The 1153433-nt window shown below is 48.6% G+C and overlaps 10 protein-coding genes and 4 long non-coding RNA genes across 45 annotated transcripts; 6 read left to right on the forward strand and 8 right to left on the reverse strand.

The window, feature by feature from the left end:
* Positions 1-104735: 104735 nt before the first annotated feature.
* Positions 104736-148637, reverse strand: C5h1orf94 (similar to human chromosome 1 open reading frame 94). Its single transcript, NM_001134732.1, has 7 exons — positions 148177-148637; positions 127720-128408; positions 123145-123405; positions 121744-121916; positions 116618-116695; positions 112350-112546; positions 104736-105166 (listed from the first exon to the last, which is right to left on the reverse strand). Exons 1-7 carry the CDS (start codon positions 148488-148490, stop codon positions 105091-105093), a joined length of 1788 nt encoding a protein of 595 aa, NP_001128204.1. The 5' UTR covers positions 148491-148637; the 3' UTR covers positions 104736-105090.
* Positions 148638-165157: 16520 nt separating this feature from the next.
* Positions 165158-734407, forward strand: Csmd2 (CUB and Sushi multiple domains 2). Of its 3 annotated transcripts, none has more exons than XM_087548710.1 (71): positions 165158-165541; positions 237724-237940; positions 294191-294303; positions 377639-377833; positions 389669-389876; positions 454916-455028; positions 470818-470895; positions 475781-475868; positions 476574-476698; positions 485560-485681; positions 500544-500647; positions 501320-501432; positions 517584-517766; positions 543334-543660; positions 546836-547030; positions 554806-554944; positions 555886-556073; positions 556697-556885; positions 557073-557189; positions 565866-566081; positions 567158-567346; positions 572635-572804; positions 584157-584313; positions 585634-585825; positions 591091-591217; positions 608543-608745; positions 615125-615316; positions 619828-619966; positions 623810-623997; positions 630039-630233; positions 631058-631174; positions 633547-633660; positions 639096-639191; positions 640253-640456; positions 641127-641251; positions 642071-642167; positions 643408-643512; positions 646438-646556; positions 647009-647078; positions 649220-649336; positions 652717-652926; positions 658820-659008; positions 662103-662280; positions 663342-663487; positions 673260-673340; positions 673764-673877; positions 675760-675948; positions 678105-678251; positions 682532-682720; positions 685979-686164; positions 687077-687271; positions 688444-688617; positions 689965-690138; positions 694988-695161; positions 697683-697871; positions 700910-701083; positions 705662-705844; positions 711213-711389; positions 712473-712652; positions 713043-713216; positions 715074-715247; positions 715565-715638; positions 718234-718345; positions 718834-719013; positions 721010-721075; positions 723554-723715; positions 725710-725822; positions 727851-727938; positions 729802-729940; positions 730219-730434; positions 731759-734407. In XM_087548710.1, exons 1-70 carry the CDS (start codon positions 165340-165342, stop codon positions 730376-730378), a joined length of 10839 nt encoding a protein of 3612 aa, XP_087404836.1. In that variant the 5' UTR covers positions 165158-165339; the 3' UTR covers positions 730379-730434; positions 731759-734407.
* On the reverse strand, positions 438332-439014 carry Hmgb4 (high-mobility group box 4). Its single transcript, NM_001109463.1, has one exon. It carries the CDS (start codon positions 438890-438892, stop codon positions 438347-438349), a length of 546 nt encoding a protein of 181 aa, NP_001102933.1. The 5' UTR covers positions 438893-439014; the 3' UTR covers positions 438332-438346.
* A 17187-nt stretch (positions 734408-751594) lies between the features above and the next one.
* Zscan20 (zinc finger and SCAN domain containing 20) lies at positions 751595-778172 on the reverse strand. 15 transcript variants are annotated; one of them, NM_001431231.1, is made up of 8 exons: positions 778112-778152; positions 772038-772530; positions 760069-760240; positions 759551-759627; positions 759228-759312; positions 757400-758089; positions 755944-756363; positions 751595-754909 (listed from the first exon to the last, which is right to left on the reverse strand). In NM_001431231.1, the coding sequence occupies exons 2-8, from the start codon at positions 772434-772436 to the stop codon at positions 753660-753662; spliced, it is 3093 nt and encodes a 1030-aa protein (NP_001418160.1). In that variant the 5' UTR covers positions 772437-772530; positions 778112-778152; the 3' UTR covers positions 751595-753659. The 15 variants fall into 15 exon arrangements, with proteins under 15 accessions (NP_001418160.1, NP_001418159.1, XP_087406751.1 ...); NM_001431230.1 differs by having other exon boundaries at positions 755944-756366; XM_087550625.1 differs by having other exon boundaries at positions 751600-754909; positions 778128-778172.
* Positions 778173-781973: 3801 nt separating this feature from the next.
* On the reverse strand, positions 781974-786358 carry Tlr12 (toll-like receptor 12). Its single transcript, NM_001108682.2, is given in 1 exon segment — positions 781974-786358. A coding segment is annotated over 1 exon segment (2715 nt). The 5' UTR covers positions 786159-786358; the 3' UTR covers positions 781974-783443.
* A 36246-nt stretch (positions 786359-822604) lies between these two features.
* Positions 822605-921381, forward strand: Phc2 (polyhomeotic homolog 2). Of its 10 annotated transcripts, none has more exons than XR_015619660.1 (15): positions 822605-822683; positions 873031-873258; positions 876358-876516; positions 877394-877471; positions 878392-878556; positions 880115-880201; positions 881130-881445; positions 892592-892980; positions 893119-893284; positions 912214-912321; positions 913901-914030; positions 914507-914621; positions 915768-915909; positions 916710-916986; positions 920063-921380. XR_015619660.1 is itself a non-coding variant. In XM_087548703.1 (15 exons), exons 2-15 carry the CDS (start codon positions 873085-873087, stop codon positions 920215-920217), a joined length of 2556 nt encoding a protein of 851 aa, XP_087404829.1. In that variant the 5' UTR covers positions 822605-822683; positions 873031-873084; the 3' UTR covers positions 920218-921380.
* LOC148006056 (uncharacterized) lies at positions 906198-928777 on the reverse strand. Its single transcript, XR_015621138.1, has 3 exons — positions 928463-928777; positions 910771-910955; positions 906198-908425 (listed from the first exon to the last, which is right to left on the reverse strand). It is a non-coding gene; the product is annotated as an uncharacterized LOC148006056 (long non-coding RNA).
* A3galt2 (alpha 1,3-galactosyltransferase 2) lies at positions 923530-935933 on the forward strand. Its single transcript, NM_138524.2, is given in 5 exon segments — positions 923530-923626; positions 930319-930402; positions 930561-930650; positions 930938-931075; positions 934432-935933. Coding segments are annotated over 5 exon segments (1020 nt in total). The 5' UTR covers positions 923530-923606; the 3' UTR covers positions 935120-935933.
* Positions 935934-941246: 5313 nt separating this feature from the next.
* Positions 941247-975969, reverse strand: Zfp362 (zinc finger protein 362). Of its 4 annotated transcripts, none has more exon segments than NM_001191612.2 (9): positions 941247-942824; positions 945305-945463; positions 945592-945670; positions 954744-954968; positions 955699-956026; positions 959179-959425; positions 959567-959630; positions 964175-964300; positions 975656-975969. In NM_001191612.2, coding segments are annotated over 8 exon segments (1257 nt in total). In that variant the 5' UTR covers positions 964213-964300; positions 975656-975969; the 3' UTR covers positions 941247-942707.
* Positions 975970-981013: 5044 nt separating this feature from the next.
* On the reverse strand, positions 981014-982100 carry LOC102551009 (uncharacterized). The gene is made up of 2 exons (XR_015621139.1): positions 981787-982100; positions 981014-981262 (listed from the first exon to the last, which is right to left on the reverse strand). It is a non-coding gene; the product is annotated as an uncharacterized LOC102551009 (long non-coding RNA).
* A 69-nt stretch (positions 982101-982169) lies between these two features.
* LOC120102984 (uncharacterized) lies at positions 982170-989503 on the forward strand. Of its 3 annotated transcripts, none has more exons than XR_015621140.1 (4): positions 982170-982214; positions 984758-984930; positions 987257-987481; positions 988910-989503. It is a non-coding gene; the product is annotated as an uncharacterized LOC120102984 (long non-coding RNA). The 3 variants fall into 3 exon arrangements; XR_015621142.1 differs by lacking the exon at positions 982170-982214 and adding an exon at positions 984623-984724 and having other exon boundaries at positions 984819-984930; XR_015621141.1 differs by lacking the exon at positions 984758-984930 and having other exon boundaries at positions 982170-984724.
* Positions 989504-1016612: 27109 nt separating this feature from the next.
* LOC148006057 (uncharacterized) lies at positions 1016613-1025858 on the forward strand. Its single transcript, XR_015620494.1, has 3 exons — positions 1016613-1016939; positions 1021044-1022238; positions 1024092-1025858. It is a non-coding gene; the product is annotated as an uncharacterized LOC148006057 (long non-coding RNA).
* A 30144-nt stretch (positions 1025859-1056002) lies between these two features.
* Trim62 (tripartite motif-containing 62) lies at positions 1056003-1084690 on the forward strand. The gene is given in 5 exon segments (NM_001427672.1): positions 1056003-1057023; positions 1070642-1070737; positions 1073887-1074143; positions 1075900-1076015; positions 1082425-1084690. Coding segments are annotated over 5 exon segments (1428 nt in total). The 5' UTR covers positions 1056003-1056615; the 3' UTR covers positions 1082976-1084690.
* A 23245-nt stretch (positions 1084691-1107935) lies between these two features.
* Azin2 (antizyme inhibitor 2) lies at positions 1107936-1134657 on the reverse strand. Of its 2 annotated transcripts, none has more exons than XM_087550223.1 (11): positions 1134512-1134657; positions 1134298-1134415; positions 1133576-1133772; positions 1132026-1132199; positions 1124308-1124480; positions 1122457-1122591; positions 1121657-1121822; positions 1120812-1120971; positions 1119285-1119397; positions 1110996-1111210; positions 1107936-1108281 (listed from the first exon to the last, which is right to left on the reverse strand). In XM_087550223.1, the coding sequence occupies exons 3-11, from the start codon at positions 1133678-1133680 to the stop codon at positions 1108143-1108145; spliced, it is 1380 nt and encodes a 459-aa protein (XP_087406349.1). In that variant the 5' UTR covers positions 1133681-1133772; positions 1134298-1134415; positions 1134512-1134657; the 3' UTR covers positions 1107936-1108142.
* Positions 1134658-1153433: the final 18776 nt, after the last annotated feature.

Here is a 1153433-nt window from a genome sequence, read left to right on the forward strand (position 1 = left end):
GAGATTCTTTTAGGAAAGGGGAGGAGAATTAAGATGCTTTCAGACTTTAATGGCCTCCTTTATATTCATATAATTCATTTTATGTTCATGATATAATTATAAATGAACACCTAGTCAGGAGATCAGTGAGGAAACAGAGAATTTAAACAATACTTTCAATGAACTAGCGCTAGTAAGCACACACACACACACCCCACACACACACACACACACACACACACACCACACACACACAACACATTTACATGCGTACCCCACACGCCAAACATTCCATAAAACACATTCGTTTCCAGTGTACACTGAGCAATTTCCAGGGCAGATCACACACGAGACCACCAAACCAGACTCTCTCAGTAAGCTTGAAAATTTTAAAGTCGTATGAAGTGGGTTCTTGGACTGCAATGGAATGACGCTTCTACTTCCATCAGTAATGGTAAGAAGAGGACAGACTCCATTAACACATAAAATAAGACAACACACTCTTAAACAGTGGAAACGGGGCATGTGTGGTTAATGTGAACGAAAACACATATCTGATTAAGACTTTGGACAACAAGGAGGAAGGGAGGAGGGAGGAGGGAGGAGGGGAGAAGGGAGGAAGGGAGGGAGGAGGGAGGAAGGGAGGGAGGAGGGAGGAAGGGAGGGAGGAGGGAGGAAGGGAGGGAGGAGGGAGGAAGGGAGGGAGGAGGGAGGAAGGGAGGGAAGAGGGAGGAAGGGAGAGAGAGGGAGTGCATAGAATGGAGAAAAGGCTGTGCTCTGGAGAAACAGCTATAGATGTCTACATTTGAAAAGGAAGGGCGTTGCTGGAGAGACAGTGATTAAAAGAGCTCAGTGATTAAAAGCACTTGCTCTTCTTTCAAAGAATCCAACTTGGATTCCCAGGACCCAAGTCAGGTAGCCCGTAGCCACCTGTAACTCTAATTGCAGGGAATCTGGTGCCCTCTTCTGGCTCCCATGCTTTTCACCTGCATGTACATGCACATAAAACATACAGACAACATTAAGTCTTCAAAGTAAAGAGGACAGACCTCTACCAGGCTTTACCCCTGGAGGGTTTTGTTTTTTACCTAGAACAGGACACTAAGAGGAAAGAAGACAGTAAAAAGCCGAGAGGAGTGGAACAGAGAATGGAATTGAAGGAGTCCCGGAAAACAGGCTGGGGTTTGCTGTTATTGTATTGGGTGATTTTTTTTATGGGGGGTGGGGTGGGGGATGGTTAATAAGATTGTCTAAGAAGAAGAAGAGAACTCAGCCAATCATGGGCCATGTCCAACCTTTTGACAGTGAAGCGTGAAGCCACTGTCATTTACGGGGTTCACATCCAAGAACACTGCAACCAAATTAGAAAAAAAACTCAATAAAAGATCATAATGTTTTAAAAGTAAGCTTGTGGGTTTTTGTGAATATTGGGCACACTCATAACTGTCCCCAAGAAGGCTGCAGGACATACCTGTAACAGGAGAAGAATTGCAAATGGGGCTATTGATTCTAATATTACAGAGCATACATGTAGAGAATCCAGATAAATGTCCTCATTCCTTGAAGAATTGTTTGCAGTAGCCAAAAAGCAGAGTGTGGGACATATATGTATGTGTGTGTATGCATGCATGTATGCATGTATGTATGTGTATGTATGCATGTATGTGTGTATGTATTTATGAGATATATGTATGTATGTGTATGTATCTCTGTATGTATGTATGTATGTATGTGTATTTGTATGTATGTGTTTATGGGATATATATGTATGTGTGTGTGCATGTATGTATGTGTGGGTTTATGGGATTATATGTATATATTTATGAGACTATATATACATATATATGGGAAATTAGTCATAAAAAATAGAGTTCTGTTTCATACTGCAACATGGGTGAACCTGATGGGTGACATTCCATTAAGTGAAATAAGCCAAACACCCACATGAAATATTCGTCATAGTCATTTTCAGAGAGCAATGCAACAGAATACAGGTTACTGGTATTTGAGAAGAGAGATGGGGGATGAAGAACTATGGCTTTGAAAACCAAGAGCAATGGTGGTTGGGTACTGTAGATAAGTGTACTCTGTAATTGTATAATGAAAACCACCTAAAGTGGCACACACACACACACACACACACACACACACACACACACACACAACCACCACTGATATGGTAACATATAATACATATATATTAACTGTTGCAGGAAAAGTGAGAATTTCCTTCAGTGATATATCCTGGAGCACCTGGAGGACAATATGGCAGAAAGGAAGTTCAAATCCTATCTTACGTTGTATATAAAAATCAATTCAGGATGTATAGACAGCCTTAAGTATAACTTGAGACTATAATGGTTTAGGGGGAAAGGACCATTGAATCCTATTGTGACCTTGGGTTGTCTTTGGGGGCTGGCATGCAAAGCCTGAGTATAAAATAAGAAATTGATAAATTAGACTTCATCAAAATTTAAATGTTCTTCTCATGAAAGACGCCATTAGGAAAATGAATAGCCAATCTGCAGCCCAGGAGCAAATGTTCGCTGAACATATATCTTACAATGGACATGTATCCAGAAAATGTAAAGAATCACAAGCCTGGAATAAAGCAGGCAAACGGCTCAATAAATATACAGATAAAGGACTTGAGGCACAATTGAAGTGTCTGAGAGGGAGACAGAGGAATGGCTAGGAGTGGTCAAAAAGCAAGCGAGAAGGCTCTCCATCTCGGTTGTTGTCAGGAGAATGCAAATTAAAACCACAGTTAGCTGCATTAGAATAGCAAAAAACTCATTAGAATAGCAAAAAAAAAAAAAAAAGACAATGGAGAGAATGGAAACAAAGTATCACTCAGTCTAGAGCAGCCTGAACTCTTATCTGCTGTTAGTGGAAAGCTCCAGCAATTGTGTTATAAAGTCGAGCCAAGAATCTTCTGTGAGCCAGCTATACTGGTTCCAGGCACTTGCCCAGGAGGAATGAAAACAAATGTCCATGGGAGAAGTTGTTTGTAGCAGATTTAATCCTAATGACAAGGGGGAAAAATGGAATAATTCAAATGTATATGAAAAGAAGAATGGGTTTTAAAATCATATCTTGTACAATGGGATACTCTATAATTAAAAAAAAAGATACGTCTCAATAGAAATCGGCATCATGGATATGACAGTAACAAAGGAAGCCAGGCGCCAAAGATCTTACATTGTATAAACATGTGTGCAAAAGTTCTAAACAAGGAAGAGAACATGTCAGAGCAGTGGCTCACCTCTGGTGAGGGCTGGATTAACTGGGAGGAAGTGTTTTCCAAGGAGATGTGAGTTACATGGGCGTCTATCAACTTGTCAAAATTATACAGCTTATATGTGTGTTTCTATGTAAACATACATTTTTTTGTTTCAAAATTCAGAACTGTTTTGGAATACAAATATAACATCTGAAGCAATCAGCCATACACAGGGAGCTGAGACTATCAAAGGCACATAGCACGGAGTCTATTAAGCTCGATTACAGCGGAGAGCTTGCTCTGTCTGATAAGGCTGAAGATCAGTGGGGCTGGAGTCCAGCTGACAAAAAGGGATGGAAAAAGAAGCCATTCTGTGGATTTGCTGCAGAGGCACAAGTCAGGGAAGCAGGTAAATGGCATCCCTTTTAAAAGCACAACGGAAAGACGTTAAAGAGTTTTAAGCTGGGAAACACCATGCCCAATTTGCCTTATTTTAAAAGATTAACAACGGCTGTGTGAGAACCAACCAAGAAAATCCAGCAGCAAATCAGAGGAGCTGGAAGCCAGTGCTGATAAATGATATGTAGCAGAAGTAGAGAGAGGCAGCCCATTACTCCATCATCCCTAGAAAGAGATAAGAGAGAATTGATACTGTCCTGGTGAGGGGTCTGGACATAAGAAACTGGTGTGGTAGCCAGATGAAAGACTTCAGAGACAGAGGTGAGCATGGTACCATTTTTTTGAAAATATGACATATTCAGAGACGTCTGAGTGTGGGAGATGAGCCTGAGGACATTTGGACGTCAGGAGTCTGGGAATCAAATGTGGGGTGTCTGGATGTTAATGTATAGAAATCACAGGGAGGGTGGAGACATCAGCCTCTGGTGGTATTTGAAGCTCTGGATATAAAGAGATAAAAGAGGGCAAAGGTCGAGGGTGAGTCCTGGGCATGATGCTGCAGAAAGAACATAAAGGTTAAGTGCAGAAGCCAAAGTCTACAGGAAAATAGAGACACAGAGCTTGCAGAAACAGAGGAAAGTGATATTCCAGAAATGTTCAAGGAGGAGGTAGTCAGCCATGCTAAATAAAATTTAAAAATTGAGTAAGAATCAAAAGGCTAAAGTATCTGCAGGGTTTAGTAACAGGACGGTGGCTGGCAACCTGACAGCTATCTCCATCAAAGCGTGGTAGCTGAATTTACACCATGTGAAGTGAAAAAATAATTAGTGGCAGTATGGAGCCCGTGCTGCACTCCCTTTTTAGATACTTTGCTATGAAAAGAATGGAGAAAAGTGGACCTTCACAGACATAGAAGGGGGAAAGCATGACGTCGGTTTTTAGGGCATGAAAATTGAGGTGTCTGAACAACTGGGGATGCTGGTTTCCGGCGAGAGTCCTCCCAAGGGCAGCTCTGTTCTCAAGGAAGACCAGGATGGCATTTTGAAAGAGAAGTTTCTACAGAGAAAGGGGTTCCAAAAGGGGCAAAAAAACCTCAGCTGTGTGGGAGACTTAATCTGCCTGGATGCAGGCCTAGAGAAAATATGTGGTTGGCTGTAGCCAGGATTTATTAACATGGCTAGCAACTTGATAAAATAGACAAACTTGACTGTGGTGGTTTGAAAAAGCTTGGCCCAAGGGACATGGCATTATTAGGAGGAATGGCCTTGTTGGAGGAAGCAGTCACTGCGGGGGTGGGCTTTTAAGGTCATATGCTCAGTGCAGAAGAGGCCCTCCTCCTGGCTGCCTGTAGAAGACAAGTCTTCTCCTGGCTGCCTGTGGATCAAGATGTAGAATGCTTAGTTCCTCTAGCCCCATGTCTGCCTACATATTGCCATGCTTCCCATCATGATGATAATGTACTGAACCTCTGCAACTGTAACCCAGCCCCAATTAAATGTTTTCCTCTATAATAGTCGTGTTAGTCATGATGTCTCTTCATAGCAATAAAATTCTAACCCATTGACCAAACCAAACAAAAAAATCTTCTAGAAAAATATAGTAAATGAAGAGTCACATTAAAGAGTTGAGGTTCTTTGAAAGGAAGTAATTATAGTCATAGACCCTTAAGTCTCCATGGCAACTGAAGTGGAGGAAGATGGAAAACTACGTGTGTCTGAGGTGGGAGTGGGACTCAGACACTGAATTCAGACTGATCCAGTGTGCACATGAGAAAGTGTGCAACACAGACCTCCATCAGAGAGCAGGTGCTGGGATTGTAATTTGAGAGGCTGTAGTAACATTGGTGGATACTTTAGGGTCTCCTAGGGAGACTTGGACATCAGCAGTGGAGTAAATGTCTCTGGAGGATGACTATACAAACCTCAGGCTGTAGTCATATGCTAAGGGTATTGTGAGCTGTGACTGAAGCAGTAAAAACTCATTTTCTCCTCATTTTGGAAGCCAGAAACAAAGATCAAGGTGTCAAAAGACTAGGCCCCTTGTGAGGGCTGCGGTTCGTGGCTTGAGGATGACTGTCTTTGTCTTCCTGTGTTCACAATACTGTCCCTCTGCGGCTGTGTTCCTGTGTTCTATTCTCTCTCCTTATAAGAACACAGGATTGGATGAGGGTCCATCCATTTGACCTCACGTGATTTCAATTTCCCTTTCACCTTGTCCCCAAATGTCCCCATTCTGAGATCAACAGTTAGGCCAGCGGCTTCTAAAAGTGGGAGAGCAGGCACAGCTCAGCTCATCACAATATGTCTTAGAGAAGCTGTTTCCCAATACACAAGTCTCTGAGAGAGCCGTGGTCTAGTAACGGAGGTGAGAACACCAGTCCCCATCCTTTAGAAGTACAATCTTGACTTTTGTAAATGGGTTTCCTATTCTGCAACTTACTGTGTTCCTTCGTTATTTCTAAGAGGTTTCTGGCCATCAGCAAGTAACAATAATTTTCCTTCTCCCTGTCCTTCTTGGATGCCTTTGATTTCCTTCTCTTCCCTGATTGCTCTGGGAAAGGCTCCCAATACTATGGTGAATAGTAGTAGCAAGGGTGAGCAGGCTTTTGCCTCTGTGTGTGTGTGTGTGTGTGTGTGTGTGTGTGTGTGCACATGTGTATATGTGCGTGTGTGTGTGCACATGTGTATATGTGTGTGTGCACATGTGTATATGTGCGTGCGTGTATGTATATGTGTGCATGTTTATGTTGTATACACGTGTATATATGCATGTGTGTATGTGTGCATGTGTGTGCATGAACATGTGTGTCAGAGTGTGTCTAGGAAGGTTGGAGGACCAACTCATATGTCAATCTTCACCTTCTACCTTGTTTAAGAGGATTCTCCTGTTCTTCCCTATGTGTGCCAGGTTAGGTGACCAGGAGCTTCCAGGGATTCTTCTGCCTCTGCTTGCCCCAACCCCATCTAACTGTGACAGTGTTGAGATCACAGAAACACACCACGGCATCTGGCTTAATGTGGGTTGTGGAGATCTGAACTTAAGTCCTCAAGCTTGCAGAGCAACCATTGAGCCATCTCCCCAGCTCATCTTGTTTTCAATCTCGGAACCATGTTCTCTGTGGCTTATCTTCAAGGCCTTTGCTGTGCTCAGGCTTCCTCCTTCCACACCTAATTTGTTGAATATTAGCAAGTGTGGTGGTGCACATCTGTAATCTCATTACATGGGAGACAGGAGGATTGCCATGAGTGGGAGTCCTACCAGGGTCATATAGGGAGACTGTCACAAATGAGAGTATTGAATTTCACATCTATGGTCATCGAAGATATTGGCCTGTCATCTTTATTGCTCATGATGGCCTTTGTGACTTTGGTACCAGGGGCTGCCAACCTCATAGAGAACGTAGACGTAGCCCCTCTTCTTCAGCTGTTTGGAGAAGTTCACGAAGCATCGCTTTAGATGTTGAACAGAATCCATCAGTGCAGCGGAAGGTCTCAGGCTGTTCTTTGACAAAAGGTCTGTTATGCTGGTTCTGCCTCCTTACCCATTATTGGTTCATTCACACTTTCAATTTATTTGTGATTCTGCCCAAATTCCTTGATTCAGTCTAGAAATTTGTCCATTTTCCCTGAATTATCTAGATCTTGCTGTGCATTTGTTCATAATAGTCTCTTATGGCCTTTTTTTATTTCAGTGGTTTCAGTTGTAATATCTCTTCCTCCGTTTCTGATTTTATTTATTTGAGTCTCTTTTTTTTCTTCCCTTGGTCTAGTTCAAGGTTTGTATATTTTGATTATCCTTTCTAAAAGCTCAGCTCAGTATGATATTTTATATTGTGTTGCCAGCCTCTATTGAATTCGTTTCTGCTCTGTTATGCATTATTTCTTCCCTTCTGCCACTATCAGGTTCAGTTTGCTCCTTGCCTGATTTCTTGAAGCACAGCGTTACAATATCTGAGTTCTTTCCTCTTCCCTGATATAGGCACTTGATGTGCTCTTAGGTTTGCTTTTAGTGTATCCCACAGATTTGGTATGTGGTATTTCCATTTCCAGCCATCTCAAGATTTTTTTTAAAAATCTCCACCATTCTACAAAAGAAACTGAAAGACCAGTCCATGTATCAGATGAGCTACAAAACGTTGAAATATTTAGGAGTAAACAATCTTACCAAGGAGTTGAAAGACCTAATATTGGAAACTATAAAAGGTAAAGGAGTGGGAAGGTATTGTTCGTCTATGAATGAGAAGGATTAATATTGCTAACATTCTCATGCTACCTAGAGTGATCTATTCAACCTGATCCCCAACTCAATCCAATGCTGTTTCACATAGAAATAAACAAAGGATTCATAAAACGCATGAGAACAACAAAATAAAGACTTAAGTAGCCAAGACAGTTGTGAGCAAAATCAACCAAGCTGATAGAATCATATTACCCAATATCAGACTATACCACAAAGCAGTTGTAATCAAAACAGTATGGTACTCATAAAGATCCAGGTTCTACAACCAATAAGACAGAATAGAGGTCCAAGAATGGAGCCTCATCATGTACACTCAGCCAACTGCCATTCTACAAAGTTTCCAAGCAGTCACATTGAAAAAAGGACAATTTCTTTGATAAATGGTGTTTGGAAAACCTGACAGTTTATCCTTCACTGTATACAAAATTGAACTTAAGATGGATTAAAGATTTAAACATAAGCAGGAAAATAGTAAAATGACTACAAGTAAGTCTAAGAAGAATAACCAGGCACTGATCAAGGCCATGATTTCTTAAATTGGATCTCAAGCAACAAAAGCAAAACTAATCAAGCTAGAAATATCTTCACAAGAAAGGAAACAAGAAATAGCAAAGAAGCAACTGATCGATGGAAAGACAAATATTTTAAAGCCATCTGTCTGGTAAATGGTTGATAACTAAAACATAAACAACTTAAATAGCTCTATTGAAGGAAAACAAATAAAACAATTTGAAAGTGGGCAAGGAATGTGAGGACATTTTCAAAAAGTATATGTGAATGGTCAGAAGGTAAGCGAAAGATGTCAGTACTAATCCCTGGAGGAAGGAAAGTTCAAACTACAATGATATAACCCTTCATACCTAGAAGGATGGCTATCACCAGAAAAATAAAATATAATTACTGAAGAAGATGTGGGGAAAGAGGTGCCCTTAAACTGTTGATGGGGACTGCAAAGGTTTGAATGAGAATCTCCCCATAGACTCATATGTCTGAGTACCTGGCTTACAGTTAGTGGAATTGTTTGGGAAGAATTAAGAGGTGTTGTCTTGTTGGAAGAAGTGTATTAACGATTAACACCATTCCCAGAATCAGTCCTTTCTCTGTGTCTCTCTGTGTCTCCCTGTGTCTCTGTTTCTGTTTCTCTATCTCTTTGCCTCCAACTTGCAAATCAAGACATGAGCTCTCAGTTGTTTCTACCACCATACCTTTATTCCGCCATCTTGGACTCTAACACTCTGAAAGTATAAGCCCCAAATAAAATTCTCTTTTATAAGTTGCCTCGGTCATGGTGTTTCATCACAGCAATAGAAAAGTAACTAGGATAGAAATATAAATGATTACAGCCTTTGTGAAGAACTGTGTGGAAGTTACCTCAAAAATGGAATCAACATGAGGTCCAGCTACTCGGCTGCTGGGTAGAAATCCAAAGGAATTGGTACCATCACATGGAAAAGACTGCTGTGTCCTGGAGCATAGTTGACAACTGTCACATTCTGAAACCAACCAAGCAGTTATCAGCCAGAGTAAAGAAAATGTGGTACAGTGTGCAACAGAATACTATTCTGTCTTTAAAAAGACAAAGATTGTTGTTCATAATGACACGGATGAAATAAGAAAAGTGAAACACCCAAACACAGAAGTGCAAGTCGAAGTTATCTTTTAAGTGCAGAATCTGAAACAATTGACTCTAAAGTAACAAGGTAGAGTCAGTACAGAGGAGGAGGGCTAGAGCAATGGAGAATCAACTGGCAAAGATACAAACTATCAATAAGACAGGAGTCCTGTGTTTTCTTTTGAGATACATCATGCAGTTTTGTATAATATATTGTACACTTCAAAATCACAAAGAGGCCCACTCCTGAGTGTTCTGGACACAGAAAATAAAAAGCATTTGAGGTGGTAGATATGCTAATCAATTTGATTTAATTATTTTGTGTTCCGCATGATAAATCATGACATTAGTTTTGTGCTTGGTAAGGATATACAATTAATATCCATAACTTAAAATTTTCAAGTATGCAAAAATATACACCTGAAAGCAGAGCGGTGGCATCCTTACACAGCAGCTGTCCATCAAAAGCAGCAGGGATCTGGGGAGATGTCTCAGTGGTGGATAGAAATTGGTGCCCTTGCAGAGGCCCTGGGTTCAGTTCCCAGGACCGACATGGTGGTCTGCAACCACCATGGTGATCCTGCAAACTCCAGGAGGTTTGGCCTTTGTGGACATCAGAAACACATGTGGTACACATATATGCATGCAGACAAGGACTCAGGCACATGGAAACAAAATAGATAAATCTTTCTAAAACTTTGATTTTTTTTCTTAAAAGGAAGATAAAAAGCTAAAGGGGATATAGTGAAGACACTATGATATGAAGCTACCAAATCAAAGCAGGAATCTGCACTGACTGCATGGGCCTCAGCCTTTCAGTGTGTGTGTGTGTGTGTGTGTGTGTGTGTGTGTGTGTGTGTGGCGTGTTCCCCTACCATTTATCCCAACTCCAAAGCAATATTGTTCATTGCCTCCTGTTTATATGAGGCACTAGCACCCCTTTAAATTGGTGTATTCACCCAGTGACACGATGGGGCAAAATGGTACCAGATACTGTAATCAAACTTTCCCATCCGTTTGTCATTTTGTTCCTGGCAAATGCTGTCCCCTGGGCTCAGTCAGCTTGCTTTCCATTATCCCAAGGACAACCTGAAGTTTAAGAGTTGCATCCAGGGACTTGGTGCCTCCCATGAAAAGGATCCAATTAAAGTGCCAAGGGCTGAGAAGTGTCTTTATTTCATTCACGTAAGGTCAGGTGATTCCCACTTCAGATTTTCGAGTTAATGTTCAAAATGTTTAAAAAGCCAGCTGTGTGCAGTGGCTTAAGCTAATCCTGCAAGACACATTTAGCCAAAATAAGCATGTGCAAATGCAGAAATTGGAGTTTGGAGCTGGAACGTCTGAAGGACAGGATGTGCCTGCACATTGAGTACATTTTCCTCTGTGGAGCGAGCCAAGCACTTTACAGAGATGATGCACTGTTAAAGACTGTCTAGAAACAGAAAACTGAACCTGAGTCAGGGCAGACTCGCCCAGCTCACAGAAACCAGCACTTTTCAGAAATGGGTTGACTTACTGTGTGCTCCATCACCAGGAGGAAAAGAAAACCATGACTTTGTTTTAAAACTGCATGTCTGACTGACTGCATATCTCCAGTTAAATAACGGGCAAATAATCACGTAGCTAGTTTCATTCTGCCAGAATGTTTTAAACCTTGTTTTGTTTCATGTCCTGCACTGAATGCTAGGGATATTTGGGAGGGCAGGGGGGATGAACAAAACAGGACTCCTGTGCCTACTGATCTCCTTGTCTAGAGAAAGACAGACAGCGACAGATAAGATCAATTTCTGTTGGAAAATGGTTGTGCCTGGGTCCCGATTCCCAATCTGTAGACACAGGAACAGGAAGCAGAGGGCATCCAGATGGACAAATCTTTACTTTGCAAGGCATTTTCCAGGAGGAAAAAAAATATGATTTCACACGTAAATGTGCTATTTTAAAGGAGGGTGGAAGAAGTTGTGCTTAACACAAAGAAGACTCATTTAAAGGCTTCCTGAACTCACGGCGCTTTGAGCATCGTGCATTTTCTCAGTCGATGGATATCAAGTGCACAGCTTTGTCAGCAGGTCCAGGACAGATCTTTATGTTGAAAGGAGCTTCAGAATAGGCAGGGCTGGTGACCACAGTAAGAAGCCAGTCTCCCAGAGTAATGTCCTTTGTTCCTCTGATCCAAGGACAGCTTACCACCTGTGTTCTGGATTCCACATCTTTTTCCTCCTTGCTCCTTGGATATGTTATTCTCCTGATTACTTCTGCTTTTAAAAATGAATGTTCTATGTCTGTCTCTGTATGCCTGGTTTATCTGTCTCTCTCTTTGTCTGTCTGTATCTCTCTCTCATACTGTGTGTATGTATGTGTTGGGGTGGGGAGGGAGGGAGAGAAAGGCAGGCGGGCAGACAGACATACAGACAGACAGACATTGGGTATTCCAATCTAACACTCTCCACCATATTCCCTTGAGAGAGTGTCTCTCATAGAGCAAACTCTAACAATCCTCCTGTCTCTACTGGGGTCCCATGCAGTCTAGGGCTGCAAGTGCCCATGCAGCCATGCCTAGTTTTCGATATGGGGATTCAAACCAGGTCCTCGCACTTTTTACCCAATGGATCTTCTCTCCAGTCCCTACCTTTTTCGTGTTTTCAGACTCTCTGCCAGCTGCCCCCGACCTGGTCATGCTCCAGTTGCTCCCATTTAAACAGATAATGCTGTCATGGTGGGGCCACGGTAGTCATTAGGGCTTCTGTAAAAGCCTCCTGTGGAAAGTCAGGGAAAGAGCTCAAGAAGAAGAGATACATCTGAGAATAAGGAGCAGGTCTCAGCCAGCGCACGGGAGGAAGGGAGGCAGGAGGAGGGGACATGCTCTAAGCCTTCCACTGTGTCTTCAGAAATCTCTCTCAAAGCCATTCGCCGGTTCCTGTACCAACTAGTTACACTCACCCTTTCCTGAATTAGTCCACTCTCTTCATGAGTAGTCTAATAAAAGCCAGTTTTCTCCCTTGCTTCCTCCTTTGCTTGCTTTCTTTTTTCCTTCCTTTCTGCTTGACTTCCCCTCCCTCACTACCTCCTTCCTTCCCTCCCTTCCTTCTTTCTTCCCTTGTTTCTTTCTGTTGTTGCTGCTGCTGTTGAAGCAGGATCTCATGTTAAGAGGACCCCAAACTTCTTATCCTCCTGGGCTCTACCTCTTGGGAGCTAACAGAATCACACTTACCTCCCGTCTGTTTGTCTAGTCTCCATATTGCAGCCAGAATGGTCTTCTCAAAGTATGATGCTTCCCCAACTCCTTACCAAGGCTTCTTTCAGGCCCAGGGTAGGTTCAGGCCCTACCTCTGCCTCACTGAACACCCCTCAGCCACCAGACATCATATCTAATGCAGACTTTGAATTTACTTAGTGCCTTCTGGCCAGAGAACACTACTACACTGATACCCAGCCAGAACTCAGTGATGATGACTTCCAGTTTCTTTTAAGAACAGTGGAGATACCAAAAGGGTTTGAGTTGGAGGGGTGTTGACATGCATGTGGTTTTATGTCCCAGAAGGGACACCTGACTATTGGGTTAAGACTGAACTTGAGAAGACAAGATTAAGCAATGAGACACGCAGGGGAGCCTGTGTCTGAGGGTCTAGGTGGAGGCTTGGATGAGGATGATTGTAACATAGAGAGAGGAGGACAGGTTTGGAAACTGAGATGGTCTGGATCTGATGATGGACTGCATAAAGGAGAGCAAGAGACATGGCAGAACCGAATTGGACCCTCTGAGCTCTGGTGTGGGCTACTGAGATGTTGTGGGCTCATTTCCTGAACTCTTTGGAAGGCACAGATGGGCCCTCGCTGGCCTCCTCCACTGAAAGCCTCCCGCCATGTTCTTAATGGGCTCTGGATTGTAGGGTCAAGGAGGGCAGGGAATGCTCCACAGGAAGTAAACTGTGAAAAAAATATACCAGGGAAGAGAAGGCTGAGGAGGCTGGCCTGGATAAAGCATGGAGGAAGGGCACTCCTTGGAGAGGAGCTTGAGAGACTCTCTTGGCTGTCCATGACACCACGGTCATCCCTCTGCAGATCGGCCCATTCTGTGCATCAGCTCATTCACATTCATCCCTGTCTAGCCCAGACACCGTTTCTTATCATTTCAATTTCTCTCCCCCATCACTACTCCCAGCTCAATGCTCCCCTAACCCAACTTCTGGCAAGACACCAAGTTTGGATGAATTCAATTATCGCTGTCTCTGGTTGCTAAGCAGTGTTGGAGATCTACAGGGATTGGTGCCACTGCAAATCACTGTGCTGCTCGACACTTCCGGTCTTAGACTTCAGGTGACTTCAGGTGCTGCTGGCTGTTCTCTTCTAGGTCCCATGTTAGTTCTGTCACACTCGTGGAGGTTCCTGAAGGTTTGCTTTAACCCTTTCCTAAATCCCACTTTCTTCAGAGGCTGATGAACTAACTCACTGAACTCCCAGAAAATGGGCTTACCATTAGAAGGGAACTACCTAGCCTTCTCCAGCCTCTTGTGAATTTACTTAAGTCCCTAACTACATGCTTTTATTCCTCCCTTGTCTCATCCTTCTATTTACTGCTTCAGCCTGGGTCTCAACCTTCCCATTTGCTTGGAAACTTCTATTCATCCTCTCTCTGGTTGGTCCCCAGCTCCTCTTCTACCTGCTTCTATATTGAAACTTGCTTGCTTCTCCCCATTTTTGAACAGAACAATGACAAAGGACCTGTTTAAGGACTTCAACATGAGTCCCGAAACTCTAAAACTGCTAGAGAAAAAATAAATTAAGGAATTATTTTTTAAACAAATAGTAGTGAACTAGGGGCTCTCGGAGCAGAACTCCAGTGACGTCAGAAACAAAGCCAACTGACAAGTGGGACCTCATGGAAACCAAACATTCTAGACAGCAAAGAGAACTTCAATCAGGTGAAAAACACAGCCCAAGAACTGGAGAGAGCCCTGGCTAGCTATGCATCTGAGAGAAGCATTGTGTCCAAACTATACAAAGAACTCAAACAGCTAAACACACAAACAAACAAAAACAACAACAAAAACAATGCCCAATTAAAAACTGGGCTGTGGCCCTGGACAGAGAGTTTTCAAAAGGAGAAATACACATGCTCAGTAAACACTCTAAGAAGGGCTCAACTGATCTGTCTTTAGCTGTCGAGAAAGAGACGCGGGTGAAGACTACTTTGAGATTCCATCTCATCCCAATCAGATCAGCTATGGTCAAGAAAACAAATAACAGCAAGTGTTACCATGGATTTGAGGAAGGGGAAAACCTTATGTACTATTGGGGGTTTTAAACTGGATATCCATCTGGAGGTTTCACAAAAAAAGGCTAAAACAGAACTACCATGCAACTCAGTTGTAGCACACTTAAGCATGGGGCCAAAGGACCCCATATTCTACTACAGAGACCCTTGTTCACCCACATTCATGGCTGCCTTATTCACAGTGGCCAGGAAATGGAGGTAGCCTAGATGTCTACCAAGGGATGAGCAGTTAATCAAAATCTGTTCATGTACACAGTGGAGTTGTATTTGTATGTAAAGGCAAATGAAATTTGCATGAAAACATATGAAGCCAGGAAATATACTGAGTAAGGAAACACGGGCCCAGGAAGTTGAATGCCACATGTTCTCATTCTTATGTGGATCAAAGCTTTGATTTGTGTGTTTAAATTGTCCACTTAGACCTAAAAACTAGAGAGGGGCATGGTGAGGGGAGAGAGCTTATGGGAAGTAAGGAGACTGAAACACATATGATATGAAAGCCCAGTGGAAACGCTGACCGTGGCAGGGTTCAAACAAGGATGGGGTGGAAGCAGGGAGAGAAAGGGCTAGAGAGAAGGGTATGCTGAAGCATATGAAAACCTACTACTTTAATAAACTAATTAAAAATATAATCAAAAGAAAAAAGAATGTGAATAGAGAACACTTGCTTGAGTGCCTAACCCTGATCCTATAAGAAAGACATGGTGTATTAAAATGAAATCCCAGTGCCAGCTATGAGATATATCCCTATGAGCTGCTGATCAGGAAGATCTCAGAAGACCCCCAAACAATACAAGTTAACACCATGCTTTTGTTTGCCTACCAGGACTAGGTGGTAAGATCCTATTGCTAAAGACACCACACATTTTGAACACAGGACATGGAGAAGCCATGCTGCAACTGAGCTGGATGTCTCCTCCCTGTTGGCTAGCTTTCATGGTCCCAGAAAGTGCTTGCAGACTACTAGGGAAGAAAAGCCACCGATGATCTTACCCAGCTGGGGACCTTGCAAGCTACAATGCGAGCCTGGTAGACTAAATGTGCCTACTGGTGCAATTTTGGCCCGACTGTTATGGAGGTAACCACCTGTATTCTGAATGGATCTGAGGCCAGGAGATAGTTCGAGCCTGTTACTCTGGATATGTTCAAAAGACAATAGCTTAGAAAAGTTCTAGGTCCTAGTGACAAAACTTCTGCCTCTGTTTTGCTAAGTAGACATGCTGCTATATGTTTATAGCTGTAGAGTAGAACTGCCCTTGGTCTTAAACAGATCCTGCCCAGGTAGCCATAGCTGCTGTGAATTCCAGAGATTTGTAGCTGGTCCAGGGGCTGAGCATAGGTGACTCTCACCACTCCACAGATCATCTATATCAGCCCTTCCAAGGTTTCACAGAGCATCGCAGAAGAGGGGTTGGGAATAACGTAAGAGCCATACCATAGGGAGAGGGGTTGTAAAACACTGTCTCCTAGCATGGCATGGCTATGGCACCCATGAACTCATAGCAACTATGGCTACCTCCACAGGACCAGCATGAGTCTGACCTCATCAACAGGCTTCCCTTGGAGATCTGTTGGCAATGGCGGAGGGAGCCTATTGCCTTTGGTGGTGTGGCACTGGTGAACTACCTATTCTCTAGGGCATAGCACCACACCTATGCCCATGAAGGCAGCCCTGGTTAGCTCAGTGAGTCATAGAGCAAAAAATGAAACCAAGAGACATGATAGTACAATAGGGACTCGTTGAGAGGATTCAGTGGGAAGGATGGGAGAGGATAGGGTGGTGAGTGTGACCACAGGGATTACTTACAGGCATGAAATGTCTCTCCTTTTTAAATTACAGGAGGATAAAGAACTTATTCCTCTCTTGTCTAACTAGATCTCTCACCTGTCTTCTCATTCAAACTTTCTGAGAACACTTATCAATGCTTTTGCTTCTGTATTAGGAACTGTCTGTCTGTCTGTCTGTCTGTCTTTCATCTATTAATTTTGAGTCAGTCTCCTGTAATCCAGAGTATCCTCTAACTCCTTATCTAACAGAGGGGAACCTTGAGCTACTGATCGTCCAACCAACCCATTCTGAGTGCTAGGATTACAACTGTGTGATAGCGTGTTTGGTTTGTTCTATGCTGATGATGGAACCCAGGACTTTGTCTCTCCTAACCAGAGCTCTGCTACCCACTCAGCCATCCCTCAGCCCCCTACTTCTGTTTTTGCAGTATAACTTTGCAACTTTCCATATCAGAACGTAGAGTACATTCAGCTGCTTCTTGTACCTGGACTAGTCTTCACTGACTTTGGATGGTGGAACATATCAAAGCAATTTAGTGCATGTCTCTCCACTCCCCCATGCCTCTCCATCATTTGAATAAACCTGAAACAGCCTCCTGGAAGCAATGAGCATTGTGATCTAACCAGTCCAGCTCATATCGAGGCAAACAGTTGATGATTGAGACCACCTAGCCTCAGGCAACCACCAGATGACAATAGACACAAGAGCAAGCTCATATGTGTTCAGCCAAGCTCACCCAAGGTCATGGAACCTGATGTCTGATGAACAATGGTGCAGGGTTTCAAGAAGCTAAGGTTTGGGTGATCTCTTATATGATTAATACTTTCTGTTATGGTTTTATTTCCTCTTATACCCACAGTGATTGTCTTTACCTTGCTGAATTCCTTGACAATGTCCCTGGTATAGATCTGCCTTCCTTATAACACTCACTGTAGCATTTATTCATCTTGGTACATGCTCCACTTGCAATGCCATACGGGTATGTCTTCATCTCTTAGCCACCCAGTGTTGTGGGGTTTTCATCATTGCACCTGTCCTAGTTGCTTCTGTTGCTATGATAAATCACCCTGGCTAAAATCAATTTAGGAGAGAACAAGTTTATTTTAGCTCACAATTCCAGGTTATGGCCCATCACTGCAGGGAAGTCTTTGTGACAAGTGCTTGAGAGAGCTGGTCACATCATATCCACAGCCAAGATGAGGGGGTGGGATACGGAGAGAAGGGGAGAGGTAAATGTATATACATGCTTCGTGTTCAGCTCAACCTGATTTCTCTACTTTTACACAGTGCTCAACTCAGCTTTATTTCTCTACTCTTACACAGTTTAGAACCTCCTGCCTAGGTAATGATGCCACCCACAGTGGGCTGGATCTTCCTACATCAGTTAACCTAATTAAGGCAATTCCCACAAGTAAGCCCACAGGCCAAGCTGGTGTAGGCAATACCTCATTTAGACTCTTTCCAAAGGTGGTTCAAGGCTGCATTCGTCACACTGTCTTATAGAAAAAAAAACCACCCAGGTCAAGAAGAGGCTATTGGCTTGATCATAATCACACTGAAGAAACTGATAGATCCTAACTTCAAACCCAGGTCTTTTGAATTCTAAATCTTACTCTGGAGCTATTTAGTTACTGTACCCCACTACCTGTAGTCTCGGGGGTATGCTATGTTCTCACCTCTCTCTACACTTATTCATATATATATGTATATATATGTGTGTGTGTATGTATATATATGTGTGTGTGTATGTGTATGTATGTATATATATGTGTATGTATGTATGTATGTATGTATGTATGTATTCTGCTTTCCTTTCTTCCTTGCTCACCATTGAGAACTCTGCTTGGATAAGTATCTCCTTAAGAAGTTTCTCTTGCTTGCTTCCCTTCCCTAAGAATGAACCAGAGAACCCTCTCCTCCTCTCCTATAACCATAGCATCTCCTTTGCAAACATACCTGCTCCCACAGCCTTGTGTTGAAACTGGCTCTCCCTCCCTGGTCTGTGAACCTCTTGAGGTCAGCAGATTCAGCCCCAAGAAAGAAGCCATGGATTGTTGTGTCTGTTTGGCTCAGCCAAAGACCATGATCTAAAATATTCCAAAGGCAGAGCTGCTGAAATGTCAGGCTGGCAGAGGCAGGGTCAGATGAGTGGAGGCTGAGTACCCAAAACTGCTCAAATCACCAGCTGCTCGTGGAGAAATGGGAACTCAGCCCATTTGGCCAGTCTTAAAATGAACTTCTTTCTCCACACCCAAATATGTTGGCTTAAGAGAAACTGCGAGAGATCATGAGGGCTCTGCTCTTTCGTCTTCATTTCACCGATAGACATTTTCTCCTGAAAACAGACTCTAAAAATGTGTTAGAAATGAGAGATTTATGGAATGAAACCGGTCGCCTTGTCCATAACTCAGGGAATGAAGGACTGAAATAGCCCCAAAGCGTGCCTGCCTTTGACAATGAAAACCAAGCCAGGATGGGAGAAAGTTGCCTAGAGCCCACAACCTCAGAAGTTACCCTTATTCAACCAGGAAGTAAAGACTCCATATAGTACAGGGCCATCAATTCCACTTTAGCTATCTTTGATGTGATGAGGCAGTGAAGAAAGAAGCTGCCTCGTGGAGGGGAAAACTCTTTAGGAACAGAATTCTTGGTTCTAGAAAATGTCCTAGGCAATTTTTTAAAAAAACGCATTTAGTGTGCTCAGAGCAAACTTTGATATCTCTGGAACATGTCCAGAATACATGTCAAGAAGTTTCTTGGGGAAGCACTAGGAACCTTTAACTAATAATCATTTAATAATTTTCTCTAAGACTTCAGCTCTGAAATCAAAAGCAGAGTGAAGGGCTGTAGAGCCTGTGAGCTGGTTTGTCCTTCCTGTGTTGTTTGAATGGCAGCAAGGCTGGGTATTCATTTGGATCGAAGGCTCCACTTTGGGCATAAATGTGACAAAGACTAGGGGAATTCATGTTGTCCTCTTCTTGGGCATACAGCCAAACTACATTTCCCAGTATCCCTTGCAGTTAGGTGTGTCCATGAGACCAAGTTCTAGCCATTGCAGTACCAGAAGAAGAGATGTGTACATCCAGGGCTTGGCCTTTAGAAAGTATCACAGATCAGTCTTACAAGATAAAAAGCCTGGAGACGGATGGTAATGGTGACCACGCAGCCATGTGGATGTGCTTAAGGCCCCTGAATTGTAAACTCGAAAACGTTAAAATGATAAATTCTATGTGATGTACAATTTACCTCTTTTAAACATTTTTTTACATAAAATAAATTTATATGAAATTATTTGAACTCCCAAAACATGCTCCTTTTCTCTTCTGAAGGCTGGAATTTTGGAAATTTTGAAAGCAGGCAATTTTAGGCTAATCTAGGAAGACCCTAGAAATAATGAAAATGATAGTCTCTATAAAAACATGGCATTAAGGATGGTAAATAAACCTCTACGGTATTTGACTACGGTACTTGTTGAGGTTAAAATTAATTATCTATTGCTGTGTGACATTGTCCCAAATCTTAGTGGCTTAAGATAGCATTTACTCCATACAGTTTCTGTGAGTAAAAACTTTAGGCAGGGCATTATTGAACTAGGTCCTCATGGGCAGCAATTCAGGTGACACTCGGAGCTGCAATCACCTGGAGCTTGACTGACTAGGAAAGGCGATGTCTGCTTGCAGGCTCACTCGTGTGATGCTTGGCGTGATGTAGCTGCTCTCAGGCTGTCTGCCAGAGCATCCCTTGACTGGGGACTGTGTGAACCTCTCCACAGAGGAGCTTGCGACATGGATGTAGGCTTCATCACCGCAGACAAGCAACAGCCAGAGGGCATGAAGGAGTAAAATGGAAACTCAAGAGTTTGTAATCTCATCTCATCTGGGAAATCTCTGCCTTCTGCCACATTCGATTCACTAGGAACAAGTCACTCTGTCTGGCCCATGCTCAAAGGATAATCCACATGAGTAATAAAGGGGAAATCATAGGATATGAAAGCCAGGATCTTTGGAAACTACATGACCTATTTGTTATAGCATCTATCTTGCCTGTTAAAATAAGCCTAATGGGGCCTTTCTCGGCTTTGGTATGGTTATCTCTGATACTTTGTGATCTTGCCTGTTTCTGGAAGCAGAGGCAAAAGTTCAGGTTATGTATACCTGAAGGGCAAGAGGTGGACGATTGTAGTCATGAGTGAGTTTTTCTAGCCTAATCTACATCAACATTCTGTCCAACTCCAATATCAGATGAGGAACATTTTTGATTTGGGGGCTTTCTGGTTTTGTTTTTCTTACTAACCTTAGTGCCTGGAAACCACGACAGAACACTCCTGCCTTTTTGTTTGCTGAAGATTCTGCCGAGCTTCTGGTACTTCAGAAGTGGAAGAGGACGAACGTCACCCTTGTCTTCCTGAGGCCTGAATTGGGGAGTTGCCGGCCAGACAGCTGTCAGATGCAAAGATCTTTGCTATGTGTGCAGCTCCACTTAATTGCTCATCTGGCTGAGCCCCGTTCCTCTCCAGATGTTGCATCAGAACACTGCTGGAATTGCTGCTTCGAGCCCCCTTCGACACTCTAATTAAGCCAAAATAATAAGGCAACATGTTAGATGCGACGATCAAGTTTTAATTAGACTTTGATAAACCCAATGTGAATTTGGTCTCATCAGGTGCCCCATTTCTGATGAGCAGTGAGGCTGGTGAATCATGAGATGGTCTGGGTATAAATAGAAATGGGTCTCCATTTTAGTTGTGTGCCTAGAAACTGGAGCTTGGGTGTTCTTGTCTGCACGATAACCCTTTATATTGGAAGAACACTTTTCAGTCTGTAGAGTTGTCTGTTTGGGTTTTTTGGTTTTTTTGTTTTGTTTTGTTTTTTGTTGTTGTTTTTTGTTTTTGTTTTTTACCCCAGCCCATTGCTATTTAACTGTATGAACCAAGGCTCATTTGGAACAAAGCACACAAGCCCAGATGGCAAGAGGAGAGAAAAGATAACATTTAATCAGTTCCTACACTGTGCCAAGCATGGTGCTGGGAGCACTGTCTATGGAATAAAAGTCAAATACCCTGTCAAAAGTCTTAGGTCCTAAGTGTTGAGAGAGAACTCCCACCCAGATCTGTTGGCTTCCTCTGTGGCATTCTCTTTGCCACCTCCTGAGAACAGTTTTCCAAAGCCGTCTCAAAAGATGACTGTCCTGGAGTCACAGAGCTCGAGCTGAGGGTGGCCCTAGAAATAGATCCACCCTCCTCACTGGGATGATTGAGGTACTGGAAATGAAGGTGTGACCTGGGTCACATAAAAATTTAGTGGCAGAACAAGACAAAAAAAGAGTATGAAACAGCCACTGTCTGATTCATTAAATTAAATTTTACTTATAAGTCCTTCTTGAGTATTAAGTGTGGGCCATGCACTACTTTGGGAATAGAATCATGAATTAAAGCAAGAAACATTCCTGGATCCAGTGGTTTCTATCTTGCGTTACAGGACTAGGCCAGTTAGTGAACAGAAGGGGAACTACATAAGTTCTAATTTAAATGTATGTTAAGGGAAGTTACATACGGCAGTGTTTTGAGAGAGAAATGACTTCTGCAGGCCCAGGTATTTGAATATTTGATTTCTGGTCATTGGTGCTGTTCGGGAAGGTTACGGAAACCTTAGGAAGTACAGAAGGAAGCCTTTCACTAGAGGCAGGCTTTGAGAGTTCATAGCCTCAACCCACTTCCATTTCCCTCTCCCCTTTGGGTTAGCAGTTAAAGAGATCCCTTAGAGTCCTTCTCTGGCTGCTGCCACCGCCATGACTCCCACACCACCACAGACCCTCCCTTGGACCTTAAGTCAAAATGAACAATTCTATAAGTTGCCTTTGGTTATGATGTTTTACCACAGCAACAGAGAAGAGTGGAAGATCAGGAAACTGTGGGAGAAAGATACAGAGAAACATGGCACCCAAGAGGAAGGCTGCAGGCAGCAGAGTTGGAGTTGAATGTAAAATGGATGATTAAGTGGATCTCTCTGTGATGGACAAAACTTCCCAGATGTGACAATCCCCAGCCTTCTACTCTCAATTCTCGGGGTTTTACAAATATATTTTAAAATTTACATATTATTAAGTTTATATATATTTATATATTTTAAAATGTATATACTTTTATAATGTATAATATATAATACACATTATATAAAAATATAAACATATTTATAGATTTATGTTTATATATTTATATTATAGAGAAACATGTATTTATAAATATATGATTGTTACTCATAATTTATAAATTATAAATTAAATATAATATATTTACATAGAATAATTTACATATTGGTATGGTCCTAGTCTCCCCTACTCTCAGCCTGCAGCAGATGAACAAAATCACTCCCTGCCAAGTGGTTCATGGCCGCTTCCCCCTTTCTCAGGGTACACACTGCTGGGCCTGGGAGGAAAAGATTTCCCTAGTCCCTCTGAGATGTTGCAACTTCTCCACAGGAGTCTTCCTCTCCTGACATACCCTCTCGGTGCATGGCTACAATGTATTCATCCTTGCAAATGTCCCAACTTACCCAGACTTTGTGTCCTGTTTGGAACCCCCAAATCAAAGAAAGCCCTGACTGAAACCCTTGGGAATGATCTGATGTCCCCCCGGATCTCTTCCTATCTGCTAAGTGGATTCTACTGACCCCCGACCCTTGGCTTTCCCCTCCTTTTACTTTGTTGACAATTCTGGAGACAAGAGGGGTTCTGTCAGGGACCTCTATGTTACAGCATGTGGGAACAGCAGTTCTTTGCATCAGGATAGAATTTCACAATGGACAAAGCACTTTCAAGCCTGTCGTACCATTTGAGCCCCACAGGAGGACTAACTCATTCACTTTTTCACCCGTAGGTTAGAAGGCCTCCAGGTATAGGATTGAAGAGTTTGCCCGACATCCCAGAGCCAAAGAAGTACCACTAAACACCTAGCATCCTTTCTAGGATCCCATGCTGCCTGGACCTAGGGACAGACCACGTGGACAAAGAGGAGACGCAGCTTCAGGAAGAGTAGACGTTAACAGATCAGCATGGAAATCATGAGTAAGTTAGAAAGTCCCACCCGGAAACAGGTACATAAAGGACCTGAGAACCTTGCCAAAAATGCAGATTCTGAGTCTATCTGGGGCAGAGCTTGGAGCTCTGGATGCTGTAAGGTCCCCAGGGGTTGCTGATAGGGCTAGCCCCAAGATGCAATTTGGGTAGCAGAGAGTCCTTGCAGGGTCAGCCTCTGAGTCATCAGATGAGTGCTTAGACCCCAACTCAACCCTACAGTAGCCTGTGGCTTCACACAAGCCTCTTGCAGGCCAAATCTCACTGCTGTTTTTTGTCTGTTTTTGATTCTTGCTTGTTTGTTTTGTTTTATAAAATTAGGCAACAGAGAAATAACATGATGGGTTTCTGTCCCTAAAAAGAATGTCACCACTAAGCTGGCCCCCATTGGAGTGTTAAGTCTGCACTCATGGACTCATCCTACACCCATGAACCAACCTATGCCCATGAACCACTCTATACCCATGGACCTTCCTACACCCATGGACCCACCCTATGCACATAGACCCACCTTATACCAGTGACTATTCCACACCTATGAACCACCCTACCCCCATGAAACCACCCGATACCCATGGACCCACCTATACCCTACCACCATGGATCAACCTATACCCATGGATCCATCCTACACCCATAAGCCCACCCTACACTCATAGACCCACCCTTACACCCATAGAATTGCCCTATAAACATGGACCACCCTACACCCATGGAACCACAAGTAGAGGGGAGGTTTCTTGGTCAGGAGACTATGGTAGGCCATGTTGAAGTGTTAGGGCTGTACCCAAGCCATTGATTATTCTCTTGACTGGAAGGGTCTCCGTTTGACAGGCCATCATTGCTACTCTCAGGGTCTGCCTCCCTAAAGAGGGAACCCTAGAATCATTTAGGAACTATACTAGGGACCAGAGATCCCCAAACATTTTGACTTCTGGCAAGATGGAGCTGCCAAGAGTCCTGGGGACATTTCTGGCTTTTAGTCAAAGAGAAAGAAATCAGTCACATTTCCTTGGGATCTTTTAACCCTAAACTGCCTAAACAATTTCCGCCCCCTATTCTTAACCTCTCCCCACTTTCTGAAGAGGTGACAGCCATACTGGAGCCTACCTCAGGCTTATGAGTCAGGGCTTACAGGATCGCCCTCCTCCTCCGTTTCCTCCATCTTTCCCTAATTCAACCAAAGGGGTCAGCAGCTTCTGTTCATCGTTTGGGTGCGCATACCTGCATCTGACTCCTTCAGCTGCTTGTTGGGTCTAGTGTTTTGCTGTCCTGGAACTCTCTCTGTAGACAATGCTGGCCTCGATTTCAGAAATCCACCTGTCTCTGCCTCCTGAGTGCTGGCATTAAAGGTGTACACCACCATCCACCACCCAACCCGAAGAAAGCTTTTGAAAAAGTATTAAATATCAGTCTTTTTCTCAAATAAAACTCGTGTTTAGGGCAAGGAATTCAAATCTTTTTATCTGGATCATCTTGAAAGGTTTTTTTATATGAATTTTTTAATCCTCCCTCATCCTGTAAAAGCTTTGTTTACACGAAGGCCTCCTGCTGTATTCCAGGAATTTGAAAGCCTGGAACAAAGACCCCCTTTCCTCTTCAGTCTTTGTTTCCAGTTGCCTATTCTTTTCAAACTAGCCAATCAAATATGACTTCGAGGTCAAAGGTCAGACCCCAGCCAGTGTGGGGAAAGACAGAGTCACCATGTGAGTCAGAATAAAAAATCATGTCTCTTTGTGTTCACTCTTCGGGGCACATCTTCTTGATCAAGTAAAGTCTGCCTTGTCCAGACACTTAAAAAAAAAAAAAAAAAACGGGCACAAAAGTGTGTAATCCCATCACTGTGGAAGTGGAGTCAGGAGGAACCCTGGTGCTCACTGGCTAGCCAGACTAGATTAATCGAAAGATGTCAAGCTGATGAGACACCCTATCTCAAAAACAAGGTGGATGTCTCTCCTGAGGAACGATTCCAGATTGTCCTTTGGCCTCCACAGACAAGCATGTTCAACCCTCAAATATGTGACACATGCATAAGCACACATGTACCTGGACACACAGGAACATTCAGGCATATAAGAGTAAAATCATAAGAAGATAAGTCTGGAGCCCAGTGTGACAGCCGTGGCTGCCATTCTGCCTGTGCCCAGCACCCACCCTTTTGTCTACATCATGTTATTTTACAAGGCTGGAGTAGAAAATAATTCATTCAACAAAAGAAGTATTTCTGGGGCCCATTCCTTGCACCAAGCATTGTGCTTGACTCAATGCTAGGTCTTGGGGCTGTAACGATGAGCAACAGAGACAGATACCCTATCTTGCTGTGGTTTCTGCTCCCGTCAGCTGAAGACACACCCTAGAGCTGCCTTCTCTTGTCTGAGACCCTAGCAACGATGGAGGAGTTTATGGAATTTGTGAGACATCTTCTCTTTAGATCTTCGAGGTGAGGGAGTAAGCCAGAAAGGGCTAGGGGATCTACAGCTACCGACTAGAAGACTGGAGATGCTTGTGTTGGTCAACACTGCAGGTTAGATGTAGTTCGTCCCCTGAAGTCTCAGAAGCTGGAAACTTGGTCCCTAGAAGGGCCATGCTCAGTTGGTATGAGCTTCCAGGGATGGGGTCTAATGAAAGGTGTTTAGTTCAGGGCAGCATCTCTACCACAGGATTGATGTTGCACCACCTGGTGTGCGATGCTTTCTTGCTCTCCTGGGAAGTTCATTTCCCTCTCTGTCTCTCTGTCCAGTTGTGCTGCATTGGGTAGGCAGGGATATTCACAGGGAGCTGAATGTCTGAGGCAGCCTGATGATTGGGCTTCTGGCCTCAAAAACTCTAAGCAACGGTAACTCTCTCCCTCTCCCTCTCCCTCTCCCTCTCCCTCTCCCTCTCCCTCTCCCTCTCCCTCTCCCTCTCCCTCTCCCTCTCCCTCTCCCTCTCCCTCTCCCTCTCCCTCTCCCTCTCCCTCTCCCTCTCCCTCTCCCTCTCCCTCTCCCTCTCCCTCTCCCTCTCTTTATGAAGTTCCTGGCATCGGGTAATCTGTTGCAGTCACAGAAAATGGATTCTTAGAAAAATTAGAAGCACGAGGTTGATATTGGATCATCGTGAAACGGGGAGAAAAGATGGCCCAGGAGGGAAAAGCTTGTGAAGATGAGTTTCTTAAGAGAGCTTGACTTGACCTTGCCTTGGGATGCTCAAAAATTCTAAAGAGAAAAGGAAGCAGGAGGGAAGTCTTGACCCCACTTGTATTTCACATGTGTATGCATAATCATTCCACCCAAATGATACTTGCCCTGCAGGACCCAGCTTAAGAATTATCTCTGCCTTGGGACCATCCTGTGTTCCTCTTTTTAACAGCTGTGTCATTCTGTACTTAGCCCAGGGCTTCTGGTGCCCTTGACAGAACCCGGCACTCAACAAACCCCTTGCTAAATGGGTGGTGGAAGGAGTTGGGGGTAGAGAGGGAGGCTACAGTACCCGCCTAGGTAGAGTTTCATCTCAGACAAGCTTATTAGTTCTTCGGTGGATGCGTGTGAGGTTGAGGGGAGCCTCAGGAAAGGTCCGAGACTGATTAATTAGTCTCTCTTTCCCCCCCTGTGGCCCCTAGACTGTGGACTTGTACATAATAAAAGTTCAATAAATGTGTGCTGAATGAAAGGAGATAAGCTTTGACCAGAAATATGAATCCAAGGGTTCAGTTTTCCCATGAAACTTTAATGCCAGAAAGGCTTTCTGCATATGAAATTCATCCGCCCCACTCACCTTTACAAAACTCAGGCAGGCTGTGTTTCTTTGGGGACCTCTCTGGACATTAAGTTCTCTCTCAGTAGTCAGAGACTCGAGCAGCTGCGCTTAAGCAATTACCACTGATTTGTCATTATGGGGGGAGGAGAGAGGCACAAGGAAGGGCATGAAGATGAATGTGTGGTGGACCCAGAGGGACCCAGGGATCTGGAGGTACAGGAAACTGAAGCACAGATCAAAGCCGTGAACCCAAAGATATAGGGGCCTCTGTGTTGATGCCTCGTTTGCTCCTTTCTCCTCTCTCTCTCTTTCCAAAACCACCGTGAGAGTTCACACCCCCTCAGCACCATTTTGTCAGAGATCTCAACAAGGGGAGAGGTTGTTTTGGTTTGGTTTGGTTTGGGTTGGGTTTTTTTTTTTTTGGACCACAAAACGGAGGCAAGAAGAAGACCATGAAGATAATTTTTGAAGACAGGAGTCTCCTGGAAGCTGCCAGAGGAAGGAGGGGGACTTAGAGAGGGACTGTGCCTCTCTCACTCTCAGCTCCCATTAGTACAGATGCTGGAGAGGGATCGATTCAGGGTGGAGAAGAGCAGGAATGGAAAGGAATAGCTGGCTAGGACCCTTCTGGAAGAATGACAGTAAGTGACTCCAGGGAGGGACCCAGAACTCTGAAGGAAGAGGCTCCACACAAAAGAGGAGGGGTGGGTTCTCCAAGGGTCTCCATGGATGTAGTTGAGTTAAAGATTTTGAAATTAGCTCATTCAGAACTATCAAGCGGACCCTACACATCTGTATTAAGAGTCAGAAAAGGAGACAGTGCAGGAAGAAGAGGAGGAGTCATGAAGAGACTGAGGCAAAGTTGAAATGAGACAGACACAAACCACAGAATGGCTGGAGCCAACATCAGCTTGAAAATGCAAGGACAAGCTGTCCCCTGTCATCCCCAGCAGGAGCGGGGCCCTGCCCAGTGCTTTTCTCTGTGTTCCTGCTGTTGCATAGGACACTCGGTACTGGGAAAACAGATATTCATCAAGATCTGTCAAGACATCACCAAGGAAAATTGCTTAACTGTTTTCTTAGTCAAGGTTTCAGAACTCAGTGAGTCATTTAACCCTTTTCATTATAGAACCTGAGAACATTCAGTCTGGGGGCCTCTGCAAGAAGTTTGGCTGACAGTTCTATTTTCTAACTTGAGGACTTGTGAGCCTTAAGTTGTCCCACTGGGAAAGAAAGATGCCTGTGGGATGATAGATTCTCTATGACACACACGTAGGACCCATGGCTTAGGAGACGCAAACCAGAAACTAAAAGTCAACATGAAAAGAAGAATGTGACATTAGTCATAAGGCTTCTTAAATTTAAAATAAAAAATGGAAAATCCAGGGATGAGTTAGAGGGGGAATTGGGACATGAGTATGATTGTGTGTGTGTGTGTGTGTGTGTGTGTGTGTGTGTGTGTGTGTGTTATGTGTCAGTCTGTGTGTCTGTCTGTGTGCCAATGTACTTATTAATATACACACATGATTTATTCTTAAAGAATAAATCTTTTTAAACATAAAAAGAAAAGAAAATAGGAAACTATCAAGCTTTGTCAGATATCAAAAGAATTCAGTTGCATTGAAAGAGACAAAATCCAGGCTGGGCAGGTGGCGCATGTCTGTAATCTCAGCACATGGAGGCTATCACTGGGAAGCTTGCCACAAACTGGAGGCTAACCTGGGCTACAGGGGCAGATCTAGTCTCAAAGGAGAAAGGGGAGGGAAAACAGAATCCTGACAGAAGAGAGAGAACGCAGGACTTCCTGTGTAGGACAGACACTTTGTCTGATAGCGTTCTGGCAGCAGGGATCCTTCAGTAGGGTGTGTTTAGACCAACAGCTCATCGTCTGAAAAGGCTAAGCTGTTTGTTGTCCCACTCTAGCCTGGTAACCAGCACGATACGGGTTAGAGTTATCCAAGAAAAGGAGCCTCAACTGATAAAATGCCTCGCTCAGATCACCTGGAGGTGAGTGGGTAGGACATTTAGTTAATGATTGACAAGGGAGGGCCCCACCCACTTTAGGCATCGTCACTGCTGGGCATGTGGTTCTAGGGTGTATGAAAAAGCAGACTGGAGACCCCATATGAAGAACAATGCCAACCAACCAGAGCTTCCAGAGACTAAGCCACTACCCAAAGACTATATACATCGACTGACCCTGGGCTCCAACCTCATAGGTAGCAATGAATATCCTAGTAAGAGCACCGGTGGAAGGGGAAGCCCTTGGTCCTGCTAAGACTGAACTCCCAGTGAACGTGATTGATGCGGGGAGGGGAACACCCATAGAGAAGGGGAGGGGGAGGGGTTAGGGGGGTGTTGGCCCGGAAACCGGGAAGGGGAATAACAATCTAAATGTAAATAAGAAATATTCAAGTTAATAAAGATGAAAAAAAGAAGAAGAAAAAAGAAAAAGAAAAAGCAGACTGAGCCAGGCGGTAAGCAGAGCTCTTCCGTGACCTCTACCTCAAGTCCTGCCTTGAGTTCCCGACTTGACCTCTCTTCGCCACGGACTACAGTTGTAAGTGAAGTGTGCCCTATCCTCCTCAAGTAGCTGTTGGTCATGGTGTTTGTCAAATCAATAGGGACGGTAGCTAAGACACACGGCAAAGCAAATTCCAGATGGAGCAGGGATTTCATCATAAAAAAAAATTAAAGCTCTAGAAGTACTGGAAATAAAACATGGGAGAATTTTTTTTTAAGTGACTGTGGTGTGAAGACAGTTTTTCTAAGCATGACAAAGATACCAAGCCGGAATAGTAATGACTCAATTTATTTGAGGCTTTTTTTTTATTTACAAAATGAAAATTTCTGAACGTCAAAGAGTACTGTAAATAAATGCAAAAGACAACAACCGATCTGAGCAAAAACATCTGCAACCCATGTGGCTGGGGCCAGTGTTGCTTAATATGTCAAGAGCATTTTGCAAATCAATAAGAAAATAACAAATGGATCAATAGAAAAAAAGCATGGGCAGGGCATAAAATTTCACAGACAACTCAAAGAAAGACGTGCAGATGGCTATTACTAATTTTTTTATATTTAAACTATTTTTATAATCAAAGGAAAGGAACAAAACGAAGAGCGGCTTAGCTTTTTCAGAAGATGAACTGCTGGTCCAAACGCACCCTACTGAAGAGTGTTTGCTGCCCAAGGGCTTTCGAATGCTCCATCCATCCTACAATAAGCTCCTGTGCTCTCATTCTGAGAATTCAGAGATTTGATTCGGTCCAAGGGTTGCATAGGGCAGGGATATATCAGCTCTTCTAGGTGGACTCAGGCTTGAAATGGAAATTTCCGGTTCCTTCGAAGTCTCAGTTGCGTCACATGATGTTTCTCTGGGAACTGCCTTATGAACGGATGTTTTGGGAACAGATGCGTGGTGCTTTTCTGGGAAGCTGCCTGGGAAAAGGGCATGGGATGTTTGGTTAGATCAGACGCTTGAGAGAACGTGCGATGTTTGGAAAGAGTATCAATAACCCAACAGACGGCGGGACAAAGCTGTGCGGCACTGGTTCTCCTTGCCACCTTTGCTGGTCCTCATTGAGCTTTGCTGATGCTGGCCTTTGTTGGTGATGCTGTGGCATTGGTTTGCCTTGCCGTGTTCGACGCTCATCACTTGTCCTGACTTCATAGAGAGAGGAACATCAAAGAACTTCTGGGGGTATTCCAGTAGCACCTTGCAACTTCCTCAGACTCTGGCCCATTGACCGAACCCCATGGTTTCTTCTGGACTGAACTGCCAATGTTTGTTCGTGAATGGTGTTTGCGAGTGGATAGAGTTACTGCTGCTGATTCGTGTGAACTGAACGGCTGACATCCTGACAACGCTGGGGTCGTCCCAAAGATCTATTTCTACACATGTCCACATCCCTTTTTCATTACCTCTGGTGAGAGGTGGGATAGAGGGAGGTTAAAGTGCTTAGGAACACTTATAAAAATAGGTTGTGAAGACTCTAAGCCTACACAAACTGGTACAGGTTTTGGGGTGAGGGATTTGGTAACATCTCTCAGAATGGATAGAAGGGGCAGACAGTCAAAGGATGCAATTTATACCTCAATGGTACACTCTTCCTGACAAGTCCTTAAAGATCCCAAGTCTTCCTGTCCTTTTGATCTATGTAGCCAGGACTGGAGAATCCTTTGAAGACCGTGTTAGCCAAGAGCATAGCACCTGCTTATCTAGCACCTGCTCCTTACACTCCTATGGCGATACAGTGAATGTAGATGGATGGTTCTGCCCAGAGCTTTCTGTCCAAACCTCATTAAGAGGAAAGATTAAGAAGCCAATGAAGCTCCAGGACCCATTATGTGGCTTGGCTTCCTCCAGAAAGAGAATCAAGAAAGTAGCCCATAGCAAAATGTGGGTTGGACATGGGCCACAAAGTTTGCACTGCATAAGTAGGAATTGGTTGTTATGGAAATGGGAAAGGTGAGCACTCTTAGGTGCTTTGCACTGATAGGAGTCTGTCACTGTGGAAACTGCACAGAGGGGTTGTTGACACAAATGACCCCTATGTTGTGTTCTCTGAACCCTGATACCTTAGTCCAAAGGAGCGAGTCACCATGGACCCTAATTCTCTCCATCATGGAGCCACAAGACAGTGGTCCAGGGATATAGTGTGGTGGTGGTGGTCAGGGTAGTGAGGGGTCTTCTGACGATGGCTCAATTCTTAAAGATTCCTGGCCAATCCTTAAAGATCCCAGGTCTCTCTGTCCTTAGACACTACCAGAGATTCGTGCACCCAGCTTTAGAGAGTCCCTTCCAGGTCAGCCAGCCCAGAGCATGGCACCTGCTCATCTACCACAGTGGAAGTGACAGTGGGTCTAAGTCCCCTCTGCCTTCCTCAAGATCACAGGAGTGGATCCCCAGGGGCACTGCTTAAGCACCCTTCCATCCTCAGACGCCCACCACATTCTTCATATGTTTCTAACAGACCCTTTCATAAATGATCACACCCTTCCTCCCCAATGCAATATTAAATATATACATTTTAACATAGCAATCTATATTCTGGGAACATAGCTTTCAGATACGGCATGTGTCAAAGACATGCAAGATTACATGATTGGTGGCAATAGTAAAAGACAAGAAATGATTTAAATGTCAATTAATGGGGAACTAGTTAGATAAGTTACAGATTACCATGCAGTAGAAAATTAGGAAGCCATGAAGAAGGATGACAGCTCCTATAGATGCATCCAAGATATATTGTCTTTTTTTTTTAAGTAAGGTACTGAGGACTCCATCATTGATGCAGAACAAAAGTATATATGTGTAGACTATTTCCAGAAACAGCTGTCTAAACAAAAGTTTTATAGTCACGAGGATCCCTCTCCTTCACATACAGACCATCTCCAAGCCAAACTCCAAGGAAGGGAAGATCCACCTTCTGTAAGATAAGGTTCTTCCTGGGCACTCAACCTAGTAGTCCCAAGCATAGAACTAGGCTCTTGCTTCGAGTTGTCATATAAAAATGAGCTTGGTCAACAAGGTTCTCAGCAAAGATAGGGGTAGTGGTGCTCTCTTCTGTCTGGGCAATACAACTGCATGAAATCTTACAGTCAGTTGGCCAGAAATGCAATCCCAAGATGGGCTTCACCCAGGCATTGGCCCCAGAGATCTAACATCTGTATAGAGCCCTTATGCTACCTCCTGGGGCTGGGTTGGGCCTCCTGGGGGTGTAAGTAGAGGGAGCTGGCTTGCTGGCCTATAGCTCTGCTCTCAGAAATTCGGTGCATGCTCTCTGGAGTCCTAAGCTGCACCCCTGGAGTCTTCTGCACTGCTCCGTGGCAGAGCTAGAGTTGTCTGTCTCAAGCACAGAGTGCTGCTTGCCTAGTCAGGGAATGCTTGAGTCCTGGCAGTGCTGCTTGCTGTGGGTCTCTACTGGGCCTGTGAATAGTGGGTACCAAAAGCCAGGGCTGGAGGGTTGAGTACCTCCCTTGGGTCGTAATCCTATTTTTGGCCTACTTGTTGTTGCTGCTGGTGCTGCCAACATCATTTTGCCATGAACTACCTGTTATTGATTTACAAATAATCTTACTTTTTACTTTATGACCTGTTCAGTATCTTCCCCCAGGATTTCTACCCCTACATATATGCAATGTTTGTATTAAGTTCCTTCATAATGCTACACATGAGACAGTCTTGACTTATGCTGTGTGCTTAGTGTGATGGAATCTTGACAACTACTGTGTGGCAGGCACTGTGGTTATCATGACACCTACCCTATGATGGATCTATAACAACTTGGTAGGAGTTGGGGTAATAACAGAAGCAGGGCCTGCTTCCTTGTCATGGGTCTGTCTGGGACAAGTACACAGCAGTCCGCTTGGTTTCTGGGCTTCTCAGAGTGAGTTCAGCAGTCGACGTAGAGAGCTCAGTTGGCAAATCTCCCAGAATGCTAAGGGCTAGAAAGATGGATGGACTTTATTTCAGGAGAGGCCAGGAGATGTGTGATCAGTGAATGCTGATGGATTGGAGATCAAGGCAAGCCCAGATAATTCTGGCAATCTCAGGGAGCTTTTTGTGCACCCTATGGGTCAGAGGACAGACTGTAGAGCCCAGGATGTGCCGTAGCACCCAAGACCTCACTGTGGCCCCTGCCCTGCCCATTCGTTTCCTCCTAGCAACAGTTTGGGCCACTGCAATTTGCAATAGCAGATTCCTTCTGCCAGACATTCCCAGGCAGTAGTGCCAACATCTGTGCCCCTGGCCGCCAGCCTGGGAGTGTGGTCAATGGATATGGTATGGTACATTTAGCAGCCCATCTCTTCTAGGGGTCATTTTCTTTCCCTCTTACCTCCTACATATGCTGAATCTGTATCCCAAATGCTGTCCTAGGCTCTTTGGGAAAAGATGGCTCCAGATGGTCTCGTGCCTTGTTGAGATACATCACAAACTCCAACACAACCTGAGAGCCTCTGCAGCCACTACTGCAGCCTACAGCATGCAACACCCCTGAGGTGACATGTGGTGAGTGCATCAGCCACCAGCTGCCAATCTGAGTCACCTGCAAGTCCCCTTGAAGTTCTCCAGGCTTTAGCTTTTGCAACAGTAAAAGAGGGAAATTTGCGTATGTTTTATAGGGTGGCTGTGAAGATTAAATGAATTAATATATCTAAAAGCACTTAAATCAGTGCCTGGCACACACGCAGTGCTCAATAAATATCAGCTAACATCGCCACTAACAATGACATAGTAAACACCAGGCACCATGCTTCACATGCGTTATGGAATTCTCATGCAGGGCTTAAGTGGCTGTCGTAGCTGTCATTTGCTAATCAACAAACTGAGTCAAATGTAGGAGAAGGAGAGTGGCACTGAGGAAGCAGAAGAGCTGAGATGTGAACCCAGAGGGTCAATCCCAGCAGATGACTCTGACCCCTGTGCCTTGCAACTCAGCAGCAATAGACTCTTTGGATGGATTTGCTGGAAGCATCATTGGACGCCATGACAGTTGCCCTTCTTACTAATGCCAGGGACTGTTTCTTGTGCACAGATGGTAACCTGCATCCACATCCCCATACAGACAGCTCTTGGCTCAGATAAAGTGGTCTAAATGATGGGAGGGAATTTTGGAGGGAGTCAGAAGTGATCATAGCTAACAGTTTCCTACCACCTAGCTAGGTACTTCACCTTAATGTCCAACATCACAGGCTCATCTCATACACATAAACTTAAGGCACAAATAAGTAATTTGCCCATAAGCACACAAATAGGCAGTGGCAGATCTAGGACTTGAAACCTGGTTTGACTCCAGAGGCCATGTGGTAAATATGGATTTAACTGTCTGAGAAGCTGGGAGTTTTGACTCCTTGCCAGAACAAAGCACATGCTTGGGAGGTTAAAGGTTACTCTTCAGGAGATCCTATGCCTCAGCCAAGTAGCAGAGAAGCCCAAGCTGCTAGGATATGTGAAGGAAGGGGAAGATATGCATGGAACTCATCAGGGTATCAGAGGGTACGGGACTCCCGTCGTTCCTGCCTGTCATGCTGAGAGATGAGGAGGAGGTTGTAGAGGACAGCAAGAGGAGCACTTGTCTAGGGGATGAGGAGAGCTGGGAGCTGACTCTAGGTTCATGGTTTGCATCAGCTCTCTCTGGGCACCGGTTTACTGGAGCATATGTTAAGGTAGTCAGTTTCTCTCAGCACTAAAGCTCTCCCCTGTTTTTATTTCCTTTGTTCTATAAAAAGAATTATGGGTCATTGTAGGAAGAGAGACCTGATGATGTATCTAAAGATGGAAATGACACCTCTCCCTCAGCAACTTATCATGAGAGGGTCCTGGCTGGGTGCAACAAACACCACAGACATTGGCAGACATGAAGAAGTGAGGTCTATAACACTAATGTGGGACCTCAAGGGGTCTGTCCTGGTTAGCTTTAACTGCCAATTTCACACAGCCTAGAATCATCTGGAAAGAGAGTCTCATTTGAGAAAATTGCCTAGATCAGGTTGACCTGGGGGTCATATCTACAGGGCACTGTCTTGATTGTTAATTGATGTAAGAGAGCCCAGCCCATTGTGGGCAGCACCATTCCCTAGGCAAGAGGTCCTGAACTATAAAAAGCTAGCTGAGCAGGAATCTGCTTCCAGCCAACGAGTGGCATCCTCTGTGGTTCCCGACACTGTACAGTGAGTTCTTTGGTCTGAGGTCATGCTGTGTGGATGAGCCATCAGGCCTTCCTTGAACTTCCCATTAATAATGGATTATAACCAGGAATTGCAATCCAAAGAAACTGTTTCCTCCCTTATATTGCTTTGGTCAGGACATTTTTATCTTTGCAACAAAAATGAAGCTAGAACAGGGCCCCAAAGGTAGACTGAATTCTGTGCAGCCTCCCGGATCCAAAACCAAAGCAGAGGGGAGAGATGGAAAGGCCACAAATTTACTCTGCACCAGAAACCAACATATGAGTTGTCTTATGAACAAGAAATCTTTCACTGCTGAACATGCCTTCCCCACCAGATAATCCATGCTACCATCCACAGACCATTTATTCAACCAATGATATTTTGCTTTGTTTTGTTTTAGCCTTTGCTTTTGAGACAGGCTTGTTATGTAGTCTGGGTCAGACTCTTATTTGTCATCCTCCTGCCTTAGCCTTCCAAGTGTATACACCACCACACTCGGCTTCACACTGAGTGAGAACCAACCTCATGAAAGGCTCTGGGACAGGCACATTTGACACAGTGATGAAGGACAGCATCCTGCCTTTGACCTCAAAGATGTAGATACAGCTGGGTATTGAGAGGGCCTCTCTGAGGTGGAGAGGCAGCTCAGTCAGTTGTGGGTCATTTGCCTGGTATGAAGCCCAGAGTTCAGTCCTTAGCTCTGTAACAACAGACTCGTGTTTTGAAGACTTACGTGTGCAAGTGTGAACCCTTGTACATGTGCACACATGCATGTAGGTACACTCAGAGGCCAGAAGAGAGCATCAGATTCCCCTGGGACTAAAGTTAAGGTGGTTGTGGGTCACCTAACATGAATGCTGGGAACTGAACTCCATTCCTCTGAAGAAGAAGCAAGTGCTCTTAACCACTGAGCCATCTCTCCAGTCTCCAGCAGAAGACTCTTCACTACCGGGCTGTGACATGTTGGTCGGTCAGAGACCACTTGAGGAGAGTTTTGAGCATGCGCTGACACAATGCAGTGTTTTACAACCAAGGCTGATGTTCACATTGCGTGCACCCAACTGACCAGCCCCAACACCCACACCGCTGAGCAGAGGCTGGCCCTGCTGAGGAGATGACATCGATGACTAGTGGCTGGCTCTGCTGAGATGACACTGTCATGGAGCCACACAGAAGATGAAATCTGCAGAACTGTACCTACAGCAGGCAGCACTGGAATCCAGGGAAGCCAGCCATGGTTAGTGAACTCAAGCTCTAAGGGGGCGTCAGCAAACTGGCTCCATCAACTCAGGGTCCAGGAGGCAGGATGAGCAGAAAAAAGTTCAAGCGAGATGAAAAATGGCCAATAGGAGAGAATCAGAGGCGGGTGGTCTGGCTTGGGGTTGAGGGACTTGAGGACACAGGCAGGAAGCAGAAAGCCCTTGGGAGATTAGATGGAGGAGCTAGTGGCTATGAATATGACACAGAGGAGGAAATGCTCAGAGTTAGGTAGCGACTCCATCAAACTCCAGGCTCTCCAGATTATCTCTGCAAAGAGAGGTTAGCATATTCTAAGCCCACTGGGGTTACCAGGACTGAATTTCTTCTCCTGGGCTCTAGGGGGTTGGGCTATGGCTGGCCAAAGTCCAGGAGCACCCTTAGAGCTAGAATTTGAGCACTTCAGGAACCCTTAGAAATAACTCTAGAAGCTAAGCCTAGGTATCTGAGGAAGCTGGGGTAGGATCAGAAGCTCTAACCGTCCTCCCCAAGTTAAATCTGGGAAGGAAATGGGCTGGGTCCTCCGTGAAGAGGAATTAGAGACATTAGAGACTAAGAGAAGTTGGGATTAGAGGTCCTGCCCCTGCAGCTGGCCATCAAGTCACCCTCCATTCAGAGGACTCTCTCCAAGTCATGGTCATCCCCATAGGGGGTGCTGCTGATGGTAGGATGCTCCCATAGGACAGAAGCAGTTTCCCCAGCTCTTGCTCTAGAGATGCAAAACCACCGAGCCTGGGATCTCTCTCTGTTGTGTGGCTTTTGGGGATATTCATAGAAATGATCACTCAGCCAGAAAAGGACTTAACAGCACCCCCAAAACCAATAGCATCTAAGTCCAGGTTAATGGCCCAACCAGTTTACTGGGGATACTTACAGGTGCAGGGAGGACTCTGGGACAGCTGCATTAGCATGAAGCCCATCCCAGCACACAGCCTGTGAAAACTGCACTCTTGGGGTCACCTACACAACTTGAGAAAAAGCCTCCTCTTGCCTGGAAATTGTTTACTGCTTGAGGAGGAACCTCAGGAGTCTCTTGACTTTCTTGGGAATTTCAGGAGCCTCCCCCTCCTCCCACAAGGGAGTGCTTCCATTTGGAAGTGGCAGCCGTGCAGCACCCTCCCTCTGTGTGGCCACCATGGGTCTTCTGCATCTCAAGGTTTGTAACACTCGGTGGTCTTTATAATGGTGAAGAGGAAAAGACATATGGAGGGTTACTGTCACTGTCCAAGATCACAGTCATGTAGGTCTAGAACTCAAACAGGGCTCTGAGAGCCAGGTCGTTGTGTCAACCCGCCCCCTTGTCATTTGCACTGAATTGGCACCTCTAGTCACACCACAGGGACATCTTGTTTTATGGCCTTTCACATGGCATTTCCGTAACCACAACAACCACTCTTGGCAGGGACATGGACTCCCTCCGCTCTTGTTGGCTCTCTTGCTGGCTAGCTTGCTCCTTCTCTTGCTGGGCAGCATAGCTCCAGGCAGCTGGAACACATTTCCACCCTTGTTCTGGCTCCTTCCACATGGCAACTGGTCCTTCCAAGCCTTGAATTTTTGACACCAGTGCCCCTGCGTCGGTAACACTGTTGTCCCGGGTCTCACTGGAATACCAGCTCGCCCACCACTCTGCCAGCTGACACCCTGAACTCAGACTAGTCCCCACCTGCTCTATGCATGCTGTCTCCCCTTCTATGAGCGCCATCTCCTCTTGCTACAATCTCTCCCTAAATATCTACTGATGATGTCACAGTCTTTAAGCCAGATCCTCATCCACATTTAGTCGAGCTTTCCCCAAGCCCAGAAAATCATCTCTCTCCAAACCTGGTCCTGCCAGCTGAGATTTTTCTATCCTTAAATGGTCTAGCTCTGGAGGTCCAAAAACCTGTCCCCAAGTTAACTGTGATCTGCAGTGTTGCAGCTCAGTCTAGAAAAGGCCTGGAAGTTCAGCAGATTGGCCACCATGATTGACAGGAGAAGTTGGACCTTCTGTTCCATCTGGCACAGCTCTGAACGAGCCCAGGCACTTGGCCCTTGAACAAATGTTACTGTGAGTCGTGACTTGACTGTTCCTTGTCTTATCTCCCGGAGTTGACTATGGTGACTTGAGCTTAGCTTCCTATTCCAGGTCAAAAATAAATAATTCAATCAATGATGAGAGGAGAAGGAGGAGAGAGAAGCAAGCTCATTTACTGAACATCTGCCTTGAAAAGGGGCACGTTGCAGTGGCTGCGGATTGAGGACTCTATCCAACCCCGGCTCATAAATTCATGTCCTAATACCTAAAGTAAAGGTAGTTAAAGATGAAGCCATTGGGGGATAATTGGGGTTGATGAGGTCATAAAGGTTGGACTCTGGGGTTGGGATTAGTGACACTGCTCTCTTTCTCCCTCCAGTCCTTTCTCTGCATACAAAGAGAGAGAGAGAGAGAGAGAGAGAGAGAGAGAGAGAGAGAGAGAGAGAGAGAGAGAGAGAGAGAGAATGTGAGCACACTGTGCTCTGGTAGCTTCTACAGGCCAAGACATCAAGACTCCAATTGAAAGCTACCTTTTTGGCGCCTTAATTGCAGACGTACAGACCTCAGGAATGGTGGGAGATGAATGTAAACAGTGTCAGACGTCAAGTCCCTGTTTGTCAGTCCATCCTGTCCTCATCCCCAGTATCTACTGAGGGAGTGGAGAAGACACCCCTGCTCTATGTCCGTGCCGTCTACGCTTCGTCCTTGAAGAATCCCAGCTCTGCTTCTGTTGCTGGTGTGTCTTGAGTGCTTCGTGGGTCTAGTGTGCCGTTCGGACTCTCATTGTTCACCCTACCATGGTATAAACCTGAACATGACATTAATCCTAGCTACAGCTGAGCCCAGCCAACTGGGCTCCAATCTCAGCTCTGAGCGTGACCCTCCGTAGCCTTAGGCAAGTGTTTAAGCTGTCCGCGGCTTAGAAATTGTACCTATTTCATGGGCTCCTTGAGGGTATTAAGTTAACCCGTGTGAAGTCCTACAGAGAGATAGATGCCTGCAGTGTTGTAAATACTCCATAAACACCGTTGTCTGTGTTATCAGCTCTGGTGGGAGCCATAAATGGGACATCTGATCCTTACATCTATGCAAGCTCAGGCTTCTTGGAAAAGGAGTGCCTAAATGACAATGAAAGCTGCATTATTTCTCCTTCCTTGGGTTTGATTGGCATGTAATTCTACCATTCAGGGTTCGGAACCAGTACTCTAAACGTGTTGGCATGACAAATCAGAATCTTGGACCAGCACAATCCAGAACCTCTGCTTCTAGGAAAGGCGGCCAGCCTTTCCGTGTTCTATGCCCCCATTGAACCAGAGAGGAAACTGAGGCTGGAGGAGGATGAGCAAGCAGTGGGGTAGCTTGCTCAGGATCACACAGCTTTGTAGCAGATGGGGGACTCGAACACACAACCCAAGCCTCTTTCATCGGAACCAACTGAAGGGGTTGGGGGGTTGGAGAGAGGAGTACGTGGCTTGGAGAGGAGGTGAGGGAGGGGTAGGCTTTGCCTGATTCCACTTGGAGCTTCCTGGGGAAGAGGTGTACGAGCAGGTGCCTGCCTGCCTCCAGTGCCTCAGCTGTCAATAAAACCCCCAGCTTGGCTGTGGCAAGCTGCAGATTCATGCAAATGCGGGGCCTATATTTAGCAGTAATTTAGCTGTCATCAGTCAGAGAGAGAAGAAAAAGCCCTCCCCAATGTAATGGGTATTCATATCCACTACCTACTCTTCTGGTGCCTCAGAAATCTGAGGCAATCTGATGGTGGCACAAAGGGGGCTGACTGGCTTGAAATATTCAACACCCCGCCCTGCCCAGGGCAGAGATGATGGGGCAACGGTCTGAGGACAAAGGGAAGGAGGGTTTGTTGTTTCATGGAGAGTGGTAATGAGGAGGCAGAGACGGAGATGAGTCAGTGGTATCCGTGAGTCAGAGGATGTCAGAGCTGGAAAGGTCTCCGACACCAAGCAGCCCCATCTCCCGGGAAACTGAGGCCAGGGAAAGGAATCAGCAGAACAGCAGTCCTGATTCTAATCACCTTTAACTGAGTCTCGTTCTCTGTGCCAGATAGTGTACTTATTCTCCCAGTAGCCGGATCAGAGCAAATGGCCCTAGCTTGCAGGTTGATAAGTGGAGACTCCGAGCCCAGACCGATGCTGGTGACCGTTGTTAATCACTTCACAGCTGACACTTGCCAGGGCTGAGCCAGACTTTGGCTTGGCCAACTTCCTGGTCTTTATTTTCTCCTGTGTCACATGGGTACAAGGACGGTGATTGGTGAGAAAGAAAGAAGAGGCAGGGATAGGGTGTTTGTGACTATGGTGGCTGGGGGATTAGAGGAAGCAAATACATCCACTGTCTGCTTCGAGCCAGGCAGCCAGGGGTTGTCTAGGGTTGTCCCAGAGGCTGGGGAGGAGGGGCTGCTTTAGGAAAGATGCATGGTGGGGGGAAGGGCTTTACCTTTATAAGAGTACAGGGGTTTGGGGAAGCCTGGATGCAGGAGAAGACCTAGAGACCACTCTCTTGCCTAAAGGAAATCAGGCATCACCATGCAAGGGGCCCCAGAGGGAGGAGTGCTAGTTGGTGAGCACACTTGACCTAATTCTGCCTGGGTCAGGAAGGAGCTCTCAGCCCACAGAACCTAACTATAGACTGAGAACAGCCAGGCTCCTTACCCTGAACCATTGCCAGACTTCTTCCTCCCAGGCAGACTCCCAAGCACTGAGAAATGACATGGACCAGTGAAACGGGGGCCACAGAGCAAATCATCCGACCTCACATCTCAGCTTGCTCAACTACTTAGTGGGGATAAGGAAACTCCTTGGTGACTCCATAATGTGGGAAGTGTGGAATTCTGAGCCTGGAGCAGGCTGGCCTGGGTCAGTGCTCTGCGTGAGCTGTTCTTGTGATTACCACTGTCGCCCGCTGCCACCGCCGATACCACCACCGTAATCATCATCACCAATTAAGTCTGTTGTTGATGAATCTGAGAAACTTTTGCCCGACAAAGCAGAAGGTGTGTAGAATGGAGTGTCTTCCCCTCAGTAAATCCAAGTTGATTAAATGACTTTCCTGCTCTGCCACAGGCTGTTGGAGCCAGCCTTTCAGATAATGCACAAACACATATTTCCGCATAGTTCCCCACCACCACACAGCCCATCTCCTCAGAGCTGCCCAGGCATCTGAAGGCCATCTGGCTTCCCACAGGGTGTTTGGACCCAGAGTGATACCCAGTTGCTCCTCTTCCGCATGCACCCCAGGGATGGCTCTACACAGTCACCCAACCAGGCTCTAGTCAGCCAGAGACACAAGGATCCCTCTTCTCTGTCCTGCAAGCTTCTGATATTGAATGCTACAGGCTCAGCATTTTGTAGCTCATACAGCCAGGAAAAAGTGTGGCAAATAACTGCCCTAATGGAGGAAATGGAAGGAGAGGGACTGATGTCTCCAGGCCACAAGGTGAAGGACCAGCTCTTCAGATCCCAACCAAGTGCTTTAGTAGCTGTGGGCTTCTAAAGGAAAAAAATACAAAAATATAACAAAACAAACAACACAAAGACACAAAAAGCAAGAAAACAAAAACAAACAAACAAAAAATCCCAAAACAAAAAACCATGAGAGCTTGCCAGACTTCGTAGCACATGCCTGTAATCCCAGCGTGCAGGATGCTGATGTGAGAGTATTACAGGTTCAAGGCCAGCCAGTGCTACAAAGTGAGATCCTGTCTCAGAAAGCCAAAACAAACAAACCAGCCTCCACAACAGTGACTCTGGAAGGTTGTGAGAGAATGTCTGTTCTGCAGCTTCTCAAAGGGCAGCTTTGACTGCTCTCTTCTGGAGCCCTTCACCAGAACACAAGGGTTACCAGTCCCTGGTGCTCTCCCTATGGGTACCCTGTGCCAGCAGCGAGCAGACATAGCAACAACAGCAGTAAACATTTGAGACTGTCAACTCCCAGGGTCCCCCTACATCTGTTGAACACAGAATCAGCAGCTCTAGGGGAGGGTCCCTACAGTCAATTTTAATAGGCCCTCCAGGGGATTTCGGCAGTACCCGCTGGCTTGAGGACCACCAGTCTAGTCAACGGCGGTCATGTTTTGCTATTAGAATCATCTGGGGAACTTTCAGCACTCCCAATGGTCAGCCCACAGTCCAGACCAATTAAATCATAGTCTCTAGGGGTGGGACTCAGACTTCATTGTTTTTCAAGTCTCCCCACCCGGGTGATTCTTGATATCCGTGGAGGGTAGTGAATCACTGATCTAAATATTTAACAGACAAACCCGCAACCTCCTGCTTTCCAATTCGACTACACTTAACAAAAGCCACGAAGCAGTTTTGCTTCCTCTTCAGAGGAGGAATCTCAAGTTTATACTGTGCCTACTGGAGTCTAATACATCATTGTATCTCTTCACCGAGGAGTGGACATCAGGATGACATTGTTGGGGAGCTCACAGTCAGAAACAGAGCTACCTTTAAGGCAAATTACACAAGCCCTATCCAGTCTCAGGCCAGACCCTAGGTCTAGAGCTAGACCATGGATCACAGGCTGTATACTGTGAACACTGCTTCTCGCCATTTCTATTTCAGCTGAAACAGTTATTTCAATTTTACATCAGCTCTCGGGAATGACAACACCAGGTGATTCAGAATTCAGTAAGTCCGAATCCCCACACGTCAGTCAGACATCAGGAGTGGCTTGTCTACACTGCCAACAGAGGACAAAAAGGGAATGGGAGCCCACGAGGGTATGGCATGCTAAACAACATAACTTAGAAGTCTTTGCCAGCAAAGGTGAGACTTCCAACCTTGGTTCTTCATACATGTAAGGTGTATATGCCAATGTGCACATTCATGTATGCACATATGTGCCCATGTGTGTACATAAGGAGGCTAAAGAATGTCAGGTGTCCTGTGCAGTCATTATCTATCTTAGGGTCTCTCACTGAACCTGGAGCGAGGCTGGCGATCGGCCAGCTCCAGTGCTCCTCCTGTTTCCAGCTGCTAGAGCTAGGGCTATGGGCACAGACTGCCTTTTTACATCAGCTCTGAGGATTGGAAATCAGGTCTTCTCATTCTTGTGCTAAAGCTTCTCTTACCCATTAACCATCTCGCTTGTCCATCGTTCAGTATTTGAATCCCCCTCAGTCAAATTTCCAAGCCTATGCGCTTAATTCTACTCTTGGAAAAATAATCATTAGGAAACAACAGAGGCAAAACTTCATCATTAAGGTATGTGTTGAAGAGCCACCCACAGCAGCAGAGAGAACTGAGAGACCTAAGAAAGAATATAAGTAATGGTGCTATTGACAACGCCCCCCCTTCCCTTGTTCACAGCGCCCTGAGGCAGGCACTGCAGTGAGAACGTTATGCCCAATAATCAAGCTATTTGGGTGACAGTCGCCTCTTAGTTTTCCAGTGAGATTCACATCCGTGAATCCAATCAACCACTATCAAGAACATTCTAGAAATTTTTCATCTGTGATGCTTGTAACATGAGGAAGAATAGTCCTGTATTAGTTAAGCCACTTCGACTCGAGGGTTTGCAACCACAGGGTAACACCTTCACCAGGCTGATTCATTAACAACACTTCGGACTTTCTTATTTCTTATTGACACATCACGGAGTGCTGTGATGTAGCATTTCCATTGTACTGAGCATTATGAGTGATCAGAAGGTCACATGAAGGTCAAAAAGGGCACACATAAGTTATATGCAAGCACTGCAGCGTTTTGCATAAGAAACTTTAACTTCTCTGGGCTTCGCTCAGAGGTCCCCATACCAACCCTTCCAGGAGTCTGAGCCACAGTTGTGTATGTTGTGGAAATGAGAGAAGTGACTCCCTAATGTTGTCCTCAGAACTCTACATAAGCACATTCACCCTTATATGTACACAAATAAATAAATATGTCTTTTTTTTTCTTTTTTCTATTTTTCGGGGCTGGGGATTGAACCCAGGACCTTGCGCTTCCTAGGCAAGCGCTCCACCACTGAGCCAAATCCCCAACCCCTAAATGTATCTTTTTATGTGGCACTTGTAGTAGTCATCCTCAAGAAGATCCTTGTGGATCTAGCTCACCTGGCAAGTTTCAAGCTTATAAGAGACACTGTCTTAAAACCAAGCAAGAAGGAGATAGCACGTGTGGTGGTTTGAATACACTTGACCCAGGGAATGGCAGGATTAGGAGGTGTGGCCTTGTTGGAGTAAGTGTGTTACTATGGGTATGGGCTTTGAGACCTTCCTCCAAGCCGCCTAGAAGTCAGTCTTCTCCTGTTTGCCTTTGGAACAAGATATACATCTCCTGGCTCCTTCTCTAGCACAGTGGCTGCCTGGACACTGTCATGGTTCCTGCTATGATGATTATAGACTGAACCTCTGAACCTGTAAACCAACCTCAATTAAATATTGTCCCTTTTAAGAGTTTCCTTGGTCATGCTGTCTTTTCAGAGCAACGGAAACCCTAACAAGACAGCACCTGAGGAGCAACATTTAAGAGTATTTTCTGGCCCCCATGCCCTCTCTTTCCCCACATACCAGCATCAGCATCCCAAGATGTTAGGGTGAGTATCTTACCAGAGGAACATGGAGCCATGGTGGGGCCATGCTCTTAGACTGCCCAGCCTTCAACTATGTGAGACAAAATGAATACATCTTCGCTATGAATGTCTCCGTCTCAGGAATTTCTTACAGCAGCAGCAAACACACTGACAGTGCCTAGGATGAACATGTAGGAATAAGGCACATATAGAGGTGGCTGTTGTTCTGTAGCGTCTGAGGCTCACCAGGTTTCTCCAGTGTTATTTCACGACTTCTTCATTAATAAAACAAATCAGTCTCTGCTTCCAGATGCCTACATCTGCACAATGTCAAACACGTGGGTGGAATGTAAAAGTCTGTCATCTGTCATCACCGAACATCTCTTGCCCAACATCCGACATCTGGAAAATCTAAATGAACCAAATGACTGCATTTTTCATACTCGGCTGGAGCTTGGGGAGTGAGGAGGGCAAGTCTCTCTCAGCAGCTTGGAATCTTTGGGGAAGGAACCAAGTTAGCTGGCAAGGCTGACAAAAACAACACTAAAAAGTAATCTCAGTAGAGCAGACAGTTTCCACAGCAAAGCAGATGTGAGATAGTATCTCAGTCAGTCACCTCTACCTCAGGTCCTGGTGAGAAACATGGTCACCAGAGAGGGGACAGTTAGCTGATGACAGATGACGGAGTCTGTGAGACAGGTAGGTGTAACCAGGCTGGCCCCATCTCTCAATGTGGGGTGCACTGAGCACTGTTATGGCATCTGTACAAAATATGATGCCCATGTCATATTCATCAAACACAGAGCGTGAACAGTCTTGGAACCCGACAGATGGGGTCTGTCCACAGAGGCTGTTATGCAATACCCGGTAGAGCCCAGTGGATAGATCTCAGAAGAGCACTTGATCCAAGGGGTAGACAAGCCACAGGCTTCCTGGTGGCACAGATTTGGTCTAGCCAGAGGAGAGTTGCCTTAGAGGAACAACCAGGGCTAACGAGACAACACACACTGCCTTTGATGATGACCTGAGTTCAGTCTCCAGAACCCACACTGTGCTGATGACAACCATCTATAACCCCAGCTCCATAGAAGCACTATCTGACTTCCGGACATACCTGCAGTCATGTGCACACACACACACACACACACACACACACACACACACACACACACACAGAGAGAGAGAGAGAGAGAGAGAGAGAGAGAGAGAGAGAGAGAGACAGGCTCGCATGCTTGGATGCACACAAACATAAGCACATAAAATTTTAAAAGTATAATAAATATCTTTAAAAGAACAGAATTCTCTAGTAAGGGAGGGTAAGAATTGAAATATAGTGACATGAGGACAAGAATGTGTCCTCAATACCTTCACGTGAGGTAAAAGTTCCATAATTCTGTAGATGGCTTGGTGATCACTTGATATCTTCCATATCACAAACTATCTTCCAGTCTTTTTTTTTTTTTTTTTTGGTTCTTTTTTTCGGAGCTGGGGACCAAACCCAGGGCCTTGCGCTTCCTAGGCAAGCGCTCTACCACTGAGCTAAATCCCCAACCCCACTATCTTCCAGTCTTAAGGCCACCTGGCTATGGGGCTATTCCTGGGCTACCTTATTCAGTGTTGTTTTCTTGGGGTCGTTCCTTACGACCTACTGTTTCCTGGAATGACAGAAAGATTTTTTTGTCCTAGGATGATGTGTGGGTTTCTCTTTGCTTTAATAAAATGAAAATGTCTGAGAAGAGCACCTTAAGGAAGGAGGGGTGTATTGGGCTCGCAGTTGTTAAAATGTACTTTCGGCTACAGGGATCTCTACAGTAGCAGCGGGCTTTGTGGCGACAAATGAGCAGAGGTGGAACTCCTCACCTCATGTCTTTTTAATTACCAATTAATTAATTGACATCCTAAATATTGCCTTCCCCCAGTCCCCCCTCCCCCAGAGTTCTTTCCCCTACCCCCATCCCTCATTTCCTTTGCTTCTGAGAGGGTTTCCCCTGGACATCTCCCCTCTATCCTGGGGTCTCAAGTCTCTATAGGATTAGGCACATCTCCCATTAAGGCCAGACACTGAGCCCTCTGCTATGTATCCTATGTGCCTGGGGGCCTCTGACCAGCATGGCTCAGTTGCTAGGAGCTCCCAGGGGTCCAGATTAGTTGACAGTGCTGATCTTTCTATGGGGTTGCCATCCCCTTCAGTTCCTTCGATCCTTCCCCCTAACTCTTCCATAGGGGGTTCCTGGCCTCCTTCTAATGCTTGACTGTATCTGCATCTGTCTCAATCAGCTGCTGGTAGAGCCTCAGGACAGCCATGCTAGGCCCCTGTCTGCAAAAACAAAATAACATCAGTTAGATTCCCCAACCCCGTCGCCAACTCTCCCAAAACCCTGACAAAAATGGACACAGCTAAACAGAGAATTCTTAACAGAGGAATCTTGAATTGTGGAGAAACACTTAAAGAGATATTCAATACCCTAGGTCATCAGTGAAATGCAAATCAAAACAACTCTGAGATTCTACCTTACATGAATCAGAATGGCTAAGATCAAAAACTCAATTGACTGCACATGCTGGCAAGAAAGTGGAGAAAGGCGAACACCCCTCCCTTGCTGGGATTGCAAACTTGTACGATCACTCTGAAACCAATCTGGCAGATCCTCTGAAAATTGGAAATAGTTCTACCTGAAGACCCAGCTGTACTGCTCCTCCTGGGCATGTACCCAAAAGGTACTCCACCATATCACTAGGACACATGCTCCACTATGCTCACCTCATGTCTTAATGGAGCAGAACGAAGAGGCTAGACCGGAAGTAGAGCTGGCTGTGGACTTGGGATGTGTTTTCTAGCTTCTGCTTTGACCATTGGGGTGCTCATGTTGACAGTAACGTGCCCACCTGCAGCTTGACAAGGATCTTACTGAGGGCCCTTCTGACACACAAGCCCCAAGTCATGGTAGTGATGGGATTAACCTGGGAGGCAAGGCCACGGATCCCCAGCATGGCACATTCTCCCACTCTGGTGCATGGAAGTCGTGCCAGTCCTCAATGACAGGGTCACGCCAGTAACTGGGGATGTATGAAGATAGTGAAGAGTCTTACCCTCATGGTTTCTCTGCCTTCTTGGGGGGAAAGCAGCTTCCTCGGGTGTGGGGAGATAGTGGTCATTTCAAGGAAAAAAACCCCCGCCATCTGCGAAAACAAGAACTTATTTTTTTTGACTCTGCTTATTCTCTTAAAAAAATTGTTTTCTTGTCCACAGAAAAGCGTGTTTCTTACAATATCCGGCCACTTGGACCCCTGTCATTTCTGCTTGGCATGCTATGCTATAGCCTAAGTTGTTCACCAAGTTCCAGGTAGGGAAAAACAATTATTCCCACTGGGGTGTCTGGTCCCCATGGGCCTAAGATCTATTCTCCTCCCGACGTTTCCGTGACTTCAAAATGTTCAGCTGCTGGGTTTCTCAGGCCTAAGTATGAGGAAGTCTTGTTATCCCTTACCTTGTGTGTGCAAACCGCTGTCAAGCCTGGGAGGTTCTGCCTCCGAAAGTGACCTCAGATATAAACTGCCTTCACCTCCACAGTCATTTCACTTGCACAAGCCTGGCCATCTTCGACATTCCTACCGGCTTCCTGAATCTTCTTTGACTTCTTTTCCCTTCAGTCTGCTCTCAATCCATTAGCTACAATGACCATTTTAAAAACAGAACCGATAAGCCGTGTGTGCTTTATGCTTATAGAGCACAGCTGAGGTGTTTGTGTGCCTCACGAAGTCTGAGGTTTGCTGACCCTGCCTGCTTCTCCAATCCTAGTCTGGAACACTATCCTTGCAAAATCCACCCCTTTCATGCTGGCCTCGTCTCCCGTTACCGACCTTAATGAGTCTCTCTACTGTCTTATCCTTCATGGTTGATGTTCCCTGGGTATGGAATGTTCCCGTCGCTCTATTCTTGCTGCTTTTGGGTTAGTGTCATCCCCAGGTCTCAGTTTGAATACAACCATCTGTCTCCTAGAGGATTCATATCTAAAACCCCAGCCCAGAGGTCCTATAAATCACCCCATCTCTTTCTTTCAGAATCTTGTCTTGGTCCACAGTGGGTTCCTGGATGTGTATTTACTTATTTGATGCTGTCAGGGCACTCTAGTCCCCAGAGTCACAGAAATCACGTCTATCAGATCTGCCATTCCTTCTCCAGTGCCTCCAAGAGTAGCTGGGGCAGAGCCATATTCAGGAAGCGCTTGTTCAATGCATAGAAACCCAACTTGGGAATAAAAGGAGAGGAGCCCAGAGGTTTCGCCACCTTTTTCCAGCCACAGCATCAGACTGCAGTTCCAGCTCAAAAGAGAAAACGAGAAACCGTTCATTTCTGCTATTGCTTTGTGGTTTTGGTTTCCGTGTGTGTGTGTGTGTGTGTGTGTGTGTGTGTGTGTGTGTGTGTGTGTGTGTTGCCTGCATGTCTGCTTGTGCATCACAAGGAAGCCAGAAGTGGGAGTCAGATTCCCTGGACCTGGAGTTGCAATTGGTTGTGAGCTCCCATGTGAGTACTGTGAACTGAAACCGGGTCCTTTAGGAGAGCATCCAGTGTGCTTTTAACTGCTGAGTCATTTCTCCAGCCCATTTAGTGTAACTGTGACTGAAACATGAGATAATGTTTTATCAACCCTTTTAGACACCTTCATGTTCTAGCCCTGTAGCATAGAATTACCCATGAGCCCGACACTATTGACTAGAATTCTAGAGCTGAGCTTTCTATCTGTTCAATGACATGTCCTATCCTCACCGTCCTCCAGCCCCTGGCATCTGCCATTTACCTCCTGCTTCTGTCCTAGAGTCACCTATGCAATATGTGTCCTTTCATACCTGGCTTGTTTCACTTAGCATGGTTTTCTCCAAATTGAACTGTGCCGTGTCATGTGGCAAGATTAAAGAAAAGGCTCTGTCAGAAGAATGCTGGGGCGTCCTCAGAGACTTTGCCTCCTAGCCAAGGTCAGGAGATACTTAGCTGAAAATGGATGAAACTTAAGGGCCCAGGGTGGCAACAAGTCCTAATGTCTCTTTACTATAAGGTACCTTGGCACAGGGCTTCAGTGTCCTTACTTTGCACAGTTATAGTCCAACTCTAACGAGGAAACACATATGAAGGGAACTTGAAGGAGTTGGGGGCAAGGCAGGTCTTCGGCTGTTACCTTGTCAATGAATGCAACATCAAAAGAGACTACCTGAAGACTTTAGAAAAATGGACACCCATGAAACAGATGCTACCTCATCACTGCCTCATACCCAAGGCCGTGAGTGGTGTTGGGTATGCACCCGGTTCTGGGTACCCTGCTGGAACCAAACAGAGATTGAGCCTGGTCCTAGGTCATCTGTTATGACAGGGACAGAAATCAGGCAGTTCATTAGGGTCATTGTGGCTACAATCAGTTGCCTTAGTTATGACTAAACAAACAAATTGAAAGCACAGAAACAGAACAAAACACGGCTGGGCAGAGGGCTGGATTGGAGCATCTTGACTGATTGGGATTTAGCTGTGGGATTCAGCCCTTGGAGCCTTGTTCGGGATGCTTATTTGACCCTTTTCTCATCTCTACTTGGAGCCAATCTATTTCCCAGCAGCACCTCCTGCACATTACTTTTCTCCCATGCTTCACTTACCCGAGACAGACTCTGGGATTAACTCTGGCGATCCATTCGGTTCAGATGAGGGAGCTCTCCATTTGGTCTGATGAACGTGAGGACACAAGTAAATCATTCATTCTGAGGCCGTCATTCTCTGCACACTGGGAGGCAGATGTGGCAGTCGGGACCGTAGTCTCTGCCTCTGCTGACTCTGATGCCTGGGTTAGACGGAAGTGGGATCTCTGCAAACGGGTTCGCCCTCCACCCCCTGGGCTGCCCATTTCTGCTCTGTAGGTTTCCAAAGCAAAGGAATCCCAGAGTGGTCATTGGGGGTGGTCCTAACAGCTCAAGGCACAAACCAGGGGCTGCTATTGGCTAGACATTGAGTCCGTGCTTTCTTTGTGAGGCTGGTGCATAGATGGAGGGAGTAGGGGCCATCTGCTCCAAGCCTCTGTCACTAACAGACCTAGATTTGGATGCCATCTGATCTATTCCCTCTGAAAAAGTGTCCTTCCCCAGGTTCTTTTGTCCTTGGGAATTTAGCAAATGACTTCCTACACTGGACGCTTTAAGGAAATCCTCTTGATTTCCCTGGTTGAGTTATCTACCTGACACCATGCTGTCCTCAATATTGCCCTTAACCCACCTTTCTACAGCCACTACACTGAGGTCTCTCAATGGTAGAAACTTATTCTTCCATGGTTCCCACTTTTTAGCCAGGACCCATTTCACAAAAAGCATTAGTGACTGCCAGGATGGCACCACAGCAGTGGCAAAGTCGAGTGTGTCAGTCAGCTTAGGGCTATGACTCCAAAAACCAAGGTTACGTGCTTAAAATATGTGCTCATGAGACTGGCCTCTCTATTCTAGGTGCCTCCACATCCTTAGAGTAAGGTTGGAAGGACTATGCCCAGCCTGTGATGTGCACACTCTGAGAGATGAGGGGACAAACCAGAAATGGACACAAGCCGTACATTTGAAGCTTCTACTCAGTCAAGTGCATCCATCTTCCACTAGGCAAAGAAAGATGGCAAGGCCTGCAGGTGCGTAGGATGAAGTGCCAGACTCCTAGAGGAGGGGACACTGATGTCTGGAACAGTCCAGAAAAGCAGGACCTTATGAAGGCAGAGTAGTCCATCTGTCCTTGGTACCCGACTTCCAGACTGAAAGTGTCCTCTCTCTAGTCCTGACCTTCAGGAGATGAGAGGGAGATAAAGAGGCCGAAGTAGGAAGGAAGGCTGCTGGGAATGACAATGGGGCTCCCTTTCTGAGAAAGCTGTTTGCTTTGCATCTTGGTGAAGACTCTGTAGCATTTATAGCAGCATGAGGAGAACCAGGACTAGAGTTCACAGCTTCTGGGACTCATTTTATAATTTTTCCAGCAACCATACATAGGTTTTCTTTGTTTTCCAGGAACCATGCTCCCAAAATACGATGCCCACAGCCATCATCATAGGAAACACAGCACACATGAACTCAGTCCCTTCTCTGAGTCTGAACTCTGTCACAACTGATGTAAGAAGGAGATGCTAGAGTGGGTGACAAACAGACCCTCCAGTTCAGATATGCTGTGCCTCCTTTGGAATGTGAGTCTGGATTCCCCTCCTTCCACCATACCCTGCCTGTCTGTGCCAGCATGTACCTGGTTATCACTCTGACTCTACAAGGAGATAGGAAGGTCAAGAAAATCAGAATGGGTCTGAAAAACTACATTCTGAGTAGCGGCAGGCAATATGGAGATGGATCTGTAGATGTCACTCAAAACTCCAGACTTCTGAACCCTAGAGAGATTGGAAGATGATGCTTGGGTAGTTTGATTTCCCATAGGGCAATAGTGGACAGAGGTAGAATAATGGATGTGCCTGGTAACTTGGATGTGGGCCTTGCCTCCCAGGTGACACCCAGTATTTAATTGTGCACATGTATTTAGCATGCTCCATTTACGGTAGCATTTGGCTTCTGTGTACCTACTGTTTTTGACATCCTGGATGGTTTACTATTTCCTAGAAACTATCTATTCTCCTTACACAAGTTCCCTCAAAAACAGTGAGGGAGGATATTCCTCTTTGTCCTTCAAACTTCCTACCTAATGATTTTGGAGCCGTGGCAACAGGTACCCCTAAAGTGCAGAGATCAGCCCTGGATCACGCCTGGAACATTCTCTAATGACTTGTTTATTTAGCGTCCACTGTTCACATCTTGCATGGTGGTAAGACTAGACAAACACCATATTTTGGTTTAATTGACCTGGATGCAAATCTTGGCCCCTAAGTTACGTCCGTCCTCTGAACCTTGGTTTCTTCATTTGTTAGATGAGTCTCTTTGCTCTGTTTTCTCGTGGCCGCTGTGTAGTTGAAATAATGAGGTTATGTGTCTACAAGAAGACTGCACATTGTAAAATATTCAATAAATGTCAGCTCTTTAAAAATCCCATCCACTTACGGTCTCACAAAATGTAAAAACTCGATACATGCAATGATTATATAGCAAGAGAGCTGGCTCCCAGACACAGCATGGAGAGGAGGTGACCACCCTTTCAAAGGGCTAATGTAAAGCAGGCCAGGAGCTCCCTCTGCAACTCGAAAATATATGCCATTGCCCACAAATGCCATCCCCAGTAAGTTGGCTTCCCAATGACAGGCAAGTTTGGCTGGGGGCTGGGAAGTCATTTTCTTATATCTTTGCACTTGTTTCTTACTTTTGCACCTTGCTTTATGAGATGTGCTTTATGAGAGTCAGATGGACCATCTCATAGCCACACATAAGAAGGCTTCTTGCAAGGCCTGAAAGCCCCTCAGGCTGTCATGGGTTGGGCTATCAGGTAAGGTCCACAGACGACGCATAGCAGATCCTCTCAGGGACTGAGTGGGCGAGCTGGAGGTCCAAACCGAGAGTCCCTGTAGCAATTTAAGTCTCTTGTGACCCTTCTCTGATTACCTTGCTTAGAGCGGGCCTGACCCACCAATGTTCGTTTAACTTAGAGGCAACCACGCTTTGCACAGCCCAAGGTTGAGCGTCTGCCTGGGAATCAGAAGTCCTTGCCCCACTATTGAGAAAGAACACAACTGGTGCAAGGTCCTGCTTAGATACTATATTTGTTTCTGCAAGTCATTCCTGTCTCCATTATCCTTCAACATGTATAGCCTGCAGGAGAGGTGGTATCCAAAAGATAATCCATTACTTGTTCTTGCAGTGGTAGACAATATCTGACAAGAAGTGACTTAAGGGAGGGTGGATTTAGCTGAGCTCATTTAGATGGAGATTATATCCCATCAGGATGGGGAAGGGATCAAGGTAGGTGTGCTTGCCCATCAGGATGGGGTAATGTAACTTGAATTATTTCAAAAGCAAATTTTAACGATAATTCTTAAATACTGTTTTGGTAAAAAGTAAAAAGGCACGGCCGGTTCTCACGACCCGTTTTCACCTTGCCATGCTGGTTTGCTTTCACTCACAGTTCCCTTGGCGGGTTATTACCATGCCAGGCACACACATCCCAATTCTGTGGTGGGCGTGGTCCGTCCCGCCACCACACCTTCTCTTGAACTCAATTAAGTCGTCACGTGAAAGAACACACCACACAATGTCCTCTGATCCAATTGGTAAGTTATAATTTGCCCATCTAGACAGCACAAAATCCTGTACATATCCATCCCTTAAAAATATACATAACTACCTGTATCTATATACAGAGAAGAATCTTAACATCTGCCGCCATATTCCCCCAACTCCTCCTTCACCCCCTCCTTTTAAAACCTGTTCCTGTCTCCCTTACTTCTTGTCCAATGACAGACCTCATTTTGTCTTGTCTGCCTTCACTTGCATAATGACATCAACCTACACTTCACCCTTTCTGTCTAATTAAAAAACACTTTTCTCTCAAATATAAGCTGAGTACAACTATTATCATTTTGTAATTTAAAAGTATAAGATATACTTAGCACCCAGCCCAACATTTTATGAGTTAAACAGAACATTTAGTTATCTATTCCACCTTTAAAACGGCTTAAAATCCATGTTATGACCTGGCTAGCTTGTATACTCTCTGATAACTATCCAATTAAGTATGTATGCTCAAAGTTAAATAGCCTGGGTAGGCTATGAGACTATAACTAGATTCAACCCCATCAGAAATATGAGAATGACCAATATATCTGTAAATATAGGAAGTCTAACACGGCTGAGACAGGTTATAGAGACAATTTTATACTTGCACAATCCCCTGTTAGTAACACGTGAGAGCAAGTCTTCAGCCTTCTGGCCTAGGATCACCTGACAGACTTTTGAAGGGCTGATCATCCTGGCTTGGCAGAAATTATCAGTCAACTTATTCTGCAATGTGTCCTTTTTCAGGACAGTATTTTGTCTATAGATGAATTGAGGCAGTTCTCGCCTAGTGGCTGTCTTGCCACAGTACATTGCCTTACCTGGAGGTGGAGTCATTCAACTCCTTCTTTGAATCCACCAAAGGGGAGCTGATAGGAGCAGTTATGTATCAACAAATGATAAATAAAAATGTCACATTGTGTGCATTTCTGATGTTTGTGAAAACCGTCTATCTATATACAGTAATCTGGACTGCTGTCCATTAAATACTCTCAGCTATTTCTGATGAAAATACTTTGAAAACACCTAACAGGAAACCATGAGCCATGAATTTGCTACCTGTCCCTGAATTCCTATGTTTAATCATCTCAGATTAGTTTGTTAATAGCCATAAAGAACTGGGTCTAAGCCTTGTATACTTAAACGTGTTGTATAGAAACAATGCCTCTATATGAGATGAACAATATTAATTTTAAATGATAAAATCATATCAGAGAAAACTTGTATCAAAGAAACTCTGTACCAATGTAAAAGATTATAACTCTAGCTTAGTAACAAATATAAGGATTTCTGCCAAATGAGATTATGACTGTACAATCAATTTGAGCTAACTCCTCGCTGTTAAATTATGACCATTTCTAAATTCTCTAAAAAGACAACCTTAAAATAACCACTTTTAGCCCTCCAACATTTAAGGAATTGGGTGATGACTCTTCAATAACTTCTTCAAGCTGTGTGTGGGTATTGAGATATCCTTGTGGGAGGAAGGAGGAGGTAGGGAAAATGGGGGAGTAGTTGTAACCTGGTGTCTGTCTTGACTGGACCTGGCTGAAAGTCCTTTAGATCAGGAATCCAAGCAGGCCAGTTCAGCTTTCTGATGAGCTTCACCAAGTTCTACATTCTTCAATATGCAACTCTCAAAACAAAATTTTAGTAGCGAGATATCTTTTTGTTTGATTCTCTTGAATTCAGTTTTTCAGGAGATCTACCTTTATCAAATCTAATCAATATATCTCTGGAAGGTGTCCAAAACCTAAGCACCCTTTTTAAAAGCACAAAGACAAAACCTCTCTCCCAAAATACCGTGTTCTTTAGTCTGTAACCAGAAAAGCTTGTATCCTGCACTCTCTCCCAGAGTAATAATATAACCACAAGATTCAAAATCACACCCATTATGAAAATTAAAACAATTTAAAAGAATGAAGTAGGCAAAACAATACTGTATGAGCCTGTTTGGCTTCTCTAATCTATCATGCCAGGAAATTAACCCTAAATCCCCATGGAGCCCATGTTAAGAGAATCTGAGCCTCCTGCTGTGGTAAATATCAAAAATAACCACAGACCCTTGCTTGCCAGCATCAATGAGCCGTATGGCCTTAGCGGGGTAATTCATAAGACAATTTAATCACCTTTCTATTAATACCAATACCAATAAGAAGTAAGCAACTTGTCAAATTAAGATTTTAGCCCAAAATACATCCATCTGTTAAGCTCTCTACCCGGAGCGTCAGACTTCTATTTATTAACTTCTATAATCTACGTCTGTATTCACTCTGCCTGGTGCACAGACTTCTATTTTGTAATAACTTTTATAACTGGCAAATATCACCACTCTCTACTCGGAGTCAGTAACTAATCTTCCCTATTTAAGTTCCGAACTGCGGGTGAAAATTTCCATGTGATTCAGATAAACTCTGTACTCTCTCCTAACTATGAAAACCCGTTTAATCACTTTTCTATCAGGACCTGTCATTAAGAAGCGGGCAGCTTCCAGTCTTTTCGCTCTCTGTGGTTAGGAGCAGCCTGCACTTTTCACGTCAGGGGACCTGAGCCTGCTAGCAGACTGACTCTGTTTCTTTTGTTTAAGATTCCCTCGCCAGCAACATCATGTGACTCAACGTGGCGCTGGCCCCCTCTTACTTAGAAAATAAAACTTTCTCAGGCTGGAAAAATTCAATTTTTAGTGGATTCTTGCCTAACATCTTGGTTCACCACTGTACCATTCTGTGCGTTCTCTCCCAGGCTCCCTCTGACCAGGTTGGTCCGAGAGCCATTCCACCATGTCACTTTTGTCACACTGCTTTGCTTTCACTAAGAGTTCCCTGGGCAAGTTATCACCATGCCAGGCATACACATCCCAATTATGTGGTGGGCTTGGTGTGTCTTGCCTTCACATCTTCTCTTGAACTCAATTAAATTGCCCCATGAAAGAACACACCACACAATAACCTCTGACTCAATTGATAAGATATAATTTACCCATCTAGACAACACAAAATCCTGTACACACCCATCCCTTAAAAATATGCATAACAACCTGTATCTATCCGCAGAGAAGAACCTTAACATCTGCCACCATGTTCTCCCGGCTCCTTCTCCTTCTCAAACCTCTGTTCCTGCCTCCCTTCCTTCTCGTCCAATGACGGGCCTCATTTATCTTGTCTGCCTTCACCTGCGTAGTGACATCAACCTACAAACACTTTAAGCTCCCATGTAACCCACCACCTACCAGAGGTAGTGGAAAAGAAAGGATATCAGGGGTTGAGGAGGAGAAGTGAACTTGTATAGAAAGGTTCTTTGGAGCAACTCCCATCTGTGTTGTCTGGAAATGGGCAGTTCAGCTCACAGGTCAGCAGTGGCAGTTCGGTTTACTTGCAAACAGTTCGTGGGTACAGCAGCAGTCCAGTTAGGTAGAGTAAAAATTGCAAACAGGAATCAGCAGCAGTGGCATGACCTAGCAGAGACAGCCAAGCCTCAGCCTCAACTTGAGTCAGCAGGAGAAACCCTGAAAATACCAGGAGAGGTTCTGGGCTGTGCCTCTCTCAGGGAAGTGAAGATCAGTGAAGACTTGAGACCAACAAGCCTTGCACAGCTGGCTTGATTAGCAAGCCAAGCTCAGTCTCCAACACTGTCCATCAAGTCCTTTTCTACTCTCTCTGAACATCATGTGTCCACCTCGGGTCTTGCCTCAACACTCGTGTCTGTCTCAGCTGACATCACTCTACCAATCAACCTCAGTCTGAGGAAGCAGCAAGAATGCCACCAGATGTTTTGGGGAGAGTTTCTCAGCAAATGCAGTCCCAGCAAATGCAGCTCAACTATGCAATGTAAGGCAGGCCAATACATGTATGTCATTAGCAAAGAATCCTTCGTCCTGTGTCCTTTCACGTGCTTGCTTTAGCAGAGCATCCTCTCTCCTGTGTCTGCTTCAGTGAAACATTCCCTCACGAGTCTGCCTTAGCCTTTCACACCTGTGTTCACTTTAACAGAACATTTTTCTTCACACGTTTGCACCAGCAAAACACCATCCAACACAACTGACTTTTTATAAAACCCTTAAAGTTTCCACTTCATGGTAGGGATTGGGGCAGATGTGCTTGCCTGTCAGGATAGGGAAGAGATCAGGGCAGGCCTGCTTGCTCACATCTCAGCAGATCACAGCCAAACGAGGGCAGAATGAGGAACCAGGCTATGGGCTCCAAAGCCCATCCTCAACACCCATTTCCTCCAGCTAGGCCCTAAGTCCTTAGGGATCCACCACTTCCCAAAATAGTGTCACCATGACCTTGTGGGAGACATTTTACATCTACGCTGATGGAAACTTGGGATTTTTTTCAGAGTTGAAAAATAGACTTATGAACAGATAGATCAATCCAAACGAAGACTGCACAATAATAATGATGGTAAGAACAATGATGAGTAGCTTAGAATATTAAAGAAAAGCATTGGGCAATACTGGTTTTTATCCAGGAAGAAGACCACTCCAGTCTTAAATTCCTTACCTGAATGCCTTATAGATTTTGTTTATTTTGTATGTCAAAAGGACAAATTTTCTAAAGTTCCACATACGTTTGTACTATTTGAGGATAGTGATTAAATTTAGGGGGAAAAACAATCAGTCCAAAAGAAGGTAAGGACAGGGAAGGGAGAGAGGCACAGTGGTTCACACCTTCTGTCTTAGCACTCGGAGGCTGAGACAGGTGAATCTCTCTGAGTTTGAGCTGAGCCTGCACTGCACAAGCTTATAAATACCTAGAGCTGCATAGTGCAGCCCTGCTACAAACAAACCCATAGAACAGAGAAGGCAACATGCAAAGTAACCCCAAGAGGAAGCACAAAATAAAATGACAGGATAGCTCCAACCTCGGCAGTGATCCCGGTAAGTACAAAATGAACAAATGCTGTGCTCAAAATAAAAAGGTTGTCAGAATGCAAACAGGTCCCTTCTAGAATTTTCATTTTGCGTTGTGTGTGTCTATGTCTGTGCATATGTGACTTCGTATTTGTGAATGTGTGTGATTGTGTGTGGGTGTAATTGCGTGTGTGTAATTGTATGTGCGTGACTGTGAGTGTGTGTGTGTGTGTGTGTGTGTGTGTGTGTGTGCACGCACAAGCATGTGCACGCACTCATGCAGATCAGAAGACCACATGGATTCCAAAGATCTTGTTCCAAGGCTTGGCAAGAAGTGCCATTACTGCTTAAGCCAGTTTGCTGACCCACAATGGTTCTTATCTATATTGTATATGACACAGAAAGTAACCAGAACCAAACAGAAGATTGAAACATGCAGAATGATAAAAGATATTCCAACCAGAAACCAAACTGAAGAGGGCTGATTTGGCTCTATTGGTCTTATCCGATTAAATAGACTAAAACAGAAAGCATTACTGGCAATAAAAAGGGTCACCCCATACTGATAAAAGTTTCATTTGCTAAGAAGATTTAACACTCCTAAATTTGCATGCATATACAATATCACTTCAGAACAAATAAAACACAATAGATCAAACTGTAAGAAAACTGTGATAAATCTGACTTTACAATATGGGTTTTAAAGCATGCTTATAATATGGCAATAAATATGCTAAGAAAAAGAAAAGTCAGTAGGAATGTAGATGATATGAAAATGTGTGTGCGTGCATGCGTGTGTGTGTGTGTGTGTGTTTGTGTGTGTGTGTTTGTGTGTTTCCAGAGTTGAATCCAGGCCCTCATACCTTGGATGTAAAATTTAAAAGCTTGATCTAAGTGAACTCCATGGCAACAAATAACTAGTAACATTTTTCCTCGTGTTAATAAGGAAATGTCAAATGAAGTCTTAACAAATTTCAAATAATTTGTACTACAGACTATGTTTAACGACCATAATGCAATTAAGTTAAAACAGTAACAAATCAATAACTACAGAAATATTCACTTGGGAATCGAAACTCAGATCTCTCAATAGCTCATATGCCCCAAAAAGAGAATGTAAATTTTAAAGTGCCTAGAACTAAGCCATACGGAAAACGTCATAAGGCAATAATGGGACGACAACTAGATAACACTGACTGGGAAATGTGTAGATTGAAATGCTTATATTAACAACGAAGACTGCACATCAATGAAATAAATGTATTCTGACATAAATAATAAACACTAGAATAACCCCGTAGTAGTTTTCTGTTGTTGTGACAAAAACACCATGACCAACACAATTCAGAAAATAAAGCATTTAACTGGGCCTATGTTTCACAGCTTTGGGGATTGTGGGGGTGGAGCAAAGGCAAGGCAGCGGGATCTTGATCCACAAGCAGGAGGCAGAGAAAGAGAGCAAACTGGGAATGGCTAGAGACTTTTGGAACCTCAGAACCCACCCCCCAGTGAAACATCCCCAGCAAGGCCACACCTCCTAATCCTTCCTAAATAATTCCACCAACTGGGGACCAAGTAGTCAAGTATTGTCACATACATAGTAAGGTATGAGAGAAATTTAAAGACATTTGGTACATAAATGGGTGACATGGCAGATGTAACAGAGACAGAAGATAATGAGAAACTTCATTTTCAAATTATACTAAACTAAAAAACATATAAAATAAACTTTTAAAGTTGCCGAAGCTAAACAGCAGGTATCAACAGTTCTACCGTGAAGAAGACTAATGTCTTAGGACTGCCCTGTATCAGAAACCTAGGACCCAGAAATAAAAGCATAGGGATTACCTTAAACATTTAACAGACAGGCCGTTCCAAGATTACCCTGCTTGTTCCGGCTCCTTTTATGGGCTTATTAGACCTTAACACCTGAGGCTAGTAAGAGCAACGAAATAAAATAGAATTCGCAGTTCCTCATTCATAAATACTGATATAAAAATTTTAAACAAAATAAATAGCAAATGACTGATGAGGCAGAATATCAATAAATACCATTTACATCATTAGTGATTAAAGAAGAAACAGCATGTGATTATCTCAGGAGACGAGGGAATACGTTAAATACAATTCAGCATTCATTGATCACTTTACTTGAAATAAATTACTGTAAGTGAAGAAAAGAAGGGAAGTTCTTTAACCTGATTTGGTGGCTTCAGTGACTTCACGGTGGAGGATATGTTAATTCCTTTAAATTTGCTTAAATTAAATTTAAAATAAGAACACTTCAAGTGTGTTTTTTTAAATGAGTAAAAACTATATTCTAATCCCAAGCAGTTGAATAACACATGAAAAGTTAGAAAGTATAACATAGTCTAAGAGTAAACAAAACCAACATTATTCTTGGAGGATGTAAAGCAGCTGCCCCTGGTCTTGCTGTCTTAGTTTCCTAGTCCTCTGTGATGTGAGCAGCCTCCCCACCCCGACTCCCACAGCCTTCAACTGAGTTCCTCAACTCTCCTCCTGCCACTATAGACTGAAACTTCCTGACTCCGTGAGCTAAAAACAAACCTTTCCTTCTCTAAGTTGCTTCTGTCAAACACTCTGTCACAGCAACATTGGAGTGACTATAATGCAAAGGGACTTGAAGATTATGTGAAAGAGGATACAGACAGACAGACAGACAGACAGACAGACAGATAGATAATAGATGGATGATATAGATGTTGATAGATAGATAATAGATGGATGATATAGATGTTGATAGATGCTAGATAGATAGATAGATAATAGATGGATGATATAGATGTTGATAGATAGATAGATAGATAGATAGATAGATAGATAGATAGATAGATGATATAGATGTTGATAGATAGCTAGGTAGATGAATGATAGCTGTATAGATGGATGGATGGATAGATAAATGATAAATAGATGGAGGGATCAATACATACCCAGACATATATGCTTACAAATTTACATACATACATGATAAGTAGATGATAGATAGATGGATGGTATAGATGCTGATAGATAGAAAAATAATAACTAGATAGATGAATGATGGCTACATAGATTGATGGATGGATGGGTAGGTAAATACTTAAATACATAGATGATGGGTAGATGGAGAGAGAGAGAGAGAGAGAGAGAGAGAGAGAGAGAGAGAGAGAGCGCCAGAATTTCATAACCAAACACCCAACTCAGATGCAAGGGAAATGTAAAATAAAACTATGCAGGATAAGGGAAATATATTAAACTCAAAAAAGATACAAACAAATGGAGAAATATACTTTTCACAGCCTGGAGAAGAAAAAATAAGTAGCAATTCACTGAGTGATGCATTTTCTCTCAGAATTCAATGGGGTTTCTAATGAAATTTGACAAATAAACTAGAAAACTTACCTGAAAAAACAAAGGACACCCCCCAAGAAAGAATTAATGCAAGGAACTTTTGCATCAAAATGTAAAATGTATTACACAATACTAGCGATTATGAGAGTGCTGTTTTACTGAAGGCACAAATCTATGAAAAATACCCCTGCAACAGATAGAATGTCCAGAAACGAGCCCATAAATATTTGGAAAACTTAATGTATAAATAATAAGAAAAGAAAGAGGCTTTTCTTAAGTGTTCCTCAGAGAGTTGGTGGTGTTAGAGAAGAAAAGTAAATTGTAATATTGTCTGAAATCATAATCAAAAATCAATTCTAAATATATAAAATACTTCACGTAAGAGAAATTATATAACTTTTAGAAAAACATAAGAAACAATATCTTTAAGACCTCCTAGTAGAAAAGAATTTCTGAAATAAGACTTAAAGAGTTTATCACAAGGGAAAATATAAGTTTGATTTCATTGAAATTAAGACTTTTATTCATTTTGAGAGCCCGGAGAGAAGGAGGAATAACAGCCATAAATAAGGAGTGTCTCGGAGGGCTCATATTTGGCAAATATACAGTGCTGCCACAAATCAATAAGAGAAAAAAAAAGAAAAATCTAATAGAAAATCAGACAGCAGGTGTGAAAACTCAGTTACGAGACAGATGTGGAAATAAAAATGGCCCGTGTGAGAAAAGGCTGCCCTGTTTTAAAGGAGTTTTCAATGCTAATTAAAGCAGCAACGGGGTGCACCATTAGGTTATTTATGTCAGATCTCGGTCTTTGGGTTTTTTGTTTGCTTGTTTGTTTAATATAGGTCCTTCATAGCTCTAAACTTTCCTCTTAGAACTCCTTTTTTGTACCATGTGCCACAGATTCTAGTATGTGACTTGCAGACCGATTGAAGTTGAAGGGGAACCCGGAAATAAACACTTCCAGGCCCAGCCAGCAGACTTGCAACCCAGGCACTGAAAGCATGCTTTGGAGAAAACATGGTCATTTAAACAGCGATGCTGGGAAGTCAGGATGAACACACGCAGGACTCAGGAACGAGTTCTCCACCTCTTGTCTGCATGAAAAGTAAACTTGAAATGGATGGAAGTTCTTAAACCTGAGACCAGAAGCTTGGAGACCAATAGAGGGAAGGAAGGAAACACTTCACTCAAGGAGCAGAGATGAGGGCTCTCAGTGATCCAGGAAATGCTAACCCGGAAAGACAAAGGGGACGGGATCAAATTCAAACACCTCTGCACTGCAGAGAAAGGCCACCAGAGCGAGGACACCCTGGAGAACAGAACCTGTAGTTATCAGGGGAAAAGAAATCAAAACGACACAGAGATTCCTTCTCACCTGATAATTATATAATTAATTATATAATGTTATATTATATAATTAAATTATATAATAATTATAATTAATTATTATCACCAAGGGTGTGTGTGGGGGGAAACATGATTGAAGATTAAGAGGGAAAGACATGCTTATATATCTCTGGTGGGAACGTAAATTAATGTAGCCACTATGGAAACCATCATAAAGGTTCTTGAGAAAGTTACAAACAGAATTGTCACATGATCCAACCATACCACTGCCGGGGATGACACACAGAGGTATCTTAAGTCACCGTATCCCAGAGATACCTGCTGTCCAGGTTTGTTGTGGGATGTTTGGCCACCAGTCAGTCAAGTTACAGAAACGGCTTCACAGGTGAATGGCTATAGAGAATGTGGTGTGTGTGTGTGTGTGTGTGTGTGTGTGTGTGTGTGTGTCCTTGTGTGTTCATGTGAGTATACTGCACACACATACAATATATATATATGTGTGTGTATGTATGTATATATGTATATATATAAATTATATATATATACATGTATACATATATGTGAAATATTCTTCAACAGGTAAGAAGTGTGAAATTGGCCTGAGATCATATCTCAGTGGAGGAGCACTTGTCCAGCAGAAGCAAGGCCATGAGTTTGACGTCCAACCCTTAAAATAAAAGCCAGAAAAGCATGAAATTGTGTTGTTTCCAGGAAGACAGACAAAAATCGAGATCATTATTTTGTTAAGCAAAATAAGCCAGACTCAGAAAACGAGCCCTACAGACTTTCTCTTGTGTAAGGAAATCTAAAAAATGAAGCTCAGACCTGAGAGAAGAAGGCTCCTGGGGATGAAAGGGACCAGCGGGAGGCTGAAAGGGGACAACCGAGTATGCTGGGGATGGCGCGATACAGTCACACAAAAATGCCATCCTGAAATTCATTATTCAGTGCAATTATAAATTTAAAAAACCAAAAGTGAGATACATTACGCTGGAAGATTGTCGGCACCGAAGCTAATTCCCTTAAAAGGCAAGCCTATTGAAATAAAAATTAATAGCAATGTATTATGAGTTTTTAAGATATACAAGGAGGAAATGTGCAGCAGTAATTGTGCCATTGATGGGAGAATGGAGAGCCTCGCACGGTTTGCATTGCTTGCTATGGGCTCATATTATTATTTTTTTAACATCAGTTGCCATGGCTGCCTCAGCCTAGTGTCACAGACTGGACAGCTGAGCAGAAATACACTGTCCTTTAGAGGTGAGACAGTCTTAAATCAGGGTCTGATTACACGCATGTATCCCAGGCTGGCTTTGAACCCACCAGCCTCTTGCACCGGGCTCCCAGGTGCTGGAATTATGACATCACCGCCGCATCCAGCTCATGGTTTGGTTAATTCTGAAGGCTGGGAGGGAGAACCTGAGCCCACAGTCCTCTGCGTCCCACCTGGCACTCCTCGACTTGCAAAAATAATAGGAAATCTTTGCCTTCGTCTCCATATTGTGTTTTCCTTGCTGTTGGGTGGGCCATTACCTCTGGTTGGAGTATTCCCTCCTGAGGGAGAAGGGAGGTTCATGAGACTCCACGTAAATGAGACTCAGAGCCTCAGAGGGCCCCTACCTGAGGTTCTAGAAGCAGTGGACAGTTTCAGGGGGAGAGGAGACTCTTCCACAGTGTAGCTGCCTGCAAGTTATTCAGAGGACCCCAGTGACAGAGCTTTCCTGAGTTGTCATACAAGGTGAGGCTTGGCTTTTCAGTGACAAAGCTGCCTGGTCACCTGTGCTCAGTTTGTTACCTCAACAAACTCATAGGTCCACCTAGCTGGCTTTAGGGTTGTCCTTGGTCTGTCATTGCTGTCTCATTTGGGATGAACAGAAATAGTCTCCCTAGGAAAAGCAATGCCACCCATAGCTCACATCTATATCCAGTTTCTCTTCCTTGGAAAGAGAACAGGCTTATCAACTCGGGAGCAAACTGTACTTTGTAAGATTTCATCCTCACCTATTACATCCGCAGGAACCCTGTTTCCCCAAGTTCAGGTGCTGAACTACAAGGTTTTAGGGCTTCAATTAGTAACAGGTGGCAGAAAATCGTGTAAGTCAGCATATGACCAACTTTCCATCCTCTGGCCCCCAAAATCCAAGTCCTGTATCATAAGCGAAATGCATTGCACCCAATCCCGCCATCCCCCAATGTCTTGAGCCATTCCAGCATCAACTCTGAATCTAAAATATCACCTAAATATCATGTGCGTCAGACACGGGAGTGACTAGTGTGTGGTTTTCCTGGGGATCATTTCCTTCCCATCTGTGATCCTGTTATCTTTTCCTAAAGCGCAGCCCTGACGAAGGCACGGTCTAGACATCCATCCCACGGCACACGGGAGCAGCTAGAAGGGGCCACGCATCTCCCGAGCTAGTCCAAACACTCCAGAGGAAATGCCATAAAACTGTAAGGCTCTGTCACAGTTCCTATGGGTTTTCTGGTCATCCCTTTAGGACCATGGACAAGAAATAAAGGGCCTGCTGTCTTGATTCTGAGCAGGTGCTTTGTGACATTGACTGACCCCTGGCCTCTCCTACATGTGGCTCCTCTAGAGACATCCCCTTTCCTTCATCTCAGCCAGTACTTGCTCCTTTCCACTCAAGCCAGAAGTGTGTCTGCTGGTATAAAAAAAATTTTAAAACCTTTCACTAAAGTCACAACAGGACCATGCCATCACAAGAGGTCTTCACACACCTTTCCCGAATAACTGTTTCTCATTCTTGGTCCCTGAACTATGAAGATGGTTGGTTGAGTCTCTGTGCTGCACACTATTGTGGGATGCTATCCTGCAATGAGAACAACCATTACCATCCTAATCAGAGCAGTTGTAGCCTCCCAGGAGTGACCCTAAGATTGGGGCCGGTGAACATCCCTTTATAGAAGAAGGAGGTTGAGGAGAAAGTCATTAGGCATCCACCTGAGATCCTAGTCACTCTCTTTCCTGTGCTCCCTCTCAACTGTCTGTAACTCTGCCCCAGTCACATGTGATCTCAGTAGACAGAAGCCTAAATGAAAGTGAGGGTTTTCAGTGATACAGCTCTTTGGGGCTGTGGGGACAGGAGGGGGAGGGGGAGGACCTAAATAACTCCTCACTTAGGTTCTTGTAAATGTGCCTAATAAACACATTGTTTTGTCATGCCAGACTTGGGAGGAACTGCTGACGTTGGTCAGCCATAGGTGTCCTGGCTGGGGTAAACAGACATCTGTTCCCGTTTCCCCAGGAGAAGTCGCCCAACACATGCTGACCCTCTTTAGCAAGTGGTTGGCCAGCTGCAGCCATGGAGAACTTCCCAGCGCACACACGGTCTACAGAGGCTAACTCTTCCACTGCGCCAAGGGCTGCTCACTTTTTACTTCGCAGTCCTGCTTTAATTTATCTTTCTATTCCCAGCGAGGACTCAGCAGCCCGTGCCTTTAACACCTCGTGTAGAAATCTTGCCCAATAAATACGCACACAGACAGTTTCTTTCCAGCTCACAGGAAACAATGCTCCACTTCCTTCCTCCTTTCTTTCTGTTGAAACTTCACCAGACACGCTACGGTGCTTACAGTAGGAATGGCCCCCAGAGATTCACGTGTTTAAATGCTTGGTCCACAGGAAGTAGCGTTATTAGGAGGTGTGGCCTTGTTGGAGGAAGTGCGTCACTGTGGAGGTGGGCTTATGCTGGTCTCTTAGGCTCAGGTTTTGCCCAGTGTAGCGCACAGTCCCCTTCTGCGTCATGCTGATCAAGACGTGGAACTCTCAGCTCCTTCTCCAGCACCTCGTCTGCCTGCGTGCTGCCATGCTCCCCACCATGATGGTGACAGATAAAACCTCTGAAACCGTAAGCCAGCCTTAATGGAACGTCTTCCCTTATAAGAGTTGCGATGTTCACCGTGTCCCTTCATAGCAATAAAACCCTAAGACACACATCTTTCATAGGCGTGTTTCTAGGAATGTGCTCATCAATGTATACCTGTATCTTCTACGTGAGCAGACAATGCTTTCTGTACATTGCACCTCTTTTCTTCCTGAGCCTTCACCAGGATCCCCTTTAAAAATCGATATTTGTGTTGGGGATTTAGCTCAGCGGTAGAGCGCTTGCCTAGCGAGCGCAAGGCCCTGGGTTCGGTCCCCAGCTCCGAAAAAAAGAAAAAAGAAAAAAAAATCGATATTTGTGTTGGGGGATTTAGCTCAGCTGTAGAGCGCTTGCCTAGCGAGCGCAAGGCCCTGGGTTCGGTCCCCAGCTCCGAAAAAAAGAAAAAAGAAAAAAAAATCGATATTTGTGCTCATAGTTTAAGGTCATTGAGACTCTGATTCAACTCAACGCTGGAATCGAGGGGTCAGACACTATGAATGACTTAAAACTGCCTTAGTAAGTTAGAGGAGCATCATATAAATACCAGAGCACAGACTAAAAATGAGAAGATAGAAAGGTAAGAGTGTGGTTGGTAAAGCAAGGTAGGGGTGAATGGATTATAAAGTATAGAAGGGGGAGGGGAGATGGCAGAGATAGAGGAAGAGGAGGAGAAGTGGAGAAAGAGATGGAGAGGAAGAAGAGGAGGACATGGGAGAGAAGGGGACATGGACGATGAGTGAGACATGGAGAAGAAGAAACAAGGTGGAAGAAGCAGGCTGGTGTCAGTAGAAAACTAATTACCAGGTTGCAAATAGAAACCTCACCATACTGATAATTACTTTATGTGTAAATATTGCCAGCACTCCAATTAAGAGAGGCTGTGGGGCTATATTTACAAAGCAAAGATCAACTGTATACTGTAAAAAAAAACATTATTTAAATATGACACAGGTAGGCTAACACACAAGTCACAGAAAGCCTGGTTTAATTGAACTGACATTAGACTAAGTACCAGCAACAAAGGGGATCATAGCATGGAGATAAAAGTTTTCTTCATCGAAGATGCATAGCTGTCTTAAGTGTGTGGACTCACAATTACAGAATTGGAAGGTACGTAAAGGCTTAGGGGAGCCAGAAGGGAAATAGACAAACTCAGAGTCAGGGTTGGAGGTTGTCACGCCACTCAATACAAAGTCAGTAAGAGGTAAAAGGCAATCTGGGTAGCGAAAACCTGACCTATCAAAACACTGGGAATAAACTAGCCTTTTAGCATACTACTCCAGTACCAGTAGGCATGTGCCAGTCACTAAGACAGACCTGAAGCTGGGTCATTAATCTTCATTAATCTAAAAGGATTGAAATCCTAAAGAGTGACTCTTGAAATACAGGGAAATTAAATTGGAAATCAGTACCAAAAAAAAATCCTATATATTTAGAAACTGAACCAGTTTTTTTCTAGCTTATATCAAAGAAAAAAAAACACAAGACTTAGAAAATACTCAGTTAAATAAAACCAGAAGCAAAGTGCATCCAAACCTGTGCATTGACGTTCATGTTTGTGTGAGGACGGAGGGCTTGGGGAAGGCAGAACTTCTGTCCCCGTAGCTAATAAAGAACTGGCTGATATCAGGTATCTGGGCTTCTGCCTCAAGAACACACAAAGAGGAAGCTATTTAAAGCCAAAGCAAGTAAAAAACCCAATAATTAAAAAACCAAAACTTGTTAAACTTGAAAATGGATCAAAATGAGAAAATGAATAAAATAGAAACCCTCTTATTTTGAACAGAACAAACACAATTTAATTAAGAAACCTGTTATAAGTGGTTTTGATCAACATATAGAGGAACACAACCAGTGTCAAGAAATGTTGACACCATCACTTTGTTAATAAATAGCAAATAAAGAAGAAAAACAAGGAACAGCCCGCTGCAATGAGTTCAGTGCCTTAGGAAACATGGACCTTGACCAACGAAATCCTTTATAGTCTATTTGAAAAGAAACAAGGAATATGAGAAGCCCTAAATATCTATCAATTAAATCTAATTTTTGTGTATATATGCTTGTTTGTATACATACGTGTTGGTCACAGTGTGTGCATAGGCATGCATATGTGTGTGGACATGACCATGTGAACAACGGAGATCGGTTTGGGTGTCATCCCTGAGGAATCAACCATCTTTCTCTATGAAACAAGGGCTCTCATTTTTATTTGGAATGTTTAGATTCAACTAGCCTTACCAGTCTGCCTCATAGACCCAAAGTCCCCACCTCCTTGCTGCCGCAGTTGTCAACACACAGCACCACTCCTAGATTTGTTTGGGATCTGGGAACTGAACTTGAGTCTTGATGCTGGTGTGGCGTGAATAAGCCAAAGTCCCAGCCCAGAACTGGATTCTTAACTCTGGAAAGTTTGTGGTCCAGGAAGCTTTTCTGGTAAATTCTGTAAAATGTTTCCTTCCTTCCTTCCTTCCTTCCTTCCTTCCTTCCTTCCTTCCTTCCTTTAGTTTGCTTTACTTCTTTTAAAATAAACTTTAAGGGGGTTCCAAAGGGGTGACACAGACAAACTAGGAAGGATTGTAGTCAGGATGCATGATGTGAAACTCCCAGAGAATCGATAAAAAATGTTATGTGGAAAAAAAATACGAAAAAATAGGCAAAATCCAAGTTTTGTGCAAAATCTTATGGCTAGCACAAGTGGGAGAATATAAATGACAAATGATTTGTGAGTACAGAATTTCTATGATGCCCAACTAAGGCAAAAATACAAGGGAAAACCATCTATAGTCTACTGTCTACTACCCTCTGTGAACATAGGCACAAAATCCCTAACTACATACTAGCAAATTGAATTCAGCACGATACAAAAAGATAACACATTCTAATTGGGAAGGCAATATTACTTAACCTTCAAAAATCAATCAATGTAACCTAGCAGAATAACAGAATAAAGAGAGAAAAGAGCCTATGATCATTTCAATAAAGGCAGAAAAAGCGTCTGAAACCTATTCATGATATAATCCCTCAGCAGAGTGGGAATAAAAGGGAACTTTTCTCAACCCGATAATGGACATCTAAAAGAGAAACACCAAAGCTAGCATTATACTTAATAGTGAAAGACTAAATGCTTTGCCCCCTAAATTCAGAGCAAGACAAAGAAGCCTGTTCATAACACTTCTATTCAACGGCGTACTTGATGTCCCAGGCAGCACAAAACAACAAGACAAAGATACCAAAGGCAGAAGTTGACACCATCTCCATGGAGAGAATCCTAACCAATGCACAAAGAGGGGTACTAGTGCCAATAAGTGGGCCCGGTGAGGCCAATACACAACATGGACTACAGTAATGCAAACTGCCGGTATTTAATTGGAAGAAGAAAATCATCAGGCTCACAATAGCACTGAAGAACATGAAACACTTTGGAGTAGATTCAATGAAACAAGTTCCAGACCGATTGCAACAAAAACAAAATAGCAGAAGAATGAAGAGATGCACCATAGTTAGGAATATGGATGCAATGTTACCATGTCTGTCAAATGTCTCCACTGGTTTAAAGGCTCTCTGCAGTCAAAAGCCAAGACTTGGCAGCTTCTCTATAGACGTTAGAAAGATGTTCCTAAGATTTAAGGGAAGCACCAAAGGCGTGGCGCAAAAGCCAGGCCTGGGGGTGCACACGTGCCATTCCATCGGGCACTCAGCAAGTGAAGGCAGGAGGATCAGGAGTTCTAGGGTCATCCTTGGCTACACAGTGAGTTCCAGGATAACCTGGTCTGTTTGAGGCAGCATCTCAAACAAACAAACTAACAAAAACTAACGGAAAATGGATATATTATAGAAGAGCAAAGACTATTTGAATATAAAGAAGAAAACGCAGGATAAACACTCTGGTTTAAGGGTTTGACCCATGGCTAAAGCTGAGAGCAACAAGAAAGGCTCGCGTAGGCACAAGGCTAGACTTACAAACTGATGCAACCTGTACAGATGTAGATTTGCTTCCATTAGCCAGACTAGACATCCGTACGAAGGTAATGAACAGGCATGTGGCATTTTATTGTACATCATAAATACTGTAGCTTTTTGAAAAGCTACAGTTTTGTTTCAGCCCTGTATTAGGTAAATCTGCTTGTGATATTTTTTCCCAGTGGCATACATTCATGTATCTGTCAAATTTTGATAGTTTCAACTTGTATTAGTTACTTTTATATTGCTATAATAAGACACCATGACCATGACCCTTTCAGAAGAGTTTACCGGGGGCTTACAGGTCGAGAAGGATAGCAGCTGTGACCATCATAACGGGGAGCACGGCAACAGGGAGCCAGGCATAGCACTGGAGCAGCAGCCGAGGGCTTACATTCTCATCCACAAGTAGGAAGCTGAGAAAGCGCACTGGGGACGGCAAAGCCCATCCTGCAATTAGGCCACACCTCCTAAGCCTTCTCAAACAGTTCCACCAACTGGGAACCAAATATCCAAATATATGAGTCTCTGGGAGCCATTCTCATCTGAACCATATTTCAAACTTCATGTTGGTCTGTGATCATTGATCTTTGCTATCATTATTGGAGGTGATTTAGAGGTACTCGGAGCCGTGTCCATGTGCGATGGCAACTGTGACAACAGAGGAGTGTTCTGATTCTGCTCGCTCTCTCTCTCTCTCTCTCTCTCTCTCTCTCTCTCTCTCTCTCTCTCGCTCTCTCTCTGATATCTACATCTCCTCAAGTTGCCTTGTTCTCTGAAACACAGCCATAAGCAAGTTAAGCAAAATAATAATCATCCAGTGGCACTGAGTAGTCAAGGGGAAAGTTTTATGCAGCTCTCACTTCCAATGGCAGACTGGAAATAATTCATCTGAGCAAGGATGGTGGATTAGAAGACAAGATGAGCTAAAGCCGGACTTTGGGCACCAAAAGTAGCCAAGCTCCCTGGGTTCGGTCCCCAGCTCCGAAAAAAAGAACCAAAAAAAAAAAAAAAGTAGCCAAGCTGAGGGTACAAAGAAAAAGAGTAGAAGGAAAAGGTGTCACTCCAGAGAAGGATTAGAAAGTGAAATAGCCCATTGATGATATAAAGAAAGAACTCAATAGTTCATTTTAGCAATTGCATGCACGTGGGTGTGTGTGTGTGTGTGTGTGTGTGTGTGTGTGTGTGTGTGTGCAAGCACACATGTAGTATGTGTACAGATGAGCATGGAGACACATGACACATGCACCACATACAATATATTTTAATTATTCACCATATGCTGCCTTCTCTTGTCCCTCTCACCAACTAAATCCCTTCTTGTCCACTACTACACCTCTTTGGCCTTCGTGTCTTTTGTCTGTGTTAGATGAGTTTAATTAGTGCTACTTGCATGAGCGTGCTAGGCAATATTGACTGGAGCATGAGCAGTGGCTACACTACTCAAGAAATTGTCTCCCCTCACCCAAGATACTATTAACTGACAGTCTCATGATCATCTCTCTCACCTACAAGAAGCTATGGTCTCCATCTTTTATGTAGGTCTTGTGAAGTGACTGAAATGGCCGTTGCTGTCTGTAGGCAGCATTCCACAGCTCTCCTCCCCATATTCTAGCTCTTAAATTCTTTTTACCCCTTCTTTCCCAGTGTTCCCTGGGCCTTGAAGAGGTTGTTATATAGACATCCCTTTGAGGGTTTTGGTGATCTGGGTAGATGATTAAACTCACTACAAGAGTCCTTAAGCCAAGTCTTATGTAGAGCATGGCAGAAACCGTCTTTAACTCTAGAAATGCTGAGAGGTGAGAAAGCTGCAGAAGATGAACCTGTCTGTCAGAGATCAGGCTGTGCATGTGATGCAAGGAGGGAAGCTATCTATACAGTGAAGAAACAAAAGCTGGCCCGGAAGATGCAGTGAATCTACCTGAGACTTGAGGAAAGTGGATTCACTAAGCACCAGACTGCATGTGGACAAGAAACTACTTTATACTGAAGAAGATGACATCTGGGACTCCCATGGCTAGAGAAAAGTCATTCCCTGGCTTCGAGGTCTCAGAAACAGGCTAATTCTTGCTAAGGACGAGTGATGGCTGGTGATTATAAGTTGAGATTTATTCTCATTTACCTTTAAAATCATACTAAATTTGCTCATGTTATGTCTTATACAGATGGAGCAAAGGCCCAGGGTGGTCACTGAATATTTTGAGCCTACAGTTGAGACCCACTGATCAGAGCAAAAGGGATTCATTTCAAAATACCACTGCTCATCCACAATGCACCTGGTCACCCAAGAGCTCTGATGGGGATGTACAATGAGATTAATGTCGCTTTCATGCCTGCAGGCACAATATCCATTGTGTACCCCATGGATCAAGGAGTAATATTGACTTTCAAGTCTTATTACTTGAGAAATACATTTGGTACGGCTGCCACCCCTGTGGGTGGTGATTTCTCTGATGGATTCCAGCAACACACGCTGCAAATCTTTTGGAAAGAATTTACCATCCTCGATGCCGCTATCAACATGGCATCAGGGGTGGAAGTCAAGTACCAACACTAACGACAGGCGTTTGAAAGAAAGCCGAATCCACTTCCCGTGGATGCGTGGGATGGGCCCAAGAAGTCGGTGGAGGCAGTAAATGCGAGTGAGGAAGAAGCATCAGGAAGAACCAGAAGTGGGGCCTGAAGATGTGACTGAATTTCTACAAGTTCATCACCAAACTCGAACAAATAAGCTTTCTCTTTCTGTTCTTCAAGGATGTTTTATTAAGCTTACTCTGCACGTGAGGGTGTGAACTAGTATAACCGCTGTGGGAATGAGTATGGAAGCTCCTCAGAAATTTAAAACCAGAACTTCCACAGGATCCACCTTAATCACTCTTGGGCATACACTTAAGGAACTCCATGCTCCACCACAAAGGTAGCTGTAACCGTGTTTATCACTGCCCTATCCCCTATCCAATAGCAAGGAACTGGAAGGAGCCCAGATGTCTGTCAATGGGTCAGGAAAATAGGCCACACATACTCAGGGCCTTTCACACCATTTGTGGGGTTTGTGATGAGGCCTGGGTGTATGCATTTCTTTCTTTTGGTTGTATTCTGAGGTCAATAGTGGGTTAGAACACAGGATGTACACCCTGGGTTGGGCCTAGAGGTTGGCACATTCAGCCAAGGAAGGGTCTGACACACTCAGCAAGGTCCATGGAATTTTGTTTAGCTGTTAAGGAAAAAAAATATTATGAGATTCTTCAGAAAAAATGAGTCGAAGTGGTATTTTACTAGGCGAGGGTCCTAGTCTCAGAAAGAACAAAAAACACATGTTCTCTTTCCCATATGCATTCTTAGTTTTAATGCTTGTGTATATGCAAATTAGGGATGTGAGAGTGGGTGTAGACTATGAAACTCCCTGCGAGCAGCTGCTTCTTGGGGATGAGCAAAGAGGATGATGGTTTCTAGAGATGAAGGCTGCACCTGGAGAAGATGCTGTGATCATCACGGGGACGATGACAAATGGTTTAGTGCACTACACACTTCGCTGATGAATCAGTGGCCGAGTCTGAGAGAATGAGTTCTAGTTCACCTGTAAATAAAGCGCTAGAGAAGAGCATTACACACTACATGGAGGTCTTTCATGAAGGGAAGAGTCGATCCATACACTAAACAAACTTCACTGTTGCCTTATTGCAAGAAACCGTAACCACCACCATGGCCCTAACCCATCAGCAGTCATCAACTCGAAGTCCATACCCTTTGTTTGAGAAAAAGGTGTGCCTTACTGGTACTTGGACTGGGAAAAATACCCACGTCACTCAAAGGACTAGGGATGAGAGTCAGTGACAGAGCCCTCGACTACCATGCCCAGGTCCCTGGAGGCAACCCCAAAGACTGAAAAAAAATCATATCACTCCCTTTATTTTGGTAGTCTAAAAAATGTTTCCTGTCATCTACAAGGAATGTCTGCATTAGTCTGCCACTAAAGCCACTGATGGGCTAACAAGTTGCCATCAATTCAGTGACTTGCACAAAACAAATTTGCCAGATAGCAGTCCAATATACGTTGCCAGCCAAGCTAATGTCATGGTGTCAGTGAGGCTGTGTTCTTTTTAAAGATTCCAAGGCTTCATCTGTTCCTTCCCCTTTTCTAACAACTGGAGGTTGGCTACAACTCTTGGAGTGGGGCTTGCGTATCTGGCTGCCTTCAAATTCAACAACAGTGCACAACTAGACTTCATACTACGTCACACTATCTTCTTGTTTCCCGTGTGTTTGTGTTTTTGTGCGTGCGGTGTATGTGTGTATGTGTGTGGTGTGTGTGTACATGTATGGTGTCTGTGTATGTGTGTGGTGTGTGTGTACATGTATGGTGTCTGTGTATATGTGTGGTGTGTTTGTATGTATGTGTGTGCATGCATACACACACACACACACACACACACACAAACTGTATGTAGAGGTCAGAGGTTGATGTTGAACATTTTCCATGTTGTGTAGCAAGCATTTTCCCCACTGAGCCGTCTCCCCAACCATTAGATAATTTCTATCCTGGTTTCTTCTTTCTTTCTTAATGGTTAGTTCAACCCAGACCATCCAGGAGAACCTCCCCGTTTGAAGATTAGGATATTAATGCCCATAAATCGATCTTGCTTTAATTCACCTGTCCCATGTCATCTTCTATACCATATGTGTACTGGTGCCATTTCTGTGGGGGAAACTAAGACCTCCCCACCAACTGCTATGATCCAAATGAATGTCCTTATGGAAAGATGAACCCTGGCCATTTACCCCAGACATAAAACCACTTTGAAAAAAGATCATATATTGAAATATAAAAGATGAAAGCATGAGACTTCTAAAAATCTTTATGACCTAGAAGAAAGGTGAAGACATCTCAGTACACAGAGGGCAAACTCAAAAAAAAAAAAAAAAAAAAAAACATGGTAGACCAGTCTGTGTCTGTGTGAGAATTTTTGCTCTTCGGAAGATGCCTTTCTTTTAAGGAGAAGGCAAACCCAAGACTGGGAGAAAATATTCACATCATGCCTCTGATGTGTGAGAAATAGGAAGGCAGACATACTCATTAAGAAATGGGAAAATCTGGGCTGTGGAGATGACTCAGTGGGTACGAGTGCTTCCCGAGCAAGCAAAGGGATCTGAGTTCAAATCCCCAGCACCTACTTCAAAAGCTGGGCATGGCATGAGTGCTTGCAATCCCCGTGTGGTGGGAAGGGGGAGAGGAAGATTGCTAGGACTTGTTGGTCACCAGCCTAGCTTCAGGGTCAGTGAGAAAGCTGGTTTGGGGGGGGTAACAAAATGGGGGTTTATAGAGCAGGACACCTGACACCTCCTCTGGTCTCATGTGCACATATGGACAGGTAACCATATAAATATGTGTACATATAACAGAGAGAGAGAGAGAGAGAGAGAGAAACACAGAAAGAGAGAAGTGAAAAAGAGGGAGGCAGACAGATAAACAGAGACAGAGAGGCATAAAAAGAGGAAAAGACACAAAGGCAGAGACAAAGACAGAGAGACGACAGAGACAAAGAGACAGACAAAAGAGACAGAAAAGAAAACAGGTAAATTCTGAACAAAGAATTCTCCCAACATGACCCATGAAGCAAAACCAAATACAGGAGAGGATGCTTCAGCAGTCAGTCTCCAGGAAAACCATGGAGATGACCACACCCAGCCAAATAGCTACGGTTAGCAAGACTGACAATCCCAAGCGCTGGCAAGGATATGAAACAACTGGAGCCCCCACTGGTTCCTGGGGAGATAGAGGAGCATCGAGTGCTACAGCTCCCTGGAAGCCAGTTTAGAGATGTCTCACAGCGGTAAGCCATTTTTAGCCAGCAATGGCACTTGCAGGTGTTTCCCGAAGAGACGTGAGCGCGTTTGTCCACACGAAGGCTGGTATTTAAACTTTCACAGCAGCTTCGCGTGCCTTAGCCATCAGCTCAAACCAGCCCAAGAGTCTGCTTTCAAGAACATAGCGGTGCATTTGCATAATTGAATATGATGTAATAGGGAAGGTAAATGAATACAGAGTGCATTAATACAGAGAAATCTCATAAACATGATATTGATTGATAAACTACGTATATCGAATTCATAAGCATCTCCATCATATGTGTCTGTGCAAGCAGAGAAACTCTGAGGGAGAATGGGATGCAGAACCATGGGTTCTCTGGAAGGGTTGGGCAGGAATGTGAATATGGGGCGGGGCATGCTGGAGGAGTCGGAAATGCTGCCAACGCGCTGTTTTCCGCACTGTCTCGTGGGGTTTTGTATTCTGTTCTAGAAATAGCACCCTAAATCCTTTCTGTATCAATCTAGTATTTGTATTTAAAGATTCGAAGTACTGGGGACCCCTTCATTTGACCTCTGAGACCCCAAATCTCTAGACACTAGAACAGAGGAGGAAACACACTTAGCTACTGGTGGCAAATGGAAAGCGAATGCATTTGGGCCCCTGGATGGCTTAGCAGCTGGCTGGAGCATGGCCTTCAGCCTTCCGTCTCCATCCTCCATGGGCACCGTTGACACGGGACTACAGAGCAGATCCTACATGAGTTAAGTACAGCCCTGGCGGAGGAGTTTCTCTCTTCTAGAAGCAGAACTGGATGCAGAGTGCTGGCTTTCAACAAAAGCTCATCGAAACCAGGACAAGCAGGGACCCCAGGGTCAAGTACACAACTGGAGGAGGGGTAAGCCTTGGGGTTCCTTTCCTTAACCACAAGCAGAATAGGAGGGCAGTCTGTCAGGCAGGGAAGGGTCATCAGTTTCCCTAGGGTGATGTCGGCTGTGCCACCAGCGCTCCCGGTGTGCCTCTCCCAGGACTGCATTAAAATGTAGCTTCCGGATGTAGATCGCTCCTGAGAGACAGAGCCAGAATACAGCAAATACAGAGGCGAATACCAGCAGCAAACCACTGAACTGAGAATAGAACCCCCGTTGAAGGAATCAGAGAAAGAACTGGGAGAGCTTGAAGGGGCTCGAGACCCCATATGTACAACAATGCCAAGCAACCAGAGCTTCCAGGGACTAAGCCACTAACTAAAGACTATACATGGACTGACCCTGGACTCTGACCTCATAGGTAGCAATGAATAGCCTAGTAAGAGCACCAGTGGAAGGGGAAGCCCTGGGTCCTGCTAAGACTGAACCCCCAGTGAACTAGACTGGTGGGGGGAGGGCGGCAGTGGGGGGAGGGTTGGGAGGGGAACACCCATAAGGAAGGGGAGGGGGGAGGGGGAGGTTTGCCCGGATACCGGGAAAGGGAATAACACTCGAAATGTATATAAGAAATACTCAAGTTAATAAAAAAAAATAAAAAAATAAAACTCATGACCCAACCAAAAAAAAAATGTAGCTTCCTTCCTTCCTTCACCAAATAGCAGGCTGTCTGGCATTAGCACATCTACACAGAGGAGACCAACTCTCTTCAGAAACCGTTCCTTATTCACTCATTAGCCCCAGCATTTATGAAGTGCTCACTAATTGCAGGTGCTGTTTTGTTGCGTATGACACAGAGGCATAAAACAGTCTAGGGATTTTTGCATAAGAAGCTTTGAAAGGGAGAAAAAAATATATTAACATGTAATTACCACCCATTAACTTCGGTGCTGGCTGAGTTCTGTATGGGGGAGAGAAGAGAGAGCTGCCGGGCTCATCAGGAGGCAGCATCTGAGATGGAGCTAGGAAGAGGCAAGAAGAGCTTGATCCTCTCAGAGGCGTAGGAAGGCACCGAGGTCCTCTGCTGAAGCAGAGAGAGTGCTGTGCGGGAGCTGCTGGTTATAAGTACGGGGGCTATGCGGAGCCAGGTTTGGTGGGGCACACCCGTAATCCCAAAACTTGGGAGGCAGAGGCAGGAGGATCGCTGCGAGGTCTAGATCAGCTTGCTCTAGCTAATGATTGCCCACCTACCCAAGGATGTGAGACTCTGCCTCAAAACAAACAACAATAAAAATGGTTAGAATTTAGGCTCTGGGATGGTCAGGCTTACTCTGAGTCCCTGAAGACAGGAGGTTAGGAAAGGATTCTTTACATTGTTACGTTCACCGAGTGTTGAGTTATAGATGTTGCATTATGCAGCCCATTTTTAAATCTAAATAAATATTGTCATGATTTCTTAAAATTCAGAGTCATTTAAAAGCTGTGCTATTTCGGGGCATCATGCATTTTCTCAACCTGCAGCCAATGTGGATTCAAGTTACGGGGCGTGTCCGGACACATTGAGGTGTTAAAGGAAGCGGTGGTGGGCCTCCCATTGGCTGAGGCCAAGAGGGAAACAAGGCAGGTTAAGGAGGATTAGGTTACAGTCACATTTCTGATCCAGAAGGATTACATCAGCACCATCGGTTCAGTATGGGTTACAAAAGGAAAGTCTCATTGGAGAAAGAGCCACCAGTTGGGAGAGTCTAAGTGACGGGAAGACAGATGACAAGCGGAGCTGACAGGCAGTGGTCCTGATGTCTACACAGAAGCAGATTCAGGAGGCATTGAAAGGGGAGAGCTGAAAAGCTGAGGTAACTGCTCACTTGGTAAGGTGCAAGCCTGAGGTCCTAAGTTTGACCCTTGTTTAAAAAAGACAGTGGCAGTCGGCGTGGTAGCGTGCTTCTATAATCCCAGTGATGGGAAGGCAGAGCCACGGGGATCCCTGGGGCTAATTGAGCCTAATGTGTGCACTGCCTTCCACATGCTCGTGCACAAACAAAGAGACCAGGGGATGGGGGATGGAACTCTGAAGAAGACAGTGGGTCCAGGATGAGTCCAGGTCTTTTGGTAGCACAGTCACTAACACCATTCACCAAGGCCACCTACATCACCTCCTGTCGCCCTCACTGGCAGCCACCCGGGTGCTGTGCCATGGAATTAGCCCATTCCAAATGCAGTGTGGAGCTTCCCACTAGGTCATGGCCAGACTCCATGGAAAAGAGGAGATTCGGGAAGCCTCGTTCAAGTGTATGAGGAAAAGGGAGGTAAAGGGAACAGAGTTGAAAGGTTTAGGCACTGGTGGTCCCTCAGAGGGCAGCGGTGAAAACATAGAGCCTCATCACTGGGGCCATTCTGAGCCTTGGTCCTAAGCTCCTGTACACTTGGTTAATGAGTGATAGTACCATCCCCATTTTAAAGAGGGGAAAGTGGGTCCCACAGAGATGAAAAAAACCTATCCAAGAGAGCACACAGGGTGAATGGGGGAAGCCAGAACCTAAACCAGGCAACCCTCCAACAGAAATCCCACTCTCTTAGCCATGCCTCAACACCCCAGGCCCATCTGTCCAACTGCAGAGCCTACCTAAACCAAGTCACAAACTGAGCCACACTGACTGGACACTAGAGAGAACTCACGCGGAAAGAGTCGGCCCAGGTCAGAGCAATGAGAGGCCCGGGGAAGCAGGTTGCCTACTAGGGTCCCCTTTGCTCAACAAGGAGAAAGACTTGAGTAGGGCTCTGAGTCCTGGGGATCTGGGCTGTGGTGGCTCTGGCCTGCTCATGTAAGAGACTGAAGGACAGCAATTTTCCATGGGGCAAAGGAGCTATGGTGGGAAGGGCTCAGAGGCTGGCGGGAATCTTGCTGGGATTCAAGGGGGGAACGTTACAAGAAAAGTCAGGTTTTTCTGGGTCTTGCGAAATTGATTTTATTTTTGTGTCTTAAGTTTGTGCCAGGATGTTATTTCTCAGTTGAATTCCTTTGGCTGCTTCTATCTTGAAATTACACTCTCCTTTTCTTCCCGTAGCTGCGCGTTCATTCCCACTTGCAAACAGGGGCATAGAGCAGACAAACCTTGTTTCCTGTAGGCTAAACATGCTGTCTGCTGTTGGCCTTGACCCAGAAAAGCATGCTTCTCTGACTCCAGCAACCCACACTAAGCCAGGCCTTTTCCCTAACCAGTCAGGGATAGGTCGCTTTTTTTCTTTTTTCCTCGTCTCCACTTGCCTCATTAGCTCTTCACTCCAACATCCAAACTTTCCATTTTCGTTGTAAACTGCAGAAAGTCAGGAGTGCCAAAGATTGAGAGTTTGAGAACCACGCTCCTTTGTTTCCTGCTCTGCCCGAAGCTCCAGAGGGCATCCTAAAGTCAGAGCTGTTAGCCAAGGCTCCATGCCGCTCAACACTGCTTTCTTTAGGTGCTCCATGGTATAGACAGACTTCAGAGCAAGAACCACAGCAGGGTTCCCCCGTTGTTCTTAGAACAGAGTTGGTAGTTCGTGGAGAAGCTGTGATCCCTGACTACTTCAGTGGCCTGGGACATCAGGCTACTGATCCTTATAATTTAATCCTAATATGTATCCCTCAGATCCCAACCCAAAAGCCACAGCGTCTGAAAGGTAGAAGGCAAAATGGTTTTCTTCATGGCCTTTACGGTTAAATTGGTTTCAGATCCTTACTTACTCTGGATCTGATTTGTCCCATTTGGGCCAGGGGTTTGTGCATCAATAAGTCACCTGTCGGGATGATGGGATGTGTTGCTTTGGTCAGCCAGGCTCCCCCGTGACATCCCCCTTAGAAGTCAGGAAGGAAATCAAATTCTCCTGGAGCTGACGTAGAAGATGTGATTTTTTTTTTAGATTAATTAGGCATCGGGAGATGGTTGGCTGCAACCCCTGTCTGCAGTCCCAGCACTGGGGAGGTGGAGACAAGAGGATACCAGGGGCTTCCTAAACAGCCAGTCTAACCAAATAGGTGAGGTCTGGGTCCAGTGAGAGGCCCAGTTTCAAATATAAGGTGGCTGGTAATTGAAGCCATGCAATATCAGCCTCTGACCTACAGACACCCCAAAGGACACGGATACACACGCAATAGATCAATAGCAAAACAAAGAAATGGAATCCAATCAGACCAAGTAAAGCAACACTGGCCCAAGAAGGGAACGGCCTCACAGTCAGGAAGATGGTTTGTTTCCCAACGCTGCTGTTTTCAGGACTTTGATTACAAACTCCGCCTCTGTCATCTTCGGTTTGCCTGTGTACCAAGTGCACTATTATTTAATTAGCAAGTTTCAAGGCTTCCTCTGTGTACTTAGAACTTCGTTTTTAAATACATTTAGTTCTAACACAGCCACAAATGAAAAGCCAATGTTATTTGCTGCAAATGGGAGAGAGCCTTAATTTTTTTTTTAAACAATAAAAACAAAACCACGTTATTAAATTCATTTTAGAGACAGTGGCCTGCTAAAAACAACCCAAGACTGTGGCCTTGTTCTCTTTGTTAAAAAGAGAGATTATCAAGTGTTAGAGAGGTGTAAAGACACACTAACACCAGCCGGAGCCTCTCTCCCTGATGTAATCAGAAGTCCTCGGGAAGAATTGAAAAGGAAATTACTTTCTCACTGTGTGATTTGAAGTGCTGTGGCGGCACATCCACGCGGGAAGTCACGTGGGTGCCACTCAAGATCTTCCGAGGTGTCATGGTGCTCCCTGCTCAACACTCTCCAGGACCTTGTATTGAGCTCGGTCAGAATTACCAGATGAACAGGCAACAGGGAAGTCCGGGACCCATTGGTTCCTGAGGGGGTGAGGCTTCATCACTAGGAAACCCCCTCTTTGCCTCCTTCACCTCCAAAGTGAATGGAAGTAGATGACAACAGCCGTGTCTCTCCCTCCTCCCCTCCTCCCCTCCTCCCCTCCTCCCCTCCTCCCCTCCTCCCCTCCTCCCCTCCTCCCCTCCTCCCCTCCTCCCCTCATCCCCTCCTCCCCTCCTCCCCTCCTCCCCTCCTCCCCTCCTCCCCTCCTCCCCTCCTCCCCTCCTCCCCTCCTCACAGGACTATCTTTCACCTTAAAAGATGCCATGCTTCTTAGCTAACACCTACAATCTTCCTAAAGGGACCCTTCCTTTTGCCCAGTGAAAAACCTGAGTCTACCCTTGGCACCTCCATTTTATTCTCTAAGAGTCCCTTTCACCAGGACTATTTCCCTGGTGCATTCTTCTTTAAATGAACTCTTTCTCTCTGTCTCTGTCTCTCTGTCTCTCTGTCTCTGTCTCTCTGTCTCTCTGTCTCTCTCTGTCTCTCTCTCTGTCTGTCTCTCTCTCTGTCTCTCTCTCTCTCTCTCTCTCTCTCTCTCTCTCTCTCTCTCTCTCTAATGTTGCTCAATGCCATTCTTCCAAACCAAGCATAAGGCTCCTTGGGAGGAGAGGAAGGGCCTTCCTTGCTCATCGGCATAATCCCAACCATTAGTCCAGAACTAGCTCCTGCTGATGCTCGTTTAAACCACAAACAAATACTTTCCACAAAACAAACCATGCCTTTACCATTGACCAAGGAGAAACTGCTGGCTTAGAAGAGGAGAAACTATAGGTTAAACATGAAATTTATTTGTCGAGAGGTTTGGTTGCAGAACCGTTTAAATTGTGTGGCTTAAATATGTTTAGGGACAACTGGCATTTCATGCTCAGTTGGTAGAAATGAAAATCGTTTTAAGTTGGGAAATTTAAGAAACACACGAGAGCTAGAGAGTTCGTTAAGAAATGGGGGTGCTGAGCACTCCCCTTCTTGTGCCTCTAGAAGGGAGGGGAGCAGTGGGCATGTTTGAGGTTCACAAAGGGTGGCTGTGAAAAGCTCACCAAATCAAACCTCTCCAATTGTCTCGTTCCTCCTGAGAATTAGGCAAGACCTGGGAAAAACCCACCCGGAACCAATGAACCTGTACTTGATCCAATCCAGAGCAGGACCAAGGCTGGGCAGATTGCTCAGTGGGTAAAGCATTTGCCTCCAAAGCATGAGAACCCGAATTTGGACGCCCCTCCCCCGAGCCCACGTAAAAGGCTGGGTCAAGTCGTGTGCTCTTGTAATCACAGAACTCTGAGGTGAAAGGCAGAGAGAGGTAACCGGATCCATGGTGGTTTACCAGGTTCATTTTACCTACGTAGCAAGTTCCAGACCCATGAAGGACCCTGTCTCAAAGAGTCAAAGTAGCCTGAAGACTGCCATCCAGGCACAAGCAAATGAGCACCCACGGGTGAGCGCCCATTTGCACTCTCACGCACACACACATACACACACGCGCGCCAGTCTTTTGTCCTTTTGTCTCTGGCTATGTGACCTAGGCCAGGGTAATACCTCATATGTAGGTTTTAAAAGTGAAGCGTCTTCTTCCCTTCATATCAATTAGGCCAAGAGGGCTGGGATATGGCATGTGAACTGAACGAGCTCTCATGAACGAGCTCTGCATGCCCATGGTCAGAGCGCAAACCCCAGGACTTCCGTGTGAGCTGCCCCTCGGACAGTGGACCTATTAGGGATATCAACTACAGAGTGAGTTTGACCGCCAACCCCAGACTTCAACTGGGTAAACCAGTGCCGTGCTCACAGTAACTCGCAGAAGGGGATTGTTAAATTTTCTGGAATATTTTCAACTGGCTCTCGGGTGTCTTATTATTATTTTAAGTCCAATTCTCTAAATCTATTACTAGGTAAATTGTATTTAAAACACAGATGGTTGGGGCCTATTATCACCTCTAACTACAACCTCAGGAGCTCTAACCCCTCTTCTGGTCTCTGTGGCACCGATACACATTTTGCACACAGGCACGCATGCACACACACACACACACACCACACACACACACACACACACACATATGTGCATGCACACACAGAAGTGAAATAACAGTAATAGGTACTTTTTAATCGCACAGGTAGTAAGTATCCAGAGCTCATCACATCATAATTAGCTTATTGCCGTCTGTGCTCTTGGGATTATTTACAACTCCTGCAAACGCTGGAAATACTGCCCCGTGGCGCTACTCCCCCACCTCTTCTCCACTGCGTTCAGTGACATCATGCTGGTGGTTTGAAATCAGCCGTGGTGGAACTGTTTACACCATGGAAATCAGAAAAAGCTACAAAAATCAGGGCTTCCGTAATTCTTTTGTTGACTGTCTAGACTTAAAAAGAAAACGGACGGGTAAAATGTTAATAACGCGGATTAAATGGAAAGGCCTGCCGGGTCTGTATAAATGTTACATCGAGCGGCACACAAGGAGGGGACCCTTCCTCCGGTGTTTGCAGTGTTATCCAGTTTGGCAAAGCAGCTGCTCTCAGCGTCGATGAATGGAGGGGGTCCTGGCAAAGCCTGCCTTGCTTCACGTGTGTCCTACTCCTTAATACAGAGAAAATACCAGCCACTGGCCAGGCCAGGACTGGGCCTACTCCCCAGATGTGTTGGCTGTGGATACAACGGTTGAGCAAAAATCAGTGAAGGTGTTCTGAGAGGCCCCGCTAGCTACAGGGGATCCAGAGTCAACCATAATGTAGTGTGTGCTTTCAGATCTGTTAGCTGTCTGCTACCTGTCATTTCAACTAGTGACATTTTAACAAACGTACTGATCTGTCTTCGTCACTCTTCAATGTTGCCGTTAGACACTGGCGAATCCACTGCTGGGGACCTCCCTGTGAGATTGCTACAGGAAAATAAGGTCAGTGCAGGGAAGCTGTATTCCAGGAACCCTAAAAAGACCCAGGACAGAGCAATGCCAATGCTTACCCAGCTCTGATCAGAGGAGAGACAGCCTGGACCTTGAAGTAGGAAGAAGCATCAAGGGGTTTTCCTCTGCTGTTGTTGGCGAGAGCAAAGGCTTCAGTGGGTGGCTCCACGTTGTTACCACGGTTTCTTAACATCACTTTCTGGTCTCCGTGGATGTTGTTAGTAAGCTCTCACTGGGAGGCACAGGCTGTTTAGCATCATCTCTGGTGTTCACCGCCCCAGTAGATGTCCCCAGCATTTCTCTATTGTGGCAACCCACAATGGCTGAAGAATTGCCCTAGAAGGACAAATTGACCCTGGTTTTTTTGTTTTGTTTTGTTTTTTAAAAAGCAAGCAAACAAACAAAAAGCCAAAAGTCGTAGGTCCAACTGGCACTTCAATTCCACTCATCCAAAAAAGGTCACTTGTGTGGGAGGTGCTGTTCTGGACACTTAGATACCCAATGAATAAAAAAGACAGAGGCCCATTCGTCCACACGCCTTTGATCACCCTCTGACTTTCTTCCATGAACGCCATCAGCAGGGTCTGAAGTCCATCAGGCGACATGCCTGGCACCAAGGTTCCCAGTAACTGCGCTTTACTGACTGGGTCTGCATCTCACACACAGGCCCAGCCCGCTGTCCCCCTCCGCTGCGGAGTCCGCCCTCCTAACTCGGAGTCCCCTGCACCTAAGACTTGTTGGTGTCTCAGCCCCTTTCACTTTGAGATTCTTTCAGGCTCTGTTCCCCACGCATGCTCATCTTCTTCTGACACATGACAAAGCCACAACCAGCTTAACAGACCAAGGCACCTGTGTACAAAATTGCATGTTGTATTCAGAGTACTTCGCGGGCACCGTGTTGGGAGTCTCTGCTCAGAGCCTCCCAAGTCTGAAGTCAAGGAATCAGCTGACTCCGTTCTCACTGGGGGCTCAGAGTTCATGGCCAAACTCACTCAAGGAGTTGGCAGGATTTAGCTCCCTGCTGTCAATAGGGACCATACCCGGCAACTCCATGTTCAAAGCCAGGTCCCATAGCTAAAGCCCTTCCTGCTTTGAATCTTTCTTTGATCCTCTCTCTGGGAAAAGCCTTTCCAGGATTCCTGCCCTAAGACTTATCACATACTGTATGACACAGCCAAATCATAGGAGTGGTGTCTCATAGCCACACATTCCTCTTCATATGGGAGAGAGGCTGTGTCCTTGGGGGACCGCCTATTACACTTTGACTCTGCTGTCCCCATTCAACTTCACCATCTCCGCACTTCTGTCTTTTCCACTCAGCTCAGATGTCCCAATTTAACAACAATAGTAGCGTCCCTTTATTCTTCCTGACAGCCACCTTCACGCTTTACATATAGTATTATCTATTCTCCATAACAACCATATGGAGTAAATATGACTGTTATTCTTTGCACATAAAGTTTCCTCTGCCTGGTGCTCACCCTCCCCCAACACCCCCGCCATTCTCTTGGTCTGCTCTGATCGGCATTCAAATGTCACCTTCTTAGAGCTCCTCCTGATGACCTATAATGGTTAATCTTGATTGTCAGCTTGACAGAATTTAGGATCCTCTAGGAGACAAACCTCCAGGCACGTCGAAGAGGCATTTGCAGAAAGGTTTTGCCGAGGCAGGAAGATCCACCTTGAAGGTGGGCGGCGCCGTCCTTGAGTTGGGCTCTCAGTGCAGCGTGCGTCTCTGTCTGCTCCCTGATGGCGTCTGATGATTAATCTTGAGTGTGAACTTGGTGGAATTTAGAATCACCATGGAAACATGTCCCTGGGCCTACTTATGAAGGCTTACTTAGATTAGATCACTGAGGTGGGAGTGCCTACCCTTAATGTGGGTGGCACCACTTCGTGGGTTATGGTCAAGGACTAACTCAAAGGAAGAAAGAGAGCTGGTCACACACATTCATTTCTCTGCTTTCTGTCTGAAGACGAGGTGTGGTCAACTGCTTCAGACTTCTGGAGTCATGACTTCTCAGTGATGGTGGATGGCACCCTGGAGCGGTCAAGTCAGAGTAAATTCACCCTCCATCTTGCCTGCCTTCCTCTCTCTCTCTCTCTCTCTCTCTCTCTCTCTCTCTCTCTCTCTCTCTCTCCCTTCCTTCCTTCCTCCCTCCCTTCCTCTCTCTCCCTCCCTCCCTTCCTCCCCTTCCCTTCCTTCCTTCCTTCCTTCCTTCCTCCCTTCCTTCCTTCATTTTATTGTTTTTGTTAGTACTGTGTTTTGTCCCAACAACAAGAAAAGAAAGTGATACATTTGAGGATGTACATGTGACCAGCTGCCCCAAACACCTTCGGTCATGCCTTCCCCACCGTGGTGAACTCTGCCCTCAAAATACGAGTTCAAATAAGCTTTTGCTTCCTTAAGTTGATTGTACTGAGTGCTTTAATCACTGCATGAGAAAAAAGGAGCAACTCGGGCTGCCTGAAACTTTCACCCAGGCATTGTCTTCTCTGCCCTATGCAGCTCTGAGGACAACTTATACAAATGGTGTGAAGTCAGTGTTTCCCCACAGAGACGCCAGAACTTTCCCGCTCCATTATGGAGAGCTGCTCTCATAGCCTGCCCTTGGAAACAGACAGTACCAACGAGAAGCTACAGGGCACCCATCAGAAGAGTTGATTATTGTGTGTGTATGTGTGTGTGTGTGTGTGTGTGTGTGTGTGTGTGTGTGTGTGTGTGTGTGTGGTTGGGGATGAACTATACCCTCAAGCTGTGAGCCAAAATAAGCCCCGCCTTCCTAAGTTGCTTTTGTCAGACGGTCATCACTACTGTGAGAAAAGCAACTGTCACATGACTGTATCCAAAAATAGCTCTTCAGGGAATGCGGACTCGTGAATCCGGAGATGAGGGTAGATAGCCTTAAAGCCATCACGACTGGCCAGCCATTGTGTTGATAGCTGGTTCGGGTGAGGTTCATCTTGCTGGGGACAATTGCTGAATCGAGTCAGGTAAAGCTTGGAAAATCATGGGGCCTCCGAGTGTCTCCGCATGAAATAGCTGTTCACCAGAAAAGAAAAAGAAATCGTGTCTTTGTGCCAGAGAAGGATGGAAAATGCCACTTGAACGGATTCAAGCTAATCTCACCAGCGATGGAACAAAGCCACCAGGTACCTCCTGGTGTGATACACTGAGAGGGACAAGCCGTGGCTTGCAGTGTTCCTGTCACATCAAATGTGCCCAAATGGAGAGGTCGCTCTGTAAAATAACTGCTCTGTATTTCAAAGGATTTCATGGTTAAAGTATTTCACTGGTATAACTTACATTTTAATAAGATTTATGGGGTAGATAATAGTATTGATGTTAATATCCTGATGGAGGATGTCAGATCACTTTATTAGACTCTGTTAATTGTACAAATAACAGGGTTTGTGTGTGTGTATGTGTGTGTGTGTGTGTGTGTGTGTGTGTGTGATTGACACCCACAATGTTGAAAGAATTCAAATATTCAGCATTAAAGGAACAAATAACCCAATCAGTAAATGGACAAGTGAACGGAACATGTTTTACATGAAGAAACACAAATGGCCAATAAATATGGGGGCGGGGGATGTTCAAAGCTTTAGCCATCAGAGAAACGCCAACCAACACTGCATTGAGATTCAATCTCACCCCAGTCAGAAAGGCTATAATCAAAGGAAGAGAACAGCAGCAAATGTTGGCAAAGATGGGGTGGGAAGCGCTCTTACACAGGACTGCTGGGGACTGGAACTGATTGAGCCACTAGGAAAATCAATAGGGCGGTTCCTCGCCATAGTAAAGATAGAGTGACCACATGATCTAGCTGGTGCAGTCGGAATGAGATGGCCCAGTAAGTATCAAGCTTTTGAATACTTGGCCCCCACTTGGTGGCTGTTTGGAGAGAATTAGGAGTTTTAGACTTTCTGGAGGAAGTGTGTCACTAGGGACCGGCTTTGAAGTTTCAAACCATTTCAGATTAGCTCTCTCTGCTTCCTGTTTGTGGATCAAGATGTGAGCTCTCGGCTTCCTGTTCCATCCACCAGACCCGCCTGCTACCATGCTCCCCACTGTGAGGCTAATAGACCCCTACCCCTCTGGGAACTGGAGCCCCAAATAAACCCACAGAAAAATAAGGAACACTGCACTCTTACTTATATCCTTGAAGGGATCGAAGCCAGCAGACAGCAGGAGAGCCTGCCAGCCCTTGTTTACTGCAGCACTCTTCAGAACAGCCATTGTGGAATCAGCTCATCAGTCGGTGAATGGATGCAGGAAATGTAGCACCTATACAGAATGTTGTTTATCCATTAAGGAGAATGCAAGCGCGTCGTTTCCGGGGAAAATGGATAGCACTAGGGGTAATCACGTTGAATGAAATAAGCCAGACTCCCGTAAGACAGGTACTGCATTCCTCATATTAGAAACCCACAGTTTCCCGATTTTTATAATTGTTCTGTCACTCCGCAACAATAAAACAGCCCTTGCTCCTAAGAGATACATACTAATGTATTTCAAACTCAGGGACAGCCTATGAAGAGCTTGCTTTCAAATGGCTGGAGGATGGTGCTACTAAACAAAGGATGATGATGGTGGTGGTCATGATGATGGTAATGATGATGGTAATGATGATGATGATGATGTGAGCACAGGAAGATAAGTTAGAGGACCTGCATGGAAGGTGTGTGGGAACTCTCTCTCTCAACTCTTCTGTATTTTTGAAATTATTTCAAAATAAAGTTTATCAAGAACAAAGGACACATAATAAACACAGCCCTGCGCCACCCCTTGTCCCTTCCTTTGCTGTTCTCGGCAGCCTTTGCTGTCCCTGGGTTCTGCATGTGTCTAACTCCACTGTCAGAACCGCCCTAGAAAGTAGGCACTGTTACCATATCTTGCCCTTACAGCCTCTCCCCCCGGAACTCCCTCTTCCTCTGTGTATCCCTCTCGCCTTTCTGGTGCTCACACACGTTTCCCTTGACTAGGCAGCAAACTCCACAAGGGCAGCCACTTTACTCACTGCTGGATCCTCTGCCTCTTCCACAGTGCCTGGCAAGCAATGCACACTCACCAAACACCTCCGTTACCAGAAAGAGACGTAGAGAAGATCATGGGTGGTAGAACCAGGCGTTGAATAAAGGCAAGAAGGTTCTTTCTAGAATCACAGACAACTCTACCGTGTTGGCTCTGCTTTCCCAGGAAGCTCCACTCTCAACAAAATAGCTGTTAGAGACATTTCTTGACATGGCTCCCAGTGGCCTTCAAATCCTGGTATTTGTGTCTTTGGGGGATCTTCTCCCTTCAAGTGTGGACTGGGTCTTTTAATTTACTCCGAACAAATAGAATATGATAATAAAGACAGATGACCTCTTCCACAGTTGGCCTCTGTATAAAAGACTGTGACTTCCATTTAGCCAGTAAACTCTTTCTGGCATGTTCCCTGCCTTCCTTCAGATTTATCACAAATTCTACACCCTCACCTCAGTTTCCCCTGACCTGTCAAAGCTGGACTTCGGCACAATTTGTAAGATACTCATTGGAGAGGTCCATGGGGCAAGGAATCATGGGAAGCTTCTAACCAGTGGTGTGAGAGGCAAATACATGATTAGCCACTGTAGAAACAAATCATCCCCAGTCAATCCCTCCCACCAGACTGCAGTCCCAGCAGACGCTTAGATTACAGCCCAGGCGAGCTCTCAAAGCAGAGGACCCAGGTAAGACAGATCAAGGTTTCTGGCTCGAAGGAAGGGGATAATAAATGCTGTTCTTTGAGGCCAGTGGGCCTTAGTGTGCATCTGAGAAACAACTCGACATGAAGTGCAGCTATCACCTTAGGGTAAAAGGTTAGAATAGGTATTCTAAGAAAATGGACTCAAGAAGCAATCATCCAGAGCTATTTTAATATCTGACAAAATAGACTTCAAAGCAAAACTAATCAGAAGAGATAGGGAAGGAGACTACATACTCATCAAAGGAAAAAAAATCCACCAAGAGGACATTGCAATTCTAAGCATCTATGCACCAAATGCAAGGGCACCCAAGTTCATAAAAGAAACACTGTTACAGCTAAAATCGCGTCTTGGAGCAATTTGCTGCAGAATGGTGGCTGGCTAATATTCCATCCCCCTGCATCTGCACTTCTCCATAATAACCAAGGGCTCTGGGTATGTATCTGTCTGTGTTTGCACCCCCCCCTTCCTTTCCTATCACCCACACTTCAAACTTCTGGGCACAAAGTGATGTGCTCGCCACTTTCTCATAGCACAGTGTCTGTCTGATCTCCAGAAACCAAGGAACACTTCCACACGGCTGGTGGCTGTGTGTAAAGTGCAGCTGCTATGGAAACCAGTGTGGTTGTGATGCTGAGCGCTGCAAAGTGAACTAACTTGCCATTCAGTTATATCACTCCTGAGTGCGTACCCTTTTATATTAGTGTGTATTTAATCATATTAAACAGATGTTTCTCTTGTATATTTAAGGCTATGATCATCTTCCCCCCCCCTTCTTTCTTCTCTAATGACCCCTTTTACACTTTCATGCCTTTAAAATGTCAATTTTCACTTGACATGATTTCCAAGGCTGTTCCTGGTTGTCGGCTTGACCACATCTGGAATGAACTACAATCCAGAAATGGAGGGCACACCTGTGACCCAGATCTTGAGGCTTCTGACCTGGGATGCTGGGATGACACAACTTTTGATCCAGATCTTGAGGCAAAGTGACCATGAAAAGCTTAGGCCCAGGCAAGGTAGTACACACCTTTAATCCCAGGAGACCGAGGCAAGCAGATCTCTGAGTTCAAGATGAGCCTGGAACAGAGCAAGTTCCAAATCCAGGTATGGTGGTACACGCCTTTAATTTGGGCCACACCTTCTGCTGGAGGCCTACATAAGGTTGATGGAAGAATGAAGGCTCCTTCTTCTTCATTCTTCACCCTTCCTCTCACCCCCACTTCAAACTGTGATTTGCTCCCCACTTTCTCATAGCATGGTACCTGTCTGATCTCCAGAATCCAAAGAACACTTCCACACTGTCGGCGTCTATGTAAAATAAGTGTGTGAATGGTGTGGGAGACAGATATGTGTGTAGTAACTTTAGAAGCAAACTATCCCCAGTCAACCCCTTCCACCAGGCTGCAGCCCCAGCAGACGCTTAGATCTCAGGAGAGATCTCTAAGCAGAGGACCCAGGTAAGGCTGCTTGCACTTACGTGCCAGCACATCTGTTGGAACCTACTTCTTCAGGATTCCGGCTGACACAGAAGGTCAGCTGAAACAGCAAGCTTCGTGGGACTGGGCACCTACTGGATTCTTGGACTGCCCATCGCTGGGTTAGTTGGACTGCAGACCGTAAGTCATTCCAATAAATTCCTTTAATATAGAGAGACATTCCATAAGTTCTGTGACTCTAGAGAACCCTGACTAATACACCAATTTCCCCCCTTTTCCCACAAATGTGACTTCTTTCTTCTTCTTAGTGGGTGATTAATGGCTATTAAATTCTAGACTTTCTTCATCGAGTGGTGTGTTTTCCCTCACTTGTTTATTGTTAACAGTGCCGTGATAAACCTGGGTGTAAAAGCCCCTCTGTTGTCTACTGGTCTGAAACTTTGTATTTTTTATTTGTTTACCTGACTATTGAAGCATTTTTAAGGAAAAAAAAAAGACTTGTTTTGAAATCCCTCATTAGAATTAAATTTGGGGATTCAAACATGGAGTACACTCCTTGACTGTAGCTCTAGGAAGATCATGAATTCAAGGTCAATGTGGGCTGCACAGCAAAATTCTGCCTTTAAATGACCTATCTAAATAAGTGAATTAGGCTCATGCATTAACATATGCTTCTAGACAGTTATTTGAACCTAATAAAATTCTTAATTTTTGCAGATCTCTGAAGCAGAACCGGAATTGTGGGCACTTTGTCATGGCTTGGCTCCCTACGGAATCTCAGCCGGATGGCCATCTGGTCCCCTAGACAATATATTTAAGTGTCTCCCGCATATAATTCTTGTTTGTAAGTTATTTGCGTGTGTAGGCTGGGGGGAGTGTTCACACACCATGGCATGTATGTGGCGATCAGAGGACAACTTTCAGGAGTCAGTTCCCTCCTTCCACCTTTCTGTGGCCTCTGGGCATTGAACTTGGGACATCCGGCTTCCATGGTTGGGTGGTCAAGTACCTTAACCCATTAAGCCCTCTTGCCTGTCCCCTATGCGATTCTTGAAAATAGTATTTGTGACACTAAACTCCATAAGAGGACAGAGTGACCTGCCCATCTACCGGTTCTAATTCATGTACTTTTAAACCTTTCAAGGCAAACCATTTCTCCTCCTTCCTCTTCACCACACAATGAGTTAGCCATACAATTTCGGCTTGGAGTAATCACATCCTGAATCAATGGCTTCTTTTCTTGAGTTAAAAAAAAATCCCCCCCCAACATGTTCATTTTAATTTAAAAAATGCTATTTTAAGTGGTAGGGAGCCTTTTAATTCTCCACTCTGGGTTATAAAAAAAAATAATAGATAGGCAGAAATGTGTTATTAAAGCTATTTTTCTTGGCGTTCTGGTAATATAATAAACTGCTGAAGCTCAGCCTTAAGACTTTATGAAGCAGGAAGAAGAAGACTTGTCTGTTGATTAATAGCTTTTGATGGTCCCTCCCCCAACCTCTGATTCCTGGGACGCATCCTGAAGGACAGCAGGCTGCTACTGAAGAGGTGAAGAAGGCGCTGGGAAACATTGTGTAAATATGTTTGAGTCAAGGGATTTACTCCAGGATCTAAGCTCAGTCTGTCTCTGTCTCTGTCTCTGTCTCTGTCTCTGTGTCTCTGTCTCTCTCTGTCTCTTTCTCTCTCTCTGTCTCTGTGTCTCTGTCTCTGTCTCTGTCTCTCTCTCTCTCTGTCTCTCTCTCTGTCTCTCTCTCTGTCTCTCTCTCTCTCTGCCTCTCTCTCTCTCTCTCTCTCTCTCACAGACTTAGATTGTTAGCATATGAGTTAGGGTCACTCTCAGAAAACGACTCTAGCAGTCCGCAGCTTCTGTGCATTTCACCAACCTCAGGAAGTTTCCACCCCAAAGTCATCGAGGGACCTCCCCTGCTGCTCAGGTCACTGTGACAGAAGGTTGTATGTTGGGTGACTTAAACAACAGCAATTTATTTCTCCCAGATCAAGGTTGTCTTTAAACCTTGATTGCAAGTCCTCTGCCCATGACTTGTAGGTAGACAGTGTGGACTCTCCTGCTCTTTTCTCCTGGGACCTAATGCTTCTTATTAAGACCCTAACCCCATAATGACAGCTTCACTCTCAACATCTCACCCAGCCCTGGTCAGTTCCCCAAAGTTCATCTCCAAAGAGTTTTATCTCATCACAGAGAGACTCGAACTCCCACATCTTCCCTGTGGGAGGGCATAAGCATCCAGCCTGGAACGGAGGACGTGCTGGGTTCCAGATCTGATCTTTGGCTCCAACCCTACTCCCAATGGTCCAGACCGTTTCTACTCTGCCTACGGCTTCCTTCCTAGGCTGTGCCAATATGGGGCACTGGATGGAGACCCAAAGCTGGAGGGGGAAGGACAGTTTCCTACACAGCTTCGGTTCTTGCTCTAGTCAGCATCATCCAACAGTGGCACTCATGCCCCTGCACCCCACCCACCCCTGGCCCCAAGTAGCGGTCGTTACAGCCCGTTTATAAAATTCCAAACACTTGGCAAAAAACAACCCCATTTTGGCTTCTTACAATACCAACAGCAGGAAGCTGGCTCCTCCTCCTCCCCCTCCTTCCCCACCTTCCTCTCATTCCTCCTCCTCCTCCCCCTCCTAGTCCTCTTCCTCTTCCTCCTTCTCCTCCTCTCCCTCTTCCCCCTCCTTCTTGGAAATGAAAAACATCACCCATGAGTGACCTCCTCTCAGCCCTGAGACACCAACTCCAGACACATAGTCCCACCCCTCTCCGGATGCAGGCAGGAATTCCAGCTCTCCACTACTTTTAAGGCTTTTGAATTTCAATGACCCATCCCCTTCTGTTGAGTGGCAGCCACTCCCTGCAGTTCCTGCTTTTTGGGTTACTCACAGAATCTTTTTCACGCCTTTTCAGTTTTTCAACGCAGGGCTAACTAACAAGCATTTCTATTAAATTCTGTCTGTTGAAAGAACTGAAGTCAATTGCATCTTGCCTTGTCCCTGACTCATAACTGGATCCTGGCCTCCTTTGACAGAACGATGCCATCCTGGGATACAGATGGGCCTTTGGATCCCCCGGGACTTCTTCCCTTTTAAAGAAAGGCAAATGGCAAATGTGTTTCACTTACGAGTCTGACCCCACTAAGGAAGTTTTCTGCCTCTCTTGGGCAATGTCTGGGTAGTATGTTGTGGCAAGGAAAACCTCCCCGATTGAAGAGGCTTTCTTCTTTCAGCCAGTTAGCTCTATTAAAGCAAATTTATGATAGTATGGGTAACTAGCATCTAGCCCCATGTCTGACACAAAGTAGGTGTGTCATAAATGACTTGGACAGAACTCCGCGCAAAATGTCTGCTAAGCAAGCAAGACCGATAGATGGATGGTGCCTTAATTTGGGTTTTATTGCTATGAAGACACACCACGACCAAAACAACTCTTAATAAAGGACATTTAATTGGGGCTGGCTTACAGGTTCAGAGGTTCATTCCTTTATCATCAAGGTGAGAGCATGGCAGCACCCAGTCGGGCATGGTGCAGGAGGAGCTGAGAGTTCTACATCTTATTTGGAAGTCAAACAGGAGAAGACTGTCTTCAGGCAGCTAGGAGGTCTCAAAGCCCAACCCCACAATGCCACACCTACTCCAACAAGGCCACACCCACTCCAACAAGGCCACACCCACTCCAACAAGGCCACACCTACTCCAACAAGGTCATGCTTCCTAATAGTGCTATTTCCCTTGGGCCAGCATACTTAAACTATCACAAAAGATAGCTGTTGTATATATGTATGAATGTATGTATGTGCATGTATGTATGTGTGTGTATGTGTGTGTGTGTATGCATGCATGTAGGTATATTATCTGATCTCAAGAACATTTACTAGTAAGAAGAATAAACATCATTACTTCATTTTTTAATCTGACAGAACTGGAAATGGCTATAGGTGGAAGAAATTCAAAATCACATTTGGTTTTAAGTAGAGTTTGCGTTCTTCTCAGATAAGCAAAGCTCATGCACTCCAGAACTGGCGGGGCTGTTCTGAGGCCAAAACGATGCTAAGAGCTCAGCCCCTTCCCTCCTGTGCTGTCAGCCTCCCAGAGCATCCTCCACCTCCAGAGATCATGCTTGCTTCCCATCTGGCCAAAACCAGGTCACCCACACTGGGTAGTGAAGGGCCCATCTGCAAGTGAGGTTCTATACCTAACGGGAAGCTGCAAAGGTGTAATCTGTACGAACAGCAAATAACTGAGAATTGGGGGTGCCCTGGCATCAAGAAAGATGCTAGGAAGAGGACCTGGAGTCCTGGTGGAGGAGCTCAAAAGTTGAGAGTCAGCCTCCCTGCGTTACGCAGCTGCCTTCTTGGCCAACCTTGTCCAGTGTGAGGGTCTACTGCCAATCCCCTCCAAGTGTCCGTCCTCACAGCCCCATGTCTTATGACAGTGTCTTAACACTGGAAAGTCACATAGGAGGCTTAGCAATCCAAAATGTGAATAACAATGGAACGGGTGGTATAAGTTATAACACAGTTCGTCCACTCTGGATTGTGTTACTAAAAGGAAACCAGGTGAAAGTAACGTGTTCCAGTGATTCACCAAGTATCTCTCTAGACTTTACCTCCTGCACATGCAATAAACAAGTATCTCATGGGATTAGTGTGATGTCAGGTGACAAAGGACATGTGTGTAGCACGTGATTGCCCCATTGAAAGGCACTAAGCAGCTGCTATAATTTCATGAAAGAATTTCTGGAACCCATGAAAACATGTTATTCTTCTGCTCTGTTGCTGAACTACACGTGAGCTGCCATTAGTTTTGAGATTTGAAAATAACATTGGCAAAGGGATTGGCAAGGGGTTGGTGGGGCAGGATGGATGAGTTGAAAACTGACTGAATGAAGGTTTGTTCCAGACACCAAGTATTCTAGTTTGGACATGAAGTGTCTTCCCAAAAGGCTCATGGAATGAGAAGTTATCAGAGACTAGGGTTCTGTAAAGCCTTTAAGATCTTGTTTCCCCTTAAGGAATTGTTGGGAGGGAAATGTAGCTAAGGAAGGACCTGGCAGAAATGCCCAACTTCCAAATACCTCACACTCCCTGGTGCAGCTCACCCCTCAGGGGCCCCAGAAATAGCCATGGGAAGAGGCACCCTGGGAGCTTTTCCTGACTCAGAGTTCGGAAGTCAGAGTAGGACTGTGAGCAGAGAGCACTATTTTTGAGATGTTCTGGAAACTTTGAGGTGTGGAAACGAGTTAGAAGAGGCAGTCATTGGGGGCAGCAGGGGCTCTGGGGTTCACTGTTCCTGGTCCCTTCCTGTCATTCACTCAGATTTATGGTCAACTGTGAAGTGAAGAGCTCTCCTTTGTCTAACATTTCCCTCCACAATGGTTTGAGCCAAAGTATACCCTCTCTCCTCTAAGTTGTCTTTGCCAGGAATGTGTGTGTGTGTGTGTGTGTGTGTGTGTGTGTGTGTGTGTGTGTGTGTGCATGTATGTGTATGTGTATGTGTATATACATACGTAATCAGATATTACTTGTGGAACTCCTAAACTAAGTTTGAGCGTCTGTGTCCTCATTGATCCCTTGATGCCCCTATAATAATCTCATCATCTTAGTAAGGGCTATAATCTAATGACTATTTTTAAGAAGTCAGGGCTGGGTGATGGCTGGGTAGGTGTGAGCAAGCATGAGGACCTGAGTTTGGGCCAAAGTCCAAAAGAGTTGGGCTTTACTGTACGTTGTAAGTGTGGCTGGGGAAGGGGTGGGGACAGGAGAGTCACTAGATGTTTGCTGGCCACCTGTATAGCATAAAGAGGGAGCGTTTTAGATTCAGTGAGAGACCCTGTCTCAAAGGAATAGACAGGAGACTAATAAATGTGACTAATGCTCTCCTCTGGTTTCTATGTGCACACAGATGGACATATGGACATAGATACATACACACGTGTGTGCACAGGGTGCAATATGAATGGGAAGGACACTGTGTCCTTCTTGCTTTCAGTGAGTAAGGGGTCATCAGGTCCCCTGGATAGGGGATGGTTACTTTGAATGTTAGTCACTTTGTTTGAACCAGGGGAAGTTCTAAGGACGCCTCTTTCTATGACTGCCCATCTGTTTCTGAGGTCCCTTGGGAGGTGATCGGAGGAGCCACAGAGTGTAATGTTGTAACATTGGAAAGACACTGGGTACTGGTGCCAGGCCCTCCCTCAATTAAGTTTTCTTTCAAGAATATCTTAAGAAAACAGGATCACAATGGCTTCAGAAGATCTGACTCTCAGCCTGTGATGAAGCCTCAGGCATCAGGTACTGGTGGGTCAGGAGGCAACTCAGCATAATTCCAAGGCCATTTTTGACACCAACCTGTACTGGGCACCACTAGAGCATGTTACGCATGCAATTTCTCTGTCTTTCTTTAAACATTTGGTTTTCCTTGAAACATGCACACACACACACACACACACACACACACACACACACACACACACACACATACACACGTTAAAAAAAATCTCACTGTTGAGACAGCAGTCCCCACCCCATCCTCTATAAACCCATCACACTTCCTGCAGGGAGCCCTTGAAACCCCTTGGTCCTTTATCCTGGTGTTTATAGCCAGACTTCTAGATGGTTCTGTGCATTCCAGTGTCCCCAAAATAATCTATTTCGTGTATGACCTCATGCCTTCCCATCATAATAATTGCCTTTTTCACTTCTTATAGCTGTCTTCCTACTATGGTTAGATCAGAATTTTTTTGCTTAATTCCATATTAAGATCACATAATGTCATTCGCTGTTAATTGTTTTGTTGTTGTTGTTGTTGTTTGATGTTCTAGCTAAAATTTCTCACTCCCACCAAAGTCATGAAATAGCTGTCAATACAACTTTCCTGATAATTAATCTACCACCTTCCTATTCCCCAACCTCTTCCATGCCCCTATTGACAAACCTTTGTAGAGGTTATCGACTTCTATCCCAGTCTGAACTTCGGATGTTGGTGGCTCTAGAAGGGGCTCCGCTTTGTGGTTCTTGAGCCAAGCACATTCAGTCTTCTCACCCTGGAAGTGCCCTGAGCATCCTCCTTACCCTGATTCAGTTTCCTTAACACCATCTCTTCTTTCTTGGTTGGTTCCCTTGTCTCAGAGGACCAACCGTCCTTCCCCTTACCTCCGGGCAAATACACAGGAAGATAAACTACTGGGTACTTTGTGCATGTGAAAACATCTTCACTTCACCTTCATCCATTAGTAACTGGGTTTGGAATTCCAGATTGAAGACCATTTCCAGTCAAAGTTAGGACTTTGTTGATGTATACTCTAGGCTCTGGTGTTATAGTCAAGAACTGTGTGTCGATGTATGTTGCATGTTCAAGGTCTTTCTGGAAGTTTTAGAATCTTACCTTTGTCCCTGATATTCCAAAATTTGATAAGGCTGTGCCTGAGTTTGTCTCCTCTGGTCACCTCTTAGAGTTTGGGTCACTCCATTTTGGGGAGTGTCTCAGGATCCACCTCTCTGTTTTCATTCTGCAGCCCAGAGCTCCAGCCACCCAGATATCCAAGGCTCTGGACTTAGCCTCACTTTGTCTTATGTTTTATGTTTTATCACTATTTTCTTTCTTATTCTTCTTTTCTTGAGATCTGATATTAACCTTCTAACTGGATCACAAGAAAAAAAATCTTGAATAACTAGGAATAAAAACAAGACTCTATAAAGATCATTTTCTTCCTTGTTCTAGTCACTTAAAGTATGAATGAATGAATGAATGAACTGATTTCTATTACCTCCTTTAGAAATTTTTGATCTCTCTTTAGTTCATTTTTTTAAACCTTCATCTTGATTCTTATTAGGAAATATCTATTCTGATTAACCATCAGGTCCTAATGTTGATTAGCTGTTTACCAAAGAACATTCATGGGGGCTGATTTCCAAAGACCTCTAAGCAGTTCTTTAGACCCTGTAAAACCCCATTTCTCCATCATAGCCTAGCTGCTGCCCTCAGGGTATGTGTGTGTATTTCTCTCCCAGTTTCCTATCTAGGACCTCAATCCCACAACCTTAACATATGGCCCCCAAGTCTCCCCAGAGACAATGTCTCATGTCTTCCACAGAATTCCTGTGGAGTTTGTGAGGCTAGTACAAGGGCTTCTTACGGTATCAACTCCTGGCTTTCATCAGCCTCGGGCCCCATGTTCCTCAGTGTTCAGCGCGTGGAAACTCAAGCTCCCGTCTTTGGAACTAACTCTGCGAGGAAGTGTGGTCTGCTGCTTGTCATCGCTCCTTTGACATTCCTGGACCATGCATCCTCCCAAGGCACTTACGTACAGAGTAAATGTCCTGGTTAGTTTTAACTGTGGGCTTGAGAATCTTCACAGGAATCATCTGCATCAAGTTGACCTGTAGGGAGGGTTTCGTGGTGTTGAAGTGGGAAGACCCAGCCCATCGTGGACAATGCCATTCTCTACAGAGAGGGCGCTCTGACCAGTAACCGTGAAGAAATATAGAAGCAAGCAGATACCAAGGATGCATTCCTTTCTCTCCGATATCGACTGTGAGGCTTTATGTCCCTGCCTTGACTGCCCTACAATAATGGATTATCACTTGGAATTGAAAACAGAAAAAAATTCTTTCCCTATGTTGCTTTTGGTCATGGTATTTTATCACAGTACCAGAATAAAACTAGGGCAGTAAGGGTTATAACTTCCCCAACTTTTATTAACTACGGAGGTTCTTTTTTTTATTGTTATTTGGAAGAAAGTTTCAGAAGTAGGACAGATATGTCTTTATTGTCCCATCTTAAACCATGGCCTCTGTTGAGTAGATAGTAAGTCTGTCTCAAATCTACGCCATCTTTTAACCCTCACAATTCTTGCCATTACCGTTAATAGAACTCAGATGCAGAGGGGCGTACTCTCTGTCAATGTCAAAGTTGGAAAGTTTCTAAGAAACTGATCAGGATCCCTGGTGAACCCACATTCGTTCTCTCTCTCTCTCTCTCTCTCTCTCTCTCTCTCTCTCTCTCTCTCTCTCTCTTTCTCTCTGCACGCTGAGCTAGAAGTAAGGCACCCTTAGGGACTGTGATAGTCTACATCGTCAAGTGGACATGAACTCAACTTGCCTTGGAAGTAACTCTCCAGGCATCTTGAAAGAATTTTCTAGATTAAGGGCACTGGACAGGGGACCAACATTTCATGGGCTGGGATTACAGAGCGCTTACAAAGGAGAAAGCTGCCTGACTATAGCATCAGTCATTCTCAGCTTCCTGGCAGACACAATGGAACCAGCAGCCCCAAGCTCCTGCAGCCAGGCCTTGCCCATCACGATGAATTTCTCCTTGAACTGTAAATGGAGATAAATGTTCCTTCCTTCCTTGAATTCTTTTGGCTGGATGTTTTGTTTCAGAAACTGGTATGAAAATTAACATAAGGCATCTTGTTAGCCAAACAAATCAAGAAGGAACAATATACCAAGTGAAGGTCCAAGGAGTAACAGGAACCCCAAAATTTAGACTATGGAGAAAAGATGAGGTATTGGTCTTAAGGGAAACTGAGGGGAGAACTTACTTTTCCAGAGTTCAAAGGGAAAGGTCAGTGAGTCTAGTGGCATCCTACTATGAGGTCAAGAAAAATACTTTTGTGACTTAAGCATCTCGAGACACTGATACCTTTCAGACGCTCTGCCTGTCATTGCTTGGGGGGGGGTGCTGCATATAGTGTCCAATGTTCTTCAGACCCGGCTCTCACTGTAGAGTTCAGCTTCCCGGCACCCAGCATGGTCAATAAGAGCATTAGAGAGGCGATTTGAGTGGTGGTCCATCTATGTGCATGGACCAACGAGTGTATCCTGCCATGAACAAGCTCTGCTTAACTTCATCCTGGTAACACGCATTAAAAACACAGCACATGGATTTCACCTCACAGACCAACTCTGCTTGATAATAGCTGCTTGCAGCACCATCGGAAAAATGGTTCTTCAGCTCCGGCCAGCCTCCAGGGAGTAAAATCCTACCATTGATTAGTGATGCCTGCTACCCATGGGTGTAAAACTGGAGAAGCAATTCACACTGTCTCCGGTTTCCATAGTGCATCCTGAGTAAATGTTTCCAGGCATCTCCCTGCTTTGTCATTCAAGTCATTGGTCAGGATTGGACCAGACACAGCCAAGGACAGTGACATTAGATGCAGTGTTGAGACTGACCTCGAGCTTGGCACCAGTGTGCCATCATTGAATAGTTTGTCACATTTTAGATTAATTTTTGTTCCATTTGTGTGTGTGTGTGTGTGTGTGTGTGTGTGTGTGTGTGTGTACATGCATGGCTATCAAGAATCAGTTCTCTCCTTTCACTAACTGGGTCCCAGAGATAGAACTCACGCCATGAAGCTTGAGTAGTTGAGCCATCTTACCAGCCCTTAAGATTCATTTGTAAATTATGTTCTATGCCAGTACTGTGTCCTGGACACTTTTTAGAAAGCTGTAACCTGGGATAGACCACAAGGAGAGTGGTTTTTGTATAATGCCAATAATAGTAATGCGGAATATGGGGTGTTGGGGAATAAGTGAACCATAGGAGAGAAGAGATAAGTGCTTACGCTTTTGACCTCTGAGGTCCCTCATGTAGATAAGATCACTCCCAAGACCCTGGTCTGTGTCTGAAGAAACACCGGGACTCATGGGAGGAAATGAACAGTTGAGATTACATAACGCACAGCAAAATAAATGAACAGGCACACGCATGTTCAAGCAGCTCATAGTTTTACCATAACATACAAACGTTCTAAATTAAGTGTCTTACTTTCTATCTTACCAACAACAACAAAAACAAAAACCAGTCATGTTAGCTAAATACAGGTGCCTGTGTGGTCTTACAAATGGGGGGTGCGTCTGTGGTGTGCACTACATGTGAGGGGGGCGCTATGCAGGTGAGTGTTGGCCAGTAGAGGAATCTGGTCTTGCTGTTTTCTGTCGGCCACCTGGTTGGAACCTTGGCTTTCCAAACTTCACACCAAGCTGTTGCAGAATCCAGAATTCCAGAACCTTTAGCCCTGATCCAAGGGCAAAGAGAGGTGGAGGGGAGAGAGAGAGAGAGAAGTCTAAAAGCGTATACCATTCCCACTGGAGGAAAAATAGGCGCTGTTCATCAGGGGGCCGCTGGGCGCAGAGTTGAACCTGGAAGAGAGGGACGACGGGTACTGTGATGAAGTCTCTGATGGTTCCAGAGAGACTGGAAAAAAGAATCCATTGATTTGTTTTTGTGGAGGTTATTAAAGGTTAGGAAGCAGGACAGGTTTGAAGTCTGAAAGCTTTAGCATCTTACAGAGTCTTTGGCTCTGGGCAAGAGCTGTGTCCCCTACTACATTGGTTCAGGGAGCTTTAGGGAGCATGTAAGGATGTCATTCAGAGTTCCATGCTGTCCTCAGTTAGGGGCCACAAAGAAGGAAGTTACCTGGATCTGAGCACCCACCCATAGGCCTGTGAGCATCTATCTGTGTCAGAGGACGTTAGGGAAGTTCACAGCATCGCAGAAAAGGACCTGTCCTGGCAGCTAGTCTGAGTTCAGCCAATACCTGAGGGTCTCCCCTGCTCAGCTAGATTCCTGACTCGGCCCTGCTAAATCACACCCTTTATTTTAACACTCCTCAGAGAAGTAGCCTTGCGACACCACTGAGTGAGTGCCTGCTGTGTTGCATGACCCCTCAGGGAAGAACGAGCAAAGATGTGCACTTCGAAAAGAAGTCCACACACTTCTCTGACGCCTTCGAAACGGAGTTCAGAGGCCATCTCCTCCTCCGAGAAGCTTCCTCTGACCTCTTCAGACCCAGCAGCTAACACAGACTTCTGGGATCTGACTGCAATTTCTTCACCTATCTCCTATCAGACTCCAGATGGAACCGGAGCTTAATACAAACTGCCGTGGAGCAAACGGCTAGATTTAGTCTAATCCCAGCATTCGCAGCCACTTTTCCGCTGGGCAGATGCATATTATAAAAGAGAGTCACCTTCAAGGTGCTCTCCCATAAAATGAAGAAACAACAAGGGGGGAGGGGAGGGGAGGGACAGAGAGATAAGGTGAGTGTGTCAATGGCCTTAGCTGTTCGTACCATCTGTGGCTCTCTAGTGGCGACAGTCCATAGATCAGCTAAGGTTTGGGTAATATTTCATTCTCTTCTAACTAAAATAAGTTCTAGGACAGCAGAGATAGGACCTGACTGTTTGGCATCCGACCCAGGGCCGGCCAGCAACATCCCTAATAGGAAACATCTCTGTTTCTCCTTTAAAAAACCATGCTGGAAGGGCTGGAGAAGTGGCTCAGCAGTTAAGAGCATCTCTTCTGGGGACCCAGGTTTGATCCCCAACACCAGCAAGATGGCTCACCGCCATCTCAAACTCCAGTCCCAGGGGATCTGATTGCCTCTTCCGACTTCGCTGGGCGTCACACACACGGTATACAGTCATACATGCAGGTGAAACACAGATGCATGAAATTCAAGAAAAAGCGTGCTGAGTTGTAAGTGATTGAAAGTGACGTTGGCATACTACGTGCCTGTTATCCCAGAACGTGGGAGGTGGATCCCTGGAGGTCACAAATTTGAGGCCAGGTCAGTCTCCGTAGACCCTGTCTAGTAAAAGCAAGGTCTGAGGTGTGTGTCTGTGGTAGAGTGGTTGTCTGATACGTGAGGCCCCAGGTTGAATCCCCATCCCTGGCAGAAAAGAGTGATGTTGTTATAAGAAACTCTGGGTGCTTGGTCTGATTTATAAAATAAAAGCTGAGACAGTAACAATGGTTATCAGTAACCAGTTAAGCGCCTTGTCTCTCGTATCTGATCACTTCACCCTGGGTCCCTAGCTTCTCTGGGTTGATCACAGAATCAGGTCAACTGCCAAGGTTATGGTTCAGACCTCATGAACACAGGGCCATGGGGAGAAAGGGTATGTATGGACTAGAACTACCAAGGAATACTTGCTAGAGAAAATGGCAGACGAGGAAGGAGGAGAGGCACACCAGTTCCTCAGCAGTGGTTCTCAACCTTCCTAATGCTGACCCTGTGACACAGCTCCTGATGTTGCAGTGACCCCTGCCCCCAGACATAAAATTATTTTCACTACTACGTTATAAATGCAATTTTGCTACTGTTATGAATCATAATGCAAATGTGTGTTTTCCAATGGTCTTAATCGGCCCCTGGGAAAGGGTCAGAGGAGTCGTGACCCCCAGGTTGAGAACGCTGTCCTAGAGCACAGGGAGCCATGCATCCTGGCTTACCCAAGACAGCTGACATAATACTGTTTCCAGGACAAGTATTACTCATGCCCCAGTAAATGCTCACACTTATTATTTTATTGCTTGGAGGATGAACTGTGTAGCAGTCACCCCTGATAAGGAAGGTAAATCAGCCTGGCAGAGGCACTGAAGGCCTTCCCTCCTCCTCTGAGACCGAGATATGGGGATTGCTTCCTCTCTCACTTCATCCCCTCTCTCCTCTCGCTTCCTCTGCTTCTGAAGACCCTCCTGCCTGTCTTCCAAACCATGCTGTCCACCTAGGTCCATGCATTCACCTTCCCTTGACCAATCCAGCCTCGGTGGGTCTTGTCCAATCCTCGGCTTCGTAAGTTTCTCAACAACCGTATTACCCAGAGTTCCCTGTGTTGGCTCCCAAAGTACCAAGCTCTCGTTTCTCTACTCTGACCCTGGCTCCCATGTGGTCTGCTACAGAATCGTTGCCTGCAAGTGGCTTCCATTCTTTTCCTGACTGTCCCATCATACACGCACACAAAACACACAACATGTTTACACACGGACACCACTAGAAGCTGCTTCCTAGTTCTTTTCCTGGTCCCTTTACCCCTTCCAGGCCCCCCCACCTACTGGAGGCCCCAGGGCTATATCCTTGCATCTGTCTCTTCTACACATGCCCACTCCTTGGTAACTCACCCTGTCCCATGCCTTAATTTATCTATCATCTGTGCTCTAACAACCACCAAATTCATTGCCAGCTCCAACCTTGCCCCTCTCCCAGCTCCAGGATCCTGTATCCCCCTGTCTATCAATAATTCCACCCATCTTACTGTGATGATTTGAATGAGAAATGCCCCCCCATGGTCAGGCATTTGAATAGTAGTCCCCAGTTGGTGCCACTGTTTGGGGAAGTTTAAGAGGTGCTGCCTTCTAAAAGAAGGAATTGTACTATTGAGGGGAGGCTTTGAGAACGTAAGGTTTCTCCTGGTGTCCAGTTTGCTCTCTCTCTCACTCACTGTGGTTCATGATGTAAACACTCAACTTCCTGTTCCTGCCTCCATACCTGCACTCCAAGATGGACTCATACCCCCCCCCCCGAACCATGTGGTGGTTTGAATAAATTTGAATAGCCCCGATAGACTCATGTGTTTGAATGCCTGGTCCATAGGGAGTGGCATTATTAGGAGGTGTGGCCTTACTGAAAGTGCGTCACTGTGGGGGTGGGTTTTGAGGTCTCTCATGCTCGGGCTCCAGCCAGTGTGACACACAGCCCTTCTGCTGACTTCAGATCAAGATGTAGAACCCTCAGCTCCTTCTCCAGCACCCTACGGCCTACACTCTGCCATGCTTCCTGCCATGACGATAATGGACTGAACCTCTGAAACTGTAAGCCAGCCCTAATTAAACGTTGTCCTTTATAAGAGTTGCCTTGGTCATGGTGTCTCTTCACAGCAGTAAAATCTAAACTAAGACTTACAGTTGTAAGCCCAAATAACTTTTTCCTTCTATAAACTACTTCTGGCCATGATGTTTTGCCACAGTGAGAGAGTTACACTGTCCAATGAGTTCAGCACTTGGGACTTAATAAACAGCCTTGTTCTAGTCATGGCTCCCCGGACTTTTTCCACCTTCACTCATCCAGTGCACAGATCAGAAGCCTAAGACGTGTGCCCTGGTCCTCATGCCACATGCAGCCGTGATCAAGCTTGACTGACTCTGCCAAGGAAGTGAACAGCCTACCTCAGTTCACTTGTCTTTTCTCACAGAAACCACCCTCCTCTACACCATCAGCATCTGTTTCATGGGCAGAATTGAAGACCCTGGCCCTGACCCTTGCACCAAGCCCTCGCTGCCATAGCCTATGCTTCCTTGGCCAACGTGATCTGCTCCAGACAGGAAATGAGAGCATGCTAAAGGTCTCCATGACATCCCGCTGCTCCTAAAATTCTGACATGCTGATGAGTCCCAACCTGCTAAGCCCTGGCCGCATCTCTGATTTCTCTTGCCATCCCCTTATACTTCAGCACACTGGGCCCTTTGCATGTGGAGTGCTTGTCTCTCTCACACAGGAATAACCATGGCTCAGAAAGCCTTCTTCCTTGCCAGATGTAGTCGTTCTTGCCTTTACTCCCAGCACACAGAGTGTTGACACAGGAGGATGGCTGGGAATTCAAGGCCAGTTCTAGGAAGCACACTGAGTCCTTGTTTGAAGGGGGAGGAGGATGAGGAGGAGTCTCTTCCTCCTTTAGGTCTTGCCTCTGATGACACACATCTGTGTCTTATGGCAGTGTCCTGTACACTCCAGACTGTGAAGTTTGTGAGAGAAGGAAGCACTTTGTATGTCTGGTTCCCCCCAGTTCACAGTGCCATGGACAGTGCCAGGCACAGGAGTTGCTCAAGTCAGTTCATTTTGTTTGAGACACATCTCACCATGAAATCCAGGCTGGCCTCAAATTCAAGATCTCCCTAATTCATTTCCCAAGGGTTGGGATTGCAGACATATGCCACAAGCCCAGAGGTCAATCAGATTTGTATGTATGCATATGTATGTTATACACACACACACAAACACACACACACACACACACACACACACACACACACACACACGAAAGCTTTGCAAATCTTCAGGAACCATCCACATTGTTTTTTGAGATTCTCTTACTGGGACTGAAGATCACCAATTAGACTAAGCTGGCCGGCCAGGGAGCTCGAGGGACCTGCCTGTCTCTGTGTCCACAGCACTGGGACTACAAGTGTGTGGCACCATGCCTTGTTATCCATGCAAATTCTGGGCATCAGCATCAGGTCCAAGGTTTTACCAATTAAGCGCCCAGCTCCCAGCTTCCTCAATCAGCTTTTTTTAATGAACAAATCTTCCTCTTTTGGGGATATAAGCTGGCACCTGTTTCTGTCCCCATCATGGTTTCCCAGCTTCTGGGGACGTCATTATCCTCTGCTAACTATCCTCCACCTTCCCTTACTCATCTCTCTTCATTTCCACTGTCTCCTGCTCTTCTCGGTCATGTGCTTTCTTCTTGGGCTACCCCTTCCTGTCCCTTCTCCTCTTGATCCCCATGTCCCCAAGGACACACAGAGACCAGGACCCCACCCTTTGTGTGTAAAGTCCCCTTGTTCCCTGGACAGCCAGCATTCCATTCTGTGCCCTGAATAATCATAGGCTGTAACACAGGGGTGGCTGCCAGTTGAGGGATGGTTCTCTGTGTCCCTCAGAAGCCTCACTCATTCTCACCTCTAGGAAGGTAATTCCTTCCAGACTATACCTCGACTCCTATTCTCTCCTATATGTGTGTTCGCTCTGATGTGCGCAGGCCTTTATTACATCCCCTGGCCTACCAGTCAAAATAGCCTTTAATAATCCAATCCCAACCTCCCTTTCCAATCCTATTTTCCACCTTTTCCAGGGATAAATCTAATACTTCAACTATCCTCGGCTCTGTCCCCAGGCCTCCTGTTTTCCTTGCACCTTCCGGGCTGGGGAGGGATAATTCATCAGTAAGTCGTTTGCCTAGCATGAGGGAGGACCTGGGTTCAATTCCAGGCACCTCAAAATCAAGAGCTTAGGGGGTGCATTTGCATGGTCTCCTTGCCCCATCCCACTTAAGGGCCTGACTCCTTCAGTTCAGACTTCCTCCTCTACCCATTCACTGGGAACCCCCACCCTTTCTGGCTCTGGCCTTGCTCATCATGTTACCAAAGCATGTGGCATTCAGTCCTGTCAGCTCCGCCTCCTCTTTTTATGCGTGTGTGTGTGTGTGTGTGTGTGTGTGTGTGTGTGTGAGATAGAGAGAGAGAGAGAGAGAGAGAGAGAGAGAGAGAGAGAGAGAGAGAGAGAGAGAGATGGGGGAGGGAGAGAGAGAAAGAGAGAATGATGATGATGATGGTGGTGGTGGGTGACCCGTGGAGCTCTGTAAAGTGAAGAGGAGGGAGCAGAGAAGGAAGGAAAGACATAAAAAGAAAACATGGGCATCATACTCAAACACCACCATCGACCACTTTCTTGAATATTCTCTGAGCACCCCAGGCAATGAAATGATCTGAGAGTTCCAACCGTTAGGAAATCGGCTTGCTTTTGTTTCTCAAAAGTTGCCCCCCCCCCGAACAGATCTGACTGTCGAAACCTCTTTGAAACATTGATTCCTTTTCACAAGATATCAGGGAGATGGGAGAGTCAACGAGTGAGGGTCTGGGGTCGTGCAGTGGGTCAGGTGGGAAGAGTCTGTCTGCTGGGCACAGTGTGGACCGGGGAGGGCAGGATTCGATATCACCCTTGAGAGTTTGATCCTAACCTAGAACCCGAGTTTCTCCAAGTGGGGCACGCAGGCCCCATGATCTGCCTAAGATTCTGAGGTCCGCAGGAGTAGCATGATGGCTCCTGACTTGGGTCACCAGGATTAGCTGAGGATCTGGCTTGCTGGAGTGAGTGGCGACTTGTTAATTTTGTTAAGCAAACGCAACTTTGTTACTCCACAGCACGTACAGTCCAAGAGGAATCTCCATTTAACTGCCCGGTTTGTGTTAGTGCTCTGCTGACGAGCCCATCAGACAAGCCCGGAAATAGCAGACTTTTCTACTGTTTGGGGTTTGGGATACTTCGGTGGGTAAGCTGTGGAAGACCCTTCACAGGGACCTCTTAGGAAGTCCAGGGGATGCTTGAAAGATTAGCCTGGCGAGGACTTCAGATGCATGCAGGGAGGGGATGGATTGGTTAACCATATTTTTTGCAAATCAACAATTGATAACAAGCCACCGTGAGCCACTTGCAGGAGCCATTTGGTGTGTAGAGTGGCCACTTGCTTCTGATTGGGCAGCTGCAGTTCTACATCCAGCCTGTAGGTGGCAGCCTGCATAGGACCTTCGAAAGGCTCGTCCTAGACCCCAGCCCAGGCTCACCTCCACATCTGCTCCCTCCAAGTCCTCAGAGACTTTGGGCACAGGTACAAAGATATGCCCACCCCACCCCCGACTCCCGCTACAGCTACGGGGTACATATACCAACAAAGCCTCTATGAAGCCCATCCCGTTCACCTGCCCTCTCTGACAGCCATCTAGATGCAGGTCAGCTCCCCACCTCCACCACCGCTGAGAACTCACCCATATCCCTGGGGGAAGAGGTACGGAGGCCCATCTCCTGCCATCGGGGGAGGGTCTCTGGGATTGGCAGGCAGCTTCTGGGGGGTCCTCTGAGGATATGGATAGTTGGGCTGGACGAAGGGGATGTAGCTCATCAGGGGGGTGTAGGAAGAGCGGAAAATCTGCTGTCCCATCTGCTGTGGGTTGTACGGTGTCACCTGCAGGACAGAGAAAGAGAGGGACAAGCTAATGATCCCCCAGTCCTGACCCTAACCCCAGCTGCTACCTTATCAATCCGCGTAGCCTTTACCTGCCTTATGTACCTGAGCCTCAAACTCCTAATCGGTAAAATGGAGAAGTAGTGTCTACTCTGTGTGGGGAGGGTCTGACCGCTCTGTTTCACACCACTGGTGTCTACATTAGGACCTCAACAGCCTGTGAGCACCAGACAACTCCACCCAGCAAAGAACAGGTCTGTGCCATAAAGATCGCTGCATAACCACCAGCTGTAATTATCTAGCGCTTGGAAATCCAGCTAGAGCAGTGGTTCTCAACCTTTCTAATGCTGCAGCCCTTTAATACAGTCCCTCGTGTTGTGGTGACCCCCAACCGTACAATTATTTTCATTGCTACTTTATAACTGTAATTTTGCTACCATTATGAATAGCAGTGTAAACATTTGTGTTTTGGGGTCGTCATGGGCGACGTCTGTGAAAGGCTCTTTGAAGCTCCCCCGCCCCCGCCCCCGCCCCAAAGGGATCGTGACCCACGGGGTTGAGAACCGCAGAGCTAGAATGAACGGGGAGCTAAAGTCTGGATGCTGCGGCTTTGGAATTCCCAGAAAAAAACCCACACGTGGCTAATGGATACAGTATCAGGTAATGGGAGAAAGCGTGAACCTGCAGGGGTGGGCGGAGGGGGGGATGGGAAGTCAGTGGGGTTTCTGCCAATACCTGGGCAAATACCCCCTGGGGATAGTGGCTCTTACTTTCCTGTCCCCAACAAGCAAGGGCACTTTCCATCTCTTCACCACTGTCCTAGTCAGGAAGTGAATACAGTGGGAGGGGCCAGGGAGGGGATGGGAAGACCCGGGAGCTCTAAGCATTTGCTAAGGTGATGGAGAGCCAGCAACAGGTCCCACTCCTGACAGCTCAAACACCAGAAGACCTTTCCTCTTGTGGGTTTTCCTGTGTGCTGAGGGGAGCTTCTCTCAAAGCCGGAAAAGCTTCTGAATTTCCACCCAAACCATAGACGCCTAGAGTCCTCAAGTGCCCCTTGCCCCCCTCATGTCCATGTCTAATACAAACCCACTTGGAACCTGCAGGCTGCGGGGGACTCTTCACCTGGCCTCTGTCACTATACCTACAAACCCTATGACACATGATCACATGACCTTGTCCTGATGGTCAGGCTCATGGGATTTAGAATCACCTAGGGTGTATTTTCAGAGAATTGTAACCAAGGATGGAAGGCCCACCCCAAAAGTGGGCAGCTTCATTCCCGGGGCTTGGGGTTTTAGACTGAATAGAAAGGGGACAAGAGAAACCACTTGAATACCAGCCTTCATCTCTCACTGCTTCCTAACTGTGGGTAAGATGTGACCAGTGGCCTCACTCTAGGTGATGGGCTCTACTCTCAAACTGGGCGAGAAAACAGAAGACAAAGCAAACAACAATGAAACGAAAACTTCAAGTTGCCTCCGTCGGCTCTTTTATCATCATAGTGAGGAAAAATAACTAACACAGGCCATCGTTACTCCCATTTGGGAGACAACAGAATGGAGGCTCAGCTTAGTAAGCATCTCCAGGCCTGAGTTGCAGCCAGAAGCCCAGAGAGAGCCCAGAGCATGGGTTCTGCTCCAGCCTTCCTCTGCTGTGCACTCTCTGAGAGCTGAACTCATCCCCCAATTGTTGGCCTGCTGCTCAAAGAGAGGTTGCAGGGCCCCGTGACACCACACGTGGGACTGGAAACTCCTTACAGGACAGACTCTGTGGTGGCCAATACAGGAAATGTCCCCATTCTCCGCAATGGGAAGTAGTTGGCCCTGGCAGAGACTAGTTAGGGATGAGTCCCAGAACTCACGCCAGCCTTATCCAGGGATATTCCCAAGATTCCATGGGGCCAATCAAAGCCATCATGTGCAGCACTGTCTGCTTCTCTGGAAACCACCTACAGAACAGTGTGCCGAGAATGATGGCCTCGTTCAGGAAATCTTATATAAATAGGTGTCCCTAGAAGGATGTGAGAGAGACCAATAAACAGCAGTAGCCTCGGTCTTTAAAATTCTTATCATGTTTTATACTGCATTATTCAAATATATACACACTCATAATTGCCTAAAAAGACTCTTTGAGCCAGGAGGAGCTGTTAGTGTTTGTAGGTAGAGATAATGGCACTGGGATTCCTGAGACGGGCTCTCTCCTAACAGGATGAGGGAGGCTCTTATTCCTGATGAAGCAGTTCTGACCATGGTAGTTATTGCTAACCTCCAGAAACACACTAGCCTATGCCAGCTCAGAGGCGAGGTTTACAGAGAAAGGGTGTGGACAGTCCGTGGACCTGTGTGAGAGAGGCAAGTCTATTTGCGGATGTGGAATGCTTGCCTTCAGCCCTGTCTCCGTCCCCAGTCTTAAGTGACTTTTCTCATACCCCATCTCTGCTCCGAGACTCAGTACCTCTGAGCCTGTTTCCATATCTGTCGGAGTATGGATGAGCATGCAGGCCAGCTTGGAAGCATGTAACTACATGTAATGTGTGTGTGTGTGTGTGTGTGTGTGTGTGTGTTGTATGAATGTGTATGTGTGTGTTAGTGTGAATGTGTGTGTTAGTGTGAATGTGTGTGTGTGCGTGTGTGTGTTAATGTGAATGTGTGTGTGAATGTGTGTGTTAGTGTGAATGAGTGTGTGTGTTAGTGTGAATGAGTGTGTGTGTTAGTGTGAATGAGTGTGTGTGTTAGTGTGAATGTCTGTGTGTGCGTGTGTGTGTGCGTGTGTGTGTGTGCTGGTATTTACACTACAGTATACATATGGAGGCTTAGGTGTCGGTCCTCACCTTTCACCTTGCTTTAAAGCAGTGTCTCTTGCTGTTCACTGCTGTAGATGCCAGACTAGCTGGTCCGTGGCCTTGTCTCCATCTCTCATCTTGTAATAAGCACATTGGGATTACAGATGCATGCTACTGCATCTGGCTTCACATGGGTTCTAGAAGTCCAAACTCCATTCCTCGTTCTTGGAAAGCAAGCGCTTTAATCCAGTAAGACATCGCTCAGCCCACTCTTTCTCTTTGCTTCTCTCTATGGAGATCTGTTACTATCTCTGCTGCTTTATTCTGATATGGTACTTTTGTGCATTTATCTACGAGAGATGTCCATCCCGGTGGCCAAGAGCACGAGGTCGCCAGGGACAGGCCTTCATTCGCTTCTGAGTTAACATCTCAGAGGCATTTGTAGCTGAAGTACCTGGGTAACTCATACTGTCACATTTGGCAAATCAAACTACAGGACACCAGTTTTATCCAAACTGGAAATAACCAGTGAGTATATTTTTAACATAAATATTTCTTGTGCAATGTTTAAATTTGAGATTCAAATCAAACTGGGTGTCTTCTACGGGAACTAGCCAGCCCACATAACATGCAGATGATTCTTTGGCCCACACATGCTGGGCAGAGCTGTGGGGTTGGTTTTGGCCGACTGAAAGTGTGCAGACCTCAACATGCACAGAGCTGAGGCTCTGGAAGACTGTGTGTGGCCTCTTTATGTGCTTCTGACACCCAGTGAAAGAGGAACAAAGGCTCCTGCACCTTCAGATCAGACCCTAAAAGGGCCAGGAGAACAGACCTGACCCTGATCCACAACCCAGTTCAGCTGACCCAGGGACTCATGAGCAGGAACTAAAGACTCCTTGAAAGTCCCTAGTCAGGGAAGCTACTTGTCACAGCAGACCCAAACGTATATGTTAATGTTATGGTCTAAACTCTTTAGGCCTCAGTTTCCCCATCAATACCATACGTCATAAGGTGGTTGAGAAGGCTGGATTGGTGTAGGAGAAGTCTTTGGGAAAAGGCCTGGTATTATCATGCAGGAAGGACTCTGTTAAGTGACATCTCATATCATCGTGTGGCAACCTTCATCTCTGATACAATGCTCAACATCTGTGCTTGTCCCCTTAAGTCAGTGATGGGCCAGAAAGCAATGGTGGTGACTGCCTGGCAAGGATAAAGTAGCAGAGAGCTTTCTGACCTAAAGACGTTGATGGAGCAGGGCATAGGAGGGGAAGTCACGCACTCACCTGTCTGGAGTAGCACCCCAGTGGTGGGTGTATGGGCTGCTGGTAGGGCATCCTTGTTGACCGCTGTGGGTACAGGCCCTAAGGAGAAAGAGAGTAGTTCCTGATGCTGGGTGAGGGTCCCCAGTCTGAGCACGGAAACTGTATGCCTCCACATCCCATTCACAGGCCTAGATCTACATCCCAGACTGACCTCCCATCCCCCCCATTGACCCAACTCCATGATGTTGCCTAGAGCTGGCTCAGCTCAGGTCACATGGGAAGCCCCTTTTAACAGACTCCAAATCTTCTTTCCCGAGTATGTAGGAAGGAGCGTGAGAGACTGACCACCTTTCAGAGGCTGATGTGCTCCTGAGAAAGTTATTCCACCTCTCTGAAAGTTATCGCTGTTGCTCTCCATACACACGTGTAGATGCAGAGGGGAGCCTCCTGTGTCATTTCTCAGGTGCTGACCCCTTTGTTTTCTTAAGATAAGATCTCTCAGCTGGAGAGATGGCTCAGTGTTAGGAACGGTGGCTTCTCTTCCAGAGGTCCCAAGTTCAATGCCAAGCACCCATATGGTGGCTCACAACCATCTATAATAAGATCTGATGCCCTCCTCTGGTGTGCATGAAAACAGAGTGACCCTAGACATAAAATAGATATATAAGTAAACAAATCTTTAGAAAAAGATAAGGTCTCTCACTGGGTTGAGGCTTACCAAGTGGCTTGAGGCTTACTGTGTTAGCTGGCCAGTAAACTCCAAAGATCCTCCTGTCTCTGCCTCCCCAGAACTACAACTCTGCCTAGCCATGCACAGCTACCAATTCATTTGAATTTTGATTGGTCAGACCCAGGTCCTCAAGGAATGTACTTTATGGACCGAGCTGTCTCCTCTGCCATCACGAGCCTCTCCTACCTTTCCCTAAGCCCATTCTTAGCTAACATGTGAGGGGTTCTACACATTTGTGTACCATGTTGATAAATCTGTATTCAAGTATGCCTGCATGTGTAGGGACGTGGCTCTAGCCAGCTGGGATTCTGTGTACAAATGTGTAACTGCGCTCGTCGTGTGTGTGTGTGTGTGTGTGTGTGTGTGTGTGTGTGTGTGTGTGTGTGCTTGCTCACTTGGGTTTCTGCTGCTCGGGGACCATGTGTATCTGTAGCTCGTGGTGAAGGTAAGCAGGGGGATAAATAAAGGAATGCAAGGAAAGAGCTGAGAAAGCACCTGGACACATAGTGAGGACTCTGTAAATGTTAGGTCTGTCCATCATCCCCCACTGGCCCCTCCTTCCAGAATCTCTGGCAGCTCAGCCCGAGGGAATGGAAATTTTATTCACAGCTCTGATTAAGGGTGGGGCCTGGGAATATCCTTATGTCCATCCAGACACAAGACACACACACGCCTTGCAGAAATGTTACAGAGTGGGCCAACTCATGACCCCTCCAAATGTCCACCCAGTCATGACCTACATACATCACAAGGGTACCCAGCCCTAGTTCTGCAGCCCACATAGGGACTAGGATTGCTATGAATTGCAGGCTAACATAAAATTGTAAGCTTACTGAAAACATTATTGCTAGATTGTTTTACAACTATTTGGTAACCTGATGATAGCATGATCTAGGACACGGACATCATAGATGACAGCGTCTTGTCAGTGAGTAAACAAGTCTGTTCTTGCAGCCCATGGATCATGTGTTGTATACGCGTAGATTTTATGTGTGGGTCTAGACAATTCTTCATCCACTGTAGCCCCGAGGAGCCAAAAACCTGGACACTACACCTAGGATGATGCTCAGAGCTTGAAACCCCTCTCAGCCCAGGGCATCTTTCTTTTTTTTTTTTTTTTTTTTTTCGGAGTTGGGGACCGAACCCAGGGCCTTTCGCTCACTAGGCAAGCGCTCCAGGGCATCTTTCAAGAAGGTTCTTCATCCCAAAATGCTGCCTCCATTCTAGGCTTGGTTTGTGTCAATCACCGAAAGGGTAACAGTGGACACTATGTTCTCGATGATGTCCCTAGCTCCTCATGAAGGGCTCTAGGATCTCTGATGCAGAGTCACCCGAGAAGTCTCCCAGCTTCCCTTCCTGTTCCAGCTTCCAACTCTGAGAATCACACATCCTGACTGAGAGTCCTGACCATTCTCTGTTACTAAGCAGTGACACTGGAGACCTTCCTATCTTGGCCCCTCTCACTCTCAGCAGTCCCTCCACCACCCCTTAAGCCCTATTGCTTAAAGTTCTGTGACCAGGGCAGCCTCACTCACCACCATAATCCAGCCAGGTTCACACCGGAGTGAACCTGCCAAAAGGATGACCTTGCTCATTCCAGGCCCTCAATGAGCTTTGAGATCTCCAGGCAGCTTGCTAAGCTCCCCCTTTCCCTCCCTGTCTACTGCTGCTTCCTTCCAACTACATTAACTTGCTACCTCTTCCAGGGCTGCAAACACCAGGCAGCCCTCCACCAACACCACCTGTTCTGTGGGCCACACTGGGGCTGATGGAGGGCATACAGCTGGCCAGCCCTGCCCCATCACTGTAAGAGATGTTCCTGCATTCATTAGTATGAGAAAGGCAGCCTGAGTCTAGGGATGTTTGCAGTGGTTAGAATTGCAGCTTTGTAAAATCATGAGTGAATAAGTAGTCACTCCTCTTTGCTTGAGGTTATGGCCTTTCCCCATACAGCTTCTCCTTTTTCATCTGGAGATGCTCAAGTTCTGTGTGGAGAATCTTCTCTTCCTATCTCTGAGTCTCTCTACCATGGAGCTCTGAGTAAATTAGATTTGGGACCTCATCTTCATTCCTTAGGCCGTGTGTGGAAGAGACCATGAAAGACTAGTCCCCTGATCTCTTTGCCCCCTCAAGGTCTACTGAACTCCCTGACCCCCTTTTCTTAGAGGGCTATAACTGAATATTAATGAAATGAACATCTGTGTCACACTGGGGATTTTAAGAGTCCTTCCCCGTATGTGGGCTCAATTAATCCTTACAACACAATCAGTTTCTGCTGCTGCTGTAATTATGATAAGCCCACCTCTTCTTCAGACAAACTGGGACAGTTAAGGAACTTGCCCAAGGCCACACAGTGCAGATGCTGCAGAGCCCTTTCACCGTTCTTCCGGTTTCCAGATCTGCCTTCTCTCTACTGTATCAGACCTCCTGGTCAGTTGTCTCTCACAGTGAGCACTGAGAGATTCTGAGACGCCATGAGAAGATAGAAACACTGTCTTTAGCCATCCCCTCGGGGGCAGGGGGGTCAGTCCGCTCCTTCATGGCCAGCTTCAACTAGGCCATTTACTGCCTGAATTCACAGAAGTTAGTAGGTCCTCCTGGGCAGGCCAGGGCACCACTTCTTTGCACAAACTGATGGATGGATGGATGGATGGATGGATGGATGGATGGATGGATGGATGGATGGGTAGGTGGATGGGTAGGTAGGTAGATGGATGCATGGATAGGTGGGTGAATGAGTAGATGGATGGATGAGTAGGTGGATGGGTGGGTAGGTGGATAGAAGGATGAATGGATGGATACATGGATGCATGGGTGCATGGGTGCATGGATGGATGGGTGAATGGATGGATGGGTGGATGGATAGATAAGGATAAATTAGTAGATAAATATGGATGAGTCAGTAGTCAAGTGGACAGAGAGATATATACATACAGCAGAAAGTCCAGGATAAGCAGCACTCAAGAGCATGTTTCAAAATGAGTGTGTGGCTATACCTGTTTGAGGCAATAGGCTGAGCTGAATATCTACTGTGAGTTAAAAAAAAAAAACTACATTTGATCTATAAGAAAGCATTCTCTACCTCTAGAAATTTGGCATCCAGAGGGTCTGACTCAGTTTCCCTCCTTCTGCATTCAGCCCTACGATTTGAAGGGTCTCTGAAGACATAGGACAGTCTTTATGCTCTGAAAACATGGCCATACCTTATTCACTCAAAAAAGCCAAGTCAGCGAAGCACCACAGTGACTTCTAAGCATGGAAACTTGTGCAGTTGTTTCCGGGCCTGGGGTCTTAGTGTACCCCACTGGTCTTACTCCTGAACTCACACTGGATTCCAAGCCTCTTCCTCACCTCTGAGTGGCCTCCCCCCAGCACAGTGCACAGGCTACAGTAAGCACAGAGCAGAGGTCTTTAAAGTTACTTAAGAAAATGAATAAATACATAAAAAATGAGCCGGTCAATGAGGAGGTGAATAAATGAACGGGGATTAGAAAAGCCCCAAATTGCAAGGGTCTGAGAACACCGGTGAAGGAAGCGGTGAATTAATGACCCGGTTGGTCCTCTGGCAACTGTGTGAAGATGTTACTACTAATGTGAAGATGATGCCTTGCCATTTCCTCTAGATGATCTCCACCTCATCGTGAACCACGAGGCATTTTCTACCTGCCAAGGGTACATTCTTTCCGAAACAAAGTTGAAAACACAACAGAGACAGGTCCTTTGAGTGTGACGCTAATTTCTTTTCCACTTTCCCGTTTCCAGACCTGGCTGAGCTGGGCAAGGCCAGCCAAATGACCAATGCACAGGTCTGAGACCCTGAACTTCCTGGAGGAACCATGTGACATTGACGGAGACGAGCGAGGAGGAGGAACACAAGGTTGGGGAAATCTCTGATGTTGAGCGCCTCTCCTGAAAACACAGAGCACTACCTAAGGGAACTGTTAAGTTATTGGATCGGACAAAGGCTTAAACTGGAGTGGACATTTATTTGATTCTTTCTTCCTTCTACCAAGTGGGCCGTGGCTCTTAAGGGATATTAAGTTAAATGGACAAAATGAAGAAACTACATTTTCTCTGCATAAATAAGCTTCGTGAGTAAAATTTCAAACCCTGCTACAAATTCTTCACTATCTCTTTGTGTGGGACTTCTCATTCCATTCCAGCTAGGTTCCCAAGGTCCTGTGTGCATGCACGGTATGCATGTGTGTGAATACATAAGTACACACAGGTGCATGCATGTACATGTGTGAGTGCGTGGGCGCGTACGTGCATGGTGACTCTGTATGATCACAATGAAAATAGTAGTGTCTATTCTCACCCTATATGACCAATGGTTAGGGATGGCGTTCAAGGGGTGTCCTAAGGTTCCTGGTGCATCAGACTCCTGGGTGGGGGGGAGCCAGAGCCACTTGCCTACCTGATACTGCGGGAAGGTAGAGTGGCTGGAAAACACCGGTGGAGGTGGACAGTTCAGATTGAGCCAGAGAGGCTGGTTCAGGGTGGTCGAGGTCAAGGCTGTGGTGAAGCGAGGGGCGAAAACATTCCCGGCATACTTAATGTTCTTTTCAGGCACCGTTGTAGGGGAGTTAACTGCAAATCACAGCAGAGGAAGAGCATCTCAGTGCCGGCAGCAGGGAGAGGCCACACCTTCTATACCGTAACTACCCGGGGATACATGTTCTCAGGGGTCGGGTCCCGGTCGGGTCCCGTAAGCTCCAAGAGGGGTCCTTTCAAGTTAGGGAGACTTCTAACTCTGGGAAACCATCATTAGTGTAGAGTTTGCTTATTTGGAAGGGCTGGCTTCTCTCTCCACCACTAACTGATAAATAAGGCGCGTGGGCAAGGTATTCAGTAAGCCATGTTGCTAAGGCTATATTTCACCTACTTGCAAAACAGAATTCCAGCTTCATACACACAAGGGCAAAGCTGTTGCAAAGGGTCTCCTTCTAATGACTAAATCCACCTGACCAAGAATGGATATTCAGCAAAGGCAGAAACTTTGCGCAGGTTGTTGTCGCTATATGGGGAATGGTTTTCTAAATATTTTAAAGTTAATATTACTTTCCTTTATACGTATGTGCGTGTATGTGCACGCATGTGTCTCATGTATTTGTAAAGAGGGTAGTTTTCAGACCCTTGGAGCTGGTGTTACGGGTGCTTCTGAGACACAAAACAGGGGTGCTGGGGACCAATCTCCAGTCCTCTGGAAGTACATAAGCACCATTGAGCCATCTCTCTAGCTCTTAAAGCTGAGTATTTAAAAACATGAACTAGTTCACTGGGGGTTAACTTAATACTGAGTTTTAAAACATGAGATCAAGCTGAATTGTTATTGTTCATGAACACTGGATTTTCTTCCTCTACGGAGACATCCATGAGCTATGGAATCAGAAATACCCCCCTTGCAGCATCCCTTTTTGTTAATTTCTTTGTGTTTGGAAATGGGTTTTGACTTTATGACTGATCCCGTCATAGGAGGACAAAGGAGAGGAAGCCAGGCCAGGTCACGAATGATCTCAGTGTGGAAGTAATACAAAACATGCTTTTCTCTGTGGCCTGGGCAAACTGAGAGGCTATAATACATCCCTGGTTGTAGCCATGTACCACATCAGTTGTTTGTGCCTGTGGGAATCTCTGAAAACCAATTACATTCCTCTAGCAGTTGGATTCCCTTAGGGGATGCTGGGAGAAAAATAATCTCCTCCATTTTATGGAGTTAAAAATCCTGACGCCCAAGGGAAAACCAGTAACTTGCCCATGGACAAGATGAGATACCCCTATCTGGACCTATCAGGGTTTCCAGGTAAAGTTCACTTACATTTCAGATCCAGTCCGTCCATATCCACTTTGGTTCGAAGCCTCAGCTGCCCAGTGGGATTCTTGGTGGCCCCAAAGAACTCATAGAGCAGGTTTTTCTCTGCTGGCCACACGGGCTTCTTGGTTGGCAGAGTCATGGAGATGGTACCCATTGGGTCACTGTGACCCTCCTCACCGCAGGTGTCCTTCCGGTTCTGGGGCCACTGGTTGAGAAAGAGGCTCTCTCGACTTTTGGTAAACTCTTTTGTGCCAGGACTTCGTTCTGCAGAAGGAGAGAAACTGAGTCAAAGCCTCTGGAAAGCAAGAACTTCTTGTGGGTTTTCTTTCTTGGAGGACACAGCGTATACTGAGGTCCAGGCCACACTAGGGACTGTGTCTCTGTCAAGTGTATCCCCAGGGTCTGATTGCTTCTCATTCTCATATTCCTGTCTTATACACCTGTCTCTCCATGCACCTGTCTACTCATCCATCCATCCACCAATCCATTCACCCTCCTAACCACCCATCCATTTATCCTTAGCCACCCATCTTTCCAGCCACTCATCTGTCCACCCATCTGTTCAGTGGTTTATCCAGCCAGCCACTTATCTATTTATTCACCTAACTATATATTTGTTCATCCATCCATCCATCCATCCATCCATCCATCCATCATTCATCTATCATCTCTCCATTTAATTATCCATCTACTATCCATCCGTTTATCCATATACCCACACCCTTTTCTTTTTCTCTTAGATAGGGCCTCACTGTGTGGCCCTGGTTGGCCTCAAACTTACTGTGTAGACCGGGCTGACATCAAGGTCACAGAGGTATGCTTGTCTCTCCCTCCTGAGAGCTGAGATGTGTGCACCATGCCTGGTTATTTGGTTTTCATTCTTCCCTTCCCCCCTCCTTGCTTTTCTTCCTTCTTCCACTGCCTTTCCCTCCCTCTCTCTTCCTTCCTTCTTTCCATCCATAGTGTCCAAGCTAAGGAGATGAGCGAAGGTTGGATGAAGTTGCACATTGCTTAGTTAAGGAGACACACATCCCTACAGACTACATAGTCCGAGCCATGCTGCTGAGTCCCTCATCATAAATGTCACCTCTGCTGTGATTCTCACAGGCCATTCAGCTCTCTCATCAGTGCCAGGCTTTGCCCTGAGTACTGGAGACACAGCCATGAGTCAGAGCCAGACCGCCCTGCAGGAGCTCACCCAAGGAAGAGGAAGGTGTGCCCAGAAATAGCTCCAGGACAAGGCAGATGGTCACTGTGAGGTGACAAAGAGGCAAAATGGAAGGAGATACTGACTGGGATCTTGTCTGTCTGAGTGGGTCCTTTAACCTAGAAGGAAGGAAGGCTTAGCAAGACTCTCATTGGGGGCTATCAGAAAGATGTCACTGGCCTGGACAATCACAAACAAATGGCAGGAGCATCAAAGGAACAAGGTGATTCATCCTAAGTGACTGGAGTCACCCAACGGAAGGACTCAGTGGGTGCCAGACTCAGGTCTTATTGCAAATACACCTGACATGTCAGCAGAGATATTTCCCTTCAGTGTTGCAGCCTTTCTTCAAAACTGGAGTGTCTCCGTGTGTGGGACAATGGATGCGAAACACTCAAGGCAGAATTGTGCCCTCACTGAACGCATACGGAGTTACTTGTCATTGTTCCCTAACCAATGGTGTAACCACTGTTTACACAGCATTTACATTGGATTAGGCACCAGTGGTGATCCATAGATTATGTACAGAGTGTAGGAGGGAGGGAGGGAGCTGTGTGCTACTGTGTATAAGGCTCTTGAGCATCTTTGAATGGGTATTTGAGGGGTTCCTGGAACCAAGAAATAGAGACAGCTTGATAAATGTGTGTACACATAAATTATATGTTATATACATGTACTCGCAAGTGTTACATAATTACTATTAAGGCATTTATCTGTTAGAAGCAGAAAGTGGACTTTGGCCTCTCTACCCCCTCACTCCTTCCTCAGACTGGCTGTCTCTGAACACCTCGACAGAGCTTGGCTGAGAAGTCTGCCTGCAGGTGGATGGCTATGAGCTGCTCTGGACACAGTGGAAGCACCTGGGAACTCTAGTAACAGTCAGATCGGGAGGGCCTGTGCTTCAGCGTTACCGATGGTAATGGACGTGATTCCACCATATCATGAATTCCTCTATAGCCCAGCCCAACCCAGCAAGCCCTCAGGGCCTCTGCATGGGCCTGGGCCCTACCTTCCCTGCCCCCCCCCCAAAAAAGGGGAAGCACTGCTCCAGCCAGGGACATTTTTAGCAGAGCATGTCCCCAGAGTCTCTTCCAGCAGTTCCTCTGGTTGCTGAGTTTAGCCCCCAGCTAGAGCGCTGAAATAATATAGCCACTAATAATAGTCATTTTCCCCAGAGACCAGCAAATTTGCAGCCACTCACACAGCTACAACATCTGCAAGACCCCTCTGGCATCTGGGAACTCTCTGTCCCTTTCCCTCTCCCTCTGTCTTTCTGTCTACCTCTGCCTCTGCCTCTCTCTCAGCCTCTTGGCCTCTCGGCCTCCCTGTCCCCCCCCTCCCCTTTCTCTCCTCTTTCTCTCCCCCCTCTCTTCTCTCCCCTCTTTCTCTCCCCCCTCTCTCCCCTCTCTCCCCTTTCTCCCCTCTCTCCCCTCTCTCCCCTCTCTCTCCTCTCTCTCTCCCCTTTCTCTCTTTCTCCCCCTCTCTCCCCTCTCTCCCCTCTCTCTCCCCTTTCTCTCTCTCCTTTCTCTCTTTCTCCCCCCTCTCTCCCCTCTCTCCCCTCTATTTCCCCTCTCTCCCCTCTCTCCTCTCTCCCCCCTCTCCCCTCTCTCTCCCCTTTCTCTCTTTCTCCCCCTCTCTCTCCTCCCCCTCTCCCCTCTCTTCCCCCTCTCCCATCCCCACCTCTCTCTCTCCTCATTTGTCTGTCTTCCCTTTGCCTCATAACTATACAGACATACTCAGGACAAGCACACTTACCAACACACACACACACACACACACACACACACACACACACACACACACACACACACAGGCACCCTCAGCTCTACACCCTGTGCTTTCTCTAATGAGTATGCTCACCCTGAACAAAGATTTCTCTGGCACACCTAGCCCGCGGGTTTGTACACAAGGCACTCTCTGAGTGTGGGGAGGGCAAGTGGAGAAGATACCTCTGTTCTGCAGTCCCTTCATCGAGGAACATGAAGGTTCCCCTCTGGAAGGAGAGGGCAAGTGTTTCTCTCCCTCTCGGGGAGGGCTCAAGCCTCCTCCATCCTTTGCCATCATCCCAAAGCCTTGTGACTCCTCCAGGTTTGCTGAGTACTATGTCCAGCTTGTCACCTCAGCTCTGATTTCCCGGGGTCCCTCCACTGCTCCAGAATATAGAATACTTGGGAAGGTGACCTTGTTCCTGTTTCTCAGGGCTGTGAGCCCTCCCTAGACAGGCACTGTCAGTTAAGCATCACACTACAGCCTGGGGGTGACCTTTCTCTTGGTTGGCGCAAGTATAATCTATTCTTCTAGAGACTGGCGACTGTGGGCAGATGGCTCTGCAATCCAGTCTGAACATGCACAATGTGGAGTCCCAGAGATGGGCAGGGAGCACCAGAGGGGGATGAGTTCCTTGGGATGACCAGAGTTCCTATTCAAGAGCTAAAAATATGCTTCTCTAAGGTTCTAGAGCTTCAGAGAACAAATCCCAGGACCAACAGTTTGAACTTATGCCCTACGGAGGGTGGAGCAGTCCTGATGACCAGGATGGGTGTCTCCATAAAAAGGTAAGTGACCCCCATATGCCAATCAATTTTCTCTCCAAGCCTAGACTCAAGGCTGGGCTCTTTCTTGATAAGGTAAATAAATCCTCCAGTATGCTCTGGGTACCTAATGAAATCAGAAATTATGTGTCTTGCAGGGTGTGGAAAGATGGCTGACTTAGTGAAATGCTTCTCACACCAGCCTGAGAACCTGAGTTTGGATTTCCCACATCTGTATACAAAGCTGGGTGCGGAAACACATGTGTGTAATCCTAGTGCTGGGGACAGAGTCAGCATCCCTGGAGTTGCCGAGCCAGCCACTCTGGCTGAATTGGTGGGCTTCATGTTTGGTGAGTATAAGACCCTACCTATCTTAAGAAATAAGACGGAGGGGGGCTGGAGAAATGGCTCAGTGGTTAAGAGCACTGACTGCTCTTCCAGAGGTCCTGAGTTCAATTCCCAGCAACCACATGGTGGCTCACAACTATCTGTAATGGGATTTGACTTCCTCTTCTGATATGTCTGAAGACAGAAATGTGTGTGTGTGTGTGTGTGTGTGTGTGTGTGTGTGTGTGTGTGTGTGTGTGTGTGTGTGAAGAATATGGAGAGGTGCAGAGGAAGTCACCTGACATTACTTCTGGCCTCTAGACATATACGTGTGTGTATCTATCCACACATGAACATCCATATACCACTTAGGCGCACACACATACACACACAACCAGAGAGGCTGCATTGTTTTTGCTTTGCACAAAGACACACCATGGCCTTGATCAGCTTCCTGATCAAGGCTCTCTTCCTTGAAAACCCCCTCACTTTCCTGTTCTCAGCCCCACTCACCAATCCAGTGGTGGCCCTCAAGAGCTGGGTCAGCCTCAGTCTTGGAGCAGATCTTGGCAAACACTGGGAGCTGCCTCTTCGGAGGAGAGAACTCGGGGAGTTTGTCGGGGACTGCGGGAGGAGGTGGGGGTGGCAGCAGCAGGAATGGGCCCAGCCCCATGGACTCCCGGGGTCCGGAGCCATTGAACATGCTATTCTGCAGGAAGTCCTTAATGACCTTGGTCTCTTCCAGCACCATCTTGTTGTCTGGGGCCTTGGACATTTCAGTTGACTTCAGTGGGAACTGAGCCAGGAGCTTGCTGATCTCTGAATTAGAGGCACCCAGGCTATGACTTTTGTCTTTAGTCCCCTTCACACTCTTGACCTTGGCCGCTCGCAGGATGCCGGTGACTGTAGACATGGCAGAATCAGAGTCCTGCCTGCTGCCGATGATGGGCATGGACAGCTTCTGCTCCCGAAGTTTGTCACCAGCCATTATGGAGGATCCTGCATACTCGGTGCTGTCTGCCCCAAGAGGAGGCACAAGAAAGCAGGGAGCCAGCTCCCGGGTCCCCTGGGGAGTAACAATAGGTGTTGCCAGCTCCCCAGAGCCCTCTTGGACCAAGATGAGATGTTCTTTAGTGAGGCTCAAGAACTCTTGCTCCACCAGCAGGGAGATCTCATCCTTGCCACCGCTCAGTTCCAAAGCTCTGCAAAAGGATCAGAGACACAGTAGAATTGGTGTGAACGCCTCTGTCAGCAGTAGGGCTGGGGGCAGGGGAGGTGCTCAGGGGAGGAAGGTGGACTCACAACCTGTTGGGAACAAGTTTCCCAGTGAGAAAACCTGTTGCTTTCTCCAGAAGGAAAATGGGTGGGGGGTGAGGGGTCACAAAGTCAACCCCGAGTAGGGCTCAACATCACCCACTAGGCCACCATTGTGCTGAGAATATCTGTCCCTCCTTCTTCAGGAACAAACACCAGAGAGGTAGTTCACTGGGAGAAATTTTCCCAGCAGCAAAAGGGCTAACTGTGAGTAAGCATTTCCCAGACTGAGATGTGGAGCCTGAAGGAGAAGTCCCCTTCCTCTTGCAGGATGGTGAAGTGTCCAGAAAGTCCCTCATCTGGCTCTATCACGTCTCATGTGGGTGGTCCTAGCAAGTTCTTCAGCATCTCAGCTACGTTACTCTGATATCTGTGTGATTCCCAGCAATGTCACGGAGGGGTGCTTGAACAGTGCAGACATTCTACCACAAGGTTCATGTGCCTGTCAACTATCATATCTGCTCGGTTCAGGTTCACAGTCTGAGCAGACCCTGAATCCTGAGTTCCACAGTGTGACTATCTGGATTCCTATATACACCCTTGCTGGCATGGCCTCTGACAGGGAAATGACATCTGAATTGTTTCTTGTTTTTGTTTCAGTTGTGGATAACAGTACCCCTTGCCCGAACCCTGAACCAGTTCACAAGGCTCTCCCTGTGCTCCTGTCCCTCCTCTCCATCTTAGATCTGGATTCCAACAATCTGATGGCCCTTGATGGGCCAATGAACTCCCAGCTCCTGGTTATTGGTTCTCCTCGGGTGAGGGAGAAGATGGTGAGCCAGACATCTTGGCTACTCACCAGCAACCCTGCTGAGGAACCCCTCCCTTCACTGCATTCCCAGGGCAACCAAAATGCCTCAGCTTAGAAGCATTGGCGATGCATACTTAAAGGGTTCCAAGGAAGGGCGAATACAGTTACCAATGGCTGGAAAATGGAAACATGCTCTGCTGACACTCAGGGACCACAAAGAGGGAAGACGGTTAAGAGGCAGAAGGGACAAAATAAAATAAAAGGAATACCATGGGGGCTCAGTGGCTGCAGCTTCACTGTGGCTAAACCAAGACATGGTCTGTTTGACGATCTCCTAGCAGCTAAGGAGGCAGAAGAAATACCCAGAACCAGTGTGCATAGCGAGCCCCTACTTTCCTCCTGATGTTGTTTGCTTCTGAGGACGCACACACACACATGCATGCATGCACGCAGACACACCCATGCGCTCACATTTCTTGGTGCACACAGATCTGTGAGGAAACAGGCAGACACACAGCTCACTCAGAGAGGAGTAGAGCCTGCCCTTAACAGTCCACAGAGGTAGGCCTGCTTCCTACCCTCAATTTCTCTTTCCCTCATACTCTTCTTTCCCTCTCCCTGGCCCTCTTGAATATTCCCTTGCTTTTGCCTCCTTCCCATGTCTAGACTTAGGGCTATAAATAGGCTCTACTCTCACTGCTGTGCCCCAAGAATAATCAGAGTAAGGAGGACTGATGCCCCAAGTTTCAGATCCTTCTCCTCCCTTCCAAGGATCAGGTGAGTCTCAAGTCCCAGGAACCAGTCACTTGCAGGACCAGATTTTGTTTTTCCCTACCTCCGCCCTCTACCCCCACTCCACCCCCACTCCACTGCCTTGCAAAGTCAGCTGCCTGCCAATCGCTTCTCTGAATTAGCCTCACCCAAGGATACTTATTTTCTAACAAGGTGAGCATGGCATTGTGGTCACACTTAAACAACAAAAGCAGCCTTTATCTCTCAGAGCTACACGTTAAATATGTATAGATCAATTATGTCTGGGGTTTCCTTTAAGACTAATCCAGCTGAGGGAGGAAGAGGGCACAACAGATAAGATCCTGCCTAGGCTGTCAATCACGAGGAAAGCTGGAGGCAGACACCTGGGGCCATCACGTTAGTCAGTCTACCGGCATCTATATTTGGTTTCTGGGTTACACATTCACTCGCAAGAGTCACCACGGAATCTTCAAAAGAACCAAGTGGCAGGGAAGCAGTGTCTCTTTGTGTGCTTGTGTGCATGCGCACGAGTGTGTGCTCCTATGTGTGAACGGGTGCCGGGGGTGGGGATTTACCGTATGCTTATGTACATGTTGAAACCTGAGGTCAACTTCAGGTGTCTTTCTTGGGAGCTCAGAGTCTCTCATTGGCCTAGAGTTCGTTAGTCAGTTCAGATTGGTTGACCAGTAAGCCTCTAGAATCCCCCTGTCTCAACCTCCCTAGGGATGGTCTTAGAAGTACATACCAACACACCATTTTTAATGTGGCTTCTGGAAATTGAATTTAGATCCTTGATCTTGCACGGCTAGTACTTGAATGACTGAGCCATCCACTAAGCCCTCCCCCAAAACCAAAAACCAAAACCAAAAACCAAAAACCAAAACAAAACAAAAAACAAAAAAGCCCCACCTTTTAAAAGACCTTGAGGTCCCTGTTTCAAAACACCCCAGGCTTGGTTTCCACTTGACAGGAAACTGACACTCCCATCACTCACAGCATGGGGGACCAAGCAATAGTGCGCGGCGGGTGCTGGATGAGAATTATTGTGCCCCTCAGTTCCTGTCTAACCCTAGTTTTCTCCATCTGTCAAGCAAGCAAGCTCTTCTCAAGGTTAGACTGTAGAGATGTTTTTGAGATAGGTAAGTTAGGCAAAGACTTAACACAATTCTGGTGTATAGCAAGCCAGAGAACCAGCATTCATATTAATGGTTTTGTCCATAAAAGGCACCCCAACCCCTTCTGCACAGCCTGCCGCCGCCACCACCAGACTGCTGTGGTTGCCTGAAACAATTCAAACCTGACTCATTCCTCTCATTCCCCTCTGGATACTCTGCCAAGGTCAATGGGGTTGTTTGAATGCTAGAGGTAAGCATTGTGTCCAAAATAGAAATGCACGGCCTGGCTGGTGAACTCTCCAGGTACCTCCTACCAAGACCACCAGAGGCCTCATTTCCAATAAATTACCACAAGGCAGGTCTTGACATTGGTGCACACATGTGATACCCCTCCACATCCCTGGACATCTGACAGTGTCATTTGCACTTCACAGACAGGAGCCCTGAAAGACCAAGGACCTCGGCACCATGTAAGGGTGGAGACTTGAGGTGGGGGAACACAGCTGATCCACTTCCTGTACTCATCCAGTCTCAGCCAGCCTCCTTTCTGGAGCGTTCCTCCCTCACAGTGCCCCAGCTGTTGCCTGGGCTTTGTTCCCCAATCTAAACGCAATCAGAGATATTGTCACTTTCATTCCATAATGCCAACCCTTGGAGGGTCATCGAAGTGGATCTTGAGCCTGTCATCCACAGCCCCAGCTCTCCCTGACAGCTACATGACTGCTGCGTGTCTCCTGAGCTTGTCCTCTGAGTCTTCTGCCAACTTCCAGTTAGAAATGTCTAACTAGAGAGGAGTCCAGGGCAGGGCCTTGTGGACACAGACAAAGACCCCACTTGCAGCTCCACAGTAACCCGGTATCGGCTCACGGGGGAAAATGAAGCAACCCCTCATCATCCCATCTCCATGCCTCCATGAGATCCTTTATCAAACACCCGGCTGTGATCAGGATTCGTCACATACCCAGAAGTCCTTAATCCTATGTCTTCCCTGCCTGCTCAGCCCCCTCTATCCCCAGGAAAATAAGATTGGCTTGTTCTTGTTTGTTTTAGAAAACCCGCATGGCCACAGAGCAGGGACATTCTCAGAACCCAGATCAAGCAATTGCCTTGCTTAAAACCATCTTGTGGAATCTCATTACTCATAGGATAAAATCCAAACTCCTTGATGATCCCCGGGACACTACACAAATTGGCCCATCTCCCGCTCCTTCCAGCACGTTGATCTTTTATCTATGACTTAAAATGCCAAGCTCATCCCTGCCACCAAAGGCCCTTGCGTTTCCTGTGGGATGAATGCTCTGTGTACCTGCTGGATCGCCCCTTACCTGGCATCTCTGGAACACTCAGGTTTCTATTCAGATGCCATAGTCCCCAAGTGGCCTTTCCTATCTGATTTTTAAAGAATTGCTCCCTCCTTCGCTTGCTAGGCCCGCTCTGTGGGGATCTCAATCAGTCTCTCTCCTTCATGTTGCCTCTATCATAGTGGGTTTTTATTTAAAAGATGTCACTTCCCCAGTGTATGCACTCCATGGAGGCAGGGGCTCTATCTCGGTCATCCCAGAGCCGGTGGAACCTAAAACAGCACCCGTCACAAAGCTCCAGCTCAGAAAGGATTCGTTGGCTAAATGAATGGAGGAACGATTCCCTCCCCTCTCCTGGCCAAAAACCACACCAGCTTCTCTGACTTGTTGCAATCTGTCTGACATCCCCTCGGGCTGGTCAGAAGCCCAGCCCCTCAACCCTCTTGCTTAGTCTAGATCCCAAGAACTTCCTGTTAGACACAGGTGGGGAGGTCTGTCATCGGACAACCACACTGGGATGTGCAGACCCTCAGAGAGCTTGCGATGACTCTCTGCAATCACCTGGAGCTTCATGGAACATTTCCCAAGCAGCACCTAAGTTTACTAAGTTCAAAGGTGAGCAAGTGTTTCCTGGTATCCAGGAAGAGGCACGTGGTATTCTTTCGGCTATGTAGGCACGTGCACCTCTGTGCTCATCATCGATGCCTGCAGAGGTCTGTGTCAGAGAGTTTCCCTGACACGTTCCACTTTATTTTTTGAGGCAGGGTCTTTCACTGAACCCGGAGCTCGTCAACTGGGTTAGACTGACTGGCCAGTGAGCTTGGAGAAATCTGTCCGTCCCCACCCCATTCCCGAGCACTGCGATTACAGCTGTGCACTGCCAGCATTTATTTGAGTGCCAGGAATTTGAACTTGGGAGGTCCTCATGCTTCCAGAGAGCACTATCCACTGAGCTATCTCACCACCCCCTAAGCCCTTTCCCTGAGCTTTGCTAAACCTGGCATCCCCCCCCCGCCCGCCCCAGTGATGTTTGCTTTTTCCTCTGGGTTGATAAACATCATAAAATCTACTAGACTCTATCTAGTGACTCATTCCAGGAAGGCAACCTAATTCCTGGGCTTCAGATAAAGGAATCAAGTCAGAACCCATGCCAAGGCTCTGGGACCCGAGGTCCATGCTTGCCCCTCTGCTTCGGTGACCCATGAAAATGGCGATTGTGTGCCCGCGACTCAAGATCTGTGTTATCTCTGCATTTGCAATGTACAGAATCGTGTGAAAATAAGGGCTACTGACTGGCTGGCACCCCTTCCCAGCATAATGACTAAGCAAGCATGTTCTTAGCTCCCCCAGCAGCAGCTCTGTGTACATGATAACACAGAGCAAAGATGAAAACTGCTACTCGGCTGAGCCAAAAAACAGAAAAATGCAAGCAGGAAGTTGTAAGCGCCAAAGGAGGACACCGAGACAAATATTTTCTTCCAGCCGTAGCATCTTAGGCCGAAGGCAAACATCACCCAGGCCAGATGCCCTGGCCATATGGCTGACTAGAAAGAGAAGCAAGGTGAAGGCTTTGGCGTCACACACAGACTCAGGCTTGAACTATGGTCCATGGGCAAACTGACCCCTGACCTCAAGGTTCTGGGTCTACATGGTGCGGGACAGCATGGTAGAATTGTTAAGAGGTGAGTTTAGGGAGGGAGGCAGAAACTAGACAAAACTGCCTACTGTTTAGCAGAGGCCAGATCTTTTACAATGGCCTCATATGGAAGCCACAGGTCCTATTTATGAAAACTGACAACGAGTGTTAGCATTTAGTCTGTGACGCGTCTCTCAGCACTGTCCACCACAGCCCCAGTGAGGTAGGGCGACCATCCAGTGAGACATTTCTTCCTCGCCATGCTTTTATTGACTCCTTTGATAGCTGCTTCACTTCGGGATTAGGTGAGAAGCGAAGGCTTAAAATGTGCTTAGGGTTTGGTCTTAGCCTGTTGATTCTCTTGAGACTGGTAACCCCACCACACCCTGCTGCTGCAGACGAGCCCAGACTAACCTGCTACAGGATGACACATCCAATGGAGGAAACCTCCAAGGAGCCTCAGCCCACAGTCAGTTGGGCCCTGATGAAGGCACATGTGCCAGCCATGGAAGTGGCTAAGTTCAGTGAAGTCCAGTCCTTGCCGGAAGAACCAGCTGAGCTCAGCACACATTGTTTAGCCAGGGAAGTGGGGGCTAGGTATATGGTGGTAGTTGCAAACCGCCGAGCTTTGGGTGGTTGGCTGACTTTGATAAGCTAATTGAGATCCAATTACCAAGCCTACCTATCCTGTGTGGTCTGGCCAGGTAATTCCATCTGACCCTATCTATTGGCACCTCCCCCAATCTTTAAACCTATCTTGAGTTGTACATATACATCCAGGTTCAGTCTGGTGAGTCCTGAGTAAACTGATCCCAACCTCCAGGCTTGGTCCTAGATACATATCCTGTGTACCATCCCAGCCTGGTAAGTCTACCCTAATCTACAGACTGAGATGCTCGTGTGGGACCCAGGTCAACTTGGTATGTCCTGGAAACCTTGCTTGCCCATACTAGCGCCAACCCTCAGGTCTAGCCTCAGACTCACAGACACACGACCAATGAAATAAAGAAATCGGCACACTCAGGTCTCATCACAAAGAAAAACAATATGCAAGGCCATGAAGTCCACTCGTCCTATAAAGGTCCAATGAGAAGGACACAGAACTTAAAAGAGCAATCTATAGACCTCATCAAAGGATCCAAGGAGTTTAAAGAAGAGGCAACAAACCAGCTCGATGAGCTTAATGAGGAGAGCAAGCAGTAAACGCTTGAGCAAGATCCAAGAAAACACAAACATATGGCAGAGAGAAATGTCAAAGAGGATTCAAGATGGGGGAACTGAATCCAGTCGAGAGCAAAAATCAAGCTGAAATGAAGAGGAATTGAAAAACTCAATGGCCCGATTTTAAAACCTCAGGGTTTGGCCTGCCGGTAGCCATGGAGAGCATTTGTTGAAGAAATAAAGAAAAAAAGGAATGAATATCAGGTCAATGGAGTCAACAGAAAACCCAAAGCCCCCTGTTCTGAGATGGAGAAATTTTAGTGATGTGGCAGGTGAATTGAGATATAATCCCCTCATATAAGTCAGTAAGTCACCATTCTCGAAGTCCAAATTTAAGGTGAATTAAATGACAAGATTGTGGAGTTCAACTGACTCCAGACAAAATGATTATTTTCTTGCAAAAAAAAAAAAAATCTGCCTACTTCTTGCCTGCCTCCTTAAATGTCATCATTGTTCAACCAAGCCAAAACTCTAGGTTCTGCCTCCATGTCTCTGACTTTCTCAAACTACATAGAGAACCCCACTCCTTCATTCCTTACAAGTAGAACAGAGCCAGAAGTCAAGTAGAAGATGGAATATCAGGCTTGAGGTTAAAGTAGCGTTAGACCACACAAGCAAATGAGGGGGAGGAGGGAGGGGAGGGGGAGGAGGGGGGAGGGGAGGGGGAGGAGGGGGGAGGGGAGGGGGAGGGGGGAGGAGGAGGGGGAGGGGGAGGAGGGGGGAGGAGGAGGGGGAGGAGGGGGGAGGAGGAGGGAGGAGGGGGGGGAGGGGAGAGGAGGAGGGGAGGAGGAGGAGAAAGAGGAGAGGGGGGAGGAGGAGGAGAAAGAGGAGGGTGGAGGAGGAGGAGAAAGAGGAGAGGGGGGAGGAGGAGGAGAAAGAGGAGGGTGGAGGGGGGGAGGAGGAGGGGAGGAGGAGGAGAAAGAGGAGAGGGAGGAGGAGGAGGAGAAAGAGGAGGGGGGAGGAGGGGGAGGGGGAGGGGAGGAGGGGAGGGGGAGGAGGGGAGGGGGAGGAGGGGGAGGGGAGGAGGAGGAGAAAGAGGAGGGGGAGGAGGAAGGGGAGGAGGAGGAGGAAGGGGAAGAGGAGGAGGAGGAGAAAAAGAAGAAAAACAAGAGGAAGAGAAGGGAGAGGAGGGGAGGAAGACAAAGATGAAGAAATTTTAAAAAGTATGCAGGAATTGTGGGACAGCCTAAAAAGACCAAAATCATCTAGATGCTGGTCACTGACCTAGACCTAGAACAGGTCCATAGAGGACAACATTCCCACGTTAAAGAAAGCTACACCCATATAGATACAAGGAATGCACAACACCAGATAAGACCAGAAAAGCAAAAAACTCATGTCATCTCACAGTTAAAACACTAAATATTCACAACAAATTATGGATACTGAAAGACGCAAAAGAAAACACACACACACACACACACACACACACACACACGTCATATAAAGGACAACCCATCAGAATAACATCTGATTTCTTAATGGAAACCTTAAAATCTGGAGGAGCCTGGAGCAATGTACTACAAGTTTTAAAGAGCCAACGTAGACCTCAGTACCCAAGGTCTCCAGACAAGGAGGGTCTTCCCTGGGGAGACAGAGAATCTTTCCCCAGCCTGAATTTTCCCCAAGGGAGACCCATTCTGCCTAGGGTCAAGGATGCTGGTGTTTCTGGTCTGTAACTTACATAGGTTCAGAGCCAACATGCTATTCCAATGACATACATCACACCACTCGGGGTGGCCTGGGACCAGTGTGGAGGGAAGGGGGACAGCTAGCTCATCAAAGCTGCCTGTCTTCCTCTATCTTCCCTCTGCTCAGGTCCAGTACTCACCCGGTCTCCTCTCTTCATACATCCTACAGCCATGTCTGCCCACACATCAGTTACACACATACCCATGTTCATAGATGTATACCTCAGAGACATGTACACACACACAACCATGTATGTATACACACCATAGTGAAAACCATACAATACACCACTGACACATACACACACTACAGCCATGCACCTACACATATGCACACACAACAGCCATGTACACATACATTTAAAGCCACATATACAACATAACTGCACATACACCATTGCCTTCTAGCTTACAAGTGAAGGTTGAGTCCACCTCTCTGGTCACCTAGAGGCCCTGACCACGTCTCACAGTTTAGAGGTGGGGTTCAGGAGTCTTGACAGCCCCCAATGTCCCAAAGGTACCTGGAACCCTGCCAATCTGCCTGCTATTACTTTTCTGGTAGGGAGTAGAGGGTATAAGGAGAGTCTTGGAAAAGCTTTGGCCTCCCTGCCCCCCAGCCCTCCTCTCCTCTCTGGCCTCAGCAGGATTAAGTAAGATGATGAATGTGAAATCGCTCAGTAAATTGTAAGGAGCACTATGCAAATGTTAGCGGTTCTGACTGGGAGGCAACAAGGTGAGCGGGAGAGCCAGACCTGGTGCTGTGGTGTGCTCTGGAGTACCCCAGGGCAGGGCCATACGTAGCCTGAGCCCCACGCCACCAGTGCTGACCAAGGTGTAAAATCATGGAGACCTCCTTTCTTCAGAAGCTAAGTGGGGACAGGACGGTGAAACCATTCCGGGTCAAAGTTAGCAACACTGTCAAATCGTTCTGCTCCCACGACGCTGAGCTTGTTTATCACATTTCTCAGCAAAGGTCTTCACGCACAGTGGAGTCCATTTCTTTAAACGTCCCAACAATTCACGAAGGACCTCCGTAAAGAGCAGTCTCCTTCCTGCCTGACGCGCTTTTCTCTGAAACTCTTCCTTCTCGACATTCAGCCTGGGATTTTTCACCTTTGACCCCTAGAGTAAGCCAGAGTCTAAGAGTCTAAGAGAGATGGAGTACTTGGTTTCTGTTGTGGGTTCCGGAGCACTGGGGTGTGTGGAATTGGTCGTGAGTACGAACACTTCGAGTGGGTCCTCCTTGCCCAGCTCCCCTTCTGGTTTTCTTGTATGCTGTCCTTAGAGACGCCCTGGATGTGTAACTCTCCCTCTGGATTCCATACAGCAGCCTGGGACTATCAGTCATTGGCAAGTGGAGGTGGGGCACGCCCCCTCCACACCACGCCCCTTCCTTGAATCTCCCTGAGGAGAGCCAATGTTGAGCGGGCTGGGGGTGGGGGTGGGCAAGGCCTGGGAGAGCTGGGTGTGAGCGATGAAAGACTCACTGAGCTGGGGAGTGAGGCAGGAAATACTGGGAATAAATACAGCAATAAAGGAGCTTCGGCTGGGAGCTACCGAGTGATTCTTATTGTTCAAATTATCTTTAAAACTTTTCATTTGAATCTGTTTAATAAGGGAAGGCTTACCCCAAGGAAGAGGTATTTTTTTTAATGTGACTTGGGAGCTGAATTGGAAAGAACGTTGCAACAAAGATATTAAAAAGGGGATTAAACCAAACCACTGGTGGCCCATCTCTGCAGGCTCCCACAACCTGCGACACAGCTCCTGAAACCATAAAATTAAATTACAAAGGGGGACACGGGAAGCGGGACGTTAATCATGATCCGTCCTCCTTCCCTACTCATGGCTCCGGGTGCTAAGCAGGCATGGAAGGCTGCCCGGAAGGGCGCCTGCTGTCCGGAGAGCTCAGGCATTAAAGCTCCTCTGGATGGATTTCTATCTTTCCCCAGCTCCCTGCCTGCTGGTCGAGTTGCCTAACCTCTCTGGGCCTCATTGGCCCCATTCACAAAATGAGAGTAATAGTGACCATCTCCATGGGAAGAAAGTTGCTGGGGAAAGGAGATAGGAAATTGATGTACGGAGCCTCACACAGACAAGCGGCTGCAAATGTGCTAGCTCCCTTTCATGCAGCCTTAGACGAAAGGACACAACCCACTGCATCTTGGCTCGCCTGGTCCTCTCTCCCTATATGCCTCAGTGCTCCCTCTGATGGCTGTGACCCTCCGCTTGGATCCTAGCCACCTCTCGGCCTCACTCTCCTCAAGGTGGCCTTTTAATGGCTCATCCATCAATCATTCCCTCCCTCACCCATACATACTGCATCATCACAGAGAGCCAGGAACTTGGCTGGACACTGGAGAGACAAAAGATGAGTAAGACACAATCCCTGTCCTTAAGGAACCCTGCAGTGCAGTGCTGGAGGGGGGCTGCTGCCACAAGCCAGGGTACAATACGCATCAGGTGACTGTCACCTCATCAGAACACCAAGACGCCCACACTAGGGAGGAGCGGATAGGCCTGCCTCTGGCTAACAGGCAATGAGAACACTGGCTTTGGGTGTTTGTTTGTTTGTTTTGCCATGGCTCCCTAGAATCTCTTTTCCTTGCTTGAGTTGGTTTCCTTTACTTGATCCATGAGACGTAAACCCTCCTCTCCACCACTGCATCCTTCTCTGTCCTTTCCTCTCTCATGGTGAAGGTGATGATAGAGATGAAGGGGACGTGGATAGTGACGGCAATGGTGATGACGACGGTTGGTTGCCACAGCAACAGTGATGAGGGTGTGACGATTGTGATCGTCGTGAAGATGTCAACAATAACTGTGATGATGGTGATGATGATGACAGCGTGATTAGTGATGGTGATGGTGATGGTGATAGTGATAATGATGATGATGGTGGTGATGATGATGGTGATGGTGGTGATGATGATGGTGATGATGATGACAGTGTGATTATGATGGTGATGGTGGTGGTGATAGTGATGAGGATGATGATGGTGATGGTGATAGTGATGATGATGATGATGGTGGTGGTGATGGTGGTGGTGATGATGATGGTGATAATGATGACAGTGTGATTAGTGATGGTGATGCTGGTGGTGATAGTGATGATGATGGTGGTGTTGATGATGATGGTGATGGTGGTGATGATGATGGTGATGATGATGGCAGTGTGATTATGATGGTGATGGTGGTGGTGATAGTGATGATGATGATGATGGTGGTGGTGATGATGATGGTGGTGATGATGATGGTGGTGATGATGACGGTGATGATGATGGCGGTGTGATTATGATGGTGATGGTAGTGGTGATAGTGATGATGATGATGATGGTGGTGGTGATAGTGATGATGATGGTGGTGGTGGTGATGATGGTGGTGATGATGATGATGGTGGTGGTGATAGTGATGATGATGGTGGTGGTGGTGATGATGGTGGTGATGATGATGATGATGACAGTGTGATTAGTGATGGTGATGATGGTGGTGATGATGATGATGATGACAGTGTGATTAGTGATGGTGATGCTGGTGGTGATAGTGATGATGAGGATGATGATGGTGATGGTGGTGATGATGATGGTGATGATGATGGTGACAATGATGACAGTGTGATTAGTGATGGTGATGCTGGTGGTGATAGTGATGATGAGGATGATGATGGTGATGGTGGTGATGATGATGGTGATAATGATGGTGATAATGATGACAGTGTGATTAGTGATGGTGATGCTGGTGGTGATAGTGATGATGATGATGATGGTGGTGGTGGTGATGATGGTGGTGATGATGATGGTGGTGATGATGACAGTGTGATTATGATGGTGATGCTGGTGGTGATAGTGATGATGATGGTGGTGGTGGTGATGATGATGGTGATGGTGGTGATGATGATGGTGATGATGGTGGTGATGATGGTGGTGGATGATGATGGTGATGATGATGGCAGTGTGATTATGATGGTGATGCTGGTGGTGATAGTGATGATGAGGATGATGATGGTGGTGAATGGTGAATGATGATGAATGATTGGTGATGAATGATTGGTGATGAGGACGGCAGTGATGGTGATGGTGTTGTGACAATGGTGATGGCAGTAATAGTGACAGCAATGAGGAACAGAGCTCTCATCTTATTCCAGGCAACATGGAGGCATCACATTCATCACTACTCCACCAACGCAACCCTACAGGATGATTGCTCTAACATTTCTCTATTTTTCCGATGAGGATAACAACGGACACATCCTAAGTAACTTGGTTTCAGTTTAGGGCAATGATTCTGACCCTCCTGTCTACTTTCTGTTATGTGGACTTACAGGAAACACTTAAGAAAGAAGTGGAAGACAATGTTTGTTTAAGTTGCTGAAGTAAGGAGAAAACCTCAGGGGAGGAAGCCAGGTCCCCAGTTCAATCCTCACTATCGGAGAGAGAGCGCGGGTGAGGTGGAACAGAAGACAGCATACGTAGGCCCTGCTTTGAAGAGCAGGCATGAATTCAACAGATAAACAGGAGAAAGGCTCTCCTGAGAGTTGAGCCCCTCAGTGGACGCAAGGCCATGTATGCCTGATGCTGCTCACCTTAGATCACAGAAGGCTGGAGGAAAACAGCCAGATGTATGTCTAGAGATGCTGAAGGCATAGCCAAAAGAGCAGTGGCCTGTGGGAGATGTTTGTGCAGAGCTGTTGGCAAGAGAGGATGCCATTGGTGATGGGCAGAGGACCTCCTGCAGGGAGAGGGACCAAATGCACCAGAGCATGAAAGAATGAGGCAGAAACAACACAAACGAGGACCTGATGTCTTAAAGGCCATGATGGGAGGAACCAAAGGAGAAAGGCCAAGAGCTCCTGGGCCTCTGTTTCCTCTGTTCACTTAACCACTCAATATCAAGAATTGCCCTGCTGGAAGAGTCCTTCAAACCAGACAGCACCTTGGTTTCCCACGTCTCTCTGTCATTCCCTGTGTGGAAGATTGGAATAAGTTAAGTATCTAAGGGAACAAGTGAACTCCGTCACAAAGCACTGGGCCTGCCGGGCTCATTCCTGATTTTGTTTTCTTTGAATTATAAATGTCATATACTAGTTCATACTAGCTCATGGGACAAGCGAGGATGGGGTATAACAGCGTCAACAGGACAGATGCTAAGACCCAGACTGGGAAGCTCAGGAGAGAGACACGCATGTTTATGGGTCCCAGCCTGCACCCATAGGGTTTCTACCATCATTTTGTAACTTCTGAGAGATGTGGAAATATGTCTGAGCAGCTGCAGGGTGCGCAACTACCTTCTATGGCCTCTCGAGGAGGTTTTGACTCCCGCAGGTCATAGATCATAGTTCATAGAAAGCATAGACCATCACTTTAGACCACAAAGATACCCAGAACTGGCCCCTGGAATGGAGCATCAGGCTGGCTCTCCATGTGTGGCTCTGGTTACTTCCAATCTCATTGCCAGGCTCCAAGCTTTCAAGATAATAGTAAAAGACAGTGTATGTCTGAAGCGATTTTTCTAGCAAAGTAAATCCACTCAATTGCTTAATAACAATAGTAGAAAGAATTGCCCTGTTGGGAGAGTCGTTCAAACAAGGCAGTGCATTGGCTTTCAGAGTCTCTCCGGCTTGCCCTGTGCTCGAGCGAGGGTCCTACTGGAGCGAGTGAGCATCTGTGCGAAGCCCCAGGCTGATGGGCTCATTCCTGACTTTGCTTTCTGTTTTGTTTGGATTTTGAACATTTAATACACACCTTATCCCATACAGACCTTATTAATACAGGACACCCCTGCAGACTTAATCTTCCTGGTGGATTCTGGCACGACTCGGCCAAAGTCTTTGAACTCTGCAAACCAGTTTCTACCTGATTTGATGAGCTCAGGTGCCTAGGAAGGGCCTGGAAGATGCTTGGGAACCTGAGCATGGCAAGCCAGCCCAGGATGACCTTCCCACCCCCTTCATCTCTCATGGTGCATTCCAACCTTAGGAAGTTTCTATCCTTCCCCAGACTTGCTGGACTCTTTCCACAAGCTCTACCCTCTCCTCCTCAAGACCAGGGAACACATTTAATTTGGAAAACCTTGACAGTGAAGCTACTGTTAATGGTGGCACCATCTCCAGCCAGGGAACAGTGCCCACATCTCCTGCTACACTCATACTGCAAGGGCACCCAATCTATCCTGAAAACCTTCCCCAAGTCTCCGTCAGGTCCCTCTTCATTAGCATGCTTATTGTCATATGTCACTCTTTGTTCTTTGCAAGACACCAAGGTTCAGTGAAAGATGTCAGGCCCTGTCTCCTCTTTCCATCACAAGATAATATTTTTACCAAAACAAATTGATCTTGAAACGCAGTAAGTGCACATGAAGTGTTTCTAAGTGTTGCTGCTGTGGGATGAGTCTGTATTCCATCCTGCTCACTGGACTGGCAGCCATTCGAGGGAAGGAGGTTTGCCCTTCTTAGCCCTGTGCCCCTGAGCACTGCGCAGGTCCTGCGTGAAACCATGGAAAGTATTCATTGGAAGAATCGAAACAAAAACCAACGGATGAGTAGTGTTTGGCAGTCAGAGCAATGGAGTAGGCAGAAAACCCAAAGCCCCCATTCCGAGGCCGAGGGATTTTATTAGTGATACTGAGGAGAATGAATGAAGATGTAGTTCTCAAATATGAGTCAGTAAGTGGCTTGCCACCCTCCTCTAAGCCCACATTTAAGACTAATTAAAAGATAACGGAGCAAGATTCTGAAGTTTAACTGACTCTAGGCACAGCTATTGATTTCTTGCCAAAGCCCATTTCTCCCCACCTCTTCCCCACTCCTTTAAATGGCACCATTGCTCAACCCAAGCTAGAAACCCCGCATTCCACCACTGTGTCTCTGTGTACCCAAGCTGTCAGCAGAGTCCCTGGCTCCCTCAGGCTGCATACGGAGTCCCGGATTCCATTCCTTCCACCCGTAATACAGTCTCTGTGGTTCGGATAGTATCCCATGTGGGCCTCATCTCGCCTACTGTAGCAGAGATGTCTGACTTGTCTCCCACCGTAAGCCATCCCCGTGCAGAAACTAAAGGGATCTCTGAAATGCTCCCAAAGTGAGCTGGCACGCACGCAGTACATCTAGACTCTATCCAGCAACACTTTGAGATCTCGTAAGACCTCACCGGCCTGATTTGGGTGTCCACTGGTGCTATGTCCCCATTTATTGAGGCCCTCTAGCCACACCATCTTTCCCAAAACTCATATCAGACTCTCGGGGTCTTTGCGCTTTGTGACTCCCTGTCCTCCACCTAGATGGGGTTTCTAGGATTGTCAGCTGCTTGCTGGCATTTGAGACTCAGCTCAAAGGACCCTACACTTGAACCTAACAGGTCTCCTGCTGTTACTTCGTTGGACGTTGTTTCTGTCGCCCCACTTGTTGCGATCTGAAATGACCCTACGGCCTGTGCACACCATTGGTCTCCTCCAGTGCAGATGCTCTCACCTTCTGCAGTTACTATAGATTTGTTAAAAAATAAATAAATAAATAAAAATAAAAAAGTTTAACTTCTCTCTGTTATTTTATTTGGTTAAAAAAAAAAGTTATCTCCCATCGCTGAGCACTGAGCCAGGCACAAAGTCACTTCTTGATCAATACTTTTTGATTGGATAAATGAACTCCTTTGTGCCCGTAGAGCCGACTCGGCATGAAAGGGAGCGTGACTGTGGTGTCGAGCATCACTAACAGGAATGTATAATGCAGAGAGGAGCCCGCTCAGCAGGCACCGGTCCCACCCGTATATCTGTACTTGGTTCTGGGGGACCCCACTTCCATGAACGAGCACCAGAAATATAAAGAGGAATCCAGCAAATGAGACAGTTGAAGCATAAAAGAAAAGAGTGCAAGACCAAAAAAAAAAATATCCTGAGAAAGATCTGCTGCTGTCTTTTGCCGTCTAAAGCACCACAGAAAGGGAAACACTAATTCTGGAGCCTCAAGGAAATAATGCAGATCATTGATGATTGGAAAAGACTTCAGCTGTAGGGAAAGCGAGCCCCTTTGAGAGAGTCCACGGCCTCAGATATGCATTTCTTCATCCGGGAGAGGATGGGAATGGCCACTTGGCAAAGAGAACAAGGGAGTGACTGAGGTGATACAGGATGGCCTCCAAGACCTAACATCCAGGTTTCTGTGACATACAGAGACAGGGTCAAGAAAAACTTTTCTGGGGACTGGGGAAGAAGTGGCTAAGAGTACTGGGTGCTCTTTCAGAGGACCTGGCTTCAATTCCCAGTACCCACGGGACAGCTCCTAACTGGATGTAACTCCAGATTGAGAAGATCCTATGCCCCCTTCTGGCCTCTGTGGGCACTAGGCACACATGTGGTGCACAGAGAGACACATAAATGTTCTTAAAATCTTTAAAATTCGTGAGTAACAAGATGCAAGAACTTGCTTAGCTATCCTGAAGACAGAGGTCACTGAACCCTGCTCTACAGAAAAGACAGAAGACGGTAGACAGGTGTCTCATGGCCTGAACACACAGGCCATTGTGGTGTGCCCTCTGGTTTTAAAGTCTCTCTGGGATCAATCAGAACATGGGGTTCCTAGACAAACTACTGCACAGAGATGCCTCACGTTTTAGGGGAAAATGGCCACACTGATCACAGCAAGACAGTCCAGTACTACAGTTCTGAAACTCTACCCTATCTTAAGAATAGAAGCCCAGACCCTAGGCTGTGGAACTTCTTCAAGCCTCAGCCTATTCCTCTCTGATAAAGTATTTTAACATCTGGGAGGCTGGGAGTTTGAGCTCATCCTGGGATGTCTAATGAGTTCCAGGACAGTCTGGGCTGCATTGTGAGACCCTGTCTCAAGAAAACAAACAAACAAACGAGATTGGATTTCATTTAAAGGGGTGGGGGGGGAGAGGAGCAATTTAAACCAGAACAGCACAGTTTGATAATTATGGAAATTTACATCTACACACACTTGGACCTTCACTGCCTCATGCAAAGACTGCAGGGTTTACAGAAATTATAACTGCTGTCCTTAGAACGAGTTTATCAATCCTAATTACCAGCAGGACCATTGAATAGTCCTGATTTGTCACCTCCAGCGACCCCTACCGTCACTCCCCCATGGCAGTGAGGAAACCAAAGCTCAGATCAGCCTCGCAGTCACAGGTTCTACAGAGGCACACACACTGCCGAACCTGGTTATCCAACTCCGGCGCTCGCTGCCTCGCTCATTGTGTTCTGCTGGGCGGACAGCTATACAGTTAGGATGAGGCTTATTCATCTAAGTCAGCAGATTCCCAGGTCTCCTCTCAGCCTCAGAACTCCAGTGAGTAAAGCAGACCAACACCTGAAGAGCTCAGGCTGAAGTGTGTGTGTGTGGTGTGTGTGTAGTGTGTGTATGTGTGTGTAGTGTGTGTGTAGTGTGTATGTGTGTGTAGTGTGTATGTGTGTGTAGTGTGTATGTGTGTGTAGTGTGTGTGGGTAGTGTGTGTGTGGTGTGTGTATGTGTGTAGAGTGTGTGTGTAGGAGCCCACTTGACTCCAGGATGGCTGTCTGAAGGCTCCTTGGATCATGGAGCTGTGAAGCCTCCCCTCCCCCAAACTCGACGAGCTACATATTAAGGCGGCCTTGTTTGTATAATGCATCTTTCATTTTCTTAGTTTCCCATCACATTGGACCCTCGTTATCGACTCTGAGGTGGACAAGGCAGGGCACGTCGTCCTTAATTTGCAGATGAGGAAATCAAGGCCAAATGGAGTGAAGTAATGAGCCAAAGGTAGGCCGGTTCAATTTCCGGCCAACTGCAGACTGGAAGTAGAGTCTGTCTCCACGAATTCAGTGTGACCTGGCAGGGAAGGGGCTATCTACTGGAAATTGCTGCTGACCTTTGATCCCGAAAGTGGACAATCAGCTACTTGGCCACTGAGAGAGCTGAGTGCAGCCCCAAGGTTCCCCGTGCCAAGGTGCTTGTCCTGGAGCAGATGGCAATGGGTGAGGCAAAGGAGCTCAGAGCCACTGAATGGACTCGCCACAGGATTCTGGATGGAGCAAGGCCGTTTGCATCGGAGCCTGGTCCTGCTGAGCACAGGGCAGGGGAGGCAGAAGCAGCCAGCATGCCTCCCGCCTTCATCTCCAGCAAGCAAAGGAGCTTGCATAGGGACTGCAGCACTACATTGCTTTTCACCTCAGCTATGCTTAGAGAGCCCTGAAACCAGAGGCGGCTGATGAATGCCGGGATGCACCCCGCCCCCTACACACACACTCCGGAGCATCTATGAACTGAGTTGGAGCATGTGTTGGGGGCAGACAACATTTAATTATCACTTAGGCTTTAATTAGCACTTAATTATTAACACTTAATCCATCTGTAAAATGGGGACACTAATACCTGTTTCATAGGGATGCCGGGAGGATTAATTAATGCGAGCAGCCCACTTTGGAGATGCAGAACCCTGAAAGAGTACTCTGCAGTGGCATTAATCACCACAGCTGATGCAGTCCTTTTCCTAATGAGATCCCTGTCTTCCTCTCTGCTCCTTCCTCTTCTTTCCAATAGCCAGCCCCAACGCTATCCCCTCAACTTTTCCCTAGCACTGAAACACTTAGCTCTGTGCTTCCCCGACAGGGGATTTCCCATCCGGGAAACCGGCTATTTACAGCCATCTTCCCACACTTTAATTTTCTATTATGTCCTCTGAATATGTCAATGCCTTCCCAGTAAATATTTTGATGTGCGCTCTTGCAGTAGCTCTGTGGATGCTGAATGGGACAGCTGCTCTCTGTATTAGGGGATTCCAGATGTGGTTTCCAACCACCAGAATCATCTGTGCCAATGCCTGGACTTTTCTTGGGATAGGGGAAAAGATCATCTAGTTGCTTCTGGGGACAGTCATGAGTCACCTAACCCTTAGATCTTCAGGGACCCCAGATCTACATCATAGCCACCTATGTCTTTAAAATAAGAAACTTCTCCTTAGTCACTGGAAAAGAAGCTGCCAGAAATGGCTTCTTTCCTTGCATCTGGGACTTCAGGACCTTGGCCAGCTCCTCCAACCGAAAGATTTTTCAGATTACAGAAACGGGGTTGAGGGTTGAGGCTTGGGGGAGAGATGTGTGTAGGACTTAACACTGGCCCAGAGCATTTCGACCTAAAGTCAGACTTCATTCCCCCCGCCTTTGATAATCAACCAAATAGGGGATTACTCACTCGTCTTGGAAGCTGACAGCGGCTGTCACCGGGGCAGAGAGCTTCTCCAGAGAGGTCCTGGGCTGCAGGGACTCAGGCAAGCCCTGAACTCTCTTCCAGATGTCATGGCAAATCTTGTCTAGGCTATCCTGGGGTGTGTCCTGGTGGATCCAGACATATCTGGGGAATGGCCCCAGGGCGGAGGGACGCTTGGCCACCAGGGCTGAGGATGGAGGGAGCCCATTTCCACTGGCCATCCTCTTTCTCTCTTTTCGGAAGCCCCTTTGTCCGCCCAGGGCTGGGAGACAAAGGGACTGTCCTCCACCAGCCCTCATTCACCAGAAAGGGAGCTGAAGACTGGACCTGGGAAGTAGTCAGTTCTGGCTGGCTGTTGCTCCAGCCAAGGGATGGGTTTCAGAGGCCTTCGGTTTGGGTGAGGATGAGGAGTAGAGGGCAACTTTCTTTTGGGGAGGGGGGGCTTATGTTGACTTCTTTTTATTTGCTCTTTCCTGGCTTTTGCCCCCCTCCCCCTCTCCCGTAGAAGAAAATATTTAAAAGTCAACAAAAACCAGTAACTTAGTAACCGTGGAATGCCCCGGAACTCAGGAACCAAGCGCCTGGGCGGGCAGAATGACATCTGGGAACGACTAGAGGGGAGGACTGGCTCTCCCCACAGGACCCGGCACTCCCCCGTTACGACACCCCTGTGAGACTTTTCAGGGTCTGGGACTCAGCCCATTCTCTCCTGCCAAGTCACCAGAAGGGCAGGGTAAAGGCCGAGCACTGTACTAGACTGGGTGGGTGCCGGCCATGGGACTGTCTCCTCCCACCTTCCCAAAGGATCCCGCGTACACAGAGGGCCCCCCACCCGCCTACTGCAGGTCCTGGCTTTAGCTCTCCCGGCCGCCCCCTTCTGCTTCCCCTTCTCTCTCTGCTGCAGCTGCTCTGCCTCCCTAAAAAAGAAATGTCCAATGCGGTATTGTGCCGGTAGTCGGCCTGGCCCAGGTCCTCAGCGGACACTTGTCGCGTCCCCCGCGCAGAGCTGCGACCCGCACCGCAGAGGATCCCAACCCTTAAAAGGCCGCCGATTGGGCAGGGCAGGCCCGGGCGGGGTCAGCGGATTTGCGTGTCAGTAGCTCCCACACCCCTGCCGTCGAGAGCTGGGATTCTTTCAGTGGGTTCAAGCGCAACGGCTGGGTGCGCGGGGGTGGGGCACGGGCCGGGCGTTCGTCCCTGAGACTCGCAGGTGGAATGGGGGCGGGGTGGGACTGGAAAGACCCCAGGGAGCTTCCTCTTAGAAGTAAGTCAAAGTGAAACACTGTTCCCATCCCACCACTACATACAAACTTCAGAGGTTGCCTAGAGGTGGGGGACCTGTCCCCTTTCCCCACTGGCTTTAATCCTAACTGCCATCCCACAGGAGCACCGAATGCCAAGAGCTAACTTTAAACCTGATCCTGTTCACCCTCATTAGTTTGTACTACTTTTTATTCGGCGGACACGATGGAAGGAAGCTGAATCTCTAAGTTGCAAATGGTTGTGTCCTGAGTTCAAGAAGCAAGGCTAGAATTCAAAGCTCGGACTCGACATGATCTAATGCCCTTGGCTCCCAAGCTAACCCCAACACTGAGACAGGGAGGCAGGCGGAGGTGGGAGAAAAAGTCGCACCCTTTGATATCGGTGCGGACTGCGATCGTCGCCCCTAAGCCCCTCCACATAGAAGCTTCACCTTTGAAAAAGCGTGAACTTGACGAGCATTCCCTGGTCCCCGAAAACAGTGGTTACTCCTCCAAGGGTCCACCCAGGGAAGAACCAGTAGGAGGTGGAGGAAGAAACAGTTGAGGCAGATAGCCTTGGCCTGGAGAAGCCAGTCACAGTGATCTGATCATCACTGTATTTCTTTGTTGTGTGACTGGAGCTTCTTTCCATTCCTCCAGAATCCATGGACTCTCCTCCTGTACCAGGTACACTGCTCATACTGATTAGGCAGCTCGAATTTCTGAGCTGGGTGTGGTGGCACTCAGCACTCAGGAGGCTGAGGCAGGAGGATCTCAAGTTCCAGGCTAGCCTGAGCTACATAGTGAGTTCCAGCACAGCACATTCCTGACACACGGTAGGCACCGGTGAAACTCACGTTGGAAAAACGAACGGTACGCTGTATATAAAGCGCCTAGCATGCTGTAGGTGCCCACTATGTAGCTTTGCTCTTTACTGAGGGGCCCAGTTCCTGGAAATGTTGACTCTGAGTTTTGCAAGCCGAGCTTCATTCCTTTTTGGTTTTCATTTATGAAATTGAAGATGTGCTCCTTTGGGGAAAATTCCGAGGACCTAGACTGAATAAAATTATAGTTAAGAATGTAGAAAACCTTTTAAGATAGTGTATTTAAAGGAGAAGTGATCACTTCTGATGAAATATTAATAGTTCTGAAAATGTCACTCAGTGTTTGTGCCGCTTGGCATTTGGTTGGCTAACACCCATGCTTAGAGCAGAGTGCCAAGACCTTGCACTGCCCAGGCCACAGGATTCAGGAAAGCCAGCTGGCTCACCCTCTCCTCTGCTTTCTCTTCCCCTGAACAGGGGACCAGGCAGGCACTAGGGGGACTAAATCAGAAAGGATGGAAAAGAGGGTCGCCAAGCAGGTATAGTGAACAAAGAGAGGTGGCTTTCTCAGAGCACACAGGCTTTGGAAAAGATGCTGAAGACCCTTAAGTGCTGTCTTTAAAACTGCATAAAGCTACAACGGATCTGAACGCCACCAGCCGCACGGGGTTATTGAAATTTTAATTGTATTTTAACATACGTTTAAAAATTCAGTTCTTGGGCTGGAAAGAAGATGGCTCAATAGATAAAGGACTTGCCCTATAAGCAGGAGGTCCTGGGTTTAGATACCCCCAAAAGTGCAAAAGAAGCCAAGCAGCCCCCGCACACCTGCATCCCCAGCACTAGGGGGGGGGTGGAGACAGGAGGATGCCCTGGATAGTTTGCTCTTAGCTCCATATAAGTTAGAGTTGTCTGAGAAGAGGGAATCATAATGGAGAAAGTACCTCCGTATAGGCCCGTGTATAAATCTGTGGGGCATTTTCTTAATTAGTGGTTGGTGTGGAGGGTCCATCCCACTGTAGGTCCTGGGGTATATCAGAAACCAAACTGAGCAAGCCAGCAGGAATGAGCCAGGAAGCAGCACTACCCCACGGCCTCTACATCAGCTCCTGTCTCCAAACTCCTGCCTTGAGTTCCTGCCCTGACTTCCTTTGATAATAGACTGTGATATGGACCGCTAAACTGAAATAAACCTTTCTTGCTTTTAGTTATGGCGTTTTTGTCCCAGCAATAGAAACCTTGAGACACTGGGGGCAGCTGGCCAGCCAGTCTGGAATCAGTAAGCTCCAGGGTCCACAAAAGACCCTGTCTGAAAACTACAGAAGAGTAGAGGAAGGAACCCAACGTGTTGACCTTTGTCCTCCACACATGCATATACACACATAGGAGCATCCATGCACACGTGCATGCACACACCTATTTAAATAAAATAAAATTAGAAAAAATGGTTCTTTACCTGCTCTAGGCACCTCTCCGGTGCTCATGAGCCACCTGTGTCTGGGGTTACCATGTTGGATGACACAGAACATCCTACAAGACACATGGACTCTAGAGTCAAATTACTTGGGTTCACATGAAGGTTCCATTAGGCTTTAGTTGTCCGTCACCAGAAACTCAGCTCAACTGCTATGTCCTTTGGCCTGTTGGTTTGTTAAGGTCCTCACACACTATGCCTATAACATAGAACTTTGCCTCCCGATAGTTCTGCAGGCTAGAAGTTCACTATAGAGGCATCAGTGGCTGTGGGAAGTTTGAGAATCAATGTTAATTACCAACTTGACATAATCTAGAACCACTTGGGAAGGGAGTCTTGTGGGCAAGACTGTGAGGGATAAGATAATCAATGTAGATTGTTAATTGAGGTGGGAAGATCCACCCACTGTGGGCGGGGCCATTCCCTCTATGGGATCCTGAATAGAATAAGAGTGGAGACTGTTAGCTGTGTGAAGGAAGTCACTGCTTCCAACTCTTGACCTTGGATGTAATGCGACTAGCTGCTTCCGGTTGCTGCTTCCTTGGCATCCATAACCCCTAGGTAATGGATTATCACCTGCAGTTGTGAGCAAAATACATTCTATCTCCCTTAAGTGGCTTTTGTCTGTGTGTTTTATCCCAGCAACTGTTAAGAAACTAACACAGGATCTCTCACCCCTAAATTTAGAGGCATCTTCTCCCTTGTCTTGTGCTCTCTGTGCATGACTGTCTCAAACTCCCTCTAAGGGGCTGGGGAGATGGCTCAACTGGTAAAGAGTCATGCACGCACTGGGACTGGCTTTGACCCTCAGCCTCCAAGCGAGAAAGCTGGACACAGGGGTTCTAGCTAGCCTGTAATCTCAGTGTTGGGGAGGCGGAGAGAATCGACTCTTTGAGGCTGGATAGCACGGCAGTGGTCTAGATGCTCTATTGCGAAGTGATTGCCTAACACACAGTCATTGCTAGAACAGCACGCGGCACAGAAGAGTCCTACCAAAGCAACGTACGCTGGTTTGCTTTTTGATTACATTGAAACGTACGATATTGAAGTTTCCGAGCCACAGCTTCTGGGCTAAGTGTAGTGAGGGAGAATTTTAACTGTACTGGGGAAATCATCATATGAACCTCTCCAGGCTGTAATTATTTTTGCACATGCGTGTGTGTGAGTGTGTTTGGGGTGTGTGTGTGTGTGTTTGGTATGTGTGTGTGTTTGGTGTGTGTGTGTGTGTTTGGTATGTGTGTGTGTTTGGTGTGTGTGTGTGTATGTATGCGTGTTGCATATGTATGAACACCTCTGTGTGTGTGTGTGTGTCTGTCTGTCTGTCTGTCTGTGCATGGTGCATATGTATGGATACCTCTGTGTGTGTGTGCATGTTGCATATGTATGGACACCTCCGTGTGTGTGTGTGTGTGTGTGTGTGTGTGTGTGTGTGTGTGTGAGAGAGAGAGAGAGAGAGAGAGAGAGAGAGAGAGAGAGAGTGCTGTATGTGTGTGTTCCTGTGGAGGCCAGAGATTGACTTCAGGTGTCTTCCTTGCGACCTCTCCACCTTGTTTACTGGGGCATGGTCTCTCTCCCAACCAAGAGCATTTCTCGTGGTTTAGTTTAGCTAGCTATCTTGCCTAGGGAAATCTCTCTCTACCTCCCAAATGCTGGGACTATGAGAAGGTTACCGCAGCCACTTGGTTTGTTATGTGAATGCCGGGTAGATGAACTCTTTCTCCTTGCTTGTGCAGCAAGCATTTTATGCACTGTACCACCTCCCCCGCTGGCTGCACTTCCGAACACCAGTCATGAGCCCCCATAGGGCAAGGCCCAAGGATTAGGGAAATCCTATACCCTGGACAGATTTTGGCCTCGGGAAGGAGCAAAGCATTTTATCAGTGCATGGTGACATAGAGCGTGATGGCACAACCTAGGCTAATCCCAGCGTCCAGGGAGTGAGTTATGTGCCTTCAGAACCCAGGGCTGGTGGAAGCATGGAAGACAGTGTGCTGAACAAGACAGGCTTGGCTTCTGATGCTTTTTTTTTTTTAGGACTTGAAACCTGGCATTAATCGTCATAGACACTATTGCATTTATGAATTATTTTAACTTGAAAAGGTTCTTCAGTTCTCTGCTACTTTGACTATGACTCTAGGCAGTTTGATTTCACCCCTCTGTGCTTCGGTTGGCTTCTCTACAAACTGATGTAATAAAAACACCGGCCTAAGAGACGTGTTCGGTGCCAGGTGAGACAACATATAGAGCTCAGAAGTTAGCAGGGTGAACACAGCATTCCCGGGGACTGTTCACAGTCATTGGGGAGGGTTTCTGTTTTCTTCCCCCTTCCCACCCATCTCCTACTTCTAGCAAAACAAAAGCAAAAAACATGGTCCTGTGTAGCCCAAGGACAAGCTTCTGATCCTTTGGGCCCGACTTCCCAAAGATTTTCTGGGTTTACAGGCATGCAGTGCCATACCTGGCTTCCGAGATGCTGGAAACAGAATCCAAGGTTCGGTGATTGGTGGGCAAGCACCCCTGCCAAATGTACCAACTCTCTCCAGCCCCACGTTTTTGATTTGGAATCAGAAAACTCCCAGAGGAAGGCATCATTTCTAACACCCTCCAGTCAAAGCCCCTTCCACGTCGGACACAAGAATGACTAGGTTACAAAACTCAGAAAAGTGGGTGTGGCCTCTTTTAAAACCTTAACGGACCGTGCAGTCGACAGCTCAAAATGCTTACCCTAGCACACATAAAGGGAAAAAAGAAATCCAGAGAGGCAGCTGCCAGGAGGCTGAGGCAGAAGGATCTCTCCAAGTTCGAAGACAACTTAGTTTACAAAGTGAGTTCCAGGCCAGCCAGAGTTACTAGTAACCCTAGCTCAAACAAACAAACAAACGAACGAACAAAATCAATAAAAATAAACAACCAGAAAGCCAAGCCACACCCACCCTTTTCCTCCTCTGGCATGCTACTAAGCCTACCTCCTCCTCACATACTCTTCAAGTATAAAAGAACATTGCAAAGCTCTTTTGCCTCTTTGCTTTTGAAATTTTTTTTTGGCCAGGGGTAATTTATTTAATTTATGGTCAACTGCAGTTTCTCCCCAATCTTGGTGCCTACTCAGGAAATCTTGCGCAGAGAGGAAAAACTCTAACCTATAAATCCTTATCAAATGTAATTAAATCTTTATGCCTACCAAATTCGACAGTTAATGAAGTTGACATAATGTTACACTTTGCATTTAATTAAATATTTACTGATTCCCATGTTGCCATTTTCTCCTTTTTATTGTGAGGCTAATAAAATTTCCAAGCCTCAAATTCTTTTGGCAGTCCTTACAAACCTATGAAGACCACACACCCTGCGCCCCCCCCTCCCCCATTGCTATTTCCTTCGTATCTAAAAGAGTCAAACTGCCCAGAGGTGGGTCTGGGACATCTGAGGACTTCGAATTTCTTGAGGTACAAAGAATGAGAAGAAGGAAGTTGATGCCATGTTGTCTCAGCTACGGGAGGAAGAAGGCCATAGAATAGCCGGCCATTTCCAGGGCTCTGGAAAAGAACACACAGTGTTTGGGAAGCAAGGCTGGATGACTCGGCGTCATCTGTCTCTAGGCAACATCACTGGTAATTCTTTACTACTGGTCCTGTGGTGGGGGATTGTTTCTCCTAACTGCCTCCCTTTTGCCCACAGGTGAGGAGGTAGGTAGGAGCTTGGAAGGTAGCAACTGAAGCCTTTGAGCTAAAATGCCTGCTCTGCTATTTGCTCTGTGCTTTTGGGATTGCAAAGGGACACAAATCTACAAGCAGTTAAGGGGCTTTGGAATAGAGAAATACAGGCTGGGGATATTTTAGCTCAGTGGTAGAGCTCTTGCCTTGCATGAGTGAGGCCCTAGGTTCGATTCTCAGCACTAAAAACAACTAACTGGCCAACTGACAACAACCAACAAACAAAAAAGAACTGGTGCAAGATGCATATGCTATTCCCAGTATGAGATCTGCCTCCTAGTACAAGTAAATCAATCATTATTATCAGCAAATTTTATGAACCATTTTGTAAAAATGGCAGTCTATGAGAACTGCACTTAAAGTTGGGATAAAGAGAGGTCATGGTTGGTGAATGGAACAAATAGATAAAAAGGGAAGGACATGACTTCTCTTGGGTATGGTGGAGGTGAAAGTTTATTATAGGTATGTGGGAGAGCATGGTCAGTTGCAGATATCTGGGAGAGTATAGAGTGCACATGACCCTTGAGTCATGTGAGGACAGGGGCGAAGAGAGGGAGAGGAAGCAGGTTGCAGCAGCCTGGGGACCCAAAGGGAGTAAATGAAAAGATCAGGTAACCAAAATGGTTGGATTTTATAGGGGAGAATGTTGGACAGCTGGGGAAAGTAGCTCAGCCCCTGGACTAGAGAAGTTTAGGGTATGCTTGCCAGGAGGGCTGTTTAACAAGTAGGGGCTGCAGGATATGGGAGAGCCAGGTGGCCAGCATCCCTTTGATATGTTAATAGGCACCTTAGCAGTTTGGCCTGGGTTTGAAACCTAACAGTTGGCAGAAGTGACTGCAAGTGGCTCAATGAGACAACAACAAAGCCAGAATCAAGCTAGCTCTGCACCTCCACTCCCCCAGTTATACTAAGCACCAGGCCAGTTCTAGGGTTACTCTAGACAAGACCCCTGCTGAGTTGGCTGGGTTGTGACTAGTTTGTGAGGGAAGAGGAATCCTCAGTTAAGAAAACTCCCACACCCACCGGATTGGCCCATGAGGCGTATTTTTGATCGATGATTGATGGGGGAGGGCCCAGTTCATTGCGGGTGGTGCTACTCCTTGGCTGCTGGTCCAGGGTGTTAGAAGAAAGCAGTCTGAGCAAGCCCTGGGGAGTGGGCCAGGAAGAAACACTCTTCCAAGATCTCTGCATCAGCTCTTCCTGTGTTAGAATTCCTGTCCTGACTTCCCTTAGTACTGGGGAGTGACCGGAAGTGTTGGATGAAATAAAACCGCTATCTTCACAAGTTGTTTTGGGGTCACGGTGTTTTATCAGCAGTAGAAACGCTACAAAAGACATCAGCTAGGAACTTCGTGCTTTAATTCTCCTTTCTCAACATCTGCACAGGGACATCAGTCACCAATAGGCATTCCTTCCAAACCTCTACCGCTGAGCTGCTCTAAGGCAGCTTTCAGATTTACACTACCAACTTTGGTACTGCAGAGTAAAGCCCAAACTTCCTCCTTTGGAAGAAGGTAGGAAGGCTGCTGCTTTTGAGCCCCTGAACTGTCTGCCTGTGTGGAGGTAATGAGACAAAACTAGGTACCCCTGCTTGTGAGCCCAAGAAGAGAAACAGATTTTTCATTTTATTTATTTATTTATTTCATTTCCCGACAGCAGAAAAGCACACATCTTCATCTGCAGAGACAAAGTCTTTCCTGGAAATAACCCCAAGCATGAATTTATCATGAGTCCTTGTATAAAGGACACTGAGTGACATAGTGGGCAATATATTCAATTCTGCTTTCATAGAGGACAGAAATGCTGTTAAGCTGGTCAGTTTCTCATGTCAGGGTTCTCTGAAGACAGAGTGTAGCATGAAATCATAATTCAGGGAAGGCATTTCTTTAAGAAATCCGGTCAATGAAGTCTAGGAGAGTGCAGTGAGTCAATTTCACAAATACTACCTACCGAGAACCTTCTTAAGAATCTGCCCCTGTTCATTCATGCACCCAGTTAGTGGCCCATCTCCCTATCCAGCCAGGAGTCCATCTATCTACCCTCTGTCAACTGGCCCACACTGAATGCCCACTGTCTAAGTTAGGTTTTTGTTCCTGTGCTAAAATACCCCAGTGACGGCAACTTAAGGAGGAAGGATTATCCAGGCTCAGGAAGAGCCTAAAAAGGAAGTTAGGTCATGCTATAAAACCCCAATGCCTGCCCCAAGTGACACACTTCCTCTGGCAAGGAGCCACTTCCTAATGCTTCCACGGCCTTCTTAGCCCGAGACCAGGAGTTCCAGCATGTGAACCTGTGTGAGATATTTCACTTTCAAGCCCCACCAAGGCCCCTGATAGGCACTGGTGAAGGTTGCTTGTAAGCTCTCAAGTCTGCACTAAGTTTTGAAGGGTGAGTAAGAGAAAGCCAGGTGGGGGCTGGGGAGATGGCTCAGCGGTTAAGAGCACTCACTGCTCTTCCAGAGGTCCTGAGTTCAATTCCCAGCAACCACAGGATGGTTGGCTCACAGCCATCTGTAATGGGAACCAATCCTCTCTTCTAGTGTGTCTGAAGACAGCTCCATTTTTATGGGGGTGCGGGGGGGGAGGAGAGAGAGAAAAAGAAAGAGGGAGGGAGGGAGGGAGGGAGAGAGAGAGAGAGAGAGAGAGAGAGAGAGAGATATGCAGGACATGAGAGGGGCATCCCAGGTAAATGCACACAGCAGGACCCTGAAGGAAGGTTCCCAGTAGGAGTGAGAGGGAGCAGGGTGTTCAAGAACACAGAAACTGGAAACCGGTGTTTGTCTTGCAGGGGGGGCTTAGCAGAAAGTTGGACTTCACCCTGAAGGCTCACAGAACGTGCAGGGAGGGCATTTGAAAAAAAGTAACTGACAGCAGCAAAGTGTAAGATTGGCTAGGGCAAGAGCAGAGGCCGGGCGCCTGTGACTTCATGGTTGGGCATAAACCAAAGGGCAGATAATGGAGTCTTGGTTGGGATCCTCGAGGTGTGAAGGAGGCTGACTTTTGAAGACATGCGCGCCAGCTGAGAGGGTCCACGGTGACCCTCCAGGCTTCTGGTTCTGCAAGGTCTATGGGCGTGTGGACAATGTTTCCTGAAAAGCACGACTGAAGAGAAATTAGAAATGAGTTCCGTCTGAGCAGGCTGGTCGGGAAAGTCTCCTGGGTCATTGGAAGAGGAAAGAATTTCAGGCACAGCACAAGCACTGAGAACTCAGGAGCCAAGATGAAGTTTGTGCCATCCTTGACTTCCAGTCAGCATGAGCGATACAGATGGGAAGCTAACCGTGACAGAGCCTGGAGTCACAGAGTGACTGACTTTTCTCCAGCTACAGCCTAGTGCGGGGTCTTTCTATTGTATTTTGCCTCCCTGCACTAGCCACTCTGGGCTCTTTTTCTAGAAAATGCTACTTCTTGCCCAGGGAACCCAACTTGGCTGAGTGTGGAGCTCTTCTTGTTTCCACAACATCCCATCCCTCTGCTAGCATAATTAACTGTGCTTTATTGTTTAACTCTTCTTAATTAACCATCACCTAAGTAAGGGCAGGAACCGTGGGGGATGTCTCTTTCTTTATGAGTGCTTCCTTGGGCCCTAGCACAGACCCCAGCGCATAAAGGAATACTTGTGACATGAATGGACGAGTGAATGAATGGATGAGTAAATGAATGGACTGCCTAGGAAAACAGAGAAAACAAAGAAAGCTATTCCAGGGCTCCACTAGCTATAACAGCCCCCAGTCACTCAATGGCTTATTGCTGTTAAAGAGTATTTTACACAAGGTGGCCCAAGATGGCTGTTTCTGGTGGGCAGGTGATTTTCCTTCCCGAGGTGACTTAGAGAGTCAGGCTTCGTCTGTCTGTAGTTTAGCCATCCCCCAAATATTCTACACCCAGCCCACTCTTGCTTACATTCCTTTGGCTAGAACCTTGTCTCACATTACACCCAACTGCAAAGGTGGCTGGGAGATGTAGTCCTGCCTGAGCATTCACTTTTCACTGACAACTCAGCCTTAGTGAGTTTGGAAGGAGTCTCTCCAGGCATGGTAGGATAGTTAGCCACAGCCTTGGCCTCTGTCTCCTAGGTGCCAGCAGCACCTGTCAGTGTGATAACAAAAAATTTCTGCACACATGGTCGGATGTCCCCTGGGGGAAGAAGTTACCCCCTGCTAAGAATATTTTGGAAGCTGGATGTGATGGCCCGCCCTCTTTAAACCCAACACTCCTGAGGCAGAGGCAGATGGATCTCTGTGAGTTCAAGGCCAGCCTGGTCTGCATATCAAGTTCCAGTACAGCCGAGGCTGTCATACAAAGAAACCCTGTCTCATAAGAGATTACCTGGGGGAGGTGGCACTTGAGCTGAGCAGTCGTTAGGAGAGGAAATGATGTTGCAGGCAGGGGACGTGGAGTGAAGAAGAGAAACTGCTGTTAAGGGGATCGTGAAGTAGCTATGATAACCTAGGGCAGGTCTCCCGTTTCTATGGATTATGATTTGATACACAAAGGGAAAAGGTGATCTGTCTTGCCCCTGACATGAGCCTCGCTTCTTTCCTTCTTCCAGGATTAGAGATTTTCCCAGAAGAATAGGAAAGTTTGGTGGCCCCAGTACTCAGCAGCACAGAGGGTAGCATGGACTCCAGCTCTGCTCACTCCTCCCTCTGTGTTGGGAAGCTTGGTGTGGCTCTTCCTGGGCTGGTATTCATCCCATGACTCTGTCACCTGTCCTAATGGTACCACAGCACCAGCCTCACCCTTGAGAAACCCTCCCATCTTTTTAATCATACTGAGGATTAGAACCCCATCCTCAGCCAGACCCCAGCCTCCCTTCTATACACAGCCCTGGCTCTAAACTCCCCCTGCAGATTCCCTCCTCATTGCTGGACATCTATATCCACCCTAGCCCTCACAGGGCTGGAGCACCCACTACCTGCCCCCCATCCTCCCAACTTCCCCTTTCTCATTCCCTCTCCCTGAGCTTTAGAGGGCTCTTTGGGTCAGAATGAACATTTCAGAGCACCCAGACTACAGTCCTTACTTGAATCATGCTGAGCTCTCCAAAGCATCAGGCTTTGTTTTCCTTCTAAAACAAACTCCGATCTTATCTAGATATTAGGCTTATCTTGGCAAGTCACTACACCGCATTGGACTCTCTTCTCTCTCTCTCTCTCTCTCTCTCTCTCTCTCTCTCTCTCTCTCTCTCTCTCTCCCTGAAATGTGATATTATGAAGAGACCTCGACCTAGGGCTGCCTATTGCTTTTCTGTGGAATGGAAGAGGTGGGCTGACAGCCACACTATCCCAGGCTTGAGGCAAGAGGGCTTGGAAGGGCTCTGATTCCTACTTCTCAGCCCCTCTGAAAGTTATCACCATTCCCCCATTCCTCCTGTCCTGCCTTTGCCCATATAGTCAGATCTGAGGCTCAGACCATTGCACTGGTCTCCGGAGGGCTCAAACCTTTGCTGTCTTCCTCTCCTTTTCATTTCTCAAAGAGAAGCCAGAGTACATGAAGGGTTGTATCACTTGGTTCCCATAGAAATAAAAGTATACTCTTAAATCGGTACTTCACCCACCTTCTATAGTAGACCCTGCTACAGCCCCCCGTGATGTTCACATACTAGCAAACAAATAAACAAAACCAAAAACAAACAAGCAAAAAGCAACCCCAAAGAACAACAAAACCCCCCTCTCTTTTGCTCCTTCACCCACCTCCATGCTGGGGATCACGCTGCCAACCCACAGTCCACCACCGAGCTCCACCCTTATCCCTACCGAGCTCCACCCTTATCCCTACCAAACACCCTTTGTCATCCATCCATCTGCTCCTCCTGCACCAGAAAAGTCCTTCCCACGTCTTAGGGACTGAGCTGTGCTCCCACTTCACAACAAACATAACTTGATGCCCTGCTCTCCCATTTCTATTATGTGACCTGATTTGGAGTTAGTCTTTAAAGGGGGTAATCGGAGTAAAAAGGAGATGTTAGGGTGGGATACTGACCCCAAATGATAACTCTCCTTCTAAACAAGAGGAAGTCTGGATTCCTGTGTGAGGAGATGGGGGAACAAGGGAAGATGGGAGAAGTCATTTGTACCAACAAGCCAGGGAGACCTCAAGAGGAAGCAAGCCAGAAACCAAGCCCCGGGCATCTTGAGACTCCATAGCTGTGAGGAAATCATTAAACCACACAATGAGCAGCTATCTCAGCCCAAGCAAACAGATATACCTCGTTCCTACTGCATAAGGATAAAGTCCAAATCCTCACCAGCCATGGAGATCTATGTGACCTGCCTCCTGGCTTTTGGGAGAGGGGCGCGGGTATCCTGCATCTCTGTTCATCTCAATTTAGCCTTACCCTCTGTAGTGGTCTGAATATGCTTGGCCCAAAGAGTGGCACTATTAGGAGGTGTGGCCCTTTTGGAGGAGGTGTGGCCCTTTTGGAGGAGGTGAGGCCTTGTTGGAGGAAGCCCACCGTGGGGGTGGGCTTTGAGACCCTGTTCCTAGCTGTATGGAAGTGAGTTTTTCCTGGCCGCAGTCCTGTTAAGCTGCAGAACTCTCAGCTCCTCCTGTGACAATGTCTGCCAGGACTCTGCCATGCTCCCCACCATGATGGTAGAGGACTGAACCTCTGAACCTATAAGCCAGCCCCCATTAAAATGTTGTTCTTTATAAGAGCTGCCTTGGGCACTCCAATGGAAACTGTAACTAAGACACCCTCTGTCACTTGGAGCCTTCCACAAGGAAGGTCTTGCCTGTTCCCTCTCTATAGAAACCCCTTTGCAACTTGATTAATTTTAGGGCCATTTTCAGGGCCACGTCAGAGAGGGCTTCTCAGACACACCCTGTGACACTTACTCCATATTCGCTCATGTTTCCTTCATCAGGAACCTTAGACATGGTTGCTTAAATGGCTCCACTGAGTCAAGAGCCGTGCACCATCCTGTATATTTCTCTCTCTCTTTCTTTTAAAGATTTACTTATTTATTATATATAAGTGCACTATAGCTGTCTTCAGACCCACCAGAAGAGGGCGTCAGATCTCATTACAGATGGTTGTGAGCCACCATGTGGTTGCTGGGATTTGAACCCAAGACCTCTGGAAGAGCAGTCAGTGCTCTTAACCACTGAGCCATCTCTCACGGCACCCAGACACATCGTACTGCTCAATAAATATTTGTAGAGTAAATGGATCTTCATCCTCTTCAAGTCTTTATCCTGCCTCAAGGTCCAGCCCAGATCCTCCTTGAATTAGCCTTCTGATATATCAAGTTCAAAGCCCACTTAGTGTGCTCATGTGACTCTATGAAGTATGCCCCTTCTCCAACCGTGGTGATTATAGCTGTCTGACTGTATCAGTTACCTGTGGGTTTCCACCTCTGTTTCCTCCCTAACCAGGACTACACACTGAGCATCTCCACAGGGCTCACCGTACAGCCTAGTGCAGGGCCCCTGAACACAGGAGGCGCTGTGTAAATTTGTGTAGACCCAAATAGATCAGAGTAAGCCCCAGAGCTGGAAGACGTAAGTGGGTCGTTTTCAGGGATTAAAAGTGTGCCCCTGCCTTCCACAGCCCCTAGGAAGAGTGGTGAGACAAACATTTCTTTTCCCGGAGGAATAAAGGGTGAACCTCAGCTGTCAGTTCCAGTCAGAGCTGGTTTCTTCGGTAGGAGAAAAATCCATTGGCTTTGAGCCCCAGAATTATGGAACGACCCAGCTGTGAGGCCGCAGAGGTCTCGCCACCATCGCGTGCCTTTTCCCTGGAAGAGAACTCTGCCTAGGAGGGAAGGGCCTAGTGTGAATCCTTGGCATGACACAGGCAACCAACAACCTCCCCGAAGGCCACAGCATCATACCCTCCCCCACTCTGCAAGACTGGTAGAAAGGCACAGCCAACCTCAGCTAGCTGAGCTCTTTCGGGGCCTGGGTCTGGACAATGAGAAACGAACAGCCCCCTCCTCGCTGCCCTAGGCTTATAAAGCAAGCCTTTCACTGAGGCTTTCTGGCTGCTTCAGTTGGTTCTTGGCACTCAGAGAGGCTGTGTCGGGATGGGCCAGTGTGATGGGGGTGGGGAATGGGACCCGCGATTCACAGAATTCTCCATACCCACTCCGGGGCCCACTAGGCTGGTTCCCCAGCTGTGGGATGAGCTCATGCAGGGAAACCGGAACCACCAGGGTTGGGGTGGGGGGAAGAGAAAGACTCGTACCAAGCGCTCTGAGAAAGTGTGGTTCTGTGGAGCAAGTTTTGGGTGGGAGTAAGAACTAGCGTCCACTCCTCCTCCGGCATATCCCTCTCCCCTCCAACCCCACACCTAACCCCGAAGCCTTGTCGCATGCCTTTCCTGGAAAGTTCCCAGGCTCGCCCACAGCTTGGGTTGCAGAAACCCCCTAACCCAAGTTGCCAACCCTTAGGTCTTAGCCCTTCCCAGGAAATGTCCCGGTCTCGCCGCCCGCCATCAGTGTTCCCGGGCTTCTGAGTCTCTAGGATGTCAGGACGCCAGCTTGGCCAAATCACTTGATTGCCAGACTGCCTAAACGCAAGATCTGCCTCTCTGGGTGACTCTGGCAGAGGGGGGTGGGATGTATACCGGCAGGTGCTTTTACGCTGCGCTCGCCAGGCGGAGCCTCCTCCTCCTGCCTTGTCGCCCGTGGTCCCCTCCGGCCTCCCTCATCTCCCTAGGCGTCTCTTAGCCCTAGGCAGGAGTTTGGCGTAGACAACGAAGGGGCCCTCGTGACTGGAAGAGCAGCCTAGGGTAGACCAGCCTGAGACCGCTGCTGAGACGGAGTAGGGGGTGGGACCTACGCTGAGTCCTTGTAGGTCTGAAGGCAGCCGCTATCCACTGTGGAAGATAAGGTCTCACTTCCTTAGGAGAAACTCGTCTGGCTTTGGGCCCTGGTTGGATCGGTGTGGGGGACAAGCAGGGCCCAGTCATTTAAATTAGAGGGTAAATTGTGCAAGGAACTCTTACACAGCCTTTCACCAATCCCATACCCCTCCCGCCCCCAATCTCGGTATACATCCCTGCAGTTTTTTCTTAGGCTAGTGGTAGGAATACCCTGGACTGAATGAAGGGGACCATTCACCCCCTGTTTCACTCACCCTTCAATTCTTAACCCTGTCTTCTTCTATGTCCGCGCACCCATCTCTTGGGATGGGCTACTGTGAATTGAGCTCCAGAGTGTCCTCCCCAGACCCAAGACTACAAGTTCAAAGCCAGTACCCAAGATTTTCTCTTAAGAGCCACGACTCGGGGAACTGCAATCTTCTTTGGTTACCTTTCCCCAGACAGTATTCCCATTTCCAAACGTGGAGGAGGCGTGTATGTGCCTGTGTATGCAAGAGAGTGTGTTTCTATGCGTGTGTGTGTGTGTGTGTGTGTGTGTGTGTGTGTGTGTGTGTGTGTGTGTGTACGGGAGGGGGTGTACTAATGGTGATCTTATAAATGAAAGCCGGAGGACTGAACTTAAAAGAAACTGGTCAATTATAAAACAAATAGAAATAAACAACCCTTTAGATGTAATTTGTGTTTTATTAGGAGGTGCAGGTGGCGCTGAAGAACACCCCCCCCACCCTTTTTTTTTCTTCCCTTAACTGCGCCTCCACCCCCAGCATTTGGAGCGGCGGAGAAGCGGCTCCGGAGTGATTAATCCGGGGATAATTCACCCCCCCCGCCCCCCGGCGCGAACCCCGCGAAGCGGGATTGGAGCGAGTCATTTCCGAGAGCGCAGCGCGCCTCTCCCCGGCCGGGCGGACACTTGGTTCATTCCAGCCGCAGAAGCTCAGGGCTCCCGCGTACCGGGATTTTTTTTCCCCCTCCCGGAGCAGGAAGAAAAAAAAAAGCTACAGAGCTCTCCTGACCTCCTTTCTCCTCCGCGGCGAGCGAAGCCTCTCCCTCGGGCTGCCGGCCGCGCTATGCCGCGCTCGCGGGGACCGGAGCAAGGATGTTGCGGCTGCCCGGCAGGGAGGGCTCGCGGCGAAATCGGGATTTGGGCGCTTGTGCCGGGCACCGGTAGTCGCTGGGGCCGCCCGCCTCCACCACCGCCGCCGCCGCCGCCGCCGCCACCACTGCTGCTGCTGCTGGGCTGGGGGCTGCTCAGTGCCTCGGCTGCCGCGGGTGAGTCTGGCCGCGCCGCGCGCCCCACCCGAGCCCACCCAACCTCGACGCGGTCCCAGTCCCTTCCCCCACCCCGGCTTGGCTTCCTCCTTCCGATTACCCACCCTGCTGCTCATCCTCTCTCTGTCTGTCCAGATCTTCGACCACATCCTCACCTCTACCCTCATGGACGTCCCCAACCCCAGTAGCAACTTAGCCGGATCCGGCCGGTATGGGGGGCCTGGGAGACAGACATCCCCCTCGGCGGGTTGCGGGGCACCTGGACTGTGGCTTCAGTTTTTTCCAGTCTCCCAGCCCCCCAAGATGCCAGGCTTTTCCGGGATAAACTTTCCCAGAGCCCTACTCCCCCATCTCTTCCTATTCCGCCTGGCACACCCGTCCTGGGGGTTGGAGAAGCTCGGCGCGCCCCCTCCGCGTCTGCAGGGTCTGTCTTTCCCTGCCCCCGCCCATTTTCTCCGACCAAAGCCTTTGCCCCCGCCCAAACATCCCTGAGACTGCGGTCGCCACCCACCTCCTCACACGCCCTCCGCCCCCTCGGTGCTTGGGCTGGAGGCGGAATGCAGGTGGGCGCGCGCCCAGGTCGGGGGTCCGTGAAATCTTTCTTGAAGGGCTCATGTGGGGAGCTGGAAGGAGGTTGAACCACTGGAGGTGGAGGCTGAGGTCGTGTCGGGTAGGGAGGGAGGAGGGAGAATGTCGCTGCCAGGGTCCGCGCCGACACATCCCCTCTGCTCCGTTCCCACTCCGCGCCAAAGTGCCCTTTCCCGCGCCCTGCTGCAGCCAAACGTCTGGGCTGCGGCATCCGTGGCTCGGGTGGCGGACTCGATCTCGTTAAGCCTGCCCGGACAGACCTGAAGGGTGTGGAGAGTCCCGGGACTTTAGGATGGATGCATGGTTGCAGCTATAGTTCGAGAGGAGAGACATGTGGACATTTTAGTGAGACTAGTCACACTAAAGGTTGCTGGTTTCAACTGGTCTCCTACTCTACCCAAGGCACCTTCGGATGCTTAGCCACAACCTAGAAAGTTCCGTGTGCTCCTGTGGGGACCGGTCCAAACAGGGATGCCTGAAGCTGGGTTTTCACTTCGCTAGATGCTGACACGCGCTGGGGAAGAAAACCCTAAGCACCTGATGCCTGGGCCTGGAGCCCGGACACCCCAGCACAGAGTAGCGGGTTTGTTGCTTGTTTGCTTGGTGTTTTAAAACCACAGGTTGAGCCTCTCAAGCCTTGTCCTGGGCCATCCCCAAACCCTATCGCTTCTTGGAAAGTGCGCCCCTCCCGTGGTTGGCCAGTGTGTGGTAAAAACTCTCAGGCCCTCTCTAGCTTTCAGCATCTTGTGCACTGTTCCCTCGGATCTTGTCATTCACCATATAGCCATTTGGTGTTGGGGTTCCTTGTCAGGGAGGGCTCCCCAAGACAGTCTTGTCTGTTTATCCCTACTTGACCGGACTTTCTCAGGTAATCCTAAGGAGTCATAGCCACTGACACCCAGAGAGGGGCGCCCGCGGTGCGCGTGCCTCTCAGCTTTGGCCTCTCGCACACCCACACCTACCGGGAGGCTCTGCTCACACCAAAGCTTCTGGTCACCGAGACTTCTCACATGAGCTATGGGGTCCGTTCTTACTTGCTGTGGGGCCCATTGGATGTTTGCCCGGGCAAAGGCCCCCTCTGCCTTGGCCAACTGGAACTTGTTTGGGATTGCTAAATTTGTTTTCCTTGCTAGGTTTGTCCCTGCCCCCTGTATAGTATGCCATGCCCCTGGGGAGAGAAAAAGGCCGACTCACCAGGGCCTGCACAGTGTTCTGCAGTGCTGGAAGGCTGCCTCTTTGAGATCCATTTGTCGTTGTCTTTTGGGTAGATACGTAAGCTGGAGTGTGTGTGTGTGTGTGTGTGTGTGTGTGTGTGTGTGTGTGTGTGTGTGTGTGTGTCTACAGGAGGGGCAGTTGCTCTCTGGAGGGCCCAGCTCTGACTTTCAGACCTCGTTTCTTTCCAAAGCGTTCCTGTGCATTTCCGAGTATTATCCGGACTTGTAGGTAGGCAGCAGACATTTGGAAATGGAGTTTAGTGACGGGAGGGCTGCAGGAAGTGGTGTGAGAGGCATGGGAAAAGGCATTCCCTTTTGTGATCCCTTCACACTGTGGACTATGCAAGACACTTTTGGGGGTTTAGTACCTCCCTGGGCTAGATAGAATGACTATGAGGATTTGAGTGTGTGTGTGTGTGTGTGTGTGTGTGTGTGTGTGTGTGTGCCTGTTTCCCATCCTTCCTAGCCTGCCTCCCATCACACTCCTACCTCCACCACTGTAGGACCCCAGCCTCCCTAGAGACCTTTCTTCAATTACCTCCTTCCTACTCTCTTCCCTCAGTCATCCCCTCTCCTTGAAACCTGTTTCCCCTCAGCCTGTAAGCACATGGATCTTTCACATAAAACCCGCCGAGAAGATGTCTTGCTTGGCCTTCCTGACCCCATTCAACCACCTTGCTGTCTGCCCAAACTCTTTTCAAAGGGGCCATTCGTTTACTTTCCCTGCTCCCTGCCGTTCCCTGAAGCTTGGCACTGAAATGTTTTTGGAGAGACCGTTGTGCTCACCCAATCACCTCACCGCTGATCCTACTGCACTCTGCCTGCCTATTCCTGTGGCCTCAGGCCCTCTGGACCACTGCTTTTGAAGTCTCCTTTGCAGTCTGTTGGGATTCTGTGCTCCACCACGTCCTCCTCTCTAAGACAAACACTCAGCTTCCTCCCTGAAGTATGATACCCAGGAGCAATCACCCTGTCCTCACTCTCCTGGTGAGCTCACCTCGCTCAGTCCTCTAAGCTCACGTGCTTCCAGACAGATCTGCCCTGACAAACTCTGTGTCTGACGGCTTCCTAGTTTGTAGATAGCTCAGTCCTTTCAGCCTGCGCACCCACCTGCCCTCAGGGCACCTTCCCAAGGCAGGTACAGTCACAGCTTCCCTCCAGAGCTGCCCAGTTTCCCAGCCTTAGGTGGACCCTCCCCTTCCTCCATGTCATTGGCCATTGAGACCTGAAATTTGACACCCTCAGTTCTTAAGAGGAAAGAAAGGAAAAAGAAAGCTTCGAAGAAAGAAAAATAGAAAAGAAAAAAGGCTGGGACATCCCCTGGTCCTTAAGGAGTGATTCCAAATGGGACTTACATTAAACTCTATATGTCAAGGAGTTCTGACTTTTCTCCCATGTCCTCACCTTGATGGTTTAAAAAACTAAATTTTAAACTAAATGCCGTTTGCACTGCTTGTCACTGAAGGGCTAACTTTTAGTCTGCCTCTTGCACCAGAAGGACCCAGGTTCAGTCATGGTACCCAGTCGATGTGAAAGCGTTCGTCTCAACTACTAAACTGAGCACCAAGAAATGGTGCTTTATTTCCCAGCACCCAGCACCCAGCTCTCAGCCAGGCCGGCTCAGCACTGAGCTGCTGTTTGACTGACGGACAGCTCTTCCCCCCAGCAGATGGTTTTCGAAATTCTCTCTTCCTTGAACAGTTTTCCAGGGACTGTGAGTTTCAGGGACAAAGGAAGCCAGCTGGTTTGCAGAGGTAACATAGTGACAGATCCCGAGTTCCTAGTTGGTTTGCCTTAAAACTAAATGTCACAGGTTGATGAGCCAATGCCTCAGGTTTAAGCATTGCCACAAATCCTCAACACCCCCGACCCCCGACCGGGGAATGAGCAAGGAAAGCCATTTAACTGCTCAAGTCACCAAGGTGTGTTTGGACTTGAAGCCTCATTCACAATTGATTCGTGGGTTTGTTTTTTTTTTTTTCTTTTTCTTGTTTAATAAATAGCCCGACTGTAGTCGAGCAGGCGGTTCTGGTCCTATCTAGGGTTGGTGACTCTCTGACTCTGTTCAAGGAGAAGCTAGAATTAAAGGGCTGAAAAGCCTAGTGGGTAGGGCCTGATACCCGGGTGGGCTCTGTTGGGGCAGGAGAATCCAGCAGGTGGCTTTGGCATCAGCAGCAGCAGCTCCTGTGCCTGGTTCATCCGCTTCATTTTCACCACCACGGGAGCGGGTTTCAGGGGATCCAATTGCTCCACAGAACACAAGTTCCTGTCAGAGACCTGGCTCATCTGAGCTCTCCGAGGTACAGGGCCCCCAGCTCCAAAGAGACAAGTCATTCCCCTGTTAGGGCTCAGACTCCAGAAGAGAAGGGAAGCTGTCCAGGCTTGTACTTACCTTGAGAAGATGCAGCTTAAAGGGGAGGGCAGGTCTGAGCAGCAGCTCGGAGGACAGGGAGCCAGCCCAAGCAGCTGTGTGCTTTTACCATGTGCTCTTCAAGCTCGAGTTCTCACAAAGTTGTCTGGACAGCCAGGGCAGTGACGCCTTTAGCTAAGGTTCTCCGAGAGCTCACTGGAAAAGTCTGAGGTTCTGTCATGGATTAACTCGGTTTCTACAGCACTGGCCCAGGCAGGGTTCAGACCCAGGACTACCAGACTTGGGATCCCTTACACATTCCTTCAAATGCCCTTCATCTCCGGGGAAACAAACAGTAGCAGCCACTTGGAATCCTTCTGCCGTGGATCCTGAACTTTTCAGTCAGCATAAAAGCCATGGTTCCTCCATCTTCAGTGCAAATGTCTGAGATGAGTGCAAAGTTGCTTTGCTGTTAAACCCAGCACCTACGTAGGTGAAACTCTGCTGCTGGTGCTTAGACCTCCCTACATCGTGTGAGAGCAAGAACTTCGGCTTCCTGCCCAAGACCCCTTCAACTTCAGTCAGCTTTTTGCCTGAACTGTGAAGTTTCCGGGGTGACAAAGCCCTCATTTATACTTTCTTTCACATGGCCTAGGCCCGAAAATGGTATGGGGTTTCCCAGTCTAACTGTAATGGATCATGCTTCAGGAGAGTCCTGGGTGGCCAGCCACAGTGAGCTATAATCCGAGAATTGCATCTGGTATAAGCCAGGAGCATCAAGGCCAATACACAGAAAGCTGTCGTGTCAGTTCTTGAGCCTGTCGGCATCGGATATCTGGGTGGAGAAGGAGCTCTTGACTTCTGGCTCCTTGTTGGGGAGAGTTTTCCCACTGAAAACTCCATTTTACCTTCCACCTATCTGTTGCTATATCCTTGGCAAATTTGAAAACTGAACCTGTTCTCTAAGGGGCTGTCAGCTCTCTTCTAGAAATCACCATAAGGGTTTTTTTTTTCCTGATGCTCAAAATAACAGGTAAATTATTGAGCGTGCCAAATAACTCTTAGAACTTTGTTTGAGACTCTCTTTGTGGTCCAGGGCTCACCTTACTGCACAAATCGCCCTTTCCCCAGCCAATGTCTCCTTCAGACCCACTGAAGTGCAATTATAACCCAGGATCTTCAGAACGGGATTCGTGCCCTTCTTCTAGGTTTTTCAAATAGACAGAGTAAGTTCCATTATTAAGTAGCTACATCTATTTATTGACTGAGAGTAAGCAAGTGTGACGGTCGTAACTTTAAAAGGAGAAAGCAGAGAGACACTGAAATTTAGACCATTGGTAGAGTGTCTAATCATTGGGTACACAGGCATGTTCCGAGTGATCGATGGCTCCTTCTGAGGTGATCGAGTGTGGTAGAGTTGACGCAGACCTCTGGAGGTTTGCCTTTCCACTGCTGTCTCTCTCCTTGCCCCACCCCCACCCCCACCTGACTCCCACTGACAGTCATGAAGTACCACATGAGGAGTGGGGGTCAAAGTTCAGAGATTGGCAGGATTGGAGATGAGCGGGTGTGGTCAGATACATTGTATCAATGCGAAGGTACAGATGCATTGGGTCATTTTGCTCATTAAACTGAACCGTGCATAAAACAATAACAGCCTGGCTTCTTAGGACCTGTGTGGTCCTGCCTTCCTTCATGGTTCTTGTCCTGGGTGCAATCCTAGAAGGTTGGCTCATGGCAGAGAAGCCAGGAGAAAGGAAAAGACTTCTGTTTGGCCCAGAAGTCAGCAAACTAGTTTTCCAACATCCATCTGGCTTATAATCTGACTGGCCTTGAAATAATGAGGACCATTTCCTCTCTTTAATTGGGTCTCTATTTCCTTACCTGTAAAATGGGAGCAACAGTCAGGGCCACCCTGCTTATGCCAGGATGGACTTAGAAGCTCCTGATCCCACAAAACAGAAGGAAGCCAGCATTGTTACGCTAGGCCCCAGGGTTCACTGGTGTTAGCTCTGTCCAGTGGTCAGGCTGATGGGTGCGAGTTCAACAGTCTGTCTGTCTGTGCCTGTGCCTTGGGATGCTTAGGGCAGTAGGTGAGGATAGACCTTCTCAGTATCTCATTCCTCATCCACCTTTCCATGCCAAAGCCAGCAACAACTGCTCCCCTTTATAAGTGGGAAAGGAGAAAGAACTTTCTCCCCTTCACAGTTCACCAGACTTCCTGTATGCAGCCTCCACACCCTTGACCCCTAGCAGTGGTACTCTGTGAACCTGGGAGAGACAAAACTTTCACAAACACATCCATTCAGGAGATACCATCTGAACTGAGGTCTCTACCCAGCCTGATACATTTAATATAGGTCTTGAAATATGAATTGTCCTTATAAAATATGGAGGGGTGTTTCTAAATGACGTTGACTTACACATTTCACCTGGCTTCTGGTTTCCAGTTCCCTACTTGATTTACTCCGACACTGTGTTTTGAAGATCCTACTGGGCTCCATCTGTGTGTTTAGCCTGGGACTTGGGTTCTAAACCCATTAGAAGTTTTACATTAGAAGTTCTTTACACATTATATTTTTGCACCCAGTTCTCTGCCTTTGGCTTTTTTGACCTCTGGCCACAAAGTGCTGAAGAACCCCATTGTATCTTCTGTATCTACTACAGGTTTTCTTGGGACCCCACTTGATAATAACTGTCAACAGGAATGGGAGCTTGGGGTCCCCACTCTCAGGCTAATATTGTGTGTTTTGATAATGGTTTATAGCAGGACCTGGTTCTACTTTGAGTACCTAGTCCCATGTCTTCATCAATACTTAATATTACCCACTTTTCTGGTTCTGCCAGTGGTGTGAGTTTAAAGTGACACCCACTGTTTTAATCGCTGTCCGATTCTCGTCTGATGTCTAGTCAATCTGAAAGTCTACTGTGTGCTTGTCAGTCCTTGGGTTTTTCTTTTTGTGACTAACTCATGCAGATGCCTTGCCTATTTTAAAAATTGTACTAGTTTTTGCAGAGTTGGGAACTGAACTCTAATATTCTAGGCAAACAACTTTCCCACTGAGCTGCGCTTGCAAACCCAAAACCCCCATCATGTTTGACTTTGAGACAGGATCTCTCTAAGTTGCCCAGACAGGTCTTGAACTTGTGATCCTCCTGTTTTAGCCTCGAAAGTAGTTGGGATTATAGTCATACCATAAGGCCTAGGCAAATTGTTAAATTTAATTCTCTGTCTGTCTGTCTGTCTGTCTCTGTCTCTAGGGATTTATTTATTTTTACTTCATGTGAGTGGTGTTTTGTCTATATGTAGGTCTGTGCACATGTGGTATGCCTCATACCTGTCGAGGTCAGAAGAGAGTGTTGGCTCCTTTGGAACTGGAGTTCCATAAAGTAATGAGCCACCATGTGGGAGCTGGGAATCAAACCTGTGTGCTCTGGAAAAGCAGCCAATGCTCTTAAACGCTGAGCTATCTCTCCAGCTCCCTAAATTAAATCGTTACTTCAATTTTTTAGGGGTTGATCCGCTCTCTGTATATTCTGAAGGCATTGCCCTTTGTCATTTGAAAGGTTACAAACAACTTCTTTCTTTGCTCTGTCTTGTTTGCTGCCTCTTGTTTTGGAGAGGGCTGTTTCACTCTGACTCAGTCCCACACATCATCTTTTTAAACAATTTTTTTCAGGAAGTGTTTCCTATGTTCCAGACAAGCCTTGAACTTGCTGTGTAGGATGACTTTTGATCTCGCTGCCTTGTCCTCCCACGCTCTGGGATTATATAGCCATATATTGCCGTGTCCAGGTGGAGCTGAGCATAGGGCTTCTTTCCTGCTAAGCGATCTGTGTCCCATCCTCAGCAGTGTTTTAGGGATGGCAGGAGCTGGCTGAGGAGTCTGAGTGCATTGGTGAGCTTGGGGACAAGGTAGGTTCCCAGTCCCACCTGGTCCACTGTCTTGCAGAGTCCCAGATTCTTCTTATCTACCCTGCACTCGCAGATTCTACAAGAGCTTCCCTCTGCCTCCAGGTCTTGTTTCTTGAAGACCCCAGTAAAAGTGCAAATTAATGTATGATGCTTTACTCAGGGAATATGGGGAAATAGAGACCATTTGCAGGCATTTACTGAGTGCTTGCACTCTTCTAGACCCTTAGATGGGCTTCAGTGACCTCACACAGGCTCACAGCATCATTTTTCAGTGAAAGGCGGTAGCAACCTAAGTGTGTGCGGATAGATAAGGAGGGGGCACGTGCTGGTGAGGGTAGCCCAAACAAACGCTCTTAGTGATGTTGAACTGTGCCCCGTGCTAGTCCGTTTTCTATATGATTTGATTAAATACCCTACAAACACAAGATATGGAAGGAAAAAAGTGCTTTGTCTCACAGTTCGGATGCTACAGTCCACCGGCGTGGGAAAGTCACGGTGTTAGGAGTGTGAGGTAGCTGGTCACAATTGCATCTGTCGTCAGGGAGCTGAGAGAGAGGAATGCTGGCGCTCAGTTGTCTTTATCCTCTTCATTCGGTCCAGGACCCCACCCCATGGAATGGTGCTGCCTCATTTAGGGTAGGTCTTCTCACCTCAGTGGACTCAGTCTAGAAATTCTCTCACAGATCTCCCCAGTAGTTTGTTTCCATGGTGAGTCTAAACTGTATCAGTTATGTTGATAGGTCCATGACCTATGTATGTAGCATGTATGTAGTGTGCATGTACTATGTGTGTATTATGTATGTTGCATGTATTGTGTAGCATGTATGCAGTGGACATGTAGTATGTGTGTAATATGAAATGTGTATGTACTATGTATGTATTTATGTATGTACATATGTAGTATGTATATATGTAGTAGGTCAATAGGCCTATGACTTCTCTCTGATATGGACCCCAGGCCAGAACAGGGTCAGATGGATGTGAAGGAAGGGGAGGCTGGTTATCCCCGTGGGATGGATCTCACACAATGGGCAGTGCCCAGTGGCCAGTAGCCAGGTCATCTCACAGAACACAGTGAGGAGGACAGTAGGTAGGGAGAGGCGGCCGGTGCTGGGGCCAGCCTGCGTTCTGAGGTGGTATAAATCAGCATCTGTGCTGGAGGCTGCAGGAAGCCAGGAGGCTCCTGCTAGGTTCCTGGAGAAGCAGAGCTCTGTTCAAGTACCAGGAGGAGCCAAATGGTGGGTGCTGGACTCAGGCCACTCCTGCAGCTCAGAGAAACCGCCTGCCCTTCCACAACCTCTGCTGAAGGGCTGATGGGGAGTCGGGGCAATGGAGGAGGGACAGAGAACAGGCTCAGGTAGGCTGTGAGGGCCCTGTCCTTCTGTGCCTCCTGCTACAAGAAGCCCTCCTGATTTCTCCTCTCTTCACATGCCTATTGGAGCTTTGTGGCCTTGAATAGCACTTCAGATGTACTGAAGCATTAGCTATCAGTCTTCAAAGATTATATATATATATATCTCCACCACAACACTGAAATGAATAGGTATGTCTGTGTGTGTCTACATAAGGGGCTGGGGAAAACTCCCAGAAAACATGGTGCTGGGATGAGTCCTGAGGGAACCCACAGCAGTGAGCAGGTAGAGACAGAGGCAGCCGATGGGCACAGATAGGTTCCTGGTTGAGCGGGCACAGGACAAGTTCAAGTTCAGATAGTTCAGTGGAGGGAAAGTCTGCTAACAAGAGGGAAACTTGGAGTCTGGAGCAGACACTGGTGGTTTGGTGGGTTGCCAACTACAGGTTTCTGAAGGCTTAAGGAAGGATGAGGATGAGGATAGGGTGTGTATGTCTGGGGAACATGGGTGCTGTTGGGGGAGCCAAGAGGATCATACAGACAGGTGAGCTGGGAGGGGCCCAGAGGACCTTGTTCCTCCCCTGTCTCTGGGCTGTGACTCAGCCTCCCGGACCTGAAGGAGCTGTGGAAAGTGCATGAACAACCCCCACCCCTGCTCAGATCCTGGAGCCTATGTCCTCTGCATGAGTGTTATAATCTTTCCGTCACCAGAGAAAAATGACGATAGAGTGCCTGCCTGACTGGAGCTGCTTTGGCAAGGCATTTCATGGCTACCACTTACAGGGAGACATATTCAACATCATCTGAGTGAGCCACGGGTACCATTCTGTTTGGTTTCCACTTTGCTTTTTAATTCCCTTCCTTCCTTTCCTTTCTTGCACTCCCTCTTACCTAGTACTATACTTCCCTGTACATCAAGCCCCTCACTCTGTGTGGCAGTCATCTTCCTTTCTACCCACCCATCTCCATCACTTATAGCCTCTTCCTCAACTTGGCCCCATTGTTTCCACCCAGGACCCCTCTTCTATGGCCTCTCCTCAAGTCGGGCTTCAGCCCAGCAGCTCTGCCAGCTGATGGGGCTTTAAGATCTTTGCATGCTTCATCTGCTAATGACCCAAGGGCTGGCTCGCTAGAACGTTAACTGAGAACCAAGTGCAGTGGCCCTGAGCTGGGGACACAGAGGCAAATGCCATTTCAAACCAAGTTCACTCCTAAAGGGACAGCTGTAAGGTACCAAGGGCCTAGGGAGCTCCAAGCAAAGCAAGGAATTGGGTAGGCTGTGCAGGCTGACTTTGCCTTGCAAATTCTTCTAGCATGAGCAGGTGAATAGTTGGTTGAGTAGCAGGCTGTTTCGCGTGCTATTACATCTGCATCCATCCCTCTGCATTGTAACTACTTCTCTGAAGCTATTCCTTACAAACATCTCACTCAGGGAGGCTACACACTTTTCTCTTATACCTTCCGAACTCCAAAGAGATGGGTCTTTTTGTAGTTGGGTAAACTGAGGTATAAGAAGATTCAGTTTAGAGGACATGGTGTCACATATCTTTAATCCCAGCACTGGGGAGGCAAAGGCAGTTGGATCTTTGTGAGTTTGAGGCCAACCTGGTCTACGGAGCAGACAAGGCTATACAGAGAAACTCTGTCTCTAAACCAAGCCAAACCAAACCAAAACAGAAAAAGACTGAGTTCTTGTCCAAGTCCTTACAGGCAGGAGGGAAAAGAGTCTGGATTTGAGATTTCTTAGTTTAGAAGCTCAACAGCTCAGCCAGTCCATGGCTTCCAGTTAAGGCATCAAGTCCCAGCATGCCTTTCATCTTGTGAATCATTATTTAGGAACAAGTTGGCTCTCTGCATTTTTCATGCATTTGGTCTGCCATCTTTCTGACCTGTCTGCCTGTCTGTCTGTCTGTCCATCCAGAAGCCACTTAGGTATTCAGTTCTCCAGGACTGAAAGTGAAATCAAATTCAACTTTCTTTTTTTTTTTTTTTTTTGGTTCTTTTTTTTCGGAGCTGGGGACCGCCTTGCACTTCCTAGGTAAGCGCTCTACCACTGAGCTAAATCCCCAGCCCCCAAATTCAACTTTCTAATCAGTGGTCACATTCCTATGACCCTGGCCATGAAGGAATCTCAGGTCTTCGTGTAGGACCGCCCTCATTGTAAGGACCGCCCTCATTGTAAGGACAGCCCTCGTTGTAAGGACCGCCCTCGTTGTAAGGACCGCCCTCGTTGTCAGGACCGCCCTCATTGTAAGGACCACCCTCGTTGTCTTTGCAGTTGCCTTTCCACCCACATTCATTCTCCTTCCTCTCCTGTCCCTGAGGCTACTGCATCCCAGAGGTGATTACCAGGGTGATAGCTTGTGTTAGTGAGATGTGCATCCGTCAGAAGAGACCAGGCAAGCTTAGCATTCCTGAACTGTTCAGCAAGCCTCACGTAAGCCTTGGGATGAGGGAGCTCCTCATGTCCTTCTGCCAGCCTGGATTTGTTAGGTGATACCTCAGGACACTCTGGAAGCCTGGTTCTCAGCTTTCTCTGTGTACTAATTCTCACTTTAGTCCTTGTTGAAAAGCAGACAGAAGTATCTACATGTTGTTTTCCTCAGGTCTGCTTGTGGGAGGCAGCCTGGGTAGCTGTAGGAGGAGGCTCTGGAGTGGGATGACCTAGCCCAGTTTTCAAGCCTCCCTTCCATGCTGGAAGGGGGCAGGACCTAGCTCTGTGGGAGAGATTCACCAGAACAGAGGAGCTAGGACAGTACATTTAGAAATATTCCCTGAGAAAAGTCAGAGGCTTAGGGAAACTGAGGTAAATGTCCACAGACACTAGGAGGGATATCACTTGTCCATCTATCTAACCATGTACCTATCCACCCTTCTACCTATCCATTCACCCACCCACCCATTCATCCATCCATGAACCTATTCATCCATTCACCTAACCACACACTTACCCTTCCTTCCATCCATCCATTCATGCACTCACCCACCTACCCACCCACCTACCCATTCATCCATTCATGCACCCATTCATCCATTCACTTAGCCATTTACCCACCCTTTCATCCATTCATCCATCCATGCACTTACCCACCAACCCACTCACCCACCCATTCGTTTATTCAGCCATTCAGGAAGTGATGGAGAGGCTAGTGAGTGCTAGGAGAACAGGCATGAGAGACAGAAGACTAACTGCCAACATGCTCCCAAAGACACTTGAAGGTTTATTAGAAATTCAGCTTCCTAGGTTCCACCTTGCCTACAGAATCAGACTGAATTTTAGCAAAATCTGTAGGTAATTTACACCCACTCAAGAGTCTGAGAGCACCAGGTTTTATATTCTCTAAGTACAAACTCTGGATTAAAAGTCAGCAGTAGATGGAACTTTACTCTGGTTTTTCCTGGGCATCCGTGGCACCGGTAAAATGGGTTTAGATGATGTCTTCGCTGTCCTGCTTGTGAATATCCGTGTTTGCAAAGTGCCTAGTAGATGTTCTTGTCTACAGATTAATGAGTTTTGGACCTTTTGTTTATTTCATTGTCTCCAGGGCCTAGGACATTGTCCCTAGACTGGTAGATTCTTGGCAACTACTTAGTGAATGAATGAATGGCTGGCTGCTCATCAGGCAGTTGTCAAATTAAACTGGACACTCTGGAGGCTGCTTTCCAGAGCAAGTAAGATTTTTCTGTTTTCTGTGTGGCAGATACTCTATGGCGAAGGGTTGTTCAGAGGCGTGGCAAGGGAGCAGGGGATGTTTTAGATAAGGGGCAAGGAGTTAACACTCTGTACCAGGAAGACTTTACTATCCCTGAAGTGTTGGTCTGAAAGTCACTGTTACAATGAAATAATAAGGAAGATGCTAGCCTCGGTAAGAACGAACCAATGGGCTTAAAAAGAGAAAGATCGTATTTTGAACCCAGAAGTTAATTAGAACCAATTCTCTGCCGCCCTCCCTTCTTGCCCCAGGCTTTAACAGTCCCTCCCATTTGTTCCCATCCCTGGTCTGTCTTGCCCCTGGCGCTTCCCCTTCTGGACACAAGGCTCCATCTTGAGACTATTCACATTTGGGGGACATTTCCCCACCACCTCTACCTTTCCTGAAGACCTTTGTCTCTTGTTTCATGGGGCAGGAGATGCTCAAGGACCTGTGTGTGCACTTGCCACTGAATGTGTGCAGCAGGGAGCTCTGTGCTACTCAGGGCCCTGGCTCCCATCCTCACCATGTCCTCCAGTGTGCTCCAGCCCCTCTCTTTCCTTTTAGCCCAGCTGAGTACTTGATTTGAATCTTAAAAATACACTAACACCCCTCCCCTGACTCTGCAGCCGCCTCTGGCTGTCACCCTGTCTCTCTCCTCTCCTTCCTCTCCCAGCCTGCCTTCCTGTGAGAGCGTCTGCCAAGTCCTTTCTCAGTGCCTGTCATCTGGCTTTCACCCTCCTCAGCCCAGGGGAAGTGCTCCAGCCTAGGGCCCCATGTGACTTCCTATTCACCAACTCGAGGCTGCTCTTGACTTTGGGACCATCACTAGTCTGGCTGCAGCCTGCCTCTTGACCTTCTGCCTGCCTTTCAGCTCTCCTCCCTGCTCTAATCTGACTCTATGTTCATCACTCCTCGCCACTTAAACCTTTCCCAGTGTTGCCTACCCCTTGGGTGGCTCTGATTTGGTTCTCCATGTTGTTGGCTCTTCGGGCTTCCTTTGGCTCTGTTTTAGGTCTTTGGAGAAAAATGGCAACTGCCCACTGTTCCTGAGACCCACATAGCACCTGATGGTCTGTGTTCAGAAGCCATGAAGGGAATTCTTCCCATTTGTCATCACCTCTGTGCCTGATCCCCTTCCCCTGAAAAGTTTGACCACCCCATGTTCTGTTCTATGAGTGGCTTTGACAGCCATGAGTCTTCCTGAGCCAGGAACCCGAGAGTCATCTGTGAGTCCATCTCGTATCTAACCCCTTTGCTAATCATGTCTTGGACGGATTTATCCCCCCGACAATTCTCCAGCCTGCACCTGTGTTTCTGTTTCTGCCATAGCTTGGAACTCACACTCTTTTCATCCTGGACTGTGGGGACCCATTGTCTTACCCCTATTCCCACAGTACCCTTGTCTGTCTATTCTCTTTTGACCACTTTTGATTGGTGGGCTGTGAATCAACAAGACAGTACCCAGGCTGACTTTTCTCTCTGAGTTGGAGGTATTGGCTCAAGATCCAAACTGAGGAAAGGCTGATGTCCCCGAGGAAGCAGCAAAGAGTGGGAAGCTGGTGAGATAGAGGTAGTAAGCGTAGCCATGGAAGATGTTTGAGCTGGCAGGCCACTGGGACCCTCTTGCAGCTGCAGCTCCAGATGTTAAGCAACAGGCAAACTGAAGGAATAAGCTGATTCATTTCCTGAGAGACGGATGTACAGGATGCTCTCCAAACACAGACCAGTGGACTCCATAGTAGAGAACAGAGATGCCCCTGAGATAGACAGGTCCTTCCTCCTCCCTCCACTGGGCATCAGAATTAAAACATCTGCTGAACAGGGGTGAAGGTTGAGTCTCCTCAAACTTGCACTTGCTAGGTGGCCCTTAACATGAGCCTGATGCAGAAGAGCCAGGGAAGTTGCTAGAGGGAAAGGGGAAGGCTGCCTTCCTAGCTCTCCCTTGCATGGACCAAAAAGAGCAAAGCCCTCTCCTCATGGTGTCACTGACCCCGTCACCTAGGCAGGGCTCAGATGCCTGGATATTGCTCTTGCCTTTGATAGGACCCAACTCTGTGTCATGGCTACGGATGTTCTGAGTCCCTACAAAGAGAGGCTTTTCCTAACACACACACACACACACACACACACACACACACACACACACACACACACAGAGAGAGAGAGACAGACAGACAGACAGACAGACAGACACAAAGACAGACACACACACACACCAGTCAAACAGATACACAGACATACATACAGAAACACATACACACAGATACACAAAGACACAGAGATACACAGACACACACACACAGATACACACACACACACACACACACACACACACACACATACACACATCCCTTTCACCGGAAGTTCAGTGATCTCCTTTTTCAATTTATCACTAGGCTTGCATTCAGCTTTGTACATGGACACTGGTGCTCCAAACTCAGGTCTTCACGTTTGCACAGCAGACGTTTTCCTCCCTCAGTCATCTCTCCAGCTCAGGCTGCATCTCTTAAGACTATATGGATTCTTTTCCCTCCCTATTTCTACTTCAGGTCTTTTGGCTCATATCAGCTCCATCCCTCAATCCCAACCACCCTGCAGCAGTGCTGAGGTAACTTCTGCCGGGAGCCAGGGACAAGGTTCCACAGTGCTGCAAGGGTCTGAACTCACTGAGGCTGTGCGAGGGCAAAACTGCATCTGGGTGAGGAATGAGGCCTTTCTTATCCCTCCCTTGCCTGCCATGTCTGACACTAAATTATCCCCTCTCTTAACTTGGGTTGTTCTGTTCTCTGGTCCCAAGAAGAGCACTTTTCTCGGGGTCTTATTGTCATCCCTTTTGCTTAAGATCGAAGCCACCTCATTCATTCTCTCCAGTGCACCCCATTTCAATGCCTTCTTTCAGAACTGTGGGCAGTCTTGCCAGAGGGTTGAGAGTTTGTCATGCAGTCAAGCAGAGGGGGCTGGGGGAAATAGCATCCTTTAACCATCAGACCTCTGGGGTCCCCAGAGGGCCACACCTCAGTCCTGCCAATCGGAATAGACAAAGAGCTATGTGACCTCACCGATTGGGAATGGGTCCAGCCTGAAGCAGGCACTTGGCTCTTATTTGGCCTGTGCATTTTGATCAGGGGTAAATGCATTTTCTGTTAGGCGCCTTGAGGTATTGAAAATAGCTTCCAAGCTCTCATTATTGCCTTTGAAGACCTGTAGGGGTCTGGGAACCCTCAGGCAGGAAACACAGACATTGTCTAATTCCCCACTCTTCCCTCCTCCACTATGCCTCTCTTCCCCTCTTCAGTTTTGAACCAAGGGAGTGGAAATCACAAGAGCAGTCAATTGGAGAGATGAAAATGCTAGCTTTTTAGCTGGTCAAGCAGATTGGAGAATGCAGCCTTTGACATGTGGCCAGATTAGCTTCTTAATACACTCCTCTTGAATCAGAAGAGCATAGGTACTCATTGTCCTACAATGGTGATCACCTCAGGCTTCCTCAGAGGACCAGACTGATGGACTAACGGTCAATGGTAGAGGCAGGCTGAATCCTAGCTCAGTGGGCCAAATTCTTTCTCCCAGATACTTCTGTTTCACTCTAGGGGGTAACAGAAGCCAGAGACAGGCCAGAAGAAAACATATACCGTGGGTATACTGCCTACTGAGACACGGAATTGCCCCCCCTCCCCCGACCCTGACAGGACCTAAATCAGCTCTCTCCCCTATCTTGCAGGTGGAGCTGATCCTTAATGGGTCAGTATCACTGCCAGCCAAGCAAAGATGGGGCCGGTAACCCCGTTTCACCTGGTGGGGAAGAACGCAGGGCCCCCACCTAACGTGGGCTCTGCTATAGATGCCACTGGTGTGGAGGCTCCTGGAAGGCCTTCTCCAGACTGAGGAAGCATTGACTAAGACGATGATGACCTGGCTCACTAATCTGTGTGACATGTTTGAGTAAGAAAATAAATTGACCATCTTTCTCTTTCTCTTCATTGTTCCTGAGAAGAGCGCGTGGGGGAAGGGAGATGCATCATCAGCAGGTGAATTGCGAGCGAGCCAGCGTCTGGAACCCCATTTAACACACGGTGGTGCTGGAGTAGAACCTGATTTGCCTTAGTTAACAACTTCCTGCTGCATCAGGGCCCAGGCCCTTCTGTTTGTTTTGTAGGTAAAGGGACAAAATGGCATGCAAAAACAGGTGCAGGACAAGAGGAGCTGGCTGGGGAGAGGGAAGGTCGCTCAAAGCAGGACCCTGGCGTTCCAGGACCCTTTATTTCCTTCAGGCATCCTCCTTCTCTCCCTCCCTCCGTGTCTTCCTTTTTGTATGTTTAGGCACCCAGGGACTCATCTGATCGAGTTGTGCTGCACGCTGGTGGTGGCAGGCACTGTTCTGGGGTATCGCTGAAGGTGTTCATGCTGTCTGCCACCCCACTCCGTCCCTTAAGCTTTCATTCATTCTAACACATTGCCTCTGGGGTGATCAGATAATTAAACAGATAATTTAAACTCGGGGTGATTAGCTTGGTAATGGTGACTAGCGGGGTCTGGGAGGGGATTATGGGAACAGAGGGGAAGGAAGAGGAGGGATCTAGGATAAGAATCAGAAGAGACTCCTTGAGTGCAGCCATGTTTACAGAGGTAGGTAGCCGGGGCAAGGCTGGGAAGAGAGAACGAGGTTATTTTTCTCTGGCCGCTGCTGTTGCTAATGGCACGAGAGGCAGCTGCTGTGGAGTGAACCTTCACAGGGACCCATGGGTCCAGTTCTGGCTCTGATGATGTCTGGTGTACCACTGTGTCCAGGCATGGTGCTAGGAGGTTAATACCCACGATAGGATTCCATGGTTTTTCAGATCCCAGTGAGAGAGGTGATGGAAATGTTTCCATTTTATAGACTTAGAAACTGAGGTTTGGAGGAACGGAACAACTCCCACCAAAGTCTCACAGCTCCAGGTGGAGCTTCTTTATGTCCTTTCTCCTCCAGCTTTCCCCACCGCCCAACCCAGCCAAGGAGCCTGATTCCTAGGGCTCAGAAATACAGGCGCAGGCCATACTGATCCCATCATAATAGGAATACTGCTTCCTCTGTGCACAGAGCTTTTGCGATGAGCCTCCTTACCAGCTAACAGAAGTCTCGAAACAGATCTGTGTGGCGGAGGGCTTTACCGCTTCCCTTTTGCAGATGGGCAAACTGAGGCTCAGAGATGCTCGGTTACAGTTCAAGTTCACAGATGATGGGTCAGAGTCGGGAAGGCGCACGAAACTGCACGACCCCAAATCCTGCTGAACAGAGTGGGTGACAGGTCTGGCGAATATGGGCCGGTGAGGTGCGCGCAGATGAACTTTACAACAGCGGTTTCCCAAGTAGCCATGTCCATCTGAGAGGAGGCTGAAGAGGCAGAGGAACCACTTCTGGGCCTCAGCTCCATGGACACGCCATCCCACTCAGTTGCACAGCCCTTTGTCCCCTGGTTGAGTATGACATTTTCTCATGGCCACCAGATGGAGAAAGACGGAGCTGCTTGGAGATGGAGGGAGAGAGCCCATGGGGACAGGATGACCCATCTCTTTTCTGAAGGCTATAGCAGTAATTGTGTGCACGTAGTGGTGGGAAGGGCTCAGAGAAGTTGCTCCTCGGTGGGTGACTCACCGGCTTGCCCAGCGTCCCCTCTGCAGAGGTTACACAGAGTAGCATCACCTGCCGAGGACACAGTTGAGCATCACTGCACGGGGTGGGGCCCCCTCCACGGGTCTCTCTCTCCCAAACACGAGCATCTTTACCCACCATCAAAACATCCACGCCACAGCGCCCTCCTCCCAGCCCGTCACTCTTCTGGCACCTGAGCTTTGGTTTTTATTTTTATGTTTTGTAAGTCCCCACAGGAGGACATCTTCGGTGGCCCTCCTCTCTGGCCATTTCTCCTCCAGTCTAGTAAACTTCAAACCACGGAGGGGGTGCTCCTTCCTCTCACCAGACCTCAGCCTTACTCTTCTCTGGCCAGGGTCTTTGTGACCCTTGTTCAAGTTCAGCGGGATATTCTCTAATAACGGCGCTCCCTGTCCCCTGGGGCCTCGGTCGGAGAGCATCCCTTTCATCACCCAGTGGACATCATTTCCTTTGTCTGCAGTGGCACTCTTTCATGTCCTCTGTCTGGGTGTTTTCAGAGTGTTTCGAACACGCATCGTATTATGCATGCATTCACACAAGGAGCTTGTCTCTTTCTCTGTGGTGTACTCAAGGTCAGGAAAGATGTCTTACACACAGTAGGGGTCTTACGATATTTATGTGATGGAGAAAGAGAGAGAGAGAGAGAGAGAGAGAGAGAGAGAGAGAGAGAGAGAGAGAGAGAAAATATTCGTGGAAACCCATGCATGCATGGGAGGAAACAGCCTGTGTGGATGTGGAAGCATTGCAGGTCTACTGTTGTTGAGGATGTTAGAAGAGGGGGTTAATGGGAAAGTAGTCCTTAGGGGGAGGGAAGATCTGGGAAAGAGCCTCCAGTAGACTGTCTTTTGCAGAAGTAGAGCCCCTATGCTTGGCATGTACCTCCGAGAGCTGGGACTGGGAGCAGGAACTGAATTTGAAGATGAGCAGGTGGGTAGGTGTTCATGGAAAGGGGACATCTGGACAAAGCCCTGTGAGTCACTCTTGAAAGTGGCTGATAAATCATCACCGAGAGTCTCAGGGGACAGTGTGAGCCGCCAAAGCACAGGAGGTTTGGAGGGACCAGCTCATAGCCAGGCTTCCTCAGGCCTCCATTCTCCACCCCTGATCACTAATCTACCAAGTCTTTGCAGTGAAGCTGGAAAGACAATGCTCACAAAGCACTTAGCTAGGCCTGGCTTGGTCCTAAGTCCTGGTTGCCAAGGTGACAGGGCCTGCCGAATTCATCGACATTAGAAGGAAACTTGTTCCTTAAGCTCTTAGGGTGGTAGCAGGTGGTCTTGGCCCCCATGTGGGAGGGACCCTGTGTTTACTCTGGGAGCCTGTAGTCACCCGCTTCCTCCCTCCAGGCCTTGGAAGTCCATGCTCATTCCTGTGCACCTTAGGGCCTTTGCATATGCTGATCTCTCTGTGGAGGATTCTTGCCTGTTTTTAACTTAACCATGACTGAACTGTCACCTCCTCCTGGTTGTCTACACAGGCTTGAGTCCCTTGTCTTCAGAGGGCTTACTTCAGTTGATTATATCCCCAAATCGCTTATCTCTTACTGTGGTCTTCTTTTGTGGGAATGCAGACTTCAGGAGAGTGAGCTGCAGTTGGCTTTGTGTAGCATCTAGTCTCTGGGGCACAAATAGTCCCCGGGAAATAATAGGTCCTCGGCTAGTATCAATAATGACTCTGGGCTGCATTAGTTGGTAAAGTGCTTGCCTTGCAAGCGTAAGGACCTGATTTTGAGTCCTTAGAATACACATGGAAAACAGGGCATGGCGGTGTGTATTGTAATTCCAGCAGGGTAAGGGCAGGTCCAGGCAAATCGCTGGGGTTCCTTGGTCAGCTGGCCCAACCTACTTGGCAAGCTCCAGATCTTGTCTCAGAACACAAGCTGGATGGTGTCAGGGGAATGGCAGCTGAGTTCTTCCTCTGATCTTCACACACATGTATACACACATGAATCTATGCACTCATGCATGTATGCACACACACACACACACTCACACACCTCAATTAAAATAAAAATACTTCTAAAATATGTCTTACAGAAAGATAACCCCAAACTCCTACTGTATATGTCAACACACACACACACACACACACACGCACACGCACTCACACATGCACTCACACACGTGTGTGTATAATGTCAGCTTATGTTCACGTATGATTTATGAGTAAGAATAAAACCAACGCGAAACAGATTTTTAACCAGGCACCTAGGACCAGGGGATGATGTGGATGGAGGAGATGGGGAGCGGGGAGAAAAAGAGATACAACCAACTGGAAAAAGGGAGAAAGATCAAAGGCAGCGATGTAGTAGAATTCCAGTATTCACGAGAAGATTGCACACATGCATTTAGGCAAGATTATCCCTGAGTGGGTATGGAGAAAGAAAGGGAGAGAATGTGCCAGGACAAAGGGACTCTCCTGGCAAGGGTACAGGGAGACAAGGACTCTTCTAAACCCCCTGTAGGGGTGTAAATTGTTGCAAACTTTCTGGAAAGCAGCCTAGCGATGCATTATCAACAGCCTATAAAATATTCATATATTTGGACTCAGTATTCCATTTCAAAGAGTTACCCTGAAGAAAAAAAACTGTCAGTGCAGGCAGCCATTTATGGATATGATACGTCTTGTTCTTCATGATAGACAAGAGGAACAGAAACCCAGTAGCTCATTAAAGAGGCTGCCACCTCAAAAAGGCAAATGAGGTGTCCCAACTGTCCTGTACACGTGAGCACTTCCACTGTCTCCGTTCTGCAGGTGGGGGAAACTGAGGCTCAGGCATGAACCAACCATTAGGCTTGTGATGAAGGTGAATCAGCCGTTCAACCCAAGTCCGGGTGGAGACCCACTCCACGGGTCACGGTGCATATCCCAGTCCCCTAAAATCTACCACCTGTCCAGCCACGGTGTGTGGAGAGATCTCCTGAAAGGCCAGCCATGTTGCCCCACCCCAGCTTTTTAAAATGGAGTTAAAGCAAGGAAGCCTTTGGCAACAGAGTTCTTTATAAGTACTTTAACTGCGGATTCACATGGTCATGTTTTAGTAGCTAGCGAGTGAGCTGGGAAAACGGGATATTCTAATTTCTCCTCCCTGGGGTAGCTTGGAAATTGTCCTCTTAATGGCAGCTTGTTGGAGTGGAAAGAGCTAAGGTTTTGGAGTCAGATCTGGATTGGAATTCTGGACCATCCTCAGCCCTCGTGTGATTATAAACGAGTTACTTAAGCCCTCTGATTTGCTCTGCCCAAGTCAGACAGTGGCAGATGCAAACCGAAAAGACCCCCGTGTCCTCCCTGCCTGCCTCACGGGGTCATTTGTTGTGTGATAGGCTGCTCGTCTTCCCAGTGGGAACGTACACGTTCTGGTCGAAGTCTTGCTGAATGCCATTGTATTGCTGGTGGCTTCAGGCTGAATAGTAATAGGTCAGACCAGGGTGAAACTGGGCCAGGGACATCCCAGGCTAGGGCGTAAGGGTGGAGTAAAGGAGGGAAAGGGGTACATGGATAGTTACGGGGTTCTGACCCTGGAGGTTACAGGCTAATTTTAAACCTGCTGCATTTTCCCTTGTCCGTACCCACAAGTCTCACCTAATCAGAGAAGAGTGGAAAAGCTTAGACAGGGAATGATGAAGATGATGCGGTGCTCGGATAATGAGTTATTGCTACGAGAATTCTCATGTTATAAAGAACTTAGTGGGGTTTGGGGGAAGCATCAGGGTTTCTATTACTTCTTTTCTTGTAAAGCTGTTAGACGTTGGTGGTTCCAGGGGCATAATCGGGTCCAGGCTTTGGGCCGGAATGGAGAGAAGCAGTTACTGAGTGGATTAACGGCTGTATAGTAAGTGACGGAAGAAAAGGTAGACAGATGTGATACAGAACTAGGTAGGGCTGAGCATGACTGTGATGCAGAGTCAGTGATGAATGCTGGGAGAAGCAGGGCAGGGTGGAGGAAGTGGTTGACGGGTGAGCCTGTAAAACAGAAGGGTGATGGGATAGGAAGGCAGGACGGAATGGCTGAGTAGACCGGGTGAATGGCTGAGAGTGGAGGGGTGAATTGGTAGGTGAAAGGATTGGTAGAGATGATATTTGGTAGCTAAATGGGAGAAAAGTTAATGGAGTGGGCAATGAGTCCATTCCCGGGATCGTAGAAAAACGAACCAAAGAAAGGAGCCCTGGATAGGCTTGTGGAATGATGACTGTATAGTAGATGGATGAAGGCTTTCTTAATTTATTCCTTAAACAAACCGATTTGAGGACTGGCTAGCCCAAAGTGATGAGGTGAGATGAGCTGGATCGTAACATTTACCAGCTTCTTGGAGGCAATGGCTGTGTCTTGGTGTCTGGGCTCTGGCTCTGACTTCTACCAGGTCTCATGTTTTTCATGGGAACTCTTGGTACTGTGCAGGAACGCCAACACAGACCGTGTTTATACAGCTCCATGGAAACGGGCTGTGTCTATTCTAACTCGTATGCACAGTCTTCACTGAGTCTGACACACACACACACACACACACACACACACACACACACACACACAGACACATGCAGGGTTTGTTCATACTCAACACGTTACCAATAATGGGTCCCACCTGTTGGGACTCTGCCTGGAGCCACATGAGACTCTGGCTAACAGTCCTGGGTCAGTGAGCTTCTATTGCTATGACAAAACACCTGGGACAAGCAAGTAGAAAGGAAGAAAGGTTTACCTGGGCTCATGCTTTCAAGGTTTCAGTTCACTGTTTCCAGCCCTATTGGGGTTGGTCTTTGGTTGAGTCAGAGCAACATGGAGTGGAGAATGTGCTTCCTATTTTTTCTCATGTATGTACGTGCATATATGTATATATGTGTGTGGATTGGTGCATAGGTGTGTGTAGATGACTGTGATAGGTGTGTGGAGGTACAAGGTGGGTGTCATGTGTCCTCCTTGATCATTGTCCACCTTATAGTTTGAGCCAGAGTCAACGGAACCTGGAGCTCCCTGTTGGCTAGTCTGGCTTGGCAGCTTGCCCTGGGACGTCTCGGTCTCTGTCTCCCAGGAGCTGGGATTACAGGCAGGACACCATATCTATCTAACATTTAAGCAAAAGCTCTAGGGATACAGATTCTGGTCCTTTTGCTTGTGGGACAAGTGCTTTACAGATTGAGTACATGACAAATCTCATGTAGCCCAGACTGGCCTTGGACTCATTATATCCCTGAGGATGGCCTTGGACTTCTGGTCCTACTGCCTCACCCTTCTCAGTATAAGGATCAGTGAAGGTCCTGGCAAGGAAGGAACTCAGTACTTTATGTGCGCTAGGCAAGCACTCCACCCCTGCGATACGTCTATGGTGAAGCAGAAATAGGTGTTCACATTATGGTGGCAAGGGTGATGGGGAGGGGAGGAGGGGAGAGGAGAGGAGGGGGGAATTCCAACGTTTCTTTCAGTGGCACGCCTTTGGGATCTATTTCCTTCAACTAGGCCCCACCTCCAAAACCTTCCACTAGCTCCTGAATCTATGAATTTATCAATGGGTTAACCCATGGAGGTCAGAGCTCTTAAGATCCAGTCACCTCCCCTCCAAATCCCCCACTCCCCCACAATGCTGCTTCAAGAGAGCCCGACCTTGAATTCCAGAGCTTTGGGGACTTTTAAAGATGCAACCACACATCTACACACACTGACTTGGGCAGGATGACACCTGTCTTAGGGTTTTACTGCTGTGAACAGACACCATGACCAAGGCAGCTCTTATAAGGACAACATTTACTTGGGGCTGGCTTACAGGTTCAGAGGTTCAGTCCGTTATCATCAAGGCAGGAGCATGGCAGGCCTGGTGCAGGCAGAGCTGAGAGTTCTACATCTTCATCTGAAGGCTGCTAGTGGAAGACTGACTTCCGGGCAGCTAGGATGAGGGTCTTAAAGCCCACACCCACAGTGACACACCTACTCCAACAAGTTTACACCTAATAGTGCCCCTCCCTGGGCCGAGTTTATACAAACAATTCACAGCCCTGCTGGAGGTGCAGGACATTTTTCTTTGGGAAACAAATAATTTGATTTTAAAGCAACTGCTGCAGTGAGGCCAAGTTCTTCAAAAGCTTTTTGTCACCAAGTCCATTTGTGTGGCCAAAGCCTGAGTACAGTTCTCCAGGGTTTTCAGGCAGGGACTAAGGAGTCTCATGCCACAGTCACCCACAACAACCTCATTCCTCTCCGCCCCCAGCCATGGAGTCTATCACTGGCTTGCTCTTTCTCCTTCCCATAAGTTTAATCAGCTATAACTACTTCTTAATTACTGTAAAAGGGATCCATGCTCAAGGCAAAAATCCAGACAGCACAGAAGAGCAGATGGTTTAAAAAAAGAGGAAAGAAAATCCCCCCCAGCCCCTAGCTCCAATTATTAAAAGTGTCTCTGAAATATTCAAGAAATTTTTAAATGTATAAGAAAATAGAATCATAAAACAAACTCGAGTCATTGGGGACTATCGAGAAGACCCCTCCGTAAGGTGCAGATTTTCCACTTAGCACTGTTGCTTACACATCTTTCTGGGTAGGCATACACCAACCGATCTCTCCCCTCTCGGTAGCTGCATGATACCCATAAATAGCTCTTAATTAGTCAATCTGTTCTATATTATTTATGCCTCTCCTAATTTCTGGCTACCCCAAACAACACAGCGAAAGAACTGAGTATGTATGTCTGATTTTACCAGGAGAATACCTGGCTGTAGTATGAATATGTTACCCAGCGGGTGTGTGCGTTTATGCTGATAAACAGGCTTGACTGCATGGGTCACAGAGTGGCTGGGCAGTGGTGGTGCATGCCTTTAATCTAAGCACTCGTTAGGTAGAGGTAGGCTGATCTCTGTGAGTTCAAGTCCAGCCTGGTCTACAGAACGAATTCCAGAGCAGCCAAAGCTACACAAAGAAACCCTCTCTTGAAAAACCAACAAACCAAAACGAACAAATGAAAACAAAAATGTCATCAAGTATATCTGAGAATTATTGGTGACTTTCCACTGTGTGTCTGAATCTTCTAGAAGTCTTGTTAAAATGCAGGTTTCAAGGTCTAATAGTTCGTGGCTCAGGAGGCCCAGAGCCAGGTACGTCTGCTGGAAGGCAGGTTGGGTGTGGTCAGGGGATTTGCCTGTTTTACATTTCCAGTGGGTTCTGAGCAGTGTGGTTTTTTCTCCCTGTGTCCTCAGGAGCATTTGGGAAACTTCCCGATCTGACAGGAATCACAGTCTTGTGTTATTGTAATTATAACAGAAATCAAACACCATGCATGCGTGCGTGCGTGCATGCCTGCCTGCCTGCCTGTCTGTCTGTCTGTGTATGTATGTGTGTGTGTATGTGTGTGTGTGTGTGTGTGTCTGTCTGTCTGTGTGTATGTCTGTTTGTCTGTGTATATGTATGTGTGTGTCTGTCTGTGTATATCTGTGTGTGTGTGTGCGTCTGTGTGTATGTGTCTGTCTGTCTGTATATGTATGTTTCTGTCTATCTGTGTATATGTGTGTCTGTCTGTTTATAAGTATGTTTCTTTTTCTTTTTTTTTCTTTTCGGAGCTGGGGACCGAACCCAGGGCCTTGCACTTCCTAGGCAAGCGCTCTACCACTGAGCTAAATCCCCAACCCGTAAGTATGTTTCTGTCTGTGTATCTGTGTGTGTGTCTCTGTCTGTCTGTATATGTGTGTTTCTGTCTATCTATCTGTGTATATGTCTGTGTGTGTGTCTGTGTATAAATGTGTTTCTGTCTGTGTATTTGTGTGTGTGTGTGTGTGTGTGTCTGTGTGTGTGATATCTGTGTGTTTGTGTATACTGAGGTCAGAGGTCAACAGCCTCTGCTGTCTTCCACCATTTCTTCCAATCTTATTTGTCAGACAAGGTGCAACATTGAACCTGGTGTTTGCTGGTCAGTAAGCCCCAGGGATGCTCCGTCTCTGTCTCCCAGCTCTGTGCTTACAGCCGTGTACCATGTCCTGCTTTTTACAGAGGCACTGGGAATCAAACTCAGGTTCTCGTGCTTGTGTGTCAAGCACTTGGCTCACCAAGCCATCTCAGCTCATATCCGGCTCATGAACATCTTTACGTGTATTTATCTTTCATTTATGTGTACTTTTGGTTGGGACCTTGATCATTTTTCTATAGCAAGAGCCATGCTTTCTTATTGATTTGTGAGAACTCTATGCATATGAGTGGCACGGCCTCCTCATTTGTATTAGATTGGCACATGCTTTCCCCCATTCCGCTGCTATCTGTAACCTCTGTGCTACCTGTACCTTTACATACATGGAAGCTCTCCATGGGTTTGTGTCATATCCCCACAAAGGTCTTTCTCGAGATTAATAACGAATGTGTCTTTTTTGGTGTTTTTGCTTGTTTGTTTTCAAGACAGGGTGTCTGTGTATAGCCCTGGCTATCTTGCAACTCACTCTGTAGATCAGGCTGGCCTGAACCCTGAGATCCACCTGCCTCTGCCTCCCAAGTGCTTGTATTAAAGGTGTGCGCCACCCTTTGCCCTGCAATGAATGTGCCCTGATGCTTCTTTTTTATTCCTAAACTGAAACAGAACAGCAATCGTTACTATGGCAATAGAGTAATTGCTTCATAAAAAAATGGAAATGGGGAGTTTTCCCGCTTCTGAATTAACCCGAAGGGCGCTCTGTAGCCTCTTCATCCCTTGGGACTATAGAAGGGAAAGACACCCCATTTGACGCTCCCTTCCTCTTCAGGCTATTGATGGGATGAATTGAGATGAAAAAAAGAAAAAAATTGATGCGTGAGGGCGAATCGTGTCAAAGTGAGGAGGCCGCTTTCAGGCAGGCAGATGTTTCTAGAGAGACGGAGACACAGAGAAACACGACAGGGCCAGCCTGAGGCAGCATGGGCAGCACACACTTTCCCAGCCTATTTCTGTAGGTATGGCTGAAGAACTGCCCAGAGCTGTCCCCTCGGGTTCTGTCACCTGTCCGTGCTCCCTGAGCTTCAAGGATTGTTATCAGAAAGGCGGTCCAGACAGAAAATCGGGAAGCAGCCCTCTGGACAGACTGACTGGAGGAATGGTCCCATCATGGAGGTACAGTGTTTGCTTTCAGTCCCTTAGACCCCTTAGGTGTGGAGTCCTGGGCTCCTGGCAGGGAGGGCTGGCAACCTGTGAACAGCCAGGAAGGAAAAGAAGTAGATTTTTTAAAACGCAAGGGGGATCTTTCTGGAAGGTCCTACCTGCGAAAGGACCAGTACAATGTCCGACTGGTCATTCTGCCCTAAGACTCGACACAGGGCAGAGGTGCTGGGCGTGTGGGAGGCAGGCCCAGTGCTTCACGTCTGAAATCCCAGCCATTCAGAGGAGGCTGAGGAAGAAGATCGGAATTTCTAAGCCAGCTTAGGCTACAGAGGAATCCAACAAGTCGGACTGAGTGGGTTTGAATTTATCTGAGTGGTCCCTGATGAACACACCCAGCTGGACTTATGTAACTGTGGACACGGGAGAGAGGCTTCCATGGAAATTAGTTCATGTGGCTCTGTAGGCTTGGGAGCTCCCCTCCTCCACTCTTTCATCCAGGATCCCAGCCCCTGAGAAGCACTGGTGTAATTCAGCTTGTGGGAATGGGCATGGAGAACTTGGACCATGCCCATAGAGAGCTCTGATGTCCCAAGACGGGAAAACTGCTCCAACTTGAGTAGAGGATGGATCTGCCTTTCTTGTGCCCTTTTGTAGTTGGGTGAGACCTACCCTTGTAGATGGGGCTGGGGTGGGGCAAGTCTCTTGCACTCGGTGTTACACGGGCTTCTTCCAGAAGCATCTTCAGGCTTACCAGCGGCAATACCTTACCTGCTCAGATGTATCTGTTAGCCCAGGCACATTGGCACCGAAGATTAACCCATCATCGGAGCCGAGAGGATGAATCAGGCTGCTGTGCTTTAGAGGTCACTGAGGTGGGGACACTGGAGTCATAAATGGGAAGAAGTGTGACTGAGGGAAGTGAGACCACACACACATGCGCGCACGCAAGCACGCACACACGCACGCACGCACACACGGTCTCTGGGAGTACAGTCTGTTGCTTGTGAAGGCCTGGGGATGAATCCCTGCCTTAGAACCACGGGGGAGAAGGCAAAAGGAAAAACTGAACAGCTAGGCCGGACAGGTCTACATGTTGCTTCATGCTGGACTCAGTGATGGAGCACCTGGGCCATGGACTCTGCTGCCTGCATTCCAGGATCCTTCCTGCTATGGCGTTACCTCTTGTGGGACAAAGCTGTGCCACAGCTTGCTCTCAAATCCTGGGTGGGACTTCTCTAAGCCAGGAGGTATGGACTGTAGTTGGGCACACAGAGATAGGGGAGAGAGAATGTTCTGGAGTGATGGCCTTTGAAGACTTATGTGTGTCCACCATAGGTTCTTGTGTTTGAACGCTTGGTGCCCATCTGGTGATGCTAATTTGGAAAGTTGTAGAACTTTTAGAAGGTGGAACTTTGACAGAGGAAGTGGGACATTGGAGGCAGGCCCCACTTCCTGTCTGTCTTTCTCTGCTTCCTGATCCTGATGTGAGGAGCTGGGGAACCCAGCCATGAGCCCCAGTCATCCTAGAACTGTCTCCACCATGTCTCCCCTCCAAGGTGGACAGTATCCCCTCAAACCGTGAGCTGAAGCAAACCCTTTCCCTTCAAGTCTCTTCTTGACAGACATTTGACATAGCAACAGGAGAGAGAATTAATACCATCACAGAACTCGGGGAGTGGATTCTGTTCACTGGAACCACGAGAGGTTCCTGAGAGGGCATTCTGCAGTGGTGGAAGGTGGAGACAGTGTGTGTGGAGCTGTGTGGGTATGGTAGGAGGGTCTTTTACATTCTTCCCCTGGCTGGTCCTTCTGCCTCCTCAGGTCTCATCTGAAGTTCAGGGAAGTCCTAAAACACGTCCACCTCACTCAGTCACACCCACATCTAAGTATGGCCACCTTGGATTCTATTTCCCTGACCCAATTTATGATCTCATTGCTACCCTCTATATAGTAAGCTCATGCTCACCTCCAGTCATTAGGCCTGGTTTCTACTCTTCCTCCTCCTCCCCCTCCTCCTCCTCTCCCTCCTCTTCTTCTTCTTCCTTTTCCTCCTTCTTTTCCTTCTCCTCCCCCTTCTTTTCCTTCTCCTCCCCTCCCCCCTCTCCTCTTCCTCCTCCCCCTCCCCCTCCTCTTTCTCCTCCTTGTCCTTCTCCTCCTCCCCTTCTTCTCCTTCTCCTCCCCTCTCCTCCCCCTCCCCTCCCCCTCCCTGTCCCCATCCCTGTTGTTGTCCTCATCATCTTCCTCCTCCTCTTCCTCCCCCTTCTTTTCCTCCTCCTCCCCTCCCCTTTCTCCTCTTCCTTCCCTCCTCCTTCCCTCCTGTTCCTTCTCCCCTCTCTTCCTTCTCCCCCTCCTCTTCTTTCTTCCTTCTCCCTTCCCTCCTACCCTCTTCCTCCTTCTTTCCCTCCTCCTCTTCTTCCTCCCCTCCCCTCCTCCTTTTTCCTTCTTCCTTCATTATCCTTCATCCTCCTCCTCCACTCCTCCCTCCTCCCTCCTCCTCCTCCCTCCTCCTCCTTGCTTGTAATGTGCTCCCTCTTGATCTCCCCTTGGCTCACTCTTGCCCAGCTTGCCTGTCTTTGCTTGGATGTGACACCCTAAGAGGTGACCCCCACAGGCGAGGCCAGTACTTGTTACCCTCCTCCTACCCTTCACCTCACTTCTCATGTGACTTGGTCACTTGCTGCCATCTGCCTCCCTCACTAGACAGCAAACTGTGTGGAGAACCCTCATTCTTAGGACAAGGACCCTGAACCGCCACTGCCTACGGCAGTCTTGATGCACAGTTAGTACCGCATAAATATTTATCACTCATATGAATGAGAGGCTTCAGGGTGGGTGGCAGCGAGAGAGAATAAATGGTGATTACTGTTTATTGAGCTCCCTAGGGCCCAAGCTCTCTATCTGCAATCTTATTCAATCATCCCAGTGTAAGGGAAGTTCCAGTCCCTTATAGATGACAGAGCTGAGCCTCAGAGAGGGTGAACTGGTGCCCGAGATCACACAGCCAGCAAATAGCTGAGAGCAGCTAAGAACTCTGATGTGTCTGATTTCCTAGACCAAGTGGGATCCACTGTGCTGCACTTTGTCAGCCTTTGGGGGGCAGTGCTTGGTGTGTGTGTGTGTGTGTGTGTGTGTGTGTACACCTGATCATGTAGATGTCTGCAAAATCACACATATACAGATATGCTTCTGTATAGCACGTAAGTTCACACATGTGCAATTTCACTGGTGAGATAACATAGTCGTGAATAGAGAGATACCCAGAGTTTTTGCAGAGATTCTCCTAGAGAGCAACTGAGGTCCAGGAGAAGAGTACTTGGTATGTGACTGGGTACTAAGGAGCTATTTGTGTAAGGTAGATGCCTCCCCTGCAGCCACCGTGTGTGTGTGTGTGTGTGTGTGTGTGTGTGTGTGTGTGTGTGATAAGTCTGAATGTGAACTCTGCATGTCAGCACTTGGGCATTGAGAACATCTTGCCAATCTAGGGGGCATGGGCCCAGAAACCATCAGGCCATGACTTTGAACACCAACCCATCCCCACCCTCTGTCACCCCAAGTTGTCTCCAGTAAATTGGTATAGCTCAGGGACATTCCCATTCCTTGCCCCAGTTAAGACCACACTCTTGGTTGTTTTTGGGTCCAGGATGATCTGGACTGGGGAACAAAAGCCAGGTCTCTGCTGTCCCCAACAGCTCCCAGCCCAGGGCTGTTGCTTCCTGTCTCTGGGCAGCTTGCTGAAGACTCGGGATATGAGGCTATGTTTGGTAACCACGCCTGGCAACAGGCAGGGATGGTAGAAGCTGGCAGCAGGTGGAGCCTGCAGGGCCCTGCGTTGCTTGGGAAGGCTGGGACCTGGCACACTGAGGTCAGCAAACACATTATCTCCTTGAGCTCCCACTTTCATTGGACCCCAAGGACTTTGCTTTCCTTGGTACAGCCATTGTTGATACCCTGAGGACTTGGAGACCATGCTGCCTGCTGGGTGACTTCTGAGAGAAAGGGGAGGTTGGTCGACCCCTCAAGCTCAACCGAGTGGCCATACAATGGGCGTAGTCACCTGGAAAGTATTCCCCTGAAGTGCCTGTGTAAGTCACCACAGAAGCCAAGCTTCAGGGCTCTGACTTCCCCCCTCAAGATTCTAAGGAGCTTTGGAAGTTTCTGGGCATACGGTGCCAGCTGCTGAGCTCTGTCCAGCCTGGAGGAGTGGAGAAGCCTTCAGACTAGGAATACTGAGCTCAGAGTCTAGAGAGGAGGTGGGAGGTGACACAGTGGCCTACACGGGAGGTGGGAGGGTGGTGGTGGTGGTGTCTCATGGCAGCAGTGCAGCTGACTGCTGAGCAGATGAAAGGACACGCCATTTCCCATGAGGGAGGAACAAACCAAGAACTGCAGCCAATGGCAAACTAAGGTTATCACTGGCCTTAATTTGTGGTCATGGAATCCCAGGGTGGAGAAGGTACCGGAAGAGGATGGGGTGATGAATGGTCAGTACTTTACTGTCCAGGGCTAGGCCAGAGTTATGGGTTAAACTTGTGTCATGGTTTGTATATGCTTGGCCCAGGGAGTGGCACTATTAGAAGTTGTGTCCTTTTGGGGTAGGTGTGTCACTGTGGGTGTGGTCTATAAGACCCTTACCCTAGCTGCCTGGAAGTGAGTATTCTGCTAGCAACCTAAAAAAAGAGAAAGGAAAAGAAGAGAATTTAATCACTTCCTGTCCCTCCTGGGGGCCACCTCACACATACTACCTCTAGGTATGATTTTTTAATAGGGTTCTCAGAACTCAGAGCCCTGGCCCCTCCTCTTTCTCCTTTGTGCTCTCTCTCTCTCTCTCTCTCTCTCTCTCTCTCTCTCTCTCTCTCTCTGCCCCTCTCTCTCTGTCTGTCTCTCCCTCCACAAGGAAGTCAGTGCTCATGAATTTTAGAAACCCCACAGGGTGTCAATGTTGCAACAAAAAGGGAACTCTCTCTCTCTCTGCCCCTCTCTGTCTGTCTCTCTCTGTCCCTCTTCCATTCCCCTTGCCTTTCTCTTCCTCCCTCCCTCCTTCCCTCTCACTCTCCCTGTCTTTCACCTTGACCCATCTCCCTTTATTTTCTTCTCCCCTGCCTCTTTAAATTTCAAGCAAGCTCACAGTAAGAAGGGCCAGGCATGCCTCTTTCCCTTGAACCTTGAACTGTGCGCTGGCTTCTGCCCTGCTTCCACTTAGAGCAAAGCTGCCCGTTGGATATGTCCTCTCCGTATTCTCCCAAGGAACTCCTGCACCAGGCTCTGAACAGCAGGTGACAGTGACAGGGCCTTTGTCACTGGGCCCTCTCCTGTCTGCCTCTGTCACTCCCGTTGCTGTGTGCTGCTCCTGATTTGGTCTCTGCGCATGTCCGCCTCGTCTCTGACACTTCCACCTTTTGGGTTCTTTCCCCTGGCTCCTGCTCTCTCTCTCACTGTCTCCTCTCAGGTCTGCCTTTGTGTCTCTTTGTCTATCAACCCATCCCCTTTAGATCCTGGTCTTTTCCCCCCGAGTCTCTCATTTTCTCTGTCACTGTCTGCCTTTCTCCCTGTGTATCTCTGTGTCCTTGTCTCTGCCAATCCCTCTCCTGTCCATTCCTCCATTCATTCGTGTGCCTTTTCTACAGTCCCGGCCAGGGTCTCCCTTCTTCCCCTTCAGTACCAGGACAACTCAGAATCCTTGCATTTTTCACTTCCTATAGTGTGGCCACTCTCGACCTGTGACCTCGACCCCTCTGAGAAGCACCAAACGGCCCTCTCACAAGGGTGGCCTGTCAGATTTCCTGCATATCAGATAGTTACATTATGATTCATAACAGTAGCAGAATTATAGTTAATAAGTAGCAACAAAATGATTTTACATTTGAGGTCAGGATAACTTGAGGAACTGTATTAAAGGGTTGCAGCATTAGGAAGGCCGAGAATCATTGCTGTGGTGGACCTTGCGATCCCCGTATCCACCCCTCCTCTTTGTCGTCTTATATCCAGCTCCCTCCCTCCACAAGGAAGTCAGTGCTCTTGAGTTTTAGAAACCCCACAGGGTGTCAATGTTGCAACAAAAAGGGAACTCGGCACCCTTTGCATCCTTGGAATGACACTAGGTGATTGGATCCATGCTGGGCACCCCAACACACCCAGTCCTACTGCATCTCAGAAGCTCTGCCAGCCAAGGGTCCTGGTCTCGACCTTGGCCAGCTAAGGAAAGGTGTTTTGCTTTTGGGCTCACTTAACAACAGGAGGAAGGTTGTGAGCTGAGTCAGGAACTAACTGTGGGGCAGAACCTGGATTTATCTTCTAGGCAATGAACTAGAGGTGCTGGGCATGAGAAGGGGTGAAGTATAAGGGATGGGTCCTGGGTCGCTTGGGCAGGCCTCCAACCAGGGATCTAGTGACAGTAGGTTAAGTGGAGGTGGCTGAATACTGGCTGAGGAATGAGGATGGGTAGGTTTCAGGGTAAGGCTTTTGCTAAGCCAGTTAGTATATGGGCTTCCAGAGCTGCTCTGGACCATGGCTCAGATGGGATGGGCTTCTGGCACTCCTGTGTCTGTGGTGATGCCTGTTGCATCGCAGATGCATCTGAGGATGCTGGGGTCCTTGTCCCTTCAGTGTCACTGGGTCGGGGGTTCTTCAGGAAATCCCCAGTGGGCTTTGACAGTCCCCTAAGAGCCTTTTCTGGGGTCTGGTGTAGTTTAAGTCTAGCTGTGTTGGACAAAGCATTGGGGTCCCACCAAGGAAAATGGCCTCCAGCGGTCAAAGAGCTTGAAGGTGGGGGGCACAGTCTGTCTCTGTGGTTCTGTGGAAGTGTTAGAGCATCAGGCCCTGCAGCACCTCGGGTTAGTGTAATTACATCCCTCCTGCTGACAGTTCCCACCATGCTCTCAATTGGATGTGACATTCTTATTAAATAACTTCACCAGTAACTAGTAATAATAACACAGTCTTTACTTCCTGACCTAAATTGCTCGATTCTATTTTGGTGAGCAATGGCAGGGCTGCAGGGCTCTGCAGGAAGGTCTGCCAGATTGCCCTGAGCATGTGCACAGATGCACACACCCACACACACGCACAGGCACACACACACATGCGCGCAGGACATATTCATACAAGCCCATTGCCTTGGCCGCACATGTGCATATGCACCCCTAGTTGCATGCATACATCCACACATGCATGTGTTATGACTGAAGCTGACCATAAGAGTGTTTGCATTGCCTGAGCACAACCTACTGTGTGCACCCTGGAGCACGTGCCCGAGCCTGCCACCGACTTTCCAAATTATGGAGCCCTGGATCCCCAGGTGGTCACCTTGGTCCTCCAGCAAGTTCAGCCACTGAAGCTTGACTCCTGCACCCCTCTTATTCTGGGTCGTTTTCTCTCCCTGTTCCAGTTTCTGTTCATTTATGTCTGCCTTCCCCCTCCTGGTAGTTTCCTTTCCTATTTTTTTCCTATCAGGGAAATTGTATTCATCTTCCAAAGAGTGCAGACATTTCCCGCTGTCAAGAGGCCATCTCTGATTCTACCATAGGCTCATACTCTCGTCTGGATTCAATTCTGCTCTATATTCTTTCTCTTTCTCCCCAAAGTGTGTGTGTGTGTGTGTGTGTGTGTGTGTGTGTGTGTGTGTGTGTATCTCCACCTCCCTCTCTCTCCCGCTCTGTCTCTGTCTCTGTCTCTGTCTCTCTCTCTCTCTCCCCTGTGTGTGTCTCCATCCCCCCTTCCCCCCTCTGTCTCTCTCTGTATGTATTGTATGTTTGAGTGTGTGTGTGTGTATGTGTGTGTGTGTATCTCCACCTTCCTCTCTCTCCCGCTCTGTCTCTGTCTCTGTCTCTCTCTCTCCCCTGCGTGTGTCTCCATCTCCCCCCTTTCTCCCTCTGTCTCTCTCTGTATGTATTGTATGTTTGAGTGTGTGTGTGTGTGTATCTCCATTTCCCTCCTTCCTCTGTGTGTGTGTGTTGTATGTTTGAGTGTCTGTGTGTGTGTGTGTATTGTATGTTTGAGTGTGTGTGTGTATCTCCATTTCCCTCCTTCCTCTGTGTATGTGTGTTGTATGTTTGAGTGTGTGTGTGTGTGTGTGTGTGTGTGTGTGTGTGTGTGCACTCAGAGGCCAAATGAAGATGCATAGAGATGCTCTATCTCTCAGTGCCTTATTCCTTTGGGACAGATTTGCTTCCTGGCCAGGTATTATGTGGGTACCTGAATCAAGTAGCAGTCTTCAATCCCCAGAGACTCTCTTGGGTTCACCCCACCACAGTTCTGGGTTTACCGAGGCACACAAGGCCACCTCCTTTAAAAAAGTTTTTTTTTATTATTTTAAATTTTGCATAGGTGTGTGTGTGTGTGTGTGTGTGTGTGTGTGTGTGTGTATCTGTGTCTGTAGATAGGTGTGTGCACCCGAGTACAGGTACCCACAGGAGCCAAAGATGATGATTCTCTTGTACCTGGAGTCACAGGCAGTTGTGAGCAGCCTGCTGTGGGTGCTGTGAAGCAATCATAGGTCTTCTGGAAGAGCGGTAAGTGTGCCTAACCACTGAGCCACCGCTATAACCCTCACATCCACCTTTTTATATGGGTACTTGGATCCAAACTCAGTCTCTCATATCTTTGCAGCAAGCACTTATACCCACAGGGCTGTTTCTCCTATATTCAGTTTTGTTAGTTGGATATGAAGCAGTCAAGGGCAGAGACTGGAACCTAATAATTAAGAAAATTTTTTTTGAGACAAGGGTTCTCTGTATAGCGTTGGAGGTTGTGGAATTTGCTCTGTAGACCTCACTGGCCTCAAACTCATAGAGATCTGCTTGCCTCTGCCTCTGCCTCTGCCTCTGCCTCTGCCTCTGCCTCTGCCTCTGCCTCTGCCTCTGCCTCTGCCTCTGCCTCTGCCTCTGCCTCTGCCTCTGCCTCTGCCTCTGCCTCTGCCTCTGCCTCTCTGCCTCTCTGCCTCTCTGCCTCTCTGCCTCTCTGCCTCTCTGCCTCTCTGCCTCTCTGCCTCTGCCTCTGCCTCTGCCTCTGCCTCTGCCTCTGCCTCTGCCTCTGCCTCTGCCTCTGCCTCTGCCTCTGCCTCTCTCTCTGCCTCTCTGCCTCTCTGCCTCTCTGCCTCTCTGCCTCTCTGCCTCTCTGCCTCTCTGCCTCTCTGCCTCTCTGCCTCTCTCTCTGCCTCTCCCTGCCTCTCCTCCGCCTCTCTGCCTCTCTGCCTCTCTGCCTCTCTGCCTCTGCCTCTGCCTCTGCCTCTGCCTCTTTTGTCTTTGCATCCTCAGTGTCTGTAAGAATCAATGGAACTCTCTGTGCCTGGAATCCCTGATGGCTACATTAGGAAGCATAGAGGTGTGGAGGAGCCTAGGCCTTCTTTCCTCCCTCTTCAGTCTTCCTCATAAAGAGAGAAAAGAGGAGAGGGAGAAGCACACATAGCAGGAGAAGCACACACAGCAGGAGAAGCACACACAGCAGGAGAAGCACACATAGCAGGAGAAGCACACATAGCAGGAGAAGCACACACAGCAGGAGAAGCACACATAGCAGGAGAAGCACACACAGCAGGAGAAGCACACACAGCAGGAGAAGCACACACAGCAGGAGAAGCACACATAACAGGAGAAACATACATAGAAGACCAGAAGGTGACACCTTCTCACTCAGCTGGTAGAGGCAGCTGGACCACCTTCCAAAAAAGCCCAAGGATCAGGCAGACACGTCTATGACACTGCCCCGGTCCATCATCCTTTCTGGTTTGACAAAAGAAAGAACACTGTCAGGCTGATGTAACTGTTTTCTGTAAGAAGGCTGACATCAACTCCAGCACATCCCTCTTCCTGCATCCCAAGCCAGTGCTTTTCAAATTCTAATGTGTATGATGACCACCAACTATTCAGAAGGTCTGGGTTAGGGCAGAAGGTGCCGAAAGCCTGCAGTGCTGCCATGCATGCTCGCCCATGCTTGAGGTTTTGTGCACTTTTTACAATGCTGGGGATATTAGTATAGGCCCCTGCTTACTTTACACCTCCACCCTATAAACCCTTGCTTACACAGGTTGGCTTGCAGCTATATACCACCCGGGAATTTGTAAAATTAGTGCTCAGGCTCCCTACCCCAGACCAATGACATTAGATACCCACCAGCAGGACCCCAGCTGTGGCGTGGCTAAAGTTGAGAGTCAGTCCTCCAGGAGTCTTCAGAGGGGTGCTTGCTCACTTGTAAGATCAAACATTTGGGCTCTAGAGTCCGTGTCCAAACACTGCGTCCTTTCTTGGCAGAGTCCATATGATGATGTGACATCATGGCGCTAAAAGCCACATGTTAACATAGGTCCGTCTGGATCTCGGATAGGCGAGAGTGTTAATGCTCTGGACAGCTACAAGGAATTTTGCTGCATTTTCCCCTCCCTCCTGAATTCCACTTCTCGCTTCCTTTCCAGCTGGTAGAGCATTACCGTCCTCTTCCAGGCTAGGAGAACAACTGTTCTCAAATGGGGGAGGGGCAGTGCGCGCTGAATTTGCTCCCAGAGAACATTCAGTAGTGTCTAGAGATGCTTATGGCTGTCCCAGTTCTGGAAGAAGAGGGAAGAGATGGTTGTAAATGGTTGGTGGGGACCGATGGGTATCCACAGTGCTTGGGTCAGCACACCACGGTAACATGCCCAACCCAAGACTGAGAAAGGGCAGAATACAAGAGGTTTAAACCGTTGAAGTATGGGTGATGTATTTTCACCTTTTCCAAGCTGACCTCTCCTTCAGAAGGCAATGAAGTTTGGGAGGACACAGACGACATGATGGTCAACGGTGCTTACATTTCTGTCTTCTCTCAACTCTTGAGTCTGGGCTCTTGCTGTCTGGCCTGTTCATGTTCCTGCAGCTCCTTGTCCACACCCAGCATTTTAACTTTCAAATGGCCTTCCCCCAACCCAGTTGATGCCTTCACATAAGTCTTACCTATGCTCTAGATCCAAAGTTCTTCCTTGTGAAATCCTTCAACCCCATAGAAATTAGGGGTGCACCCAGTTACTGGAAAGGTAAGGATTAGCTCACGCAAGAGCGTGCTGTCTGGTTCCTAAATGCCATCACATCTGTATCTCAGCTAAGATATTCTGGTACCTGTGTCCTCTGAGGTCCATGTAACACATATATCCCCATGTATGGATAAGCAAACTCAGACACAGAGCTAGGCACTCAGATAGGAAGCAAAAATATGAGAGTGGACTCAGGAAATTTGGATCCAGGGTCCATAAGTTTAGTCACTGTCCTGAATGGCTTCTTGAACATTTCTTATTAACAATGACTTGAGCAAGCTTGGGTTGTGTTCTTGGTTTTTATACATAGAAACCAGCAGAATAAACCTCCAGAGTCTCACAGCTAACAGAAACCTGAAGGTCAAGTCCAAGATAGATGTGAAAATTCTATGATCAGTTCAAGGGAAAGAAGCCATAAGCTTTAGAAGACAATCCCATCCATTTATTTACCCATCCTGCATTCATGCTTCGTCCATCCAGCCAGATAGCTAGTTCCTGTCCCTCCCTCCCTCCATCCCTCCCTCCCTCCTTCCTTCCTTCCTTCCTCCCTCCCTTCTTCCTTCCTTCCTCCCTCCCTCCCTCCCTCCCTCCCTCCCTCCCTTCCTTCCTTCCATCCACCCACCCGTTCCTCTACTTATCCATCCATTCTCCTACCATCGATGGATTCATTATACAGTCAGTATACACATAAACACTTCTGGTAGGTCAGGCCTGTACTGTAAGTGTCCAGAGAAAAATTAGCCAGGCTCCCTCTGTACAGGAGTTCACATCAGTTACACAGGATGGAAACATGATACTGGCTGAATAGACTGAGGAAGATGAGGAAGGTGGAGGACATAGAAGGATCTGTTTACACCTGTCCTCTGGGTAACTGGCCTGATGTAGAAAAGAAGTCTAGCAGATTCCAAAGAGCCATCTGATGCCCAGGGTGATCAGCTGGGGAAGGCTGGCCCATACTCATTTGCACGCCCATGCTGTCTTATGTTCTTCCAATCTGTTCTCCCTGCTTGCTCAGATCTCCCCAATTCCTGGGCACAGCTTGGGAGAGACCAGAGGAGGCCAATGGATCAATGCAAGAATGGCATCCCAACTTATCATCCTGAGGTCCCAGAGGGAAACCAAATTGTGTCTGTCAGGAACAAGACAGACCTGTCAAAAGCAGACAAAATCAGCCCATAAATCGTGAGACCAGAGTCACAGTTCTATTTGTTCTGAGAGAGTGAGCAGCTTTCTTTTCCCCCCCTTCTTTGTCAAGTTAGAAAACAAGAACACAAGACAAACTAGGAGACTCGCAAGCATCTCATCTCTGTGGGAGGAAAAAGAACCTACCACCAAACACCAAGTCTCAGTGTCAGCCACACCTCCTCACTGTGATCCTGAGTCCACTTCTGCTCAGGAAACAGTCTGGTGGTCTTCCAGTGGGACTGGTAGACTCCTTAGAAATTATTTAGATCAGTGGAGCAGTGGTTGTGCACACCTTTAATCTCAGTATTTGGAAGGCAGAGGCAGAGGCAGAGAGGCAGAGAGGAAGAGAGAGAGGCAGAGAGAGAGAGAGAGAGAGAGAGAGAGAGAGAGAGAGAGACAGAGAGAGACAGAGAGACAGAGAGACAGAGAGACAGAGAGACAGAGAGACAGAGAGACAGAGAGAGAGACAGAGAGACAGAGAGACAGAGAGACAGAGAGACAGAGAGACACACAGAGAGAGGCAGAGGCAGAGGCAGGAGGCAGGAGGCAGGAGGCAGAGAGAGAGACAGAGACAGAGACAGAGAGACAGAGAGAGACAGAGACAGAGACAGAGAGACAGAGAGAGACAGAGAGAGACAGAGAGAGAGGCAGAGAGAGAGGCAGAGGCAGAGGCAGAGGCAGGAGGCAGGAGGCAGAGAGAGAGACAGAGAGACAGAGAGAGAGGCAGAGAGACAGAGAGACAGAGAGACAGAGAGAGGCAGAGGCGAGGCAGGCAGACAGATGAAGAAGGTGAATGAGGAAGAGAGGAAGGAAGGAAATAAATTCCTGTGTTCAGGGAGTCTGGGTATTTGTAAGAACATAGCTAAATAAATAATACTGTGTTGAGTGGTGCGAATGGCTGTGAGGAGGAAGAAGCTGGGGATAGTGGTGGGAAAGATCTCTCAGAACATATGGATGGGGAGTGGCAGACCCCTCCCCCTTAATTGCTAGAGCAATTAAAATAACCAACTGAGATTATCACCCTGTTCAACTCCTCAGATTGCTTTCTTACTAATCTCTCTTGAATTCCCCAGTCTTATGGTGGCTTAAAAAAAGCATAAAATGTACTGTCATAGCTATCAAGGGGAACAATATAGCAGTGTTAACTGTACACACTTGCTTGTGTGACAGATCTCTAGAAGGTGCGTGTGTGTGCATGTGCGTGTTCATGTGCTGATGTGCACATGGCGAGTGTGCGTGCATGGGTGCGTGTGTGTCTGTATGTGTGTGTGTGAGTGTGTGTGCGCGTGTGTGCGTGTGTGTGCGTGTGTGTGCGTGTGAGTGTGTGTGAGTGTGTGCATGTGTGTGCATGTGTGTACGTGTGGGTGTGGAGGTCAGAGTATGACTTTGATACCTTTCCTTGATCATTTCTCTACCTTCTGTTTTATTTATTTTTTTAAATCTCTCTTGGACAGAGTCTTTCCCTGAAGCTGAAGCTAACAGCTCACAAGTTTGAGGGATCCTCCTGTCTCCTCCCGACCCACATCAGCCCTAGCACGGGGGTCACAGGTGCATTCCACTGTGCTCTGCCTTTTACAAGGATTCTGCAGGATCCAAACACAGGGTATCATGCATCTGTAGCTGGCACCTTACCAACTGTACATCTCCCCAGGCCCCAGAAGAATATCCTCACCTTGTAAAAGGGAAATAGCCCCACCCTAGCTTTTGCCAACCCAAGACAAATTAGACAACCTCAGGAAGAGGTGACTTTAACCGAGAAACTGCCTCCATCAGATTGGCATGACTGTGGGGCTTTCCCTGTGAGTGATGCCGTCCCTGGGCAGGTCTGCAGAAATGCCCTGGGAAGCAAGCCAGCAAGCAGCTCTCCGACATGGTCCCTGCCACTAGGTTCCTGCCTTGAGCTCCTGCGCTGATTTCTAATGGTGGGCTAGACTTATTAATCAAGGAAGTCCTCTCCTCCATCAAGTTGAGTTTAGTCTGTGTTTTATGACAGCAACTGAAACCAAACTAGGACAATCTGATCCTGGCACAAGGGCTGTTTCCACCTTCCTCATCTGTGGCAATCGCCACTTTGTTTTCTGTTTCTGAGCCAACTTTGGGTAGCTCATATAAGAAGAATCAGCAGTATTGTCTTTTCCGTGACTGGTTTATTGTACTTATTATAGTCTCTTCAAGATCCCTCTGTGATGGAGTGGATAAAAGAGTTTCTTTCCTTTTTTAAAGAGCAAATAATATGCTGTTAATGTGTTCACCACAGTTTCTTTCTCCACTCCGTCATCAGTGGCCATTCCTGCAGCTTTTATCCATTAACTTCCATAGCAGCACCGTGATGAGTAGTGTCAGGCAGATTTCTCTAAGATCACGCTTTGATTCTTTTACAGGCACAACCAGAAGAAGTAAGAATCCAGAACCAAAGAATAATTTTATTTAAAAAAGTCTTCAGGAACGTCCATACTTTAGAGTAACAGACAAGCAAACAAAAACAGCAATTGCACCGTCCTAATGTCAATCAGTGAATCAATGTTCCATTTCCTCCCCTCCTCCACAGCACTTGTCCTATCCTGCTTTTATGAATAATGGCCACTGTTCTAGTCACTCCTCTGTTGTTGTGACGGAACAGCATGATCAAGGCAACTTGGAGAAGAAAGAGGTTATTTGGGGCCTGCAGTTTTAGAAGGTGAATCCACAGCCAACATGGCGGGAGCATGGCAGTGGCCATGCAGGCACGGTCCTGGAGCAGTAGCTTATGCCCTGATTCACAAGCCTGAGGCGGGAAGAACCAACTGGAGTGGGCTTTTAGAAGCCCCAGCGTCCACCTCCACTTCTTCCTGACACACTTCTTCCAACAAGACCATACCTCTTGATCCAATCCTACCAACTAGACACAAAGTATTTAAACATTCGAGCCTATGGGGGCCATTCTCATTCAAACCACAGCCACTTGAACAGTTGGGAGGTGATGATACTCCTTGTGTGATTTTGATTGACATTTTCCCAGTGATCCAGTGGGAGCATCCTTTTGCACGCACGTTGACTATCTACCAAATATATTTGGAGAAAATATATTTGCTTGCTTTTAGCCAGATTGTTGTATTGTTGTTACATTGTAGCTCTTGAAAAAAGCTACACATTTTTAAATGTGTACATGTGTGCATACGTGTGTGCATACATGTGTGCATGTGTGTGCATTTGTGTGCGTGTGTGTATGTGTATGTGTGTGTGCATATGTGTGTTTGTGAATGTGTGTGTGTGTGTGCCCTATACACCCTATGTGTGAAGGTGTCCTCAGAGGTCAGCAAAGGGCACTGAATCCTCTACAGGTGCTCAAGTGCCCTATGAAATAAGATCCAGAAACTCAACTCAGGGGCTTTGCAAGAGCAGGAAGCTCACTTAACCCCTTAGCCATCTCCAGCATCAGGGACTTGATTATCTATTCTGGGTCTTTACCCCTTGTGATACACGGGTTGTAGGCATTTTCTTCTGCCCATATATTGCCTCTTCACCTTATTGTATCTTTTCTGTGCTGGACAAACATTTCTAAGTTTGATGTACCCCTGTTTGTTTGGCTTTTGTTGCCTATGCTCTGATTTTGTACCTAAGACGTGACTACGAGATATAATGTCATGACATTTTCCTCTCAGTTCCTGTAGGATTTCATAGTTTCAGATTTGCCTGTCTACTTTAAAATCTCATTTCCATCTGTGGTATAGGGAAAGGGTCCATCTAAGGCAGCTGTTCCCAACCTGTGGGTTTGCTGACTGACCCTTTCACAGAGGATGCTGATGAATATTTGTCAGAGATCACAAATATTTAAATTATGACACATAACAATAGCAAAATTACAGGTATAAAGTAGCAACAAAAATGATTTTATGATTGGGGGTCACCACAAAATGAGGTGTATTATGTATTAAAAGGTCTCATGATTAGGAAATTTGTGAACAACTCATCTGAGGTCGTTAATGTCCTTTGTATGTGAATGTCACGCTTTCCCAGCATCATTTGTTGACTCTTTCCCTGTAATGGAATGCTGGCAGCCTTGTCACAGACTATTAAAGCATGCTTGCCAAGGTGCATTTCTGGGATTCTGTACTTTTTCACTAGTCCATAAGCTTTTGATCCAGGATCATATGGGTTTGATCGTTGTGACTCCACCATTAGTCTTTCCCTGGTTGTATTAGTGTATATTAATTGTATGAAGTGGTTCCGTTGTGACATTTCCAGTACATACCCATACCTGTAACTTGCTTTGATCATACTTATCCCCCATGACTAGTGTGTGTGTGTGTGTGTGTGTGTGTGTGTGTGTGTGTGTGTGAGAGAGAGAGAGAGAGAGAGAGAGAGAGAGAGAGAGAGAGAGAGAGAGAGAGTTTGTGAGTGCATGAGCCCACAAAGACCAGAAGAGGGTGTCAGATCCCCTGGAGCAGGAAGTATAGGCAACCATGAGTCATCTGACATGGCGGCCGGGAACTGAATTTGGGTCCTCTGCAAGAGCAGTGCACACTCTGAGCACTCTCTCCTGTGTCTGCATCACTCTCTCTAACTCTTCCTTTATTCCCTCCCCTGTACTCTTCCCTCATCCCGAACAGTCCCTTTTACTTTCCCAGTGTGCTAGTTTTTGTCAACTGGACACAAAGTAGATAGACCTGGGAGGAAGGAACCTCATTTGGTGGAATTGTGTCCGCCAGATTGGCCAGTGGCATGCCTCTCGGGCATTTTCTTGACCGATGATTGATTTGGGAGGGTCCAGCCCACACTGGTCAGGGCCACTCCTGGCATGGTGGTCCTGGGATTTAAAAGAAAGCCATGAGGAGCAAGCCACTAAGACCCACTTCTCCATGGCCTCTGCTTCAGTTCCTGCCTCCAGGTTCCTGCCTAAGTCTCTGCAAGGCTTCTCTTGGTGATCAACCTTAGCCCTAACCTATTAAGGTGCAATGAACCCTTTCCTCACCAAGTTTCTTTTGGTCATGGTGTTTATCACAACAGGCAGAAGCAAAGTAGGACATGCTGTCCTTTGTCCCAGCTGATATTCCAGATAGTGGAGAAAACATAGGACTGTCTTATTTTACTTAACGTGACCATTTCCACAACTACCTGGTTTCTGCAAGTGACATCATTTCCTTTGTTTCTGAATGGCTGAGTAGGGCTGTGCTCTTTACCCTTTTGCTCTTGGTGGGCTGAGAGGCCAGCTTCCTGTTTGAGCTCTTGTGAATAGTGCTGGTGACTTTGAATTTTTTGAGTGTACAACCTAAAAGTGGCATGTCTGATGATATAAACATTTTGTTTAGTTTGTATGAAAAATCTCCACACAGATTTCCAGATTAGCAACACTAACTCATATTCCTCACTGGTAGTGAATAAAAAAGCCTAATGATCTCAGTCATCAGATCTGTATGACTGTCTGTCTCTCCCCCTTCCTCCCTCCCTCTCTCCCTCCTTCCGTTATTCTTAAGAGCTTTTGTTCTTTACTATTACTATTACATTATTATTATTATTATTATTATTATTATTATTATTATTATTATTATTAGTTTTGTTTTGAGACAGGGTTTCTCTGTGTAGCTTTGACTGTCCTGGAACTCACTCTGTAGCCTATGGTAGATGAAAATCTAATGCAGTTTTTCAGTTTTTCCATTTTAAAACTGTTTTTGGCTTGTCAGGGTCCTTGAGATTCTACACTAATGCCAGGAGACCTTTCTTCCCTATTTTTTCTGTGTCTGCAAGATCGTCTGTTGTGGTTATTGTGCAACAAACTCAGGCTGCATCCCCGGGTCTGTTGCTTGCACTGGGGCAATGTGAATGCTTTAACCTCACTTCTTTTGGCCCAGGAGCTTAGGATTAAGAATCTGTCCATTGCTTGTGGTTTTGTTAGTTTTTAAAAATATTTGTCGTTTCCATTATTCATGTCTCTTAGCATCTTGGTTAAGTTCACTCTTTAAGTATGTTCTTCCTTACGATGCCATTGTAAGCAAGACTACCTTCTTAATTCTTTCCTAAAATTGTTCCTTGCTTGCACATAGAAACAAGGTTGACTTTTTGTGTGTCTGTGATTCTATATCCAGCAACCTTGCTGGGTTAGTCTGCATTTCTGACAAGTTTTTATGCATGTGCATACCATGTAGTAACATTATGTAATATTTATGATCATATATATATTTGATTTATTCCCTTATTTTTCTAGTCTCTCTCTATATGCAGTCATTCCAGCAGACAGAAACGATACTATTTGAACCTCTCTGTTTTGGATACCTTTTATCTGTTCTCTTTGTCTTCTGGCCAGGACTTCCAATAATTTATGAACCAGACATGATGAGAAAGGATATACTTGCCATGCTGTGGATTTTTCAGGGCAAACTTTGAGTTTTTCATTATTAAATATGAGGTTGGCTTTTGGTATGTGACCTTTATTGTACTGACTAACAAATTGTACTAAGATTGACTTTCGTATGTTGGGCTATCTTTGCATTCCAGGTATAAATTCTGGTCATGGTGGCTAAGCCTTTTAATGTACAGCTGAATTTGACTTGCTAGTTTTTTGTTGAGAATTTTGCATCAATATTTATCATGGATATTAGCCCCTAGTTTCTCTGTAGTCCATCTGATTTTGCTAACTGGATAATGTTGGCTGCATGAAATTATTTTGGAAGTACTCCATCTACTTCATTTTTTTTCTTTTTGAGGGGGAAGAGTTTGAAAAGGATTAGTGTTAATTCTTCTTTAAATGTTTGGTAGAATTCTCCAGTGAAGCCATCTGGTCCTGGGCTTTTCATTTTGGGGAGGGTTTTGATTACTGATTCAATCTACTTACTGGTTATGTCTGCTCATATTTTAATCTTTTTATGATTCAGTCTTTGTTTTTCTGGAAACTTTTCTATTTATTTTTTTTGGGTTAGCCTTTTTCTTTTGACTTAGAGTTTTCCCAAATAATCCCTATTGTCTTTTTTTGTTGTTGTTTAATTATGTGATATCAATTGTATCATTTTTAAACTTCTGATTTTTGAGTGTTTCTCAGATTGACTAGCTAAAAGTTGGTAAATTTTGTTAGGCCTTTAAAAGCCAGTGTTTAGTTTCATTGATTTATTCTCTTCTTTTTTTCTATTCTCTATTTAGACTTTGCCTTGATCTTTGCTAATTTTTCTTCTGACTTGGGGTTCAGTTTGTTCTTCTAGGTCTCTGAAGTGTGAGGTTTGTTCATAAATGGTTGGTTTGGGAATTTTTGTGAGACACTGCAATGCTGTCAGCCAGCCTTTCATGAAAGTCTGCAAAGTTCGGAGGCTGTTGTCTTTTCGTTTCATTTAAGATGTTGGTAAGGTCATTCATGGTTTCTCCTTGAAGTCATTTATTTTGGTGAGTGGAATGTCAAGTTCTCACATACTTGTAAGTCATCCCATTCGTCTTTTGCTATCAGTTTCTGGCTTCGTTCTGGTGTGGTTGGAAAGGGTAATTGGTATGATTTACCCTTTTAAAACGTGAAATCGATTTATGTTTGTGTGTGCTTGCATATGTGCATGTGTATGTTTGCTCAAGTGTGTGTGCATGCGTGTGTGCATGCGTGTGTGCATGTGTGTGCGCCTGTGTGTGCATGTGTGTGTGAGTGTGTGCATGTGTGTGTGCGTGTGCGTGTGTGTGCATGTGTGTGCATGTGTGTGTGCGTGTGTGTGTGGTGTGTGCGTGTGTGCATGTGTGTGTGCGTGCGTGTGTGCATGTGTGTGTGTGGTGTGTGTGTGCGTGTGTGTGCGTGTGTGTGTGTGTGCGTGTGGAGGGCAGAGTATAACTTGGGGGGTCATTTCTCTCCTTCCACCATGTGGATCCTGAGGACAAGGATGGGAATCACACTGTCAGGCTTCGTCGAGCCACTTCTATCCACTGAGCCATGTTATTGGCCGTTCTTCAGACTTTTGTGTGGCCTAACACGTAATCTAGTCTGGCAAACATTCTATATTTTCTCTGTTGGATATGTTGGATGTGTTCCTGTGTATGTCTAAGGGAGATGCTCTATTGATCTTCTGTGTCCTTGCCTTATCTGCTATTGGAGGTGAAGTGCTGAAACCTCGTCTCGTATTATCGAAGTGTCTGTTGTCTCTTTAATTCTGTCAGTGTTTGCTCTGTTCATTCAGTCGCTCCGCCATTTGAAGCATATATGTTCATAATCACAGATTTCTCCTTGAACAGCCGCTCCTCACCATTAGCTGGCCTTCCTTGTTTCTGAGGACAGCTTTTGATGCTGTGCTTTGTCCACAGTCCGTTGGCCGTGCTGCTCATTTGTTTTCACCTTTTCAAAACAATGTCCTTTTACTACTAGACTGTGCGTGTCTTTGTATCCGACTGAATCCCTTGTAGAGAGCACATAGTTAGAGCGTGTTTGTAAATCCACTTATCTTTTCAGTGTCTCTTGGTTGCTAAGCTAATCCATTGCCTCAGGAAACAATTATCACGAGGGAAACTTTGATTCTCGTTTCACCAATTGTTTTCTGTCCGCCTTAGAGTTCTTTTCTCCCTCTTTTTCCTCCCTTACCGCCCACTGGTTCTGGTTTCCTGTCTGTTGCTGTGATGAAACACCCTGACCAAGAAGCATTTTAGAGGAAGAAAGGGTTTTATTTGTCCTTATACTTCTAGATCACAGTCCGTCACTGAGGGAAATCAGGGTCAGAACTCCAGTGAAACTTGAGGCAGAAACTGTAGATGAATGCTTGCTGACTCGATTACTCACAGACTCATGCTTTGACAGCTTCTCTATAGAGCACAGGGTTCTATCCCAGGTGGTGGTGCTGCTCGCAATAGGCTGGGCCCCTCCTACACCCATTGAGACAATCGAGGTAATCCTCCACAGACTTGCCACCATCCATTCTGCTCCCGACAATCTCTTAATCAAGTCTCTCGTCTCAGGTGACTCTAGACTATGCCAGATCAACAGTAAAACTAACTGGGACCTCTCCTTTGCGTTTTACTGATTTTCTGTTTTGTTATGACAGGATCTGAATTGCTTAATTGGTGTATTTTCTGTAGGTATTTTCTTTATGATTAAAACGGAAACCATATTAAGCTGCTTTAAGCTGTCAACGAGTGGCTGTCAATCACGTATACAAGAACCCTACTCCTTTACAACGCCCCCCTTCCACCTTGTTGGTATTGAAAATTAAGCCTCCTTGCGATTTGCATCAGTTATCATGGTTTTATTGTTACCCTGTTTTTATGCTTTCATTTGAAAGCCCCTGTTTAGGAAGGCAGTGATCTATGCTCTTACACTACAGTTTTCCCCCGACACTCTATTGTCTGTGTATTTATGTTTACCAGGGAGCCGCAAGTTATTTGTACACTTTCATGGTGCTGTCTAGCAGGTCCTTTCATTTCAACTTGAAGGGCTCTCTTCAGTCGTTCTTGGAAGGGAGATCTAGTAGTAACGAATTGCCTCGGCTTCTGTCTGTTGGGGAAGGTCTTTATTTCTCCTTCATTTTTGAAGGATGGTGTCCGCCAGATAATGTGCTCTTGCTTGGCACTTTGTTGCCTTTAGCCCTTTGAACAACTCACCCCCTTCCCTTCGGGCCTGTCATGTTTCTGCTGAGAAATCTGTCGATAATCTTAAGAGACCTCCCCTGTGTGTGATGAAGTCCTTTCCTCTTACTTTCAAGTGTCTCTCCTTGCTTTGACTTCTGATGATTGTGAGTCTTGATGTGGAGCCCCACTTGGACTTAGACTTGGAATCCTTAAAAAGCTTCTCGAATTTGGACATTTCCTTCTTTAGCTTTAGGATATTTCCAGCAACTTTTAAATATTTTTTACAATTTTTTTAAAATTAAGCTCTCTGCTCCTTTTTTTTCCTGCATTCTAAGGTCAGCTTGTTTGATGGTTTCCTTCAAGTCTCATTTTATTTGCTTTTTTTTTTCATTCTTTTGTTCTGCTCTCCTTCCAACTCAATAATTTCATGGATCGTGTCTTTGAGCTCATGTATTTGTTGGGCTTAAGTTGGTCGTCGAAGCTCTTCACTGACATCTAATTTATCTTAGAGAGATTTTTATTTTTGTGTCTCTGTGTGCATGTCCCTCTGTGATGGTGTATGCATGTGTCCAGAGGTGCCCTTCAAGGACAGAGAGGACAACACATCCCCTGGAGCTGGAGTAACAGGCAGTTGTGTGCTGGGGTTCAAACTGAGGTTCTCTTGGAGAGCAGGAAGTGCTCTTAACCACTGAGCCATCTTTCCAGCCCTCCATTGAGAACCTAAACTCACTATAATATTCTTCAGCTCCACGGTCTCTGCTGGTTCATTTTCTTTATTTCATCTTGTCGATATTGCTTCTGTGTTGTTTCATGGTTTTCCCGATTTTACTGGTTTTTCTATTTGTGTGGCCTGGGGCTCAGGGGCCTCTTTAAGATGATCATTTCGAATTCTTCGAAAATTCATAAGCGCATTGTTTTACAATGTTGGTTTCTGCTTCCTTTGCTTGGGCCACATTGTCTTGTGTGTTTGGTAAAACAAAGCATCCGTCTTTCCCAAACCTTTTGCCTTGGCCTTGCACAAAGCCTTCACCAGTCTGCCTGGCTGTAGGATCCAGGCTCCCTTTAACCTTTCCTGGGGTGTATCTCCTGATATTTCCCAGTTAGAGAGATTTGCTGTATTTTTGCCCTGAGTTTGTAGTCTTTTGCTCCTTGTGCTTCCTTGTTGGAAGACAGGGGTTCTCTGGGTTGCAATAAGCCACCGGGCTCTCTTGTATCCTACGGGGTCTCCCCCACCCGCCCCCTGCAAACATCTAAACTATGCTGGTCCCTGTCAACCTTCCAAGTTCAGTGAGCAGTAAACGTTTTGCCCCCTGAAAGACTGGAACATTGGACACTACATTCTTCTTTTCCTTTGCCCCAAGGAGAAGCTGCACAATGGACTTACTGTCGCCCTGAGCTCTGCTGGCTTGGGGCGGGGGCAGTGGGCACAGAACACCTTCTTTTACATATTTCGATATGGTTCTTGACTTTGGTTCTTCCTGTGATATGGTGACTCATTATCTGGGTGTGGTAATGCCTTTCCCTTTTTTATTTCTCACCCTACAGCCCGAGCTGTCTTGACACTTGCAGCAATCCACCTGCCTCAGCCTCCTAAGTGGTGAGATTATGCATATTATAGTTCTCATAAAGAACTCACACACTGCGGTTAAGGCAGTTTTTCTGTGGGAGAACAAGGCCCTGGGCTTCCTGTCCTGCCATTTTGGTAATGTTACTCCTAAAGCTGTCCTCTGCACTGATTCAAGCAGGATCTTGCTCTCTGGCCCATGTTGGCTTTAAACTTGCCATCGACCTGTCTCAGCCTTCCAAGTGCTGGCGTAACCACCATGTTTGGGCATAGCCACCTTTTAAATGTCCTTCCCTCCATGTACCCCTGCCCACTACCCCTCAGCAGGGGCCATTGGTTCAGGGGCTTCTATACACACAGCTCTTGCCAAACTAATGACCTCCTTTCATCTTCACCAGTGGTTGAAAGTGTACTCCCTGTTTGCCTGCCCATGCGCAGTCTGGAGAGCACCTGTGTTGCTGGTCCACATGCACATCGGGCACTCTGCAGATGATTGTGGATGCTGTGTCTCTGGGGCCTCTCCAGGAGCTAGGGAGGATGTGGCTCCCAGCTCTGCCACTCCCATTGGCCCTCACGCTTTTGGCTTAGTTCACTCGCGGCCATATTCGTGCTTCCATTGTGGCTGGCATAAGTAGATGATACCTTCTGATTCTTTAAAAGTCAGGCGTGAGACGTGTATCCAGGAAACTGAGGGGCAGAATCTATTTCCTGGTAAAGTTAAGTAATCACAGCCCTGAAGTAGGTGGTGAGGGACAGAGCTCAAGTCAACGAACAGCAGGGATGAGGCTGGGTCATTCACCAGGTGTCCCCTGCTCAGACTGGTGGTGAGCCTAAGTGAGGGTGCATTCATCTGTACTCCTTAAACCCACGAAATTTTTGCATAAAATGCTCAGCATGGGGACGACGTGGATTCTAGAAACTCCGACTGGACTATGTTCTCTACAAATTCTCCTGTTGGGAGGCAGACGTATTTGTTCCTTTATTTAGTAAATGCTTCTGATTTTTCCAAAGGAGGAAATTTGTGCCCCAGTCTCTGCCTTGATGACATTAGCTCAATACGCCCACAGGAAAGGGGAACCGGCATTGGAGATGTTTATGGAGCTCCTGAAAGGGCTGAGTCCCTTATGTTAGCTAACAGGAGATTCTGCTAGGCTCCTCCCAGGGGCTGACCTTATGTCATTATCTGCCACTGTTACCTGCCACCACTAGGCACAGGTGGCCTGACATACAAAAGGACTGCTCCTCACCTCAGTCCCCCCCACCTTTCTCTGTCCCCTTCCCTCTCTGCCCTCACGGCTCTGCTTGTGTCTATCTGCCTCTACCCCTTCTCTGGGCCTAATTCCTTCCCCCCAAACATCACCTTTTTAACCAGGTCTGTTGAGCCTTGGCATGGGCCCGCCAGGTACCCATCTCTTCGCATTATATTTTATAACACCTTAGCCTTAGAACCTTAGAGCAGGCCATCAGCTGAGACTCCTCTGTGAAGTGTACAGGGATAGTACATTGTGCCAGAATGTAGGGAGGATTCTGGGACATCGGCACATCACCTGGAGCTGGAGCTCATCAGGGTGAATGCGGTCCTGGGCAAACAGACCACCAGGGCCAGAGCTCAGAGAAATAGCCATGGGGATGACGTCTTCTGCTGGAAGACTGGGGTCACTGAAGCGGGTTCTGAGGCAGATACTGTGTATCCCTAGCCACAAGTGTCACTCACCATAGTTAGCTTGTATGTGGGAAAGGGTAGCAATGGCACCATTAGGAATGTCCTCTACAGAGGTGTCCAAGGCACCGTGTTCCCTCACTAGTCTGTGACAGCACTCGTAGGCTATCCAGTTATCTACTTAGAAATAATTTTTCTTCCATTCACTCAAGCTCTGTCTCTGTCTCTCTGTCTGTCTGCTGCTTCTCTTTCTGTTTTTCTCTCTGTGTGTGCATGTATGTGCCAGAGAGAGAGAGAGAGAGAGAGAGAGAGAGAGAGAGAGGAGGGAGGGAGGGAGATACAGACAGAGACACAGAGGCAGGCAGACAGATAGAAACAAAGACAGAGAAAGAGAGTAGAATAAAAGAATACCTTAATAGTAAATTCTCTCCCAGGCTCCCTCCGGGACAAGGAGAAGGGAATAAGACTGTCATGGAGATGTAGCCATATTGTCATATCCTGCTGAGGGAAAACATTCTTAGCTCCAGCCAGTATTTCAGTTCTCCATGATGCATGTGGCATACATCCAGCTCTACTGCCCTCCCCTCTCTCCCTCTGCCCCCTCCTTTGTCCTTCCCTCTGTCACTCCACTACAATATAGAACAAATATCTTAGAATCTTTCTCCAGTCAAATAAAAGCCATGTTTGGCCCCTGGTTACTGTATTATGGGCTCAGCTGGTTTATTTGTCCTCATCCTCATTTGGTAACCAGGGCTGGGATTAAACAACGCATGTTAGAAACCCACATAGTGTTTGACTGTGGGTGGCCGCACTCCCTTTGACCTTCTGCTCACTGACATTTGAATTCCATGCAGGCCATACTCCATGATATCGGGAGCTCAATATGGTGGAGGGATGTCTTGGGAAGCAGTGGGCAGATTGTACCCAGATTCCTCTCTGTCCGACAATGATTGCCCTCAGCGTTGATCTCTGGCTATCCTATCCCCTGATGCTCTCACACAGAGCCATGGCAACTGCTTGCACTTTCTGAGCCTGTAATGAGTTGGGTTCACATGAATTTTATTTTTGTAAATGCACTAGATTGTCGTCTGTTTCTTTGTTCATTCAGCAATTGTGTCCTGAGGGCTTACTATGTGGTAAGCACTACTCTATTTGCTTGGGATGCATCAGTGAATGAAACAAAGAATGTTCTAGCAGGAGAAACCAAACAATAAACACAGTATGAAAGCAATTTGACATAGAGTGCCTTAAAGGGATACATGCTACCAAAGAAAGAGGACATAGCATAGGTCGGGGCATCCAAGGAGCCAGGGTCAGGGGTGCACAGTGAGTTGATCTTTTGTAGAGGATGGTCAGGTAGACCTCATGCAGGAAGGCGCTGCTGAGCAAAGATTTAAAGGGAAGAAAACAAAAGGAGTTTGGCTTTTCTGGAGGAAATGATTCTGTGAGGAGGGCGATGAGGTTCAAAGATGCCAGGAGTAAGCATGGCCCACTTGTTGGAGAAGCAGGGATACAGATGTGTCTGGAGAGGTAGGAGCTAGAGCAGAGAGCTCCAGGAGGGCAGAGTCTGCCTATTCTGTGCCTAGTTTGGGACTGGAGCAAACAGCCTCTGAATGATAAATCCCCATTAGCATCCTGGCTGGTGTGAGCTGAGCCAGCCCAGGACTGACCCTTTGCTAATTAGCCTGGGCTTTCCCTTTTGATGGGAGCAATTTTCAGATCACTGACAGAGCTCATGTACAATTCAAATGTGCAGTCAGGGGCAGGAAAACACAAAGCCCTTTTCCTCTGCATGCAAAAGGAGCAACACATCTGCTGAAGAGTGGAGAAAACAGGGTGAAATGGTCCCCGAGGGCCTTCATCTAAAGGAAAGCCTGGGCTGAGCTAGCCTCATAGTTGTTATAGATGCCTCTACCAGTGGACATTTTTAAAGTGTCTGAAGGAAAAGAGAAGTCTGTGCCTAGCAGCTGGTGAAGACAGGTCTTTGGGGGCGTCAGACCTCTCCTCCTCCTTGTCACTGGATGCAGAGTGCCAGGAACCTCAGGGAAACACCTTGGAGGGGCCATCATTCTCCTACATCCACTTACTCCCAGATTCCTATGATGAATCACTTTATTTATTAATTTTTTAAATCTTTATTCACTTGAGTATTTCTTATTTACAGTTCGATTGTTATTCTCCTTCCTGGTTTCCAGACCAACATCCCCCTAGCCCCTCCCCCTCCCCTTCCATAAGGGCTTCCCCTCCCCATCCTCCCCCCAACAATCACATTCACTGGGGGTTCAGTCTTGGCAGGACCAAGGGCTTCCCCTTCCATTGGTGATCTTACTAGAATATTCATTGCTACCTATGAGGTCAGAGTCCAGGGTCAGTCCATGTATAGTCTTTAGGTAGTGGCTTAGTCCCTGGAAGCTCTGGTTGCTTGGCATTGTTGTTCATAAGGGGTCTCGAGCCCCTTCGAGCTCTTCCAGTTCTTTCTCTGATTCCTTCAATGGGGGTCCCATTCTCAGTTCAGTGGTTTGCTGCTGGCATTCGCCTCTGTATTTGCTGTATTCTGGCTGTGTCTCTCAGGAGAGATCTACATCCGGCTCCTGTCGGCCTGCACTTCTTTGCTTCATCCATCTTGTCTAATTGGGTGGCTGTATATGTATGGGCCACATGTGGGGCAGGCTCTGAATGAGTCACTCCTTCTTTAAAAGGGGAACAAGAATACCCTTGGCAGGGAATAGGGAGGCAAAGTTTAGAACAGAGACTGAAGGAATGAATCACTTTAAATGTGACCTCTGGTTCTACCTGGAAGAGGGGCTGGAGAGCAGTGTTGCTGTGTTTCCAGAGTCAACGTTGCTCTCTCCCCATCTCTTTCCCTTACCCCATCTTTCCGCTCTCTTCCTGTGATCATGTTGCCAACTCATTTTTCTTCTTCCACCCTGTGCACAAATCCTGGGATATGATGCCCAAGTATCTATCCCCAGGGACCCACGGTCAGGAGAAACAGCCACATCCTAGGAGTTCATGCTTCAGCACCACGGACAGGGCACCACCAGTCACCAACTTCTACCTGTGTCACAGTTCTAGGTCCATCTATGGAAAGGTGACTTTGAGAACCTCATGTTATTGATGGAACAGGGTTTTGAGTAACAGAGGGACCCAACCATATCCCTTGTCGGCAAATAGCGGAGTTAAAGACTCAGACTTTTGGATTCTTGCGGTTACACCAAATTAGGAATTTCACCACTTGTTTGATTCAGCAGCTTCTTGCTGTATTTGTTTAGTCTTTGTGTGTTGGCATGCATGCACACATGAGCACATAGGTGCCATCGTGTGTTTTTGTGGGGGCCAGAGGGCAACTTGTGGGACTTAATTCTCTCCTTCTAACATGTAGGTTCCCAGGGGGTTTGATGAGGACTTCAGGTTTGAGGCCAAGTAACCCACTGGCCCAATTCTCATGCAGGCAAAGGACTTACCGGTCTCCTTCCCTTTGGACTCAGGCCATTTCCACTATGAAAATATCAGTCCAAACAGTGTTTATGGATAAAGCTGCAAATGGAGTCGGTGTCTTGCCGTCCAACACATACAAACCAAGCGCGGTGACGTGCCACATTCTGGCTGTGGATTTGGTGGCAAACCCACTGCAGTTTTACACTTTCATCAGTCCATTTCTGTTTGCCAAATCACTGTTCTTATTTTCCTCCTGGGAGGACCTATGTGCACAGCTTTTCTCTGTGTGGTTTGCCCTGGGTTGCTGTATCAGAACTTGCTGTTCACGGTGCATGCTCTAAATGACAGACAGTAGGCAGGAGCCTAGGAGTTCCTGTGATTGACAGCTGAGGAAAGAGTTCCTTAAGCCAAAGGAACACTGAGACTACTCCAGGAAGAGGTTAAGCTTCCTACATTGTGCCAAATAGAGTGTCTACATCTTCCTTCCATGCATGCATCCTTCATGAATGGTAGAGTAGTGGCTAGAGAAGTGGAATTTTGCCTCATGTTGCCTAGGGCTAATTTATGTTTCTATAACCTATTAGCTACTGATCTGAGGAAAATGATTCAATTTTCCTGAATCTCAGTTTAATCTGCAAAATGGGAATTATAATAGTGTCCATCTAATGCAGTTATGAGAGCATATGGGATGGATTGCTAACATATAAAATGCAGAAGACAGAAAAAAAACAATGAACAACCCATGACTAGACCCAAAGGTCCAGGAGAGCTCATGCTCTGATAATCAGGTCCAATACTATTCTTCATATGGGAAAATGGGATGAGTCAAGCCTTCGTGTCTTGGATGTTGGTTTATCTGCTTAGCTTTTTCTTTGCCCTGGGCCAAAACCATAGCTCGGGGATCTTCTCAGATTCAAACAACTCGGTAATAGTTCCCTACTTTCATTCTTAATGGTCTACCAGGCTCAGACTGGCAAATACCTGTCCCTAGACACACCTGGGTACTTTGGTTAGTGTGACAGAGGGGCATGGTATAACCCAATCAGCAAGGGTATGCCACCAGCAGAGAAGAGATATCATTGCAGCCCAGAATCCGGGATTCCCCCAGTAGAGAACAGTCCCTGTCTGGTGGCAGCTGATGGCCAGAAAAACAAGCTACATCTGGACATCCAGGCAGAGAAAATCATATTTGGTCCACAGCGGTGGCTTCCATGTTCAGTGTATCTGAGAGAATCCGAGAGCCTGGAGGTAGAATTAGGAAGCCGATTGGCTTGGGATTATTCCCACAGAGCAATTGGTTGTGGTCCAGGGACAGACTTGCTGCTTTGTCCCTCCAGCTGTGCATTGTCTTCTGCCTTCTTTATTTTTTGCTGCCCATGTTGAGAGGAAGAAGGAGCCCCTGGTCTGTTTCCCTGTCCCTAAAGCAGCATGACTATGCTCAGCTCTTTCTAGTAAATCCTAGGCTCTTACCTGTGGTGCTGGAGGCAGAGAGTAGTCAGGGCTGTGACTTTGGGAGCTTGTCCCCACATGGTGAGTGAAACCCTTGGAGCTAGCCAAGGGGAGGGGCAGTGGGGTGGGATATCCTGAACTTGGCTTTTGCTGCTCTGGGTTTGAATCCCAGTAACACACAGTCACCAGTTTCACCCTGAAGGGGTCCCTTTGCTCCCTTTCCTTGACATACGTTAACAACACATAACAGCGTGTTTCTTGCAACACTATCATGTTGTATGTTGTACACAACAGTGTGTTTCTTGTAACACTATCATGTATATGTTGTACACTTTGGTCATACCTCCATGCCCCACATACACACATACATTGTACTTTCTTGTCCTTTCTTATCTCCCCTCTTGGTCTCCTTCTATGTCTCAAATAATCTTCCTTTCATTTTCTTACTTTAGTGACTTTGCAGAGAGAGAGAGAGAGATTAAGAGAGACAGTGTCTGTGTCTGTGTGTATCTGTGTCTCTGTATGTGTGTGTTGTTATGGATGTCAAGGGGTATGTCTATGGAAGGCAATGAGTCTGCTTATATTTGCACGTGTGGAGGTCAGAGGTTGACATCAGGCCCGTTTCTCTATCACTCAGTCTGCACATTGGTTTTTTGAGACAGGGTCTCTTACTGAACCTGGAACTTGCCGGTTTATCTACATAGAGTTCAAGTAAGTCCCCTCTCTCCCCCAGCACTATGGTTGCAGACAAATACAGAACCATCAGGCATCTACTACTACTACTACTACTACTACTACTACTACTACTACTACCACCACCACCACCACCACTATACTATTACTACTACTACTAACATGAATTCAGAAATATGAATGCAGGTCCCCATGCTCACAACAGCAAATACCTTATCAGCCCTTTGTGTATATTTTTTTAAAAAAATCTAAATTCCACACCTAAATCTTGAAAACATGATATTTGTCGGCCTGAGTCCAGCTGATCTGCTCAATGCAATGGCTTCCCTAACTCCATCCATTTTTCTGCAGATGACATAATTTCATCGTATGCGGTTTTAAACCTTGAAGAACTCAAGGCCTTCACCTTGAAGTGACAAGGCCAGAGGTGTAACAGCCATCGAAAAGGGCCGCTGCACAATCTCTGTCTCCCTCCGTCTCTGCCCCCTCTTCCCCCTCCCTGACTGCCCACTCACTAGCCCTGCCCTAAACCAGAGCTGCCTGGAATTAGGCAGCCTTCCCCGGCCCTGCTGAAAGAAAGATTAAATTTGGCTTGTGCCGCTGAGATTCTCACTGGAACCGGGGAGTTCCTAACTTGGATGGGGGAAATTACATCTTTATTTGAGACTTAGCGTTTCTATCAATCATGAACACAGACTACACAGAGCACCTTAGGATTAGCTGCACCTGTGAATTTGCCCCTGATATGATCACAGGTTATTTCCATAAAATATTACAGTGGCTAAAAGCATCTCCACATAGCGGGCTTCAAATGACAGCCATTATCAGTTCTGCCCGCTTGCTTGTGGTGGCAGTGCCTGGACAAAGGCAAGGGCTTCTATTGCTGCATAACAAAAATCTCAAAATATTTTGGAAACTGTATTCCAGCATAATTGGCTGCCCTTTGCAATTCTTTGTATTTTTTTTCCCCTTACACAAATTGAAGACATTGTTTACAAAGGGATTGCCAGGTTGCCGAAAGGGGACTGTGGTACAAAAAGAGGGAAGAAAATGTCCCAAAGTGAATGCAGAACGTGAGAGGTTAGGTTCCCCTGTGCATTAGGGAATCAGAGCAGTCGTTCTCAACTGGGTGCGATTCCCCAAACTCTCACCAGGGGGCACCTGTCAATTCGGAATCAGTTTTTGCTTGTCCTAGTGGGAGACGGTATTTCGGCTGTCCAATGGCTAGAGGCCATGGACATCACTAAGCTTTCTCCATGCACAGGAAAGGTCCACCGGCAGACTCTCAGAATGTCCGTAGTGCCGAGTTTGAGCGCCACCAGGCTAGTCACTTTGCAGACCTCTGATTCTCTAAAGATTAAATCTACAGTGGAAAAGTAGCATGCGACTTCGTCAGAAACACCCACGCAACACCTACTGCACATCTGCCATGCATCCAGGAATGTGGATTTACCGGGATCGTAGAGGTGGAGTGTGCTCTGTGGCTGCAGGGTGGCTGGACGTGACCTTGTGAATGTCTGTGCAAGGTGCTTGGGGGTGCCAGGCAGTGTGCTGGAAGATATGCTGACACATCTTCCTCTCATCTGACCTTTAGACCTCTGTCTCTGGGCGGGGACTCTAAGCTCTAGCCATGCCCTTATAGGAAGACACTCACGGATGTCTACAACATGTCTTCCATAGGACCTCTTTGTTCTGCAGATATCCTAATGACTGTCAACCTGTGATCTTCTTGAAGGAGACTTGGCACATTGACATCTGTGGTTTCTCTTGTCCGAAATTCATCTTATTGATATATTCCTCGACAGCTCTTCTCTAGGAGCGTTCTGACAAGGAGGAGAACTAGGTCAGATGTACCCGTCAGGTGAGGCGTACAGGGATACTGGCATTGGTGCTCATTACTTATACTACCCTCATTGCCCCAGTGTTTGCTGCTTATAGGACCTAGAGAGAAGAGAACAGCCTCTCTCACTGGGCCAATGAGAAGGAAGGACTGTGGGACACGCACACTCAGTAGGTAAGGGAGCAGTAGTCAGAGAAACGAACCTGTGAGTCAAGGCCTTTATCGGGGTCCAGAATGTTATCTAGGTGGCTTCTCCATCATGTGTTATAATTATAATTGGTAGATTTAGAACAGTCAGGCCCAAGGTTCTGGAGACCATGGGGTGATCTACACGGTCCATATGGGGCTTAGGGACCAGTGGAACAACTTAGGTAGGTCCCATTCCCCTGTTCCTTAGGCCAGTGGTCAAAGCTGAGGTCTGGATGGATCCCAATGAGGAAAGGGAGGGTTAGAGAAGCAGTTGCACCAGGACACTTAAGGATTCCTCTCATGGGAGAAACACCAACCTATGTTCCAAATGGACAGCAAAGCAATGTGAGGTAGTAGGGAGTAGGCTAGATGGGCGAGCACATGGCCCTTACTTCAGGGAAAGACAGACACTAAGCAATGTGTGACGATGCAGTGGAGATGCAGGAATACTGAGGACACACAGCAGGGACTTGTGTGTTTGTGGGGTGCCAGGTAATGTGGAGGTCCGGGAGGTTCTCTTGGAGGCTCTAAACTAAAGGATGAGTGGAATTGGTGAGAGCAAGTTACAAAGAATGTTTTCGTCAGAGAATGGGCAAGTCGCAGAACTCAGAGTGAGTGACAGCAGGGAGAATCAAAGTACCCCAAAGGGCTCTGACTCCTGATGGAGTATCCTTTAAGAGGTGGCAGGATGCAAGGTGTGGGAAAAGAGCAGGGGCAGGCTCATGACGACTCATGGGTTTCTCAGCTGGGCTCAAGGGAGGATACAGCTGAACAGCTTCAGGCAAGAAACAGGGTGTCTTTGTTTCTTGGAAAGGGAAGAGAAACAAGTTTGCACCCCGGACACTAGTGAAATTTCCATGTAAACTGAGTGTGGAACCATGAGTTAGGCTGACCATGTGAAGATATTCCCTCAAACAATTAGGCAAGATCAAGAATAAACCAGGGAACTCCGGCTCTGAACAGGAGGGGCCAAACCAATGAGGGTCAAACTAGTTTCTGTGAAGTGTTCAGGATGAAGGAAGATTGTGCTGGACTGAGAAATGATTGAGGATGAAAAGACGGAGCCGTGTGTGTGTGTGTGTGTGTGTGCGCGTGTGTGTGTGTGTGTGTGTGTCTGTGTGCGTGTGTGTGTGCGTGTCTGTGTCTGTGTGTGTATGTCTGTGTCTGTGTGTGTGTCTGTGTGTGTGGGTGTGTGTCTGTGTGTGTGTGTCTGTGTCTGTGTGTGTGTCTGTGTGTGTGGGTGTGTGTCTGTGTGTGTGTGTCTGTGTCTCTGTGTGTGTCTGTGTGTCTGTGTCTGTGTCTGTCTCTCTGTCTCTGTCTCTGTCTCTCTCTGTGTGTCTGTGTGTGTGTGTGTCTGTGTCTCTGTGTGTGTGTGTCTCTGTGTGTGTCTGTCTCTCTGTCTGCCTCTGTCTTTGTCTCTCTCTCTCTCTCTGTGTGTGTGTGTGTGTGTGTCTGTGTGTGTGTGTCTGTGTGTGTGTCTCTGTCTCTCTCTCTCTCTCTCTGTGTCTGTGTGTGTGTGTGTCTGTGTGTGTCTCTGTGTGTGTCTGTGTGTGTGTCTGTCTCTCTGTCTGTCTCTGTCTCTGTCTCTCTCTCTGTGTCTGTGTGTGTGTGTGTCTGTGTGTGTCTGTGTGTGTGTCTGTGTGTGTGTTTGTGTGTGTGTCTGTGTGTGTGTCTCTGTGTGTGTGTCTGTGCGTGTGTCTGTGTGTGTCTCTGTGTGTGTGTGTCTGTGCGTGTGTCTGTGTGTGTGTCTCTGTGTGTGTGTTTGTGTGTGTGTCTCTGTGTGTGTCTCTGTGTGTGTGTGTATGTAGTTTGATCGTCAAGAAGGTGGGAGAGGGGAGTGTCCTTCATCACCCAGCCACACTAGGAAGGCTCTGAGGAGGTGGCCTATAGACTGAGCATGGAACAATGAGTTAGACAGAGCAGGGAAGGGTAGAGCAGGTAAACAGCTTAGCACTGAGGGCCTGAAGGACCGGACCCGGCAGGTTCACAGTAAGGAATCTGTTTGTGATGTATGAAAACCCCGAAGGCACAGCAAGAGGAGTTAAACTGAGTGTAGCACCATCGTCCCTGAGGATGAGCAGTCCTCTGCTCTTTCCTCAGGGGGTTATGAAGAGCCAGGGATGCTGCTGGGCCAGCCTCTGCCATCTGCATTCAGGCCGCCCTTCCGAGAAGCATCACAGAGATGGGCCAGTGGCCAGTGGTATACTGGAGGTGTTTAGTGATGTCCCCAGGACCGGTGGGACACCTCCGCCATGATGATTTATCCAGCATCTGCCACCGTATCCTGCAATTCCTCTTCAGGCAGGTTCATTAGCTGGAAGGCTTTGGCAGATCGCTAGCATCTGCCCAGACGGCACTCCTAGACTCGCGGCTCCAGTCTAATTGCCTTCTGGCTGTCGCGCGCCTAATGTCCCACTGGTAATCTCCAACAAAATTTGTCCAAAATTGACCTTATCAGTCAATAAATATTTACAGAATTGAATTGAATTTTCCTGCCAAATTTCTCAAAAGAGCTATCTTTTAAAAAAAAATATCATTATTTGTAGACACCACAACTCTGTGCCTAAAACACCTAAGGGAATCAGCCGAGAAGTTTCTAGAATTAAGAACCTGGTTGGATGTGAGAAGAATATGTAAAAATCAATAGGTTTTATGTATATTAGTCATAACAAAAAATAGGGGAAAAAAGTGTTACTTGCTAGGGCAACAAAAAGTATATCAACTTTCTGAGCGTAACCACAAGCAAGATGGGGTAGGATTTACATAAAGAATGGTCTCTGTTCCTTGAATTTATTGTGTGCCAAGTACTCTACTGAGCTATTAGCAATGTTGCCATCGTTACCATGTCTTTCTGTCTGTCTGTCTGTCTGTCTGTCTGTCCATTTGTGGCTATCACAGAAGTGATTTTCTTCTTATTTATTTACTTACGTGTAATTTATTAAGGCTTCTTTGTACATGTGTCATGGTGCACATGGGGATCAGAGGTCAAGTTTTGGGGATCAATTCTCTCCTTCCACCACGGATTCTGGGGATCAAATTCTAGCTGTCAGGTTGTCTCACTAGTGTGGTGGCTCATTTTGCAAGTGTTGGAACTAAGTCTTAAATAGTTTAAATTAGTAGCTCATATGGTGGGGAGTGGTCAACCATGACAGTCAAATCCAAGGCAATGGCTTCCAAATTCTACGGCTGTAACCTATTCACCAAGCCGCCTCCCAGATGACCCAAATATAGGCCAATGGAGTTGGTGGGTGTTTTCAGAATGTTATAATAAGATTCATTCATCTCACTCAGTCTACTCAAAAACTATGTACTGAGTTTCTGCTGCAGCCAATTATTATTGGATTGGGTACTAGAGAAACAATCTGAATACAATCTCCGGGAGCCTCTTGATGAAGACAGCTACATACACACGCCATTATATCACCGTCGGTGGAGGCTGCGCCGTTCAGAATGAGTGATGAATGGGCTGCAGCGTACTTGAGGCTGCCTCGAGAATTCTGAGCGGGCTTCTGGAGGAGGTAATGATGCTCTAAGTGCCTGCAGTTAGCTTGGCGAGGAATAGTCCGTGTGCAGAGCTGGGCGGGCAATTAGTACTCATTCATTCATTCTCTAAGCCTCTGTGAGCATCTGCTAAGGGCCAGGTGCCTGCCTTGGGGGCCAGAGAAACTGCAGAGGATAAAGAGGGATCTGCCATCATGGAGGAGGCTCTTTTGAAGGTCAGGTGGCCCATATAGTACCCAAGTCAGAAGTGGTTCTGCTGGGGTCATTGGTGTAAAAGAGAAAGGCCTGGTCTTCCCTCATGGTGGCCTCTGAAGCTGTGACCCTTAAGAAATGAGAGTGTCAGTCAGACCTGCTGGTGAAGGGAGAGGTTTGTAGAAGCCTCTGGCAGGGTCACAAGGAGGGGATTCGATGAGCTAAGGGAGCATCCAAGATATACAGCAGCAGGTAAGAGGCTGGTGATCAGGAAAGAGGCGAGGAGGAAGCAAGCAGTGGGTGCCTTTAGACTTTGCGGGTCAAGGAAGGACTTTGTCTTATTTTCTGCTGACTGGGATGAACAGCTAGCTAACAGTTGCTCCTGGCGGAGTGGACTTTGTTGATGTAAACAAAAGAAGATTATTACTGGGAGTAAGAGAGATAAATGCAGCCGTTCATAAAAGCAGAATGCTATAATCTGTGTGAGGAATCTAAGCAAATGAAAGGCATACAACTAGGCGGAAACCAACACTGATTACACACACTTGGGAGGACTAAAAGCTTGATTCTATAGGGGGAAGGCAGACTGACAGGAAACAGCAAGTCCTGACGCAAGAATGGAGGGCAGGACATACAGAGCGCTCTCTGGGTCAAATGTAATAAAGATTAGAAGACTCATGGGACGCAGAGAGGATCTACGTACCATATACATGATATATAAATATGCAAGTTGTTAGAAAACGTTATAATGAAAAATGAGCCAAGGATTCTATCAGATAGGTGAACCCCAAGGGGAAGCATTTAAATGATTAAGGAAAAGTGAAGGGTTATATCATGCTGTGTGTCTACCAACTGAGGCAGGGAAATCAAGAGTTCTAAGCCTGCCTGGGCTTCATAGAAAGACTCAGTCTCCAAAAAAAAAAAAAAAGAATGAGAGGAAATGGAAGAGGAGGAGGAGGCAGAAGAGGAAGAGGAAGAGGAGGAGGAAAGGGAGGGAGGAGGAAGAAAGGGACAAAGGGGACAGGCAGAATAAAGAAAAGCAAAGGAGACTTAGTGAGCAAGATTGCTTTGGACAGTAAGTGTGGAGACTCCAGTTTAAATCCACAGCACTCAGTAAGAATCCAGGCACGGCCATGCATGAGTTTGTAACCACAGCACCACAGGATGTGGAGAGAGGAAGAGCACTGGGGCTTGCTGGCCTCCAACCTAGCTACAGGTTCAGAGAGACACCCTGTCTCAGAGGAATGAAGTGGGAGGTAGGAAACAGGATGCTGATGTCTGCTTTCCTCTGCACGTGTTCATGGGCATGTACAATTGCATACAAACACCATATAACATGTGTACGTGAGTGTGAGCACACACACGCACACACACACACACACACGTGCACACACACTCAAAGGGAGACAATGAGATGTAGATTCTGAATCCATCAAGCTGGCAAATCCATCTACGTAAGAAAATCCACCATCAGTGCCGGCGAAGATGCCTTGAGATGGGCATTTGTAGACATGGCGACAAGAATGTAATTGGCACACACATTCTGGAAGATATTTTTGGAAATCTTGAGGCTAAGCTTCAGGGATGTTTATCCTGTTTGATCCAGTAACCCGAATGTTTGAAGGTTTGACATAGAGAAGTCATCTAAAAACAAATAAAGTCTAAAAACCAAAAAAAAAAAAATCCCTTCTTGTTGGGCAGTGGTGGAGCACGCAATCCCAGCACTTGGGAGGCAGAGGCAGGTGGATCTCTGAGTTCAAAGCCATCTGGGTTTACAGACTGAATTTTCCAGGCCAGCCAGGGCTCCACAGGGAAAGACTGTTTCGGAAAAACAAACAAACAAACAAACAAACAAGCAAAACAACAACAACAGACACCTTCTCACCCAGTTCTCTGGGGTTGCTTAGCTTTGTAGGAAATTGTATTAACCAGAGCCCCAGGGCACGGAGGACCATGTGGTTTTTCTAACCCCGCCCCCAGATGAGAAAGGGCGCCTGGTTGAGAGAGCCCTGGCATCATCAGCATTTCTGGCTGCAGCAAGCCGCCCTGGGTTATAAAATTCTCAACTCTCCGACGTCCATTTAATATCTGGGAGACTTCCAAATAAGCCCCACTTTCACCCCTCTCTAGCCACGCCCAACAGTGCCCTCTGCAGAGGTTGGTCAGACAGCCCGTGTTTACAGTACCCCAGCGGACAGCAAAGCTGGGTGCAGTGACTGCATAAACGGGCGTCCATGTTGGGCCTCTGGCCATGGAAACTCATTTTCCACTGCACTGCCTGGCATCCAGTCACCAGACCAGGTCCGGGTTGTGTTTATAAACGGGATTAAGAAAAGAAAAGATCCAGAAGTGATTTAGGTGGCTGACAGTAGCACGGTTGAGTAAACTCTAGGATAACCATACACTGGGACGACGGGCATCCTTTTAAAATGCAGTTTATGAACAGTTTCAGTACCTTGGGGGAAAAAAAAACACCCTCGTGTTGTGTTTACTGAATTGTTACAAAGGAAAACCAAGAAATGACCTAAATGGCCGTACTCAGAAGAGTGACTGAATACACTGAGATACACCCATGCCAGGCAATATTATACATTGATATAAAAAAAATAAGTTAGATCTGTAGCTACTGACCCGAAAGGTGTCCCGAACGTACTGTTATGTTAGCGAGCAAGTTGCAGAGAAATGAGCTAAACTGCAATCTCATTTTAAAAACAAAACCATAAAATGCTCTCCCAGAATGTGTCCATATGCTTGCCCGAGAGAAGAGGAGGTAGGGGCAGCGGGTTGCCAGCCTGGATGCTTACTTGTCTAACTCTGGTCGGTGCTCGAGAGAGGGAATACAGGGTGCCCTTCTAGCGCTAAGGGAGCGAGGCTGTAAATCAACGTATTTACGCCTGTGCATCTATGTGTGTTATAAGTCGACATTGCTTTTTTGTAATCGAAGGTTGAAGAATGATTTACTACAGAACCTTCCAACGGATGTGTATGGTATTTTCTAAACAGTTTTAACTGTGCATGGAAAAAATGAGAAAATGAGACTATTAATAGCTATTGCCTCTGAAGGAATGTGAGGCTCCAATTACTCCATCCTTTTAAACCTGGCCTGTGTTTTTCAAGTGCTCCACAAAGAGCAGGATGTGTGTCACTATTTCACATACGGTGGCCTTGCACCCTCTTGCCAGCCGGTCCTGTGTCTGCCTGGTATGGGCTAGCCTCTGCTCACCTTGCTCAGCCCCTCCTGCTAGCCTTTGCTATAATTGATCTTCTCGGCGGATGCTGATTGGATGTGCTGGAGCCAGGACTGAGCTCTCATGCTACACAGTCTTATTTCCAGCGGGACCATTTAGATATGAAACTTAGAGACCTCCTCCAAGACCCTCGTCGTAGTCTCTCGGTGACATCCTTTACTTCCTGTCACTGTCTTCTCTAAGATCTGCTCTCTGGGTCCCCTCCTTTGTTGTCTCTGCCTCCACCTCTTTCACCCTTATTGTCCCATGACATGGGTAGTGTTTTCAGGGTCCATTTGGGGTCCATGTTCTGGGATGCTCTGCTTCTCTCTTTACAGCACGAAAGATTATTGTCTTAGGGTTTTACTGCTGTGAAAAGACACCATGACCAAGGCAACTCTTAGAAGGGCAATGTTTAATTGGGGCTGGCTTACAGGTTCAGTGGTTCAGTCCATTATCATCAAGGCAGGGGCATGGCAGCATCTAGGCAGGCATGGTGCAGTAGGAGCTGAGAGCTCTTTATTTGAAAACACTGGCTTCCAGGCAGCTAGGATGAAGGTCTTAATATCCATGCCTGCCGAGACATGCGTCCTCCAACAAGGCCACACCTACTTCCCAAAGGTCACACCTCCTAATAGTGCTACTCCCTGGGCCAAGCATATGCCAACCACCGCAATCATTCCCAGATTCCAAGTCAGTGTCTCCAGGTTTGGGCAGCCATCCCCAGTAATAGAGATGGTGGCGCTGTTGGTATCAATGGTTGTACTAGACATGAATGAGGTCAGATATTAAGACTCTGAGGGGCCTATATGTCAGAAACACTCTCTGCACTCCTAAAGGGGTTCAGTTACAATGCTGCTTCCGTGGCTGGGTAGAGGCTCTATCTGGTCCATGACCTAGGCCACTGAGGCTTATCACAGGATGGACGCAGTGGAACAAACCAATCAGTGAGTTGATGTAGTGACATCACTGGGCTTCTGCCAGACTTTTAAGGTCATGAGATGGAGCAATTTTGGTGCCTGTAGTAGAAAGGGGTGCTCAGGGCGTGGTGCCTGGGCCCTTCGGAAAGCTGAGGCATGGAAGCTCTACTTCTTTATTCTTGTGGATGCTATCTGGTTTCTCTTCAGTCGTGAACTTGTTTCTACCTTGTCCAGTGCTCATGTCTAGTGTTCATTCTATTCACCGTTATTGGAAAGCAGGACTCATGCTTTCTGTAATGAAGGTATTACTCTTCAACCTAATGTGTGTATGCCTTTTACATACACACACACACATACATACACACAAACTCACACACATAAACACTGTCACACACACACATACACATACACACACATTCACATAAACATGCTCATACAATTCACCTTCACCAACTCACACACATACATACTTACACACACACACTTATACACGTACACACACTCACATACACACTTGCATAAAACCGTCAATCTTACAATATCTTTAAGAAAACTAGAAAACCACAGATACTCATTTATTTCTATTGTCTCTGATAACGTTATAACATGGATTTTTTTAAAGCACTTTGTTAATCTTTTATTCTATATGGAATTTACTTTGATATATGATCTGAAGATAATTATTTCCTGAAATAGCAATGTTTTTTTGGTTTTGTTGATTAAAAAACCTCCTTTATCTCAGTTTTGTCTCTCTCTCTTTCTTTCTTTCCTTCCTTCCTTCCTTTCTTCCTTCCTTCCTTCCTTCTTTTCTTGTAGTGCTACCTCATGCTGTATCTGATCACTGACACCCTTCCTCCAGTTTCCACATGCCATTCATGATACAATTTATTATTCTTTATTATGAAAATACTAAATTTTCTACCCTTTAAAAGACAACACATTGTCCAAATAACCCATTTTTCAAGTTAAATTTAGGTATCATTTTCCCAGAGTTAAAACATGTCCTTGGGCTTTTGACGAGCATTACATCAGGCGGATAAATTAGCTTTTCAATAACTTTTTGAGAGGTTAATATTATAAATTAACCTTTCAGTAGTTAGGCTTTTCCACTCAAGACTCCATCATTTCTCTCCAATTATCCTGATTTTTTAAAAAAAATCCCTCTGTACAACTTCTTTCCAGAAAGTACTTACATGTTTTTCTCCCTCCCTCTCTCCCATCTTCTCTCCCTCCCTTCCGCCATTTTTCCCTCCCTCCCTCTACTTCTTCCTCCCTCCCTCCCTCTATCCATGCCTCACTTTGACCCTCCCTTCATCTCTCTCTCCCTCCCACCCACCCTCTCTCTCACCTATCCTTCCTCCCTCCCTCCCTCCAACCTTCCCTCCCCTCCCCCTCCCTCCCCCCATCTTTCTCTCTCCCCGTCACTCCCTCCTTTTGTTTCATGACACTGCGGGTGGAACACGAGGGCTTCGCCCGTGTTACGTGAGCCCCACATCACGAGCTACTTCCAAGAACCTGCCTACACACTTGCCCCAAGTTTATTTCTGTGTACACCACATAGCTTGTAGTTGCCGATGAGAGGAACTCTAGCCTGCTTTCATCTGTGAACTGGCGTCGACGAACCTTATTGACTTTTGCATGGTTTGCATTGGGTTACTTTGCTGAAATTCCTTCTTAGTCCTAATAGCTTTATGATCGATTCCTTTGGGCTTCCTGGGCACATTAACATACCGTCTGCCAGCCTTCTCTTTGCATCTCCCTTTCTCATTTCTTTCTCGGGTGTTGCATGCTGAGCTTTTCCAGTCAGGCACGTGGTCCTCGGGAGGATACTGACATCCCTCTCTGTTTTTTGAGTCCTATCAGATGCTTCACCTACAGTACAGGGGCTGATGAATGGAAGGCAGTGTTCTGCTTCCTTCTGAATGCTTATTTTAATCAGAATTACATGCCTAATTTTATTAAATGCCTCTTTAGCATTTATCCAGAAGCCCTTAACTTTCCCACCCTTAATGGAATACTTTGTATTAAGAGATTTCTTAATATTAAAGTCATTTAGAGATTAAGCGTCCTTCGTCAGCTAATCCCTAAAGTGGTTTTAAAAAATTAGCGCTGAGTCAACTTATCAGCGCCATCATAGAGGAAGTGGCTCGACTATCTGAAGTCCCAACACCGAGTCACGGTAGTTGAGGCTCCATTCTTTAATTCCTCTCTGCTCTAATTCAGCCTCTGTAAGGGGAGATATTAACAGTGTCCATCCAATGTCACTATTGTGAATACCATAAGGGCAGAGGTCTTAGAGTTGTCTAAACAACCATTGCCTGAATATAAAATCCTACTAGGTGATGGAGAACTGACTGTGTGCCTGCCTGCCACTGAGAATGCAGGAGGTAAAGATCTCCACTCACATGGTTCCCGTTCTTATATTCATATCTTCAAATGTCCATATGGATGCATGGAAGTATGCCAGCTTCACCTCTGTTTGCCAGTAGTGAGAAAATGTAGATGCACAGGACTGAGGGGACACTTTGGATGGTAAGCAGGAGTACAGGCAGGGAGGGATTCCAAAGCATCAAACCATGTAGAGACCCCCGTAGACATGAGTTTTCTTTCCTTGTTGATGAGCAGGGAGGAGCCACTGGATGTTGGAGGCCGTGGTGATGGGGGTGACTGAGTCCTGGTTCTGTCTTGAAAGGGTGCCTCTGAATGAAAAGGGCCAGAGTATGTGACTGAGAGTCGGGAGTCCAAGGAAGAGCTTGGTATAGGAAGGTGGGAGTGAGATAGATAGAGACACTGGCCACCGGGCTGTGAAGAGAAAAAAGTCACTTCCAGTCTTATTTAGACTTTGTGGTGGGGTCACCATCCCATCCCCAAAGTGAAGGAGTAGCAGGTGTGGGAAGAGTGGGTATTCATTCCAAATTAAGTCTGGAGCCCAGAGATAGCAACTGGCTCGCACTGTGCAGTTGTACACCATCAGTGCACTAATGGGAAGTCCTCTGGGCTAGACAGAGACAAGAGACTCCACCATTGAACCTGGAAAGGAAGCAGAGCCATCAGATGAGAGGAAGAGGGTACAGTGGTATGAGAGGAAACCACAGTGTGGCTGCTTTTAGTAAGGTTCAACTCTAGCAGCAGCATCAACAGCACGGGAGATCCAACTAGAAACACTACCTCGCCAAACCCTCCTACCCTGACTCACTATCCATCTGAAGCTCTCTTTGAGCCAGATACAGCTGGCAAGCACAGGGTGTAGCCTGAGCTGCAGCAGCTAGTAGTGTGAGGGTCTCAAAGAGGTCAGTTAGCAAGAAGATAGGTGGCATACGCCCAGCACATCTGGTCTCTGATCTTGCCGTACCTGTTCTCAGGTAGACATGTAGGGACAGTAAGGCAGAACTGTTGAGCATAGAGAAGGATCAAGAGGCAGGCTGTGCTTCTAGTCGATCTGGCTGTGAAGGAGAGGAGAGAGTTGGGCTTCAGAAGGAGTGGTGTGGGGTTGTTTTTATGAAAGGTAGAGTCTGGAATGTATTTGAACTGAAAAGACCCCAGTGGTGAGGAAACAGCAGGGCATGTACAAGACATATCCTTAAAGGGCCAGGAAGTGTATGACTACAATAATCCCATTTAGGCGGAGGAGGAAGAATGGCAGTGTGAGGCAGATGCATTGGTAGCTTACATTCTCTAGTGAGGGGAGGGGGATGAGGCCATCAGCTGAGACTAGGGAAGCTGTAGGCAACAGAGGAGGTTTGAGATGGTCCCCTGGCTTGGTTGAAAGGTCTATAATGCAGTCTGGTTGCGGTTGTGTCTGACTTTAAGCTATCTGCATTAGCTTTCCTCCTATAGAGCTGTCCTGATGCTCCAATATAACTGAAAACAATGTGCCACACAGGGATAGGCTGGGTGCCAATCCCAGGGCAGCCCATAGGAAGCCCTCAGTAAAATGATGGTTCTTTAACATTGTACTTCCGCCTCCTGGAAACTCCTGGGAGGTTCTAGTGGCCTCACTGAACTTTTCCCTTTCCCTCTTCCAGGCCAGAACTGCACATTTCATCTTCAGGGTCCCAATGGCACAGTGGAGAGCCCCGGGTTCCCTTACGGCTACCCCAATTATGCCAACTGCACATGGACCATCACCGCGGAGGACCAGCACAGGATCCAGCTCGTGTTCCAGTCCTTCGCCCTAGAAGAGGACTTTGATGTCCTATCAGTGTTTGATGGCCCACCGCAGGCAGAGAACCTTCGAACAAGGTACCATTCTCCCCTCTCCTCCCTGTTGCAAGCAGCTGGGCCTGAGCCAAGCTTGGTGAACAGAGGGATTCTGCTTTATTACTTAAGTTTACATCAACCTGTATTAACTACACATAATAATGCATAGAATGTATTTTGATCATAAGCGCTCTTTTGTCCCTCTCCTGCTCTCATTGACTCTTTTATACTGACTCCTTGCAATTTGTCTTCTACATTTATTTCTCACGTCTCTTTATATGTGTATGAACCAAAGAATTAAACTAGGGTTACTTAGTAGAGCCTAGGCAAAGGCCTTCTTTAAAGAAGTATGAGCACCTTAACAGTGCCTGAAGACAATGCATCTTTCTCACCTCCAGCAATTTAACTTCCTGAAATCCTCAGGAAGGGGCAGGGCCTCTTAAACCCCTTCCCTCCCTGAATGTGGATGGATCCAGTCTTATGGGGGCCATTGACTTCCTTTCTATGGGGCCCTCCCTCAACACCTCTGCTTGCTTGCTGTTGCTTTTATAACAAGGTTTTGCTATGCAGCTCAGTAGCTCAAACTTGTAATCCCCCCTGTCCCCACCTCGGTCTCCTGAGCGCTAGGGTTACGGCAGACCTCCCTCACCGTGCCTACCTCCTCGGTTTTCTTTAAGGCTCCCGATTCCTCCCTCCTACATTGTTGCAATATGATTGGCAGGGCTGTGTCAGACACTTGGGAAAACTGGGTAGAAAACAGAAGTTATAGAGAATTCCTAGTCTTTTCATTGACATTGCTTTGCCTGGCTTACGTATATTTTTGTCTGTCTGTCTGCCTGTTGGGTATACCCTCCACAGACAGAGAAAATGCTCATAGTTTCACCTGGCCCCGAGTCATGTGGGGCTGACGATTGTAAGCGATGGGTGGTGCTGTCACTCAGCATGGGTCTGGAACCATGGAGACGTTCTGAAATAGCCCTTGCATTTGGACACCTTGATTGTGGGGATAGATTGAGACTCTGAGCTGGCTCTAATCCTCTCTAAGTTTGTCATGTCCAATGGAAGCTCAAACCAGAGAGAGAGGATGAGATGGCTAAGAGCTATGCCGCTGCGTTGCCTCCCAAGACAAGGAGGTTGCAGAGGAGATTGTTGTAGAACGCCACCCTCAGTGGGAATGGCAGACTTCTGGGCAGTTAGTTCCACCACAAAAGCTCTCTGATTCGGTGACCTGGAGGCCGGCTACGCACCCATCATTAGATATGTTAGCTCAACTTTCTCACTTAAGCCTCCAAGCTTGTCAGAGACCTAACGGGTTCCTGGTTCATCAGCCAAATTCTGGGGTGTTTAGGGCGTCTGTCTCAGGCTTACTCTCTAAGCTAGCTCGCGGGTGTTTCTGCACACCTCATGTGCAGGGTGGCTCCCCCAGCCAGTGAGTCTGGGAAGCCTGCAGCAGAGTTAGGGTAGTGCCTTCCAGGCATGACAGGGCTGATCTGTCTTCCTATGATATTGCATACAGTGAGGCATACAGGTGATACTTAATGAAACCTTGTTAAAAGGACTAAAGTCCTCATTCATTCATTCATTCATTCATTCATCCATTCAATAAATATTCTGGGAATATTTGTTTCACACTAGTTCTGTCCCAAGTGCTGGGGGCAACCCAACAGCCAGCAGATGGAAGTCACTGTCACCATGGAGTTCACATGCTAATGTGAAGACAGGCATGAGCTATCTCAGTGGCCGGCGTACAGGCAAAGCAGTGCCAGGGTAGATGGTGGGACTGGATTTTGGAGGGAGGGCCACTGAAAGGGACACGTGACAGCTTCCTGTGTGGACATCTAGGGAATGTTTCCAGGCCACAGGCATGGGTGGCATTGGGGCTTTAGGGAGGGTGTTCCTTCTAAGTGCAGCCCACCCCGAGGATCGTCATCTGGTTACGTGGTGGCTCCATGGGTAGGTTACCCCTGCTAATGGTGGGCTTCCCACCATGTCACATTCATGCTATTCATTTCAGAAGAAGCCAGAGTCAGGCAGCATCCACTAGGAGGAAGAGCTGGAAGGATGCCTCTGCCGCTGAGCTCCCTTGGCTGCATGGGAGCTCACACATTGGTGCAATCCAGCAGGAAAAATGAGCCCAGAGAACAAGGGAGTGTGCCATCCTGGGAGGGGACGGTTGGTACTTCTGGCGGGGGTTCTTCTGAACCTTCACATTAGAGCTTACTAGTTGCCCCAGGTTTTCTCATTCATGAATCAGTTGTCATGTTTGTGTGTGTAGAGGAAGTCAGCCATTGTCACAGAATGGCCCAAGACTGTGTGCATCTGTCTTCATGGCTCCCGGGCATACCTCTCCTTCTTTGTGTATTCCTATGTTCTTTCCATCCCCTCATTCTTGACAGACATTTTCCTATTTTATTGGTCTTTTAAACCCCCCAGTGCTGGGGCCATCAATTTTATTCTTTCTCCATTATCCAACATATTGATTTCTACTTTTATCTTTCTCCATTCTTTTCTCCCACTTACCTTAGGCTGACGTTGCTCTTTGTGGGGGTTTCACGAATTGAATTAGTCCCATTATTTCTTGTTTGATAATAAAAGCATTAAGAGGCATTTTTCCCCTAAGTGCAACTCTGACCATATCCTGTAAATTTTGACGGGTAGTTGTTATTTCAGAAAGAGTTTCTAATTGCAGTTTTGTTCTTGCTTTGACTCTGGAGGCTTCTCCTCAGAATTTCAAGTATTATCTGTTTATTCTCTTAAAACGTATGATCTGCTTTTATTGCATTATGATTGGATTATGCCTCTCGACGTTAGGCGATTGTTGATTTTCCCTCTTCCCTTTAAGACCATATTTTATAAATGTTCTATGAGTATTGGAAAAAATCAAATATTTTTGCATCGAAGGATGAAAATTCATGTTATTAATCCTCTGGGATTTTTCCAATTTCTTATTTATTGTTTAATTGATATTCATCGAGGTAAGCAGGGGACTGCTCTCAGGCTCGCAGAGCTGTCATTACTGCAATTTATAAGTTTTAAAACACATCCCGTGTTTTGATGTGGGATCCACTGCCTAGACATAATTTTTTTTACATCGTCATGCATGCAGAATGGTGTGTGTGTGTGTGTGTGTGTGTGTGTGTGTGTGTGTGTGTGTGTTAAACACGCATGCATGTGGGTAGCCCTGCGTGCAGAAAGGTCAGAGGAAGACGTCAGACATCTCACTCTGTTGTTCCCTGTCTGTCTCATTTGAGCTGGCGTGTCTCACTGAACCTGGAACTCGATGGCGGGCAGCCAAAACGAGCCCCAGAGACCTCCCTGTCTCCACGCCCCCATAGCACTGAGGTCATAGGCTTGTGCATAGCCATCAAACTCAAACGCGGGTCCTCAGGATCTCACAGAAACTGCTCTTACTTAGCCAGTGAGCTGTCTCGCTAGCCCAAGCCTTTTTAAAATGAGTTATAGTCATTATTTTTAAGTGTGTGTGTTTCTGTGTGTGTGTGTGTGTGTGTGTGTGTGTGTGTGCACGCACTCGTGCCTGCCTGCCTGCTTGCATGCATGTAAGTTGAGTGAAGGTCCTCACAGAGGCCAGGAGAGGGCATTTGATTCCCTGGAGTTGGGGTTACAGGCAGATGTGAGTGGCCTGAAATGGGTCGCCGAAAACTGAACTTGGACCTCTGCAAGCCACTGAACCATTTCCCCAGCTCCCGGTAAATGTTTTTAAACATTGAGTCTTCACTGTGATTTTTTTTAATTTTCCCTGATATAAAAATTACCTTCCTTATCTAATGATTTCTTTCGCCTTTAATTTTACCCAGATACTAATATTGCCATCCCACCCCACCTTTTTTTTTTTAGGATTGCATCTATCTATTTTAATATGTCAATGACATTGTTTAGGGATGACTCTTATCCTTAAAACGTCACCGGGTTTTTAAGCGGTCCTAGCAGGACTGCATTCTTTAACAGCAGAGCTTGGTCCACTCCCCTTCAGGCTGTTTTGCTCACCCCTGATGTTTGATACCTTCTATTTTTAAGCTTTCTTGATGTCGCTTCTTTTCTCCTGTCTTCAAGTACAAGACTTCTTCACTTTACCCCCCATGACTTTCGCCCTGCTTGCGGTTGAAGTGACTTCCTTAAAGCATATTTTAAAGCTGCATCTCTCTGTCAACATCCTGATAACCTTTCCAGCAATGGAGCCTGAGTGGCTGGGCAGGCGTCTTCTGGAGGGAGTCTTGAGTCCCACAGAACTCTTTGTCTTTGTCTCCAAAGTTGACGTATCTCTTTCACACCTCGGGTCACAGGTGGCTTGGCGTCCCACCATAGCCTTGACGCTCCGTCTTGAATGGGACAACTAGCAGGTTTTTACCCTCTTGATGCCATTGTGAATGGGATTGATTTTCCTGATTTCATTTTTGCTAATCCGTAGAAATGCAGTTGACCTCACTGTATTGATCTGTGCTCTGTAACCTTACTGAATTCTCCTCTGCCCACGGTCCTGTGCGCATCTCCGAGTGAGAGCAATTTGACTAACGCCTTTCTAGTTTGGATAGCCCTGCCTTCTGTTCGCACAGAAGTACTGGCCGGAAGCTCCGGTACAAGACTGTACAAAGGTGGGCGTGGCACCGTGTCCAAGTGACGGAGAGGAAGTATGTCGTTTCCCACTGTGAGTTACGATATGAGAGATGCACACAGGAGGATGCCAGGCCAGGTGATAGCCAGGACCAGAGCAATAGAGAGAGGAGATGGGGTGGATTTTTACGTTGTGAGAAATAGTTATCTCAAGGGTCACAAGCATCTTCCTGGGGACTTGGAGGGAATAGAAAGCCACAGAGGATGATTCAGCAGTGTTTAGCTCAGACACAGAAAACGGTTCCTATGAGCCCGTAGTAAACTCCAGTCCACAGGAAGATGGGCAGTGCATACATGCATGTTCCATGCACATGCATATCCTACATCATGAATAGGCATATCATGTGTATTATGTAATGAACCGTGGACATGCATTCGGTGTTTGCAATATGTAGTACACGTACATCTGAGACGTGTGTGATATTGATGTGCAAAGTGTGTGTACAAGGCAATGTGTCCTACTCTCTGGCTAGGACATGGCTGACCAGCATGTTTTTGCACAGATGTTGTTCTTCATGTACTAAACAGGTGAGTAGTCTCTTCAGTATCATCCTGTGAGACATCACAGTAAGAGGTGTGTGTTTGCGTGTGCCTACGCAAACACATATCCACACATACTTGCAGGTGTATATTGCAGGGCTAGGGATTGCTAAGCAAGCATTCCGCCCCACCCTCTGCTTCTCATTTCCAGCCTCTAATCTCTATTTTTATTAATGCCATGATGTCATGCAAGTCTGACTTTGCTGAGCCTTATCTGTGAAGTGGAGGTGACTGTCTCATCTCCCAGGGCTGACATGTGAGCTTTCTGCCACGGGTCCCTGCATGCTCTGGAAATGTTGTCTGCATCCTTCCTGCTCTCCAGTGCCTCAGCCTAAGAGCTCAGGCATTTCTGGAAGGCTTTGGCCCTGTCCTAACGCCTTATCTGTGCCTTCTGGTCAGAACCCTCTCCTCAGGGAACCAAAGGCATTGTATGAATACACAGAGAAAGGACCATGCTCAGGGAGAGGTTGATCATTATGCACACGACGCAGGCGTATAATGTGCGCTAGGCAATGCAACGAGTTTATGCATGCAACATGGATGTAGAACACGTAGCCTGCATACATTTACCACGAGCACATATGTGATATAGCGTTAGGCATGTGCAGTGTATTGCATATCTGCCTAGTGTATATGTGTGCCGTGTGTGTGAAGTGTGTGTGCAAGGTATCATGTGTGTGCTGTGTGTGCATGGAATGGATCAATGTGTTCTGGACGCCATAATTTTCCTCTTTCCCTTCCTCTCCCACCCTGAGGGTGGACTGGAGCCAAGAGGCCTGCAGCAGCCTTCTTTCCACCTGCAGTCCTTGCAGGCCTCTGTATTTATTGCCTACACCTTAGCATCCAGGCACTTGGCAGTGACTGCTCTCAGTGCATTCCTAATGCTCCCCTCTCTCCTCATCCCTCCAGCATCCTGATCATCGTAACCGTTATGCTTGCTCAACAGTCAATGCCCAACCCTCAAACCCCACCTTTCTGCCATTTCTCCCTCCCGGGGTGGGTTATGAGCTTCGATTTAACCCCCACTGGAACCTAAGTGCTTTGGGTAGAGACAAGCCTCTTGCCAGATTTTGCTGTGTCAGAGCCACGCAGAGAACTGGGCTCTTACCATGCACGTGGAAGGCAAGCAAGAGATTCATGTTTGTGAGGCCCTGGCAGGCTGCTTCCACACTGCCCCCAGTATCCCCATCTATAAAATGGGTCTATCATACTGTATCTACCTTAGTTCCTCTGTGGTTGGCTAATGGCGATTATATAGAACCATATATGTATACTGTCTTGAAATGTACAAAGTACGAGTAAAAGCAATGCTTGCACGAAACCTTAGAAAATGCAAGCCTGAATTTCCAAGTCGTAGGAAGGAGCAGAGGCTATTGACGGAACGCAATCTAGAATCTAGATGTTCCCAGGACCTCTGACAATGCTTGGAATCTCTCTCTCTCTCTCTCTCTCTCTCTCTCTCTCTCTCTCTCTCTCTCTCTCTCTGTGTGTGTGTGTGTGTGTGTGTGTGAATGTGGTAGTACTGGGGATTGAACCTGGGGCCCCCGGCATGCTAGGCAAGCACTTTACAACTCTGCTCCAATCCTAGCCATCCTAAGACATTTTTGATTGCATGTCTCAGGATGCCAATGGCCTCTGGCAGGCTGAGGCCAAGGATGCTACTACAAATCTCAGGACGTGCGGGATGCCCGTGCACAGCAAATAACTCTTTGGCTCCAAATGCAGCAGCGTTGAAGCTAAGACACCCCAGGGACACTTGACTCGAACGTTCAAGGACCTCAGCTTCAGACCTGCTTGCACGCAATCCTCTTACTCCGTCAGTGACCTTGGGTAAACAAGTCAGCCCATCTGAGCCTCAGTTTCCCTCTCTCTGTGAAGCAGAGCTTTCTCAGTGACACTGCATTGGCAGCCACACCTGGCGTCACTGACAGAGAGGTGCCAGTAGGCACCGTGCGCCAGGCACAGCTTGCAGTATCTGAAGACGCCATTCATCTCCCTGAGCCTGCCTCTCTCCAGCAGGAGTTCAGAGCATCTCCTTGCAAGATCTCACATCTCATCTAGCGCTATTCACAAGCAGCCACATCCTGGGGTGCCAGAAGGCAGCGTCTGGCTGCTTGAAATTAAATTTACAATAGAATCTGATCAGTTTCTTCTCATAATGGATCAGGGTGGGAGAATGGGGTAGAGAATGGGTCCTGGAGGCTGAGGAGCCTGTAGGAGTTTGGAAATTAGCAAGAAAGGAACAAAGTGCCTTCCAGATAATGCAATGTCAGCCCTGCCTGGATGAATTACTGAAACAATCCCCACGTTTCTGCTTTTGTACAATTAGATGGCCTTTCAGAGCTGGCAAACATCCCATTGAACGGCAGTCTAATGTGGAGTGAAGTTTGCTAATGGAGCACCAGCCGACGTAATCTATGGAGGCTGTGCTAATAAACTGCATCTCTGTAAGTCGGAGGGTTTATAGGGCGCTAGTGATGACTGCCCCAGTTAAGCACAGCTAAGCATCCCTTAATTTAGACATTTGGGCTCCCGTTATGGGAAGTGCTACGACTCGTTCGCTCAGTTACTGGCAATAGACATTCTGTCATCAGCCTAAGGTGGGATGGAGTCGTAGTCATTTGGAGCTGGTTGCAGATCTCACTCAACTGGCGTTAGACACCTGTTTGGAACTCGTAACGATCCACAAACTTGCCAGATTTACTATCTCCTTATGAATATGAATTGCAGCAGATGCCACCATCGGACCTCCTTATTGGGGGTCCATACTGTGCTTTGCACACCAACAGGGCTGGCCTTGGCATGTCCTCTCTCAGGAGTCCTTTGGGGATGGGCCTTTGTGGACAGGAGGTGGTTGAGAGGACCCCTGGGGCTGAGGGAGAAATCTCCTGGGTAAGATGAGACAGAGAGGACACGGGAAAGGACAAGAAGTTACGTGACACAGCAAACCCGTGGTGTGCCAGCCACGATGCTAGACACGTTTGTTGATTCGTTCATTGTCATGGTTTGATGTTTATTGGATGCCTACCAGGAGTGCCAGGTGTTGGAGATATAACAGTTAATGAGACAGCATCTTCCTTCAAGGAACTTTCAGAATCCTGAGGGAGCCAAGTGACTAATCGGGCAGTCAGTCGACAGTGCTGAGAGCAGAGCTAGGAAGCCGTCCTCATCTGAGGTGGGGTCGGGGGTTCTGTGGGTGCTTATCTCAGGGCCTCAGATGCTCTCCTTCCAGGTACTCCTTCTCTTGGTTACTTCTCATTCTCCACATCTCCACTCAGTTGTCATGTCCTCAACCAAGAGATCTGAAGTAGTCACTTGTCCCATCTCGGTGACAGAATTCCTGACATAGACTACCTAAAAGGGGACAATGTTTATTTTGGATCAGGACCTCAGAGGTGTCAATCTGTGGAGAGAGTGTGGTATAGTGGAGCAGGCCACATCATGGAGGCTGAGAGGCAGTAAAAAGGGGACATGGGAAGAAGTTAAGGAAGGATATATGTTAGAGAACAAACACCCAGTGATCTACGTCCTAGATAATGCCAACACACTATGAACTTGTTAATTGGTTCATTTCTTCATCGGGTCCAACCTCTCAAGGTCCAGCCACTTCCCCCAAGTCCATTAGCTTATAGCCATACCCTTAGTCCATGAGACTAGTGGGGGACATTTGATTCCTCAAATGTCCAGTGGTTTTCCCAAAGCTCATAAGCTTGCGGCCAGATTCTGAGTGCATGAGACTATGGGAGGCATTTCTCAGTTAAACCATAATGGATTGTTTTAGGTACACGTTTCCTCTCGATCTGGGGGAGATACCTACTTAGGTGATCCCATCTACCTTTCCAGGTTTTATATGTGTGTGGTGTTTATTCACCTCACAGTTCTACAAGTGATCCCAGAACTCTTTCTTTCCCCTCCACTGTAGCTTCAGAGCCTACTGCAGGGCCTGGTGTATAACAGGTGCTCAACAGATATGTACCCAGTGAATTAATAAATCAATAGATGGATGGATGAATGCATGGATGCATGAACAGGTGGATGGATGGGTGGGTGGATGAATGGATGGGCAGATGTGTGTATGGATGGGCAGACGGGTGGATGGATGGATGGATGGGTGGGTGGGTGGGTGGGTGGATGGATGGATGGATAGGTGGATGGATGGATGGATGGATGGATGGATGGATGGATGGATGGATGGATGGACGGATGGGTGGATGGATAGATGGATGGGTAGATATGTAGATGGTGGGTAGATAGATGGATAGATGGATGCTTTCTAGAAGAGGGGATTGCAAAGTGAGGAATTAGGTTAAGGTAAACCATGATGATATGTTCAGGCAAAGCAGAAAGGCAAGATGCAGAGAGGCTGATTCATCTGTGGCTGGAGCGCTGTGGTGATATAGAGAGGGACCAGATCACTAGGGGTTTTGTATGCTTTATGAGGAGCTTGACACATGTCCTCAGGTAAGCAGGGCCACACAGGACGGTTTTAAAGGTGGGGTTTCTTGGCACCTGATGGTCAACAAAACACAGTGAGAGGATTAAGAGTCCCAGGACTCTACACTGCCAAGAGGCCAGAGGATACGTGAATGAACTGTGGTTCTTGAGAGTCCCAAACCAGCCTTTTCCTACCAGAGATGCTGGGCATTCCACTGGATCCTCTGCACACATTTAAAGTTTTTAAGGTAAGAAACTCCACCCCACTTCTTAAAGCAATAAGTACCCATCGCTTCAGAAAACTCAAGCAGAATACCGAGAGAACAGGGCCCCACCGCCTCTGTCCCCAGCCCTTGTCCCAGCCTGTTCCCTTGAGGTAGCCACTGCTAACAGTTTGGTAGGTATCCAATTTCTTCTTAAGTAAAGATTCATTAACTGCCCATGAGGCTTATTGGGACATCCATCAGCCCTTTAAAAATTGTTCTGATGAATTAAGTGTAAACTAATTAGAAACATGGATTCAATTACCCTCGAAACACACAAGGGTTTAATAATTAATAGGAGGAGGAGGGCTTGAGGCCAAAGACATTATAGATTTTCTCAAACCCCCAATATTAGAAAAGTAGATACGTCTGATTCACCTAAATGGTCAAAAATGTGTATCCCGAGGCAATTGTGTTTCTGGGAGCTTGTCTTTCCTCAGGAGGGTTACCTGTAACAAATGGAGAGTCACTGTGGGGGCCAAGGACTTACACTCTGTAGGGTCTGGCTGGCCAGAGCTTTGGGAGACAGGGTGGTGGTTTGTACTTCAGAGTCACTATAGTCAATTTCCTTGGTGACTTAAGTAGGAAGAATTTGGAGAGAGATGGATGTCTGCTGAGGTCCCTGTGAGCCCAGTTGTGAACCAAAGCATTTAGAGAGCAAGGGCTGGTCAAGAAGACAATTGTGGTGGGGGAGGTATCTCCATGTATCCTTTGACCTGTGATTGTCTGTTTAGATGGACTAGAAGAGACTCAGATATGGGATTGGAGAAAATATTTCCCTCCAGTGCCAAAGGCTTTATGAGCTCTCTCTCCATTAATCTTCCCAGAAGTGAGAATTATTACCTCAGCTACACTGAGGCTGTGTAGCTATGGCCCCCATCTTCCAACTCTCGGAACTGCCCGATATCCAATTTCCCACAGGTTGACTGACAGGAGTTTGAGGGAGGAGCCCACCACAGTTGAACTTCTGCCAGGCAATTGCAGGGATCCAGGGATACCATGTACTCCTGGTAGGTCTTGGCAGACATGGTAGACGGAGGAGATGAGGCACCGTGGAACCCTAGGCCCAGCTCAGATGTTGCTGTCTCTACCCCTTCTCACCACTGGCCCTGCCTGTGGTGCTGCCATGGTCATGAATTCAGCATTCCTTGAGAGTGAAGTTGACTACCCCTAGTCAACTTCCCTGCTTCTCTTTTGCCTGTTGCATTGAGATAGTTCAATGAGCCCTTTACTCTCAAGTCGCACTTTCTGAATAATGAGGTCAACAAAAAGCTGCTGCCCACAGGACCCTGATAACCAGGGGTGGTGTTGCCTTCAGGGTCGAGACAGGTTTGAACCAGCAATTCATTCTAGCTTTCTCTGTCTTCGGTAGCAGAAATGGTACCTACAGATACTCCTGAGGGCTAGGGGTTCTTTGTTCTCTAAGAACTTAAGTAAATGGAAGAGAAATATTACATCTCAAACTAATGTACATTAGGGAATCTGGGCTGTAATGTGTAAGGATGAACTGTGGTAAGTGCCATTAGGAGACATGGGTTCCTGTTGGGGAACCTTGCTATTTAGATGTCCCCCATGACTGGATGGCTTTCTGAGCTTGGTGAAAAATGGGCGACTCCCTTTCTCGGGGGCCTTCCCTGTCTCTGTCTTTGTGTAACTGGCCTTGTCTGAAAAGTGACCTTGTACAGAGCTCTCTGCAAGGCTGTATAGTTCAACACACACACACACACACACACACACACACACACACATATGCACACCACACACACACTCTGACCTCCTGCCCACATGATAATTAGATACTATACTATAACCAATCAGCCATTCTACTCCTGCTCTCTTGATGCCATGGCCAATTAAACACTTCCTCCCCAAGGCTGGCCTTGAACTCTCTGTATAGCTAAAGATGACCTTTAGTGTCTGATCCTCTTGCATCTACCTCCCAAGTGCCGGGATTATAATCAGGTGTCATCATATCTGTTGGTGGTTTTCCATGCGGTGCTTGGAATTGAACCCGGGGCCTTACCCATGCAAGGCAAGCGCTCTAGCGTCTGAGCAACGTCCTAGCCTTACCTCAGTTCCATCTCTTCACCAGGTTAGCTTCATCCTCCAGAATTACCAAATAAAGGCTCATATCTAGGAGAACCCCACAGCTTGGTTCAGCCCCAAAATTTGGGACTGAGTGATAGCCAAGGTGTGTGTGGAAGGGCCAGGAAGCGTCACTGATTTTTCTGGGGTGATTTCTGCCCTTTTCCGGGAATGCACTTAACTCTCTACAACGCCACCATTTGTCTTTGGTGTCAGGGTTTATTTTCCCTTGGCACATTAAGCAGCATGGCAGAGAAGGCTAACTGCCCACCATCCATCTTGCCTCTCCTCAGATGTGCAGACTTGTCGATGGGAAGCAGCTGCCTGCTGAGCTAGGCCGAGTCACGTGACGTCGTAAGCAGTCAGCAGGCATCACGTATTCTCTGTCCAGGTCTGGCTCAGAAAGACTTGCCTATCCTGCTGTCCTATCTCCTTTCCTGAGTCCCGGGAGCTGGGAGAACCGGGATCCCTAGGTGACTCCATGAGGTAGAGCCAATCACACGCATCCCAACAGCTGCTCCTGGTTGACTGGCTTTTATATAAGGTAGAAATCCTCTTGTCCGGGTTCACCTTCTGCCACAGCTGATGCTCCTTAACTACTAGAGCTCAAAGGCAGCATGGATAAGTTATTTAGAGCTCACAGGCTGCCAAGGCCTCGGGACACCTTGAGCCATAAGCTTTGTTGGGGGCGGGGCTGACCTTGGGCCTTGTTTGCTCTGGGAAGATGAAGCTATAACCTGGTCCCTCCTTTAGGCCTGAACCATAAGCTTTTAAACAGTAAGGTGTGACTTTAAGCGGTTCTTTCTTTTTTTTTATTTGTGCCTCTGACTCTCCCTCCCTCCCCATTTGCCTTTCCCCCCTCCTTCCTTCTCTTCCTCTTTCTCTGTCTCCCTTCCTTCCTCTCCTTCCTTCTCTGGTAGTTCTGGGGATTAAACCCAGGGTTTTCTTTACACGTGTGTACAGGTCAAGTACTCTGTCCTCAAGTTCTATCCCCAGACTGCTTATTTAAAGGCAGGACCTCGTGCAGTTGCCCAGGCTGGCTCTGAATTCACTCTGTAGCCCAGGCAAGTCTTTAATGTACAATTCTCCTGTTTTAATCTCATGAATTACAGTTGTGTGCCACCAGGCTCACCCATGGCCGACTCTTGGCATCTCTTACTTGACATCAGGTTGCAGTCCTTGTCGTCCCTACTGCCCTCGCATCCCTGCAGCAGGAAGGGCACAGGATAGGTGGTGAGGGAAGGTTTGGAGCAACTTGCTCCGCCTCTCGCTGCCAGCGTGACTTCAAGAAGGCTTTTTCTCCCTGCTCCTCAGTTTCCATACCCACACGATGGGGCCCTGTGCTGGTCAGTTTTTAACTGTCAATTTGATACAGACTAGAGTCATCTGAGGAGATAACCCACTTAGGAATTGCTTAGATCAGATTGCATCGCGGGCATGTCTGTGGGGGACCATCTTGATTGTTCACTGATCTAGGAGGGCCTAGCCCACTGTGGGCAGTGTCATCCCCAGGCAGGCAGTCCTTAACTGTATAAGAAAGCTAGCTGCATATAAGCTGGCCTGGGAGCCAACAAGTAGCCTCTTCTGTGGTTCCTGTTGTACTTCACTGGCTGCGTGTGGAGTGAGTTCCTCAGCTGGAGGTAATGCTGTGTGGACTAGCAAGCAGGCCTGCCTTCAAGTTTCTGTCTTAAGTTCCTGCCTTGACTGCCCATCAATGAAGGATTGCAATCTGGAATCGTAAGCCTGAGAAACCCCTTTCTCCCTTAATATTGCTTTTGGTCAAGGTATTCTTTTTCTTTAATTACGAAGAACAGGATGAAATTAGGACAGGTTCCTATAGTATTGACCTCGTAGACAAGTTGTGAAGACCCAGCTTCCTGCAAGGTTTAATATTCTTAGAACATTCTGAGCACACTGTAAGCACTCTCCTATTCTCTTACCATCCCATCCAAAGGTCCACCTTTTCTAGCCACTCTCCCTGATTATCCCTGGTTATACTGATGTCACCTCTTGCCTCAGTGCTCCCATGGCCCCCTTCTGGATCTCCTTGCTGTTAGTCAGCCTTTGTCCTCTCAACCCACCCTTAAGGGCAGAGATCGAGGAAGCTTTTTGTTTACTTATGTTTGTATTGAACGGCTGCAGCTGGGGCAATGGCTCAGACCGGAAATGCACTTGCTCCTGAGCCTGAACACCACACCCGAGTTCCGTCCCTAGGACGTACACAGTGAAAGGCGAGAACCGACTTTTGAAAGTTGTCCTCTGATCTCTTCGTGAGCACTGTGGCACGCATGCACCCCTCCACACAGAGGCAAACAAATACATGGAATGAAATTTAAGAGGTAAGCTTTTAGTTAAAAGATTTGTTAGGGTAATGGTATATTTTGTCTTAGTATATAAAACCAATTTTGTACTGATTAAAAGGTAGTTTTTTTTTTTTTAAAAAGATAGGGTAGGGGTAATGTTTGTTTGATTTGCCACTGAAAGTTACTCCTGTTTCCCACACTGGGTGTTACAGTGACTCCTGTCCCCCACACTGGGTGTTACAGTGACTCCTGTCCCCCACACTGAGTGCTACAGTTACTCCTGTTCCCCTCACCCTGTACTAGGGAAGAAGTGCTGTAGGCTATAAATAGCTCACACCTAAGAGATGGGAGGCTGCTTCATTTAACCCAGTGGAGTCGTCTCACATTATGTGGGATTCTCCTGCCTGAGGCATTTATCTCTTCTCTTCCACGTGTTCATTCATGTGTTTTTGTGCCAGTGCACTTTGTGTGTCTAGCTGTGTGCTTACGTGAGGAGGTCAGAAGTCAACTGTAGAGGTCAAAGGTCAACTTCAGAGGTCAGAAGTCAGCCTCAAATGTGAGTCCACAGGGGCCATCCATCTTATTTGGAGACAGGGTCTCTCACTGGGACCTGCTGGTTCGTACTCTCAGAGCACAACTTTGTAGCCTAGAGTTCAAACCTGTGTGTGGCTCCTTCAGTCTTTGCTCGGGACTCTTCAGTGGGTTTTTTAAAATCACAAACACAGGGATTCATCAGCCAGGGAGCCTGCAAGGGACTGAGCTAGGCCCTCCGCACAGATGCTACAGGCGTGAAGCTTGGTCTTCTTGTGGGACTCCTAACAGTGGAGCAGGGCCGTCTCTGACTGTGTTGCCTGCCTTTGGGACCTTTTCTCTTTTTTTTTTTTCTCTCTCTCTCTCTTTTTTTTTTTTTTCCGGGGCTGGGGACCGAACCCAGGGCCTTGCGCTCACTAGGCAAGCGCTCTACCGCTGAGCTAAATCCCCAACCCCTGGGACCTTTTCTCTTACTCGGCTGCCTAGACTATCCTTAATACAGGAGCAGATGCCAGGTCTTACTGCAACTTGATGTGCCAGGGCTGACTGATATCTACGGGAGGCCTGCACTTTTCGGAAGAGAAACAGAGGAGTAGACAGGGGGATAGGGAGAGGGAAGATAGGGAAACAGGAAGGGGAAATAAAGAAATAAGTGAGTTATTAAGTAAATAAGCACAAGGATTAATTTTTGGTGCTCAAAAGTTCCATCGGTTTTGATAAATGCATGCTTCTGGGTATCCAGTATAAAACCATGTACAGGACAGTTTAATCCCTGACTCACATACTGGGCAGGCGATTCCTTTTCCTTTTGCAACTCTTTTTTTTTTTTTTTTCTATTTTTTCGGAGCTGGGGACCGAACCCAGGGCCTTGCGCTTCCTAGGCAAGCGCTCTACCACTGAGCTGCGATTCCTTTTCTTTTGGGGGATTTTGTGGGTGTGGTGTGATGTATGTATGTGAGCTGTGTGTGGTGTGATGTGTGTATGTGTGTGTATGTGTGATGTGATGTGATGTGTGTGTGTGTGTGTGTGGTGTGGTGTGTGTGTGTGGTGTGATGTATGTATGTGAGCTGTGTGTGGTGTAATGTGTGTATGTGTGTGTATGTGTGTGTGTGGTGTGATGTGTGTGGTGTGATGTGTGTGGTGTGATGTGTGTGGTATAATATGTGTGTGTGTGTGTGTGTGTGTGTGTGTGTGTACATTAGAGGATACCCTCTGGTATTATTCTCCAGGCATTGTTCACCTTCCTTGAAGCCAGAATCCCCCACTGGTCTCGAACTCTCCAAGTAGACTAGGGTGGCTGGTCTGCCCCTCTGGATTCTGTTATTCCCAGAATGCACCACCATGTGTTGCTTCTTAAATGTAGGTTCTGGGGATCAAATTCATGTCTTCATGTTTATAAGCACTTTACCAATTTTTCTCTCCACCTCCTCAGATGACTTCTCCCACTTGGCCCTCTCACATATGTATATAATGAATTTTATTTTATTTCCACCCCCATTACCTTTCCCACCACCTCTTCTCTTCAGCTGAAACTTTCTTCCCCCTAAGACTTCTCTTTTAACTTTGGAATCACCTTTGGTCTGTGACTCCCTGAGTTCAGTTAGCATAGCTTGTGTGAGCTGGGTGAGAAGTTACACACTCACAGTTTATTTTGACGCAGTAGCTCAGACCTCCTCACTCTCCTGCTCAGAATTCCACGTTCCCTGTCTCACCGAGAAAGACCCACTCCTGACTGTGCCTGACGTGCCTTCTGTGATTTGTCTCCTTCCTCATCGCTCATCCACTGGCTCACTCTTCCTCAGCTCGCCTTCCATTAACCCTACAGTGTCCGGGAATCCTCCAGTCCTAGGCTCTTTGCTAACTGTCCTCCAGCCCAGGCGAGCACTCCGTCGAAATGCTCACACAGGAAGTTGCAGCACTTCAAGGGTCTCTTTGCTGGTTTCCACATATGTTTGACGTGCTACATGAACGCTCGTGGCTGTACATGGTTCTCCGTAGCCCAGACGAACAATCTGACATTGTAGTTTTTGTGCTTACTGTCAGTCTCCAAGGACTGGAATGTAAGTTTCATGTGACTGGGGCTTTATTAGCTGTAGTATCCCCAGTAACCAGGCCAAGCAGACGGGAGTTGCTCATTAGGTTGTGGAATGAATGACTTGACTGTTTCTCGTGCGTCCCAGCAACATAAATCAGGTACCATTTAGTGCACGGAGTTATAGCATCCAGAGTGAAAGGCTTTCCACCTGCAAGTTGCTCACATAAAGCAGCCATAATAATCCAGTGGTCTCCTACAGGCTGGAAGGGTGCGTGGAGGCTGGAAATAAAGTGCCTCCCATAGGGCAGGGCCTCTCTGTAGTAACTGGCAGTGTGCTCTGCAGGGTCTGGAGCCTGGTCTGCCTAGACTGTCTCCCTGGTGCTCTTCCAACTCCTGGTTGGAATTAGAATTTCCTCTTATTCTTTAGTATTTTCCCATTTCCCTCTGTAGACACCATTATGGTTCTTATGCGGAATTTTATAGATAGTTGGGCACAGTACATATAGAAATATAATTAATATAGCTGTCTCATATTTGGTTCTAGGATCCCGTGATGGTTTGATAGCTATTTTCAAATTGACAAGACCTGGAATCAGCAGGAAGACAAAACTCTGGGTATGGCTGTGGGGAATTATCTAGATCAGGCTGATGGACGAGGGAGGACCCACCCTAAATATGGTTTTCTGGCTTGGACTGATTAAAATGAAGAGAATGAGTTAAACACAATCATTCATTGCTTCCCACTTCTTGACTGGACAAAATGTGACCAGCCTCTGAGAGTCCCTGCCTCTCTGAGTCCTCACCGTGATATACTGTACTTTCAAATGGTGGGCTAAAATAAACCTTTCTTCATTAATTATTTCTTGTCAAGTTTTTTTTTTTTTTGTTCGAAGCAATAAGAAGATTAAATAAATAGAGACCCACAGAGACATCGGAGTCTCTGGAGGCACAAGTCTCATCTAAAATGGCACATCATTTACATACAACGTAAGCATACCCTCCTCGTGTTTTAATTATTCTCTAGATTATGCATATCAAATACAATGTAAACATTATATCAGTAATTGCTATGCTGTGTTGTTTAGGGACTAACATGGTGGTTTAGGACAGAGAGGAGAAGGGAATGGAGGTAAATCTCTCTTACCTCCTAGCACTTCATTTCTCTCTGCCTGGCCTTGCCTGGCCCTGCCCACACCCCCACCACCACCTTTGCACTCAAATCTTTGGCCCTTTCTTATCCCACCATCCCCAGGGTCTCTGTTATAATCATTGAACAAAAATATCATCCCAACCATACTTACCAAGTATCTACTAGGCACAAAGGTTTTACTTGGGGCCAGAGTAAATCAGAGTGGAACAAGGGACTAAAAGGATGGTCCTGGGTTCAATCCCCACCAGGACAAGGAAAGGGAGTAAGGGGAAGAGAAGGAAATTAAATTCGTTCCTATGCAGGGAAAGGTGTTTGTAAAGGCCAAAAGGGAAGAGAATGACTGAGGACACCATTATTAGACAGGTAACTATTGAGTCATAGCCTAGAAGAAAAAAGTTGGGCATCCCCACCCATCTCCCATTGCTCCACCCATCTCCCACACCTGTTGCCTGGTTGTTTGTCCTTGTGTGTTTCCAATCTCAGAATGCCCCAGCAGGTTTGATGCAGAAAATTTAAGAGAGAGGCACCAGACTTCATCCAGCAACTTCTAGTGACATGGCTGACCCCCGGGTGCACAGCATTGCACCCCTGTGCTCTGGAACAGCAGTGACGAGATTGGTCAGGGCCACAAGTTGGGGCAAGGCAGACAATGGAGCTAGGTATGGGTGGCAACCACTAAAGTGACTTCTGACCCCACGATGCCCCTAAGGGTCTATGACTGGCAGGGCAGCGGTACCTTGAACTCCACCCTAAGGAGAAACTGTTTCCTCAGGTGGCACACTGTGTTCCTGTGCACATGACGAGTGCTTCCCTGCAGCCTCTGGCTCAGTTTCCCCATCTGTGTTTTATTCTTTGGCAGACAGTGGGCACGCCTGTGGAACCACAGAAGGAAGGACATCCGCCCATGCGGTGTCTCTGCTTCCTGTTTTATTACTTTATCCCGAAGAGCTAAGCACTATTTTATGATGGATGCCCTGGCTGACTGACAGAGGCTTGTCCTTTCTCCGGATTTCTGCAGCCACATATCAAAGACAGTGCTGATCTTGGACTTACATAAACTCCACAAAGCAGAGGTGACCAGTGACAGATCCCGTCTCTGACAACCTAGCTAAGCTTTGTGATGACAGGATACCATAGCTGTCCTGAGATAAATAACATCTCTCAGAAAGCTAGAAAGCCATCAAGACCTTTGGTAGGAGGGGGAAGGAATTCCTAAAGAGATCTCCCAGGCTATGGCAAGAAATCTCCTCTCTTCAGGTTCAGCTACTGAATATGGCTACTCCCGATCCTGTGTGGTTGCTGAAGCTTCCTAGTCATAGTAACTTATTTTTTCTCTGTTAGCAATCCAAGGCATATTTCGTTTATCCCACTTTGCAGATGAGAAAGCTGATGTTAAGAAGGGCCAATAAACTCAGGGCTAAAAAGAAGTCTGTTCTCAGGGTTTTCTCTCTGCCCTGATTCACAACTCCGTAGTCACAGAGTGACTCATCTTGTGGTGGATAAAATAAAGGTCTAAGACCTAAACAAGTACTTATATGCTCTAAGGAATTTAGGGAGGAATGTAGATGAAAGAAAATCACTTATAGATAGCTATCCTCTCCTGAAACCCCACAGACCCGCCATATTGAAATTGACTTGAACTTAGTTCAAAAGGAATCCAAGGTAGACCAGCTGTCTTTATCTATCACCTCTCCCTTCACTGTAAGCTGGGTGAAGGCCTTGACGTGGCATGGTGAATTATCTGTAGAACCCCAAAGGAGTGGGCTCCTTCTATTTTGGAGTATGTAGAATCATAAAGATTTTCTTTAATTAGATAGTGCCGGATAGATTTAATTAAAGCTTCAAACCTGCAATTTTCTTTGTTTGATTGATCAGTTGGTGCTGATTGCCTGGAGCAATTATGCAGGAGGAGGGGGCTTTCAAATTCTGATGGCGAGAAGAGGCAGATGGAGTCGCCTCTTGGGTACTCAGTTGTCAGAGTGGTCCCAGAAATGTCTGCTTGCTGGGCAAATGTAAAATAGGGTGCCTGAATTATACTTGTGATTAAATCATAGTCTTGGCCAATGTGCCTCAGTAGAAACTTCTCCAATGTTAATTGTGTCTCTTCTGTCCCAAGGCTATGCAGTATCTTGGTTCTCTTTGTTTGTTTGTCTCTCTATCATGAAATAATTGAAACACATTGTTGAGAAGTTTTGCAGTGGCCTTTTAATTTGTCTAAATCAGGAGAGACACATAGCTTCCCACAACTTCTGTGAGCATGAGGTATACCTTTGAATGCAGAAGTCCTGAGTGTGAATCCTGCCTCTTCAGGTTACTTGCTCTCAGATCCTGGGCAAGCACCCTTGAATTCCTCTCCCTAATCTGCAAAGAAGTGTGTTGAGGATGGGTTGAGCTGGTGTGTGCAGGTGAAGCATCCTCATCTTGTGTGTCCTGGGACCTCAATGAACGTCCTACTCTCTGAGGCCTTACTCAGACACTGTCACCGTCAATTCTTTATGAGCTCATGAGGCCATTGCCACCTTGGCCATTATTATGTGTGTAGCTGCTGACACCTCTGTTTGACACATACTAGGCCTCATAAATACTGGTCTAACAAATGAATGGATGCCCAACACATATAGGGACCCAAAGCAAGTGACACCAGTACAGAGTGGAAGAAACAGCTCTGAAGAATTGCCACCCTCATGAAGCTTGAGGTTGTAGACTGTTGTGGCCTGTAGCCATGTTGCCTGAAAACCTGCTCTTTCTCTCCAGACCTAATCACGCTGTCTCAGGGTTAAATTTCCTTCTCAGTTCCACACGGGTGCAGGAGACCAAAGACAACTGTCGTGATGCTATAGCCTAGAAAAATGTTTAAGTTTAAAAACAAAGCAGAGGGGGTTGGGGATTTAGCTCAGTGGTAGAGCGCTTGCCTAGGAAGCGCAAGGCCCTGGGTTCGGTCCCCAGCTCTGAAAAAAAAAAAAAAACCAAAGCAGAGGCCCACGAGATGCCTTGGTGGGTAAGGGAGCTTACCATTAAGTCAGGCCATGACCCGAGTTCAATCCCTGGAACCTTCCGGAAAAGAACTAACTTCTACAAGTTGTCCCCTGACCTCCACACTCTCATGTGTCAAGCTCACAACACCCCAACCCTAAATAAGTAAATGTAATTTAAAAACCACACAGTGGGCCTCAAAGATCTATGCATGGGATTATTGGCTCTATAAGAACATGGACCTGGTCAACAGGCACCGAGGAGGCAGAAGCATGTGGTGGCTGGACATGCATGGGGAGGATTTGTTATCTTTAGGCTTTCTTTAATTAAAAAGGGTTTTGTGACATGGTTGCATTATTTTTATAATAAGAATGCATTTTCAGTCAATTCAAATTTAAATGTGAAAAAAAAAAGAAAAGAAAATGCTTAAATGTATTTTCTCTGCCTACACCCACAGAGGGCAATGATAAACTCAGATAAGCCCAAGGGAGAATGACCAGGACGAAGAGAAGGTCAGTGTGTGTGGGAAGATCAGTGCTTAACTGGAGAAAAGAGATGCTTAGAGGATGTGAGGGCTGTTGTCCCAGCTAGGAAAGGACCTAAGAGCTGCATTCAGTGGTGGCATTCATACTGGGATGTGGACATTCCAGGAGAGCAAACTGCATGCTACCTCTGACCTTAACTTCTATCTGAAATGGGGTTCCCTGGTTCTAGAATTGTCAGAGTGAACAGTTGACACTCCCAGGACTGTCCCTCTGTGGAGCAAAGTGGGTCCCTACCTCTGCACCATTGATCCTCTAGTGCAGCTCACAGCAGAGGCAGCTCTGACTGACTGGAGAATCATGCATTGTGACAACAGGAAAATAGAGGGACACACAGACTGGAAAAGGTCTTTAGAATGACTGTTGATTTGACTTTGGGTAAGTGTATATGTCATGTGGATGTGCATTGCACATGGAGCCCTGGGGTTGATACCCAGTGTCTTCCAGTTGCTTTCCACTTGATGTTTTGAGACAGAATCTCTCACTGAACTTTGAATGTAATCACCGACTCAGCTAGATTAGTCAGGCACCAGGGACCCTCCTGTCTCTGCCTCCTTAGCACTAGTGTTACAGATACACACTGCAGTGCTGGGCTCTTCATATGTTGGTGTTCGGTTTTCTGTATGTGGATACTGGGGATCACAACTCAGGTTTTCCTGATTGTGCTGGAAGTGCTTTGCCCACTGAGCCACTTCCCCACCCTAATTGGCTATTTTAAATGTGCTTTAGTTTGAACTTTAAACAATAGGGAAGTGGTTATTTTATAAGGATTCGGAGGAACTCTGGGCATTTCCATGGCTAACAGCTGTCTTAGTTTAGGGTTTCCATTGCTCTGAAGAGACTCCATGACCAAGGACTCTTATAAAGGACAACAATTGGGACTGGCTTAATGGGGTGGTTTGAATAAGCCTGGCCCATGGGAAATGACACTATGAGGAAATGTGACCTTGTTGGAGGAAGTGTGTCACTGCGTAAGCAGACTTCGAGGTTCCATGCTCAGGTTCTACCCTATGTAGAGGAGACCCTTCTCCAAGCTGCCTGGGAAACGGTCTGCTCCTGGCTTCCTTTCAATGAAAATGTAGAACTCTCAGCAACCAATGCCTTCCATATTCCTACTAAGTTGGTCAATTAAGCCACACTTAATGCATTCCAACTCTTTCAAAATCCAAAGTCCCCAAATCCATATTCTTCCAAGTAAAAACATAGTCAGGCTTATAACAGCAATACCCAACTCCTGGTACCAAGTTCTGTCTTAGTTAAGGTTTCCATTGCTCTGAAGAGACTCCATGACCAAGGACTCTTATAAAGAACAACATTCAATTGTGGCTGACTTACAGGTTCTGAGGTTAAGTCCATTGTCATCAAGGCAGGAAGCATAGCAGTATCCAGACAGGCATGGTGCTAGAGGAGCTGAGAGTTCTACATCTCTCTCAAAAGGAATGCAGGAGCAGACTGTGTTCCAGGCAGCTAGGAGGAAGGTCTTCCCCACACAGGGTGGAGCTTGAGCATAGGACCTCAAAGGCCACCTCCATAGTGAGATATTTCCTCTAACAAGGTCACACCTCCTAATGGGTCCACTTCCAATGGACCAAGTTTATTCAAACCACCCAACAGCCTGATCTAGGTGGGTACCTCTCAATCTTCTGCACACAGGTATTTCCTGGCCATTTGTGGAAATTCTCATCCTCTATAGAATATCTGAGGAACCCCAAGAATCTGGGTTTACAATGAGGCCACTGGAGAGGACGAGGGTGCTGGTTCCACATTCTATGCTCTAAGACCCTTCCTGCCAGTCTGTGAGCCTCTGGTTTCCCCTGAATGATAGAACATTGCTTGCTTTGATCGAGTGTGTGATCCTTACCATTCCAGGATACTGTGGCCTCCTTGACCAACCCAGGTCTGCTGGGCTGTGCTTCATCAGCACCACAGCTGGGCTTCAGGGCTCAGATTTATGTTTCCCTTGCAGGGTCCTGTGTGTGGCCTGACTATGTTGCCTTGATCGGACATTTCTAGCTATTGAAGTGTATGCTTCATTAAGCATGGGGTGGGGTAAATATCCATTTCTCAGCATCTTCCCCTCTGTGTTCTACTGATAGCCATGAGTTGTCATTGGGAGCCCCCAGTGTCAAGATTCATAGGCGGCCCCTTCCTGTTCTGGTAAGGGCAAGCATGCTCACCCTTTGGAATGAGTCTTCCCTGCAGGTGGGGTGGGAAATGGAGCCACTTCTCCATGAATCTTAGAGGGCACAATGGACCCGCTGACCAATACCATTGATTCCCCTCCGGCCCCCAACAGAGTGACTTCATTCTCAATCCTAGGAATGTGAGATGATTTTGATTCTCATTTGTTGAGCACCACTGTCTGCCACTCTCTCCTTCAGACTCAGCTCCATTTACTCAGCCTGACTGTCACAAGGGCCCATCCCTGTCAGAGAGTAGCCAGGGTGTCAGGATCCTGGGCCTGGGATCCACATGTCAAGAACCCCCCAGATGTCTGCTGTACCCAATTCCTACCCTGAGCCCTGGTATCCTAGACCAAAGCCAACAGCTCTCTAAGCACCAACTTAAAGGTATAAATGGAACCCTTTGTTTCTTACACTAGTTCCACAAAGTGGGCACCATCACCCCCATGTCACAGATAGGAATGAGGTTTGGAGAGATCGAGGCACACTTCAAGGCCCAGGCTTTACCCAGAATTGGGCTTTCTACACTGTGCAGTAGCCCCATGAGATGTGGGTGGTATTCTTGATCCTTGGGGAGACCTAGGCTCCAGAGAACCAGTGTTGGGAGACTTTTAAAGATTTTATTCTTATTTTTAATTATGTGTATAGGCTGGCACCCATAGCTTAAAGGTTTGGATCTGAGTCCCGTCTGACTGGACCTGCTGTTTGTCATTGTGGCTCCTGGGAAGATCTAGCAGTTGTCTAGCCTCACTTTGAGGGCAGGAAGAAGGACAGGGGGTGACAAAGACAGAACTGGGCATAGGAAGTAAGAGGAAAGGTTGTTCCAGAAAACACTTGGAACAGAGACTGTCATAGGCTGAGGGAGCCCCATTTTGCAGGTAAGGGCTGAAGTGGGGGTGGGGGTGGGAGTGGGGATAGCCTGCCTTGCTGGCATGCTTCTCTCAGGACTTTGTCATGGGTTTCAGAGAATAGAGCCTTAAAGACCAGAAGGTAGACCAGGGTTTTTGAGTCTGCTAGGTCTAGACAGGCCCTTGGCTGTCCTCCTGGCCTGCTCTCCAGTGCGGTTCTCCTGTTCATCGACAGACCTACCCAGGTGCCTTTTCTCCGTCTTCTTACCCCCTTCCTTGTCTTTGTGTCCCCTAGTCTGATGTGATAAGGGCTTAGATGTGTTCCTGAAACATGACACTGTGGGACTTCCTGATTGAGTATTTAAAGCATACACACTTCAGTGACTGTCAGAATGTCCACGCCCCTCATTTGTTACCAGTGGCCAATAGCTCTGTCGGTACCAATAGCTCACTTGCTAATCAACAGCTAAAGGCTTTGGCGTTTATTTTTAGGCTGCTTCAGAGTATAAGGGCAGAGTCTCAGGAGCCCTGGTTAGTGTTTTACTGGTTTCCCTCTGAACTGTAGCCAGTGTTGTATTCCACTGAGGTCAAGGGCCAGAAGAGTACTGCATGTCATTATTGATTTCAGGCTCTTCAAGGTCAAGAAGTTGAGGGTCAAAAGAGCCACATCTATCTGGCTTGACTTGCCCCTCAGTGGCGAGGCTGGCCACTTTCCACACTGTGGTGTGGTCCTGTTTTAGTTCCCACTCTATGATCCAATCTGGTATGTGGATAGGGGATACTTGAAGCATCCTCTCACCCAGATAAACTCCTTGCTTCCTGTAGGAAAGGTGTACCATAGTTTCAAAGTCTTAGACTACACGTGGATGGCAGGGTACAGGACTCAAAGGGGGACCTGGAACTAAGGCATGGATCTGTGTATCAGTGGAGATGCATTGTGATTAGGGCCGGCTCTGGAGCCCAGTGATGCTGTTTGATCCCTGGGGTAACCAGAGCAACAGTGCCAGATTCTATCCCAGAATGAAGAGTGATGCTCAGGGCTCAACTGCGCGAGTTCAATCCCAGCCCTTCTATTTACAGCTCACTTCATCACCCATGGCCTCAGCTCTGAAATGGAAATTTAGTCCATGGAGTATGAATTAGATATTCCATATTTGGACATCGGTGAGTGATGACAGACCTTAGTTCCAGAAGAAGCTACAAGCCTGAATGTCCAAATGACCCAAGGATGGGCAGTGGCCAGAGCTACTGGCATCTTAAGGGTAGGGAGATGAGACTCATCTTGGCTCAGTAGCTGTCCTCCTCTGTGACATGGCCAAACTCTGAGTCCATGGACAGTCTTTGCTGTAGGAGCTGACCTCTGACCTCTGCGTCCTTGGCCTGCTGGTAGCATCTCACCCTCTTCTGTGGAAACCGAGATGTGTCCAGACGGTGGCTAGTGTCTCCCAGAGGCGTGTAGGACTGTCGTGGGAATTAAGAGGTGGGACACACACCCCCCCCCCAGCCTGGTTCTCTTCTATGCCACAGGCTGTACATGGTCCTTTGTGGTTATCTGTCTTCAGAGAAGGCCCGGCAGGCAGGTGTCCCTCAGCTTCATGACTGAAGCAGGGGTATGGGAGGGCTGGGACCCCAAAGGCAAGGCCAGGCTGAGAGGGAAGCAGACAGGGTTTGTCTCCCAGCCATCGAAAGCCTTTTTATCTTTTCCATTAAAAAGATTCACGGCCCTTCTGTTACTCCATTTCCGCAAAGAATCAATTGAAAAAGATCAAAAACATGGCATCTGGAGAGGTTAAAATTAGATTCTTACAAAATACAAAGTGGGAAAGAGAAGGGGGAAAATAGAAACAGGGGGCCCCACGACCTGCACAAATCTCCCATTTGCTGCCAGGGAGCTGAGCTGTGAGGCTCAGAATAGGAGTTCCCGGATGGCCGGTGGGGAGCAGAGCACAGCCGGCCTCCTCCAGGATGTGGCCCCCGCTTCCTCAGCCTCTGGCTTCCTCCTTCCCTTCCTTTCATACCCATTTGCATTATATAAACATTTTAGCTTTAGGAAACTTGGAAAATGAAGACCAACCCAAGGATTATTTTTGAAAGCTTTGGCCTTGCTCCTGATGTAGAATGACCATGGCCAATTCACCTGACCCCTGATCATGTGCCCAGAGAGAATTATCTAGAACTCCTCCAGAACACTTCGATCCAGGTTTTATTCTATTGGTTCACACAAACCACCCTTTCCCCTTGGAGCTTCCTTCTAGACCCTCCCTCAAGAGTGATTGGATCCTCTTGGCTCCTTCTCTGTCCCCACCTTTTCTGCACCACTCTTCTAAGCTGGGCTTCATCTAACCTCCTTCCTAGAGGCTCAATCCTCTTCAGGTCCTCCATCTTTTCTCTTCTAGATCTCACCTTTGGTGAAAATCCAGGGTGCACTTCAAGCCACAGTTGTGGCATAGACATCCCAAAGAGGGCCTATGATGATATTCTGATGGTCAGGCCTGGTCATGAGACAGAAGTAGGGAGATGGAGCCATACTGGATTCTATTGCTTGGGCTGTTCACTGACCAACAAGAGAGGCAGAGGATCCTGAAACTTGTTGTCACTTGGGAAACCACCTTCATCTGGAAGTCAGTTGGGAAAACAGATTATCTCGGGCTCCTAGTTTGTAAAGATGCCTCATGCCCAGGATGGGTGGAAGGAGAAGGCAATCCAGGGCTGGGGTGCAGAGAGGAGGAGGCAGGCTCCTGCTTTGGGAGTGGAATGAACTTAATTGTGGGATTAAAGTGAAGGGCCAAGTGTATGCTGAGAGCTGGGGCAGGCAGCCTGGTGGACACCTCCAGATCCTGTAGACCCTCCCTGAACAGAATCCGTGCTTCTCCGGGCCCCCTTATATGCTTCCATTTAGCACTATAGCCAGCCCGAAACACCGATGGCGTCCCTATCTTGGCAGTGGATACTTATCTCTCTTCATTAATATTGTAGAAGTATAAAGGATTTTTTTTTGAGACAGGGTCTCATATAATCCATGCTGGCCTTAACTAGCTATGTAGTTGAGGGTGACCTGAAGTTCTAGGTTAGCATTACAGGTTCACACCTCTGGGTCTGGGGTCCAGGGCTGCCTGCGTACTTGACAAGCACTCAACCAACTCTGCTAGCTCCCATCCCTTGGTTTCTTTTACCTCTTCCTTACATTTTTTTCTTCCATTTTGGGGGAAGATAGACTGGGGAATCAAACCCAGGGTCTTACACGTACAGGGCAGTACTGTTAAGTTCCATCACTAGCCCATGAAATTCAATATTATGTCATCGCCATCATAGTTGCCAATGCTAACACCATCATCAGCACCGTCATCACCATCATTACCACCACCATCGTCATCACCATCATCACCATCACTATCAATACCACCATCATCACCATCACCATCACCGTCATCACCATCACCCCCACCATCATCACCACCATCACCTTCATCACCATTACCACCACCATCACTACTGCATCCATTCCTTGTCCTGTGCCCTGCCCTTCTACTAAGCACTTTCCCACATGAATAAGTGAACCAGTACACAGGTTTTTTGAACTAGGCAATGTTGTGGTTCCTGTCATACAGAGGATCAGACAAAGCCCAGAAAAGGCAAGTGACCCGTGTAGGGTTACACAGTGTGAGCGGCTGAGGCAGAGGTCTGTCTGACTGCAGAGTGTGAGCACTTAGCTGCAGCTGGCTCCTCGACAGTGCAGGAGAGGTGTGTGAGTGGCCTTCTGCTCATAGCTCAAAAGCTGTGTTTTGCTAATGTCTGTCTTAGAGTTATTCTCAGCCACCCCTGCTGTCCTTGTCTGCCCCTGACCAGGTGACAGTGATTGGCTTCCCTGTCATATACACCTCATGCCACCCTGGTTCTCTCTCTGCTTTTAGGCCTGGAGATGTCAGGCCTGCCGGGCGTTATGGATCAGAGGCAGGAACTGGATCCACTCTGGCCAATGTCATTGCCTGCCCAGAGCGTGGCTCACCTTCCTGCCCTGCCTCCACCCCAAGCTTGCCTGCTAGCGCTCAGATGTGTGGTGCTATAAAAAGCCCAGATAGTAATATGCAAATCACCCTGATTATTTATGGCCACGTTAGTACATACGCTAGAGCAACAAGGTGGGTTGTTGTTTTTATGATCTCTGCAGTCCTAGCAGGAAAATCTATGGGCAGCGGAGGGTAGGGGAAGCAGTGTGGGATCCCCTGGCCTTATAAACACAGCCTAATTGTCAAGCACCAGGCGGGACAAGGAAGAGGGTGTGGAAAGGAACAAAGAGAACGGGCAGCAGTGGCTAGGAGCAGGGTGCAGGGGGTGGAGGGCAGGAATCGGCAGCTGGATCCAGTCTATGCCCACACCACTGGCCCAGCCTCCAAGCTGCCTGCTGGGAGAGGTAGAGAGCAAACCATAAATCAATTTAATGAGCTGTGGTTGCTCTGGGTCCTGCCAGTGTGCTAGGCATTGCCCCGCCAGGAGGCTGTCCCCAGGAAGGATGCAGACAATGACATCAGAAAGAGGTGAAGGAGGTGCAGGTTTCAAGTTAATAGCATTGGCCTCCGGGAGTTGGGTCTCTCCCTTACTTCCCAGCATCCTTGTATCTTTTGGGGAGCAAAAAGACCTAGCGAGGGGCCCGTGACACTTGAGAGGATCCAGGGGCTTCAGTTGTTAGTAGGGGCACAGGGGACTTGCCCTCAAGTGCCAGGTGTACCTCATCTGTAGCTAAGTGGTTAGAGCTAACATCCTCAGGACCGATAGACAGCCATCAAAGAGAGTTCAAAGGAACTTCCTTTCTCCATGTTCCTTGGACTCAACTCCCAAATAAATTCACTTATATCCAGGTCCCTTGCCAGGTCTCCTTGGAAACCCAAACCAAGTGATTCTAGCTACCGAGAAATTAACACAAACTAGACACCGTTCCCAACAGTTTAATCTGTATTAAGTCACTGGGGCATCTAAGCACCTAGGAGCTAGACGCCATTATTAACCCGTTCTGACCGTCGATAGGCCAGACAGTGAAGTAAGATCACAGCTGAGTCAGCTTCCAGACCAAGCATTCCTGAGGAGAGATGGCTCAGCCAGAGAGTGCTTGCTTCAAAAGTATCAAGGCCTTGAGTTTGGTTGCCCAGCGCAACCATAAAAGCCAAGGGCAGTAGCATACACCCATAATCTCCCACTTGGGAGCCGAGACTGGATGCTCCCTCTGGCTTGCTGGCCAAGCAGACTATCCGAACCAGGGAATTCCAGGCTCGGTGAGAGAGGATACCTCAAAATATAAGGCGGGGAACAACTGAGGAGGACACTCAGCCTTGACCTTAGGCTACAACACTTACGTGCACACACATGATGAGTGCCTGCATGCATGAACCCACAGACAGACAGACAGACAGACAGACAGACACACACACACACACACACACACACACACACACACACACACTAAACAGAACAACAAAAGATCCTGATGGTTTTCTTAACTATGACACTAAACATTCTTCAGTAACCCTCACACAGTCTTCACATTTGGGCCTGGCCCTTAGGACCCAGAAGTGAAAGAGGCAGGACCCCTGATCGTAGAAAGCGCCAGCTTTTGAGGCAGAGCAGGAAGGAAGCACATCAATAGTGAAGACCGGAGAGGCACAGAGCCAGGAGAGGAAGAGTTAGAACTCCTAGAGGGACAGGGATGCCACCGCCCAGCAGGTGTCACTCAAATGAGGCCTCCTGAAGAAACAGAGGGAGGTTTCCCAGGGTGGGTGGATGGCAGGCACAGTCCAGACTTGGGAAATAATGGGAGAAAGTCTAGATTCAGCGGACTCCTGTGACACTCAGGAAACTGAACGACACTGGAGGACAGCAGAGCTGGCAGGCAGGCAGGCAGCTGGAGACAGGCTTTTCCCTTGTTTGTTAATTGACCCTGTGTATTTGAACTAAGAGCTGGTGACTGTGGGGAAGAGGGGGAGGAGGAAGAGGAGGAGGAGGAGGAGGAAGAGGAGGAAGAGGAGGAAGAGGAAGAGGAGGAAGAGGAAGAGGAGGAGGAAGAGGAGGAAGAGGAAGAGGAGGAAGAGGAAGAGGAGGAAGAGGAGGAAGAGGAGGAGGAAGAGGAGGAAGAGGAGGAGGAGGAGGGGGAGGAGGAGGAGGGGGAGGAGGAGGAAGAGAGAGAGAGAGAGAGAGAGAGAGAGAGAGAGAGAGAGAGAGACGATCCCTGAGGGGTCCTGTCACCCTGCCAACAGGAGAGAGAGAGCATGCTACCCAGGCTTTCCCACGGGGCTCTGATGCACATTTTCTTGGCAGACTTCGGCCACACAGGTGCAAATTATGTTACTGCCTCCTCCTTTTTTATGTTTTGTGATTGAGAAACAAAAACATTTAGAAGATAAATGTGAGGAGAGATGGGAAGCCATCCATCTTTCCTTAGGGACATGGGAGTCCTAGAGACGTGTGTGTTCTAAGGTCCCTCTAAGCTTTCTCAGAGCCCCAAGTCTCACAGAGTCAACCCCAGCTCCCAGGCAATGGCACGTTCAGAATGTGCTTCTCTAGTTTGGGTTAAGGACTCAAAGACCACAATGAGCTCTTTCCTGCTTTCCTTCTGGTTTTATGCGAGACGGAAGGGGGACCAGTGTGCCTATTTCAGGTGCCTGGTCCACAGATATGATGTGCGAAATGACCCCTCCTCACGCCTCAAGGTGTCGTACATCAGCTTGAGGAACAGAGAAAAGGTGTGAGGGCTGAGAAGGTGGGTCTGTTGCTAAAGTGTATCTCTTGCAAACTTGAAGACCTGAGTTCAATCCCCAGAACCCATCTTTAAAAGAAAGAAAGAGAGAGAGAGAGAGAGAGAGAGAGAGAGAGAGAGAAGAAGGAAGAGGAGGAAGAGGAGGAGGAGGAGGAGGAGGAAGGAAGGAAGGGCGGGCAAGTGCGTGCTTTTAATTCTAGTTCTGGGAGGCGGAGGAGGACCCCCTAGGACTTGCTAGCCAGCCAATCTAGTTAAATCAGTGAACTACAGCTCAGTGAGAGACGCCATCTCAAAAACAAGTAAAGTTGGGAGGGCTTGAAGAAGGCACTTGACATCAATCCCTGCGCTCCACATAATTCACATCAGTGCTTGTGCGTGTATGGGCACACACATGCTCGCACACACAACCACAAATAAAGAAAGAAATAGAAACATATTTTATTCGAAAGCATTTTATTATATTATTAATGGATTGACTGTGTGTGTGTGTGTGTGTGTGTGTGTGTGTGTGTGTGTGTGTACTTGCAAGCATGGGTGCATGTCTACATGTGCTACATGCTATGGCAGAGGACAACTTGCAGGAGGTTCTCTACCAGAGCTGTCTTTCTCCTGGCCTCTTCAGGAGTCTCTAGAAAAGGCAAAGCTACAGAGAGGGATGAGAGGGAGCCTATGTCCTCTCCTGGATGGCTGAACCCTGTGAAAACAGTGGACTCACGCTGAGCCTCCCTGCGTCCCTACTCTCTAACCTTCCTTTGGAACTTTCTTGTCCCCCCTTGTCTTGGAGGGATCCGAGAAGGTGGACTGATAGGAAGTCAGTGACCCATAGAAGTGTCCCCGTTCCAATTCAGAGATACGCTGACCTTTCCTCCTCCCCCAGACAGGCTACACAGCAAATTGTCTTCCACTTACATCCTTCTAATTGTCCCTGCTGATTAATGAGGTCACTTGCGGTGTCAATTATTATCCCTGCCAAGAGAATGGATATCGGGCACCCATGAACTTGCTTATTCTACTAAAAAAAATAAAGTAATGAGAGATGATTTATGGTGTGTGGCCCGAGAGAAGCCACTGGAAGGGGTGGGAAGAAGAGAGAAGCAAGCCTGAACATGTTCCAATTAGGAGACCAAAACAACTTTTGTGGAAGGATAGCTTCCCGGTGACCTGCCCACTTTCAAGGCTCCTTCAGAGGACGGAGTCTGACCTCAGCGGCTCCACATGCTTCCTCACCCCGTGGTCCCGTTTCAGGTGCCTGATCCACAGACATTGCTCTGGAATAGTCTCTGCCTTCTCCCACTTACTAACTCTGTTAACCTGCTTTGCCCTTTCTGAGCTGCGTGCCCCACCCCCAAGCAGGTGCCTCCATTGACTTCGCTCTTGAGACATTTTAATTTTTATAATTCTTTATCCTTAATTCAGGTTTGCATGTACTCCTTGAGCAACGGTTGTGTGCCAGGCTCTGTGTTAGGTACGGCACTGGATAGCCAGAAGGACATCGTGCTTGTTTGGAACAGAGTTTATAGCCTCAAGCCGAGGAAGCTGGGTAATCTATAAATTAAATAATATGAATGAGCTGTAGTCGTGTTCTGAGAACTGGAAACAGTGGAAAGTTTGGATGGTTATGAAAGCCATCACATCCTTAGATCTTCAGCTAGAAAGGTGGAAAACCAGGAGGTCTGGCAGTATGAAGGTCCAGTCCCCATCTCAGTGTGAAGGCAGGAAGAGAAACCCACGCCCCAGCCGAAGGCAATCCAAAGGCAAATTCCTTCTTTCTCAGCCGTTTGTCCTAGTTAGCCTTTAATAGATTGAGTGAGGCTCACTCACTCTGGGGAAGGCAATGTACTCACTCAGTCTGTTGATTCGGATACTAACCTCATCCAGAGACACCCTCACAGACGTGCCAGAGCAATGGCTCACTAAACTTCTCGGCACCCTGGGCCTCATAAAGTTGGCACATAAGGGCTGGGGAGATGGCTCAGTCAGTAACGCCTTGTTGTAACGAATACATAGACCCACATGTGATTCCCAAAGCCTATGTAAAAAGGTGGGTGCTGCAAGGATCACTTATAACCTCAGAGCAGGGGAAGCAGAGGCAGGAGGGTCCCTTGGCTTTCTGGCAGCCAAGCTAGCTACTTGGTGAACTCTAAATCAGGGAAGGATCTTGTCTCTACAAAGTAGACAGCTCCCGAGGAACACGAATCTGCGTCATTAGCTAACATCCACACACATGTATCTACATGTGCACGTGTATCTACCTACACTCCCTCATCTCCCCCCATCACACACACCATATAAATAATTCATCACGAATCCACTCTTTGTCAATTTGGCACCAAACTCATCTTAAAACATACTAATCCACCCAATAAAGATAGCAGACTTAAACTTCCATTTAACATTTCACAACCATCTAGCACATAACCAAAGACTATACCAATCTCTTCCCAGGAGGAAGTGGTAAAACCTGGAGGGATGTGGACTTTATTTGATAGCCTCTTGGCTGAAATGCAGGGATTTAGAAATAACACGAAGTCACTGTAATGTGAAGTCACCATATCTTCTGTTCTATGATAGGGAGGTAAGGGAGAGATAGACAAATACATATGCTTAATATAGATGTGTGTCAGAATATATATGAATACTTTCATATACAAGTGAGAGGTACATATTATAATAAAATAAGGAGCATTCATACAAGGAAAGTTTTCACTTCTGTCCCAGGTCATATGGTCATAGCTAGTATTTATAACTAATGCTATCCAGTGCCTGTTCAGTTTGCCTTCAACATGGACCTCAGGCTGGTTGTGGTTCCCTGGTGAGACGACCCAGATTTCCACCTTTGAAGAGTCTGGGCTACAAATAGTTTAACCCAGATTGGATTGTCTTCCTTTTACAACGACCGACCGTATTCACAAGTCATGGTGGTGAGAACTTAGCCCAAGGGCTCTTCTCCATTCTAGACGTACGTGTAGGTGTGTTTGGCGTGGTCAGAGTCAATCTCCTGGGCTCAAATGCTCCCTTCTTTGTTCACTAATACAGGGCCTTGCAGAGTAGACACTGACTGGGTGACAGTCATCACTTCCGAGAGTGGGGCCACTGTCATATTCCTGACGGAACCATGTTCCCAGTTGAGATGAAGATGTTTAGGGAAGAAGACCAAAACGTTACAAGAACAGGAAGGTAAAGATACCAAGTGTAATACTGAGGAGCCTTTCTTATCGGGTCTTTGGATTCCTTGAACCTTTGAATCCTGACTATGGGAGCCACGGTGCTACATACTGTTGTCTTAGTCAGCGTTCTGTGTGGGAGTAGACTGTGAGGATGAAAATCTAGTCAGAGGGGATTTATTAGATTATGGACCATATGATAGGTGGTCTCTGTTAGGGAGGCTGAAAACCTCCTAGCTGCTCAATAGCATGCTAGCCCCAATCTGATGCTAAAGGTTTGGGGGGTTCCTGGAATGCCCCCAGTCACCAGCAGAAGGATAAAGAAGCCATGTTCTGATGTCAGCGAAAGATGTCAGCCAGCGGCAATGGCACCAACAAAAGTCAAGGCGCTCACCAGCAAATCAGAGAGGTAGGCAGTCACAGCAGTGCAACTGCTCAAACTCTTTATACCTGGGCTGCCACCTGAAGGTGCTGTTTACTCTCAGATGGTCTTCCTGCAACTGCTCACACCGGCCTTCCCAGCGCTGTCTTAAGAGGAAGGTCTAGTCTTTGTGGACCAAAAGGATCACTCGGAACAAGGTCTGGTAGCCGGCAAGAAGAATCTTGGGGTCCAAGGGCAGATGATAGGGTGGCCCCATTCCATTCTGTCTACACACCCTACCACTTTCTCTCGGCATCTTGAACTCTCCTTTCTGAAGGCCAGAGATTCCACATGTTCCTGTCTCCCAGGTTGGCTTCAGCCACACCCTGACCATTCACTGGTATTTGGACGCCTGATGCTGTTCGTGTCTCCCTGGTCCACGAGGAAGAAAACTTCAGAGCTCTTCTGCTTTGCTTGCTCTTCTTATGATGGGGATTGAACTCAGGACCTCGTGTGTGTGGTCAAGTACTCTGCCACTGAGACACATCCTCGTCCCCCAGAGCTCTCCTGGATAGGCCAATCATAGGCTGGAGCATCCCAGGGCAGCACTGGTGTTCACCTGTCCCTTGGAGCTCCCGGTAAGGAGAATCTCCCTTTCTCCAGAGAGATGCTCCCTGGGTGTGGCTTGGGGGATGCAGATGCAGAGGTAGCAGGCTTCTGGACCATAATGCTTCTTCTTCATGGAAGTTCTCTTCCCCATCCACCAACCTTCCCTCATGGATCTTGGGCTTCAGGTTCTGTCCCAGATGTTGGTCCAGTTTTTTAGGCTCCTGTGGAAGGAAATAATGTCTACATCTGCTAGAAATGCTCCAAAAAAAATTATCCCCTCTCTTGGGGAGGCTGGTAATTAAGCAGTCATGGTAAACAAATGGGGACGAGCAGCTGGTTGTAGCCATTTGTTCTCCTGTCATTGGTTGCGGAACAATTTCATAAATTACATGGGAAGTTGGGCTTTCTTCTCTCCTCCTCACTCGTGCACAATCCCGTCATTTGAAGTGTCCTTCCTCTCTTGCTGTGGCTCCCCATGCCATTTGGATGATAATCTGATACTGTCCTTTTAGAGCCATGCAGGCTGGTGATGTCAGAGCCCTGGGGTACACCTAGCCCTACACTCCTGGGTGGCATGGTAGTGGAGTCTTCAACAGTAAAAACATTAATTAGCATTGGTATGCCTGGCACTGTTTTCAATGCTGGGCTCAAGTCAGTGAAGACATTGATGAATCTCTGTCCTCACAGATTAATGCTCTCCTTGGTAAGGTGGGCAGAAAAGTGAGGAAGTGAGCCAGGGAGATGGCTCAGCAGGTAAAAGTACTCATTACCAATCGGAGTTCAATTCCCAAGCCCTATACACTAGAAGAAGACTATTACGAATTGTCCTATGAATCTCCATAAGATCGTGTACACGCTGCTGCTCCCCCAACACAATAAGTAAGTAAACAAATAAATAAATAAATGTAGTGAAAATTTATGAGTGAGAAACAATCAGAGATCATTTCAGAGCTATGGGGACAGGAGATGTGGCGAACGTGACCCAGACCCTGACCCACTGTGTTTGAGAGGTGTCAGTGGTTCTTTGTGGTTAGAGTGAGAGAGCAAAGGGAGGCTACCTGTGACATGGAGGGAGGGAGGGAGGGATGGAGGGAGGGAGGGAGGGAGGGAGGGAGGGAGGGAGGGAAGGAAGGGGAGAGATCTTTAGGTCATTATGAAGATGTGTTCTTCTATTCCAAATCAAAGGGAAGGCCTTGAGAGTCCTGAACAGAGAAGTGGCCTGCTCTGACTTCAGATGCTGCTGCCGGCTGCTGGGCTGAGCATGGTCCACAGGTCTAGAAGGAGAAATATGGCCTCTGCTTAGGAGGTGATGTCAGTGACAGAGGAGAGAGCAGCTCCTTTGCTGGGCTGGTCCAGGGTGATGGGAGTGAGGTGTTGAGAAGTGACTGGTTTCTGGATACATCTATGTAAATGCCATTATGTGGTGTGTGCATGTGCGCATGTGTATGTGTGTGTGTGTTTGTGTGTGAGTTATAGCTGTATATAGCACAAATACACACACACACACACACACACACACACACCACATGTGTGTACATGTGTATATGAGATGGGGTCTTACTGAACCTGGAGTGTGCTGATTGACTTGGTTGGCTGGCCAACGATTTTAGAGGATCTTTCTGTCTTCACCTTCTCAGTCCTGGGACTATAGGCACACCACCGCCCCTACTCGTCTGCCGGTGCTGGAGATTGAATTCAGGTCCTGGTGCTTGGGTAGCACTATGCTGACTCCCCAGCCCTGTAAATGCTTCCCTTTGAGGATGAGCTCTTTGAGAGACAGTGACGGCCTGTGAATATCTACCCTCAGAAGCAAGCATAGAACATGACATTTAATCAGGCGCACAGTGGATATTTGTCGCATGAATGACTATGGGCAGAAGTTACTAAATGTTACCAGTGGGAATAGTCAGCTTCGGGCCTTTTTCTCAAGTCTATGAGATCATAGAGCAAATCTCAGGCAGCATCTTGCTTAGGCGTCCCATGTCGATGCCAGAAACAAGGCTGTTCATGCCCAGGTCTTCCAGGGTCTGCTGCTGTAACCTAGCTCTCTAACCTTGCAGCAGGACTTCTCAGAACCTTTGCTACAGTGATGGAAGAGCTCCTAAACCTTTATCCAAGGCACCGGGAGTACGTCTACCATTGTCCCATGATGCTCAATGGGTAAAAAAGAGCAGTCTCTCAGCCTCACACATTATATAGTTAGAACCAGACAATACAATAGTGTGTGTGTGTGTGTGTGTGTGTGTGTGTGTGTGTGCGCGCGCGTGCGCCAACAACTTTATAGTAGCTAAAACATAAATATAAGTTGAAAGATGAAAGATTTCAATTGTATATTCTTAATAATTACTGCCAGGGATGGCTCAGTTAGTAACACCCTTGCCTTGCAAGGGTTGAGGACCTGAGTTCTCATCCCAGCACCCATGTAAACCCCAGGGCATGGTTGTGTAAGTCTGTCATCCTAGCAGTGCAGAGACGGATAGGAGGATCCCTGGAGCTTGCTGGCCAAATTAGTGGATTCCAGGTTTAGTGAGAGACCTTGTCACACAGAATAAGGCGGAAGGTTCATAGGATGACTCCATGGACAAGGGCACTTGCTGCCATGCCTGATGACCTGAGTTTCATCCCTGGGATCCACATGGTGGAAAGAGAAATCTGACCCCTGGACGCTGTCCTCTGACCTCTCCGTGTGCACCTATGGCATATACTTGCCTCTCCATGCAAAATAAGTCAGTGTAAATAATTTTTGAATACAGTGGAGAGAAATGGAGGAAGGTATCCAACAGCAATATCTGGCTTCCACGTGCGTGTACACTCACATATACAGTCAGTTGGACTGCACACACGTACACACAGACAAACCTGTATCCATGCCTAACACACACATACACTGGGTGGGGGTTGAGGGGATGGGAGAGAGGGAGGGAAGGTAAGAGGGAGGGAGGGAGGGAGAGAGTCTAACAGTGGAAGGTATGCACTTGCTGCTCAGTTTCCACTCTTAGAATTGAATCAAAGACTGCCAGACCCCTACTCTGTCTGTTCCACCCAATATCCCATCACAGCTGTTTTCAAACTTTTTCTATTGATTCCTTATAAGTTCACATCAGGCACCCCAGTCCCACTAATCTCCCTGTCCCTCCATATCTTCCCTATGCTCTTACAACCTTTCCCCCTTAATAACACACACACACACACACACACACACACACACACACACACACACACACACTTGAAAACCCAAAACAACACCCCCCCCCAAAAAAAGCATAGAAAACATCTCATGGAGGAATAGTAGTATGCCGTATGCCACTGTTTGGAGCAATGAGTCATTGGTTTAGTTCGAGGACTCTAGTTTCTGTAACACCCTCAATATTGGCTCCTCACAGGGACTCTTCCCAGTTAACCTGTTGTTGCCCAGTGTCATGGAGATCCCACAGTTTTACATTGGCAGGACCAGCCCTTTCGTTCACCTCAACAGTTTCCAGATGATGTAGGTTTTGGAGTTGGCCAAGTCAAAGCCCTGGATCTGGGCCTGGGTGGCAGCTGGGCTGGTCAGCCCCCTGGCTCTCTGTCTGCACCATCAGGGAGAGCTCTCCAGCGCTGCTCCAGCTAGGTCACCCAGTGTTGCCATCAGGAGGAGGCGGGGCTATCTCTCCTACTCTCTTGCACTTGGACTTTGGCTCACCCACACCCATGCCTCCAGAGCCAGCTCCACTGTGCTTCCAAGTCAAGGTTCGAGGCCCACTCTCCCAAGTGCTGTAGCCAGCGAGGGACTGGCTCTCACAACTTCAGGGCTGGCCCGCCCACACCTTCACCACCAGGGCCAGCTCTGCTAATGTTGCCCAGGCGAGACACAGGGCCCATTCTGGCCAGCTCTCCTGACTACTAAGATAGGTGGCAAGTGGTGGTGGGGTGGCATCCCCCTGGCTCCCTCCCTGCCTCTTAGCAGAGGAATGGGGAGGTCAGCACTCCTGCGCTCTCATCCACGGGTCTGGTTCACCAGTGCCATCTCCACTAGAACCAGTTCTACTCTGCTGCCCAGTTAAAATGCAAGGCCCACTCTCCTAAATGTTAGAGCCTGCTAGGAGCGGGGCCAGCTCTTTTGCTTTCGTGAGAGCAGGGGTGTTTTCCAGAATACTGCTGCTTCTGGGACTGCCAACTGTGTTACCCATGCCATGGTGTCTAATGCCATTCAAGGGGTGTGAGCAGACTTCCCCGGGGAGTGGCAGTGCCAGCATGCCCATGCTCTCATCCACAGGGCCAGCTTGCCCTGCCACCACCACCAGGACCCACTCTGCTCGCTGTCCAGGTGCAGTGCAGAACCAACTCTCACAAGTGCTGTCACAGGTGAGGGCCAGGGCCAGTTCCGCTCCACCCCTGGCATCCGAGACCAGGGACATGTCCATGATCTCTAGTGGTAATACGAGTCAAGGACATCAAAACCAACCCCTGCCACTGCACAGCCATGAACCCAGACATGGCCCTCAGTAGCCACACAGGTTGGCATTTTACCATGGCCTCCGATGGTGGACTGGTTCCTCACAGCAGGCTATTACTCTTCATCCCTGCCCAGGTCCATCTCTTTTTATAGTGCTCAATCTGTTCCCCCTCTTTTTCTCTCCCATATGTCTGCCACATACTTGTACATCATAGTGGCTCCCACCACATGTGGGCCATGCAGCTGGTGAGCCTCTGAGTGACCTCCTCTGTCCGCACCGTGTGATAGGTGGGTCTGTGGACATCTTACCCCCGCTTCCGCACCGTGTGGCTTGGTGGTAGGTAGGGCTCTGTGTGTCTACAGCCTGCCTGTGCCTCAAGGTGGGGAGGTGGGATGCGGGCAGGTCTGTGACTGTCTTCCTCCACCTGCACTGAGTGGCATCCCATGACACCTATTTGGTGTCGCAGCAATGCCCAGGTCCACAGCCCTGCCAAGATGTTATAATGGGACACAACTCGATGATGAGGTTACACTCCTCACCAGCCTCCAGCCCATTGTTCTAAACTCCCAAGAGAAGCGCTGATTGATAACACCCAATACTGGTTGGACATACACTATCCCAGAGTCATTGTCCCCAGTGTCGCCCTGGGACACCTTGTCATGATGCTTCGGAGCCACGGCTCCATCTCATATGGGACATGATTTGTTCACCTCCCCAGGGAAATCTGCTCACACCCCCTGAATGGCATTCTGCACCATGGCCTTGGTACACAGTTGGCAAAACCAGAAACAGCAGTATTCTGGAAAACATCCTGCTCCGACAGTCCCGAGTCCTGGTGCATTTACATTCTGCCTGGGCACCGAAGAATTTCTATTTTTGTCTTTAGCAGGTGGGCATTTTCTGACTCCAGTTCTTGGCTCTGAAGCCAGTGCACATCCTAGAAGTGTACACAGGCAGGGACTTGGAAATTCCCATCATTCCATCCAAGCATGTCTAGTATTGGTACCCTGGCCTCTCCAAAGAACAGCACCTGTGCGGCTGAACCCAGAGGTGTTTCTAGAAACAGAAGGAATCCTCAGCAGAAACTGGGACCCACTGGAGAAAAAGGCTTTTGGGGGTTAAATTGTCCTTTCAGTAAGCAGTGGCTAAATGCCAGCTCATCCTGAGAAAATGGGGATTTAAGGAGCTCCGTACATCAAACAGCAGTCTTCGGCTCTTGGGGCAGCCCCAACTCCAGTTGCTCTGTTTTCTAATCACTGCAGACTTACCGACTCCAGGATCAACAGTGGCAGTGGTCTCTCGGCTGATGTCGAAACTCCCCAGCTTCTCTGGCCTGCCCTCTCCGGGTCCATCATTTCGGAGAGCGGTTCACTGTTCACCACAATGCACAGGAAACCTGTTTTTTTTCTAAGTTTCCCAGTTTGGGAAGCTCTTGGTGAGATGCGAATAGGACTTTCCAGGGAAAGCATGAACTCTAGGGGGTGGGAGGGGCTGTGTCTTGTGTGTGATTATGACTAATGTCCATCAATTACCTGCAAATTACTAGATTATACCCGTAACGAGAGCTCTGTTTTTAGCTTAATGGTTTATGTATCTATAGTGGCTGCTGTCTGGTGTAGGGCTGCCGGAAAATCAAAAGACTATTTGCCTAGCCTGTCAGTCTGATGAATTTGCTTACGTTTAGTCTTTTATTCCCAAGGTCAATTGACGTGACTTTTTTTGGATATCATTGTTTGATGTGCTAAGAGCCTTAAGTAAGAACCATTCAATAATGGCCCGATTGGCTCTATTACTGTTTACTCCTAGATAACTCTATATTAGTTGGGCTCTTTAAGATCAAGAGTAGCGATATGCATGGATGGGCCTCAGACAAGGGCTTTCATTGCCAGGGTCTCAGATCTCCATACAGCTGGGCGGGATTGGAGACTCCCAAGATTCTAAGCAACAGTCAGTATAGCAGCAGCCTGCGCTCCCTGATCTGCCTTCCCTGGACGCATCGTATACCCAGAGACGGTTCCACAGAACCCTAGTACACAGCAGGCGTAAGTGTGTGTGTGTGTGTGTGTGTGTGTGTGTGTGTGTGTGTGTGTGTGTTCTCATGCACACGCAAGCACACACATACACGCCCGGATGTGTATACATGCATGAGGAGGTCAGAGGTAAATCTCAGGCATCTTTCTAAGTTTCTCTTTACCCTGTTTTTTGAGACATGGGCTTTCACTTTGTGCCTACAGTTCATGGATTTGACTAGGTTAACTGGCTGGTACCGGCCAGGTCTGTCTTTCCCCATCTCTACAGCATTGGGACTGTGAGCCTGTGCCATGCTTGGATTTTTTTTCTAGTCGGTTCTAGGGGATCTAGCTCAGGCCCCCATACATGCAAGGCAAGCACTTTCCTGACTGAGCCATCTCCCCTGGTCCCTACCTTAGTTTATTACAAGCCTCACAAGCCCTGGATTGCCTGTGCTGAACGCATGCAGCAGGCCCCAAGTCTCTGTTTAATCAGTGAACATCCAGACACTTACTTTGGAGAGCAGCTCTGCTAGGTACTGGGTCCTCCTCAGCCTTCCCAGAAAGAACAATAGGCCACCGTTTTAATCATCTTCCAAACCTGTAGCAATCCCATCCTCCAGGGGGCTTCCTGGCTTCCTCTCTACTTTCCAAACACTTTCTTCTGACTTTACTTCATGACATGTTTTACAGAGTCTCACTTTCCCGAATATTTTGGGGGAAGGCTATATCCAAGGCGGTCTGCTTTGTCCTACTCCATTATGTCAAGGGCAGAGGTCAATCTCAGATGTCAGCCTTATTCCATAGAGGTCAGAGGTAAACCTTGGGCATCCTTCTCAGTTGCTCTCCACCTTGTTTTTTGTTTTTTGTTTTTGTTTTTTAAGCAATTCTTTAAAAAAAAGATATATTCATTTATTTATTTTGTATGAGCGTTCTATCTGCATTTACACCTGTGTGGCAGAAGAGGGCATCTGATCCCATTTCAGATGGTTGTGAGACACCATGTGGGTGTTGGGATTTGAACTCAGGACCTCTGGAAGAGCAGCTAATGCTCTTAACCACTGAGCCATCTCTCTAGCCCTTCCACCTTTGCTTTTATTTATTTTTTTCATCTAAAACAAAACATTTAATTGGGCTGGCTTACAGTTCAGAGGTTTAGTCCATTATCATCATGGCAGGAAGCATGATGGCCTGCAGGCAGATGTGGTGCTGGAGAGGTAGCTGAGAGCTCTGTATTCAGATCTGCAGGCAACAGGCAGAGAGAGAGAGAGAGAGAGAGAGAGAGAGAGAGAGAGAGAGAGAGAGAGAGCCCACCTTTGCTTTTAAATACAGGGACTCACATTTTTCTTTAACCTGAAACCTGAGGATTTGGCTAAGCTGGCAAACCCTAGATCCTTCTGCCTCTGCCTCCAGGGACTGGGAGATTTCCAGCAAGTCATTGAGTTCCTCAGCCCACATCTGAGAGTCTCTTCATCCTGCTGGCCCTATCTCTAGAATGGGTACTTTTGAGACTGTGTGGCTGTACTCAGGAATGCCAAATAGTAGACGTATCCATCTATCAACCCATCCACCAACCATTCGTCTACCCAAAAGCCTCCCTGTAGGTTGACCAGAGTGCTCACGGGCCCCTCCATCTGCTCAGCAGGACCTGACCAGCACAGAACAGCTTCAATAAATGTCTGCTGTTGCCTGGGATCCGTGCTTGGAAGAAAACGGGATTTGGGTCAGGAGAGGTCAGGTTATGATGTGATCATCAATCATTTTTTTCCGATGATTTGATGCTTGGTGGGAGGGGCATGGCCTACTGATGCGAGATAGGAAAGCCAGAACCTTGCTCTCTATCCAGGCAGCCTTCCCAAAGTCAGCTGCTGCCTCTTCTGCACTCTCCAGGGAAACTCCTGGACTTGGATCCCATCATGCTGTCATGCCCGTGGAGTGCGTCCTGAACCAACAAAGCTGCTGTCCCACCTTGTCTTATGCTTCCCTGAAAACCGCAATAAAGGACTTGGCCCCACCCTCCCTGAATCCTCTGCCTCCTGCAGACACCAGTGACTCCCCATGTGGCATGCACAGCAGTGACCCCATCCTCTTGGGAACTCTGACCAATTCTATTTTTTGTCTTTTTGGACTTTTGAGATAGTGTCTCTGTAGCCCAGGCTGGCCTTAAGTCACTATGTAGCCCAGGCTGGCCTTAACTCACCATGTAGCACAGGCTGGTCTTAACTTATTATGTAGTACAGGCTGCTCTGAACTTGAGACGGTCTTCTTGTTGTAGCTTTCAGTGTGCTAGCATAACAGACTTGAGCCACTATGTCTAACTTCAGCCTCTGTTCCCAGTGTCTCTTGATCTCTTGATCTGTTGCCCATCCTGAACTGGATAGTATAAAAGCTACACTTGAAAGCAGTGTTCCAACACTGTCTCATCCCAATGGCTCAGTTCACTGAAGCTTACCTCTTTCTAATCGTGTGTGCTCTAAAAGGGCATATTGGTTTTCTGTTTCATGGAATGATCCAGGGATCTTAACTGACCAAGTTACAGGATCATTGCAGTAAGAGACCAGGGCAGGACTTAACAAAAAGAGCTCCCTCCTAGATACAGCATGCTTCCCAGCTCCCTACACGTCCATGAACAGAGCCTAGGTCATGGCCAGGCTGGGCCTCAGGAGGGCTGTTGGCTTTGCTTCCCTGAACCTTGGAGGAAAGCCTAGAAATTCTAGGCTACCTGGTGTCCTTGAGAACTCTGCAGCCTTCTGCAGGGACCTGTGCACGTAGAGTAGACTAGTCAAGTCAAGATGCCTCATCCGGCAGCAATGCTGAGGTACGTGATGATGAGGGTGAGTCCATTAGATGACAGCTGTGAGTTGAGGAGGAGAGAAGAGTGTTCTGAAAAGGAAGCAGAATATGTGAGTATCTTGGGGCTAGGGCGTGGACACGGAGGGAATGGAAGCTGGTGATGTGCAGGAATGGGGACCAGAGAGATGCTGGGAAGAGCCATGGACATCACTTGTTTGTGCACACATGGCGGTAAGTGGAATCTTAGAGTCATTTTCATTCTTGTCTTCAAATTCCCAACTGGAAATGTACCCCTCATTGCCCATACATGGACTGTCTCCAACCCCTGAACTGCTCCCCACTGAAGAACACGAGAGGGACCAGGGCCAGGAAGGAAGTGGAGCAGACAATATGTCAGGGCTGAGGCAGGCGGCAACACTTGTCACTCCTCAGGGATTCTGCTCTTGACTCTAAGAAATGTAAAATGTTGGAGGTGGGTTCTGAGCTAGAGTGGTTAGAGATCTGGGCATTCCCAGTTTCCAGTGTTCTGGGCTACTCTGGACAGGATGGCAAACACACACACACACACACACACACACACACACACACACACACACACACACGAGAGAGAGAAAGAGAGACACAGAGAGAGAGACAGAGAGACAGAGACAGACAGAGACACAGACAGAAAGACAGAGACAGAGAGAGACAGACACACATACAGACAAAGTGAGACAGACAGAGTGAGACAGACACACACACACAGAGACAGAGAGACACACACAGAGACACAGATAGGTATACAGGCAGACAGACAGGTAGACAGACAGATAGACACACACATGAGAGAGACACAGATACAGACACAGACAGAAAGACACAGAGACAGACAGACACACACAGAGACAGACAGACACACACAGAGACAGAGACAGAGACAGACAGTGAGACAGAGAGACAGACGCACACACACACACACACACACACACACAGAGAGAGAGAGAGAGAGAGAGAGAGAGAGAGAGAGAGAGAGAGAGAGAGAGAGAGAGAATATGCACCATAAACAGAAGCAGAGACTTCCTTCACAAGTCTGGCCATGTTCATCTGTGGAACAATGTATATTTAGAGTCTATATGGCTGATCCCAGCAACAACAGAGCTAGGCTTCCCTACCCCCATTTTAACACGTGCCTCTGCTAGCTGTGGCTTCTGCTACTGAAGGACCCTCATGTCTTTATCTTTGGATAAAAGTCTAGAAAGACCTCAAGTCTGACCTGCTCTTTCCAATAGGCCACACGATGGCTCCTCTGGCCTCAGAGTCAGCAGCAAGTTCACAGTTGGCCTCAGAGGGAGTGGGCCAGTAGAGGAGGAAGGAAAAAGGATGCTTTATATATCCAAATAGCTAAGATTTAACTCTCCCCAGCTCCAGTGATATTGCCTTTGAGTGTTTCCTGCTAGAATTATCTACCGACCGAGGAAGCGGCAGAGAGCTGGTAAATGCCCTATTAGAGGAAATGCCTAGGAAGCTGTGGTTCCATATATCGCAAGTGATAAAACTGTAATTGTTTGTTGACAGCATACATTAGCTATTCTCAGCTTGCGTCAGTATAGTACCAAGGAGCTAGGGTCTAGGCATCTGTAAGTGACAGCCCAGAAGCATCGTGGAGCTAACTTGGGGACCAAGATCCAGAGTTTCTACCCAGTAGAGCGATGTCAAAGACATCTGCACGAAATGAGCCCTGGTGATCCGGAAGTTCCTTCCCCATGGTCTTCATTACTTTTATCATTGTGATAGACAAGCACCACTAAACAGAAGAAACTCGGGGGAGGGAGGAGTTCATGGTTTTAAAGGGTGCAGTCCATCATGGTGACAAAGGTGTGCAGGGTCTGTGGCAGCAAGAGAGCATGGCTGAACTCCTCACATTCTTGGTAGATCAGGAAACAGCAAGAAGGGCCAGGCTGAAACCTGCAAGGCTTTGTCCTAGCAGCCTGTGATTCCCCTCTGGGCTTTGTGTCCTAAAATGTTCAATAACCTCCCAAAGGAATGTATCAGTTAGGGACCCAGGTTCATGTGCCCCTGGAGGGTGGAGGACATTTCAGATCAGTTCGTGATAATTGTGATGCTGTGTGTCATTAAGAAGAGTCCCACTGTTTGTCACTGAAGGAGAAGACTCTACCCAGGCTGAGTTTGAGAAATGGACCCAGCAGCAGTATTCTGATAGACATGGACAAAGGGGTCAGTGGTGGCTGCTGTGAACCAGGCTGACTGAATGGGTAACAAGGGTCATAGGGGTGGGGTTGGGAGATCAGGGCCCCTTAGTGCCCGAGCCTCATTGGAGGTGAGAATCCAGCAGAAATCTGTCACTGGCAGATGACACCATTGAGGGTGAGGCAGGAAAATCCACAAGCAACTAATGTCTAAGTGACTGGTGATCGATGGCTTTGGCTGTGCTTAGGTCAGTAAGAACCCAGATGGTGCTGAAGGGGAGAGAGGAGCAGCATGTACCTGACAAAATTCAACTGCAAGTTTAAGGTCTAATCCAGGGATGCTAATTTGAGGTTAGAGCCCAATGGAAGTCTCAATTACATAGAAATACACCATGAACCATTTCCATTTTTTTTTTAGCTTTTAATTTTGAAATAATTACTGTGCTGGTTAGTATTAACTATCAACTGGACACAACCTGTAATCCACTGGGCAATGAGCCTCTGGGCACACATGTGGGGATTATCTATACTGGATTGACTGAGGTGGGAAGACCTGTCCACTGTGGGTGGCACCATTCCTTAGGCTGAGGTCTTGGACTGACTAAAAGAGGAGAGAGTGGGCCGAGCATTCATCTATTGCTCCTGAACCTGATTATGGGTGTGATGTGACAAGTTGCTTCAAGCTCTTGACTCTCTGTCATGAGGAGCTCTGGTTTTGAACTGTGAGCCAGGATAAATCCTTCTCCCTTAAGTTTTTCTTGTCAAGGTGTTTTACATAGGCAACAGGAAAAGACGCTAACACAATGATGGACTCTTAGGAACTTTCGAAAGTCGCACAGAGAGGTCCTGATTACCTTTCACTGAGCCTTCTCCTTTGCTTACATCTTACATGACTGGGGTGCAGTGAAAGCTAGGATGCTTATGTTCCTGCAAAAGGTGTGTATACTTCTGCAACAGGCAAGTGTAGGGATAGCTTAGTGGCTCGGGCTCCTGTTGGCTTAAACTGCACACTCACTCATTTCCAAGACTTAGCAGCCTGGGGCGCCATCTGCATTGAGCCCCACTCACCACACAATCAGGTCATTGCATTATGTAGCTCTTCGTCAGCCTCTAGCTACTGCCCTTTTGTGGCCAAACATAGCTTGAAAGTAAGGGGAGTGGTCCGATCCATCCTAGACTAGTTTGGGGGTACATGAATAGTAAGGGAAACTGTTCTCTGAGTGAATTTTTGGGATGTGTTTATCATCTTATAGCAAGCATGTGATTAAACAGATGTATCCAGGAAAATCAATACACAGTGAGCAGAGACTTAAATAATCCAAGTTTGCCAATCAAAACAGGAAACCACCTATATCTCACTCCTAGCAACAAACCCTTCTCCTCCTAGACTCACAAAATTCTCAAACCGTACCCACGCCCTTGTAATCCTCACTCAAAGCCTGCCACTCTCTTGTAGCCTGTTTGCTCTGTACCTCCACTTCTGAGTGAACCCTCTTCTGACTTTGCTCTCTGTACTTCGTCAGTTCTTTTAGCAACATGCCAAGAACCTGGGAAGGCTGGTCCAGACAGAATCTACCAGTAACACTTCTATGTCATTTTTTTTTTGTGACAATAGATTCTGTAACCCCCACATGCTACCAAGCCACTGCACTAACCCATCACACAAAAACTGCCCACCCCTTTCAGGGTCACTCTACTCCCTTCCCCCCAACTCTAACCCACTCAATGCATTCTTCCACCCCACTGTTTGGCCATTTAAAACAAAGGCTATACCAAGTCCACACTCACATTTTATTTCTGTACTCTTGGCACGTGGAAGGTAGAAGCAGGCAGACCATGAGTTTAAGGCCAGATTTGGCTCAATAGAGAGTTTGAGACCAGCTTGGGTACATGAGACACAGACAGCATGAATTGAGATCATTGGGGGGATGGTAGGCAAGAGCTGTAAGCGTAGGACCTGGGGATCAGAGCCTGTTACAGTTCCCCTCCTACAAATGAATGCTAAAAAATGGAGTCTCACCTTTTATAGTCTTCTGAGGGCCACTTTCTATTCCACTTAGCCTGACACAGTGGGAGATGTGCCCACTGTGATCCGGGTCTCAGATTCTCATTCCCTTCTGTTGTCAGTGAGTATTTGTGGGGTCAGGCTGCAATCTGCTTAACCAGGTCTCCATTACTGTAGGGCGTTAGGGCTGTTCCCAGATTGACCCATTATGAACAAAGCTCCTTCGTGGACATGGCACACACAGGTTTTTGTGTAGATATATGCTCATGTCTCCAAGGGAAATGTCCAGTGGTACCATTGCTGCTGCATTGCATAATTAGTGTTTGGGAGTGTTTTCTTTTTAAGAAACTGCTGAAATCTTCTCGGACTATGTGTTTTTAGACTTCCATCAGTCCTTCCGTCCTTCCATGCCTTCACCAGTAAACCATGGCCTCATCTTAGCTGTGTGAATACATAGCACCCACATCTCATTGTCTTTTTAATTTTTATTTTGAGAATTTTATATGTGAATACTGTATTTACATCATTTCCACCTGTGTCCTCTCCCTCCTCTAAGCCTTCATGTGTTCCCCCTCTCCCTTTCAAAATAACCAGCCTCTTCTTCAATTATATGTATGTGTATGTGCATATGCATATGTATGTATTTATACACACATATGTATAACCTGAGTCCACTTAGTGTTGCTCATATGCCCATGTGTTTAGAGCTGACCACATGGGACTGGATAACCTTTCGGAAGGTTCATCCCTGGAGGAAAATGGATTCTCTTAGCATCTGTCAATTGCCTCCAGCTCTTCATCTAGAAGCGAGACCTTGTGAAATTTCTCTCTTCCACATTGACACAATGTTGTCTTATGCAGGTCCTTTTTAGGCAGTCATATCTCTGAGATTCCATGGGTGCGGCTCTCCAGTCCAGTGTAGAAGACACTGTTTCACAGCAGATATCCTACAGTCTGACTGCCCATTCTTTGGAGAGTTGCTCTAAGTCCCAGGTTTGGGGGGTGGTGTATCCCATAGCACCTGACAGCCATTTGCTATCTGCATTTACCCCAGTTGCAGATCCCTGTAACAGTTACCATCTGCTATGGAACGAATTTTCTTTGACAAGGTGTGAGAGCTACACTTATCTGTGGGTATAAGAAAGCCATGTAGAGTACACTCAGGGATTATACTGGTTTAGGAGAACAGCTTAGTGGGTTCTGTCACCCTGGGTCTTAATTTTGCATTTTCATAAATAAGCTAGGATATTCGTCATTTTTTTATACTTGTTTGCCATTTGTATATCCTTTGTGGTAAATGAATCTTCCTTTATTTTGCCGATTGTCTACTTTGGTTGCTCTGTCTTTGCTTTGACTCTTAGGGAAAAACATTCAGTCTTTCACTATTAAATGACACTAACTGGGTGTGTCACAAATGTTTTTGTACAAAGTTGAAAAAAGTTTCTATTTGTAGCTTCTGAAAGTATGTGTGTATACATAGCTATGTATGTATGTGGTGCATGTATAAATATGTATGAGTGTGTATATATACATATACATGCACATATATATTATAAACATGTCATAAATATGGATGTTGAATTTATTCAAATGCTTTTTCTGCATCAGTTGATGCAAATTTTTGCTTGTAGCCTGTCAATATGGTCGTGCTACTGATTTGTTTTCAAATACTGAAACAGCCTTGCCTTCTTAGAGTGACCCCGCCTCGGTTATGTGCTGTGGAGTTTGCCTAGGATTTGGGGGCTGATGTGCATATGGGATGTTGTTGGTCTTTAGTTTTTGTTATTTATCCTATCTTTGTTGGCATGGTAACAATGGATTATCGTAGGAGTATGAAAGGGTTTTCCCCTTTAGATTGTTAGGAAGAGATTGTCTAGGAGAATTGGGGTTCATTTGTCTTGATACAATTAGAATTCTCTGGTGAATCTAGTACTGGATATTACGTTTAAGAGATTTCCCTTTGAAATAAAAGGCTTATTTTATTCTTATTTAAATGTATGTGTGTATTTGTGTGCCATGTATATGAGAGAGACTACAGAGGTCAGAAGAGAGTGTTGAAGGCTTTGGAGCTAAAATTCCAAGCAGTTGTGAGTCTTCTAAAGTGGATGCTAGGATCTTCAGGAAGGGCAATAGAACTTTTCACCACTGAGCTGTCTCTCCAGCCCTCCCCTTTGTAGTCAGTTTTAAGGTCACCAGTTCAGTTTGCATAATCATTGTGAGGTTAATTGAATTGGCAAAGGTATGGAAATGTATGGTTTTTAGGGAACAGATCGATTGTTTCCTCTTAGTTTGTGGAGAGAGTGTCTTCTGCAGTCAAGGTTCTTTTATAACTGCAAGACTGGATTTCCTCAACCCTTGCCAATTCTATAAAAATGAATTGTGAAGTTTGATTTTCATATTTTTTTGCCGTTTTAAAAATGTATATGTGGGGGGGGGGTCTCTGTGAGTGCAATATTTGAGAGTAGAGTTCCATGTGTATGTGCGAACACATTCATGTGTTCAAGCGAATTTGGGTTGTCATTTCTCGGGTGCTGACCACTATTTATTCATTCACTTTTTAATTCCTTATGTGCTTGTGAGGTATGTGTGCACTGGCTGTACATGTGGGCACATGTGAATGTGCATGCCCATGTGAATGCATGTGGAGGCCAGTGGTTGATACCATGTGTCTTCTTCTATCACTAGCCATGATTCCTTTTTTATTTTTGTTCCGGAGCTGGGGACCGAACCCAGGGTCTTGCACTTGCTAGGCAAGCGCTCTACCACTGAACCAAATCCCCAACTCCATGATTCCTTTTTACATTAAAAAAATACTATTATATTTCATGTGAGGATGTTTTTTCTGCATGTACACCTGGCACAGAAGAGAGTGTCAAATGCTCTGAAATTGGAGTTACAGACACTTGGTTGTGTATGTTGGGAATTGAACCTGAGTTCTCTCCAAGAGCATCCAATGTTCTTACTCAGCCACCTCTCCAGCCCCTGGACCTTATTGGACAGATAAGGTCTCACCGAACCTGGAGCTCACTGGTTGGCTGGACTGGATGGCCAACAAACCCCCTAGATCCTCTTGCCTCTGCCTCCTAACACTAGAATTATAGACAAATCTAGCTGTGCCAGCTTTCACACGGTACTGGGGATCTGCATTCAGACCCTCAAACATGGGCAGCAAGCATTTACCCACTGACCTGTCTCCAGAGCTCTTCCACCCCTACATCTTTTTTGAAACGAGGTCTCTTGCTGGCCCAGGGTTCACCAAGTAGACTAGGCTGCCTTGGCAGTGAGCTCCAGGGATGCACCTGCCTCTGTTTCCCACTGCTGGGATTATAAGCTCATGCCAGCCGTGCCCAGCCCTTCTCCCTTTTCCAGAGTGATTTGAAGATAGAACTCAGTATGCTTGTGCATTCTAGGCCAGCGCTTTACCCCTGTAGCTGTCTCCCCAGCCCTGGTTTTTCGTACTTTGATCATCCTTCAGGGTGTGTGCGTCTGTGTCCTTATCCTTGCCTTCTGATTTGCAAGCACTCCTTTGAGCCACGTGTGGTTTGTGTGATCTCCCTGTTTATGTGTTCTCTTTATCCATTTACCATTACTTTTCACACATACACACACACACACACACACACACGCGCGCGCACACACACACACGCACACACACACACGCACACACACACACGCACACACACACACACACACACACTTTCAATTTCACTGTAGTCCAACCAGTAGATATTTAAGGCCTCTGGGGTATCTGCATTTAATTGGTTTCAAGAGACAGAAGCCTAAGTAAGACTAGCTTGAGACCAAACAAAAAGAAAGAAGAGAAGGGAAGAGACATTGACTTGTCAGTGGGCACTGAGGATCGATGTCTCCAGTGGCTGGAGCACAGGTCTCCCAGCACCATGGTCAGGCCTTTATCTCCTGTCCCCCTGTTCAGCTCTGTTTATCCTTGTGTGGTGATATCAGCTAAGATAAAGGACTCCTGGCACTCCAGAGCTCACACTTCATTGATTTAAGGTCCAAAAATGAGTCTATGGCTCATACCAAATGAAGGACTCAAGGTGGCCATGCTAGGGTGATGTCAGCTCCACCCTCCTCTCCACACCTTGAGGCAGTCATGAAAGCGAGAGATGGTGAACCGCGATAGGTCATTCACCCATCTCTGCAGCTGACAGGAAGCTGTGTACAAATCAGAACCCCATGCTGTGGATGACTCCCTGGAAAAATGAAGGACAAGAAGAAACAAAAGTTCTCTAAGCTAGTCCCTTCATCCTCACAATGGGCTTCTGATATAAGCCCTCATGATGGGTTCGCAATATAGGTGTCAAAAAAGACTCTGTGTATGTGTATGTGTATGTATGTGTGTATGTGTGCATCCATACATAGCTGTGTATGCATGTATGTACATGTGTGTGCATATGTGTGTGAGTAGCATGTGTATGCCCATGTGTACATGTGTGTATGTGTGGGCGTGTGTGCATTTGTGTGTACATGTGTGTGTTCATTTGTGGGTATATGCATGGTAGGAATGTGAATATGAAGTGAAGTATAAATATGTGTACATATATGTGTATTAGGAATGTGAATATGAAGTGAGGTATGCATATGTGTGCATGTGTGTGTGCATGTATACATTTGTATGTGCATGCATGCATTTGTGTATGTACGTGTGTTGGGAATGTCAATATGGAGTAAGGCAGGAATGCTTTGTTGGATGTGTTTATGCTTGAAGCGATCTATTAAAATGTATTTTCTCACCCACAATCCCCTTTTCTTCCCATGATATTAGTTTATTTAGAGTTAGCATTGGTCTTACAAGATTAGGGTGGTGGGAAGGTTAAGGGTTTCATCCAGCATGGGACTTTTCACAGTTGGTGTTTACAGACATATGGGAGCCCAAAGCTCTCCATGGGACACCTTATGTGTCAAGATGGGACATAACCAATGGGAGGTATTGAGTAATGCTGAGTCTCTGCAGATAGCCCAGGCTACCTTAAGAACTCGGATAAAGGTAAACATTGCATTCTCTCCCAGGGCCTTGGTGGGGATGAGGAGGCAGGGTGAGTCTCAGAAAGAGGAATGAAGGGTAAAGATGAACAAGAGATTGAACAACTTCACACCAGCCTGGGGACAGTTAGGGCTCTGGTGGGAGCTGTCACACACATGCCCAGTGGTGGAAAATGTGTCCTGAATATATCCCCTGATGCCCAGTACTCATAGATAAATAGATAGCATATGCATATACACACATATACATACACACTCACTCATATATGTAGCCCCAGGATGGCTCTGAATGTGCGGTGCTTCTGTCTCTGCTCCCGAGTGCCAGGAATTGTAAGGCAAAAATCACAGCGTGCGTCCACTGTAATATTTTAAGCCTTAGAAGACTTTTAAAATGTCTCAATGCTAAGGACATACCATCTGAGGCTCAAGGATACCTTTGTTTTTACTTTAGTATTTTTGCCCATGTAGATTCAAAAGAGCATTCTTTCCCATTAAGAGCCAGCCCAGCACGAGCCCATTCAAGTGTCGCCAGTTCATGGAATTATGGTCTCACCTCTTTGTATGTCAACTGTCAAGAATGATGATTGCTAGACAGTATTCGGCCCTTTATCTTTTCTGCTTTCTTCTTATATTAATAAGCACTTATTTCTATAAAATGGCAGATGTTCCTTTTAAGAATAAACAATCATAAGCGACATCCACACCCTGCTCCTAGGAGTCAGGTGTATTTTTCTCAGTATGTGAACAGTCTTGTGTGAGGGAAGCTGTCAGCTGCAAATCCATCATGGATTCCACTCAGGCCTTCAAAGGGCCTCAGCCAGAAAGGGAGAAACTAGGAGATGAAACCAAAATAGGCAGCAAAAAACCCCAGCAGCCTGTCATTCAGGGGCCAGGCCATGGCTGTGAGGAGTTGCCCCTCCATTTTTTTCTTCTGTCAGAAGATCCTTCTGCTGGGGCTCGTTTTGCCCTTGAAGTTTTCTCCGGTGCTTCCAGTTTGGGCTTCTTTCCTGTTTCTCTCACTGTTAGTCGGCTTCCTGTTCCTGTGACGGCATGTCTGAAACACTCAAAGGGAGCAGCGTTCCTTGCTGTTTGCATTTTTGGCTCACAGTTTTGGACATTTGAGTCCATCGCCAGTTGTTCCAGTTGGTTTGGGGCTGGCGGTGGGCTGCATATTATGGCTAGAACAAGGCTGTTTGTCTTAGGACAGGCAGGAATCAGAGAGAGACAGAGACAGAGACGGGGAGAGAGAGAGAGAGAGACAGACAGACAGACAGACAGACAGACAGAGACAGAGACGGAGAGAGAGAGAGAGAAAAAGAGACAGACAGACAGACAGACAGAGACGGAGAGAGAGAGAGAGACAGACAGACAGACAGACAGACAGACAGAGACGGAGAGAGAGAGAGAGAAAGAGAGACAGACAGACAGACAGAGACAGACAGAGACAGAGACAGCAGAGAGACAGAGAAAGACAGAGACATACAGAGAGAAAGAGAGACAGAGAAAGACAGACATACAGAGAGAAAGAGAGACAGAGACACAGAGACAGAGAGAAAGAAAGACACACAGAGAGAAACAGAGAGAAAGAGAGAGACAGAGAGAAAGACAGAGAGACAGAGACAGGGAAAAAGAGAGCACTGGAGTTATGGATCAATGGTAGAGTGTTTGCCTAACATGTGTGAGGCCATAGGGCGGATGGGGGCAGGAAGAGAGTCCTAACATCCCCTTCAAAAGCACAGCCAGTGGTCTAATTTACTTCTACCTCTGTCTTTTTTTTTTTCTTCCGGAGCTGGGGACCGAACCCAGGGCCTTGCGCTTGCTAGGCAAGCACTCTACCACTGAGCCAAATCCCCAACCCTACCTCTGTCTTCTTTAGGGTTTCTGTTGCTGCTATGAAGCACCATGACCCAAAAGCAAGTTGGGGAGGAAAGGGTGTACTTGGCTTACACCACCACATTGCTGCTCATCACCAAAGGAAGTCAGAGCAGGAACTCAAACAGGGGAAGAAGCCGGAGGCAGGAGCTGATGCAGACGCCAGTGAGGGGTGTTGTTCACTAGTTTGCTCTTGCTCTGTCTGCTTTCTTATAGAACACAGAACTATCGGCCCATGGATAGAACCACACACAATGGGCCGTTCCCTCCCCCATCAATCACTAGTTAAGAAAATACCTTACAGTTGGATCTGACGGAGGCGTTTCCTCAACTGAGGTTCCCTCCTTTCCGATGACACTAAATTGTGTGTCCAGTTAACGTAAGACCAGCCTGTACACCTCCTAAAGTTTCTTCCACCCCCCATAACACCACCCTGAAAACCAAGGCTTCAACACACTGGCCATATTCAAATTCTGACACTGCTTGTGTTTAGACCTGCCCTGCGCACCTAGAAGGTACTGAATGAATCCTTAACAGACATGCGGTTTCCCAATGATGTCATTCTTCTCATTCAAACCTCTTTGTCTTTCAGGCTCACCGGCTTTCAGCTCCCGGCCACCATAGTCAGTGCTGCCAGCACCTTGTCCCTGAGCCTCATCAGCGACTATGCAGTCAGTGCCCAGGGCTTCCGTGCCAGCTATGAAGGTAGGTGCCTCCTACCGTCAACTGCAGGAGGCCTGGGGTGCTGTCATAGCCTGAGGCAGCTCTAGATCCTGTCTGCCCAGGACACCAGCTCTGCAGATCTTAGCCTGTGCCTGCCTAATGAGGACTGGTTAATCACCAGATACTCAGTTACTACAGCAGCCTCTCCCTCCCTTCCTGAGGCTTGCGGATTGCAGAGCCCAACTGGTCTAGTTTATCAAGAGGGCCTCGGGATGTCCTCCCTGACATGTTTAGTTGGTTTTGGTGTGCTTTTTAGGTTTTAAACTTTGTTCTATATCGGAGTTAGTTCTGTGAGGTAGCTCAGATCGAAAATACGAGGGATATAAATGGTGAGTAAGGAAGTGAGTACTAGAGAGCTCAACGTAGCAGTGTCAAAGAGTCTGGATCATGTTAGTAGGGAAAAAGGGTCCATTTTTCTTTTAACGGTGTGGATTAGGGCTTCTTGGATTGATCTGTACAAATGATTTCCACTTCTCTTGGTCTGTTTGAAGACAGTGTCAGAATCCAAATTAACACTAATATCTTCAGATTACACACTATTATTATTATTAACTTTATTATGTTAGTTTAGAAGGTGGTTCTTGTACATCTCTGTCATTTCCTTGGGAAATTTACATCTCATTAATAGGTAATTAGGCTGCTCTTGGCTAAGACCTGCACTGCTATTTTGTGTCTCCATCATTAATAGGCATATTTTAAGACTGTTAATGATAATTAATAACACTGATGACATAACACCTCAATAAAGCGTGCCAATTATTCCGAAGCTTGCCTCGCCTTTAAACACTCAGAGGGGAAGGGATGAGCTCCCGAGTGAAGCTGTAGCAACATGAAATTGATCATACCTGTGTCTGGGGTGCCAGGAGTAACCCCAGCAGAGTGGGTGAGGTCTCACCCAGCTGGAGCAGGGATTGGGGGGGGCAGTTGATGCAGTAACTGGACCCATTGAGGACGTTGTAAAAGATCTTAGGACTACATATTCCTGCAATGGCTACCAACTTATACCTTAACTGCCCTAACTCTATCCACCTTAACTGAGAGCTCATGCCCTGACTCCAGACACCGTAACTGAGGGCTCCTGGTCCGATTGTCCCACCTAAACTAAGTCCCTAACCATCACATTACCCGAGTGCTCTTGACAAATACTCCTGTCTTTCAACTGTGGGCTCCTGAGACGTGTGTCTAAAAACATGGTCAACTGCTACCAGTACCATGTCTGAGAACTTGGCCATCTTGGCTGGGTTTTCACTGGGCTCTGCACCCAAACGGCCTCTGTACTTCAGGCTCCTTCCTGAGAGAAGCCTCTTTGAAAGCCTCTTTTTAGTTCCTTTATTAGTATATGTTCCACATACAAAGGAATATATCTCATAACAATTTCATACTCATGTATCATGCACTTGGCCGAAGTCATCTTCCAGTATCCTCCCTTTTACTGCTTGCCTCTTTCCTCTCAAAGCATGCCTGTGCCTTACTTCCATTATAGCTCACGTGTGTGTGTGTGTGTGTGTGTGTGTGTGTGTGAGTGTGTGTGTGTGTGAGTGTGTAAAATCTAGATTCTATACATGGAATATTCATCCTCTGAGTCTGGGATATTTTAACATTCTAATCTCTAATCCCACCCATGTATATGTGCATGGCATGTATGCATGGGTACGTACAAGTATTTGGTGCACATGCATGTGTGTGCATGCATGTGGAGGTCAAAGGCCAGCCTTGGGAGTTCTTCCTCAGCTGTGCACCCTCTTTTTTGAGTCTACTGGCACATGCGGCTTGCAAAATAGAATATAGGCTGGCCAGCTGGAAAGCCTCAGAGAGCAATCTGCCTTGGCCTCTCCAACTTTGGAATTAGAAGCATGTTCCCCATGCCTGGCTATTTATTAGGGGTGCTGATGTTGGTCTGGGGTTCAGTCAGGACCCCAGGCTTGCATGGCATGTACTTACTAAGCCACCTTTCCAGTCAAACCGTCCTATGCCATCAACTTCATTAGTCTTTATGACCCAATAAACTCTATTGCGGATAGATGCCACCTTTCTTTGCCCGTGCATGTGTTCTTGGGTCCCTAGGCTGGTCGCTAGGATGTTGTGAACAGTGCTGGATTAACACAGATGTGCAAATGTCTCTGCAGTAGGCTGACTTGGCATCCTTTGGGCAAAGACTCATCATGAATGCCATAGCTGGGTCATGTGGTAGCTGTATTTTTAGTTATGGACCTTACATACTGAGCTTCACAGGGTTTGCCTGAGGGCATTGAAGGCAAGCAGTGTACAAGGGCTTATCTTTCCCTGCATCCCCACCAGCCTATTGTCTTAAGGTCCTGGTTATTGCTCCCTCCACAGTAACGTGGCTTTGGAGAGATTGCATTTAGGTCTTGAGTTGGTGACACTAAGGCTGTAGTGTGTAGATCCTGAGAGTAATGGACACAGGGGTCCTAACTCGACCCTATATTCCCTTGCTGTCCCTGTTCATCACTTCTTCTGAATGTCTATCCAAGCCCAGACTCGCAAAAGACTTTAGGGAAACACCTGTGCCACTGACCCTTGGCACACTACTCTATCAAGAGAGCGTCCCACACATGTTCATCAGGGAGGTCCCAGGTCCTTCCACAATCATGCCATGATTCCCAGATTCTAGACGAGCATCCCTTCCAGGCAGGGAGAGCCCCCATCAGGCCTCTCTCACGCTCTCCAGCCTTTTAGCACCCGCTCCATTTCCAAATGGCATCAGGGCGCTGTTCTCAGTGGCTCCTCTTGGCTGGCATCCAAGCTGCCTGCCAGCTATCAAAGCCAGTCTGATCCTCCTGCAACTCCCCCCCCTTGAAGTTCCCTCCCCCCAGGGTGTGGAAAGTGAAGATAAGGAACTGAACTGCTGCTGAGATTTGAGAGGAAGGTGAAGGTAGGTGAAGTGTCAGCCAACACTTCAAGGCAGAGATCAAATGGCACTGCTCCCCAAGCTCTCGGAGGAGAAGGGTGCTCCAAGTGTAATCCCCGGGGACAGGAGCATGGGCAGAGTGTGCACCAGAGGGAAGGGGATCCGTGTGTATTAAGCACGGACCGTATGCCAGGCACTTTACATACATTTTCTCCGCTAATCTCCCACAACAACCCGCAGCCAGGCCTTGCTATCTCCATCTTTCAGATGTAACCAGCTAAGCCGAGACGGGGTGGGGATGGGCGCGGGAGCAGCTTACGGGGTCTTGGTGGCCAAGGGTTTTAATGACACTCTTCTGTCGCAAAAGTCTTACACTTTGAGTCCTGCAAAAACTCTTTTGAGTAAAGGAGAGGCTAAAGTCTGTTTCCCTGCTAAGAGGCTCGGAGCTAAGACAGAGAGACAGAAGGACACAGGAGGACTGCCATGGATTCAGTGTCCCTCCTGGATGACCTGAGACATCCCACACAGTCATCAAAGTTGCTCCAGAGTGCAGTGCAGAGTGCAGAAAAAATAGTTGATGCTGCGCACTGAAACGGTTTTTAATGCTGGCACGTTCCAGGGTCTCGGTGGGGTAGACTTGAACTTGTGTGTTCTCATGTGTGTGGGGGTGTGCACATGTGTGGGTGCATTTGCATGTGGAAGTAGAAGACAACCTTGTGAGCTGTTCCTTCAGGAGCCATCCAACCTGTTTTATGAGACGGTGTCTCTTACTGCCCAGGAGATCACCAACCCAGGTCCTTTCATGATCCTGCCAGGATTCCCAGATTTTAGAGGAACACCCTGTCCAGCTGGTGAGGGGGTTGGGGGGGCTCCACCATCAGGGCTTCTCATGCTCTCCAACCTCTGGCTGGCCGGAGAGCCCCATGGAACCACCAATCCACCATTTCTGCCTTCACATCCTCGGAGTTGAAAACATGTGGCACCACACCTGGCTTTTTGTTTCTGACTAGGATTCTAGGGAGTGATCTCAGGTCTTTATGTTTACAAAACAAGTATTCTCCTACTGAGCCAGACTCCCCACTCCTAGACCAAAAATGTCTTATCTGACCATCTAAAATTAAAATTTTATTTAACGCCCTGCATTTTAATTTGCTTCATGTAGACCTTGCCTTTCCAGCCCCGATCTGAACATGACCCCCAGGAACCCTCCTTCTCTCCTCCCTGTTCCCCCTTCCGGCTCCGTTCCCGCCCTGCTCTGTCCAGGTCCAGCTCCCCTGTGTCATTCCAGTGCCGACATCACTTCCCACGCACACGTACACAGGGGATCGTCTACAGATGTGATTCTGTAATCTGTCTAATGAGGTTAGCCTGTTCATAAAAGGAAGCCCTCCTCCGTGCTTCCTAATGTCCATTAGAAAGGGAGCCGAGAGGTTTGCACACACCACTGTTGTTTAACCAGTCGTCTCCTGCTCACATTTAGATGAAGAACACCCGTGCTTACACAACTTAAGGCCTCATCTAATTATCTTCTTCAGATAAATTCTTGGAAGGCCAATTGCTCAGCCAAAGAGGCTGCAGGCTTTCCACCCTGATGCACAGGTTCAGAGCGCCCTCGGAAAGGTTAGACCCACGCGCATCTCAGCGGCAGGCCTGTCCGACTCAGGCCCCCTTCCCCCTCACCCTGCCTACCCCGAGTGCTAGTGAGGTTTAAATCAGTTTCATTGATTCAAATGGGCGGAAAATGAAATCTCATTTGCGGTGACAATTTGCATCTCTTTGATGACAAGGAAGGTGGAACACCTGTCAGCACTTACTGGCCATTTGTGGATCATTTCTAAATTGCCTGTCCCAGTTTCTGCTTACTTCTCTACTGGGGCTGTTAGTATGTTTCTTATCTCCTCTGCATATTAAGGATATTAATGTGGTGGCTTCCCTTTTGATGTGTAGCAGTTTTAATTTATATGTCACTAATTTAAAATTTTAATTAAAAAACAAACCTTTTTCTTTTTCTTTGTGTGTGTGTGTGTGTGGGGGGGGTTATATCTGTTTTGGGTTTTGTGCTCAGAAAGACCTTTTCCATGCCAAGATCACATAAATAGTCATGGAAAAGTTTGTCTTACTCTTGTATGTGTATGCGCGAGTGTGCACACGCGTGTAGCGTGAGGGTGTGCATGAGTGTGTAGGTGCACATGTATATACCCAAATATTAAAACCTGAGTATTCCTCCTCAGTCTCTTCCCTTCTTGGTTTTTGAGACTGAGTGTCTCACTAGCCTGGGTTAGTTTGGCTAACCAGTGAACCCTTCTGTTTGTGTGTCGCCAGTGCTTGAATTCCAAGCACACACTAAAAATTCAGCTTTCTCCATGGGTTCTGGAGACCAAACTCCGTCTTTGTACTGAGGCCATTCCCCTCTGAAGCCTGGATCTTTCTCAGTGTGACCCAGAGCACCCTCCCCCAGATGCCTCGGGCCTTGCTGCCCCTTAAATACCATTTCGTTCTCCCACCTCAGGGCTCATACTTCCCAGCATCCTCCACAAGGCTCACAAGGACAGCTGAGGTGGTTTATGTCTCTTCCAAGCTGACCACTGTGTATGTAAGCACATCAGACTTGTCAGTGAGGAACCAGGTGGGTGCATGCCTGCAACCCCTGCACCCTGGGAGCGGAGGCAGGAGGATCTCCAAGTTTAAGGCTTGCCTGGACTAGAGTGAATTCCAAGTCAGCCTGGGCATCTTAGCAAATAAAAAAACAAAAACAAAAACAAAACAAACAAAAAACAAATAAAGAGCTCATGGCATAGCAAATGCCTAGAAAGTGAAAAGGGCCCTGGGCTCAATCCCTAGTAGGGAGGAAAGAAAGGAAAGAAGAAAGGCAATAGCCTCAAATCCAGGCTGGCTCACCATGGCTCCTTTGCATAACCCCCCCATAAACACTCTGACTCGTGGTGAAGACAAGTTCCTCTGAGAACTGCAGCTGGGTCAGTTAGACCTAATCAACAATGGAGATCCCCCAAAAGGCATTTCTTTGTTTAGCTCAGCATAACTGGTCTTGGCTGTTCCCCATCCAAGAGCAGGAGGAGTCCTAAGAACCCAGACCTGAGCTACTGTACCTGTTACCTCCACCTGGAAGCTGGGAGGATTAATAACACTTAGTTCTGTAATTTCTCTGGCAACCACATGGGAAAGGTGGCACCATACAAGGTTGGGGAGCTTGGACTTATATTTCTGGATACCTGGAATGCTATACCTCCTGGCCCTTCACTTGGACAACATATTCATTTCTCTGAATGACAGCCATGTAGGACTATTACGAGAGGAGTGTTTATTTAAAAGTGTCTTTGCATGTATGTGTGTATCTATATGTGTGTGTTCATGTGTGTTTGTGTCTGTATATATGTGTATGTTTATGTGTGTGAGTATACGTCCAAGGTCAAGGTCAGAGGACAACCTCGAGGGTTGGGCCTCACCATCCACTTTGCTTGAGACAATGTCATTTTGGCTGCTGCTGGCACCAGGCTGTGCAGCCTCTAGGATCCGTTGTTTTTCCTTCTGTCTTCACCTCCCTTCTGTAGGAAACTGGAATTATAGCTGTACACTATGGCATCCATCTATTATGTGGGATCTGATGGAGGGCCACACTTGTGGGGCAGGCACTTTACCTGCTAAGCCATCTCCCAAGCTTCAAATGGAGCCTGTCCAAGCTGATGATCTGGAAGGCCTCTAAGTGCAAAATCCGTTAGGTACCAAACTGACATTACGCACCAAAATTCCACACCTGGTGTCATGGGATGGGTCAGTGTCAAAGCTCAGACACTCCAAAAACATTGCCTACAGTTAATCACCTTCAGACTCAGTGTATCAGGTTGTACATAAGGGGTCTCCCCGAATGGCATCTTCTAGGTATACAGAAGCATTTCCAAACCTAAAATACAACCAAAATCTGAAAGTAGTTTTTCATGCCAAATGTTTTAGATACAGAACACTTATCTTTGTAGAGATATCGTGATAGTTAAGGAAACAACAGTCACAGAAGACATGTGACACTGGATCTGGCACACTGTCAGGTCTCAGTCACTCTCAGCTCATCGACTAACCCTGAATGACAGTATCCAGGAGACAGAAGAAATACGCCAATACCACAGAACCCAGTCCCACCCTTGCCCTGGTTTCCGACTCCTGAGTTTTCATAAACCCCTTCATCTAGCTGTTTTCATAAAGAAATCCTTAATCCAGCTGTCCTACTCGGAGAGCGTGACTGTGTCTTCTCACGAGAAGAAGCGGAGTGCTATTTGCATCCAGGGCCTTTAGCCCCACCGGAAGCTTGCCCACTGGCCCAGGATGAAGTCCAGTCCCTATTGCCTAGCACCCTGGAGCTGGTAAGGCCAAGGCCAGTACTTAAGTGTCAATGAGACATCTCTTTGCATACTTGATGGTGACTTTTGAACCAAGGGTCTTATGGTAAGTACATCAACCCCTAGAAGTTTGGAGCTGTAGAGAGACAGGCAGGCAGATAGACAGATGGATGGACACACAAAACATGCACACACACACACACACACACACGCTCCATCACAACCTTTTCTCATATAATTAATTCATAAAGGCCACAGATGCTCTGTCTCTCCCATAATACCCCACTTTCCTCGAAAATCTAAGCCCAGGGAGGCTGACAGCACATAGAACTTGTGGTGAGATGCTCTCACATTAACTGAGCAATTACTATTTGCAACCTTTGATATTTCCCCTGGAATCTCATTTTCACAGTCACTGCATGCAGTTCGCCCCTGGCCCCTCCCCCTCCTCCCAAAAGTGGAGTGAGTGAGGGTGGAGTGCTGCTTCACAGCGGATCCCAGTGGGGCGTGTTTCTGCTCCTGGAGACTGGGGGGGGGGGGCACCACTGCCTTTTGAACCAGCGCTGGACGGTTAGAGATGGCGGTCCCCAGAGCAAGCATGGGTCTGTGCGTTTGGGTCTCCTGGAGATGCGGAGGTTGGAGATGACCTGGTGGTGCTACTGAGCTCCTGAGAAAGCTGGGATGCAGAGCTGGGGCCCAGGACATTAGAGCTGAATCCCTCCACTTCACTTCCTTCTTGCAATTAGATAACCGATTTCCTTCCCCAGGGGGCTCCAGTCTCTCAGACAATTTCCTGGTCCTGAAAGAGACTCCAGTTCTGGGGCATTATCCAGATATCTTGAAATTGGGCTAATGGAAGCCATTTGGTACCATATGGATATGCATTCTGAATATGCAATTTTCCTCCATTCAGGTCACTCTGGACCCGAGCAGCAGGACACAGGTTCCTGAGGGGCAGAGGTGTCCACTTCCTCAGTACAAAGAGACCAGTGTGCACTTTTAAAGCACCTGACTCCATTCCCAACGGCTCTGCCTTGAACGCTGAAACACTGCTTTTAATCAGAGCCTCAGATTAGCACATTAATACACAAGAGATATGACCTTTGAGACAAATCGTGCAGGACTTCGCCCCAGGTTGGGGGATGGGATGGTTTTCTTAGCCTGTTCTCCGTGAGCTCGGGGCAGTTCACCGAGTGCCGTGCTGACCCCCACTTGGTGTAGCGCCTGTGATACTGTGGTAACTCTAGTCCTATCCTGACCACATCTATGTCGCTCTGTGAGGGGGTCAGAGTGGCTGGTACTGTGGGAGGGAGCATATGCTGATATTGGCATTGTGTACCATGCTGGACCCCTCCTCTCATCCGTCCACTCAACAAGGCTTCCCTACCCCACCCACAGAGGGCTTTGAGGTACACAGATGCAGAAGCAGCTCCTCTTTTTGTGCAGTGCTGTGGAACTGAGAAAACTGGGGTGGCTAGAGCACAGGGACCCCAGATTTAGCTGAATGGGGTACACAGATTTCCCCCTTGCACACAGGGAGATGGCTGAGTCCCTTGTGCACAGAGTATTTGCAGAGCGGAGGTAATAAAGGCCTTCTCTGTGGGGTGTAATGAGGGTTCGTCGTTGATGCACTAGTACAGTGTTGCCGCTCAGCCAGTGCCACTTGGAGGACCTGCACCCATACCTAACTGGCTTCACGGAGATCCAGGATCCGTTGACTATGACCTGTCTCTGCTGTGTGTCCTCCAGCAGGACCCCGAACCTCTCAGATCCTCCCATGGAAGGATCTTCTGGGAGGAGTGTAGCAAGCCGTGAGAAGCACTTAACCTGATGTTTGACCCACAGGAGTTTCCCCAGTCAAAGGAAACTCCAGCAACAAGTTGCGGTGTGTTTCATGAGTGGGAAAAAAAATACCTTTTCTTTTGTTAAAATCTTTTGGTCAGCCTGGTGGTTCTTCAAAGACAAGGACTGTCGTGTCACCTACTTTCTGCTGTCCCTGCTGTCATCACTCCTTAGCACACAGCTGGGGCCCTGCAGTAGCTAGCGCTTGCTGGCCTGGATCCGTGTGTGTCTGGGCCCCATGAGTAGGAGGCTCAATGACTGGAGTACAAGCTGAGCAGCCAGCCCTTCATCTCCTCTCCAATGTGAGGAAACTGTTACAGTCCTGAGCCTGAGTAACCCCAGCAGCAGCCTTGCTCTGAGCCTTACCTGGCTGTCAGTCAAAGCCTCGAGCCTTGGCCTCCCTTCCTCCCTCCCTTCTTCCTCCAGCCACTGGCAAGCCTTTGGATAGAACAGTCTGTCTCACCACTCATTCTTCAGTCATGCCAAGTCCCCTCTCCTGACTCCCCCCCCCCCCCAGATCTTCTTGTTTCTGCTTCATTCCTATCCAGGAATTCCAATTTCCTCTTTGCCCAAGAACCCCTACCTCCACTCACTTATATGATGTCTGTGTTCTCCAAACCACATTCTTTGTTTTGGGGTCTTGGCTCTTTGCTGTCTCCATTTCCAGGCTACCAAAAGCCAGAATCTTTGTAGAGCACCATGGTTGGAGCTCAGGGACTGGGGAGAAAAGTGACAACCCACTCGCCCCTCCCCCAGCTCCCAGTCACATGACCTTTAACTATTCATCTAGTCTGCCTTGACTTCCTCGTTACAGGCAGACCATGGCAGCAGTAAGTCCACTCCATAGGCTTGTTGGCTGTCTAGTGTTCCTCACAGGGGCCATCATGGACTAAATGCTATAAGAACAATTGTGTGTACCCATCCAGGGGTCTGACGTATAGCACATGGAGGCTTCTCAGGAAACGTGAGTCCTCATGTAGATGAGTCTAGAGTCAGAGCAGCTGAGGAGACAGAGCCAGCAAGTCAAGACGCAGGAAAGCCATAAGGCCCCTTAGTTATCAAAGACATTCAAGTTCTAACAGCCACAGGGCTGGGCATGTGGCTCAGTTGGTAGAATGCTTGCCCAGCCTGTGAGGAGCACCAAGTTTCATCCCAAAATGGAGGGAGCCCCAGGTAACATTGTATCCCTATAAAACTAAATTGCCCCCCCCAAACTTTTGAGAGTTCATGCCATACTGGGACAGCTGCAAAACTGGGGGATGCATTGGCCCTGGTTGCTGGTAGTGATGTAAATGAGTCCTTTGGGACCACGACCTGACAACCGTATATCAAGAGTCACAAAGTGCTCATAGCAGTTGACCCAGTAATCTCCCTCCTGGGATCAAATCCTACAGAAATAATTCAGCAGAAGAAGAAAGTTCTGTGCAGGAGAGTCTTGGTCTCAGCATTATTTATAATGATGAGGAATTGGGAACTGTAAAAACGTCCAACAATTGGGGGACGGCTGAGAAAGTTATAGCATTTCCGCCTAATGGATTTACATGGCCATTTAAAAGTATAATGACATCGCCGAGAAATGCGGGATGATGTTCAGGATGTGCTTCTCGGTGACAAAGTGGAGCACAGTGCTTCACTGTACTCATCACAGCCATGTGAGGAGTCCTCTAGGAATGGGCTGAGTGAAAGGCCATTGTCGGGGAAGGCAGTGAGCCAGGGGCAGGGGATTTGAAAATGGAGTATCCTCTCCGTGTGGACGTTGTGCTTGCCTGTGTGTATAGACATCATGTATGTGCAGTGCCCTAAGAGGCCAGAAGAGGGCATCAGATCCCCTGGGACCGGAGTTACAGATGTTTGTGAGCTGCCAGGTGGGTGCTGGAAATTAAGCCTGGGTCCTCTGGAACCACAGCCAGTGTTTTAACCCTCAAGCCACTTCTATAACATCCTACCCCCATTCTTGGTGGCCGCTTTGATGTTACCTGTGTGGTTAATGGCAACCAGAGATAGCCTACAGTCAGAACAGAAGCCATGGCCAAACACAACAGCTAGGAAGTCCTCACGGGTGAGAAAAGTGCACAGATATTTCCTTGCCAATGCCCATAACAAGAGCCGAAAGTAATGTGGCTCTGCTAATAGCGTTGTAGACTCCAGGTCTTGCAGAGATAAATTACCCAGAAGGAAACTCACACGGTGAAGCCCTGATAAGAATCAAGGTGCCTCAGAGGGTCATGGGCCCTGTCTCCAGCACAGGACCCTAAGTTGAGCAGATATTCAGGAGAAATGAAGGAGAGAAGTAGTAAGGAGAGGGGGGAGGGAGAGAGAGAGAGAGAGAGAGAGAGAGAGAGAGAGAGAGAGAGGAAGGGAGGGGGAGAGAGAGAGAGAGAGAGAGAGAGAGAGAGAGAGAGAGAGAGAGAGAGAGAGAGAGAGATAGCGATCTGGAGGTGGCAAATGATTCTGTCACATAGAAAACAAATGTTTGCTCCAGGCTGATCTAGAGAACAGGGCAGTCTAATGGAAAGGCATGAGAAACTTGGCCTCGTACTGGAAATGCTTATGTAGTTCCAGCTACTTGGGAGGTGGAGGCAGATGCATCTCAAGTTCAAAGCCCGGTTATGCTACAGAGTGTGTTTGGACTAACCTGGGCGTTTTCTTTTAACCCTATCTCCAAAATTACAAGAAGATATGGGGGATGTGGCTCAGTGCTGGGTTGCTCGCCCTAGTGACTGTAAGTTAGAATAACTGACTTGTGAGGTATTGAGTTCCCCATCTCTGGAGGTAATCAAGCAGATATTTGGTTGTTCAAGGTCTACCAGGGAAGCCATTGGCATATGTCTCAAACTGCTGTGTATTCTGGAGTTCATCAAAGCTAACACGATTGGTTTTAAGACGTGCTGTTGTCCTTTGTACCACTAAAAATAATTCTTGACTAGTTAGATGATAGCATAGCCTTGAAGGTAAGACTCACCCTGAATTCATTAATGCAGTTTCGGTACAATGATGTGCGTGGATGCATGGCGTATTGGGAATGTCCCGTCCATGAGTGTATATCCTGTGACCTCACTGACTCTTGCAGCCTCAGTTCCCCATTTGTAAAGAGGAGATGCACTAAAACAGGCCGACCTGGTAGAATTCTCCCAAGGACTAGGAAGCAGTAGGAGACAGCAAGTTAGCCATGCAATTTTCAAGCCATTGTCATCATGGTGTCCCAGCAAGGGAGAGTGCTGAGATTCCCTGAGGAGGACTACAGTGACTGAACCTTAAAAGAAAAATATGAGTCAGGGAAGGGCTGAGGGAATGCATGAGGGAAGATTCCAGAAATGGGCGTGGCCTGAGCCAGGCTCTGCGAGGCAAGGCTGGCAAAGGTTGCAAAAGGCCCCTCCGTAACCTGAATAAGGGCAGGAGCCGGACATAGGTGGGTGAGCCTGTGGGCGTGCAGGACGCTCCCTCTGCTAATGGAGCACTGACACCTGGCTCTTGGAAGGCAAGAAATGACGTCATCTGGCTTATCGTAGGTTTGCCGTGGTGTTGAGCAGGGATGGCTGGTGGGTTTCCGCACGGCTTGCAAACCTCTCAGTGGTCCAGCAAGGTGGTGAGGCCTGAACATGGGTGGGAGATGCTTTCGAGGAATAAAATCCAAAAGATTTAGGATTTCGATCGACAGGAAGGGATCAGAAACCAAAGGTGTGTCCCTGGGAGGTCAGGCAGCTTCAGGGAGGCTACCCCAGAGATCTAGAGAGGGCTGGTAGAAGACTCTGCGGGCACTGTGCCTGGGTACCCGGAAGTGGACACAGAGCAGTAGATAACCCAGCCAACAGAGAAGAATAATGGAGCCCATCTAGTACCTGGGGAATCCCACTTCGGCCAGTTGTTCAAGAGGAGCAGGAGTCACATTGGTGGGCCCCACCCCTACTCTGCACAATGTGGGGTAAGTCTGAAGTGGGGGTGAGCCATGGAGAAGGAGTGGTTGGGCACTCCTGTCACATTGGAGTCCTGTGAGGAGAGGTGGGCCCAGCACACTGGCTGTAATTTTGAGCTGGTAGCTGGATCTGAAGCAAGGAAGAGCGTGCTGCAAATCGGAAGGTAGGGGAGGGGCTGCGAAGTCCTGAGGGAGGGTGGTGCGGGCTGGGGAGGAGGCAGGACCCCTTCTCCCAAGCTGACTGCAGGTTTTTAAGGATGCTAAGAGGTTCAGGTGCGTCCTGTGTGCTTGGGGTTGAGAGGGCTGGCTGAGAAACTAGGGGGTCGCATCAGTCTTGGTCAGTTAAGCCAGAGAGAGAAGAGCAGTGAGGACTTCAGCCTGTCATTCCTTCTTTCTTTCATGCATCCATTCACAGTAAAAGTGCGCCACTGTCACCTACAAGGCGTGCGAGAGGCACCAGAGACACTTGTGAGCAGTGTGGGTCTTGCCCAAGCTTCCAGTCTACTAAAAGAAGAGACGTTAAACAGATAACCACACACTTCAATATAAATAAATACCAACAAGTAAATGAAGATGTGAATATGCAGATATCGTCATCCCCCACCTTTATTCTTATTAAGATTCATCTTTGTTGGAGGCTGCCTGTCTGTGTAGTGAGACAGGAAAGCCATTCGATGCTGACTGTGCTCTGGTGAGATCTTGGAAGATGATGGACGGGGCTGGATCCCGAGGGGTGTGTGTGGGGCGGGGATGACCACCAGGGATTGACCTCACTGCCATAACCCAGACCATTTTCTTAGCATTTTAGCCTAGCGCTTCTTCAGTTTGACTCTGCCCAGCCACAGTGCTTTGGATGACAGGAGGCAATATGGCCCAGCTAAAAGCACCGGTATTTGGAGTCAGTGCAGGGGGAGGGGCGGGGGGATAACTTGGGGTCTGACGCTGATGCCTGCTGAGTCTTCTGCCGTGGCAATGGAAGGCTGAACATGGGCAATGTGGAAGAAGATGCGGGTGAGACACTAAGTGGCGTGTGGGGCAGTGGGCTTTGTCTCCCCTCCCTCCCTCCCTCTCTCCCTACTCCTCTCCTTCCTTCCCTCCCTCCCTCTCTCCTCTTCTTTTCCTCTTCTTCCTCTTCTCCCCCGCTTCTGAATTAAAGCAACTGGTTAAGGAGAACCAGTTGTGAGTTTCAGGATCCTGACCTGTCACATGATTCATAAAGTACCACCCTCATCTTGTTGGTTGAAAGAGCCATTCTAGGCTCTCCAAAAGGTCAGAACATTTGGTCCCAAACTACAGCATGGCAGCCAGTCTTAGGATCTCTCATTTGCTCATCCTTTCTTCTTCTTCTTCTTCTTCTTCTTCTTCTTCTTCTTCTTCTTCTTCTTCTTCTTCTTCTTCTTCTTCTTCTTCTTCTTCTTCTTCTTCTCCTCCTCCTCCTCCTCCTCCTCCTCCTCCTTCTCCTCCTCCTCCTCCTCCTCCTCCTCCTCCTCCTCCTCCTTCTTCTTCTTCTCCTCCTCCTCCTCCTCCTCCTCCTCCCCCTCCTCCTCCTCCTTCTTCTTCCTCTTCCTCTTCCTCTTCCTCTTCCTCCTCCTCTTCTCCCTCCCCTCCCTCCCCCTTCCCCTTCCCCCTCCCCTTCTTCCCTTCTTCCCTCTCTCCCTTTCTCTCCTTCTTTCCTTCTGTCCCCCTTCCCTCCCTCTTTCTTTTGTGTGTGTGTGTGTGTGTGTGTGTGCGCGCGCGCGCGCATGCATGTGTGTGTGTGTACATGGTCTTTCATTGGTCTGGAACTTGCCAGCAAGCCTAGGCAATCTTCTGCCTCTCCCTGCCAGGGCTGGTATTGCAAGCATCCCACACCATATGCGTTCCCTGCCATGCCCAGATTAGTTTTGTGAGTCCAGAGGATTAAACTCAGGTTCTCATGTTTGTACAACAAGCTCTTTTCTCTCTGAGCCATTCTCCAGTGGCACAGCACCCACAGAGCTTGACTCTGGCCCATGAGTAGAGGTAGCAGGGAATGAAGAAGGGACTGTGACACTAAAGAAATGTCGAACATGTGGATACAGGAAAGCTGGGCTCGCGTGGTCTGCACACACTCGGATGGAGTCCCACTGGCTAACCTCAGTGCATCCGTTATATGCTGTACAGGGAGAGCAGGTGAGGTGATATCCTTAGGAGGTGTCTGCGGGTGAGCAGTCTCAGGCTGGAAACATGTGGGAGGAGGAAGCTGCCTCCACTGGTTATCGTAAACAGTCACATGAGGACAGAGGAAACATCTTTGTCGATTCTGAACCTGACCCACAGGGGGAAGGCTCTGACAACTTCACGTGGGTCTGAGGCATCGCTCCTTGACACGGCCACGCTCTCATCAACCAAACACATTCAATCAGGATGTTATCCGCTCTTTATACGGAACATATAAAGGCCTCCCTTGGTTTCCAACACCCCGCTCCCTCGTCTTCCCTTTAACAAATCATGGCACACATTCATGGTGGGCAGTGGTGGTGGTGGGGAATGACAAAGTCACAAGGGCAAAAAACTAAAGCCATCTGTTTTCTGACCCCCCGTATAGCTACAACTAATATATTGTTCTTCCATGCAGCTGTGCATAAAATTAGAAATATGCATGCACATATGTATATATAAAACACTTCCATATATTTATAGTATTTATATTACTGTAATTATTTAAGCAGTCCCCTGTGTTTAAAATTTAGTTTGTCTCCACTTTTTCCCTGATAGATAATGCTGCAATGAAAAATTTCTATACATAAATCACCGGGTTGCATCTGATTATTTCCTTAGAATAAATCCATACAGGCACAAAGATTTCAAAGGCTTCTGGTATGTGGTTTTCGAATTGCTTTCCAGGGAGATGAATGTTCTTACCAGCAACAAGTACACATTCTCTCCCACCTTCCCAGCACTTCATAGTGACATCTTTGAACAATGGCGGACCGATTTGGGGAGGAGATAGGAAGGTCTTCAGTAGCAGAGGTCAGAAGAGGCCTGGTCATACTTGAGGGGGTGGGATTGACTCCCAATCCAAGCCTCTGTGAGAAGTGCAACAGACGTGTCAGGGTACAGTGCCGATATATACCTTATTCACTGAGCATATACAAAGTGCTCCCTGATAACTAGGAGTGTTGCTTCCTGTGGTCCAGGAAGTCCTCCCTGAAGACTGAAAGTGGACTTCTGCAGTGCCAAAAGAGTACTCCTTAAGAACTGAAGGAAGTACTCTCTGGAGACTGAAGCAATGCTTCCTACGACCAAGGAGTGCTCCCTGAGGACTTGCAACTCCTTCTCAAGGTTAGCGTACTCCCCAAGAGCTAAGTGAATGTTCCACAGAGGGCAGGGGAGGTGGAAGGAGGTGTTACTTAAAGATTTTTAAATGAGTGCTTCCTGAGGACCAAGAAGATGCTTCAGGTGGTCTTGCCACAAAGGGTACCTCCACAGCACCCAGGTTCAGCCTGAATCTCAGGGCATCTGTGTCCCAGAGAGAAATGGGGAGCCTCAGGCCGCACAGGGCATCTTCGTCATTAGCATCTTGGATGGGATTCTGGGCTTCGACTCTGGTGTCATCGTTTAGCTTCTGCCACGGCAAAGCTCCAGCTTTACCTGGGTCACAGGGCCTGCCTCTTTGTGAGCCAGATGCAGAGCCTCTGAGAGCAGGAAGCTGACAGTCTGGCCAGCCGCAGTAGAGGCCATCTGGCACCATGACTGAAACTCAGCGTCTGCGCTGATGGCCTGCACTCACCTTTCTCACAGACACCCCCTTACTTCTTGGGAGTACCTGTTCTTCTGACGGAGGGCAACTTGGGTTGCTTCTGTATCCCTCATGTTACCCGCGGATCAAGCGTTTCTAGGTTCTTGGTGTCCTGCTTAAAAGAATTGAAAAGATGAACACAAAGGGATTTTATTTGGATGCAAAGTGAAGACAGAGACTTGATACACTTGCAAGGGGACAATGGGCTCTAAGTGGGATATTTTTCAAGATCCTCTGGTCACCGTCGGGGCTTTTGGGAAAATAGTTCCCAAAACTATTTTCGGTGGTTGCTAGGGGTGGAGTATGAGTGCTTTTCTGTTTTGATGGATAGGCCTTTGTTATGTACGGCTTTGTTCCCTGTGTGTGCCTTTTCCCATGATGCATCTGGTTGTAATCTCCTGCACACCCAGTTACACATAGACATAAGATGATTTTTAAAAAGTGGTTGGAGAGATAGCTCAGTGGTTAAGGGCATTTTTAGCTGTCTCAGAGGACCTGGGTTTGGTTCCCAGCACCCGCCTGGAGATCCAGCGCCCTCTTCTGGCTTCTGTGGGCACTGCATGAATGTGCTGCACATGACCTCAGGAAGGCACCCACACAACACATTTGTGTGTGTGTGTGTGTGTGTGTGTGTGTGTGTGTGTGTGTGTGTGTGTGTGTTTTAAGATGGCAAATAAGGACTGTTTTCTAAAAGTTCGGAGTGCACAGTTCGCCTTACTGTGCGTGCATTCAAAACCAGGGCAGTCTGGATTGGTGCACTGCTCCTGTCTCTGCAGTGTGCTTCCAACTGTGCTTGACCACAAACGTATGGAGGTGCTGGGCTGGAGAGATGGCTCAGTGACGAGGAACACCGACTGTTCTTACATGGAACCTGTGTTCGGTTCCCAGCACACAAGCTGGCACACAGCCATGCATAACTCCAGTTCCCGGGAACTTGACCAGCTCTTCTGGAATCCACAAGCATCAGGTGCAAGTACACAGATAGGCACATAGGCAAAAACAAAACAAAACTTAAAAAAATCATAAAATTAAAAAAAATCCCTTTAAAAATAGAGTGGCTAAAGTTTGTAGGGAGCCGTAGGTGGCAATCAGTCACACCTCGATCCACTAGAATAACTTGGTGATGTCTACCTGAGTCTAAACAAGAGAGCAGAGATCGCTTAGTGATGTCTGCCTGAATCAGAATGAGAAGATTGGTATATGCATGTTACTTCTGCCAGTCTTGATCTCAAATGTCACCAAAGACACCACTGGATTGGTAGAAGGGACAGTGGAGGTCACCAGAGCAGTATGCACGATCTATGCTTGTCTCCAGCAATGGGGTGCTTTAGTGTAAGGTATCAGAGAAGTAGGTATTACCCACAGGGGAAACATTTTGGAGCTCATCAGACCACTGGGGTTCCAGTCTGTGTGGCCAGATTCAGAGAAAATTCTGGTGTCAGGGGAACCGCAGCACCAGTTGAAGAAATGCAGGCACAAAGCTAGGGGCATGCTGGGCTGACTCAGTGAGGCAGAAGGCTGCAGTCCAGAGGACAGGACCTTCCTAGTTCATGGCAAGAAGCCTGTGAGCTCCACCTTCTAAAGAGCCTATGTGACAAGAGCATGGGGGGTTGGGGGGGACTGCATGAGCTACACCTGCTCCCGAAGGAATCACAGATCTGCTGTAAGGAGGCAGGAGGCACCCCACCTGCGAGGCATGTGAGCACGTGGGCAAGCAGTGTGTGTGTGTATGTCCACGCGTGTGCATGTGTCAGCTGTACGTGTGCATGTGTGCACATGTATGTACAAGTGTGTGTATGAGTGTGTGCAACCTGTGTGTGTGTGTTCCATAGCATAACTTCAGTTGCCAGCTCTCACCTGCTGTCAGCTTTTGTTGTCTGTCTGTCTGTCTGTTTGTTTGTTTGTTTTGAGGCAGGGTCTCTCACTGACCTGGAAACCACCAACTAGTCTAGACTAGCTGACCAGCAAGCCACCCTCTCTCCACTTTTCCGATGCTGGGATTACAAGAGCTGGCCACTGTGCCTGGCTATCTTATGCGGGTTCTGGGGATCAAAGCCAGGTCCACTTGCTTACATGGTGAGCACTTTATGGGCTGAGTTATCTACCCAGCCCATTTGGGGTCCTTTTGAAATCACTGCTTCTCTAGCACCAAACCCCCTCCCAAAACCTGGGCACTTCTTATTTCATCTCAGAGAGGTGACCCCGTAAAACACCCAAGCAGAAATGAGCACACTCGCTGCCACCAGCCAGGCAGAACCCTCACCTTCTCTCTGTCTCTTGGCTGAGGCAGGGAAGGTCTCCCAGGCAGACATGCTTTGTCTGGTTCTATTTCTACTTGGGTATTTCTCCATTTCACATCTAATTGGCCTCCCTATTGAGAGATCATTTTCCCTGCTCGGGGACTCAGCTCATGATTCTCAGTATCCATTGATGGCGGAGAGTAGGAGACGGTGCCCCGCTGCAGTCTTTCTGTGGCTACCACTGTCAGAGGTGATCGGCAAATGACCCATGAATGACAGCAAGCCCTGGCCTGCCCCTCCCAACCCAGAAAGGATTGAGGGTGTCCATGGTAATCTCTCTCAGAACATCATGTTCCACGGCAGAGGGGACAGTTGGAGATGATCAATTGGATGGAATTATGATAGCATTTGAAGAGGCCGCAGGAGGACCTGGACCCTCCTTTGCACCATCTGTTCCTACAAGGTTCCCTGAGGGAAGCCCATTCCTCCCCGATCCCAATGTGTGCTTCCTGCCCTCCCAGATCTTTGATGGTTTAAGCCTTGAGATATTGAAACATCTCATAATCAACAACGATAGCCTGGGTTCTACTGCTTTTTTTTTTCCCTTCCAGAAAAGCTCTAATTAAATTGACAGCGCGTGTCATTATTGAAAGTGTGCTCGAATCAAGGAAATATGGTAGCTACTCAAAGAATGAGGCTGGCAAGGAAACCCTTGATTACCAGATAAAGCTGGGGCTCCCAGTGCTCCATCGAGCTGGCGGGGTTCCAGGGAAAATGTCGTTATCCTCCTTCCGTGACAGCTTGTCGTGGTGCATAAGAAAAAAAGCTACTGCAAAGGCATGTGGAGAGAGAGAGGGGGGGGGAAGAGGAGGAGGAGGAGGAAGAGGAGGAGGAAGAGAGAAGAGAAGAGAAGAGGAGAGGAGAGGAGAGGAGAGGAGAGGAGAGGAGAGGAGAGGAGAGGAGAGGAGAGGAGAGGAGGAGGAGGAAGAGGAGGAGGAAGAGAGAAGAGAAGAGAAGAGAAGAGGAGAGGAGAGGAGAGGAGAGGAGAGGAGAGGAGAGGAGAGGAGAGGAGAGAAGAGGAGAGGAGAGGAGAGGAGAGGAGGAGGAGGAAGAGGAGGAGGAAGAGAGAAGAGAAGAGGAGAGGAGAGGAGAGAAGAGGAGAGGAGAGGAGAGGAGAGGAGAGGAGAGGAGAGAAGAGAAGAGGAGAGGAGAGGAGAGGAGAGGAGAGGAGGAGGAGGAAGAGGAGGAGGAAGAGAGAAGAGAAGAGGAGAGGAGAGGAGAGAAGAGAAGAGGAGAGGAGAGGAGAGGAGAGGAGAGGAGAGGAGAGAAGAGAAGAGGAGAGGAGAGGAGAGGAGAGGAGGAGGAGGAAGAGGAGGAGGAAGAGAGAAGAGAAGAGGAGAGGAGAGGAGAGAAGAGGAGAGGAGAGGAGAGGAGAGGAGAGGAGAGGAGAGGAGAGGAGAGGAGAGGAGAGGAGAGGAGACTATTAACTTAGTGTCAATTGTAAATGGTTTCAGGAACAGCTGTATCCAGCATCACTCCCTTGACTACCACATAGCTTTACCTTGTCTCTCTTAGATGCCCACAAGGAGATATTTGGCTTATGTGATCCTAGAAAAAGAGAAAAATTACATTCCTTCCAATATTAGGAATCCAAAGTCATGGCAAACCTGGTATTGGCTATCTTGGGTCTCAGCTCAGAGAAAACCACAGGGGCCTGGGAGGGAACAGGATGATATAATGGTAGGAATGTGGAATGTCTGCTAAAGGCTCACATGTTTGGAACGTGTGCTCTTGAATTGGCAGCCCTGTATGAGGAGGTTGTGCAGTCTCTGGGGACGGAGGTGGGGTCCCAGGGAGTGAGGAGTTCATCAGGTTCAGACCAGCCCTGCCGCTGGTCTGAGCTTCTTGCTTTCTGCTTGGCTTTGGCTTTGGCTCTCACAAGGTCCCACCCTAGCTGCCACACCTCCTCCACCACCGTGGACTGTGTCCCCTGAGCTATGAGTCAGAACAAACCCTCCTACCTTAAGCTGTGTGTCTCAGGTACTAAGCTCTGAGGTGTAGCAATGAGAAAAAAGCTAAGGCAATTGTTCCATTTGATAATGATGCATGTCAAGAAAGGGGAGAGGGGGTATTGTGGTTTGATGGAAAACACATGCAGAACTACATGAGATGGGAGGCCATTCCCCATTGTGAGGCAATGCTGAAGAAGTAAAAGCAAGAGCTGTGTACTTTGGACTGGCCTTCTGGACGGTCTGAGGAACAGCCTCCACCAGAGACTTGAGCACCAGTCCCTCATAGAGCACTGCAGTGTGCAGGTGCATGAGACCCTTCCCATGAGGCACTGGATCTGGGCACAGTCCCACAGAGGGAGCTTAAACCAGGCTTGCCAGGCAGAAGAGGGACCAGATCTTGCCATGAAGAAGAACCCAAGCAGGGATGCTGCAGCCAGGGCCTGGCACGCGGCGCCCAATCAATAAATGGGAGCTATTATTATTGCCCATTAGGGATCATCCCTCAGCGCCGGCCGTCAGGGCATGATGGATGCAGGCTGGGTTTGTGTAATGGGGGTTATTTATTAGTTACCTTGTAAGAAGCAACGACAGTGAGGCACAAAACCACGTTCCTGCAAGAGGAGTCTTAGCTCATAGAAATCAAAAGCCTGTTTTGCCTCTGGGAACCAAGAGCGCTTGTTCTCCGAGATTAATCCAGTGCTGCTGGTGAGACTGCAAGGGGAAGGGGTTGAGATTCCCCACGGATCTTGGCACACCGTCTGGTGGAGCCATGCTCCTCCAGTCGCTGGGTACCCGGGACCTGGGCACTGGGGGAGGGGAGGGAGAAGGGAGCTGTAGAAGGGGAAAGAATGGAAGAGTGAGGGGGCGTCCTCCAGCCCTGACTGACTTCTTTAATTTGCCTGTCTCAGGGCAAAGTCCCAGAGGTGATATCTTCTGGACAGTTCGTTCTCAAAGGCTGGAGGAGCTCCCCACCCTCCCCAGATCCTTTCAACCCTCTTACATGGCCCTCTGCAAAAACCTGGACCCTGAGTACCTACTGCCGACTTATGCTGTATGCTAGGTCATGGTTTCAGGGGCAGTTGGTGCGAGAGCACGTTTGTACGATGGTGCTTGTTCAGGGGCTGAGAATGGCTGCCAAATCCCCATGCCTGCGATCAGGCCCTTTGCTAATTATTTGTTTAATAACACCTCCCCCCCCCCCCCCCCGACAACTGTTGAAGACCTAAAGACAACAATCAGGGAATCAGGGAACTCTTTCCCCAAAGAACAGGGGGGAAATTTCAATTTATGTGTTGCCTAGAAGGCAGCATGCAAATCACTTGTAATTAGCAATGCAGGAGAGAGAGATGGCCACTCTGAGTATTAACATTTGCTAAGTACAGGGGTTGCCTTGGACCACTCCCGATGATGCTTATCTTGCACGCTCCTCACAGCTGCTCTCTGAAGTAGGTGCTGTGAACTTTTATTGTTCCCATTTGACAGATGAAGGAAGTGAGGCAGAAGAGAACACTAGATGGGCATTTTGGTTAATTTTTCCTGTTGATTGTGACCAACCCCTTGTAAAGGATGGATTTATTTGGACTGCTCGTTCAGAAGACACATCTCATCGTGGCGGTAAAAGCATGATGGCTGAAGAGGCTTGATAATCTGGGGTAACAATGACGTGTGGCTGCCATCTCTCTCATGATACCAACAAGGAAGCGGAGAGCCTGGGCCAGAAGCAGAGCTAAGCTGCAGCCCACAGAAAGGCTCCCCAGTGTCTTCTCTCCTCCAGCCATGTCTCTGTCTTAATTACTTTTCTATCACTGTGATAAAATACCCCAACAAAAATGACTCAGGAAGGAAACGTTTATTTTGTCTTACAGTTAGAGGTTACAGGCCATCGCTGCAGGAAAGTCATAGACTTGGTGGGTTAGGGACAGATGGCATCTGCAGTCAACAGAGACATTAATGCAGGCTGCAATTCAACTCCTTTCATCACTCTCTCAGTTCAGGATCCCATCTAGGGAATGGCACTGCCCACAGTGGGCAAGTCTTCCCATTCTCATTAATGCAATCACCATAATCTGCACAGGCATGCCCAGGGCTCTGTCTCTCAGGTGAATCTAGATTCTGTCAAGCTGACAATCAACACCAGCCATTACTGTCTCCCACCACAAAGAATCTCCCTTCCCTTAACAGCCCCACCAGCTGTGTTCAGACACACGCAGGAACCTATGGAGGAACCATTTCATAGTCAAACCCCAACACTAGAGGAGCCCAGAACCCAGAACTCCAGAGCTGGTATTTAATGGGACCATGCATGAGACAGTTCAGTAGGAAGCTACCTCATCAGCATGGAGAGGGGATGATGATTTTAGTCTTTTTAAATAACTCATTTCTGTTACGGACACTAGAGCAATATGGTAAACTATGAAAGTACAAAGCGTTTTGCAATCTAACAGCATTCTGACAGTGGGAGAGTAAAAGCGTCATTAGTGTTCACAAGTGCCAACCTGTTCATCTGTCCACCTTGGGAAGACATCAAGTCTTTGGGATGGCTGCAAGGAAACACTTTCTGATAAAAATGGGATAGCTGCATGGTCTCAATTTTGTTTTGTGCTTTTGGAAATTTTTACTTAATTTCAACAGATGGAGAAAATTAATGAAAAATTGAAGGCGTCATTAAGCTTCTCATAAATAGGACCTAGTTTTAAAAATATAGCTAAGCCAAGAGCCAAGTTTGATGAACTCACTAAGATGTTATAGCCATTATCATCATTGTCATCATCATCATCATCATCATCACCACCACCACCATCATCATCATCACCATCGCCACCCCCCAGCCCCCACCATCATCACCCTTTTGAGACACGGTCGCTCTATGACTTGGTCCCAGCACTGGGATTGCAGGTAGACTTGAACTCAGACCCCGTGCTTTCTTGGAAGCTCTTTACACCAACTCAATCATCTCCTTAGCCCTATTTTCATTATTTTTATGATGATGATTTTTGCAACATTAGCTATTATGTTGAAGGGCGATCTGTTCATTAATTTCTTTACCACTTTTACGTGCATGTCTGTTTTCAGAGAGGCTCCCACCATTTTGGTTGGCCTAGATTTTATTATGGAGCCCAGGCTGACCTCTGGCTCTCACGTGCTAGAATTAAAGCCCACGCTCACCCTTATGTCCTTGGCTCATATGTGTGTACGAGGATGTGGGTATGTGTGTACCACGGCACATCTGTAGGCGTCAGAGGACATTGGCGAATTGGTTTTTCCCGTCTTCTACCGCATGGGACCCAGGGAACAAACGTGGGTCATCAGGCCTGGTAGAAACCGCTTAGCTGCTGTCCTGTGCAGCCGTCCTCACAGTGTGGAACCTTATTCGGTAGGACTGACCACTCACAATCCATCTTTCTTTTTTTTTAAATGTATTTTGCATTCAAGAGTTCTGTATGTTGATTGATCTCTGGTTCTACAGAAGTTCACTGTCAGATAATTTTTACAGGAAGGGCTCATGGGTGTTGTAGTCTCAAAATCCTTACAGGCCTGGGGATGTCTGCCTGTTGTCTAAATACTTCAGTGACAACTTCGGCAGGGTTCTTTGGCTGAAATTCTCTCCGAGCTTGCGAGGATTGATCGGAGCGAGGCCTGCCAGCATTATATCTCTCCTGTTTATCTTGGGTTTTCCGCCTGGATGCCTGGATGATCTATCCTTCCCCCTCGAAGTTCAGGAGCTTCATAGGGGCTTGAAGGTGATGGCTTAATATGAGAATTTTTGAAGTCTCCTGGGCCCCTTTGATCGTAAGACTCAGCATTCTCTATTTCCGGGATGTTTTCATTGATTATATCTTCCCATATTTTTCTCTCTGGCTATGTTGGCTTGCTCTCGTCAATACTCCCTGTACGTGTTCCTCATTATCACTGCATCCATAGATTTGATCTTCTCCATTTACTTATTTAATTTCCTCAAGCATACCGGCAATGCCCAAGTTCTGGCTAGAGTATTTGGGTTTGTCTGATTGATCCCCGCCATCCTCCTCGACCCTCCACCCTCCTTTCCTCTTCTCCTTCCTCCTTGTCCTCCTGCCCCTCCCTTGAGCTTCACCTTGCCGGTTGTCTCCTTCCCCTGCTCTGTCTGTTCACCTGTTGCTCTTCCTTAAAGCTTCTTTGACATCTTGATACTGTTTTTCAATAAACGGTTTTAAAAATAATTGGCTATTTCTTTAGGAGTAGAGAATCGTGGTATTTTTTAAAAGTCACCTTGTTTCTTTTGATCCCTCTCTCTCCTCCCTGCATACCCTCTTCCTCCCCTCTCCCTCCCTCCCTGAATCAGCTGTTTACAAAGGAATGAAATGCCAGCCTTCAGTTCCAGAACAAAGAACCGAGCAGGTCTGCTCTGCAGGCCAGGATGTGCAGGTCAGGATAGGTTTAGGGGGTGCAAGGTTGGTTTATGGGACAGCTACCCTGTCATGATATCCTGTTTCTGCTTCCTTGGTTTCAGAGTTGCTCTGTGGCTTGGGGTGCAGACTCTCTGCCCACTGCCTCACCCTGCAGCTTCCCTGCAGCCTATGGGACAGAGGCTGGCCCATAGCAGTTGATGGGGGGAGGGACATCATGGCCTCTCACTGCCCCTCACCTTTAAACCATTCTATTCAAAATTTATTTATTATTATATGTTTATGGGTGTTTTGCCTTTATGTATGGCTGCACACTATATGCAATGACTGTGGAAGACAGAAGAGGGCATCAGATCCCCTGGATTTGGAGTTGCAGGTGATTGTGGGCAACCATGTGGCTGCTGGGAATTGAACACAAGTCCTCTGGAAGAGCAGCCAACATTCCTAACTGCTGAGCCATCTCTCCAGTACCCTCTTCACATTTTATTGGTGCGAAGTCTCCCTCTGATGTTCCAGTTTATCTGTGGCTGCCATGTTTCTACTTCCTGAGACTCTTACTCCAAGTCCACAGACCTCTGTAGTACAGGAGAGAAACCTGGGTTTGCTGATAATGAACATGTGAGTGGAGACCGTCAGCTTCCCTCCATGCCTGCACCTACACTGTATTTGTTCCTTCTGCTTTGTGGTCCGCCCATGTCCTCCTTCACATGTCCTCCTTCACATGTCCTTCTTCACATGCCCTTGACATGTCCTCCTTCACATGTCCTTCACATATCTTTCTTCACACACCCTCCTTCACATGTTTCCCCTCACATGTCCTCCTTCACACATCCTCCTTCACATGTTCCCCCTCACATGTCCTCCTTCATATGTCTTCCTTCACACACACACACCCCTTACTCCCTGTTTTGTTCTTATTGTTGCTTTCCCCCTTAGGTACCAAGGGAAATGAAAAGTGTAAATGTCTTTATTTGACATTTAAAAAGGAAGTTGTTCCCATATCACTGCTTTCTAATGGTTACATAGAATTCCATCATGCAACAACAAGCTGCAGTTACCAAAGCTAGTCTCTTGCCCCTCCCCCACCTCTACCTCTTCCACAGAGCTCAGCTTTACACATGCTAGGCAGCCATCTACTCAGCCATCTTTCCCACGTGTTACTTTGAGATAGGTGGGGCCTTTCTTAGTTGCCCCAGCTGGCCTAAGCTTGCCCCTGCCTCAACCTCCTGAGTAGCTGGGATTACAGGCATGTTCTGCAAAGACCCAGCTTAAAATCCTCTCTTGAAAACCACTAACTATATCTCTTTTTCTTCTACTTCGTCTTTATCTCCATCTTCTGGTTGGTCGTTTGTTTTCCTAACTGTCAACCAACCAGGCTGTATGAATATCCTTGGATGTCTGTCCAATTGCCTTAAGCAAGTTTTAAAGATCTGGGTGGAAGCCTCAGAGAGGTTAAAAATATTCTCCCAGTGTCTTCAAGGCCCTTGTTACTACAACCCTGAACACAGATAAACCTTGAGATGACAGCATTAAAACCTCCTCAGTCATTGGTGTGCACCTCTGTCCATCCTAGAACAGACCCTTCCCATTGGTGTGCATCTCTGTCCATCACAGGAAAGACTCTTCCCATTGGTGTGCATCTCTGTCCATCACAGGAAAGACTCTTCCCATTGGTGTGCATCTCTGTCCATCACAGGAAAGGCCTTCCCACTGCCAGCCCCTCTAATTTACCTCCTCCTTTGGCTCCTCATTCTTGTAGTCTCAGCCCCTGTTCTCAGAGGGATTATCTGTAAGAGGATTTCTCTGCAGCTTTTCTCCTGGATTCATACAAAAGGACTCACATAAGTCTTGGCTTATGGGGCCTTAATGGGCTGTTAGGGGAAACTGTAACATCTGGGGTCAGCAGTAGCCAGAGGAAGCATCAAAGAGGCTGGGTGCTGGGGAGGACCTTCCAAAGCCCCTTCTTCAATGTGTTCGTTAAGTCAGCTGCATGACACCTGTAGGCTTTAACTTTCTTAAACCGTGGATCAACGCGTTGGAAGTACCCTCACAAAATTGGCTAATAATCGAATGTCTCACATTTACCTGCAGATAGATTCATGGGCATGTGACATGTGCTGTACATCAGAACTCCCCAACGCTAGTTCAGTGGTCTCCTCTGATTCTATTTAAGTTTCTCTCCATGCTTGAACAAGAGGGCTTACATCTTACATCTTCAGTTTATATTGGATAACTATTCTATAGCCCATCTTCCAAGTGCCCGTCAGAGCTCTGAACTCCTTCGCCTGAGCCAGCAGAGGCTACCTGACAGAAGGGCAGAGAGGCAGATCTGAGCTGTACTAGGCTTGGAAGGAGTCTACAGCCCGCAGGCTGGAGTTAGGACAGCCTAGAGAAGGAACAACGGCAAGGCTACTGCAAGCATATAGATGGAGGGCCACCTGGACCAGTTAGCTGACTTCCGGGCATGTGGCCACAACTGGTCACACTGAAAACACATTTTACATGCAGATGAGCTGGGGGCTCCTGAGTGTCATCTCAGGGGCCCATGGTATGTGTCTCCTATCTTCCTAGGTTGTAGCTGAGCTATGGACACTGCTAGAAATGCAAACGTCTTTCAGGTCGTCACTCGATTTTCTTCCCATCACCTGTCACATAGCCAAGGCCAAGGAAGCCTATTCAGGCAAATACGCAGCCACACCTCAGCCTGCCGTCCTAAGCACTATGGCCACCCAGCCTCCCTTTTCCTTCCACCTCTCCATTTTGCTTTTCTTTCTTCTGTTTTATTAACTATGCACAAAAAAGATTTTTATTACTCAAATGAGCTCTCAGCACGTCTGCTAATACACTCCTAATGGGTTTAAGACTTAAAAGCAGCAGCATGGATCACCATTTGCCTGCTCAGCGAGAATTTGCCTGGTAGGAGGCAGGACACGGGAGGGAGGCAGGCAGGGGACAGGAGCCACCTCTGTTGGCCGTCCCCACCATACAAATGAGCTGGGATGCAGTCCCAACATATTAAACGGATCAGAGCAGCTTCTCGTTCACATGTGCAAATTAGATTAATCAGCCTAGACTCAGAGAGGGAATAATAATGCCGTTACTAAGGACATATTGGGGCCCATTGGGGATGTGAAAGAACCTTACCTCAGCTGGGACTCATCTTTGAGTGGCAGGCCATGACCCGGCTTCCCTCAAGGGGTCTAAACCTGCAGGTGGGCAGCTCTTCAAGTCCTTCCCATTAGGTGTGGCCAGCTCTCTGAGATTCCAGAACAGGGATTACAAAAGGAAAGCTAGCCGGGGTCTGCTCATGGGTCCCTGGTACTTAGGATCAAGACCCGCTCCCACACCAGTCTTCGGAGACACACACACAGGTGGACAGAGTCTTCGGAACCTAGACCCTGGCACCATTGCTCAACGACGGCATAACTGTGGGGAAGTGGTTTGAACTTCGGTGTTTGTGCAGATGATCGCTCCTTCAAAGGTGTTCTGTGGAATCAGTGAGGTGGTAACCGCAAGGGACCATGCACAAATGCTACCAGCACCTCCCTCCCAACCACCCCTCCCCCCCTCCTTCCTTCTTCACCTCTCAACTTCCTACCCTTTCCCTCTGTCCCTCCCTGCCCCTTTCTCTCCCCTTCCTTCCCTCCTTTCCTCTCTCCTTCCCTCTTTTCCTCTCTCCTTCCCTATGTTCCCTTTCCTCCCTGGATCACAGAATCAATTTCAGCGTCCCCATCAAGTTCCATTAAATTGCTCCCGCGACATCTCTAGTTTGATGATCCAGAAGACAAACGCAAGCCTGTCTCACATGGAGATGGTCCTTTGGGGGCTCCTGTTCCCTTTCCTGAAGAGGGAGCCCTGTCTGGGTGATACTTTCCTTCTGGTTACTTTAAGCTCTCTGGTTCTCCTCCTGGGACTTGGCTCAGTCTTCATGGCTCCCAGCTCCCAGCAGCCCCCAGGATGACCAGGTTCTGCAGCCAAGACATTCTGTCGGTTCTCAGCATGCTGCACTCTGACAGCTGACAGACAGAGTCCATACACCTGTGCCAGGGCCTGTGGGCAGGGAGGTTTTCATGGGAGAGCCAGGCAAGCTCCACAGAACATGGCTTCTCTTCACCCCTCGGCACGTCCTCATTCCTCTGCGTGTGTCCCAGATTGAGACAGGTTGAAAGGGTGGCAAGGAGAGCCAAGGTTGTGGGGCGGGGGGATGGCAGTTACATATGTGCTGATGGCCACGTTTATTTCGGTTTCCCAGCCTGTGAATTTCTGTTCATGTCCTCTGCTTATCTTCCTGAGTCATTTGGATGCTTTTCCCTTATGCCGTAACATGCAGAGGCGCTCTGACTCCCATTAGGGCATTCATCGCTGGGCATATTTACTTCCTGTTGGATGTTCATTCTTCAGTTGTCAATCATGATTTTCACCACATCACTCCAGCTGACCTCACTGAGGGAGGCACCTGTCCTTGGGTATCTTTGTATATGGGTCATGTGGTTGGGGTCAGTCCTTGGGAACCACCTGCATGGTACACCCTGACAGTGAAATGTAGATATACCTCTGCTATAACTCACAAGTATGAACCGGTGTGGACTTTGCAATTCCTAAAGTATGGCATTTCCTCATTGCAAGAAGTGATTTTCTTTCCCTGGTGAAAAAAACGAGCAAAGATATAATCAGGCCCTGTTGAGATTGGAAACTGACTGTGAATAAAATCGTTAGTGGATGATTCAGGATGGACAGGAGCAACTAGCAAGACAGTTGTATGATTTCTGCTTCCTCAGAGCCAAGCTGGACTTAAGAGCTCTAGAGGCTGCCAAGGCTCCTCACAGACCTTTTCATCGGGAGGCCAGTCAGAGAGCCAGACTCCCCTAGGCAGGGGACCAGGCAGGCAGTGGCTCCAGGTCCTATACTGTTGAGCTGGCAAGAAATAGAGTCCAAAGGTTTGATGGCCCGGAACACAGCCCTGAAGCCACCAGGCCCTGCCTGAAGCAGCCTACTGGCAGTCTCTGTTGGAGACCACACATACTCTTGCCATATAATGGATGGTTCTAATCGGGATAAATCCAGACTCTTGCAGTATAAATGGATGGTTCTAATCGGGATAAATCCAGACTTCACACGCGATTGCACCATGGGGTAGTTATCTTGAAAGAGGTCTGAAGAGCACAGCCCACCATGATCCTCATGGAAAGTTGCTCAGATGATTCTCAGAAAGTTCTTTATCAATGAGATGTGCATTTACCAGATGCCTCTTGGGTGTGGGACTGAGGGAACCTCATGAAAATATTTGTTAGCTCTGTAAAAGCAGCTGGTCTGTGGAGAAAGCCAACGAGATTAGACTTCTAAGTCCGTGAGCATTGGAGAAGTGGAAATGACTTCAGGGAAGGGCTCCAGGGTGGCAGGAATCTAAACTAACAGCTAACTAAATTCTGTCTTGGGTGAATATTTAAGGAATATCTACTGTGAATTACAAACTGGATTGGGATCTGGAAATATAATGAAAGGGAAAATAAAGACCAACAAGAACAGGTGCTGTCCTTCCCTTGCTCTTTCAAGGAGCAAATTTCCTTATAGAACCTTTAAATGCCTGTACATTCAACTGGAGATAGGATCAGGGAGGAGCTACCCAAGGTACTTTGAGTGTAGCACTGGGAGAGCCAGTCTAGTGGAAGGTGGTGAATTCTGAGCCAACCCTGGAGATGGGGGCCCACCAAGGGGACAAAGGAAACTGATGGCTCAGTGAAGTGCAGCCTCCTCTCTCATCCTCCCTACCAGCAGCCCCACCACCATACTGCACAGCACATCTCTGCTCTGTAGGCTCATGGGGTACTATTTAGTGTACCTCCAAATAGGGGTACCCAATCTAGCACCCCTTTACATATTCCGTCACTGTCTCCTCCTTTTCCGGTTACCTCTCCCCTAGTTCTCTAAGGAATGCACCAGCCCCTTACTTCCGTTGTCTCATCTCGCAACTCCCCTTTCTGGACCCAGAGCCCCTTGATTTCTTCAGCAAAGGCATGGGAACCGGGAATGTCCTCAGAGCCGGATGTGTGTTGATGAACCCAGGGAGCAAGAGATGCTTGCACTGATGTGACCACGGCACTTAAAATAAAAGCCTGAGTTGAGGAAATTCCCATTCTAGATACTATTTTTGAGATTTTTTTGAGATCTTCATACACCGTATTTCGATCATATCCCTATTCCTACCCACAACTCCTCTGCCCGCTTATCTACGTGTTTTCCTCTTGTTTCCTTTAAACCCATCAAAAGCTAGTTTATATGCTCTTGAGTGGGAGGAACATAACCGGGGGTGTGGTCAACTAACTAGGAGTCACACCGTTAAATATTGACTGTCCTCCTCCCAGAAGCTATCAGTTGCCAACAGAACCTCAGGGAGGGCTGGGGACTCCTGACCTACTCGAAAGCTCCAAGCTATGATTTTGTCTGGCTTGAGCTCATGTCTTGAGGCCACCATCACAACTGTTCTAAGTCTGTATGCACAGCAGCCTTGCTGTGTGCTGAAAACATTTTATTGTAGTCATCTACAGCCTCTGGCTCTTAGACTCTGCCTCATCTTCTGCAGTGATCCTCGATGACCCTTGGGAGGTGAGGCATAATATAGATGTCTCATTTGGTCATCAGCACTCTGGAGTCTCTTATAATCTGCATACTGACCACTGTTGATCTCTGTTTTAATCGCCGTTGACCACAGGCAGTTTTTCTGACAAGGGCCGAGATACGCATTAAGCCATGGATATAGTATTACTTCCTTGGCTGTTTTCAAATGCTGTATCTATCTAGCAAACTAACACCAGCTGCTTCTCCACTAGACTCTACGACCTACCTAGTTACCAGACGTGGCTTCCATCTCGTAGGGCAGGCCTTAAGTTCAATTAGAAAGTGATTGGTTACTCCAGTAACATTCATGACACTCTTACAGCAGTGGCCTTCCTTTGCCAGTCTTTCTCGTAGCAGTCAGGGTCCAGCTAAGTAAGGTCGATAGTAACTTTTCTCCCTCCACAGTGTAGATAGCGCCTTCCAGCACTATGGAAGCTAGTCAGTAGGTTTGACTCTCCAAGGTTAGCGCCAACTTGATTTCTCCATGTTTTATGACTCAAGTGTGCTGTGCCTTCAGCAGCACCATCTTACCATCAAGTTCTGGAGGGTAACCAAATGCAGTGACAATAACCTGTAACGTTTGGGTGTCTATACAGTCCTACCCACCAACAACTACAAAAAAGTAACCCAGTCCTGGTGCTGGGATTTTATTTGCTAGCCTGAGGTATCCAGTAGAGGCATTATCCCTCAGTTTGACCCACTGTTTCAGAAGGTTTTATTCCATCATGTCAGGAAAGCATGGTGGTGCGTACCAGATGATATTTACAGGAATGTGTGCTAGAGGTTGGTCATCACATGGACCAGGAAGGATAAGCTAAGAAGAGAAGTGGGGAGAGACATTTAAGAACAGGCCCCTAGTGAACAATATCCTCCATCCAGGCCTCACCTCACAAAATTTCCAGAATATCTCAAAATAATACTAGCATCTAGAGACAGAGCATCTGAAATTAAGCCCACAAGGGAGCATTAAATATTCAAAGGGTGACACCAACCCTCCTGGTTATGAGTTAGACATCAAGGGGAACATAGAACTTAATAGCATAAGAGGTTATGTTTCCTGGGAGGAATAGCCTTTAAGCCATGCACAGAATGAAGGGAGTCTAGATGCAAGAAGTGGGTGGAGGAGGATGGCACTGGCCCTAGAAGGAGTAGTAGCCAGTATTGTTCAGGGACTTAGGGAGTTCGGAGCAAGGGAAAGACAAATTTATAGGGCAGCAGAATGGAAACATGCAGAGAAGTGTTTCTTTTATGTAGTTGGAAATATTTAAAAAAAAACTAGATGGCAAGTAGTTTAGAGCCAGAGTAATGGGACTGATGTCTTTAACTGATCATTAATTAAGCAGTGTGTGCATATATGTGTGCAACATGATGCAGGCTACAGCGCATGTGTGTAGGTCATAGGCTAGGCTAGCTTGCCAGAGTCAATAGTCTCCTTTTGCTAAGTGGGTTCTTGGGAATCAAACTCAGGTCACCAGACTTGGTGGTGAGCATTTTTACCCACTGAACCATCTTGCCAGCCCAGGAAGTATTCTTTAAGATGTTCTTGTTAGTAGGAACGAAACGAGATGACACCTAGAAGAAATGGAATTAGTGAAGGGATTAAGTAAAGGGAGGGTGGGTGGGTAGGAGGGCTGGCTCACTGGAAGAGAAGAGCCAAAAAAAGGTGTGTGGACTGAGGAAGCTAAGTTGTCAAGGAGGTAAGAGCTTCAAAGAGAGGAAGCAACCAGAGGTAATGGGTGCTATGGGAGACAAGGAGGGAAGCCCGGAGAGACAGTATTGATGGCCCATCACAAATATAGAAGGCAAGTTTGTAAGTGATAAAGGAAAATGTCAAACTGTCAAATGGTACAACCATCTAATAAGTTAGCTCCCACCACCCCAGCTTTAGCCATTTTTTTTTCCTCCAATGATGTTGCAGGGATTCTCGGGGCTCATGGTTTAGTGTGAAGCCCTCTAGATCTCTTTTTCTCCATCTAAGGAGACAGATGTGGAAATATCAAGATGAGGATATAGATGGAGGAACACGGAAAAATGTTGACATCATTTCTCTCTGATTTGCATAAGTGGGATAATGTGCTGTTCTGAATCTAACTCTGCTGACATCCTATGTCCCTAGAACTCTCGGTCTGTTTGGGCTGCATTTGGAACTCTCTGGGTTACTAAGTCTCTGTGGTGTGAATTCTCAGACTGTTATTTGTGGGCACTGAAGAAGCTTCTAGCTGTCTGAGAAGCCACGATGGTGGACAGGCAAGCTTATGTGAGGATATCTATTAAACTGATAAGGAGGAGAGGAGTTATCTGCAGCAGGGGTTCTCAACCTTCCTAAGGCTGCAACCCTTTAACTCAGTTTCTCATGTTGTGGTGACTCCCAACCATAAAATTATTCTGCTGCTACTTCATAACTGAAATTTACTGCTGTTATGAACCGTAATGTAAATATCTGATATGCAGGGTATATGGTGTGTGGCCCTTGTGAAAGGGTAGTTAGACGCCCCCTAAAGGGGTTGCAACTCACAAGTTGAGAACCGCTAGTCTGGGGGAAGCCATCATTAAAGTTAAAAAGATGGAGTGGTCAGTAAAATGCCTGATTCGACCCTAGTGTCTATGTAAAAGCAAGATGCAATGACGAATGCTATAATCCCAACTTTGGGGAGGCGGAGTCAGGAAGATCACTAGAACTTGCTGGCCAGCTAGGTTTGCAGAGTTAGAGAGAGACCTTGCCTCAAAAATAAGACAAAAAGTGATCAGGGAAGCTAGCCATCATTGACCTTTGGCCTGTACACGCACATGTACACACACGCCTATACAAGCCTACGTATGCCTACACATACAGCCACCGTCTCCAAAGCCATTCTAACTTACACCACCCAGGCTGCTTCCTTCCTCCCTCCTCCATTCCTGGATTTTTATCTGCCTTCATTTTTTTTTTCCCTCTGCCAAACTGATTGTCAAATATTGCTTTCTCATTGTTGTTTCGATTTGCATTTTCCTGATTATTAATGAGGTTCGTCTTTTCATATGCTTATCACTTGGTTTTGTTTTCGTCTTCAAGTGAGTTACCTGTTCATGCCCCCGCTCGTTTATTCTGTTTATTTGTCTTTTTGTTATTGACCGGAGTATCATTGCTTCCCCTGCTCTGGGTATTATGAGGGTTTTTCCCTCTTCTACTCTGTAACTTGTATTTAAATTTTCTTTGAGACATACTTTAGAGAAGGCTGAATGTAAAACGTAAATTTTAAATATTTGCTCTGGGTTCCTCGGGCTAGAAGAGTTCATTGACTCCCAGGATCCATTCAGACAAGTTTATCTTTAGTCTGTAAGGGGTCGAGGCTGTCTTCTCAGGCCTTTCGTTTACACAGCTATGGAACTAGAGACATATGGAGGTACAAGCCCAGTCCCATGTGGCTACAGAGCTGGCTAAGGCAGTAGTGGTGATGGTGGTGGTGGTGATAGTGGTGGTGGTGATGGTGGTGGTGGTGGTGGTGGTGGTAGTGGTGATGGTGGTGGTGATGGTGGTGGTGGTGGTGGTGGTGGTGGTGGTGGTGGTGGTGGTGGTGATGGTGGTGATAGTGGTGGTGGTGATGGTGATGGTGGTGGTGGTGATGATAATGGTGGTGTGATGGTGATGTGGTGGTGGTGGTGGTGGTGATATTGGTGGTGGTGATATTGCAGAGTTAGAGAGAGACCTTGCCTCAAAAATAAGACAAAAAGTGATCAGGGAAGCTAGCCATCATTGACCTTTGGCCTGTACACGCACATGTACACACACGCCTATACAAGCCTACGTATGCCTACACATACAGGTAGTGGTGATGGTGGTGGTGATGGTGGTGGTGGTGATGGTGATGGTGATGATGGTAATGGTGATGTGGTGATGGTGATGGTGGTGATGGTGATGGTGGTAGTGATGGTGGTGATGGTGATAGTGGTGGTGATGGTGGTGGTGATGGTAGTGTGGGTCTGTGATGGTAGCCCTTGCTGGGTTCCAAACCCCATCTTCTTTGTTCTGCTCTTCGCAGTAGATGACATTGAAAGACTTGCCAAGTTCACCAAGAAGTTAATGCTGCAAAGAAGGTGGTTTCTAGTAGTCTCTGGAACCCTGACAATTCAAGGGTAGTGGCTCAGGGGCCATCTGGAATGGGATTGTCACCTTTCCCAAATCGACATGGAAAACACTTAGATGAATTTGAAGTTCAAATACTCTTTAGTTGTAAATGTGTCCCATATGATTCTAGCATAGCTGTGCCCCCTCAACACTTACTGGTGCTAAACAACCCTTCATTGTAGAACTGAAAACCTGTGTTTATTTAGCAACCACAATGGGACAAGACAGAGATACCAGGTGGACTCAGATCAGCTCTGGCTGATTAAAATAGTAACCCCATTAAATGCCCATGTATTTGGATTTTAGGGGGTATGGTGCAGGGAGGTCAAGGGCCTTGGCAGAGCTGGTTGTTGATTGCTGTTGGGGGTTGATTGCAGGCATGGAGGGTGAGTGCTCTGAGAGGGAGGAGATCACCCCACTTCCTGCCCCTCCCCACAATGAGGAAGGCCATGCAGGAATACTGGAAGGGATGCAGAGGCAATCCCACGGGGAGAGTGGTGTGTGGGGCTGGAAGGCAAGAGAGTAATGTGCGTTTCCTTCAAGACTCTCATCACCTTAAATGGAGTGAATCCACATTAATTCAGATTAAATAACTATTTAATTGGCTCTAACTCCATTCCCAGGAGTGAATTCACAGCTCATGTATGGATCCTTGGGCCTCTGATTACTGTGTATCTTATGCTTCTATCCATGCTATCATTTCATTGGATACTTAAATTTTTCATTGCCTTATTGAGAGATATCATCAGTATGTACCATGGAGAGTGTGTGTGTGTGTGTGTGTGTGTGTGTGTGTGTGTGTGTGTTTGCACACACCATCACAAGTGCACATGCACATGTGTCTATGTGCACAGGTGTGTGTGCATGGTACATTTGGAGACTACAGATCAACATCGTTTCCTTATTACTTTCTACTTTTGTTTTTGAGGCGAGGCCTCCCACTGAATCTGGAGCTCACTGAATCGGCAAGATTAGACGACCAGCATGCCCTAGACCTTCCTGTTGCTACCTCTGCCCTGCCAACCCCATCCCTCCGTTCCAGATTCCAGCACTGGTGTTATGGGCATATGCTCCTGTGCTGACCCAGGGGCTGGTGTCTGAACTCGGGTCTTCATGCTTGTGTGACAGACACTTTACCAACTGAGCCATCTCTCCAGCACTGAAAGGCGCTGCCCTTAAGTGTTGCAATTTGAGAATCTGGCAAGCTATCGCATTCACTTAGAAATCACACAGGCAAAATACAGGCACTTCCGGCACTCTCAGGCGTCCCCTCTGCCCTTTTTAAAATCCTTCACCCCTTCCCCTACCTCCAGCCCAAGGCAACTCAGTTCTTATTTGATTTGCCTCTTGTACAATTTCACATAATAGAGCAGCACAATATGATCATGCAGGATCTATTTTCCTGGCCTGGTTTCTTCCTGTGTCAGGATTTTGAGACTCCTCCATGTACTTAATCTGTAGTCCATTCCTTTCTACCAATGAGGGATAGCCACTTAGCCGAAAACGTGAAACTATGCACATTTCCATCAACAGGTGAATAGATTCTCTATGGCCTATTCTATATTTTCATTTAAATTCTTTTACTTTCATTTTACTTCCTGCTCACTGCCCCCCTCTCTGAGTCACCCCCTCCCACAACCCTTTCCCCATCTCCCTCCCCTTCTCCTCTGAGCAGATGGATTCCCCTTTGTATCTGCCCCACCTCCACCTTAGCACTTCAAGTCTCTGGAACCCTGACAATTCAAGCTAGGAGCTTCCTCATCCACTGAGGCCAGACAGGGCAGCCCAGCTAGAAGAACACCATATATATCCCACAGATGGGCAACAGCTTTTGGGATAGCCTCCATTCCAGTTGTTCAGGACCCACATGAAGACCAAGTTGCATATCTGCTATATATGTGCAGGAAGTATGGCCTATTCTAAATTAATACACTATTGAAGGAACATTCAGTGTTGTTGTTGTTGCTGCTGTTGTTGTTCCTAGCATGATTGTTTGGGTAAATATCTAGAAATGAAATTATTAAATAGATTGGGTGGTGATTGTGTGTCGTGTATGTTGAGCCTCATTATTTTAAAAAGCGCCTGCTTAGTATTTTCCAACGTGTTTAGACCATTTTCTGTTCTCGTCGGCAATATGCAATGGATTTATCTTTTCAAATCCTGCTCTGCCCAGGCTTTTGAGTTTTAATCACTCGTACCTGGGAGTGGAATGGTTCACCATGGGTTTAATTTGCATTCCCTGATGGCCAATGGTGGTAGGCTTCTTTTCACAACCATTTGGATGCATCGGTTCAAGTTTCCTGGTGTTTGTTTTCCTAATAGCTGTGTGATTATATACATGTATCTTACTTATATTTAGCTGTGTGCCTGTGTGTTTGGGTGGGAGAGGATAGACAGAATGGGAGATGGGGAGAAGGAGAGAGAAGAGAGATAGGGAGAGAGAGAGATGAGGCAAAGGCGGAGTTGGAGGCGGAGTTGGAGGTGGAGTTGGAGGCGGAGTTGGAGGCCGAGCTTTCTGAAGTCATAAGTAACGTCTTCTATCTCCTCTAAAAGTTGTATATCTTATCTTATACATCCATTTGAGCCCAAGACGCACTTCGAGTTCATATTTTTATAAGAGTCACAGGGTCAAGGGGGATATCCAATTTTTCCAGTCCCACTGATAGAAACTACTGCTGGGTCAAGTTGTGGCTGAGACGCAACATGGCCAACTTCCTGTCAGCTCTTTGGCTCCTCTTCAGTCTTTGTTTGCAGCTAACATAGACTGTTGATTTTCTGCCTCGTCTTAGGCATGGATTCAAATGCTAAGCCTCAGCTAGGACTGGAAAAGGCTTTTCTGCTCTCATGGACACCAAGGTCTAGATTCAGGAGACAATTTACCGAAAGACTTATATGTACAATAGGCTACTATTCAGTCCTTAGAAACAAGCAAACTTTGCAATGTGCTTGTCTATCTGTAGCACACATGGACCTGGAAGGCACTGTGTTGAGTGAAATAAGCCAGGCATAGGAAGACAGACTGTGCGTTCTCGCTAAGGTGTGAGACAGGAAAGACTGAACTTAGACGCTGAGAACGGAGGTCTCTGGAGACTGGAGGCTGCAGCAGATAGGCTGAAGGGGGGTCAAGAGATGAGGAAAACAGAACAACAAAAATGTAACAACAAGAGTAAAGCAGGGGCTAAGGCAAGATAAGACAAGGTTAGGAACAACAGCGGGGCACTCTGGGCTGAGCTGAGGAGAGGCAGAGTGTTGAGAAGACAGCCACTGAGCAGGAACCTGAAGGCTGGGACGTGAGTAGGCCTCAGCTTTCTGTAGATGTGCATTTAAGGCAGACACACTCATCCCAGACTCTCCATGTCTAGCTTGGTCTCTCTGTAGGGTGCACTGTTATGGCCTGAACCCCCCGCCCCCATGTTGAGCCCATGATGGTCTGTCAATAGTCTCATCACAGACCCTTTTGTCACAGTGTCTTTGATGCTCTGGCCACTGCTCACACTGCACCTTGGCTGCAAGTGGTTGGGAATGACTTCAGCATAGCTGACTCCATCATTCATTTCTTCAAGCCAGAGCACACTTAAGTGTGTTTGGCAGAGTGCTGGACCCCGGACAGACTGGGAAGAATGCTTGAATGAGCCTAGTTACTGCTTCCAAGGATGCAGATGTAAGAGAATATTTCCATGCACTTGGAGCATCAGGTCTTGGCTGTGCAGGAAGGAAGTACCTCAAAACAACTCTTCCTAACGTATGGCTGCCGGGTTAGGTGCTTTCTTTCCAGGGTTGCAGGACAAGCCAGGCCGAATCTAGAAAACTTCTGCAATAGTCAAGGTGAGAAGGGATACAGAAGTGAATTCAGTTAGTAGACGACTGCCTGGAGAGTAGAGACCCTAGCTTTCTGACTTGGGCAAAGGGGAGCCCTGACACCATCCATTCATTTCTGTAGAGGACCCAGGATGGATGGCGTTGACTGAATGGATAACATGATGAAGAGGTCATTGGGGAACATGGGAGAAGTGAAGGAGAATCAGGTAGAAATGTCTAGCACTGTGTTGTACTTAAAGGCCTTTGTCCATGAGAAAGGTGCAGGCTGGATGCCAGGCTTTGAGATCGTCCACAGAGGCTGTAATGGACACAAGAGGGAAGATTAGCTACATTAGAGAGGTCTCTAAATGATGTTTTCTCTGCTCCAGGCTTCTTTCCAAAGGTTACACGGATTATTAAGAGGTTGGATTCCAGTGCCCACTTCCTTGGGTTCAAATTTCAATATTACTTCTTCTTAACAGAGCAACCTTGGGCAAGCCTCCTCACCACTATTTCTGCCTTATTTATAAAACGTCTGGGGTAGTAAATTTACCTGTGGTGTATCATGAGGGATACATCACTTGGTGCAAGCATTCTACTTAGCGTGCTATTACACGCCTCGTGTGTCATTGCTAAATGGCCAATGGACGAACGGCAATTATAGCATCAATTTTAATCCTGATAAAACAGTAACATCATTATCCATTTTACAGATGAGAGGATGGCCAAGAGTCATGGAATCAGACAATGGAACCATTAGGACTTGAACACAGGACCCTGTGTCTGCAGAGTCTACCATGCAAGGGTGTCCTTGTGGACAAAGCCCCGGGCATTCCTGAGTTCTTGACGGAGACCCTCTGCACAGAGGTCATCCACTGCCTTCCTGGGCCTTTATCACAACTGTGCTTCCAACCAGCATCCTTTACACCTGGGAACAGGGGACCTTGCAGACAAGGTCACAGGCCTTCCCCACAGGGGATACTGCCTTGCTCAGACCCTATGGGTGTTTTTGTCTTTTATAATTAGATCCCCTCTCAGGAACCCCTCCCTAGAATCTCCTGCCCAGGATGCCCTGTTCTGAGCATCCCTGGCTCTCTGACCCTGAACATTTCAGGGAGAGATGCTCTTCCCCTAGCTTAGGCGCCAAATCAGAACCAGGCGGTGCCTGTTTTCGACCTGGCCAGGGCAGAGGAGGGAAGGAGGCTTTGCACATAGACTGACAGGAGTCTATTAATCATGCTCAGTGTCCTGTGTTATGCTCCAGGTGTCCCATTTGGAGAAGAGAGCTAGACAGAGCCCTGGCCAAGAGAGCATAGAGGCTTGGGGCTGAAGCCAGGAGTGCAGACTTGCAGGAGGGAAGGCCGTTAGCAAATAAAACCGCAGACAGAGGCAGACACTGTGACAGGAGCCTGATTAAGGAATAGGCGGGCCGTCCGGAGGAAAGCACCAAGAGCAGACAGAGCTAGACATGAAACCTGGGCTCTGCTTACCACCTCATCACAAAGTACTGGGCCTCTTTGGCCCTTGGTCCCCTCTGCAGTAACATGCATATGACACTGGCCATGCCTCACAGTGTTGTCTGAGGACTCTGCTGTGCCAGGCTGTTCTGTATGGTCTGTCTCTTCTCTCAGAGGGCAGAGTCCCACAGAGGGCCCACCCAACATAGCAATGAAAGGTGAGGAAGACTGTTGGCTGGATGCGCAGAGTGTGGGCCTTTTCTGGACACTGCTTCCAGTTGAACAAAGGCTTCCAGGACTGAGCCAGTAGTGGGCAGAAGTAGTTAACGAAGGAGCTAGGTGATGCCAGTTTAGAGTTAGGCCTTGAGTTCGATCATGGAGGTACCAAGGCAAAGAAAGAATCCCTTTGCCCATGTGGAACTCTAGGCAATGGCGCAGTTGGTCCTAGTCATGAGTAGTTCCAGCCAGAGTAACATGCTCAAAGGCGGAGACTGAGAACAGCTCATACAGAAATAGTTGATGGTGTTTGCCTTCCCAAGAGCCTAGGATTAGACTGTGGTGTGTGTCTTGGAGGATGCAGGCCTCCTGTGAGCACATGTTGGTACCAGCGGACTAAGCCTAGGTGATGGCCTGAGGACCTTGGCCTCCATCTTGAGAAACACAAGACATCTGATCCACTGTGTGGGTTCTTTCACACCCAGTTGATTCTCCTGAAATATAAAAGTCTTGCTTTGTTTTCTGTCCACAGCCCAGAGAGGACAAATGACTTCCCTAGTGACACACAGTGAGCAAGCGGCACCCAGAGCTCTCCTTTGGGTCTTTTGATCTTCCTCTTGCACCCCCTGCCTGTCAGCCAGTGTGCCCTCCCCACAGATGAGGAGCTTCCTCCCAGCTGCCAAGGCCTGCCTCTGTTCAGAGGAGCTGAGGCTGCCTCAGGCCCTGGCCCAAATCAGTTCCTCCTGCCTTCCCCTGCTGCCTAAACACTAACTGGCACCCCTGGCATTAGGGAGTCCACTGTGTGAGAGCAATTGTTCACAGTTTCTCTCTCGATCTCTCCACATCCCTCAAACCCTGAAAGCCTGGCTCTAGGCTATCTTCCCAGGGAGGGGTGGGATGGATGAGGAAGGAAGGCTGTCTAGAGCTCTGAGTACCCATGGGGAAAGAGTGGCAGCCAAGTCCCTGGTCCCTTCCGAATGGAGCCTCCAGGCAGCCTTTCTTCTACCTCTAGCCAGCACAGTCTTAACGCCTTGGCATTTGGCTACAGTGTGTCTTTGGTTTGAATATGATGGATTCCGAGAGCAGTGAGGGCTCTGACGTCAGACTCCTGTCTTTGTCCAAACTGTCTTGTTTCCACTGACAGTTTCTATAATAAGCAAACGGAGTCTGCGGTGCTGTTGTATTAGTGTCACCCGCCTTTTGCGTGGGGCTTCTGCTCACAAGTTCTTTTGAGAGCTTTGTTTCTTTCAAAAAACTTTAGGCCAGGAGACGTAGCTTGGGTGGTGGAGCACTTGCCAAGCATGTGGGAAGCCCTGGGTTCAATCCGTGCATCACGGAAGTGGCGGTGTGTACCTGTAATCCTTGCATGAGGCAGGAGGGTCAGTTCACGATTATCCCGGAAAAGGAAGAGTTGGAGGCGACCCTGAGACACCCAAGACTCTGGTCTCAAAAATTAAAACATTGGGGCCTCCAGAATTCCAACATTGCTTCCTTTGATTCCTCCCACTACAGCCTAAGGACTCAAAGCTCTTGTGTAGACTAAGGCTGCATAGAAATACAGACCTCAGAATTGACCCTCAGTGAGGATGTCAGCACCCCCACTGACGGATCCCTGGTGACTTAACACTGCTGTAGTGTCCCGGTTTTCATCTGAAGGAGCACCATGATGACGTGCGGTGGTTGAGATTGTAGAGTCCTACTTGGCTGCTCCCTTCTGACACAGAAGTCCTGACTTCACTGTTCTTAGCAGCCCTGATTATGGGACAGAACGTTTCCCTCTGCCCTCAAGCTGGACATGATCCTTCTGCTACTGGAAATGTGTGCACAACAGTGTTCTCTCTCCTCAGGGTCCCTTCCTCTCTTAACCAGAGAGCTGCTGCCCCAAGATATCTGGGGTCATGGGGTCATGGGGTGCTGACCACTTGGAACAGCAATTGTGACCCACATCTTCACAGGTGCTCACTTTGGCCTTAACCATGGCAATCTCCTTTCACCTTTTGCTGCAGAAAGGGAAAGGCTAAGGCAGTGGACACAGTGGGGACCAAGTTCCCACTCAGAGAGGGGTCACACGGTCGCAGGCCAGATCTGGAAAATGATCTTCAGATCCTGTCATCACGTTCTACAGAGCCAGTTGGGTCTCCGTTGCCTGAAGTGGGAATGGTGCTTCCGGGGGAGGGGTGGGATGGGTAGAGCTAGGTGGGGAGACAGCTGGGCAGGCCATGCCCTGAGGATAGCAGCAGAGCAGCGTCACAGTGCGTGGCGACGCTTCTGAAACAGAAGGGGAGGCACAAAGACCCCACAGATCCTGGGTTGCTGTGGGAACCTCAGGTATCCTCCTGCCTCTGCCACGTCCAACCTTCAGTCATTTTTCTTGGGTCCTGGGTCCCACCATTCTTCACTTTATTCCATGTTCCCCAAGGACTTAGACTCAAATTCTCCTGAAGCCTCTCCAGGGTGAGTTTGTGTGTCGTGTGTGTGTGTGTGTGTGTGTGTGTGTGTGTGTGTGTGTGTGTGCGCGCAAGTACATGTGTGTGCAAGTACATGTGTGGGCAAGTACATGTGTGGGCAAGTGCATGTGTGGGAAAGCAAATGTGTCTGCATGTGTGTGGAAGCCCAGATGATAGCCCCAGATGTCCTTCCTCAGGTGCTGTCCACCCTTTTCCCCTGAGACAAGATCTCACACTTGGCCTGGAACTCACCAAAGAGTCTTGGCCATAGAGCTCTAGGGTGCCACCTGTCCCAGTCTTTCCAATCCAAGTGCACTTTACTAAGCCATCTCAGTCCCCAGGTCGAATGTCTTCAGGCTCTCCATATACCTTCTGCCCTCAAGTCCTGCCTGACATCTCAAAATCTACTTACCTAGCACAACCACCATTCAGTCATTCAACAGAACTTCAGCAAGGCCCTGCAAAGTTCTGGGTACCAAGCTGGGTTTGTAATGGGGATAGTCAACTCATTTCAGCTACTGGAGGACCAGAGGCTGCAGGATAGAAAACCCCTCCCCTGCGACATTTTATAACTGAAAAATTGAGGATTCGGTGACTTGCTCAAAGGTAAACAGCTGTGAGGTGGAGGGCCTAGACTTGAATGCAGACGTTAGCTTCAGAGCGCAAGCCTGCAGCTGTAGGCTGACAACAGAGGCAACTTTCTTGTCCTCCAGATCTTCCCACCCTGGTCAGCCTTATGAGTTCCCAGCTCAGTGGACAGACTCTCTGCCTGAGTCAGAAACTGTGACCTCTGACTTTTAGTCCTGCCTGTCTCCTCCCAGCCTGCTTCCTCAGTCATCCTGCTGCCAATGGCTAGGCTGGCCCCGGGCTCCATCCTCTCACCTGGATGCCACATTAACTGCCTAGCTGTTTTCACTGTTGCTCCTGACAGCCCATTAAAAGGGATTCCCAGCTTAACCAAGTTATCCCTCCTGGGCCTCTCTGGCCTCACACACTGAGCTTTCTCCCCTTGCAGCTAGGTAATTGCAGCCTCCCCCACCCTGCCCCCTGCACACTCCTAGCCATCACCAACAGGTTCCTCTCTGTATGTGTGATATTTTCAACCTCCACCCCAAACTAACTGTGCCTAAGCCCCCTCTTTAGGACCTTTGTATGGATATCTTTGATTTATAGGCATACTGTACGTGCGTGCGTGCGTGCGTGCGTGTCTATGACTATGCCTGTGAGTGTCTGTTTGTTTCCATACATGCACACGTATGTGCGAGACTCAAAGGTCTGTGTCAGGTGTTTTGCTCGATGACTCTTTTGGAGAAAATGTAATCGAATGTCACAAACCCGGAACTCACGATTTTGGCCAAACTAGCTCTCCTGCAAGCTCTGGGCATCCGCCTGTCTCCAGCTCACCAATTCTAAGGTTACTGGTCCACATGCACCCAGTTTTTTATGTGGATACTGGGGTCAGGAACTAGGATTCCCATACTTGCATGTCAAGCACTTTAGCAACAGAGTCATCACCCGCACCCCATCCACTGTGTGGTGACAGTGTACTGTTGTCACTTAATTGTCCTTTGTCCTTTCACTTAATTGTCCTTTGTCCTTTTACATGGGGCTGACAACTCTAGGAGGCCTGGGATCTGTCTCCCTGGGTCTTCACTGTGACCCCAGTACCTAGCCTAACGTTGGCTCAGGTCAGAAAAATATGGTAAACAATTGAAAACCAGGCTTACAAGGTCAGAGGAGAGCCGGCAGGTGAACATGCAGCCTAGGCCCTCCCCACACAGGCACTAGAGCAGAAAGGAAGGTGGCAAATCTTGTGGGAGAGATAATCATTCTTGAGCAAACCTTCCCTGGTGCCCAATTGGGGATGGAAACCTCAGATGACTGAAGTGGCTACAGACAGCTGCTAAGATACCACCAAGAGCATCGAGGGCTTCCTGCACAGCCAGAGGGGGGAACAGAAGAGCGAGGGCGTAGTGCCCACAAATATCTGTGGGTGGTGACTGAGAGCAGCTGGAGCCAAGGCCGTGTACTCCTGAGGATAAGGCTCACAAAGAGGTGGGTGGTGATGCAGAGATCTGGGGCTGAGCCTGGCAGCTGGGAGTCAGGGCTGCAGCCTGAGCTGGGCAGAGGCTCCGAGGAGGTTTGGAGCAGCAAAGTGAACACTCATTTAGGCCTGTGGCTATGACATGCTCAGACTACACTGGGCCCAGGCTCTTTCAACATCATACACACTTGCTTCCTTACTTTACCTAACAAAGTTTGTTAGAGTCCCCAGAGTTTGTCTCCTGAGTCCCCAATGTCCTGTCCAGACTCCTGGATGACGTCCTACAACGTTTCTTTCCTTTGCCCATTTGGGTCGGCCATCTCACTTCTTTGATCCTAAATGAGCTTTGCCTCTACCTCCTGACCTCTGCACAGGCCAAACTCTGCCTTGAAAAGTTCCGCCCCCTTCCCTTCAGACCTCAGTTCCAGGAATCACTCTCTCAGAGAGCCGAGTCAAAATTCTACTCCTCCGTCCTCTTCCATAAGAGAGCTGATGAGAGTACCTTTGTGTGTATGTATTGGGCTTTCTGGAAGCTTCCAGAAAGCATAGGCTTAGCACCAGGGTCTGGCATCTGGTATACAGCAGATGTTTGTCCTTGAAGAGAGGGATGAAGGAGCCAAGGCAACAGCTGAGTGGACAGAGGTAAGAAAAAAAAAAGTAGCTCTCATGAATTGAGCACCTACTGTGTGCAAGGCCCTATGGTTAGTCCTTTCCTAACCAGTCTGGATGTGCATCCCCAAGCTTTTCTCTGTCCGTCCAGAAAGTTGGAAGACTCTCTGTCCTCCTCTACTCTGCCTCAGTTTCTCTTCACCAGGCCTCAGTCGGGTGAGGGCGGCGCCTGTGGCCTCTAGGCCTCAGTTTACCTATTCTAAGAGAGGGCTTTGCTCTGAGATCATCTCTGAAGACCACCCACGTCAGATGTGACTCTGCCTCTGTGATTTACTCCCAAGGTAGTTTTATGACTTCGTCATAAGGAGGACTTCATCAGGTCCTCCCCAGGAGTCCCACCTCCCAGATCATCCTCATGGCTACTCCTCCTCACTTTCATGGCTAGAAAACAGACCATAGTGATGGTTCTTCCTGCCTCTGAGTCACACATTCCGTCTGCCAACCTGCTTCTGGGAAGCTTGCAGGTTTGGAAAGAGACATAGTACCCAGATGCAAGCAGACCCATGAATCTCAGAGACTCCAAGGAGCGAGAGCCTTGAGAAACCACTGCTGAATGTCAGGCATTGCTCTGACCTGAAGCTCAGAGAGGTGAAGGAAATTGTCCAAGGCTGCACACATCGTTCATAGCAGCACTGGGCTTTGGACACTGGCAGGTGACTTCCAGGGTCTCTGTTAGCACATGTGTCCTAACTCTGAAATAGGCAACATGGCCAACCAAGACTTACAGGCCAAGTGTAAGAGTTACACTTCTACACATACACATGCTCATGCTTTCCCACTGAAGCTAATTTATGCCTCTGGCCCTCTTCCTGTTTCTATCCCTGGGGTACATTTAGTACCTGACTCCCCAAACTGCCTTAAAGCCTTGCCCAGAACTGGAAGGAATCTGCTGAGTTCAATTTGATCTACACCTGCAGTCTTTCCATGACCTGCTGGGACCGAGGCCTGATCAGGTCTGCCCTTGCAGTTCCTCAGTTCCTCTAGATACTGTGACTTGCCTCAGGGGATGGGAGTGTCTGTCTCTCAGTAGCCCAGACTCTCACGCTGCGAGTGAAACGCCTCCTTTATCTCTGTCCCATTCACTCCAGCATGCCATGGTACACATGGGCGGAAAACACTGAGTAGACTTGCTGGTTCTGCACCCGGTACCAGATCCAGTAAGAGCAGCCCCAGGCAATGAAGGGGACTTCAGTCCTGCCTGGCATAAGCCAGCCTTACATCTCACCAGCTGGGCAAAGAATGGGAATCCAGGGAGCCAGCAAAGATCTGAGAAGGGGCAGAGGAAGCCAGCATGAGAGGAGACACGGGGTGAGCACCAGAGTAAAGAAAATGCAGGCAGAGACAAGAGCTCCTAAAGGAAAGTGTATTTGTGATGCAGCGGAAGGTGCGTGGCTGCTCTTGAACCTGGTCCTACCGCTTCCTGGCAGTGTGGTGTTGGACAAGTAGCATGAATCTTTATGATCTTATAGATGTATGGATCCTATAGGACCATGCCAAGAAATCATTCACAGGTCACCTATAGATGCATGGATCATACCAAGAGCTATGCACACATGCATTCATTCAGATGACCCTATAGATTCATGGACCATGCCGAGAGCCACGCGCAGGTCACTGAAGGATTTTTAGTGTCCTTATAAATGAGGACGAGAGCTGTCTGGTGTTACATCCCAGCAGAGCAAGAGGCCTCAGCTCAAGTGCTGGACTCCACAGTGGAACCCCCAGTCTGATGCTGGGCCAGTGGGAACCATGTTTAGGAACAAGGAGACCGGTTCCCTCCGTTCCTACCTCAGGCTATGTTGCCCGCCTCTGTTGCGTCTGCATTGCATCAGGCCTCCCCTGGACAGCCCCTGTGAGCCCCCTGGGTGAGATGACATTCCAGGCAGGCAGAGCAGCCTCAACTCTGACAAGATTGCAGAAGCCAAGTTGGAGCAAGGTGAAGGGGCCACACCCCTAAGATGAACTTGGTAGTTAAAGTGAACCCGAGCCAAGCATCCCCAGCTGAGCCCTGAGATTCTCCTACATCAGGGTTTCCCAAGATTTGTTTTGACCAAGGAATCCTGTCTTCTGTACCAGCTTCTAACCTAGGCCTACTGAACACAGTGAAGCTTCTCTTCCTTCTCTCCTCCCTCCCTTCCTCCCTTCCTCCCTCCCTTCCTCCCTCCCTCCCTTCCTCCCTTCCTCCCTCCCTTCCTCCCTCCCTTCCCCCCTCCCCACTTCCTTCCTACCCCCTCTCTTTCTTCTTTTTTCTCCTTCCTTCCTTCCTTCTTTCCTCCCTCCCTCTCTCCCTGGCATTCACCTTTTTTTTTCTTTTTTCTTTTTTTTCGGAGCTGGGGACCGAACCCAGGGCCTTGTGCTTGCTAGGCAAGCGCTCTACCACTGAGCTAAATCCCCAATCCCCCTGGCATTCACCCTTAAGCTTCCCATCTCCCGACTGTCCTCACTTTGTGGTTCATCAGCCTCTGTCTGGCTCCTTGTCACTGTCACCACATCTTCAGTCATCTCCCGCCCCTGTGTTCAACTCCACACTCAGCCCCAGAACTGGCCAAGCTCCTCCCTGGGTCTTGGTGTGGCTAATGGAATCCTGAGCTCCCCAAATCTGGGCAGATTGAATCAGTGCATTCCTCTCCAAAGAGACAGTGACTCTGGTCCTATGGCTCAGCACCAGCGGCCCCAGAAATATCAGCCATTTGTTGCTTTTGAACGAGCAAAGAAATGAAATGTGCAAGGATATAACTTTTAACTTAAAACCTGGGACCCAGTGCGTTCGGGTGTCAGAATTGATCTCCAATGGCATTTGTGGAGCTGCTGGGGTGAGCGTGTTAGGTCAAACATCGTCATTAGCCAGGCATGGGGGCAGTAGAGGGGGCAGCAGGGGGAGTAGGGAGCACAGGCTGAACTTCTTCCAATCTAGAGGTCGTCGGAGCTCAAATCCAGCTTGGCACGCTCAGGGCAGAACCGTCGCCTAGAACACTGAGCGTGCCCATACGTGTGATAGAAGAGGCCATGCTGCCCATAAGTCCTTGGCCCACTGGGAAGGCGAGGCCAAGGGTGGTCACTTGCATAGTCCATGTGTGGAGTTGCCTGTACCTAGAACAAGCCAGATCTTGGTTGCCTGAAATTTATCATGGAAGGAATCCGGGCAGTCAGACGTTGTGTGGAATTCTCTGACTTATGCAGCACTTGTGTGTGTGTGTGTGTGTGTGTGTGTGTGTGTGTGTGTGTGTATGTGTGTGTGTGTGTGTGTTGTGTGTATGTATGGTATAGTATGTGTATGTGGTATGTGTGTGTGTGGTGTAGTGTGTGTGTGTGGTGTAGTGTGTGTGTGTGGTGTGTGTGTATGGTATAATATGTGTGTGTTGTATAGTGTGTGTGTATGTATGGTGTAGTGTGTGTGGTGTGTGTGTATATGGTATAGTATGTATGTGTGGTGTGTGTATGTATGGTGTAGTGTGTATGTATGGTGTAGTGTGTGTGGTGTGTGTGTATGGTATAGTACGTGTGTGTGGTGTGTGTGTGTATGGTATAGTGTGTATGTGTGTGTATGGTGTAGTGTGTGTGTGTGTGTGTGTGTGTGTGTGTGTGTGTGTGTGTGAACATTTGGAAGGAGAGTGACTTCTATTGCATATCCCTCTATACTGAGATGGATCCTTCCATTTATTTAAAATACACTCGACGAGCTGTGACTGGACTGAGGAGGTCTTGTGAGTCCTAGGGATAGAGCTGTGAGTCAAAGTCTGTGTCAACTCTGATACAGGGGAAAGTCAATACATAAACAGATGCATCTGTCCCAGGCCTTGTGATTGTGTGTACCTTGGAGAACCAAGCTCACTAAGGAATATGCAGAAAGATTGACACCAGTACTGATGAACAGGACCCTAAAGCCACCAGTATCCCTTAGTGTGGACTCTGAGCAGATTGCAGAACATATGAAGGTGTCCCAGGAGCCTTCGTACTTGGAGAGCAGATCTGGGTGTGATAGTTCAAAGGCCAGGCCTTCCCTGACTATGTGTGTCCTCAGTATGAGGGCCTCCTCTTCTCTCTCTGCACCCAGCCATGCTGGCTTCTGCAGGGCACGCTCTAGAGTTATCTGGCTCTGAGCAGGTGAGTGGAATTCCAGCAATAGAGAGTGCCCAGCCTGGTCCAGCAGAGCTGAGCTCATGCAGCTCCCTCCTTGTACATCGTGTGTGACTCACAATAGTGGCACCATTGATGGTACCTTTGTCCTTTACCTTATAAGACATTTAAAGGTAAGAGGAGAAGAGTCACTTAAAGAGCCAGAGTGGCTGGAACTAAGGGTGCCCCCGTTCTAGGTGACTTCTCGGAGAAGCATCTGGAACCCAGTGACTGCTGTGCAGCCTAGGAGTCAGTTTCTGAAAACAGTCTTTGTGGTCCTTCCTGGTCCTCGAGGTCACACTCATACTTCTGCTGATATTTCCCTCAGGGCTACCATGGGCCCAGCCTGTGCTATAATGGGCAGAGCTCAGCTCTTGACCTTGAGGAAACATGCAAGAAAATCTTCTCTGCCACTTATAAGCCTCAAGTCAACAGGAAGGCCACTTAAACATCTCTGGGTCTCAGTTTTCACATCTGTGAAACAGAGATAGTCATCTCAGATTTCTGCAGTGTTTGCATAGGTTCCTGTATGTAGGGCATTTAGTCTGTGCAATGCAGCTAACTCCTTGGGTACAGGCAGTCTGACCGGCTTATATTTGTGCCTCTGTTGCCCAGCATGGTGCCTGCTTTTAGAAGCAGGTTCAGAAGAAAGGCAGAATGAGCAAACGGCAGGAGGAATCCCTTCTGCTAGTGGGGATCTCGGTTTCAGGAACCAGATGAGATTTCTGCAGGCCCACAGGACCCACAGACAGCTCCTGGAGGCTGCTATAAAGCCACTGCCAGCACCTGGCCCTGTGAGCTTCTACACTGTGTATTTGAGCCTTTGATATACGGAGGATGTTTGCCAAGGGAGAAAAATGTTATTGGACTTTCTTTTGGTGGTTGTAAAGATTACTTCTTGATGAAAACACACACAAAGAAAGACTTACAAGCTGCCCTTAAAGTAGGCAAATGAATGATGTGTGTTTACAGGATTCCAGCTATTGCTCAGGGCTGTCGGCTCTGTGGACTCTGACTGGACCGGAGGAGGAGAAGCCATAGCCACATGCCTAAGCGGAGGGCAGCCTGCATTAAAGCCAGAGCCTCCAATAGTGCCAACCCCTTCCCGCTCTCTCTTCTGGGTTTATCCGAGTTTGTCCTACAAAGGGCCCCAGCCTTTTCTCTGAGGTCTGATCTGGTCCATGTCCCCTTCCCAAACCAGAGTGAGCGCCCAGTGAGAGCATGGGGGAGGTCCTTCCCTTGTGAGTTCCAGCTTCAGCCAGCTCCTGAGCCCTTTAGGCCCACTTGTTATGATTTTCCTGTGTTCATGCCTGTAAGAATCCAGGGAGAAGCAAACTGTCTCCAGGCAGCTGCATGTTCCTCACGTCTGTAATAGTTCATCCTCATCCTCTCGATGGACCTTGGAACCACCCCGGGGACACACCTTCAGGTGTGTTTGTGAGGTTGCTTCCGGGGAGGTTGACCACTATGCGAATGTGGGCAGCACCATATGATAGACTGGGTCCCAGCCAGCAAACTCCAACATTCCCTGGTTTACTTCTGATCTGCCAACATGTGAGAAACCCTGGGTACATGATGCTACAGCCAGGAGTTCTGCCATGCCTTCTCCAGGATGTACTCCGCTCTCTTAAACCATAGGCAGAAGTAAATCCTTCAAGTTTTTTTTACGTCAGATACTTAGTTACAGGAACAAGAAGAGTTAACTACAGCTTCCCCCACTGTCCTCACAGCACTGTCTTTCCACTGTAGGAGCCTTGTCTGATTCAATCTGGGAGTACCCAAGTCCTGCCACTGAATATGATTTTCCTGTGTTCATGCCTGTAAGAATCTAGGGAGAAGCAAACTGTCTCCGGGCAGCTGCATGTTCCTCACGTCTGTAATAGTTCATCCTTGTCCCCTCGATGGGCCTTGGAACCACCCCGGGGAGGCCACTTCTGCTCATCCTGGGGACTCAAGGTCACTGCTAACGTGGCCCATGTGAGGCTTCCAGGGAGGAGAAAGGCAGCTGGAGATCAGCCACTGTGTGTTAATTACCAGGCCCAGGCTGCTCTTTTCTCCTGAAGGTGTCCTTGCCGTGGTCCTCCTCAGTGCCAGCCACTTCAGGACTGGTGCCTCAGACACCACCAGGCTGTGGGAATGGCGATGATAATGGCTCCGATAATGATCATGGCACTCATTCGTGGGGTGTTTAAGGTGGCCAGACACTGTGCAGAGCTCCTCACACACATTATCCCAATTAATCCTCCCAGTGGTCACATCATTACCAGCCTGACTTCACTCTTGAAGAAGCTGAGGCTGGGGAATGAAGTGATGGTGGGGATGGCTGGCCCCAGAGGACTCGGGTGGACAGGATGCATCTTGCAGTTACACAGACCTGTGCCTTATACTTCCAGGGTTGAGCTTTCTCTGGGGCAAAATACCCAGCAAACACATCCTAAGGGAGGAAGTTTTATTTTGATGCACAGTTTGGGGCTAATGTCTGTGTGGCAGCAGGGACATGAAACAGTTGGTCACACTGTGCACACAGCCAGGAAGCAGAGGGAAGTGAATGTTGGTGCTCAGCTCATGTTTTTGTCAGTCCGGGACCCCAAGCCCATGGAATGGTGTCACTCATGTGTAGGGTGGGCTTTCCTACTTCAAGTAACCCAATATAAAGACTCTCTTAGGGAATTCTGAGAAAGTGTATTTCCATAGTGATTCTAGAGCTTCCTTGTTGGTGATATCTAACCAACAACTGGGAAAAACAAAACAAAACAGCACCAGCAGCAGCAGCAGCAGCAGCAGCAGCAGCAGCAGCAGCAGCAGCAGCAGCAGGAGCAAAGTCCCAGCAGGTGTGGGTGATGCTGTGATCTGGTGTCTGACCATGCTGCGTAGGGATGGTCTCACTAGGGCTGCTGGCCTCCTGCAGAAGACCAACTCAAGAGAAGGGCCACCCTTCTGAGACTCTGCTGACCTTGATGGAGCTTTCTAGTGCTGCATCCTTCTGTCTGTCTGTCTGTCTGTCTGTCTGTCTGTCTGTCTCTCTCTCTCTCTCTCTCTCTCTCTCTCTCTCTCTCTCTCTCTCTCTCCCTCCCTCCCTGTCTGTCGTTGTCGTCTTCTTCTTCTTGTACTTCTTCTTCTTCTTCTTCTTCTTCTTCTTCTTCTTCTTCTTCTTCTTCTTCTTCTTCTTCTTCTTCTTCTTCTTCTTCTTCTTCTTTCTTTCTCTCTCTCTCTCTCTCTCTCTCTCTCTCTCTCTCTCTCTCTCTCTGGGTTTATGCCACTCATGGTGGCCCTCCTTCACAGGCTGGAGGTCTGAAAGAGCCACTGTTGCGAGGTACAGAATGCAGCCTGGATCCCTCCAGATCCATTGCCCTTGGGGAGCCACTGAATTGAAGGATCCACACCCACCTGTCCGGACCCTGGTGACACTTCTTTTACATAAGGAAGTCCTAAGTCCCTGATCAGCACCTGGCTGGCCACAGAGAATAAGTGTGTTTTAATGAGGCCTCTAGAAGGCCCTCCTGAGGATTGCTGTAGAGCAGTGAAGTTTGTTTGATGTTGGGGTAGAGAGGAGAGAAAGGGGCATCTCTGCAAAAAGAAAGGAATCGGTAAGGATCCATGTAGGATGTGGGGTGGGACCGGAGCTTACCTGTGGATGCAGATGTGCTGTGTGATAGCATAGCTCCGACAGGATGGACCTGATGTGCTGTGTGATAGCCCCGACAGGATGGACCTGATGTGCTGTGTGATAGCCCCGACAGGATGGGCCTGACGCCTCTCGGGGAGAAGAGCCTCAGAATTCTGAATTCTGTTAAGGGATGTGTTGAGAATGTAGCGTCTCAAGTCCTCAAAGTTGTTGTGTGTTTGTGTGTGTGTGTGTGTGTGTGTGTGTGTGTGTGTTTTCACATGTGTATGTGCACGCTCAGGTGGATGTGCACCTTGCATGTGAATGTGTATGCTTGTGTGCACATGTGCAGAGGCCAGAGGAGTACACTGGATGTCCTGTCTCATTACGGTCCACCTTACTCTTACTCTCTTTGACACAGAGCATCTCATCGAACCTGGGATTGCCTGGTAGGCAGCCCTAGCAATCCTCCTGCCTCTGGCTCTCCCCACCTCCAAACACCAGGGTTGCAGGTTCCCATGTGGCCAGACCCAACTTTTCTGTTGGTGCTGGGAAATCAACAAGTCCTTGTGCATATGCATCAAGTGTGCTTAACTGAGCCATTGCCTGAGCCCCTCTCTGGCGTCTTTTAATAATATCTCCTATTACCTAACCAGGAGATTGGACATGTGGATGCATGCCTGGAATTCCAGCACGTGAGAGACGAACGCAGGGGGATCGGGTGTTCTCAGTTAGCCTTAGCTACAGAGTAAGGTGGAGGCCATTCCCGGTTCCTGACACTCTGTCTGAAAAAAAAAAAAAAAAGAAAAGAAAAATCAGAAGAACATGTACTTGAGAAAAAAATGTTTTGCTGACCTCTTCAGACCTTTAATGATTCAATAAATATGAGTCCGGAACTATTTATGAAATATTAAAGTCAGTTCTCCAGCCTTGGTGCCTCCTCCCATGGTGGTGACAGGGAATTGACTGGAAGCTCAGAGCCCTCCCTGGACCCACAGATGCCACACCCTGTCAGCCTCTCCATCTCAAAGAAGTAGCACTTTGCAGTCTTTCAACCTGTCCTTCTGCTTAAAGGCCGGTGTGCTCTACAGGGCTACCCAACCCTCCTGGTGCTTGACAGGACTAGGGATATGGTTCCCAGCTGTACCCTGGGCTCCCATTCAGAGACAGGCACGCTCTCCCTGCACTCTCTACTCACTGCCTTTTAAACTGTCACCAAAGTATCCGTTCTCACTCAGCGAGCAATTCCTGTCCTGGCTGAAACATTTGCTCAAACCATTTACACAATCATCTTTTCTTGTTTTCAAACACCCATGAATCAGAGCCTCAGACTTATTCAAAGCCCCTCCTTCTCTCACCCCCAGCTTCTATTTTCTACAAGTTCTTATTTCCTCAGCTCCCTTAATTACTCCTCCCCTCCGCTCCCACTCCAGTCAGTGGACTCTACTAGGGGAGACAGTTTCTCAAAGCAAAGATTTCCATCACCGTACACGGTGTAAGCGGAATAACACACACCCCCTTCAAGAGCCTGCCCTATGCAGGTCAGAGAAATTTCCTTGCTCGCTGGGTGTCTGCACCACATACTAGCCTACTGTGTAGGTGATCCAGACTTTAGCCTTGGCATAGTTAGGAATTACTATTTGAGCTGTAAGTTTACTTGCTGTGGCTGGTACCTCAGAGGATTTCAACTGAAAGGACAGAGACTATCTACTGCCCAGGCCCAAGCATGTGCAGATGGGACTAAGGTTGTCAAGGACTGTCATGCTGCAAAAGGGGTGCTGGGAAACTCTGCCCTCTCCACCACAGCCTGAGATTTGAACTGGCATTCCTGTGGATCCGGGTCTTGCAGCCCTTCCTCCTAGAAGCCACCTCTGATCTCTCCTTGCTGGCCCAGAGCAGGTGTGTGACATCCAAAGACTTCACACTGTCCGATCATCCAGAATGGCCCTAAGGATCCACTGGATCCTGTCTGCAGCTCCCATTACACCCACCAGACCATGAGCTGCCCTAGGCAGGAATTGTCCTCCAGGTTCCCTTGTTGGTCCTTGCTCTATGGTTGATGGTTGGTATCAGCACTCAGACTAGCTTTCTGGGAAGCCAACTGGAGTGGTTGCTCAGGGTACCAAGGGCCTTGTGTTGTCCCGTGCCTTGCTGCCGCCATCTTGGAATTCACAGCCATGTTTTAAATAAGTTGGTCCTGCACTTCCATGGGTCCTGAGCCTTTCATGTTTCATAGCCATTCTTGCCTGCATTAATAAGTGTGTGTGTGTGTGTGTGTGTGTGTGTGTGTGTGTGTGTGAGTCAGTGTTTGGTTGGGCCTGTGTTTCTGATGTCACCTCTGTACTAGATAAGAAGCCCTAAAGGCAGGCATCCTAGCCCTATCGTTCTTTCAACAGTTCCCTGCTCTGGCTCAGGTACAAGGGCATCCTTCAGTATCACCCAAAATGTATGGCCTTGCCTCCTATAGGTTAAAGAGAAAGGGACCACTTGCCCTTAAGCGGACCCTCCAGCATGGCCCTCTGCCTGTTTGTGGAGGCTTTGCGTTTATGCTGCTAAGCATAGCATGTGTTTGTCCCTGGCATCATCTCAGAGCCAGACGGCGAGAAAACCAGACATGACAGGCTCTGACAAGGCTGCACAAATCAAAGAGGACATGACACCAGAAGTGCAAGCTCTTCATCAGGCCTCATCCCAAGAAGTCCTCAGTGGGGAACGGGAAGACGGTCAAAGAGGAGAGGGAGCAGGTGGGGAAACTTCCACACCAGGCTGGGAGCCTCCAACTCAAGGTTTATGCACTTCACCTCACAAAGTCAAGGGGACAGTGAAGACGCCCGGCCATGTAGCCCTCTCTGTCTCTCCACCTTCACGATACAAAGAACAACAGTGAGAGGTTCCCGAGCGTCATCTCTGTGCTACTGGTCACGTTCCTCCAAGCTTCTGTTAAGAGTCTCTGTGGCTTCTCATGGGAAGACAGAGGAGGGTTGTGTGTGTTTCTATTTGAACAAGGAAATGAAGATTCAAGAACAAGCGACCTGTTCCTATCACTTGGTTTGTCAGGGACAGAAACACAGATAAACCCAGGTGTTCTGGTGTCCCTCACCCATCCCCAGCCTGAAAACCCCATGGCTCCACAAGGAGGGAACAGATTGAAGATGGGGTCTGGGGTTCTTGGCGGGCAGGAGCCAGGGTAGGGGTAGAATGGTGCATGCTGGTATCACATTCAAGGGGTATGTGAAGCCTGGAGTGGAAGAACCTGGAAGATTCCAGAAACTCTGCCAGGCTCCACTCTAGCTTGTCTGTTCGTCCATCTTCCCACCTCCGTGTGTGTGTGTGTGTGTGTGTGTGTGTGTGTGTGTGTGTGTGTGTGTGTACCTGAACATATGTGCCTGCAGAAACCAGAGGTCAAACTCGGGTGTTGCTGTTCCTCAGGTGCCATCTACTTGTTCTTTGAATCGGGGACTCTCACAGACTTGGAGTTCACCGAGTGGGCTAGGCTTGTTGGCGAGTGAGCCCCAGGCCTGTCTTGAGCTTCCCAAGGCTGGAATTACAAATGGTGCTATTGCCCTTGCTGGTTGTATCATTTTGTTTTATTTTAACATGGATTCTAGGGGTCAAACCCAGTTTCTTGTTTTTATTTTTATTTTCATCCAGTTCCTATGTCTTATTAACTCTGCTGGTTAAAAGGAGGGCAGAGAAAGACGAAAGGCAGTGCTGGGCATCGATAAGGTGCCGACCCCACACCAAGGACCCTGTGGCACACATACATACACACACATACATACATACATACACACATACATACATAGTTACATACATATACACATACACACATACATACACACATACATACATACATACACACACACACATACATAGTTACATACATATACACATACACACATACATACACATACATACATACATACATAGTTACATACATACACACACATACATACATACACACATACATACACATACATACATACATACACACATACATACATACATACATACATACACACACATACACACATACATACATAGGTACATACATACATAGGTACATACATACACATACATACATACATATACATACATACATAGGTACATACACACACATACATACATACACACATACATAGTTACATACACACATACATACATACACACATACACACACATACATACATAGTTACATACATATACACATACACACATACATACACACACATACATACATACATAGGTACATACACACATACATACATACACACATACACACACATACATACACACATACATACATAAGTACATACATATACACATACACACATACATACACACACATACATACATAGTTACATACATATACACATACACACATACATACACACACATACATACATAGTTACATACATATACACATACACACATACACACATACATACATAGTTACATACATACACACATACATACATAGGTACATAGATAGATACATAGCCCAGCCCAGGATGCAGGTTATTATTGTCACTCCATCTTCTGGACAGTTGAGACATAGAGAGGACTAAGTCTTCTATGCAATAAGTGGTGAGACTGAGATTTGAACCCATGCAGTCTTGTGATGCTCACTCCCTGGTCCCACTTCCACTGCAAAGGTCTTATTCAAAGTGGTTGTTCTGAGCCTCCATGGCAACCAAGAACACACTAGGAAACCTTCAGTATTCCCTGTGTCCACCAATGGGCATTCACTACCAACTGTAACAGCCAACCACCTTGGCAAAATGTTTGGAATTTAAAAAACCTGAAAACCCCAAAACAAACAAACAAAAACCCATAGACACATCTTCCCTGTGACTCAGCCATTCCACTCCCAAGTGTTAACTTAAAGAAAAATAAACATGTATGTTTACCCAAATAGGTGCCTTCAGATGCTTACAGCTTGTAAGAACCCAGAGCGAGTGTTCATAAGCAGGCCACTGGATAGCCTGTCTGCTGTATGGAATGCCGTCAACAATGAACAAGGAGAACAAGCCTGATGGTGGAGGCACACACCTTTAATGCCAGCACTCAGGAGGCAGAGGCAGGCGGATCTAAGTGTGATGCCAGCCTGGTCTACAGAGTGAGTTCAGGTAGCCAAGGCTACACAGAGAAAAAGCAAAAATAAATATAGATGGATGGATGGATGGATGGATGGATACATACATACATACATACATACATACATACATACATGCATAGATGATAGATATGAAGAACAGCCACCATGCAAACAACATGGGTAGATCTCAAATGAATTACCCTGGATGAAAATAATCCAACCCTCCCCCCCCCCAAAGAGTGTTGTTTTTCACTTGTTTGTTTGTTTGGTTGTTTGTTTGTTTGGTTGGTTTTGGTGTTGGTTCTACAGCTCCAAGTCCTCCTAACATCTTTTAAATATTTGGTAACTAATCATTCAAGTACATAAGCCTACAGGGAGTGGGGCATCATTTTTACTCAAACCACAATAATTGTCACATAGTTGCCTTGTTCACTGTTTGCTGTGAAGAGACGCTATGACCGAGGTAACTCTGAGAAAGCAGTAACTGAGGCCATGCTTACAGTGTTAGTGGCATAGTCCATCCTCATTTTTAGAGGGAGCGTAACAGCAGTAGGAGAGCTACATCCTAATTGGCAATCTGACAGTGAGAGAACTGAATGCCTGGCATAAGCATTTGAAAGCTCAAAGCCCCCTCCCAACCCCACCCCCAGTGACACGCCCACTTCCCACAAGGCCACACCTCCCACAAGGCCACACCTCCCACAAGACCACACCTCCCACAAGACCACACCTCCCACAAGACCACACCTCCTAATCTTTCTAATCTTTTTAAATAGGGCCACTCCCTGGTCACTATGCCTTTAAATACACGAACCTAGGGAGCTATTCTCATTCAGTCCATCACAGAAGTATATGTTTCCAATTGTGTAAAATTAAAATTCTTGTAGTTGCAAACTAATTAAGAGGGAAGGCAGATTTGTGTCTGTATATTAGATACTAAAATTTATCATTATACACCTACAGTATGTGTGGTTTCTCGTGTGGAATCATAACTCCAAGGAAATTATAAAAGGAAGGAAAATATGTCTGTGCTTAGACCTTGTACCAGACCAAATAAATCTGTGTTTAGGAATAGAGCCAGGCAGTGGTACCTGGGACAGCTCCTTAGAGACTCCACCAGACTGTCTGGGAGCAGGGGCGGAAAGGCAGGCTTGGGAAAGACAGGTCAGGCAGGAGTGGGCTTGCCTGAAAGCAGAGAACTGCAGGCTGGGCCTTAGAACCGGTAAGAGCTCAAGCCTGGTGGTGTGCATCTGTAAACCCAGTTCTGAGAGCAGGAGACAGAGATCAAGGTAAAGCAGCCATCCTGCTTACGGGCCAGCGAGAGATCAGGTCAAAATAAAAGGGAATAATATTTTATTTAATAGACCAAGAGGAGCATGCGTCATCCAGCCTCTCTTCTCTTCAATGGCTGGATCTGATCCTGGGCAGAGAAGCTTCCTTTTTTGAGTCAGCTGTTTACTGAGGACCAAACAGGCACCAGATATACCTGTAGGCACTAAGGATCAAAATGAGTGGAACCTTCTAGTTAAAATAAGCGATGTGACTATATGCATTCTGGGATATGTTAGATGCTTAGAATTCCATGAAGAAAAATGGGCACGGGAGTGAGAGCTGGTGGGGCTTACTGTGCTGAGTGAGCCCAGGGAGGGACCTGGAAAGGACTCAGGGAGAAAATGGCATTTGAGGTAATGTCTGAAGGAGAGGAAGGCGTGACTCTCGCTGCTTTGAGAAGAGGAGAAGTCTATGCAATGGCCCTGAGGCAAGATCATCATGAGGTGGATAACAAGAGGACCAGGAAGGGGCAGTTTAAGGGGTTGGACAGGTCTTGACAAGGACTTAAGCATCCACAGGAAGTTGGTAGGGAGAATTTTCAGGCTTTGAACAGAGCAGTGGTGCTGTATCTATTTCTGACAGGTATTTGCAAGTCAAGTTGATCTCACTTACAATCCTCTCTGTGAGCCCAGGATGCATGGCATGTTTGCATCCTGCAGAGCAGGTGGGCTTGTGCAGACGGAAGCCGCATTTCCCTATTAAATTTTGATGTGACTTCCAGAACCCTAAAGCCTTCTGGGTAAGAGAGCAAACCCCTCAAATAGCAGTACTGCCCACATACAAAGCTCGCTTCTCCTCCCCAGGGGCTGCTCCCAGGAGGATCCTCTCACCCTCATTAAATCTAGATGAAGCCTGCAAAGAGGAAAGGAAGCATTCAGGGGAACTCTCTATTGTAAGGCAGGCTGCCTGGCTCTGCAGTTGGAGTCCTGAACAAAGGAGCCCGTACCTTCTCTTCTCTCTGTGCCTCACACCACTGGAGCTTGCCAGGATGATTTCCGTTCCCCCAGCTTCAACAGCTACAGGCCTGTTTACAGAGCCCTCAGCAGGATCCAGGATAAGTGTTATAGTATCCACAGCATTCAGTTCGGAAGACATCTTTGAAAATGAGGCCCCTGAAGATCAGAGAGGGGCAGCGTGTTTCTTCAAGTCACACAGCCAAAGCATATGCCTAGGTCTGTCTGTCTCCAGAACTGTGCTTAGCACTAAACATTGTCATCCCTTGTAAGCTGCCACAGAGACAGACACTGGCATCTGTTGCTCTCCCAATGGGACAGAGCATGCCCGGCTAGCAAGAATCCCTATTTCAGTGTGAGCCCGCACATCTAGCTCTCCATGGGCTAACAGGACAGCTGTAGCAGTTGGGAATGGTGGGGTTGGGACAAGGCTTTGGGTGGGTTTGGAGAAGGCTGTTGACTCTCAGTAGGTTGCCTAGCACACCAGCTAAAAGCCTTCCTAAGTGTCCTTTGACATCTTAGCAGGGGTTGACACAGGGTGAGACAGGACAGGGCAATCTCTGAACTAGAGTTCTGATTGTCATTGCTTCTCAGCCTTTTGGCTAAGATCAAGTGTAGAGTTCTGATTGTCAGTTCTTTTAAAGTAAGAGTTCAGACGGTGAGTGGCAGGTGACGTGGAAGGGTGGTCACTGTCCGTCACATATAGGCAGGGCTTAATTCTGGCTTCAGTGCTTGCATGGGATGGGAGAGAAGGGAGAGAGATGGAAATAGTCCTGCCCAAAGGTTGTCCGGGTTGACACAGATAAAGGACGGGTGCAGCCCACAGAACTCCCTCCCTATGTGGATCACTGCCTTCCCAGACTCATTGATTCTACAGTCCACATAAGTCCTCTATCCCCCCATACCCCAGTCAGAGGGTGTTTGCCAAACACTCTACATGCTGACTCTGCCGAGCCATAGGAGTGCCTGGTGCTCTCCTGAGAGGCCGTGTTCACTGACAGTGAGGCTGTCCACTGCCCAGTTCAGCCTGGTTGCCAAGACCATCATCCATCTGCAGGAGAAAAGGCCACCATCCCTGCGTACCTTGTTCTCCATAGCACCAGCCTCCAGCGCTCACCTCCCTGTCTCTGGCCCCAGGCCACTTCACAGGGTTCCAGCATAAATTCCTGCTGCAGGGTGAAGGAGACACCCAGATCTGAGCCAGGACTCTGATAATATCCACGTGAGGATCTTATTACTGAATAATTGAGGGGGGCCAGAGTCAGAACAGACATGGGTTTGCCTCTGAGAGATAAGAGATGGCTTCCCATACAGAGGACCTGCACTGCACCTGTTTCCATACAGAAGACCGACTCAAGGGTTGGTCTTGGGGGGAATCCGGACTCATCTCAGTAAGAGGATGACTGGGACAGGGTCACAGCTTGAGCAGAGAAGGGAAGACAGAATGCATAGCCCTTGGAGCACCCGGAATGATATAAGTGGATGAGGGTGGGGGTTGGGGGTGGGGAGAGGGACAGGCAGAGCAACCTCCTCTGGGGGCCCGATCTGACCTTCTGAGACCCAGAGGGCTCTGTTAGTGGGGAGCAGGGTTTAGAAAGAGGAGGAAACTCAAATTAGCAGGCAGAGCTTGCTTCAGTGGTTTGACATCTGTCCACGTCACCAGAGCCCAGCATACAGCAATGAAATCACTGCCCATTTCTGGGACACAGACCACCAGCCAAATACTCATGATTATGGTGATGGTGGTAGCATGCAGAAGCAGAGTGAGGGACAAAGCTGTGATCTGTATTACCAGCAAGCCAGGAGGGCTTCCTAAGGAGGTGACACTAGAGCAGAAACCCAAGTGGTGTGAGGCAGAGGGAGGGTATCTGATAAGCCTAGGGTCCCACAAGCTGACCCAGGCCTCTGTAGAAACCTTTTTGAGTGAGGCTCCCTGTGGCAGGAAGGGGAAGGGAGGAGAGAGGAGCCCACCAAAGTTCTCACTGCTGTTTCATAAAGCGTTGCCATGGAAACCCTGCATGGAGCATCACTTAAAGAGCTGCTTGATTATTTTTGCGGGGTGGCGTCTGCAGGCACAGAGCAGCAGTGCAAACACACGCGTGCACTGTGGTTGAGTTAAAAGGTCTGACAGCAAGCGCATGCCAGGAGAGCTGAAGGCCCGTTGGTAAGTGGATGCTCTCACTGGTGGGGTTCTGCTCCATACCGGATGCACAGAACCAGATCAGAACCACACAAAATAAAATGGCAGTGATGCTGTCCCATCTTCAGAGACCTTGACTTAGAGAACACCTGTTCCCAGCTGCTGCCTCTGCCTCCAGCTTCTGTTTTCCTTCTAGAGCCCTTGCCCTTCCCTGCTCCAGCTTCCTCTCACAGCCTGTGAGCCTCGGTCTTACTGTGGGTGGGATAAGACAGTGTGGCTTTTCAGAAGTTAATCTCAGATACACTTGGCCTTGAGGCCCTCCTAATGAGTTCCAGTTCCCATCAGGACACATAACCGTCTAGGACACGTATGATTTTGCCTCTTGTCTTAACCCCAGGGCTGGCCTTGTGAATGGCTGAGGCTAGAGGAAGCCCAGGGTGAACAAAGGAGGCCAAGCTGATCACTGTGGCTGCCATCTAGTGGGCCTTGGTGCCAGGCCCCATGCAAAGTGCTTTGCCCACATCTTGTCTGTCTAACTGTCCGTCATTCCATCCCACTAGTATTTAATGAACAGTAGCCCCAGAGAACCCATGAAGCAACGTGTTAGATATTGTTCCTGCTCATATGAACCTTACGGTCTAGACAGCAGTAGGTAAAGGGGTTGGGGGCAGGATAGCCAGCTGTGTGAATAATTCAAACAGAAATGACCTGTGCAGAAGATTTCTAGCTTTTTAGAAATGTGCGGAGTGGGATGGCTCTCTAAGAGTCCATATGTAATTATGAGTCACCTGAGAAAAAGTTTGCATTGAGAATGTACGTGTGCAAATTCCTTGCTCCAGTTTATTTTGTGTCGCTGGCATAGAGCACTGTGACCAAAAGCAACTTGGGGTTAGAAAAGGCTTATTTTAGCTTATACTTCCAGGTCATAAGTCATCACTGAAGGAAGTCAGGGCAGGAACGGAAGTAGAAAACATGGAGGCTCATTCTCAGCTAGCTTTCTTATACACTTTATACCTACCTGCCTAGGGATGGTACCGCCCACAGTGGGCTGGGCCCCTCCCACATCAACCATCAGTCCAGACAATCACAGACATGGCTATAGGCTGGTTGGCTCAGTTGAATTACTCAATTGAAGTTTCTCTTCCCAGATGACTGTACTGTGTCAAGTTGACAAAACAAAGCTACACAGGCCCTGAGATAGGAACTGACTTCAGGAGCCCGAGAAATGGGATTAAAAAAAAATCCTCTGTGACTGGAACAAAGTGAGAGAAGACCATGGGTCCTGGAGAGGTTGACCAAGATGACTCTCTAGGCTTGTAAGGATGACAGGAAAAAACATGTGACAAGCTTTCAGAGGGATATCAGCAGGAAGAAGACATGTTTAAAGTGTCTTCTCCAGTCGTGCTGGCTGCTGGGAGAAGGCCTGCTTGGTTGTAGGCATAGCTGGGAGTTCTGGTACACAAATCTCAATAGACTAGGGTTGGAGGGATGGTTCAGTGGTTAAGAGCACTGATTGTTCTTCCAGAGGTCCTGAGTTCAATTCCCAGCACCCACTTGGTGCCTCACAACCGTTTATAATGAGATCCAATTCCTATTTCTGGCATGCAGGTGTACATGCAGACAGGGCACTCATATATATAAAATATATGAATAATTCTTTAAACATGTTCATAGACTAATTGTTTGGGAACCTGGCCTACCAGGAACAGAGATGTATGGATTTAAGCACGGGCATTCAAGTAGTCTGATAACTTAGGTTTTGTCAGGGAAAAGAGAGGGTTCTGAAATGTTCTCAACTTTGGGGTGGGTGTCATTGAGGAAGGAATAACAGAATGGTGGCCCTGATAGCTCTTCTCTGCCCAGCTTCTTGCTGCCACACCTGGTACCAAGCCAAACTTGCAATCTGCAATTTACTCACTTTATAGCATTGCATGAGCCTCTTGCTGTCACAAGGCCTCCATCTTTTCTTCTGTAGAATGGGCACACCAAGGTCCATGAATCCTCCTTACCTTCCTCCAGTTAGTGTAAGCAGAAAGGTGGTTGGAGAGTCCATGTGAGGGAGACTGTTCCTCACACTGCCTAACTTAAAAGTGGCTTGAGACGGCTGGATATTTGCCAGAGTGCGGACAAAACTCAGAGCTACACACAAGAGGACTAATTCTGTGTGGTTCCACTCTTAGGAAGCATTCAAAGAAATGCCATTCGAGAAGAGAAAGCCAAGCGGTTGGTGACACAGCTGGGGAAGGAGAGACAGGCCAAGCATGGAGAAGCTGCCATGTGGCTGGAGGTCACCAAAACATACCAGCACCACTGAACTGAGCACCCAAGTTGTCAAGAGTCTGGAATGTATTTCAGGATAATTAAACAAAACAGGCCTTGACTCTGTTATTGTGAGGGGCCAAGCTAGGTTTGAATGAAGCCCAGAAAACTCATGATGTGCTTGACTGCCCCACCATCCCACTTCCAGGAACACAGGGCCCCAGCCTGACTGGAGGCATACCCGTGACACCAGTATCAGCAGTCCCACCACCCTGGCCTAGGGTTCTGTATGAGCAGCCACACTCTTCCCCTCTTCCACCCCTCCCCTCCTCCTCCCTGGCCCTCCCCAACCCCTTCCCCAGTCCGTCCACCACCTCTCCCCCATTCTGTGTGCCTCTTGTACCAGCCAATGGGATACTGTCCTCAGAAGAGTGACAGCTAGAAGTGAATCACATCTCAGAACTTTTGCTTGTTTGACAGAGCCTCCATGAACAAAGCGACTCTTCAGAATGAGACTGTAGAGGTTTGGACATGAAGTGATCCCCACAAGCACCAGCGTTAGACCCTGGATGGTGGCTCTGTTGAAAACTCTGTAGGAGGTGGAGATTTACTGAAGGAAGTGTGTCGCTAGGAGGGCAGGACTTGAGACCAGTAGCCCAGCCCCACTTCCTGGGCCATTTGCTCTGCTTTGAAAAAATGTAAGAGACTAGTCTTACTACCACCAACATGGACCTACCTTCCACCATTTCTTCCCTGACAGAAAGGGACTGTCTCCCCTCAAACCATGAGCCAAAACAACCCTCCCTCTTAGTTGCTCAATCAGGTACTTTGTTCACAGTGGCTACGAAGACAGATGCTAATGACGGTGACATTGACCAGACACTGTCAGTCCCACACATTGACCTGTGCACAACCTTTTCCATCGGTGTGTGGATGCTCACATGATCGTGTGTGTGTGGGGGGGTGCCCATGTGTATATTACACACTCATACACATGAACATGTCCATCAAATGTAGGCCATCAAATGTCTTGTTTATTCTCTGCCATATTCCCAAGACAGAGTCTCCTGCTGAACCTGGGAAGCCAGCTTTCCCCAGTCAGCCCCGACTCCCCAACCCCTATAGCCCCGGGATTTCAGAAGTACACATGGTCATGCTCCCCTTGTACATAACATTGTGTTAGTCTGAACTTTAACCTACAGTAACAGGTACTTCCATTGTACCCATCCTACAGATGAAAAGATGGAGGCCCTGGGACAGCAGGAGACTCATGCAATGCTAGGGAGTAAGTTGAGCGCGGATTCCAAGCTTGGCTTGGTTATTCCCAAGCTCTCTGTGCCTACCAACACCCAGGTTAAATGGAGAGACTCCTGACAAAGGTAGGATGGTACCCGCTCCCTGGTGTTCTGCTCTTGTGACCAGTTTAAAGGGGCACTGGGTAATCATTTCCTGGAGTGAGCATCCTTTGCCTGGGCCCCAGAGTGCTCAGCACTCAGCCTCCTGTGCAGAAGCTGGCGTTGCTTTTGCTAGACAAGGCTCAGCAGAGCTGGGCTTACTCCTGCCCCGCCCCACTCAGGCGGCACCTGGTGGGGGAGAGTAAGACAAACAGAACCAAGCTGGGCTCCTAATTGATGTTCCAGCTCAGGCAGCCCCTTGTTGGTAAAGAACTGTGGACGTGGAGATGAGTCAGGTGGAGGAGGTGGGCAGCTGGGCGCTGTGGCTCCACGGGCAGGTTCGCCAGGGCTGTGCAGTGAGTGAGTGCTCTTCGAGCATGGAAGATGGGGCTCGCCCACATGTGAGGATGAAGAAGCCTGCACACTCCCCACTTCTGAAAACTGGTTTTTGTCTCTTGCTTTTGCAACGAGGTAAAAATCCCCATTTCAGAATCTAACCATTTCAAAGCGCCCGCTCAGATTCACTGAGGACGTTACATGGCCATGCAGCCATTACCACTGACCATGGCGAGAGCATCCTCAACCTTCCCAATCATCACTGCATCCATTGAGGCCTGGCCTCCGTTTTCCAGGCAGCTACCCTCGTACTCCCTGTGTCCAGGAGCCGGCTACCTTCTGGGACCTCACGGGAGCTGCGTCTTACTGTGTCTGCGGCAGGCTGTTTTACTTAGTGTGGTATCCTCAGGCTTCAGCTGCTCTGTGGCCCTTGAAGGAACACCATTCCTTTTACAGTCTGAGCAGCACTCCATGGTGTGAACACACCCCTGGGTGAACCAGCTCTTCAGCTGCCTTCATCTCTGGGGATAACTCCCACCTGCCTCCTCTTCTGCCGCAGCCTCGACCATAGCCGACTGCGTTGCGGGAGTCTGTGACTGGGGCTCGTCAGTGTCAGCAGTCAGGAGTGCTGCCCAAAGAGCGTTCCGTTTATCTCACCAGATCTCGCCCAATGCCTGGAGGTATCCATAGCAACCTGTATCCACGGGCCGTGGGAAGAATGGCAGGCAGCACATAACGGTTTAGACTCGGGACAGTTGATGTTAGTTTCCTCTTCTGTAGACCTGGGGTCCTTACATCTACTACAGATCTGGGGAGGGGATGCAGGAGTCAGCGGCAGCCATTATTAGCACATGCCAGTCATCCTGGGGATGTTCCGTGTGGTCCAACAGACTCCATCCTTTGCAGCTTCTCTGAGAGACTGAGACTGCCAGACTCTTCCGGTCCTCACCCAACAGACAGCCATGCTGCCGCAACACTGGTTCCGGCCATAGGTGCTCATTTGCAGAAAGCAACCAGCGCTGAGGCCCAACTCATACATTTTTTGACATGATCCTAACTGCCTACTCTGTCAATGAAATTGATTTTCCAAGTCCTCATTAGGCCTACATGGTCTGAGTTTGGCTCTGGGCTGCCCAACTGGGCAAAAGCAAGAGGGACCCAGACCTGCGTTGGAGATCCTACAAATATTGACTCCCAAGGAGAGTGTGTTGTTGTTGTTGTGTTGTTTTGTTTTTAACATTTCTCAAAAGATTTCTGGTCCCCAAGTGTCAGAGGCCTTCCTGATTGAACTACTGGCCCCACAGATCCAAGACATGCGAGGCTCTCAGGAAGTGGTGGGTTTGGGGCAGGTTAGGAAATGGTTTGAGTCATGTATAGTAGAGGAACCCAGAGATAACAAGGGGCTGGAGTGAAGAAGAAGGTTCTTCTGGGCCTGGTTGCAACACCAATGAGCTGATGACCCTTGGGACAGGGGCCTGAGAAACAGAAGTGTGTAGTGGGACCTCAGTGTTCCTGGGCCAGGGCCAGCTGCTTTACCTGGAATGTTAGCTCTTCCCTGCCAAGACCATGCTGAATGCCTCTTCCAGGAAACATGGCTACGTCGTTTCTTCCCACAATTCCCAAGGCTGGGAGTCACTTGCTATAGAGTTTGTTTAGCACAGGGCAATCCCAGAGGGCAGGAGGGGTCCTAGGTACTGATATGATATGCAAGGCACGCCATGAGTTTTGGTCCGAGTTTCCCTGGTTACTTGGGGTGGATGTGACTGTGTGCTTGTTCCCTTAGGGGAAGCTTTGCAGACTCAGACCAGAAGGGCTCCACCTGGCTCTAGAAAAGCATTTTAGATTCAAGCAATACCACCTGTGTGGCAGGGACAGCTGCCCACTCCATCCCAGGGGCCACTTGTACTCCCCATCCACTGCCCACACAGTCCCCGTTTCAGTTCCGTCCTCCAGCATCAGCCTGGCACCTCCCAGGGAACTCTAGGGACTTAGATGTAATCACAGCCCAATTTATTGAGCATTTATTTTGTGCCAGGCACTAAGATAAGCACTTTGCCGGGTCTGCCTTCCTCAGTCCTCACCACAGCTCCCTGAGCTGAGCAGGGGGAGCGTCCCTGTGTCATCATGACAAGGCTGAGACCCAGCATGCTGTGACTTGCTATTTACATCACAGATTTGGGATTTGAACGGGAGCCCATGGTGCGCTCGCTCTGCTTCCCATTCTGTCTCAACTCCTGAGGCCCAGGCAGTAGGAGCACACGATGTAAAACCCGGGTCTTTAGGACGGAAGAACTACTCTCACACCCCTGACATCCATGGCTTCCCAATCCGTCCAAACATCCCACGCAACTCCCAGGTCACGGACTGAGCCCATGGAGGCTTGAAACTGTCCTAGGATCTGGTATGACTCCTCCGAGTATTCCAGAGCTCCAACTCCTTACGGTCAGGCTTTGGGAGTGTGGGAGCAGTGACACTGCCTTCTAGGGGTCATCTGGTCACGTGGGAAGACAGCTGTGAGGAAGGATTACTAAGTGGGGTGGTTGGGCGGGAAGGGTAGATGTCCTGGTGTATATACACAGGCTGTGTGGATGTGTGCAGAAGTGTGCTGAGGCGGTTGTCAGGTGTGTGAATGGACGAGACAAGGATGGAGCTGTTGCTTCAGGCGGCATCTGCCTAGATTGATGATACGTTCAGATGGGACCTGGCAAAAGACAAACGCATGCGCACACGCACACACACACACACACACACACACACACACACAGAGACAGAGACAGAGAGAGACAGAGAGAGACAGACACAGACAGAAAGAGGCAGAGACAGACAGAGAGACAGACACAGACAGAGAGACAGAGAGAGACAGAGACAGACAGACAGACAGACACAGACAGAGAGACAGGGGTGGGGGTTACATCTTAGTCCCTGGCATCCCTTGGCAGGAAATGCTAGCCCAGTGCAGAAAAGGCTGGAGAGAAATTAAACAGTGACTAAGGAAGGCAGGCGTGTAACTGTATTCTGCATGTGCCTGTTCTTAATGGCTTTATATGTGTATAATCTTCTGTGATCATATCCATACACCCTACTGTCCTCTCTCATGCCCTTCTCACCTCTTCCCTGCTCGTTGTGGTGTGTGTGTGTGTGTGTGTGTGTGTGTGTGTGTGTGTGTGTTGGGGCGGGGGGGTTGTGTTGTAGGAGAGATCTTTGTTAGGTTTAATCAAGGCTGGCTATATAAGCGCAGGTAGGGGGCTCTTCACTAGAACACAGGTGACTTCTAAGTGGCTACCCCACTGAAGAAAGCGACTCCCCCTCCATTTGTCTCTTTTCCTGCATGTACAGTTGTGTGCGCACTAATGAGGGGAAGGGTGCCCTGGGGATCTGTGTGTGTGGCATGAGAACCTAAGGATGCTGCCCGGGCAGATACGCAAGTCATTGTTGGCTCTTCACGGAATGGCCTTCTCCAGGGTAGAGCCTATTCTAACTTCTGCCCTGCAACCCTGAGGATGGATCACAGAGACCCCACCAGCAATGGGACTCTCCTGAGGCCCTTGCAGAAGTTACTGAACTCCAGAACTGAATACAAAAGGAAAGCGACAGGCAGGGGAAAGTGAGGCGGCCTTTTCCTCTATTCTGACTCTCAAATGCTCACTGAGTATTTTTTGGCTCTTCTGAGGGAACATGTGGGCACTCGAGCCTCCAAGCCGATTCCTTAGCCAGAATAGCAGCCACACGCAGGGCACCACCCTTCCTCCACTGCAGTGCAGCACCATCGACAAATCAGAGGATATCTGACTGGGATTCCACCCAGCTCCACATGCCCCGGGCATGTGAGACGGGAAGGCACAGCCTTCTGACCTTGTCTCCCACATGGGGAGAATCCCCCAACTCTGTGTTCACATGTGCTTTAGAGGAGAAGTATTCAGGGTCAGGTTAGCCCACAGATGTGGCCAGTGAGCGATGGGTAGAATGAAGTGGGAAAAAAAGAACGGAAGTTTGCAGAACGCCTATGGGGGGCCAGGTGCACCAATTTGTAAGCAGAGCTACTACCCTTGTCCTGGGAAGGAGGTACAGGAAAAGGTGGCTGAAGCTATTTAGAAACTTTGTTTCTCTTCCTGCACCCAGGGGCGAAGTTTGCTTCCGTGCAAGGTCAGCCACTGACTTTAAGTGAGAGATGGTGTTTCATGGCCCCAGACAGGGAGCCAAGGTGGAGGACAGGGTGGCTGGGGCTTGCTGAGGAGACCATCTCCATGGACACCGGATCCCTGTTAGGTTTAAACACCACTTCCCCTGTTGCCCTTGGGGAACCGTGAGACCAGGACCCCATTCTGGGAAAGGGGGTATGTAGAGTCTGCCCCAAAGCAGGGACACCTCCCACCTGAGGGGTGAAGGAGGAAGCCAGCCTAGTCATGTGGCTCTGCCTAGGATAGGATGCCCTACTGAGTGGACAGTTTTGCGGGAGGCTATGAGTCTCAAGCTTGAGGCAGGACCGCTCTCCTGCTGGCTGGATCCAGAGCCTCTTCTGATTCCTTTGCTAGGGTGAGTTCGGGGCTGGTCTGCAAGTGAGGCTATTCTATTGGCAGGTGGGTAGGGTGAGGGCTACTTACAGCTGTCCCTAAATCCAAAGCAAAGCCTGGCTATAAGGTGACAAATGAAAGCTAGAACTCAGTCGTTTGTCCTTCTTCTGCATCATATACTGTTGTTAACCAAAAGTGATAAGTTTACCTCTTTAGCAAGACTTGGGCTATCACCAAAAATTAAGAACAGGGTAAGCTGGGAGGAGTAAAGCTTATTCCTAGAAATGTATTGATTTGCATGCTTCAGAACAGACCGTATTTATAAAAAAAGAAAAAAGAAATTGGATGCTAGCCCTGGCATGAAAGCACATGTCAGCAATGCCAATCCTTGGGAAGCTGAGGCAGGTGGATCAGTCATTAAAGGCTAGCCTTGGCTACATAGTCATCTTATGTCAACAGCAATAGCAAAGTAAGAAACAAAACAAAACAAGGAAAAAGAAAGGTGTAGGATTGGGACGAAGAGGAGAGAGGATATATTTTAACCTGGAACATCCAGCAGCGAGCTGAAAGAGCATGGCTACTGTTGCTTTAGTGTTGATAGTGTTCTGCTGACTGACAGACAGGAACTCTGTGGACCTTCTCCCTGATCCAGCACCTCCTACAAGCACCCAGAGAACAGAGCAAAGGGTGGCAGGTGATACTGAGAGCCAAAAAGAAGATTCTAGATCAAGCCAAGCTAAAGAGGCCTGACCCAAGGTCACAGACATGTAGCAGGCACTGCTTTCCTGAATAGGAGGAAGTCTCTATGGTCTATTCCCAAGTTTTCTAACATGCTGTGTGTTTCCCAATTGGGATTTTCCCCCTTCAACCACTGCTGTATATGCTTTGCCTGTGGTGTGTGTTTGGTCCTGGGATTGGAGCCAGGGCCTTGTTCACACTACTCAAGTACGTTCTACCACTGAGCCATACAGGCCCCATAAACTCTTTGGGAAAGACGTCTGAGTTACAATATTAGTTACAATTATCATCCCTGTGACCAAATACCTGGAGAAGCATCAAGGAAGAAAGGGTCTGTCATGGCAGAAGGCACAGTGGCTGGCTACATTATGTCTGGTCAAGAAGCATAGAGTAATGGATGCTGGTGTTTTACCCAGTTCCCCGTTTTATTCACTCTGGGACCTGAGCCCATGAATGGAATTACCCATGTTCAGGGTGAGTCTTCCTGCCCTAGGTTCCTTGCAGATGTGCACAGATAATTCTAGAGCCTGTCAGGCTGACTGACAGTCAATCCTAGCCATCACATTTTCATCCTGCAACTAGACCCAAAGTACCCATGTGGCTACTGGGCTATGCAGTCAGCATTATTTTGCAACGTGTCCCCATGTAGCCTCCTTCTTTGTGAGTTTTATGCCTAAACAGACTTAATGGTCTCCGGGATTAGGATGTGGGGTGACGGAAAGTTGGGTCATAAAAGTTCAGAGGAAGAGGTGGCTCCCTGGAAACCTTCCTTACGTAACCCTCCACTGGCCCACACCATCTGCTTTTCCAGTCCCATGGTACCCTCTTCTTTGCCCACCTGAATCTTCCTCATGCCCCCACTGAAACTGCCCCAGCTCTTCTCCAGGTCAAAGTCTTTGATATCTAGGAAGCCAGACCCCTCTGGCCACATTTGCCAGATGGGTTAAAAGATAAGACGCCCCATTTTGCCTTACAAAGGCCAAATTGTGCTCAACATGTACATAGCCCAAATACTGCAAGGGTTTTATTTATGCTAAAATCTCATTGATGTCTATCTGAAATTCAAATGTCCCTGGTTGTCCCTTGTTCCATTGGGCAGCTAGGTTCTGGAACCTGGGATGTTCTCGTGGTGGTGCTGTCCCTAGAGAATTAGAGGTGATGAATTGGAGGCCAAGGGTGAGAAAGCATGGGGGCATTCTGTTCTGAAGCCTTCTACGGCCTCATGAGAGAGATGCTCAGGAGAGAGATGCCTCTGTAGTATCCGTTAGCCTAGGGATGGGACCAAAGAGAGCAGCAGGTGAGGGACAGTAGCTTGAGTCTCAGGAGGACTCAGTGTATGCCAGTGGCTTCAGCACAGAGACCAGCCTGCTTCCGTTTTAAGCCCAACCCAGGTCCTGATCTGCAGCGTGGCCTTGGGCTCTACTGTCCCTCCCCCTCTGTCCCTCAGTCTCTTCACCTGTGGGAAGAGGACAGGTGTGGTGTGTCTGTCTACGTGAGACTTGTATCCAGATGAGGGCTGGTAAGGTGGCACAGCAGGTAAAGGGGCTGGTCGCCAAGCCTGCCGGCTTGAGGTCATTCCCTGGAACCTACATAGCAGAAGAAGAAAACTGACTGTTGGAGTTGCCGAGGCATGTGCCTCATGGCATGTGTGCCTCTAGCCTACCACACGCACACACACACACACACACACACACACACACACACACACACACACACACACACATGGGTACATACACTTACACACATGCACACACACTCTTTCATACATACACAATCACCTTTACATACACTCTTTCACACACATAATACTCTCACAGACAGAGATACATACATATATACATACATACATACATACATGTATCCATGCATGCATATACACGTACGTGTCCAGATGAAGCTCTGAGCAGCACCCAGGGTCTATTAAACAATCCAATAGGTGGCGGCTCTCGAGATTCCTCCCTCTCCTTTAGCGCTCTAGATATGCTGCTGCATTTGGTAAAAGGGGCTCCTGAGCCCATGCTGAGAAGCAGCAGTGGTGATGCAGGTCAGACACCGCAGATCAGGCACAGGCTGAGTATTAGTCTTTCAGGCACAGATGTCCACAGCCTATGGGCCCCCCCTACCTATTCTGATAAATCAGGCTTGACTGCAGTGCCAATGGCTGCTTTCACACCACAGGAAACTGAGCCATCACAGTACATAGTTATTAGCTGGCCCTTTACAAAAGAAGTCTGCCTTTCTATCAGTACTAGTTTATTGCATAGATATGTATGCACACATATATGTACACATGTCAATATATGTAGGTACCTTGCACACATGTGCACACATGCATAGAAATGACATGGTTCTTCACTTATAGAATGTGTATATTTCATTGTTTTTTGTTTTTGTTTTTTTTTTACTTTTCTTTTTTTCGGAGCTGGGGACCGAACCCAGGGCCTTGCGCTTGCTAGGCAAGCGCTCTACCACTGAGCTAAGTCCCCAACCCCTATTCCATTGTTTTTATTTAACTCACTCAATACATGCTTTCCCTGCCAGGCAGTAAGGCGTACACTAGCTGTATAGAGAACACTGACACTCAGACAGTCCAGAGATGGAAATAGTCATGTAAAGAAGGCTCACTGGCAGGCTCTCCTACAGGGTACATGAATGAATGAATGGGAATGAATGATGCAGCAAGTGGCATGAGATCAAAGCCCAATGTAACTCCACAAACGTCCACCTTAAGCTTACAGTGTGGACATATGTACATCTAAGAGAATTAAATGACGGGGAGCCTGGACAAGGAGTTCAATGATTGTGGAAAACAATCACCAATGGCCATGGGACAGTATTCTCTATCCTATCAAGATCTGTTGTTGAGGAGCTTTATGGTAAGACATTGTATTAACTGGGACTCTCTAAAGAAATAGAACTGATAGAATGAAAATTGTGTATATGTATAAGTCTAGATTGATAGATACAAAGACAGACACATAGATGGCTAGATAGATAGATAGATAGATAGATAGATAGATCGACAGACACATACATACATACATACATACATACATACATACATACATGGATGGATACATGGATGGATGGATGGAAAGATGGATACATACATACATACATACATACATACATACATACATGGATGGATACATGGATGGATACATACATACATACATACATACATACACACATACATACATACATGGATACATGGATGGATGGATGGATAGAGAGAGAGAGAGAGAGAGAGAGAGAGAGAGAGAGAGAGAGAGAGAGATCATAAGGGTGTTTATTCAGATGGTTTACAGACTGTGGTCTGTATAGTCCAATGATTGATGTCTCTCTTTCAAAAGGCCACAAATAAGGAGCTTCTTCTGTCTACTCCACTTGCTCTACCGGCAGCCTCGATCTGGTGCTAGATCCCTAAGGGATTCCTAAAGAACTCCTGGTGTCTGGGCCATGTTAGAATCCTGGAGACGTAGATTCTAATCCCAGTGCAGGGAAGCCTCAGCAACAGACTAGATGAATTTATCAACAAGAATGAGGGCCAGCATGCAAACAAACAAGTGAAACAACCCATAAGGCTTCCCTCTTTCATGGCATTTATGTGGGCAGATTTAGGCTGTGTCTTTTCACCTCAAATGATCCAATAAAAATAACCCCTCATGGATTTGTTGATCAGCTTGGATTTTAGTTGATTCTAGATATAGGAACATCGACAGATCAGGATGAGCTGTCACAGACACCAAGGGTGGCAATTGGCGTTTCACAGAGAAAGTGGTCCTTAACTGGCCTTTTGATGGATGAGTGTGTTTGCTAGATGGAGAGTTGGAGAGAAGAGTTGGAGTTGGGGTGAGGTGGGTACCTGTGCTTCAGAATAGTAATGACGGTGGGGACAAGTTGGAGGTGCAGGAGGAAGGCAGAAGGGCCAACAGGGGTCAGATCGCAGATGGAACTCCAGCTTGGATTTAGCCTCAGTGCAAAGAAAGGTCTTCACAGAATCCTTTCACCTCTTTCCCTTTATTCCTTGTTAATCTGCCAAACCATTAATTATTCTCTAACAAGTGGGAGGTCCGAGAGGCTGCTTTTGGTGGTGCACCTCGGTGGGGTTCTATGCTACTCTCTTTAGCACTGAAAGGGGCAATGCATCAGAAGCAGGGGGCCTGATCGTGGGGAGAGTTAGTCCCACAGATCCGGGGGGGGGATGGTAAATCTTCACCCAAGGAAGGAACGGTGGGCCTGCTGTGATGTTCAGAAAATAGGGTGTAGCAGAGGAGAGGCCAGGCAGCTCCTTTGAGAAGGAAAGGGCGTAGGTCTGCAACAGGCCTGAGACTAGAGATTCCTGCAAGCCAGGCTGACTAGAAAATGAAAGGAAGTGGGTTGTCATAGCTTGCTGCCAATCTCGGCCTCCTCTTGCTACTTCCTGGAATTGAAGTTACAGTTCAAGAGCGTCGGCGGGATCTGGTGCTGGCATCAGGCTTTGGGAGATTCTGAAACCTCTGACCCCAGTGCCAAGAATGGCAGAGATCGCCAGCCTGAGTCATAGCAGCAGGCTCGAGGTGGAGGACTCATGTCTGACAAGTGTCAGGGGGAGCTGGACAGGAGAGGACCGCTGACTTGTGGGGTCTTTGGCACCTCTTGTCTTGGTGTATTTAACAAGATCAAGCTGCAGGTCCATGGGCCTGATTGTCACACTTGCTTTTCCTGAGGGGACAATGTGAGTCCCGCAGGTTGGGCCTTCATGTGGAATAGTCAACACAGGAACAGCCCAGTGGAAGTGTGAGGGATGTGGGTTCAGGGCCCAGGCACTGGCAGGCACAACCTTGCCCCTTGCTTTTTGACCTGCCTTGCACATTTGGCCTTGACTCAGCACCCTATCTTCCCTGACAACCATGTGTATCTCCCACAAGGGCTCTGTCCTTAGGTGGGTGGGAGGAGTGTGTGATCTCACCAGGCTGGTTATTAAAGTTTTATTAGAATTATTACCCACCGAGAATTATTCTATGAAATTAGACCAGTCGAGAACAACAACAACAACAAAGGCCTCCAATTGCCATTTTCATGGGGTGTGCTTTGGAGTACGGTAGCAGCATAAATCCACGACTGTCAAATTAACGATCTAGCAGATGATATCTCATCCTTGATGTTAAGTTTACATAGGCATATTAAATTATATGTGAAAATATATTAGTTTTGGGAATGTCAGTGCACACCTGTAATTCTAGCACTTTGGAGGTACAGCAGAGGAGATCAGGAATTAAGGCCATCCTTGTTGTCATAGTGAATTTGAAGCCAGCTTGGGCTACATCAGACTCTGCCTCAAAAAAAAATGCAAAAGAAATAGAAAGGGGAGGAAAGAAAGAAGAAAATCACACACACACACACACACACACACACACACACACACATTTTATATATATGGTGATGTATTTTAAATGTGTCTTATAGAGCAGACATGGGTAAGTATGCAGTGAGTAACATTTACAAGCCCAACAGCTAAAACGGTAGAAGTTGTAAAGGTGCTGAGCATCATGGGTAAAGCAGAAGGGCCTGGCATCAGAATCAGATCTCTTCCATCCCATCACCCCAGCCCCGGGCCCTCCCTGGCCAGATGCAAACTCACTGCAGCCACAGCCACCTCTCTTCACACACTGGTAGCTATGGGAAGACCAACTTCTATGCCCCATATCTTTCCCAGCTTTCCTGCCACTTTAAGGCAGTCACGTGGCCATGAGACTGGTCTAGTTACTTGATGGTAGCTGAGGCATCAAGACATATAGAGGGTGCTGTGGATAGTATAAGAAATTCTTCATTATATGATGGGAGCCCAAGTCTCAAATTAAAAATAAAACCTGGCATGAAGTAGTTCTAGCTGAATTCCAACCACCGAGGACAGCCGTTGTCATATAATCACAGAGAATATTCTGTTGATTGGCAAGAGCCGGGCTTTGTTAGAGGGCAAAATTCCCCACTGCTAATCTACAACAGAACAGTTCAATGCCAAGCACAGCTTTAATAATACCGTCCTGGGCCATGTTGGGTGTAAATAGCCCACTCGTGATTTCGTAAGCAATCAAAGGGAGGTTTTACAGACAGGAGAGCAAGAACAACTTGCTATGCCGAAAATATTCAGGGGGAGCACAGCAACAATAACAAAGGAAAAAATAAACAAAAACAAAAACCTAAGAACGTGTGTGTGTGTGTGTGTGTGCGCGCGCGCGCGCGCGCGCACGCCTTAGAAAGACTTCTTTGTGGTGCATCTATAATGTGAGCCTATCCAAAGACCTTCATTAAACACACAACAAAAAAAGACTTTAGACATTATTACCCGTGACATTATTTAGTGACAAATGTGGAGGATGTTTATAATAATTTTTTTAAAAAAATTAGAGTATTAAATGAGGGTTCTCAAGTGGTCACCTCTAACTTCTAAAGACGTCCCCATCCCTGGAGGATTCAGGAGAAAGGGAACTCATGTGGAGATATCCGATCACTCAACAGAGCCAGGAAGACCTGGGTTCGAAACCAGGTTCTTCCACTGCTAGCTGCCTGTCCTTGGCCAAGCAAGCTGCTTCCACTCTCTGCATCAGCACTGTCACCTGTGAAGTGAGGACAACAAGCGAGCCCTGCAGGTTCCTTTGCTACATTAAGTAAATTTTTTACGCAGGCCCCGAAGTTCTCAGTAGGTATTAGAAATAAAATTTTAACTTCCACAGCAGCCCTACTATGTGTTGAATTATCTCCTACAATCTTTCGAAGACCTAGTCCCCAGTACCTGTCAAATGTGACCTTTAGAAATGGTCTTTGCAGAAGATGACTTTATGTCGAGGTCACAGGAGTGTATCCTGCCCAGTGTAAGACACAGAGATGTAGCAGGAGGACCTCAGATGAGCAGGGACTAGAGGGACGCCTCTACCTACTAAGAACTTCAGAGGTTGCCAGCAGCCAGGAAAAATGGGAGGAAGGAAGAAAAGTTAATTCGCACCCCAACCCCACACCTACCCCAGCAAGGCTTTCTTCTGTGACCTTCTGGCCTTTTTAACTATCCGCTAATGACAATGATAGAGTGTAGAGTGTAGATGTTGGATGCGAACCCAGAACTCGCTGAGCCCCAAGACAGCTCACTCTTCCTTCACTGTGTGACCTCTTTGGACCAGAGATTGGGATTTTAAAAGGTAATGTCAGGAGTGGGCCCCACTCATTACGGCTGGGTCCCAGTTGAGACCCATTTCAGAGTGGTCTGATTATGAACAGCTCATTAAGTAAGGAACGGTAAGCATTTGAGAGTGACTTCTTTTTAAAGAGAATCAACTTTTATTTATAGTGACGTTCCAGTCATTAATTTCAAAGGAAGAAAGCCCAAAGCAGAAGCAGGTTCATTAAAAATTTGACATTAGTAATTTAATTAAATTGGGTCTTTGCGTCTTGTTGCGGAAAATGAAACGTTAGTTCTACACCAGTTCTCAGCCGGTTTCCCGTCGGTTGCCTCCCCTCACCTTAGCTTGCTTTCTTCTCTAAATGTTTACCTGGCTCCCTCCACTTCCAGTACCCACTCACACACACCATATTGCCTGTGTTGTAAGCCAGCAGCACTAACCTGTGAGAAAGACTGGGTGAATTAGGAGTAGGGGATGATGGGAAATGCAAATGAGCCAAAAGCAGGGCATCTTGGGAAAAGTTGGGCGAACAGGCAGTAAGGGATCATAGGAAATACTCAGTGAACCAGCAATGTGGGGGTGCTCATATGAAATACAGCTGAGCCAGAAGCAGGGCATTCTGGGATATGTTCAGAGAATCAGCAGTAGAGGGTCATGAGAAATATAACTGTGCCCACCTGGAGGACCATAGGAAACAAACAAACAAACAAACAAAAAAGGGTCAGTGAGGAATCATGGGAAAACTGAGTCAGCAACAAAGGATTATGGGAAACACCCAGTGAGCTACCAGCAAGGATTGTGGGAAACAATCAGTGAGCCAGTAAGAGCTGAACATGGGAAATGAAGGGCTGTAGCAGAGGCTCATGAGAAATGGTAGCCAGGACCGACTAATGGAGTAGCAGAAGCATATTCTTGCACCTGGCTCATCTGACCTGTCAAGCGAGGGTAGAGAATAAAGTAGGAAGAACTCTTGGGTCCTTAAAATTATTCCAAAGCAAGCCTCCGCCCGAGAATGGAGACCTAGTCTACCTAGATAACCATACTCCAAACGCAAGCACAGTAGGCCACAATAAATGTTGCAACAATGAATGAATACATGCGTAGATGGCTTAAATAACTCATTCGTCCACCATTGTGCCCCTTTAAGTACCAGGCACTTTGCTAGTCTCCAGGGTCCACATGTGAGCGAACCCCACCCATTGCCATCCTGATCCCGAAAACCAATAGGAAGAAAATGTGGTCCGGGTAGCTTTTATCAGTATCACACACCCTTCTCCCACCCCGACAATCACTGCTGAGGAAAATGAGGCTCAAAAGCCTTATGTGACTCTAAGTCATGCAGGAGACAGGGAGAGCCCCTGCCCTCAGACCCTGACTAGAACGGTTCCAAAACCTGCCATTTCCCTCTTCATAAAGCTGTGTCCTTGCAAAGAAGGAGGAAATGAGGGGTTAAGAGGAGGGTAAGTTGGAGAAAGCCGTCTTGGGTCTGGCGGAGAGGGTCTAGAAAACAGGCATCAAGAGCAACATGGGCAGGAAGAAGATGCCCTAAAGGCTTTAGGGAGGCCAGGGGATGCAGCCAGCAGTTTGTTTTCCTTTTAGTTGCCCACTTCAAGGCCCCTGAGCCATACGTTCTCTTTCTAGAACCTTAGCGCATTTGTCCCACCTCTCTGCAACATCTTTGACCTCGGTAATTCTTGCTCATCTCAGAGTTCTGCATAGGTGTGACCTTTTTAGGAAGTCACCCCTGAGCCCCCTCCCGACCTGGTCCATCTCCTGTCCCAGGTGTAGGTTATCTTTAATGGCGCTCATACCTCCCCGGGGACTGAATGTTTGATTCACTTACTTTGTGCTCATGTGCGTGCCAGTCTTTGTCACAAGCCCCTTGAGAACCCGAGCTCGTTCAAATAGTTACCAGGAAGGCGCTACTGTGATCTCCGTTTACACAGCGAGTGACGGAGCAGCTAAGAGACTTTGTCTCGGCTCCAGGGAGGTTCTGGAGCCTGCGTTCTCCCCATTGTTCTGCTACGGGCTTCTCAGAATTGGCTTCATAAACTATTGCTGGCAAGGGGCAGGGGGAGGCTGAAGACTCAAGGAGAAGAATGCAGTCGAGATCCTGTGGGGCTGATATTTCCAGCCAGTGCTCTGTGGTGCTCTCTGGCAGTGGTGGGAAGGGTAGCCTGTAGAGGGCGGGCATTTTCTGACCATGAGAGAGGAAGCTAGGACAAGAGGGAACAGGGAACGGGAGACGGGAGACGGGAGACACGTGGGCACACAAGTGCTGTATCCTCCCTCCAAGGCTGACAGGTCACGATGCTCTTGCACTCTCACCGAGACCATTTGCTCCGGGTAATGACAGTACACACGCCAGGGCTCTGATTGCTTGGGCTTTGGTTACATACTGTACAGCCTGTTCCCAGCTCCCAACCCCCACTTTACACAGGCTGCCCTGATGAGAACCCCGGCATTTATGTTTGTCTCCCTTCCTCTCTGCTTAGCCCAGCTTCCCCTTCAACTCCCTGCACCTGCTCTACCACAGATGCTGTTAGGGTGGCGGTCACAAAAGAAAGGACATTGGGTTTAAAGACCAATGAGCAAGTGCGGAATGTACTCTATGACTCTTGTGTGCATGTTTTAATCAAGGCGGCCATGACCAAGAGGTTAGTGTACCCCATGGCGGGGGGGGGGGTATGGGGATTCCCTTTTCTAGTAACGAGGATGGATGGAACTAAGTCAGGGCTGCATATGATCAAGCAGACTGCCTGGATGTTCCATTAAAATCCTCAACCTCTGACCTCTGGCACATAACCTTTGGTAATTGGTCGCTGAGAAAGAGAGCCGGTCAATAGTGGCCAGTTTCATTCAGAGAAGAAATGAGGGCTAGGCAGGTGGCCTGGCCCAAGACCTAGGATGTGGAGGCTCAAGCCCAGCTCACCAGCTACATCCCCCCTCTCTTCACAGTTCTCCCGAGTCACACTTGTGGGAACCCAGGGAGGCTGCCGAATGGTATCCAGCAAGGCTCCACCTTCAACCTGGGCGACAAGGTCCGCTACAGCTGCAACCCCGGCTTCTTCCTGGAAGGCCACGCGGTGCTCACCTGCCATGCCAGCTCCGAGAACAGTGCCACGTGGGATTTTCCTCTGCCTTCCTGCAGAGGTAAGTGCCTAAGAGGGCCTGGTAGGGCCTGGTGGCAGCTGGGAAGGAGGCCCACACCTCTAGTGGGATCTGTCTATGGGCAAAGTTTCACCCTTTGAAAAGTGAGACTTGGATTCTCTTTCATGGGAATCTCAAATCTAGGAACACTGAAGGTCCTTGGGTCCCCAGATGCTTCCCCTACGGTCCCCAGACCCACCTGGCTTCCTAGGCCTCGGATATATACTCCTCAAGTTACTCTCATATTAAGAAATTGAGTCCAACTTTGTGCCCTGCTCACTGGCCCCATCCCAGAAGTGCCTGCTTCTGTCCTGTTAGAACCATGGAGTACTCTCTCAGAAGATTCCCACTAGCCCTGTGCTGGCATTTTTCCTTTTTCACCTATAAATTCAACTTTTCTCCCAGTTCCAAGCAAGCCAAGACATTGGTCACACGACTGTTCTTTATTGTCCCTCCCCACTGATCATAGCCAAATAAGTGTCACTCATTCCTATTTGGTAATAGATACATAATCTTCTTTTTAAGAGCTTAGAAAATCCAGGAAAAGAAAAGAGGAGGGAACCAAACAAATTAGTGTGTGTGCATTTGTGGTGGTTTGAATATTCTTGGCCCTGGGGCTTAGCACTATCGGGAGGTGTGGTCTTGTTGAAGTAGATGTGGCCTTGTTGGAGGAAGTGAGTCACTGTGGGGATGGGCAATGAGACCTTCCTTCTAACCACGTGGGAGCCAGTTTTCTCCTAGCAGCCTTCAGATGAAGATATAGAACTCTCAGCGCCTCCTGCACCATGCCTGCCTAGACGCTGCCATGCTCCTGCCTTGATGATAACGGACTGAACCTCTGAACCTGTAATCCAGCCCCAGTGAAATGTTGGCCTTATGAGTTGCTTTGGTCATGGTGTTTGTTCACAGCAGTAAAAAACCTTAACTAAGAGAGCGTTACATTATCATTGTGTTCATTGCTGTTAACAAAATATCTGACAAAAGCAAATTATGTAAGAAAGGCTTATTTTGACTAGCAGTCTAAGGGGAATACAATGTATCGTGTGTCAAGGAAGCCATGCTGGCCGGAGCATGAGGTGGCTCATTGTGCCTGCAGTGTAAATACAGAAAGAAAATGAGAGAAACAGAGAGAGAGAGAGAGAGAGAGAGAGAGAGAGAGAGAGAGAGAGAGAGAAGAGAGAGAGAGAGAGAGAGAGAGAGAGAGAGGGATGGATGGATGGATGCTGGTCTCCTAACTTTTTTATTCAGTCCAGAACCCCACGCAGTGGGATGCTACTGTTCACATTCAGGAAAATGTTTTCCCTGCTTGATTAAACTTCTCTAGAAATGTCCTCAGAGACATGTCCAGAGGTGTGTCTCCTAGGGGACTCCAAAGCTCATCAAGGTGTCAATCAAAATCCATTGTCATGCTGTCTCATCATCATCATCGTCTTCCCTTTGCATGCTACATCTATTCCTAGATTAAATTATATACCTGAGTTGGCATTATTCTGCCTGTAGGAGAGTTTTAGTTCCTCTAAAGAACTACTCTCTTAGCTTGCTTCTTGTTGCTATGATAAAAACATCATTACCAAAAGCAACTTGGAGAAGAAAGTTGTTTGACTCACAGTTCTAGCTCATCACCAGAGAAAGGCAGGGCAGAAACTCACGCCACACATGAAGCAGGGCCCGTGGAAGAATGCTGCTTACTGGCTTTCCCTCCATGGCTTACTTGGGCTGCCTGCTTTCTTATACCACCTAGGACAACCTGCCCAGGGGTGGCATTGGGTGACAGCAAGCTACCCCAGTGCCCCTGCCACATCAATCATCTATCAAGAAAATGCCTTACAGACTTGTATACATTAGCCAATCTCATGAAGGCATTGTCCAGGTAACTCTAGCTTATGTCAAACTGGCAAAAAACAAAAAACAAAAAACAAAAAAACCCACAGCTACCATGGCCATTATTGGCCACCCCACTCCCACCCCCACCCTAGCTCCTGAAAGTCCTGCCAAGGCCTGTTACCCATCCTGACCTCACAGCTTCTTCAGTGTTGGCTGGCCCTACACACTGTCCCCACGGATATTGCCCCAGTCGATGGGAATTGTTCTGGCCCTTAGACTGCCTGACTTCCCAATGGCCTTTTGCACTACTGGTCAATGTTATTTTTAAAGCAAAAATCCCATTCATTCAATTTGACCAGTGATGACTCAGGAGCCAGACGCTGTGGCGAATGCCCGCTACCTCTGAGAGGCAGAGAAAAGACACAGCTGGCCTTTTACTGCACCAATGTCACAGGAGGAAGAGATCCTTTCTCCTTTTCCATGCCTTAAATATCCTTCTCCCCAGTATCCCTCCTTTCTGTTTACTTGTGCTCACTCCCTGTCAGCTGGTTCCTTGCTCCGCCCCTTGACCTGGGGCTGACGTCATTTAGCTCCTGGATTAAAGGTGTGTGTGCTAGGGCTGAGCCACACCACGACAAGATTTTTCCAGTTCACAATCTTGGGTTTCACAGTGTGATCAAATATCCTGCAGCAAAGCAATCTTTCGTCCCTGAATCCTCACCTTCAAATCCCACAGAAGCAGAACACACAGATGCTTGTGCGGGAGGGCCATTGGCAGCCGAGGTGGGTAGCTCTTCTGCTTCAAGTTTGAATTTCCTCTCAGACAAAGCTTTCCCCTTGAAAGACTAGCCCGGGGGCCAAGCCACTCTCACCTGCCTCCATCAGTGCGGTTTATTCTCAGTGGCAGAGATGGAAATTACCTGGCACACATACCTGTTCCCTTCTCCCCACTCACATGACAAGGCATCATCAATTGATCCCAGCACTGTCTCCTGCCGGGTGGAGTCCATCTTCCAGAAGATAAAGCACCACTTAAGCTTTGTTGGCACTACCCCATGCCTCTTCATTCTTCCAGCAGAACTAGCCTTGCCCAGGTTGGCCTTCCATGATGGAGCCTATGGGGACCAGAGCTACTGTCCCCTATCTTCTCAGGCCCCATATCTTGTTCAGGATCCACCTCTTTTTAAGAGGTAGCCTCAGGAAAGACCAAGCTGGTTGGGACTGACTTTGGATCCCTCACAACAGGTGTGGGGCCCTTTGTGGCCTCCTTCCATGTACACCTGCCCTTTTCTGTACTATCCCTACCCACACCCTGTCCTGGGGATGTCACCTTTAGCATACCGATCTTCTGAAGGGCATGTCAGAATTGTGACATGATACTAGAACCAGAAATGGAGGGATAGATGAAGTGCATGTGTGGTGACCCAGGAAGCAGAGACCTTTCTTAAACACTACAGACATTAACTGCTGTGATTCAAGACAGAAATTAAACACAAATATAATCCAAGTCTCATCCACAGAGCCCACATTTGTCCCATTACGGCAGATTTCCTCTGCCCATACCTTCTAAAAAATTTCCCCATCTTCCTCTTTCCTAACTCCCAACCCTGGTTCTACTTTGGCAACTGGGAAATTGGGAACATTTTCTGGACCCTCTTACCACCATAAAACCAACCCCGCTAAAACTCAATGAACAGAATCCCAGAGGCCTTTGCAGAACCACATTATTCACCAGATGTTAAGACACTGCCGGACTTACATCTTTGCACAGCAGATGAGTTACAAAAAAATATGTGGCTGTTCCTGAGGCTTGTGGCCTGGCCTTCCTGGTGCTTCCCTCTGCTCTCCCTTGGTCACTCCAGCTACCCCTAAAAGGCACAAGATGTCAGCCATCTCCTTTCTCCAGCCCCTTCTGCCTTGAGGCTTCCCGCACTTGGCCCTGCTTCAAGTCTTCTGTTCACTTTGTAAGTGCTTAAAAGTCTGGTTCCTCCCCACCCCCCCGATGTTGTGCTTCCTAATTTTCCCTCTCCCCCTAAGTACAGAGGAACCTTTTCCTAACCAAAGAGAGCTGCGTCCTTGGAAGAAATGGGGCTGACTGCCATAATGTCTTCTGCAAACCCCAGTAAACAGAAACAAATGATCTAGTTCCCACTATCCAGTGTCCCTGTGTCCTGACATTGGAGCAGTGGTTGCCTGCTGACAGCAGCCACACATCTGTAGTCCACGAGAGTGACATGTGTAGGACTCTCTCCTAGCACCCAACATCCTGCAGCTTCTCACTCGATCCTGATTCTTCTCTTCTCCTAGACTTCCCTCCTGGAAGCTCCCCCATGTCTTTCTGAACCTCCTATCTTTGGTATGGTAGCCTGCTTTGAGCTCTAGCCCAGAGGGAAATGACATTACTGCCCTCACTGGATGTGTATCACATTCAGTTTATCCAAACTCTGTTTTCCCCAAACCCACTCCTTTGGTTGACTCCTGCAGTTTTATGAAGTATCACTCCCTGGTGGCCAGGGGGGAGCCACCCGTAGGCACTGTCCCATTCCCTTGGTCTTCTGCTACAGACTGGGTCCTTGAAAGTACAGGTTTTCCTTTGCAGACTGCCACCTACCAAAGCCACATACACTTCATCTGTCCTTTGCTGTAACAGAAGGCACGGGGTGACTGAGTCCTCCATTGCTTAACCTCACCCCCGGAACTCTTCCTCACTAACTTTCACAATATTTGTTTCTTTAACATGGAGCGCAAGACCTTTCTAGAAAAAACTCCAGACCAACGTGTCCCTGCCATTCATTCTCCTCTAAAGCAGCTCCCACCTGAGCCACAGGGAGAATGCCTCCATCTGCACACAGAAGAAAGCCTTAGGGTGCAGGCTCCCTGATGCCCGTGGGTCTGTGGCTGAGTTGTGGTTGCTCCTTTCTCTCAGAGGCTGGGGGTTCCCTCATACCCACAGACCTCTCCCTTACTGATGTATCCTCGGGAGCATAATGGCTCACAATCGGTTTTTCATGCTGTTCTCAGGATGTCAAACCTCCCAGGAGCAAAAGTACTCACTGGTTGCTCAGGCTGCGGAGGGGCCACAGCTGTGCCAGGGACCCCAGTGGTACCAGCTTGGCTGGGTTCATGCTCAGGAAGGACCATGAGCCTCCCACACAGGCCTCTCCAGGCTCGGTATCAGGAGTAGATTAGCCTCCCCCTGGAAAGCTGTCTGCAGTATTTGCAGCACCCTGTTCAGCCCTTGGTATCCAGCAGTCATGCCCCCTGAGAGGGAGATTTCTGGGGGACACACAGCCAAAGCTCTCTAAGCTTTGCTTGAAAGGCCCTGTTCTACTGAAATGAAGTGCCGCTGAAATGGGGGGTGGGGCACAGGATGTAAGTCACAGGACAGGCAGAGGGGGGCTGTACAGCAACCGGGGTTCCAGGCACGGCAGTCCTGAAGCTGACTCTCAACGAGCCCTCCTTCTGAGGATCCTGGCCCATCTGGATTCTGTCCAGCTAGCAGAGAGCAGAAGGCAGGGCCTGTGCTATCCCTTGATGTGCCTGCCACTCTGGACACATTCTCAAAGGCAGACAGACGTCCCTTAAGAGACAGGAGCGTGGTGGAAACTCTTTGATCCACAGCAAGGAAGACTATGTGTGTTACAGCAGCCAGCCTCTGACTCAAAGAGCATCAGCCCTGGATCAAAGAAAGCTTTGGGAAGAGGAAGAGAATTCAGAGGCACAAGGGACCAAAAAACAGGTGGGGGTCGGAGAGGCTGGCTGGAGCAAGATGGATTTGGTCTTAGAGCACCGTGACAACCACTGCTGGCTGCCACCAGACCCCTAGAGAATAAGCATTCTGTTAGCAGAATCTGGACAACAAGCTTTAAGGATTTGTGTGAGGGGTAGCTCATAGGCCTTGCTAATGAGTGAAGGTCTGAAGTTGACCAGAAAGTTCTTTCTGAAATGCACACTAGATAGAAATGATGATGGGGGAAGTGGAGGGTGACCAGGACAGGTGTCTGTGTCCCGCAGAATCACAAGAACTAAGTTCCTCGGGTGTTTGTGAACTGGTGACATAAGGAGTGCTCCTTCTGCAACTGAGGGCTATGCTGTGAGGACTCACTGGCAGGAGTCAGATATCCCAGACAGGAGTGTAGACAGTAGAGGACTCAGGGCTCGCTGTGCCTGTCAGTCAAACAGTTTGCAGGTAGGGCACGTTGTTGTATGGACTAGGATTAGCTGAGACTGGGCTGTGTGGCTGCAGCTCTAAGAGTTGACCTCCTTCATTCCTGCAAGAGTTCCCAGCACTTCTCTTCCCCTTTCACCTCTGTTCTTTCTGGAGCAGGACAAGTCATGGCATGGGGTCTGAGGTTCCATCCCCTGATTCAGGCAGGTCTCCACCTTGTCACTTGTATCAGCTTGCTAAGAGGCCCTGGGCCAGCCACTCAGTCTCGCTGTGCCCATTTTCCCAGCAGTCACTGGGAGTAATGGCACGATGGACTTCAAAATGGACTGGGGTTCTGCTCATACATGCTTCTGGCGAAGGGCCTTGTTCCAGCTACTACTGTGATTCTCTGCCACAGACACTGCTGGCCAGCACTGATTGACATGCTGGCCCTGCTTTGTATAATTTAATCCTTACAGAAGCCTAAAGAGGCCATGGTGTTGCCAGTTCCTGTTGCGAAGGAAAGGGACGAGGCCTGGAGAGGTGAGGTGGGTGGCTTTGTTTCTGGCGATAATAGCAGGTAGAGAAGCTGGGACAACTCAGGGCTATGTTCCTAATGCCCCTAGTCTTGACCAGCGCTGCCCCTGTGGGCAAGGATGTTGGCAATCTCATGACCTCCACAGGAGACTCATAATCACAGCAACGTGTGAACGTGAAGCTCCTTCCCCTTGTTGGTGCAGTTCGAGGCCTAGGCTCTCTGCAGGTTGAGGCCGGGAAGCCTAATTCGTCTGCCTGAGCACAGCTGGGCCAAGCATGGTTCACGGAGACCTGAGAGGCAGAGAAACAGGTATGGACCAGGGCAGTGCTGAAGCCATAGAGTCCTAAGTTCCGATTCCAGTTCTGGCATAGGTAGCTGTGCCTATGGGGCTGTTTTAAACTCAGCCTCAGTTTCCTCATCTGTAGCACAGAGATTGTTTTAGTTTCCTCTTCAGTGTCTGTGATATGACACTCAGATCAAAACAACCTAAGGAAGAACAGGTTTCTTCTGCTCACAGTTTAAGGAAGTAGTCGGCCATAGCAGGGAAGCCAGGGTTGCAGGTGCAGGGAAGACAGGGTGGCAGGTGCAGGGAAGCCAGGGTGGCAGGTGCAAGGAAGACAGGGTGGCAGGTGCAGGGAAGCCAGGGTGTTGCAGGGAATCCAGGGTGGCGGGTGCAGGGAAGCCAGGGTGGCAGGTGCAGGGAATCCAGGGTGGCAGGTGCAGGGAAGCCAGGGTGGCAGGTGCAGGGAAGCCAGGGTGGCAGGTAGAAGGAATCCAGGGTGGCAGGTGGAAGGAAGCCAGGGTGGCAGGTGCAGGGAAGCCAGGGTGGCAGGTGCAGGGAAGCCAGGGTGGCAGGTGCAGGGAAGCCAGGGTGGCAGGTGTAAGGAAGTACAGGGAAGGCAGGTGCTCAAAGCATCCACCATTAGGAAAAGAGACATAAGTGCAGCTTAATTTCTTGCCTTGTCTTATGCAGTTCAAGATCCCAGCCAGGGGGGGCTGGAGAGATGGCTCAGAGGTTAAGAGCTCTGACTGCTCTTCCAGAGGTCCTGAGTTCAAGTCCCAGCAACCACATGGTGGCTCACAACCATCTGTAAAGAGATCCGATGCCCTCTTCTGGTGTGTCTGAAGACAGCTACAGTGTACTTATATATAATAAATGAATAAATCTTTAAAAAAATGCTTTAAAAAAAAAAGATCCCAGCCAGGGAATGGTGCCGCCCACAGTAGACAGGGTCTTCCCACATCAATGAACACAGTCAAGAGAATCCTCCCACATATGCCCAAGAGCTCCATCTCTCAGGTGATTCAGGTTTCTATCAAGTTGATAATCAACATTAATCTTCACAGGGGTGACTCAACTAACTTTTTAAGTGGCTTGAAGATTCTCAGTGCTCTGCCTGGCCCATGACAGACACTCTACAAAGAAGATGTTCCTAATCCATCCTGCACTGATTAGGTTGCCTCACTATAACTAACAGTTTGTCTTAGTTAGGATTTTTATTGCTATAAAGAGATACCATGACCACAGCAACTCTTATAAAGGAAATCATTTAATTGGGGCTGGCTTACAGTTTCAGAAGTTTAGTCCATTGTTTTCATGGTGGAAGCATGGCAGCAGGCAGGCCTGGGGCTGGAGAAGGAGTCAAGAGTTCTGCATCTTGATTCTAAGGCAACAGAATGGGACTCTGTTCCACACTGGGTGAAGCTTGAGCATATACATAAATCCTCAAAAGCCCTCCCTGACAGTGACACACTTCCTCCAACAAGACTACACCTCCTGATAGTGCCACTCCCTACAGCCAAGAGTTCAAACACATGGATCTATGGGGGTCATACCTACTCTAACTACCTCACAGGTACATGAGAGAAACAACTAACAACGAGGCAGAAGGATTTGTTTGGGCTTGTGGTTTCGGAAACTCAAGGCCAAGGTCAGCTTGTTCCCTTGCCTTGGCTTAAGAGGAAGCAAAACATCATGGCGGTGGGAATGTGTGAAGGAGTCGGTTTACCACAAACTGCCAGGAAGCAGGAAAATGGATGGGGCAAGAGATAGCCTCAAAGGACACACCCTCTACTTCCTCCAATTATGCCCCACCTCTGGAAGTTTCTAGCAAATTATGAACCCTTCAATGGGTTAATCCATGGAGAAAGGCAGGGCCCTTAGAACCCTTTAACCTCTTGATGACTGGTTGTCCTCACCGGAGCCAAGATCAACATGAGCGTTTTGAAGAATACTTTATGATACCAATCAGGAAGAGCTTGAATGTACCTCTCCACTCAGGACACCCAGATGAGGGGACACTGTGTAGAGAGAGAATCTGGCTAAAGACACTGGGCTCCTGAGCTGCTGTCATTACCCAAAGATTCCATTTGTGGGTCTGTGAGGAAGACGAGTTGATTTCTTGGGGCATGGAATGAGTGGTGTTTGTTTGTTTGTTTGGTTGGTTGGTTGGTTGGTTGATTTGTCTTGATTGACAAGTTAGGGTTAGGTAAGCCTTAGTTCACCGTGCATACCTTTTCCCATGATGCATCTGGTTTTGATGCTACACACATCCACGCCTGCATAGGATGATAAATAAGGTTTCTCCCTAAAAATTCATTCTGAGGACACAGGCTGCCTTACTGGACATGCACCTAAAGCCATTAAGACTAGATCGTCATCCTGCCCCTGGTTTTAGGATAAGCTCCAAGAGGTAGTTGACCTCAAAGTTACTAAGGGTTTCTAGGGAGCTACAGGTCAGAGTGGCTGATCACTTTGTTAGGAGGGGGTGTACTGCATCTCAGTGCAGGTGGGGGAATCCCGGCTCTCTAAGGGATTGTTGGGAAGTGTGTGTGTGTGTGTGTGTGTGTGTGTGTGTGTGTGTGTGTGTGTGTGTTTGAAGCCATGAGGATCCAGCCTTGGATTGCTTGCCTCGAGGCAATGCCTTTAGGGTGTCAGAGGCCTGCTTCTTCTGTTTTTTTTTTTTTTTTGCTCTGGAATTTCAGGATAGTGACTCCACTCTAGGACCTGTGAGATTTTCATTCCTCTGAGCCCAAGGATTCTGAGAGGGCGGAGATGGGCAGAATCTGCAGAACTGGTTATGGGGATATTCGATATACTTGATATATGATGGTGAAGGTCTGACTCTAGAAAGATCTATAAAGTTTAGGCCAGGCCGCCATAGCTCCCAGGCATCCCAGGGTGCTCTTGGGAGAAGCCTGGCACATGCATCCCTTGTTTTTCCCATTCCTCCCTTCACTGTGAGTAACTGAGCAGCTAACAGAGGCAGAGGGGACAGAGGGATAGCTTTCTGAAATGATGGCTAATTGGAGAGATTTTGGGAGACGCTGAAGCCAATCATGAATAAAGTCATAAGCTTGGAAAGGCATATCAGAGCGACCCACCTGCACCCGTCAGACTGCATGACTTGATGGTGGCGCAGCAGGCCCTCTGCCAGAGGAGAAAGTGTAGATGAATATTTTAGGGCTCGGTGTGAGCTGAAGGTTATATTTTACGACTCCAGAGTTGTAACTATGAAATACGACGTCTTGTTTAAAGAGCGAGGAAATCTCCAAACAGCTTTCATAGCATCCTCAATCAAAACAGGATAGTTCTAGAGCCAGGGGGTCAGAGGAGCCCAAGACGGAAGAATGACAGATTCTCTAAGCACACAGGTGGCTCTGGCCTAACGGTTCTTTGAGACCTGGTTCCTGCTTGCAGCATGGTCCAGGGGTCTCTGGCTAATGCTGGGATAGTTGAAAAGTTTCCAGTGGCTTAGCAAGCCACTCTTGAACTGGGAAAGACTTCAGTGTGGAGGACACTGCCACCCTAGTAGAGAGAGTCAGCTAAAACCCTCTCTTAGCCACTTCCTGTGTGGCCCTGACAATATAACTTAACCTCTCTGATCTTCAGTTTACCGCTCCGTTCCTTGGTTCACCAGATGCTTACTGAGTGCCTGTTTTGTGCTAGGTGCTTGGTGCCAAGAGCACAATCTCTGCCTTCAACCTCCAGACATGGAGAAACTGATAATTCACCAAAGAAGTGTGGGAAATAATTATAGGAAAGCATGCAGTGTGTGTGTGTGTGTGTGTGTGTGTGGTTAGGGGTCCTTTGCCTGATCCTGAGTGGCAGGGAGCTGCATCCATCCATCCATGTCATTATGAGACAGGATGGAGATTAGGCTAAGATGGGGAGGCGGAACAATCGCTGAGGTGACTGGAACACCCAGGACCTCAGGTTGTGTGCTGTGGACATGGGAGACATCAGTATCCTCAGGCCTGAGAGTGTAGTCTGCAGGCAGGTGCAGGTCCACCCTCTGCAGACCAGTGTCTAGGACTGGACTCACAGAGGCAGTTTGGTGAGCTGACTGAGAACACAGTGGGCCCAACCCAGCATCCTCTTATCCCACTGATCACCCTGACCAAAAGACTGCTGGGGACCAGGCCTAGGCTGAGACTTCCTCACCAACCCAGGCTACCCTGCTCCACAGAGCCAGCTAACCCAGGCTGACTCCCGGTCCAGGCCCTGGAACAAGGCCACTCTTTTGTCCTTGTGACTATCACACCATAGGAGTAGGAGGAGCCACCAACCCCACCTCCACCCTCCTCCACACCCCACCATCCCCTCCTTCACCCCTCCCTCACACCACCCCAGCCCTGTCATGGCCACCTGCTTCCTTTCACTCTTGATGTAACACAAGGTCCTCACTCTCCCTACCCCCTGCTCCTCGCTCTCCCCTCCCCACACCTTCTGTCCCTCAGCACCAAGGGAGTCTCTTTACTGTGGCTCTGGCCTCTGACTCCCTGCTGAGGTGCCACACCACAGAGCAGCCCTCCTTAGGCTGCAGGCAGAGCCCAAACAGGTCAGCAAGAAGCTAACTTGACTTTTCCTGCTGCCTTCTCCTCCCTCCCACTGTGACTCCTGCAGGACTCAGACACCCTGCTTTCATTGTCTGCCTTGCACTGCGTCCTCCTCTTCTCCTCTTAAGGTTGGGGTGAATGTCCTGTCCTTCAGCTGTCCTGAGGCTCAGAACCTTCCAGATGAAGGCCTTCGACCCCCTTCTCTAGAGACTGTACCTTCCCCACCTGCTCTGTCTAGCGAACTATTTATTTAGCCTACAGAAGCCAGCTCCAATGAGGCCTCTTCTGTTTCTCCTTCCCAAGTTGACTCATTTAAGTAACTTGTTCTACTATTTACTTATGTTCTCAAAGAGTGAGCTGTCCTCATAGGAGACCAGACTGGTGACAATCATACAATCACATGTCAGGACCCCCTTCAGCCCCAATCAATTGGTGAAATCAGAGACCAGAAGTCCTGCCATTCACAGGAGCCTCTTGTCTTTCCCCACAGCGGATGACGCCTGTGGCGGGACCCTGCGCGGCCAGAGTGGCATCATCTCCAGCCCCCACTTTCCTGCTGAGTATCACAACAATGCGGACTGCACGTGGACTATCCTGGCTGAGCTTGGGGACACAATCGCCCTGGTGTTTATTGACTTCCAGTTAGAGGATGGATATGACTTCCTGGAGGTCACAGGGACCGAAGGCTCCTCTCTCTGGTGAGTCTCCCCGCCAGCCCCCCTTCTTCCTTCGTGGTCTCTGCAGCTGGGGAGGACTGGACTGTCCAAGGTGTCCTTCGCAGCCTCCTCCCCACTGGCTTGTTTTGAGCTCTGGAGTCCTTGCATCTCGTCCTTAATGAGAAATCGCTGCATGGTTTTAAAGTGGAGATGCGGTTTGTACAGGGATTTCCATATCTGATCCGAAGTGTGCCCTTGCTGGTTTCAGGATGGAACTTAGCGGAGAAATCAGAATTAAAGCTAAAAAGGCTTTGGTCTCATGACACGAGCTTTGGACAAGGTAGCACTGTGTGGAATCATGTTGCATTTCTGGATGGCACAAGCACCTTCGGGGGCCACTGCTCTTCCAAGCATTGCTGGGACCTTTCAGTGTGTGTGTGTGTGTGTGTGTGTGTGTGTGTGTGTGTGTGTGTGTGTGTGAATGAAGGAATTCATCTCCCTCTTGCCAGCTATGTCAGGGGGCCTCTCTTCTTCGTGAACATCCCGAACACTTCCGGATGTTGGCAGGTCAGGGAGGAGGAGGGGCATGGGAGAACTGGTGGACTTGACCTCCATCCTTGGTTGGTGTCTACAAGTTCTGACTGTTAGTGTGTGCCCACGGAAGCCAAGGATGGCTTAGGGAGGTTGTGTGACCAGCCTTTCCAGTGATGGGACATATAAATGTGTGCTCTTAGACTCACAGTGTGATTCTCTTACCAGAACGAGGATGACTAGGGGTGTTTGTGGCACATCGGGATCCAGCAGGAAAGTTTCCAGATGTAGGACAGACTGGGACGGGCATCTTTGTTGTTTCTTTTGGGGGGGCAGGAATTGCTCAGGACATGAGACAGGGGTGCAGAAAGGCATTGCTGGATATTCCAGGCAAAGCAGGAATTAGGGGGCTTGAGAGCCAGAGGAGGTGAATGTGTACACAGACAGGGTAGTCACTGGGGTGGTGATCAGACAGGGAAAGAGGGAGCTGGGAGGGAGAGGAAGGATAGAAGGCTATGATTGTGCAACTCCTGCCTGCCAGATATCATGGAGGTGAAAAACCTTCCTGATTCAGGTAGTGGTGGCATACACCTTTAATCCCAACACTCGGGAGGCAGAGGTAGGCATTCTCTGTGAATTCGAGGCTAGCATGGTCTACAAAGTGAGTTCCAGGACAGCCAGGGTTGTTACACAGAGAAAACCTGTCTTGAATTGAGAGAGAGAGAGAGAGAGAGAGAGAGAGAGAGAGAGAGAGAGAGAGAGAGAGAGAGGTGGGGGGAGCCGAGCCAGATGCAGCCCTTTGAGGAATATGCTCTTGTTGGGTGAAGAAGTCCACCTTGAAGGTTGGGTGTTGAGGCCACCTTGGAGGTTGGGTGTTCTGTAAATGTGGCTCTGATCAGAGTGGGCGCAAGGAACTGGCGTTCCCCTGAGCTGCTCAGCCTGCAGACCCTGGGGCCCTAGGATCACATCGTAAAACACTCATTCTTCTGACAGCGAATGGAAAATATGAAAAGACAGAAGTGGGAGACACTGATTAAAACCATGGCATGCGCCCCCTTGGCCTTTTTTTTTTTCATAGCTGGCAATTTATATATTTTATTATGACATAGTATCTGACTCTCTCTGCTCATGTATTTTTAACTTAGCATGGAATCATGAAAATCTTCCATGCATCGTTAGAGTCCTCAGAAATAGATTGTGATGAAAGTGATCACTGAGCATTTTCTACCCGTAGGTACCAGGCCGGCTCTCAGTTCCTTATAGCTCAAGTTCACTGCATGTTCGTAAGATTCCTATGAAGTAAGTTGTATACTTTCCCTCTCTTTACAACAGAGGAAAAATAAGGACCAGAGAGCTTCTGCTACTTGTTTTAGGTCACCCAGTGCTGGGCTTGCAGCTCAAGTTAATGCCACTCAGAACCTGTCTTTCCAGGCGACTGCGACGTGTTGTCTGTGATGGGTTCCCACGTCTCTGTAGCTAGCTAGCACCCAGTGTCTTTTTCTCGGGGCTTAGACTATGCCACTGCTTTGTTTCTTCTTAGGTATGCTGTTTTCAGCCTCTATACACAGATGGAAGGACGAGTGTCCTTCTCTCTCTTCCAGCCTCAACCCTATTTGACTCAGTTGTTCATACATGGGTCAAACAATCCCCTAGGACCTCGGCCCCCAGCCATGAGTCTACACATCACCAGAACTAAAACAGATCTCAAAAGAGTCAGCTTGTTCCTTTAAGTCCCCAAGAGCAGAAGACATTATGTAGAGATCACTGGGGATGTCCTTCTCAACCCTTTGCTATAATAGTAATTTCTACTTACTAGGAGGGCTGGTGTTACAGGTGCTAGGCAGGATGCGTTTGTTGTTCTGATTTCTACAAACCTGGCAATCCCAGGTAAAATAAGCTTGGGACTAAGGCTGGGAGTTTGGGAAGGGGCGACTTTTCCCCCTGTGCCTTTCTTTCAAGGGTTCCTCAGATACTTGGGGGGAAAAAAGCTATGCTGCTGGTTTGGGTAGACCAGTTGACCAGTTTGTGAGCATTAAGTGAGATTCCAGGCTGTGCTCTCAAATTCTGGGTTCTCTTAAAAGAGGCAGATTTGAATGCATGAGTGTCTGTCCGTCTGTGGAGGAGACAGGAGTCCTTTGAAAGAACATGCCTGCCACTCCCTGTCCCAGCAGCAGGTTGCCAAGGATTTGGAGGAAAAGGGGGCATATACTCAGTTTCCCTTTCTTCCCTCTGTCAGGTAAGAATAACACTGGGATTTTCATGGAGGCTCTGTTCAGTGGGATGTTCTGGACTGGTATGGGAATGATTTGTAACTTCCCAGTTTGCCACATAAGGCTGTTTCAGAAGTGAGCCTGCCTCCTGTCAGATCTCAAGCTCACCAAGCAAAGGACACCAGTGGCCTGGAGCATGGCAGGAAATAGTCACTTGGCAGCCTCGAGGTGATATAATGAAAGGTGGGGAGGCAGGTTGGGGGTGAACCACAGATAAACAGCAGGGGTAGCCCAACCTCAGAGCCCAGCAGCCTATAAATAACATCTTGGAGGTCTTAGTCTCTCTGGCTCATATTGGCCTTCTAGAACCTCCCAATGCCTGTTGTGGAAAGGCTGTTACTACCACGAGCCCTGATCTCGACTGTTCTACCATGTTTGGAGAGCCCTAGGACTTAGATCCTCTCTCCCTTCAGTCATTGATGGGAGCAGGGCATTGATTATGAGCAAAGACTGTGTTTGAACAATCCCAACCCAATCTGCTCTACCCCTGAAACACACATGCTACTCCAGTACCCAGGCATGGCCCTGCATATCACTGCCACGGATGTAGCACTGAGCTAGCACCCCATCCCTCTCACAGCTGTGTATATACATATGCACACACCAGAGGGCTGTTTTTTACTGACCAGGGGCGGGAAGGTGAGCATCGGTGCTGCTCTTACTCAGTGGGTAGGCTCGACCTCTGACCCCCAACGGAATCCACACCTTTCCATCACATTAAATGAAAAATGTGTTCTCAACATTGCTATCCTCAAGAGACCCTGATACCTTCAAAGGGGTGGGCTTGGGGACTCATGAAGCTGTTTGTATGTGGGACCTGGGTCTCTGGGGGACATCGGGTCAAGTTGAGATGAGAAGTTATTGCCAGCTGGCTGCAAAGATGGCCTCTCCACGAATGGGGCAATCGCTGCAGGGAAGGCAGGGGAGAAACTGCTAGACCCATCCCTCTTCTTCCTTCCTCTGTCTTGTGGCCTATCCTCCCAGTGCATAGGACTCAGGCTCCATCATGCCATCTAGGCAAGAAAAGGGCAGTCTGGGAGTCAGATTCCCAGGGCCTTAAGTAGCTGTCTAATCCCAGGATCGTAAATGACCCTTCAGGACTCGCTTTTCACACTTGAAAGTGAGGCTCGTGCTGTAGAGCATGCGGAAAGAACCAAATGTGTACACAGCTGCCAGACTCCCCTCTGGTGTGATACTCCCCATCTGGAGACCTCTCCAGGTCCATTCTCTGAGGGACAAAAGGCAAGATGGGACATCTCTATGGACGTGACAGACTCCGCTCTCACCCGTAGAGTCCCTTATATCACATCCTTTGCTTGCTTTTGTTCATATAGTTACAGACATGAAAGTTCCGGTCTACCTTGCAGACAGTCGCTTTCAATGTTTTGGGGCTACACTCTCTCCCTTTGAAAGACCTTGTTTTAATTATTAGGCATCCGACACATGGAATTTAAGCACACTGGAGCCATTTGATCTCAGCGACTTTTCGACTAGGTGTTTTATTGAGGGACCATTAGAAGGAGGCGGAGCCAGAAGGCGCATGGTGCCTGCCTGTGGGGTCTGCTCATAATACCTATCTGCTTATTATTCACAGCCAATGTTAGTTTGAGTTATTTGTGTGCTTTATGACTCCCTTCTACTTATTTTCCATAAGCATCTATTGAGATCCTTCTATGAGCCAGGCTTTTTCTAGATGCTGAGGACAAAGACACAGACCAGGGTCCTGGGGAGATATTCATTCAGTCCACAAACGTTTTTTGTAATAGCCACACACTCTACTAGACCCTGGAGCTCACAGCTAGTGCCAGGGGGATAATATTATTCAATGGTTTACAATATCGTGTGTTAGGTATTTTTTCTAACAGGTATAAAGGAGATTCTCCCAGGGCCTGAAAAGAGAAATCCAAGGGCCAAGACTCTTTCCCTTCAAGAACTGAAACCCCATTTCCAACTGACTCAAGCTACAAAGGAAATGTGTTGGCTTCTGTTACTGAAAAAAGAATCCAGGATCTGGCTTCAAGTACTGCTGGATCAAGGTTACCAAATTATGCCATCTTTCCTCCCTAGGGTTTGCTCTCCCATGGACTAGTATTCTTTTCAGGCAGGCTTTCTCCATGAGTAGGCAAAAAAGATTCCCACCTGGTCTCAGATTCCCACCTGGTCTCAGATTCCCACCTGGTCTCAGATTCCCACCTGGTCTCTGACACCCACCTGTGTCAGCTGTTCTAGAAGGAAGTGGTCATCGTGCTTTGTTTTATTTTTTATTGATTGAGAATTTCACGCATGCATTTTACTGTGTTTGGATCAAGCCCCATATCCCTTCCCTCCAGTTTTTCTATCCCCAGCGTCACTGTCCCCTCCCAATTCCATGTCTTCTTTTCTTAACATGTGAAGTACATTTAATGTGCCAATATATACATGAGTGTAGGCCACCTACCGCAAGGGAGGCAGCCTCTCAAGGACCACATCCCTCAGGAGAGAGGACTCCCCTCTCCCAGCAGTGATCAGTTGCCCCAGGGCACCCCAGCTAGGTGTGGGACTCCCTTACCTACTGCCCACACCCTACTAGAATGTTGTCTGGCTTGGTTACCCAGCCACTGTCAGTTCATATGTGTGACTCCACTGCTGTGTCCAGGAAACATTTTACCTATAGTCAACCACTGCCTCTGGCTTTTACAACTATACTGCCCCCTCTTCCATGGTGATCCTTGAGCTTGTGGGGGAGCGGGTGTGGTGTTGATGCTCATTCTGGGCTGGGCACTCTGCAGTCTCCTCTTCTCTGCATGTTGACCAATTGCCGGTTTCTCTGTCAATCACATCTACTGCAAGGGGCCTTTCTGAGGAGGGCTGAGAGAGGTCCTGATCTGTGGCTATAACAAGGTGTCTTTAATGTTACGTCCACTTAGCAGACTAGTAGTGGCAGGCCTGTGACCCGGAATAAGTTCTCCTTTTGTAGAGTGCACCTCAAGTCTGATCAGAAAGTTTTCGGTTACTGCCATGGCATTGACCCATCTGTGGCCAGCGGGCGTTTATCTTGGCAGGCTAGCCTTCTGCTGGCTTGCAGGGTTCACAGCCCAGTAAGGCTGGTAACTACTCTTCTTCTCCCCAGTAGCATGCATAGCACCATCCAGCACTGTGAAAGCTAGCCAATAAAGACGAAGCTTGTAGGTCACCAGTAGCTTATACTTGAGTCAAATGGGTGGTGTTTCTGGCAATGGGCTCTCACATCGAATTTCTGAAGTGACTAAGAGAGTAGTGAGGAACAATGGCGGTAGCCTGCAGTGCATTAGGGGCTGATAAGGGGCCCTGGCCTTTTTCGTTGGGCCTGCGTGGGCAGTCGTACCACAGTCACATAATCATTTGCCCACCCCTCAAAAACATTGAAACCAGAGATATTCCCATTAGCCAGAATCTGGCCAACCTCTTGCAGACAGTGAAGTAGGGTTGACTCCAAGGATGGGAACCCCGGGGGGTAGAAAGTCTAACATTAAGACTGTCTGTCCTGGGGTTGGGGATTTAGCTCAGTGGTAGAGCGCTTGCCTAGAAAGTGCAAGGCCCTGGGTTCGGTCCTCAGCTCCAAAAAAAAGAAAGAAAGAAAAAAAAAAAGACTGTCTGTCCTTCAGAAAAGTTGTCAGTCTTTTGACATATTGCGTCTAAGACTCTGAGCAATGTGTCCCTAGGGATGGGTTTTATGTTGAGCCAAAGAAAGAGGAAAATTTTGCCATCAGCCTGGAACAGGAAGGAAGGGTCCCTGGTGTTGACGAGCCAGAAAGGCTCTCTGGTGTAGGGGGTATCATACATAGTTCTTCTGCCTGTGCCTTCTGGCATTGGCCCTGGCCCTGGGGAGCATAGCAGTGAAGAAAACAAGCAAGGCCTGTGTCCTTGTGAAAACTTAGGATCCCCAGACAATCACAGAGTGAACAGCAGACACCTGTGAGATGTCATAACAGGTGACCAGATGGGGGAGGAAGAGCAGCAAAGACCCCACGATAGAAACCCCAGGGGAGCCATCACTGAGAGGAAAGGTGGAACCTTCCGGCCGAGGGCGGGGTGGGGGAGGTGCGCTGTGGAACCACCACCATGCCCTAGCTGCCTCTGAAACTCAGGCATGGCTTGGAATGTGTCTCCTGAGGCTTTCTCTTCCTTGAGTGTCAGAAGCTAGGTAGGATCAAGGTTCCCAAGTTAGCAGACATGCCCAGAAAGCAGTGGGGACAGTATGCAGACCAGGGATGCTGTGCCTAACCCAGGGCATCTCTTGAGCAAGCAGACAAACTGAGGCTGAGACTAGAAACCTGCTGTGGTACCCAGCTGGGTGATGCTTCCGTATCCCTGCCACACGGCACTGCTTTAGGTCACACCAGGAAACTGTTTGCTTCTGATGGAACCCATGAAATTGCATCTGTTGTATCCATCAGGAGCCAGGCCATAAATAACTAGCCTTTTAAAATCTCATCTCATGCATCTCTCGGAGTTGGAAATAGCATTACAAGCTCGATAGCCAAGCCATGGGAAAGGATTAGGGCCCTAGCAGGCCGCTGGCATGTACGAGTCTGCAGGGCCAAGCAAGGCCTGGCTCCCAAGCTCTCTGCTGAGGAACAGTGTGACGCCTCCTCCTCCCTTCTGCAGGTGACAACATGCTTTCAGAAAGAAAACAAAAGTCTGAGCTGGGAGAGCAGGGCTCAAGGCTATGTTGTCTGCCATAGACACAGGGGCTCTGCTGGAGCTTGGGGCTCACAGTTCTGTGAGTGGGAAGTGGAAGTAGGGCAGCTGGCCTGCCCCCCATGGCTCTGACGGTATGCAACAGGTTTGTACTAAGTACTTCATCTGCTAGGAGGCCTGTGCCAGGGCTGTGAAGGGCACAGACAGCAAGATGCTGTCCTCAACCTCTCCCGAGGAGCTGCCAGGTGCCTGGCGGTGTGGTTAAGACAGATGGAAGGCATTGTTTTGGGCCCTTCTGAGGGCCCCCGCATTCTGGCAAGCCCTGTTTTCCAGAAGAGTGTTAATTCATTTGGAATGCCCAAGGCCTCCATTTCTGTGTTTGGCCACAACTGTGCATTCTGATCCTTCATGACTGAGTCCAGCCTATTACATTCCACCAGCATTTCTCCCCTGTGTAGCTCCTGCAAGCACTTTCCAGGTTCTGAGGACTGATCTACATCCTTGGAGCTCTCCCTCCTTCCCACCCTCCCTCCCTCCCCCTCTCTCTGAGCCTTAAATTCATTTAATCTTACAGAGTCATCAAGGCAGCAGGATTCACACAGACAGCTGGTATGTGAAAATCTGTTAGAATGGTTGGTCTCTTCGTCTGGGTCAGGTGGGCTTCTAGCTCACAAGGACCCACCTGCCTTTCCCTCCTAGGTGTTGGGATTAGAGGTGTGACAAACCACACCAGCGTGACCCAAGCTTCTTGAAGAGTAGCCTACATGGCGTTCCCCAGTCTTTGGTTCCTGTTATTCTCCTCATCGACTTCCTCCTCCAAACCTCAGCCTTCCTCGAGCCCATTCATGCTGAGAGCATTCCAAACGCCATCTTGGAGGATGTTCTATAACACTTATGCTGGGCATTTTGTTTTGAGTGTTTTCTCCTTTCTGCACCTTCAGGGAGAATTAAGGGTTAAGCTCTCCCAGTGTACCGCCTACAATATGTCTTTCTACTCTGGTTACTACTCCCTGAATTCAGCCCGTCATCTCATCTTCTTCGTGGGCTTTAATAGCCCCTTTTCCTCATCTCCCAGCATCTTGGCTCTCACTAATCCATTCTTCCCACTGCCACCAGAATGGCTTAATTAAAATGCAGCTCTGACATGCTAAGCCCCAGGCGAAAGCTTTCAATCACTCTCTGTTGTCTAACAGAACAGAATTCAAGGCCTTGATAAGGCACACAAGATCCATTCGGATCTAACTAGCCCTTGCCTCCCACGGCAGCCTCACCTCTTGACTCTCCATACCTTGGAAACCGTCGACCCAGGGTACTCTTCCAGAGGACCGGGGTTCGATTCACAGCACCCACATGGTGGCTCACAACTGTGTCTCCAGTCCCAGGGGACCCAGTACCGCCTTCTGCCCTTTATAGGCACCAGATGCATTTGTGTTGCACAGATTTATATGCAGGTGAAACACTCATACAAACGAAATAAATAAATTTTAAGAAGAAAAAGCCATTAGCCCAAAATCCCACTGTGATGCCCCTAAGGAATGCTTCTTGCTTGATGAAAGTGTCTGTAATCCAGAATTGTGCAAGTGGATACCCAGGCTCAAGAACATCCCACCATCTGGTGGCTGCAATATCTAGAATATGTGATGTCCTCCAGTGGCGTGGCCGGGAATGCGAATTGAGCATCCAGCATGGACTTTTCACTATCCTACCCCAGGTATGATATACTTTACTTATGGCTCCTTTTTCATTGGTTGGAAAATACCACACGGTCTATACCAGCTCTCAGGAAGCCAGGAAATGTGGATGAGCAGATAAAATACTTGTTGAGTTCATCTCTGCCATACCTTGTGTGCCTACAATCAATATTCTCTGCTCCTGCTCCTGCTCCTGCTCCTGCTCCTGCTCCTGCTCCTGCTCCTGCTCCTGCTCCTGCTCCTGCTCCTGCTCCTGCTCCTCCTCCTCCTCCTCCTGCTCCTGCTCCTGCTCCTGCTCCTCCTCCTGCTCCTCCTCCTGCTCCTCCTCCTGCTCCTGCTCCTGCTCCTCCTCCTGCTCCTGCTCCTGCTCCTGCTCCTCCTCCTGCTCCTCCTCCTGCTCCTCCTCCTGCTCCTGCTCCTCCTCCTGCTCCTCCTCCTGCTCCTGCTCCTGCTCCTGCTCCTGCTCCTCCTGCTGCTCCTGCTCCTGCTCCTGCTCCTCCTCCTGCTCCTGCTCCTGCTCCTGCTCCTCCTCCTGCTCCTCCTCCTGCTCCTCCTCCTGCTCCTGCTCCTCCTCCTGCTCCTGCTCCTCCTCCTGCTCCTGCTCCTGCTCCTCCTCCTGCTCCTGCTCCTGCTCCTGCTCCTGCTCCTGCTCCTGCTCCTGCTCCTCCTCCTGCTCCTGCTCCTGCTCCTGCTCCTCCTCCTGCTCCTGCTCCTCCTGCTGCTCCTGCTCCTGCTCCTGCTCCTCCTCCTGCTCCTGCTCCTGCTCCTGCTCCTCCTCCTGCTCCTGCTCCTGCTCCTCCTCCTGCTCCTGCTCCTCCTCCTGCTCCTGCTCCTGCTCCTCCTCCTGCTCCTGCTCCTCCTCCTGCTCCTGCTCCTCCTCCTGCTCCTGCTCCTGCTCCTCCTCCTGCTCCTGCTCCTCCTGCTCCTCCTCCTGCTCCTGCTCCTCCTCTTGCTCCTGCTCCTGCTCCTGCTCCTCCTCCTGCTCCTGCTCCTCCTCCTGCTTCCACTCCTGCCCCTGCCTCTGCCCCTGCCCCTGCCCCTGCCCCTGCTCCTGCTCCTGCTCCTGCCCCTCCCGCTGCTGCTCCCACTCCTCCCGCTCCCGTGCCTGCTCCTCCCCCAGACAAGCCTCCCCGTCATGCCCCAGGTCTCATCTTCACCAGGCCATCCCTGCTGGAGTCACCTTCTCATTTCTTCATCTTTTATCTACTCTGGATACGCCTAATAGCACCCAGCCATGTGACTGTATCTACCATCTAAAACCTAAAGCAAACAGGCACCCCCCCCCCCAAAAAAAAATCACCGCTTCTCCATCCCGGTCAGTTACTACACAGTTTCTCAGCTACCCTAGGTGCTGAGCCCATTCTCTTTCTTAGTTATGCTCAACATTGCCACTAAAACACATCTTACTAAGGCTTCAGGTTCACACACCCCACCCCCCGCCCCTAACCCAGGTAGCCAAATTCAGTATCACTGGTCCATCCTCATGTGATTTGGTTTTCTGGCAACATGTTTGGTGTAAGCTAGAATCATCAGAGAAGGATCCTCAATTCAGAAAATATCTCTATAAGATGAGGCAGTAGGCAAGCATGTAGGGCATTTCCTTAGTCAGTAATGGATGGGGAAGGGTTCAGCCCATTGTGGGCGGCGCCATCCCTAAGCTGGTGGTCCTGGGTTCAATAAGAACTGAGCAAGTCACGGAGAGCAAGCCAGTAAGCAGCATCCCTCCATGGCCTCTGCATCAGCTCCTGCCTCTAGGTTCCTGTCTTGGTTTGAGTTCCTGTCCTGACTTTCCTTGATGTGGAAGTGTAAGCCAAACCATTTCCTCCCCAGCTTGCCTTTTGGCCATAGCGTTTTATCACAGCAATAGTAACCCTAACTAAGACAGTCTCTTTCTCTTGGCTACCAAGAGATGCCTTGCCTGCTACCACAACCATTCCTGTGAACTTCTCTTTTTTCTTCTCCATTGCCCTGTCTCTCTCTGCCCAGTTTTTCACTTAGACCCAAGAGGTCCAGAACCTTCCCCCTTTTCCCATCCTCCCTCGTTGCCAGGTGCCCTCACAGTCTGTTCATAATACCAACTATATGCCAATAGCTCCCTGTTTAATTTTCTGTCCTCCAAGCTCCATGTACATTAACAGCAGTCTCAAAATAAACACATCCAAAATAAACGTCTTTTCTTAGTGTGGCGAAATATGTATTACATGAAACTTGCCATTTTCCCCATTAAATGTACAATTTGATGTCATTAAGACACTGGAGAACAGCCTTGTCTATTGTCCATCCAACCTCCCCCAACCCCCAGCTGAAACTACATAGCTGCTGAGTGACAGCCTCCAGCCTGTGGTGACCACTCCTCTCTCTCTTCCTCTGAATTTGACTCTGTGTTTAGGAGAACATTTTCCAGGTCCGTAGTGTCAGAGTTTCATTCTTTTCAGGCTTGTATTCCATCATGCTTGTGTGTTCTTTGGTTAATACATTCTTCTGCTGACTTGGATGGTTTCTTTTCCATTGGAACTTCTCCTCCCCTTCCTACTGCCATGGCTCCTCTCCCGACCTTCTCTATGGGTTCCCATGTCTCTCTGTCTCCAAGGATAAGCTGCTTCTGCCCGTTCTGTGCCACTCAGTGTCTTTGGGCCACTCAGTGACCTGAGTCTACTCATCCCAGTGTCGGTTCTCCAGGAAGCAAGGAAAATTCTGTTTCATAAAGCAGATCCTATCGTGGCTTTCTGTCTTGTCCTACAGCAAGCTTCCACTTTGCCTAGCTTCCCCTCAGCCTTCTTCCCTGCCTTTCTCATCCTTACCATGGCCCAGCTACATCCCATTTTCATCCTTCGCTAGATGTACTAACAGAACTTGTCTCTGGACTTCTTCCCACTGGCTTTAAGATTCTGTTCCTTTGGTTTTATTTTGTTTTGTTTTCCTAGACAGAGTTGCTCCACATAGCCCTGACTGGCCTTGAATTCAGAGATCTGCCTGCCTCTGCCTCCTAAGAGCTGGAGTTAGAAGTGTGCATCACCACTGCCTGGGCTTATTCCTTTAAAATTGTAAAATTGTATGTCATCAGAGAGTGTTCTCTCTCTCTCTCTCTCTCTCTCTCTCTCTCTCTCTCTCTCTCACACACACACACACACACACACACACACACACACACTTAAAAGGCCCGTGTGTTTTGAAACATTGAATTCACTTTAAATATCCCCTTCCCGAGAAAGCCTTCCAGTCCATACAGTCTCAGCACCTCTACCTGTCTATCATTATATCTTGCTTTATTCCAGGCCTTTGTTGAAACGTAGTATTTTCTTGCTTACTGATGTCTGTATTTTTTCATGCCCTTCCTGTTCTCCCCACATCCATCGCCCACAGAATAATGGGGGGAAAAAGCCCAGATCCTGGGCTTGACACTTAGTAGGACTCTAGGGTGGGTTTGCCCTGAGGACCATGCTTGGCCGCTCAGCGTCCTGTGGGCTAATTGCAAAGGTTAACATGGAGCCTCTCCACCAAGTATTTTAAGTAATCACCTTCCTGGGGGACATTTGCAAATTAGCACTGACTCTTGCTGATTACTCCTCCTCAACTCTGTCTGATTAATAATTAATCAGCAAACTGCTTGGCCAGAGAAGGCTGATGATCAGCGCCAAAAAAGATCTTAAATCATGCAAGTCATTGGCTAGTCCTAAAACCACTGAAAACAGCCCAGCAGTGAGCAGGACTGGAGAGGACTGACCTCGAGAGCCACTGGGCTCTCGAGAGTCTCTGGGCTGTTTGTTTTCTCTTTTTGTCTTTCCCTCCCTACCCCTCACCACCTTTTGAACAAGAAATCACTTAGGCTCTGGCGGGGGGGGGGGGGGGGGGGGGTGTGAAAGAGGAGGGAGGCACACAAAATAGAAATGTGTTAAACATCACTTTTTAAAAAAAAATTCTTCCTATTCAAAGGAGTTTTGGTCTGAGGGGTAGAGGTTAAAATTAGCTAGTTTGCTAAGCAAATGGCTGTCTGGCACCTCACCATATTCTGTAGCTCCCATCAGCTTTTAACTCTCCACTCAAGTCCACAGACCAGCACAGGGAGATGGCAATAAGGAAGAGACTTAATGGGGGCACAGCTCCCTGCTGCACCCCAGGTTTGGGGAGGAATCAATTTACCAGCCACCTGTCCCATCAGGATTCCCTCTAGTGCCCTTTGCCTCCCGTCTACAAACCCCAGGGTGACAGGAGAGAAGGCAATCAGAGAGAGATGAACGCACTTGCATTGTCAGTCATGAACTTGAAGACCGCTGGAGGCCTCTTTAAATCTCAGGCATTACCTCCTGCCTCCAAAAGCCAGCCTGTGTGGAGCTTCATCTTCCGCAGTTTCCTACGTGGGTCACTGAGATCCGGCTGAGGTAGAAGGCAGAGTAAACCAGAGAGGTCCTTCAGTGTTGAGCTCTGGCCCCGAGAGAAGGAACGGGAAGAAAGGCTAACTGGATGATGGGTGTGCAGCCCCTATGCCAGTAAGAACCGTCCACTGGAGAAGGTGCCACCCTCACCGGCTGCGTTAGTATGCCCTCAGGTGAGACCGTGGGTCTCAGGGTGCACTGCCGTGGAGGTCCTGCGAATAATGCAACCTTGGAAGCTTTAGGGGAAGACATGATGGGGAGCTTCAAAGAGTGGAGTAGGGGATGAGTCTCTCGGGGACTATTGTCATCTGACTGTTAGGTGACAGGACAGAGGGAGAAGAGGTGGCCAGATACAGTGACTTCCAGAGACTCCAAAACTTCTCCCAAATACCCGTTGGTTGTACTCCTAGAACTGACTGAACTTCCCAAACTCCCCCTCACCAACTCTCTGCTCAGAAAAGTGTATGTGTGTTTCCATATTCTATACGTCATCTGTATGTATGATTTCCCTCTATTTTGGGGATTCCACACATGAGATCATCAATATGCTTTCTTTTGTGACTGGCTGTTGCCAAAGGGAGCAAGGCGCCCAGTTATCTCTGAGATGGTGGATAGGCCAGTTGGCTCCACCATAGCAACCATGTGCACAAGACGGCAACACCCATCTTAAAGCACTAGCTTCTACACCATGAATGCACACAAAATTTATTTTTAAGTTAAAGACCCAGAAAAATGTCTACTGATGCCCTCTTTGACTGAGTCTGGGTTGTTACGTTTGTTAGATGTCTTGCCCCAGTGAGCTTCACTGCGATGTTTGAGTTAGGCACGAGCGTGGCCATCTTGACAGATAAAGAAAATGAACCTTAGAGGCTTCTCCTCACACTGGGACAGCTGGATTTGCCATCTGGATTCTTGGGCAAATCCTACCCTAGCCACTCCAGAGCCCTCCCTTTCCCTCGGAACAGTCTCTGTGGTGTATGTAGTCTCTCTGTAATGTTCGTTCCTCTTTAACCTTATGAAACTTTCCCAAGAGAAGAGCTCATTATTCCTCTCCATCAAGGGGAAAGTCTGCCGTGTCAAGTGACAAAGACAGGTGCTCAGTGTCCCGCAGCCGCTAGACATCTAGGGTGGGAGGGAGTCGAGCTCTCACCTCTGGACTCTGAGCCTGGATTGAGTCCCCACCTCTCTCCTCTTGTCCTCTCTACTCAGATTTTTTTTCTTGACCCCCAAGGAGAGCATCCTGGAGGAGCATGGCTTCCCCAGTAGATTCTAGCTAGCACCAAGTGTCCTGCCAGCAGTTCCTGTGTCCTCAGTGAGCTTGCCCTCCCGGGGAGAGGGGGGGGGGTTGTGTAGAGTTACAAGAACTCATTTGGCACAGAGGGCCTTGGGCAGGCCCAGCGCTTCGGCTTGTCTGTCTTTCCTCAGACCTTGCAGGGCAATAGGACAGGGACTGACCTCTCTCGCCAACACCTCCTCCACTCCCTGCCTCCCAGCAGGCGCTCTAGGTTCAAGGTGCTGCCAGTCTCAGCCTCTGTAGTTGCTGAGTCAGGGATGCTGGCTCGAGGTGGTTACGGGACAGGCTCCACAGCTGGAGGAGCTGTCCAGGTGGCTCTAATATCCCAGAGTCATCGACTCTATCCTAAAGAAATGCAGGGGGAGAGTCAAGGGCGAACAGCCATGGCTGCGACTGTGGGTACGTCACACGACATTCTGAACACCTTTTGCCCCAGTTTCATAAGGCAGGTGGCAGGTGGCAGGTCTTCCTCCCCGATTGCTGGCATTTGAGCCTTTAGTACCCCAGGATGTCCCCAATTTTTATGCAGATTTCCCTGATCTTTCTGGGAACTAGGATTGTGCAGGAGCTGGGGTTGGGGATTTAGCTCAGTGGTAGAGCGCTTACCTAGGAAGCACAAGGCCCTGGGTTTGGTCCCCAGCTCCAAAAAAAAGAACCAAAAAAAAAAAAAAAAAAAAAAAAAAAAAGGAAAGCAGGAGCCATGTCCGGGGAGCACCTACATCATGCCAGGGACCTGCCTTCCTGATCTCCTTTGAGTCCTTAAGCAACTGTGTGAAACAGATTCTTCAAGGTCACACACTCAAGGTCACAGCTTCAGAAGTCCAGTCCAAACCCTTCTTTACCCCCCCCCCAGCCTATTTTCTTTTTCTGCCCTCTGGATCTTAGAGGTCTGTGACATAGAGAAGCTAACTGTGCCCCCCCCCCGCCCCGCCCACGCACACCTTAGCCCTGTTGACTCTATGTCAGGTTGTCTTCTTGGGCCGTGGTGGCTGATACAACCCAGCACAGCTAGCGTGCGACAGCTGCTGTCAGCCTTCCTGCTCAGGAGAGCTCTGTCACTGTAGACAAATGGTCCCTGTCATTTAGCCACATCGTACTCATTGCTGGTCTGAGGCCTGAGTTGTCCAGATAACCCATTTCATTTCATGTTGTCTTGGCTGTGCCACAAGGGTCCCCAGACAGTGACAGCCTAGCCTTTGACCCGGCCCAGAAGAGACGCAGACAGGCCTGCTTCCCGACGACGGCTCCCAGCCCAATCGACTCACAATTATTAGACTGTCAAGCTCCATCAAGTGACACCGTTCACAGGAGGGCAAGTTTCCCTAGGCCTCACTCTGAACAGAGATGACATCTCAGACACTGATTGTGCCGTCCAAACTTCCACCAGTGATCTCTGTGCAGTTGCCAATCTTATCGCCACCCCTGCCCAACAATGGGCTCCCTAGCTCCTCCACAGAACCCCTCAGTCCCTCTGCTGGTAATTATCCACGCCCAGCTCCTTCCCCAGCTCCACCTCCCCCTGGTGTCTTAGCGAATAATTACCTTCACAAGGAAGTAGACAAGTCTCTGGTGACTCCTGGCCCGGCTGGAAAAGATTCATTATTCTGTATCTGGAAATAACCAGCCCCGTCAGCAAGGGGGTTGAGATAACACCACTGTAAAACCTCTCCATTCAGGGGAATTAATTAGGAGTCCTTATTAAACATCCAATTAGGCAAAAGGGCATTTTTATCTGTGATAGTCAGCTGCTCTTATTTTTCTTAAGCTGTAACTCCAAGTTTTTTGGTGGTGTGTTTTTTTTTTTTTCTTTTTCTTTTTTTTGAAAGCGTGGCTTGCATGTTTCTGTGGAGCGATTCTCTCCTCCGATGTCAGCTATGTCTTCATCAGCATGTGAGAATAGACTTTTGCCATTCAATTTGCAATGCTTTGTCTCTTCAGAGTGTGGTGATGGACCACATCCCTTTGGTGGGATCTGTAACCTGCATGGCTCACTGGGGTGTGGGGTGTTCCCTCAGAGTAGCTGCAGGCCATTGCTGCTTCTCAGCATCAGTTTCTGTGGGCCAGCGGGAAGTGATGTGGACTGTCTGTGTGGACCTGGACAAGGTGCGTGACCTCTCTGAACGTCCACGTATTCCTCTCTAAATTGACCACCCAGGGCCAGGGTGAGGATTAAGGACGGATGCATGGGAGGCGGGAAGATGGCTCAGTGGTAAGAGTGAGTGTTGAGAGCAAGCACAAGGGCCTGAACACAGCTTCCCTGCACCCACCTTAAAAGCCAGGAAATGGCTGTGCGAGCTTGCAGCCCCAATACTGGGGCAGGATTGAGATGGGGAGGAGCTCGTTGGTCAGCTGGTCTACCTGAACCAGCAAGGACTTCCCAGTCAGTGAGGACTTGATTCAAGGAAGATGCATGATACAGGAAGGCTTGCAACATTCTCCTCTCCATCCTTGATGTATATGAATATCCACAGATACCTATATGCTCAAATGCATGCAGTCTGTGGGCTCGTGTGCACGCGCGCGTGCACGCGCACACACACACACACACAAATAAATGTATTCACTGTACAAAAAAAAATATAGCTCTTTAGCAGAGCTCTTGTCTAGCAGGTGTGAGGCCCTGAGTTTAATCCTCAGCCCTATAAATAGTAATAAAAGCTTGGCTTAGAGTCAGGCCCTTTATCAAGGCTGCCTTATACCCACATTTACATGATGTGACTTTGGAAGAGTTGACTTCTACATCTTTAGTGTCCTTATCCCATCTGGGAGGGTTAAATGGGGTGGCGTGTGAGAGCAGCTTTTCCACGGAGGTTGTCTTAATTACTTCTCCGTTCCTGTGACCATGGCCAAGGCAGCTCAGAGAAGAAAGGGTTTATCTGGGCTTATTGCACTGGTAGTTAGAGTCCACGAGGACAGAGCAGCCAGGAGTGGTTAAATGACTCTCGGCTCAGGTGCAGCAAGAATACATCCTCTAACATGACCACACCTCCTCAGTATCCCCAAACAGATCCACCGTCTGGGAACTAAGTCTTCCAATGTCCAAGACGATGGGGGACATCTCGAGCAAGCCACTACCAAGGGCATGAAGTCTGATTTTGTTGAACTTGAATCAGTATGTTTTGTCTCTTTCAAATAAGTTCAGGGAGGTTCCCTAGAAAGAGCTTTTCCTGTGCCCCACTCAAAAGAGAATTAGCTCTTTTTTCCAGGAGGTACCTGGGTGACTGAAGGCTGGGACCCCTGTTCTATGTCACCCACCTCTCACCTCCATTATTCCCAATGAAAGTAGACTATAGGAGAGAGGTGCCCTCTTGGCCTTAGGCTCTGTGCTTCCAGGCCAAGTTCTCCTGGCCATGGCCATAAACACACACGTGTCTGGCTGTAGACTTGTAACCAAGGAGACCACCCACAGACTGTTTATTTCAGGGAAGAGAAGGCCTGGAGAAATAACAGAAGGGAGACATCCAGAGAAGCCTGCTGGAAGGGTAATGTTCCACATCCCACAGAAAAGGATTCAGGGCCTCACTCAGCGTGTAAACGACAGGACCACAGAGGCATCTGTACTCTCCAAATCAGGCCCCTCAGATTTCTACCACACGCCACTGCCACCTTCCCCTGCACCTGGCCCTAGGCCAGCATTTGCCAGCATTTGCCAGCATTTGCCAGCATTTGCCAGCCTTTGAAGGACAGGGTCAAGGCAGGTGCTCTTGTGTTCAGCGGGATTGATGTCCATGTTAAGCCTGCTTCGTGCTGTGTCTCTTTCCTGTCTGCATGTTTCTGCTGCCTGTTTCTTATACCTCAGTTTACCACACAGAAGAGTCCTGGTTAGTTCCTGGGTCCTTTTCTCCATATCGCTTTGGCCTCTGTGCCCTCTGCCCCTGCCCCTCCCCTACTGCTTCTCCACCCATTCCTCTGCCTTCCCTTTCTTCTCTTCCCTTCTCTCCTTTTCCTTTGATCCCATCCCCTCCACTGAAGGCACACCAGTCTAGTAGCTGCCGCTTACATAATAGGCATGCTCTCCCGACACCAGGGCCTTTATTCCCGCTCTCTGGAACATTCTTTCCCTCCATATCTGTAGAACTCAAGTCCCCGGCCGCTTTCAGCTACCACTTCTAAGCTCATACATATTCTCAGTGATACCCTCTAGGAACACACACTTAAGATGGAAAAATGCCTCTCGCCATTCTCAGAGTACCTGAGAGTGTTCTCACAGCTGACTCCACACCCCAAATGTGTTGGGCCCCAGAAGCCATCACTTGAGAGCCACCTCATCCTTCAGATGAGGAAACTGGCCCACGGGAAATGAGCAAGCCAGAACTGACAGTGGCAGGAAGATCTTAAAGCAACTGTGAACCAAGCCAAGTTCACTTTAGCGCAGACCCCGAGCTGTGGCCGTGTGCAGGACTCAACCGTGCAACCACAGAAACCCGGTGTCCTGGTGCAAAACCACGCCTCTGGAAGAGAAGGCAGGCCGGGCTGTGAACCAAGAGCTAGCTTCTCTTCACCTCCCTCTCCCCACCCCCCTTCCTCACCCCCCTGCCAATTCCCCCATCAAATAATTCCTGAAAATGAGGTTAGGATGAGTCATTGGTTTTCTGATGAGCGTGAATTCATCATCAAAATCTACATATTTCAATCCCCTAATATGTGTTCAGATTCCTAACCTGATTAATATGTAAAATGCTTCATCCTAGGACATCCAAGAGTGAAACCCAGTATGGTTCTCAGGACCAGCATGACTCCTGACCTCCAGGACCTCCTGGCACGTGTAAGAGAGGCCAGGGTACCAGGTTGGGAGGGGCCATAGGAGTTCATCACCCACTGGGTCAAGGTGTCAAAGGGTCCAGCTGAAAGGGCACATCAGACCCCTGGACACCCCAGTCCTGTGACTTCCAACATCCCTGCTTGGTAACCCAGAAAGATTGCTCCATGGCTCAACACGCAGCACCCCAAACTGATGTAGCCTACATCCTGGTGTCTAAAAACCCCAATGAGATAACAACTCCCTTCTCCGTAGAAGGCCACCCAATAACATTACCTGTGTGACAACGCCACCTGGCCAGATCTTTGCACTGTCTCTACATGCTCTGCTCTGCCACCAACCAATTTCTTGTCATGCCCAAGATTTCCCCACTTCAATATGTAGTTCAAAACCTGTCATCTCAGCCAGGATCTCTCCACCTGAGATCTTGCTGTTGGCCTAAATTAGACCAGTTGGGGTCCATACCTTCTTGGATTCAGATTATTGGCCCCATACAGAGATAGCCCTTGCCCTTCTGATCACATACAGGAAGTTAATGCTGTGAGTGCTGCATATATGCACACACACACACACACACACACACACACACACACACACACACACGAGCTCATGCTGTGGCTCCCAACATCACTGTAATCTGTTTATAGGCTGTTTACTCATGCAGAGTAAGACCGGGGTCCCCATCTTTGGGGAATGAATGTGTGCTCTTCAGGGATGCTGTGGATTTCATGTGGGCTTTAAGAAGGAGGTCCTGTGCACAGTGTAGGTACTGTTTGCTCCATCTCAATGCTGGGATTGAGAGATGTGTAGGGACCCATGGCAGTACTTCATGTCCATTAGCATCCTCCAGAACCTTTTGAGATCGGGATCCTGCAGAAGATAAGGGTGTCATCTCCCAGGGAGATGCCTTGCAGAGAAGGAAGAACCAACAGGCAATGTGGATGCCTCAAATAAACAGAGGGTCCCAGAAAAGAGCCCTCTCTTGATATATCATGCATTTGGTGCTAGAACACTTACCCAGCTGGCTCCACGGCATGGTCCTAGATTGCATATCCTCTGAGTAGACCCAAGACAAGGGGTCAAGTGCAAGTAGTTCACTAGGAGGGGAAGTCACACAAGTACAGAAACAGAACATGACAAGAGGTGTATACTCAAGGTGACACTAAAGCAGGACATTCCTGCTGGGGACGGAGTCCCATGGGGAAACTCTAGCAAACCAACTTAGTGTTAGAATTATACCAGCCAGAGACCACAGGGGTTGAGTTCTTAGGCACCAGTTCCTGGGAGCCATAGGATGAGCTGCTACTCAGAGTTTAATTCCCCACCACTCTCTGTCTGCTATGTGCATGAGTGAAATGGTGTGGATTGTAGTAAGAAGCCCTCAGGGCATGAGAATGCAGATGCTGGCAGCTGGCACTGAGCTGGCCCCTCTGAGAAGTCCCAAATGCCAAGCAGGATGCTGACAATAGAGGACCTGCCTGGGAATTGGTCTACCAGCACAACCTTCCTGGAGGCAAAGCCACTGTGTGCTGGGACCCAGCCCACTAGGTATGACCTGACTTTGTTTCAACCATGGGAACCGTGAAGACTTTAAGCAACCCACAAAAACCCGCAGAGGGGACAGAGGCTCTGACAGCAAGGATCTGAGTATCTCCAGGCCTGGGGATCCTAGGGAAAGGTTGGTTTGTCCTCTAGTCAATTAGCTACTGAAATCCAGAAAACCAACCACGGGAAGCCTCCATTATAAAGCCACAAAATGATGTTCACTGAATTTAGGTCAGACACCAACACATCCGCACACACCCCAATTACCACCGGAATACAAGCGAGTCTACTGTCAACGTTCGAATCTTTTTTGAAAGGTTTGTATTTTGGGGGCTGTGGATTGAGTGAACTTGGCTTGTTCCCCAAGTTACAGGCACTGGGTTGAAGTTACAAAGAGCTCGAGCATAGCTGAGTAGGAACGCCCACCCATGGGCTTTATTTAAACACACCCCATCATTCCTTCCGTTACTTTTTGGAGCCACCAAAAAGAAGCTGCAGAATTCAGAGCAGGGAGGCACTCTATTCAAGTCCAGTCCATGAAGTACACTGGTGAGAACGCCCTCCCACTTCACCCCACACCTCAGTTCCCTCTCTCGTTCCGCACGGCCTATCACAGAGAAGGCCAGAGCCTCAAGCCCTGTGAATGTTCCATAAGGCAACCTTATGAAGTAAGTACCTCGTCTCTCATGAGTCCCATTTGCAAAGCCCAAAATGATGCTTAAGAAGCAAATAGTATACAGTAAGCTCTCAATAAAAGCCTCTTTACTGCCCTGCTGTCTTTTGAGTAATTTTAATTCCCTCTGTTTTGTTTCTGACTCCTTCCTTAGGCATTCTGATCAACAAAGGCAGACATATGACCCGGACATTTGCACCGACAGGGCAGGTGGGAGTGGGGTGGACCGACAGGTATTACGAGGGTCCAGGTCCTGGGAGCCATAGAGTAACTGACTACCTTCGACTTATTGTACACATTCTGTTATGTGAGGAACTGGCCGTGCGCCATTTCTAATGGGATAATGTGAACCTTTTCTTCAGTGCCATTTACTGTGTTTGGCATCCAGTTCTGATTATTCCTCTCCTCGTGCATTCAATCCCTCTTCCCCCCACCTCTCGGCTTCAGACTCACCCACTCTGCCCTTTGAAGAAACCGAAAGGAAGGGCAGTGTTTTGACTTAACCATTTCCCCAGCTAAAAAGGAAGCCAAACTTTAAAGGCTGTAAATGGTTTCAGTCGCTTATTTCCATTACAGACGTAAGGTGCGGTCATCAAAGGAAATTCAGACGACGGAAAATGCTAGATAAATAACAAAACAATTGTGTGGGGTGGAGGGGCTCTGCAAGCATTCTGCTTCCTTCCCCAAAAGTGGCGCTGTCTTTAATTTAAACAACCACATTTGTGTACGTGCGTCCATTAAAAGCAATTTGTGCTCATGCTAAAGAATTCAAAACGGACACCACCCTCTCCAGAGACAAGTGTTAGCACCTCGTTGGTACGGAGCTCTGTAAGGAGTGGGTAGGATAAGGGGTGGGCACACTTCGTGTTTTTTGTTTTTTTTTTAACAATTGCCTGGTAATGCAACTTCGCCTGCAGCCTGCTGTAATTAGCAGCACCAGGCATTTGTCTCGGTGCACATTGGTACACAGAGAAGACATCTTCCCCAAAGTGGGATTTCTGGGTCAAAGCAGATGTTATTTTTAAATTTGTATCCTGCCAAAATGTACTCCGAAAAAGCTGTGTCAATTTGAGGTTTCCATAAACTATGTATGAGGCTGGATATTTCTCTACTTCCTTTCTCAGAGTTAAGTTTTGTTTGTTTTTTTTTTCTTTTTCCCATCTCGGTGGGTGAAAGATAATATGGTTTCCAGCCAGGTTTGGTGGCATTCCCCTACAGAGCACGACCGCTTAGGAAGCTGTGGCAAGAGGGCCTTTTATGCACACCCACCAGCCTGAGTCCCATAACCGAACTGTAACAAAAGGAAAAAGAAAAAAGCAAACAAAACTAAAAACAAAACAAAACCACCCAAAAATGGTGATAATGTCTCTGGTTCCCATTCATACAGCAGTAGCTATCTCGTGGGTTTATGTTTACTTTTATTTTATTCCCCACCTTAATGTCTCCCTCCTTTTCTGTTTGTATGCTTCTTATTGATTTGTAGAAGCTCTTTATATATTTTGACAAGATAATAGTTCTGTCAATAAGTAGCCGGTCTTACAGCATAGCTTAGTTCTCACTCATAGAAGACATTCTAAATGTTAGAACACCCTTTCTCCCAATTTGATCACATAAAACACCAAAGTTTTTATATTGGCTGAGAACTCCCACTCTCTTGGAAACAATACCGTACGCTGGCTCATGCGTTTCCAGAGATTCTCTCATTACTGCTCCCCATCTCCTCAGAGGAGCACCAGGGTTGCATAATGTTGACATTCTGTCTAAGCTCCACCCCACAGTTACCTGGCAACAGCCAGCTGTGCCTGACTATATAAGGGGCTGCTTGCCCCCGCCTCACTCTCTTGCTATCTTGCCCTCTTCCCCTCTTTCTTTGTCCCTTATCTCCCCATTCCCCTCCCCTTTTCCCTTTACATGTTCATTGCTGGTCTTACTCCTCCCCTATCATTAAACCTTTCCACATGGAACCATGTTGGCCTGTTGTGTTTGTCCTGATATGAGCCGAGATTTCTACCCCAACACATATACTTGCCACCAATACCCAACCCTGTACGAGTTCTGGGGATTTGAACTCCAGTCCTCAAGTTGGCGCAACAGATATTTTACCTGCTACAGCACCCCCAGCATCCTGCTCTGTGTTTGTGCCTTCGTCACTGCCCCACGGTAGTTTTATATTGACCTCTGCTCTCTGGTGGAAAGAGACCACCCTCTTTCTTATTGGGGAAATACTCCACTGGGGGTCCATATGCATTTGTTTCGTGGTGAAATTCAGAGTCTGTTTTTCTGCTTTCCCGCCAGATAAGGGATATGTGGAAGGCTTTGGACAGAACTGCAGTGGTTTTGAGGGTGAGCCTTCCTCCCCAGAACCATGGTGCAGCCCTCACTTTTCGGGTACCTTTCACGATCTTTAATAAAGCATTTCTAGTGTTCATGATGTAGGCCTGGCAGATTGCCTGTTAGGTTTATTACTGAGTGTTCCTGCAGGTTTTTCTTGTTCTGGTAAATAGGATCATTTTGCAATTGCATTTTCTAATTGTTGGTGGCTGGTTTTTAAAAAAGAGAAAGAAAGCAAGGTATTGATTTTTATGTATTTCTTTTGCAACCTGTCATCTAACTGAACTCTCATTAGCTCTAATAGATTTAAAGCTGGTTATTCTGGGTTTTCTAGGTTAGACAATCATATTAGCTTCAAGCAATGCCATTTTTGACTCCTCCTTTCCGTTGCATGTGTTCATTTCCTTGTTTGCTTGGTGTGTGTGTGTGTATGTGTGTGTGGTGTGTGTGTGTGGTGTGTGTGTGTGGTGTGTGTGTGTGGTGTGTGTGTGGTGTGTGTGTGTGTATGTGTATGTATGTGTGTGTGTATGTGTATGTATGTGTGTGTGTGGTGTGTGTGTGTGGTGTGTGTGTGTGTGTATATGTGTATGTATGTGTGTGTGTGGTGTGTGTGTGTGTTGTGTGTGTGTGTATGTGTATGTATGTGTGTGTGGTGTGTGTGTGTGTGGTGTGTGTGTGTATGTGTATGTATGTGTGTGTATGTGTATGTACTTGTGTGTGTATGTGTATGTATGTGTGTATGTGTATGTATGTGTGTGTGTATGTGTGTGTATGTATGTGTGTGTATGTGTATGTATGTGTGTGGTGTGTGTGTGTGTGGTGTGTGTGTATGTGTATGTATGTGTGTGTATGTGTATGTATGTGTGTGTATGTATGTGTGTGTATGTATGTGTGTGTATGTGTATGTATGTGTGTGGTGTGTGTGTGTGGTGTGTGTGTGTGTATGTGTATGTATGTGTGTGTGTGGTGTGTGTGTGTGGTGTGTGTGTATGTGTATGTATGTGTGTGTGGTGTGTGTGTGTGGTGTGTGTGTGTATGTGTATGTATGTGTGTGTGTGTGGTGTGTGTGTGTGGTGTGTGTGTGGTGTGTGTGTGTATGTGTATGTATGTGTGTGTATGTGCATGTATGTATGTGTGTGGTGTGTGTGTGTGTGGTGTGGTGTGTGTGTGTATGTGTATGTATGTGTGTGTGTGGTGTGTGTGTGTGTGGTGTGTGTGTGTGTATGTGTATGTATGTGTGTGTGGTGTGTGTGTGTGTGTGTGTGGTGTGTGTGTGTGTGGTGTGTGTGTGTAGTGTAGGTATATGAGAAGGTTGCGTGAGAGTGTGTGCACACCTGTGCATACCAGTTTGTGTCAGTACTGGAGTTTTTTTCTCACTCACTCTCTACCTAACTTTTTAAGGTTAAAAACATATGTGTGAATGTTTGCCTGCATATATAACTATGTACCACATGCATGCCTCGTGCCCACAGAAGCCAAAAAGGGCCATTAGATTCTGCATAACTGGAATTCCAGATGTCACGTGGGTGCTGGGAACTGAATCTATGCTCTCTGTACAAGCGGCCACTGCCGTTAACCACAGAGCTATCTCTTTACCCCTCTCCACATTACTTTGGGACAGGCTCTATATCTGTACCTGGAGCTCACTGATTGGCTAAACTGATGGGCCAATTAGTTCCAGAGATCAGGTCCTCATCCTCAAGCTACAGGCACTTCACTGACAGAGCCGTCTGCACAGCCTCTCCCTTTCTGTCTTGGCTTCCTCTGTGCTCAGTGCCTCCAAACGAAGTGATAGAATTGGCAAGTCCTAGATTTCTTCAGAAGAGGGAAGTAAGGGCGAGAGCCTTTAAATCCAGTGCTGATTCTGTTCTCTGTTACAGGCCAACGAAAATGGCAAGGTTTCTAGGGATGGTTTATTCTCATTTAATATACATTGAGAAATTCTATTTTCCATATTAATGTTTTACATACATACATACACACACAGATGGGGGAGGGAGGGAGGAAGGGAGGAGGAGGAAGAGGAGGAGGAAGAAGAGGAGGAGGAGTAGGAATTTGGTTTGAAAGAAGCTGATGGGTACTAAAAAGAGCAGAGCCCCAAGTAGTGTCTGGGTGCAGGTGTGTGGACAGTCACGGGAGGGCAGTGGAAGGCACTGGAAGGCGGTGGGTGAGAGTCTGCATTGTGCCTGTGTTGAACTCATCACAGCAGCATCCTCTTATATTTGTGGTTGTATCACAGTTTACTTAACTATTTCCTCTTTCCATGGGCATTCAGACTGTTTCTCATAATTCATGTTATAAGTAATGTCTATGGAGAAATTTTGTGCGTGTGTGTGAGTGTGTGTGTAGAAAGCCTTTCCCCCACCCCTTTGAATTTATGATCATTTCTTTAGGAACGATTCCCAGAATGCATATTTTTTAAGGCTCGATTCTTATTGCCAAATAACTTCCTACAAGCATTCAATCATTTTACTGCACTTCGGCACTATGGGAACGAGACCTTTAAGCTGAAAGATGACTTATACCTCAAGGGAACAGAGTGGGCTTTGGAGTCAGGGTGCTGGGTTCAAATTCTGGTTCCTCCCATGAAACACTGGCGTGTGCCTACATGCTTACATGTGTGCACGTAACTGCAGGTCAGAGCTCCACCATAGCTGTTATTCCTCAGGAGCCACACTTCTTTTATGAGACAAGGGTCTCACCAGCCTGGAATTCATCAAGTAGGCTAGGGTGGGCAGCCCTCAAACCTCAGAGATCCTCCTGTCTCTACCTCCCATCTGCTGGGATTTCAAGTACACACTACGCTACACCTGTTTCTATTGACGTGAGTTCTGGTGTTTGACGTAGGTCTTCATGTTCACAAGGCAAATGCTTTAGTGACCGAGCTATTTCCTCAGACCCTGGATCACATTTCCCTAAGAAGCTCTTGAGCCTCTGTTTGCCTACTTGTAAAAAATGGGGCGAGCTCGTTCTGCGGGCCGCGCTAAAGACCGACTGAGAGCCAGCGATGATGCTTGGCAAGGAGCAGCCAGGGCAGATGAGAAATACAGCCCCTCTATGTGGACTGTTTCCAGAGCTTCTTGTTTTCTAAGTAGATTTGGAGCCTTCCCCTGGAAAGCGGGCTGCAGTTCGGAGCGACTTCTGTCCTCAGACCAGACCTATCTGCCAAGGGGAAGCCCTTTCCTGCGGCTGACTGCTCGCTCCTCGATAAGTTTGGAACCCTGCTCTGTGGAAGAATGCTGTGTCTGCCCACGCTGATTGTCTATGGAAAGACCACCCAGAGCCTAGGCCAGGTCTCTGTTCTGGGCCTGAGTTCATAGAAGCAGCAGCCATCCCTAGCGTCCTCTGACGACTGAGTGGGGTGTTTGTCACCTGCCCAGCTCCTGTTTGCTTCCTGCCAGGTCTAATGCATTAGCATCTTGGCTATGCTTCTCTTTCTCTGCATCCCTGACCATGACCTTGTGAAGATACACTACACCTTGAAGTTGTCCCCTACTGGTCTGCAGAATGGCTCTCTCGTCCTTCCTCTATTGTGACCCAATGTGAGCCTGCCAAATGCCCACAGCTGATCAGGACCCCGTACAAGCTGAAAACTCCTCGGTGGTTCTTGCCATCCCTAGGGTAGAGTCCAAGGCCTCAGCTTGTCTCCTGAGCCCCCCCCCCCCAGTGGTTACCAATGCGAAATCATCCAAACCATTCATGCATCCATTTATTCCAGGGGCATTCTATACAGATCAGTGGCCAGGCAAGGTCTTGAAGTTCCAACTCTAAAGTGTTTCGAGCTAACCAATCCAGAACAAAACATAGTAGCTATGTATATACTTTCCTCACTCTTGAGACTGCACTGACACACCCCGTTCTCTGCCTTTACCTGGCTCCTATGAGGCAGATGTCATTGCCAGTCCTCTTTCTGGGGGAAACTGAACCTCAGGAAGTGAACACGGCTTGCTGGAAGTGCTTCATCTCTCTGTAGAACCTCCTCCTTTGCCACCAGTGTCCCCATCAGTCCCAATTTCTTTTACGTGTATCCTGTCCGAAGATAACTATTAAAATTCGATTGTGACACATTAGCTTTCCACGGCTGTGGAAGAAAACTGAAAGGACTTTTACTTGGGCTCACGGTTTCAGAGATCTGGTCTAGGGTTGCTTGGTGACACCATTCTATGCTGAAGCAGGGAAGACATTATGGTGAAGAATGTGTGGGGATTAAAGTGCTTACAGCACAGTAGTCAGGAAACAGAGGAGGAGTGATGGAGGGAGGGAGAGAGAGAGGGAGGGAGGGAGAGGGAAGGAGAGAGAGGGAAGGAGGGAGAGGAGAGGGAAAGAGGGAGGGAGGGAAAGAGGGAAAGAGGGAGGGGAAGGAGAAGGGGAGGGAAAGAGAGGGAGAGAGAGGGAAGGAGAGAGAACAGGGGGGAAAGAGGGGGGAGGGAGGAGGAGAAGGAGAGGGAGAGAAGGAGAGGGAGGGAAGGAGAGGGAGGGAAGGAGAGGGAGGGAGGTGAGAAAGGAAGGGAGAAAGAGGCAGGAGAGAGAGGGAGAGAGGGAAAGAGGAAAAGAGGGAGAGAGAGGGAGAGGAGGGAGGAAGAGAGGGAGATCCAAAAGCTTCTTCAAGAACCTATCCTATGACATACTTCCTCCTAGTGAACTTTCCCCCACCCGTCAATAGTGCCAACAACTGGAGATTCAACACTTGAACCTTAGGAATTCACCCCAGATACTGTAATAGATAGTATTTGTGCATGTATCTTGTAAGAAATCTGAGCAAAAACAAACCACCTTCACAGCTCTCCTTAGCTAATCACTGACCAAGGACTAGCAAAGGAGCGGGGAAATGCTCCCAAGAGCTCCAGAGCTGTCCTCAGAATTCCTGTCCTGCAGCCTGGCTCTGAGCATCGGGTCCTTCCCCAAGAAGGGCTTTGCCTTGCTGTGCGGCCTCTGAGAGCCCGTACAAGGTCTGCGGTGAGCACTCAGTAGCTTCACTGAATTAAATGAGACCACATTCGACTAAATTGAATTGAGAGGCAGGCATTTTTGAGCACTGGCTGGGCCTTAAGTCCATTGTTGTCCTAATAACCTTGCAGTAGATAACGCTGCCTTCCCCGTAAGCCAGGCCAGGCACTCCTGATTTAGACGGCTCTCTGTTCAGGCTCAGTAGCATTCCCCTGCATAGACCACAGGAAAGAGATGAGTTCTCTGATGGCGTTTGCTGATAGGTCTGGGAGGTCAAACATCTGAATGCCTTTCATTGTTGTGTGGCTTGCTCTAATTACTTAACCTTTCCCAGGCTTTTGGTTTCTCATTGCTCTGGGTCCTGTGGGGATATCGTGGTAATTAAAAAACTGAGGAATTGAATATAATGCTCTCACTGTGCACTGTGAATAGTCAGAATGCACAAGTTTGGACAGAAGTTCTAATCATCCTTTCCCTCTCTCCCTCTCATATCAAGTGGCAGGCAAGTAGATGGGAGACTTTCCAGGCACGTCCAGGCAGAGGCAGAAGTCTGAAATCATGTTCTTCTCGGAGGCTGATGAGGACTGTGGAGGAAGGTGGAGTTCCCAGGCTCTATGCCTTGGGAAATACCAGAAGGATGTAGAAACCTGAGGGGTGGGGGATGAGTTAGAGAAGTAGAGACCAGAGGAGTAGTGTTTTATTCAGAGAGCAATAGGTAGTCAACAAAGGTTTTCTCATGGGGGAGTGGCCTGATCAGCTTTGCACCTTTGAAAGATCACCCTTGCTGCTTTGAGAGAACAGGGTGGGGGGACAACGAGGGGTGCGGGAAAGAGAGCGACACAGATGGCCAGAGCCACCCCTGTTGTTTCCAGAGCTTGGGTGAGACTAAGTGGGGTCTAGATCAAGGTAGTATAGGTAGAGATTGGGAGGTGGGGTGCAGAGGTGCTCAGAACACAGCAAGAGAGAACCATTGTTAACTGGCATCCAGCAAGCCAGAGGGATGAAGGAGGGGAAGAAATCAAAACTGCTGGCTTTTGGCTTGAGTGGCCGGTGGGCAGAATGGCGGGGTGGGGGTTGGGGGGGCTGGGCACACTGAGCCGTCGATGCATGTGGGCTCCCCCAGGGTGTGGGAGGTGAGATTTAGTTGAGTAACTGAACCAATGCTGAGTTGCAGGAACCCATCCCTGACTCAGCGAGAAGACCCTTTCTCAGGACTCAAACAGGTTTCTGGGTAAGGAAAAGGAGCCGGGGGCTCGGGAGACAGCTCAGGTGGTAGAGTTATCGTGATGCAAGTGTGCAGATCTGAATTTAATCGCTAGAGCCCTTTGAGAAACAGCAAGGGGTGGGGATGCACTCCCGGTGCTGGGAAACAGACAGGCAGATCCCTGGCATTCCCTGGACAGCCATCCTAGCTTACCCAGTGAGCCCCAGGCCAGTGAGAGACCTGTCTCAAAGGTGAGGGAGGGGCTGACAAATGACAGCACTACAGGGTATCCTTAGCCTTCCACATGCATATATACATACATACCTGTATACATATGCACGCACGCACGCACCCGTGGACACTCGCAAAGCAGAGATAACCAGTCTTAGAAGGTACGTGTCTCTTCCAACCCTGTGACATTTAAGATAAGAACTTGCTGTGGTTTGGGCTCCCTGAATCTGGTCCCATGCTGACCTTTGACCCATGTGATTGTTTTGTCATTGTGATTTAAGCTGTAGTCCTCAAGAGGGCACAGTGGGTTCTGGGCCTTTTTCCTTCATTGAGTCAAAGGAATAGGTGGCACCTCCAGTTCCTTATTGCTTGAGGCTCATGTCCACTGGGAACCTCTCCAACAAGCCCAGGGCAGTGTGGAGAAAGTGGGTGAGTCTTACCTGGGTCCCTTCCACGGATGCCAGCCCAATGCCCGAGAGGAATCCCTGTCAGGAGGGAAGTGAGCGTGTGACACATCTCTTTGGTCTGAATGCTCTTCATTGAAGACAGAAGCTTTAAAAGGGAGGATGGAATCTCGGGTGTGATCCACCCATAGCCCATTCTTTAACGCTGCCTCATTAGACCATCCGTCTTCCTGAGTCAACTGCCACCATCCACACTCAATTACCGCAGGCCACACATTCCCAGCTCAAAAAAAAAAAAAAAAACAACCTACCTTTGCCCCCCAGAGATGGGGCCCAAGTTAGACCACAGGCCTTCCACTCACACGTCTTTAATCTTAGACGAGTCATTTAACCTATTTGAGCCTCATGCCCCGTCGGTGGGTTATAAATTGGCACAACCTTTTCGGGAGGTAATTTCACAGCCGTGATTAAAATGTATAATGTGCGTAACACTGTTAGGCGTTTGTAGCTAGGAACTGGGAAGAGGTTACTGGGAAGCGAAAGGTAAAAGCTGTTCACCACAGTGTTATTTATTATGAAGGGGAAGAGGAAACTGTCTGTGTCCCACATTAATGGTTCGAGAAACACGTGGAGGATAAAGCATGCGGCAATTAAAGTGATAATTTCAACTAATATTCTGAGAAAGTGGAAAACGCTTAGCACATATAACATGAAAAATGGGCACGCAACGCTGAATATATGGCTCAAACTAAAAGTGTTGCATGTATTCACATATAATGGTTATAAAATAAGAAAAAAAGCCAATAAAAACATTAGCATCCTTAGTTCCAAACGGGGGTATTAATGGACTTTTTTTCCCCTGTACATTCATTTGTATGAACTAGAAGTTTTACAACGACTTTATATTATTTTACTTTTTGGCTATAGCGAAGAATCAGAACCAAATGTATTTATTTTGTAGCACTGTGGACAGAGCCTGGGCCTTTCGAATGCTAAAGAAAGCACTGTCCTTTTGAACTTGAAACACATTTGGAAAACTCCCCAAGAGAAGTCCCAGTCTGTCATCTCACCCTGACCCAATGCCTGCAGCTTCTGCTGTCTTCTCCCATTCTCACAACACACACACACACACACACTCTCTCTCTCTCATATGGGCACACACACTCACACCCACTCACACACTCTCACACACACTCACACTCACACACGCAAACACACACTCTCCCACACTCACACACGCAAACACACACCCACTCACACACTCTCTCACACTCACACACACGCAAATACACATTTTCATACACACACATGTACATGCACACACATACATACACACACACTCACACAAACACACACTCTCATACACACACACAAGCAAACACATACTCTCATACACTCGCACACACACACGCGCAAACACATACTCTCATACATACACACACTCACACACTCTCACACACACACATGCAGACACATACTTTCATACACACACACATGTACATGCACACATATACATACACTCACACACACTCTCACACACACTCATACACAAAAACACACACTCTCATACACACACGCAAACACACACTTTCATACACACACATGTACATGCACACATACACACCCACACACACTCTCACACATAAGCACACACTCTCACACACACAAACACACACACACACAAACACACACTTTCATACACACACACATGTACACATACACACACTCACACATACACACACATACAAACACACTGTCACACACACATACACACTTTCATACACACACATGTACATGTACACACACACTCACACATATTCACACATACATGCAAACACACTCTCACACATGCACACACACATATGTACATGCACACATACACACTCACACACACGCACACCATTCCATGCACTATGGCTCAGCAGTCCTAGCTATTCTGTAGGTGCATTACAGCTATTCCTGCAGCTATGTCTGTGCGTACTTCCCAACCTGTCTCAGGATCCAGCTCCAGCCTTCCCCTCTCCCTTCTTGATTTTTTTTTTCCTGGAGAACACTCTGCGTCCACTGAAGTGCTTATCTCATGCCTGTCACTCCCCCTTGCCTTTGTCTAAGAGTCTGTGGGAAGCCCGGGGAGGAAAGACTAACTCTGTCTTGGAGAATTCAGAAAAGATTCTTGGAGGGTGTGTAGGAGTTTTTCGGCTAGACCAAATACCCACACACCTCTGCAATGAACCCAGCTGACACAATCTCATCTCTCTTTCTCTCCCAGCCATCATCCTGCTGGAGAGTCTGCTACAGGTGGATCCGGGTCTTTCCCCGCAGCCAGGAAGGGCTCCATAGACAGGAAGTTGCCTGTGTGCTTTTCAGCATTCAGCCAGGGCTCCATCAGCTCATTCTTCTCCCAAGGTGCAAAGGTCTTAAAGCTTCAATCCAGTGATTACTCTACCCCTGGGTTTTACACATGGGAAAGGACCGTGCTGGTGCCTCTGACTGGTTTCAAAATGGCCCTTGAGTATGCTGACAGTTCTTAACACACAGTCTGTTGGCTTGAATCAAATTAAAGATGCTATTTACCTGGTAGACAGTGCGAGGCTATTGTGCAACATTTGAACTTTGCCTCACTGTGAGAATCCCACTCGCTCGAGCTCTGCTTCCCCTTTAAGCAGCACGCCACTGTTCCAGAATGATGCCTTTGAAATAAATACTGTTTGAGCAATGTTTCTCTTGGACTTGTAAAATCTTTATGGCAATCTCGCCAGAACCACTGAGCGACAAGTGGGGAGTGCAGTATTTTCTCATATGGGTCACACATTTGATGCAAATAGTAGTTTTAGAATGCGGATCACATTAGCAGGTGCTAACGTGGGCACTCCCGGGAGCACACACACCCATACCCACATAGGCACGCACGCACGAACTAGCTCTGTCCAAGGTGCTGAATCTGTAAACTGCTATTACCTAGTCTCTGATTAAAGAGTAGCTGGTAGGGAGATGTATTAATTGAGACCCACAGTTTGGATGCATTAACAGATCTAGCAGTATGTGTCAGCTCCAGGGAGGTGGCCCTGCAGATGAAAACACTGTTACTTCAAACTTGACGACTCAATCTGATCACTGGAACCTATGTAAAAAGCCAGGTGGGTGGCATGCGTCTGTAACCCCGGAACTCCTATCCCAAGGGACGTGATGGAGACAGGAGAAATGGCCATGTGATGGCCCAGCAGCCTGGTGTACTCAGCACAGTGACAGGAACAAGAAGGACCTTGCCTAAAAGAGAAGGAAAGAACCAGTTCCCAAAAGTTGTCCTCTGTCTCTACATGTATCCCATGACTTGCATAAGCACCCCTATTAAATAAATAAATAAATATTTTAAAAGAGCCATTTACAGCCTAATAAGGGGAAAGAACACAATTCTAGCAAAGAAAGAATTACAGTGTAGCTGCCCCCAGGAGTAAGACTGGAGATACGATTAAGTGGGGAGAGCTCGCCCTCTGACCCAGTTATGCAGAAGGACCCTTGACTGGAGGGCCGTGTAGCCACTCAACACCCAGCTTCAAGGTCCTCCTATTCAATAGGTGTTATGCTATGACACTGAACTAAATAAATGATAAACCATGGTTTCCATGAAGTCACAGTCAGTGCTTGCTCAACAACCACTGACCAGCCGTTGACCCTGAGCAATTTACCTGACTTTGGAGCCTCAGAATTCTCATTTAAAACTGTGGGATAACGGGATCCCACAGGATTGTGGCGCAGATGAAACACCACGACTCTTGCAGAGCACTCTGAACGTCGTGCAAGCCCTGGGTGAATGTTCGCCCATTAGTGTTAGGAGGGAAGCACCGTGCTGATCTCTTCGTGGCCTTCATATGATCTGTTCTCAATTACTTAATCTTAGTCATGTTGAGCATCCTTAACAGCCCCTTTCTAGAAGGATGGGGTCAGGCGGTGGTACGTACAGAATTACAAGCAGTTCTTTCTTTCTCTAAAGCTAGTGCCTAGGTTCAAAGTGGAGCTTACTACAATGGACTTTGGGGATAGACTGGTTCTCCAAGGCAACCATCCAAGGAGATGAGGCAAGTGTCTGAGAAGGCAAAGCTGTAGGAACCAGGTAGGCACAGAACTCAGGTTCTTATGGGGATAGAGGTGAGTTGATAAAAACAGAGAGGAAAGGCCCCAGCCCTCGGGGAGATGAGCCTAAATGCCAGCTACCCAGAGTGAATTTCAGTAGGCTCCTAAGCCCTGGGGTTGGCGAGAATGGGGACCAGGGACTTTAAGAGATCAGAGAGATTGATGCAGACCAGCTAGACCACTTGGGCCACAACCAGGTGGGGTGGCTTACCTCCCAAGGGCAGGAGCCATCATAGATGGGGCAACAGGCGACTGATGCCACTGGATCAGAGAGGAAGGCTCTCCCTCTGAATTGTCTCCTGAGGTTCATAGCACTGGGACAGAGTGAATTACCCTGAAATTGCAAAGTAAGGGTGGACAAAGACCAGTATCCAATAGCTGCAGTCTCTAGCTGAACAGCATCTGTGATTGCACTGTACTGGGTCTCTCAGAGCAGGGAAGAGAGAGGTCCTCAAGTAGTGAGAACCCATTGCTACTCTGGGGATAAGAAGGAGTGCTTTTGCTTTATTCCAAGAGCATATGGTGTAGTCCTACAGAGTCTCACGCCTGTGCATATTCCCTGCTTTCCTTTCTATGTTAATTTCCAGGATTCAAATCACCAGCCTCCTTTTCTCTTCAAGGCTGTCCCCTAAACAATAGAGCCATTGGGAGGCTCTTGATTGAGGTTGGAAAGGTCTCAGCTCAATAGTGTTTGTCTGGGCTGGTTTGTCCCACGTGTGATGATTCTGTGCTGTCCCAGGGTTCCCCTCAGGTACCTTCACAGCTATGACCTTCCCGAGTCTTTCCCACACCATCTGGACAGCAGGTAGGCAGGTCAATGAGGACAGAACATCTAATAGCACTGCTCCCCAGGCCTCTGTCTGCTGCTTTCAGGCCTTGCTGTTGAATCAATGGGGGAGCAGGTGGCTGTGCTGTGTCCTAACAATGGCTTCTCTGCAGGGCCTTTGGTCTGTCTTTCTGTCAAGCTGAGGAGGTCACAGACAACCTAGCCCAGCAGGCTGGAGGCTCTGGGGAGGCCCATGTTGGCATCTGATTCAAGTCAGCAGGAGGCAGGAGTGGGGAGGTCTCAGGAAGGGCCCCCCTTCCCCCACCACGTGCTGGTTTCCCACCTCACGCTCAGCCATCTCTCCTCATTGGATAGAAAGCAGAGTTGCCTCTGTCTCAGGTAGAAGCACCCAGGGCATGCAGCCCCCAGTCTGATAAAGCGTGGGAGAAGTCCCGATGTGTCTGAGAAAATAAAGCAGGAATTCTGTTTATCTCAGACGCCTCAGGACTCCTCTGTACACCAGTGCTCACCTTCATGTGGCACTGACCTCACGGGACAGGATGACCCTCTGGCTTTAGAGGGGTGGGGAGAGGTTGAACAATTATGCAGGACGGAAAGTGCTACCCAGGTGTGCCCCTCCCCCACCTACTCCTCATACATCCAAAACGGTCACTTCAGCCCCTGGGAGGGCCTGACTTTCTAGCTCTGGGGACCACGAGTTAACTGATATCACATCTGAATCTCTTATTCAAATCACCGAGAGAGAGAGAGAGAGAGAGAGAGAGAGAGAGAGAGAGAGAGAGAGAGTCTGAGCAGCTCTCCTCCTCAGATGATGTCCATGCCTCGTCCAATCAGCTCACAATAGGGAGAGGCATACTCAGCGGGTGCGAGCAGAACTGTAGGAATCTATCTCAGCTTGTTGGGGAGAAGAAAAGTCCCCAGGAAGGCTCGGACCAGGCCAGCAACCTTGAACAGAGCTTCCCCATCAGCCTAAAGTCTGTTTTCCCTTTGGGCTCCCTCGGGAGGTGATGGAGAAAACTGCTCTTTGCCTCCTTGAACTAAACAAAATAATGCAGAATAACAACCTCGTGCTCTGTGAAGAGAGCTTGAGAGCCATCTCCCGGTGCCCTTGTATCGACTCGTGTTGTCTGTGTGGCTTTGAAGGTCTGCAGAAGAGAACCCTTGTGACTATTCTGAATCCTCTAAGTACCTAAGTCCCCCTCAGTTCTCAGAATGGTAATGCCCTGCGATTTAGAGTTATAATTAAGAGAAGATGAGCCTAAAAGAGGTTGATGGTGATGAGTCTGGCGGAGGGAGCTGTGGTGTGAGCATCGGGTCCCCATCTCCCCCATGTGGCTGTGCAGAGGGCTGGAGGAGTCCGTGAGAGGAGACCTCAGTTCCTGGAGTCGCTGGGCCCACAAGTCCTTCACCTTCAATCCACCTAGCACTTGAGACACTTGAACCCAGCCCAAGGAGTTGGGAATGCTGAGTCAACCTTGGGCTGTGAGCTCCAGCACTCTGGACAGCTCTGTGCTGTGAAAGGACTGAAGGAAATCTGCCAGTCTGACCATTTCCTTCCAGTGGCCATTGGCCTTCTGCCCACACAGCACGCTTGCCAGTCAAAGGCCAAAGCATTTGGCCAGCCCCTCCCACATTAGCCTTTACTCCCCTTCCAGTGCTTTCTCTGACTTTCATACTCATGAAAGGTGTGGCTATCCCAACAGGGCAATACTGTTTTATTTGATCCGTTGACTGTACTGACCTAAATCTGTATCATCTGTCACACCAAGAATGCTTTGACCTTCTACAAGGAAACAAATGCTTTCTGAGCCAGAGTCCAGCAAGCAGCTTAGGCTTAGCTACCAGTGAAAGTCTGGGGTCTGGGGACTTCTGGGGCATTAAATCACCATCAAAACTTGGCCTTGAGTCTGCAAGCTTTTGGTTTGGTGCTCCAGCGGGAGGGAGAGTCTCATAGCTACCACAAGAGGCTGTGGAGAGAAGGTGGCAGACTCAAAACACCTGAGTTCTTCCACTCGCTAGCTGTGTGACCTCAGGCAAGTGATGTGGTGGCCATCTTCCCAGCCTCTGCCTCATGAGTTACGTGTGTCGGTGTTTATGAGGTAACTAGAACCATATCTGGCATACAGTAGGTGCTCAAAATGGGGTCTGTTCCCCAGTAACTGTACACATACCTTATCCCACACCTCATTCTTATCTCAAGACACAACCCAGAAGCAGAGTTTGGGATCCCATTAATCAGGAGAGAAAACCGAATCTATCACACTCAGTAAATTGCTCAGGGCCACATCGTTGGTTAGTGTCGGGAGCAGTTCCTGCGATGGAGAGACTGGCCCAAGAGCCCACATTCTTCCTCACCTCCCATTGGCTACCTCCCTTCCTGGCCAACTCTGCCTTTCGTAATGAGCCCAACCTCACCAATCCACGGCCAGCTCTTGGTGCCACTAAAGGAGGGCCATCTCTAGAATTTCCACAGCACTTTCAGCCCTGACAAGGTGGTCAATCAGGCCCATGTGTCTTTGTTGAAGCTGTCACATGACACAGAATGAGCGGCTGACTCTGATGGTCATCAGTGGCCCAGCCCTGGCAGATCTTGGAGGCTAGAGCCCCAGGGACTTACAAGTGGGTCTTGGAGAATGTCCCATTGTCCCCCCTAACCCCTAGTGCCCCCCAGATGAGGCCACTCTCAGACAAACCTGAGAGCTTTTCTAAATCTCTTCTGAACTCAGGCACAAATTTAAAATATAAAAACAAAGGTCTAATGATAATCCGTTATACTTGCAGACAGGAGCCTAGCCTAACTGTCCTCTGAGAGGCTCCAACCAGCAGCTGACTAAAAAAGATGCAGAGACCCATAACCAAAGACTAGCTGTGAGCTTGTGGAAGAGTTAGGGGAACGATTGAGGGCCCCAAAGGGGTAGGAACTCTGTTGAAAGACCAACAGAGTCAACTAACCTGGACCCTTGGGGGGGTCCCAGAGACCAAACCACCAGCCAAATAGAATACATGGTCTGAACCTAGTCCCCCACTCCCACACATATGTAGCAGATGTGCAGCTTGATCTTCTTAGGGGTTCCCCCAACAACTGGAGTGGAGGCAGAGAGGTCTGTCCCTGGCTGTGGCTCCCGTGGATCCTGTTTCCCTAACTAGGCTACATTGTCTGACCTCAGTGGGAGAGGATGAATCTGGTTCTGAAGTGTCTTGATGTGCCAGGGCGGGTTGGTAATCAGTGGGGTCTCCTCTTTCTTGGAGGAAAGGGGAATGGGGAGGGGTGGTACAAAGTTGGTCTACAATCAGAATGTAAAGTGAACAAAGAAAGGAAAGGAAGAAGGAAAGAAGGAAAGAAGGAAGGAAGGAAGGAAGGAAGGAAGGAAGGAAGGAAGGAAGGAAGGGGAAACAAACAAGGTTCTAACAGCCCCTCCATCATGTTGAAGGAGGGTGATGCCTGCTTCTCTCTGCCTCTCTCTGCCCTCTGCCAGTTGCAGCCCTTGTCTTGCTTCAGTCTTTCACCCCCCCCGCCCCCCTTTGGATTCAATTCAGGAAACATCCATCCACGGAATCATCACACTGCCTTCCAACCACATTGGATCCAGGGCAAAGCTCAGCTTCTCAACCAGAACCTTCTTCCCAAAACACACCAGTTTCCTGTGATGTAATTCCTCCCTCTCACTGCCGATGAGAGGTGAGCCCATCTTTGTTCAATGGGAACTGGATTCCTGAAGGCCCTCCGCAATGGGTTAATGCCTGCAGAGCACTTAGAAGAGAGGGTACCTCAAGCACCCCACGTGATGCTTGAGAGTGGTCAGTTTACCACAGAGAAGCTGTGCACCCCAGGCGCTCCCTCCCACAGCACAGTTCTCAACCGAAGCCCCTGCAGAGGCCCCTTGATGCTGACCACACATCTCAGATCTCAGCCTCTCCCTGCAGAGCAGCCTCTTTTCCCCAGGGCATTCAGGGCACACCCTGTCTTTGAGGCTCCCCTGGAGGGCATTCTGCCCAGGGTGTTTAGGGAGCAGAGAGAGAGAGATGGCAGAAGGAGCAGGTGAACTGTGGAATGGAGTAGGAGCCAGGGGACAGAGAGGCTATGTGTCTGGAGATTCGTCTGCCCCTTTGATGGGGCAGTGTGGGTTAGAGGCACCTGGCCAGATTCTTCGACACAAATGTAGCTGCAACAGGGAAGGGCTGCTCAGGGGACCACTGAGTCTTTCACGCTCAGCGCTGCGGCTAATTGCAGATAATGCATTAAAAATACAGGACAGTGTCTGTTCATTCTGACACGGGTATCAGGTAGTTCAGGTGGTTTATAACAGGATATGAGCCAGAGATGTTGCTGCAAAGAGAGTGGCGGGGTGTGCTTGGGAATGCCAGGCAAGTCCTTCTTGCACAGGCCCCCAAGCGTAGATCAGGTGTCACCAGCCAAGCCTAGAATGTGTGTCCGGATATATGGGGGACCTATGGCTGCACTCTGGTGTCTGCAAAGATCTCGTTATTCACCCATTCTCCAGAAAGCACGAGACGAGCATTTGCCAGTGTCTACATATGTCATCTGCAAAATGGGATGTTTCAAGTGCCTGGCAACTGGGAATGTGGGTCAGCGGAACAGTTCTTGCCTGGCGTGGCTGATGGCCTTGGGTTTCCTTCCTAAAACCTTCAAAATAATGCAGGGGAGACGGAGATGGCTCAGCCTATGAAGTGCTTGCTGTACACAGATGAGGACCTGCGTGCTCAGATCTGCAGCGTCCACGCAAAAGGCTGGGTATGATGTTGGTGTGTGCTCTACTCCCAGTGTTGGGGGACAAAGAAGATTCGTGGAGCTTGCTGGAGAGCCAGTCTAGGCTAAATCTGTGAGCTCCAGCTTCAGTGAGAGACCCTGTGTTGTCCTGTGTTATGAGAGTTTTCACTCTGTGTAGGAGTAGGGGTTGGGGGGGTAACCAGGCAACATCCACCCACCTTTTTTTGTAAGGTCCCAGTGACAAACCAGAGTCCTCTGTGAGGAACCCTTGAGTACATAAGGCTAACTCACAGTGGCTAAGAGCTCATGGTCTGAAGCATAGTCGTCATGGAAGATTGGAACGCACCAGGGATGATGGCTTCCCCATGGCTGTGTAGAGGGTGCCTCCTCCCCTTACGTATATAGCTCTTGCCGAAGATCTCAAGGCCATGTGCGGCTAGGGCAGAATTGCAGACAATCGAACGGGAAGAATGGCTGGATACTCGAGTGAGGTCCCGTGATCTTCTCATCTCTTCCTTCACTGAGGGAAGATCAACAGTCAACAAGCCCTGCTGGGGTGATCTCTCGTGAGCAGGCCTTGCTGAACTCCTGAAGTTGGCAGCCATAGAATTAGGAGGATGGCACGCACACTTGCTGCTACGTACATGCACACTCACATGTGCACATGCATGCACACACATATGCACACAGAAGTACCTGCCTCATTCAGACTCGGGTTTTTATTTGCTTTGGTTCTTCCTATTGCTTGCTTGCTTGCTTGCTTGCTTGCTTGCTTGCTTGCTTGCTTGCTTGCTTGCCTAGGCCAGATGACCAGCCTGACCTTGAACTTGCCTCGGCTGTTCTCCTGTGTTAGCCTCCCGCGTGCTGGAATTATAGCCTTACATCTGCATGGTCAGCCCCTCTAGGTCTTTTTATTAAGATCATTACCACAAAGTGCTTCAAACAGTAGCAGGCATGGCAGAAACATCAAAGTTTGTTACTGTGATCTTTTCAATCTGTGGGAAACACTGTATCAGGACACTGGGTGAGTGAGACAAGGCTACCTCCAAGCTGGGGAGACCGGCAATAGCTACAGCTCCACTATGCACGGAGATGGCCATTGGTGGACATTATAGATGTTATGGGGGAGTCAGAGGTCTAATGGAGGGGCTTCCTGGGGAAAGTGATACCTGACCCATAGGGTGATGGGAACGCTCCATGGACTCCAGGGAAGGATGATCCTGAGGTGGGTGACATGGTTTATTAGAAGATACTTGTCGCTCAAGCCTGCCGACCGTAGCTGGATTCCCCAGGACCCACATGATGGAAAGAGAATTGACTTCCATAAGTTGTCCTCTGACCTCCTCCACATGCGCATTGTGGCACATTTATGTATGTACATGTGTGAGCATGCATTCGAACTAAATAAGTAGATAGATGATGGATGGATGGATGGATGGATGGATGGATGGATGATGGATGGATGGATGATGGATGATGGATGGATGGGTGGATGGATGGATGGATGGGTGGATGTAGAAGGTTAGAGTTTCAGGTACAATGGTCCTGAGCACTAGAGGGATTGGGATGACATTTTTAGTTGGAAATACATTGTAGGGCCTCAGAGTGGGTGTATCAGTTATCTCCTATCTATTGCAAATTAGCCCCAAACCTAGCAGTTTGGAATAATGTTTATTCTCTCCTGTTGCCTAGGTGTGGCTATGTAGGATTCTTGAACTTTAGATTTCCATGAAAGACAGATCAGGCAGTCCAGCAGGACTCCCGTTGAGGAAAGGATGGCTTCCAAGACGGTCTGCCTACTGGTTCCTGCTCCCCGTTGCTGTTGATAGAAGACCACCTCAGTTCCCTTCCACAGGGCAGCTCTGACAGGCTGCTCTGCTCATCAGAGCAAGCCAAAGAGAGTATGACAGAAGTCACGGTCTTTTCTATATAACCTGCTATCAGAAGTGACATCCTACTACTTTTGCTGTATTCAAGTCATTAGAAGCGAGTCTCTTGGTCCAGACCTCACACAGGGGAAGAGGATGGCACCAAAGCAAGAATGGAGCCCGGGAGGTCATTCCCAAGTCACTTTTGAAGCTAAGGACCAGTCTGCCTGCTGGCCCCTGCTGATTCCTGTCTCTTCCATGTGCAAAACAGTCACTCGTGCCCAGAGTCACAGCCCAGTATAGCATCCTCATGTGAGTCTGGTCCAGTGTGGATGCGGCTACTGCATACATTCTTAAATAGAGACTCCAGGAAGCTGTCTGTTTGGACTTGACAGTTTTCAAAATGGAACAAGAGAAGTGACCCTTCTTCAAATGTCTTAACATACGATGGGACTGCATCACAGTCACAGCATCACATTTTCCTACTCAGAGAGAAGGGAAACGTGAGGCACAGAGGAGTCCGAAAGTGCGGACATTTTCTTGATCCCATTTGAAAGCCTAGGAGAGCTTTCCACTCAGGGCTCCTACTTCTAAACTCAGCTTCTCCCCCGTTAAGCCCTCCTTCCTTCGAAGCATGTGTTTGGGTAGGGCTTGGCTCGTCATCCAACAGCCCTTTTAAATACTGTACTGGGCCAGGCGTGGTGTCATGTGCCTGTCTCGGCACTTGCGAGATGAAGACAGGAGGATCACTGTGAGTTTGAGGCCAGCCTGGGATAGATTACAAGACTAAGAACAAAATTATTGATTGATTAGCCAGTTTGTTAAGAAATTAAATTCTGTGCTCTCTCAGCCCCTTTCAGACCCAGCTGTCAGCCTTTTCTCAAAACCTTTGTGGAGTTGGGGGTGTCTCCTGTAATTCTCACTGGCATCACCCTCATGGTCACTGGGATTGTCTCCAAACAAAAACCTGGACTCTAGCCCCAGAGACCACCCATGCTATGGCTTGTGTGACCTACCTAAAATGTACCAGAACCTAACCTGAGATGTTTCGTGCCACCAGGATTGGAGCTCATTAACACCTGGAGGAGACAGGGACTGTAAGACCACGAGATTCACTTTTAATAAACTGACCATAGCAATAGCCACATATTCACTGCGACTAAGCCTTCCCTACCCGGACCTCTGGCTAAGACAGCCAAGACGCAGCTCTCATGGGTCCATTCTCACAGGGTCTTTTGTTTGAGCTAAAGGACCCTTAAGGCCAAAGCTGCTGATCTCTGTCTGCAGGAACCTTTTGAGCCTCTGGAGTCTTACCCAAAGGATTATTTACATCACTCCCACCCCAGCTTAATTTCCAAACAGTCCTTAAAAGCCCTTTCCTAATACCCAACATCATTTACCCCCAGCAGAGAGGACTTTCAAAAGGAGCACCCTGGTTCCTCACTATCCCAAGGATTTCCTCCTGAGAACAAGGCAAGAAATTTTAACCCTGGACACCTCCTCTTTGCCACGAATCCACAGACAACAGTATCGTTAAACTGTGCCTTACAAAGGATCTCTTCCTCTCGGTTTCTAATATGCGTTCCTCCTGTCCTCACAAGCAACACCCTCCAAGTCTTGCTTTCAACACTCTGCTTGAACATTTGAAGATTTGTCCTAACGATCTTTCCAATGCTCTCTCAGCCCCTCCCTGCTCCAGACACCACAGCTATCCCACATGCTACAGGTCTATGTCGTGACTCTCTCCTTAGCTTGGTGCCAAACTCTGCATCCACCGACTATTCCAAGTGGTAACAAATGACCTCAAGTCTTACACCTCTCAGGCTACGTGTCTGGAATCGGGTGCATCCTAGCTGGGTCACAAGCTCCAGAAAGGGGATCCCTAAGACTACAGAGCCCAGTTCTTTGTCTAGAGACAGTCCAGTTCCTAGATCTGTCTTGGTTCTTGGAAGGACTTAGTTCCTTGAAGACCAGGCTGGGTACCTCAACTCCTGTTGTGTACCACTGCCATCTTTGTGCCTTGCCATGCGATCTTCTTTCATGGGCCGTTTTCCATATGTCAGTGTGCTTGAAGCAAAGGGGAACTAGGTTAAAGTCGTAGGAATTACAGCAAAATGACATGGTTAGGGAGGTAGCAGTTAGGCAAATGTCTGTCTTTTATCCCCAGAACCCAAATAAAAGTCAGGCAGGATGGCACGTTCTTGTTCTCAGGCCAGAGACAGGCAGACACTTGGCAAACTCCTGCCAGTAAGAGACCACCTGTGTGCATGTGTGCATGTGTGCTTGTGCGTGTGTGTGTGTGTGTGTGTGTGTGTGTGCATGCGCCAGCTCATGCTTGTGTATGTTTTAAGCACATATGAATGACAGATTGTCTTGTGACTTCCACACCCATGAACGTGCACAAATGATAGACCAACACTTTTGTGTTACTGTCTTTATTGCAATGGAATCTCTAGACGCAGCTCACCCTAGATGGGGAGGGAAACATAGACTGAGATATCAGGAGGAGGAGCCTCTAAGAGCATCTTACAAGCCCAGGGACAGTGAGACTGGTTTCTGACCTGATTGTGTCATATCTGACTCCCACAGGTGACAGGCAACCAGGCAAGCATGTCACTGTTAAAGGGGAGAATCTTACAAGCATAGCCAGCCAGTCTGCATAGCAGAGAGTAAACCAGGAAACCTGAGTGGGGACAGCAAAGCTGTTGGTCAGTGCACCCCAACTCAGAGATCAAGGACAGCCTCAGAGTCCCCTGGTCTCTTTGGGTGACCTGTTTCCTGAAGGTGGTACCTTCACCTACTTTAAACTACTCTGCTGCAGACTAAGCCAAACACCACACCCCACCATTACCAAGGGAAGCCCCATCCCTACCCTGTCCCCACAGCGCATTTACAACAATGGCCCTGGCTTATTCTCAGCTCACCAGGAGGTCAGATCTTATCTGTCACATGACAACAGAGCACCCCAGCCTTTATGATGTCACCTTGTTGACCCCACCCTGTCTGTGGATCTTATAGGCCAGAGAACTAGAGCTTCAATCCCCTAAACAGCAGAGGTTTTAGTGGATGGCCCAGACAAAAAGATCCCAGTGTGGTTGAATGACATTTTCACATCGATCGTCCTGCAACCTTGATCTACTTCTCTGTCGGGATTTGAGGGAAACCCAATGAATGAAATATACTTATTTCCCTCTCCAGCACAGAATCAATTGGCAGATGAAGGGGAAGCAAGAGGAGGGTCCACTTCATTACTGAGGAACTGATCAACAGGCAGACGTGACCTCACTGCGGGGACGGGAAGGGTCAGAAGTGGGACTGGAGCAGAACCACCTGCCCCCCCTGCACATGTGAGGTCCCAGATAAAGCTTTCCTCTGGAACATTCTGTTGCCCATCTTTACCAGCCCCCTTCTGGGGAGAATGAATCAGAGAGAGAACAATCTCAGAGTTGCCACGCTGGGTTTTTAGCAATGGGCACTCTAAGCAATTCCCGGTGGAAAGCCCTCATTATCTCTGCTCTTGGAGGGGAACATGAGTCGATTATCCTTGCGTCTTTTGAGCTGTGCCTCCTTTTCCTGAACTTATCATGGGCGATTGGCACTTGATAGTCTCTGAAGATTCTAGAAAGATCAATAGTACACGTCATAGATGGGGGCACATGGCTCCCTTCCACCACACTGACAGAACTCTGTGGGTCCCAGCTGCACTCATGTTTCCTGTGAACTTGCCAAGCCTAGCACCCAGACTTCAACTTACATGAGGTACCTGAGCATGTCCCAAGTCCCTGAAATACAGTCACGCCTTCTTCTGGCCTTAGGACCTTAGCCCTTGTAGCCCTGTAGCTTCAAAGGACATTCTCCACAAGACTCAGTATCCTTAACTGTGCTATAAACTAGGTGCTGGGATGGTTAAATGGTTCTACAGATAAAGGCACATGCCATGGAGACTGACAACGTATTTGGATCCCATGGGATGGAAGAGGTCCAAGTCCTACTGTTGCCCTCTGACCTACACACACATGCGCACACACACACACACACACACACACATGCACATGCACACATGTATGCATGAATGCACATACACACATGCCCACTTAAGAGTGCCCTCTACCCAACCTGTCATCGTCCCTTCACCTAGCACTAGTGATTAACTCTAGTTTGTTGGCTGACTTTTCTGTCGCTTTCTCCCTTGATATGTCCCCAATACCAGAAGTTACTGGTATGATACAGGACAACTGTTAAAGTACTGGATATATTAATGAGTACACAGAGAGAGGAACCAGAGAAGACTGGAAATGAAGATGGTGCTGGGCCCAGAGGCTGTCTCTGTTCTCTCAAAGGCAGGGCATCTTGTTGGATTACCCACTCTCCCACCCATCATGTTAGATGCAAGTCCCTCTTCTTTCCCATCCTTCTGTGAGTCTCTACTGTCCTCCATTATGGTCACTAGAATTCAATAGAGTCATCTCCTCCCATTGTCTGCAAGCATCTTTTGTGTCTTTAAGGATGCCCTGCATCCTGCTGTCAAAACTGACTTGACCACCCACATTCTCATGGCACAGCAAACTGGAAAGGAATAGCACAAGGTCCCAGAGCAGAGTCCAATGTGCCCTGCAACCGTGCACTAGACAGCTGCCATTCAGGAGCCAGCAATGAGGAGGTAGGAAAGTCTGTGTCTAAGCACCGGACAGAGGAGATGTTTGAAACACATTTTAAGAATTAGTAACAAAGGGTTGGAGAGAATAACAATCGAGGCAGAGGAACAAAGCTGTCAATGGCACCTTCTAGAAGTTTGCCAGTTGGCATTCTTTGTCCCATGTCTTAGCACAATACTTCTGTAGAGTTTAGCCACCTGCTGGCTGTGGAAGTTCGTCTGTTATGACCTTGCTGAAGACACAAAGGCAGGAAGGAAGAGCTTATGGTCGAGGCTAGCCTCTGAGAAATATCTTCACTTCTAGCCTTGCGTCCTTTGCTTGAGCCTTCAAAAGGCCACAACCTAGGTTTCGGCCATAATTGTCACATGATAGCTCAGCTGTAGAAATGCACACTATACTTGTATGGTTGCTACAGCCTCCCTTCTGCTTGGAGGGCAGAGCCTCCGCTTTTCACTGTCAGCTTAAGGTCCCCTCAGCTGCCAGACATTTTTCTCCCAGATCCTTGGATGGACTGCTTCATCCAACTGCAAGGAAACTTTCTAGGGCAAATTGGCTAGCGAGGTAGGGTACCATTGGCTTGAAGCGAGGCCACCTATCAAGTATTCAGAACTGTGCTGCCCCGTCTAGTCACTAAGATGATACACAATGCAGGTGCTGTACCCTGCTTTCAAGGAGGCGGCTGGGGCTCCGTAGGAGACACAAGGTGGGAGTGGGGGGGGTGTGGGTGTGGGGTGCAGTTTTTGAGGGAGACTACTTATGTCTGATGATCTCTCTTTTCAATGAAGCAGAAAATGACGGTGTCTCTTGAGAGGGTGAAGGGGAAGCAGAGCCAAGCTGGAGTACCAGCTGTAAGCCATGGGGAAGTAAGGATTTCACCAACATGAGAGCTTCTTGGGGGACCTCATCCCTCCACCCCTACCCCCTGTGCTTCTCATTCACCACCATTCCCGTCGCTTTATTTTGTCATAACCTTCTCTGTCATTGGGTTCCCACACTAGGCAGGAACATCCCAAGGCCCCTGTCCCATAGACCTGGCATGTGGGAATCCAAACAACTGGATTCCAAACCTAGAGTCGTAATCAAAATCAAAATGGCTGCCTGCACAGACAGCACAATCCCTTCTCAGTCTGGCCCCATTCCCACGAGATGGCAAGCCATGGCAGAAGCTAGGAATTTTGTGAATACATCTGAGCCAATCACTATACTTTGGTCACAGAAGCAGCTGTGTGGCTCCCCATGCCCAAATGACTTTGCACATGTGCTTGAGCACCCAGGTTAACCCAGGACGTTTGGGTCCTGCAGCCAGTTCCCTCTCTGAAAGCCAGCCTCCCCAAGGCTGGACCTCCATTGAACCACTCACTTTCATAGCATAGCATCCAAGGGCACTCTAACCACGTAGGACAGGGCCAGAGAGCCAGTTGAATGACATTTTATTCTTTCAAACTGCTTTTGGACGATCCCTGGAGGTTGATCTTACTGTTCTGGCATTGGCTGAGGTAGGCCTCCCGCTCCTGGAAGTACTTTGCTCGCATAATTGCGGCCTTCTGTTCATAGGGTCTTTTGTCCACATCTGTAATCATGGACCACATCTTCCCGGCAGCCTTGGCCACCTGTACCACTGTCCAGTTGGGGTTCTCTTGCTTCAGCTTGGCGAAGTGGTCCAGGGAGAAGAGCAGGAAGGAGGATGGAGGCTTCCGAGGTGCCAATGGGTCCCTCTTTCTTCTCTTTCTTCTCTTGCCCACGTAATTCATCATTTCTTCCTGGTACCGGGCTTTGTCGAGTTTGGCTATGGCTTCAAACTTTGCCTTTTCATTTTTCGAGATGGACCTCCATTTTTCTGAACACCTTCTAGAGAATTCGTTAAAGGTAAGGTAGGTGTTTGGCTGTTGCTCCTTGAATTTGTTTCTGAAATTTATCATAAAATGGATGTAAGAAGAGACATTCACCTTGGGTCTTAGCTGGACTTTTTTCCCCATGTTTATAAAATCATGATTTCCTTTGCTGGATCCTGCTGATTTGGATAGCAGAGATTTCTGTCTCTATAACCCCTGGAGCAATCTAGAAGGTGCCCTACTTATGGTGGGATTTTCTCTGTATGTGAGCCTCAGCCAGCGCCCGGCCTTTTCAATGCTGGTGGACTTTGTTGGGTCAAAGAAGGGAAATTGTGATGTCATCCCCAAGCTGACCAATGCCAGCCAAGCTCAGCCACTTGCAGATAGGCCCTCTTAGTGGTTGGTTTCTCCAGGGACTTTTTTTTTTCTTCCTCTAATGAAAGATGAAGGTTTATTTGAACCTTATTAGAACTGCTACTGGCCCTGGGAATCTTTCCCTTTGGCTTCCTGGAGGCTGCGGGCTTTGCTCAGCCTCGGGGGTCTTTATATCCCCGTCTCCTGGTGGGTCATAACAAGGGCTGCCTTACTCCGTGTGATTGTCAGGATGCCGCCTCCTCATCCTCCACGCAGGCTGGAAATAATGAAGGCGAGGAGGGGGGATGTCTCGGGAGCTGTCATGATAACATGTGAAGGCTTTCTGTTTGCCTTGAGCAGGGGTAGTACCTGCTGCACGAAGGGTTTAGTAGTAACTCTAAAAATAATCAGCTATGACAGCTGGGACTTGGTTCCCGTCAGGACAAAGTTGTCTAATTTAAAACCCAAGCGCTTCCGCTCAGAGTCTGAATCCTTTCATTTCTCTGAAGAAACTGGAGGGGAAAGAGGGAAGAGAAGCTGAGAGTTTATTAATTACATTGAAAATATGATTTCTTAGCTCTTCCGGCAGCCCCTCCCCATCCTGGAAAGGTTCCTCATTTCTCAGGGTTAGTTTACAAAGTACTAAAACAGTTAAGCAAATTGGCTTCTTTGGGGTAAAAATTGATACCCCACTAGAGGAGAGTGCAGTGAAGCCCAACAGACCTGTCTGTAAGTGGCTCTACTGAAAATCCAGTGGGGGACAGTAGTGCCACATGCATAGGGCAAGAAACCCTACCCTCGCCTTTGTGAATAGTCTTGCTTATTTAAAAAAATTATTTTATTATGCATGTGAGTACACTGTCTTCAGACGCACCAGAAGAGGGCATCGGATACCATTACAGATGGTTGTGAGCCACCATGTGGTTGCTGGGAATTGACCTCAGGACCTCTGGAAGAGAAGTCAGTGCTCTTAATCTCTGAGCCATCTCTTTGGCCGAATAGTCTGTTAAATACTCCTCAAATTATTCTGCTGGGACCTGGACCAAAGTACTGTGTCAGTAATCTTTCACCATATAGGTAGGCATCAACCCCAAGCAGAAGGGTATTGAAATTCTAGAGATCCAGACCCTCATAGTCTCTAAAGACCCAGAAGCACATTCAGGAGCGGTGCCTGCCAAGGGTAAGGACCCAGCTTCTTCCATCTAATGTCCTGAATTACAAGATGTCCTCTAGGTAGGGGCATTGGTCTAGTAGCCAGACAGTAAAGACCTCAGGCTTAATGGATGGCGGGATTTCCTGTTGCAAATACTCAGCTCTGCCCTTCTGGTTCAAAAGTAACCACAGACAATCCATAAATAAATGTCTTTGCCAATAAGGCTTTATTTAAACAGTTTATAGGCTGGGCATTTTAAATCTACTGGCTCTCAGTCTGGCTATGAGTTCAGTTTTTGTTTAGATCTCTTGATTGCAGTCTACAATAAAAAGTACATTTTGTGTCAGTTCATTAACATATGTGACCATATATAATGTGTATCAGCCTCAGTTTCTGAGTATATTCAATCCATATAATCCTCTATGAAACCCCACTGGGGTTGCTGTTTTCCTTGCCATTATAAGAAAGAGGTCATAGTTTCAAGTACTAAACTGTATTATGTGTGTGACATATTTTCTGTTGTGTTTGATTTTGATGATTGGAAGAAAACCCACTGGCTGATCTCAAGACTCACTAATGCTCCTGGCTGAGATGAAGAACTCCATCTAGGCAAGTGTGAGAGATGCTTTCCTTGGTAACAATGCAGGAGGGAAGAGTATGGCTTCCAGGGCTAGACAGACGGGAGCTCCAGAGCTGCCTTTGCCTGTCAGAGGGTGATCTCCAGTCAAGTCTTGCTCTCAAAGTCACGCCTTTAAAAATCAGTGAAGGAACTGAGGCAACAGCTCCATTGGCAAAGTGTTTGCCACGCAAGCGTGAGGACCCCAGCTTGGCTCCAGAATCCACATTGAAAAGTGAAACAAAGGGCTGGGGAGATGGCTCAGCGGTTAAGAGCACTGACTTGTTCTTCCAGAGGTCCTGAGTTCAATTCCCAGCAACCACATGGTGGCTCACAACCATCTGTAATAGGAATTCAATGCCCTCTTCTGGTGTGTCTGAAGACAGCGACAGTGCACTCATATGCATGAAATAAACAAACAAATAAATAAATAAGATCTTTTTTTTTAAAGTGAAACAAGTGAAATGAAAAATGGTACCAGGGAGGCAGAGGCAAGGAGGCTCCCTGGTAACTATTGGCCACCTGATCTACCCGAATCAATGACCTCAAGGCCAATGAAAGCGACCCTGTATCTAAAAGGTAAGGCAGATGGTCGTACACACACACACACACACACACACACACACACACACACACACACACACACACACAGAAGATAAAAGGCATTTGATGAGCCAGCCAGCATTTACAGGCTGGAATGACAGGACAAATAATTGACACATACTCTATATTGTATCATAGGCTGGATACAGAGTCAGGAAGAGGACAACTGATGGCCTTTACAGGAGAGGAAGTTAGCAGGCATCACTCAACCAAGCTGTCCCGGAGGTCAGCACCAGTGATAGGTCACACTGACAGCACCACAGGCCCCTTCTATGATGCCGTAATAAAAGCAATGCCCATCAGTGTGGCCTCCCTCCATGCTCACATCCTGCATCCAGTCTCAAGAAAACATTAGGCCCAGTCATGGACTGAGTACAGACTTATGATTGATGCTCTTTGATCCTCAAGTCTTAGGAAGACAGGGAAACTAATACACCCTGGATAAGACTGATGTGGTCACTGAATGGGAGGATGGATGCTGGGTTAGACGTTGGAACCAGAAGAGGGGGCCTGAGGAGACCGCTGGGAACATCTGGAGTAAGCCTTCCACTCAGCAGACAGTTCCGTAGCGATGCAGCTTTCTTAAGCTTTAATCATGTTCTTTAAGTACAACACCAACCTTCGAGAACTTGGGGGGGGGCATCTAGCACCATGGTCTGTTGGATAGATAGACAGGAAGTGGAAATGATCTGGTACAAGAATGGAAGCATGACACTAAGGGTCAGACAAACCTGGTCACCTCTGGAAAAACATAGACCTAGACCAGACAGTGCTTGGGGTTGTGGCGGGGTCATGGGGCGGGGATCCTTCATAGGCCTTAACAAAGCCATTCAAGCCACAGGGTTAGAAAATGGCCTTATTTCATTCAGTCCCCTACCCTCCTTCCAACCGTGATGACCGTCCCTGGCACCCCTCCCTTTCAACACATTCTTTTGGAGAACCGTTCTACTAGAAACCATTTCCTTGTCCTAAGGGATGTGCCCATGGCCTGGACAAGTCATCTGAGACCCTCTGAGGGTATTTTCTGTTTGCCACGAGAAAAAAGAGATCTCTGTTCTTTCTGGTGAGGAGGGTGAAAGGCTGAGTTGGGGAGCAGCTGAGTGTCCGTGGTTCAGCCTCCAGCTGCTGCCATTTGCAGTTGGCCAGCACACAGCCTGCAGAGTGAGGCTGATGGCATCTGAGCTTGGCTCTGGACATCCCTGAGTCATCTGCAGCCCTGCTCTTTTGTGGTTTAATTACAACAGCTACTGGTTGCTTCTCCATTCCAGAATGATCTGGATTTCTTTGACCTGAAGTTACCAGTACAGAGCATACACAGGTGTGAAGGGATGGGATACATGGCACAGACACAGGTTTGAAGGGATTGTATACATGACACAGACACAGGTGTGAATGGATAAGATACATGACACAGACACAGGTCTGAAGGGATGGGATACATAGCACAGACAGGTATGAAGGGATGGAATACATGGCACAGACATAGGTGTGAAGGGATGGATTACATGACACAAACACAGGTATGAATTGATAAGATACATGACACAGGTGTGAATTGATAAGATACATGACACAGACACAGGTCTGATGGGATTGTACACATGGCAGACACAGGTGTGAATGGATAAGATACATGACATAGACACAGATCTGAAGGGATGGGATACATGGCACAGACACAGGTGTGAAGGGATGGGATACATGGCACAGGCACAGGTGTGAATGGATACATGACACAGACGGGTGTGAAGGGATGGGATACATGACAGACACAGGTGTGATAGGACGGGATACATGACACAGACACAGGTGTGAAGGGATGGGATGCATGGCACAGACACAGGTCTGAAGGGATGGGATACATGACACAGACACAGGTGTGAAGGGATGAGATACATGGCACAGACACAGGTGTGAATGGATACATGGCATAGACAGGTATGAAGGGATAGGATACATGGCACAGACACAGGTGTGAAGGGATGGGATATGTGGCACAGACACAGGTATGAAGGGATAGGATACATGGCACAGACAGGTGTGAATGGATACATGGCATAGACAGGTATGAAGGGATAGGATACATGGCACAGCACAGGTGTGAATGGATACATGACACAGACAGGTGTGAAGGGATGGGATACATGACACAGACACAGGTGTGAAGGGATGGGATACATGGCACAGACACAGGTGTGAATGGATACATGGCATAGACAGGTATGAAGGGATAGGATACATGGCACAGCACAGGTGTGAAGGGATGGGATATGTGGCACAGACACAGGTATGAAGGGATAGGATACATGGCACAGACACAGGTGTGAATGGATACATGGCATAGACAGGTATGAAGGGATAGGATACATGGCACAGCACAGGTGTGAATGGATACATGACACAGACAGGTGTGAAGGGATGGGATACATGGCACAGACACAGGTGTGAATGGATACATGGCACAGACACAGGAGTGAATGGATACATGACACAGACAGGTGTGAAGGGATGGGATATGTGGCACAGACACAGGTGTGGTGAGACAGGCTAAGAGCAAACAGGAACCCCCCTCTCCCTCTCAGTTCTCCCCCTCTTTTCCATTTGTTGCAGCCTTACCATGCTGATAGCCCAAGTCTAGTTCGTTAGAGATAATGTATGCCTCACACACCATGGCCCTCATAGCATCTACGTCTGTGCCTGGAGCCTGCTAATGCACCAGATGTGGCACTGAAGGTGCCTGTGTGAACCATCTCACGTCTCAGACCTAGTGGTGGAACTTACTTACCCTGAGTGAGCAATTTAAAAGATGTGCATCCAAGTCACCAGACAGACTTCTCAAGGGCCCCCTGTTTGGAGTTTCTACTTCACATTGCTTCTTCTCTGATGGTCCCTTATCTCTGAAGTCTCCTTGGCTGGACAGAGGTGTGGTCTCTGCCAGAGGGGGTCATTGCTGTACCTTGAGGCTTTTTGACAGCCGGCTCTGCCTAGCTATCATCATGAAGTAGTGTCCCTATCCCTTGTCATGGCCTGCAACTGTGGATGCAGAGTATAAAGCCACTGCCCAAGGTCACAGGGTCAGCACATAGGTGAGAACAGAACTCAGGAACCCTTGCTGACCTTCACGATCACAAAGGGTCTAAACCCTCAACTATGCAGCTGCCCCGGAAGCACTGTCACGGCTATCCAACCACATTCGGAGGGTGAGGGAAGACACCCAGGATGGTGGTGGAGTGGGAGAGGCCCTTGAAAGGCATCTAAAACATTTCCTCTGTGGAAGTATTCCAAGAGAAGTGTGCCTGAAGCCACCATGAGGCGGGAAAGGTGGTCTTCTCTTTCTCCCAGTCTTTTCCCAATTTCTCCATCTTCCAGTGCAGGAGGAAGACAGGCAAGGCTGAGATGGAGGAGTGGCTGCAGGGGAAGCAGGCAACGATGTCTTTACCTTTTCACCCCAGCTCTATTTAGTGCATAGAAGAGATGCTAGCCCTCTCATTGACCTTAGAAGTCTATTTGGAGGGGGGGTGATGAATCAATTTATTGCGCCCCATGTACTCCAGAGGTAACATTCTCTGTACATCGCTCAGGTACCCTTCATGTTCTCCTGTGAGGCCTCTATTCCCTTAGTGGTTTCCAAGTGCAGTGCACAGAGCACAGCTGTGCTGAGGAATCCCATGACCTTGGTGAGGAATTTAAGTTGTTTGGTCGAGACAAAGAGTGGGTGCTCACTTAGACGAAGAGGAGGGATCCCCCACACCCTAGTTCTGTGGGGGAACGGATGGGGTTGGAAAGTCATCCCAGTATCTCTTCTACTCCTACTGTGACCCACCCACGTACAAGATGTCCTAGGCTACGTCCATCAGTCTCTTCTAGTCCTGTGATGTTACATGTCCACCTAGTTAAGAGCAGAGCCTGGATGTAAATCCAGCGTTGACTGGTTCCCAGGCTCTGGCCTCACCTTGAACCTTCTTCTGTTCTGTCTGTGTAGGATCAGCCTGTGGTATCAGCGCTGAAGATAGCTGGTAGGGAGAAACGCTGATGCCCTGTAGGGCTGGCAAGGTCACTAAGTTCTTAAAACCTGTTCCCTTTAAAAAAAAAACTGGGGGTTGGGGATTTAGCTCAGTGGTAGAGCGCTTGCCTAGGAAGCGCAAGGCCTTGGGTTCGGTCCCCAGCTCCGAAAAATAGAACCAAAAAAAAAAAAACTGCTCCCTAGCCCTAGGTCATGCCAACAGGAGACTCCTCAAAGTTACAGAGCATCAGGGCCACCTCCCTGAATCTCAGGTCTAACCTGTTGTGATAGAGGCCCAGATGGGAATGGAACCCTGAAGGAACAGGGTTCCTGAGAGCCCTGAAACTAATAAGAATAAATCTGCTTTGAGATGCTGCCCCAAGCAGCCTGGAACAGGACTAGAAGAGACCTGATAGTTGTAGTGTAGGACATCTTGTATGTGTATGGGGCACAGTAGGAGTAAAAGAAGATATGCCGGGCCCCTTTCCCTACCCTATCTGTTCCCGAGAGAACTAGGCTGGAGGGATTCTTCCTCTTTATCTAAGTGAGCACCCATTCCTCTCCACCAAGCAACCGCAAACCAGGGCCCCGGAACCTGTCTTCCTGATGGAAGCCCATCTCCTGATGAGCCTAGCTTAGGTCACGTGAGCACTCTGATCCAGTCGGCTGTTAGGAATTGCCATGTAATACATTTATATGGTCATCCTTTTGGGGAGCTCCAGGTTGAGGGACACAGACTGGCCTTTGACGGATTTTAGTGTTTAGGGAAGAGTTGAACCCTGTGACTTAGATTGGAGATAGAAGGGGACAGGGGTGGACACCATTCCTAAGAAATTTCTGAGGACCCATGCCCAAGGCCCTGGTGCAGCACCCCCGGTGAGTTCTCTGTTAAATCGCTTCACTCTTTCAGGACACGTCCTGTATGTCAAGCAAGAAGCCTCCAGCCCTTCAGCCGTGAGCCTGGGATGCAAGGCCACAACGATCTCCAGCCCCCATAAAAACCTTAGTGTGCTGCCACCCAAGAGGCAAGGCCCAGATGTCAATAGCAAAGCTCTTCCCCAGCCACAGACCCAGCCTGGGGCCTCATTCCTCCAAGCTCCAGGTTGAGACACATCCTCCAGGGAGCCACGAATCTAAAGGAAAAACATTTGCCTGGTGTGACTGGGGGGGGGGGGGGCTCCCTGGAGCTAACAATCAGCCAAACTGCAAAGTTCTGCTCATTTGTGGAGTTTATGGCGCCGCTTGTGGGAAAACAGAAACGTTTGCCCACAGTGACAAAGACTCCGTTGCTGGTGTCCTGGGGGTGCCTGCGTCTGGGGAGTCCCCTGGGATGGTATTCCAGCAGCTGCCGAGTAAATGGGAGGAACAGCCAAGGCAAGAGCAAATGTGGTGACCCGTGTCTTCCTGGCACAAGGGGGCAACGCTCCCACAATCGGGATGCGTGCAGCCATGGTACCCTACATCCCTCCACGCTGTCCAGCAGGTCACCTGCTCCCCAAGCTACAACATGCCCTCTGCGTTCATCAGCAGAGACCTCATCATACGTGCACACGGTTCATAGTCCCTTGTGCCTCTGTGCAGTATTCAGTGAGTCTGCCCCTTGTGGTAAATACTTTGTCAAGTATTGAGGAACGGTGGACAGGCAAGAAAATGGTAGTGGCTTTCGTCAGTCTGGAGAGAAACAGGCCCCGGGAGAAAATGAAGCAAGCCAAACCAAGTGTTCAGGAGTGGGTTTCCTGATGCTGACGCTCACCCCCCCAACCCCCCCAAGGAGGAGAGAAAGTATCTGGGACAGGGATTTATAGAGGAAGCTGGTCAGGGAGAGTTGCACGGAGATGAATTTTTCATTACAGCAAGGGACGACTGTCTTAGGGTTTCTATTTCTGTGATCAAAACCACAGCTAAAACAAGTTGGGAAAAGGAGTTTATTTCATCTTACAGCTTGCAGCCCGCCGTCCAGGGAAGTTGGGGAAAGAGCTCAAAGTAGGCACCTAGAGACAAGAGCTGATGCAGAGGCCATGGGGGAGTGCTGCCTGCTGACTTGTTCCTCTCGGCTTGCTCAGCCTGCTTTCTTAGAGCACTTAGAATCAATGGGTGGCACCTCCCGCGTCAATCATCAGTCAAGAAAATGCATCACAGGCTTGCCCACCGGCCAAGCTGGCACAAGTTGCTGCTTGCAGAACGACTCTAGCTTGTGTATAAAAGTAACCAGCCCAGGAGTTCATGCAAAGTGAGCATCAGGCCAGAAGACCCCCATAAGGACTTCTGGAATGGAATCTTAGATCAGTTACTCAGGCTCCCCCTTCCGACTGCAGAGGGAATGTATTTAGGGAGGCACAGTACCCACGGAAGTAAGCAATTGCTTTGGTTCATCTTCTGTCGGTTCGTATACACACGGTGCAAGCACCCTGGGGGCTGCAGAGTTCAGTTGGTAAAGTGCTTACTGCTCAAACATGGGACCCTGAGTTCAACCCCTCAGAAACTGAGTGGAGAAAGTCAGGCATGATGACAGCTACATGTAACCCATGAGCTGGAGAGACAGAGGCTAGAGGATTCCTGGGGCTCACTGGCTAGTTCCAGACCAATGAGAGAAACTTTTTCAAAATGCAAGGTGGGTACCTCCCACAGGTTAACCTCTACACACACACACACACACACACACACACACACACACACACGCACGCACGCGCACACACACTCATATGCACACACACACACACATGCGCACACATACACACATGCACACATGCACACAAAGACACACATGCACACACATACACACATGCACATACACATCCATGTGAGCACCCTCCAACCTTCCCCCCCAACACAAGTGTTCTGGTGCTCCCACAACCATAACAGAGTTTCTTGCCTGCTGCCTGTGGCCGCCTGCCAGCCGTCTCCCACCCTACCCTCCCGCCCCTGTGCTCCGGCTTCCTCCAGCTGAGCCTTGTACTTTCTGAGAATCGGCTGGGTCTGTTGCCAGCTCTCCCAGTGCGAGTCATATTTGTTATTGTAATTATGTGATTTAAATTAAACATCACATAAACGGATGAGATACGAGTGCGGAAGGAAATACAGCCGCCACGATGGGAGCCCGATCGAATTCTCTTGAACAATGCTGCGAAGGGGGAGTCTCTTAAGAAGAATTCGAAGGGCACAGTCACCACCCCCCAGAGTTCTCTTCCTCGGATCAGGGGCACCATCTTGGTACACAGTACCAGTTAGTAAATATTTGTTGCCTGGGTGGCTGGTGCGATTTAAATGAGATAGAGGCTGTGTTTGGGGAAAAGCCTTACTTGCATGCAAAGCTAACTGGCATGGATGTTTATATGTTGTTCATGTGGCAATGAAATGTCTAAGGCACATTTGTCCTTTTGTGAGTCCCTCCTTAGAAATTCAGGTTTGTCCCCACCCTGACTCAAGTCTTAAAAAGACTGGCTTTTTTCCGAAAATGGGGTGTCGAGAAGGGTGTGGGGGGTACACGAGTGGCTGCCCTGCACACACTGCCAAGGCAGCATAAGAGCTGGTCTTCTGGTTTCCTTGGAGAAAAGCTCTGTTGCCCTGATTATGAACTCTATAATAGAGTATATAGCTTTTGTACCTTTTTTTTTTACAGGAAGGTGACTTTCTGTAACCATGTGATGTATATTAAACTTTTTATAAAAGTTAACATTTTGCATAATAAACAATTTTTGAACAAAAAAAAAAAAGAAATTCAGGTTTAATTTAGTGACATCATCAGTGAGGCACGTGTGCCCGGGATGAGCAAAGGACCAGCCAGTAAACAACAATACCTTGAACTTCCTTGCCCCGCCCACCTCCCAATAGATACGTACCCTGTAATCATTTTAGGGCGTTGAACCCGGGGATTCTCATATGCTAGGCCTCTCTACCCACCCCTAATGCAAGGTGTTTTCTGTGGTATGACAGAGCGCTGTAAACACAGCTGCAGTGGACAGTATGCAAATGAATGGATGGGCGTGGTTCTGACTCTGTGGAGGGGGAAACTGTATCCACTGACTGGAGCCTTGCTTGGCAGCCACATTCGGTTACTAATCTGTCCGATGTGTGGCTGGAGATCTACAGAGAGACTCCCATCCTGCCCCATGTGGAGCTTTGCTTTACTAGCTGGGAAGATCAAGTCCAAAGATGATCGATTACAAGTCAGTTGGCCTAGGATGGTGGCACGTGACCCTGCTACAGAGGGGACACACTGAGCAGGCAACAGTTGGCCAGGCTTATAGGACCAGTGACCTTGTGCCAGGTCATCAGATGTGGCGTCAGAGAAAACATTCTGGGTAGAGGGACCTCAGAGGCAGGGGACTCAGTGGGTGTCGCCAGGGAGGGAAAACTGTATGAGAACTTGTGCTCAGTTCCAGAGCTGGTGGGTCTGTCCTTGCACTAACACTTTTCTGGAAGGATCAACTTACTTGTGCCACAGTGTCCCTTCCATCCCCCTGACAGGCGGAGGGGAAGGAGGGGGATGGGGTTATACCTCCCCTACCCCCATCTGGCCCTCTCGCAGGCCTGCCACAGAGATGAGGGATGGCTTACACTGGAGTCTGAAGTGCAGAAAGGCCTGGAGCCCCAACCCCACTGGGCTACACTAGCTCAGAACCACGGCCCATGTGAGGGGCCATGGGTGCCTTTGTTAGGTAACAGCAACTGTGAGGGAGGGAGAGGCACTGCACAGAGGCAGGGACTGCCCAATCAGTTCCTCAAAAAAGTGCCCCTGCCCCCTGCATGCCTGGTGCCTCCACAGGACTGGCAGTTCGCAGGGAGGCTGGCACTTAAACCAGTCTCCTCTGCCTCCGCTGACAGGCAGCAGTGCCCGGATACACATTGTTGCCATTTGGACGGGCTTCTCTCAGAGCCTGAACATCCGGACCCCCCCCCCCCCACGAGAAGCTTCCATGAAGAAATGCTTTTCACAGAGGGGAGGGAGGCTGAACTCACTCTGCCACTCCTCCCTCCATCCCCCAATCAACTCCAGGCATTAAAGGGAGTGTTTTTTCTTTTCTTTTTTTTTTTTTTAATTCTCCCCAAGCCAGATTCCATTAATGAAGCCCCATTTAACAGAAGTCAATTTACCAGAAAGGAAAACACCTCGCGTGCACTTGCTAAACTACGTTTCATGTAGTACTGCAGGAGCGATTTACTGGGCAAGCCTGTAATTCCCCAGGCCCCCCAGAGGGAAGTTAATGTGGACAGGAAGGTTTGAAGGGGGAGCCTCTCCCTTTGTGTTTCTCTCCTTTAATTATGATTCTAAGAAGGAACAAAATTAAAGAGGAAGGATCCTGGAGGGTAGGGAGGAAGGAAGACACAGGATGGAATTCAGCCTAGACTGTCCCACGGGGCACGTGTGTTTGTGACAGTGCATTGCTGGCTGAGTGCCCAAGCTCTGAATGACATGGTCTAGGTTATAATCTCACCTCCGCCATGAAGTGCTGTGTGATGGGGGGTGGGTTTCTTTACCTCTCTGTGTAGCCAGGTGGCCCAGTGGGAAACAGCAGAGAAGCATAAATCTGAAGGTGGGGACACTCAGAGAACAGGGTTATCTCCAATACATGAAGCTCTCCTGCTTGACTAGTAGCAGAGTGCTGTGTGCATGTATATGTGCGTGTGCGTGTGTGTGTGTGCGTGTGTTGGTGTGTGTGTGTGTGTGTGTACCTGTGTGTGGTATTTGTGTTATGTGTGTGTGTGTACCCAAGTGTATATAGGTGTGTACATCTGTGTGTGGTGTGTGTGAATGGGTGTGTGTACACCCATGTGTATGTAGGTGTATGTGTACCCAAGTGTATGTTTAGGTGTGCCCATGTGTGTGTGTGTGTGTGTGTGTGTGGTGTGTGTAGGTGTGTATACACCTGTGTGTGTGTAGGTCTATGTGTACCCATGTGTATGTGGTGTGTGTGCACTCATGTACACATGCTCAGGCTGAAAGCCAGTGGAGACAAATCAGGAGGAGGAAAGCTCCACTGAGCATATGACATGTGCCTGACAGCTTGAGGCTGTGAGAGTGAGCCAGGTGGAGGTCTAGAGGGAAGGTCAGCATGGCAGGCAGAGGGAACTGGTCAGGTGCAAAGGTCCTGGGGCAGAAGCAGGCCTGCGAGAGTTTTCACAGCAAGGAGCCCATTTGCTTAGAGCATAAAGAAACAAGAGATAGAGCGGGGAACAGGGAAGGCGAAACTTTGCTGAAGGCCGTAGAGATCAATAGGGTGGACTTTACTCAGAGGGCAGGAACCACTGAGGATGCATTTTGCTTTGTTTCCATTTTGATGAATTCTGCTAAGAGGTCATTTATATAAAATCATACTCCCAATTGTGAATACACAGCTCATTAGATGGCTGGCAAAAGTGGCCTTCCTGTGGGAGGGGGGATGGGATGGGGAACTGTGGGAGGGGGGACCGGGAGGGTGGGCAATGACTGGATTGTAAATACATACATATAATAATAATAATAATAATAATAATAATAATAATAATAATAATAATAATAATAATAATATAAAATGACCTTCCCACACAGTTAAGGAGCCTAGATCTGGGCCATTCCCTCCTCAGCCATGCAGGATCTACTGACAGCATCACTCAACACGGCTCTGGCTACCACAGGTCCATTTCCTCTCACTGGACATTCAACTCTCCCAGAGTTCCAGTGAATGAGATTTCAGTGCCTTCCATGTTCACGGTCCACAGCCACAGACCTTGCTCATGACCCTCACTCGCGGTTCATGCTTCCTCCCCATGATCGCGATGTACCCCCCGCCCCGGATCACACTCCCAGTCCACTCTGCTTCCTGTAAATCTTTACTCTTCCACCTCAACATAACTCCGCCCAGTAAGTTTGCCCACATCTTTGTACTTAACTAGCATGAAAAGGAATTTTCTGTTTGCTGGTTTTAACTTTGGATTTTTTGGTGACCAAGTTCTCTTGCTGTGTAGCACATACTAGCCTTGAACTCCCAGCAATCCTCCTGACTTGACCTCCTGAGGGTTGAGATTCGGGAGAGAGTCACTGTGTGTGGTTCTGTTGAAAGCTTTGAGCCGAAACTGGTGCCATCCGTCCATAGCCATTTGGTGAGGATCCTACCACAGAAGCCCCAAGTTCTGTGATAGGGCCAAGGACACCCTCAAATGCTCAACATAATATGCTTAGAAGGATGGGGTTGGGTAGGGAAGAGAGCTGAGCACGTGGGCACACACATACACATGTGTGCCCACACATTCACACACACAGAGAGAGAGAAAGACAGAGAGAGACAGAGAGACAGAGAGACAGAGACAGAGGGACAGAGACAGAGAGACAGAGACAGAGAGAGACAGAGAAAGACAGAGAGAGACAGAAACAGAGAGAGAGAGACAGAGAGAGACAGAAAGAGAGACAGAAAGAGAGACAGAGACAGAGACAGAAAGAGAGACAGAGACAGAACAGAGACAGAGAGAGAGACAGAGACAGAGAGAGACAGAAAGAGAGACAGAGACAGAGAGAGACAGAAAGAGAGAGACAGAGAGAGAGAGACAGAGAAGGGGTTGAGGGAGGAAAAGGCACAAGGCTTGCTGTCTGGGAGGAGACAGAACAGCGAGAAGGTGCCAGGTAACTGTAGGTTATGCTATGCATAGAAGCTGAGCATCAAATCCCGCCTCACCCCTGAGCTGAGAAGTTCCCTGCCCCAACTTCCAATTATAAGGGACTACTCCTTCCTTGCTTTTTAAAGAAGCAGCTGCGGGTCCTGAATTATTCAGGTGAAGTTTCCCTTCTTCCACTTCCCTATGTAAATAGCCTCCAAGCTCTGCCATTGAGCTCGAATTGAATTTGGCCTAGGGTGGGGGAGCCTGCGATACCAATTGAGGCTCCTTAGAAAACTTAAATGACTCACCCTGTAATAAACTATTTTAAATGGGATCTGGTGAAATACCGTAATTGGTTTCTATAATAGTTCTTGCCCAAGCACTGTGGGTTATATTCCTAGAGTTCTGTGTGCGTCAGCGTTTTCGTGATAGTAAGAATTGAGATCAGAGGGTATCAAGCTTCTTGGTTAGATCTTTTGTTTCGTTTATATTTATGGGAAGCCACTCTGTTGGTTCTCTAGGGTCTGCCCCTGCGCATCCCCCTCTCTGGTCTTCTCCCGTTCCCTGTCTGTAAGACTGTCCTGTGGGCAAGCATCCATCTTTGATCAAGTCTCTAATAGGCTAGATCAATGATGCAGGAGCATCCGGGAGTCTGGAGAGGGCCAAGGAGTGTGCGCTCTGGTTGTTCATTCCCTGTTCTTTCTGCCCGGGGTTTTCCCAAACCAGCTGAGGATTTGGGTAAAGAGCGGGTTTTGAAATGCAACCCTATGGTTAGGGGTATTTCCAATTTCCTCTACTCCAGAGGGGAGGGATGGTACTGAGCCCCCATGCCTTATTAGCCCATTCCATGGTTCCCCTCTTATTGTTTCCCCGCACTGCTCCACACCACCTTAACAAGGACTGTTTCTCAGAACTGCTCTTTGCTGGGACCCTGACACACATCTCTGTGCCAAGTGCCACTTTGGGTCCTGAGTCCCAAAGTGAGAATAAATAACACGTGCCACTCCCAAGAGTTTGCTGTTTTGGGGAACCCCGGGCTCTCTGCGGAGTGTCATCCGTGTGAGTCCCTGAAACCCTGAGGAGGGGATATGGACATATCTACTCCATAGATCAGATCACAGGATCCCAGAGGATTTAGGGAACTCTCTGTGGTCACAAAGCACAGCTTGCAGATCCCCCCAAGATCGAGCTGCTTCCCTACTCCTCCCCACTGCTCCCTACTGAGGGTCAGTCTTTGGGAGAACTGACAGCAGAACTGTAATTGAAATTGAGTGCTGTGTTGTTGGAGGGTAGGGAAGGAGATGCTGTGGGTGAGCTTGGAGGTGCCAGGCTCTGGGATAGCCTCAGGGCCCAAGCCGTTTCTCACTTAGTCCCACAGCCTTTGTGGCTGGGCTTCTCACTTAGGAAAGCCTGGTGCTGGGGACAAGGTCACAGGCTGGAAGCTTTGATTTGAGCCTAATCCAAGAGCTATGTGACTGTCAAGACTTTCCTGGGGCTGGGACATTTTAGGGACTTTAGTGGGGGGAGGGGGAGTGCAGGAGGAGGGGAGACAGATGAGCACAGTCCAGTCAGAAAAGAACAAAGACCCAGAGAATAGGAAAACAGGAAAAACAATACAACGTCGATGGGATTGACCATAGAGGACCCTCAACCTGACTCCTAGCCTCCTTTGGTTACTCTCAAGCCCTGAGCATCTGCTGGGATTTGGGGAATCCGAGGCCAGGGGAGTCATTTGCCTGGCAATCCCTCCAGCTGCACAGACCCCAGGCTGCTGGAGTGGATGGTGCTCTCCTCTTGCTTCAGAAGGTGGGTGGACTCCTTGATGTCCTGCTTAGCTCCTGACCTTTCTCTGTCCTGTCCCCCCAGGTTTACCGGAGCCAGCCTCCCAGCGCCTGTCATCAGCAGCAAGAACTGGCTGCGGCTACACTTCACATCAGATGGTAACCACCGGCAGCGTGGCTTCAGCGCCCAGTACCAAGGTAAGCACGGCCAGAATGGGGTTTCTGTTGAGAGAGCAGCAGTGGCCTTGAGGGCCTCAGCCTTTCACACTGGTACCTACATGGGACTTTGGGCATCATTGTCTTGGGTCCGTTACATCTGTGCATCCTGAGGTCTCCATGCCTGTATCTCTGCACATGCCCAGGCAGCCTTTAGGTACCAGAGGGGCAGTTCTCAGACACAAATAACCTGTCTGCCACTCTTCAGGACAGAGTCATCATTGTGATTAGTGCCAAGAGTCAGGCCCAGTGTGAGGAACTTGATAGGCACCTCCACTGTCTCCCCTTATCATGCTATGAGGTGGATGTTAGCCGCATACCCATCTTACGGCAAGGGAAGCCAGTTTCCCAGCCAGCAGCCCCGCTGCCCTTCTGAGCCAGAGCCCCACGGGTCCTCAGCATTTTTAGCTGATGTCCTACAGTCCGGAGGTTCTCCACACCTGCACTCTTCATCATTCTATCCAGAGCACGACTTCACTGCAAGCATAGGCAAGCTGCCTTAGGGAGTGTCCCTACTTACGTCCAACCTCCGATTGGGGTAAGAGCTCAGAGCAGGAACAGCAGGTAGAAACCCCAGGTAAGCACATTCATGCTCCAATAAGGAAGGCACTTTGGATGGCAGGAGCCACCTCTAAAAGAGGGAGGCCACACCTTGCACCCAAAGAGGGGCTGGACATCCATTGGATGCAGGGTAGGGGACCAGACTGCCTTAAAACCTTGCTTGTAATTTAAGACAGTATTCAAAATTGATCAATACTCTGGGGTCTGGGGTAAAAAGCTACAGTTGCAGGAACTATATTTTCCTATCTGGACTTAATGAGTGGCCTCATTCCCTCTGACTACACTGGAGGAAACCTTTGCAATGTGCAAAAAATAAGCCAGAAGCCCACTGGGCCTGGAGACATCACAGAGGTTGGCTTTTCTAGAGACAATACATACCACTATGGAGGCCCAGCCCCCTGAGCCAGAGAGACAGCCACCTGCATCTTCTTGTCATGTTCTACAAAACAGAACAGTAGAACTTCTTAACATACTTTCTTCTGATTAAGTAAGTATTGGGTGTGCCTGATAGTTCTTGTTCTTGAGGTTCCCAACGTCACCGTGATTGGTTGAAGGCTCAGTGACAGGCCCCATCATCAAAATCCAGAGCTAGGCTATTGATTATGTCCTTACTGTGTCCGTGCTATATATATAGCTAGTGGGGGGGGCAGTCTCTAGGTCTCCTACTTACTGCATACCTACTGTGTGGCTGTTGAATACCTGCTGTGTGCGAGGGTCTGTGCTATGTAGCCTTCTCCCCAAAGCACAGTGACCTGCCAGCTCCTATTTCTTTTAGCAGAGGCTCAGACAAGCAGCGTTACCCGCCCAAGAGCACACATCCCCTAACTATGTGGTGAAACTGGCATTCACCTACAAACCTTTAGGAGTTTATCCATAAAGTCTCAGGCTTTGTCCCTAGCCATCTTCCTATGCCTATCTGTGAGTGACTTTGTGAATCACACCCCACCATAAGTGTGTGTGTATGTTTGTACTCATACATGTGTCCATATGCATGTATACACAAGTATATATGTGTGTATGTGTGTGTGTGCGCGTGCACGCGCGTGTGTATGCATTTTTCCCAATCACAACCTACAGTGCACAGACATCTATAGTACAAACTGTCACCCAGGGTGTTTGGCCTGGGTGTGAGGCACCCTGACCATGTCTGTCCCATTTTGTACTGCTAGCTGAAACCTCTAACTTAATTTCACATGTCTGAAGCAGGATAGCCCCCCAGTCTGAGAAGTTCTGTTTCAGGCACGTCCTTCTTGAAGCTTCACCCTCTGGTTCTTGTCCCCTAACTCTCCAGCACTGTGCTTTTATGCTGCTGTGTCTCAGAGCTGCCAAGGTCATGAGCCCTTGGTCCCAGGCGACTCTGTTCCACCCTAAGCATGTTTGCACGAAGCAGGCCTGTTAGCAGTTCCAGTTTTACAACCACACAGAACGTCCTCCAGCACTGGTGTACCGTAGGCCCCAGCCTTCATTTGTTGCATTCCAGTCCAGGGAGACTCAGTATGGGTATGGAATGCTTACAGACTGTGTTAATGCAGGAGACTGCTTTTTATAGGTATGGTAGTGGTGAGGAGGAGGAGGAGGAGAGAGAGGAGGAAGAGAAGGTGGTGGTGGTGGTGTTGATGATGAGGCTAGGAGATGGCTCAGAGGGTAAAACACTTGCTATGCAAATGTGGGGATTGGAGTTCAGATCCCCAGAACTCACATAAAGGTCAAGTGTGTGTATGGCGAACCACCTGTATTCCCAATCCTCAAGAGGTAGAAACAGCAGGCCTCCTGAACAAGCAGGTTACTTGGCCAAACTGGCAAGTTCCAGGTTCCAGAGATAGACCCTGCCTCGGTAAATAAAGAATAATAATAATATAATATAAAAATAATATAATATAATAATAAATAATATAAATAAAGAGTGTGATTGCAGAGGACATTTGTCATGAATGTCTGCCATCCACACTCATACACATGTATGTGGCCACATATATGCAGACATGCATGCATGTGCGTGGGCGCACACACAACACACACACACACAGACACACACACACTCACAACCACATACATAGAACAGCAATTACAACAATGATATTAATTATAAGAGTTCAGCCGTGTTCATGGCCAGGTCAGGTATTCAGCTAAAATGATGATGTCCTAAGGTCTGAGTCCAAGCCAGGCTCAGCTCTAACGGGCCACCAGAGCAGGGGTAATCTTGCTGTAATTTGCACTTTTCTCCACGTGACGTTACTCTGTGCTGGCACAGAAGGGTGAGTGCCTGAGGCTCCGCTCCACTCCTGATGAACAGTTGAACGAGGGGCTCAGATGTGCACCTGAACTTTCCCTACCGCCTGAGAGCTGCACTTGGAGGACCCTTTTTGCTGGGAGGGATGGGGCTTAGGAAAGGGGCAGAACACAAAACCAGACACAACCGAGAGTAAGAAAGAGGTAGTGATGTAAGGCAGTCCTCAAATGGATGGCTGATGCACACACAGCAGAACAGAGCACTCTGGGTAGAGAATGCCAAGACAGCAACTGCCACACCTAAGGCACAGCAGCCATTTGCGTGGGCCTCAAAGGCTGCCCCAGTCTAGCTTGTGGCTGCTTTTGAAAGGCCCCCAAACCAAGGATGGGTTTCTTTGCTTCTAGGCAGTTGATGAAAAAGGAAAAATTAAAAGAGTAATGTGAGGCTGAGCAGATGGCTCTGTGGGAAAGGGCACTTCCCATGCAAGCATAAGACCCTGGGTTAAAATCCCCAGGACAGTGTAAACTCCCAGGCAGGGCGCATAACCTCAGCCTTCAGTGGGGCAGAGGCGGGAAGATCTCTGGGGTTTGGCAGGTGCCAGCCTAGCTTCAGGTGCAGTGAGAGACCCTGACTCAAGGTAACAAGACAGAGAAAGCTAAAGCAGGACAGCCAACAGATACACACACACACACACACACACACACACACACACACACACACACACACCCTGCACACATACACACTGCACATACACACCACACACATACACACCACATGCACACACGCGCACACACACACACATACCCTGCACACATACACACCACACACGCACACACACACACACATACCCTGCACACATACACACCACACACGCACACACACACACACATACCCTGCACACATACACCACACACACACACACACACACACATACCCTGCACACATACACACTACACGCACACATACCACACACACACACACACACATACCCTGCACACATACACACTACACGCACACATACCACACACACACACACACACACACACACACGCACGCACGCACTGGTACACACACATGCACCAGCACAGGCACATAAATATGAACCACAGTCCTACACACACAGAGAAAAAAATAACAGTAATAGCTCATGATGCATGAAATCCAGATTTTGGCCTCCAAGAAGGAGCACATCTGGAGAACATCTGCAAGCATTCTTTCACATCTGGGTCTCTGGTTGCTCTATGGCTCGTAGGAACAGGAGAGACTACTCACAACTAAGGAGGGTAGCCTTCAAACCCAAGCTAAGGTCAGGTAATCTCTTTGTAGAAAAGGTTTGCCCATCCCAGGCAAGATAGCAACCAGAGCGCGGGGCAAGAGAAACAGTTATCTTGGGCTGTGGACTTAAGATGGGGTAGGCTTAGAAAGCCACTTCCTCCAGCTGAACCCCAACTTCCCAAAAGTTCCACAACCTCCCAAAGCAGTTCTACCAACCAGGAACCAAGTACTCAAACATGTCTCCCTCTGGGGAACATTTCACATTCTTTTTTTTTCTTTTTCTTTTCTTTTCTTTTCTTTTCTTTTCTTTTTCCGGAGCTGGGGACCGAATCCAGGGCCTTGCGCTTCCTAGGCAAGCGCTCTACCACTGAGCTAAATACCCAGCCCCACATTTCACATTCAAATCGTACAATCTCTTAACTTCCTCCCTAGACTTCTTGTCTGTGGGTAAATCTGTGCAGTGGGAGAGACAGACTTAGGACAGGTCCCTTCTCCTTGCCTATGGCCTTTGTCTCCAGCTCTCACCTGGTGGTCATCTGGTGTCTGTTCCTCCTATTGCCACATCCCAACCTGGCTCCACGACTCCGCTCACTTCCTGACTTTCTATGTGAACCCTGGTGGCCCAGACATAGAAGACATTCCTTAGGGTCAAAGGTGGTCTCTTCTGCCTTCTAGAGGCCTTGTACTGGTCTCAGTCATCAAACAGAATGGCTGTGTCGACCTGAAAACACATTGCATTGTAGCCCAGAGGCCTGAAGTTTGTGAGCAGCAGGTATAAGCTATGTTTCTTGTTACTGTAACAAAATCCTGACAGAAGCAACTTCAGGGAGAAAGGGTTTAATCTGGCTCTCGGTTGGAAGTACAGTCCATCTTAGCAGGGAAGTCATGGCTGCGTATCAGCAGTCAGGAAGGAGGGGGGAGGGAGGGAGGGAGGGAGGGAGGGAGGGAGAGAGAGAGAGAGAGAGAGAGAGAGAGAGAGAGAGAGAGAGAGAGAGAGGCAAACACATATGCTTAGCTTGCTTTCTCCTTCCTATTCAATCCTAAACTCCAGCCCAAGGAATAATGCCCCCCAGATTTAGGGTGACTGAGGCGCTCTGGCTCCCTACCAGTAAGAAGTAGTCAGACAGAGAATGGAAGGAAGATGTTCTAAGTGGAGATGACCGCCCAGAACAGGCATCTGAAACTAGGAACTGATGGACGTAGAGAGTCTCTTAAACCTCTTCCCTCTGGCCAGTTCTTGCAGCTGAATTCTCTGGAGTTGTTTGTGAAGCCTGCCACATGGCCCATCGATAATTGCAGCTAAGACTACTGTGCTGGACGATGGTTCAGTCAACAGAGTATCTGCCACTCAATTTGTGTACCTGACTCGTGCTCCCCAGCACACATGTAGAAGGCAGCTGCAGTAACACACATCCTTAACCCCAGTACTAGAGAGGAAAGAGGAGGGAAATGGGTAGATTGCCAGAACTCACTGGGGCCAACCAGTCTACCCAATTAGTGAGCCTGAGATTCAGTGAGAGACACTGTCTCAAAAATAAGGTACAGGAAAACACCCAGCACCAGCATCCGGCTTTTATATACTATACACACACACACACACACACACACACACACACACACACACACACACGCACACACGCATACGCATGCACATACACACACATACTCACAGGTCAAGAGTTCCCTTCCCTTCAGAAGTCCCAGTAGCCACATCTTGTCTGTTCAGTGTCAATAGGTCATACCAGCAACATCCAATGATGGGTCCCTCAGAACCTCAGCTGGGCGACGATGAGAGCTTCTGCCAGGTTTGAAACGCCTCCAAGCATCATGTGTGGCCAGCTCTGAGAAGCTTTGCATAATTTCCTCAATTATCAGCGATCCTCCAGCAGTTGCCTTCCTAGCGGTGGTTTGTGCCAGAACCCAGGTTACTTTCCACATTATTTCCACACAGATGTTTGTCCCTCATTCACTGGAGCAATGGCTCCCTCCAAGGATCCCAGGGCACCCCGATGGCAGCTTTTCCCATCAGCAGATCCGGTGCCTCTCAATCTACCTGTGTTCGTTTCTTCCCGTCCCCTTCCATGGTGCCGTCAGTCTTGGGCAGGGATACTGCACGGACATTTTTTCCCAGATGCTCCCTTAGGTTTCCTTTGTCACGGGACATGACTAACAGAATCTCACTGCTAGCCATTCCCACATCTGGTTCGCATAAGCTTTGCTCTGCAAGAACATGCCGCCGTCCTGTTTCCCAAGTCCTTCATGAATTAGAAACATGCCTTCTTTTTCACACACCACACCATCAGTCCCAATAGCTTTGACAGTTACTTCTGTGTCACCAAAGACTAGCAGGCACGTTCAGCCTTTTGACGTGTGACCAAGTTACCAAAAAAAATTACAGCAGCAACAACCAATCTCGTAATGTTTTAAGTAAGTTTATTATTTTTCTTGGCCCACATTCACAGCTGTCCTCAGCCATATGTAGCCTGTGGGCCATGGGCAGCACATGTCTGACCTAAGAGCATCAATGGCTGGACCTTTAAGCTAAATTTTATCCAAGAGACCTCTGACCGTGTGGCCACAGACTTTTGATGGTCATTGTCAACTTTAAGAGAGTCCAGTGCACTGGGGCCTAGAAACCTAGACAACTGAAGTGTCATGCCACTAAATTTACGTGTGCTATGGGAAGGGTGAGAGTTGGGATCTAGTCATCTTCTCTGCCTTAATTTTCTAACTTATTCAATATGTCTCTATCCTTTGCTATGCTGACACCCAGCCAACCTCTGGGGTTGACATCAGAAATGATGCCACTAATCCCCCTATCTGCATTTGCAGACATTGTGGTGACACGAGCCCTCCCTTTGGGGAATGTCACAGATTTAGGTTGAAACTTAAGTTCTTTAAATATGATGGTGACAGGTGCTGTGACACCTGTCCCAGTTTCTAACAGATGAATGCCTCCGGCCTGACCCTTCCATTCAACTAGGCATGCCAGTGCAGTCGCTAGAAGTGCAAGTCTGTCTAGACTTTTCTCCATCAACTCTGGGGCTCGTAGTTTGTATTCATCCTCTGAGTCGGTTGTCCTGGAGGCAACACCAGCTGCATTCAGGAATCCTCATTCTTCCCTTTGAGGTGGCTTAGACATCTGCTAGGTCCATGCCCTATGGCCTTAGACCTCAGGCATCTGCCCCACTTGTCAGTCTGAATTGAAGAGCTCACATTCTGGACACAAACTCTGTCCAGCACAAGATGTGAGTTGTTGAGGCAGAGAACTGGTCCAGCAAGGCTGGACCACAGCAGCAGCAGCAGGAGGGAGGGAGGGCAGGATGTAGGATGTACACGCATCCTGCTCATGTCCCATAAGTAGGAGATCAGAATTCTGTTCTCAGACAACTACCCTGTGCAGCTTGGGGGAGGGTCAAAAATCTAAGAAAGAGAGGGTATGATTAGACCGGAGCAGCTGAGATCCTTCCAGGAAGGGTTGGAGAGACTTTCTGAGGGTGAGCAAATGATCTGAGGAAGAGTGATTCGGGTTGACTTAGTCAATAGGACAGCCAGCAGCTGGCCAAGGATGCAGAGTCTGAATCCACAGGCATGGGTGCTGTCTACGTCTGTACTTCCAAGAGCCGTGGGGAGAGACCAGGTTTCCCTCTGACCCCAAACAACCTTGTCTCCTATTATTTCAGCCTGATAACCTGAGCGTCAGACTAGAGAGCTGTTAGATCACTAGATTCTGCCTGCTCGCTGAGTGCCACGAGTCCCACTAACCTCTCCGACAGCAGGGAAATGTCTTGTAATTAACCAAAATATAAAGGATGAAAGGGGCAGCCTGGCAGTCTTCTGTAGCAGTTCTCATTCGGATTCCCATCAACCATTTAGAGCCAGTGTGCTGCCCTTGGGAGCCCAGACTCTTCACCACCTCCAGTGAGGAAGCACAGATCTGTGGATTGCATTCCCCGTGTGATTATCTACAGACATGGGTTCACGCGTATGCTTGTGAGGGTTCTAGTTGCTGACATGAATGACTGTATGTGCATGGATGCCACCTATATGCAGGTGTGAACCAAGGAGTGTACGTTTGAGTGTACTGAGAAGTGTATTGAGCCAGGCCAGCACCAGGGCTATGTCATTTCTTCACTTCACTAGTAGTTTAGAGTCTTCCTCCTCCTCCTCTTCCTCCTCCTCCTCTTCCTCCTCCTCCTTCCTCCTCTTCCTCCTCCTTCTTCTTCCTCCTCCTCCTCCTCCTTCTTCCTTCCTCCTCCTCCCTCTTCCTTCTTCTTCCTCTTCCTCTTCTTCTTCCTCTTCTTCTTCCTCTTCCTCTTCCTCTTCCTCTTCCTCCTCCTCCTCTTCCTCCTCTTACTCCTCCTTCCTCCTCCTTCTTCCTCCTCTTCCTCCTTCTTCCTTCTTCTTCCTTCCTCCTACTCCTTCTTCTACTACTTCTACTTCTTCTATTTCTTCTCCTTCTTCTTCATATGTCTCTGTATAAACTGTTTGTATGCATGTTCATATGCATATGTATGTATATGCATACATAGCTGTGGACATGTGTTTCTGGAAGCCTAAGGTTGATGCCTGAAATCTTCCTTTTATCATTCACACTTCCACACTCTTCCTTGAATCAGAGTCTCTCAATCAAACCCCAAATTCACTGCTAGCTAGCTAAAATTCACTGTTTGGCCTGCCAGCTTGCTTTGGGGATCCTTTGTCTCTGTTTTCTAGGGCTAGAATTACCGCAAGGCAGCATAAGCCCCCACCCCTTAGCATTTTTGTGGGTTCTGGGATCTGAACTCCAGTTCTCTTGCCTGTATTGTAAGCAGTCTAACCACTGAGCTATCTTCCAAGCCCCTTTAAATAAAACGTTCTTTCTATCAACTAGGGCCTGAGCACAGCCCCAGTGGCACAGTGTTTACAGGCACACTAATAAATGAAAGTGTAAGCAATATGAATGAAGGTAGCCCAGAATTTCCCGAGGTTCTTACTGACTTACCCAACTCTTCGTTTGACCCTCCTTTCTTTTCTTTACTTTTCTTTATTCTTCTCTCAGATATTGGAACCCGACTCCAGTTTCCCCTCCCTCCCCTCCTCCTGCTACCCTCACTCCTCTAAGAAAAGAACAGGCCTCCCAGTGACATCAACCAAACATCACGGCATAACAAGCTACGAGAAGACCAGGCACATACCATCACAGCAAGGCTGCATAAGGCCACCCAGTAGGAGGAAGAGCCCCACACGTAGGCAAAAGAGCCATAGGCAGCCCCACTCCCACTGATAGGATTCCCACAAGAAGAGCACCAAGCTGCTCAGCCCTGACTTACATGCAGAGGAGTTAAGTGAGGCCCCTCCTTCCTGACAGGGCCTGCGGTTGTGCTCTCAGGGACTCTATAAGGGACACTCATTCTGTGCTTGGCCCCTCCCCCGTGGCACCTGGTCCACTTGGATCTGCTCAGTTAGTTTTTCAGTGAGCTCCTTTTGTGCCTGGTTTTCCTTGGTGTGCCATGTTCCACCCACCGAGGGAAGGCTGTTTTGCTATATGCAAATCTGAGGTGTGATTGTCCCCTGGAATCCTTGCAATGGAATCCCCAGCCTGTGAAGGTGGCTCATTGATGCTAATGTCCCCGGTGATATATGGATCTTGCCTAGATCCACATTCCTGACTGTCTTAGACAAATATCCAAGAGGAACAACTTAAAAGGAAGAAAGATTTACTTTGGTTCAAAGGCCGCTGACACCATCATTTTGGGACTGAGGCACGGTGGCGGCAGTGTGTGGTGGAGAAGCTGATGAGAAGAACAGGAATGGGCCCAGGCCAAGCTGTACCCTTCAAAGGCACAGCCCCAGTGACCAACTTCCTCCAGTTAAACCCTGCCTCACACAGCTTGACCACCCAGTGGTCCTGTCAGATTTGAACTTCATCAACGGATAAAATCACTAATCATGTCTCGAGATGCCTCACAGACACACCCAGAAGTGTGTGGTTCCCGAGATCCTAGGTGTCTGACTACTTGAAAATTAATATTAACCGTCTTAAGTCAAGCCCCCACCCTTAACCTGACATTCAAAGTCAGCTCCTTAAACCATCCTTAATGTTGTACAAATACAAAAAACAAGTTCCTAATCCTATCCAACATGATACGACTGTCCTGCATCCAACCCCCGACCCCCCAAATAGCAATGATTTCTACCCTAGAGCCTTAAGGCCAGTCAGAATGCAAAGTTCATTACCACAGTGTAACATGAATCTGCTTCTCCATAGAGGTCCTACCTACATGATTGCCCTCTGAGCTCCGGTCAAAACTTCCCACTAATCTCTGCCCACAGCATCTGAGGCTTCTCAGGCTGCCCCTCCAAACTCCTCTAAATTCCCTCCCAGACCCAGTTCTATAGGTCTGTGACCCGACTCTGAGAACCCCACGTCTCTAGAGCCGTTTCTCTGCTATGCATTTGTTAGTAGGATAAAAATAAATTTAAGGGATAGAAGATTTATTTTTGCTCACCATCCAAAGGTTTCAGCCAGTGGTCAACTGGCCCCCTTGCTGAGGGCCCAAGGTGAGGCTTGGTGGTAGAGAAAAGCTACCCATTTCATGGTGCTCAGGAAGCAGAGAGGCAGGCAAGTGCACGCGTACACACACACACACACACACACACACACACACACACACACACACGGTAAGATACAGACCGACCCTAAGGAGAGGCCCCAAGGCTTACCCCCTCCAGGCAGGCCCCCACCTTAATTATTAAAGTTCTCAGAACCTTGCAAAGCACCCTGGGCTTCATAAGCTTTCCCAGGGACACTTCATGTTCAGGTGGTGAACAGTGACCCACTTGTTAGCTCCCAGATGGTGTGGGCCAGCTGTAAACTATAGCTCCCTAGAGGTCCGGGCCAGCTGAGCTTGGATAGGAATTTTTATTTTATTTTATTTTATTTTATTTTATTTTATTTTATTTTATTTTATTTTTTTAGATTGTTTAGCTGGAATAAGAAACATCTGCTCAAAGAGTTGTGACCCCTTTAGTTCCCAGGCTAAATCCTGGGCGAAAATCCTGCCCATAGATTCTGATGTGTGTCCAGTGTGGCCTCTTGATACCCCAATGGTATCATGGATCATGTAAACCTGGAGACCCAGCTCCAAGGAGTAAAAGAGTAGCAGTGTTAATACGTATGGTAACTTTTTAGACTCCTCGTTTGGCACTCATCCTCTTGGTAAACTCTGCCCTATGGTCAAGGTGTAAGCAACTAGGGGAGGGGCATGAACATGAGCTCCAACTTGGGCTGTGGGATGATGTCATTCCCTACTGAGAGCAGCCCAGTTAGCAGGCCCTGAGCCTGGGGATTAGGCAATTCTGGGGAGAGAAGGGTAGAGAGGGTGAATCCTGTCTTAGAGTTTCTATTGCTGTGATGAAACACCATGGCCGAAAGCAACTTGGGGAGGAGACATTTTACTTCAGCTGACAATTCCACATGACACTCCATCACGGAGGGAAGTCAGGGAAGGAGTCAAGGCAGGAACCTGGAGGCAGGAACTGAAGCAGAAGCCACAGAGGAGCCCTGCTTACTGACTTGCTCCTCCTAGCTTGCTCATTTTGCCTTGTTATGTACCCCAGAGACTCCTGCCCAGGGATGACATTATCTACAGTGGGCTGGACCTGCTCTCGTCAATTATTAATCAAGAAAATATCTCATGGGCATATAGACATGACTCACAGGCCAGTCTGGGAGGGGACATTTTCTCAGTTGAGGGTCCCACTTTCTAGGTGTCTTAGTTAGGGTTTTACAGACACCAGGACCAAGGCAACTCTTACAAGGACAATATTTAACTGGGGCTGGCTTACAGGTTCAGAGGATCAGCTCATTATCATCAGGGCAGGAGCATGGCAGTGTCCAGGCAGGCATGGTGCAGGCAGAGCTCAGAGTTCTACATCTTCATCTGAAGGCTGCTAGCAGAAGACTGACTTCCAGGCAGCTAGAATGAGAGCCTTAAAGTCCACACCCACAGTGACACACCTACTCCAACAGGGCCACACCTTCCAATAGTGCCACTCCCTGGGCCTAGCATATACAAACCATCACACCACATAACCCTAGCTTGTATCAAGCTGACATGCAATTAGCCAGCACAGACCCCCAAAGTCAGGAGCCCGTCTAGAGTCTCAAAAGGACAGGGTCATAAAAGACTTTTCCTCAGTGCAGTTTTGAGAGAGAGGAAGAGTCATCTCCCTTGGCAGTCCGTCTCTTCCTGGCCACAGCTCACACACCCCATCAGGAGCTCTAAGGAAAACCAGCAAATCGGGCGCCCCTGGGAATGGGGTCTGCCCTGCGCTCTGCTTCTCTCCTCCCTACCCCTTTCCTCCAGTGAACACCAGAACCAGAGACAGGAAGCCATGAAGACCCTCCCCAGCCACACCCTTGCCTCTTAGCTATGTGTGGTGAGCCATCTCTATAGACTTACCTCAGATGGGCTGGCTGCATTGGGTCAGAGACCCCCACACACACCATGGTCCCCCTGTGCCCTGGGAGCTCGGAACTTCCCTCACAGTACTCAGACAGCTCAGTTTCTCCCAGGGATGATTGACTCACAGCCATACCGTATTAGCCGGGCTTGAATAATGCATGCTTCCTTGCTAATGCCCTCCGTTTGATAATGCGCCCATGTTAGTGTTCATTGGAAATTTTCCCGCTGGATACACACAGAGAGCATCGCACATTTATAAAGGAGGTTCCAGAGTGCAGAGGGAGGATGGGGCTCCGCGGCAGTGACTGGATTCCATCATGCGCCCCACGTAGACAGTCACTTGTCAGGAGAACAAATTTCTTGGCCGGCTTTCTTGTTTAGTTAGAAGTGGAGGCACAGGGAGGCTCTCCTGCACGCCTGATGCTGTGGACCTTGGTTTGGAGAGTGGCGTGTTTCCTCCCATCCTAAGTGAATATCAGAGTCTTCGGCATCTGAACCAGGACAGGGAAGGCTGAGGATGGTGGGTTGTCCCCTTGGAACATTCAAGGGGCTGGTCACAGAAAGCTGGGGTCTCGTCTCTGTGTTCTCACTCTAGTCACCTGACCCTCTTTGTTTCCCAGTTTTATTTTCTATCAAGCAAAGTGTACTAGCTAGCAGGCAAGGAGGTTGGATGTTTACCTGGTGACTGCTTCCTGGGATCCTAGATACTCTTTTAGGCACCTAGGGTAGGGCAGCCAGTCAGAGGGCTCTCCGTGATTGAGTGTACAGGGCAGCATGAGATGATAAGGGAGCCAGGTATGGTGGCACATATCTTTAACCCCAGCACTGGGGAGGCAGAAGGCAGATCTATGAATTTGAGGCCAGGCTGGTCTGCATAATGAGTTCCAAGCCAGCTAGGGCCACATAGTAAGAGCCTGCCTCAAAATAAATTTAGTTAGTTAAATCATTAAAGAAAGAAAAACTAAAAATGATATAGTATGGTAGAACATTCAGGAGAGGAACTCAGGAGGGGCAGGAGAGCTGAGGCGGGAGGTGCTATTTTAATGGAGCGCTGGGTAAAGACTCATTGAAGAAAAGGGGGTTGCCCAACTGTTTCCAGAAAAGGGGGAGCAAATCACAGGCATGCGGTGGGAAACATTTTAGAGAAATGGGCAGTCAAGGCAGTCGGTATTCTTGGCACACTGTGCTCACCTTGGGGAGGCCTGTGTAGCCGGAGAAGACTGGTTGGGGTCAAGGAGAAAGCTAATGAGGCCACGGGGAGAGCCGGTTAGTCCTTGTGAGCCATTTACAGACTCCGGCTTGTGCTCTAGGAGAGCCTGCTGCCACCAAAGAGCCCCTAAGCAGAAATGGTCTGCCTTGCACTTAACCAGGATTCCTCTGACCCTTGTGCTAAGGGCAGGCTACTCAAAGACAAAGGAAGAAGGCAGGAGATCCTGTCAGTCAGGGAAGAGGTGTCGGCAACTTGGGTGACAGGTTTGGAGACCATCACAGGTGGCTCGTGGGGTCTACCTTGGGGAGGATTTACTGAAGGATTGTGTATGGTTCAAGAGCATGGAGCCAAGACCAGTGAAGAACTGGTGAAGCTACCAGGGTCTGGCACACAGCAAGTGCCTGGGTACAGCTATTATGACTCCTGGGCATTGGTGAGCAGGGCTGAGTCAACTGCCAGAGGTCAACTGACAGGGCACGCAGGGACCTAAGATTGTATAGGTGAACCAAGGTTTATCACCAGAGATTCAATGAGTTCTTGGTCACCAGGAGCACACCGTGGGGAACAGGGGCAGCCAGACCAAAGGAGACAGATGGGGACAAGGTAGACCATTGTAATCTGGAGCTCTGCCTTCTGCACGCCACTCGGCAAAGACCAGAGGAGCTGTCAAATGCCAGAAAAGATTATTATTTTATTCACTAGGCTGCCACCCAAGTTCCGTACCTCAGTGGCCTCCAGGACTCAGCTTCTCATGCCCCGAAGTCAGTTGGTATGGGCTGGGTCTGGCTGAGCCTATAGGCTCAACTCTATAACCACGTCTTCCCATGGTAATGAAGATGTAACGGGTAAACCTAATCCGGCAGGTGCTTTTCAAGGCTTTGGATGCAAGGCCTCCAAGTGTACAGGGTCCAAACCCAAGGTTAAGGGGTGGGAGAAAAAAATACCTCACTCTGCAATGACTACAAAAGTCATACCACAGGACAAAGATATAAATAGCCCACTGGTAGATTGCTTGCCTGGTATGTATGAATACTGGGTTTAATTCCCAGTGCCACACGATATTCATATCACAAACGGTATGACATGGGGAGTAGTGACAAATGGAACTTGACCCAGTTTACCACTCCCTGTCAGGGCTGGCTCAGAACTTGTGGGGAAAGAATGTATAGATTTGCAGGCATGCAGAGGGCAGACTGTGCACTCCTTAGGTTTCCATTGCTATAACAAACACCTGAGGCAAATCCAATTAAAAAGAAGAAAGGGTTGTTTAAGATCATGACTTCAAGAGGAATCAGTCTATAGGTTGAGCCTACAGCAGCACAGTCCACGATGGAGGGAGAGGCTGCTCGTTTCATGACAGCAGGGCAGGTCTAGAGTCCAAAGGACCGTTATAAGGGCACACGTTTAATGACATTCCCATAAGTTCCACTTACAGACGCTTCTAGCACCTACCAGTAGTGTCGCTGGCTGACAGTCGAACTCTTAATACATAGTTTGCGGGAGAGCATTCTAGATCCAAACTCAGCAAGCTACAGATGCTCACCAAAGATCCCCCAGGGAGATGACAGAAATCATTTCATACCCAGAATCCTCAGCAGTAGTGGAACTTCACTCCCATGAGAGACTTCGGCAAACCCTGAGCCCTTCAGACACCACAAGGCTCTGGAGCCCCTTTCCTGCCTCCCTCAGCATCCTGTCCTTCTTGGCAGAGACCCTGCTACCCCTACTATACAGGAAGCCTCCCTCCGTGGATGTCCCAAGCCAAGAGACAGGATAAAGCTGACTTGCAAATGTGTCCAACGCGTGGCTCATGGCCCTTTGCAGCATGGCCATGAATACAGTCTGAATATATTTAAAATGAGATTAATTTACTTATGGTTGGCGGTGTTTTGGTTGCTGTTGCTGCATCCCGTGGCTCTCGAGCTCGAACTAGGCGAGAACGTTAAGTCACAGCTGTCCAAAGAGTGGGCACACGTCACTCGGCAGGAAGCCCATCCAGGTCTCAGACTACCCCTCCGACCGTCTTTTCCTTCTGTCCTTTCTAGTCAAGAAGCAGATTGAGCTGAAGTCTCGAGGCGTGAAGCTGATGCCCAGCAAGGACAATAACCAGAAGACGTCAGTGTGTAAGTGTCGCCTGGCCCGCCCACGCGTGCCAGCGCATAGGGCTCGTGCTCGGGTCCGAACCTCTAGCGCTGTGACCAGCTGTGAGCCCAGGGAAGTCGGCCTCTGCTAGATGACTTCCCTGGTCCCTCCCTCCCTCCATCTGTGCCTGGACTCACAGAGCCTGCAGCTAATGAGCAGCCCCAGCTGCTCTCTGCCTTCTCCCTCCATCATCTCCTTCCTCCCCACCCCTCCTCACTCCCCATTCGGTCTGCAGTCCAGGGAGTCATTTCTGCCCATTTCTTTCTTTCTTTTTCCTTTTGAACCACTCTCACCTGCTAAGACAGTCCTCTTTCTAGTGCCTCTTCAGGCTGGGATCTGGAGGTGCATGTGTGGGGTGTGTGGCTCCCAAGGTCAGATGGTGCAGAGGAAGGGACATGTCTAATAAACCCTCTAAGGGTGCTGGACCTGGCTGGGCCAGCCTGAGAGTGAAGTGGGGACTTGGATCGTGGCTCTTAGGGGTTGTGGGGAAATCCTGGCGGCGACGTGCTTGGGCAAATTGCGTCTTTGGGGGCTTGTTCCTGCTACCCTTGTTTGGAAGACGAAAAGAGGTCTGGTGCTGGGGAGTGGTCTAGAGCATCACATCCAGAGAGACACCTGCTGGGCCTGTGTTGAAGGTATTTAGAGTGTAAGCCTTGAGGGTGGGACGTAGATGTTCCATTACCCATCAGGAAGCAGGTACAGGGAGGCTACTCTGGTTGCCAGGAGACTGAGTTTCCTCCCTGCCACTCCGTCTAGCTACCCTCTCTCTCCTTCATCTTCCTCCTCCTCCCCTGACCTGTCCTCCCTCTTCTCCGTCCTATCTTACCTCCCTTGGCTTTTTTTTATTTTTCTCCAATCGCCAGAAGGGTACTTGGTAAAGAAAGATGGGAGAAAGCCACCAGGTTCCCAAGGTCTGTGCTGGTGTCTGTGGCCAGAGGAAGGCTGGGGGCAGAGGCCATTGGGGCCTGAGTAGAATGAACCAGAGTGTGAGGACTTGCCCTTGTCTCACACTCTCTTAAGTAAGAAGATACTAGTGGTTCTTCACCTGTAGACCAGAGTCTATGGTGGTCCCTGCTCCGGGAGGTTTGATGGTAGAAGGAAGCTAGAGTTCTCTGCTTTTGTGCTTGATTAAGGATATCAGGGGTAAAGACTGGACCCTAGGAGAGCTCTGGTTTAACCCTGGGCCCTGCAGAGAATCATTTGCCTTTCCCTGAGCCCAAATGCTCTTGACATAGCCATGGAGACAAAATGAACAAAAGCAACTGTGTCCTTACTTTGCCACAGAGCCCCAAATACACTTAAAGAAATGTCCAGTGTTGTGTGGCGGGGAGGGGAGGGACCCAAGTGTTTATCTCATGCTACCCTAGAAACTAATGACTTTGTCTTAACATCTATAAAATGGGGATACAGAACTCTAGCCTGCCTTCCTTCCAGGGATGCTATGGGTCTAAGATGAGCCTTCTGCAGGGCCTTCCTTACTGTGGGAGGCCCACAAAGTAGCTGAAAAATTCGGGTTGTGTCAGGGGTGCATTTATCTGAGAGAGTCCGTGGTTTTCGTCACTTACACCTTCCCTGGGTGCCCACGACAGCCCCAGAGAAATGACTAAGAAAGTAATATAAACAGTCTTTAAACATACATATGTATGTGTGGTATTTCTTTAACAAGTTTTTAATCTCCAATGTAATACTTCCTAAAAAAGGTGTGATTTTGGCCCAAGTTTCATCGAGACAGTGGATGATATCTGCATGGATTCATCATATATTTTCTGCTTTGACAACTTGGTCCATGCACAAGTTGAATGGTTAGAACCTGAGGACATTGTGGGGCCATGCCCGGTTGGGTCAGGATTACCCTTCATTTTTGACTGCTCTCCCCTCAACCCCCAAGTCGCCAACAGTAAGTCAGTACCAGTGTCTGGTTTAGACTGACAGTGCAGGTAGGAAATTCTGAAGGCAGCAGGAAATGCCTTTTGCTTCTGCAATTCATGTAGTGATCTGATCCCTGGACCTAAGTTTGTTCATTTCCTGGAGAGCTGGGTAGGTCTTCCAAGGGCCTCATGGCCCAAGGAAAGGGTGCTGACTGGATAAGAGCTGCCTCAATGATCTGTAGCTTCCTGAACAGTAGTACTTCAGGGGCTGGCTGATGGCTGGGAGGCAGGGCGGTGGGGGCTTGGTCATTCTTAGCTTTGGCTCAGCCTCATCTGCTGTCTGGACGGCTGTCCATACTGAACGAGAGGGCAAAGAAAGTGGTGGGAACTTCTGGGATTTCTCAAGGTGCTGCTAAAAGGTGGGTGTCTCCATTGGTAGGGACCTTGGGATGGGTGTGGTCTCTACACAAGTTGAATGGTTTAGGATCTGAGAACGATGGGTACTTAGCTTAGCATCTGCTGCAGTTATGGTCCACAGGCTGGATGACAAAGCCATCAGGGACAGGTCTTGGGATGAGGGAAGCCATCTTCTCCTCCTGGTTACCACCTTTACTCCCCAAGCCCCTGCTGTCCTGGAGCCCCAGTTGCCTCTCCTTCCTGTCCTTGCAAAAACACCATGGCTTGCTGAAAACTCACTCCACTTCAGAGACTTCAATCTCGCTGCCTGGGCCTGCAAGTTTCGGGATTGGTGGGGATCACAGTTCTGTTGACGATCTAATAGGCTCAGTGAGCAAGGAACAGGGTAAAAGCTAACGAGATGGCGAGATGCCGTGCCTCAACCAGCGATGTGCAGCCACCCACAAGGCCTTGTTGACTTTACCACACAACCAAGAGTTCAGCCCGTGTCTGCTCGAGCCTGGAGCCTCAAGTGGCCAGATTCCCTTGTCAGCAGTCCCCTGGGCTACTTGGAGATGCAAGCAGGGGCTGTGCTAGGCCTCTGCTTGTAGCAATGAGCAGGAACCTCAGCATTGACTTAACCTTGCATCAGCTACCAATGTCTTCACAGACCCAGGCTCAGGAGGCCCCTGTCCTCTCTCTCTTCCTGCCTTATCCTTTCACATTCTCCAGTGACCCCCTCTTTTCCTCATCCATTCACACATCACACACCTCACCAGACTCTTGATGTCCTTGACCTAAATGAGCACAGAGCTTCCTTCTGTAAGTGCCATTTTGCCACCAAGGGCGCTTCATTTTGTTTGAGGTCTTGTGTTTGTTTGTTTGTTTTATTTTCTTTTTTGTTGTTTTTTGTTTGTTTGTTTGTTTTCTTGCCATGTAGCTCTGGCTGACCTGGAACTTGCTGAGTAGCACAGGCTGGCCTTGAACTCATGGAGATACACTTTCCTCTACTGCTCAGGTGCTGGGATTAAGGACAGGTGCCGCACACTCAGCTGTGCAGAACCCTCCAACAGCCTCCCCCACCCATTCCCGTGTATTTGGGATAAGACTCATAACCCTCAAAAGCCACGCATCTGAAGCCTCGTGTTCCGCCCTCTCATCTCTCCCTCCCCTATGCTCTAGCTGTACCTGACGCCCCCCCGCCCCCCCCCAGTTCTGCCTCGCTGTCTCCATCTCATTCTTCCGTGCTTTTCTTCTGCCTTTGCCACTGTCCCCATGTATCTAAATCTTACCCCTTTATAGGACACATGCTAAGTGTCGCCTCCTCTGGGAAAACTTTCACACTTCTCCCAGTAATACGGGGCTGGTCCCGCCATCACTTCTACACCACCACTTCCGGTTCTGAAGTCCCTTCAGTGTTCCATGGCTTCCCTCCATGGGAAACCTCTTGAAGACAGTGGTCATTCCCTTGTACAAAAAAAGAAAAAAAAATGGGTTCCCATTGTGGAGAATGAGTGAGTTGTGTGTAAGGTGGGTGATAGAGTGCCTCTCTTGTACTGTGGGGTGCTGAGTGGAAGAGAGGGGAACGTGGGCGAGCTCAGAGACTGTCGCCATAGACACCCTGTAATCCCTCAGGATTGCTGTTGGGAGTCATGAGATTGGTGGGGTCCTTGAATAAACTTCTCTGGGCAAGGTGGCATAAGTTCTCAGTCATCTGCCACTCTGGGAAGGCAGAGGTGTGAAGTTAGGCCAGCCTGAGCAATGTGAACCGTCAAAACCAGTGATCATGCAAGGGCCCAGGGCTTGCCCGCTGTCTGCACTGTGTGTGTACCGCCGCCCTAGACTGAGCTCTGCTCCAGTTCAGGCAGCCATGCATAAGATTTGGGTTTTTAAAAAACGGTGTAAGAATGTTGTCCCAGCTGCTAGAAATACCCCCAGGTAACATCTGGTTGGTGCTCTTGACCAGTGTAACATTGGGAGGGGAGGGGAGAATATTCTGGTACTTGCTTATTGTGATCTGACGGGAAGAGGGCTCTCAGAAGAAATGTCCATAATCTGAGCACAAGCCCCTGCTTTGAACTTGAAGCGCTCTCTCTCTCTCTCTCTCTCTCTCTCTCTCTCTCTCTCTCTCTCTCTCTCTCTCTCTCATTCTTTGACGTTTCTGATCATGTGTTCACATTTTATTTAACCTCCTTTGAGTCATCTCTTCATCGGGGGCTGAGGTTGGGGGGCGGGGCGGAGTCATTTCATCTAGAGTCTCCATCCCTGGATCTGAAGTGCAGGATGGGGAGGTGACCAGAGCCTTTGGACAGTCCACTTCTGGCCACGGGTGGTATGGGATGAGGGATCAGGACGGTTGTTGAGCAAGAGGGGCCGTCTCAGAGCCCATATGATCCCAAAGAATTTCACTTGGATTTTTCTTGCAAAGGAATTTATGGAAAGTAGCCTCCTACCTTGCACAGTCAGGAAAGCCCCGGCATCCTCCACAACTCCGGTGGAGCAGGGCCTCGTCCTGTCTCCTCCTCCCTCCCTGAGATGCTGCCCAGCCTGGTGCCCTCCTGAGACAATCTCTCTATGTGTATACTGTTCTTTTGCCTTGTAGTAACTCAGGTTGGTGTGTCCCAAGGACATAATATGTGTCCAGATCCCGGCATACCTGAAAGGGGAAAAAGACTAGGCTCAGACTTCAGGTAAGAAACTACTTGGGGACTTTCTGGCTGTATATGCTGTATGGTGGGGTGACCTGGGCTGGGATGGGGGGGGGAATAAGACCTGACTTTCCTGGAAGTGGGGTGGAGAGGGTGAGATGGGTGCAGAGTGACATTTACTGGGAACAAGCTATCGTCTCTCCTAGTCTGATCCTTGGAAGGATATCCCTGCCATATGGGGTATGACCGGGTACAGCTAACACATACCTTTGTTAAATGGCCACCACATGCGTGTAGCCAGCCAGAGTTTAAAGGGCTGTCACTCTTTGACATGGTACGTGAATGATGTCGGGCCTATTGTTGTCTAGCAGACCTCAGAGCCCCTCAGGTAGTAAATTCTTGCAGTTTTGTACTACCAAGGCATCTTCCCATATCTGTCCATTTTCACCCTGGTTTATGGGCACCATCAGCCCACCCTTAGCCCTAATTGATACTTATCTCCCAGCAGTGCTCTCGGCTCACAAAGTCTCCTTTTAACTCAACCCTAAAGCCATCAAATGTTCCCAAACAACTAAGATGAAGGGCAGCTGCAGCCTCCCACAGGTTTTAAGTGGTGAACAGAAGATGGCAGATGAAAGGCCAGAAGGAGAAAGAATGTTCCCCCAGGAGCCAGGAGCCAGGGTGTTCTCCTCAGGGCAGGGCTTAGCAGGTCTAGAGAGAGAACTCATAAAACACCTTGTCTCCCAGGTTAGGATCCAGCGTCCAGTTCACCTGCAGCGAGGGCTATGACCTACAAGGGTCCAAGCGGATCACCTGCATGAAAGTGAGCGACATGTTTGCAGCTTGGAGTGACCACAGGCCGGTCTGCCGAGGTGAGGGCACCTGGGGAAGGGAGTTCACTCAGACATACAGGCTGGGCCTGGAGACCTGGCATGGGGCCATCCCCCAGGCTGGCTCATCTTGCCCTCTACTACTCCCTAAACCTCAGATCTCACATCTTTGACTAATCACCATGTTTATCTGTATCAAGGCCTCTGCTAGGAGCAGGCATAGAGAAGAGGGGGTGGGGGGGGACAGACATAACCCCCGCTCTACATGGGCTTCATAGTCTGACAGGGGAGGGGTAGAGAGGTGGGGAGACAGACAAAACCCCTGCCCTTCATGGACTTCATAGTCCGACAGGGGAGGCATAGGAAGCAAGTTGCTGACACATTGCCCAAAGAGATCAGAACCACACAGAAATAGGAAAGCAAGCCATCCCACACACTCTTGTCTTAGATCCATCTATTCTAACAAACATACATCCTAGCCTTCTGCCCCAGTGCTCCCATTGCTTTGCCCACACTCTGCAGTAAACAGACCTGTGGTTTCTGAAGCAATGTTTTTAGCTGTATCGCGATGACCCGGGAGCAAGGCATCAAAAGCCCACTCAGTGAGCTTCTCTGACAGCAACCTGGCCATCCTGTCCTCAAGGGCCCTACTGCCCACACTCTCACCTATCATATAAACCAAAGAAGACTGCCTGCCAACAGCCATAAATTATCCAAATGTTGGAAGTGGGCGAATGACCGTCAGTGGGGCAGAAGGACACTCAGCTCTTAGACAGCCCCAGGGAGCTGAGGATCCCTCTAGGAGGGGAGGTATGTATTGCCCACAAAAATGGTTCTATCCTGGATCCTTCTGACCAAAGGTGATGCTTTGTTTCATAAGCACCTTTGCATCAAGATGAAATCCAAGCAGAGCAGGAGTGGGAAGGAGAACTAAACTATAATTATATGGAAGAACATGAGGTCAGAGCTAAAACCTGGTCCATCTTGTAAAAGTGTTGATGAGTAATCTGGAAGGGAGTCATGAAAATATCTTCCAGTGGGGCCTTCTATTCATTCCGACTTGTTCAGCTTTGAGGTGGCCATGATGTCCTGCATATGCTGGGCCTTGTGACTTTCTGCCATGTCATTCCTACATAGCTAGACTTTTTTTGTTTTTAAGTTGGGGACACAAAGGAAAGCATCCTAAGTATAACTGAGGTTGTGGACAGATCACCCATTTTCCTCTGGATCCACCTTCTTCCCCTGCAAGATTCAGGGAGCTGACCAAATGACATATGTCAAGCACTCCATGGCTTGGCAGGTGCTAGAAGGAAGATGGACATCCTACAGATGCTGGGGACATCTCTTTTGGTCATCACTTAGAACGGGGCCTGGAACCCAGTAGGTGCTTTATGACAAGTGTTGAATGATTCCATGAGATGGATGAATAACTGAAGGCTACGTGAGTCCAGGTGCAGAACCCCAAGCCACAGAAAGGCACAGGGTATCTAGTCTGCAGACCAGGAGACCTTTGGCCAAGGCATCCTTTCAGAAGCCAAAGCAGCAAGGCCTTCAGGTGGCAGTGAAGGCCACACTTCTATTGGAGGAAGGTTGTTCTTAGTCACAGTAGTTCACTTATGAGGAAAAGCCCGGGATGGGGAAGAGCTAGTGTTCTAGAAGGTGGTTTTAGTCAAATAATCTGCTCCTGTATTTTCTACAGATACATTGTGGGCCCCACCTGAGCTATGTCTAGGGAACCTGATACTGGACTAACCTCTCTGTGTGCTTTCACTAAGCACTGGGCTTCTTTCTCCTGTTACTCTGTTGTACCCCATGCCACTGTGAAAGCAGGTGGCAGGAAGCTGGCCCTTCTAATGCAGCCATTGCCACTTCTGTAGCTGTGTGTCCTTGGGCCTTTATCTTGACCTCTCTGAATCCCTTTTCCTCCCTGCTGAATTGAAGACTCACTGCCCGACTGCCCATCACCAGGTGAGCGAGGTGAACTCGAGTTCTCATTTAGGAGTGGCACCGGGACACCTGCGAGGCTCATGTGCTCACCTGTAACTTATCCTGCTGCACAGCTGGCCTTAGCCAGAGCTACAAAGCACATCTCATCCTATAATGGCCGTAGGTTCCCGTAGAAGCCGCTCCCCTGTCCACCGCAGTCCCTAAGCTGGCTGATATCAGCTGGAGCTCTTCATTAGCCTTCAGTACAGGACCTTGTAAATGAAGGAGAAAACCAAACCTTCCCTACTCGTTAACTGGGATAGAAGCAAGGCACTTACTAAAGGGGTAGGGTCTCAGCACAGCCTGACCTTCCTGCCTTCCTCTTACTCATGGCTCCTCAGGTGCAGTCTGGTGGACAGGGAGACTGTGGAAGCCCAAGGCTTAGATTGAGATGATCGTTCTCCAGCTTCCCTGAAGGTCAGGAGCAAAGCTCCCTCTTAGATGCAAGTCCTTGAGGCTCCCCCACCCCCATCTTTTGTTTTAAACTAATTGGAATTTTTACAGCAATTGCGATTTCTTTCTTTCTTCCTTCTCTTTCTCTAATTTTTTTTTTTGATAGCTTAGGTGAACCTCACTGTTACTATTATAAAGGGACAAAAGTCCTTCAATCACACGAAGCTCCACTTTAAGACAGGTTACCCAAAATGGAGAGGTAAAGGGTTCCGCCCACCACACATGGGGTATTGTTTTCCCTCTGATGTCTGTGAAATATGATGTGGCTTTAATTATTCACTTTTCCACACAATTAATTATACTAAAACACACAGACAGGCAAATAATAGCTTCTCAATAAATGTTTGAGGACCACCAGAATGAGCCGGATCTGTGATTGATGTGAACAAGAACTGTGGAACCAGGCCCTCATTTTGGAAGTGCTGACATTGGTGATGCTCCAGCCTTTCCTTTCCCTCCCAGCAGAAGAAGTTAGCCTCTGCTTTGACTCCTGGAAAATCTTCGTTGTTTTAAGTTTTGAGACAAGGCCTCAAGTAGCCCAGGATAGCCTCAAGGATGACCCTGAACCTTGGAAACCGCCCCCCTCTATCCTCCAAGTGCAGGGATCACAGACACAGCACCGTACCTGGTTTCCTATAAAAACTCGATTGTGCAGAGCATGCTTTCAAAAAGGCAGAACACGAGTTGTATTTGTTACTTTTATGTTTGTGTCACCAAATACCTGACAAGGAGTGAAAACACCTGACAGGGAGTGAATAGGAAACAAGACTCTGTGTGTGTATGTGTGCGTGCCCGTGTGTGTCTGTCTGCATGTATGTGTGTGTGCATGTGTGTGTGTGCATGTGTGCGTCCGTGTGTGTGTGTGTGTGTGTGCGTGTGTGTGTGTGTGTACATGCACATGCACGGGGTGGTGGTGCCTGTCTGTGTGTCTGTGCGTGTGCATTTAAAATACAGTAATTTAGGCTGGACTGAATACCATATGTAGGACTCAAAGGCCTAAGTTCAAGTCCCAACTTTGCAATTAAGAATCTAGATGGCACAGGAGACATTACTCCATCTTTTCCCTTGACTGCAAAATGAAAGGGAACATGGGAACTGTGCACAACATAGGCTAGACATGATCATTACACATGTCTGTTTTCTTCCTTGGTGACCACCACAAGCTCAGATTCCTGAACCAAACCCTTAAACTCGATGTCCAAGTGTCCCCTCCCTTCCCTTTGTCCCCTTCCTTAATGTCTCCTCCCATTCTCACACCTCCCCTCCCTTACCCTGTCTTCTTTTCTTTTCTGGTACAGATATCCTACTGAGTCACTAGAACTCATGCCTTTTTGTCCAAGCCCCTTACCTGTATGTGCCAATGATAAAGCCCCCACTTATTAAGACATTCATACTTGTCTAAAGCACAGCACACGCTGGGCATTTTTCATCATTTCCTTATGAGGCGGGTGGCAATAGCCATTTTTCATGTTGAGCTGAAACTCCTAGGAGTTGACCAACTTGCCTAAGGGCACAAGCACTGCCAATGAGTTGAGCTGTTTCAACCCCTCACTCCAAACGCTCTGGGCCACTTGCTCTTGAGAATGGCACTCGGACCTCCGTCAGAGTCAGAATATGGGGGAACTGTGTGGAGCAGCTCCCCCTTCTTGGTAGCTTTGTTTCAACTGAATTTCAAATGTCTAGAAAAATTGCCATTTACATACTGAGAATTCCCCCTCTGAGAATACTCACCTGCTTTGAAAGAGTTAAGGAGGAAGGAGGAAAACCAAAACGTGGTGGGCCACTGGGGTCAGATACTCCAGAAAGGTCAAGTGTAAGCTACCAGTAGGATTAAATGGCTTGGCTCAATTTTGAAGTTGTTCTACAGGAAATTGGGAGGGAACCAAAGGAGGACCAGGGATAGAAGGCCAGCTGGTTTTGATGGCAAACCTGAATCTATGATATGACCATAGTTGTCCCAGTGGCCACTAGGCCCGGAAGTTAGGAAGAGAAAGCAGATAAGAGGTTTGAACAATGGCAGTCTTTTGATCAAGTATGGTATGAAGGTGTGAAGGGAACCAGAAATACTGGGGAGAGGTCTTCAGGTCCAGTCTGGGTGGCGAAGAAGAAAAGGAAGAGGAAAAAGGAGAAGGAGATCAGGAGGGTTTAAGATGGGAAGTCTGGAAGACAGTGGATGAGAAGGGCCTAGGGTGTAGGATACCAGGGATGTCGTCAACAGAGTAACCCTACTGGAAGCATTAGTGAGATAAGACAGGTTGCTATGATGGCTGCACTTCCTAGTTCCAAAGACATCAGGCTTCTGTGTATGGCCACAGATGTGGCTGCTCCTGGGATGGAGAGGACAGTGGTCCAGATCCTATAGAAGGGACTGGCATTTCAAAGAAGGGGTCACCTCTCCTGCTAGAGCAAGAAAATAAACATCAGCAGGCAGGGTTACACCTTGGGGACTCAGGAAGAGCATGCGTCTGCTGAATAGCTTCCTCCAAATATAGGAAGGTATCAAAACCATCAGTCAGGAGAACAGAGCAGAGGAAGGGAAGGGCGAGAGGCCAGAGGGCCCTTGGAAGGCATGAGAGGGTCTTTGGGAGGCAGGAGTGGGTGAACCGACAGAGCTCTGAGGCAGGGTTGTTGGGAAATCCCTGGGAAGAGTTTGAGGTGGGTAACGAACTCAAAGAGACACAAGCTTTGCTGCTCTTGTGATTGTGTCCCATCGAAGCTTAACTATGTGAAGCATAAATGGAAAATATCCAGTCCACAATCGATTTCTCCCGCGAACTGATTAGAGGGGAGAGAAGAGAGACTTGACCATGAGGCCTAAGCTGGGTTAGGATGGAAAGGGGAAATGAGAAAATGGAAGAAACCTGGTGAATTGAGAGAGAACAGCAGTCGTCGCCGCTGGTCCAGTGTACGTTCCAGGAATTGTCAGGCACATTTGCAGAAAGAAATGACAACGGAAGGAAAAGGATGTTCACCACAGAGGAGGTCAGAAGCAGGGGTTGGAGAGGAGGAGGACTTGGGTTAGGCAGGAAGATGTTGCAGCTACAGTACAGACTGGCCGAAGACCCGTAATGGAGGCCAGGTGTGACAGAGACCGGAAGTCACAGGGTAGCCTAGGCTACAAAACAAGACCCTGTCCAAAGACAAGTAACTTGTGTGAGGTAGGAATTGTGCTCAGGGCTAGAGGGAGACCAGTCCTCGGAGGAGCAAGAGCAGGCGGCCTAGATCAAGGTAGAAATCAGATGTGGAGAGAAGCTGGGTCCTGGGGGCCAGATTTGCATTGTACCCCTCTTGCACTTGGAGGGGCTCCCCGCTCTGGAGTCAAACAATCAGCCAGTCGTGGTTCCGGGCCGTGTCTCTCTGCATTTCCCAAGGGTCCTCTTCCCAATAACACAGCACACGATGTCCTGAGGAAGAACAGGAAGCTCGGAGGACGGAGAGAAGTCTCTGTAGCAGAGGCTAGATGGGCAAGTGCCGATAGGCAACTGGGAAGATAACATTCATTCCCTGATTCACACTCGCTCTGAAAAGCTGCCATTTGGTTAGCCCATCTGGGTCACAGCGAGGAGCTGTTCATCTGCTGGTGGGATCCCTGCAGTTGGCTGCTCAGGGGGCAGCAGTCTGTCTGCACCATCCCCTGCCTGACCTTGCCCAGACAGCAGACAGGAAAAAAGCAACTCAGACTCCATCCGGAACCTGTCTTAAGGTACTCGGTGCTAAGTATCTGCAGATTGTAATAATTTTTTTTTTAATTAAACCCCTCCGAGTTCTTAAAGTGGTAAATGCTTTTTGACCTATTCTCTCTAATTACCTTTGGCATATTTTAACACACTGCAAATATCATCTAATTCTTGGAAACAAGCGCAAGATAAATCGAGTCTTTTGGCAGCAAAATCAGACTTCCCAGAAGAGGTGGGAGATGCTGCGGGGGTGGGGGCACGGGGCGGGGGAGCGGCGGGAGGATTCTCCACAGGGCTGGCTGGGGTACTGAGATTTCAGATCCTCTTCTACAGGTGGGTTGGGAATCTTGTCAGAAGGAAAAAAAAACCTGTACAGGAGCTTCAAGGGCTTCCCAGGAGGTGGCTCAGTCAGTAAAGTGTTTGCCACACAAGCGTGAGGACCAGCGTTCAATAACTCAGTCCCAATGTAAAAAAAATGACTGATTTAAAAAAAAAAGCCATATGCTGCAGCCTGTACCTGTAATGCCAGCACTAAGGAGGCAGAGAGTGTGGGGGAGCTGGGACTTGGTGGCCAGCCAGTGTAGCAGAGTTGGCAAGCTGTAGATTCCATCTCAGAAGTACTAAGGTGGAAAGGGGTTGAGGAAGACACCCACGTGCTCCTGTATATAAATGTGGATACACACTCACATAGAAACTTCAAGAAAGCTGGACTAGCACTCCTGAGGCCGGGAGAAAATCTTTAATGTAAAGGAAGGCAGTGAGCGGGACACTGAGTCTGGGAGTCCTGGGGCCCCTTCGTTGAATACCAAGAATGTCCTGTTGTTGCTCTCACCAGGGCTCACTGAGGTGCTGTCACCTGCCCCACTAGGAAAAAAGAAGAGGCACGTTGCTCACTCCCTCAGACCTGAACAGCCACCAGGTAGATTTAGAGCGAAAAGGCTAAGTTGCTAAGCCCCCAAGACTGGCCTGTCCTCAACTATGCCATCCACCCCAAGTGTGACCTGTGAGCCAACGTGGCTTTCAACACAGTGAGAGGAGCAATTGGATACACAGAGAGCAGGGAGGCTGGGGTGTCGAATGTCAGTTCAGGGGCTGAGGACACAGCTGGGTGGGTGAGGTGCTTTGCTGCACAAACATGGGACCTGAGTTTGAATCCCCAGTACATATAGAAGCTGGGTGTGGCAGGGCACTCTCATAACCCAGTGTGAGGAGGTTTCTAGGGGATTGCTGGCTAGCCAGACTAGTTGAATCATTGAACTCTGGGTTGAGTTGAGAGACCTAGTCTCAAAAAGAAAAGTAAGCTGGAAAGCAATGAAGAAATACACCCAATGTTGATGTCACGCACGCACACACACACACAATAAACTCGATGCAATCAATATCCAGGACAATTGTGAGGGGAAATTCGTGCAAGTGCAGAATAAGATGAATGATCAGAACCATCCGTGATGACCCAGAGCCCCTCAAAACAGCCCTGTCATTACAGCTGCCGTGGTCACACATGAGGGCTCCTAGGTTCTCACGTATGCCTCCAGCCTCCTTGAGAGAAGCGGGGCCCCGGCTGACATATTTCTCAGCCCACATTCTGGCTGGCCCATAATAGACACTTAATAAATGTTGGAGTGAATGAGCGTGGGAAACTGCACGCCACGAGAAGCGATCCATTACACCTGGGAGCCGTGGAGCCGGCTTCTCAGACTCCTGGGAGAGGCTCGCTGGGAAAGGTTGGCCACGCATGGTCCCACACAAAGAGCAGCCCCTGGAAGTTTGAGGTCATCAACGGAAAGCAAGCCTGACAGCCCACCCATTTCACATGCTTAGGCCCGTTGAGTTCACACACTCGGTCTTGACTGTTAGGCACTCCGCCTGCAATTGGGATGGATTGCCAGGTGGGCAGTGACAGAGCAGGCTCGGAGAGAGCCCTTTATTAAAAGAGCTGTGTGCTAACGTTGAAGAACGAGGTGGCTAGGACTCCGTGCACGTGCTTCTTAAGAGGAAGCAAACACCCGGACCCAACGTGGAACCTTAAATGAGATCAATCACCCCTTAATCTAATTAGTTTCAAAGCTATTTTAAAGAGCTTAATTAGATTAAGCCGTGATTGATAACACTTTATATCTACTTGAGGAGAGCACTTCTTCTAATTCACCTTGAGTCTTTATGCTCCCAGTCAAAAGCCTGTTCCAAGGCATGGGGATGGAGGAGGGAAGCAACAGGCTGGTTCTGAAGATGTTCTGGTGCCTGAAGCTGGGTCGTGTCAGGCATTTTGGCAGAGTCCTTGGGCACAGGCAGGCATTCTGATACCTGTTAGGGGTGGCCTCCACGAGGACATCCTGAGACCCTAGTTCAAGAAGCCTGCAAGGTGGTAGCAAAAAGGGCTGAAGTCAAGCTACTAGATAAGAAGTCTAGGGGTTCAGTGCAGCCCCCAACGGGTTTGGAGATATGAGCTACAGACAGGAATAGAGCGGGGGGCTCGGTGTGTACCTAGGTGCCTGGGACTCGCCCAGCCCTGGTCTGCTCGCTCTTTAAGAAGGCGAACTGCCTTATCTCGGTGGAGTTGGGGAGGAAGGATAGACAAAGAGAGCGCTGAGTCTGCCTGTCTCCAGGCACTGTGACTTCGCGCTAAGCCTGCTGGGAAAGGTGGGCGTGGCTGCAGGAAGCGGGTGGTTTCTAGGGAGAGACTGTCTAGTGGCCGTCTGGGTGGCGTCTCTTCAGGGCTGTGTGTGGGAGACGGGAGGGACTGAACGTTTTGAAAACTGAAGTGTCTGTCTCGTCTCCTCTCCGCAGCCCGCATGTGTGATGCCCACCTCCGAGGTCCCTCGGGCATCATCACTTCCCCCAACTTCCCCATTCAGTATGACAACAACGCACACTGTGTGTGGATCATCACGGCACTCAACCCCGCCAAGGTAAGGCTCCCACAGTGGGGGATCCGGGTCCTATGGACAGAAGCAGGTTAGGGATGCATTGCCTACCAGGGACTGCAAACCCACGAGCCTCCTGGTCATGGCTTCTCTGCTTTGAAGAGATGAAAAGACATAAGAAAAATAGAAATAACATTAATCCATGAAGTGCTGAGTAGCCATGTCCAAGCATAAGGAAGGGGAAGATCAAGAAATAAGAGCTACCTTGGTGGTGTCCTACTCAAACTAACCCCACCCCCACTCCCACCCCCAGCGCCTACAGACACAGCCATGTCTGAATATTGTTACCGTGCTTGCTTATACTTAACTGGATAGCCCTAGAGTAAAATGCTTCAGTTGTGAGCATTCCAACTGCGTGTAAGCGTAATCTTGGGGAGGGGGGGTGTTGTTGTTCTTGTTGCTGCTGTTGTTTCAAGTGAGCATGAACGTTCTGTGTACATATGTGGTACATGCCAGAAAAGGGCATCAGATCTCATTACAGATGGTTGTGTGTTGTTGCCGGGAATTGAACTCAGGACCTCTGAAAGAGCATCCAGTGTGCTTAACCACTGAGCCGTCTCTCCAGCTCCTCATAATCTTGTTTTTAGTGAACTGCCCTCACCATTTAGCTAACTCTGTTACCCACAACCTTTCATGTGTCCATCCCTGTCTCTGGGGGCAGGGGGTTGCTGTTGTCGTTTTGAGTTTTTATTTTTGTTTTTTCATTTCAGGCTCTTTGTTTGTTTGTTTGTTTGTTTTGTTATCTTTTTTAAAAAATCCAAGTCTTGCCAGGGTCCACAGCAACCTGAATCGCTTGAATTCTGTCTGATTGGTGGATGCTGGGTCCCATGGTCCGTGAACATTATATGCCTTTCTGCTGGTTTAAGATGTCTTTCATAGCTCTCAGTACACTTGTCTCCACTACAGCTCTTACTCACTTCTTGATATATTTGCTCCCAAATACTACCTACATCTTATGTTCTATAAACATAGCAGTATGATTTGTATAAACATACATCATGGCTTCCAAAACCCATCATCCTTGACCTGTTTCCTGATGCTCCTTCAAAAATGCAATCGAGTTTTGTACCTTAATTTGTCTTCTATACATAGTGAATATCTCGAGGTCTTTTTTCCTGAGACTTTCTTGGTGTTGTCTGCAGACTGTTGACATCTGTAAAAAGTGACACTTTTATCTTGTCCCTTCCAATCCATTTATCGTGTGGGATGGTGGTGCGCTGACGCTGAGTGGATTCTGTTCCTTCACTATTCTGTGTGCTGTCTCCTGGAGAGGGCTTATTTTCAATCTAGAGGGTTTCCTTTGGGGCTTGGGGGAGTGTCTTTCACATCCGAGTTTACCAAGACTTTTTATTGATGGTGGATTTTGACTTTTATCAAACAACTTCCCACACCTGTGATACCGTCTTTATTCTGCTCCCTGGTTCCCACCCAGAACTCCCTGGTCCCCACCCTGGACTCCCTGGTCTCCACCCTGGACTCCCTGGTTCCCACCCTGGACTCCCTGGTTCCCACCCCGGACTCCCTGGTTCCCACCCCGAATTCCCTGGTTCCCACCCCAGACTCCCTGGTTCCCACCCCAGACTCCCTGGTTCCCACCCCGAATTCCCTGGTTCCCACCCCGGACTCCCTGGTTTCCACCCCGGACTCCCTGGTTCCCACCCCGGACTCCCTGGTTCCCACCCCGGACTCCGTGGTTCCCACCCCGGACTCCCTGGTTCCCACCCCGGACTCCCTGGTTCCCACCCCGGACTCCCTGGTTCCCACCCAGGACTCCCTGGTTCCCACCCCGGACTCCCTGGTTCCCACCCCGGACTCCCTGGTTCCCACCCCGGACTCCCTGGTTCCCACCCCGGACTCCCTGGTTCCCACCCCGGACTCCCTGGTTCCCACCCCGGACTCCCTGGTTCCCACCCTGGAATGATCAGTGTTCCCTGATCCTCCGTGTTGCCAGTCTAATTCCTAGTTCCTTCGCCTGTCACCTAGTGTGCACACATCCCATATTCCTCTAGATTTAGCCTGCCAGCATCTTATTCAACAGTGTGTTTCTATTTTGTTAGGTCTATTCTTTTATTTTATCCTTGCCAGAATTTTGTATCAAAAAGGGCTGGCTTCATAAAGCAGTTTGGAAAGTGCTTCCCTCTGTCTCCTGGGATGGTTAGTGGAAAATTGCAATAACTTTTACTTTGAAAGTTCAGTGGATCTTTTCAGCCAAAGTATCTGGATCTGGTGCTGGGAGATTAAACTCCAGACTCAATATCTCTGATGACTAAAGGATAATCTAGGTCGTTTGTTTTTGTCTTGGGTTCCCTTAGCTAAATTTTCAGAAATATTATATAGGCAGTTATGCGTCTGTCTCTTACTGCAGCTACAGTATCTGCTAATATTTGCTTTCGTGTCCCCTTTCCTTTCTGATTTATACCTGCTAATTTCTTCATAGAACTGAATTTGGTTTTGTTAATATTTTAAAAATATTTTCTGCCTCACCAATTTCTGTTCTCTATTGCCTCCTTCCTTCTGTGCATTTATTCTTATTTTCTGTCTAGCATTTTATTTTGTCTGCTTAGCCCATTATTTACAACCTTATTTTAGCATCTAAGGCTACAAGTTTCCCTCTGTGGATTATTTTGACTCTATTTCTACAGATTTTATAAGCAACCTGTATATCATAGTTACAAAATTTAGTTCTGATAGTTATTTGGTTTTAATTTGTAACTTAAATTTAGAATCTATTTGTTTTTATTTTACATGTATAAATGTTTAGTCTATGTGTGTTTATGTATTTATATATGTAAGAATGTATGTATGTATGTATGTATGTATGTATGTATATGTGCACCACATGTGTGCCTGACATCTGAGGAGGTCAGGAGTGGGTATTGGATCCCTTAGAACTGGAATCACCATGTGGGTGCTGGGAAGCCATCCCAGGTCTTCCAACAGAACAACAGGTGCTCATAACCTCTGACCCATCTCTCCCCTTTTTATTTATTTATTATTCTGACTTTGGTGCTAATGAATGAACCCAGGGCCTCGCACCTAGGCACATGATTGTCCATGGGTCTGTGCCCCTCGCCCACTTCCACATATCTTCCAGCTTCCATCACTGTCCGTCCTTCCATCGTGGGTTATTTAGAAATATGTAGAGATTTTAAACTGAAATTTTCTGGTTACACAAATGAATGATTACAAAATTTATGTTTAGGGAAAGCTATATATCAAATCACCTTAATTAATTATTTTTGGATCAGAAATGCAGTCTTTTTTTTCACACGTGTTCTACAGAGGCTTGAAAACAAAAAGATGTTTCTTCAAGGTGAATTTTACGTTTTTTTACAGTTGTGTGTATGTCTTCTACCTTAATTGACTTTTTCACCTTCTTAATCAATGCTTTATGAGGTAGGGGTAGTAAAATCCCCCCCCCCCATGACAGCAGGTTTGTCTTATTTTCTTTGAAATTCTGTCCATTTTTGCCTCCTTTATTTTGGGACTCTGTAATTATAGACACAAGTTGAATGTTACATGCTTTCCTGGTAAATCAACTATTTCAAAAAATTATGTAATGACTACCTGTAATCATGTTTTTCCTTGAAGCCTCCCTACCTCTTCCCAACCCCAAACAATTACATCAAGTTTCTTCTGATGTCCATCTTGTCTATTCTATCTATTACTTTCAACTTTTACTTGGGTATACTGGATTTGTTTGTTTTGTTTTATGCATAAAAAACACAGACTAATAATCTCTTAGGAAAAAACAATTTAACAATATTTAATCATGTGATTCTGTCAGAAATAATCTGAAATGCTCCAGAAATATGAATATGTATATTTAGTATATTTTGCCCCATGCTCTCTAATTTTATGTTTTTTCCTTCCTGAGAGGTCAGGGATCACAAAACGCCACACCTTGAATGACCTCACCATTGTCTGTTGCCTGTGTTTCTGTGTTACCCTGTTGCCTTCCACACTCTGCAGTGTTATCGTTTAATGAGCTCATGCTGACTCCGGCTTCTGGTTTGGACTTGCTTATGTATTCATCACCTTATTTCCAATCGCTTCCATCACAACCCTACCCAGCAGAACTACCATCTTCCCTCTCCAGCCCCATGCTTTAGAACTCCCGGTCCTCCCACCAGCAAGCTTTCTTAGCTCTCCTTTGTCTCAGGATGTCTTTTTACAATGTTCTGATGGACAGAAGTCTTCTGTCTTCTGATGTCTGCTGTCACTGTTGATTGTCACCACTTCTTTGCATGATGTCCTCAGTGTCTGTTTCATGACTTTCGGCTTGGCCTCGCTGTCCTGTGTCCAGATGTGGGCATCTCACACATCCTCCTGTGTGAGCTCACTAAACTTCCTGGAACAATGTCTTGTGCCTTTCCTCCGATCCCGGAAGTGTTTAGCCAGTAAGTGTTCTTATTGTGGCTTGGCCTTTGTTGTTGCCTCTCTTCTCTTTTTTGGGGAGTGGGGGGGATTGTCTCTCTGTCCTCTGTTTCTTTGAATCATAATTTTTCCTCTTCCCTCTTGACCATGTATTCTTTTCCTAGCTATTAAGTCACCCACTGAAGACCCGTCGTGAACAGCTTCCACTTGTGACACCATCGTCTGTCCTGTGTAACATGCTCTTGATCATATATCTTCTCCCTCATATGCCTAGAGCCTTCGTCAGTTTGTAATGAAGTCTTTTTTTTTTTGCATCCTGTGTCTGTTAAAATGAAGCATGTACATTTGATTCTGGGTACACATTTTACCTCCCATGACTCCCAGAACCATGTTTTTATCTGTGCTGTGTAATTTTTGACTGTATGACTAGAATAATAAACTTTGGGGATCATTTGAGGCCAGGATAGAACTTTTTCATTTCCTCAGAAAGATCGGATTAGCCTCTGTAGCCTGTTCCTGGGGCTGGATGCACCTAGGGCTATAACAGTCTTCAGATTTAACTTTTTACCCTAGAGGTTTCAAACTGTATAAGGAACACGAAGGCCTCAGAATCATGTGCTGGGCCTTCATCATCATGGATGACCGAGGGAAGTCTTGCTTTCTGCCCTTTCGGTGTGGAGGTCTGGGCTCTACAGCTTCCTGGTCCACTCACAGGGCAGATGGCCCCAATTGAGAGTGGACAGACTGGTTTTAAGTTCACCCCCATACTACTTTGTGCAGGAGTGTCCCCACCTTGGGGAGCTCTGGCCTCTGGCACCTGTCCCTTCACCTCCAGAAGTTTCTAAACCCACAGCTGCACTTTCCCTTGGTCTTCCTCAGGACTGAGGCCACCGTGTGCTCCAAGTCATTGTCCGGGTTCCCATACTTGCTATGCAGCAGCCCCCGACTCTCTCTACGACGCTAGTGTGTGTGGGCTGCTCCAACAAAATGACCCCGCTCTGGCAAGGGGTTTAGACAGCAGACATTCATGTCCTCACAGTTCTGCAGGACAGAAGGTATGATCAGGCTGCTAGTAGATTTAGTTTCTGCACAGGACTCAGTCTGACTTGTAGGCCCCTAATGAACCTGTCTTCTCTCAACCTTACCTCTGTGCATAAAGAGAAGCTCTCCAAGACTGCTACCTCCTACTCCCCCTGCTCTTCCTGCTCCTTCTCCTCTTCCTCCTCCTCATTCTCCCTTTCCTCCTCCTCCTCCTATAAGGACACCATGTCTCTCTCGTTAGGACTCCCTTTTAGAACAAGCCTGTCCCTTAATAAAGTCCTAAGGGAGCTTCCACATAGGAATTTACAAAGGATATCATTTAGTTGATATAAGTTAGAGAGTTTTTAAATTTGTTTTTGTTTTTAAGTTTTAGCCAAATAGTCAAAATCATTTATGTCAAGTTCCAAAGTTTGCGGCACTAAAAAAAGGAAGCAGGTTTTGACACTCAGCATCCTACATCCTTTATTGCATTGTGTGGTCAACAGGGAAGCCTGCCTCATCCACGTGGACTAAGGCTAGACCACAAAGCTTACTACTGTAATGGGTTCTTTCCCAACAGTCAAAGACATTACCATGGTTTCATTTTGAACTTGAAGGTTGGAATAGGAGGAAATCTTGTTTGGATGAGGCTTGTGGATTCACTGAGGATCAGTTTATGTCACCAATAAATGGAGGTTAGTGACTCCATATTGTCCCCTCTGCCATATGTCAAAGAAGAGGTTGCTCCACTCTGGGCTCCAGGAGCCAGGGCCTCCAAAGAGAAGGCCCTTCAAAGCCAAAGGTTGCTCTTAGCATCCCCAAGGCTCTTGGATACAATTCCAGAAGTCTCTAAGGAAGAACAGAAGATTTAAGAGCACAAGAATGAGCTTTCTCTGGAGGCTGGTCCTCTCTCTGTAGGTCTCAGGGATCCCAAGTCCCGATACCAGGTGGGAGGGAAGCCAGAGAACACGAACTCGGCTTGCAACCATGAGCTGCAGTCTCAAAGCTGAAGGTGGGGAAGTGAAGTGGCCTGCTGACAGAGGGGACCATGCATACTTTCTGACCTGTTCCTGGAAATGGTACCTGGGAAGTCACCCTAGGACATCTTCAGCAGAAAAGCACAGCAGCTAAGTCCCCCCCCCATATGTTTTAAGAGAAGGCCATCTGCTTGGCCATTTTACATCCTTTGCCTTTAGAAATGAAGGCAAGGGCACAAGTTAAGAGCTCGAGTACGGGGAAGTGTGGTTGGAAGGGTGGCCAGGGTACTTATGGGAAACTCAAGAAGACGTCACTAACTCAAATGGTAGGGATGCTTTCACCAAGGAGATGGTTGAGCACTGTTTTAAGGATAGGTCAACAGGAAGGAGCTGAGTGAGTCGCGCAGAGGCACTGGGTCTTGGAACAGCCTCTGAGAATGCAAGTAATACTCCAAACCTGGGTCAGCCACTGAAGGGAAAGCAAACGGGATCCACATCGTGAGGTACCCATGAGCTCAGCCCAGACGTTTAGATTTAATCTCGAAGCAAAAGAATGTAAAGCCAAATGCATGAGGCTGTCGTTAATAACAATAATAGCATGTACTGTACATCCATTTTTGTGCCAGCCACCGAATAAGTGAAGCCCGCTCTACAAGCTGTCCATCGCATTCTCTTAACTGCATAATGAATTAGGTCTTAACAGACCCAAGGGATGGGTGAGGAAAATGGATGACAGCTAGGTTAAAAGTTGGAAATGGCCACCACGCACGGCCAGCAAGTGCCACAACACAGATTTGACCTCCATCTTTCTGGCTCCAGTGTCCCTACAGTCATAATGTGACTCTCTCTCTGCTACTGACTGGAAAGGCACAGATGGGAGCAGCTGGGATTGGCACTGTTGGGTGTGTAGGGTAGGGTGAGTCAGGACAGCTTTGGAGTCAGGGAGCTTAGACAAAATTCCCAGCACAGGAGTGGAGAGAAGCGGAGGAGGGCATACGGAGAGAGCAAGACCATTTAGGAGGCCATTGCGGTCAACAAAGTGGGACGATGGTGCCATCAAGCAGTAGAAGATAAGAGATTGAAAGGGGGGAATGGGCGAAATGACTGGTTGGGAGAAGACTGGAAAATGAAGGGGCAGCTCTTATTCAACACAGCATCTCAAGTGATGTCAGGTGCCTGACACAGAATAGGCACTCAACGTCCACTAGTGCAGTAGCAAATGAACAATGACTGGGTCCTAACTTAAGCCAATGAAGGACTTTCAGAGAACATTTAATAGCTGAGGAGATAGTTCAGCCTGGTAGAGTGATTGCCTTGCAAGCATAAAGACCTGAGTCCCATCCTCAAAACCCACATAAAAAGCCAAGTACAGTGGTTTGTGCTTGTTTTCATAATCCCAGCTCTGGGGCATGCTCACTAGCCAGCCTGAACTAACTAGAGATACCCAGGTCCCAGTGAGAGACTCTGTCTAAAAAACCAAAGTGGGCGACTCCTGAGGATCACTTGAGGCTATCCTCTTGTCTCCATGGATGCTTGTGAACATGCACATTGCACATACGCATACATGAACCCTCATCTGTGCATGCACATGCATCTTCCCACACATGTGCATCCTCGCACTCACGTACATGCATAAATTTGTACACACACCCACAAAGAGAAAATACGAAAGAATGAAATCCTTTTTTTTTATTCAGGACAAAAGAGGGACACAGACTGTGGGGTGCGTGAATGCTCCATGGTCCATAAATCTGGGTTCAAGACAGAGAGGGGCATGGGGTACATGGGTAGGAGTAGAAGCCTAAAGAAGGGAGATCATTCTGGGGAGACGTAGTGGACCTGGAAACCATCCTTATAGGTGAAAGAGACTAGAGAGATTACTGGCCTTGGCAGGAGACCTGTCAGAGTGAACCCCAAAGCATGGACCAGACAGTGGGCGGGGGATTAGGTGGATGGAGGAGAGACCTTGGAGGATGAATACAACGATTCCTTGACTTGTAGGAACATGGAGGGAGGAAGGATGGATGGGGTGAATTTTGACCCGTTTTCTTGGGTTTGAATGCTGACTGGAACCTGGGATCCATGCACAGGCCAGGGCAGAGCAGCAGAGACACTCTGTGTGGAGAGATGGGCAGAGGCAGGTTCTGAGTACTTCCAGACAATATGGAGCAAATGCTAGGCACGGTGCCAGGAGGGCCTGAGGACTGGGATACGTGTCACTCAGTCACCTCCTTTGGGAGAAATTATACTTCCCAGGCAGCTGAGCACAAGTAGGCATGAGAGTCCTCCGTGGACTTGTAGCCTTCCCATCGCTCCCACTATCTATGCTCAGGAAGGACGTAGGGATGATCCAGGCCTGTAGAGAGGAGTCGTAATAGTATGGGGTGGCCATGAGCCTGCCTTAGCATAGCCACAGAAACCAAGAGCCTGGAGGCTCCCTCCACAGTCTAGATTGTGGGGACAAGAACAGTCCTGAAGTGGAGGCAGGCAGAGGACCCGTCCCTTCTCAGTATAAGTAACCCCACTACCTAGCATCGCAGGAGCTTGGCAGATTCAAGGAAAGGAGAAGCAGGTGTGTGGTTCCTTGGGCAGTGCCAGTCCCACCCTGGGCATTTGGGCCACCTGAGTTCTTGACAATAGTCATCTTAGTGCCAATGTAACATCTGCCTACCATGGGAGTCGCTGAATTTGGCTCACTCTCAGAAATACCTAGAGAGGCCTGGCTGGTGCAGATTCCCAATACCATTCCTTACAAAGAGCACATGGAGCAGCTCCGTGAACGCTTGGAGCTCGTGTTAAGGGGCACTCCAGTGGCTCCACCAGCCAGGCTGGGATAAAAAACAGTCGCTTCCTGGCCATGATCCAGGGTTACTCCCACTGCCCACTCCAGCAGCCCCAGTGGCAGACACCTTGAACTCTGGTTGAAAGACATGCCTGGCCCTTAAAGATCTCTGCCTGGTGCATCAGAAGTGTGTCCCTGTGCCTTCTCTGCTCCTCCAGGCTGGAGAAACACCATGGCCTTCCCTGTAATGCCTGCATCACCCCAGCACGGCCAGTTCCCCATTTCTTCCTCTGCTTTCTTATCAGCACCACTTTGTATGCACAGTCCCCATCCCTGCCCCTGGTTCCCTAGCCTCTCTGAAAGCAAGACTTGCAAGGTCACTAGTGTGCCTGTTTCTCCCACGGTGGGCACAGTACTCAATGGAGAGACGCACTGCCTTATTGAGCTTGTCTAAGCTGGAACCCTGGGCTTCCTCTGCTCAAGAACTTTTGCCACCATTGTCAGGAGAGGTCGTCTTGTGCTGAGGTGGGGGGTGTGTGTCTTATCTGCAGCCCTCTCTGGGGCACTCTCTCTTTGCCACTATCAGAGACCTTTGCTTCACTAGCCCCTCCTCCTACCCTGGGTCCCCACAGCAGTCCCTACAGGAAGTCTCTCTGCTTCCTGTCCCCACTGTATACTGAGACATAGCTTCCCTTCTGTTTGATCATGAAGTTAGTCCAAAGAGCCAATCCAACCTAAGCATACCAACAGAAGAAACCACATGCAGGCTTCCTCCTCATCCCACCCACCCCTGTCTCAGTTGACCTCCCTGCTCCTCCTTCCTTACTCTGGACCACTCACAGCATTGGCTAGCACAGCCTATGGCTTCCACTGCACTGCAGGCCCTGTGCATCCTCTCCTTCCTCCAGGAATCCTCTCTTTCTTGCAGTTCCTAGTGGCGCTAGCAGTCTGTGTGCATCCTGGCATTTTGATGCTGTCCTAAGTTGTGCCGAGATAACATAGCGGGAAGCAGCCAGCTTCACGCGTGGCTCATGGCAGGCGCTCAGTAATTATGTCCCGGAAGATGCGTCTGTGTGTTTGTTTATCTGTTTATCTAATGGACTGTATATCAGTGTGGCTCTTGATCCTGCCATTTCTACCATTGAATGCTCTTCTGCCTCACAAAGGGGTCTGGTGAGCTTGATGGATCTGCATGGGAGTTAATGAGTCGTCATAGGATCCTGCATTCAAACAGTGGCCAAAAGCGGAGGAGAAAAGAACAAAGGAAAGTCTGTAGACACAGTGTGCTGGGGCCTGCTGGAAGGCAAGCCACCGTGTGCTGAGCCTGCCTCTTGCTGTAATGAGCGCCTCCCTGCATCCTCGGTCACAACTCCATGGTGTGGTTCATGTCCAATGGCATCATGAACCAGTGATGGGAATCATTTTATGACTCAAGGGTCTGCCCTTTGAAGCAATATTTTCCCATTATGGGCCTAGTAATCTAGGCACTCCCTCTGTGGAGATGGCTTGGTAAGTGGTGTCCCTTGCCCCAGGTCTGGCTGGAAGGAGCTGGTACAGTGACTATGGAGGGTGGCTAGTCCTCCTGCAGGGGACAGCATCTGGCTGGGAGTGTTATCTGTGTGGCAAGCATTTGCCAAACTCCTGCTGGAATCCAGCTGAGAGCCTGGAGCAGCTTGAGAGGGTAGGATACTGTCTTGTGCATCTGAGACCCTGGAGTACTCCAAGGCACTAGAGCACAGGGACAGTAGCACTCTGCCATCAGACTGTGTGAACTAGGCAAACCACGTCATCTCTCCGTGCTTGGTCCTTCCTCTCTGTAAAATAAAAGCTATCTTGATTTTCACATGAGCAGATTTGTATAATATGCTTAGAACACAATTAACCTCATTGTAGGCATTAGCTACTGTAGTGAAGAAACCTTGCAAGATGATTAAAGATCTTGCTTAGGCATCTTGGGGAATCTAGGACCTTAGGGCCATCAAGTTTTATAAAATCTGACTGGGACACAGTCATGCCTACTGAAGCACCTACTGTGTGTAGCCATGTTCATCCTACACAGAGCAGGCCAGCATGACAGAGAGTATGTGGTCCTCAAAGGTATTTCTGATGTGACCCTTTACCAAAAAGTCTGGCCAACCTCTGTTCTAATACTGTGAGAGGTGCCACAGTCTGGCAGTTTGCCCAAGTTTGGATTCAGAAGAGGTTGGGAAAGCACCAGGCTATTGGGTACTTTCCCTGCATTTGCCGGGAGTGTGGATAGGAACCATGGGTACAGAGGTGTTGAGCCCTGGGGCAGAGACAGTTGCCATGGAAGCAGTGAGGAGAGGGGCAGAAGTGGGCACATCCTGATGGAGACCTGCTCCAGCTTTCATCACTGTGACCAGGTCCCTGACCAGAGTAGTAAGGAGCAGTGATGCTCTCTCTCTCAGCTCACAGCTTGAGGTGAGACAGCACAGCATTGTAAGAAAGTGTGTTGGAGCTGGGAGCAGCTGGAATGTGTGACTGGCCTCAAACAACTAGAGTTGGAATAGGAAGCCAGGCCAGACTGTGCACTTCAAATCCCGCCCCCAGTGACCTACTTCCTTCAGTCAGGTTCCACACACTCCCAAAAGTGTGCCAGGTGTTCAAACAGGAGTCTGCGAAGGATGGTTTACATCCCATGGGTCACTGTGATGAGGATACCCGGGAGCTCAGGGGGCCATTCCAGCTACGTGAGGCCATTCCAGTACAGATGTGGACGTGCTCTCAATACATAGTTTAGGATGCCACACTCAATCACTTTGCATAGCAGGACTGTGGAGGATGAGATAGGTGGAGGAGATTCTAGCTTGAATGGGGGAGGGGGAGCATTCAATGATCCCATTCAGCCAACAGAGAACATTCTGGACAGAAGCCAGGAAGGAATCACAACCCACTATGGCCCATTGCATTCATTCCATCTCATAGGTACCCCCCCCAGCAGATTCTGGATGAAGGGAGGTACCTGTCTCTTGGGTGGCAGCTGAAGCAGACACCTCACATCATCAAACCCTGGCTTGCAACATGCTCACTGGTTCCCTGTTGTGTGTAGGACACAAGCTCAAATCCTTAGCATGACTGACAGTCTTTCTTAGTGTCGCTCCTCCTACTGAATCACCACCTCTGTTTGCTACATAACTTAACTAGATTGACTAGACATCTCTGGATAGGGGCTGGGGAGATAGCCCCGTCACTAAAGAGAACAAGAATTAATCCCACACTTGTAATCCTAAAATTCTGTGGAGCCTGCTGGACAGCCAGGCTAGCCTCATTGGTGAGTTCCAGGCCAATAAGAGACCCTGTGTTTAAACAAAGGTGGTAGAGGGGGCTGGTGTTACCAGAGGAACATTGAAGGTTGTCCTCTGTCCTCAACACACACAGACACACAGACACATACACACACACCATGCAGGTACACCCAGAGACACACAGATATAGCCACACACACACACACACACACACACACACACACACACACAGACACTCACACACACCATGCACATGCACATGCACAAATATTCACAGGCACAGACAGACACACCATGCACATACACACAGACACACAAGACATACATGTTTACAGACACACAAGCAGATGCGCACATGCCATGGACATCCACACAGACACACATACACAGAGACAGACAGGCAGGCAGACAGACAGACACACATACACAGAGACAAATAGACAGGAAGACAGACAGACAGACACACACACACACACATACACACACACACACACACACGCACACACACACGTACCATGCACATACACACAGACATCTCTGGAGAAGTCACACTGCTTCCACACTGCTGTTCTCCCTCCACTCCGATGGTTATCACCACATCCAGTAGCTAAACTCTAGACTGTTCATTCTCCAAATGCCAGCCAGGGCTTCATTTCCTCCAGGAAACCCCTGGCTTTCTCCAGACCAGCGTGATGGTTCTCTCCCTTGTCTATGGGGAAACCGACTGAGGTGCTCCAGATTCTTCTCCCCAGAGTTGCTCCCCTCTGGGAATCCCATGCCCAAGCTTAGGGGTTTAGTTTGCCTCTGTGATAAGTGAGGTAATAGGAGTAGGACTGGGTTGGCCTATAGACCTCCATGCAGGACTGGATGCTTTGTAAAACAAACCGAAGGGGTCTGTCCTCCTTGGTTTGTAATGTCCACAGTAAAAATGCAGCTTCAGTTTTCCAGGAAGATCAGTAGGAGAATGAAAGAGGCAAAAAGAGACCATTGCTGCAGTTGGCCCCACCAAGCTGCCCAAGCCAAAAACCTGTCAGTCATCCAGGATTTCCCTTACTTCCTATCCCATCCCAGAGCCCACATCTACCCAGTCACACATCCCCAAATGTCACCAGGGCCTGACCTCTCTTCCTTCTCCTTTACTGCTCCTCTACCAAAGGCCTCAACCCTCCTCACTACCCAGCTCACAGCTGCCAGTCAGGTCCGAGCCAGCAGCTAGGCTGATGATACCTCCCTCAGAAGAAAGCCCATATGGGCAAGTCAGGGCTTTGAGTTAAGCTCCAGGCCCACTCTACGGTTCTAAGCCTTCTGGAGTCACCTCTGCTCTCTAGGTCCAGTCAAGCAGTTCAGAGTGAGGCAGCTAGCACGCCTGCTGTCCATGGACCCGGTGTCTACAGTTTGTTCTAGAATGTTCCCTCTCTGCTGTAGCTTAGGTTCTGTGAACTGGATTCCCTCCCAGAGCATCCCCTGTCCCTTGTAGCCACCCTTAAGGGCTGATGGGAGTCCTCCACAGCCTTCAGTATTCCCTCAGAGGCCTCAGTCATGAGGAGCACCCCTCTTCTGTCCCTGTCCACTACAGCCTCCTCTTACTCCCTGACCTGCCCCACTGTTGTACCTGCCTATGCAGTATTAGTTTACTCCTTGGCACCCCTACCTTAAGCAAAGCAGAGACAGTATGGTATACTAATGACACCCATGTATGGCTGGGACGGTATTCTGTTAGGGAAGAACCCACCCCAGCCTGGTATATGGCAGGTGCTTAGTAACTATTTGTGGAAGATGGGACTAAGGCAAACTAATTATAGATAGATAGATAGATAGATAGATAGATAGATAGATAGATAGATAGATAGATAGATAGATGGATGGATGGATGGATGGATGGATGGATGGATGGATGGATAGATAGATAGATAGATAGATAGATAGATAGATAGATAGATAGATAGATGGATAGATCTTATTGAAATCTCCTTCCAAGAACATTCATTTAGCCAGCAATTGAACCAACAGAAGGGATGGAAAAGAGAGGGAAAGGCTGGGATGTCTTCTCCAGGCCCCCGGGGGCAGAATTGCTAAGATTCCACATGCAGCCTAATACCGCCACTGAACCCAAGGGGATTTCTGTCCATGGAAGCATGAAGAACGAGTCCAGCCATCTTGTGGTCTGCCATCTGTGCCTGGTGACTCTTTGACAGCTGCCAGAACTGGCCAGATGTGCCGCAAACATCTTCAGAGATGTCAGGGAGCTCCAGGGACCATGCAACCTATGGAGAAATAGCCGTGTTCCTCGGGATGGTGCAGAAAAGGACAGTGTGTGTAGGAGGGACCCCACCCAGAAACTCTGGGTATATTAGGACACAATGAGGCTTCCACGGACTTCAATGCAAGTACTGCCAGGTCCCTAACACTGTGCTCCCTCCTCTAGGTGATCAAGCTGGCCTTTGAAGAGTTCGATCTGGAGAGGGGCTATGACACCCTGACAGTTGGGGACGGTGGGCAGGATGGGGACCAGAAGACGGTCCTCTACATGTAAGTGAGATGCCATGTCTGAACGGGGAGTGGGCGATAGAGACCAGTTCATAGAGTCTACACTGGTCCCCAGATCATAGGAACAGTGTCCTGCGGTATTTCTGGTAAATGCAGTAATCCATCTACCTCTCTCTATCCCGGCCGAGGGGAACAGACTTCATAGCGAAGTGACATGAAGTCTTCAGACTGAGGTGTCTTGGGCAAAAATCAAGCAAGGCTCTATGCCTGTATACCTGGTTCTCCCTACTACACAAGTACTTCTTGTGCCTATGACTGGCACCTCACAGTGTCTACTCTAGGTGACTTCTCCCCCTAGCAGTCTAACTTCCCACTGAGACAACAGAAGTGTTTTGGGGGACCTTTGCACATGCTCAGAGCTATCTGAGACATGGGCATCTTCATAGACACAATAAACACCTTTCCCCAGCCAAGGAAGTCTCATTAAGGGATCCATGATACCTGTACTTCACTGGGCTGGACCTTCGCTTTGGGAAACCATTCAGTGCCCCTACACCGAACACAGTAACTCAACGAGGAGCCAAGAAATGCCTCTGCCCTAGACATGTAGCCTAGCTCCGGATTTAGAGCATAATAGTCCCATAATGGGCTTGACTCTTCACTTCCCTTGGCCTGTAGCATGGGGCAAACCTCTAAGGATCTCTCTCCCAACAGCCTGACAGGTACCTCGGTCCCAGACCTCATCGTCAGCACTCATCATCAAATGTGGCTCCTCTTCCAGAGTGACAGCAGTGGCAGTTCCCTGGGATTCAAGGCCTCCTATGAAGGTAACTGCTTTCAAGGGACCTGGCAGGGCTCAGTCAGGGAGAAGGAGACTGGGCTCTTCATCTGCAAAGGAGGAAGCCTGGGTTCAAGTTCTGGCCCCTCAGACACATTATTTGACCTCTCTGAGCTCCCGCCTCTTTCTTTGTTTAGTGCCCCACCCCCACCCTCCCACCCTCACTGTGCCAGACAATTTTGAGGATTACCTGGGGCACATCAGTTGATGTGCAGGATATCCTGGGCCAGCTGTGGACATGGGCTTCGTCATGAATTCATACCTTGCAGACTTACTGAGCCTCATGATTTCTGAAATCTTTACATTGCCCTCCCAAGCTACATTGTGATAAATGAGTGATTGTGTTAAACACAGAGGACAAGTAGCCATCGTTGTGGATAGGCTGTGGAAGAGGCAGGCAGATTCTTCCTTCCTTTCACTAACTGATGTAAAGAAGTGACATATTCTAAGATCCATGAGATAACCCCATTATCACCCTTCATGAACTCCCAGACTGCCTATGGGTCAAAAGACAGGCCCCAGGAAGAAGGCAGGAATCATGTTGTGAGAGAGTAAGACCTTTCTGCTGTCAGAACCAGCTCTTGTCCCAGGTGGTCCCATTCTAGTCTGGAGACAGAAGAAATGTGTATTAATGCAAGATAGCCATCCACCCATGCAGTAGGAACGAGGAAAAGGGAGCAGACATCTTTCTGTGAAGTGGGTTCTGAGTCCTAAGAATGAGCCAGTGGCTATTAGAGACCTGAGTCAGGACACAGAGGAGAGAAGTATGTCCTCAGGGTGACTCCTATACGTGATACCTATCTGGTGCACCAAAACTTCATTTCATTCCAGGACCTGTTGTGCTTCTACCCTGAGCACACAAGAGGTTCTGGGTGTCCCAAACCAGGGACACAAACCAGGTCCCTTAAGCAACATCATGTTCCTGTACACATGTGTTCCTGTCTTGAGGTGGGGAATCTGGTCCCAATATCACACGTTCCCCCTGAGACTCTGGCAGCATCCTGCCTCACTTCTCCTCACATCTGGTAGTGACTAAGAGCTCTTGGTGTCCCCGTAGCTTACGGACACATCTCTCCCATCTCTGCTACTGTCTGTCACCTTACACTTTTCTGTGTATATGTCTTCTCATTAGGGTACCACCAGTGTTGGGTTAAGGGCCCTCCCCACCCTGCAGTATGTCTCCCATCCCAATGGCATCTGCAAAGACTGTCTCCAAATAAGTGCTCAGTTCCAGGTGCAGGGATTCAGAACTACAAAGACTCAATATTTAATAGGAGGCTAGTCTGTAATACTGAAACTCACTCTACCGTGTTACCAGAGTAAAGACAGTCAGTATACTCTTCCCTGACTGGAAGCCTGGGTCTAGGGGAGGCAGAGCACTGGACAGGATGCTTGTGTGACCAATGCCAAGTACAAATCCTTCCTCTGCTACTTTGCTGCTCTGTTGTGTCCATGGGCTTTTTCAGGCTCTGTTTCTGGAGAAACGGAGTTAATAGCACAGCCTCAGTCACAGGACAATCTGTAGAATGATGAGATTTGAAAAAAGAGGAGGAAGAGGAGGAGGAGGAGGAGGAGGAGGGAGAGAAGGAGGAGGAAGAAGAGGAGGAGGAGGGAGAGGAAGAGGAGGAAGAGGGAGAGGAGGAGGAAGAGGGAGAGGAGGAAGAGGGAGAGAGAGAGGAGGAGGAAGAGGGAGAGGAGGAAGAGGGAGAGGAGGAGGGGGAGGAGGAGGGAGAGGAGGGGGAGGAGGAGGAGGAAGAGGAAGAGGAGCCGCCTGGCAGTTGTAGGCCTGTGATCCCAACTACTCTGGAGGCTGAGGCAGGAGGATCACACACTCAAATCCTATCTGGGCTACAGGTAAATTCTAGAACAGCCTAGGCAACTCAGTGAGATCCTGAATTATAACCTGCAGAGTTCGGCTGGGGAGACGACTTAGCAGTTGAGTGCTCACTGCTTTCCCAGCATCCCCCATGGAGCCTCAAAACCTTCCATTAACTCCAGGACTGAGGACTCTGCCACCCTCTTCCGGTCTTGTGCAAACCAATCATACATGTTGTACACACATATGTGTAGATATACACTCACAAAACAAATTATAAAACAACAACAACAAAAAAGGAAAATCCATTGAGCTGTGCCCAGGGGTAGAGTATCAACCTGCAGTCGAGAGGCCCTGGATTTCACCCTCACTGTTGGGAAGAGAGAGGGGCAGCTGCAATCAAAGCAGCCAGGAATCTGTAGGAGTGCACAGGAAGTTACACCCGGGGGGCAGTCTGCACACCTGAGCCGCTGTGTGATGGGAAGAGCCCTAAGCAGGAAGCTACTCAGGCAGGATCCTAATCCAGGCCCACCTCTGTCACTCACCACTGTGAAAACAGGAATGGATTTGAATGCACGTTCCACAGCATCCCCTGATTCTAAAATCCTGTGAATTCATCAGTAAATGTCTCAGTCCATGGGGAGGAAGTGACCCCTGATACCTGCATGTCTCAGTTCATGGTTGGACTGAGGTCTGGATAAGACGCAAATACCTTGAGCCTAAATGAGATAATAACTGTGGACAGACAGAAGACAGAACAGTCTGGAACAGGGAGAGCTGTTGCCTTAAGTAGTAACAGACAGTGAAATAATTAATTAATTAGTTAATTAATTAATTACTTATCTCAGCTGCTGGACTGGAACCCAGGCACTTCTTGTGCTTTCTTCAGCCCAGATCAGCCATTGGAGAGCAGAGCTTAGCTATAGAGGGCCCCAGGCTTGGAGGGATTTAAGCCATTCCCCACGAGAAATGCGTGTGACCCTCTAATGTTTATATGGTGGTGGGGGAAGTGGCCTCCGGAGACTAGAGAGCTCTGTCCAAATATTTGAAGGTGAGTCACACAGGAAGAAGGAATCAGATCAGTGTGAGGTGACTTTACCGAAAAAGGAAGGGGCATGGCATTTGCTGAGAGCCTACTGTGTGCCAGCAGTCTTACGGTCATCATCTCCAGAGTATCATCTAGAATCACAGAGAGACTTGATACCGCCCCAGGGACTGTCAGGGTGGAGGAGGGGACAGCACTGACCTCTTCCTCTTTCTTTTTTGTCTTCGTTGCTATCTCGTTTCTCCCTGTCCCCACTTCTTCATTCCTTCCAGGCCTACATTCAAGGGAAGATTCGTAACTAAATACCAGAAAAACATTCCCTCAACTCGTGCAACCCCTTCAAGGCACAGCGGGGTTAAGTAACCTGGCTGGGGTCACACAGAAGTCCAGGAAGTGGCACTGCTGGGATTTGAGGCCATATTTCTCTAGCTTCAAAGCACATGGTTTTTCCCCTGTACTGAAGGCTTCCCCATGCTACTGAATTTTGATCCCGTATAAATTCTTTATAGAAGCCAAAACGTTGCCCCAGTAAGGTGGAACGTACAGCAGAAGCCTGCAGTCCAGGTCACTGGAGGTTGGAGGTGTCTTCAGCTCCTGTTTCGGTTTTAGTCATCCAGGATGGATTAAACCCCTGCTGTGTGGCCAGTTCAGTGCTGGGCGCTTCAGTGATAGCCATGAGCCTCCTGTCTGTGGTCTAAACATAGCTGGGGGTGAAGTCTGTCACAGACTAGTGCCATCAGGACTTCCTGGACCCAGGACTGATTGGGAAGGACAGTCTGTGTCTTTAGGGGCCTCTCCAACCTTCCTGGCTGAGTCAGGTTGTGTACAGCGGGGCCTACCATAATCAAATAGACTCTGGAATTGCGTCAGACCTGGTGAGTGTCAGCATGGCTCCTGAAGCCCAATCCCGGGAACACCATGTGGTCTCTGTGAGCTTCTGTTTTCCCACTCACATAACAGATAATGATGGGGGTCTCAGAGCTGCTCTGACAGCGAAATGGTATCACAGATAATTCTGTCCGTGATGTCTGCCGCCCAAGACAGTGACTTCCCCTTAGAGTCCTGGCGTTGTCTCCACCCCTGTCCCCCAGCTTCCTGTCCTTGGAGCCAGACCTGGATCTGCTTCCTATGGCCCCTGTTTGCTCCCAGATCCTGGTTATAGGACCCACCTCATCCCACATCCCCTTGTTCTCCAGGCTGAATGGAAAGCAGCAAGGCTCATGGCGGTCAGTGGTCAATGGCAGGTGTTTTGACAGAGGGCCTGACATAAAGGACCTCCAGAAGGATGGTTTCAGAGGATTCCATGTCCCAGTCTCCACTGATGCCAGGCCTGAGGAAGGCAGAACACTGTGGGAGTGGGAGGGTGTAGCAAAGACGGTTCATTTTACACTGGACAGAAAGCAGGGGTCTGGAGGAACACAGGAGTATGACGTCCTGGAGGGCTCACCTCTGTCTCTACTTCCTCCCCTAAGAAATACCTCCCAAGGGTTCCAGTTTCTTCCCAAATGGAGTCTGGGGATCAAACTTCCAATGCAGAAAGAAGCCTTTAAAGGAGGGCCAGAGAGGGGCAGAAACCCAGTCACAGAATGCCAAGGGGCATTATGGAGCCTTTGAACTTGGCCCAGTTGGCAGGGACCCACTTTTCCTCCATCCCTGGTCCCTGCCTGGATGGTGTATCTGAAGAGTGAGTGAGACCTGCCAGTCTCACACCTTTGCTGTTATCAAAAGATGGTAGATTGAGCCCCCCTGATGTGATTACACTGCCAGATCCTGGTCCACTACATCCTGTGGTCCCTTCCCCACCGGCTGCATGGATCCCTGTGGCTGCCTCGCAATTGGCTGCACCGACTCCCAAGGTTTAACTTGAAACTAAACCCTGCTAACTGCCCATCTGTTTTGGCCTGCAGCTCCGTTGTCACTCGTGTTGCTGGCTTCCCCTCTGATAGCTCAACCCAGCCCACTCGGACCAGTCAGCCAAGGCCCTCAGAACAAAGTACCACAGACCGGCTGGCCGGACCACCAGGTGGACGTGCTTTCTAGTAGAAGTGGATGCCAAGGCCTTAGACAACTTAGCGTCTAGTGAGGGCTCTCTTTTGGCTTGCAGGCAGCCACCTTCTCCCCAAGTGCTCACGCAGCCTGTCCTTCTTCTGTAAAGACAGTAGTCGCATCAGGGCAGCCCCCTCTTCTGTCCTCATTCAACATTAAGGACTTCCACGGAGATCCGTCTTTAAGAAGCCTCGCCCTGGAAACTGAAAGCATTAGTGTAGGGATCAGCGAGCATGAATGGATGCACGGTTCATGGTGTTACCCCAAAGTAGGTTCCCCCATCTCCACCTTTCTTCCTACCCACCCCCATACCTCATCTATGCCCCAGGGTTGTTGGGCAGCACTGCCCATCACCAGATCTCCACCTCAGTTTCCTCAGTTCCCAGATTCCTACAGTTCTCCCTTGACTGCATCCCCCTCTTGTCATGGAGATACAGTCCCCCATCATCCTCTGTTACTGTGCTGCTGACAGCACAGACCTCCCACCCAGCACCCTTCCCTCCCATCTGCCACATGGCACACTGTGATCTTCCAGACTCCGAGTCTGGCATGGCGTTCTACTTGAGGAAAAAATAAGACCTGAGTGACAGCTCCCCAGCTTCTCACTGACTTGTTGCCTTGCACACGGCATGCAAATTCCTCATGAGCATCCCTGAACCACACTCTGGCCCCTGTGAGTCCACTCAAGTCAGAGATCACAGCTTCTCCCCAGCCCTTGCAAGGCCCCGCCTAGAACGCGTGCTCAGAAAAGCTTTGAAGAATTCGGTTCTGATGTCTGTACCCAGGCCCATTCAGATCCCCTCCTTGAACCTCCTGATGTCTTTTTCCTCCCCTTTGCCACATGGTGCAGAGGTGCCAAGCATCAGGCATTCTCCATTGTCCCTTGGGCTTCAGGTTTGGGCAAACCAAAACCCAGTTTACACTGAGATTCTTCCTTGGCCCGTGGGATGAGCCAGTCCCTTCATTGGTGAACCTGTTTTCTTGTTCATGGAGAGATATCAGTAACTGTAGAATTGCTAGGGATCTCAAACCTTGGTGCCCTGAAGCCCCCCAGCACGGGCCTAGCATTTAGGAATCACTAGACTGAAACCTGCTCTCTCTTCCTTCTTCCTCAGCCTATGTCTCTTCCACCCTACATCACTGCTCAAAGCGTCCATCTTCATTACATCTACCTTACCTGCTGGCCTGCTGGGTCCAGCTTCAAGGAAATTCCATGCCACATAGATATCTTGGCCCAGGCATGGGACGTTAGCCCTATGGGGTTAGCCCTGTGGAATGACAGCAGGCATCTGAGTACAGGGACAACATCTTTCATCTCTGCTGTGCTCTCTGGACATAGCTGGCCCCTTCCCTCCATCCCTGAAGACTGGGATGCCACTCTGGGACAGGCAGGCAGACAGACAGACAGCTCTGTAGCCTCCCACAAAGAGTTCCTCCCTACCCCAGGGCTGGAGAAATGGCTTAAGGCAGTCAAGCATTTGCTGTGCAAGCACGAGGACCAAGGTTTGGTTCCCTGGAACCTATGTGAAAGAACTAGGCATGGTGGTGCACAGTCGTAATCCAAAAGCTGGGGAGGAAGAAATGAGTGAATCCGCAGGACTTACTGGTCAGGAAGCCTAGCATTATCAGTAAAGTCCAAATGAAAGGGAAAGGTCTGCCTCAAAGAGGTGCACAACGTAGAGATTCATCACACACACACACACACACACACACACACACACACACACACACACACACGACATGGGCATTTATATACGCATACACCAAAAGGAAAAGAAAAAATGTCTCCTCCATTGTTAAAATCTTGAGCTCTAGTGGAAAACCTGGAGCATCTACTTCCCGATATTTTTCCTGGTCTGTTTGCCGTCCTTCTACCTTGGGTAGAGGAGGAGGCTTGGGAATAGGGAGCCCTCTGAGCCTAAAAGCACAGCCTCCCTCCATGGGGGCGCCAGCTGTGGGGAACGCATTCACAGTCACGATTGCTTCTTCGCCTCCCAGTAGAACCAGAAATATTTAAGGAACAGGCAATTAGCACTTACCAGAAACATTATAAAATTACACACAACTTGCTAACAAGTTTTCACATCAATCTGGGTGTCTCTTTGCTTCCTGACTGGAGCCTGGGATCTGGCAGCCTGATGCTCAATCTGAGAGGTTGACCCAGGGGAGGAGCAAGTAGGGCCCCCCCAACTCCTGGGGATGGAGGTGCAGAGCAGTGAGGATCATTCAGGAAGGATGCCCGGGGACTCGTGACAGAAATGAGATCATTCATTGACTCATGCCCCTAAGGCCTTATGATGTATTAGAGACACTATTCAGGACACGGAGGCCGTAGGGACAACAGAGCTCTCTCTTCCTTCACCCAATGTGTAGCCTGTTTTCACAAGCATGGAGTTAAGTGTTAGAAGATGAGGAATCTAACAGAGTGGCCTCTGGCCTTGCTTTTGGGAACCGGGAAGTAAGTGAAAGTTCTTTAGGGGACCTGATGTCAGAAATTCAGACTACTTTGGAGGACACGGAGGAGGGGTTGTCAGACTCACCTAAGAGAAGGGATATGTTGTCTGGGAAAGATGGCTTGTTGAGGGGGTGAAAGGCTGGGGAGATAGCTCACTAGGCACGCGCTGCCAGGCCATCATAGGAATCTTAGTTTGGATACCCAGAACCATGTAAAAAGTTGGTCACAGTAGCTCCTCTACAGTCCTGACACTGAAGAGGCAGAGACAGGCGGCTCCCTGCCAACCAGCTAGCCTCATTGAATCAGTAAGCATGGGGTTCCCTGAGAGACTCTGTCTCAAAATATAAGACAGCTAATATCAGGAAGACACCTGATATCAAACTCTGACCCACACAGAAGTGTTTCACACATGCACAGTTGCACACATGTGCATGCCCAGGAGCACACCCATGCATACCCACAAGCATACACATGAAGATGTACACACATGCATCACTCACACACACACACACAGACACACACACACAGACACACACACACGCACACACACACACACACACACACACACACACACACACACACGACATTTCTAAAAATTAAAATCTCTACCGGAATCAGTTTTGAGAGTGAGTATGGAGAAGATGCCAAGACTACCTCTGAGGGCAAGGTTCATGTCTCCTTCTCTGGCACCTAACTGAAGAAGGGCACCGGGAGCACTTCCTGAAAGGGGCAGCATTGGTCCAGGCTTACAAAGAAGCCAAAGACAATGACGCAACAGGACCAGCTCCACCCCCTTTAGAGCCTCCTTGGTCCTGTTCTCACCCAATGTCAGATGCCTGACCAGCTCAGCTTCTTACCTGGTGTTTTCAGAATACCCTCACATGTTACCTAGTACCCAAAAACTCCTGTTTCCAGTACCTGATGATGCCCGTTTGGGCCCCGGCCCCATCAGAAGTGGGATACCTGCATTTCAGAAATGCCACCTGGATCCCTGAGATATTAAATGTTGACTAGAGCTGATCGCAACACCCAGAGCATAGATCACCGTGGCAACAGGGCACACAAGGAACTCCTGAGTTGGCCTAATGAGTCTAAGGAGGCCCAGATTGGATGTACTTGGACTGACACTGGAAGATGACGCTGTCTGGCAGACAAGCAGAGGGTGTTCATTTTAGAAAGAGCAGACAGCAGGTGCCCAGTTCCTGCGTGGGCAAGCTGACAGGGCTCTGCACACAACAGAGACCAGGATAACAATGAGGAAACGCCACCTCGTTGCTGGATCTGCGCCATGTTCCAGGCATCTTGGCCGTCAACTTACACACACATAAGCTCGTCTAGCCCTCACAGTGACCCTGATCAGTAGAGCTGTTATTACAATTTCCATTTTGTGCAAAACAAAAACTAAAGGTCAAAAACATTTGGCTCCGGCTGGGAAGTTGGATGGTTCAGTGGATAAAACTCGTGCCATGAAAGCATGAGGACCTGAGTTCAGATCCCCAGAACCCACACAGAGCTGGACACAGCAGCATTTGTCTGTAATCCAAGTATTTCTCTGGCAAGATAGGAGGCGTAAACAAAAGAACTTCTGGAAGCTCTTGGGTCCCCAAGTCTGACATATGGAGTAGACAAAGAGACTGTTTCAAACATGTTGGGAGGTGAGGACCAAAACCTGAGCTTGTCCTGTGACTTCCACACCATGCCATGTGCATTACCATGAAAACACACACAAACACATGCAAACACATGCAAACACACACAAACACACACAAACACGCTGACTTTTTTTTTTTATTTCAGAATAACAATGTGATCCAGGCCTACTACATAGTATCAAAACTAGTATTCAGGTCCCCACAGGTCACTCTATTTCCCAATATGCTAACTCCAAGCTAGGTGCTGGCCAAAAATGAGACCCTTGGTAAGAGGGAGACAAGAGCCCTACCTAAGCACAAAATGAGAGTTTAACCTGAAGCCTTTGGGAAGCTGTGGGAAAACCAAGCAAGAGACACGGTATGACCTAATAGTAAGTTTTTAATGATCTCGTGCATCAAAGAATGTGGTGTGGAGCAGAAAGGTCGAGAGCCACCTGCTGGATGCCACGGTCCAGGTTGAGACCTTATGAGGTCCAAGTTGAGGCAGAGAAGAGTTGGGGCACCAGGGTATTTAGAAGAGCAGCTGAGAAAGGCCTTATTGGAGTGAGAGGGGAGGGAAGAGTCTCCAAGAAGCCTCTCCACACATACCTGAGTGAGTTCTCCTAGAGCAAGGCTCAGAGGTCAGGCAGCTCTGGATCTGTTGTGCTTACTCAGCCTGGCATTTGCCGCAGTAAACATCTGGTCTACCTTGCACATTGCACCAAACATCTATTGTGCTCTAGCAAAGGTCCCTGACACCAGAGCAACCCATGTCTGCTTGCATAGAGCTTTACCTCCAGGGTGGGTTGACAAGAGGCAGGGAGACGATGGAGCTGGTACAAGGAAGGTTGTCACATACAGGGCTTAGCTTGTCCTGGATGCCTAGGAAGGTCATAGATACCAGTTGGGTACTATTCCCCCCCCCATTGTAATGTCCCCAGTGTCCAGGACAGTAACAAGCAGAATACTTCTTGAGTGCATAGAAGACTACAAGCTACCAGGGATAATTGGCCCCAGGAAGGAAAAGATCAGCATGTTGAGAGAAAAGTGGGTGGGTGACATCCAAAGTGTGGGCTGGGGCAACCGTCTTGGAAGAGGTATCCTGAGGCGATCAGATGAAAAGCAGAAGAGAAAGTTCTAGCTTGGGTTGAGGCACTGTGAAGGAGTAAAGAAACAGATATAGCAACACTCTCTGGACAGGCAGCAGAGAGCAGTCCAGGTTGGGCACTCCATCCCCCACCCCAGCTCCCTCCAAGTGGTTTCCCTCCTCAGAGTACATCAAAGGCCTCAGAATATATAGAGACACACGATACCATCCCTTCTGTGCAGACATTGTCATAAAAGAGGATTCCAATTTAGTATCCGAAATTGAAAAGCCGGAGAAGACGGGGTGAAACCTGAGATTCTAGCACAGATGACAGGGCTAAAACAACCAAGCAGGAGGAAAGCAAATTCAGCAAGGCCAGTCCCCACGGCATGCTAAGACACCTTACACGCAGACATCTGAGACACCCCCCCCCCAGCTTGCTTTCAGTGGGCCAAAGGATTGAGGTGGGTATACACTTACAAAGTGAAATTGGGTTAAACCAGATGATGGGAAACTGAAAGGCTGATATTTTTTCTCCAAGTCAAAAATGCATTGATCTATTTATAAATCTGGGTGCCAACATCAGAGATGGTCAGTGTCTGGCCAGGAGGGGGGTCTTTCCTCCAGGCAGAGGCTCACGGGAAGCCTCTATCAGCAGGCAGAGTCTCTGTTTCTGTGCCTCCAGTTCAGTGATGGGTTTGAGAAGAAGGCCCAGGACAGAAACCAGCCCCAGCTTCCCTCCCTTCTTAGAAATAGCTCCCCAATTCTCAACCCTACCCTCATTCCTCATCACCCTACCTCCAGACCTGAGTTTTTCAGAGAGCCCATCTTCCCTACCTGGCCCTTTGCAAATGCTTCCTTAGACCTGTCTTCCTTGAGGTGGGCATCACCACCCTCCTTCTCCTCTTCAGGGCTGACAGCTCCTTCCCTCACTGTTGACAGGCATCACATTGGAGGAGGCTCCTGAGGGCCGTTTCCCTCTCTGCTGCATGGTCTTCTCCTTGGAAGTCACACAGCCCCCAGCTTCCTCCTCATCACTGTCCCCTGCTCTCTGCCTACCCCTCATCTTGCCACCTCCTTGTCTCTCATGCCTCAGTCTTCTCACCGCATTTCTGAGGTAGAGCTGCCCTCTGCTTTGGTGGAATCCAGGGTCATGCAACCTGCTCTGGCGCCCTTCGCCTGTTGGCACTTTCTCTTATCAGCCATCTTGTTCCTGTTGGCTATCTTTCCCTTAGACTCTCCAACCCTGCTCTCAGCTCTTGCCCTCATCCTTTCCATCCGTACCCGGTGCCCTTGTCACAAAAGGGGACTCCAGTTTAGTATCAGAAATCGACAAGCCCAAGAAAATGGGATGGGGGTAGCCTTGGCTACCTCTCAGCCGCAGCTATGCCAGAAGCCTCAGCTCCTTTGCTTCACTGGTCACATGGCCAACCCGCAGTCATGTCCACCGTCCCTTTCATGTCTACGTGAACAAGGCAGGCAGTGCTACCAGGTGCTGTCCATGCAAGAGAGTGAACTCCGTTCCTAGTGACATAGCAGGGCTGTGACTGTCCACTGAGCTTCAGTCTCCTGTTCTCTAGAGGGAGAGCTTTAAAAGCCTTGAAAGGTCTTGTCAGTATCCAGCCTTGCTTCCCATAACAATTACCTCACTTTTGCCAAAGACCTTGACCTCCTGCTCTACCTGCAAACTCGTCGCCACACTGTCCTCATTCACGCCTGTGAATGACAAGAGTCTCTGCGCTAAGGCTAGGCAGCCAGCATCCACACGGTCTCTGCTTGCTGCTTCTCCCCCTGTAGCCTCCAGCTGCCCTTCCCTGCTCTCCATAGCCTCTGAGCCATTCAGTCTCCATCAGCATCCCCTGCTGCCCTCTTGTTCTTCTTAGAAATTAAACTGTGGCCAAGCTCATTTCATCTTTAGACTATTTTAACCGCCATCTGAAGGTGGTTACCTAAGAGTCAGGACCTGATCCTTGTCCTCTGCTGAGAAATGCTTTCTTTGTGAGTTCTCTGCCCTTTCTACCATGCCGTCCTCCCTTCCCTTTGGCCACATTGTATCTCATTATACCAATCCTCACAACATCCACAGTGGTCACTGTTTGGTCCTTTGCTTTCTGCCCCACCCTTAAGTTCCCCGTTTGTTGATCTCCCTGGCTCATCCTCCTCCAAGCTCTGTGAACCCCCACTTGCCTTGGGAGAGTCTACTCTACTACCGCTCCCCCAAAATAGTCCATCATGTCCCTTTCTGGGACGACTTCTCTTCCCACCTTTCTTGGTTGTTCTCATACTTCTCCTGGCTCACGTATAAGTTACATTTTCAAATTTTGTTCTTCTGCCCTACACTTGAGATCCAGGAAACTGTTCTTTAGTGGCAATTCCTCAAAACACAGCATGCCTTTGTGACCCTTCATGCAGTCCCCTGCTTCCTGTGTTTTTGTCTGAATGGAGCACACCCCATGGCCAAGCCAAACCTGTAGGTGTGGTAGACCTCGGCCCCTCCCTTACTCCTGCATCCCTACCCTTGAAGCTGGTGGCTTCTTCCTACTCCAGAGTCCTCACATCTTCCTGGTTCTCTCCATACCCTCTGCCAGGACCTAGTGTACGATACCATCAGAACATCTCCCACCAACTGAGGCTCCACAGAAGCCAGGCATCTATGCGCCCTGGTCCAGACTGCATTTTCTACTACCCACACTAAACCAACCATCCCAATATGCATTGAGTGAATGAAAATGAATGCTTTCCCAGCTTCCAGCCAGCTACTCTTAGGCCATTCCCCAGACAGGGCTCAGTCTCCTCCCAAGTAAAATAGAATCCTTTATCACCCACCCCCCCATCACCGACCATCTAAAGACCAGTCTTGCTCAGAGATCGAACAGGCCCTTGTCTTGCCTGTTGCATGGGCTGGTCTTGCCCATCAGAGCCATTCCCAGCCGTGTCTCTTGCCGCCTTGCAGAAGGCAGGAGCGTGAGAAGTGGGAATCCCTGAAGCCAGCCCATTGTCTGTGGGTCTCAGATCCACCACTTCTGAGCTCGGAGGCCCTTTGTAGTCTTTGTGCCATATGTCTCTGTGTTCTTCCCCCTCTTTTTAAATGGGGGAGACAGTCTCTTCTATTAGAGATACTGTAAGGGCAACATGAGTTAATATATAAAATGCTCACAGTGGCCAATGGCTGGATTCAGGGATTCCATACATGAAAGTTGGTTGGGATAACAGTGGTTCAGCAGGTTGTTCACTGACAACTGTCGAACGCTGTACAATCCTGCATCAGGAACTCAGCCTGGCTTCTTCCCTCCACCCCGAGAGCCCCTCCTCACTCTCACTGCCAAGCCTCGAACTACTGTCTCCTCCGTGGTCTTGGGCTTTGTCCAAGTAGCTTTATCTGGCCCGGGGCTGGGATTCCATGAGGTGAGCAAGATGCTCGCTTTGGGCACACAATTTGAGGGTGGGGCCCCGACCTCAGCTATTAAGATAAATAGCACTTTTAAAATCGAGATTAACACAAAAAAGTCACGGCTTTAAATGAAAAGCAGTCGTTTTAATTGGAGAAGACAAGCTGAGATGCTAAGACGAGGGTAAGAGGGGAGGTAAGCCATCCAAGTAAGAGGCTGGCATCCGTACTGGTTTTAAATGTTACATATGTTAATTATGATCTTCTTAAAAAGGCACTATAACATGTTACGATTGAGCTGTCAGCAGAATAATTACAATGAAAACGAGTTTGTCTTACGGAGTCCTTGAGGCACTTAACACTTTGTGTGCCTTGCTCTGTGCATCCTGTCTTCAGCCTGAGACCTCATGTTTCATCCTTTGGTTGTTCCAAGTTGACAGAGACGATTTCCATCTCCAGTGTCTGACACAGACCCCACCCCAGGTAAGCACCCACAGCAGGTGCTTGTTACATGGCTGCTATTTTCTTGCCGATAGGGAGAAATTAGCCAGGAGTGATTGTATGCAAAGAATTTGACTACACAATGGGGGCTGAGAAGACCACCCCCCATCCCAAAACACATGCTCTCTTGAGCCAGTCAGAGCCTCAGACAAGCTGAAGGCAGTGATTCAGGCACATGTACCCTACTCATGTATTTTGTATGGCGGGACCTCACTAGGGAACCTTAAATATGGCCTCTGTCCTCCCATGCCAGGTAATGTTTGCTGTCACTGCCCCGACAGTTCTTGCATCCCAGAGAACATGTTTGGGGACATTGGCAGAAGGTGGGTTCTGATGTTTCTTTCTTCAGATCCTTTTTGTCACATGGGGCCCCTCTTCCTGTCCTTTAGGTGACTGCAGTTCTAGAATCTGAAGCAAGCCCTCCCTTCCTTGGATGATTCAGTGTAGCTCCTTAGCACACACAAAGCCAGCTGGTGTGTGTGCATGCGTGTGTGTGTGTGTGTGTGTGTGTGTGTGTGTGTGTGTGTGTGTTGTGCATGCATGCACACACATGCCAGCTGACTTGTACTGGAGATTCCTTGGTGCCTGCACATGGTCAGACTGACCCCTACATTCTGGGATCCCTAATGTTTCACTTGGAACACACAACTTGGAACAAGTTCCCCACACAGCACGCTTTGTCCCGGCTGCTCTCAGCAGAGAGCAAGAGGCTTGGGGGATCATGTGAATGTGACCGTCACGAGCCTGCACCTCAGTGACTGAGCCTTTGTGGCGCTGATCAGCTCAGAGAAGCAGCTCAGCTCGCAGCAAGAAAGCTTCTGCAGAATCACACAGTGACTCCTGGAAACCTTGGTTCCTGACCACCCATAACGACATCCACTGAAGAGACAGGGTCCCTTCTGCTTGAGAGTCCTGGAAAGTTACCCAACGCTCCCCCTTGGAGAACCCAGGACCTGCTCTCCCAAACCTCGGGTCTCTCACAGTCTTCCCTTCCACAGCTGACATTTTCTCGGTGACTTCCTGTCTCCTTGCAGGCCATCTTCCTCCCTAGAGGGAGCTCCTCCCCACCCCCGCCCCACCCCCTCTCTCTCCCTCTCATAGCACAGAGCTGGGCAAAGGGTAACTAACTCAAGAACCCCTAGAGATGCAGCCAGGGAAGACTCCTGGCCTGAAGCATCTGGGTCCTGACTGACTCCTGGGGGTTGGGGTGGGGGAGCATTAACCTGCCGAGATCCACCAGGCTGTGCTGTCTCAGCCCCGCTTCCAAAACTGGCTCCCCAGCTGGCTCAAGCAAACTTCAAGTGTCCTTAACGAGTCGTTGGTTTTTTTTTTTTTTTTTTATCTGCTACTGTCTCCAATTGGATCTACCAAAAAAAATCTTGAAAGCCCTTCTGTGTCAGAAGGCATCCGGTATCGATTCCCGTTTACTCTGGCTTGCAGGGAGGACAAGCTGCACAGGGCCACTGCCCCTCGCCTGAGCTCACTACTCAGGTGGATGGGCTGGTTTTTAAAATCTGTCCAGCAGTGTTCACAAGCCAGATGCAAAGTGAAACCATGGCAGGATGTCTCCAAACTTCGGGACAGAGTAGCTCCTGGAATAGGTCTAATGCAGAACACAATTAAAGTACGAAGGGTTTATTTTACTTTAATATTTCATGGGGATAGTGCCCACCTTGCTGGGGCTCCGTCCATGGCCATGAGCTCGAGGCAGGGCTTGTTCACATCTTTAACAGAGCAAGAGGCGAAGAGCTCAGGCCACATAGAACCCGAAACAGATGTCCCTCAGGGCTCCCTCTCAGCCACCCACTTCTGCTAACTAGGTTACTGTCCCAGAAGTTTCACAACCTCCCAAAACAGTGCTACCAGATGGGGACTCCCAAGTGTTCAAACACAGGAGCCTGTGAGGGAAATTCCACATCCAAAGCTGTAACACCCACCTTTCACGACTGCAGATATCCAAGTCTCTGTGATACAGTGTGTGGACACAAAGTCACAGGCTGTGATGACGGAAGGCCCTATTGTCTTAGGACACTGTCGTGCAGGACTTAGGAATCCCGTGTAGGAACTCACTGTAGGACAGCCTCGAAGCATGCAGTGGGGGAACATGTGTTGCCGGAACAGATGTAACATCACCCTTCCTGTCTCTCGTTTTCTGTCTTCTTGTCTTTCAGAGATCGAGCAGGGCAGTTGCGGAGACCCCGGCATACCTGCCTATGGCCAGAGAGAAGGCTCTCGCTTTCGCCACGGTGACACCCTCAAGTTTGAATGCCAGCCTGCCTTTGAGCTGGTGGGGCAGAAATCAATCACGTGCCAAAAGAATAACCAGTGGTCGGCTAAGAAGCCAGGCTGTGTGTGTAAGTGAGCAGGGGTGGTCACTGAGGGGGCTCACTGGAGAGGCAAGCTGGATCCGTAGCTAAGGCCCCGTCCTTGAAAACCTACAGTGGGTACCCACAGCTCCATTTGGCGTGGTTTCTCTTGTTCCTAGAAAGGCAGCTATCTGGGTCCCCACATCTAATGTAGAGTACAGCTCTTGATCTTTGGAGACCTTCTTTGACATAGTATAACCATCAATGATGACCCTTAAATGCAAGGTAGAGATGGCTGAGCCTGGCCCGTGGAGGTCAGAGCAAGGCATGCTTCCTCACTCTTGTCACCACCACCACAACGCCACGCTATGGTGGGATGGGCAGATGTCTCTAAGTTCGTAGACAGTGTACCAGCCTTGGAGTGCTACAGGGATCAGAGGCCTTGGGACGGGGGTGGAGGGAATTTCCCATGATCACTCCATCTCGTGTGGTATTAGGGAGGGGAGAGGGCTCCAGATATTCTTGCGTGGCTGATCTTCTTGGGGGAGGAGAAAGGATCTGAGTGGTCTGTTCTGTGGAGATAAGAAGGCAGCCCATCATCTTTCTTGTACGTGTTGGACATACTTTGCGGCACCACAAACATCAGTCTTTAGTCACAGTTAGATTCTAAACGTGAGGGGCTGTTGTGGCAAGGGGGTGGGGGAGGCCAGACATCGTTGGTGTCAGGAAGTCTTGAGGTTTTAGCTTCTCTGGGCTGTCACCTCTTCTCCTCCTAGCCTGCGACACTCAACTCCTCCGACTCTTTCCTTGAATTCTCAGTGAAGGGCAGTCTGCCTGACCCTCTGATCCCCTACCCACCATAGTGGACAACTCAGGCCTCTGAGTTCTGCATGCTACAGACTGAGAGCCCTTTAGGGATGCCGGGGGGGGGGGGATCTCTGATGAGAAATGGCTGGGTGAGTTGGGTCATACCTCTGGGATTATGCTGCTCAAACTAAAAATAAATTGCTTTGTCTGACAAAGCATTTTCTATGACTGATAAGTTTATGTAAAAATTCTTCAGAGCTTTAAAGATCAAATCACTCTCTCAGATCCATATGGAATTGCTCTTAGTGAAGAAAAAAAAATCAAATTGCCTGATATCTCCCCAGGTGTGCTCCTGGTGTAGGTGGGAAACATTGTCAGCCAGTGTTGGGCCCGTTGAGTATTAGGAACCGTGGTCATACAAGGATCAGGGATAGTTAGCAGTGGCAGCTCAGAATGCGCAACCAAGGGCTCCATTAGCATAGCAGAACCAAGCCAGGCAGAGTGGGACAGAGCCTGCCCTGTTGCTGCTAGCCGGAGGTCCTAGCTAAGCTAAGAAGGCAAGGCCCAGCTATGAGATTTCCCCCAGGCAGCACTGAGCTTAATTTTTGAAGTTGATCTTGATAAACCGAATCAGGGAACATTGGAAGAAGCTGAGTTTTGTGAACACAAACCTAGGAGGATGAAAGCCGGAAGGAGATACATTTATGGGGACATTGTGCTCCTGGGCCCCACCAGCCAAACCAAAAAAAAAAAAAAAAAAAAAAAAAAGGTGTCTGGCAAGCAGAAGGCAAACTGAGAAAGGATAGTGATAGCCAATGGTGGCCTCCAGGAAGGTGCTTGACTCTGCTTCTGAAGAGCAGTGCTAGAACATTTCTCTAGAATCTTCCCGAAAGACCAAGACCCAGCAGGCCCTTTATCTCCAGAAGCATTATGCTGAGCCCTGTTCACAAGTAGCTGAGAAGAGGAAGACTAGGCTATACTGGCAACAGTGGGTCCAGCCTGTGCTCTCTACGGTGCGGAGCAAGGACGAAGAACCAGGGCTTGTTAACGAGAACCACAAGGCTGGTACTCTGGGCAGCTGGTATGACAGGCTATCTGGAAAGTTCTGGGATGGAAGGGGACCCCGCATGTGTTCAAGTACCTCCATCAGTTGGCTGTGTCTGCTTACTTGGGTCTAGAAAAACACAACTTGAGTCCCAGCGAGAGGTTGGCTTGAGTGGAAGAAGGCAGGAAGAACTAGCTCTCCCCACATATGACACAGAGGACACCTGTCCTTATACCTCAGAGTACAAGGGACTGCCATCTGTCCCCATCTCTGCTCAGTCTCCAGTCCCTCAACTCATGCATTCATAAGTCCCAGCCTGTTCCTCAGGGAGCTCACAGCCTACTCCTGAGCGAACAATGCTAAGATTACTCAAGATTCCCAGTCTAGAAAACCCATTCTTGCCCTTCACTGAGCCTCCCAGCTGTAGCCAAACTGTCTCCTCTCTAGGAGCCCACTGACCCAACAGGGTAGCCCTCCATCCTTACTCCCCAGAGGCTACATCTCTAGGGTCATATTTATAGTCAAAGATAACTGTAACAAGGGAACACACCCCACCCCCTGCACAGCAAATGCTGGGAAACTGATCTCCAAACTGGGCCATCACAGCACAGGTCACACCTTGACGGAGAGCTGCTTCAGCTCCTGACTCTAGATCAAACCCGCACCATAGTTTCTGATCAATAGAAAAGGGACGGCATCTATAAATGTCTATAAAAATATAGAATAGTGAGGTTGCCTGTCTGTGTCGTAGAGTGTCCCTTACACATACACACAAAGGCGCTTCCGGCAAAAGGCAGCTCATCTAGAGAGTCACTCACCCCTCCCCCCCGGGCCCCCCACATTAGTCACAGTAAACATCAATACGGCACTTAGCCAAACAATGTTGCTCTCCCTTTCATAGGAGTTAGAAGGGGACCAGGGAAATTCTTTTGATGGCTGAAATGCCTTAGAATGATTGTTCAAAGAAGTGTGAAGAACTGCTCTGTTCTGTGGAAGCATTTCCTTCAAAAAACAGCTCCTCCCTAGGGAGTTGCCCTGCCAAACCCACGCATACCCACACCACCTTCATGTTGGCCGGCATTTTCTGCAGTGAGCAGTGACTTCGCCATCCCTCGCCAGCTTCTGAGATGCCCTTACAGTGAGGGGTGCTCAGCAGATGGCTTTCCCTGTCTCAGGTTGACGTGCTCCAACCCAGCTCACAGAGCCAGCTCTTCCCCCCTCCCTCTCTTGTCCTCCTGAGTCAATCTGCCTCTCCAAGGGCCACTGCTCCAGAGTGGATGCACGCGCCATCCGGTCAGCCATGTTGACTGTCTGCCCTGTGCCAAGTGCCGGGTGCATGGGTTCAGAGCTGCTCTACTCCGTCTCTGCTTTGGGAATTTGCTCACGGTGACTGCCCTGAAGACAGTACACTGGGATGGGATCCCATCTGCTTTACCTCACAGAACGTCTGCTTGATTTAGCCTCATCCTTACACAGAGATCACAGAGACTCTTCCAGGCATCATCAGGCAGGGCAGTCTTTTTCCAGAGAAACAGTGAGGAGGAAGAGACAAATAAGCTGAGGGTGGTTTGCGTAGTCCTTGATGCTTGGTTGACAGGGGGAGCTGAGCACTTTGCACTTCATGAAGAAGCCAGGAAGCCAATTATCAGCCCATTAAGCAGCCACTTTCCGTGAAGTTGCCCAACAGCTCTCACCAGGGCCTGGTCAGGAGCACAGAACCTGCTCCCTCCCTTTCCCCATCCCCCATAAGAAAGTGTGAGTCCTAATTGCTCTGGTCTTAATGTATAGGGTGCATGTGTGAAATGAGAAGGTGGGGCCTCCCGGTGTGATTCAAAGTATATATCAACAACACAGCCTTGAGGGTTCAACCAGGGAGAATTGAACCCGTGGGTGCTCTCAGGGAAGATGCTCAGAGGATGCTGGGATGGCGCTTGGCCTTGAAGATAAGGAAGAAGGGTGCCTCCCCACAGGGTTGTTATGAGAAATAGTCTCTCCCTGGTATCTATCTGCCTGTTTTTTTTCCTCCAGTTTGTTCCCAATCCCCCACCCCACTTCTGTGATGGAGAAAGGGCTGGACTGGACTATAGGGCTATCAAGATGCTGCTTTTTCAACTGCTTAAAGGTTACTCCAGAGTAGTCAGGCTCTGTAATGTTGATACTTTGTCCCAGAGAATTGCCAGGTCTTTAGCAACATCTCTGTCTTCTACCACACTGAACACCACCACCACCACCACCACCACCACCACCACCACCACCACCACCACCACCACCACCACCACCACCACGTACTCTGCGTACCAGCTAGGGCAACTGAAAACATCTTTAGACACCGGCAGCCATTTTTTGGTGGAAATCAAGAAAAAGAGCCATGCTCCAGGGTAGCTTAGTGTTGTCTCAAGAGGTCCCCTGCATTTTTGAGGCTATGCTAAAATCTGAATTATCTTGATAATGAGAGAGCATGTGGCACGGAGGAGACTGATACCTTTCATGTGTTCCATCATTGGGAAGATGCGAATCTTCCCAATAATGTTTGCAGAGCAGGTGTTCCCTCTGGTTATAGATGAGACCACCAAGTCCAAGGGGATAAAGGTACTAACTCAGAGGCTATGCAGCCATCACACAGTAGGAGAGAATTGGAGACATTTATTGACAGAGCAGTAATCAGAAACCAGATTTCCTCTCCCAAGTCATGTACATTTTCCATCACACCAGATTCCCAGAATGTGAGGGCTCAACTGAGAAGCAGGGTCAAAGGAAGAACACTTAGGATAAAGTATCGAGCTGGAGTGCAGATGCACACTGTTGACTGGGTTTCCCCAAGAGGTAAAAGCAGTTCTGAGGAGTGTAGCACATCCCTGAAGGGTAGGTCCAGAACTCTGAGGGAAATAGTGCTGTACTCTGATAAGGAGCCCTATTCCTCATCTCCACTTCTCAAACCTTCTGTCCATCAGAGCTTACGAAACAGCTCTCTGTGTACAAAGTCAGTGGCCAGGGATGGTGTGTCTGTTCCCTACTGTGTTATAAACTGGAGAACCCTGGGGCATGGGGGGTACCCTGCCCTGGCTAAAGGGTGACTTGTGCCCATGTCACATGCTACAACTCTATATCCAGAAGCATCCACAGCTCAAGGGAAAATACCCAATACAGGAATTTGGTATATTCTGGAAATTGTAAAGTTTATGTAAATAAGATGATTTAGATACAATTTTCAAAATTCAAATAAAATGTTCTCACTCTCCCTCCCCTAAGTGAAAAGCAGTTTCACACTGACCCATCCTTCTTGTCTGCTGAAGGTTGACTGGTCTTCCCACCCACACGTAGTCCTGATGGCACTGGGCATACATTTTTGCGTGCGATGTTTCAAAACCCATACCGTGTTGTATACCTTATCAGGATGCTACAAGTCTTTTATGCTCGCATTAACAAGAACCAGGGGAACCTGCTGCCTAGTGATTGGGCCAAGACTCATGCAAGCAATTATGTTCAATTATTTTACATACGGTGACAATGGAAATATCAATGCATATGACTTCCTGCTCCTCTTTAAATTATTTTCTAAGGATAATTTTCCAGAGGTTGGGTCATCAGGCCAGTAGATAAACTTCTTTTTATAACTCTATACATATATACCGCCGTGTATAAACTCCCCTCCCCAAGTATTCTACCCATTCATAATGCCAGTAGCCAAATCCTTTAGCCTCAGACTGCTAGTGTGTGGTCTTCCTGTCAAGAAGTGTGGTACCTCTTTCTCCGTGCACACATGCCTCCGTCTTTACAGACAGAACAACTTAATGGCTGTCCTCCATAGGTGACATATGACATAGCTTGTCATCTTTAACAGCTTCATTAGACCTCCATATATATGTGGCCTTTGTAAATGGGAGAATTTAATGAGTATATATTGAATATACCCTTAGGGCATATATCAGTTGATTACTGAGACCTTCCCAAGATTCTGGTAAAAGCTGTGATCCCAAGACTGAGGGGCACAGGGCTTGACCCTGGAAACTCTCTCCATGGAAAACAGACCCATTATGTGACATTGTCCCTGTAGCTCAGATTTTTTACAGTGAGAGGTCATGGTATGGCATGCACACTTAGGTCTGTGTCTCTTGAGTCCATGGGCAGCTGACACCACCACAGATGTCAACCAGTTTGCAACAGCCAACTGACTGGAAATCGTCAGTCAGAAGGCTTGACCTGAGAATGTAGGTCAGAATTGGGGCCATGATGGAAAGGGAGAGATCTGTGTGATAATAGTGAGTTCTCAGAGGACCCATAGGGTATGTGTAAGCCTGTGCACAAGGATATGTCCCAGGAGCGCATGCATAGGAATGCACACATAAGCACACACCTGTCCATTTATGCTCATACATGCACATGAAAGCAAGCATCTGTGTATATAAGCATGCACACGTCCGTGCATATGCACATGCATACACATGCATATCCATGCACACATAAGCACACACTTACACACACATGCACACATGTTCTTGTGCATTGAACATGGGTGCTTGGGTTTGCAGTGTTTTTTTAGAAAGGTTATAGGCACATGTGAGTGAGAGACAGTGAGATCTAATGCCAATAAAGTCTGTCAAGAGTTGTAGACTCCCTTTCGGGGCAGGGGTGTCAGGGGTTCCTGGAATCTTGGTCACTAGATAAGAGCATCAGTCCTGGCTCCAGCCCGAGGTCCTCGTGTACAAGTCTAGGAGACTTGTGTCTTCCTTTCCAGTAGGAAGGTGCTCATTCTATTAGACAGAAGCTTCATGTGTGGCCTACACACACACACACACACACACACACACACACACACACACACACACACACTTTACCAGTCTTATATTCATTATTTTTGTGTTTTGCTGTTTTGTGTTGTTTTACATCTCCATGTAGACAAATTCCTCAATATTTGTGGTTTCTTCCCAAAGCTGACAAAGTTGTCATTCTGTCATGAATCTGAGAGACGATTTGTTCTATTTTTAGCTACTTGTCAGTGATTTGATTTCTAAGCTGTAATTTGTTAATCCATCTGGAGTTTATCTGGATGAATGTATAATATTGTCCAAACTCTTAGGCAGTCTTCCAACATAAGTTTTAAGTAATTCTCCTCCCTTGTGATCCGAGGAAAATAGATTGTTTTATCACGCTCCGAATCCTCAAATGTAGTTAAGTCTCCTTCCCTGACTCGCCCTTTGTTCTCTTGCTCTGCGTCTGTCTCGGCCCTGGTATTGAATAATTTTAATTGTTGTTTTATAATATGTTCTAATATCTAGCACAGCTAAAAACGACTCCTTCCTCCCTTAATTATTTTCTCTTTCAGAATAGTCATTGTTATTCCCAACTGTTTGTTGTTCAAGATTAATTTTAGAATCATTTTGTCAGAGTAAAAATAAAAGCCTACTGGGATTTTGTGTGTGCGCTCCTGTTAAACTATAAATTAACTTGAAGAAAACAGACGCTCTCCTAATACAGCAGCTTCACACCTAGACACTGGCGTGTCTCTTTTGCTTCCTCTACCTGCGTTGGACTAAATATAACAGCTCTGTCGTGCACTACGTAGAGGTCACAGTCATAGCTCCTTAGCTGTCTTTTTACTGTCAGGTGCTTTTTGCAGGACCCTGCCCACCTCTGCACCATGCACCATGCCCTGATGAAGTTTGCCCTCCTTTGTTCCCAACAAACGATAGCTGGCAACTGGCATTCCCTGTAAAGACGTGATTCCAAATTCTCCAATTTCAAACATTCTTTCCTTTGGCCCAGAAAATATCGCAATAGCTAGAGCCCTTGGAAATTGCCTTTTTCAAAGGCTCAGAGCCAGGGCTGGGATGGGCCCAGATCTGAAACTGTCAGCCTCTGTGTGGGGACAACACTCCTGGGGGGCCTTTGTGTTGGGGCCAGGAGCTGCCTATGAGCTATGTGAGCCTGTTTGAGGAAATGTCCTCCAGGTTCTGTCAAGGTTCCACCTATCTCAGAGGACCCCAAAGAGATAAACTGGGAACATGGGGAGTTCCAGGGTACCCCTCTCTCTATCCTCTAGTCCTCAAAAACTTGGCTTCTAAGAACCTGCACCCTGGCCTTGCTGGTATGTATGGAATAGGGAATAGCCTCCTCTGTAGGTGGGCCACCGGAGAGCCTATGGGATTTATTTGTCACAGAACTGAAAATGTCATGATAGTCATGGCTGTGAAGCATCATGGTGCCTTGGGGTCAACCTGGCTAAGGCAAGACTAAGATGAGAAAGTTAAGGGCTAAGAGAATTGACTCTGGATAAGAAGTTGGCTCGCGCGACAGCACTGTCAGCCTGTACGAGAAAGGAGTCAATGCTGTCAGGCCAGGCCAGGGTGGGTCTCATAATCTCTTGTTACCTTTGTGTTGGAATGGGCATGGGAAAGAGACTTCTGGGTAATAGAGTCTACCCCTGCAATGCGTATCCATCTACCAGACAGGGGCCACAGTGACAGAAAAGTGCAGTGCTAAGAGCAGAAACTAGAGAAGAAATTGCGAACTTTCAGCAGCCCCATAAGCATTAAGCACTAAGGAGGGGTCATCGAGAGAGTGACAGTGAGAAGGGCCTATGGGTGAGCTCTGCTCCCCGTCCTCCCCCAAGCACACCAGATGCTGACTTGGACCATCCCACACCTTCAGTCACTGGCTTGTGGGAATGGAATATTCTAGTCAAAGTGTTGTCTGGCCTAGCTGAGCTTGGTTTAGAATCTGGCTATAAAAATTGCATCTGTGGAATATAGGCATGAAATGTTGGAGCTGGCCAGAGGCTAAGAAGTCAGAGGCTCATGGTGGATGTTCCCTGCGTGTGTTTTATTACAGTGTCCAAGGAGGTCAGTATGGATGCTGGATATCACCTGCTATACTCACAATTTCTTTGTTCAAATACTTTGTGGATTAAGGTGGTGTCTTAGGTCACTCTGCTCAGTCCCAAAACGACCCAAACCCAGCTCATCAACACTCATCAGCATCACTCATGGACATATTGAAATACAACATACCTGGCCTCGTTCTCTGAAGTTTCCGGTTCGCTGGGCCCAGAAATGATAAGTTCTAGAATGTTCCCAAGTGATCTAAATATCAAGGCAGATTTCTGAACCACTAACATGGAATGCCTACTGTGTGGCAGTGGCTTAGGGATTTCTGAGATCTTTGGTCCCACTGTGAGATAGCAGCACGTGAGCTGTGGCACCATGTCACATGACGTGACCCGTTATGGTCAGACATTGGGACTGGCCAGGCCTCAGCTGCCATGGTGGTCCTGATTTCCTGGAGCCTGTGGAATAGTAGCCTCCATGTTGGTATCCTAGCAAGAACAGGATGCCTGGCCTCATGCTTGGACCTCACATGCCGGAGTGATTTTTCAGCTTTCCTTTTGTTTTAGCAGAATGGTTGTCGGAGGGTCTCTACTCACTGGGTGTTGTGCTTTCGGTGGGGGAGTAGAGGCTTTAGTTCTCCCATGGTCCTCCGGGAGCTCTTGGTTGACAGAACGGTCTCCACTTATTACAATGATATATGTGGTCACAAACTTCTACAAGGAGCTATTCTAGTTAGCAGTGTCCCCAGAGTCTTCTTGGAAGATTATGTCACAATGAAAACTTTCAGCCCATTCCAAAGCAGAAACCTGTCCAGCACTAAGCTGAGAATGTGGCTGAACCCAAACCCTGGTCTAGATTTTTAGGATCACCTGAATGCAACAGGGTGTGGGGAAATGACTAAGCTGTGTGTGTAGCCATGCACAGTCACTGCACTGGTGGGCAATGGGAGACCACGGTCATCCTCACTTCCACCCCCATCAGTAACCACAAGCCAGCAGGCAGGCTGCCTTCTCTCTGCAAAACGCCCAGAGATCTGGGTGTACCTTCTCCTGGAGCTCTCCCACATCTGGCTCAAAGAGCTGTGAGACAGATGCTGGGCTTCACAGACCAGCATCTGTGTTCCTCACTGTCAGATTGGGACTGGAACTCGAGACTCTCCTAGTCCCCTCCTTCCTGCCTGTCATCAGCCTGGGACAACGGTGCAGCATTCTTGACTGTGGGTTTCCTCAGGCTCGGTGGAGCTCAGGAGGGCTTCACTCACACTGATAGTTGAGTTTATAGTTGACAGTCCAGCTCTTACATACAATGGTCATCTTATGGAGCAGTCAAGGGAAGGGTTTTTCAGAATAGGGCTGCGAGCCCTCGCCTCTGTGAACACCAGTAAGGCTCCTTAAAGGCCATGCGTGCCTCTGTGTGGCAGCCTGATCTCCTCGGGGTAAATACAGCTTCACATGATCATGCTCAATGGCCGCTCACCTTCCTCCATCTTCAGTGGATGGTGGCTTGAGACCTGCCTGGATGTGACTGGCTCTAGTTCCCATGAAGGTGCCCTGCTCAGATTGCCCTAGGAAACATGTCAGACTCTGAGAGAGCTCAGCACTCGAACGTGAGGCCTCAGAGCCCCAGGAACCCGGGCTTATAGCACCAACTGAGCTGTTGGAAACATTGCCACTCCTTCTGTTGGAGATGTAGCCACTCCCGTTCTCGAAGTCCTCTGAGTTCAGGGGATACCTGATCTCCTGAGCAGATCCTGGGCCTGACTTTCTAGGGTAATAGATACCAAAGCTAATTTTAGAAGGACCCCAAAGACCCACTGGCACCTGCCTGTGTGACAAAGACAAACACCTCTGAGAGTTACTTGGAATTCTTAAAGGCCGGACACAGGTAGCTGTGGACTTCATGGGGGTGTGATGGACTTCATGAGCAGCCATTGCTGGGGACATGGGGGGAAATGAGTCATTTGGGCCACATTTAGAGTTGCTGAACAAGGCATGCACCACACCTTCAAGTGGGTCCAGTTGGAATCTTCTGGGTCTGGATTAACCTGCCCATCCACGGAGCAGAGTGGGAAAACCTGAGTGTTGGGGGTATGGCTTCATGGAGGCTGTGTTACAGGGAGGGTGGGAGGCATGTGTCTCTCATCACCTCACTCGGACAATCTCGATTGAGACCATTAAAGACACTGAGTGGAACTGTGAGGGAAGTCCCCGCCTGGGCCACAGACCTGGGCCACACTCCTCTAGTAAGCAGACACTGAATCTACCCTCCCACACATCCAGCAGGCCCAGTCCTCTGCCACCCAAGCCACACGGCACCAAATCTCCATGAGGAAGCGACAGATGAAGTTTTTATACGTGTGAGACAAGATTCAGTCGGTATAAAATGTGCACCTCTCCTCCCCGTCCACCAACAGAAGAACCTCACACTGAAACCCACATCTATCCCATCTTGAGATGGCGACTGAGATTAGCTCCAAGTAACTCCCCAAACTTTATGTTCTGCTTTCAAGCTAAGAACTGAGCGCCCAGAGTTCAGATTTATCCACTTAGCCAGGCGTACTGATCGAGGGACCTTCTCCATGCTTTGTCTCATGGGCTGCCAGGATTGGTCATATTAGCTGGTGACACGAGGCCTCAGCTAGCATCTGAAAAGCTTGCGTGTAGTGCAGTTCAGAGTCTGATCATGCTCGCAGGGAGTAGGTGGAGGCTAGGACAAGCTCCAGGACTGGGTGGGTGGGCCGGTTGGGGAGGTCACAGGAAGCTACCCTGACTTCAGGATAACCCCGGGTAACACCCTAGAGGTGATGCTGATAAGCGAAAGATTTTTGATACGGAGAACCTAGCCAGTCTCAACGGAAGTCAGGGAACAAGGGGCCCTCATTAAGGGAGGGAGGGACATAGTTGCCAGACCCAACCAGAAAGCATAGGTGTAGGGCTGGGGTGAGGAATATGGACCAGAATGCTACTGCCACGGGATAAAGGATGGCAATGACTGTGTAGCCCTATTTGCTTAAACCCCAGCTCTTTTTGTTCTAGGTACCACCTCATAGTTTTCAAGTTTCCCGGTCTGAGCGATCCATAGCCACCCTAACCATGGCTCGACACACTCCATGCCAGGCAGGCAATTTGGATGCCAAGAGATATCCTGAGCTAATAGGTCCAGGAGCCCATCTGTAATGATCCCTTCCCCTCCTCTCTCCCTTACCCCATGCCCTTCTTTCCCTCAGAACACTTTTCTACCTCAGCTTCTTTGCACTTGAATGGATCTCACAGTGCTGGCTCCTTCTGACCATCCCAAAGGCCTGCTTCTAAGCAACTTATCCACAAGACCAACCCATTGCCACTCACTCTCTCATACACCTTTAAAGAATATCAGTTTTTCCTGTGGCATCCACAGCCCCCACATTGTGTACCGTCTCTCTCAGGGTCCACCAGGACTGTATGTCAATTGTGGTTCTGTTAGGCTCTTATGTGGCCTCTCATTCTGGGACCCTCACCAAAGGACCAGCTGACAAACAGAATATGTTGCTTTTACAGCAGGAGGCAAAGACTCCAAGGGACAGAGTCCTCCCAACCCCACCCCATCTGCAAGCATTGATACTTTGAAAATAGCTGGGTCATGTCCACTTACAGCTCCATGTTCTAAAATTCATCAAAAGCACAAGCCAAGTTCAGTTAGAGTAGAAAAAACAGTATTGCCCACCAGAATGTAGAGTAGAGATGGGGAGCAGGGGAGGGGGACAGAGGCAGCGGGTAGCATCAGTCATTACAATAAACAATGACTTTTGCACAAAATGAAAGGCAGAAGCATATATGTCTTGATCATCCTTCTTTCCGATTATAATCAGATGGTTAGAGAGTCTTGGCTCCTGTTTTTCTTACAGTGACTGTTAGTGATGCTGTGCTCTGGGTTTTATGGTGTAGGTAGGAACCAGCACTGTAGAAGTGAGAGTGGACTTTGCTTGGAAGATGCTTGGCTCTCTGGGATCTATGAGCAGCAATGTTTTACTCTTTAGCTCTCTGTCTGCTGGAGTTGTAGCTCTTTGGGTACCATGGCATGATGTCAGTGAGCCTGACTACAGACGCCATGACGGCAGTCAGGAAAGATAAGTGTGGAGTGGGTAGGACCCACATGGCTCAGAATATGGTGCTCAACCGTTTTACAGGCGAACAAGAGACGGAACCATTCTAGAAAAACAGAAATAGCCTAGGGAGAAAAAGCAGGCAGACGGTGAGCATGGCACATTTGTAACGCTGCCAGTCCTGTGGTCTGTCTGGACCGTGGGGCCGACTCAGGCAGGATGAAGATCAAAGGGGTTGGCAAAGGCTTTTCATCGTAGTGACTCTGGTGCCATTTAAAGAGTCTAGACTTCTTCCTCTATGCAGCAGGGAGTTTTTTAAGAACACTCCAGACAAATACTGAACAGGCAGAATTTGCGATGTGCAGAACTGACGATCCAAATGGCGCCAACAAGGAGAATGGATCATGGAGGAGGAAGATATCAAGTGTGAGGTCAGAGAAGTGCAACACGGGGATGGGGCTCAACCTCTGGGATGTGATGAAGATGATGTGTCAGTCACAAGAGATGCTGAAGAGAACCAGTAAGAAAAAGAAGTTAGTCACTGATGGGCTATGGCGGTGGTTCTCAACCCTCCTACTGCTACAGCCCTCTAATACAGTTCCCCGTGCTGTGGTGACCCCCAACCATAAAATTACTTTTGTCACTACTTCATAACTGTCATTTTGCTACTGTCATGAATTGTAATGCGATCCCTTTGGAAGAATCATTTGACTCCAAAGGAGTCACAGCCTCCAGATGGAGAACCATTGGGCTATAAGGCAATGGTATATTTTGCTTAGGCCCCTGGAGTTGTCATTCCCAGAGGAAAGACCTGTAGGAGGCTTTTGGAAAATGGTGAAGAATTTGGTTTGAAACGCCAGTGGAAAAGCTTGGTAAAGACATGTGACAGGCAGTTTACGACGACATCTGCAGGGTGCATCTGAACATCCCTTGATTCTGGGTGGCTTCCTCTTGCAATGCATATCCCAGGGTTCTCAGAGGGAACCAGGGCTGGGGTTGGCCTTCCTTCTAACAAGAATGGACCCCGCCAGGTACCCATATCACCGGAGACTCTCACACAGCTTCTTTGAAAGTCACAACGTTGGGTGATAACTTTAAGAAAGCTCCAACCCGAGAGATTATATCAAGAAAGATGGAGGGAGAAGTTAGCAGACACTGACTGTTGGGGGTGTTGCTCTGTTGGTAGAGTGTAGGCGAGGTCCTGGGTTCAATCCTCAGCACCGCACACACCAGGCTTAGCTGTGGTAATCTTGGCACTAAGGAGGGGTTCAAGATCACTGTTAGCTACACACTGAATTCAAGGCCTAGGATACATAAGACTTTCTCTTTAAAAACTGGAATAAAATTTTACATCTGTATCTATATATAAAGATAGATTAATATATCTTGCAATATAATATACATTTGTATGTATGATATATTCTGCAGTCTATATTATATATTTGCACATAAATACATATATATTTGTATATATAAATATATCATATATATATGTATATATATACATATATATGATATATATACATATATATGATATATATATGATATATATATATATATATGGCAAAAGAAACAAAAGAGCGTTTGTGAGACTTCTGCTCGCCTCTCAGCCGTGCTATCCATCAACACTGATACCTCAGTTTGCTGATCCGGAGACGCACGATGAGGCAAGAAGGCTCTGATTGGGCCGCTTGCACTCTGCTGCATAAAACCACCCAAGGAAGCAAATTGGCATCGCTGTAAGTTCATGGTTACCAATTTCAGTCAGGCCTGCAACAGCGCCCAGCAATCCATCTGCGTTCTCCAGTCTGTTCTCCTCTAGGCTGTGGAAGCTGCCACAAGCATTCTCTGCTCCCCTAAACCCACCCCAGCTCTCGCATCGCCCTTGAGAATGACCTTGCCCTCGGCTTCCCGGACGACACACTCGACTTTTGAGTCTAAAGACAGCAAGGCCCATAGCGTCCTCACTTCCTCATCCTTCCCTCCTTTTGTAAGAGGTGATCCAGCATTTCTCTCATCAAAACATCAGAATAGAGTAAACATCAAGAAAAAGATTTCAGGGCTGGAGGGATGGCTCAGCAGTTAAGATTGCGTCTGCTCTTGTGGAGGACCCAAGTTCAGTTACCAACATCCACCGGAGATGGCCCATGACCACTTCATATCCAAGGGGTCCAACGTCATCTCTGTACTCGGGAGACACCTGCATGCATGCACAGACCCACGCACATGTAATTAAAAATTAAATAAAGCTTTAACAGAGCCAGGTTTAGACTTATGGTTTCAAGACCTTCAAATACCTTTAGTGCCACCAAGGGTAGAGGGGAGGGAAGCCTGTCTACTGCTGGGATCATAGCTCAGAAGGGACAAGTGCCTAACATGTGTGACATTCTGGGTTCAATCCCCAGCACGTCAAACAGCATGTGATGGTGCAGATTTGTAACTCAAGGGCTGGGGGGAGCGGGAGCAGGAAAATCAGAAAGTCGGGGCAATCCCCTGGGAAATACTTAATTTGAAGCCAGTTGGTCTACATGAGACGGTTAAAGAATTGAAATATTCCTCCTCCTGGGAGCCGTCTTTCCATACATGTGACTGCTGTTTCTCCTTCCTGCTCTTAGCTGCGTACCTCAGCCCCGCCAGACTGCCAGACTGTCTCATGTTTTACAGTCCCACGCTATGTCCCTGTATGTTGGGGCAGTAACTGGAACTTAGCACATTTCTTTTCTATAATAACATCCATTTTTCTACCTCTTCATTGACAGACTTTCTTATTTTGTGAGTTGCTTTTTAATCTCCTTGGCCAGTATTTCCATTGCGAATCTCTTTTTGTTGACTTGCGGTCCTTTGTATGTGAAGCAGAGTAAGTGTTTGGTCATGACGAATCACATAGATGTTGTCGAAATTATTTAATCCCAACCCGGGGTCTCTACCCCACCTTAGACCATTTAGTTCCTGGATAAAAACCTTTATATTTGCAATAAGCCTTAAACAATACACAAGGTGGGCAGCTACCTATCCTCTATGCTGTTAGAACGTAGTTTCCTGTCGATAACTTCAAGTTATCACTTACAATTTACCAAGTTCTATCTGGGCTGCTCTTATCTTCCGGTGGCCAGCCCTCATGGCGTCTTCTCCTTCCTCCCTACTCCACCTTCTCCCTTCCTGCTCCCTCTCCAACCCATAAGCCCAGGAAACCTAAACCCCACCTAGGTCTCTTCTTCTCAACTATTGGCTGTTGACCTCTTTGCTTACCAATCAGAAATAACTTGGGGCCAAGGTATTCGTACATGTGGACTACCTAGTCTCTGGGACAACCTGGTCTTGGGCCCTGCCCCTGCACTTAACATTACCATAGATAACAAAAGACCAAACCCTGAACACAGGGGGTTTTCCTCCATTTGTTTCCCACCATTTAGCTTTTATTTATTAATTTTTGAAATACAAACAGTTTCCATTTCTTTAGTATGGAGTAATAATGGTTTTCTTTATGATTTGTGACTTTAGAATAAGGCTCACAAGTTACTCTCCCATCTCAGAACTTACACAAACCTTCCTTATGTGTCTCTAAATGGACACAGCCAGGCTCCCTCTGCCTTCAATTCTTTCGGGACTCTCTGGATAGCATAATTGTCTTCTTTAACAAGGTCTACCTATAATTTCTCCTAGTATTTCTGTGACACATTTAGTGAGATATGGACCTATTCTTTTCAACAACTGATTAGCCTTTTATCTTAGTATCTTGTCTATATCTTGTCTACTTAAAACCCCACATTGGTTGCATGCTACTGAAGACTTTTTTTATCCAGTTACATTGATCTTTCATTTGTAATCAACGTGTACAGATATTTTTATTGTGGCTTTGTAACAAGTGTTAATGCATTAAATTTAGTGTCTGCCTTCGTAAGCCTTCCCGACACTGGGGGGAATCAGGTATCCTGACTGAAAACTGGCTGTCAGAGTTCATCATCCCAGCTCCATCACTGAAGGCTGTGTGACTATAAGCAGGCTACTTGAGCTGTTAGCCTTGATTTATGTGTCTGCAAAATGGGGTTATTCCTGACATTTGTCCCCTCAATGATTGCTGCTAAGGAAACTCATAATGAGGTGATGGCACTCTTGGAATGACAACCAGAACCTCATTTGCCACCAGTGCTGGTATCAAAGAGAGCTTGGCTATTTTGATCTGTTTGTTCTAACGGAGACACATTTTTATAGGTTCCAGAATAAATAATTGGCATGGATCTTACCTAGAATCGGGTTCAGTTTATACTATGATGTAGGATAATTGAAGCCTTAGCAATGTCACCTCTCTCTAAACCGGAGTATCGTTTCTGTCTCTGTCTCTATCTCTGTCTCTGTCTCTGTCTCTGTCTCTCTGTCTCTGTCTCTGTCTCTGTCTCTCTGTCTCTGTCTCTGTCTCTCTGTCTCTGTCTCTGTCTCTCTGTCTCCCTGTCTCTGTCTCTGTCTCTCTGTCTCTGTCTCTGTCTCTGTCTCTCTCTCTTTGTCTCTGTCTCTCTGTCTCTGTCTCTCTGTCTCTGTCTCTGTCTCTCTCTCTTTGTCTCTGTCTCTGTGTGTGTGTGTGTGTGTGTGCGCGCGCGCGAGTGCATGTGTGAAGCTTTCTTTTCAATATCAGACCAGGGTGTGTCTGTTCCCGGGCTGAGTTTGATCTGCTGGTTCTTTACCTCTGGTGTGTGAGGGGGGGGGGGATATGAATATGCCCATCATCCCCACATTGTCATGGAAATCTGTTATCTGGGTGAATTTAAACTGCTTGCATATTGCTAATGTGTCTGACACTGTGAAGCAAAGCGCTGGCCTTGAAATTGTCCCACCCACTAACCAGTTTCCCAACTCCTCCGGATTTTTCCTTCATATTCATTTTGGAAAGACAAATTTGCCTGGGAGTTCCTGCATCAGGTCACAGCTGTGTGTTTATTAATGTGTCGCATGCTGTCTTTTATGATTAGATTATCACCTTAATGTTTTTAGTCTCCTCTTTCATTTTCCATGTATAAATATGCGCGCACGTGTTGTGTGTGTGTGTGTCTGTCTGTCTGTGTCTGTGTGTGTCTGTGTCTCTGTGTGTGTCTGTGTATGTGTGTCTGTGTGTGTGCATGTTTGTGTATATGTGTGTGTCTCTGTGTGTGTCTGTGTGTGTCTGTGTGTGTGCATATTTGTGTATATGTGTGTGTCTGTGTGTGTGTGTCTGCGTGTGTGTCTATGTGTGTGTCTGTGTGTGTATATGTTTCTGTGTGTGTGTCTGTGTGTGTGCATGTTTGTGTATATGTGTGTGTGTCTGTGTCTGTGTGTGAGTGTCTGTGTGTGTGTGTGTATGTATATGTGTCTGTGTGTGTCTGTGTGTGTGTCTGTGTGCATGGGTCTGTGTGTGTCTGTATGTGTCTGTGTATATATCTGTGTGTATGTGTGTATGTGTGTCTGTATGTGTCTGTGTGTGTGTCTGTGTGTGTGGGTCTGTGTGTGTCTGTATGTGTCTGTGTGTGTATCTGTGTATATGTGTGTATGTGTGTCTGTGTGTGTCTGTGTGTCTTTGTGTCTGTGTGTGTGTATGTGTGTCTGTGTGTGTATGTGTGTCTGTATGTGTGTGTCTGTGTATGTGTGTCTGTGTGTGTGTCTGTGTGTGTATCTGTGTATATGTGTGTCTGTGTCTATGTGTCTGTGTGTGTGTGTGTGTGTGTGTGTTTGGATCCATATAAACACATAGAATATACTCTATATATTTTGAGTAGACCAACCAGAAATCTTTCTATTTGTCTCTTCAGAAGCCAGCCTGTATTGTCTGCTTTTACTGCTTCTGAATTTATTCTCCCATCTCTCCATAATCCTGTTTACTTAGTCTCTCTGTAACTCTTTCTGAGTAAACACTCACTTTGGTTTTTATTTCTTTATTACTAAATCATGGTTAAGGCTAAGAAACTGTCCCCTCCCTTCAGCTTTGTGCTGGCCTCATCAATCCAGAGGCACTGGTATTGCCTGCTCAATTCTTCTTTCCCCTTTGGACTCAGAAATTTATTTGAAGGGTTCAAGAAATTAGGCATTTTTCTTGATTCTCTCATGGTTGATTTCATGACTTTATCAGAGAACAGACGTAAATGTCATGAGACCGCTCTTCCCAGCATTTCACCTGACCGCACTGGCCTCTGAGTTGCTTCCATTTAACTTGAGTTTGAATTTGGAATGAGTGACACGGAGCACCTGCTGAATGTCACCCCCTGTCCTATAGATGGCTTAACAGCCAAGAGGATGCACCAAGTTCTTATCCCTGTGACATTTGCATGCTTGCAAACAGAACAACAGGTTTTGTTCTGCGGCTGAATTTGTTTAAATAGCCTTGCAGCCTAATATAAGGTCCATGTTTTCAATATTCTGTGAGCAACGAGAAAGGTCGTATCTCAGGGGTGCAAGCTTGGGTGAGGCATCGGCAGGCTGAGGCAAGGGGATCACCGGGTGGGGCTACAAAGCAAGGATGGATGGATAGATAGATAGATAGATAGATAGATAGATAGATAGATAGATAGATAGATAGATAGGTAGATAGGTAGGCAGGTAGGCAGGCAGGCAGACAGACAAACAGGCGGGCAGGCAAATGGACAGGCAGACAGATCAGAGACAAATGAAACCAGGCATTATAGCCCATATCTCCCAGTACAGGACGGAGGATTACAAGGCTACCCTTGGCTGTGCAGAGAGTTCAAGGATAGTTTGGCATATGTGAGACCCTGTTTCAAACGAGCAGAACAGGTTGTGTTCCAAGTTTAAAAGCCACAGAGTCTATGCCTATCATTATAGCTTTTGGATCATCCTCATCTTTATTTATTTTTTTGGTCCTCAGACTTAGATATTTTCTTGTGTCTGTATGGGTGCCTTGGGGCACACAAAATTCTAACGGATGCGTCTTCATTCTGGAATCCTCCCATCCATGCAGTAAATATCTTCCCTGGCCTTTAAGTCTTTGTCAGGATTAGTGAAGGCAACCGCGGTCCGATCAGCCCGTCATTTTAATTGGCATTTTGAAAGCAGTGGAGCTAGCTAGCACAAGGACACCAGTAGGAAACCACGGTGAGTTTTCCACCTGCGTTTCGCACTCAGGACCAATGTCAGATTCCTATTGGGTGCACGGATTACACACCCAGTTGTTAATGAGCTTTGACCATTGTTATTTCTCCAGTCCAGGTCACATGAGAGCCCTGTGATGTAAAACTTTGCTCCAGGTCAAGATTCTCAAACCCCACCTGGTTACCACTTGTGCATCGGAGGCTCCCGGTCTCTCCCCTCTTCTAAGCTGGATGGTTGACAGTGGTGATGAGATTCGATTACAGCCCCTTTTGGTATGCTTCCTCATTCGGGACACGGAGAAACCAGTGCCTCCCATTCACTGATGGACCATGATAATGCGACCTGTGTGTGCTATTCCACAGCAGGAAAGAGTAGAGCCCTGTGGGACAGAGAGCACTTCCTTTGTCTGCCCTCCCTGGGACAGGTCTGGGTCATCTCTAGAGCTGGAAGGGCGAGCGTTGAAAGGCTACATCCTTGCTCTCAGCAGTGCCAGTTAATCAGCCCCGGCTCTCTCAGAGTGCAAGAAGAAATGTCTTGAGAGCTTTCCAGAAAGCTCTTGACCTTAAAGAAGGACCAAGAGTCAGGAGTAACATAATAGCAGAGAGTTGAGTGTTAAATTTAAAGCTCTCTCGCTCTCTCTCACTCTCTCTCATTCTGTGTGTATGTTTGTGTAGGAGTGTGTGTGTGTGTGTGTGTGTGTGTGTGTGTGTGTAAGTGTGTGGGGGGATGTGGGGTGAGGTGTATATGTGATGTATGTGTGTGAGATATATATGTGCTGTGTATGTACGTATGATACGTGTCTGCATATGGTGTGTGGGTGTGTGTGGTGTATGTGTGTGAGGTGTATATGTGTGTGAGGTGTATGTGTGGTATATGTGTTATATGCAGGTACACACACATACAAAGGCCAGAGGTCAACCTCAGGTGTCTTCCTCCATCACTATCTACCTTATTTTTTGAGGCAGCACCTCTCACTGAACCTGAAGTTCCTTGTTCGGTCTAGGCCGGCCAGCCAATGAGCTTCAGGGATCTGCCCATCCCCACCTCTAGTGCTGGACGTACCAACCGACCTGCAACTTCTGCACCTGGCTTGTCCATGGGAGCTGGGATCTCAAGTCTTGCCCTTGCATTGGAGGCATTTTGCTCACTGTGCCATTCCTCCAGACCCTAGAACTTCTTGCCCCTGACTGTTAAAGAGCACCCTAATGTCTGGGCCCCTTTCACCAACTAAATAGGAATATTTGGGGACCCAAGCAGTGGTGAACTTGAACCCTCTCTCCAAAGTAAAGGCTGAGTGGCCGTTGGTCAACTGTTCAGGCTTGCTTTGTCCCAGCTGTGTGTCTCATCCCCATTTGAGGGATTTGTTTTACCAGCAGACGAGCCTGTATGCATTTGTTGTTATAAATTAAATCCTGTCTTCCTTTTAAAGCATCCTGCTTTGCATGTCCTCGTCTTAAACATCCACGGATTTTTCCTTTGAATTTTACTGGTTATTTTTTTTTTCTTTCTAAATTGACTGCTTTGCTTTCTCCCCTTTCGGTAATTTTGAAGATAAGCTACTTCATATTCTATTACTAATTACACTTAACATCTTTAAATACATGCTCTAACCTATATTTCTCTAATTAACCACAGAAACTATAAAACAGACTTTCTTGCAAGATGAGGAAATTAGCATATCTCCTCCCTCCACCTTTCCCCATGATATCAGTAGAATCTGAAATATTTTACCCCAGGGTTCTGACTGGAATGATATTGCATGTGTTCTCTTCCAACGAACATTTGTTACACTCACGTCCCATTTTACAACCACCTTCACAGCAGTTATCCAGATTCATTACTATATTTGTTCCTTGCCGACTTTTTATTTTTTATGAACCACACCTTTCTGTTACTTGAATTCTTCATTTTGATTCATCTCTTTGTTAGATAGAGAAAAAAAGAAACCCAACAACCTCCAAGTGGCATTTTATGACATTCATATGAATACTCTATTCCCTGAAACCTTTGTTATCTGAGAGCAGTCTCCAGTCATCTTGGCTCTAACTGTCTGACTGGATCACATCCTACATTACTTGAGTCCACATCTGTACCATGTCTCAGAGAAGTGCCTGGAGGGTCACTCCCCATTATTTTCCTTAGGATCCCGAGTTGACTCAAATGTCCATCCATTTCTACAGAGTCTGGTTAATTCGGTTGCCTGAGTTTTGGAACGGGATGTCCTAATAGCTTGGCATCTCCATGTCACCGTCTTTTCAGGGTGTATGATGCTCATTGATTCATTCAGGAAGCATTAATTGAGCAACTACTGTGTTCCAGATGCTATGACAGCCATTAGAAGTTCCAAAGGATCGAGTGGGAAAGACTTCTGCTCTCAGAAGTATCTTCTGGGGGGTTAATGTGTTACGGTGAAGAGGGCAAGTCTACAATGTGCTGATCAAGTGACAAGATGATTGGCCAGAGATGCAAATGTGTCATGTATAACTGCTCTCAGGGTCCCAAGTGGTACCCGTCAAGGCCTAGGGGTATAGCTCGGTGGTTGAATGACTGTCTGGCATGTAAGGGGGGTTCACGTCCAGCACCACGAGGAAAACAAGGCAAATGGTTCCTTTGCACAGAAAGACAAATGATTCGAGTGCTGGTGTGGTGATACCAGTGTGCTGATGCCAGCATTGTCGTGGCCATGCTGGAGTGGTGATGCCCACGTGGGGGTGCTGGGTTCGAGTGCTAGGAATTAAATTCTCACATCAGATCCATTCCACGCACATGTTTCCTGTGTCCCAGCTCATGTTTAGTTAGAAATCATGGTGTCTTTGTCTTCAGTCCATCTTAGACTGTACCACAGGCTGTCTCCTGTCTGTCCTGAAGGTCCTTACCCTTGGATATCACTTGTATGATGCTCCATCTGGACTCAGTGAAATCTCGAGCCAGCATGGACATCCCTCTTGAGCCTTCTTTAGTGCTGTCAGCATGTCTGGGTACACAGCAGATCTGCAGATGTGAGGAGCCTCCTTAAGGACTCCGTGGGCAGACTCAGACCCCGTGGGCATTCTTTGTTTCCTGCTGGGAGACAAAGTGAAGGGGTAACTGAGCTTTCTTCCTGGGGGCAGGATGCTTGGACTGAAACTTGGCACTGCCATTCGCGAGTTACTGTGCCCTTGGCAAGCCACTTACACTCTCTGTGTCCCGGCGTCTTCGTTTTTAAATGAGGTCGATGGTAGGTACTAACTACCCTGTGGTGTTACTGTGATAGTTAGACTGAGTCTGCAATGGGAATACTTAGAACACTGTGTATACTTAGCAAATGCTCGATAATATATAATAGTCACTAGCGCCAACTTTATCTTGCACTCCCTAAAAGTCCTTCTCTCCCCTTGCCTCAGTTCTTTCTATGCTTAAGCAATAATGCAAGAACGAACTGGCTAGATCTTAGGGTCTGAGCCGTTTGCCATTGCTGCTGCTGAATTGAATCAGAGAGCTTCCAGCAGAGCTGGAAAAGGGAATACTCCCTTCAGAAAGACCGTGGGTGGGACAGACAGAACCAGCATGAAACAGGGGTTCATATTTCCTGCGTGTTTGTTTTCTTTTAAGTTTAGCAAAAAAAAAATGATTTTCTTTTACTTTTCTTTTTGTTTCCAATTGTGTTTGTTTTTTGAGACAAACTTTCTCTGTGTAGCCCCGGTTATCCTGGAACTCACTCCATAGACCAGGCTGGCTCCAAACTCAGAGATCCACCAGCCTCTGCCTCTCAAGTGCTGGGACTAAAGGCTTGTGCCAGCAACCCAGATATATCCATCTAAGCTATCCGTATTGTGTGGGAGTGTGTATATGTGGGAATGCATGCACGTGTTTGTTTCTCTGTAGTTGCATATTCCTGCATGGCTGTGTATGTGTGGGTGGGTGGGTGTTCATGTCATTGTGCAAGGAGGCCAGAGGCCAAACTTCAGTATCTTTCTTCAGGTGCCATCCTCCTTGCCATTTGAGGTAGGGTCTCTTCCTTGAAACCTGGATCTCACTGACGAGGCTAGGTTGGCTGGCCAGCAAACCCCAGAGGTAGCCTCTCTTCACCATCCCAGCGCTGGGACTCTAAACGCATACCTACCATACCCTGCCTTTCACGGGATGCTGGGGACCGAGCTCCAGTCTTTATGAGGTCACACTCACGAGCTGAGCCACCTCCCTAACCCTGGAGTATCCATTTCATTAACACTGCGCATAACTATGAGCGCTAAAGGGGGACTTACACAGTGGCTTGTGTTCAGTTTTCTCTCCTCATGGCGCTGTGTGTTTACAGTGAGCCTGTGTCACTATTACAGCCACACAAAAAATTAAAGGTTATCTCATTCGGAAAGAAGTCACCCAGAAACCTACAACCCCAATGCAGCTCTTATTTGGGGGCTCCTGTCCAATCTTTGCCCATATATAAACAAGCATTTAATAACTATCATCAAGAGTACGCATATAATTTTATGACCTACTATTTTACTTAAAACGATAGTTAGCACTCTTTCCGCAGGGCCGTATTTATCAATTTAATGATGGCCTTCACACCGCGCCACATTAAAGGCTGTAATTTTCTTCCCTTTATTGGACTGACATATAGGTGGTTGGCATTTTTCCTCTGGGATAGAATTATGTCACCATCAACATCTTTGCTCCGGTGCCTCGTTTCCCTTTGAATTCATTCCTAGAGATTGTGAGCCGGGAGTGTTCTAGTGGTCTGCAACTCTTAATAAGAAATCACGCACTCCCTTCCCAAAGGATTGCGTCAACTTGAATCGGCAGCATGCAATGGGCGCATATGTGAGCTCCCATACAGCCTCAGTGGGTTGAGTTTTAGGGTCTTGCTTGGTGCTTTCTCTCGTGCCGTGCCCTACATCTTCGCAGTGGTTCCTACCTGAATCCTCCGAGTGCACTCTTGGCTTGATTTGGGGAGCAGTCCTAGAGTAATGGAAAGAGTTCTCGTCAATAATGAGATGTTCCCCGTAGCCAAACAGAGCTATTGCAGTTCTTGTGTCTCTCCCTCTTATTGTTTCCCTTCTACACATCAGCTCGGTATGCTGGTTTGCTTCTCCATGCATCGTGGTGTTCTCCCTCAAGCTCCCTGTAGGGTCTGTTGGGAATTGGCATGAGGATGGCTCAAGGCTTCCAGAAGACTTGACCCTCAGAGTACAGTGAGGAGAAATGACAGGTCCCTGTCACAGGTCCCTTACCCTGTTCTTCAAAGGCCTTGGCCTCTGAAAGATGGCGCTTATGGGCAGCGTGGCTGTAGTTTGAAGGGGTTAGAGTCCTTATGGGTCTGGTGTGAATCGTCTCCCATCAAAGACATTTGGGGAAAAGAGATGGATGTGGATCCTCTCTCTCTGTTGGGGGATTGTCACCCCTGTATCAGTAAGCCATGTCCTTTTCTTCTACCACAAAGCAAGCTGAGAAGGGTCAGGGGCTGCATTTCTTCACATTGGCTTGAATGGCGATTTCTTCCCCAGAACAAGGGACCAAGGGCAGTGAAAGCTGCCTAGGATGGGCATATGGAAAGAAAGGAGACTAATAGAAAACCAACTCTGCTATATCTGCTCTTGCCAAAGGGGCCCTTCAGTGCTATACCCAGCACGGAACCCAGCATACCTCCCACCTACAGCCTTGAGCCCAGCCAGTCCAGCCCAACCCTGGAGTCGTTCACTCTTTCTGTTTCCCTGAAGGCTACGAAAATGTTTCCAATGTCAGCCCTCAGTGGCCCCTCCAAAATACGGCGGATACCTCCTCACTTCCATCGCTCTTCTGTTTCAGTTTCCTGCTTCTTCAACTTCACCAGTCCCTCTGGGATCGTCCTGTCTCCCAACTACCCTGAAGACTATGGAAATCATCTTCACTGTGTCTGGCTTATCCTGGCCCGGCCCGAGAGCCGCATCCACCTGGCCTTCAATGACATTGACGTGGAGCCTCAGTTTGATTTCCTGGTCATTAAAGACGGAGCCACTGCTGAGGCCCCGGTCCTTGGTACCTTCTCGGGAAATCAGCTCCCTTCCTCCATAACCAGCAGTGGCCATGTGGCCCGTCTAGAGTTCCAGACTGACCACTCCACAGGGAAGAGGGGCTTCAACATCACCTTTACCAGTAAGTGTTCCCCCTGTCACCAGCATCACTGGTGATACCATTGACCAGTGAGTTGACTGTACATACTCCTTCTACTGAGCGAGAGTGCTTGAAGGTGCTCCTATGAGGGATCATCAATGCAGTAGACCAGGTCCAAAGCACGTCCTGCTGCCGGGTCACACATAGAGTTCCCAGTTCCCAGGAAGAAGCACAGAACTATCTGGTGGGCCAGCTACTCATTTCTGAGGTGTCATGGCCTGTAAGCATTTATTTCCTTAGCTGTCTCAAAGGGCATAAAGAAGTCCAGATTTTCCCACCTCCTCCTCCCAGCTCGAAGCAGAGAGACTCTAGGGAAGTTCCTCGGATATAACTCGTCTTTGCTAATTTGCGGGTTCTTCTTTTTCTCACCCTTTGTCTCCCTAGTTCTACCCCTTAACACTAGATGGGAGAGAGAGAGAGAGAGAGAGAGAGAGAGAGAGAGAGAGAGAGCCCTGAATCTACTTTCCTTTTGTTTCTTCTTGGACCACAGCTACTAACAAACTACAATCAACCTCCCTAAATGACCAATAACCACCCATGCTGCCTATTGGGGCTCTAGCATTTATAAACCTTCTGAAATGTTCCCAGAACGCCACACATCACACATAGAAACTGTCTGCAGCTGGCAAAACCACACCTCTACTAGAGCCCAAAGCAGCCCCATAGCCTCACACCTGGGATTAAAATGAAAGCCTATTCTTATCGTATTTTTTTAAAGAATCCAACATTCCAGAACTCTCAAAAATGTCCCTACACTCAGGTTCTCTCGGCAGCTCCGCACTCCTAATCCCAAATCCCCCAATGCCGCTTCCTGTTAACCATTGCCTTTCTACAGTTTGCTTTGCCTGGGCCCCATTGCCCTAATCAGAGAAGAAGCAAAGGCCTTGAGCTATGCTTCCATGACCTTTCCTGCAGGCCTATTGCAGCTGCTCATAAGTCATTTCTCACCGTCTCACAGTCCTTCCCGTGGCCAGTCTGGAAGTTGTCTCCTCAGCTTCTATCCTGAGCCCACTGTCCAGAAGTAACCCGAAGCTAAGCAGTCATGTTTTTCTTATTTCTGTGTCTCCTGAGTTCAGTGGACATGGAGATAGGCAGGACCTTGGACAGAAACCTTCCAGAGAGCAGTAATCTATTATGAGGACACAGGAAACAATAACCCTGGTGAACTTGGCCATGACTGAGAAATTCGGGCTCTGATTGAGACTCCTACACAGACAGAAAGACAGACAGACAGACACACACACACACACACAGGGGGAGGGGGGATGCTCTTTGGTCGCTCATCTGTCTCATGCTCTCCTCCCAGTGCCAGCTCCCGCACTTGTCACAGACGCCTTGCTCCTTATCTCACTGACTTTAGATGCTGTGGGATAGGCCATTTGTAACCCAAGCTAAAGCCCCATCCTATCACCACCCATGCTACAATGTTACAGGCAACAGATTCACTGGAAACGTTCAACCGTCCTGTAGTACCTTGTCACCAGCAGGTTCCTCTCCCAGTGACCTAAGGACAGAAGGAAGCAGAGGGTGTTCTTCTGAGCATGCTGGCGTGACACTGGTGGCTCTGGCCATTAGCTTCTCTGTCCTCATAGCCATCAACTGTGGGCCACGAGGCCTAGAGAGGAACATGTGTCATTCACCTTCCCATCCCTTTGCATGCTCACTGATGTTGGAAAGAGCACCGAACCATTGACATGTAGGTGTATACACATTCATGCAGAGATGTATGCATACACGGGTATGCATGTGTATGTATGTATGTATATAGATACACATACATAGAATATATATACATGCATATATACATATTTATATATACATATATACACATACATACATCTATACACACACATATGTACATGATTGATAGGGTTTTGACTTCCAAGCCTCAAGCTCCAGTCAGCTCTCAATGTCAATGTCATGGTCTAATGAAGATGGGTGGGAGATGGAATCTAGGCTTATGTGATGTTTCAGCCCTGCTTGTGTTCAGTGGTCGTGTCAGAGGGAGGCCTGGAAGCCAGCCTTTCCAATATGGTGCACTCCCATGCAGCCGTGGAGCCTAGCACGATCCTTAGAACAGCTGGAGCATACATGAGCCCTGGCTTCCCAGACAACATCTGGTGCAGGAAGACCAGGAATGTGCTTGGTAGAGAAGGTGGGGGGAAGGTTGGGGATTTAGCTCAGTGATAGAGCGCTTGCCTAGCAAACACAAGGCCCTGGGTTCGGTCCCCAGCTCCGAAAAAAAGAAAAAAAACCGAGAAGTTGGGGGAAAGGGTTTCCTTTCATGCAGGGAGGGGGCGTCCCTTGGAGGATGGGGACTCAGGCTCAGGGAATACAGGATGTCACTAAACCCTTGTCCATCATGTTCTTACCAACATTCATTCTATTTCTGCCTCTGAATGACCAGAGAACTATGGAATACTCTTTATAAGTAAGGAAACTGAGGCTCAGTCACATGATATAAAAAGGTCCAGGAACACATGCTAATAAGAGACAAGGTTCATCATCACTCAGGGTCCCGCCCCTTTTTCTCTCTCGCTCTCTCTCTTGCTCTCTCCTGGCTCACTCACTGCATTATCAGTTGCCTGGCAGAATGAGAAGCAGCCCTGGCATGAGGCAAGGACATGGAGGCAATGACTTCAGACGGGGCTAATTCTAGGGCACCTACTTTATGATGCAGTGTCTATTAGCGTCACAAGACTGGGAGCCAGCTCCCCCCGCAGTGTACATGATCCCTTAACCACTTAACCCTCTGAAACTTGGAAAGCACAGAGTGGATGTGACACTGAAAAGACAGGTGTGACTCTTAGCTACACACAGAGCCTAAGTTTCCCCTCTGGTAAAAGAGAGTAATCGTATCTCCATGATAGAATTTTGATGTGATGTAATTAGTTACCATGAGAAACACAGTTCACTGCCCAATCTGTCAGCATCCCTTAGAATGTTCAGACCACCTGAAAATCAAGTTTAATCTGTGCCCGCTTTGTGCCCAGTGGGTTCTGTCTGCCATGACCACAGGGTCCCAGGTACTGGGACATCCAGCATCTTTGTCAGCATGCCAAGTTCTTGAGGAAGCATGGAGGTCCGATTCTGACTGTTGGTGGCCCATTTGTATACCACCTCAGTCTAACCACGGCCTGGACATCCCCTTCCTCAGCCTTCCGACATAACGAGTGTCCGGATCCTGGCGTTCCAGTTAACGGCAAGCGGTTTGGTGACAGCCTGCAGCTAGGCAGCTCCATCTCCTTCCTATGCGACGAAGGTTTCCTCGGGACGCAGGGCTCTGAGACCATCACCTGTGTTCTGAAGGAGGGCAGCGTGGTGTGGAACAGCGCCGTGCTTCGTTGTGAAGGTGAGCGCCCCTGGGCTAGGGCAGCGGCTGTCAGTCTGAGAGGCCGGGGCAAGCTACAACCACTGTGGTCCATCTCTGCATTCACCCATCTTCTCCTCCTATGACCCGGGGCATCTTCTTTCTCTCATAGTGGGATGAGAGACCTAATGGGATCGCCTTGCCAGGGAACTTGAATTGTGACCAGAAATTAAAGTGGGAAAAGACTCCTTCTGGACTATCAGCTCAGAGCTCACAATAGGACAGCCATGAGGAGCTGGGTTTCCAGTTATTGTCCTGATGAGTCCATAGAGCCCCCAAACCCCACCCCACCCCACCCCACACACACACAGGGACACCAGCACTCTTGAGTTTGGCTATTCTTCCCTCCACATTGATCACTCCTCCTGGGCTCTCCCTGCTCCGTCAGCTGTGCCCCCTGTTAAACCCTGCCTTGATATCCTACAGTCACTCTCTAGGTGACGTAGAGCAGGCCAACTGGAAGACACATGTCTCTTAGCAAGTGCCAGGCTTGTTAGAACATCTGTCCAGCCCTGCCTTGTGTCTCAGGGCAGTTTTGAAACTTCTCAGGCCAGCGTTTGGTCCAGCTGGCGGCAGAGATTTCAAACACAGATTATGCCTCCCAGGGATAGGGATCATGTCAAATCTGTGTGCCAAGCACAGCGCCTGGCACAGAATCAGTGCTCAGTGAGACTCTCATCTCCTGAAGGTACACTAAGGCCAACGGTGCTGTTTGGACAGGCAAGGGCTGTGGCTTAGAGAACAGAAAGCTTCCTCCTCTCCTCTGTGATAGACACAGGATGGAGACCGCAAAGACCTGCCTGCTTACCCAGAGCTCACTCCACAAGTGAGAGACCTGGGGAGGATGAAGAGGGAGGGCCTTTGAGAGGGCTTTGCCTCCCAGCTCACAAGCAGGTGTGTGAGATAGGATGGGCCATCCAGAGGCTACTGGATGAGCTGCTTCTCTTTTGAGCCTCCAGTTTTCCAACTGTAAAGCAGAAACGAAATGGGAGGATGATAAAAGTTAGCCATCTTTGGAGGGTCACAGCAAGCGTAAAACAAGCATTCCTAAGCATTTGCTGAGCTCCCATCGGTGTGTGGGCTCCCGGAAGTTAGAACACCATCCTGGCTCACAGCCTTAAACCTGCAGAGTGTATGACACTTGATCCACAATCAATGCTGCTTGATGAATGAATGAGTGAATGAATTCTTAACCAGCTACATGCCCCCATGAGAAAGGTGTCATTGGCTGACCTCTTCTCCCCACCTTATAGCCAAATAGGTCACGCTAGGGAAGCCATCAGGCGCTTCTGTGCCTCCGCTGCCCCAGGGTAAAGCACAGATGATTCAGGAACCTTCCAGCTGGGTTGCTGTAAGCATGGCTAGCAGTCGGAGGATGCTCAGTATGGATGGCAGTTGGTATCAAATTTGAATTTGATTTTTACCACTTCTTTATCAGGCCAATGAGATCAGGGTATGTTTGAGAACAGTAACATTACAATCTTAGAGTTGGAGAGAGAGCCACGGCCCAGGAACCCACCCTCCTCACCTGGCTCCTTCTTTCTGTCTGTCTGTACTTGGTGAGGCCCCAGCTTCTTGGTCAGCATCTTTGTCTCTATTTTTTTTTCTGGGTATTTTTTAATTAAGTGTCCCCACCTGGTGGACAACTAAATGAAGCCTCTAATGGTCATTTAGATGTTCCTGGGATGTATTCTGAGACCCTCTCCAGTTTGGAGCGACTGTAATAGGACAAGGTAGGAAGGGAATAGCTTCTAAATTTGGAAAGGAGGAAGGTCATCACCTGCAGTAGTGGACAAAGCTTTCCTCAAAGGTCCAGAGAGGGAATATTTTCAACCTCAAGGACACCTAAGATGGCTCCCTCCTCAGCTCTCTCGCTGCCACTCCAAAGCAGCCGTGGGCAGCACCTGAGTGGCTAGGCCAGATGTGGCTGTAGCTGTGTGTGTTAAAAAGTCAGAAATGTCCTAAGAAATGTTTCCAGGTACAGGAGGCTACTCCCTAGAAGTACCTTGATACCTCTCCTGGTCATTTCTGCCTTCTCTGTCTTTCAAAAAAGAATCCAAATAGCCACACCCTTGTGTGACAGATGTTGGCTGGGTGTCACCCAATTGCAGCCTAGCAGCAGCCCCCAGAAGGCAGGTTTAGTTGTTTTCCCAATTGGTGCACAGGAACACAGTCGCCTGCCCAGCACCCTCCCATTTTTCTCGACGGTGCCAGAATCCACTCCCAGATTCTGGGCTGTCCTTTTAGAATTATATCGCTACAGAGACTACAATATCAGACGCCTTCATGAAAGACTTCAAAGTATTCCCAACGAGAACAAAAAGCAGGGTTTCTATTTTTCACTTCCCAGTAGGAAATTAAAACAAAAGGAAGCATCTTGTCCATCACGGAAGACAAGTCTAGGCACCGGAGAGCATAAAGAGATGACAGCGGGGAGACACATGCATCGGTTATGACAACTAAGGCAATTAAACTCCCCATTAAAAACAAAGACTCTCAAACTGGATGCAGGAAAACATTCTGGCCCACAGAACTGTGTTGAAAGAGAGAGAGAGAGAGAGAGAGAGAGAGAGAGAGAGAGAGAGAGAGAGAGAGAGAGAGGGAGGGAGGGAGGGAGGGAGGGAGGGAGAGAGAGAGAGAGAGAGAGAGAGAGAGAGAGAGAGAGAGAGAGACCAGCGAGCTCTAGTGAATACTTTCTTAATTCAATTGCTAAAACAGGCTATCAGGAAAGTTTCAAATCATGTCAAAGTGTAATATATATTTTTTTAAAAAGGTAAAGCTCATTTCCCATGGGGAAGTTGCTTCAGAACTTGCTGCAGCCACTGGAAAGATGTCTCAGGCAGTAAAGCCCTTGACATAGAAGCAGGACATGAGTTCGGATCCCCAGCCACTGTGTCAAAAGCTGGTCCTTGAATGTGGGAGGAGTCTCCTGTCCAAGTGACCGAGCTTACAACCAGGATTTCATTCCTTCACACACGTTCGTCAAGCATCTTCCTTGTGCCAAGCACTGGGTTAGGCCCAGATGCTCTCCTCTGCTCAGTTCCTGAGCCTTACCCCCTAATCAGGATAGGAGCCTTCCTTCCCTCTCAGCCTCGAGTACCATTTTCTAGTCTACTATGCTTGGGTTACGTGCCCAGTTGTCTCCCAGCTGCTGCTACACTGCTCCGGGAGGGACTTCCAGCATGAGGTTGTATCCCTAGGAAAAGTCTGCTACATTTCTATGATTATCTCGAAGAGATAAAAGAATGTCTGTATAAGAGCTTCAAAGTGCCTTTCCAGTGCACACGCGTGTGTGCCGACAGGTCTCAAGTCATTTACCAATCTCAGGGAGTCTGTTCTGCCTCCTGACATTTCTTAAGACCTCTCTTGCACTCTGGATTGGTGTGGACATGAGAGGGTGTATGGAGGTGCATATGCATGCATATGAGTGTGAGGGTGCAGATGTGTGTGCGTGCATGGGTGTGGGTTCATGTGTATATATGTATGTGCACACACACACACACACACACACACACACACACACACACACGGAGACAGGAAGACAGCCTCATGTGTTTTTCAGGAGCCGTATACCTTGTGTTTATTTGTTTTTTTCTTTTACACAGTCTCGCACACGCCAGAGGTCAGATGTTATTTCTCAAGAGCTGTCCACCCGTTTCACTGGACAGAACATCCCATTGGTACCTGGGCTGGGTCAGCTGGCCAGCAAAGTCCCACTAATCCACTCAGCTTTTGATGAGTGGGCTGGGGCTCAAACTCAGGTCCCCCTGCTTGCACAGCAGGCATTCGACTGAGCTGTCCCCTTGCCCCTTGCATTCTGAATCCTGCCAATTGCTTCCCAGGGTGGCTGGTTAACAAGGTCCCTTCTCCCTTGTATTTCTTTAAGTGGCACTGAGATCTGGATACTTAATCAGACTTGGATTCCTTTCTTTTAATTGCCAGACCATTTATTAAGTGGGGTTTCGTGTCTCCATTAAAGGAGCATAATGTCCTACTGCGTCTCTTTGGGGACACTAGAGGCTGTCTGTGATCCCAGCCTGGAGACTACAAAATGTCTCATCTTCTATAAGCTGAAGGAAGCACGTCTTATGCTAAGACATAGTTCAAAACGAGAATATTGAAGAAATAATTACTTTCTTTTTTTTATACTTGTACTGTTTGTATATTGCCAAGTGAACTCCCTAACACCTTCCGAAATTTGGATCTTTTTAAGCATCATTTGAGGCCAAGGGATGCACATTTGTCCTGTGTATTTACTGTGTATTTAAGGTTCTCACTCTGACGTTCACATTGTCTCCCTGGCTAGCAGGAGCATTTTGAGAATGGCCCAGCCTCCTCTTGACATTTTCTGCCCCTGATCTAGCATCGGTTGTTTTTCTTAAGGCACCTTTTAAAGCAAATTGATGTTTAGAATCTAGAATGCTAAAGGGTGCTTATTACTATTGACTCACCCCATGTCTGTGAGCCATTCCGGTAAATGCAGCTGAGAATCGCTTTATCGGAGAAAATGCGTGTGGGTTCATTTCATTTCAAATAACGAAGCTTTCTTCTTTTAACCTTAACTTCCTTGATATTATATTCAACTGTCTTTTCACTCTTGCTCAAAATATGCAAGTCCCACAGAACACCAATGTGACTTCCCATGTTGTGATAAATACTCGGGACTCTCAGAATAGTGAAGACAGTGCTACAGACAGCAGCATGCTTCCCCAAATTGTCATCGTCATCGTCATAGCCGCCTTCTTCTTCTTCTTCTTCTCCTTCTTCTTCTTCTTCTTCTTCTTCTTCTTCTTCTTCTTCTTCTTCTTCTTCTTCTTCTTCCTCCTCCTCCTCCTCCTCTTCCTCCTCCTCCTCCTCTTCCTCTTCCTCCTCCTCTTCCCCCTCCTCCTCCTCCTCCTCTTCCTCTTCTTCCTCCTCCTCCTCTTCTTCTTCCTCATCCTCCTCCTCTTCCCCCTCCTCCTCCTCCTCTTCTTCTTCTTCCTCCTCCTCCTCCTCCACTTCCCCCTCCTCCTCTTCTTCTTCTTCCTCCTCCTCCTCCTCCCCCTCTTCCTCTTCTTCTTCTTCTTCTTCTTCTTCTTCTTCTTCTTCTTCTTCTTCTTCTTCTTCTTCTTCTTCTTCACCATCATCATCACCATCCTGTTTTTTATATCCTCGTTTCCTCACATGGATGGGCTATCAAATCACTATCTTTTAAAATCTCTTTTGGTTCTTATACGTAAATACACAATATAGTATTGTATTCAGTTTAAGTTTTTAGAAATTGCACATCAAATTTAATCATTTTTAATTATGCAAAGTGATTATGTAGTTCCAGAGTTAAATCTGCCAAAAAAAATAATTACAAAGTGAAACACCATGTGCATTCAGGGAAAGTGAAGCTCTGTGCGCACCCCTCCTACCCACGGGGAGCACTCCACGTTCTCCATTTACCTGTTCACCAATTGTTCGTCTGAGTGGGTACTAACACTTCAATACCAATTTAACTTTTTAAAGCATCATTTTTACTTCTCAGTTGTGCATACACATGTGCATGTCTATGTGTGGATATGTGCCCATGAGCGCAGGTACCTGTAGAGCCCAGTAGAAGGTGTTGAAGCTGGAACTAACAGGTAATTATAAACCGACACCCACACCCCCCACCCTCGTGGGTGCTGGGAACTGAACTCGGATCTTCTGCAGGAGCGCTACTCACTCTTAACCACTGAGCCATCTCTGTATCCCCTAATTTAACTTTAACATTGCCTCTCCTTTAGGTAAACAGAATCCAGGACATCCGTGCTCACATGTACATAGAGATGCCTGCATAGATTTAGTGTAAAAAAATTTTAAAGTTAAATTCGCATCGAAGTGTTAGTACTTACTCAGATGAACCGTAAAGGACAATGCTGTCTGTCTTAGTGACGTCCAGAAGTTGTACTGCTAAAGAGACACTGCATCTAGGACTCCCCCTCTCTACATCCTGCCAGTCAGGGACCACGCTGGGCTATGCGAGTAACAGAATGCAGGATCGAACTAGAGAGCTCCGCTGGCCATCACTTGTGCTGGAAAGGAGATTAGCCATCTAAAGCAGTAATGGAAGAGCAGAGAAAACAAGAGCGTGGGGACCCCAAAGAAAGGAATTACATTTGAGATAGGACTGTGTGTGCCTGTCTGCAGCCAGGGAGTACAATTCTGCGTTTGGTCCGTGCCTTCCTGGATATTGAGCAGGGAAGTCAACATCCAGCCTCAACCCAGAGAATGGATGAGAAACAAGACTCAGAACCTACTTGAGACCTCTGGGCACAGCAGCTGGCACAGCCCTCCCTGCCCTGAGGTCCCACACATGTGCTGTAGGAGATGATTGAGTGAGGTGATGGTTGGATTTTGCAAACCAGAGGTACAGGAGGGATGATACACACGTGTGGTTTAATGTTTTATATAAACTCCGTCCAATTACCTCATTTCTCTAAGCCTCCACTCACAGAAGTCAGAGCAGTAATCCCCTTCTATAGAATGAAGGCAATAATCCCCTTCTATAGACTGAGGGCAATAATCCCCTTCCATAGAATGAGGGCAGTAACATATGTGCGTGTGGCTTTGCAGTCTTCACAAGGATAATCCACATTAAGCCCCGACACCTGGCAAGCGCTGGGTCCCCTCCAGCTCTGTTGTCTGTCTGACAGTGGTGTGCTCTGTGCTGCAGGAGGATTTGGAGACAGAGGTCGTCAGGTTAAATCTCAGCTCTGACTTCATTGGCTTACTGTCTTTTATCTGGGTTCTTAACCTCCCTGGCCCTGGTCACCTCCTTTGTAAAATGGGAGTAATAACTTTATTAGCATGTGTTTGGATGGCATAACAAAGCAAGCCAATGAGTAGGGCACCAGGAAGCATTGGCACCTCTTCCTAACATCCTTACTGATTAGAAGAGGAAGGGGAAATTTTGAAAACCACATGCTAACACTGAACGTTTCCACACGGATGTGACAGGCATCGTTCATGTTCTCTCATCCTATTGGCCAAAGCAGTCATGTGACCTAGCATGACAATGGAACCCACCATGTGTCCTGAAGGAAGAAGCGTGCAATGGCTCTGATAGCCATCACACAGGCTAGGAGGCATGGTGTCTGGAAGAAGAAATCATGGGAAGGATCCTAAGCAGGAGGCAATGACCTGCTTCGTGAGACAAAGCCAGCCAGAGGGTGGGATGAAGCATCCGGCATCTTGCAGAATCACCTGCCCCAGACTTCATTCACCCATCCTCATATCCACTCTCTTAACCAGCAACCATGGAGGCAGAGCTATGTGTCGGGTGCTATACTAAATACTGGGCCTGCCTGTTGGAGAAGGCAAATAACATAGTACTCACAGTGTCGAGAGACGCAACACTGCCCTGAGCTGACCCCACGTTTAGCCACTCGCTCCCCAGTGTTGATGGGAGAAAGTAGGCCTCCGCCTCAGGCCTGACAATTGAGTTGGGAACAAAGAAAAAGGCAGCAGTGACCCAAATATTAGCCCCACTGGAATGACAAACAGACTTTGCTGAAAGAATTTTTAGTCTTTTCCTTCAGGCCTTTTATAAACCTGCAAATGAGGTAACCGGTCACATCTATAAGGGTCCCAGTCGGCAAAGCTCACAGTTTAGACTTTATGTAATTTTCCATAAAAACAAAACAAGTCCTTGTTGGCTGACACATTTTATAGAGAGGGGTTTTTGTTTATTTCTCCATTCATTTGTCTCTCAACAAATCCGCTTTTCTCCCTCTGTCCCACCCCCCCAGCTCCCTGTGGCGGTCACCTGACTTCGCCCAGCGGGACCATCCTATCTCCAGGCTGGCCTGGCTTCTACAAGGATGCCCTGAGCTGCGCCTGGGTGATCGAAGCGCAGCCTGGATACCCCATCAAGATTACATTCGACAGGTGCTCCTGCCCGCAGCCTCCGAGGGGGAGGGGCGTGCCGAGACGATGCCTCCACTCTGACAAAATTGGGGGGGGGGAGTATAGCACCAAGGCTAAGACATCAGCAAGGCGGACAACATGGGGATGACTGCCCTGCTAGCTTTACGCTTGAGTTTGATTGATGTATTGGGAGTCTGTGGCTGGGGATGGGAAGGCAAGTAAGTGATCACCTTGGACCCCAGAGCCCTTTCCTTTACTATCCTCTTAAAGAGAGATGGCAAGTAGACGCCATCAGACACCATCAAATTTAGACAGAGCCCACAAATCCCCAGCGTGGGAAGGAGTGCTCCCCAACCTCCGTCCTAAACCCTGCTCAAGTGCTCCCTCCACTCCCAGGCTCTAAAGCCCCTTGGCGGGAAAGGAGCCTCCCAGATGTGAACCCAGACCTCCTCCGGATGGAGTATCAATGGCATGGAATTCATGGTCTGCCAACTGTCCCCTGAAGAGTGGCGTAGGAAACACGCTGTGCCCCTCGGGCCACTTGCCCACGTGTGACTCAGCTGCACGATCTTTATTTCTTTGGGTCTTTAAACATCTTTATTATAAATGTAAAAGCTAGTCTCAGTTCTCTAAGCCAAAGACCGGATTTGATCCCAGGACTTTGGCAGATGAACCCCCTAGCCTAGAACATTCTGAATCCCATGAAGCCTTTGTCTCTGCATCTTAAGGTGGATGCTGGCCCGTGTTCTAGAGTGACTTCCTAGGATGGATGGGGAGAGTTGAGTTAAGCACAGTAGAGGAAGTCCTTCCACATGATTAGTAAATGTATGCAAATTATATTAAATTATATAGTATATATTCTATCCTGTCTGCTGAAATCTGGTTGCCTGGAGCCCTGGGTGAGGCAGGGCAATGTTGTGCTTTGGGTCTCTTAAAACATCTCCATCTGCATCGTTTGGTAGGTTTAAAACCGAGGTCAATTATGACACCCTGGAAGTACGAGATGGACGGACATACTCAGCGCCTTTGATCGGCGTTTACCATGGGACCCAGGTGCCCCAGTTCCTCATCAGCACCAGTAACTGCCTCTACCTCCTCTTCTCCACTGACAAGAGTCACTCGGACATCGGCTTCCAGCTCCGCTATGAGAGTGAGTCGCAGCAGGTGGCACCAAGAGGCAGACGTCCACACTGACTGGACTGGGGGAAGATCCCCTGACCGTGCTCCACCACGGGCCCAGCCCTAGCCACCCTAGAACATCATTCTCAGCCCTCCTCACAGGTCAAGGGCACCCAGTTGCTCGTGACCTTCAGGCCAGGTCCCTTGTGCACACCTCACAGCTTCCTCTGTCTATGGATGATTGACTGCTGCCTCACATTGCATTGTGGGATTAAGTGTTTGACTGGGCACGAACATGAAGTCAGTTGGCATCTCCCTTGTACCTGAGTTCTCTCATCGTCTCCATTCGTGCCCCCTAGATTTAGAGGATTAACCTCACGTCAATACCTTAGAAGGTGTTACGGGTGTGGCTTGAGAGCATCGTGAGGGCGGTCATTTGCTTACTCATGCTTTGTCACTAAGCCTTGATATAGTGCCTAACCCCAGAGTGAGCATTGAGTAGACCTGGGCTGAATGTGCGAACCTGCTTGAGAACTGGGCAACTTCTGCCTCTGTAGACCAAGGCTCTGTCCTCCTCCCTTTATAAGCCACATGGGGCCCCTCCTTGATGACATCATATGCTGTCTGTTCCCAGCTGTGGCCTCTCTTTTCCAGCTATTACATTGCAGTCAGATCACTGTCTGGACCCAGGCATCCCCGTCAACGGGCAGCGTCATGGAAACGACTTCTATGTGGGTGCTCTGGTGACCTTCAGTTGTGACTCGGGCTACACGTTAAGCGATGGGGAGCCCCTGGAGTGTGAGCCAAATTTCCAGTGGAGTCGTGCCCTTCCCAGCTGTGAAGGTGAGGCACACCAGTAGGGGGCAGTAAAGAGCACATTTTTCTCCTGCCCTGACAGACCAGGAGCCTGATTCACTGACTCCCCAACACTCATCAGTGAGGTTGGTGGTTTGGGGGGGGGGTCCATGAAGAATGGTTGACTGAGCTCTCGGAGTCATTCTGACTTTCTCTGCCCACTTCACTCCTACAGCTCTCTGTGGTGGCTTCATCCAAGGCTCCAGTGGCACCATCTTGTCGCCAGGGTTCCCTGACTTCTACCCCAACAACTTGAACTGCACCTGGGTTATTGAGACGTCACATGGCAAGGGTAAGTGACCTTGTGGCCAGGACTCCTGAGTCCCAGATCAGAGCAACTTCCATGAAGATGTCACGACATAGTGACAGCTAAACTTAGCTTAGTCGAGATTTTTCTCACCAGTAAGAAAACTTGCAGGGTCTGCACACCTGTCTGCATCACAGAAGCCATTCAGTAAGTACCGTTGAGGCTCTAACCTCTCAGGTCTTGCTAGTGACCAGCCATCAAACCCCATCCAGCATAATGCACCCTGTAAGGGGGCAGCACAGCCTTGTCAGTATGGAGCTGGGAAGCCAGTTCACAGATGAGAACATACTATCATTTTTTTAAAAAGTCTGACACAGAGATAAGAACTGAACGTGGGACTCTAGGCATGCTCAATTAACCCCTATGATGGAGCTAGATTTTCTACCCCTCTTTTTATGTTTTATTTTGAGATGGGGATTTTGCTAAGGTAACCAGGCTGGTCTTGAACTTGTTTCCTAATAGCAGGGATTACAGGTCTGTCCTGCCAGGTCAGGCTGTTGTCATAGTTGATAAATCGGTTGTCCCAGCACCATCTCTCCTGCGTCTCTGAGGCACCCCCTGTCTACACAGCTTTCTTCTTTCTGAGGATGACACATTCAGTTACCTCCCCAGCTTCTGCCGCTCCCTCAGCTGTGAGGGAGCAAGTGAAATCTTTGGAGTCTGAGTTCAAAGCAAGAGTGCCAGTTACAAGTTTGTTGGTAGTGCATGCTTCTGACCAGTGTTTGTACACACGCTGGCATGGAGATCAGCAGGAGGCAGGCTGTTTCAGCCTCTACCCCAGTGCTTATTCAGACATCTCTAGAGGCCGTTCCTCCACTCTGCCGTTTAGCAGGAATTCTAGCACCTACGCTCACAGGTTTGGGTTTTCTACACTAGGAGTAGAAACCAGGCATCAGAGTCTGACAGTCACTGATAATTGTGATGTGTGCCTTCAATAAAAATAAAAACAAACAAACAAAACAAACTCCTCTGATCTGGAAGGATTTGCATGCAGAGGATTGGAGGATTAAGGGGTTGAAATAGAAGGCTAACCCTCAACATACCCAAATGTCGGTGTGGGCTGACAGTGAATGGTGAGTGAACATCCTTTACTTGACAGGAATACAGTACAGAAATAGATGCCTCTGTGTGCCCATGCCTGTGTACACGGCCAAAAACAGACTATATGACATGACTAACGTATCATTTTAGCACCATTGAAGAAGTCACATGAAGAGAATTTTAAAAACAATGGGATTATGCTCCTGGAGAAGAGCCTCCGTGGGTGAAATGCTTGCTCTGCAAGCCCGAGGACCTGAGTTCAATCCCCCAGCACCTGTGTGCAAAGCAGGACACAGTGTCTGCCTCACTGCTGCAATCCCAAAGCCGAGAAGGTAGAGAAAGGAGGACCTCTGGGCTATCCCTAGCCAGTCAGCCTAGCCAGTGCGTGAGCCCCAGGTTAAAGTGACAAACCTCGTCTCCAAAAACAGCATGGACTGCTATTGAGGAACAGCACCTGAAATGAATCCCTGGCCTCCACATGCACACTCACATATGCACACACACACATGCACACACACACACATGCACACCCACACATGCACACACCCACACATGCACACACACACAGGCACACACACACATGCACACTCACACATACACACACACAGGCACACACACACAGGCACACACACACAGGCACATGTACATCTACATGCACAATCACACATGCACACCCACACATGCACATGTACATCTACATGCACACGCACACAGTGAGGTTAACCATTTTGAAAAGGGATGTTTAAAACCCAACCGAAAAGCCACATGGATGAGAGCTGTGGATGTCTTAGCCTCTGGAGAGATGTCCCTTTAAAAGCGATAATTCATAAAGGCAGAGACTGTTGGGTTCAATTAAAATTTAAAAATTGATAAGATTTGTATTAGAAAAAAAAACCTTGGTGAAAATGCAAAGTTAATAGTAAATACTCAAAAAAAAAAAAAAATACCTGTGATGTATGTAATTGACTAAGCTGCCGACCTAATGTGTTAAAGAGATTTTAAATTCTGTAAGGAAACTTGGCCCGGCCCATCAGCCTGAAAAATGAGCAGAGCTATAAACTAACACTTCATAATTGAAATACAAATTGAAAACATCAGTCCCACCAATAATTAAAGACATGCAATTCCAGCCAGTAATGAAGCACAGTTTTCCCTTTCCAAGTCACGTCAGGACGCTGTGATGCACGGTGTGGTCTAGACATGGTTAGGCCTCACAGCCTCACTCCTGACCAGTGTGGACAAGCCTGGCCTTCTCCCAGGGGTGATCCGGGAGTGGGAATCAGTGTGGTCTCTGTAGCCAGCGACTTCACTTACCGCCATTTACCTGAACGCAAGTAGCAAAACTGCACGTTGTCAGGTACCTGTCAGGAATATTTTTATTACGTCAAAAAATTAGGAACTAGGGCTGAGGAGATGCCCCAGTTCATTACATGCTTGCTCAACATGCACTGAGGACCCGAGCTCACACCACCAGCATTCATGTAAAAAGTCAGGCCCAGCAACACATGGAACATCGGAGCTGTGGGACAGTCGAATCAGTAAGCGTCAGATTCGGTGGCTCCAATAATAAGACACCAGTTTTAACCTCAGCCTTTAACACATGTACGTGTGTACATAGTACCCGCATGCACAAACTAACTAGCTAATCTGAGTGAATATGAGTGTTTCGGAAACGGAATAGACGACCCAAATTCAGTTCTCAGACCCACTTCAGGTGGCTCATGACTGCCTCCAACACCAGCTCCAGGGAATCTGACTCCATGTAATTATCTCCATGGGCTCTGCATACATGTAGCATGGAAACACACACACACACACACACACAAATATACATGTGCACATGCACACACAAATAAAAAATAAAACGTGAAATAAGCAGAGAGTACGGAGTGGAACGCCAGACAGCTAGAGAGAGAAATAATATGGGAAAGAACGACTGCTGGCCATCAGAGCTGTGCCAATAAGTTAAACAGCCAAGTGTGGCCCCCAAAGTCTGCTGCATGTATAAAGCAGAAGCAAGGCTATTGGTATAAGACATGATCTGCAGAGGTCTGCCCCACACGTTCATAGGAACTGCCCTTTCTTCATTCTCATCTTTAACTACCTTTCCCATGAATGAGGGATACATTTTATGTAACCACACTATTTGCATAAGGAAAAAACCTGAAAGAGTATTTCTGTAGACGCCATGTGGACTGAAGTATCCACCTTGGCTTTCAAGGCTAACTCTGCCCAGGGCTAAGATGGCCCAGAGTTTCCGCATCAAGGGGAAGCAGGAACCTCCTAGAAGTCAAGGCAGCCCTGAGGGTCCCTAGAAAGACAACCCCTGTCTTAGATATATTCTGTATCTGGGTACCCATGATCAGAGAGATTCATGTTTGTACGGCGGAGCATCTGAGATTGTGTGAATGTATATACCACTATATTTCTCTGTGCGTTTACCAGAAATCATGTCAGCTCATTGGCTATTTCACACATGCTTGTCTGAGATGTAGACCTGGATCTCAGTGCCCCATGATGAGGCAGACAGAAGACAGAAACACCAGGATGTCAGGCAAGTGTCCTGGAGTTCAAATGCAAGCTTGTGTTCAAGGATGGTGCCCAGGAAAAATTTAGCCAGGACAGGAAGTCTGTGAATCAGTGCGAGCTTTGGGGAATGACCAGACCTCCTTAGAGCCCTTTCCTTCATCATTGAACCCCAGGAAACCAGCCCAGGAAACCCAAGGGCTGCAGCCACCTGCTGAAACCAGCCACCCAGACCTCAGCTCGGTTTCTAGAACTTGCCATCATCAAGAGAGAGAAGACAGCCCCAAACTTGCCATTTCATGTTAACCCCCACTTCCGTGACATACTGGGAGCTCTTTGAAAGACAGATCTCTGGTTCCCCACACTTTCCTCTCCCCTGGTTATACAGAGCACACAGGACCTAGAGATCTGTTTGGTGATGTGAATCGAAAGGAACCGAGCCCACACATGTCTCCCATGCCCTACTCCTAGTCTATGTTGTGCTAACAGACCCCTGGGTTGCTTATTTGAATTGCTCCCAAATAAAAGGAAGCCCAGCTGGGGAAAGTTAACTTTATTCTGAATTGTTCAGCTGCCATATGGCAGGATGACTGGAGTCAAGGTCAGACCCAGGGCATGGACAGCTTTGGCCACCAGTCCTCGATTGGCCAATTAAGGGAATAAAATATTGGTGAAAAGCACAAAAGAGAGATTTATTCAATGTGGACACATTGAGAAGAGAAACAAAGAGGCTCAAACACACACACACACACACACACACACACACACACACACACAGAAGAGAGAGGAGGGGGAAGGGGGGAGAGGAGAATTAATTCCACATCCACCTCTAGAGTCCTAACATGAGATCTGGGTTTAAGTAGATGGCTTTAAATAGATTGCATAGCCAGGCAATCACGGGTAAGTTTTGGTCCCACCCAGCACCATTATCTCAGGTTCAGTCTCCTGCAAGAGATAAAGTCCTCAGAACTGTGTGAGACCTCGTCCCTGAAGACAACCCCCCAGCTATGGCTACCACCAGGGCTGTAGTCCTTTCCTTCTCCCCACATGAGATTCCCTTAGCATGAAATCAAAGCCCCCCCCCCCCCAGACTCTGTTTCAATAGTGTGGTGGCTAAAGGGAGGAGCACATTATGTCTTCAGGCTACATTGGGGTGGGACGGTCAAGGGAACTAGCAGTGGCAGAGAATGTGGCTTTACGGAGACCTCAATGTTAGTTTCTAGGAAAATGGGGTTCCCTCTTTGGGGTTCTTAATATCATTAATAAAAGAATTTAAAAGCTGATTCAGAAGCTTGAAGGCAATTTTATTAAATTTCAAGGGAAAAAAAACCAACAAGACAGGCAAGATGGAAATCCAGGCAGTTGCCTGGGGGAGGGGAGATGGAGAGGAAGCTGTGTCTGTTAGGCATGGCGGTCAGAAGCAGTGAGAAAGCCCAGAGTGTCAGAGAAAGTAAGCTTAGGACCACTGATCTGGATTCACAGGCCACAGTTCGCAGCCTTGTGTGCCCAGGACAAAGGGTTGAACCAGGAAAAGTTGATTTAGAAAGAGAAAGAGAAGAATAACTAAGCAGGAACAAGACACTCCAAGAATGGAAGTGAGGGCTAAGGAAAATGTCCCAGGGGGGCTGGAGAGATGGCTCAGTGGTTAAGAGCACCAACTGCTCTTCCTGAGGTCCTGAGTTCAAATCCCAGCAACCACATGGTGGCTCACAACCATCTGTAATGAGATCTGATGCCCTCTTCTGGTGTGTCTGAAGGCAGCTACAGTGTACTCATACAATAAAATAAAATCTTAAAAAATAAATTAAAAAAAATGTCCCAGAAGCATCAGGCTACATTGTGCTTAGCCCTTTATAACTCTTCATGGCCCCTGCCTCTCCCAACTGTGTCCCTCTTCCCCATTGTGAATGTTCTGTCCCATGGATGAAGCCTCAAGGTGATGAAGGGCTTCCAGGCTCTCTCTGCACATAAGTTCCTTTGACACATTGATCTTGCCACTTCAGTCTCTAGTACTCATCCTCCTGCTGTACCAGGGGTGGCCTCTCCTAACCTCCCAGGTCACCTGGGGATCTGGAGCCCAGATCACCTGTTGAATCCCTACTGTGTGCTAGGACGGCACCAGGAGCCTGACAGCGAGGCTCTTCCAAGTCCTCACCCTGAGGACTATTTGCCACCTGGGAAGGGAGTCTGCCATTTCCTTACCACAGCTGAGAGACAGTACTTACCAAGAAGGCACCTACCGAGGGACCTCAGCTCCTGTCCTTCCACTGGCAGACGGACATGTGACTCCTGTAATTTCTTCCCTGTGCAGTAGTTCTACTGTGTGCATCTGTCATACCAGATAGGATTCAAACTCCAACCAGTCCTCTATTTCTATGACAATGTCTTCATTTTCTCACAATGGCCTAAAAAGCCCCAAGCAATCAGCACAGCTGGGAAACCCGAGGGTTTCAGCTGGGTGTGCTCATCCTTAGCTCCCAGCCAAATGTTTACTCCCCAGGAGAGGCTGTGTTTGCTGGAAGAGCAGGGGCAAGCTGGTGTCTCAACAACTCGTGTCTGCTGTGTTACTGTATCTGACCCACATGTTCCCCACAACGCATGCTCACACCTGTTTGCCCAGGGTCATGCAGGCCCTCACTGGTGAATCCTTCCGATGCTCCCCATGAAGACTCCCAGACGTAGTTGCTCCCACTCCCCACTGCCTACAGAGATTACCCATGGTTTCTATGCCTCTCCCCTTCACTAAGCCATTTCTTTCTCAGCACAAAGAACTAAACATTAGTCCAGTGCTTGGTAGTGACACAGGACCTGTATCCTTGCACACATTGGTACTTGGACAGATCCTGGTTACCTAGACGTGGGGTGTTTACAAACCACCACCGGAACCCTGCCTCCTCCGTTCATTTTCCATCTCCCCAGCTCTCATAGAAACCCAGACATTGGGAGATCTCTAGCTCCTTCTCATCCATGGGATGCAAGGACATGCAAACATTTTCAAATTCTTCAGCCTCAGGGGCTTGGATCCAACCACCATGTCCCAAAAAGGCCATTAGGGTCAGCGATGGCACAGAGGTACATCACAGGTCAGCGGGACCTATTCAGCATGCAGACTGTGGCCGGGTAGGTCTGCAGAGAGGTTTGTCTCACAAGCTCTCAGGGGACAGCCCTATTGTGGGTCTGTAGCCCACACACACAGCAAATGGACCCTGTGCTTGTCCGTGGATGTACTGGTTTACACATATGCTTTCACACAGACTCACCCAAACAGCAGAATCAGGACAAGCTGGAGCACTATCTGTTATCAATATCCTTCCGGTCCATCTGCTTCCTCCTCACCCTCCAGCCGACCACCTACTCTCTTCCTAAGAGGCTGCACCCTGGTGTGGGAGGACAGAATCACCTCTGCAGTCAGGTGACCTGGGTTTAGCTCTACTGCTATGAGGAAGACCTTGGACATGTCTCTTTGTGCCTTGTTTTTTCCCAGGGTACAAAACAGACCACACCCACATTTTAGGGTAACTGGCAGATCCGTTTCCCCAGCTAAGGGCTGGCATCGGGAGCAAGCAAGAGAGCAAGAATAGAGGCAGCAGGGACTTAAAACTCAGTGAAGGAATATTACTGCTGCTGCTTGATTTACATTGGTAGTCTCCCTCCCCAACCCTGACACTTGGTAGGTGCCAAGGACAGGCGTCCTCATGGAAAGCGACACACAAATACATTCCCGCTGCTGTCCAAGAGCGCTCACAACCCCCGTCGTCCCACTCTCTGGTTCTCTTTGCTGCTTCTGCCCCTTCTCTGGCTCATGTAGTTTCCTCAGCTTCTACCTCTCTGTCTCTACACTGCAAACTCTTCTGGACCTGCTAGTCCAAGCTCATGGCTTCAAATGCCACCTTCTGCTGGTGACTAGGATCCACCTCTGGAGTCCCACCCGAGTCCTGAACTCCTGAATCTTCTTTCAGCTGCTCACTGGAAGCTCGGATGCCGCCTGGGTTCAACACCAGAGCCTCTGTTTTGCGCTCTGCTGCACCTGCGTGTTTCCCAGCCATCCCTTTGCATCACGTCAGCCTCGGCTGCCCGCCCAGCTGCCTGGGATTCCTTATCCATGCTTGCTCTTGTTGCTGATGCCAAGCCCCAACCCCCGGTCCAGCGCAAGCAGCCATCCTTGAAACCAATTTCTCTGCCTCCTCTCCTCCAACCCCATGCTCCTTCTGACCACCATTTTGCTATAACCAACATCTGACATGGTCTGGGAAGGGCCAGCCATCTTGTTGACTCTAGTGAAGTGCCAGATCTGCCCCCAGTTTCAGGCCCAGATGCTTCTCCTGAAGACACCCAGTTACCCTGCTGCTCATGAAGCCCTGAACACCACAGTTGCTCTATCCCCAAAGATAGGCTGGTCCCCTGCCAAGGACAATCTTCCTTGTCTTTGCCTACTGAATGGCTGTGTGACTTGAGATTCGAATCAAGCATTCTCTTTTTCACAAGGCTGCCTCACAAGCCTCTCTTCCAGCTACACCTTTTATCAATTACTTATATGTGCATGCTTATGTGGGTGTGGGTATAAACATTAATACACATGCGTGTGGAAGCCAGAGGACAGCTGGGTGTTGCTCCGAGAGCCATCCACCTTGCTTTATTGAAACAGGATCTGTCACTGAGCTGGGATTCACAGACTGGTCTAAGCCGGCCAGTCAGCGAGCCTTGGGAATCAGCCTGTCTCTGCCTCCCAGCTATGGGATCAACATGCACAACCGCCCACACTCTGCTTATACACATGGGTTCTGAAGATCAAACTCAGGTTCTCACAGCAAGCATTTTACCAACTGAGCTATCTCTCCCCACCCCTGCTTCTTGCTGTAGACTGCTATCTAAGCACCCGTGACAGGCTGTCTCCTGTCTTGGCTCCATCCCTCTGACTATAGGCATTTGTGTAACACATTGTCCTTCCCCTCCTCCTCACCCTGGATCTCACCCATGGTACAGACTCCACAAAGACACAGTGTTTGTATGGCTGTGAAGCAATGTGGTAGACCCTTGCATGTGCTGACCGCTGGACTAAGACTCCCCCCGCCTGTGGCTCTGCTCTCTCTGCAGGTGTGTTCTTTACCTTCCATACCTTCCACCTAGAGAGCGGCCATGACTACCTCCTCATCACTGAGAACGGCAGCTTCTCCCAGCCCCTGAGGCAACTGACCGGTTCGAGGCTGCCAGCGCCCATCAGTGCCGGGCTCTATGGCAACTTCACGGCTCAAGTCCGCTTCATCTCTGATTTCTCCATGTCCTATGAGGGATTCAACATCACCTTCTCAGGTAATGAGTGTGACCATCCCTAGGGAGAAGAGACCAGGGAATGCTTCCCCATGCAGCTCTTCAGTGTTAGGGCGAATGACCTCAAGGCTGGGGATAGCTTAGTGACAAGGATGGACTTCCCAGGAACGGTCTTGGCATGGGCCAGTAGGTTTATTCTCTGACTCGGGGTACACTTGGCCACCCAGATGGTTGAGCTAGAGGGATTACGAGAGTCCCTTCCTGACTTCCCTGCTTCAAATGCTCCCCGTGACTCACTCCTGTTTCCCAACCCCAACAGTTACAAAGAGAAGGAGATGAGGGTTAGTGTGCCTGCATTTTAGTCTCTCTCAGCATCTGCATCAATGCTGATCTCAGAGTGATATATATTTAGCTCTGTAGTTGGGAATCCTGAAAAGAAAGCTCTTTCTTGGCATTCGAGGCCTTTACTCCCATTACAAGCTGTCCCCTCCACCCTCGTCCGTAGGTATCCAAGGTCTTCCCCATCAGCGGGACAGAAGTGCTGATGGACTTCCTTAGCTCAGCTTAGTCTCCCGCTGCCCTCTGACAGGCCTGGCCAGTAGGACCCCCCGCCCCCCACTCCTCAGAGCACTGAGCAAGGAGAGATAGCCACAGCCACATTATCGCTAATGACATCTAGCATGTCCTTGGCCCATCATTGCCACCCACCCTCCCACTGTGCGCATCACTGTCGCAAAGCCAGCCTGATCCAAAGGAAAGAGGCGTTTGGAATCAGGATCCTAGTGCAGGGTGCTCGAAGCAGAGTCACAGACCCTGACTCCCTGAAAGTGGACGATTGTGTGAAGCCGGTTTCAGGTTCAAGTGGAACCACAGGATCGGGGCTGAGGGAGGACTCTCGGAAGTCCTCCGTGGAGCACTTCTCCCAGATTCTGAGCCCCCATAATGAGGCCTCCCAACGTTTCTCTCAGCCTGAACCCTCAGGATGACTCTTCTTTTCCCCACACTTGTTGGGGGCTAGCACACTGTAGTCTCGGGTTTTCTCTCTGGTTCTTTTCCCTGGTGCTGGGACTGTCCTCAGTCGTCTCTGCACCTAAAACGCCCACCGTCTTCCTCTGCAGAGTATGACCTGGAGCCCTGTGAAGAGCCTGAGGTTCCGGCCTACAGCATCCGAAAGGGCTTGCAGTTTGGCGTGGGTGACACCCTGACCTTTTCCTGCTTCCCCGGGTACCGTCTGGAGGGCACGGCCCGCATCACGTGCCTGGGGGGCAGACGGCGCCTGTGGAGTTCGCCTCTGCCAAGGTGTGTTGGTAGGTGGTCACGTGCTTTCCTTCTGCTTCCCTTATTGGGCGGGCCAAACTTAGAGCCAGGCGGAGGGATGCGCCCAACCGGGAGGCTCATGGGCCTGGGTTGACAATCCATACAGTCACACTTAACCTGCAGAGGAACCTTGGACATGTAGCCCAATTACCTCTGTAAGGCGCAAAGGAATTTGCTCTATGGCCTGACATGGCTTTTGCCAAGCAGTTCTGGTAGGCTCTGGGGTACAGCTAACCTCAGTACGCTCACCTCCAACCATTAGTACAGGCCTTAACTTTCAGGTGCCTCTTGCAAGGCAATATGGCGGCGGACCTAGTGGAGGATATATATCCATACACAGCCTTTACTCAAAATGAGTCCCTATCGAGCTGTGTATGGTGTCTGCTCTTGGAAAATCCCTAGGAAGACCCTCTACCCGGGCAGGGGGAGGGGCAGGAGCTGGGATCAGTTATGATGTACCTAGTATACCCCAGTCCAGCTTCTAGCTCCTGAGATGCAAAAAGTGATTCTCTCCACCCGCCACCACCCCGCTCAGTGGGGAGCCCACCAGGAACACATAGATGTGTGTTTATGCTGTGTAAGCAGAGAAAGTGCGGGAGGGAGGCTGCTGCTTTGTGATGGCGGGCACGAAGGACTCCTCTAGTGAAGGGCGTTTTAGCAGAGATGGGGAGAAGCTGGACGTGAGGAGGCAGAGTGGAGCAGACCTCAGTCATGAGTCTTCTTAGTGTCTGAGGAGCAGCAGGGAAGTCAGCGGGGTGCAGGAGTCAGAGGAACTGGAGATAGAGGAAGACGGAGTGGGCGGGGCGTTGGCACCGGACTGGCCGACATTGTTGCTAGAGTCCAAAAGAAGGTTGATCAGTGCTCTGGGCTCAGAGGGAGTGGAAAGTAGGGTGACACCCTAGGAGGTGGAGACAATTGCTACTGTGGCTGGAGGTTCTGTTTGCTCAGTGCCCTCAATGCAGGACCCAAGAGAACACGATATGCATTAGTGAAACACTCAGCATGCTCTCAGGTAGCCACGGAGCTCATGGAAGACATAAGGAACAGATCAGAGTAGCGTGCGTCCATTCAAACAGAACCCAGCATCCCAAACCGTCCATGATGTGCTAGGGTTGTGGCTCAGCAGTAGAGAGCTTGCATTCAGGAGGTTCCCTAATTCAATCCTGAAGTGGAGAGGAAGAGAGAGAAAATGAGAGAGAGGGTGGAGATAGAAGAAGAGAGGAAGGAGAAGACAGGGAGGGAAAAGGGAAGAAGGAGAAAGGAGAGGACTGAAGTGATAACACAGCCAGTCAAATGTTGTCTGGCAAGCATGAAGACCAGAGTTCAATCCCCAGCACCCACATAAGAAAGCCAAGCATGGTGGCACACACTTGTAATCCCAGCCCTGAGAAGGCAGAATCAAATGGATCTCTGGCCGCCCAGCTTAGTACCTTGTCAAGCTCAAGGTTTATTGGACCCCGTGTCAAAAACAAACCAAGGTGGACACTAGCGCTGACACTGACCTCTGACTCCCACACATACAGAGCAAGTGCACGAATGCAAAACCAGGAGGGGAGGAGAGGTAGAAAGCAAGCATACCCATGAGGTCAGCCCTGCCCCGACAATGCCATGGGTCCTATGGCTCTGCAGAGGACAACTGCTCAGACCGTGAAGCTAGGCTGGGCCCTACTGAGCGGGGGCACAAATCGAGGTTTCAGGCCCCTTCTCTGCCAATTACCAAACCGTTAGCACCAGCAGACCCTTCGGCCCAGCTTCCTCGTTGATAAAATGGAGCTAACCACATCTGCCGAGTTCTGGATGAGGTGACATCGTTTCCATAAGCCACGGGGGGGGGGGGGGGGCACGTAATTATCATTTTGCCGATAACGTCTTTATCGTTTTATTTATGGATTAACAACGTGTCATTGCTTCATCAATAATCTTTTACAAATTCGGAAGGGGAGGGGAGCATTCAGACAACAAAGCTGCGACAGAGCTCACCCTGGGGAAGGTCCGGTTCAGACCTGACCACCAGCAGCTGCCCCTGCATCTGGAGAACGCCCTCGGTGAGGGCCCTGGAGAGAGTTTGCCTCCAGCGGGGCTTTCCAGGCCCCCAGATGCTCGCCCTGCAAAAGCTCCTGCCTCGTCAGTCTCATTACACCAACTCATCCTTTAACTCATTATCCCAATTACTGTTTGTTCACGACACCACACAATATTTTCATTATTGCATTTGTCTTCTGTTTCACATGGTATTAATAATGCGCAGCGATCATAATCACCTCTAATTACAAACCAGCCCTGCAGCAGAGACTCCTGCCACAGCTACGGCAGGCCTGCCCACCCGTGGGGGGAGGGGCGCTTGCTTCCGCCTGCCACCTTCACAGTGAGGTGTCACTTAGATGATTTAGCCCACTCTTTGCCACCAGGAACACTCCCAGCCACAGAGTATACAAACAGCCCCCGGCTCTAAAACATAGTGTGACAGGGTGTTCCAGCCCCTGACCTCAGGGGCTCCTGCATTTGATGTGGAAGAGACAGCTTTGACCCTGGGAGGGAACCCCCAGTCCTCAACAAGAGATGTGGTCCTGTCCTTAGAGACCCCCAAAGGGATGCAGAAGACCTGACCCTCCACCTCAGGAGCCTCAGGCTGATAGATAAGATACAGCCCCTGCCCTTACTGAGACTTCTTCTGATAGGGGCGGCAGAAGTCACAGATGTCTGATTCAGCAGAGGCGTTTTCTTGGGCGTGTGCCTGTTCGCTTGTCTGCAACTCTGGTTTGTTTCCATTTACGCCTGTGCTGGGCTTCCTGTGACGTCTGCTCATCTCTCCTGCCTCTTTGGAAACTCTCCTAGAAGCAAGTGCCACATCCCCTCTTCCTCTTGTCCCTTCTCTTATACCTTGAACCAACGCCCTGGCAGGGAGTCAGGGCCTTGTCTTTGGGCAGGGGCTGGCCACCTAGGAGACAAGCAGTCCTGTGTCCTTTCTTACATGTGTGCTGGTTGTATGGGAGAGATGGGAGGGTCTTGCTAGGCCAGAGATTGGACCGAAGGCTGGAATGCAGGGAGCCGGGGCTGGGAAGGCAGTCTAAAGTTCTGCCAGAGACCGTGTTTGAGGAAGCTGGGTATCATGAGCTGGGCAGGGAGCAAGGGGCGTTAGGAACAGCCAAGGCACTGTGAGCCGAATAGCTAGCACTTTCCCAGAAGAATCCTGACAGTCCCAGTGCAGGTGGGATGCTTGGGGGAGGCAGATAAGCTGGAATCAAGAGAAAGAACTACACTGAGTGAAGGTCTACCATGTGGATCACTCTGTCTGTGCTCGCCTGTTCCATACATCAAACCCTATACATTCTTTCTCTAGTCTCAGGAGGATACTCTAACGGTCCAGATAAAGAGCACCCAGGAGCTACTCTAACTTCTCTGCCTCCACAGTCTGGCCGCCCCACAGCACCTCATGCCCCTGCCTAGACGGAGGGGGAAGAGCGTGAGGTCCAGAGGTGGAGGACGCTGCTTCAGATAGGCTGAGTGGTTGTGTTAAACAGTGCACAGACCTCAGCAGCACCCCCCACCAAGTACCATCTGAGGGCACCCAGGAATTAAGCAGTCTAGGAACATGCCTTCGGAGACTGTCAGCAGCTGCTATCCCAGCATGTCCACCCACCTTGTCCCTTCAGTTTTATATCCCAGTTTGGCACATTTATCCGATACTTGCTCATTGTCCTCACCGGCTAAGTTTCAAGCACTCAGGGGACCCTGTCTCCTTTGAGATAAACAAACAGGGTCCCATGCAAATTCTTGGGAAACTAAAGCAGAGACTAGAATAGGGGCCAGGGAACAGGGCCCGTTGATAATCAGAAACTTGGTGATGCTAAGTGGTGACTATGTCCACCTTCAAAGAACTAAGAGTAGCTTTGGGGACAAGCATATGACTCAGTTCTGAAGGTCTCTGTGTGCCCTGTGGGTGTCATCTAGCATACTCCCAGCTTAGGATAACTGGAACTGGCTAGTGGCCTCTTAGTGGACTTGAAGGTCCTTCAAGCCAAGAGTAAGGGCACAGAGAAGCAGCAGGGGAAAGTGGACGTGCCACTAACCAATGCAGAGACAAGCTCCAAACCTCCCATCTGTCCAGACAAGTACCGAGCCTGCCATCTGGACTCCTCTTTCCACCCTTCTGGAACCTGACTATTTTTAGCCCCATGCCTCTTCTGGGATCGGAGTATGGCCACATTCCTCCATTCATCCGTTTATTCAACAAATATTTATTTTACAGGGGTAGGCCTCGGAAACGAACAGCTTCTTCAAGCACAGTCCTGGTCCTCAGGTAGCTCAGAGGTTGGATTGGAGATGAATGCAAATGAAGGCACCAGGGAACAATGTGGCAGACGCCTTGACACAGGGAGTTAGAGAGGGAGCCTCGCCATCAGTAATCCTAGAGAGCCCACTGAAGGCTCGGCCCCCAGCTACGCCCTGCCACCAAACCCGAATTAGCCAGGTACTGCCCACATGTAGAAGAGGTGGAACTGCGACAAGGAATCCTAAGAAGGAAATACTAACAAAGCAAGCGTAATGCGATGCCTGCTATAAACACAGGCCGGAGAACGGTGGGAAAGACTGTGTTTCTGCAGGAGAAGAAACAGGGTTTTCCAAGGCAAGGTGGCTTTCTTGGCTGGAAAAAGATGCAGTTTTGATAGGCCTGTGCAAAAACTTTCTCAGAGCCTCAGGCCCCCTAACACAGGCCCAAGGAGGTGGCGTTCCCACCCCTTCCTCCTGCTGGATTGACAGGACAAGCAGCTAAGTATAGATTCTTATGTCTGAACTAGGGGGAAACACTTGCGCTTGCCTCAGTGAACTGGCACTTGGGACGCTTGGCCTAGACCCTGATGAAGTGGTTGTAGTGTTTTGCCTTTAATGGTTAGTGATTATTATTCAATCTCATTACTTCCTGGTGCCTGTCTTTGAATACCAACAGTTCTCCTCTTTCTAGGTTTGGCTGTCTCCTTCTCTAGCATCCTTCTGTTGCTATGATACCAATAGATGTAAGGGACCAGTGCTTTATAAACTAACACAGTGAAAGAAGAGGGTATTGGGGATGTGTTTTAAATTTCTACAGAGAAGGGACAAGCAAAGAAAGAAAGATGAAGAAAGCAGGCAACACTGTAGGCAGGCCAAGTGCTGGTAAAAGTTTGTCCTGGAGAGTACGGGCAGGCAGCCAGCCTCAGTGTCCCCATGAGGTTATGCAGAGCTGCGAGTGGCTTTCTGTGTGAGTGGGTTAATCTGGGTATTGTGGTTGTCGTTCCAGCGGAGTGTGGGAACTCGGTCACGGGCACTCAGGGCACTCTGCTGTCCCCCAACTTTCCTGTGAACTACAATAACAATCACGAGTGTATCTACTCCATCCAGACCCAGCCAGGGAAGGGGATTCAGCTTAAAGCCAAGGCATTTGAACTCGCTGAAGGAGACCTCCTCAAGGTAATGGCGATTGATTTCCTACAGTGTGTAGATAACAATGCACAAAGGTGATTACTTCCTCATCTGTTCCTGTGTGGATGGCCCAAGCTTCCTGCTTCCCCCTGAGTCCTGATGGGTATTTTCACCTGGGTGGAAATGAAGACCAAAAGGGAGGGGTGTGTGGTGTTAGCGCTTGTTAGGAACTGTCTGCCTTCTCGGGTGTATGAGTGGACCGACCAAATGATGGGGAGATGGCTCAGTCAGTAAAGTGCCTGCTGTGTAAGCATAAGGAGTTTGGGTACAAACAATGGGAAAGCCCACCATTGTGGGGCACAGCAGTGTTCTGGCCACCCAACCTAGCTAATCAGTAAATTCCAGGTTCAGTGAGAGACCCTGCTTCTCAACAGTAAGTGGAAAAGCTACGGTGGACGACATCTGCATCAACCCCACCCCAAACACTCACTACACAAGCACATACCCACAGGTACAGACACAGAAAACATGTCCTTACAACAACACTATGCCACACACACATGCACACACATAAAATGCATTTAACATGTACTATCCATATACGCACTCTTTAAACAGTGAAGTCAGTTGAAGCAGTCAACGAATCAGTTTTTTGTGGACCATGACCTTATATCTAAACAATTAAGAGCTCACAGAACATATGTGTGTGCATGTGTATGGTATGTTTACATACATGTACATACATGTTGTGTATATAGATGATGCATAAATAGTGTATTATGAGAATGCGTGTGTATATGTTATATACAGTGTATGAATACATGTATGTATATATTGTGTGGTGTATATGTAAGTACAATTGTGTTCATGTTATGTGTAGTATCTATGTACTATTTGTGTAGATGTTATGTGCCTGAGTACATATTTTGTGTATAGTATGTGTGAGCACATGTGTGTATATTATGTGTATACATGTTTGGGGTGTGTAGTGTATATTTGTGTGTAGATGTGTGCATGGAACATGTTTTGGGTGGGTAGGTATATGTGTGAGTACATGATGCATGTGTGCACACCCTTTCTTATGTACTTTTCCACATGTCTGTGAGTCTGGGTCTGGCCTGGTACGTCGGTTTCCCTTGCATCTGCACAGCATGTCAGTGTGCTTTGTGTACATGTGCTTACATATGCTTTGAGCATGGAGTAGCATCACTGTGACAATGGCCTCTGCGTGTCAACAGGCTGAAGGAAGCGAGCTCATTAGGGAAAGAAATGGCTCAGCTGATAGAGGGAGTTATGAAGAGCTGAGAGACATCTGTCTTGGATTTCTTTGTGTGTGTTAAGGGGCTGTCGCTGATAATGTGTAGGGTATTCATGTGTGGGTGATAAACAGTTGAACTTGGAGAATGTACCAAAGAACTGCAGTAATAAAATGGATTATATGGAAAGCATCACCCAGATTTAGTCAGTTTCCTCCTAAGCCAAGGAACTTTACTAGCTTATCCTAATACGATTTCATTCTCAGCAGCCAGAGAAATGCCGACATGAGGAACATTCAGAACAGCCAAAGGCCATTACTCTGGGAAGTAAAAAGAGGAGCCATTAAATGACTGTCATGTTTATGGACAGTTGGTACATTGACCCATCCCTGGAGCCTATTCTTTCTCTCTCTCTCTCTCTCTCTCTCTCTCTCTCTCTCTCTCTCTCTCTCTCCCCCCCCATTTCCCCCTGCCCTGTGTGTTGTGTGTTGTGTCACACACACACACACACACACATACTTGCTCACACTGTGCAGGTAAGTGTGTTTCTCATGCTTACCTCACTCCTCATGAAATAACTGAAGCACATATAAAATCACCACCAACAACAACCACACACACACACACACACACACACACACACACACACACACACACACACCTGAAATTATTGAACTCTCTAGAACAGCAGTTCTCTACCTGGGGGTCACATGTCAGATATCCTACATATCAGATAATTTACATTACAATTTATATGAAAAGTACAGTTATGAAGTAGCAATAGAAATAATTTTAGGGTTTGGGGTCAGCACAACATAAGGAACTGTATTAAAGTGCCAAAGCATTGGGATGGTTGAGAACCACTGCTCTAGAGTAAGCTTCTGGAAATGGGAAGGCACAACATTGTCCCTTTCCTGTCCTAGCTCTTCCCTCTTCCCTCAGGACTCTTTAACCTCTTAGAAAGAACTCAGAGCATCAATATATAACGAAACTGTTTTAGGACTCAAAGAAACTGGCAGTCATGGCTTTCCAAGTGGAACTCAGAGCTGCCCTGCAAACACAGTCAGGAACACCATACCTGCCATCTGGTCGACCTCATCATGGCTATGCAAGGAACCCAGAGCACAAGAGTAGTCCTCAGCAACCTCTGCCCCTTGCCTTGGTGCAACTGTCTCATTTTCTACACTGTTCATCTGTTCCTTACCCGTGCCTCCAAGGTTGACTGGTGCAGCCCTAAATAGACATGAGAATCTGTCACCTTCTCCACACTCTAAGTGTCTCCCAAGATAGTACCGATGTATTTCATGCGCATGACTTATCTCCCAAACCTTTTGTATTTCTGATCTGGCATGTTCTCCTGTGTATGTAACTTCTGACCTGGTCATTACCCTAAAACTAAAATTTCCCTGAAGTTTGGATTAGACCACCACCCATTCTGATTTGTTTTCTGTTGCCACCCCACTCTCTTTCATATGTTGATCTTCCTACCACCCTGATACGAGTGAGATAGAGATGTCCCTAAAGTAAGGCCGTGCAGAAAGACAATCCCAGCTCAAGATGACAAAGGAAATATATAAAAACAATTACAGACTACACAGGTTCCCATTAGACCAGCTAAAGGCAAGTGAAGGGAGGTGGTCTCAGCCCTGAAAATCAGGTGAGGGTGCCTTTCATATATGACTAAAAAGAATATTTTAATGGATTAAAGGTATAGGCTTGTCTGGCTCTCAGTTCTACAGGCTAGAAGCCCAGGAGCATGGTACCACATCTGAAGAGGGTTTCCTTGCTTCACTGTGACTGGCAAAGGGCATCCCCTGGTGACTCCCAGCTTGTGAATTAAGTATCATAGATAGTAAGGGAGGGCTGGAGAGATGGCACAGTGGTTCAAATGCTCCCATACAAGCATGAGGACCCAAATTCGACCCCTTACACCCATGCTAAAAGCCAGGCATGGGAGCACAGCCTTCCTAAACCAGCACAGGTGAAGTGGACGCAAGAGGATCCTGGGGCTCTCTGGTCAGCCATCTTATCCTTCTGTAGGCTGTCAGTGAGTTTCATGACCCAAAGAGAAATATCAGAAAGCACGGTGCATGGCTCCTGAGGAAAGATACCCATGGTTGACCACACACACATACACACACACACACACACACACACACACACACACACACACACACTTAAAAAAAACTAAAGGGGGGCTGGGGATTTAGCTCAGTGGTAGAGCGCTTACCTAGGAAGCGCAAGGCCCTGGGTTCGATCCCCAGCTCCGAAAAAAAAAAAAAAGAACCAAAAAAAAAAAAAAACCAAAACTAAAGGAGTGTCCGTGCACAGAGGAGGGTAAAGCCATTGATGGGAATAAAATCTCAGTCCTCCTCAGTCTTCAGCATGAGCACTAGGTTTGAGAGACAACAGAGCCCCAATGCTATCCTTGTATGACATCTTGCCTCTCTCTGGCCTCTGTTGACACTCCAGGGAAAGATGATCAAGAGCTTTCAGGCCCAGTAGAGGAGGAGACACCAACGTCCCCAGACTCCACCCCTGGAAATGCTTCCATGTGCTGGGGCAGCTCTGGCTCAGCTCCTGTGCTCCCCCTTAAAATCTGTGGTGGGGGAGGATGCTCTCCCATTTCCTTTCTCCCTCTGCAATGATGTGCCAACAAGGAAATTAACCAAATACGTGTGAATATTCATCAGAGGAGAAGGGGACCTGTCTGAGGGATCAGAGCTAATTGCCCCTCAGTTTGCCACAAAGAACAGAAACGTACTCCAAAAGCTCCTGATTGGTATTCCTCGCAGGAGTTGAGAGAATATTGTATTTATGGCACAAAATAGGCAATAATGAAAACAGAGCTTTCCCAGATGAGGAAAGATTGCATGGAGATGGAAAACATGATCATCCAATTAAAACACCAAACGAGGACAACGAAGGGGGGCGGTGACACCGAAAAATGAAATCAGCTCATTACAGGACGCTCTTGACAACGCCTCCATGTCTCAGATGGAAATGAAGAAGAGTCTTTTGTATTAATAAAATGTTCAATCAATCTATAATAAAATTTGATGTGGCAAATAACACTACTAGAAATTATATATATACACATATATATTTGTGAGATATATATATATATATAGTCACTGCAGGAGTTTTCATGAAAAAATTAATATAACTCTGTGAGTCTCTGACACATCACCTACTTGAAAAGTAAACGAGGGCTTAGTGACTTAATAACACGACAGAATAAGCAGAGAGATGAAGAAAGACAGATGCCTGTCTGTCTGTCTGTTACATGCTTTGGAGCATCTCCAGGGGTAGCCTCCCCAAACTCTACATTCTCCTGCCTCGTCCTCCCATATGCTGGGATGGCAGGTGACACACATCCAGTCTGGATAAAGATGGTCTCTAAAGAAGAGCAGGAACTGGGCATGGAGGTTCAAGTTTACAACCCCAGTTCCTGGGAACTGAGCAAGAAGAATGTCATGAGTTCAAGGACAACCTCAGCTAGTCAGGGAGCTCCAGGCTAACATGAGCTGCTTGACTGAGATCCCATCTCAATCAATCAATCAATCAATCAGTCAATCCAATCAATCAATCAATAAAATAAAATAAGGAAATTACTAGGGAAAAAAACTACTGGCAGCAGCATTATCGGCAAAAGCAACTCTTCTTTTTAAAGTGAGTGATAAAATAAAGCTGGCCAGATCACAGAAGGAAGTGACAGATGTGTGATATAAGGGAAGGGGGTATAACTATAGATGTGACCTGGATTATGGAAATAAGAAAATAGGAACCGCTGTGGGCCAAGAAATCAGAAAGCACAAGCAATGGAAACAGGTGTTCGGCAGATTAGCAAACACTAATGTGTGGGGGCTCAGGGGATGGGTCAGCAGCTGATCCCCTCTGATCGTCTACAGAACCCAAGCTGAGTTCCAAGATACCTCCAGCTCCAAGGTATCTGGTCTCCACTGGCACTGCACTCATGTGCACATACACATACTAAGATACACGCACGTAACATTAGAAAGTGAGAAGTGCTGGGTGGTGGCGCAGGCCTTTAATCCCAGCACTTGGGAGGCAGAGGCAGGCAGGTCTCTGTGAGTTTGAGGCCAACCTGGTCTACGTTGCTAGTTTGGGCCAGCCAGGGCTGCAGAGAAATGCTGTCACAAAGTACTACTACTACTACTACCACTACTACTACTACTACTACTACTACTTACTACGAAAAAGGAGAAGGAGGACAAGGAGAAGGAAGAGAAGGAGGAGGAGAAGAAAAAGAAAAAGAAAGAAAGAAAGAAAGAAAGAAAGAAAGAAAGAAAGAAAGAAAGAAAGAAAGAAAAGAAAAGAACCCAAATAAATCAGAAGCTATTTTTGACAAATTGAACCCCCTTATATCCTTTTCCCAAAGTTCCAGGCCAGGTCTAGTTTACAGGCCTAATCCCTACAGTAATCAAACTGCTCCAGAAAAAAAAAAAAGAAAAAGAAAGATGGATTTCCCGATATAAATGGGACAAGTGAAAGCATAGGTACTAAAGAGAGGAGGGGTAGTGGGAAGGCAGGGGAGGGTGCAGGGCCCTACCTGGGAGAGGACTGGGGCTTTAGCTTTGGGAATCTATGGCACAAAGGGATGGGTAGAGTCCATGTAACAGATTGCATATTTCACAATCTCATGATAAGGAATGATCAGCAGGGCCGGAGAGTGCTCACTCAGCAAAGTACCTGCCACACAAGCATGAGGACCTGACTTCCGTTCCCCAGAGCCCACATAAAAGCCAGGCTCCATCACACTGGTACATGTCTGCAGTGCTGGGCTGGAACAGGGAGACCCTAGCCAAGTTGGTGAACTCTGGTACAGTGAGAGTCTCAGTCTGAAAGAAAGATGATAGGAAGGAAAGAAAAGAAGAAGGAAGAAGAAAGAAAGAAACAGAAGGGAAGGAAAGTAGAAGGTAGAACTGGGTGTGGTGGTACACACCTTTAATCCCCACGCTCAGGACGTGAGTTCAAGACCAGCCTGGTCTACATAGTAAGACTATGTCTCAAAGGAAAGAAAGGAAAGAACTAGACGAGGTTTAAAGAAGACAACACAGAGAGAGAGAGAGAGAGAGAGAGAGAGAGAGAGAGACAGAAAGAGAGAGAGAGAGAGACAGAGAGAGAGAGAGACAGGAAGAGAGAGAGACAGAAAGAGAGCAATAGTTGAGGTGATGGATATGTTGATTGGCTTCATTTGATTTTTAACCTTTTATTTATAAATCATAGCATCGCTCCATATTCCACACCGGCATAGCTTGCCAATTTTGTAAAAGCTAAAAAATATTAAAGAACGAAAACAGAAGCACGTCCCTATTAGGCCAGTCTTATTTATGATCATTGATCTGAAAACCCCTAGGTAAAATCAGGTTGAATCCAGCCAGCACATCAATGCGAAGATAGCAAAGCGGGCAGGACCCCAGACTGTGAGGCCCCGTCAGCCCAATAGAAAACACCGTGATGTTGTTACTGTTTAGATTCCCTGCCTGAGACCGCCATCGTCTAGGTCTAAACTCTGGAAGCATTGAGACTTCCTGTGCTTCAGTCTAATGTCCTCGGAATAGGTTAGAGAAAAAAAGGAAAGGAGGGAGGGAAGGAAGGAAGGAAGGAGGAAGGGAGGGAGGGGAAGGAAGGAGGGAGGAAAGGAGAGAAGGAAGGAGGGAGGGAGGAGAGAGGAAGGAAAGGAGGGAGGGAGGATCCTCTTAGATGAAAGCCAGTCAGAATATTCCTAAAATATTCTAAAAACACAAACTTGGACTTGGGCTTTCTCAATAGGCAGGAAGGCCCTTCTAAACACCACAATAAGCGTTAGTTTGGATGGGCAGGTTTCCTGCAGGTTTCCAGGCATCCGAGAGACGAGACCAATGGCCGTGAGACTGCCAGCCACTCTCGGCGTGATACTGCTGATCCAAACCATTACTGTTAGACCCAGACACAACAAAGGAAGCTATAAAAATTAGAAAGGAGAGTAGAAAATTGTCTCGTTTATTTAGAAGACGCAAACGACTCAACTAATAAGCTATCAGAACCAATAAGACGGTTTTCAACAAAGCAGCTGCTGTTTCTGTAACCAATTAAAACGTGTAATCAGGAAAATGAAATCCTCATTTGTTATTGAGGCAAAAGCTGGAAACCATCTAGAGGTTTGTCCTGCAGCCCGTGGATAATCTTTACAAGAAAATTATAGAACTTGATTTAAAGTAAAAACAAAAGGACAGAACTGTAATAAATTGGGGGAATGCCATGGCCAGAGGATAGGACCTGGAAGTCATGGGAGGGAGGTAGAATGGTCGGTGAACATACTGTCGCCCCTGCTCAGCCTAGGTGGTGAACCAGGAAAATCAAATGAAAATGCGATGCTGTTCTGCATCCATCAAACCGGAAAAGAGCCTAGTGCCTGAGAACACTGAGTGTCGGTGTGGATATAAGCCAGGGAAACCACTGGACAACGCTAGTGTGAACAGTCTGGAGAGATATGGCTTAATGGAAGGCAGGGACTGCCCTGAAGCCAGCGTCCTTGTGCTGGAGGAACTGAAGCCTATGTTTGCAAGCAGACATGCAGGAATGTCCACAGAAATGTGTGGAAAGTTCTACACATAGGGAGGTGAGCCAGATGCACAGAGACTGTCTTGGGTTTCTCAGGAGGATGTTTCCACCTCCTCTGTATACTGATGCTGATGCTGGCCCATCAAATGGTAGCCTGTTGGAGATAGATAGATAGATAGATAGATAGATAGATAGATAGATAGATAGATAGATAGATAGATAGATAAAAGATTTACTTGTTGGATCTACTAGCCTGTTGGAAATATATATATATATATATATATATATATATATATATATATATATATATATATTACACTTCCCAATGACAGAGGAAGATATAAAGCCTTTAATCTGAACACCTAGAAGGCAGCAGCCGAGGGATCTCTCTGAGCTTAAGGCCAGCCTGCTGTACACATAACAAGTGCTAGGCTAGCCAAAACTACATTATGAGACTGTCTTAAAAACAAACACAGGCAAACAAAACCCCCTACCCAGGTTTTACTGAATAACTAACGGGCCAGGGAGAAAGGTAGAACCTCGCATGATATGCAAAACAATTTCTGAATGGATTTAGGACAGAGATATTGTAAGAAAACACTGGCTTTCTTATTGGTGGGGTTTGCTAAGAGTCCCTTACCTGCTCCAGTGAGTACCCTGGAAGCTGCTAAGTAAGTAATCATGTTGTAGATCGTGTGAATTTTGTGCTGGAAATCCCTGTAGCTATTCAGGAGCTACCGTGGAGAGCTATTTAAAGACTTGAAAGTGAGACGCACTCTATCAGCATAGGGGCTGATTGCCATGTGCGTTTACAGGTTGATCTCATTTGTGTGCATGGACACACTCATATGTATTCCCATGGTATGGGAACCAGAGACCAGTGTCAGATGCCTTTCTCAATCCGTTCATCTCTCATCGATCTTGGAGTTTACCCATTTAGACTGGCTAGCCAGGGAGACCCCGGAAGTCCTGCGTGCCTCCCTAGAGCTGGGGTTAGAGGCACATGCCACCACCGCCACATTACTAAATTGGTGTGGGCAGAGTACAGGAATGACAGACTAAAGCAACCGAAGAAAAAGTTCACGAACGAATTTGAGTCTATAGACAAATGCAGAGTTACAAGTGCAGGAGGGGTGGGCTTCGAACTGGCAGTGAGAGGATTCTTTATAAGCATGGCTTTGAAGCCTGGCATGGTAGCTCATATCTGAATCCCGGCTCTCAGGGTTAAAGCCTGGCATTTTAGCACTTTGCCTACAGAAGAACCATCTTCCTAGATCCGCTTTTTTGCGGGTGCATGCATGCATACATACATATGTGCATGGGTGCGTGTGTGGGTGTGTGTGTGTGTGCGTGTGCACACACACTGACAGACACACACACACACACACACACACACACACACACACACACACACTGCATAGAACACACAAGCCTGGGATAATTCCACAGGAACACAACAGGTTCAAAAGCTGTTTTCTTTCCTTTGTGCTTTTCTGTTTTCTACATTTTTCTGCAATGAATAATTTATCGTAATGATACAAATAACCTTTTGGTTCTTAATGGGTTAGAACAAATTATGCTTTGAGGTTAAGGAGGGAAAAAATTCCCATACCCGTTATACTTATTAATTAACAATAATTTCTTAATATCACCATACATCCAGGGAATGTTGAGATCTCCAAATTATCTCGTAAATGTCATCGTATATTTTTGGATTTACAGTTTATTTGAGCCAGGCTCCACATAAAATCTGCATGCTGGATTCGCTGTCGGTTATTTGTTAACCTGTAGCTTTTCCTGTCTCTCTTCCCTCTTCTCCGGTTTCTTCGTTGTGGGACGCATCTACTTGTTCTGAGCATTTTCTGCATCCCAATGCTGGTTCCCAGCTGCCCCGTGTACATTTTTGACTGAGCTTCTGGCCTCAGTTTTCCTTATTAGGAAAGAAATTTCCTTATTAGGTAGAAATTGGTACAAAGGTTCGATTTGACCAGGTTTGATATTTCTGGCTACAGCAACCCTGCTGCATCCAGTGATCTGTTCTCCACTAAGAAGCACCTGGTATCTGGTTTCTTGACATGCTGCACTGATCCCAACAGATATTTCTATGGGTTAAAAAGAAAACATGTTTTTATGGCGCTGAAAATAGCTCAGAGGGTAAAGAGTTTGTCATGCAAGCATGAAGATCTGAGTTCGAATCCTTTGAACGTGTGTAGACACTGGATGTGGTAGTGTACCTCTGTAATCTTGCAAGATGGGAAGTGGAGACGGGAGAATTCTGGAAGCTCCTGGGTCTCTCGTTTGGTGGATGAGCAAACAAGAGTGAGCCTGAGCAAACAGGAAGTCCCGCCTCTAAGGAGGCGGAAGGTGAGACTAACACCAAGACTGGTCTCTGATCTCTAACCCACACCGCGAGGTGCACACGCACACGGCCACCCATGCACATGCACACCCACACATACTTTTTAAATGGTGTTTGTATAGTGATTCGGACACAGCAGTGATCTCTGCTGCTTGAAGTGGTGTCACCTCAGAATGGACGCCCCGGATTCCTGACACTCTTTTTAGAGTAGGCAGGAAAGAGATTGGGTTCTAAGCGCCTCAACAAAATCCTGCACCATGCAGCGCTGTTGTGAGCGGGAAGGATGGCTTGGCTTCCGAGATGGAAGGGCGGAAATATTGCTCCAATTTGCTGGCAGCTGGCACCACATTGTGTGCCGTGCGCAAACATTCATCTCCCACCCATAGATCCCGTCTTTGATATTTACCAAAGCGCCGGGGGTCTCTCACTCAATCACAACTTCTGTTGTTATTTGTACAACTATCTAGAGAAGAGCAGACACCTCGAAACCTGGGGAGCCAGTTCATTATTCTGATGACTGCTGCCTTTGCTGGTACTCAGAAGTTCAGGGGACAGATGGGAATGAGGGAAGCCAGATGCCAGCACTATTCCCCTATTGACAAACCCAGCAGGCCCTGGCTGGATCTCTCATTAAGCCAAGAAGAGGCAGAGGCTGGCCCTGGGGAAAGGCAGGTCACCATAACACGGTGGTCATTTTAACTACATCCTGCTTGACCCCTGGTGATCATGCCCAGTAGAATGGTTCAAGGCAGGCCACTGCCACAGGCAGCCAGGACAATGTCTGTGTCATCTACTGGAAGGACAAGAGTTTCTATTGAGTGATGCACACATGCCATGTGCTTTCAGCCTAGCTGTCTACAGAAACAGATGGCTTGGGGGGAATCAAGCAGCCCCAGCCTGGCCTCCCAAGGCTGTTGACGAGTGGACCAGTAGCATCTGAGCGATAAGGAAACAAGCAGATTGCCACAGGAAGGTTAGAATAGCAACTGGTTCCCAGAGACTAGACACATGCTGGGCATAGCGCTAACAGCAAGGGGAAAGAGGCAGCTAACTCAGGGGCTGGCTTCACTTTGCTACCTTTCATGCACCTAATGGCTACCTGCCACTCTAGCAGCGGTTAAAGATGCTACACGCTGGAAATGTGGGCTGCAGGGTGAGAAGGCCTTGTTTGAAATAGGCAACTCTGATGTCATTGGATTGGGGGTCTCTGCTATCCAGGTCTATGACGGCAGTAACAACTCCGCCCGTTTGCTGGGGGTCTTCAGTCGCTCTGAGATGTTGGGGGTGACTTTGAACAGCACATCCAGCAGCCTGTGGCTTGACTTCATCACCGATGCAGAAAACACCAGCAAAGGCTTCGAACTTCAATTCTCTAGTAAGTCTTTCTTGAGTCTGAATAGACTATGAAGTCAGACTTTTCCATTTTATTCAAATGAACTTGTTTGCCCAGTAGACATAAATAATGCATGCTTCTGTGTGTTGGGCAATTAGTAACTAACAAGTGGAGATAGAAAATGCGGTATGCCCATACAATGGAGTATTACTTGGCACCGAAAAGGAAGAAGTGATTCATGCTTTAACATCTATGAAGCTTTAAAACAGTTGTTCACAGCCTGTAATTCTCCACCCCTTTAGGTGTTGAATGACCCTTTTGCAGGGGGTCACACATCAGATATCCTGCATATCAGATATAATGATTGCTAACAGCAGCAAAACTACAGTCATGACGTGGCAATGAGGATAATTTTATGGTTGGGGTTACTACAACATGATTAGCTGATGGGTTGCAGCACTAGGAAGGTTGAAAACCACCAATTTAAACATGACCCTGGGCAAAAGAAATCAGATGTAAAGGCCACACATTTTAAGAACTTCACAGAGCAGATACATAGAGACAGAAGGGGCACTAGCTGCAGGAGTGAGGGGAAAATGCATATAAAATTTCCTGAGATGACAAAATTTGCTCTATAGCTTCACCATTACGTGAGGGCTGTTCACTACTTGAGATTGGCAACTTTTGTTATAATGACTCCCGTAGCCCAGTGGGCCACCTCAGGATTTCCCTCACCTGGGTGCTGCGATGCCTCATGCTGGGATCTTTCCCTGTTTCTGAAGTGGCTCCATGTAAAGGGATTAAATGGAGTCACATTTGAATTCCGTTTCTATTCACTGAAAACGGTGTGAATCTCAGACAATTTAGTTAACCTTCCCAAGTCAAGGCTCTCAATTGCAGAGTGCCCATAATTACACCCACCTGCCAAGACCCCTATGAATAACAAATGAGAAGGCAAGGTCTTTGGAGTCCCACAGAGTAAAGTGGGAACTCATGGGAGCCTCTCCTCCTCCAGCCCTTTCCACACAACTGCTTGCATGGCGATGTTCTCTTGCTACTGGGTCTCCTCACAGCATCAGTGTGCAGAACGGGAGCCACAGATCCCACTCACTGGATGCTTCACAGCCAAGCGAAGAAGTAGAAAACCCAGCCCCAAGCGTGCACACTATTAAAATCTGCATTTTATTTGCATAAATCTGCAGAGAAATAATCCCTCCACAGAGAATAGAAATAGGGCTGGGTCAGGAGCCTGAGGCTGCCACACCCACAGTGGTATCCAGGGGCACCTCCAGATAAAAACTGGAGGGGAAGAGAGAAGCAGCTTGTCTCTGTTGCCATGGTTACTGTTCTGCCTTTCCCCAGGTTTCGAGCTCATCCGATGTGAGGACCCAGGGACCCCACAGTTCGGCTACAAGGTTCACGATGGAGGTCATTTTGCGGGGAGCTCAGTGACCTTCAGCTGTGACCCTGGCTACAGTCTTCGGGGCAGCGAGGAACTGATGTGTCTGAGTGGTGAACGCAGGACGTGGGATCGACCGCTGCCCACCTGTGTCGGTACGATGCCTCTTGATTTGCTAGGAACTCCTTGATCCTTCCCTGACCGCAGCCTGATCCAGCCCTGGCTTCAACAAGGGCATCCAGGGCCTGGGGCCAGCTCTGCCTGTTAGTGAGCACTGTGGCTTCTCTGTTTCCTCCAATTCACACCTCAGCACACAGGCAGTACAATCCACACCATGATCACATACATGTAGTCTGTGGGATGCAAGCCAAGTCGTGCCCCCAGAGTTGCAGCACAGGCAATGGAGAAGTGGTAAGGGTTTCTGTCTGAATGAAGAGGTGACTTCAGGGTTTCCTGCCACACCAAGATTCAAACGAGTGCCCCCAATTCACCCCAAGTTTCAGTTTCCCTCTAGGTAATATGAATTTGTATCCCCTCTTTTAGCAAAATTCTGGAAGACTAAGGTAATGAGCTAGATCTGATCTGTTGCTTAAAGAACACTGTGGTGTGAGCATGCACCTTCCCTTCCTCAGCCCTGTGGTTCTTGTGAATTGTCAGCAGGCATTGCCCCTGGAGGCTTTGTGCTTGCATCAAAAGACCAGAGACAGTGGTCCAAGGCTGAATGGAACAATATTCAGACTGTTATTATTCTGTTCGTCTGACCTCTTCACTTCCCTGCTGCTCAGAATTCTATGGCCCTACCCACTCTGTTTCCCCTGAACCAGATCTTGCAAGTCAGGCCTCCTGTGCCCAGCACCCACAATGCACTTGTGCAGCACAGGTGGATCTGATGAGAACGAAAGAGCCCCTGGGGGAAACCCTGAGCGCCCACCAAACCACACATGCTAGAAAGAGGCAGACAGGGGTCTGGGTCTGTGGAAGCAGAGAAATAAGAGGGAGAAAAAGAAAGTCTACCCTTGCCCCTGGAAAGCCCATGGTCTACCAAAGAGAACAGGAACACGGTTGGATCAATGTTGGGAAGAGTCCTGGTCACAGAACTCTGCTTCAAGTCTTTCAACGAATTGAGAGAGCTCTGCCCTGGGATTAACAGTTCCACTGAGACTCGGGAGGGTAGATAAACTCTCACCATTTGGAAGGTTAGGTGGGCAGGCAGATGGTCTAGCCTGAGCACATACGGGGCCAACTGGATGAACAGCACAGTGAGAAACCTTGGTGACCATGGCTGGTCCTATTTCCCCTGGATAACTACATTGTCACGGGGTCCCCACATGACACACAGAAGGTCAAGACATAGAATTTCAAGCCAGGAAGTAGACAGTAGCAGCCCATAAAACAGTCCTTTTGGTCTTCTTCCTTTGTTACTGAGGTTGAGACAGACTGTAGGCTTAACTCTGCTCTCTTTCATTCATTCGTGTGTGTGTGTGTGTGTGTGTGTGTGTGTGTGTGTGTGTGTGTGTAGATGACATGCATGTGTGTGTATGTGCATATGCACACATAGATGGCATGTATGTGTATGAAGCCAGAGGTCAGCCTCAGTGTCTTTCCTTAGGAGTCATTCACTAATTTTCCGGATGTTTGTTTGTTTGTTTGTTTGTTTGTTTTGTTGAGCAGGGTCTCTCACTGGGAGAGACCAGGGCTGGCCAATCGAGCTAGGCTTGCTGGAGCCAAGGACCTTCCTGTCCTCATTGCTCCAACACTGGAGTTACAGAACTGGGATTTTACCATCTGTGGCCATTCTCTTCATTCCCGTCTTTCTTCATGTTCGAGGCCCTACATGGCTGCTTAGAATTCAGTGACAAGCACTCAGGCCAGTCAGGGAGACACATGCATGAACAGACAGCAGTGTGGTACCACGAGGCAAGCAAAGTAAAGCAAGCAAAACAAACGAGAGACGGTGCCTCCCATATGATGACTGTTAGCTTTGCAGAAGGGAATCCCTGTCAGGCCCCTCTACTGGCCAATGTGTCAGTTACATTGGATTTAGATGACCCAGGCAAACAGGGCTAAGAAGACTCTTATACTTTGGGCCTTATGCCGTGGAAGTCTTCTTCAGTGAGACATCCTCGGCCCCCATTGCAATTAGAAAAGTGAGGCCGTGTGTGTATGTGTGTGTATGTGTGTGTGTGTGTGTGTGTGTATGTGTGTGTCTGTGTGTGTGTCTGTGTGTGTGTGCGCATGTGTGTCTGTGTGTGTGTATATGTGTGTTTGTGTGTGTCTCTGTGTGTGTCTGTATGTGTGTATATGTGTGTCTGTGTGCGTGTGTGTGTCTGTGTGTGTGTGTCTGTATGTGTGTGTACGTGTCTGTGTGCCTGTGTGTGTGTGTGTGTGTGTGTGTGTGTGTGTGTGTGTGTGTGTGTGTTTATACACACTATGTTGAGGCTAGAGTTCAGAATGGGCTACTGAAGGGACTGTTACTAGCTTTACATATTCAAGTGTTTCCTTCAATGACAAGGAGAATCCACAGACCATGCCTGGAAGCCAAGGCTCCAGGTCAGGGAGAAAAGGGAAGGCCAGGAAGAGTGGAAGCTCACAGAGTCACTGTTAGTGAATGCTGCAAGCTGGTATACTCCAGTGCTCCTGCCCTCCTGCTAGCCCTTGAACAAAGTGACCCCATAGGGAAGGAAGAGCCTCTGCCCCTGGGAAGATCTCAGGACTCCTGTCTCCAAATACCACTGTCTAAAATGGAAGCCAAGGTCATGGCTGCTGGCCTCCCACTACCCCAGCTTCCGGCTCCCAAGCAGATTGTGGATCACTCTCACTCCCCTCCACGGGTTCATTTACCTCTTGCCTTTCAAGCAAGCAGGGACCACCCACCCCAGCAGCAGCAGCACAGAATGGAGGCTAGAACAAAGGGGTATAGCCTCCTCAACACTTACTGGAGGTAGGTCCCTGCCTCATCCCTTCCTTAGAGGTCCCAGGTGAGCCTCAGGGTCAGAGTGATGCTTGCTGGGTCAGCCCTAGTGCCAGGTGAAGGTCAGTCTCCCCTCTGAGACTTTGGACCCATCATCTCCAGCAGTTAAGCTCCTTGCTTAACCAATCACTCCCTTTCCTAAACAGCTCAGCCTCAAACCTCTTCGCTTTCCCTCATGCTTCCTTGGTTCAGAAACAGTAATTTTCCTGGGAGGCAATAATCTTCTACTCACTGAGCCATGCATCCATTCACTCAGTAAATACTTATTAAACTTCTGTTGTGTGCCCAACACTCTTCCACACACTCAATGTGCAGTCAATGACAAGGTCTCCGTAGCCAAGAGCCCGGTCTGACAGGGGAGACAGACACTATCCTAATGCACCCGCAATATACTCATGTAGTTCACATTGTGTCGTAGCCACAAAGGACTATAATATCCACTCTACCTGGGCCAGGGAGGGCATCACAAAGGTGGCATAGGGAGGGCATTTTCCATGTTGTTTGTTCAAGCAGAAGCTGTCTGGGCTATGGAATTAGTTGGTCAGACTTGGCAGAACCACGGCTCCTTCTAGAGTCAGGGAGGCCAAAGGAAAGACAACCAGAGGGTACAGACTTTGCTCCAGAAGCACGGCACAGTCTTCTCTTTGGAAGTCCCTCAGGTAGCACTGCAGCAGCTGAGAGGTGGGGACGCCCTAGCCCAGACGCTAGCATTGAAGACAAAGTAGGGACAATATGAAAAATGTCTCAGATTTAGGGACGGAGTCTTAGAAGTCGACCTGACTAAAGGAGGCTGCCGCTGAGGGAGCCGCTGGCTCATGGGTTAAGAGACTCGCTCTGATGTGGAGCACAGGTCTCTCCACTGGTTTCCTTGCCTTGAGGTTCAAGTCTCTGTGTCCCTCTAAGCTTCTGCTGTAGCCTGCTCCCTCCTCACCTCTGTCGAGAGTTCATTCACACAGTGCACTTCTCCCAGCAGCAGAATCTGCTCACAGCAGCCTGGCATACATAGTCTTTCAACACCCCACGTTTGCGTAGCTCCCTAGCCCTGCTGTCTGCCACTGCACATCCTCAGCCTGTGCTACCATGTCCCTCCTCTTCTCTCCAATCGCAAGGTCTCCTCCCCCTGTCCTTGCCAGCCTCCCCTGCTACCACCTAATTTCTTTCCACTCTTGCCCCTCCTTCAAGGTACCTTTGAATCCAAACCCTCCCTAACTCTCTGTCCTGCACCAGGGAGGAACTTTGGCCTCTTCCTCCTGAGCACCAGACTCTCTGGGAATGCACGTGTGCCAGGACAAGCAGATGTTGGGTGGTGTCTCCTCCGCTGGCCCTGACCTGGAGAACGACTGGGTCTAGTCAGCCGTGTGCTCCCTGGCAGCTATGCAGGTCCCTCTGCTTCATGGCCAGATGCAAATTCCTTCCTGTTCTACCTCCAGAAGCTCCAAAGAATTTGGTCATAGAACAGGCAGCTAGCCCTCCCCTCGGGGGCTATTTCATTTACAAGTTGATGAGCCCATTAAACGCACACAATTCAGTTGCCTTTGTCCATCCCTGAGCCTGTATCCACTCAGTTTTGAACAGTTCTCCCAAAGGAAAGTCTACTGTCTGTTAGCGGTCACTTCGTAATCACTCCCCTGAGCCTTGGCAAGCACAACACACCTTCCATTTCTCCTATTCTGGATATTTTGTATTAATGGAATTGTGCCTGGTTTCTTCTACTTAACATCGTCTTTCCCAAATCTACACTGTAGCATGTCCGTACATTCTTACGGATGACTAATCTTCTGTTAGAGACATACACTGAATTCCGTATTTCCTCTCTTCAGCTAATGGACACTGGGTTATCTCCCCTTGTTGACTACTATGAATAACATCGCTAAGAACATTTATATTCAAGCTTTTATGTGAACATATGTCCCCCCATCTTCTGAGAGGAGAGTTACTATACGTCGTATGGTGACTTACGGTTTAACAATTTTAAGAAACTACCTACCAGCTTGCTTCCCAAAATGGCTACATCATTGCCCATTTTTCTACCGGCAATAGGAAGGCTCCCCCACAGCCTCACCCACACTCACCTTATTTATTATCAACACTTGCCTTTCAGTCATAACCATCACGGCAGAAATGGGGTGACTGTGGCTTTGATTCTCAGCTCCATAACAATTCCAAGTCACGGCAAGCGTCTCCTCACGTTCGCATTGGCCGCTCACATTGGCCGTTCACAGATCGTCTTTGGGCGCATGTGCACTAAAATCTTTAGTTTGTAATTGGGTTGTGTGCCATTTATTACTGAGTATTAAGAATTTGTTTCTGGTTCTGCGTACTAGTCTCACCCGGGGAGCTTTTTACACGTTCTGCTTAAGCCCCTGGAACGGGCTAGAGGGACTTGGGGGTCGGTCAGTGACTGCTGGATGCTCAGGCCACCCCACGATACTGTCGCCATTTCTTTCAGCTGAGTGTGGAGGCACAGTGAGAGGAGAGGCGTCAGGGCAGGTGCTGTCGCCTGGATACCCGGCTCCCTACGAACACAATCTCAACTGCATCTGGACCATTGAGGCAGACGCCGGATGCACCATTGGGTAAGTCTCCAGAGCCAACCAGGAAACCCTTGCCACTTGCTGTCAAGGGGAGCTGTCACCAGCATCACTGACAGACTTTCGAGCTGTTGTTGGGACGCTCCTACCTCTGCTGGAGCCCTAGGGGATCAATAGTGGCTGCAGTGACCCTAGGTTTGAATGTGGGACTCAGCCTCAGCCTCAGTCTCAGGGGGGAAATTTCTACCATAGAGCAGCACGGGCCCAGGCTTGGACCTTCACAGCCCAGGTTTGCATCCTGGGGATAGTCCTCAAGGGCCAGTCCCAGTCTGCTTGAGCTGCGTGAGTGAGGCATGTTGCTTTTGTTCCCCTCTGCTTACTCATCTGTAAAATGGGGATGAGAACTGCTCATCTTTCATATTTCAGGGCTGTGGGGAATTAAGTGACAAAAGCCAGCAGTGTCTGGTATTGGTATACTTTCCTCCCAGGACAGCTCCCTTCCCAAATCGACATCTGACTCAGGAACTCCTTAGAGTTGCAGGCCACAAGAGAAGAAAGGAGCATCTCCCTGTGACAGCCATGCAGCCTTTCTAGTGATCCTTCCCAATAGCACTATTGATTACGGTCCATTCGTACGTGAGAAAGTGGCGTGGGCCTAAGCTTTGTAAGCTACAGAAAACTGGGAGAATGCTCCAGATCTTTCCAGATCTTCACGCTGTATCACAGTGCTGGCCAGCGTGAGGCTTGAGCTGTATGGTTCAGAGAAGGTAGGAGGCAAAGTGCAGGTTGGAGTGGCAGTGAGTGTGCTCAGAGGTGCGAAAGGGGGACTGAATGGGAGAGCAGACTGGCTGGAATAGGGGCTGGAATGGGTAAGGGCCAGATGGGATTAAGGTGGGCTGGTTACGGAGAACCTTAAATGCTGATACACAAGAGGAAGACACAGGAAGTCTCAAACAGAGTTTGTCCACCAGGGTTATTAGCAGTACAGAGAGCTCATAGGAAGTCACCACCGTCAAGGAGGATTAGGGATAAAGAGGGAGTCAGAAAAGGCTCCCCGTGACTAGCAGGGGTTTCCGTAGATGTGACTGTGTTACTGAATGCGATATAAACATTCCTATTCCCTGGTATGCACCATTCCCTTAGAATTAAGGAAATAAAGTGCTCACCCTGTCCACGTTTTTGAACTATATCCCGTAACATGCCAGGATGTCATAAAGTGACGGTGCTGCTGGAATGACCTTCCGGATACTCACCAGGCCCTCTGACATCTGATGAGGCCCATTGGCTTGTCAGAGTGACAGTTGAGCACTTCATTCCAGCCTTCAGGGCCACCAGGGCTTCAGCCGACACCCCGTGTTGTTTCTCACCACTTGCCTGCATTGACAGTCCGGAAAGGCTGAGTTGCTGATGACCCCCTAGGTGCGTGCTCACAGCCAAAAGGGTCTGATGAATGAATGAGCAGAAAGGACTGGGATATAAAGGGAGCTGTGCGGTTCCAGACTCTATAAAGGACCCTCGGTAAATAATAACCAAGCTGTGAATGCTGGAGAATGAATGGCTTTACAGCATGCATATGCATGTTTTACAACATGCGTGTGCAAATCAGGACCTCCTGACCTTCCTGAATGGAGCATCATTCATTCATTCATTCATTCATTCATTCATTCATTCCCTCCTGTGACAACTCCGTTACTATGTAGAGGTTCTGCCCTTCCTTTTCAAAAGGGAATTCTGCAGGCAGGCACGGAACAAGGTTATGAGGAAAGGGAATGTGAAAGCAAATCAGGAAGCTCAGAAAGCCATCCTGGAAAAGTTAACACCAGAGCTGGGCCCTCAAAGATGGTGAGAAAGTCGCCAGGTAGCCAAGAAGGAAGGCCAGAGGCAGGGAAGTAGCTTCCCAGCAAAGCAGATATTTCCCCCATATCCATCTCCCCACCCCACCCCCACCCCCACCCCCATCCCTCACAAGAAGGAAGGAGCAGGAGCTAGGAGTGATTCCCAGCCGACGTAAAGTCCCATGATTTGGGGGATGGCAGAGCAAGGGCTACCACAACAGAGGGCCTTGGGCTGTGTGCTTAGGGCATCTTGCCATTTTATGGAGAATGGACTGAAGGGTGAGGCTGTGTTGGGGAGTCCTTGGGGGAGGCTGCCTCCAGGGTTTGCTGGGTGAGGAGACCTGTACCAGGTAGCGACAACTGAGATGAGGAAGAAAGGACCAAATTCAGAGGACGTGTGAGTGCTTCTGCCAACTCACTTCATTCTCAGTGAGTCCAAATGCAATGGTTTCTCATTCCCTGGTTTGGTGTTGCAAGAAACAATACCTAAAACACCCAGAAAGGCTGGGACAGCAGTAACCACTGCTTGAGGGTGCTTGGGATTTTTCCCTTTCATCTTCTTTTTCTTTCCTCTGAAAATCACTCTTTGGCTGAAACAGTCAAAAGTCCACTGGAGACAATGCTGATGCTTGGGCTCTAAATAGTCTGACCAGCACCGTCCAAAGAGAAGGCATAGCCCACATCGGCATCCAGAAGTTGCTCTAGCTCTTCCTTAGGAATTAAGGCTTTGGAGCAGTGGTAGAAGAAGGCAGGAGACATACACAGGCAGCAGATTCAAAGGCAACAGGGAAAACATGAGAAACAAGAGTGGGACTTGAGCAGAGGGAGGACAAGTTCACCGCCGTGAAAAGCCAGCCAGGAAGGGGAGCAGAGGCCGGAGGCTCAGGTCAAAGTCAATACAGTAGACACCCTGTCCAGAACAGAACAAGAAACAGGACGCCATCTGGCTGGGGGGGGGGTGTGTGTGCATGCCATGCTCGAGTGTGTGCGTGTGTGTGAACACAGACAAGGGGATACAGAATATGAAGGTAGTAGGACATGCAAGATGGCTCAGTGGGTAAGGACACTTGTTGTCAAGTCTGACATCCCAAGTTCAACCTCCAGGCTTCACATGGTGGAAAAAGAAAACTGATTCTCCCTATATCAGGACTACCTCAGATCGGCCAGTGATATAATTAGTGACCCAGAGGCTTTTTTAGTATTTTAAAGCTTAGGTCTTTTGCTGGGCAGTCTTCTGACTTTCTAAACCTAAGTCATTATGTCCCGCCTCATGGGCAGCCCTGCCTCTCTGCTCTGCCCTGGTCCCACATGTTCACCTCTGGGTCCTCTGGCCAAATCTCCCAGCATCCATCTCTGTCCAGAAGTTCCCTCTTTCACTTCCTGCCCAGATACTAGCCGTCAGATCTTTAGTAGACAATCAGGTACAATTCTAGATTGCCATTGTCAGGTGAGGAGGAACAAATATTTACAAATTGTGAGACCCCCGATGGGTCTTAGAAACAAGACCAAGATCCTGACGCCCCCTTAGCTCTCTGCCGGTACAGAATTAACAACTGAATATACAGAGACACACCTCCACACAGTGTACCCCAACATTCCCCAAGTTACTCCCTGACCTCTGCGAGCATAGCCTGGCACGTGCGTACACATAGACAAGTAAATAAAAACTTACCAAGAATATGAAGATAGCACCAGCCCGCACTCACACAAGCGTCTCACGGCTGTAGTTACCTCCACAGGGACCACTGCTAAATAGGCAGTCACTGAAAAATGCCGCACTGCGAGATGCCAGGAGTGAAAATGGAGGACAGGACATGCCCCACATGGAGTCCGTGTCCAACTCCATCCTCTTGCATTTGTACACATTGCACAGATGTGTGCACTTCTCCTCATTCCCTCTCCTCCTCTCTTCCCTCCTCCCTTGGTCCCTTCTCTTTCCCTCTTTTCTTCCCCGTCTCCCTCAGTCTTTCTCTCTTCCCCCCTCCTCTCTCTGCCCCCTCCCTTTCCCTCTCACCCCTCACCCCCCCCAACTCTATCTGCCCTTGAATAAGCAGCAGCTAAGTAAAAAGAACTAATAACTAACTGACCGATCTGAGGGGACCCTTTGTGCTTGAGCCCAGTGTTGGGTTTCTTTTTTTTTTCTTCTCTTGGATATCATTACAGAATTTTTCTATTAAAATAAATAGGAGGCCAGCAGGATAGCTTGGTTTGATAACCTGACTTTGATCTGGGATCCATATGTTAGAAAGAGAGAATCATAAACCACACACACACACACACACACACACACACACACACAGACACACACATAGACACACACACAAAGACACACACACAGACACACATAGACACACACACACACACACACACAAACACAGACACACACATAGACACACACACACAAAGACACACACACAGACACACATAGACACATACACGCAGACACACACACACATATTTTCTTTTTAACAAAAACAGGAAGCCTTTTTTAAAAAAAAAATTTCAAAATGCCACAGTTACAAAAGTCACAAAGAATAAGTTCAGAGTCCTCACATCTCACTGTGTGATGTTACTCCTCCACACACTCCACTTACAATACCCGCCTGTCCCGTTTCACCTTTAATTCCTTTAAGCCTCATACACAAAGCAAATCCAGCGAGTGTGGTTTCTTAAACAAGTCTGCCTCATTGCCTGCCTTAGTAACTTGCCTTTTCTGTTTTAGCACTTAACCACGGCCATGAACTTATTATGTCAATATTAAGAAATCACCCCCCTGGCTGAAGGCGGCAGAGAAGCCCATTGTGTGCAGAGCCATAATTGACAGAACCGCTCCCCTGTGGATAAAGTGAATAGTTTCAGATTTCTGTTCCAATGAACACTGTGTATATGAATCTTTGAACACATAACCAATTATTTCCTTGAGCTATGTTCTTTGAAGGCACATGTTCACACATGATCTCGAATTTCCCCAGATACCACATCTGCTTTCTGTGCCCTCAGTGACCTGTGGGAAGCCTGGCTTTCCACACAGCATCTCTGAGTGTGCCCATCCTCTACCTCCCGATCGATTACGGCTTCCAGCAGTTTGCGGGTAAAAGGATTTCTCTTTTGTAGGCAGCAGACGCTATCTGGGATCACTTCTAAACACTTCCTCATTCAACTTCCAGTCCAGGAAAATCTAATGATTTTGTTAAAGTCACTAAGTGCTTATATAATTTGCATGATCTGAATCTGGAGTGTGTATGTGTGTGAGTGTGTGTGTGTGAGTATGTGTGTGAGTGTGTGTGTGAGTGTGTGTGAGTGTGTGTGTGTGTGAGTGTGTATGTGTGTGTGAGTGTGTGTGTGAGGGTGTGTGAGTATGTGTGTGTGAGTATGTGTGTGAGTGTGTATGTGTGTGTGAGTGTGTGTGTGTGTGTGTGTGTGTGTGTGTGTTCCCAAGGTTATGACTGGGCATGCTCATGCACATGTGTGCACTATGTGTAGAAGCCAGATGTCAACACAGGGGATCTTCCTTGGTTGCTCTTTACTGAAATCTCTGAGATGAGCTCTCTCCCTGAATCTAGAGCTGAGCCCACCTGCAGACTAACCTGGCTGTCCATCCAGGTCTGGGGGACCTTGCTCTGCCTCCCCAGCATGGTGTCACAGAAGTGTACTGCAGCCTAAGGCTTTTTATGTGGGTTCCAGGGACCTGAGCTTAGGTCCTCACTGTCCTGAAGCAAACACTTTACCTACTGAACCATTGGCCTAGCCTCCTATGTTTTGATTTCCACTGCATTTGTGCCCTTTTGACTTTCCAGCTCTCTGTTTTGTTCATCTTCCCAAATGCTTAAGATATGAGAAGGCTCCAAGCTCTGTCGTTCCCTCATATCCCATACAGCTTGCTTTCTTCAAACAAAAGCCATGCTTCTCCACTGAGCTCTTTCCGTTTTGACTTTCCCATCCTTGACTGATCTGACATAATTGGCTCTGTTTTTCTTCTACCATTGAAAGTTTCTTGGATCTGTTTCTTTTTTTTGTTTGTTTGTTTGTTTGTTTGTTTTTTTTCGGAGCTGGGGACTGAACCCAGGGCCTTGCGCTTCCTAGGCAAGCGCTCTATCACTGAGCTAAATCCCCAACCCCTTGGATCTGTTTCCAGTGGTCACCACCCCGTCTCCCCATCCCCACCCCCTGTCTCCCCATCCCCACCCCCTGTCTTCCCATCCCCATCCCCTGTCTCCCCATTCCCACCCCCTCCCTCCATTCTCAACCCCCCTCTCCATCTCCACCCCCTCCATCCCCAACCCCTCCCTATCACTATCCTCTCTCCCCATCACCACCCCCTCTCTCCATCCCCACCTGCCCCCATCCCCTCTCTCCCATCACCACCCCCTCTCCCCATCAACACCCCCTTCCCACCACCACCCCTCTCTACCCCACCACCTCCTCTCTTCCCCCCATTCCCATCCCCATCCCCTCTGTGCATCCTGGAAACCTTGTTATTGTTTCCACTTCAAGCCTTTTGCTTTCCAACTGCTCTTGACAGCCTGTGTTTGTTTTTATCAACATGCCATCATCTGCATTCTCTGAGGACTCTACTTTTGTTTTGTTATATGAGGTCGCTTGTTTTCCAGCATCGACCTCATGTTGCGGTTGGGCCGTTCAGCCTGATTATTCAACTGGATTCTTGATGTCCCCCAAGTTTCATTGATCATGTCGTTTTGAGTCATAGCTAGAAGCTGGACTCACTCAGGCACAGGCGACCTGTGTGCTTATTAGCTGCTCAGCTCGCAGTCTCTTCAAACACTGTCTTTCTCTGATCTCCTGTGGAAGGGTGATTAGGGGTACTGTCTCCCGGGGTGGGTTAAGGGAGTTAATGTGTACAAATCACTTAGAATGGTAGCTATCCAGAAGTGGAATGGAGTATTGTCAGTTTTACCTGGACAGTGCACCCCCTAAGCACTGCAGGCTGTAAGTCCCCTCCTGAAGGTCACAGGGTCCGGCTGTGAAGTGGCTGCAGCTTCTGGGAGCACAGACAGAAGAAGCCTTTCAGGGCCACCTGACCTCACCCGGCTGAGGTAGTGGGTGTGTCCAGAGGGACCTGTTTCCAGGGTCAGCCCAAAACCTGAACAAGAGTAACCTCTTCAGAAAACTCCAAGAGGGGCAGCCGGGTACCTGTATGAACCTAGCCGAGCCCCCAGCCCCACTCTAGGTGTAGACAGGCTGGAGAGTTGGTACTTCTGGCATGCTTAGCAGGGTAGGGCGGCAGATTAACCTTTCCTTTGGATACAGAGACCTCCATATCCTCTAGTGCATGCTCTTTCCTGGTACCCAAGAGTTCCACCAAGGCCCAAGAGTCCGTGCAGGGGTAGGACATGACTCCCTCAATGCTGTTCCACCTGGTAAAGACGCAGGGAACATGGGGTTCACCCCATAAAGTTCCTGCCTCCTCTCAATCTCCAGGGTAGGGCCAGAGTTTTCCCTCTTATTATCTGATGAGACAGTTCGGAGAGAAAACAAAAGGTGACAAAGGCTTAGGCACATGGCTCTGACCCTCTATTCCCTATCAAGCATCTGCAACATGCCAGACTCCAGACCTGTGTCTGTCAGTCCTGTCTTCCAGAGGAGCTGGAGGCCCACACAGCTCTCCAGCCTTTGTCTCTCCAGCCATTGCTCTTTCCAAGGTCCTTCTGACCCTCACCCAGGACCATAAAGAGTAGACTGAAGGCCCGCCCCAGCTTCAGAGGCCACAGTCAAACAGCTGGTGGCTGCCACTAGCCCAGACCACAGAGGATGCAGGGACAGAAGACAGAGAGGGCAGAGGGAGATCTTTCCAACTGGGGGAGGGTAGCAAAGGCCCAATCCAGGAACAAAGTCCACCGTGCTGGAATTGCATGGTGGGTGGGTATAGCAGGAGGAAAGGGCTCAGCGGGGTCCTGAGACCAGGAGAATCCTGAGTCCATTCTCAGCATAACAGGAACTGCTGGAACATTTTGAAGAAAGCAACAATATTCAGTTTAGCTAAAAAAAAAAAAAAAGATGAGCATTTTCCCAGTGCCACCACCGTGCCAGTCATCGAGAGTATTAAAGTATAAAGAAGACGATCCCTTCAAGGTCTCAGAGAGAAATTATATCTATTAGGAATGGAAATAGAAAAACTGACTAAAGCAGGCTTTGCAGATGGGAGTTCTTTTTTTTTTCTCCTAAACAAGAATCTTAAGGTCCCATCCAGACCTGGCCCACCTATCCTTGACCTCGCCTACTGCCAGGCCGTTCCGAGGTTTTCAGTCTCGTGATTATCTGGCCAGCTGCTCCAGCTCTGGGTATATTATCTGTGTTCCATTCTAGAAGAAAAGAAAGGGAAGGGCCTGGAAGTCTCTGCTAGTTTGTGTGTTTACCTGGGAAGACCCAATACCCTTAAAGACACCTTCCTATAGCTCACGGCGGATGGATACAGGACTCAGGAAGATCAAAGGTAGAAACTCAGGCTAGTAATTAGTGGGGAAAGCAGAGAAGGGCTTAGTATGACCATTTGGCAATCCTGCTTACATCCATACTACAGAACTGGCTGGAGAAAAAGGAGAAACCAAGGTTGTTTTGTCTTTACAGTCTCCAGAGCAGAGGCAGAGGAGAGGCTCGGAACCAGTACAAATCAGCCAAGATTCCAGCCTAATGTGATACTATAGACTGTGGGCCTGTCTGGGTCATGCTTCTAGGTGTCACTTGCAAGCGAGGAGTTAAGAAACAAACCACTCTTCTTTTTTTTTCTTTTTTTCGGAGCTGGGGACCGAACCCAGGGCCTTGCGCTTGCTAGGCAAGCGCTCTACCACTGAGCTAAATCCCCAACCCCCAAACCACTCTTCTTAACTGTACTTAAAAGAGCAGAGGGAGTGTGGCTGGCGAGACAGGTCAGTGGATAATGAGCCTGCTGCACGAGTGTGAAGACTTCAATCGGGACCCCGAGAACTCATATAAAACACAGATTCAGCAGTGAACATCAGTCATGGTAATTCTGGCCAGTGCTAGGGAACAGTGGATCTCTGAAGTTCATTGGCCAGCTGATCTAATGGAATTGGTAGGTTGCAGGTTCAGTGAGAGATCCTTGGCCTCTATACTCATACATGTGCCCATGGACACATGCATGTCCATGTGTACTCTTTCATACATGCATGCGCACACACATACACACACACATGTGCACATATGCACATATGCACATGTGCACCTTCACACACCAACACAAATATATGCCTAGATCGTACACACATCAACTATCGTAGGTTGTTTACTGTGAAGGCTGTAGGCAGGACCTCCAAGGCTTACAAAATAGAAGAAAGCATGGATTCACATAGCCATCCTTAAAGAGCTCATGGTCTGAAGTGAGAAGGTGACCTCACTGCTTTGGGAATATCAGTGGTAAAAACTCAGGATAGAAATTGATCAGGAGACCAGAAAAGAGCCCAGTATGACCATTTCGCAATTGTGGCTATATTCAGAGGAGAGTTTCTTGCATACAGGTACAGTTGGGACAGGTAGCTCTAGATGGATAGAGGACTATATCGTGCAGCCGCAGGAAAGCACAGACGATGGCCCTTTATAGGTGTGCCCTCCCTGCAGGGGTCTGGGACCCATGGAATATGGGGACCTTCTTGCTGTTGGACATTGATTCTTTGCCTAATACTCATATAACTACGATCCTCTTATTTGGGCCATCAAGAAGCTCTTTGTCGGTTTTAACCTGTAGGACTTCTTTGTGACAAAGGTAAAGGTAAGCTGAGAGCCTCACTTTTAGCTGTTGGCCACCCAGCAGCAGGGCTGCCAAGAGAAGGTTCTGGGGAACCGGCTTCCCTGCTCAGTGGAACTTGTCTTCCTGGGAGGATGCCAGACCAGACAAAATACCTGGCTGTGCCTGCAGCCCAGGTCCCCTGCTGCACTCTCAGATCTGCCCTAGTGCAGAGCTGTTCTCCACAGCGGTCAGCCAGCAAGTGGGCAGCTGGCCCGGAGGAGGCAGAAGGCACTGGAAGCAAGGCATGTGTTCACAGATCTTGCCAGGAATAGTGGCCTCAGGTTCAGCGGCTTCCAGAAGGTTTCTTTTCAAAGAGCAACGGTGAGTTAAACTTTAAACGGAGAAGGTCCGTGTCGCCGCACAGTGAGAGTAACTACCTGAAGGAACCACACAGATAAGCACACCCAGCAGGCACCTCTTTTCAGCCTTAAGTTGGCATTGAGTCAGGAAATGGCCAAAAAGAGCTGGAAGTTGTTCTGAAGGGAAAGAGGTAGAGAGCCTGGTTGGTGTTAATGTGGCTTTAATATATAAATATTCTAAATGCAGCTTGAAGAGCAGCAGTGTGCACTGGCGATTTCATTTCCATGGATTGCCTCTAGAGAAAGAAACACAAACTACTTCAAATTATCCAAGTATGATAAACCAGCCAAGCCACCCTGAGTAGCTGAATTAGCCGGAACACACCCTGTTCTGGGCTGCCAGCCTATGATCCCAGGCGTGAATTCTAACGTCTCTCAGGGGAATTAGCACCACCTGCCTTCTTGGCTGGCACACTGGACCCGTAGCCGATCTCTCCCTTCAAAACGACAGATTAAAAAATAATAATGCACAAATGAGACACACGCACGGGATGTTTTGTAAAGAATAGCATGCACTGGAAAAGTAACCGTTTTTCTAAAGAAACAGGACCATTTTTTTAAATAAAGTTTTTTTTGTTAGTTTTTTTTTTTAATACTCCAGGTGACAGGAAGGAATATAAAAAAACCAAGACTGGGGTTATAGCTCAGTAGCAAAACACTTGCCTGGTGTTGCAGTCGCTGTGATGAAACGCTCTGCTAAAGTGCAACTTGGGGAGGGAAGGGTTTACTTGGCTTACACTTCCAGGTCACAGCTTAGCACTAAAGGAAATCAGGGCAGAAATTTAAGGCAAGAAACTGTTTTCTGGATTGCTCTCTAGCTCACGCACGAGCTTCTGTTTAATTAGCTTTGTTTTATAGCTCAGGACTCCCTGCCTAGGGATGGTGCCAGCCACGATGGGCTGAGCCCTCCCGCATCAATTAATAACCAAGGCAGACGCCTATAGACACGCCTGCAGGCCAGTGTGATCTAGGCAAGCCTTCAGTCCATCCAGGCTTTCCTCTCAGATGGCTCTAGGCTGTGTCGCGTTAATAATTCATGCTAACTAGGGTACTTAGCCCTTGATTCCACCCCAGGGTGTCAAAAAATAAAAACAGAATAGACAGCGGGTATTCTAACGGACCCTGCGCTCACCTGTGTCGTTCCATTATAAGATGTGGAGACGGCCAGGTTAATGGAGGAGAGGAGCTCCTGAGAGAGAAGAGAAGCCATGGCGGCCAATCAGGGAGGTGAAGAAAATAGTGACATCATCACAATGAAGACCCACAGTGGCAGCAGTTGCCCTGCAAGAAATAAAAAGCAACCACACAGGAGATGAGCCAGAGAGTCCGAGGCTGACAGGGAACACGTGACGGAGACAGAGTTCTGAAAGAAAAGTAGCCAAGCGTGACACCGAGTGCCAGCCACAAGCTGCACAGACGAAGGACAACGGGTAACAAATACTTGTGACTCGCAGTTCTGGAAGCCGAGCAGTCCACTAGCAAGTCCCTCACAGCAAACAACGCAGAGAGGGTTCCTGATCCAAAGTCACTTGGCACATAAGAGGGAAAACTGGGCTAAAAGTCTACATCAAAAACGAAAATCTAGTCACCGGCCTATAAGACCACAGCCCTTCTTCAGGGTCCTGAAGCCCACCCAGTTCCACTCCCCAGTTTCTGAAGAGAATTGAATTCCAATGGACCCCAAGAACCAAAGCCTCAAAGCTAGCGCCCAACAGCCCTGCTGGCTTGGAGCCTCCACCTCTCTACCCAGCATTGGCTCTTTGAATAGCATGATGCTCTAATTCCAGAGTCCTCTGTCACTATCTCGGCGGCATAGCAGTGACTCTGCTCTGAGACGGCTCAGAGGCGGGATGTTCCGTAGAACAAGCGTGATTCACTCCTGTTCATTTTCCGTGTCCCCCAGGATGGGTTAAGCTGCATTCTCATCTGGGGACTGAGTGATTCCCCAGCCCTCCTACCAGCAGCTGTTCAGGAACATGACACTCCCCTCCGAAGTAAGGATCCATGCTCTCACTGTGCAAACCAGTGCCCGGCAACCTGAGGTCTTCAGTTTCCCTTCAGCCTCAGAGCACTGAGGAGATCCAGAAGGATTTGCATGGAAACTCCCCCGAGAGTAAGAGAGGGGATTCTGCACTAACAGTCCAGAGCCCTCCTGGCTGTTTAGACGCAGGCCGTAGTAGAGCATAGAGATCAGAAGCAGATGGGGTCAGATGTCTGGTCTGGAAAACCTCCCCGGCCCTCAAAGAGGGTGGCGGGGAATGAGAGTACCTGGGCCCGGGTAGGCAACTGGCTTGTCTTCCCTTCATGCATCTGTATAAACTGCACTCTCATCCCTGACCACCTCTCTGTCCGTCTTATTTCTTCCTCTAAGACTGCTTCAGAGACACCCTGAAGCTCGCCGTCCATCTGTGAGCTAGAAGGTGAGGTTAAGGAAAGGGCTTAGCAGACCTGGCTCAGGAAGACCTGGTTTCCATGTGGGTTCCTCATCCTTCCTTGCTGGCTGGTCAGTCAGACCCTTTAGAACTTCACTTCCAAATCTTTGCAAAGTGACAGAAATGAGGCCCTAACCCACCAGATTTCCATGAGGCTATTGGAAACACCGACAGGGCAATCCAGCACATAAGGAGATGGTCTGCAAAGGCTTAGCACTCTCTCCGTGTGTCATTTTAACAGCACCTTGTGTGTGGCATTCTTTCGGGACCAATCCGCCACACACTTTACTGTGTTTTGCGGTGTCTCCCTCAGTGAGCAGCAAGTTCCGGGGCGGAGTCAGCTCCGCGAACCCTGAGATCTCCGAAGGAAGACAGTTACGCACACCACACTTCATCCCTCTTCCTGAGAGATGGCCCATGGCCCAAACAAGCAAGCATGTATGTGGATGGGCACGACACCCATCGAGAGAGAGAGAGGTGCCGTCTCATCCCAATACCTCCTCACCTGGGGTCACAGTACGGATGTGGTCTTCAAACCAATTCCCGTCCACTAAGAGCGAACAGATGGGCCTCACTCTCACCTGCAGGGGGCAGTCCAGATAGGCTAAGTTTGGGGGCCTGAGCTGATCTCCATTGATCAGAAGCTCCATAGGCACCTATAGACTTTGATCTCCTTAAGATGAAGGAAATCTTCACTAAGAGCATAACTTGGCAAAATCAGTCTTTTTTCCTGGCTTTGTTCAAGCCCCATCATAAGAAGGGTCGCTGCTGGCCCCCAGCTAAGGCCCCTGTCTCTATTCTTTCCTATATCTACCTGTTCTCACCAGTATGGCAAAAATGACCCTAAAATACAAACCAGACCCACTCAGGCCTCAGCTTAGAATCCTTCAGAACCTTCCCTTAGCCAGTAGAATAAAATCTAAACTTCTTCCCCAACCCACAGTGTCCCAGCCAGCCTGGCCCCTGCCTGCCACCCCACAGCCATGCCGACCTTTCGGTTGCCCAGACGCCCGGGGCAGCTTCCCATTTGGGGCCTTTGCACATGCTGCCCTTTATCCGCAGGACGCTGCCTGCCACCTCTTAACCCAGCCTGCTCCGAGGTGGCCAGCTCCCTCTGAGTCTGCCATCTTGCTTAAATGTCACCCGTTGGAGAGGTCCTACACGTGCTCTGTTCTAAGGAGGTTACCCTGTCTCGGCGACTCCTGTCACTTCTCCCACCAGCGTCTGTCACCCCTGCGGGCTGGTGTGTGCAGGAGTGTTTGCATCTCCAGCAACTGTTGGAAAATGGCATCCCGCATTTGGAATCTGACGTTCTATCCATTCAGTTGTGCATTTAGAGGACTCCCCAGTCCCTCCTCTGTTCCTCCTCCTCCTGCTCCTCCTGCCCCTCCCCTTCCTCTCAGCCTCACAGATATGAAACTTTCGGCTATGTGTGATCATCAGATTAGCTAGGCTGAACAAAGCAAACATGGCCTTGGTCCTCATGTATGCTACTAATTAAGGCTAGGTCTTCTCTGGCCATGCCAGGCCCTCCGCCATAACTGCCTCCTCCAGGACATGGGGGCAGTGTCAAAGGATATGAATGACAACATCTGGCCTGAGAGATAATACTGTGGTAACTCCAGTTCACGTCCTACTCACCCTTCGTCTAGACTATGAGATTAAAGCGAGCTCTGATTTATAATCAAGTTGAAACCTCATAAACTTAGAGAGATTGCTGAGAAGCGGATCCAAGAAGTGTGCAAAGAAGACAACTAGCAAAGGAGCAGCAGAACCGAGTTATCTGTCTGTTCACACCTGGGGACCTTAGTCAAGAAGACGTTTGTCCTCTGTAACATAATCAGTGTAGCCGTTTCCAATAGAAATCCCACTGGCATTGGTTTTGGAGCTTGGTACCGTAGAGTTGATCTGACAGAGTAAGTTGGAGACGGAACCTGAGCACACTGGGGCAGGGGGTTGAGGGGGACCTCTCTGTGTTAGGATACCAAAATATGAGGGGAACTGCAAGGGAAAATAGTACAATTTGGAGTTTTTTCAGCATGCTCTTGCTTTCTTTTCTTCTTCTTTTTAAAGGAATCTCTTTTTTATTGTGCGAGCGTGCCGTCCATGCGTACAATGTATTTTGATCAAATTCTCCCTGTTCCCTCCCTTCCGGTTCCGCACCTCCTGACATTGCTTCTCCTTCCCAACTTCCTGTGCTGAGTTGTCATTGTTGTTGTTGTTGTAGTTTTGTTGTTGTTTTGTTGTTTTGTTGTTGTTGTTTTGTTGTTGTTGTTGTTGTTTTAATCGACTTAGTTCACTTAGCAGTGCTTATGTATGAAAGTTGGCTGCTGCTCCTCAACTAGGGGTCGGTCTTCATGAGCGCCCCATCCATGGCCAAGCCCTGTACAGGTCTTGGACACAGACTCATGGCTCCTGTGAGTTCATACGTGCAGGGGCACACTCATCCTCAGCAAAGAGTGTCCCTGACACTTGTGGCTCTTACTGTCACCCCAAGAGGTTTAAGCATTTTCAAAAAGAAAAGTAAAGTGTTACATTTATTTATTTTTGTTTGCATAGCTGCACGTGTGCTGCGGCATGCATGCAGAGACACCTTACAGGGATTGGCTCTCTCTCTACCCTCAAACTCGGGGATTGAACCCAGGTCCTCAGGTTTGGCAGCAAGCGCCCTGACCCACTGAGCATCTTGCCAGTCCTGTGACCAGGATTTTTAAATCGTGGTAGAAAAGTCGAGGCCCTGTATACTTACTGGAAAAGATAAGTGTGTTCAAGTTACTTCTTACTGCAATGGGTTCCATAAACAAAATTTAAAGTGAGAAAAGGTACCAGCCACTAGCACATAATACTAGCATCGAAAAATATAATCCCACAACAGGAACCAATTTAGGTAGAAGTAACAAAGAGCTTGGTGGGCAAACAGAATTTTTAACGATAAGTAGCCCAATTAAGAAGATGGATAAAGAATATGAAGAGATAAAAATGTCCCAGAACTGTGTGTGCAGAGTTTCAACGTTATGTAAAACACTAAATTATCTAAATTCAAAATACCAGTGAGGTTCCATTTTCGTCTAGCAGATGGGAGGGTATTTTAATGCAGAATATATTTGCGACACTATAATAGCTGGTGTGTTGAAGAGGGGGAGTTTTCAGAGAATAGTACGGTCCGATGCTGTTTGGAGGGAACTGAGAATGATGGAGTCACAGGAGAGGATAATTTTACAACCTTCATTAGAGGGAAAACTTAGATACTCTACTCCCCTCCCCCGCCCCATCCAAACTATTATTTCTATAAGTCTGCCAAGACATTAACAGAGTGAGAAAAGGTCCACCAATATAGGTGTGTTTCTTACAGTTTAATGAGAAATTGGGACTAGATTGTCCATTTCTATAGGAAAAAAAATTAAGTAGGTATATATGCCCATAATGTATCATTAAAGAAAAAAAGTGACCTAAAACCAGGGCCAGGGGTCTGACTCAGTAGATAGAGTGCTCTCCTAGCATGAATGAAGTCACAGGTTCAATCCGGGCACCGCACAAAAGTGGGTGTGGTAGACACCTGTTGCCCCAGCACTTCAGAGGCAAGAAGATCAGAAATTCAAAGTCACTCTTGGCTACATAGTGAATTCAACTCAGTCTCTCTCTCTCTCTCTCTCTCTCTCTCTCTCTCTCTCTCTCTCAAAAGGTGGAGGGGATAAGAAAATAGGGAAGAGAAGATTAAATCCATGCTGGGGAAAACTGTATGAGTACGTGCACACTGCGAAAAGTCTAGAAGGATTTGTGCTAATAGTACGTGGAAAGGATAGGAGGGTCAGCTGATTGTATGAGAGACCTCAAATTTTTCAAAGCATCTCATGCTGTTTGCCTCTTCTGCCTTGTGTGTGCCTCGTTTTTATAATTTAAACAGATATATTTTTTAACATGACTGCAACAAGTGATGAGAAAAAAAAACGATGTCAGTAGAGAGCAGTGCCACCTATGTGATGTCTGGGGTTTCGTGCATAATACTAATGAACCAGGGTTGGCTCAGTAGTTGTGACAAGACTGCTGCAGGTGTAGGTGGTGGAACTGGGCTCAGGTCCACAGGAATCCTCTTAATTGTCCCTGACACTTTTCCAAAGCCTCAGTGTATCCCCAAAGTGAACGGGAATGGACACATAGAGTCATACCGCCCAAGTTTGTAGCCATAGTAACCTCAGCTACCAAACCCTTTTTGGTCTGAAATAAATCGAGGTTCCTACCGGGCTGAGAGCTTGAAGTGACATGTGCCTCCCCATATAGACTGCGACTCTGGTATGGCCAGTACCACTTTGCAGAGATCCCCTAAAGTGTCTGTAGCTAACAGCTCTAGCACTCCACTCAGAGATACCCAGTTACTGGCTTACCCTAGCTCCCCTGCAGCTGGCCAGCCACTGAGAGACCCCGTAGTTCTCCTTACCTAACCATTTTTTTTAAAAAATTGCGTGTGCGTATGTGTGCGCACACACGCACGCACGCATGCACCCATGTCCGTATACCATAGCACATGCAGAGGCCAGAAGAGAATCTGCATCCACCATAAGGGTTCCAGAAATGGAGCTTGGGTCTTCAGGCATGGTGGCAAGCATCTTTATCGGCTCAGCCTATCTCACCAGCCTCCTTGACGTTTTAAAAGAATCATATCCTTTCTTGCTCCCTCTCAATCTAGAATTACTAGGATTTATACTCTGGTGCTTGGTCTGATGGCTGTGGTGAGTTACGAGGGGGGGATGGAGTGTGGCCATGCCCACATCCACCAAATGCATACCCTCTCACCCTTGTCCCCACTACTGGCAGCTCCAGTGGATGGAGACAGCCAGCCGGAAGCGTGATGATGCTTCCAGACGAGGCCTCTCCTCCTCCCTGTAAATCTTCCAAGGCTGTGATGACCGACGTCTCCTGATGGGAAGTTCTTGGGAGAAAACGGTAGGACCTGGAGTGACCGCCTGTCTCTTCTCTCTGTCCAGGCTCCACTTCCTTGTGTTTGACACAGAAGAGGTCCACGACGTGCTACGCATCTGGGACGGACCTGTGGAAAGCGGGGTTCTCCTCAAGGAGCTGAGCGGCTCGATGCTGCCCAAGGACCTGCACAGCACCTTCAATTCAGTCGTCCTGCAGTTCAGCACGGACTTCTTCACCAGCAAGCAAGGCTTCGCCATTCAGTTCTCAGGTGTGTGCTTGCCCACTGCCAGCGCCCCCATCCCCTCCCACCTTCCATTGCTCTATCCTTGGAAAGACATTGCCGTCTGCCCTGTATCTGGCTCGTGGTTTATTCAAATATCTGTGCTGAGGGGCCAAGGAAATAGCTCAGGAAGTAGGAAGCAACATGTTTGCCACGCAAGCACGAGGACGTAAGTTGGAGCCCCAGAATCTGTTTGTTTGTTTGTTTTCTTTTTTTTTAAAACCAGGTAAGTTAGCATATAGTTGTAGTTCCAGCAGGATACCTGGGACACGCTGGCCAGCTGACCTAGACTAGTTAGCATATTTCAAGCCAATGAGAGGCTCTGTCTCAAAACAAACAAACAAACAAAAGATGGAGAGAGTCTTCAGAACAATACATGCATAATGTTAGAGGTTAGCCTGTGGCCTCCACATGTACATGTGTTCCCTCCACCCACCCCACCATACACACACACAGTGTATATGCATGTGCCCCTGAGTGCTCATAAAAATATTTTCATGCAAGCCCAGCTTACTTGGGTAGGGAAAGCCAGCAGATTGGGAGATGTTCAGGTCCTAAGAATTACATGAGTGGAGAGTGCTGCCAAGGGCACTGTGACCATCAAGGAAAATGTTCTAGAAAAGGTGTTAGCTACACTCATGCCTGAAGGATGAATAGAAGTAGCTGAGGAATATCTCAAGGATGGAGTGGTCAGGCCGTGGACAGATACTAGCAGGCTGGACCCCAGACTCTGTGGACCTTGAGTAGGGTGGGGAGGGGAATAAGACATCTCGGGTGCAAAGAAAATTGAGAGAGAAGAGTGGGTAGGTTCTGGAGGTAGGATGTGGTCCCTTGGCATGAATGGAGGGATGTCGAGGAAGACACAGGGCAGAGTGCTTTGTATAGGGCTCAATTCTGAAAGTGGCCATGCTTCTTTTTTGAGTGCAGGTCTTGGAAAGGACTGCAAGCCAAGCGTGAGAGTGATCTCAGTAATCGCTATTTAATTAAGTGTGCACAGCAGTGACCGGTTATGGAACTACATGACAAAGAGCTGCCCCAAATTGTCAATATTCAAATGCCCGGGTTCTGAGTTGGCCGATCTTCGCAGAACTCAGAATCGCCTGGCTTTCTCTTCTGTCTCTCAGCTTCCTGAGCAACTGCGGCTGAGGGAGTTCTGTATTCATGGATTCAACCAATCCTAGAGCAAAATATTCTCTCTCTCTCTCTCTCTCTCTCTCTCTCTCTCTCTCTCTCTCTCTCTCTCTCTGTGTGTGTGTGTGGTGGAATCACGTCTGTACTGGATATATACAGATTTTTTTTCTTATAATTATTCCCAATCAATATTCTATAATAGCTATCTGCATATTATATATTAAATATTAGAAGTAATCTACAGATGATTTAATATACACCAGGGATGACGTGGGCAATATGCACCATTTTTACACAAGGGACTTAAGCACCGTGGATTTGAGTATTCATGGCTGTGAGGATGCCTGGAACAAGTCCCTCCAGGATACTGAGGGACCCTGGACTTAGTAACTTGTCCCCACAGCATATGTGCAGTCTTCTGGCTTGGCACTTCCAGTCTATTCCCGAAGCTCCATGGAATATTAATTGGTACTGGAAAAAAATAAGTGTGCGTGATCCAGCCATGTTGGAAAGAGGCTTGGTGGAGGCAAAGCTGAGCAGGTTACCTGTAATGCTAATGTGGCGTCTGAGAGCATTTCAAATGCTCACACCCTATGCTCACACCCTATGCTCACACCCTATGCTCACACCCTATGCTCACCCCCTCGTAAACTCCAAGCACGTCTGTTAAGTCACACTTTCCAAATGTAGTTGACCACGAGTGACTTTTGTTGAGGCCGTCTCAGGAGACTGGCATTTCAGGGAGCAAGAGTTAGCAGTTGCTGGAATGAGCAATGGAAGCAAGGGAAGAATCCCAGCATACGGAGGGGAGAATGTGGAAGACTCCCGGGCACTCTCTTAGGGAAGGAGCAACACGAATGATTAAAGCACACGGGCATGTTCTCTGACTGTGCCCACGCTGACAGAAATGGCTTAAAACAAAATTGACCAAAAAGAAAAAGAAAAAAGAAAAGAAGAAAAGGGAAAAAAAAAGGGTCCAGGATTGCAGATGAGTATCCCACAGATCCCCATCATCCAAACTCCTCTGCGTCCTCATTGTAGCCACACAGGGTGGTCCCCAGGCACTCTGCTGTGTGAACCACCTAAGGCTCACTCCGGCAGCTTTATCATGCATTGCCCAGGCCCAGCTCCCAGGAGTCACTCTTCAAGATTTGTCTCCAAAGCTGTTGCTTCCTACTCTCCCTATTCTGAATAAGTCTCTGCAGCCTCCAGCACCCCCAAGCATCTCCCTTCTGTTTCTCTAGCACCAGCCAATACCAGCCCTCCTGCCTATCTTGAGTGGCATCTTCTTGCCATCACACATCTCTCTTAAAGTATGAAGGCCAGGCCAGACCTCTCAGGCTCCCTGGAGTCCATGTGTACAGCAGGTGTTGCCACACATGAAGTCATGAGCACACAGAAGGAGTGCGGGGATCAGGGGGTCCATGATACCCAGGGTTTCCCTAGGCAACCTTACACTGATCAGAGTAATCACAGCTACCTAGCCCAGGCTCCAGAAAGGCCATGACAGCCTGGCCCCTGTGCTCTGAGTACGCCGGAGGTTCAAGAAAGGTCACCTTTTCTGTTTCTGTCATCGGTTAGCAAATACCAGGACTCCTCCTGGGAGAGGGGATGGCTTAACCACACGTGAACCTGGTAGTGCATGTTTGATGAGGGATTGGGCGGAAATGCCAGGGACGATTAGCACAAGCTTGACTTTATTAAGTAAACAAGACTGTGCAACAGCTAACATCCTGTCAGTACCAGGAGGATAGAGCCTTTTTCCCTGAAGGCTTTGGCAAGCCGCTCAAATCTAGGAGCATTCGAGAGAGAATATGAGACCCGCAAGAGGTGAGTGGGCAGCATGAGCTCAGCCATCTACGGAGCGGGCAGCAGCTAAGCTCCCCACTAGATCATCTCTTAAGAGTTTCCACAGAAGCATGATGCCACAGACCCTATTGTTTATCCACGCCGCGGACGCAGGCTCTTGTGGTTTCTCACACAAGGTCATAGAGTTAATAAGTAGCAGAGTCTGGACTGAAACCCATGTGCCCAAGCTTCCCAAACCTGGTGCTCAATCATCGCCTTTCGGCTGCCTACCATATAAATAACCTTTCTGAGTGCGGCCAGAACCGAAAGCTGTTTTTCTCCCAGGGATTCATTTACATGTGTACAGCACCCCGTGACACTGGGGATGAAAGCTAAGTCTGTTTTTTTTTTTTAATTGGCAAGGCAGAAGGTAATTCTTATTTGACTTTCTAAATAAGTCCAGCCAGTGTCAAACGGTGATGATCTGTTCATTCATTCATTCATTTATCCAGCAAATATTTACTAAGCACCGTCTGGGGCTGAGTCCCGAGGACCCTGGGGATAGAGTGATGAGCAGAATTGTCTGCGTTGGCAGAGAATGCCAGAATGACAGACAAGGAGGATGCAAACAAGTAAATTAGCAAGATTGTTACAGATTGCGCTGGGATAAGAACAGAACAGGATACTCTGATGGAAACCAGAGGAGAGGGTTAAGGGTGAGCCCAGAAAGGGGGTGAAGGAGGCTGTGTAAAAAGTAGTGTGGAGCTGGCATAGCAGACTTGCTGCAGAGTCATTCCAGACAGACAGAAGAAGCACAAGGTCCTGTGACGAGGAGGGGGGAGGGGCATGGGCAAACTATGTGGGGAGATGCTTAGGACCGTGGCTGGAGCATAGCGATGGAGCATCGTTTAAAGTGAATAAAAACAAGGGACGGTTTTAGCATCCTCAAAAGGGGAGGGCTTGAGATAGGATGGCAGCCAGGCCTGGCACAAGGATATGATCCTGGGCCACCCAAGAGACTGAGGCCTTGGGAGGTCAAGTTCAAGGACTGTCTGCACAGTTTAGTAAGATCCTGTCTAAAAATGTAAAATTCAAAACAAGGTCGTGCGTGGTAAAGTATTTGCCTAGCATGGAGAAGCCAGAGGTTTAGCTCTCAGATCATTTTCTCAAAAGGGAAAGGGGAGGCAGAAAAGCAGAAAGGCGGGAGGGACAACAAAGGGAGGGAGACATAAAAAAGAAAAAAGAAAAGAAAGTGAGATAGACACCACATAGCAGGCTTGGAAGGGTTTTCAGCCTCTGTGGTCCATGTGGCTTGTTACAATTCATTTCCTTCCTTCAAAGCAGGAAAGCAGGATACCATGTAAACAAATGGCCATTGCTTTATTTGTGGAAAGAAGTGCAGAGGCAGATTTGCCTATGGGATGTAGTTTGTCAGACGCTGTGTTTGGTGTCATGGAATCAAAAGTAGCATCCCATGCAGTCACAGATCTTTTATTGAATGATGTTGCTGATAGGCTCCCGGGGCCGCCACTCCTTGGCCATTGCCACTGACGTATTTCTGGTGACAAGATAGAACCGGTGCATCCCCCCCCCCCGCCCCCGGGGGATTGAAGGCATAGACAGTCCAGAATCTTTTGGAGGCTTCATGCTTTTGTATAAAAGCCAATGTGAATTGTATACTCTGGGTCACAGTATATCCTTTGGTTGGAGTATAAAGTAAAAGTCTCCCAATTGGGGAGTAGGGAGCTGTAGGTAAATAACAGGATCTCCAGAAAATTCCTGCCCCTGGCATCTGCAGCCCAAATGCTACAGGGACAGGTCCTGCCCTCTACTCAGGGTTGGGGAGGCAGCTAAGCTATGATGGCTACCTCAGTTCTTCCTCTGCCCTTGCCCATGCCCACTGTCACCTCCCTGCCTCTGCCACCAGCAGTGGCAGCAGCACCATTCTCCTTGGCCCATTTGCTCAACCGCGCCCACCAGGGATTGGTCCAGTGGTGATGGTGATGCCGTGCCACCACATTGGTTGAATTTCCTTGGGTCACACTCCCTTCCTCACCCAGTCCTTTACTCCTGCGTTCCTTCCTTCCACCCTTCCGTTCCCTGCTTGCTCCATAAACCATTAGACTGAGTTAGGCACCAGTTCACAAACAGCTCCTCCGTTGTCGAGCCCCGACCCCATTTTTTCACATGCATGTATGTTACTTGTATGACGTGCATGCATAAATGTGTCTTCACACATATAATGTGCGTGTATGTCTGGCTTGGCGTGCATGCATAAATGTGTCTTCACACATATAATGTGCATGTATGTCTGGCTTGGCGTGCATGCATAAATGTGTCTTCACACATATATGTGCATGTATGTCTGGCTTGGCGTGCATGCATAAATGTGTCTTCACACATATAATGTGCGTGCATGTCTGGCTTGGCGTGGAGGCCAGGGTTTGATTTTCTGTGTCTTCAGGATCACGCTACATTTTACTTGCTGAGAATCTCCCTTGCACCCAAGGCATCCAAATTCAGCCACTGTAGCTAGTCAACGTGTCTCAGAGATCCCTTGATCCACTTCCCAAGTACTGGGACTCTAGGCCAGCTGCCATGGCCACACGGCTTTCCCAAGGGCTCTCTGTGCTCTCGCCCCCAAGTCACCTGTCCAGCCCCCATTCTGAGTTTTTAATATAGACCTCCCTCTTAGGTTAATTTTGAGCTCAGCTCTGCCACTGGCTACAAATATCTGATGTTTTCTTAAACATGGGGCAGGTCTAAAGGGTCCGTGGCTATTTTTACATAGGGAGAGAACTGTTCTCAGCAGACTCCTGTGACCCTAATGGGCAATCCTAGCAGGCCAACCCCAAACCCTTCCCAAACTCTTTTGCTTAGATCTGTGGCGTTTAAACTTTATTCCCCCAGTTAAGACTGATCACGGGTATTAGAGAGCAAAGCTTTGTCTGTGAAACAATGGTAGTATTTGTGAACGTAATTCAATTCAGCACTTATAACAATACAACCAAGCTTTTAAAGTATACCTCCAGCTAGATCAATTGTTCTCAACTTTCCCAATGCTGCGGCTCTTTAATTTAGCTCCTCATGTTGTAGTGACCCCCAACCAAAAGTATTTTGTTGCTGTCTCATAACTGTAACTTTGCTACGGTTATGAACCATAACGTAAGTATCTGATATGCAGGGTATCTGATGTGCGACCCAAGGGGGTCGCGACCCACAGGTTGAGAACCCCTGTGCCAGTTGCCCACTGGTCACAGTGAGGTCGTTGGTCCAGCGGTGATGGTGATATAAATGGGTCGGGGTGGTGGATACAGTGACATGGCTCCACCATAGTGGTCACTGTCAACAGCAGTGATAATCAGCGGAGCTGATGAGGTGTGAGCCTGGCCGTCAGGCTGCCAGACACTGAGTCAGCTCCACCCCCTCTTCTGTTCTCTTGCCTCAGTGTCCACAGCAACCTCCTGCAACGACCCTGGAGTCCCACAGAATGGGAGTCGGAGCGGCGACAGCTGGGAAGCCGGTGACACCACAGTGTTCCAGTGCGACCCGGGCTATGCTCTGCAGGGAAGCGCAGAGATCAGCTGTGTGAAGATCCAGAATAGATTCTTCTGGCAGCCCAGCCCGCCCACGTGCATTGGTACGGAGCAGCGTCGGGCTTCTGCTCCAGTCTTGGGGTTCTGGGCACCAGGCTCTTCTACTCAGCAGGCAGCTGCCTTCTGAGCCTGGGGCCCGGAGAACGGTACAGGAGAATGACACAGAAAACCCAGCTTTCTACACACACTCATGCAAACATGCATACACAGTCACGGACATACACAGAGAGACACGGGTAGACAAACAGACATGCTCACACACACACACACAAATACACATACATCCAATGCATGCACCCATGTACATCTAATGATCTTTCAAAGATGATCTCAAAGAATTCTGAGCCAGGCAGAGTTGTCCTCTTGTCTCCAGCCCATTGTCTAGGTTGGATGAGTCATCCCGGGTCAGAAGACCAGCAGATTCCAGGGGCAAAGAAAAGACACTTTTCTCCCTCTTTTAGGGAATTGCTGACTGCCTGGATCAGGGTTCCTGATATCTACCCTTTGTCTTAAAATCTCCCCATTCAACAGATGAAGGGTAAATAATAATAATAATAATAATAATAATAATAAGGCTCAAGGTCACATTGCTTATAAAGGAAGGGGCTCCATAATCCTCCCCCACCTCAGCTACTTGAGACAGGTAGGTAGGGGGATTTGAAGGCAGAAGTAGAAAAGTGAGGCAGAGGCAGTAAGGTAAGGCAGGAAGAAGGTCACTAGCCACCAGGTGCTCACATGCCCCAAGTATTCACATGCCCCAGGTGCTCACATGCCCCAGGTGTACCACATGCCCCAGGTGTACCACATGCCCCAGGTGCACTACATGCCCCAGGTGTGCCACATGCCCCAGGTGCTCACATGCCCCAGGTGCTCACATACCCCAGGTGTACCACATGCTCCAGGTGCACTATATGCCCTAGGTGTACCACATGCCCCAGGTGCACCATATGCCCTAGGTGTACCACATGCCCCAGGTGCTCACATACCCCAGGTGCACCACATGCCCCAGGTGCTCACATGGCCCAGGTGTACCACATGCCCCAGGTGTACCACATGCCCCAGGTGCTCACATGCCCCAGGTGCTCACATGCTCGTGGCTCTTCTTCTCCCTGTGTGAAATGATGAACTCAGTTGTGGCTGTGCCCATGGCTAGTGGACACCAAAGAGCAGCGAAACCAGCTGGGCGTTGGTGGTGTCTGCTTTTAATCCCAGCACTCAGGCAGAGGCAGGCAAATCCCATTTAAGTTTTTGGCCAACCTGATCTGTAGGATGGTCAGGCCTATGTATACAAAGAAACCCTGTGTCAAAAAAGGGAAGGGGAGGGGGACGATGGCCAATGAGTCCGAACATGTGCTGGGCTCACACTAGATGTTTGCTTAGATAACCCCATTTAGCTTTTCCCTGCAGCCCTCTGAATTTAGCACCATTCCCTCATTATAGCTACAGAAACCAAAATAGACAAATTTGGATATCTTGTCCTAAATTGCAAAGCTAAGAAACTCAAGAGCCAAAATTCCCCCCCACGCCAGGCTGAGCACAAAACCCCTGCTTTCCCACCACCGATATGCCTCCCTGCTAAAGACAGACTTAGGGGACATCCTGAGACCCCTCACAGCTGTGTTCACCCTGGAAGTTTTCACAGTAAGGGCCACCCTGATATCTGAGACCTGGTCCTGCCTTGCCCCAGCTCTGGGATCTGGTGCCGAAAGCAAGACATGGAGTCCAGTTCCTTGATAGAAATGGGGTTGGCTCACAAACCAGGGACCCTAGAACTAGCTCAGTGTTGTGAAGAAGCAGGGTGTGCAGGCAATCAGACCCAAGTACAGGCTGAGGATCTGCTATTCACTGGAGAAATTGTTCAAGTCTTAGCCTGTGAGGGAAAATATAAATTTCCTTGGTGGCATTCTAGAGAGAGAGACAAGATACCCGATGGCCTTCTTTGTTGGTATTTCAAATCCGTGGGCCCCCTCTCCTAGAGCCAGAATCCCATGACGGGGGTCGAGGGTGGGGAAAGGTTCTGCTGAGAAGCATCCAGAGGCCTCTGTGCCCCCTTTCAGTGTCCTCTGTCCCACAAGGCTGCGACCCTTTTAATATACTTTCCAGAAGAGCATGTCCTGCACCAGCACCCTGAGAAGGGCTGGGCTGGGCTGGGCTGACAGGCTACAGCTGGGCACTGAGCAGGCCAGTGAGGTTAATTCAGCTTTCAGAGCACACTCTTCCGCACATGGCCTCAGGGAGTGTGCCTCCTCTCACAAACAGATTGGAAATCCCAGTGATGAGCCCCTCGTTTCCAGCTCCTTGGCAGCCTGCCACGAGTAGAGCTCGCTGGCCTTGATGGCCCTGCCTTACAGGAGAGAAACAAAGAAAGGAAGCAAATATTTGTCCAATGTTGTCTGTGATGGATGCCAGCCTAGCTAGCCCCGATCCCAGTCAGCACATGAGCTTCGAGCTCTGGTAGGGTCTGAGTCTGGCTTCTCCACGAGGGGTGCCGTGGGGTCACCTGCGGCAAAAGCCATGTCAAAGCTGAGATGTGAAATCCTGACCCTCCCCTCCGGGGCTGCCTTCGGACCCAGCAGAAGAGCAATGGGGGGGATTTTAGGAACACCTACACTCACCCTGCATACAGAAGTCTGAGAGAGACTCCTGACCTAAGCTGGCAGAGAGCAATTGAAGCCAGAATCCTGACCCAGAATCGTGACATAACGGAGAATAACCCCCACACACCCAGGCTGGGACACCGCCTTTCTACATTCCAGACTGACTCTGGCAAACCCACTCCCTGCGATAGGACGTCACAGCCCAGATTTGTGGCTCTAATCAGCTGCCCCCTGCACAACCCTGTGCTCAGGTGGATGTTCAGTAAAAGAGAACAAACAGTGGGGGGTCAGCTAAGGGAAACTCCATCATACCTGGGCTTCTCCTGTGAGCCTAGAGTGGGCTACACTGTTCTCTCCCAGGACCACTTGCGTTTTGGAGGTCATCCTATACTCCTTCAGAGGAGGAGATAGACTCGGGAGCCAGGAAGTTCAGACTTGGGTCTTAAAGTGACAAGGTGAATTACTTCACCTCTCTGGGCCTCAGTTTCCCCACTGTGTACAGCCCAAGAGAGCAGTCTCCATCCTCGCCCTCAGCTCGCTGCACTGTCAGACTGCACGACGGAACACTTCATCTGAGGCCACACGTCCTGCCCACATGGACTCAACATGGTTCACAGGATGTGTCTTTCCATGGAAAAAGATGCTCTGTTCATGAGTCTTCCAGGCTAACACTCACCTATACTAGGGCCTCTGTGGTCTCGATGGGGACTTTAGCTTTTTTTCTCAACAATGTGTCCACAAGCAACGCAACAGCTCATCTCTGGTACAAGCCAGGAGCTATTTCTTTGGCCAACCCTTTGACCCTCCGCTACACCCTTTGGTCCCCTCCCCAACCATAGTGCCCGTCTTGGATATGCTGGTCACCTCTTCCAGCCCCCTGCACTCTAACTGGCCCACCATCCACTGTTGATTCTGACAGTGCCCCTGGTTTCCAAATGAAGCCATTGCCCACTGTCCACCAGCATTCTGCCCTTGACTCTTTATGCACCCAGCATCTGTCCTTTTCAGCGCCCTGTACCACAGCCCTGCCCAGGATGCAGTGAGGTGCCTGAGACCTGTAGAGGATGAAGGAGGCCCCTGGGAAAATAGCTTGCTAGATCCCTGGCCACCCTCCCCTCCCCCTCTGTTGAGAAGTCCACCAGCACAGGAGAGGGTGGCCACTGTGGACTCATGAGGGACCGCACCATATCGGTCCTGACGAGGTGCGTACTCATCCTTAGGCGAGGAGTGAGGCTGGAAGGCATCTGGGATCCAAGCAGATGCCAGCAGAACTGGCAGCCAAGATGACCAACCGTGCTTGGCAGGCAAACATGGTGGTGCTTTCCACTCCCCGTGATATCCCACACAAGGAAGACGCAGTGAATACCCAGGAGGCTTTCCTGGATTCATAAGACAGTGGGAAGATGTCACGTATTTAGTATGACTGAAAGACAATAGTAATGCCATTTTGACCGTGAGACCTCCCCACTAAGCATCATAGACACCCCCTAAGGGAGACGTCACCTCCTTTTAAGACAAAAGGAAAATATGCAGGTTAGGTAATTTCCCTAAAGTCACGGCCAGGAAGAACCAGTTTTTTGCTTTTGTTTTGTTTTAAGATAATTTACTGAGAGCTGAAGGTTCCACTCAGTTGATAGAGTGCTTGCCTGGGCATGCACAGAGCCCTGGTGCAGTCCCCGGCATCATGTCAAATGAGGAATGATAACACCTGAAACTCCAACACTTGGGAGGTAGAGGCAGGAAGATTAGGAATTCAGAATCATCTTTCACTAGGTGGCAAATTAGAGACCAATCTTGGCTACACAAGGCCCGGTCTCAACAACAATAATGGGGTTTTTATTTGTTTGCTTGTTTGTTTGTTTTTTACTGAGGTGAAACGTGCAGAGTAAAAAAATAGCCGACTTTTAAGTGGACCAAAGAAAGGGGACAGATTTTTCCTTGCCTTTTCCTCTCCTCAGCTCCTTGTGGGGGAGACCTAACTGGACCATCAGGAGTCATTCTGTCACCAAACTACCCAGAACCCTACCCACCAGGCAAGGAGTGTGACTGGAAAGTGACCGTCTCTCCAGACTACGTCATCGCCCTGGTATTTAACACGTATGTACCTTTCCCGGGGCGGGACACCAGGGGTTTTGAGACCTTGGGGGTTGAGGACCTGGGTGGCCAGGTGAGTCCTCAAAGGTGTGTGGCAGAGTTCTCGGGTCCAATGGTAAAAGAGGTGGAGATGGGAAGGGGTTCCAGCACCCATCGGCCCTCTTCTCCGCCCTGGGCTGTGTCTGCAGTGCCCTCGCAATAATTTCGGAAGCAGCTAACATTCTCTCTCTCCTACTTTCACAGCTGCTAATCACAAAGGAGCCCTAACCCGGGTCTCCGTGTCCCACCACAGTGCATGGCCCTCTCCCCAGTGTCTCACCACAGTGCATGGCTCTCTCCCCAGTGCCTCACCCCATCCTGGTCTCCATCCCGGTGTTTTGCCATTCTCCCCGACCTTTCCACCTAACCCGTGTACTCCCCTCCACTCCATTCACAGGCAGTCCTCCATAGATCTGCCCTATCTCCCTCCTGCTTCCTCCCTCCAGTGCCCCGCAGGCCACTAAAGCTTGGCTGCTGCCCCAACAGTCCCACTAGGAACTTTTCCGATAAAAGACTCCAGCATGGGTTGGGGAGGTGGCTCAGTCAGTGTTTGCCACACAAGACTAAGGCTCTGAACTTAAAAGGCCAGGCATGGTGACACATGCTTGTAATCCCAGCACTGGGGAGGCAGAGACAGGCCATTGTCTGAGGCACCCAGCCTAGCCCACTTGGCAAGCTTCAGGCTAGTGAGAAATTCTCTCTCAACAAACAAGGTGAACAACTCTTTGAGGAACAATGTCCAAAGGTGACCACTGTATGGTGTATGGTATAGGTGACCACTGTGTGGTACGTATGCACACGTGCCACCGAATTCCCACACCTCTGTCTTCATCCTCCTCCCTCCTGCTTTGGCTTGACCCTTTATGCAATGTTGTCTTAGTCTCCATTCTGTCCCGTCTAGCCTTCCAGGGTAACTTAACAAGGTAACTCCCAGAGTACTTTCTCTTACAGGCAACTTAAAAACAAAGAAGCAAATAGGTGGCCCCCCTTTTTTATCCCTTAATAAATCTATCCTCCTTGTAAGTGAGTTTGAATTTCTGAGTTTGGCTTCTACAGCCTGACACACATCCGTCTCTCCAAGCAGGCCACCGTCCGCCCTGTGTCCAGAGCTCCAGTCAGACCGAATACCTGGTGGTTTCCTGAGTCTCAAAGACTCGCTCATGCCTATCTCACTTCTCCTTCTGCCTCCCAATGACTTTGTTTCCCCTCCTTGTCCCACTGCTGAGGGTCATCTCATTACCTGGGATAAACTCAGGCTGGACCACCATGAAAGCCTGAGTGTGACCCTCCCTGGAGACTGGAGCATTTTGTAGCCTCTATGTTACACACTGTCGACCATTCTGTGCACTCAGGAGCGTGACCTACGGTAGCCCTGTTGTTTGTTCTGAACGAGCAACTTTATTAAGTGTGCAGCAAGCCAAGGTAAAAGAATAAGTAAGGAGTGAGAGAGAGAGAGCAAACTGTGGTCAAGTCAGGTGCTCAGAGTGGCCAGCAGACGTCAACTGGGAAGCCCTTTTAAGGTTGCCAGCTGAAGTTCCAAATGGAGCCTGTCCCAGGCAGGACAGAGCGTCCCTTCTGGTGAGATGTTCAAGTGAAAGAAGAAATGGCAGCAGATAGAGATAGCATCATCCAGTCAGACACCCACAACATCAGACAGAAACCTACCAAGGAAGCTGAGGCAGCTGCAGGCACCAGGTGAGCTTTGCTCCCTGGGCAAACAGGGGAGCATCCCATGGCTGAACTTGGTGCGGTTAGATTTCTGACCTCTCTTTCCCACTTTTATATAACTGGATAAACAACAGTAACTTCTGTTGAAAACGTTGCCCCTTGAGAAGAGCTGGGTGTTCTCAAGGACACAGATTTTTACCCCCAGGGTCTTCACTGTTTTGCCCTCCCAGTCACAGATTTAGGGGAAGCCCACTCCTTCCTGGAATGGACTTAGAGGACACTTCGAGCCACATCTGCTTGGATCTGAAATGTGGAGGTGGGGATGCATCCCCACTTTGAGAGTCAGCTGCTCAGTGGGCTCAAACAGCTAGTGACAATCTACCAACGTGGTGCCCATTGTGTTAGCAGAGAACCCACTGCTTCCAGCGCTCGCTCTTTCTGGAAGGCAAGGCGTAGGTCTAGCATGTCCCCTGTCCTTGGCACCAGACATGGTGCTGGGCATCCTGAGAGGGTTCAGATAAAAATTCAATGACGTGAAGAGGGTAGGAAGAGATACAAGCAGAAAAATGCTGGTTCTCCCAGGGTATGGTGGCTCATGCCTGCATGCCCAGTTCTGAAGCAGGATCGCAATGAGTTCAAGAGTTCAAAGCCATCCTAGGCAGCAATGTGAAACTGTCTCAAAAAGATAGATAGATAGATAGATAGATAGATAGATAGATAGATAGATAGATAGATAGATAGATGGATGGATGGATGGATGGATGGATGGATGGATGGATGGATGGATAAGAAGTCATTCCATAATTTGTGACCAAGACAGACTCAGCCAGAGCCTTTCTCTGAAGACTTTTGAAAGAATAAGGAGACCATGTCACTCAGAAAAAGAAGGCAGCCCTGCAGTCAACACCAGGGTGAGAGGACTCCATGTATAGAGGACACACGTCTGCTTCCTAGACACCCCCTCTGTTTCCCTTCTCACACACTATCCTCTTTGCCACAACCCTAGCCAGGTTGTGGCCCCGCTCTATACCACCTGTCTTGGCGAAAGGGTAGAAGGGCCACTTCATTCTCAGTCCTACTGAATGGTCCGTTTCAGTGTCCCTGCCACATTCCAGGGGTGCCTTTGCATCAGAAATCTGTCTTCCGAAAGCACATTTACATGTCAGCTCTTTTCATCTCTTTACACTTGATTTAGTAAAAATTGCCATTTTTGACACATGCTCAAGAGCAGAATCCTGCATTAGAGAGCAGGCCAACATTTAGAGTTATTAACTACACCAAGCAGAGTTCCAAAAGGAGGAGTGAGCCAGTTAACACACACACATGCATACACACACACACACACACACACACACACACACACACACACACACACACACAGAGCATTAGACTCCACTTCTTCCTATCTGTCATTTTCTATTTCATTCTCTCTAGGCTGGTGCATCCATCCTGCAGCCTATGGGCCTCCTGTGTCCCACCATAGCTGTGAATGTGGCCTGACACATTTGCAGATGACAACATCATGTCACCATATCAAAAGCTTAGATGCCCCACAGGGATAAATTATATCCATGAACTCCTGTTCTCCATTACGATGGATTTCATCCCACACTAGGGTCAGGTTGCTCAGGGAGAGACATCTGAAGGTGATGCTAGGACCCAGGTGGTGACAAATTCTGAAGATGGCTGGCATGGGATGGAGGTAGAAAACAAGGCCTTTCCTGGTGACAGGTCCCTTCTTACTGGAGATGGCTCCCTGGATAGTTCCGTGCTCTTAGAAAAGTCAGTACAAAACAGTATGGCAGCAGAACAATGAAATCAGGCAAGCGCCCTGGATTCATACCTGCCAGCTTTGCTCCTTCCTGCCTGGAGTTGGCAACTTGCTTTCCCTCCTGCATGAGCAAAGCCTAAAGTCTTTGGCTACAGAATTGAGAACATTCGCTGACTAGAATCTTACTCCTGTGTCCTCAAACCACATTTTGTAATCTCTCTCCCAACCAGAATGTCACTAGAGCCTCATCCTCTTCAGTCTTTGTGGGGAGGGTACCATGCGATGCTGGGCTTGCTTTCTGGGAGGCCCCAGCCCAACCCCTGTTTGACCTCAGTCGGGGGTGGGTATGGGATACTTTTATTCTCCAGATTTAACTTGGAGCCTGGCTATGATTTTCTTCACATCTACGATGGACGGGACTCCCTCAGCCCTCTCATAGGAAGCTTCTATGGCTCACAGCTCCCCAGCCGCATTGAAAGCAGCAGCAACAGCCTCTTCCTCGCCTTCCGCAGCGACGCATCTGTGAGCAATGCTGGCTTCGTTATTGACTACACAGGTAAGGGCCTGGTAGTAGAGAGCTCCAAGCGGGGGGGCCAATGGGCTTAACCAGAAGCAGCAACATAGTACAGAAGGGAAGGTAACAGACTAGACCACAGAGACCCTGAAGAATAGTTATCTCCCCTGTGACACACCCCGCCCCAGATGGCTGAGTCTTACATATTTACATACCCCAGGGCTAAAAGAGCTAGGTACCATTTTTTTCTTTTTCTTTTCTATTTTTTTTCTGTCATCCTCCTTCTGTTTTCAAATCACTCTATCTTCTCTATTCTCTATAAGGCTCATTTATAATTCTACTTCACTCTCATAATCTCTCTCAGTACGTGCCAGCTAACACCTTCCCAGTCATTCCCCCACCTTGTGAGGATTCATGTTGAATCTCAGGCTTCCTTAGGCCTCAGCCAGAATCTCCGAACATCTTGGGAAACTGACCGTGTTTTACTCCATCTTCTGTTGCTATAACAAATACTCAAGGCTTAGTTCCTTTAAAAGAAAAAGGGGTTTCTCTAGCTCACCATTTTAGGCTGAAAGTCAAAGATTGAATCTGGCCTTCTGGTTGACCTCTCTGAGAGGTAGAGGGAACAGAACCTCAGTGGAGAGAACCTATGAATCAGAGATTACATGGCCTTACATGGCCAGACAGAGGACAGATGGCTGGAAAGACTCGGGAGCCAGTCTTCCTGTGTCTGTAACTGGCCACTATAACTCAGAGGCCCTTGAAATTACCTTAATCATTTTCAAAGGCAGCGACCCCATGTTCTGATTACCTCCAAGGAGGCACCATCTCTAAAAGGTTTCACCAGCAGCTCAACATATTGGATACCCATTGTCAACCTCCGGGACATGCACACAAAGCCAAACTATCCCAGCTCATATAGACAGGGTAGCCTGTGCAAATCTAAATTCCTAGTGCTTCAACACTGGCGTTCTGTCATAGACTGGTTACCATCTGATGGCGTCTCGTTAGCCTTCTGGTTCTGCCATTCACTTTTGGAGTTAGGCCAGTGGATAAATAGGGGTCAGAAATAATAAATATTTAGATAATATTTCCCTGTCATAGCTTCTCAGCTCTGTCCTTGTAGAGCTAAAATGACCATAGACAAAACATAAAAGAATGGGCATACGCATGTGTTGAGAATTCACCTGGGGTATGGTGGGGGCACAATGTGGAGTTGGCTTAGGAAAAAGCTTGCATACATTAGGACCTGGGTTTGGATCCCAAAGCACCCACATAAAACCCAGGGTGTCAGAGAGACGACCCAGTGGGTAAGAACATATACAGGGCAAGCATGAGGATCTGAGTTCAGATCCCAGCATCCACCAGGCAGGGCTGTATACGCACCTATGACCCCAATGCATCGAGGGACAGAGACAGGAGGAGCACTAAGGCTTGGCTAGATGCCAAACTAGCTTCAGCATCAACAGGAGACACTGTCTCAAGAGAACAAGGCAGAACATGGTAGAGTAGGATACCAGGGGTCTTCCTCTGGTATATACCCACACACGAGTGTGTACACATGCCACACACAAATGTGCATATAACACACACACACACACACACACACACACACACACACACACACAGTGTGTTTTGGGTCTGTTTGACACAGGCACTCAGCTCTGCCCTTGGATGCTATAACACCAAGGGGCAGAGCATAAAGGAGTAGGCATAACCATGTGTTAATAAAACCTCACAAAGATGACTGCGGTCCTTGCCTGGCCAAGAGCATAGCCTGCCAGTTAACTGGATTGAACATTCATGTTTACTACCTAGCAATCAGATGACCTTAGGCAGGTTATTTAACCACTCAAAATCCCCACTTGTTCATCCGTAAAGTAATGGCAAGAAAATTCCCACACAGCCAAGCTACAAAGCTCAATGAACCTGTGCATTGAAGCCGTTGGTACGGTGCCTGGCGTGTATCAAATACCCTGTGCTCTTCAGAGGTTATTAATAGTCAGGACGGTATTCTGGGCTCCCAGGCAATCCACATTTTTCTGCTCCATTAGTCTCCTTTTGACTTCGTCTTCTTCCTTAATTATCCCAGACAGCATTACCCAAATCCTAGCTCTACTTCTTCCTTGATTTGTGAACTTGGCAAGTTATTATCCTCTAGAACACTATCTACAATGTAGGCAGTAAAATTATGTCACAGATGGTTACTATCCAAAGACTGTATATATGTACATATGTGGACATATGTGCAGATGTATGTATATTACACAGTCTTTGAATATATATATGAAAGAGCCCAAGGGTGCTATTTACAGGATCAAGATCATCCCCCAAAGCATACCTATCAGCTCATCTCCCTAGTGATTCTAAATTCTGTCAGGCTAATCATTAATGCTAGTATGACATCTGTCTTCTTTAAGGACCAATTAGAGCACCTGTACCCACAATTCTCCACATTCCCATCTTACAACAAGCACACATACATTCTGACATAGGGACATGTGTGTGTGTGTGTGTGTGTCTGTGTGTGTCTGTGTGTGCCTGTGTATGTGTATGTATGTGCTTGCCTATGTCTGTGTGTATCTGTATATGTATGTGCCTGTGTCTGTGTATGTGTGTGCCTGTGTATGTGTGTGTATGTGCCTGTGTATGTGTGTGTATGTGCCTGCCTATGTCTATGTGTGTCTGTATATGTGTGTGCCTGTGTGTGTGCCTGTGTGTGCCTGTGTAAGTGTATGCCTATGTGTGTGTGACTGTGTGTGTGCCTGTGTATGTGTGTGTACGTGCCTGCCTATGTCTGCGTGTGTCTGTATATGTGTGTGCCTGTGTGGGTGTGCCTGTGTATGTGTGCCTGTATATGTGTATATCTGTGTATGTGTGATTCTGCGTGTGTATGTATGTCTATGTATGAGTACAGGTGCATGAGGAGACCATAACTCACCCTCAAGGGTGCAGTCTGCATCCTTTGAAAGATTCTCTTCTTGATCTGTATCTCACCATGTAGTCAGGGCTGGCTGTCCAGTGAGCCCGCCTGTCATAGCCCAGTGCTGAGATTACAGGCACACGATACCACACCCAGAATTTGCACATAGATTCTAGGGATTAACTTGAGTCTCATGTTTGCAGGGCAAGCACATTATTGACTTGGGTCATGTCCTTAGCCGTCATCCTCCCTTTGTAACCACTCCCTGGGGTGGTTGAACATTTCGACTTTCGTTCCAGTATTTTTGCTTTTGGAAAGAGCAGGAATGGAGCTCATCTATGAAGACCAGAAAGAAGCTGTTTCTGTGTTGCTGCTTTGGGCAGCTTGGGTTTTACTTATGACCATGATGGTGATGGGTTGGTCATCCTGCTTTATTATTTGCAGCCAAGCTCGGTCTGGCTGCAGGTCTATTTCTGATCCCCATTCCACCTCTCACTAGCTGAATGGCTTGGCGAACCCATTCTGTTCCTCTGATCAGCACATTCTTCATATGGCTCCTGGAGTGTGAGTTTACCCGGCTCTGCCTGCCGAGGACAGAGGCGAGATGACAGATTCGGAGGGGCTTTGAGACTGACAAAGTGATATTCCTATGTGTGGGCTGTCATCACTGTTATTAGTATAATAGCACTCAGGACGGAAAGCCTGTCCTCTTCTGAAATGTGAGCAGATGTGAACACACGCTGACTCCTGGAGCTCGTTGGTTGGCCACGCCCCTCATTGTCCAGCCAGACAAGGTAGCCACAGTAAGTCAGGCCCACACTCTGTACCACACACGGCCAGCCCTGGTACTAAGTTCTGAGGTAGTTGCTGGGGCTACAAGAAGACTAAGTAATTGTTCCCATCCTCCAGGAGTTTGGAAGTCACTGGAAATAAATGTCCTTGCCTTGCCTGTCAGGAGAATAGAACACATCATCGCAGAAGAGACCCAGATGTGCTGGACAGAAAGCCAAGTTCAAGAAACCCACCCAGACAGGCTAACCTTGGAAAGAGCCAGTCATCATTCTAGCATGGTGTATGTAGAAAGGGGTTCATAAGCCCCCACCTCAAATGGGGACCCATGGACGATTAGTGACCTCTGGATAAGGAAGGGTCAGTTTTCTTTAAAGATTCGTCTCCTAATAGGCCAGCCATTCTCTAGGGGAGGACCCCATTCCAGGAGTATATGTAGTGCATAGATTTGAATCCATGGGTTCATTCGATATAAAAAGTGAGAGGGATCTATCCAGATGTGGGGACAAACTATGCACAGAGGCTTGTGTGTCTGGAGAAAGTCATCAAAGAAATGACAGGCAGCGAAGTGACATCACGGAGAGAACAATAGGGCAACACCTGCAGGGCTGTGTAGGTCTGGAACAATTTTGTCTGCTCTGAGGGAAGCAGAAGGTCTTGCTTGTGTTTCCCATCTCCGTGGCCAGACCTGGCTGCCCAGGAGCCTGGGATATGTGCTGGTCCCTGGGAGCTGTCAGTCAAACCTAGGTTCCATCACTGAGCTTGGAAGAGGAAATGGAAAGCAAGTGCCACAGCTGACTCAGGCTCTGTGCGAGCTTGGTTTCAATTTCTTAATTTCAAACATGATTTGACTCATTCTGAATTTATGGGGTGACAGGTCACCACATCTCTGAGATTTGGATCTGATTTATCCAGTGGCCATTTCCTTGTCTAGCCAGAGCCTCAGGCATAAGAAAAGGCCAGATTTGATACAGGGGTCAGGGTGATGTACCGAGGGGGCACACTAGGAAGCCCAGGAGGAGCCCTTTGCCAGGCAAGAGAAGGTTCTCTGGGCCCAGCGAGTTCCAGAAATACACCCAGGACTGCTGACTGCTCCCTGCTTAGCTCTGTGGGGATGCCTCGAAGAGCAGGAACATTCGGAGGACTCAAATGTAAGAGACGATGGACATGACAGGATTATAGACCCTTGGGGTCCTGCCCCATCACTCAACAGGCTGATTGGCAGCTAAGTGACAGCCTCGAGCAATGGCTGCCATGTGTGTGTGCATTCTAAAAGGTACCCAGGTGACAGGGACTGCCCTCAGCAAAATTCCTCCTGAGCCATTTATCTCTGAACTCTGATATCTTCTCTTCCAGCTCTTCCCCCCTTAGCTCATTCCACACCAGAGCCCTCGTGCCGAGGCGGCTAGCATGCTAAGAACCACACCGCATTCTTGCCCTACATCAACACTCTACCCAAAATCCCAGGGCCAGTGACATTTTCCCAGTGCCACTTGGCCTACGCAGTGTGCTGTCCCTGCCTGGCTGACAGTCCTGATGACAGGTAGAGTAAAGGCTGCCTTCCAGGATGTCCTGGGATTTCTATGGGCAGAAAGACCAGCACGCTACTTCTCCTTCAGCTAGCCAGGCTCCAGCTGGTACTCTTAGCCCTTAGGATATATTAAGCGTAGTCCAGAGAGGTGTCAAAAAGAATCAATGAGTTGGAGACATCCACAGTTGCCTGTCTGGGCAGAGCGTGCGGCCACACAGAAAACTATTCAATAAACTGGACGTCACAGGGTTCTTGGGCACCCAACCAGAGGTGGGGGTGAGGTTTTCCACTTCCTCCCTGGTTCTGGGTTTAGGGCCCCTTTCATGAGCCTTGTGGAGCTGCTGTCAGCTCCACCCCTCAGGCCAGCACAGAGAAGGAACAGATGAAGAGGAGAAAGGTGGCTTCAAATGTTGGCTGTTGCCAGATATGTGGCTGGAGATAGGAAGCCAAGGAAACCTTGCCTATGCCGGCTAGGGTGAGAGCGGAGCCAGGGTCTGGGCCTGAGCACTGACCTTCTCTTGTAGTGTCCTCTGCCTTTCCCCAGGATGTTGGCAGAAACATAGGCTCACCACAGGCAGAGCAGTACTGTCCCCCAACCGCCGCTGGGGGAGCCAGCAAGGAGATGAAAAATGATACCCAAGGCAGAGAACCCACTTCCTCTTCTGTGGGTCACAGCAAGAAGGGGCAGGGAGGAGAACTTCAATCTTGAAGACCGTTCTCAACTTCAGACATGAAGGGAAACAGACTGGGCATCTTGAGACCCTCTGTCCTGCTCATAGGTCACTGATGAATTCTCCCCTCCCCACCCCCTCACTCTATCTGTTTTGTTCTGTTTCTCAGAAAACCCAAGAGAGTCATGTTTTGACCCTGGTTCCATCAAGAATGGCACTCGAGTGGGTTCCGACCTGAAGCTTGGATCTTCCATCACCTACTACTGCCACGGGGGCTACGAGGTTGAGGGTGCCTCCACCCTGAGCTGCATCCTGGGCCCTGATAAGAAGCCGATGTGGAACAACCCGAGGCCAGTCTGCACAGGTGAGAACAGCCAGGACCCTAGGGGCTGAAGGACCAAGGGATGTCTTGTGATAGATGGTGGTCAGAAGGGTCTGTGGTGGGGGAGGAGAAGGAGGATACAGCCTCGGGGGTACTTCTGTGAAGCAAGCAGGCTCTGACAAATGGGTTTGCACCAAAGGGGAATGGCTTTATCATTCACCCAATGTCTCAGTCCCCCTGGACAGTCATTTCTCTTGAGTGTGCCTATTCCCATTCAGGTGGATGTTCAGCTGAGGCTTGTAGCCTGCCATCTAGGAGGTACATACCATGGAGCGGGGACAAAGGTGACCTTGGGTTTACCCTTGAGGCTGTGGGCATTCTGAGTGATGTCTGTGTAAAGTAAGGCCACAAGATGATCTATGTTGTCATCTGTGTGTCAGAATCCACAGAGCATGGGGGCCACCCAAACTGAAAACTAATGAAGAGTCTGCCTGGCTCCATGGGAGAGGTCAGGACCAGGGCCACTTGTGGAAGCTGGCACCAAGAATAGGAACAGGCTGGCTGTGTGGTTCCCAGGAGGTAAAGTTTGGGGAAAGAAGTTCAGTAAACAGTAGCGCCTGCCCGCATCAGCCGTGGAACCAAAGACCATGTCTATGTCTAGGTTCTACTGTAAGCCCCAAGCACGTGCCTTCAAGGAAGGGCTCAAGCCAGCATTAATGCCTCCAGGGCAAAGGCTGGTGTGTGTCCTTGGGTCGATTTCGGGGTAAGGACAAGTGTACAGGGCCAGAGGCTCAGGCTGGACTGAAAGACAAGCAGCTGATAAGAGGCCACCAAGTCACCAGGCCCCTGTCCGGCTTCTTTTTCAGCTCCCTGTGGTGGACAGTATGTTGGTTCCGATGGAGTGGTCCTGTCTCCAAACTACCCCCAGAACTACACCAGTGGACAGACCTGTCTGTATTTTGTCACCGTGCCTAAGGACTACGGTAGGGTTTTCTTGGTTTGCTTTCCTGTTTTCTGATTCCTTCCGTTTCTTCCAAAATGGCAACCCCTTGTGGGACCTGGCAAGACAGCTTCCCAGGCAGGGCAACATGGTGTCCTGAGATACACCAGGAGGAGGCTTTCTGACCAGAGGAGAAAGAGGGGTGTTCACAGGCATGGAGTGGGCATGAGCTGACAATGGCTGACAAAGGCCAGGTGCTCCAAAACCCCTCAGCACAGCCGAGATTGGCAGGACTAGAAGGGCGGCAGATCCAGCCTGCCGGGAGCCCAGCTGTGAGTGGTCCTGGGAGCAGGAGGAAAGGAAGGGGGAATGGAGACTGCTTTGAAGGTACTGGTAAAGGAGGCAGAATGGGAACCCCATCCTTCTAGTCGTGCATCTGAGGAGAATCCAGGCGCTGAAAGGAGGAGGAGGAGCGAGGAACCCATGAGGCAAGTATCTAAGAAGTCAGAGAAACTTCCAGATCCCGAGACACCCAGGCTGAAGAAATAAAGATTGTCATCTTGACCATCCAGAGCAAACCATGCTACTCCTTCTCAAACATAAAATGGAAAGAGCAAAAGGCAGGGCCCAAATGCTTGAGTCATTCAGCAAGCGTTTAGTGCCACCCAGCAGGGCCACCTGCTCCTCTGAAGCCTGGCATCACCAAGGTGGGAGACACTTTCCTGCCTCCGTAACTCCCAGGCTCAACCCGTCCACAACTCTGCACCCTTAGCTCTGTGTGCGCACACCACCCCACCCCCGCTGAGACAGGAGCTGTAGGCCTGCAGGATTCCACTGAGGAAAAGTCATGAAACATTGTCCAGAAAGCCAGGAGCCCTTGATAGACAGCCAGTGTGCAGCACTCTGCTTCAGTTGCTCTCATGACAAGGAGCTCAGTCATTTGTCAGTGACCCAGTCTGGCCTGGCCAGCATCATGCAGCTAGAAGCTGTCCATGAGGTCCACAAGCACTGGCTGCTAAGGACGTGGCGCTCCAGGGAGCTCCTCTTCCTCAGTAAGGCCAAGCCCTGAGCCCAGGGAAGAGAGGCAGACTTCCTCTCCAGGAAGCAGTGACTTGTCCCCAGCTCAGTTCTGACATCATGTCACCAGAGACCATTCTGTGCTTCCCTTCTCGGGAATAGGATCACTCCACCGTGCTGCCTCAGGACCCTCAGAGTTAAATAAAGCTCTCTGAGACTTTCTTCTAGTTGCTAAGTGCAGGCTTGGGTGGGAAGAGGCACTAAATTGCGCACTCTACGAAAGCAGGAGCTCTGTGTGCCCTGCTAAACTCCATGGGATGGCAACTGTGATCACCCAGTGCTGTACCAATTTTCAGGGTATAGGAATGTTCTTTCCCCATGTGCTTCCTCTCCTCCGTATTCAAGAACTACAGTGGCTGCTACATTCCACACTGCCAACTGTTTTGTATTAAGGAGTTTATTTGGTGGCCTGAATCCCTCCTTCTCTGCCCCAGCACACAATATATACCAAACACAGATACCATATACACACATGACCTGAAGAAAATATATACAACATGCATGTACACAAAACACACACACACACACACACACAAACACACACACACACACAAACACGTGTACTGCTTCCTATGAGCTGAAAATTCCAAGCCCAAGAACCTGTGGTCCCTTCTCAAATTAACACAAGGGTCTGAGGAACTCTTTTAACCTCCGAGCCTCTGCTTCTTGGTCTACAAACTATGAATCATTTCTAGGAAAGCCACAGTCAAAGAAGACAGTACACACAACTAGTGTGGTCCCTGGCACCCAATGGGTGCTGGGTGAGTGCCACATCCTCTTTCAGATGAATAGGGTGGCAATATTGCCCAACTCTGCAGACCCATTGTTCTTGCCTTGGGGCCTGTGGCTGCCCCCCACTCCCACACCTCTTATTGCCCAAGAGCTGGTATCCAGGGGCTGACCTGGTTGGCTGGGAACTTGAAAAAAAAAAAGCCAAGGTGTTCACAGGTTCTTAAGATCAGGGGGAGGGGGAGAAAAGGAGGGTGTTACCAGAAACCCTTTCAAATCCTCACGTAGCTGCTGAAGCTACCTTGTGGACAAGATTGAGACTGGCTCAGTCTGCCTCCACCCAGCCTGACCTTGGCTCCTGTGAATGTTGCCTTGAACCCTGTGGAGACCAGCCAGGGACTCCCCAGCTGTCTGTGTCCCTGTGCCCAGGGTTGTCATGTGCTAATGTTGCAGCAGAAAAGCATGCTAACTGTTGGCCCCATGCACCAGTAACTCCCTTCAGCTGCGCTGCTCAGGCCTAAAGCCAGCAGACCTCCATCTCCTCCCCATGCCCCTCCACAGCCTGCCAGTCCTCTGCACTGAGGTTCCCATGCTTTGTCTCCTCCACAGTGGTGTTTGGCCAGTTTGCCTTCTTCCATACGGCCCTCAACGACATAGTGGAGGTACACGATGGCTACAGCCAGCACTCTCGGCTCCTCAGCTCACTCTCAGGCTCTCACACAGGTACCCAGGGCCAGCGAGGGATCGGGCTGGGATTGGGTGGTAAGGGGAGGATGGGCCATCCCCAGGACTATAGGTAAGAATGAGGCCCTATAAGCATCATGGTAAAAAATGTGCTGGTTTATAATCTGGACTAATGCCTCCACATCAGAAGGGCCACACGTAACAGAGGACACATGTGTGTGTGTGTGTGTGTGTGTGAGAGAGAAAGAGAGAGAGAGTGTGTGTGTGTGTGTGTGAGAGTGTGTGTGTGTGAGTGTGTGTGTGTGAGTGTGTGTGAGTGTGTGTGTGTGTGTGTGTGTGTATACACATATGTACATGCAGGCTCATACCCAGACCCCATCTTTTCTCTTCACTACCAGCATGTTGTGATTTCATTGAAGAAAATTTGGGGCCAAACCAAAACCGCCATAAGGGAGAATCTTGAATAAACAGCGCTCAGAAGTTGTCAGATTGCCAGGATAGAATGTGTGTCCCTCTGCTCTTCAGATGTATGCAGATCCTTACATCTTTTATTGAATAAAACAGTATTTGTGTTTCCCTGTAATGACTCACCATGAACTTCCCTCCGCCGCTGTGCAGCTCTTTTATAATGGGACGTCTAATGCGTCCCGGTGGCTCCTCCTACAGTTACTTAAGATCTATAGAACAAATTCCCCAGTGCTGTGCATTTAGCCGCTTCTGCATTACGGACACTAGCTCGCCGCGTAACACATTCCTTTATACATGTCCCTGCCCGCACCTCAGAGCAGATGAGTTAAAGAATGCAGCGAGTGGGGCTGGAGAGATGGCTCAGCGGTTAAGAGCACTGACTGCTCTTCCAGAGGTCCTGAGTTCAAATCCCAGCAACCACATGGTGGCTCACAACCATCTGTAGCGGGATCCAATGCCCTCTTCTGGTGTGTCTGAAGACAGCGTCAGTGTACTCATGTACATAAAATAAATCCATCTTTTAAAAGAGAAAGCAGTGAGGTCATTGAGGTTTTTTGTATAGGTTGTCAAATAACCCCGTCTTGCAAAAATTAAAGAAAAGTTACCAACTTGAAATGGGTAAATAGCATATCATTCTCTAATTTGCCTTTTTTATGGCCAGTGAGGTGGTGAACTTTTTTATAATGTGGTTATTGGCCCATACATCCTTGTTGCAAATTTGGGTCGATTTTTTCTATTAGTCCTCACCTTCTTCTTCATGAAGCAGAGCCTCACATGGCTACGGGCAAAACACAGTCTATAGCATAGGAATCTTACACACTATGAGCACCCCCTTCCACTTTGCCATTTGCCATGCGATTTTCTTCAGGGTATGTTTTGATATCAGAAAATTAAATGCCCCTTGAGAGATCAGATGGATCTTTCTTCCTCTGCTTGTATACAGGACAGACGGAGATCCCTCTGTTTTCCCATTCTCTTTGGTTCCGTCTCTTTGCCTCAACGCCTCTGGATCTTATTTTGACTTTTTATTTGCTACGGAGACTCAAGCCAATTAATCAGCCGTCCTGATATGATTTTCAAAATGCCAGATTTACATATTCTAATTATTGTGGGTATTTGGCTCTTTTCGGATACATTTCTTCCAAGTATATATTTCTCCCCGCGCAGGTTCTGGTTATTATGAAACTATAATGGTGCTTGGTGCTTTAATAACTTGTTTAAAGATTTATTTTTATGTCACGTGTAGGGGAGTTTTAGCTGCGTGTACAGAAGCACACCGCATGTATACAGTTTCCAAAGAGGCCAGAAGAGGGCGTCAGATCCCCTAGAACTGGAATTAGATGTGGTTATGAGCTGCCCTGTGGATGCTGGGAACCAAACTTTTAACTATAGGCCACCCTTCCAGATCAGTCATAATAACTTTAAAAGGTGTGGTCATTTAAAAGGTGTGTCATTTAAAAGGTGTGGTCATTTAAAAGGTGTGACATTTAAAAGGTGTGACATTTAAAAGGTGTGTCATTTAAAAGGATGGTCCTTTTTTGACTTTTTTGTTTTTTTTTTTCAGTTTTGTTGTTTTGTTTTATTTTTGTTTTGCTTTGCTTGTTTGCTTTCCAACAGGTCTTCCTACATAGCCCAGGCTGGCCTGAAACCTCTCACCCTCCTGACTCCCAGGCATGCCATACCACAACCAGCTCTTATGACATTTTAAACTGCCCATTCTTGCTTGTTTCTAATCTCCCAATATTACCTAGAAATACTTGTTAGTTTTAAAAAACTGTATATGACCGGCCCTACAGCTCAGCCGGTAGAGCGCTAGCCTAGTGTGTTATATAAAGGCAGGCACGTTCGATGCCTAGCACCACACAAACCAGTGCAGTGGTGCAGGTCTGCGATCCTAGCTAGCACTTGGGAGGAGGAAGCACAGAGTCAGGAGTTCAAGGTTAGCCTCAGCTTCATTGCAGATTCAAGGTCAGCCTGGGCTACAGGAGACACTGATGCAAAACAAGAAAAAAACACATAGGAATTATCTCTAGAATTTCACAAAATGTATAGATTATGTTGAAGAGGGCATACGTCTTTATACTAGCCCTCGTCCCCATCCGGGAGTACCTCTCGGTTTACCTGGTGCAAACCACAGGGGAAAACTGCCACTTTCGGTAAGCGATAGTGATTTGTGTCTGTTGTTCCTAACTTTCTTCCGATCTATCTCACGGAGGTTTTTAGCAGTCTTTATTGCTCTCTTATTATAAACGGGCCCTTCCACTCCCCTCGTGTTTTCTAGCGCCTCTCTGCTAGTCAATCCCAAGACTGACATTCAGAGCATATTCCTCCTATAAACCCATTGGACCGTCCTCAATATTGCTAATATCACAGACTAATTCTCGGCTGCTGGGTGAGAGGCACCATCATTTCGATTACATTCCCTTCCTTTGTTTTATTTCCTGCCCCTCGGTGGGTTTTCTTTTCTTTCCATGGTTCCCAGTCCGCCCAGGTAGATTGTTTGAATTTCAATGCTAATATTTTATCTTTTGGTAAAATTCATTTCAGAATTTCTCTTCATTTTGGTGATGTCATTTATACAATATGTGATTTTTTTTTAACGTCCCTTGCTCCAGTGCTTAGGTCCCTGCCACTGGAGCTCTGAATTCATGGTCCCCTTCCCTGCTTAGCTATGCCACAGCTTTATGAGCTTCTGTTGCATTGGGGAATTCTTACTGCTCCAAATCGATCGGTGCGTCTGTGGAGTTTGTCAGTGTTTAGTTAGCCACTGCCCTTATTTCATAAATCCTCTCCTCTGTTGCTTCTTCAAAGTACTGTGTTCCTCTCGCCCTGATGTCCTGAGCAGAGAGCACCACTGGTGCTTTTCCCTGTGCAAGAACGCACGTGTGGACAATGGTATGCTCAGTCCGCGCATGGTTACAGCAGTGGATTCATCCGGGCCCCGTGCTGCTCATGTCGATATACACCATTTGAGATGCACTACGTTAATACCTGTTACTCCTTTTATAGCCCAAGAGTTAAGAATGTCCCTTCTGGGGCTAATGAGATGGCTTGGCGGTTTAGATCTCTTGTTGCTCTTGACGAGGACCTAGGTTCGATTCCCAGCGCCTTCACGTTTGCTCACAACCATCTGTAACTGCAGTTACAGGAAGCCAGACTGATTCTTGGCTGCTGGGTGAGAAACACCACCGTTTGCCAGTATATTTGCTTCCTTGTTTTATTTCCTTTGATTCCCACCTCTGGTTCCTGGTCTATCCAGGTAGATTGAATCTCAGTGCCAATATTTTATCACGTGTAAGATTGAGATTTTTATGCTAATGGTCTTAGTAAAATTACTTTTAAGTTATAAATTCCTCACCCAAGGATGAGTCTTGACGTTGACCTTTAGTCCTTACCTCGTTGGCAGTACAACTGGAGTTAGGGAGCCCTCCCTCGTACTTCTTCCTTGATAGCTCCTGGCTTATCCCTTTCCGTTCTTTCCTTCACCAGGGCTCAGAACCACAGCCCCTGCCCGCCCCCTTGTCACCTTGCAGATTCACAAATGCCTTCCTCTGGCAGGGCCGGGGAACATCAACTTGCTTACAAATCAAATTACAAGTCTTGAGAAAAAAAAAAAACTGGGCAAATTGCTCTGTCTTAGTCCAGCATTTCCTATTACAGACAAACCAGGGTCCAAGCTGAGCCCTCATCCTTGCGAATCGCGAATGCTCTGCCATCCGTGGGGCTTTTGTGTTTTCTTATTTAGGAAATTAAACAGCCCTCTAAGCTAAGCTCTTTTTTCTCATCCTGTCTGGTGCTCTGCCCCAACTCAGCACACTGTCTTTCTTTTTAAACTCTTTTCCTTCGGGTTTTCACAGGAGCTCCCCATTTTCTGCTTGGTGTGTGTGTGTGTGTGTGTGTGTGTGTGTGTGTGTGTGTGTGTGTGTGTGTCACTGTATTTCTCTCGAGGCTTTGATCTCTTTGTGTCCTTTTCCTGTAGATTCTGAGAGAATACCCTAGTTTCACGTCCACGTCATTTCTGGATGTCTGCACAATCCACAAGCTACATCAGGGTGCCAGAGCAAGCTTCTCCTCCCTTCCTGTGTAGCCTTCGCCGACCTCGGCTCTCCTCTGCCATATCTTCCTTGGGCATTGGAGATGCTGGGCTCCACTTAACCTTGTGCAATCATGGCTGAAAACCCCCCCTCTGTTCTCCTCTGCAATTCACATGAAAGATTTGCTTTGACTTCTCGAAGTAGCCTCTTCCTTAGAAATTTCCCTGCAGCCGGTGATTTCTGTGTTTTCCCAGGAGCAGGGAGGAAGCATGCGTGTTGTCAGGACTGAAGTTATCTGGGTTCTGCCAGCCATCCCTGGGCTTCTCATTCACAGATGCCAGGAGGACAGGAGAATGGGGTTCCCTCTGCTCATCTCCCTAGAGAGGCAGAGCTGGGAATGACAATGATAAGGACAGGGGAGACTTTGTCTTCCCGGGGTTCCTTCTGCCTCAGCAGCCAGAAGTTACCTGACTCTTAGCTAGGGCAAATGATTCTGGGCCACATGGAAATCTAAGCAGGCTGAGCAAAAGGTTCTCCCTCATCCCTGTGGCTGGCGGGCAGCAAGGGCTTTTCTAGAGGCATCAGGACATCCATGTAGCCAAGGATAGCCTCAGGCATGCTGAGTAACTGAGGGTGGAGGTTGACCTTTAGCTTGTGGTCCTCCTTTCTGCCTCTGCCTCCCAAGTGCTGGGATTAAAGGTGTGCACCACTCTGCCCAGCTAACGAGGTGCTGGGGGATCTAACCCAGAGCACTGTGCATCCTAGGCAAGCACTCTATCAACTGAGCCACATCGCCAGCTCCCATCGGGACCTTCCCACTGTAAGGTACAGGCTCGGGTTGCCTCAGGTCCTGGAATGTGCAAGCAGTCTCTGTGTTAGCTATGGCTGCCCCTCCCTCCTGACCCGGATTCTATCTGCAGAGCGTTAACAGCCACACTTACTGTCCTCCTCTCTCCTCCTTCCTCTTGGCAGGAGAGTCGCTGCCCTTGGCCACCTCCAATCAGGTTCTTATTAAGTTCAGCGCCAAAGGTCAAGCATCAGCCAAGGGCTTCCACTTCGTGTACCAAGGTATGTAGGATGTGGACCCTGGAGAGTCAGAAGTCATCTCGGTGACTTTGTGTCCCTAGGAACAGAGATTCTTTTCTATGAGGATTGGGGGCAGGGAGGCAATGTGTGGAATAGTTTCTTTCAGTCTGTTTACCTGAGCAACAGTTTCTGGAATAAATTTGGGAAGTTAATTCCTTTCCTACCCTGCCTGTCTCCTCTCCCGACCCTCCACACACTTTGTCTGGTACATGTGTGATGTTGCTAGTTTATCAGACCAGTCCTCTTACTTCATGGAACTTGGTTTTGTCTGCAGCGTAGAGTAAAGGGATGGGACAAACAGGCTTTGATCAGGGAGGCAGACGCCAGCCGTTCGACCCCTAAGAACCACCGATCGCTGTGTAAGGAGTGAGGGTGATACTGACAGCTCGCTGGCCAGTTCAAAAGAGTCCAGAGCCCGGCAGGCAATCGGTGTTCATTCTGGGTCACTAAGAGCCAGCAGCAGCTTGAGACATCCTTACTTTCACCTGCCAAATCCAGTCTACCCCTGCCCAGCAACAACCACATAGTTAAGGCCTCCAGTCTCCAAGCACAGCCTTCCCTGTTTGTTCCACACTGCCCAGGAGGCCACGTGTATTACCCTGTGCAGGGGCAGTTCCACTATGATGGGCGCCATGGTTCCCACAGCCACCATTATGTTCAAGTCAACTGCAGACCCTGTGAAGGGGGCTTAAGAGAGGCCAGTGAGCAGGGTAATGCCTCAGAGAATGGAGGGGAAAGGGTTATTGCTTTTAGGGAGCATGGGCCCGGGTAAGGAAGATGTATCACTAGGAAAGCAAAGAACAGCCCTGAGACTGAAGTCTGGGCCCTGGGGCTGTCACTAGCCATGATTTCCAGAAACTGGGTCCAACATCGAGTCTAGCAATGTGCCTCAAAATGATCCCTGCCCTGGAAAGTGTCCATGCCAGCCTTAAAATGTACCCTGAGCTCCCAGAGCCCCCTCCGGCCTTGTCCTGCATGCATCATCCCCGGGGCCGGTTTCTACAGGGATGGGGCCTCACACCTGATCCTCCTCTTCCTCACAGCGGTGCCCCGAACCAGTGCCACGCAGTGCAGTTCTGTGCCAGAACCTCGCTATGGCAAGAGGCTTGGCAGTGACTTCTCCGTGGGGGCCATCATTCGCTTTGAATGCAACTCAGGCTATGCCCTGCAGGGGTCCCCAGAGATTGAGTGCCTCCCGGTACCTGGGGCTCTGGCTCAGTGGAATGTCTCTGCGCCAACCTGTGTGGGTAAGTGTGGGTAAGTGGGTAAGGGCAAGACAGAGAGGGGAAGGAGAAACAGAGGAAGGAAAGGACTGGGGATGGAATTCTCTCCCCAAGGGACACAGCCAACCATCAGCGATATCCTCAAGACACACAGCAGCCCTGAAAGTCCCATTCAGGCCAAATAACTCCCTAGGCCTGCAGGGCAGAGTGAACGCAGAAAGGGGAAGGGATCCTGCAAAGAGGGATAGCCACGAAGAGAGGAACAGATACAGCTCACAGGACAGCCATTGTCTGTGGTCAAATCCTCAAGAAGTCTGAGAACAAGAGATCCCAAGGGGAGAAGCCATCACGGAAAGGAGGCTCAGCAGAGGCTGTGGACCCTACAGGTTGTGAGAGATGTGGAGGGGTATTGAGGGCTACGGGAGAAACCAACACAAGATGAGTTAGAGCTTCCTGGAGACCCTGACAGAATGGGCTGGGCACAGAGGGCAAGGAAGAGGCTAGCACATGGAGGTGGCCCAGCAGAGCCAAGAGATCCTGAGGGAAGTGGAGTTGGAAGCCATTTAGGAGAAGCTAGCCGAGGAGGAGACCCAGCAGAGACCCCAGGCCCTGAGGGAGGCACGCAGAACAGCTCTCATAGGGCCACCACAAATACGAGCCAAGGAGCCTCTGACCAGCGCACATCTCTTCCCAGTGCCATGTGGTGGCAACCTCACCGAGCGCAGGGGCACCATCCTGTCCCCCGGTTTCCCAGAGCCATACCTCAACAGCCTGAACTGCGTATGGAGGATCATGGTCCCTGAAGGCGCTGGCATCCAGGTAGGTACAAGGAGGCACCCCAGTTAAGTGGCTGTTGTTTGACTGTGAGCCAGGCTAAAGTAGAAGGAGAAACAGCAGCTTTGCCCTTGACCCTGTGTCTTTGGAAGCACATTGTGGATATAGAGCTATGGTTCCCAGAACATGAGATCACAGCATCTCTAGGAGAGGGAGGATGGGAGGCAGAACTTAAGTCCAGTCAGGCAAGATGGCCCAGAGAAGAAAGTGGGCTTACAACTGCAATGTGAATTTGGAAGGTTCTTAGGAGATGTTCAAATGATTTGAGGTGTGTATTTAAGATCATTAAAGAGAGAAAGTGGGGGATCAGGAAATCGATCACCAAGCACGGTGAGGCCAGGCGAGAACAGCCAGGCATACACCAATCTACATAACATATGCTCAGGGCAAGAGCAACACAGGGAGGCATGGGAGGGGAGCCAGAGTCTACGAGGATCTCAGCTGGACTCACCCAGTGGGAGAAGGAAACCCAAAGGATACCCCAAATGTGAAAAGGGGGCCAAAAAGGGGGCCCAGGAAGTAGAGTTCTTTCATGATGCACATAAAACCCTGGGTTCAATTCCCAGCACCACATACGCCAGGTGTGCTTGTGCATGCCCATAATCAGGACCCCCAGGAAAGCAGAGGCAGGGGGATTAAAAGCTCAGCCATCCTCAGCTACATAGTAATTCAGGATTAGCCTGAGCCATATGAGACCCTGTCTCCAAAATAAATAAAAATAAATAAATAAATATCCCACGGGAAGAGGAGGGAGGGAGGCCCTTGAGCCGCGTGACCGACAGCTCAGTCCTTCTGTCTGTCCAGATCCAAGTCATCAGTTTTGTCACAGAGCAGAACTGGGACTCTCTAGAAGTGTTTGACGGAGCAGATAACACCGTTAACATGCTGGGTAGTTTCTCAGGTAAGATGGGACATCCAGGGCTTCCGTATGGTTGTGATAGACAGCGCCATCACCATCATCATCATCACCACTGTCACCATGATCACCACCATCATCACCGCTGAGGTTTGGTATCCCCACCGCTGCCCACCCAATGGCAGGCATGTGCCAGAGTGTGGTGTACAGTTTTGCCCAACGGTCCGAGAAATTATCTGACTCTGCTAGGCCCAGACATCTATGATGTTAAGATAGGAAAAAGATTCATGCATGTCCAGATAAACTGTCTGCCCTGCGGGGCTGACCACATAATTGTACGTGTTGATCCACAACCATCAATTCTAACTAATACCAGAGCATTTTTTTTATTTCTATTGTCCGGAAAAGAAACTAAGTGCCAACTGCATTCAGTCTCCACCCCCCCACTTGCCCCGCCCCCAGACTCTGTCAACCACTGATCTTTCCATTCCCATAGACTTTCCCTAGTCCAAGAAGCTCATACAAATGAAATCTTACACCATGGGGCTTTCTGACAGGCTTCAACATGATTGCTGGGTTCTCCCAGTGTCAGTTTGAGTCAGCACTGTCTGTGTGAGGAGGCCATTTCTTCATATACCCGCCCACCACTCAGTAGATGTCTGTGTCACCCTCATTATGAAGCCACTGTGACTAACGCTGGGGTGGTTATTCATTCACTTGCAAGTTCTGGCGTCCCATACGTCCTCAAGAGCATATAACAGAACCATCATTGTTTCATTTTTTAAGGAACAACACAACACCTCCCCTGAAGTGGATTCCCTCCTGCCCATCCAATGGCGAGCATGTACCAGAGTATGCTAGGTGGTTTGGTCCAATGGCTCAGGAAGTTACCTGAATGTGCTAGGCCCAGAGGTTCCACAGATAGATAGAAAAATGATTCGTGCACACCCAGACAAACTGCCTGCTTTGCTGGGTTGACCATACAACTGTCCATGTTGGAATCATTTTGAAGAGGACTGAGCAGAGACCAGACTCCCAGCCCTCTTACGGCCTGAGGAGCATGCCCTCCTGCAGCATAGGTCTATGGCACTGTTCATCCATGGCTTCCCTTCCCTGGTCCATTGTCTACCTGACATTTGTCATTTAGTAAGTTTGTTCAGGGGACACTGGGGTTGAGGGGGGGGTACAGGGAGCAGAATATCAGCCGGCAATAGAAACAGAGCAATTAGGTAGGAATTGGTTCCCAGGAGGGTGTGCCCGAACGACCCTTGCTGTTCTCTCCCAGGAGCAACAGTGCCCGCCCTCCTGAACAGCACCTCCAATCAGCTCTATCTACATTTCTACTCTGACATCAGCGTGTCTGCCGCTGGCTTCCACTTGGAATACAAGAGTGAGTGAGAACCCAGGGTCATAGCCGTGTGTGGGGGTCTGGGTGGGAACAAACGGTGTCTGAATCCCTACTCTCGGTGTGGGCTAAACTGGGCAGTACCCACTCCTTCCCGCTTAAGTCTACCACTGACCACAGAGAGAGGCTGAGGATTAGAGAAGACCAGAAGCTCTCTAAAGCTTGTATACTCAACACTGGGCTCAATCCAGGACACACTGACCTGTGAACCCTCTAGATACCCTAGAACCTGCATGGACAGCACTTAGTGTCAGCCTTGGCCCCAGTAGATATTCTTTGGATATAAGAAAATGGAGGCGATGATGGTAAGCTTTACTGGTTCAACCACCTGTGACAACATGGACACATGGAAAGATCTGATGGGGTCAGAATGGAGCCAGCATCAGAAGTTAGGCAGACGACCGCCTGGGTCTCCTAGAAGAGCAAACTTTCTCCAAGTGGTCGAGGGAGGGCCAGTTGGATCCCAGGATGCTCAACATCCTGGAGGCATCGAAGTGCTCCTGTAGGTGAGACCTGCACCTAGTTGTGGACATGGCCAGTCTCCTTCTATCCTCATCACCTCCCCAATAGATGTTTTCAAGTCACTCTGCTGTGAGCTCCCCTACCGAATGGTAAGGGCGTTCCTGTGAAGGCAGGCAGCAGGCAGCCACGAGGAAGAGCCTCGTGCTCAGTTTCGCAGTTGCTTTACAACTCATCCTTGGGGCCTCTGCCTCACTGCTGAGGGGTTGGGACATAGCCACCAACAGACTTCATTTCTAAGCGTCAGAGTCCCATCTCAGAGGCATGGGCACAATCTGGGAATGGGGAGAGAAGACAGCAGTGTATTCTGGGGTGACCGCAGTGTATTGGGTTTTTTTTGTTTGTGTTAGGGGTTTATGATATTAGGGATGAAGCCCAGAATACCACACATGCTAGGCAACCACTCTACCACTGGCTACACCCTCAGCCCAGTGCCCTCTAGCTTTGGTAAGGGTCACACAAGTGCAAACATTTGTTAAAACACGACATATATCCTCAAATGGTAATGACACCTACATAGGATACACACGGCATATTCACCCATAACGACTGCATAGGATACACACGGCATAGTCACCCATAATGACTGCATAGGACACACATGGCAAAGTCACCCATAACAACTACATAGGATAGACATGGCATATTCACATATAACGACTGCATAGGATACACACGGCATAGTCACCCATAATGACTGCATAGGACACACATGGCATAGTCACCCATAACGACTACATAGGATAGACATGGCATATTCACACATAACGACTGCATAGGATACACAGGGCATATTCACCCATAACAACTGCATAAGATAGACACGACATATTCACATATAATTTGTATAATTGATCGCATGTCAATTTTCTTCAGGAAGAAAAATATACTATCAGAGTTTTACCTCTAAAGTGCACCAAGGACTTGGGAGACAGGCTGGCAGCAGGTTCCCGGGGCTGCCAAGTAACCCCTTATTCTTCATTCCTGGACACTTGGCTACCTATAGACTACCCAGGGAGCCTGTGTCTCTCCAGGGTAGGCTACCCTGTCTCATAACTCCCCGGCCCGTCTCATATAGCCACGTAGGCTGCTGACCCCTCTACGGCCCTGTTTTGGTGCAAAGCACACTTTGAAGGGGAGAAGACCTCTATCCAGCAAGCCCCATGCCCTTAGGAGTCTCCTAGCTCTAACAGACGAGTGAGCTGTACACGGAGTCCACCCGCACACACGGGTCTACTTCATACATCTTAAGGCTGGAATGTGTTCATGTGACCTCAGAGCTGGACGGCTCTTGGACAGACCTGGAGTGACACTGACCTTGGCCTGAATCCCAATTTTATGGCTTAAGACCACACATATGGGCCACTGTCACCCTCTCTAAGAGATGGCAGTTAAGGCCTGCAGCAAGTGGGCGGAATGAGGTAGCAGGCTCAGTGACCCTGCCTCGCTCAGGGGACAGGCTCAGAAGGAGCAGCTCCTCTTTCTCAGCTCCTCAGAAAGAGATGACTGTGATGACTATGACTGTGATGATGACGTCAGGGCCACCCCTAGGAAGGACAATTAGTACAGCTGGACTGAAGGAACATAGGTAGAACTTTAAGTCAAGAAAAATGAACAAGGGAGAGTTTGAGAGCCCATAGAGTGAATCATGGGAGGGGGTGTGGCCTGCCCTTGATGGTCCTTGAGTTATCCAGGATGGCCATGAAGATGTATTTCAGAGTGAGCAAGGACTCGAGGAGAGATTTTAAGAGTCATCGGTGCCTGTGAGTTTGGGTGACTTGAAAGCAGCTCAAAGCTGTGACAAGATCTTACAGTGCCTGAGGACTAGCGCTGAGCATGGAGGGCCAAGTGTGAGGGGCTCCCCTCATAGAAGGGGACGGCCCTGACCTTGAGTTAGGAGCCAGGAGAGAGTCTTGCTGGTGGGCCAACTTCCTTCAGGCCAGCCTGTCCTGGAGAAGGGACTTTGGGCCCTGAGCATCACGGAAGTGCCCTGTCTTCAACTTCTCCTTGCTCTTCTGTCCTTCCGGTGGCCTCTCTTCTTGCCACAGACACTGTCTTCTGAGGGCAGAGGAAGGGAAGGGAAGTTGAGAGCAGGTACAAGAGGGACATTGGAGAGGCTCAGAGAGGCCTGGGGGTCTGCAGCCAGGGTGGCCTGAGGCTGCACAAAACAGCTACAGTTCCTGAAGTGGCTCCCCCGTCCCAGCTTTGACCTGGTGAGCCTCCCTCCATCCTATACGTTCTGACTTCCTCTGCTTGCCAGATAGAGAGGCTGGCAGGTGCCCGGGAAGGCACAAGTCTTGGACCCCAAGCAGCCAGCAGTACCCTCAGCCTCTGCCACCTCAACCTGCAAGCTTATGCACTCTTCTCTCTCCCTGCTTTGGTCTTGTCCAGCGGTGGGCTTGAGCAGTTGTCCCGAACCAGCTGTTCCCAGCAATGGGGTGAAGACAGGAGAGCGCTACTTGGTGAATGATGTGGTCTCTTTCCAGTGTGAGCCGGGATATGCCCTCCAGGTACCTCCCTCTCCTCAACCAAAACCCAAGGGCAGGGGCAGCCGCCATACCCACTGGGGATGGTTATCTACTCCTGAAACTGTTCTTGCAAAAACAAACTTCGTCGATGGTAAAGACTTTGAACAATCCAGCCTGGAATGTGTCCCTGCAAAGTCGGATTTGATTGGACTTGGGGAAAATTTAATTTCCCTTTGAGGGCCCATGAGGGAATTTAGTAATTAGAGGAAACTCACAAGGAAACCTCTTGTAATGAGAATTCTTTAGCGATGCTTCTTCATAAGTGGTCTCCCCTCAAATCTCTCTCCTTCTGTCTTACCTCAAGTCCCAAGGTGATCCCATGTGTCTGTATGTCTCTCCCTTAATGCGAGGCCTAGAGCAAGCCCCCGTTCTGGGTTATATGTATAACTGTGCCCCGGGGAGCCTCTAGCCCACTTCTGTTCCGATTCCTCCAGGGCCACGCCCACATCTCCTGCATGCCCGGGACTGTGCGTAGATGGAACTACCCGCCTCCGCTCTGCATCGGTAAGAGAACCGACTTCAAAATCCACTAAAGCCCAAATCCCCAGGGATCGGAGCTCCCAGCCGTACTTCTGTGTTCAGGTTCAAGTCAAAAGAAATTCTGATGTTCTGGATTTGTTCCAAGTCAGTAGTTTCTGAAAGACATTTTGTAATTTCTAACTCTCATTCAAAGCTGTCCTGACTTATAGAAGGCTCTACCCACCCACTAAAAAAAAAAATCACAAGGTTGCTCACCTGAGACTATGGTGAGGGCCACTGTGGTCCCACAAAACCAGCCAGAGCCCAGAAGGCGTTTTTAGGCGCATTGGTTTGTCTGATGACTTTGTCAAAGGACGGACTAACAGACCTGCTTGTCATGTGGGTTGCACATAAGATAAGGACTTGACTTGGTTTCATGGCTTAGCTCATGCTAGGCAATGTTGAGGAAATTAGCAGATACAAGGATGCTGCAAAGAATTTTGGTCAAGAAAGTAAGAAATAAACAGTAGCTGGGTATCTCCTAAGTGCCAGAAGGGATGCATTAGCGCGTTCTCTCTCTCTCTCTCTCTCTCTCTCTCTCTCTCTCTCTCTCTCTCTCTCTCTCTCCTCTCTCTCTCTCTCTCTCTCTCTCTCTGTTGTATATACACGTGTGGGGGGAGTGTCTGTACATGTCTTCCTCAACCACTCTCCAGATGTTTTTTGAGACAGGGTCTCTCCCTAAACCTGGAGCTCACCCGATGAGCTAGGTTGGCAGACCAATGAGCTCTAAGAGTCCTTCTCCCCACCCCCACCCCTCAACACTCAGATTACAGGTATAGCACTGCACTTGGTTTTTACATGGATGCTGGACATCCAAACTCAGGACCTCACACTTACACAGCAAGTACCTTACACATGAGTCATCTTCCCCAGCCCAGAAATCTTTCTTTGAAGGTTAAAGGGAAATGAGAAACGGAAGGGGAAGGTTTGTCAATGCTGGGCTGATCTTAAAGCACATCCCAATTGTCCCTGGGAAAGTAGTGACTCAAGGGAGTGTCACATTGGTGTGACAGCATTTCATTTCTGTGCTTTCACTCACATGTTGAGAGGGTCACACATGTAGCCTGAAGCTCTAGGCGCTCACCTGGTGTACTTCAGACACTTGGCCCAGGAAACCATCGGAGCAAGAGGTGTCACTCACGCCGTCTGTTGCACACATCAGCTCTCCTTCACCAAGTGAAAGGCATTCTTCCCCGTGTCCCCTCAGAGCAGCTCCCTGACGGGTTGTTCTTCGTGCCTTTTTGCTGCTTTGGAAACTGGACTTGGAGTGGTCAGGGTGACATAGAACTCACCCATAGTCCCACAGGACGTTCAGTGGTCACTGTGACATAGTGGTGGTCCCTTTTCCATCCTGGTGTGCTTCCTAGTCACCTTCTGCCCCAAAAGTGCTGGTCTGGATCCTGCCTGGCATTTCCATCCCTGAGCTCCTTTCCCTGGGCCCCCATGGCTGATAAGCCCCATTCTTCTTCACACAAGCTTTCCTCATAGAATGTGAAATACAAAATAATTTTCAACTGAACAGCTGCTGAGGTGTCCTGCACGACTTGAAATCAGATGTCTCCCTTCGTCACAGCTAAGTGGTCATGGCAAGCCTTGACAGTCAGCCACTCTACCCCATAGATGATAGGTCTGGCACAGTTACAAGCACATGAAGAGGACACAATGTGTGCCTGTCCCTTCTCGTCCCTCTATCCTTTGCTGTCATGGAGACTGGATTGGGGAGGAAGGAGAGAGAGAGAGACAGAGAGAGAGAGAGAGAGAGGGGGAGGGAGGGAGGGAGGGAGAGAGAGAGAGAGAGAGAGAGAGAGAGAGAGAGAGAGAGAGAACGCTGGGCTATCGTATAAGGAGTGGAGGACCTCTCTTGAAGCAGAGCTTTGTCACTCCCTATATGTCCTTGATGAAGTCACTGACCTGTGAAGGGCATGGCCAAGGCTGGCACTCCTGGTATCTTGAGCTGTGCTTTAGCCCTGACTGGGTTTTACCCGTGGGTACAGATGTTCAGGGAGACCCTTTGGGTTCTCCCTGAGGCCTGTGGCTCATGATGTGTTTTTAAAATGGGGCTCTGGACACTTGCATAGCCCTGCACTCTCCTTGACGACCTAACCTGATTACTCTTGTTGTCACAGCGCAATGCGGGGGAGCAGTGGAAGAGATGGAAGGGGTGATCCTGAGCCCCGGTTTCCCAGGCAACTACCCCAGTAACATGGACTGTTCCTGGAAGATCTCGCTGCCTGTGGGCTTTGGTGAGTCTGCAGCCTCCAGGGAGACAAGAGCCGAGCCCAAGCCTAGATTAAACCAGCTGCACACCCCAGCGTAAACTCAGCCCAGCGTAAGCTCAGCCCAGCACAAGCTCAGCCCAGCACAAGCTCAGCCCAGCACTGTCCCTCCTAGGCTTTATCCACTGCTATCTGGGGCAGCCCTGGGGAATGGCAGAGTTGAAGTGATGGGGGAGAAAGGTTAGAGGTTACCATAATTTGAGTCCTGAACTAAATGCAGGGGTATAGAATCAGAAACTCAACTGGAGATGGAGCTGAGGGAATAGAGAAGTAGAGCGTTTGCCTTTGGAAGGCACGAGGTTCCATCTCCAGGACTATTAAAAAAAGAAGAAGAAGAAGAAGAAGAAGAAGAAGAAGAAGAAGAAGAAGAAGAAGAAGAAGAAGAAGAAGAAGAAGAAGAAGAAGAAGAAGAAGAAGAAGGAAAAGAAGAAGAAGAGGAGGAGGAGGAAGAGGAGGAGGAGGAGGAGGAGGAGGAGAAGAAGAAAAGAAATTACCTAGAATAAAAGAAAAGGAAATCCATTTTGCTGAGTCCAGACTTCAAGTTGTGCTTTTAACTCCCCTGTCCCATTCATCATCCTAATTAAATTGAGCCAAGGTCAATATGAAATTGAGTTGGCGTTCTTCGTGGATACATTCTAGCTGGCCTAGAGACTGAGAGAGGGAACTGGAATATTCCAGGCATGGGGGCTGTTGGCTGGGAAGGACATTAGTCTAGGTGCAGATTTTAATTGCTGGCAGTTCGTATGGCATGTTCTGGCAATATGGCTTAACCCTGGTTACCTGCGCCAAAGAGACTGGGCTTCGTGCCGACAAGGAACTGAAGGGTTGTACGCAGGGATCGTTTTGCCCAAATTCCGCTTTGTCCCTAGGAAAAGAACTCTCCAGGGGATTCCTCTTTTTATCCATTTGTATCTCCCTAATTAACTCTACAGGGTAATGGGTTTCACTGTGACACATAAAACGTGTGGATGACCACCATACCCCATGGAGTGTTCCCCTACCCCGCCTCCTTTTAAAGGCACAGGCTCGGAACCTCTCAGCCTGGAGACTGCTCTCTTCCTTAATTAATTAATTTATTCAGATTACATCCTGATAACCCTCATTCCCCCGCTAGCCACCTTCTCTTCTCCTCTAAGAAGGGGGAGACTCCCCGGGTACCAGCACACCCGGGCACATTAAGTTGCAGCAGGACTAGGCACATCCTCTCCCACTGAGGCCAGACACGTCAGCCCAGCTAGGGGAAGGGGATCCAAAGGGAGGCAACAGAGTCCGAGTCAGCCCCACCCCTGCACTTGTTAGGAGACCCCCACAGAAACCATACTGCTTATGTGTAGGGGACCTAGGTCCAGCACATACATGCTCTTTGGTTGGTGGTCCTGTCTCTGTGAGCCCTCTAGGGTCTAGATCAGTTGGTTCTGTAGGTCTTCTTGTGGTGTCCTTGGCTCTGTCCGACTCCCTCAGTTCTATCCTCCACTCTTCGCCAGGAGTCCCCGAGCTCCCTCTAATGTTTGGTCGAGGGTCTCTACGTCCGTTTCCATCTCCTGCTGGATGATCCCTCTCAGAGGATAGTTACGGTCAACTCCCGTCTGCAAGCACAGCAGAGCATCGTTAATAGTGTCAGGAGTGGGCTCTCAGACAGTAGGATGACCCTCAAAGGCTAGAGTCTAGTGTCTAGGACCATCTCCTAAAGGAAACTGGGAAAAGCGAAGACGGCTTTGGCAGCCTTGATGGAGTCTGGATTGAGACACTAGGCAAAGTGGACCAGAGTTCCCACTGCTCTGTCTTCAAGCTTGGGACGGAAGTTTAAATGGGTGGCTGCCCTCTGTGAGCCTTTGTGTTCAGCCACAACAGCACTCTGTCCCTTAGTCCTACGTCTGCATTCCAGCTCTTGGCAGTGAGACTGTTGCAGGTCCAGTGGTGTACCAGGGTCTCTTGCTTTCAAGTGGACTCCAGCACCCTCTTTCTGCTCTAGAACACAGGATGTTATTACCTAAAGAGTCTCTGCAGTAATGTGCCTCTGCCATTAGGTGGCGAGCACGGCTCTGGTTTTTGTTTTGCTGTTTGTTTTTATTTTTTGTGTTTTGGTTTCCACACAACTAATAGAACCTAAGCTTGGGTACACAGGCTGCAGAGTTCTCCAGTATGGGAAGCTGCACAGGCAAAGACTAGAGAGCACGGCTCTACAGAAAACGATTCAAGATGGTTCAGAGAAAAATGCTCTGAGGTGCGGAGGCAGTCTATGCTCGCAGGAGGAGAGTGAGCTGGGGGAGCAGGCCATGCATAAAATGGAATCGAGTAACAGAGAATGAGGGTGAATGAACAGGACAGGACAATTGTATGTAAGGGTTCGTCCTACCCAAACCAGTGAATACAGATGAACACATTTTAAAATCAAAGTATGAGACCTCGCCATGGGGTCTTTAAGTAACAACGCGGTGCTCCTGAACACCTCGGGACTGTCTCTCCACGCTCATCCTGGCCATGCCTAGCACGACCCTAGCCAGTGGCGCATGCCCATTCTGTGTTACTAGCAAATGAATATGTATTCTTCCAGGCACTTAAATATAGAAATCACAATTGACATCTACATTTTTCTATTTCCAGTGTCTACTTTTTCCAACCTGATTTTCCCAGTTAACGATTCAACGTGTGGGCATTTCTTACACTTGGCAAACAGGTTTCTCTGGAGAACATTTTCCCACAGTGATCCAATTTTGAAAACGCTTGTCTGTAAACAAATGCCAGAGATTCTGTTCCAACCTCAGTTCTCCGTGGCTTATGTAAATATGTACCCCAGGGGCTTAATTAAATCCATGTAACCTGACAGGTGGCTAAGAGATCTTGATTAACCCACCGAGGTCCCCAAGTGTAAACTTCAATTGACTTTTCAGTAGATCGGGTGAGACAATATATACTTCCCAGCCGTGTCCTTCAGAACCACCCCAAGATTCTAGAAAACACCAGCAAGAAAGGCCGCGTGTGCCCTTTGATTCAGTGGGGGTTGTGACTTCTTAACTAAATGTTTATTTTAGATAAACCATCTTTATATTGATATTAGACATGATTCAAATGGAGTCAAATGTTGACCCTGAAGTTGGCTTCCCATGAAATCAAATACACTGCAGGTAGAACTCAGAAATAAGCGGTGCCTTTATTCCTGAACGCAAAGCCTATTGACTTTCTGATCCTCCCCGAGAGCCAGACTATCAAAGCTCAGGGCACATTCTGCCCGGCTGGGGCTTTGGTAGTGGGGATTGCGGACCCTGGAGGAGACACTGTAGGAGGACAGCCTTCCAGGGGCAGGACTGTATGGCTCTGGACAATGTCTGCCTCTGTCCTCCTCCCAGGTGCTCACATCCAGTTTCTGAACTTCTCCACGGAGCCCAACCACGACTTCTTAGAAATCCGGAGCGGCCCCTCCGAGACCAGCCGCATGATGGGCAGGTTTAGCGGGAGTGAGCTGCCGGGCTCCCTGCTCTCCACGTCCCACGATACCATCGTGTATTTCCACAGTGACCACTCCCAGAACCGGCCAGGATTCAAGCTGGAGTACCAAGGTAAGAACAAGAGCGCCATTCCTGCCACTGCCAACCCTGTGTCTGACCCACAGCCACGCATCTCTGTCCTTATGCATGCAGAGAGGTGCCAGAAGGGCTGAGGGGTAGCAGGCTTCTCCGTGGAGGCTTCCGGTCAGCAGCTCCCTCTCTGCATCCCACCTCACTAGCTACCTAACCCTGTTTGACAGACAGCTTAAATATGCCCAGGTTTTCCCAGAGCCGCAGCCTCACAGAGTCCACTGAGGCTTCACAGTGTCTAGGGCCGGTAGTCAAGAGCATCCCAGGTAAGCAACCCCTCAGTTTCCTCTCAGGAATCTCTGACACCCACTGCCCACCGTTTCCCCTTGACTTGGAGAGGCTCTCAGCAAAGCTCCCCAGTGAGAGAATAGAGGATTCCAGTGTTAACAACATTCACCTCAGATGGCGTTTCCTCATTTCCTCTGGGCGACTCACCTGTATGCTGACAGAGGTTTTGTTTTCTCAGATGAAACCCAATTGTAGGCCCAGTGCTCCTTGAGTGTATTCCCAGAAAAGATCCCCATCACACATACAGGCTTTTCTGTATGAGGGGCCATTCGGTCATCAGCATTGGCTGCATGGCTGTAAGTGGCAGCCCCACACAGGCCAAACTTCTGCCATGAATGCTCTCCTAGTGTCATTGAGAGAAGAACTTGCTCTGGTTCCCACTCAGCTCCTTTTACTCACTTCCTGCTACATACATGCATACATTCATACTTACATACATATATACATACATGCATGCATATATTCATTCATACACATATACATGCATATACACATATATTCATACATACATGTATGCATGCATACATATATTCATGCATGCATAATATATATGTTATATATGATATATTGGTTATATATAGCATGTGTAACATGTGTAGCTATATATTTTATATAAAGCTAATATATATGATATCCATATATATATTTATATAATATATATAATACTGGTACATGTTTACTTTTAAAACCCTGAGGCTGTACAGCTGTTTCAGTGGACAGGAGGCACCAGCCAGCTCTAGCTACTGTAACAAATGTTGCAAGATGGCAGCTCAGAGACAACAGAAGCCCATTCCTCCCTCTTCTGGAGGCTGGAAAATCTAAGATCAAGGGGTTAGCAAATCCCATGTTTAGGAGAGCATGCTCTCTGGTTCATGGCGGCACCCTCTTATGGTTCTTATTGATAGATGGAGTTGAAGGCCTTTGTAAGGCCTCTTTTATAGGAACCCAGCCCAGTTCTCCAGGGGAGGCCTCCAAATACCCTCCAATTAGGGGACAAGGTTTCAGGGTGTGGCACTGGCTGAAAGGACACAACAGGCTATGTCATAGAAGTTAAGTTGTTCTCCTAATCCCACCCCTTCCCCTACACAGAGAAGGAAGCACCTTCCGTCCAGCCAGCAGTGTATCTACTATAAGTGCTGCCTTGCAATTTTCTATATTCAATGTTAATTTTTAGTTATACAGATAAAGTTCATTATCACTTTCAGCTTGTTAAAGAACAGAAAACAAGGAAAAATAACTACAGGATGGGATTGTTTCCCAAAGACAACCCCTAAGTTTTAATTTTTTCTTCATATAATGTGTGTGTGTGTGTGTGAGTGTGTGTGTGTGTGTGTGTGTGTGTGCACAGTGTACACCTGGGAAGAAAATATAAATAATGTAAGTACAAGGTTTTTGACCGCGTATTCTTTTAATATAGAAAGAGTACCGTGCAATCGTGTGGTTTCCTGGCTTCATCATCTTTCTCCTGGGAGTCCCTCCCTTGTCAGACAGGACTAGGCTTCTCATTCTAGGACAGCCATAAAAGTTGTCCCCTGAGTTGGGCACAGTTTGGGCCAGGTGCACAGGGGTCAGTTGCTTAATGCGTGTCTGTCCTGGGAGCACAGCAGGCTTATACTGCAGGGGCACAAGAACTTGGGCTCCCCAAACCATGCCATCTGTGTTGGTTCCAACCAGGCAGTCACACCCAGGGACGCTGGGGGAGGGGTCATCCCAGAAGCTACTCTTGTGCAAGAGCATCTGTGACGGACGAGTAGAAGGGGTAGGAATGACAGTAAGTCAGGACACATCCCTAATTGTCCTCTGTCACAACGGTCTGTCATGGAAGACAGTTGATGATTCCAGTTACACAGTCCATGCTCTGGTTGAATAATGTCATCCACCTATCACAGGCGCCAATGCCACCATCACTTCCTGGGTCTTGTTTTTTGGGGAGGCCGTCACAAATTACCAAAGACCCCGTGACTTGAACAATAAAACTTAAGTCTGGGATGGATGTGTAAACAAGATTAAGATGTTGGCAGGGCAGACTCCTTCTGAGGGTTGTAAGGATCTACTCGGGGCGTTGGACTGGATTTGGATGGTTTGGGCCATTGTCTGATTGCATTGGCTTGTAGGATCATCCCTGCAGTCCCTGACTTCATCTTCCTACAGTATCCAGCTCCAGAACTCTAGCCCCACCCCCTCCTTGATTGACACACAATTATCGTACCTACGTATGGAATACAATTTGATGTTTCAAGCCAGGAATATCATGTTTGATCAATCAAGGTGGCTTGTATTCCCATCAACCTAACACTTACAATATATCTGATGGGATTAGCACTCGAAATGCCCTCTAATTGTGTGCTGGCAAGGACAGGGAAAGAAAAGGAACTTTCCATGCCCTTGGTGGGAATGTAAATGAGTAGACACATTATGGGAGGTAGCTTGGAGGTCACTCATGCCACTCTGGTTTGTGTGGGATGAGCAGAGGTTATCTATTCAAATGAGGTCACTTTCTGACGTTCTGGGCATTCTGACGTGAGCATGTGAGTGTGCAGTTCGATCTGCGCTCTCTCCCTGACACTTAGCTCTCGTAAACATAAGTGCTGACAGCACAACCATTGGGCCAAGTTTGGCTGCTAGAGGCTTACCTCACACCTTCAGGCACAGCCCACACACTGAGCCCATGCAATAGGATGGTGGCTCCTGCACACTCCTGGCATGGCAAGCCCACTTGCCCTTGTATATTACTCAAAAATACCATTTGCTGCTGGATCGCCAGAAGAGACCTAGCAACACACACACACACACACACACACACACACACACACCTGCCACCCCTGTATCAGAGAACATCCTCCTGGCTCTCCCAGCCCTTCTTTCTTTGAGAAGGGATCCTGTTGAGCCTACCTACCTGAGGTGCCCCAGCTGTCCCTCTGAGGAGTCCAGGACAGCATAATGGAGGCCTTTCCTTCAGTGATCAGGACCCGCCTGATGCTCCATTGACTCGAAAGCCTACCTGTGTGCCACTGAGCGAGAGGCCACCTGCTCCTTCTTGGACTGGAGCTCAGCTCTCATTAAGGTTTCTTGTTGTGATGGTCCCAACCCCTCAGCCTTGGGAGTCTCTAGTGCCAGGGGCCCAGCTGCTTCCACAGAGGCCTCTAATTTGTGATGGATGCAAATTACTCTCTCAAACCAACTCCCCCATTCTCCACAGTTGTTCAGTATAAACAGACTTGTAGCTCTGAGCCCTCCCCCTCCCCATGCTTCCCCTCCAAAGAAAATGGGTTCTTTGGGTCCCTGGCTTTTCAGAAGAACCATCTGTCTTCACAGGCTATCTCTATGGGCCCCAGTTCTCTTTGTCCCTTCAACTTTCCTTGGAACAATCTAGCCCTTTCTCCTCAAAATATCCCCAACTGGACAGCCCAGCATCCTGTGGCTACTGCTTCCCTTGTCTTTCCTTCAGACGGACATTTCCATGTTTAATGATAGCTACCTTGGCTTACTCTTAACTTATTCCATGGCTCAAAACTCCTGCAACATAGCCTGAGGCCTGCGTCTACAACCCTGGCACTTGGGGGTGGGAGCAGAAGGGTCTCAGGAGCTCGTTATCCAACCAGTCCGTTCAACTGCTGAGCTTCAAGCTCAGTAAGAGAGCTTTCCTCAAAACATGGTGGAGAGTGATCAAGAAAGACACCAGGATTAACCTCTGACCTACACACACATACACATACACCCATGCACATGCATGCACACATCAAGAACACATACATACACTAGACAGGCAGACAGATAGACATACACACACATACATGCACACTCATACATGTGCATGCACACATTGAGAACATGTACATATGTTAGACAGACAGACAGACACATACATACATACACACTTCCTCAAGTGACACTACTCTCATCAAAGCTACCCTGGCTTTTGGCTTGTGGCTGCTCTCTTCAGTCTCCTTGCTGTCTGTCTTCAGTCCACAGGACTTCAACCAAAGCTTCTGATGAAGTACTCTAGGGCAGCAGGTTCCTGCGTCCTCCAAGACTTTATGGGAGAAACACCAAAATGGCTCCACTGAGAGCTACTTCTTTCTGGCCCACCGACACCCATCCATGGTGTCTGCTCAGTTCTTTGATACATGCATTTCCCTCAGTGGTTTCTCGTGTGTGTGTGTGTGTGTGTGTGTGTGTGTGTGTGTGTGTGTGTGTGTGTTTGTGTGTGTTTATATGCACGTATATGTGCATGCACATGTATCTGTGTGTGCACATGTGTGTGCCAGTGTGTGTGTGTGTTTATATGCACGTATATGTGCATGCACATGCATCTGTGTGTGCACGTGTGTGTGCCAGAAGACCACCTCCTGTGTCATCCCTCATGCATCAGGTGCTGTGTAGCCTTTTTTAGACCAGCTCTCTCACAGCTTGGATCTCATCAAGGAGGCTTGGTGGCTAACAACCTCCAGGGATCTGCCTGTCTCTGCCTCCTCTGTACCAAGATCATTAATACGCCCCACAACTACTACTCCTGGCAAAAAAAATAAAAAATAAAATAGGGAAGGAGGGAGGGAAGGATAGGGGAAAGGAGGGAGAGAGGGAGGTAGGGAAGCCCACATGGGTCCTGGGTATCAAATTCAGGTCACTCTGCATGCAAGGTAAACCAACTGAACCTTCTTCCCAAGCTCCCCTGCAAGTGACTTCTAGTGAAATGTGCATTTTCCCCACTGAGACAGTCCTTTGCGATGCCCAATGGAAACACGGGACCCAGCCGCCACTGCAGAGTGGGCATGGCGGAGCCGTTAGCCTTGAGGTCATAGTTACCCTTATTACATGTGCTAAATCTTCCACTTGCACAGAGCATCGTTCAGCCCCAGCTGTTCCTACCGAGTGTGTCTGCCGGGGAAATAGTCCATCTCCCTCTTCTGCCAGTTCCCTGTGCAGAGAGCTCCCAATTACTGCCACAAAGAGTGTTCTTCTTCCAGGGTACCCGATTAGCCAGAGCGTTTGCTCTCTGATACACGCTCAGCCAGTGCCTCTGCTGCCTCTGCCTATTCAGGCCTCAGCCATTGCCATGAGGGGGTCTCATGAGGGCAGCTTTTCTGTTCCTCCAAGGAACATTCGCATATGGCTGTCACCCCTTCCCCCCCAAAAGCTCCCATCTTGCCTGCGGTGTGATCTATTCCCCCAAAATGTTTTCATAGATTCTAATTTAGCAGAGCTGGAAAGGGCCCCTCACCTCAGTGCTTCTGTGTCTGTGACCTTGAGATAAGCAACATGGACACACCCAGACCAATGTCTGACCCAGAGAAGACATTCATTAAACAGCAGTTCCACCATTAGTATGGTCCTTGAGCCTCTTTTCCCAGTGGCACTATGAACAGTCACTGACACCTAAGGGGCTCCTCCCACATGCCAGTATTGTACAAAGGGCTCCACAGATGCCATTGCACTCAGTGCAGGAAAAAGGAGGGCAGGGCATAGAGAAACTTAAGGAACTCATCTAAAGCCAATAACCAGTTAAATCCATTGGCACTGCAAATTTCCATTTGGGAAGAAAATCCCCAGAAAGAATGAAGTGATATTTTCTCCTAATCTTTCCTAGCCTACGAACTCCAAGAGTGCCCAGACCCAGAGCCTTTTGCCAACGGCATAGTGAGGGGAGCCGGCTATAATGTTGGACAATCTGTGACCTTTGAGTGCCTTCCAGGATATCAACTGACTGGCCAACCTGTCCTCACCTGTCAACATGGCACCAATCGAAACTGGGACCACCCCCTACCCAGGTGTGAAGGTATGTCTCTTGCCCTGATGGTCCTTCGTAGGGTAGTCATAGAAACGGAGCATCCTGGTTTACCTGCTACTCCACGGGATCACCAAAGGCGGGATCCAGGCAAGACTTGTGTATCCTGTTTCAATGTAGGGAGGAGTCACCCAGCCAGGAAGAGAGCCCATGACAGAGCTCTGAGGGAGTACTAGGGAAGTCCTGGAGATGGTGCTGTAGCCTAGAGATTGGTATTTGCAGCCCTTAGGAAGATCCAGCCTGATGGGCTAATGGCCCCCCATAGATGGGAAGGTGCCACAGAGAGGCTGTAAGCCTTGAATGTTGGAGAGAGTCAATCCTGGAACTTCCCCCAAAGGGAAGGGGATGATGCTTTTTCTAAGAACTCTGGCTCCTCTCCACCTGCCCCATTAGCCCCCTCCTTTCTACCTGTGATTGCTGAGAACCGAGCTGGCAATCTCAGGTTGCTGGAGGTGGAGCATCCTTGGGCCTTCTTCCTTAAGCAGAACCTAACCGAAGACGGCCAAGAGGCTGTGCAGCCCCCTTTCCCCTATGGAGACACCCCATTTCCACTTTCCTTCTCGTATTACTCTGATGGCCAAGAATTTTCTTGGAGGAGATGCTAGAATCAGTCTTGAAATAGGAAGGCCTGTCAGGGACAGTGACCCAGGAGAAAGCGCTCCAGCTCGGGGGTCAGTTGTCAGTTCTATCTCTGTACATTGAGTTTTTCTTCAGTAAAGCAGGACATTTCCTGAGAACCAGAAGGTTCCACAGATGGCTTCTCCCAGAGGCAGTGAATGCACAGTGGTAGCATTCTATAGAGAAAGAGACCGAAAACAAGGGCTGCATCTCTGGGAAAGAAACTGAGTCAGATGTTAAGTGTAGCTTTTGCTGTCTGCCTTACGTTCTGGGAACGGCCATACCACCCCCACCCAGGTTCCCTCAGATCCACAGAAGAAAACACAGACACACATGTTGCTCAATTTCAACCTGCCTTCTTGGCTCAATTGTTGGGCACTACTAACCTCCCTCAGCTAGCATGCCCTCCCCAATACCCTTAGCTCATCACCCTAAATCTGTCCTCAACTTTAGTTGCTCAGTAACTGTAAGCAACCTATTGTCGATTGGCCCGAGATCTCATGTGGATAGTCACTTTTTGTCCCTCCAAAGCATGGCAAAAAATTCCTCACATGTTGGACACCGCTTGTAGGGTTGTCGGTCCTGCGTCCACTCCATCACAGGGCACAGCCACTCTGGAAGTGGGACACGGAATGTCTGACCTCTCGTACCCCACTCTATTGCTGGGTGGGTGTTGGGCTGTAGGGAAGCCCTGGGACACCACTCCAGGGGTGAGGAAGCACAGTCTGAGGTGGGAGACAGCCGGAGATGGCTCTGGGATCCCCAGGCCTGCCAAGAGGGTGGGGCTGTGGGGTTCCCAGGCTCTTGGACACTCACGAGAAGCTGGAAGTCACAGAAGAGCTGAGAACTGAGTCTGGGCCTACTGGCTGGATCTGGCCTGGAGCCAGGAGAAAAGGGGAGCGCTGGCTGGTCCCACATGGAGAGTTCTTGGCTTGATGGCTGTAGGCTTGAACTTGGTGGTGATCGTGTCTGGGAGCACAGAGAGGCCTTCTACAGGAGACTGGACAGTGGCTTATAGGCGAAGGTCTTCTCCATGGCTTCCCACAGCAGATCCCAGTGAAAAGAGTCAGTCCATGGTTTTAAGGCATTTATTGTCATGGCGGAAAGTGGATGAGTAAAACCATATCCTACTTCTCAGGGTGGGTCTGAGATTAAATATCTTTTGCAGGGAGGAATGTCTAGGAAGGAAAGCTTATTGGCTCTTTCCACCCAGCAATTAGCCCCTGGCATCTTTACTGATAGACCAAGAACCAACTGGGGAACAGGACCTTATCATCAGCCCCACCCCATACAGCCAAATGCTTCTTTGTTGATTGATTGATTGATTGATTGATTGATGGTTGACTGACTGACTGGATGCTCGTAAGCTCTCCATCCTGGGCTTCATTCCAGCCCTGACCACTTCTCATACATTGCTTTACCTAATTGCTCCCACCACCTCGTGAGGGTTATTCTTAGTCTATTTCACTCCTGAGGAAAGAGACTCAGAGAGAATGAGCTACATGCCTATGCTCATGTGACTGATATGTGGCAGAGCCAATGATTTGAACCCAGCCTTAGCCTCACTGAAAAAAAAAATCCAAGACCACATAAAACACTTGCCACTTGCTATCCACTGTGAGGACCCAAGTTCAGGCTCTCAGAGCCCATGTAAACACTGGGTGGTTGTGGAATTACCCTTCTGAGTAATTCCAGCACTCAGAAGGTGGAAATGGGATCCCCTGAAATAAGCTGTCTAGCCATGCTGACAAGCTCTGGATTCGATTAAGAGTCCCTGCCTCAAAGAAAGAGATGGAACTCGATTGAGGAAGATTCTGACATCAGTGTCAGTACTCAGTACACACCCGTGCGTGTGTGCGCTCACTCGAGCATCCACACTCTCTCCCTCTCTCTCTCTCTCTCTCTCTCTCTCTCTCTCTCTCTCTCTCTCTCTCTCTCACACACACACACATGAATATATATATACATACATACATGTCACATCCCCACGTGTATACACCCACAAAAATAAATAAATGTTAAATTTAATTTTAAAACAGTTAGACCAGAAGTGCCACCCTTGAAAGGACAAGTCAGAGAGGAAAGAGGTTGTCATAATCAATCAGCTCCTCCCAGCAAAAGCATCACAGCCCCAGTACTAACACTGGTTCCTTCTCATACCTAGGATAGGGATCAGAGGAGCTCTCAAGGTTAAACCCTTCTCTACAGGCCCGTTCGGTGAAAAAGAGAAAGAGGAGGCCAAAAATAGAGTGACCAAGAAAGCACCCGAAGTGATGATTGATAGGCAGCCAGGGTGCAATGTTGTTGACAGCCAGACACAACCACACAGCCCCGTGTCTTCTCCCCGCGCCACCAACCTCCTGCAAAAGCAGTACTAAGAGCTGGGGTTTTACTGGGAAGGCGTCTGGCTTCCCGGCTGGGTGGGGAGGATTCTCAAATACTCATGTTTGTGTTTCCTCCCTGGCAGTCCCCTGTGGTGGGAACATCACCTCTTTCAATGGCACCGTGTACTCACCTGGATACCCCAGTCCCTATTCCAGCTCCCAGGACTGTGTCTGGCAGATCACTGTCCCCATTGGCCATGGCGTCCACCTCAACCTCAGCCTGCTCCAGATAGAGCCCTTTGGAGACTACATCACTGTCTGGTAAGGTCATGTCAACAGCAAAGCAAAATGGGGCTCAGCTTCAGGCCACCAACTCTATCACAGGCGGGGATTGACAGGTCAGAGGTCCTCAACCTGAAGGTGCCAGTAGGGGCGTGGTTGGGGATGGTGTGGCTATGCAGGCTTTCCTTCATATTTCCAGAATTTACTCAGCACTCCACTTACACCTAACTAAGCTGACCAGACCACGGGAAAGGCTTGGCATGACGTTATGTAAAGCTCCTCTTCTCATCATGTGCGGAGCCAGTGCTGCCCCACAGAGCATTCTGAATTGACGGTGGCATTTTATGCCCTTGCCATTCAACATGGCAACCACCAGACTGGTTTTTAAATTGTGTCTAATCTTAATGAATCTAAATGTAAGTAGGCATGTACTGTTAATGGTTACTGAATCAAGCAACTCAGCCGCCTAGTTACAGAGCTCTATAGACAGCGGCCTGAGTCCATTTTAAAAAGGAAATGCAGATTCTCGACTGCTAAGGGCAATTTCCTTGACAACATTCCCCAATGACTGAATCTGTGGACAAAGATACATAACATTTTAAAACTCCTTTGTTTGGACGTCAGTGGCATTCTGAAAAGTATCATGGGGTAGTGGAATAATTTTTCTCAAAACCCTGAATGATTTCTAATCCATGGATAGGAGCAGAAAGGAAGGACTAGATAAGGTTCCAGGCAAGAAGTCATTTACCCCAAAGAGGGTGTGTCTTTGTTTGGGTAGCAAAGGGCTGTCAGAGAGCAGCAAGAGAGTTCTGCCACAGTTCCCTTAACCAAGAAGGTCTGTGGTTATACCAGCAGCCCTGCCCCAGGGACCTCTGTTGCCCCAGAAGCCCACCCAACACGGGGTGAGTAGGACTGATGAAGAATCAGATAAATAAAGGTTCCATCAACTCTATTGGAAGACCTCACAGAGAGATACTAGAGAGAGTTTCCTAAAGCCACAGCCACCCACTACAGGTCTCTCTCAGGGCCACTGATGGCTCTGGGAAGAGCAAACATTCAAGGCGTCTGATGACAAGCCGAGCTTTCTTTCCTGTGTGCAGGGATGGGCCACAGCAGACATCACTGCAGCTTGGGGTCTTTACAAGGAGTCTGTCCAAGAAAATAGCATACAGCTCCTCTAACCAGGTCCTGCTCAAGTTCCATCGGGACACGGCCACGGGTGGGATCTTCGCCATTGCCTTCACAGGTCAGTAGGAGAGCTGGGGCAGGTGGGGGCACACCGGCTTTCCCAACAGGGTTGTGTTTGCTAGCTGGGTGGCTTTTAATGAGTCATGTGGTCTTTCTGAGCTACAATGTTTCCAGCCTGTGCTGGCGCTGCCCCTCCAGAGGTCTGTTACAACATTGGGTTCTTCATTGTACTGGTATACAGAAGCACCCTCCCTGGATGACTCACAGCTGACCTGTCTATTGCCCCCTGAACCCCTCACTTCTCTAAGTCAGTTTCCCCACAGGGCTCTTGGGGCTCTGTTGACCTCACAGGCAGCCCATTACTTCCTGTCACAGGGGCAGGCAGAATGGTTGCATCCTGGATGAGCATAAACGGTTCAGATGGGATTGCCTCACCAGCTGCCTATTTTCTTCTAGTCTGAAGTTCACTGGGGACCTGGATGTTTCTCAATCTTATTATTAACAGACATAACACAGACGAGTCATAAAACCATTCCTGTGGGCATGTGCTTCACTATGGAGTGACGGCCATGTTCCCAGCTTACAAAGCAGTGTATGTTTGAAATCTATTCCTACCTCAACCTTCAGTCACGTTTGTGTGTCCTTCTGTGACCTTTCTCTGATGGTGACCTCCATCTCTTCACTTGGGGGTTGGTGAGCTCTGAGACTCCTGTGAGGTGATTACTGTTGTCACCCCCCCACACACACGTCACCAATGAGGAAGGGGTGCCAAAAAATGTTTCAGGGTTTCCCCAGGATGTTCAGACAGAAGTGGGGGACAGCACTCAGACAGTTAAGTCCTACAGTGTGATCTGGTGTGACTTCATAGACGTGCATACATTGATGGAAACCATAGCATACTCAAGTAAAGACCACAGGCAAGCTGAGCCGGCTGACAGCCTGTGATTCCAGAACTGAGGCAGGAGGATCCAGTTCAAGACCTGGACAGGCTAGAGTGAGGATAGGGCCATCTCTGATGACTGTATAGACTGAAACCATGTCTCAAAGTAAAAAGTGAACAGAGACTCGGGCTAGTTCAGTGGCTCCTCCTGCCTTGTATTAGAGAAGTGTCTCTTGTCAGCAACAGAGGACCCACCTTCCTATCCAGCGCCCTCACAAACACTGAGCTCTTACCATTTTTACCAATCCAGTGGATTCATCAAATGGCATTCCACTTTTCCTGATGTGGGTGAGCCTCCTCTCACATCTCCATTGACTGTTCATGCTCCCTGCCCTGCAACATGCCCACTGCCCCGAGATGATGTTTTTCTCCAAGGAGAGAACACAGTAGGGACTTGAGCATCACCAAATCCCCTAGAGTGAATAGTATGGGCTGGGAATGAGGCAAGGGAGGGGCTAACTGGCAGGTGGGGTGGAGAAGAGCACTCTTCCTCCAGAGTCACTGTGGAGAGCTGACGCTTCGGGGTGGAAACTGAAGAATGGGGAGAGAAGAGGTCGGGGAAACAGTGCTTCACCTTCCCATCACTAAGCAGTGGGTCCCGGTAGCTTTGTTTTCCTGTAAGCATCAATAAGCAGGAAGAAAAGATACCATAGAGAGATGTATGAAATGGCTCTGTGACATGTTTTCAAAAGGAGAAAGTGGATTTGAATAGCAGAGAAAATGTCCTTGAAGCATTGTAAGAGTGAACAGGGCTGGGGGAAAGGGGATCCCTCCAGCATGAGAGTCTCAATCACATGGGCTTCGAATACAACATGAGACACTTAGACAGTGAATGGGACAAACAAGACCAGGTATCTACACCTGCCAGCGTGAGAGGGAACGAGAGCTGCTGTGCCTTCCACCAGGGTGACGGAGCACATCAGGGGCACACTGAGGGGCTGCCTGACAGAGATAGTCGGCATCCTTGGTGATAGATGAGTACATGTCTGAAGGGGACAGAATCGGCACATAGTGTCAGACTCTGGGACAGATGAGGAGGCACCTCCGTCAGGTGCGAAGCCCAAGAGGAATGAGAAGGACATCCACACAGAGATGAGTCCAGACAGCCCAGTCAGAGCTGTGTGTGGAGGAGGGGCAACGGAATAGGAATTTACTTTCATACAGTGACTCATCAGCTAAGAAAAGGACACCAGAAGACTGGCTTCTCAGACGAGAGGAAGACTGCCCCCAAAACACAGGAAGAACAAAGGTCAGAATGTAACCATCAGTGTTGGGTCCAAACGGTCACAGTCACTCTGAGGTCACTCTTTGCAATGTGAGAGGGCATTTATTTGCCCATATGGAGACATGTGTGTACACACATGCTTAGATTCCCCAGCTCTGCCACCAAGAGGCTATGAACAGCATCTCCGGCAGCAGGGAGCAGCACATCTAGCTCCAGGTCTTAGTTTCTAAATAGCATTTTCCACTAGACGGACCAGAGCTCCGTGAAGAAACGGCTAATCCCAAGGCTGGGGCTGAGGAGGCAAGACAATGCAGAAGCATCTTAGAGTTGAAAATAAGGAGATGTCTAGGGAGTGATGGAGAGAGGGCAGAAAAACTTAGGAACTGGCTCGAAGGGACACCTGCTGGCCATGTTGGAGATCATTTGAAAATCAAAGTCATTAATAATACCGGCAAATAGTAAGGAACCTGTCAAACAAAGCAGGTAGAGGAGTAAATTGAAAGTTGTTTAAAGATGAGATGTTTACATGGCTGCAAATCATTCTCCGTGCTGTAATTACGAAGGGGAATGGAGAAGCCTGGAGCCTGCCACTTTAACTACACGATTGCAGAAGGAGTCAGTGTCGGTGAGACAGCAGGGTGACAGCGGAGTCTGAGAGCCCCCATTCAATGACGGTCCAAAGATGCATGCCCTGGATACACTTCAGCAGGAGCTCTCTCAAGCCTCGGTTCACCACATGTGACCATCCAAAGTGTCAAAAACCACAAAGGTCAACAGAAGTCTTTAGCACTGCTCCAATTAAAAAAGACGCCAGATCGCCTGTAGAGTGATTCTGAGACAGTCCTCATCGAAGGACTCTGCTGGTATTCCCAGTAATGATCGGCACCTGGAGACAAGCCTCTGGGCATGCCTTTGAGGCAGTTTCCAAAGTGACATTAACTGAGGTGGGAAGATGAACCCTAAATGTGGGTGGTACCATTCTGTGTGCTGGAAGCCTGTTCTGTACGAAAGGAAGGAGCCAGCAGCATTCATCTCTCTCTTTCTCTCTTCTTCCTGACTGAGGATACAATGTTACCAGCCGCCTTGATTGATCTCCTGCCACCATGCCTTTCCTGCTGTGATGGGCTGTACCTTCAAACTGTGAGCCTAAATAAAACTGTCCTTCTGTAAGCTGCTTGCCTCAAGCGTTTTGTTACAGTAACAAGACAAGTAGCTAAAGCAAACAGGGAAGCTTTCTCCCTCTGTGGTACTGAGTGTGGGACCTGACTGTTGTGTGTGCTGGACAAGATCTCTACCCCAGCCTCAGCCCCAACCCTGAGGAACTCACATGAGATGTGGGAATGGAAGGCAGTTGTGCATCTCTACGCATTTTCAGACATTCACAGTTGCTGTGGTTACACGGAAGACTGCTTATCCAGGAAGTAGACTATGAAGAATCTTGTTTAGGGACTGCTGTTTTAAATATTCAGGGTATTTTTTTAAGAAGGTGTAGGGGTTAAGCTGTATGCTCCCAACTTTAAAGCTTTGATTTTTATTTAGTTTGGTTTTGAACTCACTATGCATACTTTTCCCACTGTGATAGAAATGTGCACAGTGGTCAGTCAGGCAATTCAGAGGCACTGTATGTATGCTCCTCCTCATGGGACTGTCACTACCGTCCATCTCCAGAATGGCTTCATCTTTTAAAACTAAAGTTCTGTCCTCATTAGTCAGTTCTCTTCTCCCCCACCCTCCTGTTCTCAACCTCCAGTTCTGACTATTATTTGTACCTTATAAATGGGACCACACACAATACATCGTCTTGTGAATGGCTCCCTTCACACAGCACAGTGCCTTCAAGGTCCATGTATGCTGTCCTGTGTCAGGATTTCCATGGTGTACATATCACACACTTCCCATTAGTATTAATCCATTGATGGATGCGAGTTGCCTTCTCCAGTTCGCTGCTATGGGGGAGCATCGGTGCACCATAGATGGGGTGGTGGCTTTTAAATAGCCGTCCCCTCAGAAAGCTTGCAGGGAAAGGTAGTGGTTCATAGTTGGAGAACTAACACTAATATGATGCCACTAGACTGGATTATTCCATGGCGTCTGCTCCTCTCACCTTGCACAGTGATCTCCATGTCTATTGCTGTGTGGGTAGCTTGCTATACACACACACACACACACACACACACACACACACACACACACACACACACATCTCCTTGCACATCCCGCAGCCACAGCAGCTTGGACATACTAAATCACGTGTGAACATGTGACCTAACCCCTCTTGAGAACTTAAAACTTAAACAGAGACGCTACTTGTGCCCAAACTCAACCCATCTACCTCCCGAGAGGAGAAATCTGCATCCAGGTGTGGCAGATTCCCTCCCTGCTGCTAACCTGTGAGCCGAAAGATGGAAAGACCCTGTACAGAGAAAGAAACACCCAGGAGTTCCCCCTTGGGTTCGAATAGCCCCCTGGCTCCTTGCCCTCCACCTGAGTGCAAAAGATGCACGTTTAAAGATAGTCTTTGAAATGCATTTGCAGCAGATGAATTAGGAATAATCTTCGTGTAAAGTAATAGATGATTGTGTGATTCATATGGATAAACACATTTGGACACACACAAGCACATGCTTATATGCACATATGTGCAGATAAAGATGTAGTCCCTAAATACCATTCACATCCTACAGTCCACTGATTTAAGGACAGGCTTGTTTTCTATCGTTCAGTGAAACAGGAAGCAGATTGCTGTCAGGTCTCAAATGCTAGCAGAAGGCAATAGCCACAGGTTCCTCCCTACACTAAGCCACTATCCTTACAACATTCTTGAGAGAGAGATTCGAGTATAAAGAACAGTGCCAGAGGGGGGGCATTTGAATGGTACCTGGGCTTGAACACCCAACTCAAAATCAGAGTCCCAGCAACAACTGGCCTGGGTAAGTGCGAAGAAATCCTATAAACCACCATTTGCCTTACCTGGGAAGCCACAAGGGAAGAGCAGGATATGAACCTAGCATGTGGGCTGCAACAGACCTGAAGCAATGACCCCTCCCCCTGCTAGCCGCCACTCCAACCTGTGCTAGTCTCGCTAAACTATAACAGTGCCTCACTCCAGTGACCAAACAATGGACAGACACCAACCAGATGCCACGATGGTGTGGACTAGACCTGGCAATGCCCCACGCCAGAGAGAAAGGGGGACAGCAAAAATGAGATGGAGGAGTCTCGTGTTGAAAGTCCCCACCTTGGAGTAGGTCCTGAGATCACAGCAGACATAGTGAGACAACTTCAGTTTTTAAACCTGAATACTCAAAATGGCTGAGACTCCTTATGGCTAGAGAGGGAGTTTCAGGAGTGTTTTGTTTTATTTTGTTGGTTGTTTTTGTTTTTAGACTGGGTCTCACTCTGTAGCCCTGGCTGGCCTGTAGCATTCTCCTTTCCTCTCCCACCCCCCTGAGTGTGTGTGTGTGTGTGTGTGTGTGTGTGTTTGTGCGCGCGCGCGCGCACACGCACCTCTGTCTCTCTCTCTCTCTCTCTCTCTCTCTCTCTCTCTCTCTCTCCACACACACACACACACACACACACACACACACACACACATATCCTTGAGCTCACAGTGATCCACCTGCCTCTGCCTCCAGAGTGCTGGGATCAAAGGTGTGCACCACCATGTGACAGTTTTGTTGGCTGTTTGGTTGGTTGGCTGGCTGGCTGGTTAATTGGTTGACTGGTTGTTTTGGTTAGTGATTTGTTTGTTTTTATTTCAGGCACTTTGTCTGTTGCTCATCTGTATTCCACAAACTTTCTATGTGGAACAAAAAAAATGTAATTTTACAAAATGTAACCCAATGAGAAATCCCCCTGACAACCACAAAATGCAAACTCTGAAAACTGCGTTAAGGGCAAATTTCTTTGTATTGATTTTTTTTTTCTAGAAAACTTGGTCACGCCTTAGAAGTTTCAAAGGCAAGTATGAGGCCCAGAAGAGATCGATTCATTTTTTTTTTTTTTTGTAACTGTTAAGGAAAATGACAGCTGACCAAATAAGATTTTCATATCTGTAGAAATTGGAAAATGGCGTGAGTAAAATGAAACAAATGACCGACCACGTGCATAGAATTAGCAAGCCAGGTCAATCCAGAATAGTCAGAGAATTAGCAAGCCAGGGTCAGTCTGGAATATTCAGAGAGTCTTTCAATTCCATGCCAAAAGCAGGAATGAAGGACAAAGCTGGTCAGTGGAAGAGAGAAATGCAAATTGCTAACATGCAAAACTCATGAAACATGAAAAAATTAAAAATAATCAAAGGTTACCAAGGAGAGGGCTCAATAAGTACACTTTCTGCACCAGCTTGAGGGTCTGACTTCAGACTCCCTGCACCCCTGTAATCGGATCCCCTGCACCCCTGTAAAAGGTGAGGGTAGTGACGTTTGCTTGTAACCCCAGTGCTGGTGGGTGGGAACATAGAGACAGACAGTTCCTAATGCCACCAATCAGTTAGCTTCAGGTGTACACACACACATGCACACACACACACACACACGCGCGCGCGCACATGCACACATGTACACATGTACACATGCACACACACACGCACATGAACACATGTACACATGCACAAGCACACACATGCGCAAGTACATGCACACACACACACACACACACACACACACACTCGAAAGTACATACACACCACCCAAAAATAAAAGGAAAGACGCCTACTAGGTGTTTCTTCGTCAAGCCAGTTGGCGACTCTGCCCATAGTGGGTTGTACATTCTAAAAGAACAAGAAAGAAAATGTTGTTCCCTGCATCTTCAACACCCACATTTCTGAGCAAGGTGAACCCCACAACAGGTCATCTCAGGGCTGCATGGAAGGAAGAAGGTGTCACCCTGCCTCCCAGCACTCGTCATCTGCTGACAGTGCACGTCAAACAACTTTCCTAGACAGAAAAATGGAAGCACACCTCAAGGGCAGACACTGCTCCGGCTTTTGTCAAAGCAGGCAGAAAGCCACTCAGATACCTCAGGAGGGTCTCTTCAGTGTTGGTTCACTTACTGCTAAAGCTTGTGTCTTTTTCATGTGGCACTTGTGAGACAACACATCTGTATAAAAACTTAAAGTTAGATTCCCTAATGTAATATAACATCTCACATAAAAGTAGACACGGGCGAAGTGTCCAATTACCTTCCGTCTCCACTTGGTAAAATGTCAGATCCCAAGGCAATATCTGGAAGGTAGCTCCCATTGCATGATGGGAGCTGTGTGCATCTGGGATGCTGTGGTCTCAGAAACAGTGTGGCATCGCTGTTGTGACTTCCACATACAGCCCCAAAACTGGGAAGTCTTACACACCACCCTGAATATCTGGGATGCCAGGGTGCAACTTCCCATCAATGTACCAACCTATTCTCACAGCTATGTTGAGTACAGGCAGTCATGAACTGATGGTTTTAAGCACCCAGCTTCAATCATAATTAGGATGGCTGGGCACACACACACACACACAAACACACACACACACTTTTATTGTGTTTTAATTTCCTTTTGGATTCTGACGTCCAACTCAGTAGAATCGTTTCCCCCTTAAAGTATCAAGGAAAGAAAGAGACCTGAGTCCTAATATCCAGGAAAAGTTACTGACATTTGACAAGGATTGCCTGCGTGTTCTATAAAGGTTGGGTGCTGTAATCATTTCTAGTTTAAAAGAATCAGCAGAAGGAGAAGAAGGAAGAATGTTTAAAAATACCAAAGATGCTCCAAAGCCAGCCATGGCGAGGAACACCTGGTATTCCAACACTGGAGAAATAGAGGCAGGATCCGGAGTTCAAAGTCACTCTGGGCTCTGTAGTGAGCTGAGACCAGCCTGGGACTCATGAGATTTTTGTCCAAAAACAAAACAAAAAATAGAGATACATGTGCTGTATGGGGTAAATAATGTTGCCAGGACTTTAAGTAGAAAAACTTAAGACACCCACTGGTTAACACCAGAGCCTCTGAAATAAATTTTAGTAAATGAATATGTTTAGATTTCACAGTCATTTCGATCTCATTCTTGAAGAAATCTTATTGTATGGGAAATGTCTTCTGCTATACCAGCAGCTGGCAAGGCGAAGCACAAGGCGTGTACCACATGATGCAGACTTGTTAAAACAAAACCCCTGAACCGCGCAGGGAGCAAAGACACGAAGAAGTCACAACACATGATTAACAGTAGCTGCGTCTGAGAGGACAATGGATACACCTCATTTTCCTCCTACCGTTTCCATAGGAAACCCCCCCAGGTTCCTAATGACATTATACATTTTTAAAAAAAAAACATAACTGGGGATGTGGAGGTTTGGGAAACAATCGTCACCGCAGCAGCCACAGCAGCAGTAACGGGATCGATAGCACTCAGCCGTGAGTCAGGTAATAAAAGGCATTCCACACCGACCATTCCTCACCCAGGCACCATCCAGCCTCTGCCCCACGGGCTCGACTCCAGTTTAGAGAATCCACTGAGGTCAGCTGTGTTTGGACAGAGGTCAGAGGAGGAAACACACACAGGATGTGGAGGCTGGGCTCTGACCAGTGGGAGGACCTGAGCCCAGGAACAGCCAGACCCCAGTTAAGTCCTGCCTGCCTCATTTATTTCCTGCAGGATCCCAAGGAAGTAACTTTACCTCGTTATCTAATCACCAGCTCACAGGAGAAACACACTGCAGGGTCAGCGCTGGGGGATTTAGAGGGCTAGAATGCAGAACTGTCCCTGCATGGAGAACGTCCCCAGCCGTGCTCCTCCCCACCCCGCCCTCAGGCCAGTGACATCACTGGATGCTTCTTGGATCCCGTTAGATGTGAATACTGACTGCTAGTTTTGATATGGCAGGTACTTCGGGTAAACAGGCCCTTTAATAACTCCAGCCCAAGAGGATGGCTGATTTAAAATAAGACTTTACTCTGAGGAGTACATGGCTCAGGCACTGGAGAAGAAACAAGGATTACAACCCAAAACCATAGCCTGTTTGAACCCAGCAGCTGAGCAGACAAGGTGCACAGAGGTCCCCTTATTAACACATTCTTCCTGTACCTGCAGAAGACTGGGGGCCCAGGCTATAGCCATTAGGGTCCGCCCTGGCTGCTGTGTCTCTTAAAGCAACTGTATGTCAAAGCGACCATGCCTTGATGAGTGATGGGTCTGCCATGCAGCCCTTCCTTCCTTCATTACTGCTGTTGACCCATACTCCTTGGGTTTTCTACCAAAACCTGACGACTGAAGCGAAGCCAAAGAGCGTGTGGCTGAACTGGCCCTGCGTAGAAATAAACACTCGACGAATGCACGTCTGTCGCGTGAATGGCTGCGGGTGCACCTCAGTTGGCAGAGCGCTCACCTAAGATATACAGAGCCCCAGATCAGTCGCCAGCACCACGTAAACCAGACATGGTGGCGAGCGCCTGTAATCTTGGCACTTGGGAAGCTGAGGCAGGGAGGCTCTGGTGTTAAGGATTATCCTTGCCTACACAGTAAGCTCAGGGCAGCCTGGGCTACATCATAAGACCTTGTGCCAATTCAACAAAACCAAACACACATCTGCTAGGTGAACGAATGAGGTAAGAGATTGTTAGGAACTGGTCCAAGGCCCAGGAGTGACATATTGCCCCTGACCTGTGTCTTTCTGTCTTTCTAGCTTATCCACTCACCAAGTGTCCTCCCCCGACCATCCTTCCCAATGCTGAAGTGGTCACAGAGAACGAAGAATTCAACATAGGTACCACTGCCAAATGCCAGGGATCTCAAACCAGGGTAGCTGAGTGAGAAGACCCAGGAGGCTATGGGGACTAGGGTGATGACTGTATCTATGTAGAGGGAAACAGAGGCCCAGACCACGGGGCTAGCAGTGTTCTATCAGCCAAGTGCACCCCAAAAAACAAACCCTCTTCCTTCATCCAGCCCCAGAAAGAGGAGCTGGAAGCATGGCTTCCCTCTGCTGTTCAAAAGCTTTAAGATAGCCTAGAATTTCTTAGGAAGTAGCCAGACTGAGCTGGGGAGGGAAGCAGTTGTCTGGGTCATGGGGACAGCATGGAGCCCATGTGCGGTTACCTTCCAGGGACGTGGGTTTGAGGTCCTAAGGATGCCAACCCTTGTGAATCAGACTGCTCCAGGGGATGCCTCTGACCGTCTCTCTTGACAGGTGACATCGTCCGCTACAGGTGCCTTCCAGGCTTTACCTTAGTGGGGAGTGAAATCCTCACCTGCAAGCTGGGAACCTACCTGCAGTTCGAAGGCCCACCCCCAATATGTGAAGGTAATTACACTGACTGGCACCCCGACAGAGCCCTCTTCCTATCCCCAGCTCTCTGCTCAGTTCCCGCCCAATAAAAAGAGAACCCCATGTCAATGGTGTCTGATGGATGAGTTATGGAGTCAGAGTGAACGAGAGCCTTTGCAAGGACCCCACCTGTTCTGAGCTGGAGGCAGTAGAAGGGTCCTGTTTCTTACCTGGGCATTCTCTGTAGTTGGATACTGAGTGTTGGCATGGAAAAATTGGAATGTCACCCTGTTGCTGGGGTGTAGATGTACCCAACATCCTGTGTGTGTGACCCTGTAACCCCAGACCTCAGCTGCCCGCATCCCGACGCAGTGCCTGGAAAAGATGAACGCATGTTACCAGGTTACCCCAGCTCAGTCCAAACCCAACCCTTCCCCACCCCATAGCACCCAAGGAAACACAGAGCTGGTAATAACCCTGTAAACTGAGGACAGTGGTTGATCTTAGGCTGTGGGCTTTTGTGAGGAGTTGGAGGGCCGATGGCTTTAAGCATGTGAAGATGACATCTGACCCTCCCGGACTGCTGTGGGGTTGGAAAACTTGAACAGCTACCAGGGGCCCGGAGGAAGCTGACTCAGTCCTTGAAGCTTGCCTCAACCTCTGCCAAGCAAAGAGAAGAGCATTACCCAGGAAGTTGTTCCATGCAGACTGTTGTGGCACGTCCCTGTGTTCTGGGACAGAGCACCTCCCCAGTGCCTGGGGTGCACAGGGCTCCTCTGTACCAGCCTCTTCCCTCCCCTTGTGTTATGTCATAGGTCTTTCTCCTGTCCCTCCTCCTGTTTCTCCTCACCCTAGTCCTTCTCCTGTTTCTCCTCCTCCTGCTCCTCTTCCTCCACCTCCTCCTCCTCCTGATGCTCCTCCTGATTCTCATCCTCCTAATCCTCCTCCTCCTTCTCCTCCTGCTCCTCTTCCTCCACCTCCTCCTCCTGATCCTCCTCCTCCTTCTGATGCTCCTCCTGCTGCTTCTCCTGCTGCTCCTCCACCTCCTTCTCCTCCTGCTTCTTTCCCTCCTCCATCCCTACCCCTTCTTGCTTCTTCTCCTCCTGCTATTTCTCCCTTTTAGTGGTTCACACAGTCTTCATTGGGACAACAATGTTTTCTTTAACCACCTTAATGCTATGAATCTGGATACAGCCAACCCTGCTGGTCTCTCTGCTCCTCCGTTACCACCACCATCACTGTGCTGTGTTGAGACATTGTGCTACAGACTCTCTATACGTGGTTTGAAGTAGTGTAGCATAATGTTTTCTATGATACAACCATCCTCTGAGGGAGGGACTCCTTGCTTGTGTTGGAAAAGCTTTCACACTGAAAGGGAATAATTTATTGGGGGCCAGACAGGTTGCGAGTGCCTGTGTTCTCCTCCTGCTCCTAGATTTAGAGTTGGGCTCTGAGTTCAGGTGTGTTTGACATATGATCTGTGGCTTACTTCTGCACTCTTCTACCTTTGTACAGACTAAACCCATTTTGTGGAGTGATTCTTTGGGTATAGGAGGCCAAACTGTTGCATAAATAGACAGACAGACAGACTGACTGACTGACAGACTGACAGACAGACAGACTGACAGACAGACAGACAGACAGACAGACAGACACTTCCCCTCATCTACCTCAAATCCAGATAGCACCCACATCCAAGCTAGGAAGTGATTTGAACCAACTGACCTGCTGTGACTTCCCATAACACTGTCATGTTAACATGGAAACTTAAGTTACCTCCTGCCATGGGTCAGTACAATGGTAAATGTGAGGACCTGTGCGCCTTGGCAGTGACAGTTCTACTCCAAGGACAAGCTGATATCCCAGCCCTGTTGTGTCTCTATGCCATGTACATAGTACCTCTCTCTCTCTCTCCCAGTGCACTGCCCAACCAATGAGCTTCTGACAGACTCCACTGGTGTGATCCTTAGCCAGAGCTATCCCGGAAGCTACCCACAGTTCCAGACCTGCTCCTGGCTGGTGAGAGTGGAGCCAGAGTACAATGTCTCTATCACGGTGGAGTACTTCCTCAGCGAGAAGCAATATGATGAGTTTGAAATCTTTGACGGTGAGTCCCTCAAAGGCCACGCCGTTCCAGCTATAGCTACAACAGCTTTCTCCCAGCCCCTGGGGTTATTTGAGCTTCATTTTCCAATCAGAACGTTCTGAAGATACTACCTAATGTCTACCTCTACCATAGAAACCCAAGACCTGAGAATTGAATTGAATTCATGTGGCTGCCGATCGCTTAGAAGTCTAGGTCTGAATATCAGCCTGAATCCCTGAATACCAGCCAATATGTGGGTCCCAGCAGTAGCCCCTTGTGAAGAGTAGGCTTCCTCCAAAACCCAAGAAGGTGTCCCAAACTCCATACTGCTTCTCTAGTGTTGGGACGAGAGGTGCTATCATTTGCTGTTGGGTCTAGAGAAAACATCTCAGCATGTCCCAAACCAAGGAACCCTCAAAATACCATAGAAAACTTTGTAGGATTTTATCTCCTCTCCTCTGGAGCATATGAAAGTAGCTAAGATATCTCTATTAATTGTCCCAGTGATTTTTTTTAAAAAAAAATCCTATTTAAAGAACCAAGATGCTGCATTCTGCAGGATGCCCGGATCCTTCATCTCCTCTCACTGTATCATGATAAAAGTCAGGCTTCTTAACAGAGCCCTGGGACATAGCCATGAACGTACACTGTTGCCTACCTCACGCCCATGCAAACTGCTTCTTCTCCCCCTTCCTGACAACCTGGGGAAGAGCACATTGCGGATCCACAACCGCATTTCAAGTAACCAGGACTATGCCCATCTGCCCTGGTAAATGCCACAGGTGGTTTGCTACCTGAGGATCTTTGATTAAACGTGCACCCTGGGGTAGAAATGGCCTCTCATCTGCTGCTGCCCAACAGAACAGCCGTGGTTGGATTGGGATGCCCAGGTGTCAGCATCATTCCACATCCTGTATCCGGAGTCTTTAATAACCTCGGCTGTTCTCGTGTGTCCAGTGTTTATCTATACAAGTGAACTGTGGTGGGTCGGTCAAGAGAACAGCTATATACAACCGATGTCAGTTTCTGGGGTCCTTTTCGGGGAGAGGAAGACCCAGCCTCTCCTTTAGCCAAACTTCTGAATGAAGGGGCTGTGAGACCTGGCTTGAGTCTGTAAGATGGACAGACAGTTGACTCTTTCCCTCCGCGGCTGCTCTCTTCCCTTCCGGTGGCTGCTTTGCTCATGAATTCATACTATTTTATTTGCTCTTTTTGACTGCCCAGCTGGCTTGCCCTTAGGGGTAATGGCAGTCTGTGGGCCATCCCTGGGTCCCTAGGCTCCGTCCTTCCAGCTACCGACCCAGCCTTGCTACCCACTCCCAATTGTGACGCTCTTGCTTCAGCCCGTGACCTCCTGTTTCCCCCTGACCTCTGTGTCCCAGCGTCTTCTCATCCCCCTTACTCCCGAGGAGCCTGGTTTCATCAGCCACAAAGAATCTCCCCAGGCCTTCCCAAGGAGAAAGCTATCAAGCAGGAGGGTTGTTTTATTTCCCTCATGATAGAACTGTTCAAGTGTGTTGCTTCTCCTCACTTCGGGATCCCCATTCCTCCCCAGTTTGCCGCAGCAGCTCAAATGGCGCTACTTTGTTAAATGTAGTCCATTACTCTCCCAAGCTTCCAAGAACTGTCTCAACAGTGTATTGGAACCTTCGCTCACAGCCTTCCCCAGGACTATAAATCCTGGGTTATGAGTTTCCCAGATTTATATTGCGCTCCTTAGACCAGAGCCCTGAGACTCAATCCAGACATTTAAGGTAGGAAATAGGGGACTGCCCCTTCCTGGAGAGCCCAAAGGAGGAGGCATGTTGAAAGTGTTCTCACTTCTAACCCCGAGTGCCAACCCTTTCCTCTGGCTCTGTGGCTCTCTATTCATAGCTGTTCAATAAACAGAATTTCTGTATGGCGGGCACCATGCTATTTTTAGCACGCATAAGAGAAATTAGAAGAGGGTCCCGGTTTGAAAACCATCTCTCCCATCATCTACCTTCTTGACCCAGGCAACCAGCAAATAGATTTCATCTCACGGCCTGACCCCAGAGCACTGCTTCAGATAGGGATGAGCCAAAGAGAGTCAGTCCTTCAGCAAGGCCACCGGATGCAAAGTTGCATAGCCATCTGTACTCACACCTCCCTCTAGACCTAGAATGGCCTATAACCCTGTGTCTTTCTCACCCAAGGTCCCTCAGGACAAAGTCCTCTGCTGAAAGCTCTCAGTGGGAATTACTCGGCCCCCCTGATTGTCACCAGCTCCAGCAACTCTGTGTACCTGCGCTGGTCATCTGACCACGCCTATAACCGGAAGGGTTTTAAGATTCGGTATTCAGGTGAGTAGGTCACAAGTACCCCCGAGAAAGGCCTCGGAGCTGAAGCCCTTAAGAGTCTCACCTGAAGCAGCTAAAGACGCCATGGTCCATCTCCTCACCAAAATGGCAACCTCCCTTGTGTAGGTAGGGCTGCTCCTGCTCTGTTTCCCTCATCTGACACTGCCTAGGCTAGACAAGAGGAGTCTCCTACTTCTTCATGTCCAGGCTCCTCCCCCACCTCTAGCCACACCCCTTTCTTCTCATACTCCCACTCTGTGTCTCCAGGATTGTAACTACTCAATATGAGATCAGACTAGCCCCTTGGCCATTTGGGAGATATTGCTATAAGTCCTTTGACTGACTGACTGACTGACTGACTGACTGACTGACTGGCCGGCTGGCTGGCTGACTAAGACATACAATCACATAGGGTAGGGAGCAGAGGAAACACTCTACTGTTCTACAAGCCAGATCTCTTTCATTATTACTCTTTCACTAACAGATGCCAACTGGACACACTTGTGTACATGACATTCTGGTGCATATAGACAACCGTGGTGATCAAATTAGCACACTTATCTCCTCAAAGAAGTTTATGTCCTCATGCTGGGGACTGTTGAAATCCATTCTTCTACCAGTGGGAATGTATACTCAGTTCTTCATGAACTACAGCTGCTCATCTGTGCTGCAAAATATCGGAACTTAGTCCTTTCTATTTTTGTGGCCAATAACTAATCTCATTCAATCCTGCCTGCCTCCTACTGGTCCCAAGCTCTGGTGACCCCTGTCACACTCTCTCTCTATTTGTGTAAAATTGACTTGCCCTCGCTTTCACACATGAACGAGAACACACGGATTTGTCTTTCCATGACTCACTAACTTAACATTATGTCCTCCCCCTCCATATACGTTGCTGCAATTGACAGAAGTTCTTGTTTCTTTCTTCCTTCCTTTCTTTTTTTCTCTTTTGCAAGGCCATATTGTCTGGGCATGGTCAGATCAAAGGCCAGGCCTTTGATAAAAATTCCCCTGGGATACAATTATATGAAGAAAGGAGACTTTCTCTGAACTCTCTCTGTGGGCACCATGGATCTGCTTGACAAGCTGAAACCTTGGTGCCTGCTTTGAAGGGCCATCCAGTGAATTGCTGGCAGGGCTGCAAGGAATGCCTGCAGATCGTGGGAATCCCATCACACACCTGCATGCCAGACAAGGATTAGGTGAAGTTTTAAAGAATAGTGGTCGCAGGGAGCCAGGAATATAGCTCAGTCAGTAAGGTGCTTGCCACATAATCACAAGGACCAGAATCCAACCCCAGCACCTCTAAGAAGCCAGCTGGCTGCTATGGTGGCAGCACTAGTAATCCCACCCTACAGAAGCAGAGGCAGGAGGATTCCTGGAGCATTCTAGCCAGCCAGCTTAGCCTAACCAGTGAGCCCCAGGATGCAATGAGTGACTATGTCTCAAGAAACTAAGGTGGACAACATCATGAATGACATCTGAGTTGACCTCCACCTCCTCCACACACATGTGCGCACACACCTGCATGCACTGAAACACAGTTACAAAAACATGTGCGCACACACCTGCATGCACTGAAACACATGTACACACACATGTGTACATACTTGTATACACTGAAACACACAGACACACACATGATGTACATACATACCTGCATACACTGAAACATATATACACACACATGTGCACACACACCTGCATACACTGAAACACAGGTACACAAACATGTGCATACATACCTGCATACACTGAAACACATTTACACACACATGTGCACTCATTCCTGCATACACTCAAACACACAGACCCACACATGATGTGCACACACACCTGCATACACTGAAACACATACACACGTGGTCACACATACCTGTACTTGCGTACACTGAAACCACACACACACACACACACACACACACACACACAGAGGTCAGGAGAGATGTCATCAAGTTCTGCCTGAAGAAACATTTGTCCATATCTCCATGTGGGTCTCCTCATTGCAAGACCAGTCCACACTATGTGGACCCAGGGACGTTCTAAAAACCATGTAGTATGAGAACTACCCAGATGAAGTGAGGGGAGCTCTGCCTTTACTCTCTCAACATTCACTTCCTGTGTAGATCCCAGCCCCACTCTCCTCTCCCAGGTGCCCAGGGTTGGGGAAAAGATGACATCATGACCCCATGATCAGTGTCTGTCCTGCTACTTGCTGGCAAAAGGGTTGCTTGACCAAACACTTAACTGTTTGGGCCTCCACTTCCTCAAAATGAAAAAGAAACCCCAAGATCAGGGGAGTTCAGGGCGGTGTTCCTGGTGGCTGCTCCCGTGGAGGGAAGATGGCAGTTCCCTACCCCCCGCTTCTAAATTTGGAGCTAAGAGCTCTCACAGACTTCCCTTTGCCTTTCTGCTTAGAGACTGATATGTTTAGAAGTAATGAGTCGGTTGTAATTACAGCACTTAAGCCATGTAGAAAAGAAATTCATTACACAGTATGGCAATTAGTACTTAATAATTAAGATACAGCAGACGTGTGTAATGTACACCTGTGTCTTTCCCAGTGACTATGTGTGTTCTATATCTGGGATTCTCCATTCCGGGCTGAAGGTGGTACATAGGTTCAAGTTGTGCATGACAGAGACAATGGCTGGAGAACATGCATCTTTAAAACACCATTTCTGCCTGTACAGAGTCATGGTCTTCAGACAGGAAGGCCAAGGCTTCTCTGTGAGAGTGTGTGAGGATGGGGCCTGGTCCCCAATCCACTCATCCCTGTCTCCCTGGAAAGCCAGGGCAGAGATGCTCAGACAAATGGAGGCAGGCATGATGGGAAGCCCCTGGGTCATCCTTCCCACAACCACACAGAACCAATCAGAATTGGTCATTTTTCTCATTGCTTTGATAAAAGACCAGACAAAGTCAACTTACGGAGGAAGTGGCTTATCTTTGTCTTGGCCTGTGGTGTGAGGATACAGCATGTCAGGATGTTACTTGTCACAGGGATGGGAAGGTGATGGTATCTGGAGGAGCCTGAGGTGCCCAGGCACACTGTAGCCACAGTCGGTAAGCAGGGAGAGAGGGATGCTGGCTCTCAGTTCACTTTATCCTGTTTATTCAGCCTAGCCACCCATGGGCGGCTGCTGCCTGCATTTAGAGCGGACTTCCCACCTCAACTCATGCAGTGTAGGAACTCCCTCCCGCCCGTGCCCAGAGAGCTGTCTCCTAGGTTAATCTAGACCTTGCCAAGTTGTCAGTGACGACTCTCACACAACCTAAGGGCCCCTGGCAGGGTCTGGGGTGTGAGTTCTCCTCATCTGGGACTTTTCTCTACCTTCCCTAGCTATTGTATCCCCAGCACTGGAACAGCAGCTGGCACTTAAAGGACTCCTGAGAACCGTTTACTGGATAGATGGATGAAATATGTTAACTCATACGCTGGAGGGACAGGGAATAAGCCCTGGAGGGAAGTGTATATCCTAGACCCTTGGTGTCTGCAGCACAACAGAACAACAGAGAGCAACCATTTTTTGGGCACTAAGTGACCCACACTGTGCTGGGATGCTTAGCAGATGCTGCCTCTTTTTTAACATCATGTGGGCATCTATGAGGGTGGGGAGCACCTGTAAGAGTGGGAGCACCTATTGAGGGATGGGAGCATCTATGAGGGAGGGAAGCACCTATGAATGAGGGGAGTACCTATGAGGGAGGGGAGCACCTGTCAGAGTGGGGAGCACCTATGGAGGGAGGGGAGCACCTGTCAGAATGGGGAGCACCTATGAGGGAGGGGAGCACCTGTCAGAGTGGGGAGCATCTATGGAGGGAAGGGAGCACCTGTCAGCGGGGAGCACTTATTGCAGGGAGGAAACCAGAACTAAACGAGCTTCGGTGATTTGTCCTAAGTCACAAAAGCTGATGCCTGGTGGTGTCACGTATTTAGGAAACCCGTCCCACTGGGCCCTGCTTTACAAAGTTGCCTGCGGTTGCAAGGGCTTTGAAAGCAGCCTGGGCTGTGCTCAGGCAGAGAAGGGGCCGTCACAGCTCACAGAGCAGGTGGTTGTTGTAGTTTTTAGTTACCTTTTGTTTTGATTTGTTTTGTTTGATCTTGTTCTGGCTTTACTTAACTGGCGTTCAGCGTCAACCACTCGGGCCTTCGTAAATAGCAGAGAACTTGCCAATGGTAAAGGAAATACGATGGGGGAAGCGGCCAGGTAGGGGTTCAGCCTGCCTGCTCCACAGTAATACATGAGCCCTCCTCCACTAAGCCTCCTCTCCTTCCTCAGCCCCCTACTGCAGCCTGCCTAAGGCTCCGCTCCATGGCTTCATCCTGGGCCAGACAACCACCCAGCCGGGCGGCTCCATCCACTTCGGCTGCAACACAGGCTACCGTTTGGTGGGACACAGCATGGCCATCTGTACACGGCACCCCCAAGGCTACCACCTATGGAGTGAGGCCATTCCTCTCTGTCAAGGTGAGCAGCGGGGACTGAAGTAGCAACCAGGTGGCTCAGCTCCAAGTCACCTCGGGCTGGTCTTAGGCCACGTGTGAGTCTCCCAGGGTTTGGTGACAGAGCATTCCCTCAGCAGACATTTACTGAGGGTCTGTACATCTCCATCTCTGGGTATGACGGATGAATGGGCTCTGTTTCCAGCACCACGGGAGAGATAGTGATGAGACAGGAAGTGACCAGAAGAGTAAGTTCTATACTGGGGTGTTAGAAGGTGGTAAGAAGGGACCTGCCTCTTCCTAGCCGCTAAGAATTCCCAAGGCAGGGGGCGTGGGGGTTAGCTCCTGAAGCAAACGAGTCAAGCAGACCCCTGAAATGTCTCATTCAGTTCCCACGCGTCGCCTCTTAGAATTTCTGAATGCTCTCCGCTAATAAGAATGTATGTTCCTGTCCTGATGAAATATCTTGCTTCATATAATTCAATAAACACTAATAAAAAGTGAAGTCATAGAGGCTGGAGTGATGGCCCAGTCAGTAAGGTGCTTGCCTTGCAAGCATGGGACCGGAGTTTGATCTTGCAGAACCCAAAGAGATAAGCCCAGGGTTATAAATACACATGTGCTTGTGGCCCCACTGCTGTGGAGATAGAGGCTCTGAGGGGCCTGACCTCCTGGGTGAGCTCCAGGCAGAAGAAAGACGCTGCCTGAGAATCTAAGATGGTACCTGAGGGGACAACAGTTAAGGCTGTCCTCTGGCTTCCACCTGAACACACATACATGCTAAAATAAAGCAATAATACACTTCCAGACTAGAAATGGAGTCCTAGTCCAGAGTCTCTGGAAATTCTGGAAAACTTAGCAGAGTCGGATATCATTGCTGGCCACCACGGTGGGCTGGTCTTCCACCACAGCTTATCTGGATCGGAAGGAAGGAGGCCTGGGCTTTAGACTCATGGCCGTGAGGACAGTGATTTAAGGTGGTATCGGGTATTCAAACTCTTCTTTCTTGCTTTCTTGCTTTCTTCCTTCCTTCCTTCCTCCCTTTCTTTCTCTCTTTCTTTCTTTCTTCCCTTCTTTCTTTCTTTCTTTCTTTTTTTCTGCGACCCGCCCATTAATATATCAGCTCACTGCCATGCTGCTGCACATGTCTGAGGCGCCACCTGGACACCCCATTTATTCGAAGTCCTTCGTTTCCCATGTAAATGCCGTGGTTTGCATGTTGGTTTTGGTGGAGAAGACCCTCAAGTAAACTTCCCAGCTAGGATTTCCGAGTCTCTCAGTGTGGCAGTCTTGCCCTCGTGTGCTTGTTAGGGTGACTAGCTTAAATTAAATTCTAGATTATGAATAATTCCATCCGCTAGTCTGAAGGCTTTATTCAATTTTCTTTGGATTGCTGATGCGGGCGATGGGAAGTCTGAGGTCAGACCGATTCCCATTCTTCACTCGGTTTCCCTCTACCCCACAATGGCTCCCTTTGTGCTCCCTTTGTTCCTTTTCAACCTGAAGACTTGTGTCTGTCTTCAGCTTCCGGAAGTGTTCACGTAGGATAATTCCACTCTCTGCTCTCTTTCCAGAGCTCTGAACAGTTGGATGTTGGATCTCACAGACGGATCCTTTCCATTTTAGTCCTTTTTTGCTTGTTTTCCGTCTGTCTCTTGGGTCTTTATTCTGGGACCTTCGTTATTCATGATTTCTGGCATCTTGTTATCTGTTTGACAGTTCGAAGGAGCCCTTCCTTCGTTGTCTTCCTTCAGAGAGCTCTGTTCCCATTTCCTGGATGTCCTATGCCACCTATTCCTCTCAAGATACCACCAACCGACGAGTTCAGTGACCCCATAGCTCCCCTTTCCTGAATTAGCTCTGTTTCCGAATGGCGTTTTTCATGCCCCACCCCCAAGGTGTCTGGTCTAATGTTGAGCACGGCTGGTTTTCTTCCACTGTGCAGTAACATTTGATTGTATTTAAAAGTAAAAGCTAGGAAGCAGTTGGGTGAGTTCCATTATTTTGTGTAACTTTCTTTGCCGGTGAGGTTTCTCCCATGAGTAAAACCTGAATCTGGGTGTACAGCAGGGATGAATGGACACCCATCCCATGGAGAGACCCTAAATTCTATGGGACAGTGAGAGAGATGGCTTAGTGGATACAGACACTTGCCACTGAGCCTGACAAGCTGAGTTTGACCCACGTGATCCCCATGGTAGATGAAGAGAACCAATCCCTGCAGGCTTTCCTCCGACATCCCCGTGCATGCAGGTGTGCGTGCACATGAGTGCTCGTGTGTGTGTGTCTGTGTGTGTGTGTGCGTGCACATGAGTGCATGTGTGTGTGTGTGCATGCACATGAGTTCCCGTCTGTGTGTGTGCATGCACATGAGTTCCCATGTGTATGTGTGTGTGTATGTGTGTGTATGTGTGCACATGAGTGCTCGTGTGTGTGCATGTGAGTGCTAGTGTGTGTGTGCATGCACATGAGTTCCCATCTGTGTGTGTATGTGTGTGTGTATGTGTGTGTGCACATGAGTGCTTGTGTGTGTGGGTGCATGTGAGTGCTAGTGTGTGTGTGTGCATGCACATGAGTTCCCATCTGTGTGTGTATGTGTGTGTGTGCACATGAGTGCTCGTGTATGTATGTGTGTACATGAGTGCTTTTGTGTGTGTATGTGTGTGTGCATTTGAGTGTTCATATGTGTGCATGCACACACACGTACACAAATTAAATAAAGTGCAGTAAGAACTTTTATTAAGAAAAGTACCAAAAAAGAAAGAAAGAAAGAAAGGAAGGAAGGAAGGAAGGAAGGAAGAAAGAAAGAAAGAAAGAAAGAAAGAAAGAAAGAAAGAAAGAAAGAAAGGAAGGAAGGAAGAAAAGTACCCCTTGGAAGGCTAACCCCCACCTTGGCATTCCTGACTCGCTCAAGAAATTCTGTCCCCACACCCTAAGGAAGAGGGGACACTTGGTTCTTCTCAGCAAGCTGAGGCTTGAGGCTTCACATTCCCCTGTGGGGCAGAACAGAAGAAAGTCTGACCTTGTGCCTCTTTCCTGTAAGTCTTGAGCTGCAGCCCTGGCCCTACATTTAATCTGTGAACGCCTATCTATCTCCACTCTACCCTCCGATGTGTCCTTTCCTAATATCCCTGGCGATGGCTCTCCTGTTGTCTTTCCTTAGAGGGTTTTCGTTTGTTAGTTTCTACTGTACGTTTTAAGGTCCTTAATGGGAAAGATGAAAATGTTATGTTCTGTACAGCTTGAGTCAGAAATGCTCATGACATCCCTTCTCCCTTGCTAGCTATATCCTGTGGTCTCCCTGCTGCCCCCAAAAATGGAATTGTGTTTGGCAAGGAGTACACAGTGGGAACTAAGGCTGTGTACAGCTGCAATGAAGGCTACCACCTCCAGACGGGTGCTGAGGCCACCACAGAGTGTCTGGACACTGGCCTGTGGAGCAACAGCAATGTCCCCCCACAGTGTGTCCGTGAGTCCGAGGGGCGTGGGGGCAGGGGGCAGGAGAAGCCGGATATACAGCTGAAAAGATGCCCTTAAGGAGTGGGCTTTAAGTTCAGTAAAGAGCAGAAAGTCTGCATGGAAAGGAGGGGGTAGGAGACCCAGGGAGGACAAGCGTGGGCATCTATCTATTCCCATGGTCCCCATTGTAACTTACTCTGAACACTGAAGGACCATCATGCTCTGGGGCGTTTTCATAAACTATCATGGCACTCGGAATGACCCAAACGCTGCATGAATGTCCCTTGATCTCAGCCCTCTGATGTGGTAATTTGGAGGACCAAAAGACAAATAGGCAGCCCAATGAGACGGATTTAGTCCAATGATACAGATTTGGGTTTTGTTGTCCCATTAAAAGTGTACATACATACACATATTACCTTTATATTATATTTTAGAATCAAGAAAATTTAAATAAATATCCAGATTTCTGGCTTTTCCAGCTAGGGCTATACCTCAATTCACAGAGTGCTTGCCCAATATAAACCATGGGTGGTAGGACATCTGTAACCCCATCACCCCAGGATTGAAGACAAGAGGATCAGAAGTTCAAAGCCACCCTTAGCCTTGGCTATTTGAGAATCATCCAAAAGAGAAAGGGGGTGGGGGAACAGTTCTAAAATCTGACCAAATAGAATGTGCAGCCCATAGCCAGTAGGTAATGCCAGCGAAACACAAGTCTTACTACTTTCTTTTACAGATCTGGACCCCCACTCACACCCCTCCTCCCCTCTTCATTCATCAGTGATCAAACCTGCCTAGGACCGAATGTTTCCCAATTCATCATTACCACCTTGAGTTTCCTCAGTCCCTTGTTCTAGACCCCTGTGATGTCTTCCATAACCAGTTAGCTAACTCTCTTCCCTGCCCCTTGTTTCCCCAGCTGTGACCTGTCCTGATATCAGCAGCATCAGTGTGGAGCATGGCCGGTGGAGGCTCATCTTTGAGACCCAGTATCAGTTCCAGGCCCAGCTGATGCTCATCTGTGACCCTGGCTACTACTACACAGGCCAAAGGGTCATCCGCTGCCAGGCCAACGGTAGATGGAGCCTGGGGGAGTCTATGCCCACCTGCCAAAGTAAGCCGGGGAAGGACATATGGGCCCATTCGTGTGGTGTTTCCTACCCGACCCATTTCAGACATACAATAGATTGAGGGGTTCCCCACCACCAGTGAGTGCAGCACACCATTTTTTGACATTCACCCAGAATCTGGAGCTGGGAAAGTCTTGCTTCTTAGCTCTCTTAGTTAGGGTTTTACTGCTGTGAACAGACACCGTGACCAAAGCAAGTCTTATAGGGACAACATTTAATTGGGGCTGGCTTACAGGGTTAGAGGTTCAGTCCATTATCATCAAGGCAGGAACTTGGCAGCATCCAGGCAGGCACGGTGTAGGGAGAGCTGAGAGTTCTACATCATCATCTGAAGGCTGCTAGCAGAATACTGATTTCCAGGCAGTTAGGAGTAGGGTCATATAAGTCACACCCCAGCGACACACCCACTCCAATAAGGCTACACCTACTCCAACAAGACCACACCTCCAACAAGGCCACACCTACTCCAACAAGGCCATACCTCCAACAAGGCCACACCTACTCCAACAAGGCCACACCTCCAACAAAGCCACACCCACTCCAACAAGGCCACACACCCCTAACCGTGCCACTCCCTGAGCATATACAAACCATCCCATTTGCACCGTGTCATCTTAGGAAAGGCTCCCTGTTAAAGAACCTCCAGCTCAGAATGCACTGATTAATTCATTCTTTGTGGCCCACCTATATGCCAGGTACCAGAAAGGTACAAAGATAACAGTGTGTGGCTTGCTGGGAGATGGCTCAGCAGAGAAACAGTTTGCCATGCAAGTGGGAGGACGTAGTTCAGATCCCCACAACACTCGTGAAGGCAGCTTGTGATACTGAGTGCACCTGTGATCCCAGCACTCCCATGACAAGGCTGGAGGCAGAGAGAGGAGAATCCATGGAAGATCAGGAGCCAGATACAGGGTGTGTACAGGAAGTAAGAGAGGAACATAGAGGACCACCTAAGTCTGTCTGCCTCGTCTTCACTGTTAATCACTTTTCTTTGGTTCTTTGGGTCTCAAAGGCCATTCCTCGAGACCAGGGTGAAAGTGTGTGTTCTTGGGATCACTTGCAGAAGGGAAAGGAAAGCCATAGGCCCTATAGTGTAATACACTACCTGTTTGTCTGTCTCAGGACTGGTTTATTGAGCATTTTATGATCTTTTCAGTCATCTCCTGTGGAGAGCTCCCCACACCCCCGAGTGGACACCGCATTGGAACAATGTCTGTCTATGGGGCAACTGCCATCTTCTCCTGCAATTCCGGATATACACTGGTAGGCTCCAGGGTGCGGGAGTGCATGTCCAATGGACTCTGGAGTGGCTCCGAAGTCCGCTGCCTTGGTGAGTGGTCCTCCAAGCCCACCCAACCTGCTTACTCTCAAAAAGTACTTACTCCAAGCACCAACTTTGCGGCATCCACTATGACTAGAGCCAGAGAGTAGCTTCCCTTGGGGAACTTGAAAGAACGAGACCAGCCTCTGGGGGACCATACTTTAATCAGAAGGACAACCCGCTCATCTAATTATCCCCTAAGATGGCCAGTGTAGCATTCTTATAATGCACCCAAAATATTCTTTGTATTATATAGTAGAGAATTATTTTAAATGCACCCATTTGTTAATATGTATGCACATTATAATACACACATACATATGCACTAGGCAAACAAGAGCTTACTAAGGAGAAATTTTTCATTGCTCCCAGGGCTAATGTACTCCCTGACTGAGCCTAATCTAAGATCTCTTTCCTATTATTTTTTTCTGGCTTCTCTCAGCTCCAGAAGAGGGTCTCAGCCATGCATGCCTGATTGAATGATCTGTTCCTGAAATACACACTAGTGACCTCCAGGTCACAGAAGGTCATGACCAGTAGTCACCTTCTCAGGCACTGGTTTGGGGTACAGTTATGAACTACTGCTACCTAGTCAAAGGGACCAAAGGAATGCCAGGGATCTACTGTGCCCAAGCTTCCTTTAATGAAAGTAACACGGTGAGATGTCACTCAAAAAGAAAGACACATTTGGCCAAGCATCTGCCTTTGCGTGGTTGTCATCAGCAGTATAAGCTATGATGGCTTCATTTGGGCCCTGGTGCTCAATAGGCAGTAGGTACCCAGGGAATGGTCCTTGTGTCAGCTTTCTATCAGACAGGACAAGATACCTAAGATAATCCATTTACAGACAGGAGAGATTAATCACAGAACTCACAGTTCTGGAATTGTTGGCCCACAATCACTTGTCGCCCACCGTCTTTGGACTGTGGTGAAGCAGAATACGTCACGGCATAATCAGAGGCAGGGGAATTCTGCTTCCTGGGCATGACCTAGCATCCTCCCAACCTCCTCAAGGCTGGGCACCAGGCTTCTAATGCATGACACTATGGGGGACTTACTCAAACCAATCACAGAGACTGAAAAATGTGGTAACTCCCCATCTGTGTACAGACACAGAAGCAGGACCCAGGAAAGAATGGTCATGGCTGATGGGGGTGAGGGGGTCACCAAGCCCACAGTTCTGTTACTGTCAAGTAAGGACTTCCCAAACTCACTCCTGGATCACTGTTCTCTAGGGGAGGTAGGACAACGGAGCATGGCTGAGTACTTGGCCCTTTCCCTCCCACCCCAGCTAAGCTCTGCCCCACTCTCTAGATGTTACTCTGTGGTTGACTCTCTTCCCCTATCCCACCAAAGCTGGACACTGTGGGACCCCAGAGCCCATTGTCAACGGACACATCAACGGGGAAAACTTCAACTACCGAGGCAGTGTGGTGTACCAGTGCAGGGCTGGCTTCCGCCTGATCGGCATGTCTGTGCGCATCTGCCAACAGGATCATCACTGGTCGGGCAAGACCCCTTTCTGTGTGCGTAAGTATGTCGGCCACTCTCCCTAGCCATGGGGCTGAGTCAACACGGACTTCCTCCCTTTGCCTCCTGATTAGGTTAGCTAAAGGTGGTGTACTTTCTTCTCCTCCCCCAAAGATGTGGGCACTGCATCTATTTCTTCTATGCCGTCCTGAACTACGGGTTTTATTATTCCCTTGTGACTTCTGATTTACATTTTTTGTTGGTTTTCTAGTTTGTATGTGAATCGCATTACACACACGTGCACATACAGTAAGCAAACGGCAAGCATATACAAAAAAAGCTCACTCGTTTTCAGTCTCTCACTTTGTGTTATTTTTTATGTGGAACTACAAAATTTCTTATGCTCAACTATTTTAATTATACCTCATATATACGAGTAATAAATGTTTATTATTTTTAGAAGCTTAATTTCTCATTTATTGCCCACCCCTAAACTCAGAAGATTTTCTTCTTTTTTTTTTCATTTTTTTTTTTCGGAGCTGGGGACCGAACCCAGGGCCTTGCGCTTGCTAGGCAATCGCTCTACCACTGAGCTAAATCCCCAACCCCAACTCAGAAGATTTTAATAATTTTTTAAAATTTCTAAGCCAAAGGACCTTTTTTGCTTTTATTTTATATACGTTTTATGCACAATAATTCTATTTCTTGCAATTTACTGATGCTTTCCTCCTGAATAAACAGCTAGTCGATTGTTATGAATATTCCATTTACACTTGAGAAGGAAAGCATCGTGGATAATTCTGCTGTATCTATGGGCACATGTACTCCTAAGATGTACTTTATAAATGATGCCCTTCACAGTTTCTTCCCGATTTTGCCCCCATGAAAGACATGTTTGAAGTGTTCCGTTACCAGTGTGTTGGCATTTTTCCTTACATTTCCTGCGGGTGGTTGCCATGTTCTGTGGTGTGAATATATGCAGAGCTCTCAGACCCCTGTAGCGAATCGTAACTCCTCACCTTTAGCAGGATCTCCTTCGTCACACTTAATGCTCTTCAACCTGGATTTTATTTTACTCTTCTTGATTTCAGACTTAGAATTCCAACTTCCACACTTGTCCCCAGGACACCTTTGACTAGCCCTCAATGGCAGGCACGTCTATTAAACTGCACTCTTGCATGCTGTCTTTTTTTTTTTTTTTTTTTTGGTTCTTTTTTTCGGAGCTGGGGACCGAACCCAGGGCCTTGCGCTTCCTAGGCAAGCGCTCTACCACTGAGCTAAATCCCCAACCCCTTTTGCATGCTGTCTTAATTGCTGTGAAGGGATACCATGACCAAGACAACTCTTGTAAAGGACAACATTTAAATAGGACCAGCTCACAGTTTTAGAGGTTTAGTCCATTATCATCATGGCTGGAAACATGGCAGCATCCAGGCCCGCGTGGTGCTGGAGAAGGGGCTGAGAATTCTTCATCTCTGTCCACAGGCAGTGGAAGAGAGCTGTCTTCTGAAGGCAGCCAGGAGAGTCTCTCTTCCTCATTGGCTGGAGCTTGAACACTAGGAAACCTCAAAGCCTGCCTACTGGGTGACACACTTGCTCCAACAAGGCCACGCCTCCTAACTGCGCCACTTCCTGTGGGCCAAGCTCTTTCAAACCACCACACAAGCCAATATGAAAATCTTCCTGCTCGTAGATTAAAGTCATTCATATAGGGGGGATATGCCTTACATGTTCAGTCCTAATGCTCTTATGTTCTCTGTCGTCACAGTCTGTTCTCTTTGTTGTTGCCATTTCCACTTATCGAGCTGTAATGCTGTCAGTTCCCCTTTTTTTCTATTCAAATCTTTATTGCCTAGTTGGCCAACACTAGAATCCATGAACTTTCACATAATGGCTACACCACATGTTCCTCTCTCCCATTTCCATTCTCGGGGGCATTTCTCCTACTCTGTCAGGGCTGAGAACATGTGTCATGGAATTCATGTATCATAATTCTATTCCTTTTCCTATCTTTGCTTCATTCTTGAACCTACATTTAAATTCATCATCAACACTGCTGAAGCATCCCAGTTACTCCTTAGTAGGGTCAAGTCTAATCTTTAGTAGTCAGTATAACCCTTAGCATAGTATTCTTCAAGTTCCTCCATGGGTTGTGGTGCTGGTGGTGGTGGTTTTGGTTTTTAGCGTGTGTATGTGCTGCTGTATGTGTGTGTGTGTGTGTGTGTGTGTGTGTGTGTGTGTGTGTGTGTCCCCTGCAGATCCAACAGATGACCTGGTGTGTATACTCCATAAACACTTTACCACTAAAGCTGCATTCCCAGTCCTTGGTATTTTAGGATGGGGGTCTGCTTATGTCACCTCAAATATGCAATCCTTTCCTTCCACCTGGTGTAATAGGTGTGAACCAACTCGTACTTGAATATTTAAAACTCTGTTCTTTCCTTGTCGTTTGAAAGGCAGCAAGATTGGTCATAAAATCCTTGACCACAAGTTAATTTGTTTGATTTTCTGAAATTAGTCCTCCATCCTACATTTTTCAGTGTATGTTTCTGAGTACATGTGTATGTGTGTGTGTGTGTGCACATACATGAGCATTTCCTCTGTGTGTGTATGCACACATGTGAACATTCCTGTGTGTGTATGTATGTATACTTCAACTTTTTTTTTAAAAAATTGTACTTATTTAAGCCTATTTCAGGATGCATTTTCATAGAGAAATGATGGCAACTGTCAAGTATATTACAGTTCACCTCCTTTCCTTTGTGGGTATGTGGTGAGCATACCCAACCTCCACTCTCTTGGGAATTCTCCAATGTACAATACAGTGTTGTATTGTTAACTGCAGACAGGGTGCTGCACACTGGATCCCTCGACTTTGCTGCCCTGTCCTATGCCACTACAACTCTGAATCGAGACACCAGCATTTCCTTTACCCACTTGACCCTCCCCTGAGTAGCCACCGATCTACACTCTGAGCAATCAGCTTTTAGAAGTACAATATTAGCCTCGCTCTGGGTGGTCCTCAGGAAGGTTCTGGCTGTTTTTCACTTGGTCCCTCAAGTCTAATATTTCTACGAGGACTGAATGCTGCAAGACAACTTCTCTGGATATCCCGTGGTTCTCTAAATGTATCTATTCTGCTCTTATTCCTCAAGCACTCTCTGGATTACAGTTTAAGATCTGGCTCCGGGCTGCTGTGCCTGGACACTTACATTCTTCAACTTCCAAGCAATTTAAAGCCCGTGGCAGTCCCTGCCTTGGTTTCCGCAGACTTGGGTTTTCTGTTCTTTTATTTGTTCTTGTAAATTTGCATTTGGGGGGAATTTACGTGGCCACCATTATCCTCTGAGTCTGCAAGTAATTTGGAAAATTCTTCACTTTTTAGAGTTCCCTAAAGTGAGCCTTTATGTAAAAGGCAAGGCTTTGTTCCGAACTGTTATGGGGAAAAGTTTTCTTTTTAATTGCTGTTCGTCTAGCTCCTCACTCACAGCGCAGGCCACAGAGAAGCAGGTTGTTCCACAACAGTGTCTGAAATCACTCTTAGGGACCTCTTCAGTGTTGGCTTTACAGAAGGTGAGACCCATCCACATCCAGCTGTCCCTTCTGACGTGTCAAGACAAAACCTTTCACGGCACCCAGGAGCTCCAGGGGAAATGCCTGAATGGAGAATGCCTCCCTAACCCAGAGATGCTCCTTGTTAGACGTGGGTCAGAGTCAAAGGTGTTGAGATAAGAACCCGGGCTTTCATCCTTCCGAACCACCATGCCTGGCACAAACAAGTTTTGGTTCCCGATTTCAGAAGTGGTGGGAAGGGTAAGGTGGAGCCCAGCTGTTCACATCAGAGCAACCAGGAAGCAAAGAAAGGCAGTACAGCAAGAAGCCAGAACCCTGAGGAAAAACCCTTAATGATGGACTTCCTCCAACTAGACCGAGCCTCTTCCTTTGCACCATCTCCCAGCTGCCATAGGGTGATCATTCCATCGAGGGCTGGCTAACCAGGTCATTGGGTCAGAGCCCTCCTGACCTCATTTCTGGCACACCCTCAGAGGCATGCAGACATGCTTTTCTGAGCCCCTGAGAGTTTCTCCAGTTCAAGTCAGGTATCACAACTGTCTACTCCAGTCACCTTACTCTCTCTCATTGGCAGCAAAGGCCACTGCAGTTTGAGCCAAGTTCTGCACCACCACCACCACCACCCAGTGTTTCTCTGCTCCAGCTAAAGAGAACCCCCTCATGAATAGAAGCCCTTGACCTAAGCCCCACTACCAGAAGAGTCAGGACAGGAGACAGGATGTCACAGACAAAGCTCTGGAGAGGTGGCAAGCACAGGATCCTGGGGACACAACAGTGCCCAGGAGGTGGCAATGAGTGTCAGTGGATGCCCCTGCTGTCCCCAGACAAGGCCTGCAGCCTGGGAATAAGTGGGAGGCAGGGAGCTATGGCTGGATCACTGATGAATCCACAGAGAGATGTTCTTCCTCCTTCAACTACTTGACAGGACTTCAGATTATCTTTCGAGGCTTGGGGCTGTCCCTTGGCCCTGACTCCGCCCCTCATGCTGGGCTGCACTGGGCTTTGTCTCTGGTCGAGCCTCTGTCTCCTTTGCAGACTTTCAGGTCCGTCTTCCCTTAAAGGTCAGGACTCCTTAGGTCGCCATGCTCAGCAGTTGCCTCACTTTTGAATGAGACTGAGTGGCTTTTAGATTTGGTGAGCGCCGTGATCCTTTTGCCCAGTTGGTACAAGGTTGGCATACAATGCTACCTGCAAAGCATACCCTGCCTAGGCCACCACCTCAGCAACCCGGCAGAAACCTGCTCCCCTGTAGACAGACACCATCCTGGGAGAGAAGAGTCTGATGTGGGGGTGTGGAGCAGTAGGCGGGCTCACCTGTCTTCCGTTCTTATTGCAGCAATTACCTGTGGACACCCAGGCAATCCAGTCAACGGCCTTACTCAGGGCAGCCAGTTCAACCTCAACGATGTGGTCAAGTTTGTCTGCAACCCAGGATACATGGCCGAGGGGGCAGCTAGGTCCCAGTGCCTGGCCAGTGGGCAGTGGAGTGACACACTGCCCACCTGCAGAAGTAAGTCGCCCTTCCTGCCCCGCTGTCTTCCCCACCACCCCAACTGTCTGAGCTTCTGTGGCCCAGGAGGGCAAGCCATAGAATTCAGTCCCAATATTATTATCCCTCATCCAAGGAACTCTTGGGACACAGAAGGGTCACAAGCAGAGATTTTCAATCCCTAGATACCATTGTGTGATTATCCTGGGTCATTTGAGCAAATCAACAGTTTCATCTCACAAGCCTTATTTAGTTCATAGGAAAAGTAATTTATCATCATATAATGCCCCAGTGTGTGTGTGTGTGTGTGTGTGTGTGTGTGTCTGTGTGTGTGTCTGTGTATGTGTATGTGTCTGTGTCTGTGTCTTTCTGTGTGTGTGTCATTGTGTCTGTCTCTGTGCTGCTAATATGTGTGTATATGAGTGCGTGTATGCGTATGTGTGTGTGACTGTGTGTGCATATACATGTCTGTCTGTGTACATGTGTTTGTGTGTGTCTGCATGTGTGTGTCTGTCTTATAACTGTTTTTATGTGAGTATGTGTATATATGCATGTATGTATGACGGCATGTATGTATGACTGCATGTATGTGTACACGTGTGTGTTAGCGTGCATATGTCTCTCTGCCTGTTTGTGTGTGCCTTGTGTAGATGCATGTGTCTGTGTGTCTGTGCATGTGTGTAAGTGTGTCTGTGTGTGGTGTGTGCACAGAGGGCCTTTTCTCACATAAACAAGGAATTCAGAAGTTGCATCACCTCTGAGCAACATCTTGGTCCGTCCTCATGGCTGCAAAATGGCTGCTGTGACTTCTCTGTAACCACGTTTGGTAGAGCTCTGTTGATGAGGAAAAATTTAAACAGCAGAACGGAATGAAAGCAAATGCTAACGAGTCTAAGAAGTGAGGTCAGGCAGCCAGGGTGGAAGATAAGAGATGCAGAGAGGAAATCAGATTCCAGAAGTGGCCATGTAAGCTATTCCTGATAAACCTCTAGAGCCTTGAAGGGCTTTTTACAACAGTAGAGCAGTGAAGCCTCAGAGGAACTCATCAAAGGTCAAACAAATACCCTAGGGCTGGAGATTTAGCCCAGCCATTAAAGCACCTGCTAAGGGGCATGAGCACCTGAGCCAGAGCCCCAGAACCCACACATAAGAGCCAGGCATCAGGGATTGATGCGTGAGCATGGGCTAGATCTCAGGTTGGGCTGGTTATTGGTTGGCTGTTCGCTCAGTCTCTGATCTAACCCCAATCCCTGCATTTCTTGTAGATGGGATAAATTTTTGATCTCCATGTGGGTCCCTAACAACTGGAGTAGGGGCCATCCAAAAAACTATTGCCTGCACAGCTGGGCTGCCTTGTCTGGCTGCAGTGGGAGAGGAAGCACCTAGCCTTGAAGAGACTTGAAGTGTCAGAGTTGAGGGATACCCAGGGGAGAAGGGGAAGGGAGATGGGAGGGGAGAATTGGAGGGCTGACAGAGAGGAGAGCAGTGAGCAGGGTATAAAATGAATAAGTAGACCAATTAATTAATTAAAAATCAGATGTGGTGGTATGCCTGTAGTCCCAGCACTAGATAGAGGCACTAGAGACAGGCAGGTCCTTGGGGCTTGCTTCAGCCAGTCTAGCATAGTTGCTGAGATCCAGCCATTGGGAGGCTCTATCTTGGAGGAGGTGGGGAAAGTTGCTGAAGATGTCATACAAGGCTGTCCTGCATTCACATGTACATACGTGCCCATGCACACACATGTACATACATACCACACACACACACACACACACACACACACACACACACACACACCTTGTACAATAAAGTGAATATCTATCTCACTTTACTTTTCCTGAATCACTTTTCCTGACTACCTTATTCTATGAGGATGAGGCTCAGGTCATACATTGCATACGAAATTGTTTGAAAGCCAAAGCACATAGTATGGTTACGGTGCTGTTATTCTAAGCATGCCGAACTTGAGTAAAGCTTCTTTGGAAACCCTTGCTCACTTGAAGGCCAGCTGAATCCTCCGGGACACTAATGCTTACTTGAAATAGTCATAAAAAAGTGACTAAAACAATTTCAGAACAAGATCAAGGGCTATTCGACCCAGCTTAGATGTGCCTGTCTTATAACAGATGAGTTTTGAGAAGGGGCCACCTTTTGCCAGGGATCAGATACACAGAGGCAAGACAGCCATGCCCTTGAGGCGTGCAAGAGTGGAGATAAATCATCCCAGGCCAGCAGCCACACTGGGAACACTGAGGAAGAAAGACTGAGTATTCTAGGAGGAGAGGCAGGCTCTTTATGGGAGGTGACGGCCACCTGGACATGGAAGATAAATCCACGACCAGGTGACCAAGGCAGGGAAGAAGGGCTGTGGCCTCAAGACCAGACCAGCCTCCCCTGCAGTGTCTACTCTGGCAGCAAGCTTTGATCTAGAGACTCGGCTGGGCGAGAAGCGTCTGTCTAGACTCCCCAATTCTCACTTCAAAGCTTGAGAAAAATCCTTCACATCCAAATCTCTGTGTCTCCCTGTCACTTTCCATGACAGTCATCAACTGTACTGATCCTGGGCACCAAGAGAACAGCGTGCGGCAAGTCCACGCCAGTGGCCCCCACAGGTTCAGCTTCGGCACCACCGTGTCCTACCAGTGCAACCACGGCTTCTACCTCCTGGGCGCACCTGCCCTCAGCTGCCAGGGGGACGGCACTTGGGACCGGCCACGCCCACAGTGTCTCTGTAAGTAGATCCATTGGCCTCTTCAAGTAGCTGGCGAAGGGATGTATCTCAGAGTGCATGCACATGCACACGCACACGCACACACATGTTCATGTATGTGCACATGCGTGTTGTACCACTCTGGCACTCTTGGCTGCTCCTTGGACATCAGGGCCCTTCTTGAAGCCCTGGTATAGAGATATAGTAGACTAATCCTCACATGTTCTTCCTGAACAGGGAACATTCCCTTTCCTCTCTGGTACTGCTGTGAACCCACAAATCCTAGGAGAATCCCCCCTCCGTCAGAGCTGGCCGTACAGAGATGCCGTGTCTTCATTTTAACCCTCTCTGGCTTTCCCAGAAAGATAGAATGTATCAGTTACCTCTTTTGTGCTTTGGCAGTATGTCTAACAAAAGCACAGTCTGGGGATGCAGTTCACGGTGGTGGAGACATCATGGCCACAGGAGTCAGCAAGGAAGCAAAGGGAGGTGAATGCTGCTGTTCTGTCTTTTTTTCCCCCTTTTCTATTCATTCAGTCCAGGCCCCAAGCCCTGAATGGTGGCAAGCACGCGCACATTTAAATTTTTTTCATTTTATGTCACCCAGTCCATAAAGTCCCTTATGGCCATGCCCTGGCTGTCTTCCAGGTAATTCTAGATCTTACCATGCTGACACTCAACTTTAACCTTCACACAAGACATGCACCCCTCTCCCCTCAGTAGGACTGAAGCAAAACTTCCCCTTGAGGCTGGGTGCCAGTATCCAGGTCAGCTTGGATGCCAACTCTAGGGTTGTCACTGAACAAGCCACTCGGCTGGGGGAAGTCCACCATCGTCCCAGAGTCGTGGCTTCTTCCACTTTGAAAATGATGAGGAAAACCATCTTCCAGCATCCAGACACTGCATGGGCAAGTCAGGAACACTAGTTTACTCCCTGGTACCTGAGGCTACCCCATAAGGGATAGCTACATTAATTGCTATTAGGAAAAGATACGGGGACAATATGGAGAAAAACAAAGCCAGCAGAGGGGCTTAAGCCATGACACTCGTTGTAGCCTCACAGTCTTATGAGATAAGCTGTGCCCTTGGGTCTCGGCACTCTGAAACCGTGGGGGAGGGGGCGTTACTCTCTCCCCGTCTTTCTAACACAGAGGCAACAATGTATCCCTGAGGTATTACTGACTATTGAGTAGTGGCTCTCACCCATGTACCTGTCTCTGTGAGTCATGTACCTGTTGGGAGCCTTCCAGTCTGGGTGACTATCCAAAGCCCTTGCTTCTAGGTGTAACAGGAGACTGCGACCACGGCTCACTGCCCATACCACCCTTGCCTAAGGTGACATGGCCACCCAGTCCCATGTATGAATGATAAGTTATCAGGAATTTTAAATGGACAGCTGTCTGCGTATGATGTGCCCGCCAGTCAGGCTTTGGGCTTTGGTGGCTTCTGATCATAAGGGGTCCTCTGGTCCCCTGTCCTCCTTAGCATCAGTGTCCTGCCTTGTGCCCTGTTTTGACAGAAGCTACTGTGACTATGGAGATCCTCCTACTTCACTCCAATGTTCAATCAAAGCCGTGACCATACCTTCTGGAACCACTGAAACAGGTTCATGGTAGCCTCACCCCAATCCTTCCTCCACAGAGCACCCAGTGTGGCCCTGCTGTGGTATAGACCAAGTCATGTCCTCGTGTGGCTTCCTATCACACTTAGAATAAAGTCAAAATGTCACATCATGACCCAGCTCCCAGTGCCCCAACCCAATGTCTTTCTCCACTCTTCCCTGGCTCAACTACACCATCTGTTCTCAACCTGTGGGTCGAGACCCCTTTGTGGATCCAGCGACCCTTTCATATCACCTAAGACCATCCTGCATATCAGACATTTACATTATGATTCATAGCAATAGCAAAATTAGTTATGAGGTAGCAATGAAAATAATTTCATGGCTGGGGTCACCACAGCACGAGGAATTGTATTAAAGGGGCCCAGCATTAGGAAGGTCGAGAATCTGCTCTACACACTGCTATGGTTTGAATGTGAAAAGTCCCGCACAGGCTCACGGATTTCAGCACTGAGTCTCCAACTAGCGCCTCTATCAGGGAACGTTTTGAAAGCTTTAAGAGGTAGAACCTCCCTACAAGCAGCATGTCACTGAATACAGGCCTTGGTATAGTTGTCTCACTTCCTGTCCACTCTCTACTCCCTGACTTCAGACGCAGTGTGACCAACTGCCTCTCACTCCTGCCTCCATGCCTTCCCCACCAGGACGGACTGATCCCCTCAAACTGAACCCAAGTAGACCCTATCCCCCCCCCCCAAGTTACTTCTTGCCAGATATTTGGTCATAGAAACAAGAATGTGAGCCAAGACACACACCAAGTTCATTAGAGCCTTGGACCTTGGGCCTTGGACCTGCACACCTCATGTTCCTTCCTTGACGTTCTTGTCCCAGACAGAATAGGCCTGCCTCGTCTGTCATCTCGAAGAAACCGCTCTTGACCACCTTATTTAAAGTATTATTAATTAGTAGGTATTAATAGGTAAAGTAGATATTAATAGGTATTAAAGTAGATATTAATAGGTATTAAGGTTGATATTAATAGGTATTAAGGTGGATATTAATAAGTATCAATTATTCTTTGCTTCCAATTTAGCAATATTGTGGTGCAGTGAGCAGGCTGCATCCCTACTATGTGCTACATAGGTGTTAATCTTTGCTTCCAATTCAGAGGCGGTGTGAGCAAAGTGGGTAGACTGCACACCTACTATGTGCTGCATAGGTTTTAATGTTTGCTTCCAATTCAGAAACTGTGGTGAAGTCAGCAGGCTGCATACCTACTAAGTGCTGCCTACACGTTAATCTTTGCTTCCAATTCAGAGACGGTGTGGTGAAGTGGGCAGGCTTTGTCTGCTGGTGCTTGATGCATGTGGTAGCAGGAAGTTGACTCTAATATATATCAAGGTTTCCTCTCCCTCCTCACTTCCCACACGAAGCATGTGTGGAGTGATGGTGGCCCATTCCAAACAAAGTCACTCAGATGTTTGCTCTCTTCCCACAGTGGTGTCCTGTGGCCATCCTGGCTCTCCACCTCACGCCCAAATGTCTGGAGACAGCTACATAGTGGGGGCCGTTGTGCGTTACAGCTGCACGGGCAAGCGGACTCTGGTGGGAAATGCCACCCGCATGTGTGGACTGGACGGACACTGGACAGGCTCCCTCCCCCACTGCTCAGGTATGAAGTGTGGAGTATGTGCAGGTGACTGGTAGGAGCATGGTCCGTGAACAGGAGGCCCTTACAGCTTAGGAACCTGTACCCCATCTTTCCTATGACAGCATCTCTAGAAAGAACTTAAAGCACACTCTAGCCTTTCATCAATTCTTGGCCCAAACAGCCAATAGATTGCAAAAATAGGGAAGGTACTGCTTGAGGAGGTCTACCTGGAGCTTTAGTTTTATCTAGAAATCTGAGTCCATGCTCCTGGGGACGGCGGTCCAGTCTGTCATATTTGTGCCTGTGACTTTTTCTCCTCTGTATCAGGCTCTCTGGGACCCATCCTGCCTCCTTCGCTCTCAACAGTATCTAATTGAACTTATCCCATGTCCTGATTAACACTTGGGATAGTCTCCACCCTGAGACACCAGTACCCAGGCATGTCCTGTTACTATATTCGAAATCACTAGTCTCTGACATGAGAACTCTGACATCTTATTGAAGTAACAAAGATCCTATGTCCCCCGGGCATTGGTGACACACCTTTAATCCCAGCACTCATGAGGCAGAGGTACATAGATCTCTGTCTACAGGGTGAGCTCCAGGACAGCCAGGAATACACAAAGAAACTCTTCTTGGGGCTGGAGAGGTGGCTCAGTGGTTCAGAACACTGACTGCTCTTCCAGAGCTCCCATGTTCAATTTCCAGCAACCACATGGCGGCTCACAACCATCTGTAATGGAATTTGATGCCTTCTTCTGGCTTGCACTCATACACATACATACATACATACATACATACATACATACATACATACATACATACAGCTTTTAAAAATTCCCATGTCTGCATTCCCTAAGCAAGAAATTCATCCATAATGTCTTGCAACAGAACCATACGTCTGAAAGTGAATTGTACAAACAGTAACAGAAACCACCAGGCTAAACTGTGAGCAGCCCCAGCTGAGTCTCTTTTGACGTAAACCTACCTGGCGCTACCAAGGAATGTCTCCAGGGTGCAGCTGCTCCTGTAGCCTGAGATCCCCAGGGAGCCCACCTTCCCCTTACCAATCCCTAGCCCTTCCCTCTTCCAGATCCTTCCTACAGGTAACGATCCCAACCTCCTCGTCACACAGAACCCATCTCCCTGTAAGACGCACAGCCCTTGTCGTTCAAGCTTCCAGAAGAGCCTGGTTACTTGTGTTTAGGACCCTGATAGACTATCGAACCAGATATTTATTAAGTTTCTCCAAAAAGGAAAAGATCTCAAAACAACTGTGCAGAAGGGCTCCTGGCTTCCTGCATTAACCCCAGATGAATTGCTATGACCACCGACAAGCACTTCTGGCGTTCAGCCTTGTTAAACTCATGAACCACTCAAAAGATGAAGTAGATAAGACTCCTCATGAAGCATGAAGATGCCTTTAGCCTGCTAGCAAGGGCCCTGACTACTTCCTCTGGGACTTGTAGGTGATATGATTGGAATATAGAACAGGAAAGACAGTCATGTACACAGAGACCTGAGGTATCCAGAGCAAGTTCCATGAAGAGGGGGCGTACAAAGGAGCCAAGGGGGGTAGTCATGAATCTCTTCCATAATAGTATTTGCACATAGTGATTCTCTAGTCACTCTGGGATGATGAATTTCTTAATCTTTGATCTACTCTGGGTGTCTTTGCCATGGAAAGAAAAGTGCCAAGCAGTGGAAAAGAAACAAAAAGGTCCCTCAAAGGACTTCCAGCCCAGTCATCTTCTGGGGCACAATGTGAAAGTGAAAGTTCCTTCTAACCCAGAGAGTCACTTCCTTCTCTGGCATCGTGCCAACAGAAGCATGGACAGTGTTAAGAGCCCATTCTTGTCCAGAAAACTAAGTGAAAGCCTCCCTGGCTGAAGATGCATATGTTGTCTTGGACATGACAGCTCATCTCCTGTGTGTCTTTACAAAATAATGCATTCATTAGTAGCCCATGCTTTTAACCCCAGCACTCAGGACACAGAGGCAGGAGGATCTCCATGAGTTCGAAAGCCACCCTGATCTACGTAGTGAGTTCCATAGTATCCAGGGCTACACAGAGAAACCCTGTCTCGAAAAACGAGAGAGAGAGAGAGAGAGAGAGAGAGACAGAGACAGAGACAGAGACACAGAGACAGAGACAGAGAGACAGAGACAGACAGAGACAGACAGAGAGACAGAGAGAGAGACAGAGAGAGACAGACAGAGGCAGAGACAGAGGCAGAGACAGACAAACAGAGACAGACAGACAGAGACAGACAGACAGAGAGAAAGAGAAATAACACATTCAAGAATTCCAACTTTTGAGCCTCATCCTATACAATCAGTCTTTGAGTCATCAGCCCCTGATTAGGAAGGATATAAAGACAGTTCAAGACCCACCTCAGGTGTCCCTATGTTTGCTGATGTACCTTCTCAGTACAGAGTCACCGCTTGTATGTGCCCCCGTGGTGTAGTCTTCTGTCCCAGATCTCCATATAGCTCATAGATCGACCCCCTGGTTTAATAGGCATGGGACTGGAGAACTCGGCTCTCCTGCCTGCTTACGGCAGTGTAAGCATTAGGCTCTAGCTGAGGTAGGCAAGCCAGTGTGGAAACAGCCTTTCACCATCAGGGGCTCTTCTAGAACCCAGCACCAGCTGTGCTTCATCCTGGAAAACTCCGAAAGGCAACAAAATCCAGCCAAATGTGATAAGCTTTCTGTTTTCTAAACATCGTAGTTTGAAGGAACCCCGTGCTTTAAGGGGGAATGACGAACGTAGGGCTACTTCATACTCTCATGGTCTGAGACTACACAAAATAATTCTAAGCCTGAAGATGAGACAGCCACCACGGGTAAACCATGCCAGAGTTAAGACTGAAACATTTTTACTCCAGCTAACCCAGTATAGTTTAGAATGCTACCGTTCAACGCTTACACATGTGGGCCCATGACAGCACAGACGCCACCAAAGCTATCATCTTTTCTCTCTTGACAAACCACCCATTCCAACATCTTCCTCCCCTGTGGGCTCTGCAGAGTGTCTCTATCCCTCAGACACTAGGTCCTGTGGCTCTGTCTCCTGTTGTCTGCCCTCCCTCACTTCTTGCTTGGGTCCTTCAGCACTCTCTTGAGAGGGTTCGTAGCATGTCAAAAGCCAAGTGAGAGAGTGTAGTATAAGGAAGGGATAGGACAAAAATGGAGTGATGGGGTATAAGGCACACAAGCCATAGTTCACCTTTGCGAACAAAATAGTGAATAGAAAATCCTCAACTAAAAGGCAAGGATTAATCACTCCAAATAGTTACCATTTCCTCATAGTAAGAACATGGACCACATATTCACCAAGACATCATATGCAGCTGATTCTTGTATACCATTATTAATCATTACTTATCAATTAAAAATAAGATGAGACTTGAGAAGTAGCAGATGCCTTAATGGGGAAAGGTGTTCACCACCAAGCCTGACAACCCGAGTTCAACCCTGGAACTCACAGTGGAGGAAAGAACTGTTACTTTGAACTGTCCTCTGATCTCCACATACGTGCTGTCATTCCCACATCATAGTCCATCACTGAAGGAAGTCAACCACGGACTCAACCAGGGCAGGAACCTGGATGCAGGAGCTGACATAGAGGCCATGGAGGGAGACTGTTTACTGGCTTGCTCAGCCTGATTTCTTATAGAACCCACGACCACTGGCCTAGGAATGGCACCACCCATAGTGGGCTGGGCCTTCCCAGATTTATAAGTAACTAAGAAAAGGCTTGCCTATAGCCCAGTCTTATGGGAGCAATTTCTCATTGAGTGCGTCACCAGACAACACACACGCACACACATACGCACACTAGACAGACAGTAGAACGGATGGACAGACAGACTAACTGAAAAATTTTAAAGTAGTAAAAAATAAATAAAGGCTAGGATCAAGTTCACGCTGAGCTGTGGGAAGGTAAACCCATGGTAAAGAGTTTGAGTTTTATCCTGTCAGCACTAAAATTCCTCCCCCCCGCCCACAGAGGTTTTTACAGGAAAAAGAAGGGTCATATGACTGTTCAAGATCAGCGATTGTTAAGGTTGGAGACTTAAGCTTGGAGAGATTCAGAGGAAGGGAGAGTGGTGTGGATACCAGTGGGTACCACTGGCCAGCAGGTGTGGGAGGGGTGAGGCGAGAGAGAGAAGCTGGGGTGTGGCAGCCTGGACCATCAGAGTTCTAGCCTGATAGGAGCTGTCCTTCTTGTGTGGTTCCCAAGGACTTGAGAACCATGTTTTCTAACTACTGAGGTCTACTAGTGAGGTAGAGCCACTCATCCTAACATTTTTTTCTCCTTGGGGTTCTGTAGAGTATCTCTATAACATGGACCCTGGTTCCCCCAGGCACTAAGTTTGATGGTCTGTCTCCTGTCCACTGCCCTCCCTCGCCTCACCTTTCAAACACCACCACAGTTTGTGCAGACACTGGGCTGAGCACTTTGTCTTGTCACTTCCTACATCCACAGAGTTCCTTGCTTCCTCCCCACCAACAGCCTATCTCTTCCTCTCCCGAGACTTCTGCTCCATTTGCATAAAAAATCCCTCATTGCTTGCTGTGTTCTCCTCTCACAGGAACCAGTACAGGAGTTTGTGGTGACCCAGGGATCCCAGCCCACGGCATCCGGCTAGGGGACAGCTTTGCCCCAGGCAGTCTGATACGCTTTAGTTGTGAAGCTGGCCACATGCTCCGGGGATCTTCAGAGCGAGTATGTCAAGCCAATGGCTCCTGGAGTGGGTCACAGCCCGAGTGTGGAGGTAATGGCTCCTCCCCCTGCCCCGCCCCAGCATTCCTGCTCCCAGTCAGGACCCCAATGTCCACCCTTGGGGACTGAGGACATCAATAGACAGCTCATGTCTATTAGTAATCAAAAGATACTAATTTTATTAGTAATCGAAAGATAAGTAAGCTCCCCACCCCCTTAAAAAAGGAAAAGCCAAAATACACTAAAAGACCTCATGGATTATTAACCTTCCATACAGTTTGCTCAGCTAAATGTTACGATCTGTATGGGAGACACAGTGCTGACCAGAACAGACCCACTGCATGGTGGGAATTCCTGCATCCTCCCAAAATTCATATAGGCTGAACTCTGATCAACAACATAGTGGGTCCTCTGGGAAGGAGCTGAGTCACAAGGGTAAAGCATTCATGTCAAGCTCTCCTGCGAGGGACCCAAAGAGAGCTCTGCCCCTTCCTGCTGTGTGAGAATGCAGTGCGATGCCATCAGCCATGAACCAGATGGCTGATTCTTGCCAGACATGGAATGGGGCCTCTTCATCTTGGGCTTCCCAGCCTCCAAAGCAGAAAGTGAATCTCCAGTCTGTAGAAGCTGCCTGGTTTATGGTGTTGTGTTATAGCAACCTGGATAGACTGAAACATGCATCTTAATCAGTCAGAGTTTGCAGACCAATGCAGGAGATAGATGCTGGACACGCAACGGACCAAAAGAAATATAAATTCAACTTATGGATGAGCCTCAAGAGTGTCTTCTAAGACAGTATCAATAGGGGAAAGCCACTCCTAAACTTCTGGGGAGAGAATTCTAGCTTAAAACATCTCTTTCCAGAATCCATCCTCTTCGCAGCTGTCCCCATGTCTGTCTCTCTGTCTCTAAAGCACAGCTCTGAACTATCCTTGGAAAGAAAGAGTTTTAACAGCTCTGAATGAGGTTGGAGAAGAAAATTAAGGAGATGAGGTAAATTAACTATGTAGGAAGGTGGGAGTGAGCCATGTACCACTGCCAAGCCTCGCTGAGAACTTCTGTGGGGAGAAGGGTCAGTCATTCAGTGAGGAAGTAGTCAGCCCCAGACGGACCAACCAGTCTTCCCACATGGTGCAGGTATAGAGTGCATGGGAGTTAAGAGTGAGGCTTCTTCAGACAGAAAAGACAGTGGTTGGCTGATAGTGGCAAGGGGGCGGGATAGTGGGCGGGGCAGTGGGCGGGGCAGAAGGAGTAGCACAGAGTGGGTGGTGCTGAGGGAGTGGGACAGAAGGAATAGAGGGGAGGGAGAGGGGCAGGGGATGGGGCAGTGGTTATGATTAATCTGGGCATCTAAGCTGACCAAGAAAAGAGTGAGTTCATAGGTAGAGTGAGAGACAGGGAAAAAATGGTAGAATCTACAGATCGTAGAAGCAGACCAAAAGTCACCAGAGAACTGGGCCCAAGGGGAATAACAGACAGAGCAGGAGCTGGAAGCCTAGATGAAATCTTCCTAAAGAGCTAGGTGATGTGTCCAGGTCTCCTTTCTCAAGGTGTTATTTGGATTCCGTTGATTTTTTTTACTTATATCAAGAGAGGTGTGGGATGCCGCGAAAGTGCACCCCAATGGGTAGAAGCTTTTGTGATAACATTCAGATCCTAGGGTGGGGCCAGCCACATCAACAGGAGTCTGGTCAGAAATCTGGCAATTAAGAGTTGGGCCTGGAAGTGAATGTTAGGGCTGTCACCATCAAGGCTGTCCTCGAATTCTGATTTTAGACCCCCCCCCCTTCCCAACTGCTCCGTTCTCAATGCTTTCCTCCTTTAACTGTTACACCCATGCTCTCGTTTTAATTCGTGTTTAATGTGCGGATTTCTTAAGAACAGACTTGAGGCCCCAGGGCGGGTAAGAACGCATGCTCTCCGAGCATGAGTGCATGAGTTCAAATCCCCAGCACCCATGTAAAACGCCAGGCACAGCTCTGAGTGCCTGAAACCACTGCACTAGGAATGGAGACAGGTGAATCTTGAGAGCACGGTACTGTCATCAGGTGTTACCAGGACAGCCAGTTCAGAGGTGGGATAAACAGCCAGCATCCTCCTCCTCCAGCCTCTGCACGCATGTGCTCGGGTGCAGACACCCACGCATTCACATGCCTGCATTATGCACATACGGCACCATCGTCCCCAGAAAGTACAGACGTACGCTCCTTAAGTGCAGGGAACATAACTTGTGTCTCAAGCTCCTTGACAGCACAAAGACCCATTGGATGAAGGAAACCGAGGGCCTGCCCGCTCTGCTAGCGATACAAAAATTACGTGTAGACTTTACCCTGGGGCTGCAGACATGCCGTTCGTCATTACGAAACCAAATCAGCTATTAGAATTATGCACTGTCTGTATAAAAATCCTGGCGGGCACAAGTGACCCTAAACTACATATCAACTTGGTGAATTCATAATTCAGGGAATTATTTCAACTATCTGGCCAAGTGGGATTCGGCCAGGGTTTTATATCCTAAAGACAAAGAGAACCACAAAGAATCCTCAAACTATTTTCAGCCATCAGGGTATCAGAAACTGAATTGGACCAGCAGGTCATTCTTCAGGGACAGGTCCCTGAAAGGAAAGACCAGGGGTTCAGAAAATACATAAAATAGGCATTTGGCGGTCAAGAGGCTTTAAGTCTTATGTCAGGCTTACATCAAACAAATTTACTAAGAAGTGCAGCGTTTTAAATACCGTTTTCAGGGGGTGGGGAATGGGACAGAGAGTCAAGCAGTATGCACAGAGGGGACACAGGATATCTCACATGTGCCATGAAGGAGTGGTCAGTGGCCTTGGGAGTGATAGCCATATTTCCTTAGAGAGGAGAGCTGAGTTCTCAGGATGAAGTCACAGCTCCCCAAAGTTCTGGTCCAGGCCATTTCTGACCTTGCCAAGTGCGTCCCCTGCTTCAGACAAGGAACTATATTCCTCATTCATACCTCAGAGCCTCGGGGAAAGCCTGAGGCTGCCTGGCTCCCAACAGAAATGATGTGGGTATTGTTATTCAAAAGCCATCCCATAGGAATCGTAACCTAGAGAGGCGAAGCAGATAAATAATTATATTTACTGTTGTCAGAGCCAAGAGTTTTCAGCACTTAAAAATAAACAAGTAGAGGCTAATGAGGTGGCTCCACAGGTAGGAGTGCTTGTGACACAAATATAAAGTTGTGAGTTCAAGTCCTCCCACACCCACAATTAAAAAGTATAGACAGGTGTGGCCGTCCACCTGATGATGCCGGCGTTTGGGGGGGGGGGGCGGCAGAGAAAGGAAGACTACGATGGCTTGCTGGCCACCACCCTAGCTCCGGGTTCAGTGAGAGAGCCTGTGACAAAGAAATAAGGAAGAGGACGATAGAGCAGGACACCCAACACTGTCCTCTGGCCTCTGCAGGTATGCAAAGGACACATACATCTGTGTGCACACCCGTGGGCACATATACACGCATACACGGAATTCATAAAAAAACTTCAACACTCTTGATTTACATATTTTCAATTCGAAGAGTTGTCTATGCAGCCCAACCATCTAGGAATCCATGGCTGTTCAGAATTAGAGAAGCCGGGGTCTTTGGAGCGATGGTTACAGAGCTGGGTTAGTGAATATCAAGATAAACCTGAAGTATTCTGCCTCCCCAGCAAGAAACCCACTAAAGGTGAATGGGATCCTGTGAAAGAAACTGACGTACTGAAGAGGCTCCCCTCAGCCACGTGAAACAACGTCAGGGTAAACAGGAAGAACAAGAGCAGTGGCTGCTAACATGCTAACTACATTTAAGCCCAGGAGTTCAAATGTTCCTAAATAAACTCACCTTTGAGGAATGCTAGCACACAAACTTGCTATTCTTATCCCTGTTTTTTGTTTGTTTGTTTTTTTTTAAATGGGGGTGGGGAGTCTGGTATTGTGCCAACCTTTCTCTGTGAACTGTATTACAAGCTAAGTCATGATCTGCTGCAGAGGGCTGGGACTGTGTTGGCTCAGTCACAGATGCTAGCCCCTTGCTCCCATGCTTTAAACTCCTCTCAGTGGAAGCCAAAGACCAGAGAAACCAACAGGTCAACCAGAGATGGGGAGGGGGGTGGGGGATGGGGGAGACAGAGACAGAGAAAGACAGAGAGAGACAGAAAGAGAGGGGAATTGTGATGGTGTCAGGAAAGATTTGGGAGGAGATGGGGGAAGAAAAACTGGGATCAGAATATATTATATGGGGCCAGTGAGATGACTCAGCTCTTAAGAGCACAGAAGTCCTGAGTTCAATTCCCAGCAGCCACATGTGGCTTAGGACCATCTATAAAGGGATCTGATGCCCTCTTCTGGTATGCGGGTATATACGCAGCAGAGCACTCATACATAAAATAAAATAAAAATTAAAAGATGGCTTTTAAAAGATTATATTGAGCAAAAATAACTTTATTTTCAATAAGAAATAAATAAAATTTAAAAATAAGAGAGTGCCCAGACCAAGAGTCCCATTAGCAACAGCATCCTGGAAGAGTGTTAGAAGGAGCCCGATGTAAGTATTATCACAGATGGGAAAATGTGCATTTAGAATCAGGGCTGGGAAGGTGGCTTGGTCTGTAAGGTGCCTGCTGGGTAATCATGAGGACCTGACTTCAGATCCTCAGCCCCTGCATTAAAGCAGGTGTCTTAGTCAGGGTGTCCATTGCTCTGGAGAGACACCACAACCAAGGCAACTCTTATAAAGAACAACATTTAACTGAGGCTGGCTTACAGGTTCAGAGGCTCAGTCCTTTATCATCAAGGCAGGAAGCATGGCTGTGTCCAGGCAGACATAGTGCAGGAGGAGCTGAGAGCTCTATGTTTTCACCTGTAGGCAAACAGGAAAAGACTGGCTTCCAGGCAGCTAGGAGGAGGGTCTCAAAGTAGTCCCCCACAGTTACACACTTCCTCCAATGTGGCCACGCCCACTCCAACAAGGCCACACCTCCTAAAAATGCCACTCGCCGGGCCAAGCATATTCAAACCACCACCACAGGAAGGGTGGCTTGTGTTACAACCTCAGTGCTGGAGAAAGGAAGAAGCAGAGACAGAAGAATCCTTGGATCTCACAGGCCGGCCAGCCTAGACAGATTGATGATTACCTGAGAGACCCAAATTGATGATTCCATGAGAGATCCTGTCTCAAAAAGCTAAGGTGGAGAGTAATGGAGGAAGAGCCCTGATACCAACCCTTTGCCTCCACACACAGGCTTCCACATACACAGGCATGCAACATGTGTATACACACATACATACACACACACACACACACACACACACACACACACACACACAAGTAAAATAATCTCTAGGGTTCTGTGGTTCTTCAGCTCGGCAGTTCGGATTCTGGGGGGTAACGCACTCTTCTGCTTTCCCAGTGATCTCATGTGGCAACCCCGGAACTCCAAGCAATGCCCGAGTGGTGTTCAGCGACGGCCTGGTGTTCTCCAGCTCCATTGTCTATGAGTGTCGTGAAGGCTACTACTCCACAGGCCTGCTCAGCCGACACTGCTCTGTCAATGGCACCTGGACAGGCAGTGACCCTGAGTGCACAGGTAAGAGCCAAGCCCCACCCCGGGCTCTGCAAATGGTAGCTCAGACCAGCCAGCCCCGCCCTGCCGAGGAACCTGTCAGTGGGAGTCTGGAGAAAATCGCTGGAACCATTTGAATAGCCTCGGTGGGTTGAGCATGTTCTCCACACAGGGTGAGTGAGCATAGTGCAAGGCGCTCGTGCGAGCATGCACAGAGATGGCGGCATGAACAGGGTCACGGTAGCTGTGAGCCCCACTTTTTATATCTGACAGCCGAGGTTCACAGGGGCTGATACAACGCACCAGCCGTTATCTAGTCTCCAGCTCATCCCCCTGGGCTTTCTCTTTCCTTTCAGGACAAAGGGTCAGGGCTCCGTCATACTCTGTCCACTTTGAAGCGGACACCACCTGCCCTCTTTACATCTTACCCTACCTGAGACCCATCTCCACCCCAACCCAGCTTCTGAGCATTGCATCTACTTCCTTGCCCCCCCTCAGGGTGCCCCAGACCCTTTTCCTTATTGTGGTACTCGGATGGGAGAGATGGACTGAGTCACTCCGAGATTTCCTCCTTTCAGAGTCAACTCTGTGAGCTCAGACTCCATTTGAAATCCCACATTAATCCCCCCAGTCATACCGTGTCTCATAAAAGGGACTTCATTATTGCATAGGTCCTAGGACCCTGCTTCTGGGCCCGAAAAAAGCCTCTCAGAAAGACTGTCATGGGAGGTGTTGCATCCCGGGCAAGCTGTCTTTTTGATCCATTAACAAACCTGTCTTAGAGTCTTCAGTCTACAAACTCTCCTTGTCCAGGACCTCATCTACTTTAGAGGAAATAAAGTCCCGTGGTCGTTCCTCTCAGAGGAGTGGATTTGAATAAGAAGGGAAGCCATAGTATAATTGGATGGCATGCATGGTATAGACATGAACACTGGGCCCGCGTGTTGGCTGATGCAAGGAAATCTGGCTGTGCCTAGTGGTGCCCAGGGTCTGGCTTGTCTGACGGTTCCTCCTTGGGTGGGTGTAGGAGTGATGGAGAGGGATTGGGAGACTGAGGAGACAAGGTCTGGGCTAGGAGTGATGAGCACTGTGTCATTCTTACTCTAGTCATAAACTGTGGTGACCCCGGGATTCCAGCCAATGGCATCCGGCTGGGCAATGACTTCAGGTACAACAAAACTGTGACATACCAGTGTGTCCCCGGCTACGTGATGGAATCACGCAGAGTGTCTGTGCTGGGCTGCACCAAGGACCGGACCTGGAACGGTACCAAGCCGGTTTGCAAAGGTAGGTCTGGATGCGGATGAGGGCCAAAGAAGAGACACGCAGGCATCAGCCTTGAACATCCAGGGGCGGGGTTGGGAGGGGCAGCATCACAGCAGGGGTGCGCAAGGCGAAGGCTGGTCCCGCACAGATTGTCAGGAAGTTGGAAGGTCCTGAGGAAAGACCCGAGCCTCAAGCCTCCTCAAGGGCTGCGTACTGGGAGAACAGAAATGTTGTACATGAGGTGGACCACGTAAAGTAAAAGATCAGAACTGCCTCAGATCCTTTCTAGTTCTGCTTGGCCCAGCCAGACTCCAGCTGCTGCAGGGTAGCTGGTGATACAGGTGACAGTAGTAACTGGACTTGATTCCTCAGAACAGCCTCAGAACTCAGCCTCCTCTGGTCTCCCCACAGCTATCATGTGCAAACCTCCCCAGCTCATCCCGAACGGGAAAGTGGTAGGGTCTGACTTCACTTGGGGCTCTAGCGTGAGTTATGCCTGCCTGGAGGGGTACCAGCTCTCCCTGCCTGCCGTGCTCACCTGCGAAGGAAATGGATCCTGGACCGGAGAGCTACCTCAGTGCTTCCGTGAGTGACTCCCTTAGGCTCTAAACGTGTCCTCCATGACCGCGCACATCCCCACCCCTTCTTGCGCATGCGCACTCACACACCCATATATCAGAGCGCTCTGCCTCTGAAAGTATAGAATCAATCATCGGCTTTCTCCCTGAAGCAGAGCTATTTCTCAAGATGCCGTGAAGTAGGAGGGAAATTTAAAGGAAGACATTGAGAATATTTTAATGGAGGCCTGAATTTAGATACTGTCTGAAGTCAGAGTGAAAAGAAAGGAAGAAATAATAGCAGGGTCCCCAGACCTAAAGAGGTCAGTATCAGAGTGAGGTGCGTGTGAGGCCATCCCATGCCAGACACGTCTCTCTTCATAGAAAGATGTCTGAGGGCTTTCTGCTGAGAGACTATTCATTATCCGCCTGGCCCAATTGTGTTCTGATGAGCTCCAGTCCATTCCAGGACTCAGGTTTCCCGGGTTTCCAGAGAAGCAGCCTGAAGGATTCTAGGTGCACCCCATGAGTGGGCTCTGGAAAGTTCACTCGGTCTGCATGCTACACACAGCAGTAGGATTTACCAGTTTTCATCCTACCCTGGTCACTGTACGACACCTGAGAAGTTCTGCTTCACTCTGGAAATTTCCATTGTGGTTAGGATCAATAGCTCAGAAAAAAATACAGAAACTTTGCTTTTGGTCAACACCTCTGGTGTTCTCACCACACCAGGGGGACATGTGCCAGCTCACAGCCTCCGGGTTGTATGGACTCAACTTTGCTCTTCCTCCTGAAACAAAGATCTGCCTTGCCTCCTTTGTATAATCATGAAGGTGGAGGGTGCAGCTGAGTAGTGAAGTGTATGCAGAGTGTGGATGGCATTCTGGGTTCCATCCCCAGCACACACAAAGCAACAGTGAATTATGGTCATTGAAAAAAACAACAACAGAAATGTATCATAGCTGGGGAGATGAACCAGTCAACAAGGCAGTTGCCTTGAAAGCCTGGGACCCTCATCCCCCAGAACCCACATTTTTACCAAAGGTTGAGTGTGCAGCATACCCTTATAATTCCAGTACTGGGGAGGTAGAGACAGACACACAGACAGATCCCCTCAGATTTCTGGCCAGCCAGCTTCTCATTCTCAGCAAGCTCCAGGCCAATGAGAGATCCTGTCTCAAAAAATAATGTGGACAATACCTAAAGAATACAACTGAGGTTGTCCTCTGGCTTCCACACGCGTGCCCTCGTACACACACACACACACACACACACACACACACACACACACACGCGGGGGGGAGATTTTACTCTATTAAACATGAAAGAAAAATAAAACTTCCCAAACATAACCATAGTTATAACGATATATGCTCAAGTTCCTTTAAATAGCATTGAATCTTGACACATTATTCCATGGCCTGTTATTTGTTGACAAGCCACCAAGAGCTTTCTAAGCACCAGTGTCTGACAGTTCAATCCATACTGATCTGCGCAGTGTCATTTTAGTGGCTTTTAAAACCTTTTTATAACTGCATTTGTGTATGTGCGTGTGTGCACACACATGCATGAGAGCAAGTACCTGGGGAGGCTAGAAGAGGAAACTGGACCTCTTGGAACTGGAGTTGCCAGTGGTTGTGACCCACCTAACCTGGGAACAAAAGTCAGGTCTTCTTACCTGAGTAAAAGCACTTACCCAGACATGGCCCCAGTGCCAGGGTTCAAATGAACCCAGCAAAGAACAGAAACAGAGAGAGAGAGAGAGAGAGAGAGAGAGAGAGAGAGAGAGAGAGAGAAGAAAAGGCTAGGCTAGACTAGGGGAAGGAGGTGAAGAAAACTAGGTTCTAGAAAGCATCTTGGGCCAACCTTTGTCTCTCATCTCCAGCCGTGTTCTGCGGAGACCCCGGGGTCCCACCTCGAGGGAGGAGAGAGGACCGTGGTTTCTCCTACAGGTCCTCTGTGTCCTTCTCCTGCCACGCTCCCCTGGTGCTGGTGGGCTCCCCGAGGAGGTTTTGCCAGTCAGACGGGACGTGGAGCGGCACACAGCCCAGCTGCATAGGTGAGAGGGGCTGGGGGCAGTGGCCTGGCTGGTGGGCAGCTGTGATGGGGGTCAGGGGAAGTGATGGGTCCACTTACCCGACTTCGTGATCTCACTCGTGGTGGAGATGGAGCTCTTCCTGTGCTTCTTGGGACAGACTGCGGGACAGGAAGAGCTAATGTACTAGGGAATCCAATGTCTTCTCGGGCCTCTGAGACACGTGGAAACCTCAGAAGGCGGGGGCAGGGGGCAGCTGTGCTTCCCTTAGTCTCTAGATCAGAAGGTGGGCAGTGAATGAGCCCATGACCCTGTGATGTTTCTGTGTTTTGTTCATCCAGATCCCACGCTGACCACGTGTGCCGATCCCGGCATGCCACAGTTCGGGATACAGAACAGCTCCCAGGGCTACCAGGTAATGAGCTCCAATTAGCCTTCCTGTCTTCTGCCTTTCCCTGTCACTGCCAGCACCAGAGGTCCCAGGAGCAGCACAGAGGGAGTAGGAGATCTCGGAAGGGAAGGAACAAAGTGTCCCTCAGAGCATCTTTCGGAAATGGAAGGGCTAGTGTCCATCAGCCAGCTGACGCAGAACGTGGCAGTGGTTAGAGCTATGAACAGTTCCCTGGAACCCCAGAATTGGAGCAGGATGTTTGTGGAAACCAAAATACCAAAACAAGCAAGACACCCACACTTTAGCCACATTGGGGCAGTAGAAGCCAGCCAGAGCTAGGCAGGAGGCAGCAGCCAGAGGGTCTTCCCATCTGCAGGTAGGTCTTGCACATCTGCCTCAGAATGAACCCTAGGCAGCCTGGGTGACACTGAGCAGAGCAAGGGAAGCAGTGAGAACAGGGTATGCTCAGGTCAGGACAGTAGGCTGGGGCCCAAGATGGCTGCTGGACTAAAGCAGATGATAGGCCGGGACCTGGTCACCTAGGAAACGTGACCTGTTCTGGGTACTAGGCATTTGGGAGGGATAGGATGCGTGTCTGGGGCCCTGATCTACTGGGCCTGCCTAGCAGCAGCAGCCAAGCAAGCTAGGTCACGTCTAAGATCACAGGATGCCACGTGGTGTCATGTGGAAGGGTGTGAACGGAGTGGGGTGCTGTCTCAGAAACGGGAGTCAGGAAAGAGCCCTCCCAAAGGTGACATTTGAACTGTGGGCTTCATGACAAGAAAGCCCACCCAATTCGGGACAGGGCGGCATTTCTGACTGAGCCAATGCCCCCCATACAGGAGCACTGGGGCAGGGAATGGCTGAGCAGGGCGAGGCTTGGGTGGCAGGCCAGCCAGGGTGGGCTGCAGTATTGCAGGAGGAGAGACAAGATAGAGACCTAAGCTAGGTCTAAAGGGATTGTGAACCTGGCTGGGAAGGTTACACATACTCCATGGCTCAAAAGTTCTGCTCACAGAAGCATACCTCAGGAACACTCCTGTACCAAGCCACACAAGCATGTTGTGCTCTCAGAATGGATTATTATACAGCCAGGAACATGAATGAACCCCAGATCTACATGACATGGGTCTCATAGAAACATGCTATTGAATGACAAAGATGCTAAAATATTAAAACAGTAAAAACGAGGGGCTGGGGATTTAGCTCAGTGGTAGAGCGCTTACCTAGGAAGCGCAAGGCCCTGGGTTCGGTCCCCAGCTCCGAAAAAAAGAACCAAAAAAAAACAAAAAAACAAAAAAACAGTAAAAACGCATTTGTCTATTTCAACATGCATATAAGAAAATAGATATTTTTTCTGCAAGGCAAAGAAATTAAAAACACAAATTCAAGATAGCAGTTACCAGAGAGGAGCTAAGAAATGGAATGGGGAGGGAGCAAAGAAATGAGTCACCTGGGCCCAGTGTTCCAGCCCCCAGGTTGTGTGGTGGCTCTGTATTGCACCATAACTTTGACCAAGACAAAGGCATAGGCGTCCTGCAGGCCCTGAGGCCAGCATGCGTATCCTGGATTTTATTCTGTACTTGAAGGCAGTGACTCTGATCCAGTATTTCAAATGCCACTCGGGCTGCTGAGTCAAGGACAGAAAACAGCAGTTCAAGAAGAAGCATGAAGGATGCAATGGAGGAGACTCCTGCTGTCATGACTGGGTGGGAAGAGGGGGCAGCATTGGGGGGGGGCCTTCAGGATGCAGTATGCTCACCTCGTGTTTCCCTAGTCAAGAGGCCCCATGGTAGGACTGGGGGACAAGAGTGACATCAGACTTAGCTTGAGGGGTTTGATTTGGCCAACTAAATTAGCCAGATAAAGGTGCCCAATTTGTAGAACCCGATGAGGAAGGCTGGGAGAGCAGCTTGGGTGTGGAGGAAACCCGTGTAACCAAGAGCGCTGCCTTAAGTCTGGATCTGACTTTGTTGGTATAAGGACCCATGGACACTGGGAGCTGGGAGATGTTACAGTCGGAATTGCATTATGGGAAACTGACCTGCCCATTAAGCCAAACAGACAGAAGAGGCCAGTGGAGCTAGACAGCCAGTGACTCTTGGAGGACAGAGATGAGGACACAGCCAAGCAGGAGAAGGCAGTAGTTCTGTCTGACAGAGTTTTCCAAAGCACAGATTCTCCACACCTGTAAAGGAGACCGGTTTCCAATTCTTAGAATGTAGTTTCACAGAAAGATCGTTTCATTTTGCAGTTCTCCACGTTTTATAAAATGCTTTCAACTCCACCATCACATTTGAATGTCACGGATTCCCAGGGTCATTCTGGCACAGCAGCCACGCCCTCTGTATGCACAGGGAGACTGGGGTTCAGTGTTCCATTCAAGGAGGAAATGCTCCCCCTGACAGTGTGACATAGCCGGTAAGGGCACTGATCTGGTCACCAGGCAGGCATACTTTCAGTTGATCCCAAAGGGCCAATAGGACCCCACCAGGCAGAGAGGTGTCATGGTGGCCAACAGAGGCCAACGCCTGAGTTGGAGTTCTCCCCTGGGAAGTAAGCGACTGTGAGACACTGCTAGGTGGAAGGTGACATAGGACACTTCTGTCCTTGCGGCAGGTTGGGAGCACGGTGCTATTCCGTTGTCAGAAAGGTTACCTGCTTCAGGGATCCACCACCAGGACCTGCCTTCCCAACCTGACCTGGAGTGGGACCCCACCTGACTGTGTCTGTGAGTGCCACCCCACCTGACCCCGCGTCTCATCCACTGGCCCAGGATGGAGTGGTGGGGTGTGTCCCCATCAGAACCAATGTTGGTCTCTACAGTGCTTGCCTCTTGAGACATCACAGATGTTTCTCCACAGAAGCCTTTCTGGAATTTAAGGTCATCCCTATAACTTAGCAAAGAAGAAATAATCTAGAGCCAGCGAGAACTAGGAGCTACGGAGGGGCAGGCTCGTAGAAACATGACAGAAGGGAGACTCATTTGCTTGGTGTTGCAGATTGAGGTTCGCTGTGACTGGCTAAGCCCTCATGCTACCATATTCCTAAAGACCTTGAGTGTGGGCTTGCAAAGAAGTGAAGGAGGGGGAGCCAGGCCTGAAAGGGCAGAGATGGAAAGGATCAGGGTTCTACATAGAGATGGGGGTTGAGGAGAGGCCCCTCAAGTGTGTCTTCAAATTCCTCCGGCCTAACATTGTCTTTGCTCTCGTCATCCAGCCCACCACTGCAAGCAACCAGAGACGCCCACACATGCCAATGTTGGAGCCCTGGACCTGCCATCCATGGGTTACACACTCATCTACTCCTGCCAGGAGGGCTTCTCCCTCAGGGGTGGCTCCGAACACCGGACCTGCAAAGCCGACGGCAGCTGGACGGGCAAACCACCCATCTGCCTGGGTGAGCAAGCCCTTTCTAGGGCAGAAGTTTCGAAGGAGGGGTTGGCAGGCACTGAATAGGGCCAGGAGGAAGACAACCCCTGCTTTGATTGAAGTGTGGCTGAGACCAGAGACCACTTCAGAACAGCTCACACAAGTTCATGTTGACCCCACCGCCTACTGTCACTTAAGCAAACACACACCGTCCTGCCCAGTTCCTCCTAGCAGGCCTGAAGAGTGCCTGACTCATCCTCTCCTCCTCTTAGTCTTACTGTCACTCTGCCAGGATGGCCCTGGGCATGGGTGCTTGTCTGTCCTAAGGAGTTTGCAGAAAGGCACATTATCCTACCACAGGCATGATCTGTGCCCTGGGGACACTTGCCAGTCCCCGGGAGATGGAAATAAAGACATGTTAGCAAGAAAGAGAAAGCACTTCGGGGTGGGAATGGGCTAGAGAGCTGAGAGAAACGTCCCAAGCACTGGCCAGCAGCACCATAACCCTGTAGGTCATTTCCACAGCACTGGCCTCTCCCGCGTTTATAGTGAAGCAAGGCTCTTTCCGGTGTGTGAAGTCCAGGCAGGGAAAGGCTTCTAGTCTTTCTCTGACAACTGTCTTCACCTTTACATCCACCCTGGTGTCGATTTCTGCAGCCTCTACTCTCCTCACACAGTTGGTGTTTTAAAGCACGTTGTCACGTTAACATGTCACCACCATATGTAGATGATAGAAATAATGAATGTTTGAGAGAGAGACACTGATCATCATAGCCTGATCAGGGTAACGACCCCTTGAGGAGCCAAGAGATGCACTGAATGCTGGGAACAGGGAGGAAGGCCACTGAAGGGGAGGGCAGGAGCCAGGGAGGACTGCCTCGGAATGTCATGTGTGGTATATGGTATGGTATGTGCTTGTGGTGGGGGTATATGGTATGTTGGGGGATATGTGTGAGATATCTGGTGTTTGTGTATTTGTTTATTGTGAGGGGTGTGTGTGTGTATTATTTCATATATGTGTATGGTATATGATGTGGGCTATATGTGTAAAAAGAAAGATAAAAAGAATGAAAGAAAAAGAAGGAAAGAAAGAGATGGTATAGGGGTATATGATATGTTGTGTGTATGATACATGGTGTGATGTGTGTATTATGTATGGTATGAGGTATGTGTGTGAGAGAGATGGTGTGGGGGCTTATGGTGTGTGTAAGTGAGAGAGAGTATGTGTATGTGTGATACACAGTGTGAGGTGTGTGTGTAAGTGTGAGATATGGCATGGGCTGTGTGTCTGGGATATATGATGTGGTATGCACGAGGTATATGGTATGGGGTGTGTGAGTGTGTAGGATGAGGTGTGAGAATGTGTGGTATATGGTAGGTACACATGTGGTATGTGTATGGATATGTGTAAACTGTGGTTTGCAGTGTGTATGGTATGGTGTATGGTATGATGTATGTGTGTGTGTGTGTGTGTGTGTGTGTGTGTCATGGTGTGTGGCACATGATGTGTGGTGTATGTGTGGTACATGGAGTGTGTGTTTATGTTCACACAAGCCATGGACAGATAGGTTGCCTGCGTATCTTGGACACTGTGAACAGTGCTGCCGTGACTCCAAGCTGAGTCTCATTTTCAGCAGAGTGGGTTCGGTTCCTCTGGATCTACACCCAGGAGTGAGACTGCTGGGTCCATTGATAATTCTATATTTAGTTGTCCTTAACTATTTCAAGATCATGCCAGATTCTGCTGTTCTTATTTAATGCCGTAACAAAGAACAGCATAAACACATACATCTCGGTTTCTCGTCTGATACTCCAGTAACGTGACTGACGTGTTTCCTTCCCCTGTTTGTCTATGCACTGTGCTTTTCTGAGATGGGACTGTAACATCGCTATCCTGGTAGGGGAGGATGAGTCCAATGCCAGATCTCAGAGCATGTTCACCTAACTTCAGAAAGGCTGCCACCATCGATATCCTCTATGTGTGACCAGAGGCTGATCCTATTTCTTCCTGTTGCCTCTCCCAGCAGAGGTCCGGCCCAGCGGGAGACCCATCAACACTGCCCGGGAGCCTCTGCTCACCCAAGCCTCAGGTAGGCAGAGTCCAGATTGCTGGCTCCCGAAACTGGTGCTGCCTCTGCCACACCTTAGCCAGTTTCAGTCACACAGGCCCCACACCCAGTGGGAAGGATGGAGACCCCACACAGACACCAAGACAATTCCCTGCCAACTCCTAAGGCAGGCCAACTTGGAGAGGAAGTGAACCTTCATGAGAAGCTCCATCAGAAGAGAAAGCCACGACCCTTATTAAAGTGACTGTGGCCCTGAGCTCTGGAATCACTGGGCACTGCAGCCCTTCCTGGCACAGCACCCACCAGTGTGTGCTCACAAATCCAGAGACTCTGGTCCCTCTCAGAGAGCTTCCTGGTCATTGGGACCTCGTCAAGATAGGCACTGTGTCTTTAAGAATGTCACATCTAGAATTGGACACAGAATCACAAGTGCAGCTTGGCCAATGCAAAATTATTACAAACTCTGATGTCCTATTTTGGACCTACTTTTATTACTGTGGTATTTTTTAGCTTTCCACTGCTATAAACAAGACTGTATCCAATCCAATTATGAAGAGAAAATGTTTATTTTAATTCACGGTTCCGGTGGTTAATCCAGGACTGGTTGGCTTTGAGGTTGGTGGTGAGGTGGTAAATGTCACAGTAGAAGCACATTGTGGAGAAGCCTCACTCACCTCACAGTTGTGTGTGAAAGAAATGGGGAGATAAAGTGGCTGGAGCCCCACAATTCCCTTTAGTATCAGGCCCTACTGACCAAAAACTCCTTCCCCAACTCCTAAAGTTTCCACCGCCAACCTCCTGTCTTCCACCTCCCAAGAGTACCAAGCAGGGAGTAAGCTTTAATAGTGGGCTTCTGGGGGAACATTCCAGATCCAAACAGTGGTATATCTTGGCATGTATGTTAAAGTTCTATAGATTCTGTTCAGAGGCCATTTTGGTCCCTGACCAAGCCATGTCTGTTGACAACTGACCTTCACATCTTAAGAGTCAATACTGTTGTTAGGTTAAATAGGGAGGGAAAATCTTGAGCAGTGCTTCTCAACCTCTCTAACGCCGTGACCCTTCAATACAGTTCCTCATGTTGTGATGACCCCCCCAACCATAAAATCATTTCATTGCTACTTCATAACTGTAATTTTGCTGCTGTTACGAATAATAATATAAATATCTGATCTGCAGGACATCCAATATGCAACCTCCAAAGGGGTCGTGACCCACAGGTTGAGAACCACTGCCTAAGAAAGTTGCTACAAAGATGAACGGTTGAGTGGCCATACTTGCCCAGGGAGCAGAGAGCTTCTGTACACTCACATTGTGTATGTGACTTGCAGTATTGGGGCATTTAAACACTAGCATTGAAGCCCTAGAGTGACCCTGATTGGCGAGGTGGAATGGCCCCCACTTGCAGAATAGAGCTGCAGCCCACAAGTGAGGACTGGTCTCTTGTACTTGATGAAGCTGGGACATGTGGATGAAGGTTCTGTGTAGGCGCCAGCTTGGCTTCTCGATGTTCAGAGAGTTGTGTAGGGGTTCTCTTCAGCCATGATACTTTGCCTTCAGTTTGTGGAGGGCAGCCTACATTCTGGCAACAGCTTGGGTTATTTCAGGATTCCAGTGAGGCCCCTTTGGCTGATAACTCCCAGTATTGGAAGCTTCGTTGGGTGACAAGAGATGGCCAGTTGGGGCTCTGTCTTCTCCCATTATTGGACAAATTCATTTAGATTGCTTTTATATATGTGTGTACTTTGGAAAGTTTCTAATCTATTAGATTTCCACACTGACCCTCAAATGGCCCTGAATTTTAGCCATCTCTCCCCATAATTCCTCCCTTATCCCCTCTTCTCCCACCCACTTGACCCTCCCATTCCAAACCCCTATCCATTCATAACTATCTATTCTATTTTTCTTTCCTATCTGTTTAAAATATACGGTATATTTTTATTAACCACAGTCAGGACACTGGGCAGTAGATCACTAACATCCCTCCTGCCTGGCTGAAACTTTGTCCCTTTGACCCTGTGTCTACACCCCCAATCCCACTTCTATCCACTCCCTACTTCTAACGTTTGACGTTTTAGCTTGGTCTGTAAGCGATACCTCACAATGACCTTCCTACTTCTGGCTTATTTCATGTAGTATCATGTCCCCCATGTTCATCCATGTTATCAAAAGGAAAGGATTTTCCTTTTTTAGGGGTGAATAGTGTTTCATAGTTTAGTCCATTTTCTTCATCCGTCCACCCACGGACATTGCAGTCGTCATAATTTGGTTGCCGCGAGTGGTTGCAATGAACATAGGCACAGAGACATCCCTTCGGCATGCCAGTATAAGTTCCCTCCACTGCTACTCTAAGACACAAGAGGACCATAGTCACCAGAGTGCCTTCCCATCACCCCTACATCAGACGCAGTCTCCATCTATAACCGGTCATCAAGTGGCTGTCCCTGGCTGTCCCAGCAACATCCAGAGTGTAACTCACACATTCCTCGGTCCCTCCAGTTCCAGGGGATGTCTTTGCCAAGAATTCCTTGTGGAAAGGGGCCTATGAGTACCAGGGGAAGAAGCAGCCAGCCATGCTTAGAGTCATCAGCTTCCAGGTAGCCAACAGCAAGGTCAACGCCACCATGATCGACCACAGTGGGGTGGAACTGCACTTGGCAGGTAAGGAGCCAACCATGTCTCTGAGAGCAGGGCGGGGTTGGGGGGTCTGAGAGCAGGACAGGCACAGGGGTGACAGTTACACACCTCAGCCGGGAGGAATCAGGGCTCTGCATCGGCGGGTCAAGCAGAGCTCGCGCTGGCCTATCAGTCAGAAAAAGGGGGGCATCTACTCACCCCGCCCATGGACTAATGGTTAACCATAATGACCCAAACATGAAGAACTCTCTCAAAGGAAAGAGAAACAGCCTGAAGACTGAGCCAAAGGTAGAAGCAGAGAATTCCCAGCAGCCCTAGCGAAGTCCGTACATGAAAGGAAGGAGCCGGCAGTGGTAGCTCAGTCCATTAGTCCTCATGAGACAGAGGCAGGCAGATATCTGTGAGTTCGAGGCCAGCCTCGTCTACATAGTAAGTTCCAGGACAGTCGGAGCAAATGGTGAGAGCCTGCCTCAAAAACAAAAAAAAAATCAAAACAACTATGAAAATAAATTTAAAAAAAACAAATAAAGAAAAATACTGTTCAACCATAATCAGAGTGAAAAAGCAAACACAAAATGTGATTTCTGACAAACTCCAGCTCAGTAGCAGCAAATCAAACCATAGGCTAAACAGGTCCAGGGGAAAGGCTGGGCAAGTCCTAGCAAGACCCTTGAAAATTATCGTATTCATGAGTTATTTTTGCCATATGAAATAGAAACAGAAAAATTGATAATAGTATGAACAATGTTCACTGTAGAATTATATTTATACCACAAAAAGCTAGAAACAGAGCATTTCCCCCAGAATAAAATGTAAGTAGTTTCATCATATGACATCTCCAGGATAAAATTTGAGGGCTGGGGAGATGGCTTGGTGGTTAAGAGCACTTGCTACTATTGAAGAAGACCCAAGTCTGGTTCTTAGCACCCACATGAAAGCAGCTCCTTCTGGTCTTCACAGACACCTGCACATATATACACACACATACACACAATAACAAATGAAACTTTAAAACAAATGCCAGTTTAGGAGTGAATATACCCATCAGAATACACTGTACCACCAAGTTTTCAAGTAATAAAGACTATATTCATAGGAGAGAAAATACATTCCACAAAAGCATTCACAGCAGCTATTTCCTTTCTATTGGCACTTTAAAATCATGTGTATTTGCCAGCACCACTGTGTGTTTCCATAGTAACTAGTGGGACCAGAAGAGATCTTTCTATCTTCAAGTATCCTTTTCTAAAGTTTGCTCAGGTTTCAACTTTTGTATAATCAGAGAACAAGTGTTTTCTTGACTAGACAGATGAATTGGTGAAGGAGTGGATTAATTAATTTGCATACACGCAGCCCATGTGTAACCAGCCCCCCCCCATACACACAGTCCTATACGCTCCTTCCTTTGTTCTAGTAAGAGACACACACTCCCACGAGTGTCGGCTATTCCGTGTTCATGGACTCGCAAACAAATGTACCCATGCATTGGCGGTCAGATCAAAATACATGAAATCATATTCCTTCTTAAAATGTTTAAATTGTGTGTGTGTGTGTGTGTGTGTGTGTGTGTGTGTGTGTGCGCGCCTCACACGTGTGTGGACATCAGCGGGCAGCTTTCAAGAGGAGGTTCTCGCCTTCTGCCGTGTGGGTCCTGGGAATGGAACTCGGTCGTTGGGCTTGGTGGCAGGTGCCTTTCCTCACTAAGCCATTTTGCCAGTCCTACAAAAATCACGCTTTCGCTCACACATATGAAAATCATACTCTCACTCACACATATAAAAACAGAATCACCGTCTTCGGTATTCAGTTACGAACATGCGTCTTCACATCCCTGCACACGTTCACGTTCAACCACATACAAGCACACGCACCGGGCTTCTGCACCAACGAGTGTGCAGGGGACATTTACGCCAGTGTCCACATGGAAGTGACACACACGGTCATGCCCTTGACACCCACAGATGTGGATTTTGAGAACTTTCATAGAGTTTCAAATATAACCTACTTTCTTTCTCTAGGAAATTATAAAAAGGAAGATTTCCGCCTCCTGCTTCAGGCTTACCAGGTCACGGGTCCGGCGGAGAGCTTCGTGAACAAGTTCAAAGACGACCACTGGGCATTAGATGGCCACGTAAGTGAGGCAAATTGGTCTTCACCGGGCCTTGCACCCCACCCGTCCCCAGATTGCTCACAGAGAAAGGACAATGGCGTGTGGGAACTACTGAGGTCGCCTGGAAACCTGAGGAGTCTTTAGACCAGGACTAGGAGCTAGGGAGTCCTGGTCAGCTGATAGACTGGGCAAAGTGGGGATCAAAGAGGCTTGAAGACTCAAGAGTCCAGGGCTACCATGTCTGAGAGAATCGTGTGAGCTCCGCAATCAGAACAGGAAGCAGGGGTCAGGAGTATGAGAGTGAAGGTCATGATGTCATGGTTGTGGGCTGGGAGAAGGTGACTCCCCAGTAACTCCCTGGATATGTGCTCAAGTTTGAGATGTGGACTATATGCTACTCAGCACAGCTCGAGAGTCCAGGACACAGAAGAGAGAGGCAGGGATCTCTTGAATGACTTTGTGGGAAATATATACATTGTAGAGCATTGACAAAGAAGAAACCTGTCCCTAGTGATGGTCATATGCAGGCCCCTTCTGACTTCACAAAGGAGCGTTGAGCATGGAATCACCTATAACTGCCCCTGCATCGCTGTCTTTGACCCCTGTTGGGAAGACACAGTGGGGAAAGAACAAGTGGTCTAGTGGTCTGGGGTAGTGGGCCAGCTGTTGCAGGGGAGGGGTGCTGTGGTTGAGAGATTCTGCTTTGTAGACCCACAAAGAGAAGCCACATGGTTTCTTCAGTGGCTGGACCCTGCAGGTAGTTCCTGATGTGCCCAGGATGTCTGTGGATCCCTTGGGGATCCCGTACCAGTATTAGCATCAGTCCAAAAGCTGAGAGTGAATAACTGATTCAATAGTGTCAGGGGAGAAGGAACAAGTGGAGGGAGAAGACAAAGCTGTGGGTGCAGGAACAGCTGTCAGCCATCGGGGTCCCTTCTTCAGCCAGCCAGGATCTGACCGAGGGAACACGTGAAGACGCTAGACAAAGGACACCCCTGGAGCTGGAGCATGAGTTTTGGGGGCACACCTGAAGCATCCTCAAAACACACTCCCACTGCTAAGAGGACAGGCCAGCTGTTGGAACATCATGAGGGTCAGGTACAGGGGGATGCAGACAAGTTATGTCCTAGCCACCACCTCAGAACCCAACAGCCTTTGGAACTGCCAAAAACTCTCCAAAATGTGTTCACCCTGCCAGGCTCACCTCCCTCGTAATTCTGTTGACTGTCTGCACGTCAGTTCTCATCACCAGTGTCCTCTTACAACTCCTTGTGCCCAAAGCCTACTCAAGACTCTGAGGATACCACTGTGTCACTCGGACCTCACAGTATGGCATACATGACAGTCCACAAATGGGAACTGACACAGGGCATGTTGTGAGCAGCAGACGCCAAAGGACACGGACAGCGCCTCACACCTCAACTCCTAGCACTGGGGAGTTGTAGACAGAAGGAATGGGAGTTTGTGGCCATCTTTGGCAATGTGTAGAAGTTCAAGACCTGCCTAGGTTACTTAAGATCCCACCTCAAAAATCCAGACAAAAAGAAAGAAAGAAGGAAAGAAAGAAAGAAAGAAAGAAAGAGGGAAAGAGAAAGAGAGAGAGAAAGAAAGAGAGAAAGAGAGAGAGAAAGAAAGAAAGAGAAAGAAAGAAAGAGAGAGAGAGAAAGAAAGGAAGAAAGAAAGAGAAAGAAAGAAAGAAAGAAAGAAAGAAAGAAAGAAAGAAAGAAAGAAAGAAAGGAGGAAAGAAGGAAGGAAGGAGAAAAAACACCACACTTCACACACACACACACACACACACACACCTTCACATCTAATAGGTGCCCCAGCTCTGCCAACTGACACACACACACATACACACACACACACACACACACACACACACACACACACACACACACACACACACACGCCAGCTATGCTCTGGTCTGACAGGAATTCCAGATTGTTCTAACATGCCTTGTCTCCCCCACTCCCCCGCTTCTCCCTTCCTCCTCCTCTGCCCCCATCTCCCTCCCCACTCTCTCCTCCTGCCCGTTTCTGCTGTTACAGGTCTCCTCAGAGTCCTCTGGAGGCACATTCGTCTACCAAGGGTCCGTCAAGGGCCAAGGCTTCGGGCAGTTCGGCTTTCAAAGACTTGGTAACTAGCATGCAGAACCTGCAAAAACAGATGTTTGATGGACATTCAGCCCTAAGTTGCTGTGCTGGCCACCGGGAGCCACGGGCATCACCCCTGCCCAGAGGCTCAGGCAGTGACTGAAACACTCCTATATCATGGCTGCCCTTCCCCATAGTATTGTGCCTTCCTTAGCATTTGCCCAAGAGGTGGGGATTGCCCTTACATCACAGACAAGAAACCCAAACCCTAAGGAACCTTCTCCTCTTTGTGCTGTCTCAGATCTGGACTCTGCACACTTGGTCATATTCAAACCAAACATCCTCACTCCAGAAACAGATCCCAACCCAGGGTCTCGGACTCACATGGGATAGGGTCCTAGCTTCTTGGGAACAGTAAAGATGGGGACTGTATCCCACACACTGTATCCCAACCCCAGGGCTCCTACCTGCCAGGCCATCCCTTTCCTTCTCTGACAGCTCTCCCCTTCAGAAAGTTCTCTCTTCAGTCAGCTCAAATCTGCTCGTGGCACCCCTTCCTCTCTGCTCCTCCACACAGTCGTCTTGGCTTTGCTCTCAAGGCTCCAACATGTGGCAGTTCTTAGACCTCCAACACAGGACCCTCAGCACAGCAGGAGGAAGACCCCAGCAAACACAGCCAACTCCCTTTCCCTGTTGATCCCTACCTCCTCGGGTGGCCCTTCATGGAGTGGGTGGAGAGCCTTCATACACCCCACCTCATTCTTCCATGGCAATCCAACCTCACTATACATGTACACATATACACATATACACATATACATATGTATCCAGCCTCACTATACATGTACACATATACACATATACATATGTATCCAGCCTCACTATACATGTACACATATACACATATACACATATACACATATACATATGTATCCAGCCTCACTATACATGTACACATATACACATATACACATATACATATGTATCCAGCCTCACTATACATGTACACATATACACATATGCACATATACATATGTATCCAGCCTCACTATACATGTACACATATACACATATACATATGTATCCAGTCTCACTATACATGTACACATATACACATGTACACATGTATCCAGCCTCACTATACATGTACACATATACATATATACACATATGTATCGTCTCACTATACATGTACACATATACACATATACACATATATACATATGTATCCAGCCTCACTATACATGTACACATATACACATATACACATATAATATGTATCCAGTCTCACTATACATGTACACATATACACATATACATATGTATCCAGTCTCACTATACATGTACACATATACACATATACATATGTATCCAGTCTCACTATACATGTACACATATACACATGTACACATGTATCCAGTCTCACTATACATGTACACATATACACATGTACATATGTATCCAGTCTCACTATACATGTACACATATACACATATACATGTATACATATATATACACATACACACATGTCCATATACATATGTATCATGGCTCCATCTGATGATCATTTTCATCTAATCACAGGCTTTGATGGCCAAGAAAAACATAGAAACTTCTAAAGAACTTCATCCTTTGAAGGTTGTGTTCAGAGATACAATTTCAGGGTCCTCTGCCAGCCGTCTTCCCTGGGACCCCCAGGGATAACTGTGTTCCAGGCCAGAGGCAAACTCACATGGGCCTCCAGGGAGCGTGTGGGCCAGCAGCTGCGGTCTGGGCGCAGGCTTCCGCTGGCTGAACTGGAGCACGTGACCATAGCTGATGCTCTGCAGCAGGGCAGTGTGGCCGGCCGGGAGCGTCACCTCGGGGTGAGTCTGTGACTTGAGTGTTACGCTTTGGCACTTTGCAGACCTCAAGCTGTTGGAGTCAGATCCGGAGTCCATCGGCCGACACTTTGCTTCCAACAGCAGCTCAGTGGCCGCTGCCATCTTGGTGCCTTTCATTGCTCTCATCATCGCCGGCTTCGTCCTCTATCTCTACAAGCACAGGTACTGGGAAGGCAGAGGCCGGGGGGCTCAGCCATGACCCAGACCTAGTACCCTGAAGACAGAGGCCAGGGAGAGCAACTATGTACTCAGACCTAGTACCCTGAAGGCAGAGAGGCCAGGGAGAGCAACTGAGCACCTAGCCCACCCCACCCTACCCAGCATCCTCCTGACTCAGAAGAATGTAGTTTTCTAAAAGGAGAAAGGATTCCCTCTCCTCTCCTGCTTTGGATCCTGTGTTACCTTTTAATTCAAGGTCACTCACTGTCTCTTATTCCCAGGAGAAGACCCAAAGTTCCATTCAATGGCTATGCTGGCCACGAGAACACGAACGTGCGGGCCACATTTGAGAACCCCATGTATGACCGCAACATCCAGACCACAGACATCATGAGCAACGAGGCGGAGTTCACAGTCAGCACAGTGTGTACTGCAGTATAGCCCCCAGGCCTGGCTGCAGCTGCCACCGCCACCGAGAGCCCCGCCGCCAGCAGCCGGTGAGATTCGGGGGAGCTGGAGGGTGGAAGACGGACTGGCTCTGCAGGGGACATAGGGACCTGTGTACACACTGCTCCGGCACACAGGGACCCCCACACACCCCCACAGGCATGGAGGGCTGGCCAGTGGCATTAGGACCCTCCTCGCAGATGAGAAAATTGGAGTTAAGAACGGGAACATCAGCAAACTTGAACAAGGCCATATGTCTAGGAAGAGTGGGTCAGAGTCCACAACTGCAGTAAGGAACTTGGCCCACGAGGGAATAAAAAGACATAACCAGAAAAAAAGCCAGGCAGACGTGGCAACCACCTGTAATTCCGTTGTTGGGGAGGTAGAGAGAGGAGGTGTCAGACTAGCTGATGTGTGAGAATCGATGTCTGGCTTCCACACACATGCATGCATGCATGAGCACTGCACTTTGTGTTGTCTGTGCATATGCAAACGCATGCACACAGAGAGAGAGAGAGAAACACACACAGAGAGACACACACACAGACACACACACAGAGAGACACACACAGACACACACACAGATACACAGACACAGACACACACATACACACAGAAACACACACATAGACACACACACACAGATACACACACAAACACACACAGACACACACACAGATACACACACACAGAGAGAAACACACACAGACACACACACAGATACACAGACACAGACACACACATACACACAGAAACACACACATAGACACACACACAGAGACACACACACAGACACACACACACACACACAGAAACACACATACACACAGAAACACACACACAGACACACAGACACACACAGATACACAGACACAGACACACACATACACACAGAAACACACACATAGACACACACACAGATACACACACACACAGAGAAACACACACAGACACACACAGAGAGAAACATACACACAGAAACACACACACATAGAAACACACACAGAGACACACAGAGAAACACACATACAAACACACACACAAACACACACACAAACACACACACACAGAAACACACACACAAACACACACACAAACATACACACACACAGAAACACACACACACACACACACACACGGGGGTGGGTAATAAACGCTCTGCCCCTGTGCCCACTTCCTACACGTTCCCATCCCCAGTTTGAGAAGACTAAAGCCCAAAAGCGAAAGACAGAACCAACTGATGCCCTTCCGTTCTCTCCTCCTGCTTGGCTTTGCCTCTTTGTCGCCCCCCTCCACTTCCATTCCCACCCCACCTCACCCCTCCTTCCTCTCTCTCCTCCTCCTACCTGCTCTGGTTGGTCTGTTGGTGCCCAGCTCCCCAGGGGGCAGGAAGGAGCTCCCCTGAGCACAGCGCCCAGTGCCCATCTTCGTCTGTCCCTCCGCCTACGTCTGCCACTGCTGGGACTCAGGCACCTGCTCGCCCTGCCTCCATCTGTGCTCGTCACCCTGGAGAGGACTCCACAATGCCCTGGTGTGGGGCCGTAGAGGAAGAGGGCTGCAGATGGAGGAAGGCGGATGGATTCAAACAGCAGAGTGAATCGTGGGTGTTCACCTGAACACACATGGCCTCTCCTTCACTGTATCCTGCAGAAGAGACCGCAGAGGCTTAAAGAAGGGACGCGTGTGCATGTGTGGGGGTGTGGGTGTGTATGTGTGCAGTACAGGTGTGTGTGAAAGATGCCCTAGACGCTTTTCCCCCCACAAACCCAGAGGAAACGACGAGAGGCATCATTACCTCCCAAACTGACACGTCCCCCCTTGGGGACTCGGGGAATGAGTAAGGACACATCTCATGGAAGGTAGTATGCAGAAGCCACCTGGCTGCAGGGGTAGCCCCAATTGCACAACAATAGGAAGGATTACCTGGAAGAGAAGGGGAGACATTCTTCAGACGTAATTTGGTATCAATGCAATTTTTTCAACTATAATGGCACTGAGTTTTAAAACCAGTGAATTAAAAAGTCATCTGGGGTCCTGAGCAGCTTTGAGAAAGAAGGGTAATATAGTGGCAGAGTTGGGGGATAGAGCAGGAATCTGCCTCAGGAGCCTAGCATCACATCCGGCTGTCAGCTGACCAAGAGAAAAGGCCTCTGCAGACAAGACAGCACACCCTGGAGAGGACAGGAGCAAGCCAGCCCTGGCTCCCAAAAGGTGGCGGCCGCCGCTTACTGACTTATTCTCCGTGCCTGACTCTTTACATGTCATTTCTAGTTCCTTAGAAACGCCACCAAAGCAGGACTTGCTATTTCCATTCAGAGGTCAGGGAAGAAGGAAGCACGAGACACCGAGATCGAGTACACCAGAGATGCGAATGCGACCCTGTCTGACTCCGACATCTACGGCACCTGCTGCCAGAAAACCAGGTCTCCAATGGGCACCAAAGGCAGGAAGGTAGGGGAGTCTCAACAAGAGGATGCACATGTCTAATCTGGACGCTGCTGTCTGTGCCTGGGCAGCACCAGATCAAGCACCCAGTGCCCCAGCCTCCTGAATTGGTGCTCGCCCCTTGGCTTCCAACAGCCCACAACCACAGCGGAGGACCTGGCAGCTCCTTCATCGAGAGAACTGAGTGAAAGTCACCTTCTCTCCAGCTCCTGGCAAGTGGCTCAGAGTCATTTAGGCCAGTGTTTCTCAACCTGTGGATCACGACCCCTTTGTGGGTCACGTGACCCTCTCACAGGGGTCACATAAGACCATCCCGCATACCAGATATTCACCTTATAATTCATAACAGTAGCAGAATTACAGTTATGAAAAGGCGACAAATATAACTTTATGGCTGGGGGGGGGGGGTCACCACCATGTGAGGAACTGTATTAAAGGGTGGCAGTGTTAGGAAGGTTGAGAACCGCTGATTTAGACAATGTCACTGTGTTTAGGTCATTAATGAATTCCTTATGAGTGTGGTCGGGAAGCCTGCGAGTTTAGAACTCAACATAATGACATTTAGATTCACTTTTTCCGTGTCCTGCGGAAGTTCCCTGTGAGCATACACCCCTGCTTCCGTGTGAACGGCAGCCTCCAACACGTGTAGGACGTATCGAAGTAACATGTAGAACGTGTGCAGGGATGAACAGGGAGGGGGGAGCTGGCACAGTTCACAGGAGCAGTTAAAAGAACTCAATGAGGACGGGCTGAAGCGAGGGGGGGGTCTCCATTTCCAGCAGGTGCATTGAAGGCCACAAGGGCAGGCCCACTCCTGTCCACATACCCTCTGGCCCTCTGGGACTCAGCATCCCTGTACCCAGTGGGAGAGGACCAGTCTAGACAAACTTGTTCATGCTCCTTCTGCTCTTGGTGGTGAATGCAGGAGATTCTCGGGTTCCTTCCCCGTCCTCCCCAAAGCTAACCCAGTGTGCTCACCCAGCCCTGCCTGGCTCCCTCCTGTGTGTGCTTGGGAGGTCCCAGGATACACTCAAGGAGCAAAGGCTGGTGGGTCCCCAGCACCTGCTGTGTGTCACTCTCCCTCTGGCCTTGGGCACTTTCTATTCATCCCCAGTGGCTCAGAAGGGAACAAGGCAGATTAAGTCCTTCACCCACCATCCGTACCCTGTACCTACCACCTCCATCCCACGAGGGAAAAAAACAGTAAAACAAAAACAAAAAAAATCTTTTGTACAGAGATATATTTTTATTATACAAAGTTTGTACAGTACCAAAAAAAGACAGAAAAAAAATGGTGTACATTTTTTTTTCATTATTGTAGGTAAATGGTGTGGGAGCCTTTTTTTTGTAAATGTAATAAAATGTATAAATATGGTTTTCAGAAAGCATCCCGTGCTGTAAATATGTAATCTACACCCCTTTCTCGGCTTGTCTGCAGTATATGCATTTAATTTATCTGTCTCCGTATATGAGGCTTCCCCCTGGGGTTCTGCATTATGGTACTTTCCGGAATTTGAAAGCAATTTTAAATTTTTTGAATTCAAATAAAATATAAATTTTTGCATTGGTTTTCTTACATTTCTATGGCCTCGCTCGTGGCTGAGACTGCAGAGGTCAGGCTCCAAGGATTCCAGGATGTGGGGAGCTTCCAGGTGGGACAGTCTCTTAAAGGAACAGGGAGCTTAGTGGGAACGGAGAAGTTGTCACTTTATGTGGAACACATACCCAGGCTACCTTCGGCCTCCTGGCTTCATACCCACACTGAACTTTAGTTCCAACTTCGCCTCCTTTGTGACCCAATTTAAGCCAGCTTTCCCAGTTTCGGTGAAGGCATTTTGCCTGGTTCATAACACCCGGTATTTACCTTCAGGCCACGAAGAACCAGCAGGATGGGCTGATCCTCCCTCGGTTTGGCAGGGTTTGCTGTCAGAAAGGGTCGTGAGTGAAATAAACCCCATCGCACGGGAGATGGCTCGGAACAGAATTTTACTCCGGTTTATCAGAATAACAGCAGGTGATTCCTCACTGCCCCCAAACGCCAGGACAAGGCGAGAGTTCCATAAACCCAAGGGCACAGAAAGAGGGGCTAGCTAACCTACGCTGCCAGAGAACCAAAGCACACCATCCCCTGCACCAGGGAAGAAGGTACCTGTTGTGTTGGATGCAAAATTTCCTCCCAGTTGACATGCGTGTTTGAACACTTGGTCCTTGGCTGGCGCTTTCGGAAGGTTGGAGAACCTCTCGGAGATGCAGCCTTGCCAGGAGGAGTAAGTCCATAGGGGCCTGCCTTGAGGTTGAATAGGGGCCCCTCCCCACATCGTCTGACTGTGCACACAATGTGACCAGCTGCCTCAGCTCCTGCTGTCGTGTTTTCCCCACAGTGATAAACTGTACCCTCAAACTGTAACCCAAAATAAAACCTACCTTCCTGAAGTTGCTCCTGTACTCAGTCACAGCAGAAAGGAAAATAATTGATATGGTACCCTTGAACTAAGGAACCAAAGCCACCGTACCCCTCCCTCCACTAGAATTGCCCCAAAACTCTGCACACATGTTTTGTCATGAACCGATAGGGCATCCACATATCTTCATAGTTTCCATGAGAGTAAGAAGTAAGATGCTGCAGCCAGATGGTGCCATGAGCAAGAGCCCTTGCTGCTCAGGCCTGACAACCTGAGTTTAATCCCTGGGACCCATGTGGAAAAGCCAGATTCAATGTGCTTCTGTGGTCTCAGCACTTGTATAGCAAGATAGGGGAGGATGCCGGAGGCTTGCCTGGCATCTCAAAGGCCAGCTGATCTGGAGGTCATGGGACAGGAGCAAGAACGGGGAAGACACTACCTCAAGAGGGTGGAAGGAGAGAACTGAGTCCTGAAAGCTGTCCTCTGACCTCTGTGCATGGCATGTACATGAACATGTATGCACGCACGTGCGTGTGCGACACACAAATGCACATGCATGTACAGATGCACAGTGTACCCACACACATGTACACGCGCACACATTTACACACAAATGCACACACACATACACACATAGATCCACACACACACATATGACACACACATGCATGTATACACATACACATGTGTACACACAATAGAAAAGAGTGCAGAAAATGGTAGTACAGCATAGCAGCTAATTAAAATACTCCTCTAGGAATATAAGAGAATGCCTTTTGGAAGCATCTTAACATTAATTAAATAAAATGAGGTGCAAATATTAAAATGCAGCACAGGGGGGCTAGAAAGATGGCTCGGCAGTGAAGAGCACTTGATGCTTTTGCAGAGAACCCCGGCTCAATTTCCAGCACCCAAAGGGTTGCTCACACCGTATGTAACACCAATCCTAGGGATCCAACGTCCTCTTTTGGATACTGAGGACATTGCATGCACATGGCACACAGACACACACGCAGGCAAACACCCAGACGAGTACAGCCCATGTAAGAAAGTGAAAGCCTTGGGTGAGAAGTGGGCATAGATTTTAAGATGACAGACGTACCTTAGAAATAAAAGGCACATGAAAGGGGGATGGCAGATACAGAACAATCTTGCAGTGAAGGCCACATGGGAGAAATCAGAACATCCACCACACAGGAAGAGGGAAACATAGAAACAGGGAGAAAAGGCAGAACAAGCTGATCCGTGTGCGATGGGAGTCCTGGAAGAAGAAACCTACATAAACCAAGCAGAATGAATATTTAAAGTTATATTAAAAAGTACTAGAAGTAACAGAAACTTTTGGCCTACCTGTTAAGACGTGAGCCAAGTTTCTGAGAAAAATCCATCTGGTATGCTCGGCGCTGAGACGTCCCAGCAAAACTTCAGGATTTTAAACAAAGAGAAAGCGTTCAGGCTAGGGGTGCAGCTCGTTTATAGAGTGCTTGCGTATGGTGTGCAAAGCCCCGGGTTGCTTCCCCAGCATTGCAAAGACAAAAGGAAAGAGAACATTCTGAGTCTCTTTAAAAATAAACCCGCTATACAGGGAGAAGCAGTTTGTAGAGACAAATGCAGCTGACAGGAAGAGAAGAATTAGTGGAGACCCAGAAGCAGTTACAAGGTAGCGATGCGCTATGAGCAGAGTGAGAGACATGGTCAGTGTGGAAACACATGCAGGCAAGCGCCAGATCTCAGTACAAGTGTGGGCATTTCTATCGGAACTGAGCTACATGGGTACAGCATGTGTGAATACGTTTTTACATGTTGCTCAACCTTTAAGAGACATAGCTTCCAGGGTTGGGGATTTAGCTCAGTGGTAGAGCACTTGCCTAGCAACCGCAAGGCCCTGGGTTCGGTCCCCAGCTACGAAAAAAAGAAAAGGAAAAAAAAGAGAGACATAGCTTCCCCCTGTGAGCATGTGTCATACACAAAGAAGCAATAGAGCTGTCATCTCTGACAAGGATGAAAGAAGTGTGGGAAACCCCCTTGTGAATGGCAAGTGTAAGCTATGTTTAAGATCCTAAAGAGGAGGAGGAAGAAGAGAAGGGGGAAGAGGAAATGGAAAGGGAGGAAGAGGAAAAGGAAAGGAAGGAAGAGGAGAAAAAGGAGGAAAAGGCGAGAGGAAGGGGGAAAAGCGTGGGGAGCTAGTGGTAAGATTTATCCTTTATAAAAATTTCCAGTTAATAAATGAATTCTAGAGTTGCCCTTTGAAAACCTCAGTCCTTCCTCAGAAAATTGAACATTCCACTCCCTGAGGACCCAGCTATACCTCTCCTGGGCATATGCCCAAAAGATGCTCCAACACATAACAAAGACACATGCCCCACTATGTTCATAGCAGCCTTATTTATAATAGCCAGAAGCTGGAAAGAACCCAGATGCCCTTCAACAGAGGAATGGATTCAAAAAATGTGGTACATCTACACAATGGAGTCTACTCAGCTATCAAAAACAATGTCTTCATGAAATTCATAGGCAAATGGAATGAACTAGAAAATATCATCCTGAGTGAGGTAACCCAATCACAGAAAAACACACTTGGTATGCACTCATTGATAAGTGGATATTAGCCCAAAAACTTGAATTACCCAAGATGAAATCCACAGACCACAAGAAGCTCAAGAAGAAGGAAGACCAAAATGTGGATGCTCCCACTCCTTCTTAAAAGGGGAAAGAATATCCATAGGAGGGGATATAAAAGCAAAGTTTAGAGCGTTGACTAAAGGAACGGCCATTCAGAGCCTGCCCCATATGTGGCCCATATATATACATCCACCAAAACTAGATAAGATTGATGAAGCTAAAAAGTGCAGACTGAAAGGGACTGGATATAAATCTCTCCTGAGAGATACATCCAGAGCACGCCCAATACAGAGGTCAATGCTAGCAGCAAACCATTGAACTGAGAACAGAACCCCCTTGGTGGGGAGGAATTAGAGGAAGGATTGAAAGAGCTGAAGGGGCTTGCAAGCCCATAAGAACAACAATACCAATCAACCAGAGCTTCCAGGGACTAAACCACTATCGAAAGACTGTACATGGACTGACCCAGGGCTCCAACTACATATGTAGCAGAGAATAGTCTTGTTGGGGCACCAGTGGAAAGGGAAGCCCTTGGTCCTGCCAAGGTTGAACCCCCAGTGCAGGGGAATATGGGGGGGCAGTAAGGGGGATGGATGGGGGAATACCTGTATGGGGGAGGGGCAGGGGATTGTGGGGAGCTTATGGACAGGAAACCAGGAAAGGGAATAACATTTGAAATGTAAGTAAAGGGTTGGGGATTTAGCTCAGTGGTAGAGCGCTTGCCTAGGAAGCGCAAGGCCCTGGGTTCGGTCCCCAGCTCTGAAAAAAAAAAAAAATGTAAGTAAAGAAATATATCTAATAAAAGGAGAGAGAGAGAGAGAGAGAGAGAGAGAGAGAGAAAACCTCAGTTCCAATAAATCCTGCCACGATCCACAGGGGCAAGCTACCGCTCCACAGAAGAAAACACATACCTGGTATAGTAAATCTGTCCAAGAACTCACATTTGGGGCTCACAGACCACGGAGGTGAACCTATTCCTATTGTTCTGCAAAGTGGACCTAGTGTCAAGCTTCCCTGTAAACCCGTATATCCCTACCTGTATATCGGTACGGCTCTCAGACCTCATCGGAGAAGTTTCTTTGGTTAGTGAAGCAGCTCACAAATGGTCAGAGTATGTAGAGTGTCAGTAGGGTGCTTATCCACATGAAGCATCTGCATCACACACACCCTCCAAGGCTCAGGGACCCAGGCAGAAGAGCAGGCAGAAGCTAAGAGCCAGAGGTTGGAGAGGACCAGGGTGAAGCCGTGTCTTCTGCACCCATGACTACAGCAACCACAAGGAAGCTGTGGTTGCTGCACAAGGTTAATCCAATCAACACGTTATAGAGCAGGAGAGAGGCTTACAAGCCCCCAAGCTGTCCTGGCGAGCTTTTATTGTCAACTGGACACAATCAAGAATCACCTGGGAAGACAGTCTCAACCGATGACTTCCCAGTCAAATTGGTGATGTCTGCGGGGCATCACCTTTACTGATGGATGTGGGGGTAGCCAGCTCACTGTGGGCAATGCTACCCTTGGGCGGGCGGTCCTTGGTGTTGAGCGTGAGCCAGGAGGAGTAAGGCCATAAGCAGCCTTTCTCCATGGCCTCTGCTTCAGTTCCTGCCCCTGGGTTTTATGCCTTGAGCACTTGCCTGGCTTCCTCCAGTGACGGACTGTGGCCTAGAAGCATGAGCTAAACAAATCCCTTTATTTTGGCCATGCTGTTTCTCCCAGCAACAGAGAGTAAACTGGGACACACACCAAGCTGAGGAGTGCTGATGGCTTCTGCAGAGAGGGACATATTTCATGGTGTGGCCCGTGGTAGGGCAACAAGGCCCAGTTGGACACACAGGAGTATATGGGTAGTACAAATTGGACTGGTGGGTTATAAAGTATTTTTTAAATCTGAGGACACAAAGCTGGGGGACTGAGGAGGTAGGGATGGGATCTGAAAGGACTTGGGGGAAGGAGGAGGTGAATATAATCAAAAAACATTGTAAAAACTTATGAAATAATTAATATATTTAATTTTTAAAATATGCAATTTTAAATTTGTTATCAATAATTTAAATTCACCTTGTTTAAATATATAACATATATTTATATTTATAGATTGTATTATATGTACATATGTATTATATATTTATATGTAGATATATTATATTTATATGTACATGTTATGTATATGTATATAAATAGAAATATATTTTATGTATATGCTTATGCATGTAAATATGTTTATGTATATTAGTATATAATGTAAATATTAATGTGTGCATGTTTATACACATATATACTATACATTTATTTCTTATCTCTGTCCATGGGAAGGTTCGAGAAGTGATAGCAATGGGCATGGCTTCCATCTCTTGGCGTTGTTTGTTAGTTTTTCTATGGTGCACATGTGGACGTCAGAGGGCTGCTTCTTGAACTAAGCTGTCCTCTCCTTCCACCACGTGAGCCCTGGGATGAAACGTCAGTTTGTCACTGAGTTTGGAGGAAAGCACCTTTCCTGCTGAGCCATCTCACAGGTCCCCAACTCTTGGTTTCTTGATACTGTTCACTCAGAGGAACTCTGTTCTTGGGGAAATGGCTGATTCCTCAGCCCAGGTCCCACAAAGCTGGTGGGACAGGAGTCGAGGAAGAACAGGCCACGGCTGTGGGTCCCGAATCATCCTCATCTTCCCAAAGGAGCTGCTTTAGACTTCAAATGAAGACTCGGGCTGGGCATTGGCGGTACACACCTTTAGTCCCATAGTCCCAGCACTCAGGAGGCAGGGGCATTCGGATCGCCGTGATTTGGAGGCCAGCCTGGTCTACAGAGTGAGTTCAAGGACAGTTGGGCCACACAGAGAAACCCTGTCTCAGAAAAAAAGAGAAAGAAAGAGAGGGAGAGGGAGAGGAAGAGGAAGAAGAGGAAGAAGAGGAAGAAGAAAAGAGAAGAAGAAGAGAAAAATGAAGAGTTGGTGGAAGAATACTTTTTAAAGCATGCTTTGAAATTCTATTTTTCTGGCAATCCTTTTTTATTTATTGTTAGTGAGTGAATTTTACCCATTCATTTCCCGTGTACAGAATAAACCCAATAAGACATTTACTCCTTGCCGAATGGCCAAGCCAGCCACATGCTTTACCTCATACACTTACTGCTGGGAGAACATAGAACCTACCCAGCCTTGTTCAAGCCCATAGTATGTTTTTAGCTTTTAGCTCTCTGATCTGCCTCCTCCATCTAACGGAAATGTTTCATCCTTTGGTTGGCACCTCCCACTCACCCCACTCTCTAGCCCCGCCCCCACCAAGCACCAATCTGTGACCCCTCCCTCTCACTGATCATCATTCCGAGGCCTCCTCCCCAACTTTTTAAAATTCCTCACACAAATGAGCTCGTGCGGTGTGTGTCTTCCACCCGCTGCCTGATTTCTCTTCAGGGACGACAAGCTCTTCCTGGTTTTGGAAGCTCTTCCTGGTTTTATTCCATTACGTATATACCACATTGCCTTTAGCCCTCCACATGAGTATGGTCGCAGGTTACTATGTATTTGCTGTTTTGAATAACACTGTGATAAACATGTTAATGGTGTACATACTTCCTTGACACACCGATTTTCTTTCCTCCGGATAATACGGTAGTCGTGTCTTTAATTTACTGAGGAACCTCCGTACTGATTTCCACAATGGTTCCCACTCACGGCAGCCATGTGCAGGTCTCTCGTCTCCCCACATGCTAACCTCGCGTCTTCTGAGTAGCAGCTGTCCCAACAGGAGTGAAACCAGAAACCTCAGATGGGTTGTTTTGCATCCCTTGATGGTTAGATGGCTTTTCCATGTACACATCAAGATTACCCTGTACAAAGGGGAATTTCTTCAAAGAAGATAGATTGGGTCCATCCCTCATACAGGGAGAAGGAAAACTCCCGACAAATATGAAAGAATAAACCAATCCCCTAGACTACCACACGCGTGATATGTGAACCTAGAAGAGAAACTTTGTAAATAATATCCTGAATAAATTCTCACACAGCCCAGCCAATGCACTTCTGTTGGAGTATAGTGTAAGAACAGAGAGAGGGAGGCTGCGGGATTTAGAAGCCTGGGAACAGCCCTGGGTACCTCCAGCCCCTGGCTTTGCTTTATAAAGAAATAAATGGCCTCACTTTAGAAGAGATTAATTGTGACCATTACTCTTAAAACCACACACACAAAAGAATAAATATCTGTAACTCTGAGATAATCACGCTGGCTCCATGCTGCAGATCTAGCAGGGCTCTCGTCACATGAGCATGGATAATGTCACACTCTGTGCTAACTAGTTATTGTGGACTCGTTGTTTGTACATTTAGTCATGTTAATGCACCTTATTTCCACACTTTATGTGCCCGCTTATTTTCCATGCCTGCCAGTGCTGTAATTTGTATCCCAACCCCTTTCATTGAGCATTTCCATTATGAAGTGTTTTCCCGTCATAGCATTGCCATAAACAAGCTCGTAGGGTGGTTGCTGTGCACTGTGTAGGACCTAATTGGCTGTGGATTTATTCCGGGGATGATCTTTCTGGTTGTGCTTCGTTTTCCTCCGGCTGCAGCCAATAGCATGGATGTTGGCAACACAGCTTGCAGTGTTTTGGATCCTTGCACGACAGACTGTGTCAGTGCCAGGTGCATGTGACAAAAGACACAGAGAAGACGTGTGAGGTTCTGTTCTGTTGGTAGCCATATCTGTAGTATGCCTGAGCTAGGGACGGAGTGATGAGGAGAGGAAGGTGGCCCTGAGGCACGCTTCTCTCTGCAGTGAAGAAGAGGAAATGTGGCTCAGATCAACTTGAGGCTTAGGAAAGCCAGAACTTTGATGGACATCAGCCCAGATCAGACCCCCTACTCTCTCTGTTGTGTTGTGCATGGTACTGGCTTCGTGAGAGGAAGTTCCCTTGAAGAAAAACCATTGTGCTCTCAGGGAGCCCAACCTGGTCTGGCACAGGCACTAACATGTACTGACATGTTCTAACATGTACTGACAGACTATAATGAACATTACAAGGAAAGTAATGGGGGGAGGGGGTGACCCAATTCGGGCAGGAGTTAATACCTAACTTTCTGTGACTTCAGCTGAGACCTGAAGGTAGTGGGAGCTGGCCAGGTGATGAGTGCCGGGAAGGGCATTCCGGTAGCAGGACGGGTTTGTGTAAAGCCTGGCAGGGTCCCAGACTGTGGGAGGAACTGAAAGAGACCAAGGTAGTCAGAGCGTGAGGAGTGCGGAGTAGAGCGTGTGACAGAAAACAAGGGCAAATCACACATCGGTAACTGGAAGTGGGTGGTGGTGCCATGCTCTGCAATGTCAGAGAAGCGTGAGCTGAAGAAAGCCTAGTGCAGCAGCAAATGTATAGGTCAGCAACTGGGTCTGGGTGAGGGCGGCAACTGGGTATGGGTGAGGGAGGCAACTGGGTCTGGGTGAGGGTGGCAACTGGGCATGGGTGAGGGCGGCAACTGGGTATGGGTGAGGGAGGCAACTGGGTAAGGGTGAGGATAGCAACTGGGCATGGGTGAGGATAGCAACTGGGTATGGGTGAGGGAGGCAACTGGGCATGGGTGAAGATAGCAACTGGGCATGGGTGAGGGTAGCAACTGGGCATGGGTGAGGGTAGCAACTGGGCATGGGTGAGGGTAGCAACTGGGCATGGGTGAGGGTAGCAACTGGGCATGGGTGAGGATAGCAACTGGGCATGGGTGAGGGTAGCAACTGGGTATGGGTGAGGGTAGCAACTGGGTATGGGTGAGGGTGGCAACTGGGTGTGGGTGGGGTAAACAGCAAGGTTGGAGACAGCGGTGGTGAGAATGGACAGGGATGGATGGAGTGGAGATCCTTTGAGGAGACTGATCTCACAGTATACAGAGGCTAGATGGATGGAGAGACAGTGGGAGAGAAGATTCCAAGGTGACTGCCAGACATATGGACGGGTGACACTCTTTACTGGATGAAACAAAGAAGAGGGGAGGGATAGAAGACAGGCTTAAATCCACACAGATGTGCTGAGACCCAGGGGAGATGCCAGGAACCAGCTGAGAAAATATGAAACTTAAGAGCGGCAAGAGTCCGGATTACACTAATTGAAGATGCTGGGTGTGGAGGGTTCGAGGCCCGGGCTTTGAGTGAGCAGCTGTGATGTCAAAGACAGCAATGCCACCTGAGTTCCTGTGGGCGACCGAGTCATCCAGGGTGACAGCAAGAACTGGACGCAGAGGAAGAAAACCAGCCAGGGGAAGCAGACCTGGTGGCTGCAGGAGGACACTCAGCAGGTGAGAGCCAACACAGGCAGAGGAAGGATCCTGGAAAATACAAAGGGCATGCCAAGGGACATCAGGGTGGAATGCTGGTTTGGAGAATAGCCCTGGGGCCAAAATACTGCATCGGACTTGTGATTTTAGGCTTTCCTGCATAGCAGCTGGATGTTACCTAAGGAAAGTTACTAACCTGGGACTGTGAGAGGGGTGACATCACCCCGCTGAGGATGAACTTATGGTCTTCGCACATAGGTCCTCTGCAGGTAAGAGCTTTGAGTGACTGACCAAACCAACAGGGAAGCAACGAAGTAACAGGGTGGGGGAAGCAGAGGACTGAGGAGGATGGCTCACCCCGTGTCTCCACCAAGCGGTTCAGCTCTGAGAACTGAGCAGCCACCATTTGCAAAGGCTTCCAAGGATGCGGGATCTTTTAGAAATCTGTCTCCACATGGCAGACTACGATGGTTAACCTCGACTGTCAACTTGATGAGATCTAGAATTATCTGGAAGATGAACTAGGCACGCTCATTGTGGGACGGCCTTGATCAGGTTGAGAGGTGGGAAGTTCATCCACTGTGGGTAGCACCATCCTCTAGGAAGGGATCCTAGACCACATAAAGAGAAAATGAGCTGAGCACAGGCGCTCACCTTTCTCTGCCTCCTGACCGCATATGCCACAGGCTCCTGCTGCTGGGATGTTCCTGACATGCTGGATGACCGGGCCTCCAAGCTGTGAGCCAAAATAAACCCCCAGCGTTAGCTTCGATTGTCAACTTGTCACACCCGGGAAGAGGGGACCTCAACTGAGGAATTGCCTCCGTCGGATTGACTTGTAGGAATATCAGTGGAGGCATTTTCTTAATTGCTAATAGATGTAATAGGGCCCAGACCACTGTGGATGGCGCCACCCCTGGACAGGTGGGCTTGGCTGGATAAGAAAGGCGATTGAGTGGGCCAGTGGGAGGCAGCCAGGACGTAGCACTCCTCCACAGCGCTCTCTGCATTCGTTCCTGCCTCAAGTTCCTGCCCTGAGTTCCCTCAGTGATGGACTGTGACATGGACGTATAAGCTAAGTAAACCCCGTAGCAGTTGATTAGTCAAACCGTCTTGTGCATGCCACACCCACCCAAGACCTCTGGATTCATGAATGAAAGATATACACGTGCCATCTAATTTTGATAGGCCTTGACTAGCCCAATGGTTGGACACTTTTAAACCTCCCCGCAGCTAACACACATTACCCTCTGGTATTCCTGGCTTAACACCTTCTCAGTCAAAGGTATATTTTCTCTTTGCTGCCCTGGTTCCTTCTGGGAAGCTCCGCCCACCCTCCCCAACCCTCCCCAATAGGGCGGCTTTCCCTTTACACTACATTGCTGGATGGTTTTTCTCCTGCAGCTCTCAAATCTGATCCAGGCCCTCTGAATCATGGCTATTCTCCTCTCTTCTTGCCCGGGAATCTAAAAGTCCCGCCTCCATCTCCCTGCCCTGCTATTGGCTGTACCGCAATTCTTTATTACCAATCGAAGCCAGCTGGGGACAGCGACCCTGAGCGTTTGGAAGCATGACTTCTGGGAGCCGAATTAAGACCAAGTATTAGAACCAACTCCCAACAAACCCTTTCATCACATGTTGGTTTTGGTCTGTGTTTTATCACAGCATCAGAGAAGCATCCTACTGCAAACACTTTCTTCCTTGTTTAGTGTGTTTTACCAAAACAACAGAAAAGTACACCAGGCTGAATGAAGTGGGAGTAGATACAGATGGTTAAATCAAAATAGTTGGGTCTGTGGAAGACAATAGGCATCTGAGGAAGTTCGCTCAATGCAGAAACAGCAGTCCAGGACATTAAGAGGTATGATTTAAAAAAAAAAAATCAGCCACGTGAGGATGGCCTGGGAGGCAGAGTGAGGCTGACACCAGGCACTTCTGACTCACAGAGCTCATCTACGTACGGGTGCACCTTTATGAATACCAGGTAGTAAAGAAACAGGATGTTGTGAAAATGTAAAAGAAATAAGTTGTCTATTATCAAAAGGCTAAATAAGACAAACACCATTCTCAGAAACATGAAGAAGCCACTAGGCAGAAATTCGAATTCTGCCGTGGCTATCCCTTCTTGAAGTCACAATACATGCTGGACTTTCACTTCTCTCTAGGAAGTGCACCACTCTGGATCAGCCAATTGATTGAGAATGTGAGGCTGAGCTCCACCCACTCAGGTGGAGTCACAGGAAACTCTTTAAAAACCTGGCAGGACCTGGCTGGATGCGCTCAATGGATCCATGAAGGCTACACACCTTGGGGGGTTGGGGGGGAGCCCAAGATTTTGCCTTGCCAAACAAAATACTTTGCATTGTGTGGCTATTTTCTTGAAACCCCTGATCCTTGTCTTTTTAAAGTTTTGTTTTTATTTTTTTTTTATTTTTTCTTTTCTATTTTTCGGAGCTGGGGACTGAACCCAGGGCCTAGCAAGCGCTCTACCACTGAGCTAAATCCCCAACCCCTTGTTTTTATTTTTAATTTTATGTCTTATGTGTGGGTATATGCACTGAGTGCAGCCAAAGGCATCAGATCCCCTGGAGCTGGCATTACAGGCAGTTGTGAGCTGCCTAATGTCAAGCCAAGAACTGTACTCCCGTCCTCTGGAAGAGCAGTCTGACCTTTAACCACCAAGTCATTTCTCCAGCTGCCAGGCCATTATGACTGAAATAGCTTTATCACCAAAAATCCCACCAGTAGCTGCATGGATGGCCACCTCCCAAAAGCTCTCCTTCAGCAAAAGAGGGGGTATTTAGAAAGAATACTTGGTTGGTTTCAGGTGACAGTCTAATGACCCTCCTCAAAACCCTTCCTATGAGGGAAGGTCAACAGGCCAGAACTGGTTGGATCTCCTGTAGGTAACTGGGCTGATTAGGGTTCGGTCATCTTGACACAGCTGAGTCATCTAAGAGGACACCTCAGCTGAAGATTGTCCTGCAAGCATGTTCATATTTTCTTGATTAGTGATGGATGCAGGAGGACCCAGCCCACTATGGGCGGCACCATCCCTAGGCAGGTGGGTCTGGGTTATATTAAAAAGCAAGCTGAGTGGACCATGAAGAGTGAGCTAATAAGCATGTCTGAAAAGACAGAGAAAAATAGCAGTTGGAGCTGTCCCCTAGCACAAGACCTGAAGATCTTGGCTCCATCTCCCTGAGGCAGCACCATGTCCTAACCACTCCCCTTCCACTTTTACCCTTCTTGTATAACAAAGAAGATACTAGAAGAATTCGGATCCAGTTTCTTCCTCCTACCCGTTTTGGTCGTCGTTTAATTTACTCAACAGGAAAAAAAAAATTTACTCAACAGGCCTAGCATAGAAAAGAAAGAAAATGGTAAAGAATAAGAAAGCAAACAAATACAGAATAAAATAAAATAAAATAAAATAAAATAAAGCCAGGTGACTTAATACACCTGAAGGGCCTGTTTGTTTTAGAGTTAAGGTCTTCAGTCAGTCTCTTACAGGCTAAGAGTCAACCAATTCTAATCTCAGTAACCACAACCCAACTAAAAATCGATTGCAAACGTCTACTTTTCTAAAGGAATTAGCCTGTGTAGAAATCCCTGCCAATTGTACCTACTTCACTTCCCTGACAGATAGGTTTAGCAGAACCCTGCCTGCCAGTCTCACTTCTTTCATGTTTCTTGGAAACTTCAGGAAGAGGAAGGGGGAGGACAGTGTCTCAGATGTGGTCAGTCACAACCCACAGAGGTGCCCTCTCGTGCTCTGGGTCCACAGGTTTGTAAAAAGCTTCTGACCACTGCCACCAGGGGGCGCCGCTGAGGCACCACCTGCTGGTCCTACTGGCCTCTTAGGACTGCGGAAACTTCTCTGTGGTCTATTAGTTGCCAAGCGCCCTGAAGCTAAACCCAGCTTCTGTAGGGAAAGAGATGCCTCCTTCCCTCCTGAGTCACCACCTGACACCAAAGGGCTTCCTGAGCCCCAGGAACTCTCAAGACTTAAGTGACAACAGTTGGCAGTGACAACTGCACCCCTTCTTCCATTTGGGCTCAGGTGCGTGTCTGATGCTGTTCTCAGAACTTGATTTTTTTAAATGTCCCTTCCTGTGACCCTGGTCCTCTAGGTGGCATGAGTATGGTGTATTTTCCTGCAACACAGATGTAAAACGTAAGCATGACTTTAGCAATAAGTAACAACCACAAGAATCTACATGGAGGGAGAATAGCTAATGATGTCGTGAGTGGAAGGCCAATGGCCATGCGAATCCCCAGACCACATGTTCAGTACATCTGGAAAATAAACAAGTGAGAAGTGTTCTGCTCCTCACTGACCCCAGGCTCTGGCTTTAACTAAGTGGCTGGAAAAACAAAACAAAACAAAAAACAAAAGAATAAAAAAAGAATAAAAAAACCCTTAGCATTAAGAGTAGGAAAATGGCTGCTGAGAACTGGGGGGGGGGGGGGGGTCTAACACCCTCTGCTGCTGCTTCTTCTTCTTTTTCCTCCTCCTCTTTCTCTTTCTCGAGAAGTGAGTCACCACTACATTGGCTAAGACCTCGTGAGGGGAGGGGGTGATAAGGATGAATAACCACATTGCCACTCCTTCCCAGCAGGCCCAGCTCTTCTTCAAACCCTGCCCTACCCCACCCAGCAGGCTGCATAGACCTCTCGGAGCAAACTGGGATAGGAGGTAAGAATGGTGTTTACTGCAAACTGGAGAGTGTAAGGGACATCCAATGCAAGGAAGGGATCTAACTGAGGTAAAAACTGGACTTTGTGCGATTCGTTTTAACTTTAGGAACTGCCTGGTCCAGCAGCTAGGGAACCCAACCCAATCTGGAACACCTGAGGAGAAATCATGTCTGAGGGGCTGAGTCTAAGGCTGGGATGAGTGTGTAGAGCTCCCCGGGGCTACATGAGGGCTGCCGAGTGGGCATATATGTGACGACTGCATAGGCGAAGAACCTGGAGATGGTACAGGTGGCCCAGAAGTCACCACAAGCAGGGCTGGATGGCAGACAGCCAGCTCACAAGAGACCTGGAAAGGAGACAGAGCCAAGTCATCAGCACCCATGCAGAAGAAGTGGAAAGGGGAGGGAAAATGGGAAGTGTTGGGGCTAGCAGACTTCGCAGCACCCTGGAACACAAAGGATGCCCGCCATGCCCACTTTCACTCCAAACACTGTAGTATTCATTTCTCAAAAGCTGCTGGGTCCCTGGGTCAGGGAGGTGACTCAGCAGGTAAAGGCACTTGCCACCAAGTCTGGTGACCCAAGTTTGATCCATGTGGTGGAGGGAGAAAACAGACTTTTATAGGTATGAATCAATCTCCCCAGCCCCTAATAAGGCAATAAAATTATTTGTTTTTAGACTTGCTCCATGACCCAAGAGTCAGTAAATACCAGCTCTCCTCTGTAGCCTATAACAGAGCTAGCTGCACTGGGGCCAGAACTCTCATCTGCTTCGCTCTGCTTTGGAGAGGGGTCAGGAAAGGCAGTCATATATAAACTTTGAGTTCAGTGCTAAGAGAAACTGCTTTAGGCTCCAGAGAAGCTCGCCCATGTTTCCCTTACCTTCCTTACCTTTAAGTCTGTTGCTCTGTCCCAAGCCTGTGAAAGGGGAGGCCTTTAGCCTACTCCTAGCCAAACATAAAACTCTCCTAAGGCAGTAAGCACCACTCTGGTTTCCAGAACTAGGGCTAAGGAATTGTGTCCACCACTGTGTAAAGTGAATCTACCTACCAAGAAGAATAAGGTAAAACCCAGATACCAATTTACTCAAGCAGAAAAGTCCTTCTGAAGGATGCCTGGGGATACAGGCAAGGTGGAGGGGTAGGTCTAAAACAGACATCTCTTGAGTGATTTCTCAAAAACTTGAGTAGACAGTTCTCCTGGCCCCTGCTACCCTGCTTTGGTGGCTGAAGAGCAAATAATAGCAAAAGATAATAAGGGCAGCAGAAGCCAGGACTGAAAGCAAGAGATACTACCACAGTCCCAACAGCCATCACTGCAAACAAGAGACACTAGCACAGTCCCAACGGCCATCACTGCAAACAAGAAACATTAGCACAGTCCCAACAGCCACCACAGCAAACAAGAGACACTAGCACAGTCGCAACAGTCATCACTGCAAACAAGAGACACTAGCATAGTCCCAACAAGCCATGACTGAAAGCAAGAGACACTAGCACAGTCCCAATAACCATCACTGCAAATAAGAGACACTAACACAGTCCCACAGCAAAAGAAAGGACAAGGTCCAGGAAGCCATTTCACTTCCTCAGCAAGCTCAGTCCTCCACAGTGAAGCTTCCAGAAAGCCCAAGGCTATACAAGAAGCCAGGGTTCAACAAGCAAGGGTGGCAGTGTCCAAAAGATTATGAGAGTAAGGTGGGGAGTGGTCCACATTGCCTTGAGGGGCATCTCCCTTCACATTTTGGTGCTTCTTCGGTTCTATCTTAAGAACAATACTACTTTTGAATATAATCCCTTCCTTGTGAATTTACCTCCATACCCACATATATAACTCTCTAGATATATTCTCTCCCCCAACTTCAGGCTCAAACATACAAATGAATTGTTACTCAAAGACCCATTAGGAACCTAATGTCACAGACTAAGCTTACATCATCTGCTTTCCTGTGTCTACATTTTGTCCCCTTGGAGCCATGGATGCTCCATTCAGGCAACAAACACCCTTCACTTTCCTCGGCTCTCCTTAAGTCTTCTTCTGAAACCCTAGAAAGATATCTCCTCCCTCAACAGAACCACTGCAACCATTCAAACCCTTTTAACTTTTTTAACTGGGATATTTCCATACAACCAGACAGCAACACATTTGAGCTCCAATCAGTTGTTAGATTTTGACAACACACATCTGAACACATCACCCTGAGTGTGCCATCTAAGGTCCATCCATATGACTGTGGTGGTTTGAATGAGAAATGTTACCCATAGATTCAGGTACTTGAATTTGACCCTCAACGGTGGTGCTGTTTGGGAGTGGATGGAACCTTTAGGAGGCAGAGCCTTGCAGGGAAAGGTATGCCACTGGGGCTTGGGGGGGCTTTGATTGCTTATAATCTCACTCAGTTCCAGTTTGTTCTCTCTGCTCTGTGTTTGGGGGTAGAATGCTGTATGCAAAGCTTAGTGGGCCATGATAGTAAGAGTCAGGACAATAGCAGTACTGATGGAAATGCAGATGGTGGGGGCCCAGCTCAAGAGGATTCTGAAGGAAACAAAGTCTCTATCAGGAACTGGGATATGAGACCATTTCTGTGATAATCTGGCAAATAATCTGACTGCCTTGTGCCTGTGCTCTAAGAACTTGCCCAAGGCTAAGTTTAAAAGTAATGAACTGATTTTTTTTTTTTAAGGAGTATTTTAAAGCAGTATAACATTGTGGCTGTGGCATGGTTAGTACCAATAACTCTTATGTGGGGCTGCAATGAAAAACAGCAAATGAGAAAGAAACAAACACAAAATGTACCATTTGGAGAGAAAAAGAGCACTAGGCAATTTAATTACAGCTAAGGCATGTGCTGAATGTGAGGCTGGGATTGATAGAGATTAGCACCATGAAGGGCCCACCTGGCTAAACTTCCAACTTGTGAAAGGAAAGAGCTGGAGATGTTGCTGCACCTAGAATGACCTTGACCCAGCACTTATGCAACCCCAGATGCCACCCTCCCACCATCCCAGTCCCTTACCCGAGACTACAAACCTGGACCTCTACCTCCACCTAGGACCCATGCTCCTTCGTACCTCAGTAACTTTCTCTAGAATGTTCTTCTCTACTTCCAGACCCTTCCTTTCAGACCCAGGGTATTCTATCTATCTTCCGATGTAGCCACAGACATTTGCTGATCTCTAGCCAGAACTCACCCCATGACCCCTGATCCTCAGAGATAAGATGAGCCAGGAAAGGTAAACTGAAGAGAGTTGGCTGAAAGTAGCCTCGGGTGGACTGGCTCCTGGGAAGGGAGTTCTGGTACAAGAAGGCTAGGGAGCGACCTCCTTTCGAGGGGGTGGCAAGACCTTCTACCTGCTTTCTCACATGCTTTCTCCAAAGTTCTTCCCAGCTATTATCCAATCACTATTTGCCACACAGCCCTGGAGTAACTGGGATGCGAGTGGCATTCTAAGGTCACATGTAGATGTAAGGAAGTCGCCTTCCTTTAAAAATCTAGGAACGCCAAAGTCATCCTTAGTCATTATTTTTAAACCCTAAGGAAAAAACTATGGAAGCCAAAGTGCTACAAGCAAGAAAATCACTGTGTATAGACCTCCCTGCTATGGCCTGTCTATCTGAGTGGCTGGTCTGAGAGACCACACTGGGCAGCTTGAGACGAGAGGGTTCAAGTTAAAATGGTGCCATGAACATAGAATATGGAACCACTTTCAAGCCCTCTCAGTAGAGGACAATGTGTCAACTCCTTCCACCTCAGGCACCAGGATTGGAAATGAAAAAAACATGAGCCAGAGAGACCAAAAGGCAGGCATGACTGGCTACAGGAAGGCCTGTTTGGTAAGACCTGTTCACCTGTGCTCAGCCATGTGTAGAGAAGCAGGACTGATCTGAGAAAGGACTCTTCAACCCACTATGTAGCCAGGGCACTACCTTGCTGCAAGATATACCAGGCTCTGTCTACCTACCTCTCTCACCCATATTCCTCCAAAGATGGTGACTCCTCTCGTCACTCTGGTAACAACTCAGCCTCATGCAGAGTGCCTCACCAATTCTGAACGTACCAAATCCTCTGATCTGCAGGAACTCTCAACTTCCATTGTGAAAGGGAGAGTTCCTTGATGATCATACTTTGAGATCCTAGTACCACCTACCTGCCCCCATGTAAGAGGACTTGGGGGAACACAACCACTTAGGCCCTGCGGCACAGGAGTCTTGATAAATTCTGCCTCCCCCATTTTCAGATGTGTTATTAATGCAGGTCTCCTGACTTTCCTAGTCCTCGGTTTTCTACTCTGGGAAGTAGGACTGCTTTGAGGATTAAATGAGATGATACATAAGGCACTTGGCGTACTGGCTGCCAAAAAACAGCTTTTTCTGCTATAAATAATTATTCTGTGATGATGTCACTGCTTCCTCACTTGCTGGTTCTCAATTTACACCTCCTCTCACTGTGAGGAGTCAAGGTTTCCCTGTGAGGATTTGCCCCAACTGCAAACTACCAAGAACAAGAACTGCTTTCCATAGGAAGGGCAGTGAAGGCAGAGGAAGAAACTGGAATCAATACGTTGGGCCATGGGTTCAACTCTAACCCCCACATCACCCATCTGCCTCACTGACTAAGCTCTCAAGTGACAGCCGATGTAAGGACAGCCTGGGGATTCTAGGTGTGTTGAGGGTGTGCAAACCAAATTACACTTGAGAAGTATTTCAAACTTCAATCCTTAGTAGTTGTAATTCATCTCCAAATTACTGGAGTTTTACCAAGATGGCATCTTTTAAGTTTACACCAAGCTTAAACATAGGAAGGTTTCTTTTAGCATGTTTTAGAAACATGGGAGGTATAGATACATATTATTGCTCTTCAGTTGGGAGGAGCTTTCCCTCCCGTATGGGTTCTGCGGTGGGCACTGAAGTGGGAGCTGTTGTTGAAGTCTTTGCCACATTCTGTGCACTTGTAGGGTTTCTCCCCGGTGTGGATCCTCTGGTGAATATTGAGACTGGAACTCTGGTTAAAGCACTTTCCACACTCTCTGCACTTATACGGCTTCTCTCCTGTGTGAATTCTCTGGTGGGTGATGAGGTTGGACCGGTCTCTGAAGAACTTTCCACACTCCGGGCACTTGTAGGGCTTCTCTCCCGTGTGGACCCTATGGTGGGTGATGAGCTTGGAACGCTCGCTGAAGCACTTTCCACAGTCCGCACACTTATGTGGCTTCTCACCGGTGTGAGTTCGTAGGTGGTTAGCCAGGCTGGAGCTCTTACTGAAGCTCCTCCCACACTCCACACACTCGTATGGCTTCTCGCCTGTGTGGATTCTCTGGTGACTCATGAGGGCAGAGTTCTTAGAGAAGCACCTTCCACATTCAGGGCACGGGTACAGCTTCTCCCCTGAGTTGGGGTGACAGGCTCCAGGAGAGTCTGCACCCATGCTGATATTCTGAGGTTGTTTAGGTCTCTCCCGTGTAGAATCTCTCCAGTAAGCACTAAATGATGGACTTTGGCCAAAGTCCTCCCCAGGCTCATTTCGCTGGTCAGGAGTTCCTTGCAAGTGGATGCGCTGAGGTTTCAGTCGGTTTGAGCTCTCGGTGAAACTTTTCCAACACACCCCATATTTATAGGGCTTTTCCCCTGTGTGCGTTCTCTGGTGGGTGATGAGGTTAGAGGGGTCATTGAAGCTCTTCCCACACTCCAGGCATCTGTAAGGCTTCTCTCCAACATGGATTCTCTGGTGGGTACTGAGGTTGGCATGGTCACTAAAACTCTTCCCAGTGTCCAGACACTTGTAGGGCTTTTCACCTGCATGGATCCGTTGGGGGGCAAAGCAATGCACTTTCCGACTGAAGCTCTTCACATGTGTGTCACATCTGTAGGGTTCCTCTGTGAGGTATAGGCCTTGGTGGTCAATGAGTTTTTCTAAGTCCTCCTCAGAAGAGCACTCGTCCCATGGGAGAGTGTTCCTCCACTCCCCCTCGTCTCCATTCTCATGGTCCTCCCTCCAGCCGTGAGGCTGGCAAACAGCTTCTCTGGTGTATCTTGACAAGGCTCCAGGCGAATCCCCCAAATCATCCCGCTCTGAAATCTGGTATTCATCCTCAGGCTTCAACTCAAAACCTGAAAGAACAGACAGAAGTGGAAGGTTTGTTCACTCATTGGCTAGCGCTAACATAACTATATCATGTGTCTTGTCGATTTGGCTAGTACAGATTTATATATTATAGCCCGCAGCTTATAAATGTGAGCAGCACGAAAGCTAGCAAGTTTTTGTGTAAACATGTGCTTCTAGCCCAGAAATGGCTAGCCCCATCCTCCACCCCAGAGACCATGAAGCCTGGCTCTCCTCCCCAGCCATTCCTCTGACGTCTGTATTCAATAATGAACAGCTCTTCTCGTCCTCCAGCACATCAAACAGGCCCCATGTCAACAATCAGTTCCATAGTAACCCAGGTGTGTCCCGGTAAAGGCTGGCCTGGCCACCCAGAGTGTAGGCCAGCACTAACCATGATGGCATATGACAGTGTCCACGCGGTGCACGGGCTTTTCCTGCTTGATCATATTCAATCTTTTGGCTCAGAGACAAAGAGGATTCCTAAAGGGCTCTATAGACCCGAGCACTGCAAACATGCTTGCCCTTCCCCCACTGCCTCTGCCTTGGTAAACTGAAAGATCGCATTCCTACAGCTGCCCTCCAAGGTCTAGTCTGTTAATTTGGCCTCTTCCTCCTACTAAGGCTGACCACTAAGGTCCAGTATTGGTTCAAAGGTTTAAAGTATTTAAGTCCAGCAATCAAAAGGTCCCTTTGGCTCATCTAATTAGCATGCCCAATTAAAATTAAATGCCTCATCCTAATGGGGTTTCCCCTTGTACCTCTAGAAACCATTTGCCTATGGGCCATGTCTGTCTCCTCTCTATCAAGAGGCAGTGTTTTGTCCCTTTCTCCCCACACCTTGTTTCTTATCCTCTCATCCATCTTCTATCTTCTGTCTTTGTTTCTTACCCCCTGCCCTCTGTCCCTCTGGAGCAAATAAATCTCCTATGTGCTGAGAATTCGGTCTTGGGGTGTTCTGTGCCCATTCTGGTCCTTTCAGCCCCCATCTTTGTACCAGGCTGCAGATTGTGCCAACACCCAGTGACGCCAGCTCACCTACCTGGAGTCTGGGAATCTGGAGTCAGAAGTCTAATGGCACCCGCGTCTTCCATCTCGCCCCAGGCCTCTTGGTCATCAGCCTCAGTACCGCTCTGCCCAGGTCCAGGAAGACCTATGGCCTCTCCTACCGTCTCCATGGCCCTGATCACAGTCCGAGCCCTCATCAGTGAGTCCATCTCCTCATAGAAAGGGCAGATTCCCGGTGGACGACTGCTCTTGGCTTTCCTGTAGCTTCGAAGAAGGTTTTTGAATCTGTAGCGGCACTGCTCCAGTGTCCGCAGGAAACCCAGTGCCCGCAGCCGCTCCGCAATGGCCCGGTATATCTGGCTGTTCTGGTGACAGGTACGAAGCTTTTCCGAGAAGGGGGACTCACTGAGGATTGCCAGAAAGACCTTGGTCTCTTCGAAGCCCCAGTGCATGCCTGCTGTCAGAAGTGAAGAGTTCAGACGTGTGAGACTTGAGAGCTTTCCCTAGGTCATTAGGACTGGGGTCACCTGCACTCCTACATGTATAGAACACAGATCTCAGAAACTGTCCAAGGACCTGGGAACACAAACTTCTTCTCAGGGACATGCTAGGGAAGTGGGCAAGGCATCCTCTCTCACCATTTCAAGAGCCAGTCTTGCTGAAGGAGAGGCATGGCGACCAAGCTTTAGCAACTGCATCAAGTGACCCACCTCCTTGGCTTCAGCTGACGACTGACTATCACCCATGAGATTCTCCCTGCACTCACTCAAAATGCATCCCTGTCTCCTTTGGGGGTCCTCCTTTCAACACTATATGGAATCTGAGAATCCCCAAGGATCAGAGACGTAAATGGACCTTGAGGAAGTAACCAGGTGGCAGACCATACCTGAGGATGTGCTTTCCTCATTGGTCAAAGAAGGAAAGGGCCAGGGGGCAGTCTCCATTCAGGTAAGTGATGTAACCCAAGGAGGCAGCAGGGGAAAGAGGTGCAGGGGGAGGGGCTACATGAAAACAGGCAGCGACCCAGGTTCTGCTCCTGCTTATGTGGTTTCCCAAGCTTCAGATGGCTGCCAGTGACTCTCCCTTTGCAAGATTAGGTGTTTGCCACACAGTGAGTGACTGTCAAGGCTACGCTGTGGGTTTCTTCTCTACACTCTAGTATTTCACCCACTCTTTCTTATCCCAGACCTGCTATCTGAGAATTAACGGGCTGTTCTCACACACACTAAGAGAAACACACCTGGTTCACTCAGGTGCCACCTGGGAGTGACTCCCTTTGGAAGCAACTGGACTCTCTCCAGGCCTAGCAAGGCTTCGGGGTTATTTGCTCCTACAACTAAGAGGCGCAGTGCATTGAAGATTGAGTCTGAGGAGGGCCCAGGTACTTGGCACCTCCCTCTAGCGTCAGTGATCCAACTCATAGGCTGGGCTCTAATCTTAGGAGGCAGCAACCTGGCTGGTATTCATCCAGTTAAACGCCATGTTCTTACCAATACGGCTCTGGAGCAGAGCTGGGCCCCCTGCAATCCTGGGCCCGTGAATGGACTCCTCGGCGGCCAGACCAGAACCACTGCAGTCCTGCGTTGCCTCCTCAGACTCCCAGCTCCCTTCGTCTTGGTCATCCATCTCAGTGTCGCTGTCACCCAGCCTGGCGAGTGCTACCGCCTCTCCTGGCCCACCTGTGGTTCTTCTGATGGCTGTCCGAGCCCTCACCAGGGCCTCCAGCTCCTCGTAGAAGGGGCAGGTCCCTGGTGGACGACTGTTCTTGGCCTTCCGGTAATTCCGTAGCAGGTTTTTGACCCTATAGCGGCACTGCTCCAGAGTCCGCAGGAAGCCCCGTGCTCTCAGCCGCTCGGCAATGGCCCGGTATACCTGGCGGTTCTGGTGACAAGTCTGGAGCTTCTCAGAGAAGGGGGACTCACTTAAGATGGCCAGGAAAGCCTTGGTTTCCTCATAGCCCCAGTGCACACCTGACACCTTCATGTCCTCCGTGCCCCATTGGCATGGCTCGACCCAGGCCCTTGCGTCTGCCTGGGCTGCTCCCCGGGCTGCCTTGTCTTGCTCACTGTCCACGCTACCATCTGCGGCGCTCCCAGTCCCAAAATTTAGAAGGCTCAGACCCAAAGTCTCTGCTCCTTGCTCGTGCTGGGAGGCGACACTTGGCTTTGAAGCTGGAACTCCTACACAAAAGGAAGGACAGAAATGACTGAGTAAATGACCCTGTCAGAATGTGTTTCTCTAAACTGTTCCTGAAACTCACGCCCTTCTCCTCAAAGAGGCCGATGAGAAATTCCCACCATCTCCCTAGGGAGAGGTGCTCAGGAGACACGGGGTCCTCGCCAAAAATGAAGGGGACCTGCCAGCTCGTCATCCGAGGTGATGTTATTCATATGTTCCATGAAATACATCGTACAACGGGGTGGCTAGCATGGACCCGCAGTTGACAAACCCAGGCCCCCAAACAACCCCATCAGACTCAACTCACTGGTGGAGGGAAGGGGAGAGGGGTGAGAGAGGGCGAGCGAGAATGAATGTAGAGCCAGAGAGCATCGCTGAGCTAACAGGGAGTGTGCCTGGAAAGCTCGTCCTCTGGGCTCCTAACAATGTAGCTGGTCTAGAGGAAGACCTTCCCAGAAGCACCTGGTCCTCACAAAGCAGAAAGCAAGCCTTTTCCTTACAGTAAATGTTTGAGGCGATCTAGATAAAGAATTTGGGTGTAAAGCCTTTTCAGGGTATTCTAATTCAGCATTTTGGTTCATTTAGGCAAGCACTATTGGGGTCCCACTGTCCAGTAAGTGGCCCTCAGACTTCTAGTCTAAGCCTATCCCAAGTTAACCTGTCACAACCTTCCCTGTTTCCCCCCATTTGTGTGTCACCCTCCCTCTCTCCATCCAGGGAAGGGCCTTTTAGCGTGACTTTCTGTATGGGTGGCCTTCAGAGAAAGGTGTGCTGGTCATATGAGCTTTGACCATTTAGAAGCCCTTGATACTCACTTTTCTCCTGACCTCAGTTTACAGGAGTCTGCCCCCAAGAGGAGTTCTGAACTTTTGAGACAGATGGCCTGGTCCAGTTCCGGACCAAGGAGACTGCACCCAGGTCATGAGCCCCAGCAGGGCCAGCTCTAGGAAATAGCATGCAGCCCCCATTCCAACCTGCAGACTCTCTATACTGGTGGCTACAAGGGATGGGTCTTCTTCCTCCTCTGAAAGTCCAGAGAGGGCAGAGCTCTGGTTCTAAGGAAATGGCAACCCCTCTCTTAGAACTGAGTGTACCAGAAACAGGCCAGTTGGCCCCGGGAGCAGACGACACTTTCCTTACCCAGGCATGCACTGTTCCCACAATCCTCTCCTTCGGGGTCCTGGCAGGGCTCCTCCTGGGCTTGTCTACTGGGGCTCAGGGTTTCCTGTGACACAGACACAGAGGACCTTAAATATCAATGACACTTTAGAAACAGCCCGAGAACCTGACCAGACCTAAGAGAGATCGCTACAGCCATGTGTGGGGACAGCATCACAGTCAGTGAGTAGCAGCAGGTCCAGTGGGGCAAGGGTTAACTCTATGCTCTGTACCCCTCTGAAGAGGCTTGAGTTGGGGGGCAGGCACAGCAAGAGGATGACATGAAAAATAAAGAAGTCATTTACCTGGGACTTGGCTGCCATCTCCCAATCTCCAGCGCTCGCCATCTTTGGAACACTTGGGGCTTGGGGTGTGAAGACAGCTGAAGAAGACAGCAATGCCGTGAGGTAAAAGCCTCGGTTTTCCGAAACCACTTCCTTCTGAGACACAGCTTCCCAAAGGTCACGATGGGATCACACCAAGGGTGCCACATGCCCGCCACACACTTGCCATTTCACTTCCTTTAGAGGATGGGACTCCTAAGCTGCCTTCATGTACCATGTGTGAGGTACCAGTTCCCATCCTGTGAGCAGCACCCACCCACTGCCACGCCAGCACCTTCTGTAGAACTCCCCCTAGTGGGGCATGCTACAAGCATCCTGTTTCACAGAGCTTCTTAACTTTACTGCTCAGTAACAACATCCATCAGACATTTATCCCACCTTGTACCTTCAATTCTACATGTCCTTTCCCCCACGTCCCAAGCCCATCCCTTGGGAGGAAAGGCCTCATTCTCTTACGTGTCCATATCCTTGGCACTTACCACTCTCTTTCAAGGACTCAGGTGGCATCTTGGAAAGGCCAGGATGTGTCTTCTCCACCCTCTGTTTCTGGGGCTGTCTCTCAGAGCAGTGGGCCACTGGCTGCAGCTGGAACCTCTGGAACTCCTGAACTGCTTCAAAGGACCTGGTGTCTTCAGTGCACAGCTCCAGACCCTACACACAAAGTTAAGACTTCCAACCGTCAGATCCCAAGGTCCCTTCAGTGAGATAGGAATGTTACTTTGAGTATGAATGTGTTCCGCGGGGTTAACAGATTCTTAAGATCCAAAGAGGGTTTTAACACAGTAAGAAAGCTAGCTATCAGACTGACCTCAGAATACAAATTGGCATTTATACTACCAAATGAGGTCTATCTTGTTGAATTCTGGGGAGGCTACACTAGTATTTCAAGCAGGTGATCACTATTCAAAGTGTTCTTGATTCCCAGAGGCAAATTACATAAAAATTTGTGACATTAAAAATAATTTATAAGCCTATGTATATGCCTGCTTGCCTCTTAAGTCATTAAAATCGATGGGGAAAGTGCACTAGACACAAAGACAATCCTCTCTCTCCACCCAGCCCTCCAGATGCTGCCATAGCACAGCAAAGACTTTAACCCCTTGGACCCGAACTGTCAACACAGAAGAAAGGCAGATTCGACTGACAATGGAGAGGTATGAGACAACCATGAGGACCATCTTGAGATTCTCATCCAGTAAGTAAAGAGCTTAGAAGTCGTCCTCTGCCTCAGCAAGAAGTAAGTTGAGCAAAACTCAAAGCTCTTAGGTCCAGCAGAGAAGCGAGGCCACAACACCTATGCCTGCCCTCAAGGCTGGAGACGTAAGAGAGGTGACGTCACTGAAGCAGAGACCTCTGAAGGGACCAGTGCCAGCAGGAAAGCCCTACAGCTGGAGGCACAGTGCAAGCAACCTGAGTCAGCTCCAGGAGACCCAGTCACTCACAAGGACAGGTGAGCTTTACTGAGTATTACTTCCAAGAGTTCTACCCTTCCTCACAATGAGGGGAAAAGCACGGCAAAGTCCCCTCATGCTTCTGCAGGGTAGGGTGGGGCAGGGCCAGGAACCATGGTGAAACACACCAGTGTACTCTGTGAGCAATGCTCGCCAGACCACAACCTACTTTACATAAAGGAGCCACCCAATCCATTCCCCACTGTTCTGCACAGGTGACAGACACTTTTCTAGCAGCCTGCCCCACCTGAAAGAGGAAGTCTGAGAAATACTGATGAAGTTCAGAGTCCAGAGCACAGGCTAATCACAGGGCTATAGATTGCCCACTAGACATACTCTGCCACTATATTATAAAAGACTTATTTAGATAGCTCCTTCCACCTGAGACATCATATGCTATCTTTTAACCAAAACTTGCAAGGCACACTAAAAGGCAAGCGACATTTTGAAGAGCAATAAACATGAACCAGTGTCAGATGGCAGGAAGATGGGATTCTCAAACCACAAAACTTAAAAATAGTAGCCCAAGTGCCAGTGGTCTAAACACACTAACTATCTGGCATGGTGACTCTCGTCTACAATCCTGGCAGTTGGGGAACTGAGGCAGGAGGGTTGCACGTTTGAGGCCGGCTGGATTGTACTATAAAACCCTATCTCAAAGACAAATAAAGAAACCAACTAAAAGACCAAGATTGTCTTTGTAACTAAAAAGTCCACTTTAAATACAAAGACATCTTGTAGATAAAAAGCAAAGGGAGTAAGAGATCCTAATTTAACGCTAACCAAAAGAAAGTGGGCTGGGAGATGCCTAACAGTTACAGTTCTTGACACACAAGCAGTTCAGGTCAACCTCGGATCTCCAGAGCCCATGTAAATACAGGCTGATCACGGTGGCCTGTCTGTAATGCCAGCTTCAGGAGGCAGAGACTGGGGATCCCAAGAGCAAGCAAGATTAGCTTTATCCACAGAAGAGACTCCACCTCAATGAATAAGATATGAAAGTGGTTAAAGATGATTCCTGGCCCCAACCTCAAGCCTCCAAGCACACCCCCCTCCACACACACACACACACACACACACACACACACACACACACGCATGCACAAGCACATACGCACACATATAAGCACACATGCAAACATGCATGCATACCACACAAGTGCACATGAAGGAGGGTAGAGTAGGAAAAGCTGTATTAATTTCAGAACAGCAGACTTCAGAGCAAGAGAAGTTCCCAGGGATGAAAAGTGGTAGTTATGATATGAGGGCCAACAGTCTACAAAGGCATAATAATTCCCAATCCACGTAAAGATTACACACGCCTTGATCCTCTGTACGTCTCATAACACAGTCCAAACTGACAGAAGTAGAAGAGGATGAGTGTAGTCGGTGACTTCAGCAGTGCTCTTGGGACAGACAAAACCAAAGACGGTTGAAGGGAAGCGAGCGACGGGTGGTGTAGATTCATTAGTGAGGCGGAGCAGGAGAGGGATCACTGAATTCTGCCAGGAGGAGCTTCTAACGAAGGACCACAAGATCTGCCGTCATGGACTGTTCACTGCCAGGGCAACCGCATGCCAGGCCACAAAACACACCTGAAAGGACAGGATCATGACACCTGTGCTATCAGACCACATGGAGGTGACCCAGAAACAGAAAGGTAACTGGAAAAAGTCCCAGTAAACTTGGGCCCCAAACAATACACAAGTAAATATTTGAGTCAAGGAAGGAATTTCAAGAGAAGTCTATAAGAACTTTGAGTCACACGTAAATACAACTTAAAACAAGAAGGCCTCGGGATGCAGTGAGAGTTGTACAGCTTGGAGTTGAGTTACCAGCACTGCAACCAGAAGAACCCAGGGCTGAAGATATCTGGGCAGCCGAGAGCATGGCTGCTCTTCCAGAAGACCAGGGTCAGCTCCCCACACAGAGTTCATGCGTGTAGCAGCCTTGTCAAGTCCAGCAAAGAATCTTTCAGTGCAGGCAGCTACTCCCTGTATCTCTTACAAGTTTTCTGTCTCCTGTTTTGTGATGCTCCCCGAGCCTTGGGGTAGGGTGTATGGTAGAGACATCCCAGTGAGAGCTGAGCGCTCCAGTCTCTTACTCTGCACGGTAACAGGCTGTGTGTCTCTGAATTAATCCACGCCTGCTGCAAAAGTAGTTTCTCTCATGACAGAAGATGTGGTAATCCGTGGAAATAAAGGTAAGAATTTAGGGGGCAGCTTGATACTATGTCCGTTTAGCAGAATAATCGTATTTGGTTCTCTGCTAAGGCCTGTGACCTTGTCAGTGAGTTTTTAGTCCAGTGAGCAGTACCAAACATGAGCCCCATCTTGTGGAGCAGGCCTCAAATCCAATCATGCCATCTGTTACCCCATAACATTCATGACAACATTGCACCTGCCAAGAGATCTTACCAGGCCCCTTGTCACACTTTCTGCCTCTAGGAAAGCTAGCTAGTGGGGATGAAGCTTCCAGGTTGGTACCAGCTTGGTTTCTCTTTAATTCAAATACATGGTGTCTTCAGTAACAGGCTCTTAGGATTGAGTTCTGAAAGGCGACCAGGGGCAAGGTCTGTAGCCTGTAGTGCTGGTGGGATGGTCTTTGGGGTCCCACTGACCAACAACTTGAAAAGAGGGAACTCATATCTGGAACTGGGCTTTTTATTTGATAGCCTGGGACCTGAGGAAAGCATTGTTTCTTAGGTAGGGTGACTCCATTCATGTGTGTGTGTGCATGTGCATGTGCATGTATGTGACTATTTTAGGAAGCTTGTTCAGTGGCACTTTTCCACATGGCATTTTCAAAGGTCTTGTTAGTTATCCCTTCCCAAACTACCTTGCCTCCCTCATCCCTTTAACCCATTCTTTCCATTGTTCTTTCCCTCCCCCTTCCCCTAGTCATCTTCGCCTATCAACTTGATACATCCCAGAGCTATCTGAGGGAGTTTCAACTGGGGCAGGGCACTTTCTCTATGTCAATTGATGTGGAAGGGTCTCGTCCACTCTGGGCAGTGCCTAGGTAGGTTGACCTGGGTTATATAAGAAAGCTTGCTGAGCAAGCCAGAGAGGGCAAAGCAAGTAGGGAAGAGCATTCTTCCATGGTTTTTGCTTCAGCTCCTGCTTGAGTTCCTGTCCTGATTCCCCTGATTATGAACTGAACTGTGTGAGCTTGAACCTCCACAAGTTGCTTTTGGTCATGGTGTTTTGTCTCAATACTAGAAAGTAACTAACACACCATGACCCCTTACTACTCTCCTGAGCTCTGTGGCACTCCAATTTAAACATGCATCTAAGCCAGGCAATGGTAGCACACACCTTTAATCCCAGCATCTGGGAGGCAGAGGCAGTTGGATTTCTGAGTTCCAGGCCAGTGTGGTCTACTTAGTAAGTTCCAGGACAGCTAGGACTACATAGAGAAACCATCTCGGACCCCACCCGCTCCCCAAATAAAATGAAATGAACACGCATCTAAATTGTCAAAGCTAACATCTATACATAAGAGGGAACATGCAGCATTTGTCTTTCTGGGTCTGGGTTACATCACCCAAAGTGATTAATTACAGCCCCAACCATTATCTGTGAATTCCGTAATTCATTTTCCTATCAGTTAAATAACATTCCACTATATCTACACATTTTCATTATCCATTATCGTCTGCAGAAGGACATCTGGGCTGTTTCCATTGTGCAGTTACTGTGTATAAAGCAGAGTGAAGGTGGACGAGAAGGTTCCTCTGTGGCAGAAGACAGTCCCTCAGGAATGTGCTGAGCAGTGGTATAGCTGGATCACACGACAGACCTATTGCTAGCTTTGTGGCAAACCTCCACACTGACCCCTCAGTGGCTGTGCCAGCCTGTACTTCCACTAAGAGGCATTAAATATCCCCTCCCCCATATCCACACCGCTCTAACTTGTCAGCCGTTGATGTTGTTGTTGTTGTTATTGTTGCTGTTGTTTTATTCTCAACTATCCTGACTGGGGTGAGATGAAGTCTCAGAACAGTTCTAATTTGCATTTTGCCAGGAGCCATCAGAAGAAGCTAACAACTAGCAGGTGATCTTCCTGAGATGGTTCCTCATGGACTATCAAAGTTAATGATGGACTCGCTTCTCTAGGCAAGGCTGAGAAGAATTTCATTTTAGGGAAGATTCCTGCTATTAATATGCTTTTCCTGTTGGTATTAAATATATATTACCATCACTAGGTATTAGCCCATCCTTTTGAGCATATCTCTGCAGATCTACGAAGATGTACTGTCTTGTAGTGACGCTAGACAAATAGATGACTTCTTAACTCTTAATGATGATCCTATAAGAATTCCTAAAATTGGAGTTGGGGATTTAGCTCAATGGTAGAGCGCTTGCCTAGCAAGTGCAAGGCCCTGGGTTTGGTCCTCAGCTCCGGGGTGGGGGTGGGGGTGATGTTGGGAGGGGCATCCTAAAATTACATTAGTAATTATCAAGCTCTTTTATAATAGAACTGCTATTAAGTCCTTTCTGACGTCAAAACTGCATTGAGAACTCTGCCAGTCTTCAAGTGTCATGAGTTAATTGCTTCTGAGATAGTAAGCAGGTATCTACAAGTCAGAGCACTTTCTGCGAGGTTGTAAAGCAATTAACCAAAGGACATAAAAAGGGAACTAAGGATTTACTATAGGTGCGAGGACAGAAGATAAAATATTCACTGGGTTTATCTATACAAAACTTCACTAATACCTTAGTCACAGAAATTATGGTTTTTAACTCTCCATGAACCTAATGAGCTAGTGAGAGACGGTGAATGTTTAGCCAGATACGCATGTAAGCACTGTGTTGTAAGCTTCTTATTCAATTTATGGTTTAAATTTTATGTGTAGACTTGTGAACTTTTTACCATGTGATTTTGTATCTGAAAGATGTGTAAGTGCTGAGAACAGAGGAGAAAGAACTGAACTAAAGAATAAAAAACAACTTAGAAGTGAAGGCTTAGCATTGGGAGTAAGGGCATTGGAAGTAAGGGCATTATGGGGATCCGGCTGTTTGGGGATGAGGTGTTAAATGCCAAAGACTGCAGCTTCTGGCCTCAGAGCAAATCCGACAGAGAGGTCAGCTACAGAATGACAGTGACTTAGACTTAAGATAGTAAATTTTTTATTATTAAAAGGCAACCCTAAATATCTCCCAAGATCAAGTCTTGCCCCCACTGACATTCTTTCCCCTCTGTTGTCTCAAGAAAGAAGAACGGCTGGGGCTGGCCCCAGCAGCATTTATCTGACCACTAAGGATATTGAAAGTTTTAAAAAATGGATTTCTCAGTCATTTGTATTTCTGCTCTTGAGAATTCTTTGTATAGTTCCACGTTCCAAAAGTTACTTGGGTTTCGAATATTTGTTGTTTAGGGTGTGGGGTTGTTTTGTTTGCTGTCAACTCTAGATACTCACCCTCTATCAGATGTATAACTGGCAAGTCCTTTTCCCCATTCTACGGGCTGTTTCTTCACTCAGATGATGATGTCCTTTGCTGTGCAGAAGCTTTTTAGTTTAATGAGGTCCCACTTGTCAAATGTTAGTCTTAATGCCTATGATGCAGCAGTCTAGCTAGGAACGTCCTTTCCTGAGCCCATGGGTTAAAGCACATCCCTAACCCACCCACCCACCTTCTCCTCTATCAGACTCAGGTTATCAGGTCTTACACTGAGGTCCGTGAGTCATGTGGACTTGAGTCTCGTGTAGAGTGAAAGACAGGGATCTAGCTCATTCTACATGCAAACTCTCCAGTTTGACCGGCGCCATGTGCTGACATTTGATGCTGTTGTGGTGTTTCAAATGAGAATAGCCCCTTAGGCTCGTGTATTTTCATGTCTGGTTCACAGCTGGTAGACTTCAGGAAGGAGGAGGAGGTGTAGCCTCGTTGGAGAAGGAAAGCCCACAGCAGGTCCAGTCTTGTTTCTAAAACAAAAATCCCAGCTGTTCGATTTTGCCAAATGAAGCCTTGGGAGCCAGATACTGTGGTAAATGCTCACTAGCTCAGAGAGGCAGAGAAAGCACCTAGCTGACCTTCCTACTCCACTTCCCCTCCAGAAGGAAAAAGCTCTTTCTCCTTCTCCACGCTGTTTTAAATGCCCTTTGATTCAAAAGACCCTCCTTTCTGTTCATTTATGTTCACTCCCTATTGGCTGGTTACTTGCTCTGCCTCTTGACCTAGGGTCAACTTTGTGTAGCTCTTGGATTAAAAGTGCGTGCTAGGGCTAAGCCACACCACAAGCACTTGTCTATGGTAAACAGAAAGCTCTAGGATCAAAGGCTGAGCTGTACCGTAATTAGAAACAGGTTTTTCCAGTCCACAATCTTGGGGTTCACACTGTGATCAAATATCCTGTATCACAGTTTCATTCTCTCTCTGCCTCCGTCTTGCTGATGAGGATGAAAGCTCTTAGCTGCTGCTCCAGCACCATGCCTACATACCACCTTGCTTCTCCATGATGGCCATGGACTAGCCCTCTGAAACTGTAGCTTCCTTTTACAAACTGCCTTGGTCCTGGTGTCTTTTCACAGCAATACAACAGTGACCGAGAAAGCTGTGTTTTCCCCAGTGTGTATTTTTTGTCAAAATCAGGTGGCTGTAAAAGTGTGAGCTTTTTATCTCAGTCCTCGTTTCCATCCCATGTATCAAATGTGTTTGTTCTGATGCCAGAATCTTGCTGGCTTTATTACTCTATCTCTGTAGTATGGCTTGAAATCAGAGATGCTGGTGTCTCCAGCAGTGCTTTTTATTATTCAGGATGGTTTTGGCTATCCTGGGTCTTTCGTGTTTCCATATAAATTTAATTTTTTCCCCCAATTTCTGTGAAGAACTGTGTTGGGCTTTTGATGGAGAAGACTGCATTAAATCTGCAGACTGTTTTCAGTATAATGACCATTTTCACAATATTAACCCTACCATCCATGAGCATGGAATGTCTTTCCATCTTCTGGTGCTCTCTTCAGTTTTTTCAGTGTCTTCAAGTTCTCATTGTACAAGCTTTCAGTTTCTTGATTAGATTTATTCCAATGTTGGGGTGTTGGTTTTTTTTTTTTTGAGGGAGGGGTGAAGTAATTGTGAATAATGATTTCTTGATTTCTTTCTAGTATTTTCTGTTTGCATATAGGAAGATGGTTTTTCGTGTGGTAATTTTGTATCCTAATAGGCTTTTTGAATGTGTTTACCAGCTATGAATTGGGTATTTTGACATTTTCCTTTCCTTTTCGGTTGCTTCTTTTATCTCTCTCCTGTCTTACTGCTCTAGCTAAGAAAATAAGCACTATATTGAACAGGAGAGGAGAGAGGGGATACTCTTGTCTTGTCTTATTCCTGATTTCAGTGGAAATATTCCATTTAGTTTGATGTTGACTGTGGGCTTGTGTCATATCCTTTATTATGTAGAGGTATGTCCCCTGTCCCATTCTCTAGAACTCTTTTTTTTTCTTTTTCTTTTTTTTTTTCTTTTTTTCGGAGCTGGGGACTGAACCCAGGGCCTTGTGGTTGCTAGGCAAGCGCTCTACCGCTGAGCTAAATCCCCACCCCTCTAGAACTCTTATTATGAAGGGATGCTGGCGTTTGTCAAAGGCTCTTCTGCTTACGAGATGATCGTGTGGTTCCTGCACTTTAGATCAACTGACGTGGAAGACTATATTTATTTACTGTTGAACCAACCATGTGTCTCTGGGATGGAGCTGACTTGACTGTGGTAGATGGTATTTTTGATGTGTTCTTGAATTTGGCTTGTATTTTATTGAGAATTTTTGTTGAATCTTGGCTTACCATCGATTCTAAGTTTATATGGAGAGGCAAAAGAACCAGAATAACCCAGACTCCTCACCACAGACTTACGGATGCCAACCAAGCATGTGAAAAGGTGTTTATAATCATTAAGAAACACAAATTGGGTAGTAGGAAGAAGGCTCGGTCAGTGAAGTGCTTGCACAGCAAGGTTAGGACCCGGCACCCAGGGCAAAAACAGTGTGCACCTGTCATCCCAGCCCAAGGGAGGAGGATGCATGCACCTGTCATCCCAGCCCGAGGGAGGAGGATGCATGCACCTGTCATCCCAGCCCGAGGGAGGAGGATGCATGCACCTGTCATCCCAGCCCGAAGGAGGAGGATGCATGCACCTGTCATCCCAGCCTGAGGGAGGAGGATGCAGGAGGCTCCCGGGAGCTCACTGTACAGTATCTCTAGCCAGTCAGTAAACTACAGGCTCAGTAAGGGACCACATCTCAAACTAATTTAGAGAAACTATTGAGGAAGACTCCTGACATCAACCCGTGGCCTCTAACATGTGCATACAAACTCACCCATATGTGCACCCAACCACACATATAAGAAATGACAAATTAAAATGTGGGACCCCGTTGCAATTATCAGAATGCCTGGCATCCCAACATAAAACCAAAGACTACTAAGGATGAGCAACCACAGAAACCCACGCTCACTGCCAGCAAAAGACGTAGAACAGCAGGGCCACGTTCCAGAACAGTTCAACAATGTCTTGTAAGACTATAAACACCCCTCGGCAATAAAAACCAACAATGCAGTCCTTTATTTTCACCCAAATGGCCTGAGATCTCATGTGCCCACGAAAATGTACACATGACACTTACGGTGCTTTCAGTCCTATCTGACGAAACATAGACACAACCAAGACATCCTTCTGCCTTGACTGGAGGAACTGGTGCATCCAGACAACAGAACAGAATTCAGTGCTGGAAAGAAAAGCAATTATCGAGCCATGCATGGAAGAACACTAAGTATGCGTTACTTAGTAAAAGAGGCCAAGGCATAAAGGTCACAGACTGTGGCACTCCGCCTCTGTGGCATTCAAAGAAAGGCTACTCTAGGTGATGGCAGAAACATGAGTAGTTGCCAGGGGTTGGGAGGAGAAGGAATCCAGTAAGCGGAACATAGGACTGTTGAGGCAGTGAGCCTACTATGAGCAATACCATAACTGTGGACACGTGTCATCATGTGCCTGCCAAAATCCGTACAATGCATAGCACCGGCAGTGAGCCTTGGCGTGACATGCACACTCTGGGGCGTGGGGGGATGATGATGTCAGTGCAGGCTCACTGGGGTCATAAACGTTCCACTCTGACAGGGGATGAGGACAGTGATGGAGACCACATCTGAGAACGCCGTACTCGCCACTCAGTTCTAAACCAAAAAACTTTTCAAAATAACGAATACTCCGTCAGAATACCTGATGAAGGGTGGGGTTCCAGAGGAAATAAGCTAAAGACTGTAAGACAGCGGTACTCGAAGACCCCTTTTAGGGAAACATCTTAGGGCCACTTGGTCCTGAGTGAAGGCACCGACAACAGGGTGAGGTTCACCCTGAGGAGTTAAAAAGTTCACCCTCTAATGAAGAATTAGATTTGCCTCCAGAAAGGGAGACAACTCAGAGATCTTGTAACTCTAGGCCACAAGCTGTGGCGCATGCACTGTAGAAGGCTTCCCCCTGTGCACCTACTACTGTGAGGACCCAGGAGCAGGCAGAGAAGCTGGAGAACAAACATGGAGGTAGGTCATGGAAAAGGGGGAGCAGAGAGGACGCCATTGCTTTATCTCCTTTTTCTATTTTAGAAGGTTCAACCTTTGGCCACTTCACAGGGGTGTCGCTTGAAAAACTAGCCTAATCTGGCTTCTCACTTCACAGTCGAGTATCGAAAACGCTCTGAGTTCAATCCTCATCTCAGGGTCTCACATTCTTCATCCTCCAGCTCCGGAGTCCGAGGGATTCCACTGTTTCTTCCCTGTGCTCAAGCTCTGTGTTTGGATGTGAAATGGTAGCTTTCTGCCAGTCTATAAAGGAGTCCAGGAGCAGAGCCACGGACCTCGGCCCTCCCTCCCCTACTCTCTCATCTATACGGAGCTTTACGGTTTAAATGGATAGAAAACCTTGTCATTTACAGCATATGTATTCTCTAACACAGAGTCCTCACAACCAAACGTGGTCAGGTACGAGGCCATGGGGATTCCTGACTGTAGCAAGTGGAGAGCCGCAAGGGTGTGAGGTGAAGTTTCCGTCCAAAAGGCTGCATCAGCCTGAAGCCAGCCACAGGGGCAGCTGCAAGCAGGATCCAAATTCTGTGCCATGGGAAAATGACATATTACATGCTAGGTTCTCAGAGTTGCTTGTGAGTTGTTGAGACTGCGGATGTGGGATCCACAATGCCCCTCCCCTTTTCGTCTCTACCACTCAGATTCGGACAAGTTACTTACCTTGCTGCTGGCTCATTTGAAAAACAGTATCCTGACAGGATGACCTACACACATAAAAGGCTCAGAACAGGGCCTGACACACAGTGGGTGTGCAGGGACATCAGTGAATGCTCCCCTGAGCCTTACCCTCGGGGGCATTTTAAACTGCACTTTTGCAGATGAAGCATCAGTTTCGCAGTGGAAAGAGCATGCATGACCTTGAACCCCAAGGATGGAGGGGCTGAGTGGGAGGGTTGGGCTCTGGTTCGCTCTCCAAGCGACCTCCATGAGACATCCGATTCTTGGAACCCTAATCTACCAAATGAACACAGTAAAACTCTTTCTGCCTCTGTGCTGCTACACGCATCAGAAGAGATCCGAGTACGTATAATGACTGTTGAACACACAGCATAATACAGGTCGGGCACACTGAATGGTACTGGTTAGGCACACACCCTCTAGTCAGACTTTTCCGAGTGCAAATCTTGGCTCTACAACCCAGTAGCTGGTGATTTTGAACAAATTATCTCTCTTTTCTTTGCCTCCATTTCCTCACTAGAAAAACTAGGCTAACAGTACCGGCCCACCTTATTAATCTGTGGCAGAATAAATGCTAATACAAGTCAAGCAGTCAGAATACTACCTGCTACGCAGCAGGGCTCAGTAAATGGTAATTACTCAATGATCACTATTATTCCAATTTGGGGGAGATTATTAACCCAATCCCAGACTCGCTACCTTGCCTAATCAGCTTCTCAGAGAACAGACTGTTAGCCTCACCTGCTGTCCAGCAGCCCAGGCCTCTCGGTGCCAATCCTCCACCAGGGCCACCGCCTCCTCTCCGCTCTCGGGGTGTCGTGCCTGCACCCAGGTCTGCACCTCCCTGGGTAAGATAGATAGGAACTGCTCCAGCACCAACAGCTCCAGAATCTGTTCTTTCAGGCGAAGCTCAGGTCTCAGCCAACGACAGCAGAGAGCCCAGAGCTGGCTGAAGGCCTCATGGGGTCCAGCCGCATCCTGGTACTGGAACTGCCTGAAACACAGGCGGGAAACTTCGGGGCCAGGGACAGAGCTATGGCTGCTCTCCTCAGGCCTGGAGCGTGATCCCCACGAGTCCTCCTCCAGCTTCACGATAAGGAGGTCTTCCGGCTCGGGCGGGGGCGAGGCCACAGCCATCATCTGGCCTGGATGCTCCACTTTAGCAGGGTCGTCCTCATCCGGTGGCTTCCTGCATTGACGATGTGTACTTCTTGGGAGGGACTGCTCCCCAAGACTGTGAAGGCAGAAAGACACAGCACGGTGAGGGAGAGGATACAGGAGCCCTGTTTCCTTCTCTTCTCTCATCCCTTCCACAACCCGTGACGGCGCAGGGAGTCTCAGAGACACTGCTTTGCAAAGGGCGGGAAGTGGGACCAAGATCGGGCACCAAAGCCAGCACCCAGCTCGCTCTACGAGAAGACAGCGCCATGTTACAGCTTTTGGGACACGCCTAAATGTTTAATCCAAGAACCCTGGCCATCTGGGCTCTGACCCTAGTGTGGCCTTTCTCTCCTCTACGCCATGTTCCAAAGCTAACCTTCGCCAAAGCTGGACCCCGAGAGGATCATCTCTTCCATGAGACCTGCCTTCTGAGACTTGAGACTTGATCCTAGTATGATCATCTGGCAAAATCCCCCTCACCCCAGTCATCCCACACATAATATTCACCATCTCTAAATGGACGCTTTGAGAAACTCCAGCCACAGCAGTCTGCGTACCTCATGGCTCCGACACTTGACTACCCTCTCAATACCTCATATCCAGCGGGTCAAAACCAAACGCACAATCCCCAGCAATCAGGGGGCCAAGGCACGAAGAGTCTAAGTTTAAGACCAGCTTGAGCTACAACAGCAAACAACCAAAACTCTGACTCAATCAATCAATCAACCAATCAATAAATGATAAATAAATAAAAGGAAATAAATAATAAAATCCTGAGTTCCTCACCTTTTACGGCAAGCTGCATGGAGTCACTGCCAGTCCATTCTCACCTACCTAGGCCTCTCCTGAAACTGCATGTTTCCAAGGCCCTCCTGTTCCCCAGAACAGGACTCGTCCTTGGTCACCAGCTTCCACCGCCTCATGTGCTCTCTCTCCCTGGCAACCGTGATCACCCTATTATAATTACCACAGTGCCCAGACCGCAGCTTCAGAAGGCTCTAGCACAGTGCTCGGCACGTGGAGGAAACATGGGAGTGAAGTTGTGAGCTCACGAGGACAGGATCACACTAGACCAAGGACAACTGGTTGCCTGCCCACGTCACAGGGGTTCCTCTCTCCCCGACTCCCACCTTTCCAGGACACCATCTTCCACTACCCTCTGTAGAGAAACGCACACATTGGCACCCAAGGGGGGTTCAGCCTCCCTGATGACAGCCACACTGGGTTCTCTTAGAAAACAAGCTCGTCATCGCAAGTCTAATGGCATAAAGCACACCCAACGGAAGGAGGCCATTGGCTGCATCTAAGTTGGAATGGCACAGCAGAACTAAGAGGCGAAGGATGGCAGCATTGGGTATTCTGGGTCATCTGACTGGGATGTGTGGAGACAAGGCAAGAGTGACAAAAAGCATAGAGACTAGCCAAAAAGACTTCCGTGTACTTAGGAAGATGCTTAGAGAACACAGGGCCACTGGGCCACTTCTGGCTACCAAACCACTTCCTCCAGGAAGAGTGCCTTGGTGTTCTCAGTCATGCCCCACCGCCATGCCTGCTCCTGTTCCCAAAGCAGCTGATACACGGCTCTGACATAAATGCTCGTCCATGTTTTGCAGTCGCCTATCCCTACAGTGGACAATGCCATTACACTGTTTACCAGGCCAGCAGAGTACTCAGCCTCAAATATGACAAACAGCAGGGCATTAAAGGGATTTGTTGCCTTGTATTAAATATATAACTCTTATATCAAAATTCTAGACTGTCCATGATTTATATTAAAGAATCAACATTTCAAGCGCAAGGCCCTGGGTTCGGTCCCCAGCTCCGAAAAAAAGAACCAAAAAAAAAAAAAAAAAAAAAAAAAAAAGAATCAACATTTCCTAACTTTTTTTTATAAAAAAAAACACATTTTCCTGACACACTAATCCATTATCTGTCACTGTCATACACAAGGACTAACCTGTCAGGCATTCACAGAGCGAATGTGCCCCTGCGTTGTACTGGGAGCTACAGATCCAACAGTCCCTGGGACAGAGAGGCCCCTCAGCCTTCACAAAGTTACAGTCTAGGGACAGATGGTGAGTTGGCAAGTAAAGGCTCCTACGTTCCGGCATAGAGGGGACACCCATCAGGCAATGAGCAGACAGAGCCAGAGCACAGGACATCTTTTGGGGAAGAGATCCTAAAAGCCTCAAAGGTTCATTTCAAACAGATGGCAGGAACCCCTGTCGGAATCATATATCAATCTTTCCATAAGGACTACAGAATAGTGTAGGGGAAGGGAGGTCAACGCGTCATCCAGGAGCTGTGTAAGGGCATTCTCCAGCCCTGAGGCCACCAGAGATACACCCAGGCCTCCAAGAGGTGCTTTTATTGGCTCTAAGTACAATTCTAAGCATTCTCCATCTATACGTGCACAGAATTCTCCAGACAAGCAAGTGGAGGGCCATTACTGCTAAGGTGACATTCACTGTAACACCCATGAGCCAGGAAGACCAGAGAGAGAGAGTGCACTAATTCTCAGAGTCAATTCCACCCGTGTCTGTTCCACAGTGGGCATGAGGTACTGATCCCCAGCTCTCTGCTACTCCCCGCCTGCCTTTAGTTTCATGAGCCTTCCTTGTCACTGCACGGAAACAGGCTGTCTTCCGCACCGCATTTTCAGACAGAAGTCAATTCTTCTGCTTCACGGTCACACTAGAAAACCTGGCTGTGTTAGTAAGCTTATGCAAACACAGAGTGCTCACTGAATCGGCTCCTTACCAAAGGACTCCCAAGCTGTGATGCATAGAGAGAAACAGAACTTCCCAGAGAGAGAAGGTGGGGAGAGGGGGAAAGGAGGGCTGGGAGAAAAAGTCCTAAAACCACCAAGTGTCTAAGATAGGATCTAGGCCCAGGTCAATCTCCAACCATTTTCTGTAATCGAGTCACATCCTCCTACGCTGCTAAATGCTGTGGGGACAGACGAGAACATCCAGGGAAGAGTGAGACTCTAGATCTTCTGCCTATTGACTGCTGCGTGGTACCGGGCAGATCAGACAGCTTTCTGTCCTACCCAGTTCTTCTCCCAGGTTAAAGCAGGCAGCAAGCCTGAGATGGAAAAAGTGAATACACACAATGGCAGGGACTGTGACCCACGGTGAAGTCCTGAGGGAATGGGGATCCAGGATGTCCCCAGGTCTCCTGCCTTTTCCAAGAGAAACTAGACCTCTAGAGTTCAAGGCTGACAATAGCCAGAACCATTTCAGACACATGAGGACTAAATAAAGCATGACCGTAGACTTTACCCCACGTGGGATCCAACTATGTCTCCTCTTGTGGTGCTACTCCCCGTGTCTCCACTACTCCCTGCCTGCTTTTAGTTTCGAGAGCCTTTCTTGGCACGGAAAGGAAGCAGGGTGTCCTTCCTACAGTATTATCTCAGACAGAAGTCTAGGTTAAATAAATCACAAAGGTTTCTCTTCCAGTACCCAGAAAGACTCAGGAGGGGTGCTCAATCAAAACCAGGGCCACCAGAATTCATTGTATGAAATTCTCACATTTTTTTTTTTTTGGTTCTTTTTTTCGGAGCTGGGGACCGAACCCAGGGCCTTGCACTTCCTAGGTAAGTGCTCTACCACTGAGCTAAATCCCCAGCCCCACTTAACCATGGGGAAGCTGAGCAGTGCCTTGACAACCAGGGCACTGGATATGGAGCTAAGTCCCCCCTCCACTGGCTCCTATAACAATAGAGGTGGAAAGGAGATGCCCCCCAGGTCCAGAGAAAGAACCAGATTGGTTGGGGACCTCAAAACAGTAAGAAACCGGGGGGGGCTCACAATGGTTATCAGTCAGTCCTACTGAGCTAACTGTACACTTTATGGCTGTAAGAGGTGAGACCCACATCTAAGGACTTAAACTGGGGAGGGCAGATAGGTCTCACTTAGCAGACCATCCTCCATTGTGAGCCTATGTACCTAGAGTAGTCTGCTGAGAAATGACTACTGCATGAACATATGTTATGATCAATTAACAAAGGCTGCAAGGCCTCAGGAAAGGGAAACCACTGTATATATCCCTGTGTTGGCCAACACTGTCCTTAAGCCCCCAACAGCCTCAGCTCTCAGCAGGCATCAATTCCAGGAAGAAGACTGAAGCTTATAGCCCTGGAAGTCCATAGCTATCTTCAAACCTAGTCTAACAAAGCTCACCCTGACAGTCTTTAGTCCTCATTCCCCGAGCATTTACTCATTTGCTTGACCTACATTGGTCTGGACAAAGGGACAAAGTTCATTCTTGCCCTGATGAAGCTATCTAGTGGAAGAGACAAAAAAAAAAAAAAGTCACAGATATTAATGTTAATTAATATATTAGGGGTTGGGGATTTAGCTCAGTGGTAGAGCGCTTGCCTAGCAAGCGCAAGGCCCTGGGTTTGGTCCCCAGCTCCGAAAAAAAAAAAAAAAAGAAAAAAAATAATATATTAATATATTAATCCAATGTCATAAATATATTATGATTTGGGAGCTGGGAAGTTGGAGGTGACAACTTGCAGAAGGGAACTGTTGAACTGGCCCTAGAGTGGTTCTCTGCAGAGAGAATGGGGGATGGGTTCAGCAGAGAGATAGGCTGTAAAAGCAGTGAGCCCGCCCGGAGAATGGGAAACACTTTGGCAGTCTCGGAGTGTGCAGTATGGGGAAAGTGGGCTGCAAAGGGAATTATGGAGAATCTATTAGATCGGATTTCACTCAACACGTGCTGCATGCCAAGGATGGATTCCAAGCTGGAGAACGATCGGAAGGTACAGTCAGAGTTTAAGGGTTTCAACAGATCACACTGGCTGCAAATGTTTCCCCGAGCTGCTGGAGAAATGAAAATGTGGACACTTCCGCAGAGATTCTCGGAAGATAGGGGTAATTTTAAGAAATACTAAAGAAATGGCAAGCCAGGAACAGCGAACAGCGAATGGCGAACGGTGTGAGTGTGGAAGAATGCAGGCGCAGGCAGAATCAGCGGGTAAAACAAGTAGGTCGGTGGGCGGGTCAGTAGAGGTGGTAGGTTAGTAGATGAAAATGCCTTTCAGTTTCCTCAGTTATGAGGGAGGAAGTACAGGTTTGGGATTAAACACAATGGCCAGTCCCGTCACAGATGACATGAACTCGGGTGTGGAGAATGAAGCACTATTTTAAGGTCAGACTTCCAGCTCAGGGCCTCTTCACTTTGCCAGGGCCCTTGAATCCTCTCTCCCCTTGGCGGTGTTTTTCTAAACCCGAAGGTGACTTCCCCACACAGCCAAAACTCAACCCTACCACCTCACCCACAGACCTCTGCAAGACCCGCCTCGCTGCTCGCCTCTCAAACTCACTCTTCATCCCGACCCCTCAGTGACCCTGCCCATCTCTAGACGCTGCATCCTCTGCCCGCCCCCACCCCGCCCCGGTACACATACATACACATAAACACACACACACACACACACACACACACACACCACTGCTTTCCCCTCTCACTTTACACACACACACACACACACACACACACACACCCCACACTGCTTTCCCCTCTCACTCTCCCCTCTCACCTTCCCAGCTCCCCCCAACCCTACCCGGCTACTACCACCTCCAAAGCCTCCAGCCCAGCGCCTGAGTCTCAGCTGCACCCCATCCGCCACCCAGACTCACCCACAGAGACACCCACTTCACAACAGGGCGGAAGTGCTCCCGGGCTCTTGCAGGGAATGCTGGGACGCAGAGTCCTGGCGCCGCCAGCCCGGGAACCCGGCCTCTAAGACCACAACTCCCAAAAGGCATCGCGCGAGCACCGGTGGGCAACTCCCCTATCGACCGCCTTTCAGATGACGTCAGCCAATGAGTGCACTATCTTCTCAGGAGCTCTGTACCGGAACAAATCTTGCAGGGTCAACGCCTGGTGGGTGTAGCTCGGTACTATTCCGACTCTTAACATTGGTTCTTCAGCGACGGTACCGCCTAGTGGGTGGAATCTAGACTAGAGGGTGTGAGGTCGGGGCCCAATGAAGACGCGCGTGGAGCCTTGAGTAGAGCTGGGAAGAGTAGGGAAAGAAAAGTAAAAAAAAAAAAAAAAAAAAAAAAAAGGGGGAAAGAGGATGACTACAGTGACCATCTGTTGTAACTACAATTTCCAAATCACAACTTAGTTGAATGATTTGGAAGAGTTCTATACCTCACCTCCTCAATTGAAAAATAAAAATAGCATTCATGTGGCAGGTTTATGTGAAGCATCAGTGAGACAACAGACCTAGAACTGTTAACTCAGATCCAGGATCCAACAATGGATAGCAGGTACTAGCCATTTTTATGTAAATAAGTTTGTATAGAGCTTGAATCGTTGTGGGTGCTGGAAACCCGTTAATCCCTGTTGCTGAATAATTTTAATATAATACTTGGTTGCTCTGTTCCACTGTCCTTGCTAGTTTTATGCGAACCTGACACAAGCTAGAGTCATCAGAGAAAAGGGAGCTTCAGTTGAGAAAATGCCTTCAGAAAATGGGCTGTGAGCAAACTTGTCCGACTTTTTCTTAGTGATTGATCGGGGAGGGCTCAAGCAATTCTGGGCGGGGCCAACCCTGGGCTGGTGGTCCTCAGTTCTATAGGAAAACAGGCAGAACGAGCCAATAAACAGTGTCCCTCCATGGCCCCTGCATCAGCTCCCCTGCATCAGCTCCTGCCTTCAGGTTCCTGCCTTGTTTGAGTTCCTGTCCTGACTTCCTTCAGTGACAGACTACAGTGAGGAAGTGTTAGCCAAATAAACCCTTTCTTCCCCCAAGTTGCTTTGGTCACTGCATTTCGTCATAGCAATAGTAACCCTAAGATAACCACTGTAAATACTATTGAGGCATGAGCAATCTAATAGGAAGTTGGGAATGTGGGTTTTGCTCAGCCATAGATCCAAACCCCAACTCTGATACATCCTATCTGTATGTCCTTGAATTAAAAGAAAAACTTTATTTTCTTTTCAGCTGTATATTTTTTTTTTTGGTTCTTTTTTTCGGAGCTGGGGACCGAACCCAGGGCCTTGCGCTTCCTAGGTAAGCGCTCTACCACTGAGCTAAATCCCCAGCCCCTTCAGCTGTATATTTTAGGTGACAGAACAAAACCTACATCTCAGGGTATTCTGTAGGTAAAACATGAAGTCAAGCCACTTACCTTTTAATGCGGGATGCATGCCTTGACACTCCCCAGCTGCAAAACCTCCAGCAAAGTGCAGAAGCCTCTTTTGTACACATGTTTGTGGGCATAAGTGCACTCTGCATGCAGGTGCACATGCTTGTAGAGGCCCGAGGTCATGGAGCCTTCTTCACCCTGTTTTTTAGAGGCAGGGTCACTCGGTGAACTAAAGGATCCAGCTAGGTCAGCTAACCCAGGAGCTCTGGGAATCTGCCTGTCTCTGCCTCCCCGTCCCACCTTCTAGTACAGGTGTTGCCTCTGGCACTGACTCTCCTAGCTTTGATGTGGATGCTGAGGACCTGAGCTGAGACCCTCACTGATCATGTGCCAGGCGCCTCATCGACTGAACTATCTCCCTGTGCTGGTTTGAAAATGCTCGCACAGGGAGCAGCACTATTAGGAGGTGTGGCCTTGTTGGAGTAGGTGTGGTCTTGGAGGAAATGTGTCACTGTGGGAGTGGGCTTTGAGACTCTCCTCCTAGATGCCTGGAAGACAGTCTTCTGTTCGCCTTCAGAACTCCCAGAACCTCCAAGGCCATGCCTGCCTGGACGCTGCCATGCTTCCAGCCATTATGATAATGGACTGAACCTCTGAACCTGTAAGCCAGCCCCAGTTAAATGTCATCCTTTCTAAGAGTTGCCTTGGCCATAATGTCTCTTCGTAGCAGTGGAAATCCCAAACTAAGACACTCCCCTAAAGTGCTAAGGCCTCAGTTTCCTCGCCTGGAGAATGGGAGTAATAATAGTGAAATCTTCCTCTGAGTGTTGTTGGGAAAAAAAATATGCAAAGTGTGTGAAGAGCTTGTCTCCCTCCTAGCACCCACAAAGTTGAATGATTGCTGGTTATTATTTTTATTGAGAGCTCCGAAACGAGCAAATTTGACAGTAGCTAGACTTGGGAAAGGACTCACTATATCAGCTAGTGTTACATTTGGGGGGATTCTACATCTTACATTAAGTAACTCATTTCAAATTCCTTAACTAGAAATTATATTCTAACTTTTTTGTTTTGTTTTATTTGTTTGTTTGCTTGCTTGGGATAGGATTTCTCTGTGTAGCCCTGGCTCTCCTGGAACTCACTCTGTAGACCAGACTAGCCTCAAACTCACAGATCCACCTGCCTCTGCCTCCTGAGTGCACACTGCCACCCAGATTGTGACATATCTTACTATATCGTGTGATTTACTTAGCATATGTAATATGCTGGCATTAACAGGTTACCTTAGCACACCTTGTTCAACTGTCCCCGAAGCTCTATGAAGTTGGAACTGTTACCCCAGTTTATAAAAGGGATGGCAGCTTAGAGATATAAATTAGCTTGCTCAAAATCATATACACAGTAAGTACTGAGATTGGAATCTGAAACGCTAAAACCCCAGAAGTTTCTTGACACAGTAAGGAGGGCTGAGTGGGCTAAGTGTATAGGAGAGAGTGTTTGTCTGAAGGTGGAAAGACAAATTTGCAGGGTCCAGTGAGACCTTCACACTAGCCGGGGTCTAGCCTAAACGGAGAAACGGAGGTGGTGCACAGAAAGAGAAATACACGCTTATGCCACAAGAGGGCGCGCCTCACCCTAAATCCAGCCTGGAATTGTAACAAGGCGTCTCTTTGCCTTTGTCTAATTAAAACCTGGCCTTTTAACACAGAAGTGGAAATTAAAAAAAAAAAATCCCAATGAGGCCAAACACGGCCAGAACCAGCCTTGGGTTCTGTCTGGTTTGGCGGCACTCCGTGCATTTGTCAATGTGAATCTGTTCAGCTGGCAGGACTAGGCTCCGCGGATGAAGACATCAGACCCCATCTCTAAACTCACTCACGGAATCAAGTACTCCTGGCTGTAAAGCACACTTCCAGAGCACGTGTTCCCAACATATGTGTATTTGCTTGTACATGATACACGTGTAGTAATATGAAACATTGTTTTAACCTTGTTTTTTTTTTAAAGCTTCTCTTTTTTTAATTATGTATATGTGTTGGTATGTGCACATGAGTGCCAGTATACTCTGAGGCCACAAGAGGGCGTCAGAATCCCCCTAGCTGGAGTTAGAGGTGGTTGTGAGCACCTGCCCCAAAGTGAGTGCTAGATTACAAACTCAGGTCCTCGTCAAGAACAGTATGGATTATTAATCATTGAATATGGATTATTAATCCAGTCCTGTAATAATAAACTCCTATTGAACACGTGTGTGATAAACTGGTTGGGTTTCTTATTCCTTCAATCGTATTAACGCATTTAATGCTCACAAAATCCTGGGGGAGGGGGTGATTCCATTTTACAGAACAGGAAACTGAGGTACAAACTAACATACCAATGCCACATAGTGAAAAAGTGGGCAATCTAACTTCAGAAAAAGCGAGATTTATTTCAAAAAATAAAGCAGGGCCAGATAATACACATAACCCACAATCCTGGCACTTGAAATTCGGAGGCAAGAAAATTAGGGGTTCAGAGTCATCCTGCGTTACTTAAAGAGTTCCAATGCTAGGCAAGGCTGGGGTCAGGGGTGAGGGAAAGAAAGAGAAGAATATTAATATAGTACTTTCTTCTAAAACTCTGCCCCAGGCTGGGAGCTCAGCATGCCTCAGGAGAAAGCGATGGCTGAGCTGAACTTTAGAGGATGTTTAGCAGGTGTTCAGGGGAAAGGTACTGTCAGTAAAGAAACCATGTGCGCAAAGGCCCAGAGGCAGGAGCTCACTGGAGCTCCGGGAACCACGTGTGGCTGGCTCCGTACAGCTCCAGCAGCCAGGGTGATAGTGTTTCTTTGAGGCTCAAGAGGATGTTCTAAACTAGCACAGCTTCATGTTTTCACTGAAGGAGAAATGATCTATCTGCTCCTGCAGAGCAGCCCAGGTTTTTTTTTTTTTTTTTTTTTTTTTTGGACCTCAGCTGTCAACTCTGATCTTGTTAGCTTTAACTGTCAACCGACACAGCCTAAGGTCACCTGAGAGGAAACTCTTTGCCTAGCACAGATTGGCCTGGGGCTATTGTCTGTGGGGGACTTGTCTTGATGGTCAACTGGAGAAACAAGTCCACTGTAGGCATCACCAAACCTAGGCAGTGGTCTTGAATCCTGTAAGAAAGCAGGCTGAGCATTAAAAGTGACACCCTCCATGGTTCCTGCTGTACTTCTTGGCGGCGAAGTGAGTTCCTCGGTTGGACCATAATGCTGTGAGAAATAGCAACCAAGCCTGTCTTGACTTCCCACATCGACAGAGTATGACATGAAATGGTTAACGGGGTGGGAGGACCACAAACAAACAAAACCCCTTTCTTCCTTTAAGTTGATGTTGGCCCAGCTGTTTTATCACATCGACAGAAGTGAAACTGCATCAGCTTCTATGACCCTGGATGACACAGGACCCACTGGCGTGTGAAGATCAGGTTGAACTTGGCCTGGCCCCAAGCTCCACAGCTTAGGAAAGCCTTCCCTCCGTCCCAGCATGCCTCCTGAGTTTCCACCTTCCGCTCCCGCTTTGCCCTCTGCGTCTTCCTTTTCCACTAAATAAGCCAAGCATTTCACAGATTCAGCAGGTTTTCTGAGGATTGGAAGATCTTGGGGATGTCACATGCCCTGCCCCGTGGGCACCTTCCCTCTCTCAGCTTTCCTCATTCAACCTCCAGGCCCCCCACCAAAACACGTGCTCCCAGCATGTGGACTCCTGCACCTGCAAAAAGCTGACTTCAGCCTCTTAGACCCACCAACCACCCCCACCCCCAAACACACTGACTCCTCGACAGGCTAGCTTGTTTCCCCTACCCCCACCCCAAAATTCCCATGTGCCACCCCACACACCGGTGCTGGCAATGGCTACCCTAGCCTGCTCCTCAGCCACGTCCAGAACCCACCCTTTCTTTCCTCCTCCTCAGGCCACAGGCAGTAGTCTCCTCGTCGAAGCAACCGAGCCAGTCTGTGGTAACTGGGGAGCTGGTGTCGGGAAATGGGTTCCAGGAAGACCAGCAGCAACACTGGAGGGGACGGGGCAGCCAGGAGAAGAGAAGTGGCCAAGCGGAGCTCCAGGCAGCATCGGGGGTTACACAAGGCCGGGCCACTCAGCACGCAGAGCGTGACTCGGCTGCTCACCATGCTGTCTACCACATTATCAACTACATCCTTACCAGGCTCAAAGTCACGCTCGGGGAGACAGAGGCGTAGGCCGAGGCCAGCTGGAAGGAAGCCCTCCAGAGCAGGCAGAAGTTCCTCTAGCACCCAGCCCTGGTCTTGCCTGCAGTGGGACACGAATACATCAAAAAGGAACCTCTTCCCCGCATTCCCCTGACCCCTCAGACCCTGGAGCCAAATCCTGAACAAGGCCCGCAGGTAGGGGATCCAAGTGTTCCTGGCTCCTTGGAGGAGAGGCAAGACAATTAGCAATAACACCAAGGCAGAACTGGCCAAAAAGAGTTTCAGCTCCAAAGTCTGGGGGCAGTGGTCCCAGAGAAAGGAGATAAGGGAATCCCTGGCGGGGACCCTGACTTCTCCTGGGCACAGGTGACCGTCTCTTATGTGTACGTACGTTTTGGTGGACTGCTTAACCCACAGCTCCATCCACGCATTAGCACACTGGCAGGCCAACTTTGACTGCAGAATGTATACATAGCGGGGCATCTGAGGGCTGTACTCCCTCAGACTGTCCTGCAGCACCAAGTCTTTCTCACTGTCCAGCACTAAGGCCTGGAGACTGTGCAGGCGCCGGAAAGCAGCAGCCGACAGGGATTTGAGCCCTGTGCTGGACAGCTGTAACGCCTGGAGTTGTGGAAGGTCACCCACCAGCTCCTCCAGCTGTACTGAGCGGGGCTGGGTGATGGACTGTAGAGACTCCAGCTTTAGCTCCTGCAGGCTGGGCAGCCCAGTGATGAGGCAGGGTCTGGAATTACTTCCAGCACCCCATACCTTCAAGGACTGAAGTTTGGGGAGCTGCCAGAGAAAAATGCTGGAGGCGTCCTGGGAGCAGAAGGCATCCAAGCTATTCTGGAGCAGAAAGAGATGCTGGAGAGCAGGGAAGACCTCAGAGGCATTTTGGACCCCCAGCTTCAGTCCCCTGCCGTTTATGGTCAAGGTCTCCAAGAAAGGAAAGATATTTGGGGACAGTGTCCAATGCTTCAAGCCTGGGGTTACATGAAGCTCTAAACTGGTCAGATACATGGGCAGGGACAATACTGCCGGAGCAGAGAGAGGGGGCAAGCTCAGGTGTAAGGTATGCAGACTCCTTGCTCCCCAGAAGCCAGCATCTGGGCTGTGCAATATTTGGGTATCTAGCAGGCTAAGGGTAGTCAATGCAGGCAGAGCAGCCAAACAGTTCTTCCCCAGGTTAAGCAGGGGGTTCCTATCCAGCTTCAAGGTCTCTAGTTGCTGTAGATCTTGGAACGGGTGCCCCTCCAGGGAAAGCAGCTGGTTGTCCTGAAGCAGCAGCTCTCGCAAGTGTGGTAAACAGGAGAAGGTGGCTGGAGGCAGGATGCGCAACCCATTGCCTGACAGATCCAGAGTTGAGAGTCCTGACACATCTCCTGTCTCATTCATACACAGCATGGTGCTCTGTAGTTGGTTTCCGGCCAGGTTCAGTCTCCGAAGCCTAGGCATGGCAGCCAGAAAGCCTGGTGGCAGCTTAGTCAGTCCAGTGTCTGACAGACTCAAGGTCTCCAGGCTATGGCAGGAAGCCAGGGCCTCCTGAGATATATTTCCTATCTTGCTTCTGTCCACATTCAGGCCCTGCAGCTCAAAGTGGGCAGCAGTCTCAGCAGCCAGCTCGGCCGTGGCAGTCGGTGCATACAAAACATTGAGTTTCTGAAGTCCCAGGCCCTTCACTGCCCCAGCATCCAGTTGTGTTTTCCTCAGGTCCAGAATCTCCACCTGGAGACCCTGTAGGGACCCAGGAGTAGCCATCTTCAGCTTCTGGTTTAATGACAGATCCAACTTCTTCAGGGTCCACGAAGCCCTGGAGGAGGAATTTTGCACCAGATCTGGGAATATACCAGCCAGCTCTCCTGAGTCCTGAAGGCAACTGATTGTGACAGAGAGCCATTGCAGACTGGAAGGTAGACGGACACCTGCCTTCTTATTCAGACAGGGGCCACAGAAATGGAGTCTCTGGAGGGAAATCAGGTCACCAAAGGCATCAGGAGGTAGAAAGAGAGAGTTCTTTCCAGAAGGTTGGTCAACAAAAGAGAGGTTCCGTAACTGTCCCAGGCCCCGGAGAGCTCCTGGCAGGAGTCGGGTAAGGTGCAGATTCAGTCCCAGGAACTTGAGTCCAGGGAAAGCAGAGAAGGCATCCGGAAGCAGAGTAGACACAGAACCACTGAGGCAGAGCCCCTCCACATTCCGAGGCACAGCTTCCAAGGTCTGCGTCAGGTTGCTCACAGGGAAGCATGCAGCAAGAAAGGACAGCTTGGAGTAGTGGCAGAGTGTGAAATAGCGGGAGACCAGGGGCAGTTGGGAGCCTTCAGTCACCAGGCATTTGGGAGTGGTCCACCCTGTTACCAGAGGCAGTGAAAGGAGGAGACCGGGCAGCAGGAAGGACCTGCCCATCTCAAGGCCAGCAGAAACCGAGCAGAGAGGACTTCGGACTCCTACCCCTCCACACACGCACGTTGCCAATACTCACAACACTGACGGGATCTCATCCACCTCAGAGTACTTCAAGGTCTGGGAGCAGAGACAAAGGGTCTCGGGGCCTTCCACTGTAGAGGTTGGGAAGGGAGGAAGCAGACTTGGAGACATTTAGCACTGAGGTTCCAAGGGAGGGGAAAGAACCTACAGGAGCGAAGTAGAGGGATGTGGGTCTCACATGTCTGTTAGGAGAAGCAAACAGAGTTTCTTTTCTCCTTGTTGTTTTCTTTTTTACGTGTAGCCCAGGCTGTCCGTGAGCTCAATTTGAAAAGACTCCTTTGAACTTCTGGTTGCCTTACTTCCACCTCCCCAGTGCTGGCATTACGGCTGTGCACCACTAACTAGAACAGTACGCGGTGTGGTTAGAACCCAGGCTTCCCAGCCTGCTGGGCCAGCATGCAACTGAGCTACATCGCCATCCCCCCACCCCTCTGTAAGTAGAGCCTGGTCTGGCTTTGCACCACCCTCAAGAAAGGCATCTCCCCTCTCTCTGAGCCTGTGTTCTCTGTCCTGTCCAAGCAGACCAACTCCAGCTTGCTGGGTAGGATTGCTGCAAACACAGATTCAAATCAGCATGGGGTTTTCGCCTTGTTACTTTCATTATGACTTCCTTGCTTTACTGACCCCCCCCCCAAAGTTCTCGGATAAACACAAACGGGGATGTTTTATAAGCAAAAGAATGCATCGACATGATGCTGTCGTGGACCTCTTTTAGGCTCCTCCTGGAAAATCCCCAAAGGCATCAGTTTGACCTGAGAAGACTGGGTGTAGGGAGGGCTCCACCCCTGCTCTCTGAGGCTGGGGCAAGAAAGGAAAGGCCCCCACTTCCAGGACAGGGCTGGGTCCTAGGGAGGAATAGAAGGAGAAAGAAAGGAGCTTTGTGATCACCTCAAACTGCGAAGGAACGCATTCGGCACAAATCAACATCTGTTCATGATTTGAAAAACTAACAAACTCAGAGAGAAGGAGATCCCGTTAACTTCGAATGGCACAGCTCTCCGGGATCAACAAGACGACATCATCCTCAGCGCCTTCGACTTAAAGCTGGGAATAAGACAACTACGTTTCCGCTGAGTGTTAGAGTGGAGACTGAGAACGGCCAGGCAGATGAGAATGGTAGTTAAAGGTACTAAAAGAAGGAACACGGGGCTGGGGATTTAGCTCAGTGGTAGAGCACTTACCTAGGAAGCGGTGGGGGGGGGGGGGGGGGATCGCGACACAATGGTCACCAAGGGTGGGATAAAAATCGCCCTCTGGCCGGTACACGTACCCACCCAACCCTTCACATACAAAATAAACAAAGGACAATTCAGGATCAATTGATGTGAAAGCTGGACCTGGTGACCCAGTCCTAACCTGACCTACTTGGGAGGCTGAAGCCTCTGGGCTACAGAATGCTGAGTTCAAGACCTGTCTGGGAAACGTAGTGAAACCCTGGCCCAAAACAAACAAATAAAAAAATCCGGGGTTGGGGATTTAGCTCAGCGGTAGAGCGCTTGCCTAGCGAGCGCAAGGCCCTGGGTTCGGTCCCCAGCTTCAAAAAAAAAGAAAAAAGGAAAAAGAAAAAATCCGAAGGCACAGCTCAGGAGTAGAGGTGTAGACAAATGGAACCTTAAGTTCAGTCAAGCCCCAGCATGGTAAATGGGGGGAGGGTTCTATAGATGTGATAGGTAAGTGGGAATTTAAAGATGGGTTAGCTATGAGTACCAGCTGCTCTTCCAGAGGACCAGGATTTGATCCCCAGCCCCTATGTAGTAGCTCACAACCATCTATAACTCCAGTCCCAGGGGATCTGATGCCCTCATCTGGATTTTGCAGGCACCAGTAGCACACGCGGAAAACAGACACACATGCAGGCAAAACACCTATACACATAAAATAGATAATTTTTTTAAAAAATAAGTTTATAGAGAAAGGGGGCAGCATATAATAACTTCAAATAACCCATGGATCAAAGAGGGAACCATAAGGAAAACTAGAAAGTATTTCAATTGAATAATAGGGGAAATGCTACAGAGTCAAACCTGTGGGATAAAGAGAAGTCATAGCACAGTGAAACATCCACCCTTAAATGTCTGCATCTGAAAATCAACACCAAGTCTCCAGCCACCCCCACCCGAACGTACCCAGTCTCCTCTGGAAACCAGCATCGAAAGCTGCAAGTCATGACCGATGCAACACCCTCAGAAGGCTGAAAAAGGGACGAAGAGTCTCTCTCTTCCCCCTTTGTGCAGTTAACCCCTACAAGTAAACCCTACTCTCGATAATCAGTCAAGCTGTACTGAAGCAGACGTCAATCAACTTCGTCCACAGATTCAAGGTGTCTGGGTTGCTACAGAATAATACCACAGACCTGGTCCTTTGAAATGGGCAGGAATTTGGGACCAGCAAGAAGTGGGAGAAAGAAGTTAATGAAAGGATGTCAGCCAAGTACAATGATATTTGTGTGCATATATGATGAAACTCGTTATTCTGTATGCTAACAGAACAGTAAAACGCCATTCTTCAAGATCGCTATAACTAATTTTGGCTGTCAGGTCGAGAGCCTGGGAGGAGGGAGCCTCAACTGAAGACGTTTTCATAAGCTTGGCCTCTGCAGCATATCTGTGAGGCATTTTCTCACTTGCTAATTGATGTAGGAGGGGCCACGTCACTATCAGTGGTAGCACCCCTAGGCAGGTGGTCCTGGGTTGTATAAAAAAGGTAGCCAAGGGGCTGAGGATTTAGCTCAGTGGTAGAGTGCTTACCTAGGAAGTGCAAGGCCCTGGGTTCGGTCTCCAGCTCTGAAAAAGGTAGCCAAGCACAAGCCAAGGAGCAAGCCAGCAAGCAGCACTCCCCCATAGTCCCTGCCTCTGTTCCTGTTGGACTTCCTGTCCTGATTCCCCTCAATCATCGACCGTGACCTGGAAGCACACGATGAAACAAACACCTTTCTCCCCAAGTTGCTTTTGGTCATGGTATCTGTTACAGCAACAGAGAGGAAATCAAGAACAATTACGGTGTCCACATTAAAAAAAAAAAAGTATCTCGTAATTAGCTAGAACGGTTACTTAAAAAAAGTTTTCTGTATTCCAAATGCATTGCAAAACAAATGGCAATTTAGTTCAACAGTCCTGAGGCTGGGAAGCCCCAGAAAAGGCATAGTCAGGCTTGAATGTCTGATGAGGGCCATTCAAAATGGTACCTGCTTCTTCATTCTGTCCCGAAAGCAGGTGTATGACATGGGGTAGAAGGGCAAGATGGCTGGACAGTGTATAAACCTTCTTTTATAAGCGCCTTCATTCCACTCCCAGAGGTGGATCCTTTACACTCTAATAACCTTTTAAGCCCATACATGGGCAACATCTGAGTTCATGTAGAAGCCATGGTGATGGCAGTAAAGGATGATGATCCCCAAGAGAAGGGGAACACAAGAAGGGGCAGGCTCTACGGTTGCCAGGCCCTTCTACCTGTTGGCTTTTCCAAACCCCAACCCAGGAGGTAAGTGAGGAGCCAAGCTGACCACACCTTACTGAACCAAGAAACCAATCACCAGTCAGGACAACTGCTGATTGCAGGAAGAGTAACAGGATAGAGCTAGCCAGGGAAAGGATGCGTTCTAGGAAGCCACATAGGCTCTCCTTTGGGCTGAACGCCACATCGACTCTTTAGGATGAGACTCTGCAGGTGGAGGCAAAGGGTAACTGTTGGGGAGCTGTGAGAGCAGTTGCCTCCAGAGTTCTTGCAAGGCCGGGAGATGCTTATGTGTGACACCCTAAGCAAGGATGTGGTTCAAAACGGCATTCTGCTGAGAATGAATGACAAGGTCACAGCTTAGCAACTGGGTTTGTGATGGCTATTCTTGATTGTCAACTTGACTACATCTGGAATTAACTAAAATGCAAAAAATGGAGGGCACACCAGTGATCTTGCTTCGTTCGAAAGAGGAAGACATATGCCTTTAACCCCATCTTGAGGCAGGAAGACGTGCCTTTAATCTAGGCCGCACCTTCTGCTGCCAGCCTATGTAAGGACATGGAAGAAAGACATTGTAGAAGCGATTGTAGAGCCTGCCTCTCATGCTCCCCTTCTTTCCTTTGCTCTATGCTGCTTGCTCTCACCTCACTAACCAGGGCATTCTTCACTCACATTAGAGCCTACTTCTTCAGGATTCCAGTATCTACTGAAGACTCACTGAGACATCCAGTCTGCTGGGCTGAGAAACTTTGGGATTCTTGGACTTTCCATTCATCGGCAGCCATAGTTGCATTAACCTGTGAGTCATTCCAAAAATTTCCCTTCAAGTAGTTCTGGGTCTGCAGGCAGCAGGAGGAGGGACAGACTGTGGGCCCTGGCTTGGGCTTCCAAAACCCAAAGCCAACCCCCGCCCTATTGGCACACTTCCTCCAACAAGGCCATGTCTTCTAAGAGTGTCTCCCTCTGGTGACCAAGCATTCAACCCTATGGGCCTATGGGGGTCATTCTTATTCAAACCACCACAGAGTTAAAGTAACTGAGAGCACAGGCTTAAATGAAAATGTTTAAATTAGCAAGCCAATCCCTGCCCAGACCTTGATAGCCTTCAATGGAAAACAACAAAATTCAGCTTGTCAATAATATATAATTTACAATGTCCAGCACTTAATGAGAGTTATAAGTGAAAAAGTTAGTAAATGAGTCAAGAGCTGGAGAGATGGCTCAGTGGTTAAGAGCACCCGACTACTCTTCCAGAGGTCCTGAGTTCAATTCCCAGCAACCACATGGTGGCTCACAACCATTTGTAAAGAGATCCGATGCTCTCTTCTGGTGTATCTGAAGACAGCTACAGTGTACTTATATATAATAAATGAATAAAAAAAATTAAAAAAAAGAAAATGAGTCAAACAACGGGGAGGGAGGGGAACAGATCAATGTAAACATACCCAGGAATGGCAGAGATGGTGGAGTTAACAAACTGGCAAACTAGCTCATATAAATATGCTCAGTCGGCTTGAAGATTTAAAGGAAAATATAAACAAAATGGGAAAATGTTCTAAATGAGATAAAACTTCTGGAACTGTTCACATTGAGAGAGATGATATAGATTTGAGAAGACAGTTTTCGGATAATAAACAAACTAAAACCAAGACATAATTCAAATGTAAAATTGTAAGCCTTTTAAGTTAGGTTAGATGGTAGAGTGCTTTATCAAATTTGACAAAGTTGATGGACTGGGTGTTAAATATATCTTATACTTTATAAATTACATAATTGTAATAGTTATACTCAATTTATATCTGAGAGAAAAGAGCCTTTTAATTGGACAAAAAGGGGGAAATGTGGATTGCCCTGGCGTTATTTGTATTTTGATGCTAACTCTGCTTCCTCAAGAGGGGCTGCCTGGATGAGTCATGGATCACATACTCAGGTGATTTCATGTGAACCTTCTCCCCATTCTAACTGGTCAAATAAAAGCTAGAGCCTGTGATTGGGCAGTGAAAGGGAAAGGTGGGGCTGGAGATTTTAGAGAGGGAGAGAGAGGAAGGAGGACAGAGAGAAGGAACAGAGAAGAGAAAAAAAGATAAAAAAAGGAGATAGAAGGAAGATGGAGCAGAACCATGTGGCCTGGAGAAGCCACAAGTTAACAAGAGATCTCATAGCTGGAGAATATAGTTATGCAGTGATATATCTGCCCAATCTAGACATATAACTTATAAATATTATAATTGAGTTGTATGTTCTTTACACAGGCTTATTGGGGTTGGAGACTTACTACCAAGTTACCCCCACTGAAACCAGAAAGCCCATTACAGCACTGTTTCTACCCTGGCAGCAGCTCTCAGAAGTGACAGTTAATAGATTTCTCAATGTTTTCACAGATTCACTGGCTTCCAGGGATGTCAGCAATTGGGACAGAGATCTAACTCTTTGCTGTCACCCCCAGAACCCTTAACCTTTTAGGGACCTAGGCCAAACTAAGATTTGTGATTTTTGACACTAAAGTGTTTCAGGCCAAGCCAACCAGAAGCAGATTAGGGGTTTTATAGGAGACATTTTAATATAGGTTTAAGCATGAAGGGTAAGGAGAAAAGAGGTTCCAAGAAAGAGAGACATACCCAGGTGTACACTGCTTCCCAAGGGACAGTCTGGGTAAGGGCTCGAGGGAGTATTGTAGAGGGTAAGACACACCCAAGAATAAGTACGGATCCTTTAGGAAGGGTTGAAATTAATTATCTTGGGGTTGGGGATTTAGCTCAGTGGTAGAGCGCTTGCCTAGGAAGCGCAAGGCCCTGGGTTCGGTCCCCAGCTCCGAAAAAAAGAACCAAAAAAAAAAAGAGAGAGAGAAAAAGAAATTAATTGTCTTAGCATTAGCTATATCTACCATTTTTTGTGACTATCAGAGTTCTATTTCTACAAGTTACTAATGTACCTTATCCTTTCCCTTCGTCCTCTGTCCCTTTTGATAACAGGGATGAGCAAAATGAATCCAATGATATCTTGGGTGTTGGATAAGGTAAAAGCAGGTTACTAAGTTTGGTTTTTTGTTTGTTTGTTTGTTTGTTTTTTTTCTTTTTTCTTTTTTTCGGAGCTGAGGGCTGAACCCAGGGCCTTGCGCTTGCTAGGCAAGCGTTCTACCACTGAGCTAAATCCCCAACCCCAGGAGTTAATAAGTTTCTACGAAAGGTTTAGTCAGTGTTTGTTTCTTGTGAGTTTCTGGTGTTATTCCTAGAAGACTCCAGCAGGGAAGGCCTTGAGCCATTGGAAGTCTTGTTTCTATCCTTATGTTCCTGCTGACAAGAGACTTCCATTGGACTCCACTGTGAGGGGCTCCCCTTTCCCCTGCCTCTCTATCCTGCCTCAGGTCATTGTGGGGATATAGGAGAGGGTGGGAGGAAGATGCATCACACACTGAATGGGCTAAGTATTCTGACCTCTCTTCCATTGTACACCAGGAATTATGGCATCATAGAGCCTTCTTCTGTAGATCACTGTTTCAACCACAATTCAGTCAACAAACCAAGCAAACAACCTTCTGGCTACTCAAAATCGCCTATCAAAATAAGGATCCTTACAGCGATCTTCACATCAATAAATTCAGTCAATCCAAAGTCACATGATCACATCCTTGGTCTAGCACTCTGAGTCTGTTTCATCAGTGTCTACATTTTGTCAATAAATCACCATTGTTTTTCTATCCCTTTTTGCCTCTCTTTCAGAGTTGGACTTTGTAGAAACTGCTTTCTGAGTACTGAATGATGTACCCCTAGTTCTTCATTTTGGTCTCCTAAAATGTTTTCTCCTCAGTCCTCTTTTGTCTCCCTCCCCTTCTCCCTCCCTGTCCTTCTTCCCTTCTTCTCCCTCTCCACTTTCTGACCCTTCCCTTCCTCTTCTTCCTCTTCCTCCTCCTCCTCCTCCTCTTCTCCGATCTTTCTCCCTCCTATTCCTCTTCTTCAGATGCCCCCTTCTAGTCTACATCTCAGCAGACTGGTGTGAAATGGAAACTTAAGGGTTCTTTAGAAAGTCAGTTGTGTTGGATGGTGTTTTGCTGGGGCAAACACCTGAAGGAGTGTTTTCCTGAAGTGGACACAAGTGTGCAAGGCTAAGGCAGACTTGTGAAGGAATGTTTCGCTGAAGCAGACACAGGAGAAAGGATGTTCTGCTAAAGCAAGCACATGAAAGGACACATGATGGGGGATTCTTTGCTAATGACACACATGTATTGGTCCACCTTACACTGCAGAGTTGAAATCCATTTGTTGGGACTCCATAGAAAGAAACACATCAAAAATCTTTTGGTGGTATGCTGTAATTTCTTACTGCTTCCTTGGACTCAGGCTGATTGGCATAGTGATGTCAGCTGAGACAGACTCGTGTAGCAAGGCAAGACTCATGGAGGACACATGATGTTTGGAGGAGTGTAGATGGGACTCAATGGGCAGTGATGAAGGCTGAGCCTAGGTTTGCTTATAGAGCTAGCTGTGCAAGGCTTGTTGGTCTTTCGTCTTCACTGATCTTCGCTTCCCTCAGAGAGGCACAGCCAAGAACTTCTAGCGTTCCCGCTGGTCCCTTTTGCTGACTGGTGCTGAGGCTAGAACCTGGCTGTCCCTGCTAGGTCGTGCCACTGCTGTTGATTCATGTTTGCTATCCCAACTCTACTGAACTGGACTGCTTGTGTATCTGTAAAGTGTTTGGGAAAAGATCAGATCCAGCTGCTGCTGCTGACCTGTGAACTAAACTGTTGATTTCCAGACAACACAGATGAAAGTTGCTCTAAAGTACCTTTCTAAACAGATTCGCTTCCCCTGTATCCGTTCTTTTTCACTACTTCTGGTGGGTGGTGGGCTACAGAGGAGGTTAAAGTGTTTAAGAACCATCATTGAAAGTAAGGGTTGAAAAAATGAAAGTCACTCTGGTGCTGCAGGTTGTGTTCTGGTTTCCACATAAGAGGCTGAAAGAGAAGGGAGGTCACTGGGATTTATCTGTCTTCTGAAGGACTCCAGCCAGCCTGAACATGGCAAACATGCTCTGATTGGCCTTGCCCCTCTCCCCATCCCTCCTCCCTTGCTTAAAGACTGTTAGATTATATTCCTAAAGCTACTCACCCTGGTCTATTCCCTTATTTAGACACAATCCTTCTCCTACAATTGACTACCAAGATCTAGCTATCAAAGAATTAAAGTCTGATAATCAAAAGCCCCCTTTGACTCATCCAAATTAACATGTCAATCAAAATTAAACACTTCATCCTAACACCTTTACCTTTATAACCCTTTACTTTTATAAATCTCAATTTACCTATGTGTCATGTCTCTCTCCTCTCTATCCAGAGCCCTTACCCCTCTCTCTTGCCCCTCCTTTGTTCCCTTCCCCTTCTCCCTCATCCTCTATCTCCTCTCTTTGTCCCTCTGTATGTTTGGGGCAAATAAATCTTTGCACAGAGAATTTGGTCTTGGGGTATCTTGAGCTAACTTCCAGGCTCCCTACATCTTCCCCATCCTTCTCTGCTTTGGTGGAATTTCTAGCTACATCTGAAACTGTCCATGGCTCCAAATCCCACAAGGCGGACCTGTCTTAGTGCCAGCTTCCCCTGGCTCTGAACTTCGAACTGCAGCCATGCTAGCACTTCCCTTGGTCCCCGCCTCTGCATACAATAGCTAAGCCTTCAGTCACAGCCATCCGAAGTGGAAGTTTCTAGATATGTCATGTGATACAGATTCACATGATGTTTTGCTAAGACAGACTCATGTGGTATTTTGCTGAGACAAGACCCATGGGAAACATCTGATGTTTGGAAAGAGTATAAATAGGACTCAATAGGCAGTGACAGCATTCTTGTGTAGCTAGCTGTGCAACACTTCATTGGTCTACCAGCTTTGTCTTTGCTGATCTTCACTTCCTTGAGAGAGACACAGCAGAGAACTTCTCTTGGCACCCCAGCTGGTCCTGGTCACTCCCACTGACTGGTGCCAATTTGGCGGAGGCCTGGGGGTTTCTGCTGGATGATGCCACCACTGCTGATTTGATATCCTGACACTACTGAGCTAGACTGCTGGTATCCAGACAAACAGAGATTGGAATCGCCCCAAGGAACTACTTCTACACAGGTCCATATCCCATTGTCCTATTTACCATGTTTTCTCTCCTACCTTTGGACAGTAGGCTAGAAGGGATGGGATGGAAGCATTTGAGAACCCTTATTAAAAGTAGGGTTTAAAAAAAAAACTAAGCTATAGCCATTGAAGGTATTAAAAGTAGGGTTTTTTTTTTAATTCTTTAGCCATTGAAGGTAGACACTTTAACAGAGGAGTTAGAGTATGAGTTTGTACAGCATAGTTAGATGCATCCGCATCACTTCCTGTTCCTCAGGTCCCCATATCATTCACACTGTGATAAAGCAATGACCCCTGAGCCTCAGAGCCTCGCTTGATACAGACACATCCTTCTGAGTGACTAGAAGCTCTAATTATAAGATATTTTCACAAAAGTATTCTTAACGCACTAGAGCATAGAGCTGAAAGCTAGGTTCACACGGTATTTGGCCTCAGCAGGCCCTGACAACCAATTCTTTGACTCACCCTCGCCTCCTGGGCCTGTTGTCAACAGTTATTCCTCCCATAGTCTCGTCTCCACAATCATTGTTCTGGGTTTGGTTCTGGTTAACTTGTGGAATCTTTGGGAACAAAGAGAACCAACGTCATGGCCACACAGCCAGCATCAGTCTCATAGGGTAACCATTTCTACTGCTGCTGCTGCTGTGGTTAGAGGCTTACTCAGTCTCCCAGACACATGGGGCCTGCTGCCAGATAAGAAGCCAGACAGAGTTGCCTTTTGCCCCTCAAACCAATTACCAATGACAGAGTCTGCTCTTGAAGATCTTGCCTTATGATTCAGGGTGTGCCAAATTCTATCCACGGTACTTGCTATAGCTCAAGAGGAGTGGAGAAGGCAGACCCTGTCACTTTCTTCTCTTCTAGAAATGATCAGATCTTACCTCCCTACCTCTCAAAGGGCGGGGGAGTCCTCCCCACTAAAAAGAAACAGAAAAAAGACTGAGATGTTGGAGCACCAAAGGGATGGTTGATAGCCCCTACCAGGCTGTATGAACTATATTGACTTCACGGTCCTTGCTTGGAGCATGTGGTTAGAGAGAAGTTCTTCTGCACACTTGACATTTCCTTCCATGTAAAAGAACCGACTTCATTATGACCCTCCTGGCTTGCTTTCTCCTTCCCTTTTCAGAGAGGAAGTGGGACTTACATTAATCACAAATTTGAGGAAACGGTGGGAACGTCCCCTCTGCCTTCCTCTTTCCTTTCCTTTTGAGAACGAATATACACCTTAATCTGCTGCTCTGTGTTCTGGTTTTGTTGAGAATGAACTGCAAATGGAAAAAAAATCAGTGTATCTCCGTCACTTTCTTCAGCTGGATGGATAAAACTAACCCTGGACTGCATTAGCAAGAAGCCCATGTGTCTGAGGCTCAAGTCGTCGGGTCTGCTTTCAGCATTTGATATTTAGCTCAACTAGTTGGGGATGGGAAAGGAGCTGCCTCAGCCCTCCAACTTTAGTACCACACAGCTAAACGGTGATACCACAGCTTTTGATCTTGTGCAGCCATAGCCTAGTGGGAGAGCAAGATGTGGAAGAGTATTATAACATGGCTCCATGTTTGACTGCCCATGCTATAAACACAGAGAATTTACTTAATTCAAAACATGGGCTGGAGAGATAGCTCAGTGGTCAAAGAGCACATGCTATTCTTGCAGAGGGCCTGTGCTTAGATCCCAGCACCTAAATCAGGTGAGATCCAAAGTTATAATTTAGGTTTTAATTGCTATGCCTAAGAGATCCATAAAACAAAAATACCTCTAGTCTGAAAGCCCCCTGCCCAAGGACAGGTATTTCCTGGAATGCTGGGGGCTACTGTTTATGAGAAATAATAATCCACATGCCTTTGCTCCCTTAAACAAGTGTGTTTGACCCAACTGCACTAGAAGTGCTTGATCATATGTAGGCAGGAGCTACGTGAGCAGAAAGTACGTCAGGATACATACATACCCCTGATTGGACCCCGTGGGAAATGCATGGCCTTATGGGTTCTCCTTTATAAACCTTAATGAAATGTGACTCCTGGCCATTTTCTGGGAATTCCAGAACGGACCTGCCAGGAGTCCATCATCCCGGCTAGTATTTAATTAAAGCGTGTTCAAATTTGGATCAAAAATTATGGTAGTGGTCTTATTCTTGACCAGTGGGATTAACATTCATGGTTCACAACTATCAGAAACTCCACTTCCAGGCGATGCAACACCCTCTTCTGACCTCCAAGGGCACCAGATACAAATGTGGTGTATATACATACTTGCCAGCAAAACACGTATACACATGATAGAAGATAAAGCAAAAGAAAATAAATCCTAAAAAGGTAAAGAACTCAATACTGTAACTGTAGCCTGTTAGCTTTCTGATGATGAAAAAAGGAGAGAGAGAGAGAGAGAGAGAGAGAGAGAGAGAGAGAGAGAACAAGGAGGAAGAGGGGGAGGAGGAGGAGGAGAAAAGAACAAATCAGAATCTAGTCTGTGAGTGGTTAGATGGGAATGGTATGTTGGCGGCAACACGCAGGCTTTTGCCTCTAACTGTAGGAAATGAAGCTCTTAGAGCCCAGAAGGCTCCTCCCTCACCACCCTCACCTGCCTACTCATTAAAGGTGAGAAGAGTGGAATTTACAGCCAAGTAGAAAGGAAGGAGATACCAGAATGAGACTGCCTCAGTTTCCCTCTCTTGTGGGAGACGAAGATGGATTTGCTTTAATCTGGTCTCACGAGTACAGGGAGACAGTGGTGGGGAAGACAGTGTTTGGTGGGAAATTCTTTGGCGTTCCTGTCCGTGCCTCTTTCCCTTCCCCCAGAGACCTCTTTAAAGATTTCAGAGACTTATAGACTGTGTGTCAGACATTCTGCTAAGCCTTTGAATCGCATGGCCAGAAGTGTTTTAAGTTCCATAAACCCCCCTTTAACCAGCCAGAGTTCCTTTTATTCATCAACATTTGTCAAGGCTTCCTTTCCACTCCCCACCCCAGGCCACTCCCACAGTGTTGGGGACGACTTTATGCCAGACAAGGGCTGAGCCACAGAGCAAGTCCCATGCCTGTTAAGTTCTCTCTTAATCACCAGGACCCAGTTCCTGTGAGCGCATGCCCTTCCCTCACCCCAGCCTCCAGGTAAAGATCTACTGCCCAAGGAAGTTCGCTAACCTCCTCAGAACCTAAGAGAGTTTCTGTCCCTGCAGAAGGCCAGAAACCTTGGTTATCACTTCGCCATCTGGGTTTCCAGGGCATGGTCGGTTGGGGTTGTTTTCGGCTTTGTGTTCCCATGTCTTCACTAGAAAATGCTTAAACAGCCAGGAGATAGCGGAGTTCTCGATTCCTCACAGTCCAGACATCACTAGGACAGGTAGAGGAGTCTTAAGTTGGGAGAGGATGAGACTGAAGACGGAGGAGACCAGATAAGTGCCATCGATCTGCAGAATGCTACTCCGGGGAATGTCCTCCCCCATGAATGGGACTCCAGAGCAGCGATTTGGGCAGACCAAGGGGAGGCAGTAGCATCCACCCTGTAAGGAAGTGAAAGCATTTCTGGTAAGCATTTCTGAATAAGGTTATTTTGATATCTAGAAACAGAAATAAATGACTTCCCTAATACTAGCAGGGGGAAGTGGGAACTCAGACCTCAGGATGGGTTTGGAGGCAGTGAAAGCACCATCCTTCCCAGATGGTGATCCGGAGCCCCCTTGGCTTTCCTGTCAGCTGTCAACACTTCCCACTAATGGATTAGCAGCCGCCCTTCCAGCTCCCAGGCTGCAAGACCCCAGGTTGTTTTTCACTGGGCCTTCTGGGATTCTGACAGGCCATCGGTTTTCTGATATCGCTTCCTTACTTCCGTCTCCTCTACTCGCCCTGATCTGAAGTGAGTCTGCCCTCAAGACCTCCTCTCCCCAGACTGATTCTCATCATCTCAACATGAGCAAAACTCCCAGCAAGCTCCAAGATGCTAGTTGGTTTTTATCAACTTGACACAAATGTAGACAGATCTGGGAAGAGGGAATCTTCATTGGTAGAATGCCTTCATCATATTCGCCTTTAAGCAAGTCTGTGGGGCGTTTTCTTATTTTTAATTAATGATTGGTATGTGTGGTGCCATCCTTGGGCATGTCCTGAGTTGCATAAGAAAGGCTGAGCAAACCCCAAGGAGCAAGCCAGTAAGCAGCACTCCTCCATGGCCTCTGCTTCAGTTCCTGCCTCCAGGTTCCTTCCTGTAGAGAGCGGCACGGCGAAACAAAGATGGCGCCGACATCCAGCCTTGTCTGGATATAAACGACTTACTGCGCATGTGCAGGCTTGTCCCCTTGCTAGGGCTCCCTCTAGTGGTGAACAGCGGTACTGCACATGTGCGGTTTATGCACCAGGTGTCAGTTGACCGTTAATATGCTAATGAGGTGATCATTCTCCGCCAATCCCTGGAGGACAAGTAGTGGGGTGATCCAAGCCCCACCAATCCCTGAGAGATAATTAGCATACTGTTGTGTATATAAGTCGAGCGACTTTGCTGCTCGGGGTCCCTGTTCAAGAGAGCTGTAACACTGAGAAGAGCTGTAACACTGAGAAGAGCTGTAACACAGTAAAGGCTTACTCGCAGAAGAATCCTGTTGCCGCGCGTCGTTCTTGCTGGCGGGACATTGGGCACGCGACACCTTCCATGAGCTCCTGATGACTTCCCTTCATGATAGGCTGTGAAGTGAAGGTTGGAATAAACTGCCAGAGTTGGTTTGGGTCCCTGTTTCATTATAGCAGTAGAAAAGAAGCTAAGAGCCTGGGATTCCCTTTCTTTTTCTCCCTAGGTCCCCATGTACAGTCTCTAGGATCTTAGCATCTATTTGCCTATGGCTTCTTCCCTCCTGCTGGGCACCAGGCTCCTATGCAACCCCCTATCTGCCATCTTCACTAGGGGCCGGGTATTAAGCAAGCAATCTGGACTTAATTAGCTAAAAATAAACTCCCAGCTTCCAGACTGCTCCATTCTACTCCCTCTCGGTCTCTCTGCCTCCTTTATGGTAGCAATGGGAATCAGACCCACAGCCATGCACATGGTGGGTTAATGGGCTACCACAGAGCTACACCCTAGCCCCGTGGGTCTCCATCTACGGAAACTTGAGCGTGCAGTATAACTCTGTCTACAAAGTTCTTTACCCCACAAACCTGAAAGCCGCTCCTGATTGCTCTTTCATTGATCCCCAGAAAGCCAGCCTTGGCAAGGTCACCTGGGAACTCTTCCAAAACCCACCCTCATCTCCCCATCTCTATCACCATACTTTAGATACTGTGGCCATCACCTTCTGCATGGATCACGGCTGTGTTCTCCTGACCCTCTCTGATCTCCTTCCCGTCTCCTACAACCCACATTCCTTACTGTATGGCGAGTAATCTTTGAAAGACACACATAGCATCATGCTGTTCTGCTTACAGCCTTCCACAGTTCCCCAACACGTCGAGAATAAACGTTCATCCCTTGCTGTGACCTGAGCTAGCTCAGCCTAGCTCCTGCTACACCATCTTCCTCTCCCTCTCTCAAGCCACACTTGACCTTCTTTCTCTGTGTTTGTCTGGTGAGTCTGCTCTGTAGGTGTGTGTGGGATTGGGGGAGGAGCAAAAGTGTTGGGTGTGCAGCCTTCGTGGACACTGGTTGTTTTGTTGACGGGTCTTCTTGTGTGTGTGCACAGGCATGTGTGCATATCTGTTGTGAATGTTGTAAAAGTCATGGCTTTGTGTATGGGCCACTGCTTTAGAGACTTTTTGGCCAGAGACAAAACAGTTCTCCCATCCTGTTTTCTTAGCAGACAGCAGGACTTTGAACCTAAAACCAAACCAAGCACTTCGAAGTCTTGCCAACGGTGAAAAGACCATAACGTGGTCCCCATATTAATGTGAAAACGCGATAGAATTCAATGCCAAATCGTTATGTGAAAGAGGGACGTGTTGACATAAGAGACACTAGTTGCTAAAGCAACGGCACATACACAACTTTTAGAAAGTTTCAGCTTTCAGACACATGAGGGGAGGCAGGGAACATGGTTCGGTACTTAGGTAAATGAAAGAAGAGGGCACTGAACTCTCGTCAGCTGGAGTTATAGGTGGCTGTGAATGTGCTGGGATCCAAACTCAGTCCTCTGCAAGAGCAGTACATGTTCTTAGCCAGTGAGCCACCACTCCCATCCCCTACCTCTATGTCATTCTGGCAAGTAACCAAGCTTCTTTGAAATGTAGAGACAGTCAGGTAGACTTCAAGCGGCCTAGTTTTAATTCGTGTCCACGATTTTTTGTTTTGTTTTGTTTTCTTTTCTTTTCTTTTTACACATTCCACTAAACATGAAATTAGTATAGGGTGATGGCTCCCCACGTGGGGCAGAGGTGCAATACTTGAGGTAGAGTGTGGGAGATGGCAGGAGAGCCCTGAGAGTCCAGGCAGTACAGGAAGCCATGATGATGCTGGCTGTCGAGGAGAGAAAGAAAGCATCTTCTAAGGGTTCCGAGCCCTGCAGCTATTTGGACTGGCAGTCAGGCAGAATGTGTCCAAATAACACGATGGCTCCATGCATATGAATCAGATCTGTAGCTGTTCCTGTAGAAATTAGAAAGCCAGTTAGAGGCAAAGCTGGTGCCTTCTCCCCAAACAGGTATGTCAGTGTTTTAACCCCAGCACCTCAGAATGTGACCTTTTAAGATAAGCAGCTGTTCTTATAAGCAGCAGAAATCTGGACATAGAGACAGGTATGAAGAGACAGGGCACCGAAAGATATAAATAAGCCAAGGAGAGGGGCCTGGGTCAAGTATTTCCCTCACAGCCTCCTGGGGGAACCAACCCTGAGACGCCTTGATCTCACCCGGTGGCAGCCCTGGCAAGCCTTGCCTCTTGTTGCTGCACACCACACACATCAGGAGGTCAGGGAGCTTGAGGATGTGGGGTATGGGAAAGGCTGGTCATGAATGGAGCGGGAAGAGTTCTGCGATGAGAAGAGGAACATCCATTTCTATGGCTGACCATGTGGCTGCAGGCCTCCGCAGACAACAGCTGCGAGGGGGCAGGAGCAGCTGTGGGAAACTGGCTTAGAAGGGTGGATAAACGCTGCAGGAGGATGTTGAAGGCCCTGGGGTCAGCAAAAACGGCAGGGCTGCTGTGGGAACAGCTTTGTTATTTTAGCATAAGTGAGATAGAAGATAGAGCCCAGGGATCTATAAAACTTGGTGGGAACACTTTTCCAGGGGCTGGAGTGAATACGATGACTCAAGAGTCCTATCCACAGAGTCACCGATTGCCCCAGTTTCTTCTCCCTTTACCCCTCTCTCAGCAGTCAAGCTTACCAGCAGCTTGCAGTAGCATCTCTCTCTCTCTCTCTCTCTCTCTCTCTCTCTCTCTCTCTCTCTCTCTCTCTCTCTCTCTCTCTCTCAGACGTCTTTGCTCAAAGTCACCATGTCCTACCTGTTCCTGTGGAGTGGTCTCAGATCTCAAACTTTAGGGAAGTGAGTTCTTCCCACAGGAGTCTCTTGGATCCTGTTTACTCAAGAGTGTAAAAAACCAAGCTCCTATGTGCTGGGAAGACGGTGCCTTGGAATTTGGGAACAAACACTGTGAAGGAAGAGAAGGGAGAGCGGGGACATGTTTGGATGAGGATCTGTGGGTGGTAGCAAGTATACAAGACTTAATAAAAGACTGGGCTTGAGCAAGGCTTTGGCTGGATTATGGTTTCTGCAAGGTATCCTCAGAACCTGGCCTGAAATGACATCCATCCCCGGGGTCCCCTCACCCCCTTTTAAAGACAGAATAGCCTGAAGTTTGCGAAACTCCTGCCTCAGTCTCCCCAGCTCTGTGTTCACAGGCATGAGCGACCAGATCTTGCTTCAGGAAAGTTTCCAGCTGAATCACTGGGCAAGGAGTTGGTCGAGTCTGCTGGTTCATGTCTGTAGATGGCTTTCCAGTCTTCAAATATGTCTACCAGTTCCTGGCACTCCAACTCTTCCGTGTCGAAAATGGTGGCAACCCCAGTCAGCATCGGTGCTGCTCACTGACCGGCAGTTTGGCAAGAGCTTGGCACCTCTCAACTCCATTAAGTGTTGTGGGGACAACATGATCATCTGTAGGCCCTGGGAGACTACTGTCTGCCACCCTCCTTGAGGGTGCCCTGTGTCCATCTCCATGAGGGAAGCCACAGCACCATACTTGTGTCGTGAGGTGGTGTGTCATCTAGAGAGATAGCTCTACCCTCCAGATCCACGGATACATATATACTAGACCCAGAGCCAACAGCAATTATCATTCCCCAGTCTCTGTGTTCTTCCCTACTGTTGGCGAAGTCCCTAGTGTGTTTAATGGACTGTGATACTAACTGCTTGTGAGGTTCCTGCTGTTAGAAAGCACGGAGTTAGTGTCTTAACTGAGTGCCGTGTATTGTCTCACGCCGCAGCTCACATTCTGATGTATTGGGAAGGTTTTATGTTCAAGCACTCTCCAGATAGCGGCAATGTTCTGAGAAGCTGTGGAATCTTCCACAGATGGAGCCTACCAGAGGAAGAGGGTCGTCAGAGGCTTGATTCCACTTCCTATTTCCTACTTCCTGGTCCACCGGATGTGAGCACGCAGCTTCACCCTCCAGTCACCACAGGCACAAGCTATTTCTGCCTCCATGACTCCTTGCCACCATGGTGGACTCTTCTTGGCCAGTGTTTGGTCACAGTGATGAGAAACATCCCCCACACAGCCACAGAACCACTTGTCATCATCTGCTCTCCTCCAGGAGCCAAGCAGCAGACCTCTAGGTACCCCATCGGTGGACTCTTACCCTCGGGCTTCTGGCTGGCCTCAGGCAATAGAAGCACTAAAGAAGAGACTATGGGATGGGGTTGGGGTGGCTGGGTATAGGGTGTGGGGTGGAGGGGAAGGGTTTGTATTCCTTGACTTACATTGCCAAGCTGCCAGAGAGTGAAGATTTCCACTCTTGTTGGTGACCTTTTCCATGAAGGGCCCCTAAAGCGAGGCAATTGCTCTTTTCTCTCTGACAAGTGATGTATGGCGGCAGCCTTGCCCTCCAAGCCCTAGGCTCTGTACTACCTATGGTTTCCCTAAACTCTGTCCACGGCTTTCCAAAGACCCTTCAGTGTTTCTCAGACTACCTATGTGAGGGTGTTGATTATGTTCTGATGGCATGCAACTTCCTGTTTACAACTGTCTCCCACCCCCACCACACCCCCCACCCCTCCCCCCCCCGGCCAAGCAATCCAGATGTTGCCTAAAATTCATTGGCTCATGAACTATTGTCCTAGCTAAGATTAACTGTCAACTTGACATGACCTAGAGTCTCCTGAAAGAGGAGTTTCAATTGAGTGGTTGTCTGTGTCTGGTCGGTGTGGGTGCTCGCAGGTCTGTACTGGACCACTCTGACTGTTAACTGATGTGGGTGGGCCCAGCTCACTATGGGAGGTACCATGCTAGCCCGACGTAAGAAAGTGAGTCTGAGCCTGGGATCGAGTCCGAGGCTCCTGACGTACGCCATTGGCTATGAGTGAGTTCCCTGGTCAGAGATCACTCTGCATGGAAAGCAAGCAGCCCTGCCTTCAGGTTCCAGCCTAAGACCCTCACAGACTTCCTTCAGGGATGGGCTGAGGCCTGGAAGTGTAAGGTGGAATGGAATACCCCCTTTCTTCCCTTGAGTTGCTTTTGGTCAGAAAGTTTTATCACAGCCACAGAATAAGAATGAAACCAGGACAGTTGCTGATGAGGTCATGTGGTGTTGGTAGAGGTCCCATCCCCGAGACCTGGAGGAGTTCCAATGTCTTCTGAGATTCCTGAGTCTTGGAACCAGGCTATTCCTGAGGCCAAGAGGAACACACATACACACACACACTCACACACACACACACAAACATACATACACACACACAGACACACACACACACACAAACATACATACACACACAGACACACACACAGACACACACACATACATACACACACACATACATACTCACACATAGACACACACACACTCACACACACATACACAGACACACACACAGACACACACACCACACACACAGACACACACACAGACACACACACAAACATACATACACACACACACTCACACACACACAGACACACACACAGACACACACACAGACACACACACACAGACACACACACAGACACACACACAGACACACACACACAGACACACACACAGACACACACACAGACACACACACATACATACACACAAACATACATACACACACACACTCACACACACACAGACACACACACAGACACACACACAGACACACACACAGACACACACACATACATACACACAAACATACATACACACACACATACATACACACACAGACACACACACCACACACACAGACACACACACATACATACACACACACAGACACACACACACTCACACACACACATACATACACACACAGACACACACACAACACACACAGACACACACATAGACATACACACAAAGAAACACACACATTGACACACACACTATCTTTAGATTTATACATCTCTCAACTAGATCGGAGTGGCTTTCATAGACTTTGGATATATCTGTCAAAGATCTATGACCCTGAACGGGAAAAAACCCATACATGGGTTCCTTCCCTCTTTTTCAATGATGGCTCATTTTATGTCAGAATCTCCTCCCTTTGGGATCATTCATAGAAACGAGCTTTTAGGAAGAAAGAGCTTGACACTTATTTCCCTCACATCTGCAGGCCTCACCACAAACTAACCACCATCCTCCCTGCCCCCCTCTCTCTTCCTGGAGAGAGGCTCAGGGCTATTGTCTGCATCTTTGCAGGTAACCTCTGTACTAGTCGCTTTTCTCATAGCTTTGACAAACACGTTTGACAAAAGCAACGTATAACAAAGGGAAGATTATTGAAGTTCACAGTTTGAAGATCCAGCTTGGGGAAAGCGAAGCAACAGAACCTTGAAGCTGCTGGTCACTTTGCATCCACAGACAGGAAGCAAAGAGAGATGAGAACCGATGTCCCACTTTCTCTTTTCCTTATGTCTGGGAGCCCATCCTGGGGAATGGTGCTACCCACAGGCAGGGTAGATCTTCCCACTTTAGTAAACCCAACCTAGACACTTCACACAGTCACCCAGAGGTATTCTCCTAGGCGACTGGAAATCCTGTCAGCCTGACAATCAGGACTAACTGTCCCCGTGCCTCCGGTCTGCGGGAGGTCAGCTCCACCTAGAAAAGGTGAAGGTTCTTTCTTTCCTCCCTCTTTAGACTCAACTCTACTGAAACATTCCTGTTTGTAAACGCTCTGCGGGGTGGGGGTGAAGGACAGAGAGAGACAGAGACAAAGAGAGTCTAATTTAGATTCCACTATGTCTGCTTCTCTTCTCTGGCCTGAAGTTACTCCACAGTACCCCCTCTTCTCACCTTCCATCACTGCTGTCTGAGCCTCACCCTGTTGGCATCTGCCCTAGCTGCCCGAGGGTGGGAAGATAAAGTTTATCTACCCCTGACTCTGTATCTCCTTCAATCCTTCCAGCTCCCCCAACCCTCCTCCATCCCTGACATCAGAGGTTGGACCTCAGGCTTCCCCTCTGTCCTTCCGAGCCTTACTGCAGTGCCCGGCACACAGAACGTGCAAGGTCAACTACGTTACTCCTCTGTCTGGGTAAATCTTTATTCTGGATTCCACAGCGACCTTGGGTCTGGTCCCCGACTGCTTTTTGTCTCCATTTGGTACCACTCCCTTCCAAGTCAGGCGCCTCACTTCAGTCTCCAGACACTGTGTGTCTCCTGCTGGCAGACCCTGCCAGCACACTCCCATCTGCAATGCTCGACTGTGATGTGGGTGGCAGAGGCGGTGCTGACTCTACACCTACGGTGCATTCCCGCCCACTTTACGTACGTTATTCTCAATCTTCACGAGGTAGGGTCTGTTTTCCACATGCTCCAGATGGGAAAACTGAGGCTCCAGAAGTTCAGTGGCTTTCTTCAGGACACACAGGGAGGAAGTAAAGGAGTCAGAATTTGAATCCAAATCTTTTGGATCCAAAACGAAACAAAAAAACCTGTCTAGGTTGGCTCTCTCCTTAAGAACTCAGCCTAGAGAGGCAGGCAGAACTGAATTTGGGCTCCACCAACTCCTAGGCTGGTGGTCCTAGGCAAGTGGCTTAACTTTGCTGGGCCTCAGCTCCCAGAGGCTTGGGCCGGCTGGCTACACATACAAAAGCAGCTCTTCCTGCTTGGCTATTCTTCCTTCTACCCTGTCCGTGGAGCTGTCTGGCCCCTGGCCTGTCCAAGTAGGGCTCTGCATATTGTCACAGACACGGTCAGGGACCTGCTTCTGGGACCAGGCCTGCACCAGCCTGTGGAAGTAACTGGGACAAGCAGAGAAATGGCCTGTAATTGATCTCGGTTAGAGCTGAGCAGGTCCTGTCTCCCTCAGTGAGGGCCTCAGGAAGCAGGGCACTGCCTGATTTATGTCCCCGCTGCACCAGAGATGACCTGGTGCCCTCTCTACGTGTCCGAGCATCAGATAAGGCCATAAAATAGAATTGGTACTGCATGTTTGTTCCTTCACCACTGGCTTGTTCTCCGGCGCTCCCAGTCGAGGTCAATCCCCTGCAGTCTCCTCCATGGGAAATGGTGTGTGTGGCCACCCTGTGTGGTCAGGTTGCTAGGAGCTCTGGACCCTGATCTTGGCCCAGCAGCAGCAGACAATGAATGGGAGAAAAAAAAAATCACAATCTCATTTTGTGGTTTCTGTGACTCTCTGTTTACAAATGTTCTCCAACCACATCCTGAACTTATATCTCCTTCCAGCCTCCGTCCCAACCAGCCTCTGGCCCACTGGCCACTTCCTCTCACAGGACACTCAACTTCCAGATTGAGCATCATCTTCACCGCTTCTATCCCTGTGTCTCCTGCTGGTGAGCACCATGCTGAGACTAAGGAAGGCTACCTTCCTGGTGTGGGACAGCATCTCAGTACAGCTCTGCTGTAGCACTGGCTACTCTGTTTTGTACTTAGGGCACTTGAAGTGAGTTGCACAGACTGAACTCCTGGAAACAAAAGGCTGGGTCTTACTCATCCCTGTAGCTACAGCACACAGGAAGGGTCAGCCATTTTTGGCTGAAGGGTTGAATGGATGAGCAAATGAACAGAGATGGGCAGTTTAGTAAGATTGTCTATGGCCAGGGAGAAATACATAAGCTGAACACTGGGTCTCAGACAACCCGGACTGGCTTCAAGCTCACTGTGTTGCTAAGAATGACCTTAAACTTCTGACCCTCCTGCCTCTGTCTCCCAGGTGCTGGGATTATAGGTGTGTACCACCATGTCCTCTTTTAGATAGTTCTAGGGATCAAACCCAGGGCTTCATGCATGTGAGGGGAGCACTCTACCAACTGAGCTGCGCCGCAGCCCTGGACACAATTTTGCAGTCTTTGTTAGAATGGTTTCTAAGATTCCACCAGAAGCAGTGAAGTTCGATATTAACTTCTTGGCACTTGCTACGGTTTGAATATCCCCCTCCCCCGCCCCCTTTCCTGCATTCTTGGGTTGAGAACTTCAAATTCATGTTGTTGGTATTCAAAGGCAGAGCCTTGAGAAAGTAAGATTTGATAGAATAGTGAGAGTAGGGCCCTCTCTAGAGAAGGAAAGGAAGAGATAGATCCAAGCTAGCAGGCTTGCCCTGCCTGGCCGTGCGAAGCCCTCTGCCATGCTACGATACATCAGAAAGGCCCTCAGCAGAGGAAAGATGCTGCCATCCCACCCTTAGATTTCCTAGCCTCCGAAGAGGTAAGCTAAACAAAGCTCTTTTATAAACCACCTCATAGTAGCAAGAGAAGACCGATTAAGACACAGCCACAAAACTAAGACCCTATGTAGACACTGTGAGCCTTGTCATCTAGAGCCAGCTGAGACCCAGAGAGATTAACCAACTCTACCTCTGAATGAGGAATTAACAGCAAAGCCCTGGTACAGCCCCTAAGCCTGCTGAGCTCAGTCACAGCTCTCCCCACTACACCCTACCCGCTGATCCCAAACTTAATCCCGGATTCATTCTCTCTGCTCTTATCAGCAAACATACACAGAAGCTAGACTTCCAGAGTCTTTTGGAATTCAAGCTCAAAAGGCAGTAACATCTTCTACAATATAGATGGACTCACTCAGGACATTGTAAAAAGACAAGATGGATTTGTGACAAAGATACCCACACATTGCCTGAATTCCTGGATGGCTCCAAACCTGAGTTTTAGTGTTAATGACAAGCTGCCGTAAGAAAGAGACTTCATGGGGCCAGAGAGGTGGCTCAGCAATTAAGAGCATCGGTTGCTTTTCTAAAGGACCTGAGTTTAATTCCCAGCACCCACATGGCAGCTCACGACCATCTGTAACTCCAGTTTCAGAAGATTTGGAACCCTTGCAGAGACATGTAGGCAAAAGGACAATGCAGGAAGGAAGGGAGGAAGGGAGGGAGGGAGGGAGGGAGGGGACTCCAAAATACAAGTCTTAAATGAGATACACACTATGCTGGGTATGGTAGTATATTCCTTTAATACCAGCACTGGGGAGGCAAAGAAAGGCAGTTTTCTGCAAGTTCAAGGCCAACCTGGTCTACAGGTCTGCATAGCAAATTCCAGGACAACCAGACTTAGTAAGATTCTGTCTACACACACACACAGCGCTCTCTTGAGAAACACCACAGGCTAAGATGCCACTTAAAGTAGCTCTGTTCCCAGGGATTCATTGGATACAAAGATCTGGGTTTCCCTTGTACACTGTTGCTTCTGGCCCCAGTATATTTTCCTCATCTTCACTGTGTGTGAAGATGTGTGACTTCATTGTCAGCATCACTGGAATTTGAATAATCTAGAAAATGGGCATGTCTTTGAAGATGTTTCCAGAGAGATTAAAGTGAGGAGAAAGACTCGCCCTGCATGTGGATGGTACCATCCAGTGGTCTAACGTCTCAGACTTGATAGGAAGGCACTAGAATTCCAGCACCCATGTCTCTTGGCATCCTCCATGTGGACACAATGTGACCGGCCATGCTTCCCCTCACATCCCCATGACAGACTGTGTCCCCTCAAGTTGTGAACCGAAGCCAGGTCTTCCTTCTCTGGGCTTCTTCTTATCACGTATTTTGTCCACAATAAGGACAAGAACTAATTCAGCACATCTATAGTCCGGCCTGTGGGAGAGGAGAGAGGTGGTCAGACTGACTGGCAGTGCTTTCAAAGCTGGGAAGAGGAAGCTGCCTGATGAAGGCTGTTCTCTGTCTACCGAACCCGTTTTGCTCAGATGACCATACCTAAGAGGCAAAACGGTCACTTATAATCAGGTGGCCGCCTGCACTAAGAAGCCTCGGAAGGGACGTCCATGGATTAAAAACATGAGGAGATGATGCAGTGGCGTTCTGGAGCCAGCCCACACATACAGACTCTGACAGCAATTGTATGAATCCCCACCTTCCCATCCAGTCGGACACTCACTGATCTCAGCCTCGAAGGCAGCTGAATACTTGTCAGCACTGAGGGTAAAAGACACTGGGAGGCACTTAGCAGCAGATCCTACAGCCAGGTCACATGTTCTTGGCATATGTGCTACCTTTACCCCTCCCTCCAATCCCTGGTAAAAAGAAGCCCTACATGCCATCCTCACTGTCTCAAATTCACGAGGCTAGCCCCTCTGGTCTCTGCATCTCTTTTGCCCAAAGATTGCCTTTCCTGGGGCCAGGCGTCTGCCCTTGAACGACCCGGCTCGGTCCGGAAATGGAGTAGCTGCATCATGACCTCGAATGAAGTCAAGATTGAGGAGCTAAGTACAAAACTGTGCAATGGAGGAGCGAGGAGAGCTCTTCCTCCCATCCCTTCCAAGGGTTTAGCTCCTAGGAGACTCTCCTGGTCCAGCCCAGTTTAGTCAAAGACATTCTTATCCTGGCCGAGGAGGCAGGAGGCCTCTGGTTGTGTCTTACATGGTGAGAGTATTTGCTTATGGGCTAGGCAGGCCAGCAGTGATTTGCAGGAGATCTGAGGCCCACCCCTTAGAATCTCGGGAAGGTGGCTGAGTGACCACAGCATCCAAAAGGGAGAAAAAGAATCCAAACTTCAAAGTTTCTCAGACCTCCATCCCCCAAGCCCAGACTGGCTCCTTCTGAGCCAGATGAGCTCAGTTGAGTTCATTTGATACCATGTTTTTCCTATGTGCTGGGTCCCCGGGCCTAAAGATCTCTGCCTAGAGTCCTTCAAGGCCTCCTGTCTAAAAGCACATCTGTTCCAGGTTAACCCAAAATTTCCTCCCTCCTCTTTCACTTAGCAGCTCTGTCAGAACTTGAGGGAGCAGTCTGAGTGTCCTTCATTTCAAATGCTTAAGATAGAAGTATTTCTGGTTTTGTATTTTTTCCAATTGGGGAATATTTGCATATATAAGCTCTCTTGAAAATGGGACCCAAGTCCAAAGATAGGAATCATTTCTGTTTCATGTACAGTATATATATATATATATATATGTGTGTGTGTGTGTGTGTGTGTGTGTGTGTATGTGTGTGTGTGTGTATATATATATATATATATATATATATATATATATATATATATATTTGAAGCTTCAGAGTCCAATGTTTTTGGTATAACCGGGTTTTAAAAAAAACATTTGTTTTACTTTATATGCATGGGTGCTTTGCCTGAATGCATGTTTGTGTATTATTTGCATGCCTGGTCCCCACAGAGGCTAAAACAGTGTTAGCCCACTCAGGACAGGAGTTACAGATAGCCGTGAGGCACCATGTGGGGGCTGGGAATAAGGCTTGGGTAGAGCAGCTCTTGACCATAACTAGACTCTTGACGGTACTCATCAGGCCATGTGTGACTTGTTTCCAACATCCATATTCATATCTACTTGATGCTCAGTGTCTTAGGGTTTGAAGCCTGTGGGGTTTGGGAATCAAGAACGCCCAAACTGTATATATTTATTTGCTTCTCTCCTAATGTTCTTTATCTGTCTTTGTACCACTATGTACTCTCCCATATTGGTTCTCTTTAGTGTATATCCTCAACACTTAGCCCAGGGCTGGCCCAAAGCTGTCACACAAAACCTCATTAAGTGCATGAATGAAAGGAAAAACAGAGTAAAGTCTCTAAATCTTCTGTGCAAATAAGGAGACATTTGAAAGCAGCAGGGGCAGAACCAAATTGGAAAACATGCCAGTGTCCAGCCTTAAGCTATCCAGAGTACACTGGATATTCCAGGTTGATATTAACCCTGTAGTTACTGAAGAAACAGATATCTGAGGGATTGGGGGGGTGTCAGAGAAGGATTCGGGAGAGCATCCAGAGGCTAGGAACAGCCATCAACGGAAATACACTTAATGGCTTCTTAATCTGAGTTAAATGTCAACCCTATCTGTACCATGGTGAGAGGGGGGGTCTAGATATAGCTGACTAGATCAGAGGAGGTGCTGAAAGGGGCAACAGGCATCAAGTCTGTGGTGTGGACTAGAGACAACCCTAAAGGAAGGGATGCCCTAGGAGCTGTACTCCACATTGCTACTTATCACCCCCTCCCTAACCTCAAGAGGGACAGAAAAACCTTCACCATTGGGTTACTTACTTTTCTTGTGGCTGTGGCAAAATTACACGACAAGAAGCAACTTCAGAGAGAGAGGGTTTACTTCAGCTTACTGTGTGAACGGGTACAGTCCACTGTCGTGGTGGTTAGAAAGCGTGTGGCAGAAGCCAGTGACTACTGCTCACACTGCAGCAGTAGTCAGGAAGCAGTGCGCAAACAGGCAGTGAGGCTGGGCTAGGAAACCTCAAAACCCACCTGTCAGTCAACCCACTTCCTTCAGCAAGATCCCGCCTCCTAACTGGTCCACAACCTTTCCGAACAGTTCCACCACCGTGTAAACCTACCTGAGTAATAAAGTTAAATCCCATGCTTTCCTTTCCCAGCTGTGGCTCCCAAAAATGATGGCTCCGAGACTAATTATTTATCAGTAAATGCCTAGGTCATAAATGTTGGCTCATTCCCTGACTAACCCGTAGCTTCTTTAACCCATTTAAACTAGTTTATGTCTACCTATGTTTACCTCTCTTCAGTCCAGCAGCCTGCTTCTTTCTTCACTTCTTTCTTTGCATCCCCCTCAGCGTCTAGCTGGAATCTCAAACCTCTCCTGGTACGTTCTTTTATTCCCTCTCAGCGGCTCTCTTTATACTATCCCGCGTTCAGCTCCTTCAGGCTTACATTCATTTCCTAGGGTTGTCTCCTCCACTTTCTCTTGACTCTCTACAGACTCTCGGTCTCCTTTTATTCTCGCACTATTTCCCAGAATCCTCTGTCTTCCTGCCAGGGTCCCACCCCTACTTCCTGCCTCAGCTCATTGGCCATTGGCTTTTTTATTGACAGGTGATGCTTAGAAGTGATTCTCTTTACATGGAGGGGGTACAATTCACATTGAAAACACAAACCACCAATGCCAGGCGTGCAGAGAACGATGTCAACGCAGGAAGAATGGTGAACACTAGGCAACAGAACAACACTGATCGTGACGGAGGAGAGAAAGGCTGTGATGCTCTTGGACATTTCTCTAACTAAACAATGTTGTCTATTAACAATCCTTCCCCTGTAACCCTGGTCAAGCTCAAGACCTCAGAGACCTTTCCTCCACCCTATGTTCTTGAAATGCCTGGCTGTATTGTTTGCTTTTTTCCTTTTTTCTTTTTCTTGTCACTATACCAGACACAAATACCAGACAGAAACAGCCTAAGGGAGGAAGGATTTGTTTTGGCTCAAGGTTTTAGAGTTTGGTTGGCCCATGGTTACTTGGTCCCATGGATGTAGGTAGAACATTATGGTGGCAGGAACGTATAACGGGGACTATTCTTCCCTTCTCCACAGACAGGAAGCAGCAAGGGGATGAAGAGATGCTGGGTAAGCTGAGCACACCCTCCACCAGTGACCTTCTTCCTCACCAAGACCTCACTCTTATCTTCCTCACCACCCAGTAATACTACCATGTTGGGACTCTATCAAAGAACCGGCATGTTCACTGTGTAAGAGCCCTTAGAATCTAATGCACCCCCCCCACACACACACGTTTTGTTAATCTAGACAATTCTTTCTACAGTCAACCAGACGATGGGAGATAGTCCTCATACCAACACAAAGCTCATTTAAAGTAGAGACAGAGACTCTGGATCTGGGTAAAGACTTCTTGGTCTCCAGATTCCAGACCAAGACCCTTGAACATGCTTCTCTCTTGAACAGCTCTTGAGACATGGACAATCGGTTATGAGGGGGAAATCTCACCATCTGGGCACTCCCAGAGAAGGAGTGCCCTCCATATTTTTCTCCATGGGATGTGCACTGAGTCTCAGGATAGCCCATCCAGATCTTCTGTGACCTGAGTCCCTGATCACTGGCTTTTTTTCCTCACTGCAGACTGACTAGCTTTTTATCTCCTGTAACATGCATCATGAGAAATGTCTACAGACAACTGTTCCTCCACTCCAAAAGTAGCCAGAGCAGGCAGGAGTTTCAGAGGCCTAGAGACAGGGTAGGATGGACCCATCTTGGTTCAGAATACCAACCTTGACCCATCATCTGTTGTCTGAGCCGAAGTGCAGAGTCACGGGTGTGTTTGTTCTTTTGCCAACCCTGTAGAAACATGAAAGGGTGAAGCCATTTTTAGAGATAACAGGGTAGGCAATAGAAGGTGGCTTCTCCTCGGGACTTGCCCAATGTCAACCAACTGGAAACTGGACCACAGTACAAATGGCTTCTTCATTTGTTTGATTTTCCTCCTCACAAAACAATATAGTGATGGTTTTGCAATGAAGGTCATTGTGTCCAAGTGGCACCAGAGGTAAAACCTCTGAATCCAACCAGGGCACAGAGAGCTGAAGGCAGAGAAGAGCACCATACTTCTGGTACTGACTCCCTGCTAGAGTGTTGATGAAGAGGGTTATTGATCCTTTACAGGAGTCTGGGGGGTTGGGGGGGTGGAGGTGGTACTTACAAAACAAGTGACATATTAACAAATGATGAATGATTAAATGGATTAGTAAACAAACAACTGTATTTCCAAATCTCTTCTAGACTTCATAAAAAGAAAGACCATAGCAAACTCAAACCAAAATCATCATCATCATCGTCATTGTCATTGTCATCATCATCATCATCAACAAGAACAACAACAACCCTGGGTTGTTGTATTAAACAAACTTTGTATTGCTGTGATTAAAAACATCTGGTTTATTTTACCTCATGATTTTAATCTTTAATTCGTGGCTCTGCTGATTTGGGGCCTATTGTGATTCAGAACATCTTTGTGGCAGAGAGGGAGCAGACAGAGAAGAGACCAGTGCCCAAGCATGTTTACCCCCTAGAGGCCCTACTTCCTCTCTCTATGCCCCACCTCCCAATATGATGCCCCTCTCTGAGGGCCAAGCATGCTACCCCACGGTTAATGTGACTGTATGAACCTGAAGTCTAATGAATAGCACTGCCTGCCTGCATCCCCTGCAGAAGTAGGAGACACCAATCCAGATCAATTACAAAGAACCTCCCGGGACCTGTACGCAGAAGGCCTAACTCAGAGACCCTAATGATCTGTCTTCCCAAGGGGCTCCAGCTAACAAGCCTTCTTCCTCAGGAGATTCAGGAGTGACCATACCTGCCCCAGTTCCTGAGCTTTGATCTCACATCTGACCCTCCTCTCACCCCTGCTCTCATCTGACAACTCCTGCTGGGTTGACCCCATCTCTGACCCCTGCCTGGACTAGTTTTCAGCCTCGCTGCTCCAGGCTGATTTCTCATCTTATGACAGCTCTAGGCAGGACCATATCCACACCAGCCACAAGCATTAGGATCAAAACCCCCTCCTTTCTTACAATGAAACGGCAAAGGGTATGTTAAGATTGACAGAGCTCTGACAATGGAATTTGAGCGACTTAAGCCAAACCAAGTCCTTTCCTTTCTGTGGGAGGTAGACCAGTAACCTACAGAGACCTTTTGGCATTTATCTGGAGCTACATGAGTTCATTCACTGAATAAATGATTTGTGAGTGTGTCAGGGGGTGCTTGTCTTCATGCAGGCGGTGCAGATGCGTGTGAAGGCCGGAAGTTGACATCAGTACATCTTCCTCTATCACCTTCCAACTTTATCCTTTGAGACAGAGTCTCTTGGTGACTCTGGAGCTTCTGGTTAAAGCTAGCTTGGCTGGCCAGCAAGGCGATGACGATCTACTTCTCTCCATCTTCCTCCAGTGCTGGGTTACAAATATACCACCATGCCAGAGAGCCTAAGATCCTCTTACTTATCCAGCAAGAACTTCAACCACTGAGCTACCTCCCCAGCCCACTGAAGAAATAAGTTTCCAAGGGAAATTCCATGATGGCTTCTATAGTAACACTGGGACCAAAAAAAAAAAAAAAAAAAAAAAAAAAAAAAAAAAAAAGGATAAACAAGTCATTGTCTCCACCCACAGAAAGTTCCCCTGTGCCCAATTTAGCCTTTGCACCCAGAGATGATGTTTTCAGGGTTAGGAGATTAATTGGGTGAAAGCGTAGAAAAGATGCCAGATCACGCTCAGAGTTGGGATGTTTCTAGCTTTGTCCGTGTCTCCGAGGCCCTTCAGAGAGCGGATCAGCTGGTGGAGCCTAGGGAACTGGCTGGTGCCTTACAACACAGCGTTTAATAACTCAGATTTGTCTGAGAACTGGGTATTTGGGTCCAGAGTGGGAGGCAGACTTCTTAGCAGGTATCAACAGGGCCCAGGATTGGGGTTGGGGATATTTTGTTCTGCTCCTAGCTGTGTTCAGACTTAATGTGATACCCTAGACTGCTCCTACCCACTACCCAGACCACGCCTTCCCCGCAGAGTTTGATTGGCAGCCGTGGAGTGAACAAATAAATCTTTGCAGTCGCTCTGATCTGCTGTGGGAGTCTATGATATGGAGAAAGAATGAAGTGGGCCAAGAAGGACAGGTTGGTCCTATTCCTGAGGGACTCTGCTCACATCCTGATTGCTGCTACCGTGAACACAGACCTCTGCCACCCCCTTTCTTTCTCTTCAACCCTTTCCTTTCTTTGCTCCTTCCCTCCCCGTCTTCTCCACAGCTTGTCCCAAACATACATACATGTGGAGGGTCTCCCAAACAAAGTTATAGCCCAGTGCCTGCAAATGAGACCTTCTTCGATCGTCTAGTTACACCAGGGCTGCACTGGATTAGGATGACTGGAGGAAAATCTGAACACAGATACAGAGAGAGAATGCCACGAGAAAACAGAACCAGACATTGGATTGAGATACCGTTAGGCCAAGGAATGTCAGAAGTTGCTGGCAGTCACGGGAAACTAGAAAAGAGATTCAGGACAGATGCGTCATTGAGCATCCAGATTAAGACACTGGGATTTCAGGTTCTGGGATCCTAGATTGTGAGAAAATACATCTGTGTTGGTTTAAGCCATCCAATCTCTGATGTCTCGTTACAGTTGGAAGCTAAGGCTCCTGTGGAAATCACCCTTCTGATGCTTTTTTAATAAACTCTCCAGAGGGCTCCAGGAGGACCCCGACATCTCCCCGAACGTGCGCTGAAGAAGAGTCATCTTTGGGTACACATCAGACCTTTGAACTCTAAAAGACAAATCCCCCACAAAAAAAGGGGAACCCTTCCACATGACTGTTTAGCGGACAGAGGGTGTCATCGGATAAGAAGCCTTCCCCCTGGGACAGCCCAAGGTAAGCAGTTCCCATCACGGGACAAGGACATAAACCCCAAACCAGTTCTCCTCACAGAGAGAATAAGAGTTTATTCTGGAACCAAATAGAAGAGGTCACAGTCCATGAACATGGATTGGTGTTTTCCAAAAGAATATGGTCTACAGTGGAACTGGTTACACGGCATTTCGATAGTTACAGAATGAAGAAAAACATAAATCAAAGTGTGTACCAAACATCCTGGGGAGGTGGGCGTGGGTGGGCTGTTCCAGCAAAGTGGGAGGATTTCTGCTGTAGGTTTCAGATGCTATCTGATGACATTCTTAGCATTTGGAGTAGTGGAAGCTAATGGTCTGTGTCGTGATAGAATCGCAGCTCATGTCCGTGTCCTGGACAAACCACACCAGGTCAATACAGTCCCACGTGGAAGAGGTTTATTGAGGACAACGGAGACAGAAGGGGGAAGGAGAGAGAAAGAAGAAAAAGAGAGGAGACGGGCAGGAAGGGTCTGCCTTTTATTTAAACTGTGACATAACTACTCCCAGGTAAAGGTAGGAGCTGAACCAAATGCATGCTGGGAATGTATGGCCATTGCCATGGAACAAATGCACCGGTCCCAGGCCTGTAAGTGACATCATTGCTGGAGGTGAAGGCAGTTCCTGATACCGACAGTCTGCAATGAATACATTGTAAAGTTGTGAGCATCCTAAGATCTTAGATTAGATACCAGTGTGGGCAATGAGTGGCTTTCAAGGAGACTAAGGGACTCAAAATAGCCCAGGATAATTCGGCTCCAGTCTGCAATGTGTTAACTTTCCCTGCTCTCAGAATTTAGTCATTGGACTTTATAGACCCCTTAATACAAGTGCATCCATCTTCTCTCTTTCCTCCCTCTTCTTCATCCTTCTTGGACCTTTACATCATAAGAACGTTCTCTCATCTCTTTCCACTCACTCTGTAAATGCACGTGCCCACATGGCGTGCTCCCAATGCTGAGCACTGGTGGGTACTGGAGAGAGCAGGCAGTTGGATGGAAGGGGAACCCTCTCTCTTACACACACACACACACACACACACACACACACACACACACTCGCGTGCGCACGCACTCATACGCACACAGTGGGTTCTTAACATGAACTTGGGAATCTGATAGTCTTGGCAGGAACTCTTGATTAGCCACAGACACCATGGAGATCTTGGACAAGCTACTGTCTCTCTCTGGGCCCTTGGTCCAGCATGAGGATTAAGAGGAATGTGTATAACAGAAGGCCGGGTAAGTCCTTCATAATCTTTAGTTATTTTCATGCCTGAAGAGCTAAGTTAGAGGAGGAGGATGTAGAAGGACTAGAACCTCTGTCCTGTACAGGCCATCTCCTGCCAGACCCCATCGGGCTCAGGATGGCTCCAGAGGAGTTACTCTCCCTTCACAGATAAAGGCTCTGAGGCTCGGATCTGTAAAATAACTTGTTCTGGTTCTAACACAGCACAAGGAATATGACAGATCCAGGGTGCAAACTGAAGCTCTCTACCATGGGGTCTTTATTTCCTGGGACTCCTTTATATCCATCTTAGAGGGGACTGCGGACCAACATGAGGTGGAGAGAGGCCTAAGGCCAGTTGTTTAAGGCTACAGGTACACATACAGAATGTACATTTACTGGACTAAAGTGTCTCTGTCCAGTTATCTAATGCTTATTGGGAGTCCGACTGTCTTTCTTAATAATTCCTTTAATCCCAGCAAGAACCTGTGGCAGTGACCACTCTGTTCCCATTTTACAGATAAGGAAGTTGAGGTGCAAGGGGGTTTGAGGAACTTTCTCACTGTTGCGCTGACATTCGAGTGGAGGAATTGGGATTCGCATCCAGTTCCAGGAACACTGCCATTAACTATTGTTCTTTACTGTGATGTCTTTGGGGGATAAGGGTCCGGGGAGTTAGGGGTGACAGTAGGAATCAGAGGTTTAACACCTACAACCACATTCTGCCCTTTGGCGCTATTGCGGCTGTGTAGGAGTATGAGTAATTTGACCTTCTAGGGAGACAAGCAGGACAGAGGTTGTTTCGCCCTGGGGCTGCCTGTGTCAACAATGGCCAGTCCCTAGCCCACTTCCTGAACACTCCTTGTGCCTGGGCTTTGAGACCCTTTAAGCACAAAGAGCTCATTTCCTGTGGCCAGGAAAGACGGCCCCAGTTCCTGAGGACAGCTCATCTCCCTCATTAAGGCCCTCATAAAACTGCTTCAAGGGCCCTGACTAATGGCTGCTCTTGCTTGCCAAGCTCCTCTTGGACAAGGAGCCACTCCGGTAATTTGGTGCTAGGAGATGTGCAAGAGAGACCAGGCCCTTTGAGCCCGGGAATTATTTATGGTCCTGAGAAAAGAGAATGTCATTTGCAGAGGTAACAAGCCTCCACCAGCACAACAGGCTGTTTAATGTGCCACAGGGGATGACGGGCAACTTCTGTGTCCCACTGCCAGGAAGGGAGGAGTGATTTGGACACGTGGGTTGTCTGTCTCCTGGGAGATCCTGGGCCAGATGTGGAAATGACCATAGCTAGCAAGAATGGAGTCTTCCCCACTGGGCCAGGCATGTATTTATCACATGCCTTTCATACATTAATTCTTTAATGCCTCCAACATTCCTATCCTGTCTTGTGGTGAAGAAACTGAGGCACAAACTGAGGGTTATGGAACATGCCTCAGATCACAGAGCTGATGAGTGGCCAAGCAGCACGTTAACCCAAGTAGGTTTGCCTCTATGTCTGTGCTCTTAAGTGTCACAGTAGTCGCAGTTTCGGAGGAAATTAGATTTTAAATCAGTCTGGTGGGAAGAAATGTTCATATATTTTAAATGATCCATAAGTGTCTAGATCATTCATTTGAACCACAGGGCCTAATTCAGTAATTGGTCCATGCTACATTAAAATCGGTGGGCCACTAAGCTGAACAAGTTTGTATAGGAGTGTTTGTCCCATTAGGTGAATTACCAGTTCAACAGAGATGAAGGCAAAGGCAGAATTCTAGGGTCCCTTATCAACTGGGTGACTTTATCTTTTGTGACCTCAACACATGCCACTTGTCACAGAATATATTTCAATCTGGAGTGACAGCTCTATTAGGGAAGGTGTTCCTATGCCTAAATCTAAGTTAAATAGATTTAGTCGGATACAGTGAGGTGCCATTGGACCATAGCTTTGGAGTAAGATAAGCCAGGATTGGAATCCAAATGTTTGAAGCACTGGAGGTGTAAATATGGGTGGTTTGCTTGCCCTGCCGAAGGTTCGGTGTCTGAATCAGTAAAGTGGCTATAGCAATGGTGCAATTAAGACTTAATATAAAATTTTTGATAGCTTGAGCATACATAGATGGAGTGATTAGCTGTTTGGCCCAGGCCTCATCTGTAATTCGGACACCAGGCTTATTCCTCAGAAGCTCATCGTGGGGCAGTATAAAGTGCTCCACTGGTCATATATGAAGATTCTTTCCGTTTGTATAGTCTTTTCTTCGACTATTTGAAATTGTGATGAATGCAGGAGAGCCCTGGGCCTTAAGTTTTCATATTTCCACTTCTTCAGTGTAGTGCGGTGGTTGTGCGACTTTAGGTGTGTGGCGGAGCCTCTCTGATCATATGCTTGCCCCAGTACCAACTTAGGTTTATCATATGAACTTTATAAGGCTACCAGCGAGTTAGCTGCAGAAAAGTGTTAGGCACGTGGTTTAAGTGTTCAGAGCATTTCAGGAATCTGAATTTCCCTGGCTAGGCCGATTTGAGGTGCACTCCATATGCAGAATAGGAAAAGTACACTGGGGTCCCGGTGCGGAGCTCAGGTAGAGGGGATGCTCTCGGGGGACCGTAAGGCTCCAGAACCTCCCGGCCCCTCCTCCGCCCGCCCCTCCGTTGCCACGGCAACCGGTTCAGTCCCGGAGCAGCACTAAGGCGTGTTCAATTCAATCTCCGCCTTTCCAGAGTGAGGATTGGCTCGAGTGGGCACGTGACACGCTCCGGTATGCTAATACATGGTAATCGACCCCCAGGCTCCTCCTCCCTAGGCCACTGCGGGGCAGCCAGCAGGGTGCGCGGCAGAGAGCCGAGGGGGCGGGCTGAGGGGCGGCCCCGGGAGAACGCGGCCAGGTGGAGGAGGAGCGCGGAGGCCACCGCAGGTAACGGGCGGGCGCGTGCGCGCTGGGGCCGGCTGGCGGCGGCGGGGCGGCGCGCGGGGGACACCCGGCGCCGCGCGACGGGCTTAACCCTTTGGGCACCTAGCTGTCACGGTGCGGCGAGAGGGCCCGGCCGCGCGAGGCTGGGCAGCGCGGTGGACACCGGTTCACCGCCGACGCGGACCCGGCCGCGATGAGGACCACGGAGATCTCAGGGGTCCAGGGCTTGCGGGAGGCAGTAGGAGAGCCGCTGAAGCCCCTGAAGCCGCGCGATCTCCGGGGTGCGTGGCCTTCTAACGTGGAGAGGCCCGCCCCTGAGGCCCGTGTCCTCGAGGGGACACCGGGGTTCGGCCTGCTCTGCGGCGGCCTGACAGTCCAGCCACCCGCACTTTTGAGTCAAGCCTGGTGGGGGTTGCTGGGGATTATGCGAGATCGAGATCTTGCGTTGGGGAGCAAACTGTGGTTGTTGTTACTGGAAGAAAAATAAGAGCTCTCTCCTTCAGCAAAGCAAGTCCCAAGGTAGAGAAGGAGGGGTGCCCAAGGCAGGCACTGCCCCCGTTTTGCGACCTGACAACTATGAACAGACCCTGGGCACCAGGGTATGTTGTCATGTCCAGAAGAAGCTCCTGTTTTGCTTGAGTTTCTGGCGAATCTCTTTTAATGGTAGATTTAAATCAACTTCCTCCTCCATCTCCGCTCCTCGGTCTGCTACAGAAATGTTGTCTTCTAATTACCCCTTCCCCCAATTCACTAAGACTGGTGGCCGCATTAGGCTCCTGGTGTAATTTAGCCTTCGCCACAATGGAAATGCTAGCACGGAGATGTGCTGCTAATATCAAGCCGGCCCCAGGAGGTTTAGAGTGGAGGGGAAATGCTCCCGTCTCCAGGGTACATAGAGTAGACTAATGTGCCGTCATGGATGGAGCTTACTTTATGAGTCTCAGATCGTTTGTTCATAACAAGGGGAACCGTGCTTTCGCATGAAAAGCCCCAGCAACCAAACCGAGGTTTGCAAATGAAGTGCGAATTGTACTTGCAGGCTGCGTATTTACCAACACAACGACAAACACTTGGTATATGCCAGGCGCGCTGTTGTGTCTAGAGGATGCTATGCGGACTAAGATAATTAGCCCTTGTCCTCAGAGAGGTGGTGGAAGAGACGAACTGTTAACCCAAGTGATAGCAGAAGAACAGATGGGGATGCAGGAACGGATCTGTTAAATGTATCCAATGTCAGAGGTTCCCCGGCTTCCCAGAGAACGGGCTTCAGCAAAGTGTGAAGGATGAATAGGAGTTCTTTGGGAAGATTAGGGAGGACATCCACAGAAGGCTCAGTGAGTGCTGTGACTAAGGAAAATTCTATCTTACAGGAATAGCTCCCCCACCCCTTCTTTTTATTTGGGAATTGGCTTTATATTGCAATCCTGCCTCCTTTACTGTGTGACTTTTCAAGAGTTGGCTTACATGTAATCTTACCATGGTTGTCCAGTGGTATTTTCCCGTGTATTCCACCTCGTGGGCTTTTGTGAGCCTCACTCCTGGTCTTTGTCGCCCGAAAAAAGGTTCAACAAGTAGAAATAGAAAGGAGTGGTTTTCAACAGCCCCAAAGTAGAGAGCCTGACCCTGGGCACAATGCTAGGCACTCACAGCAGCATCCAAGGAGGGCAAACGTTAAAAAAAAGTCACTGCCCAGGCTGGAGAGATGGCTCAGTGGTTAAGAGCACTGCTCTTCCAGAGGTCCTGAGTTCGATTCCCAGCAACCACATGGTGGCTCACAACCATCTGTAATGGGATCTGATGCCCTCTTCTGCTGTGTCTGAAGACAGCTACAGTGTACTCATATACATACATACATACATCTAAAAAAAAAATGAAAGTCACTGCTTGGAGAAGCATGGTGGATATTGAACCTGCGAATCCCAGAGAAATGAGATCAGGAACTAGAGGGTGAATGAAGGAAGGTTTGCAGGGCGGGTAGCGCTGGTGCACACCTTTGATCCCAGCACTTGTGAGGCAGAGGCAAGCAGATCTCTGAGTACAAAGTCAGTCTGGTCTACAGAGTTAGTTCCAGGATAGCCAGGGCTACACTGAGAAACCTTGTCTCAAAAAAAAAAAAAAAAATGAAAGAAAGGAAAGGAAGGGAGAGAGGAAGGGAGGGGAGGAGGGAGGGAGGGATTGCAGTCAGGGAGGTTACACACACCTGTAATCCTAACACAAGCAACTGGGTGAGGCAGTTCCAAGCCAGCCTGGGCTACATATAGAGTTTTAGGTGAGTCTGAACAACTTGTGAGTTCCAGGCAGATTATAAATCATGCAAACAGGCCGGAACCTGCTGTTCATGGTGCCAGCCGTGTACAACAGCAGTGACTAACTGCTTCAAGTGTGTGTGTAGAACAGAACCCGCCCATCTCCTGTGTGGACTATTTCCTTGGTTGTCACCTTTCTGTCCTCCTTTCTCTCTCTTGTCCTTTCCTCCCGTTAGTCCCAGTTCCACCTATGATTTGCTTCTGTAGTTTCTCAAACTAAGATCCAGCTATCAGAGCAGAGCAATCACACCCTTCTCCGTAGTACCTATGTCCAGAACTGCAACTCTCTGTTACTTCACCCGCTCCCAGCTCGCCAGCCTGATTTTACTTCTTGGTCATTATGAAACAGCGCAAGGATGAGTCCAGACCTGTAGGGTGGATCTCATCCCCAGAACTCAATGCACGTTAGAATCAGATAAAGACCCTTTTGCATCACTTAACCCCAAATTTCCTTTGTGTGCTTGGGGAAGGGTATGCATGTACAATGTGTGTGTGCATGCACATGCCACAGCATACGGAGGGCAGAGGACCACCTCAGCTGTTGATCTTCACCTTCCACCATTTTTGAGACAGGGCTTCGTTGCTTCTGTGTGGGTCAGGCTAGCTGACCTGTGAGCTTCTGGGAATTCTCCTGTCTCCACTTTCCGTCCTGCTGCAACAGCACCTGGGTTGCTGACACTGGGCCCTCACATTTGCATAGCAAGTACTTTACCCACAGACCTGTCATTTCTTTCGAGAATTAATTGTAGCGAGTTTTTGATCTCAACGATGAAGCCAGGTAAAGGAGGTGACGCCGGTGGTCTCGAATGTGCTCCGGGCAAGCAGACAAGTCTGTCAGTGCTGTGAACTCCGAGGTGGCATTAGAGCCACCGTCTCAGTCAACACAGTCACACATAGTTTCTATGCAAACACTGTGTGGCTTTTGTGCTTTGGTGGAGACGGGAAACGAGGAAGGGGGTTTGGATTGAGGTATTCTCAGCTTAGAAAGATCCGGATCCTAGTTCTATTGTCACTGTCCTCCTGGTTTGAGGCAAACTCTCTGACTTTGGTTTCTACTGGCTTCATATGTAAATGGACTCCAAAAGTAAGTCAGTTCAGCACCTAAATGGATCTGTAAATCATTACATTGATTAAGAAAGGAAAGCATCCGGCACTGTGATTCCCAAGGAAGAACTGTTCCGGGCCTTGTGTAATCCCAACTCAGGAATAGGAGTTCAAGGTCATCCTCAGCTAAGTAGTGACTTTGAGGCCAGCCCCTCTCTCAAAACGCAAAGCAAGGGCAGAGAGATGGCTTAGTGGGTAAAAGGTCTCGCCCTGCAAGCCTGACAGACCGCTGGAACTCGCTAAATGCTGCATGTACAGACATCATGCCTGCCATCCCCTCCTTCCCTCTATGGAGGTGGGAGGAGGAGTCTGGAGAATGAGCTGGAAAGTCAGGACAGTGCAGAGGAAGTAAGAACTCACACCTCAACAAGGCGATAAGAACCGAGTCCCTAAAGAGTCAACAACAACAACAGCAAAATCAATGCAGAGCCATGGTAGAATCTTCCGGAAGGAGATGGGGAGAAATTCCCAGACAGAAAACCCAGTGCTCATAAAATGTGAGGCCGGAATATTTTGAGAGTTTTCAAGGGGTCAGCTGACAGGGCTAACCAGTCCAGCAAGCTCAAGCTCAAGTATACAGGCTGTAGGAGGCATGGAGTGGCAATCTGAAGAGTTACGATTTTAGCCTACAGACGGGACATGGCAGATCTGGGGTTAGGTAAGTGTGGTGTCGTGAAAGTAATGTTTAAGAAGATTCTCAGTGGTAGGATAAAGACTGGAGTTTGGTAGGGAGAGAATGGACAGCTAGCAAGTCAGCTAGCAAGTTACTTAAACAGGGCAGCTGTGAGAGGGTTAGGGTGACTCAAAGAAAATCACAGCGAGTCCAGTCTGTAAAGAACAAGACGGTAGTTGGATCTGAATGACAAAGACTAGAGCGCATCGGCATAGTCTCGACCCTGGTGAAGAGTTTTGCAAAAATGAGACAGACCACACGGAAAACCGGTTTGGGGAAGAAGAGAGAGTGAGGACTGCAGCATCTGAAAGCGGCACTAGGATTTCTCAGGGGGCAAGCCCTGTGCTTGGGTGTAGGGGGTGACTGGTGTTCTGAAGAGAGAGTCGGGCTTCTGGGCATGTGTCTGATATGGAGAGTGGAACAGTGGAAGCCAGGAGGTTAGCTAGTTCACCTGTGGTAACCATGTAAGAATACCAGGGTAGAGATTTGAAGAGGGAGCCCAGAGATGGCCTCCCTGGAGTCAGCAGAGAATGAGGGGTGTCTGAGAAGCAAAAGTGCTGTTCAACTCATTTCTGTGGCACAGCCATCCTATCCACCATCGTGTGTGGTATCTCTGAAGGACACAGGGCCAGCCGACGCAGAACAAGGGACAGCCAAGCCAGACACTGCTGCAGGCCTGTTGGGTCGAGAAGCGAAGGAGTCATGGGGTTTACCTTGGTCTGTCACACAAAATCCTCCACTCCATGCTGTTGCCATGGGTACGTGGTATCCCCCCACAAGTCAAGAGAAGAAAGGGATTAAGGTGGGAATGAGTCTGCAATGTGAAACTGTCCAGGGCTTGTGAGGAATGCGTCTTGTCTAATAAACAGGAGGCCATTCATAACTCTTTAAACAATAGCATCACCTGAGTTGGGGGATGAGGCATAGGAGCACTAAGGGGCCAGATAAAAAGAGGAGCATAGTACAAATTAGGAATGGGAACAGTGCCACTTATCCATATGTGCTTGCCACTGAAGACAAGAAAGGGAAAGAGAGTCTAGCAAAAGACTGGGCCTTCCCCGTCTGCTTCATAATTCTGTCCTGAAATATTGCTTCCTTGACACCTCTTAAAAGCAGTTACTCCTCTGTGTGTGTGCACTTGTGTGTGCTGATGCATGTGCATGTGTGTGTTCATACATGTGGAGGCTAGAAGAAGCCTCTGCCATCCTTCTTCAGATGCTACCAATCTTGGCGTTTTTATTGTTATTGCTGTCGAGACAAGGTCTCTTGCTGGGCTAAAACTCTCGGATTCAGGCAGGGATGGCTGGATCCCAGCAAGGCCCAGATCCACCTGTCTCCACCTGCTTAGCTCTGGGATTACGAGAGCACGTTGCCACACTGACTTACCCTGGGTTCTGTGGATGGAGCTCAGGACTTCACGTTTTCATGGCAAGCATATTACCTACCAAGTCAGCTCTCTGGCCCTGGCGATTCACTTCTCAAACTTTTAAAATTGCTACCTGCACGTCGTTTTAAGCAGTGGCCATAGAGTTATCATTGATTGAGAGCTTGCCGCATACTAGGCGCTCTATGCTTCATCCCATTAAGTCCTTAACATTGCTTAGCAAATGTGAGCCAGGCATAGGGTCGGAGCCAGCTGTGACTCAGCTCTTACACATGACCATGCTGTACTGTTCTGGAAAGCAGGACTGGGTTTTATGAGAAGTCAGCATACATCCTGATGTCAGAGGGACCCTATGTTTGGCTTACTGCCTGGTGGAACCTAATTGTAGGGATGGGGCATGCAAATGCTAGGGTTTATGGGTGGAGGTCAAAGGACAGACAACCTGTGGGGTCGGTCTCTGCTTTCTACTTTGTTTTTGACTCGCTGGCAGGTGAGCTTCTGGGGATCCGAGTCCCATGGTTAGGAATGCTGGGATTACATGTACTACCATGTCCAGCTTTATGCGGTTCGTCGGGATTTGAACTTGTGAGTTTGCCTACTAAGTCATCTCCCTGACCCTTGAAATCTTTATAAGTTTTAACAAGATGGATGCCCCGAATGTTCATTCCTCGTGTGATAGACCTCATAGACTAGTTTCTGGCTGTAGATATCAGCAGGATGCCCCCTGAAGTTGAAAAGATTTTTTGGTTCCCCCACCCCACCCCGTAGCCTTTATTTTGGGTAAATGGTTTGGTGACCCAAAGTCCTTATTGTGTTACAGGGACCCGAACATATTCTATTCATTCCTCATATTGTGGGGACTCTTTGGGTCTAGAGGGTTTAGAGGACACCCTCTAGTATCTTGAACATTCTGACGATGCCCAGCCAACATGAAGACTGGCGACTTAGGAAAGCCACCCATCATATCTTGAGGGGCTTAGTGGATGGCTAAACAGGAGTTCACTTCTATCGTTTTGTAGTCAGTTATAAGCCATTTGTTCCTGGGATGCAGGAGACTTGGTTAATCTCTGAGAGAGAAATGAGCTGCTGAACAGGTGTGCTGTGACTTGCCCGCCCCATCTGGACAGGCAGTGCTCCAGCTGCACAGGCAGTGCTCCATCTGGACAGGCAGTACTCCGTCTGCACAGGCAGTGCTCCATCTGCACAGGCAGTGCTCCATCTGCACAGGCAGTGCTCCGTCTGCACAGGCAGTGCTCCATCTGGACAGGCAGTACTCCGTCTGCACAGGCAGTGCTCCATCTGCACAGGCAGTGCTCCGTCTGCACAGGCAGTGCTCCGTCTGAACAGGCAGTGCTCCGTCTGCACAGGCAGTTCTCCATCTGGATGGGCAGTGCTCCATCTGCACAGGCAGTGCTCCATCTGGATGGGCAGTGCTCCATCTGCACAGGCAGTGCTCCATCTGCACAGGCAGTGCTCCATCTGGACAGGCAGTGCTCCATCTGCACAGGCAGTGCTCCATCTGGACGGGCAGTGCTCCATCTGGACGGGCAGTGCTCCATCTGGATGGGCAGTGCTCCGTCTGCACAGGCAGTGCTCCATCTGCACAGGCAGTGCTCCGTCTGCACAGGCAGTTCTCCATCTGGATGGGCAGTGCTCCATCTGCACAGGCAGTGCTCCATCTGCACGGGCAGTGCTCCATCTGCACGGGCAGTGCTCCATCTGGACGGGCAGTGCTCCATCTGCACGGGCAGTGCTCCAGCTGCACGGGCAGTGCTCCATCTGCACAGGCAGTGCTCCATCTGCACGGGCAGTGCTCCAGCTGCACAGGCAGTGCTCCAGCTGCACAGGCAGTGCTCCTCAAACCACAGGCTCCCTGTGGGGCTGAACTACAGCCCAGCCCCCACAGCATCTGCACTGCACACGTCACGCCCTCGCCTTTGCCCCCTGCTCTGTTCATCTACACACGGGATGGTGAAAAAGGGGAAAAGTTCCCTTGTCACGCCCTTTCCCCATTTTGGGTCCATTCATGGTCACTCGGTACTGACAGCAAGGTACGTTTTTGTGTTTGCCGTTATTGCTGTCTCAAAACCAGTTTTCACTTCCCCCCATCTCTCCCCCTCCTCTGTGTAATAATTTAACCAAATCCTGACCATATCCTGGTATAGCTTGAGCCCAACCGACTCATTGGTCAAGTCCTACCAGCCTCGTGCGGGAAGGCAGACGAGGCTGTGATGGCGTTCCGCCTCCTTTCGTTGTCTGCCTTCTCATTGTGTTCTCCACTCTCACCATGGCCAAGTAAGTCTAAGAATGTGTAAGGATGAAAACAGGAAAAGATTTTTGGGCACACTGTAATCTATAGCATGACTTGAACCAAGCCTTGCAGGGCTGAGTCTTCCACAGGTTCCCTCTGGGCACGTGGTAGTCTTGCCCTCCATCCCACCAGTCTAGATCCAGCGAGTATGAGGAACAAACGGAATGTGAGTGGGTGCCATAGCACACGGGAGCAATGGGATGCTAGGGCGGTCAGGTCATGGGTACCTGTTGCTGTGAAACATCCCTCCCACTCCTCCCAAGTGTTCTGCTTACAACCACCAGCTTCTCCTTGTCTGTTAGAGGAGTCACCCCACTGTCGTTTCCCAGAAGCCTTTTCTAGCTTGCTTTCCTGTTAGCACCCTTCCTCTCCCATCATCTTAAAACTGGCCACACTGTTGTAATTTCTGGGGACTGTATGACTCTGCTCCTAGCGTTATTCTTTGGATATCATAGTTAATTAATAAATGACTGTTGGACAAACCAACCATATGCTTTCACTCTCGCTAAAAAACTGCCAAGTATCCAGGCTTGTGCCCTGCATAAATATATTCTTCTTCATTCCTCCTTCTGTGGGCTCATGTGTCATCAATAGTGAAGAAAGACATTGTAAAAAACTATCCCGATGCAGAGAGTGCCTGACTTTGTAACTTACCTCCTCTGGTGAGGACTGCTTAACCTTGTGGCTGCCTGTAGGTCCCTGTGCCATCCCTACTCAGAAGCTGGTTCTGGCCTCATAAAGAACCACATGTGTGGGAGTCAGTTTTGGCTCACTGTTGATGGCAGGGTCTGTTTTGGCTTACTGCTGTTTTGCCAGATGAACAGAACTCCTTTGTTGACAGCACATCCCCATGCCTGCATCCGTGTCCTGAGTCACTGTCACCCAGGACCTCTGCTTTGCACCATCATTCCATGGGACTGGGACTTGTCACTTAGCCTCTTGACTCCCCCTGCTTGCTTACTCAAAGCCAAGGTACCTCTCTGTCTCTTGATCATTATAACAACCCAATACTCCCCAGGAGAACACCCCTCCCACCGTGTCTATAGGAGAGTATTCCTGCCTCTTCCTGTAGCCAAAACCATCCAGGATCCATGAGTTGTTCCTGGCCAGAATTGCATTCACATTTCTAAAGGAAGTTGGCTGGAAAATGCATTAGAATTATCAGGTAGTGGGTTGTAGCGATGCAGGGAACGTTCCACTGTAGGTTTCCTATGCCGTCTGATCGAGGCAGGAAATTTATAGGGAAAGAAGCCCCTTAGCCTGGAGATCCCTTAAAGCATCTCACCAGCTCAGGAGGAAGAATCCCAGCAGTTAGCTTCTGCTGTGGGGAATGTGTTTTTTTCCTAAAGGGAGCCAGACACGAGCCAGGCTAAAGGCCTGACTGTGGCCTCACTTTCTTCCCACACATGTTCTAGGACTCAGAAGACTGTCCTGCATGTTTACAGTGAAGGCACCAAGCTCCTTGCCTCTCAGTGATCTTACCATTGGAGGTCCTGTCAGATTCCCTGGGATCCCCTTCAGGTTCCTTGGCAACCAGTTACTATCATAGCTTCAAACATCACAAAAGGACTGTGTAAGTACTGTAAAGGCAATGGATTATGGGAGCTGGAGACGGCTCTGTGGGTAAGCATGCTTGGTCCTCCAGTACCCAGATCAGGCAGCTCATAACCACCTGTGACTCCAGTTCCTCTTCTGGTTTCCAGAGGCACCAGCGCACACATAGTGCCCATGTAGACACACGAGCACATACACACACATTAAAAATAAAACGTGAATTCTTACAGATACTCACATTAATGCTTTTGAGTGTGTCTTGCTGCCTTTTCGAGTTTCAGTCCCTGTCTCTCTGTGTCTCTCTCTCTGCCTCTGTGTTTCTTCTTCCCTCCCTCCCTGTCTCTGACTCTCTACATTCATGTTTAATATCCAGGCCAAAATGTCTTTGATACATCTCAACTGATTCAAAAAGAAAGGGTTGGCGGGTCCTTTTGGGGCAGATCCAAGGTCTGCAATTTGTTGGTCCGTGAGACTGACTTGAAAGTTCCATCAAGTCACCGAGTGTTCATTTTTATACCGACCCAGGAATCAAAGGGAGGAGGGAAGTGGGTGTGTCAACATGGTTGCCAGGGGTCATTTCCCGGCATAAGTGTGGATATCAGAAGGATGCACACAGTACAGAAGCTATGTGACCCACTATTCCTATCCTTTCTCATCGGGGAGGGACAGGTGAGAACCACAAGCACAGATCCGTGAGGCTCAAGGCCTCTCCAGGTCCTTGAGGAGGAAGCTCTTCAGAGCAGAGCAGAGCAGTTCTCCAGGACAAATGACGACTGTCACAGGCACCCGCTCCTTTGGGGAACTTCCTGGAAGTGAAGTTTCTGTCAATCTGTTTCTGACATTTGGTTTCTTTAACAATGATTTACTGGATGCTTTTTCGAGTGGTCCATTGCTTGTAAGTGAACACCGGGCTAGGCAACAGCCTGGAGGGGGAGTTTACACCTAGATGTTTGTGAATGTGACCCTGACTTACTTTTCTGACTGTAGGAAATCTGAGCTTACTTAAATATTTTGCATTTCAAAAATATTGTTGATGCTTTGGTAGGAACACTGTTACACTAGGCATAATGGTACATGCCTATGATTCCAGCACTTGGAAGTCTGAGGCAGGAGGATTCTGAGTTCCAGGCCAGTGTGGGCTACATAGTGGGACCCTGTTTCCAAAGAAAAGTTGAGGGCAGGGGGAGATGGGCCTGGGAGATGGCTCAGTGGGTAACAGCACCCAACACCAAGCCTGACAGCCTCAGGTTGTCTGAAATCCACAAAGTGGAAGGACAGAAGTGACTCCTGCAAGCTGCCCCCTGACCTCCATGTGTTCCATGGCATGTGTGGGTCCACATACATACATACAAAGACTCACACTGAATACATACATGCATACATACAGAATTATGTAAATGAAGACATAAGTGTGAAAGGAAATAAGTGGACAAGCCCAGCAAGCTTCCCTCCTGCTATTCCTTACCTTTGCATTTTGCCTGGGGGAAATCCCATACAGAACTGTATGACCGAGTCCCAAGGTAGGTTTCTGCCTAGGACAAAGTCATCTTTGCTGCAAATACAGGACCAGTGAAAGACAAATCTGTCTCCGTTGGGGCTAAGATCACAAAAGCCCCAGTTTCTTATTCCTTTTCTCATATGCTGTGTCTGAAAGAAATATACTTTTTAAGCCCTTTTGTGTTGTAATGTTATGAGGGTTTGCTCCATGAATGGCTGTCACTGTCCTATAGGGAGCAGGAAGTGGAGGTCAGTAGGACACTTAGGTTCCAGCTTTGCCTCTGCCACCCAGAAATGGACCTCATTTTTACTCCAGTCCCCTGTGTTCTGGTGTGTGGTGGGAATACCCATAGCCCGTTCCTCAAAGAGTTAAGGAAATAAGATGGTCTGGTACATTGCTTCTCACCCTTCCTAATGCCCTGACCCCTTGATACAGTTCCTTGGGCTGTGCTGACCCCCAACCATAAAATCATTTCATTGCTACTCCATAACTGTAATTTGCTACCGTTATGAATAGTAATGTAAATATCTGATATGAGACCTCAGTAAAAGGAGTCCTGACCTGCAGGTTGAGGATCGCCGTGTGAGCTGTTTGTGGCTTGGTGAGCTCTGCGTAGAACTTCCCTCTCGCTGTTTGCTATGATCTCCCGTTCATCCTATCTGAAATGGGGAGGTTGAGATGCGCAGGGGAAATTGTACAGTCCGGACTCTGAGGATTCTCATCCTTAACTGAGCACTGATGCTCTTCCCTTCCAGCAAGAGGAAAAGAAAGGGGGAATTCAAGTAAAGGTTAAGACTGACAAGTTCAGGGTCTCACAGAAAATGGGAGCTTTCCCTTGGGGTCAGGCCCCTGGGATGAGCCACCCATGCTCGGGGTGCGTCTTCCCTGAGTTAAAGCTCCAGCGTGTATAACCTGCGTACATCCAGGGTGAATAGATGTGGGTGTGGACTTGGGCCAGCATGCTTCCATGTTTGTAGATGGCAAGGTCATGGACACCCCACTAGATGTTGTTTCTTTCATTATTTTTATTAACACTTCTCAAGTGTTGGAAGTTGTGTTTTTGTGTATTGCGTCATCCATGCCTGATTCTATTACTGAGGAACAATGAAAGTAAAACCTGATCTTCCCAGCAGGGCCTGTGGCAATGTGCCCTATCCCCAAGAAAGAAGCAATTAGGCTTTTATTAAATTTTGTACAAAGTGTTTAATTTTTCACAGCTTTGCTGGCAACAATGATTTTTCTCTTACAGAAAATGCTTAGAATCCATTTTCTTAAACCATTTTGTCATACACACGCACACACACGCACACGCACACGCACACGCACACGCACACACACACACATATAATTTTCATTCTTGAACCCAGCTAGATGTTCTTAATGCAGTCAAGTTGGAAACCAAAACTAGCCTATGGGCTGTAGATGGATGCACTCCCAGTTTGGCAGGCATGCCAGGCCCTGGCTAGCGATTGGACTGAAGCTGTGAGGTCCTATTTTCCCAGAGCATGAGCTCCCCTAAGTTTGAGCTGCCCATGTCTGGCCCTTGTTTCTTCAACATTTAGGACGCTCCTACAGGGAATGAGTCTCTTGGCTCCCTTGAAGCTTCCCTTCTGCCCTTGCTTCCTCCAAGCCTCCTCATCACACCCGAGACTCTCTGGGCCTGACTTGTCATCCCTCATTCAGTTAGAAAGTCCAGTCTCCCTGTTTCCCGAGGACATGCAACTCTGAATTGTGGATGCCTGCATTGCTTTCCCACTTTTTCTGCAGCGCCTTGCCTAAGTCCCCAAAGGAATAACTTTCCTACTCCTACAAAGAAAGAAATCAAAGACAAGATGGCCTTTCTACTTTATCATAGGATGGGGCTGTGTGTAGAATGGTTTTTATTACATACTGGTGACTGGGAGTGCAATTTATTGAACATTTGCATTGGGAATTAAGTTAAGTTCTTATTCCATGCAATTAGCAGTTCTACAAGGGGAGTCGGTTAAATTGCCACCATCAAATACACTTGCTCCCAGTTTTCTCGACTACAGCTAGTGGTCTTAGAAAGCTGATTTAGGGCCAGAGAGATGGTTCTGTGGGTTTAAACTTCACTGTAAAAAAAAAAACCCAAGGACTGGGGCTGGGGATTTAGCTCAGTGGTAGAGCGCTTACCTAGGAAGCGTAAGGCCCTGGGTTCGGTCCCCAGCTCCGAAAAAAAGAACCAAAAAAAAAAAAAAAAAAAAAAAAAACAAAAAACAAAAAAAACCCCAAGGACCAGAGTTTGATCCCTGAAACCCATCTAAAGGTAGAAGAAGAAAACTGACTCCACAAAACTTCTCTGACCTCCACATGTGTGAGTGCCTGCACACATTCTTAGAATAGTAATGATAGCAATAAAATGTGTATGTATATATATATATATATATATATATATAATTTAAGTTGTTTTATTTGAATCACAAGGAGGCCCACTGTGTTTCCAGCAAGCCCCCATTAAGTCTGTAATGAGTATCATAGGGATGTAGATTTGAGTCTGTGTTACCACCTTGCAGTTACTTCAGTACATGGGGCTATCCTGTGCTTCAGGTGACTATGACTGGAATGTGGCTGCTGGGTACTAAGTTTACTTTAGAGAGAGCCAAATATCCTCTACAGATAAATGTTACGTTGTAATTGCCGTGTGATGCACTTTATCTGTACTGGTGTAGACTAGATAATGACCCCTCAAATCTAGAGTCCACATCTCTGGAACCTACAGATGTTGCCTCAAAAGGAAAAGGCTCTTTGATGATGTGATTAAGATAAAGATCTTGACCCAGGGAGAGTGTCCTGAGCTGCCTGATCACGGACATCCTGCTAAGAGGGAGGCCCAGAATGGAGAAGGCAGCCTGGGCTCAGAGACAAAGATTGGAATGATAAAGTTGTGAGTCCTAAGGAATGCTGGAAGACCCAGAGAACAGGCCTTCCTAGTTCCCCCTCAGGCAAGTGCAGCCTTGCTGACTGCTTTGATTTCGGCCCAACCAAACTAACGTTGTCCTTCTGCTTCCGGAACTTTGAGAAGTTACATTGTGTTATTTCAAGTCACTAAATTTGTAGCGATTTGTTGCAGCAGCAACAGGACGAACACAATGAGGACAGTAACTTTCTTTCAGTCATTCACTTTGAGGGCAAAATATATGAAGACAGCCGCCAGCTAGCACACGGATAATTTCACTAGACATATATGTAGTGCTCTCCACATGCTAAGCTTTAGGTGAGCATTGGCTATACTTCCACTCTATTTGTGTGTGTGTGTGTGTGTGTGTGTGTGTGTGTGTGTGTGTGTGTGTGTGTATGTGTGTGTGTGTGTATGTGTGTGTGTGTGTGTGTGTGTGTTTACTCACATGCACACACATATATGTGGAGGCCAGAGGCCAACCTCAGGTGTTGTTCTTCAGGACGTATCTATCTTCTTGGTCTTTTACTGTGACCTGGGGCTCATCTATGTATCTGGCCAATAAGCCCAGGGATCTGCATGTCTCTGACCATGGTATTATAAGCTTATGGCACTGGGATCAGCTTTTTACCTGGAGACTTTGTTCTTGGGATTGAACCCAGGTCCTCATGGTGGCAAGGCAAGTCCATCACCCACTGGTCTTCCCTACAGCCTTCTTTTTGTGTATATACTCACTCCTTCAATCTCCATAACAGCCATAGAAAGGGTGTTCTGTTAATTTCTCCACACGAAGATGGGAAGATTGAGGCACAGAAGGTAAGTAACTTGCCTGAAGTCAGGCGTCTGGTGAGCAGTGGAGTTTAGACTCCCTGCTGCACAGCACAGGGTGCTGTCCTGAAAGGACAAGAGGCAGCATGGCCATGTTTTCGAGCTTCCTCCCCTCCCGCCTCTGTGTGGTGCAATTCTGTCTGCATTCGTATTCCTTGAGAAGGATACTTTATCTCTAACACCTCCACAAGTATTAGCTGTGGTTTTGGTTTCCGAGAGATTTGGGCATCCCGGAATGAGTCAATGGTTTCCCTTCTCTATTTTCTGATATAGTCAGATAATATTGACATTATATCTTCCCTGAATACCTCGTGGAATTCACAAGTTAAGTCATTTTGTCTTTCTGGGAAGGTTTTACATCAATTAATTAATTTTTTTTTTTGGTGTGTTGTTTGTTCTTTTGGTTTTTCAAGATGGGGTTTCTCTGTGTAGCCCTAGCTGTCCTGAACTCATTCTATAGACCAGGCTTGAGTCAAACTCAGAGATCTGCCTGCCTCTGCCTCTTAAGTGCTGGGTTTAAAGGTAGCATGCTATCACACAAATTATTTTTAACCAGCACAGTAGCACATGCTAACAATCCTAGATACTCTGTACCAAAAAGTAAATAAACAAAAATAAAATTGAGGGCATGGGATAAAGAGAGGGGTTGATGGATCTACGATAGAGCTACTCAGCTTGTTTGTCTCTTCCTGTGTGAGCTCTGATATTTTGTGAGTTTCCAGAAAATGTTCCCTGGTGTCACCTCATTGTCCTTTTGACATCTGTGAGAGCTGTCATCTCTGGGTTCTCCCTTCACATTGCTCTGGCTAAGTTTTTGGTCTTACTGATAGTTTCAAAGGCGTGGATTTCCATTTGGGTGATTCTCCTGCTGTTCTCCCTCTCCGTTTGTCTTCCCTCTCTCTTTCGTATTCCTCTCTTTGTGTTTTGTATCTCATTTGCTCTTTTCTTACTTCTTGAGGCAGAAGCTGAGGTTAAAATTCAAGAACTTTCTTTCTGAAATGGACATTTTAAGGCTATAAAATCCTTTATGTACCATGCTTCTGTCTCTCTCACAGGTTTTATATGTGGTTTTTTTTTTTTCATTTACATTCAAAGTATTTTCTACTCTCCCCTGTGATTTTATTCTTTGACTCATGAATTATTTTAAACGCATTGTTTCTCAACTCCTCTCAGGGAGTATCCTAATGGCTCTCTCTTGCTGACTTTAAATGTCACTCTCTCATGTAGTCCTATAATTTCACTTCTCTTCAATGTGTTTTTGTTTGTTTGGGGAACAGGATCTCACTATGTAGCCCTGGCTGGCCTTGAACTCACACGGGTCTGAGTGCTGGGGATTAAAGGCAGCATCACTGAGCCCAGCCTGTAACATTTTCAATAGTACAGCTATTATAAAGTTCATTTGTTCAGTATTCATATGTTTAAAAAGATCAAGTTCACCCTCACTTTGAGAGATATTTCCTGAGTATAGAATTTGAGGCTGACTTTTAATTTGTTTTCATTTTTCTTCTTCAGTTTCTTTAAAGGTGTCTATCTACTGTCAGCCGTGTAATCATGTATAAAAAAAAAAAAAAGACTGCTTTTGGCTCCTATGTAATGTTTTCTTTTTTCCGAGTTTTTTTTTTCCGGATTTTCTTGTCATCCCTTCATCAGTTTGACTATGACGTTCCTGCAATAATTTTTTACATGCATTTGCTTAGCTGGACTTCTTGGATCTGCAAATTCCATGGCTTTCGTTGAATTTGGCAACTTTCCCGTTTCTGCTCTCTCCCACCCAGGGCTCTCACCTCCTGGAACTCTGATATGGTGAACCTTCCATCGCTCAAGAAGGCAGTTGATGAGCAGCTTGTGTCTCTCTGGCCTTCTTCTCTTTCATGCTGGGCCATTCCTGGTGCTGTGTTCACTAATCTGTTGCTCCTCTCATCTGGCTTACTTTTGTCTTGGATGGTCTTTCTAGTCACTGGAAGCTGGGTGTGGGGTGGCCCTGTCCTCACGCTCATGTGTCTTTTCCGTCCTGAGTGCCTGGAGTGCAGTTATTAATGTCACTTCCTGAACATGTGGGAACAATTATTAACGCTGCTTCCTGAGCACGTGCAGTGCTGTTATTAATGCTGTCTTAATACCTCGTCTGCCAGTTCTTCCACTCCTGGGGTCTCTCGCCAACTTCTTTGTCTGCCTTCTTGTTTTCACCGGATACGAGCCTTTGTGAATTGGATCTTCCCGTTGCTGACAGTTGCTCTATTCCTTTAATTCATTTTGAAATTCAGACAAGCTGCCTTGTCCTGTGTGAGCAGGGGCTGCCCTATCTCCTCCTTCCAAGTGGTCTGGAGTAGTTCTCATGTATGTCTGCACGGCCATCAGAGCTAACCCAGACAATCCAGGGAAGCCTGTGTGCAGAATAACAGAGTGTTTTCCCTCTCTTCCTCCCTCCATCCCCCCTCCCAATGCTTTCCTCTCTCCCTCTCCTCTCTCCTCTCTCCTCTCCTCACTCACCTCCTTGCAGATACTTCAGCCATTTTCCCTCCCAGATCTCCATCTTCTGCACCCAGGGGGCTCTCTGGACACCTGTTCCCTTCTCAGGAAGTGCTCCAGGGAACAGCCTAGTACTTTTCCGAGTTCACTTTGTGCCTTTTTGCTCAGACATAACAAGCCTGTGTTGTCTACCAGCTGATGTCTCAAAAACAGTGTTTTATGTATTTTGTCCAGTTTTTATTTGTTTATGGAGAAAGGATAAATCACTTCCCTCCTCTTCTACTCTCTTAGTAAAAATCTCTAAATTCCAAGAGGCCTTATATATTTTTAGATCTAACATTCACAAGGCCCAACATTATGCACACACACACACACACACACACACACACACACACACACACACACACAGGCACACATGCACACATGTACATACACACACATACACTTCCACTCAAGGCATGGTTTTTTTTAATAATTCATGGTGTATATATTTAGATAAACTTATATTTAATACATTAGATGAAGGGAGATTTAGGAGATTTGCGTCTGCCCACAGCGTCTAGCACATGGTCAGAGATTAAATCACCGTTATAGATGTTCAAGGATTGGGAGGCAGTTCAGACTAGGCTCATACCAGCCCCACTCTGCCTCCCTGGGAGTCCATGATTGCCAGGAGCGTGACTACCTGCTCTGTTTACACTCTCTCAGTGTTTTATTTTGGGCATCTCATTCCAACACCAAACAGGAGTGATTGAGATAAAGGATCTCCAGGATCACTGAGGTAAAGACTGAACTCCGAGTGAGACACTCATGCTCAACGCTGGCGTGCTTTAGACTCTGACAGTTCCCAAGCCCCCAACGTCTGACATCAGAATTCATATTTTTCTCCATGTTCTTGTTGATCACGTGGAAAATAAGTGAAATGAATTATAATACCTTATGTAGATTAATAAATCAGCCTCAGCTATTAACGCTCTAGTGTGTAGGACACATGGGGGATATACGCGTGCAAATATGCACACTCATCTATTTAGTATCTTATACGCATGAGGCATCTCAGTCTCCGTCACAACATGAATTCAGTTCTTGGGTACTTAATGAGCCAAGTAAGGACACCAAACAAAGGGTCCGTGAGTCCCATTACACCATGCTTTCTCTTACACTGCAGCACAACCCTCATTCATCCCATAATTCATCTGTCAACAGAGCGCAAATACAACCTTGGACTGTTGCTCTCGCATTCAGGTACTCCGGGGCCACAGGAGGCTTGCCTGACAAGGCAGAGCTGGACCAATGATGATTGTTTCTTTCATTGGGAAAATAATTCGAAGTTCGTGATTTCAATACAATGGATCAAAAACAATGATAAAATAGTAAGACAGCACACAATTATATAGAGAGATAGAGAGATAAACAAAGACAGATGAAGGCATAGACATAGACAGACATCAACAACAGTATAGATATAGACAAAGACAGACATAGACATAGACATAGACAGACATAAACAAAGACAGACATAGATAAAGACACAGACAGACATAGGCATAAATATTGATAACTCCTTTTAACTCAACACCATGCCACATGTCGGAGTCTTTGAGTTTGAGGTTATACTGGTAGCTAAGTCTGATTGTACTGTCAACCCTTTCAAAGACAGTATTCACAGTGGAGCTGGCTACCATGGGATTTAAAAAAAAATCATAAAAAAATCAGTTCCTGGGGTTGGGGATTTAGCTCAGTGGTAGAGCGCTTGCCTAGCAAGTGCAAGGCCCTGGGTTCGGTCCCCAGCTCCGAAAAAAAGAAAAAAAAAAATCAGTTCCTCTGTGCATTTATTTTCTACTAAAAGAACACAAGATTTCCTGCTAGTATGAGCTTCTGGGAGGAAAAAAACCCAGAAAATCTAATTATCTGCCCATATTATTACATTCTAAGCAGACTACCCAATATTCTCTATGCGCCTTTCAAGCTATTAAATGCTTTCCTAGACTTGAGGTTCCTAACCCCGTGGGAATACCTGAAACTAATGTTTTTTAGGTCAAATCAAAGCATAAGTGCATAATGAAGTGATCCGTATACTGTCAAACTGGTGTCGAGTTTGGAAAATATCCAGCCCTGAACCTTTCAAGCAGAGAAGCCCATGCAGAGCCTACATGATCACACACGGGTTGTCCAGTCACTGTGGATCCTTGCACAGGGGCAGCAGGGGCTCGCTCTCTCCTGCTGTGCGTTGAATAAACAGTGGAAGAGGTGGGCCTAAGGCCACTCTTGGGTGTGATCATTCTTTACGCTGCCATTCTCTGGATCCCAGTTGTGACATCCACAAACACTTCACGTCTATTGATTGGCTCCTTCTCGATCAACACTGATCACCCTTAACGTGAAGTCTCTTAGTTCTCTTTCAAGTCAAGAATATCTTGTCTATCACTTTTTCCTGCTTTTGCGTGACTGATAATGTCTAGGTCCCTCATTAATTGGCAGGAAAGCTACCTCTAGACTCCCATAAGACAAAACAGTCTTGTTTCTGGCCTGGGCATGGAGTGGATCTTATGATAGAGCTTGTTCCTGGGGTTATGGGCCAAGCTTTGACGGACATTCACTAACACTTCTGGCTGAGCCCGTGGACTCTTCAGTGGGATTTCTTCATAGAATATGTGAAAAGACCCAAGAGCCACAGTCATGTGAAGCATTTGTGATGTCTTTGATAACGATAGGCCAGAGCCTCAAAGCCTAACTCCCAAATAGCCTGGGAAACACGGTTTAGTCCTAGCAGAGACTGAACTCCCAAATTTGAGCAGGCATTGGTGATTTCCAGCTTGACCTACAACAGCCAAGGTTCCCTGAAATGCTAAGATGAGAAGCATTTCAGAGTATGGCTTTCTAATTTTTGGAATATTTGCTTCTAAATAGTGAGATATTTTGGAGCTAGGACCCAACTCTAACACGAGTTTTGTGTTTTGTGTGTAACTCACGTAGAGAGGCTGAGTGCAACTTTATATGGCCTTTAAATGCCTTTTTTCATGAGAACGAGTCTCATGATAGAATTTTCCAAAGAGGTGTCTTATAGACGCTCAATGGGTCTCGGGGTTGGGAAGATTTGGGATTTTTGAGAGGAGGGTGCTTAGCCTGTGCTTTGTGGCTACTGAGTTTGCTCTCCACCTCAGGCTGTAGCTTCTCTCCGCCTCTTCTTGGTGTCTGGTGTTGATGGAGAGCGTCGTGTCAGAACGTAAGCAGTTTTGATAAGAGTTGTTAGAGTAGCAATGTTTATCACCTCCTGTAATAAGAGTAATATTGAACTGGATTGCTGTTCCTAGTCCTAGGAGGAAGCATTCAGACTTTGAGTAAGTTAACGTGTTGGCTGTAGGCTTTGCTCACAGAACCAGTTTAAGTTGACATTTTCTTTTGCTTCCACTTGCTTAAAGTTCTTATGAGGCCGGGGCAGGAAGTTCCCAGACGGTTTCCTTTCAGCGATAGCACCAGTTCTCAACCTGTGGGTCGCAACCCCTTTGATGGTCGAACGACTTTTTCATGGGATGTCAGATATCCTGCATATCCGATATCTATATTATAATTCATAACAGTAGCAAAATTACTGTTACGATCGGGGTCACCACAACATGAGTGTTTTAAAAGGCCTCAGCATCAGGAAGGTTGAGAGCCTCTGAACTATAGGGATAATCAATCATGTGTTCATCTTTTTTTTCTTAATATGACACACACTGATTAATTTTTCAAATGTGAAGCCGTTTCCTAAATGTAACAAAAAAGGAATATTTTCTTACAGATTTGTTGGAAACTGGCAGCGTTTTCTAGGTAGTTCCGAATCTCCAGGCTTACTCTCTAGTTGCCTCAACTATACAAATACAATGTTAGAGACGTGATAATTCACAGTAACGTTTGCTGGGGGTGAGAAACAAGTGATTATATTGAGACTTTTTAACTAGTAATTTAAATGCACTTTGATGGCATATAAACTAATACCAGGAGAATAAAATCCCATGCTAATTCCTGGTCATTTTCTTGGTCCATATTTCCCAGTTTAAAAGAAGTCTAAATTCTTTTTGAAATCTTTCTTTTTAAAGAAATGGAAGTGCTGGGGCTGGAGAGATGGCGCAGTCTGGAAATAGTGCTCGTCACATAAGCTCTAGGGCCTGGGGTCAGGTCACCAGCGCCCAGATGGAAAACGCTGGCACAGTTGGAGGAGACAGGCGCATCCCGAGTGCTCACTGGCCAGCCAGCCTAGCCAGGATGCAACCTCCGGGTTCAGGGGGAGACTTTTCATAAAAAAAGAAACAAAAGAAGGAAGGAAGGAAAGCAAAGAGGAAGGAAGGAGGGAAGAAAAGAACAAAGAAAAGAAAAGAGGTCAAGGGTTAACCGGAAGGCCTTTAACCTACACACACATACATACATACATCTACACACACACACACACACACACACACACACACACACACAAAATCAGGAATTTATGCATACACTATGCACATAAAAGAGAAAAATTAGGTGTTTAAATCTAATTCATTCCATACCTAGAGGTCTTTTAAAACAGTGATCAAAAGAGCAAGAGGTGCCCAGGTGAGGAAGGGCCCCACACTCGGCATCCTGGTTTACTCGCTTTACTGTTTACCGTGACTAAGATAGGACATTCCCCTCTTTATAGGGGCTATTTTTCCGTTTTGTCTCTAAGTGTCACCAGTCCCTTTTGTTGTAGGGACTGCTGCTTTTGCAAAGAAGGCATTTTAAAGTCAGTTTGAATGTGGTAAGAAAGATCCAGTCCCCTGGTTGTCACTTGCAGCCCTGTAAATGGAGAGTGCGCCAAGGGGGCCAGCCATCAGTGGAGTGAGCCTTCCATTAGGTTTGTGTGCAGAGCTGGGGTCCCTAGTGGGCTCAGTCCGCCCACCACTTTTTGTACAGACAGAATCAAAGAAGCCAGAAGAGGAATTAAGTGTGGCAGAATCCACGCTAGAATCCCACCACATCCGGTGTGAACTGCACTGTGCACCCTTCTCTGTGCACACACAGCCTGCAGGGTCACCCCAGGCAGGCACCCCCAAATCAGCTCTCTTACTTCACTGGCCTTGGCAGCCTTAGAAGCAGCTTGGCCTCCGCCGCTGCTCTTGGCCCATTCTTCAGCCTGCCCCTTGCGTTCCCATGGAGTGCCGCTCTGGCTGCCTACCACACACACTCCCTGAGAGAGTCATTCACAAAGATGCCCTCGTGGGGGGAGCTGGTAAGTCAGCTGAGGAAGGTGAGCAATCACACCAATCAGTGGGGAAGAGTCAGACACAGTGGAAATGACATCAGCAGAGTAATCCCACTGGGATTAATACAAATTGATCCAGTATGGTTTTCCTGGAAATTCCAGCTCATTCCAGGCATGCGTTTATCCGTAATGGAGAGGGGGCAGGTGTTTTTCAGGCCATTCAGCAGCAGAGGCAATTAAGCCTGGTTGGTCAGAGTGTCACAAACAAGCAAGCTAACAGTAGAGCTTCCCATATATTCCCCACGTGTGACACGCTTAGAGGAGTTTCCCTTTGAACAGTCTTTCAAAATGTCTTCATTTAGATTGGGTGGGGGAAAACATAAAGACACAAGGACAGTGTAAAATGGGGATTATTTCATAGAAAACCTTCATTTTTTTTTAATGTATTTTATGTTCTGCCATTTTGTGAACACATTTCTGTTTCTTAATAATCAATTCATCCCAATAAACACATGCCACCCCTGTGTTCATGGGCGAATGCTCCTCTTTCTTCCGGGTGGCCAGAAGTTGTACGTGTATTTTACTAAGGATAAAATTACAAGCATACACACGTACCTGCTGACCAGTGGGGAGAGGGGCTTCAGAGGGAAAGGGTGACTCTGAGGGGCCAAGCCTATGAATAACCGATGTAAAATTACTATAGTTTATTTTTTTAATAATTCATGTTGGAGTTTTTCTTATAAAAATATTATGTTTACAATTACAGATGATTCGAGGGTAAAAGCTGCAAAGAGAATTATTTATTAATAATTTAAATCTTTCCGACCTTAATACAAAATAAAAATTCTTGCTTTATGGTCTTTCAGAGGCTGCATTTGTAACTTTGTTATGAACATTTTTGTGTCACTAGCTATTATACCATTCTATTTATTTAAAGTGCAAGCACTAATTCCCCACCGGTAAGACATAACTTCAACATTTCTTCCTTTATAATAACTGTTCTTGTACCTGAATGTTTGTGAACACAGGTTATTTTTTAAGGGCTTCACTATGTAGACCAGGCTGGTCTTGAACTCACAGAAATCCCCCTGCTTCTCCCTTCCAAGTGCTGAGAGTAAAGACAGGCACCACCATGCCCTGCTATTTTTTCCTCTTTTTGGAACAAGAACTTTTTAAATTTGTTTCTCTTTGGGTTTTTTTTTTTTAATTTAAATGTCGTTATTGTGTAAATGTGGATGTCAGAGAAAAGCTGACTGCATTGAGTCCCGATGCCTGGCTCTGTTTTCTAAATCTGTGCTGATGTTTGGAATCATAGGAATCATAGACCAGTAGTCCTCACCACCCCTGCCCTGACCCTGATCCATGTCTCTCCAAACCATGTGCTATCGTCTGATGTTCCTCCTCTGTCTCCCCAACCAGAAACACAAGCTCCATAGGAAGGGTTTTGTTCACCACCTCGGCCCTCGTTTGAGAGCATTGCCTGGCTTGGTATTGTTGGTGAGTGAGCAGCTGGGTGGACGTTGGTGCCTGTCACCCCCAAGGTCTGCGGAGGAATGGACTGTGAACAGAGTCTTCAGGAAGAGGGAAGTGGTGAACTAGTGTGCTGGAGAAGTGGCTAGGAGAAGGGGGAGCGTTGTGTAGCCACTAACCTGCCTGTTAGTGGTGCCTGTGGTGAGGGCCTAGACTAATATGGTGGCAATAGAGAGAGGAAGACGGGAAATCACCCAAGCCAGTAGCATCAAAGCTCATGTAGGGTCAACCAACCTCACTCTGTCACCTGGCCAGGCTGTGACACCTGAGCTCACATTCCTGTTGGACCCTCTGCTCATGCCCTGACCGGTTCTGTAACCTCGTTCCCGCCCACACATGGCTCTTGAGGGACAGTCTTTCTCTAAACAAAATGTCAGTCAGCTACTCACTTGTGCAAATAAACCGCCATTGGTTTCCCTTGTTTGGTTTGGCTCTGTAAGACAAGATCTTACAATATAGTCTGCCTGGCCTGGTACTCCCTATAGCACAGGCCAGCCATAACCTCACTCACAGTAATCCTCCTGCCTCACTTCCTTAGGGCTGAGATTACAGGTATGCACCAGGCACCTAATCCTGGGTTATACTTTGGTTTGTCCTTTCAGTCATGACATGGTGGCGCATGCCTGAAATCCCAAAATCCAGGAAGCTGAGGTAGAGGTCTGAGGCCAGCCTGAGCTACACAGCAAGGCTCTGTCTCCAAAGAGTCCTCAGTTCCCCACCACCAACAAAACAAACAAAAATTCTTTCCTCTTTCTCATTCTTCAACTCCCATTCCATCCCATGCTGAGAGAAAGTTCAGAAGAACCCACACTCAAGATGTATATAAACCACTCTCTAACCCACACACAAATAAGACTGTTAATTTCATACTATAAAATGATTAATATTTGGACTTGAGTACTTTAGACAGTTTTTCTAATGATTTTACTTGTCTACCATTTTTAAAATGTTTAGGTTTTTTAAACTATTTTTAAAACACAGACAATGATGGAATCTGTCTGTTGATATGTCTTCTTCTCTAATTCCACCGGGGACAGGCACCCGGAGGCATTTTCCAACCTAGATCCTGCCAACCAAGAGTATATCTTCCCATGTCAACATGTATGAATCTATTAGCGCTGGCGCAGAATACCCCATTGTGTGTGTGTGTCTCTGTGTGTGTCTCTGTGTGTGTGTGTGCGTGCGTGCGTGCGTGCGTGCGTGCGTGTGTGTGTGTGTCTCTGTGCGTGCGTGCGTGCGTGCGTGTGTGTCCCGCATCTGCTGCTCTGCCACAGGGCTCGGCTGCTCGGGGAGTCAGAACACAGGAAGTTGACCATACTTAACCTATGATGTTGCTGGGCTGGTGTTGGGCTGTAGGGAAGCCCGGGACACTGCTCCAGGGGTGGGGAAGCGCAGTCTGTGGCAAGGGACACAGCCACAGCTGGCTCAGGGGTCCCTGGACCTGCAAGGAGACTGGGGCCGTCGGGTTCTCAGGCTCTCAGGCATCCAGGTGGCACTGGAAGAAGAGCTGAGAACAGAGTGGGGGCCCACGGGCTGGATCTAGTCCAGGGCTGAGGGGGAAAGAGGGGAAGCTGCTGCTTGTCCCGCGAAGAGAGTCCTTGGCTTGACGGTGGCGGTGGCAGGCTTGGTTTGGCCTGTCGGCACTGCAGCTGGGAGCGCAGGGAGGCCTTCTATGGGAGATTGGACAGCGGTGGCTCTGTAAGTGAAGGCTTCTCCATGGCTCCCCACTGTGTATCCTGACGAAAGAGGCAGCCATGGCTTTAAGACATTTATTGTCATGGCGGAGAGTGGATGGGTAAAACTGTACCCCAGTTCTCAGGGTGGGCCTGAGATTAAATACCTTTTGCAGGAGGGGTATCTGGGAAGGAAAGTTCATTGACTAAGCCCTTCAGGCCTTAGCTACCTCATTATAATGGAGATCTTGAGCCTATGTGGCAGTCTCGTCCTCTACCTGTGAAGGGGCTTGGGGCTTTGCCCTTATGTGACTGATGGCCACAAATCTATGGAGGGCTGCGGCTAGTGGCTAGTGACCGGCCTAGTTTCCTGGGAGTCAGGTGAAACGCCTACTGCCCCTCAGGGTCACAGGGATTTATAGCCTTTGCTCAACTGGGAACCAGGATGCCTTTCACAGTCCCACACGTGTGAGTATACAGATGTGAGTATGTGTGTATGTGTACAGATGTGTGTATGCAGATGTGTGCAGGTGTATGCATGTGTGTACAAATGTGCGTGCAGATATGTATATGCAGATGTGTGTATGTGTGCATGCATGTGTGCATATGCCGATGTGTGTAAAGATGTATGTGTGTATGTGTGCATATAGATGTGTGTATGTAGATGTGTGTGGGAAATGTGTACTGATGTGTGTATGCAGAGAAGTGTATGCAGATCTGTGCATGTGTGTGCAGATGTGTCCATGTGTATGTGCAGGTGTGTCATAACATAGCGGGTAGCAGTATGAGCTCTGCCTGTCTTGTAGTGCTGCTTCACCAGCTACTAAGAGACTTTAGGCAAGTTTCTTAATTTCAGTGAGTGTCATTTCTTCATGTACTAAAAGGGCAAAGTAACAGAACTGTCATGAAGATGAGATAATTTGTGGAAGCCTTGGAGCCTTCCTGCTACCCAGCAAGTGCTTGGTAATGTTCCATGCTCTCCTCTTCCTCCTCCTTTTCCACTTTCTCTTCTTCTTCCTCTTCTTCCTCCTCCTCCTCCTCCTCCTCCTGTTCCTCCTCCTTTTCCTCCCTCTTAGTTGACTTGTTTCCAAGTTTTTGCTGTGCCAGAGGACATGTTGTGATGAGCATCCTGTACATACATGGTAAAATATGTTGTGGGGCTGGGGAATGGCTCCATAGGAAAGCTCTCACTGGTCATGCATGAGGCCTGAGTTCTACCCAGCGCCCATGTAGAGCTGTGAGCAGTAGCATGCATCTGCAGTCCCCGCTCCTACAGTGAGATGATGAGAGGCAGAGACAGTGGATGCCCCAGAAGCTCATGGGACAGCTAGCCTGCTGACGCAGCAATGGGCAGTGAAAATACCCCGTCTCAAACGAGACAGAAGCCGAGGAACGGCATCCAAGGTGTGCTCTGACCTCCACACGTGGGCCGTGATATGTCCTCCAACATAGACACGCATACATAGCATACACACACACACACACACACACACACACTCTCTCTCTCCACACACTCTCTCTGTATCCTCTGTATGTGCTCTGTATCCTTTAATTCCTGAAGAAGAGGAGGTTCTTGGGTCAAAGGGCATATGCTTACAAATGTTTAAAACTGGTGTCCCAAAGTACACCTCTTACCAGCAGTGTAGGGAGCCATTCCCACCTCACCTCGGCCGTGGCTACTAGCATGTTTCTGAATGGTTGCCACGCTTCGTTACTTTGATTTGCTTTTCTTTAAATATGAGTCAGGTTAATGCCTTTATAGACGTAATGTTTGTATTTTTTCACAAACAATGATAAACTTCTTTCATTTTCCCTTGCTTACTTTTCTGCTAAATCATCTCTTTATTGCTTTTTTCTGAGTCCGCAATGCCTTAAAAATAAGAAGACTGACATCAGAAACAGTTACTGTGAAAGTCAGACATGACTGAGTTAGTTACACACACTTACGTCGTGTTGTAAATAGTTTAAAGCTTCTGCTCGTCTCCGTGTCTGGAGCATCCCCACCAGCCCTTCCTGGGTCATGGCCTGTGCCTCTGTTGCCTTATCCCCTCCTGTTCCCCTGCTCCTTCCTCTGGGCTAGTTCCAACGCCAGGCTCAGTGACTGTCACAACGGCCTCACTGGTAGAAGTCTCCGGGGTAGCCTGAATCGCAGCCCTAAGACATAAAGCACCCGCTGGATCTTGTGACACCTGGAGAAGAAGAGTGCTAGAGCAAGCGTAAGCAGGCTCTGTGTGTGGATAAGCCAAGATGCTCAGGCCTAGAACAGAAAACAACTCCCCCTGCCCCCTCCTCTGCTCGCACACACTCGTGTGGTCGCCACCAGGAAAACTTAAGAACTGTGAATGGAGCTTTGCGGTGCCTACGCGCCTGCCCCTTGGGATTCTCCCAAATGGGAACAGTGATGATGAGAGTCTGGCTGTCATGTGGTGCTGTGAGCTCTGTGTCTGAAATGACTTGCATGCCCTTAGGGAGGTCTGCCATGGTGTATCCCAAATACCCACATGCACCTGCTTCATTCTCCCATGTGTCTTCATGGGACTGGGTCTCCTCTGAGAATGAGAAGATTCAGGGAGTTCAGTAGGTCACCCCAGGCACCCACAATGCTCTGCTGTATGGTTCACTTTGTCCGACTGTGGTAGGGTTATTCATATTTTTGCCTTGTGCATCTGTAATCGCATCATTTTTACAATATTGTCAGGGTCCTCACTGAAGGCAAAAACTGCCTTTTTTCCCTGCCACCTGAGTGGCCTGAAGTGAGGCTATTGAGATCCATTGGATTTGCCCCAAAAATACTTTATGGTCAATGTCTGGATACGGAGCACCTCCACCCAGCTGTATGCACTGTTAGGAGGCAGTCCTGGGAATCTGACGCCTATCTGCGTGTGCTTTGACTTCTGACAAAATGCCATAGAGTCCCAGAAGCCCCTGGAAAATGGACTTAGAGGAAGCCAAGAATGTCACTAGTCCCTGCCTTGCAGACAGATCTCTGTGGCTATTGTCTGAGTGAACCGTTTTCCAAATGAAGAGGGAATGCCCTTCCCTAAAGTTTATCTGTTTCTAGGCAAAAGGTACTGTGTGTGTAAGCTCAAACACATTTAAAAAAAATGGCAACTTAGAAAAAAAACAAATAAGAAAATGAAAATTCTGAAATGACCCTGTTGCCCAAAGCAGTTTAATATTTAGAATGGATGCCTTTGACTGAGTAGTATATTAAATACCACCCCATGCTCAGTGGGGCTGTGTTGTACAGTATTCCATGTAGCAGTCATGAGGTTCTTCAATTTTTACCTTTTTTTTCTACTCATTGGTGGGAGTTGGGTGTGTGTGTGTGTGTGTGTGTGTGTGTGTGTGTGTGTGTGTGTGTGTGTGTTCACGTGGGGTGCTCATGAGTGTGAGGGTACATGTACTTGGGTATGGGTACTTTAGTGACCAGAGGTCAACCTCAGGTGTTGTTTCTCAGCCACCATCCACCCTGTTTTTTGAGGGCAGCGTCTCTCAACTGGACCTGGTAATCACCAATTAGGTAGGCTAGCTGTCCAGTGAGCTCCAAGGACCCACCTGTTTCTGCCTCCCATTGGTATCATAAGAGTGCACCAGCATGGCCTGCTTTTTGAAGGGACTGTGGAATTGAACTTGGGTCCTCATCCTTGCACAGCTGAGTGGCCTCCCCAGCCCCTGGCTTCCTGCCCCTTTACTCCTTAAAGTCCATTGGTGTAAAGGTCAATCCTCCTTTTCACCATGACCTCACAGAGTGGAGGTGGGACTTAAGCTTATGACTTACTTCACTGAATGCTTTGCCAAGTGTCTCACCCTCTAATGAGGAAAGCACTTCTCCCTGCCTCCCTGCTGACCAGTGCCAGGGTCTATCTCTGCACCCAGCACCAGTGATCCCAGATTCCTGTGTGGCCTCTAGGTCCCTGGTGGTGTTTACTGCTGGAGCCGATGGTTTGGTGGCTCCGCTGAGTGCTGGCCCCACGCTAAATGTTCCAAATCTGTTCACTCTCAGTCTTTGCTGTGACCCAGTGAGCTAGGCGCTCGCACCCCTGTTCTACAGCGAGGAAACTGAGGCTTGGAGAAGTGGGATGCTCGGAAGTTCCCAGCTGTTAGAGGCCAGGCAGATGGTCCACATCTAACCTTCTGACTCTGCATCTCTCTGAACGCGACAGAGTGACGCCTTCCACTCCATCCCTGGAGGCCGGTTCCATGGGGACCCCATGGTTGGGACACTGTGGGACGGATGCTGCATCTCTGAGCAAGCAGACCTTTCCCCTGCTCCAGTGCCGGACAACTCTGAAGGTGCTCCCACTACAGCTACCCAGAGGGGGATGGGAAGCCTCCAGGAGCCTCCGCACTCTCTCCATGGGAGGCTGCCTGGCTGTGAACAGCACTTGGTGTCAGAGGGAGGCCACCAGCCTTAACAGGCCACATCTATTTTCATTTACCTTCTGAAAGAAGATTAAGGAGAAAATTCAATTTTGCCTAATGCCTGCCCCCAAATGGCTAATTTATATGCTAATTAGCAAGATAGGGATCGATGAAACTGGTAATCAATATGATATTCCAGGCACCAGTAATGAAACTCATTTGGGGATGCACTCCTAGTGGAAATGAAGCAATTAGGCAGAATAAATGCGGCAGCTCGGGGAGCAGGGGCTCCATATTGCCCTTGCCGGTTAGCCCCTCTCTCGCTCCTTCCTGCCCACTCCAGGAGAACCACTCTCCACTCAGGCTCTTCATGGCGCCATACTTGGGCTTATTTCTCTCCAAGGGCCAGATCTGGCACTGTCCCTGTGGCTCTGGAGGGGGAGAGGTGAGCAGCTGCAGAAAATGACAGTCCCAGAAAAGCAGAGGCAGGGGAATGGTGCTAGATGGAGCCGCCTGAGCATGCAGTCAGGGCTGCCATGCCTGCCGAGTTTGCCATATGTTTATTTTTATTCAGTGAGAGGTGCGTTAAGCACACACTCAGATGCTTCTCAATCGTCTCCGTTTCAAACGTGTCACCTCACAAGGCTACAGGTTAAATGAGACGTCCTGCAGAAGAAGCAGGTCATAGTTTCCACAATTCAGACATAGCCTGACTCCGAGGGAAGTCTTGCTTCAGCCTGAGTTTGGTCATGAGGTTTTATGGCGGTACTGGGGGTTGGGGAGGGTGACTGCACTGTGGTCATCCTGGAGATAGAGGAGCCTAATGTTTCTCTGTTTGCACTCATCGACCAAGACTGCCAGCAAAATGTTCTCTCTCCTTGTGCCTGTTCACAGAATCACCTAAGAGGTTTCCCCCAATTCCCTATGAAAATGTGCAGGTGTATCAGAAAGTCGATAGGCTTATGCAGCAGATATTAATATATCCTATCTAAAGTCTAGAGCTAGCATCTTACCAGATTAGCTCCCCTCATAACCATCAAATCATCCATCTGTCCATTCATCAACACCCTCTCTTAAGAACATATTTCAGCCAGGTGGTGGGCAGGAGGCAGAGGCAGAAGAACCTCTGTGAGTTGAGGCTAGCCTGGTCTACAGAGCGGCCAGCCTGGTCTACAGAGCGAGTTCCAGGGCTACATAGAGAAAGGAAAAAACAAAACAAAATGCAATTTCAGACTAAGCTGCAGAACTCTGCGCTGTTCATTCCTGAACAGTTCAGCAGAGTTCAGTATGTTTAGGTTCTTTTCTTTTGAAGTAAAATTTACAAATAACAAAGGACACTGGCCTGAAGAGCCTCGCCCTCTGAGCCTGGCAGGTGCTTAACAAGGAGTGATGATCACCAGGTCAGGATCCCTCCATTGCTCTCAGGAGCCACCACTGCTTTGAGTCTTTTCCACAGAAGCTCGTATAAGTGGAACATCTGTGCTTTTCTTTGTGTTGGCACATTCAAAAACCCTCTCAAAATTATAGTCCGTGTGGTCACCCTAGTTGCTATAGAAGACTAGAAGTTAATTCTGTGGAACTGTACTTTTGTCCCACAGCAAACTAGGATGACCATAGTTAACAGTGATTCATTCTGTGTTCTAAAAAGTACCTCACAGGGAGAATTTTGAATATAGGAAACAGTAGGTTTCTTATTGAGGTGACAGTCCTACTAGTCACCTTGATTTGACATCGTATATCAGAAGTGTACACTGTACCCCATAAATGTGTGTAATTACTACATGTCAATTACACGGTTTTAAAAATTGAAATTGCCGGGGCTGGGGATTTAGCTCAGTGGTAGAGCGCTTACCTAGGAAGCGCAAGGCCCTGGGTTCGGTCCCCAGCTCCGAAAAAAAAAAGAACCAAAAAAAAAAAAATTGAAATTGCCACTTACTGGTCCTTTCAAAACCATTAATGTACCTGTGTTCTCTCAATTGTTACAGTGTTTTTAGTTAACTACTATACTACCTGTGTGTGTGCGCACGTGTGAGCCACCAGTCGGTAGGTGTTCAAGAATGCCAGAAGATGTCAGATTCCCCTGGACTTAGAATTATGGGTAGTTTCGAGCCACCTAGCATGGTTCTGGGAACTGAACTTGGACCTTCTGACAGACCATTGCCATGCTCTTAACCTCTGATCCATCTTTCCAGCCCCTGTTATAGTTTTCTTGAGATTCTGCCATGTTGAGTAGATCAGTTTGTTCATTGGTGAGCTTGTTCCCTTGCATAAGGATACCACACGGTTGTGTTGTTGTCATTGAAGCAGCTGTGGGTATATTTGTCCAAGACTTCTCACGAGAATCTGTTTTCACGGTGCTTAGGTAAATTGCTAGGATGGAGTTTCTGGGTGATGGGTCGTTCTGCATGTTTAGTTTTTCTAAGAAATTGATGGTTTCATGGACAGTAGAACCATGGTTATGGCCACTAGAAAGGGCATAGGAAGGAGCCGTGGAGTCGTGGTATAGATAGGAAAAAAGATTTTAGTGTCTCACAGCGTACTAGGACGACCATAGTTAACAGTGGTTCATTCTGTGTTCTAAAAAATACCCCGAAGGGAGAATTTTGAATATAAGAAACAGTAGGTTTCTTATCGAGGTGACAATCCTATTAGTCACCTTGATTTGGCATTGTATTTCAGAAGTGTACACTGCACCCCATAAATATGTGTAATTACTACATGTCAATTACACGGTTTTAAAAATGGAAAGAAGTTGCTGATCTCTTTTCTGAAGTGACCTGTTCTATTTCTCAAAGATTTTTAGGCATTAATGCCTCTGATGTCTGAGGAGACATCTCAGTGGGCAAAGAGTCTTCTGTACAAGTATGAGGGCCTGAGTTCAGATCCCAGCACCCTGATAACAAGCCTGGCGTGGTGCCCATCTATGAACTGGGGGAGGAGAGCACGTGGCAGAGGCAGCCTATTCACCAATCACCTAGTCAAATAGAGGCATTCTGGGTTCAGCCAGAAACCCTGCCTCAGGAAACAGAGTGAGGAGGATGAAGGGAAAAGGGGATGAAGAAGATGTTCAACTCAGCATGCACAGACACACACACACACACACACACACACACACACACACACACACACGGGCACCCACATGCACACGTACACAAATATGTGCACATGCATACATAATTCACACACACATAGTTACACACACTGGGGGTGGGGTGTTACTACCCCTCCCTGGAAAAAGTTTTTAAGATTTGTTTTATTTTTATTTTGCACTGTGTGCCTGGCGTTGCCAGAAGAGGGTGCCAGATTCCCCGGAACTAGTGTTAAAAATGGTCGGGAGCCACCATGTGGGTTCTGGAAATCAAATCTGGGTCCTCTGCAAGCGCAGCCAGTGCTCTTAACCACCGAATCAACTCTCCAGAAAGATTCTTAATGAAGCGATTGGTTGGGGGAGTGCATCCAGGCCTAGGCGGTTCCAGCATGCTCACCTGTGGGTTCTCATGCTCAGTGATGCTGAGGATCCTTGAGGTCCCAGCGCCTGAGTCAAGTGACAGACCTAAATGTGTCATCAGTTTTGAAGGTTCTTTTTTTTTAATGATCTTTTTCACTTTGAAAAATAGCTTCCTGTCGCTGTTCCCCTGTTTCGTTTGTTGTCTCTTTTACTGTTGTAAGGTCATAGAGCATTCTAGAATTTCTGAGACCACAGCAGAGCCTTTACATCCAAAGACCTGCCTGTTAATCCCGCGTTTTCACACTTGGCCTGTGTCACTCTGGGCATGTTACTCGTTGACGCCCTTTCTACTATGGCTCCCAGAGTTATGAGGACAAAAACAGCTGACTTGGAATTTTCTGGAATTTGAAGAGTAGAGTAAGACTAGAGTTTTCCACCAGTGGACAAAGGTGGATTCTTCGGTGCCAGCATCTGGCTGTGAGGCAGTGGTCATGCACAGGTTGGGGAACTGCTGCCACCTTCTTGGAGTGCGGAGGTCTCAGGGCTCATGAATGTAGGAAGGAACCACATCGCTCCACAGACCGCCCCACTGCAGCTCTGCCTTGCGGGGAAGCAAGCAAGGGGTCTCGGGGTCAGTGTCTGTGGACCAGATCAGCAGCTTTTAGACCCAGGGTCCAGATGGCTGCTGCTCAGACATTCTCCCAAGTTTTTGGCCCCAAGAGTGTCTCTGCAGAGTTGCGTTCTCTGTACCAGGCAGAAGGGTGAGGGTTGAGGTCAGATGGCCTGCACTCACACACATGTGCCTGGCTCCAGTAGTCCCCCTCTGGGTTGGTTGTGTTCTGTAATGTGTCCCCTGAGAAGACAGACTAAGCAGCCTGTGTTACCCTGCAATTTCTCCAAACTATTTGCATGAAATACTGCAGACAAAAAGCCTGGCTCCTGATTGGCTGTTGCTAGGTAACAACATAATCATCAGGAAATTAGGCTGTCCTTCCCCCCCCCCCCCCAACCCAGAGTATGTGTGTGATTGCAGCGTTGTGCAGGAAGAGAGAGGGAGTGGAACAAAGAGAGATAAATGGGATGGTCTTGAAGGCGGGGACACCACAGCCACAACCTGCACCCCACGGTAGGACAATCTGTTTTGGGTTGAGCTCTCTATGCAGACAAGCCAATAGTGGTTCATTTCCTTTTTCTGGTTTTTTTCCCCTCGTTTTTGTTTTTATTTTGTTTTTGTTTTTGTTTTCCCGTAAGAACGACAAAGCTGTCAGGGCCCTGCAGACATCAGGGACAGAAGCTATGGAGGTGACTTTGACACGTGAGGTGATTTATAGGTGCAGAAGGTGGTGTCTCATGTGCAGATGACTGAGGGTGAACAAGGGACTGTGTCTGTAGAATGTGACTAGAAAGGGAGACTCCATTTGCGTGCCTTTAGAGTGTCTGCGGAGAACAGAGCGTGGGAATGTGCATGCGGATGAGGCATGTGGCCGAGACAACAAGCGTGCTGCGTGCTGCGCAGGGTGCAGGGGAGGCCCTCGAGCTGAAGTTTGGAACTGTCTCTTTAACTCCACCACTGTCCTGGCATCATGCACTCCTTGAGTTGCTCCTGCCCATCTGCCAGATTAGACTTTGCAGGTAGATGAAAGACGTGTGTGTGTGTGTGTGTGTGTGTGTGTGTGTGTGAGTGTGTGTGTGTGCGCGCGCGCGCGCGCATATACATGTGCACCTGTGTATGTTTGTGCATGTATGTGCACACACAACTGAAGCACCTAGTTTATTGTCAAGATTGTGTCCAAACATAACAGTGGTAGAGCCTGGCCAGGGTACAGCCGTTCCTGGCTGCTTCCACAGTTTGACATTGACCATGAAGACCTGGAATGCCTTCCTTTTCCCTCATGAAAGCCCCTGGTGGCTTCCCCACCTCCCTTGCCTTGTCCTCCTCCTCAGTTCCCCAGCAAAGACCCTACCCTTCCACTAGATCCTTTGGAGCCTTGCTGCATCCCTCATTGGCTTGCTAAGACCCGAGGCGAGCTAATTGCCTTTTGCCGTTCATTGTCTACCAGATTAATGACTTCGTATGTGTGTGGATTCCCACAGCGTCCTCTGTGGATAGCTCTGTGCACTCACCATGACTTCTTTCCTTTCTCCCCACCTTCTCTCTGAGCATATCTGACTTTTTTTTTCAAAGAGTCCTTATAATGTATATGCTAAACCAGAAGAGCTGACAGGTCAAAGGATACAATCCTAGGCACATTGCATAGGAGCTGTTCTGTGGGCGTGGTTTAAATATGCAAATTTTTAGAAGACAGACAGGATGAGTGCCAACAACCCAGATGTTGAAGGGAAGATCCTCACACACACACACACACACACACACACACACACACAGAGCCTTGCGCCTTGCCCAAATAGACTCAAAGTCTTCCTGGGAGGGGAGATCCATCCTTAACTGCAGGGCTCACGGCCCCTCTCTGGTGTCTCACTAAGCATCTTACGGCGACTCCCCTTACCTCTCAGGTGTCAGTTCTTCATCCCAGTTTGTTCAGTTTGTCTTGGCTCTTGGAGGCCACACCAGAAGTCTGGGGGTGGGTCTAGGGCTCTAACTCTGGCTGATTTTGCTGCATGCTCAAGTCTATAAAACTGCTATGGATCAGAAAGTTTACTCTTTCTGTCACTCCTAGGCGACAGAGCCCATTCAGCCTATCTCAGCTCTAAACTAACGGGGTGATGTGTAACAACAGCCTGAGCTCCCCCTGGGGTGATCCTTCCTGGATTCCTGCCTGAAAGACCCTCCTAGACAAAACTTGAGCTGATTGAACTAAAAGTTATCTTGCACACCTTGTGGAAAGCCTTCGGACTAAAAACAGACTGTATACTTTTACATGGAAGGCAGCCAAGGGAGAATATACAATACAGGCTGCATGTGCCCTGCAAAACTTAACTTATATACTATGGCCCTCTGTGGGGAAAAAAAACAAGTACAAAACCACATCAAGGTTTCTAACCGCTGGTACACCTGTAGATTCATCTTGCTTCGCACCTTCTGTGTTCATTTCCTCAAGAGCAGAGTCAGTCACTTTGATTCCTCATCCGGTACCAAGTACTTAATGAGGGTTCAATACACCAGGAAACGATGGGTAGTTAGTGTGAGTGAGTGAGCTGGTTGGATGGTCCATGAAAGGAATCAGCTCTTTTACTTGGCCCCACCTGTGATAGGAATGATTGCCTCCCCTCTAAGTAAACTGGGAACATCAGAACGTTCACACTGAAAGAATTTCCTCTTCTCTTTATTAAGGAAGACCAGTTAGGGCTTGCCCACATCTTTAAAAACAAATAACATTAGCCTTTAAAACAGCCTTATGTGGCAGAGCTATAAGCTGGAGGAGCATACAGCTTGCTCAGTTGGATTCCTGGTGTCCAGAAAAGTGTCTTCAAAAAGTCACATAGCAGCAGTGCTGCAGGGATGTCCAGGGACACTGCCCTGTGAACTGCATCTGCGGGGACCACTCAGCTCTGCTCAGACAGCTCCTCGGGAAGAAAAGCAGCCTCACTGGAAACTGTCCCCTTTCCTCTGCTTCCTAATCTCTCTCTCTCTCTCTCTCTCTCTCTCTCTCTCTCTCTCTCTCTCTCTCTCTCTCTCTTTCCATTTTCATCCTGGAGACCTCAGTCCAAACTAACTACTTGTGATTTAAAAGTATGAAAAAAGAAGTAGGGTAGAGTTGTAATGGTAAGAAACTGGTTCTACCCCGTGGAGTTCATTCTCCTGCAGTTGGTAGGGAGGGCACAGGAGTCCAGGAAGCTGGAGGTAAAGTGGTCTCGGTAAAGCCAACTGCTATGCTAAGGGAAGAAAGGTTGGCAGTCAACAGTAGACCCCAGGCTTACTGGGCATGCAGGAATGTTAATTGCAATTAAACACTTTAACCTGGGACAAATGAGTATGAAGAGGCTTGAGCTACAAATTCTGAAGTATTTACTTGCTTAATTTTTTTAAAAAGAATTATTTTTTAGTGTATATGAATACACTGTCACTGAGGGCATCAGATCCCATTACAGATGGTTGTGAGCCACCATGTGGTTGCTGGGAATTGAACTCAGGACCTCTGGAAGAGCAGTCGGTGCTCTTAACTGCTGAGTCATCTCTCCAGCCCCTATATTTTACCTTTTGAGGCAGGTTCTCCTGTATCATAGGTTGGCAATGGGCTCTCCGTGGCCAAGACAGTTCATGGGTTCTGGGGGGTGAAACCCAGGGCTTTCTGCATGTGAGGCAAGCACTGTGCCAAGTGAACCACATCCTCGGCCCTCCGGGATCGCTTTGGGGGCTGTGATCAACAGGCATGAGGAGTTACTGGGGCAGAGCAGAGCAGGAGAAAGCCCCTTCGGAGAGCACCCCAGAACAGGCTGAACGAGGAGCGCATACCCAGATCAGTGTGGTGGAGCCTTGGGTGTGGAAAAGAGAGGACTCAGGCAAGGCTTCTGGTCCTCCAGGGATTGGATGCTCTCAGGGCTGGCTTGGACATGAGCTTCTCACCAGACCCTCGAAGTCTAGACGATTTCTTATAAAGGGAAGAGAGAGAGAAAGAGAGGGAGACTACTTGTCCTCTACTTGTAGACTGAGCCAAAGTAGGAAGAGGCTGGAAGGAGAGAGTGGAGGAGGGAAGACCAGATTTCCAGCTGTTTGTAGTGTGATGATGGGCAGTAGTCTTCGGGCAGTCGCCTTGAGAGCTGATAACCCAAGCACCATGTGAGAAGTGGCCTGCAAAGAACGTCCTGGGAGCAGCCTCACCCTGGACGTCTAAGGACAGTGAGCACAGAGTGTGGAAGAGCTGGAAACAAATGAGTGACCGGCTTCCAGCCTCACACTTTTCTCTCTTCTCACAGATGCTCGTGAGAGAATGCGTGACACGTGTATCACACGCGCACGTGCACACACACACACACACACACACACTTACACACACACTGACAGGCACACACATGCTCAGTCTTATATGCTTTCAGTTTGACCTGGGACTGAAGGAAAAGTTTGGGGGGTGTCATTTGTTCATTTGTCTGTCTGTCTGTCTGTCTGTCTGTCTGTCTCTCTCTCTCTCTCTCTCTCTCTCTCACTGTCTCCCTCTCTTTCTCTCTCTCTTCCCTTTATAAGAAATCGTCTAGACTTCGAGGGTCTGGTGAGAAGCTCATGTCCAAGCCAGCCCTGAGAGCATCCAATCCCTGGAGGACCAGAAGCCTTGCCTGAGTCCTCTCTTTTCCACACCCAAGGCTCCACCACACTGATCTGGGTATGCGCTCCTCGTTCAGCCTGTTCTGGGGTGCTCTGCTTTGTAGCTGGCCAATCTTGGGCTGGTGCCGTTCTCTCTGGGAACTTTTTTCTGTCTCTAACCACTGCTCCATAGCAACCCAGAGAAGCTGAAGCAGGTGCAGGGTAGGAGGGGATCCTTCAGCTAAGTGTGTGTTCCGTGCGGTGCCTGGGGCTCTATTAAATACAGGCCTTTCTTACATGAGAAGAGGACTCACCTTTTGATTTCTTTGTCAATGTTATCAACATCATTTTATAGATAAAGAAGGAGCCGATAGAGGGAGATTGGGTGGCCTGTCCTAAGTGTTCCCACTGGGACAGAAGCAAGACTCCAGCAGCCCTCTCAGACTGAGCAACTCCTCCCTTCTTACATGGCATTCTGCCTCTCTGACACATGCCCAGTGTGTGTGGAGATTCAGGAAAGAAAAGCCACCTCTGTCTGTCCCTTCGCTCCAAAGCACTGCTGGGAAGTTGTTTTGTTTGTTTGTTTGTTTTTTGTTTGTTTGTTTGTTTTTGTTTTTGTTTTGTTTTTTTGGCTTTTGAGTTCAGTTACTGCAAGGGTCATGTGACCAGCTTTACATGGTGAGAATACTTAGGAACAGAGAGCCAGCAGATATTACACGCTCTCCACTATTTCTCCAAGTATAGTTTGGGGTTGGGGGAGAGCAGGCAGCCCCTGGGAGAGCCAGCACTGACTAACCTTGGACCGACCTTGCTGGGGTGACTCTCCTGAGACTGCTGCTATTGGACAGAAGGCCGTAGGAGCCGAGTTCATTCGCACCCACTGGCCATACTGTGGTAAGCACGGGAGAGCCTGAGTCTGTATGTGAACTAAGTTCAAATACAACAGGTGCCGCTCGCTAGCTCTGGGGCCCCTGGGAAGTCGACCTGTTTTCTTGTGAGAAGGTGAAATCGTGGCCCCTCTGTCAGGTCTGCAGGACTAAGTGGGATCATGCATGGTACAGCTCCGGTCTCTAGGCAAGTGGCAAGAGCTGTTTTACTGTGCCAGCCCCAGAATGATGGCCTGCTACCCTGGAGAAATCCCTCACATGCTGCATGCGTGTCTTCGGAGGCACCCATTATCCCTGTAGTCTGTCCGTTCAGAATACCTGTTTACAGCCCTAACCCCCGTCATCTTCTCCTAGTGATGGAAAAGGAAACTTCTTGCAAACTTTGAGGTAGCACCCCAGTGGTCATAGGAAACCCCAACATAGTCCCTGGTGTTTGCCTTTCCAGTCAGCAAACTCGTCAGCCCCCAAGAGCTACAAAATGTCAGACGACTCTACAGGCCACTTGAGACTGTGCCATGGTCCAGGGGATAGGTATGACGGGAAGAGGAAGGAGGGTGGCTTAAAAATGTCCACACTAATGTGCAGGTCCAGGAACCATTGTTCTGAGAGCTTGGAAATGGGTCACTCCATGATCCTTGTCCCACTTAGGTTTGTGGGACTGCAGCAGAGGCGGACTAGCCTGCCTGGGGCTAACCTGGACCAAGCCGGACCAAAGTCAATTTGGAATGCAGATCATGCAAGTTCTAGAAATGCTAGGGGTGTGTGTGTACATATGTGTGCATGTGTGTGTACATACACATGTTTGCATACTTTATAGGGAGATTCAATACAAAGAGAGTAGTCATTTACAGCCTTAGCTACTAAGATTTCTGTGTCCCAAAAATGTATAACTCTACTATGACTATTTAGGAAAGAACTAACCGGGGCTGGAGAGATGGCTGAGCAATTGAGAGCACTGACTGCTCTTCCAGAGGAGGGTTCCCAGTATCTATATGGTGGCTAACAGCAGTCCAGTTCTAGGGATCGCATGCCAGCCGTCTTCTGGCCTCTGTTGGTACCGAGCATGCAAGCTGTGCATAGATGTTCATGTAGACAAAACACCCATGCTCATATTTTTAGTTGAGTCTAGCCAGACATGGTGGTGCACAGATTTGTAATTGCAGCCATTGCAGAGACCGGGGAGGATGGTTGTAAGCTCAAGGCCTGCTGGAGCTACAGAGTGAGCATAAGGCCAGCTCAGGAAGACTGTCTCTAAAAGCAAAGGTAGAACTGCAAGCAGAGCTCAGTGGTCCAGCATCAGGCTGGCCTGTGCAAGGCCTGGGACACAGTGCACAGGCCAGACTGCTTTCACCGCTCTCCAAACCTTACAGTCTTGTGGGTGCAGTGGTGCGTGCCTTTGAGCAGAAACAGGTTCTCTCTCTCTCTCTCTCTCTCTCTCTCTCTCTCTCTCTCTCCCCCCTGACTTTACGACCATCTTTATCTTGAGAGCAAGTCCCAGGCCAACCTGGGCTACATAATGCCAACCTGGGCTACATAATGAGACTTCTTCTCAAAGCATATGCACCCTTTTTTTTTCCCCGGAGCTGGGGACCGAACCCAGGGCCTTGCGCTTGCTAGGCAAGCGCTCTACCACTGAGCTAAATCCCCAACCCCCATATGCACTCTTTAAAGCAAATGTGATGTCTATGCTGCTACCCTATCCATTTTGCAAAATGGGAATATTAGTCAGAGAGAGGGTGGCTTGGCAAGGGCTCGTGCATGTGCACTCTGCCCTTTTCCTGCTCACTCCCCTCTTCTCACTCCCCACCCCCACCTTCTGAACTCATACTGTACTGAATTCATGTCCCTTTTGTTTAAGAAACGTTTCCTTGGGCCTATGCATTTTGGTCATTTTTGCAGAGTCCGTGTGAGGTAGGAGGGAGGACTTTATCATCTCTGTGGGTGCTGATGCTTCGGGTCCAGTTAATCAATGGTGCGGCCTGGGCTCAGCCCTGACAAGGATCTCCTGAGTGCGTCTTTCACAGTAACGGTATTCATGACCATCACATCAACACCTCTTTCCTGTTTTCCTTCTTACTCCTTTCCCAAGTCAAACTTTGTATGTAATGGCCCTGTTCATTGAGCCTGAATTGGGACCAACAACGGAAGAAAATGTGTCCATGCTAACTCAAGGTTTCAAAGGTTGTCACGATCACAGAATAGTGTTGCAGCTTAATAGGTAAGATCAGTGCCACCAAGCCTGATGGCCTGAGTTCAGTGCCCAAAACCCATAACACAAGGAGAAAACCAGTTCCAACAAGTTGTCCTCTGACTCCACAGCCTGCATGTGAGTGCGCATGTGTGTACGCGTGCACATGCACACCACACACACACACACACACACAGTAAATGTGACAAGGGCTAGATGAAGACACCAAGCTGAGGCTGGGTGGGCTCTAGGAAGAACAGACTTGCGACTGGCTGCCACAGGAAAAGCAGATTCTGCCAGTGAGGTGGGACACAGGGAGTGGTCTCAGTGAAGGGTAGTGGGAGACAGAATGCTGGAACATGGGGCATGGAGGCACACCAGAGGCAATGAGGCAGGGATGCCTCCGGAAGGTCTCAGAGCAGCCAGCGCTTGGTCAGCCCCTTGATTCCCATCAGGGGAGACACTCCACTGGTTAGGTCTCTCCTCTCTCCTCATTCCCCTCTTAGCACTTTTAAAGAGGAACTTCGTGTGGACCATCTCAGGCACATGGCCATTTCTTTGTCTCTGAGAGTGGCCTTCTAACAGTGGCTTTCAGACTTCCATGCATCAGAAACCCTGCATGGCTGGTGGTGACACAGTTGCTGAACCCCAGTCTTGGAGCCCTTGATGTGAACCGCACAGAGCCCTTATGTTGTCGAGACTGGGCTGTGTCTCTGCAAATTCCTACCAGCTTCGTCTGCCCTCGCTTGGCTCATGAAGGTTAGATGTAGGCAGCACACTTTAGTACTTTCTAGGGCTGCCATGACAACAAGGTTGTCTGAAACTGAAGAGAACTTTGTTCTCACAGCTCTGGAGACCAGAAGTCTGGTGGAAGAGCAGTGCCTCCCTGAGTCCTTCTGGCTTCTCCCAGGTTTGCTGCTTGGCTCACAACAAGGTACACCAGTCCTTTACTCTTCTCACTCCTTATGTCAACTAAAGACCTGAGGGAGACTGGCCCACCTCAGAACCGTGAGACTAACGCTTCCTGAACAGAGACAAACCCACCCTCACACCTTACTCCCCAGCCTGGACCAGAGCAGGGCCTTTGCCAAATGTGTCTACAAGTAGGATCAGATCCTCTTTCAGCAAATGCTTGTCAACAAATTAGCACCAGGTTGAAGTATAAAGGATGGATAGAATCTCCCTTTTATATGGTACCAAGAAATATCAGGCCTCAGCAAAGACTGCTTGTGTGAGCGCATGCTCTTGTGTTTTGCTATGAGACCGTTGTCTGCATTGCCAGAGCAGTGGTCTGCTTTAGCTGTGCCTCCTACATTGCCTTTGGTTAATTTACTTTCATTGATTACCTGCTCCCCCATGTGTGGATGTGTTCCCGTGTGTATATGGGTATGAGTACCTGTGTGCAGGCACATGCATGTGTGTGGAGTTCAGAGGTCGCTGTCAGGTGTCTTTCTCTATGGCTCAGCCCCTTTATTTTTTAAGATAGGGTTTCGTGCTGAGCCTGGAGCTTGCAATTTGACTAGACTCGCTGGCCCGCAAACCCAGGGATCCTGCTCTCTCTGTACCCTGCCACCCAGTGCTGGGGCTCCAGGAGCTCACTGATATGCTCAGCTTTTTAGGTAGGTCCTGTGGGATCAAGTTCAGGCCCTTGTGCTTGCAGGGCAAGCATTTCATCCACTGAGCCATCTCCCATTTCTCTTTACCTCAGTTTATGAGAGACATAGCAGGCACGGAGGACTGGGGATCAGGAGGGAGATTTGAGCTCCTCAGTGTCTTCGTGCCTTCCCGTTGCTGTTGGAGCTCTGCACAGGGTGAGGCTGCAGGTGTTCATCCTGCAACCTGGAGGTGGAAGGCGTCTCCCACAGCTCCCTCAGTCTAGAGAGCTGAAATCTCGACTCTTGTCTCTTCCCTCAAGGCAAGAGGCACCCAAGACAAACCCTTCGTGCTGCCTTTTCAGACTCAACCAGAGACTGGTGTGCTGCCACCAGGAGCAGCCACTGTAGGGCTCACTAGGCCTCCATTCCTGTCAGCTCTGCTCCCATTAGAAAGCCTCATCCCACGGGACACGTGGGCTCTGGTGAGGGTTGAAGAGCCGTTTCCAGTGCCTTCCCTCTGCCTGTCTAGAATCCTATCACAGTCGTAATCCACAGCAAATGGATTTCCCTGACCCTGGGGACAAAGGCCTCATGTTTCCTAGACTTGGTGGCTCCTGAAAGGACAGAACCGTCAGCATTTCTCCAGCTGCCGGGTCTCAATCCCTGTAGGCCTCAGAGACCTGTAATAAGATCAGTTTCCAAGCCAGCTCCAGTCAGCACGTTCAGAACGGTCCCCTGTGGTTGGAAGGGAGGACTGACTGAGACAGGAACTGAAGCTTTGGAGCTCACACTCACACAGAACCACACAGTGAGTTAGAAGCGGAGAAAAACAGATTCTAGTTCTGGCTGTCAGCCATTAGTGAGACCTGGCTGTGCTTCCCAGTAGGAGTCCACAGCGGTGGGTGGCCTTGGGAAGGAATAAGGCAGTCATTGGAAGGGAGAGAAGGGGGAACGAGACCGGGAAGGAAGAGGAAATTGAGTAGGAGTGGATAAATGTTTAAAGCATGAGCGCTGTGAAATTGACAGATTCCTATTTCTCATGTGCCAGGCGGGCCCTAATGAGAGTCCACGGACAGACACATCAGTAGCACTAGCTATACTCCAGGCGGCCTCCACCTGAAGCTTTGAGGCAGAAGGAACGTGTGAGGAGGGAGATACGGAAACTTTGCCACAAGGACTGTAGAAGCAGAAGTTGGAAAAGCACTGTTCCGCACTTGAGTGACTTCTTTTCCAAATCCAAGCTCCCTTGCAAAGGAGACCAACTCTCTTTTGGTTTCCCCTCAGGATGAGTCCCAGCTCTGTGACTGTAAGTCCAACTAACCGTGGCCAGCTGGGGATCCCTCCCACTGTCCTGGAGGAGAGACCACGCCATGTTACCTTGCGCAAGTCACTCTTTTCCTCAGAAAGTAGGCCTTGGTTTTTGCTTAGGAAAAACAAGAGAGTTCGTGGTGATGTCTGATTTCTTGAACTGGCTGAAGGGTACACGTGTGTAATTTCATGTGTGTATGAACAATATAGAGGAACGGGTTTGTATAAATGTTTGATAAATAGTAATTGGAGTGTCCAGCCTAGTAATCTCCATCCCTTTGCTCTGTATGTCTGACAGGGACTGGGCCCCAATGTCACCACAACAGTGGGCCAGGTCAGAGTCTCTTGAAGGTGCAGGTAACAGCTTCGAAGTCACACCTGGTTTTGGACTGCCAGTTTTGTGATGACCTTAGAGAGCTTAGCTATCTCCTCCCGCTTTGTGTGTGTCTGTATTTTGAGACAGACCCTTACTCTGTAGTCCAAGCTCACCTGTACTCACCATTTAACACAGAATGACCTTAGACTCACAGCAATCCTTCTGCCTCAGCACACTTGGCTTAGATAGTTTCTTGTTGACAAAACTGGGACATTGGTAACAAATGTACCTAAGGCTTCTACTGTGGTGCTTAAAAGGCATTCGTACTCAGCCATCTCTACGGGAGAAACTATGATTAAACCACGGGAAGTTTATTTTCTAAACTAGCTGGGAGAATTCTGCAGATGAGGCAGAAAGTAAATTAAGCTTTCAGTGACCAGGAGCCCGACCCAAAGCCCCAGGCATGCACGGGCACATTTGACTCAATGGGTACAGCAGGCGGACACCAAGAAAAAGACATCCTTGCCGTGGTCCATTGTGAGTGTGAGACTGACGATCACCAAGTGTGCAAGCAGCCTTCCAGTCGGGTGACTTACGCGACGTTGGGGACAGGAGGACTTAGAGGAAGCCGTGTCCGTGCTGTTGTTACCCGGGACTCACACTGCACTGCTGACCTGAATAGTCTGATAATGAAAACTGGAAGGAAGTCATTTCAGGGGACAGGGACAGCATCGGCAGCCACAGCAGTAAGCCCAGGGGTGAGAAGTTGCCAGGTGACCAAGACTTTTCAGATCAGTCACAATAATCCTGAGCCCAAGGGGTTGCAGCGTGTAGGAAGTAAGTGGGAAAGACGGGTAGGATCAACACAGGCGCTTGACACACACCAGATAGCTTGAGGGACCTCTGTGAGCCCCAGAGACACAGTGATAATTCAACAAATGGCACAGGAACATCTGGATATCCACATGTCCCTCCACAGAGTTGCCCCATGATTCGCTGTACTAGAGAATTAGAACATTGTTCACAGTGGCCATGGCCAAAGACGGAAACAACCTGAGTGTCATTAGCAGGTGAATGGAGAAGCAAGTGTGGTACACACAGAGACACACACATAGAAATACTGTGCATGCACATGCACACATATACATACACACAGAGATATGCACATATGCAGAGAGAGGAGTGTTAGTCATCCCCAGAGAGGAGTACAATTATTGCATATGATGCAATGTGAATAAATCTTTAAACCATTGTGAGGAGGACAGACGGTGTGGCTCCACTCATCTGAGATGCTAGAAAAAGCAAATTCATAGAGACAGATCTGAGCCACCAGGGCTATGCGACTGGACAGTGGGAAGGAATTGTTGCTTAATAGTCACAGACGTTCTAGAAATAGATGGTGGTGGTGGTGAACACTAAATGTAGTCAGCGTTCGTGCACACTTTGAAAGGCCAGTGTTGAAACCAGCCTGGCCTTCCTGACCTGTGCATGGGTGGTCCACAGAGACCTAGGGGAGTGTGCACCCTGGGAAGACAGCTATAGCTACTAAGAGCAGGAGCGCAGACAGAGGGAGCCAGAGGGACAGTGCATCCGTGAGCATGCGCTGTGGGGAGTGAGCAAGTGTGTGCGTGTGGGAGAAGTGTGCCTGATCCAGCCCGTGGGAGAGGAGAGAGGAGGCTAGGCAGTAAGGGATGCTGTCACACAGAACCACAGACAGGTCAGTGAGGGGTCAAGGGGAGGGAAGACAGAGAGATCAATACTTGGAGGAGAGGGCCCATCAGGGTACTGAGAGCTGAGCAGGGTCCATCACATAGGGGGAGTGTGGGAATGAGGGAGCGCACTTTATTTCCAGAGAGCACAGTGGGAGGAGCATGTGCACCAGGAGGACACAGGCAGGACGCAGCCATAGATGTGTGAGTAACGGAGAGTGAGCCCAGGAGAGCAGGGACGGGGGCCGAGGGAACAAAACCAAAAGAACTGCTCAACGAGAAGAGCTGGACGTAAGAAGCCATGAGCAAGGCAAGCAGAAGGATGGCACTGGTCAGCAAGGGAAGGAGAAGACTGTGTCCCCAGTGGCTAAGGGAAGTGTCAGTCTTGCATGGGAGCCACGCTGTTCTTACTTGGCAGCATTTCCACAGAGGACCATGGCTAGTGTTTGTCAACAGGGCCTGGGTACACACTCTACAGTATCTGTTCAGCCAAAAACAAAGACCATAAGCTAAACTCAGTCACCCTGGACATCCTCTGCCTCAGTCAACGTGGCTGCCTGCTTCCTATCTGACTTCTTCCAACTGCTTCAGCTGAGATGTCTGAGAGCATGAGCTGAAGCCCAGTTTTGGTCAACATTTAGGAAAAGGGAGATGAGGAGCCTTCAGGGCAGCCCAGGTTTGGAGGGCACCATCATCACCTGGTTAGCTGAGTTCACAGTCGTGGACTGGGCAGATGAGACAGCTCAGCATCCGTCACAGGAGGCCTGGAGCTCAGATCCCAGCTCCTGCGTAAAGGCACACGGGAATGGAAGACAGGGAATCCCTGGAGCAATCTGGCTAGCCAAACTAGCCAGAACAGTGAGAGCCCTGACCCCAATAAAGTGAAGAGAAATAAAGAAGGTGCCCAACATCACCCCAGCCCCCCATATGGCTGAAACACAAACATGCATTTAGGCCCACCACGTAGATAATCTATGAAATAAGTATATTTTCAAATTTCGCTAAACAGCTAGCCTTCCTGTTTCTACAAGGCCAGGGATGGTGCTCTCATGGCTTCTGTCAGCCTAGACTCCTGTTCCTGGAACATAGATAGGCAGATCTTCCAGAGCCAGGCACGGGAAATCGCACTGACTCAGCTATACTGGCCCATGTGTCTCATCCTCATCCACAGGCACCCTTAACAAATGGCTGGCTTCAACGAGAGGAGCCTGGTTCCAGTGCAGGTCAGAGCCAAGGGGCTCATGGACAAGGGCCTCTGTGGCAGTAAAAGCAGACAGGCCTCGGGGAGAATCTGCTTGACGATCTGGGTCATACGCCAACAGGTCCTTGACAAAGCACCCATTTGCCACCTGGAAGTGGCTCCAGCTTCCCAACCCCCAACATCCCTGCCATGTGACCTTCACACACCCATGCGTGCGTGCGGGGTCCAGAGGTTGACATGAGACGCCAGCTACTCTGTCTACCTTACGTGTAGGGCAGGGTCTCTCGCTGTGCCCAGAGCTCGGCTTACCTGGTCGAGCTATCCAGCTTGCTGTAAGGATACCGTCTCTGCCTCTCAGGCTCCAGGATGACAGGCAGGCCGTCACATCCATCTGGCATTTACGTGGGTGCTGGATCCACACTCTGCTCTTCAATGCCTGCCTGGCCAATGTCCCCATCAAGCCACCTCTTAAGCTGCCTTCCTATACTTTTTTTTTTGGTTCTTTTTTTCGGAGCTGGGGACCGAACCCAGGGCCTTGCGCTTCCTAGGTAAGCGCTCTACCACTGAGCTAAATCCCCAGCCCCTACTTTTTTTTTAATCCCATGCTGAAACCTACTATCTGAAGAAAGTGGCTTGAGAAATATCAACCTCAAATTGAAAGAAGACATTAACATCTGTCTCAGTTCTTTACACAAATTAGTGTTTTCATTGATATGAAAAATACTACTTTTTTTTGAGAATTTGGCGTCATCTACAAGGAGAGGATTGAATGTCTATGGCAGGTGATACATACACAAGATGGATATCTAGATGGATGGATGGATGGGTGATGGATGGATGACAGATGGATGATGGATGGATGGATGGATGGATGGATGGATGGATAATAGATACTGGTACTCTGTGTGTGTGTGTGTGTGTGTGTGTGTGTGTGTGTGTGTGTGTGTGTGTGTACACAAATAGGAATAGACAAAAAGGTTTAGGAAGAATGTGAAATACTAAAAGCGGAGCTCAAACTCTGGCCTGATGCCCATCTCCCACTGCTCTTCATTTCTTTCCCCCAAGCCCTCTGCATTGAGGCACTGGGCCTGGGAGGCTGGGTGATGAGGACAGACATCTGGACCACTGAAAGGTTTCTGGTGCTCCCTCCTAGCTAGGACATCAGATCCTGGAGACTGCATCAAGTCTGTCTTGGAAGAAGCATGATTTATTAAAGCCAGACAGTGGGAACCAGGCAGGGGACAGTATTATAACCATGGCAGAGGGGTGGGGTGGGGTGAGTAGGTCACTGACTAGGTGATAGCCTGCAGGCACTTGGCATGGCCTTTACTTTGTTCTTCATGGACTGTCACATTTGACAGGTTAAGAAACAGGGCCTATTGGGGTTGGGGATTTAGCTCAGTGGTAGAGCACTTGCCTAACAAGTGCAAGGCCCTGGGTTTGGTCCCCAGCTCCGAAAAAAAGAAAAAAAAAAAGAAAGAAAGAAACAGGGCCTACAAGGGTACTGTGTATGGTCCCCAACTGAAAACTTGCTACACCAAGATTCAGACTCTAGTCCATAAAATCTTCAAAGCAGGAGGTTTTAGGTAGTCACCCAAGGTAGAGTCTGAGCTGAGTCCCTAGGGCGTGAGAGAGGACTTAAAGCAGAGACTGCAAGCACCTGAGGCTCCTTGGCCTTCCAAAACAAAACAACCATTTCTTCATTTGCCTCTTTTTTCCCACTTTGTTCTCCAGAGCAGCGGTTCTCAACCTTCGTAATGCTGCAGCCCTTTAATACAGTTCCTCATGTTGTAGTGACCCCCCAATCATAAAATTATTTTGGTGCTACTTCATAATGTAAATATCTGTGTTTTTTTATGGTCTTAGGGAGACCAGAGGGAGGGTCATTTGACACACACACACCAAGGGCTCACAATCCCTGGTTGAGGTGGAGATTTTTAAAATCTCACTTCTTTCCTGGGCTGTGTAGAGCTGGTGTAGGTTCAGGTATTCATTTTCTCCATCCCAAGGATGAAGAGTTCGGAGGAGTGCAAGGTGGTTCCTACCAGGGAGAACGTACCAAAAACCATTCTTCACTACTTCTGACAGCAGCCTTAGACTTTAGAGCACACACACCTGATTTCAAAAGTCTCCTAAAGAACCCATCTGGGGTTCAGTGTGACTCAAAGCCTCAGTTGAGAGCTGGGTATGGAGTTTGAGCACTGAGAAGGCCAAGACAGGAGGAAGATGGGTGAGTTTGAGGCCAACAGAGAGCCACATAGAAAGATCCTGTCTCTAAAAACTACACCAAAGTACAGCACAGGCCTGAGTTTACAAGTGGCTGATGGCAGCCTTCTTGAAGAGCTGGTGTGCGTCCAGTCTCACTGGCTGCTCCACGGAGCAGTTCTCAGTCCCTTACACAGCGGCACATAACCTACAGACGTCATCCCATGTGTTCCAAACAAGCTCTAAATGTCTTCTACAGACTAATGATGTGAGGTGCTAAGTAGCATCTACTGTATTATTTGGCAAGTAGCAATAAGGGGAGGTCCATATATGTTTAATTCTGACACAGTTTTTCCAACTGTTTTCCATCCTAGGTGACAGAATTCACAGAATCCAAAGGCTGGGACAGAGAGGGCCAAATGCTTGTGCCTGCGTGACAAACATTTGCTAAACTTTTTGTTTCTTTTCTCTTCCTTCCTAGCATCCACCTGCTCTTCTGCCACCGGAGCACCCTGACTGTGCCACCCCGTAGGCCATGGAGAATGAGCTGCCAGTCCCCCACACATCCAGCCGGGCCAGCATCACCACCAACACCAGTGGGACCAATAGTAGCAGTGGCTGCAGCAGCAGCAGTGGTGGTGGCAGTGGCCGCCCCACTGCACCCCAGATTTCTGTCTACAGTGGTATTCCTGACCGGCAGACTGTGCAGGTAAAATCCTATCAGCCTGGGATTTTATCCCTTCCTTCACAGGGCTGCTCAAAAGGAGTGTGGGAGTGGTCTGGTGGGATAGACAGGACAGCTCCAGAACGGGCAAAGAGAGTATGGGCCGGTGGATACATACTGTGTGTGAGGGGGAAGTGGTACCAGATATGTGCAACACAGGAAGCTGTGATAGAACCTAGATGGGAAAATCCCTGGCTCCCCCGAGGGATGAATGGTGAGAATGCTGCCTGCGGAGAACAGTTGTGTGAAACCATGAAGGCTAAAACTAGCCAAGAACAAAATGACTGGGAGTTTCCGCTCAGTCAAAGTCCAGACCAGTCATCTAAGTGGCCACTGCATTTAAAGAACTAACTTAAGGGGGCTGCAGGGACGGCTCAGCCATTAAAGCGTCTGCTGTGCAAATTTGAAGACATGAGCTTGGGTCCCCAGCACCCACTTAGAAAACTCTGTAGCACCGGTGCTTTTAAGAGTAGAGACATTTGGCTCCTTAGAACTCATTGACCAACCACATATCCTAGTCAATGAGCTCCGGAAGTGAGAGACCCTGTCTCAAAAGGAAAAAAAGGTTAACAGTGATCAAGATTGGCATCTGACATTGACCTCTGGTCTACACATGTACACACATGTACTAATATGCACACATACATACATGTGCATGCACACATACACAACACACATACACTTACACATACACAATACATACATGCACACATGTTTAATATGCATATACAAACAATACACATACACACATACATATAAACCACATGCACACATACACAATACACACTCATACACACACACACATGCACAACACACATACTCTCACACACACTACAATCATGCACACATCTATGACACAACATACATACACACATACACATATACACACACAATATACACACATGTACAGGTACACATGTACAGGTACACATGCACAGGCACACATGCACATGCAGACAAGCACACACACATGGACACATATATTCACACATAAACATTCACACATACACATGTATATGCATATGCGCACACACACACACACACACACACACACACACACACACACACACACAAATTTAAGGCTTCTGAGAACAAGTGGCCCCAGACAATTCTTTGTCCTTGAGACTTTATCACTTCTCTAAAGTTGGCCAAGTGCACAGTCCTCCGGGGAGTTAGACACAGTGCGGCTGTGATCGTGCACTGCCACCAATCACGGTATGCTCCTGGCACCGTGCTAAGCATTTTACATTACAATCTTTGTTTATTGTGAGACAAGATCTCACTCTATTCCAGATTGGGCTGGAACTCACTGTTCAGCACAGGCTGGCCTAGAATTTATGGCAATCCTCCTGCCTCAGCCTCTCAATGCTAGGCTTACAGGCACATACCACATGGCTGACCGTATGTCTTCTTCAGTTATGAGAATGACTGTTATTAGGCACAGGTCTACACTTGACGAAACAAAGTCTCAGATGAGGTAATGGCTAACAACCTAAAGAGGGAGGAAAGAACCTAATTCTCCAGGGTCCTCAAGCAGACGGCCTTTCCCACAGTTATTGTTATCTGTTTCAGCATCCTTGTAAATAGGGCAGGTCAGAGAAGCCACTACTGAGAAATGTTTAAGTAACTTGGCTGCTGCCGTTTGGACAAACTAGGCAAGTGACCTCATCCTGCCTTGGTCTTAAGCCCAGAAGAGGGGAAGAGGGAGAAGGCACTGCACAGAGTGGGAAGCCTGGGAAACTCTGCTGTAGACCAGGTCAGACATCCTGGCCTGTCACCCTCCCAGTTATCGCTGTTCACACTTCATCAAGTTGCGTTTCCCAGCCCCACCGCAGGCTCTTCTCAGTCCTCCCACACTGGAGTCTTTAGCTCTGGTTTTCAGCATCACAGTCAAATGTGCCCACCTCCTGGCACTCACCAGAACTGTAGGCAAAAGGCTGTTGGGGTTTCTGCTCTGCTGGGTATCTGCATTCAGGACCCAGACAGAACCACTGGATTTCTGTCGACTCCAGACAAAGCACCCCTGGTGTGGAGGAGTCACAGATCCCTGTCACTGCTGGCTGGGCTGCTGGGGGATCACTTTCAGGAATCTGAAGGAACCAGGCCTAGTGTAAGTACAAATGGACCAGGAGACAGTGGGACAGAAAGAATACAAGGCCTTTATGCAGGGTCTCAGAGTAGAACTTACTGAAGCAGAGAGGGATCGGAAATGCATTCATAGAAGATGGGGTTCTGGGGGATACCAGAGCCCTTGGAGGATCTGTGACATCAGCCTGCTAGAACTGAACCCCCAAATCCAAGCCAAGAGCCCTGGAACCACTGAGGGGAGATCCTCACCAGAGACTCTCTGCTAGCCACTGCTGGTTAGCGACAACCCCAGACCAGAGACCGCACTGGGGTAGCAGGGCGAGGACCTGTGAGGAGCATCACATGGGAGGAGTGGCCAAGAAGGGAGGGGAAAGGTTTCTGGCTCTTTTTGTGCTGGTGTTGAGCGAGGAACAAAGACCATCCTTTGTAGACGACTGCCTGGGGGTAGCCCCTACCAAAAGGAAAAGGAGAGAAGAGATGGGGAGAAGGAGAGTTAAACCCAGTATGTCTCCTCCGTGGTATGGCCCTGTCTGCAGAGGCCACAAAGGCCTTCTCAAGGAATGACAGGACTCAGAGAGCTCCAGGTTGGCCTTCTAGGGAAACAGTCACTTTGATGTTAGGCAACTTTCCTGGCTCCTCATGACCCTTCAGATTCACCTTTTCTTCCAGCCCCTTCTGCTCACAAACCTTACATATGAGGGTCCAGAGCAAGGGGGAGCGTCTGCCAAGCCTGACGTGGGAGGCTGTGTTTCCCGAGTTGTGGGCTGAGGAGTGGGGCACTGGCAGCTGAGGCAGAGCACCCCGTTGGGCAGGAGCTGAAGACAGGCATCTGACAGATTAAGATAGGCAGGCATAAAACTCTGCAAATGGTTCTCTGTGCCGCCTGGGGAATGACATGGGGCCCTTCTCTGGGGAACTGGTGTTGAGGAAGCATGAATGCAGAGAGGGCACACTGGGTGGCAGTCCATTCTCCTGCTTCCTGTCCATGCTTCTCAGGTGATCCAGCAGGCCCTGCACAGGCAGCCCAGCACGGCGGCACAGTACCTGCAGCAGATGTATGCTGCCCAACAGCAGCACCTCATGCTGCAGACAGCAGCCTTGCAGCAGCAGCACCTCAGCAGCGCACAGCTCCAGAGCCTTGCAGCAGTGCAGCAGGTGAGGGGCAGGCTTACTCCGGCGCCCGGGCTCTTTCCGAATCTATGGTCTAATACGGGAGTGATACGAGAGGAAACAAGTCCTATTGCTCAGAGTCCCCACAAAGCCCCCAAGCAGCGTGGACTATTGTCACATGTCCTTAAGCAGGTGAAAGGCAGATACCAAGGCCTACTGCTTGTGAGTGGAATATCCGGGTTCTCACCCACTGGCCCAGCAACTGCTGGGTGAGCCCACTTAATGACTTACCCAGCAAGCCTGCCTGTCTGGTGATGCTCTCTCCACCCACTGAGAGAGACATGACGTTCACTGACGGATTCATCCCTTCACCCAATGAAATGTCTTATGTGCCTTCTGTGGGTGAAGCTGATGTCAGGCACAGTGTGTGCTGTGGCCCCTGCCTCTTTGGAGCAAGTCAGCAAGCTCTTGATGCTGCGATTCTCACTAGAAAAGAATGGATTGCTGCAGCTAGACCACAGGAGGCTGTCCCTGCATCGGGTGGTCAGGGAAGCTCTCTCTGCTGGAGTAACACTGAGTGGCCAGAGGAGAGGGGCAGGCTGGACATTCCAGTGTTTAAACTCTCATGTGCTGCCAGTGACCTCATGGATGAAGTGGGTGGGATGGAGGTCTGGAGAGAGCTGGAGTTGTTTGCTGGGCAGTGGTGATGGCCAGCTGTCAGAGCACCAGGGCTCTCAATGGTTCCTCCACAGATTGAGTTATTACTGGTCCTTTACAGGAGGCCAGGTCCATGTGGATGAGGGAAATGAGGTTAGGCCCTAGGGGCTGCTCTTCTGATCTCTGTTCATAGCACTTCCTAGAAAATAAGGGTCCGTGAATCACTGAAATGGACACACGAATGACCAGAGTTTGTTCTTTCCAGGCAAGCCTGGTGGCCAACAGACAAGGGAGTACTTCTGGTAGCAGTGTGTCCTCACAGGCTCCCGCCCAGTCTTCCTCAGTGAGTATGCTATGGGAATGGCAGGCAGGGCCCACACCCAGGGACTGGCCCTCGCCTATGAGGCTCCCTAGTTCCTGGATCCAGCTGAGGGGAAGGAAGCCTTAGCCATGTAGGGTCATAGCTGGAATCTGTTGTTCCTGCCAGGAAAGAAATGGGTGTGCACTTTCTAGCTCTCTCATCGTTCTGGGGCCAAGGCTTGGCTGCTAACTGTGCTTGCGCCATAGGGTCCAGCCTGTAGCTGTGTGTCCAAGCCAGGTATGGGACAAAGTTAGAGGAACCACCCAGAGCCAAGAGCAGGAGATGGTCCTAAAGGACGCCACATAGGCCATGGAACAGGAGAAGAGGGAGGCAAAAAAAATAGAGGGGACACTGCTCGCCCAGCCCCCTGGGACACTGCTCATCCTGACCCCTGGGACACTGCTCGCCCAGCCCCCTGGGACACTGCTCGCCCAGCCCCCTGGGACACTGCTCACCCAGCCCCCCGGGACACTGCTCGCCCAGCCCCGTGGGACACTGCTCGCCCAGCCCCCTGGGACACTGCTCGCCCAGCACCCTGGGACACTGCTCATCCTGACCCCTGGGACACTGCTCGCCCAGCCCCCTGGGACACTGCTCACCCAGCCCCCTGGGACACTGCTCGCCCAGCCCCCTGGGACACTGCTCACCCAGCCCCCTGGGACACTGCTCGCCCAGCACCCTGGGACACTGCTCGCCCAGCACCCTGGGACACTGCTCATCCTGACCCCTGGGACACTGCTCGCCCAGCCCCCTGGGACACTGCTCACCCAGCCCCCTGGGACACTGCTCGCCCAGCCCCCTGGGACACTGCTCACCCAGCCCCCTGGGACACTGCTCGCCCAGCCCCCTGGGACACTGCTCGCCCTAGCCCTGTTTTCTAACGTGCATGTCTCTCTCATCAGCTGAATCTGGCAGCCTCCCCAGCAGCAGCCCAGCTTATCAACCGGGCACAGAGTGTCAATTCAGCCACAGCCTCGGGCCTTGCCCAGCAGGCCGTGCTCTTGGGCAACACGTCCTCTCCTGCCCTGACTGCCAGCCAAGCACAGATGTACCTCAGGGCACAGATGGTGAGTGTGTGCGTCCTGGGTGTGTTCCTGGACTTCGGGGACACCATCAGGAAAGATGGGAGATTAGAAAGAAAGAGGAGCAGAGAATGCTAAGAACCAGGCCCAGGAGGAAGGGGGTGGACGAAGCCCAGAGACTGAATGGGAGGCCTTAGAGAGCTCAGGAAGCATCAGGTCCAAGATGGAGCCAGTGAAAGTCACCCACAGTGCCTCCCTTCCCTCCCCAACTCAGCACTAACTAGGTCGGTGGGACAGGGTGCATCCCCAGGTAGTGCCTAGAACTCAGAGGTGAGCAGACAGATACAGATTCCAGCCGCTCCACAGAGATGAGCTGCTCCCGTGACAGTCCCTCAGCTTGCCCCATTTTACTTCAGGTGAGCTTGTCCCTCGCGCAGAGCCCACCTGAGCTGGCGGTGGCATGCCTGGATCCTTCAGGTCTGCCCCTAAGGGGTCCTTAGGTCTGGGAACAGCAGACAGAGAAGCAACACTAACCATGGTGGCCCCAGTTGACAAGTCCTCACTCATGTGCCCGTGCTCAAGCTAGTTTTCTCTTCTGCCTGTGAAGACAGTGTAGCCCATCCCTGCCTCTGCTGTTATGGCCAGAGCATGGCACTCAGAGCTGTTCTGGTCTTGTTCCCTAATTTTTCTTACTCGTTCTGAGCTTGTCGCTGCAGGTACTTTTCCCTTCCCAAGCAGTGCCTCAGAGAGCATAAGATGGACTTCCATGTCCCCAGAACACTGGCAGCCACACTTCACGTTACTCTGTTCCCACAGGGGTCCTGATGCCCATGTTCTGCCCACTAAGAGCAGAATGTACACAGAGGGAATGATCCAGGGGGCCCAGCATTGAGATGAAGGGAAGAGAAGGCCCCTGTTCAGACACGAGCTTACCCACATGCACGCAGAGACCGGGCCACACAGAGGTCAAGGTGCCAGCCAGCACCGGCTCATTACCTGCGCCCCTCCAGATGACATGCCATCACCATAGCTCCAGGCAATCTCCTTCCTCTGCTGTTGCTGCTTCTAGACGCCCCCCCACCCCCCTGCTGAACCAGAGCTAACCAGGTGACCATTGTGTGTACCTGATTTAATACTTTTTGAAAGATGCTCTTACTCTGATCTAGCCCTAGAGACAGAGCTGTCTTAGACCTGGAAGATGGGCCCGTGACAGCTGCCCAAGGTTCCTCCTCACCAGGGTTGAGGAGACAATGGCTGATTCTGAGGAGACAGTCTCTCAGAACGAGCTCCTCACAGAGGGCTATCCCCTAACTGTCTGGCTTGGTTCATCACACCCCAAGCCTTTTAAGATGTCTGTTCAGTGTCCCTGGGCTTCCTGCATCTTGGCTTGTGCGGTGCTTGCCTACCCATCTATTCCCTGGCTAGAGCGCTCTACCCTGTGGCTGAGCCCACACCGGGCAGGTAAAGGCACCTCGTTTCCTGTGATTCCAGGCCCAGCCAGGTGGCTTGGTGCAGGTAGCTAGGAGCCCAGGCCGCACTGTTCCTTGGTAGCTCGGTGCAGGTAGCTAGGAGCCTAGGCCGCACTGTTCCTTTGTCCCCTCAGCTCATCTTCACGCCCACGGCCACCGTCGCTACTGTACAGCCTGAGCTCGGCACTGGCTCCCCCGCTCGGCCCCCTACCCCTGCCCAGGTGAGGATCCCGGGCTTGTGGGTGGGCGGGGGGTGGGCAGCTCTTAGAGGGACAGGGGTGCTGGCAGTGGTAGGACTTGTCTGTGAAGCAAAAGGAAAATGGACTCGCTCATTAATTTCCATCCGGCTGGCCTCAGCACCCCTTGGCTGTTTTGTCCCCTCTGAATATAGGTACGTAGCAGAGGGCACCGTGAGCCAGCACTCAGGGGTGGGGTTTGGAGGCAGGGGAATTCTGAGAGAAGGAACAGGATGGGTCCTGGCCTCCTGCCTTCTGCTACAGCACGTAGGTGATGTTCTGTGTGAGAAGTCTGGGGAACCTGAGAACCGACCTCTTTACTCTGTCTTCCCACCCCATGTCCAGAAGGGGGACCCACACTCAAGGATGGAGAAGCTAGGTTAAGAGTCTGGCACTGCCTCCCTTTGTCCAGCAGAGGGCAGCAGGGACTAGACTAAATAAACATGCAGCTGCCTTGGAACTGCCTGGCATTGACCTGATTGTGAGGACAAGCTGATCATTCTTGTCCTGGGTTTTTCCATACCGTGCCTTGCCTTAGTGGCATGCAGCGAATCCCGATAGTGTCAGAGGGGTGGGAGAGTAAGGAAAGATAGGCGCTGTTTCCCTGCCCCTGGCCATCCCAGCTGGGGAGCCCCAGAATTCAGTTCTGATCACTGGTCACTAACCATACTTCCTGTGTTCTTTACAAACTCCACCCACTCCTGGCTTCTCTTTCAGCCCCTAACTGCCCACCACCCCGTGTGTCTCTCTTTCTGCTTTGTCTTTTCTATCTCTGTCTCTTCCTCTCGCTCTCTCCATTTAGAGCCCACTTTTGAGTCTGTAGTGCTGGATCTGCCCTGACTTCCTCTCGGGCGTGTGTTGCTGTTGCCCCAGCCCGCATTCTCTGGACTCTCACAGGTTCCCTTCTTTTCAGGTACAGAACCTGACGCTTCGAACACAGCAGACACCAGCAGCAGCAGCAGCAGCAGCAGCAGCCTCGGGCCCTGCCCCTACCCAGCCCGTCCTGCCCAGCTTGGCCCTGAAACCCACACCCAGCAGTAGCCAGCCTCTGCCTCCCACACCACAGGGCAGGACCGTGGTTCAGGGTTCCCCTGTGGGTGCCAAGCCTAGTGTGACTGACAATGTGACGGAGCCACTCAAGACAGATGGCAACAGCAACATGGAGGCCCGGCCTGGGCCTGACCGCGCCACCGTTCCTACTGTGGCTACTCACCAGCTCACTGCACCAGGTAAGGTCCCAACACAATGACTTCTGGGTTGTGGATGAAGAACCTTCCAAACCTTCCTTCCTTCCCGTGTGTGCATCAGGACGCCAGCCTCTCCCTGACCTCTCCCGATCCTGGGGTGTTTGCCAGCTCCAGGCTCCAGTTCATGCTTAGTCTGACTTTAAGGAAGGAACCCACATTCTTGATAAGCTTTTTCACTAACATGGCCCTGACTCAGGGGAGCTGGTCACAGCCTTGGCCCTGCATGGGTGGAGACTGGTAGTTGGACTATTTTGGGATTCCCAAAGTTACTGAAAAGGATGTGGCCAGCCAGAGCCTGTGAGAGCCAGAGGCAGAGGAGAGGCAGAAAGCCGACTCTCATCCATTAACAGCCCTCAGCTAACTAACGTGGGCAAGGCTTTCTGTTGCCCTGAGTATGCAGAGGCCAGAGAACTCAAGGAGGGTGGCACTGTGGCCTGTTCTGTGTCCAAGCTCTGAGGCCCACAGGAGAGTGGAAGGCCCACCTTACCTGGGAGACAGGAGCCGGGAAAGGCTTACCGGCGATCGCCACACTTGAGAGTAAATCTAAAAGGTTGAAAAAGTAGCTGATTATTCCCAAGGCATATTCTGCAAACAGGGATGAGTGTGGTCTGAGAGTAGCCCCAGCTCTGCCCACTGAGCCTCCCAGCACAGGTCAATAAGAACATCTGCCAAGGATTCTGGAAGCAGACTTTCTAATCAAAGGAACAGGTGCGAGCAATTCAACAACAGAAATAAATATAGCGGGGAACATACTGCGTGGATTAAAGACAGTCCCTGTCTCCAACCCCTTGGGCAAGCCACTGACCCTCATGCTCACCCACACCGCTTAGATTCCAATAGGGTCCGCATGCTCTTTGAAGTTTGCTGGAGAACTCTCACTAGGTTGGTTGGGCTGGGGAGTAACATAGTGGTACAATACTTACCTAGAATATGTCAAGCCCTGGCTTTGATGCCCACTGTCACCAAAAAGAGTTTTTGTTTTTTTATTTTTAAAGTTCAAGTATGATTCCTTACCTAAGAGAGTATACAGTTAAAAGCAAATCCACTCAGGTTTTTTAATCCTGTCGGTGTGGCAGGCACAGATGGCCAACCCAGAGGACGCAGCACCTGAGTCTTTTTTATATAGCCCAGGCCAGCCTAGAACTCCCCGTCTTCCTGTCTCAGCCTCGGGAATACTGGGGTACGGGTATGTGCCAACACACCCAGCTGGCAACCAAGTCCTGAGGCAGGAGCGGCAGGAGCCCAGCACACCAAGGAGGGAAGTCAGGCGTCCCAGACAGGCAGAAGCGAGCACAGGTCAAGCACGGGGTACAAGTCATTCCTTCACCTTTTGGAGACCACAGAAATCACCCAGGACAAAGGACAGGTTAACTGCCTGGCATAGGTCCTGCCTGAGGTGAGGAGAGCCCCCCACCCCCTGCAGAGGCCAGAGGTTCCCAGTCTCCCACCCGCCTGGCGTCGCATTTCCAGAGAATGCTCCAGCCTCGATCTTTGGTGGAAAAGGAGACTGAGACTGAAGGGCCAGACTTAGGGGGAGCCACATGTGCTGAGAACCATTAGGCCGGAAGTAGGGCTCCAAAGCTTCTCCTCCTCTTCTTCCTCCTCCTCTTCCTCCTCCCCTCCTCCTCTTCCTCCTCTTCCCCTTCCTCCTCTCCTCCTCTTCCTCCTCCTCTTCCTCCTCCTCTTCCTCCTCTTCTTCTTCCTCCCCTCCTCCTCCTCCTTCTCCTCTTCCTCCTCTTCTTCTTCCTCTTCCTCCTCCTCTCCTCCACTTCCTCCTCCTCCTCCTTTTCTTCTTCCTCCTCCTCTCCCTCCTCCTCTTCTTCTTTAGATTCAATAACATTTAAAATTTTTATTGAAAAAAAATCATACAGTATATTGATCATCTTTTCCCCTCCCCCAATTCCTACCAGATTCTCCCCACCCCCAACCATCCAATATCTCTCTCTCTCTCTCTCTCTCAAAAAACACACACAAGCAAACAAAAACCAAGAAATACACATCAAAAATGGAAATCATACAAGCCAAAGACCAATAAGACAGAAACACCCAAACAAACAAAATGAGGTAAACTTTCTACAAAGCTAGCACTGACTTTGGTTTGTGTTGGCCAATTACTCTTGGATATTAACCACACCTATCCTAAAGTGTGGTTAGTAAACCAGTGAGATGCCACTGGAGAAAACTAGTGCTTCCTTTGCCAGTGGCTATCAGTTGCAGATAGCCCCTTGGTTAGGGCTGGGAGCCTGTGTCCATTTGCCCCTCTCTCTCTTCACTGATAGGCCTTGTGTGTGCTGCCACGGTCTCTGTGAATTCATACATGAATCAGCCCTGTTGTGTCTGGAAAACACTATTTCCTTGGAATTACCAGTCACCTCTGGCTCTAACGATCTTTCCAATGTCTTTTCCAAAAGGGTCCGCAGGCCTTGAGGGGAGGGCCAAAGCCCCACTTCTAAGTTCCATCGCTGGAGCCATTTCAGGACCTAGTACCTTGGGAATCCCATTCCTACCCAGACCAAAGTGTAGCTTCTCTCTAGATCAAAACCAGCCCCAAATTCTAAGGATTTTGAAACAAAACAAGGCAGGTCTTGAGTGTCTCCAGAGACGGCTGGCATCTCTGTGATCTTTAAGAAACTGGACAGAGAGAGGAAAGATGCCCATGGGCAGTCTGTCCTTCGTTGAGAGCATGCAGTCTGTGCATGCCCCTTCTCGCTACCTTTGAGAGGGCCCTTTCTCTCTGAGAAAAGCTGAGGCCAGGGAGATCTCCTCAGGAACTTACATCATGCAGTCCTCAGAGTCACAGGTAATCAGTGAGGGGCTGGGTCCAACTCTACACCTCATATCCTCAGTTCCTGCACCCTCAGTCAGGCCAAGAGCCACTCCCACTTCTTACAGTGATTTGGAGCCACCTTGCTTCTCCTCTCCCAACCCAAAGCTCAAAGAGGCTGGGGGTGTTCTATCTAAGGCTGTTTGGGGATTTGCAGATCCAAATGGCTACCTTTCTGTGCTCTTGAGCCCCAAAAGGTCAACAGCCTTGAAAGGCTGGCTTGAGGGTCCCGGCCTAGGTGTGGTCTGAGCCTGACAGTGTGGGTGTGATGCAGATGAGACCGGTGGCCCCACAGAACTTTCCGTGGAGCAGCTGTGTGCTGAGGAATACAAAGACCCTCTCCCCAGAGACACAGATCAGTGGGCTTGGCATTGTTCCTGCCTCCCACTGTCTGGCCCATTCTTCCTTTCTCTCCCACCCCCTTCCCTTCATAAGCCTCTCTACTCTTCAACTCCCACCTCCCAAAAGGAAGGCAGCTGGGGGAGGCTTAGGAGCCACTGGGCCTCTCTGGGCCTATGGAAGGAACAAAAAGACTGAAATAATTCTTTCAACCTGATGGGGGGTGGGAGACAGAGCGAGCAAAGCAGCACCTGTCAGACTGCACAGTTCCTCAGGCGCAGAGGTGATGGCTGGCCTTGTGCCCAGCCAACCCACTGTGTGTCAATGAGGAAGGGGCGAAGGCGGGAGAGCCAGGCAGGCAAGCTTGTGCTTGTGAGAGAGCGATGTGCACTGGAGGAGTCTGTTTGGTTATGGGAGCATTTTTTTAAAGCTGGCTGGCTGCCCCAGGAGGAAGGTAGGCAGTTGAGACTTGTTGGGGGGGCAGGGGCAGAGTAGCAAAGAGGAATGTGTCTTCCCTGGGGGTGTCGCCTCCAGAGAGGCAAGCCCTCCTGCCCCAGCTGGGACCGCTCCCACTGACAGCTGTTTGGGGGCAAAGCCCCTCCCCCATGGCAAGCTCCCTGCTGTTCCTGCTCCTGTCACCTTGGCAACCAGCTTCTTTAGGCTGTGCAAATAGAAAAGGTCCCTTATGCCCTGAAAGAGTGTGGATGGGGGGAGGGGAGGCAGGACAGGAGAGCAGAGCCGAAGATGTTGGGCTTTGGAAGAGAAGGCAAAGGGTCTGGCCTTGCCCTTCTTAGGGCTAGGGGGACTGGGGCACAGAAGCCAGAAGAGGTCAAGCAGAAGGGTCCTGTGGGCCCGGCCTCTGGGGCAGCCGAGACCTAAGGTAACCTGGCCATGCTTGGTCCTTTGAGTCATAATTCTGTGATAAACTCCAGTTCCTGGGTACCACTCAGGCCCAACGGTGAGGAGACAGTTGCTGACCAAGAGGAGTGTGCTGTTGTAAAAGAGAGTTGTCGAGTCTGAAGATCCTGGGTCCCTTGCACTCAGATATACCTCCAGATGCCAGGTCTTTGTTCTGTCTCCTCATTGGCTCCAAGGGGGGATCTTCTGATGGGCAGGCCTGCCACGTAGCTGGTTTTGTTTGTCACAGAGTGGATTTGTGTCAGGGTGCAGAGGTTTCCATCTGTGGTAGGCTGGGCGTAGTGATGCTTGCTGGTTCAAGGATTCTTGAGTTGTGTGTTTTCCTCCCAAAGCAGCTGCTAAATTAACGGGCCACACTTTCACTGGAAAAAAATATGTTAAACAGCTAAGCATGCAGCTTATTCTACTAACCAGCTGCAGGGTGAAATTGCCGGCAATTTTGATGTTAAAAATCCTAGAACCAGTCTTGAAAGTTATTTCTGCTATGTAGGACCAGATTTAGATTATGAAGACTCTTAGACTCAGGGAAAACTCAGAACACATCAGTTATCAGCAGGGAGGGGAAGGTGTTTACCCAGCATCCTTCACTGCATGGGTGGGTGTCAGTATGTGCATGCACGTGTGCCTGTGTATGTGTGGCCATGCATGTGTTTGTGCCAAGAAAGAGAGAAAGTCAGTTGCGGTGTGTATCTCCTTTCACCCACGGGTCGGCGTCCCATCTCACAAATGAAGACTACTCGTCCAGCGAACAACCAACCACCATTCCCAGTCACTTTCTCCATGTCAACTGTTCCATTCAGTTCAAGAAATATCCATTTGACACATATTTTGTGCCCACCGCTACGCCAAACCATGGGAGGTGCAGAGCTGAGCAAGAGCTGGAATCCTATGAGAGGCTGTGGAAATCTGAGCCATGCTTTGAAAATGGAGCAGGAGAGCCGCCTCAGCCAGCACTGGGGGACACGGCAGTCCAGAGCGACTCACAGGGAAAGCTCACAGGAGCCCTTCGTTGTCTCTCCCTCTGCACCTCCCAGGCCTGACACCCTCACTCCATGGACGGGCTGTCTTGCCCAGAGGCAGCTGACAGAGTGATGGTCTACAGGACACCACAGCCTTAGCCCAGTACTGCTGTGTATTGTCGGCTCCTTTATTTATCTTCAGATAGCTTCACTTTGTCTTCTCTTCCCTACTGTGTGTGACACGTTGATCACGCCCGTGGCCTAACGCTGACTGTAGGGCCTTTGAGACCCTGCCACACTGCCTGCATGTCAACTGCCATGCTTAAAAGGGAGCTCTTACACTGACTGCTAGAGCCACTCTTCGCTCTTCTCATACCCAAACTGTGACTGACTTGCCCTGAGTGTGAGTTTGTCTGTCCGTCTGTCTATCCGTCTATGTACCTTTGCCTACCTACCCTTTTCATTGTCTCTCCAGGGTCACTTTCAAAGTTCTTAACAGCCATGGCGAGCACTCATGGGCTTGCTGTGTTCACGTATGCTTGCTGATATGTTGTTTGCTCATATGCAAGACACCATGCCTCATCTGTCAGCTTCAAACCCCCTTGTGCATGGGAGATACCACTGGGAGCTCCTTCAGTTCCTGCTTGTAAGATGAGAACACTCCTCATAGGCTTACTGTTAGGAGAAGGTGAGATTTGAGTTATAAAAGTCATTCGAGACATTCAAAGCTATAGAGAATCTAAGAACAGCTACTGTGAGCCCAGTGTGATAGTGCACACCTTTAATCCCATCACCAGGGAGGCAGAGACAGGCATGCCTGTGTTCAGGGTGCCCAATGCCACCTTGCTCGCCAATGCTAATAATCCCTTGCCATTGACTTTTGAAGGCTGATTGGGCTAAACCCATCTTTGGGGAGCGCTGCCTCTGGCAGTGTCCTCCAAAGCTGGGTCCTCATGTACATGTTCTTCATAGTATAAGCTGCTCTCCTGTCACATTACCAAACCTCACAAGAGCCCCTGTCAGCCACCTGATCTGGCTTCAGAGAGGTCACTCCACAAGCAGGTAGGACCTCTGATGATCAGGTTCTAGCAACGCTCAGCGTTTCCTGGCCTTTCCCCTGACCTTGCACTGCCTCCTGGGAATCCTAAAAGGCCAATTCGCTGCTCTCAAACCAGTTTATTGGTAGTGTCAAGGGGAGAAAGATCTCCTAAGCAGAGGGCTACCTGTGAGGGGTCGCAAGTGTGTCCACTCATCCCCGGTTGAACTGCTAAGATTTGTCACTGATAGGTGTCTGTTGGTCTCAAGGCTCCGAGTACGCAGGAGACAACAGTTCGCTGTTCCAGAAGTTTTTCACTCCAGCCGCAGGCTGGCATCTGCCCAGGCTTTTCTGGGTATCTGAAACTTATGGAATCACATGATCAAGGTAGGATGCTCATAGGGAAGAAACAGCATCTCTCTTTAGTAACCACTACATTTCAAGATTTAGAAAGGTAGCATAAACTTCTGACATCTATCCACTGAACAAGCATTTCCTGAGCACCTACCACAGACTAAGTACACGGTCCCTAAAATGGAGTCCAGTAAAGAGCATTTGGTGGCCCTGTCAGATGGTTGTCCACAAAACACTGGCTCATGGGGCTCACCAAAATGCACCCGTTAGGTGCCAAGCCTGTTTTTATGCCTGGGTGCCTCTTACTATTCTGTGGTTGTGTGTTTCCTTCTTGATCACCAGCACTGCCACCCCACACCATAACAGAAAGTGGTGGTAAGACTTTGCAGAGCTCTGATTGATATCTTTGGAGCCCTTCTGCTGGGTTTCTTAAGAGCAGTGGACGTTGCAGTGGGTCCTTAGGAAGAAAGAAGACAGATTCAGAGATTTCTGGGTATTTAGAGTCCACAAATGAACCCCATCCTAGCTATAGGAAGTCAGTCGGGCATGGTTTCTTCTGGTGCCGTGGCTTCAGTGGTAAAAGCCCCTTCAGTGCCCCCATATTGAACTGGGAGAGCCTTAGAGAGGGCAAGAATAAACTAATCTTGCTTTGGTTGGCAGCAGCCAGTCTCTGAGTACCCTGTAAAGGTGTAGAATATTCTGTTGAACTGTGCAGAAGGCAAAAGAAACTCATCTTTTAAATTAAACAAATGCATGTCCTTTCAGTTAATCATAAAGTATGTCTTCAAATCAAAAATCATTCAGTCCAGCTAGAAAGATTAGGACATATGTAGAGAAAAGTATGCCCCAAAATTCGATTTCACCAAAGACCCCGTGATGAAAAGCTGCTGTCTTCATTGACTCTTAGAAAGGGACACACTGTCTGTCAGTCAACTGACAGTGCTCCCCTGTGCATCCCAACTGGAAGATGCTAATGTGGAGGAAGGGATCAATGTTTAAAGATCAATGGCGTGCATATTTAAGCCACGCTGTGCTACCTCACAATGGATACGACAGAAGAAGCATCAATGAAAACAGCAGTAGCTATGGGTTCTGGCAAATGGAAAAAATGGGAAGATAGCCTGATCCAAACCCTGAAACCAGAGGTCACTGAGCCAGAAGGAGCACTTTCCAGCAAATGCAAGCGTTGCCGCTGAGGCCCCAAGGCACACAGCGACATGCCCTCTCCTGGCACACGTAAGTCAGCCAAGGTTGCTGAAGGCAGGTCCAAGAAGGTAAAGGGCCAGGATGGGACAGGCTTCCAGGGAGAGCAAACTGGTGAAAGGTCCTACCTGTCAGTCACATTTGCGCTCAGAGAGAAGCAGTTTTGTGGGAGAAACAGATCCCACAAATGGAGCCCTCTCGTTATCATTCAGTGAGTATCACCGGTTGAGCCATCTACCACATCCAAGTAGTTTTAGAGGAAACAAGGGGGATACATAAATTCTGCCCATCAAGGAGATTAGTGGCTTATGGAAATAACTATGACATGGGCATCGTGCTTAACCCCATTTTAAAGATGGTGACACAGAGATCCAGCGCTAACCAGTATCACACAGCTGCTGGGTGGCAGAGCTGACACTCAGACCCAAGTACACTAGTTTTAGACCCCCCACTAACCCTCAACATACTGCTTCTCAGAGACCGCAGAGTAGAGCATGCTCAGTGGCAGCTCAGAGAAAGGAAGGATCCTGGCGATGGTGCAACCCAGAGGAAGAGGAGTAGCATTCGGTCTGTGACCCGAACCAAATGGCAACACTGCTGTAAAGGAAGCAGCAAAGCTTGCTTGGTCAGATAAATAATTAAAAATAAAACATTAGTTTATGCTACAAAGAGATATTGACTGCCAGGGCTTTGGACAACTGGACAAAGGGAAACCCTTGCTGCCTCTTAGTCGGGGTTGTATCTGTGCACTGGGGCAATTCATTAGAGCTCTGTCCGTAAGATGGATTACAGCGGGAGGAAACCAGAATCAGGAGGACGTAGTAGAAAGCTACTGCAATATGCCGAACAAAAGGATTTTTGACCCAGGATAATGCCGCAGTTAAGCCATGGTCTTTGCTTTCTATCAACCTCAAAAGATTAATGACACACACTTCCCCAAAATGCCTTTCCTGCTTTGATCTATGAGCTCACTCGCCCCTGTGAGCTTCCCCCTAGCATGGGCAGATATGGCATCATTTGTCCGGGAACAATTGTAGTTTCACAGAAGTGCCACAGTTTGGAGCAAGCGTAGGCGGCGACTCTCAGGACAGGGGCCAGGAGGCCAGCAGTTCCCTTTCCAGAGATCTTGGTGTGTTAGCTCTGTAACCCAGTGCTGTGGTCCTCAGCTGACTGAGAGAGACGGCGCCTCAGCTCACGTCTCTGTAGCGTCCTTTCCACTGTTGCTTGGCTTTGCTGCTTCAGGCCAGTGGCAAGGCAACACAGCCTGGTGGGAAACCATGGCAAAATGAAAGTCACACCCCTAATGGTCAGGAGCTGAGTGTGTTCTTTGCCTCCTAACTATACTCTATGTCTTTTAGCTTTAGAACCATTTTTCTCTTCAACTTTGTTTATCCAACTTCATAAATCCTGAAATATTTTGTTCATGTGAATGTTTGTGTATTTGTGTGTGTGTGTGTGTGCGCGCGCGCGCGCACGCGCATGCGTGCGTGCGTGCGTGCGCACGAGCGTACACACGAGCGTACACAGGCCAGAGGCATTATGTGAGCACATGGGATCCCAACTGATTCTTATATTTTCACAGCAAGTAATTCCCACACTGGGCCATTTTCCCAACTACAAGACCATTTTTCGATGTAGAGCTGGAAGACATGTTCGATCTCCTAAACCAGATCTCTGCTGCCCTTGTCTTGGGTCTCATAGCAACAGGTGGTGGACCATCATCCACTGATGCCCTTACCCAGACCTGGCTCGTCTCCAGCTCTCCCTCAGAGGGCAGCCTGTGGAATGGCTCTGGCCAGGATCTCATCCACGGTTATTCTAGTGGCTGGAACCTGGCGCGGAGGCCCTCAGCACCTTCCAGGCGTCTCACTAAGCCTTATCTTTATGCCCAATGAACAGTTTTGGTTTTGGTTTGCTTTGTTTGGTTGTTAAACTCGGAGCTATCCAATGAGGGATTAGGAAGCAGGGCTTAGGCTGGAACCACTGTACAGTTTATAATCCCCAAATGCCTGCTGGCAGTGTCTGCGGGGGCTCCTCCCTCCCCTCAAGACCAGCATCCCCCCTTAAAATCACACTGATCCCCAAGGTTTTTTTGGTTCATCACGTGTTGTCCTCGAAAGACCCTGCTGTGCTGGCCTTATGCACTCTGTCTCCATAGGGGCCAGGCCTGGAGGGCCATTCTGCTCCCGCCATCCCTCTTGTGCTTTCTGCTACCTCTTCTTTCTGTTCCTTCTTCCCTGTTTCTGTTGACAACCTGCTTGGAATTCCATATGGGGCGATGGTGACAGCTAGAAACTTGCGTGTAAAGCGGTGAAACTGAAGAAGACAAACCTCCCAAACTCAGTTTGAAGCCTCTATGGCTGCAGATGCGGGTTCTTGGCAAACGTTAGCTTGATCCCATAATCTGTCTGTCCTTGTGTGGTTGTACAGACCTGGTGTGAGTGTGCAACTGTGGTCCTCTGCGTCTGGCTGGTGTACCTGTTCACTCAGCTCTCTAGCTGTCAGAGTCACTGTGGAAGGGGCATCTCAGTAGGACATATTTAGCTGACCTGTTTGCATTCTGAGCTGGCCTGAATGCTCCCTGAACTGCATTTCCTGGGTCATTATTACATATAAGGCAAAACTAAAATCACAACAGGGACTACTAAAAGATGTAAGAATCCGAGGGCTGGGGGATGGGGGAGAAGGCTCAGTAAGTTGCCAGCTGTGCAAACACAAAGACCTGATTTTGGATTCCCAGCATCCATTAAAAACAAATAAACAGACACACAACGACAAAAGCAAAAACAAAATGGTAAAAAAGAAACAAAAAACAAAAAACCGAACAGGTGTTGGAGTTTGGATCCATAACCCCAACCCTAAGGGAACAGAGATGGACAGATCCCTGGAGTTCACTGACCTGCCAGCCTAGCCAAAATGATGACTTCCACTACCATGAGACACCCTGTCTCAAAAACAGTGAAGGGGAGAGTGCTTGAGGAAGACACCTGGCTTGGACTACTGCCTCCTCACACACGGAGACACAACACACATGCACATGTCACATACCCACACATGCAGACACACATGCACATGTGCATATACATGCACGCATATACATGTGCATGTACACACATACATGTATACACACAACAGATTTTTACATACCAGATCTTTACTTCAAAGAGCCAGGCTTGTTAAAAATGGTAAGAAAACTGGCAACATATGGGAACACTGGGTCAGGACAATAAACTGGTATGTTTATAACATGTCCTGTTAGGTACTAGTTTGAATTCTGGGTAAAGGGGACATGGTAGATGCTAAGGTAAGGTTCCCCATCTGGAAAAGAAGATTTAACAGAAGAGAGGACTTCCCAGCTCTGGCACTAGGCAGGCCGTCTCCATGCAAAAGGTAACAGGGAGGAAAACAGGGGACCCTGGAAAACTGCCTTTGTATGTGAAAGGGACACAGCAGAGGAGGTGACCGTGCCCTCTAATCTGACTTTTCTCTCTGCAGCTTACGCTCAACTGCAGCCACACCAACTCCTCCCACAGCCGTCATCAAAGCATCCACAGCCCCAGTTTGTGGCCCAGCAGCAACCACAGCCACCACGGCCTACACCCCAAGTCCAGTCCCAACCCCAGCTTGCCGCAGTCTCTCCAAGCCTGGCCCTACAGCCCAGTCCAGAAGGCCATGCCATGCCTCTAGGCCCAGTGACACAGGCCCTGCCTCTCCAGTGCTCTACTGCGCATGTCCACAAGCCAGGGAGCAGCCAGCAGTGCCACCTTCCCACACCAGACAGCGGGTCTCAGAATGGACATCCTGAGGGTGTGTCCCACGCCCCCCAGCGAAGGTTCCAGCACACCTCAGCTGTGATCTTACAGTTGCAGCCCGCTTCTCCAGTGGTAAGTAGGCTGCTTTCAAGGCATTGGGAACAGTAGGGAGGGCCCTGGCTCAGGTGGTCCTGCACCCCAGGGAAACCAGAGCAGTGTCCAAGAACACAGAGATGTTTCACCAGACATCTCCGTCCTGCCCCTTGACAGCCCCAGCAGTGTGCTCCCGATGACTGGAAGGAAGTGGTGCCAGCAGAGAAGAGTGTGCCTGTGACTCGGCCAGGCCTGTCCCCACACCAGCAAGCCATCATCACTGCCATACCTGGTGGCCTGCCTGGACCCAAGAGTCCCAACATCCAGCAGTGCCCAGCTCACGGTATGAAGTGTTGGGGAAGGAAGAAGTTGGCTTTGCCAGCCGCTTCCTGACACCTCTTTCTTGGCATCTAGGAGGGGAGGTAAACTGCCATAAACCTAGAAAAGCCACACAGAAGCTGGGTAGCTGGAAACAGGGGGAAGTGAGGGCATGGGCCAGGGACAAAGGTGGCCGGGGAGCTAGAGAAGCTGGAGGATCAGAGGGAGAAGAGGAATGGACCCTGCAGCTCTTTTGCCCTTGGATTTGAATGCTGCATATATGTGGGCCAGGCCGATAGTGGAGGTGTCAGAGGGACTGAGATTAATTATGGCCAGAGGACTGCAGAGTCTCTCAGAGAGGGGAAATGCCTCAGAGGAGAGCCAGAAGGGGACTCGGAATGAGCTCTGCTTGCCAAAAGCATCTTTGAGGGCACCGTGCTCATCTCTGGGGTCTCCATCTGTCTATCTGAGTGACAAGTGGACTCCCATGGTCTGGGCTTCAGGACACTCTGCTGGAGCTCTGCACCCTGTGGGGAGAGTCACAGTGGAACCTCCGCCTTCTGTCATCATCCACTTGCTGGCCTTCCTCTCAGCCAGTCTGTGTAGTGAGCTTGGCCTAGATCTCAGAGCGCCCGGAGCCGAGCCGAGGGCTGCCAACAGCTCCAGGCACAGTGCTAAGTGTGTGCTGAGAGCAGAGGTGGGGGAGGCAAGGGGAAAGATGCTCGGACATTGGAGATTTGAAGGGAGAAACACTTAGGGATGCAAAAACTAAAGGCAGGTAGGAGAAGTCAGAGTCTTCTGAGGAGTGGGGTGGGATGGAGAAAAAAGAAAAGAAAAGATACTGAAGAAAGAGCACTAGGAGCTGAGAAGATGCTAAGAGGGCAGGCGCACCCTGTGCAGGCTTGCACGGACACAGTACCGAAAAGTAGGCCCGAGGCCGGGCCGTGGCTCGGTGGCGCAACATTTACCAGGCATGTGTGAGACCCTGGGTTCTATCCGCAACTCTGAGGAAAGGGAGGTGGGAGAGGGGAACAGCCCATCCCCTTACAGAATCCATTCTAGTTATCAGAAAATTATCTTCTACTCACACCAGAGCCCGCTGTTCTGGAACTTGGTCGTCATTGTTGTGACCCTGTCTTACAAGCTTACAGCTCCATCTCACAATGCTTCTAGAAATTCGTCCTGACCTGGGCAGACGTGGGTCTAAGACCTGAGGCTTTCTTTTTTCTTTCCTTCTGTGGCATGCCAAGTCCTCATCCCCACATTTCTAGTCATGCTTCTCTGTGTTCTAACTTTCCATTGATTCTCTTAAAATGTAGCTCCCCCAATTAAGCTCACTAATTCCAAATATCAAAAGCTAATACCTCCATAAGGCAGGAGGTATTAAGAGGCAGGACTGTCCCCTAGGTACATGTGGGATGGTCAGAAAGAATAGACACTATGTGCTGAGAACCGTTCTAAGTCCTTAACTCACCCATCCCCCCACCATCACCACCAGAGGTAAGTGTCATCACCCTCTTCCTTCTACAGTGAGGACAAAAACCAAGAAGGAGCAGCTCCAGGCTGCGGTGCTGTGAGACGGCAGCTCCCTGGCTCTAGCCTCAAGCGTGGCAGCTCCCTCACCCACCTTTATCGGGCCTGATGCACATTTTATTCCTCCACCTAGCAGGAACAGCCCTTGGATTAGTGGATTGTGCCAACCGGAAGCTGGGTCGTTTGGCTGTGGCTGTTTCTTTGACAGGAGTTGCCGCCCCTCTAGGTCTCCTTGGTCTCCACCTGTACTATTTATATTCTGAGCCGAAGTCCCTTTACTTAGGTCTGCCCAGTGATTTTGTGTGGACTTAGCCCACAGTTCCAGAGACTAATAACTGTTCATAAAGCTGCCAGACTTTATATATAGATTTCCTCCCAAATCCCAGGAATAGCTCTCGGGGATCAAAATTCAGTTATCCTCCCTTTAAAGATGAGAAAACTTAGTTGCGGAGTCAGTGGTGGGCCAGAATCTCTTGGTCTGAACTCTGACGTCCCTGGTGTGAACTCCGCTGCACAGTGTGGTCATAGGTGAGTTACAGGAATAAGTATTACCCTGCTTTCTATTCTAGAGGGGGAGACAACACCCAGGACAGAGCCGCAGCCCAGTTCCCTCCAGACTGTGTGTTCTTTTACCAACCTGCCGATGGTTAGGAGCTGCCTGAGGATCCACACAGTGGCTCTAGTCTGCTCGTGATAACACTCTTTGTTCAATATAGTTACCCAAAATCCCCCTAATCAACTGGGATTTGCCTTCCTTCTTCTGGTTGACCCATAAGGTCCTCAATTTTCCTGAAATCCAAGCAAGGCAGTAAGAATAACACACACATCCTGCTCTTGAGAGTCCCCATCTTCCAAGAGAAGTCAGTTTTGTACAGCGAGGGCAATTGCCAGCCGCCCAAGCCTTACACAGCACGGGTTATGCATGTTTGAATGCCTGCTCCAAGGCAAAGCACTGTAGGATGGGTGGTAAGGCCCTGAGGAGTACAGACTGGTCCCTACCATCAAAGAGCTTAGAGGCTGCTAGGGAAGATGAACACACGGGAAATTACAATGAAATCAGTAATCTGATAAGTGCCACAGGAGGCTCTTAGGCAAGTGCTTTTCAAGTTACAGAGGGAAATGTGACTGCCAAGTGGAGATTAGCAGGCTAAATTTCAGAGCGGAAGTGGCATTGCTGTGAAGCAGGGGTTGGCAAACCATAGCCCGCAGGCTACATCTATTACCTTGGCGGTGTCTGTACATAACAAATGTAATGATCAAAATAGTACTATTTCATGATGTGTGAAAGTATATGGGATTCAGATGTCAGCGTTCACAGTGAAGCTCTGTGGAAACAGCCACACTCACATAGCCATTACGGCAGCTCTCAGATTCAGCAACAGTAAGCTGGAATAGCTGGCACACACAGCGTATGTTTCCTTCCTCTGTGGTCCCTCCCTGAAGAAGTTTGCCAACTGATGGTCTCTCGTCCCTTGTCCTCCCGGTTTTTAAAACCAAATGTGAGTGTGTGAGAATGAGCAATGTGAATTCTACTGCAAAGAAGGTTTGGAAGTTTGGAAAGTAAAGGGGAAAGAGGACGAATGAGGAGCGAGAAAGGGAGAGAAGTAAGCCTGCAGGACACAGAAAACGTGGACAAAGCAAAGTTGGTGGGGGCAGCCTGGTAGAGGACGGTAGGAACGAAGAAAATTAATGGATGGGAAATACTGAGACTAGACAGCAGTCAGGAATTGAGGGATGGGAGTCGTTGTATCCATCAGCAGCTACTGTTTGAGGGTGGTGCTACTCTAATGTCTGCGTACCCTCGGCTCTCCTAGCCTGCTTACTGAGTGCTTACTGTCTCCAGGACAGTTCAAGCTACCACTGTGTTTGGGAAAGAAAACTAACATTTATTGGGCTCCCACTGTGCACCAGGCACTGCAGGCAATTTGTAAATCAGTTAACCCTCACATTAAACCTGGCGGTAGGGATTACGCCTTTTATGGAGGTAGGACTGGGTCCCTTTGCTCATTACTTCACCTCTGATCCTCGCTCCCAGTGGGGAGGATAATGACCACTTGGAGGGTTATTGTGGACAATAAGGGAGAGGGTGCGTGCACTTCGCCCTGACACGCACTAACCCTCAATCATTAAGACTCGTCTCCGAGACCCCACAGTGAGCCACCGGGGCGGGGGTCACAGGCCACGGTCCCCGGGGGCCAGGAGCCCGACGCTTTCGAGCCTTCCGGAGGACGCGGGGCGGGGCTCGAGTGCACAAAGGAAGCGCGCGGGCCTGGTCGGCAGCCGCTCCGCCCCGCGCCGCCTAGCCCCGCCCTCGCCCCGCCCCAGCGGAGGCGGCCCGGGAGCCGGTCCGGACGCGCCGCATTGTTTCCGCGGCGCCGCAGCCCTAGAGCTCTCGCCGCAGCCCGGCCGTCGCCTACCGCCCTCCCGGCCCTGCGCCCCGCGCCTTGCGCCCTTTGTCCAGGCCGCTGGGCCCTGCGGTCGGATGCGCCGCGGCAGCCCCGGGCCCGGGCTCGGAGGCTCCCGGCGCGGAGGACGCGGCCCGCCCGGGCCCCCGCTTCAGGCGGCGCCGGGCCGAGGGGCTGCGTAGGCCCCGCCCGGTCAGGCCCGGCCGGGCCCCGGACAGGTCAGTGCTGCCGCGGGGAGGGATCGTGCGGTGCCAGGAACGGGCGCCGCCCTGGGCCTCGCGGAGGCCTGTGGGCCGCACCGCCGCGCCCGGCCTCCGGGGAGGGCCCGAGCCGCCTCCGTTCCCTCTCGGGCCCCATGGCCCCGCGGGGACTTGTATTGATGGGAAAGGACAAGTTGTTTTGTGCCTGTCCTCTTCCGTTTTTAGGAGAGCGTTTTCTCGCCCTCCGGTGCCAAGCGAAGGTATGCTGCATCTGCGGGCTCTTTACGTTAAATCCGGAATCTGTGAGCGTCTGTTTAAGTTGACGTCCAGAGAGGCAGGTAATGTGCACGGCCAGAATGCGAACCGGTTAAGTTGTCGCCAGAGCGCCTAAGCCCTGCTTCCCTCGTCGGGTGCCAGTTTGTACCAGTGAGACCCTCCCTCACCTTAGCTGCTAAAGATTTCTCTAGATTAATACTAACAGTTCCTATCAACTTTCCTTCCCTGGCCAGACCTAGTCTGCCTACCTTTCAGCGCTGTCCGCTGAGCTCACTCTTATTCCTGCTTTACAAATCAATGACAGCTTTACCCTCAGACTTTTCTCATCCTTGATCCTTAATCCCTCCATTAGCATATTAGGCCCAGAGGGTCTCTTGGGAAGTGAACTTCCGACCGAAATCCTCCGGCTGTCCGCAATTTTCCTAGGATGGACCCACTTTAAACTAGTCCAAATCCTCCGGCTGTCCGCAATTTTCCCAGGATAGCCCCCACTTTAAACTAGTCCAAATCCTCCGGCTGTCCGCAATTTTCCCAGGATAGCCCCCACTTTAAACTATTCCAAATCCTCCAGCTGTCCGCAATTTTCCCAGGATAGCCCCCACTTTAAACTAGTCCAAATCCTCCGGCTGTCCGCAATTTTCCCAGGATAGCCCCCACTTTAAACTATTCCAAATCCTCCGGCTGTCTGCAATTTTCCTAGGATAGCCCCACTTTAAACTATTCCAAATCCTCTGGCTGTCCGCAATTTTCCTAGGATAGCCCCACTTTAAACTATTCCATCCCATTGCCTGCCTTAGCTTTCAATTTCAATTTCAATAATGTCACTTTCACTCTACCAGTATAATGTTCACCGCACTGACCTGGCCTTTTTCAGCCATTTGGCCCTGGGGCATTACTGGATAATCCAATTATCATTCACCTGGGATTTTTCTAACCCCTCCTGAGTCAACCCAAATGTTAGAACTGCTAAGATTTCTAGGTCAGTGTGAACATTACAGGCTAATGAAGCAAGGGAGTTGTTCCTTGTTCTTGTATTTCTGCGCGCGCGCACACACACACACACACACACACACACACACACACTCCCTTCCCATTCTCTCCAGCTTTTATTCCCATACAAAGCTACAGACCTGTAGCACTGCCTGTTGGCTAGCGTTTAGATTTGAGTCACCAGGGATATAGGAAGTCCCATCATTTTGCCTGGAAAATAGAAAGTAGTGTATTAACATAGTAGTCATCAGGACAAGAGATTTTTTTTCCTCTCTTGAATCTTCCCACAGCTGAGCAGCTCTGGTCTTGTTCAGTTCTATTTTGCACATTTTATCGGACTTCTGCTTTATGTAAAACATCGTTGGGCCCCACAGACTGTTTAATAAAAGATAGCCCCCAACATCCAGACTGTTTGGAAACCTTCAGACTTTTGTCCACAAACTATTTCCCACCGTTTATTTCTGCTCCCGAGTGCCAGCACGGGTGAGGTAGGGATTTGGCTTCTTCACAAGGGTGGCATGTTCCACCGCGGGTCCAGCAGATGGGGAGTGGTGCTCTCTTGGCACCTGCTCTCTCCTGGCACTGTCGTTAGAGTTCTGCTTCCCTGCTACCCAAGATGTCCCAGGCTTGTCTTTATATACCATGGAGAACAGATGTCTTTTTCCCCCCTGAAATTTTAAACTTGAGAAAGCGGGTAGTGTCTTAGTTCCCTGTGCTGTGGACTCAGGAATACTTCTTGTTTTCACTCCCCGCTCCCCTCCTGTAACTGTTCTGTGCGTATGGCTTGGGCTTTGTTGAATGTTGGCGTTTCATCCTGTAGCCATCGCCTAGCCCTTTGCACCTCTGGGTGTTTGCTTATGGCCCTGGGAGCGGAACCCACAGCCGTAGACCCTTTCCACTTTCTCCTGTGCTTAGCTTGTCCATTTAGTTCTGCCAAGTGGGCTTGGTACACACGGTTTCCTTCCCTAACAGTGAAGAGGAAAACGCCAGCCCCTTCCTTCTGTGGCAGAAGCCGTTCTCTGGCTGCAGGTCTGCAGTCTGTGCTCCACACCCTCCTTTAGGAAGGCGTTTTGTTCCAAGTCTGCCGTTGACTTTAATCTAAGCCGCTGACCCTGAGATTGCCTTTTCTGCCAAGAGACCCCTTCCCCCAGCTCTGACCTGTGCTGCGTGTTTGCTCTGGCTCAGCCCCAGAATCCACTCTTTTCAGACCACATCCTCTTTCCTGCCTCACTCATTTCCTGTCTCTCATGCTTTGGATCTTTACTTCTGATTTCTTGGAGGCAGAGGGAATAAATTGGAGAGGGATGGAGGGGAGATACAACTTAACATTTGAATCCTCCTCGTGGGTAGCTTACATGTCCTTTCTTGCTCATCTGTTCCTGAGGTTGTCTTTTTAGGGAAACACACAGATAAAACAGTTACTAGCCAAGATTCTGTGCTAGAGAATGCTACAGGGGAGTAACTTTTCTAGCTTTTTTTTCTTTTCTGTTGCTAATATGTTGAGGTGACTTGCCTGTATTCTAGGTCTGCTCTCTTGACCTCTGAGACCCATCTGTCTCCTATTCAATCCTTCCAGAAAGCCAAAATGAAAGCTAAAAACTAGGGGACAGGGTGGTGACTCTGGACCTATATTACATGTTAGAATAAAATTAGCACTTTTCTCTTGAGTGAGTTCAGTTTGTATTGAAGTTCTTCCAGCTGCCCAGTGTTTAATCTCTAGGCATTTGGTCCCATGCACAGGAAAAATTCCTTCATGACAGATAGTAAGGTGCCATCTTAAGTAGTGGCTTCTACCTCAGTCTTGTGCTTCTTGGCAATGGGATGATGAAGGTGATGGTTTGCAGTAGTTGGGGAAAATCTCAAAAAAGTTGTGCTCCTTTGGAGACCGTCTTGAAGCAAGGACCTGTGTGAGCTTTCTACCCCTGGGGGTAGCAGGGTGCTTTTAAGCACTGTGGTTGGGCCTTGTTTAGTGACAGAAACCTCTCACCAATGATTTAGTGATTTAGAGCTGGCCTCCCTTCAAGGTAGAGGCCTAAAAGTGCATAGATTTATGACTTAGCTGGTAGTGTGACTTGGCACAAACTTTTAATACACTCAAGTCACCATTTGAAAGTCTTGGAGCATGTTTTTTTGTGCCACTTAGAATAAATATAATCTACAAATTAAATAGATGTAGGTTTCATTTTAAGAATTAATATTTAGCCTGGGGATTTAGCTCAGTGGTAGAGTGCTTGCCTAGCAAGCACAAGGCCCTGGGTTCAGTCCCCAGCTCCGAAAAAAAAAAAAAAGAATTAATATTTAAATTTTCTATTTTGAGTGCCTAGCTATATCAGAATACTAGTTTGGTATTTGTAAAGATATTCAGAGGCAAAGTATCTTTAATTCTACCTCATATCATAGATACTTGAGGAATTGTTATGAAAATAGCCATTTACCTAAGATAACATTCTTACTAATTTTAGATTTTCTCTATTAGTAACAAAATGGAGTCTAACCAACATGACCAAGAAATGAGCTGTCTTTAACTTTTTTTTTTAGATTTATTTAATTTTCTGTGTGTGTATTTTGCCTGCATGTGCACTGCATGCATGGCCCAGTGCTCCTGGAAAGCCAGAAGAGGGTGTCAGATCCCCTGGAACCGGAGTTACAGACCACTTTGGTTGCCATGGTGCTAGGAGCCAAATCTGGGTCCTCTGCATGAGCGGCAAGTGCTCTTAACCAGTGACCGTCTCATCCAGCCCCAAAACGGTTTTACAGTTAACCAAGGGTTATAGAATACAAAATTAGTAGGGAGGTATGTGTACATGTTCATGTGTGTATGTATGTGTATGTGTACATGTTCATGTGTGTGCATGTATGTGGGTGTCTACCTTTATTACACTCCTCCTTTTCGACACAGGATCTCGATGAACCTGAAGATCACTGATTGGCCGGATTAGTTGGCTAGGAAGCCCAGACAACCCTCCTCCTGCCTCTGCTCCCAGCACTGGGGTGACAGGCATGTGCCACCACACCTGGCTATTTACATGTGCTGGGAATCTGAACCCCTAAAGCAAGCACTTCTACAGACTGAGCGTCGCCCCAGAATTATCAGCTTTTGAAAATGGGAGTGTAGTCAGAAACAACCTGATTTAAATAGTAAGGTCTCACTCTGGGATTCACTGTAACGCCACACAGGCCCCTTCGTGAGCTTTACCCCACACCCCGCTGTTTAGTGAAAGGGGACATGCTCTCCCTGTCTTTCAGTTTCCAAGCATTTTAGTTCAGATGAGTCCAAAGAACACTGTACATTTGCTCAAGAAAGTTGCTATTTGATGTAACTTGCCAGAGGAATCCAGGTGTTAGAGAGGCTCGTTTTTCCCTTTCCACTTTCTGTAAGCACGCTCACCAGTAAATGTATTCTCCCCTTTCTGTTAAGAAAAGATGACTGATGAATGCTGTGTTCTAACCAAGTCCTCTCCAGTAGATCAGGGAACCAAGCCTGATGCCGTGCCGGAACCCTTGGCAAGAAAGCAAAAGCTCGTGACTACTGAGAGTTCTTCCCAAACCCCTAGCTTCAGTGCTCTTGGGCCTCAGACACTGCATATCATTCCTCGTTACTGATATCGTCAGAATATTCTAACCATCCTTATGTTGCCCAGAGCACACAGCTGTATTGACATACAGAACAAGCAAAGCAAATGGCACTCTAAAATTAATGTGAAACAAACACGTGTTTTTAAAAAGCGTGTTTGTTCCATTTTTCCAGACATCCAGTTATCAGTACTCAGCAAATAAGATGATTGAAAGCTTAAACAAAAATAAATAAATAATATTTTTCTAAAACTGCAAGTGGCTCTGCCAAGCCCGATGTCTGTTCCGTACAGACAGATCCGACTTATATCCACGTGCAACCTCCTCTGTCATACGATTAAATACACACTAAGGAAAGTAGTGCTTTCTGAGAGAAGCCATCAGAACTGACTGGTTAAAACCATCTGGACAGCTGAGCCTGGGGCCACCCAGCCTTGCCGCCATTTGTCACCTTTGGTGATCCTAGAGTTAATAGCCAAAAATAGTAAAGTTGGCACATCAGGGGGCAGGGCTGCCTTTCCTCATTACCAGCCTGAAGATAATTAGAACATTTACTGAAGATTTCTAGATTTCTTTTGTGAATGGAAAACTCTTTCTTCCATGATTTATTTTTAGCATTTTAAACTGATTTTCTTTGACAGGTAAAACCACTTCCTGGCCTTCTAAGTTCCACCCTAACCCTTATATTCCTAGGTAGGGTTCTTCCTTTAACTTGACTCAAAAATCCTTCCTTTGGTTTCTGGGTTTCTTCTGTGTTGTTTCCTGGTGATTCTTAGGCTCTTTATGAAAGATGACATAGAAAGGAAATCTGGTGTTTGTCTCCTTGGCCTTTGGATTAACAGTCTTGATGCACTGACTTGGCCTTCCTTGAAGAGAGGGGAGTGCGTCTGTTATGTTACAGTCTTGTCAGAGCAGAGGTAAACAATGACTGACTGGAGACCGACCTCGTGTGCAAAGGCAGGGCGCAGGGTAAACCCTTGGGAGGCAAAGCAATGGGGAACAGGAACAGGCCTGTAGGACTGGGTGATGTCAGCCTTAGTGAGAGTGAGGTCAGGGCCCTTTCTGAGTGTTGTGCTTCCTGCTTTTACTTCAATTCCTCTCTGCAAGCACAACAGCTATAAGCGTGTATGTCATAGTTGAAGACACTGAGGCTTATAATAGCTTGATGACACCACAGGCTAAGGTTTAAACCCAGTGTCTTTATGCTTCTCTGTTTACTCAAAACCAGGATACTTTAACTGACTAGACACGGTGAAGGCTGCCTAAAGCTACCACAGGTGGAGCCAAACTGAGCCCAGACCTGACCCAGAGCCAGGGTTCTTCCTGCTCTGCCATCCCTGATTTCTCCTGGACTTGGGATAGCTCTGTAGAGCTTCTCCCTTGGTCCCAGATGCCATGTGAAATGGTAGTGTCTGCCAGAACCCTGGTGGAGACAAGCAGGGAGCCTCTGAGTTGGGCCTCGGGTGCAGAACAGACAAGACTCTGCCTTGCCTCTGCAACCAGGACTAGCCAGCATTCCTGGTGCTGGAAACCAGCATAGCTTGTTGGAAGTCACTCTGTGATCCTACAGAAGCTGATTCCACCACCACAGTTCCCTCTTCGTCTGCACTCAGCCTGAGAGCTAGAGAGCAGGTCAGGGCTCTGGGTGGAGCTCACCCACTGCTCTCTTGTCCTCAACTGCATGGGGGAGGGTGGCTGCTGCCTGCTTTGATTACTTCCCTCCCAGCTCTGGGTGACAGCTTGGAAGACATCCAGCTGTTTACAATTCCACTTCTGCACACTCTAGCCTGTGATTTGGGATGAGTCGTCCAGGCCCTCTCTGCCTATGTCCTGAGAGATGGCATGAAAGTCAGCTAGCTGTACAGTAATGGCTGCCAGGAGGGAGGGTTTGGTCCTCCAGCCAAGACTGTAGACAGAGACATTCAGCACTTATTCAAAATCCTGAGAAGCTCATTTGCCCTCTTGGCCTGCTAACCAGTGTCGATGATGTCATCCTGTAGTGACACTCAGTCTGGCTCAGGTACTTTCCCACTCTGCTGGCCAGCTCCCTCCACCCTGACCTAGGTTTGGATCCAGAGTCTTGCTTCTGTGCCTGTAAATCTCCCTGCTGTGCTGGCACAGTGGCCTCCAGGACCCCCTGCCACCGCTGTCTCTTCCTTTCTCTGGAGAGGTTCTTCAGAACAGCTACAGTTGGCCCAGCTGAGGAAGGAGCTCTGAGGGCAGGCTGAAGCCACAGCCATGGTTTTGGCCTCCAGGCACCAGGTCTTCTGTCTCACAGCTCTATCCTTAGAAGAACTGAAAAGGTGACAGGCATTGGCTCCTCTAGGACTCAGAGGGCCCAGTGTGGGAAGGAGCCTGCAATTTTCTCACCACTAAGAGCTCCTTTGGTATATGCCCTAGAAGATACCATCTTCCGAATGACATTCACTCTTGCTGGGCTTCCAGAAAGCACACCTGTAACTTGTGCCATCTGCATGGGAGATAAATGTGTGGTCATCGTCTAAATTTAGTGTAAAAATTGGGGGGTGGGGGGAGAAATGACTCATCCTAAATTGTAGGTGTTGGAAACATGGCATTAAATAATGGTGTGTGAGGCCTATTGAAAGATCATGTGCTCCTTCCCTTCTGACATTTTGGAATGTTAAGTGTAGTGCCTGGATCCTGATTAACCGTGCTCCTTTTCTTATTAGTCCAAGGCTCCATCTGGGAGTCACTCATCTAGATCATTGCCAGTCCCCAACCCTATGTCCCAGACCACACATAATGGATGCCTCAGCCTCACTGCCTCGGAATGCATTTGCATTTCCTGCCTCCTCCCTCAAGTGCCCTCACATTGGTCCCAGCCAGTCGGAGCACAGCCCTCCCCTCACTTACACAGCCACTGCAGGGAGATGAAACCACCATGTCCTGCTCAGGTCTTTCATGATCTTTGGTGTTCATGGTGCTGTGGCAAAACAGGCAAAAAGAACAACCTAAGGGAAGAGGGTTCGTTTGGCTCACAGTTTAAGGATGCTCTTCACCATGTCAGAATAGGCATGGTTCTGGGAGCTGGAGGCCACTGGTCACGTTGGAATGGTGCTGGCCCGTACTCAAGGTGGCTCTTCCCACCTCCATTAAACCTCTCTGGAAACATGCTCACAAACAAGCCCAAGGTTTAGCTCACACGTGACTGAGTCCCCTCAATCCTGAAGACTAGTTGCCTTGTCTGAAAAAGTAGGGCCTTAGACTTGGCCCTTTCAACTGGATTTGGTCTCCTCACCTCCCACCATACCTGGGTCCATAAGCAGGGTAGGAGAGGGTTGGAAAGGGTCTGCTCACCTGAGCAAACCAGCTAACAACAGGATCTGAATGGCCATAACCACACCTGCTTTTTTAAAGAGTGTTCGTCCTGCAAATCTCTTTGTGGAGTGCCTAGATTGAACTCCAGCCCACCACTCCACCTCTACCATGCCTGGCTTCTACTCTGTCCAGGGAAGGGACACCTCCCTCACTTTCACAGTGCCAGTAGTTTCTTTGGGGATTTGAATATAAAGAGATTATAAAGTGGGCCCCAAACTTTTCCAGGCCTAACCACTCCACCTTCAGCTTTCCTCTCTGTAAGGTGACCTGCTGCTGGGACCAGCTGTGGCCTCCTGCTGTCTCCTGGATACAGGTTCAGCAGGCATCATCTTGCAGGTGCCTCCCTTACATTCTCAACTGGCTGAGCAAAAGGAAGCACAGAGCAGGAGTGAGTGAGTGAGCTGTGATGGCAGTGCTGAGCCCGGAGCAAGTCTGCTGGAGCGGCTCATTTGTTGAGCCAGGTTACCAGTTACTATCTCCTTAAATTCTTTGTTAATTTTACTAGCTTGTTCTCATGCTGTAGCCAGCCAAGACATCCTTTGTCAACTCAAGCTTCTACATGTACACACACACACACACACACACACACACACACACACCAGGGAAAACCCCTCCACATTCTGGTATAACAGGTAGTTTATGTGTCTGTATGTCTCATCTGTATATAGGAAGGACCTGGTTCTGAACTAGCCAGGATTTTCAAGTCTTGGACCAGCTTGATCTCTCTTCAGCTGGCTGGAAAGTGTCTTTCTAGGTGCTTCCCTGCCTCTGCATCTAGAGGTCATCCTACCTTGACAAGTTTCTGCATCTGAGTTGGTGTTCTACCTCTCCTGTGCACTGGCAGGCACTGCCAGTGGACTAAAGAATAGTAGCTGTCTAAGGTAGGCCTGCAGAAGTGCCACACACCAACTAAGCCTCTCACTGTCACAGCTCAGAGTAGTCTTTAAATCTCACCTATGACAGATCTCTTTGTAGTACTAAGGAGATTATATTCTTTACGGTGATGAAGACTGACTATTATTATTTTTATTATTTTATATTAAAATTCTTTGCAATTTAACATGCCTTAAGCATGTGTCATATATTGGACATTGGATTAGTCTCTGGGGACAGAGTTAACTGGTTCACAGCCCCTGCCTTTGTTAGAAGTGACCAGTCCCAAAGAGACTGTCAGAACAGTGGCATAGACAGGGCCCCTGGGTAGGCGTCCCTGTTCAATTCTTGCAAAAGCAGTTGGGAGCCTGTGATGAGATCAGCAGTGAGGAGCAGCCTAATTGCTGACCTTGTGCTTACTAAGACAGCACATACTAGTAGTCCAGTGAGGTCAGCTTAATGGCAGTTCCAACCTGCCTTTTCCCAGTGGGGCTTGGCCTATTTCCTCCTGCAGCCCCTGGAGCTAGAGGAGTGCCCGCCATTCTGTGGAGGTGCTCACTATAGGAAGGGATCTGAGACCTGTGGGAATCCCCCGCAGAGCCTTCAGCACCAGGCATTGGTGGAGCTCACTGAAGAACCCAGTTCCAGGGACAGAGTTCCTTTGTCTCTTTTCTTTGCCTCAGGCCAGCAGGGCGGGTTTCTGCAAGTTTCACTGTCAAAGCGGCTTTCCCCCCCCCCAACCAGCTGCAAAGCAGTCTGGGAGAGTGGGAAGCAGATTGAATTAATCTCAGTGTGCTGAGCATGGCAGGGGGCAAGACCATTTGGTCATTCCAGAAATAGCCCAAACTCTGTTACAAAAGCAGGTGATGAACTGTGGGCCTTCCTGGTGGTGGCAACGCCAGACGACTGTGAACCTTTCCTGGTCACAGAACACCCTTCTCTGCCCCTGGGTACTGTTAACTGTAATCTGTCCCAGGGTTATGTCAGCATGAAGGAGTTTGTCTATCTTCTGAGAGAGACAGACAGACAGACAGACAGACAGACACTGAGACTCTGACTGGAGATTTGAGAGCCCTTGCTTCCCATCTGTGAGCATTGATTTGTACCTCAGCAGGTAAATGCCTGGAAGACTGCCCTCCTCTGTCTCACAGGTTCTATCAACAGGTGCCGCTCTAAGACAGGAAGGAAGGGTGGGGAAAGAGCCCACAAAAGGGGGCAGGGTATCAGGAGCAGTCGGGTGAGTGCCAGTGACTGGTGGTAGGCAGCCATGATCCCAGAGTGGTAAGGACAGCAGGCTTCTTCCAGTTTAATCCCATAACCAGCACCAGGAGTTTGTAAAGCACACCCTTCCTTCAGCCTGTGCCTTCAGGCCAGAAAGTGGCTGTGTAGAAGCAAACAGGAGCCAGGTGCAACGGTGCACAGCTGTGATCCCAGCACTGGGGCTGGGAGAGAGCCCAGTAGGGCCAGGACGGGAGGATCTGAGGCTGGCCTGAGCAACTTGGTGAGATCTTTCCTTTAGATGGGGAGACAAATAGTGAACCGAAAATAGCTGTGAGTGAGTTCTCTTGAGGTGCACACTTGGTGGTCATGTTAAGATAGGTCCTAACATCTTTATTTTATAGCCCTTGGAACAGGCTGAGCAGGCTAGGGTGTGGCATAATCCACTCACTGATGGAGACAGTCCCTAAGCCCTGTCTAAGCCCATGTTTGCTCAGCATACATAGCCAGGGTTCCTGGGCAGAAATTAGCAGAAAAACAGATTTGTGCTTGTTATGAAGAACTTGTACTCCTCAGGGTAGCAGCAGATGGCCTCAGAGTTATTTCCTCTGTCGCTAGAAGCATTCAGACAAGTGCTAAAAGTCACTGGACAGGGAGCACTGTAGAGGATGATGTTTGAGTGCTGATTACAGACTGGAGACTGGTCTTGCTCTTAGTGGTCCACAGGGTGTTCAGATCCACACAGGCTGTCCAACTGGTCTGTAATTAGAAGGAAACAGCCATCATTAAGTGTAGTATTCAGCTCTTATATTTGAACAACATTTTCCATCATTTTAAATAAAATCTATATTTCTTTATTTAAAATTTTAGAATATAAAAACAAAGGAAAATTAAATAAACACAGACTTTAAACTTTAAAAGAGAAACTTAGTTTGATCGCTTGTGTTATTAGCTCCATCCTAGCTATTTCTAGGTTGTGAAATTGGTAGAAATCTTTATAATTGATAAAAAGTTAAAGTTATAATTTCTAACATTGGTACAAAATTTATCTTGATACAGATTTGAGGTTTTCATTAGTATGAATTTCTTGTATTGATACAAACGTCGGGATTGGTATTGTTACTCTTAGATAGGCATTGTGCCTGTGCAACACATTTAAGAATACAGAGCTTAGACCCAGTCCTTCTCTAACTGCTATTAAAATTGTTCTTAGATGATCAAACAGTATGAGTTAAGTAAGAGCCAGATAGCACATTGGTGTTCAGAGTTAATTGTAAAAGGGTGTTTTCGCGATAGTTCAATTAGAAATGGCTGAGAGTAGTCAAGGCTTAACAGCTCACATATACTTTACATAGGTAGTTTTCAAAGGCATTAGAAGTCCACAGACTATGACATTTAGGCCATTTCTTTATTAAAGATCATTTGACTAGAGACCTGTCTGTTCCAGACAGTACCCCTTCTTGGTTCAAAGAAGAAATTGAGCATCAATGGCGTTATTTCCAATTGTGGCGAGACAGCCACTAGGCAAGAATTCCTACAATTCACCTACAGACAAAATACTGTCCGGAAAAAAGACACACTATGCAGAATAGCTGACTGGTAGCTCTGCCGAGACAGGGTAAGCAGTCCTTCATGATTCTGCATTACAGAGAACTGTCAGATGATCCCGGGTCAGAAGACTGAAGATTGATGCGCCAGTGTTATAAGAAGTTAAGAGACTGTCCAGGTAGTCAGCCGTCTCTACAAATTGATTAAGTTTTGGAAGCTGTGTTTTGTGCTTTCTGTATTTTTAGGTAGTATTTAAGTTGCTCTCAGATTTTGATGAGGTTGAAGACTGGTCTTATAGTCTTATAGCCAACCCAAGCTGTTTATAGCATTGAGAAAGATGATAGAGATTTGAGAGGTTTTTTTTAGATGGTATTCAAACTAAAACCAGGACATAATTCAGGTATAGAATTGTGTAAGCCTTTTAAGTTAGGATAGATGGTAGAGTGATTTATCTAATTTGACAAAATTGATGGACTGGGTATTAAATATATCTTATACTTTATAAATTACATAATTGTAATAGTTATGCTCAATTTATATCTGAGAGAAAGAGCCTTTTAATTGGACAAAAGAGGGGAAATGTTGTGAGTTGCCGTGGTGCTATTTGTATTCTGATGTTAATTCTCCTTCCCCGGGAGGAGTGGATCCCATATTCAGGTGATTTCATGTGAACCTTCTCCCCATTCTAACTGCTCAAATAATGACTGGAGCCTGTGATTGGGCAGTGGAAGGGAAAGGTGGGGCTGGAGGTTTTAGGTGTGGAGGAGGGGGAGACAAGGGAGTGGAAGGAAGATGGAGCAGAACCACGTGGCCTGGAGAAACTTCGAGTAGCAGGGATCTCGTATCTGGGGAACAGAGCAGCGCAGTGTGAATCTGCCCAGTCTAGGCGCAGCTTACAAATATTGTAACTGAGTTGTGTGTTCTTTGCATGGGCTTAAAGGGGTTGGAGATTTATTTACTACACATAAAATTTGGGTTTTTTTTCCATGGGCTTAAAGGGGTTGGAGATTTATTTACTACAACATAAAATTTGGGTTTTTTTTTTCCATTTCTAAACACTTTTACTGATTAAAAAGACTCATTCTGAATGAGAGAATTTCTACTTGGGGGTAGCGGCACACACCTGTAATCCCAGCACTCAGGAGGTAGATGCAGGGGGATCTCTGAATTTGAGGCCAGCCTGCTCTGTAGAGTGAGACCAAGGACAGTCAGAGCTGAACATGAAAACTTTATCTCAAAAGTTCAAAGCAAAAAAAATAAAAAAAATGAAACTCTCACTAGTTTTCTACAGAAAAACCAAACCTAATAAAACCTATTTCACATTAACACAAACACAGAAAGGGTATTTTTTTTTAACTTGCTGGTGTGGCTTTGGGCCAAACGCAAATTAAGGTTTAAGAAAATTATTTGTGTGTGTGTGAGCACATGCACAAGCACAAACACATGTATTAATGTACTGGTGTGGAGGTCAGGGGGCAGCTTTCAAGGTTTCCTCTCTCTACAGTCGGGTCTGGGCGTCAGACTCAGTCATAAGGCTGTAAGACACTGATACCCACCGAGCCATCTCACCAGCCACAGGAGTTGGTGTTTAAACCCCTTGTCAGTCACCTCTCCTGGGCAGCTTCTGCTCAGCTGTGCGGTCTGTTCCTCATTGGGGTCTGGAGGAGCGGGGGCCAAAGGCAGGTTGTAGTGAGTACTTCGTCGTTTGGGAGGTCGGCCCTGGCGTTTAGAAACAGGAGAGCTGTAAGAAGGTGAAGCAAAGGTCAGAGATGTGCTGAGCCCCTAGACATCGTTACTAAAATGCTCCTGTTGTTATTTCCTTGTGTGCATGAGTTTTCCATTTTCTGGGAATATTTTGGGTTCTTATTATGAAATACCATCTTCATAGAAAGTGTCGTACAAAAGTCACCTAAGTAACACCATTACTTTTATCGTGGTAATACTGTTTAAACTTCATCGTACAACACTGGCTGATGCTTAATATCAACAGGCTTACTGCAATAAAGGAATGGCTTTTCTGCTTTTCTTTTTTAGGAAGTTCCAGGTTAAAGGCACCTCAGCTCACTGAGCACTTGGTGGTGACAGAAAACAGCCTTGGGAAAGGGACCCGGGAGTGGGCTCTAAAAATGGGGTGTTGATGCCTTGTATCTCTGAAGCAGTGCGGCATCACTTGGGAGATACTGGCAGAAGGGGAGGAGGCCTAGCCTGATGGGTGTGGGAAGCACCCATCCCACTCTCCAGAGCATTCACTATGTTGTTATCCAAAGGAGAAGTTGGGAAGGCTGTCCACGGAGGGATGGGGGGTGCTTCGCTGAGGGCTGAATGGCGTGCATGCGCTCTGAACAGGAGGTATGATTAAAAAAGCAGGGGTCAGCAGAGAGAAATGGTGGCAGTGCTAACAGCTGCAGCATTGGAAAAACAAAATAACCCTGTAGCTGAGTGCAGTGGCCTCCCAAGGACGGCGTGTGCTGGGGCGTCCTCCCTCCCGGAGTGGCCTGGGCATCGCTCTCAGTGCTGTTAAGATCTGGCCCTCCGAGGAATCTCACAGAAGGTGTCTTTAACCCTGTCCACCAAGCTGCTCTGTTATACCAGGAGCCTGGGTTTAGTGGAACTTCTTGGTTTGGCTGTAAATATCTTGGTCACTATTTGGAATTCTCTGTAAACTGAGTGTTGCTCTGTCTAACCCAGTACTGGCCGAAATTTTACCTCCTCAGGGACAGAATTCTGGACCCTTCAGCCTGGTTAGATCTGTCTTGAGTAGACCTTTTAAAAATGCTGCTGGGCATAGAGCCAGATTATTGCAAAACTGATAGCATTCCCACTGGGCAGTGTGGCCACTCGCACTGCACCCCTTGTAAGTAGGTTGTGGGGGTAGGGACTTCTTCGATGACACTGTGGGTGTTGGCTGTCCATCTCCAAGCTGGCCTCTGTTCTGATTGAAATCAATCAGTCTCTTTTCTCTCCCCCCCCCTCCCTCTCTCTCTCTCTCTTCCTCACAGAGACTGGGCAGGGCATTGTTCATGCACTGACCGACCTCAGCAGCCCCGGCATGACCTCAGGGAACGGAAACTCTGCCTCCAGCATCACCGGCACTGCCCCCCAGAATGGTGAGAATAAACCACCACAGGCCATTGTGAAACCCCAAATCCTGACGCATGTTATCGAAGGGTTTGTGATCCAGGAGGGGGCGGAGCCTTTCCCGGTACGGACTACTTCTTTTCCCCTCTTTTTTTAAAAAGTATAATTTGGATGTGTACTAGAATATTTTTACAATTCCATGTAAAACTTCTGAAAATGTGAACAGTTTGTTCTTCCTTTGCTAATTCCCCCATCCTCCAAATGTTGGAATAATTTCTCTCTAGGATTGAGTTTCTCCAGAGTCCAAAAAGACTTGGTGATCAAGGCTAAGGGTTAGGGTTCGCTAAGGATAGGGTTGACAGGACCCCTTGGTTACAAGTTTATGCACACAGGATTAGGTGTACCCCTGACTGGTGACCTGTGACCCCTTAAATAGAGGGACTTAGTTTCCCTGGGGATATTCGATGAAAGACAGTGGGCTTTGGAAAAGTATACATTATTGAGTTTTCAATACCAAAACGTGAACAGCAAAACTTTGGCCAGTTAGCAAAGGAACCTGTTAGTACAGAGTTCTAGCATGTTAGAGATCAAGATGGTGGCATGGGAGTGCAGTCTGAGATGTGCTTTCTGGGAGTAAAGCCTTAAAGGGCGTGAGTGAGGTCAAGGGCCTTCAGACAGGACCCTGCTCAGGAGCACTGTGTTTATTGGACCCCCACCCTCCTGGCCATCTGCCTATTGCTCATGCTTTGGACCCATCGGAGGTTTTACAAGTCACCAGGAGACTGACCTTGACTCCTACAGTGGATGAGCCTATTTCTGAACCACCAACAGACAGGCACATTTGTGGCCTCTCTTTCTGGAGGTTGGCCAAGGCCAATGGCAGATCTCCCGGGAGTAGCTTACTGTATAAGGAGCTAGCTCTGGTCCCTGCTCCTCTCTACTCCACTCCAGTCCTCCTGCTTGTGGAGAAACACTGGGAACCTCTGAGCCTGCAGAGTGAAGGCAGACAGAACTGCAGCTCACATCATCCTAGAGCCACACCTCTACCCATTGAGCTGACCACCAGTTACCCAAACAAAGCAAGGGCCAAAAAGAGGCAAAGCCTTGGGTGTTGCCGGCCACAGGGAACATGTCCTCTGTGGCTGAGGTCAATGTGTCCTGCTCTCCCACGTGGCTGCCTGTTCCTCTGGCTTGGCTGTGGTCAGGTAGAGGACAGTATGAAATCAAAACAGGGTGCTGAGTCTTTTATAAGTACACCCTCACACGTAGCCCTGCCCTCCTGGTGCCCTCTAAATATAGGACCTGGCACCTGATCAGGGAGGGGTGAGGGAAATCTGATACCTGCCCGTAGACACACCTGGGCAGAGACTGTCTCTGACTTCTTGAGCTGTCCCTGTACTCTGGTGCCCACTGTTTCTTGCTTTGGGAGCCAAACAGTAGAACAGACAGAGGCTTGAGTAGAGCATCTTTGGATGATGGCATGCAGGTGGCTGGGGGTGGGGGGTGGGGCTGATATCTGCCTGGCTATTGTGTACCTGTAATATAATGAGGCTGCACAGCAGGGAGTCCAGATGTAACCTGGTGGCTTCCATGTCACCTGTCCTCTAGGTGGGACGCTCGTCCCTGCTGGTGGGGAATCTCAAGAAGAAGTATGCACAGGGGTTCTTGCCTGAGAAGCTTCCACAGCAGGATCATACCACCACTACCGACTCAGAGATGGAGGAGCCCTACCTGCAAGGTACGAGCCAGTCATGGGGCTAAGATCTCCTGGCATAGGCAGAAGAACAGGCCTTACACTTCCCCTGACCAGGACTGAGTAACATTCCTTCCCACTGAACATTTCACCATCAGTTCCTCAACCTGTCCCTGGAGAAGGTAGCACCCGTGGTGGGATGAGTCTAAGGCCATGGTCAGGCAAGGACTATATTTAGCTTGTGTGAGCCTTCTGCTTCTTCCACGGTCATGGAGAAGGATGCTCCTCTGCCCATGTCTGCTGTGCCCTGGCCCAGTGTGCAGGATCCATCACCAAACACTCAGGGCAACCCCAGGGGGAGACCTAGCTTTGCAAAAGCAGAGGCAAAGCTGGTCATTTTTTGGGTGGATGCCACTGGGTGCCACATCCCAGAGACATGAAGGGGCAGGATAGGGAGCACCTGTGCCTGTCTAGAGCCTGTCACAGTCCCCTCCACATTCAGCCATTTCCATACTTTACAGAATCCAAAGAGGAGGGTACTCCCCTCAAACTCAAGTGCGAGCTCTGTGGACGGGTGGACTTTGCCTACAAGTTCAAGCGTTCCAAGCGCTTCTGCTCCATGGCTTGTGCAAAGAGGTGAGTGGATGAGCCTCACTGCCGGGCCCTCCCCATCCGATCTTTCTGTAAGCATCTACCTCGGATGCTGTAGGTAAAGCTCGTCCATCCTCTGTCCCCTGGTCTGCTGAGTTAGGGCACTGTGTTCAAGTGCACCAGCTGAGCTCACAAGGCCCAAGAAACCACAGTGGAGGGTTATGAGAGGAAGCATTGCCGACCAAACCCAGAAAGTAGCCTGCTAGCTGTGCCCTGAGGGCAGCCATGCACAGAAACAGTGTAGCCCAGAGCTGTGGCAAGCCTTTATCCAGCCTGGAAAACTGATGGTGATCAACCACTGTCAGTTATTGAGAAGCTGTTCCGAGGCTGGGCACGGTGCTGCAAATCTGTAACCACAGACTTTGAATGAGGCTAGCCTCCACTATAGTAGGGTTACTGAGGAGACCTTGTCTCAACCCCAAACAAGGAACAGGCAGACAAAGAGACTTGGTGCCAGGGCCCTGCTAGTCAGGTGACTGTCTCGGCATCTCGGTTAGCAGCTAACTAAGTGCTGTCAGCATTGCCTATCATTGTGCCCACTCTCTGGGCTGAAAAACTCCAGCATGAAGGAAGGAGTGCTTGTGGCCACCTCAGGTGGCCCAGATGATGAGTCCTAGGGGCTTTAGGCTCATACATGCCCTGTGCTCTTTGTAGGAGCAGCTGTACCTTGAAAGCCCAGAACCTGAAAAGAACTCTGTAGGTTTCATAGAGGGTGCTGTGTGTGATGAGGCACAGTTCCCGTCCTCAGCCATGGTGCCCAGGCTGTGCTGAGGGAGCCTCAGCCCCTTGGTCAAGCTTTGTCAGGCCAAACTCCAGCAGGACAGTAGCAGGGGAGTTTCTTAGCATCATAGTGTGTGGCAGCCACTAGGCACCCATGCTCTGGGGAGTTGAATTAAGAGTGTCACTGGCAGTCCTTCATGTCCTCATGAGACCAGTTTTAGAAGGCAACTGCTACCACACCCTGCCTCCCTGGGAAGGGCTCAGAGCTCAAGTGCTTGCCCAGAGTCACAGAGTCCTATCAGCGTCCTGGAGTCAGGATTTGTACCTGTAGACAGACTGGGATTTTCCCAGACAGCGACTGTTTGTGCCATCTAGTGCCCCAGCTCTGACTTGTTTGCTCCTGTCTGACAGGTATAATGTGGGATGCACCAAACGGGTGGGACTTTTTCACTCAGACCGGAGCAAGCTGCAGAAGGCAGGGACCACAACCCACAACCGCCGGCGGGCCAGCAAGGCCAGTCTGCCCACACTTACCAAGGACACCAAGAAGCAGGTAAGAGACCGCAGAACCCATTTCCATATTGCTCCAGTTTCAGTCAGCTTCTCCTTCCAGCATTCTGCCCTCACCTCTTACAGGCCTCACACCCAGCCTCCCCTGGCCCTTAGTAAGGTCCTTCTTTAGACCCTATCCTTTCCAGTAGTCTTTCCCCAGAACTAGCCCCTCTTGGGGTTACCATCCATTCCTATTTCTTGGGTCCCGTCCTGGTGACCCTGTGAAGACAGGCTGTTCTGTGTCCTCCCTGTTGGGCCAGGAGAGATGGCAGTAGCCTCCACTGTTTGTCCCACTACCTTCTGCCCCTGTGAAAGCTGGAGGTCTCTATTAGGACCATGGCTATTCAGCTGTTAAATAGTTTCCTAGTGGTTCAGAGCTAGGAACTCTGCTATGTGCTAACGATCCAAGGACATGGTCTTGAAGGAGCTCACACCCAGTCTGGCAGTCTTCATCCTTCTGTCTGTCTTGCTGGGCAGTGGGTGGCGATAACTTTGTCTTGCACCTTGCTAAGAATCTGCCAAAAGCTGCAGTTCAGAATATACATATGCCAAGAAGTCCCTCTTGCTAGTCCAAGTCACACTGAATACCACACAGAAGAGACATAAAGCAGATCACTGTGGCACGGTACAGTTCATGGGACAGTGCTGAGGGACTGAGGGTTCTGAGCAAGAAGCACAGCAGCTGCCCCTCAGGAATAGTGAACCCAGCAGAAGAGGGAGCTGTGCCCATCTCTGCCCCTCCTTGACACCAGAGTGGTCTGTACCCCAATCCTGAAGAACGATGTTTCTCTCTGCCCCCAGCCCTCAGGCACTGTACCCCTTTCAGTTACTGCTGCCTTGCAGCTGGCACATAGCCAGGAAGACTCCAGCCGGTGCTCAGATAACTCAAGCTATGAGGAGCCCTTGTCACCCATCTCAGCCAGCTCATCCACCTCCCGACGGCGACAAGGCCAGAGGGATCTGGAGCTCTCTGACATGCACATGAGGGACCTGGTGGGCATGGGACACCACTTCCTACCAAGTGAGCCCACAAAATGGAATGTAGAAGATGTCTATGAGTTTATCCGCTCTCTGCCAGGTAAGTTCCTTGGAACTTCCTTGATGGGGTAACAGAGGGAGTGGGGGACCTTGTCTCCCTCCAGAAGGAAGCAGGACTCAGGGTGCAGCGGTAAGGGCCATACGGTTCCTGCCTGTGAAAGCTTCTGTTCTAGCACAGCACGAAGTCTAAGGGCAGAACTGAAGCAGGCTCTGGCAAGTTGAGAGACTGCCCATGGGAGCAGCTTGAGCAAGGGCAAGGAGAAAGATGTGTGGCATGGTGGGTGCAGTGTGTAGCCCTGGGGGTGGAGGAGACAGTTCTGAGGCTGGTGTCGAGGCTCACACTTGGAAAGGAAAATGATGTAGCATTTCATTTCAGAGTCCTCCACGGGAACTGACTTCGTACCTTTTTGCTAGCCTCATGCATCCACTGCCAAGTAGCAGTGAGGTGGCCATAAGCCTGTTGCAGGGTGCAGTGTGGTATAGATGTTAGGAGCAGACTTGGAGGTCAGACACGACCGGGTCCAGTTCTAGTGCACTCACGTAGCCTAGTGTGTCTGTTGTCCATCACCGGATCCCACACTTGTCAGAGCCCAGTTACTTCTGGTAAAGACTTAGGAAGCCTCTGCAACCCTAACTCAGGGTCCCTTATGAAAGGGCAATTTTGTGTCAGCCAAGGCCAAGGCAACCCAGAGGCTTCTGGGGTTATAGGGTCATCTCATACATGGTTTGTAGGAAGGAGCTGGCTGTTGTCAGGAGGCCTCTGTATGAACCTTGTGTATCAAGCATGACAGCAGGTTTTCCCCCACAGCTAGAGAGCAATTAGAAAAGGCCATCATGCCCTCTTGGACCCAGCCTCAGAAATCACATTCTGCCATTCCTACAATGTCTCATTGGTCACACAAAGTAAGCTCTGTCCTTCGGGGGATCCCCAGGCTGTCACAGTTAAGGTTTCTATTGCTCTGAGGAAACACCACGACCAAAAGCAAGATGGACAGGAAAGAGTTTGCTTGGCTTACAGGTCCACATGTAGTCCATCACTGACGGAACTCAGACAGGTCAGGAACCTGGACGCAGGAGCTGATGGAGAGGCCATGGCGGATGCTGGTCACTGGCTTGCTCCTCATACCTTGCTCTGGCAGATTCCTTACAGAACCCAGGCTCACCAGCCAAGGGGTAGCCCCACCCACCAACAGTCACTAATTAAGAAAAGAGCCTTCAGGAGGCATTTCCTTGAGTCAAGTCTAGGCCTGAGGAGCGCTGGCCCTACTGCACAGGTGTGGTGCCCTGCCCAGATCTGAGAACTGACACGGTTGTTCCTGCCCACCACACCCCCAGCATCTAAGAGCAACTGAGGGAAGAAAGGGAACATTGAAGCAGCTCCGACCTACACCAGCCCTAGCCCTTTTTGCCGTTTCCTTCTGAGGATTCAAAGCCTGGAGCTGTTCTTACCCACTGCTGCTTGGTCCTGTGCTCAGAGTAACCTGCCATTTCTGTGAAAGGCAGCCTGAGTGTTCAGTGCAACTTAAATTACAGTGCTTATTATCATTCCTGCTTTTATTTTGTGTTACCTCTGAGCTTTTCAGTCCCACCTGGAAATACTTCTGACAATAAAATTTTAAGATCTTTATAGTCTCTGAGTCTTGTTGGGGTTCACTCCAACAAACAAAAGTACACCCCAGATTATCTTTCAGATAAGCCTTTCTATAATGTTGGACTTGTTCTGGAGCTCTTAGGATTCTTGAAAGTCCTATAATTGGTCAGAATTTGTGAGGCCAGCCCATGTGCACTGTGCTTCCCCTCTGGCATCACTTTGGGTCTACAGAAGGCTGGGGCTTTGTTTAAGACAAGATCTTTTATGTAGCTCAGGCTAGGCTTGAATTCCTCACAGCCTCCTGCTTGAGTCTCCCAGTGTTTGGATTAGAGGTGAGAGCCACCACAGCAAAGGCTTAAAGGGAACATGGAAGTTACACCAGCAGCCTCATCCCAGCCTAGAGACTGCTTTAGGGTTTTTCTGGTTGGTTGGTTGGTTGGTTGGTTGGTTGGTTGGTTGGTTGGTTGGTTGGTTGGGGTTTTTTTGAGACAGAGTCTCATTATGGAACCCTGACTGTTGTGGAACTCTCTCTGTAGACCAGGCTGGCCTCAGACTCACAGAGGTCTGCCTGCCTCTGCCTCCCATGAGCTGAGTTTAAAGGTGTACACCACCACACTGGAAACTGTTCTAATCCCCGGCCTCATTGGCCATCTGAGGAACCAAGGGCTTCCTGAACCAGCAAATACTGATGATGGTATACAAAGCCACTTTCTTTCCTTTTCCCTTCCTCCTCCCTCCAACAAAAAGCCAGGTAACACCCTTAGGCCGCTCAGCTCACTGGGAACTTTACACTTCAGTTCCCAGCTCCGTGCTGCTGCATTTGCTGCTTCCTGAACAGGGAAGACTCAGGGCCCCAAATCACCTTAGGCAGTCATTGCTGCTCTGCCTGTCCTAGCTACTGCTGGCCCCAGTACAATGCTTTCCCTACGAATTTAATTTTAATGTCTCACCTCTCTGTAAGGTATACAGTCTGTATTATTGATTTCTGTATTATTGATATGTTTCTGTGACACAAATCACTTCAAAACTTAGCTTTAGGCAGTAATGATTCATCTGCTTGAAGTTGTGTGGGCCAGCGTTTGCTGTGGCTCCAGTCGAGCCATAGGAAGTCCCACTGAGGAAGCCAGCTAGGACAGCAGCATCTGTGGCTAAGGCTAGCATCTACTTCCAAGCAACTCAGTCCCATGACAAGAGGTCTCTTCTGCTATCACTAGCATCTGTCTAGAGGGAGCTAATGGAGCATTCTGATGTGGTGAGAGAAGAGGCAAGGCTGCTGTTCTCCCTCCGAAGTTTCAGCAGCCACATGCTGGTCTCTAGCAACCCTACACCTAGAACAGTTCGTGGAGGCAGAGGTCTGAACAAGCGTGTGCCCACAGAGGCCTGCATCATGACTCCCTGGCTTAGTAGTTAGCCTCTCAGGCTGCGAGACAAGAAGAGCAGTACTGCCCTGCGGTACCACACTGAGGCTGTCCTGAGCTGATCCAGGGCTTGTCCCTAACTGATACTGTTTGTCCATGGTCCTCAGGCTGCCAGGAGATCGCTGAGGAGTTCCGTGCCCAAGAGATTGACGGGCAAGCCTTGCTGCTGCTCAAGGAGGACCATCTAATGAGCGCCATGAACATCAAGCTGGGCCCTGCCCTGAAGATCTACGCACGCATCAGCATGCTCAAGGACTCCTAGAGTCTGCTGCTTGCCCACTGCGCCACCAGGCAGCCAGGGTTCTAGCCCCAGGCGGGCCCCGCCTCCTGATGGAGCAGAGCCACACAGACATTCCTGAGGAGCCCAAGAAAGGGCCAGTTTGGAGGGAAGGGCTCTCCCTAGGGGTGCAGCTGTGAGGAGGTCTGAGTACCTCTTCAGTGGCTCTCAGGGGCCATTTCTGTTGGAAGGGGTAGAGGTAGGTGGCACAGAAGATGGGGCTTTGCGCTTGTAAATACTAATAGCACTGGCTTCCTCCAAAGTCCCAATGTTCTAGCCCCCCCCCTCTTCTCCTTTCTCTGTCCCCCATTTTCCAGGGGGTTTATGGTCAGGGCTCCCCAACCTGAGTTGGGTTATTCCCAAGGGCAGCCGCAGGCCTGGACAGAGGTCTTGAAAGCCCTTGCCTTCTCTCCCCTTACCCCCTCCAGGCCTGGTTAATCTTCCGTTGCCAGCTTCTCCCACTTCAACCTGTTCCCACAGCACCCAGGGGTTCTACCCCTGTACCCACTGCAGGTGGAGAGAGAGAAGCTGGGCCCAGTTTGGCCATGCCTGCTGGCACAGACGCCTTAACGCTGTGTGTATGACTGTGTGACTGGGAGCCTGGACTGGCTGACAGGCCATGAGATCCCTCTGGCATCTCCAGGTGTTTTGTAGCAAACAGCCACTTAGTGCTTTGTCCTGGACTCCACTCAGCCTGAGGCTGGGGAATATAAAAGGCAGACCCCAAGAGTTGGAGATTAGAGGTCCCCTCCAGATAGCAGGAGGTTTCTAGGAAGGTCTCCATAGCAGACTTGCAGTGCGTCCTGCTGGTTGACAAACAACATAAGCTACAGGGACGAGACCATGTGGCCCAAAGGCTGTGCCGACTGAAGGCTGGCTGGAGGCACTGTGGACGAAGCCTTTGGTTTTCCACTCCATACCTGCTCATAAGACTTGTATAGCAGTGCCAGCTACCTAAGGAGGGGCAGGCAGGAAGGGCCAGGGCCTGCCCCTGTCCTCACCAACTCTGGGAAGTCCGCTCTTCCTGAGGGGGGTAGGCACCTTCTCAGCTTGCTATGCCCTTTTCCCCATACCTCCAGGCAGGGTTGGAAATGAAGGACTTTTTTAACCTTTCCTTTTGTTTTTAAAAAATAAATGTGTAAAATCTGCTTCTTCTGTGGCTTTCTCCCAGGGGTTATGTGCCTGATCTTTTGTTCACCAGTGAGGAAAAGAGTGAGCACTGGGTTGGGGAAGGATGAATGTATTTATTAAACTTGGCTAGGACTGGATCATTTCATTGTCCTGACCCCAAATCAGCATCCCTCAAAGTAAAAAATCAAGGACTCTTCAGCTCTGAGCCTCCCCTCCTGCCATTCCCACCAAGGCCACATGGAGAGGCCACATCCTCCGTAACACTTGAGCCGGATCCCAGACTCCTGCCTCCAGGAGGTGCCGTCCAGACGGAGCTGCTCCTTCTTCACAAGATAGAGGGACTTGGGAAAAGCTTTGGTTCACTGGGCACTGACCAATCATTGTATGCTAATCCTGTTATAGAGGAATTCGAAGGGGAAGAGGCACCTGAGTCTTTCAGAGAGGAAAGAGCAGCTGTGGCAATACTGTAAAGGCCCAGAGAGGGCAGGACCAAAGCTGGACCCACTGAGCTGAAAGCTCCCAGCTGCTAGCTGGGATTGGCTGGCTGCCTCGTGTATGAAGGTGACAACCCAGGGCACACATAGCCTAAGCCTGCCACTAAGCTGCCGTCAGCTGGGCTTTTCTTAAGGTGCTGCTGAACCCACCAGAACCTCTACAGGGAGGTTGGACATGGTAATTTGAGAATCAACACTCCTAACCCTGGGAACATAATAAAATGGGATTACTCACTGGGGGAGACACTGAGTAACCCTCTGTGAGACCTGGGAAGCCTGGTGTCTCTGAAGCTTTACCGGGGAGTCCCTCTAGTCAAGAGAGCCTCCACCTGTCCTTTGGCTCCCTGTGGGCTGTGTACTTCGGCAGCCAGGATGGCTTTGGCCGGTGCTGCCACTGGGACCTCTGTTTTCCTTGGTTGGGGAAGAAAACAGGTCCCACTCAAGTTTGCTTAAGTGTGTGATGGTGAGAAAGCCAAGGCCACTCAGAAATAGGTAATTTTAAGTCGGTCAAGTTGTCACATCAGATGAGACAAGGTTGGCTTCATGTCATCACAGCTGGTCTGAACCTTCACCTCCATAGTGGTAAGGATTAAGGGTGAGCCTGCTCCTGGCTGTTCTGTGAGCCTGAAGGCTGTATTCTTAAGTAGATACTTGTTCCTGGTATTTACACTCTACGTAGACTATCACAAATGTTTGGTCATGACATTTTCCTGCTGGGTATTGCAGCACACTCCAATCCCAACACTCCGAGGCAGAGGCTAGCGGGTCTCTGAATTTGAGGCCAACCTGGCCTACAAATTTGAGTTCCAGGACAGACAGGGGTGGTTATTTTTAATTAAAAATTTCCAACCTTGGAAATATAAATATATACACTTTAAACATTCACATGGGCTGGAGAGATGGCTCAGAAATTAAAAGCACTCCTGACTGCTCTTCCAGAGGTCCTGAGTTCAATTCCCAGCAACCACATGGTGGCTCAACAATCATCTATACCGGGATCTGATGCCCTCTTCTGGCATGCAGGTGTACATACAGATAGAGCACTTCATACATAAATAAATCTTTAAAATACGCACACGTGTGAATAGTCCCCCTTCTGTACAAACATTTTAATGCTCTGTCAATCATTTCCCTATCCAACATAAAAATACCTATTATACCACTAAGCTGACTTGTGGGCTCTCCATACAGATGCAACTTTTAACATGACTACCAGTGCAAGCTTCAGAGTTGAGATCTGATGTGACTCAGACCTGGTGACAGTCATAAGCACCCCGCATTACTGGGGAGCCAAATTGCTCTATGAGGACTGAAGTTTCCCATGTCACGGTGCTCAGAGTTTTTTGGCTCTGGCTGGTGTGAGTGCCCTGACCCCTCCTGGAAACAGCCCCTCCCCCGCTGCTGAAGAGCTCCAAAACCCAAAGCCGGGAGGAGGATGGGGCCATACCTGTTACTCAGGCCTTCCCATCGGTCAGTCTAGGCCTGTTCGCCCACTCTTTTGTAGATGGTTGGCCCCACGGGACTTGCCAGCTCCACCCATCAGTTCTTTCCTGTAAGCCCCACCTCCAGTTTCTGAGTTTATTGGTGATGCATTCCAGACTGCCTCGGGGTGTGGTTCCGAGTCCAGAAGGCAGAGAGGAACTGGTTTGTCCCCCATACGTTGTCACTTTCATTTCGAGCAGGTCATTTCTTCTATCTCTCTGGGCTGGAAAAAACTGCATGGCAGGTTTTCACCACTGACTTCTCCCCATGGCTCTGGAGGGACTCAGGTGAGTGGGTTCAGTGCCGGCCATATGCCCATATGGGAGGTACGATTCTAAGCTCTAGGCTGATGGACTCAAGAGGGGTTTAATCAAGAGGTTGAGTACCTGAGGGAACAATGGAGCTCCAAGAACAAGAGGGGAGGGGCGGAGAGAGGAAGCAAGGCAGAGGGAAGCTAGGGAGATCCCTTCCTTTGTCCTGTGTGAGGCAGAAAGCCAGGGTCCAGAGCTGCTCTGCTCCCTGTAACTGAGAGCTCTCAAAAGCAGAGAAAGGGGCAAAGGAACGGGGATTGAGCGCTGAGCCATCTTCCACACTGAGCTGGAGTCCACAGGTCCTTTAGCAAAGGTGGAAGAGTAGGTCACACTGGTCCTTCTGGAGTAAAGCTATCTAAACTGGTGTCCTAGGGAAGCAGAGGGTAGATCCTTGTAATCATCCCACTCCCATCTGGGTCCCAGCTGTCCTCACCCAGCCCTTTGATTCAGCTTGGGCCACTCAAAGCCAGCTCTGCCTGAATGCTCCCACTAAGGCCCGGTGTCCAAGATAAACACTGGTTTCCCTACTCTGGGGTGGGAGAGAACAAGGGAGAGGACTGGCTAAAAATGTGCGGCAGTTGCCAGGGACAAAGGGAAGTCCATGCCAGCTTCTCCCTGTAGCTGCTGCAGAGCCACTCCAGCCTAGTACCAGGGTTCAGAGTGGGCTTCAGGCAGAGTGGAAAGGGTCAGGCTTCTCATGGGAACCACACTAGCTAGATATGAGACCTCAGGATCCAGGGACATCTGTGAGAGGAACTGAGAGTCACATCTGGTAGGTCAAGGCTTAGCACCAGCACGTACCAGCCACTTCCCTGAGTACGTGAGACCCAGCCTCCCCACTGACAGAAGGGTAGCAATCCAGGCTCCCCTCCAGGCACTTAACTCCTGGAGCAAATGGAATTTTAAGCAAAGAAGTAGTAGTGGGGTGGGGGAAGAAAGTGAAATTAAATCTAGGTTCATAACTTCATTCAGTTCTAGCAAATGATCATTAATGCCACCAACAGGTTCTGGGACTTGGTACCAAGACTACAGTCTGCTAGGAAAATGAGTTCCTAGGGCAGACACGGACTAACGGGGAGGTTTGGGGAAGGTAGAGATGCAGGGAGGACTATATGTCAAGGATCTAGGAAATGGACAGAAGCTGAAGGAAGTGGTTGGGCAAAGACGGGGTGACAATCCCAGTGAGTTATGGCAAACCCAGGAAGTTAAATGGTCGGGGCTGAAGTGTGGTACCCAGCATCCTGACTGGGAGATGGCTACACAAATCCAGATGTAAAACAGGGAGGCAGAGAGAGAGGATGTTGCAAGTGAGCCTGAAAGGAGCGTCTGTGTATGCAGAACCCGGAGACATGGCTGTTGTGGCAGGAGAACATGGTTCTGGGACCCCAGGAACACAAAGGAGAGAAAGGGTGGGGCAGGCAGGAACACACAAGCTGGTGGTTTAGATGCTGTTAGTTTAAGGTGTGTGGGCGACACCTGGGCAGGCACAGCCATCGAGAGGATACCTGTGGCTGTTGCCTCAGCCAGAAACTAGAAATATGGGATGATGGGCATGCTACAGAAGTTACGGGCTAGTTAACAGAACGGGCGTGGCCTTCTCGTGCATCATTGTAGACAATCGGAGAGCACTGAGTCAAAAGCAATTGTTACAGGCCCTGCCTCTGTGCCTGGAGCTTTTCCACAACTACCATCACCAATCTGGTGGGTACCCCCATAATCTGGCTATAACAACAAGCATCAACATGGGGCCACTGAGCACCCCCAAAGCAGGTCGTGTTAAGTCGAAAGTAGAAGTTAGACTCAGGATTTAGACTTAGAAAAAACAGGCAAGGAAATATATCAATTTTCCCGCTGATGACATGTCCACAGGATGTTTTGGATGTGTTGGCATAATTAAAAATAGGTAAAAATGATTTTCACCTGCTTCTCTTTTGTAACGTGGCTACTGCAAAGTGTGGCGTCTCAAGGTACAGATCACATTTGGTCCTAGGGGCTTTGCTGTCCTAGCATCCCCCAGGAGAGGATAATGCAGCTCCTATGGACACTGTGCCTGTCAGCACATGGACATGCTAGAAGAGGCCCCTCCCCCACCCCCAGAACTGAGCCCTGCCTCGCCTTGGAGTTCTGGTCTAATCTCTCTCTGTTCCACGGTGTGCATGCCTCCAGCTATGCTCCACTGTCACATACACATCAGGCATTTCCCCAGTCCCCGCTGAGCTTGCCTATGTCCATTTTTGTCAATTGCTTCTTGTGCGTTGGTTGGCTGGTTGGCTGGCTGGCTGGTTGGTAAGTTGATTGGTTCTTTTGGGACACGGTTTCTCTGTGTAGCCCTGACTGTACTGGAACTCACTCTGTAGACCAGGCTGGCCTTGAACTCAGAGATCTGCCTGCCTCTGCCTCCTGAGGGCTGGGATAAAAGGTGTGCACCACCATCTCCCAGCTTTTTGTTGTTGTTTTGTTTTGTTTTGTTTTTTCTTTTCTTTTCTTTTTTTCGGAGCTGGGGACCGAACCCAGGGCCTTGCACTTGCTAGGCAAGCGCTCTACCACTGAGCTAAATCCCCAATCCTCAGCTTTTTTTTTTTTTTTAAACTAGCACACTGAACAGTATGGCAGCTTCACTGTGACGATTTCAGACAAAACTCATCATACTTTACTCGTATCTATTCTCCCTCCTCTCATTAGTCCCCTTCCTCCTACAGATACACATATTCTTTACTCGTGTGTGTGTGTGTGTGTGTGTGTGTGTGTGTGTGTGTTTGCCGCGAGCGCACAGTGTGCGCACTCGAGTGCATGTGTGGTGGTCAGAGGACAACCTGCAGGGAGTCAGTTCTCTTTCCTGCTTCCTGTTTCCACGTGGGGCCTGGGGACTGAACCCAAGTCGTCAACCAGGCTTGCCTGCAAGCAACGTCCACCATCCCACCAGCCACCATGAACCTGTCCAGATCCTGCTAGAACATCCTCAGACAGCCTGCTGTAGAAATGGGAGATCCGGTGACAGGATAGGACTGAAGGTGACCCCCACAGAGCACAGGCCATGTTTCGGAGGCTCCTTCGTCCTGCTAAGGGACTTGACCATGCCATTATCCAGAGGGGCTAACTCTCTAGTCCTTCATTTAAAAATCAACGCAGCTTATGAAGACCTGAATTTGAACCCAGAACCTACATTAAAAACAAAATAGGGCCAAGTGTCATGCTACACACGTGTTAGCCCAGCCCCGAGGAGCTGGAGACAGATGGATTCCTGAGACTCTGCTCAGTCTCATGACAAGTTCCCAGCTACAGAAAGACCTGTCTTTAAAAACAAAGCGGAAGCTGGGACCATGGCTAAGTGGTAGGGCACCTACCTCGATCACGTGAGACCCCAAGTTCAATTTCCAGCACTGAAAACGGGGAGGGGCGTGCCGACAGGTCTTTAGAAGGATGCCTGGGGTTGACCTCTGGCTGATCTACATACACACTTACATGCTAACTTCCACGTGCATGAATCTGCACACGCATGAACAGGTCCACGTAACCCAGGCAGCAGTGAAAGAACATCGTAGGCACCTGAGGAGTTGCAGGAAACCCCTCCTCTAGTAATTTTAATGTGCCTTTAAGTGCTTGCTTTTGCCCCCATTTTCTGGGGCGTACTTTTACTCTTGCTCAGTAAGTGCCGTGATGCGTGTCGTTTTTTAGATGCTGCCTTTTTCCCTTCAGGTTCCCGTGGGGAGCAGCTTTTCCCTTGTCTTCATGACAGGTGCATCTAGCCAGTCCCTCTGGCTAGACACCGGAACCCTTTTCAGGTCTGTCCCAGACCTGAGACCTCACTCTGTAAATCCAGGCAGCGGTCAAAGGAAGCTGTGTGTCCCCCAACTGCAAACCTTTAACTTCTTCAGCTTCCATCTATCTCTATTCTTTACCGTCCGGCCACAGGACAGGACCCTCCACACCCTATTATCCCACCTCCCACCTCCCACCTCCCACCTCCCACCTCCCACCTCCCCCTCCCCCTCTCACCCCCCTCCCACCTCCCACCTCCCACCTCCCCCTCCCCCTCTCACCCCCCTCCCACCTCCCACCTCCCCCCTCCCCCTCCCCCTCCCCCTCCCCCCTCCCCCCTCCCACCTCCCACCTCCCCCTCCCACCTCCCTCAGCTTCTATGCCCTCACCTGACACGCACATCCCTAGGGCTCAGCGCCTGGGCTGGCCTCCTCCATCCCTGTGCTCCCTCCCATAACACTCCTGTGTTCCTGATGAATCCCAGAGCTCTCTGTTGAGCTCCAGGCTTTACCCTAATTAGAAAGATGCAGTTTGGCCCTTGGATCCAGATGCTCTTGGATCCAGATCCCTCTGCCAACAGTGACCACACCCTGCCCATTAACCCTGCACAGATTCTTCCCGACGCAGCCACCAATGCTCTGCCTCACAGCCCAGCAACCCTGGGCCCTAACTGGGTTTCTTGTCTCTAGTCACACTCTCCAGCCCAGTCACCACGTACAGAGAACAATCTGAATACGTATATTTTCCAAATGAAATTACCCCCCTCCTGTCATCCTCCCCCCACACATACTAAAAACCTTCCCTTAACGGGAGGTCCCTGGGTACACTGCTGTTTCCTTGTTGGAGGCTGCCCTTCCCCCCACATCCCTTTTTAAATAGCTTTTAGTTCTCTGAGGTCAGCAATTCCAGGAAGTCTCTGAAAGCCTCCTGCCCGGCCCATCCCCTCCCAGGCCTGTGTGCTACACTCAGGGTTCACCGCTCTGCTCTTACTTCGCCTTCCCTGATCCTCACTCCACATCCCGAAGGCAGGGTTTGCCTTCCCATCTCTCTTACCTGATGTCTTGGACCCAGCACAAGGCTCTGTGCCACAATGTGACCAAGAGCCGGGCCAAACAGATCCTGGCGTATGACCATCTTCTATACCAAAAGGCATCTTCTTCAAGCAGATGGGCAGAGGCTGGGGCTGTTGGGCATCAGGGGACAAATACCGAATGCTAAGTAGCAGCCCAAAAGGCCAGGATAGTTTCCACTCTACCAGCGAGTCAGGAGACGACTTCTCAGACTGTATGCTGGCAACCTGGCTATTTTCCTATTTTCACCATAGCTTTTTTTATTTTTTTTAGGGCGATCATTTTATAAACAAAATCTGCCGCTGGGTTCTAATTTGCATGTCTTTGCCTACTAGTGAGGGTGAATGTTTTTCCATTGATTTGCCTACTGAATGCATTTTTTTTCCTCTTTGAGAGTTAAGCTGATAGTTTGACATAGGCACTGTTAAAGGAGGTTGGTCTTTCGGGAGATGACTCTGGGGGGCTGAACAGGGAGTGAGCTGGCCAGGGTCACCCGGAGTTGGCAAGGAACAGGAAGGACAGAGACAAAGAGGCCAAGGGAAGCGATCTGGGGACTTTCACAGCAGGTGAATGTGGGAGAGGGACAGGCTGGGCTGCATGCAGTTTTCTGGCTTAGCCGCTCTCCAGAGGCACCCTGTGCAGAGAGAATTCCCACAGGAGCAGAAGTTCAAGGCGGGCTCTTTGAGTAAATCCTAGGCACGTACGGTGTGGAGCTACTCCAAGAGATAAAGGAATCTGATGTAAGTGCCCTTCTTGAAAGAGATCACAGAGACTGTTGGGGGAGTTATAGGGCAGGCGGGGAGTGGAGATAGGACTTATCAGAAGGAAGAGACCGCAGGAGCCGGGTGCATTGGTAGTGCCGTCAGCAGCCGAAGTCCAGTTGCTTGGCTGGTGTGAACTCCAAGTTCAGGCTCAGCCTCAAGGATGCTGCTATTCTAATCACTCCATCTCACTCGTAAAGGCTGATGCCCGGAGGGCCAGTGTTGCTAATGAAGAGTGTGACACCAGAGTTCAAAACCTGGGCCGCACACCTGCTCTATACGATGAGGTGCTTACAGACAACAAACAAAAAACCAAAAAACCGCAACCAACCGACAAACCAACATAAACCCTAACCCCGGTCAAATCCCCATGCCCACTCCCTGTCAGCCAGGCCTGCGGCCTCTGAGCTGTGTGAGGAATACCAGCCCAGGTTGAACTGGCTGCCACCGACATGTCTCTATCTGCCGAGCTCCTCACTCTAGCTACCAAGTAGTCGATTCTTTTCCCCTCTTGGACCTCCTTCGCCCCCCATCATTCAGCTTCACCACAACACATCAAGCACACCAAACCTAAACGCCACTGCCCTCCAAGCCTGCCCAATTTAAACCCTGCCACACTGCTGTCCAAAACAAAGGAAAAGACTCAAAGCTCCTTAGACAGGAAGAGGAACTTCTCCAACCCAAGGCATGAGGGGCAGCTGGGTAGAGGGCAGGGGGTTCTTGCCTTATGCATCAGCAGAAAGATACAAGAGTCAGAAAAACCTGCGAGGCATAGGACAGATTGTCCGGGACGATGGCCTCTGTGGGAGGAGTGAGAGGAATGAGGAGTGTGTGCTGGGACATCTGTATGCACCCTCCCTGCACAGACCACCTCTGGAGGGATGTGGGACACACCGATCCCACGGACCCCCTCTATGCAGAACCTCAAAGGCTCTGCACTGTGTGAATTCTTGAGTTGGTGCTGTGTGAATAGAAGAATAGGTTCTTGCTTACAAGTGAAACAAAGCAGGAAGATCAGGCAGTCGTTCCTCCCGTGTAAGTCAGTCTCTCATGCCCTTCCCCATTCCCACCACCCCAGGGCCAAGAAGAGACTCCTGTGGCGACTCTTCCTGTCTGCGTTTGGTCTCCTAGGCCTGTACCATTACTGGTTCAAGATTTTCAGGTACACTTCCTTCCCTGGGGCTGGGGCTAAAGTGGATCTCTCCAGGGGCCTCCTGGGGGAGGGGAAGGTGGTAGCTGGCTTAGCTTGGGCAAACATTCCAGCTCTCCTTAACAAACAAAGACCACACCTAGTGTCTCTTCATGTTTGCACCCCCACAGGCTCTTTGAAGTGTTCATCCCCATGGGCATCTGCCCTATGGCCATCATGCCTCTGCTAAAGGACAATTTCACCGGAGTGCTGCGTCACTGGTAAGCAGCCACTATTCTCCCGCTCAGGATGCCCACAAACTATATAGGTCTGCCCCAGACCCCTGCTCTCTGCTCTCCCACACAAAGGCATTCTGGTTTGAGGGAATCCAATGGGGGCCCATCGGGTCACACGCCAACCAGGTTATCAGGTTGGGTCTAAGATAGGGATGCTTGGGGACAGGTCTAATATGCCTGAGGGTCCCTAGGGTCTAGTGATGGGGAGATCGCAATAATCAGGTGCCAGGCAGCTAAGTGAATACAACTGTGTTTCTTCCTGCTCATGGCAGGGCCCGGCCTGAAGTCCTGACCTGTACCTCTTGGGGAGCCCCAATTATCTGGGATGAGACCTTCGACCCACACGTAGCTGAGCGAGAGGCGAGACGGCAGAACCTTACCATTGGACTGACTGTCTTTGCGGTAGGCAGGTAAGGCCCAGAGAGGAGCTCACGCTTCTAGGTAGGGAGCAGAAGGGTGTGCCCACGGACAGGTATTCATGAAGCCTTCTTCCATACCATGGGAGCTCCTAGGGCAGCTACAGGCTATATCCACTTTTTCAGACTCTCGGGCAAGCACAGAAGCACTCTCAGCTGAAGGAATGTGCCTCAGGTTAGGTTTGGCACATACGGAAGCACTGGGCTTGTAGTGAGGACATAAAAGAGCTTTTCAGGTCAATGATTAGGAAAGGGGGTCTAGCAACTGGTTAAACTAAAGTGCTTAGCATAGGTGACTCAGCCTGGGGGTGGCTTTACCAGGAAGTCTGAGGAAGGAAGAAGGGCTAGGAGCTCAGGAATTTAGAAAGGGCATGCCTCCAGGCTAGGCACAGAAGGACATGAGAGCAAGGAGCATTGGAGAGTGATACATTGGCAGCGACAATTAGCAGATCACAGAGCTCAGTGAGGTAAGCCTGTGGGTGGGTGAAGGGTCAGGGTAAGTGGGCTGGATGAATGGATGAGAGAGGCTCTCACGTAGTGACATAGTGACATTTTGGAGGGGCGACATGAATAATGACCATGTCAAGGGGGAAGCTACAGAAGCAGGTGACTGAGGAGGACAAAATCGTTGCAAGTGAGGCATACAAAGGTGTAAATGTAACTCTTATTTATACGCCTGAGATGTAATGGTTGTCTCAGAAGTTTACTGCCTGTCTGCTAACCCAGGCCTAGTCCTGGAAGCTTCCAGCCTCTGTACAATCTTATCTAGGCCTAGAATGTTTTCAGCCTCTGAGACTTACTGATGAATAAGCTCACCCTTTCTAGTTCTTTCTGAGCTCTGCCTGGCTCAACTCAACTGCTCTGGCTCAAACTCCTCTCCAAACTGACTGATTCAAACTGGATTCTCTTGCTGCTGATTGAATTGCTCCACTCAGGCCTCAAACTAACTCTAGCGATCTTTTTTTTTTCTTTTTTTTCTTTTTTTTTTTCAGAGCTGGGGACCGAACCTAGGGCCTTGCGCTCGCTAGGCAAGCGCTCTACCGCTGAGCTAAATCCCCAACCCCTAGCGATCTGTTCTAATCTTCTGGCTCCTTCTCATTCTCTGCCTCCTTCTGTCTTCACCTGTGTCTAGCTTGTTCTCTCTGCAACCTGTCTCTGTACAGTAAAACTGTCTCTGTTTCTCTCTGCACTTCTTCCCCTTAAGTAGCCTCTCTTTCCTTTCCTCATGAGAGTTGGGCGGGCATATCCTACTCTGTCAAATCTTTCTATGATTTATCACTTTGTCCGCCACACAATTAGACATCACTTTTTTTTCTTTTCTTTTTTTCGGAGCTGGGGACCGAATCCAGGGCCTTGCGCTTGCTAGGCAAGCGCTCTACCACTGAGCTAAATCCCCAACCCCTAGACATCACTTTTAAACATGAGCTTTTCCTTCTACAAACTAACTTAACCTTCATTGTTTGGGACTAAAGATGTGGACTAAGGGCAGGTCTGTATTACAGCCAGAGGGATTAAAGGTGTGCGCTAAGGACTAAGCCACACTACAACACAATCTCAGGGGTCACAGTGTGAGCAAATATCCTGCAACACACAGGGTGGTCCTCAGCTGTAGAAGGAGCTAAGAAGAGACAAAGGGCAGGACACTGCCCTTCCATTGTGGACGAGAGGGAGAGTCCAGGGTGATGACCACTTTCCAAAGTGATACAAAGGGGACTCCTGGCTGGGTGTGGAATCAGACCTACAACCCCAAGTCACAGAACAATGGAGTACAGGACAGGGTAGGGAGTGGGCCAGGCTCCTGTGAAATGAATGGGAATGCCCACCTGGGAAGAAACACCCCCAAACCTGGGCAAAGAATTCTGAGCTACTGGATATCCCAGAAAACCGTTTAAGTTTTTTCCAACCATGTCCCAAGCACCCACAAAAAAGACAGAAAGCTAGGAGTGTCACTGCAACACAAGGCGACTGAAAGATCACTAGGGCTGGCCCAAGAGCAAGGGGACAGAGCTGCTGCACCCTTGGGGCCACTCCTCTGGCCTGTGTACCTGTGTGCCTTAGGGGGCCAGGGGCTCCGGAAACTAAGAGTTCAGGACTGTGAACACTATGCTCTGAGATGCTGACCCATGACCCCAGATTTAGAGCATATGCAGGTCAAAGGACTGGCCCCAACTGCAGGGCGAGCCAACTCTTGCCTCCTCCCTTTAGAATTCTGTACGTTTGTTCAAGTGACTCTAGTTTTAAACAACAAAACAAAACAAACAAACAAACAAACAAACCAGCATGCACACTTAGCAGTGTGTGCTATGTGGCAAGCATTCAGGCTATTTGGCTTGGTCACTGTTCCTTGGAACTGCTGGTGCCTCAGGTTTTGAGGGAGGCAAATTGTCAGTGTTCTGAGCAACCTGATGTCCTTGGAAAGGAAAGCAACAGTCTTTATGGCTTAAAATGAGTAGCTATAGTCAGGAATTCAGGAAGTCACAAGAGGGCCTGTTCACTCCTGGATGTCTGGGTCTCCACCAAGGAATCAACAACGAAAGACCCATGGACGCCTCTCACTCCACACAAGTTCCCTCCATGACTGGCTTGGGCTTTGTATTAATTTGTTTTGTTTTGTTTTTATTGCTGTGATAAACATCATGTCTAAAAAACACCTTGGAAAGGAAAGGGTTTCTGTCAGCTATTTCAGTTGGTAGTCCATCAAGCAAAGAAGTCAGGGCAGGAACCTGGAGGCAGGAACTGATGCAGAGGCCATGGAGGGATGCTGCGCACTGTCTTGCTCCCCATGGCTTGCCCTGCTTACCTTCTTTTACACCTCAGGACCCAAGGGTGGACATAGTGGCTAGTCATTCCCACATTATTGCCTACAGTGCACTCTGATGGTGACGTTTTCTCAGCTGAAGTTTTCTCTTCCCAGATAACCCTGACTTGGCAAAAAACGAAACGAAACGAACCCCCCAAAACAACTAAACAGCACAGGCTTGCTTACATCGTAGCAGCCTCTGGTCCTGGGACCCCCTTCCACAAGGCTCAGAGTACTTCAAATACCTCCTGTCCTTCAAGGGTGTTCCAGCTCAGTACTGCCTGGGTCAGAGGAATCAGGAGTCCATATTTAAGGGGAACAGGGCAGGGCAATACATCCAGGCAGACGGCAACAGCTTTCAGTCTTTTTTTTTTTTTTTCTCGGAGCCTTGCGCTTGCTAGGCAAGTGTTCTACCGCTGAGCTAAATCCCCAACCCCGCGCTTTCAGTCTTTTAATCCACCACCTCAAAGCTGGAGATCTGGGATTGCATGGCCTGGTATGGGCAGGGTTGGAGGGTATCAGGACTGACTCTGGCCTGACTGCCTGGCAGGTACCTGGAGAAGTACCTGGAGCACTTCCTGGTATCGGCAGAGCAGTACTTCATGGTCGGCCAGAACGTGGTGTATTATGTGTTTACCGACCGACCGGAAGCAGTGCCCCACGTGGCTCTAGGCCAGGGTCGCCTGCTGCGGGTGAAACCAGTGAGAAGAGAGAAGCGCTGGCAGGACGTGTCAATGGCTCGCATGCTCACGCTACACGAGGCTCTGGGAGGGCAGCTGGGCCGAGAAGCTGACTATGTGTTCTGCCTGGACGTGGACCAGTACTTCAGCGGTAACTTCGGACCCGAGGTGCTGGCAGATTTGGTGGCACAGCTGCACGCCTGGCACTTCCGCTGGCCTCGGTGGATGCTGCCCTACGAGAGGGACAAGCGGTCGGCTGCCGCGCTGTCGTTAAGCGAAGGCGATTTCTACTACCACGCCGCGGTGTTCGGGGGCAGTGTGGCGGCTCTGCTCAAGCTGACGGCTCACTGTGCGACTGGCCAACAGCTGGACCGTGAGCATGGCATTGAGGCACGCTGGCACGACGAGAGCCACCTCAACAAGTTCTTCTGGCTGAGCAAGCCCACCAAGCTGCTGTCGCCAGAGTTTTGCTGGGCAGAGGAAATTGGCTGGAGGCCAGAGATCCACCACCCTCGTCTGATCTGGGCACCCAAGGAGTACGCACTGGTGCGAACCTAGCAGGCCACCCTGGCCAGGCGGGCACAGGAACGTCTTTGGCACTGCGAGTGTTGAATGGAATTGCAAAATGTTTCAAAAGCAAGAAGTCAGAGCCAGTTACACTGCCTTTGGAAGGGGGACTTCGGAACTCAGAGGTACTGTGCCTGGGGCCGTACACCCTTGTCAGCTGGCCAGAGAGCCTTTTTGCTCCAACCAGATGCAAATTATGGAAAGGCAAGAGTTTGTCAGCTTACTTTGCCTACAAGGCCTTCCTTAGCCCTTGGTAATGGTTGGTGTCTCAGCTTCTGTCCGGACCTTAGGTTTGACAGCTGTCTGGAGCCATTCCTGTGACCAGGACCTGCAGATTCTCTTCTCTTGCTCTTCACGGTCTTCTGTTCTACTTCAGCCCCCAGCTCTCCATTCTCTGCCTGTGCTAACATGCAGCTCCCTGTCTGCATTTGTTCAACTGCTTCTTCCTCCGTCATCAGGAAGGTTTCCATTCCTGCAGCTGGGCTGGCTTCCTGACCCAATGAGCACTTCCCCTTCAGCTCCCAAGCAGCTGGCTGCCTTGCTGCTGTTGTAGTGTGGCTGGCAGACCACTCGGTTGTCACGGCCTCTGCCACCACCACGGCTGTCTCTTCATGTTCCTAGACAGCCCTCAGCCTTGGCAAGGCCATTCAAGGGAAGCCTCTTGTGGGACCCTTCAGCTCGGTCGGTGTCATGTAGGAGCACGGGAGAGTGTCGGCTCTCCTCCCCAACCCCATCCCTGCATGCTAGCTCACTAAGGGCAGCTGATCATCTAGTTTTACAGCCATAAAAGAGGTGTTTAAGCCAACCCAGCCTCCTCTCTCTGGGATATTCCAGATGTTCCTTCCGCTAGACCTCGTCTCTGTGTGGGAATGGTTATGGAGTCTTCTAGAGTTCACAAAGGCTTTGGCAGCAGGTCTGTTTCAAATAACCATGGTTTTAAGGCTGTGCCTTCAGGAGCTCTGACTGTTGTACGGCACTCTCTAGGTTTCCGAGGGCCGTGCAAGAAAGACACCGGGTGTGGCATGGGGCTAGCCCAACACCTGCTAACACAAGAGTCAAGTTGCCCCTCCCTGATGGCTGCTTGTGACAGGACCGTGAACACCGAGGGGGAGACCGTTAACAGTTAAGGGTCTGAAGAACTTGTTAGCATACGTAGTAAGTGTAAGAGACTTTCGACTTTGCTTAACACCACTCAGGGCTCCGGAAAGGATAAGACCCTCCCCCCAGCTCCTTTCACCCCTGACCTTACTGCTTCTTTTGAGCTCTTGTGACAACAGTAGCAGGAGAATGGGGATTAGATCTTCCTTCCGGCCCCTTTAGGGATGAGCCACTGAGAGGAGAGCAGGCGTTCCAGTCAATGGCTCTGCTCTGCTATCCCCCTTGGCTGTACAGCGTGTGCATATTCGAGGAGTACTCTAACAAACAAGCAATCTCAAAATGATCCTTACGGGATTTTCTTCTATAGAGTGAATATTAAAAAAGGAAGGAAGGAAAAGAAGGAAAGAGGAAGACAAGAAGAGGAGATGGTGGCTGAATTTCCTCATCCACATATTCACTACCATTCTCCTCTGTAAGAGACACACGGGGCACTAGGGATAGCTCAGTCAAGTAAGCATCTGTGTCTTAGTTAGGGTTTTACCGCTGTGAACGGATGCCGTGACCAAAGCAACTCCAACAACATTTCATTGGAGCTGGCTTACAAGGTTCAGAGGTTCAGTCCATTATCCTCATGGTGGGAAGCCTGGCACCATCCAAGCAGGCCTGGCACTGGAGGAGCTGAGAATTTTACATCTTGTTTCCTTTAGTTTTTTTTTTTTTTCGGGGCTGGGGACCGAACCCAGGACCTTGCGCTTCCTAGGTAAGCGCTCTACCACTGAGCCAAATCCCCAACCCCTACATCTTGTTTCAAAAGGCAAACAGGAGAAGACTGGCTCAGGGGCAGCTAGGAGGAGGGTTTCCAAGCCCACACCCACAGTGACACACTCCAATAAAGACATACTTTCTAATAGTGTGGGCCAAGTACTCAAACACATGAGTCTAAGGGGTCAAACCTATTCAAACAACTACATTCTGCTATGCCGGCATGGATGCCTGAGTTCAGATCTTAGGGATCACGTGAAAGCAGGCATACCGGCACATACTTGGCATGGGGAGGCAGAGTCAGGATGATCCTGCTTGAATCAGTGATCTTTAGGTTCAGTGAGGGAACCTGTCTCAAAAACTGTGACGGAGAATAATGGAAGAACATACCTGACATCCACTTCTGGTCTCTGCGGGCACATGCATGCACATACACATGCATGTGCACACGCACACATACACAAGGACACACACACACACATGCACGCAGCATGCACACATATGCGCACACACATGCACATGCCACACCATTGCGTGGCATGTATTTTACAGACTGGGCTGTTTACCCAAGCTGCTGATTTTGTACTTTAGTCTCCATTGCTCTCAAGTAGGGTAGTCACTCTATTTGTCTGGCCACACCCTGATAGTGTTTTACAATCTGATTGTATTTACTGATATTGCTTCTGGATATTGCTTCCCACGTAGAGCAAACTATCCTTTTTGCTTCTCAGTGTCTTCTACCTGCACCAGATGAACAAAAGCCAAGCCCTTTGGATTCTAAAAGAGGGTGTGAATGGGTTAAATGTGATTAAAGGCAGATGAATGCTGGCTATGAACTGTCGTGGCCCTTCCTCGTGTGAGACAATGCTTGTCCCCCATGACAAACCCCATGACACTCACCAGTTCTAACAAGCTCCGTCCTGCTGAGGAGCTGACGATAAACCAGAAACATCTTACTGTGAGCCTTCCCTTCTATGAAGTGCGCGCGTGCGTGTGGTAGCAAGTTCCTTATTTCTGCTGGCGATTAGTTTATTCATAGGAAATGTGAGAAGTCAGAAGCCCTCCTTGCCACAAGGGAGGAGGTGCCGTGATGACTCCTAAACCATCTTGCTTCTTCCCTCTCTCTGCCTGTCCCCATTGCAAGCAAGGTCATAGGGAGAGAGGGAGAGGGATCCTTCTGAGAACGGGGGATCCTGGGTCTATAGAGGAGTAAGGGGAATGAATGAGCAGGATGTTCTAAGACCCAGACTCTGAGGGAGACCCTCTGAGGGAGACCCTCTGAGGACTGGACAGAGGACGCAGGAACTGGCAGGTGCAGTAAGATTGTAACCTCCTTGGGAAGTTTCCCACCTCTCTCGGAGGCAGGAGTTAGAGATACGTGGCAGCTGGCAGCGGGACAGGAAGGAAGGAAAACCCCACCCCTACAGAGATCCACTGTGGCCACCGCTGTCCTCGGGTCCACAGGACTTGCCTATCTACTCCCAGCAGAGGGGAAGAAAACCAGAATCTTGCTCTTTGATCGTCAGCACTACAGACAACATCTAGATGTGGCTCTGCGCCCCTGTACTGTGCCCTTATGGGTACTACTACCCAGAACCCCCCCAACAGCTCTTTCCGTCTATGGACTGGGGGTGGGGTGGGAGAGTCGGGTGGGGTTGGGGTGATGCCTGGAGCATACCCGAATGTTTCACACCCGCGGTTGACTCTACCTTACCCTACTAAATGGGGTGCTATTACTGATTTCATTGGACAAAAGGTGCAATCGGGCATCGATCGAGAGGTCAGATAAGTGACTCATTGTCCTCCACCCCCACTAGCAGCTTACATTCCTGAATGCCAAGAACAAACAGGAGATGAAATGTGGCCGGAGGCTGAAGACTGAGGTGACCCCTGTCCTCAGTCTCCTCTGGTCATTTCTACGTGCTCTGCCTCCTTTGTCTTCTGCTCGGGTCCGGCTGAACACAGCCATCCCAGCACACGGTGTGAAGGGTCTCCCAGTTCACCTACCCGCCATCTCCTAACTAACTTGGAGTGGAGAAGCAGACTGGAGAGGTGGCGTTATACAATGACTTGCTGGTAACTAACCAGCTCTTCAGGAAAACAGGAAATGGCTCCGTTGACCGAGTCTTTCCTGAGAAAGCCAGAGGACCCAAGGGCTGAGGGGGGTGGCTGGCTGTAATTCCACAGCTGGGGAGGCGAAGACAGGCAGATCCTTCTGGCCAGCCGGCCCATTCAGCGAGATAGCCTGACTCAAAAAACTAGACTAAGAAAGTGGGCAGAGCCTAAAGAATGTCACTCGAGGTAAACCTTTGGCTTCCATAATCCTGGACATGTGAACACACCATGGATAATTACAAGTCACCAAATGCTCCTGGGTGTGTAGTTGGGGGTGGTGTGCACCATCTGTTCTACTGAGCCAGGGAGGCCACTGCCCTTCTGGCTGCCTCTGTGAGGACTTACTGAGTCAGGTGGTCGTCTCCGACCAATCAGCTGTGAATAGTGTTGGTAATGTGACACGGACATAGCTCAGAGTCCAGCTCTTCCTGGCATGGCAGGACAGAAGTCAACCTTAGAGAAAGACCAGCGGCCTGTGAGGTTACCAAAAACATGGCGGCTCTATGCTAATTCATCCTCAGTTCGAGGGTAAGACAGGGTGATCGTTATCGACATAAAGTGCAGCCCCAGAGGGCTTAGTCCTCAAGGGTGGAGCCAACTTTTGAAGGCTCTGACCCAATCAATGGATTTACCCATTGAGGAACTTGCAATACGATGGCATTTGGGGAAACAGAGCCTGGCTGGTGAAGCAGGTCACCAACCGCTTGTCTTTCACAGTGCCTCTCCCACCTTTGTCTCTCTCGCTCTGAGGTGAGCACCTGCACCCAGCCACGCCCTTCCATATGGATGTTCTGTCTCCCATAGTCCCAGTAACAATGGAGGAAGCCAACTAGGGGACTGGACCACTGGCAGAAGCCACTGGCCCAAGCCCATGTTGCTTCCTATTCACCAGCTGGTATTTGTCACGGGATGAAAAGTCTGGAACATGAACAATTTATACCGGAGAATTAGGTCATCGCCACGACTATCTGGAGCCTTTGGGATTGGTTTGTGGGAAGATTTTGGAAAAGTCTTGATAAAGTCTAGAATGCTATAGGCAGAGATCTTGGGGGAAGTCTGCTGGGAGCTTGGACGGGACTGTGAAAACAAGACCCTTTGCTCTCTGGGTTTCAGATGGGAAACGGGAAACTGAAGCCCACTCATGGTCCATCCACTGAGCCAGGGAATTCATCCATGCTCTTCCTGCATCCACATCCTTCGACACTGACGTTGGCCCTATACAGGCCCAGAACCCAGAGAGGCATACCTTGTCCCCCTTCATTCCTGTTGCTCTGTATCCTGGCTGCCACAGGGGTGAGCATCTCCCGCTACACACTACACACCCTCTCCCTTCCATGTTCAAGCCCGAGGCCTAAACTGATGGCCAAGAGCCACTGGACTGACGCCCTAAGCCCAAAGCAATCAGTCCTCCTGTGAACTGTCCTACCCCGCCCCAGGTATTTGTCACAGTGACAGAGCCTAACACACATTCTGGTTCCTTCCTGGGGAGACGTACTTCAGATCTGGCGATGACCAGGAGCTGAGACATCGCCACAGGGCCAACTTTGATCAACTGGGTGGCAGCAATTCTAGTTTCCTGCTCCTCTTCCTGGACACCAACACACTAACTCCACCATGGAGGAAAACCTATGTGAGCCCACTCCTATCCCAACACTAGAACAGCTTCCGAGAAACCAGACCCTTGGGGTGGGCGATCAGAAGGTGGGGACACAGGAACCAGCATACCCATCTCGAAACTAGAAAAACTAGCCATGTGCAACGTCCTTGCCACTCAACTGGGCAAAATGCTTCTCTTGGGTCATTACGTAGCATTCCAGCACACAGCATGGAAACCCACAGCAAGCGGCCATCACCTTCCTTGCCAAGCCTGGAGCAGAGTAGTGCCAAGATGGTCTCCCACACAGCACCCTACACAGCACCAGGCAGTCTACACCTCCTCCATCCCCGCGGCGTGTAGACTATTCTTCACACCAGAGAATTACAAAGAGCAGAGGGGCCGAGTCCCTTTGTCTCTCGCCCCCTTACGCGTTCTCCGCATCCGACTTGTTTGGCTTCGTTCCCCTCTTTAGAGCGAAAGTTTCTCTCCGGGAGCTCCGAGAGCCCTTGCCTCCCTGCCACCAAGATGTAGACTGAAAAGCCAACAGACTGTTTTCTCTTTTTTAATAAGGTAACTATTTCTAAATATGGTGGCCTGGAGGTCCCATAGAAAAAAGCAAAGGATGCCAACGGTATTGGAACAGCATATTTACAGGGTAGTAACATGCGGACGAAAGCTACAATACTGAGTATCAGACGACGCAAGTCAAACGAAGGGGTTGGGGTGGGTGGGGGGCTGAGACCCCTCCCAGTGGAAAAGAAACCCCAGGAAACGTTAAACTGGTAAATCAATGGCGAGTTAAGGCTTAAAAAGTGTATAAAAATAACACAGTTAATATTCAAACGGACTCCAGATACAGAATATATAGATGAGTTTTGTCTAGTTTTCTTCTCTGGGGGTGATGTGGAAGGGGGCTTCTCTGGGTTCTGTACATAGTTCCTATATACACGGACACGCATGGCTTTCGGATTGGGATATGTCTTGGGGGGCTGGGGGCAGGGTCTGCTCCTGGGGCCTCCTTCAGAGGCTCCTATCCCTGCCGCAGGGCCTGGGGTCTGGGTTGGGGGAGTCCCCGTCTCATCCGTGGAGAGAAGGACAACCCCTCCCTGGGCACTGTACCCTTCTGGAGGAAATTCTGGGAAGGGCACTTAGTCCCAGGCCCCCTCCCTCTCCATCCCCTTGCCCACAGTCTGGAGTGGTGGGAGAGGTAGCCGATAGGTTTCCTGGCCAGCACCGAGGTAGACTGGGGTGGTCTTCAGGGCAGCAGGGGAGGGGCCAGGTCTCACCTGGCACACCCCCAGCCCATTCCCTGGGCTCGCCACCCAGCCGTCACTGCACCCTTTGGTCCCGCGGCTCTCCAGACCTCTCTCATTTTCCATCCCCTAAAGCCAGGCAGGTGGCAGCTGCTGTACCCGCTGCTCACAAGGGCTAGGGCAAAGCTCAGGCAGTTTGACTGGGTGACAGGGACGAAGGGCTCACTCCAGCTGCCTCCTGTCTCTTCCCACCTGAGGGAGGGAGTCCCCTTTGAAGTCCAGAACCCCAGGCCTCCCCTCAAGACCTGAGGTTGTGGTCAGAGAAGTTCCCACGCTGCCCTCTGGTTCTCTCTGTATCCGTCCGTCCAGTCCTTTGAATCTCTCGTTCTTAGCAGCACCAACATTCTGGCCAATAAATATCCTTTTTGTTATTTCCAAAACAAACTTTAAAAAAAAAAAAAAACAAGAGACAGTGAAGCAAGTGAGGGAGGGGGAACAAAAAAAAAAAAAAAAAAAAGAAAGAAAACCCGACAGACAGGTTCAAAGTGCTCTGAGATCGTCTTTGGATGCCACCAGAACAGCCCAGAATCTTGCAGTTGGCCTGGCTGCCCAGGAGCCGGATCAGGCAGGGCTTCTATGGACCAAGCTTTCTGGCAGGTTGGGTAGGTCGTGAGAGAGCTTGGTGGTTCCTGGAGGCCCCAGCGGGAGTTAGGCTGGGTGCTGCCAAGTGGGCGGGGCGGCACCACAGGTGGGCTCAGATCAGAGAGATTCGCACCGGGATGCCGGGGGACTCGGTCCTCTGGGGTGAGTGATGGCTCACCAGGTGTTCCACCACTGTGTGTTTGGACATGTGCTTCATCAGGTAGGTCTCCTGGGGGTAAAAGGGAGATGCAGAAGTCGTCACAACAGAGGCTGCAGTTCCCAAAGCAGCCACTAGAGGGCAGCCCACTGTGGCTACAGCCTTGGAGCTCAGGTGGACCTGTGGAATGGGTTCTAGGGGTCCTGTTGATGTTGTGGTGATTCCTTGCTTTGCCGGAGTCCAGTCCTACACCGTGATGACTGGAGGGGTGGGACAAGACTCACAGGCAACTAGGCTCACCCTCCACAGCTTCCACCCAAGCCCTGCAATCCCCACCTCTGCCCACCATGGCCACCCTCCAACCTCTTCTGTATCTGGTCCATGTTCCCCGTGGGGTTGAGGCAGGAGCCTGAGAGGAGTTGAGTTCGCCATTTCTTAGCATTGGGGCAAGTCATGTCCCCAGTCTGCTCCTAAGCCTCCATTTCCTCCTCTGCAAGAAGGAGCTGGATTTAGAGCCTTCGGTTTCAATGAGGGCTACGGGACACTTCTTCACGGTCTCAACAGTTTTTTCCAGTTGGAAGCAGGAGTCCTGACCTCTGCAAACCTCCAGGTGACCCTGTCTTGGGAGAAAAGCCACTCCCAAGCCATCCTGTTCCCCACTGGCTCTACTAAGTCTGTCCTGAGACATCATCACTGAATTGATGAGGTGACCCGGGCTGTCTGCATGCCCACATCCTCCAATGGCTCTGGCCAGGAGCAAGGTAACATACCCTGTCCCTGGCTGCCACTCAAGACGGGTCATCAGGCAGAGACAGAGAGAGAGCCTACGAATGTGGCAAGGTGCTGCCTGCATAAGCCAGCAACAGCCAGGATGGAAATCGGTCTCCAGTGAGTACAAAGCAAGGAGGGAAGGATGAAGGGGGGCTGTGCCCTAAAAGACACTGACCCAGGCTGTGATGGTTTGAATAGGAATGGCCCCCATAGACTCAAGTGCGTGAATGCTAGGCCCATAGGGAGTGGCGCTATTAGGAGGCGTGGCCTTGCTGGAGGAGGTGTGTCACTGTGGCTGCGGGCTTTGAAGTCTTAGATATTCAAGCTAGGCCTAGTGTGGCATTCACTTCTGCTGCCTACAGATTAAGATGCAGAACTCTCAGCTCCTCCTCTAGCACCATGTCTGCCTGCGTGCCACCATGCTTCCCACCATGACGATAACGGACTGAACCTCTCTGAACTGTAAGCCAGCCCCAGTTAGCCGTTCTCCTTTGTGATTGTTGCTGTGGTTATGGTGTCTCTTTGAAGCAATAAAGCCCTAACTAAGACACAGGATAATACAGGAATATTACTTGGGTCTTGCTCTTTAAAAATAAAAATTCTATAAATAAAAACACGGCATTGACAAATGACTATTCCCACGCCCTCTGGGTATTGGACAACAGGGCCTTTGGGAAAGGGGCTATAAAGATATCGTGAGTGTGTTTCTAAAAGGAGCCATGGCCCTTAGAGACAGAAAGCTTTTTGCAAACAAAATGATAGGATGTTTGGATTTTGCTACAGAGAGCAGGGGCTGAGGACAGTCAGCAACCTGCATGATGAGCAAACACGAGGACCCGGGATGAAACCGTGATATCCAGAAGCCAAAACAAACCCTTCATCTTCTAAATCAACTGTCTGAGACCGTGACAGAAAGTTAGTATGTGTCCCTTCCTCAGAGGACCTTATTTGGACCGTCCCCCAACTTTGTCTCCTCAGACTCTTTACTGTCTTTCAAAACACTGGTTCCCAACTGAAAAGGGGCTGTCCCCTCCAGGGGACATACCCAGAGTCTCAGCACATTTCTGGTGATCTCATCTCCGAGAGGAGAGCTTGCTATCCGCATCCGGTGGGTAGACACAGAGGTTGCTTAACATCTTACCAGACATGAGGAAGTGTCCAGCCCCAGAGGGGCATCCTGCCCAGGGTTTCTGGGGCCAGTTCTGAGCAGTCAGTTCTGCTCTGAAACAGTAACCGCTACCTACCAGTAAAAGATCACTCGGTTACGGATTTAATCCCTGCTTGTGTCAGTAGTCCGACGGACTTGTGTTCTCTGACTCATTAGTGCATGACTCAGTGTCAAGTGGACAGTAAAGAATAAGTCACTGGCCTGTTGATACCTCCCTGTTAGCCAGCAGCCAGCCCTGTAAGTAGCCACTCCATAGCAGGAGGGGACAATGCCTGTGAACACTCACTCCATAGCAGGAGGGGACAATGCCTGTGAACACTCTTGGCTATGTGGCCTGTTGCCCGAACAGCCAAAGGGCTAGAAGCGTGCACATAACTGACTTACCCGAGTACCCAAGGCTCTCTGGAGGGTTTTCCCACCCAAGAACCATCTCTGGTCCCCTTTCCCTGAAGGATTGGTGTCTCTGACGATGGTACTGTGCCCCCTGCTGGACTTGGCAGGGACTGCAGCTGCACCAAGTAGGAAGGAACTCTGCACTCCTGGGCTAAGAGAATCCCAGGCCCACAGCCCTGCCTCTAGGCTCTGGAACTTGGTGCCAGGCAGCAGGACTCACCGAGGTGTAGGCCCGCCCGCACATGCTGCAGCAGTAGGCCTTGGCGTGCTTGATGGCATGGGCGGAGAGGTGGATCTGGAGGGAGGCGGAGTCTGAGTAGGCCCGGTAGCAGTTGGGACATTTGTAGGGCTTGTCCTTATTGTGCTGACGCTGGTGAGACTGTAGAGAACGTGACAAGGGGATGTGAGGCGCTGACTGTACCCCACCTCCCACCCCTTTCTCGGGCCCCTGGAATGGGGGCCGCAGCTGGGAGTGGGGGTGGCGTGGGATGGCAGGCAGGCACTCACCTGGAGGTTGGAGAGTTGAGTGAAAGCCTTTTCGCAGCCAGGATGTGGGCACTTGTAGGGTCTGTCGCCTGTGTGGATTCTGCAAGAGCAGGCCCAGTGAGGGAGTTACCCCTGCCACACCCCCACGGCAGTCCCAGCAGAGCCCTTGCCTGGTCACAGCTAGACCTTTGCTGCCAAGTACCTCTCTCCCCGGCCCCCACTCACTTTCTGTGGTGGTCGACAGTAGACCCCAAATAAGAGCTAGGGCCTACAACGGCCACCGGCATCCCTCTCTGGACTCTGTGGCTGGTCTGAACACAGTTTCCCACTCCCCCAATTCCCTGTGGCACCCTACAGTGTGGCTGTTTTCTTGGCTCCCTCTATGAGAGCTAGACCTCTCTGGGTTTTACCCCTGCCACCTCCCCAGAGTCTGATGTAAGCTCAGTAGACAGCTGGGGACTACAGACAGACGGAGGAGGCTCCTAGTCGCTAAAGTTAGCCACTGACAACAGAAATAAGATTCACATAAGATTCAGGCGTGCTGCTTGCCAGATGCTGCTGCTTGAGTGTGTTGGTTGGCTGACTAACATGGGTCCCTCCAGGGACTTAGGTTCTTCCATAGAAATGCATCAAACCTCTCGACCAGCAAACCACCCCCTCCGGACACCGTCCATCCACATGTGCCAACTGTCCAGCTTACTCTGTGAGTCCTCAGCCTCAGTATCCTCCGACTTCAGCTATGATGTCATCCCTGGGGCCTGCCCTTGTCCGGTCCTGGCTCAGCAACCCCCACTATGGCCCTGTTTGTCTGGGACAGGGTCCCCGGCCCTTACCCTAGCGTTCACATTCTGCCTTCGTTTCTGGGTCCTCCTCTCTGTCCCGGCTTTCTGCATCACACTCCCTTCCCTGGCACACATACAGCCTCGAGCCTCAGGAAGGCCTTTGCTCTCTGGCTGGCACGTGGGGCCTTCAACACTCCCACATAGTCCCCTACCATACCTCTTTCATGGGCATGTCCACATACACTGGCCTTCTCACAGTGGAGTCATAAAAGGGATCCTCTTGGGCCAAGACCTGCCCCTACCACTGACTTATCGCTGTATGAGGCAGCCAGCTCAGGCCTACCTCAGAAAGAGATTCAAGGAGGAGCAGCCATTGGACAACGGACTGAACTGCCTGTCCCCACTACCTACAAAGGTCTCAGTTTCCAGCACTAAAATGTCAGACCGCGCCCATCACCGGGATCCTGTTCCTCGCATCTTCCCCCTAGCAGAGCTCCCAGCCTCTGTGCCCACATCTGTAAGATAGGAGGCTCAGTTTGACTTCAGCCAGTCCCTCTTCAAGTACAAGAAAATCCAGCAGAAACAGGTGTGCTGCTGGCCCCCAACCCCAGGATCCCAGCACCATGTGGGGACCTCAAAACCAGACCTGCTCTCTCACCTAATGCTTGCTCCTCCGCACAGCCCTTGCAGTGCAGACCCAGACACCCCCTCCCTTCCATCTGGAGCCCAGGCCACTTGAATCACACTTCCGCCACCTCTCGGCTCCCTGAGTCCCAAGTCCGCATCTCTAAAATAGGGATAACGGTGAAACTCGTGGGCGCCACCTCTCGGCTCCCTGAGTCCCAAGTCCGCATCTCTAAAATAGGGATAACGGTGAAACTCGTGGGCACAAAAGATTCCATCTAAGGCTGTTCAAACCACACTGTTGCAGTGTTGGGGAGCCAACTCTCCACCATGTGAGCTGTAAGTATCAAACTTAGGTCATTAAGCTTGGCAGAAAGTATCTTCACCAGCTGAGCCATCTCCCCAACCTCCTTTTTGTTTTAAGAGTTCTTTATTTTATTTATATGAGCACACTGTCACTCTCTTCAGACACACCAGAAGAGGGCATCGGATCCCATTACAGATGGTTATGAGTCACTGTGTGGTTGCTGGGAATTGAACTCAGGACCTCTGGAAGAGCAGTCAGTGCTCTAAACCGCTGAGCCATCTCCCCAGACCTTGTTTTGTTTTTAAGGAGGGTCTCGCTCTAGCCCAGCCTGGCCTGAGATTCAAGGCAGTCTTCCTGCCTCAGCCTTCTACATGCTGGGACTTCAGATGTGAGCCCCCACACGCCGGCATTTTCCACTCCTGGGTGGCTTGAAGTGCTTTGTATTTCATGATTAAAATGAGGGTAGATGAGGAAAAGTTCATATTCTGAGTTCCCTCTCCTTTTACATTCTCTCCTGTGAAGAAACACACTCGTCCCATACAAAGACTTCAGAAGCCCCTCCTGTGTTAAAACACTGCGTTGTGGGCACATGGACCCTTTGGGGCTGGATAGCTGTTCTTAACGTGTTATTATTGTCATCAGACTTAAGAAAGCCAAAGGACACTGCTCCCAGGGCAGTTAGCATTATGCATGTATATGTATGGTTGGGGTTACACACACACACACACACACACACACACACACACACACACACACACACACACATCACACAGCCAGGGAAAGAAAAGCAAAGGCAAGCACGGTTTGCATCCTGCATATGCAAACAAACGTAGGTAGTGTCACCATGTCTGGCAGTAGCCTCCACAGACGGACAGACGGACAGACCCTGAATGCTCTCCGGTACTTCACTGAATCCCTCCTGAAGCAGCTTCCTCCCTGACTCTCACACCCCAGTACCTGAAGGATGTGTCACCTTTCACCTGTGTATCTCTTCGTCACAACTGCACAAGACACGCGCTGTGAGACTACCGTGAACAGACACACAGTGTCCTGCTTGAAGCTAACACATGCTGGTGGTAGGTACTACAGGCAAGACGATCTTCCCGAAGTCTGCGCTTGTGGGTACAGACTGTGGGGGTCACCTGCTCTTTACCTGTGCCTTCCTTTCAATACAAGTTCTTCTGGGAGCCACTAAGTAGGATCACCCCAACGGTGTTCTGGGGGACAGCCCGTCACACCTCCTGCTAATGCTGCCCTTTTCTGAGTACCCAATACAGCTTCTGCTCTGGATTCACCCCTGTACACCCTTCATGACCGTAATTGGGAAGATGTGTGTGGTTTCTCAAAGGGCAGGAGGACACGGCACAGTCTTTGTAGAATGGAACAGGTTGACTCCTTGATTCAGAGGATGCTGGGGGTTCTGGGGCTTGGGAGCACGGTAAACTCTTTGCCACTGGGTGAGGGCATGGTAGCTTAATTGTAGCAGAGCCCTATGACTTACAATTATGTTCTAAGTGTTGACAGACTCCTTATGCTGTTTCGCTTCCTGCCTATTACCATGTTGAATCGCACAAATGAGGAGACGAAAGAGAGACATAAACAAAACAAAGCAAAACGAACGAACAAACAAAAAACCCAGAAACAGAAGCAATCCCCCAGCTCTGGGAACATTTTGGCAAAATAGCCCCCTTCAAGGGGACTAATAGCTCCTCCTGCCCAGCCTCCTAAGAGCTGGGAATACACGTGTGAAGCTCCCACATTCATTCTCACAGACGCTCAGACAAAGTGTCCTCACGAGCAACAACCATCACTACTGCTTACCGCTGTGTCATTTTCTCTTAATTTTTAAAAAATGATTTATTTAATTGTGTGTGTCTATGTGTGTCTCTGTGTGTGTGTCTATGTATGTGTGTGTGTCTGTATGTGTGTCTATGTGTGTGTGTGTGTCTGTGTGTGTCTATGTATGTATGTGTCTATGTGTGTGTGTGTCTATGTGTGTGTCTGTGTGTCTATCTGTGTGTGTGTGTCTATGTATGTGTGTGTGTCTGTGTGTGTGTCTATGTGTGTGTGTATCTATGTATGTGTGTGTGTGTCTATGTATGTGTGTATGTGTCTGTGTGTGTGTCTATGTGTGTGTGTGTGTCTGTATGTGTGTCTATGTGTGTGTGTGTGTCTGTGTGTGTCTATGTATGTATGTGTCTATGTGTGTGTGTCTATGTGTGTGTCTGTGTGTCTATCTGTGTGTGTGTGTCTATGTATGTGTGTGTGTCTGTGTGTGTGTCTATGTGTGTGTGTATCTATGTATGTGTGTGTGTGTCTATGTATGTGTGTATGTGTCTGTGTGTGTGTCTATGTGTGTGTGTGTGTCTGTGTGTGTATCTATGTGTGTGGGTGTGTGTGTCTGTGTGTCTATGTGTGTGTATGTGTGTGTGTATCTATGTCTGTGTGTGTGTCTGTGTGTGTGTCTATGTGTGTGTATGTGTGTGTATCTATGTTTGTGTGTGTGTGTGTGTGTGTGTGTGTGTGAATGTGTGCATGCCAGTACAGGTGCCCACAGAGGCCAGAGGAACTGGATCCTCCCGGAGCTGGACTCACTGTCATCCTTGGGCCTGTGGACTGTGGCGAGGATCACACTGAAGTCTTCCGGAAGAGCTGCATGAGCTCTTAGCCACTGAGCCCCAGCTGGGTCTATTTTTAACTGATGCTGACTTTGAGCTAGATGGCCTTTCCCAGGTCTAGACATTTACTTCAGAGTAATAAACGTTTCCAGTCCCTTCTACACACAAACACTCACGGAGTTTCCAGATGGCCGCTGGACAGAACCAACAACTGGAGAGGAGGGTGTTCAGAGGGAGGGAACTGACTCGTACCCTCCCTGTTTCCAGTTAGTTGGACATAAAATTACAAATGCCCCATGAAATCTGCAGCCTCAGGAAGGAGCAAACCCCCCAAAAGGGAGCTCAGTGCGCAGGGGTTCATGTCCCACACAGATGAATATCTAATACACATAGATCTTCCGTGCCCATTCCGCTGTTGTTTGGAATGAGGGTCTGACATAACCCAGACCTCAGACTTACTGTGTAGCTCATGGAGACCTTGAACTTGACCCTGGCTTCTAGCTCCCGAGTGCTGGGATCATAGGCACACCATCAATCCTGGCTTGTTATTTCAAAAAGTTTATTGCGTTTCTGTACTGATTTTGTGCATGTATGTGTACAGGCACGCATGCTCACACACCCCAATGTCACAGTGCATGGGTAGAGATCTGAAGACAAATTGCAGGAGTCATCTCTCTCCTTCTGTCACAGGAATTCCAGATCTATATAACTGGAATAACTTGGGTTGTCAGGTTTGCCCGCAAGTGCCCTTACCCACTGAGCCATCTCTCCCGTCCACAGCATATACTTTTAAAGATGGACCAAAGAGGGGCTGGAGAGATGGCTCAGGGGTTAAGAGCACTGACTGCTCTTCCAGAGATCCTGAGTTCAATTCCCAGCCACCACATGGTGGCTCACAACCATCTGTAATGGGATCTGATGCCCTCTTTTGTGTGTCTGAAGACAGCTACAGTGTACTAACATATATAAAACAAATATTTTTTTTAAAAAAAGATGGACCAAAGATGCTAATGTGCAGAGACTGTCCCAGAAAAGGTCAACAAAGCATATCTTAGCTGGGCATGGGGGGCACCCAGAGGGCAGAAGCAAGGGGCTCTCTGTGAGCCTGGGAGCTCCACAGAGCCTGTTCCAGACTAGCCAAAGGTACAGAGTGGGACCCTGTCTCAGACAAACGAGCCATACTGTTACACGTTTCCAGGTTGGGGACACAGCCCAGTGGATGACGGTGTTTGCTGAACAAGCACGAGAACCTTGTTTGAATCCCCAGCACCCCATGAAAGCTGGATATGGCTAAACACATAGACTCATAATCCCCGTGCGGGAGGTGGGAGCAGAGGCAGGAGGAATGCCGAGCTGGCTGGGTGCCAGTCTAACCCCAAGCTCAGCCAGAGACCTTGTTTCCAGGAGTAAGGCTGCCAGGGAGAGGAGAGGATCAGATCTCTTCCCCTGGCCCCTGTACTTGTGCGTCCGTATCCCCGTATGTGTACACGCCAGCTACACACACCACCCACCCACTCCTCCACCCACCCAAGCCTGCACACGTGCAGCTCAGTGGTAGATGCTTGCCCAAGGCCTTGGGTTTGACCCCCTGAACCACAGACACACAACAATTCTTTCTAGGCATAAAATACTTTCTCAGTTAACTATATGGGATAAAATGGAGGCCTCTGACCTTACTGGGTACATCATGTGCTTAGCACAAAAAGTAGCACCCAAACACTGGACTCTGCACTCCCTTCCAACCTTGCTGACTGGGCAGAATCATGCCGTCCTGTCAAAAGGTGTCTGAGCCCTTCACATTTGCCCTGAGCAGCAGGGCAGAAGCTTCCAGAACATCAAGAGAATGGAGCCTGGGAGAAGACTGTTCCAGACTTTGGTTCCTTGTGCCGCAGAACCTGGGCTTCGAATGCGATATCAGCCTGAGAACAGTCTTCATTCTCAACATGGACAGCATAGCCCAGTTGACTGACCAACATGGGGTCAGAGAACAAGGGGTGATCACCAAGGAGAATGAAGCTAATTTCACTGTGGTTAATATTTTATTGTTTACAGACCAAGGGAACCACCCTCTACTTGGTCTGTCTCTGACCCTTCATTTAGGAAGCTACATTTAACAAAACAGAATGAAACGGCCTCCAAACACTCGGCCTGCTTCATTTAACCCTTCAGCTCCACAGAGGAGAGGGGCTACAGAAACTCCACATCCTCACACGCTAGTAAGTTGCCAAGGAGAATTTAAAATCACACCTGTCTCAGCAGTGACGCACGTGGTGGTTGGCCTTGCCTACGAAACCACACAGAGCAAGTGTGGTGCTTCGGTGAGACCCTCTTCTGCCTGGGCGAGACCCCTCCCCTTTCACCATCGTTAGCTCTGTGAGCAGCCTCCAAAGGAGTCCCCTCTCCTTCCTAACAGGATACAACTGTCTAAATCAAATTTGTAGCCGTGACCATGCCAGAAATGTCACATTTAAAGACAAATCTCATTTAATTAGGCATGACAAGCCTGAGTGAGACAGTGAGAGTGAGTGAGGCCACCATGGTAAATGGCTGGACATGCCCCACAGCCTGTGGAGGCGAGGCCTTGTGTGTGTGTGTGTGTGTGTGTGTGTGTGTGTGTGTGTGTGTGTGAGAGAGAGAGAGAGAGAGAGAGAGAGAGAGAGAGAAGAGAGAGAGAGAAAATTGTTGATTGGTTTTGTTCTGTCTTTGAAACAGGATCTCATGTAGCCCAGGCTGGCCTTGAACTTACTGTATAACTGAAGCTAGCCTTGGAAGCCTGATCCTCCCACCTCTGCTACTTGTGTCTTATTGCCCCCTTCTAAAGACAAATAAAAGAGAACAAGAAAACAGCCCAAAAGCCTTGACACAGGGACCCTTGGACTCGGGGGAGGGGGTACCCCTGCTATCCTACGATCTGGCAGAGGTGAAATCCGTTAGTTCTCAGTTCACTGATCACTAATAATATATTTTTTTCTTTTTTTCGGAGTTGGGGACCTAACCCAGGGCCTTGCGCTAGCTAGCACAAGGCAAGCGCTCTACCACTGAGCTAAATCCCCAACCCCACTAATAATATTTTTAAAACTTCACATATACACGATGATTAAAATGCTGGCCCAGGAACTTGGCAGAGCCTCCTGACAGCATTCTGTACCAGATGTTGTAATCCTCCAAGCCATGCCACCAGCAGCAGCTCCCTGCTTAGCCGTGGATACCATGTCTCACATACCCATGCGCATCGGACCACCCAATTTCTTTAAAATCAAGGCATGACCACATCAGAAAATTGCTGAGACACACGTCCACAGTCAAACCCGTAACCGGGGAGGCACAGGGATGGGGAATAAAGCTGTCAGCTTTACCTGGGCCATGCTGTCAATGCTGCACCTACATATTATTCCCCTCAGCAGAGCAACGGACAAGGCGAACCACGTGCACCCTGGGAAAAAGGCCACGAAGACCACAGTGGCAGATGACTAACTAGCAACACTGTGCCCAGCAGAGTGTGACCGGGCACATGCTATAATCCTAGCTACTAGGGAGGCAGAGGGAAGACAGCAGGTTCATCATCGTCCTCATAGAACAAGGCCTTGTTTCAAAGGGGGGAAAAAAGAGAATAATTTAAAGATCTGGGATGTAGCTCCATGGTAGTCAACCTGCTTAGTACGCCAGGCTCTAGTATCCCTGATACAAAAAAAAAAAAAAAAAAAAAGAAAGAAAGAAAGAAAGAAAGAAAAATTCACACAACAAGACTTTACCAGGCCTGGGGATACAGCTCAGTGGTAGAGCTCTTGCTTTGCACACACGAGGCCTCGGGTTTGATTCCCAACGCCATAGGACAGGTGATCTTTAAAGTAACACTCACAGTAAAATACAGTGTCATATGTGGCTTTAGTCCATTACAGGAGGGGAAAATTTTAGCAGTCAGTAGTTACAGACTCTGCAATCAAGCAGTCCTTTTCCTGTTGTCACTGGTAAACATGTGACCTACTTTCAGGACACGACAGTCACATGAGCAAGATGTACTGCTCCCCTCTCTGAATGCGTGGGACACACAGCTTCCCAACCTTTGCTCTTTAAAACTCTGCTCGATGTGTGTAGGGAGCCGGTCTTCCCAGCATCTCCCCGCTCTCCCTTGCAGGCACTGCTGTTTCCTGAACTCTCCTTTCACACGCTCAGCTGGGCTACGCACACCACCAGGCAGAGCATTTTGCCTGGTTTGTTCCTAGAATTCTGTCTGGCACAGAATGGGGGCTGAGTAAAATGCCTGTTAAGTGGATGAGTCACATTCGCTGTCCAAACTAGGTCTCTCTATTCCACAAATATGTAGCAAACGCCTAAACGCTCATACGCGTAGCCACCCACGGCGGGGATAGATACAGAAATACAGGACACCACGCCCTTGCTTTCCACGGCTCCCAAAATATTGAGGGAGGTAGAAAAACACACAGGCAAGTATGAGACAGCCTACTCCTGACTCAAAGGAGACAAACGGTCCTTGGATGCTCAGGGCCTGTGGGCACATGGAAGCCACACTCCAGCTATGACAGAGAAGTGGGACCGAATGGTGCAGAAGAGGCAGCCAGAGTCTCAAGTGAAGCACACTGTTAAGTGCAAAGGCCTGGAGACGAGAAGGGTTGTACAGTAGTCAGAGCAGAGCTCAGTGAGGCCGAAGGGCTTCATGTGGCATGGTGCCCTCAGAAAGGGTTTCATCCAGAGTGGCCTAAAAGGCACATCAGAGGGCTCTGGTCTTGACCCTGGGAGCAAGAGACATCTGAGAGTCCCTGCCCCTCTTTGCAATTGTTCTAGCACTGAGGCGCTGAGTGGGAAAGGGAGCGAGGCACCCACCTGGTGTGCTGCTGGAGGTGGGAGAGCTGCCGGAAGGACTTGTCACAGTAGGAGCAGTGGTAGGGCTTGACACCCAGGTGGATGCGCAGATGCTGGGCCAGGTAGGAGGCATTGGCAAAGGACTTGGAGCAGTGTGGGCACTTGTGGGGCTTGGCCTCGGTGTGCGACTTGGAGTGGATCTGCATCTCAGACTTGGTGAAAAAGGTGAGCGGGCATACCTTACACCTGCAGGCAAGAAGCAGCTTCACGCCTGGGAAGATCCCCGCCCACGTCAGCATGTCTCTAGCGAGACCTCCTCTCTCAAAGGGCAGGTCTCCAGGGAGACCTTCTCTGCATGGGGCAGAGTCTACTTATGGAGTCCAGAGGACACGGCCCGCTTGAGAGAGACAGACGGGCCGGTTCCAGCACAGGCACCTGCTAGTCTGGAGGAAGTTCTGACCTCTGGGAACAGCTGTCTGGGGGACAGACAGACAGACATGGGAAAACAGGCAAGGTCTTGCCTACGGCCACACCTGTGGCCCTGGGGGAGGAGGCTCTCACAGGCTAAGTCAGTGTGACCTGGCTGTGTGTTAGTATCTGGTTCCTTTTGACCAGTACAGGTACCTACTTCTCCACCAAAGCCCCCTCCACCAAACTAACTCGGACCTCGTGGAGGTCCAGCCTTGGCAGTAGCCTTTTGTCAAAGTGCATCAGGCATTTTATTGTGGCTCAGGCGACCCTCATGGCCCCAGGAGAACAGGACTCAGTACCCCAGGGTGCTGCCTACCCTGGACACCTCTAATGGGGTTCAATTATTTTCTACCCCCCTCCTTCTCCCTGATACATTCATTGGTGTGGGTCTGCCCTGCTCTTTGACTCTTAGCTCCCCACGATTACCCCTGGGGCCACACTTCCCAGTTCCAGGCACACACCTGCACCACCACCTCACCCAGACGCCATCTGCAGGGACACTCACCTGTATGTCTTGCCCTCCTTGGCGGTCTCACCGGAGGCCAGGATGGGGTAGGGGACAACAAGGACAGGGGGACCCCCTGGGTTCTCTGCCTTGATCTTTTTGCGGCCGCGTTCAGACTTGGGGGGGCCAAGCAGGCCGTGGCCCTGGATTGTCTTGATGGAGTCCAGGAGGGGGGGGCTGGTGATCCCTGAGATGAGGGTGGGGGATGAGGCGATGAGGCGGCTCTGGCTGGTGGTGGTGGGTGTGGATGGGGTACTGGTGCCTGTGCCCGTGCCTGGGGTTGACTCAGATGTACTCACAGCGGGGGTCCGAGAGGAAAGCCCCAGACCTAGGAAGACACACAGGGGGATCTTAAGGACAACTCAGCCACAGGCCACCCAGTGCTGTGACTGACCGCCGGCCCTCGTGCCTTGCTGAGCTACCCCGAACCCGAAATCATTACCCAGAGGTAACTAAGATGGCTCGCATACACGTCAAATGCCTCGAATAAGTTAAACACTGGGTCATGTTAAAAAGCCAGCGTCGGGGGCTGAAGGTGCCATTCCCTCGTAGAGTGCGGGCCAGCACAGGGCCTTGGGTTTGTACCCAGCACTTACAGAAACCGAGAAGCACTTTGGAAATAATTCCACCCACAGAAAAAGTCCCTGGCACGCAAACGCTCGTCACCACGCTGTCTATAATAGCAAGATTTGAGAGACAACCGAATTATGCAAATTGGGGAAAGGTTGAACGAACGGTGGTCAGTCTTTTCTTTTGGAACTTCCCGTACCTTTGTCTCGAGGGGCTGGGTACGTAAGGCCAGGAAATGTGAGCAAGCCGCGTGCATACCTGGGGTGCAGGGCAAGTCCTAAAAGTAATGGTCTAACTGTTTTTCTGGCCCTATCACAATGAAGTTTAAAAAAGGAGAGCCCCCTCCTGCCAAATTCTGCAATGTCCGTTTTTATTTATTTGCTTCTTTTGTCTTACTTTTGCTTTCTGACACAGGGTCCTGTGTTGCCCAGGCTGGCCTGGCCTTTAAGTCCTGAGCCTCTTCCCACTGTGCTCAGTAGCTCTTTTAGAAATGGAGGCAGGAGTGTCTGCCTAGACCTTGGGAGCCGAGACAGAGGAAGGCCAGTTCCAGACCTGCCTAGACTGCACAGTGAGGCCCATCAGGAAGGAAGGGAAGGGCTACAAACATTTATAATGAATAGCATTTATAGATAAATGCTTTACAGTAGATAAAATAAGACCATAGTATTTATCATCTGGCTCAGTGCATTTCTATCTCTCTATATTTTTTTTCTTTTTTTTTTTTTTTTTTTTTTTTTTTTTTTTTTTTTTTCCGGAGCTGGGGACCTAACCCAGGGCCTTGCGCTCGCTAGGCAAGCGCTCTACCGCTGAGCTAAATCCCCAACCCCTCTGTATTTTTAACTGAGGCAGAATCTGTGCAGTAAGCGAACAAGGCCTAGAGTTGGTGTGAGCCTGATTCACGCCTCACTCACGCAGCAGAAAAGCATGCTTACGGGTTCCACCGAGGACAGTCTGACAGTAACCATTGAAAGCTCAAATCCTCGCTCGTAACTCTTAGCCAGGCAACGGATTCTACTTCTAGAAATCACCACAAAGACAAACGATCACCCTCGAGCCCAGAGATCTCCACACAGGGGCTTTCCACACAAAACTGTGATTTCCCACCATGATATAAAGCGCTTGTCTCCAGCACGGGCTGTGGCACCATGTACCATGTGTACGAAGCCAGAACAGGTGAGCTGGAAGGCAAGCAGCGCAGAGGAACGCCGAACTGTGCCAGCCCACGGGGGCCCATTGCCCCCAGAAAGCACAGGCTAACTGCGTACAGGAGCATGCCTGCTGTGAGTGAGCCAGGAGGGAGTTAGACCCCGCCGCTCCAGACCGCTAACACAGCCCTCTTCACTGACGGAGGGGGAAGTTTGGGTAATGGGGGATTTTCCATATTTTGTTTATCTACTTCAGAATGATTAGAATCTCTGACTTGGTGAGTTCGCTGATCTTTCCTCACATCTGCGATCAGAGGATAAAATAAAATCAATGATGGAGAAAACGCATGGGAATGCTAACGAAAGCAAGCGAGGCTGATGATTTTCTCCTTTCGGGTTCTCTGAAATTTCTAAATTTTCAGCAATGATTATGCTGTTACTTTTACAATAGATGTGCAAAGAACGATGTCTGGGAGAGAATGTCATCTGTGGGGGTTGCAGAGGGGATGATGACCATAAAAAAAAAAAACAAAAGGGTTGGGGATTTAGCTCAGTGATAGAGCACTTGCCTAGCAAGCGCAAGGCCCTGGGTTCGGTCCCCAGCTCCGAAAAAGAAAAAAGAAAAAACAAAAACAAAAACAAAAACAAAAAACAAAAACAAAAAACCAAAAAAAAAAAAACCAAAACAAAAAATAAGTTAAGTCGTGGACACAGCCCTGCCACAAACACAGCAAACGCACGCATATTAAAGAACAAACAAAAGATATGGAAAAGGAAAAAAAAATGCACCAAAAGAGTCTCTAAGATTCTGGGTTAGGGAAAAAAAAAAAGATTCTGCGTTAGGCCCTTGGGATTATGAATAATTTTTTCTTAGTTCCTCCTTTTCCCAAATTTCCTTTAATATGCGTATATTGCTTTTTTAATATTACTTTTACAATGAAAAAATAAATTTAATAAAATCATAATAACGGGAGATGTGCAGAGTACAGCTGGGGCCTGGGGAGGCTCACAAGGCCCATAATTTTTGGGCATCTCTAAGAAGGGGAAGAAAGGCACTTGGCAGAGGCTGGGCACTGAGGGAGCAGACCCAGCTGTAGGGGTGGAACACAGTGGCTTCTGCCCGGCTTTTCTGGTCAGAGGATGCAGTCAAGAGACTAGAGTGCATCAAGATGCTGTTCTGTACCAAAAACTGTCCTTCAACCCAACACTCCCTCAGCCCATCACCAGGCTGCTGAGAGGAAGGACTGTTACCACAGTGCTAGCTGGAATCTCTACTACAACAGCGACCCCGGGTCCTCCCCCACCAAACACCCTGGCCTCTGGTCTACTACATACTGCCCCCGCCCCCTTCCAGGGCCGTCCTCCTGCTCCTCCACCCTCTAGTCTGCCTTGAGCCTTTCCTTTTTCTTCACCACGGAAGTAGTCTCTTGTCTCCTACATCTGTTCAAACTTCTGGAGGTTCTGAGTCCTCCTCTGTAGATAGTCGTTTCCAAATGAGCATCAGGCTGACAGAAGGGATTCTCATAGTTCAAGGTCAGAGGAAGAAGCCCGGGGGCTATGGCTAGAACCACTAGCCTCTCTGCCAAGCTTCCCGTACAACCTCCAGTCCTGCCCACCCCGTTCTCAAACAGTCAAGTCCTACCCACACCAAGTCCTACCTGGACTAGATCCTGCCCCAACATTCTTAACAGACCTTCCCCGCCCGGCCCCGCCCACTCCCCAGGCCCCGCCCGCTCCCACCTTCAGCCCCGCCCACTCAGATTACCTGTGACAGTGCTGGTGGCCGGCCTCGCGTGCAGCGCCACGTCGGGCTGCGGCACGGACTGCGGGTGCAGCCCGGGCACCTGCTGCAGCTTGGGCAGCGACATGACCGCCTGACTGCTCTCGGCGGGCGCGGGGGGCACTAGCAGTGGCTGCTGTGACGAGGCTGAGGTGGGTGGCAGGTGAGGCGGCCGGATTTTCTCGGCCATCAGCTGCTCTTTGATCTTGTTAATCAGGACCAGGTTGTCCAGCTGCAGAAGGGAGAGGAGCAGAGTTGGAATGGGTGGGCCGCACCCCAGGGCCCTCTCCCTTGAAAGCTACAGCCCAAACCCCAGGCAAAGCACAGTAGCTCTCATTCGGAAGCCAGCAAGAGCTGGTGTCGGCAGTCTTACCTGGCTGGGCATGGTGGGAGGAGGGGGCCAGAAGTATGGGTTGTTAAATCGAGGTTCGGCCATCCTGCAGGAAGGGAGAACACCTGTCACTATCAGTTATGAGATCTCTTTACCCCTTGAGACCCAAATTCCTTGGCCAAGTGGGCCTCCCACCAAACCCAGAGACCCACATTCCTAGGCTGAAAAGTCAGGAATTCAGAGTCTCCCTGGGTGGACCCTCAAGGGGCAAAGGTCACATTCAGACCAGAGTGCTCCCAGGAAAGGGGTTGGGGGAGGGTGTCAGGCCAGTTTCCGTCCTCTGGGTTTCAGAGCCAACCCAGTTGCATTCTGCACAGAACCCTCCCAGACCCAGAGACAACCCGGGGAGCCCAGGGAACACCTTTGGTAATAACCACAGAGCAGAAGCAACTGACTACCTATTCTGGATCCCTGCCCTTCTGCCTTAGCCCTTGGGGAAGACATCCTCATCAGAATACGTGAGATGTGAGATGGGGCCAAGATACGGCCTCTCTGAGGGAGGTGGAAGAACAATTTATACAGCCCCCAATAAGCACTTCCTTGTCTCAAAAATTACACTCTGAAAAGCCTGGGCATGGACAGGTATGTAACATCTGACTTGCAAAGATGGGGTGTCAGGGTGCTGTGCTTAAGGGAAGAGACTGGGGAGACCAGGGGTTACCATAATGTGACAAGGGCACCCCGCGGTTCCCTCTGCTGGCAAGTTTGGCAGCCTGTGGGCTGGAGGGTCTTTTCAACCAGGGCTATACAAAGGCCAGGCCCTCAAGACTAGCTTTGTCCTTCCTCCCCGGGGAAGGGGTTGGGGACTGGGAGGTGGGGTGGAGAGTTTGAGTTTTCTGTGATTCCAGTAAGTCAAGAAGTGATCTGAAGAGAGACTGGGGTGCACACAGGTGTTCCCTTACTCGTTGCTTCCTATCCACGTTGACGGAGTAATCTTTCAGAAATAACTTTGTGTGATTGCAAACCCTACCTGGTACTGCCACTTCAGACCAAAAAGAAATGCCTGCAACCCAACGAGCTCCAATGAGCTTGGTAAGCCCCTCCTGGACCGGGGCAAAGTCTGAGGACGGCCACCAAGTGGAAGCGTTCTTACCTGAGTGTTTTCAGAAAGAGCTTTTACACGGATCTCCTTTTGTGATCTTTGCTCGATAAGGGTGCACAAAAGACATCCCTATCTCTTCTTCTAGGTGAAGAGGCAGGGGCATGAAGAGGCCTCCCAGCACCTCTAGGGTGCTAGGTTAAGCCTGGAAGCTACCCAAGCTGCTTCCCTGGCCCTTTGCTTTGTAAATTCTAGGCCTTAGTAGAAAGGAGGCAGCACTTGCTCTAAGTGTAAAAGTCCTAGCCCTTACTCACAGCCTGGGGAGAGGCTGCTCTCAGTCCCTAGGTTGGAGCAGAGGGCAGAGGATGAGGGGTAACCTGGACAATTCCCATCCTGAGGCCCTTCCCTCAGCTGTCAAAACCATGCTAGTCTCTTACAAAAAAGTGCATTCTGCCTGCCCATTTCCCTGACTGCCCCAGACTCATCTGCCATCTCCCTGACTTCCCATACCCCAGGCCTTTGGGGTTTCTCTCCCAGGGGGAAAAAAAACCCTCCACTCAAGACCACATGAGGGGGCTGTGGGTTCCGAGGGTTCCAAGTGCCCACCTTGTACCAGGCACACTGACTGTTACCTAGAATAGGAACTCCCGCCGTGCCCGCTTTTAGAAGTGAGGAAACAAAGAATGGAGGGCCAGAGTGACTGGCTCAAGATCATACTGCAAGTAATGTACTACTGAGACCCCACTACCCTCAGACCCCAAGACCAGTGCATTAGCTCCTGAAGTGTTCAGGGAGAGGACAGAGCCTTCTGGCCGTAGGCTTGTGAATGTGTCCTGCCTTCGGGTGGCCTGGTTGTAACCCCATAAGTGGACATGAGGTAAGGATGGGGGGAGGGGAGACCGAGGAGCTAACCTATAGGGGAGGCGGGAATGGGTCCACCTGTCCTGTTCACCCTGATATCCCCGGCCTCCGGGACTAGAGTGCTTCGGTGTGGATTTAAGGAGGGAAGGAGCAGAGAATAGGACCCCAAATTCTCCGACAGGCAAGCCCTCCTGCTTTCTAGCTGCTCAGTTTACACAGTGCTCTCTGTGGAGAGCTCTTCAGAAGCCCATGAGGATGACAAGCAGGGAAGACATTTTGCCACCATTTCTGGAGGGACCCATCAGTCATTAGAAAGGACACCTCCTCCGGGCTGCAAGGACTGGTACCAGCAGCCTTGGATACAGTCCCCTGAGCTGTTCTCTGCATCAGGAAGATGGGGTGAGACAGGCTGCCCTGCTCCAGGGCTCTGACCACTGCACTAGGCTGCTTCCAGGCAGTTCTGGGGAAGTTGTTCTCCACTCCTCCACTCCTCTAGGGAGCCAAGGGCTTGCCCAGGGTCCCATTGCTGGAATAAAATATACGCTACCGTTTATCATTGACCACTGAGTAGCCTGGGATAGCCCCTGCCTTAGCTACACAGCCAAGCACAGAAGGGGAGGCTTTACCAGGGCATCACACAGCCCCCTCCTGGTCTTTCTCTGCCCTTCTCCAGCTAGTCTGTCAATGACCTTGGCCCTGGCATCCACCTACTGTGTACCAGTGGCAGAGAGCAGGATAGGCCCATTGTCTAGTACTCACGGGCAATCTGGCATGTGGGCAAGATGTTCCCCAAGGAATGGTGTGATACAGGAGAGGCAAGGACGGGTACTCACTCAGGACAGACAGGAGGAGGAAGGTACAGCGATGTGGAAGATGAACACCCTCCCAGGACTACAATGGCAGGGGTCACCGAGGTCAACCTTAGGGCCTTGAATGTCAAGAAGAGACAGGGGATGGAAGGAAGAGCTGGACCAAGGGAGCAACGTGGCAGAGGGGACACGAAAGTCGGAGGGGAGTACACTGTGGTAGAAGCAGGAGCCAAGCCTGTGGGGGCTGAGTGTCCACACTGGATGGGCAGAGCAGACACGGGCAGGCAGCTGGGGCCTTCAGCACTGGGCAGAGACTGGGAACAGAGAGCCACGCACCTTGACCCTGGCCCTTGCAATTCACCTACAGCTGCCATTTGTTTCTCTTGTTCTAAAAGGTAAGGGAAGTTTAACTGTGGAAGGCTGACATTGTCTCCTGGAGCTGTTTCACAAACTCTGGACCAGACCAGGGACCAGCAAAGGGGTTGGTCGGATGTGACTGCCTCCTGAGGCAGTGGCAGGGACTCAGAAAAGAGCTCCCACTTATGAGGCCTACGCACCACCAGGCCACTCCCTGCAGAGCCACCTGGGCCCACGAGGGGTCCCTGTGCATCTGGGCCTTCTTATCTCTTTCACAGTTTCCCACCCAGCCTCCTACCCTGGGCTCCTCAGAATCGGGCAGGACCCCCATTCCCTAGAAGCTCAGCACCAGTGGCCTATCCACCCAAGAGCTCTAAGTACCAAGAAACCTGAGCCTCCACCTAGAGTTTAGGCCCAGCTCCCTCCTACCCCTGCCCTTCCACAGACTGTGTCTCAGAAGCTGCTCTGCAATCAGTCCGCCTGTGCTGGCCCTGACTTTCTCCCATGGCAAGCCCCTTCCCCTGTCACCCACCTCTGAGCAAGTCACAGACACACAGTGACCCTCCCACCTCAGACCGGTCCCAGCTGAGAAGGGTTGAGAGGCTTTTTTCAGACACTCTCCAATCCACCCATGCCTCCCCAGCTCTGGCCTTGAGCACTTCCCTCCCTCCCACCAGGAAACAGCAGGCTCTGGTTCTAATCCTGATTCCACCTCACTGAATGTGTGGCCTTGGGCAAGTCTTTTGCTCAATTTCCAAGTAAGGGAATAAGCTGCCTCGATGATGCTGGCCTACCCTGCAGAGGTGAGCCAAGGAGGCCTCCAGGGGAGATGAGTCTAAAAAGAGTGAGTGGGACTCAACCAGCAGATGAGGCAGGCATTCGGGTAGAGGTAGCAGTGTCTGCAAAGGCCTGTAGGCAAGCGAGGTGAGGGGATGTGTGGCCTCTCAGAGAGACAACAAACAGAAGAACATGGACAGTCAGCCTGGGGGTGGCTCTGAGGCTGACCCCTAGTTCTTAGGCCCGGGTCCAAGTGTCTGCAGGAGTAGGTAAAGGGGTGAAAGGTGTGGGCTGTAAGACCCTGTCAGTTACAGCAGGTTCTAGAGAAGCCAGAGTGGGTGGCAGGGGAATTCCCAATTAGAAGTATGAGTCTAGGGTTGAGGTTGGAGCCAGAGGGGAGTGACCCAAGGGGCCTCTATGGACAGCAAGTGGCCAGGGAAGGATACAGCTGTCCCCACAGTGTGGCCTAGATCTCTGGACACTGACGGAGACAAACACAGTTAACACAACATGCAGACAGCACCAAACCCAGACGGGACAGACACAGACCTGTGGCCACAAGCATGGACCCATGGGAACAGGAAGCCAAAGCCACCAACACTAACAGGGCAAGCATACCTCCCCCGTGAGACCCCCAGAGGACAGCAGTGAAGGGCACTCAGCACTCTGATGGACACAATGCCTTGATTCCCCAAAGAACAAACCCCTCGTTAACAGACCCGCAGTCTGGAATCACAGGTTCCTTACCTAGAGGGTCCTTTCCCACTTGGTGAACTTCTACTCATCCTTCAAGACCCAGCTCAAGTGTTCCCTCTTCTACGGAGCTTTCCCTGAACCCCCAGTCAGTCACTTCCTCTGTGTTCCCAACGGCACCTTGTATATGGGAATAACAATAACAATAATAATAAAATGACAGCTACGGTTGATTTAAACACCAATGTGCTGAACAGATTATGATTCGAGTTATTGACTCTTCCCAGTGACTTTGTGGAATGAGCACTTGACAGAAGCGTAGCTCATAGACATCAATCAACTTGCTCTGTCACACAGCAAGTGAGTGAGGGAGTGAGGTGCCACCCAGCCCTGTCCCAACCCTAAAGGGACACATGCATTCTGGTGTGGTTCTTACACAGTGGCTAGAGAATCTATAAGCTCTTCCCAGGTAAGCTGGAATCTGGGATCTCACCTGGGCCAGCATCCTACCCAAGGTGGGCCACCTACAATAGGCTGAGGACTGTAGCAGGATATTTACAGCCATTACTGCAATAACAGACCCATAGTACAGATGAAGAAACTGAGGTCCAGACAGGCTAGGCAACGGCTGAGGCTACCAAGCTCAGTACAGATTTCAAAGCAGGTCCCTCTGTCACCTTTTCCCAGAAAGCCTCTGAAGCCAGTTTAGCAAATTCCAGAGGGAGGGGCACACTAGGTACCAGGCTCTGCCGCATGGGGAAAGCACAGACTTGGACCAGGGGACACAGAGGACACACAGCCCATGGTGGGTTGTAGGTAGTGGGGGGCACAGCTGCTAGGATGAAGGAAGTGAGGATTGTCAGTTCAACGTATTTAGGCTCCGCCCTCCCCAAGCCACACCACAGACATTAAAACTGAGATCTTCCCAGTCCCACATGGGAACAGACTTTCAACAAAGCCAATTGGGGTGGGAGTGGGTGGGTAGGGATGGGGAAGTGGGAGGAGCCGGACCTAGACAGCAGGGCCTCTGATTATAAGGAGTCTGCAGGGAACCACGCCCACCGGGGGGGCCGCAGCGCCCAGAGGGCGGGGCTAGCCTCAGCTGCATGAGGGGGAGGTGCTAGCCTCAGATGCATGGGGTTTTGTCTTTGTTTCTCTGATTTCAAAATTCCCAGTCATGGCATTTCGTTTCTTTAAAATGAAGACAATAAATTTATTTAAAAAAGTGAAAGAAAGTGCTTGGGAGCCTAAGGGGATAAACTAGAGGTTCATGGGAAAGTCAGCTCAGCTGATGCCGGGCTCTCCAGAACCACTGCGCATCTGGCCTCTCACAGCCCAATCCTAAAACTAAGCTGGGGGAATGTCAGGAGGGCTTCCTGAAAGAGGCAACACAATCTGCACTTTGACCCTGATTAGGACTCCACAGGTTGGAGCCCAAAGTAGGTCTCTGCCGCTCACCAGGCACTCTGGCCCAGTCCTTTAGCTCTGGCCTCCGCTATTGAAAAATCCCGCCCCTGCAGGCTCTCCATCTTCACCCTACCCTAACTACTCCACTCACCGCACCCCGCCCTACCTAGAAGCTTTCCAGGCTCCCTACTGCAGTGAGGATGACTTGGGTCATGTGGCCAGTTCTTGTGGTCATTGGTTGTCCTCTGGCCTCATTGCTTGACCCACTGCGCAATGGCCACCCAGGCTGACAGTTCCTCTCCCCACAGTATCCACTTTCCCTCTTGCTTTCTCTCTTTCAAGGACCCCAGGGCCACTCATTGGCCAATCCCAGCCCCCCCCCCCACGGTTCTCGATGCACAGACTCTTCTATCTACATGTGGGGTCGGCTAACCCCCCACGTGGGCTCTGTGCCCTGTGCCCTGCACGCCCATCATCAGGGCCCTTCCCACACCTGTCTTTTCTTAGTCATTCTAGACATGGTACTCCATCAGAAAGAATCAGAGACCTTTTGGCAGCATCTGGTGTTTGAATGAGCAAGTGAATGATTGATTGATTGAATGATTGAATGAATGAATGACAGTGTGCATGCATGGTTAGGTGGAGGGAACTAAAAGTGTTACAGTCTGGATGAAAGTAAGTGTCCTCCCTTCTCTAAGTGGCCCCTGCATTACACTCGGCCCTACTGCCCATATCTGCTCTATTCCATCCCCGCTGACATAAGGAGGGGGCAGCGTGTGTGCTGATCCTTAAAGATAGGAACAGCCCGTGCACGCGGCCAATGGTTCTGTCTCACTAGCCATGGAAAGTCAATGGGCTTCCGCCGCCAAAGGGGCAAAGAGAACTCTGAAAACGAGAACACCCAATTACTGGTGGGGATGCAGTGACCTCCTGTGGGTGATCGGAGGGAGAGTGAACCGGAACGAGTATCTCCAGAAAGAATCCACCCATGATGTGTGAAGAGCTCGAAGCACATTCAGAACCCCCCACTCCCCAGCCTAGTGAGCCCAGGCTTGGTCAGCCATCCCTAGAAAACAACCCGAGGTTCCATGCACGACGCTGCTAATGTCCATGGGTTCTTAGAAGCAAAAACCTGGGACAGCGAAACTTGCAAGCGATAGAGAGATGGCTCTGAAGTGACTCTCCTGAGGTTGTGCACAGAGGCACTACTGTGATTTGTTCAATGTGCACATGAGCCTCTGAGGGACCAGGGGCACAGAGGACTAGGGAGCTGCCCACAGCCAAGCAGGGAATGTGGGGCTCTGATCCAGATTATGGGGGTCTGGAGTTCAGGCTACCACACCCATTAAAAAGTATAGTTAGGGGGGTTGGGGATTTAGCTCAGTGGTAGAGTGCTTGCCTAGGAAGCACGAGGCCCTGGGTTTGGTCCCCAGCTCTGAAAAAAAGAACAAAAAAAAAAAAGTATAGTTAGTAACCATCCATGGGCAGTTGGGAGATACTCGTGAAACAGCAGCCAGGAGGCCAATGAAAGATAAAAACCACGCTCAAGATGGGCTGCCACTAAGGAACTTGAATGCTAACAGTGGGACGGGGGGGCTGGAACAGGGCAGAGACAGGGCCGGGGGCTGATGTACTTCATAGCTGTGTTTTACAACTTTTCTACAATGTGGCTATGTGGCTGTCTTGAAGGATGCTCTTAGAATAAAATTACGGCTCTTGCAAGTTTTGTTTGAAAAGCAAGGCACCCTTGCCTCCTATCGAAAATGTGAAGTTCTCCAAATTCTTTCCAACAGAGAAGCTAAGGGTCTCACTGCAAGCCCCAGCAGCACCCATGGCCCCAGTGGAAGGGCAGTTAGGAAAGGACTCAGTCTCATTACATCCAGGGGCTCCACCGGCCAGGAAGACAGGCCAAGGGGTAGCCCAGCCTGCCTGTCACTCACTCTCCCATAGAAAGCCTCTTATAGGTCCACTGCTTGGGGAAGTCCTCACCCCACAGCTGGTCAGCCAAGGCTTCCTCCACAAGGTCCTGCTGGCCACATTCTTCCCCACCATCCAACAACTGCACCTACCCTTCTGCCCCTCTAAGCACTCATACTGCCCACCCCAGACGAGCTGCTTTTGTATGCCAGCCTGGGCCACGCATATGCAGGTTCTAGAGCAGGAATCCTGAGACCACACTGCCATGGGTGAACGGTCTGGTCATTTGTCTATCCAGTTCCCCACACAAGCTGTGAGCTGGGTGAGGACAGCTTATCTGAGGGTTCATGGTTACAGTCCCTGTTCCCCAGTCGGGCCACATGGCTCAACAGACAGGTCTTAGACTCAAGGCAATTTTCCCCCAATCTTTCCCCCCAATAGGTTACCCAGTTCCGCACTCCTTTCTCAGACCTCTAAATATGGTCACCCCAACAGCCAAGTGTGACACTTGAGGTTAGGACCATAGCAAAGCCACCAAATTGGAGGTGGGCAGGGCCCAAGTCACATTGGTGCTCTATAAGGCCTGGAAGGGCTCAGTGAGGCAGGGTCCCCTCATGCTAGAAGAGCAGAGGGTTAGAGACAGAAGCATTCCCAGAGCAGTGAACCCTGCTCTCCCTGACCCTGAAGAGCAGAAGTGCACAGGCAGGAGTCAGGAGACGCCATGGCAGCATGGTGATCTGGAGCAGGTAGAGTGTAAGGCAGGTACAGAGCGGTTCACGTACTGAGGGAGGGCCCTGAGCAATCCAGAGTAAAGTTTCCAGGACACAAACCCTATGTGGCCAAGGGGATGGCTGAGAAGGGACAAGCAAGAGGCTTTGTGAGAGGCTCAGGTGAGATTGCCTCTGCCTGGCTCTTTGAGACCCACCCAGCCACCCATGCTCAACATCTGCCTCTCACAGCCCCTCTGTCCTCTAAGTCCCCCATTCCATGAAGCCCTTGTTGCTGACCAGTTCATTCTACCCTTAAAACTGCAGCCAGGCCAGGCCATCCTCAGAAACTGGCCTCCGTGAACTTCCTGGGAAGAACGAGACTGAGGATCCTGGATCCAATTAGGGCAGGTTTCGTAGCCCCACAGGCCTGGGAGGGCAGAGAGGGGTGATCCTAGCAGAGGGCTGACCTGTGCACACAGTGCCCTCCCTGACCTTCCACTCCCCCATCCCTGTACCCTCAGCAGATTCACACACAGCACCAGATATCCCGAGACGGCAGGGCAGTGAACCTTCCACAGCCTGAGATGCCATCACCTTACAGGGGCTTTTCTCTACTGCGAGCTCTCCCAGGGGATGCCGGTCTGATCAGGGTGATAGTCCCCAACCCAGGTCCCTTGAGATGCTTTCCAGATCTTTCTCACTTTCCTTCCAACCTCTCGAGAATGATGCTGCAAACATTTTGAAATGTGGCACACTCCCAGAAAGATGTCTAGAACCACCTGGGCAGCATGCTAATGCATCAAAAAGCATCCTGTCAGGACATCTGGGTGGGTGGGATGGGACTTTACCTTGTTCTACTTCAGATCTGCCCAGTCCCCAAGCCCTGACCTTGCCCTCCAGATTCTCAGAGCACTTCCTGATTTTGGGTTGGGCATGATGTTCTGTAGTTACTAAGCCACTTAAGTTTATAAATCGATGAGGGCTGAGGGAACAGAAAAGTCTGACAAGCCTTTCTGGGTCTCTGGGTCCTTCTCTAGGAAGTGAAGGGGCTCAACCAATCACTGCTGGGAAGGGGTGGGCCTAGGCTTCACAGGGTGGTTGAAAGGGTGGGTTTTATAGTCAGAGAGCCCAGGCCTGGGCCTTGGGAACACCACAAAGCCCAGAGTTCAAATCATATATAAAAATGATTTTATATATATATATATGTGTGTGTGTGTGTGTGTATGCATGTGTATGTATATACATAAATATATATGTGTGTGTATATATATATATATACACACATATGTATGTATGTATGTATGATTGGCCTATAGGAAAGTCTTTGACAGGTGAGGGTGGAGAGTGTGTCCCAGGACGGCCACAGGGAAGACAGTACAGGTTAACATGCATAAGATTCCAGAATAGTGCCTGACTCTGTGATATGCAGTCACTACGCATGCTAACCTGCCCGGGATGGGCTCCTAAGGTACGAGGAGAGGAGCCTTACATATGCGCTCCAGTGTCTGGGGTGCGGGAGCCCCCTTCAGCTCTTCTGACTTTTCCCCACACCAGGGCTGCTCTGCTGACTGACACGGATCTATCTATCTGTCTTCCAAGACAGGTCCCAAACTGGCAATCCCAGAGTCTGCTCTGAACTCCTCCATGAAGTAGTTCTTCCCCTCCTATGAAGGCCATCTGCGGCCAGGTCAGGCAAGGCTCAGGCCTGAGTAAAGGCTGGCAAATGGAACGGACCCCAGGCAGAAGGACCGGGTGGTCACGTGGGTGGGCGGTCTGGGGAAGACTTACTACAAACTGGACCAAACTCTCCCCAACCCTACCTGGCTGCTCACAACCTCCCCAAGTTCTCGGCCTTCTCCTGTTCATGAGTGACTCCACTTCTCCAGGAAGATCCAGGCAAGGAGTGGACACCACTCACAGGAGGGCCAGGGGACACATGAAGACTCAGGAATGGTGGTAGAACAGATGACGATACATGTATGACTGTGTGTGTTTGAGTGGAATGGGGATTCTACTCACCACAGCCAGGTGTCCCCAACAGAACCCCAGTACCTGGCTAACTACACTATTCTCTGAGGCAGAGGTTCTCAACTTTCCTAATGCTGTTACCCTTTAAGACAGTCCCTCGTGCTGTGGTGACCCCCAACCATGAAATCATTTTCATTGCTACTTCTTCCTAACTGCAATGTTGCTACTGTTCTGAATGGTAACACAAAGATTCCATATGCGGGATACCTGATATGTGACCCTATGAAAGGGTTGTCTGGGACCCCCACCCACCCACCCATCAGAGTCACAACCCACAGGTTGAGAACCGCTGCTCTGCCTTTGCCCAAAGCTCAAAATGGAGTATCTTTGCTGGCCACTGCAGTAGACAAGAATCAGCAGGTTGAAGACTCTGTAGGCCTTAGAGTCATCACTCTCAGTGTGTCTGTCACACCTGACCTACTGATGACACCACCTAGCCACTTGCCCCCTCTGGGGTTCCAGAAAGCTCTCCTCCCACCACAGCCCCGACACACTTCCACAACAGTTGGCTTCCTCGGTGTCAGGCATAGCCCTTTGCTTCAGGAATATTGCCCCGTGATGGGGGAGGGGATGGTACTGAACGGGGCATGGCTACTCCAACCAGGGCTTCCTCCTGCCCTTGAACCCCCAGGCAAAGGCTGGGCAGCCTGTTGAAGCCTGAAGAAAGCCTCAGGAGACGCATACAGTCTTAGACACAGCCCACTCCTCTTCCCTAACCCTATAGTTTCCCCAGTAAGAAGACATCAGCTACACAAGCATCATCAGATGCCCACTACAGAAGCAGAAAGCGAGTCTCATTTCCCTGAGGACGTCAAGCCTGTCTAGGGACCCCAAGCAAGTGTCAGCATGATGCTACAGAGATGGAAGTGGGGGTGGGGGTGGGGGGAGGGGCGGGCTCAGGTAATACTTAGCAGTCTCTGTATACCCATCGGTTCATTCACTCGTACGTTCAAAACTGCGCACCAAGGCCATCAGACTGACCCAGTCAATGCCCCCTGGAAGCCGGAACTCTAATGTGGCTTCCCACGGTCATTCACAGGAAGGTGTAGGAACTCTACACGTGTAAAGAAGAAACGGTACCCTAGCAGTAACAGCTACCTGACCTCCATGGGTGACAAGGGTTCTAGGGAGGAATTCTAGGGGAGAGAGCAGAGGCTCTTCAGGATGTGGGCAGAGGTCAGGTAAGGCTGGGCTTCCCCACAACAACTGTGGGATCCTAACCAGACCCAGCAGTGCACCCACCTGGCACCAGCCACCCCTCGATTCCCCAGAGAGAAACTCCCTGACTTCTCCATGCCTACACGTCCTCAGCTGCAAAAGAGGGTAACAAGGACAAATGTTTATCTCCACGGGCACAAGGCCTCAGAGAACAAGGTCTGTCACAAAGTAAGCACCCTCTGCTGCTCCCTAAACACACGGTGGCGATTCATGACAGGGTCACGGTCAAAGTGTCAAAGGTTCTGGGTGGAAAAGCTGCTTGGGTTTGTACCCATTCTGAGCCTGAGTCTGTGATTTAATCATCTCATTAATGCCTAACAACAGCCCCAAGATTCCCAGGGGAAGGTGACAGACCTCGATGTAAGATCATCTCCCAGGCAATGCCAGGACACCGTGGCTGCCACCACACCTGGCTCCACAGCCCGTCCCCACCGCAGGGCCAGGAGCCCTGGCCACACCTCACTGGAAGCTTGAGGGGAGCTTAAGCTTCCCTAGAACTTAAACATGTCCCAGGGCAGACGGTGAGAAGTACAAACAAACAGGAGAATGAGAAGGTCTCAGAAAATACGAAGAAAACACGAAGGGGCTCACGTGGGAAACTATTTACAGCAAATGGTCAGCAAAGGCCCCTTTGAGGAGGTGGTGTTCGATGGTGCCACCAGCTATGCAAGGATTTGGGGAAAAACATTCCAGGCCAGGGAAGGTGCAAAAGAAGCTAGCCTGACTAGAGGTGGTAAGATAAGGGGGAGGCAGGGCAGGGCAGGGCTGGTGTAGGAAAGCAGAGGTGAAAGACCAAAATTGGAGCTACAGAAGCCCCCCAAAGGCCCAGCATTAGGCTACTCCTTCTTCTTCTAAATGTTCAGGAAGCAGGGGAACTTTCAGCAGGGGAAGAGAGAGGCAGGATGGGACTGTCGGGGTCCACAGATCATTTGGCATTCTGAAAATTCCCGTCATGGTTTACAAAGTCAAGGCAGGGCCTAGAAAAGTCAGCGACAATCCTTATGGGGCAAGGAACATGTCCAGAGATCCCAGCACATGCCCGGCTGGGGGTGGGGGACATCCAAGCCACCGTTGTTTCTTCCGCCTAGGACGGATGAGACCAAGGAGAGCATTGTACAGGTGCTCACTCTGAAGCTCACACAGGTACGGAGCATGCTCAGAGCTGACCCAGATGGGGCTCAATCTTAGGACCCAGGCTCCCTGCTAAAGAGACTCTGACACTCTCAATCCCTAGGAACGTACCTGAAGCCCTGGCTTTTCTCCCTGTTGGCATTAGAACATGACAGAGCTGCATTTGCCTCTCATATCTGTCCAACCTGGGCTGGGGGAGCTGGATTGATCGGATGGATGGATGGATGGATGGATGGATGGATGGATGGATGGATGGATGGATGAAGGGACGGACAAGCAGACTACTGAACTGACTAAACCATAAACTAAAGAGTGGACAGTGGAAGAACACATGAATGGGCTAGCCACAAATGAGAGACTATACGAACAGTAAGAACATGGAGCAAGAAGGGGTGGGGGTTGGGGAACCACTGCCTAGGGAAAGGCAGGGCTTAGCTAGCTTCAGACCAAGGCCACAGCTCCCTCACACACCAGCCTTCTCGCCTACAACCAAGCTGGCCTCCATTTCCCAAGGTCACAGGGGGACGACTCTTGAGCCCCCAGGACCGACCTCTTTAGTGTGGCCATTATCCCCCCCAGCCCCTGCACCAGCTAGCACCTCGACACTGGGCCCAGTGGTTCACTATCTCCAAGCATCTCATAGGAAAAGGAGGCAGGAGAACAGGGCTCCATCCAGAACTAGCCGGGGCCAGACTTTCAGCCAGTGCCTTCCTCTCTTGAGTCCAGATGACCTCCCAGGACCTTTCCATCTCTGACATTCTTCCGGGTGGGGATGAGCCTCTGGATTTTTTACACAGCCACTGGGGTCAGCACAAGAATTTCAGACCAAAAACTAGAAGTTGGGAAAGGTCCTGCCCACAGCACCACCCACTTAGGAAAGGCCCACACAAGGAGTCTGCAGGCCCAAGTTAAAGCCCTCCTCCGGTCACTGCCCAACCTCTCCAAGCCTCAGTTTCTTCTATCTTAAAATGAGGTCAACTGTCCCCCACCTGAACATCTGACCTCAACTCAGTTTTGGGAACCGTCTACCATGGCTGCAGCCACGTATGACACTGTACGCCCCGCAAAATTCTGGTTCCTGAAAAATTTTGATAATGGGGTCCAAGGGAAAATGAGGAGGGGGGTCACACTGTCCTACTCCTGTTCAGTTCTGTCCACGACAAACTATGTGGGTGACAGCTCTGCAGAACAGTACAGCAGACAGAACCCAGCAGTGGATCCCGGCCTCAGCTCTCCTCTACTGGGCAAAGAAGGGTGACTCTTGGGCCTCAGTTTCCCCATCTAAGACCTTGTTGGTTCATAACCTGGTGACCTAGGCATGCCTACTTCTGCAGCTCAACATTCCCAGACCTTGTCACCACTGACTGCCCTGAGGGAGCTCACAGAGCCTGGTGAATCGAGGATACAGATCTGAAGGGAGACTCCTAGTGTTTTCCCTCCAGGAAATGGGGGTGGGGCTCGGGTGGGGGCCCTAGATAAGCACAAAGGCTCTATGCTTATACAGAGCAGGGTCCTCCCAGGACAGATTCTCCCAAAAAGGGGGAAAGACCAGGTTCAGATTTTATGGGCCTGGCCTCACACCACTCTGTTGCCTGCACAGTCACCAGCAAGTCCAGTCAGACACTTCAGAAACTCAATTGATGTCCAATCAGGAGACTTTAAAGTGGCAGACCGGGTGGCAGAAAGGAGTTAACACAAACAGAGGAGAGGCCCTGTATCACAAGGGCCAGGCAGCCAGCTACTCCTATGTAGACCGGGACCCACAGGAGCTGCAGGCCTGCTCCCAGCTAAAAACCCACCACTAAGGATGTTCATCAACAGAAGCCATCTCTGGAGGCTAAGAAGACCACCCATAACTGAAGGGGGTTCTTCGACTGCAATCAATCAGACTTGCCCTAAGAGGGGGCTACCAAAACTTCCTGTCCACCAAGGGGCTCTGGCCACCCATGAAGGGACAAGCCTCCTTCCACCTCCAACACAAACAGCACCTAAAGGGTCACACTGCTGGAGGACAGGGTGACGAGAAGGGTCTTCATGACAGGGATCTTAGGTCCAAACCCTGGGCCCACTCTAAGCCACTAGAGCCAGCCACCTCCCCCCAAATCTGGGGCTACACTACAGTTCCCTACAGTACCACTTTGATACAGAGCCTCGTCCAAGCGACTCCTCCCCAAAACTCTCACCTCAGCCCTACACACACACACACACACACACACACACACACACACACACACACACCCACCCACCATCCCCACCCACGCAGCTCTGGGGAAACCGGCAGTTAACTTTTCCTAAAAAACCCTGCAAAGGCGACTAGCTGGGGGTAAGAAACAGAGAAATGGGCCCCCATATCCTTTCGCGGCATCTCAGGGCCCTCGGGGGAAGAAAAAAAAATCTTAAAAAAAAAAAAGCAAGAAAGAAAAGAAAACTTTCAGAGTTAACTTTAAATTCCCAGCCCCCTCCCCCCAAATCACCCGGCAGCTTCTCTCCCCCTTATTTTTCCTTTAAAGTGTAATTGTATTGTGTCTCACCTCCCCGAAAGGCTCCCGGCTCTCTCCAAAGAAAAGGAAAAAAGCCAACCCTTCGGGTGCCCCCTCTGCTTCCAGCCGCCTCTCCCACATTCTCAGACAGTTTTATTAAAATCTTCAGACAAAAGAAAAACAAAAATGGCAGCCTGGCTTATTTTTAAAACAGGACAGGGACGCCATATTCTGCAGATCTGCAAAAAAACGGAGAAATCCGGCACTGGCCGCTCCACCCGGCCGGCTGCAAAGTGCGCGAACCGCGCCGTTTGCAATCCGTTTATTTGCATTAAGCCCCATGAATCATTGTTTACCGGAGAATTGCAGCAGGTTTGAATAGCCCGGCTTAGGAAAACACACACGCACACACTCGGAGACCAGCCCCAGACACGCCGCGGGAGACGCTGCCTACCCCGCGCGCGCAGCCGTCGCCGCCGCGGCCGCCCCGGGGCCGGGCCCGAGGCACCGGCGACCCCCGGGCCCACGCAGCGCGACCGCCCCGCGCTGACAGCGCTCGCGCCCGCCCGGCCCCCGCCCCGCAACTCGGCGCAACTTTCCCGCGGGCGGGCCCGCTCCCCCGCGCGCCCCGGGCCCGCACGGACCTGGCAGTGCTGGCGGCGCTCCGGGACGCGGCCGCAGCCCCGAGCCCGGCGGCCCGAGTAGGGCCGGGCTGGGGGCTCCCGGCTTCGGCGGCGGCGGCGGTAGCGGCGGCGCGCGGCTGGGGCTCGGTGCGGAGCGGCGCGCAAACCTTCCGGGTCGCCTGCTGTTCACTTCTGGGTTCTGCAGGCGCCGCGGCGGCGGAGGCCGGCTGTGCAGCCGCGCGGCCCCGGTGCGCTGGGCCCGGCGAGCGAGCCGCGTCCGGCCCCCCGCCTCTCGGCTGCGCAGCCCGCCCGGCCCCGGGGCTCCGGCGAGTGGGCAGCGCCCGGCGCTGGCGACGGCAAGGGGAGGGGGCCGGCGGGGCGGGGACGGGCCGCGCGCTGGGGGCCCCCGCTCGGCCCCGGGGCCTCGTCTCGCGCTCGCCGCCGCCAAGGAAAGTTGCGCGGCGCCCCCTGCCCGCGCCGCGCCGCGCCGGAGGCTGAGCCACAAAGGAACTCCGCGCCCCCCTCCGCCCGCCCGAGCCGCGCGGGGAGGGCACCGGCGCCCGGCCCTAGGACAGCCCCTTCCCCAGCAAGGGGGCTCCCGGGGCCCGGACGGCCCCGGCCATTGTCCCGCCCAGACTCCGCTCCCAGGTGGCCGTGGCCTGGGGACCCGGGACTGGCTGGCCACGCTGCTCCTGGGAGGGGTGGGGGTGTCCCTCCTTGGGAAACCACAGGCTGGTGCGGACCCCCACGGTGCCCACCCCCCTCCACGGTGACAAACGGCCAGGCTCAAAAATCCGTGCTAAGATTTTTGTTATTTATTTCTGAAGAAAGGACGTGGGGGCGGGGTGGGGGTGCAGAAGTTTGCTCAGGCCAGGACACCGCTTCCCAACCCTAGGCCTGAGCCCCAGCGGTGGGGCAGCCAGGGGCTGACAGCACTTCTGGAAAATCTATCAGAGGTGGCACCGGCTGTCCCCCAGCTCCAGACCTCAGAGCCATCTACGCGACTCCTCCTCCCGCCTCACCCTCCCCAGCCAATCAGTCACCAAGTCCTCTTGATCCGGCCTCTCGGGCTGTGTCAACTTCTAAACTTCACTTCTACCTGAGGAGGCAGACATTCCCGATTCCAAACTGCCTTAGATTTCTGTTACATTCTAACGTCCATCTGCCGGCCTAGAGGATCAAGGCTGCCTCTGCTGTCAAGAAGCATCCCAGGGCAGTAAGGACACAAAAACTGTCCTGCCTTCTGGGAAGTAAAAGTTCACAGGCATGTGTGCTAGTTGGCTAAGAGCACAGTTCTGCAAAGTGGACAAAATCGCTGTCCTCGTGGGGATTTCAGTCTAGCACAGGATGTCGCACACTGGGGTAGCTGCAAGGTGGGACCCACGGAGGTGGTTGGTTCCTGCTCAAGCATGAAGCACACAATTCAATGCACAGGGCAGAGGCACAATAAGCAAGGGACACGAATTTACTGGAATGGTATTGTATTGACAACACAGAGAAGTCCATGCTCCTAGAGAGACAGGAACTGTTTTCAGAACATGGCTCTGGGGTGAGTCTGGAGGAGAAGAGAGGAAGGCCTTTTGGTTTCCAGAACAAGGGTAAAACAAAATGACTAGCCCAGAGCTGAGAAGGTTCTGTGAGGAAACGCACCAGCCAGCGATGGCAGTGAAGAGAGAAATCACCCATATAGAAGAATCAAGGTGGGGGACATGGGGCGTGGGTTTTACAGAGTGACTTCCTTCCAAAGAGCACAGTCGGAAAAGGAGAAAGAAAACTGATGAAGGTCACATCAGCGGTGACGAATCATGCTGATGTGTGCACATTTTGACGTGTGATGAAAAGCAAACCTTCCGGGGCTGGAGGGATGACTCAGAGGTTAGAGTGCACAGGGCTTTTCTTTCAGAGAACCTGAGTTTGGTTTCTACCACCCAGCTACTGTAGCTCACAATGGCCTGTAACTTTAGCTCCAGGGGATCTGATGCCCTCTTCAGGACTCTCCAGAACCTTCACTCATAGGTGCACCTACCCCCTCCCCCAGAGTAATTAAAAGCAATAAACAGTCTTAAACAAACAAACAAGCAAAACAAAACTCGTTAGAGGTTGGAGAGATGGAGGGCTTGCTGCTCTTTCAGAGGACTAGTGTTTAAGATTCCAGCAGCCATGTTAAACAGCTCACCACTGCCTGTAACCCCAGCTCCAGGAGATCTGACCCTCCCTTGTGGCCAGTCAGGGGCTCATCCAAAAATCTCCGTGGTGCAATGAAGGTGAAGGGTCCCCAGCAAGGTGGGATCCTGAGACATCTCCAGTCCGCTGAGGGCCCACCACTGGCTAGACTTGCCTACAGAGCCAAAAGACAGTGAACGATGCCTAGGCAGGGCGAAGTCAGAGGAAACTCTGGTGAAGGTGCAGCCTCAGTTGCAGTTTACCGCCCAGGATTGAAGAGCCGTGCAAAGGATTTGAGGCTTGGCACCATGAAGAGAGCCTATGAGAGGCTACTGGGGAAGCCTAGTTGCAGCAGAAGACCCCAGTGTATTGGAGATGCCAGAACCATGGGACCAACACCAAGAACAGCATCGGCAGTGGAGTGGATCATCCTGAGCTTAGAGTGCTGCAGAGGGCAGAGCTGGAGAAGTGATGTCAGCCCTTTGGAGGAGCCCAACAGCTCATGTGTGAATCCCAGACATTGAAACAAGAAGCTGTAACATTGAAGTTGCCTTGGAGACCCCGAGATGTTCCAGATGTTCGAGTTGCCAGAGTCATGGGCTATCTGCTGAGGAGAACCGCTAACAGGGAGTGGTATCAGCTCAGGAGAAAAGAAGTTTTGTTGCAGTCAACAACGATGAAAAGGGAGTTGGAGATCTGAAGACCTCTTTGACATCAGACATGGAGATGCAGAGTTTGGAGTCTGCCCAGCTGGTTTCCCGTCTTGATTTGGGAGTCACAGTTAAGTGATTGGGTGGATCTCAGAAGAGACTTTGAACTTTTAACATTGTTGAGACTGCTATAGACTACGGGGACTATTGAAGTTGGACTAAATGGATTTTGCGTTATGCTATGTTTAGGTATGGCCACCATAGACTCATAGGTTTGGATAAGTCTATGGGGGCCAGGGAGTGGAATGTGATGATTTGTAAATGCTTGGCCCAGGGAGTGGCCCTGTTAGGAGATGTGGCCTTGTTGGAGTAGGTGTGTCACTGTGAGTGTGAGCTTTAAGACCCTCATCCTAGGAAGAGGGGAGGGGAAAAAGAAAAGAAAAAAAAGACCCTCACCCTAGCTGCCTGGAAGTCAGTCTTCCACTAGCTGCCTTCAGATGAAGATGTAGAACTCTCAGCTCCTCCTGCACCATGCCTGCCTGGATGCTGCCATGATCCTGCCTTGACGATAATGGACTGAACCTCTGAACCTTCAAGCCAGCCCCAACTAAATGTTGTCCTTTATAAGACTTGCCTTGGTCATGGTGTCTGTTTGCAGCAATAAAAACCCTGTGTGCACGCACGCACGCGCGCGCGCGCACACATACAAACATACACACACACTTTTCTTTTTTTATTTTATGCGCATTGGTGCTTTGTCTGCATTAGTATCTGAGTGAGTGCATCAGATGCCCAGGAACTGGAGTTACAGACAGTTCTGAGCTGCCATGTAGTTGCTGGGAATTGAACCTAAGTTTGAAAGAACAGCCAGTGCCATCTCTCCAGCCCCAAGTGATTTTTTTTAATGGCAGTACCTTGGTGGGATTCTTTTCTATGAGGCAAAAATATCAGGCATATTCCACTAGTGGTGAAACAAAATACCCCACTTACTTCTCAGACCAGTGAAGATCATTAAAAAAACAAACAAACAAACAAACAAACAAAGGGAAACCAGGGAAGTCTGAAAGTCACAGCCTGGCAGAGCCTCAGAAGACAGGACAACTACGTGTAGTGGGATTACCCTAGGTGAGGCATTGGGGCAGAAAAATAGGTATTAAAGCAAAACTAAGAATCTCTAATCAAGCTATAGATTCTAATTAATAATGTCAATAAAACTATCTACCAATAATTGTGGAAAATTGTATCACTTAGTCATAATATGTTGGTAATGGGGGAAGAGTGTAGAAGTATATAAGGGGGACCCTCTACTATATACTCGAAGTTTTAGTAAATATTAAAATAGCCCTTAAAAATAATTGGGTGTGGTGTTGCATGTCTTTGAGTCCAGTATCACAGGGGCAGAGATAGGAGGATCTCTGTGAATTTGAAGCTAGCCTGGTCTACATAGCAAGTTCCACGACAACCAGAGCTACACAGTGATACCCTGAATACATACATTCATATATAAATACATATATACATACACATATACACATACATACATAATACATATACACACATACACACATAATACATAATACATATATACATACACAATACACACATACACACATATACACATACACACATATATACATAGATACTTACACATACATACATACATACATACATACATACATACATACATACATATTAAGCCTAAAAAGGAACAATCCTGACTGTACTAGTTATGGCATTGTTGGAAGGTTTAGCTCATTGCTGCCCTGAACATCCTAGGGGTCCTCAACTGTAACTGTGTGGCCATCACTGGCACTTAGAATAACCTTAGAAAAGGCATTAGGGCCCAAGTTCAAGGACACAGGACACTGAAGGCATTGACTGCAGAGTTAGGGATTTGTGTGTGCAGAAAACATCAGCAGGCGGGGCTGGGGATTTGGCTCAGTGGCAGAGCGCTTACCTAGGAAGCACAAGGCCCTGGGTTCGGTCCCCAGCTCCGAAAAAAAAGAACAAAAAAAAAAAAAAAACATCAGCAGGCTCATCCCTGCCTTGCCGGTCTCCTCTCTGACCACCTACAAAACTGTTTCAACCAGCATGGGCGGCCATCCCATGTTCGCCGTATCCCTTTTCATATGTGGTTCCCCCATCCAGGGCTTGCCTGTCCTTCCACAACACCCTCCCTGACCAGTTTCACCTCACCCTTCAGATTTTAGCCTAGCCATTTAAAAGCTGTGAGGAGGAGAGGTGAGGGCGCTGGACAGAGAGCTCAGTGGTTAAGAGGATCCACAACGGGGTTGGGGATTTAGCTCAGTGGTAGAGTGCTTGCCTAGGAAGCGCAAGGCCCTGGGTTCAGTCCCCAGCTCCGAAAAAAAAAAAGAACCAAAAAAAAAAAAAAAAAAAAAAAAAAAAAAGAGGATCCACAACCGGAGGTTTACAACTGCCTGCATGTCTACTTACAGAGGACTGCTGTCCTCCTCTGGACTCCTTGGGCACCTGCACTCACACATACATGTTCAAGCCCACATGAACACACACACTGTACACATAATAAAAAATAAAGTAAAATCCATTCAGAGCCTTCCAGAATTTTATTAATGTGGCCTCAAGGTAAATGATATGCCATGACACACAGAAGCCGGAAATAGGACACTCAGCAATTTGCCATTGGTATTGACATTCTCCCCGCTAAAGCCAGGTAGGTGGTTCCCTGTCCCTCAGCCCCAATCACCTCCCTGCCCTTGCTTGCGCTCCTCCATCTAGTTTGGATCTCAGTGGTTTTCTCGATTTCTTCTGTCTGGGAGATGTCTATTTGTCAAGCCTGCAAGCAAATATCAACAACGTTTCTAGGAATCCATTGTAGATCCCTTGTATGATAGAGGTGTGCCTTCTGGTTCTACAGAACTCCTGGGGCCACCAAACGTCCTGCTAGCAAACTGGCTACAGTACATCCAGTAAGTGCTTACTGAGCAGACGGATCCTCCGATTCCACGCGTTTTTACTCTCCCTTAGGAAGCCCTCTGTGGCTGAGGCTGATCCCTCTCCCCGACCCCATTTCTCTAATGTGGACAGTTTAGCTCCGGACCCCATTCTAGCTGCTGTGTAGATCTATTTGTCCCTTGAATACGAGTTTAAGAAAAAGAAAATTAGCAGGATCTCACTGGGTAACCCTGGCTAACCTGGAACTCTCTATGTAGATCAGGCTGCTCTCAAACGTTCAGAAACCTGCCTGCCTCTGTCTCCCGAGTATGAGGATTATAAGCAAACACCCTGATACCAGGCCAGGGTAATTTGCTTGAGGAAGGAACCATGGCTTACATTTTCAATAATTTAGCACATACTCACCAAGTGCCTACTGTGGGGTCTCATTCAGGGCCCGAGGTTCTGCAGAGGCAGCGAAGGGCAAACCCTGGTTCCCATTCAGACAGAGCACAGTACTACCCAGACTGTGTTGTAGTAACAAAGGGCTCCGAACCTCAGGTGTAGAACACAACAGGAGATTGCTGCTGGCTTGTGCCACTTCCTCACATGGATCCCCTGCTCTAGTCATCGAGGACCCTAGACTGGCTAGTCACTGATATCTTTGAACAGTACCATTGGAATTTAGTATTGTCTGAATGGCCAGGTGCATGGGTTTTCTACTGCTCTTGCCTGGAAGTGACTCCTATCACTCCCACCATCCATTGGCCCAGACTAGTCACATGGCCTGTCCAACCGCAATGGACGCTGGGAGATTGAGTTCCCTGTGAGGAAGAGCGATCGCTATTCGTGATGTGAGTGAACTCTCCAAAAGTTTATTCTCAGGGATAGGGTTTAGCAAAGAATTCCTGTACTGATTTATTTATTTATTGATTTATGGCTTATGAGCACTACAGAGGATAGATCTGAAATGCCGGGAGGCAGAAGAGATCCTGGTGAACTCTCCAGAGGAAAAGGGATTTAAGCTGAAACCAGGAAGAGAACTGTGATTCTAAGAGAGAGACTGGCATATAGAGGCCCAGAGCAAGGAAGAGCTTGCCACACAGAAGGGATAAGAGACCTGCAATCAAAAGAGGCAACTGTGGGGGTTGGGGATTTAGCTCAGTGGTAGAGCGCTTGCCTAGCAAGCACAAGGCCCTGAGTTCGGTCCCCAACTCCGAAAAAAAAAGAAAAAAGAAGAAGAAAAAAAAAGAGGCAACTGTGAGATGATCCTGAGGGATGGATGTTTCGTGTGGGCCCAGGGAGAAGAGGATTTAGGATTTTGATTTTATAAAAATCAGGCATCGTGTAACAATCCTATTATGGACCTCTGTCTTCAGAGTATGGCATAGTGTTGCTGACTTGACATCACAGGAGCTGTGCTTACACACATGCGTCCCACAAGACTTCTCAAATAGAAGGAGGTAGCGAAAATCACCGGAGCCTCAGCTCAGATTGAGACCCATTCCCTCCTGAGCCCTCCGAGATGCTGTAATCCTGCCTTAGCTGCATCTGGCTTGGGAGGTGCGATTTAGAGTTCTTAAAGGGTGGTTAACTGGAATGGGCACTCCAATAAAGCTTTGGGGTTTTTTTGTTTTTGTTGATTTGTTTTGTTTTGTTTTAATTAAGAGTATTTCCCATGGAGGAGAAGGGCTTTTCAGTGATGTGGCTGTTTGGGGCTCACCTATGCGTCCTTCACCCACATTCCTGTAAATAGACTCAATAAATTCATTGTTTGCCAGACTGGAGTCACTCAGGTAGATGGAGTCTTTGGCTGGATGTGAATGCCCAGTCTGGGTGAACAGACGTTTAGTTGTTCACATGTCTCTTAAGAGAAATCACACGCATGACTTCTGGCCCGAGTTCTATCAAAAGTGCTCATATGGGGGCTGGGGATTTAGCTCAGTGGTAGAGCGCTTACCTAGGAAGCGCAAGGCCCTGGGTTCGGTCCCCAGCTCCGAAAAAAAGAACCAAAAAAAAAAAAAAAAGTGCTCATATGGTCATGGGACACCAACAGACTGGAATGGGACAAAGTGGGGAAGTAGGGGTGCCAAGTGGGGAGACTTTCAAAGTCTTCTTCACTAAGGATGAATACAGCTCGGACCATAGGTTACTGGCGCAAGTGGAGCCACTCCGATTTAGTGCTGGACAGGTATGGGGGAAGCAAGAGGCTTCCAGGGCAGCCCACATTCTCGAGGGAAACTAAGTATTTAGCTCACTATTTAAAAAAAAATCTTGTGTGTGGTGTGTGTAGGAGTGGGTGTGGGTGCTGCAGGACATGTGGAGGTCAGAGGTTAATCTCAGATTCCACCTGCCTATGCCAGACTAGCACCCAGCATGCTTGCAGTCACTCTCCTGTCTCCCACCTCCTATCTCGTTGTAGGAACGTTGGTAATACAGACACTACATGTGCGGCTTTATGTGGGTTCTAAGGATTTAAACTCAAGTCCTTCCGCTTGCATGGTGCATTAGTTGGAGTTCTCTAGAGGAACAGAACCCACAGAGTAAATACCAAGAGAGAATTTATTAGATTGGCTCACATAATATGGTTGGGCAGTCCAACAATAGCTGTCTCACACCAGGGAGGCAGACAGCTCAGTAGTTGCTTGGATTACAAGCCTGGCTGCTTCAACAGTTCTGATCTGGCACCGGCAGCCTAGAAGATTCCTGGAGAGCTGCTGGTCTTCAGTTCACGTTGGAAGCCTAAAGAAGCCGGTCCTGATATCAGCGAAGGAGACAGAAGCAAGGCAGGTGAAACTGCCACCTACATTCGAAGTGGCTCTTTCCTCATCGACTACGACAATCAAGACACCCCCACAGTCACACCCATGGACTACCTCATGGACCACTGCTCCCTGAGAACCTCTCCCAAGTGATTCTAGCTTGTGTGGAGTTGACAATTAAAGCTACCCATTGCACGTGGCAAGCACTTTACCCACAGAGACATCTCCCCCAACCCTGCTAGCCTATTATTAAGCAGACATATCTTCAAAACTTGAGATAAACCACAGTTGTATGTGAGCTGAAGAAGAAAAGTTCTGCATTACATGGTGGATTTGAGCCTCCAAACCTGACTTTGGCCCTTACTGATCTCTGTCCTTAACTAACATCAGATCCCACCTTGGCGTCTGTCTCCAGCCACACAAACCTGGGCAAGGCGTATTATTTCATTTCCCTGCAAGGCTTTGCACACACAGGCTCAGACTGGATGCTCCACCTAACCACACCCACAGTCTCTTCACCTAGGTAAACCCTTGCTCACCCTGCGTCAGGACCCAGAGCTGGCATTCTAAGGACAGCCTTACACCACCTCCAGGTTGCTCTCGTAAGTTCACGGGCCTCTCTTCTTTCTGTACAGCTGTTCCAGCTACGATTCTGACTTCAGATTCCTAATTGTTGGCTCTGATATCGGATTGCAGACTCAATACTTCTGTGCTCATTCATGTCATAAGAATGCAGTGGGTATCAGCATTTCGAAGGTGAAAGGGCTCGGAATGCATGAGCTGAAATCTGTGATCCAATGTTGACTTGGTGGGTACAGTGACTGGGAAGAGGGGAGACCCTGGGGAGGTGGCTCAGTGCCCTGTGTGAGAGAGCAGATCTTTCTCGGCTTGCTGCCCCTTACCTTGAAGTGATGTAAACATCTTCCGGCTCCTTAAACATTTAGCAAAATGAACCACGCACTGTGGTCAGGTGACACCAGGTATCCTGGCTTGGTGCTTGGGGGTGGGGTGGGAAGGCTGAGTGGAGAGTAAAGAGATGTGCTGAGATGAGAAAGCAGGAGGGAGAAGTGAAAATCACTGGGAATTGAAAAGCTCTTGAGCACACTATTGGACTTCCACCAAGGTATGGGGGAAATTCTAGTTAACTATTATCCAAATCTGCAAGGCCGAGGGATCAGGGTTCGAACAGGAGGAAGGAATGTCCTGACTGGGCTTCCGTGACAGCCCAGAGACCACCAGGAGTCTGTAATTCCAGCTCTGCAGTTCAGGTCCACTCTCAATTGCCCAGAGGTAAAGGCCTCATTTTAGCCATCCTCCTGCCTCTGACATCAGGAGGGCTGGGATCAGGGATTAAGATGAGTGGCAGAGAAAAAGGCAGACTAACAGAGCAGGGACAGCAACAGGCCAGAGCCTCATGCAGACAGGGCAGGACAGAGGACACGAGGTCCCAATACTGTTAAATCCCCGAGCTTGTTGGTGCCTCTGGGCTTTTAAGCTCTTCACCCGAGAAACGGCCAATAGAATAACGGCCATCTATGGAGAGAGTCTATGGAGAGAGTACCAAGGCTCTGAGATCCCACACTTGGGGGCCAAACCTTGCTTTCCACTACATATAGGACCCCAGGAGATGTTAGTCTTCTGCTCCACCTTGACGTTTCCCACCTCCGTCCACTGACCTTGAATTCAATAGGTAGCCATGGATGGGGGACTTGGGATCCTCCCACTGGTATCATGGATGCTGCCATACCTGGTTCATGCAGTGCTGGAGGGCACGCTAGGCAAACACTCTTCCAAGTGAGCTCTGCCTCCAGCCCTGAGATACTACTCTTCTAGTCCGTAAATGGGTACGGTAACCTCTCCTCAGCGGGGCAGGGTGTCAGGATTAGAACACATGCCAAGCATTAGCTGTAAGCAAGGCATCTACTGGGTTTTTGGTGGGAGGATCTTGTCCAGAGAAGAGCAGGTACCTAGAACTATGCCCAGTGCATGCCCAGGGATCCTTATTCCTAGGAGGATTAGAGGAGCTGTGGGACGTAAGAAGGTGGAGTCATCCACAAAACACATTTAGAAGGTGATGCCCCTCGCAGTAACCTTCAATAGCCTTTCTCCAGGCCTGGGTCACATTCTCTGGAGGGACCCTTCCCACAGCGCTTTGCCAGCTCCCTTTTATTGCTGGCCTAGGGCTGTGAGAGATGGGCCCGCAAGGCCATAATAAAAGGACCAGCAATTACTTTCCCTTCTAATTACCACTCCCAGTAATTAAAGAATAATGGCCTTTGTCCCCTGGAGACCTCAAAACAACCAGCATGCTAACGTCTAGCCCCCTTCTGCCAGGAATGGAGAGCCCATAGGGATGGGATAGGGAAACTGAGGCAGATAAAAATTAAAGCCAGTCACCCTAGGTTACACACAAACCCCTGAATTAGGGAAGGTCCTTAGAGAGAGGCTCAGAGTGGCAGACCACTGAGGAGGTGTGTTTGAAGTCCCCCGCACAAACACTTGTGGCCTCAGTGGTTTACTCCCTTTTCTAGGCCTCGGTTTCCCCACCTGCAACAGGAGCGGAACCAACATTCGGCTTCAGTGCCGTGTGCACTCCCCACAAGTGGATGGTCCCAAGTTTTACTCCGCGCATACACGATCTTTTTGCAAGCTCCATGTTGCAAAAGACAGAAGTCTATCTTAAGCTCACAAATAAATAACGTCGGGGCTGGGGAGCGGAGCAGCAAAAGCTGTGAGCAAATCAAGGACCTCAGTGTTACAGTTCGGTTGTGGAATGGCCTCTGAAGGGCCATGGCTGAGGGCGTGGTCCTCCATCTAGCAGTCTTAGGGAGGGCGGAGACTTGAAGGGGTGAGGTTGAGGGAGGGGTCTTCTGCTGGTTGTGGGTGTGCACTTGAGGGGCATATTTAGACCTTAGTCCTACGATCCCTCATTGCACATCCTGCCCATGAAGTGAGAAGTAGTGCCCCACCCCCACGAGTTCCTGCCAAGGTGTGGTCCCAAAAGCAATGAGCCCATCAGTCCATGAACTGGACTCTCTAGGACTGGGACTCAAATAAACACTCTCTCTCTCTCTCTCTCTCTCTCTCTCTCTCTCTCTCTCTCTCTCTCTCTCTCTCTCTCTCTCTCTCCACAGTTCAGAGCTACAACCACCTATGGGCATCCTTCTTTATTGGCCTTGCCTTTGTCAGGGGACCACCTATGGATTCATCTCTGCAGCTAGGAGGGCAACGTTCACTCCCAGTGGTCACTTCAGAGCTGAGGGAAGAGAAGGGGCCAGTTCCAGGAGAATTAGGAGCCAGAAGAAGGCAGGTAGCTTCACAGCTGGAACAGATGTTCTGCCTTGGGCCTGCCCAACAGGGTAAGCAAGATGTCATTAAACCAAAGTGACAACAGAAACGTCCAGGAATGCAGAAATACTGGAGGCTTACCTCGGAGGAAAGAGAGCTCTGGGACTTCAGGGATAGGCTTAACTTCAGAAGCCACTCCTCCTGACTGGGCACCCACTGTGGAGAGAAGCACTTCGCAGTTTTTTTGTTTTGTTGTGCTGTGTTTTGTGGCCCATATAGGCTCCTTTCTTGGAGGGTGAGGCTCAACTTGGCACTCCTCATCTTTAGGAGTGACTCTAGTGGGGACTAATGGACCCCATGACACAAGTCCGCCCGCCCAATCACCCCTCGTTTTGGGTTTTCTTTTGGAACTGCTGGAGGCCATGGGCCCAGAGGAAACCATCTGAAACAACAGAGGGGAGAGATGGTCGCCCCCTGCCTGACCACAGCTGCCCCAGAGTGCAGCCGCTCTGCAGGCCTAATTTCCCTTTGGGCAGCTGTATTAGTGTCTGGGGCTGAGTTACCATAATGGTAGCTTGAAACAATGGGGATTTATTATCTTTCTTCTGGAGGCCAGGAGTCCAAATTCGATGTCCATAAGTCCACACTCCACTCTCTAGAAGAGACTCCTCCTTTAACCCCGATGCATGCCTGGCTCTCATCTTCTTCGTCTCTCAGCTAGTTTCCATCTTTTAACTCCGAGGGACTCTAGTCGGTGGGTTAGGATCCAAACGGAAAATTCAGAACGATTTTTTTGTTTGTTTGTTTGTTTTTCTTTTTCCTGCTTCTGGAGATTGAAACCAGGGCTTTGCATAAGCTAGACAAAAAACTCTCCCGCTGAGCTGCATCCCAGACCAAAGGAGTTCTTCTTAGCATTCCCTAACACACACACACACTCACCCCGCTAGCAAGATGAGCCAGTGGGTGAAAGCTTTTACTGGTAGCCTTGTGACCTGAGTTTCAGGCCCAGGAGAGGAGAATCACCTCTTGAGAGCTGCCCTTTGACCTCCTGCGGCCAGTCACATACATACCTGTACTCTCACACGCCTGAACTCACACAGACTCACGCCAACACATACAGCACGTTTTGAAAGATCACTTCATTCCATTGGCAAAGATCCTTTTACCAAATAAGTTCACTTTTTTTTTTCCAGTTCTGGGAGGCAGGATGTGAACCTATCTTTGGGGAGGAACCACAGAACCCACTGTAGCCTGCCTCCCCCCTTACTGCCCCCCTCAACCAAAACAATCGTCAGTGGCTCTTGGTGTCGCATACCACTGGGCACAGTCTGTTTACGGTTTGAGCTGTTCGGTTTTCTTTTGTTTTCGGGAAGAGTTAAATGTTCGTGTTAAGGTAATTTCGATTTCCTAGAAAAGTTGCAAGCTAGCATAAGAACCCCCCGAGTGTCTTTTCCACTCATTTGCTGCAGCTTTCCGTAAACACATATTTTTTTTCACAGAAAAATATGCAGAGGTTCCGAAAAAAAGAAAAAAATATGCAGAGAAAAGCATCACGCCTATTAAACATTTCAGAGTATGCTCCCTAAGAACAAAGTTGCCAGAAGAAGCAAAAAACGCAATCATGGAAAACAGGAATGAGCGTGAGGCAACAGCTCTGTTTGAGCCACGGTCCACAGTTACATGTTATCAATCTCTCCAATGTTTTCCAGTTGAGTGTATAATCCAAGATGGTGTGTCTGTGTTTATCCCTGTCTCCCCATTCCCCTTTAATCTGAAACAGTTAAACATCTTTTCAGTCTTCCTCCAACTTGACATTTTTTTCTGTCTATCTTGAACTTGACATTTGGAAGGTTCTCTAGGCCAGTTACTTTGTAAATGTCTTTCGGTTTGTTTTATCTGATGTTTCCTTGTTCAGAAGCCAACCTTACACTTCTTACAAAAGAATGGAATAAAAGCTACATCCTTGGTGATTGTCCTCGGGCATGTGACACAAATTTTTCAGAAATAATCATAATGTTATTATAAATGATAATGGCTAACAAAGAAACAGATGTCAGTAACAATATCAGAAAGTAAAATATTTTAACACACAATTTTTTTTTAGATTTGTGATTTCTTTTTTACAATGTGTGTGTGTATGATGTGTGTATGCTTGGGGGGGTGGCACACTTACGCCTCAGCATAGACCCTAAGCGTGGAAGTCAGTGGATGACCTTTGGTGTCCACTTTGTGAGAGACAGTGTTTCTTGCTACTCATCCATGAATCTTCCAGAAGAACAGGCCTATGAGTCCCTGGGATTTTCCTGTCTCCCCCTCCTGTCTCCCATAGTGGCATGCTGCATCTATAAGCATATGGTACTTCAGACAACTTTACCTGAGCTCTGAGGATTTGAACTCAGGTCCTGATACTTACACAGCCAATGGCTTACCCACTGAGTCATTTTCTCAGGTCGGATTTATGATTCTTAACTTATTGGTATAGTTTTTAAAAGAAGGGAGTAAATGTGGACCTATATACTGGTCTGAGAGATGTAGAATGACTTCATTCTTACTGTTTTTGTACCTTCACCTCCACAAATTTCTCATGGCTTCATCAAATCAAAATCGATATCCACACTTAGCAAAAGTCTGGTCACATTTATAAATTTGTATTTACCATTGATGGAAATATGTTTATTAATTTTAATTTTCACGAGTCATCTCACATGAACCTAGTTGTTTGCTGTGTAGACAAGAAGGACCTTAAACGTTGTGATGTCAAAACCACTCGAAAAATTTCCTATCAAGACAGGATAGGAATCATGCCTACAGATCTATTGACTTGGCTGAGGCAGGAGGATTGCAGCTAGTTCAAGGGCAATCTGGGTTACATAGTGAGTTCCAGGCCAACCTAGACATTGTGTGACACTGTCTTAAAACAAAACAAAACCTCCTTTCAAAATAAGTAGTATATATAAGAAGTAAATATAATGTATTCACCACAGATTCATCAGCCATTTCTGCTGTATTTGATTAAAGGTAACAAACAAAAAAAATGACAAAAAACAAAATCAATAACCAAAAGATAAATAAAAAATAAAAGTCAATCAGATGTCTCAGTGGGCAAAGGCACTTGCCACCAAGCCTGAAAACTTAAGTTCAATCCCAAGAATCCACATGGTGAGAGGGAAGAAACTCCTCCTATAAGTTGTTCTCTGACCTCAAAACTCATGGTATGTAAATACACACACACACACACACATACACACACACACACACACACACACACACACACACACACACACACACGAATGTAAACAAAGATTTTTTTAAAAATCTGTTTTGTTTCTTTTACAAGGACAGAAAAAAGGGCTGCACACTGATACAAATTGCTTCATTGTCTCTGAAGAGGACCCAGTTCTTTGGTGAAGGTGGCCATGCCTTTCAGAATTCCCTCTGAGGTTTTCTTTGCCAGTTGATTGTCTCACTGTGTAAACGCTCTTCACATTGCCATCGCGTGCACAGCCAGCAGACCCCTGGAAGGAACTTATGAGGAGGAATTTCATCAGAGCTCGCTGTTTTACTGAAACCGAATATTTTTGTGTCTGATTGACCTCCCTTGAAACTTCCCAGTTTAAAAAAAAAAAAAAGGACAAGTCGGTGAGTGGGAAAAGTCATCCATTTTGGCAGATCGCTAACTCGAAAGGCTAGCCCTTCAGACGACTCCATGCTTCAAGCATGAGGTTAACTTTCTGTGCACTGTCTCTTCGACAGGCTCAGCTCTGTGCAGACGCATCATTCTGTCCAAGGAAGGCTTTTCACTCTCCCAACTGTATTCGTCAGTGTTTCCCATCAGTGAAGCGGGTCTGAATGGTCAAGCTTCTCCTAAGTGCCCCACAGTGTGACCTCAGGGAGGAAAAAAGCCCAAACCTCCAAGTCACACAGATACTAAAAACTTCAGTTTCTTGGTTATCGTTCTGCTAGCCTTCCCTAGTTCCAGTGTCCTCTTCACACACAGGGACACATGACAAAACAGGCTGGGAACAGACCGTACCCATGTGGGTTTACGGGGGAGGAAGCCAACCGAACTTTATCAGAAAGTAGACGATAGGTGTGCGAGCCCATTTGCATGATCCACTATAAATCTGGATTTGTAACCTTACACTTGTTTGTTTGTTTTTTTTTTCTGTCTATTTATTTGTTTTAAAGCTACAGTCTCACTGTGAAAAGCACACACTGACCTCAACCTTGTATTATGCTTGCCTCAGCTTCAGTGGCTGGGACTATGTGGGTGGGGTGGGGGTGGGGTGCACAAAGACGCCAAGCTAAACTTGCACCTCCTTGCTGAGTGCAGCGTTTACTAAGTGATTAAGTTTTGCCAGTGGTGCTGGGGACGTAGCTCAGTGGTATAACACTTGCCTAGCATGTATTAGGCACTGGGCTCAGTCTCCACAACCCACTGCGAAAAGAAAACAACAAAAAAACACTTGCTAAATTGTACGGTCTGGGAGTGTGCCCACACAAGTTTGGGTGCATGTCCGTTTATAGCAGTTAGCGTCCATGTCTTCAAGGATGTCGGTTGGTTTTATCGCCAAATTATTGGCACGTGCCAGAAATAACAGCAAATGAATTTTAGTCCGTTTTAAATCTGACGCCTGAGGAGATGGCTCAGTGGATAAGGGGTCCTGCTGCATGAAGACTAAGTCTGAATCTTCTGCAGCCACATAAAAAGCCAAGTCTGGTCACCCAGGCCTGTGGAGGATGGAGACCATAGGGTTACTAAAGGTCAGCGAGAGACCATGTCCTGAATATGATGGAAAGAGAGAGACCAGGACACCTGATGTCTTCTGACAAACACACACACACACACACACACACACACACACACACACACACACTTTCTAAAATCCAATATGCCTGCATGGACATCAGAGGACTCCCAAGTGCAGCCTCTCCTTGGTAAAGGCGTGACGCTGTGCACCTATCAGGAAGCACGTGGTGTCAGTTAGACCCAATATAGGTCATATTTGCCTTGGTTTTTTGGTGAGAGCAGACTCCCCTCTAAAGCTACCATGTGCCCCTGTGTAGGCAGTAACATGGGGTGGTCCTCTGAGGCCACTCTGTTATCTCGTTCCATACTCGCTGTCACCCATGGGTTCTACCATCCTTCAGAGATTTTTTTTTCTTTTTTCTTTTTTATTTTTTTTCGGAGCTGGGGACCGAACCCAGGGCCTTGCGCTTCCTAGGCAAGCGCCCTACCACTGAGCTAAATCCCCAACCCCAACTTCAGAGATATTTTGACTCAGTCTTTCTATTTATTTCTCTTCACATTGCCATCGCGTGCACAGCCAGCAGACCCCTGGAAGGAACCCCTGTAAAGAAAAACCATTTCCTGCTCATGGACTAATTTTTGAGATAGGGTCTTGCTGAGGAGCCCAGGCTCGCCTCACCCTGGTCATCTGTCCCTCAGCCCTGTGAGCCCTCTGTACCACTCCACTGGCCACACCGTGCACCTTCTTTTCATTTATTTACTTTTTTCTTTTTTTGTTTGTTTTTTGGGTTTTTTTTTTGTTTTGTTTTTTGTTTTTTCGGAGCTGGGGACCGAACCCAGGGCCTTGCGCTTCCTAGGCAAGCGCCCTACCACTGAGCTAAATCCCCAACCCTTATTTACTTTTTTCTATCGGTGTGAACCTACAGCTCTTCCTCTCCCCAGCCCGTAGCTTCTAATTCATTACTACCCTTGTGCATTTGCGTGAGTGTATGATCGTGTAAATGCAGGTTCACGTGTGTGTTTGCGTGACTGTATGGCAGGCACCCACAGGACAACCACAGTGTCCTTCCTCAGATGCTGTCCATCTTTGAAATTAAATTTACTTGGGTTTTTTTTGGGGGGGGGCTGGGAGCCACAGCATACATGTGGAGGTCAGAGGGCCACGTGCAGAAAGTGGTTCTCTTTTTCCGACATATGGGTTCTGGAGATCAAATTTAGGATATCAAACATGGCGCAGGTACCTTTGCCTGCAGAGCTGTCTCCCAGGCCCCACTTTTTCTTTTTCCTTTTCTTCCCCTCCCCCTCTTTTTTCTTCTTCTTTTCTTTTTTCTTTTTCTTCTTCTTTTTATTGAGAAGGATCTTTCACTGACCTAGAGTTCTATAAATAGGTTAGGCTGACTGACCATTGAGCCCTAAGGATCAGCCAGTCTCTCCTCCCCAGTGCTAGGACCACAAGTGTAGGCTACCACACTCAGTTTTTCAGAGCCTTCCAGGTTTAGAGGGAATTCTGGGGGCTAAATTTAGGTCCTGGTGCTTGCAAGGCAAGCCCTTTACTGACTGAGCCATCTCCCCAGCCCTGCCATTGCTAATTTTCATTTCAAATTGTCCTTAATCTGACCGATGAGAGTCCCTTCAAGTGAGCTCCTCTGACACATTCCCAGCAGCCTTTGAGCACTTTACTCACTTTCCAGTGTGAACCCGTATGTGTCTGCAGAGCCGTGTGTGGACACACACCAGTGAGTAACTAAATGATCTAGAGGACCCCAGTAGAGTCCATATGGGAGCCCATGGGCAAGAGGACCAGGGCAGGAAAAAGCCATCAAGAGCCACTGTGTCTATAAGCCTCCATCCCAGGGGTACTGCCTCACCCCACCCACATTCCTGTGGCAGTGTTCTGGAAGAGTGCTGCTAACACAATCAAGGGAGTGGAGCAGGCATCCCCTGGCCCAGTTTTTCCTCCCAGTTAAACCATCATGCCTGTACCACCCCATCCCATCCCGCCCCTAATAACTTCTGTACTTTGGCAAATCACTTCTGTATCCATCTGTTCAGGCTCTCATAACACAATAGTACAGACCAAGAAGGAGCGGCAGACGGTCCACTCCATAGTCTGGAGGCTGGAAATCCAATATCCAGGTGCTACCAGCTTGTCTTTTCTCTGAGCACACAGAGAGCCGAGAAGGTAAAATGGGGCGGGTAACACACACACATCTTTCCTCTGTACATCAGACCTGGAGTTTACGGCTTTGATATATGAATTAACGAGTCAAAGTCCACAGCATCTCCCTTCGTTCTGGCCGTATGGTCCAATCTTCCTGGGCTAAGGTTAGCCCGGGGCAATTCTTCTCTTATTTTCAGCTAGCGTGATTGGTCTAGCCCAGAGTACACAACTCAAGTTTGCTTTCCCCAGACGTGGGGACTGCAAGCCCAGTTTCAAGGTGAATTCTGTTTTGTTTTGTCATTTATGTGTGTACACACACACACACACACACACACACACACACAGAGAGAGAGAGAGAGAGAGAGAGAGAGAGAGAGTTAGGGTTTCCCTTGCTGTGAAGAGGTACCATGACCTTATAAAGGACAACATTTCCCTGGGGCTGGCTTCCATGTTCAGAGGCCCTCGTCCCACTATCGTCATAGCAGAGCGCAGGCAGACACAGTGCTGGAAAAGGAGCTGAGAGTTCTACATCTTGATTTGCACACGGCAGACGAGGACTCTGTCTGACACTGGAGGGAGCATGAATAATTAAGACCTCCAAGCCCACACCTGCGCAGTGACACGCATCCTCTAACAGGGCCACACCTCCTAATACAGCCACTCCCTGCGGGCCAAGCATTCACACACACACACACACACACACAGACACACATACACACATACACACACACATACACACATACACACACACATACACACATACACACACACACATACACACATACACACACACACATACACACATACACACACACACATACACACATACACACACACACACATACACACACACACATACACACACACATACACACATACACACACACACACATACACATACACACACACACACACACACACACACACACACACACACACACGCTTTTTTTTTTTTCAAGACAGGGTTTCTCTGTGTAGCAGAGCCCTGGCTGTACTGAAACTCACTCTGTAGACCAGACCTCAAACTCAAAGATCTACCAGCCTCTCTCTGCCTCCCAAGTGCGGAGATTAAAGTCACGTGCTACAGATGCCAGTTCCTTTATATTTTTAATTAAAGGATGTTATTTTTTCCTAATTATTATTATTATTCATCCCTAAAATTATTTATTTCTTTATTAAAAACAGGAATCCTAGTAAATGGCTCTGGCATAGGCTGGGGTCTGTGATTTAAATGTCATCCAGGTTGGACCGTAACTGCCATTGTGATCTGTAGGAAGCAGTGAGGCCTTTGAGAGGAGATGAGGCCAGCAGGGCTTCCAGGGTCACGGGGTGGGTGGGGGCGGGGCTGTTATAAAAGAGGCAGTCCAGCCCCCGCAGCACTTTTGCCTTCCATCATATTAGAAGCTTCAAGAAGGCCCTTGTGGATGCCAAAAAGCTAATATCAGACTTCCGTGCCCTAGAGCTGTGAGTCAATAATTTTATGCTCTTTATCAATAATTTAGTCAACTCCCTGCAACTCACTGGCCATGCTGGCCAGGGAAGCAGAGAGGAGAGCTCCAGATCTCCTCCAAACCCAGTCCCCCAGTCTCATCCCCAGCGGTGTGGCAGACTACTGTGGTGGTCTGAATGAAAATGGCCCCCATAGGTTCCTAGGGAGTGGCACTATTGGGAGGTACAGTCTTGTTGGAGTAGGTGTGGTCTTGCTGGAAGAAGCGTGTCACTGGGTGGGGTGGGAGGGTGGGCTTTGGGGTTTTAGAAGCTCGAGCCAGGTCCAGTGTGACTCTCTCTTTCTGCTGCTTGTGGATCAAGATGGGGAGCTCTCAGTTCTTTCTCCAGCACCGTGTCTGCCTGCACCCTGCCATGCTCCCCACCATGACGATAATGGGTTAACCCTCTGATCTATAAGCAGAGACCCAACGAAATGGTTTCCTTTATAAGAGTTGCTGTAGTCATGGTGTCTCTTCACAACAATGAAACCCCAACTAAGACACCTACCAAGTTACCCACAGCCACCACACTGAACCAAAGGGCACACCGGAAACCAGAGGACGGAACACTGCCCAACAAAGACAAGACCAGACAGCAGCTCCTAGAACTACAGTCATCCTAGACAGGGATGCCTAGACGCTAGTGTGCAAACACAACCACTAACAGCCAAGACAATGTCTTCACTAGACCCCAGAAAGTCTGCCACAGCAGGCTCTGCAAAACGCAACACGGTTGAAGCATAGGACAAAGACCTTAAAGGAGCCTTTATGAATATGTTAGAGGTCCTTAAAGAGGAAAGGAATAAATCTATCTACAAACCTAGGAAAGCACAAACAATGGTGTAAAACCCACAGAATATGAGAGTCGAAAGAAAGAAGCTAAGTATCTGAAGACAAGCTAAAAGAAATAAATAACCCAGTCAAAGGAAATGTTAAATCTAAAAATCCAGGCATGGGCTGGGGAGATGGCTCAGCGGTTAAGAGCACTGACTGCTCTTCCAGAGGTCCTGAGTTCAAATCCCAGCAACCACATGGTGGCTCACAGCCATCTGTAATGGAATCCGATGCCCTCTTCTGGTGTGTCTGAAGACAGCTATAGTGTAATCATATACAAAATAAATAAATAAATCTTAAAAAAAAAAAAAGAGCACTGACTGTTCCTCCAGAGGTCCTGAGTTCAATTCCCAGCAACCACATGGTGGCTCACAACCATCTGTAATGAGATCTGATGCCCTCCTCTGGTGCGTCTGAAGACAGCAACAGGCTGAAGATGAGCTACAGTGTACTCATATACATAAAATAAAAAATCTTTTTTTTAAAACATCCAAGGTATATGGGATACTCTAAAAATGACCAAATCTACAAATAACAGTAAGAGAGAAAGAAAGAAAAAACCAGATCAAAGGCACAGAAGGGATTTTCTGTTGAAATCATAGAAAAAAAATCCCCAACCTAAAAAAGGAGATACCTATAAAGGTACAAGAAACATACAGTACACCAAATAGACTGAACCAGAAAAGAAATTCCCTACGTCACGTGATAGCCAAACACAAAAGCTGCGACAGAGAAAGACCGAACAACGTACAGAGGCAGTGCTCTTAGAATCACACCGGACTTCTCAATGGAGACTCTAAAACCAGAAGGACAGATATTCCACTAACTCTAAGAGACCACAGACCCCAGCCTAGACTAGTATAACCAGCAGACCCTTCGATGACAATAGAAAAGAAAGACACTCTATGATAAAAACCAAATTTACGGGGGTTGGGGATTTGGCTCAGTGGTAGAGCGCTTGCCTAGGAAGCGCAAGGCCCTGGGTTCGGTCCCCAGCTCCGAAAAAAAAAAAAAAAAAAAAAAAAAAAAAAGAACCAAAAACCAAATTTACTCAGTATCGATCTACAAAGCCAGTCCTCCAGAAGGTGCTAGAAGAAAAACGTCAATGTGAAGAGGCCACACTATGGAAGCACAGGGGGACAAGTGATATCAGACAAGCACAGCAAAAGATGGGGGGACCCACACACGGGAACAAAATAACAGGGATTAACCAGCACTGTTCATTCATAACTCAATAACGCTCAAATGTCAGTGGTCTTGATCCCCCAATAAAGAGCCACAGACTACCAGACCGGATTCAAAAACAAGATCCATCCAAGAAATACACCTTAACGTCAAGGAGAGACATCACCTCAGGGTAAAAGGATTTTAAAAACATGATATTCCAAGCAAATAGACCTAAGAAGTAAGTCAGTGTAGGCGTTTTTAACATCGGAGATAAGTCAACCCGACTAGTCATAAGAGATAGGGAAGGACACTGCATATTCATCAAAGAAAAAAGCTCACCAAGAGGACATTGCAGTTCTAAACATCTAGGCCTTGAACGCAAGGGCACCCAAGTTCATAAAATAAACACTGCTACAGCTTAAACCGGGCATCAGTTTTCACAGTGATAAAGGTTGATTACTCCACTCTAGCCAAGAAGCAGCTCACAAAACCAAGAGGGAAACACTAAAGCTAACCACACCATAAACCGAATGGACCTAACAGATAATTACAGAACATTCACCAAACACAAAAGAATGCACCTTCTCAGGACCTCGTGGAAACTTTTTCACAAATTGACAATGTATTTGAACATAAACGAAGTAGGGACAGAAAAAAATTCAAATAATGCCCCATATCCTACCAGACCATCATGGGTTCATCTTGGGTATCAACAACGGAGACGACAGAAAGCTTATAAACTCACAGAAACTGAACGAGTAACTACTGAACGAAACATGGGTCAAAACAGAAATTAGGAAAGATATTTAAAGCTTTACAGAATAGAGCGAAAATTAAGACACAACATACCCAAATTTATGAGACACAGTGAAGGTGATTCTAAGAGATAACTTCCTAACACTAAGTGTCTATATTTAAAAAAAAAATAACAAATTGGAGAGATATTAGTAACTTAACAGCGCACCCGAAAGCTCTAAGACATATCAACGGTCTCGATTCAACATGGTAGCAGCTGGAGATACCTGTGGGACCACAGACCCACTTGGAGGAACCTGAGAGACCCACGAAACTTTCAAGGGGACATGTGGTGACAGAGTATGAGCGAGTGCACAGTATCTCAGAAACAACCAAAAAAAAAAGAAAGAAAGAAAGAAAGAAAGAAAGAAAGAAAGAAAGAAAGAAAGAAAGAAAGAAAGAAAGAAAAAGAAAAAGAAAAAAGATGGCACGGACGGAGTTGAGTAAGTGGCAGACACAAGTAGAACTAGAGACGCTGCGGCAGCAACAGGTATGGGAGTGCAGCCATAGCAGATAAAGGGTCCCCATAGGGCTGGTCCTTGGCGCACCAAGGGGCTCAGGCCACCCACTAAGCCAGGGTTGCCTCTTGTCTTGCAGGTCCTGCCTACCTGTTTGGTGGTGGTGGTGGTGGTGGTGGTGGTGGTGCTGCTGCTGCTGCTGCTGCTGCTGCTCGTTCTATTGGAGGGGAGAAAGCACTGGACTACAGCACTGCCTGAGGGCCGCAAACCTGAGGGTAATGCCAGGGTTACATGCCGCACAACCAGTGCGGAGGGCAGGGTGTTGTACAGTAGTCTGGAGCTCTAAATTGTGCGGCCCAGTCATGTGCGGCCCAGTCACACAATCCCCCTAGCTCTGAGCAACAACAAGATATCTAAGATGAATCGTTCACTTTCTGCATTAAGCCTGCTCAAGAGACCTCTGTGGTCCGTGGTACCTCCGGAGGCCATGTTGATTTCCATTGTCTGTGCTGCGGCTGCTAGAGACCATGTTGATGTCCATGATCAGGGCTGCCACAGGAGATCGTGTTGATGCCGGGGGTGGGGGGGGCGTGCTGCCACTGGGGGCCATGCTGCCACTAAGGGCTTGGTGATGTCCATGTATCCACCGTCTATGCTTCCACTGGAAACCATGTGGCAGTCCACGATCCGTACCGCTGCCAGCTTCTGTGATCCAGAAAGCTTCTTTTGGAGAGGTAGCAATGACTGCAGACCCAGAACGGGAGACATAGAAGGCTTTTGTGACAACCTTCTGGGGTCCCTCCCTCACCCTAAAGGAAACAGTCCAGACACAAAGCTGTGGAAAGGAGTCCTTAAATTTTGTGGTAAAAATGCTGAAACAAAGTTCTTCACACCTGACAGCTTCTAGTGAGGGTGGGAAAAAGACTCCATTTTCTTTGAGGGGCTGTCCCCTGGGAGTTTGACCACGCTCCAATGAATATACGGGCAACACATATCGGAATTTTTTTTTTCTTTTTTGGTGGGGAGAGCACAAGGGTGGGAGGGTAGACCTGAGAGGAATGGGAAGTGAGTATGATCTGGGAGCATTGTATGAAATTCCCAGATAATTAATAAAAATATTGTGTTGGGGGGTTGGGGATTTAGCTCAGTGGTAGAGCGCTTGCCTAGGAAGTGCAAGGCCCTGGGTTCGGTCCCCAGCTCCGGAAAAAAGAACCAAAATAAATAAATAAATATTGTGTTTGGGAGGGGGAAAGTCAGTGAATGTGGTGGTTTGAATATGGTCGGCCCAGCGGAAGTGCTACTATTAGGAGGTGTGGTCTTATTGGAGGAGGTGTGACCTTGTTAGAGGAAGTGTGTCACTGTGGGGCTTTAAGGTCTTCATGCTCAAGCCCAACCCATTGTGTCATCCTGGCCGCCTGTGGGTGACAGTCCTCTCATGACTGCCTTTAGGAGGACACTCAGGTCCTCCGGCACTAAGTCTGCCGAAATGCTGCCTTGCTTCCCACCATGATGATAATGGACTGAACCTCTGAAAGTGTAAGCCAGCTCCAATGAAATGTTTTCATTATAAGAGTTGCCTTGGCAAAGTTTAGAACAGAGACTGAAGGAACACCCATTCAGAGCCTGCCCCACATGTGGCCTATACATATACAGCCACCAAACTAGATAAGATGGATGAAGCAAAGAAGCGCAGGCTGACAGGAACCGGATGTAGATCTCTCCTGAGAGACATAGCCAGAATACAGCAAATACATAGGCGAATGCCATCATTAAAACACTGAACTAAGAACGGGACCCCCGGGGTTGGGGATTTAGCTTAGTGGTAGAGCGCTTGCTTAGGAAGCGCAAGGCCCTGGGTTCGGTCCCCAGCTCCGAAAAAAAGAACCAAAAAAAAAAAAAAAAAAAAAAAAAAAAAGAACGGGACCCCCGTTGAAGGGAACAGAGAAAGGACTGAAAGAGCTTGAAGGGGCTCGAGACTCCATATGAAAAACAATGCCAAGCAACCAGAGCTTCCAGGGACTAAGCCACTACCCAAAGACTATACATGGACTGACCCTGGACTCCAACCTCATAGGTAGCAATGAATATCCTAGTAAGAGCACCAGTGGAAGGGGAAGCCCTGGGTCCTGCCAAGACTGAACCCCCAGTGAACTTGATTGTTGGGGGGAGGGTGGTAATGGGGGGAGGATGGGGAGGGGAACACCCATATAGAAGGGGAGAGGGAGGAGTTAGGGGGATGTTGGCCGAGAAATCGGGAAAGGGAATAACAATTGAAATGTAAATAAGAAATACTCAGGTTAATAAAGATGGAAAAAAAAAAGAGTTGCCTTGGTCATGGTATCTCTTCAAAGCAATAAAACTCTAACAAGAGAGTGAAATTCCAGAGATTACAGGTACGTTTTTTTTTTTAAATGTAATATCAGTAAAATAGTGAGTGGTTCTTTGAGAAAATCAGTAAGATTCACAAACTCTCAGTGAAATTAACAAGATGGCAGGGAAAGAAGAACCAAGTTAACAAAATCAGAGACCAAAACAGAGACATAATCACAGACACCAAAGAAATCTAGGGAACGATGAAGACATACGTTAAAAACCTGCACCTCGGAGCTGGGGAGGGGGTGGTGACACACGCATTTAATCCCAGCATTTGGGAGGTAGAGGCAGGCAGATCTCTTCAGTTCGAGACCAGCCTGGTCTACAGAGCTAGTTACAGGACAGCCAAGGCTACATAGAGAAACTCTGTCTCGAAAAAACAAAACAAACAAACAACATAAAACAAAAGCCAAACTTGTACTACACCGAAGTAGAAAATCTAAAAGAAATGGATAATACTTTCAATATATACCACTTACCAAAGTTAAGTCAAGATCAGATAAATAATTTAAACATACCAATAACCCCCACTGAAGGAAAAGTCTCCCAACCAAAAGAAGCCCAGGGACAGATGGTTTTAGCACAGAATTCTACCGGACATTCAAATAAGAGTTAGCCTCAATACTCCTCAAATTATTCCACAAAATAGAAACAGAGGAGTGTTGCCCAAATTTTTAAAGAGGCAACAGTTATTCTGATACCTAAACCGCATAAAGAACCCCCCCCCAAAGAGAGAGAATTGCAGAGAAATTTCCCTTGTAAACATAGATTCAAGAGTCCTCAAGAAAACACTTGCAAATTGAATCCAAGAACGCATCCACTATGACCAAGCTTCATCCAGAGACGCAGGCATGGTTCAACATTCAGCAATCAGGAAATTTAATCCACTACGTAAACAAACTGAAAGAAATCCACACAATCATCTCATTAGACACAGAAAAGGCTTTATATAAAAATCCAACACTCTTTCGTGATAAAAGTCCTGGAGGGCTTAGGGATACACAGGACATGACTCGGCATGGAAAGGCAAGTCACAGTCCAGACCCAACATCGACTTAAACTAGAGAGAAACTCAAAGCAATTCCATTAAAATCAGGGACGAGACAAGGTTGTCTGCTCTCTCCACACATATTCATTTAGTATTTGACGTCTTATCTAGAGTAATAAGACAACTAGAGGAGGTCAAGGGGACACAAATAGGAAAGGAAGAAGTCAAATTATCTTTATTTGCGGATGATATAATCATATATATAAGTGGCCCTAAAATTTCCACCAGGAGACTCCTGTAGCTGATAAACACTTTCAGCAAAGTCACAGGATACAAGCTCAACGCACAGAAATCAGTAGCCCTCCTCCTATAGGCAAAGAACAAGTGGACCGAGAAGGACATCAGGGTAATAGCATCTTTCACAAGAGACTCAAATAATATAAAGTACTTTGGGATAACTCTCACCAAGGAAGTGAAAGACTTGTACGATAACAAGTCTTTGAAGAAAGAAACTGAAGAAGATATCAGAAGAGGGGAAGATTTCCCATGCTCAAGGATCAGTATATTAACGGCAAACATGGCCGTCCTACTGAAAGCAATCTACAGATCCAGGGCAATCCCTGTCAAAGTTCCCACACGATTCTTCACGGGAACGCAACAATCCAAGGATAACTAAAACACTCCTGAATGATACAAGAACTGCTGGAGGGATTGCCAACCCCCATCTCAAATTGTGCGGCAGATCCAACATAGCATTGGTTCAAAAACAGAGACATGAATGGAGCAGAACTGAAGACCCAGAAATAAGTGCGCATGCCTACAGGCACCCGCTAAGGTTTTGTTTGTTTGTTTTGTTTTTATAAAGAAGCCAGAAATAAATACTGAGAAAAGGACAGCATCTTCAACAAATGGTGCTGGTCAAATTAGAATGCAAATAGAGCCATGCTTATCATCGCTGCACAAAACTCCACTCCAAACGGGTCAACGACCTCAACATACAGATACACTGAGTATGACAGAAGAGGACGCGGGGAGCCGGCTTGAACTCACTAGCACAGGAGAAGACTTTCTGAGCTGAACCCCATTCATGCTGCCACTACGATCAACAACTAATAAGTGGACGTCGTTAGGTTTAAAATCTTCCATAGAGCAAAGTGCATCATCACTGGGGCAAAGCGACCGCCTACAGAATGGGAAAAGATTTTTTTTATTTTACCAAGTACGCATCTGTTAGAAGGATAACATCCAGTATATATATATTTAAAACTTTAAAAAAAATTTAAAGATTGGACATTGGGAAAAGAAGTGCCTCAGTTTTAAAATTTTGCAGTGGGGTATAGATCTAAGAGAATTCTCGAGAAAGAAAACTTAAATGCCGGAGAAGCACTTAAAGAAATGTCCAGCACCCCTAGTCATCAGGAAAACACAAAACCTAAACTGCTTGTAAGATTTCACCTTACACCGATTAGAATGGCCACCAAATAACACAAAAGGCAGCTTATGCTGGTGAGGATACGGAGCAAGGGGAACAGCCATCCGTTACTGATGGGAGTACAAACTGACACACTAGGGAAACACACAGGTCCCAAAGGACCTTTCACCCTACTACATAGACGCTTGCTCAGCCATGTTCACGGCTGCTCGATTCAGAACAATCGGAAATTGGAAACTACCTAGATGTCTGCCAATGGGTGATGAGATAAGAGAATGTGGTATATTTGCCCAATGGAACACTACTCAGCCAGTAAAAAGAAGTGAGCCCATGAAATTCACAGGTAAACGGAGGGAAGTAGGAAAAAAAAGTCATTCTTGGAGAGGCTACTCAGACCCAGAAAAACAAATATTTGCTTATCTGTGTTTGTGAGCTGTTACGCCACACACGAGCAAGCTACAGTCCATATAACTATAGAGGTTTAGGTAGTGAGTGAGGGACTAGAGGGGAGGGGTGGATCTCCCTAGGAAGGGGAAATAAATACTTGTGGGTGGATGGGCAAAGGGCAGGGACTCGGAGGAACAAACGGGGTGGCAGGAAAAGTTGGTGGACGGAATCTGGGGAGGAACAGCTAAAACTAAGGGCTATTTGAGGGGTCATGTGGAAACCTAATGCAGCAGACACTTCCTATAAGATATACATATACAAAGGCAATCTAAATGAAATCACCAAATTACAGGGGAGATGCAGCCCCGGTTGAACAAGCGAAGCTTCCCGTAGTGGGAATGTGTTACATCTAATCCGGTTTTTTGGCCAAATGAGTCCCATGGAATCCCCCAAACAACCTGTGTTGTTGCCAAGGCTTTGGTTACTCCACACAGCCTGACGATACACAAAGACTAAGAGACCGTGGACCAGTCAGCCCTAAAAGAGACGTCTCCATGAAATCCGTCCCCTCAGGGCCCAGGGAGCCCTGCAGAAGAGGAGGTGAAAGGGTGCAGGAGGCAGAGGGAACGAAGGACACCAATGAATCTAGGATTAAGGCCTTCCAGAAACAACAGGGCTGACACGCATATGAGCTCACAGAGACTGAGGCAGCAGGCACAGGTTTACACAGGTCTGCACCAGACGGAACCCTAGAACTGAAAGGAGAAGTCGACAGTAGAGGAGATGTGGGCCCATGCCACCATCCCTAACCCGGAAGTTAGTTCCAATTGACAAGCCTCTTGCAAATGGAAAATTGGTTTTCTCTAAGGGAGTCTCACTGGGGGGAAGAAGTCACTCTTAAGGGCAGGCTCCATGCCCAGAAGTAGATAAACAACACAAAACAAAAACAACAGCAGCCTGGGAGGTCCTTTGCCTCACGAAGTTAGGTCAGGTCATTTTTTTGTTCTACGCCACAGGACCTTTGTGTATATGTCATATCTCCTGGTTTGGGGCTCTCTATGGAATTCCTGTGTGTGTGAACATGTGTGTCTCTGTGTCTGTGTGTGTTTCTCGTACTTTCCCTTTGTCTCATTGACTCGTTTGTTTGCCATATCCCAATTTGCTCACTTCCATTTCATTTCATTATTAGTCCTTAGATGCCGATCTGTTTTCTAATGAGATACAGAAAGAAGGTGGATCCGGATGGGAGGAGAGAATGGAGGAATTCGGAGGAGTAGGAACACTGTAATCAGAATATACTGTATGGAAAAAAATCTATTTTCATACAATATGTGAAAATTCATGAAAAAACAATTAAATTACCCAGTCTCAGGCATTCTGTTGCAGTGGCCTGAAACTGACCAATATTCAGGAAAGGGGGCACTTCTCTTCCACACATGATCTGTGGAAAGGAACTCCGTATCAAGTCTTCTGTAAGCATCACAGACTCCTTCTCTCATGCGGGTCTACTGTCCGCGATACATGGCTTCCAAGACGACATGTTCTCACCTGGCAGGCAGGTTAAAGGAAGAAAGAGGGAGAGGAAGTTTCCCTCCAAACTGGCTTGAACCATGGGTGACTACTGCTGCCACCCCTTTGGTAAGAAGTAGTCACGTGGCCCCATGGATGGAAGGAACAATGGACTCCCCTCAGAGCCAGTCAGACTGACTGTGCCATGGCCTCTGCCCTGGGTTATTAGGAGGCCAGAGTACGAGGACATTTAGGAAGCTGGAGGATGAGGAAATAGTAAGGCTGTGAACTGTGTAACCCACAATAAATGTTAGCCATGGGTAAGTGTCTGGAAGCTGGAGTGGGAAGGGGAGAATTCTTTTTTTTTCTTCCTTCTTCTCCACACTGATGGCTATAGCTGAGGCTCCTACCCAGAGGCAAAATCCAGCCTAGGAGGAAAGACAGCTCAGGGGTTGAGAGCTATTCTTATAGGCTGTTCTTCCGGAGAACCCTGGTTCCATTCCCGGCACCAACACAGCAGCTCACAGCCATTTGTAACTCCAGTTTCAGGATACCTCATGCCCTCTTCTGTCCCCCCGTGGATGCAGCATGTGTGTGGTACACAGCCATACATGCAGGCAAAAACACCTATGCACATGGAAAATAAGTTTAAATAAATTTAAAGGAAAGGGAAGAACATAGGCATGCTCAGAAAGAAGCCACAGAGGCTGAAGAAAGAATTCTGGGAACTATCGCAGGGCCCATTGAGGCAAAGCCTGTCCTTTAGTGTTTAGTCTGCTGCTGTCACAACCACAGAAGGCAGTAAGTCTTATGATGTGTCACATGCTTTGTTAATCTGGATTGGGAGTCGCAGGGGGAGAGTGTAGCCCAGGCTAGCCTTAAATTAATGATTCTCTTGCCTCTTGATATTGGATCCCAAGTATGAGCAACCACACGTTAGTAAAGTGTGTGTGTGTGTGTGTGTGTATGTGTATGTGTGTGTGGTATATGTGTGGTGTGTGTGTATATGTGTGTGGTGTGTATATGTGTGTATGTATATGTGGTGTGTGTGTGTATGTGTGTGGTATGTGTGTGGTGTGTGTGTGGTGTGTATATGTGTGTATGTGATGTGTGTGTATGTGTGTATATGTGTGTGTATGTGTGTGTGGTGTGTGTGGTGTGTATATGTGTGTATGTGATGTGTGTGTATGTGTGTATATGTGTGTGTGTGTGGTATGTGTGTGTGTGTACGTGTGTGTGGTGTGTATATGTGTGTATGTGATGTGTGTGTATGTGTGTATATGTGTGTGTATGTGTGTGTGGTATGTGTGTGTATGTGTGTATGTGTGTGTACGTGTGTGTGTGGTGTGTATATGTGTGTATGTGATGTGTGTGTATGTGTGTGCGTGGTGTGTGTATGTGCATGTGTGTGTGTGTGGTGTGTGTGTGGTGTGTATATATGTGTATGAGATGTGTGTGTATGTGTGTATATTTGTGTGTATGTGTGTGTGTGGTGTGTGTGTATGTGCATGTGTGTGTGTGGTGTGTATATATGTGTATGTGATGTGTGTGTATGTGTGTATATTTGTGTGTGTATGTGTGTGTGGTGTGTGTGTATGTGTGTGTGTGTGTTGCATACATGTGGATGTGTGCACATGGCTTATTGTTCTCCACCGTATTCCCTTGAGACAGGGTTACTTGTTGAAGTATATGTTAACGAGCTTTCAGGATTGCCTTTCACGGGTCACAGCATGCACATCCATGTCTAATTTTTTCCTTAAAGACTTATTTAATTTTTGTATGAGCGTTGCCTTCATGTATTTAAGTGCACCACGTGGGTTCAGTCCCTAGAGAGGCCAGGAGGGGCCACTAGATCCCCTGGAATGGGGGTTACAGATGGGTGCTGGGAACCTTGGTCTTCTGCAAAAGTGGTGAGTTCTCTTACCCACCAAACTCCTATGCCTAACCTTTTAGGTGGGTGCTGAGAGCTGAACTATGGCCCTTGTGCTTCCAGAATAAACGCTATTTATTTACTTTAGTGTGTGTGTGTGTGTGTGTGTGTGTGTGTGTGTGTGTGTGTGTGTGCCTGTGCATGCACATGCTTCTAGGTGTACCTTCTATGTGGACACAAGTTAAGGGGAGGGATTCAGATGTCCTTCCTCACTCTCTGCCTTACTCCTTTGAGTCAGGGTCTCTCCCTGAACCTGGAACATGCTGGTGTTTTAGCTCAGCTGGAAGCCAGCAAGCCCCAGCAATTCTCCTGGCCTCAGCAACCATATCCCCTGAGTTCTGTGCACGTGTGGGCTTACCACATGAGTGTGGGGTCCACAATCATGCCTTGTGCTCACCCAGCAGGCACTCCTCCCCAATGAGCTATTTCCTCAGGACAACATTACTAAGTTTTAAACCCCCCAACTCATAGCAAGGAAAGGAGTTTTAAATTATTTTTACAGCTGGCATTTTGTTTTTGTGTTGATAGGAACTTTCTGTATAGCCCAGACTCACCTCAGACTCATGACACCAGGCTGAAGTAATTTACACCTCTCTCTCTCTCTCTCTCTCTCTCTCTCTCTCTCTCTCTCTCTCTCTCTCTCTCTCTCTCTCCTATACATATATCGGGCTGAGGACCGAGCCTAGGGTCTTACATATGCTAGACAGATGATCTATCACTGAGCTATGCCTCCAGCCTTCAGCATTTTTTAAATCACAGATTATTCGAGAACAGACTGAACTGGAACTGGAACCATCGCAGCCCTTCATGTGTCATAGGAAAACAAACACTGTTTTATGGACTTACGCTGTGCATGTATCTCTGTGTGTCCTGTGTCTTGGCTCAGGCTGTGCACTGTTTCTCTTCCTGAGGGCGGAAGTCTGCCTAATTCACTGACGCCAATGATGCCAGGAAGGAGGGTTATTCTCAACCCTGTCCTAAAGATCGGGAAGCAGAAGCAGCAAGAGGTGACCTCACTTGCTGGGTTAAAGCAGAAAGTGGCCCAGTCAAAGCCTGCAGACCCAGTCTGCCTGCGGACACTCACTATGGTAACTGGCATAACTTTCCTCTCATACATCAACGGCTCTCCTGCTTTAAGCTTCTTCGAGTCAGATCTCTGCATTGTCATACCCGAGCATCCTAAATTATTGAGTGAGTGAGGAGAGTCTGGACAGAGCTGATGAAGATTCTTGGTGTACCCTAACTTCAGTCAGGCTCTTGATGCCCCTCCTGGGCCTGCCTGGACATTTCCTTGTAGATCCAGTTTCACAAGCACCCAAGCTAAGTCTGCTTGGCAAGAGCTCCCACCCTGGATATCTGATTACCCTTGAGAGCCGACCAGTCGCCCATCTTGCCTTCCCTCTCAGCTGATGTCTGACTGTCCTGGCCTGCCTCCAGCAAGAAGCCTGCTAGGTCAGGTTAAGCTCCAACTTCCCCTGATATTTCTTTCCTCTTAATCACGTTCTTCCCACTGACCCGGCCCACTCCTTATCTATAAATTCCCTCTTGTTCCCACTGTATCTGCATCTGAGTCTAACCTCTCCCATTGCAATTCCACCATAATAGTCCTTAAGCATTGTGATGGCCCCGGGTGAAGTCTGCCTCCCTGTGCTTTAGTGAGTACTATTGAATTTATTATTTATTTATTATTTATTATTTAAACAAGGTACAGGAGGCCGGTCTCAGCCTAGGCTCAGTCTAGTGGAGCTTGGTGGAGACCTTCCAAAGGATACCTGGGTCTCTGTTCCCTCAGATAACGCCCTAGTAAAGTGCTAGTCCCTCTTTAGCCCAGCAGGCACAAAGATGTACAAGTGTTGGACAGGGTCAGGGGAGGACGGCCAGCTGAGGGGCAGGATGGCGGGATGACTGTCAATTTGACTATAACTGGAATCAGTTAAGAGACATGCCTCTGGGCGGGTCTTCGAGGTTGTTTCCAGGAAGGATTGACCTCGAGGGAGGAGGATCCCTTTCTGATGGTGACTCAAGTGTGAAGAAGTCTGAGGGGTGAGGGTGCTGCTTTCTGTCTCCTGCCCCTTGTTGGTGTGAGCAGTTGTTCTATTACAGGGCTTCTCTGGCTTTCAGGGTAGCTGGAAGACAAGGGCTTCTCTGGGAAGCTTCCAGGCTTTCAGCACTAGATCAGAGGCTGCTAAAGCATCCAGCTTCCTGGACTGAGGAGCTCCAGTGCCCTCAACCTCTCCAGAATGTCCATATCTGTATTGTTGGACTGCCTTGTCTGTGCCGTGTAACCAATCTATTAAACCCTTCCAGAGAACCCTCATACAGATGAGAAGTCCAGCATAAAGACACCATTTGGTCTCAAAGGCCACTCAGATTGTAAATGGGTATTAACCAGGGAGAAATACTGGGTGATTTTAGAAGGATAAAGAAGAAATTCCCCAGTGTTCTAAGGTTCAGACAGATGATTCTAGAACTCAACAGCACAGGAGGGGAAAATGTGAGTAAGGATCTCAAACCTGTGACCCCAGGACTGGGGCAAAAAGATTGAGGAAACACAACATCTGATGTCAGCAGAGGCCTCTGCAGTTCTCAGGGCTGCACAGCAGGCTATGTGCAGAGCAGGAAGCCAAGAGCTACTCAGAGGGCAGGCAGCTGTAAGGCCTCCTCTGGGAAGACACCCTTTGATCTCCACAACAGCCAAGGGTCCGGCTTCCTGCATCCCAGAATGCCTTCTCCAGGAGAGATTGCTGAGGTCACAGAGTCTGGCCCCACTAAACAGACAAGGCTCATGGAATCACGAGAGACCCAGTCTTTGGTCAATGTCACACAGGGAGCCAGCATGGACAAGTAAGGACCAGTATCCAGGCCACAGTGCTTGCTTGGTGGGACCACACCCCCAACACCACTGCTCCTTCTGCTTCTACTCTTTCAGCAGGAAGCCTGCAGGGAAAGCTAACTCCGTACTGTGGAGGGGGTCCACTTCCTGCCAAAACCGAGTGAGTTCAAAGGCCACTGGATGGTCTGGGATCTGGACAGTACAAGCAGGAGACAGGGATCCTTTAAGTCACAAAGACTTCTTTATTCTTTGAGATTTTAAGTGGACCAAAGCCAACCCCCTAACATTCTTCCTTCTGATGTGGCCCTTGGCAAAAAAAAATTACACTGCATATACCGGGCTTGGTGCCAGGTCCATCTCTCACAGACATACTCTTTCACGGGAGGTATTGTTTCGTGGTTTCCCACATGAGGAAGTGGAAGTTCAGGAGGGTGAAGAAAGTTGCTCCAGGTCACACAGCGAGAGCTCAAGCTTGTCAAGTTGCAGGGCCTTCCTAGAGCTGGCCTTTGGGTCACCTCAGGGCCACAGGGAAGTGCGTCCCAGCAACCCGAGTTCTGCAGCAACAGTCGCACCACAAGACGCCTGCCAAAAGTCAACAGCTTTGAGTGGAGGGATAGAGACATCAATGTGTAGAGCCTACCGAGTCAGACTATTCGTCAGCCATTATCCTAAGCATGTTGATATGTGTCGGCACTTGAATAATCACCATGATTGTGCGTGCGGGATTGTTCGATATCTCTCTACATCAGCAGTACGAGCAGAGGCTCAGGCAGTTGAGTGGTAGGTCAGGCATCAAACATGGAGGTTCTCCATTGCCTGTAACAGGAACTTCACAGACTTCATTGTCCACCTCACCCCACCCTTGAAATGAGAAACCAGAACTCAGAGTCACAGGTAGGAAGTAGACAAACGCCGTAGGACCCAGGGGCTCCCTCCCACCTATCAGGAGGCTGTGAGTAGCAAGAAACTAAAGCATCCCTCCCACCCCCATAAATACGGTTCCAGCCATAAGGAGTTCGTGGAACTGCAGGGAGAACTTTGGTGACTTGATATTTTCAATAGTCAGCTTCCCTCACGCATCGATAATATCTCCTTATGATCACAGTGTGAATGGACCAGTGTCTGCCTTTGTCCGTAGAGGTGACCAGTGTTCAATGAAGAAGGAGTTTCCTTTGTGTGTCCTGGCAGGAGGACAACCTTGACTGAAAGTCTCCCCTCACATCCCATTGGCCATGACTAGATCACGTGCCTTTTCATGACAGGAGGAATATCATCAGCACCGTTGGCTCCTGCCAATCACGACTGCGTCAGATCGTAACCTGCCCTCGAAGTGCTTAGCTTTCTGGGAACAAGACCAAAATCCCATGCCTTTGCTAAGGAACTACTGTGCCCTGTGCGGATAACCAGCATTCTCAGAGAGCTAGAAAAACGATTACCAAGTGGTCCAGCCAGCCTACGGTGCCAAAGGCATTAAATCTGCACAGATTTCTTCACTGAGGTGTTTATTACAACACTATTTACAACAGCCAAGATGGGAAATCAGCCAAGGTATCCATGGATGGATAACTGGGTGTCCTGGCTAGTTTTATGTCAACTTGACCCAAGCTAGAATCATCTGAAAAGAGGAAAGCCCAACTGAAAAGAAAATGCCTCCATCAGATCAAACTGTAGGCAAGCTGGTAAGGCATTTCTTTAATTAGTGATTGATGAGGAAAGGCTCTCAGATCCATGGGCTGGTGGTCCTGGGTTCTGTAAGGAAGCAGGCTGAGAGAGCCTTGAAGAGCAAGCAGCATCCCTCCCCTGGGCCTCTGCATCAGCTCCTGCCTCCAGGTGCCTGCCCTGTTTGAGTTCCTGTCCTGACTTCCTCCAACAGTGATGTGGAAGTGTAAGCTACATAAACTCTCTTGTTATCAACTTGCTTTTGGTCTTAGGGTTTCGTTGCAGCGATAGAAGTCCTAACTAAAACAATAGATAAAGAAAATAGAATATGTATCATGGAATATTACTCAGCCATAAAAAAGAAGGAAATTCTGTCTTCGGTGAATGAAACAGAAGGGTGTAATACGAAGCTAAATTAGTCAGACTCAGAAAGGTAAACACCATGGAAAAGTTGAAAAGTTGGAGGAAAAAGTTGATTTTGCAGAAGTAGAGACTAGAATATGGTGACCAGGACTCACGAGAGTTGTGGAGAGGGTCCAGGCAGGCAGGCACTGTAACCTGGACACTGATTCTCACTTGTCCACGGGCTTCCTATGTGACCTTGACCAAGGCCTGGCTCTCTCAGGATTTCCACTGGCCTCATCTGTCCGAGCCAAGCTCTGTGACCTGGCAGTGGGTATCGGTACAGCAGTGGTCATGGTATGGTGGTGGGCATGGTATGGCGGTGGGTACAGTATGGCAGTGGCAGCGTGTCCCCAGTGCATCCTAGATTCAGCTGAGGGACTGAGAGAAAGCGACCCTCACCCATTCAGCTGACATATATTACCAGGACAGTTATTTATGGTGGACACTCAGAGATGACCAAAGCCCAGCATGCAGCTGACCATGATGGGCCCCATCGAGCTGGGGAAACTTGGAAACATCCACACAGGTGAAGACAACCACAGTGAACTGAGACTGTGGTACTGTGAGAGACGTTTCAGAGGGTGTTACAGAGATGCCTCAGTCAGAGAAGGGGTTGAACTGAAAGAAGGAGGACCTGAGTAAGGAGCTCCAGTATCTGCCTGAAAGGCCATGGGCAGAGGCGAGCACCTGGCATCCCGCCATTGAGGAAACAGAGATGGGAAGATGCCTGCAGCCTGCTGCCCACCAATCAGGACAATAAATGAAAGCCAGAACCCCAGAGTCAGTGCAAAAACCTCGTCTCGAAACTAGAGGAACTGAGGATCTGATGTCAACCTTTGGCCTGCACACGCGCGCACGCGCACACACCATGTGTGCACACGTTTGCGCACACACACACATGCATGTGCACACACACGTGCGCACGAATGCACATGTACACATGCATGCACACACCGGCACACACACAGACACACATAGGCACACACAGAGACACACACAAGGTACATGCAGACACACACAGACATGTAGTGACACAGACAGACAGACACATACACACACACACATTCACGCACACATAAGCACACACAAAGACACACACAAGGCACATACAAACACACACAAGGCACACACAGACACACATAGACACACACAGACTCACACATAGACACACACACAGACAGACACATACACACACACACACGCGCGCGCACACATACACATGTACACATGCATACACATAAACACACGCATATGGCAGGGAAATGGAGAGACAGGACTTTGGATGCAATGGATGTCATTTGACTTCCAACTCAGTCATTTAAGTGACTTTCCAAAGCTAATTTACTTAACATCTCTGTGCCTTACATTCACTGGGAAATTGCTGTTGTCCAGGACCATTAGAAACCAAACAGCGGGGTTGGGAAGTCAGCTGGGTGGTAGAATAAGCCCTGGGTGTTCAGTCCTTAGCACCAGAAAAAAAGAAAGAGAGAGAGACAGAGACAGAGACAGAGACAGAGACAGAGACAGAGACAGAGAGACAGAGAGGAAGCAAGCAAACAACAGGCGATGTGGGCTGCCCAAAGGTTTTTGGCTTGTAGTTCTAGACAGATAAAGTCCTGTACGGTGAAAAAGACATGAGAGTTGTGGGCACGGGAGCAGGATACACTGCATCCACACTCAGGAAGCAGTGTGTGAACAGGAAGTAGTGTGGGGGCTGTAAAGCCCTAAGGCTTTCTCCCAGTGACCCACTTCTCCCTGTGAGGCTCCCATTTCCTAAAGGTTCTACAGTCTTCCCAAGCAGGACAACCAAGTGAGGACCAAGTGAGCTTCCGGGGGACATTTGATATTGAGCCCACAGCAGTGTACAATCACGGAGACAGTGTGTATTCACAGAGAAGCCAACAAGACAACATCAAGGGCAATTCCTCAAGAGGCATCTGAAGGTCTTCTCTATCTTTCTGCTGAGCCAAGTCCCAGAGGACAACTTTAGGGAGATGTTTCTGTCCTTCCTCCTTTACATAGCTGGACTCTGGGAATCAGCCTCTGGTCACCGGGCTAAGCCGTGTTATATGACACATCGCCTGCTGATCACGCTAGGCGGAATGGCTGGCGAGCCCCAGGGATCTGCCTGACATAGCCTCCCAGCCTTGGGACTACAAGCATACCCTGCCACATCCAGCTTTCTACATCAGTGCTGGGGATCAAATTCAAGGTCCTCATGCTTGCCCAGGAATCACTTCGCCAACTGAGCCATCCCCCAGCCTCAATGCCCACTTCGAGCAATGACTTCATCTTCTTACGCCCTAAATCTCTCCATCTGAAACACAGAGCCAACAAGAGAGGATTCCTGGAAAGGCTAACCAGCCCCCTGTGTTGAAAGCTGTTAGCATTGAGTCCGACACACAGTGGGTCAACAAATGTATGACTGTTTCTGCTCGTCTGAAATGAATCCTGAAAACAAATGTGGGAATGTCGTCAGATCAGGGATTCGCAGTCTAGTGACTACAAAGCCATTCTCATTTAAATCTTAATAACGGAGGTGTTTGTCATAGCAGTGCCAGCAAAGCTGTGACAGTTCAACCCCCTCAACTCCCCCAGATTTCTGTTGCATTTATGGTTTCCTTCAAAGTACCACTCTTCCTATTTCTCTGCCATGGACATCGCGTGTACCACACCTTAAGAGACAGCCATTGTTAAGATAAACAAAGCAACACCCAGGCCACGGCAACTGCAGCCTTCAGCTCCTGCGATATTTAACCAATAGCCAGCTGCAGGGTGCAAACGGTGTTCCCTAATTGATTCATCAAGCTCTGTACAGATCAGGTTATGAAAACAGGCCCGGCGGGAGGGTTGGGTGAACACAAACCCCTTAGCGTTGAGCCTAGATGGGCTGAGGAGCGGTCAAGGAACAGCAGCCTTCGTCTTTGTGTTGTGTGTCCCATGAACTGGCAGGGCTGACTCCTGTGAGCAGGAGAGAGCCAGGATGAGCTGGAGCAACCTCAGACTTCTGATTTTATTGTCTCTGCTCTGAAGGTGGTCATGCCCCGGATGGATGCCGGATACACGTTTTCAGCAATAGCACCTAACACTAATTGAACAACCTCGAGGTTCACCTTCTAGATTTAATCCTTGCTAATGAGGACGGTCAGAACACCATTCTCAGTTTACAGTTGATGAAATAGCAGCAACAAATGTTAAACAGGGAGGGCTGGAAAGGCAGCTTGGTCAATAAAGTTGCTGGTCTTGCATAGATGAGGGCCTGGATTTGAATCTCTAGGGAGGCACACACAGGTGAATCCTGGGGGCTCACCCGCCAGCCAGCTTGGCTCACTTAGGACTGGCCAAGTTTCCAGGTCAGCGAGAAGCCTTGTCTCAACAATAAGGCAGGCTGTACCCATGGAACCATAACCAAGCTGTCCTCTAGTCTCTGCACACGGATACACATACACTCCTCTGGCCTCCTCTCCAGCACATACAAGATTCAATAGAGCTGAAGATACAGTGTAGCAAACGCTGGGTTTTGTTCCTGGCATCACCCTAAAAAAGAAAAAAAAGTTAAATAACCTGTTTAGAGTTGCAGAGCAAATGCAAACACCAGCTGCTACCACGGAGTCCTTTTTTTTTTTTTTTTTTTTTTTCCTTTCCAAGTAGGGCTTCAGCTGGCAAGTCAATGAAGGCACAGCTACGCATAGAAAACACAGCTGGGTGTGTGGCTCGGTGACAGAGAGCTCGTCTAGCGTGTTCATGACCTTGGATTCTGTTGCCACTCCGGGTGGGGAGAGGCGGGGGCATAGCTGTCAATGATGCTTAACTCTGGATTTTAGGCTGTAAGGATATGGGTAGAATTTTCCCTTTCATTTTTATTTCTCTGTGCCTTCTCTATTTTTCATCAGAAATACGTATTACTTTTATACAGGGGGAAACAATCAGAAGTAAAGCTTTAAATGGCTGTGGCAAGAGCCTAGACAGACAATGTGTGTGTGGGAGGGGGTGGGGAATGGATTAATGATCAGATGCAACAGTCAAGAGAGGGCAGGGAAGGTGTGAGTGAGGATGAAGGGTTGGCTGTAAGAAATATACAATCCTTTATTTCCTCTGGGGATGGCGTGTCACGGGCATGTGATGGTCAGAGGACAACTCTGGGGAGTTGGTTCTCTCCGATCACTGCGTAGTCTTTAAGGATTGAACTCAGGTCACCAGTCTGGGCGGCAAGCACCTTTACCCTCTGAGGCATCTTGACAGCTGGGTTCCAGGGAATTTAGAAGACAAGATCAAGATGTCGCAAGGAGAAGGCAGCTGACTGGGATTCGTTCATTCACTCCGTCGGTGACTGTTACAGCGCCCCTGGACTCCCTTGACAGGTATGTTCCTGGCCTCCCAGAACCTCTGTGCAGCCGGGGGGAAGACAAATCTTTGTGAGGCACTTTGGTCTGACAATGATAAAACAGAGAGTTGAGGGGACTTCAGAGTTTGGTGGAAAGCCAGCTCAGACTGGTTTCCCCTTTCGAAGCAATCAGATAAGGTGTGGGGAAAAAGTAAGGGTTTGCATGGGTTTGAGAGGAAAAACGGTTCTTAGCAGAGAAGAACTGTGTTGAAGATTGCATAAACAGGAGCTTCATCATGGAGGAACTGGTGAGGGCATATGGCTGGCGTGAGGCGGGGTAAGGAGTAGAACCAGGGACTACTGGCCAAGACAAGCTGAATGAGACAGACAGCCAACTGAGCTTCCGGCAGAGGACCGGCAGACTTGTCCTTCATCTCGAAAGGGTCACTGAAGCTGGTATGTGGGACATAGACAGGGCAGTCAGTGGCAAGGGGTCCGTTGTGGCCATCCGGGGGAGAGATGGCAGTCACCCCGGTGGCTGGATCCACGAAGTACCTGAGTTCACTGTTAGCATCTTCAGCTTCCTGCATGCGTAGTGCAGAAAGATGCCAGGGGCAGCCCAATCTCGGCGGGGCTGGTGCTCCTGGGGAGATTTTTTTCTGGCCCTGTCTGTTTGGCATTGTATCTGTATGGATGTGTCTCTCTCTTTTGTTTTTCTGTGATCCTGTTGAAGTTCTACCTATGCCATTGATGTGGGATTCTCCTTCATCCACGCCTGTGATTCACACAGTTGGTTGGTCCCGTCACCACGTCCTAAGGCTCCTGCGTATTCCCTTGCTGTTTAAAGTTGTTTATATTCTTTGTGAATATAAACTTGTGTGATCCAACTCTGTTTTATCTTCAAGTTCTGCCATTATGTCTTCTACTCGATCCATTCATCCGTAAGGCTCTCCCCTGAGTCGCCTAACTGGGTTATTGAGGATTTTTCTTTTATTACATCGTCACTTAGATTTCGGTTTTCCTTCGAATTTCTACCTCCTTACTGAATTCCGTTCTAAGATCCCAGACCGTCTTTGTCATTTGATTCACCCGGATTATTTTTGCTCTTACGGACTTGACTCAGGAGCTCTCACCCCTGCGCACGTTAAACTCAGCCAGCTTTATCTTTAGACTCCTTCAATTATCTGGTTACGTGTACAGCGGTTCTTTTAAATTCTGCAGCCTGTGGTCTAAGTTCTTCTCATTCGAGTACGTTCCCATGGGACCGGTGAGGCTGGGGGTGGGGTGGGGTGGGAATAGAACATACGTCTTGACTTTCCCTGGTGTTTGTGGTTTTGTGGTGTGACTTCTTTTGTGAGTTGTGCTTCTGGTGTGAGGTTCTGGGCTTCCTCTCTGAGTGGAAGATTGGTTTTGCTTTTGTTGTTTCTCGAGCTTGCTTGGTTTTAGATCGAGTGCGAGGAGCTGGTGGGTCGATCCTTCAGATGGCTCAGGGCTGAAGAAGGAGAGGAACAGGAATGTTTTCAATCCAGAGGTAACTACGGAAGCCTACAGGGGCTGTAGAGATGGCTCAGCGGTTAAGGGCACTGGCTGCTCTTCCAGAAGACCTGGGTTCAAGTCCCACCACTCACAGGACAGCTCATAACCCCTCTGTAACTGTAGCCCTAGGGATCTGATACCTTCTTTGCCTTCACAGGCACCAGGTGTCGTGTGTGTGTGTGTGTGTGTGTGTGTGTGTACAGAAAATGTGTAAGTGAAACGCTCATAGGCATAAAATAAAAATAAATTTTAATTTAAAAATATAACGCTGGAGAGATGGCTCATTTTGGGGGGGGAAAAAGCACTGGCTTCTCTTCCAGAGGACCCAGGTTCAATTCCCAGCACCCACATGGCAGCTCACAACTATCTATAACTACAGAGTCCAAAACCCTCGCACAACATACATACATACATACATACATACATACATACATACATACATGCAAAGCATCAATGCACATAACATAATTAAAAACAAAAACAATAAGGCCGAGCATGATGGTCCACACCTTTAATTCCAGCACTCAGAAGGCAAAGGCAGACAGATCTCTGGGAGTTTGAGGCCAGCCTGGGCTACAAAGGGAGCTCAAGGATGCCCAGGACTCTGCACAGGGAAACACTGTCTCAAAACCAAACCAAACCAAGACAGAGCCAAACAAACAAACAAGCAAACAACAACAAAAAAACCCCAAACAAACAAAAAAAGGAAGCATGCAACTGAGATAAGTAGCTGGGTCTGCTGAGCGGGTGTGCAAGCTGTAATACCCTATCTATGCTTTAGCGTGTGAGTACGCTGGGCCAGGGTCTTGGGCACTCACCAGACTAGGCCAGAGCTGTGCAGCTGAGGCTAGACCTGGGAACTGGGGACAGCCTGGGTGGATAAGGGTCCAGGGAACTCACCAGGTTGGACCACAATACCAGATGCATGGCTAGGGCTAGGCTAGACAGTGCAGGCAGGAGAGGGTACAGGTACCCACCAGCCTGGGTAGGCACACAGGATATGTGACTGGGGATAGGGGTGGAGGTTAAGGACAGCTGGGACTTGGAGAGTCCTGGGGAGATAGAGTCCCCATTGTCTGTGAAGAAAACATTGTCCAAAGGAAATTTGTAGAAGGCTAGCCAGGAATTGCTGGAAGGTGGGGGTGGTGGTAGGGTTTAAGGTGATTTTCAAATATCCGGGTAGAGAAGTCATGTTGCTGTAAAATATAAAAAATAAAAAAGTATGTTTGACTTTTATCCCTCTTAGGCCCAGCATCACAGTGCCCCAAGATATCTGCTGGATATCTTAAGTCTCAGTCAGCAAAGCCTCTCACCCGCTCTGCTCCATCCCCTATCACACTGCCAAAGGCCTCTCTCTGAGCCTGGCAGCACTCTCTCTACCTATCTAGTTCCCAAGGCAGGTTTCCATGCCAGAAACACACATCCCAATTCTGAGGCGACCCAGACCAGCTGCCCCACACTTTCTTACACTTAAATCTACACATGAAAGAACACACAACACAATAATCTTAGATCCAATTGGTAAGATATAATTGCCCACCTAAACATACAAAGTCCAGTACCATCCATCCCTTAAGAACATTAATAACAACCTGTAAATACACAGAACGGAATCTTAACGTCACCTACCAAATTGTCCTGCTACGGCTTCTCTCTCCTTCCTGTCTCTTCTTCCTTTCCATTCCAGTCTCCTCCTCTTCCTTCAAACTTCTCTCCCGCCCATCCTTCCTTCTCCTCCAGTGACAGGCCTCCTTCTATCCTGTACCTGCCCCTCACCTGTACTTTACAAATTCAATGGAGAGAAGAAGGTTCTGGTGAAGTCACCTTAGTCCTGAGTAGTGAGTGACTGTCCTGGGGGCAGTGTAATTAGCATCAAAATACAGATAACTCCAGGGTAAACCACAACAAGGTCAGCTATCCCTGTGTGTGTGTGTGTGTGTGTGTGTGTGTGTGCTGGGCAGATGGCCAGGGCTGGAAACATCAAAGCACAGATGTTTTGGAAAGGCCATGTAGGGGGCTGGTGAGCTGGGTTTACAGGTAAAGGCACTTGCTTTCAAGCGCCTGACCTGAGATCCATCTCTGGGACCCATGTGGTGGAAGAAAAGGAAGAATTCCCACAAAGTAACCCCTGACTTCCCATGTGTGCTCTCTCACACACACATACATACATAAGTAACTTCAGTAAAGTGTTTTTCTTTTTAAAGAGCGGCATGTAGGGGTTGGGGATTTAGCTCAGTGGTAGAGCGCTTGCCTAGGAAGCGCAAGGCCCTGGGTTCGATCCCCAGCTCCGGGGGGGGGGGGGGGGGGAGAACAGCATGTAGAAGAGGATTTAGGAGCCAGCATAAAAGGAAATATGGCTGCTGGGTTTTAAGTTTGGCCTTCTGGGACTATGGAATTCTTTCTTCAGAGACAGAGGACCCAGGAGATGGAGCAACCATTGGAGGGAGGGTGGTGGCGTGTGTGCAGTGGACACGCTGACTTTAAGGCAGGGAGTGGGCTGGACACCTGGGTCAGGGACAGAGACGGGAGTGGGGACAGCTGATGGGCCAGCAAATTTTGGAGAAGAAATAAAAATCGATGCAAAACTGAGCATTTTTTTTTTAAGTCCCAGAGCCAGGGCAAGCAGCCGTTCCAGAGCGCACCGGTGAAACCCTCAGCAGCCTGCGTGTACTGTGGAGGAAACACATCAGAGAAGAACTGGAAAAGACAGACGAGAGCCTGCTTGCCCTGCCCAGGCTGGGCATCGCCTGCTTCTCCACAGTCCTGAGTGGGCGGCTCTGGAGACACCGGAGAAGAGATCAGACGGAGTGGGGACAGCTCTGAGAAGCTGGAAGTCAGAGGGTGACCCCTTCATAACCTGTGCCCGAGCACACTGCCTCCATATAACACAGCTTCATCTGAGAGTTTGTCTGTCTGTCTGTTTTGTGGCACTGGGGATTTCAGTCAGGGCCTCACACACGCTAGCAAATGCTACACATGCCCAGCTTGCTCTATGTCTGTCTGTCTGTTTGTTTAAAGTTTTGGTACAGGGTTTCACTGAGGTGCCCAGACTGACTCTGGACTCTCCTCCTCCACAGCCCAGGCAGGCCTTGAATTTGGGGTTATTCTGTCTCAGCCTCCTGAGTAGCTGACCTCTCATAAGGAATGGAGAGTAATCACGTGAATGTCCGAGACAAGAATAAATCAAGTAGAAGACACGTGTGGTGAGGGCGTGTGGAGTGAGCAAGGAGCAGAGAAGCTGGGGTGGGGGAGGCCAGAGGAAGGGAGGAGCAGTTGAGATGTTAGCCCGGCATGGTTAGTCCCAGGACGTGGGGCTGGGGGAGGGGCAGGGGCATCTCTGTGAGTTTAAGGCCAGCATGGGCTACATAGTGAGATCTCAATAGAAAGAGGAGGAGGAAGAGAGGGGGGGGAGAGGAAGAGAGAGCAAGCACAGCAGGGACTGAGACAGAGTTCTTGACAGACAGTGCTTTCTTGGAGGAGTATGAAGGTCGCGCTGGTTCCATTGTCTTCCTCCACCATGGTTTCTGTCGGGGCAGTCGGCCTCCAGTTCCATCAGGGACCCTCTGAGATGTGATGTCTTTGGTCCTCTGGCTGCTCCTAACCTCTCCTCTTTGTCTTGATGTCCATAACTCTCACGATCGCCTGCCCAGATACGGCCTCCTTTGAGCTCCTCTGTCTAGAATTCAGTTAATTATGCATCTTATGATTTGATATCTTTTTTAGATTTGGAAGATGCCAACAATTACTCCTTCAGATGTCCCGTGGTTTCCACTTCCTCAGAGGCTCCCACTACACATCAGGTAGACACCCCCCGTGCGTGCTTCAGGCTTCTCCTACGCTGCTTTTCAGTGTCTCCCTACTTCAGTCTGAACATTTTCTTCTGGCCTGTACCCAATCTGCTAATTCTTTCCCTACCGGTGTCCAATCGGCCATCCGATCCACTTACTGAGTTCTTAATTTCCACTGCCATCCTTGCTAGTTCTAGGATTCATTTTTACAACTTTCATCATTTCTGTTTCTCTTCCGAGACGCCCCCATCTTCTCATGGAAGTGATCAATCCTGTCAATCACTACCATTTCAAAGTCTGATCACAGGGCTGATGGGATAGCTCGGTGGGCAGAGGACCCTGGCTGCACAACCCTAGAAACCGGAGTTCAATTCCTGAAATCCATATAAAGGTGGGAGGGGAAACTGGAGACAAAAGTGTCCTCCAGGGGACTGGAGAGGTGGCTCAGTGGTTATGAGCACTGGCTGCTCTTCCAGAGGACCGGGTTCGGTGCCTAGCAACTACGTGAGCAGCTCACAACATTCCGGGGCGTCTGATGCCTTTGCCTGGTCTTCAGGGGTACCAAGCATGCAGGTGACACAGGAGAAACACTCATATACAAAACAATTACAACTTTTAAATACTGTCCTCTAACCTCCACATGCTTTCTGTGTAGTACACACCCACTCATCCACCACCACCACCACCAATCCCCACCACACAATAATTTTAAATTAAGAATAAATAATAAATGCCCAATAGTGGACCCAATTTCCTATGGAGAGCTTTTTCTCTCCTGGGGGTTTAGTCAATGTGCGCATCCTCGCATGCGTGTGAATCCCACGACTCGTCACAGGCACAGCCCCTGAGAGAGCGACTTAAAAGAAGAAAAGATTTATTCTGTTTCAGAGTTTCAGCCCAAGGTTGTTTCCACCATCGATGCAGGCCTGCAGTGAGGCATGACTCAGCGTCACTGACACAGCAGCAAGAGGGGACAAGGGGGCAATGAGAGCAAGGTAGCTCCCCTTGTGGCCAGGAACTGTGTTGCCCGGTTTAGGGTCGCCTTCCCTCCTTGGTCGCTCTTCTTGCTAAAAGCCCTACTAGGCACACCGGGAAGTGTGCATCACTAATCTGCCTGGCACTTAACACAGTCAGGTTGTTGATCAAGATTAAATACCACCAAGCTGGAGAGAGGGCTCAATCAGTAAATTATTTTGCCATACATTGTAAGGACCTGGGTTCGAATCCCCGGCACCCATTTCAAATATCCGGAGCCCTGTCACATGCCTATAATCTCAGCAATGAGGAGACAGAGACAGCAAGACCCCTGGGGCAAGATCTCATCTCAAAAATTAAGGTGCAGAGCAACTGAGGAAGACATCTGATATCAACTTCTGGCTTCTATATGCACATGGACACAAGCATATACAATCTGTGTGTGTGTGTGTGTGTGTGCACTCGCGTGTGTGCGTGTGTCTCTCTGTGTGTGTATGTGTGTGTCTATCTTCTCTCTCTCTCTCTCTCTCTCCCTCTCCTTCCCTCTCCCTCTCTCTCCCTCTATCCTTCTCTCTCTCCTCTTTCTCTCATGACTAACCATTACAAGGTGTTTAGTGTTTTTTTTCCATTAAAACTGATTATCATGTATGAAAAAATATAGAGATAATTTGATGTCCCTTGGGCTGGAGAGATGGCTCGGTGGTTAAGAGCACTGGCTGCTCTTCTGGAGGTCCTGAGTTCAAATCCCAGCAACTACATGGTGCCTCATTTGTAATGGGATCTTCTGGTGTGTCTGAAGACAGCAACAGTGTGCTTAAATAAATAAATAAATCTTTAAAAAATTTTTCTGAAAAAAAATTGATATCCCACCTCACCTGCTTCTTCTCCAGGGACGATGTGTGCTCGATTCACATGGGCAGTGGAGGCGACCAGCTCACCTTAGTGAACCCACACAGATTCAGAGTCGACTCTCCGTCTATGGCTCAATAGCTAATCCACCTGATTTACTCACGATCGTCCACCGTGAAAAGTATTATGATGGAGGTCAACGTGGTGATGTCAGAGCGAATGCTGTGGAACGGCCTGAGAGAGGGTTCTGTCTGAGCTGCAGGAAGAAGATCTCTTTCAGAGTGACACCCGAGGGGAGGCTCCAACAACAGCGGCCATTCGAAGGTACAGATCATTCCAGGCATCAAGCAAACAGCACAAGTGGCCTCACAGAAACGAGCTTGCTATCTCCGTGGCATATAAAGAAGGCAGGACGGTGTAAGTTAGAGCAAGGCTGACCATTAAAGCCTTGGCAACGAGTGTAGCTTTCATTTCAAGTGCGGTGGGGAATCATTAAGGAATTCTGTCCAAGGGAGTGATGTAATCTGCTTGGTGTGTTTGAAAGATCACTCTAAGCAGAAAGACCGGAAAGGCTGCCTGGACTCATCCTGGAGAGTGAGGGCTGACCTGGACGAGGATACCGGGCAAATGAAGACAAACAGAATCAGCTGTATTGTAGAAGGTAGAATTTACAAGGCTTTGTGCTTTAACACGGACCCAAAGCAGAGACACTGCGTCTGGTTCTTAGACTTGGGGTTGGTGAGAAGGAAAAGAAGTACTTGAGCAAATGGGTGGATGGTAGAGCCATATGCCAAGACGGAGGATGGGGAAGGCGTAGGTTCACGGGATAGAAGCCAAGCATTCCACGGAGTAGCCATTTACGTGTTATACAGGTGGTATTAATTCAGTGTCCTTTGGTTGCAAGTAGCAAAATTGCTTAGGTCATTTTGACCTAAGCAAAAATGAGAGCTTGTTGGCTGACACTGGTGAGAATTAGAAGCTCACAAGGAAGCTGTAGCAGGTGCTGTAACTGTGGGAGACGCACAGACTCAGGGCTCTCATCAACAGGGATATTAGTGATTTTCCTAGTGCTGTAATCAAACACAACTACCGAGGCAACTTACTACTGTTGTCATGCTTTTGTTTTAAGACAGAGTTTCCCTGTGTAGCCCTTGCTGTCCTGGAACTCACTCTGTAGACCAGGCTGTCCTTGAACTCAGAGATCTGCCTGCCTCTGCCTCCTGAGTGAGGATCAAAGGTGTGCGCCATCACTCTTCCTTCCTGGGTACACAGTGTGACCATCGGTCTCAGTTTGAGTTTTATTGCTGTGAAGAGACACCATGACCATGGCAGCTCTTAAAGAAAAACATTTCACTGAGGCTGGCTTACAGTTTCAGAGGTTCAGTCCATTGTCATCATGGTGAGAAGCATGGCAGTGTGCAGGCAGACTTGGTGCTGGAGAAGGAGATGAGAGTTCTACATCTTCTGCAGGCAGAAGGCTACACTAGGTGTAGCTTGAGACCACAAAGCCTGCCCCCAGAGTGACACACGTCTTCCAACAAGGCCACACCTCCCAATAGTGCCACTCCCTATGGGCCAAGCACTCAAACACACATCTATGGGGGCCATGCCCATTCACATCACCATAGCATGTACCTCATAACCCTGCTGCTTGATTTTTTTCCAGCCATAATGGACTGAACCCTCAAACCACAAGCCAGAGTAACCCTTCCTTTCTTGTGTTGCTTTGTCAGGTATTTTGTTACGGGGGGGCAGGAACGTAACTAGCACCCCAACCAAGGGCACGATAAACCGATACCGTGAGCTAGCATAACGCTTTTCTCTTCCTAAGTTTCTCATCCTAGGGGTCAGCTAACACCTTGGGTGATATTAACTTCCGCCTCCAGGAACAGGCTGGACACACCATAAGCTCCAGTCTTGCTGAACCCCCAGTGAGAAGCGGAATGTGGGTCAGCCTTGGAACTGGGCTAAGTCTGGGGATCTGATCCGTGACTCTGAGGTATGACAGACACCTGACTTAGGAATGTTCTTTATTCTCTCTGAGAATCAGCATAAACTAGAGGTTAAATATATAACTTGGGTGGGTTGCAAAAATTAAAAATGATCTTAGGGGGTTGGGGATTTAGCTCAGTGATAGAGTGCTTGCCTAGGAAGCACAAGGCCCTGGGTTCGGTCCCCAGCTCCGAAAAAAAGAACCAAAAAAAAAAAAAAAAAGATCTTAGGCCAGGCACGGGGGCGGGGGGTGGGGCACAAGCCTTTACTCCCAGTACGAGGGAGCCAGGGTCAAGTGGGTTCAAGGCCACTCTGGTCTACAGAGTGAGTTCCAGGCCAAACCAGTCTGAATACTGCAGGCAGCATTGTCTAACACACACACACACACACACACACACACACACACACACACCACCTCAGCCAACAAATACCCTGATGCTATATTTTGATAAAGGAAGATATGACAAGCCAGAAACAACCCAGTGAGTTGATCTGCATGAGCAAACAGGGAGGAAGAAGTCGGGGTGGACCCTGGCAGCGGGGAGGAAAGGCCAGCTCATGCAAGGGGGCAGGAATGCCTAGGGCTCTCTGCCAATTCCACCTCAAAGCTGGCCTTGGCCCAAACCTGCCTGGTGAGGACCCTGCAAGGCTCCCTACCCGTAGTCAGGACAGGTCCCGGCCTGTACCCCACTCCTCTACCCGCAGCTGGGTTTGCTGTAGCCCCACACATTCCGCATTCCTTTAGAATTGATAAGATTCTGAAAGCCACACCCTCTACCCACGACCTTCCTGGAGCTAGATAGGGGTGAGGCACTCAACCTTCCCTTCCACCTTGCAGGCTGACTGCTGGCAGCCAATGCCATTCCACATACAGACGTGCCAGTCTTTCCTCGTAGGCTCGAAGAACCCCCAGAGTGCCCCTGCCCCTTCTCCTGCTCCCAGCTATTTTGTGGGGCTCCCATCCTCAGTTCCCACCATGTCCCCACGGTCTTCATTCTTTCCAGCCCCTTAAGTGCTGGCTAGTTTTTATGTCGAGTTGATGTAAGCGAAGGTCATCTGGGAAGGAGTCTTCATTGGGAAAATGCTTCCTTACAACTGGCTGTGGGCAAGTCTGTGGGCCATTTTCTTGATCTGTGATCAATGTGAGACGTCCAAGCTCACCGTGGCAGATGCCACCTCTGGACAGGCAGTCCTGCGGTGTGTAAGAAAGCAGACTAAGCAAGCTATAAGGAGCAAGCCACTAAGCACCACGCCCCCGTGACTTCTGTTTTGGTTCCTGCCCCTACTTCCCTGTATGACGGACTACAAGCTACAAACTGAGATAAGCACTTCTCTCCCCATGTTGCTTTTGGTCGTGGCGTTTCCAGCAATGGAAACCGTAACTAAGATATCACGAAGTCCACAGGTTAAAAGCACTTGCCGGTATATGCAGCGTCAGGAAGACCATGGCTTAAGAGGTGAGTGAAGATGCCCCAAACCCTCAGACATCTTTCTTGTGGGCTCATGGATACCATGTACCTGGGACCCCTGAAGGAAACCTGTGATGGTTTTATATGAGTGTCAATGGCGGTCCGGAGAGCCCCTGTTGAGTCTGATATGCTATAAGCCACACTCCCAAGGCCTCCTCTCTCAGCGCCCCAGATTTCTTGCAATCAGTGCCACCTTTATGGGCACCTTCATGCACACCAAGATACCCGGCATTGGGTACAGAACAAGCCGTGTAATGGGGGTCCCAGAGGATGAGTCTTGGCTTCTGGGGGGAGTAGAGGACTTTGATTTATTACTATGACCTGGAGCTGAAACCTCCCCATTGCCCTCACCACGCCTGGCAGTCACCTAAGAGAGAGGGTGGACCAATGACCTAAGTGAGATTCGATGAGAGAATGTTCTGGAAGAGCTGAGCAGGAGGTGAGCAGTGTAGCAGTCGCTGTCATTATCAATACAAACAAGAGAACAGACGTCTAGAACTGCTTAGGCCCAGGGTGCAGGTGAGGGAGCTGCAGTCACACCCTCCCCCCTCCACTCTGTGGAGTCCTCCGAAGTGTGTTACTTCTCACCTGCTGGTCGCTCCCCTCACAAAGCCCACGCATAGTCCCAGCCTGCCCTTCATGGTTGGCTGCCATACTGGTGAGTCAAGTAACTGAGTCAAGTGACTCCATGTCCCTTAGGCATAGTGGTGCCATCAGAAAGTCATTCCTCTGTTTTCCCTTCATGAGTCAAGTGAGCCTTGCTCCTAGCCTAAGGGAGAGGCAGGGTTACCCCAGCTAGAAAATGGCTCCCCTGTCCCTCTATCAGCATTGGGGAACAGCAGGGAAGATGGACAAAGGAAGGAGACGACCCCTCCCCCTGCTCTGAATTAGTGTTAGATAAATCTCGTTCCAGGGCAGGAGTGGCCATAGGGTCTGTGGACCCAGAGATGAGAGGCACGGCAGAGAGGAGAGGCCAGACTTTCTACTTTGAGGGGCTTGGACACCCCTAGAGTCCCAAACTGAGCACGGTGCTGGCAGAACTCCCATCTTCTTTGACAAAACTGCTGTCCACTGGGTCCCCGAGGTAGAACATCTGGCCGCTCATCATAATCTGACCATTAGAACCCAGTGGTCCATCACTCCAAGCCTTTCCCCTATGGCGGGTCCTCACAGGTCGGCTAACCTGACGAATTTCACTATTTAAACCACAGGAAGTCTGTTTAGACACAGAAACCTTAAACTTAGTCAGGCTTGGAAGGAGCACATCCTCATCTCTACAGCAGAAGTCGGGGCTTCTTGCACAGCCAGTGAGTGAGGGGACAAAGGCTGATGTGGGCTAGGCTCGGGTTTACATTCTCTCTCTGTATCTCTCTCTCCCCCTCTCTCTGTTTCCCTCTGTCTCACCCCCCTCTCTCTGTGTGTGTGTGTGTGTGTGTGTGTGTGTGTGTGTGAGAGAGAGAGAGAGAGAGAGAGAGAGAGAGAGAGAGAGAGAGAGCGCTCCTGAAAGTGAATCTTGCCCACTGCTGCCCTCCACTGGCCAGAGGCAGAATTGCTTCAATCTCTTGGGAATCGGACTTCTAGACGTATGGCTCAGCTCAAGCGACCCTATACTCTAAAAGCGACCTGATACTCTAAAAGTTAAATCCTTAATAAGCAAAGAGCTCTTAAAACGCAATAGGATGGAACATCTTTGGCACGTGCTTTTAATCCCAGAACTTGAGAGGCAGAGGCAGGATAATCTCTGTGAATTCCAGGCCAGGCAGGACTACACAGATAAATCCAAAAGAAAAATGGAAGCAAACAATAGGTACATCTCATTGGCTCAGGTTTATATTCTTCCAGTTCCCCTCCCTCTCTCTCCCCACTCGTGTGTGTGTGTGTGTGTTCAGGTCTGAGTCCAACTCAGCACTTGAGAGGCAGAGACAGGGCAATCTCTGGCATGGATCTCCACACATCATGTATACATTCAATAACAGGTAAGAAAGGAAGTACATGCTGGATTGACTAGGGCTGGAGAGATAGCCCAGCAGTTGGGAGCACTTAGTCTCTTGCAGAGAACCTGAGTTTGATTCCAAGCATCTTCTTTTTTTTTTTTTTTTTTCCCAGCATCTTCTTGAGGCCACTCACAAATGCGGATAACGCCAGCTTCAGGAGATCCAGTGCCTTCTGCTGCCCCCTGCTGGCCTCTGCTGGCACTGCACTCGCATGCACATACCCACACACAGACACACGCATACCTGGGTAATTGAAACAGAAATATTTACAAAAAAAAAAAAATTGTCAAAAGACTCAGTGGACCATGGAAAAGGGACATGAATTTGGGAAGGAGAAATAGCACCAGGGTAGGGGCAAGTATGGAGTTGGAGTGGTGGGGGTGGATATGAACAAAATACATTGTATGTATACTATGAAATTCTCAGTGACGTTTTAAAATGCCAGTGGAGGGACAGCAGGATATCCCCACAGGTAAAGAAGCCATGAAATCTGATGACCTGAGTTCGACTATCAAGGTCCATGTGGTTAAAGGAGAGAACTGACATCAGTAAGCTGTCTTTTGACATCCACATTTGTACTTGGTACACACACGCACACACACACACACACACACACACACACACACACACACCACTAAATAAAAATATTTTTAAAGTTTTTTAATGAAAAAGTAGGAACATTTAAAGATGTTCATTGTGGCAGTGCTGAGAATCTTACACAAGAAAGTAGAAGCCTCTTGGCATAAAGCTGTAAAGTCAGATGTGGTAGTGCACACCTCCAATCCCAACATTTGGAAGGTTGAGACAGGAGAATCATGAATTCAACCTTGGCTACACAGAAAGACACTATCTCAAAATAAAATAATTTTTTTAAAAGACATAGTCTAAGGCACTGGGGATCACATTTCAACATGTAATGGAGACATAATCTACACAGCTCCTGTTATTATATTTCACATATGATTTACCTGTTTTTTAATATTAAGACTGAGTTTATTTTAAATACATATGCTTTTTAGATCTTAAACATTTTCAAAAATCAGCCGTAATTTTTTAACAATTATTCAATCTGAATGTCTCTGCTTTTAGATTGGAGTCTTTAGGCCTTTTACATTTAATATATTTTTACTCTTTTGTTTCTACTTATTATTTTTTAAGATTTACTTATTTGTGTATGTGTGTGTGTATGTGTATGTGTAAGTGTGTGCACATATTTATATGCAGGTTTGAATGTGCCTGTGCACATTCACAAAAGCCAAAAGAGAGTACTAAATGTTCTCCTCAGTCTCTCTCCACCTCTGAGTCAGGTTCTCTCCCAGAACCTGAGGCATGCACTTTCTTGGCTAGGCTGGAAGCCCATAAGCCCCAGTGACCTTTCTATCTCTGCCTCAGGGTCACAGGTCTGTGCAGGATGTCTGGCTTGCGATGTGAATGTCAGACTTCAAACTCCAGTTCTCACAATTCCGCAGCAAGCTCTCTTAACCGGCAAGCCATCTCTCTGGTCCCTCCTTTTTTCTTTGTTTCCCCCTTTTCTCTTTTCTTCTGACTTCTTTGGGATTTTTTATAATTATATTAGATGTTATTTCTTGGTTTACTAGTTAGGGCAATATGATTCTAGGAATTTCTTTATGTACACAGTATACATATCAGCACCATAGTGATACCATACCACTTACCAGGAGTGTAAGAACTGGGGGGGGGGGGGGGTTGGCTGTTCTTCCAGAGGACCCAGGTTCAATTCTCAGCACCTACATGGTGGTTCGTAATGGTTTGTAACTCCAGTTTCAAGGTATCTGATGATGATGATCTGATGCCCTCTTCTGGTCTCTATGGACGAGAGAGAGAGAGAGAGAGAGAGAGAGAGAGAGAGAGAGAGAGAGAGAGGAGAAGAGGAGAGGGGGAGGGGAGGGGGAGAGGGGAGAGGAAAGAGGGGAGAGAGGGGAGAGGAGGGAGGAGGGAAGAGAGGGGAGAGGGGAAAGGAGAGGGGGGAGAGAGGAGAGAGGAGGAGAGAGGAGAGGGGAGAGAGAGAGAGAGAGAGAGAGAGAGAGAGAGAGAGAGAGAGAGTGAGAGAGCGCTAAAAATAAAATAAATTTAAGGAGTATAAGAGCTCCTATGGCACACATGGCAGTGGTGCCCCTCTGGCTTCTGAACAGCTGACACATATCTTATCCCTACTTAGAACACTGCAGTGGTCAAGCACTATTATCTAACTTTGAATAGTTCATTGCATTTTAAAGTGATTTAAGCCGTTCTATTTTGTTCACACAGTTATTACTTCCGTTTGCTTAGTATTTCTTTATGTGGATCTAGCGTCCCATATTCTCCTGTTTGAATAACTTCCTTTAACATTTCCTGTAGGGAAATATTCTTATGAACAAAGCACTAGGATTTGATTCCCTGCCACCATAGACACACAGAAAAAAATAATAAAGTAAATAAAATATAAAGATAGCTAGAATTTTCCCCCTCTAATTATCTAGTGTTGTTGTTAGTGTTGTTGTTTTAACAGGATGTTGTAAATTTCATTTGCCTTCTTGGGTACTAGATATTTTTTATGCTGTAAACTTTGGCTTTATTCTAAACATGGTTGAGCGATTTAGGAATAAATTGGTTCTTTCTGCCTTGCTCTTAACACGTTTGCCAGGGTCAGCATTTAAACACAAGTTAATTTCCAGGTCGCTGTCGGCTGTGGGTGAACTCAGAAACATGGAGCCTGCTCTCTGTGCTTCTCTGTCCTACAGACTGCTTCCCGGGCCTCCCTGGAGCCCCGGCTCTGTCTCCTCATCCCAGGAAGGCATCCAAGGTCCAGCGTGGGCTGTCGGCTGGCTGGAGTCTCGCTCTAGGTCTTCAGCAGGTGCACGGGGTGGATCTCATCTGGTTTGTCTTAGCGCCCTTTGCTCCCGAGTGTCCCGGATTCATCATCTACATAGTTTATCCCAGCTTATTTGTTCCAGGTGGGGACATAAATCTACTTCCTGTGATTTCATCCCGGCAGGAAGAGACTTCTTCCCTTCATGAGGTTAACAACCTTTAAAAAAAAAACACACACACACACACTTTTTATTGATTCTTGTGAGTTTCCTATCTTGCAGCCTAGTCCCGCTCATCTCCTCGTCCCCTCATAGCTGCTTTGCTCTTGCAACCGCCTCCCCTGAAATAAAAAGAGACAACAAATCGTAGAAAGCATCTCTGTGGAAACTGTAGTGCGTCACAGTGTGTCCCACAGTGTATCCCTCTGTCCACACATCTCTTGCAAATGCTCACTGCAATGAGTCATTGGTCTGGTTTGAGATCTCTGGCTCCAGCGACACCATCAATATTGGATCTTCACCGGGCCTCTTCCGGGTTATCCTGTTGTTGCCCTGTGTTGCGGAGATTCTGTGGTTTTGGGTCAACCTAACTGGCATTTTCAACCAACTGTTAGCAGATAATACGGATTTTGGGGTGGACCAACTCAGAGCCTTAGATCTGGGTGGAAGCTGAACTGAACCAGGACCAGTTCTCTAGCACTGCTCCGGTTGGTTAGGCCACCAATGCCACCATCGGCAGGGGGTAGGGCCAACTCTTCGGCTCTCATGCTCTCTGTGTGGCTCACCAGCACCCACAGCTCCAGAGCCAGCATCATTGTGCTACCCAGTCAAGGTAGCATGCAGAGGTGCCTAGGCAAGGCGCAGGGACTGCTCTCCCTAGACTCCCTAGAGCTCTTGCTAACGACGGGGGGGGGGGGGGGGGGGGGGGGGGGGGGGCCGCCTAGCACTCCTGAGTGCTCGCGTGCCCTCAAGGCCAGCTTTCCGGACCAGCCGCAGGCTTTCCGGACCAGCCGCAGGGATGAGGAGGAGGAGATGGGAGGGCATTGCCCCGCACCCACGCACCCACACCAGAGCGGTGGGGTCAGCTCTGCAGTGCTCTCTGCTCTCACCCTCGGGGCGCCTCATCTGCACCCCCTCTGCCAGGGCCAGTTGTACCCAAGCAAGGTGCTGGGCCGGCTCTCCCAAGTGCTGCAGCTGGCGACGGACAGGGTCTTGAGTGACTTTTTACTAACATTCATCCTTCATAAATTATTTGAGCAAATGTTTAAATATTACATTTAGATGAAAGGCGAGCGTCACATTTTAGTAAACTATGAATAAACATCCGGTCCATGGATAATTGACAGTTCCTTTGTCTTCAAAGCCCTGCTGGCTGAATGTAGGGTTGTAATTGTCCTCTAACAACTTCGAAGCTGTTAGGACATTGGCATCTTTCGCCGCTGCTGAAAAATTGGCTTCAGACAGAATACGTTTATTTGTGGGTGTTTCTTTTCTCTAGGGTTTCAACGCTTTCTCCTTGGGCTTTATTGGTTTGAAATTTTTCTCCAACATGGCTAGGAATGGAATTTTTACTCAGAACTCGTTGTGTCTTTTTCATTCCGGAGGCTTCTTTGTCATCATTTACAGAAAATTCTTTACCTGTCTTTCTTCAAATGCTGCTCTCCGCTATGGATTCTTTCCAAAGCTACCGATCTACTGGTCTTATGTAATTGTAACGTCCCATCCACTGCTTTTAATTCTATTTTCTATTTTCTACTCCTCTGCAATATTGACTACTAACTAGAGGATTTTTTAAAAAAAATATTATTTATTTTTATGTGAATGAGAGTTTCGCCCACATATATGTCTGTGCACCACATCTGTATACTGTCTGTGCAAGGGGTCTCTGATTCCCTGGGACTGAAGTTAACAATGATTGTTAGCCTCCACGTAGATGCTGGGACTTGAACACAGGTCTTCCGGAGGAACAGCCAATGCTCTTAATCACCGAGCCATTGCTCCAGCCTCATGAGTGGACGTCTGTGCCAAGGACTGCAAACTCACTTGATCTTCATAGTACCCTCAGGAGTAGCTTGCTAGGTGATCGCCATTTTACAGATGAGAAAAATCAAAGCACGAAGAAGTGTTCAAATGCACCTTAGGCTGGGAACAAGGAACAGAGTCAGCAGTTATAGCTAGGTTCATTCACCTGTTTGCATGTGTGACAACAGTGGTTAAAGAAGAGACGGCTGTAATTTTGGAGGAATCATGGCAGGGGTGGGCAAGGGCAGGGTAGGCAGGAGTGGGAAACAGTGTATATACTAACAAATAAATAATAATAATTAATATGCTAACTGATAAAATCATTCAATTAAAACCACGTACAATTTCCTTTTGGACATTTCCGCCTTAAGAGAGGCAGGAGAGACCGGCATTAAGAAGAGCAGTGGTTGCTCTCCTAGAAGGCCCAGGTTCAAGTCCCACGTCTGAAAGGTAGCGGCCCATAACCACCACCAACTCCAGGCCCAGGCGATCTAACATCCTCTTCTGGCACATGGGACACAGACATGGGATGCCAGCAAAACATCCACATACATAAAATAAGAAATAATGAGTTTAATTTAAGGTATGCCCAAGACTTTATTGTAGTAAATGGCGCAGTTGACACAGGAGGCTCTGGGCATCAGAGCCTGGGTTCTGCACTGATATTCTACCTGTCAGCCATAGTTCCATTTTTCTGCTTGTTCTGGTCTACACTTGGGGTCTTACTAGGAATCGATTCTCTCTCCCTCTATGTCTAGTCTGCCCTCCATATACTGCATTTGGAGGAGACTTGGGTCTTTTTTCTTTCCCAGCTTGAGATCAAACCCTAAGCTTTGCACACATTCTTGTGTGTGTGTGTGTGTGTGTGTGTGTGTGTGTGTGTATCTACACCTTATTTTTAAAAAGTTTAAAAGAAAAACCCACACAGTGAAACTGACCAGGCCCCAAATCTACACATCTCAATGACCTTCTATACAATTAGAATAGCCATTCTGAAACTGTGGAACTTAACACTGGATTTTACACTTTTTTACTATTGAATATATTTTTTTACATACTTATCCACTTCCAAAAAATGAAAAATCCAAAACAGAGTTAGAAAAACAATTAGCTTTGCATCCTCTTCCATACCTCATGCCCATTCAGTCTTTAAAAGTTCATATCGGTTACTTCTCCTTGATTCCTTTCAAAACGTTTTTTTTTTTTTAAATTAGTGTGCAATGTAAGGGATTGCATTAGGGCATGTTCATACCCTAGTTGATCTTATTGGTCCTCCCCACACCCCTGCCCTCTGTCTGATGGTCCTCCTCCTACACCCCTGCCCTCTGTCTGATGGTCCTCCTCCCACACCCCTGCCCTCTGTCTGAGGGTCCTCCCCCACACCCCTGCTCTCTGTCTGATGGTCCTCCTCCCACACCCCTGCCCTCTGTCTGAGGGTCCTGCCCACACCCCTGCCCTCTGTCTGAGGGTCCTGCCCACACCCCTGCCCTCTGTCTGATGGTCCTCCCCACACCCCTACCCTCTGTCTGATGGTCCTCCTCCCCACACCCCTACCCTCTGTCTGAGGGTCCTCCCCACACCTCTGCCCTCTGTCTGATGGTCCTCCCCACACCCCCGCCCTCTGTCTGATGGTCCTCCCCCACACCTCTGCCCTCTGTCTGATGGTCCTCCCCACACCCCTGCCCTCTGTCTCATGGTCCTCCCCACACCCCTGCCCTCTGTCTGATGGTCCTCCTCCCACACCCCTGCCCTCTGTCTGAGGGTCCTCCCCCACACCTCTGCCCTCTGTCTGATGGTCCTCCCCACACCCCTGCCCTCTGTCTGAGGGTCCAGCCCACACACCTGCCCTCTGTCTGATGGTCCTCCCCACACCCCTGCCTTCTGTCTGATGGTCCTCCCCACACCCCTGCCCTCTGTCTGATGGTCCTCCCCACACCCCTGCCCTCTCTCTGTTTCTCCTCCATGTGGGACTGTGAAAGGTAGCATAGTTTTGGTTGAGCTAAGACTAAAAGCTCTGGAGACCCTGAAGGGATGGTAGGAGCTTCACCTGCCCCAAGGCACCAGGCCCTGTCACTAGCCACAGCCCCCCCATAGATTTGTGGCCATCAGTCATGTAAGGGCAATGCCCCAAGTCCCTCCACAGTTAGAGGACCTGACCACAGGTCACATAGGCTCAAGACAGATCTCCATTATAATGAGTACCTAAAGGCCTGGGGGCTTAGCCAATGAACTTTCCTTCCTTCCCAGGCACCCCTCCCTGCAAAATATATTTAACCTCAGGCCCACCCTGAGAAGTGGGTATGGTTCTACACATCCACTTTCCACCATGACAATAAATGCCTTAAAACCACAGACTGCTTCATTTATCAGGATCCATTGTGGGGGAGCTGAGGAGAAGGCCTTTGCCTACAGAGCCACCATCTAATCCCCCATAGAAGGCCTCCCTGTGCTCCCAGCCACCAAGCTCAAGCCTGCTGACCCAAGGACTCTCCGTGCAGGACCAGCCAGAGCTCCTACTTCCTCCCACCCACAGGTACCCACTCCATTCTCATCTCTTCTGCGGTTTCCAGGGGTGCCTGCATGTCTGAGAGCCTGAGAACCTGATGGCCCTGGTCTCTTTGCAGGCCTGGGGACCACGGAGCCAGCTCCTGCTGTCCTGCACCTCTCAGACTGTGCTTCCCCATCCCAGAACGGGGTCCTGGGGCTTCCCTACATCCCATCACCCGCTCAGTTACAGCATGAAGTAAGCAGATTCAATTTCCGGTCTGCCTCCTCGAGTGGCCAGAGTAGCTGGAGTGGCCATACCCTTTGGTGGTGTATGGAACCCACAATCTTATACCCCCACACCCCTGCTCTCTGTCTGATGGTCCTCCCCACACCCCTGCCCTCTGTCTGATGGTCCACCCCACACCCCCGCCCTCTGTCTGATGGTCCTCCCCCACACCTCTGCCCTCTGTCTGATGGTCCTCCCCACACCCCTGCCCTCTGTCTCATGGTCCTCCCCACACCCCTGCCCTCTGTCTGATGGTCCTCCTCCCACACCCCTGCCCTCTGTCTGAGGGTCCTCCCCCACACCTCTGCCCTCTGTCTGATGGTCCTCCCCACACCCCTGCCCTCTGTCTGAGGGTCCAGCCCACACACCTGCCCTCTGTCTGATGGTCCTCCCCACACCCCTGCCTTCTGTCTGATGGTCCTCCCCACACCCCTGCCCTCTGTCTGATGGTCCTCCCCACACCCCTGCCCTCTCTCTGTTTCTCCTCCATGTGGGACTGTGAAAGGTAGCATAGTTTTGGTTGAGCTAAGACTAAAAGCTCTGGAGACCCTGAAGGGATGGTAGGAGCTTCACCTGCCCCAAGGCACCAGGCCCTGTCACTAGCCACAGCCCCCCCATAGATTTGTGGCCATCAGTCATGTAAGGGCAATGCCCCAAGTCCCTCCACAGTTAGAGGACCTGACCACAGGTCACATAGGCTCAAGACAGATCTCCATTATAATGAGTACCTAAAGGCCTGGGGGCTTAGCCAATGAACTTTCCTTCCTTCCCAGGCACCCCTCCCTGCAAAATATATTTAACCTCAGGCCCACCCTGAGAAGTGGGTATGGTTCTACACATCCACTTTCCACCATGACAATAAATGCCTTAAAACCACAGACTGCTTCATTTATCAGGATCCATTGTGGGGGAGCTGAGGAGAAGGCCTTTGCCTACAGAGCCACCATCTAATCCCCCATAGAAGGCCTCCCTGTGCTCCCAGCCACCAAGCTCAAGCCTGCTGACCCAAGGACTCTCCGTGCAGGACCAGCCAGAGCTCCTACTTCCTCCCACCCACAGGTACCCACTCCATTCTCATCTCTTCTGCGGTTTCCAGGGGTGCCTGCATGTCTGAGAGCCTGAGAACCTGATGGCCCTGGTCTCTTTGCAGGCCTGGGGACCACGGAGCCAGCTCCTGCTGTCCTGCACCTCTCAGACTGTGCTTCCCCATCCCAGAACGGGGTCCTGGGGCTTCCCTACATCCCATCACCCGCTCAGTTACAGCATGAAGTAAGCAGATTCAATTTCCGGTCTGCCTCCTCGAGTGGCCAGAGTAGCTGGAGTGGCCATACCCTTTGGTGGTGTATGGAACCCACAATCTTATACCCCCACACCCCTGCTCTCTGTCTGATGGTCCTCCCCACACCCCTGCCCTCTGTCTGATGGTCCACCCCAAACCCCTGCCCTCTGTCTCATGGTCCTCCCCACACCCCTGCCCTCTGTCTGAGGGTCCTCCCCACACCTCTGCCCTCTGTCTGATGGTCCTCCCCACACCTCTGCCCTCTGTCTGAGGGTCCTGCCCACACCCCTGCCCTCTGTCTGAGGGTCCTCCCCACACCTCTGCCCTCTGTCTGATGGTCCACCCCACACCCCTGCCCTCTGTCTGATGGTGCTCCCCACACCCCTGCCCTCTGTCTGAGGGTCCTCCCCACACCCCTGCCCTCTGTCTGATGGTCCTCCTCCCCACACCCCTACCCTCTGTCTGAGGGTCCTCCCCACACCCCTGCCCTCTCTCTGTTGGTTCTCCCCCACACCCCTGCCCTCTGTCTGATGGTCCTCCCCACACCCCTGCCCTCTGTCTGATGGTCCTCCCCACACTCCTGCCCTCTGTCTGATGGTTCTCCCCCACACCCCTGCCCTTTGTCTGAGGGTCCTCCCCATACCCCTTCCCTCTGTCTGATGGTCCTCCCCCACACCCCTGCCCTCTGTCTGATGGTCACCCTCTTCCTCCTGAGCCCCATGCTGCTGTCTCATCACTTTGATTCTGTTACCCCTCCCTTAAGATCTCTTCATGCCAGCCTAGAATCCTTTCAGGTTCATAACTTAAACCCACCTCCCAAACATATATAGGTACTCATGTATACCATTTCAAATCTAGGACTCAAATCATATCAAATACCTGCAGGGATGCTGAGTCTTTACTCAGTGCTGGGGGGAGTGTGACCTGGTGTGGTCACTATGGAAATCAGCACATAAGTTTCTCCAAACAGAACAAAACCATAAAAATAGAACGACCATACCCAGCTACTATACAGGACCCAGGTATGCCACCCCTAGCTCTGTACCCCAGGGACTCTAAATGCTATCCTGAAGATGCTACACACCTATGCTCCCTGCTGTGCTATTAACAATCGCTAAGAGCCTGGCAGAGGGCGCATGCCTTTGATGCCAGCAGGGTGGGGTGGGGGTGGGGTGAGGAGGGAAGTGGGGGTGGGGGGCGGCAGGCAAATCTCTGAGTGCGATGCCAGCCTGGTCTAGAGTGCCTGGACAGCCAGGGCTACACAGAGAAACCCTGTCTCAAAAAAACAAAAACAAAAACAAAAACAAAAACAAAAACACAAGACACAAAACCATATAAAAACAAAACACCTCAGAAATGGAGCCTGCTTAGAGGCCCGAAAACTAAACGGAAGGCAATCCTTCGGTTCCTTTCTCAAAAGTTCTCCTCAAAACCCCTGAGCTGTCTCCCCAGCCGGTAATTTCATTTCTTTTGAGCACACTTGCATTGAAGTCTTGTGGGTTGTTTTGCCGGCCTAATTGGGGGAAGATGTGCTCCTTCAAGAAGGAACTTGTCCCTTGGCCATAGGGAGTGCTGTCTGCTGGCAATCTTAAGCTTCTGAGTCAGAGCCAGGCCCTTCCTTGGAAGCCCCTGACACTACCTGAGCAGGGGTGGGGGCGGGGCACCTCGCTTGCCGCAGCTGCTCAATGGGCTTCTCTGAGGGGCAGTAACCTGTGGATCCTCTTTGCCCTTGCCAGACCTTCACTGCGGTTGAGGTTCTCCCTGCCCAGCCCCATCGCTGCTTGCTTCTGACCTTTCACTCCGTAGTCACTGTCCCTGGATTATCCCCTTCCCTCCTAACTCTCTCCGTGACTTGACTTTGTGAAGGACCCATCCCATGCAGGACACGAACCAAGAAGTTCCCTTAGTCTAATCAGTTCTGAGAGAAATGCGATCTCACACCCTCCTGGTTCACACAGGTTACCACTGCGCCCACACGCCTCTTCTCTACTTACATGCTTGGAGTCCGGCCTCATATCTGAAAATGTATTTGCCAGGTATTGTGGCACACAGCACCAATCCCAGCCCTCAGGAGGCTGAGGTTGAAGCAGAAAGACTGCATACTCAAAGCCAGCCTGGGGTACAAAAGGACTTTGAAGGACGGGAGAGATAACAGTTAAAGCGTAGACCGCTCTTGCAGAGGACCTGAGCTCAGTTCTCAGCACCGGCTTCAGGCAGAGTACAATCACCCTTAACTTCAGCTCTAAAGAGCTCAACGCCCTCCTGTGGCTTCTGTGGGGACTGCACTGAGGTACACAAACCCTTGCTCTGTGTGTGTGTGTGTGTGTGTGTGTGTGCGCGCGCGCCCATGCACACACATATACACATAATTTAAAATGAAATAAAAACAAACTGAATTTGAAGCCAAGCATGGACTGTATAACAAAACCCTTAAAATAAGTAAATAAAATTAACTCGTCTCTTATCTAGTGTTTTTATATATTTAGGGCAAAAGACTGAAAAGGGCTCTGCCTATCTTATAGTACATTGCACTCACTAGACTTAAAACCCAGGAACCTGATATACGATCATATATATACGAGTATAAATCCTAAATGAAGTCTCACTTGTGTCTTCTGTGCAGTCCATAGGGCCAGTGAGTGGTAAGTGGAGTCAAACAGATCCCAGGCTTTCTTAGACGCCCTAATAAAATGACAAACTGGGACATTGGTTCTGGGTCCTTGTCCAGGAGCAGACTTAGTAAGGCCCAGTCTAGGGCTGAAGGCTGAGTCTCAAAGGAAATAAGGCTTTAGTTCCTTGGAACCCTCCTGAATGTCTGTGGTTATCCAGAGGCAGCCGCATCTGAGGTATTCTATGTTTTCTTTGCCAACATTGTTTGGTTTGGCTTCCTGCTGACCTTGTCCACCCCCCACCCAACCCTTCCACCCTGCAAATAGTATATGAGATAGTAGTTCAGGCTAGTCATGCCCATCCTGGTCTACATAATGAGTTCCAGGGCAGAAAGAGCTACATAATAGAGAGACCCTGTCTCAAAGCAAAACAAAAGACAAAAACAAGATGCTGTATACTTCTTAATAACTCGCTTGGCACAAATCATTGGCTTACGCAAGACTCCCCATCTTCATTCCTCATCTCGGATACGCCCACTTGACACCTCACCCATATTCCTGTGGGTTTGGGCACTGGTGCTGGTTGCCAACCCTAACAGCCTGCATTCCATCCCCAGAGCGCTCATGGCGGACAGAGAGAATCAACCTGATATGTTGTCCTCTGACCTCCACTACGGCATGTGTGCCCCCCACGCACGCAAAGCAGGTAAATAAATGTAAAAAAAAAAAATACCTCACGTGGCACCATATATGGTTTTTTAAATCTCTATTTCAATATCGATTAAAATTTAAACGTATATTTCCACACACGTTTAGCTATTTCCATCCAGCGTGTTGACTCGGTCATCTTATCTCTTTTTAAAATTCTTATTTGGTTGAGAAACACTGTCGTGTCTCGGAAAGTGGCAGAGAAGTCACACGGTGACCTGAGGGCTCAGATGTGGGCGGAAGCTGTGGCAGAACCTATCAGCTCCCATTCATCTCTCCAATAACTTCCTCCTGACTGGCGAGTCCACCCTTCACCAAGGACGCTGGAGAAGGTTGTGTAAATATCCCTGCTTTCTTACTCCCGAGACAGGTTATTTCTGAGGCAGATTCTGCACAGTTCACCGCTGAGTTTTTCTTTTCCTTATCATTTCCCATGTCTCTCCACTGTAACCAAGTCCCCCAGAATGCTGGTTTAACTCAAGTCCTTGTTTGGGGGTCGGCTTTTGGTGTGCTTAGCAAAGGTGCTTGTACCATAAGCATCTTATAAAGCAGATACCGGACCAGTGAGATGGCTCAACAGGTAACGATGCTTACCACCAAGCCTGAAGACCTGAGTGTGGTCCCTAGGACCCACACGGTGAAAGGGAAGAACCAACTCTCACAAGTTGCCCACCTCCACACACAAACCATGGCACATGTGCACATGAACACACGGAATAAGAAAATGCAATTTTAAAAAGTTTTAACACGCCAGTCGGTGGTGGTGCACGTCTTTGGTCCCAGTACTTGGGAAGCAGAAGTAGGAGGATCGCTAAGTTTGAGGACACAGTGGTCTACAGAGTGTGTTCTAGGGCAGCCACGGATACACAGAGAAACCCTGTCTCTCAAAAAAAAGATTTAAAAAAATTTTAAACAGAGCTTGAGAGATAACTCAGTAGTTAAGAGCACTGGCTGCTTTTCTGAAGGACCTGGGTCACATTTCCTACATTCATATGGTGACTCACGACTGACTCCAGTTCCAGGGGGTCCGATCCCCTCTTCTGGCCTCCACAGGCATCAGGCATGTATGTGGTGCGCAGATATACAAAGTACCTACACATATAGAATAAAATACTTTTAAAAATATTGTTTAAACCAAGTCCTTAGGATACACTCAAGAATTGAATAAATTGCCAGTCAAGGCAGCAAGTTTCCCTTTAGTTCATGTGGTAGAGACCCTGTAGCTGTTTTTTGCTACTTTGTGAGTTCTTCTTTTGCTCACCCTTTATCCCCCAGCCTAGTCTCACCCCTGTCACTAGATAGAGGAAAAAAAAGAATGGAGGGGGGAGAGAGAGAGAGAGATCCCTGAATTCTTTCTTCTTTTGTTTTCCCTTTGAGCACGGCTACCAACAAACTGAAACCAACCTCCCAGCTACCAACCCTGCCTCTCCGGGCCCTAGCATCTATATAGCCTCTGAAAATTTCCCAGAATTCCAAACATCACACAATCGCAGAGACTATCTGCAGCTGGCAAAATCACGCCTCAGCTATAGCACCAGGCAGATCACGGTCAGCTGCTGCGGACAGTCCGAAGCAGCCCCTTATCCCTTACCTGGGGTTAAAAATGAAAACATATTCTTATAATATTTCTGTGTTCTTTAAAGAAACCGAAATTCCAGAATTCTCACTCCAGAACCCCGTTATAAGGACCTGTGTGTTGTTAACTGGAGGTACAGTGGGTTCCGTGTCTCTGCATACAACCCTTTGCCAGAGAGAAGTAGGTCCCTTCCTTTGCTTGGAGGTCAGACAGAGGCCTCACTTGATACCCGCTCTCCTCAGAACCCGCTGTTACCTCCTCTGTGCCATTAAGGCCATGACTAGGGTCAAGTTTCAGAGTGTTAGCCTTGAGAAATGCTATCTCTGCCTGGGGAAATGAGATGCTTTTAAAAGAGAACTTCAGGCCCCAGTAAATAGGCACTAAGAGAGAGATGAAGGACTTGGCTGGGAATGGATGCTGAGGGTGTTGAGTGGGGAAAGGGGTGGACAACTAGATAGAAGGAGCTTTACTGATGAGGAATCTCTGTTCTGGCCCTGAGCATCTACCTCTCTGCGTAGGATACTTGGAGCAGTTTCTGGTATTGGAGGGAAGACCATCAGAGTCCACCACAACACAGAGATCCCAGCACTAATTTACAGCTGAGACTCTCAGTAAATCATTGATGGGTATGGACAGCATTAGAAAGTATAACTGGAAAGGTAAAAGGGGCGCTCGGGGCTGGAGAGACGGCTCAGTGGCTAAGAGCACTTATTGCTCATTCAGAGGATCTGAGTTCAATTCCCAGCAACCATATCAGGAAGCTCACAATTGCCTGGAACTCCAGCTCCAGGGATTTCTGACACACTTTTCTGAACTCTGTGGGTACCTGAACTTCACACACACACACACACACACACACACACACACACACACACACACACTCACGCGCGTGCAAACACACATGCATGCACACACATGCATACACACGTGTGCACATACACAGATTCCTTCCTTCCTTCCTTCCTTCCTTCCTTCCTTCCTTCCTTCCTTCCTTCCTTCCTTCCTTCCTTCCTTCCTTTCTTCCCAGGAGTGCTCATTATCCCACAGGAAGCAACATCAGGAACAGATACCAGGGAAGGCTGGTGAAACAAGAGGAAAAGGCAATGCTCTCAAGTTTAGATGCTTTTGAGGAAGCGTTCGGAGAGCCTGAAACTTACGACTGGGAGGATGGGCGCCCGCGTGTTGGGAACTGGTGCTAGAGAGCGTTGGGGAAACTGCAGAGGGGGGTTCAGCTGCTGCCAAGGAAGGCGCTGCTGACGCCAGGGTGCGAAAGCGATGCCAGGGCGAAGTTACAGGGACAGGAAGCCAATAGAAATAAGCAAGCCCCTCTTCCTGAGGCGGCTTTCCCAGCCTCTGCCCTGCACCCTTCCCTGGCAGCGCACAGCGGAAAGCAGCTGTGGGTCTTCTGAGCCAACTCCAGCATCGCACAGCACGGATCGAAGGTGAATGTAGCAAAAAGAGGCCATCACTGAGCTAACAGAAGCGCAGATTAACATAAAGGAAGGAACGCACAAGCTTCCAGAACGAGAGAATTCAGTTGAGAGGGTCAGAGAAGTGAGCCTGCTGGAAGAAAGACACTGCTTAAAACCACAGGGCCCTTTAGGGGCTAAAGAGGTGGCTCAGCAGCTAAGAACGCTGGGCTGCACTTCCAGAGGACCAGGCTTCAATTCCCAGCACCCACTATGTGTGACTCCAGTTCCGGGGGAGTTGATGCCCTCTCCTGGGTTCCATAGTCATTGTATGTACAGGGTGCACACACTCACAAGGCACACAAAACACCCACATATAATAAAATAAAATAAAATACAGAGGGCCCGCCAGCTGTGTGCCACCCCTGCTGTTTCTCTCATTGGAATAAACAGAAATGAACCCCCAAGCAGCTCGCCAGTGGCCATCCATCCATTCCAGGTAGGTGGACAGTAGGCGAAGTTGCTGCAGGGCCAGGAAGTGACGCTCAACACATCAAGAGCAATGTGGCTGCCACCACCAGCAAAGCCAGAAAACCAGCCAAAGGCCTTTACCCACAGGAATCTATGGGAACCTGAAAATCCTAAACTGAGAGCAGTGGGCACTGTTGGCCAAATAGACCAGGGGTGTGTGATGCGAAGGCCCAAGGAGTCATTACTACTGAAAATCACCGGATCCAGAGCCCATTGTCAGAAGGAAAGACTAGGTTCTATTTTGTTTGAGACAAGGTCTTGTGCTACTCCGGCTGGCCAAAAAATCACTCTGTATTTGAGGATGGACTTGAACTCGTGCTCCTCCTACCTGATCTCTAGAGTGCCGGGGTTACAGGTATGCACCACCATACCCAGTTTTATAGAGTGCTTGGGGTCAAACCCAGGACTTTGCGTATGCAGGAAAAGCAGATATGCGTCCACGGGGAACAGATGGCGATGCGCATGCGCAGTCGTATCTCGGGATTCTGATACATTACGGGAACTGTCGTTCTGGTTCACTGTGACGAGGATCACATGCTCATCACATGCCTGATGAAGGGGAAGCAGCAAGAGTTATGGATGCCCTATAAGACAAAGGCAGGTGTTGTGTGAATTTTCCTGGGGTATCGGGAGCAAAGGTTCATTCAGGGCAAAATAAGTCCACTTTGGTGTGGGTTGGTGAATCACTGAGTTTATTTGTTTTTCATGCGTGCGTGCATGCATGCGTGAGTGTGTGTGTGTCTGTCTGTCTGTCTGTGTCTGTCGCCCACATATGTATGTGAGTGCTCTCTCCCATGCATGCACAGGGTCAGAGGAGGATACTGGGTGTCCTGTTTTAGCAGCATCCCTTCTATTCCCTTGAGACAGGGTCTGTCACTAAACCTGGAGCTAGCCCTAGTGATCCATGTTCCACGAGGCTGGGGTTAGCACAGCCACTGCTTGCTCCTCACATGAGTGCTCCAGATCTGAGCTCAAGTCCACGTGCTTGTGCACCAAGCATTCATCCCCAGTAGGCCATCCCCTCAGCCCCGGTGGGCCACATCTTCTGTCCCTTGAGGGTAATTTTGGTTGCTCTGATTCCAAAATGAAAAGGGCTGTGTCATACTAGGAGAGAATGAGTGGGCCCGAGACAAAAGGTTCAGGGCTCTGAACCAACTCCTAGGGATAACGTGATCCAGGACAGGTGGTAACCGCCCTTTCAAGGACACGGACAGACTATCATGTTGTGGTCAATGTTATATTGGCCGTTTTACCCCACTTAAACCTTATAGTTCCCAAATTACAGATACAGAAGCCTTCAGATTCATAGTAAGTCATTTTTTTTTCTTTTTCTTTTTTTCGGAGCTGGGGACCGAACCCAGGGCCTTGCGGTTGCTAGGCAAGCGCTCTACCACTGAGCTAAATCCCCAACCCCCATAGTAAGTCTTTAAAGCACTAGAGCTGGGAAGATATCAACCCTCCAAGCTATTTTGTCTACTTCCCTGCCAATAACCCCGAGATATCACTTCCCATGGTCCACCTGGGCTGCTCCTACTCCAACTGGCCGGCCCTCATGGCCAGTACTCATGACTTAACTATGCCATGGCGACTTCTTTTTCCCCTCTCTCTTTCTCCTGGTCCCTGCCTGAGACCCTGAGCCTGAGAACCTTTACTCTACCTCCTCTCTTCTGCCAGCCCAGGTTGTAGGCATCTTTATTAACCAACCAAGGATGACTTGGAGAGCAAGGCTTACACAACAAAAGCTGGTATATGTGAGGGTCTCCTCATCTTGGAGCAACATGATCTTGGGGTACAGAATTTAGCATTTAAATCCAAGCAGCACCAGACCAACCCCCTACACTATCGGGCTTTCTACTTACTACCTAGAAAGAGGCATTCAGTGGGCTGCTAGGTTTTGGAGACAGGGTTCATTTCATTTGGGAATGTTGCTCCAGTCCATTTACTGTGTGGATACTGCCCACGTGACAGGAGTGTCCTAGTGTCTAGGGACACTGTGGAGCCCTTGGCAAGTCCCTGTAAGAGACTCATGGGATTCTGTGCCATGTAGCCAGGGATCAAAGGATCAGTCTCTATTTAAAATCCAATACTTAGCTTCGCTTTGACTAGATACTGAGCCGTTAGCCATACAGGATCTCACCGTGCAACCCAAACTTCCCATGGTAGGTTGTGTCTTATCCGCCAATCTGCACCAACCCAGACTGGCCCGTGCACAACAATCCACAGCAGATTGGCAATGGAGCCCGCAGTACCAGAGGTCAAAAACAGACTGCAGAAGCCGGACCAGCAAGCCTGTATTATCATTTCTGTTTACACCAGAGCCTCCTCTCTCACACCTGTGAGGTCATGGGAGATTCCTTCTGACCAATGGACCCAAGGAGGAAGAATATCTGGCCTTGGCTTGTGGCGTGTGAGGAACCAAAGAAGCTCAGAGGGAATCTGTGTCCTCCTGGGCACAGCCAAGTCAAGGACCCACGTCCATGGGAATTCAGCAGAGCCTTTCTCCAACCTGGGGCCAGGCTCAGGGTATGGCAAAGCCTTCTTCCGTCTGGTCCAAGTCCAGATGTTGTCAGTGTGTGAGAAAACAACAGCTGCAGCTTCCTCCTCCCAGATGTTAGCCTGAGACTGCTCCCCTACAGATGTGTCCTAAGACTGGCTGACTCCTCCTGACTGTACCATATATGAGAAACTCACGGCAGTTCCAAGTTGCTGCAGAAGCTGGCGCCACTCCATCAGAGAGCCCATGGCCCACTGGACCCCAGCTTTTCTGTACGTGTGTCTGTGCGTCTGTGTGTCTGTACTGGCTTCATTTCCTCATTCTTCCAGATAGGTTCCAGGTGCCAGTGGAGATTGACCGATGGTTCCTCTCACCGGTCCTGAAGAAAGATCATTAGGGAAGAAGATTCTCCCCACCCTCATCCCCACAGGAGGGAGCACTTCAAGCAGTTCGTCAATCAACTCATCAGTTTAATGTAGAAAGAAACGTAGAATAAGGTAGGGGGCTCCCGAGCTGTTTGAAGGGCTTAGCCAGTTTCTCAGGAACTTGTGAAGAGTGAGATTTTAATGAGTTACGCACAAGGTCTAAAGAAGAAGCCTGTGGGCTGATCAGTAGGCAATGATACAGATGTGTGAAGCTCCGTCTCGTTTGATTGTCTGCCAGACACCCGTTAGCAAGCCCCAAACATCCAGGCAGCTCAAATGGCTCATCCAATGAACTCGCCTCTCTTCTCAAACATTTATGCCCGTTTAGCTAATGAACCAAAAGTCACAGTGATGGGAATAGACACTGTGTGTGGCCCAACAGCATGGAGTCCCTAACACCAAGTTAGCACCACTAAGTGTCCAACCTGTCAGAACAGGTACAGGTTGAGCTCTTGCCCTGATACTGTTCCTCTTGGAGACTATCTGGCCACAGATTATCGGGGACCAGAGTACCCCAGAAGGACATTAACTCTTCTAGGGTTTCGCAGAATTGATCGATTTAGAGTACCTTTTGCATCCACAGTCTCTTGGATAGCACCACTCTCTGAGCCGCAACAGTATGTGGAATCCTCAAGAACGTGACCATGGAAGAGGTGCGTCATGACTGACACTCATGGTGTCTTACCAGATACCACCTGTCCTACTCTGTATCACCAGCCGCCATCATAAACAAAACAAAACATTGAAGTAAGCAATTGACGGCGGAGGCTAAGGCATCTCCTAGAAAGTGGGCCGTGAGTTGTCCTTAATGTGATTTTTATCCCTTGAACAAACAGCGCCTTGGATGGAGGGAATCCCTATAATCTAAGTCTATGAACCAAGAGACCCCATCACCTTTATTGTCAATGCCCCACCTGACAGAGCAATCTCCTTTATCTCCAACGCTTTAGTCCATGTCAGGATAAAGATCTTAGATCTCAGAGTAGGGAGAGAACACAGAGGGCCTGTTCGCAGCTTAACTCAACTCAAACTTGTGTCTGTTCCCTGGTAGTTTGGGGCCTCTCACAACCAGTAGATCCACAGGCAAATAAAGGAGCCTGCCATTGGCAGATAAAACTACCTGTGCTGACCCAGGAGGGGAGAAAGGAAAGAAGAGGTGAGTCATTACAGTCTAAGCTAGGGGAGGAAGAGCATCCTCTACTCTCCTGATTGCCCATCCCCCACTTTATTCTCTCTCCCTCCCTCCCTTCTCTCCTCCCCTCTCTCCCCTCTCCTTTCTCTTGCATCAGCTTCCCTAAAGCTAAGATTGCAAGCATGTGACAGACACCCCGGCTCTTCTCCTTTGAATACATTGTGAGTGGCCGCCAGCACGGAGAAGCACTGCCCGGCTGGTGAGTTTGCGGTGGAAGAAGAGGACTCTGAGCCTGTACAGGAGGGAGACATAACAAGGTCTGTCGCTGGCCCACCCTTGCTGCTTAAAGCTGCCAGTGTATCCCCAAGAGTGGCAGCCCCGAGCCAGCACCACTGAGAGCTAGCTGAAGTGTTGCTCAGTGGTGCCAAGGAATCAGACACCTTTGGAGAGCTGTCTCCACACTCCCGTGGCAAATGGAGGCCCCCAGCTCCTGCACCTTTCTGAGCAGATGACTCTGAGATAAGTGTTTTGTGCCATTACCCAGGGTTTCCTGCCGGGCAACTTGGTAGCCGTCCTCTAAGATAAAAAAACGTGCCCCTGCACACCTTGATTCCCACTTCCCCGGTCCTGTTATTTGCATGCCCCAAACAAACTATATTTACTGGAGCCTTTCTCTCAAGCTCAGCTCTTCGAAGAAACCACACTAAGGCACACTGGTTTAGAGAAAGAATATGCTGCTATTTTTAAAGATCTCTTTCTGTTGTGTGTGATATGTGTGTAGCGCGTGTGTGTGGTGTAGTGTGTGTGATATGTGTGCATGTGTGTGTGTCTATTTGACTATTTGTACATATGCACGTATGTGTGTATACCCTCTCCTAGTATGTTGGTGTGATGAATGTGTGTATGTGTGTGGCATGGTGTATGTGTGTGTAACCTCTCCTGGTAGTGTGTGATGTATATGTAGTGTGTGATGACTATGTGTGTTTGATGTTTATGGTATGGGGAGGGGTATGTGTGTATGTGATATGTGATGTGTGTGTGGCATGTGTGTGTGGTATGGATATGGAGATATGTATGTTGTATGTGTGTGATGTGTGCATGTATATATATGTGTGTGTGTGTGTTGCATGTGTGCATTGTCTCCTGGTATGTGTGATATATGTGTGGTGTGTGCTTGGTGTGTATGATGTGTGTGGGTGTGGTGTACAAGTCTGTAGTGAATATGTGTATGTGTGAAGTGTGTTTTGTGTGTATGGTGTATATGGGAGTATGTGTGTGATATATGTCTGTGTGGTATGTATGGTGTGTGGGGGAGTATGTATGTATGGTGTGTGTATATGTGTGGTGTGTGCTTGGTGTGTATGATATGTGTGGGTGTGGTGTATGTATGTGTAATGTATGTGTGGTGTGTGTTTGGTGTGTATGGTGTGTGTGGGAGTATGTGTGTGTTATGTGTGCATGTGGTGTGTATGGTGTGTGTGTGTGTGTGGTTTATGTGTGTATGTATAGTGTGTGTTTGGTATGGTGTGTGGGGGAGTATGTGTGTATGGTATGTGTGTATGTGTGGTGTGAGTGTGTATGGTTTATGCGTATGTAGTGTGTGTATTTCGTGTGATGAAGGATGTATAATACAAGTATTAATCCTTCTGATAGTTGGAGTCATGAATGTTTTACATTTCCTCAGCTTTACCCTTGGCTTGTTTTCATGAGCAGCTCCGGCACATCAGAAGCTATTTTTAATTGGCAATTAGGCGATTATTAGTGAATTCAGTGGAGTCGCAGGCCGGCACATGGCAGGGGAGGAAGCACAGATTATTCTTTCAAGAATCTGGGCTGGAGGAAGACCAGCCTAGGGGTAGCAGCCGACTGGGGGGTGGGGAGGGAGCATGGTGTAGGAACTGTGGAATGTCCTTTTGGGAGAAACTTGAGCATGTTTATAGGCTGAAGAAAAGTAGCCAATAGCAGGGAAGGAGGCAGAAATGGAGTCAAGAAAGGGATAATTGAAAGAGTCAGATCCCAGAGGTGCCCTGAGGGGATCAGACCATGTCCTAAGTGGAGGAACTCCTTTTGAACCTCAAGCTAGCTTTACCCTCAGAGGCTGGGGGGAGGAGGGTGAATAAAGGCAGGAGTGTGTTGACTTTATCAGTAGGCTAATTCCATGCCGCCCAGCACTGACAGTGTTTCTATAGAGACCTTGGTGGATCTGAGGGGTGGGAAATGGAGAAGTCCCATGCAGGGGCTCCTACAGTAGGAGGCAAGAACCCTCACTGAGAAGCAACTGGGTGTCTCTTGGAGTCAGAAAAGTCAGGGTAAGGCTTTGGGTGATGGGGAGGGATGGAATGGAAGGCCCACTTTAGAATTAGCCTATAAGGAAAGCCTGGGAACTGGAGTCTTGCAAATCAAGTGGATAGGCAGACCAGACAGGGGACTTGGTGGACCTCACTCCAGCAGCTTGGGGTAAGGAAGTTTCTTCCATCGTCACCTACTGGATTTAGCTTCACACAGGCCATTTCGCACCTCTGAGCAGTTCCTAGTTCTGTAATCACAGAAAAGTAATGTCAGCTCGAGAGGGCTGCTGTGAGGTTTTCATAAGATAATGGCATGGTGGGAGGCATCTAGATCAGTGTGAGGCCCAAGAGGGTTCCTCAGATCTTCTCCCTCCTCGTCCCCTGCCTATAACACCCTGAGCCAGCATTCCCTAGATGGAAAGGGGCGTAGGTGTTGGTACCGTGCATTAGGAGGTGCTGTTACACATAACCACTTTAAACACAACCGCCTCCCACTATTTGTGGCATTGCGGTCTATAGAGTCACTGCAAGAATGGACTTTGCAAATCCTGAATCATTGCCCTGAGAGGAAACACAGGGTCAGGTTCCTGCAAGTCCCTGAGCATATTTTCAGCCACCGATCAATATATAACTTCATTCTATGCGTGTTTTTGTTTAAAGACACTTTATTTAAAAATATCCAGCGGTCCTTCAAGATCCTGGAGGACTCTCACGCTAACCAATACCATGGATGCTCACATCCATGTGAAATGGTGCTGTACTGTATATAACCTATACACTCCTATCCTTAGATTTAAATCAATAGATTGCTTGTAGCACCCTACATAGGAAGATGCTACTTACATAGTTTTTTATAGCATTCTTGGGGGAAGTGACAATTTAAAAGTCTGTTCATGTTTAGCACTGGCGATTTTTTTTCCCAACTATCTTTGACCTATAGTCGCTACCTCGAGTCTCAGTTTCCAGGTCACAGATTTTAAGAGTAAGTGAATTTGCCAACATGAAATCCACCAGTAAGTAACAAGGCCCAACTAAATCTTCAGTTTTCTGATTATAAAGAAAGGAGAGTTAAAGAGGACGAAAGCGAAAATCCCTCAGAATTCCAGCGCGCAGCTGAACACACTCAGAATTGCTGCTGTGGCTCTGCAGAACTTTCAGTCGGAAATAATCCGTGTAGAATTCCCCGTGTGCCCACGTCTAAGTGTCAGTGTAGATTTTTTTCACTGAACAGTATTTCTCAGAGAGCTCCTTCTTCCCCTCCTAAAACTCCTGATGCTATTTCATAGAGTAGTAAGTGTTTCTTAGCAACAAGTGGCTGACACAGTAATCAGGATCTCTGTCTTAGCTCCGCCCATTCATTCACATCCATGTTGATGGGCAGTTCATCCACATCCACGTCGGGGGTGGGGACAGTTCATCCACATCCACGTGGGGGGTGGGGGCAGTTCATCCACATCCACGTGGGGGGTGGGGGCAGTTCATCCACATCCACGTGGGGGGTGGGGGCAGTTCATCCACATCCACGTGGGGGGTGGGGACAGTTCATCCACATCCACGTGGGGGGTGGGGGCAGTTCATCCACATCCACGTGGGGGGTGGGGACAGTTCATCCACATCCATGTGGGGGGTGGGGACAGTTCATCCACATCCACGTGGGCGGGGGGCAGTTCATTCACATCCACGTGGGGGGTGGGGGCAGTTCATTCACATCCACGTGGGCGGGGGGCAGTTCATTCGCATCCATGGGGGGGGGCAGTCCCACTCCACACAGTCATTCAGAAGCTCAGGTTCCTTCCAAATGTTTGCTCTGCTAGCCCTTTATTACTGAAGCCAAATCCCTGGTGTATATATCTCTGTTCCAACTCAAGGGCACACAGCTCACAGTAGAGCAAAAACTCATTGCCCTAAAGTCTGTTTCTCCTCACCATCCACTGGGAAGAGCTTGGTTACCAAAGCCACACCGTGCTGTGAGAGAAAGCCTGGTTTCTAGCAGCGCGGCTGCACTTCCAGTTGCTTCTTTATTATCATCCGCAAACAGGAAGGAGGCTTTGGACGGACAACTTGGCGACTCTGCTCCGTCTCCACTTTCTGTACTCTGGTACCTTCCTTAGCCAGTTTAGACCAGAGGATCGTGGTCTAAACTGGCTAAGACCGCTTTGGGTCTCACATTCAATAATGCGTTGCGTAAGCTAAGAATGTCTTCTCGTTCTTCCTGTGTGCGAGTCTGCCAACCGCACAGAGCATTTCAGGTCCTAGAAAAAGGCCTGGCTCTATCAAAATACACACTGAGTATCAAAGCCTGTTTGATTCATCACCAAGCCATTTCTATGGTTGTTTTTTCATTTCTCTCTAGATATACATACATACATACATACATACATACATACATACATATATATATGGAATATGTGTTAACGTATCAGTTAAGATTCTTTAGGTTTCCAAGTGACAGTCTGCCACTATGAAACTTGCTTAAGCAAAAGTCCAGGCTCTGAACCAAAGTTAGTTTCCTCTTCCCCTCGGGACCGGCTGCTCAGACTAAGCACAGCATGGCTACTCCCAATGCCAAAGCGTGCTTCCAGAATTCTCCGCTCTCCTTTGTCTTTTTCTCTGGGTTTTTCCAAGTGAGACACCACCAACCCATTACCAACAAGAGGGACGTAACCATCGTGATTTGGATGAAATACAATTCTCTCCCGGAGCTGGGTGGGGTCTGCCTTCCTGTGATCATATTGGGAAGAGAGTCACTTGAACAGCATCCAGGCTCTGGATGTAAGGGATAGCTGTCACAGGAGCAGCCAAGCTGTCTCTTGTGATGGTGAAAGAGGAGCCAGGTGAGGGTGATGGGAGGCATACACGCAGAAGGAAATGCGTTTTTCTTAAATTGTACTTCAATAAAGTTTAAGTCTGGTGAAGACAGGAGCCACCCTCATGCAGAGTCATTTCCAATGGATGAAACAAGTGTTCTGGAAGGAAAGCTCCTGAGACTCCAAGAGGAAGCAAAAAGGCTCAAGACCCTCAGGCAGTTACAAGATTCACTGAGCCCCACCCCAAGGGTATACAAGCCTTAAAGCAATTGATAAAGACTGTCAGGCATGCAGCTGCCTGCAAGAGGTGCAGGGAATCCCACGGACATGACTTTTGTGATCTGTCAGCCATGCTGGGGTGGGATCCTTTGAGTCACCCATGCTCCTTTAAGTAACCCCAATAAGCCGACTGGTTCACTATGCCTGAGGTGCCCTGTCTGGATGAATACACCTTTGTTCATATCACCACGGGGTAAGTTACTCAACATGCTCTCAATACTTCCTCTCCGTCATCCCCTCTTATCCACCACTGATTTTCATAGTGTCTACTTTTTTTTTGTAATCTGATGGTCTTATCCTGACTAACAGTCATGCTCCAAACTGACCTCTTGCAGGTACTAAGACAGCAACCGCCTCTCTGGGCCAGCCTTTCCTCCCTCCCACAAGCCTCCGCTTTGCTCACCTGTGCCCAGCACTGCGTGCAAAGGGTCCCCATCCTCCACTGCACTGGTTATGTAGTGAGCATCCTGCACGCCAGGAAACCGGAACCAAAACATTTGTCTGCTTGAAAGCCCAACGCCTTCAAGAAATTCTTCTCTAAGATGCCCATGCCTTCACCTTCCCCAAACTTCTTCCTTATCCCACCTCCAACGGTACAGAGCGGCTTGCAGCTCCCCATGTTTCTCCCTTTCATGCCTCTGTTCTCTCTCACACACACACACCTTCTTAGAAATCCCTTTCTTCTTCTCCATCTGGCACAGATTACAAGGTCTACCATTATACTTTTTTCTTACTCCACCTCCTTACACACACACACACACACACACACACACACACACACTCACTCACTCACTCACAGATACGCAGCAATGCAGAAACATTTGATGAATGGCAAGAACCCTTGAGGCCAGGCATTAGCCAGGGTTCTCTCCACAATCTTCTACTAAGAAGCTTTTCTCCTTAGAAAGCGAAGAGGAAACAGAACCTGAAGGTTTAGGAGTGCGGCTTCGAATTTAGCCTAAGCCAACAGTAGGGCACGTCTCTAATTTTATCACTACAATCCAGGCAGACCTTACATTCTATGCAGACTACACAGCATCGTCTTGTCTTAGTACACAGCTATTATTTCCCTTAGTTCTTCAAATTGATCATCCAGAGAGAGGCTTCTTACTTAGGCGCCGTCCTCTCACTTTTTCTGCATTAGCTGTCCTCTCGCCCCCTGCCGCCAGGACCCTAAGCAACCCTGACAGCTGTGCAGATCCAGAAGAAACAGCTGTTTTTCACGTCCCTGGGGGTCAGGAGCACAGCGGCGACGAGGCGGGGTCTGGAGGCCCCTCCCCTCCCCCCGCCCGCCGCGGGGGCGGAGCGGCTTGGGTCCCGCCCGCGGGGGCGGAGAGGGAGCCGGGGCGCCGGGCAGTTCGGCTCGGCTGGTTCCGGGTTGAGAGGCTGTGCTGGACCGAAGCGGTGGCCTCTGAGCTGGTGCGGGTAAGGGGCCGCGCGGGGCCGGGATCTGCGGCCAGGGTCGGGCAGCTGAGCGGGCCAGCACCCCTCCTCTGCTCTGCCGGGCAAAGCCGCGGTGCGGCTCGGTCTGGCTGCTCTGTCCCGCAGAAATCCCCATCCCCAGCTCGACCCCCTCCCAAAGCTGTCCGGGTCCCGGGATTCCAGCCCCACAGTGGCCTCCGCCCCTCTTCGGGATCTCCTCCTCGCAGCATCTATCCCTTGGGACTGTCTGGTCCTCTAGATCCTCCTCGCCTGGAGCCCCTTCCTTGGGACGCCCTCGGCCTCTCTCCTCCAGCGCTCATCGCTGGTGGCCACCTAGGACCTCGAAACCGAGCTCCGGTGCTCGCATCCCGGGTGGCACCCACTCGGCACCGAACCCTCGCGCCTCCGGCGTCTCAGATAGCTCCCCTCGCGCTCCCCGGTGCCTGTCGCCCGTGCCCCCGTGGGCCTGGCCCCCGGGTACCGCCCCCAATCGCGCCGCGCCGGCCGCCGGCCTCCCGGGCTCCGCTCCGCACCGCCCCCGGCGCCATGGCGTGCAGCCTCAAGGACGAGCTGCTGTGCTCCATCTGCCTGAGCATCTACCAGGACCCGGTGAGCCTGGGCTGCGAGCACTACTTCTGCCGCCGCTGCATCACCGAGCACTGGGTGCGGCAGGAGGCTCAGGGCGCCCGCGATTGCCCGGAGTGCCGGCGCACGTTCGCCGAGCCCGCGCTCGCGCCCAGCCTCAAGCTGGCCAACATCGTGGAGCGCTACAGCGCCTTCCCGCTGGACGCCATCCTCAACGCGCGCCGAGCCGCGCGACCCTGCCAGGCTCACGACAAGGTCAAGCTCTTCTGCCTCACGGACCGCGCGCTCCTCTGCTTCTTCTGTGACGAGCCCGCGCTGCACGAGCAACACCAGGTCACTGGCATCGACGACGCCTTCGAGGAGCTGCAGGTGCGAGGCGGACAGGCGGGGGCGTAGGTGGGGTCAGGGTTCCAATAGGGGCAAGGGACGCAGGCAGACTTAAAGCTAAAGGGGCAGGGCTCGGGTGAGGGGCGGGGCAGGGGCGGGGCCCTTGGGCATCTCTGTGTCAAATGGACTTGAGAGAGATCTGGGTGGGAGACAGACAGGTCAAGGTGGGGTGGGCCAATGGAGAGAGGGAGCCACAGCTGGACCAGATGCTGGCTGAGGCTGAGGCAGAATGGGAGACATCAGCTCCTTCTGGTCTTCTGGGCAAGGACAGGACCACCATCACAACTAACCTGGGAGTCAGAGTGGGGTGTGTGGGAGAGGTAAGCTGCTCTAAATGGAACCACAGAATTCTGGCATGTTTGGGGCATTGTGGGAAGCGGTTTGCTGCTCCAGGTGTTCACAGAGATGTCGAGTAAGGGCAGGGCCTCGGTTGTACCGTGCAAGTGAGGGTTAAGCTTAAGACGTACAAATTGTTCAGATGGCAGGTTAGGGTGCCAAGATTAGATCGAGGTGTGTGAGGGTCTAAGGTTGGCATCAAGTTCAGTAATGACAAGAACTTTTTCCCGGATTTAAACAGGAAAAAGGGTAGGAGCCAATTGAGAGTGGAACCAGGAATTAAAGATTCGAGATTTGGGGTTGGGGATTTAGCTCAGTGGTAGAGCGCTTGCCTAGCAAGCGCAAGGCCCTGGGTTCAGTCCCCAGCTCCAAAAAAAAAAAAAAAAAAAAAAGATTCGAGATTTGGAGAATTAGAGTCAGAGGTGATTGGAGAAGGTGAAGACAGGTCTCTAGGCGTCCCTAACGCCTCTTGATGACCCCTCTTGTCTTCTATACAATCTTTGAGTACCCAACTAAACACAGCCTTTAATTGCAACTAGTCTCCCCAAAACCTTTCCATTGTTATTGACAAGAGGGAAAGACCCTCAGTGTCTTTAATACTCCAAGGCCCCACTCAAACATTTTCCCTTAAAAGTCTTCCTCAAGCTCCATTGGCACGTGCGTGTGTGTTTTATAGAAAGAAATGTATATATAGAGAGAAATATAGGTAGATGCACATGCTGAGAACTACATTTTCCTGGATGTCTTCTATCAAAAAGATAGTATTGGTATCAATAATCAATTATTTTATTGTCTGTGTGCAAGCATCTTGCCCACCTGTGTGTGTATACACCATGTGCGTGTATGGTACCCAAGAGGCCAGAAGAAGGTGTCAGATCCGTGGGGCTGGAGTTACACATGGTTGTGAGTCACCAGCGTGGGTGCCGGGAACCAAACCCAGGTCCTCTGCAGGATCGAGCGCTCTCAGTTGCCGAGGATACACCTGTGGCAGCCCCGGACGTCAGACTCTTTTTGAGTGTGGGAAGCATTCCAGGATCAACTTGATTTGGAGAATACAGTGTATCTTCCATATTCTCCCCATTAGAGAATTCTCAGTTACACGTTCTCCCTTGGAGAAAGCTTGATGGAAAGACACCCACTGAAGTCTATTGAACGATTCTCAAGTTTCTTTGAATCCTTTTCTCAAGCTGACCTATTTCAACCCAGCTGTTCTCTTCCCGGGGTTTGGGATCCCCCTGGTAGAGAAGCCCTCGAGGCAGCACTAGCTCTTTCCTTGGCATTGTTATTACTCCCGAACCTGGCTCAGGCTCAGCCCACAGGTCCTATCAGTAAAATGAATGAATGAATGAATGAATGAATGAATGAATGAATGAATGAACGCGCTTGGTCTAAGTTCACCTCAACTGAAGGATTCAGAAGTGGAAGTTTTTATCTTTTAAAAGAAATGGAACTAGAGTCGCTAGCCTGTGAGTCCTCCATCCCTCAAGAGACTTAATCAGGAATTTAAATACCTACTATCTTCCTGCCTGGGCGTTGATGAGGCTGACCCAGAAAGAACTATTTGAAGTGTCAGCTAGGGTGGGAGCATCAGCAGCTCACGTCCCAGTCCTTGCTTCTCCTGAGATCTCTGGAGAACTTGTGTGCCCTGCTGGCGAGCTCCCCCTCTCTCACCTGAGGAAGAGACTTGCCATGATGCCCCCTTTAAACTACAGCAGATGCTGGCAGAGAAACTTGCCTCCCCTTGGGGAGGCTTTGTTGAAAGGTGGGGTTCAGGCCACGTTCCACCCCCACCTGCCTCTCCTGCCTCCTGGGAAACCGGAGTCATTAGCTGCTGGGAATGGGACAGAATGGGACAAGCTCCGTCCTCAAGGTCTGCTCCCCCCAGCAGCTAGTGGTTGCTGGAGCCTGTGCCGGGCCCCTATCCTGGGGAATGACAGTGAAGCTGGGAAAGCCTTGGAGATCATCTGGTGCAGAGCTCACTTGACAGATGGAGAACTGGTGGGGGAGGGGACTTGCCCAAGGCCTTGAAGGCAGAGGAGGCCAGGCTCACACACAACTGGGGACTCCAGGCCCCCAACCCAGAATTAGGCCTGCTGCTTTTACCTTTATTCTAAGGCTTGAGGCTACGGAGTGCAAAGATTAGTAGCTTTGTCCTTATCAGCAGGCTGCTCCACCCTGGCCCTGCCATCTGCTGGCTGTGTGACCTTAGGAAAGTGACTTGCTACCTCTGAGCTTCTGGCCCCTTGACCTGCTGTGCAGAACTGCTCTGTGCCCTAGATGCTGGAGGGCAGTGGGTATGTGCCCTGCCTGGTGTGCTGCCTGAGTTCAGTCAAGTCACCTCAGTTGTCTGAGTCTCCCTGTGTCACGTTACGCCCCCAGGAAAGGTGATGTAAGGGTTAATAGTTTCTGATCCAAAGCGCCTAGAACGGTGGCTGGCAACCGTAACTCTTAGACATCTGTGTTTATTCTAGTGACTGTGTTTACATAGAAAGTGGGACAATATGACATAAAAAGCCAAGTACCCCTCATCCTACCTGTGGCTAAGCATGACTAGAATTACTGTGTAGTTGTGTAGAAACCTCGTGTGTGTGTGTGTGTGTGTGTGTGTGTGTGTGTGTCTGTGTGTCTGTGTGTCTGTGTGTGTCTGTGTGTGTCTGTGTCTGTGTGTGTCTGTGTGTGTCTGTGTGTGTGTGCACACGTGCATGCATGCCCCCCCCCAAACTACTGCTGAGCACCTGGACCACAGAGCAAAGAGAAGGGAGGAGCCCATCTCCAAAGAGTTTGGGGTTCCCGAGCCAAGGGCTGCCCCAGCTGTCCTCGCATAATCTTCACAGCACCTGCTGTGGGGATGTCGAGATTTATTCTCTTGTAAATGGAGGCAGACACACAAAACTAAGTGGTAGTGAGTGTCAGGGTCAGGACTTGGGATCAGTCCAACTTGGGCCACAGACAGCCTCTCTGGTGCCCCTGAAGGCCATTCCCTGGCCTCCCCTTTATCATCCAGAATTGTCTCCTACCCGTCCCGCCTGGTTTTTTTTTTTTTTGTGTCAAGAGCACTTAGCCCAGCCAGACTAGGGGCAGTGTCTGTTGGTTCCAGCTGACGCAGCCGCAGGGGCAGGTGGCTGGGTGTCACTCTGACCAAGCAGAGCATCCGGCTCCCTAGCCATCTCAAGTTCCTGACCCCCAGAGAGAGGATCCGATTCATCCGAGCCTCCCTTTCAAGGCCTCATGTGATCACTGGAGCTTTTCCTAAGGCGAGCCTCAGTGCCAGCAAAGGCATCAGGGCTGGGCCTTGGATGGGAGCCTGACAGGCTGGGCACAGGGATGAGAGCCCTGGAGTCAGCCCCAGGAGGGAAGAGTAGGGTTGGGGACGGTAGGGCTCAAATCTTGGCTCCGACTTTTCCTGCAGGGTGAAAGGCATGGGCTTTTCTGAGCCCTCTTCTGGTCGGTCAGACAGACGGATGGATGTCTCTGTCCTGGGGAAATGGCACTCTGCAGTCTTGTTTCTTTAGGGGTTCTGTGCACGTAGCAGCCTGTAAGAGTGTGAGTGAGACTGGCGTCTGCACTGCATACGTCTCCTCGAAGGCATCTGAGCAGCCGGGAATGCCTCACCCAGAGGCACAGAGCACAGGTCACAGTGGAGGAGAGAGCTGGGAGGCCGGTGTTGAAGTTGAGGGCCCAAAAATGTCATTTTCTGGAACAGAGCAATCTGATGACAAGGCCAACGGTGACAAATTGCCACCTCTGAGTAGCAGAGTGAATTGCCTGGTACTGTGTGATGGGCACAGTCCCTTGAGACAGCCTTTCCAGTCCCTACATCCTGAGAGGGTTAAGGAACAGCTGCACGATTCAGACACTCCCTGAGGCCGGGAGCCTGGGAACTTGCCTGAGTCCTTCCTACAAACAGGGAAGAGCCCGAGGCGCCAGCCGCTTCGTCATCGTCATTGGACCTCACCATTTTGCCTCCAGAAGCAACCAAAAGCATTAGAGCTTCAGACACTCTCCGGACCGCTCTCCCCACTTTATATAGGAAACCAGGTTCGGCAGAGCTCTGTACCCAGTCAGTCCAAGTCATAGCCTGGCTGACCACCTCACCCTGAGCTCTGCCAGACGCAGGGTGGGCATGGAGGATTTGGAGGTGGGATCAAACTTGGATTCAAGGTTGACTTTAATGTTTTGTCCTGGCCTCGTACCTATGTCCCTGTTGAAGGTTGGTCCTGTGTTGAACTCAGGACATAACTCTTCAATCCTGACCCTACCTGGGAGTAAGGCCACCCTCGTGGATAGGCAGCTGTTTCCAAGGTCTACCCAACTTGCTAAAGTAATCCAGGCCAGGACAAGAGAGGGCGTGAGCAGAGGAAAGGAACAAATACACAGCCACTACACGGGACCTGGCGCACTGTGAAGGGACCAGACATTCATACATTCTCTCTCTCTCTCTCTCTCTCTCTCTCTCTCTCTCTCTCTCTCTCTCTCTCCTTTTCTCCTTTTCTTCTCTCTCTCTCTCTCTCTTTTTTTTTTTTTTTTGGTTCTTTTTTCGGAGCTGGGGACCAAACCCAGGGCCTTGCGCTTCCTAGGCAAGCGCTCTACCACTGAGCTAAATCCCCAACCCCTTCTTCTCTCTTAATACAGCCACTAACCCATTTTACAAATGAGGAAAGTGAGGCACAGAATCTGTTCTTAGGTGACTTGTAAGTCAATTGGACCTTGAATTCGGGTCGTGAATATGACCAGGGGCACAGATGTCTGGGCACACATTCAGATGAGCAGTTGTTGGGGACGGGCATAAAGACGGGAAAGCGGCCTGACTTGCTTAAGATGGGCCCTGGGTATGGATGTGGCAGGAGGGTGTACAGGCTTCAGGGATTAGACATTGATCCTGAAGGTGCCGAGGAACCAGGGACAGGTGTGAGCAAACCAGTGTGGCCTGTCAATTACATACCTGGAGCCCTGTGTGTGGCCATCTGTGGGAGGCCCCAGCACGGGGAAGCAGCTGTATTGCCAGGGACTGTGAGGGCTTGGATTCAAAAACAGCCGTGCCAGGGGAGCACTCATGTCTGCCAGGAGCACCTGGAGCACCCAGGTGAGGGACTGGAAAGAAGGCAGAGGGAAGGAAACAAGTCCACCCCGGGTAGGAAAAGGAGCAAGCAGTGCCAGGATTCTGGAGGTTAGAATCCATGGCCATGAGAAGGATCCCTGAGGCTCAAGTCAAGATGGCGTCTGTAGCATCTTCCCCTGGGGTCAGGAAGAGAGACAACCTCGTAGCAGGGGTGTCTGGGCCTCCATAATCACTGCCTCTGTACTGATCCTTCTGAATCAATGGAGAGCCCTAGGGCCTTACAGCTGGTAGAACTGTACAGCCGTGTGCACATGTGGTCCTATAAGGTGCACATGTGGTCCTATAAGGTGCCCCTGCATTCACTCTCCTGCCATGACCCAGCTCTGACGGGCCCTGAGGAGTCTAACTTCCCACAACTGACACCCAAGGCCTCCACTCCAGCCCAGCTAGCCTGAGCCAGCCTTTCCAGTTTCTGACTCTACCCACTTGTCACCTGCCTGACTCCGGCCACTTCCTGCCTGACCAGTCCTTACCACTTAAGAGTGTCCAGAGGAGCCCTGTCACCTGCCTTCTGTGCCCTTCCATCAGAAATGAAGTCAGACCCCAGTGTTCTCTGCGTTCCAAGGTCCTGTTTCTCTCTGTCTTGGGGTGGCTTTTCTCATGACTTTTCCTGTGATTCTGGACAGAGAGGGCAATGGCAAACCAGAGAAATGACTGCGCCCAGGTCCAGCTTGGTGAACCAGCCAGTCTACTAGGGTTCCTTACAGGAGAATGTGTGAGAGGTTGCTTATACAGACATGGGTGGCTCTGGGGAGCCACGTCATGGAAAAGCCCATGCTAGCATAGGTGACAGACCACACAAATGGTGTGTGGCTCTCCCCGTTCAGTTAGCCTCTTACCTCCTGTATACTCTCAAGGCTGGCCGGGTTAATCCAGCAGGGGAAGCAGGAGGTACTGGATAGCCAGAATTCCCAGTGAGCCTCTGTTGAGCCCTCTCCCTCCTGCTTCTGCGAGGGAACGCTAGCCTCCCAAACTTGAGCGTGCAGTCACAGCCACTCTGCTTTGGAGACAATGGCGGCCATGTCATGCCTGGTGGACAGGGCTCCACAGCCTTGACAGTAGCACCTGAGATCGAGCTCACCCTGAGCAGCGTGTCACGTCAGGAACCTCGCTGTTTGATGTCCCGGCACCTCTCTGAGACCTATGCTGTTACACACTCACTTTACAGGTTAGAGACCCAAAATGAGGGAAGGTGCTACCAACATGGCCAAGTGGTGACAGCTGCACTGGATTCCAGGCAGACCCCATGTGAACCCTGATCCCCCAGCACCCACCCATCTGAGGTTTTGCCTCTATAACTAGCTGCAGACTATTGGAAGTTTAGGGACTATGTCTCTCTGATTGGGATGGCCACACAAACCTGATACCCAGAGGGTGCTGGTAATTTGTTGCTGTTGAAAAAGGGATCAGAGAGCTCATGGGGTCTTAAACATGGTTTTTAGAATCACCCAAGACCTTGTCTCGATCTTCGCGACCCCTCGGGGTAGCTATGCTCACAGTGTTTTTCCTCTGTGGCTGTTCTGTCACCTAGGAGTTTATTGACAGTTTCCTGTTTGCTAACTGGCCTCTCAACTAGGAGTACTTGTTTTCTGGCTTACTCTCCCCTGGCAAGCTGTGTGGCCATGGGCCAGTCAGTCTTTCCCTTAGATTTGTTTCCCATCCTGGCAGTGGCAGGGGTTGGAGCAGATGGTCCCTCCCACCCCTTCCTGCTTCTGCCACCTCAGGAAGCAGGGAGGGGCTGCCTGGACACACTGTGGAACAAGAACATGAAGTAGTGACAGGAGCCTCAGATGGGACACAGTGACAGCATCTCAGATACCCTGTAAGTGCCAGGTTATGTGCCCTGGAGGTCTAAATACATCATACCATTATTACCTCCCTTCACGTTCCCCACCATAGGACCTAGGATTTACCCCTATTTTGCAGATGAAGGCCCTGAGGCTCAGAGAGGTTAGATGACATCATGGGGACACAAAAGCTAGCAGGTGACTGAGCCAACTTTCTCACCCAAATCTCTCTGGTCCTGGGCTGGAAAAGACGCAGAAGTGGGAAGTGAAACACAGCTCCCTTCTGTACCCTGCACCCACCCTGTGGGCTCCAGGGTTTGGGTTTCCTGGACTAGCTGTTTCCAGGGCTGTATATTGGGCCCAGCACTGCCTGCCTGGGACCTTCTAGGCTGCTCTGTCTTTCTAACCCCTGTCAGTGTCATAGCTGGCTCCTCCCATCCTAGCATCAGGGAGCCCAGACCCTTCCAAGGTCCAGGTCTTTGGGCAGGTTCCCCTTGCAAAAGTCAGAAGCCGGCCCTGTCCTGGGTACTACGGGTGAGAACAGCTCCAGGACATGGTCCCTGCCCTCAAGAGCCCAAGATCTAGTAAGGGAGACTGATGGGTAACCTTACCGTAGGAATACAGCGTGTTGAGCTTGGGGATCGGGTTCAGTTAATGGGATGCTCGCCTAGTGTGCTTGAAGCTCTGGGTTCGATTCCCAGCACCACATAGGCTGGGTGTGGGGTTGAACACCTTCAGGAGGATTAGAAGTCCAAGGTTATTCTTCTTCACTCCAGGCTGATTTGATTTCCAGGCTAACCTGGGCTATCTGAGACCGTATCTCAAAGGGGGAAAATGTATTTGCCACAACAGCGCAAGGCTGGGCCCTACACAGAGGAATGTCCCACAGCAGGGGAGAGTTGGGGAGCTGGGCTCTCAGGACAGGTGACCTCTGAGTCATATGAGTACCCTGAACGGAGGCCACATTGAGCAAGGGCCGGGAGGCAAGCGCTGCACAATGCTTAATGCTGTCCAATAGAACTTTCTGGAACGCTGGAGAGTTCTGCATCTGTGCTGCCTAATGGTAGAGCTGACAGTCCAAAGTGGGTATTGAGTCCTTGAGATGAGACGAGACCAGTACAGGCAAGAAACTGAATTTTCCACTTCATTTCATTTTGACCCATTGCAAAGTAAATAGCCACTCGGAGCTGATGACTGTCACGATGAACAACACTGGTACGGACAGAGAGGGCTAGAAGGTGGGGGTGGTGTGGAAGGCCTTGAATGCTGCCCCAAGGCCTTGTGCTCTTCTTTCCAGACTCTCAAGAAACCCTGGGGGTTGGGAGAAACCTTTTGATATCCATTGAAGATGCTGGGGGGGGGGTGGGGCACAGGGCACGGATGACCTGGCCTGGCCCTGAGGCTGGAGCTTTCGAAAGAAGGATGAAGGACAAACTAAGAGTGGGTGTGGAGACAGGACCAGGCTCCACAACTTGAGAGCCGACTGGTCAGGTTCAGAGATGAGTCCCAAGGTTCTAGCCACGTTGGCACCTGTGGGTCCTCTTCACCAGATAGAACTACCCGTTCTCAGTAAGGAAGGGCAGGTGTGATGTCCCCAGCGCTATCTCTAAATCCATTGTGATGAGTTTATCCAGGTCTCACTCCCCAGTCCACCCAGCCCCACGTCTCTCTCTCCACCCTTGACAGTGCCATAGGCATCTTAGGAGGCCTTGCTGTGTTTGTGTAGAGAGGCGAAGAGTTTCCATCGTCTCCTAGATGGATATAGAAGGAAGAGAAAACCAGTTTTCCTCAGACCCTGGGTTCAAAATCAATGAGGAGTCCAGGATGTCCCCAGCAATGTGAGAAATGTGGTTTACCCAGGATGTTCCCAACAATGTAAGAAATGTGGTTTGCAGGGCCTTAGAGAACCCCTGGGAACCACCATGAGGGAGAATGTTGTACTAGCCATCTCTCCAAACAACTACCTCTTGATCAGATGAGTTCCCAAGTTAGATCGGATCCCGGCTGCCAGGGGCTGAAGGAGCCACTCTCGGCACTGTGGTGAAGTAGGTCTGCCTGTCGAGGAATGGGGGCCTGGGAGCCTTAGGAAAGACCCTCAGCTGCTGGTAGTGCTGGCTGAGGAGCTGAAATCCAGTGGGGGTGGGTGTCCCTCTCAGGAAAGCAAGCCTATCTGAGAGGACTTGAGGCTCTGGTGTGCCAGGGACACGGAGCTGGCTCCTGGTCGTCTCTGTCAATGCCCATCTAAGAATCTCACACTGGTGGCTTGAGATCCACTCTGAGGTAAGCATTGACACCATAGGAATTAGCTAGCAGTATTAGGGCTGCCTGCCTACCTTCTCTTCTCTTCTTTCCTTCTTCCCTTCCTTCTTCCTTTCCTTCTTTCCTTCCTTCCTTTCTTCTTCCTTCCTTCCTTCTGTTCTTCCCGTCCTTCCTTCTTTTCTTCTGCCCTCCCTCCCTTTTATCTTCCGACCCTGGGAACAGGTCTGATGGTGGTGTGCCTGCTCCCCCAGTCCTCAGACACAGACACTTCTTCCTTTAACCCTTCTTCCCACTTGTGCTGTTTGTCTCTACTGTTGTCTCACATTGCGATGGCCGCTAGAGTTCCCCCATTGTGTCTGCTGAAGCTCTCTATTCTCATAAAACATGCCGCCCCCCCTTTTGTTGGTTACCCCTGTTTCCATGACCACAACATCCAGAGTGGCCTGCCCATTGCACACTCTGTCACCTTTTCCAGAGTGTGGACCACGCTGGTCATCCCCTTGCTCTTTGCTTATTTTTCTGGTTTATTATCAGCCTTCCCCACTGGCCTGGAAGATCCCCCTGGGCAGAAACCACCTCTGTCTTGTTCTCTGTTGTATCTTCGGGGCCTCAGTGCGGCCCGTTTCATCGTAGCTGCTCAAGAAACACTTGATAAATGAGTGAGGGATAGTAAGCAGTCTGTTCTCCATCTCTCCTTCTCGTGTTATCACAGCCATCTCTTCCTGTAGAATGACTTGGACCAGTCATTCGTGAGCATCCCCTCTGCTCTGACAAGATGGATGAGTAAGAGAAAGAGAAGGATAGGATCCAGGTGGGCAGTGGTAGCGCACACCTTTAATCCCAGCACTCAGGAGGCAGAGGCAGGAGGATCTGAAGCTAGCCTGGTCTACAGAGCGAGTCTCGGGGTAGCCAGGACTACACAGGGTTCCTGTCTGGCACCCCCTGGCCTAAGCTGACTGAGGTCCCTAGGACTCGTTCATGGTCTTTTTTCATGGAAATTCACTCACCCAGCCTCTTCTCGGAACCCCAACAAGTACCAGATAGCCACCAGGTGCAGACCACTGAGGGAGTTAGAGCAGTAAACTGTGAAGTACCTGAAGGTCTAATATGGGGAAGGAGGACGGACAGATAGACAGAAGGACACTTCCCTATGATACTGAGGCTAGAGCCTCGGTAATGCAGACAGCTGGACTCTATTGAGGACCATCTATTGCCTCCCCAACTTATGTATTTGTCAAATAAACAACTACACTTGGCATGTGCTGGTACCACTCTGGACACTGAGGATACAGGGAAATAGAGCAGCAAAGTCACTGCACAGAATTACCACCCTCATAAAAGTCCCAGCCCAGTGAGTGAGGAAAGCAACACGCACGCGCCACTGGCTAGTCTGGTTCCTTCTGTCAAGAAAAGGTACAGCAGGGGTTGGGGATTTAGCTCAGTGGTAGAGCACTTGCCTAGCAAGCGCAAGGCCCTGGGTTCGGTCCCCAGCTCCGGAAAAAAAAAAAAAAAGAAAAGGTACAGCAAAGACACGCCCCCCCCAAGGCTGTGTAAGGGAGGTGCCTGTCTGTGGGGTGGTCAGACAGGATTCTAGGTGATTGGTGAAAGATACTAACCCTGAGAAGACAGTATGTGCAAAGTCCCGAGGCTAGTGTGTATGTTGTGTGTGTGTGTGTGTGTGTGTAAGAGTGCAATATGCTTGCCTAGCTTCCACACCTGCCCCCCATCCACCCCCACCCCAACCCTACCCCCTCCCTCACCCTGACCCCATCCCCATTCCCATCCCCACCACCAAAATAATGTCCCAAGTTTTGAGCCAGCTCTGGATGAAGGAGGGGCGCCATTTTTGGCTGGATGAGAGGGAGAGGGAGGATGGAGGAGACTGGGAGAGTCAGGTAGGGAGAGCGGCAGAATTGAAGTGAAACACCTCAGTGGTAACACCGAGTACAATGTTTTCTTCAATAAAAATTAATGCCAGAAAATCTATAAGGAACAAACTATCAGTATTTTAAGCAAGGCTACCACAAGTAAGCTAAATGGAACTCTACACAGGAAAAATCACAGCCCTGAGCCTGGTTGGGGGGGCAGTTGGGTCATGCATGTGTGTGTGTGTGTGTGTGTGTTTGTGTATGTGCGTGTGTGTTTGTGTGTGTGTGTTTGTGTGTGTGTGTTTCTGTGTGTATGTGTGTGTGTTTCTGTGTGTATGTGAGTGTGTTTCTGTGTGTGTTTCTGTGTGTATGTGTGTGTTTGTGTATGTGTGTGTTTGTGTGTATATATGTGTTTGTGTTTGTGTGTGTATATATGTGTATGTATATATGTGTTTGTGTTTGTGTGTGTATATATGTGTGTGTATGTGTGTGTGTTTGTGTGTATATATGTGTGTGTGTGTTTGTGTGTATGTGTGTGTGTTTGTGTGTGTATATATGTGTGTGTTTGTGTGTATGTGTATATATGTGTTTGTGTGTGTATGTGTGTGTGTTTGTGTGTGTATGTGTGTATGTGTGTGTGTTTGTGCGTGTGTGTTTCTGTGTGTGTTTCTGTGTGTATGTGTGTGTGTTTCTGTGTATATGTGTGTGTGTTTCTGTGTGTATGTGTGTGTTTGTGTATGTGTATGTGTGTGTTTTTGTGTGTGTGTTTGTGTGTGTATATATGTGCATGTGTGTGTATGTGTGTGTTTGTGTGTGTGCATTTCTGTGTGTATATGTATGTGTGTGTTTGTGTGTGTGTGTGTTTCTGTGTGTGTGTGTGTGTATTTATGTGTGTGCACCCGCACGCACACATGGAAGGCAGAGATCAACCTCACCTGTGCTCGGCAGCAATCCACTCTTTAAAAGAAAAGTTTATCTTTGTTATTCTTTTTAAAATTTATTTATTTTTATTGTATGTGTATGAATGTTTGCCAGCATGCTTGTCTGCGCATAACATGCACATGTGGTGGCCAGAGGCCAGAAGAGGATATCTCATCCCAGACCCTGAGGTTACAGACATGTGAGCCACGTTGCGGGTGCTGGAACCGAACCTGGTTCCTCTGCAAGAACCATAAGTGTTCTTCACAGCCGAGCCATCTCCCCAGCCACCAACCATGGTGTTATTTTGCTTTATTTTGAAACAAGACATCTCAATGGGAACTAGGGCTTGCCAACTAGGCTAGGCTGGCTGGCCAGCAAGCCCCAGGAGTCCCCTTGTCCCATTCCTAGTGCTGGAGTTACAAGCATGTGCTACCACAGGCAGCTTTGTACATCAGTGCTGGGCTTCAGACTCGGGACCTCGAGCTAGTGTGGCATGCACATCACTGACTGAGCCACCTCCCAGCCCCAGTCCTGTTTTCATTTCTATCGGCGACAACCTGCCTGTCTGGATTTGTACAGTGGATTGCCTTAGGTGTCATCACTGCAGAAATTATGAAACCTGGCTTTGAGCTTGTAGGCTCCAGCTCACCATGACAGTCCTGACTGGTACCTGCTGGCCGTGTGTTTGGGACCAGGTTCTTGACCTCTTTCCCTTTTTTCTACTTGAAAATGAGGGTAGCAATAGTGCTCTAGGAAGGCTCCCAGGACCTCCTACCAGCAGAAGGCTGAGAGCAGGGCCCAGCCAGGTGAGCAGAGACGGTAGGCAGTGAGTCTGTGTTGCTGCAGCCTGGGTTTCCATCAGAGCACCACACGGATGCCAGCCCGTGGCTAAGGGGCAGGCTGAGGGAATGTATGCAGTGTTTGGCATCAGGGGCACCAGAGAGTGAGGCCTGGTAACTCATGACTGTAACCCTAGCTACTTAAGAAAGTAAGACAGGAGGCTTGCTGCAAGCTTGAGGCCAACCTGGGCTACATAGTGAGTTCTGGGCCAGCTTGGTCTGCAGAATGAGACCCTACCTCAAAATAAGAAGAGGTCTAGGATATGGCTGAGAGGCAAGGTGCTCTCCCTTGGATTTTGAGAACAAACTGAACAAGATATGGTGGTAAACTATACGGGGAGATGGATATTGGGCTTGGGGGTCGAGGGCAGGATAGGCCCCAGCTGTCCACAGAGCTAGGCCCTCTATCATCGGGGACTGCCCTGGCTGGGTATGGCCTGCTCTCCCATGCAGGCCCTGTGTGTATTTCAGAGAGAACTGAAGGAGCAGCTTCAGGCCCTTCAGGACAGCGCGCGGGAGCACACAGAGGCGCTGCAGCTACTCAAGCGACAGCTGGCAGAAACCAAGGTGAGCCCGGCCCCGTGTGGGGGTGGGGCGGGCAGCGGAGAGGTAGGAGCTTTTGAGAAAGTGAATGAGACCCACCCCCAATGTCACAGAGCAGGTTGGTGCCAGAGTGGGGCCATTTCTCTTCAACTTTGACAGAGCTGTGGTGGGACCAGGGACCTTCTGAAGACTTCTGACTGTCTGAGGGCCTGAACACATCTGCTTGGTCCCTTTTGTTCTTCCTGTTCCTTCTCTCCTTTATTATTTCCTCCCTCAATGCCCAGAAGCCAACTGTGGCATGTCCCCTCCAAGCCATGACTGATGTCATCTCCCCTCTTGGACTCAAGCATAGAGAAAAGGACTCTTAAGCCAGGGGTCATGAGGCGCACCTATAACTCAGCACTAAGGATGCTACCTCAAGAGAATGCTGAGTCCCGGGTCAGCCTGGGCTACATGGCAAGACCTTATCTCAAGATGTTGAGGGAACCTGATTCTAACTCTGAGAAGTGGGAGGAAATTCTGTTCCGTGGTCTCTGGCTACAGTGATGGGAAAGAGCCTTTTATCCCTAACCCGAGAGGAGTTCTCACATCCAGTCCTAACACTGACCCCGTGACCTTGGGTAAAGCCTATTCCTGTCTGAACAGTAGGGACTCTGACCAGTTCAATCTAGAACATCAGGGCTGGAAGGAGAGCTTCCCATACAGGGGGACTCTGGGAAATGACTTTAGGATGACCCTGCTCTACAAGATGAAAGCCAGCGTCACTGGAGCAGAGCCTTGGGGTCACCTGGCCTGGAGAAGCCATTGGTAACCTCCATCTGCACATCAGCTGTAGTCACCAACCCACAGCGTGGTCTTGGGAGGGTCACGACAAACATTTCTTCAGGACATTCCAGAGGCCTCTGAGCAGGACCCCTCAGTGGGAGAGAGATGGGAAACAGCTACAAGGTTGTGACCTCAGTGTTTCTCCTCTTAGTTTCTCTGTCCAACGACTCCGCACTGCTCCCATGAGGAGAGACAGATGGGAACCTGTCTGAATGGGCCTGTTCTCCCCTCCGGCTGCACTCCCCTTGTTCACCCCTCTTCTCCCCCCACATTCCTTCTCCTCCACTGACCTCCTGCCCACCTTTCCTGTCCATCTGTGTGCTGCTGGGGGCCCCACCCCCTTCGCTTTCCCCAGCCTGGCTTCCTGTCTGGACTGGGTGTATTTATATAAGAAATGCTGATGGAGGTTTTGAGGCCATATTTCACCTGGTGTCTGACTGGCTTCGCTGCCGCGCCTGCCTGCCCTCCAATGGCCTCGCCTTGGGGGCCTGTCTGCTCTCCCTCCTCCAACCGTGTTTTCCTTGGTAGGCTCTGAGATGACATGTTCTTGGCAGTGTTTCTGAAATGGCCACAGCTGCACCAGACCCAGTGTGTGTCTGGGAATGTGGTAAACTGGACTGCCCTCCCCACCAAGGAACTGGATGACAACCTAAGTTCAATCCCTGGGACCCCCCAAGATGAAAGGAGTCATGAGAGCTAGACTCCTCAGACCTAGCACAGTGCCTGACCTACAGTAACTAGTTATTGAGCAAGTTGAATGAGAAAGTAACAGCAATAATAAAACACCTTTGGAAGTAGGAAAGTGTAATCCCAATTTTATCACTGAGGAAATTTCAGCTGGGAGAGACTGACAGACAGACCTGAGCCCCCAGCTCCTCCCCGAAGCTTGTTTTAGTGACAAAATGTATGACGTTGTAAGGAGTTTGGAAGACCCAATAGGGTTGTGTACAGAACTCCTGGGCTGACACTCTGATATGCCACACTTCCTGATCCCCTCTCTCTGCCTCCCATCCGCTTTCTCCATTCGTGTTCTCTAGTCCTGGATTCATAACGTTAGAAAGGAGTCATAGTCTGCCCCCAGCTTTGTGATGCAATCTTAAGCAAGTCCCTCCATCCAGTCCCCTCCATCCCTGTCCCCTCCACCACACAAACTGCTCCTGACCTTCAGTATGAATCAGGCCTGGGGATGCTCACAGGGACATGAGCAGGATGCTCGCAGGGAACATGACCTTCCTACCTAGGAAGGGCTTGTGCAAATGTTAAAGGGACACTGTGGGGGAGACAGAGCCTGCCTAACATCTGCAAAAGTGAAACAAAAGTTTCTCTGGAGGAGCTCTCCCCAACTGCTGAGGCACGGACACAGAAATGGAGACTAACCGAGACCAGCAGCAGCCATTGGGTGAACGGTGCTGCAAAGCAGGTTAGCAGGAACCAGACAGGGTAGCCCTGAAACTTGGAGGCCCTGGAAGACTGCTCTGGAGGATAGGGGGAGGTGGGTGGAGCCCATCCTCCCAGAAGCGGCAGCCTCATCCTCTCTGGGTGAGAGACTCCAGGCCTCCGGCAGTCTGTGCCTCCATCCCCAGCTTCTCAGTCCACTCCTTCTTTGTCTTCCTGGCGTGTTGGGTGGGCATGCGCAGGGAGTCTGGCCCACTGCCAGCTGCTCTTCCTGCAGGCCAGCAACTACCACAGGAGAGAACAGGCCCTAATTGAGCCTTTGTGGAGCCTCCCACAGAGCCCCAGGCACTGAGCACAGTGGGGTCTCTGACTCTATGAACTGCCAGCCAGAGGCTCACAAAGTGAAATTGCAGAGGCAGGCCCCACATTGTGGCTACATCCTGTGTAGCCTGTGTGAATGTCAGTGTTCCTCTGGCTGCCCCCTCTGCCTGCCTGCTCCCACCTCCCCATCCCCAACCAACACTCCTCCCAACCCAAGAGCCCAATCAGAAGCTATCTCTCCATGCAGATGCCTGTTAGAAACCACCATCTTGTTAGCTTTCCTTCTGCCCAGGGTCCATGTGATAAACGTGCCCCTGCAATATGGCTTTTGTAACCCCTCTTGCAGATAGGGAAACGAGGTAACACCGAGCTCAGGTAGTTGAGCCCACTACAGCTAGAGACCCAGTCACTCCCTCATCTCCTCTTGGGCCTAAGGGAAGGGAGTGTCTCTAGGTGTGTGCAGGTCCCATCTCATTCCCTTACTCTATGTGCCATTTCCTACCCAGCAAGCCCCCCCCTTCCCCATCTTTGTGTTCCGGCTTCCCCCTCCCATTGGCAACTGAACACAGTAAGATTCACACTGGGTGCCACCTAGACTTTCCCTGACAGTTGCTCCCCACCCCGCCCCACAGTCTTCTACCAAGAGCCTGCGGACCACCATTGGGGAGGCCTTTGAGCGGCTGCACCGGCTACTGCGAGAGCGGCAGAAGGCCATGCTGGAGGAGCTGGAGGCTGACACCGCCCGCACGCTGACCGATATTGAACAGAAGGTCCAGCGTTACAGCCAGCAACTGCGAAAGGTGCAAGAGGGGGCCCAGATCCTGCAGGAGCGGCTGGCTGAGACCGACCGGCACACCTTCCTTGCTGGAGTGGCCTCCCTGTCTGAGAGGTAAGTGCCGCCTGCCTGCAGGCTTCCCCAGTGCCTCTCCCAACCCAACCAAGGCAGTGAGGGGGGTTCAGGGAGCTGGGGCTGCCAGCAGATAATTCATTAATCACATCATGATCGTTTAAAGGAATCTGGTATAAATGTATTAGAGCTGAGGCTGAAGATCTTCCATATTATCCTGAGTATAATATATTCTGAGCTGGGCATGGTGACTGACACCTGTAATCACAACACTAGCAATGTTAAGGCAGGAGGTTTGTCCCAAGTTTGAGGCTAGCCTGGGCTATGTAGTGAGTTCCAGCCTGGGCTACATAGTGAAATCGTATCTCAGAACGATATATATATATATATATATATATATATATATATATATATATATATATATATTCTATCTGTATTATAACAGCATAAGCAATATTTGATGATGTTTATAGTCATTTAACACACTTTTGTATTATATGTCACATATATTTTAGGCTGTTTCATTGTGGAGAAATGTTGTGTTCATATGTACAAAAGCCAGAGGACAAACTCAACTGTCATTCTTCAGGTGTTTTCCACCTTGAGGGTTTTTTTGGGGGGGTGCCAGGGGGGGGTGTTGAGACAGGGATTCTCTGTCAAGCCCTGCCATTCTAAACCTCACTCTGTAGACCAGGCTAGCCTCAAACTCAGAGGTCTGCCTGCCTCTACCTCCCAAGGGCTGGGGTTAAAGGCACACACCACCACAGCCCAGTCACTGTGGGGTTTTTTTTTCTTTTTTTCTTTTTTTCGGAGCTGGGGACCGAACCCAGGGCTTTGCGGTTGCTAGGCAAGCGCTCTACCACTGAGCTAAATCCCCAACCCCCACTGTGGGTTTTTTTAAGGCTTCTATTTTGTGTGTGTGTGTGTGTGTGTGTGTGTGTGTGTGTGTGTGTATTTGGATGTATACCAACAATGTATGGATGGGCCAGCTCTCTTAACCACTAAGGTGTCTCTTTAGCCCCAACCTTGTCTTTTGAGATGAGGTCTCTCACTGATCTGGAATTCTCCAAGCAGGCTAAGACTGGCTGGCCAGCAAGCCTCCAGAGAATCAATCCTCCAGTGCTGGGATTTCAAGTGTGCACCAGCACACCTGTTTTGGTTTTAATGTGGGTGATGGGGAGTCTAACTTAGGACCTCCTGCTGGCAAGGCGGGCACTTTAGGAAAGGAGCCATCTCCTCAGCCGATTTACGGATACAATGTATCATTCTACATAGACGTTATATCACTGTAACCTTCTGAGCCTCATACAGAGTTACATTACTTTCATAGTCATTTCACGAGTATAGTCTGAGGCTCAGAGATTAGATCAGTTAGTCAAGGCTACTTGGGCTGGTGGGGAAGCCAGGGGTCAAGGCCAGGCTTCTCAAAGTTCCCATTCATGGCTTCCCTGAGTATTGGCTTGCTGGAGATCAACACTTAGCACTAACGTCATGTGTTAGATGTTGGCCTTGAGCCAGCCACTGAGCTAAGCATTTTCTGTCCAGTACTCCATGCAGTCCTAGAAAGGCAGGCTCTAACACAGTACCCCTCTGCACTTGACTTTGCCCAGAAGCCTGAGAAACAACCACACAGTACCCATTTTACAGAGGAGCAAGCAAACCGAAGGTAACAGAAAGGTCAGGCATGGAAAAAGCTGGCACTTGTACCTCAGTCCCACAGACATATCACTCATGGCTGACCACACCCTGGAGGTGGGTACCAGACCCTACAAAGCCTTCTCTCCCGCTCTCCCTCCAGGCTCAAAGGGAAGACTCATGAGACCAACCTAACGTACGAAGACTTCCCGACCTCCAAGTACACGGGCCCCCTGCAGTACACCATCTGGAAATCTCTTTTCCAGGACATCCACCCAGGTGAGACTCTGTCCTCTTGGCGAGACAGGGAGAAGTATGGATTGCCACCTGGGCCCGAGGTGAGAGGTGGCAGAGCAGGAAGTGAGCAGAGGGCCTGTTCCTGTTCTGTTTGGTTCTTTAAATGTTTAATGCCCTTATAACCCACTCAGGTCCTGGGATACCTACCACAGCCATCCACATGTCACCCGTGTAGAATTGGAGGCTTGGAGCTTAAGCAATGGGATGGGTCATCTGCTGTGCCTCATCCCAGAGCTTATGCAGAGCTCCCTGTGTCTCCAGAAAACCCTCCGCTAGACGTTCTATTACTGTGCCTGTTCCCCAAGCGGAGGGACAGATGTGCCCTGTCCTAACACAGGCGTCAGAGGCCATCCGCCTGGATGGGCTGATTATTTTATTCTATAGTGAATGTCCCTCAAGAGTCAAAAGAGACAGACAAGTGACCAGCCCTTGACAGTCTAGCAGGATAAGGGCTCTGACATGAGACTTACACATATCACAGAAGCCTCGGATATGGCAGTCGCAGGGGTGGGAGCGGCATCTGGGGGAAGAGAGGATGGGAGGTTAATCAGAAGTTCCAAAGGAAGCATGAGTCACCTCAGGATGTCGCCAGTTGAGCCCCAGCAGAGACGGAGTACAGTCTTCCAGGGTATAGATGCTGGGGCACAGAGCTGGGGCTCTCGTACAGGTTACAGGCCTCATCGAGTATACCATCCAGCTGTCCTAGGGTTGAAGGCGGCCCCTAATTCAGTGCCTAATAATGGGTTGGGGGAGAGAACAATTTCTAATAAACTCAACTGCTTTCCTGGGGTGTGCCTTCCCCCCGCACCCCGCCTCTAAGGGAATGTCACCATGTGCTGGTGAAGCAGGACACCTGAACAGAGACAGGAACCCTGAGATCTTTGTCTCTCCTCCCCTTGAGTAGGGGCACCCCTTGAGTAGGTGGTCTAGATGTTTTCTGCCTTGCTGTCACCTGCTCCATCCCTGTCATAGGTACCTCACCCCATCAGTCAAAGCTCCCCAAGACGTCACACTGGGCTGTACTGAGCCAGCTAAATTCTCTGTCCTCTGCACATTTGTCTGGGGATCTTGGCATCTTCGTCAGTATTTGACGACCAAAACTCACTCTCCTTTGTAGCTTTGCTTTTAAGCACCTCTGCTGAACTGCCACCCTCTTGGTTTCCTGGTCATGATGCCTGATCCATGTGTGGGGGCTCACTCTCTCTGGACTCTGAGCTTTAAGATCATAGATGCTGGGTTCAATTGATCCTCAACAACCAGCAATCAGTGTTTGTTCATGAAGGAATTAAAAGGACAGATGTTAGACCCAGGTCTGCTTCTAGAATAGTGCCTAGCGTATATAGTAGGGACTATGTAAGTGTTGAATGAAGGGCCTTGCTGTAGGCCCTTAGATACCCCCGCCCCCATTCCTCCTCTAAGCCAGTTACATCCTTTAAACAACAGGGATGGTAGTATTCCTTTTTGCCTCTGTCACAAGTGAGCAAATGTACCTCCCTCTGTACCACTGACCAACAGGGTCTTGCTAGTGGTCCTGTCCAACACACAGGAGGCTAGCAACACCTTCAACCTCTGTTCAGGAGATGCCACTGTCCCTTCTCCTCTGTTATAGCAACCCAAAGTGTCTCTGGCCATGGTCAGACTTCTTGTGAAAACAAAAGTGCCTCAGTTAGGACCACAGGCCCTGAGAACACTGCCTGCAAAAAGACTGAAGGGACAGGTGTGTGACCTGAGCCTTCTTCCCTGAGTAAATTCCCCTGGGACTTCAGACAACAGTGACCTGTTTGGCTGGGCCCCTTTCTTTGTCTGCAGGACCTATGAAGTCACTCCGGCTCCTCAGTGAGCACCAGAGCCTTTTATGTCCAGATGGGAGGGCTGCTTTCCCCCAGGGACCTAGCTATGGCTTCCAGTGGCTTCCTGCCTACCCCTCCCTTACAGCCCAACCTGCCCATTTGGGTCACCTGAGAAGCCCATCTAACACCTGTCCCCTACTCTGGAGCTTCTATGCTTCACCACCTCCAGCCCACCGCCCAGCCCCCCAGCCCTTCACCCACCATCCTCTCTACCGAGCCAGCCTAATCACACACTCCCAGGTGCAAACTCCCAGAGAGCCAGGCAACCCATTGTCCCAAGGACACCAGACACTCCTCTCCCTCCTCAGTCTCCCCGGCCTTGTCTGGCCTCTCCCCCACTGCTACTCATCTGGATGGAATCATTGTGAGTGCTAGAATGTTCCCCACCCCACTGTACGACCCAAGGCAAAGCTCCCCCTCAGCTGAACCTCAGTTTTCTCACCTAAACTTTAGGGATGGTCCTGATCCTTGCCCAGGGTAGATAAGGGAGGGAACTGGTTTCTTTGTAAAGTTGATCTGTAACTTAGTAAGCAAAAGCTTTACTCTTTGTTATTCTGTATGATGGACACTTTCCACAAGCCCATCAGACTTTCTGGGACCACGTGATGGAAAGGCCTAACTCATGTTCCAACTCACTTTTCACACCAAACAGAATCTGAGCAAGCCATTGACCTCAGAGAGCCTCAGTTTCCCCTTCTGAGAAAGGGCAACCATCATCGTGACCCTGGCATTGCTGTGGTGCTCTCTCTAGGGCAATGCCTGTTCTGTGCAGGGACTGTGAAGGGAAGCTGAGAGGACTGAGGGCCTGAGGAAGTGGGAGGCCTGTGGGAACAGATCTCTTCTTTAAGGCCTGGCTTGGAAGGGGGGAAAACAGGAGTATTTCCTGTCCATCATACCCTTGTTATACTGGAGAACAAAGAGTGTTCTGGCCTGGGGGCCTGGGCGGTCTTTCTCTGCTGCTTTCTCTGCTGCTTGGGTGACAGTTGAAGAACAGAAAGCATCCTCATGGAGCTTGGAAATCTGTGACCCTTCCTGGATGCCTTTTGACCCAAACCTTAGAGAGATTTCAGAGACTCAGGACACACCTGGAGAGGAGGCAGGCCTCAGGCCCACCCAGCCTTTTGTTTATAAATCAAGAATGTCAGAATGTCACAGCTAGAGGTGAACTCTGACCTGAGTGAGCCTGGGGAAAGGCTTTGGCTCCACTGGGTCTTGCCACTATCCTGAGGGTTCAGGCTTCTTAATGGGAGTAGAGGGTCGGGGAGCTGCGACACCAGGGTGACCCTCAGATCACTGACTGCTCCCTCTGAAGGCCACTGCTTCAGCCAGCTTCAGGGAGAGACCTTCAAGGTCTGGAGATAGGATCCTTTGTTAAGACGAGATGGGAGCCTTGTCGTAGCCTCACAATCTCTAGAGTACAAAAGACACTCAGAGTCAGGCCACACCTCTATCCTAGGGAAAATTCCAGGCTCTGCCCTAGCCCTAGCCCCAAGGAGCTGGCCCCATCGCTGGAGAATCAGGGCCTGCACAGAGGATGGATGTTTCTGCCTCCTATACTTGCAGGACTCCCCTGGGTCAGGCCGTCCTCTGCCTACAGGCTGTTCCTTGCCACACTGGTCTCAGAACCACCAGGAGGAGCCCGACCCACTCAGCAGGGACTCTAGAAGGGGCTCACAATGTCCTACACAGGCTTAAGAGTCATGAGTCTTCATGCTGCTTGCTGGGTTCCCCCTGACATTTCCTTGATCTTTGGGGTCTCCCCACTACCGATCTCCTTACACCTGGGACATAGAAGCCTGAATTCCTTTTTTTTTTTAAAGATTTATTTATTTATTTTGTATATGAGTACACTGTAGCTGTCTTCAGACACACCAGAAGGGGACATCAGATCCCATTACGGATGGTTGTGAGCCACCGTGTGGTTGCTGGGAGTTGAACTCAGGACCTCTGGAAGAGCAGTCAGTGCTCTTAACCACTGAGCCATCTCTCCAGACCGAAGCCTGAATTCCTTAATGCTGGTGTTTCCCCTGGGACCCAAGCACCCACACATCCTCTCCACCCCAACAGATCCCCACTGCCTATAGTATGAACAATGCAGCCTCTGTATCTAAATAGTTTCTGAGTGTGCACACACACACACACACACACACACATGTGCACACACGCTCACACGTCCTTCTAGCCTTTCCTCTTACTGTGGGAGTTCTTCACACTGCACAGGGCAGGAGCTTTCTTGTTCCGACCAACTGCCCAGGGACTGACAGAATCCAGGCAAAAGTTCACGTGTGTGTCCGTTAACCTCCCTGTTCACACCCCTGGACAAAGGATTGTTCCACAGGCCCCTCTATACCAGGGCTCCTGGTTCTCGCACAGCTCCCTGCGCTCTGAGGAAGCGTGAGATGCAGAAGTGAATTCCCAGGACCCAGCTTGTGGAAGAAGCTCCACGCACACACGTCAGTCAGCCTGTGAGGGATTCATAAGAAACATGATGCTGGATCTGCTCTGGCTGCCTAGTGAGACAGCCACAAGCATTGGGGCGTCTTATTTCTCTGTGTGTGTACAGTCTGCAGAGGCACTGACTAGGGAGTGATAGTGATCCCGGTCTAGAGCCATCATGACCCTGCTCTAGCTGAGAAGAAAAGAGCCAGGAGCTGGGAAACGTCCTTGCCCCTGAGGAACTGTAGTCATAATCCATTGCTTCTCCCAGCTCCTCCTATCTGTCATGCTCTGGCCTGGAAAGACTCATCTAGCTGACAAGTGCCAGTCCCAGGTTCCCTCCGTTCCCAGAGCAGGTTATCAAAGTAAGCAGAAGGAATAAACCAGAGGCCTTGACAAGCGTTCAAGAGACTGTCAAATCAGACCTGCTAAGCCGGTATGGCCAGCTCAGAACCAGGTGACCCAACCTGCACCACCAGCTCAACGCTGTCAGAGACATGTGAGAGCCCAGGAGCCTGCCCATCCTGGGCTCCATGCTGGCCCTGATCTCTCAAGGAGGAGCTGAGCTCACTGCAACCTAGGCCTTGGTCTCGGATGCACAGCCGGTGGAAAATGTGCTCAGAAGACCATGCCCCGTGTAGGAGAGCCACACAGAGAGAGCGCTGGAGTTCCAGAGGCTCTGTCCTCTTCCATGACGGCTCCTAAAGGGTTGACCTTTGAAAGAGCCTCTTAGGGCGATCTGTGTGGCAGAGAGGATGTAGGGCAGGTGGGGGTAGGGTGGACAGCGTGAGCAAAGGAGTTAGGCCTGAATGAAGAGGGAGGCTGTGGCCAGGGGCCAGGTGGCCTTGAATAGGATCTTTTGACCTAAGATCAGTCAGGGCTCCTGAGGGTCTCGACTTTCCTGTCTGTTAAATGGAAGAGTAGAGATTTACAACCTTTAGGGACATATTGTCTGGGTTTTTTTTTAATAACAAAATTTAAAATCTCAGATCATACCTATAACTTTTTAATATATGTGATCGTACAATGGTGTGCGTGCATGTTTATAACAACTGACCATTATATAAAGGGAAAACAGAAGCAGATTGCAGCTAAACTTCTTTGGAACAGCACCTCGTGCAGCACAGCCTGGCCTCAAATTGGAATAGAAGATGACCTTGAATTTCTGGTCCTCTCGCCTCCACCTCCTGAGTGGTTCAATTACAGGAATATATCACCAGGCCCCGTTTTATGAGGTTCTGGGAATCAAACCTATGGCTTTGTCCATGCCAGGCAAGGACCTCGCCAACTGAACTACATCCCCAGTTCATAATTAAATGGTTTGAAGGTCAGTACGTAGAAGCCCGTGCAGAGTTACCCTGGAAAATACAACGTAACCAGGTGCTCATATTGTAATTGAAACAGCATTTTGGGGGTTGTCTGTGTCAGTGGTGTCACCCTTAGAGATGTGTTTTCCAAAAGAGCAAGTGACTCTTAGTTCCGAACAATAACAATAGAATGTAGCCTTCCCTGATGGGTCCCTGTGTTCCAAAACCCTCAATGCGTTTTAAAATTCAAAACAAAACAAAAGGAAAACGGTCTCACGTTTACACATCACTACGGAGGCAGCTTGTACTTTTGGATCATCATACAAAGATTTCTCGACCACTTGCGTGTCTGGCAGGGCATTTGGAAGTCAGTGGTGGGGGTGAGCAGCCCCTCCTGAGACAAGCTGATCCCAGCTCACTTGGTAACGGCCCCATCCCACTAGTCTTAGAGATGCACATTTCCAGACTGTCCTCTAGGGGGCAGTATCATCTGGCTAATCGTCACGCTCCCTCCCAGCTCTGAAGCAATTCTGGACCTCCTCTGCTACTTTGCATGGTAATCTTCCAGTGACCACAGAGCGGCCAGTTAACACCCCTGCAGCCTGGCGCAAAGATGGTAGGCTTTCCATTTTGCAGAGGAGGAAGAAATAGACAAGAGGGCAGGCTTTCTATTCAGGGTCACCAGTAGGTCAGCAGCCTCCTGGACACCAACCAGGACCTTCTCCCAGGGATAGTGGATAGTAAGTCTACAGCCTTCTCTCTAAATGATCTCTCCTCCCTCCTCTCTCTCCCATCTAGTACCGGCTGCCCTGACCCTGGACCCAGGCACTGCCCACCAGCGCCTGATCCTGTCTGACGACTGCACCATCGTGGCCTATGGGAACCTACACCCACAACCACTTCAGGACTCACCGAAGCGCTTTGATGTGGAGGTGTCAGTGCTGGGCTCTGAGGCCTTCAGTAGTGGTGTCCACTACTGGGAAGTGGTGGTGGCAGAGAAGACCCAGTGGGTGATTGGGCTAGCCCACGAGGCTGCCAGTCGCAAGGGCAGCATCCAGATCCAGCCCAGCCGTGGCTTCTACTGCATTGTTATGCACGACGGCAACCAGTACAGCGCGTGCACAGAGCCCTGGACGAGGCTCAACGTCCGTGACAAGCTTGACAAGGTGGGTGTCTTCCTGGACTATGACCAGGGCCTCCTCATCTTCTACAATGCCGATGACATGTCCTGGCTCTATACCTTCCGAGAGAAGTTCCCTGGCAAGCTCTGCTCCTACTTCAGCCCCGGCCAGAGCCATGCCAACGGCAAGAACGTCCAGCCACTGCGGATCAACACGGTCCGCATCTAATCGGGGCAGAGGAAGACCGAAGCCTCCTGGGGCTGTGACCACCAGCAAGAGCCTTGCCTGACAGATGGAGAGTCTGCACTACGCAGGCCCACTGTGGCCACCCTGAGACCTCAGGCCAGTTGTTTAACGCCCCCAGCCTCCTCTTCCCCATCTGTGAGCTGGAGATTGTGCTCTGTGGTTGATATCCTGTAGCTCTGATCCTAATGGGATATGACATGGCTTCTCCCCAGGGCAGCCCTTGCCGAACCCCTCATCTCCATTCCTCCAGGGAAAGGGAATCTCCCCTTGTCTCCCTGCCCCCCCCCCCCCCACCTAACCGAGCATCGTGACAGATCAGATGTGATCAGTCGCTTGCGGCCCATAAGATATACAGAATCCTCTTATGCTCATGGAAGAATTGACTCACCCTTGACCAGGAGAATTATGGGCCACTTTACTCTTGATCCAAGTCCACAAGGGACCCAGGGAGACGCTGGTTCTAGGATTATTTGAGGGTCACCCTCTCCTGTCACCCGTGCTCCAAGCCGAGAGCTGTGGGTTTCCTCCTCTCTCACTAATCTGCAAGTCACACAAGACAGGCAGCCCACACCATGCCACCACCTTCTAGCCCATGGATTCTGGGGCAGGGTGAGGTATAAGGAACCTAGAAGCCAATACAGAATACCATCAGGACAGAGCACCAATGGATGATCCAAGTCCCCAACAGCTCCTGAGGACAGAGGTCCTGCCAATCCTCATCAGCCAGGCCTCTGACCTGCTGCAGGGACAGAGGGTGCTAGCAGCAGTGCTTTCTGTCAGGACCTGAACCGCAGGAGGACTGTTAGTGGGCACCACCTTGGACTTGACATCTGGCTCCCTTAGGATCCTGATGCACAAACGAGACCCACTTTAGTTGACTTCATCGGACAAGAATTTGCAATCGGCTCCCCAGTGGCTTGCAAGATCACTGAAAGGGCTGGAAGGGGAGAACCAACTCCCAGCAGCTAGAGGGATTGTGTCTTGTGGCCAGGAGTGTCGCTTCCGTTTGCAGCTGCCCCACAAGCTGCTGCCTGCCACCATCCATGCCAGCAAGTGGTTGTCCGAGCCTGCCCCACCCCCTCTCAACTCAGGTCCCAGTTCTACATCTTTCAGAGGGATTCTTTTCGTGGACACTTGAGTCTGAACCCAGACTCAGACTGCAAAGCAGCTTGGGAAATGTAGTCTTTCTCTTCCAGCCTCAGCCATAGACAAAACTTAGCATGGTGGTGGAACAGGCCCATCTACAATTTCCTTGCCAATGAATCCAACTGTGAAGAACTCAGGAGAATCCATGAATCCACCTCAAGGCCTTGGCTTTGAAGCAGAACCACTAAAAATGTCCTGCTCCATGGCTCTTGTCCCTGCCTGTCCCAGCCCAGAGGCAACAACCTAAGGAGTGGGTAGCACCAGAAATATAGACAAAATGGCTCCCCAGCCTCAGCCTTCCTTTGTAGTCCCGGGACCTCAATTCTGCACTTGGGATTCAGTGAGCATGCCCATCCTCAGGGAGCCTGAATGGATGAACTCGAGTGGCTCCCACTTAACCTGCCATGCGCTAGGCTTCCCTGAGCAAGAGGAACCCTGAGCCCTGCTTGCCCTCACTCCCAGATGCCAGGCCATGCCTGGCAGTATTTTTATTTAAAACATGGCCCCTTTTGTGCATTCTGGTCAGTTTGTATTAAATTAAAATCACAGGGCACAGGTGTCCGTCCCATTCATTCCGATTGAACACAAATCGGCCTGTCGTACCCCAGGGAGGGGACATCCATTAGGGTGGCCATTCTAGTTCCCCAGGGCAACCCTGCTGGATTCAGATCAGGAGCACAGTGAAGTCCAGAGAGAGGATGTGACGGCCGAGAAGCCTCCAGCCCACACCGGACAGTGAGATCTGTGTTCTCAGCCAGCTCGCCAAACGGGAAAGACCTTGTCTCTGCCTAAGGGAGGATGGGGTATCCTGGAAAGCAGATAAACAGCAGCAAGAGTCTAGTCTCTTAAACGATGTAGGCCTGGCTCTATCAGGCTTCACTTTAGGAAAAACAACTTAACCTCATGGGGCCTCGGTGACTCCCCTCAGAGAATGGGGCTAATAGCACGGAGTTGGCATGTTTTATTAGGGAGCTACGAAATGTACAGTTGCAGAGGCCCTGCCTCTCCTTAACTGCCTCCTGCAGTCAAACCTGAAACAACATAGATTCTCTAACCTCCTGTGCTCCCTTGACCGCTGAGAAGTCCACCTTCCTCCTGTACGCTGTGTGGAGCTTGGAACAAGGTAAACAGGGAAGTCCTTAGGCTGCTATGGAGAAGGAAGTCCATCCTACCTCCAACTGATGGGGAAGCATGCTGGCCAAAGTCCACCAGGGTGCTACCCATGAGCACACAGGCTGTGACTCCGCGGCTCTGCCATGGGAGACAGGAATCTCGGGATCCACTCCTAGCTTTTCACTGATTCGTGTTACCTTAAAGGGTCATTTCTTTCTCTCCTTACCCGCAGGGCGAGGGAGATTAGATCCGATCCTGTAAGACACTAGCTGTGTCTTTATAAGGCGGAGGTGGGATGAAAGAGAAGACCCCATACTAGACCCTGGATTGTTCCTAGGCAGAGAGATGTGGACAAGGAAAGGGGAGGTGCTAGAGGCCGGAAGATCCAGCATTGGAGTCAGAAGCCTGGACTACAGAGTGAGGCTTGGGGGAAGGGGAAAGGGATATGGGGAAGGAGGATGTTGGGACTGTCAGGATGACAAAGCAGTCGAGAGGGAAGGGTAGGGAAGGACTAATTGATTGTCTCAAGCTCATTCTGAGTCCCCATACACAGCCTGCAAGCAAAGTGCTAGTACATTTTTATGCTTTATCTAACCACAGGGAGGAGCCCCTGAGGGTAGTGTCATTAGCTCAGCATTAGAACCTCGAAGCAACGCTGCCCAGGGGATCCGCAGCTGTTCCTTGGCAGGGCTAGAAGCAGGCCCGTTAGCACTAAGGCCGCACTCCACTGGACCTCCCTGGAGGAGCATTCTCGACTCTGAGGATGACTGCCGGGTGACAGGGCAGCCACCAGAACTAGGATCCTGAACTTCAAAGAGGGACCTTAAACCACAGGTTCCTATGGGTTAAAGGTGTGACTTTTAGCAGGCTCCTAACCCTTGCTGGCCTCAGTTTCCCCATGTCTACTGGGGAGAGTTCAGAGATCTACTAGATTACCAGGGAAAGTGGAATGTTGGGTCTTGCAGCTTGGGCTATTTGGTCTCCGATAAATGAGGCTATTATCTCTTTGTCCCTCTCTCTGGGGCAGTGGCAGAGACAGAAAACAACAAAGATAAAGTCTCTTGGCAGTACACAGCTCGCCTCAGAGGCCCTGGGGACAGGCCTTTCCTCCTGCCAGGGAGGCCATCCCAAGAGGCTGACTGCTCACATGGACAGATTCCTCCCCTCCTGCCTGGGTCTCGGCTCTGTTTAACACCCCCAAGCTCACCACCAGCTCAGCTAGAACCAGGACCACCACGCCAAGAGGTCAGTTAGAACAGGCTTACATCCTGGGGGCTGGGTGAAGGTCCTGGGAGCTGGCCAAGGTGCTGAATTGGATCCTAGCTGTCCACTCGGTCCCAATCCTGAAAATTCTGGACCACCTGAAGGAGGAAGGAAAGATCATGGGAAGCAGGGCAGAAATGGGTCGCACAGAAATATCAGGAGAAAGGTCAATGCTCTTCTTTTGAACTCTGCTCATTTTCCTGTTTTACTCTTCTGTCTTTGTATAAAAAAAAAATTGCCCTAAATACAGAACGGTCTTCCAGTAGTTGGGGAGATAGCTCAGTGGGCGAAGCACTTGTTGTGCAAGCATGAGAATACAAATTTGGATCCGTAAAGCACACACCAAAGCTAAGGGCATCGGCCCACATCTGCAAGCCCAGCACCAGGGGGAGTGGGTGAAGACTGGCAGATCCGGGTTTGACAAGATCCTATCTCAAAACTAAGAAGGAGAGCAATAGAGGAATACACCCAGACTCGACCTCCGATGCCCACACTGTACACACTGGGCAAGCACACACATGCACATGCATACGCACAGCGCACACAGTGGTTTTATCCCCCCTAAAGGCTTTGACAGTTCTCATCTTTCTTATTACTGTAAAGTGCTCCTCCCTTACTCGAGGAATGAGGTGAAGTGAGAAAAGCGTCAACACTTTGGACCAGATATCCAGGAGAGTCCTACCCTGATGTCACAGCAAACATAGACAGTCACGGGGTGGGGCTAAAGTCAAAGGCACAAAAGACCAGGTCCCGGTGCAGTCCTCCCAAAACAATGGACCCAGATGTGAGTGAGTCTGAATCCTGAAGGAGCCTGGGTGATAAGCTCAGAGAGGGTTAGTTTATGCCCAAGGCTCGCAGCCTGGGACAAAGCTAAGTCTAGAATCTCTGTGTTCTGATTCCTAGGAGGCTCACAGGGGAGGGAGAAAAGCCAGCGAAGAGGGCTCCTGTCCAGACGAGCAGAGGAGCCACAAGGGTGAGCTCAGCATAGTAGGGGCAGGGATGGAGGCAGGGCGCTCAGAAGAAAGGGGCCTCATGGAAAGAGGTCCAAGGTGGAGGGATGCCTGTCAGGGACTGGGACGAAGGATGGGAGTGGCAGAATTCGGAAGTCTTCTGAATGGAGACTGAGTGTGAATGGGCATTCTCTCAGGACAACTGGTGCATGGCTTGGGAGGCGTCCATCTCCAACCCATTCGTATTTCTAATAGAGAGGTCATCCAGAAGGTTGGCAGCTGATGGTGGCATTCCAGGCACTGTGGCAAGCCTCTGGGATGAATATGACATCAGGGTTGCATAGGATACTGTGCAGGTGGCAGTAGCCACCCTGTTAACCCAGACAGGCTGGAAATACCAGGGCTCTTGTCGACCAGGCCCACCCACCTGACCCTCAGCCCTTACTCCGCCTAGCGTCATTCCAGTGCAAGGGAATGGTCCCCCATCACAGTCTCCTCCAGAGGTGGAAGATGCTGTACATACAGTGGCATTTGTAGCACTTGGGCTAGTAAGGTCTCTAATACAATGGACGGTGTGCTTCGGTCCCTCACACCTCTGCTTGGGTAACACCCTCCCTATGTCTAGAGCACTCAGTCTCTCCTTTTCCTTCCCTTGAAACCTGGCTTAACTGGTCACATCTAGAACATCCAAGGCCCTCAGAGTCCATTGCCCTGGACCTGAAGCACATTTGGTCTCCACTGCTACATGTCTTAAGATGAAGGGCAGCCTTTCACTTCTGCCAGATGCAGACAAAAGAGGGCCCCAGAACACAGGGACTAGCCAATGTGGCCAAAGCTGGGGTCATGTCTCCAAGTTGGGAGAAATCTTAGGACCATAAATGTAATGCCACCTGACAGAGGCTTACATAGAAGGAGGGATGCCAGGAGGCACCTCACTGGTCACCTTAGACTGTGCTCAAGGAGAAGCCATGAGAACTGCCAGAGACCCAGTAAGCGGTTTGTCTGCATTTGAAACAATTTACAAAGTAACAAATTCATTAAGACAAACGAACATGCAAACAAACAAACCAGAGGCTAGGGAGATGGCTCAGTGGTTAAGAGCACTGGCTGCTGTTCCAGGGGACCCAGGTTCAATTCCTAACATCCACACAGCATCTCATAACTGTTTGTGATTCCAGTTCCAGGGGGTCTGACAGCCTCTCCTCACACAGACATACATGCAGGTAAAAAAAATGCACATAAAATAAATAATAAGAGAAACAGACAGAGAAGAACAGAATCCCCTTCTTTCTGCATTTAGAAACCATCAGCTACTAACGGTCCATGTGTGTTCTTCCAGGAGTTTTTGCCTTTACATTAACAAAAATTTTTCTACATTTTTTCTACAGCAGCACAATCATTCTTTACTCCTCCTTCTGACTATTCTGTTGTGGAGCAGTGTCAAGACGTTTGCCTGCTTCTTTCCCCAGGAAATGGTTTTTCTTGTATAATTATGGAAAACACAGTCAAGTTGTCCAAAGCAGAATTCCTGCTTTATTAGTCACTGCACGAAGGATCTTGCCCATAAAGTTTAGTCTTCTTCTCAAGTGATTATATTTTACAAAGGCCAGGGTGTGGGGCAGATGGTTCAGTCCACAAAGCGATGCTGCTCACACAGGAGGATCTGCGTTCTGACCCTCAGTATCCATGTAAAAACCCCAGAGTGACAGAGTCAGCCATAACACCAGAGCCAGGAGGACAGAGAGGGGTGGACCCAGGGAGCTCATTGTATAGGCAGCCTTACAGTCAGTGGGATATCGATCAATGTAGGGGAGCCAATGAGATAGCTCAGTGGGTAAGGGCAGTGAGATAGATAGCTCAGTGGGTAAGGGCAGTGAGATAGCTCAATGGGTAAGGGCAGTGAGATAGCTCAGTGGGTAAGGGAAGTGAGATAGCTCAGTGGGTAAGGGCAGTGAGATAGCTCAGTGGGTAAGGGCAGTGAGACAGCTCAGTGGGTAAGGGCAGTGAGATAGCTCAGAGGGTAAGGGCAGTGAGATAGCTCAGAGGGTAAGGGCAGTGAGATATCTCAGTGGGTAAGGGCAGTGAGATAGCTCAGAGGGTAAGGGCAGTGAGATAGCTCAGTGGGTAAGGGCAGTGAGATAGCTCAGTGAGTAAGGGCAGTGAGATAGCTTAGTGGGTAAGGGCAGTGAGATAGCTCAGTGAGTAAGGGCAGTGAGATAGCTCAGAGGGTAAGGGCAGTGAGATAGTTCAGAGGGTAAGGGCAGTGAGATAGCTCAGAGGGTAAGGGCAGTGAGATAGCTCAGAGGGTAAGGACAGTGAGATAGCTCAGTAGTTAAGGGCGGTGAGACAGCTCAGTGGGTAAGGGCGGTGAGATAGCTCAATGGCTAAGGGCACTTGCTGTCAATGCTGATGACCTGGATTTGATCACTGAAGCCCATGTATTGGAAGGAAAGACCCAGTTCTCACAGTTTGTCCTCTGACCTATACACACACACACACACACACACACAATCAAAATGTACTCAATTTATGTTTCACTTTTCCCCACTTAATAAAACATTGTGAGCACCCACTCACCCTATTAAATATCCTTTTACAGTATCTGTTTAATACAGGGTTTGATCTGGATCTATTTGTCCGGCCCCTTCTGAGCAGGGAGCACTCCGCAGCGGGAGGCCAAAGCCTGTTGGCCCAGAGTGAAACACTTCCTGCCCACTCCCTCTCAGAAAGGAAACGCACTCAAAGATCCTGAGTACCTGCCTCATCCAGGCCGCCTGAACTGAAGCTCCAACATCCCCTGATGGGCACTGGGTCCTCCTGCAATTTCTCCACTGCTGCCCACCTGTGCAGTAAGTCGATGCCAGCCCTTCCCTCTGCCATTTCTGGGACCCTAGGCTCCTCCATCTTCATTGCAAATCCAAGACCCACCATGGGGAGAGTGTAGACCTTGAGGTAGGTGGGTCTCTGGACTCAAGCTAGGTAGGAGGACTCGTCACTTGCTTTGGTACCTAAGCCGGCTTCCTCTCTGCCTGGCCGGCTGAGGGAAGGACCAGTGATTACCGGGTATGGGCCAGGGGAGGCGATGATCCAAATAGTGTTGAACTAAGTGTGACTTGGGGCAAGTAAGTCTTCTCTGCTCCAGGATCTCAGCTTCCTCCGTTATATAATGGGAACCACGGGCCATGTGCTTCCTGAGCCTCGTCCCCCACTCTCAAATACAAGGCTCAATTCAAATCCTTGTTTTCTTTCTTCTCCGAGTCCCAGCACATCTTGTGATTGGTTTAATCCAGTCACGCACCAGGCCTTGAGACATTTTTAACACGATAATTATTAGCTGTCACCTCATTTAACTCACACAATAAGCCTAAAACAGGAGGTGCCATTTTTATCCCTCCGTTACAGAAGAAAACACTGAGTTCAGATCTTGCAACTCAACAGAGGAGTCCAGAGTCTAAGCCAGGGAGGACCCAGACGATGCTCCTGAGTAGCCTGCAATCACTGTTTGCCTGGCAAAGCACGCGGAGAGAATTCTTTCCTGGCCACAGTTGTTGGAACTGAGGCCAGAGAGGGGAGATGACCTCCTCCAGAGCACACAGCAAGGCCATGGGCAGAGCTAGGGAAAACCCAGGCTATGTGCTCCTCAGCCCACCCTCACCTCCTGCCCAGAACTCAGTGTTCAAAAAGGGATGATGGGAAACCAACAACAGCCTTGGACTAGAGCCAAATGGCTGGGACTGAAGGAGGGGTGGGAGCTGGGGGAGGGGTCAGCTGAGAAGGGCTGTTTAAACAAGATCCCTTCAGAGAAGTGTTGACTTTGGCCAAGTCTCCAGATTGCTTGTGGGGTGGGCAAGGGCTGGACCTTTCCTCCCTCCCCTCCTCTGACAGACCACAGTGGTCACCCATGCCAGAGACCCCATCTCATACCTACTGTGCGTTACCCACTGAGGTATGCAACAGCAAACAGGGTCCTGGGCTCTGTCAGGAAGTGCATAGTGACCTGACCCCTCACCACAGCAAAATACTGAGGGTTAGGAGAAGGCAGGGTCACTGGAACTCAGACAAGAGGTGCTTTCCTGAAGCTGAGACCCGGAAAATGTGGAGGAGTTAGGCAAAGTGTTCAGGGACAGGAAGAGGGAAGGACGCCTCTGTTCCCGGGATTGAATGTGAGGGTGATCTAGTTTTCTTTCTCCATTGCTGTGATAAAACACTTACAAAAGGCAACTGAGGGAAAGGGCTTTGCTTGGCTTCCACTTCCGGGTCGTGATCCATCACTAGGCAGGAACTGAAGCAGAAGCGATGGAGGGACACTGCTTGCTCCTTCGGTCTCTAGCTCATGCTTAGCTGGTTTCTCATACAGCCCAGGTGAGCCAGATATGATGTCACCCACAGTGGGCGGGGCTCTCCCAGAGCCATCACCAATCTAGACAATCTCTCCCAGATAATCTGATCAGGGCGATTCCTCCTCCATTGAGGTTCTCGTGTCCCAGGTGAGCCCAGGTTATATCAAGTTGACAACAAAACTAACCAGTGCAGAGAGCAAAAGACAGAGAGGTTGAGCCCAAGAGGAGAGCAGGGATGGGCTGTGCCATGCCGGGAGCCTGGGGGCAACAGGGAGCCGTGACAGCATTTTTAAGTGGGGTGTGTGTGTGTGTGTGTGTGTGTGTGTGTGTGTGTACTCCTAAAGTTCAGGGTGCAGCAAGCTGGACGCAGGGAGACCTGAGAGAAGGCGGCAACAGTTGGGAGACTGACCATGGGGTAGAAGGAGAGATGGAGGGAGTAGGGGTCAGGGATTTCTCCTGGGAAGGCTGTGACTGTTTTAAAGTTGGATTGCTCATCCTGGGTCTCCTGTTTCATGGGACATAGTAGTTACAGTTACCTGACACCCGCTGTGGGACAGCAGAGCCCATGTCCCTGCCCCCTTTTCCATACTCATGAGCTCAGTCTCCTCCAACACGGTGTCCCTGTGTGAGAGTGTGCGAGGACAGGGGCCTCACAACTATGGCCCATTACTGAGTAAAAGTTACGCCTGGAGGTGGTCACACACACCTTTGATCTGAGCACCTGGGAGGCAGGGGCAAGCGAATCTCTGAGTGTGAGCCCAGCCTGATCTACAGAGTGAGCTCCAAGACAGCCAGGTCCAGACAGAGAAACCATGTCTCAAAAAAAAAAAAAAAAAAAAAAGAAGGAGGAGGAGGAAAGAAAGAAAGAAAGGAAAGAAGGAAGGAAGGAGAGAGAGAGAGAGAGAGAGAGAGAGAGAGAGAGAGAGAGAGAGAGAGGAAGAAAAGAAAAGAAAAATAAGTCACTGGTGTGCACCCGTGTGCACTGGTCCTCACCCTGTCTTCTGAGCCCCGACCCTGCTTGAGCCTTTTCTTTCCAATAGAGAAGGCTTTTGTGCCCTCGGTTATATCCCTTCTCAGGGACGCCCTCTGGCTGCTCTATGGAGTAATCAGAGGCAGAGCAGAGCTGGCAGTGGTGGAGCCAACCAGTGTGTGACCTGACCTTTGCCACTTTCCAGCTGGGTGACCTTGAGTCAGACACTTCACCTCACCAGCCTGTTTTCCCATCGGCCCGTGGGGCCCATGAGAGATCTCAGCAGGTAAAGGCGCTTGCTGCCCAACCTGATGGTCAGAGTTCAATCCCAAAGAACCAGAGTCGGAAAAACAAGCTCTCAGAAGTTGTTCTCTGCGCGCGCACACAATGGCATGCATATGCTGTCCCCCAGTTTTTTTTTTTTAATTTTTGTTTGTTCTTTGTTTTTTGAGACAGGATTTCTCTGTATGATATCCTTGGCCATCCTGGACTCACTTTGTAGACCAGGCTGGCCTCGAACTCACAGAGATTCACCTGCTTCTGCATCCCGAATGCTGGGAATAAAGGCATGCACCATCACACCCTATTAATAGCTTTTTTAAATGTCTACAGAAAAAAATTGTTGGTTTGCTATGCAGGCCAAGGCTATTTGACACTTGGGGACAGCTAGAGTTTTCTGAGGGACTCTTGGGAGCCTGTGGTGTGAGCCATGCACCTGGCCCATTCACGTCGGTGTTCAGAACGTGCTTGGAGAAAGCTCGTGGGTGACATGGAAGTGTAGAGGCTTGCAGCTCTGGGTTGTGGTTCCTCCTGTGCCCTGCAGCTTCCCCAGCTGGTGAACATGCTAGTGGAAGTGGCTTGCTGGGGTGAGAAAGACAAGGTATAAAAAGCATGGGGTGTTAGCGTCATGTCCTTCGTTTCAGTGCACAGCCTCTACCAAGTACCTGCCAGGTGCCCAAACACTCACCCAAGATCCCACAGTCTTTGCCTCCAATCCCTGCCTCTGTTGCCCTGTCCCATCCCTCCTTGATGACACAGGACGATAATGTCATGTGAGAAATGGCTGCAGAGGTCAGAGGCATAGCATGCCCTGGGAGAGCAATCCGCCTGACGCCCCATCCCTTTGTCCAGATAAGGGCAGCATGCAAACTGTGGTGATCGTCATCCCAGCTCTGAACTCCTTGTCCACGCTGCTGGTCGTCAGCTGCATCTTATGGAAGACGTGCCGACGGCGGGCCCGACTCACCCATCCCAGCCCTCCATCCCCATGAAAGGACCCAGGTGAACCACTCCGGGACCCCGATGGCTATTTCAGTTTGTATGGGTAATGTCAGCACTTTGGAGGAAGATGGTGAATTCAAAGCCAGCCTAGTTTACATAGGAAGAGCCTGTCTGGAAAAGGGAAAAGGAAAAGGGGGCTACTATAGCTGAAAGGGGGACTTGTCTTTTATTTAGTTACATCATCACAAATACCCAATGAAAGCCCTGCTTTCTCTGCACACTCATGACACTTCTGTGTGACATAGAGATGAGAAATTCTCTTTGCTCTGTCAAGGCAATAAGCCATGAAGTGCTCCATTGCCTTGAGCCTTAGCCAGAACTAGGCTATGGGCCTCTTAGAGTCCCCTGCCCTACCCAGGCTCTACTGAACATTCCTCAAGGACCCCTCAGATCTAGAAGGGTTCATTCAGTCACCTTTGTTACCATGGACCTGATGACTGTGAGTCATATGTTCCCTCCATGTAGCCTCTTGAGTGAGTGTGTGTGTGTGTGTGTGTGTGTGTGTGTGTGTGTGTGTGAGAGAGAGAGAGAGAGAGAGAGACAGAGACAGAGACAGAGACAGAGAGAGAGACAGAGAGAGACAAAGAGAGACAGAGACAGAGAGACAGAGTCAGAGAGACAGAGAGACAGAGTCAGAGAGACAGAGACAGAGAGACAGAGAGAGACAGAGACAGAGAGAGAGAAGGGGGGATGGAGAGAAAGGAGTGAATGTACACTCACATTCCTTTGCACATACGTGAAGGACAACTTTGTGGAGCTGTCTCTCTGACCTGAACCAGCAGGTCGCTCTTCAATGTCAGGTTCCTAAGAGGAAGGACCAGGGGATCAAAAATTTACAGAAGATAGGGAAGTTGGGGTCAGGAGGTCTTAATGCAAGCTTTGCCTTATGCCAAGCAAGTTTATTAAGAAGTCCAACATCTTAGATACAGTTTCCAGTGGGGCGGGAGTGGGACAGAGTCAGTGGGAAGTTAATGGAAGTTAATCAAACAAAGAGCACAAAGGAAGGAAACGCAGGATACCTCACGTGTCACAGGAGCACACTCCACTGCCTTGGAACTGACAACCATAGCTTAGGATGGGAAGATGGGGTTCTTAGGATGAAGTCACAGCTCCCCTAAGGCCCTGGACCCAGGCTGTTACTGGCCTTGCTGATTATATTCCTGGTTTTAGATGGGGAGTTATGTTCCTCTCCATCCAGCAGAGCCTCAGGGAAAGCTCTCCTAAAGCTCTGATCCCAGGCTATTCCTGGCTCTGCCAAGCGTGTTCCTGCCTTTAGACAAGGATCTATGTTCTTTCTCCAAACAACAAGGGCTCAAGAGAAGCCTTGATCAGCCTGGCTCCTAACAGTTCTCCCTCACCACCATTCCATGAATTCTGTGAATTTAGCAAGCAAGCCGGTCTGCTGAGCCATCTCGTTGGCCCTAGGTTTTTTTTGTTTTGTTTGGTTTGGTTTTTAAAGCAGGGTTTCTCTGTGTATCCCTGACTATTTTGGAACCAGCTTTGTAGATAAGGCTGACCTCAAAATCACAGAGATCTGGTTCTTTCTACCTCCAGAGTGCTGGGGATTAAAGACATATGCTACCATGCCTGGAAAGTTTTTTGTACTTTTAACGAAGAATGAGCACACATACACACATGTATGTACATACACACACTCACATGCACATACGTATACACACTCACATACACCAGTCCTAGGGATACAACTTTGGGCTTTGACATTCGAGGCAAGTACTGTACAGCTGAACTACATCCCCAGTCTTCTTTACTCTTGAGCCTAAATTGTCTAGGCTGGCCTTGAACTCACACTACAGCTTCTGAAGTTTATGATCCTTCTGCCTGAACTTCCTAACCATCTGGGACTCCAGGCCTATGCTACCAAGCCAAGCTTGGGGTTTTGGGGGTGGGGAGTTTATTAGCTAAAATAAAAGGAATGAAACTTACAGGCACAGCATTAGTCAGCATAGCACAGTATACATGAGACATTTCTAGTGCCACATTGAAAAGCTTTGTGACTATATTTTATTAATTCAATATATACATAAGATTCTGTCAGTGTGTAATTGATACTTTAAAATTAGATTTTTTTTTGCAATCTCTCTTTAGACTATTGCTTTGAAGTTGATATATATTTACTCTCACCTCAGACTAAACCCATAGCAAGTGCTCTTCAGCCATAGGCACGTGACTGACAGAACGTGAGGACGTAGATGTGGGCTCTCAGGGCTGGGTGGGACTGGCATCAGTCTTTCTCTCTGAAAGCAAGGGGTAGCCATTAAGGCGATTCAAACCAGGAAGCCTGCGTTCAAATCTGACTCTTTCTTAAAGACCAGAGTAGAGAAGAGATGAGTTTGGGAGGCAGGTTACAAGGCAGCTGAAGAACTCCACATGAGGCCACGCTGTCTCAGACTTAACTGTGAGAAAACAAAGTCAGGAGGTGGCCAGGAGTCTGGGGCAGCAGACTGCTTTGATGCTTTACTAGAGCAGACGCTTGAGAGAACGTGTGACGTTTGGAAGGGCTATAAACACAACCCAACGGACAGTGGACAACGAACGCCGTGTGGCACTGGTTCACCTTGCCACCTTCATTGGTCCTCACTGGGCTTTGCTGACGCTGGTCTTCGCTGATGACTCTTTGTGGTACTGGTTCACTTTGCCACCCTTTGTTGGTCAACATTTGTTGTGACTTCATAAAGAGAAACGCCACAACAGGAGATAAGAAACTCTTGGCTGAGGCCCACGCCTGAGTGTTCCCTCCCACATCTAATCCCCAATCCAGAAACAGAAGAACCGAGAAGAAATATCGATGCCCCACCCCCACCACCAAGTATCTATGATGGGGCAGAAGGGCGGCAGTTGGAAGTCCTTCCAGTCGTCTGGATGTGGGCAGGATTGTATTTTACTGGATTATGCCTCACCTAAGACAGTTCAACAGATGAAAGGGAGGTGAGGATGTTGAAGATTAATGTGACAGCGTGGTTATAACCCATGGCGGTGGTGGCCATGGTGGTGATGACCCATGGCGATGAAGTTGGTATAAGAATCTTTCCATGCTGTTCATAACTATTCCAGCTCTCACGTCACCTCTTTACTCTGCTTCCAAACACTGAGTAGGAAAGCACTCTTCTGCCTGGGTGTGGCCATGTGCCTGACTTGGGCCAATTTGATGGTGCTAAGTCCTAGATGGGACAATTTTGACAACAAAACACCCCCCAAGTAAATTCTCTTTTTATTCTAACAGGTGGCCAGCATTATTTGAAATGCTGGCTTCTTCCATTACCTGAGTGACTCAGGGACTATCAGTGGTATCCCCGGAAGACCCATGGTGTTTAAGAGGCATAAACAAGAAATGAATACCCTGGGGTTGGGGATTTAGCTCAGTGGTAGAGCGCTTAGCAAGCGCAAGGCCCTGGGTTCGGTCCCCAGCTCAAAAAAAAAAAAAAAAAAAAAAAAAAAAAAAAAAAAAAAAAAAAAGAATACCCTTTTTAAATCTTACAGTCTGAAACACCGAAATGTGGGGACTGGTTGTTACTGCAAAATCACTTAGCCTACCTCACTTATAGAACCGGAAGAAAGAATATTAATGTGGGACAGTTAACACAAAATGTAGACTTCATTGCAGTGCCTGGTGTTGACAGAGTCAGGCCACAAGAGTGAGAGAGGAGCTGGAAATACAGTGCATACTGCTGCACAGAGAATCAGATTCGTGGCACATAGCCACTGTAGAGAGTGGCAGAGATGGAGTCAGGACAAGATCTCCGAAAGAGGTCTAGAAACAGGGATGGCGGCATTGAAAGGCTCATCCGCGTGCATTCCAAAATCCTCCAAGACGGAAACTGCTACCCAGCACAGGAGTGGTGGCCACAAATCAAATCTTATTGTTTCTACCTGAGAACGAGTGATGAATGGCATGAGGATGAGGATTTTCTGTGTCGACTTTTGTGTCCCCAGTACCTGAAACAGTGCCTGTTACAGAAGATGCTTGGTCAGTACATGCTCAACATGTGGTCTGATCAAGCAGGGAGAGCGGTACACTACGTACACACTTGGGTAAGCAAATCTCACTGGGAAAGAGAGTTGGCTCCAGCACTTAGCGTCTAGTCTATTTTTCCCCCTCTCTCTTCTCTGGCTGTCTTCCCTCTGTGCATCCTTGAGTCTTCTCCGCTGATCTCTCTTGTAATTGCAGAACTTGAGGAGCTCCTTCTAACTCATGTCCAGCGACCTGTATGCTGAAAACACTTCAGATCCCATCCCGCGTGTTACTAGTGCCCTTCTCTCCTGTCTTTCCCTTTGTTCTCCTCTAATTGCATGGACAAATGTCTTCCATTCTTTTTCTAAATGCACCTAAGGTCATCTCCTGCCTTTTACCTCCATGACCATTGTCTAGTTTTTGTCATCTCTGCTCTGGTCTTGACCTTACTCCATTCTCTGTACTTCTAATCTCAGTAGAAGTATCTATGGTGTGAAATGTTTACCCTGAAACCAGGTAAAACATAAAACCCCAGGTTTTATGAGTCAGGAGCCTGGATACGGCTTAGACAGGTGCCATCGGCCTCTTACATGGCTGCAGTCAGCTGTTAGACTAATTTGCCATGGTCCCAAGCCCAGCCTGGCGACAGATCCACCACGGTTCACTCAGATGACTCTCACAAGACTTCATATCTGGCCATTGGTCAGTCATCGGTTCCTGTGCATACAGACCTGACCACAACACAGCTCAGGACATGGCTGGTGTCGTCCCCCGAGCAAGCGTAGGTACCCAAGATGAAACCTAATATCAGTCTTGATGCCATCGCTTCTAACATACTCTGGTCATAGAGATGGGATCACTAAGCCCTACTCTAGGAGAGAGGATTGGACCAGGATGTGCATTCAGGAATGCAGGATCATTGAGAACAATCTTAGCGACGGCCTGACACCTCCTCTTCAGGCCTCCTAAAGTGTACAGATGACATCTTCTCTCCCCTCTTGAGAAACTCTGATGACTCACTTGTACAGCCAGAACACACTCTTTCCTAATAAGCCCCCACCCTCCAGCCCAGTCTTGCCTTCCGTTCCACCCCCAAGCTCCCAAGGACTTGGAACTATCATGCCACTATTCCTGTCACACGCCATTCCCATGAAATGCCACTGCCTCTTAGCAAGTTTGTTCTGGACTGCACAGGCCATTGTGTTTTTTTTTTAGTTAGGCATCCTTTGGAGATCTTGCTTTTCTCTAAAACAAACCTGAGCAAACCAAATTAAAACTCTCTCCACTTGAATATGTCATGGGATTGAACATTTAACATGTTCTGGCTAACCCTGGGCTCCAACCTCATAGGTAGCAATGAATAGCCTAGTAAGAGCACCAGTGGAAGGGGAAGCCCTTGTTCCTGCCAAGACTGAACCCCCAGTGAACGGGATTGTTGTGGGGAGGGCGGTAATGGGGGGTAGGATGGGGAGGGGAACACCCATATAGAGGGGAGGGGGAGGGGTTAGAGGATGTTGGCCTGGAAACCGGGAAAGGGAATAACAATTGAAATGTAAATAAGAAATACTCAAGTTAATAAAGATGGAGGAAAAAAATGTTCAGGGATTTAGCCAGAGGTACATTTTGGAGCCACCTGTTCCCATTTCCTACAGAAACCTGGCGCCCCTGGTCTGGTGTATACAAGACCCTCGCCATCTCCAATAGTGTTATTAAAATGTCTAGAGAACAGCCTTTTGTGATAGGGTGATACTAAGTCAATACACACAAAAAATAAAATAAATAAAAGCACTTATGCCCATCACCATCTGCCTGCACATGCAGGAAGAAACAGAAGAAAGAGGCTTCCTAACCTGTTCCTCTAGTTACTGTCTGTTCTTAGACATGTTACTTCATATTTACGATTCTGTTGCCTCATTTGTAAGTGTAAATGATTCAAGTAGTCACTGATGGTTAGCACACACCAGGGACCGTTCCATACGTTTTAAATATGTTAATTTACCAACATATAAAGCAGGTACTATATATCCTTTTTACAGATACAGTAATGGTGGCATAGAGTAATTTACACTGCGAGACGCTGCTGATAAATGGTAAAATTAAGATTACGACACAGGCAGTGAGGGTGCGAATCTTTGTCATAAAATTCACTCCACGGGGTTGCATGGGTAAAACGAAATAATGCAAATTAAGGGCAAAGGCAGGGCAAAGGCAGGCCAAGGCAGGCCTGACAGTAGGCATTCTTCTTTTTTTTTTTTTTTTTTTTTTTTGGTTCTTTTTTTCGGAGCTGGGGACCGAACCCAGGGCCTTGCGCTTCCTAGGTAAGCGCTCTACCACTGAGCTAAATCCCCAGCCCCGGCATTCTTCTTTTTTAAATGCCCAGTATCATCGCTTGGAAATGGAGAATTCATTCAAAACCTCCAGTTTTCTGCAGGAACTTAGCAGAGAACATCCACACTGCTTTGCGGTTCTCGACTCTGGAAGGCTCTGGAAGGCAAGGGTAGCTGATGGACCAGAGGGCCACTTGCTGAGGGGCCTGGGTCCCAGGCATTTCTGAGTCGGCCGACACCAGGTCGACCCCGCCCCATGTCGCTGCTGTACCAGGTTGTCCGTGGAAGCCCGGCCCTCGGCGAAGGATCGAGTTTCCTTTAGTGGCCTAGAGGCTGCCGAGCACATTTCTGGCTTTCCACCTATGGGTTAGCAGTTCGCAGTCAAGTCGGTAAAGTCGATTCCTCCTCCCGACCGGCAGAGGGCGCAAGAGCACATGGCTCGACGTTTCTTGGGAACGGAAGTGACGTCAAGAAAACGGAACTCTGCGGGGTTTGGGTGCAGTGTTGAGCGGTTCCCTGAAGCCGAATTCGCTGCCTCCCACTTCTGATTCCACAAAGTGGAGTTTAAATGTGCTTTTCAGCTCTGACACTCTCATTTATGTTTTTAAATGTTAAATCAGTGTCCTGGACAAAAGGACCTCTCTAGTCACTCACTGCTTCTCCGAGTGGAAAGAGAACCCCGAGAAGCAGGCGGTGCAGGGCCTAAGGACGTCCAGGCCAAGTGTCTCAGCACTGTTCCCATTCAGGGAGGGAGGGACTTCCCAAGTCCAAGGAATGGTTTGCTAGGGTAGGGTTGCCGGAGTTACCAAATAAAATGCAGGACACCCTGTTAAACTTGAATTGCAGATAAAGAAGTAATGTCTTTGCTTAGAAATATGCCAGACATTGCGCGCGCGCGCATACACACACACACACACACACACACACACACACACACACATACACACACACACACGTTCAAATTTAACTGGGTGTTCTGTATTTTACCTGGCAATCCTACCTCTAACGCTACCTAGGAAGCCAGACTCAGGCCTTCTATATAGGCCCGCATGTCTCTCTCATAGTAACTAGAAGTTTCAGAGCTCTGTTGTGACCAGCTGTAACCCTGAGTTTATCTGGATGGCTTCTAGCTCATCGAAATGGCGATTGCACAATCTAAGGCTACTTGGAAGCTAAGAGATCAAAGGTCCTCTCTCTCTCTTTTTTTTTTTTTTTTTTTTTTTTCCCGGAGCTGGGGACCGAACCCAGGGCCTTGCGCTTCCTAGGTAAGCGCTCTACCACTGAGCTAAATCCCCAGCCCAAAGGTCCTCTCTTTTAAGATGAGTGTATTCCAATGACACTAAGAACTGAAATATGGGGCAGGAGAGACGGCTCAGCGGTTAAGAGCACTGACCGCTCTTCCAGAGGTCCTGAGTTCAAATCCCAGCAACCACATGGTGGCTGACAAACGTCTGTAATGGGATCTGATGCCCTCTTCTGGCATGTCTGAAGACATATACTCATATAAATACATGTCTGAAGACATGTACTCATATAAATAAAAAAATTTTTTTAAGAAAAAGGAACTGAAATATAAACGGAAGGCTGAGAAGAGGCTGGACAGAGAAAGCGTACTCTACCGTTTATTGGCATCTCAGTGGGAATCAACTAAAGGATTTTCAGCAGAATGTGGGAAATCACTAAAAAATAGGACTCGTGTTTCAGAACACTTTTCTGATCACCAGGATGTCATAGCCGGTGATTTTTCACAGGGGGTGACAACACAGCAAAGAAGTGAGAGAATCCTTGTACTGTTGCCTCCCCGGTGGGCCCTTTACTGCAGCAAGAGAGCCAGTTTGGACAGGTGGGCATCCTGGATTGGGGTAGGGGAGAGGGCTCTCAGACAACGCATCTCCTGTGACCTCATGAGGCTGTGTGGCTGGGCCTGCTTCTCCCAGGTTGGAGGGAGAGAGAGAGGAAGGAAAAACTACCACCAGGTCTCCCGCTCTGTTCTGTTCTGTTCCGTTCTTTTTAACTTTATATTGATTTGTAGTGAGTTTCACATCACGTACCTGTGTCTCACGCATCTGCCCGTCCCCTAATATCTGTCCATCTCTCTTGTAGCCTCCGCTGTGACCAAATAAAGCACTCACTCACTAAAAACAAAACCTAGAAAACATCTCGTTGTGGAAGCTGTAGTATGTCACAATGTATCCCACAGTGTATCTCTCTGTCCACAAATCTCTTCGTTGCAATGAATGAGTCAATGGTATGGTTTGAGATCTTTGCCTTCTGTGACACAATCAATAGTGGATCCTCCTGGTTATCCTGTTGTTGCCCTGTGTCATGGGGACCCTGAAGCTCTGGAACAGTGGGGACTGGTTCTTTCACGAATCTCAACCATTCACAGATGATACAGATTTGGGGGTGGACCAACTCAGAGCCCTGGATCTGGGCTTGGGTAGTAGCTGATGAACTAGAGCAACCAACCCTGTGGCTCTCCCTTACCCTCACCACCAGGGGGAGCTCTCCAGCACTGCTCCAGCTAGGCCACCCAGGTCTGACTTATGTAGAAGGCAGGGTCAGCTCTCCTGCTGTGCTGCACAATCAAGGTGCTAGGCCAGCTCTCCCAAGTGCTGCAGCCTGGAATGGCCTGGGCCAGGTCACCCATTCTCTTAGTCTTGGGGCTGACTTGCCTGCTGTGCTGTCCAGGTAAGGAGCAGGGCCCACTCTCCTGAGTGTTGTAGCTGGTGAGGGGAAAGGCTAGCTCTCCCGAGCTCATGAATCTGTGGACAAGTTTCCTGACGGTTAGGAATTTGGGGGCAGGGCATCACCTCTGCACCCGGGCCACCCTACAGCAGAGGAATCATGGGGTCGGCTCTTCGACACATGCCCTCTGGCCAAGTAAACCACACTCCTGCCGCCAGAGCCAGCTCCACTGTGCTGCCTGGGCAAGGCACAAGGCCTGCTTTCCCTGCTGCCTCTGGTGAGAGATAGGGCCAGCTCTCCAGAGGGCTGCAACCTAGCGAAGGGCACGGCCAGTTATGCACAGCTCCTGGGCATCCATGTGGTCCCCAGCGACTGCCCCAACCATGGACACCCCCATGTTCTCTAGTGGTCTTATGAGCCATGGACATCAACACTGACACCTGCCACTGCACAGCCATGGACCAGGCTGGGACCTCACCGTGGTGAGGCTAGGCACCCACAAGAGACTAGTCCTCTCCACCCTCGGGTCTCCAGTTACATCCCTCTTCAAGCTGCTCCACATCTCTTTCCTGTCTGACCACCACACACTCACCCTTGTGGTGGCTCCTCCTGCAGGCTGACTATGCTGCTGGTGGGGCCTTGGGCGACATTCTCCATCTGTGCCTCGGATTGTGGATTGTGTTGCCAAGAGGGTTATCTACGGCCCACCCATGCCGTGCACCAGAAGGCAGGCCTCTGTCTGCTGTGGTGATCCACAGGTCTACGTCTGTTTTCTTCCCCCTGCACTGCGCTGCCTGAATTTGAGTTGGTTTGATTTTTATGACTCCTTGGCATAAGACAGCTCTGGCCACCAAGCCAGACATCAAGCTAGGATGAGCAAAGGCCGGCCATCTGCTCTGCCCCAACTGACGTAACAACATCACCAACACCGTGTCTCTTTGCCCATTATCGGGGGAGAGGGGTTCTGGTTTTTTTTTTTGTTTGTTTGTTTGTTTGTTTTTTTTAAATACCGTCTTTCCAAGGTCTTGTGTTTCAGAAGTATGAAGGACTCCATACTCTGTCATCCCCTGTTGCACTACGAGAGGACACATAGGGACTTATCTCTGTGCCCGCCACAGGTCACAGACACATTAGGGCTGAAGAAATCACTTTTGGTGTTAATGCTAGGCCTCGGGCAATGGACCTGACAGCCACTTACTCTGAGTGATCCTGTGAGACAGACGCCAGTGCTCATTGCTTCACGAGTCTGAACAAACTCATTTGTTGTGTACTTTTGAGCACTGACTCTGGTCTGGGTGATTAAAACACAGTGGACAAAGGAGGTCCTGCCGTCAGGAAGCTCACATTCTAGAAAGCCTGAGAGATGACGCACAGACAGGCTCGCTGCCAAACGTGCTGACTGACGGTAGCTGCTCTGAGGAAAAGGAAAGTCAGCTATGTGGAAGGACAGACTGGGAAGAGCCGCTTTTCAAAGGCGCTTTGAGCTTAGAAGTCTTCACCCAAAGGGAACACTGGGGTGCAAGAACCTGAATGAAGTGTGAGCTGCACCGACTGTCCTAGGAGGAGAGGGATCAGGAGACACCAGCTCGGCCACGGGGTGTTAGCAGTAGAGAGGAGGCTGGCGTGACCAGGACTAGAGAGACGGGGGATAGTATAGAAATCGGAGGTAGTTGGTTGGGGATTTGGGGATCATGCTTAGAGAAACCAGGCTGCAGGAGTCATGGGATCTGGCTTCTGTGTGAGGGATAGACTGTCGAGCAGGAAAGGAAAGAGACCAGCCTGTAGAGGGAGAGCTTGGGTGTCAGCTCCAGGTAGCAGCAGGTCTGCTGACCTCCTGGGAGCACACGAATGCAAGGGTAAGCTTCGGAGGGCATGGGCTAGGCGTGAGGAGTGTTAGAAGGAAGATGCCCCTCAGTGAGGTCCTCCGGCAGAATTAGGGCCTATTAGGGCCACGGGTGCTCCAAGGGGACAAAGCCCATGTGGTCAAGGTTTGAGGACATCTATGGCCAAATTCTTCAAAACAGGCCCAAAACCTCAGCATCCTTTACTTTTAATGTTTTCCTCCTCCTCTCCCCTCTCTCCCCCGCCTCCTTCTCTTCCTCCTCCCCTTCTTCCTCCTCTTTGGAAAAGGAGATAAGAAATGCTGGGAAAGAAATGATTACTGGAGTTGGAGAGGTGGCTCAGTGGTTAAGAGCACTTGCTGTTCACACAGGGACCAAGGTTCTGTTCTCAGTATCCACATGGAAGCTACTAACCACTGTTTCACGGGATCTGACGTCCCCTTTAGGCCCCTGTGGACACTGCACACATGTGGTGCCCACATATGCATTCAGGCAAAAGTTCACGCTTATATATAAGTAATAAATCTTTCTAAAAGAAATGAGTGCGCATTAATATTCACAAATATGTCATGTCAAGGTCTGTCTTCAGAAAAGGAAGTGGGACATAAGCACACAGAAGATGACAGTGAAAGAGAGAGCTGAATGAGTCCCATACCAAGCAGGAAGTCACTTCGAAAGTCACCAAGGCCCTCCAGTGAGGTAACGACATAGTCCTGAGCTGCAGCTCAGTCACCCATGGCTCCAAAAGTGCCCTCCACCTTTGGAAGCAGGGGCCAGTTCCAGAAAGAAAATGACCTGTGTGTCCTGCCCCTCACTCCCCTCAGAAATGAAGCACAAGTGGGGACAGATCTGCTCAGACAGCTGATGTGGACATCTCAGAAATGGCCTCCCGTAGCACTGAGAGCAGCATGGGAGTTCTGTAGGCATGACTCGGGGTGGCTGGCGGAGGAACATGAGAGTAGCTCCTTGTGGTTTTCCTGAGTTGACACCATGAGCTTTCAATGTGTTCATATTCAATGTATGAAGACGAGGTCCAGTCTTGAGGAGGAAGATATCCTTGATTATGGTGAACACATAGCACAGATTCATCAGATGACCACAAAGCCGTGTATAAGCCCGAGATTCTGAACTCTGAAGCCAAGTGGCCAGGCTTATCCCAAGAAATCCTCCATAAAGACAAACATTGTCATACTGAGATGGGCGAAAGCACAAAGAAGCAAAGGTTAGTATTGCCAGGGGTTGGGGACAAGGAAAATGGAAGGGGAAGGCTCAGTGCTGTGATATACTGAGGGGTAGTTACTTTTGCATTTTACAGGGCGAATGTGGCCAACAACCTGAGTTCAAGCCCCAGGACCCACACAATGGGAGAAACAACTAAAAGCTGTTCTCTGACCTACACACACACGTACACACACACATACACACACACACACTCACCACTCACACACACACACCACTCACACACACACATACACATACACCACTCACACACACATATCACACTCACACATACCACTCACACACACACCACTCACACACATGCACACTCACACACATACACACATACACCACTCACACATACATACCACACTCAAACATATACACACACACTCACACATACACACACCACTCACTCACACATACCACACTCAAACATATACACACACACTCACATACACACACACTCATACACATGCATACTCACACACACATACACACACCACTCACACATACACACACATATACACACCCCTCACACATACACACACATATACACACACACCACTCACACACACATATACACACACCACACACACACTACACTCACACATACACACACACATACATACACACACCACTCACACACATTCACACACACATACACACACACACCACTCACACACACGCATACTCACACACACACACACACACCATATAGCATGTGTGCCTGTACACATACACACAATAAATAACAGTTTTTCAAAACAATAAATATCAGTTTTTCAAAACAATAAAGATAATTTTATGGCCTGTGACCTTGTCTCAGTTTTCCTTAAATCTGGAAGAAAAAATCTTTAGGATGCCCACAAAAGCCAGGGGAAGTCTAAATTTGAATAGCTTTGCTCAGCACACACAGCCCAGGCGCACATCTTAAGACTGTGGCAGTAGGAAGGAGCCTGTATCCTGGTGAGAACTGCCAGTCTGAGGCGACATCAGGACCCATGGACCTGGACACAGCGATGCTCTGTGCCCTCCTTGTTCTGACAGTTGCTGCACGAGGAAGCCAAATGTGTGAGTTATTGTACTGCCTTGTCAGCTTGCACAGTCTACTCAAAACATCCTGGGGACAGGGTGACGTGGCTAAAATTGGCCCAGCATGCACAAGGCCCTGGGTTTGAGTCCTGGAACAACAAATGCCCATCCCCCACTTCTTTGCTCTCTATTTCGGAAGCTTCTCTGGGCTTAGCCTTCGTGAAGGGTCACAGAGGTCATAGCCAGTCACGAGTTTACGAAAGGTCTCAACTCTGATTCCCACCTCAACTCCCCCACCTCGTGATGCCAGTCATGGAGGCCTGTGAGGAAGCCAGTGGTGAGTCAGAGAAGCAATGTTGGGGTTCAGGAGCAGAGTAGGGGCTGAGGTGAGGATCTGGCTCCTACATGTCCAGTGGGCCAGTCTCTCAGCCTTGCTAGGCTGCTTTGTGAATGATTCCACCAAAGTGTTTTTTAAAAAACTAAATATTTATTTGGTTCATATTTACAAAGGTGGGGAGGAGACTGAGAGCAACATTAAGGACACCCCACACCCCTGGATGGCCAGGCCCCTCACCCCACAGAGGCAGGCACGGCTGGACCCCACCCCTGGATGGCCAGGCCCCTCACCCCACAGAGGCAGGCACCGCTGGACCCCACCCCTGGATGGCCAGGCCCCTCACCCCACAGAGGCAGGCACGGCTGGACCCCACCCCTGGATGGCCAGGCCCCTCACAGAGGCAGGCACGGCTGGACCCCACCCCTGGATGGCCAGGCCCCTCACCCCACAGAGCAGACGAGGCTGGAAGGGACAGGATTTATGTTGCATACTTGAACTACAGCGAGTGTAAGACTGGTCCTATTTACAGGGCAGAAACACTACAGGTGGAGCGTGGGGCGGCAGAGCGAGCACCAGAGTCCTGGCCAGAGGGTACCAGCTCGCTGCCTCGCCCACCTCTCCGGAGGCATCTCCTTGGCCCCGCTGGGATTCTCTGGGAAAGCAGGCCCACTCACATGATGCTTGCTGGGGTGAAGACAGGGCCCACACACAGGCTGTCTGTGATCTCCCAGCCGCAGGACAGAGGTTTGCACACACCCTCGGCGTCCTGGTCTTCTTCTGCAGGCAGCAGCTGCCCTTGAAGGGCTTCCCTGAGAGCAAGAGACGCGTGGTGATGGTGTCTGGCATGGGACAGAGGCCCAGAGCTTCCTGTGGCCCCTGCTTCTATAGAGTCTGGGCTCATTACACACAGGATTCTCACTTGAGCCCTAAGCAGACAAGAGCAAGGACAAGGGAGGCCTGTGGCCCTTGTCCTCAGTGTTTCTCCCCAGTGGTTCCCACCACTTAATAAAGGAAAGGTGCTCATATTTATTGAGATTTTTCTGTGCCAGGTTACTCCCCCTCCCCCGCCCCCACTATAGGAAAACCAAACCATCTCTGTTTCCCCCCACCAAAGAAAAAGGAACAGCCATTGTTCAAGACTCCTCCTCCCTCACGGGTGGGGGGCTAGGACTGAACCCAGCTCTCATCTTCACGCCCCAGGTTTAGCCCGTTGCCTGCCACGCCCCACTCTCACAGCTGCCCCTTTTCCTCGAAAGAGCAGTCCCACCATCTGATCAGCTGCTCTGGCCCCGGCAAGGAACCTTGCCCCACACCCAGCCCCGCCCTGCCAAGCCCAGCTCCTAAGCCACCCACTCATTCATCTCTGCCTCTTGCTAGGATCCACCATCTTCCCTGACAGACTCAGCACGGAAGGCAAGCTCTCCTCTTGCAGTTCCAGCACCTTGCCGCCAGACTCACAGTCCAGGAGCTAGGCCCCTGTGCACCCCGTGTTCCCTGGGGCACCCCCAGATGCCACCACAGCACCTGTCACACATCCTCCCCAGTGCCATGCTGTCCTATCTGCATTATCTAGGATTGGAGCCCTACAGACATGGCGGGCCCTCCTCACAGACCAGCTCTCTCCTTGGCAGCAAGGGCTCAGTGTCTGCATCCCTGGCATCCCTTCAACAACAATGGGGCAGGGGGTGTGGCTGTACCCTCACTGCTGCCAGGCCTCAGCAGGTTAGCACCGTACAGTCACTCACGGGGCAGACACTAGAGGGCGCTTTGGAGAAATGGTCCCAGGACCGCACCCGCTTGCCTTTCACCTCTGGGGTCTACCCCTCCTCTTCTATTCAATTCCTCACATCATTTTCCACGTGCCCTGCACATCCAGTCCCCTAAGGGCAGGAAGACTCCCTCCTGACTGCTTCATATGACAGCAAATCAGAGGGAGGTGGGAGGCTCTGCCCTCTTGGTCTCCTTGTCTGTAAATATAGGTTGGGTCTACATTAAAAAACTGATGCCTTCGGGGTTGGGGATTTAGCTCAGTGGTAGAGCGCTTGCCTAGGAAGCGCAAGGCCCTGGGTTCGGTCCCCAGCTCCGAAAAAAAGAGCCAAAAAAAAAAAAAAAAAAAAAAAACTGATGCCTTCAAAACCAAGTCCCTCTCAGGTCTCCTTACTTTTAAGCCACCTTCTTGGCTGCTGACCTGGGCTCCCAGGCTTCCAAGGTCAAGTTCTGAGAAGCTTTAATGAACAACCAGTCAAACCACGGCCCCCTCCCCAGAGCCCTTCCCACTCGGCACCAGGATATTTGAGTATAGATCAGCACTTAGGTTCAACTGACAACATTAGACACTCCTGTGCCTTCAGGGCCTGGTACAGAGTAGGCCTCAAAGCCAAACATGGTAGAGGTATTTTTGACATGGGAAATCGTCTGACTGCCCACTTGCCTGTCTACGTCAGTATTTGGAGCCCCTGCATGTGGTGACTTTCCACAGCCTCATCCACATGGTGCTGCTGACGACGGCCAGGGACTCACCAGGGAGTCTGCGTGCTGTCTTATTTTGGTTTTTGTTTTGTTTTGGCTTTATCAAAATATACCCCAATGGCAAAATGACTGCCTAGGCCTACCCTGTACCCCACAGGGTAGACACGATGAGGACATTGAATGGATGAATGAAATGAGACTCTCCCAGTGCCCTCCAGACCTGGCATTTGTGGTGCTCCTGGGGGCTCTCAGGATGTCCACCCCACTCACTTCTGAGGGACTTGCATAGAAGCCCCTCCCGGCTGCTCTGCCCTCCACGCCCTGTTGTAGCCTGACACCAACCACATGATTTCTCTGGAAATAACACTGACCCTCACCGCGATTTGTGCGGTGAAAAAAAGAAAGTGGAGTTCATTGCTTGAGGCCTGACAGACGTGAGGGTCCCTCGGTGTTGGCAATCTCCACCTCAGTTACCTCTGACTTCAGAAGAGACAGGCAGGATTCCCACTACTGCCCCTTCCTAGACGAGAAGACTGAGCTCGCTGACCAGCAGAGTGAGTGCAGGTCATGGAGCTGTCACTTAGCCACCACCTCTGCCTGCATCTGTTCAAATCCTCGCTCCTGCACCTACAGCTGCAGTGATCTTTAGAAAATGCTGCCAGGACCAGAACAGACCACGCTTCAACCCTGCCTCGCTTTCTGCATCCTTCTGCCTCCAAGGCCTCCCCCAGAACCGGCCCTGCTTCCCCATACAGTCACAAGCAACCTCCATTGAGGAACACACCCCATTCCTTCCCCCACTGGCCTGCTGACCCTCACCTCCTCAGGGAGCAGGCGTGGGGCTCTGGTCGGGATGAAGCCCCTATTAACACAGTACCAGCCATAGGACTGGGTGCCCCATTTGGGGCTGAGCATCCCCTGTGACCGTAGCCAAGTGCCCAGCACAGGCCTTACCTCGGTGGCTAAACTGGATTCCAAAGCAACAGACTCTAAGCTCTGTCTCCCTACTGCTCTGCCCAACTCCCTCACCCACCTCACAGCAGGGCCCTCTTACCAGGCTAGCCGGGACATGGCATAAGTGACTCTGCAGGCCTGGGTCCCCCCGAGAAGGGACTTTGTGTCCACGGTGTAAGCACCCATGTTGTCAAAGACCAGCCAGTCCCCTACTTGTAGTTGCGGCAGCCATAGGCCCTCAGCCACACAGTCGCAGCCGTCAACTGCTGGGCCCCACAGGCTACTGCTGTACAGCGGTTGATCCGCAGATGGTTTCTGTAGGCGAGAAGGGGGGACACCTCAGCTCCAATGGACATACCACACGCTCAGAACCTCCTCCCCAGACACCTGCCGTCGCTCCCACAGCTGACATGGGTGGTATTCAAGGACTACCCGATCTCCAGGTTCCAACACTAGCAGTGCAACTTTGGGCAAGAACATACACCTCTCTGTGCCTCAGGTTGTCTGTGAAATAGGGAAAAATATCGCCAGCTTTACCTGGCCACTGACAGGGGAAATAAGTCAGTGCACACAGATCATTTAAAGCCGGCTGGCAGAGTATGGCTGCTGCTGTCCCTGGGTCTGTGGCTCCAGCCGGAGGGGTCACTTTTCAGACCTCCTCTGCATCACACCTCCACAGCCCTTTCCACGAGCTCATTCCCAGCCTCTCTTCCAGCCCTGAAGCTTCCTCTTCTAGGATGCAGGCCCAGGAGACAGAAGCCAGAAGCCCAAGGGGAATAAGAGTGCCATGACTCAGATCCCAGACCAACAGACTGTCACCGAGTCTCTGACCTGGTAGAGTCTACAAAGGGCCCACGGGTCAAACACACTGACTCCCAACCTCAGTGATCTTGGAACTGACTCCGTAGACTGGTCTCGAACTCACATAAATTCACCTACCTGCTTTTGTCTCCTGAGTGCTGGGACTAAAGGTCCCACTTAGCCCCAATCTCTAGAAAACACTGAGTTGATGGTCTGTCTTGAAAGGCAGGTGCTGTGTTTGGGAAATCCTTTAAAAGCTTCTCCACAACAAAGAGAAAGGACACCACTGGGTTATAAGCTACCATCCTCTTGTCTGTTAGAGGCACAAGCTTAAAAACAGACAAGAGAGCAGCCGTGTGTGATGCTGGGGTTGTCAAACGTGGGGCCTCATGCGTGCTAGACAGGAGCTCCACTGCTGAGCCACACAGCCAGCCCTTTCTGCTTTTATTTCTATGTTGAAATCATCACCGTGGGACTGTTCTGTCTCTCGTTCTATCCACTCACTTACTCAGTCATTTATCTTTTTGTGGGACTAGGTGTTGTAGGACACCTGAACACACTGTGAAACCTGAGACTGCATTATTTACTAAAACAAACAACAACAGCAAACTTTTTCTAATTGTGGAGTGACTCAACCCTTAGTACACACCTTTGATCCCAAACAATGATTGTAAAATTAGTTTGTAGAAAGAAAACAGCCATGTTTGAAAGTGAGGCCTAATTGAGTGGCAGACAAAGTGACAAATCAGAAAAAGATTTGATAGCATAGGATAAGCCCAACTCTCATGAGGAGAGAAAGGGAAGCTCTTAAGAGCACAAAGAGAGAACGAGGCAGTTATAGAGACAGATTGCAGAGAGAACAAGCTAGACACAGGGGAAAACAGAACAAGCCAGAGAATGAGGAGTCCAAAGATTAGAACAGATTACAAGAGTTAATATGAGGCCACGCAGAGCAGTAATTCAAGAGAGGCCGAGAAAAGAAGCCAGATTGAATCAGTCAGCTTAAAGAGGAGCAGCTGGATTGAACCAGCTAGAGTTCAAAGAGAGCTAGGAAGGGTGAGCTGATTCAGTGGCAAGTCTCAGAGGCTGAAAACATTCGGGGCCTAGGTTAGATTGTACGAAGGCTGGAAGCTTCCAGGACTAGGCCTGGGTTAGCAGACAGAGGTAGTAAACCTTGGAGATAAGCTACATCAGGAGTACAAAAGTTAACGTTTACAACTAGGCCTGAATCTAGAACCCAGCACTTGCTACACAAGCGCTCTACCATGGAATCATATCCACAGTTCGCTTCATTCTTAAGTTTGAGACAGGGTCTCCCTCAGTCATCCAAGCTGGTCTCGAACCCACTCTGTAGCCCACACAGGCCTTGAACTTGATGTTTCTGCAAGACTGTCTCACAAATAAAAATCAATAAGCCACTGGGGAGGTGTGGGGATGTGGCACATGAGGACCTGATTTCAACACACTTGTACAAAGCTGGACGTGGCAGAACATGCATGTGACCTCAGGCCGGGAAGGCGGACATGGGGATCCATGAAAGCTATTCTTGCTTTGTCAGTGAGCTTCTGGCCCAGTGAGAGACCATCTTTAAAAGGGGCTGGGGTGTACAGAAAGGTGGGGTACATGGACTTGATGGGCCCCTAACCACACCTGAAATGTTTTAAAGTAAATAATCCCTATACCATACAAAACACTCAAAAATATTTCCAATGGAAAAGAGAGATTGACGGGCAGCAACAAAAGCAGAGAGGGACACTGGAACAGAACCTGGGGATCAAAACCCTATTTGTGGACACACAGAGACTGGACAAGAAATTTCAGCTAATCAAGTCCATCCTTATAGTCAAAAACATCCCCTTCAGGGACCAAGAAATTCACCCCTGAAAGGGAAGGAGAGGCGAGATTCACAATGCCATCACTGTCCTCCTAACGCTGAAATTGCAGGCCAATGACTCCAGCTCAATGTCCAGCACACGCCAAGTGGCCATTCTGCTGTCTAGTGATGGTGGCATTCTTGATTAAAACTGCAGACAGAGCAGAGCCCCTCCACAGGAAGAGTTTGTTTACGCCAGTGAGCTAACACTAACTATATGGAGGGTTGCTAGAATAGCCTCACTTAGAACCAGAAATGACTGCAGGAGTCAGAGGTCAGCACCCTTATTTTCCAAAGAAACCAGAGCGGTGGGCTTCAGTAGCCATTCAGTAGCCTGCCCGCCTATGACTTCTCTGCTGCCTTGTGGCAGAGCTGGGTCCCGAACCTGTGTTTTCTGACTCCAAATCTAAGGTTCTCTGTTATCATTACTCTCTATATGTATATCTGTGTGTATGTATGTATGTATGTATGTATGTATGTATGTATGTATGTATATAGGTATGTATATATATGTATAGGTATGTATGTGTGTGTATACACACACACACACACACACACATAATGAGAAATACTGGCATTGTAGCATTTTCAATGGGAAGAATGTATATAGAAAAATGGCCTATATGCATATTCTTGTGTATTCAAGTGAACGTGTGTGTGTGTGTGTGTGTGTGTGTGTGTGTGTGTGTGTGTGCCCATGCACATAGAGGCCAGAGGTCAACCTCTGGTGTCATCCCTCGGGAGTCATCTACCCTGGATTTTGAGACAGGGTCTCTATGATGGTTTAAATGAGAATGTCTCCCATTGGCTCATGTGTTTAAATGCTTGGTCCCAGTTGGTAGAATTGTTTGAGAAAGACTAGGAGGTGTGGCCTTGGAAGTGAGCTTTGAAGTTTCAAAAACCCATGGCAGGCTCAGTCTCCCTCCTCCCCATCTTCTTCCTCCTCCTCCCCCTCTTCCTCTTCCCCCCTCCCCGTCCTCCTCCCCCTCCTCCTCCCCCTCTTCCCCCTCCTCTCTCCCTCCTCCCCCTTCTCTCAGCTTCTGCTCCGGTGCCATGCCTGTCGGCTCCTTGCCACCATGATCATGCACGCCCCAATTCAATGCTTTATTTTCTAAGAGTCGCCTTGGTCATGGAGTCTCTTCACAGCAAGAGACCAGTGACTAAGGCTCTCTCAGCGGGACCTGGTGATGATTAGCGTAGGTTTTACTGGCTAGGAATCCCCAGAGTTCCACTCCCACGGCATCCCCAGTGCTGGGATTACAAGTGTGCACCACCAAACCTGTTTGCTTTATTTTCTTTTTACACAGGTGGTGGAGACTAAACTCGGGTTCTCATGCATGTGTGACAAGCACTTTGCCGATTGAACTATTTCCACGGTACCTAGATGTACGTGCTATATACAAACATTTAAAATATTGAGTTGTGTACAACAGCATATATTCCAGTACTCTATAAATACAGAGTACAATTGGGTGGGGGCGGGATGGTAGATTGGGTGGGGGAGGGATGGTAGATTGGGTGGGGGAGGGATGGTAGGTTGGGTGGGGGGAGGGATGGTAGATTGGGTGGGGGGGAGAGATGGTAGATGGGGTGGGGGGAGAGATGGTAGATTGGGTGGGGGGAGGGATGTAGATTGGGTAGGGGGAGGGATGGTAGATTGGGTGGGGGGAGGGATGGTAGGTTGGGTGGGGGGAGGGATGGTAGATTGGGTGGGGGAGAGATGGTAGATGGGGTGGGGGAGGGATGGTAGATTGGGTGGGGGGAGAGATGGTAGATTGGGTGGGGGAGAGATGGTAGGTTGGGTGGGGGGAGGGATGGTAGAGTACAAGGGGATTTTATGAGAGTCTTGGGGTAAGACTATATTTTGTTTTTAAAAACCATTGAGAGAACTGGAGTGATGATTCAGTGGTTAAGAGCACTGGCTGCTCTTCCCAAGGAACTGGATCTGGTTCCAACCGCTCACAACTCTCTAACTGCAGCTCTTGTGAATGCAATGGCCTCTGCAGGTGCTGTATGCATACGGTGCACATGAGTACATGCAGAGAACACTCATACAGCATCAAATAAAAACAAACATCTCTGTAAAGGCATTGGCACCAAAGGAGACAAAGCAATAAACAAACCAAACGATTCTATGAAAACGATCGTAAGGTACGTCATTTCAGATGAGTTAGCCAACAAAAGGCCACTATGCTTGCTATGGGAAGGGTACAAGTGGTAACGGTGTGTAGGACAGTGGTGACAGTGTGTAGGACAGTGGTGATGGTGTGTAGGACAGTGGTGACAGTGTGTAGGACAGTGGTGACAGTGTGTAGGACGGTGGTGACGGCATGTAGGACAGTGGTCACAGTGTGTAGGACAGTGGTCACAGTGTGTAGGACAGTGGTCACGGTGTGTAGGACAGTGGTCACGGTGTGTAGGACAGTGGTGACGGTGTGTAGGACAGTGGTGATTGCGTGTGTAAGACAGTGGTGACAGTTTGTAGGACAGTGGTGACAGTGTGTAGGACAGTGGTGACAGTGTGTAAGACTGTGGTGACAGTGTGTAGGACAGTGGTGACAGTTTGTAGGACAGTGGTGACAGTGTGTAGGACAGTGGTGACAGTGTGTAAGACTGTGGTGACAGTGTGTAGGACAGTGGTGATGGCATGTAAGACCGTCAGAGGGTCATCTGGAAATGGGTAAGCCAGGGGCCTGAAAATGCTCCTAAGCCTGGTAAGACTTTAGGGATCCGTCATTAGCACATCGTTCTTAAAGACAATTCCATCTCACTGGTGTCAGATGACCGCTCGAGAAGGGTCACTCTAACAGGGAGGACATGCACGGATGGGAAGGACGAGAAGGAAGGGAGTCTTTTCACAGGAGCTTCTTCTCTGACTGGAGCAGATAATCAAAAATGAACAAAGCCCCCCCAACCCCAAAGCGGCTCCCAGTCTGCAGGGAATAAGCATTCCAAGTCTGAGACCCTGAACAAGGAACTGCACCCCTCGGAGGTCAGTAACATGAACCTTAGAGGATTCTTACAAGAATTGAGAGAAACGACTTGTGAAATGCTCAACAGAGAATGCACGGCCACAAGCACATCATATCAACTGTGCCCAGCACATCCGTGAGGCAGGCAGGGATGAGGGACTGCGTGCACACAGCATGAGAGGGGCAGGGATGACGATGAGCAGCGTTCATTAGGGCGGTGGGCTTTTCCCCTTTCTGAAAATTTCCTTTCAACTCTAACTGCCTATACATGTTTCCAAAGTCTTTCTGGTTCCAGCATCGACACTCAGCTGTGGCAGTCCCAACTGTTCAGGAGGCTAAAATAGGAGGCCACCCTCGGCAACATGGCAAGAACCTGTTCTTTTTTTTTTTTTTTTAAATAAAAAAGGGGGGAGAGTTGAAGGGGGTGGAAAAAGTAATTTTCTCTGCAATGTAGTGAATGGATGATAGGCAGGCAGGGGGGGGCAAAGGAGGGTCCAGAGGAGGGTCCAGATGATCACTTGGGTGGCTCAAACAGGGGGTGGCCTGGACGATAGTGACAACAGGGAAAAAAGGAGATAAACACCAATGGGTTTGGGCTCTAGACTTAAGAACTGCAGGTGAATTCCATGAGGGAAGACAGGGAAGGCAAGACCCCACCATGCCAAGTCCTGACCACCGAGAGAAGGAACTATGGGTTGGAAATGAAGAGCTCGGATCTGAGCAAGTTTAACCTGAGGTGCCTGTGAGACATGGGCAAACCCTGTTGCAAAAACAGAAACAAAACCTTATGAAGGCCTGATCCTCAGAAGGGACTCGTGCCATGCCCAGTACTGTAGACCTCACCAGAGACCCATGGCTCAGAGGTCAGAGATGCTAGGGGAAAACAGTTACTGTTGTCTTTCTAAACAGACACGGTGACAAAGTGCCTTCTAAATGATTGTCTACTCCAGCGGCTCTCAACCTTCCTAATGCTGTGACCCTTTAGCACAGTTCCCATGTCGTGACGACTACCAACATTAAAATAATAAATCGTTGCTATTTCGTAACTGTGATCTTGCTGCTGTTACGAGTTGTGACGTAGCATCTGATATGCAGGATATCTGACCCCTGTGAAAGGGTCATGTGACCCCCCCGGAGAGCTCTCGACCCACAGGATGAGAACCACTGTTTATAACCATAGATCAGTGCTGCTCTGACCGAGGCCCAAGACGCCTCTCTGTCATAAGCAGCAAGGCAGAGATTGGAAACCGGCCTTTGCACTCGTGAACGAGTTACAGCTGTGGTTATCTGCACAAGCTCAGCCACCAAGCTCAGTCAGCATCCCAGCAGGCAGCTCTAGCCACGCTTGGTGGCTTATAAAGGCTGGGCTGCGGCAGTGGCCGTGGGGTGCATTGAGATGGGGGGGGGGTGAGAGGAGGGCCTGGGAGTATGAGTGATCAAGACGCGATACTGCATGTATGAAATGGTCGAAGAATAAGTAAATTATTTTTTTAAAAGTAGGAAATGGGAACTGGAAATAGCAAGTGCCTAGGCTGGCCCAGTCTAACCTGTGGTCCCTAAATCTGAATAGTAGGCTGAAGACTATCACAGAACTACAGAATGGAAAAAACTGAATTCTTCTGTGCATCAGGGCGGCTTCCTCAGGCAAGCAGCTGTGACGGGAAACTACAGTTAACTCGGGAACGAGACCTCACAAAGCCCGTACACAATGTGGAGGCCCCTGAATAAGGCGCAGATACCCCCCGCCCCGCCCGCCATGGGATTAGGAGTAGAGAGGGCCTGGGAGAGAGGCTTTGCCTGATCGTCTTTCCCCACTCAGCCGTGCCCACTAAAGCCACTGAAGGTCCGAATGCTCTGTTCCAGGTCCCCTGTCCATATGAGAATCTAGGACAGTCGCACTGCTAGGGACTAATGCCAGAGTAAGACCACAGATATCTGTCCCGACAGTCTATGCTGGAAACAGGAAGCCAAGCAGCCGGCTCTGCCTTGGCTGAAGCACTACATCGCCACAGAGAAGCCTTGTAAACGGAGTCAGCGGCACAGAAAGAGCTACACCCCGTGTAAATGAAAGGAAGATTATGAAGCAACATCACCCCAATGTTACAAAAACAAGTACTTTGTGTTTTCTAAAAGAATGAAAAATACAATATTCTGCATTGTGACTATGAGCATTAATCTTCACCCTTTCATCACCCTTTCATCACCCTTTCATCACCATCACCATCATCACCACCATCACCATCATCACCACCATCACCATCATCATCACCATCATCATCATCACCATCACCACCATCACCATCATCATCACCATCATCAGTATCATCACCATCATCATCATCACCATCATCAGTATCACCATCACCATCATCATCACTATCATCATCAATTATTATTGACAGGTTCTATGTATTCTAGGCTGGCCTTGAACTCACAATTCATCTGCCTCGGCATCCTGAGGGCTGAGATTCCAAGTACATACCATGCCTAAATCTTTTGTCTGTTTTTTTTAAACCATTTTTAGTGTGCCTTGAACCCAGGGCCTCTTGCATGATAGTCAAGTTCTCTACCACTGAGCTACACTCTGGGAACACAGTTCAGTGGGAGGCATGCTCAGAGCAACTCCGCATTTCTGAGGCCTCCGCTTTGAGCCCTGGCATCACAGAGACCAATTAAACAAGTAGGAGTTAGACAGAATCCCGTGCACGGGATGGCGGCGGCACGTTCACAGGGGTGGGCTCACCTTCTGCAGGGCGGGGGTGGGGCAGGTGTTGTCAAACAGGACTGAGTTGAAGACCCCATAAACACCTTCATCGAGGTGGTACACGATGCTCTTAGGGGCTGCGCCGGTTTGCTCTGTGAGGAAGGGAGAGAACAGGGGCCACACAAGCAGAACGTGAGGGGCCCGAGAGTCTGAAGCGGGCACCGCAGTGGGAGAGTAAGGAGAGGGCTGTGCAGCAAAGGGTTGCCTTTTCTTTAGCTGTGACATGGACCCTGCAACAAAAGTCACTAGAAGTCATCTTTTTGGTGGCATGGGTCCACTTCTGAGTTGGTTAGACTTCCCGGAGCAGCTGAGTCATGACACCATATTTCCCTGCTGCCTCTGAGCCCCTCGAGGCCCCAGTCAGAGCAGGAAGGCAGCTCAGTCAAATTCAGGTCACCAGGACATGAGCCACTTTCTCAGAGGCACATGACAGGGAGGAGGGGTGCCAGAGTAAGAAACCAGGTGGGCTAGCACACTAGGATAGCCCCCGAGTCTATACAAGGACAGGAGAAAGCAGGAATGCACACACAAACTGACCATGCTGCCTGAAGCCACGTCTCCCACCCTCCAACCCCTGACCCCTCATCCCCTCACCCCACGCCTGCTGCCAACAAGCCCTATCTGGAGGAGAGCACAGCATGAGGCTCTCCACAGTGAGGAGCCTGGAGCAGAAGGTGAACCCCAAATCAGACTCGTTGACACGGGTCACTCACAGGGCTCTGACAGATCCCTGTGGGAAGCATGGTCTATCTGGAAGGGCAAGTAAGTCACTGGTGCCAGTGGTGTGTGGACACATGAGCTCCAAGTCAGCCTGAACTAAACCTGAACTCCAGCCCTGCTCTTATGAACCCTGTGCCCCGGAACTGATGACCTAACCTGTCCCCGCCTATGTTCTGTCCTGTGTCAACAAAAATGTCCTCCTGAAGTTATGAGGTTATGACCCCATGAGCCAGACATGGGGTCAAGCTCACCTCTATTACCATTAACCTCTTCATTTACATTCTTTTTTTTTTCCGGAGCTGGGGACCGAACCCAGGGCCTTGCGATTGCTAGGCAAGTGCTCTACCACTGAACTAAATCCCCAACCCTTCATTTACATTCTTTGACTCCATTTCCCACCAGGGAAAGCAGCTCAACTTGTCATTCAAGACCTTTGGGGGTCAAATGACCCTTAACACAGAGGTCTCCTAAGACCATGGGAACTATCGGATTCTTACATTATGACTCCTAACCGTAGCTAAATTACCATTATGAAGTAGCAAGAAAAATAATGTTATGGTAAGGGTCACCACAGCATGAGGAACTGTATTAAAGAGTCACAGCATTAGGAAGGTTGAGGGCCACTGGAATACAGGGATAAAATTTACTTTGGGATGAGGGGAACTGACTGCAACTTTCCCTACAGCAAACACCCATTCTCCAGAAGGCCCCACCCCTGCTTAGCCGGCCGCTGTCTTAGCTTCAGGGAAGACCTGGGCACTGCTGCCCATCTGCCACTGCACCTACCCTCCCTGCTGGGCTGGTCCAGAACCTCCTTCTTGGCAACGATGCTGACGGCCACAGTGAAGGCTGACGTCACATAGTAGCGGCCCAGCTCAGCAAGGATGTCCACACCGCAGCCCTCAGGGAAGTACAGGTCCAAGGCTGAGTTAATCACTGAGGCCATCTGGAGAGGAGACCGTGCGGGACCATGAGATTTCGGGAAGAATTTGGCAGTGGAAAGGTCCCAGCTGGTAGCTGGGTGACAGGAAGCAGGAGGCTGGGGGCGGAGCTGGAGTGAGGACCTCATATAGCTCACTCCTCCAGATAATCCCACATAGAAAGGGATATTCTTTCCTATAACGCTTGGTGCGCAGATTCCAGATCCCGAGGCAGGGATCCTTCCTCCATAGACAACTAGCATGTTACATAGCAGGTTAGATTCCGGGGTCGGGGGTGGGTGAGCCTAATCACTGTGGACATCTAGAAGGACTCCTTTCATCCTTCTGCGCCCTTCTCACCAGGTTTTTTTACCAGCTCTTTGGAGGGTAAACAAGGCACACATACTCAGACCACTGTAGAGTTCTTGGAAAATAACTACTCCTCGGGTGATCCTCTAGCTAGCTAGCTAAGGGCATGGGCTGCAGTCAAGCAGAACTAGGGTACAGCCAGCCCTGCTGTGCACTTGGGAAGTGACATTAACTATGAGCCAAGCTGAGCCACATCACGGGGTTAATAAATAGCAATAAAATCCACCAAGCCCAAGGTGTAGACAGTTGGACCAGAGGTACTGCACAGTGGGCTCTACATGCTCGCCATGCCCCTCCCCCACCGCAAAATAACCATGAAGCCACACTTGAGCACACACTTACCTCTTCAAATCTCACTTTGGCTCCCTCTAAGCCAGGAAAGCCGCCGCCAAGGTCCAGGATGTTCATCGTGTGGCCCAGCTCCGCACCCATTTGAAACACGAGCCTGGCATCCGCGATGGACTGGGCATAGGCCTGAGGGTCAGGACAGCCACTACCAATGTGAAAACTGGGAAGGGAGGAAGAACCCCGGCTGACAAACAAGCTCCAGGTAGCCCTGTGCTACAGATGCGATGACTGAGGCCTGGAACATTAGGCTACTGAGGGCCACATGGGAAGCAGGGAGTGGAAGGAGGCACTTCTCCCAGCCCTCCATGCATCTCTGGAGAGAGACCTTTAGGGATGAAGGCTGGAGTCCCAGGGTATCATGTGGCTAGAGCAAGTCTCTAGACTTGCTTTATGTCTCACCGTCTACAGACTGAGAGAAAAACCCTTATTATTCAAGGGTGTGGATTAGGCATGAGGCACTGGGCATGGAGCCTGAGACACAGAATAAATTGAACTAGAGAAGGAGGTCCTATCCCTGCACGGACACAAACGTCTCCAGAGCACGGTCATGGCCTCTGGCTTATAGGCATGCAGAACTCCCTCGAAGCCATATCCGTGGGAGAACCTGCCGGGATAAGACCTTCTGGGGACTGTGGAGTTACGGAAAGAAATGCCAGGAAACCTTCCTTCTAAAGAGAGGACACTCTTTGGGGCAAAGCTGCAGGCCCAGCTGAAGGCCCAGCACGTCCACAAGTAATTCCTAGGGAGAGGGTAGTGAGTCTGGCCTGGGCGGGGCAGCCGCTCCCAGTGCACACCTCACACCCACCACCTCCACATGGCTCTGCTTGGCGTTCTCGAGCAGATGTCTGCAGGATTTCAGCGACGCCCCGAACCTCAAGCTCAGGTGATTCAGAGAGTGGGAGTCCTGGGTAGCAATGCACAGAACCATCCTGTGGAGAAACGAGGTGATCCTGCTGAGCGAGCACACACACGCATGCACGCGCACACATCCACACACAAACACACATACACATATACACACACACACACACAGACACACATACACATATACACACACAGACACACATACACATATACACACACAGACACACAGACATATACACACACAGACACACATATCATACACACACAGAGAGACACACATATACACACATCATACACACAGACACACACAGACACAGACACTAACAAACACTTGCGTGCATACACACATCATACACACACACACATCATACACACACACATATCATACACACATACACATGCACGTGCACACACACACATAGACACACACACATACACACACATCATACACACACAGACACAGATAAACACATGCACACACGCACATCATACACACACACATATACACACGTACACATGTGCACACACAAACACACATCCACACACACATCATACACACAGAAACACACAGACACACATATCCACACACAAACACACATCCACACAAACAGACACACATACACACATCATATACACACAGACACAGACACAAACAGACAAACACATGCACACACACATATCATACACACACAAACATCATACACATGTACACACACGCACACACACACATACACACAGACATACACACATACACACACATATCACACACACGCACATACACGCTCACACAGACACGCATACACACAGGCACACATATGAACACACGCATACACATACACACATACACAGACACACACATGCATGCACACATACACATACATACACACAGACACACACAGACGCACACACGCATACACACACTACCACGCCCAGCTGCTCCTCTTTGGGCAGGGAACCACACAGCTGAGAGGTCACTGAGCGCACAGCCTTTCTAGGTTACCCTGCACACTGCCAATCAACTTCTGATGCACTTGCCGGGTCATTCAACCCCACACCAGGCAGGTTTCCTTAAGTTTTCAGACATCACACAAGAGGAAACCACATGTCAAAAATATTCCTGGGGCTGGGGATTTAGCTCAGTGGTAGAGCGCTTACCTAGGAAACGCAAGGCCCTGGGTTCGGTCCCCAGCTCCGAAAAAAAGAACCAAAAAAAAAATATATATATATATATTCCTACGGAGAGTCCTCAGACATGAGGAGTGCTATGTTTGGGGTGAACCAGAATGGCTCCTGAACACCCCACTATTCCCTTAGAAGCCTGAGAGCTAGTAACAGTCAGAACCAGGGCAAACACCCATTCCCACTGCACTTGCCCTGGGCCCCTCCCCCATGCCCAGTTAAAGTATCTGGCGCCCATTGCAGAAGCAACATGCTGCTGGTGCTTCTCCCTAGCCGCTCCATACTGTTTACCAGCCCCCACGAATTTGCTTGGCTGTTTATGCCGCCCCAGATTTCACTCCTTCCTCAAAGCCCACTTCAAATATCATCTTTCCTGAAGCTGCGGGTTCTTGATCTTTGAAATCCTTTGGGCCTTTTCTACCTGGGGCTATAACAAGTCTGTCCCGGATCTGGCTCCCCTCCAGGGGTACCACCCCACCCTCCTGTGAGTGTGATGCAATCCAAGGGCATCCAGGGTGAGGACCTCTCCCCAGCTCCCCACCCCTTCCCCTCCACCCTCACCCAGCAGCCCAGCCTCCCTGCATAAGTGGCCCTCAGCTTACTTGGCACTGGGGTGGCTCTTGACCACCTTGGCCAGTTCCACTTCATTGTCGAAGCTTAGCAGTCTCACCCCGTGCTTGGCAGCATACTTGATCTGGGCAACTTGCTTACAGGGGTTGGCACAGATGATCTTACTGGCAGGGACACCAATGTGCTGGACCAACTCCATCTCTGCCTGCGGAGTTCCAAAGGTCGTGGTGAGGAGGCCGCAGGGGAGTCGGAGGAGGAGCACACTGTACGTTGACGACCAACATAGGTGGGCTAGCTTTCTTATTTGTTGGCTCGTTGGCTGGCTTTGGGGGGTTTTTGGTTTTGGGTGTTTTTTTTTTTCTTTTATTTTTTTCAGAGCTGGGGACCAAACCCAGGGCCTTGCGCTTGCTAGGCAAGCGCTCTACCACTGAGCCAACCCTGGTTTTGGTTTTTTAGACAGGGTTTCTCTGCATATTCCTGGCTGTCCTGAAACTGGCTTTGTAGACCAGGCTGGCTTCAAACTCAGAGAACTCCCTGTTTCCGCCTCCGGAGGGCTAGGACTGAAGCTGTACAGCATCCCTGTGGCAGCTCTTGAAGACAGCAGACACACAACGGCCACATCACACTCACTACCGGATCTCTGACGGCAGGGCTGCCATGTACGGACACGAGAGCAGTGTACTGCACCGTTCGTGACAAAGGCAGGGCATATTTACTTACTCTTCTCCTGCAAGCAGAAAATCTCATTCTAACCCAGTCGGTGTATTTATTCCAAAAGGTAAAGGGAGCCACATGGGCTGAGGAGACAGCTCCGCCGTCAAGCACACGTCTTGCTCTTGCAGAGGACCGAGATTCAATTCCCAGCACCACGTGGTGGCTCACGACCATCCATGACTCCAAGTCCAGAGGATCCTCTGCAGGCACCAGGCATGCACACGGTGCACACACATACATGTAGGCAGAACATCCATCCATATGGGTGAAAATAAATGAGTCATCTTTTTTAAAAGGACAGAGATGCAGTTTCTAACTCACACTGGTTATAGAATCACTGGCTTCTGACAAACTGAGATGTTTCACGAATATCGCTTGGGAAATCAGATGAAAAGTACTCGGCATCCGTGATTACCTGCACAAGACCTTCAAGACCCGCTGTGAACATCTTACTGAGGAGTGGGGAGGAGCTTAGGAGGCCCGGCCCAGCCCGAGGGGGAGGAGCTTAGGAGGCCCCGCCCAGCCTGAGGCGGTTACTAACAAAGCCAGGTATGGTTGGTGATGCACACCTTTAGTCCCAGCATGGGGTGGGGGGGGGGGGGGAGGCTGTCGGATCTCTGTGTTTAAGGCTGTCGTGGCCATAGTGAGTTCTAGGCCAGACAGGGCTACAGGGTGAGGCCCTCCCCCTAACCAAGAAAGAAAAGAAAAAGAAGAAAAAAGAGGACCCACTGAAATGAATGAGAGAAAAGAGAAGGCACCAAGATAAATGGGATCAAAATACTTTATAGCCATGTAGAAAACGTCATCGTGAAACTGCTACATGATACAGAAACACCATACAGGTAACGTCCCGAGGATTTGAAGTCAAAGAGATGGCCATGCTCCCCAGCTCAATACAGCACCAACCACAACAGACATGACACAAAATCAAGCTAAACATCTGTTCGCCGATGCATCTCCATCCACAAAAATATCGGAGACTCCAATTCATTCCTTTGAAAGCAGGGAATTCTATCATTTATAACGTGAGCGAAGAACACAGGGGACATCGCAGCAAATGAAATGAACTGGGCACGAAAAGAAAAAATGCATGAACTCACTTAGTGTATGGCATATGCATGGTGTATACATGTTTGCGTGTATGTGTGCAGGTGCATGTGTGTGCACACGTATGTGAAGGCCAAAGGCACATCAAGTTTCTTTCTCAGTCACTCACCACCTTACTTTCTGGGCCAGGGTCCCTCAACGAACCTGGAAGCTCGCTGATGGAGCTAGACTGTCTAGAGAGCAAGTTCTGGCGAGCTCCTGGTCTTCTGCCTTCCCAGCACTGCGACCACAACCACAGCCCCATCACCTGCCGTTTTACAAACTCAGGTGCTAAGGCTTGTATCAAATGAGTCCTTTAACTATAGTCCATTAACGATGTGGAATGTACAAATGCCAGAGTCAGAGAAGCAGAGAGCAGGATGGTTAAGTCCAGGGCTGAGGGGCTGAGGAGCTGAGGAGCAGGGAGAGATTGCCCAAAGGATGTTGTTGAGCTTAAAAGCAGTTAAGTTCCAGCGGTCCACGGGACATCAGGATAACCACGTGAATACACACACACACACACACACCGGGGTCCATCTGCCGTTGGTGACAGTCAATAACAGGCATCGTGGGACACAAAGATTGATCTCTGGAGCTGGACTTGTCACAGCGCACATCCCAGACACAGATCTGTCACCAAGCCAAGTCTGGGTGACTATGAAAATGCTCCCTCTCCCCCTACACAAGGTGCAAAGAGGCAGAGGTAGCCCTGTGAGGGCCTGTGATTTAAACAAGTGTGGTCATAAATATGTCAACAGTAAGCCTCACTCGGGGAAGACCTGCTCTGTTCAGCCACTGCATTCCAGTCCTATACATTCTCATTTAATCTTCATAAACCACCTTACGAGACAGGTTTGGAGGTTTGGAGGGTTAAGTCATTAATTCAAAGTCATACAGCTTAACTGTCAGAGCTCAGCCTACCCTGACAGGCATCTCCTGGGCCTCTATTAATTTGCCAGACTGTGACAGGTGTTGAAAAAAAAAACAAGCGGTGAATAAAGACTGGATCTCTGACTCTTCAGAGCTTTCAGACTAGTGGGGGAGAGACATAGACAATAATGGCAGAGTGGCTGAGGGGTTCAAGGTATCATGACGTGTGCCACACACTGGAGAATGAGGAGCCCTGGGTGTGAAGGACAAAGGACAGCCCCGGGGGTCAGAAGGGCAAGTGGAGCCCCCACTGAGCCCTGCCAGGTCAGGGACAATAGTTTAGCAGAGGGAGCAGCTTCCACAGAGGTTCTGAGGCCAACCCGAGGGCTGAAATGCTGGAGTGGCCTGGATGGAGTCGTGCCATGGGAATGATGAGGGCTGAGGATGTGGGCAGAGCCAGCCACCTAGGAACCAAGAAGCCGTGTGTGGGTTTGCATGCTATCCTGCATAACGAAACATCAGCTTCAGGAGTTCCAAAGACAGGCACACGGCCAGATGTGACCATGTGCACCTGCCATAGCAGCACGTGGAGGCTGAGGCAGGACTGGGAGTTCAAGGCCAGCCTGGACTATTGCAGACCCTGTGGAAGGGACTGACAGAAGGCGGGAGGGAGGGAGGGAGTCAGTCTTGCATTTCAAGTGAAAGGTCTGAGCACTTATTCTGGCTCCTTGAGGAAAGGTTTCATGGGATTCTGTGGAGACTGGCCCGTGCCTGTCACAACCACCCGAGAGAAATGGCAAAGACGCTCTAGAAAGGACAGAAGAGGTGCTCTGGAGGGAGGATGGCATGATGGATGTGGGGGGCGAGGATGTGACACGGTGCACCGAATGAGTGGACAGGTGTGAGGTGACCATTCAAGCAAGGGAGGCAGGCAACAGGGAACGGCATTTAAGGTGGTGGGAGAGCTTGAGTCCAGAGGGTTGCATATTCCAAACAGCAGGTACCTGAGGAGCCAGCGCTCAGAGCCCTGCACAGACGAAAGAGTGAGAAAAATACGCACAGGATAGATCTCTGGGGGCGAAGGCAGATCCAGAGACCAATTCATTCTCTCTCTCTCTCTCTCTCTCTCTCTCTCTCTCTCTCTCTCTCTCTCTCTCTCTCAGAACTTATACTGTTGTTGGATCTTATCTGAAAGAATACTTGCTGGGTTGAACACTGTTAAAAGACGACACAGAAAAGAGTTCCCCTGACTAGATGCAAACACGTTCCCAAGCATGTTTAGCCTGTGGGCTGCACTGAAGTGACTGACTGGGACTAGTCCACACCACAGGCGTTCTCTGGCTCCCAAGATGCTTACTGCGTTTCCAGGCAGCCGCCGAGTGTGTTCCTAAACACTATTCTACCAAACCTGGAACACAGGCCCTCTACCAAGGCATAGAACCAGCATCCTCATGTCCTCTTTGAGTGGATAATCAATACGCCACTTGAATACTCGAGAGGACCAGGGTGTGGCGTTGCTGCTATCTGCTATTATTTTGTTGTTGTTGTTGTTGTGTTGAGGTAGGTTCTTGTTATATAACTCAGACCAGTCTTACAGTCACAACAATCTTCCCACTTTTAGCCTTCTGAGTGCTGGAATGACAAGCATGTGCCACTACGCTGGGCTTACATGATCATGTTGAAAATAAGGTGTTCACCAGAATCTAGGAGCAGTGTTCATGCCCATCATCTCAGCACTGCTACAGGTCCAAGGCCAGCCTGGGTTACATAATTAGACTCTATCTAAAATTTAGGAGGAAGAGGAGGAGGAAAAGGAGGAGGAGGAGAAAGAGAAAATGAAGAAGAAAGAAGGAGGAGGAAAAAGAAAGGAAGGAGAAGAGGGAAGAAGGAGGAAGAAGAAAAGAGGAGGAAGGAGGAGGAGAAAGGAGGGGAGAGGGGGAGAGGGGGGAGGAGGGAGAAGAAAGAGAAGATCAAATAAGTTGGGTGTGGTGGTATATTGATGACTTTAATCTCAGCATTCAGTAAGTGAATTAAGGGGATCAAGTGTTCTGGGCTTGTCTAAGTTGCATAAGATCCCATCTAAATTATATTTATATATATATTATATTATATATAAAATTATATATATAGTCACTGCATCCTCTCTGATCCCTGAGTACCAGGTTAGAAGAAATTCTTAGGTGTATCCAAACCAGACAGCTCTGCCGTGTTCAGCCACAAGGGGGAGCAAGGGAGTAGGCTGGGGGAGGTACATTAATCCGGAATGAGGCTAGGAGGCCAGATCAAAGGCAAGAGTCCCTTGGGAAGTAGGAGGAGGCTCAGAGCACTTGCAGCCTGTGCCTCTAGCCTGATTGCCTGTCTGTCTGTACTTCCATCCATGGTCCCTAAGTCCGGAAAGGTAAGATACCATCAAGCACGGTCACCGATTGTGACCCACCAGAAGAGGGCAGCCTCCACCCTTAAAACACCTGTAAAGGGGCTGGGGATTTAGCTCAGCGGTAGAGCACTTGCCTAGGAAGCGCAAGGCCCTGGGTTCGATCCCCAGCTCCGAAAAAAAGAACCAAAAAAAAAAAAAAAAAAACACCTGTAAGGACACTGGTGATGTGGAACAGGGGTCCGGTGCTTGCCTAGCACATGGAAAGCCTGGGTTGTAAGTGCCAGAGGCCTCCACTCAAGTAAAATGCACCAAGCAATGTGTGACCCGCCACTGTGGGAGAGAACATTTTCACGAGCCACACTGCACAGACAACCCTCTCCAAGAATCTTGGAAAAGGCAGGGCCAATAGAGGCTGAGATCACAGTGCCAGACTCGAGCTGGCATTTCCCAGGGCACGATCCGGGGCAGGTGGCTGAAGCTCTGTGACTCACTTCCTTATCTATCAAATATGTATTCCGGGGACTGTTGTCAGAATCCCGGTAAGAGAATGACCTCACAGTAAAGGAAAAAGCTCACGGAGCCGTTTTGAGAATGAGATCATTTGCAGAAAACTCCTGGCAAAGAGCCCGACCCAGCAGAAGCAGTCAGTGCTAGATACATTCAGCATACCCCTTTCTCCTGTCTTTGAAGCTTTTCTAAGACTCGAATACCCCACAACTCTGTCCTTTGGTGGCTACCCCCTGAAACTAGAGGACCCAGCACCTCACTCCTGAGTTTCCAGAAACTGAGGGATCTGCAGTCAGTGGACTTTTGCCTTATTTGGCAACCCTAGTTCAGAGGAACAAGGATCCTGTCTCCTCCTGCCTCTGGAAGGAACTTGCCTTGCTATGGAAGGCCACAGGGGAGCAAAGCCTTCATAGCGCGCGCGCACGCGCGCGCGCGCGCGCACACACACACACACACACACACACACACATACACACACAGGTGGGGGAGAGATGGGGGAGGGGGAGAACAAGGCCTACAAAGAAGACAAAGAAGAGACTCCTGAACCACAACGAGTGAAACAGCTAACCGTCAAGGTTAACCTGCCTGCTCATCTCCCACCCCAGTGCATGCATTTTCCTTAACTTGCAATCATTCTAGCTTGGCCAGGCTAGCTGTCTTTTCTTCTCCAAGAATTCTTTCAAGGACTCTGTTCATGTCACCCAGTCATGATGCTGATCTCCTCAGAGCAGCCATTAGGAGGCATCAAGAGAATGATGGTGCTGACACCACAAGGCATGCCCAGCAGGCTGACTTCCTCCTCAGGGCTTGGCCCTGGCCCTAACCTCTGGCTGGAAAGTTCTTCCTCTCATTTGCCACTTGGCTCAGTCTTCTGCCTCATTCAAGTGTGAATGCAAACTCTCAGAGAAGCCTTCCTCGGACGACTACCTACAAATGCAATCCAGCCAGGTGTGGTGATATGAATCCTCCTGGAATCCCAGCATTTAGAGAGCTAAGACAGGAGGACTGAGAGCTCCAAGCCAGGTTGTGGTTAACAGTGAGTTCTAGCCTAGCCTTCAGTCCACAGGGACTGACGCTGCTTCAAAACAAACCCCCTCACCCGACATCACTACTTCCCACCTACAATAGCACAGGTTTTCATCGCTTAATTTTCCGAAAGGGGGTCTTTGTTTTTGTTTGCTCACACTTAAATTCTCAGTTGGGAGAGCACTTTGCTGAGTGAATGAATGAGACAGACTTAAGAGAGAAGGCTCTTAATCCAGCCATAACAGAATGGATGAGACTCGGTGAATGAACAGACTGTCTTGCTCAGCGCCACACTGCGAGCCCCACCCAGACAGCCACCACTCACTCCACTACAGACCACACATACAAAGCCAATCAGAAGCCACCAGGAGGGAATTAAAAGCCGAAATCAAATTAGGAAGACGGCCTTCGGCAGCAACAACAAAACTCTGAGCAGATTAGTCTGAAAAACACAGTCACATGTTAAGCTTATGAAAGGGGGGAAAAAACCAGCCACACAGGGGTGGCTTTGGTTTGTTCTGTGATTTCAAGCTTAGTACCTACTGCTCTAAGCCAAGCCGTTTTAAAACTGCTATTAGATTTATTTTTTTCTAAGTAGAAAAATTAAAATATGGCTATTTCTTTAAAAAGAAGAAAAACAGGGGCTGGGGATTTAGCTCAGTGGTAGAGCGCTTACCTAGGAAGCGCAAGGCCCTGGGTTCGGTCCCTAGCTCCGAAAAAAAGAACCAAAAAAAAAAAAAAAAAAAAAAAGAAGAAGAAAAACAGCCCAGCATGATGATATACCACACCACTGTGGAGGATGGAGGTTAGGAGAGTCAGGAGTTCAAGGCCAGCATCAGCTACATAGTGAGTTTAAGGTCAGCCTGGACCACATGAATCCCTATCTTAAAGAAAAAAAAAAGTCATAATATAAAACAGAAAGATAAACCCAAACCCATTTAAAAGGCAACCCGTGTGCCCAGGGACAACTCAGGATCCTATTTGAAACTTCAGAGCTGACAAGTTCTTCCTCCCTCCTCCCTGGACCCTCCTCTTCTCCTGAGTAGGTGTCCTTCCCGGAAGGTCATGGCCTAGTACAGATCCCTCCTGTTCCCTGGAATCCCCAGCACCGGGAGGACCCCATTTGGTGAGCGTGAAGGCTAAGTGTGCGGGAGGGACAGAGGGGCTCACCTTGCTGGCACAGCTGAAGCCCAGTCCCAGCTCGGCCAGGACCTTCAGCACGCCAAGACTGCTGTTGCACCTGACAGCATAAAAAGGCCGGACTCGAGGCAGGTACTTCAGAAAGCAGAAGTGCTTCCTCACTACAGCACCCAGGTCGGCCACGAAGAAGGCAGCCACCTTGCCCTGCACAGCAAGAGGCGAACGGATGTGAGACCCAGCTCCCTCCCTGGGCATGCTGTCTACAATCCTTCCGGAGACTGGACACCAGTACCCTGCTGTCGCTTTCTGAGGCTCCCATGTCCTCCAGGACAGAAGGCAATCTAGGACTGACACTTAAGGCTGTGTGACCAGCTCCAGTCCCTCCTTTCAGTCCAGCCAAAGCCAACTGTCTGTCTTTCCCATCCCCCCCCCCAAGCCTGTGTTCCCACCATGCCCTCTGTTGGGTCTGGCAAATTCTCAATCTCCTGTCATTCAGCCTAAATATAGTTATATAGTCATATACAGTTATATAGTTATATATAACATATATGTGTTCTGCATAATAGATTTTAATCCATAACTTTTAATGTTCTGGCCGCATTCTGCACGTCCTTTTAAAGCAGCAGACCTGTACATACAGGGGTGTGCTCCACAAAAGGCAGATACCGTGGCTCACAGCCCACTGCCGCTGTCACACAGGTGCCTATCCCATTTGCCTGGTCTTCACAGACATGGATGAGACTGAGGTAAACCCTCCCTGGGACTCGTTTTCCCTTTCATGCAACTTTTTTTTCTTTTAATAAATACCCACTTGGTGTCCAACATAATAATTAAGAGAGAGGAAAGGCCAAAAACCTGGAAAGGGCTTGGAACTGAAGAGAGTAGCCCTTACCTAATTACACTTCCCTTTAATAAATGCCAGATGGGACTCTCTACAAAATAGGTTAGTGGCCACGGAGGCAGAGATTACAGAACTAGCCAGAAGCAAATCTGGAAAAGGGGAACGGTGGTGGGAGGGAACACGGAAGACAGGTAAAGGAGAGGAAGTGCCCCGAGGGCACAGCCCTGCAAAGGCACAGCGAAACAGCCTCACACACGCCGCAACTCTCAGAGCACAAGCCTGGGAGTATGGAGCCAGAAGTGTGGCTGTGGGTACAGAGCAGTGGGGAGCTGTTGTAGGATTCTGTTTTGGAGGAGAGTTGCGGGACGTGAGAGAACCAGGAGAAGGTCCCGGGGGCTTGGGAGAGAAAGGACCAACTACAAGCGGAGATTCTCCGGTGAAGTTCCGAGAGCCTTACAGGTGAGCTTCACAGAGCTGGGTACGCCAGCGTGTAGGAGGGGAGAGAGCAGAAGGCCGGAACTCCTAAGTTCCCACCTCGAGTGCTGCGACTGTGGTGATGCTGTTCTTTTCTCAAGGCAGAGAACACAGGGAGGGCAGGTGTCGGGCAAGGACCAAGAATTGGGGATAAAGGGGGCAGTCTAGAAAATATCAAGTAAATACCAAAACCAAATGAGAGAACGAGGGGTCTCCTACAGAGAGAGGACAGGCAATCAACCCACACCCATTTCCATCCCCTCACCGTGGTGGCCTGGGAGGCCCCCAGAGTGAGTTCCTCCAGCAGATCCCGGGTGCTGAAGCCCTCCTCCACCATCACAAAGTCCGATTCACTGAGGTAGCCAGCCATGCTGAGCAGGGGGAGCCCAGGGGCTGGATGAAACTGCTGCCTTGGAGCACCGCTGGCTGCCTTGGCCACCGCCTTAGAAAGTATGCAACACACTGTGGGGAGAGGGAGATGGAGGAGACCGCTGGGGAGCAGGCTGCACCCTCACCTCCCCGGGCCTAGCTTCCCTACACGGTCATGCTCTGCACCCCACCCCACCCCCAAGCACAAGCCTGAGAAGCTGAGGTTCGCTGGGAACGGTGATGATGTCTCTGCTAGAGCCTCAATTATCCCCATCGGTTAAATTGGATTGCTTTGGAGTTCTTTTCCAGTTCTGAAATTTGGGATTGGAAGGAAAAGAAAGTGTGGTGGACAGATCTGAGAAACCTAGGTGAGGATGTCGCCTTCCTTCTGAAGGAATCCTCCAGTCCGGACCACGACTACCTAAAGGGCCAAAACCCGTGAGCTTATTAAGTTCGAGTCTGCTCTCTGCTTCATGACCTTGGGTCAGTTTCCCCATTTATAAAAGGCTGGTTCTGACACGCTAAGAATGCTCTAAGAGCCACCGGTGGTTCTGTCCACGGGACCGCTCCCTCGAGTGCAGGGCAGGGGTCCCGCACCCCAGCCCCAGGCCTCCTTACCAAGCCCCGTCCTCCTTCGCGGGGGCCAGAGCCAGGCGCGCTGCTAGGGGGGGTCGCCGGTGACCTCGAAACTTGTGCAACACCCCGAGGAGGAGTGGCAGTTGCGGAGCCGAGGCCCCTGCTGAGAGGAGGCAAGGGGGACCAGGGGACAGGTCAGCGCCCAAAGCCTAGTGGGCACCCGCTCCCCAAGGCTCCCCCCAGCCATCTCCTGCACTCGCCTTAAAACGCATTTACACGGCTTCGGCCCATAGGTCTCCCCAGCGAGTGAATCGGATCCTCGGCGCCTCCGCTCGCTCGCTCCCCCCGGCTCCGGCCCCGCGGCCTGCGCCCCGCGCGCCCAGCAGCCACCGACCCCACGCCCCGCCTTGCGCCCGCCGCTCGCTTATATAAGCCCCGCCCTAGCCCCGCCCCGGTGCTCCGGCCCCGCCCCTGTCCGCTCCGTAGCCAGGGCAACCGGGTGCCGCCAGCCCATTGGTCGATTCGGGCATAAAGCATTCAGCGCTGCGAGGCTACTCCGCAAAGCTGCGCAGCTAGACAAGCTGCCTGGCTGGTGTCCGCAGAGGTCCACGCGGGGAAATCCTTCGAATCCTAGGCGACTACGTAGTCGGAGCCGCGGATCTTGAGTCCTGAATCTCAAAAATTGACTCTGGAAAACTTTTCTGTCCCTGCCTGAAGTCGATGGTTCCCTGCTCCTCCCCTGGTGAAGTTCTGGCTTCTTCCTTGGAGCCCAAGCCTCTCGCTGTCCTATTTTGTAATATGACCTTTTACTTTATCGCCTCTCCTAGGCATCTTAAACTCCCAACTCAAATGGCAGCTCATATGTGTTCAGAGAGGGGTTTTGAGGCTTCACAAGCTCGGGGCGATGCCTCCCTTCTTCATTCTCAGAATCCACCAGACTCAGGTGAAATGTGGCTTCGACTCAAAGCATGTCTCCTTTTCTATACACAAATTCCTGCTCATCCATCAGAGTCCAGTGTAATGTCTTCCTCTGTCGAGCCTTCCCTGGCCACGAAACGCAATGGGACTCAGAGTTCTTGTCTCTGTCTGACCCCTTCCTCCATCTTTTGAGCCTTAATATCGGATGCTGAGATTCCTGCCTCTACTTTTCACTTTTTTGCCTGATAAAACATCTCAGATTTGTGCACTCCAAGCACAGACTGAGAGCAGGACTCCTTAGAGCGCTTAGCGTGCACACGGTGATGCTCAGAAGCTAATTCAAGAGTTCTCCGGGTAGAAGTCAGAATGCTGCTTGTCTCTGAGCCTGTGGCTACTGATTGGGAAGGGACATAGTAGAACTTTTTGGGGTGTTTGGTATTGGTTAAAGGTGTGTGTGTGTGTGTGTGTGTGTGTGTGTGTGTGTGTGTGTGTTCCTCGAATTATACACATATGATTAATGTCCTGTTATATGTGTTATGTACACTACATTAAGAATTTACAAGTTTTAAGCCGGATGTGATGGCACATGCCTTTAATCCCAGCAAATCTTAGTTCAAAGCCAGCCTGTTCTACAGGAGATCTACTGCCAGGATTCCACAGAGAAATTCTGTCTCAAAAAAGAAAAAAAAATTTTACAAATTTTAAGAAAACCCTTGATAGGGTTGTAGAGATGGGTCAGAGGTTAAGAGCACTTGTTGGTCTTGCAAAGGACCAGGTTCAATTCCTACTTCCCACATGTGAACTCCATCTAACTTCAGTTCTAGGGTATCCAATGCCCTCTCCTGGCTTCCCTGGTCACCAAGCACAAATGTGGCGCACACATGCATGTAAGTGAAACATTCATACATATAAAGCAAGTCTTTTTTTTTTAAAGAAGGGGGCTGGAGAGATGGCTCAGTGGTTAGGAGCACTGACTGCTTCTCCAGAGGTCCTGAGTTCAAATCCCAGCAACCACATGGATCTGTAATGGGATCTGATGCCCTCTTCTGGTGAGTCTGAAGACAGCTACAGTGTACTTATATATAATAAATAAATAAATCTTAAAAAAAAATAAAATAAAGAAGGAAGAAAAACCCTTGGCATAAAATAAGTACCTCACAAATGCTACTGACTTGTCAAGTTTTATTTGGTAGAAATCTACAGATAATCTTAATTACAGATAATCTACAGATAATCTTAACTGCCTTTTAATTATTGTTTGAAGTATGTCTGGGGCTGAGGATGTAGCTCAGTTAACAGTGCATTCTAGCACCAAATAAACAGGATATGTTGGTACTTGCCTGTAATCAGAGCATTCAGGAGTAGGAGTGGAGACAGGAGGATCAGAAGTGTAAGGTTGGGGCTGGGGATTTAGCTCAGTGGTAGAGCGCTTACCTAGGAAGCGCAAGGCCCTGGGTTCGGTCCCCAGCTCCGAAAAAAAGAACCAAAAAAAAAAAAAAAAAAGAAGTGTAAGGTCATCCTTGGCTACCAGGAGTGTTCAGAGCCAGCCTGGGCTACAGGAGACCTTGTCGAAAGAAAGAGAGGAAGAAAGAAAGAAAGAAAGAAAGAAAGAAAGAAAGAAAGAAAGAAGAAAGAAAGAAGAGAGAAAGAAAGAAGAGAAAAAAAGAAGAAAGAAAGAAGAGAGAAAGAAAGAAAGAAGAGAAAAAGAAAGAAGAGAGAAAGAAAGGAAGGAAAAAAGAAAGAAAGAAAGAAAGAAAGAAAGGAGAAAGAAAGAAGAGAGAAAGAAAGAAGAGAAAAAAAGAAGAAAGAAAGAAGAGAGAAAGAAAGAAGAGAAAAAGAAAGAAGAGAGAAAGAAAGGAAGGAAAAAAGAAAGAAAGAAAGAAAGGAGAGAAAAAAGAAAGGAGAGAGAAAGAAGAGAGAGAAAGGAAGGAGAAAGAAGAAAGAAAGAAAGAAGAAAGAAAGAAAGAAGAGAGAAAGAAAGAAGAGAAAGAAAGGAGAGAGAGAAAGAAAGGAAGGAAAAAGAAAGAAAGGAGAGAGAAAGAAAAGAAAGGAGAGAAAGAAAGGAAAGAGAAAGGAAGGAGAAAGAAAGAAAAAAGAAAGAAAGAAAAGAAGGAAGGAAGGAGAAAGAAAGGAAGGAAGGAAGGAAGGAAGGAAAAGCAAGTCACTAGTCCATCTGTAACACCTCTTGAAGAACAGCCAAGATGTTCTTAGAGAAAAGCAAGTGGCTTATGTGGAGCTTATGGTAAAGCCTGTGCTTAACTTGTGTGGGGCCCCGTTTATATCCCCATCATCAAAAAGGGAGAGAAAAGGACTTCCTCCCCCAGATGTCACAAGACATTCTATTAGGTTGTAGTCTTGAAAACAGTGTGGTTCTGGGGCAGGAAAAGGCCACAGAATAGTCATCTGGAAGAGAGAGCTTGAGTCTCAAACCAGTGGAGATAAGCGTTTGATCGGCTGTCAGTATTCACTCACCTGCCGGACTGTGGGCTTTGTGAAGCCAGAGGCACTTCCTGACCAGCCTCTATATCTCCCCAAGACGTATTTTACAACCTAATGAAAATACACTCCACAAGTGGGGCAGTGTGGGACCATGAAGTCGGAGAGAGCCATTTTCCAATCCTCAACTTACCAGAGCCATATGTGTCTACTGAGCAGCCTGCTTTACACCCTGTGAACCAACTGGGTTCAAACCGCTTTCTCTAGGTCCTTCTGCTTGGAAGCTTTTCACTTTCTGTGCTCAGGAGTATCCACTGCACAGAGCCACTCCCAGGTTCCTGCTCTGAGAGCTAGCAACCATTTGCAGCATGGGACATACAGTTCTTGTCCACGAGTCCTCTTCCTCTCTCTGAAGGAGCAAGGTTCTCCTGAGATCAAGTGTGGGAAAAGAGTGGACCTTGAAAGCCACAGGAGGGGCTGGGGATTTAGCTCAGTGGTAGAGCGCTTACCTAGGAAGCGCAAGGCCCTGGGTTCGGTCCCCAGCTCCGAAAAAAAAGAACCAAAAAAAAAAAAAAAAGCCACAGGAGAATCCTCCAAAGATGAGACTCAGAGGAAGGGAAACACGCCCGAACATTGCTGACTCTGTGTTTTGTTTCTGAAAAGAAATCTCACTAGTGGCTCAGACTTGTCTAGAACTCGCTACGTATTTGAAGCTGGACCTAAACCCGTAGCAATCCCCCAGGCTTTCGGCTTCCTGTTACAGATGTCAGGTCCTATACCTGGCTTCTACTGCATTTTGTGGTTGTGACTTTTGCTTGTTTGATCTGGCTCTTTGGTTTGTGGAGTATCTTGGGATACTTGGGTTGTTTCTTTGTTCACAACAGGGTCTCGAGTGACTCAGACTAATCTCAAACTAGACATGTAGCCAGGATGACTTTGAACTTCTGGCCCAACAGGCATTCAACATCAAGCCCAGCTTTAAAATTAATCTGCTATTTGGCAATTTCGTATCCTGGCTCTACATTTCAAGTGTTCGCTGAGCTGACTGCATTTGGGTGCCCTGGGCTAAGTCTGCCTGGGATTAATAGACACACAGTAGGTACATTTAGCATCTCTGTGAATGGACAAATCAGAATCCAGTCTACCCATCTGTAATCCGTAAAGGATTAGTAATAAGGAGGTGAAATCTACACCCTGGACTGGGTGCAGAGTCTGCCTTTCTCTTTCTCTCTTTTTAGTAAATAGCACATCGTTGAATCAATGAAACAATCTGATGTCCTGAGAGCCATAGCTGTTCCCAGTTTGTGTATGAGATATCTGAAGCTCAGAGAGGTTCAGTAACCTGCCTAGAATAACACAGCAGGTAAGGGTGGAGCCTAGTGGCTGGGTGGGGAGGTAAGGCTCTGGTAAATGTGAGAGGCCCTGGATTCACCCCCTCCCCCAGCATCACTCAAAAAGTAATATTTTGCCAGGTGGTGATGGCACAGGCCTTTATTCTCATCGCTCAGGAGCAAGTTCCAAGATGGCCAGACCTACACAGAGAAAGCCTGTCTGTCAGAGAGAGAGAGAGAGAGAGAGAGAGAGAGAGAGAGAGAGAGGAAGAGAGAGAGAAAAAAGAAAGAGCCAGGCAGTGTTGGTGCACACCCTTAATCCCAGTCCTTGGGAGGCAGAGGCAGGCAGCTCTGAGTTCTAGACTAGCCTGGTCTACAGAGCAAGTTCCAAGACAGCCGCAACTACACAGAGAAATCCTGTCTCAAAACAAAACAAAACAAAAATTTAAAAAATGTGGTGACTCTTAAATCTAATTGCATGTGTGTGTGTGCGAGTGTGCACGTGTGTTGGTACATGTACTATGTGTAGGTACATAAGCACATGGATACATGCACTAGTGAAGGTCAGAAGAGTGTCTCAAGTGTCAGTTCTCGGGTTGCATCCATCATGTCTTTTTGAGGCGGGGTCTCTCTAGCCTATAATCCACCGAGTTGACTGGTTTGGCCAACACTAGGGTTGTACCTATCTCCTCCTTCCCAGCACTGGTATTGGAAACACATGTTATGCCTGGCTCTGTGTATGGGTTCTGGGTTCTAATTTGGGTCCCCATGCTTGCCTTACTGACTGGGACTTCTCCTCAGCCCCTCACCCTTGACGTTTAGCCTCTCAGTTGCCGAGCAGCGAATGGAAATCCATTCCTGCTGGCATCTAGCCCAGGCTCCTCTCTGCCTGTCTCTCCTTTCCATATCATCAAACCTTCCTGATTGCTGTACAGAGAGCCCTTGGGAGCTAGAGAGCTGGCAAAATGTTTATTTATTCAGGCTTCCCAAAACTGTGTCTGAATTAATTTCCTAGGGCTGTCGGAACCAAGCAGCAGCAGCTGGTGCTGTAAACAACAGAAATGTATCAGTCCTCGTTTCTGGAGGCTGGAAATCAGCAATAAGGTGTCAACAGACTGGTTCTCTCTCTCTCTCTCTCTCTCTCTCTCTCCCTCTCTCTCTCTCCCCCTCCCTCTCTCTCTCCCCCTCCTCCCCCCTCTGTTCTAGAATCGAACCCTGCCTTCCTTCTCAATCTCTGGTGTTCGAGCTGTCCTTGGCGTTCCTTAGCCTGTGGGTACATCACTCTAACGCAATGGTTCTCAACCTGTGGGTCGCAACCCCTTTGGAGGGGAGAACTGAATGACCTTCCACAGGGGTCGCCTAAGACCACCGGAAATATCAGATATTTATGACTCGTAACAGCAGAATTACAGGTATGAAGTAGCAATGAAGATGATTTTGTAGTTGGGAGTCAGCACAGCATTAGGAACTCTATTAAAGGGTCACAGAGTTAGAGAGGTTGAGAATTGCTGCCCCAGCATACAGCTGTCTTCTCTCTGAGGGTGTTCGTGTCACACTCTGGAGGAGTCTGGCTCTAAGGCTCAAAATCTCCTGTAGTGGAGGACAAGCCTTACACTGGACTGGGACTTACCACAATGAGTTCCACTTGACTCACTGAGCTCTGACAAGTGCCAAACAAGGACGCAGTCCTGCCAGTTACAACTTTAACTTACTCTTACGTGTGTGACGATGAAGTGTGTGTGTGGGTGGGGGGTGCTTGTGGACGACAGAGGTCAAGGCCTGGTGTCTTCCTCAATCACGTTCTGTCTTATCACTTTAGATAGGAACTCTCATTAAATCTAACGTTAACCAACAAGGCTGGGCTGTCTGGCCAGAGAGCCCCAGGGATCCTCCCATCTCTGCTTTGCCAGCATTTGGGTTTACACACACACACACACCACATATACGTACAGACACACATACATATACACATACACACATACATGCACACACATACATACACACAAATAACACACATATACATACACACAATATATACACACATACATACACACACATACACTCACACTCACATACATACACACATAACACATATACATACACACATACATACACACTCACATACATACACACACATAACACACATATACATATACACACATACACACATACATGCACACTCACATACATACACACACATACACACATATACATACACACATACATACATACATGCACACATACATACATACTGTTTTTATGTTGGAGTGCCAGGAATTAAACTTGTACAGCAAATACTTTGCAAACTGAGCCATCGCCCCCGCTTAAGACATTAGCATACCTTGGGGGTTGGAGACAAGAGTTCAGCTCCTCCCCTCTCCCTCCCTCCATCCCCCCCTTCAATACTCCATGCCACCATCTAGGAAGCACAGGTGCATGGTGGGCCCTGGAGAGAAAGGGAGATTTTCTAATGCTTGGTGCCTAGCAAGGAGGATTTTTATATTTATTATTTATTGTGTACATGTGTGTGCATGCAATGCCCCAGCATTTATGGAGGTCAGAGGACAATCTGCAGAAGTCGATTCTCTCCTCCCACCACATCCATCCCAGGGATCAAACTGGGGTCATAAAGCTTGACAGAAAGTACCATTTACTTGATGAGCCACCCTGCCAGCTCTGTTTCCCCAATTTAAATGCCAGTGTGTTCTGTTCACCACAACTCATTCCTTGGGGCAAGGTAATCAGAGAAACAGAGAAACATGTTTGAGCATCCCAGAGAATGCTCACAAGCCCTTCGCCTTTAGAAAGCCCTGCAAGAAAAGCATTTTACTAGGTCCATTTTACAGATGGGAAAACTCAGATTCAATCATTCTCTAACGCTAGTAGGCTGAAGCAGGGACTTAAACCTAGTCTGTCTGATTTAATGCATCCTGGGAAAGGGGCATAGATTAAGAGAGCTTTTGGCGGGGCTGGGGATTTAGCTCAGTGGTAGAGCGCTTGCCTAGCAAGCGCAAGGCCCTGGGTTCAGTCCCCAGCTCCAGAGAAAAAAGAAAAAAAAAAAAAAAAGAGAGCTTTTGGCTCATGGCTTGATAGGGTGACACAATCATGTAGGGAAGGTCTGGCAGAGTTAGCAGTACTGTGTAGCTGGAGATCCTTGCTAAAAGCAGAGAAAGAAGAAACCAACCTTCATCTGGCTTTCTTTTCTCCTTTTCCTCAGAGCAGGGCCCCAGCCCTTGAAAGGATGCCACTCACATTCTGGGTGAACCTTCTCCCTCTGTTAAACCTGAGCACAATGGAAACACCCTCACAGGTGGGCCCAGAGGTGTGTCCTCTCGGTGATTCTAAGGCAAATTGATCACAAAGATGAACCAGCCCAGGATGGGAAGCCAGAGCAAACAGCAGGAGTCCTGAGCTGTACATGGAGCTCATAATCAGAAGTCACACATGAGCTGGCGGGAAAGACATAAACCCCGTCAGTACCGCTAACTCTCCAAAGGCTCTGAGTGAGGTGGTAGTCCTGAAACCCCTAGAAGCCAGAAATGGAAGAGCAGCTTGAAAACTTTTTAAGGTCAGAGACATTTACAAGTTAAGGATGGAAACCAATAATAGAGAAAGCCACTGTTTATTGAGCATTTACTACATATACCCCAGGCTCTGTGTCATGTGCCTCATAATCGTTGGATTGATTTCCATGTAAATCTGTCTGTGACGCAGAGAGATCTTAGACCCTTAGACTCTTCAACCCTGCCGCAACCTTAAAGCTACCTACACTATCAGGGACCCCAGGTTACAAGGCAGGAAAGGAGTCCAGAGAGCTTAACCCATCCGATGTCACGTGACTAGAAAGTAGCACTGCTACAAATCATACGTTTTCCGCCCCCTTCATAGCCATCTCCTAAGATGGGAATTACTGTTCTCATCCTACAGCAATGGAGGCTGGAGCCCAGAGTAGCCAAGTAACACGCCCAAGATCACACAGCAGGTACATGGCAGAGCCTAGCCTCAAGTCAGGATGTGCACAAGTGAAGTATTTCAAGAGATGAACTGTTGGGCTGGAGAGATGGCTCAGCGGTTACGAGCACTGACTGCTCTTCCAGAGGTCCTGATTTCAAATCCCAGAAACCACATGGTGGCTCACAACCATCTGTAATGAGATCTGAGGCCCTCTTCTGGTGTGTCTGAAGACAGTGTACTTATATATAATAAATAAATAAATCTTTAAGAGAGAGAGAGAGAGAGAGAGAGAGAGAGAGAGAGAGGTACTGTAGCAGAACTGGAGCCCATGCCCAAGAACCCTGGATTGTAGTTATCAGTGAGACACCTGTGTGCCCTAATACACAGGGGTGGGGGAGGAGGCAAGCAGAGAGGGTCTGTCTCTGTCAGCCCCAAGAAGGTGGCCAAGTTCCAAGATGGTCGCAATTGAACCAGGGTCCTGTGGAAGAGTAGCCAGCGCTCCTGACGGTTGAGTCATCCAAATATGTGGACTGAGCAGGGAGGGGAAGCAGGAGGCTATGTCCTCGGGCTTCTCTCGGGCAAGGTGCTCAGGTACCAGCTCATATGCTTTGGATCTCAAAGTGTTCATTCACTCTTTTAGGCTACACCCAAACGTGAAGGAAAATAATGCGGCGTGCGTGATGATTAAGGAGTTCACACACTTTCCCTCGCGCCAGACCTGCTAACAAACGTGAGGAGAAAACAGACAAAAAGCCCACTCAGCCGACGCACTTCCTGCAGCTGCTGTCAGAGCCAGCAGAGAGTGCAGTGCGAGCCCCTGAGCCAAGGCTCTCCTGCCTTCTCCAGTGGTTCTCACTCTTAAGCAGCAGAAATAAGTAGGGAACTTGGAGCACCACGAGAGTGCTGGGCCCCATGTCAGAGACCCCAGCTCAGTATTCATGGGGGCCTGAGTGGCTATTTCTGACCAGCCCCCTCCCCCCACCCGGTTTGGTTGAGCCTCTCTCCCCAGGCTCAAAGGGACTTGAAGCAGTCCTGGCAGATAGTCCAAGACTGGGCGCCTTTTAATGAAGGCACCAGGCTCCAGCCTCCAAACCCTCTCTGGCTGTAAGTGCAAACAACACTCTCCTGTACTAGAGGGCTACACTGTCCCTAGACTGTAAGAGCACAGTCTCTCTCTCTCTCTCTCTCTCTCTCTCTCTCTCTCTCTCTCCTCTCTCTCTCTGCCCCCCACCCCATTAATCCATTTCCTGGGACAACCCTCATTGGCTGCATAACCTTGGCAAAGTGACTCGCCTTCCGAGACCTTCACTTTGGCCTTGTGTGAAATAGGCCAATTATGAGTGCTTACTTCCTAGGATTGGTTTAAGGAGCCTCTCGGAGTATATAAACCTCCGCCCAGTGCCTGGCACATGCATTAGCAAATGTATTCCATGTCATAGCCATGACTATTAGTGCCCTGAGCCAGGGTAAGTAGAGTCAGAAGAGAAAAATCCAGAGCCATGTCGGAGGGACACAGCTGGGGTCATGGGAGATGCGGTCCCATAAGGAGGTTGTTCTCAGGGTTGGAGAGATGGCTCAGTGGTTAGAGCACTAACTGCTCTTCCAGAGGTCCTGAGTTCAATTCCCAGCAACCACATGGTGGCTCACAGCCATCTGTAATGGGATCCGATGCCCTCTTCTGGTGTGTCTGAAGACTTCGACAGTGTACTTATATACATAAAATAAATAAATCTTTAAAAAAAAAAAAGGAGGTTGTTTTGATGACTCTTTGCCGGAGGAAGTGTAAACCAGTGTTTAGCCCCCCTCCCCCATTATAGCAAACCAACAACAAACTTCCAAAATACCATCCCGCCAATTTAAAAAACCAATGAGTTTATAGGGTTTCCTTACAGTGCATGGTGGGGGTTACTTACATGAGTATTAGTGGCCCAGAAAGTGGTTGTACCTCCAGAAACTATCACGCCCCCGTTGCCGAATAGACAAAGCCCATCCCACCCCACCCCCATACTCTTCGACCAGCCTTTCACACACTATATATAGTTTAGCACCTCCTAAGACTATGAGGCCGTACACAACTCGGGGAGAATTACAAGTCATGGCTGCCTTGATGGAGACAGTGATTCTCACGCGCAGATTATAGCCCTGTACGAGGAGGTGCTGAGATCTTAGCTAAAGAACACCAAGGAGACAGAGGCTCAGCAAATGAGTCAGTGCGGCACAAGGGGGCGCTAAGGAGCAAAGAAACAACTCCGCGGGCTTCCACTGGAGCACAGTTTGATGTGCAAACCAGGCCCAGCTGGGGTCTCCTCCTGAACTGCTGTCTACATATCCGAAGAGTAGGCCCAGACAGACATGTTTACACATCAAAGTTCTCTACTTCCCTCCCCAGTTGCTGACAGGCCCACCTATGACCCCTCATCTGTAAGGTCTCCAGTTAACTGACTAGTCAGCACCTTAGACCTGGGAGTTAGGTGACCGACTCAGGACTGGGCAGTGATCCTCCTGTAAGGGCACTTCTGTCTTAAGCTTGCAACTGTACTATTGCCCCTGAGGTCCTTTGGACCAGTGCGAGTCACAGAAGCAGCATGAGCGTCCTCAGTCACATGGACCTCGCTCTGTCATTTATCTGGGCCTTATTTTCCTCATGATAGACTAGAGATAGTAAGACTATATACCTTGTGGGGTTGATGTGAGGAAAGAGGTGGCCATAAGTTCTGGCTGGAATCCTGGTGCTCCCCTCCCTGGTTCCTGTTAGGATCCAGTACCTGCTGTGATGGTGGTAAGGCCTTTGGAAAGTAACCCCCCCCCCCCATGGATGAGTACTTTTTTTTTTTTCCGTTCTTTTTTTCGGAGCTGGGGACCGAACCCAGGGCCTTGCGCTTCCTAGGTAAGCGCTCTACCACTGAGCTAAATCCCCAGCCCCTGTGAGTACTTTTATAAAAGAGGCCCTTACCCTTTTTGTCACACAAGGACAGAACACGATGATGTCATCATTTTTTCTTTTTAAAAATAAAAATGTGTGTGTGGTGCTGGGGATCGAACCCAGAACCTACTGAATATTCTACTTGTAAGCTATTTCTCTAGATCTTTCTATTTACAATAGAAAATAGGATGTGACTGGTTGGCCAATTAGCATTACAGTATGGGCACACTAGAGGGACGCTAGTTACTATAAAGGGTTTTTAAAGTATAGTCTCTTTCCCAATTCAATGTCAATATAAAGATTTTATACTCTTTTCTTCATTTTGATATCAGATACATTGAATATATTTTTCTGAATCTTTTTTCCCCAGACATAAAATTTCAGTTTTTGGCTATTGAGTTTCTAAGTACAGTGTCAACCTGGGAAATTAAACAAAATTCTAATACAATTAAGAAAAGACCCATCAGAGATTTCAGGAGACAGTGATTGGAAGTGAACAATTCTCTCTACTGGGATTCTAGACAAGGTTTCTTCCTGTGTTTTGAGACTTTTTTTTTCTTTTAAAAACCCCCCTCTGTTTTGAGACTTTTAATACTTATGCAAATTTCATCCTGTTGGTTCCCTTCCACCAGCAAATAAGGAATTATAGGCTTCCTTTTTTTCAATGTATCCTTTGTTACAAAGAAAACACTTTTAGCCAGGCGTGGCGGCACAGGCCTGTAACTGCACCGCTTGGGAAATAGAGGCAGAAGTATCGGAGGTTCAAGGTTGGGGCTGGAGAGATGGCTCAATAGTTAGGAGTACTGGTTGCACTTCCAGAGGTCCCTGGTTCAATTCCCAGCATCTAACTGGTGATTCGCAACTGTTAACTTCAGTCCAAAAACAGAAAGAAAGAAAAAAACCCACACCCTCTTGTAGCCTCTGAAGACAGCAGGCATCGTGCACATAGTACACAGCTGTCCATGCAGTCAAAACATCCATGCATGCCAAAAGTCAGATTAAAAACAAAACAAAACAAAACAAAACAAAAAAAGAAACCTCAGGATTATCAGCTACCTAGGGTTTGAGGACAGTTTGGGTTATATAAGACCCTGTCCAGGAGCAGGAGGCCAGGGACGAAAAGGAAACATTGTTTATCTGGAATAGTAACAAATTACCTACCTGTCCGTGACTATTACATTTGAAACAGCTCAGAATGGGTGGGTGTTAATAGCAGCTTGAAATCCAACCTCTGAGGCTGCACAGTCTAAAACCACCTCCTTTCCAAAGCCTCAGACTCAGGTGGGACTTGGGGAAGCCTTCCTTTCTCAGGTCCCCTTTTGTGGTGGTTTGAATAGGAATGGCCACGGTAGACTCCTGTGTTTGAATGCTTGGCCATAGGGAGTGGCGCTATCAGGAGGTGTGGCCTTGTTGGAGGAAGTGTGTCGCTGAGAGCGGGCTTTGAGGTGATATATGCTCAAGCTACATCCAGTGCGAGATAAAGTCTCCTGTTGCCTTCAGATCAAGACATAGAACTCTCGGCCCTTCCGGTACCATGTCTGCCATGCTGCCCACCCTGGTGGTAATGGACTAAACCTCTGAAATCGCAAGTCAGCCCCAATTAAATGTTTTCTGTTGTAAGAGTTGCCTTGGTCATGGAGTCTCTTCACAGCAATGGAACCTCTAAGACCTTCTATTGCCAAACTTGTTATCCTGAATCAAAATCAGCCCCCTTTTTCCCCTGTGTCTTTGGATCTTCAGAGACCAATGCTTAGGCTAAACCTAAAAAGCACGTGATTTGGGGTTGGGGATTTAGCTCAGTGGTAGAGCGCTTGCCTAGCAAGCGCAAGGCCCTGGGTTCGGTCGCCAGCTCCGAAAAAAAGAAAAGAAAAGAAAAAAAAAAAAAAAAGCACGTGACTTTTTACAGTGAGGTTTGCTTCGGGGGACCTTCAAAGTCATAGATGGCCATTTTTCCTGCATGTATGCATTCTCAAGCAGTATTTACGGGGTTTTGTTTGTTGTGGGGGTTTTTTGGGGTTTTTTCGGAGCTGGGGACCGAACCCAGGGCCTTGCGCTTGCTAGGCAAGCACTCTACCACTGAGCTAAATCCCCAACCCCGTTTGTTGTGTTTTTAAGGCAGGGTCTTGTTTCAGAAGCAAGTTTACAGGACTCTAGTGCCAAGGATGGCCATGTTTCACCGTACTCTGAGGGAAGCACTGTTGGTAATACTGAGAACATCCTACAGGAAGTGGCAAGACTGAATGCATCTCCAGCTTCTACTGCTTCAACAACGAACATCACCGAGAGCCAGGAAGAGCAATTGTCTAAAACTGAGGTCATGATTTGGGATCTCTAGGACTGGTGTTTCGGTTGAAAACGGCCCCATAGGCCTATAGGGAGTAGCGCTCTTAGAAGGCGTGGCCTTATTGGAGTGGGCGTGGCTTTCTTGGAGGAAGTGTGTCACTGGGCGTTTCCAGGGGAGTGTCTCAGATGCTCAAGCCAGGCAGTGTCTCTCACCCTGCTCTCTGCTGATTGGATGCAGAACTCTTCAGCTACCTCTCCGGCACCATGTCTTCCTGCACGCCACCATGCTTCCCAACAGGACAGTAATGAACTAAACATCTGAATTATAAGCAAGTCCCGATTAAATGCTTTCCTTTATAAGAGGTGCTGTGATCATGGCGTCCCTTCACAGCCACAGAAAACCTTAACTAAGACACAAGGGGTTGATGGCTTCAGGGAAATTACATCTGACTTGAAATACTCCCCGCTTGGTGCTTTGGGCACTGAGAATAAGGGAGTCCACGTGACACTACCTTCCAGGTAGGCATCATTATACGAATGGCCAAAGGTACCATCTCTGAAGCAAGAGCGGCCTCTGACACACTTTAAATCTACTGCTACCTAGGCCTTGAACAGCACTCCCAAAATTGTGAGCAATAGATTTTCTGTTGCTTATAAATTATCTAGTCTGAGGTACGTGTTACAGCAATTCAAACTGATTAAGATATGTGTTATGTGGTGTTTTTCCACCAAGCCCCAAGCTCCTGGCTGAGACTGAAAGTCTATTTTCAAATACTTTGGACAAATAGCCCTGGCTGGTTCTCCAACTAGCTCATATCTTAATGACCCGTTTATTCTAATCTAAGTTTTGTCATGTGGTAGATTACCTCTGCTGAGCTCTCAATGTGTCTGTCTTCCTTCATGTTCCCTGAAGAGTCCCCCACCTTCTCTATCCCAGAATTCAGTCTCCCCACAGGATGTCCCACCTTCTCTCCTACCCTTTCCCATAGGCTTTTTATTGAAAAGTGATGTATCCACACAATACACAAGATATTCTCTCCACAGCTATGCAAAACGATCAAAATGGTAGACAGGCTTTACACCCAGAATTGCCATTACTGTCATCTATTTGCAATGGCTTGATGGGCTTGATGTTCCTTGCGGTCTGTCCTTGTTGACCTGAGCACTAAACAGGGAGTCCCTAGAAAATCACTTCCCTCTCCAAGTTTCCATTCCCTTCTTCCTGACGCTAGCCATCTCAGAGACTCTCAACACTGGAGTTCTCTGCTAGTCTCTGTCCACATCTGGGATCTGATGGAGGAGTCTCCCCATTGTGATGCTGTAAAGAGAATCACAGGAGTCTGATGAGAACAATGTTCCAGGCCTATGGCTGCTGCTTCTCTTCTCAGCTTGAGAACTAAAGGCATACCACAGCCTAGAATCTTTTGGTGTGCTGACAATTGGCTTCCCAAGTCTCAACTTTCTCCACTATGAAACAGGTCTTCAGAGGGATGTTGAGAAGAATGTTCTAGAAGAACCAGGTGCCAGCACATGAGGACCAGCCAGTCCCAGGTGCTCTAAGACCAAAGCAGGGAGGGGGAGAGCAAGGAATACACAGAGTGTAATTTGGTAGGGGCTTAGAGACTCTTGGCCCAGAAAGCTACAAGACCAAGGTGGATTCTCACAATTTGGGTCCCAAGGAGAGGTGTATTTTTGCGTTAGGATGAAAGTGACTTCATCCTAGCTGGAATGTTTATCTTGGTTTATCTCAAGCTACCATCAAAGATTCTGATTCATCCCTGGAGCTAGGGTTCAGTTGTAAAGTTCCACATACCATTTTAATGGTTTTGCCTACTTATAGTTTGCTGGGAACTATGCAGAAAAAACCAGCTGGGGACATCCTGGTGTAATTGTGGTAATTATGACTCAAGATGGCTACAGTCATGTTAAGCTGAATCCATGCAAAATGTTAAGTAAAAAGATGGATGTGAGGGTTGGGGATTTAGCTCAGTGGTAGAGCGCTTGCCTAGGAAGCGCAAGGCCCTGGGTTCGGTCCCCAGCTCTGAAAAAAAGAACCAAAAAAGAACCAAAAAAGATGGATGTGAAACACTTGGCCTACTGCCCAATACAAAATACATGTTCCAATCATATCAGATGTCGTTAACTCTGAGCCCTGGATGGATCCCTGCTGTAGTTGAGGATCTATGGCAGGGACTTGGGTGCTCTGTAGCCATTCACCTGAGCCTGCGTTTAGTTACAATGGGGCTACTCAGTAGGCATGGTCAGTGGCTATACCAGAGACACTAGTTACTAGTGTGTAGACAGAAACGCCATCTGTAAGTATTTTATTTCCTCAGATGAAGGGATGAGATGAGAACCATACCCAAGCTGTGTGAATACATGGCTAGGCTGAGCCCAGAGCTTTTTTCCCTCTATACCATCTCTAGGCCTAGGCATGGAAGCTTCTAGCATCCTTACAGTCTAATTTTCCAAGCTGACTGACTCGATCCAGCTTCTCTCAGTTTCTAACCACATTGCTCTGCCTGGCCTCATACTAACTTTGATGTTCTAATCTCCTGGCTCAGTCTTCCTTCTCATTCTCTGGTTTGTTCTGTCTTCACTTGTGTGTAGCTTGTTTTCTCTCTGCCATCTGTCTCTGTAAAGTTTTCTGGGTAAAATTGCCATACACACCACCACCACCACCACCACCACCACCACCACCACCACCCCCCCCTTTTTTGCTCTCTGAATGCTCTTAAGTAATCTCTCTTTCCTGTACTGTTCTCAGGTGAGTTGGGTGTATCCTATCTCTGACTCCTTTTGTCAAATCTTTCTCTGACTCATCACTTTGTCTGCCCCTCAACTTGACATCACTTTCAAACATGGTTACTTCCTTCTACAAACTAACCTTACCTCCATTTTTTGTTTCTTTTTTTTTTTTTTTTTTTGGTTCTTTTTTTCGGAGCTGGGGACCGAACCCAGGGCCTTGCGCTTCCTAGGTAAGCGCTCTACCACTGAGCTAAATCCCCAGCCACCTTACCTCCATTTTTAGGGATGAAGTGTGTATTAAAGTACGTCTGTACTCCAGCCAGATCCTATGTAATGGTATGTCTGCACTCCAGCTGCATCATATAGATCTAGAAGGTCTTTGGATGTGATCGCTTGCCCGAGCAGCCACGTTGCTGGATTAAAATCCCTCTTCACCCAGCAGCCTGTCTCTCTACCTCAGAGGCTGATCACAGAAATCTGAGTACCAGAAAGTACTGAGAGGCCCTGAGAAAACACTCTGGCCTGGGAGCTCTTCAAATACCTTTCCCCACATATTCAATCTATTGAAATTATTAAATGGCCATTTATTATATCAATTGGGGCCTGGAACAGAGCTGAAGGATCCACATCTCACTTCTGTCCATATCTCAATGTACAGCTTCTTCCAAAATAAATGATATGGATGGGAAGGGAGGGAGAGAAGGAGGGTTGGAGCTACAGAGAGTCAATGGGACAGAAGCAGCTGGTCCACTGGATTAAGTGAAGGGTGAACCAGGCCATGAGCAAAGGAGGGTTGTTTAGTCCCAGCTCTGATCAGCTTGGTCTTTGAGTGGTCCTCCTCCCAGATCTTACAGACACACACACACACACACACACACACACACACACACGTACACGCATACGTACATGCACACGCACACACATGCATGCACACACGCACACACACGCACTCGCGCACGCACGCACACTAGGTTTGATCCCAGCAGGAGATGGAGACAGGAGGAGCAGAAGTTCCTTTTCTTATCTATACAGTTTGAGGAGGCCAGCCTGGGTTACGTGTAACCTGTCTCAAACATAAAACCAGCAATAGAAAAAAGAAAAAAAAAAAAAAAAAGAAGCTCGCTACAGAGACATCTTGCAAGTTGTGAAGGGAGAGGGACAAGCAGGGGCCACCCACGGAAATCCTTTATTATTTCTTTCTGGTCTTACCCATCAGAGGGCAGGGGTCATTGTCGGAGAAGACCACACCTACTTCCCCTTCTGCCTGCTGGACTTTGAATCCAACTGGAGACTGACCTTTGGAAATGGAAGGACCACGTTGACCCCTTCAGCAAGAAATTCCACGTGCAGTTAGAAAACACTGGTAAGTTTAGGACCATCTGGAAAAGTCTTGAAGTAACCAAATGCCTGCCAACAAGGGGGATGGCAGATTGTGTGTGTGTGTGTGTGTGTGTGTGTGTGTGTGTGTATTCTTTTTTTCTTCAAGACAGGGTTTCTCTGTGTAACCCTGGATGTCCTGGAACTCACTCTGTATGTCACGTTGGCCTCAAACTCACAGAGATCTACCTGCATCTGCCTCCTGAGTGTTGAGATTTTGGGTGTCCACTGCCCGGCTATAGTGAAAATATTTTAAAGAAAATAACTGAGCCAGGCAATGGTGACACACAGACATTTGATCCCAGTGCTCAGTAGGCAGAAGCAGATGAATCTCGGTTAGTTTGAGGACAGCCTGGTCTCCAGAGTGAATTTTAGAAACCCTGTCTCAGAAAAAGAGAGAAAGAAAGAAAGGAAGGAAGAACAGAACAGAACAGAGCAGAGCAGAGCAGAGCAGAACTGTTTGACTGCCAATAGGACGACTGGGCCAGAAAAGGCCTCCGAGTCTGATGGCCTGAGTTTGATCCCAGAGCCTATTCGTTGAAAGACAGAACCAACATGCAAGTTGTTCTTCACATGCATGCCAGGTACATGAGTGTACATACACAAACTCACATACATACACAGATAAATAAATATAAATAAAAAATTTAAGGTAATAATAACAAAAGGTTCTGGAGAGGTGGTCCAGCAGTCAAGAGCATTAGTTGTTCTTCAGAGGGCCTGGCTCAGTTCCCAGCACCCATACAGGGTAGCTCACAATCACCTGTAACCCTGAAGGATTCCACACTCTCTGCTGGCCTCTGAGCACTTGCACTCGTGTGGCATACACGCATACACATAAACAGAAATAAATCTTTTAAACACCTCTTAAGAAAGGAAAGAACCGCTGGAGAGATGGCTCAGTGGTTAAGAGCACTGACTGCTCTTCCAGAGTTCCTGAGTTCAATTACCAGCAACCACATGGTGGCTCACAACCATCTGTAATGAGATCTGAGCCCTCTTCTGGTGTGTCTGAAGACAGTGATAGTGTGCTTACATATAATAAATAAATCTTTAAAAAAAAAAAGAAAGAAAGAAAGAAAGAAAGAAAGAAAGAAAGAAAGGAAAGAACCTGCCTGTGCTAGAAGCCACGGCGAACTTCTGTAATCCCAGCACCCAGAAGGCTGAGGAGTGTTGCGAGTTTGAGACTTGCTTAGTGAGTTCGCTAG

Source organism: Rattus norvegicus, chromosome 5, assembly GCF_021556685.1.
Source record: "Rattus norvegicus strain SHRSP/BbbUtx chromosome 5, alternate assembly SHRSP_T2T, whole genome shotgun sequence".
Classification (NCBI taxonomy): Eukaryota; Metazoa; Chordata; class Mammalia; order Rodentia; family Muridae; genus Rattus; species Rattus norvegicus.

Excerpts from the sequence above, each read along its gene's own strand:
- Hmgb4 (NM_001109463.1), bottom strand. The coding sequence starts at position 438,892 with ATGGGGAAAAAAGTCCAGCTAAGACCCAAGGTGAATGTCTCTTCTTAC.
- Azin2 (XM_087550223.1), bottom strand. The coding sequence starts at position 1,133,680 with ATGGCTGGCTACCTCAGTGAATCGGACTTTGTGATGGTGGAGGAGGGC. Across the intron at positions 1,132,200-1,133,575 it reads GGGCCTCCCAGGCCACCACG|GGCAAGGTGGCTGCCTTCTT; the intron begins GTGAGGGGATGG and ends CTTGCTGTGCAG. Across the intron at positions 1,108,282-1,110,995 it reads GCCATGTCCCGGCTAGCCTG|GGAAGCCCTTCAAGGGCAGC; the intron begins GTAAGAGGGCCC and ends TCTTGCTCTCAG.
- Zfp362 (XM_087547857.1), bottom strand. The coding sequence starts at position 964,212 with ATGAGTAGAAGTTCACCAAGTGGGAAAGGACCCTCTAG. Across the intron at positions 959,426-959,566 it reads CTCCCACCATGCCCAGCCAG|CTGGACAACCTGGTCCTGAT; the intron begins GTAAGACTGCCG and ends TCCCTTCTGCAG. Across the intron at positions 945,671-954,743 it reads CACCTCCAGCAGCACACCAG|AATCCACACAGGCGACAGAC; the intron begins GTGGGTGCCTCG and ends CTGCTCTTGCAG.
- Phc2 (XM_087548703.1), top strand. The coding sequence starts at position 873,085 with ATGGAGAATGAGCTGCCAGTCCCCCACACATCCAGCCGGGCCAGCATC. Across the intron at positions 873,259-876,357 it reads CTGACCGGCAGACTGTGCAG|GTGATCCAGCAGGCCCTGCA; the intron begins GTAAAATCCTAT and ends CATGCTTCTCAG. Across the intron at positions 893,285-912,213 it reads CCAGCAGTGCCCAGCTCACG|AGACTGGGCAGGGCATTGTT; the intron begins GTATGAAGTGTT and ends TCTTCCTCACAG.
- C5h1orf94 (NM_001134732.1), bottom strand. The coding sequence starts at position 148,490 with ATGAGGGCTGGTGGAGGACAGTCCCTTTGTCTCCCAGCCCTGGGCGGA. Across the intron at positions 123,406-127,719 it reads TGAGGGCCACCACTGGATTG|AACGAAGTCCTGGCACAAAA; the intron begins GTGAGTGGGGCT and ends CTCCTTCTGCAG. Across the intron at positions 105,167-112,349 it reads CTCTTCCCCCAGGGATATGG|GTTCAACTCTGCGCCCAGCG; the intron begins GTGAGTTCTCAG and ends CCTCTCTTCCAG.
- Csmd2 (XM_087548710.1), top strand. The coding sequence starts at position 165,340 with ATGCCGCGCTCGCGGGGACCGGAGCAAGGATGTTGCGGCTGCCCGGCA. Across the intron at positions 640,457-641,126 it reads CTCTGCGCCAACCTGTGTGG|TGCCATGTGGTGGCAACCTC; the intron begins GTAAGTGTGGGT and ends ATCTCTTCCCAG. Across the intron at positions 652,927-658,819 it reads ATTCAAGCTGGAGTACCAAG|CCTACGAACTCCAAGAGTGC; the intron begins GTAAGAACAAGA and ends AATCTTTCCTAG.
- Zscan20 (NM_001431230.1), bottom strand. The coding sequence starts at position 772,436 with ATGATGGCTGTGGCCTCGCCCCCGCCCGAGCCGGAAGACCTCCTTATC. Across the intron at positions 760,241-772,037 it reads CCTGGGCTGCTGGACAGCAG|GGTCTGGAGCTGTGCACTGA; the intron begins GTGAGGCTAACA and ends CTTTGTGTGTAG. Across the intron at positions 759,313-759,550 it reads AGATGGCAGCCAAGTCCCAG|GAAACCCTGAGCCCCAGTAG; the intron begins GTAAATGACTTC and ends TCTGTGTCACAG.